General features: G+C 42.5%; 6 protein-coding genes, 2 long non-coding RNA genes, 1 other non-coding gene and 1 pseudogene across 30 annotated transcripts; 6 read left to right on the forward strand and 4 right to left on the reverse strand.

Annotated features, from left to right (window-relative positions):
- Positions 1-28,565: 28,565 nt before the first annotated feature.
- Positions 28,566-283,834, forward strand: LOC105486807 (Ras and Rab interactor 2). Of its 9 annotated transcripts, none has more exons than XM_011749872.2 (13): positions 28,566-28,872; positions 72,213-72,338; positions 165,967-166,059; positions 213,308-213,408; positions 236,054-236,246; positions 240,172-240,283; positions 244,436-244,508; positions 250,601-250,692; positions 255,043-256,176; positions 270,789-271,094; positions 272,920-273,051; positions 277,422-277,585; positions 281,999-283,834. In XM_011749872.2, exons 3-13 carry the CDS (start codon positions 166,003-166,005, stop codon positions 282,320-282,322), a joined length of 2,688 nt encoding a protein of 895 aa, XP_011748174.1. In that variant the 5' UTR covers positions 28,566-28,872; positions 72,213-72,338; positions 165,967-166,002; the 3' UTR covers positions 282,323-283,834. The 9 variants fall into 9 exon arrangements, with proteins under 9 accessions (XP_011748174.1, XP_011748175.1, XP_011748177.1 ...); XM_011749873.3 differs by lacking the exon at positions 28,566-28,872 and adding an exon at positions 29,026-29,260; XM_011749875.3 differs by lacking the exons at positions 28,566-28,872; positions 72,213-72,338 and adding an exon at positions 163,041-163,186.
- A 16,130-nt stretch (positions 283,835-299,964) lies between these two features.
- On the forward strand, positions 299,965-316,178 carry LOC105486883 (N-alpha-acetyltransferase 20, NatB catalytic subunit). The gene is made up of 6 exons (XM_071079736.1): positions 299,965-300,120; positions 305,127-305,151; positions 307,762-307,852; positions 308,859-308,994; positions 314,909-315,054; positions 315,514-316,178. Exons 1-6 carry the CDS (start codon positions 300,068-300,070, stop codon positions 315,597-315,599), a joined length of 537 nt encoding a protein of 178 aa, XP_070935837.1. The 5' UTR covers positions 299,965-300,067; the 3' UTR covers positions 315,600-316,178.
- LOC112427571 (U6 spliceosomal RNA) lies at positions 315,722-315,828 on the forward strand. The gene has a single exon (XR_003019221.1). It is a non-coding gene; the product is annotated as a U6 spliceosomal RNA (small nuclear RNA).
- A 2,348-nt stretch (positions 316,179-318,526) lies between the features above and the next one.
- On the reverse strand, positions 318,527-335,200 carry LOC105486803 (crooked neck pre-mRNA splicing factor 1). Its single transcript, XM_011749861.3, has 14 exons — positions 335,024-335,200; positions 333,240-333,392; positions 332,129-332,220; positions 331,148-331,306; positions 330,576-330,742; positions 328,130-328,308; positions 326,290-326,460; positions 324,927-325,118; positions 324,170-324,229; positions 323,291-323,371; positions 322,162-322,401; positions 320,902-321,003; positions 319,859-320,107; positions 318,527-318,896 (listed from the first exon to the last, which is right to left on the reverse strand). The coding sequence occupies exons 1-14, from the start codon at positions 335,072-335,074 to the stop codon at positions 318,729-318,731; spliced, it is 2,064 nt and encodes a 687-aa protein (XP_011748163.1). The 5' UTR covers positions 335,075-335,200; the 3' UTR covers positions 318,527-318,728.
- Positions 335,201-335,263: 63 nt separating this feature from the next.
- LOC105486805 (cilia and flagella associated protein 61) lies at positions 335,264-625,800 on the forward strand. Of its 8 annotated transcripts, none has more exons than XM_011749862.2 (28): positions 335,264-335,395; positions 339,280-339,430; positions 352,791-352,892; positions 353,845-353,995; positions 356,954-357,030; positions 357,837-357,904; positions 358,138-358,264; positions 371,718-371,850; positions 379,484-379,643; positions 424,250-424,341; positions 431,893-431,967; positions 436,511-436,689; positions 438,831-438,870; positions 441,754-441,893; positions 460,359-460,485; positions 463,777-463,854; positions 468,984-469,190; positions 472,182-472,331; positions 501,410-501,537; positions 516,926-517,024; positions 522,630-522,798; positions 533,834-534,008; positions 547,781-548,073; positions 559,154-559,481; positions 560,896-560,987; positions 568,656-568,861; positions 609,264-609,354; positions 625,312-625,751. In XM_011749862.2, exons 2-28 carry the CDS (start codon positions 339,288-339,290, stop codon positions 625,510-625,512), a joined length of 3,831 nt encoding a protein of 1,276 aa, XP_011748164.2. In that variant the 5' UTR covers positions 335,264-335,395; positions 339,280-339,287; the 3' UTR covers positions 625,513-625,751. The 8 variants fall into 8 exon arrangements, with proteins under 8 accessions (XP_011748164.2, XP_011748166.2, XP_011748168.2 ...); XM_011749864.2 differs by having other exon boundaries at positions 472,197-472,331; XM_011749863.2 differs by having other exon boundaries at positions 335,275-335,422.
- On the reverse strand, positions 591,137-612,217 carry LOC139358519 (uncharacterized). 2 transcript variants are annotated; one of them, XR_011613594.1, is made up of 4 exons: positions 604,808-612,217; positions 597,451-597,833; positions 597,168-597,283; positions 591,137-596,136 (listed from the first exon to the last, which is right to left on the reverse strand). It is a non-coding gene; the product is annotated as an uncharacterized lncRNA (long non-coding RNA). The 2 variants fall into 2 exon arrangements; XR_011613593.1 differs by lacking the exon at positions 604,808-612,217 and having other exon boundaries at positions 597,451-604,512.
- Positions 625,801-633,075: 7,275 nt separating the features above from the next.
- LOC105486881 (INSM transcriptional repressor 1) lies at positions 633,076-636,134 on the forward strand. The gene has a single exon (XM_071079737.1). It carries the CDS (start codon positions 633,375-633,377, stop codon positions 634,917-634,919), a length of 1,545 nt encoding a protein of 514 aa, XP_070935838.1. The 5' UTR covers positions 633,076-633,374; the 3' UTR covers positions 634,920-636,134.
- Positions 636,135-654,419: 18,285 nt separating this feature from the next.
- On the reverse strand, positions 654,420-972,440 carry LOC105486802 (Ral GTPase activating protein catalytic subunit alpha 2). Of its 6 annotated transcripts, none has more exons than XM_071079738.1 (41): positions 972,170-972,409; positions 940,288-940,398; positions 936,189-936,241; positions 913,308-913,365; positions 903,010-903,053; positions 900,227-900,404; positions 899,313-899,428; positions 896,888-897,026; positions 894,981-895,180; positions 891,256-891,483; positions 885,520-885,687; positions 884,316-884,453; positions 880,452-880,600; positions 875,716-875,827; positions 869,626-869,863; positions 865,826-865,990; positions 863,164-863,304; positions 855,626-855,763; positions 853,732-853,829; positions 849,345-849,435; positions 847,519-847,695; positions 837,032-837,225; positions 835,997-836,095; positions 835,607-835,762; positions 810,003-810,131; positions 801,148-801,276; positions 800,238-800,296; positions 796,118-796,226; positions 790,727-790,837; positions 789,327-789,395; positions 788,909-789,046; positions 785,411-785,594; positions 776,924-777,695; positions 775,693-775,764; positions 769,845-769,968; positions 767,679-767,834; positions 759,455-759,613; positions 737,597-737,724; positions 676,998-677,119; positions 661,259-661,298; positions 657,673-659,006 (listed from the first exon to the last, which is right to left on the reverse strand). In XM_071079738.1, the coding sequence occupies exons 1-40, from the start codon at positions 972,273-972,275 to the stop codon at positions 661,294-661,296; spliced, it is 5,763 nt and encodes a 1,920-aa protein (XP_070935839.1). In that variant the 5' UTR covers positions 972,276-972,409; the 3' UTR covers positions 657,673-659,006; positions 661,259-661,293. The 6 variants fall into 6 exon arrangements, with proteins under 6 accessions (XP_011748160.2, XP_011748157.2, XP_011748158.2 ...); XM_011749857.2 differs by having other exon boundaries at positions 657,679-657,814; positions 972,170-972,408; XM_011749858.3 differs by lacking the exon at positions 863,164-863,304 and having other exon boundaries at positions 654,420-657,814; positions 972,170-972,440.
- Positions 717,681-733,415, forward strand: LOC112427557 (uncharacterized). Its single transcript, XR_011613596.1, has 3 exons — positions 717,681-717,870; positions 731,041-731,162; positions 731,324-733,415. It is a non-coding gene; the product is annotated as an uncharacterized lncRNA (long non-coding RNA).
- Positions 972,441-1,109,829: 137,389 nt separating the features above from the next.
- LOC105486880 (small ribosomal subunit protein uS11m pseudogene) lies at positions 1,109,830-1,110,458 on the reverse strand (annotated as a pseudogene).
- Between the last annotated feature and the right edge of the window lie 42,975 nt (positions 1,110,459-1,153,433).

Genomic DNA, 1,153,433 nt, shown 5'->3' on the forward strand with positions numbered 1-1,153,433 from the left:
GCAAAACTTGGAATGAAATGTGATGAGGAATTTCAGAATCCTTGCAATTGCTTTTTTCAGTGCTTCCGAGCCATGTTTATAAATCATTGCTTAAAAGAGAGATGCTTGTGTGTGAAGGTGCTTCCAGTACAAAACTAATGCTTTTTAATTCTTGCAGAATAAAGTATACTCCACTCAGTTTTACATCTTTATTTTTTATATGCCAAGTTAGACGTTTCATCCCTCTCCCATGATTAATGAAGGATGATTAATTTTTGAAATACTACATACTAAATCTGTACTGTGTTTGGTCATCATTGCTCTAACCACCAAATGACTAGTGCTTTTTTCTTAGAAGAATGGATTTTGTCTGCTGGTTACAGATTTCTGATATACCAGTTCTAGCTTTTCTAAAAATGTATTGTCATAGCAGGTGGAACTGTTTCTTACAGTTGCTTAAATATTCAATCCAACTTCACATGTGAAAAACATGTTTACCTGCATTTATTCATCATATTATCTCAATCAATGTTTCCCAAACTGATGCATACGTCAGAATTATCTGGAGACTTCTGGGCTTCATCCCAGAGTTTCTAACTCAGTAGACTCAAGGATAAGTCCAAGAATTTTCATTTCTCACCAATGCCCACACATTACCACTATTGGGTCTAGAACTGACTTTAAGAACCACTGGTCCAAATCATTTGCCCATAAACCCACATTTTTCTTACACCAGCCCCTACCAGTGTCATAGGTTTACAACTTATGAAAAGCATACACACATGCACACAGATAGTATTTCTTTCATTTTCAGAATTATTTTTTCCTTCTACTTCCACTGAGAGCTACGAATAGCTAAGAGTGGGAAAATAGTATGTTTAATTCTTCATAATCTCCATTTTCTACCATTCTGCAGTCTGTCTGTTCCCATAGCCAAAGAACTTTTAAATTAAAACCAAATCAGATGAAAGTAAATGATTTAAGATAAAGACACAGGAAAGCCAAGATTCTGTGTGGGATATTCACTCTGCAGAGATGGAAGCAGGTGACTACCAATTTCATTTATGGTAAAAAGGATTTCATTATAAACTATGAGAAAAAGTAATGTTGCATATAGGAGAAATTTTCTGCACATGAACTCATATTTGCATATTACAGCTATGTGTAGCTAACCTTCTCATCTAAATGTGTTATTTTGATGCACATCAATCCAGGAAATATGTCATGGTTTAGAAAATAAATAATAGTCCTGCACAAAAGTGAGCCACCAAGTGCTTCAGATCATCACACGAAATGAGAGCAGCACACACCCTGCCCCGTGTCTCTTGCCCAGGACTCAGAAACTTCCATGGACAGGCTGTGACCAAGGGTCAGCTCCCAAGTGGAAAATGATTGAGACTCCCCCTTGAGAGACAGAGACAGGCAGGCTTGTGTCTATGGCCAGACCTTAACTCGGGCGTGGGTTCTTGCATTATCCACAAGAACTCAGAGGACACACTGGGCTCAAAATGACCTGGTAAAAGCCACAGTTTTATAGAGTTCACTAAAAGTTTTGCTCTGAGTCAGGAAGTGGGTATAAATATTGGCAAGTGGAACCCAGGGAGGGCCAGGCAATGAGGAAGGGTAAAGTGTTCCTCTCTAGAAATAGAACATTTCACGCTTGGCCTGAGCCAGCAAAGGGGTAATCAGCCCAAAGGCAAAGAGGTGTGGGACCTCACCCTCAAATCTCTGGATGCTCCGAAAAACCACAGTGTGGCTCTCTTCCTAGTGGTGGTATTGCCGATGAAGAAACATGGGCCAGCAGTAGGAGATCATCCTGTAGTCCCAGCACTTTGGGAAGCCAAAGTGGGAGGACTGCTTGAGCCCAGGAATTTAAGACCAGCCTAGGCAACATAGCAAGATCCCATCTCTACAAAATTTTAAAAATTAGCAAGGTGTGGTGGTATGCACCTGTAGTCTCAGCTACTCTGGAGGCTGAGGCAGGGGGATCACTTGAGCCAAGGAGCTCAAGGCTACAGTAAGCTATGATGGCACCACTGCACTCCAGCCTGAGCAACAGAGCAAGACCTTGTCTCCAAAACAAAACAAAACAAAAAGTCCACTCTTCTGTGGTAGCATTGTTACTGTGAGACCCCTTTGCCACTGTACAATGGAATACAAGGTATTTCTTCCTATTTCTAAACCCCTCTGTGGGCCAGGTGCAGTGGCTCAAGCCTGTAATCCCAGCACTTTGGGAAGCCTAGGCAGCCTGATCACTTGAGCTCAGAAATTTGAAATCAGCCTGGGCAACATGGCAAGAGCCCCGTCTCTTCAAAAAAAAAAATACAAAAATTAGCCAGACATGGTGGCTTGCACCTGCAGTCCCAGCTACTTGGGAGGCTGAGGTGGGAGGATCTCTTGAGCCCAGGAGGCAGAAATTGCAGTGAGCTGAGATCACACTACTGTACTCCAGTCTGGGTGACAAAGGGAGACCTTGTCTCAATAAATAAATAAGTAAATAAATAAATAAATAAAACCCTCTGTGATGGAGGCAGCCTGCTTATACTTCTAGACAGAATCGAATCTGCCACCTAAATGTTAACTGTTGGCACTTCTTAGGAGGAAACCAATAAGTTTGAAAAAACAGAAGAGATCCATGCCAAGAAATTCACTCATCTGTTAAAAATGAGGCAAGTCTGTCATACATAAGGCAGATCAATTATTCGAAGGTGTTGGTACTTACTGTGCCTTGGATGGGCATTAACAGAGTTACTTGTGTTGCTCTCAAAGGGAATCTAATACAATTCCAAGTTTTCAACTTTATGATTTGTTTCATTAGGAATTATGTCCCTGATATGTTTTGGCTGTGTCCCCACCCAAATCTCATCTTGAACAATGGTCAATTCCAAGTGTTGTGGGAGGGACCTGGTGGGAGATAATTGAATCATGGGAGTGGTTCCCCCATACTGTTTTCATGGAATTAAGTCTCACGAGATCTGGTGGTTTTATAAGGGGAAACCCCTTTCACTTGACTCTGATTCCTTCTTTGCCTGCTGCCATGTAAGACGTGGCTTTCACCTTCTGCCATGATTGTGAGGCCTCCCCAGCCACGTGGAACTGTGAGTCCATTATACCTCTTTTCCTTTATAAATTACCCAGTCTTGGGTATGTCTTTATCAGCAGTGTAAAAATAGACTAATATAGTCCTTTTAATATTTTAACGTGGGTTGACTGGCTACACAGAAAGTTTCACAATTCTTTTATTTATTTATTTTTGAGATGGAGTGTTGCTTTTGTTGCCCAGGCTGGAGTGCAATGGTGCAATCTCAGCTCACTGCAACCTCTGCCTCCTGGATTCAAGCAATTCTTCTGCCTTAGCCTCCTGAGTAGCTGGGACTACAGGCATGTGCCACCACACCTGGCTAATTTTGTACTTCTAGTAGCGACAGGGTTTCTCCATGTTGGTCAGGCTGGTCTTGAACTCCCGATCTCAGGTGATCCGCCTGCCACGGCCTCCCAAAGTGCTGGGATTACAGGCATGAGCCGCTGCGCCTGGCCGAAAGTTTCACAATTTATATGTATGAATTCTGGGACCAGGCAGCCTTTGAAGGTAAGTGGCAAGCTCTTCTCTGGCCCTTATCGGGGAACCACGCTGGCTTTGCTGTATCTTCTGAGAGCTCCCTCTGTGACTCAGTGGTGTGGGAAGCTAGGAGGTCCTAAATCCTGCTTGCTTGCTCATTTCTCGCTCGCTTTACCTCCGTCACCATCCTGAGAGTTCCCACATGGCCCCTTTTCACAGGTCTCAGGCAGTCTGATGTGACTTCTCTCACTTTTGCTGGCCTGGCAGTGGCCAGATGTAGGATCCTCAAGGGTTCTCATCATCAGCTGAGCTGCGAAGCTTACTCCCACCATCAAGAGACCCCAAAATGGGGAGAGCTGGGGTCATGGCTTACCCAGGTTCTGTGATGCATGAAATGAAAACAGGGAATATTTCTAACCCAACTTTTGAACGCTAGATAAATATGCAGTGGCCATGATATGATCCTGCTTCTCGTGAAAGCCATAATCAGGGGGCCAGCAGGCTCTGGGTTCAAGGGCAGGAACCCTGGCCCGTCCTGGAAGAATGCATCAGGGCACATGGTCACCGAGGTCCCTGCCAGCTTGAACAGTGTATTAACTTAGAAGAGAGAAGATGATTTCCCTCCAGAAATCAAAAATAATAATTATATATGGTATGTAAATACAGCAAGACTGGCGTGAGTTTTGATATAAAATACTTCACAAGTTCTTCTGGTCATTTGCTCTGTGACTGAAATTCCATCTTTATTGTAGTTGGGGTTTTGTAATGTCTATAATTTTGGACATCATCTATAAGAAAAAAACCTGTTTGTAAAGTCCCATCCCTTTGTACTTCTCGGGAAGCATTGTTGGGGTTCAGGAGACCAGACATGCATTTATTTTAAAGGAGATGTAGAGTGTGTGCTTGTTGCCTGGCAATGGCTACATGTATCCTTTCCAACATCATACACGGTTTGAGTTCTGGGCCTCTGAGAAAAAAAAAAAAAATCTTCAAGAACTGGTCATCTTGGGGACAGGAAGCTTCCCAAGAGGCAGGGATGGCTGGAGCTGAGCTGGCACAGAGCATCAGAATGTTCCAGCAGAGCTGGTGGTGTGGACAGGAAGCCAGGCATCCTTAATGAGTGCCGCAAGCCATGTTGACACGCGTGCAAGGTCAAGAACCTCTCAGTTCACTCCCTTTGTGCATGTAAGTCACTTTAGGGACAGACAAAAAGTATTTCAAATATGTATAATGCATAAAGCAGAGAAAATGCTGCTGTCCCTGTTGGTTACAGGTCACCTGTTTTCCTACAGTGCTCTGTGTGTCTTAGGCTCACCAGAAGCTAAGTCACTTTTTTCTTTGCTTACACTTAAAATTTACTATTTCATGTAGTACAATGACAAAAGGAGGGACAATAGCAAGGCAAAATATGCTTAATGTTATAAATATTTGTTAATAACAGTTGCAGGGCTTGAGATTTGGAAAATAGCTATCTATCCACCATGCTTTCTATTTAGACAATGTCAGCCATGGGGGAGAAAAAAAAGACTGTTTTCTTGAACGCTTACTAAATTGGGAGGAATTTTCCCCCAATGAAAATCAGAGTCACGAATGGTAAAATCTGCACGATACATTATTAAAGTATCGTGCTAGCAGCTTCTCAGGAGACGTCAGTGCATTTTTTCATTGTAAACTATGAACCATGCCTGAATGGCCTGGCCTGACAAGGGATAAACAGCAGTGATGCCTGCAGTTGGAAAACCTATCCACACATATCAGGCATGGAAGTCACCCTTGACCAGGGGTCCTTTGACGTGTCTTAGGTTTTGTCTTTACTTTATTTCTATTTTTTATTTTTTTTATTTTTATGGGCACATAGTAGAAATATAAATTTATAAGGTACCTAAGATATTTGATACAGGCCTACAAAGTGTGATAATCTCATGAGGGTAAATGAGATAATCTATCACCTCATGCATTTACACTTTGTGTTACAAATAATTCAGTTATACTCTTAGTTATTTAAAATGTACAATTAAATTATTATTGACTATAGTCCTCCTGTTATGCTAGCAAATACTAGGTCTTTTTCATTCTTTCTATTTTTTTGTACCCAATAATCATCTCCACTTCCCTTCCCAACCTCCACACTACCCTTCCCAGCCTCTGGTAACAAACAATCCTTCTACTCTCCATCTCCATGAGTTCAATTGTTTTTATTTTTAGCTCCCACAATTAAGTGAGAACATGTAAAGTTAGTCTTTGTGTGCCTGGTATATTTCACTTAACATAATGACCTCCAGCTTCATCCATGTTGTTGCAAATGACAAGATCTCTTTTTTTTTTTTTTTTTTGGTGGCTGAACATTACTCCATGATGTATATATACCACATTTTCTTTTCTTTTCTTTTCTTTTCTTTTTTTTTTTTTTTTTTGAGATGGAGTCCCACTCTGTCGCCCAGGCTGGATTGCAGTGGTGTGATCTCGGCCCACTGCAACCTCCGCCTTCCAGGTTCAAGCAATTCTCTGCCTCAGCCTCCCAAATAGCTGGGATTACAGACACCCACCACCACTCCTGGCTAATTTTTGTATTTTTAGTAGAGGCGGGGTTTCTTTTTTTTTTTTTTTTTTTTTTTGAGACGGAGTCTTGCTCTGTAGCCCGGGCTGGAGTGCAGTGGCCGGATCTCAGCTCACTGCAAGCTCCGCCTCCCGGGTTTACGCCATTCTCCTGCCTCAGCCTCCGGAGTAGCTGGGACTACAGGCGCCCGCCACCTCGCCCGGCTAGTTTTTTTTGTATTTTTTTTTTAGTAGAGACGGGGTTTCACGGTGTTAGCCAGGATGGTCTCGATCTCCTGACCTCGTGATCCGCCCGTCTCGGCCTCCCAAAGTGCTGGGATTACAGGCTTGAGCCACCCCGCTTGAGCGCCCGGCCTAGAGGCGGGGTTTCACCATCTTGGCAAGGCTGGTCTTGAATTCCTGACCTCGTGATCCACCGCCTTGGCCTCCCAAAGTGCTGGGATTACAGGCGTGAGGCACGGTGCCCAGTCTATGTACCACATTTTCCTTTTCCAGTCATCTGTTGTTGGACACTTCGGTTGCTTCCAAATCCTGGCTATTGTGAACAGAGCTGCAACAAACATGGGAGTGCAGATACCTCAATATCCTGATTTTCTTTTTTTTTTTTTTTGGTATTGACCTAGCAGTGGGATAGCTGGTAGCTTTATTTGTTGTTTTTTGAGGAATCTCCAAACTGTTCTCCATAGCATTGTATTAATACTAATTTCCATTCCCATCAACAGTGTATGAAGGCTCTCTTTTCTCCACATCCTCACCAGCATTTGTTATAGCCTGTCTTTTGGATAAAAACCATTTTAAATGGAGTTGAGATGATGTCTCATTGTAGTTTTGATTTGCGTTTCCTGATGGTCAGTGATGTTGAGCAGTTTTTCCATATGCCTGTTTATAGGCCTGATTTTTAAATTGGTAAGTGTGGGTTATACACAGGCACAATGTCAAATAGGCCTGGTCCTCAGTATATTTTTCAACCCAGCAAAAGGAATCTCTGTGGCCAACTGCCAAGAAAAGACCATAAGTGATACTAACAAAATAGAAGGCACTTTGGAAGCATGTCAGGTGTATGTGGACCTATGACAGCTCAGGTACTCACAGTGATGTGGTCCATCATCTGGACCATGTCATTATTGCAGTACGAATGCCAGTTCAGCTGAAAAGCCTACACTGTCTTCGCTGTGATTGGTGCTGCTTCTAAACAGGTCTTTCTATCCTCCCTGTCCATTTTTCTGAACGCAGTTACGTGAGCATAAGGCAGAAACCAGGAAACTTTGCTTTTAAATCTTTATAAAATGTATTCTTTTCCTTTCTCTTTTTTTATTTTTATTTTTTATTTTTGTTTCAGATGGAGTCTCTCACTCTGCTGCCCAGGCTGGAGTACAGTGGCGCGATCTCGGCTCACCACAACCTCCGCCTCCCAGGTTCAAGCGATTTTCCTGCCTCAGCCTCCTGAATAGCTGGAATTGCAGGCACGCACCACCACGCCCAACTAATTTTTGTATTTTTAGTAGAGATGGGGTTTCACTACATTGGCCAAGCTGGTCTCTAACTCCTGACCTCATGATCCACCTTGGCCACCCAAAGTGCTGAGATTACAGGCGTGAGCCACCAGGCCCAGCCAAAACGTATTTTCTTAATGTATGCATCTGGCACAGAGAGTTCAAAATCTCAGGAGAAACCCTTAATGTGTCCCTTATATCCACAGATACTCATCACATGGAGAGTCAAATCCAACCAAAGATGAAATTCCTCACCTGTAACTATTTGTGTGATTTTCATGGGCCTGCCTGGCCCAGGCACTATTCTTTTCCCAGTGACTGGAGCATTAATGGGAATATTGATGGGTGTAAGAAATGTGTTAACATAAAAATGTTTTATTTTCCCTTCTTGACTTTCATAAATGAGGTAGGTTTCAATACGGGGATGCTTGAAAGCAAAGAAAGATCAAAATGAATCTCAGTGTTCCTTCAACGCCTGCCAAACATCTCTTCTCGTGTGAGAACGTCACAGTGAAGCTAAGTTTCTTAGTCTCTATTAGAAATGTAAAATTGTTATTATTTTGAAAAGCTTCAGTCCAGTTTCTCAGAGACTTCACCTGAAAATGGAGGCACTGAAAAAGCCATGAGGTGCTAAAAACAAGCGGAGTATTTTGAGAAGCCCAGAAAATGTTTCCTAGCCCTCCTCACACCGTGTGTCAGTTCTGGGCATGGCACTAAATTCAGGGGGAAAGCACTGATTCCTCACTTTGGGTCCACATCAGAACCACCTAGGATGTGTTTAAGAATACCCAGGCCCAGCCACCAACCCCCAACCCATCTTTGGTGTCTGACACACCACAGGACCTCAGCTTTTGTTTGGGACTCCCCAGTATTTCTGATATGTATCCACGGTTCAGAACCACTGGCTTAAGGAAGCATAATCACACCATTTGGGATCTTTCATTGTGTAGATTCCAAAAGGAACGCCCTGTGTCCTGCAGGTCTTTGCTCTGCAGTGTGAGTGGGTCTTAACCCAGCAGCTTTGATGAGAGAGAGAGACAGAGAGAGAGAAATGATTTTTGGAGTTCCTGGAGAACAGCGCTGTCCGGCAGGACTTCCCATGATGATGGAAATATTCTTTACCTCTGCTGCTCGGTACAGTAGCCACCAGAGGCCTGTTGCCGTTGAGCATTTGCAATGTGGCTCATGCAACTGAGGAACAAAATGTTTAACCTTGTTTATCTTTCATTTAAATCTGCATTTAAAGAACCATATGCAATTAGGGGCTCCAATATTCACAGAGCAGACAGTGTACTGAGGGGCCAACTTGGCCAACAAAGGCCCTAGACTTTCTTCCATGGTGTAGAGAGAACATTGCTTCTGCCTTTGGCAAAGGTCGTGAGGCCATCTGCCCTGAAACAGACGGGATGCTTCAGAGCAACAGTTCTCAGAGGATAGTCCCAGAGCCAGCAGAGTGAGCAACAACATCACCGGGGAACTTGTTAGAAATGCGGACTCTGAGGCCCCATCCAGACGGCCTGAATTAGAGCCTGCATTTTAACAAGATCCCCAGGTGATTTCTGAGAATAGTCAAGTCTGAGATGAGCTGCCAATAGCTGTCTGCTCTGCTCTTCAGAAGACAAGAAGCCGGTTGCACAGAAGCCTTGTCCAGGAGGTCACTCTATATTAAGTCACGGGTATCCGTGTGTATTACAAGACTTGCCAAATGTGGACAGACAAGAGTTACGGAGAGCAACACATTTGAAATTGAGGATAGACTGGTACAGTTTAAAGGGCAAAAGGGCTATCTTTTAGTTCCAGTAAGCCTTTGTTTTGATGGGGCAGAGGGGAAACTAGAGAGCTCAGTTGAAAGATAAAGATCTAACTCAAGGTGTTTCCTACTTGATTTTCAAATTCACTCCAGTTGTTTCTTTAGAAGGGGACTCACATCAGATATCTTGCTAGCATAGAAAGTTCCTGAGCTGTACTGACAAATAAAACAGGCCCGTAGCTCTGTGACACTGTGTTTCACTAGCAAGCTAGATTTCTCTTTTGGGGCTAAGGGAGGGGGGACAAAAAACAAAAAAGCCTCAACCCAGAAATTCAACACATTTAGAAAAGGGGGCAGAAAATAGGACAAAGAAAAAAGTGGTTTATGTAACAGCAATTTTTTGTAATAAGTGTGGGGACAGGTCCCATCGGGACGACATTAGGCTGTTAATTTTGAAATGATCATTGGAACCCAGCTGGATAGCAGCAAGGTTTGACGCCAGGAGCAAACACAGCCAGGAAGTGGAGGAGCAGATGACTCAGCCCACAGGGCACCAGAGGCGGGATAATTTCTTTGCCCAGGGGAGTAGCAATAGTCATCTGTGGTGTAGGCATTACCAAGTTCAATTGTGTGAGCGAGAACGGAAATCTGTTCTTCTGCAGCTTGTGAAAGAAATTAATCACAGCTCTCTGCATGACAAATTTTGGATATTTAGCTCAGACAGTCCCTGAATTTTCCTTCAAGTTAAATTTTCCTTTCCTTGGGACCTCCCGTTACCTTTACTACACCCCAACCCTCTCTTGCCCATTTTGCACCCCTAATCCAAATATAAAACAAAACAACTGGGAATTGGTTCTAAATGCCTCTTTCACATCTGCTCAGGCCATCATTACAGAATTTCATTTGCAAAAAAAAATTCAAGATGAAAACAAATAAGGCATTTTATTCTGGCATTTCATTTTATTCTACATACAGATAATGACAGGGCAGTGAGGAGTTTTGGTCTGTGGCCTCTTCCCAGGACTAAAAAGGGCCTGACACAAGAAAACGCACCCTTGGTGCTTTTATTAATAACCTTTTTCTTTTTTTTTTTTTTTTTTGAGATGGAGTCTCGCTCTGTCGCCAGGCTGAAGTGCAGTGGCTCGATCTCGGCTCACTGCAACCTCTGCCTCCCGGATTCAAGTGATTCTTCTGCCTCAGCCTCCTGAGTAGCTGGGATTACAGGTGCCTGCCACCATGCCCGGCTAATTTTTGTATTTTTAGTAGACAGGGTTTCACCATGTTGGCCAGGATGGTCTCAAACTCCTGACCTCAGGTGATCTGCCCGCCTCATCCTCCCAAAGTGCTGGGATTATAGGCGTGAGACACCACGCTTGGCCTTAATAACCTTTTATGAAATTTATTTATTAAGTTGATGGGGCAGAGGAGAAACTAACTCTCTAGGTTGCTCACCTTTGTAATCCCAGTGCTTTGGGAGGCCAAAGCCAGAGGATTATTTGAGATCAGGCGTTGGAGACCAGCCTGGGCAACATAGCAAGACCCCACTCTACAGAAAATTTAAAAACTAGCCAGCCATGGTGGCATGCACCTGTAGTGTAGTTCTGGCTACTTGGGAGACTCAGGCAGAAGGATCACTTAAGCTCAGGAGTTCGAGGTTGCAGTGAGCTATGGTTGTACCACTGCATTCCAGCCTGGGTGACAGTGTGAGACCCTATCTCTAAGAAAAGAAATGAACAAGAAATAAAAAATAGAATAACCTCTTGTAGTCCACCACCAAAACAAGGATGCGGATTAAAAGTCCAAAACTGTGTGAAAGCACACAACTCAAAAATCTTTCCAAGACTACTCTCATGGAAAAATAAAATAAGTAAAGGTTTGAGATTTCTTAGTTTATTAACACAATAATCAGTAAGGTGGTAAATGTAGCTCAAAAAGCGTGTTGAGGACGTCAGGATGTATAGGTATACACAAAGACTGTGAAGAGTGCTAGATTTCAGACTAATTAATGATCTCCAGCACAACCACACCCATAACCCCTCACAATCTTCGCTACCTGATAGAAATGATTTGCCTTTCCCAGACAAGATACACATGTTGAAGTGTAACTTCATAAAGTGTGAGTCCTCGATCGACAGTAAAGAGTGAGTCAGAGGTGCACTCTCCTAGTTCTCACAACAACTCTTGGGTGTGTCTGTTGAGCAATGTTTCAGTATGCCACTGAAAGGAGAAACTAACCTTAACCCTAACCTTAACCCTCTCTTGTCCTTATTTCCCAGTGCTGGGTAATTATGTGAAACTACTACTGGTTTCAATTGAAATCATTCCTCATACATGCATGTTCATAAGTGCTTCAGCTAAGCGGGCCTGAAATGCCTCTAGTGTCCTGGAAATTTCATTACAAGCCTTTGTCCTTCCTGAAATGTCCCCTTTTGAAATCCTATACTTCAAAGTATCAGCCTTATACTGTATACTTATGTACAGGATAAGATATTAATTCAAAGAAACAATGCAAGCAGCTAAATTCCTTTCATCTAAACATGCCTTTCTTCTTTCTCCTTGGTGCTACATTTCACTCAAAGCTGCAGGAAAGCATAGCAGGAAAAATGAGCTGAGTATGTTCTGGAAATAGGTCAGGCTGAAGCAGGCATGTTTTCCTGTGCTGAATTAAAAGTTTTCTGTTTCATTTATCAATAGAATTAAAAGTTCTCTGATGTTTCTCTAAGCGTCATACATATACAAAACAATGTGAAATTGAAAAAAAAAAAAATCCACATGCTGTATTGTCCATCTCTGTTCTTTGGAACTCTACAGTTTAAAAAAAAAAAAGAAATTAAAGAATTTTGAAAGTAAAAGTTATCTTCAAATATTATCTTTCTTCTTTTTTTTTTTTTTTTTTTTGAGACGGAGTCTCGCTCTGTCGCCCAGGCTGGAGTGCAGTGGCCAGATCTCAGCTCACTGCAAGCTCCGCCTCCCGGGTTCACGCCATTCTCCTGCCTCAGCCTCCCGAGTAGCTGGGACTACAGGTGCCCACCACCTCGCCCGGCTAGTTTTTTGTATTTTTTTAGTAGAGACGGGGTTTCACCGTGTTAGCCAGGATGGTCTCGATCTCCCGACCTCGTGATCCGCCCGTCTCGGCCTCCCAAAGTGCTGGGATTACAGGCTTGAGCCACCGCGCCCGGCCTATCTTTCTTCTTAATGAGATTTTTTATCTTTAAAGCAGATGCAGCAAGGACAAACTTTAGTTATTATTTTTAAAGCGATATAAACTGATTTGTTTCATGCTTATATGAAACTGATTTCTCTATATTTGTTTTGCCATTTATTATAGAGGAGTATTTGCCTTTATACTCTTTTTCTTCTTGTATGCACTAATTAGTAGTTTAAGAGAGGTGAAAGCACTTATTTTTCCATTTTTCAGTAATCTGAGTATTTACAAACCAGTGTTTGTGTATTTGAAAAAGTGGCTATTTGTGAGCCTAAGAAAATTTCACAACACTGTTGTTGAAAGAATAAGATGTATCACATTTTAGTGTTTAATTATCTTTTAATTTACTTTGATAATTATTCTGGGTTGAATTGTCCCCCCTCCAAAAAAAAATATATGTTACAGTCCTATCCCTCAGAACCTGTGAATGTGACCTTCTTTGGAAATACGGACTTTGCAAATATGATCAAGTTAAGATGAGGTCTTAGGGGATTGGGGTAAGTGCTAATCCGATGACTGATGATGCCCCTTCGAGAAGAGGGAAATGTGGGCCGGGTGCGGTGGCTCACGCCTATAATCCCAGCACTTTGGGAGGCTGGAGCAGGTGGATCAGCTGAGGTCAGAAGTTCAAGACCAGCCTGGCCAACATGGTGAAACCCCATCTCTACTAAAAATACAAAAATTAACTGGACCTGGTGGCTGGGCCTGGTGGCGTGTGCCTGTAATCCTAGCTACTCGAGAGGCTGAGGCAGGGGAGCGCTTGAACCTGGGAGGCAGAGGTTGCAGTGAGCTAAGATCGTGTCATTATACTCCAGCCTGGGCAACAAGAGCGAAACTCCATCTCAAAATAAATAAATAAATAAAAAGAAGTAAATGATAAAAAGAAGAGGGAAATGTGGCCACAGACACAGAGAGAGAACGCCAGGTGACCTCGGAGGCCGAGAGTGGAGTAATGCTGCCACAAGCCGAGGAATGCCAAGGACTGCCAGCCATCGCCAGAAGCTAGGAGACGATGGAACAGGTTCTCCCCGTGAGCCCCAAAAAGAAAACAACCCGGACCGATTATGGACTTCTGGCCTCCAGAGCTGTAAGCGAAAAATGGCTCTGTTGTTTTAAACCATCAAGTTTGTGGTAATTCGTGACAGCAGCCCTGGGAAACAAGCACAGTGGTGATTCAGATCCTACCCTGAAACCATCCCAAGTTGATGGATGCACCAAGTCTTTGTAATTTGAGCTTGACTACTTACAGGAAAGAGTTGTGACTATCGATAAAGGTGAGAATATTTTACAATCCTGTTTAAGACCTCTGTATCTATTTCCAGGGTAGGGCCATGGTATAAACAGGACAAACAGAACTCTCTGCTTTTGCTACCACTGAAGTAGCATTTCTGTGGGAGATCCATACTAGATAGCACCTGGAGATGCCAGGACCACAAAACCACTGCCTGGCGTCACACACACATACGCCCTCCAACCCCTAGGATGGGATCAGATCCCTCTGTGATTCTGCCAAAGGCTGAGGCTGGCCATGGGTTTGTGGGATGGGGCTGAGACGAGGCGGCAGGATCACCGTCTACAGGGGATGGTATGCATAAGAGAGATGAAAGCTTCTGCAGCTTCTGCTGCCATGCACTCTTACGTAAGAGAGCTAAGGGCACTGGCCAGAAGGCAGACAGGGGAGTGGGCTCTCTCTAGGAAACATCAGCTCCAAGGGGTACTGAGCTCCTTTGGAAGGAACCGGAGCCAGGGTGAGATGGGGACAGACACCCAGATAGATGGGATGATCACGGTTCCAGCCTTTGGACATCTGGAAGGCAAGTAAGGACGCAAAGCATGTGGGAACTGGGGCAGACAGTGGCCTATTTCCCACTCTGCTGTGTAGGCATCAAATGTTCCCCCAAGGGGGCTTCTAGCTTGAGAGAGCCATTGTTCTCAGCATTCATTTGCCCAATGAGCCGTGGTTTTGGAGACCAGGGTATGATTCTCCAAAACACAAGCGTGTTGGACCCACCCACATAGGAGACCCATGGAGAAGACTACGTGTCAGTCAATTCCATTTCTCCCATAGCGGCCCCAGTCCACATCCTGGGAGGCATCCTACTGGTGGTTATCATTATTTATTCACTCTGCAGAGATGCCCTTTTTTCCTCCGGCCTTTCCTCATTGGTTCATGTAGGTTTCTTCAGCCACCCAGAGGGAGTGGCAATCCTATGGCGCTGTCTTAGGCCTGTGTGCCTCAATACCCCTCATCCTTAGTTCTTCTGACCCCACACCATGCTAAATGAAAGAGAGCTCCACAGTCTTCCCACATCACTGGGCACCAGCCTGGAAAGGAGACGCAGAAGCCCTGCTAGTCTCAGTTCCTCATTCTCTGTAGGGAATCTATAATTCCTCCTGATCACAATCAGGACTTACCAGGGTAAAGGGCACCCGAGGCTTTTCTCCAGAGGGCTTAAACTTACACAATGTCTGGCCAAAACCATCCCATGTTAATTTTTTATTATTTCACACTTGAATAAGTAACATAATGTTTAAGTTTAGGATGCAACTCAAGTGCCAACTACAAATCGCACTGAAATGGAAGAACTCAAATGCATGCCTGGACCAGCATCAGGTGCCTTCCAGAAGTACTGGACATGTAGAGTTTAGGCAGTAAGCTGCCCATATAATTTCCATTCTGCATAAACATAAGCATAGGACTAGTGGAAATTGCCCAGAAGATATTGGAATATTCTTTTCTTTTTTTTTTTTTTTTTTTTGAGATGGAGTCTGGCTCTGTCGCCCAGGCTGGAGTGCAGTGGCCGGATCTCAGCTCACTGCAAGCTCTGCCTCCCGGGTTTACGCCATTCTCCTGCCTCAGCCTCCGGAGTAGCTGGGACTACAGGCGCCCGCCACCTCGCCCGGCTAGTTTTTTTGTATTTTTTAGTAGAGACGGGGTTTCACCGTGTTAGCCAGGATGGTCTCGATCTCCTGACCTCGTGATCCGCCCGTCTCGGCCTCCCAAAGTGCTGGGATTACAGGCTTGAGCCACCGTACCCGGCCTGGAATATTCTTTTCTATTCAGTTAAAAAGTGATGTCATAGTTTGCTTCAGGGCAGAGCACATGGAAGTCCCCTTGATGTCACTTCTTCAGGTCACCACTGACAGAGCCAGAGTTTCCCTAAGAGGTCATTCAAGGATCTCTGAGTCCTTCAGTCTTCTGGAGTCATCCTTTCCTTTAATATCCAAATAAAATGTCTGAAGAAGTAGAGTTCAAAATGGTAGACTAATCACCTGCATTTGCTTCCCTACCCTCCCCAAATCCCTTAGAATGAAAGTAAAGAGCTGCAAGAGGAATTAAATCCATAACAATAATGGGATCTGTATGCGGCTCCTCAAGAACTGTGAGACTACGGTAAATTAAATGAAAACACAAGCAGACATGAGGATACTGATGGATAAAACAAAGCAATGAATGAAAGATCAAGTCCAGACAGAATCTTGTGAATTTTACAACTTGGGGAGATTAAAAAAAAAAAAAAAAAAAAAAAAAGTCTCCAGAGGAAAAGAAAATGAGATCAGCTGTAAGGAGAAAGAGATTCAGACTAACATTGATTAGATTTCTTTCATCAACACCAGTCAGTAAAGCACAGTGGAGAAATGCCTTCAAATTAAGAGGGAAAAATATTTTGAACTAAAATGTCATTGTTAGCCAAAATAACTATTGAACATGAATAATATATATTCTCAGATATACAGAGCCTCTGAAAGCCTTTTCTGCAATAAAATGAGAGAGAAAACAAAACAAAAGAGGAAGACTTGAGATTCTAGAAAACAACAGATTTACCCCCAGAAGTACAAAGGGAAAAAAATGCCTTGGGTTATAGCTCCCAGCAGGTCTAGACAACAGCCAATTTAGATTGGAGCAGAAATGCAGGAGTCTCTGGAAACATGGCTTTAAACAGAAAGTAAATCCCTTAGTTAGTGTGATTAAATAGCTGGATATTTCTGAAGATGTGTAATGATAAATGTCCTCTGTTGACAATATAAATGGAAGGAAGGAAGGAAGGAAGGAAGGAAGGAAGGAAGGAAGGAAGGAAGGAAGGAAGGAGGGAGGGAGGGAGGGAGGGAGGGACTTCAGCGGAGGTCCTATTTAAGAAAATGATAGTTAAAACATGAAGCAAGCTGAAATATAGCATGGTTGTGATTTTGAGGAATTGAAGGATGGCAAGAAAAGAGAATTTATTTGACCTTGATGCTAGAAACATTTCCCTTTAAATGTTACAGAAATAGTGATGTATAATTCACAGAGCAAAAAAAAAAAAAAAAAGAATTTTAGCCCACTACAAGGCTTTATAGTGAACACCAGTTATAATGATGTTAATATGATGGCTTATTGAACACCATCTGTAAACAAAGTCTAGAAAACAGAATCAACCTGTAAAGAAGGTCTAGAAAACAGAATCAACCTGTAAAGAAGGTCTAGAAAACAGAATCAACCTGTAAAGAAGGTCTGGAAAACAGAATCAACCTGTAAAGAAGGTCTGGAAAACAGAATCAACCTGTAAAGAAGGTCTGGAAAACAGAATCAACCTGTAAAGAAGGTCTGGAAAACAGAATCAACCTGTAAAGAAGGTCTAGAAAACAGAATCAACCTGTAAAGAAGGTCTAGAAAACAGAATTGGGATTATAGGGCAGATTGTGCCTGTTATAGTAAATCTGAAGCTGATAGAGAGGATAGGAAGAAAGAGTTCTATCAATTAAAGTAGTCAGAAAACATTTGTTCTCCATAAATTTTCTCCTCTTCTGTATCCTTTAAGTTATATTGTTTGTTCAACAGCCATGCACAATCCCACCTTCACACATTTGACCTGGAACTTCAGCCTCTTCCCTCAGCCTAGCTAAGCCTACCCTCAGGCTCCAGCTGAGGGCCAGCTTCTCCATGCTCTCTCCTTTGACAACCCAGTCTACAGTGATCTCATTGCTGAAACCAAAAGGATGCTTTGGGACTGCTTCAGAAACTCAAACTGACACACCAGATGGAGAATCTGAATAATGTGCTCTTAATACTGCTTATGAAAATCAAAACACATGCAAAATTTAGTATCAAAGGGAAATTTCAACTGCTTGTTTAGAAAACTTTCCTGAAAACAGGGAATCTGATCTACGCTTGAATTAATATTCTCGATGATTTCAACTTTCAGAGCAAAAGCAACCCGGAGCCTTATTTTCTGACCACCATTTTATTAATGACATTTAAACCTGAACACCTGCCTCTTTCCTGATTGAGGAGAGCAGAAAAATGAGATTCAGTCCCTGTGAGCGTTTTGCTACCTGGATGTCAAGCCAGGGTGTGCTAGCGTCACCTAGAGAGCTTTTAAATGTCCTGACACCCAGGCCACATGCCAGACCAATTACATCACAGGGGAGGCCCAGGCACCAGTGTCTTTTAGAGCTTCTGGGGTGATTCCAGTGATCAAGAATTGCTTAAGGGCTATAACTTTTAAACAGTGACACTTCCAGAACCTTAGATACATATTAGAACCACCTGGAAGCTACAAAATTTCTTATGCCTGGGTCCCATTTTAGAGGCTCTAATTAGGGTGTGACCTGGGCATCAAGATTTTAAGACTCCCCAGGTGACTATAATATACAGCCAGCGTTGAGCCCACTGCCCCACAATAGAACAGAGCACTAAAGGGGACGGGCTCTGTACCAGGAGTTGAAGGACCCCACACTTAAGGAGATAGTAGAAGAGACATGGAAAGCCATGGAGGCAAACTATGACATTTTTGGGAGCGTAAGTTTTTCACTTAGAGTATTAGAGAGCTAGAGAACCAGGGAGTGAATTAGAGATTAATTCTTGCTAACTGGGTAGACTGGTGCAGGTAGGGCACTGAGAGAAGAGTTTGAAAGGAATCTTCTAATTTCTGCTCCTGGCCTCTTTCACACAGAAATCAGCCACAGCCACCGAGCTGCAGGTGTTAGAGCGAGGTTCTCAGGGCAGCACACAACCCTCTGTGCTGGAGGACCATTGAAATGAGGGCCGGCACAGCACTAGTGGAACTGGCTTCTTTCCAGTGCTCCTTCTTCTACAAGTTTAAAGGTGAAATCCCAAGCACGGATGTCATCTGGTGGAAAACCGATGAATGGCAGTGACCAACAGTTGTTCTCCAGGACCTGGGCTCTCCTTGTGGGTTCACTCTCTCTCCTCTCATGTTAGGCACTATCCTAAGTAGTAGGGAAAATGCCTGATGATCTCCAGCCCCAGAGTTATACTCCAAAGAATCCTCCCTCTTCAGTGTGGGCAGGACTTGTGACTTGCTTCTAACCAACAGAATGTGTTAACAGTGATGGGATGTCACTCCCGTGATTATGTAATGGCATGTCATAAAATGCCATCTTCCCAGAATGCATAAGAGTGAGAGATGCTCTTCTGCTGACCCTGAAGAAGTGCCCATGTAGATAGCTACCTGGTACGGGACTGCAGGTCTCCTAGGGAGCTGCAAGTCTGAACATATAAAGGGACAACGGCCAGACCATCTGTAAAAACAGAACTCTAACCAGCAACCTGCAGCAGCTAGCCTAGGAAATCAACCAATTATCTGTAGGAGCCAGCCCAGGAAGCCAGTCTGCTACTTACAAGTCAATCTTATGTAGGAAGTCAGACCACCAAATCTAACAACTGGTCCAAGGAGCCAAATGATAACCCCTATAACAATCAGTCTCACACTGCCAGGACTTGATTAGTCACAGACAGCTTCCCTCATTTTATTGCTAATTTCCAACTAAGGACAAACCAGAGAGAACTAAATATGCACTTCTAACCAACCACATGGGACAACCTTCTTCCCTTAGCCCACCTACAGATTCCTCATCACAACAGCCTCTATCAAGGCCCACCTGAAGCCTTCCCTTTCTTCCTGGATAAGGTTTTCCCACTCCTCTGCCTGGGAGTCAGAATTAGCAGCATCTTGGACAGTAGTGACTTCGACAAAAGCCATTTTAGTCTAGTACTAGGGACAGACTGGAGCAGGCTGAAGAGCAAATGGTAGATGAGGAAGCCAAGACAAATAACATGGACAAGAGTAACAGAGTCTAAGAATTATAGGTGATCTAGAGCAGCAGTGAACAAACTTTTTGTAAACAGCCAAATAGTATATTTTAGCCTTTGTGAGCCAGATGATTTTATTTTATTTTACTGAAATGGAATCTCGCTCTGTCGCCCAGGCTGGAGTGCAGTGGCACAATTTTGGCTCACTGCAACCTCCACCTCCCAGATTCAAGCGGTTCTCCTGCCTCAGCCTCCTGAGTAGCTGGGACTACAGGTGCACTCCACCACGCCTAGCTAATGTTTTGTATTTTTAGTAGAGATAGGTTTCGCCATGTTGGTCAGGCTGGTCTTGAACTCCTGGACTCAAGTGATCTGCCTGCCTCGGCCTCCCAAAGTGCTGCAATTACAGGCATGAGCCAGCGCGCCCAGCCCCAGATGGTCTTTTAAATGTAGGTTTAATTATTATTCATGTATGGTGAAGCCAACAAGTCATTGAATGAGATGATTGCCATTGAAAAGATAGTTTGTTACAGTTCCCAAGAGGAGGAGCACATCGTGCAATTGAGGGAGGTCACACTGTGAAGTATCAGGGTTGGTCAGGAGGCCGAGGACGTGACGGGAAAACGTGGGCAGGAGCCTCTGTGTGTGTGTGTGGTTTCGTAGGAATGGGCAAGTCAAGGTAAAGAGGCTTAGGACAAGCTGGTTTGAATAATTTCGGTGAATGGGCAAGTCAAGGTAAATAGGCTTAGGACAAGCTGGTTTGAATAATTTCGGTGGGCTCTGGGGCACAGTGACTGTCCCTAGTTTTCTGGTGCCTGGCCCTGGGGTGATTAGAGGCGGGTGGATAGTCCAACTCTGAGAGCCCAACAAAAGCGGTGGTGGGTATCGGTTTCAGATGGGTTGATTTGCATTAGAAAGCAGCATTCCTGGACAGAGTTGTTTGCTATCTCTAGGAATTAGCTAACTCTGAGAGAGGCAGTCCCTTCCAGTGTCTGCAAAACCCTGTATGTCAAAGCCTCAGAATAAAAAAAAGAAAAACATGCTTAATACAGATGTTCTCTGTTGCAGCTACTTAACTCTGCTGTTGAAGTGTGAAAGCAGCCATAGACAATATATAAATGAACGGGTATGACTGGGCCCCAGTAAAATTGTATTGATGAAAACAGGTGGCAGGCCAGGTTTCATGCAGGCTGCAGTTGCTCACCCATGTCTAGATGAAGGAATCATTACAATTAGAACCGATGCAGTAATCAAGGGTTTCCCTAAAGAAAATGTTTTAGAGCTGAAAAAGAAATCCTTGAAATAATATCAAAAATTTAACTCTGTTTTATACAAAATCAATGAAGAAGTATTCATACTCCAACACATACTGGGAAATAGCTTAAAGTAGGAAAATAAAACAAATTCTTAAAGTATGTAAAATTAGTGTCTATAATAATGAGGAAAGACAGTCAGGTTGAACCCAAACTTGTCACTGAGATTAAACATTAGAAAGTAATAAAGCAGTGTCTAATGAGTTTTGAAGGGAAATGGTATCAGTTATCTATTGCTGTGTAACAAACTACCCCAAAACTTAGTGGCTTAAAACAACAATTACTTATTTTTCATCATTATATAGGTTGGCTGAGCTCAGCTGGTGCTTCTTCTGCATCCTGTGTTATCTGTTGGGGTCACTGACATGGCTACATTCAGCTGGAAACTCAGCTGAGGGTTTCCATCTGAGGGTTGGATCATCCAAAATGGCTAGATCCTCAACTAGGGTAACCAGATGGCAGAAAGCTGTCTGGCATTCTCTCCACCTACATGGTATCTTATCATTCAACAGTCTTTCCCAAGTTTCTCTACATCATTTTGGATCCTATGATGACAAAAATTGGGGTAGCCAAAGCTTTAAAGTCCCAAGGCAAAAAAGTATCACAGCATCATTTTTGCCATATTCTTTTGGTCAAAGCAATTCAGAAAATGAGACTAGATTCAAATAGAGGGGAAATAAACCAACCTCTTAATGAGAAAAGTGATAGATGTGCATATACCAGGATGGGAAAAACTGTCAGGACCATTTTTGCAGAAAATCTACCACAGAAAACAAGAATTCCATACACATTTGTGTGTAAAGAGATAAGAAAAACTTTTTCAGAAACACATATGCTTAGAAAACTTATGATCTTTATGTTCTTCTTGAAAAAGTATTTTGTTATATTCTTTCTATTCTGATGAAAAGGTGTATCGTTAAGAATGGCAAAGACAAGATATGAAAGACGGGGAAGTAGATATTGAAACAAGTTTAAATAAATAATTAAATCTAAGTAATTGTTATAAATAGAATTGAAATCTATAGATACAAAATAATTCTTGAAAGACAAGTCGTATAGTCTAAAAATAATGATTCATTAATCCAAATATTTGTTTTAAAGCTCAGAGTGTATAAACAAATACCAGAGAAAGAAGAGAGAGGCTGGGCATAGGCTGTGAGTAGGGAACTGGGAAGCATGATAAATTCCATCTTGACATGGGCAAAGCCATGTATTTTTTATCCTGGTAGTTAAGGTAGGCAGTTTTCAAATAAATTAAAGATAACTGGAACTCTATTTTCCACCCCCTTAAACTGCTCCACGATCCACCCAGGCACTCAGCAGAAAGCCTAAATCCATGTATGATCTCTCTTTTCCTCCCCTGAACATGCCCTGAAACCTTATCCTCTGAACATTTGCAGGAAACGTTTAATGTATGTCTTAGTCTGTTTTGTGTTGCTATAACAGAATACCTGAGATTGGGTAATTTATAATGAAGAGAAATTTATTTTTTGCAGCTCTGGAGACTGAGAAGCCCAAGGTCAAAGGGCTGGGATCTGGCAAGGGCCTTCTTGCTGCATCATCACATGGCGGAAGGTGGAAGGGCAAAAGAGAACAAGATGAGGCAAACTCACCCTTTTATAAAGACCTCGATCCCACCTTGAGCCCTCACAACCTAATTCTCTCTTAAAGGTTCCACCTTTAATACTGTTGCAGTAGCAATCAAATGTCAACATGAGTTTTGGAGGGGACAAACATTCAAACCATTACAAGGTGTAAACACATACCCACATGCATGTATACAAGCACGCACACATTTTTTAATGCCACTATTTCATTATAACTTCTTATTGTAAACATTCTCAAACGAGACAATGTATTTTCAGTTAATGTAAACAAATATTTGGTACTTTAAGTCACCCTACAAGTTTAATAAGTTTATTGATAGCTAAATTCAACTGAAGTATAATCCAAATTGTATTCAAATGTACTACAGGAGAGATATGTAAAATAGCTTGCCCAGTGGGTCCTACCTTCAAAACTTACCTTGAATTCACCCATTCTATTCCATCTCTAACCCTCTACCTAATCAATCTACCATCCCTTGCCTGGGTACTGCAAGTCTACCTCTTTTGTCTCCTTCTACCATTCATTGCTCATCTCCTCCCTGCTATCCTTTCTCCCCACAGCCTTCTTTGTGGCCATTTTTAAACATACAAAGCTGACTGAGCCATTCCTTGCTGGAACCCTCCCCGAGGACTCTCCCTAAGCCTCTAGCTCCAGCCCCAGTGGGCTTCTTCGTATTCCCTGACACCACCTTAAGGCCTTGTCTCTGGCTGTTCCTTCTGCCTAGACTGGAAAATTTCTCAGGTACTCTCTGTCTGCATCCTTGTTGTCATTTATCTCAGCTTAAGCATAACCTTCTCAGGGAAGTCTTCTCTTGATAGCCCAAATTAAGTCAGCCCCCAGCCACTCTTCCTCACACTATTCTCTTTGTTTTATTCGTGGTATGCATCATGCCCTGCATATCTTCATATTTAATTGTTCATGTGTTTATTGTATGCCACCCGTTAGATGATAAGTACATTGAAGGAAAGATTTGATCTGTTTCATCACATATCCACAGTACCAAGGACAGTGCCTGCCACCCCACAGATAATCAAAAGTTCTATATTGAAAAAAGAAATGAGGCCAGGCTCAGTGGCTCACACCTGTAATCCCAGCACTTTGGGAGGCTGAGGCGAGTGGCTCACGAGGTCAAGAGATTGAGACCAGCCTGGCCAACATGGTGAAACCCCGACTCTACTAAAAATACAAAAATTAGCTGGGCATGGTGGTGAGCACCTGTACTCCCAGCTAATCGGGAGGCTGAGGCTGGAGAAATGTTGAACCCAGGAGGTGGAGGTGGAGGTTGCAGTGAGCCAAGATCACACCACTCCACTCCACACCAGCCTGGTAACAGAGCGAGACTCCATCTCAAATTAAAAAAAAAAAAAAAGAAGCACTATGGTTAAAACAATAAATACTTTCCAAATGACTGGAGAATATATAAAGAAATAAGAGCACAGTCAGTTTAACCAAAAACATTGAACTTAGGAATTGGCAGGGTTTCATAAAACCCAAAAGCATAAAACAATATGGCAGAAATTAAACCAAATTCATTAGTTGGGTTTAAAAACAAAATCCAATCATGGTATATGTTGCTTTAAATGGATTCCTCCAAAATAAAATGCTGCAGAGAGACTTAAAACAAAGGATGGACAAAAATGTACTATGTGGATGCAAAGACAAAGAAAGCAGGGATCATGATATGAATTTCAGTCAAGGAAAAGATTAAGGGAAACACATTGAATGGGGTAAAGGAGTTTTATTACACCAATAACTGTGTAGCCCGTGGTGACGTGATAGTACATATACATATTTCTGTACTGTGTAACACAGCATGAAAATGCTGGAATAAGAGCAGTTGAAAGTCAAAGAAAAATGTCAGAATTCTGATTGAAATGGAAGATGTTAATACACCCATCCTAAATCCATTTTCTTCACAAAGATGGGTAGGGGAGAAGGCAGAGTATAGTCTAGAAGACTGGAAGATGAAATAATAAAGTAAATGATGTAAAGACTTAGAATAAATATGCAAGATGAATGAACATTTAATTATTGCTCATGTTCACTGATAAACAATTTTTTTAACAACTACTGTACGCTCAGCCTAGAACTAGATTATGGGGCTTGGTTAATATGCCTTCTGTTCAGATAACTATGGAAATCTTTTTTCAAAATTGATCATACACTAGATCACAAAGAAAGCCCCAATTAATTTCAAAAAAAAAAAAAAAGCAGAAATTGAACAAGCTACATTTCTTCACCACAATGCAATAAACCTGGAAACTAATAACAAAAATTTAAAGAGCAGCAACAAAGAAATCTCAACACTTGGAAATTTTTTAAGTGATTTAAATACTAAAGTCAAAGAGGTTATCAAAATCTTAAGTAATTATAGATAAGATTGCCTTCACACTTGTGCTTTCAATTCTCTCGCCAGAGCGACTCCATCTTGAATACGGGATGGGTAAAATAAGGCTGAGAACTATTGGGTGACATGCCCAGGAGGTTAAGGCATTCTTTTTTTTTTTTTGAGACGGAGTCTAGCTCTGTCTCCCAGGCTGGAGTGCCGTGGCGTGATCTCGGCTCACTGCAAGCTCCGCCTCCCGGGTTCCCGCCATTCTCCTGCCTCAGCCTCCCGAGTAGCTGGGACTACAGGCGCCCGCCACTACGCCCGGCTAACTTTTTTTTTTATTATTTTTTTTATTTTTAGTAGAAACGGGGTTTCACCATGTTAGCCAGGATGGTCCCGATCTCCTGACCTCATGATCCACCCGCCTCGGCCTCCCAAAGTGCTGGGATTACAGGCGTCAGCCACCGCGCCTGGCCGGTTAAGGCATTCTTAGTCACAGGATGAGACAGGAGGTCAGCAGAAGATACAGGTCACAAAGACCTTGCTGATAAAATAGCATGTGTTAAGGAAGCAGGCCAGATCCCACCAAAACTAAGATGGGGATGAAAGTGACCTCTGGTTGTCCTCATGGCTCATTATATGCTAATTATAATACATTAATATGCTAAAAGACACTCTCACTAGCCCCATTAAAGTTTACAGATGCCATGGCAACATCTGGAAACTATCCTATATGAACTAAAAAGGGGAGGAACCCTCACTTCCAGGAATTGCCTGCCTACTGCTTTCCAGGAAAACTCATGAATAATCCACCCCTTGTTTAGCATATAACCAGGAAGTAACAATAAGTATAAGCAGCTGAGTAGCCCAGGCAGCTACTAATACACTTTGCTTTCATTTTACTCTATGGATTTGCCTCCAATTCTTTCTTGGTGAGAGCCAAGGGCCCTCTCTTGGGACCTGGATCGGGATCCCTTTCCGGTAATGCTTTTTCTTCGGATTAACTAAGGATTCTTACAATATTTAAATATTTAAATAATTCATAAACATGCAACTTGAAAAGTTAAGGGCCCATGCCAGGCACAGTGGCTCACGCCTGTAATCCCAACACTGTGGGAGGTCAAAGGCGGTGGATTACTCGAGTCCAGGATTTTGAGACCAGCCTGGGCAGTATGATAAAACCCTGTCTCTATGAAAAATACAAAAATTAGCCAGCCATGTTGGTGCTTACCTGTAGTCCCAGCTACTTGGGAGGCTGAGGTAAGAGGATCGCTTAAGCCTGGGTGGTGGACGTTGCAATGAGTCAAAATTGTACCACTGCACTCCAGCCTGGGTGACTGAGAAAGACTGTCTCCAAAAGAAAAAAGAAAAAAAAAATGTTAAGGCCCCAGTATTCCCACACTCCAGGGATAATCACTGACTCTTTTAGATTCTGAAACAAAGATGTAAGTTAAAAAGTAGAAAGAATGTATCCTTTTCAATGTCCCTTCCTTTTTAGAACCTCCTCTCTTTTGAGAACCAAATCTTTGGAGAGGGAGATGCAGAGTTATATAAACACTGCTTAGGTAATTTCTAATACATGGAAATAGTTAAGTATCTACTGATATTCTCTACCATCTTCTGGGATGGCTATGCTATGGGGCTTGAGCAGGGTGACGTTACCCAGTATCAGCAACCACCAATAAACAAGAATTGCCATCATGATTATGATGATTATTTTATAGCTCAGACCCCAGAGTAAAAAATTGCACTTTTCAAATCATTTACACATGACACTCACCTCTACCTGCCCTGCTCAACAGAGGAGAGAAACAAATTGCTGAGTTGCCAGCTCTGGGCAATGCTTCCAGAACCAACACAGCTTGGTTTACTTTAAAGGGCAAATAACTTCATTAGAAATGACATTTTCTTGGCTAGCCGGTCCCCAAGCTTGCAAAAGTGCCCCACGAGCACTTGTGCTCTCTGCAGCTGACTGAAGCAGCCACTCAAGTCTCTTGGGACCCTGGGATGGGAGGTCAAGTCTGTCAAAAATGAGGTAAGTCCATGTATCCTCACGGTTTTCTTTGATGAGTGGCTGTTTTACAGTGCAGCCTCCCCAGCACTCTCTCTTCCTCTTCCTGGTTTAGCTTTTCTCTATGGCTTGAATACTACACATTCACCTTGTTTGTCTGGTTTATTGTCTCTCCCTCCGCATTAGATTGTGAGTTCGCAGAGAACACGGGGATTTTTCTGTTTAGTTCACTGCTGTAGCTCCAGTGCCTATGACAGTGCTTGGCACATAGTAGGTACTCAATAAATCGTTTTGAATAAATAACCCCCAAATTCATTTCTACAGTAAAAGATGTTTTTCTGGGGAAGGGCAGAGCAAAATGGCCCCCAAGTTCTGGAAGAGACTGAGCCTCTGGGACCATCCATGGTGCAATGTGGGCAGAGGAAGGATGTTTTCAAGAGAGTGGGTAGAAGGGGAGAAAGGAAAACTGGACAGGAAGAAAGGAGCAGAGGTCAGGTGTCTTCAGCATTTACCTGGCACCCTTTGTCTATAAAACTGGGTTACTCTGCGGCTGAAAAAGGAAGAGAAGAGAGAGGGACATGGGGCCAGGTCTACCTTTCTGTCCACCTTTCCCTTTTGCCCATGTATCCAACCTCTTAGGAATTGCTGTCAGCTCGACCTTCAAAATAAATAAGAATCCAACTAGCTCTCTCCACCACCCCTGCTCTGAGCCTGCTACCAGCCACCATCTCTAGCGTGAACTATTTCAATCGCCTCCTGGCTTATTTCCACCTCTACCTGCACAGTGGGCTCTCCAAACAGCATCAGACTGAGTTCTCAGCAATAACAGATCAGGTCATCCTCTGCTCAAACCCTTAAGGCTCAAATCCCACCTTCCCCGAGGACCACCCTGACCACACCGGTGACCTATTTAATTCTGTGACCTGCTCCTGACACAAGCACTCTGGGCCCCCATATTCTTTTTCTTGTTTTGCCTGACACCGACTTCTTCCAACACCCCAAATAATTGACTTAGGGGTGGCCATGGTTTACCCTCTGTCTCCCACCTCTTCCCCACAGGACTTCAGCTCCCCCAGGTGAGGGAGACTTTCGCTTTGTTCACCGACACATCCCAAGCATTAGAACTTCCTGGCACCAGCAGGTGTTCAATTATTTATTTAATGGGTGTCTTGGAGCAGAAACAGAAGTGCGGGGGGCTGTTTTCCCGGGATCTGAGCTGATGCTAAATGATAAATAAGTCTTGGGATTTTAGAAGGCAGGAATCACGAAAAGCAACACCAATGACATCCAAGTCTCCTCTGCTACTGTCTGAAGTGGAACAAGAACAGAAATAAGGTTTGTTTTCTTTCCGCTTCGCTCTTCTGTTTCTGCCCGTAACAACTGTCTCTCTGACACCGTAGGTTCCCTCTGTGACACTGACTACTTTGTAACTCTAACACTGTCAGCAATTAATTCCCAAAGGTGAGGTCCTCGTGGGAGGTGGGAAAACCCAGCGAATCACCAGGGACGTGCCTGATTCCGAAAGGGCTGGATGCTGGCGGGGAACCGGCCCCGCGGGTCTCGCGTCCCCGCCTGCCTGCGAGGCCTTCTGTGGGGTTACAGAGGGCTCCCAGCACCGATCCAAACCGCGTTCCAGGCGGGGTGGGCGGGCCCCCGGCCAGCGAGGCCGAAGCAAAACAACCCGCCCAGGCGTCCAGAGCGTGTCCAACCCTGGAGAACCTGCCCCGGGATCAAGAGGCGCAGCCAGCTCAGGCCTCTGGAGTGGGGCCTTTCCAGCCCCAGCGACAGATCCCGGGATCTGTAGTTGGGCGGAGGGGCTCGTTATGGGAAAGGGGTGCGTGCGCGTTTGTGCTAAAACAAGAAAGGCAAGAAATCTCCGACAACAAAACTCTGGTCCTCGCCTGGCCGGGGAGCGCAGAAGACGGGGGCGGCGGCGTCCAGGCGGGTCAGGGGCCGGTCCAGCCAACTTTGCTCCGGCTTAGATAAACTTTCTGATGGCAGTTTTTCCTGGTTGCAGCCTGGGTTCCTTGTAACCGGTAAGCGTAGCGGGTGGTTGTCAGGAGGGGCGGGGGCTTGCGGTACGAGGGAGTGGAGGGATGGGCCGGACCTGGGGTCGCGCAGGCGCCTTGGTCGCTGCCTCCGATCCGATCACCCCCGCCCCATCCCCTCTGCGAGCTCTGGAAGGTGGCTGGGGGAGGGGGATGGCTCCCTACTGCCGAGGGACGGCCCGAGGCAAACACAAAGCCCTTCCCTCCCCTCCTCCTTTTACCTCTCCTCTCCCCTCCCCTCCCCTCCTTTCTCCCCCTTCCTCCTCTTCCTCCTCCTCCTCTTGCTCCTCCCGGGCGGTGAAACCCAGCCCCGCGCTCATCTTTGGGGCCACCGGTCGCCCCCGCCTCCGGGACCTGCGGGGAGGGCCCGCGCGAGGTAAGGGGCGGTGGCAGCCGAGACCCCACCCCCTGTGCCCGCACCCAGAACCCGGAGAGGCTCCGGGCACGGGCGGGGCTCTCTGGGGTTCCAGACTCGGGTGCTGCTGCGCGCACCCTCTCCCCACTCGGGAGGGGACTTGGGGAAGATAGCCAGAGCGCGTCCTCGGGGATCGTGGGGGTGGAAGCAGGGAGGGGGATCAGAGAGTGGGGACAAGGGGGCAGGGTGACATTCCGGAGCGCGAGGTGGCCGCTGGTCCCGGCAGGGTCACCGGGTGTCCTCAGCTGACCTGTGCGGGGCTGGGGTGAGGGGCAGCTGGAGGGCACTATGGCTTGAGGTGCGGGTGTGCGTGCGTGTGCAAGGGACGGAGTTTGGTAGGGACCTTTGTGGAGTTCTACCTGCAGGGCTGCCTGTGGGGTATCAAGTGCTCCCTGCGCCTGAGCGCGCGGGCTAGACCCGGTGTCGCACAGCTTTGATCTCCAGCGCGGACCCCACTGGTGCGTCCAGCCAGTGTGCGGGGCAGATGCTCCGACCGGAGATTTCCTCCCCCGGGTGGAAAAGCAGGAGGGTTGTTGTGTTGTGTCCGGGCAGGGGGCACTTGGGCTGTTGCGGTGATTGATGGCTGCACAGCGGGCGGAGGAGGAGCCCCGGATTCCTGCCGGGAAGGGATGGGGCCACTTTCCCACTTTGAGGCCTCCCCGCCCCCTTCTGGGCTTGGCCTCCACCCTTGGCCTGGGCTCCCACGGGCTCCGCGTCCACCCACCGGCGGTGGCGCGCCCCTCGACGGAGCGGGGACAGCAGGATTTGCAGAAGTTCAGCTTTAAAGCCTGTGATATGTTGCCAAGAAATACAGGGCAAGATCGGTCCCCTGGGCCCTGAGAGGCGCCTCTCTTCTCAGAGCTCTCAAATCCCTGGAGTTTTCCTAATTCCGCAGCGTAGCCGCACTTCCTTGCGCGGTTTTGGGCACATTGGGGTTTCTTAGGAACACGGTGTCATCAGTAAGGAAACATCAGAGTACTCTTCGACCAAAAGGACTGTAAATACCGAAGCAAAAAGAAACACTTGCTAGGAGTGCAAAGGGTTTACTGGGAAAAAAGAAACACACAGGGCAGCACTCCATCATTAAGATAAATAGTATTTTAATACGATCTTTTTAACACAACCAAATTGAATGTAAAAAATCCATGATAAGCAAAAATCAACATTTTAAATAAAGGTGGGTGTTGTTAGAACCCTGCTTCATAGGCCGGGTGCAGTGGCTCACGCCTGTAATCCCAGCACTTAGGGAGGCTGAGGTGGGCAGATCACTTGAGGTCAGTAGTTCAAGACCAGCCTGGCCAACATGGTGAAACTCCATCTCTACTAAAAATACAAAAATTAGCTGGGTATGGTGACACGTGCCTGTGGTCCCAGCTACTCGGGAGGCTGAGGTAGGAGAATCATTTGAACCCAGGAGGCAGAGGTTGCAGCGAGCCGACATTGTGCGACTCCACTCAGCCTGGGTGACAGAGTGAAACTCTCTCTCTAAAACAAAACAAAACAAAACAAAACAAAAAACACTGCTTTATTGTTCAATGGGAACATCATATCCAGTCTCCCTCCCCAGCCTCCCCATTTGTCTGTTCCCTTGGCTGGTGGTTTGAGAGTTGACAGTGGCATGCAACAGATTGAGCAACTCTGGCTTCAGATGTAGTCATGTTCACTGACTGCAGAGCTTTTATGAACTTTTTACCTAATTCAAATCCGGGAGGATGTTGTCATACGTGGATATAGAGGTGCTAATTTTCCTTTTTGCCTCAGGTTCTAATATTGCCTCTGGAATACCCACAGTGTGCACTCCCATGCTTTGGCACCTCTGGAGGGAGCATCACAAGCTAGGGATTGGTAGGGTCCTGGGACAGCGAAGCACCCTTGCTTTTGAAACTTGGGAAGAAGGCTGTTGACAGGAGCTTTTGGGTTTGGAGACTTTCAATAGTTGGAGGCTGGAGACATGGGGAAAACCAATCTGCTATCAAGACGTCTCTTGTCTGGAAACATTCTCCTTCAGACAGTTCATCAGAGCAGAGGAGGAAACGGAAATAGCCCACACTTGACCTCTAGTGTAGGGCAGGTGGGAAGGAGCTTGACTCCCAGGATGGCTATAGCATGTGCTTCTTTTTTTTTTTTTTTTTTTTTTTTTTTGAGAGGGAGTCTTGCTCTGTCGCCCAGGCTGGAGTGCAGTGGCCGGATCTCAGCTCACTGCAAGCTCCGCCTCCCGGGTTCACGCCATTCTCCTGCCTCAGCCTCCCGAGTAGCTGAGACTACAGGCGCCCGCCACCTCGCCCGGCTAGTTTTTTTGTTTTTTTGTTTTTTTTTTTTTAGTAGAGACAGGGTTTCACCGTGTTAGCCAGGATGGTCTCAATCTCCTGACCTCGTGATCCGCCCGGCTCGGCCTCCCAAAGTGCTGGGGGCATGTGCTTATTTAAAGTTAACTTCACAGCAGCACTCTTATCCCCACCCAAGGTGCCCTGCCACATACCTTATCCAAAGTCAAGGGCCACTACCCACTTCAGGACTTCCACTTTCCAGAAAGAACCTCCTCGCTTAGCTAAATCCTCTTCCTCTGCTTGGAGGACACAGATGAATCAGGTATCACAGATGAAACACAGGGTATGCTACCCTGGGAGGTCCATGCTCATGTGACCCATTAATGGGAGGCCCATTCTTCACATACTCTCCGTGTTACAGTGTTTTGACCTTGTGCCCAACTCCCCTTGTACATCCAACCTTCCTAATGATCCTTCAAGAATCCTGATAGTTTCAGCAAGAAAGATTTCCCTGACCCCATCCTGCTTTCCCTGGTAAGACACCCCCTCACCACCACCAGAATTCCGTGTGTGTGTGTGTGTGTGTATCACTTAAAGCAATGCAGTGGACCTCACTTGCCCACTGTCTGTAAGCCTCCTGGGGTTGAAAACCAGGCCATAGCCCTTAAGACCTACCAGTAGAGGAGGGGGTGTTGAATGAATGAATGAATGAGCAAAAGTATCCCTTTGTCAAGGCATTTGGAGGAGTTGCACAGCAAGAAGTGCACCCTCGGGACTGTAATGCCTCTGAAGAAAGCAGATAACATTTTTGTAGCACATTATAAAATGGCTTTACAGATAGTATCTCAGCCATTCCCACAACAGTAGTATTCATTGCATTTTGTAGGTGAGGAAATGGGGGCCTAAAAGTAGTCTGTCATTCTGCCGCAGCACAGCGGACCTGCCCAGAGGCACGCTCCATGCGGTGTGTGTACAGAGCAGGATTCACCGAGTTGTGTTTTAGGATGCAGTCTTGCTAAACAATCACTAATGAGTTACAGTGATAAAATATGTTAGGGAAATGCTAATGTTAATCTGATTTTTATGGCAGGACTTTAAGGAGTCTTTATTATTATACCATATATTGGGACTCTCTAGAATGACACCACAGTATGGGATGCTTGCCAACTTTCTTTTTTTTTTTTTTTTTTTTTTTTTTTTTTTTTTTTTTTTTTGAGACGGAGTCTCGCTCTGTCGCCCAGCCCAGGCTGGAGTGCAGTGGAGCGATCTCGGCTCACTGCAAGCTCCGCCTCCCGGGTTCACGCCATTCTCCTGCCTCAGCCTCCCGAGTAGCTGGGACTACAGGCGCCCACAACCGCGCCCAGCTAATTTTTTGTAATTTTTAGTAGAGACGGGGTTTCACCGTGGTCTCGATCTCCTGACCTTGTGATCCGCCCGCCTCGGCCTCCCAAAGTGCTGGGATTACAGGCGTGAGCCACCGCGCCCGGCCGCTTGCCAACTTTCTTTGGCCACAGAACACTCTTTCTCATGAAGCATCTTCTGGATCCATTGTTCCAAGAAATTCACCTTGGGAATTGTTCAGTTCTCCCAGAATCTTCTAATGTCCGGGTCAGCTTCCAAGGAATGTTGACTCCAAGTAATATGTGGTATTTTGGATAGCAAAAATGTGTATTCTGGACACTAGAAAAGCATAATAATCCACCTTTGTAAATTTAGAGTGGATTGTTGATCTATGTATCCAATTAACTCAAATAGCTTCCCTGCATCCGATTAATATGAGTAGGTTCTTTGGGTTTGATCAGATATGATCTGAGGGAACCCCAGCCTCTGGAGAGCACTGCCTTTTTGCTGCCCAGAAGCCTTCAGATCTCAACCAGCCTTCCCAACTCTGAGAATGTCCTCACACACAGCTCTGTAGATGGGGTGGTAACTTCAGGGTTCTTGTCCTGAGATCACTATTTCCTCTTGGCTAGTTACATCCATTGAGTGAGAAAGTACTCCTGCTCAGTGAATTTTCAGTTCTCTCACTTCCTCTCTCCCTGGGTGCTGGCCAAGTGAATTCTCTAGGGTGTCTAAGTGCGTGTGGACATTTACTTATGAAAAGATAGCAACCGTCATTCTCTGGGTGTCTCAGACCTGGAACAGAGCCTGCTAATAGCAATCCCTCCTCATAAGAGCTGCAGCCCCCTTTCGCAAACACCCACTGTTTGAAATGAGGTATTTTTAAATTAGAGTTTGCCTTCAATCTACTGTTAGAGCACCTTCCACGGACCAGTAACCTCAGCTATTGAGGCGTTATTGCAATTAAGGAGATGAAGTGGGGAAGTTGGAGTTAGAATTTCAGGGAGTCAAAGGAGTATTGTGGGCTAATGGAGGAGGCTTTGGAAAGTGATCAAAGAGGCATGGCTGTGCAAATTTAACATTCATCTGCAGACATTTCTAGGTCTCCAATGCTGAGCAAATGTATCTCAAGATTTGTTTCGTAGATTTTTCCAAAGCACAAAAAGTAAAAAGTCTCATTTAGAGATATGTATTAAACAGGGTGGTGTCACAGAAGTCAAGGGAAGGAGTGTTTTGAGAAAAATGGACCTATCAGATGGGGCGCGATGGGGAGTGACAAGGGGAGTTGAAGAAGAGACTAGAAGGCTGATGAGTCATTAGGCAAGCCATGGAGTTCAAGTGTGTGTGTGTGAGCATGCACATATCATCGTGCTGTGCAAACAAGGGAGAAGGTAGGGAGGAAATACTGAGTGTGATTTATTTATTTATTTATTTTGAGACAGAGTTTCGCTCTTATTGCCCAGGCTGGAGTGCAGGGGTGTGATCTCGGCTCACTGCAACCTCCGCCTCCCCGGTTCAAGTGATTCTCCTGCCTTAGCCTCCTTAGTAGCTGGGATTACAGGTGCCCGCCACCACACCTGGCTAATTTTTTGTATTTTTAGTAGAGACGGGGTTTCATCATGTTGGCCAGGCTGGTCTCAAACTCCTGACCTCAGGTGATCCGCCTGCCTCAGCCTCCCAAAATGCAGCGATTACAGGCGTGAGCCACTGTGCACAGGCCTAAGTGTGATCTTTAACCTGTTGAGTTTTAAAGTCCTGGCCAGGTGCAGTGGCTTATGCCTGTAATCCTAGCATTATGGGAGACTGAGGCAGGCAGGTCACTTGAGGTTAGGAGTTCAGGGCCAGCCTGACCAATATGGTGAAACCCCGTCTCTACTAAAAATACCAAAAAAATTAGCTGGACCTGGTGGCAGTCCCCTGTAGTCCTCGCTACTTCAGAGGCTAAGGCAGGAGAATCCCCTGAACCCAGGAGGCGGAGGTTGCAGTGAGCCAAGATCACTCCATTGCACTCCAGCCTGGGCAACAGAGACTCTGTCTCAAAATATAAAAAATAAAAATAAAAATAAAAAAATACATATGTATATCAGCACAGAGAAGTGTGGAATGTCAGCTGAAAGTGTGAATAGAACCACACAAGTTAACACAGCCACTAGCAAAACCACTCAAGAGCATAATCACATAATGAATGAGTGAATGAATGAATGATTAAATGACACTGTTTTTTTGTAGCAGAAATGGTTTTTAAACTCACTAATGGTTAGGTGAAAGTTTAAACACACCCATTTTGTAAAAGAGTCTAAGAAAATAAAATTGGATTTTTTTAAGGCTATGGGCATTCCAGCCTGTGTGAGATATCTTATTCTGGTCAAAAATCTTTGGTTGTAAGAACCTCCATTACTAACTTTGAATTACCCCAAAACTTGATGGTCCGTGATGGAGAGCCCCTGATTCAGTTTGATGTAGGAAAGGCTATAAAGGTATGCTGGTTTGTTTTAAAAATCATCCTAAGAGTGATTTAAAAGACATTGCTGGGTTTTATAGTACCCAAATGAGAAACGGATCTGGGAGGTGTCCTAATTCCTACTATGAGTGTATATCTCATTTTTATTTGATGATGCCATCTGGCCAAGTGATAGTACATGGAGTATTAATACATAATCCCCCACTTGCTTCAAATTCTCAAAATCTGAGTCATTTTAAAAAGCAAATTTGGAAACATTTGTATTTTTAATGAGTGAAGTCTTTTTTTTTTTTAAGTAATTTAATCCAATAAATTGGATAAAGAGACTTTTGGTTTTTTATGCATCTGATTTTATTTGGTAGATCAGGAATTCAAAATTTAAAAAATAGCTAGTTTAAATAGTTAGCTGGATGAACTTTAGTTGTTAAGAAATTGTTACAGATTTTTCCCAAATACTGAACTCCCCCATTGCATTTTAACTATGGCTTGATTATAAGAATACTTTTAAAACATGAATGGAGGCAGATGTCTGTCCTGTGTGGTAACTGAAGGCAGCTGCACTAGTCAGATTGCATGGAAACCTTTGAGTCTCGGAAAGTGAGCCAGGATCCCACACCAGGAGTTGAGTGCTGAGACCAGCCACCTTGTCTGTGCAGGACCTAGCAGTCCCGGTATGTCTGACTTCAGCACACCCGTGTCCGGATAAGGGACGTGGAACCTAAACGCTCATCGTCTTGCTGTCCAGACTTTGTTTAAGTGCTGAATGTTTATCGCTTCAGTGATATACATTTTGTTATACAAAATCTTTAACCTTTTGCATCATCAAATGTTTGTGCTTTTTCTTAAAATTTCCTTAATGGCCCCTCTGCATAGAAAACCTTTCCACTTCCTCAATCCATTACCTAGCCTTTTATATTTTCTTCTAATGTTTCTGCTTTCAGTTTTTTAGATTACTACTTAAATTCATTTGGGATCATTTGGTAAGTGGTTTATAAAGTAGGAACAAAAGTTTATTCTTTTCTCCCCATAGTTTTCCCCCAGGTCTGGCATCATTTGGTGAATAAACCTGCCTTTCCCCAGCTCCATAATACAAACAAAGTATACTAGGAAGGGCAAGTCCCACTTCACTCTCTGCCCTTTTTTTTCTGTGTTTCTTTTTTTTTTTTTTTTTTTTTTTGACAGAGTCTTGCTCTGTTGCCCAGGCAGAAGTGCAGTGGCATGATCTCAGCTCACTGCAACCTCTGCCTACCAGGTTGTATTTTTAGTAGAGACGGGGTTTCACCATGTTGGCCAGGCTGGTCTCAAACTCCTGACCTAAAGTGATCCGCCTGCCTCAGCCTCCCAAAGTGCTGGGATTACAGGCGCGAGCCACCGTGCCCGGCCACTTTCTATGCTTTTATCTTCTCCCCCACCCCCAAATTTTTTTGGCAAATTCACTCATTAATTCTTCCAGTGAAATTGTATTCCGGCGTATTTGTTTGGAATTATATTAAGCCTAATTTGCGAAGACCAGAAAGAAAGTTTAGGATCCTCTTTTTCCGGGAAACCATGACACTGAATTAGAGCCAGTGGGCATTGATTGTATGTGTTCAGGCCACATGAGCACACTGATCCCTGGGGTGGCTGGTGAGGAAGGCACAAACCCAGATTGGACAAGACCAGCTTCTGGTTTCAGCTCTGCTGGGAGGTGTGGGATCTTGGCTGGCCCAAAGATTCATTTGCACTCATGTGTGCAGACGCTCCTTTAAGATTCCAGGCCTAAGGGACCTCGCAGCCTAGCAGGGGATACTTAGACTGGGAAGGGCAGGACAGTGTGGTCAGTGCTTGACTCGAGAGACAGACATATTTGTGTTGAGTTTGAATTGGAAAACCCCTAATTCAAGTGCTTTGTTGCTGTCCTTTGCAATGGTTTTTCTCCTTGACAATTCAGGGATCCCACAAAGTCGGAGGCTCTTGTCTTTTTAGAAAAGGTATTTATCAGCCGGGCGCGGTGGCTCAAGCCTGTAATCCCAGCACTTTGGGAGGCCGAGACAGGCGGATCACGAGGTCAGGAGATAGAGACCATCCTGGCTAACACGGTGAAACCCCGTCTCTACTAAAAAATACAAAAAACTAGCCAGGCGAGGTGGCGGGCGCCTGTAGTCTCAGCTACTCGGGAGGCTGAGGCAGGAGAATGGCGTGAACCCGGGAGGTGGAGCTTGCAGTGAGCTGAGATCTGGCCACTGCACTCCAGCCTGGGCGACAGAGCGAGACTCTGTCTCAAAAAAGAAAAGGTATTTATCCCTCTTCCTTTTATGAAGTAAGCACAGGGACCTTGGGGGTGGGATGGGGTGGGTTTAGGAGATTCCTCTGGCTCTCTGCTAGACTAATGTTGCTGAAGGAAGGAGACTTCATCCTCATGGATGGCAAGACCCTTTGGAAGGTTTCATGGCTTTTGAGCAAAGGAGCCTACAGAGGGAGGGAGGGAAGGAGGGACAGCCAGTGGGACGGACTAGGCACAGATGGGGAGAATGGTCCTCCTAGGTTGACGAAGGTGCTTTATTAGGGTGGCTTCTTCAAAGCTTCTTATCCCCTCAGTCGGGTGAGGTCTGATGTATGAAGTGACAGTCAGACAGCTCCCTGTCCCTCCCCCATGGTGGGAGCCCGCTCCTGGCCATCTGTCACGGGGAACCCACCCATCCTCTCTGTATTCCGGGATTCCTGCCTTAACAGATGGTGTGTGTTCCCTATGACAAACACTTTCTCTGGGCACATCTCATACCCCCGTTTTCCCTAATATTTGTAGCTAATGTCTTTCCCTAAACCATTTACAGGATGACCTTAGACTACATATATGATCTAAATAATACAAATAACCTACTACACTTTAGTGTTGGTTCAGGCAATCTCCCTGTTTTAAACTGTGCTTCCATGGGACCTTGGGATCAGAGGTAGAGTAATTTCAAAGAATGGGGCTAGGAAAGGGCAGATTCAAGGTTGGTTCCCAGGCCGCTTTCTATTCAAGGACAATGTGGTTGCATACAGAAGGGGTACTTCATCCTTTCCTGGGCATCAGAAAAGGATTCACAATGGAAGGGATGTCTAAGCTATGGTGGATGGAATCATCAGTGTTAACTAGTAACACGTGGGTTCCAGGCAGGAGTGGTAAGTGCAAAGAGTGAGAAATAAGCTGGGTGTGGTGGCTCACACCTGTAATCCCAGCACTTTGGGAGGCTGAGGCAGGCGAATCACTTGAGGTCACGAGTTCGAAACCACCCTGGCCAATATGGTGAAACCCCATCTCTACTAAAAATGCAAAAATTAGCTGGGCGTCGTGGCACACACCTGTAATCCCTGCTACTTGGGAGGTTGAGGCAGGAGAATTGCTTGAACCCAGGAGGTGGAGGTTGCAATGAACTGAGATCATGCCACTGCACTCCAGCCTGGGCAAAAGCATGAGACTCCATCTCAGGAAAAAAAAAAGAAAAGAAAAGAAAAGAAAAGAGTGAGAAACAAGAGAGGCTTGGAACACCTAGGGAAGGAACGTGTAGTTTGTAGGGGCCAAGGGAAAAGTTCTCCTTCACCTGCTGAAGGTTTGCTGTAAAATCAACTCAGAAAAGGCAGGTTAACTGGGGAAAAGGCATACAGATTTACTTAAAGTGTATACAGAGGAGCCTTCAGAATGAAGACCCAAAAATACAGGGGAAGTTGTGTTTATGTTTAGGTTCAACAAATATGGACAGCCATGTAGAAATGTGATTGGACAAAGAGAGTCTGATTGAGTGTGAACAGACTGCTTGGGGAGACCCAGCAAGGTCTGTCTGTCTAGATTCCTCCTGGTCTCTCTGAGCAGATTCCTTTCTTCCAGGTATGGAGCCAGACCCTCTCTGGAATACGCTCATGACCTACAGTTAGTCACAGCAGGTCAGACAGTTTCTTTATGGCCAGTTTTTACACAGAATGGTGGAGGGAAAGTTACAGCAGTACGTTTAGGTTTTGTGGCTGGCTCTGGGGAAAAGAGGTTATGGGTCCTATGACCCACTTTGAAGGAGAATTCTAGTTTCTCTGGCTAGCCTCAGGGAGGATGTGGCTGACAGACCAGAGGGCAGAAGGTCAGAGAATGACTTTTGCTTCTGACGCCCTCATTTTGGGGTATTGTTTTCTGAGCTCCCACGAGTTCATTATGGCACCACTTAGAATGCGAAGCTCCTGGCCAGATGCAGTGGCTCACACCTGTAATCCCAACACTCTGCGGGGCCAAGGGGGGTGGATCACTTGAGATCAGGAGTTCAAGACTGGCCTGGCCAACATGGTAAAACCCCATCTGTACTAAAAATACAAAAATTAGTTGGGCGTGGTGGTGGGCACCTGTAATCCCAGCTACTCAGGAGGCTAAGTTAGGAAAATCACTTGAACCTGGGAGGCGGAGGTTGCAGTGAGCCGAGATCGTACCATTGCACTCCAGCATGGGCAACAGAGCAAAACTCTGTCTCAAAAGAAAAAAAAAAAAATCAATGCAAGCCTCCTGCGAAACATGGAGAGAGACGGAGGATGTGACCCAGACCCTCTGAGGGCTTCAGTCCGGGGAGGCAGGCAAGAACTGTAACTGTGGGACAAGTGGAGGACAACTTAGGAGAGCGTCACGTCCCAATGATCCAGACTGTGTGTCATGATGGAGAAAGTCCGTGAGGGAAACAGTATAGTCCACAAACAAATGCTTAGGTTCTGTCTGGTCTTGTTCCCTACGTTTTGATCTAAATAGAATCTCAGGCTCCTTGTCTATAACAGGAGATGAGGGAAGGTCTCAGACCAGGTTCCCTAGAAGCAGACCCTGAGGTGAGGATTCATGGAAAATGGATGAAGAAATATTCACAGGAAAAGAGGAGAGAGGGGAAAGGGGGCCAGAAAGCAAGGAAGCTGAGCAGCGGTGCAAACGGGAACGCTCTGTAGACACTGTGGACCCCACAAGAGTAGCCAGATTGGAGGCCAGCTTACTGGAGACGCTATACCCCTGCATCAGTTAGACTAAGGGTTGCCCTAAGTGCTTCCAGCTCTCTCTGCAGGCAGGCAAAGCAAGTCCCATAGAGAGCTGTCCTCTGACAGAGACCCAGGTGCTGGCTGTGGAGCGCAAATGTGAATGAAAATGGTTTAGGACTCTGAAGGCACAGGGACAGGGCGTTGGCAGCATTTGCCAGACTGGGATACCTGTTCTTATTCTCACACAGGCAGACAGGGTGGATTGTTATGAATAATTCATTGTCATTTCTTGTGACCTCCTGATCGTATGAGGAGCAGGAGTGTTTTACTAACATTACACAGCATGATGCCAAGTGTGGCTTACTGGCCCCTCAGAGGTTATGCTGACCCACCAGAAACCACCTGTCCTATACGTGCTTATTTCTCACACTTCTGGTGCTGACTTTTATGCCTTTAGACCTTATTGGAAATATTCAATATAATTACAAGATACATATATATATATATATATATATCCTTTTTGGAAATAGTTTGCTTTCTGTTCCTTTTTTCTTTTTTTTTCTTTTTTTTTTTTGAGACTGAGTCTTGCTCTGTCACCCAGGCTGGAGTGCAATGGCGCACTCTCGGCTCACCGCAACCTCTGCCTCTTGGGTTCAAGTGATTCTCCTGCCTCAGCCTCCTGAGTAGCTGGGATTACAGGTGCCCGCCAACACACCCAGCTAATTTTTGTATTTTTAGTAGAGACAGGGTTTCACCATGTTGGCCAGGCTGGTCTCGAACTCCTGACCTCAGGTGATCCACCCCTCTTGGCCTCCCAAAGTGCTGGGATTATAGGCATGAGCCACTGCACCCAGCCAGCTTTCTGTTTCTATTATTATTGGCTCTGAGTTCCTTAAAGGGTAAGTAATGAGTAGGATAGAGGACACTGAGAGCTTTGGGTCTAGGAGACCAGAGAATGTGAAGATATGAAGAAGAATCTCCTAACCAGGTCAGGGCACAGAAGCGCATACCGTCACCACCCAGGCTAGTAGTTTGTCAAATCCTTACTCAAATACACATGAGTATCTGAATGCATAGGCACCTTCCCACCTCCATCCTTTCTGTGCTGTCGTCATCATCATTGCCCCTCCATCTCTGGTAGGTTGCACAGGCCCTGCCAGTGAAGTGTAACAGGGTTGGATATGTAAATTACTTCAAGCTAGCAAATCACAAGAGATTTCAGAGATGAAGCACTTTGTTGTTACCAGGCGGCTGCAATTTAACATGAAGCACCTACCAGTGACAAACCACTAGTAAGAATTCCGTGTGTCTGCTATTCTGAGCATGTAACAGCTGGAGTAATGGCTGAGAAAGCAGAATAACATGACAGGGCCATATGGAATCAGATACTTTAAATACTGTGTTTCAAGACCTCAGGAGGTAGATCATGATAAGGTCTAATTTGAACTGCTGATATAAGGTAGAAATCAACCTCTTTTAAAAGTTTTTTACTAAGGTATATTTCATTTAGCTTAAGAATCAATAAACCATAGGCCGGGCGCAGTGGCTCATGCTTGTAATCCCAGCACTTTGGGAGGCGGAGGCGGGTGGATCATGAGATCAGGAGATCAAGACCATCCTGGCCAACACGGTGAAACCCCCACTCTACTAAAAAGTACAAAAATTCAGCCGGGCATGGTGGCAGGTGCCTGTAGTCCCAGCTGCTTGGGAGGCTGAAGCAGGAGAATGGCGTGAACCCAGGAGAAGGAGCTTGCAGTGAGCCGAGATCATGCCACTGCACTCCAGCCTGGGCAACAGAGTGAGACTCTCCGTCAAAAAAAAAAAAAAAAAAATCAATAAACGATAACAATAATTATTGTAAGAGAAAAAGTTATCAACCCTAAGAGCAAAAGAAAATGAACAGCAGAAAAGAAAAAGTGAATATTTTAGCTACACTTTCCTATAAGCCCATTTAAACCTCTTGGTTGTAGTTGGTCTTTAACATTCTGAGGAATTATTTCTATTTCTCATGGAAGATGGTGTAATGAAGGTATAAAAGGCTCCAGAGAAAGCTATGCTCAAGTTTTTTAGAGAGACAAAAAGAGCCTGGCATAAGAACCAAGACTTCATATTTCACAAGGATTATGATGCTTTTATAAAATAAATATCATTCCTGAAGCAAAGATAAAAAGTAATAAATTTAGCAAAATAGCTGTTGAAGGTTGACTGAGCTGAAGGAAGGATTATTTAATTTAACAGAACTGCCTTTGAGGAAAACAATGCTGGGTGAGTGCTGGAGAAATTGACCCAGCTATGATACCATTTGACTTCAAAATTGTTTACATGACATGTGAAAAGCCCAGTGCAGAGGCAAGGAGAAAGCCCTCTGACCCTTAAAGCATTTCCCGATCAGCCATTTAACAGAACCTCTCTGCAAATGAGTGTTTCTAAGGGGACACAATTCCCCTGCCCTCTGTCTGGAGGAGGAAATGTGAAATTTTGTTTTCCCTGCGGAGCTGTTTCCGCTCAGTCACCACCAAGTCCTGCAACCCATAGCTCTGCCCCTGGCCTCTGTCCCTCTTCTATCTCCTGCTGCCTCCTTCCCAGCAAGAATTCCATGTTTTCACGTATAACCTGTACGTGAAAAACAAAACAAAAACGTGTTTTTCCTCTGCTCTCGCAATAATCATCAACATGGAAGACTTCTGTGACCAAATGTGTGGGGGTTTTCCCCACACACCAAGCAGTCGACACCAGCTGTGCATCCTCCAGCTCAATTCCCACAGGGCGAGGGCTGAGTCTCGCGAGACTGCCCCCCCCCCCGCCCCGCCCTGCCCCGCCCTGCCCCGACCTTCCCACAAGTCCCGGCCTCCAGATCTGCTGACCGACCGGCATCAAGCCGGGGTTCCCCCAGCCCCTTCTTCAAGTTCAATTAATTTGCTAGAGTAGCTCACAGAGCTCAAGGAAATATAAATATTTACTGGATTATTGTAAAGGACATTGCAAAAGATACAGATGAAGAGAAGCATAGGGGGAGGCCAGCTTCCAAGAAGCTTTCTGAACACAGGCCTTTGGCGTGTTTGTGGTAGCTTCATTACCAAGGTCTGCTTGGTCAAACCATTGGCCATTGGTGATCAACCTAACCTTCAGTCCCTCTCCCGTCCCTGCAAGTGAGACAGTGGCTCAAAGTCCCAGTCCTCTAATCCGGCCTTGGTCTTTCCCGTAACCAGGGACTGCCATCTGTCAATCCACTCATTAGCATGCAGAAACATCTTTGGAGAGTCTAAGGATTTTTGGAGTTGTATGGCAGGCAACAGGGTTAAAGACCAGGTATATGTTTCATAATATAACACATAACACCTCCTTTGCGTATTCCTCAATTCTCTTGCCTGGTCTCTCTCAGGGCACTCCCTGGGCTCAACCCCAACCCCTGCTGAAGCACACTTGCCCTGGGCTGTGCCTGCACCAGGCAGACGGACACGGCCAGGAAGACCACAGCCTCCTTAAGGGATTCACAGCTGTCGGTCTCGAGGGGTCCAGCTCCCTTTTCTTGGTCCATCCACACACTTCTTCAGCTCCATCTTCGACACACTTGTTTTTTAAAATTACATTTTTATATGTGTAGGAGTGAAGGAGAGTTCGGGGAACTAACACTTACTACTTTGGTATTTCCTTTTTTCTTCTCTCTGATCCTATCCTCTTTCATTTCATTAAAATGCTCTGACAGCAGCTTTTCTAAATTGCTTTCACAACCCACTAATGGGCTCTGAAAAAAACATGCCCTGGATGATTATTCCACTCTGTCCCTCCCTTCTCAAGCCTCCTGCCTCCTCCTGCTCTCCTCGTTTTTTTGAGACAGGATCTTGCTCTGTTGCACAGAAACTAGAACTAATCCGCAGAACTTCCAGAACTCCCAAAACCCTCCCAAACACTACCAAGCCACCTGCATGCCGACCATAGGCTCCAGCTCCCTCCTGCTTCCGTGGATAGAACAGATGCGCACTCTCAGGTAATGCAGTCCACCCAGGCTTCCGTGGATAGAAGAGATGCGCGCTCTCAGGTACGCAGTCCACCCAGGCTTCCGTAGATAGAACAGATGCGCGCTCTCAGGTAATGCAGTCCACCCAGGCTTCCGTGGATAGAAGAGATGCGCGCTCTCAGGTACGCAGTCCACCCAGGCTTCCGTAGATAGAACAGATGCGCGCTCTCGGGTAATGCAGTCCACCCAGCCTTCCGTGGATAGAACAGATGCGCGCTCTCGGGTACGCAGTCCACCCAGGCTTCTCTCAGATACTCAAGGGCATTACAGCAGCAATTGTCCCGCTCTTTGCTGGGTCACCAGTTTCTCACCCTGTCTCCTGGGTCATTTCCATCCAGGTGCATTCATACTGTAGTATGGCTCATCTTTAGAGAACCTTCTCTTGACTCCACATTTACTTCCAGCTCCCACCTCTTTTCTCAGCTTTCATTCTACATAAAACTCTTTATGAGCGCGTCGGTGCTCACTGTCCCCAGGTCCCTTCCTTCGCTTCTTCTGTTGTACCACTCTAGCCAGGATACTGCCCCGGAACTGATTTTGCCAAGGTCACCGATGACTCCCTCGTTTTTAAATCCAGTGGTCAGTCTTTGATCCCCATATGATGTGATTTTCTAGCAGCATCTGACATTAAACCAAGGGTGGGGCCCTTCTAAATGCAGGGCCCTGTGTGACTGAACAGTTTGGGTGTCACGAAGCCAGCCCTGGAACCATGCTGATCTTGGGTTTCATGTCACAAGAGACACGAGCTTCCACTGCCAAGCACTCCAAGATCCCAAGGAATAATTCCAGCAGCTACAAGGGTCCCGGCACTGCCTGAGCCAGACCTCTGTTCAGGACTTCACGTGGGCTGGCCTCATCTCAGAACCCTGACCAGCCTGTGAGATGATCACTTCGTGCGTCACCGCCGTGGTACGCATGAAGTCGTTTTATGCTTTTTTTTTTTCCCCAAATTATAGAAACTGAGGCACGGAGAGATGGAGTGATTTGTCTGTAGTCACAAAGCTTGAAAGTGGGGAGCCACAATTCACTCCTGGTCTGTCAAACACCAGGACCTATACTTGTAGCAATGATTGTAATAACCTCAGAATGTATCTGTGTAGAAATACAGGCATGCATTAATATTCTAGGGTTGCTGTAACAAACCACCACAAACAAGGTGGCTTGAAACAACAGAAATTTATTGTCTCACAGTTCTGGAGGCCAGAAGTCTGAAATCAAGGTGTCGGCAAGGTTGTGCTCCCTCTGAAGGTGATAGGGAAGGAGCTGTTCCAGGCCTCTCTCCCGGCTTCTGGAAGCCTCAAGCATACCTTAGCTTGTAGATGCATCCCGCCAGTCCTCCATGCTCACACAACATTCTCCCAGAGTGTCCTCACATGGTCCTCCAGGTTTCCCCTTTCCTGTTTGATTGGGTCTCATCTGATGACCTCATCTAACTTAGTTAAATCTGCATAGACCCTATTTCCAAATAAGGTAATATCCAATGCTACTGGGGTGAGAACGCCAACATATCTCTTTGCGGGGACACAATTCAACCTGTAACTAGGTGTAAAATTAGAAACTGATCAAATATCCAGGAAGTGTGACCAGTGCATGCAATCAGAAAACAGAGTCAGGCATTCTCAGCAGTAAATATTTATTACAGGTCAAAGGGCCAGGTATAAGTTGCCTCCTTGCCTTGTTTTGCTGTTGTTGGGGAGGCCTTAGCACCTTCTGAGGTGGGTGAAAGCAGAGAATGGGAGCTGAAGGCTTAAAGAGAGGGCCAAGTGAGGTGGGTGTTCCAGAACTTTGGTTTGGTGGCGTGCTGTCTATGATTTCTGGCTGGTTTCTGTGATCTCTTGATGGTACTGCTGGGTGCCAAGTACATCTCTTTGGAGGTGTTGATGCTTAATGAACTGCAACTTCTCCTTCCTGCTGGCCGAGGTGCATGAGAGGCCAAATGACTATATTTGGGAGATGTGCAGTACAATTTCAAAATGCCTGATAATACAGTGATTCTGATTACAATCACTATTAAAATCACATCATGGATTGTGATAATAAAAATAAAGTAATACGATGCACTAGATGATAAATATTATAAAATATTATATATGTATCATAAAAATAAAAGAAATAAGTTTAGCTTCATATAAAATTCACCATCGTGCCCTTGATTTGCCCCTGACCAGCACCCAGTTCCATGACCTTGGAGCTTCTGTCCCATGGAACAACCGTGTTTATGGGCTGTCAACCAGCTAGCATAGGCAGGGGGTGGAGGCCTTTATAGGCTCCTCTTTTTTATCTCACAGGGAATTTTTAAAGACAGAGCTTAGGTTTCTGAACTCAATTTACATGATGCATCTAAAATGACATAAATATGAATATATCTCCCCTCTTACCCCCAAGCAGCCAAGTACCAGTTCACTGAATCAGGAGAGAGCACTGGGATTGCTGAAGAGAACAGGATGATGAGGTTGCGTAAAGAACTTGACACAACCCAACTCTCATTGATTTCTCCAAAGGAAGTCAGATAGGAATGTGGACTGGGTACGTTGTATTTTTCTTAAAGTAGCATATTATAAAAGCAATATTTTTGCAACTAGAGAAGAAGCGGAAAAAAGATTAAGAGCCAGAGATTGCAGAGAGGATTTCCAAGAGAATCTTTAGTCAGAAAAAGCCATGAGTCTCCCTTGTCTTCTGCCACTGTGGCATGTAAAGGAATTGAAAAGGCCTTGAGAAAATCATTCATATTGTAGAAAAAGGACACAAGGGAGTGGGATCCATGCATTTGCTCATCAGATCACTATTGAGTACCAATTATGTTGTCAGGCATTGAACAGGCAGGGTACCCGCTTTTGTACTTCCCTGAATCTCTGTGGCCATTGTCCCATTCCAAGCCATTGTTCTTTCTTGTGAATAGGATGATGTCATAGGATTTGGTGTTACAAAGTTCACGCTGACTGCTGATCACAGACAGCATTTCAGTGGAGCAAGAGTGGCCTCAGTGAGACCAGATGGCGGAAGACTGTGATCATTCCGAGACTGGTCCTGGGCTCCAGGAAAGAATTGGAGGCAAAATTTGGAGAATGACCCAGCAAAGCTGTGATGAATTAGATGTGAGGAGAGCAGAAGAGTCAAGGATGGCCCATTACTGACCACCCACATTCATGGAGGCATTATTTAAGGAGATGATCAATCTGGGAGGAAAAGAAGCCAAAGCAATACAGAGTTCCACTTTGTATGTGTTAAGTTTGATGAGCCTGTGAAAATCCAAGGAGGTATTAAAGATCTGGGAGTCTGGAGCTTGAAGGAGAGCTTTGGGCTACAAATGCATTGTCAGTAGTTTTCAGTATATAGAGAGCCTAAAGAGGATAAAATTGTCTAAGAAAAGGATATGGAAATGTTATCCTAGGATTAACTCGTGTAACAGGATGGCAATAAGTACAAAATCTTATGTTGCTAACTATGGCCTCCGAAGTCTGTGAAAATGTGGCAAGTGCAAGGATTGACTACTGGTTCATTTTGCTAAATTGCATGTCTTCCCTGCAGATGGAGCCCCCATTGAAATCGGTATTTTGGATGTTAGCATCTGGCTCCCTCTACTGCAGTAGGTTTCTGACTGGTGGAGGTATGCCTGCCCTTCCAATTTGGGGCTGAGGACACCACCTGATTTCAACAAGAGACTAGGTAGACTGCTGAGAGGTGAGCTCAGTAATGAACCTAAGATTTATTAAGTACATGTGTGTCACTCATATACTTGCCACAGTCCATGTGCTATTTATTGTATACTTACACTGGTCTTGAAGATGAGTATTCTTACCCATTTTACACTGGAAAAACAGAGGCTTAGAGAACACAAGCATTTGCTCAAGTTCATGTTAATCAGTGGTAGAACAGGTCTTGGACCAGCTCTGTCCATTGACAGAGCCCAGACTCCTAAGTGCCAAGCTGTACTGCTTCTCCTGAAGCCAACAGCCTAAGAAGCATGTCCACCTCGGGGCCTTCCATTGCTTAGCTGAGTGTAGGACTCAACTGCAGTCCGGAGCCTCACCCTCCACAGGCGGTCAGAGCCTCCAGCTTCGCTCCGACTGAAACTGCAGAAAAATACCCAGGCAATCTGGTTTTACAGTTTCCTTCTGAAATAGAAATACTACTCCTAACAAATATTTTTGTGACGTGTATAGCTTATTAAAGACTTACCCAGGGGTTCTCTGGCCTCAATCTTTTATGTGCCCTAAAGTCAACCGTTAACTTCTTCTCATTTCCTTGGTATGTAAACCAAAAATAAAATTCTAAGTCCCCCAACCAACTGATGGACCCCTCCCCTTGGCCAAAGGCATTCCAAAGTTAACCAGAAAAACTAGCTCAGGCCATGATGGGAAGTGGGAGTCGGACATGCCTCATTATACCCTCCTCCCTGTTGGAATTCAGGCACAGCTGACCAACATTAACATCAACACAGAAACCTTAAGACTGAAAGAACAGATTCTTTAAGTCTGATGAGAAACATTTACAATCTCTTCTCTCTGAAGCTTGCTACCTGGAGGTTTTATTTGCATGACAAAACTTTACTCTCCACAACCCCTTATTGATTCCAGGTCTTTAGATAATAACTCTTGCAACCAATTGCCAATCAGAAAATCTTTGAATGTGGCCAGGCACTGTGGCTCTCGCCTGTAATCCTAGCACTTTGGGAGGCTAAGGCAGATGGATCACCTGAGGTCAGGAGTTCGAGACTAGCCTGGCCAACATGGTGAAACCCCATCTCTACTAAAAATGCAAAAATTAGCTGGGCATGGGGGCGGGTGCCTATAGTCCCAACTACTCGGGAGCCTGAGGTGGGAGAATTGCTTGAACCCAGGAGGCAGAGGCTGCAGTGAGCTGAGATCACGCCACTGCACTCCAGCCTAGGCGTCAGAGCGAGGCCCCTTCTCAAAAAAAAAAAAAAAAAGAAAGAAAGAAAAAAATCTTCCAATCTGCCCACAACCTGAAAGCCCCCTCCCTTCCAATTTTCCTGCCTTTCCAGACAAAACCAATGTACATCTTACATGTATTGATTATGTCTTACATGTATTGATGTCTTATGTCCCTCTAGAATGTATAAAACCAAGCCGTAGCCTGACCACCTTGGGCACATGTTCTCAGGATCTCCTTGGGCTCTGTCTCAGGCCACTGATCACTCATATTTGGCTCAGAATAAATCTCTTCAGATGTTTTACAGAGTTGGACTCTTTTCATTGACAGATAAACTAGGAAAAGGAGTGAGGGAGGAAGGAGGAGGTGTTCGGGGTGGGTCCATCCCGGAGGCAATTGTTTTATCCTGGCTTCTCCTTCCATCATTCATGGTAGAGTGTCGGTCTTTTTAAATGTGGGAGGTTTAGAAGAACTGTGTGCTCAGGGCCAAAGAACACAGGGAAGGGCACAGGTGGAACCCCTAGAAATCTCAGGGGACGAGGCTCCAAGTGCCTGAATCTCTTTCCCTCTTCACCCCACCAGGCCCCTTCTGCTTCAAGCTCATCTGCCCCACTGGGGCCTTTGGAGCAGGGTCCCACCTGTTGAGAAGCCTAGGGTGGGGTAGCCCCAGTGTATCTTGCAAAGAAAGATGCTGTTTCAGAACTTCAGCTCTGCATTCTTCCACATTTCCCCTCCATGCCAGGAGATTAAAATTCCGCACTCCAGTTACTATAAAACTGACCCATGGGATTTAATAGGCTTTTATAAATTGTTGATTAGACCTGACCTCTGTGTCGCCTCATGGTTCCAGGAAATGACCATTTAAAACTAATTCCTCAAGTAAACGGGGGCTGTCTTTCTGCAGAGCAGAGACATTCACCATGATTTTTCTTATATTGGTTTGTGTTCATTTCTGGCTGAGAAGAGATCTTCCTTACGATAAACAGGGGATTTTCTATTCAAATGGAATTTTTAATTTCTCTGGTTTAGTTTTCGTTCCAGACGAATTGTGAAATGCTGTGAATAAACACGCAGAACACTGGTGTGGAGCAAAGGCTGGTTCTGTGGCCTTCCTGGTTTTTTAATTTTGCCATTTTTAAAAGTCAAATGTCACTTTTTTAGGAGCCACCAAAATGTAATTGAATTTGGGGAGGCTTTGGATGTGTGATTACAATCAACACATGCTACAATCCACAGTCTTACCGGTGTGTTCCAAATCCAAAGAAATTCCTAAAAAGGCAAACAATGCTACAGAAGCTGTATTTTCAAAGGAGGAGAAAAGCATGCCTTTGTTTGGGGTCCACCTGAATATATTTTTCATTTGCTTGGGAAGGAAAAACAAAGTCCCCTGATACAGAAGAGGTAACTTTAGAAATGCAGAGGGCGTTGCCCCGGGCATTTATAAATTGCCTGCATGCATAAGGCTCCCTGCCAGGTGCCACAGAAGCAGTAGTGTTAAGGGTTCAGACAAGATGGCGAATTCCAGTTGCATGAGCATTTACATAGACTCAGAATTTGAGATAACAAAAGACCCTAAAAATCACTGAATCATATCACCCACTTTTACAGAAGGAGATGCTAAATCCTGGAAATGTCAAATTACGTGCCCAAGTCCTTGTACTTAGAGCATTTATTATTTTGGGACTGTTAGTTGTGTGTGAGGCACTGTGGTGGGAACTTTATCCACTTTAGGGTACTCACAGTTTTGTGGGGTGAGTGCCTTGATCCCCACTTTACAGATGGGCAAACAAAGGCTCTGAGAAGAGAACTGGTCCCAAGTCACAAACCTAATAAGTAGTGCCAGAGCCAGGGTTTGGAACTAGAAGTGCTGACTGCAAAGCCCAACATAGACTTTCCATGACACATCCCAAACACGGGCTAATTCTAAGCTTGGAGCAGACGCCGGGTAGGGAAAACCCTGAGCTTCTTTGGGGCCAGGAACTGGGCCATACCAACTAATGGGACGGTGAGCTGGGGACATTTGGAGGAAGGACATCTATTCTGAAGTTAGGGAACTTCTGGGACCTCGGAGGGCCCTGTGGGGTACAAAGAAGGAAACCAAGGCCCAGAGACACCACCTGAGTTGCCTTGTTAGTGCCTGGGACTGTACTCCCAGCCCTCCAACTGCTACAACTCCTGGGGTTCCCCCTCTCCATTTCCTCACAGCCGAAAACCAGCATCGGAGCATCTGGGTCCTGATACAGAGTAGAGTTTGGACTAAGAACACCACTAAGTCAAAAGGCAGAAATGTCCATAAGGAAATTACAAGTAACTTAAAAGAGAAAATAAGGCCATCTGGGTGATCCAGCGAGAGCAATAATGGTAGTGACGGGAGGATTCATCCTCTTGGATCATCACAAATCTGTAAAAAGGAGACTGAGCCATATTCTTGCAATTCCAGGTCCAGCTCAGAAAGGTGTCTCAGTGAGAGAATTGAAGGGTGTTTGACTTCTGGCTCAATTCTAACCTAAATCCTGCCAGTTTTACATAGCAAATGCTGTATCCTGTGTGTCAAGGTGATAACAGGCATTCAAAGCACAGATTTTTAAAAATCCTCCTAATTATTGATAATATCGTTAATGTTTATTGAGTGCTACCATGCACAGGTGCTGAGCTAAGTGCTCTTCTCTGGGCCAGGCCCTGGGCTGGATATTCCAGAGAGATCATCTCAACTCATTCTTACAGCACAGTCCTCAGGGCACGGGTCACTAGAACTGCACCTCAGTGGGGTATAACTAATTTGCTTAGGATACCAAGGTAAGAGAATGTGGAAGCTGGAATTTGAATAAGAAAGTGTGTCCAAATTCCAGGATCCATGTTGACTCCCAGGATGAAAAACTGATTCATTCTGGCCATGCTTGTCAAATTGCAGCCAAGTAGTGAGCCTCAGATAAATGTCCCCAGACCCAAGCCCTGCAAAAACAAGTATTAGTATTTTTCTTACTTGAACACTTTGAGATTTTCTAAAATAAGACTTTCAGTGGTTAGACAATCTAGTCGTGCCGTGGCTTTCAAAAGTATACCATGTATTGCTTACAAAGCTCGAGTTAGTGTGATGGATGTGGTTTTTATTGGTACCAGCATGTTTTGTGCCTCCAGGGAAAGAATACATGAAATCTTTGGTTTGTCGAAGCATAGCAAAACCAGCCTATTTCTGGAGGTTGGGGTGTTTGCCCTAAAGAAGCGATGTTATGGCTTCTGTAATAGTTGAATCATTTTCTTTCCGCGAGCACCTCATTAACAGATAATAGCTTTTATTTCTGATTATAAAGACAATATCTACTCATTGTCTATGATTTGAACCATTCAGAAAAATACAGAAACAAAAATACAAAACACCAATGCCTCATTGACTCAGCTCTTGGGCCAGAGTGTAATGTGATTCAGAGCATGAATTCTTAATGTGGAAGATATTCCTTGAGAAATTTCACTTATCATGAAGGTAGCTATATAATTTTAAGGCTGCATAGGCCTAGAATTCAGTTAAAAGGAAAGCATTAAAATAGCAAGGAAATAATCATGACCTAGGGTTGTTTGTGAAGACAGCTTCCGATAGTGGTCACAAATTGATATGTTTTGAAGAAGCAGTGCCTCTTTAAAAATACAATCACAAGGGACCAGGGTGTCCCATTCTCTGCTTAGATATCACATGTCCTGCTACCCACTGAGATCTGGGTGTAATGAGCTTCTCTTAAAGTAGACCAAGCCAAGTGGGAATCAAGGGTCTCGCCACGAGTCCACCCAGCGGCCAACACTGTGTTAGTGGAAATGCCCAGTGCTCAAGAATGTGACTGGTGCTGACACGAAAGGCTAGATGGAGAAGTGGGACAGTGTGATGAATAAAAACACATGTTCTGGAGCTAGATGACCTCTGTTGCAACCCTCGTGAATCCACTTACAAGCTGTGGATCTCTGGGCAAACTAATTAACCTCTCTGAGCCTCAGTTTCTTCATATGTAAAATGAAAATAAGAATAGCATCTGCTTCAAAGGAGAAGATTAAAGGAGCTATGCCACATAAAAATACTTGAATTTAATTGGCATGGGGAATGCACTCAGCATTTGTGCTGTGGCTTTATATGCAACAAGGTCAATAATAGAAGGTCTTGAAGAATAGGAAGGAAGGTCAATTTTTTTTTTTTTTTGAGATGGAGTCTCGCTCTGTTGCCCAGGCTGGAGTGCAGTGGCACGATCTCCGCTCACTGCAAGCTCCGTTGCCTCCTGGGTTCACATCATTTTCCTGCCTCAGCCTCCCTAGAAGCTGGGACTACAGGTGCCCGCCACCACACCCAGCTAATTTTTTTGTATTTTCAATAGAGACGGGGGTTTCACCGTGTTCGCCAGGATGGTCTCCATCTCTTGACCTTGTGATCCACCTGCCTCGGCCTCCCAAAGTGCTGGGATTACAGGCGTGAGCCACCGCGCCCGGACAGAAAGTTCATTTTATTTCAGTTCTTCTAGTAATAGAGAGATGAAAGGGTGGTTGCAGCCTGGCCAGATGGTTGCACTTGTTAGGAGAGGCTAACAAAACCCAGACTTTCAGGGGCTTGTAAAGAAGAGCCACTCAACCCACATCCACTACATGATCTTGGTTGGGTGGCTCTTCAGGTGATAATGCAGGGATCCAGGCTGTTTTTATCTTGTATCATGTCATCTGGAACATATAGTTTACAAGGCTATTGCAGAAAGGGAGAGAAGGCTGGAGACACATGGCATCACTTTAAATGCCATGTCTGAGGGTGGCATATATCACTTCCACCCATATTTTACTGGCCCAAACCCAGTCACATAGACCCTCCCCAATGCAAGAACATCTGGGACATAGAAGTCACATGGATGGATGCTCAGTGGGCAGTGGCTACATGTTGTAAGGAGTGTGTAGAAATAGCTTATTATTGCCAAGAAAGAGAACATTGATAATGACTGCAATAGGTGACTTTCTGGAGGTTAGGAAAACTCCTTGTGTCCTGGCTTTGGGGATCTGTTTAGAAAAGCAGCAGTGTTGCATCATCCAGGGAATCTGACATCTGCATACCCTTTACCAAGTGACACAATCTCTCTGCTCACTGCAACCCCCATCTTCTGGGTTCAAGTGATTCTCCTGCCTCAGCCTCTAGAGTAGCTGGGGTTACAAGCACCCACCACCACAGCTGGCTAATTTTTGTATTTTTTGTAGAGACGGGGTTTCACCATGTTGGCCAGGCTGGTCTCGAACTCCTGACCTCAAGTGATCCACCTGCCTTGGCCTCCCAAAGTGGTGAGATTAAAGGCCTGAGCCACAGCGCAAGGCCTATTTACCAAGCTTTTTATGAGTGAGGCAAAGAGCTATGAAGGAAGATCATATCTTGTTTTTTATTTTTTTCAAGAAAAGTATTTCCAGGTATTCATCTGCGGCCAATCTTCATTAACTCTGTGCTTGCAATTACTGTGCCCCCTACAGCTGGGGATACAAAACCTAAAACATATGTACTGAAGGTTATTGATGACCATGCATCATCAAAGAACAGTTCCATTTCCCATGATAGGTTACTAAGGTAGTGTAATTTGGCTTTACATTTTAAGTTAAGCCCTAATTTAAAAATCTGTTTTATTGTTTGAGGTGTTAATGCCAAGATGGTTAACCCTTCCTCATCTGGGCTTGCACATGACCGGGATCCACAGGAACATATCAGACAAAGTTGAATGGAGAATTATTCATGAAATATCCAGTGGATTGATCACACTAGATTGGTCTGTCTTTCCCACTAAAACTCTTGAAGGAAAGGTCCAGATCAAGTCTATATGTTCCTTGCCATATGCCTAGCACCTAAGCCAATGTCAGGCATGAGATATGTATTTTAAAATGTTAGCCAGCCATGGTGGCTCACGCCTGTAATCCCAGCACTTTGGGAGGCCAAGGTGTGTGGATCACATGAGGCCAGGAGTTTGAGACCAGCCTGGCCAACATGGTGAAACCCCGCTTCTACTAAAAATACAAAAATTATCCAGGCCTGGTGATTCATGCCTGTAGTCCCAGCTACCTGGGTGGCTGAGGAACAAGAATCCATTGAACCTGGGAGGCAGAGCTTGCAGTGAGTTGAGATGGACTCCAGCCTGGGCGCCAGAGCGACACTGTCTTAAAAACACAGTTAACTATTAAAATGTTATTATTGAATAACAAAGTTTAAAAATAACTGCTGATTTAATTAACCGACGTCCCCAAGAATTGGAAAAAGCCTGATTCTGCCTGTAAATGTGCATCTTCTCCTGTGTTCTAAATGCCTCCCTTGCTCCTACTTGGCATGAACCAAACTCATCAGTTTCATGTGCCAGTCTAGCCTCTTCCTCTTCTAAAGCATTACTCAGGTTGATCTGTCTCTTGTCTTAATTATTAAGACATTTATTAAGACAGTTATTTCCTCCCTGGTACACAGATGTATTGACTTCACGGCCATTCAACAGGTGTTTGACCGTTTGACCGCATCTCCTGCCTACCTGTGTGCTGGCTGCCCAACTCAGGCCTGCAACGGTGGGGAGCCCAGAATGCCTAGCAGCTTTGGACAGTGAGTGTATGAAGAAAAGCTCAAACCATTTCCATCTCTCCTTTTAGTGTGTGACCCCACCCAGGAATTCAAAGAAGCGGCTGCCTGTGGTCAATGGTGGGTTCTCTTGAGTGCCCCACGGTGGTGGTGGGTGGGAGTCTATAAATCCCAACTCTCGCTCATCTTCGTGGTCGTGTGTTGCTGTATCAGATCATAACACAACAAATATGTGTTACATTAGAGTGGTAACTGGAAAAACATTCCGTGTTTAACAGGTTTTCTCAAACTAAATTCCTGCTCATTTATTAACCCCACAAACATAGGCATAGAAGTTACTGTGTACACAGGCCTTTGTCATGGACTGTAGATGGCCCTCCCCATCACTGCCCCTTTGAGTCTCGGCCATGGCCACACCAGGATTCTCTGCACACTCCCGTCAAGGCCTTCTCATGGGCTTCCCTGGACCCCCAGGTTTGTGGACGTCACATCCAAAGCCCCCTCTCATTCCTGCCCTGTTTGGATGGGGACAAGGCTGAGGCTGCCTTCCAGTCTCTGACCTGGGTGATTCCCGTCCAGGCAAAGGCTCTGGGTGGCTGGAGGTGAGGCCCTGAGCTGGGGAGCTGTGTTGATCTGAATTCCTCCCGAAGCCGGCTCTGAACAAGGATTTGATTCGAATGCAAGTAGTTGATTGGGAGAGTGGTCCCAGGAAACCCCTAGGGAAGTGGGGAGGTGGGCAGGGGAGTGAGGCAACAATATGAAGAGTGTTATCAATCATTTACCCCGTGGACAGCTAGAGCTTACCCTTGCCGGGGAGCTAACTGTCCCACTAGGGGTGGAGGTGTGGGAGGTGCAGGGCAGGTGCTCACATTCACTCTCATCAGTTGTAGGTTGAGGGCTACTGGGGTCTGGGAACTGATTCCTAGCATTTCAGGCCTCTCCCTGGGAAAAGCTCATTCCAAGAGCCAGAGGAACCCTCAGGCAAGGAGACGGGGATGCTGGCAGTGTGGAGTCCAGCAGGCTGTCGTGGAAGAGGGGACGCGAGCAGCACCTGCAGTGTCTACTCTGGGGTGGAGGCCAGGTTAGCACAGTGAGACACTGGTGGACACAGTGTGTCCGAGCAGGGCTGGCACATGGCACTGGATGGTGCTGCTTGAAATTGGCAAATTGCCTGCTACCCCAAGGCAACTTGAAAATCAGATGTGGCTTTGCCAGTAACTCCTGCAACCTGTAGTTTTATTCAGGACAGCAGATGCTATCAGCCCTTTGCTGATGTAGTTGAGGTAGGAAGTTTGCTTGTTTTGGTGATGGCTGATGATATGTAAGAATTTTAGTTTCAAGTATACTATAGTGGTCAGAAAGGAATTTAAACAATTGTGTGTGTGTGTGTGTGTGTGTGTGTGTATGCATGTTAGTTATTACAAAGGGTTCCTTGTTTAAAAAGCTATATATACTGTTGTACTAAGAAATGCTTGTATTGTGAAGAGCAAATAGATCTGGGTAAGTGGATGTTTTAGCACAGTAAATGGCATTATTATTTAAACGCATAGGGAACTCTGAGTTTCAGTAGAATAATGGTGGTTGCCTACATCCAAATCTCTTACCTTAACTTAAAAAAATTTACCCAAATCAACAAGTAGAGCAAATAAAACCATTGTTTACACAAGCCCTCAGGATTACTAAGAGACAAAATTCTACAGACTTCAAATGTCCTGTAAGTAGTGAGAGAAGCACCCAGGTCCAGTCAGGCAGGCTCCGGAGCCCGCCCCTGTCTAGAGCGTTGGGCGGGGACCACAGAGGACAAGTGGAGATGGGGAGTGTGCAGAGCCTGGGGTGATGCAGCCCAGATCACGTCACCCGTGGAAAGACAGGTCCTATCCTGAGTGGGAGTACCGGACAGTGTGAGACTGGAGGCTACAGCCGTGGGAAAGGCGAGGTTACTGGGAGAGATGAGGGAAACTAGGAAGGGAACTGCCCCTTGGAAACTTGGTGATATCCAGAAAGAAAACAAAAAGAATAAAATAAAGGGTCCTTTACAGATCAAAGAAAACCAGAAAATTAGACATGCTCCCCCTCTTCTAGAGTAAGCACAATGAAGAAATTACACTTCACTCTATCAACGGTAGAGGGCGCGTCTGAATCAAGAAACCTAGTTAGCCACCCACACACTGTCCCCTGCCTACATCAACACTCACCCACGATCCAATAAAGAAAATAGATGACAAAAAGAGCAGAAAGTGGCAGACAACGTGCAAGCAGAGCTGCAATCAGAAGAAACGAGTTTATGAATCTAAGCATTTCAGCTAGTGAATGTTCTCACCCCTCTACACACACACCCCCCCCACACACACCAGAGCAAAAGAAAACTGTAATGGCATTCCAACACTAATTAAATGTCCTAACATAAGAATTTTCATATGTTAAAAAACCCAACCTTTAATAAAAAAAATCAGAACTAAAATGGGCAAAACCCAGGACGATGTGAAATGAGAGTTGACTGAACTCCGGAGAGGACATGGAGAAATTCAGTTTGCAGATACTTGTGCTGCCAGACGGGACATCCTTTCAGCAGAAAGTGAATGGACCAGAACTTAGCACCTTTTCTCTGTTGCCTTTTCCCATCCACCGGCCTATGTTTTCTAAACCCCAGCCCATGGCAAGCATTTCTTATCCATAAGTGTACTGGCTATTTCAGTGGGGAACATTGTGAAAAGCCAATGTTGGCTATCATTTTTACTTGCCAAGTTCTCTATTATATGAGACTGTAGGAAATACCCAAATACTTTCCCAGGGAAAAATCAAGTTGAGTGGATTAAACTTTCCAAGGAGAGCTTCATTCTCCTTGGTAATATGTCGAACTTTCAGAGATAAACTTTTCAGAGATGTTTCCAAATTATAATGAATGGCTATAATAAATCATGCTGTATTTTCTACTTTAAAAAGTAATTTTCATACATTATATTCATAATTAAAGTTGTAGATAAGTCAAAGTAACACATATGATAGTTTCTTCCCTGCCTCTGTGTGACCACAAGTAGCTTAGAAATGCTTTGCCTTGGTTTATACATGTGAAAAATGAGAATGGGAATGGCTTTCCCCTCTGTGACATTTCCAGTGCATTACTAACTTCAGTCTGTGGGACAGATTGTATTTTTCTAAACATAACCACAATGTCATCACCCATCCCACACCTTCTCCTAGGCACCTCTTTATCAAGAGGTAAAGTTGAATGCCTGTCCCTTGAGTCTGGGTGGGTTTGTGTCTCACTTGTACCCAATAGAATGCAGCAAAAATAATACTGCATTACTTCTGAGGATAATTTGAAAAGAAAAAGATAATGAAATTTTCACCTTGCTGTCTGGTGCATTCTTGCTGGAGTGCTGAGCTGCCATGCAAGCAGGTTCTGAGGCCACCATACTATGAGGAAACCCAAACTAGCCCAGGCAAACAGATCACATGACAAAGCCCTGAAGCTACATGAAAAAAGAGAGAGATGCCCTAGCAGTCTCCAGCTGTTCCAGCAGTACCTTCCTGCTCCCCACCCCCACACACTCTGCCTTTTGTTCCAGCTCCAGTTACCATCTGGCTGCAACCACATTTGAGACTCTGAGCCAGAACTACCCAGCCAAGCCCTTCCTGAATTCCAGACACTCAGAAACCATGGCAATAATAAAATGGTTATTGTTTTAAGCCACTGAGTCTTGCGGTGACTTGTTATATAGCAATAGATAATGAGGATGCCTGAAGCATAAAGATGCATGAAGCCATCATTTCTAGGGAAAGCATTGTGACTGTGCCTAATACCTTTTGCGGTAATGTTGTTTTGGATAATTTTTATAGAGGAAGTTGATAGGACAGGACATGTCTCTTTTGGGAAGAATTATATTCCTCTCTAGATTTAGCTTACAAGCTAACCCTTCCAGTGGAAAAGAATTGAGTTATTTTCCAGTGATTTTCTGTTTTTTGTATTTGCAAAGCTTTATGTATCTATTGCTTTTGGTGAAAGTAAATGATAGAATAGGGTACTGGAGAGAGCTGTTTATTTTGTTTCTGGGTGGGATAAAGCTAAAAGGACATAGGGGCTAAGAATGTGGCTGCTGGTCTCAAGGATTTCTAATAAAGCCCAACATTGGGTAGCTCTCAAGCTAATTCTATGGTGAGCAAACATATTTAACATTCTAGGCCATAATAAAGAGAAAGACTGGCCGGGCACGTTGGCTCATGCCTGTAATCCCAGCACTTTGGGAGGCCAAGGCGGGTCACAAGATCAGGAGTTGGAGACCAGCCTGGCCAACATGGTGAAACCCCATTTCTACTAAAAAATACAAAAATTAGCTGGGCATGGTGGTATGTGCCTGTAATCCTAGCTACTCAGGAGGCTGAGGCAGGAGAATTGCTTGAACCCAGGAGGCAGAGGTTGCAGTAAGCCAGTGCACTCCAGCCTGGGCGACAGAGCAAGACTCCGTCATAAAAAAAAAAAAAGAGAGAGAGAAATTACCTCAAATGGGGGGCTAGAGGGAGAAGATTTTATTCCTGATGGCGAAAGTGTAGTGATTAATGTCATGCAGTCAGACGGTTTGAATCCTAGCTCCCTCCCTTACTGGCTGTGTGACCACGGGCAAGTAAATTTATTTCTCATGCCTTTGTTGCCTCTTCTATTGTTATGAGGGTTATAGCAAGGATTGAATGAAATAATAGACATGAATGGCTTAATACAATGTTAAGCATATACTGAGTGCTCAATAAGTAGTAGCTAGTGTTATCATTATGTTATGCTCTCTGGATTTTGTATTTTAAGCTCCAGATCCAGAGACATAGATCTAATAAGGGGAGGATAGACAGTTCAGAGATTAAATTGCTTGGCTCAAGCATGTATTACTGGCGACCGTGTTACTACCCTATGCATTACACAAGACAATCTCAGATCTACTCCATCTGTCTAAGGTGATAGTCTTTTCCAAATAGAGGAAGACTTCCTCTATCAGTAGTGTGAAGAACTACACCCCTTCCTAACTTGAATTTCCGAATAAGTTATTGTGTTTTTATTGTAGAATTTAACATTTAGATTAAAAATACCTCGTGTGATCTCAGCAAACTACCATTGAAAGGTAACCACTTGAATCTGACAAAGGGTATGTGCAAGCCATATTGAATGGTGAAATCCTTACTGCTTTCATTCTGATGTATGGAATAACACAAGTGTGCCCTATCACTTTTATTCACTCTCACCTTATAGCACCTATCACTCTGTCACCTGTGTTCAACAATGTACTGGTAGACTTACCAGGACACTAAGGCAAGAAAAAGAAAGAAATCTTATTAAAATTAGAAAATAAGAACTGGCTGGGTGCATTGCCTCATGCCCGTAATCTCAGCACTTTGAGGGGCAGAAGCAGGCTGATCACTTAAAGTCAGGAGTTCAAGACTAGCCTGGCCAACATGGCGAAACCCTGTCTCTGCTAAAAACAAAACAAAACAAAAATACAAAAACTAGCTGGGCATGGTGGCAGGCACCTGTAATCCCAGCTACTTGGGAGGTTGAGGCAGAAGAATCACCTGAACCCAGTAGACAGAGGTTGCAGCAGGCTGGGATGGCACCACTGCACTCCAGCCTGGGCAACAAAGCAAGACTTTGTCTCAAAAAAAAATTAAAATTGCCATTACTCAGGAGTTAATATACTAGTAACATGTAGAAAATTAAATAGAAGATGGGATTTACAGTACCATACAAAAATAAACTTAACAATAGATGTGCAAGAACACCACACTAAAACTACAAAACATTGAGAGAAATTAAAGAAGATCTAAATAGATAGAAGAACATACCATGTTCATGGACTGAAATATTTTAAAGATGTCAGTTCTCCCCAAAATGATCTACAGATTCATCAGAATTTCAAATAAGTCCTAGCAGAATTATTTTCTGTTTAAATTGGTAAGTTAATTCCAAAATGTAGGTGAAATTGAAAAATAATTATAAAATTCAAAGCCTTATTTAAGAACAACAACAAATCTGTAGCTCTTACATTACCAATTATCAAGACATGCTATAAAGCTACATAATGAAGACTGTGGCATCAGAACAAGGATAGACAAATAGGTAAATGGAACAGAAGTGAGAGTTCAGAGACAGATCTACAAGATAATGCAGTATCTTGGCTTACAACAAAGGCTACACTCCAATTAAGCAGGTGTGGAGGTGGGAGAAGAGTCTTTTCCACAGATGGTGCTAGTCAGTTGATATTCCTGAGGAAAAAAATAAAACTGGATTCCTATGCCATACACAAAAATGATTTTATGATGGATCATAGGCTTAAATGTTAAAACTAAAACAACCTTCTAGAAAAGATATAAGAGAAATATCTTCATGAATTTGGAATATGCAAAGATTTTTTAAATTAGTACTTTTCACTTAAGACGTCTGCACTTTACTGTACGTTAATTATACTTCAATAGAATTTCCTCTCCCTTGTCTTTTGTTATGTGACACTCTTAATTTTCTTCCTAGTCTTTTATGATTTCTCTATCTCGGCTAGTTTATTTTATTTTGTACAAGATTCTTTCTGCAGTTTAGTTATTTTCTCTTGCTACAGTTGGTATCTTGGGCATCTTACCTATTTGTAGTTTTAACTGCTTGCTCCCTGTAGGTGGCTTCTAATCTTGTATCTGTTGTTCCAATCTGCCTCCTCCCATGGCGTCATAGGGCTCTCAGGGACATCCAACTGTTGCCTGGTTCCCTGGAGTGTGCTTCAATCCCCTCTCTGCATCCCCAGGGGTTGTTATTTAGTCTGTGCTTTAATATTTTGATGAGGAGAAAATCAACCAATCCCAAAGTGCTAGCTAGAGATTCCTTATCTCTAGTTACAGTTTGTCTTCCTCTAATTTCTGCCCTTTGGTTCTCCTCTTATATGTCACTGATCAAGTCTGATTCCACTCACATGACAGAGCCTTCCCTGCTTTTTCTTTTCTCCAAGTCAATCATCCAAGACTCCTTCAAACATTTTTTCCTAAACATGGTCACATATTTCATTTCTATCTACTTCTTGACAGGCCCCAATTTTATTACATTTCTATCAAAATGTGGCACCCAGAATCAAACAGAAGGCTTGAAGGTGATCTGGCCTCTATACACCATCATTTCCCTCATTGTAGATGTGTTGTTTTCTGAATATAGACTTATTCATTTGTCTCTAGTAATTCTTCAACTGCCTTTTGGATTTCTCAATCTGGATCTCCCTGGAAACCTCAGACTCAATTTATCCAAAAATGAAATAATCATACACCCACTGACACCAGCAATAGCCCCAGTCTTACAAGGCCAGCAAGTCAGGTTGCCTGCTTCCCACTCAGATAACTTGATCTCTAGCCTTATTATTTAGGGGGCAGCTATTACTCCACTCAGCCTTCGTTCTCTATTTGTGTATGTGGGTTTAGGGAAGGGGAGGTTCTATCCCAATACAAAATATCCATTTATTCCTGTTAATTTTTCAACTAATGTTGGACTTTTCAAGTTGGACTTAATTTATCTAAATATAGGATAAGCTGGGCTCTGTGGCTTGTGCTTGTAGTCCCATCTACTCTGGAGGCTGAAGTAGGAGGATGACTTGAGTCCAAGAGGAGTTCAGTGCCAGCCTGGGCAACGTAGGGTGACCCCAGCAGTAAAAAAATTAATAAAAATAGAATAATTATCCACTTGCCCAAACCGGTTCCCCCTCCCAACTTCCTTTTCCTTTGGGTGGCCTTATCTGGCCCTTCTTCATGTCTGTCACCTTTGTTGTTAGTTCAAGCCCATCATATTCCTTAGTTCAGGTCTCTCTTACCTGCCCTAAGTGGTCCTTCCACCTCCAGCACTCCACTCCTACTCTGAGATGGTCACCAGCTTCCATTGGTTTACATTGTAAAATGGAAACCCTTCCCTTTGTCCAGACTGTGACCTGGCCTGCCTTTCCATGTGAATCCTCAATGCTCCAAGGGCTAACCAGTGTTCTAATGGTTGTACCTTGGCACAGCTGCTTTAAACCAAGTGGTCCTGTCTAAATGAAAATGCCTTTCCCTACACTTCCCAGCCAAAACTACACTCATCTTCAGCATCTCTTTCAGATGGCCCACATAGAAAAACAGGACTTCATGTGCGTTCCTGTAGTGTATAGCTTAGACCTTGAACAAAATCAGCAAGTGGTTTTGAAATTGAATAAACAAATGAATTACTTGTCCCATTTCTTTAATTGGAAAAAGAAAATTAGAAATGATTGGAAAATTATCACAGATATATATGTATTTCTGAAACTATTGGTCATTTCTAAAGATAAGGTTTCCAAAAAAGTGAATGAATTTATTTGAGAAAATAACTAAAATACAATTCTGTGGATGTTATTTAATTTACTCTTACATATTTAAGAAGACACCAAAGAACATGATTTGGGAGTTATAGTGCTAAGGCTTAGATAGTTTAAGGTCAACAAAATTCTTAGCTTGATCTTTGAAAGAATACCTGATCTGCCAAAGAGGAGATGTGCCCCCTGCCTCAGATATTATTACGTAGAAGTGAGAAAAACTTCATAAACTTGCAATAACATGACTTCTCCAGGGAAAGCAGAGACCATCAGTTGAGGAAAGTTAACTAAGAAGTTCATTTTAAAGTAATCTAGATTTTCTTCATTACACAAAAGTCTTTGGAAAGGGAATGAAAAATATAACACATATAAATCCTCATTTTTCATAGGACCCTTACTTTCTTTTTCCAAAGATAAATTATTCTTTGAAATAAGTATTCCTAGAACTGTTAACAGGAGGCATTTTGAGGAAATGCTCATATTCTCATGCAAAATCAGCATTGAGGTTGTCTTAGTGCAACTAGCAAGGCTTTATTTGCCTGTATTGTGTCCACTTCAGGCAACAGGTAAGGAATAAAGTCATCTAAACTTACCTAAAATGTTCATGTTTTAGAATTACCCATAATTATTATCTTCATTCCTTTAATAATGTTGAAAAGGAAATATGTAATTTTTTTCCTTCCCTCCCCCATCCAGCTTTTTCTCAGGTGGTTTTCCATGGTTGGGGGCAGAGGAAGGACAAGTGGGACTCCTTCCAGGGACATGGCCAGAGCAGTTGACAAGGTCAAGATGACAGTATGAGCTGAAAGAAAGAAATTCTTATTTGTGGACAGAGGAACTGCCTGTGAAGGTCTTCAGTGTCAAATTCTACCACAGGGGAAATTACACTTCCAGCCGGCGTGGTTTGGCTTGGCTTTTTAGGATCTGCCTGTCTGTAATGGTCACCCTCATCAATGCACTTAATTCCCATTTTTAACAGCAAAAATATATGGTTTTAAAAGATGGTAAAGGAAGATAATCAAGTATATAACATGCTTTACCTTAATCAAATATTGACTGAGACCTCATAGTGTCATTTCTCATGAACATTTAAACAAGAGCAGAATCCACCGGGGTCATCAGAGGGTATCATGTGCCTGAAACAAAATGTCAAAGCAGTGGTAATAGGATGCAATGAGTGATGGGTATTGTGAGAAAGACACTTGAACTAAGGTCTGGAAACTGAGGGAAGCGAAGCTCACAGGAGCAAGGGGTGCCTGCCATTGAGGACTTAGAGCACACATGGGGAGGTGAGGCAAGAGCCACCACAGGGGCTAAAGATGATTTGATGATTGACAAGCCAAAGAAGACTCAGCTTTGCCACTGATCAGCACATAGCATTAAGCAGGTCACCTCACCTCTTCCAGCTACAAAATGAGCACATTCTATTTCACCTTCATAGGCTGCCAGGGTGATTTGAGGGAGGAGGGGGCTCAGCATAGTGCCTGGCATGGAATCTCTTCTGAAGACCTGCTAGCAATTGCCTATTATGTTTTGAGATGGATCTTAAAGGTTGGGCAGGATGGTAACAGGAGATGGCTGCAGAGGGCAAGATATTTTAGGCTAAGCAGCCACTGTGTGTGTGTGTGTGTGTGTGTGTGTGTGTGTGTATGATGTTCAGAATATAGCATTGTGTTTGTGTGTCTGTGTGTTCAGAATACAGCAAATACACCAGCCCAGCCAAGAGATACTGATGACCAGTAAGACTTTGGGAATTATTCGATCAGGCAGCACTGTCCAATAGAACTGCTTATGTAATTTTCAATTTTTTTGTAGTCACATTTTAGCAAGTTAAAAGCAATAGGTAAAATTAATTTTGATAAGATACTGTATTTAATTCAATATTTCAACATATGATCAATATGAAAATTTATTATTGAGGCATTTTACTTTTTTTTTTTTGTATTAAGTTTTCAAAACCTGGAGCATATATTCTACTTACAAAGCATCCCGATTCAGACTTGCCACATTTCAGGTGCTCGATTGCCACGCAGGGCCCTTGGCTGCTGTGTTGGATGGCTCAGCCATAGAGGGGCTTTCCTGTGATAATAACATCGTTTTCCTTGAATGTTAGTCTTTCTCTCTCTTGTACCCCAGAGAGGGAGATGGCAATGCCTTTCTCTAATACAATTAATTTAACGAAAAAAAAAAAAGGAAAGGAAAAAGGGAGGGAGAAAATAAGTACTCCAGGGCACTATCTTCACAGCTGGCCTAATCCTGAGGTTTTCACAAATGAAAGCTCAAAGGGTTTAGGGAGATGCTGGAACATTCTTTGACCCTGTTAGATTATACTAGCAGAGATGCTCTAGAAATCTTGCACAAAAAAACTTATTTTACTTTGAATAACTCCAAATTTTCCAGGTTATTAGGATTACAGAACAATGTTTTAACACTTTCTAAGGTTGGGAATTCATTGTTTTATAGGAAAAGCTGTGGGGAAAGACTGGACAAGCCTAGATTTGGGTTCCCCATGGTAGCTACTGACGCATTGCTAGGGTTGCTAGATAGGGAAGTACAGGGAATTGAAATGAGAAAGCTCATAGCTGGGTGAGTAAATTCTTAGCCTGAGCCAACACCAGAGATGGGGTTCCGTCGTGAAGATAACACGGGCAGGATTAAGTACCTAACGAAAATCAGTCAGATTAATTGGTTACTGAATCTTTTCATCTGTGAAGCTTGGATACACTAAGGCAGGATGAACTGAACCAATTTTACCTCCTTTAAGAGAAGATCAGGGAAAATAATATACCCAAGATCACAATTAAGGATCCAAAGAATAATGCATCTATAGTCAACACGTACAGAATAGAAAAGAAAGGCTTTAGTGAGAGATGAACTCCACCAATAGCAGCATTTCAAAATGACACCCAGCAAGTGGCCTGCATGTGCAAATCTTCAAAAAGATTCAGTGGGCTGGGTACAGTGGCTCACGTCTGTAATCCCAGCACTTTGGGAGGCCAAGGTGGGTGGATCACTGGAGGTCAAGAGTTAGAGCCCAGCCTGGCCAACATAGCAAAACCCCATCTCTACTAAAAATACAAAAATTAGTCAGGTGTGGTGACAGGTGCCTGTAGTCCCAGGTACTTGGGAGGCTGAGGCAGGAGAATCACTTGGACCCTGGAGGTGGAGGTTGCGGTGAGCCAAAATCACACCACTGCACTCCAGCCTAAGGAACAGAGTGAGATCCTGTCTCAAAAAAAAAAAAAAGAAAAGATTCAGTGATACTAGCTAATGATGAATAACGTACATATGAACCTTCTAGATGATGCTATCAAAATATGTGGAAAAATAAGCAACTACTTCAGTTTCTAGAGTTGTGACTACTGGATTAAGAAAAATTAAACCTAGTTGGTATTTCATTTTCTTCAACCTGTTATTACCTTGTAGGTTTTAATTTATAAATTTCTTTATAAGGACTTCAAGGTTTCCAATGAGAACGGCGACTCAGAATTTCTCACAAAGAGAAATGCCTCGCACCTACTGGATGTTTGATCAACATTGGTTAATTCATGAATAATTCTGATCAAGACAATCCCCTTCATAAATTTGGCTTTCCTCCATAGAAAAATTAAATTAAAATTTAAGACAATTTAGAATTCTCAAAGGTAGAAACACTTTAGTTGTCTTTAGAGAAATTCTGGTTTGTTGAGAAACCAATGTAAGTTTTAAACGAATTTGCATTTCTCTTAGGAGCGCAACCCTGTTAAAGTTTAATAACCCATTTAAAGCACAGGCACTTTGCTGAGGAAATGCTCTTGTGTACACATGTGGTGACACTGGCCCAGGAAGGTCAGGACAGCATCCCAAGTTGTTCCAGCTGCTTAACCCGGACTCGCAGGGAGGTCTCAGTCAGTCTGTTTCTGTTTTTAATAGGTGATTATATTTCTTCTTATGGAAAAGCACCGTTTGTAAGTGGCTATAGTGTTTTAATTTTTGTAGTGATATCTTAGTTTCTGTAAGATGTTATAACATACATCATACATATTCAGTGCAAGTTCAGTTTTGTGTCTATTTTTTAGATTGGGTTTGGCTGTTTATTGTAGTTTTCAAAGTGAAAACCCCTTTGGAAGTTGACCAATAGCATTTTGCCTGGTAAGTTTTTTTTTTCCCCTCAGGTCCTCAGAAAACTTAGTTTTAAATACTTGTGGATGCTACTGAATCAATATTAATGAAAGTTGGATATTGTAATCAGCTTTTATTACCCTCTATTTTGCCCATGAGATAAGGGTGTCAGACATCTAAAGCAATACAGTCTGGTGTTAGAAGGGGTTCTAGTATGGAAAACAGCCTAACTATTGAGATCCTGCACGTGACAGCAAATCCCCTTCTCTATAAGACCAAATGAGCATTTTTTCAGCCTCCTTAGAGTGCCATTGTGTCAACTCCAAATTGGAAATATAGCCTAGAATGCTAAAACTCAGTCAACAAGTGTTAAAATGCACATGCCCACCCCATGTATCATGGGCAAAGGAGAAAAAGACCAGCACCCCCAAACAACACACACTGAAGCAACATCACTAAGCTCCAAGAGCTCTATGTTTAAGGATCCACAATGTCATCATTTAAGGATTTTTCAAATAGACAAAATGCCACAAGAAAATATGAAACAAAGGACTGGGCGCAGTGGCTCAGCCAGTAATCTTGCAGTGAGCCGAGATTGTACCATTGCACTCCAGCCTGGGCGACAGAATGAAACTGTCTCTAAAAAAAAGAAAGAAGAGAAAGGAAGAGAAGAGGAGAGGAGAGAAGGAAAGAAAAGAAAGAAAATAAAAGAAAAAAAAAAGAAAAGAAAGGTAGGTTAGGGCAAAGTGTAACACACACAGGCACGTACACATCCAGGAGGAATGGTATATAGGAGTTTGACCTTTTCTGTTTTGTAAAATGAAGGATTTGGTCCATAGTAAAGATTTTCAAAATGAGCCTCTATATGGACTTATTCTCAGGGATCCACATATCCTCCTTTGGAATGTCTGAAATCCAGTGTGTTTTTATGTCAAGGATAACATTTACTAATTAATCAAATTACATTCTGGACTAACTAGAGCAGTGTTTTTCAAGCTGTAGGTCATGACCCCCTAGTGAATTGTGGTTCATTAAGGGGTGAAGTTGGGTACATCCAGGGTTGTTTTAAATAAAAGTGAAAAAAAAATGGATAATATTAGAGTGTATGGCTGGTAGCAACAGTTAAGTATTGTTCTACAAAATGTTTGTTTCTGTTTTGTATGTCTATGCCTGGGTATGGATCATGATGTGAAATATATTTATTACCATGGATGGAAGTCAAAGGTGTTTGAAAGCTATGAGTCAACAGATTCCTGTTCTCAACCTTCAGTGCACATTGGAATCACACAAGGAGCTTCAAAAATAGGGTTCCCACCCCCAGAGACTCTCCTGTAATTGATTTGGGATGTACTCTGGGCTTGGAGCTTGCTTAAAGCTTCACGGATGTGCAGCCAGGGTGGAGAATCCCCAAAGAATTGAGCCTTGGGACCAAGTTCTGCCAAGTAATTTCAGTGCCTGCCTCTGAGTTTGAGTTTATTTAATTTGCCTTGGGGCCAAATTGTCCCATAAACTGAGATTGTTGCAAGGTATGAAGATGGCCAGAGGAGGCTTTACACATAGTCAATGTTCATTTGTTTGTTTGTTTTCCCCTAGTGAAGGCCAAATGCAGTGTAATGGGGATGAATGAATGAAAGCTGCCCAGTAATTCAGATAGAGAAATGTAGTGGGAGAATTCAAAGACAGAGTGGAAGAGATTGGAATAATTTGAATTGTGTGAGCAATTTCAGCTACCATTCCACTCCGCGAGTGAGTGTCCCAGCATCAGCATGACGCAGAGCACTGGAGTCTGCTCTTCCCCCAGGTGGTCTCAGTTTATAGATACCTATCACAAGTATGAGCCTCTGCACACAGCAAATTAGCTGTCAGGGTAATTTTTGACTTGTTCTCTCATGTAAGCCCTTCCTCTCTTAGAATATGTAGCCCCACCGTATTTATGTTGCAAGAGTGACTTAGTTTCAGGAAAACATTATCCCTTGCATTAATTGAGTTACTTTTAATTATATCAATTTGCATTCTTGTTCTCATATAATTTACAATTGTGCTTGGTTTTATAACTATGTAAAAACAAGAACATAAGCCATTTACACCTAGTTACTTTATTTGTACATACTTATTTGATACCATAATATAAACCATGCAACAGAAGAACCCCTAGCATTTTTGTCCCTTGAAAGGATAACTTTACTCACTGGCTCCCTTTACTCTGTGTGATTTGTGAAGCTCGCCCTGAATACCAAGTGGGGCAGTAAATTGAATCCAAGGCCTATCTATTAGTAAATATTAGAAGACATTGTGAAGTGATGTCAACATAACTTAATGTTTATTGGGATGATTTTGAGTAGTCCTATCTGTGTGGGAAGCAGGGGTTCAGAGGAAAATCTGGATTGAGAAGGAAAGTGGGATTTAAATGATTCCTGAAAAATGGTGATGATGATGATCACTAACATTGACGGTGGTGGCAGCTCACATTGTTTGAGAATTTACTGAATAACCTGCAATGGACCAATGCTTTCTATGGATTACTTAATCTTTAGAGCAATGCTTTGAAGTATAATAAATGCTATTACAATTACCCTATTTTTTATGTAAGAACCCAGGTTAAGTAATTTGCCTGAGCAACTCATCTGGGACTGAAGCCCAAGTATGTTGCATCCCAGCCCAAGAGCTGAATCTTCTCGAGGAAGAGGAGAGGGACAGGGAGGATATTCCAAGCCAGAAAGCTAACATGGACCCAGGCGTGAAGGAAGGGATGTGTGTGCATCTGTGTGCGAGAGTTCCAGGGGAGGAGATGGCGGGGAAGTCAGAGGCCAGTTATAGAGCCTGATGGAGGAGCCAAGACTATGAAATATTGGGAAAGCAATGGGAAAAAAAGAATGAGATAACCTTCTTATACCGATGTTGGGAGTTTGATAGGACATCCTGAGGATGGAATAAGCAGGAGAATGGAGCACATGAGAAACATATATTTAGAAAAGAAACACGTACACGTGTGTGCATGTGCACACGTGTGTGTTTGTGTGTGCGTGTGTGTGTGTGTAATTGGATATTGGAATGCACAGAAGCAGTCTGGAAAGATATAATTTAAATTATAAAAATGCCCACTTCTGCCAAGGATATAGGAGTTAATGGTGATGGTCAAAGGGAACTTGAGATTTGATCTAATATTTGCATTTTCAAGCAAGGTGACTGCATTCATGCATGTACTTAGGTAATTTTGAAAAGGCCTAGGATACTGATTCAAACAGTTAAAAATGAAATGTAGGATAATATGTGATTTTTTTTTTTAGATGGAGTCTCACTCTGTCACTCAGGCTGAAGTGCAGTAGCATAATCTCTGCTACTGCAACTTCGGCCTCCTGGGTTCAAGCGATCCTCCCACCTCAGCCTCCCGAGTAGGTGGGACCACAGGTGTGTGTCACTATGCCTGGCTAATTTTTTGTAGTTTTGGTAGAGACGGGATTTCACCATGTTGCCCAGGCTGGTCTCGAACTCCTTAGCCCAAGTGATCCACCCGTGTCCACTTTCCAAAGTGCTGGGATTATAGATGCCAGTCACTGCACCTGGCAATATAGGAATTTCTTATTCTGATTAGTCCCATCTCCAGAATTCTAGACTGGAAGATTTCAGGATCCTTTTTGTAGGAAGTGATGTGATGCAAAGGATAAGGGAAAGAAATGAAATGTCACTTAACTGGTGGGGAAGACAGGATGCTTGTTGATTAGTTCCATTCATGAAAGACCATGGAGAGTTTTTTAAATCTGAGCATTGGCACAGGGGTTTACAGGGCATTCTGGTAAAGAAATCTCGCTCCTCGGTTTCCTCGTCCAAAGGTGGAGGACCAGGAATGGGAAGGAAAGGCCATCACTGTGTTCTCATTTAGCAATGTCTCCTCCCAGAGCCAGGCTAGGAAGCAAGTCCTCTGGGTGGTTGTTCATTGTTTTTTTAATATACATACAAAACTCTGAATGGTCAATTTTTGTGTTGTAGATGGAGACGAGAGATCTGGACTTCTGAACTTCTACCAGAAAAGATAAAATGTGCAAGCCCTTCAGAACACTGGGGAGGTCAGGCTGAACTGCAGTGGGAGAGGAGAAGAGATGCTGGCGTGAAGGGGTACGTAGCAGCGAGACCATAAACCCAGTGTGCACCACCCCAGCGTTTCCTTCATTTCCAAGCTCATCAGTGTGATTGGGAATATCATGTGCTATAGTTGTGGTATGTGGCTGTGGAAGGGACTTTGCTCTGACAGAGCAATAGGGAGGATGTTTTCCAGCTGTCTGAGGGATTCTGTCCATGATACACTGGCAGCAGGGCCACATCAAGATCAGGACAAGTTAGGAGCCCATGAGCATAAAGGGAAACCATTCACATTTTCAGAGCACTCATCATGGGCCAGGCACAGCTTTAAGCACTTTAATGGGTTAGTTCATTCAATTATCACAACACCGCCATGAGGTGGGCACTGCTGTTGCCCCATCTGAGGGATGACACCACCTCTGAGTACAAAGAACCTGGCAATAACTGAAAGAGGATGTGGCAGTAATGATTCTACTTCTCTTCAGTTCCCACCACTTTGCTTCCTCTTCTCTACTTTTCATAGATTTTTTTTTCATAGAATTATAAATCTTCACACTGAAAGGAAATTGCATCAACGGGATATCAGTATAGGCCACTATGGCAGATCATATTTTTCAACATAGGTCACAGTGATGGCTCCTCCAAAACCTTGCTACTCCTCCATCAAGCGGAGAGGTCTATTTTCCCTCTCCTTGAATCTGAGCAGGACACAGTGACTGCCTTGACATAAAGAATGTGGCAAAGTGATGCCAAGTGACAGCAAAGTCTTCATTAGCAAAGGGATGGGATTTCCACCTGGCTCTCTAAACCTCTTAGGATACATGTCCTTGAGACCCAGCCACCATGTTTCTGGGAAGCCAAGCCCTGCAGAGAGGCTACATGTCGGTGCTCCAGTTGACAGCCCCACGACATGGGACTTAGAAGGCTGGCTCCAGCCTGCAGCCTTTGAGCTGCCCCCACTGATGCTGAATGGAGCAGAAATAAGCTGTCCCTGCTGAACCATCCCTGCTGAGCCCTGCCCCTATAACAGATTCATGAGCAAAATTAACACTGTTGTTTTCAGCTGTCTCATTTAAACCCACAGCAACACTGTTTAAGTGTAAGATATCATTACACTTGTTTACAAGTAAGAAAACAGAATTTGAGTGAGATAAACTGACTTACCCAAGGCCACACAACTATTGAATGTGTTGCTGGAGTTTAAACCCGGGGCTACCTGATTTCAAGCTTGTGAGGTTCACCACTGCTCTAACTACACATTCTTTCTGGGCTGGGATCTGGGCCTTAGCTGCCCTGTAGACACAACTGCTCTCAGAGAAAGCAAACCCTTGCAGAGTAAGAGGAACAAGAGAGAAAAATGTTAGAGAACTATCTCTGCACAATATGTTGCTGCTCTATTTCTTAATTTGGACCCTGGATGGATGCCTCCTGTTCTGACTTAAATGTAGAGTTCTCTCAGGAAGCTGTCTACCTTCCCTCCGTGAATTTAAATCCTGTGGTATTTGCTCATATTACACAATATTCTTTTCCCTATCATGTAAAATAATCATTATGTGATTCATGTTTTTTAAATTTTATTTTATTATTATATATTTTTGAGATGAAGTCTCACTCTTTCGCCCAGGCTGGAGTGCAGTGACGCGATCTCGGCTCACTGCAGGCTCTGCCTCCTGGGTTCATGCCATTCTCCTGCCTCAGCCTCCCAAGTAGCTGGGACTAAAGGCTCCCGCCACCGTGCCCGGCTAATTTTTTGTATTTTTAGTAGAGACAGGGTTTCACCATGGTAGCCAGGATGGTCTTGATCTCCTGAACTTGCAATCTACCTGCCTCGGGCTCCCAAAGTGCTGGGATTACAGGCATGAGCCACCACGCCTGGCATCATTATGTGATTCTGTGATCAATGTCTCTATCCCTTGTTTTATTTTGGGAAGGCCTGGGATTAGTCTGTCTTTCCTATTCCTCACCTCTTTTCTTCTAGCAAAGACCCTTACCTGAGCAGACAGCTAATAAATGCATGTTAAATAAACACCAGAGAGCATTAGATGTGAATTTTCTTGATAATAATGATGACAGAGTAAGGAAGTGCATAGTTCTAGGTATAAATACTGAAGTCTTATCATGATGCTGTAGGTTTGTCTTTTGAGGCCAAAGATTTATTTCTCACTTCCTCTGTCCTTCCTGTTAGATAAAACATCCCTGTGCTTGACTTTCATAAATAAATTACTTCAGTAAAATGCAGTTGTAAACTAAACAATAACAGGAACTGCCACAGGACTCTGAGATACAATATTTCACTAGGTTATTATCCAAGCAAAAAATATTTTCAAGAGGGGAAAAGCCAATATACAGCATTGGAGAACTGATGACCACAGCATCTATTGTCATATTTAATAATCACAACAGCCCTATACAGCCCTATACAGATTGTTATTATTGTCATTTTACAGATGGGGAAACTGAGTCTTACGAGGTTGTCACTTGCCCTACATCACCCAGTTAGGCAGCGTCAAAGGTGGAATTTGGAGCAGGCCGTGTGACTTCACAGGGCCCTGTCCCGAGCACCCTGTGCTTAGGTGACCTACATGCTTGGCAGAAATAGCTGCCTCTACCAAGTATGGCCAGGCCAGGTATGGTGGCTCATGTCTGTAATCTCAGCCCTTTGGGAGGCTGGGGCAGGAGGATTGCTTGAGGACAGGAGTTCAAGATCAGCTTGGGCACTATCTCTACAAAATTTCTTTAACAACAACAACAAAAAAAGGTATAGCCAGAGCTCCTGGGGCTTGGCCTCCCTCCCTTGCCCTTGCCACAGTGTGACTGAAGGTCTGGAGTGAGGCTGTGTTATAGAAAAGCAGGCTAGAGGCATGACATCACTGAAGGAGAATTCCTTGGCAAGCAGTCAGTCCATCAGCCACCTTTGGGTAGTCCCCACTTTTACCTGGGTCACTAGGGATGGTTAGTTTTTAATACCAACTGAGTGACCCACCCCCTTCTCCACCTTGCCTGAGTCCTGAAGTCCCCCTCAAAAGCTAGGTTTTTGTGCCCTATTTCATGGTACCCCAAGGAGTGCTCTGGCACCATCTAGAGTGAGCCCTGGTCCTCTGCACATCTGAATGAAGTCTTCCAGACCCTGCTGAGCCCTGTTGCAAACAATGTATCCTCTCTTGGACACAGTCCTTTGAAAATGCCTCCTATACCTTAGACCTATACTCCAAGGAGCACAACCTAACCAGCCTCTCCCACTAGACCCCTTTTTTATCTTCTCTTGTTCCCAGGCTTCTCCTGCCCTAGTACGATAGAATTTCATTAACTAAATACGATTAACAGAGAATGCTTTATTGTTCCTGTTGTTCTACCTGCTCACTGATTAGCCAGCACTGCCATCAGCAGGCTGAGAATTTTAAAGTGGCTTAATGAAGATGAAATGTACTCCTTTTCTCTTCATTCTCTTTTACCTCTTTATTTTCCTCAATTATGTTCTTTCAACCCTAGCAGATGCAGCTTAGAAGCCTGATAGTAATAAGGATAAGCAAGTCTTGCTGGAAAATAACTAGCATTTATTGAAAGCTTGTTGTGTGCAAAAAGAACAAAGCTGGAGGCATCACACTACCTGAGTTCAAACTATACTACAAGTTTACAGTAACCAAAACAGCATGACACTGGTACAAAAACAGACACATAGACCAAAGGAACAGAATAGAGATCTCAGAAATAAGACCACACATCTGCAAACATCTGATTTTTGACAAACCTGACAAAAGCAAGCAATGGGGAAAGGATTCCCTATTTAATAAATGGTACTGGGAAAACTGGCTGGCCATATGCAGAAAATTGAAACTGGACCCGTTCCTTATACCTTATACAAAAATCAACTCAAAATGGATTAAAGACTTAAATGTGAAACCCAAAACTAAAAATCAGATCTTTGTTCTTTTTGCTTAAGATTGTCTTACCTATACAGACTCTTTTGGTTCCATGTGAATTTTAAAGTAGTTTTTTTGAATTATGTGAAGAAATGTCAATGGTAGTTTAATGGGAATGGCATTGAATCTATAAATTACTTTGGGCAGTTTGGCCATTTTCATGATATTGATTCTTCCTGTCCTTGAGCATGGGATGTTTTTCCATTTGTTTGTGTCACCTCTGATTTCTTTGAGCAGTGGTTTGTAGTTCTCCTTGAAGAGGTCCTTCACTTCTCTTGTTAGCTGTATTCCTAGGTATTTTATTCTCTTTATAGCAATTGTGAATGGGAGTTCATTCATGGTTTGGTTCACTGCTTGTCTATTGTTGGTGTATAGGAATGCTTGTGATTTTCACACATTAATTTTGTATCCTGAGACTTTGCTGAAGTTGCTTATCAGCTTAAGAAGCTTTTGGGCTGAGACAATGTGGTTTTCTAGATATAGGATCATGTCATCTTCAGACAAAGGCAGTTTGACTTCCTCTCTTCCTATTTGATTCCCTTTATATCTTTCTCTGGCTTGATTACCCTGACCAGAACTTCCAATACTATGTTGAATAGGAGTGGTGAGAGAAGGCATCTTTATCTTGTGCCAGTTTTCAAGGGGAATGCTTCCAGCTTTTTTCTATTCAGTATGATATTAACTGTAGGTTTGTCATAAATGGCTCTTGTTATTTTGAAGTATGTTCCATCAGTGCCTAGTTTATTGAGAGTTTTTAACATAAAGGGATGTGGAGTTTTATTGGAGGCCTTTTCCACATCCATTGAGATAATCATGTGGTTTTTATCTTTAGTTCTGTTTATATGATGAATTACATTTACTGATTTGCATATGTCGAACCAGCCTTGCATCCCGGGGTTGAAGCTGACTTAATCATGGTGAATAAGCTTTTTGATATGCTGCTGGATTTGGTTTGCCAGTATTTTATTGAGCATTTTTGTATCAATGTTCATCAGGAATATTGGCCTGAAGTTTTATTTTTTTGTTGTATCTCTGCCAGGTTTTGGTATCAGGATGATGCTGGCCTTATAAAATGAGTTAGGGAGAAGTCCCTCCTTTTCAATTGTTTGGTATAGTTTCAGAAGAAATGGTACAAGCTCCTCTTTGTACCTCTGGTAGAATTCAACTGTAAATCCATCTGGGTTTTTTTGCTTTGTTTTGTTTTGTTGTTGTTTTGCTTTATTTTTGATTAGTAGGCTATTTATGACTGCCTCATAATTTCAGAACTTGTTATTGGTCTATTCAGGGATTCAGCTTCTTCCTGGTTCAGTCTTGGGAGGGCCTTTGTGTTCAGGAATTTATTCATTTCTGCTAGATTTTCTAGTTTATTTAGGTAGGCACTATTCTTACCCTCATTTTACAGATGAGAAAATTGAAACACTGAGAAGTAAAGTTACCTGTGTGTCATGGCGTCTGGCACATTCAAGTGTTCAGTGAGTGTTAGCTACTATTTGTTACAATGAGACTTAGCTTTGGTCAAAAATTGGGATGTGAGTATTTATATGGGCAGGGATGCTCTGAAGCACAATGATGGAGTGGGGAGTGGGATACGAAGGGCAAAGAGGCCATATAGTCTGTGACATGAGCAGGTTACCACTGTGGGCACTGGGCCTCAATCCCACCATTACTGTGACAGACTGTGTAGGATTCATCTTGGAATAGTCCAACTATGGGACTTAGAAGTTAGGATATTCTTGGAAGAAGTTATAGGGACCTTTTTTTTTTTTTTTTTGAGATGAGGTCTCACCCTGTCGCCCATGCTGGAATGCAGTGGTGCGATCTCGGCTCACTGCAACCTCCACCTCCTGGGTTCAAGAATTCTCCTACTTCAGCCTCCTGGGTAGCTGGGATTACAGGCACGTGCCACCACACCCAGCTAATTTTTGTATTTTTAGTGGAGACAGGGTTTCGCCATGTTGGCCAGGCTGGTCTCAAACTCCTGACCTCAGGTGATCTGCCTGCTTCAGCCTCCCAAAGTGCTGGGATTACAGGCATGAGCCACTGCCCCCTTCCCAAATTATAGGGACTTTTTTTTTAATTATTATACTTTAAGTTCTGGGGTACACGTGCAGAACGTGCGGATTTGTTACATAGGTATACACGACCCATGGTGGTTTGCCACACCCATCAACCCGTCATCCACATTAGGTATTTCTCCTAATGTTATCCCTCCCCCAGCCCCCCAACCTCCAACAGGCCACAGTGTGTGATACTCCCCTACCCTGTGTCCATGTGTTCTTATAGTTCAACTCCCACTTATGACTGAGAACATGCGGTGTTTGGTTTTTCCGTCGTTGTGATAGTTTGCTGAGAATGATGGTTTCCATCTTCATCCATGTCCCTGCAAAGGACATGAACTCATCCTTTTTTATGGCTGCGTAGTGTTCTATGGTGTATATGTGCCACATTTTCTTTATCCAGTCCATCATTGATGGGCATTTGGGTTGGTTCCAAGTCTTTGCTATTGTGAACAGTGCTGCAATAGACATGAATGTGCATGTGTCTTTATAGTAGAATGATGTATAATCCTTTGGGTATATACCCAGTAATGGGATTGCTGGGTCAAATGGTATTTCTAATTCTAGTTCCTTGAGGAATTGCTGTACTGTTTTCCACAATGGATGAACTAATTTACACTCCCACCAACTGTGTAAAAGCATTCCTATTTCTCCACATCCTCTCCAGCATCTCTTGTTTCCTGACATTTTAATGATTGCCATTCTAACTGGTGTGAGATGGACTTTTTAAAAAACAACTGTGAACATCATGATTATATCCTGTACGTTGCCACCCATTTTTCCAGGGAAGGAAAGAGGAGAAACCTACTATGCACTATTCCCCCGGCTTCCTGTACTTCCCCTTTGCTCTGGCATCAGCTCTTACATGTGCAACAAACCATCTCCAAACTCAGTAGGAAAACTGAGCTGGGTGCAGTGACTCACACTTGTAGTCCCAGCTCTTTGGGAGGCTGAGGTGGGAGGATTGTCTGAGCACAGAAGTTTGAGATCAGCCTGGGCAACATGGTGAAACTGCATTTCTACAAAAGATACAAAAATTAGGCAGGCATGGTGGTGTGCACCTGTAGTCCTGGCTAATAGGGAAGCTAAGGTGGGAGGATCGCTTGAGTCCAGGAGCTCGAGGCTGCAGCGATCCATGATTGTACCACTGCACTCCAGCCTGGGCAACAGAGTGAGATCCTGTCTCAAAAAAAAAAAAAGACAAGAAATTTATAATAAGCGTCTGTTTAGCTCATGCAAACAGAGGTTAGCTGGGATCTGGCTGATCTAGGCTGGGCTCAGCTAGGTGACGCTGCTTCCTGCACAGGTTCAGCTAGGCTTGGCTTCCCACTGATGTCTGGGTTCAGGCCAGCAACACTTAGCACACTCTAAGTCCAGGTTGGTGGGCGGTGACTACCTGAGGAAAGCTCTCCTTGTGACAACGGCAAAGGTGCATGAGTATAAGTAGAAGCCCAAGAAACCTTGTAAAGCTTGTGCTTGGAAATGGCACATCGACATTTCTGTATTATTCTATTAGCCAAAGCAAGTCACATGGCCAAACCTAAGTCAAGAGGCAGAGAAATGCAATCTGCCTTTGCTGGAGGAGTTTCCACTGTTGACCTTGGCTTAAGACCAATAAGGCCATCTACCATGCTTCCTCTATCTTCTGCCAAATTGGGCAAACATGATGTGAAATTCAAGTCTTTACCATTGCTAGCTTTAGTTACCACTTTCGGCAAAATCCCAAAACCTTAATGATATTCTAAGGTGTTATTCATGGGAGATGAGAAGATACTAAAAGCTGCACACCGTAAGGCTCCAGGAATCTCTTTATCTCAGACCCGAGCTGGGAATTGTTACTTTATCTTGTATGATGGCTTTGTTCACCTTAGAATCATGAAGTGTTTGGAGATGGTGAGCTTATTCCTCCACAGTGACAACCTGTTAACACCTCAGCAGCTGCCTCAGATGATTAGACTTGGATTCAGCACACACCAGTTGCCCAAGCTTGTCAGAATGAAATAAAAGTAGCAAGTAGAATGAATAAATTGTCAGTCATATTGATGTGTGTGTTTTCCTAAATTTTAGGAGAAGGTTTTGGATTCTGCAAAAATGTCTTTTCTGTGCTTCTCTCAATACCTTGGCTGTCTCATCTGGCATGGATGCAATTTAGCTGGAAGGAGAAGAGGCAAAGGCTTTTATGTTGGTTGGAATTTGCAGCCGTAAATTTACAGGACTTTTTCCAACTTAGCATGGAAAAGAGTTGCTGTTTTATGCTTTTTGTGAGTTATAAGTCATAAAACATATGCTAGGGGTGGCATCACTGTTGTGTTCTTGGCCGTCTAAAGAAGGTCTGTGGAAGAAACCTAAGCCTTAAATGACTAAATGTCTTTCCAAACACTCATAAGTTATTTATACTGTGTCCTTGCCTTGGCTAAGCAAGCAATCAAATGAACCCAGACCTTGATGCTAGTGTCTTACGGTGCATTCTAATTAAACTATGAATGAAATCATATGCCTTATGCATACCGTTAAGATGCCTGCAGGCTTAGTGGCTTGCTTCTGTCTGTATAAATTCACGGGCCACACCTGGCAGTCACAGGCCTCCCCTCTCCTCCCTGAGCCCGGTCCCCAGCAGGGCCAGAGAAGCCGCCATGGCCCAGTGAGAGTCAGGGGAAGGCGAGTCGGGTGAAGGAAATCTGAGAAGAGGATCGTGTGTAGGCACGGGCTGTGACATGGCCCTGCTTTGACCATCTAGCTATGCTGTAGGGCCAGGTGGGGCCTGGAGTAGCCTGAGCTCGGGTCTGCCATGACCTCTTTCCACTCCCCCAAGGCCCTGTATAAGTAATGTCACTTTCTATTTGCACAGCAAAATCAGGGACAGTTTTCCAGAGCACGAGATGCCTCCCCTCCCCCAGCCCAACGGATGGTCTACGCTGGTTGGTGGGCCCTTGTTTGTGTCAGAGACAAAACACTCCGCAGGGTTCCGGTTAACTGTGGTCCACAGGCCACTGGCAAGTGGAGACAGAGCAGCAGAGCCTTCTGGAGCCACGGAGGGCCTGCTGCTCGCTATGCAGTGCCTACTCAGCTGCTGCTGGCCCCCTGTGGGTGGCAGGGCTAGTGATGTACAGAATCCTGGGACTAGTGCCAGCGACCCTAGGGATACCCTGGGTGATCTGGGCATGCACTGCTGTGGTGGCCTTTATGGTCAGGAGACAACATGCAGTGAAAAGAAGGGCAGAGCCAGCCCAAAGGGATGTCATCCAGGGTGTGGTCCAAGGAAAGGCCAGAGCCACGATGTAGCCAGCACCCTAGGCCAGTGGGGGGCCTCATATCACCCATTCCACAGGCCAGTCCTGGATTGCTCCAAACCCTCTGCCTAGGGTTCTGAATGAAATAAGCAGGTCTTCCCATCAGGAACTAGGTAAGCTTCTGAAAAAAACACCAAACAGAAAGCCTCCTGAACTTCCGTAAGTGACTGATGCAAAGCATGTCCATATACTTCACAGCTGGGGCAGAAGATCAGGGGAACACTGTGGATGATCTGAATGACAGCAGTGACCATCAGCAACCTGCAGAGCTGCCCAATCAGGAAATTGTCAGACGGAAGCAACGCTTGCAGGCAAAGAAGGAAAGGCTGAAGCAGGCCAAGGCAGGAATGAAACAGTCATGAACGTTGGAGTGAAGCGACTGACCTTCCTGGTCCACACCCCGCCCAGCGTCCTGCATCTGCTAGAGGGTGGTAGAGACCATGCGGAGGATGGGAACTTGGCAGAGGAGAACAGGGAAGCAGGATATGGCGGTCCCCTAGCGTCCCAACCACAAGTCTCTCTGAAGAGTGTGGATGACGATGGTGACTTAGGTGCATCCTCCGAATGTCCTTATGGGGAGACTGGAGAAGCAGACATGCAATCGTGGGAAGAAATCAAAGGTATAAAGAACTCACAGCACAAGTCCAAAGTCTGATCAGCGAGCAGGCGACTCTGCAGGGTGCAAGGGCACCGCTGGAGAGGGAGCTCCTGAAGCTGCAACCGACGCTTCCCGTTCTGCCTGATCTCCACCGAGAACACATGATGGGGCCTCATGGGAGTCCACAGAGGAGACGCCTACTGCCTGGACCTTGACCAGAGACTTCACAAGGTGTACATATACATGAACCACGTGTCACACCCACAACCACTACAAGAAGATGGCCCAAGACCTGGCCCAGGAATTGAAGAAAGACACTTCCAGTTTTCAGAGGGAGATCCTCTTCCACGAGAGAACAGCCCAGGAAAGCTAGATGGCCACTGCAACAACTGAGACAGCACTCCAGGTGCTGCAGAAAGAAAATGACTACAACAGGCAGAAGCCAGCTGACTGCAAGGCCAAGTTGCAGCCTTTCCTGAGTGGCCCTTTGGCTCCTAGGGCTCCACCATCCACAGCCCACAGGAGCCCAAAAGTGCCAAGAGGGGCCAGGTATGGTGGCTCACTCCTGTAATCCCAGCACTTTGGGAGGCCAAGGCAGGTGGATTTCTTGAGGTCAAGAGTTCGAGACCAGCCTGGCCAACATGGCAAAACTCCATCTCTATTAATAATACAAAATATATATATATAGCCAGGTGTGGTAGTGCACGCCTATAGTCCCAGCTACTCGGGAGGCTGAGGCATGAGAATCACTTGAACCTGGGAGGCAGAGGTTGCAGTGAGCTGAGATTGTGCCACTGCACTCCACCCTGGGTGACAGAGCGAGACTCCATCTCAGAGAAATGAAAAAAGATGTACCAAGGGGACTATGGGCTGCCAGGGCCCCCAGGAGGGAGGTGGGTCACAATGTGAGGGCTTGGGTCCGGAGCACCTGCCGATTTGATTCTGTTTTCCCTTTAGCCAGGTTCTGAATGCCCAGAGCCTCGGCAGAACATCAGCCAGTGCTGCTCCCTTTAAAGCACTTTTGATCGCTCTCTCATTAGTTTAGCTACTGTTTATCGATGCTGAAATTGCTCTTGTTGAAGTTTGCTAGTGTTAAGATTGTAAGGTACTGTTTTTCAAATAAAGATTGTTTAATATAAAAAAACAAATGCACAAGGATCAAGTGGAGAGTACCAGATGTATAAGCCAATTAGTAACTGTCACTTCTTGGTGGTGGTTGATTTTGGACAAGGATTTAGATACAGTAATTTATTTGGTGAGTGATTCCAGGAAGGATGGAGGACGGGTAGGGAAATGGGACAGAGAAGGGAAAGAACGAGTGTTAAAGATCAGATGCTGCCATTGGCAATGGGGGTTCAGTGGTGCTGGGAGCTCTGTAAGTTGCTGGAGACGTCTCCTCTGAGTGGTTTTACCCACAGAGTGAGGGAGCTGGGGTGTTTGTCCATAGCTTCCTTCCCTCATTGGTGAGGACTGCTCCAAAAGGCAGTAACTTCCTGGCACTTCTGGCCACCCATGAGTGATTCAGGTATGCTCCTGTCACCAGAGAGACTTCAGGAAGAGACTCACGGGTACCTGCAGTGGGAAACCCTTGGCATGGATGGGAACAGTGGGTGTGGAGGGGACAAGGGAGGCACCATTAGCATCCACCACAGGGTGCTCAAGAGATTTTGAGGCAAGGAAGGAATGAATTTGTAGCTTTTAAAACTGAACGCAGAAACTGTATGCCTACAAGGTCTTTGGACGGAATGGGGAAACGAGAACTTTTTGTTCATGGCTGTTTACATTACTTAAATGTGGGCATGGTCATACAACGAACCATTATATAACCACTAAAAAATGAGGGCCATCTCCTGTGGTAATATGAAACTCTCTTTGAGTTATGGTTTTGAGTAGAAAAAAGCACGTACAAACAATACTTAGAATATGCTCCCAGTTTTAAAAAAGCTTTATTTGGGTATAATTTACATACCATATTTACCTATTTTAAGTGTACCAGTATAGTGTTTTAGTAAATGTATACAGCTTTCCAGAAATTTTGCATAGGTGGAACTATACCATTTGCAGTCTTTTGCACCTGGATACTCCCACTCAACATAATGTTATCAAAGTCATCCACGTTGTAGCAGGTATCAATAGCTTGTTCTTTTTTTTTAACACTGAATAGTATTTCACTGCATGGATTTATCACATTTTGTTTATCCGTTCTACATTTGGACTGTTTTTAGTTTTATTGTTATAAGTCATGCTACTGTGAACACCCACATACAAGCCTTTATGCAGACACACATTTCCACTTCTCCTGAGTAAATACCTATGAGTGGAATTTCTGGGTGATGTGTTAAGTTTATGTTTATTTCTTTAAGAAACTACCCAACTAGGCCGGGCGCGGTGGCTCAAGTCTGTAATCCCAGCACTTTGGGAGGCCGAGACGGGTGGATCACGAGGTCAGGAGATCGAGACCATCCTGGCGAACACGGTGAAACCCCGTCTCTACTAAAAAATACAAAAAACTAGCCGGGCGAGGTGGCGGGCACCTGTAATCCCAGTTACTTGGGAGGCTGAGGCAGGAGAATGGCGTAAACCCCGGAGGCGGAGCTTGCAGTGAGCTGAGATCCGGCCACTGTACTCCAGCCCGGGCGACAGAGCGAGACTCCGTCTCAAAAAAAAAAAAAAAAAGAAACTACCCAACTGTTTTCCAAAGAGACTGTACCATTTTATGTTCCCATCAACTATGTATGATGCTTCCAGTTCTCCAAGTCCTCATTGACAGTTGGTAATATCACTCTTTTCTATTTCAGCCATTCTGATAGATGTGTTGTGGCATCTTATTGTGGTTTTAGCCTTTCCCTACAGACTCATGATGTTAAGCGTATTTTCATGTGCTAATTTGCCATTTGCATAGCTTCTTTGATGAAATGTCTGTTCAAATCTTTTGCTTATTTTGTGTTGGGTTGTTTTTCTCCTTCTTGAGTAGTAAGGGTTTGGATCATTGCAATTATTTTCTGTAAGTTCAAAATTATTTCTGAATAAAAAGTTAAAGAGGCAATTCTAGCTCCCATCACACTGCAGCCCCCACGCCCACCCCCATCAGAATGGTATACTTGGAAATTGTTTCACAGTGTGGACATCCTCACTGAAAGAATCAAAAGGAAGAGCAAGATCAGACTTTAAATCTTTTGTTAAAAATAGTCGTTGTCTGGTAACAATACTCCCTGGATTACTTTTTGTCTGTGAATGGGAAGTTGGTGGTTAAAATGTCCAGGTGTTGGGTAAAGAAAGACATGAGAGTACTCATGATGATCTTCCTTTATTCAGTTACTGCAGAAGTTACTCAGCTTCCTCGGCGCTGTCCCTTTGGGGCTGATCAAGAATCACTTGCTTTGTATCCACCTAACAGTGCAAGGTCAGATTCTGAGAATGGAGGAATTGAAGGGAGCTATTCATTCACCACTCCTGCAGGAAGAACACAGGCACCAGTAAGCTCAGCAATAGACTTCCCCTCTCTAATCCACTCCACAGTGGCCTCCCGCACAGTCAGCCCAATTTGTGGGGGTCACCACTCTTCCCCTTGCCCCCAGATCACTACTTCTCTCTAGTTCTCATATAATGAATCATCCGCATGCCTGCAGCTAATTGACTGAGTTCAAACAAATTCACGGGCTAATCGGCCAATAGCAGATGAAATCAAGAAATATGAGGTGGAAAAGAAGGAAGTTCCCATCCATTTGCCATATTGTGACTTTGGGTCAGTTGGCTTGTACTTCAAGGCGTCTTTCAATTCTTCAAATATTTAGTGAGCATCAACTATTCATTCTTTCTTTCTTTTATGGACACCTAATATGTACCAGATACTACGTGAGGCTAGTGGGGCTTGGTAGTGAACAAAAGTGGCAGAGTACTTTCCCCTAAGAGGCTTCCATTCGAGTGGGAGAAATAGATTAGAACAATTGGACAAATAAATACGTAATACATGTCAGGTTATAATAGGAATTACAAAATGAAGTAAAACACAATAAAAAAGCAGAGACAGAAGGGTACATAAAAATTCTGGAAGGATGTACTCCAAAGGATTAACAAATAGACCTGTAGCTTTTAAAATTTATATCTTCTAAATGTTCTGTAACAAACACGTATTTTTAAAAAATAAAAAGTTACATTAAATATATAAAAAGCACTGGGTTTGAATGTCTCACATGATTAATTGTGTCACCTGTTTTATCATAATTTTGTTACCAAAAACACTGAAAAAATTCAACTGGAAAATAATACGTAGTCTTTATTATCTGGGGTGTGGTTTCAACGTATTTTAGGAATTTTGATATCTGGAAATATAAATAAATTATAGAAAACTAGACATGTTTATAAAATGCCTTCCAGATGGGTCATTTGAAATGATGAATAATCTCTTCCAGTCTTGGTAAATAGCAAAATGTGGTAAATAGGTCAGAATAGAAAAATAGTGGCATCACATGCACGAAACAGAGAAGAAAGCATTTGAGCCCAAAATGCTGTTTCTAATGTTGCTTTGTTTTGTTATGTTCTTACTGGCAAATGAAGGGCAAATGTGTGTTTACGAGGTCACACAATAAAATATAAAGTGAAGATTTTAGGCTTTTGGGTAGCTTGGCCCAACGAGACTATCAGGCTTGGAAAAATCAGACAAAAATAAATCATGTTAAGTAAGGTCCAACCCAGGCCGCTTGCCTGGGGCTCAGCTCCCTGGGGTGTTTGGACCCATGTTTGGTAGGTGGACAGGAGGTCACGGTGCACACTTGCCCCTTCCTTCCTCTCCTCCCACCCCCCTCCCCAGTGCTTCCACAAGTCTGACTCTGCCTTGTCACTGATTGGCATTGCCTTCCAAAACAAGATGACATGTTTATTTTCTAACATCACTGATTACAACAACAATCACTCACAACAACTGGTGTGGTCATACAACATCCCACCCCAGATGTCCACCTAAAGTGTCCGCCTCTCACATGATTAAAGTCATTCAATCTCTGGTCTAAAGTAATTTTACGTTTTGTATTTTGGAGACAGGGTTTTGCCCTTTCACCCAGGCTGGAGTGCCGTGGCACAGTCACACCGCACTGCAGCCTGGAACTCCTGGGCTCAAGCATCCTCCCACCTTAGGCTCACAAGCAGCTGGGACTACAGGTGCATCCCGCCATACCCAGCTAATTTTTTTTTTTTTTTTTTTGGTAGAGACATGGTCTTGATATGTTGCTCAATCTGGTCTTGAACTCCTGGCCTCAAGTGATCCTCCCACCTCAGCCTCCCAAAAAGTCTCAGGATTACAGGTGTGAGCCATCATGCCCAGCCCTCGTCTACACTGATTTTAAAATCCACTTGGCCATTTCTGGTGCTAGAATAAACCACATCCTATCCAAATATTAACTTCATTTTATGTTTTATAAACTTGGTCATGTAATAGTCATCCATTTAAGCACCAACAAAGAAACTCCAATTTGTATCTGTATGGATTATTAACTGGCTCTGAGCTCTATGACTTTCTGCAGTATTTCCAGCAGGTTTCAAAGTGATCAGTCCTAATAACCTTGAGGTTTGTGTTTTTTTATTTATTTTTTAATTGCTTAGTGAGTCTAACAACAATGAATCCAACTTGCACTTTCTTATTTTGTGTTCCTAGATAATTCATTATTGAGAAAGCAATTTATGCTAGTTAAGAGAAGGCCTATAATGAGGCACGAATTCTGTTTACAAAGATAAAGTAATTGAAGCAAAAGCTAAAATTTAAAAGTTTGATAGTAGTCAATAAAAATTAAAGAAGGTATACATAGGAATATTTGAAATTAGGCCAAAAACAATACATTGGCTCCCTTTTTCTTATAACAAAAACCAAGTTCACTGAAAGTAATTTATTTCCTTTTATGGAACTACATTTTGCATTATACAAGTTCAATCTTGCTATGAATAGATTTATTAGGCTTTGTTTTGAAAAGTTGCTTTTCTTTTTCTTCTTTGGACTTTTCAAAAGCAGAAGCTACACTGACATGCTCAGCGTGGTATTTGCTGATGCGTGCGTGTGTGTGGTTTTAATTTTTAGGTTTGTTTCCCCTCAACCTTTTCTTTGAGTTAATGTGAATCACAGCTGTATTTTTCATTCCTGAGCACTGTGATTCATTGCCATTGACTTCCTCTGGAGCCCACTACACCACAGAGTCCTGTGGGAACCTGATTAGTCACTGCCGAGCAAGGTACCTTGCATGCCGTGGTCAGCATCAGCTCAAACAACTGTCTTTGGGCAGTGATGAAAGTTGCTGTAGCATCTTCCTTTGGGGAAGTAAGAAAGCTTCCCTTTAGGGGTTCATATGGTTTGTAGCAATCCTTGGATTCATCTTGATAACATACGGGCAAATTTGATGTTAGAAAACATAAATGTCTTATTTGGTTAAGAAGCTTTTGGGTCACACTTCTGCCTTCAAGAAACAGACATTGATCACAGCCCCTTGCCAGTGGCATATAAATAATATTTGTGGATAGCTTGAACCATGCTATATTGATGCAGCTTTGAAAAATTTGGAACAGATTCATTTATCTCAAATATACTTTTATCTAACTTCCTTGAGTCTAATTTTAGAAAATTTCAAGCCAAGGGATTTTTCTTTATAAGCTAGACTTACAAAGAATTCCTAAAGTCACGCCTTAACCATAATCAATTATTCTCCCTAAGTTTCCACTTGCAGTTAGCGTTGCTGATTAATAGTTTGTGATCACCTGTTCCAAGGGTGTAGATGTGACGCTACCTCCATTTGATATCACCTAACCTGAAGGGGCTTTGGTGGCTACGTCTGCGATAATGAGAACTCTAATTTTCCTGTTCAGAGTGTAGGCTCTACAAGTTTAAGGAATTGGAGCAGTTTAAGAGCAGGGACAAATGGTTAACCAGTTAAATAGGCCAAACAGGCCGGGCGCGGTGGCTCAAGCCTGTAATCCCAGCACTTTGGGAGGCCGAGACGGGCGGATCACGAGGTCAGGAGATTGAGACCATCCTGGCCTACACGGTGAAACCCCGTCTCTACTAAAAAATACAAAAAACTAGCCGGGCGAGGTAGCGGGTGCCTGTAGTCACAGCTACTCGGGAGGCTGAGGCAGGAGAATGGCGTAAACCCGGGAGTCGGAGCTTGGAGTGAGCTGAGATCTGGTCACTGCACTCCAACCTGGGCGACAGAGCGAGACTCCGTCTCAAAAAAAAAAAAAAAAATAGGCCAAACAAGGTGTCAGAAGATCAAATTCTGGTCTGATCCTTGGGTAGCCTTGGGAAACAATTTTTGCCTTGCTAGGCCTCAGGCTTTTTATGTGTCTGTTAGCAAGGAGAGCTTGAGGTGGAAATGCAAACAGAAAACAGTGCACCTGGGTAGAAGTTGCACATGGTTGCCTTGCAATCAGAACTGGGTCACACAAACAAAAAGCCCGATCGAATATTTCCCGAACATATAGGAAGTATAATTTCTTAACCTCTGCATAAAAGAGGATTGCCAGCCATATTCTGTTGAGACAAGAGGACATTGATACAATTCCTGATGCATCTGAATAACTGAAAGAAGATTTAGAAAATTTGTAAATTTCAGGATGAATAAGAGAAAAGTAAATAAAAACTAAAAATAAGACAATATTAAGTTGTTCAAGAGAGGAACATTTGTCATAATATACTGTGTATTTCAGTGATTAATACAATATTGGTATAATTACAATATAACTATTGGCGTGATTGTAATATCATTTAGAGAAAATGGAGACATAGTCATATAGAGAAGGTGGAGACAAGAAGTGTGCACATTTGCTAGAGCTGCGATGGGAGTAGAGGTGGTAAAGGAGAGTTCAATCCTTGCCTTCCATAATAGGGAAACAACAGTCTAAAACGGAAAATTCCAGAAGTTGCAATACATGTGTTATTACTTGGAAGTAAATACCAGCTGGGTTGGTCCATTCAGGCTGCTCTAACAAAATACCTTAAACTGAGTAATTTATAAGCAATAGAAATGTATTGCTCACAGTTCCGGAGCCCGGAAATCCTAAGTTCAAGGTGCTAGCTGACTCAGTCCCTGGGGAAGGCTCACCCTTTGCTTCAAAGATGAAGCCTTCTAGCTGTGTCCTCACTTGGCAGACGGGGCTAACAAGCTCACTCAGGCCTCTTTTATAAGGGCAGTAATCCCATTCATGAGAGCTTCACTCAGGACCTAATCACCTCCTAAAGGCCCTACCTCTTCATACTATTGCATTGGGGATTCGGTTTCAATGTATAAATTTGGGGGCGGGGGCCACAAACATTTAGATTATAGCCCCAACACAATTAGCTAAAAAGATTGAAAGTGGTTGACTCTAAGGAGAGGGAAGTGGGGAGAAATGCTTTTTATGTGAATAATCTTTATGGATCTATTTGATTTTTTGTATAGTTTTGATGAAACTAAAAACTGAAAAAGTCACAAGAGTTTTTTTAAATAAAATCAATGAATCAAAAAGAAAGACACTGATGCCCACTGAGGTTCAATAACTTGTCTAGGGTTCACCACTGACAATGGGGCAAAGCCAAGATTCAACAGCTCTCAGTTCAGCTCTAGAGCCTGAGCACTCCATCACTATTGAATATCGCCTTTCCAAAAAACATTAAATATGTTTGTTCATTCATCATTCATCATTCAGAATCAAAAAATGTGAATTACATAACAGTGAAGTATAGTCATGCATCCCTTAATGATGGGGATACATTCTGAGAAGTGAATCATTTGGCAGTTTTGCCATTGTGCAAATATCATAGAGTGCACTTACACAAAAATGGTAGAGCCACTACACAGGTAGGCTATATGGTATAGTCTATTGCTTCTAAGCTATGAACCTCTGCAGCATGTTACTGTACCGAATACCATTAGGCGATTGTAACATAAGAATAAGTACTAAGCGTATCTAACATAGAAAATGTACAGTAAAAATATGGTATAAAAGATTTTTTTAAAATAGTACACCTGTATAGTGCAGCTCCATTATAATCTTACGGGACCACCATTGTATGTAAGTCCATCAGTAACTGAAATGTCATTGGGCAATGCACAACTGTATTATATTGTACTTTTCAGATGAACAAAAAAGTAAACAATTGTTAATGCTCATGGTTGGCAAGAGTGTGAATTCATGGGCATCCTCGCATCACAAGTTCTTAAAACTGCATATGCCTCGCCCTAGTAAGTCATTTTATAGAACTTAATTTAAGAAAATAGCTGGGCATGCCCAGCACTTTGGGAAGCCAAGGTGGGTGGATCACGAGGTCAGGAGTTCGAGACCAGCCTGACCAACTGGTGAAACCCTGTCTCTACTAAAAATACAAAAATTAGCCTGGCATAGTGGTGTATGCCTGTAATCCCAGCTACTCAGGAGGCTGAGGCAGGAGAATCTCTTGAACCCGGAAGGCAGAGGTTGCAGTAAACCGAGATGGCTCCACAGCACTCCAGCCTGGGCGACAGAGTGAGACTCCATCTCAAAAAAAAAGAAAAAGAAAAGAAAAAGAAAGTAACTGGGCATGGATTAAAAGATATTTGAAAAAAAGGTTGCAACATTGTTTAAAATATCAAAAACAGCAAAAATTAAAAGTAACTGAAACGTTCATCAGTTGATTAAGTGTATTATTGTATGCATTTCACAGGTGTGAAAGGGATGAGCTGGATATATTTGTGTTAACATGAAAAGATGTCCATGTTATATTATCACATGTAAAATACACATCTCAGGACAGTATGTGCAGTATGATTCCTTCATATAAAAATGTGTGTGTGCATGTGCACATGGGCATACATACAGGGTCTGGAAGGACAGGTCTTTAATGGTTGATGAAATTTATTTCTAGGTGGGAAAGGATTAGAAAGCTGCCATAACAAAATAGCATAGGCTGCACGGTTTAAACAACAGAAATGTATGTCTTGTAGTTCTGAAGGCTGAGAATTCCAAGGTCCAGGTGCCAGCATGGTCAGGCTCTGATGAGGGTCCGTTTCCTGGCTTGCAGATAGTCATCTTCTCACACAGCAGAGAGAAAAAGAACCAGCAAGCTCTCTGGTGTCTCTTCTTTGAGGGCACTAATCCCATCACAAGTACCCCACCCTCATGACCTCATCTAAACCTAAATACCTCCCAAAAGTTCCATCTCCAAATAACTTCACAGTGGAGATTAGGGCTTTAACACAGGTGTTCACAAACATTCAGTTCATAACAGGAGGGGACTTTCCCTTTTATTCATACACTTTTGTGTTGTTTTAATATTTACAGAATATTTAATGATTGAAATTGTATATGTACCAGACAACGTCTCGCTGAGGCTGGAGTGCAATGGCACAGTCACAACTCACTGTAACCTCAACCTCCCAAGCTCATGCCATCCTCCCACCTCACCCTCCTGAGTAGCTGGGACCACAGGTACATGCAACCATGCCTAGCTACTTCTTTCATTTTTGTAGAAATGTGTTTCACTATGTTGCCTGGACTGGTCTGAAACCCCTGAGCTCAAACAATCCTCCTGCCTCAGTCTCCCAAAGTGCTGAGATTACAGGCATGAACCACCACACCCAGCTGAAAATATACTTTTATTTAAAAAGCAAAAGCATATAGCTGTGAGTGATAAGTGATCAGAAACGACATCTAATCCAAACTTTCAATTTTTATAGGTAATCAAAGAGATTTAATAACTTTCTCAAAGTCACATAAATGCAAATGCAAATAAAAACTCAAGATTTCTGGTCTGATGAGTATCAAATTACTGTAATCAAATAAGTATTAAAATAAAACAATGACATTATATGGTTCTCATTAAATTTAAAAGGCTCAAACAGACAACTCAAAATGTGTCTCTAATATTCTAGGCAATTTGTTGCCATTTTTACGTCAACATTAGTTTTTACTGCTAATCCCGTTGCTGTTAACCTTGTTTTGTGACAGTCATAAAGACTAGTAAGATCAAGTGGCCAATGTTATGATTGCTATTTGAAAGGTGAAACCAGAAAACAAAGCCTGATTCTAAATAAGGTCATTTTAAAGGGCAAATGAACAGATGCCAGTTTTAAGGGACTCCATCGTAGCCTTTCTCAGTGAGATTTTAACATTGTAATTTATCACCAAAAAGTAACGTCATGCACTACAGACTCTTAAATTGTCACTTTTCCCCTTAAACCCCCTCAAAACACAGACAAAAAATGATAATTTACTTTAGGAAATTCGAGAAGTGTGGGCAAGGGGTCTGGGTATGTTACTTCTATCACAGATTGGAGAGATGCTGGCCAATTGTCAACAGTCTGTTTCTGGGTCCTGTGGTCTAGAGTCCCCCAAAAGCAAGCCAGGGGTCTCCCTGAGCCAGCCCAGCCTCAGGTGTATTTCCAGCAGGTTCTAGGCCAGGCTGGTCATCCTGGGCCAGTGTGGACCATGTACTTCCTGTGGTTGCTGGCGTTCTCCCACTTTCCCATCTGAGTCCCCTGGAGAGCTGGTGAAAACTCCCTCAGGGTTTCTGATGCAATAGATCTGGGCTGGGGGCTGATAATTGGCATTTATAATTCCTTCTCAAGTGCACCATAGGCTGGTAGCCAGCTCTAGGATGGGCTGTGGAGCAAGCAGACCTAATTTATAGCATTTGCTGACTTCCATGTGGTATAAATACTCCCACCAAGCTACCAAGGGTTTCACAACCAGCCTGCAAAATTGCTGCATATTTGGTAATGGGCTCTTGTGGGCCGGTGTGAGCTGATGTGAATTGGCTGCCGAACATTGCTGCAGGTGAGGCTGATGCTGCTGGTCTAGGTGGGTTGTCTGGCTTTCCACCGAGAGTTTCATCCACTGGTGGTCCTGCCTGCTCTAATTCTGTTTCTCCACCCCTGACTGTATGTCTCGGCTCCATACTCATCTATCCAACTATCCTTTGGTCATTTCCACTTGGGAGGCCTACAGGCTCCTCAAATTTAGCTGGTCCAAACTATTTTATTTTTCTCCCACCATATCTCCTATCTTTCTAGATGTCTTACTTTGGTGAATTGTACCACCACCCACTCACGTTTCCTAAGGGAAACTCAAATCCTGTATCCCGTAAATATATTGCCCATATGTGCCCCACCCTTTTCCATTCATCTCACATGTGTACGATCATTCCCCTACCTGCTTGGCCATCCACAATGTCACTCTCCTACTCAGAAGTATTCAGTGGGGCCTCGTCATTCCCCATAGGATCAAACCTCAGTTTGTCTCTGGCCTAAGGATGATCTGATCGCCCCTGTCCAGCCCCACTTCCCCTTCTGCAGGATACTTGAGGCTCCAGCAAGAGTGGGCGGTATTGGATGTGTAGCTTCTCCAAAGCAGTTGCTCCTTTCTCACTTCCGGACACCATTCCTCACGGTGCTCTCTCTCTCTCTCTCTCTCTCTCTCTCTCTCTCTCTCTCTCTCTGCCTGGAATCCCTTCCTCTGCCTACTCGTCCTTTCAGGCTCAACTCAGAGGCTGTTTTTTCTGCAGTACTCTTCGAGCCTCCCTCAGAACTTACACTTTCCATTTTCTGTTCCTATTGCACCGGTCACAGATCTGTTTTAGCTGTGATCTTGTTGGTAGTGTCTGGGTGCAAAGGGCTGCATTGTTATATGTCTGTTATCTCACATTGACTGCCTGGGACGTTACAGATGTTCAGTCATGTTTGTTAAGTAGAAGAATGGCTGAGTGAACTGTGGGCCAAGTTTTACCCATCTTCACTGCTTAGACTGCAAAAGGTAGAACTGAAAAGGTGAAACCATGGTTAAACGTGGTTCATTCTCCTCCCACTTTTTGGAAGATATTTTTGTCTCCAGAATCTTCAGACCCATGAAGTCCATTCTGATCTGTGTTCCAGCCTTTAAAATGGACTCAAATGTATTTGTTTCTAGGTGGCTCATAGGTCTGAGCTTCCTGAGAGATCTGCAGACTAGAAATGGTGCAAGACTGGCCTGGGACAGGTTGACCCGCTCTTCAAGACCGAGACAGTGGGGTGAGAACTGCCTACATCTGAACAATGAGAGTGGCAGTACTCTTTCTTTTGGTTGGGCCTCCTGTGTTTTCTCGGAGCTTATAAATGAAGTTAGTATAGATGAATCCAAAGAATGGCAAGAATTTTCAGAGGCTGAATCGATAGAATAGATGGAAGAGCCCGTTATCTGTATGAAGAGACTCAGGAAGTAAGGAACTCCAAAAGCCACGAATAGATTCTAAGCAGGTATCCTGATTTCATCTTAAATGCTCCCTTGCCCATCTTTTCCTGGTCCCCTCCAAATGTCTTCATTCCATCTGGTATTAGAATTACTTAGAGCACTGATAAGACCTCTGCTAATGATACCTATTCTTCTAGGCAGGATAGGTTCTTACTGATTTACACTGAAAGCAAAATACACACACACACACACACACACACAATTACAAATTCAGATGTTAAAGCACCAAATACATCTATGGATGAACATAGTGAAGTTTTAATTATTTATGGTCACTCTTTGTTGCTTATGCTAATATATGCATTATTATGATTAGTATTTTAACAGTAATTTAGCTTGCAAAGTGCTTTGGATGCATTATTTAGTTTGCTATAATTTCTAAACAATGTACTCTGCAAAAAGAGTTGACTATTTGCATGAATACATTTTATTTGGCCTAGCAACATGGTAAACCGGGATTTTAAAAAATATATTTCTAATAATTTCTAATGATAGATAATAATCATTAGAATAGCTAGCATTTATTAATCATTTGTTATATTACACACTTTGTGCTAAGAAGTGCTTATTCATGGACTATTTGTTGTTGTTGTTGTTGTTGTTGTTGTTTTTTGAGACGGAGTCTCGCTCTGTGGCCCAGGCTGCAGTGCAGTGGCCGGATCTCAGCTCACTGCAAGCTCCGCCTCCTGGGTTTACGCCATTCTCCTGCCTTAGCCTCCCAAGTAGCTGGGACTACAGGCGCCCGCCACCTCGCCCGGCTAGTTTTTTTTTTTTTTTTGTATTTTTTAGTAAAGACGGGGTTTCACCGTGTTAGCCAGGATGGTCTCGATCTCCTGACCTCGTGATCCGCCCGTCTCGGCCTCCCAAAGTGCTGGGATTACAGGCTTGAGCCACTGCGCCCGGCCTCATGGACTATTTTTATTCAATGCCCATTTTACAGATGAGGAAACTAAAGCACGGAGTAACTAAGTAACTGCTCAAAGTAACTGCTTAGTTTCTGGGATGGCCCAGCCCTGGTTTAATAGTCATAGAGCCATAGCAAGGAGACATTGCTGCTTGTTGAAGTTTCTCACCTTAATGTCAAAGCTGACTGGCGGTGAATGTGGTGAGGAAGCAGAAGGTAGTGAAAGTGTTCACGCCCTGGAATCTGAAGACCGAATGAAGTTCTCATCTAACTCTTTTGTGGCTGTTTGGCATTCTCTGAGCAAAAGTGAATAAATGGTGGTAACATCTACTCTGCCTGCTTCTATGCCCACCCAGGGGCTAGTATGCGCATGTGCTGAGTTAATTGTATGAAAGTTATTTGCATGCTGGACCTCACCTAGGCTCCCTCTCAATGGCCTTTCCCTTTCCTTCCTGTAAGAATAAGCCTACGGCAGAGACGGAAGCTTCCCGCACAGTTTGCTACCACCGCTTATCAGCGAGACGCACCTGTGCCCTTGAGTGAACATGAGATAATTTTAAATGGAACATCTTTTTTGAGCTTAGGGGTTTATTTTAAGATTATTTAAAATACATGTACCTAGTACATCAAATTGTGATTTCATCATCATTATTATTATTTAGGGTGTTAGGTATATTTGTTTTTAAATAACAGTACACTATTCTGTGTATATGGCCCTTCTTTTGCCCAGATCCCTCCCAGTCCTGTGGGCAGTTTGCATTAGTAATTTCGTTTTCTGTCTGCTAAAGGGGGCTTCCAGAATACAATGAATCTAAGGCCCCCTGTGACCTGGATCCTCCGTGTGTGACATGAACTGTGTAACCATTGCAGGAACTTCTTAGAATCCCAGAAAGAGAGGTTTTCGTGAGTTCTGGCTGGCAGGAACACAACAGGAGCCAAGGAGAAGGAAAATGGTCTAGAAGACTTTTTGAAAAATGAACTGAAGGCATTAGTTACAGAAACTCGGTTAGGTCCTGCCGATGATCATTTCCAGTTGGAGAGGATCATTCGAAGGCCACCCTCTTATATCACTGTGTGGATGCTGATCCACCCAGATGTCCTCCTCCGGCCATGGTGGGAGTTGAATGTGACGGCTCTCAGTGGCCCTCTTCTCTAAGGCCTGCTCGAGGCCAGGAGAACCTCCTCACCCAGGAGGACACACTCAGACACACTGACTGGCACCAAAGCATAACAGGCAGCATGCCCCGCCTTGCTGCCAGTGGGATAACTGTGGGGTGTGAGTCATGCTCTCGAGCTCCCTGGGGATGAGACCAGGCTAGATTTTCCCTGCAACCACTGGCTCACTCTGCTCTTTCTCCTGTCCTACCTGCCTTCCTCACTTCCATACAAGACCCTCCTAATATGCCTTATGCATCTGAATCTCCACCTCAGACTCTGCCTCTAGGAAATCTGATCTAGGACTAAACCTTTCTTGGCAGCCCCGCTACCTGGTTGATGTCCTAGGGTCACCCAGCGGTCAGAGGCCCTCTGCCTCCAGAGCAGTCCTTGCCACGTGTGGGCAGCTCTGGTCATTAGACAGGTCTTCCTTAGCTTGATCCAGGCAGATGGAGCCTCCCTTTCAGAAGACAGTTCTCCTGCCCCGCTCCTCTCCCGCTTCCCAGTCCTCTCTCACCCTAAACTTTTCTAGGTGCTTCAGCTAGGCCTCTTGTGGCCAGGTTCCTGTTCTCTCACTTCCTGGGTTCTTTCCTTGCCTCAATCCAGTGTTGCAAAATCCCACCATGGGTGCTCACTCAAGCTCTTCATTCTCACTGAAGGTTGAGGACACACAGAATGGGACTTCCACAAATATGGATACCGCCTTAGATAAGCCCAAGTGCTCATCAGGGATTTGGACAACTCTATCACTGAGCTTCAAACCAAAGACCCTCTCACCTGTGTTTCTAGTAGGCTACACCTTGCCTCAGTGCACCCTCAGGTGATGTTGTCTGTAACCCCACTCACAGGATTTTGCATTTATTTCTGCTACATCTCATTTGTGAGCCTGTTGTCTCAGCCAGTTGAGTTGTATTTTGTATCCTAATTATTTCATCTGGTCCCATCTTTCCAAAGCATGTTACAACAATCATTGTAGGTACAGCCCTGAAGATTTTTAGCTGGAACTCAGATTAGCATTCTGTAATAATTTTATTTCATTGCTTAATTCTTATGAATTTAGTTTATAGTATCAAAGTATGATTTATGGTCGCTCTTTGTTGCACATGCTAATATATGCTTTATTATGGTTAATATTTTTAACAATAATTTAACTTGCAAAGTGCTTTGCATGCATTTATTTAGTTTGCTATAATTTCTAAACAGTGTACTCTGTAAAAGGAGGTGAGTGACTGTTTGCATGAATACATTTTATCTTGACCTTAGTAAGCCAGGATTTTTAAAAAATTTCTTATAATTTCTAAACTAATAATAAATAATAATTATGAGAATAGCTAGCATTTATTATTCATTTATTATATTATGAACATTGTGCTAAGAAGTGCTTTTTCATGAACTGTTTCATTCAATACCCATTTTACAGATGAGGAAACTAAGGCACGGATAACTAAGTAACTGCTCAAAGTCACGCCCTTAGTGATTCCCTGGGATGGCCCTTCCCTGTTTTCATAGTCATGGAGCCATAGCAAGGATGTAATTGGCACATCATATCCATTAACTTCTTCTGCTATAGATTTAAGTTGAAAAGAGAGTCAATTTAAGGAAAATTCACAATCCTGTGTGATACTTGGCAGCAGGCATTGTGAAGGCAGTACATGAATGACTGGTGTTTAGGAAACACTGATTTATAAGGTTTGTCATTCTCTCTACTTTTAGTCATCTATCAGCTTAACCTCTGTTTAATCCTTATCCTGGTTTAACTTCTTAGCAAACATCCTGTGCAGGACAGGCACGGAGGGAATCTTGGGGCCTACTCCCGCTTGGTAGCAATCCATCAACTGTGGCTCCTGTGTGCAGGCATTTAACTATTTTTCTCGTCATCCTCTTATATGCAATTTTTTTTCTTGCTAAAAAGGTGTCATTATTTGTCAGCTCCCTTTTTGAAATTCAGATCCACACAACAGTTTTTTCTAATGTTATTTTTGTTTCTGTTGTTGGTTTTTCTGCTCATTTGTTTTTGGGGTTTTTTTTTGAGACAGTTTTGCTCTTATTGCCCAGGCTGGAGTACAGTGGTGCAATCTCAGCTCATTGCAACCTCCACCTCCCAGGTTCGAGCGATTCTCCTGCCTCAGCCTCCCAAGTAGCTGGGAGTACAGGCGTGCGCTACCATACTTAGCTAATTTTTCTATTTTTAGTAGAGGTGGGGTCTCGCCATGTTGGCCAGCTGGTCTCCAACTCCTGACCTCAGGTGATCTGCTAGCCTTGGCCTCCCAAAGTGCCGGGACTGCAGGCGTGAGCCACCACACCCTGCCTTTTTCTAATTTTCTAGTCTAATAGCCCTGCCAAGTACATAAGGAGTATGGCTAAACTGACATAGCTTGTCTTGGGAAACCCAAACTGGATCCTGGAGATGACCATGTTTTGGCTAAGATACACCATCTTGCAAAGAATCCCAAGAGTAATCATCTCTAAAATGGCCCTTGAACCCACAGCTTTATAGCTGGAGGAGTCTGCTGCCTTCTCTGTTTTTGAAGCCAAGGACCAACATTATCTACCGACTTTATCCAGCCCTCTTCAGTTCTCCTGAATGCTTGAAGGTGATCACAAATAATCTCACATGCATTTAATTTTTAACCATAGCGTGGCACAGGAGTCCTGCAGATTGGAAAAGAAAATGCCTATAGAAGATCCAGGTGCGCTCTTACGACCACCTAATTGACCTCAGGATCCAGTCTTGCTTTTTAATGCTGGTCTCCTCTTCCTGTCTTACAGCCTTTAGGTGTTCAGCTGATGTAAATTAATTGCTCCCATAGTCAAGGACTTTAGTAGATTTGCTTTTTTTTTTTTTTTTTTTTTTTTTTTTTTGCTGCTAGTCAACCACATTGTGTTCCAAAAGTACTTTTTAAAAGGTATTTTATGGTTTTATTTAGCTTTGTTTTATTTGTAAAATACCCCTCTCCTGGGATGTAGGCTTCTAGGCATTATTCATATAGATCCAGCACACTGTTTGGGGTACACTTAGGCCTCCAAAGCCCATACCCATATTCCTGTGCTGCCCAGCTGTTCATTGCAAAGGTGCAGACACGCCTGCTTGTGATACCTTTCCCTCATAGCTACTGACTTATTTGTGACATCAGAACCCCATTTTCAAGAACTTCCCATTCTATTTGATGGGAAAGAGGGCACTGTTTGTAGACTCCAACTTACCTTTAAACTTTGTGAAATCTCTGTTTATAAACCACAAAATTTATCAGCCCCACTAAGTTTCCCATTCCTAGTTTTTGTGAATGTAAGGATTACTAAGAATTTTCTCTTACAATGCCTCTCACTTCCACTTCCCCAATCAGTTCCTCCCGGTGAATCAGAAATAAGTTGAGAATAGCAGCTCCACCCACAGCTTTCTGATCCTTCTGAGGGCTGAATCTGCCCACAAGTTAGGTCAAGTGTGTGTCCTACGCAGTTTTTATCACAGAGACACTATGAGAATGTGTGTGGACAGCTGACCCTGCCACCTGTCTTTCTGCCTGATTTCTGCCGCAGGAATGAATCACTCACTTCCTGCGTTGATGGTGGCTGTGGCTTCCTGTCAGCACAGTAGCACTTTTATTCTTTTCTCCATTCGTCTCCATTATCTTCTAACATGAAAACCATTATGTAGATGCATAGATTTATTTGTCCTTGACTTAACAGAGACAGCTTAGCACTCTCCAAAAGAAAAGAAAAAGTATGTTTCTTATGAGTGGAACATGATAAAATATGCCGTCTCTTGGTCGCATTCTAACAGAGGGTTCCATTCCTTGTGATCTTGCTGACTCCTAGGAAGTTCTGCAGAGCTGATCATTTCCTCCACCATCCTAGGTCCATTTTTGCTGGTTCTGCTCTGTATGATGATTGGGATGGTCCAACCGGCTACATCGTCTCAGGCTCCCTTTGCTAACTGGCTTCCTGATTGGCTTGGTTTGGCTCATGTGAAGCCCTGGTTGATAGGGTGGGTGGAAGGAAAGGAAAAGCCAGGGCATTTCACCACCCTTAATATACTAATGATTCAAATTTGTGCCTCAGCAAACATGCAGATTAGCTGGGATCCTCAGCAGAGAATAGCTACCTCTGGAAATAGTAGGCCCATGAATGTTAAGAGGATACTGAAATTGCCACCTATGTAATGGGACGTTTTGGGTGAGAGGTTCATGGAGGTTCTGATTGATCAGGTTCTTGAAGAGTACATGAGCGTTTTTCCTGGCAGATCTACTCATGACAGACATCCCAGGAAGACAGAAGAGAAGATGAGCAGTTATGGAAACCCAAAGTTGTATGGTGTGCTTGCAAATGGGATTAATTTATTAATCTGTAGGACTTTGTTTGGGGGCATGATAGGAGATTAAGACAAAAAAAGAAAAAAATGTGGATTGAATCCAGTATATGAAGGACCCTCTGTAATAGCCATGCTTTCTCCCAGGGGTGAGTTCACAGGAGCTCCAGAGAGGTCTAGAGTGAGGAGGGTGGGAAGAACAATTTCGTATATCATCTACATTGTATACTGGGCTTCTATAGACTATTGTGTTTGATGAAAGTGTGCCAGCTTAAAAAGTTCAAAATCCACTATTGTGGCAATAGGAAATGTATTGGTCAGGGTTTTTAGATGCATATGAGAGAATCCCCCCTAGCTGGTTTAGGTGGGGAGGGGCACTGATGAACAAAGTTCCCAGAATCATGGGATGGATCAAGCAGTGGGGTTTAGGCTGAGCTTCCCAAGGGACTCCCAGAATGGCACACCAGAATCAGCCCACCAAGGGGTTGGCCACTGCAGAAGGGGTCAGGAAGCTGCTGAACCAGGAGACCCCCTAGGGGCTGCTGCTCAGAGCCGCTCCAGCTCTGCCATGGTCCCTGACCACAAAACAACGCCCCTGACTCTGTGTCATTCCCTGCATCACTCAGTTCCCAACAAAGCCGTGCAGGAGCCCATCTGCTTGGTAGAGTCTAAATCATATGGCCACATCCCAGCAGCAAGGAGGCCAGAAAATGAGGTTTCCGTTGTCTTATTTTTGCATCCTATGTTGGAAAGACAGAAATTATCCTGAAAGACACTATCAAAATGGGATTGTGATCAAAAGATTTAGGGGATACTCAAACGACAGGTGTCCACCTCAGGAAGACATATTTTCTAAAGGAAGGGAGAATAGGATGAAATTTGCATTTTAAAATATCATTTTTATGAAACCATTAGTTTTTTAGCCAAGGCCAGTCCTGATGACTGTGTGAGGTCATGAGACTGCTGGTTTCTCTAACTAGCTTCACATTTTCTTTTACCAAGTTATCTAAATTCAAGCTAGCTTTTCATTAACTTTTATGCCAGGCCTCAAATCATCTTTTACTTATATGGCATTACCTTGGAATCCTTTCTTGGCCTCTCCTTCATGCTTCATTATTGTGCAGTTTGGTGAAGACCCCCTGCTCCCTCAGGTGTAGCATCTTCCTGCCACATGAGGGATACCTTAATAATATGACCGTCAGCCGTAAGCCTCAGCCCTTTCCAATGTCACATCCCACAGTGCATCACGTACCAGCAAATGTTTATCACAGCTTACTCAAGGCCAGTCATTCAGTCTCCAGGACTCTCAGTAAGGTTGGGCAGGAATTTCCTGTTGCTGTGGAATAAAGCATGAACAACTGCCACATGATGTGTCGCTAAAATGAATGCAGTATCATTAGTGTAGTAGACACTGTGATGCGCCACCAGATCCCCCTTAAGGAGGGACTTGTTGCCCGGCTGCTGGCAGTGCTGACCATGGGGAGTCAATAGCTGCCAGGCAGCCCCTGCAGGGGTACCTTGGCTGAAGGGGGCTGCCTAGGCAAGGGTTATGCCATTCCCGGGGACACCCACATCCAGTGACTGATGCTGGTGGGGGTACAATGGCATAGCCATCTCAGCCCACCTCGGGACACCCCTATGAGGTTGGCTCATCCTGAATCCTGAACCTTATCTCCATGTCCCTGTGTCCACTCCTGCTTCCTTACCATTCCACAGGCAGTGATCCCATGGGCGCTCCTTAATAAGCCTCCTGTACCCTAAACTCTGTCTCCAAGTCTGCTTCCGGGAGACCCCAACCCGTGACCATCAGCCTCTTGGAGAAGTACACAGATGCCCCAGCATGCCACACGCCAGGTAGATGGTCCCCCCTCCCAGGACACCCAGTTCACTTTAGAAATGTGCAGCTGCCAACTGCTCTCAGCAAGGAGATGTCTGGTGCTTGGTGCTTGGGAGTAGTTTCGTTCATTTAAAAACTTCACATAAATTTTTACATTAACATTTTTTAACCTGAAAAAAATTGAATTCTAGTTAGTGATATGTACATTAGAAGTATTTAAGGGGAAGTACAGACATCCAAGCTTTTCTTTCAAATGCACCAAAAATAAGATGGATTGGGGTGTGCGTAGAGGGAGGTAGAGATGGAAAAATATGGATAAAACAAGTATCGTAAAAATGTCAATGGTAGAATCTTGGTGGTGTGTATATGAGTGTTCACTGAAAAATTCTTTCAATTTTGCTGTGTGAAACGTTTTATTTTAAAGTATTGGGAAAATAAATAGGTATAACTGAAAAGGAAGAGTAGACTGAGATTGTTTTATGAACTTATTTCAACAATAAAGTTAAGCCCATCAAGTACTTGAGATTATATCAGTGTAATTTCCCTGATATGTTTGAACCCATTATTTATTCAGCAAACATTTATTGAGCATATACAATGAGCTTGAATATACAGTAAGTGTTCCAGGGAGGATAAAGAAATATAAGAGCTATATTCGGTAAGTTTGTTATAGTGGATTCAATAAATACATATAGAAAGTTAAGTAGTAATAGTTCATATCACCCTAGACGTAGACTTTTAAAATACATGGATTCTCCTTCCTGTAGGAGACAGCTACAAAGCAAAACTCAAACAAAAACAAATGCATGTATTGGTTCTACCATAGAGATAATGTTTCTAGCAATGAATAATAATAATAATAATAGCAGACCTTACGTAGTGTTCACCATGTACCCGGCAATGTTCCGAGGGCTTCACCTGTTTTGATGCATGTCATCCTTACACTTTGTGATAGTGAGAATGTATCTGCAGATTTGCAACTAAAGGGGATGTGACTAGCTGAGGGCACCACCTGCTGGGCTCTCTAACCCATCACTGAATTTCTAAGCCAGTGGCTGAACGCAGTAGGGATACTAAGGCAAGCACACTCCCGAGAGACACGGGCGGCCTCTGACAGCCATCGCTGGCTCCGTGACTCCCAGATGGCCTTGCCAGCCTTTCTCAGCCAGCATGGTGATCTAGGATGCTGTCCCCAACCTTCCTTCCTCCCCACTCTCCTTTACAGAGACAAGACCTGTGTGGCAACGTGATGGCTCTCCCCACCTCCCTAGACTGCCTCCCTCTTGCTCCCCACTGTCCCTCCCAGGGCTAATTTTTGGAAATAGTAAAAAAGACTCACCCTCAAGCACGCCTTCCAAAGGCAAACCAACCACTCCGGAGCCCATGCCCCAGCCACCTCTTTCATGAGCTCCCACACTCCAGGCCATGACCCACCAACCCTGATCACCCCGGGGCCAGGTAGCAGATAACCAGGGACAGCCCCTTCCTTAGTCCCTCAGTGCTGCTATAACAAAATGCCTCAGACTGGATAACTTAGAAACAATAGGCATTTATTTTCACAGTTCTGGAGTCTGGGAAGTGCAAGAAGAAGGCACCAGCAGGTTCGATGTCTGCTATAACAAAACGCCTCAGACTGGGTAACTTAGAAACAATAGGCATTTATTCTCACAGTTCTGGAGTCTGGGAAGTCCAAGAAGAAGGCACCAGCAGGTTCGGTGTCTGGTGAGGGCTGCTCTCTGCTTGAAGGTGTTGCTGCATCTTCTGGAGGGGACGAATGCTCTGTCCTCATGCAGCAGAAGGGACAGAAGGGGCCAACTCACCCCCTCAAGCCCTTTGGTAAGACCCTAATCTATTCATGAGGGCAGGTCCCTCATGGCCTCCTCCCCTCCTAAGTGCCCCACTTCTTAACACTGTTGCACTGAGGATTAAGTTTTAACATGAATTTTGAAGGAGGCACAAACATTCAAACCACAGCAGCCCCTATACTCCAGAGCCTAACGAAATTACTCAAACCACCTAGTCCTAAGCCGGATTACCCTGCCCTACATGTTGCTCCCCACGGAAACCACAGCGAAAGCTCCCGCCCACAGTTTCCCCCTCACCTTCTGCCTCTAACAGACCCTGGTGTTTCCCTGTGTGGCCCCCGACAGTGTGGCAAGCCCTCCTCTTGGAATCTGTGAGTAACAAACTGTCTTTTCAATGGTAGTCATCTCCTGATATACTGGCCTTGCCAAAACAAAATCATAATAAAACCTAGATATAGATATAGATAGGTTTACTATAGACCTATATATAGTAAAACCTATATAGAGAGTAAACCTATATATATAGTAAACATATATATGTGTGTGTGTGTATATGTGTGTATTTTTTTACTTTAAGTTCCCGGAGGCACGTGCAGAACGTGCAGGTTTGTTACAAAGGTATACGTGTGCCTTGGTGGTTTGCTGAACCTATTGACTCATCCTTTATGTTTCCTCCACTCACCCCCGACTCCCCAGCAGGCCCCAGTGTGTGTTTTTCCCCTTCCTGTGTCCACGTAAAACCTATATTTTTAAAAAGCCAGTTAAGTACAAATGTCCCATGGTGTTCGGCTTTTCTGAGTTACTGTTTACAACGTGTTGAGCTCTTAAAATAGCAAGAATGCCAAGAATAGTTTGCTCTCAAGTACTTGGTTTTACGGTCTTACACGCACAAGGAAGAGAACAGAAGGTATCTATATATGAGTAGTGAGTGTAGCAGTGCTCTTGGGGCCCCACCAGATCCTCAAGCCTGGGCTGGTGCCCCATTGCGTTGGGAGTGGTGGTTGTTAACTGGCCTCCCTCCCCAGGAGATTCTCCCCCATGAGATGCAAGGCAGCACAGGGGTGCAAAAGCGCAGCCCCCTTGCCTCAGTGCAGGACCAAATCTCTGGTGCAGTTCAAACCCCAGAGCTCCCTGCAGGCTCAGGCTGAGGTTGGCCTCCTGCTGAGGTCCCATTGCTTGCCCCCATCCCCTTCTCCTAAGAGCTTTCCTCCACCACATCGCCTGCACGAGGATCCCCTGTGAGTGAGACCCGCAGCGACCTAGTAACCTACAAGTAAGCATCACAGGAAGTGTGGAGGGACCTTGTGCTGGGTGCAGGGTTTTCCCGTGTGTAATGGTTATGGATCATTTAGTGACTCCTGCTAATCTCCTTAGTACAGGCTGTCAGAGCCTAATTAATGGATCAGCCCATAGGCAGCTCCCTAAATATCCTACCTATAAAGAGCATGAAAGAACCCACTGGCATAAGCAGCGCATTACCTACGGGCAAATTCACATCCCCTCATTCAGCTTTTTGCTTCAAGGAGAAGATGCAACTGGGACCCATTTTTGCCAAAGTGGAGGCTGCCTATGGGTGAAAATAGCAGGGAGAAGGGATAGCCCATGTTTATGGGGCACTTGCTTGGTGCCAGGTACCTCGCTAAGCACAGGAAGGACAAATGGCCGAACCCAAATCACACAGCTAGTAAGCAGCAGCATTCAGCCCCACCCCACGGCTGCAACCTCCCACCCAGCCTGATGCTCTGGTTCTGGACAGGCTGCTCCTCCTGCCCTCCCGCCCCCTTGAAAGTGGAGGAGCAAATCAAGAATATTGGTGTGAAGGGAGGCACCTCATGGCTGGCCCTGTTGACTGTATTTAGTCTTCAGATTTCATAAATATGCAAATTAGGAAAATAGAATGATCTTCTGTCTTTTTAGTTTTTTCTTTTGTTTTGTATTATTCGTATCTTTTGTGGTAACATGTAGACCTGACACCCCAGTCTTCTGTCTTTTAAGTTGTATAATAAATAATGTTCATCATTTTCTTTAAAACTTGACTCTAGGCCAGGCAGAGTGGCTCACACCTGCAATCCCACCACTTTGAGAGACTGAGGCAGGAGGATACAGGAGGTCAAGGCTGCAGTGAGCCAAGAGTGAACCACTGCGTTCCAGCCTGGGCAATAGAGGAAGACCCTGTGAAGAAAAGAAAGAAAGAAAGAGAAAGAGAGAAAGAAATGAAAGAAGGAAGGAAGGAAGGAAGGAAGGAAGGAAGGAAGGAAGGAAGGAAGGAAGGAAGGAAAGAAGGAAGGAAGGAGGGAGAGAGGGAGGGAGGGAGGGAGGGAGGGAGGGAGGGAGGGAGGGAGGGAGGGAGGGAAGGAAGGAAGGAAAGAAAGAAAGAAAGAAAGAAAGAAAGAAAGAAAGAAAGAAAGAAAGAAAGAAAGAAAGAAAGAAAGAAAGAAAAGGAAAGAAAGAGAAAGAAAGAAAGGAAAGAAAGAAAGAAAGAAAGAAAGAAAGAAAGAAAGAAAGAAAGAAAGAAAGAAAGAAAGAAAGAAAGAAAGAAAGAAAGAAAGAAAAGAAAGAAAGAGAAAGAAAGAAAAGAAAGGGAAAGAGAGGGAGGGAGGAAGGAAGAAAGGGAGGGAGAAGAGAGGGAGGGGGAAGAAGGAAGGAAGGAAGGAAGGAAGGAAGGAAGGAAGAAAAGAAAGAAGGAAGGAAGGAAGGGAGGGAAGGATTTTCTAGACTAACTCCTACTTTGCATCTATCATTTTCTTCATTACATTAATTGTGTAAATTACTAGTGACATTCCTTTGTTTTGTTTATATACATATATATGTGTGTGTGTGTGGTGAATGTTTGTATCTATAGGCATGTGTGTGGAATGTATATAAATCTTCTTTATGGTTTGAAGTGCTCATGTGTAAATGATTTTACTTTCAACTTCATTAAAATTTTTCGAGGGCAGAATATTTTAAAGTCTTCAATAGCCGGGCGTGGTGGCTCAAGCCTGTAATCCCAGCACTTTGGGAGGCCGAGACGGGCGGATCACGAGGTCAGGAGATCGAGACCATCCTGGCTAACACAGTGAAACCCCGTCTCTACTAAAAAATACAAAAAACTAGCCGGGCGAGGTGGCGGGCGCCTGTAGTTCCAGCTACTTGGGAGGCTGAGGCAGGAGAATGGCGTAAACCCGGGAGGCGGAGCTTGCAGTGAGCTGAGATCCGGCCACTGCACTCCAGCCTGGGCAACAGAGCGAGACTCCGTCTCCAAAAAAAAATAAAAAATAAAAAAAATAAAGTCTTCAATAACAATTATTATATTACTTTAAACAAGATCAGATAAGAAGGACATAAATAAATGTGTACTGAGTTATAAAAGAAAGAAACCGAATTTCACATCATTTACCTGAGTTGATTAAAAGATCAGCATTCAGACAGCTATACTCTAAGGTAAATAAATCAGTACCTGAAAGCAAATAGTAAGGAAATATTTAGTTAACAGAAAGAAGTCAGTTTATCACAAAAGCCGTCTTCTCTGAAATTCGGGCCTACATTGCTTTGCTTAAGTCACAGCAAATATGAATGGGAAGTTGAGTGGATGCTCAGAATTACTTAAATTTTTTCAAGGTTTTTTCAAGCACTCCATTTAGTGAACCAGGATGAGCAGAAAAATCTCTCCTCTCCATGAACTTGTTTAATTGCAGAAAAGCTACAGAAGGAAAGGTTCCTGGCCAGAAGGAGAGACTGCATCTTGCTCCTCTAAGGATGACAGTCGATGAGGGAATCCAGGGTCCTTGCCTGTCACACGTTCCTCTGAGCTCTGGGCACTGTGCTAGGACCGGGACTGGCTGCCTTTGTTCCTCTGGGGCATGGCCAGGCCATCTGGTATCCCGGGCTACCAGATAAGTCCCCCTATTCTACATCCCCTGAGGGAGAGCTGAGCTCTGCATCAAGCACTTACGGACAGACCATTGGTCTGAGCTCAGCCACTTTTGTTTCCATGACTGGCATCATCTGGTGACATCGGATGATGTACAATGCATGTCGATTGCAGACCTCGAGGCAAAGTGGGTTAGAGAATTAATGCACTGAGTGCTCCAGCAATTATAACACTGAACATAAGATACCCCCATTTCTTCCAGGTAAATGCTTGTTTCAATTAACTAAAATTTGAGTGAATTCGTAAGTGACTATTTCCTCATTATGCCATCACACCAAAACTAAATTAAAGGATTCGGCCTCAATTTCCACATTAGTAACTTAAATATTAGAGCATGAAAAGATTTGTAATTCTCATTACAGATCACCAACTCGTTCTTCAGAAAAATTGAACTAATTAGATCTAACTTAATCCCTCACAGCTATGTGCCTACTTTAATTGGAATTACATTAAATATTGATAGTAAATTAAACAATATTTTCATGGATAGTATTTCTAATCTACCAATTAGGAGACCATGATCTCTTTCTCTCTCTCTGTCTCTCTCTCTCTTTCTCTCTCCATCTATCTAAATCTTTTTTCGTTTCTCCTGTTAGGGTTATATAATTTTGATGGCCCTTATGTTTATTGAATTATGTAATTCTCATCTATTTAATTTTTGTAGCTGTTATGATGGAGGAAGATAATGAGTTTCTCTTCCATTACTAACATTAAATAATTCTGTTGATTTTTACATTTATAGGTAACATCCTAGAATTTTGCTGAACTTAACTATTTTCTTAAATAAATTTTTGTTGATTTTTGCCAAATTCAAGGCATATAATCACATTATTATAAAAAGTAACAAAAATGCATCAGAGTCTTAGTGACAAATACTAATTTTAGAGGAACTGGAAGATACTGAAAAAGCCTCATCCTGGCCACTGCACCGTTGTACTACCTACCGTTTATTATATATCATGTGCAGACGCCTTCCCTAAAGCTTTATCTGTACAATTTCCATACAACACTGCTATGAGATGGGTACTCTAATGATCCCCATTTTGCAGATATGTATGGAGACTAAGCCTCAGAGAGATTAACTAACACTGAACATCATACACACACACACACACACACACACACACACACACACAGAGTGAATTACACAGCTTGGGTTTTAACCCAGCTCAGTCTGAGCCCAGAATCTGTTCATGTAATAGCAGCAAAAAGGAAATAATGTACTTGAGAATTAACTCAATACACATGAACTGTTCAAAGAAAATTGAAATACCTCCAGGGAAAATAAAGACTGAGAAATCCACAAGGAAGCATTATCTCTTTCTTAATCTTCACTTATTTCACAAGTGAAAAATAGTCTCTTGCTGTCAGTTTAATCTGCATTTTTATTACTAGGAAGTTTCAACATTTTCAGATTAATCACATATCTTTTCTATGCTGTGTTTTTTCTATTCAGAAGTTCTAATTTCACCATTGGGATACTAGAGTTTTTATTGCTGTATTTAAATTCATTATAAGTTAAGTATATTATATTTTATCAAATTCTTAGCAAATGGTAAGCCAAGCTTTTGCTTTGCTTTTTAATTGTTTATGATATATGCTGATATACAGATAATGCTATTTTTAATATAATTAAATGTGTCAACCTTTTTCTCTTTGTTTCTTCTTTTTCTCTTTCCTTTCTTTTTTCTTTCCTTTCTTCCTTTCCTTATGTCTTTCTTTCTCCTTCCCTCCTTCCTTTCTTTCTTCCCCTCCCCTTCCCTCCCCTCCCCTCCTCTCCCCTCTCCTGTCCTTTCCTTTCCTTTCTTGTGGGAGTGAATGCTGAGAGTGATCTTCCCAATCCAGAGATAAGACAGATATATGCCTATATTTTCTTCTGGTTTCACTGTTTATTGACTTAACTCTAATATATCTGAAATGTATTTTGAGTGGAGGGGACAAGAAAAAGAAAGTAATTTATTCAGCTGGCTAAAACAGTCACTTCACAAAAATCGGAGGGTTTTTGTTTTTTTTTTTTTAAACAAAAAAACTTCAGATTTTAGTTTAAAAGCAAAAACATATCTTCTCTCATTGGAAGCCTATTTCCATCTTCTTTTAACATGAAGTAACTTTTGTTAGTTACATTCTGACTTCTTTTTAAACAGGTTCTGCAATAAGTAAGCCTAAGATCAGTCATACTACATTGCATAGGATATTGTGAGCTAAGCTTGCATTTGTTTGGTGTCTTGAGGAAGAGAGATATGGCCTGTTTAATTAATTAATTTACCCAATCAAGTTTAATAGTAGCATTAATTTTAATAAGACTACTACTTTTTGTACTTTCTAAAACTTAACGTATGATCTACATACTATAAAATTTACCCCTTTAAAGCATACAATTCAATGATTTTCAGTATATACACAAAGTTTTGTAACCATCACAGCTATCCAGAACATTTCCATCATTTCCCCCAAAAACCTCATCACCATTTACAGTCATTTCCTCATTCCTCCTCTCTCAGCTACTGGAAACCACTCATCATCCACTCCCTGTCTCTATGCATTTACCTCTTCTGGACATTTTGTATACGTGGAATCATACCATATGTGGCCTTTCGTGTCTGTCTCTTTTGACTTAGCATTCAAGGTTCATCCATGTTGTAACCGGTATCAGTAATTCAGTCCTTTTTATAACCACATATATATTTCATTGTATGGACACACCCTATTCTATTTGTCCATTCATTAATTTATGGACATTTGGATTGTGTCCACTTTTTGGCTATTGTGAATAATGCTGTGTGACACTGGGAGGATCGTGTGTGGCTTTAGCCACTCCCTTTCTCACTGGGATTCATCCTGGGGGCTGGAGCTTGCTGCTTCCAGTCAGGTCTCTTTCCCCCATGGCTGTGGGAAATCATACTCCCAACTGTGGTGAAATCTAAACCAATGGTCTGGATGAATCTTTTGCAGACAGGTTTGGCACTGTTTGGATAGCTTGGCAGGTCTCGGCACACCTGCGCTCCAGCGTCTGTTCTTCTAGTGTGGGAAGTAACTCTGGGTGCAGGGTTGGTGCTGAGGGTACCGCTGCCTCCCCACACACTGGGTTCCCCGAGACTTCACACAAGCCTCCTCTCCAGCCCCCAAAGCTCCACCCAGTGGCCTGACAACACCAGCTTGTCAGCCTGGATAGCCTGGAAGGCCTCTCGGATCGTTTTAAATCCGTCCACGGACCAACCTGATGATTGGGAACGGTATTCCAGCCGGACCGTTGTGTGCGATTGTTTCCGAAGTGGGAGGAGCACAAATCCGAGTCTGTGCAGCCCCAGTGCTCAGCGCCTCATGGATGCTCCCTGGAATCTATTCCAATCCCCTGGTCAACTTTAACCTTTGCCTGACAACCATGTGGTTTCCAAGGGAGGAACAAAATAACCGGTGAGAAAAGCTATTGTGCACAAAGCCCCTTTTGTTGGTACCTAATTACATAAATACTTAAGAAGGAAAATGAATGAAGGCCAGGATGGGACCTCCCTCCTCATGGCAGTGAGAATAACTTGCCCTTGGGCATGTCCTGGAACCTGCCTACAGCTTTCATGAGCTAGATCTGCTGTATCATCCCAACCACAGTGTGGAGACTGAGCAGGACCTGCTGCCCACATTTTACAGATGAAGGCATAGAAACTCAGTGAGGTTCCATAACCCAGCCAAAGTCACAAAACCAACGAAGTGATGGAGTTCACCATGTCTCTGGGCCCCTGGCCTAATGCTTTTCTCTACCAGGGGCTATTTACCTGCTCAGAGTCTGTTGTGTCTTAAGAGAATTGCTTGGCTAGAGAAGACCCTTTCCTTCCTTCTCTACCACCTTCCCCTGGGGATCTAGTTCCACCCTTACCTCTGGTTTCTCTCCTGGTCCTTTCTTCTTGCACCTCTGCAACCCTGTCCCCCTTCCCTCTCCACTGTTCTTTGTGCAATGTGGCTAGAAAGGCCCTCCCCTTTCCCACTCACCCTCTGAATGAATCCTATCTAAAACACTTGGCTTCAAATCCAATGGGACATTTGAAATGTACAGTACTGACATGTTTAAAGTAAGAGTAAGCAGTTCCCCATCTTTAAATCAAAAGTGCTTCTGTAAATGCAAAATTGAAACGCACATTTCCTGCAGCAGTAAAGCCCTAGAACTGCAAGGAATTTGAAAGAGTAGCTATTTATAAAAAAATATATTAATACATGTCTTTGAGGACAATTGCCTAAAATTAATATACCAAATGATAACAGTGGTTACTTCGAGGTGGCAAGATTATAGAGGCTTTGATATTCTTCTTCGAGCTTTATTGTGTTCCCTCCAACGAGTAGCTATTATTTCTATAATCAAGGAAAAAACTAAAAACTAGTATTTCAATGCCAACTCCAACCTCAAATTTCACAGAGAAACAGAAACTTAGAGAGAACATTCCTGGTCACACGAAGGTTTGCCAATGGAAGCGGGTGAGTCTGGGTCTCAGGGTTTCCTTCCCCACGCCTTTTCCCTGGTGCCAGGTCTTGGTAAGACAGTGGCCACGCTCAGCACTGAGTACTTGGGCAGCAGTTTGGGGTTGGTTGGTTGTCTATCCTTACAAGGTGCCTGATTTTCACCAGTGTGACAGTGAGCAGGCAACTTGGGGAAACACAAGTCGAAAGGAGTTGTTCTTAGGTTCTTTTTTAAAACGCAAACACACATCGTCATTTCCTTTCCATAGAGAGCCCTTCCCCACAGTTTACAGGAATGCCTTATCATTGTTGACATAGCCTATTCATGGGCTTCTGTCAAGGGTAAGTCCCTATGGCCCTTAGCCAACCAGAAACCACTTCTGTTAATTGAGGAAATGTCTTTACATGCCCTTATGTTCAGTCACGCCTTGAAGTGCTGGGAGAACATCTTCATCCAGGATGGGCCGTGAGAGACAAAGCCTTGAATCCACACAGTTCCATTTCCTGGGGTCTCGTAGAGCATTTTTCATTCATGTTCCACAAGCTCCTCTCATGGATACCTCATTGTGCTTAGAGTTGTCCAGAGCAATTGATGAACAAATGTCTTTTCTTTCTAGGAACTCACAGATTTAAAATCTTGAAAACTGGTTAAGATAGTTTGCTGTTGAGAGATGATGAGACATAACCTACATATAAGAGTGTTTCCATCATCTCCAATGTGAACTTTTGTCCCACTTTTCTCTTTCTTCTTTGGCCTCTCTTATTCTCCAAAAGTTATCTGTTCTTTAGGGAATGTTTGATCCTATGGGTCATTTTCAATCCCTTGTTACCTACCAGGAAAGAACTTTATTTTCTTTTAGAGGTAGGGTCTTACTATGTTGTCCAGAGTGAGAGTGAGAGTGGCTATTCACAGATGTGAACATAGCACCCTGCAGCCTCAAACTCCTGGCCTCAAGTGTTCCTTCCACCCCAGCCTCCCAAGGACAGTAAAATCCTTTTGAAAAAGTCCTTTAGCCGAGTGAGGTGGCTACAGTCGTGAGCGACCACACTCGCTGAAGGACTTCTTCAAAAGGACTTTACTGTGATTTTTTTGGCACTGCTGGCTTGAACACGAATTGGCTTTTGTTCTTTCAGTTCTATTGAAGTGAATTAAATCTATAACCTCGCATGTAGTTGGCAGTAATAAGTGCAGCCCCATAGATTTTGCCAGCTTATGGAATTAAAAAGGCCACCGCTGAAATGATGATCTGAACCATAAAGGCAGAGTTTCCTCTCTCTCTACTATAAAGTGTTCATGTTTATTTGGGGGATGATCTAGGCATCCACATTGTAAAGGGGCTTATCATGTGATAAAAGTGACCTTTTGCAAACATCGAAACCTGTGAGAGCATCCCACAGCTGAAAATCAGGGACGGCAACTAGGACCAATGAGAAAAAGCATTCAAGGATGCACAGGGGCTAGGCTGGCTTGCAGGCAGGACTGCCCTTGTACCTACTCTGTGCAGGTCCTGCTGGGAGCTTTGTCAATATGAAGGCTAAGTCATGTGAGGAAGCTGCAGAAGAAAAGTTTGAAGCTGGCAAAGTTAGTTCCTGAGATTTAAAGAAAGAAGCCATCTGCAAGTGCCGGTGGAGAATCTGCAGCAAGCTGTCCAGAAGATCTAGCTAAGGTAATTGATAATTGCAACCCACTACACTAAACAACGGATTTTCAATGTACGTGAAACAGCCTTTCGTTGGAAGAAGATGTCATCTACAGCTCTCGTAGCTAGAGAGAAGTCAATGCTTGGCTTCAAAACATCAAAGAACAGGCTGACTCTCTTGTTAGGGGCTAATGCAGTTGGTGACCTTAAGTTGAAGCCAAGGTTCATTTATCATTCCCCAAATCCGAGGGCCCTTAATAATTAGGCTGAATCTACTCTGCCTGTGCTCTACAAATAGAACTGCAAAGCCTAGATGACAGCACATCTGTTTTATTGTTTCCTTGTTTTGTTTTGTTTGTTTGAGACCGAGTCTTGCTCTGTTGCCCAGGCTGGAGTGTAGTGGTGCGATCTTGGCTCACTGCAACCTCTGCCTCCTGAGTTAAAGCAATTCTCCTGCCTCAGCGTCCCCTAGTAGCTAGGATTACAGGCACTCACCACCATCCCTGGCTAATATTTTTTTTGTATTTTTAGTAGAGATGGGGTTTCTCCATGTTGGCCAGGCTGGTCTCAAACTCTTGACCTCAGGTGATCCACCTGCCTCAGCCTCCCAAAGTGGTGGGATTACAGGCGTGAGCCACTGCGCCCAGCTGCACATCTGTTTATGGGATGGATTACTGAGTATTTTAAGCCCACTGTTGAGACCTACTGCTTAGAAAAAAATATATTTCTTTAAAAATATTACTGCTTATTGACAATGCATCTGGCCACTCAAGAGCTCTAAATGAAATGTAAGAGGAGATTCATGTTTTCAGGCCTGCTAACACAGCATCCATTCTGCAGCCCATGGATCAAGAAGTAATTTCAACTTTCAAGTCTTATTATTTAAGAACTACATTCTGTAAGGCTATAGCTGCCATAGATAGTGATTTCTCTCATAGATCTGAGCAAAATATATTGAAAAGTCTTCTGAAAAGAATTCAGCATTCTAGATGTCACAAAGAACATTCATGATTCACAGGAGGAGGCCAAAATACACTGGTATTTTAATTGGAGTTTGGAAAAAGTTGATGCCAACTCTCATGAATGATTTTGAGGGGCTCAAGGCTTCTGTGGAGGAATCTGCTGCAGATGTGGTAGAAATAGCAAGAGATCTAGAATTAGAAGTGAAGCCTGAAGATGTCGTTGAATGACCACAATCTCATGATAAAACTCAAATGAAATGAGGAGTTGCTTCTTCCAAATGAGCAAAGAAAATGGTTTATTGAGATGGAATCGCTCCTGGTGAAGATACTGTGAACAGTGTTAAAATGACAACAAAATATTTAGAATATTTTATAAACTTAGCTGATAAAGTAGTGGCCAGAAGGGTTTGAGAAGATTACTCCAATTTTGAAACAAGTTCTACTTTGAGTAAAATGCTATCAAACAACATCACATGCTACAGAGAAATCTTTGATGAAAAAAAAGTCAATCAATGTGACAAACATCATCGTTGTCTTATTTTAAGAAATTGCCGCAGCCACCCCAACTTTCAACAACCACCACCCTGATCAGCCAGCAGCCATCAACATCAAGGCAAAACCCTCCACCAGCAAAAAATGACAACTTGCTGAAGGCTCAGATGATCGTTAGCATTTTTTGGTGATAAAGTATTTTTACGTAGAAATATGTGCATTTTTTATACAAAATGTTATTAGGTACTTAATAGACTATAGTAGAGTCTAAACATAACTTCTACAGGTACTGGAAAAGCAAAAACTTTGCGTGACTCCCTTTATTGCAATATTCACTTTATTGTGATATCTGCTTTATTATGGTGGTCTGGAACCAAACCCACAGTATCTCCAAGATGTGCCTGGACTACCACAATCCACCAGCATGCATGAATATCAAATGGCAAGCAATACTGAAAAATATAGTCACTTTTTTTTTTTGAGACGGAGTCTCACTGTGTCCCCCAGGCTGGAGTGCAGTGGCGCGATCTTGGCTCACTGCAAGCTTCGCCTCCCGGGTTCACGCCATTCTCCTGCCTCAGCCTCCTGAGTAGCTGGGACTACAGGCACCCACTACTGCGCCCGGCTAATTTTTTGTGTTTTTAGTAGAGACGGGGTTTCACCGTGGTCTCAATCTCCTGACCTTGTGATCCGCCCACCTCGGCCTCCCAAAGTGCTGGGATTACAGGCGTGAGCCACCGCGCCCGGCCACATAGTCACTTTTTTTTTAACTTTCTTTTGAAAAGGACTAATCATATTAGAAGTAAAAAATTATTCTGAAAAAAAAAGTACCTTTTAGTCCTCAAAATATTTTCAAAGAAAAACGATTGACTTTATAAAAAAAATACATTTTATCCTTCTATAAAACATGCAATTCTTTGACTCAGTAACTATTCATAACTTTAAAAACAACATGATTCAGGCAAATTAACAAACTTTAGAGTACAAATACCTTCGATGGGGAAGAATAAATCTTTAATTTCCTGATGGCAAATCATACTGAAATCCTCCAGTATGTCAAACTCCAATGCCAAAATAAGTTAAGGGAGAGTAGCTCTACAAATGATGTTGGTGGAGTTTTTCCAGTTTAGCTGGCAAGATTGGAAACAGTTGGTAATTTCAAGCCTGTGCTGGTGGGAGTTACCTCATTAAGCACTTCGTTGCCTCAGATATGTGAAGGATAAAAAACATCACTTGCCTTTGAATCTGGAACCAACTATTCTACTGAGATATAAGCTAAAGTCTCAAAGCCTAAGGTTAAACTGAAACCACTCAAATATAAGCATGATAAATAATAGTGTTTAATTTTGCTACAATTTTTCCTATTGCCAATAGCATACAACCATATTGCTTTCAACATTAGCCTGTTGTAACTCAGGAAAGTCTTATTGTCCCAAAGGTATGACTACTGCAGGGGACACAAATTCAAAAACTAGGTAGTCAAGCAAATGGGTGCATGACTGGTGTGTGACAGGTGGGAATGGTGGAGAACATGGCAACTAGAGAGCACTGTCTTCTTCTCCTTTTTTTTTTTTTTTAATTACACTTTAAGTTCTGGGATACATGTACAGGACATGCAGGTTTGTTACATAGGTATACACGTGCCTTGTTGGTTTGTTGCATCCATCAACCTGCCATCTACATTAGGTATTTCTGCTAATGCTATCTCCCTGCAGTCCCCCACCCCACAACAGGCCCTGGTGTGTGATGTTCCCCTTCCTGTGTCCATGTGTTTTCATTGTTCAACTCCCACTTATGAGTGAGAACATCTGATGTTTGGTTTTCTGTTCCTGTGTTAGTTTGCTGAGAATGATGGTTTCCAGCTTCATCCATGTCCCTGCAAAGGACATGAACTCATCCTTTTTTATAGCTGCATAGTATTCCATGGTGTATATGTGCCATGTTTTCTTTATCCAGTCTATCATTGATGGGCATTTGGGTTGGTTCCAAGAATTTGCTATTGTGAATAGTGCTGCAATAAACATATATGTGCATGTGTCTTTATAGTAGAATGATTTATAATCCTTTGGGTATATACCCAGTAATGGGATTGCTGGGTCAAATAGTATTTCTAGTGAGGAATTGCCACACTGTCTTCCACAATGGTTGAACTAATTTACACTCCCACCAACAGTGTAAAAGCGTTCCTATTTCTCCACATCCTCTCCAGCATCTGTTGTTTCCTGACTTTTTAATGATCACCATTCTAACTGGAGCAGGATGGTATCTCATTGTGGTTTTGATTTGCATCTCTCTAATGAACAGTGATGATGAGCTTTTTTCATACTTTTCTTGGCCACATAAGTGTCTTCTTCTGAGAAGTGTCTGTTCATATCCTTCACCTACTTTTTGATTTTTTTTTTTTTTTTTTTGGCAAATTTGTTTAAGTTCCTTGTAGATTCTGGATATTAGCCCTTTGTGGACAATTTGATGGATAGATTGCAAAAATTTTCTCCCATTCTGTAGGTTGCCTGTTCACTCTGATAATAGTTTCTTTTTCTGTGCAGAAGCTGTTTAGTTTAGTTAGATCCCATTTGTCTATTTTGTTTTTTTGTTTTTTTGTTTGTTTTTTTTTTTGAGACGGAGTCTCGCTCTGTCGCCCAGGCTGGAGTGCAGTGGCGCGATCTCGGCTCACTGCAAGCTCCGCCTCCCGGGTTCACGCCATTCTCCTGCCTCAGCCTCCCGAGTAGCTGGGACTACAGGCGCCCACAACCGCGCCCGGCTAATTTTTTGTATTTTTAGTAGAGACGGGGTTTCACCGTGGTCTCGATCTCCTGACCTTGTGATCCGCCCGCCTCGGCCTCCCAAAGTGCTGGGATTACAGGCGTGAGCCACCGCGCCCGGCACCATTTGTCTATTTTGGCTTCCGTTGCCATTGCTTTTGGTGTTTTAGTCATGAAGTCTTTGCCCATGCCTATGTCCTGAATGGTATTGCCTAGGTTTTCTTCTAATATTTTCATGATTTTAGGTCTTATGTTTAAGTCTTTAATTCATCTTGAGTTAATTTCTGTATAAGATGTAAGAAAGGGGTCCAGTTTCCGTTTTCTGCATATGGCTAGCCAGTTTTCCCAATATCACTTATTAAACAGGAAATCCTTTCCCCATTGCTTGTTTTTGTCAGGTTTGTCAAGGATCAGATGGTTCTAGATGTGTGGTGTTATTTCTGAGGCTTCTGTTCTGTTCCATTGGTCTATCTACCTGTTTTGGTACCATCACTATGCTATTTGGTTACTGTAGCCTTGTAGTATAGTTTGAAGTCAAGTAGTGTGATGCCTCCAGCTTTGTTCTTTTTGCTTAGGATTGTCTTGGCTATATGGGCTCTTTTTTGGTTCCATATGAAATTTAAAATAGTTCTTTCTAATTCTGTGAAGAAAGTTAATGGTAGCTTGATGGGGATAACATTAAATCGATAAATTACTTTGGGCAGTGTGGCCATTTTCACAATATTGATTCTTTCTATCCATGAGCATGGAATGTTTTTCCATTTGTTTGTGTCCTCTCTTATTTCCTTGAGCAGCGGTTTGTGGTTCACCTTGAAGAAGTCCTTCACATCCCTTGTAAGTTGGATTCCTAGGTATTTTATTCTCTTTGTATCAATTGTGAATGGGAGTTCAGTCATGATTTGGCTGTCTATTATTGGTGTATAGGAATGCTTGTGATTTTTGCACATTGACTTTGTATCCTGAGACTTTGCTGAAGTTGCTAATCAGCTTAAGGTGATTTTGGGCTGAGATGATGGGGTTTTCTAAATATACAATCATGTCATCTGCAAACACAGACAATTTGATTTCCTCTCTTCCTATTTGAATACACTTTCTTTCTCTTGCCTGATTGCCCTGGCCAGAACTTCCAATACTATGTTTAATGGGAGTGGTGAGAGAGGACATCCTTGTCTCGTGCCAGTTTTCAAAGGGAATGCTTCCAGCTTTTGCCCATTCAGTATGATATTGGCTGTGGTTTTGTTATAAATAGAGAGAGCACCTTCTTCTGTGGGCGGGGGCACCAGTTACTCCATCCAGCCTACCATAATTACCTGAGAATACAGGACCTGTGTTTGCAGACTTTCTGATTTTTCAAAAGATGAGAGAAATCCAGATTTGTAAGAAGTATCTCTTAATTTTTGAACATGGGCGACGATTCCATTTTTCTTTTATCTCTTTTTGTAATATTGGGCAGACCAAAATTAAATTAGTGTTTTGCCCTGCAGTCAACATTGTTTTGTCACTGAATAAAATAATGGCACAGCTGAGTTGCTGAAGATACTCTTGAGGGATGCTCGTTGATTCCTTTTTTGCTTTTTATCCTTCATCTGAAGCATTTAGCATTTGATTGCAGTTTTCATGTTATTTTTCCCTTAGTGAAAGTCCAAAGGGTTTTGATGCTCATCAGCTCACTCTACCCTTGCTCATAAAACTGTGAGTTTAGGCCGTTGTTCCATACTCTTCATCCCTGGGGTATGTTACAACTAAGAGTTGTAGGATTTCTCAGGGTGGTTTTGAAAATGCACATTTTAAAGAATCAGGAAAGCTTATGCACAAACGTGCATGCAGTTAAAAGAGAGGTGCCTAGACTGGCAGTGGGATCAACAAGAGGGTAGAGGTGCTGCCACTCCAGCTTCCAGAGACCCAGAGGGGGTTCTAGAAGTGTGGCACTCAGCACAGTAGTCCCAGAATACATGGCACTGTCCAGCACTTGACATGTGGCTCGTGTGAACTGAGATGTGCAGTCAGTGTAAAATACATACCAGATTTAGAAACATTATGAAAAAGATATAAAATATCTCATTTTTGAAATTGGTTACATGTTTAAGCAACATTTTAGATATATTGGGAAATTAAACAGTATTAAAATTAATTTTACCTGTCTAATCATACTTTTTAATCTGGTTACTAGAAAATTTAGCATTATGACTGTGAGTGGAATTATATTCTACTGATCAGTTCTGCTCTAGAACAGGGAGCGGCCCGTAAACTTTTTTCTGTAGAGGTCCAGAAAGTAACTGTTTTAAACTCCACAGACCCTATGGTCCTTGTTGCAAACATTCACTCCACCATTCCGGTACAAAAGCAACCATGAACGAGATGTAAAAGAATGAGCACAGCTGTGTTCCAATAAAACTTTATTTGTGAAAATAGGCAGGGGCCATATTTGCTGACTCCTGTTTGATGAGAAAATAAAAACAAGGGGGAGGGAGGGGACATTGAGGTGTAGATGGCATTCTGTTTCTTGATCTTAATGCTAGTTAAGTGGTATACTTTTTGAAAATCCATGAAGCTACAGTTATATGATATGCATACTTTCCATGTATACATTATACTTCAATAAAAAGTTGACTTAAAAAGAGCAGGGTCTCAGCCACGCACAGTGGCTCACGCCTGTAATCCCAGCACTTTGGGAGGCTGAGGCGGGTGGATCACGAGGTCAGGAGATCGAGACCATCCTGGCCAACATGGTGAAACCCCATCTCTACTAAAAGTACAAAAAAAAATTAGCTGGGCGTGGTGGTGTATGCCTGTAATCCCAGCTACTGGGGAGGCTGAGGTAGGAGAATCACTTGAACCAGGGAATCGGAAGTTGTAGTGAGCTGAGATTGCACCACTGCACTTCAGCCTGGTGACAGAGCAAGACTCCATCTCAAAAAAAAAAAAAAAAAAAAAGAAAGAAAGAAACAAAAGGAAAGAAAGAAAGAAAGAAAAAAGAGTGGGATCTCTTCTGGAAGATCTGACTAAAAGAACAAAAGCCAGAAATGTACATCTGCTCTCACCAGTCAATGACAATCCTCTTCCCAGTTTAAGAATGAAACCATTTTTTTTTCACAGTACAGAGCAGTTGTTTATTTAAATACTTGAAAAGGTTGATGATGGAAAAAATAGGTTTATCATGCATTTATATGCATTAAATTTATTTTATCATTTAAAAAATTACTGCCTCTAGGTTATCCTAGCCTGACATAGAACACTTGTGACACTTGCAGTTACTGTAATATACTATAATAGACACAGCTGTGATAGAATGATTTCCACTTGGGAGGAAATTCAACAGTAGTAAGGGTGACTCTTTATTTAAACTAAAAACATTTTTCTAATTCTCTACCATCAGTCGGCCATTTAGTTGTCCAAACTCATCCGGCTTTCCTCAAGTCTCTGTAGCTCCTGTCTTACTCTATATCCATTCTGTACAATGGTCACTACCTTTGGGAGAATTGCACTGAGACAAAATTCAAGCTATTGGCTATTTGGAGAGTAGTAAGGGGATAGAATTCACTGGATATCAAAAGCCTAAACTGTATTAAAGTTGTATAGACTTAAACCACCAGATTTTGCAAATTAAAAAAAAAAAAAATTCTGGCTCCCTATGAGCTCATCCTGTCTGCAGAATGAATAAACAGGTTTTACTATTTTGCCATCTGAATATAGACAGACAGAAAAGTATGACTTTTCCTTCTGGACCTCAGTGCTGACCAGCTATCAAGGCACTTGCTCAGGCCTGCTCAGACAGAAATGAGTAAGTGTGGAAACCGGGGCCGAGGTTAGAGAACAGGACGGCCATGGGCACAGCCTCCCAAGGTCAGGGCATGAAAATGCCAGACTCAGCAGGGTCCTGGTAGCTGAGAGAGCATCCTTCCACTCCGACTCTGCTCCTGCTCGGCAGAGAAGTTGCAGAGAGAGAGCTTCCAGAAGTGGAAACATTTTTAAATAAGTCTTTTAACTTTTTGCCTGTGGATACAGCTGCATTGACACAAAGCCACGTTTGAGGCATGGTGTCTCGGAAGCCTGGCACCACGGACTGTTTTTCTACTGGGACCCATAATTGCTGCCTTTTAAGAGGGGTCCTGTGTTCAGTTTTATCAATGTGGTGCTTGAACCGGACTTTCAGCTGACCTCCAAAAGGAAATAGTTTTAAAAGGAAGAATTTTAAGTCTGCCAAGAGCCAGATAATGGCATCGCACAGAGAAAAGCCAGGGTTTTGTGGTTTGTATATTAAAATACAAATCTCTTAATGCCTCAAAACAGCAGCCTCCAGAAAATGGGAAGTTTAATAGATGAGGCTAGAAAAAGCAGTTTTCAAGATCGAGATTTTCCCTCTTTGTTCCTTGTGATTTACCAGAAAGGAACAAGTTCCTTTCTCCTGAACCTCCTCCTACGTCTATTTTTGGTTATATACAACTGACTGTTCTCATTAAAGTAAATCTCAAAGCGCTCTGAAAATGTCCATGCTGGGCTGCCGGCCTCGCGCCTGAGGAGCTTTTGGCCTGGACACTCTGCAAAAATGTGTCCTGAGGACAAAGGCCATTAACATTTGGTTAATCCAACATCATAAATTACTTTTCCCATGAATTACCATTAACAGACCTCCCTCCATACTTTTTCTGAGTGCTGTCTTGCCGTTTTTAACCTCCCTTGCATTTCCACCCTTTTGCCCAACACAGAATCACATGAGAGCCCCTGGAGGACACGGGGGAGGGGTGGGTTCAGCTGTTGTCCTAACACAGTCTGTGGCTTCTCCGTGAAGGCTGTTGTTTTCCCTGAGAGTAATCATCTGTCAGGAGAAATGCTGTGTATACCATCATCAGAGTAGACTCTGGCTGGACTCTAGACAACGCACAGAAGCACCAGCCATGGTCCTCACAAACCACTTGACCACTATTGGCTTCTTACCTTCTGTTTGCAGCAGTCACTGCAATAGGTTGGGCCAGGGGATAGCAGAGGAGGTTTGGGGACCCCTGAATTCAACTGGAATGCCACCTACACTTGTATCATCCAACACATGCCCCTGGTGCAGTATATTTGGTTTTAAAATTTGTTTTAAAGAGATGCACGTTGTAGTTAGAAATGGCAGACCAAGCCGGGTGCGGTGGCTCATGCCTGTAATCCCAGCACTTTGGAAGGCCAAGGCCCATGGATCATTTGGGGTCAGGAGTTCAAGACCAGCCTGACCAACATGGTGAAACCCTGTTTCCCAAAAATACAAAGAAAAACCAAAAAATTAGCCGGGAATGTTACATACCTGTAATCTCAGCTACTCAGGAGGCTGAGGCAGGAGAATCGCTTGAACCTGGGATGCAGAGATTGCAGTAAGCCAAGATCGCACCACTGCACTCTAGCTTGGGCAACAAGAGCAAGACTCTGTCCAAAAAAAAGAGAGAGGAAAGAAAAGAAAAAAAGAAAGAAAGAAATAGCAAATTTGCCTAACCCGTAGTCTGACACTGATCTCCAGGCATGCTGGGTGCTGGGAACTGGGGTGATGGAGAGGGGCCAGTGGCAAAGAGAAAACCTTGGGGCAGGCGAGATGATGCTGCGGGAACAGGCCCCAGTGGTGTGGGTGTGACGCTAGGCATAGAGGACCCAATCAATAAGAAAGGAAGGAATTTGCAGTGTCAGGGGTTCCAGACACAGGTGAATCTTGAAGCCAAGTACAGATGAAGGAAATTGGGAAAAGTTTGCAGCCACTAGGTAGGCCAACCCAGGTGCCAGGGACAAAGAATCTTGGTCTTGGGGCTGGGCATGATGGCTCAAGCCTATAATCCCAGCACTTAAGGAGGCTGAGGCAGGAAGATTGCTTGAGGCCAGAAGTTCTTGAGACCAGCCTGCACAACACAGCGATACCCCATCTCTACAAAAATAAAAAATTAGCTGGACTTGGTGGTGCATGCCTGTGGTCCCAGCTACTCAGAGGCTAAAGTGGGAAGATTGCTTAAGCGCAGGGGGTCGAGACCGCAGTGAGTTACGATTGTGCTACTATACTCCAACCTGGGCAATAGAGCAAGACCCTGTCTCAAAAAACAAAACAAAACAAAACAAAACTTTGGGCTCCCAAGAGCTCTAAGGTGGAGTGACCACACATAGTGGTCGGCACTGTGGCAGCTGCCATGAGACTGGCTGAAAAGAGGTATTAGTTAGCTATACTGCCAGTAGAACTACCTAACAAGGCACCCCCAAACTCAGAGGTATATAACAACAAGCACTTCTTTCTCACACTTACATATGCAGGCTGGCTGAAGTTCAGCTCATCTAGGCTGAGCGGGCTGGGCTCATCTGGGCTCAACTAGGCTTGGCTGCAAGTCGTAGATTGGTTCAGGGCTACTGCATATGTCTTTCATCTTCCCTGGCATCTCTGACACGTGTTCTCAGGGCCATGGCAGAAGCACCAGAGCACAAGCCCGACCACATAAACACTTTTTAGAGCCAGTGCTCATGTCATTTATTCTATTGGGCAAAGCAGGTCATGCAATGAAGCCCCACATCAAAGGGCAGGGAAATATGTTCTGCCTCTACTTGGGGAACTGCAAAGCCACATGGCAAAGGGTGTGGATAAATAGAAGGGTAAAGAATTGAAGGTGGGTAACATGACCAAGGTGATTCTACCAGCGTCTCCAGGTGGTGATGAAGGCTCCGGATAGACTCCCACTAATTAAGCTCGTACAACTGATATATAAACCAGAAAGTCACCTTATTGATTTGCAGCTAGAAATCTAAGTATATTGCAGGCTAGAAAGCTCCTGTCATCCACTCAGCGTATTCTTTTCAGTAGGAAATTAACGTAGAACATCAAATCATAATTCCAGCTTTGCTTATGAACATGGAGAGGAAGCAAGAAGCATTGGTCAGGCGATCATAACGGCTTGAATTATCCAGATCTGTTTGCCTGAGGCCTGCATTTCTACTACAGGAAAACACCTGCCAAAGGGGTAGTGGGCAGGCTGCTCCCATGTTTAGGTAGAGACCGTGCCAAATTACTTTTTCTATACTCTTTTCTAGCCTCCTCTCTGATCATTCTTAACCTACATTAGTCCTTTACATACAAGGTAATAATGAAATTATTCTTTTGTGACTACAAGCCATATTGGGAATTAACGTCTGTAAGATGCTATAGCCACCTAGTCGCTTAGGACTGTTGCTTAGGATAAGGTGCTTTACATATTCATCAGTATATCTTAAATAGCAATGGACATCATTTGCATAATTTGATAGCAACTTACAACCCCTTCTGACCACATAGTCTTCAAGTGGCTGTCGTTTCCTGAGTGTGTACAAGCTTGCAACTGGACACGCTGAAGTTTCCATCAACCATTTAAGGAGCATTTAAGGAAGGAATATGAGTCTTTCACTGACCTCTTCTGTAAAATCAAGAAAACATCAGCAAGAGACTCGCAAAACTGATGCCAGAGGCTTGCGGGGAGAAAATCCCAGAGACAAAAATGAAACATCTTGGCCAGGCATGGTGGCTCACGCCTGCAATCCCAGCTACTCAGGAGGCTGAGGCAGGAGAATTGCTTCAACCTGGGAGGTGGAGGTTTCAGTGAGCAGAGATTGCACCACTGCTCTCCAGACTGGATGACACAGCAAGACTCCTTCTCGGAAAAAAAAAAAAAAAAAAAAAGGAACATCTTTTAGGAGATGCTACATCATCAATGTCCTTGAAAGATCATACCCTGTATATGAAGGAATTTTAGGGATATCTTAATTAATTAATTTTGCTTTTGTTTTCCTTGTAATACACATGATGACATTCCGTGTCTAAATATGATTTTAGGATTTTAAGAGTTATTTCAATAAGATGAAAGTAAATTCTAAGAGATAAGAAAATAAATTCAGCCTGGTCAACATAGTGACATCCCATCTCTACAAAATAAATTTAAAAAATAATTTTAATGAGCAGTAGTTGGGCATGGTGACATTTGCCTGTAGTCCCAGCTACTCCAGAGGCTGAGGTGGGAGGATCGCTTGAGCCCAGGAGTTCAAGGCTGCAGTGAGTCATGATCATGTCACTGTACTCCAACCTGGGTGACAGAGTAAGACTTTGTCTCAGGAAAAAAAAAGAAAGAAAGAGAGGGAGAAAGAGAGGAAGGAAGGAAGGAAAGGAAGGAAGGGACAGAGGGAGGGAGGAGGGAAGATGGAAGGACGGAAGGAAAGAAGGAAGGAAGGAAGGGAGAGAGATATTGCCATGGTTTAATTGGCAATGTCTGTTTCATTAGACAATATATAAAATAATGGTGTCCTTTACTATTGATGGAGACTCAGATGCTATTACATTTAGTATTTCTCCACTGGAGCGTTCCAGTGACTGATTATTAGAAATGGAACTAGAACCATGAGTGAGGTGACTTTGGACGTGAACTGATTCCAAATCTGGCAACGTGGCCAGTAGTAAAGAAACAGGAAGAGAGGCCACTTTTTATGTGGCTTTTTAAAGCCCTTATATATACACGTACTGGAATATCTTAGCCAGTATCCCCCCTCATTTTCTAAAACCTTATTTGTATTGAGATATAATTTGTATACAGCAAAGTGCAAAGTCTTAAGTATACAAATGAGCTTTATGCATAGACCCCTGTAGCCACCATCCAGATCAAGGTCTAGAACATTTTCATTATCCCGGATGGTTTCCTGTCCCTTTCCTAGTCAATGCCTCCCTAAACAAGAATACCCATTATTCTGTTTTCTATTAATAGCAATGTATATTAGTTTTGCCTGTTACTGATCTCATATATATGGAATCAAAATATATACACCTTTGCAACTGGCCTCTTTTGCTCAACATAATGTTTTGAGGAAATTCATCCATGTTGCTTCATATATCAGTAATTTGTTCCTCTTTGTTCCTGGGTACTTATCCATAGTATGAACAATACAATGGATTCATTGTATTACTTTCATGTTGATGGATATTTAAATTGTTTCTAGTCTGGACTATAATGAATAAAGCTGCAATGAACATTTCTGTACATGTATCATTTTGTAGACATATACACTCATTTATTTTGGATGTATAACTAAGAGTGAAATTACTGGATTATAGAGTAAGCATAGATATTAGTAAATTATTGCAGCTTTCCAAGGTAGTTGGACCAATTTTTATTCCCACCAGCACCATATGAGAGTTCTAGTTGCTAACACTTGGTATGATCAGTCTTTTAAATTTTTCTTATTCCAGAGGGCGCATGGGGGTATCTCAATGTGGCTTTAATTTGGATTTTCCTCCCTGGATAGGGTGGTGCACACCTGTAATCCCAGCTACTTGGGAGACTGAGGTGGGAAGATCGCTTGAGCCCAAGAATTTGAAGCCAGCCTGGGCAACAAAGTGAGACCCTGTCTCTAATAATAATAATAATAATAATAATAATAATAATAATAGTAATTTGGATTTTCCTGATGAGTAATAATGTTGAACAGTTTTGAATGTTTTCGGTTTGATTATTCTCTGTAATGAAGGCTCCATTTAAGTCTTTTGTTCTTTTGAAAATGTGTTTTGTCTTCCTTATATATTCTGGTCATAAGTTATTTGTCATATATGTGCATTTCAAATATCTTCTCCTGCTCTGTGTCTTATTCCTTCACTTTTTAATGATGTGTTTTGTTGAACAAAAGCATTAACTTTAATGAGGTCCAGTTCATCCCTTTTTATGGTCTGTCTTTTTTAAAAAATGTATTAAGATGGCTTGTGTTTTTTATGTCTTGTTTAAGAAATTTTTGCCTACTCCTTGTTTTTCTGTCTTATAACCCCTGTTTCTTTTGTCAGTTTAACTGCCTGCCCTTTTCTTGAGTGGGGAGAATAGGAATCAGGTCAGGCTACATCTGAGTGAGGCAGAAAGGGTGACAGAGTTAAATTAGGGAGGCAAGACCAACAAATTTGTGGAATAGATTGAAGCAGGAAGAGGCCCAGCACTGTCTGATTTTTGGTCTAAGGGACCTGAAAGCCTTTGAGTCTGGGTAACCTGATAACTGACTTCAGTGCTGTCCAGCCCAAATATCTGCATTGCGTCTCTTAGAGTGTTTGGAGAAGCTTGTCAGATTTTGTGAAATCAACCTCTTCCATGCTCACAGCCCTGATCTATTGCTTAGAAACATGACAAAGTCAATGACGTTCGCGTTTTAGGGACATCATGCTAATGTCTAGAGACCATCATTTTCCTTCTAAGTGCTCAAAAACCAAACTATCATCTTGATAATCCCTTCTCGACCATATCCAGGAAATGAAACCTCCATTTGGAATAATATTTACTTCTTCCTAATCCTCTAACTCCTCCCCCATTCTCCATAAGTTTTCCTTACTTACTGAAGATGTCAATAATTCCATGATCTCATCTGTCTTCCTACAATCAAGGGTAAATGCTTGGGTCTGCTTTTCATAAAGAGACCCTGGCGGGGCCTGGACTGAGCTGCCCGTGTAGTGGGGACCAGAACTAAGCAGGAGTTGGCAAGAGGCTCAGGACATGCAGGGAGAAGGCGGGACTGCTGCAAACGCGGTGGAGGACAGAACACATTCCTTAAAGTGGCTTCAGATTAGGTAGCAGCAACTGAGTTGAGACCCCTGGGCTCAGAAGATGGGCTCTGGAGACCATGGAGCTTTCTTGGGAATTCAAACAGCTCTACAGCGAGAAAAGACTTCCATGCCAGGCCCTTCCAAGGGTCATACTTAAGAATGTTGGGACTACATTAATGAATCAGAGTCTCCTTAGAGGCACTAATTGGCAGGAACAAGATGAGGAGGAGCCATCCAACTTCCAGGGATGAGCTGGATGAGGGCAGGCAGGATGTGGCTGCAGAGACGCCCCTGGGCGTTCACCCTCAGGCAGAGGGAAAGGGAGCCTGGCATAATAGGAAGAGAGGACTGCTGGGATTCACACATTCCTGGTTCTAAACCTGACTCTACCACTTATTAATTGTGTAACATTAAGCAAGAATGGTGCCTCCATCCTAAGACTGACTAGAGGGTCAAATAGGATACTGTGCATAAAATGCCAGCTTCCCCATTTTCCTCCCGTTTCTTTGGCTCTTCCTTCCAACAGATAGCTTTCAATTCTTATCTTTCTTGCCCACTTTGAAGTAGTGGCACCATTAAATAGTCACAAGGTCTTGAAATACAACTTGCCCTTGACTTCCATGAAGATCCCATCTATTCCATGACAATAGCTACCATGTACATGCTGACAGCTCCCACGTGAGTATCTCTAGCACATAACTCCTTCCCATGAGCCAGATCCATTGACATACCTGCTTCCTGAACTTTCCACATAGATGTCCTACTGACAGCTCAAACTCAACAATTCCAAATTCAGCTCATTATCTTTTCCATGAATATTTCCCTTCCTCACCTGCCTTCTCTATACGGAGAACCCAGTCATCAAGCCCAAAACTTAGGAGTCATGGATTGAAGTGCAAGTGGTTTATTTGGGAGATGACCCCCAGAAGCATCACTGGGGGATCTTGGAAGTGAAACAAGGAAGGAAAGGAAGCCAGTATAGAGTGTTTTGTCAAGCCTGGCACTCCTGTGGACAACTGGAACTGAATCCCACTGAAAAACTTGGAGATGCTGTAGAGAGCACAGTTTTCAGTCACTCATCCCAAGGTGCAAAGGATCTGGGTATTTATTTGCCAACTCCTGCCAGGCATTGGCTTTTCTCTGTCATTGGCTGCCCCTTACACTTCTGGCCTTCCATAGGTGTGATAGCATTAGGTCCCATCACCAGGGAAAACCCTCAAGTGAAGTGGCACAGATGCTAATGGTTGGAAGCCAGAAATGGACTCCTGACTGGTGCCCAAGGAGACATCCTGTGTCTGGTCTGCCCCTTTACATGGGTAATTCTTTTTTTTTTTTTTTTCCTGAGATGGAGTCTTACTCTGTTGCCCAGGCTGGAGTGCAGTGGCATGACGATCTTGGCTCACTCCTAGCTCCACCTCCTCAAGCAATTCCCCTGCCTCAGCCTCCCGAGTAGCTGGGATTACAGGCACATGTGACCACACCCAGCTAATTTTTTTGGTATTTTTAGTAGAGACAGGGCTTCACCATGTTGGCCAGACTGGTCTTGAACTTCTGACCTCAGGCAATCCGCCCGCCTCGGCCTCCCAAAGTGCTGGGATTACAGGCATGAGCCACTGCACCTGGCCAGGTAATTCTAAGATAATTTTCAGATTGCCTAGTTGTCTTCTCCTCTTGGGACCCTTGTCTCACTCTCACACACTCACCCGCCACGGAGTCTGGATGGCGTGCCCCTCTCTCTCTGTTTTAGCACTGATACGCTTGTCTTTTAATGGTTTCTTATTTAATTATGGCCCTCACTGGACTATATGTATATTTAGAACAGAAACCAAACTCTAATTCACCTTTACATCCCCATAGTTGAGTTAATGAATGACTAAATGAATGAAGAAAAAAGCCATAAAAGAGGTGGCATAGCATGTAACCAACCGCAAGTTTTTGCAGATAATCCTGGAAGGTAGCAAATTAAAGCCAAGGCAAAGAACACCCTTCTTTCACTATTACAAATGCTATGATAACATTCCGTCACATCTAAACCCACAGCCAGTCTTTACTTGTTAAGTTTAGGTTGACAGTTCCCCTTATGACCTTATGAGGTAGAAAATGGTCAGCAGAGCAAATCAAGTATGTGTCGGCGGGGCACGGTGGCCCACGCCTGCAATCCCAGCACTTCAGGAGGCTGAGGCAGGTGGATCACGAGGTCAGGAGATCGAGACCATCCCGGCTAACATGGTGAAACCCCGTCTCTACTAAAAATACAAAAAATTAGCCAGGCGTGGTGGCAAGCGCCTGTACTCCCAGCTACTCGGGAGGCTGAGGCAGGAGAATTGTGTGAACCTGGGAGGCGGAGCTTGCAGTGAGCCGAGATCGTGCTACTGCACTCCAGCCTGGGCAAAAGAGCGAGACTCTGTCTCAAAAAAAAAAAAAAAAAAAAAAAAAAAGTCAAATGTCCTGCTTTGATCGGTCTCTGGGCAGATGTCACACTATTCTTTCTATCCTTCTTGATCCTGTCCACCTCCTAAACTCTTATTCTTCCTTTAAAGCCCCTCTCAAATGTCTCTCCTCCTTATAGGTTTCCCTGACCCTCCCACCTCTAGAGAAAATTGATTTCTGCCCAACTGCACTCTACTCTCATTGTCAGCCTTTGTTATATGTTCCACCGCAGCCCTTCCCCTTGACAAAGATTCTTGGCTTGACAAAACTTTAGTCAGGCTCCTGGACTTCTTCCTAGGTGCTTCTGCACACCCCCTTATAAAATCTAGTTTTAGCAAAGAACCCTACTAAGTCAGTTGAGCAAGAACGCCCTGCCCTCGATACCTGATCACCCTCCATATCTGATCACCTTCCATATCCAATGATCACCCTCCATATCCAATGATCACCCTCCATATCTGATCAACCTCCGTATCCGATGATCACTCTCCATATCTGATCAACCTCCGTATCTGATCAACCTCCATATCCGATGATCACCCTCCATATCTGATCACCCTCTGTATCCAATGATCACCCTCCATATCTGATCAACCTCCATATCCGATGTTCACCCTCCATATCTGATCAACCTCCATATCCAATGATCACCCTCCATATCTGATCAACCTCGGTATCCGATGATCACCCTCCATATCTGATCAACCTCCATATCCGATGATCAACCTCCATATCTGATCACCCTCTGTATCCGATGATCACCCTCCGTATCCGATGATCACCCTCCATATCTGATCAACCTGATGCTCAACCTCCATATCTGATGATCACCCTCCATATCTGATGCTCACCCTCCATAACCGATGCTCACCCTCCATATCTGATCAGATTTCTTCACTGCCACTATCCCCCAGGTGGTGTCTGGCCACCCTGGCCTGTCTTCAGCAAGAATCCTGTTAGGTTGGTTTAGCCCGAGTCTCCTGACCCTGATGTTTTCTCTTAGTAATATGCATATGATACATAAATAGTTATACAATGGATATCCATGGTATTAAAATTTAATGGAGGTCCCATCCACTGTCCCTCCACTCTGCTTCTTGGCTGTAAATTCCCACTTGTCCATGCTGTATTCAGAGTTGAACTCAGTCTTTCTCCTCAACCACCCATTACCGCAGACTGAATAAAGTCTGTCTTACCAGGCATTAACAAGTATCTTTGAATAACTTTTTCTTTAATGCTCTATGTAGACTATGAGTTCTTCAAAGTTAGGACCAGGGCTGGTCTTAGTCACTTTGGTGTTCCCAGTGCTTGGGAGCACAGTCCCTAGAACTGAATCCTTGCCAAATGCACGTTTACAGAGTTGAATCCCCTCTCATTGCTAGATCTTGTCTTTGAGCTGTTTTGTAATATGACTTAATGTAGCAACATCTGCCCTCCAGCATGGAGCCAGCAGACCCGTGCCATGTTTCTCCCTCTTGGCATCATCTACTTTTCTCTCTTCTTTCACCCTCTGCTCTATGCCTACCCTTGTCCTCTCAACTTATGTGTTTACCTAAGGTGAGCGCTTTCTCATATATGTCTTACTGCTTCATCAAATCGATTTGAATAGGAAAAATCAAGAGGAACATGTGTGTGCAATGAGAAAGGCAGTATACATGTGCAGCCTGGCACTTACGCATGTGGCCTCTGGAGTCAGCACTTGTCACTTCCACTTACTCCCTGTTGACCTTGGGAACATTATTTAACACCTTTTGTCTCATTTCTGTAACATTCACAGTGATTAAGGGCTCACCTCTCCTAAAAGTTGTGCATTACATGAGACCATGTATGTGCCTCAGCCTTCTACCCTGGGCCTTATCATTGCGGCTCACACCAGCTTGACTGCTGGCTGCTTGCATTTGCAGCTCTCTGTCTAGAGAGTACTGGGGAGTTAATGTCCCCACAAGCACCCTTCAACCCATGACTGATGGAAGTCAACTGTATCAATACCCTGGCTCCTTCACCCCGTTCAGATGGGATCACTCTGAAGCTTGTGTTTGACACTGTTTGCCAGCGTTACTCTGTGAGATTAAGCTCCATTTGTCCACAGGAGTCAATGGCCTGAAAATCATCGTCCTCTTTCCTGCCTCACTTTCCCATTCACCTACCAGTATTTCTTAGGACCACTTTCCCAGAAATTACCAGCCCTGGAATCCTTGCCTTGGGGTTTGCTTCTGGGAGAAGGCAAACTTTGACAGTATGTAAAGTGCTTAGCTCATTCCTTGCATCTAGGAAGTCCCAGAATGGTTGTTGTTTCTGCTGTTATAAAACTGCTGTTCATCAGTAGAAAGCAAAGATGACCATAGATGGGAGAGATCATTCCCATCCTGTGTTCATCTTCACAACGCTCTGAGAAATCCCATGTGGGTGTTGCCAGGCTATGAGAGCACAGTGAATAATGGTCAGTTTACAACGTGCATTCTCAACAGGGGCTAGATTGCCCCCAAGAAGGCAAAAATTGGTTTTGGGGGGTGGGTGGTAAAAAAAACCAAAAAACAAAAAACAAAACTTTTTCTTTTAATGTATGAGACACAGACATCCATATGATACATAAACAGTTATATGATGGATATCCATGGTATTACAATTTAATGGGGGGATCAATTAGAAATAAAGGTCTGAAAAGGCTGGGAAACAACAGTTTGCAAGAGGCAGAAGTTACTATTGACAGTACCCTGGTTTTTGACCATCCTGGGTGGCACTGTTTAGTTTGCAGGGTTCACATCCTCTTTTCTGGAGTGAGGAGTTAACAGCTGAACTTTCTTTTTTTTTTTTTTTTTTTTTTTTTTTTTTTTTGAGACGGAGTCTCACTCTGTCGCCCAGGCTGGAGTGCAGTGGCCGGATCTCAGCTCACTGCAAGCTCCGCCTCCCGGGTTCACGCCATTCTCCTGCCTCAGCCTCCCGAGTAGCTGGGACTACAGGCGCCCGCCACCTCGCCCGGCTAGTTTTTTGTATTTTTTTTAGTAGAGACGGGGTTTCACCATGTTAGCCAGGATGGTCTCGATCTCCCAACCTCGTGATCCGCCCATCTCGGCCTCCCAAAGTGCTGGGATTACAGGCTTGAGCCACCGCGCCCGGCCAACAGCTGAACTTTCATAAAGTTATTTGGTTAAGTTTGCCGTACAGGGCACAAGCTCTTTGGCAAAACATTCATCTGTTTGTGGTTAGGATCTTCCTGGTTCTTATTAACACCAGACATGGTTACATTTCGAAAATCATGAGGCTTGGCTATATAAACAAAATTACCAGGTCGTGAAACACAACATCCTTTGAATCCTTCCTTCCTGACTTCACCAGAATCCCTCCTCCAGAGCAGACAGCATGAAATTTGACAAGAAAAAAGGACCAAATTCTTTAATTCCAATACACTTTTCCTTTGTCAAAATATGGTCATTTAAAAGTTTAAAAATAGAACCCTCCTATAGACATATAAGGAGTGTGGGGTTAAAGACTTATTAGGAAGGCATCAGCAGGTGGGTAAAGCTAGTTCAGAGCAGGATGGGTACAAGAGATTGGTGTATATGTAATCAGTCCAAAGAAAGCCTGCTGAAATAGGCTACATATACTCGCTGCCTGTGATACAAAACTGGTTACCATCCTCACAGGGCCATCAAACCATCATCTTTGTTCTCTACAGGACAAATGTTATTTGTAAATTATATTTGGAGGATTCTATTTGGGTATTTTGGACCATTATTTTAAAGATCACCTAAATTCACATTAACACTTTCTATAGCATTCAAGCTAGGCTATGAAATCTTAACAAGTTTTATTTCTTCATTTTCTTTTTTGAGTATCCTAAAGACTACCTGAAAAACCTGAATTAGCTTATCCCTTTTACATCAAAGGTGCTGGGGAGAAAGGTACAGACAATGGTTTGTCGTAAATGTTTACGGCTCCCCCATATTTAGCACTTGCCAGTTTCCGTGGTGTAAATAAATACTCCAACCATGGTCATCTTCAAATTACCAACAGGATGTCCTTAGGCAGAGTTAAGAAGAGATGCTCACCATCACCATTGTGAGATGACGTATTTTGATTCCAGCATGTCATCAGGTGTGTGCTATGACATATTTTCTATACATTATAGTCACAACATTCAGGTTACTTTCTGAGGAGGTACACTCAGGCCACTGGGTAAATGACTCTGAAGAGCCAGAAAGATCAATTCAGCTAAATAAAACTGCCAAATAAAATCGTTTTCCCTGGAACCCTAATATATGCCCTGAGGGATTCTTCAGGGATTACACAGTTTTTAATTCAAATTTCATTTTAAAAGTTATACTTTCTATTTTTTTCTTTCTTTTTTTTTTTTTTTTTTTTTTTTTTTTGGTGACATGGTCTTGCTCTGTTACCCAGGCTCAAATGCAGTGCTGCAGTCATAGCTCACTGCAGCCTCAAACTCCTGGGTTCAAATGATCTTCCCTCCTCAGCCTCTCAAGAAGCTAAAACTATAGGCACACACCACCAGGCCCAGCTAATTTTTATTTTTGTAGAGATGGGGATCTCACTTTGTTCCCCAGCCTGGTCTCAAACTCCTGACCTTAAGCAATCCTGTTTTGGCCTCCTAAAGTGTTGGGATTACAAGCATGAGCCACCATGCCTGGACAAAAGTTATACTTTTCAAAAATATAATAAAAATATACATATATATACATATGCAGCAAATGCATAAAGGTACATTTGCATACATATAGTAGAAGCGTTCCCCAACCTTTTTGGCACCAGGGACCTGTTTAATGGAAGACAGGTTTTTCCATGGACCGGGGTTGTGTAGGGGATGGTTTGGGGATGATTCAAGCACATTACATTTATTGTGTAGTTTATTTCTATTATTATTACTTTGTAATATATAATGAAATAATTATACAAGTCACCATAATGTAGAATCAGTGGGAGCCCTGAGCTTGGTTTCCTGCAACTAGATGGTCCCATCTAGGGGTGATGGAAGACAGATCATCAGGCATTAGATTCTCATAAGGAGCAAGCAGTGTGGATCCCTCACATGTGCAGTTCACAATAGGGTTCATGCTCCTATGAGAATCTAATGCCACTGCTGATCTGACAGGAGGCAGAGCTCAGGTGATAATACGAGCAATGGGGAGTGGCTGTAAATACAGATGAAGCTTCACTGGCTCACTCACTGCTCACCTCCTGCTGTGCAGTCTCGGGGGGTGGGGGGTGGGGGACCCCTGATATATAGGACTGATAAACTCCAAGTTCAGAATTCTTGTAACCTCTGAGAGAAAAAGGATAAATGATAGAGAGGAATCCACAGGGCTGGGGAGTGCAGAGAGACATGATACATCTTTAAACCTTTTTGTATATCTTTAACATTGCATACAAAATTCACAAAACACATAGCCAGATATGCTTATTATATTTCAAATTTTACGTGTTTAAAAAACACTAACATGTGAAATTGTGTTTCTAGATTAATTTTGGTTATTTATTTATTTATTTTGAGACAGAATCTCCCTGTGTCACCCAGGCTGGAGTGCAGTAGCATGATCTCAGCTCACTGCAAGTTCCACCTCCCAGGTTCAAATGATTCTTATGCCTCAGCCTCCTGAGTAGCTGGGATTACAGGCACCACCACACCAGGATAATTGTTGTATTTGTAGTAGAGATGGGGGTTTCACTATGTTGGCCAGGCTGATCTTGAACTCCTTACCTCAAGTGATCCACCCGCCTTGGCCCCCCAAAGTGCTGGGATTATAGGTGTGAGCCACCATACCTGGCCAGATTAATTTATTTTTGAACACACATGTTAGTGTAATGCAAAAACGTTAAACCATCACTAAGTATCTTGTTTTATTTTTGTTTTGTTTAATGGAATGCATTTTTAATTTTTTTTTTTTTTTTTTTTTTTTTGAGGCGGAGTCTCACTCTGTCTCCCAGGCTGGAGTGCAGTGGCCGGATCTCGGCTCACTGCAAGCTCCGCCTCCCGGATTTACGCCATTCTTCTGCCTCAGCCTCCTGAGTAGCTGGGACTACAGGCGCCCGCCACCTCGCCCAGCTAGTTTTTTGTATTTTTTAGTAGAGACGGGGTTTCACTGTGTTAGCCAGGATGGTCTCGATCTCCTGACCTCGTGATCCGCCCATCTCGGCCTCCCAAAGTGCTGGGATTACAGGCTTGAGCCACCGCGCCCGGCCTAAATTTTTAAATAATTTCAAATTTACACAAAGTTTGCAAGTATAGTACAGAGACTCATAAGATGTCAGTTATCCAGATTAACACATTTTAACATTTTACCACATTTGTTTTATTTCTGTTTTATATCTCTCACTCCACACACAACACATGTGCACACACACACTTTTTTCTAAACCATTTGACAGTAAGTTTGATGTGTTATGCCCCTTTACCACTTAATACTTTAGTGTTTACTTCTTAAGAACAAGGACATATTTTTACATCATCACAATACAGTTACCAAATTCAGGAAATTTAACATTGATGCAAAACTTTAATCTATTGCCCATATTTCAGTTTATCCAATTATCCCAATAATGTCATTTACAGCATTTTTTTCCGTTCAGCATCCAACTGAGGATCATTTATTGAATTGAGTTTTCATTTATCTTTAGAGATTCCTTTACTCTGAAATGTATCCTTAGTTTTTTTTTTTTTTTTTTTTTTTTTGCCTTTTAAGACCTTGACGTTTTTAGAGCACGCAGGCCAGTCATTTTTGTAGAGTGACCCCCAGTTTGGGTTTGTCTGATGCTCCTCACAGTCGATTCATGTGTTGCACCCCTGGCAGGAATGCCCGAGAGTGATGCAGTGGCCTCCTCAGTGCCGGATATCAGGAGGCACATGCGGCAGGTTTGTTTTATTCTTGGTGACACTAACTCCAGTGGTTTAGTTAAGATGGTGTCCACCAAGTTTCTCTGCTGTGGGAGAATTTTAGGAGTTGTGGTTTGTCTAAAAATGAGAGATGAATCAAACTGGGAGGGTATGTAGACTTTGCCGGATGATGGTCCCAAAGCTGCTCTGAAAATGCTATGCAGCTGGGTGAGCCGGCCTGCTCTCTGAACTGCAAGGCGTTTTTGTGGGACAAGAAAGGGTGGCATCAGCAGCCTGCACTGCGGCTGGGGCTGCAAAAGCCATCCATGTCGTCACGTCTGGCGTGGGGCGTGCTGGTGCACAAAGAGCCAAACTAAGCTCCACAGCAGGAGCTGACATCAGGCCAGGCCTCAAGGAGGCCTGAGCGTGGCCAGTTCCCCGCCTTGGTGACGTGATATTTATGCACCATGGCTTTTCTGAGGTTTCTCTAACTTTCCCATGTAAAATGAAGATGGCCTTTCTTCTGAGCCAGGGCTGCCCAAGTGGCGGGCCACAAACCTTGCATCGCCTGACCCGGACTGGGGCAGCAGCGTCTCTGAGAAAAACAGGAAATTGGGACATACGCGCTTTCCACAGCCTGGCTACGTTATGAGTTTCTTAGTGATTCCATGTGGCTTGAGTAACAGGGTAATTTTCCTTCATGCAGTAATATACCCAAACGAATGAAGATGTATTTTATTGGACAACATTTTATTTTAGTAAATTATTTAGTGTCCAGCACTGTGTTAAGTAGTCTTACAGATTCGCTCCTGAATTCATACCACAGACTTTCACTGTGCCAGGAAACACGTGAAATGAGTAGAGCATGTCTTAGGGTCTGGTCCAGGTTTTATGATATGCTGGGTGGACCGTGAACATCAGACAACAGGCCGTGCTCCATCCCGTAGAGGCACACAGCCTATGTGTGATAAGCAGACATCTATAATCATGATGTTGTGGAAGCTGTCAGAGGGACCTTGGGGACCCAGAAAGGGGGAGGCCTAATGATGGGAATAGGGAATGAAGGGAGGCTGGCACAGAGGAAATAATCTCTGACCTGAGTCTTGAGGGATAAAAAGGTGTTCACTGGCTGGGCACAGTGGCTCATGCCTATAATCCCAGCACTTTGGGAGGCTGAGGGGAGTGGATCACCTGAGGTCAGAAGTTCAAGACCAACCTGGCCAACATCATGAAACCCTGTCTCTACTAAAAATGCAAAAAGGTAGCTGAGTGTGGTGGTCTGTGCCTCTAATTCCAGCTACTCGGGAGGCAGAGACAGGGGAATTGCTTGAACTGGGAAGTGGAGGTTGCAGTGAGCTGAGAGCGCACCACTGCACTCCAGTCTAGGTGATAGGGTGAGATTCCGTCTCAAACAAAACAAAACAAAACAACAAAAAAAAAATGTTCACCAGGTGGTGAGGGGGAGGCATTTTAAACAGAGACTGGGTGATGTAAACAGAGATACATGGTGTGGATGAGTCTGCACTGAAGAGAGGAATTAGAAATGCATATAAAGGTTTGAATGAAATTGATGAAGACCATATACGCTGTGGCAGAGTCTGGACTGAGTGTCAGGGCCACCTTGATTAGATTTTGTGTTTTAGGCAGGGTTTCCCAAACTTGAGAGGAAGGGTTTCTGGGGAACAAGACCCTCACTACTCCTTCAGAGGTTACTGACTTTTATCACATGGTGAGGTGGGGAGGTGAAGCCACATCACCACTGACCCCACTGAAGATGGGTTAGCACTGACCCAGGGAAGGGCCAAACCCAGAGATAGAAAAAGCTGGGGAATTGGGGCCTGGTTAAATTGTGGAGCTGCTGGATTGGCCCATGCCACTCCGTGAAGCCTCCACCCTTACCCTGGACTTTAGGCCATCCTTTAATCACTTTTACTGCTTAGAGATTTTTAAGCTTTTATTTTGTTCTTGGGATTTTTTTGAGAGACAGAGTCTCACTCTGTGGCCCAAGCTGGAGGGCAGTGGTGCAATTACAGCTACTGCAGCCTCAAACTCCTGGACTCAAGTGATGCTCCCACCTCAGCCTCCCAAGTAGCTGGGAATACAGGTGTGCCCCACCATGCCTGGCTAATTTTATTTATTTATTGTAGAGAAGGGGGTTCGCTGTGTCGCCCAGGTGACAGTGCTGGACTCAAGCAATCCTCCCACCCGGGCTTCTCAAAGTGTTGGGATTACAGGCGTGAGCCACCACGCTGGGCCAAGTTATTCTGAAATAATATCAAACTTCCAGAATTGTGGCAAGAATAGTTCTGAGGACTCCTCTGTACTATTTGCACAGGTTCACTGACCTGTGCCATTTTGCCCCATTTCCTATATCAGCCTCTGAAACAGATTAGAGTAGATTGTAGCCATCAGGCCCCTTCACCACTTACTGTGCCAGTACATACTTCTGAAGAACAGGGAGGTTCGCCTACATTCCCACAGTTCAATGACCCAAGAATGAAGCCTAATCATCATATGATACTTTGATCTAAACCTCAGATGCCAATTTTTATCAATTCTCCCAATAATGTCCTGTGTAGCATGTTTCTTTCTCTAGTCCAGGAACTAGTCCAGATCATGTCTTTTGTGGGGAGGCGTCATGCCTCTTTAATCTCTTTTAAGAATGATTCCTCAGGCTGGGTGCGATGGCTCAAGCCTGTAATCCCAACACTTTGGGAAGCTGAGGCAGGTGGATCATATAAGGCCAGGAGTTCAAAACCAGCCTGGCCAACATGATGGAACCCGATCTCTACTAAAAATACAAAACTTAGCCAGGCATGGTGGTGCACGTCTGTAATCCTAGCTACCCAGGAGGTTGAGGCACAAGAATCACTTGAACCCAGGAGGCAGAGGTTGCAGTGAGTCAAGATGACACCACTGCACTCCAGCCTGGGCTATAGCATTAGACTCTTTCAAAAAAAAGGAAAGAGGCCGGGCGCGGTGGCTCACGCCTGTAATCCCAGCACTTTGGGAGGCCGAGGCGGGCGGATCACAAGGTCAGGAGATCGAGACCATGGTGAAACCCCGTCTCTACTAAAAATACAAAAAAATTAGCCGGGCGCGGTTGTGGGCGCCTGTAGTCCCAGCTACTCGGGAGGCTGAGGCAGGAGAATGGCGTGAACCCGGGAGGCGGAGCTTGCAATGAGCCGAGATCGCGCCACTGCACTCCAGCCTGGGCTGGGCGACAGAGCGAGACTCCGTCTCAAAAAAAAAAAAAAGGAAAGAAAGAAAGAAAAAATGCTTCCTCAGCCTTTCTTTGTTTTTCAAGACATTGATATTGATATAGAATCTAGGCCAGTTCTGTGATGGGATGTCCCTTAGTTGGGGTGGGTATGTTTCTTTGTGATGAGATTCCACGTACACACCCCCTGTTGGAACATCCTCTAAGTGATGCTGTGTTCTTCTTGGGCATCACATCTGGAGGAACACAGCATCTGGTTGCCTTCATTGGGGATCCCGATTTGGATCACCTGGACAAAGTGTTGCCTAATTTCTCCACTGTATGGTTACTATCGGTCCCCTTGCAACTAACAAACACTGTTTAAGGAGATGTTATTATTTACCTTTAAGCCAATTTGAATTGGATTTTCTGTTACTTCCAACATAAAAACTCCTAGCTGATTTTATATATATATAAAAGGTTATATATATATATGAAGCGTTTATATATATATACATATATATACACACACATATATATATACACACACACACACACACACACACACACACACACAAATAACGAGGCCGGACGCAGTGGCTCATGCCTGTAATCCCAGCACTTTGGGAGGCCGAGGCAGGTGGATCACCTGAAGTTAGGAGTTTGAGCTCATTTATATTGCAGGATTGATTGCTGATTACCATGGAGAAGCAGGCAAGGGATTATGAAGAGAAAAATAGGAGGGATATCTGAAAAGCTTTCATTGTGGTCTGATGGGAGCAGATCTGGACCAAGGCACATGGGGATCCTAAGAGGACTAATCATTTGGTGACACTTCTTTTTCTTTGAATTTATTTTGCAAGAGCTGAACAACAACAAAAACGATACTCTTATCAGGCAGGTGGCTCATACCTGTAATCTTACTTTGGGAGGCCAAGACGGGGCTTCACTTTGAAGCCAGGAGTTTGAGACCACCCTGAGCAACACAGTGACCCCTGTCTCTAATTTAATTTTTGTATTAAAAAGAGATACTCTATTAATAAAATTACATTTTTTCAAAGTAGTTATATCATTATTTGCACTGAATGTAACACAACATTTTAGCTTATTTGTAATTTGCAATGGCCTTTCATTTTAGTTTTTTCATCAGTCTTAAGTGGATAATGTTAGTTATAGTCCCAAAATATAGTGGTTATTTACAGAGACACTCAAATTTTATTCAAAACATGTGTATGTATTTCTTCTAAATTTTATATTAGGATCCATGAAATCAGACCCTGAGAAAGATTCAAGTACAAATAACAAGGCCGGGCACGGTGGCTCATGCCTGTAATCCCAGCACTTTGGGAGGCCAAGGCAGGTGGATCCCCTGAGGTTAGGAGTTGGAGACCAGCCTGGCCAACATAATGAAACCCCATGTCTACTAAAAATACAAAAAATATTAGCCAGACGTAATGGCACATGCCTGTAATCCCAGCTACTCAGGAGGCTGAGGCAGGAGAATAGCTTGAACCTGGCAGGCAGATGTTGCAGTGAGCCAAGATCTCGCCATTGCACTCCAACCTGTGTGACAGAGCGACACTCCCATCTCAAAAATAAATAGATAAATAAATAAAAACAATCAGGGTTCTCTAAAGGGACAGAACTAATGGAATAGATTATATATGTATAAAGGGGAGTTTATTAATTATTAACTCACACAATCACAAAGTCCCACAATAGGCCGTCTACAAGCTGAGGGGCAAGGAGAGCCAGCTCAGGTTCCAAAACTGAGGAACTTGGAGTCCGATGTTCGAGGGCAGGAAGCATCCAGCATGGGAGAAAGATGTAGGCTGGGAGGCTAGGCCAGTCTCTCTTTTCACATTTTTCTGCCTGCTTTATGTTCCAGCCAAACTGGCAGCTGATTAGATTGTGCCCACCCAGAGTAAGAGTGGGTCTGTCTTTCCCAGTCCACTGACTCAAATGTTAATCTCCTTTGGCAACACCTTCACAGACACACCCAGGATCAATACTTTGTATCTTTCAATCCAATCAAGTTGATGTTCAGTATTAACCATCACACTCCCATAGGAAAATGGGAACAGGAGAGAAGTGTGTGATCAAGCAAGTGTGTGTGTGTTTGTGTTCATAACCATCTGCGATTGTCTTGCTTTGGGTCTCCTCAGAAGCAGACCCTGAGATAAGAATTAAAATGCAAGCCGTGTTTTGGAAGGAAAAAAAGGATACTAGTAGGAGATTGTGGAATCGAATAAATGGCAGCCAATATATGGTTTGTTTTCAAGCTGGCCCTCACTGGGACAGCCGAAGCTTCATGTCATGAGGTATCTTTGGGAGACAGTATAGATCGTACACCTCAGAGTTATCCCACTAAAATGAGGGAGTGGGGTTGAGGTGAGAAAAATCACCGTTTCTAGTAAATAGCAGTGCATCACGCACTATGTAGTTTCAGAATTTCCTCTTCCTCAGACTGCCACCTTAGGTCACATGTTCTAGCTGTTCTAGGTTGGTTTGTTCTAGGTTTGGCTGGGAGTTAGGGCATGCAATGCCATGTGTCAAAATACTCAACAAAGACAGATCGGTGCTAGTGAGGAATGCTTCCTATCTCCATTCTGTGGGGTCTCTACCCTGAAGGAGGCAGAACCAATGTACACATCACGACTTCTCTAAGGAATCATAGGCAGGAACTCTGCCCAACAGGGACTATATTTCCAGTTAAAAATGCTGAAATGGGTCCCCAGTTTATTTCAATGATGTTTATGAGGAGGACACTAAGATTTAGGAATTGTGGACTCTTAAGTTATTTCACTGGTTCAATAATGGTGTTAGATCATTATGGGGCCAGTGCTCAGGGAAAAGTCCATGAACAAGGTAGGTGACATGATTTGGCTTCATGTCCCCACTCAAATCGCATCTTGAATTGTAATCCCCAGGTGTTGAGGGAGGGACCTAGTGGGAGGTGATTGGATCATGGGGGCAGTTTCCCCCACGCCTAGTGATAGTGAGTGAGTGCTCACAAGATCTGATGGTTTTATAAGTGTTCAGAAGTTCCTCCTTTTTCACTCATCTCTCTCCTGCCACCTTGTGAAGAAGGTGCTTGCTTCCCCTTCCACCATGATTGTAAGTTGCCTGAGACCTCCTCAGCCATGCGGAACTGTAAGTTGATTAAACCTCTTTCCTTTATAAATGACCCAGTCTCAGGAAGTTCTGTATAGTAGTGTAAGAATGGACTAATACGGTGGGCTTGAGCTGATCTTTGAAGAATGGGCAGAATTTGGATATATGAAGCTGAAAAGGTGTGAGGACACTGATCCAAATGCAAAGGTGGGAGTGGGGATAAAGTATGGATAAGATGCATGTGCAATTGTACCTCGCTCACCTCCTCCTATCATACACTCCTGTGCACGTCTTACTGCAACTTTCTGCCTGGCCGTCTGAGGGTGCCATCAAGTTAATACCCCCAAGAGCGATTCTCCAACAGTGACCCACACAACCCAGCTTCCTTGACCTCAACTGGGACACCCCTGGAGCACACTCACCCCACATCATCTGCACTCCCCTGCAGCATCATGCTCTGGTGGCCCCCAGCTACACATGTTCAGTCTTAAAGGATAAGTATTCTAAAGGTAAAATCATGACATTAATATAAATTTTTTTAAAAACTACATCAGAGTGAAATACTGGACATTGGGAACTACAAAATGTGGGACGCTGGGTAGGGAGTGAGGGTTGAAAAATTACCCATTGATTACAATGCTCACTATTCAGGTGATGGGTATACCAGAGGCCCAAACTTCACCACGACACAAAATATGCATGTAAGGTGCCTGCACTTGTACCCCCTAAATATATGTAATAAGTTAATTAATTAAATTTTTAAAAAACTGTTTAAAAAATTTTTAAACTCATTAGCGAATGAGGGAAATGGTAAAATGTCACAACTGATTTAAAAGTGGACTCAAATAGCACTTACACACAAATATATAACAAGCTTTCTCTTTTTTAATGTTTTATTATTTTTATTATTTTTTTTTATTTTATTTTTGAGACAGAGTTTTGCTCTATCACCCAGGCTGGAGTGCAGTGGTACAATCTCGGCTCACTGCAGCCTTGATCTCTTGGGCTCAGGTAATCCTCATGCCTCAGCCTCCCAAGTAGCTGGGACTACAGGCATGTGCCATCACTCTTGGCTCATTTTTTTAAGTTTTTTGTAGAGATGGGGTCTCACTATGTTGCCAAGGCTGCTCTTGAACTCCTGGGTCAAGGGATCCTCCTGCTTCAGGCTGCCAATATGCTGGAATTACAGGTGTGCACCACCATGTCCAGCTGTATAACACACTTTTTCTGGAAAGGACCAGATAATATTTTAGGGTTTGCAGGCCACATAGTCTCTGTTGCAACTACTCAGTTCTGCCATTTTAGTCTGAAACAGCTATAGATTATATGTTAATAAAGGAGTGGTCGCTGGTGTTTCAATGAAACTTTATTCTCAAAAGCACATGGTAAGTGCATTTGGCCTACTAGACCTTCTTTGCAGACCCCTGATATAGGCAATTAAGAACACTAAAATTACTTTACAAGTGGATGCAAAACTGGTCAATATCCACAGGGCACTAATCAAGTGCATCTCCACAGAACCAAACTTGCATCTCTGTGGGCAACACTCATTTGCATTATTATCAGTTTTCTGCAATTTACAGAATTGAAAATATAGTTGATCCTTATTATTTGTGAATTCTGTATTTGCAAATTTGCTTTCTTGCTGACATTTATTTGTGACTCCCAATCAATAATCATGGTGCTTTTGTGGTCATTGTGTACGTACACAGAGGAGCAAAAAATTTAAATCACCTGGCACATTCCCAGCTGAGGATCCTACATTCTTTTCAGCTCTCATACTGTAAGCAAGTGTCCTTTTTGACGTCTATTTAGTGCTGCCTTTTTCACATTTTGGGGTGTGTGTGTGTGTATGTGTGTGTGTTGTTATTTTGCTGCTTTAAGAGGCCCCTAAAGTAAATGCCAAAGAGCTATTTAAGGGCAAGAAGGCTGTGATGGAGAAAATGTGAATGTTAGATAAGCTCTGTTTGGGCATGAGTTATAGTGTTGTTGACTATGACTTCAGTGTCAATGAATCAACAATACATATTAAATAAGGTGGTTTTAACTAGAAACACACATAAAGCAAGGTTATGCACTGATCTGTTAATGAAAATGCTGTGACCAGGGGCTAGCAGGAACCTAAGCTGGTATTTCCCCTAGGAACAATGGTTCAGTGTTCGCTAATTCACAGTTGGTGATGACTTTATAGAACTTAATACCATGAAGCACAATTGATTGTGGCTCAAAGAAAGACGGTGACAGGTGGAGCTAACCCAGAAGGGTGCTCAAGACAGCACACCCTGTCATTATCTCATAAGGCTTCCTGGTGTCAGTAATGCACCTTTCCTTGGCTGCCTTCCCTTCCCTGACTCCCTTACAGTACCTATCTCTTTCCCTACAGTGTTTCCTAGGACCACCTCCCAAGGAAACAACTTGCACAGCAATGCTTCTCTCAGAGTTGGCTTCCAGGGGAATGGAGACTAGGACACGTTACACTGAGCAGAGGAGCATAATGAGAGTTGAGGCATAGTTGAGTAGAGATATAATTAACAACTGAGATTGAATAGTTGGGTTGGTTGCAGAGCAGAAGGGGCCCTAAAGAGGGAATATAGATAAATTTTTATGTTTTAAATTATTTTATTTTCTTATTTTTTTATTTTTTGAGACAAGGTCTCACTCCATTACCCAGACTGGAGTGCAGTGGCATGATCTTGGCTCACTGAAGCCCCCGCCTCCTGGGTTCAAGCGATTCTCATGCCTCAGCCTCCTGAGGAGCTAGGATTACAGGCGAGCACCACCACACTCAGCTAATTTTTGTATTTTTAGTAGAGCTGGGGTTTTGCTATGTTGTCCAGTCTGGTCTCCAACTCCTGACCTCAAGTGATCCGCCCACCTCGGTCCCCCAAAGAGCTGGGATTACAGGCGTGAGCCACCGCACCCAGTCGATAATTTTTTTTTTAAACAGAGTCTTGCTCTGTTGCTCAATTTGGAGTACAGTGGCGCGATCTTGGCTCACTGCAAACTCCGCTTCCCAGGTTGAAGCAGTTCTCCTGCCTCAGCCTCCTGAGTAGCTGGGATTACAGGCACACACCACCATGCCCGGCTAATTTTTGGTTTTGTTTTTTTTTTGTTTTTTTTTCAGTACAGACAGGGTTTCACCATGTTGGCCAGGCTGGTCTCAAACTCCTGACCTTGTGATACGCCCACCTCGGCCTCCCAAAGTTCTGGGATTACAGGCATGAGCCACTGTGCCCAGCCTAAATTTTTAAATTCTAAAAAAAATGAGTTAACTGGATGTGGTACTGCACACCTATAGTCCCAAGGGAGTCTGAGGCGGGAGGATCGCTTGAGTCCAAGAGTTTGAGGCTATAGTGAGCTATGATTGTGCCACTGCAGTCCAGCCTAAGCAACAGATTAAAATTTTTTAAATTTTGAATAAATAAAAAATGGGTTGCAAACAGGGAAGCAGAATGCTGGTGCAGGCCTGCAGGATGGAATGAAACAGACACAGACAGTGGTGATGCAGACATTTAAATCACCCAACACATTCCCAGCGGAATGTGTCCTTTGGTGCAGGCCTGTAGGATGGAACGGAGCAGAGGCAGACAGTGGTGATGCACAGACATTTAAAGAGCTGCTGAAGCCATTAGGGTCGCCGCAGTCCAAGGTCTGAGTGAGTGCAGAGGATGGGAAGGAAGATGAGCGACGTTTCAACCAGAAGACTCAGCAGAACCGCAGAATGACTGATGTGAGGAGGAAAGTGAGAGCACAGCCGGGGTCCCTCCCTCTGAGGCTTTGAGCCTGGGGTTGTCATTAACAGAAGATGGAGCGACGACTTCAGGGGAACGGAATGTGAAGTGGAAAGTCTGCACTGGAAGCTAAATTTCAGAGAAAGAAACCAAAAATGACTGTTTCTCGTACTTTTTTCTAGACTGATATTTCAGAGTATAGGAAAGAAGGAAGAGGACTCCACAAACCCTTAGCTTTTTTGTTTTCTTTTTGTTTGATCCAGGCAAAATAAGTAGTTGCAATCCAGAAATAATGCACAGCTTTGCCACTGAAAGATCTGACATCTATACTCTGGTTGATCTTCAGGTCGTATAAATCTTTTGCCTTTGACTGAAAGATTTCATTTCTGTCTACTCTATGTGTATACCCCAATGAGATAATAAAGGGATAGACTACAATTTAAAAAAGGGAAGAGGAGAGAAAAGGAAAGACTCCTAACTAAGAGAAGAGGGCTTCACTGGAAAATAGGGTCTATGGAGAAAGCTGTGGTTAAAATGGAAGCTTCCAGATGTAGGGAGGGCTCATGTTGTAGAGAGAGGTGCCACACAGACTACGACGGCATGACAGGCAAAATGGGGATATGTGAGTGAAAGCCCTTTATAAATCAAAATACCACATACTGGCCGGGTGCAGTGGCTCACGCCTGTAATCCCAGCACTTTGGGAGGCTGAGGCAGGCAGATCACTTGAGGCCAGGAGTTAGAGACCAGCCTGGCCAACATGATGAAACCCTGTCTCCACTAAAAATTTAAAAATTAATTGGGTGTGGTGGTGGGTGCCTGTAATTCCAGCTACTCAGGAGGCTGAGGCAGGAGAATTGCTTGAACCCAGCAGGGCAGAGGTTGCAGTGAGCTGAGATCGCACCACTGCACTCCAGCCTGGACAATAGAGACGCCGTCTAAAAAACAAACAAAACAAACAAACAAACAAACAGAAAAACACATACCAAGTGTACTGGGGCATTCCTTCTTTTATAGCCAGACCCACCCATTTGGATTAGGCCAGTGAGGACTATAAAGAGTCCAATTTGGCCCGGTTTGCTTTCCTGATTTCACCAAAAGCACTTACAGCCTTCTGGAGAAGAGTAAGAAGATAAGGTCTTCAGGAAGATAAAAGCATTAACTTCTAACCATCCCCCCTTGCTGGAGATGCTATTACAGCCACCCAAAGAGAGGGACACCTTGTTTTACCAAGAAACTCAGCTTCTGGGTGATTCTCAGGCATGTTACTGTTTTCCTATTATCTGCAGTAACTCGAGGTCAATGGATGCTGATTGCAGAGGGTTCATAACATTACCCCAGCCCCAGAGAAAGTGTGCATATCTCAGACACAAGGCAGAGGTAGTTTTCAGTGCTTACTGGATACGTTTTGACTCCCAAGACAAGAATGTTTGGAGGGGAAAGGCATCTGGTTTAGAATTGAGAACGAGATTTCAGGAGTCTAAGACAGTGGGTTCATAGTGCAGGGTTAGAGTGTTGTAGACTCGCCCCGTGAAAGAATCATAAGGCAGAGGAAGGAGCACAAGAGCCAGGATGCTTCTCAAGAGAGAGCCTGACCTCTTCGCTGGAATTCAGAGCTAGAGAGAAATTAGATTGCAATAGGGCTGTTGAACCTTAGCCCACCTGCTTTCTGCAAGTACCACAGGGATGTAACTAGGCCCACACAGGACCGAACCTTATGCTTCTGCAAACCAGGAATGGATGGAGGATGGGAGAGGACCAAAAGCAGTGGTGGGGCTGGGCACAATCGTTCATGCCTGTCATCTCAGCACTTTGGGAGGCTGAAGTGTGAGAATCACTTGAGCCCAGGACTTCAAGACTAGACTGGACAACTGTAGAGACCCCTGTCTCTACAAAAAAGTCAAAAAATTATCCAAGTGTGGTGATGTACACCTGTAGTCCCTGCTACTGGAGAGGCTGAGGTGGGAGGATCACTTGAGCCTGGGAGGTTGAGGCTGCCATGAGCCATGATTATCCCAGTGCATTCTAGTCTGGGCGACAGAGTAAGACTGTCTCAAAAAAGAAAAATAGTAGCGGAAGCTGTGTCCATTCAGTTGTGAGCCCTAAGATGGTCCTACTTGCCACCCAGTAGTCCCCTAACACTTGAGATGTGTACTTTTTCCTATCCTAGCCTCACCCCTCCTCGTGGAAGGAGAAATTTTTGGAGCAAACCAGTTGTGCCAGTCTTGGGCCCACATCCCCTCACTGCCTCACCCATGCTCGCAATGCCCAAAGCTCTGGAATCTCTGCACGCATGGCCCAAGCCTGCTTCCACTGCCTGGCAGGCTGTCTCCCAAGCCCCTGGGCCCACGGGCTCACTCTACTCCTGGAGTAGCATCTGTAGGCTGAAAAGTGTGGGAGGGAATGAAGGATGCACAGTGCTTGGACATCAAGGATGGGGTATCCCCAGAGCTAGTGGAGGGAGAAGAGAGGTAACAAACCTTGAGGCAGGTTCAGGGTCACCCCATGTCCCCATGTTCAGGGACAAAACACTGACAAGTCTGAGAATTTTAAATGTAAACCAGGTTTCCCAAGTCCTCATAAAGGCACGTGTGTCATGGTAGGAGAATAGAACATATTTTAGTTAACAGTTTGTTCTCTTGATGTGTAATTTCTTAATATTGAGACATAAAGTATATGTGAACTTCCATCTGTCCTCTTGCCTCAGTCCCTGAAAATGTCAGTGTCCACCCTGCATCCTCATGGGTGGCATGAAAACCCAGACACGGGCAATGACGCTGTCTCTACTGTCCGCTCAGGCCATCCATCCACGGGCCCGCATGACCCTCCATGCTTTACTCTGTTCTCCATAATCTGACTCTTTGGCTATCATTATGACCCAAAGCAGTCTCTCTCGGACATGAGTTTGTACCCACCCTCAAATAGTCTCAATGGATAAGCACTAATCTTGCTTCCTCCCCTGTACCTTGGGCTCCACGCTAACCACACCTGCCCTGTCTGACACCACTGCCATGGGAAGGAGTCAGACGTCTGAACAAGAGGATGGGGTGAGGTAGACCATTGAGAGGAAAACCCTAAGCTTCAGAGAACCTGCAGAACCTAGCAGAAATTTTTTGGTAGTTGCAAATACTGCAAAACTGAATAATAGGAAACTGGATTTGTGAAATATCCTATGTCCTTGTCACTCCTAACAAAAAAAAAAAACCTGAATGCCATTTGTCAGCCAAGACAGACTTTTAAAGATGCCTGAACTTCTGAGGCACAATTGCCGCCACCAAAACCACCTTTTGGTGATCGCGACAGATATGTCTGAAAGCATTACGTGGATTTTCATGACTCTTTCACAGACACACAAAATACTAAGTTATTTTGGAGAACTGTTTCTTTCTTTATGCTTTTCCCTTGCTAATTTCTGGAGTCTGGTTGTGTGATGGTATTAAATATTAATACATATTATTAGCACATTTACTATGTATAGAAGGTGTCATGGTATGTTGTTATTTTGATATTAGCCACTGTGCTTCCGCTGACTGTCCACAGGGAATCTGTGGGCTTACAAGGAAGACATTCTTCAGAGGAGGCCATCTGTTCTCCAACCCACTTCCTAAGAGAAAGCATGGGAATTTTAAGGCTCTAATCCTACAGCACGTGGATGCAAGGACATGCACAAACATGCAGTGTGGTCAGTTTGCTTCAGTGGTAGATATATTTCACTGGGAGTTTTGCACTTGTTCCCGTGGACTTTTTTCATTGTGTGATCTTCAATGCTGATGTGTTGTCTTGGACAAACACCCAGAGACTTCTCTAGAATTGCAATTCGTGTAAAAATGAAAGGGTTGAGAAACATGATTGGCTAGGGACTTGTAGGGAGCAAAGTAGGTTTGTATGCTATAGAGAGAGGAAAGATCTTCAGATCATAGAACTCTGTAAGAAAAATCCAACAACAGAGAGAACACATAGACTCCCTAGACTCTTTTATTTCTTTGGTATTTCAAAGTGATATGAAAAAAATACATATTTTTTTCCAGGCCAGGTGCAGTGGCTCATGCCATTCCAGCACTTTGGAAGGCCGAGGCGGTCAGATCACTTGAGGCCAGGAGTTTGAGACCAGCCTGGCCAACATGGCAAAACTCTGTCTCTAATAAAATTACAAAAATCAGCTGGTCATGGTGGTGCACACCTGTGATCTCAGCTGGTGACTGAGGCAGCAAGAGAATTGCTTGAACCGGGAAGGTGGAGATTGCAGTGAGCCGAGATCGCGCCACTGCACTCCAGCCTGGGCAACAGAGTGAGACTCTGTCCCAAAAAAAAAAAAAAAGTTTTTTCCAGCATGTTTTGTGAGTTTACAGCATGGTATGTGTGTTGTTGGCATTTTATCTGATCTAGTGATTCTTAAAGATAAGCGTGGTTCTTCCTATCATCTTATGCTTTAGAGGAAGTCATTCTTGGTTGTTTTTTTTTTTTTTTTTTTTTGAGACAGTGTCTCACTCTGTTACCTAAGCAGGAGTGCAGTTGCATGACTAATGCAGCCTTGACCTTCCAGGCTCAAGCGATTCTTCCACCTCATCCTCCTGAGTGGCTGGGACCACAGATATATGCCACCATGCCCGGCTAATTTTTTGTAGAGATGAGGTTTTGCTGTGTTGCTGGGCTCAAGCGATCCTCCTGCCTTGGTCTCCCAAAATGCTGAGATTATAGATGTTAGCTGCCGCACCTAGCTGAAAAAGTCATTCTTTAAAAACCCTTTTCAGCCTGGATGACTTCTTTGTAAAATCCTATGCGCTTACTCATTCAGCAAACATTTACTGAGCACATACGTACCAGGCAGCACGTAAGGTATTAAAGACGCTACTGTGAACAAGCAGATGAGATCTCTAATGTCTGGTTCCATAAAGGAAGATCTTTTCTTCTTCTCCTCTTCAACCTCCATAGAAATGGAACCCACTAAGTCTAAAATAACAGACCGAACATATGGCTTCCTTTAACTATTCCCGATGGCAGCATTTCACTTGGTTAAGATAAGAGCCAGAAATATTTTATGTCCTACTAGTGACAAATAATGTGGTTTCATGGATAAAGCACTGGTTTCAGTCTGGAGATCTAGTTTCTTACTTTTGCTATCTTTTATTACTTAAGTGTATGAAGAATCAAATAAAAGCCACCTCTTCGGAGACCTTGTGGTTTAGAATTGGTGAATTAAATATAGTGGTGACCTGGAATTGGTTCTCCCTGCTCACTAGAGCTGTTTGTTAGATTTTCATGCATTTTCCAAGTCTGTTGATGTCACACTGGTAGCTTGAAACCAGCCATGATGGGAGTATTTACACCACAAAATAGCCAAATGCTAAAACTCACGGCTTTTATTTCCCAGAAAGCCAGTTGTTAAACATTTTCCTGCCCATCACTAAATAAAGAGAAGGGTCAACACCCTAATGGTGAAGGGGAAAGTTTGGAAAGACATCAGCATATTCATGGTCAAAATGAAGGAAAAGAAGCAAATGAGTACGTAAGATTCCAGGCAAGATGTATCCTAGAGGCTAATTTATTATATAGGGATGATGTTCCTCTCTTTTTCCTTCATAGCACTGGTTGTCATAACATTTCGACCCAGAACATTGTATTTTATTGATTTATTTTTAAATAGAGACAGAGCCCCTCACAGGGTCACCCAGGCTGGAGTGCAGTGGGTGCAGTCTGAGCTCACTGCAGCCTCAATCTCCTGGGCTCAAGAGATCCTCCCTCTTCAGCCTCCCAAGTAGCAGCTGGAGTTACAGGTATGCACCACCACACCGGCCAGTAGACCCAGGACATTTTTATGTAACCATGCGGACTTTGTTTAGTTCTTTACTCCACTGATGACATAGGCTGTTAGTAAACAAAACAAAAACATTGATAGAATAAACAGTATTATGTTTAGAATTTCAGTACTCCATTGCTGGGCCAAAGAATATTCCTAGAGTTTCTGTGGAATTGCTTCTACTTTCCTTACTGACTGTCTAAGAATTACAAAATCACTAGTATTGTAGCCATTTCATAATGAAATGGGTGAAGATGCACTCAACAGAATTTATGATAGATTCAAACATGAATTGATGAATTATATCTTGTTTGTAATTTTGGAAAGTGAAAAAAACTTGGTCTGAGAAAAATGATACTGATAGAAGAAAACCTGATGACAGCTGTCCCTAACTGTGGACAGTCACACTTGTTATGTACTAAAAAGTGACAGAAGCATGAATCTTACAAAATTCGGACATTCCAAATGTAACCCAGAAAATTTGGAACTTCATAGAAATAATGAAAACAGCCAACACCTCACAGGGCAGGAACCTTCAACGGTAAAGTTTCATGAAGACAAAAATACTTTGGATCTATCACTTCTCTTTTACAAAGTTTACAAGGGAAGTATTCATTCCTGAAACTATTTTCTATCAAATTAAAATTAACTGAATAGCTTTATGAAAAAACAGACTCTCAACCTTCATACCACACACAAAAATTAATTTGAGATGGATCATAGATCTATGCATAAAAGCTAAAACTGATCGGGTACGGTGGCTCACACCTGTAATCCCAGCACTTTGGGAGGCCAAGGCAGGCAGATCACCTGAGGTCAGGAGTTCAAGACCAGCCTGACCAACATGGCAAAACCCCATCTCTACTAAAAATACAAAATTAGCCAGGTGTGGTGGTGGGCGCCTGTAATCCCAGCTACTCGGGAGGCTGAGGTAGGAGAATTGTTTGAACTCGGGAGGTGGAGGTTACGGTGAGCTGAGACCGTGCCACTGCACTCCAGCCTGGGCAACAAGAGTGAAACTCCATCTCAAAAAAATTTAAAAAAGCTAAAACTATAAAGTTTTTAAAACAAAACATAGAATCCTTAACAGCTTTAAGTTCTTATATTAGAAAAGAAGAAAGATACAAAATTAAAATAGAACTCAGAAAAGTTTTAAGCAATTTAACTGTACTGTTTAAGAGAAAGGGCCAATGAGTTAAGATGGTTTGCTTGGGAAAATACGTTCTCCATGAAAATTATCAATATTGGTATAATTCCAATTTAAATATCAGTGTTTGTTAAACATGAAGTTAAAATATCCTTTGAGGTCACAAAGACCAGATATAAATAACAACGTAAAAACATTTTTACAACAGTCCGTAACTGCCCCACAATCAGAAAAACAGAATTAATTGCATTTCATTCAAGTCAGAAACTTAAAAAGAGAGAGAGGGGGAAACATAGCAAAGCCTCCACTCACCTTTGCAGGGTGACAGGAGAGATCAAAGTATGGCTCTTGTCCATCTTCGTCATCCCTAAGTTGAAGCATCTTCCCTCAGATGGTCCACAGGTCTCCCTCTACTGTATTCATCTAAGAAACCCCGTCAGAGGTGACAGCTGCAAGTACTGTTTTGGTTTGGTGGGCTTCTTCTTTATCAGTGTGGGCTATAGTTGATTCCAAGATCTTTGAAGTAAACATCTGATTGGATGATAGTAAACATCTCAAAGTTCTGCCTGCCTCTGAGAATTCATGGTGTCCTTCATCCTTCGGATGCTGTCCTGGTCAAAATGCGTTTGATGGAAGGGAATATAAGTCTATCCAAAAGGCTCAAGACTCTTCATTGCACATTTAACCTTCACCACTGCCACACACATCCTGTGGTCCAATGGTCTCTCATATCTATTCACTCAAGGTATCTGTTCCCCATAAATTGAGCTGTCATATGAGTTTGTAGGAGCCAAGGAGAAATTTCCCCTTCACTCTCTGAAGGCTGGATGAAAGATTGACCGACAAAAGGCAGGTTAAGAGGAGAAATGGCACAAACATTTATTAACATGCCCAAGGGAGAACTACAGAGTGGTCACCCCCACCCCGCTATGGGGCTCAGAAGCTTGTATGCCATCTCGAGGTTACAGAAAGAATGGATTTTGGATGGTGGCAAAATAGGTGATGAGAGGGGCAGAAGAGGAGGCCTGGCTAGCAAAGGTGGTCTCATCAGGCAGAGGAAACCTCCCGGGTAGCAGCTCTCAGAAAGAAGAGATGGGAAATGGTTCTTTCCCACCTTTGATGGTGCCAGCCTCTCAGTTCATCTTTCCTACATCTGGACAGGGGAGGACCTCAGAGGAAACCTGGCTGCATCCCCAGAAAAGACAGCTTTTTAGCTATTCTTAGATTTCCAGCCCTTCTGAATAGCCATCTTGAAAGATGTCAAAGAAGTATATTTTGGGGTGAAATATTTTAGTTTCCTTCAGTTTCAAATCCAGCTTTCAGGCATAAGCACTTACTCTGTGACTCTTAACTCTAGTCTGGGCCATTGTCCATCCCCAGTCCAATCAGTTGAGGGTAGGGCCGGGCAGAATCACACCTGCTACAGATCGGGCACAGGGGTGAGTCCCTTTCACTCACACAGGGCATCTGAGTGAGGAGAGCAGGTCCACAGGCCCTGGTCAACTGGAAGGACCTGCATTCTGCCTAACAGAATCCTCAGAGTGAGCCATCTGGGGCCATGCTGGAAGGATAACTCAGGGTGGCCAGAGAAGCCTGACATCTACATTTGATGTGCAGTGTTCTGATTTTGTAAAGTGGCCAACTGCACCCAGTCCTTCGCATATTCCTGGATATAGCATCCCCATGCACGCTGCCCTGATTGCCAGGTGCCACCTTTATATGAGGGCTCTCTTTGGCTGCTAGAGCCCATTCTACCCATGCAGGGACTTGCTGGAAGTTCTGGTGAACTAAGACCCTCTGGAAGCAGCTCTCAGTCAATGACTCAGGAGAGTTGGTGGACAAATACCCCAGCTTTCCACTTGCCTCACTTGAGACAGTTCGGATGCATGGCTGTCACTGACTCCCAGGGCTCCCCTGAGGGACTAGAGTCCACTGCTCACAGTGGTTCCTTGCTTGGTTAGGCACCTTGTATTGGTTGCCTTCCCTTCCCTTTGTCACAATCCCATACCCTACAAGTGTTACCTGAAGTCACCACTGAGAAACTACCTGAGCATGAATCTCTGTCTTGGGATCTGGAGACAGTTAATTCAGAAACATTTTAAATGCAGGCAGGGCACAACGGTTCACACCCGTTATCCCAGCACTGGGAGGCCAAGGCTGGCAGATCACTTGAGGCCAGGAGTTCAAGAGCAGTCCAGCCAACACGGTGAAACCCTGTCTCTTCTATAAATACAAAAATTAGCTGGGCATGGTGGTGCACACCTGTAGTCCCAGCTACCTGGGAGGCTGAGGCACAAGAATCACTTGAACCCCGGAGGTAGAAGTTGCAGTGAGCCAAGATGGCGCCACTGCACTCCAGTCTGGGCAACAGAGCAAGACTCTGTCTCAAAATAAATAAATAAATAAATAAATAAATAAATAAATGCATTACTTAATATATTGTGTCTGCAGTGTGGACCCAATCCAAAAGCTGCCAGATTACAACCTCTAATGAAAAATAATCACCTACATAGACTCTTTTACCATCATAGACAGAGAACCTTGGAAAAGAAAGCTCTAAACTCAAGTGCTAACAGGTTGATGAGTAGACCCTGAGGAAGTCCCAGAGTGTGTGGCTTCTTTGTCCATGGGATTCTGTGGATTAAGAGCTGAGTTGGCTTATGACACTTCTGCATTGTATCGTATGAAGTTACTGCACGTGTTTGTTGTGTGACCACTGATCACGTGGAGCTTTTCGAGTGAGGAGGTTTGGAAATATTGTTGACCCTTGAACAACATAGGTTTTCAAACTGCACTAGTCCATGTATACACAAATTTTTTCAATAAACACTTTTGGGGGAGATTTGCACCAATCTGAAAAAAACACACAAGTTGTGTAGCCTAGAAATACTGAACAAATTAAGAAAATGCTAAATATCTTATGAATGCATAACATATGTGTTAATTGGCTGTTTGTGTTATCAGCAAGGCTTCTCTGATCAATCGTAGGCTCTTTGTAGTTAAGTTTTGGGGAGTTAAAAGTTGTACTCAGATTTTTGACAGCTCGGGGGCTCAGAACCCTTACCCCATCCATTGTTCAAGGGTCAACTGTATATAGACTTTTCAATGACCTTGTGGGAGCCAAGGGATAGTTACCCCTCTTTCCATGCTCAGTCATATTCCAAGTGAGTAGAGTCCATCAGCCCTGAGGCCTGGGCCACGGGTGCAGGAGAAGTCATCAGTCAAGAGAGGAATAAGGGATGCCTGCAGGGGTGGGGAAAAAGGATGCCGCAGGAGGCTAATTCTTAAATGGCCCAAGGGGAAAAACGAGGGCATTGGCTAGGAGATGAGAGAAGTTTCCTACTCTATAAAGGGAGGACTTTTTTTTTCCCCTGGTCTCACTCTGTTACCCAGGCTGGAGTGCAGTGGAGCGATAATGGCTCCCAGCACCTTTGACTTCCTGGGCTCAGGCAGTCCTCCTGCTTCAGCTTCCCAAGTAGCTGGGACCCTAGGCACACACCACCATGCCTGGCTCATGCTTTTATTATTATTTGTAGAGACAGGGTCTCCCTATGTTGCCTGGGCTGATCTTGAACTCCTGACCTCAAGTGATCCTCCCATCTCAGCCTCCCAAAGTGCTGGGATTACCGGCATGAGCCACCATGTCCAGCCAGAAAAGGAGGACTTTCTAACCAGCAGAGGAGCTGCCTGTTGCCCTCGGGTGGCCACATGGCCAGTAGCTACATGGGCACCAGCAGGGCTTCTGTGGTGTGGACGTGGTGAGAGTTTCTATGAGTTTGTGAACCAGTTTTCCAAGGAAAGAAGGGATGGACTTCCAATGGAATTAGCCCCATTTACAGGCCAGTCCTGTAAGTGGCAGAAATCAGTTTTACCCACCCCACTCCACAGCACCTTGTTAAAAAAAAAAAAAAAAAAAAAAAAAAAAAAAAAAAAAAGGTTACTCTCAGCAAAATTGAGGCACTGGATATTGTTCCTAATTCCATTTTTTAAATACTTTTTAATTTTTTTATGTTAAAGATAGGGTCTCACTATATTGTCCAGGCTGGTCTCAAACTCCTGGCCTCAAGCAATCCTTCTGCCTTGGCCTCCTAAAGTGCTTAGGATTATCGGGATACAGGCATGAGCCACAGCACTCGGCCAACAATAGTTTTTAAATAGGATTAGAACCAGGCGTAGTGGTTTACTCCTGTAATCCCAGCACTTTGGGAAGCCAAGGTGGAAGGATTGCTTGAGGCCAGGAGTTTGAGACCAGCCTGGGCAACATAGGGAGGGAGACCTGGTCTCTACAGAATAAAAATAAAAAGATGAGTTGAATGTGGTGGCACACACTGGTAGTCTCAGCTTTTGGGAGACTGAGGCGGGAGAATCACTTTAGCCCAGGAGGTCGAGGTGCAGTGACCGTGACTGCAGCAATGCACTCCAGCCTGGGCAACAGAGTGAGACCCTGTCTCAAAAACAATAATTAAAATTAAAATTAAAACACTGTTGCTGAGTAAGGGGGCTGGGAATACAGTTCTTTGCATATGACTTCTTTCTTTCTCATAAATTAGCTTCTCTTTTCAATGAAAAGTTTTCGTGACCTTCAAACTTAACATTTTTTTTAAAAATGACTGTTGGGCAAGGGAAAACCTGTGTCAAGCAGTGATCCAAGACACTTGAAAAAATTCTTTTAATTCACATAGTTCAAATTGTCAAGTCCGATCCTGGAATAACATTTTTCTGTCCAACGTGTAAAATATTGGGTAATACAAAGATAATTATGGAAATATTCAGAGAACTTCCCTGGACCCAGACACACAGCCACCTCCACTTCCTCCTACCTCTCTTAGAAAAAAACAAAAAGCATTAAAAGGAGAGATGACCTGTCTCCCTGGGAGCTCATTAAGGGGCCAGGCAAAAAAGTGAGATACATTTCTTAGATTCGGACTTGACCTGACAGGTCCCCTAGGGTGAGTCACTTTTTCCTATTTTGGTCAATTTGACTGTAAAATAATTACAGTAACGAGGTCTTGTTTACTGAGACTGAAGTCAGTGCTGCCTCGCCTCATTCAACAGCTAGAAAGAGAAACTGAAGGCTGTGATTAGAAAGCTTCTATAGCCAACCTCAGGCAGTGCGGATTCGAGAATCCAGGACTTGAGTACCCTAAGTGTCTTTTAAGTCAGACCTGTGAGTAGTGGAATACAATATAATTGCTTTTGCTGCTTCTCTTGTGGGTTTGCACTTGTAACCTAAAGTAAATAAAATAGGATAAAACAGAAAGCTGGGGTGGGGGCAAGGGGAGAAGAGATTGGGCTGATGTTGGTCAAAAGATACAAACTTTCAGTTCAGAAGGAGGAATAAGTCCAAGAGCTGTATTGTGCAACACGGTGACTGTAGTCAAAACCAATGTATTGCATATTTGAAAATTGCGGCCGGGCGCAGTGGCTCATGCCTATAATCCCAACACTTTGGGAGGCCGAGGCAGGCAGATCACTTGAGGTCAGGAGTTCAAGACCAGCCTGGCCAACGTGGTAAAACCCCATATCTACCAAAAAATACAAAAATTAGCCAGGCATGATGGTGCACGCCTGTAATCCTGGCTACTTGGGAGGCTGAGGCAGGAGAATCCCTTGAACCCTGGAGGTGGAAGCTGCAGTGAGCTGAGATCATGCCACTGCACGGCAGCCTGGGCAACAAAGTAAGACCCTGTCCCCCACCCCTCCCAAAAAAAAAGTAAAAAGAAAAGAAAAGAAAATTTTCAAAGAGAGGAGATTTTAAGTGCGCAAGTGCACTCAGGACAAGTAAAAAGCATATGAGGTAATACATATGTTAATTAGCTTCACTTAGCCATTCTGCAATATGTATACCTATGTATTTCAAGATGTCATGTTGTATACCATAAATATATACAATTTTTACTGGTCAATTAATAAAATAAAATCCTTGACTCAAAATAGGAACGTTACTTTGGACTAAAGAAATTAAGAGAAGAAAAGAGGAGCAGAGGAGATGGGATGGGAAGGGTGGAGAAGGGAGAGTAGAGGTGGGCGGGGAAGGGGCGAGCGGGGAGGGAAGAGGAGGGAACAGTCCTGTCCTTAATGCTTCTCGAGCTCTCTATCTTGCCAAGATCTGGCCTGTAGCCCAGCACAGCAAAAACTGGAAAAGTGCCCGTGACTCAACCCAGTTCCATTGATCAGTGAACTGGAAATCGGGGACTCTGTGTTTCAACCCCAGTCGGCCAGCCCACAGCCAGGGTCCAGGTGGCGGCCTCAGCTCCTGGCCTCAGTGGCTGTCGGTAGAATGGGTTGGAGAACCAGCCTCCAGCAGTCTCACATAGCAAGCAGGCAGCGCAGCCTGGAACCCAGCCAAGGGACGCAGGAATCCTTTCTGTTTTTTAAGGACAGACTTTGCTTTACCACAGCGGTCGCTCTTGGGGCCACACGGAAAGCCACCACTAAGTTTACTATAAAGTGACAGAGGCTGGTGTCTCTGGGAGAATGAGGAATAGTCACTTCCTGCCTTTGTCCATTAGTGCCGACCAAAGCGACCAGCTCCGTTTACATTCTTTCAGTGGTGTTGTTGAAAAGGCTTGGCAGCTCCCAAATGTTTGCAGTGTCCTTAGTCCTATGAGGGCTGCCTCCTTCTTCTCTTTTTTTTTTTTTTTTTTGCTAGCTTTTAGCTAGTATCTGGAAAGATCTACCAGACGTGTTGGACTCATTTTCTCAAGAATCCACTTTACCCTTCAGGGAAGCCAGGAAAAGAACACGCTTCCAACCGGTACAAGTCTAGAGGAATTTCACAGCCTCTCAAACTACGGTACCCTTTTTGTTTCTTAGTCCAGCCTGTTACTGGGGTGGTTTTAGGAAGAAGCTGCTGGGGTGACATCTGTGGGGAGGCATGGGGAACCGCAGGTGAAAAGAAGTTATTGTTTTAAATTGTATTAGATTGCTGGCAATATTGAGTCAAGGTGTCTAAGGTTATGGTTTGGGGAAGAAAACTATAGCTAACTATAGCTACTACGGAAAGATTTTAAACCAGAACTTCTTTGGGGCCCTTAAGAACTTTTCTTTTCTTTTTTTTTTTTTTTTTTTTGAGACAGAGTGTTACTCTGTCGCCTAGGCTGAAGTGCAGTGGTGTGATCATGGCTCACTGTAGCCTCAACCTCCTGGGCTCAAGTGATCCTCCCTCCTGAGTAGCTGGGGCTACAGGAGCATGCCACCACGCCCATCTAATTTTTTTTTTTTAATTTTTTGTAGAGACAAGGTCTCGCTATGTTGCCCAGACTAGTCTCAAACTCCTGGGTTCAAGTGATTCTCCCACCTTGGCTTCCCAAAATGCTGGTCATGAGCCACTGCACAGACCAAGAACTTTATTTTTCTGATCAAGAACTTTATTTTTAAAAATAATATGAGCTATGTACTGTCTGCTTGAACTATTGGATGGCCCCCAGCATTTAATCCTGTGGGAGGTACGTGCTGCTGCACCTGGCAGTGTGTTCCTGTCACCTGCTCTCATTTCCCTCTTGGAGCAGCTTATGAAGGAGAGATGCCACCTGCATCTTTTGAAATGTGATGGATCTGCCTGCCCTGAGCAGAATCCAAACTGGATGGTGAACTGAGGACTGCTGGAGGTGAAAGTGTGCACATGCAGGTTTCAGGCAGCTAATTAAAATAAACTAGTACACTTCTGGAACCTAAACTGCTCCAATGCTATAGGCAAAATTCCCTGCCTGCCGTGGCTCATCAGAAAGAGTTTGTATATGGAAAACTTCAGAACAGAACAAAGAAACTTAAGTCTGGATGAGGAATGAAGTCTTGGCTGTCTTTTCGCAATTCCTGAACTGCCAGGTGACATCAAATCCCCTGCCGAAAAAAAGTCTGACATAAAAAGAATTCCAGACATTAGGCCTGGCTTAAAGCAGGGTATGCTTTTTTATGTGTGTGCTTCTGGGTCTAAACAGGTCATGGTTTGCTCCCCAAGGTGACAGGGTGGCTCTATTCCGCCCCTAGTTCTGAGCACGGCACTGTGATTTCTTTCTGGAGTCGCTCCAACCTGTGGCCTTTGCTAATGAGTGATGAACCCCGAACCTGAACTTCTAGAGTCAGCAAATCACACACTGCCTTCTCAGGAGGTTTCTGGAACGTTGGCCTTCATCCCAGCAGGATCACAAGTGGAAAGAAACACAGGGAAGACACCGTCGAATCTTTAAAGTGGCCACAGCATGGAGCAATGACACAAAGAGACGATGGTTCTGGAAGGAGGGGTGGGATGCTCTGTGTCATTCTTGTTTTCTAGATGGGATTCCGTGCAGAGGTCATCACCACTCACTGTGAGTGCAAGCAGGGGGCAAATCATGGGGCCGAAAAAAAACCTCCCTGCAAAGATCCTTGCTCACTCACTCATATGCATTTCTCAGCTATAAATTCATGCTTTTCCACTTGTTGAAACATCCCTAACCGTCGCCCTCAATGTCCTGTTTGTGTCGCTGGCTCTCTGCCACTCAGCTAATAATGAAACAGCCTCAGTGAACCTGCAGCAGCAGCTGCCTTAGCTTCGGTGCCTACCCAGCCCTGCAGCTGAACCACTTTGAATATTCCTTGATGGTGCAAGAGACAGTCTCACTATTTCCTTCACTGGCCCTCCTCTGTGTCCGTCACGGTTGGCATGAGCTACATCCTGTGCATGTCATGGCGAGAAGGGATGAATGAGGAAGGACAGGGTGGTTTTATACTAGATCCTGGGACAGTCACTGGGTAAGGAAGGGTCTGGGGGTGCTCCCTTTAATGCACAAAGGCCTGAGCCAGGTCAGCTGGCAGAGGTGCATATATGTTTAACTTAGAACTGAATGTTGAAGGCTTTGTGGCCCAAAGGGGAGAATTATTGGGATCTGATGCCCTAGCAGGGGAAATTCCAAGCCCCAAAAGCCGCAGTTGGAATTCAGAACTGTGTTGTTACCCTGCCTCTAAGTTTTCCTCTACGTTCAACTCCCCTTTTTTGGATGATTGTGAAGCTGTTTACATGTTGTCCTCTTCCGTGAACTGATCCCTGTAAACAGTGACAGGATTTTATCCAAATATTTCTGATTTCTAAGGGAAAACTAGAGCGATTACTTCCCAGTGCCCTTCTGTTGACCTTGCCTGGGGGAGAGGCCTGCAGAACTAAGGATGACCTCACCCCCTTCCAGCAGGATTTCCTGGGATGTACAGAACCTCCTTCTTCAGCTGTCCCTCTGTGATCAGCCACAGTCAATCTATAAGCTTTCAGAGCAGATGATGGGCACATCTAATATTGGTTCCATTCACATTTCAGCGCGAGGTCAAACACAAAGTAATCATTATGCTTCCTGGAGTCCCAAGGACCTTCTACGTCAGCGGCAGCGGTGGGAGGTGGGCTGGCGAGGTGGGGCCGTCTAGGAACTGTGCTGGTGGGGACAGGAAATTGGGCTGAAGGGAGATGTAAGGGCTTGGTGAGAAATAAATGGCACTGTGTTGTTGACGGAAAAAGATCTTGGCAGGACTGTTGTTGTGAGTGTTCTGTGGCTTAGAAAGGAATTTCCTACAGGCTGGACTAACCATTAAAAATGTCTCTACCTTCAGGAGTCTCCGGCGTGCAGTGGAGCCCCGCTGGGGGAAATGTCAGCTTGGACCATGGGCGCCCGCGGTCTGGACAAGCGAGGAAGTTTCTTTAAGGTAAAAGAAGCCTTGATTGGGATCTCAAATCGTCGGCTTGCTGCCTTAGCCTGGGAGCTGCGGTGCTCCGTGGAGCTGCTGAGGGAAGTCTGCTCTCTCAGCCAGCGCCGGCTAAGGGAGCTTGCCTGAGCCTGGCCGCTGATTGTTACCAGGGCTTATAACAGGTTGCGGGGTCTGTGATTTAGTGCTTTCATACAGGCACGGGACTTGGGCACGGACAGGGGCCGCGCTGCGCAAGACGGATGAGGCTGTCTTTATCTGAGAGCTGCTCAGTTTGTCCTTTTCCAGCTGCAGGGTTTTATGGTGGACGCTGGACTTTGCTTTCCAGTGAATCAGTGCTGTCGTCCATGTGTTCTCTCCTTGGCTTGTTTGTATGAATCACTGAAGGGCTCCAAAACAAAAACAAAAACAAAAACAAAAACAGCTTCCTGGGCCTCACCTTAGAATGATGAAATATTATTTTCTGGAATATTTTATCAAGCATCCCCAAAGGCTTCTTATGATAACGAGAAAGCACGATTACAACTGTCTAACTCTTCTGTGTTCATATTGATGTTAATGGGACTAAATTACCTTGCGAGCTTAATGAGATAAGATTTTAAATGGGTGTTTTATGTACTCTGTGTGTGTGTATTTAATGAAGACTTGGTGGTCGCTTCTAATTTACACTTGGGAATCAATTCCCCTCTTGTGGCTTTTTGCTTTGTTTCCTTTCATTCGCCCTCGAATTAAGGCATCCTCAGTATAGAAAATTTTGAAAATACAGAATTATGTTTAAAAAGGTAGAAAAATGGAAGTAAAATATGCACTTGAAATCTGTCATAGGCAGGTGTTCCAACACCAGGTCTTGTCCCCAGAGGAGGAAGATGGAGGAGATTTTATTACTGAGGACAAGTGACTATGTTTAACAATTAACCAACCTTTATGGGATGAAAGTATCTATTAACATTTATTTGTATGTTTCCTGTTTCCAAGAGACCAAAACTGATATATGGTGTCAACTGTTGACTCTACAAAAAAAGTCCATCAGAAGAACCTACTGATAAAGCAAAGTTCATGAGATTTACTGAAATAAGGAAGAACATCACCAGGACACAGTCTTATTCATGCCTAAGCCAGGGGAGATTAAGAGGCAGATTTATAGGATTCCGGGATCTAGGTCCAAGTCCTTCAAGCTGCATTTTTCAAGGTGGAGAACTAATTTGATTTCGGTGACGTCTATGCCACAATAGCTTGGGATTGGTGGATACAGCAAGACTAGGATATTGAAGTGGCTCTTGACAAGTAAACCCTTGTTTGATAAGTGAGCTGTTTTCCCAGGTGAACAAAATTGTTTGCCAGGACAAATTATTGTGTAGACATTTCCTGCAGCAAACAGTGAAGTTATTTATTGGTTTACAGCCTTAATTTTCTGGGCAAGAAGATCCTGGAAGAAAGAGTTAAGTTATGTTGACACAGATGGTCTCAATTATCAATCCTAATCGTTAAGCTTTGCAGACAATCTCAATTCTCAAATGATTTACTCAGTTTTGATCAAACCTGTATAACCTCCACCCACAGGAGGCAGATGAGAGCAAGGAGCTCCTCAAGTCCCCTGTAGATCAAGAGTTAAGCCCACCAGATTGCCCGATTGTCATCCTCCAGGTTGCATCTGATGCTGAGATATTTATTTTCCCCTGTTAAGAGGGATGATCCAAAACCTCTCCTTAACCCAAAGCACTGTCTAGATCAGCCTAAATATTGACTAGTCCATAATTACCACCTTATGATGGTCAGGAAGCACAGTGGAGCTGTATCTTACATAGCAGTTAAATTTTAAAGTCAAGGCAAAAGAAGAAAATGGAGGCCTGCCACGGTGGTTCACGCCTATAATCCCAGCACTTTGGGAGGCCGAGGTGGGCGGATCACTTGAGGTCAGGAGCTTGAGACTAGCCTGGCCAACATGGCAAAACCCTGTCTCTACCAAAAATACAAAACTTAGCTGGGTGTGGTGGCCTGCACCTGTAATCCCAGCTACTTAGGAGGCTGAGGCAGGAGAATCGTTTGAACCTGGGAGGCGGAGGTTGCAGTGAGCCAAGATCACACCACTGCACTCCAGCCTGGGCAACAGAGCAAGACTCCATCTATAAACAAACAAACAAAAAGGGCCGGGTGCGGTGGCTCACGCCTGTAATCCCAGCACTTTGGGAGGCCAAGGCGGGAGGATCACGAGGTCAGGAGATTGAGACCATCCTGGCTAACACGGTGAAACCTCGTCTCTACTAAAAATACAAAAAATTAGCCAGGCGTGGTGGCGGGCGCCTGTAGTCCCAGCTACTCGGGAGGCTGAGGCAGGAGAATGGCGTGAACCCGGAAGGCAGAGCTTGCAGTGAGGCGAGATTGCACCCCTGCACTCCAGCCTGTGTGACAAAGTGAGACTCCATCTCAAAAAAAAAGAAGAAGAAGAAGAAGAAGAAGAAGAAGAAGAAGAAGAAGAAGAAGAAGAAGAAGAAGAAGAAGAAGAAGAAGAAGAGGAGGAGGAAGAAAATGGAGTACAAAGTTGCCTTTGAACATTTCTTAGGAAGGTGCCCTGTGGAGCCCAATATACCACCTATCATCAAGTCCACTGTGGCCAGTTTTTCCTGCAGTTCTAAGAAAATCACATTTGTTTTTATTTGAATTTCCAGTGGGACAGCAGTTAAGTCATTGACTTGTATTTCTGGGCTACGCTGTAGGAAAGAACCAATCAGGTGAGAGGTCAGAGGCCTGCCTGACCCCGCCAAGGGTGAGACCTGTCACGTAACCTCTCCTGGGTCAAATACCCGTGCAAATATTGGCAAAGGCGCCTGCACTATTTAACTTGTCTGTAATTTTGTGTTTTTGGCAGAGTTTAAATTTTTTAATTTATTTAAGTCAGAAGCTCCATGTAAATGATATAGTTACTTTATACTTCTTTCTTTCCTATTTCTTTCTTGGAACTCCTGGGCTCAAGCAGTCCTTCCACCCTGGCCTCCCAAAGTGCTGGGATTATAGGTGTGAGCCACCACACCCACCTCCTTCCTCTTCCTTCTAGACATGGTTATTCTTTGCTGTGACTATTCCATAATTAGTCACCAGCATTCACATGTAATTATCTGTGAGAAGTAAACTGCCCTTTGGATATTCAGTGCTGACTCTTTGCACGTTCATTTGTAACAAGCTGGAGGGGAGTTCAGTGCTGAGATGGGTTGTCACCCAGTGGGCACCTTCTGGGACCCACTGGCCCTGCTCTGACTCACCATGCTTTATTTCAGTTCTCACCTGTTAAGCACCCATGAGCAGCCAAGCTTTGTACGTGGCCAGGGAGAGAAAAAGCAAAAGCTGCCCCTAACCTCAAGGAGCTTTCAGTCTGGTAGCAAATAAAGATATTAATCAAATAATCACAGCAGCAGACACATAATTATAAATCGTTTTTAAAAAAAGCTTCATGGGAGATGTAAAAGGAGTGCTGAGAGTATATAACTAATCTGGGGTTGCAGAGAAATCTTTCCTGAGGAAGCGGCCTTTGACTTGAGAGCTGAGGTTGACATTATACCATTTAGGAAGGTGGTTGGAGCTAAGGTTTGGAGTGACTCTTGATGCTACTACAACGCACTTCTCAGCAGACACCAGTGATGCCCTACAACTGAAGAGGATGCTTTCATAAAGCGTGAGGTTTCCTGGTCACATTCTTGGCTCACAGCTGAATTCCACATGAGTATTTTACCTCTCTTGGCTATTAGTGCTCATGTGACTTTGTGTAAAGCACAGATAATTGGAAGGCAACCATTGGACCTCTTTTTCATCATTGTCCTCCCCATCCAGTTTGTGTTTCTAAACCAGAGTTGCTAACCACTAGTAGCGAGCCTTGATTTGTGGTTTCCCATCTGTCCTGGCTCATGGACATGACTCAGATAGGTGAAGTGTGTGGATAACACACAGATTATGTGAGCATTCTGGGATCACTGAGATGCCCCATAGTTACCGTGGAATCGCATCACGGAAGTTCCAGCCACATCCATCCTATGCAGATCAACCCATTTTCCAGTCACTCACAGCACCATTGTTAATTTTCCACAACCCTCTGGGAAAAATAGTATCTTCCTGCTCCACAAAACACATGGCATGGCTGGGTGCTGTGGCTCACGCCTGTAAATTGTAGCATTTTGGGAGGCCGAGGCGGGCAGATCACTTGAGGTCAGGAGTTTGAGACCAGCCTGGACAACATGGTGAAACCCTGTCTCTACTAAAAATATAAAAATTAGCCAGGCGTGGTGATGGGCGCCTGTAATCCCAGCTACTCAGGAGGCTGAGGCAGGAGAATGGTTTGAACCCAGGAGATGGAGGTTGCACTGAGCCAAGATGGTGCCACCGCACTCCAGCCTGGCCAACAGAGCAAGACTGTGTCTCAAAAAACAACAAAAACAACAACAAAACACATGGTAGGGGAGAAGGGGTAACACCCTGGACATGGTAGCCAAAGTGACCTGCTTTTAAGTAATAAATGTAAACACCTACTGCTATCAGATTTCAAAGGTGTATTGAATGAAAGAGTTTAAGAAAGATGTCATCTAGGCTGGGAAAGCTATTGGTAGTCTTGAATTAGGGGCACAGATGCTCAAAGTTATCTTTGATCCCCCCTTTCCCTGAATCCCATAGCTTCCCCCAAGCCACCCCCACTCCCCTTACCATCCAGGCTCCCAATGCTGGCAAATCCTCCTCTTTCATTTTTTTTTTTAAAATAACTTCTCTATTTAAAAAAATAGAGATGGGTTCTCTGTGTTGCCCAGGCTGGTCTCAAACTCCTAGCTTCAAGCAATCATCCTGCCTTGGCCTCCCAAAGCCCTGGGATTACAGGCATGAGCCACCACCCCTGGCCCAAATCCTCTTCATTTCTCCAAAGTCCTTGCCTTTCTTTCCTGTCCTATACCCACCTTTCCTGTCCTATATCCACCTTTCCTGTCCTATATCCTGTCCTTGCCCTTCTTTCCTGTCCTATATCCACTTGGCTATTAGTGCTCATGTGACTTTGTGTAAAGCATAAATAATTGGAAGGCAATCATTGGACCTCTTTTTCGTCATTATCCTCCCCATCCAGTTTGGGTTCTCATTCGTTCATTTGGTTCTCATTGTTCCATTGTGGGCATGATAAATGATGCCTGTAATCCACCCACACCAACACTGTACATGTTTCTACTGATCCATGTCACCTGCTTGAAGATCCTGGCTCCTTGCTGGCTCAGGACCAAGTCTGAACCCTTCACCTTGACATTCAAAGATTTTCAGGCTGTGCTTCCACTTTCCCCGAACTCTTCCTCCACCGGTCCTGCCTCTGTAGCATCGTGAGTCTCTCCTGGGGTCCAAACCCACCAATCCCGGCCTCCAGCCTTGCTACCACCCCCCCTCCCTTACCACTTCCCACCATCAGCCTCCCAACCACCGTTCCAGGCTTTAGACCCACTTTATCCACTGACAACAGAGCTCACACGGGCTGAGCTGGTATCTTCCTTCAGTTTGGTCTGAAGATCAAACTGTGGGAGAAATGTTATGTATGAAGGTCTAGCTGTGGTCTCAATGCAGTGCCAGGAAATAAACTTCAAATTCATATATCTGCCATAAGGGATTTGTTCTTTCCTTTTGTCCTCATGGCCCTGATCCTGAGAGGGATCCTCTTACAGCAAAGAATGGTGCCAGAAGAGAACCAGTGTGAACTGCCGGTCAACAGTTCTAGTTTCTTACCAGCATACCTTGGGGCTTCCTGAGCAAGCCTGCCCTCACCAGCCTCGAGTGTATAGAGTACCCCCTTTCTAAGTGGCCGCCTTCTAACCTCCCTTGGCCTCTGGGACGGGGTGAGAGTTGTTCTTACTAGACCAAGAAGAAAATGTATTTTAGCTTACAGGGATCCTACTGTCCTGGGCCTCAAAACCATTCATACAGCAGAAGTGTCTCTGAACCTAGGTTCACAAACCAACTGGGGTCATTCAAGGGCCCAATGTGAGAGGCCCTCTTTGGTCATGTCTCACAGGTTGGATAAGAAGGTGCATCATGATTGTGTTTCAGAAACAGAAAACCTGTCACTGTATTTCAGAGAATAACAGAAGAGCTCTCTGACACCACAAAGACTAGAACTGCGACTAGCTTTGAAGAAAACACATTGCTGAAATCTGGCTATACCAAATAGATGGACCAGCAGGTAATGATTCACTGGACCTCAGATGAGTTCCCTTAACTATTGGTCTCTTCTTGGCATTTGAAAAAGTATTCAATTTTCAAAAATTCTGCCTGCCAAGCAAAATTTTTCAATCATCCAGAACTGATACAACTGCACATCTCAGGCCTCCGGGATTCCCAGCAATGGAGTTTTCAGATTTTTTATTTCCAGATAAGTGGAAATTCATTCATCTGCATGCACAATAACAATGTACTATGGACAGAGATTGCAGAGGCATGAAAAATAATGGATAGAATCAAAAACCACATTTTAGTAATTTCTTTCTTTCTTTCTTTTGCTTTCTTTTTTCTTTTTTGAGATAAAGTCTTGCTCTGTTGCCCAGGCTGGAGTGCAATCACATGATCTCGACTCACTGCAGCCTCTGGTTCCCAGGTTCAAGCGATTCTCCTGCCTCAGCCTCCTGAGTGACTGGGATCACAGGCATGCGCCACCACAACCAGCTAATTTTTTGTAATTTTAATAGGGACGGGGTTTCTTCATGTTGGCCAGACTGGCCTCTAACTCCTGCTAGTCAGTAATTTCATTGAGCAAATCCTTACATGGGTCTCTGGATGCTCAAAAGCCATAGAGATGAATGTTGCCCCTTGGCCTTCCAGCAGATCCCCTGGACTGTGAGTAGACAGAGTGTCACCTGCCCACTGTCCAGTGAGTCCACATCCCCACAGTGTATCAGCCCACAGGTCTCTCAGCACCTTGCAGTGGAAACAGCAGGGCGAGGAGAGATTTAGTCACAGCGATTGGCACAGTGACAATTTACTCGTAATAGTATTGCAAAGCGTGCCTCACACCTGTATGTGGATATGTCTTTTGTTTTCCATAAATAAATTCTTCAAAGACACTGACACCTACAGCACCGCTGTCCCATAGAAAACAATGTAAGCCGCAGATGTAATTTTAAGCATTCTAGTTGTCACATTTTAAACTTTAAAAGGAAAACAAGTAGAATTAATTTTAATAATATATTTTATTTGACCTAGTATATCTAAAATATCATGTCAACAAATGATAGATATAAAAAAGTATTAATCAGCTATTTTACATTCTTTTTTTTACCACTTTTATATTGACAAAATTGGTATATATTTATTTTGTACATGTTATTTGAAAACATGTATTATTGCATGTCTTTGAAACCGTGTGTATTTTACACTCAGCATGTCTCAATTCAGACCAACTACATTTTGTTGTTGTTGTTGTTGTTGTTGCTTTTATTATTTTTGAGACAGAGTCTCTCTCTGTCGCCCAGACTGGAGTGCAGTGGCACAATCTCTGCTCACTACAACCTCTGCCTCCTGGGTTCAAGTGATTCTCCTGCCTCAGCCTCCTGAGTAGCTGGGATTACAGATGAACTGCCACCACGCCCGGCTAACTTGTTTTGTATTTTCAGTAGAGACGGGATTCCACCATGTTGGCAGGCTGCTCTTTAATTCCTGACCTCGAGTGGTCTTCCTGCCTCAGCCTCCCAAAGTGCTGGGATTCCAGGTGTGAGTCGTCGCACCCAGCCAGACCAGCTACATTTTTAAGTGCTCAGTATCCACATGTGGCCAGCAGCCACCAGACTGGACAGCAAAAGTTTAGCTGGTCTAAATCCCTTCCTTTTACAGATGGGGAAACTGAGGTCCAGTTTAGGATACAGCAGAGATGGGAGTCAGACCTGGTCTGACTTGCCCTGTGGCTTCCTGGCCCCACATGACCTCCTGCACTGGTTCTTCTGTGACTGTCTTCCCCCTTTACCAGCTCCCTCTCCCAGAAAACTCCTTCTGAAGAGGTCATAGGAATGGTGGTTTCTCTCTGCAGGAGCTGTTGGCTTTTTTTTTTTTTTTTTTTTTTTTTTGAGTTGGAATCTCACTCTGTTGCCCAGGCTGGAGGGCTGTGGTATGAACATAGCTCACTGCAGCCTGGAACTCCTGGGCTGAAGCTGTCTTCCCCCATCAGCCTCCCAAGTAGCCCGGACTACAGGTGCGTACCACCATGCCTGGCAACTTTTATTTTAGTTTTTATAAACACAGGGTCTCACATTTTTGCCCAGTCTGGTCTTGAACTCTTGGGCTCGAGTGACCCTCATTCTTCAGCCTCTCAAAGTGCTGGGATTACAGGCATGAGCTTCGGTGCCCAGCCTGTTGGCTATTTTTGGATGCACACACATGCCTCTCACCAATTATTCCAAACATTTCCAGGACTCAAGTGAGTGCCCCAAGGCATGACTTTCTAGGAATGCTATGAGCTTATTGAACAGAAATTCCTCTTCATGTTTTCAAAAAGCAATGGGTTTCTTGGTTTCATAAATGGTTTTCCAGTATATTGTGGCCATTCATTTCTGATGCTAACAGCATATGTTGTTCCAACACATGCTCATCTTCACCAGGGGACTTCGTTGTTTAAAAATCAGGAGTGAAGTAGATTGCCCGAGTTCCCCTCAATGACATATTTCTCTAGGCTTCCTTGTAGCTCCAAGTTTCATAATTAGAAGGATACCAAGAAGGAAAATGTAGTTTTGAAGGACTATGTGTCAATGTAAAATTTTCAAAAAGTTAAAATATGACTCTTGTACAATATAGAATGAACACCTGCCAAAGCTTTATCTCACCCATTTATGAGGAAGCCAGTAAATAGTAAAGCTGGTTCAAAAAATGCTTTGACAAGTGATGTATTTGTAGTCAACTTAGAAAGGCAGTCTGTGATAAGTTTGCTGAGTTAAAATCAAAACTGTTAACATCCTACAAGGCAGTAAAACTAACCTTTAGTGTTCTCCCTTCAGAACAGAAATCTGCAGGCTGGTATATAACCTCACTGTGTCTGACCTTTTCATTAATAGCACATAAATCAAACACAGATACATTCCTCTAGACAATTAACTAATCCGTAGATAAACTTGTTAAATCATGTGCCAGCATGGCAATGAAAGGACAAACTCAAATAAACAAAAAGGCCCTTTCATCTAGAAGTTTTTAAATCCTCTAATAAACAACTCTGGGGTGAAAGCAGAAATACAAACTGGAATTATGGGAAAAAAGATACAAAATGATAATCAGAACACTACCTATCAGAATCAATGGTATACATTTAAAGCAGCAATCAGAGGAAAATTCATAGCACTAAACACTTTTTATCAGAAAAAACATGCCCCATCTTTTTAAATCTATTTCAAGTCTTAGTGTTTCTTAAAAATTACTGCTGAAATGGTTTATTCCCAGCTACTTCTATTATGCCTCTTCTTTCCTTGTTCCCAAATATCCCCAACCAAGGATTTTTGCCTTAAAAAATCAAATGTCTTCAATGAGGTTGAAGAACTATGAGAAAGCTGGTTCAATGTTTATTGACTTAAATACTGGTAGAGGATTCCTGGGCTCTTTTTCATGGTGTAAAATCCTTACATTGATGTTCTGGGTGTTGCTTTAATCCCTGAACTCAGATGTGTACATATATATGTCCACTGATCTGAGGTGAATTGAATGGAGAATAATTTCCCAGCATAACAATCTTTCAAATGTCTTTATGGTGATATGTAGAAAACCATTTCCACAACATAATCTGAACCTATACTATCTATTGCTGTGTAACTAATTACCTCAAATCTTAGTGACTTCAAACAGCAAACATTCATACCTCACAGTTTCTGTGGGTCAGAGATTTGAATGCAGTTTAGCTGAGAGCCTCAAGCTCAAGGTCACTATGAGACTTGGGAGGAGTTGGTGGCCAGGGTCATGGTCTCATCTGAAGGCTTGACCGGTGAGGAATCCACTTACAAACTAACTTGGCAGGTCTCGGTCCATTGTCACATGGTTCTCCCCACAGGGGTGACCTCAGGACATGGCAGATGACTTCCTCACAGGGCAAATTAAACAGGAGAGAGCAAGAGAGACGGAAGTCACAGTCTTTTTATAACCTACTCTTGAAGTGGTACCCCATCACTTCTGCTATATTCTATTCATTAGAAGCCAGTCAATAAGTCTAGCCTCAGGAGCAATTACTCAAATGTGTGAATATCAGGCTGTGGCTTACACTGGGAATATCTTAGAGAGCACAACATAGAAAAACAGCTCCATCACAAACTCAACAACCTGCAGGGCCAAATAGAAATAAAACGAGTGAGTGGGCCTGGTGTCAGACAGGTGGGATTGGTGGGGACTGTAACAAAACTGGAGCATACAAGTCTCTTCTAGAAGGAGAAACTGTTTACTCAGTTCCAACCAATTCTTGTCATGCAAGAATGAATGTGGGTTTTTCGGTTTTTCCAAGTGAGGCCAGAAATCTAGATTTTCATGTAAAATAATCCCAATTTAAAAACTATTCTGACTCGGCATCATGGCTCATGCCTGTAATCCCAGCACTTTGGGAGACTGAGGCTGGCAGATCACTTGAGGTCAGGAGTTCAAGAGCAGCCTGGCCAACATGGTGAAATCCTGACTCTACAAAAAATACAAAAATTAGTCAGGCATGATGGCGCACGCTTGTAGTCCCAGTTACTCAGGAGGCAAGGCAGGAGAATCACTTGAACCCAGGAGACAGAGGTTGCAGTGAGCCGAGATTGTGCCACTGCACTCCAGCCTGGGCAACAGAGAGAGACTCTGTCTCAAAAATAAAAACCATTCTAAAGTCAGGTGCAGTGGCTCATACCTGTAATCCCAGCACTTTGGGAAGTCAAGGTGGGAGGATCACTTAAGCCCAGGAATTAGAGACCACCCTGGTCAACATGGGAAGACCCTATCTCTACTAAATTTAAAAAAAAAAGAAAAAGAAAAAGAAAAAACAAAAACAACAACAACAAAAGTGAGGCCGGGTGTGGTGGCTCACGCCTGTAAGCCCAGCACTTTGGAAGGCCGAGGCAGGCGGATCACCTGAGGTGGGGAGTTCCAGACCAGCCTGACCAACATGGATAAACCTCATCTCTACTAAAAGTGTAAAATTAGCCGGGCATGGTGGCATATGCTTGTAATCCCAGCTACTTGGGAGGCTGAGGCAGGAGAATCACTTGAACCCAGGAGGTGGAGGTTGCAGTGAGTGGCGATCACACCATTGTACTCTGGCTTGGGCAACAAAAGCTCTGTCTCAAAAAAAAAAAAAAGAAATGCACTTCTTGGGTTCCACCCCAGACCTAAAGAATCAGAAACTGCAGGATGGGGCCCAGCTCTCTCCTGGTGATTCTGATGCTCACCCAGGTGGGAGAACCACTGCTCCAGACCCTATATTTCAATGAGTAAATGGGACTATACAAAAAACACAGAAACGTCTTCATTCTCAACCTGGCTTCATGTCCTTCTCTGGAAAAGGGAATGATACCACCTTACCAGCTGGACTGTAACTATCTGTTGGTTCAGATACAGTATTTTGATGATTTCAATCAATAACTCTGCAAGCCTTGGTGTTATTACCGGCGTCTTTTTCTGTCTGCTTTCCCCCACTCCCGTCCCCATATTTTATTTGCTTTCACAAAAGCATCTGCACACAGATACGCAGGTGGAGATCCTCAGAGGCAGGGTGACTCAGCCAAACAGAACCCTGCAACATGCGCTGGCAAAAGTGCCCCACCCAGTGTCAGACACCCGACTTTGTCATTCACCCATGGGTGCTAGCACAATCAGTGTGCTAAGATTCAAGGGTGACTCTTCCCCCCGCCAACTAAATCCTGGGGAAAATGAACACTCAAACTCCATTGTTGGTATACACTGCCATTAGCCAAAGGAACAAATGATCAAATGGAAAAAACAGACACTTTGTTGTTTGACATTTAGGTAAAAATCAACTATTTTGGTGCCAGTCCCTAGGCACAGCCCAGCCTTCTTCTTTATTCAATTACTTTGTAATATTTATGTTTAATCTAATAAACAGGTCAGACGTGGTGGCCCAAGCCTGTAATCCCAGCTCTTTGGGAGGCCAAGGCGGGCGGATCACTTGAGGTCAGGAGACCAGCCTGGCCAACGTGGTGAAACCCGGTCTCTACTAAAGATGCAAAAATTAGCTGGGTGTGGTGCAGGCACCTATAATCCCAGCTGCTCAGGAGGCTGCGGCAGGAGAATCACTTGAACCTGAGAGGTGGAGGTTGTGATGAGCCAAGACTGCACCACTGCACTCCAGCCTGGGCGACAGAACGAGACTCCATTTCACAAAAAAAAAAAAAAAAGAAAGAAAGAAAGAAAGAAAGAAAGAAATCGAACTAATGCTGTTCCAGGCATTGTTCTAAACACTTTAAAATCATTAACTTATTTAATCCTCACAATATTATTATCCCCCTTTTGCAGTTAAGAAAACTGAGGCATGAAGAACTTGCCCAGGGTCACACAGTTTGTGAAGTATGTGGTGGCTCCATGGAGACTGTGTGTAAACTTGGGAGGAATTTCATAGAGACAGGACCCAGCACTCATTGGACTCCTCTGACTCTACTTGGGGCCTTGAGATGCCGACTCTGTGCCTCAGCTGGCTCAGAAATTAGACACAGGCAGTCTCTCCTCCCACCACCTTCCATGGAGTGGTCCCTGGGCTGGATGCCAGTGAGCTGAGCCTCTCTGAATTTTCCCACTGCACCTGCCCCTCACCTCTGTCCTTTGCTGGCCACCCACCACTAACCCTTTCCGATGGCCGTCTCTGAGTTTCCTATAGCAAAAAGTGGGGATGATTCTTCTCAAAGGCCACCAGGAAGACATCCTTCCTCAAAGTTAGGTTTACGAGCTTGTGCAGACAGAATGCCCACTAGCAGAGGCATAGGAGGTTCTCAGTCGGAGGGAGCTGGGGGAGCTCATTAAAGGTTTCTGTTTGCGCTGGATAATTATAAGGAAGGTGGGGTTGCAGATCTAGCAAATAAAATATACAGGACACCAGCGAAACTTGAATTCCAGATATGGCATGAGTATATCCTATGCATTATTTAGCACATACTTATACTCAAAAACTTTATTCATTGTTTATCTAAAATTTAAATTTAATTTAGCATCCTGTATTTTCTTGGGGAACTCTAAAGGAGGGCTAGGATGTTATCAGGAATGAGGGTAATTTGTTGCTAAAGGTAGCCAGATAATGGTCTTTATCTGGAAGGGGAGGAAATAAAGGGAGCTTGAGGTTTCGTTGGTGAAGGACCAGCCAGCACGCATGTGTGTCGAAAGAGGGGGCCGTTTCATCGTTTTTGTGGTTTCAGCATCCTGGTTTCCATTCTGTCATTTCAGACCTGCTCCCTAGTGGCCTTGAATAATTGGTGTTTATATTCTGTGTGTGTTGTTTATGTTCTGTTGGGAGCATGCCAGGGGCATTTCTCCCTTTCTCGTTCCACTTCCAGATTCTAGGCTTGTTTCGGGGTTTCAAAAAGACGCAGGTCACTTGGGGTTCTGTTCTGGTACAGCTGGTTCCATCTTGACCAGTGGTTCTCTGGAAATATTTTTGGCTGCCACCACTGGGGTGGGGGTGCTACTGGTCTCAGTAGGCAGAGGACAGAGATGCTGCCAAACTTCCTCCAATGACCAGGACAGCCCCCACAACAAAGAATTATCTAGCCCCAAATTCTAACAAGGCTGAGGTTGAGAAATCCTGGTCTGTACTGTAAATTAGGAAATAACATTTTTATTTTGAGGTTTCTCTAACTATCTCTGAATCAGGCTTTCCAGAAGTAAAGGAAAGGAAAGGAAAGGAAACATGAAGACTGTGATCATGTATTTAGCACCCAGTGTCCTGCATGCTCCTTGAGGACAGAGAGAGTGTCTTACTGAATTTGTATTACCTGGGCTGAGCTCAATACCTGGCCGGTAATTGCAGGTGTTCAATAAATATGCTGGATGGGCCGGGCGCTGTGGCTCACGCCTGTAATCCCAGCACTTTAGGAGGCCAAGGCAGGTAGATCACTTGAGGTCAGGAGTTTGAGACCAGCCTGGTCAACATGATGAAACCTCGTCTCTACTAAAAATACAAAAATTAGCCAGGTGTGGTGGCGCATGCCTGTAATCCCAGCTACTCAGGAGGCTGAGACAGGAGAATTGCTTAAACCCAGCAGGTGGAGGTTGCGGTGAGCCAAGGTTATGTCCTTGTACTCCAGCCTGGGTGACAGAATGAGACTCCATCTCTCTCTCCCTCCCTCTCTCTCTCTCTCTCTCTCTCTCTCTCTCTCTCTCTCTCTATATATATATATATATATATATATACACACACATATATATATATATTTGCTGGATGAATAAAAAATGTGTAGTACACATCTGTATGCACTACCTATATATGGTTCATTTATTCAGCCAGTATTGATTCCATACCTACAATGGTGAGGCCAGCCCTGGGCACTGGGTATGTGGTGCTGGGGGAAGCAAATCAGAACTGGAGAAACTTGAACTTGAAGGATGGGGATGAGGGGCAGGGCTACCTGCATGGGGGGTGGGGAAAGTCTTCCTGAAAAGGTGACTTTAAGCTGAACTGTGCGGGAGAGAAAGAGACGAGAGGCAGAGCATTCCTGGATAAGGAAGCCACATGTTTAAAGGCCTGGAGTGACATCTGAGGCTCTGAGGGAGAAAAAGGGTGGCAAGTATAATGAATGGCAGGCCAGAGGGGCCGGAGGCCAGTCATGCCAGCCGCGTAAACACTGGGATTCCATTCTTAGTGCTATCAGAAGCAGTGACAGGTATGAGGAGAGGAGTGCCACCTATGTGCCACCCTCATAAAGCTCACCTGGCATTAACACTGTGTCTACAATCCATCAACCAAGAAAGCCAAAGTGCAACTCAAATCTTCCCTGAGTCCCTCAAAGGATGCCACAGCCAGCTTCCCCATCAGCACAACTTGAAATCTTGACATTGAGTTGCTATTCTTTCTCTACACATGCTTCTTCATGTGCCAGGCAGCTCTCTCAAACTGAGGTAGCCCTGCCTCTCCTCTCCATCCTTCATGTTTGAGTTTCTCCGATTCTGATTTGCTTCCTCCATCTCTCCCAAGCTCTTCCAGCCTGTCGGTCCTCTCTGGTTTACTCTGTCCTGTTCCCACTTTCTGGTCTTTATTGTACAGATAACCTTGAGCTGGCTGGAGTCTTCAGTATCATGGTTTTCTTCTCTGCCCCGATTCAGAATCTGCTCAGCAAAAGCCAGAACAAACTCAAAACTCACACCTTCCCCACTTGGAAGGTAAGACAGAGAGGAGGATTGCAGACTCCGGTCTTGTGCATTTTTCAGGATTGTCTCATACTCTTTGAAATAACTCACCTACCTGACATATGTGGAGTGGACAAGAGAGGGGTAGGAGAGGGAATGAGACAAGCTCTGAGGACAAAGCAAACGATGACATTCAGGCCACATCCAGCTGGCATCTGTGCTTGAAAGTCAAGTTCTGGCTGGGCGAGGTGGCTCACACCTGTAATCCTAACACTTTGGGAGGCCGAGATGGGAGGATGGCTTGAGGCCAGGAGTTCAAGATCAGCCTGGTCAACATACTGAGACCCCATCTCTATTTATAAAAATAAAATAAACTAAGAAAGTCAAGTTCTATTGGAGCTGGGCATGGTAGCATGTGCCTGTAGTCCCAGGTGCTCCTGGAGGCTGAGGCAGGAGGATCACTTGAGCCCAGGCGTTCAAGGCTGCAGCTATGATAATGCCACTGCACTCCCACCTGGACAACAGAGCAAAACTCCATCTCTAACAAAAAAGAAACAAGCAAACAAAAAGTTCTATTGGAACCCAGCCATTCACTCACGTATCGTCTGTAACTGCCTCTGTACCATTAACTGCAGAGCTTGGTCGCCAAAGGGACTGTATTGCCCCTAGAAAATAATTCCTAAAATATTCATTCTCTGGCCCTCTGTAGAGAAAATTTGCTGACCTCTGACTTAGGAACTAACTGCATCTTGTCACTGAATTCTCAAAGGTAGTCTTGAGTGTAGGTTTCACAAACAAACAAACACATGCCAGGGCCATGAATCTATAAAAAGACCCCCAAAGAGTAAGTGGCAGAGCCAAGATTCAGAGCCTGATCTCCGAGGGCAGGTTCCATTCTCTTTCTTGAACTGCACTACTTGCCTCATACATATAGGTTGTCAGAAACAGCTGGAATAGTGGCTAGGCATGGTGAATTACACCTATAATCCCAGCACTTTGAGAGGCCGAAGTGGGAGGATCGCATGAGTTTGGGAGTTGGAGACCAGCCTGGGCAATACAGCAAGATCTTGTCTATACTAAAAATAAAAAATCAGCCGGGCGCGGTGGCTCAAGCCTGTAATCCCAGCACTTTGGGAGGCCGAGGCGGGCGGATCACAAGGTCAGGAGATCGAGACCACAGTGAAACCCCGTCTCTACTAAAAATACAAAAAATTAGCCAGGCGCGGTGGCGGGCGCCTGTAGTCCTAGCTACTCAGGAGGCTGAGGCAGGAGAATGGCGTGAACCCAGGAGGCGGAGCTTGCAGTGAGCCGAGATCGCGCCACTGCACTCCAGCCTGGGCAACAGCGTGAGACTCCGTCTCAAAAATAAATAAATAAATAAATAAATAAATAAATAAATAAATAAATAAATAAATAAAAAATAAATAAAAATAAATAAAAATAAAAATAAAAAATCAGCCAGGCATGGTGGCATGCACCTGTAGCCCTAGCTACTCTGGAGGCTGAGATGGGAGGATTCCTTGAGCCCAGGAGGTTGAGGCTGTAGTGAGCTATAATCATGCCACTGCACTCCAGAGCCTGGGTGACAGAGTGAGACTCTGTCTCGAAAAGAAAAAAATAGCAGGGATGAATTCATCAGAGGTCTTAACCTCAGATGCTTACAGGGGCCAGGAAGGTAATGTAGGCGAGTGAAGCCAACCCAGGCCAAAAGTTCATAAATGGCACCTGACATTTGGCCTCAGTATTAGAGAACGAGAACCATAGGGAGTGGTGGGGGGTCTGCAACCATCTGAAGAGTGGATATCCCGTCTAACAAGGCAGCATCACCTTCATGGTCCAGGGTTTCTAATTTTCAAAAGCTGGAAACCTGAATTTTTTTGTGTAAATCTCCTGATTTTTGTATGAAATATTATTATATTTAAATGTTGCAACAGGTTTAACTCTAAAAGCCAAGACAAGCCCATGTGAGGCAAACAGGACAAAGCATGGGTGAGTGTCCTATAGGCCACTGGAGTATGACCTCTGATATGTGACATACATATTGGAGTGACTGCCACAGCCTTCCTCAATGTCTTAGACTGTTTTCTGCTGCTAAAACAGAATCCCTGAGCCTGGGTAATTTCTAAAGAACAGAGATGTATATGATACCACTCTGGAGGCTGGGAAGTCCCAAGGTTGAGGGGACTGCATTTTGTGGGGGCCTCCTTGCTATGTCATTCCGTGGTGGAAGGGCAGCAGAGAGTACATGTGCACACAAGGGTAGGAGGGAGAGAGAGAGAAAGGGCAGGAGAGAGAAGGAAAAGGGGCTGAACTCATCCTTTTATCAGGAACCCACTCCCATGATAACCATCGCACTCCCAAAATAATGGTGTTAATCCATTCAAGAGGGCAGACCCCTTTGACCTAATTACCTCCTAAAAGTCCCACCTCTCAACACTGTTGCATTGAGGATTACGTTTCTAACACTTGAACTTTGAGGACACAGCCCAGTCATAGCCCTGGAGAGGGTTGGGTCTTGTGGAGGGGAGAGGCAGCTCTAGGGGAGGCAGCTGGGGTTTGCCCTGGGCTGTGCACCGGAGAGAGCCCTGGCTCCCAGCCAAGCCCTCAGCTGGACACTGGGTGCATTCTCATCCTCCACTTATCACCAAAGCGAGGAAGGAAGGAAGTTCCACCCATTACCAGAAGCTGTCCACTTACTACTTGAAGGAAGGAAATTCCAAGGAGCCAAAGAAGATACAGAGATGCAGGAACGCTGAGCTCAGGGAGGAAGAGGGTGGAGGTGGGTTTGGGAGAGCCCCAGGGTCTGAGATAAAACTGGTGAATTTGTCCTGGGTATAGCCACAGGGCCTTGCCCAGAGTCCACACACTCACCTTTTCAAACATAGTAAAAGCCAATATTCCCTTTAATGCATCAAAGATATGTGTACCTCTCCTGGGTAAATACTGGTGGAAAGGCCATGGGTTCGTAAGGGCTGCCAATCTCTGTTGCACCATTACGAGCTGCATGACATTAGGTGAACTCTCAGAGCCTCAGTTTCCTTATCTGTAAGGTGGGATTAATAAATCCCTGTCCTATGGTGCTAAGACGATGGAGGAGTAAGTGAGACAATGGACAATGCCAGCCGTCAAGAAGGCCCCTCATTAAGGGGCAGCTGCTCTTGGCTGAAGCTGGTTAATGAAGTGTATTTCTTCACCTTCCTCATGCCTGTAACATTGACCTCTGAGCCTTCACCACGGTCGGGACAGCGTAGGTCCATGCCCCATCTGTCTGCAGGGCGATCGCTTCAAAACCAGACAAGACTCATCCAAGAAGCATTATGTTGTGTTATGGACATAGGAACTTTAGAGTTTGGACATCGGCCGGGCGTGGTGGCTCACACCTGTAATCCCAGCACTTTGGGAGGCCGAGGCAGGCGGATCACGAGGCCTGGAGATCAAGACCATCCTGGCTGATACGTGAAACCCTGTCTCTACCAAAATACAACAAATTAGTCAGGCGTGGTGGTGGGCTCCTATAGTCCCAGCTACTCGGGAGGCTGAGGCAGAAGAATGGTGTGAACCCAGGATGAGGAGCTTGCAGTGAGCCGAGATTGTGCCACTGCGCTCCAGCCTGGGCAACAGAACGAGACTCTGTCTCGAAAAAAAAAAAAGAAGAAAGAAAGAGGTTGGACATCAAGGGGGTGGGGAGATAATTCTCTGGTAAGTAAAATAATGTTGTGGAAAGAATCTCTCATTCCCACCATGCAGGTTAATGAAGACTGAGAAAAATTCAAGTAACCCAAAAACATTATCATTTATTTATTAAGGTTTCGAGTTCAAAGCTTTTCAGAATCAAATTGAAGAGGCAGAAATTACTCACGGGCAGCAAAAGTTGGCGGCCCTCCTTCCATTCTGTTCAGAGATTTCTGGTCACTTGTGGAAGATCCACTATTTGGAAAGAGCTGGGCTTAGGGGTGGGCCATGGAAAAAATACACATGGGGAACACCATGCCTGTTCTTCAGTTTGTTTGTTTGTTTGTTTTTTGTTTGTTTTTGAGATGGAGTTTTGCTCTTGTTGCCCAGGCTGGAGTGCAATGGCCTGATCTCAGCTCACTGCAACCTCCGCCTCCCAGGTTCAAGGGATTCTCCTGCCTCAGCCTCCCAAGTAGCTAAGATTACAGGTGCCCACCACCATGCCCAGCTAACTTTGTATTTTTAGTAGAGACTGGGTTTTGCCATGTTGGCCAGGCTGGTCTCAAACTCCTGACATCAGGTGATCCACCCACCTCGGCCTCCCAAAGTGCTGCGATTATAGGCGTGAGCCACCACACCTGGTCTGCTCTTCAGTTTTTGTTAGTAACCCACTGAGGCCCATAAAACAAACACACCTGTCATCAGAGCAGCTGGCTTTATAATCTCCTCTTCCATCCTATCATTCACCTCACACATCCTTCCCTGCCCTACCCCAAGGCAAGATTAAATGCCTTCAGAAGTTCCCAAATACTGAGGAGTTGATCCACCACCACTTACACATAACTAAAAATAATTTCAATTTTTCCCGAGTGACACAGAAGTTACCTATATGCTGAAGTTGAAATCATGCCTTTCTGGAACTTTCTTTTTTTTTTGAGACGGAGTCTCGCTCTGCCGCCCAGGCTGGAGTGCAGTGGCCGGATCTCAGCTCACTGCAAGCTCCGCCTCCTGGGTTCACGCCATTCTCCTGCCTCAGCCTCCCGAGTAGCTGGGATTACTGGCGCCCGCCACCTCGCCCGGCTAGTTTTTTTTTGTATTTTTTTAGTAGAGACGGGGTTTCACCGTGTCAGCCAGGATGGTCTCGATCTCCTGACCTCGTGATCCGCCCGTCTCGGCCTCCCAAAGTGCTGGGATTACAGGCTTGAGCCACCGCGCCCGGCACCTTTCTGGAACTTTCAACAGCCAAGTACTGGGCGAGTTCATCTGAGATGAGCATTTGTTTGTTTTTGTTTTTGTTTTTTTTTTTTTTTTTGAGACGGAGTCTCGCTCTGCCGCCCAGGCTGGAGTGCAGTGGCCGGATCTCAGCTCACTGCAGCCTCCGCCTCCCGGGTTCACGCCATTCTCCTGCCTCAGCCTCCCGAGTAGCTGGGACTACAGGCGCCCGCCACCTCGCCCGGCTAGTTTTTTGTATTTTTTTTTTTTAGTAGAGACGGGGTTTCACCGTGTTAGCCAGGATGGTCTCGATCTTCTGACCTTGTGATCCGCCCACCTCAGCCTCCCAAAGTGCTGGGATTACAGGCTTGAGCCACCGCGCCCGGCTGAGATGAGCATTTGTGTGCTTGTGTGCACGTCTTTGTGTTGGGGCTTGGCACACACTCTGCACCCTACTCCTGGCTGGCATGGGATGATTTGGGTTGTGTCCACAATACACTGGGCGTCCTCATGCTGGTCCCCTTTCACCATCCCACCAAGTTATCTCATCTTTTACAGATGAGGAAATTGAGACCCTGGTAGGTTACAGTCTCGCCCCACAGGTCGCACAGGTAGTAGGAGCCAGCAGAGCTAGTTTCAGGCCAGGGCTGTGTGGTTCCAGGGCTCATCAGTAAACTAAACTGGTCGGTCTCCTTGGTGGCCACGAGACGTTGGCTTCCCCAGAGGCACTAAGCAGACAGCCTGGGTGCAGTGCGGCTGCTGTGAACGGGGACCATGGCATGGCCGTGCCTGGGAGCCCAGCCAGTCTTGAGCAGAAAAAGGTGGGGCGCTTGTGGTAGCTGGGCACGCTTCCTCCAGCTTGCGTCCCAAGTGTCCATCGATGCAGATTTTGAGGACAAGGCACAGAGCTGGCCGAACTTTTCAAAGTCAAGATTTCCCAACTGTAAGAATGTGCAAAGTGAGCTTTGAAGATGTGCTGGGAGAAATTAAGGAAGTGGTTCCTTGCAACACTGTTTTTAATCTTGTGTACATTAATTTTTTATTTAGTTTAATTTTTTTCATACTTTCTTCTTTTTGAGACAAGTTCTCACTGTCACCCAGGCTGGAGTGCAGAGGCGTGATCTCGGCTCACTGCAACCTCTACCTCCCGGGTTCAGGTGATTCCCCCTGAATCCTGAGTAGCTGGGACCACAGGCCTGCGCCACCATGCCCAGCTAATTTTTGTATTTTTAGTAGAGTCAGGGTTTCACCATGTTGGCCAAGCTGGTCTTGAACTCCTGACCTCAAGTGATCCACCCACCTTGGCCTCCCAAAGTACTAGGATTATAGGCATGAGCCACCATGCTTGGCCTTCATACTCTCTTTTTTCTTTCTCTCTCTCTCTCTCTTTTTTTTTTTAAATCATTCTTATGTATATTGTTTGAAATAATTTTTTTCCCCTGGGAGAGGAGGTGAGCTTTTTTTTTTTTTTTTTTTTTTTGAGATAGAGTCTCACTCTGTCGCCCAGAATGGAGAGCAGTGGCGCAATCTCGGCTCTCTGCAGCCTCTGTCTCCTGGGTTCAAGTAATTCTCCTGCTATAGCTTCCCACGGAGCTGGGATTACAGGCGCCCACCACCACGCCCAGCTAATTTTATATTTTTAGTAGAGACAGGGTTTCTCCATGTTGGCCAGGCTGGTCACAAACTCCTGACCTCAAGTGATTTGCCTGCCTCAGCCTCCCAAAGTGCTGGGATTATAGGTGTGAGCCACGCTGCACTCGGCCAGGAATTGAGTTTATTGATATAATTCCAACCTTTCAGAATAGTTGCAAGAGTTCAAGGAGTGCTTATATATCCATTACCTTGGTTCCGCATGCACCAGTGGTTAACCTTTCGCTGCCCTTACTCTATCATTCTCTTTCTACACACACAGACACACACATGCAGAATTATATAAATATCTCAATTTTTTTTTTTTTGAGACAGTTTCACTCTTGTTGCCCAGGCTAGAGTGCAGTGGCACAATCTCAACTCACTGCAACCTCTGCCTCCCAGGTTCAAGCGATTCTCCTGCCTCAGCCTCCTGAGTAGCTTCCTGAGTAGCTGGGATTACAGGCACGTACCACCTTGCCCAGCTAATTTTTGTTATTTTTTTAGTAGAGACGGAGTTTCACCACGTTGACCAGACTGGTCTCGAACTTGTGACCTCAGATGATCTGCTTGCCTTGGCCTCCCAAAGTGCTAGGATTACAGGCGTTGAGCCACCACGCCTGGCCCAAATATGTCAACATTTTACATAAGTAGATAATTTTGTCTCTCTACGTATCGCTACATATGTACTCTGTTTTCTGAAACATCTGAATGTATGTTGGATACACACCTGCGACCCCACCACCTTATCTCTAAATCCTCCTTGTGTATTTCCGAGGAACAAGGACATGCTCTTGCACAAAGAGTATGTAAATGACTAAAGCCAAAAAACTATTATACACACACTGATAACGCTAATAGAACACTCCTCTCTAACCCACAGTTCATTTTCAGAGCTTGTTCGTTGCTCTGGTCATGTCCTTAGACTATTTCTTTTCCTATTTCTTTGCCTCACTGCGTTTAGTTGTGATTCTTTGGCCTCCAGATGGTCCTGTCTCACTCATTTCATTCCGTGTTTAACTTTTTGCTGCCGTATCACATACATGCAGAAAGTGCTCACATCAATATCCAGCTTAGTGAATTTCCACAAAGTCAACATACCTGGTACTGGCTTAGAAAGGCATTTGTATGTGACATTTTTTACAAAATGAACCTCTTTGTTATCAGAATAGGTGAATCTCGTGGGTGAGCCCAGCGTACAGATGTGCAGCCAGCCATGGCCATGGGTCCACAAGACAGGGGCTGTCTGTGGCTTTGATGGAAGGATCCACAGAGCTCCCTTTTAGTTCAGGTTTTACTTCCTGGCCCTGTGGACTCCTGTGGCCTCTCATGCCCATTTCAGAGTAGGCGTTTGATGTGTTTTGATAATTGAATTAAGCCGAACATGAAAAGCACATTCTAAAACTCAGCCTTAATTCCAGGACTCCTCAAGTACGTGTCAACTGGACCCAGATAAGTTTCTCATCTGAGTCAAAATGCTGTGACCCAGAACAGGGAAAGGACTTTCACACAGACACATATCATATGAGCATTCCTTAAAGACACAAAGGAAGGAAGCCTGGGCTTCCACCCTGCTCTCACCACCCCAGAACCTGGTTGGTCTCCTGCTGCAGGTCCATGCTCTTTGCCAGGCCAGACCCCTCTCCAGTGGCATCTCAGCCAGGTCACCTGGCTCCAGAAGGCCTGTTCCCATTAGGAAGAGCCCCCGCATCCATTGCTGGGATAGTCATTTCTTTTTTTTTTTTTTTTTTTGAGATGGAGTCTCACTCCCATCACCCAGGCTGGAGTGCAGTGGCACCATCTCGGCTCACTGCAACCTCCGCCTCTGGGATTCAAGCGATTCTACTGTCTCAGCCTCCCAAGTAGCTAGGATTACAGGCGCCTGCCACCGTGCTTGGCTAATTTTTGTATTTTTAGTAGAGACAGGGTTTCGCCATGTTGGCCAGGCCAGTCTCAAACTCCTGACCTCAAGTGATCCACCCGCCTCAGCCTCCCAAAGTGCTGGGATTACAGGCGTGAGCCACCACGCCAGGATAGTCATTTCCAACCACCTTTTTGGGTGAACAGCAGGTTTTTCTTCTCCATCCTGAGTGTTTGATGTCACTAGGAAATGGAAGACCCCGGGGCGTGGGAAGGTCACAGCTGAGGAAGCTGCATGTTGTCCACAGCATCAAGATGTGCCATGAGTGTGCTGTGCACAGGCTGAGCCTCTGTCCCTGTGTATGGATCCGGAGAAAGTGCTGCGGGGGGTCCTCTTCACATTTAGGGCCCTCCTGGGCTTTGCCTCCCATTACTGTCATTTTCTTGGAGGAGCCCAGAATTTAGAAGCTGGAGATGGGTTCGCATAGATCATTTCTTCAAGAGAAGGTCTCCATGACATATATTCATAAACAAGAAGAAACTCTTCTACCTTGCTTTCTATGAAATTATTTTCTTTTTTTTTTTTTTTTTTTTTTTGAGACGGAGTCTTGCTCTGTCGCCCGGGCTGGAGTGCAGTGGCCGGATCTCGGCTCACTGCAAGCTCCGCCTCCCGGGTTCACGCCATTCTCCTGCCTCAGCCTCCCGTGTAGCTGGGACTACAGGCGCCCGCCACCACGCCCAGCTAGTTTTTTGTATTTTTTAGTAGAGACGGGGTTTCACCGTGTTAGCCAGGATGGTCTCGATCTCCTGACCTCGTGATCCGCCCATCTCGGCCTCCCAAAGTGCTGGGATTACAGGCTTGAGCCACCGCGCCCGGCCTATGAAATTATTTTCTAGGGATTCTGTTTTGTTGTCATTGTTTACACTGCAGCTCTCAGATCTTAATGTTGTTCTTTTAATTTTGATAAAGCGTACATAACATAAAATTTACCATTTTAAGCATTTTTAAGCATGTTTCTTAAGCTTACCATTTTAAGCATTTTAGTGATGGTGTCTCACTGTGTTGCCTAGGCTGTTCTCAAACTCCTGGGCTCAAGCCATCTTCCTGCCTTGACCTCTGAAAGCGCTGAGATTACGGACATGAGCCACCATGCCCAGTCACATTTTAAGCATTTTTAAATGTACAATTCTGTGGCATTAAGTATATTCACATTGTTGTGCAACCATCACCATCATCCATTTCCAGAACTCCTTTCATCTTGCAGAAACGAAACTGTCTATTAAATAATTCCCCATTCCTCCTTTTCCTCAACCCCTGGTAACTACCTTTCTACTTTCTGTTTCTATGAGTTTGACTCCTCTAGGTACCTCCTACAAGTGGAATCATACAGTGTTTGTCCTTCTGTAACTGGCTTATTTCACTTAGCATAATGTCCTCAAAGTTTATCCCTGTTGTAGCATATGTTATAATTTTCTTCCTTTTTAAGGCTGAATAATATTCCATTGTATGGGTAGACCACATTTTGCTTATTCATTCATCCGTCAGTGGACACTGGGTGCTTCTACCTTTTGGCTACTGTAAATAATGCTGCTGTGAACGTGGGTTAGATCCTGTTTTTAAGGAAGATTATTTTGTTCTCTTGCCCTGAATAAGAATATTAAAACCTATGTGATTAAGGGGGTTCATCTGCCTCTAGGCATATGCACACATGTGTTGTGATCATAGGGTTGAAGTTGAATCTGAGTTTTGTGAAATGCAACTACCAGTGTTTGCGGTCCCAGAGAGCCAAGTGGCTTTAATAACAGTACTATCAGTTCGATGATCAGACGGGCTTACTGAGATGTCAAGTGAGTTAGATCAAGCAAGCTAGTTGTCAGCGTGACTACTGTCTTTAACCACTCACCTGATGCTTGTTTTTTATTGTCTGTCTGATTTTTTCAGTCACATTGCAAGCCTTTCGGGGGACAGAAATAATATCTTATGCTTCTTTTGGTGTCTAGTTAGGCCACTACTCTAGGTAGTGGTAGCAGGTCGTCAATAACTGTGAGTTGACAATGACTCACACACCAAATTTGCCTGTCTGCACATGCCCTGCATTGTTCTGTGGTGTTCCCGTACCACTTTCCCAGTATGTACTTTCCCAGCATCAGAAGGACATTGCATCAAAAAATTTGCATTAAACAGTTGCTGCTCTCTTGTTTGAAGCTGGGCAGCTGAATTAAATTAGTGAATTGATGTATTAATCAATTGCAAGAGCCAGATTTCACCAATACATACTCAGCACCCACTGTGTAGTCAGTTGGACGAGACACTGGCTATACCGACCTGGGAAAGAATTGGTCTTGTGGTTGGGACTCTCACACTCCAGTGGAACCTTGTTCACAGTGTGGTCTGCCAGTCAGCCATGGAGTTTGCTGAAAGTGCACACTCTCTGGCCCTGTGGTATGCCTCTGAATCAGAACCTGCACCTTCACCAGGCCCCCGCGTCATATGTGTGCACATTCCAGTTTAAGAAACACCAGTCTTATGAATACCATCCTGTTACATGTATCCTAAATGATAACAAAGGGTGTTTTGTGTGTGTCAGGGAGAGATGAGACTAAGGTGGCACTGGGAAACTGTGCCCAGTTCTGGTTACCACAACCTAAATGAGAGCAGAGCAGCACAAGGGACCCCTCTGTGGTCATTCCCTAAGATCCTCGGGATGACAGCAGTGCAGCTGGGAGAAAAGGCCCTACGGGTGTTGAAGGGATCTGGCTGCCTAAGATGGACCGAATCCCAGCAGGGATTTCCTGCTCTGAATTCATAGTAAAAAGAAAAACATTGTCTGGGTTCTCCAGTAGCTGACTCAGAGACAGAATATGAATTCAAGGAGTCTATTCTGTGATCAGTGATCACAGAAAGTTCAGGTGGGAGAGTAGGGGAGTGAGACAGGAAGGGGAGGAAGCCAATACATGGTGCAATCCCACTGGGGACCTCTGGGAGACTGTGTGGGGGGGCCTCCGAGTTGTTCCACGTAAGAGCGAGGCAGCTGGGGTATTTGTGCACCCACTGCCATCCCTCCTTGGCTGAGGGCTGCCCTGGGGTATTAACTCCCCAGCACCGTGGTCTGATCTGCTCTGCACTCACTCCAAGCCACAAAGCATCCTCAGCCCATGGGCTGAGACTTGCAGGTGCCTGCAGTAGAGCCATCACAGCAGAAGAAAACAGTGATTTCCAAGGGTCGTGGGCAGAACACTCACAGTCTCTGCTCCATGTGTCCTATCTGGAATAAGAAGTCAAGGGTGTCTCAGCAGATGTCCACATCAGTGTCCAGGTTCCAAATGAGGAACAAACCTTTGCATTTCAGTAAATTTCAAATCTTAGTGACTCATCCCCTTAGAGTAACTAATCATCTTCACGAGACTGAAAATGACTGAACTTCACATTTGCTTATAATCCAAATCCCCTTTTCATACCCGCTCTGCTCTCTTCCTTCCCTAAACCAACTCTGTGTGCTCAGAGGACACTGACATGCTCAATTTACAGAAAATTTTTTGTCATGTTCTATTTCAAAATTTCCCCTCTGATATTACATGCTACAGATTCATCTCCCCTCTCCAGTTCCTTTCACTATGAACCCTTACTCCATTCTTTTCTATCTTGTTTTTTAATTAAAACTGAAACTCTGACTAGCCGGGCGTGGTGGCGGGCGCCTGTAGTCTCAGCTACTTGGGAGGCTGAGGCAGGAGAATGGCGTGAACCCGGGAGGCGGAGCTTGCAGTGAGCCGAGATCACGCCACTGCACTCCAGCCTGGGAGACACAGCGAGACTCCGTCTCAAAAAAAAAAAAAAAAACAAAAAAAAAAAAACAAAAAAAAAAACCTGAAACTCTGACCGAGCGCTGTGGCTCATGCCTGTAGTCTCAACACTTTGGGAGGCCGAGGCGGGTGGATCATGAGGTCAAGAGACCGAGACCATCCTGGCCAACACAGTGAAGCCCTGAATCTACTAAAAATACAAAAATTAGCTGGGTGTGGTGGCAGGTGCCTGTAGTCCCAGCTACTCGGGAGGCTGAGGCAGGAGAATCGCTTGAACCTGGGAGGCAGAGGTTGCAGTGAGTTGAGATAGCACCACTGCACTCCAGCCTGGTAACACAGCGAGACTCCATTTGAAAAAAGAAAGAAAGAAAGAGAGAAAGAGAGAAAGAGAGAAAGAGAGAAAAAGAGAGGAAGAGAGGAAGAGAGGAAGAGAGGAAGAGAGGAAGAGAGGAAGAGAGGAAGAGAGGAAGAGAGGAAGAGAGGAAGAGAGAAAGAGAGAAAGAGAGAAAGAAAGAAAGAAAGAAAGAAAGAAAGAAAGAAAGAAAGAAAGAAAGAAAGAAAGAAAGAAAGAAAGAAAGAAAGAAAGAAAGAAAGAAAAGAAAGAAAGAAACCGAAAATTCCAAATACAGCAGTTACTGTTCCCGGGAACATTGCTTTAAGTTTGTATTTCTTTAAGAGTTTGGGGGCCAGGTGTAGTGGCTCACGCCCTTAATCCTGGTACTTTGGGAGACCAAAGCAAGAGGATTGCCTGAGGCCAGGAGTTTGAGACCATCCTGGACAACATAGCAAGACTCCGTCTGTACAAGAAATAAAAATATTAGCTGGGCATGGTGGCGCACACCTGTGGTTCCAGCTACTCAGGAGGCTGAGTTAAGAGGATCACTTTAGCCTGGGAGCTCGAGGCTGCACTCCAGCCTGGGCGACAGAGTGAGATCCTATCCAAAAAATAAAAAGAGTTTTGCAGACCACTGCTCCCCAGAAATGATCATCAACAGAAAGCCCTAAAGCCAGTAGGTCTGGGGAACCCCGCACACTTTATTCACTCCCTGGAGACCAACCCTGGACATCAGCATCTGAAAAGTTCTGAGGAGTCCTCAGTGCTCTCATTTTATCGAATGTTTAATGCACTTCCACTGAATATTTTCAGTGTTGTTCGAGCAGTAGTCTTTTTATTGAAATCGTGCCTGTTCACATCCTACACTGCTTGTGTTGGGTGGAAACCAGTTGGGGAGATGCTGCTTGATATACAGATCCTGGCTCTCTCTGTGCATTTGAAATTCGTCGGCATTTGGAGACAGTGGCATAGAAGCAGTGGGCACAAGAAAAGTACAACTCAGAGTTTACGACGAGAAAAAGTGAAAACCACCTGACACATAGCTAATGTTTTGGAATGAAAAGTGACTTCCATTCCAATTGAAGTCAGCCTCTGCTGTGTAATTGAGCAGATATTAAAAAAATAAAAAAATTTAAAAGGCAGGTGGAGTGGGTAAGATACAACTCCAAATGGCAAAGCCCTGGCTTCAGGAAGGGAGAGGGCCCGGGAATGAGGAACATAATTCAATAGCTGTGCCATAGTCATCCACATAATGCCTTATTTCCTTTGTTTACCAAGAACTGCACCAACCAAGTGATCTGTTGCCAGCACTTCCATCTGGCAAATGGAAGCACCTGTCCAGAGTACTAAATTGCTGAGCCCAGGAGCTCCAGAGGAAACTTATCTGATTGCTGTGCTGCTAACTCCAGGCTCTCTGTTAATGCCATCCATCAAATTATTCTTTTTCTTCTATTTTTCCTAAAATGATAATAGTTATTTTTACCATGAAATTTTAAAAGTATAAAGAAGAAAGAGACCTATATTGTACCACCTCTAATCACCCCACTCGGAAATGAAGCCAGTGAGCATCTTGACGCTAATGCATTCAGATTTTTGTTCTGTCTGTGATTCGACTGTATTATGTAAATCCATACACAAGTGCAGCCACAACTATTACTTGAGTGAGCTCGGAGAACACATACTGTTTCACAACTTGTTTATTTCCATTTAATATCACTATATTGATATATTGACATACAATATATTGATATATATATTGTACATCTCAAGAAATATGTACCAGAATCACCATTTCAAAGGCTGAATAGCACTCCATCATATTGGGGTACACACTTTATTTACCCAGTCCACAGCTGTTTGACATTTAACCCTTTTTCCATTGTTCACTATTACAAGTGATACTGCCCAAAGCATTCCTTTACATGTATCTGATTATTTCTTTGGGTCAATTCCTAGAAGTAAAAATGCTGAATCCAATTGTTTTCATACTTAAATGTTGATATACACATTCAGATCGTCTTCTAGAAAGAGGAAGTCATCTTTTTTCTCTAGTGCTTGTAGAAAGCCCAATGAAGACAAGTGGTAAGGAGCCAGAAATGGTGAAAGGGAAGTGAATGTCACTGTGACACCCACACCAGGGCATTCCGGAAAGGCAAAGCGGGACAGCTGGGGGGACACCAAGTTAGAGCCAGAAGAGGCACTGGAAACCTGTTGGTCTATTTTAAGCTTAAGGAAACTGAAGGCCGGAAAGGTTAAGCAACATCCCACCCAAGGCCAAGGTCCCGTAGCTTAGATGGATAGCTGTAAAATTCAGGGATAATTTTCAAAAAATGAAAAGACGTGACTCTCATACAAATACATTGTGTGTGTGTGTGTGTGTGTGTGTGTGTGTGTGTGTGTGTGTGTCAAAGGTTGATTTAACTCATTAATGAGATCAACAGGGCTTTAAAGCTGGCTCCAAATGGGGCAAAGATTGGGAAAGAGTCAGTGGGCAGAAGAATAACACCTTAAAGCAACTTTGTCATCTACTATGAGCCGCTTTTGCATTTCTACCTTAGAAGGTTAGAGGTCAGCTTACTATTGTCAGCATTCAACCACTTTTTGACTTTCAAACAACTCAACTTCAAAAAGTAGAACCCAATACAAACCTGGCTAAAGACATAAAGGGCAATACAATCAAAACCTTTGGGGTTCTCTTTTCTACTGGACAAACATCATTTGCAATTTATAGACCTTCCAGAAATTAGCATCTGACTTTACAGAGTCTGGGCCTTAATTTAAAAAAAAAAAAAAGAATCAGACAAAATACAAAATGACATCTGGGATGACACTTAGGTAGATGTGTTACACAGAGCCCAACTATGCCTTTGTGAGGGAACATTTTGTGCTTTATTTCAAGTTGGCATAGTTGTATCTGCTGTAAGGACAACCTTTTGTGGCTGAACTGTGTATGGGAGAACAAGGTTGATCTTCATGGCAAACCTACTCAAGCTACTCTCCAATGGAGTGTCTCTGAAGGCCGGGAGGCTGGAATGCCCCGCAGTCAGTTGTTGCTCTCATTTCCCAGGGAGTGAGCTCCAGGCTTTGTGTTTCCCCAGGAAGCTGAGGTGGAGCACCTGTTTACCATGTGGGAATCTGCTCTTGTCAGCCTTCCAGCTGGGGGATGGCAGATGCCGTGCGAGAGTCCTGGTTTTATACCCAGAGAAGGTTCCAGGGAGAGCTCAGGATGCTGGAGGACCTATTTTGTTTCTATTTTGTAAATTCCAGGATGCTGGTCCCCACACAGCATGTTTGTCAGTAATAATACAACCGAACAAGTCACTAATATTCGACCTATGCGGCTGCAGGCCCCTTCAACCTGAGCTCCATGAAGACATAAGTCAGCACATTTCAGTTAGAAGATTTTCAAAATGTTATCCCTGAAATCATTTGTATCCTATTGTCAATGATGTATAAAAGTGGCAGGGCTCTTTTTCTTGATGGTATATAAAATAAGAGTGTGTGTTATAATTAATAGTATCTTAAATTTGTGGCCAGGTGCAGTGGCTCACACCATAATCCCAGTATCTTGGGAGGTCAAGGCAGGCAGCTCACTTGAGCTCAGGAGTTCGAGACCAGCCTGGCCAACATGGTGAAACGCCGTCTCTACTAAAAATACAAAAATTAGCCAGGTGTGCTAGCACACACCTCTAATCCCAGCTACTTGGGAGGTTGAGGCAGGAGGATTGCTTGAACCCAGAAGAGGGAGGCTGTGGTGAGCCGAGATCATGCCACTGCACTCTAGCCTGGGCAACAGAGCTCAGAAAATAAAAAATAAATAAAAATGTGAAAGTGCACATTATGTATTTTTCTTTCCTATTGTAGACCCAAAGCCTGATGCTTAATAAGTACTCTGTAAACACTTCTTTAAAATATTAAGCAGAAGATGCAAGATCTAACTGAAAACACCAATGCTAAAACTAACTGGGGCTGCAGAAGGCCTTAGTGACCACTCTGAGAAAGAACTTCGTACCTTTTGGTGCTTCAGTCATTTCTCTTATTACTGAACCTAAAAATGCAAAGCCACAGGCAGGAGTATGGTGCCATCTGTGACTGCCAAGGTCATTGATTAATTCAGAGGTCATGGAGTAATCTAAGACAACACTGGCCTCAGACAACTGATGCAATAGACCAAGGCCTCAGCAGGAGGACCGTTTCAAGATACAGCCACACAAGCTGCTTCCGTATTTCACACATTGAACTACAGATACTACATGCACCTTTTTTTTTTTTTTTTTTTTTTTTTTGAGACGGAGTCTCGCTCTGTCGCCCAGGCTGGAGTGCAGTGGCCGGATCTCAGCTCGCTGCAAGCTCCGCCTCCCGAGTTTACGCCATTCTCCTGCCTCAGCCTCCTGAGTAGCTGGGACTACAGGCGCCCGCCACCGCGCCCGGCTAGTTTTTTGTATTTTTTAGTAGAGACGGGGTTTCATCGTGTTAGCCAGGATGGTCTCGATCTCCTGACCTCGTGATCCGCCCGTCTCGGCCTCCCAAAGTGCTGGGATTACAGGCTTGAGCCACCGCGCCCGGCCTACATGCACCTTTTACAACTTATTTTTCTTTTTCTGTGAGCATGCACCAAATTGAAGATTATATCGGAGTGTTTGCTCTTTAGTGTAATTTCAAACATAGTTCTTTTGTTTTTGTTTTTGTTTTCTTTGAGATGGAGTCTCACTGTGTTGCCCAGGCTGGAGCACAGTGGCATGATCATGGGTCACCGGCAACCTCCGCCTCCCGAGTTCAAGCGATTCTCCTGTCTCAGCCCCTGAGTAGCTGGGACTACAGGTATGCACCATGTCCGGCTAATTTTTGTATTTTTAGTACAGACAGGGTTTCACCATGTTAGCCAGGCTGGTCTCGAACTCTTGACCTCAAGTGACCCACCTGCCTCTGCCTCCCAAACTGCTGGGATTACAGGCGTGAGCCACCATGCCCAGCCGAAACAGTTTTTTGTTTTTTTTTTTTTAAATAAAAACAACTCTGGGCTAAGCCTCTGGGAGTGCCACTGATCAGGGGTGCAGCCTAAACAGGGATGTCCTCTCGGCCCTTCACAGCCTCTCCCACGTATGGTGAGGAGCACCTGGCAAGGTGGAGCCCACTTTGATCTCTTTTATATGTTGAGAGGAACAGTTTACAATTTCGTTATTAATTGTTTGAAAGCAAACGTTTTACACTCAATGAGAACTTCCCCCAGGATCAGAAGAGAACCACTGCCTCCTGGATGTGCAAACACATTGGTGTTTTTTGATGGTGGATAATTGAAAACTCGAGCAGTCTCTTTTTAGTGGATGCCACACGTCAGCAAGTTCCCCATCCCGTCCAGCTGAGGTTATAATGGATTGGATCCAAGCTCCACCTCCTCCCTGTCCTGATTTACCCCCTGCCTGGCACGAAAATGAACAGAGAAGTCACCAAGAGGAAGGCGGAGAGGGAAGAGCACTTGATTCACTCAACAACTAATGCGTGCCAGGGACTGCTCTGAGCTGAGGAGACCACAGTGAACCAAAGGACAGCATTTCCTACTCCGTGGAATTTGCATCCAGGTGGGGGCGTTTGGGAGCACCTCTGGCTCCAGGAAGAACCCACCGAGCGGGGCCAAGCAGGAAGGTTGGGGGGTGTCCTAGGTCATGTTCCCCAGAAACAGGCCCAGAGCTGAAGAACTGTGTGAAAGTGCCTCTCAGGAAATGCTCCCAAGAGAAACGCACAGTGAAGTGGGGGTTGGAGCCCTGAGGGAAAGAGATCAGAGAGCAGAGGTCCAATATCAGATGAAGTCCCCTAAGGGTAAATTTGGATCTGTCGGGGTTTTGTTTGCTTGTTTGTTTTGTGACAGGGTCTCTCTCTGTCACCCAGGCTGGAGTGCAGTGGCACGATCTCAGCTCACCGCAACCTCCGCCTCCTGGGTTCAAGCGATTCTCCGGCCTCAGCCTCCAGAGCACCTGCAATTACAGGCGCATGCCACCATGCCCGGCTAATCTTTGTATTTTTAGTAGAGATGGGGTTTCACCATATTGGCCAGGCTAGTCTTGAACGCCTGACCTCAAGTGATCTACCAGCCTCAGCCTCCCAAAGTGCTAGGATTACAGGTGTGAGCCACTGCTCCCGGCCTGGGTCCATCTTAAAGGGAGCTTGAGGACAATGTAGGTCTCACCTCAATTATCCCAATCAGGAGTGTGGAGCTAGGATATTTACACCCCAACACCCAGCATTCACTGGTCACGGACTGATCCTGGGGACCCTTCAAGGTCTCTGCACCAAACAAAGCCAGCTGTGACAGCCTGAACCACCAGCTGTGTGGGATACGGTTCTCTTGTCCCAACCACTCTCTCTCTGGAGGTGTGAGAGGCCCCCTCTGGCAGAGGTGTTGGTCTCCATTGAGGCCACTGTGCAACCTGATGTTTCTAGGGATTTTCAGATCGGAGAAAAGTCCAAGAGGCCCAAAGCTATAAAACCGTCGTCATCAATGCCTTGAGGTCCCCCGAGGAGGTAGCACCACTCAGTAGGAGCACCAGGTGCTCCATTTTCTGGGGCTCTCCTAATTTCAAATATTCTGTCCACTGTAAGTCCATCCATGCTTCTCAGACCCCATGTCCCTGTGGAATGCAAGTGTCCATGGGGACCATAAGGTGGGGAGTCTCCCTCCTGCTCCCAGGATGTGCCCGAAGACCAGTGTTCCCAGCAGATAAAATTAGCCAACGCATTCTGCCACCCAGACCCCACCCCACACTGCAGCACTCATTTAAACCATACCTCTCACTCTTCTGTCTTTGGAAGAGGGTGTAAGTCACTCAGCCCTCCCCCCACCAGCACACTACAGATGCTCGCCTGCTAGGGGGCTCTGCCAGCATCACTTCCGAGAACTCTCTGCAACCTTGGACGCAACCTTCATCCTGTCCCCTTTTTAAGCTTGAGGAAATTTAAGGGGTCAGATTATTTATTCAAGGACACACTGCTTAGAGCAGCAGAGATGATAACATGCCAAGTAGGCGTTTAAGTCAAAATTCTGCTTTTAAATATTAAATTGGCTGAGAGGCCGGATGCCGTGACTCACACCTGTAATCCCAGCACTTTGGAAGGCTGAGGCAGGTGGATCACAAAGTCAGGAGTTAGAGACCAGCCTGACCAGTATGGTGAAACCCCGTCTCTACTAAAAATACCAAAATTAGCCAGGCATGGTGGCGGGCGCCTGCAGTCCCAACTACTTGGGAGACTGAGGCAGGAGAATCCCTTGAACCTGGGAGGTGGAGGTTGCAGTGAGCTGAGACTGTGCCACTGCACTCCAGCCTGGGTGACAGCAAGACTCTGTCTCAAAAATAAAATAAAATAAAATAAATTTGGCTGAGAGGTGTAGTTCACACCTGTAATCCCAGCACTTTGGGAGGCCAAGGTGGGAGGATTACTTGAGCCCAGGAGTTTGAGACCAGCTTGGGCAACACAGCAAGACTCCATCTCTATTTTTATTTTTATTTATTTTTTATTTTTATTTTATGTTTTGATGGAGTCTAGCTCTGTCACCAGGCCGGAGTGCAGTGACGTGATCTCGGCTCACTGCAAGCTCCACCTCCCGGGTTTACACCATTCTTCTGCCTCAGCCTCCCAAGTAGCTGGGGCTACAGGCACCCACCACCACGCCCAGGTAATTTTTTGTATTTTTAGTAGAGATGGGGTTTCACCATATTAGCCAGGATGGTCTCGACCTCCTGACCTCATGATCCACCTGCCTCAGCCTCCCAAAGTGCTGGGATTACAGGCGTGAGCCACTGCGCCTGGCCTCTATTTTAAAAAATAGATAATATTAAATTATCCATTGTGTTTATTTCCTTTAGATACTACCATGTACTAATGTGAACTAAAATCATAAAGTTATTCACACCAAAATACTCATTTCACTTAACTCAGAGGATAGGGGTGGGTGGCTTATTACATTTTTTTCTGCATACTGTTATTTGAGGAGAAAAATGGAATTAAAAGATAGTGAATGCTGCTTTTTGGTAAATAGAACATCCTGATTTTGACTAAGGTGGTGTCTTGAACCAGCAGGGCTAGGATGGACAATTGAATAAATGCTGTCGAGCTCATTTCCATTTGCAATGAAAAATAAAGGGCAGAGTTCTATTTCATACCTCCACCTCTTCATACCCCCACCTTTATACCCCCACCTTCATATCCCCACCTTCCATACCCCAACCTTTATACCCCCACCTTCATACCGCCATGTTCAAATTCGCACCTTCATACCCCCACCTTCCATACCCCACCTCTTCATACACCCACCTTCATACCCCCACATTCATACCCCACATTCATTTCCCACCCCTTCATACCCCACCTCTTCATTCCCCACCTTTATACCCCCACCTTCATACCCCACCTTCATACCCCCACCTTCATACTCCTACCTTCATACCCCCACCTTCATACTCTCACCTTCATACCCCGACCTTCCATACCCCACCTCTTCATACATCCACCTTCATACTCCCACCTTCATACCCCACCCCTTCATACTCCCACTTTCATACCCCACCTCTTGATACCCCCCACTTCATACCCCCACCTTCATATCCCCACCTTCCATACCCCACCTTCCATACCCCACCTTCCTACCCCCACATTCATACCCCACCTCTTCATACCCCCACCTTCATGCCCCCACCTTCATACCCCCACCTTCATATTCCACCTTCCATACCCCCACCCTCATACCCCCACCTTCATATCCACCTCTTCATACCCCCACCTTTCATACCCCCACCTTCATACCCCCACCTTCCATACCCCCACCATCCATACCCCCACCTTCCTTACCCCACCTTCTTACCCCCACCTCTTCATACCCCACCTCTTCATACCCCCACCTTCATACCCCACCTTCCATACTCCCACCTTCATACCCCTATCTTCATACCCCACCTCCATACCCCACCTTCCATATCCCCACCTTCATACCTCCACCTTCATACCCCCACCTTTCATACCCCACTTCCATACCCCCACCTTCCTACCCCCACTTTCACCCCCACCTTTCATAGTCCACCTTCATACCCCACCTCCATACCCCCTCCTTCATACCCCCACCTTTCATAGCCCACCTCCATATCCCCACCTTCCATATCCCTACCTTCCTACCCTTGCCTTCCATACCCCACCTTCCATACCCCTACTTTCATACCCCTACCTCTTTGTGCCCCTCCTCTCACCACACCTCAGCCTTTGGGTAAATTTGCAAAAAAAAAAAAAAAACACAAAACACAAAAAACTACCCTCTGGGCACATTCCTTAGCCTGCAGAAGGTGCCTGAGGCAGGCAGAGCCAACCCAGGGTGCAGTGCTTAACAGGCTGGAGGAACTCAGCTCTGGCCATGTTGTAGTTATTTCTTGCTGCCTAGTCCTGACTTTACACCATGCACAAAACTAAATTCCAGATGAATGAAAGGCCTACAAATAAATAAATACATCATCTATAAACAGGCAAAGCTGTATACACTGTATAAGTCTTAGCAGAAAATAAAGGAGACTTTATTACTTCAAGATGAGGCACTTCTTTCTAGGCAAGAGTTAATAAGCAACAGCCATATTGGAAACTTGGATAAATTTGCTTCTATCATCATTAAAAGCATAAGAAAATTTTAAAGGCAGAAAAACAATGAAAGAGAACATATGTGAAACATATCAGACAATGGATTCATATACACAACCAACTTACGCAACTTAATTTTTGAAAATCAAGAAACCACAAAATAGGCTACAGATGAATGGAAAGGCAATTCCTTGCCAGAGGAAATAGAAATAAACGATACAAATTTAATCAGGGCTAAGCAAATGAAAACAAAACAAAATCATTTCTGTTCATCAGATTGGTCTGTTTAAATGTTTGATAATATCAATCATTGACAAGCAGTGTGGACACTTTCACAGATGGCAGGGGCAGTGCAGAAGGGCACAGCCACCCGGGGAGCACTGTGGCACCAGCTCAGAACCTGCTACATGCATAGACCCCGGCATTTTCTCTGAGGTTTCACACAGTACACAAGGGAACATGCACACAGGTGACCATCACAGCCCTGCCTGTGATGGATAGCAAAACGCTGGAAACGACTAAGCGTCTATCGAAATAGAATGGATATGTGGATTGTGGTATATCCCTATGGTGGAAAACCATTCCCACTTACAACAGTTGAACCAGGGCTTCATGTGTCAATGTGGATAGACCTCATTACAATTTGTTGTGTGAAATTAGTAAGCCAGTACAATTCCATTGGGTGGAGAAAACACAGATGATACCATTCAAGGATGATACACACAAAACTGATTACAGTGGTTACATCTGAGTAAGTGAAGGAGATTATGGGTGATGGTCAAGGGAGATTACTTTCAACTACAATCATTTATTTTCTTTAATTAAAATATGTTCATTTGTGATGTTTGTAACTACAATTTCAAAAATGTAAATGCAAACACCCTTGGGAGGAGTAACACACAAAGTTGAAAGAAAAGAAGCAATGTTCTGCAAAGATGCGCTTGCGTCATTGTCCAGGTGCCCCTCTGCGCTTGCGTCATTGTCCAGTTGCCCCCCCCCCTCCCCCTGCGCTTGCGTCGTTGTCCAGGTGCCCCTCTGCGCTTGCGTCGTTGTCCAGGTGCCCCTCTGCGCTTGCGTCGTTGTCCAGGTGCCCCTCTGCGCTTGCGTCGTTGTCCAGGTGCCCCTCTGCGCTTGCGTCATTGTCCAGGTGCCCATCTGTAAGTGAAGGGCAAAAGCCTCCATTACCTTTTTGTTTCCCAGGTGACAGTTCCTGGGGGCAAAGGTCATTTGAAAGTTTGGAGGAAGCTCATTATTTTCCAGACTGGTTTAGAAAAACCGTTACATGAGAGGTACCCACCACACCAGGAGGTTCCTCAGCCAAGCAGAAGCAGACGGTAGAGAGAACTGTTTGGGTAATGTGTTTTTTTAGAATCTGGAGGTAGGTCTGATACCGCAGAGCTGATTCCGGGATTATAAATGCTTACCACACCTCAAGGCCAAGTTGATGCCCTTGGGGAATGGAAATTCCATAGCCGGGAGCCAAGGACTTGACTTTTCCCACACCCTAGGTTTCAAGTCTTCAACATATCAGAAACACATCCCTTTTCAAACCACTGATAACATTCCTGAATGAGACTTGGAATTTGAAGAGCTCTGTATCAGGACTTGTGCCATAAGCACTTTCTTATTTGACTTTTACTTGACCTTCAAGATAATTTTTCTCCTTTTATGTAACCCTAAAAGAAAGAAAACAAGACTTGGGGTCCCTCCCTTTACCCTCCTCCCTGCAGCTTCCTATGCATGCAAAGAAGCATACAACAACTTTTCCCTCTATTCGGCGCCTAGTAGGCAAATCTCTAGGTTAGAGGCTTCTAAGCAGACAGGCAGAAGGAGATTGGACTCCACAGACACTGTTTCTTTGTAGTCCCAGGTCTCTGCTGCTGGTGATTAAATGATCTCTTTCCAGGATGGGAGGTATATGAATCCGTTTTAAGTGTCTTTTAGTATCAGCTCTCTGGTTAATAACAAATGCCATTAATATAAAGAGATAATTTGTTATTTATTTATTTGTTTGTTTGTTTGTTTTATTATTGTTATTTTTTTGAGATGGAGTCTCGTGCTGTCGCCCAGGCTGGAGTGCAGTGGCAACATCATGGCTCACTGCTGCCTTGAACTCCTGGGCTCAGGTGAGCCACCTACCTCAGCCTCCTGAGTAGCTGGGACTACAAGGCACATGCCACCATGCCCGGCTAATTTTTTTTTTTTTTTTGGAGATGGAGTCTCGCTCTGTTGCCCAGGCTAGAGTGCGGTGGTGTGATCACGCTTCACTGCAACCTCCATCTCCTGGATTCAAGCAAGTCTCTTGCCTCAGCCTCCTGAATAGCTGGAACTACAGGTGCACGCTGCCATGCCCAGCTAATTTTTTGTATTTTAGTGGAGACGAGGTTTCACCGTGTTGCCCAGGCTGGTCTCAAACTCCTGAGCTCAGGCAATCCACCCACCTCAGCCTCCCAAAGTGCTAAGATTATAGGCGTGAGCCACCACTCCCAGCCAATTTTTTAATTTTTTGTAGAGTCAAGGTCTCTCTATGTTGCTTAGGCTGGTCTCAAACTCCTGGGCTCAAGTGATCCTCCTGCCTCGGACTTCCACAGAACTGGGATTATAGGCATAGGCTACTGCACCTGGACAAGAGATCGTTTAAATAGGAAGAGTATTAGAGAGTATTTAGGTGCCTATTGAAGTGTTTTATTTTGTTTTTGAGATAGAGTCTCACTCTGTAGCCCAGGCTGGAATGCAGTGGTGTGACCTCGGCTCTCTGCGACCTCCACCGCCTGGGTTCAAGCGATTCTTCTGCCTCAGCCTTCAGAGTAGCTGGAAATGCAGGCGAACACCACCACGCCTGGCTAATTTTTGTATTTTTAGTAGGGATAGGGTTTCACCATGTTGACCAGGCTGGTTTCGAACTCCTGACCTCAGGTGATCTGCCCACCTCAGCCTCCCAAAGTGTTAGGATTACAGGCGTGAGCCACCGTGCCCAGCCTATTGCAGTATTTTAATCTCATTGTCCATTTTATTCCTCCGGTGACCTTCCCTTGATATCATCAGCCCTAGCTTTGGGGGTTTAAGGATGAGGGCACCCAAATAGGTCGCCCAAGGTGACCCAGCCAACCGGGGCCCGAGATAGGATTTAAAGACAGGTTTTTCTGAGCCAAAAGCTGGTATGCCTACCCGTACTCCCAGCTGCCAGGTCACCAGTCAGAGCTGCAAGCCAGACTGCCTCGAAATTGCACAAGGTTGCTGCCTGAAGAATGGCCCTTTGGATGAGGTCCCCGCCTACTGAGAAATTACGCAGAATGATTACAAAATGGTACAAATTACTGTAGACTCCTGCACCAGACTGGAACTCAGCAGGCCCAGCCTTGCCCAGCCCCAGCCCTGGGTGTGACCTCAAAGGGCTGGGAAAGAACTTGGGCCTTCTCCGGTTGTTCTCTCGCCCTTGGCCAGGATGCCAGCTCTTATGCAGGAGAACTCAGGTGAACACCTCGGGCTTCTCAAGGTGTATTATGCATGAATGCAGGACAAGGAAGTGGACCCAACCCCTGGCCTGCCTTCCTCTCCCTCTTGTGGTCACCAGCACCCCCTTTTCTTCCCTGGAAGTCCCCAGCCAGGCCAGCAACCCACTCTCTCCCAGCTTCTAAAGGCAGCACATCACCCCTCTGTCCTGCTGTACATGCCTGCAGGGAAAAGCAAACACAGGCAATGCCCTGGCGAGCTCTCAGTGGAGGTCTGCTGTGCTCTATAAGGATAGGTGGCTATCCCTTGGGTTGGGGTCTTTGTTGCTGCTTGTGGGATTTTCTGGGAATGATGCAGCTGTGTAGGGTGTTTGATGTAAGAACCATCGTCTCATCAACTTTGTGCCTTGCCAGCCTTGTCCTGTCTGACCCTCTGGCTGCACTGAATTACAGCCACGTGGCTCTGCCACCACTTTCCCAGGTGTCCACAGCCGAGCAGGGCTGTAGCGAGCGGCACTCACTCACCAGCTTTGCAGATATGTAGACAGCCCCTCCCCCTGCTTGCAGGAACTCTGCACAGGTACGGAGATGTGTTGGAGGCTGGGGTTGTGTAAGTGGGTCTGGAGAAACTTCAGTTAGTAGCACCAGTTTTTTGTGTTTTTGTTTTTGGGTTTTTTGTTTGTTTGTTTTGTTTTGTTTTGAGACAGTCTGGCTCTGTCACCCAGGCTGGAGGGCAGTGGCTCAATCTTGGCTCACTGCAACCTCTGCCTCCCGGGTTCAAGCGATTCCCCTGCCTCAGCCTCCCAAGTAGCTGGGATTATAGGTACATGCCACCATGCCCAGCGAATTTTTGTATTTTTAGTAGATGGGGTTTTATCATGTTGGCGAGGCTGGTCTCAAACTCCTGACCTCAAGTGAACCACCCGCCTCAGCCTCCCGAAGTGCTGGGATTATAGGCGTGAGTCACCACACCGGGCCTGTAGCACGAACTGCTATTGGCTTTGACATGGGAAAGCTGACATTAAAACTGGCCTCCTTTGTTGGGTGACAAGTTATTTCTGCCCTCAAAGAAGGAAATTTTGAAGAAGCAAGTGTAAGGGATGAGATCGAAAGTCTGTGAGAATTAGAAACAAACAAATAAATCAACACAAACTTGTCCAAAAACAACTTTAAAAAACACGCAAAATCCCTTCAGTGGGACAAAATCCAATCCCCAGACGGGAAGAAGTGTTTTGTGATGCTAACTGCTGCTGGCGGAGGGCCCAGGGGGTATATACACATGATTCTGAGAGGGAGGACTGGCCCTGGAACACTAAACTCCGGTCCATTCGTGAGATTAAATCCCTCTGTGCTCTGGGACAAGTGAGTCAGGACTGAATGGAAGGGGAGGGAAAAGCTGGTGCGGGGGGAGGTGGGGCTGGGGGGATTCGGGGGACCAAAAAAAAAAAAAATCCCCACATCCAGCAGGGAAGGGTCCACAGCGATCCAGTCAAGTGCAACCTCTGTGCTTGTCCACCCTCGTGCCTTGGGGTCATGGCGCCTTCCTCTGCACTAGAGATAGGTGGCATGGCATGATTGGTGACTTGGCATGGGAGTGCTCCTGAGTGACAGCCACAGATTGTAGCTTCTTGTGTGTGGCCAGATGTAGAGAAGGAATCAAGGAGGAAACTTGGAGGTCTGGAGATCCAGCCAACAGCATCGGCAAGAGTGGTACCCAGACAAAAACAGCCTGGCTGGAGGGAATCAGCTGCTGCCCATTCTGATGAGAATCAAGGCCATTTGGGGTTTTTATGTCCAAATCAGTATGGTGGTTGTGAAGGTAACCAAAGTGTGGAGAGGGAAATGTAGCCAGTGATGGGGCTTCCTTCTGGGGTGGGAGTCCTCTCTTTGAGGTTTGCCAGAGGCTGTGGCCGGCCCTCCCTCACAAGGCCCTCTGCTTCTGGTGGGTGTGTGGCTCTCCTGTTTGGTGCCACAGCCACAGTCCAGAATGAAGCAGGGCCTAGTCCCAGGGTGGTGGGACTTCAGCAGAGCCGCCCAGACTCCCCTGAACCCCTTCCTTGCTTCTACCTTTTTAGTCCCTTCACTCCTTCCATTTTCATACACACCACCCTTTCTTTGTCTTGGTTTCCTAAAATTTTGGTTACAAAGCGCGTTAAGCATACAGAAAACCACACATGACACTAAAATACCCATCACTCAGCGCTGTCAAATGTCATCGTTTCGCCATTTCATTTTAAGAGATAAAATCTTGCCAAGCACAGTGGCGCCTGTTTGCTGTCCCAGAGCTTTGGGAGACCAAGGTGGGAGGATTGCTTGAGTCCAGGAGTTCAAGATCAGCCTGCGCAACACAGCAAGAAAATGTCTCTACAAAATAAATACATAAATAAAATCTCACACGTGACCGAGCCACTTGGCCTGTGAACACTTTCATCCATTTCTCCTGTCTAGAGGTAACCACTATCCTGGATTAGGGTTATAACCCCATACATATTGGGATAGCTTTTGGGCCTATGTATGTATCTATAAACATACAGTACAGTTTTGCATGTTTTTAAAATTTTAATAATATAACATGTAACAGTATTTTATTTTTAAAATTTTTTTTATAGAAACAGAGTCTCACTATGTTATCCAGGCTGGTCTCCAACTCCTGGTCTCAAGCAATTCTCCTATCTTGGCCTCCCAAAATGCTGGGATTACAGGCATGAGCTACCACATCTGGCCTAATAATATATTTTTAAACTTAACATAGACAAAATAGTATCCTATCAACATGTTATCGATATAAATATTATTGAGATACAAATACATATTTTGGGGTGTACAGGTGATATTTTGATATATGTATGTAATATGTAATGATCAAATCAGGGTAACTGGGGTATCCATCCATGTATCTTTTTCTTTGTGTTGGGAACGTTTGCATGGTTTTAAACTTCATATACTGAATGTAATGTTTCTTGATTTGCCTTTTTTTTGCTTTCAAAAAAAGCCTTTTGAGCTTTTATGTTTATGCATGTGTTCATACATACAGTTCCGGTTCATTAATTTTTAATTGCCATGTAGCATTTTATACTTCAATTAATTTATCTATTCTATTCATGGACCCTTAGGTGCTCTCACAAATAATGGTGCAACAAATATTCTTGCAAAGGTATTTTTGTGCCCACGTGCAAGTTTAGTCTCTAAAGTACACATATAGGTTTGTGTATCTTTAACCCTACAAGATGTTGCCAAGTTGCTTTCCAAAGTAACTCTGAGGTCAATACTCCTCCAGCAGTGTAAGAGGTGCCATGGTTTGAATATGCTCTCTAAGACTCATGTTGAAATTTAATTGCCATTGTAATGGTATTAAAAGGTGAGATCTTTAAGACATCATTAGGTCATGAGGGCTCTGCCCTCGCAAATGAATTAATGCCATTATCTTGGTAGTAGGTTCGTTTTCAAAGACGTGGTTTCCTGTCAAAAAGAATGAGCTTGGCCGATTTCCTCTCCCTGTCTCCACTCACTTCTGCCTTCCGCCATGGGATGACCCTTACCAGATGCCAGAGTCATGCTCTCGGACTTTCCAGCTTCCAGAACCGTGAGCCAAATAAACTTCTGTTCTCAATAAATTAGCCAGTCTGTAGTATTCTGTTATAGCAACAGGAAACAGAGAAAGACAAAGGGGATCCTGTTTTCCCACATCCTAGAATATTTGGCATTGTCAGACTTTTAAAAGAAATTTTGCCGCAGAGATGTGTATAAAATAGAATCTCCTAATCATTTTCTCTCTCAAGGCCCCAGTGCTTCTGGAAGCTCCCCTTCTGGTCCTTACTGCAGTCACAGGCACCGAGGGGATGGATCAAGCATGAAGGGCTTGGCTGGCTTCCCTTCTTCTGACCCTCTAAGTCCTGGGAGTATCCATAGCTATCTGCTGGGCCCCCTTCTCCACTGACCTCTCTCCTTAGATAATCTGTCCCTGCCACAGTGCTTTAGAATGCCAACCACACGTGCCAGTGACTTCCAAATGTAGAAAAATCTCCTTGCAGAGTGTCAGAAGCTACTTTACAGATTTATTTGATGGCTGATAAGCAACTGAAATAAAATTTAACCTGCCCAAAGTTCAACGTGGTTTCCTTCTCAGGTCTAATTCCTCCCCATTGCTCCCATCTCAGTCAAGGGGAATGCCGTTTATTAATTGCTCAAACCAAACACTTGGGAACCATCCTTGATTCTTCTCTTTCCACCACCCCCACATTCAATCCATCAAATTATATCAATTTCTATGTCAAATAGTTCCTAAATTCCCCCCTTCTTTCTAGTTCCACTGCTACCACCTTGGTCCAAGCTACATCATCTCTTGCCTAGACCACTGTAGTTGCTCCTAGCTGGTCTTCCTGTTTCTCATCTCACCCTTTCCAACCACCTCAGTGCCAAGGTGATCGGTTTAGACCATAAAACACTTGTAAAATGCCATTCCCCTACTTAAGACCTTCCAGTGGTTCTTACCACAGAAGACTCAAAGTGATGAATGCTATGATCTAGAAGTTGGCAAGATCTGATCCCTGCCTGCTTCTCCTCCTGCACACCTTCCTCAGCTCCAGAACTTTCTCTCCATGTGGAGGGCTCTTCCTTTGATCTTTTTATGGCATTCTTGTCATTCAAGGCTCTATCACTTAAAAAAGACTTGGCCTGACCCACCCGCCCTGGTCCATGTGGCCCCTTGGTTGCTCCCACAGCATTACCTTCATCTGTCTTCATTCTGGAACTGCTCAGTGCTTGGTTCTGATGTCTTTCTGCCCCACCAGAATCTCGTCTCCAGAACTGAGATCTTCTCAGCTCCACTGCCCATTTGTAGTGCCTGGCATGAAGCAAAAGCCCATAAAAGTCGAAATAATGAGTGAATAGATGAGGTCACATTTTAGAACAAGCTTTAAGCACAAATGAAGTTTCCCTCCCAGAGTCTGGGTGAGATAAAAGCTACTTGAGACAAGACAACATTTCTCTTTAGTGAGAGCAGTGGTTCTCAAACTTCTTAGCCTCGGGACCCCTTGATGCTCTTAAAAATTATTATTATTGTTGTTATTTTTTTGAGATGGAGCCTCACTCTGTCACCCAGGCTGGAGTGTGGTGGCATGATCTCGGCTCACTGCAGCTTCCACCTCCTAGGTTCAAGTGATTCTCCTGCCTCAGCCTCTGGAGTAGCTGGGACTTACAGGCGCCTACCACCACGCCCGGCTAATTTTTTTTGTATTTATGTACAGATGGGGTTTTGCCATGTTGGCCAGGCTGGTCTTGACCTCCTGACCTCAAGTGATCCGCCTGCCTCGGCCTCCCAAAGTGCTGGGATTCCAGGCATGAGCCACTATGCCCGGCCAATGCTCTTAAAAATTATTGAGGACCCCAAAGAACTTACGTGTGTGTGAATCATATCTATAAATAGTTGCTATATTAGAAATTTAAATGAAGAAATTTTAAAATGCTTATTTTAAAACAATAATGGACCTATTACATGTTAATTTAAATAACATTTGTATGAAAAATTACTATGTTTTTGTAGATGTAAATAACATTTGTATGAAAAATTACTATGTTTTCAAAAAATAGTGAGCAGAGTGGCACCCTTGAGAACAGCTACTCTACACTTACAGTGCCTAGTACGCGCCGGGAAAGACTCTGTTGAATGAGTGAATAGGAGAGTGAAAGAATTTAGACCAGTCTGAAGGATCAGATGCAAGTGCACGGATAGGTGGGGATCTGAGATGGGGCCACCTTTTCCCCTAGATGGCCCTGGGGCCCACTTCCCCTCCTCCCTACTCACCCACCCCAGCCTCACTGAGTCCTTTCTCCTCCCTTTCCCCAACAATCTTCTCTCCACAGCAGTGCAAAAATAGAACAAGAAATCATTTTGATGTCTTCAGAAATCAGTGTGTATGCTGGATATGTCTTTTCAAGAAGCTCACTTCTATAACCAAAATAATGATTGTATGAATTTCAGTCCTTCAAAGGGGGTTCCTTTGGATTGTTTCCCTTGCCAAATGGATATTGAGGCCCAATTTTGCCAGGATGTATTTATTCTGTCTATATTCATGTTGAGAAAGCTAACTGGGTGTTATATTGTCTTCCTTATTACAATACTGAAACCTAACAAACTGGATATCATATTCTTTTCCTTATTACAATACCGAAACCTAAGTTCTTCCCCTTTCTAAGGAGAAGCTGCCTCCTCCCCCTTTATTTTTTCCTCTGGCCAGAGGAAATTCACAGAGCCAAGATTAAAAAAAAAAAAAAAAGAAATAGAAAAAGATGGTCATCTCTGTTCCTACTGAAGAGCCTGAGCTCCCCGGGCGCTGTGGGCATGCCACGCCTCTCCACTTCCTGACGTCATACTATTTTTGTCTTTGAATAGCTCATTGACACAATTGCCTCGGAGATCGGAGAACTGAAACAGGAGATGGTGCGGACAGATGTCAGCCTGGAAAATGGCCTGGAACCCGCTGAAACCCACAGGTGACCAGAGACACGGTTAGGTGATGGGTGCGAGAAAGAGATCGAGTGAACCCTGGCACTGCCAAGGGCTGACTTGCAGTCACTCCTCAGAAGTCCGGGAACTGGGAGTGTGGTGGCAGCTCTAGATGAAATCCTCTGTAGGAGGTGGGAGTGGCCTAGGAACTAGTTGTCTGCTTGTTTCTTTTAATCACTTTGAAGGCACTTGAACTTTACACTCTCTCGATTCCTCCTGGCACCAGAACCCGGAAACCTAAAATTGTCTGTGCCATATCCACCTACTCCCAATGATGGAAACAGTAACGCAGCGAGATCCAGCGTGTGCAAAGTAGAATTCAGTGTAGCCGTGTGAGTCTCCAGAAGGCTTACAGGGGAGCAGCTAAAGAGGATGGACTCATTTTGCATTCTCAGGTCAGAAAAAACCCCAGCAGTCTCCAAAACCATTAACCTGAAAAGCCATTTAGCGATTGGAAACTGGATGTGGTTGTAAATTAGATACAAAGGGAAGACGGCGTGCTGTGCTGTTGAAGCCAATACCTGTGCAAGTACTGCACGCTGTCTGAATAGGAGGCAAGGGATTAGTCTGTACCCGGAGAAAAGGGGTGCAAAAGTCGGGCGGTGGTGGGGAGTTGAAGGTGACCTCTTCCAACTTTGATGCTAACAAGATAACAATATAATGGCTATAAAAAGACACAGACACTTCGTGCCTTAGAGGCCAGATTCATTAACAGCTTCCCGTTTCTCCCAGAAAGTGGGGCTGAGCCTGCCTGGAGCAGTGTGAGGCTGATTTATGGAGTGGGTTTTGCTTGCGAGTCATGCAACAGGCAGGCCAGCCAGATGGTTCTGGTTGTCCAGGCAAGTTTCAAACCAGCCCGACTAGTTCCCCGCCATACGCTGAGGGGAGAGAGCACCATCCCTTCCAGCACTTCGCAGCTGGCAGGTGGTACTTTGACACCCGATGTCTCTGGGGGAACAGCACTCTCCCTTAATTCTCTGTGCCTTCCCTTTCCTTTCCTTCCCTACAAAATGATGGGGGTGAACCAGATGGTCCCCTTGCTCCTTTCAGCACACCCAGCATTCTATGATTGTTCTTGGCCTCAATGTGAAAGTCGTATTTTTTCCCCGTAAACTAGACAAATGCATAATGATTTTCAGGTAGTGACTCTGCCTCACCTCCAGTGTAGTTTCAAACATCGTGGAACTTTAGCCAGGGAATTTCTCTTTATCCTGTGCCTTGTTGAGCTAAATTTTAATTGGGAGTCTAGGCTGATAACAACAGAAAAGAGAGCTTTGGTAGCACTGATTTCTCTCATAGCCAGGAAAGGTGGCTCTGTGAGATCAACCCCAAGCTCCACAGATGACAGACACCCGGACACAGAGCGGCAGAAACCCTTCCCCTGCATATCAGCACGGGGGATTTTGGGGGTGTAAGAAGGCCGTTCTGAACATGTGAGGGGCCATCGAGATCTTGTTTTCTGACTCCGGTGGGTATTAGAGTGAGAGCCGGGTGGTTGCTTAATCTTTCACATTTCCTTCCATCTTTTCCTTTTCAGATGTAAGAATAACTGTAAGCAGTCCACAATAGCCTTTTTTCCCAGATGAATGTCACTTTGAATGCTATGTTGCTTAATTCATGAATTGATAAATTTGCAGAGGCATTTTACTTGGCTTTTTTTTTTTTAACGGAAATGAAAGAGGAAAAAGCAAGATGAGTTGTCTTTATTTAACAACATAGGTCATGTTGGCCATGTGGCAACACTGTTCATGTTAAACTACTGTTCTAAGTTGCTTATAGCGACTAACTTATGGCATCTTCCTAACACTCCTAGGAGGGAAAGCTCTTTGGGTCTGCATTTGACTGATGTGGAAACTGTGTGCTGTGGGGGAAAAGCTACATAGTTTTGACTTCTGTGCTAGAGTCTCTTGCTGATTTTTAAGAAGTAGTGGTTTTGCTTTTAATTTCTTCATTTTATCCAATGGAGCTGTCAGGAGGGCCAGTTCGGTTATTTCCAAGATCAAGGAAAAGTATAGCTGTGGCCACAATTCAGCCTGGCACAGAGCAGCAGCCAAAGGGGAGAGGAGGGAAGAGGAAAGCAGACCAGTAGGTAGCAGAGTTGCTTTCAGCAAAACCCCTGCAGAAGGAAGTAGTGAGCACCCCCAGCCCCTGGCTCTGCACATCTGATGGCTGCAGGAAATGCACGGCAGTCAGCTTCCTCTGCGCTTCGTACTCTGTGAGTGTGAGCTGGGACAGGGAGTCGCCTATCCCACCACAGCCACCACGAAATGTCTATGGTTCCTTAGTTGATGGAATACCAGATTAAGCACCAAGCTAGTCCCCTAGGTTAGGAATCACTATTCCTCTAGCTGTGTTAGTGTTTGGTTGCTCTTTCGTGGTTAACATCGGGATGACCTTGATCTTTAACTTTTTCTTGCGCCGTGGACTCCTTCTCTGAATAATCTTTTAAATGCATAAAATAAGGTCTACAGGATGTCATGGGAAAAACAATTATAGTGAAGTCCAGTGATCAGAAGATTTCAGTGTGTGTTTCAGCGTGTGCTTTCATGGCATAGGCGCTTCTTTTTTACACGTGACAGATAGGCATAAATGACACAATCTCTGTAACAGCTGTGACGACGGTGAAACCTCTGTGGTTTCTGTTGGTGATAAAGTCACAGGTCTTGATAATACTACTGTGGTTTGTTGCCTACAATCAAAATGGAAGGAAGTTCATTCAGAATGAGGCTAGGGAAAGTGAAGATGTCAGTTTTGGCCCGGTGGCCAGTGCCCACCTCCCAGCCTGTCTCCTATCAGCGTCGTCTGCCATGGTCCATCTGCCCTCCTTTTTGGGACGCTTGCTTGGCTTGACTTCTGGGACCCCACACCTCCCTGGGATCCTCTTAGCTGTCCTGCTGCTGCCCCCAGTGCCCTGACTGGTTCTTCTTTTTCTCCCTAAACTCCAGCCCTGGAGAACCTGGAGATCACACTTTGAGCCTCTCCTTTTCTATTTTTTGTTTGTTTGTTTTGAGATGGAGTCTCACTCTGTCACCCAGGCTGGAGTTCAGTGGCACAATCCTGGCTCAAAGCAGCCTTGACCTCCTGGGCTTAAGCGATCTTCCTGTCTCAGCCTCCCACGTCGTTGGGACCACAGGTGCCCGCCACCACACCCAGCTAATTTTTTTAAATTTATTTTTGATAGAGATTGGGGTCTCTCTGTGTTGCCCAGGTGGGTCTCAGACCCCTAAGCTTAAGGGATCCTCCCACCTCATCCTCCCAAAGTGCTGAGATTACAGGTGTGAGCCACTGCGCCCGGCCGAGCCACTCCTTTTCACTCTTCACACCTCTCCTCTCTCCCACTAACTTTGTACAAGGTACTTTAAAAAATATCTGTGCCTCAGTATTCTTACCATTAAAATGGGAATAATAACAGAGTTACCTCACAGGGTTGTTGGGACGATTAAGTGAGTTAATAGCTGTCAGGGACTCAGCATGGTTCCTGACACGTGTAATAGACACACTATATGTAGTTTTAAAAAGAGGTCTGTGGAGTAATTTCCTAGCTTATCCCACCCGGTCTTGTGGCTCTGATACCATGTATACATTGGTTATTCCCAACTTATACTCCCTTGGCTGATCCTGTCTTTGAGTCCAGAGGTTGGTAACCAACTGCCCACTCAGGCAGGGTTCCTTCACAGGTGCGTTCCTTCCTGGGTCTTCCCCGTCCCAATCACCATGCCTCCAACGTCTTGGGCCTTGCAGTCATCCATGATGCCTCTATTCCTCTCATAACCGCCCTCCTCCCATCCATCCCCAAATCCAGGCAGCTCTACATTTTATTTTTCTTTGAGACAAATCTTGCTCTGTTGCCCAGAGCTGGAATGCAGTGGTGACATGATCTCAGCCTCCTGCAACCTCTGCCTCCCAGGTTCAAGCAATTCTTGTGCCTCAGCCTTCCAACATAGCTGGGATTACAGGTGTGTGCCAAAAATGCCTGGCTAATTTTTGTAATTTTAGTAGAGCTGGGGTTCCACCATGTTGGCCAGTCTGATTTCAAACTCCTGGCCTCAAGTGATCCACCCACCTCAGCCTCCCAAAGTGCTGGGATTATAGGTGTGAGCTGCCGTGCCTAGCCTCTACCTTTAAATAGATACAGGATGGAACCACTTCTCACCAGCACCACTGCAGTGGCCCCTGCCTGGTGCCTCTGCTTCCACCAGTTCCACTTTCTCCAGGCTATTAGCCAAGCAGCATAGTGAACCTTTTAGTTCACCTAAGTCCAAGACACAGCTCTCCTTTGTTCAAAGCCTTTTGATAATTTTGCATCTAAAACCAAAATTACTACCATAGCCTTCAAGACCCTACAAGATGTGACACCCAAGCACCCCCTCCTCCGCCATCTCTTCTCCGCATCACTCAGCTCCAGTCCCACTGACCTCCTTGCCAATGTGGCTCCTGCCTCCTGGCCTTCGTACTTGCTGTTCCTTCTGCCTGGCACATCCTTCCCCAGGAAGCCTTCACCCTTGAGCCCTCCTTTTCTTCTACCCCCTTACCTGGCTTTATGTTTCTTCATAGAACTTGTACAGACAGGACGTATACTCACTTGCTTCCTGTCCATTTTTTTCTTTTTTTTCTTGGAAACAGACTCTCACTCTATCACCCAGGCTGGAGTGCAATAGTGGCATGATATTGGCTCACTGCAGCCTCTGCCTCACGGGTTCAAGTAATTCTTGTGCCTCCAGCCTCCTGAGTAGCTGGGACTACAGGCACACGCCACCACACCCGGCTAATTTTTTGTATTTTAGTGGAGACATTTCACCATGTTGCCCTGGCTGCTCTTTAACTCCTGAGCTCAGGCAATCTGCCCGCCTCGACCTCCCAAAGAGTTAGGATCACAAGCGTGTGCCACCACACCTGGTCCATCTGTGCATTTTCTGCCTCCCATCTCTAGAAGGTAAGCTCTGTGAGAGCAGGGGCTGGGTCTGTCCTTCACCTTGGGATTGCAGTGCCAGGGACAGTATCTGGCATAGAGAATGCACTCACTAAGTATTTGTTGAATGGATAAAGGAAGGGTGCCAAGCCTCTTAGCGATTTTGAAGTATTTATGCATCAGAGACCTCTTGCAGAGGGCCACCAACCGGTGCATAAAAAAATAAAAAGTTGAAAATGTGTGACAGGCCCAAGGCTTCCTCCCTAGCAAAGAAATAGGGCAGAGGTCCTTCCCCCAGTCTCCAGTCGTGCCTCCTCCACCAGTTCTACCATGAGCTATTTTAATCTTTGGCCAATAGAGTAGGAGCTGATTAAATCTCCCTCCATGCCTCTGCTAATCTACCAAATAGAAGCCCGTAAGCCAGGGGCGAGACTGAGGGCTTCTTGCTCCTGGTCCTCTGCTCTCTCCCAATGCAGTTTCCTGCTTCCTCTCTTCGCACTGCATCCCTCCAAAGACAGGCGAGTACGGGAACATAAAGGCGTTTCACTCCCCTCTCCCTCCCGCATGATTTCACAGTCCATTTTCATTTGGGGGAAGCAGGCCTCTTTTGGGTAGGCCCACCAGGCCTGAGGTAGGTTCCACTCTCATCATCACTTGAACCCATCCCCTCTAGGCTGACACAAGTCTCTAAAGATCACTTTGTCCTCAGGCAGAACAGAGGGATCCGCAGAACAACCTCCCAAGCTATTGTCTGGGCCCAGGCTGCCTGTTCAGGATCCCTGGGATCCTGGCTAGAGCAGGTCAGTGAGGGCTGTGGCTTGTCCCTTCCTCCACTCTCCTGTAGCCATCACTCCTGCTGCCACCTCGCTGGTGTCCTCTAGCTCAAGTGGATTGCTGTGGGATGCCTGCGGTCCCATGTCTATACTCCTCCTGCCCCACCACAGAACCAGACATGACACATGGAATTCAAAAATTCCTTGGCCAGCTCTTCTCAATGCTACAATGTAGCAGCTGGTCATCACCTTTGGCCTCTTCTGGGAAGCTCTGAGCTTCTCAGTGGCTATGTGACAACATTGACATTATAACCACAGGAAACCCAGATGGCTCCTCCTTTGGACAATCGTTCACTTCTTCACTTGCCCAGAGGTGAGAACTGAAGATGAGAAGGGAAGAATGGCGGCCTCAGCCTGGGGAAAAGGTGCCCAGAGCTCCACTTCCTTAAGTCTCAAGGGGGACAGTTGTGACCACATTAGCGACTCTGTGGCTTTTTGAACCAGGCCTACCTTCACTTAGTGCTGCTTTTTAAATAATTTTCCACTGAAGTAAAACATGACTCAGCAAAATTCACAAATAAGCATCCAGCTAGATGAATGTCCACAGAGTAAACACATCACATGTCGATGGCTTTACTGACAAACCTGTTACTGCTGCAGGGCAGGCCGTGTAGCAGCAACAGGTATATGGTGAGACATTTTCTGGTTATGTCACCGAGGATTCACTACTATGATTACTTTTATCAATTTACCCCCAATCCCCTAGAATATGTCCATATTTCAGCTCAATCAGGAGTGTCCCGAACAGGATTTCAATGAATTCTATGAGGGTTGACCAGCTCTTTGCTACACTCTTACCAATGTAGCAACCACTAGACTCAAATTAAAGAAAATATTTTAGCTGGGTGTGGTGGCTCACACCTGTAATCCCAGCACTTTGGGAAGCTGAGGTGGGTGGATCACGAGGTCAGGAGTTCAAGACCAGCTTGGCCAACATGGTGAAACCCCGTCTCTACTAACAATACAAAAATTAGCCGGGCGTGGTGGCTTGTGCCTGTAATCCCAGCTACTCAGAATGAGGCAGGAGAATTGCTTGAACCTGGAAGACGGAGGTTGCAGTGAGCCGAGATCAAGCCACTGCACTTCAGCCTGGGTGACAAAGTGAGATTCTATCTCAAAAAAAAAAAAAAATGGCCGGGCGCGGTGGCTCAAGCCTATAATCCCAGCACTTTTGGAGGCCGAGACTGGCGGATCACAAGGTCAGGAGATCGAGACCATCCTGGCTAACACGGTGAAACCCCATCTCTACTAAAAAATACAAAAAACTAGCCGGGTGAGGTGGCAGGCACCTGTAGTTCCAGCTACTCGGGAGGCTGAGGCAGGAGAATGGCGTAAATCCGGGAGGCGGAGCTTGCAGTGAGCTGAGATCTGGCTACTGCACTCCAGCCTGGACGACAGAGCCAGACTCCGTCTCAAAAAAAAAAAAAAAAAAAGAAAATATTTATTCAGTGGATCCTATTTATCAAAATACCAAGACAGTGGAGCCTGAAGATTTACACAACCTAAGGAGGGAAAAAATTATAAACAAGTGAATCTCATGTAATGAAATGGGACATAATAGAATATGTCAGATGAATACAGGAGGACAGCAGATGTCCCGAGAACTTCAGGTGGGAAGCAGGTACCTCTAAGTCAGAGGTACATCAATTTCATTAATGAATGAGTAAGAAGTATAAGATCAAAAATACCCTAAAGAGCTGTTCAGTCTATCTTGACTGGTGATATCTGTTATCTTTAGGAAGGTTTTTAAAAGGGACGTTTAAGATTTCTTTTTTGATGGCCAAAAGTAAAACACGTACGTGGTGGAAAAAGCACAACGCAGAAAATCAAAATAAACAGCACCCTGACCCCGACCCCACCCCCACTCCAAGATAGAACCATTTTTGATTGTTTGTTTGTTGGGTTGGCTGATTTAATTCTTTGCTTTGATGTGTATCCTTCTGATGTTTTTGCATCACAATCCATTTAAATGGTAGATCATGTACGATTTTTCACTGAGTTACAAGGGTGTTTTTGATCATCCTAGAAATGCAGTTTCCTAGAAATTGATTCTGTTTTTGTTGATGGGTAGCACCTTCCAATGTAGTGGCTGGCTTATCTTTTTATAGTAAACCTTGGCCACACAATGTCACCAGCAGCATATTGGAGCTGTTCTGTGCTCTGTAGGCTTTGCATTGCTGCTATATTGGCAGTTGGTTCTGCCATAAAATATCTGCTTAGTTAGAATTCATCTGCTAGGAAATAACACCAGTGTAACCCAAAGCAATTAAATACTAGAAACTGCCAGTCCATGGAACGCTTGCCTTTCCGTGAAGCAGGGTGCATGCCCCGGGCTCAAAGGGCATCGGGACCAAGACTGGAGCCCGCCTGGCTCCTTCTTTTGCCTGTTTTCAGCTCCAAGGGCAACCAGGACAACAGGTTCTTTGTTCCTCTTTCTTATTTTTACAGGAATGAATAAAAGCTTCTGCCAGCATTCACTCCATATCTGGCCTTTTCATCTCCAGCTGGAGAGTCAACGAGAGGAAGTTTTGGGCAAAATAGCCACCACTTTTTCTTACCTCCTGAAAATGGCAGTGTCTCCCCGGAGGCAGACATGCACTTTTGTTCCCATTTCTGTGTCCTCTTCTGCTGGGCTTCTGTTGATAGAATTTAAAAACTACCAAAGGCCCTAAAAGTTTTTCAGAATAGTCCTCCCGTGACACGCTCTTACAAATCTTTTTTGAGGAAGTTGGGCCTCCACCCTCAAAAAGCAGCAGCCCTTCTCCATGGAGAAATAAAATCCGTAACCCCAAATATGCTAGTGATTCTTTTTCCTTTTAGAGTTTAATGGGACCAAAAAAAGGCCTTGAGGAATTAAGTATGAACTTGCTTGCTCTAGGGAAACTGCATAAGTTGGAAAACTGGACCCAGGACCAGTTTTATCAATTTCTAGCATTTTGATCTCAAATAAGGAGATAAACTGGATGGCCACTGATAGCCCTTAAAACTTGGCTAAATATGCAGTGGTCCTTCTAAGACAATCCATTTCCCCAGGACTTTCTGCCACTAGTCTTCCCACGTGGGGTGGCGGGTAACAAGTTTCTTCTGCTCACCTGGCCATTTCCATGCTGTCAACTGTGTTAGCCAGGCCAGGGTCTTGCTGTGTCCAGAATGGATTGGGGTTTCCCTGCTTCTCCAGACTAATAGAATATTACAGAGACATGTTTAATTCCATTTCAAAATTCTTTTCTTTTTTTTTTTCTATTGAGACGGAGTCTCGCTCTGTCGCCCAGGCTGGAGTGCAGTGGTGCGATCTCCACTCACTCCAAGCTCCATCTCCCAGATTCATGCCATTCTCCTGCCTCAGCTTCCTGTGTAACTGGGACTACAGGCACCCACCACCACGCCTGGCTAATTTTTTGTACTTTTAGTAGAGACAGGGTTTCACCGTGTTAGCCAGGATGGTCTCGATCTCCTGACCTTGTGATCCGCCCATCTCGGCCTCCCAAAGTGCTGGGATTACAGGCGTGAGCCACTGTGCCCGGCCTTTTTTTTTTTTTTTTTTTTTTTTTTTTACCTATAACTAGGCTCAAGTTCTGAACTTCAAAATTCCAAAGAAATGTTTTTATGTCTGAAGGTGTTAAGAAATCATTAGACATCAACTTCTAGGTATTTTTGAATTTGAAGTTTCTCTGGGTATTTTTTGTTTGCTCTGTGTGTGTGTATGTGTTTAACACAAATTGGAATTGGTCCTGTGTCAGAGATTTTTAGTCGATAGATATCTTCGATATGAGCCATTATTTTCTGTGTCTCTACATAAGGGGCCTCTGGTTCTAATATTTTTCCAGAAGTTGTTGATTCCAGACCCACTACCTCTCTTCTCCCAGCCCCACTAAGTCCTGGCTTCATCTCCCACCTATCCAGGCATCTTGGCCGCGGCGTGGCATTTGGGATGTATATTTGTTTTCCCTTTGATACATGGTCAAGGATCTACTGTCCCAAGAGCAGGACCATGGTGGGCACAAGACTCTGACTTCTGTCTCGTCCTTGAGTCATAAGATGACCCCTGCATTGGCCTCTTGTAACTAGAAGCCTGGGTCCTCTGGCAGTGCCACATCCCAGGGTGTACCTTTCTTGCCTTTGCAGCTGGTTAAGGCAACAGCCTGGAAAAAGGTTTTAGTCTGGCATGCAGCTGAAGGGAGGCTCCTGGAGAAGCGTGATATACATGGACATTTTAACACAAAAATATCAAAAGAAGTGGCTTTCTTTTTTCTTTTTCCATCTGCAAGTTGAGGATGGTGACACCAGAGTCCAAGTTGAGCCTGGACACTAAAGGTAGATGGAGAACTCTCCTGCTTCCAGGACCTGCTGGAAGCCAGCCTCTAGAAGCTTTGGGGTTTTACTTTCTCCCAGGTCACATGAAATGCTGCCAAAACAAGCTCCAGAGTTGTGTTTATACAACAGTATTTGTCAGTCCTAGAATGGAAACACATTGCCTCGCTTTCTTTTTGTGACTATCCAAAAATTAGGAGACAATAAAAAGTCATCCTGGAAACTCCCGTGGAACTGAACCTTTACTCATAGTTTCAAAGACATTCCAGGCACTTAGAATCAGAAGTTCTTTTCAGGTTCTGTTTATTTGTTTTGCTAACAGATTCCTTTTTTCAACAAGAATCCATTTTTAGACACAGGGAAACTGAGACTAAGTGGTGCGTGGTAATGGGTGCAGGCCTCACAGTAACGAAGGGGCAGTGCTGAGGCTCTGATTCAAGTCTGACTTGGGGTCGTCTTTCCATAACCGCTGAAGATTAGGAGACTGAGGGAGACTAGAATCAGGACTGATTTCGTGGAAACTATGACATGCCTTACCAAAAATATCATCGTGATTTCAGTGCACTCACATGGGCAGGAGGTGGATGGCTTTGATTCCAGATAAATTGATGACTGAATGAGAAAGCCCCTGAAGCTGTGTGCGTGGGGTTCCCACTGGGATTTCTTCAGAGCTTGTGCACTGCACCTGCCTTCATCCAAGGGCATTTCCTGCCAGGACTGTCTACCCTCTACTTTCTCCTGCACTCAGCAGGCCACTTTTTGTTGGAATTCTAAATCTCATTCTCCGTGCTGGAATAAAGCATTCTGTATTTGGAGATCTTGGATGGAGCACTGGTGTCCAACATCTGGTATTGGTGGGCGTAGAATTATTGTAATTCTAAACTAAAGCTCATCATTGACTTTTCTTTTTATCTTTCTTATCTTTTTTTTTTTTCACTATGTAGACTGCAAGAACATCATTGACTTTTACAACCAAAGCCACTCAAAGCCCACTCCTTGCTAGTTGACTTGAGCTTAGAAGGGGTGTCCATGGGATAAATTCACGAGCAATAAGGAAGGATTTGTTTTTCTGGAAGGATTGGAGCTGCCTCCTTTTCTTGCCCCAGAGATGGCCAAAGGTCAGGGGGCTCTTGGTAGCTGTGGTGATTTTTGCCGCCCATTTCCTGATAAGCACAGAAACAAGAACCCTTTGTCTCCTGAGGCTGGAGCTGAGCAGCGGATTGTATTTGTTAGGAGGCCTCAGAAAGAAACTGCCCAGTACCCGTAAGAACCTTTCTTCCTGCCCACTAAGCTCCTCCTCTTCCGTAAACCTTGCTCTCTGCCGATCACCTACTCCTCAGGCCCCTGGTCACGCCTAAAGCAGACCTTTTATTGATGCCTGCCCAGGGTGAGGCCTGAATATGGCCTGGGGATGAGGCCAGGCTAGTAAGGGAGAGAAGTCTGACCAGAGTGGAATGGGGTAGGTTCCCTGGAGGTGTGGGGACAGTAAGGAAGGAATGTGATGGGTCACAGATTACTTGCAGCTGATAGAGATAAGGGATGAGGATTTGAACTCAGTTTGACCAGTAGGTAAGTAGGTAGGAGCCAGATATGGCAGGAGACATTCCTAGTAGCTTGAACTCAGTAAGGAGGAAGCTGAGCAACAGCATGTAGATGCATCTACAGGATGATCTCCCCAGGCCAGTGCGGGGGCTCACACCTGGAATCCCAGCACTTTGAGAGACCAAGGCGGGAGGATCGATTGAGGCCAGGAGTTCAAGACCGGCCTGGCCAACATGGCGAAACCCCGTCTCTACTAAAAATGCAAATATTAGTCCAGCATGGTGGCGCATGCCTGTAGTCCCAGCTACTCAGGAGGTTGAGGCAAAAGAACTGCCTGAACCCGGGAGACAGAGGTTGCGGTAAGCCGAGATTGTGTCACCACTGCACTCCAGCCCTGGGCAACAGAGCGAGATTCTATCTCAAAGAAAAAAAAAAGGAAAAAGCAAATTCAGCCTGGTGCAGTGGGTCACACCTGTAATCCCAGCACTTTGGGAGGACGAGGTGTGTGGATCACCTGACATCAGGAGTTCGAGACCAGCCTGGCCAACGTGGCAAAACCCTGTCTCTACTAAAAATACAAAAATTAGCTGAAGTCCCAACTACTCAGGAGGCTGAGGCGGGAGAATTGCTCGAACCCAGGAGGCGGAGGTTGCAGTGAGCCGAGATCACACTACTGCACTCCAGCCTGGGTGACAGACTGTCAAAAAAAAAAAAAAAAAAAACAAATTCAGTATCTTTACCATAATTGGGAAACACACTGAATACATATAACCATTAAAATAAGTAAGGGTCATTAAAATTAAAACCATGCCTCCATGGATTACCTTGCTATATCCATCACTTTTTCGGAAATATTGTCAGTTTCTAACCACATTGAGATATTACAAACTATCAAAATTGGGCTAGGCGTGGTGGCTTGTGCCTGTAGCCCCAGCTACTCAGGAAGCTGAGGCTGAGACAGGAGGACCACTTAAGGCCAGGAGTTTGAGACCAGCCTGGGAAACTCAGCAAGACCCCCATCTCTAAAAAAGTAATTTTTAAAATTAAAAATTTAGATATCAAAATTAATCTATAATTTTCCACCATTAGAGCTTTATTTTGTTTTTGGGTTTTCCACTTAATAGCAACACTACAGTTCTTTATGTTTGGGAGACAAACGATGTAATGAATCTTAAACCATAATTTAGTCAGAGGCAAAAGCAATATGGAACCTGAGCTCTGCTTTTGTTGTTGTTTTTGTTTTATTGATAAGAACTTGTCACCCTGTTAATGATAATTAGCTCATTGTCTTCATTCTGTAACCACTTAATAAACACTTACCATGTAAACAATGAAAAACTTTGTTTTCGTAAAAGTCTAGAAGATTCCCAGAAACCTTCAGGGAATGAGCCCTCAGGCTTCAAGAAAAGCCAGGAATTTTTCGTAATGACTGTTTTCAGGGAGTGCCTGGCCAGAAAGGTGAGACTTGCAAGGAGAGACATGGGAGGAGCCTGCCGCTCACTCCTTCAAATCCCAGGTCTGGGGCAGTCCTTGTAGATTCCACCATGATTGGCCTGGGAAAGCCGGCAAAGCAAGCAGGTGTCGCCCTTCCAAGGGGAGAGTTCTCCATACCTTGTGGAGCCTGACAAGGGAAAGAAGGTCGTGTCTACGGCCAGGGCTTGGGGAACTGAGATAAAAGCCGAAAGCCCAGCTGCTTTTGAGAAACTGTGATAATCCTTCCTCCAACTAACTGCTGACCCAGTCATCCCAGTGTCACCAGATGACTCATGTAAGTAGAAGCAAAACAGGTTACCTTGATAAAACACAAGGGTAGACCACAAATGGTTCCAGCTCCGAGGTAGATGTGATAGTGACTGTGCTGAGACACAGCCGCTGGCACAGACACACGGAAGGGAGCTGGAGAACTATGGAACTTCCCCTAGGAAAGCATCATTTGACTTAGGAGCCTCAACTGCCTTATTTATTTCCATAGGGGACTTGCCATTCATTCTATGAGGGGTTTTCACATATTGTTAATTAACTAAACCAATCCTTTTTTAGCTGAATTATAATCTAACAGTCCGCTGTAGACTGGAAAAAATATATATCTCTCTCTATATATTTTTGTAGACGCAGTATCCCTCTGTCGCCCAGGCTGGAGTGCAGTGGCGCGGTCTCGGCTTACTGCAACCTGCACCTCCCGGGTTCAAGCCATTCTCCTGCCTCAGCCTCCCAAGTAGCTGGGACTACAGGAGCACGCCACCACACCCGGCTAATTTTTGTACTTTTAGTAAAGACGGAGTTTCGCCATGTTGGCCAGGCTGGTGGAAAATTCATAGTACATTTTAAATATTTGTTTGAAATCACTTTTGTTCTTAAAAAAAATCTGGCACATCTTATGATAGATGATATTAAATTGTCCATTTAGAAACTCCAGTTTCTCGGGAGCACTCTCCAAGGCAACTTGGAAGTATGTCCCAGACAAAAGTGATTGTCTTGAATGATTTTAATTTTAATTTTAAGTATATATTTATTTATTGAGACAAGGTCTCACTCTGTTGCCCAGGCTGGAGTGTAGTGGCATGATCACAGCTCACTGCAACCTCGACCTCCTAGGCTCAAGCGATTCACCTCCCTCTGCCTCCCAGAATGCTGGGATTAGGGTACAGGGCACTGCACCAGGACGTCATTTTATTTAAAAAAAAAAAATCTAGGCTGGATGCTGTGGCTCACACCTGTAATCCCAGCACTTTGGGAGGCTAAGACTGGTGGATCGCCTGAGATCAGGAGTTCGAGACCAGCCTGGCCAACATGGTGAAACCTCGTCTCTGTTAAAAAAAATACAAAAATTAGCCAGGCATGGTGGTGTGTGCCTGTAATTCCAGCTACTTAGGAGGCTGAGGCTGGAGAATCACTTGAACCTGGGAGGCAGAGGTTGCAGTGAACCAAGATTGCACCATTGCACTCCAGCCTGGGTGACAGAGCCAGACTCCGTCTCAAAATAAATAAATAAATATCTAATTGCTCAGCTTAGTGAAGGTGTGGTTTTACACACACAGAGGAGGTTTAGGGGGCTTTTTGTTTAACTCGTTTATCCTCATGTCCTACCACTGAGGGCAGAGCCATGCAGAGCAGAGCACACCTGCTGACACCTAAAAAGGTGTCTAATGGATGTGCACCATCCTTGATTGACAGAGTAAGAATTTGGCATTTTGCCTTGAACTTTCTTTTTGCTATTTAACAGCCAAACTAGTATTCTTATATCTAGAAAGTTGTTGACTTTATTTACTCTGTCAGTACTTTTTGCCACAGAAATGACCTTGCATCAAATTTCTATGTATTTTTGCCTTATTAATTGTCTCTCATTTGCAAAGTCAAAGGGTACACTTCAGATGTATGGTTGGGGACGGAGCTTGGGGGAGCGGGTGATGTAGGGGGAGGTGCAAGGGAGGCTTCATAGCACGCTTTGTCTAGACCCTCGTTGCTGGGACTGGTCATTAGGGGCTGTGCTGGTAGACTGTACTATTCTTCTGGAATTAGGACAAGAAAAGGCATGCATCGTTTGGAAGCTGTGCTCTGCTCAAGTGAATCTGATTCTGGCAATGTTAGTAAAACTAACCCTTGTCTGCCTGGTTGTCCTATTCGGAACGAGCTTTCTGCAATCACTTATTCTTCCACCTGCTCAGGTGATTAACGCTGGGCCATGGGAAGGAAGGAAATCCAGCCCAGTGGAAAGGCCTCTCTCATCCCATACTCCAAAGAGCTTTAACCTGGTTTTCACGATAGCAGGACAGGTGCTGGAGAGCCCTGCCCTTCCAAAGTGGATGGAAGATCCACCCATCTGCTTCACAGCCATAAAGCCCAGGTTTGGTTGGAATTGGGATGGGTGGAGTTTTTGTTCTCTGGGTGAGTGTTTGTTCTTTTAGGTGAGTGTTTGTTCTCTGCCCCTAGAGGCACCTTATACTTTGAGGGGCATTCTGTGGTTTGCCCATTGTATTCACAGGTGGGTCTCACTGTATCTGTACCTAAGTTTTATCTCCTCATGATAGCAGCCCTAGACACCTAGACATAGTGGGAATGGCTGCACAAATAAATGAGTTTTATAGTCAGAAAAACTCAGTGAGATGGTAGATATTACTACTTCTCCTCCCACCTATTATTTTGAGAAATTTCAAACATCATGGAAAAGTTGCAAAGATAGCACTGGTCACTTAATTCACTATGTGTTGAAATTTTGCTACATTTTCTTTATCTCCTTATATTTTTTTCATTTTAGGCGAAGCTCACCATTTGACACTTTCTTTCTTTTTGACACTTTCAAACATGTTTACACTTTGCCCTTAAATCTTTCAGTATGTGTGTCTTAAGAATGAGAGCATTTTTCCCTTGTAAGCATAATAAAATTATCACGCTTAGGAAATTATCCATTTTATTTTATTTTATTTTATTTTATGTTATGTTATGTTATGTTATGTTATGTTATGTTATGTTATATTATGTTATGTTATTATTGAGATAAGGTCTTGCTCTGTCACCCAGGCTGGAGTGCAATGGTATGGTCTTGGCTCACTGCAACCTCCACCTCTCAGGTTCAAACAGTTCTCCTGCCTTAGCCTCCTGAGTAGCTGTAGCTAGGACTATAGGCACACACCATTGTGCCCGGTTACCTTTATTTTTTTATTTTTTTATTTTTTTTTTGAGGCAGGGTCTAACTCTGTCACCCAGGCTGAAGTGCAGTGGCGCCATCTTGGCTCACTGCAACCTCCACCTCCCAAGCCCAAGCGATCCCCCCGCCTCAGCCTCTGGAGTAGTTGGGACCAGAGGCACGCTCCACCATGCCTGGCTAATTCTTTTCTGTATATTTTGTAGAGCCCAGGTTTTGCCGTGTTGCCCAGGCTGACCTCAAACTCCTGAGGTCAAGCAAGCCGTACACCTTGGCCTCCCAAAGTGCTGGGATTACAGGTGAAATTGTCCTTTATAGATCTTTTTATACTGATGCCATATGAGTTCAAGGCTATGCACTCCATGTAGTTACCACATCTCTTTATTCACCTTGAACCTGTGTTAATCCTACAGCCTGTTAAAATTCATGACATTGACATTTTTGAAGTTTTGGCCATTGGTTTTGCAGTCACTGAAATTTGGATTTTTCTGATTGTTTTCTCCTGTATACATTCAGGTGAGTCATATTTGGGGGCAGGAAAGACACCTGGGTGACATGGTACCTTCTCAGAGCCTCAGGTCGGGGGCACATGATGTCAGGGCGGCTCATTTTTGGAGGAGTTAGCACAGATCACTTGGTTAAGGTGGCATCTACCAGGTACCTCCATTGCCAGGGTACCTTTCCATTTTCACAAGTCGTTAAGTGATCTGTGAGGTGATATTTTAAGACTATGACTATCCTATTTCCTAAGTCTTTTGCCTTCTGATTTTAGCATCCACTCACAATTTTTGCTTGCATTGATTACTAGCTGGTGGTGAAGGTATTGTTATTTACTATTTTCAGATCAAAAGGATGAGGCTCAGAAAGGGACCTGAGCAAGGTCTCACATGCCCGGCCAAGCTAGGAGAGGAACCTCATGCTTCCTGCCCTGTGCTTGGCTCTGTGGCCATTCCACTATGGCCATGTTTTTATTGGAATCACCTGAATTGTATCACAGTGTTTTACCTTTTATGAACCTCTGTTCACTGCCTTCCCTCCTGTTTGCATGCAGACACCTTTCTTAGCAATCATTAGTTTCTATTAATCTCATTAAGTTCTATCGTAAGTTGAGTTCCCTGGAAGGAGAACCTGATTCGGGGCTTCTTGTGCAAGTGATTCAGGAACAGTCTGCCAAGGAGTGAGGGATCCAGGATGGGACAGGGAGGAGGCAAGGCAAAGATGTGGGCTCTGCCTGGTCCCACAGGGAGCTCAGCAGCGTGAATAGCCCCCAGAGTTGTCACACCTTGAGGCTGGAAGGCCACTCTTCTCCATCTCACATATGTAGAAAGTACATATCAGTATGTCATTGGCAGCGAGTCTGCTCTCAGGGAGAGGATGTAGCTTCCTGGGCATTTCTAGGAGAAGAGGAGCAGCTGTGAGCTTTCCACAGCCAACACTCGCAGCAGCTGGGGCATGGGTGCCTGCCCTAGAGGAGGGGCTCTAGGTGGGGCACCAGTAGCATCCCCTACATGTTCGATGTTCTCACATTAGTTCTTTCCTGAAGGTTGTTCCTGATTAAAGCCAATTTGTCCTGTAATAACATGCTATAAATCTCAAGTGGCTGGCTGAATCAAGGAGTTAGCTTAGTCATTTGCAAAGGCAAGAGATAATTTATGGTTGCTCCTTTACGAGGTCCCATGAATTTTATTCACCATCTTCCTGTCTGGTCCCTGCTTTTCAGGCTGAGGTCACTTGTCAGAACAAAGGCTTTTCAGCTCCTTGAAACCACAGAGGAGTCACAGGATGTGCCCTTCTAGGGAAGGAAGATATGTCAACATGTTTACTTTCAGCACACATGAGCATCACAATTGTCATGTTAGACACTGTCCAATTTGGACTTGGCAAAATATGGCCAACCTGAGGTGGCAGTGATAAAATATTCATTTAGTCACCAAGAATTCTTTTTTTTTTTTTTTTTTGAGACGGAGTCTCACTCTGTCGCCCAGGCTGGAATGCAGTGGCCGGATCTCGGCTCACTGCAAGCTCCGCCTCCCGGGTTCACGCCATTCTCCTGCCTCAGCCTCCCGAGTAGCTGGGACTATAGGCGCCCGCCACCTCGCCCGGCTAGTTTTTTGTATTTTTTAGTAGAGATGGGGTTTCACCGTGTTAGCCAGGATGGTCTTGATCTCCTGACCTCGTGATCCACCCGTCTCGGCCTCCCAAAGTGCTGGGATTACAGGCTTGAGCCACCACGCCCGGCCACGTCACCAAGAATTCTTTTAGTGGCATGGTACCCATCCCTGACCCCCAGCCCCTAACAAAACCAAATCAAACCCCTAATTGGATCTGAGTTAATGTGCATGTTTTACACTTGGACCTCAGGCAAATGCTCCTTACAGTGTTGTCCTCAGATTGGTCACTGAGAGCTTGTTAGAAATGCAATGTCTCTGGCTCACGCCACGCCTGCAGAAGCTGTGAGTCTGAAATCAGGAATCTGTGGCTTAACAAACCCCAGGTGACTTTCACACAGGCGCTCAAGTTTGACAAACACTGATCCAAAGTAGTGGTTATAAACTTGATTGCACATTGAAATCCCCTGGGAATTTTTTTTTTTTTTTTTTTTTTTGAGATGGAGTCTTGCTTTGTTGCCCAGGCTGGAGTACAGTGGAATGATCTCAGCTCACTGCAAACTTTGCCTCCCAAGTTCAAGCTATTCTCCTGCCTCAGCCTCCCGAGTAGCTGGGACTACAGGTGTGCGCCACCATGCCCAGCTAATTTTGGTATTTTTAGTAGAGACAGGGTTTCACCATGTTGACCAGACTGGTCTTGAACTCCTGACTTCTGGTGATCCAACCGCCTCAGCCTCCCAAAGTGTGCTGGAATTACAGGCGTGAGCCACTGCACCTGGCTTTTTTTCTTCTTTCTTTCTTTTTGAGACAGGCTCTTGCTCTGTCGCCCAGGCTGGAGTGCAGTGGCGCAATCTCCACTCACTGCAATCTCCACCTCCCCAAGTTCAAGCGATTCTCTCGCCCTAGCCTCCTGAGTAGCTGGGACTACAGGCGCCCACCACCACTCCTAGCTACTTTTTGTATTTTAGTAGAGACGGGGATTCACTGTGTTGGCCAGGCTGGTCTTGAACTCCTGGTCTCAGGTCATCTGCCTGCCTCAGCCTCCCAAAGTGCTGGGATTACAGGTTTAGCCACAACACCTGGCTTTCTTTTTTTCCCCACCGAGACAGACTCTCACTCTGTCGCCCAGGCTGGAGTGCAGTGGCACGATCTCGGCGCACTGCAAGCTCCACCTTCTGGGTTCACGCCATTCTCCTGCGTCAGCCTCCCAAGTAGCTGGGACTACAGGCGCCCACCACCACACCCGGCTAATTTTTGTATTTTTAGTAGAGACGGGGTTTCACTGTGTTAACCAGGATGGGCTCGATCTCCTGACCTCGTGATTCACCTGCCTCAGCCTCCCAAAGTGCTGGGATTACAGGCGTGCGCTACTGCGCCCGGCCCTCCACATCTGGCTTTTTTAGGTGATTTTTATCAGCAGCCAGGGTTGAGAATCACTTGTCTAAAGCTGGCTCTTTTGCCTTCTATGAAAGGAATTTTAACACCAGCTTCACTTTGAAGAGTATGTTTTTTTTAACTGCAAATATTCACTTCCTAATACCTGCAGGTGCTGGAATGGCATTTGCAGAAGGAGAAACTATTCTTTTTGGCGCAGAGTCTCCTACCTGGAAACTTGTAGCAGAAGTTGAGCAAAGTGTTCATATGTTTGAGAAGAAATAAAAAGATAAATCTTGAATGAATGAGTGAGATTCCTCAGGCCTGCAGAAAGTCACGAAGGTGATAGAGAGAAGTTAGGATGGGATATCTGGCCAGGCCACATGCCAACACTGGGTATTATTATTGAGTCTGCACACCCAAAAATGATCGGCATAGGTTGGCTTCTTCTAAATTCAGTCCCACCTCTTAGGAGTAGAGTTGTCCATGTGGAACTATCACACTTCCTTTCTTTAATTTCCTTTTTATAACTCTCATCATACATTCGGTTTCATTATCCATCCTTCTCAGTGCTAAAGACATTATCTAGATCACACTGTTGAGTTCCTTTGGGTTTAGAGGATTGAAGACCATATGTACCCCAAGCTAAACCTGCTTGTTTGGACATGAATGGTTAGGTCTGGTGTCCCTTGGCTGCCCCCGGATAGGGCTTGATGACCTGCTCCTTGAGAGCCAGGGAAAGTGTCAGTTCTGAGTTTGGTAAAGGGGGAGAGAACCCAGAGCGAAGCTGCCTTGGATGGGAATGTCAGCCCCTCCCTCTAACGAGGGGCTTGACCTTGAGCAAGGTCCTGACCTGGGCTCAGTCTCCTAGTTCTCTGTAAAACTGGGATCATGGTGCCTGTGGTTCAGGGCTGTCGAGAGGAGTAAATGAGAGAAGGTAGGTAAAGGGCTTGGCACACAACAGCCACTACATGGATACAAACTGCCCAGTGTCCTTGACCTCTGTGCCCCTCACCCCTGTGTCGCTGACCTGACCTGACCTCTGTCCCCTCACCCCTGTGTCCCTGACCTGACTTGGAACCCACATGTTGGATAAATTATCAGAGTATGTGTAATTTCTAGCTCCGCTGTTTCAAGGCTGTTATCACTCAGGACAGCTCAGTAACTTCTTAGGCTTCAGTCTTCTCATTGGTGAAATGGGAATTAAACACTCACTGACAGAACCAGTATTGGCACCAAAAGGACGTCAGTATGGTTTGGTCATTAAGATATAATTCACATACCATAAAATTCACACTTTTAACGTGTATGATTCATGGGTTTTTAGTACATTCACACATTGTGCAATTATTACCACTGTCTAATACCAGAACATTTCCATCACCCCAGAAGAAAGAAACCGGTACCTGTTTGCAGTCACTCCCCATTCTCTTTTCTCTCCCTCATTCTCTGGCACCCACTAATCTACTTTGTGCCTCTGTAGATTTGCCCGTTCTGGATATTTCATGTAAATAGTCATTCAGTATGTGGCCTTATACATCTGGCTTCTGTCACTGAACATAATGCTTTCCAAGTTTATCCATGTTGCAGCATGCATCCGTGCTCTATTCCTTTTTATGGCTGAATAATATTCCATTGTAAGAATAGATTACTCTTTTTTTTTTTCTTTTTTTGAGACAGGGTCTCACTCCTGTTGTCCAGGCTGGAGTGCACTGGTGGGATCATGGTTCACTTCAGCCTTAACTTCCCAGGCTCAAGCGATCCTCCCACCTCACCCTCCTGAGTAGCTGGGACTACGGGTGCACCTGACCACACCTGGCTGATTTTTGTATTTTTAGTAGAAATGGGATTTCGCCGTGTTCCACAGGCTGGCTTCGAACTCCTGGGCTCAAGTGATCTGTCCGCCTCAACCTCCCAAAGTGCTGGGATTACAGGCGTGAGCCGCCACGCTCAGCCACATTTTGTTCATCCACTCATCAACTGACAGACATTTGGGTTGTTTCCACGTCTTAGTTATTATAAAGAACGTCGACATGATTTTACAAATAGCACAGCATCACTCCTCTGTGAAGTTTTATTATAAATAATGTCAGTAATAAAAATGCTTAGATTTGTGAGAAGAAATAAAATCCAATCATTCAGGTACAAAATAAATCTGTGTGAGTGCATTTGCCTTTAGACTGGGGCATGGCTGTGCTTATGAGAATGCTACTGAGCATTAGGATCTCATGGTTGCCATCTATGCTATTTCACATTTAGGGTTCAGTTCTCAAAGTTAGAAATGTTTTATGTCAGCCAGGCGGGGTGGCTCACGCCTGTAATCCCAGCACTTTGGGAGGCTGAGGTGGACGGATCATCTGAGGTCAGGAGTTCAAGACCAGCCTGGCCAACATGGCGAAACCCCATCTCTATTAAAAATACAAAAATTAGCCAGGCATGGTGGCGGGTGCCTGTCATCCCCGCTACTCGGGAGGCTGAGGCAGGAGAATCACTTGAACACAGGAGACGGAGGTTGCAGTGAGCCCAGATCACGCCACTGCACTCCAGCCTGGGCAACAGAATGAGACTCCATCTCAAAAAAAAAGAAAAATAAAAGATATGTTTTATGTCAGAAGACAAAGCCTGAATAAACGGCATTTCGGATGCTTAGAACTTTTGAAAATGGGGTTAGAAATAGAAGGTCAGGTCTGTCCAGTGCAAAGTGTTCTTTTTAATATTAGAGATATAGGGTAAAATAAAACAATGTGTCTGCCCTCAGAAAGCTTTCAGTCTGGAAGAGAAGATGATTAAGGGGGCAATCACAAGATGGGGTATGTGCGGTGGCAAGCCTGGCCTATGAACTTGTAGGGACGGTCTCCTCATTAGGGAAATGGTACTGTAGCCCGCTGACCCTGCCACTTCTCTTTCTCCTAGCATGGTAAGACACAAGGATGGTGGCTATTCCGAGGAAGAGGACGTGAAGACCTGTGCCCGGGACTCAGGCTATGACAGCCTCTCCAACAGGCTCAGCATCTTGGACCGGCTTCTCCACACCCACCCCATATGGCTGCAGCTGGGTCTGAGTGAGGAGGAGGCAGCAGAGGTCCTGCAGGCCCAGCCTCCGGGGGTAAGACTCAGAACCTCGGGAAGCAGGTTGAGGCAGGCAGGACTGCTGCCGGCTTAAAGAAAAACACCTGGAGTTAGTTCCAGAAAGTTCTTCCCAACTTGTAAGGAGCATGTTTCCTGATGTGTAACTGGTTTTCATGCAGAAATATTCTGGAAACCCAGGAACAGAGCCCTTCACAGCGTGTCTTTCTGTCTTTATCTGCTCAGTTACCATGGGAGATACAAGGATTCAGCAGAGTAACTGGGCATCTAGGTAGCAGGTAGGGGCCACTGGCCAGAAGCCTGGGTCTGACCTCTTGAGCCCAGACACTGAGGATGAGCCTGGGTCTGGGATCCTTGGTGGCCTCTGCTGCCTTCCTCTCCTTCTGAGTCTGGGAGCTCTGCCAGGGTCCAGCCATCCAACTTGGGACCCAGCCTTCAAAAGTTCTGTGTCCACAGACTTGCCTGCTCTGTAGTCCTCTTTTCCCTGGGCTTTCCACACAGACCAAAGTCTAATATGGTTTCCTCAGCTACTGTCTATCCAAGACCACTGTCCGTCCTATCCAGACCACTCCACGACTTGCGAAAGGTCCTCAAGAAAGCCACTGGGGCTGGACACAGTGTCTCATGCCTGTAACCCCAGCACTTTGGGAGGCCAAAGCGGACAGATCACTTGAGGCCTGGATTTCAAGACTGGCCTGGGCAACACAGTGGCACCCTATCTCTACTAAAATTACAAAAATTAGCCCGGTGTGGTGGCACATGCCTGTAATCCCAGCTACTCAGGAGGCTGAGGCAGGAGAATCACTTAAACACAGGAAGTGGAGGTTGCCGTGAGCAGAGATTGTGCCACTCCACTCCAGTCTGGGCGACAGAGTGAGAATCGGTCTCAAAAAAAAAAAAAAGTGATTGGTATCTCTTGTGCTGTCCAATATAGTAGCTTCTTGCCCCATGTGGCTCTTTAAATTTACAAGAATTAAAGCAAACAAAATTAGAAATTCAGCCCCTCAGTTACCATAGCCACATTTTAAGTGCTTTCTGGCCTTGGCCGGCTACCGTATTAGATGGTGCAGAATATGGAACATTTTCACTGTAGTACAAAGTTATAGAGGATAGCACTTGTGTACAGTGTCTACTTCCAAAGGGTAAATACAGTAAGTCACAGATAAAATAAGACTTCACGCACAACACAAGATAGAGACTAAGAACTAGATGGAGAAGCAAGGGGAAAATCCCATTAGTAGCCAGCTGAGGAATGTCATAAGAATTGGGCACCAAATATATTTTTGAATTTCCTAGCAGTGAGAGTCTGTCTGTTCTCACTTTTTAAAAAACATATGAATCTTTCGTTATTGCTCATCGGGCAGAAACAGGCAGAACTAAGACATCTGCTAGAACATGCTCAGGGGAACAAGGCATGGTGCTTTCTCATCTTTGCAAAGAATCCCTTGGCCATAACACAGAGCTGCTGCCTCTAGTTTTGCTCTGTAGGATCAGGATTTCCTCACCTCCTGTGAAGCCTCACTTTCAGCCTGTTGAATTGTCTGCTCTTGCGTTTCTGCAAACAATGCCAAAGACAGAAGTTGCTGCAGAGCTAGGCAACACCCTGCCCAGCTCCCCCTCCCAGGGTAGGGCACGTCCACTCTTGCTGAGACCTGCGTGGGAAACAAGCCAGGCATGTTCTCTCCATCCGCCTGCCTGATCCCTGCACAGGGCCTGCCTGATGAGATTGGGCAGGTTGAGGGCAGGGCCAGGACAGGAGTAACGTGGACCAGGACAGTCAAGAATAATGAAGGGAGAGGCCAGGCATGGTGGCTCAGGCCTGTAATCCCAGCACTTTGGGAGGCCAAGGCAAGCAGATCACTTGAGGTCAGGAGTTCGAGACCAGCCTGGCCAACATGGCGAAACCCTGTCTCTACTAAAAATGCAAAAATTAGCCAGGCATGGTGGCATGCTCCTGTAACCCCAGCTACTCCGGAGGCTGAGGCAAGAGAATCGCTTGAACCAGGAGGTGGGGGTTGCAGTGAGCTGAGATTACACCACTGCACTTCAGCCTGGATGACAGAGCCAGACTCCATCTCAAAATAAAATAAATAAAATAAAATAAAATAAAATAAAATAAAATAAAATAAAATAAAATAAAAAAAGAAGAGACAGAAAAGCAGGTGGCTGAAAGTGTGTGAAGGAGGAGGATTTCAGAGACTGGCCATGGAGGCATGAGTGAAGTGGGCTTTTGGGGTGTCCACACTTAATTATTCTACAATCTAAGATAGGCATCCACAAACTGTTTCTATAAAGGGCAAAGTGAAATATTTTTGGCTTTGCAGGCCATACAGTCTCTGTCACAACTACTCAACTATGCTATTGTCATGCAAAAGCAGCCATAGACAATATGTAAATGATCAGGCTTGGCTGTGTTTCAATACAACTTTACTCAGAAACAGATGGCAGGATGGATTTCATCTGCAAGCCAGACTTTGCCAACCCCTGATATAATGTAAGCCTGCAGTCCTCAAAAAATAAGGCCTAGAGGTTGCACTCCCCAACCCCAAGGCTCAGGGGGATCTCCACCTGTAAAAGGGAGTGATACTTCCTCTCCTAACAACCAACAGCTGCCTCTCCGCAGTGCTTCGGCTTCTTACCCATCAGGATGCTACTTAGGAAGCATCTGCTTCAGTTTTAGGGTGTCCCAGAGGCACTGACTCCCAGAACCCGCTACTGGATGAATCCTATGGATTCATCCCCATGGTGCCAGGAGAAAAGAGAACTCAAGGTCTTCCAGCCTCACTCTTCACCAGATACTCAAGTCCCATACCCATCTTCCCACCCCCTAAATAAAGTATCTTACAAGCTATTTACTGGAGATAAAGAGAGGAGCAAAGATTAGGTGGGGAAAAAATGAAAGGCTGTAGAAAGGTAGGGGAGAGAAGAGGTAGAGAGTAAGGTGTTTAAATGCAGAGGAAAGAGAAGTAGCTAAAGAAGCGTGACAGAATAAGATCCTTGGAGAAGGGTCATGTTCCACAGAAGGGAGCCAGGACTCAGCTGGGCTGCCACACGCCACACTCCAGGGAGAGTCACTTCATTCGTAGACTAGGTGAATGGTACCTCCTGGAGTTGTGCAGTGTACGGCCTGCACAACAGTACACAGCATAATTACCTCTGCAGTGATGAGGGCCAGAATGGTGTCCTGAGATCAGCACTAGGAATTGGGCTGTTTTAAAGCACGTGTCTAAAGACAATATTAGGATCTTGAGGGAACTGGTAGAATGTGAAGTGACTCAGGAATAAATGGACAGCCTCCATGTCCACTGGGGTGAACTTGAGCATGCATCCACCCATCGCCCAAATGGAACGGCCATTTTTCAGCTCCAGTAGATTGTTGTTTGGTCATACTGTGTCATCTCATTTTCCAGGAGGAGCTAGAAATTCAGATTTCAATTTGAAAATGACAAACAAAGCAACTTCTGCTTTTTCACTGTTGGCAACAAACTTAAAGTTCTTTTGTAAATATCCTCGGAAGCCAAGTTAACCAATGAACTCCCAATTCACCACCTATGGTTTAGCCATGTTACCTGTGTTTAGAATTTAGGTTTCACCAACCAAGATATATAAGACAGGGACTGGAGAATATAACTCATATAAGACATCATATAAGACGGGGCTGGAGAATGTAACTCCAGCAGTAAAACAGTCACCGAACTGAAAATGCTTATGCAGACTAGGGGAATTCTTAGCCCCACGGAGAAGCTTCTGTCAGAGGAAAACAGGATTCTTTTGAAGCCAGTAATGAACAAAGGTGTCTGCAGCCTGGGCAGGAGAGTGTCCTCCATGGAGCCATGCAGTGTGGATATGAAGGGGCTGTATTCATTGGCTGTGAGGGAAGCCAGATTCTTGGGTTCCAGCGTTCTAAATATTTCCTAAAGCTTTATTTCTTTTCCCTCCACTAGATCTTCCTGGTCCATAAATCTACCAAAATGCAGAAGAAAGTCCTCTCCCTCCGCCTGCCCTGTGAATTTGGGGCCCCACTCAAGGAATTTGCCATAAAGGAAAGCACATACAGTAAGTGGTCATTGGATGCTCAGGTCCTGACTGACATGAGGGCCGCGGGGCTCTGCAGGGAGTGGAAGTGGAAGGAGCTCTGGTTTTGAGATGGGCAGATATGGGTCTGAGTCTTGGCATTGAATGACTAGGCAGGTAACCTACTCCAGGAGCCTCAGTTTTCTCATCTGTATAATGGGGTGATGGTAACCTCTGAGTTGTTAATGAGTCAAACAACCTGAATATTAAGTGTGCAGCCTACTGCATGGCATATGGTAGGGAACTAATAGAGGTTGACTTTCTCTCCGACTACCCAGTTAAGTGGAACACGAATTCGGTTCCCAGGTTTGCCAATGACTAAGTTGCAAGGAGACTGTAGTGAGAGAGCCCTTTTACAGGATCTAATCCTAAAGCATGTGTCTGCACTTCTTCGTGAATAAATAATCCCTGAGCAGACCTGTTCCCTCCAGGCAATCAGTGTTCAGTCTTCTATGAAATGCAGCTCATCAGAGGCAGAATCCAACCTTTTGACGAATATTTTGAAGGGAGAGTGGTGTTCAGTAGTGTTGGTTTCCTTTCTGCTGTTCCATGATTGGTCATTGGAAATGTGAAGTGTCGGGAGGCCAAGTTGTAAATAAAAAAGGGAACAGGCAGTTCTGATGTACTGCCAGCCTCCAAGAAAGGATCGGAAGATGGATCTGCACATCAAAGGGGGAGGAGTGGGAGGAGCAGGCCTGGAGGAGAGAGCTCAGAAGCAAGACGGACAGAGCCTGGGATTCCAATCTCTTGCTTCCCGATTTCCCAGCACCTCACCTCCTGCATTTGGAGAAGCTGAAGCTGTAGATGGAGGTCAAGTTCAGGGCTGAGATGAGATTCTACTCAGCCGGGAGGGCACAATCTTGCTGAGCCAAATGACCTTTAACTCAGTCAGTGGAGGGTAAAGCCTGCCAGGCTGACTGTGATCCACCTCCAGCTCAACTGTGAACCTGAATCTCACAAGGCCACAAGGTCATGGATGCCAGGGAAAATCTTCCTCCTGAAAGGCGCACGAGCAGGTGGAACCCAGCCAATAATGTAAATGCATTAGGATGCAACCACAAGGTACATTGCAAACCCACTCTTTGAAAGGTAATGAATTCATATTGAGTTAATAATGTGTTAGGTGAATTGATAATGAATTTATATTAAGTGAATTAATTGAGGAATTCTGAATTGACTTTTGAAAGTCTGTGAGGGGCTGGGCACCGTGGCTCACACCTGTAATCCTAGCACTTTGGGAGGCCAAGGCCAGAGCGTTGTTTGAGCTCAGGAGTTTGAGACCAGCCTGGGCAACGTGGCAAAACTCCATCTCTACAAAAAAAAGAAAAAATAAAATTAGCCAGGCATGGTGGCACACGCCTGTAGTCCCAGCTACTCAGGAGGCTGAGGTGGGATCACTTAAGTGCAGTGAGCCATGATCGTGCCACTGCACTCCAACCTAGGCGACAGAGCCAGACTGTGTCTTAAAAATGAAAAAACAGCCCAACAGAAAATATATATGTAAAAGTCCACGAGGCAAGACGCCACAGATCTAACTGGTTTTGAAATTCCTCCCTAATGTCCAAAGTGGAGCACGGGATGTGTTGGTCGAGAGCCACTTCCTTTCCTCTTCCAGAAGTGTGGGCAATGTGTGTAGAAGCTTCCTGGTTATTCATTGAGGTCCTTGTGGCCAAAGGTTTTTCCCCCATAATTTCACGAGGCCTCTATCACTTCCCTAATTCTCTCCAGGTGACTTCAAGTGGTTAATAGAGCTTGTTTAAATAAAGCATTAGCCTGGTCATAACTAGTTACCATAGGCCTGGGTCCCACTGCAATGGCCCCTTCCCAGCCAGGGCCTGTTTATTTTCTCTGTGAATTGAGGTGAAGGAAGGACTTGCTATAAAAACATTCAGGGAGGCTGAGGTAGGCAGATCACTTGAGGCCAGGGGTTCGAGACCAGCCTGGGCAACATGGTGAAACCCCATCTCTACTAAAAACACAAAAATTAACCAGGTGTGGTGGCACAAGCCTGTAATCCTATCTGCTCAGAAGGCTGAGGCAGGAGAATCCCTTGAACCCAGGAGACGGAGGTTACAGTGAGCCGAGATCGTGCCATTGCACTCCAGCCTAGGCAACAGAGCAATACTCTATCTCAAATAAATAAATATTCAGATATTTTGTCATAACTTACGGACAGTGCAGCTTAATAATGAACAATATCTCATATTTGGATACAGTGCTTTCACATAAATTATTTCATTTTTTAAAATTTCAGCTCCCCACACCACCCTTCTGGGAGATAAGGAAAGTACTGTTAGAGTCCATTTTCCAGATGAGAAAACCAAGGCTTGGAGAAGCTAATCTGCTCCAAATCAGTTCTCTCCTACTTAACTCTACAAATGGTGGCACACATGTGTGTTTGTTGTTTCTGTGTGTCTGTGATGGTATATGTGTAGAGGTATGGATAGTTTTTGGGAGTGCTACAGAAATAAACAAAATAATACAAAAAAGTAAATAAGCGGCTGGGCGCAGTGGCTCACGCCTGTAATCCCAGCACTTTGGGAGGCTGAGGTGGGCGGATTGCTGGAGGTCAGCAGTTCAAGACCAGCCTGACATGGAGAAACCCCATCTCTACTAAAAATACAAAATTAGCCAGGCCTGTTGGTACATGCCTGTAATCCCAGCTACTTGGGAGGCTTAGACAGGAGAATCGCTTGAACCCGGGAGGTGGAGGTTGCAGTGAGCCGAGATCGCGCCACTGCACTCCAGCCTGGGCAACAACAGCGAAACTCTGTCTCAAAAAGAAACAAAGCAAATAAGCAAAATAAATGAGGGTATGGAGTGAGAAGAAACGCATCGGATTGAGGAAATCTTCATAAAACTGAGGATATTTCACTGTTAGGAGGAATAACAGTGTGAGTTGCTCAGCTGAGGTTGCGTGACGGCTGGCTGGCAAATTCATGAGTATTTGAAGTCAGACCACTTGCTGCTCCAGTATTTGGAAGATGAGCAAAATACCACACCATCTTGCCACTATGTGTCTTCTTTTTTTTTTTTTTTTTTTTTTTTTTGAGACAGATTCTTGCTCTGTCACCCAGGCTAGAGTGTGGTGGCTCGATGTTGGCTCACTGCAGCCTCCTCCCAGGTTCAAGTGATTCTCCTGTCTCAGTCTCCCGAATAGCTGGAATTACAGGCGTGTGCCACCACATCCAGCTAATTTTTGTATTTTTAGTAGAGATGAGTTTTTGCCATGTTGGCCAGGCTGGTCTCGAACTCCTGACCTCAGGTGATCCACCCACCTTGGCCTCACAAAGTGCTGGGATTACAGGCACAAGCCACTGCAGCCAGCCCAGAATATGTCTTCTGTGTTAGAAAATGTGTACACTGGCGCAGGGGTGGAGGGGGGGAACAACACTCCAAGTAAATGGGTTTTAGAATTTTTGTTTTAAAAAAAAAGTGAGAGAGAGAGAGAGAAAAAAAAAAGAGAGAGATGTAGTCTCACTGTAATGCCCAGGCTGGTCTCAAACTCCTGGGCTCAAGAGATCCTCCCTCCCCGGCCTCCCAAAGTGCTGGGATTATAGGCATGAGCCACTATGCCCGGCCAGTTTTGGAATCTTTCATGTTGAATTTAACCAAAAGCTGATTTTGGGGAACCTCGTTGTATCCTCCCAGCTCTACATTCCTTCTCCCGTGTGCTTTTATCACAGGTGCCCTGTTATGACAAAAAGTAGTGACCAAGGAAGTGTGTGTCCTAGGAGGGTCAAGGGACCAAGGGGAGTAGGTGTCTTGGTGTTCCCCAAGCCCTGTCCTGTGCTGATACAATCCAGACAGACTGGCCCCTTGTCCCCTGCCCTTTGTGTTCTGAAGCTAAAAAAAAAAAAAAAAGACAGTTGTGCAACTTGAGTCTGTCCTGGTCTGTTTACCAAGCACTGGAGCATGTGCTCGGAATGAGTCAAGCGATGAACTTCCAGATCATCGACTGTTTACCGGTGGCCACTGGCTGACATGCCTCCTCTGCACAGCTGGTTCTGATAAGCCACACGGTAGTTTGTTTGAGAATACTCAGATGGTCCCACACACGTGGTGTTAGGGGGCTCTTCCTGTCCCAGAACGTGCTCAGGGAGAATCAGCTGCTTTCTGAAATCTCTTTTCCAGCCTTTTCCCTGGAAGGCTCAGGAATCAGTTTTGCAGATTTATTCCGGCTCATTGCTTTCTACTGCATCAGCAGGTAAGGCCTTTTCCTCTCATATGGTTTCAACGCCCTGTTTGGTGTGTGGGATATAATTAGCCTGAGATTTCTTAAAGGATCTAGGAGGCTGGCCACCTATTTGATGTTGGTAGAGTAAGACTGGTTACTTAAGTAAAATGTTCACCAAGTGAACAGGTTCACCAAGTTCACACCATGCCAGGCTTCAGGTCAAAACAACTACCCCAACCCCTCCAAACATAAATTCTCCTTCATATGATTATTTCTTCAAGCTGCTCCCAAGGCTCCTTTCAGCCAGACCCATCAAGCAGGAAACATGCACACATGCACACACGTGCACACATGCACACACACACATACACACAGAAAGGGACTGAGCATGCAAACCTGTGACATTGAAAGGTTCATGATAATGCCTCTGAAAACTCTGCAAGGGATGGAGTTCATTCTACAAATGTGGGTTCCTTAAACCGGCCCGTCAGTCTTGTCCTTCAGGCCAACTGGGTACTCACGTCCTTTTCATAACCAAAGCAGCTATTTTGTTCTACACAACATTAACTCCAAAATCAGATTCTTTTTTCCTTTTTCTTTTTTTTTTTTTTTTCCTTTAAGACGAAGTCTCACTCTGTCACCCAGGAGGCTGGAGTACAGTGGCACAATCTCAGCTCACTACAACCTCTGCCTCCCAGGATCAAGCAATTCTCCCGACTCAGCCTCCTGAGTAGCTGAGATTACAGGCGCCTGCCACTATGCCTGACTAATTTTTTGTATTTTTAGTAGAGACGGGGTTTCACCATGTTGGCCAGGCTGGTCTTGAACTCCTAAACTCAGGTGATTCACCCGCTTTGGCCTCCCAAAGTGCTGGGATTATAGGTGTGAGCCACCGCACCCGGCCCAAAATCAGAATATTAACCAGAGTAAACAGAGTGTGAAAGGCTTTCTTTTTTTTTTTCCTTTTTTTTTTTTCTTTTTAGCAATAACAGTTTTTTCACATCAAGTGTTTTTTCAGTAATTAAGATCAAAATTCTTGTTATTAGCAGGGATTGGCATTGCCTCCTCTTATGGGGCTGGACTCAATTTGACCTTTTCTGTCTGTCCATGGCCGCTGATATGGCAGAGACAGGAAAATGTGTTACTAGGATGTTTTCAGACATGACTTCTCACAGCAATCACACATATAGGCTGGGGAGTTTATTTGAGTTTGGCTCAGTTTATTTTAATTTAAGGATTAGGTTGTTTCTCAAAGTCTAAGTGCCTGTTGACTAGACTCTGCCAGAGGGCAGGAGGCACTACGCTCTTTTTTTTTTTTTTTTTGAGCTGGAGTTTTGCTTTTGTTGCCCAGGCTGGGGTGCAATGGTGTGATCTTGGTTCACTGCAACCTCCACCTCCTGGGTTCAAGCGATTCTCCTGCTTCAGTCTCCTGAGTAGCTGGGATTACAGGCATGCACCACCATGCCCAGCTAATTTTTGTATTTTTAGTAGAGACAGGGATTCACCATGTTGGCCAGGCTGGTCTCGATCTCCTGACAGGCAGTCTGCCCGCCTCGGCCTCCCAAAGTGCTTACAGGCATGAGCCACCGTGCCCAGCCGGGAGCCACTAAGCTCTTTACCCCTGAAGTCTCCAGGTCAGCTGAAGCCACATAATAAATGGCCTCAGGAAGGGGAGGCACTTCCAGAGGAGGAATTCAGTGCTGCTTACCAGCAGGAGGAAAGTGAGGGCTTCACTGAGAATGGGACCAGTACCTGGGAGCACCTCACAAGAGGATGCAACCTGCCTGCCATGATTTGGGCAGGATCACTTGAGCCTGTGTAAGGAAATGGGCTGCCCAAAGAGAGGAGGCTGGTGCAGAAGCACAGCCCCCGACACACACACACACTCTCTCTCTCTCTCTCTCATCCCCAGGGAAGCACACCTGGTCTGGCCTAAAGTCAACCAGTTTGGAGGAGTAAGTATCAATGCTAACATGTTGGCCAGAGGTGAAGTCAGCTGATATTTACTTTTCACAGTTTGCTTTTTGGTAATTGTGGAGTTGTTGGGAAAAATCATTACACCTACAAAGCAATATTTGGCAATAGCATAGAAAAGATACCATCAGTGTTCATGGTAGACTGGAGGGCCAGCTGTCCAGGACTGTTTAAAGATCCAAGGAGATAAAGTATATGGAAACCTTATAAACTATAAAGCTTGATACCAATATATAAGGTACTTAGAGGAAAACTCCCAACGTTGATGTTTTGCAGCTAGGAAGGCCAAGATGAAGTTCTCGGTTTGTTCCAAAATGCAAAGATATTGGATGTTTTTGTTTCTCTTTCTATGCTACTCATCTATGTTCTTGGCAATTGGTAGTTGATTTACCCAGTCTTACAAGAATATTTGTGACATTTTTTTAGTTGGTTGTTATTATATAAATATATTCAAGTAAAGAAAATGATTGGATTATTGGTTCTGGTGTTTCACATAGCACGAATATGCAAATATGCATTGCACAGGAGAATTCGTGAATCAATCAACATAGGATTTGCCATGGTGGGAAGGCTCACTGAAAAGTGTTGTTGAGAATACAGATAGTGGCCGGGCGCGGTGGCTCAAGCCTGTAATCCCAGCACTTTGGGAGGCCGAGGCGGGCGGATCACAAGGTCAGGAGATCGAGACCACAGTGAAACTCCGTCTCTACTAAAAATACAAAAAATTAGCCAGGCGCGGTGGCGGGCGCCTGTAGTCCCAGCTACTCAGGAGGCTGAGGCAGGAGAATGGCGGGAACCCGGGAGGCGGAGCTTGCAGTGAGCCGAGATCGCGCCACTGCACTCCAGCCTGGGCAACAGCGTGAGACTCCGTCTCAAAAAAAAAAAAAAAAAAAAAAAAAAAAAGAATACAGATAGTGACTGCACATCTTCGCCCCCAATGCCTGGCAGCACTCTGTTGATTTGGTGTTATCAGTGTAGTAACGAGAGTACTAGAGTCATTTGGAGTCTTGTTAAAATGCAGAATCCAGTTCAGTGGGTCTGGGGTGGTACCTGAGATTTTGCATTTCCAGCAAACTCCCAGGGGATGAGGCTGATGCTGCTTGTCCTCAGACCAGAATAGAGGAATAGAGGAAATCATAATTTTAGGGGTCTTCTATATCTGTGCTAAGCACCATACATACATATTTCTAATCCTCATGGCAACCCTGTAAATTAGGATGATGAAAACACTGAGGCAGAAAAAGTGAAGCACGTGCCCACAATCATTCAATCAGTGACAGTTGTGGGAGTTGAACTCAGGCCTGCCTTAATGCCAAAGCCCATATTTTCCCACCATACTATTCAGCTGCACAGACCTTAGGGCCCAACACATCTGGGTTTCGACCCTCACTTCGCCTCCATTAGCTCTGCGAGGGTGTGCTAGGGACCTCACCTGTCTGCGTCATCATCTGCTCCTGATCCACAGAATGAGGAAATCACGGCTTCCTCCCAGGGCTGTTGCAGGCCCCACACGAGTTACAGTGCCTGCTGTAATTTAATAGTAGTTGCCCGATGATCTTTGTCCCCTCCCCTTTAGAAATCTATGTATAGAGCAAAGTTAAACAAAATAAATCTAGACTGTACATGTTTTAAGTCTTGGGTGAAGCATTTATATCGAAGATGATGGCTTTTGTTTGTCTGTTATGCAAGCTTTAGAATTGAGGCCCCTTTCTTTAATAGGATATAAGGGAAAGGCATCCCTATGTGAGTGTGTGTGTCCACACACGCACGTGCTTGTGTGTGTCCATGTGTTTGTGAAGATGCTGGGATGCACCCTGGTTGGCACAGTGGGAGAGGATGCATATACAACATCTAATTTTCTAGTAGATCAAAGCCTGAAAGCATCCATTAACCAAGGACAGGTGTGGCGTCCTGTCATATATCATTAAGAAAAATCCAAACCAGTCACATGATATTTAAGCTCCAGGTACTGCATTGAGCAAGGTAAAAGCTTAATATAAACATAGGTTGGTTTTGTTGTATGCAGTTTTTCCCCCAAATTGTCTGAGGAAAGTAGATTTTAATTAAGTTGGTCCGGCCATACAAACATATATTTACAGGCTAGTTTGGTGTTACAAGGTTCTGGTTCCCATTAATCTTCATTTGAGATTATCATCAGGGTTGCCGCCCTGCCAGGTCAGCCAGCAGCTATTACAGACACAGCCATCCCCTGCAGTGCTGCCTGCTTCATCTCAAGCAGACACAAGTGGCCAAGCAAAGGGGGTGCTCACAACATTTGAGGACAAATGAAAGGTCTCGTGGAAGGAAGAGGTGATCTGGGCCTGACCCCCAAGAAAGAGCAGCCTCCTGGCTTTACCTTAGCAGAATAGCACCGTGTCAAAACATTCTTGTTTTTTTTTTTTTTTTCTTTTCATTGACTTACTAATTTGTCATTCATTGTTAACAGCTTCCATGGCTCCAAAATTCTCCAGTCATCCAGATTTAATCTGGTTTATCCAAGAATGTTGCCTAATTTTACTGTAAACAATAGGTTGTTTGGTATCATTATTCTTGCCAGTGGAAATTCTCAGCATGTCTCATGATGACAAAATCCAGGCAGGACTCCAAGTTTTGTTCCTTAGTAGCACCTTCCAGCCACAGTGGCCTCCTTGATGTTCTTCATCCATGCCAGACCCTCCCCACCCCAGGGCCTTTGCACCTGCTGCTCATGCTGCCTGGAAGTTCCTTCCCCTCATGATTTAACCCCTGGCCACCATTAGATCTTCAGTCAAATGCTGCCTGCTCATGAAGCCTTGTCTGGTCACCTTCACACTCAAACACTCTTTGTTCTCCTTTCCTGCTTCACTTTTATCCATGTCATGCATCTCCTTCTCGTAGATTCTGTAAATTGTGTATTTGTTTATTATCTATTGGTATCCCCTGACGTGGAGCTCCATGCAGGTAGGAATTTCCGTCTGTTTTGTTTCCAGCCCCTGATGCAATGTCTGGCACATCGCAGATGATCATAAACATCTGTGGAATAAATGAATGAATAATTATTTCTTTGTAAGACTACTGTCACCACTGGAAAAAAAAAAAAACAAACCCTCCCTTTTGATTAAGTCACCATAGTTATTGAATATTCATTCATTCATTCATTCATTCATTCAAAAGTACTTTCTGCCGTCTGTGTCAGGACAGCGTCGTGCTTTGCCCTGTGGGGAATTCATCAGTGCTTAGAGCATGGTCCTAACCTTTGTGTATGAACATGAGCAAATGTTTAAGTCTGCCTTTGCCCTTTCCAAGCAAGCAAGTCATGGCCCATGGCTGTGGCAGGCCCCTGATGCTGGCTGGGTTCTCTCCTGTTGGATCTGTTGCTCTCTCTGCCATGTGTGTTTATTCATCTGCACATGGCACCACGCTGCTTGGGTGCTGGGGTTATTGGCATGAGGGACCTTAGACTTGCTTTCCCATTCAAAGTCCGGTCTAGGGTCCGGCAGCATCAGCCTCCTCTAAGAGCTTGGCAGAAATGCCAAATCTCCAGTTCCTCCCAGACCTCTGGAATCAGAGGATGCAGTATAAGAAGACCCTGGGTATTTATCTGTACATTGGAGAAGCTCTGCCTCCAAACACAGGAGAAAGTTTTGTCTCCAGCACACCAAGGCCAATGTGTGGGCTCTAATGGGAAGGTTTCATAAGTAAAGGCAACAGATACTCATTGAGAGCCTGCAGTGTGCAAGGCAATGGGCTAATTCATCTCAGTTTAGGATTCCACATTCCTGCCCAGGCAGTTTCGGGCCAACATTCACATGGGCATGCAGCGAATTGGTACATAGTGTTTTATATGCGTGCCAGATCTGCCAACAGAGTCAGCAATTCTGATGTAAACTCTACATACCTTTTAGCTACTCAGCAGGGCAATTGGGTCCCTACTTTGATACTGAAACTATGCTGGCTTTTCTCTCAGCCTGTCCTGAGTGTGATAATAAGACAGGAATTGTAAGTGTTAAGTTTTACCACCAGGAAAGATAACGTCTGGTTGATATGGTATGGTGTCCACTTAGGACATTTTAAACAGTTTCAGCTAAAACATCTCTATGATGAAAATAAACACCAGATAGAAACCAGACATGTAATTACAAACATTCTCTCTTTTTCTGAACAATCAGGGATGTTCTGCCGTTTACCTTGAAGTTGCCTTATGCCATTTCAACAGCCAAGTCGGAGGCTCAGCTTGAAGAACTGGCCCAGATGGGACTAAGTAAGTGTGTGCCCCCTGCCTAGGTCTATCTAAAAATGAATCCACAGAGGAGAGTCAATGGTGGGCTCAGTGAGGCTACATTGCTCCGTCAGTCTCTCCAACTTCTCCATCAATGAGTTTGGGCTACCCAAAATGTTGACGTCCTCATGTAAACATCTGTAACGTGTTGATGTCTTCCTTTTCTGAGGAATCTTGCTGGGGAGAGGCAGCACTTGACAGAAAAGGAAATCCAGTGTAGTGCATCTCGCATGCATGATTTTTTTTTTTTTTTGAGGGGCACATGGGCATTGATGGCACTTATGTGCTTTGAGGAATTTGACAGCACAGACATCTAGAGTAACATCTGTCCCACTTCCTCTCTCGTCATTCAGTTCTCGTCCTGCTGCTCCGGGCCATGTCCTAACCTGTCGTGGATCCCTCCTCTGGCAGCTGGGTACTTGCTTCCCCGTCCTGCCCCTTTACCGATGTCCCCTAAGTCCCCACAATTCTACCGGACAATAGTTGACAATGGATCAAGACATACAACTCACTCACTTTAACTTCTTTTCTCCATTGCCCTGGGGGAATCTATGTGGGTTTAGCTTTTGCAAAAAATGTTCCTCCTAGATCAAAAGAGGAAATTCTCTTAAGATTTTAGGACTTCACTCACTATGATACTTGACCTAGCAAATAAAAGATGTATGTATTCCTCCTCCAGCGTATTTTTCTCTTAAAGAACTTGTTTTGAAGCGAGTATCATTTCCAGGGAAGCTTCAGAGAGGAGCCTAGGCATGGCTTTGAATTCCCTTCTGCTGAAACTGCTTTTTTTTTTTTTTTTTGAGAGGGAGTCTTGCTCTGTCACCCAGGCTGGAGTACAGTGTCGAGATCTCAGCTTACGGCAGACTCTGCTTCCCAGGTCCAAGTGATCCTCTCACCTTAGCCTCCCGAGTAGCTGGGGTTATAGGCGCTCGCCACCACGCCCAGCTAATTTTTGTATTTTTGGTAGAGACGGCGTTTCACCATGTTGGCCAGGAAGGTCTCGAAATCCTGACTTTTGGTGATCCACCCAAAGTGCTGGGATTACAGGCATGCACCACCGTGCTCAGCCATGAAACTTAGACTGTATCTGTAGAAGGATTGCCTTCTGTGTTTCAGGCCTGTCAGATGGCAAGACTGGGTAATGGGATTTGGAAAGAGAACCCTGGTAAAACTCTCAGGCCATAGAAATGTCCCTATTTTAAAGTCAGCACCTTCTTTTGCAGCTAAGTTCTTCATACCTTTGGAGAGGGATTAATATACTTGCTGAAGTTAAGTCAATATTGTCAACTAGATTCCAGGCCTCTTGAAGATGTGCACCGAGTCTCAGTTCTCTCTCCTGACCTCTGTCCACATAGCTCCAGTTTGATGGTCCTGTGTGCATAGTGCTGAAGGACCGGAGTATCAAGGACAACGCTTGTGTTATGCCAAAGAGAGGGGAAAAGAGTTTGTTTCAGTGGCTACTAACCAGAAGCGACTAAGGGCTAATTCACATATATTCGACTTGTGATTCTCAGTGTGCATATTATCCATTTTGTGTAGAGATAGCATATTTTAAAATTCTGTGCCTCAGTAAAAATACTGTTCATCAAACTAATATTTCTCGAGGGTCTGCTTTGTGTCAGACACTGTGCCCCAGACCAAGGACTCAAAGATTAATAAGATCCCCTCTTACTTCCTGGGACCCTACCCACTGCCAATGAGATTTGTAGTATATATGGAGATACATACACACATGAACTAAGTGTACAAAGCCTTACAAAAGTTTTACAGCTGTGACAGTATAAGTCTAAGGAGGACTCAAAGGAGATGGAAGTAGTTTCTCCAAGACCTGCTGTCCTGGCTAATAGAAACATAAGGTTAATCTGTGTGTAATCTGAAATTTTCCAGTAGCCACACAGGTTAAGTTGATTTTAATAATTTATTTTGTTGTATTTAATATATCCAAAACATAATTTCTACATGTAGCCAATATAAAAAAATTTTAAGGTATGAAATGTTTTACATTCTTTTTGTCATACCAGGTATTCAAAACCCAATGTGTATTTTATTTTATTTTATTTATTTATTTTTTTGAGACGGAGTCTCGCTCTGCCGCCCAGGCTGGAGTGCAGTGGTGCAATCTCGGCTCACTGCAAGCTCCGCCTCCCGGGTTCACGCCATTCTCCTGCCTCAGCCTCCCAAGTAGCTGGGACTACAGGCGCCCACCACCACGCCTGGCTAATTTTTTTTTTTTTTTTTTTTTTTTTTTTTTTTTTTTTGAGGCGGAGTCTCGCTCTGTCGCCCAGGCTGGAGTGCAGTGGCGCGATCTCGGCTCACTGCAAGCTCCGCCTCCCGGGTTCCCGCCATTCTCCTGCCTCAGCCTCCCGAGTAGCTGGGACTACAGGCGCCGCCACCACGCCCGGCTAATTTTTTTGTATTTTTAGTGGAGACGGGGTTTCATTGTGTTAGCCAGGATGGTCTTGATCTCCTGACCTCGTGATCCGCCCGCCTCGGCCTCCCAAAGTGCTGGGATTACAGGCTTGAGCCACCGCGCCCGGCCCTGGCTAATTTTTTTGTATTTTTAGTAGAGACGGGGTTTCACCGTGTTAGCCAGGATGGTCTCGATCTCCTGACCTTGTGATCCGCCTGCCTCGGCCTCCCAAAGTGCTGGGATTACAGGCGTAAGCCACCGCGCCCGGCACAATGTGTATTTTATACTTACAGCACACCTCAACTCAGGCCCTGAATGTTTGTCAGAAATACATGGCTTGTATTTAGATTTCATTAAATTCACAGTTTAAAAAGTAGATTCTCATAACCAAGTTCCAAAGATACTTAAACGTTTTCCAGTGACTGAACTGAGTATCAGTTCTAAAATTTAAATTGAATGACACTGAATGAGATTTGATACTGACTTCCTCAGTTGCACTAGCCGACTGCAAGTACTCAATAGTCACTTGTGGCTGTTGGCTTTCTTGGACAGTGCAGGAGTAGGGAGAGAGAAGGAGGGATGCAGGACAGATTACATAAGGCATGTGACACACAGACAAGGCTGTTACCTCACAGACAAGGCAGGGCCAGGGCTCCCAAAGGGCTTCACCTCAGTCTTCCCGTGCCCAGCCATTCTGGGCCCATGGGAAAGAAATACACTGCAAAGCATAGCTAGAGATAGAGAATACCTATTCCAGACCAGGCCCAGTGGCTCACGCCTGTAATCCCAGCACTTTGGGAGGCCGAGGCAGGTGGATCACCTGAGGTCAGGAGTTCGAGACCAGCCCAGTCAACATGATGAAACCCCGTCTCTCCTAAAAATACAAAAGTTAGCCAGGCATGGTCATATGCGCCTGCAGTCCTAGCTACTTGGGAGGCTGAGGAAGGAGAATCACTTGAACCTGGGAGGTGGTGGTTGCAGTGAGCCAAGATCGTGCCACTGCACGGGCAACAGAGCCAGACTCCGTCTGCCTGGGCGACAGAACCAGACTCCGTCTCAAGGGGAAAAAAAAAGAATAACCTATCCCAAATGGAAATTATAACAGGCACCACTGATCACAGCACTACCTCCCTCAACTTACATGGAACACTGAGACTCATCTGCAAGAGGAGACACAAGTAGTACGGATCAATAAGCAATCTGCACTACTTTGCAGGGCATTGCATATTTATGAGCATGGTGAGGAGGTTATATAGGATTTGGGAAGGAAGGGCTCCAAACCACAAAGGTAAATGGTTGGGCCTGCACTGCACATTAAGCTTGCTGTGGTTTTTCTGCTGATGGAACCCATGAATGTAGTTTTCCTCCTTTGGTGGTTTTAATGCTGAATGTGTAAAACCCTAGGCAGATTGTGTAACATCCCCCAGGCCCAGCTGCTGGTCCTGCCCATCAAAGGGGAACTTCAAGGCCTGATTCCTTGACTGGCAGCTGCACCGTGGAGGGCATCCCAGGAGAAGTTGTTGGGAAAGGGTGGTGTTGCTTTGTAAGTCGGTTCAGTTTTTGTAAAGCAAGTCAGGAAGCCCCAGTGACCTTTTTTGAGCTTATATTGGAACAATTCCAGTTCCTTTTTTTTCTTCCAACTTACCTGTGAAAAGGCAGGGCTGGAATCCTATGTTGGCCAAGCCATTTCTCCAGGGCTTTGAAGTGGCAGGCCCCTGGAGCTTTCCTGTGAGCCCACAGCTGGGCCTGGCAGGCTTTCTGCCCTTTCCAGTACAGGAATGCAGTAAACCCGAGTACAACGCACCCCCCCACCCCACCCCGCAAGACTCGAGTTGTCATGCAGTGTGCTTTTTTTAATTTGTGAAGGAATGGTCTGAGAGTACCGTATTTACATTCTTGTGTTCACTGATAATGACTTTCAGATTTCTGGAGCTCCCCAGCTGACAGCAAACCCCCGAACCCTCCACCTCCCCATCGGCCTCTGTCCTCGGACGGTGTCTGTCCTGCCTCCCTGCGTCAGCTCTGCCTTATAAATGGAGTGCATTCTATCAAAACCAGGACGCCTTCAGAGCTGGAGTGCAGCCAGACCAACGGGGCCCTGTGCTTTATTAATCCCCTTTTCTTGAAAGTGCACAGCCAGGACCTCAGTGGAGGCCTGAAACGGCCGAGCACAAGGACTCCCAACGCGAATGGCACGGAGCGGACTCGGTCCCCCCCACCCAGGCCCCCGCCACCCGCTATTAATAGTCTCCACACAAGCCCTCGGCTGGCCAGGACTGAAACCCAGACGAGCATGCCAGAAACAGTCAACCATAACAAACATGGGAACGTAGCTCTGCCTGGAACGAAACCAACTCCCATCCCTCCACCCCGGCTGAAGAAGCAGGCTTCTTTTCTGGAAGCAGAGGGCGGCGCAAAGACCTTGAGCGGCGGCCGGCCGGGCGCGGGCCCGGAGCTGGAGCTGGGCACAGCTGGCAGCCCAGGTGGGGTCCCGCCTGAGGCCGCCCCGGGGGATTGCACAAGGGCCCCGCCGCCCAGCTCTGAATCACGGCCCCCGTGCCATGGAGGCCGGCAGCGGCTGAGCGACATGAGCATTTCTACTTCCTCCTCCGACTCGCTGGAGTTCGACCGGAGCATGCCTCTGTTTGGCTACGAGGCGGACACCAACAGCAGCCTGGAGGACTACGAGGGGGAGAGTGACCAGGAGACCATGGCGCCCCCCATCAAGTCCAAAAAGAAAAGGAGCAGCTCCTTCGTGCTGCCCAAGCTCGTCAAGTCCCAGCTGCAGAAGGTGAGCGGGGTGTTCAGCTCCTTCATGACCCCGGAGAAGCGGATGGTCCGCAGGATCGCCGAGCTGTCCCGGGACAAATGCACCTACTTCGGGTGCCTAGTGCAGGACTACGTGAGCTTCCTGCAGGAGAACAAGGAGTGCCACGTGTCCAGCACCGACATGCTGCAGACTATCCGGCAGTTCATGACCCAGGTCAAGAACTATTTGTCTCAGAGCTCGGAGCTGGACCCCCCCATCGAGTCGCTGATCCCTGAAGACCAAATAGGTAAGTATCCGCTTTTTTAAAAGATAAAATCTATTGTAACTCTGTCCGGGCAGTGCCACCTGTGTGTGTTATTTTTGATGAAGTTTACTCCATCAGAACAACACCTAACTCCACCTTCTCTCCCGGTTTGAATGGAAAAATCAGTTTCTCAAAGTAGGTGCTAACTGCCAGGCTCAAAAATGTTTTTGGAGTGGCAGATTGGGACTGCAGAGTGATTCTATTCAGGGATGGAGTTTGGCCCTCTGTGGGTCCAGCTGCCGCCTGCTGTGGTAACGTGTGTGTGTGTTACACGGGCTGGGCGTTTCTGGAAGTGTGCTTCTCTGCAGGCTATGCATACATACAAAGGTATTTTTGTTATCTTCTGAGAGGCAGTGGGTATTTTGTTCTGCCTTGGTTGCAAAGGAAACTTTTTATTGAGCTGTATGTAGCGTATGTTCAGAGAGCACAAAACTCAGGTATGCATTGGAATGAGTTTCCACCGCGAACTTACCTGTGGGACAACTACCAACCCCTGGATAAGCAGAACCTGACCAGCATCTAGCGAGCCTGGGACCCCTGTTCTCCCTCAAGGGAACCATCCTGCTGGCTCCTCATCCCATAGACTTTCTGTAAGCAGCACAGCTTGAGAGTAAGCAAAAGCTGAAAAAGACAGGTTTGTTTTGTGTACCTTTAAAATAAGGAACATAGTTTGGAGGTCACATGAAAGGTGTTTTCTCCAACGTCAAGGGGAAATACTTTCTTTATAATCTCATTTAAAGGATGAGTTGCTAATAGTTACTTCGGCCAAGGCAGATTTGAATTTGGCAAGCAGTCTTTTTTTCCAGGGTGAGAATGTTGAAGCGTTTTTTGTTTGTTTGTTGTTTTTAGTTTTAGAAGGTTGACTCTTGAAGGTTAATTTCAGAGATTTTATTCACTAGGCAGCAGGCGCATTTGGAGCTACCAAACATTTCCAGACGGTTCAGAAGCTAAACCCCAATTTTTTCTTTCTGATTGGTTCCATTTGTTGAAAGTAGTAAACAGTGTGTGATAGAGGACTCTTTCTCTCTCTCTCTCTCTCTCTCTCTCTCTCCCCCCCCCCTCCCCCCCTCTCTTTTTTCTCCTTTAAGTGATTTTCAGCAGCTCTTTGATTTTCTCACAAAGGAATCAAAGCCTTGTTTGTTTTCTTGTGGTTTGACTGAGGCCAGGCCTGGTTGATCAGGGCGTGGTTAAAGCTGGGGTGTTGCTGGAGTGAGTGGCTAAAGGAATGTGCCCTTGTGAGGTGCCTTCTAATTGAAAAAGACGTCAAGGAGACGGCAGAATATCCATGCAGGCTGCCTCTTTCCCCATCCCACCAGAGACCCGCTCTCAAGGGAGACCACGTCAGACTCAGTATTAACAGAAACCCAACCTGCAGGGGAAGCTTCCTCTTAGGGGCTGGGGTCGGAGGGGGTGCAGCCAGGCAGGCGCTGATGTCAGGGCTGAGCTATGTGGCCATCGGCGCCAACCAGCCCACAGTGCCTGGCCTTCCCTCCCTGCTGATGCTGCAAGCACCAACCCAAGTTAGTCCCGGGAAGCTCTTCAGCCAGCTCCTTTTGTAGTTAAATTTGGATATGGTACTTGCTCTTAGAACTCAAGGACTCACTCATTTTCTCCAAAAACATGCTGAAAATTATATACTTCACTACTCTAGAAGGATGCAGCTTTTAATTTAAAATGATTTATGGAGCTTCGAGTACGAGCCCGGTAGCCTGTCTAATCTATTCCAGTGGATCCTCACCTCACCCCTGTGAACAGGCATCGGCACCCCTTAAGGATTGGAGGAAGGCAAGGAGGGCCGTGCCAGGCCATGCCATTTGTCTGACAGCCACACTGTCTAGTAAACTAGCAGGTGCAGTGTTTGAACTTCCGTCGGATCAGAAGCCCACGTTTGCCGAACTCACTGTTCTGCTGCTGCTGCTTGTGCTTCTACTTTCTCATCAGTAGTTCAGGGGAATTGTAACCGCAAGGCCAATCCTGTGTTGAGGCAGCTCAGAATAAAGCTCTCTGTTGAGGTACGGGTATGGCCTCCACAAGCATTGCCGTGCTTTTTCTGTGGGTTTGTTTGGTTTGGTTTTTTTAAACGTTTGCACTAAAAGCAGTCAGTTCCTCCTGTTTCTTCACCAGTTCAAGCTTTCACTATACTTTCAAAGCATCATTCTGTTTTGAAAGTATAGTGAAAATGTTGGACTTTTGAAATAAAGAAGGTGAGTGGGAGCAGAGGTCAACCTGAGAAACGCATCACAAGTCCAGGTGGAAGAAAAGATGTGACCCTAATTATTAGAAAACCAGTCCCCATAGAGGTGCACTTTACTAGATGAGGCCTCTGACCAGAACATGGACTTAGATAGCCCACTTGTCTAGGTGGGCTTAAAAACTTGTCTATGTCTGCTTTAAAAAAAAAAAAAAAACAACCTATTTCTATCCTCATTTCCTATAGCTTCTGAAGAAGATAGCTCTGAACTAGAAGACAGAATTCTAATTTAAAGCCTAGATTTATGCAACATCCTGAAGTCAAGAAGGTAGGAGGAGATATTACACTGGTTTAATCCATGTATGTTAGAGCAGTCATTTTTAGGTGAAAATGAACCTATGAATGCATGCACATGTATCCCTTTAGTATGGGGAGATAATACTCATCTGTATTCTTCAGAGGGTGGTTATTCCGTTGCATAGAGAAAAGCTAATGAGAAAAACAAATAGTTCTCACTCACTTACCTTTTGCCCATGTGCTGGTGTCACTATCCCTTCTAGCACTCTCTGGACAAGTGCAAATGATAAACAGTGAATCAATCTCAAAACTGAAAAATTGCCCCTGTAAATGATTATGTCCTCTCTTGGAGAATTTGCATTCTATGTAGACTACCCTTTGGAGCATTTCCAACCAAAAGCCTAGCTATGCAGAGTTTCCTGAATACATGTTCATTGCCTGGCACCAGCTTGGCTCTCCTGGTTGGAGGATGAAGCCAACGCGGGTGAGACGCGGGCTTGTTCCCATGTGCGCCAGCTCTCTATTCATTCCAGGCCACATACTGGGCTTCCCACCCAGAGAGCCATCACCTACTCTCACCCCTCCAGAGTGGTACGTGGAAGAACAAACAAATGCTTTAATAAGAAGAGTGCCGTTTGGGGGCCCTACTTAAAGCCTTGGGATCAACCACTTCATGGACAGTGTACTGTGCTCATTGCTGATGAGTCATGCTATAGGATCTAGATGGGGTGAAATCACTTCCTGCTCCAACATACGCTCCTCACTGGTGGGTGTTCACATCCCACCACTCTTGCTTTAGTCTTTTTCAACCCATGGGGGAAATCCATCCAAAGTTTCGGGTAGAGAAATCTTCATTTTGCAGAACTTGTTGCAATGGTGTGGTTAGTGTTCTCATTTTGGTAAAATGAAGTTTATTTCTGACTTGATGTCAGTCTTGGGAAATCTCTCTGTTTTCAAAGCTTGTGTCAAGAAAAACGAAATTCATCCAACTCCAAAAATGTTAGTAATCTTAAAGTTTCTATTTCATTCAGATACTCTCCACAGACTATCAGCAGTGACACAAAAGAGCCAACTGTTCATATTCCTAAAAGTCAGTAGTGGAAAACAAGACGGTACTGTGTTTATTTAAGTGCTACAAACCAAAATGTATGGTTTCTCCAAAGAGCAATTTAACGATTTGAAGAAAAAGTATCCTTAAAATCAGTTTCCACATATTTCAAAGATCACTTCGATTTATGTATCTGAGTGTTTTTTGTTTGTTAATAGAGAAATGATACGGAAAAGACACCAGAGAGTATAGCACACATAGAAAACAGGATTGAAATGATTCCCGGGGAGTTAAACAATCACAACTACTCTGGTTCAGATCTGGTTTTTTTTTTCAAGTGAGTATTTAAGCTGGCTCTAGCTTCAATATCTAGTGTGCCTCGTTTTGTTTTTAACTTCTCAGGTCACAGTTTGGTTCAAGCCCCTGAGTTATCTGGATTATTTTTTAAGATAAAGAGCTATTCTGGGGCCGGGCGCAGTGGCTCATGCCTGTAATCCCAGCACTTAGGGAGGCCGAGGTAGGTGGATCACCTGAGGTCAGGAGTTTGAGACCAGCCTGGCCAACATGGTGAAACCCAGTCTCTACTAAAAATACAAAAAAAATTAGCTGGGCATGGTGGTGGATGCCTGTAATCCCAGCTACTCGGGAGGCTGAGGCAGGAGAATCACTTGAACCCGGGAGGTGGAGGATGCAATAAGCTGAGATCACGCCATTGCACTCCAGCCTGGGCAACAAGAGTGAAACTCCGTCTCAAACAAACAAGCAAACAAACAAAAAAGCTCTTCTGAGAGGTGTAGCCAAGGAGACATGTTAGTGCCAAACAGAGATTAAAACCTTGAATCTTCTGACTTCTGATCTAGTACACGTGACCCTATCGCCTGAGGGAACAAATGTCCTTGTAGAGTTAACAAGAGGCAGAGAAAAAGAAGAAAGATTGTGGTATGCAAAAGGATACCTATATTATTTCCAAAAATTAATTTAAATAGCAAACCACGATAGAAAGCACCTGTTTTTCTCCCGTGGGACATCCTTTGTTGAATAATTTTTACTTTAGGGCACAAAATGGGGTCAATTATGTTACATCAACCAAAACAAGGTTGATACCCCTGGAGTTGTGACTGTCTGCCCCGGAGCCCCTGACTCCATGACAGCCTGCACAAGGGGACTGTTAGCTCAGTAATTGAGAAAGACTTTGCTCACAAGGTGGGTGGGGGATGGCATCACAAAATAAGTCACACGAAGATGTCTGCTCCAGAGTATCTTCTGACCATACTCGTAGAGTCTTTCTACCTCCCAGGCAGGAAACCTCACCGGGTAAAAGAGGAATTCGTGTAGGAATTGAGGAATGTCACCCAAAGGACACCTAAAATGCTGCATGAAGTTTGTGGCAGCATCAGGCTCTTTAGGGCACACCTATGTTTTCCCACCCCTCCACTCCAGCCAAAAGGAGGGTTCCCACTGGACGCCTCTGTGAGGCCAGCACTGCATAGATGCAGCCCTCCCTGGTGCTCAGGTCCTACCCACAGCCTTGTCTCACTAGCTCAGTCTCGCAACAGGGCACAAGTGGTGTAGACACAGCCCCCACTCTCTTCTCGCAGACACAGTATCCACTCTGGAGCTTCTCAGTTATTGTCCAGGCCTAGGGGAAGTCATAGCCGCCGCCTCTGTGGAGTCAAAGCGTGCGAATTAAATGCATCCCTGTTTTTAAAAGAGCCAAGTGAGAGCACTGGTAATCGCTCCTCGTGGGCGGCCCTTTATGGTTTACAAAGCACTTTGATGTGTAGAATCCCCTTTAATCCTCCGAATGCCTTGGGAGGCTCCATTTATTGCCCTCACTTCTATAGATGAAGAAACCAAAAGCGTAGCAAGGTCAAGCCAAGATGCAAGCATGACTGACGTGGACCCTTGGCAGGCCTTGTCTATACTTCTGGTGGCGGGGAATTATCGCTGCCTTCCAGTTGGTTTTATGTGGCGGGAAGGTGACCTCAGAGGTGAAGGCACATCACACCAGAGGGTCCTGCTGTCTGCATGACTCATCACTGACATTGTTCTCCCGATCCCCTGGCCAAGGCAGGGTATGCCAGGTTTCTGCCCTGTAAAGTTAAAGATTCCCCTCTTTCCACGCTCTGTTCTTTGGAAGCAAGTCACTTAGCACTGCCCACACTCAAGAGATGGAGTGGAATTAAGCTCTACCTCCCAGAGGTGGGAGGATCTACATAAATTATTTGGAATTCTTCCATAAGGGAGACTGGTCTCTTCTTCCCTGCTTTCATTTTTCCTATCCTTTTACTAAAAGACACTGAAATCAGTCCGATGGAGTCCCTCCATCAAATATCACACAGAAGTAGCCCATACTTTTGTAGACCGGCTTTTCCTGAAGCCCACCAAAATGAGCGGAAACTGAAGTGGATCAAAGCCCCAGTGCTTGTTATCCTTATTGCGGCCCCTTTCCTTGCTGGGCTAATGGGATCTTCCTTAAAATCATACAGTGTCCTTTATTATGTATTATTTATGAGTCGAAGTGTGCATGGCCAACAATACTTAAAACCAATCCAGGTTACAGGACATCCCTGCGGAGTGACGGGGTGCCCCACACCTGCCTGCCCCACACCTGGGCGGAGATTTCATCACTAGAGTTACACACCTGTATTCTGCAGGGTAAAGACATCATTCCATGTCTTCTCCCAAAGGAAGAATCTTCTGTTAAACCTCACACTTTCGGAGTGTGTGCTGCATGAGGGCCTCGTGCTGGGGGCTTCAGCGGACACTAGGGACTGCAGAAACCCAGGCGTGGTTTTCAGAGGGCTTCCCCTCAAAGAGAGAAGACGAATTGACTCTATGTCAGGGCAGAGACAACAAAGAAAGCAGCGTGCTTACGAGGCATCAATCAGATGCATACAAGTGCTCCTGGGGGAGACGCCTCCCAGTCCTCCCAGCAACCACCCTGGGAAACTGAATGGCCCCATTTTACAGATGAGGAAGCTGAGGCTGGGAAAGGTCATCTTCTTTGACGGTTAGAAACCAGAAAGCTACCCATTCAAACTCTGCATCTGACCTGAGTGCGTCTGCAACCCCAGGTGGCCTGCCGTTTTTTTGTGTAGTTTGTAACAGAAGATTAGCAAAATGCTGTCATGGCGGCCCCGGTGTCATATTTTCAATATCCTGCCTTCCACCCTCCTCAGCCACCAGCTCTGCTCACGTAAGATAGAGAAGTTTCTTGACTGAAAGTCAGGGGCACTGTGGTGGCTCAGAGGAAGGGTCCAGGCAGGTCTGAAGCCCTGACTCTGCTGTGGCTGACTTGTGGGTGCTTGGTCATATTTCTTAATATCTCTGTGCCTCAGTTGCTTCACATGTAACATGGTGTTGTAGACGCCATTGTGCTCTGCCCACTGACACTTGCTTACCAGTCTGACGTCCAGCTTCCCGCACCTGTGACATTTTGCATGAGGCTTTCACGAGAGCTGTGGCCCAGAGTGGGCTAGAAAGCCTGGGAAATTGATGCCCATCCACCTCCAGGAGAAGCCTCAACCAGGGTCTGAAGGGAGCATGTGTATCCGTAACCCAGCTGCCTCTCTCTCCTCCAGGGGGAGCAACTCTAAGGCATGTTCAACGCCGCCTCTTGGAGTTCCCCAGCAGGGCTGAGATCCACCTGCCAGTGGTGATAACTGGCTTAATAAAGCAAACTATATTGGCTGCCTTTTCTCCCCAGTCAGTGCTTCCTGGGATCACTTCCCAAATTTAACCACTCACACTCAAATCCATGTCTCAGGATTGGCTTCTGAGAGAACCCAAACTAAGACAAATAGGGATTATGCACCCATTTTAGTCAAAGAATTGTTTGAATACCTGTAAAGTACTTAATAGACATACTGAGCTTTCACTCAGTGTTAGTTCTGATCCTTAATCCAATAATACAGCCAAAGGAGAATATGCTAGCACATAAAAAAAGAAAGCATCAAGCCGTTTTGCCCTTTTTGTACCAAGGGAGGTCTATGTGCCGTCTCCTGACTTGTCAGACTAGAAGTAACCTGGGTTGCATTTCTTCTCCAACACCTGGGAAAGTCACCTGACTTCCAAGCCTCATGGCCATCTGTAAAATGAATGACAGAATGACAGTAATTCCAGCATCGTAGGGCTGAAGTGAGGGTTAATGAGGTAATACATATAATATTAGACTAGGAAGTGCTGAAATAAATGCCCAATAAATGTTAGCAATTATAAACGTTTACATGTCCACAATTTGACTTCCCTACAAGAAAAGGCCCATATCTTGTTATCAAACATTAGCTTCTATTCTACTACTTTACCTTTTTAAAAAAAATCAGAACGCTAGAACTAGAATAAGTTAAGAGGTCATATGATCTAAACTCATGGATTTTTAAATTTTAAATATGTTTATGTATTTAGGAGGTACACGTGCAGAATTCTAACATGCATATGTAGTGCAGTGATGAAGTCTGGGCTTCTGGTATACCCATCACCTGAATAATGAACATTGTAACCCAATAGGTAATTTTTCAACCCTCACCTCCCTCCCACCCTAACCTCATGTTATATCTTTGTCAAGTAACTTTAGGTTGTAACCTGTACAATTTTTAAATTATGATTGTACTTTAAGTTCTAGGGTACATGTGCACAACATGCAGGTTTTTTACATATGTATACATGTGCCATGTTGGTTTGCTGCACCCATTAACTCGTCATTTGCATTAGGTATTTCTCCTAATGCTATCCCTTCCCCATCCCCCCACCCAACGGCAGGCCCTGGTGAAGCTGGAAACCATCGTTCTGAGCACACTATCACAAGGACAGAAAACCAAACCCCCATGTTCTCACTCATAGGTGGGAATTGAACAGTGAGAACACTTGGACACAGAGTGGGGGACATCACACACCTGTACATTTTTAATGCAATCATGTGTTGTTTAACGATAGGGATACATCTGAGAAGTGCACTGTTAGAGAATATTGTTGTTGTGGGAACATCATAGAGTACTTACACAAAGCTAGGTGGCATAGCCTACTACACACCTAGACTGTATGGTGCAGTCTACTGCTCCTAGGCTAGAAACCTGGACAGCTTGTGACTATACTGAATAGTGTAGACAACTGTGACACAATGCTAAGTATCTCTATGTCGAAATATGTCTAAACACAGGAAAGGAACGGTAAAAATACGGTATCAGAATCTTATGGGGCCAGGCGCGGTGGCTCATGCCTGTAATCCCAGCACTTCGGGAGGCTGAGGCAGGTGGATCACCTGAGGTCAGGAGTTCAAGACCAGCCTGGCCACCATGGTGAAACCCCATCTCTACTAAAAATACAAAAGTCAGCCGGGTGTGGTGGTGCATGCCTGTAATCCCAGCTACTCAGGAGGCTGAGGCAGGAGAATCACTTAAACCTGGGAGACAGAGGTTGCAGTGAGCCAAAATTGTGCCACTGCACTCCAGCCTGGGTGACAGAGCAAGACTCTGTCTCAAAACATAAATAAATAAATAAATAAATAAATAAATAAATACGAATCTTACGGGACCACCCTGGCATATATGGTTCATCTTTGACCAAAACACATCATTATGAAGCATGTGATTATATTACGTGGTTTAGACTCTGGGTGTGGTTAGATTCCCTGGAGAATAGTGATTTTTACTTTGTATTGTTTTAACAATCAGCAACTCAGTTAGGTTCAGACTGCTGGCTCTGTCTTGCCTTCCGTGGACAAGGATTCTGATGGCCGTCCAGACAGTGGCAGTGAGAGGGGAAGGGACTTGGCCTCTTCATGGCTCCCAGGGCTCTTTCTAACACAAGCAATTTCTCCAGTCTTCAGCTTTGCCTCTCAGAGTCTCACTGCCTTCTGGCCAGCATCGGAAATGCAGAAAGTGCACAAACAAAGCCACTGCATTGCTGGTGTTGTGATGTTTCTTTGTCTGTCTCCAGCCTCTGGAATCCATGCTATAGGTGATCAGCATGAAGGACAGGGTCAAGGTTTCTGTCTCTCATCCTTAATGGAGGAGTGAATCAATTCTTGGAGAAGTAATATGAATGAATCACTTCTTGTCTAGGGGCCAACACATTGAATACTTCCTATAAATTATTACAGTAAGTGACATTTAGTCAAGGAAAAGCCAGCAATTGCTATGGTCTCTACCACTTTCCTCTTAGGAATTATTTTGGGGCCAGTTGATATAATCTTGATAAATATTTTCAGAGAACTTGTTTCCAGTTTTGGTCATTTAGAAACATTTTGTTTCTAAAATTCAATATGTTGTGGTTTGAACGATTTTTTACTGTTTGGTTGTTATTAGAAAAATAGAAAAGAGGCCAGGCGCGGTGGCTCAAGCCTGTAATCCCAGCACTTTGGGAGGCCGAGACGGGTGGATCACGAGGTCAGGAGATCGAGACCATCCTGGCTAACACAGTGAAACCCCGTCTCTACTAAAAAATACAAAAAAAAAACTAGCCGGGCGAGGTGGCGGGCACCTGTAGTCCCAGCTACTCGGGAGGCTGAGGCAGGAGAATGGCCTGAACCCGGGAGGCGGAGCTTGCAGTGAGCTGAGATCCAGCCACTGCACTCCAGCCAGGGGGACAGAGTGAGACTCCGTCTCAAAAAAAAAAAAAAAAAGAAAAAGAAAAATAGAAAAGAAATGAGTGAGGTTAGGCATGGTGTCTCATGCCTGTAATCCCAGTGCTTTGGGAGGCTGATGTGGGAGGATCCCTTGAGACCAGGAGTTCAAGACCAACCTGGGCAACATAGTGAGACCCCCACCATCTCAACAACAGCAACAACAAAAAGACAGTAATGAGCTTCAAAAGCATATACTCACCTTATTCGTCTGTAACGGTTTCAGGTGTTTGTTTTGCATGCGTGCTTGTGGATGAATACAGTTGACATTACTCCAAGAACTCAGGAAACATTTTGTGGGTTCAAGTCCTGGCTCCCGCTCTTGATAGCTCCTTGACAAAGATGTCCGTGGGTTTCGGTTTCCTCATCTGTGAAATGAAAACATAGTATTCCTCCCCCTCCCTGGATGGGGTTTGTTTGAGGATTTGAAGATCCAGTGCAAGTAAAGTGGCTAGAATAGTGTCATTGTTCTGAGAGTTTAAAAGATTTTTTTTTGTTTTCCAGGAATTAACAGTTAATGCAAACAGAGATCACAGAAAACAATGGAGAGTAGTAATTTATGAGAAATGTGACCAAATTGCTTTTTCCTCGTTTGTCTGAGGTGGTTCATGATATGAAAGATCGTCTGTTCTTGGGTTCCTCAAATCCTTTTTCCTTCTTGCTTTATGAGCAGAACCTTGCTTTCCCTACTGGAGAGAGCCAGTTGGGTCTTGGGTCCCTCTTTTCATTTAGGCTCTTGTCCCCTACTCTTTATGTTTATTAAGGATTTAGGGAGGGTGGGGAGGAGGAATGGGGTAAACCTCTGAAAAAACATGCAGGGACCAGTTTCCTTATTTTTAAATTATGATCTTAAAGAAAAATGTACTAAAATCTACCACTAGCAATTACTTTTTCATTTTATTTTCAGACAATGGGCTACCCCCTTGGCAGTTGGTCCTAGGTTTCAACCCTCCTAAGAGATTTCCACAGCCCCTTTTATACCTAAGGGTGGAATTCCTCTCGAAGGCCAGCACCCCTGCCTGGCAGCAAGGATGAGTTGCACAAGGGAGCCTGTCCAACTTGCTAGTAACGACCTTTCTGCTGTCATCGTTCCCCAGGTGCAGCTGGGAGCCTTTTGGGGGTGATGTGTACTAACACTCTGGCCCAGAGGTGACCGGGCTCGCTCTGATGATAAAAGTTGCCCTTGGGGTTCAAGGTGAAAATCTCATCCAGGTCTTCAGTTGTTTTCTGTTTCTCTGATTCATATACATTTATTGAGGTTTAACTTACATCCATAAAGTGTGTAAATCTTAAGTGCTTGGCTCAACAGAATTTTACACACATGCACACCCATGTAGACACAACCCAGATCCAGATACAGAACATCTCCAATCCCTGGTGTCCTGTCCCAGCCCAGATCCTCCCCAAGGGGGGGACTGCCGTGGTGACTTCTGTCCCACAGGTTAGTTTTGCCTGCTTTTGAAAATTCATAGAAATGAAATGCTGTAGGAGATACTCTTGTGTCTGGGTTCTTTCACACAGCATCGTGTCCGTGAGATTCATCCATGTTGTTCTGGAGCAGTAATGTGAGCTTTTTCATTGAATAAATACATTCAATTGTCTGAATTTCATTGTAGTGTTCCATTGAATGAATATATCCAGTGTATTCATTTCTGTCCAAATGGGCCTTTGGGTTATTTCCAACTTGGGGCTATTATAAATTATATTACTATGGACATTCATGTACATTTCTAATTAATGATTGACATGGCCTTTGTCCTCCCGTGGTGACCCTATTTTAACCAAGTAGTGGTCACTTACAACCATGAATATAGCTTTCAGAATGTTTGGATGAGAGGAATAAACTGGCAAGTATTTATAAAGTGACTTGAACTTTACAATTAAAAGATTATTTACTTTGAAAAGTTGTATAAATGGTTATTTAAAATGGTTGTGTGGCTTCTATCAAGCCATTAATCATCTCTGAGCCTCAGTTTCTCTATCTGTTAAATGGACATAATATTAGTACTGTGCAAAAATAATAAAATTGTTGCAAGGATTGGATGATAGTGAAGTAAAGCACTTAGATGGAGCCTGGCCCATCTGAGCACTAAATATTAATTGCTGTTATTAATTTTTTATCATAAAGATGATATAAGGTAAAGTCAAAGATGCTATAAAGTTGCACGAGCTTATTGACACAAAGCAACCAATGTAAACCAAGTAATTTATTTTAATGCCAGATGTGAATAAGTTGTTCTGCTTTTGTTCCTACTTTATAACCTCCTTGGCATCAACCTTGATTTCTATAGTTACATAAACCTTTGTATTTAAACAAGGAGATCTCCTGGATAAGATGGAGGAGGAGAAAAACAAAAACAACAACTTGGGCAGGGGAATCTGATGATTGTGGGGTCAGCGTTAACTTTTGGCCTCAGTTTTAACCTTGAGGGATTGTTTTCATTGTTTATACCTCTGGGTTAGATTTCTATTTGTCCCTGGCCATTCTAATAATGGGTAATCATTTGAACTCAATATGATCTGATCCAGTGTCAGGAATTCCAAAGGCCAGAGAGACAACTCAACTATTTCTTTTTCTTTCTCTTTTTTCTTCTGAGACAGAGTCTCGTTCTGTCACTCAGGCTGGAGTGCAGTGGTAGGATCTAGGCTCACTGTAACCTTTGCCTCCAGCGTTCAAGAGATTCTCATGCCTCAGCCTCTGGAGTAGTTGCAGGCGTGCACCACCACACCAAGCTAATTTTTTGTATTTTTGGTAGAGATGGGGTTTCGCTATGTTGGCCAGGCTGGTCTTGAACCCCTGGCCTCAAGTGATCTGCCCACCCCAGCCTCCCGAAGTGCTGGGATTACAGGCATGATTCGCCATGCCCAGCCTAACTTAACTATTTCTAATCTCATATGTAAGTGGATCCATTGGCTTCCCAAATGGAATCAAATTAAGGAGTCATGATTTTATGTGTAGATGCTGCAGTAGAACCCAGGGGGCTTAGATGAGAATGTGCAAACATGTGAGATCAAAAAGCTGCTATTGACAAAGCAGGAGAGTTATTGTTATATAAATAGTCTTCAGCCCATATCTCTGGATTTATGGTACTGGTCATTTTGGTATTAGCCAAGAAAGCTACTCCACTGGGCAACCATTCAAAGAAGGAGGGAAGAATAACGCCTCCCACACCCAAAGGTGTTTCCTAACTCAGAACAGGAACACATTTCACACATTTTTAACTTTTAATTTTGAAATCATCTCAGACTTCCAGGAAAGTTGCAAAAATAGCATAAAGAGACATCTACCCTTCACTCAGATTCCCAAATGTTAGCACTTTGCCACATCTGCCTCATTCTTCTTTCTCTCTGTTCACACACACACATACAGGCACACATATACGCACGTACACATACGTGCACACAAATACATGCACACACTCTTTCTCTCATTTTTTCTGAACCATTTAAGTTGCAGACATTGTATCCCTTTATCCCTAAATACTTCAATGCATATTTCCTAAAAACAAGGCTATTCCTGTTTAATAACTACAGTGTAATTATCAGACCTAGAAAATTAACACTGATGCCTTGTTAGCACTATAACCTAGTCTGCAGGCTGTATTCAATGCCCTACTAATGTCCTTTACAGCAAATGAAGAATTTTTTAGTCCAGAATCTGATCCAAGATCACATATTATATTTAGGTGGATCTGCTTCCTCAGAAAATATCTTTTTTTTTTTTTTTAGATGGAGTATCACTCTGTCGCCCAGGTTGGAGTGCAGTGGCACAATCTTGGCTCCTCCTCCTCTTGGGTTCAAACAATTCTCCTGCCTCAACCTCCCCAGTAGCTGGGACTACAGGCGTGCACCACCACGCCCAGCTAATTTTTTTGTATTTTTAGTAGAGATGGGGTTTCACCATGTCGATCAGGCTGGTCTCCAACTCCTGACCTCAAATGATCTGCCTGCCTCAGCCTCCCAAATTGCTGGGATTACGGATGTGAGCCACCACGCCAGGCCCTCCTCAGAAAGTATTCTAAGAGATGTTGACCCCTCATTATTAGAAAATCCTTCCTTTAAGATAACATCTTTGCTCTCCTGTTAACTGGATGACCAGTTGAAGGACTAGGTCAAAAGAATGTCTTCTAGCATATTTGCCTGTACTTATAGGGATAGGGCATGAAAGTAATTAAAACAAGTATATTTCATTGTATTGGTTATATGCAAGTTATACATCATTGGGGAAGATTAGGTCTTCCCGGCTTTTCAGAAAAAAAATGTTAACCTGTGAGTCATGGTGCTGCTTGGTGTTGTCTGTTGGTTGGATGTTAAGGTGTACAACTTGTGTGCCTGCAGTGAATGCATAGAGTTGCAGACGTCCATTATAAGAAAGCAGATGTTGCATTTCTTCTTTCTTCAGACAATGGTCATAGTAGCTACACTTTCTTTGGCAGATGTGGTGCTGGAAAAAGCCATGCACAAGTGCATCTTGAAGCCTCTCAAGGGGCACGTGGAGGCCATGCTGAAGGACTTTCACATGGCCGACGGCTCATGGAAGCAACTCAAGGAGAACCTGCAGCTTGTGCGGCAGAGGAATCCGCAGGAGCTGGGGGTCTTCGCCCCGACCCCTGATTTTGTGGATGTGGAGAAAATCAAAGTCAAGTTTATGACCATGCAGAAGATGTATTCACCAGAAAAGAAGGTCATGCTGCTGCTGCGGGTCTGCAAGCTCATTTACACGGTCATGGAGAACAACTCAGGTGAGGCCGCTGGAAGCCCAGGCTCCATGCCGCTTCCCTCCCGGGCCAGAGACAGGCCTGTCTCCTGTCAGGCTTTCTGATTCCCAATTTCTCCTCCCTTTGGTCTCTTGATTTCACCAAGTGCCTTACAAAACTACAAGTGATTCTCTGATATCTGGCGAATTAGCCACATGCAACGGATTAAAATGTAACCAGATGAGGGCAACAAGATTTTTGTACCTGGCTGATTTAAGTAAAGATTTAGTTCAGAGTATGGTTACAAATTCAGTCTCTGGAGTCTGAGTTCAAATCTTCCCTCCAAGAAGAAGAAAATTAACTGAGGGACTTTGGTCCCCTTAATCAACCTTGCACGCTGTAGTTTTCTGCGTCTTTAGCTGGATGTCACCCTTTCTTTCATAAGGTGGGGATCAGCTGAGACAGCTCACACATAGCCCCAAGTGCAATGGAAATATCAGCGAGTATCATTACAACATTTTGGCCAATGAGGGTTTGTGTCAATGACCGATAGTATGTGAAAGGAACTCGGAGCATTCAGTCATAATGAGGCCTCATTAGAGCCATTTCATTGGCTAGCCCTTCTTTGCTACAAGCCGAATCAATATAATTGAAATTCACCAAAGAGTTACAAACTTGGAAAGCCAGCCCTCGGATTTAGCCTTGCTGCTTCCTGTAGATGCAGGGGTAACCATAAATCATGGATAGTGATGGAGCCTTGCATTGTCCCAGGTCTTCAGTAAGCTTATTGTAATTCCGAGGACGATTACGAACTTTTCTTCTGAGTGAAATTGCTTAATGAAGAAGCAGCAGAGAGAAAACACAGGCTCTATTAACCACTGCTTGAGTAGACAGGAATGTGTGTGCACTTTGGGAATTGTTGAGTGAAGATGTTAAAATATGAGCTCCTGGGCCTGGTAATGATAGCATGTGAACATCACCTCCTAAGTTTGCGAGCATATTTCACATGTAGGAAACATATTTTCTATAGTTCACAGTCATTTATAAAAATTCACCAAATAATAATCTGCACGGGATTTTGCTTTTCTGAAGCACAGTTTCTCAACACACACACTAAAGACTTGATGTAGACAGACTAATTCTTCTAATCTTCTAATCAGGGGCTGTCCTGCTTCCTGTAGGAAGTTTAGCAGCATCCCAGATGTCATCTGCATCCCCACCCTCCAGTTATGTCAATGAAAAATGTCTTCAGACAGTGCCAGATATCCCCTGGAGGACAAAACCATCTCCAGTTGAGAACCACTGATGTAAAGAAAACTAGAAGTAAAGACTAACACTTTTTGCCCTATATTTCTATTGATTAATGTGTATATTCAACATATACCGAATTAACTGTGTGCTCACATTAAATACAGAGCAAAGTTGGCTTATTCCTGGTTTGAGTTTGGCCTTGTCATTATGTTTGTGAATAATGTGCACAGCAAGAAACAGGAAATAAGACACAAAGAATTAGCATAAGTAAATATTTTGTGTTTTACAATATTATTTATTGTTTGCTGAAAATTAAAATATTTTAACGAGCATTCTGTTCTATCATATAATTTTATACAAATTATAAAAGTGGGGAAAAAATCTGTAATGTGTTCATTGGTTCATAGACATTCATTCTGAAACTGTAAGGGCTGGTCTCTAACATTAGCAGCTGAGAGGGTCACAGGCTACATAGGATTCCAGAAACACCCACCTCTGTTTATAAATAGCACAGTCCCCCAGAATGACTCCTTGCTGTCTAATAAAAGCAGCAAGTAGGATGTGAAAGAAAGAAAAGTTGGTAAAAACATTCCATCTCGTTCTTTCTTCCTACTCTCAGGGAGGATGTATGGCGCTGATGACTTCTTGCCAGTCCTGACCTATGTCATAGCCCAGTGTGACATGCTTGAATTGGACACTGAAATCGAGTACATGATGGAGCTCCTAGACCCATCGCTGTTACATGGAGAAGGTAACTGCTTTTGAGAAAAGTTGAAGGAACTGGGTGCTATTTTTTTCATTTTTTTTAAATTGAGATGAAATTCATGTAATATAACATTAATCATTTTACAGTGAATAATTCAGTGGCATTTGGTATATTCACAATGTCATGCATTCTCCACCTTTATTTAGCATCAAACTATTTTCCTCACCCTAAAATAAAATTCTGCACCCATTAAGCAGTTACTTGGGTGCTTTTTTTGACATCTTAAGTGTTAACTGAATTTTTTTTTAATTTAAAAGAGTGTACTAAGCTTTTTCTGATTGCAAAGGTAATACATACTCATGGTAGAAATTTTGGAAAAGCCAGGAAAAACACAAAGAAAAAATATAACCCCATCTTAACTATGCTTCACTAAGATTGCTTAATGGCAATAAAAAAACTACGTTCAGTAGAATAAATGCCATTTTTTTTTTTGAAGAAATGGTTTCTTTGACTCCAAGAGAAAATTATAAACTTTTGTTGAGGATATTTCCATTGCCAGAAAAATAACCTGCTCTTATATTAGTGAAATGGGTAAAAGCTTGGCTTTGTTTTTATTTTTTAAAATTTCACTTTTAAGGTAAAAACAGTATTAAATTTTTTCCAGTTTTTTTTTTTTTAAAGTATCTTTTCATTTTTATAATAAAAACACAGGGATGTGGAATCCGTGCAGTTTGCTCTCAATTTACCTTGGCAGTCGGGTTCCTTCTTCTTATGTCTGCCTAACCCCAACATGTCTTAGCAGAAATTCCTTCTCCTTACACATAGCTTAGGTATTTTACCATGGAAATGATTAGGATGTTTGGCACACTAGTGCACAGCCTTGAAAAGCAGACATAACTGGGACTCTGTGTGAGCTTATCTTTTTAAAGGAGAACAAATCAGGGCCTGTGCACTGTGAATCCTCTTAATCCATTTTAATATATCCAGATAAAAACCCAGACAAGCCCTAGGGGGGGATTGTTATGGGGTTTTGTTGTTGTTGTTGTTGTTGTTGTTGTTGTTGTTGTTGTTGTTGTTTTCCGATGAGTTTCAGTCTGGGCTTGAGTGGAAAGGTCCATCTCTGACAGGATTCCCTAAGGAATGAGTCATCCCAGCATTTTCCCTGGAGGGAATGAAGTGCATTTTTACCACCCCAGAATGTGCCCCTTAGTCTCTTCAGTCCTACTTTTTCTGTCGGAGAGACCGCCCTCCCTGGAGCCCAATTATGCCCTTCCCACGTGGTCAGGGGTAGTGCTGACTCAGAATGTGGGATGAATCGCTCTCCTCCTGTTCCCCATCCCAGGCAGGTATGAATGGGCCTCTTTCATTCTTTCACCCTTTAGCCTCTTCTGTCCCCTCATTAATATTCCTAACCATGGAACCAGACACTCCCTGATGAGCCTCTGAGGCCCTCCCTGGAGCTTTTCTTGCCTGCTCTGCCCTGGGATTAGACAGGACAAGGCCAAACATGTGGTTTTGCCCAGGGATCAAGAGAAGCATGTTAGTCTACATGGCATGCTTTCCTTCCTTCCACTGTAATGTTTGTTATTAATACAGTTTGGGGTTGGGTTGTTCTTTTTCAAGCTTCAATCATGTTTAATTCTAGTAATAAGTATGTAGAGCTCTTAGGGCTTTGGGGAAAAAGACATGCCGGTTTCACTTAGAAAGTCGATTCTGTTACTGACAATGTGCACTCAGGACAAACATTTGCTTGTATCTTGTGGCCCAAGGATAGAGACAGCTACTTCCTGCCCCTTTCCCATATTGGCCCAGGGCAAGGCCCTGTGTTGATGACTAATGGACAGGTGGCTGTCATCTCCTCCACGAATCCCACAAGAAAGACAAGGGCACAACTAGTAAGGACACAAAGCGGCTGGTGAGCTCGCACTTAAATAGAGCCTGCTTCCACTTAACCGTGTCTGGGGCTTCTTGGCTGCCTTCCTTGGGAGAGCAGGCAGCCTAGTCGGGTTGGCTGTGATCACAGACCAGGCCTACGTAGCATCGAACTGAAGCCATGCAGCCTGGGAGGAAGAGGCTACTGAGCAGTGGCAAAAATACAGATTGGACTTTTCCGTGCCTGCCCAAAGTCCTCTTTGGTTTGCGGGGTAGCAGCCACGTCTGTTTTCTGCTGTTTAAGCAGGTATTCTCATTTACCAAAAAGGCGTCATAGAATCCCTTAGAATTGCACAGCTCTTGTGGTAGGGTTATAGTTTTGCTGAAATTTAAAACCTTCTCTAATTGCATCCACATGTTTCAAAGTGTGGTCAATTCTGTGCTTCCAGCATTTGAGTTTTCTCCTTAGTGTCCTGAACAGATGAGAGCTAGGGAGTCTAAAATTTGAAGTCCAAAGGAGCCCCCCACCACCCCCACAAAGATTGTAACAGTTCTCCAAGTCCTTGCTCAAATCCTGACCCTCCATACAGCCTTTCCCGAATACTTACATTCATACTGATTTCTCCTGAAATTCTTCATGTAGCATCTGTATTCTGGATTACTGAGTTTCACACACAGTCACCTGCTGATTTGTTTGTGGGGCAAATATTTGGTAAAGATCAACAATTCAAAACTCTTAACTAGGGTGATTATACTGTAGGTGGCAAGGTCTGAAAAACCTTTCAGATCACTCTATACACAGAAAGCTTGACATGTGATCAAGGGAAAGCGCATGGCTCAGGGTGACCCAGATTATACTGGAGGAAAAAATAACCTCAAGTCTTTATCTGCAACTTGAAAACAAGAAGGGTGTTTTTCTTTCTCGAGTTCATGTCCAGCAAAAGTTTGCAGGGCGTGCGGCTCCTGATCCACATGGAGGGGACAGTTGCCATCTTGCATATTGCCACTTATTGACCAGAGAGAGGCTTCCGCAGAGTCTCACATGAACAGTTAAATACTTTGGCCCTAAAGGTGACACTTCTGCACAAAACTCATTTCACCAAACTAACTTCTGGTCCCTGCAGGCATAAATTACCAGTGTCTTTTTAAAAAAACAAAACAAAACAAAACAAAAAACACACATTCATAAACTTCTGGAGAGTGAGGACTCAGATTCTATTTCTTACAAACCTACTTTCTCCTCTGTAGCTGTGGCTCGCAGTAGAGATTCAGTGAGTATTTTGACAAAGAATGTCTCTACATCTAAAATGTGCTGTGCCCAGTTAGGGAATTTTTAATAAACATTTGGGGCGACCCCTAGTGGCTCTTCAGCGCAGAGACCGTAAGTTCCTCCCCAGACACCTAGTCATATGTTACAACAAAAACTATGAAGGAATACATACGCATCTTACAGGGTCGTCAGCCCTTTTACACTCCTCAGGAACACAAGAGATCATTCCTAAATGCACCATCACAGGAGCATCACTTTCCTGTAAATTATTTTATCCTAAGTGCCAGATGTCACGTTAGTCCCAAAGGAAGGGGTAAGAAAGGGAATCAGGAGAAATTATTTTTGAAGTACCCACATTTTTGCGAACAGTTCTTTCAAAGTGAATAGTATACTTAATTTAGAAAATATTCATTTCTTTTTTTTTTTTTTTTTTTTTTTACTTTTTTTAAAAACCAGATTCTTGTTTATCAGAGATAGAAAATATCAACTACTAAAAGAAAAAGCCAAAAGCAAGTGTTACCACGAGTCTGGACTGATGGGGGGATTCTGGTTTTGGATTGTCTCACAAGCCTGACTTTCCCCCAACCACCCCGTCAGGCCTTAATACCCCAACTATTTCTAGCAAACGTTTTTCACAATTGCACTTTAATAATTTTGGCCAGGCATGGTGGCTCATGTAATCTCAGCACTTTGAGAGGTCAGGATGGGTGGATCAGTTGAGGCCAGGGTTCGACACCTGCCTGGCCAAAATAGTGAAACCCCATCTCTACTAAAAATACAGAAATTAGCCAAGCATGGTGGCGCCTGCCTTTAATCCCAGCCATTCAGGAGGCTGAGGTGGGAGGGTTGCTTGAACCTGGGAGGCGGAGGTTGCAGTGAGCTGAGCTTGTGCCACTGCACTCCGGCCTAGGTGACGAAGCGAGATTCCATCTCAAAAACAACAACAAAAACACTTTAGAGGCTTGGTCAGTCTCACGCACTAGAATGGAAATCCCATCCGTGGAAACAGGAACCTTGTCAGCCTGGCTTGTCTGTGTTCCCCCGGCCCCTCCCAGGCCTGGGTCACTCCATAAATCTCTGCGGGATGGCTGTGTGAAGGGATGGATGGAGGAGTGAGTGCCATGCTCTTGGATGTGGGCCTCTGTGATCCTACAGGAAATGCATGTTGAAGAAATACTAAAAATGCAAAACATGCCCTCTAACGCTGGCATCCCATTATCACCTGTGAGCGGAGGTTGGCACTGGGAGGACCCACTCTTTCTGCTCTTTTCAGGAGGCTATTACTTGACAAGTGCATACGGAGCACTTTCTCTGATAAAGAATTTCCAAGAAGAACAAGCAGCGCGACTGCTCAGCTCAGAAACCAGAGACACCCTGAGGCAGTGGCACAAACGGAGAACCACCAACCGGACCATCCCCTCTGTGGACGACTTCCAGGTGTGCAGCTGGCCCCCGCTTTGCTTCCTTCATCCTCCAGGAATGCAGAGCTGGCTCACCCAGCACATCCCAGCTCAGAGGTCCCCACTGTGTTGAATTATTTGGCAGGAAAGGGAGATCTCAAACCACCCTCTGGCCTTGTTACATTGCTCTGTTTTCTTTACATTTATATATGCATGGGATATTTGGCCCAAGGTTTGCTGTCCTTAAGAAAACCAAGTTGAATTAAGGCAGGATTTCTGCCCAAACAAGCAGACGATAAGTCAAAAAGGAGGAGGAAGCATTTGGCACAGGCGTTGGAGATTTTATTTCATCAGGAAACAGCCGCTGTGTTACGCGATGCAATTGGCCTAGTTTCTCTTTGGGAAAGGGGAGAGGAACAGTGATGTCTCCTTCCCTTTTCACTCGCCCGCTCTCCAAAACAGAAGACCCCAGAATCTCAGCAGCAGCAGCAGCAGCTATGGCAGCCGTCCACAGCGCAGAGTGACCAGGCAAGCATCTGAGCGAGTCCTGCTCAGGTTCCCTGGCCAGGGTTTTTCCTGACCATGAGCTGCTGCTTGGGAACGTGGGATTCCCAATGAGCTTGTTTCTTAGAATGGAGAGGTGGGTGAGGGCTATAGAAATCTTTACCCAAGGCCAGGCATCGGGGCTCACGCCGGTAATCCCAGCACTTTGGGAGGCCGAGGCGGGCAGATCACCTGAGGTCAGGAGTTCGAGACCAGCCAGGCCAACATGGTAAAACCCTGTGTCTACTAAAAATATAAAAATTAGCTGGGTGTAGTGGCAGGCACCTGTAATCCCAGCTACTTGGGAGGCTGAGGCAGCAGAATTGCTTGAACCCAGGAGGCGGAGGTTGCAGTGAGCCGAGATCGCACCATTGCACTCCAGCCTAGGCGACAGAGTGAGACTTAATCTCAAAAAAGAAAAAAAGAGGCCAGGCGTGGTGGCTAACACCTGTAATCCCAGCACTTTGGGATGCGGAGACTGGCGGATCACAAGGTCGGGAGATTGAGACCACCCTGGCTAACACAGTGAAACCCCGTCTCTACTAAAAATACAAAAAATTAGACAAGTGTGGTGGCGGGCACCTGTAGTCCCAACTACTCAGGAAGCTGAGGCAGGAGAATGGCGTGAACCTGGGAGGCGGAGCTTGCAGTGAGTGGAGATCGTGCCACTGCACTCCAGCCTGGGCGACAGAGCGAGACTCCGTCTCAAAAAAAAAAAAGAAAAAAAGAAAAAAGAAAAAAAGAAATCCTTAGCTAACACAATTCCTGATTTGCTCATCGTTTATGAAATAACAAGTGAGTTGGCAAGTGTCTTCAAATAATATTTTGAAGGTTTTAAATTAAATGATAACATCTGCCTATGGTTTGTTTCTATGTTCCTCATGATGAGTTTCCAAGCAGGGATCTGGAAAGCAGGACAGATTTGCCTACATGTCCAGATTCACCTGCTTTTTTTTTTTTTTTTTTTTTTTAGGTGGAGTCTCGCTCACCCAGGCTGGAGTGCAGTGGTGGCACGATCTCTGCTCACTGCAACCTCTACCTCCCAGGTTCAAACGATTCTCCTGCCTCAGCCTCCAGAGTAACTGGGACTACAGGCGCTCACCACCACAGCCGGCTAATTTATTTTGTATTTGCAGTAGAGACGGGATTTCACCGTGGTGGCCAGGCTGGACTCAAACTCCTGGCCTCAAACTGATCCACCCGCCTCCGCTTCCCAAAGTGCTGGGATTACAGGCGTGAGCCACTGCGCCTGGCCTTTTTTTTTTTTTTTTTTCTTTTTTAAGAGCTCTGAAAATAGAGGGTCAGATGAGGTGGCTCACACCTGTAATCCCATCGCCTCACAGGCTGAGGCAGGAAGATCGCTTGAGGCCAGGAGTTGGAGACCAGCCTTGGCAACAAAGTGAGACCCCTTCTCTACAAAACAACGACAACAAAAATTTTCAAGTTAGCCGGGTATAGTGGTACACACCTGCAGTCCCAGCTACTCAGGAGGCTAAGGTGGGAGGATCTGTCGAGCCCAGGAGTTTGAGGCGACAGTGAGCCATGATCACACCACTGCACTCCAGCCTGGGCAGCAGAATAAGACCCTTTCTCAAAAACAAATAAAAACAAGGCAAGCCCATCTTTGAAAGCCAAGATCAGCTCGTTCTTCTCCAAGATTTCAGTATTCTCAGAAATTCCTTCTCAAGCACATAAACGTAAAGAATGAGAATACACGTGCTGCACTCTCCCCACCCTGTTGCACTAAGAAGGTCCCTGTACCACTCTGTGTTTGCAGACCCCTGGGGTGCCATTATACAGCCATCCAGGGAGGGGCTGCCTGAGGCAGAACAGAGGAAGTGAGAAAAGTTCATTGTTCCTTTGCCCACCTGCCAACACACACTTCCTTCTCCACCTCTTCACCTGGAGACCCCCAGACACCGTGGAGCTGCCTTCTTCTGCAGCCGCCCCCTCCTGCCTTCATTGACCCTGCTCACTTTGGAGGTGCATGCCTTCTCAGAGTGTAACCAAAGAAGGAAATGCTCAGCACTCGGCTCGGGGGTCAAAGCAAAACCTCAGACCCAAAGCTCCATCGGAAACCCCTGAATCAGAGGTCACAGGCACAGAGGTCTTCTCACATGGGAAGAGGCAGTACGTCTTAGTGGTCAAGATGGTGGGGCTGCCTCTGCCATGTCCTAGCTGTGTGGCTTTGGGCAAGTTACTTAGCCTCTCTGTGCCTCAGTTTCTGCACTAGTCAAACAGGGATCATGTAGACCCTGTCTCTTAAAAAAAAAAAAAAAGGTTCAAAGAGTATCAGTGTCAACCTGGGCACCTCCCACTAGCTCACCTCTCCTGCGAAGTCACTGGGCTAGCAAAAGTCCCCACTGGAAGCAGATATGAAACATATCTGACGTGTGCAGAGCTCACTGTCCTTCCCGAGAGCTTCCCCTTCCATTATCCCAGGAAACCCTCGTGGTGACCATGCAGGCACCTGGGCAGAGAGCCCTCCTTCCCTTCACTGCCGAGCCGGGTTGCCAGATTTAGAAGAATAAAATGTATTTGTTTTCTAGATGAAACTCAAATTTCACTGGGTGTTCTAGATTTCATCTGATAACGCCACTCTTTTTTTTTTTTTTTTTTGTGAGACGGAGTCTCGCTCTGTTGCCCAGGCTGGAGTGCAGTGGCCGGATCTCGGCTCACTGCAAGCTCCGCTTCCCGGGTTCATGCCATTCTCCTGCCTCAGCCTCCCGAGTAGCTGGGACTACATGCGCCTGCCACCTCGCCCGGCTAGTTTTTTGTATTTTTTAGTAGAGACGGGGTTTCACCGTGTTAGCCAGGATGGTCTCTATCTCCTGACCTCGTGATCCTCCCGTCTCGGCCTCCCAAAGTGCTGGGATTACAGGCTTGAGCCACCGCGCCCGGCTGATAACGCCACTCTTAAGGAAACAGAAGCAAAGCTATCTGGGGTCACAAAATCTAGGAGAGCCTGATGTGAGTTTAAGATTCTTTATGCCTGGTCTGGGCTTTGTATCTTGTAAGACCACAGGTTTACATATTTCATGATAGTATGTACCTGGCATGATGGCAGCGCCTGAGCCTGCAAATGTCTTTGTTTAATTCCCTGCAGCACCACCTTGCGTGTAATCACCTCCATCTGCAAAAGTTGGCAAAATCAACGTTCTTTTCCACATTGTGCCCAGAGCTACTAGGAGCCTTGTATTAGACTGAGCTACCTGAAATCACCATTTGGGGGAGATAAAAGATAGTCAAATGTCAGCATGTTTTTTGTATGTGTGTGATTCAACCTAAATTATTGCCCTTGATTAGGATTTATTTAAAAAGTGTGTCAAAAGTGAGCACAAGCCAGGTACAGTGGCATGCGCCTGTAGACTTAGCTACTCAGGAGGCTGAGGCAGGAGGATCACTTGAGCCCAGCAGTATGAGTCCCGCCTGGGGAACATAGTGAGATCTCATCTCTTAAAAGGAACAGAAAAAAACAAAATGTGAGCACTGTGCATGCTGTTGTGTGTAGATATTTTAAATCTCTTCCTGCTGACTTCCTTCATACTCTTGTGCTATTTGGTTTATTTTTCAAGCTGGGAAGAAACCCAGCATTGGATGTGGTTCACACTCTTAAGCAGGGGTTTCTTAAGCAGACTTTATGAGGGAAATGGACAGATCAGAACCAGGGCTGCCTGGACTTCCTGCTTCTTATAGTTGCAATGAATCATGTAGTTCTCCTCGCCACTGTCCAAAGTCAGATCAGCCTCTTTCCTTGTCATTCGAAGCCTCATGGCCTGACATCGGGCATTATGACAAGACAGGGCCTGGAAGTGGCTCACAGTCACCGTGCCCCACTCGGTCCCCCATCATGCTCACTATCTAGTTTTCTCTTCTGACTGTCTCAACATTCCTCTTCCACTTGCAGAATTACCTCCGAGTTGCATTTCAGGAGGTCAACAGTGGTTGCACAGGAAAGACGCTCCTTGTGAGACCTTATATCACCACCGAGGATGTGTGTCAGATCTGCGCTGAGAAGTTCAAGGTGGGGGACCCTGAGGAGTACAGCCTCTTTCTCTTCGTTGACGAGACATGGCAGCAGCTGGCAGAGGACACTTACCCTCAAAAAATCAAGGCAGAGCTGCACAGTCGACCACAGCCCCACATCTTCCACTTTGTCTACAAACGCATCAAGAACGATCCTTACGGCGTCATTTTCCAGAACGGAGAAGATGACCTCACCACCTCCTAGAAGAGAGGCAGGACTTCCCAGTGGTGCATCCAAAGGGGAGCTGGAAGCCTTGCCTTCTGGCTTCTATGTGCTTGAGCTTGAAAAGCAGTCACCTCCTCGGGGACCCCTCCGTTTAGTGACTAAGCCATCCACAGGCCAACTCAGCCAAGGGCAGCTTTAGCCACGCAAGGTAGCTGAGGTTCGTGAAACAGTAGGATTCCCTTTTGGCAATGGAGAATTGCATTTGATGGTTGAAGTGTCCTGAGATTGTTTGCTACCTACCCCCAGTCAGGTTCTAGGTTGGCTTACATGTATGTATATGTGCAGAAGAAACACTTCAGATACAAGTTCTTTTGAATTCAACAGCAGATGTTTGCGATGCAGTGTGTCAGGTGATTCTCACTCCTGTGGATGGCCTCATCCCTTCCTGCCTTCCTTTTTCCTTTTTTTTTTTTTTTTTTTTTACAAAGAGCCTTCATGTTTTTATATATTTCATAGAAATTTTTATAGCAGTTGCAGGTAAACTGTCAGGATTGGTTTTTAAAATATTTTTGTAACTTTAAAATATTCTATAATTATGCATGTGATTTTAACATTTAATATTCAAAAATAAATCTCTTGCTGGATTTGAGAGTATTGCATTTTTAAAGTCTCTCTTCTGTAACTGGATGTTTTGGCAACTTTGTGGGGAGAGACTGCTGGATTTCTTAAAGCAACGTATTCCTGACACTGGCCACAGAATGCCTTTGGAAATCGGATGTACTGTTCTCTTGTTCACGTTTAGTGGTGTTTTGCTGTTTTGTTTTTTAAACAAATGATGCTGAGAATAAGGAGAGAAATGAATGTAGCGAGAGGTAGAGAGAGAAATACGGACTCTAACAAAGGACTGAGGAGTGCAGTCTGCTGGTTCAGGCTCTTCGAAAGATGTAGAAAAAGAGATAGAAGGAACCACCTACGCTTAAAATACTGTAAATATGCAATGAGGTTTGGCAAAATCTATTCCATGTGTGATTTGCTTTTAGAAACGATTTTGAAAGCCCCTTGAGAAAAATAAAAATCAAGAAGAACACCTTTTCTCCCTTTTCCATCGAAATTAAAACTAACAGCATCAAATTATTGGGACCAGAAACCAAGCAATGTATAATGTGGCTTTTGTTGAGTTAAATAAGGTGCTGTATAATGGAGAAGAATTCGAAAATGCACAAAAAAAAAAAATCTACATTATCAGAACCTGCAGTGAAGTTAAACTTAACGTTAAATAAAACCAGCTTGCAGGTGCACAAACTATGAGGGTCTTGTATCCATGTAACACAGGTAGTTACAAAAACATGTTATTGTACTGTGTAAAGATGCGTAGTCATCTAATTTGGTTGGCTTTGTACCTTGTACCTTTTTCAGCCTTGGCTTTTGTTGAACTAGAACCCTCAGCACATACTGTGTTGTACTTTTGTAAATGATTTTTTAAATGGAATTTTGCACATAATACATTGTAATACTGTATGATAATCATGTGTGAAAATAATTTTTGAAATATCCTTTGGTTTTTTTTTTTTTTCTTTAGAGTAAGAATATATTCATGCACCACACAGTGTCATGGACAGATGAAATACGAGCCAGGGTTTGTGGTTAGACGTTGTATTGAGGGGCTAAGCAGAAAAGCTCACATTTCTCAGAAGCTCCTCCTGATATGGGGCAAAAGTTAAGGAGCAGAAGGAAAAGGTCATCCTCCCCCTGAAAGTGTTTCCATTGTTATCTAGTACAGTACTTGGCTCGGTCGGACTTAGAGAAAATCACAGGTAATTTGAACATGGAGTTAGCTGGGGCCCTGCAGACAGCCCCACCCTGTCCTCACGCAGCCTCTGCAATGCCCTGGCTGAAAGTTCAGTGCTGTTTCAAAATTGACAGCCAGAGGCTTGGTCTCCTCGCTGCTATACTCCCCATGCTTGGAACGGTGCCTGGCATATATTAATAGTAAGTGCTCAATAAATCCTTCCTGGCTGAAGGAAGGAAAACATGAGTTTAAAAGGGTTTCTAACTCATCAGTGGGAGAGATCCGTAAAGATCAGAATGAGGACTGAATGGGCTGCCTGCTTTTGCTATTTACAACGAACTAAACGTTGACAGCTCAATCCGTATGGTTGTCCTCCCCACTCTTCAAACTAAGATCATCATGCTTTGTTTATTTAAAGCAGGTCACAGCCTCTGCATGCGAGGCAGCCTTGCAGCCTTCTGCGGGATGAGAGCGAGCTCAGAAGAAGAAAAGGTAGCGTGGGCAGAAAGCGACATCACAAGACAGTCCCTGGTTTTGTCATTGGGCAATGCTTCCCCGTTAAAATTACAACACAACATGTGCCTCCACTTTTTCCCCCACGCAGGCATTTCTCACTTCTCAAATTGCCAGGAAACAGACTTGGGTGAAGGTTGGAGGGAATAAGAGGAGAGTAAAAATATAACGCTGGGTGGAGGAAGAGGAGAATGCATTTCCAAATTTAAAAATACATTATAGCTGAGGTGGGAGGATCGCTTGAGCCCAGGAATTGGAGGCTGCATTGAGCTACGATCACACCACTGCATTGCAGCCTGGACGACAGAGCAACCCTGTCTTTCCCCCCAAAAAAAGTAAAAATAAAAACATGTTATAAAAGTTGAATGCTGGCCAAAGGAAGGGATTTTTTTTTTTTTTTATGTTGCACGCACTGCCAAATCCTTTCACTCTAGCACCACCCCCACTCCCCAGGGACATAGAATAGAAATAGAAACTGTTGAAGTAGTTCATATTATGTGGAAGTTACAACTTTAGATCTATAAGAAAATACAAAGTACAGGAAACCCAGCTATGAGTGCTTCCATTCACAAATGCGGTTCCATCCTCATTGGGCAGCTGTTACCTTCATCTTTAAGAGACTTGAAATGAGGGAGCACTTCTTTAACGCCTGGTCATGCCTGGTCATGCCTGGTCACACCTAGTCACACCTGGTCACTTGCCAGCAGTCTGAGAGAAATAGAAACAGCACAATTAGGACTCACAAGGGCACAGTGTGTGTGGAATACAGGTGTTTTAATCATCTGGCAGTATCTGATAGTAAAATTCTAAGTGTCCTCATTTTTTCGGCCCATTTTCATGATGATGAATTTGAGACCAAAAGTACTTTTTGTCATTTAGTTAACTCTAATTCAGTTGGAAATATGGAAAAGAAATCACCTAACATTGCGAAATCCTAAATAGGTGATAAGGAAAGGAAGTAAAGAAGGCAGAGAGGGGCTGGGCATGGTGGCTCACACCTGTAATCCCAGCACTTTGGGAGGCCAAGGCGGGTGAATCACTTGAGGTCAGGAGTTCAAGACTAGCCTGGCCAACATGGTGAAACCCTGTCTCTACTAAAAATACAAAAATTAGCCAGGCATGGTGGCAGGCACCTGTAATCCCAGCTACTCAGGAAGCTGAGGCAGGAGAATCCCTTGAACCCAGGAGGCGGAGGTTGCAGACAGCTGAGATCACGCCACTGCACTCTAGCCCGCACAATAGAGCAAGACTCAGTCTCAAAAAAAAAAAAAAAGAAAAAGAAAAGAAAAGAAAAAAGAATGCAGAGAGGGAGGAAGGAGGAAAACATCTGGCATTTTTCTCAAGAAACAGGTTCTGATTAGAAAAAGATCGATTTTACTCCAACATCAAAAATGGTGGCAGCTGGCACAAACCTTTCCCACATGGATACTAGCTTTGCAAGAAACGTAGGTATGGGAAGTTAAAAAATAATTATTCCGAAAGGTGTGGGCATATAACCTTTTTTTTTTTTTTTTTTTTTTTTTTTTGAGACAAGGTGTGACTGTCACTCAAGCTGAAATGAAATGCAGTGGTGCTATCTTGGCTCACTGCAGCCTCAACTTCCTGGGCTCAAGCGCAATCCTCCTACCTCAGCCTCCTGACTAGCTATGACTACAGGCGTGCACCACCATGCCCAGCTAATTTTTGTTTATTTTTTGCAGAGATGAGGTCTCACTATGTTGCCCAGGCTAGTCTCAAACTCCTGAACTCAAGGGATCTACCCCCTCAGCTTCCCAAATAGTTGAGAAAGTGTAACCAAGGCCTCCCCTCAGAAACCTCCCTGGAGAAGCTTCAATTGGAGTGAGGCGGTTGGGGGTGGGGGTGGGGGAGGAGTTTCTTATCTCGAGTCTAATACAAAGTCTCCCATTTAAAAGTAGAATTTGCCAAAATTCTGAAGCTCTATATAAGACACTTAGAATATCATTACATTAATGAATCTGAGTATTTCCTTTGAGTGCACACATTAGAACTACTATAGCCAACCCTCATTTCTCACTGCTGGGGAATGGGGCTGGTCAGATCCTGCGGCCTGTGAAGAGGGGCTTGGAACCTGAGGACCACAGGTGACCAGGGAGGAGCTCCTAGACAGCCTTCACCTTTGTAACCCGTCTTCGGTTTCCTGGGAGAAATATCACTACACATAATTAGCTCCATTGCTTCCCTTTCTTCCCATTTCCCCACCATGATTCTGTGGGCTGGGTTTTCCCTCATACCATAGATTTGAGGGTGCTCTTAACTCTATTCCAAGGCTCCTTGCCAAAAAGCAGGCTCTGATCCTTTCCACAGTTTGTTTCTGTAGTTCCAACGAAAGACTCAAAAAGTGTGAACCTGGCCCCACTGCAAACATCACCCGCCCACACTGTCGGTCACCAAGACTCAGTGTCGGCTGTTCCATTTGAATAGGTGGCTCTCAGCTTTGGCTGTCAGCTTGAAGTCACCTGGAGCCTTTTAAAACTCCTAATGCCCCAGCTGCCCGGACCATCAGAATCTCTGCAGAGGCAACCCAGCCAGCCATATTTATTTTAAACTTCCAAGGTGCTTCTGCTGTGAAAACTACTAGTTTAGATCAAAATGTGGATTTTAATATAAAAACACACCTGGGAGAAGTAACACCTTGCCTAACCAAGGCCACTGACACCTAACCAAGCATGCATTCTCAACCTGATTTGGCTGGCAGAGGACCATGGAACATGTACTTCTAGCCTGGTGCTATCCCTTAGAAATATAAAGCAAGCCACATAGGTAATTTTACACTTACTAGTGGGCACAATTTTAAAAAGCAAAAAGAAATAGGTAGAATCAATTTTAGTAATTTTATTTAGCTCATGATATCTCAAATATATTTCAACAATTAATCAAAAATATTAAAGAGGTATTTTACATTCTTTTATTTTTTATATTGTCTTCAAAGTCGTGTGTGCATTTTGCACCTACAGCACATCTCATTTCACACTGGCCATGTCTCAAATAATCAATAGCCACATGTGGCTGGTGGCTACCATATTGGAGAGTGCGGTTCTAGCATATCAACTAGGGTTGATTTAAAAGTTAAAAAAAAAAGACTGTCTGTGCATATAAAATAAAAACACATTCACAGGTTACATCTACAAAGGAACAGACACATGCATCCTATCAAACATATGTATGTGTTACTAGCCAAGGATGAAAATAGCATCTTTCCTCTTCAGTCGCTGCTGTAAGGCAAACATAAATTAATCCATGCAAAGTGCTTAGAACATCCAGGCACCACATCATAAGCACGGTTAAATGTTACTTATTACGATCATTAGATAATTGACTGCTTTGGCATTTCACCCCTACTGCTTATTTCTGCCTACCCATTCATGCTATTATCTGCTGGCAAGTTTCTCGTGAAACAGAAGAAAGGCAGTAATGGGTATCAAAGGTTTAAGAAAAATGTACTGGGGCAGGTTGCTCAATGTAGGAAGATCAAACATAAAGTGAAAACTAGTTATTAAGTTTATTTATTTTATTTATTTATTTATTGAGACAGAGTCTTGCTCTGTCACCCAGGCTGGAATGCAGTGGCGTGATCTCGGCTCACTGCAAGCTCCGCCTCCAGGGTTCACGCCATTCTCCTGCCTCAGCCTCCTCAGCAGCTGGGACTACAGGCGCCCACCACCACGCTGGGCTAATTTTTTTATATTTTTAGTAGAGATGGTGTTTCACCGTGTTAGCCAGGATGGTCTCGATCTCCTGACATCGTGATCCACCCGCCTTGGCCTCCCAAAGTGCTGGGATTGTAGGTGTGAACCACCGCGCCCGGCCCAACTTCATTGCTGTTACTGCTGATGGTGGTGATGGCAGTGATGGTGGTGTGTGCGTGTGAGCTCGGAGTAGCTCATTTTCCCCAGTATTCCCTGCTGGTCAAAAGCATCATCAGGGCCCATAGCCAGGGGTGACTTTCACCAAGAAAGGCAAAGGGAGCAAGGCAGGTTGCAGAGACGTGTTGCTAGCTTCCCAGTCATTGCCAGAGCGAAATCCTGAGAGGAACCATCTCTGCCTACACAAGAGTCTAAAACAGTATTTCCCAAAAAGGAATTATTATTTAAGTAAAAGCATAATTATAGTCAGTGATTGTTTAAACAACTTTCCTCCACTTTTTTCCCCTTTTACTTTATCATATTCACTAATTTACATAGAATTTATATGTACATTTATATTATTTAAAAGCACTATTCTTTAAAACTTGGTGCTCTACCAAGAAGAATACAGAGGCTGACGTGATTAATTCTCTTTATTTCTGATGTGCGTGCTTCTGACTTCTCGCCACTTCTACAAATTAAGAGAGAATGCATTTATTTACCAGATTGCAGTTTCCGTCCATTTTATCTTTCTCACTCCCATTTTTCTCTGCAGCCTATTGATGTACAATCATATGCAGAATAGACTTATGCATCTATTATCTATTGAAAGAAAAACTGCAGAGAACAATAAAATGCTAGAGACTCATTAACCAATCAGAAAAATATATGTAAGTGAAGCAGCTAGGACATCACAAAGCTTCTATTTTTTACTAGCACATGAAAATATGAGACCTGACAAATTGCAAACTCTCATTGAACAGATAGTTTAGGATTTTGCTGTGAAAACCATAATCCACGGATGAAGCATCACATCTTTGGGGAGTTTGTGAGAATCTCAGACCCCTGGCAGACCTGCTGGATCAGAATCTGTATTTTAACAACATTCACGTGCACATTAGAGTTGGCTTGAGAAGCATTAGTTCAAGGTATATTTGGGGCAGTGGCATTTGTGCAGCCGATACAAATACACAAATGTAGGAGGTGTGCTGCTCTTAGAACCCTGCAGGAAAGGAGAAGAAAATAGCTCGTGATTGTTTTGCTAAGAATAAGGCATAACTTCGTTTAAAATCACCACATTATGGACAAAAGGTTTCACATACAAATGTCAGGAACCAAGTTTTCACCTCCTTATGTATATTCAATTATATTCTTGCTTCGACAGGGAAAAGGGGCTTGAAGGGCATGGGGAAAAGATTCTGAAAATCAGGTGGGATTGCTGAAGTCAAACTTTAATGATTTTGCTGGAAAGTGACTTCTCTCACCTCTAACACCTGTGTGAGGGCACACAGGAGCAGCGGAGGGGGAATCTCTGGGCCAGCTGCTTGCACACGCACGTGTGTGCATGCACGGATGTAGTCACGCACAGTTAATTAGTCACATTGTCTGCATGTGACATGGGAAATTTATAAGCTTTTTTATTTTCTTAAAGAACAGCTGAGCTGGCCACAGTAGCTCACTGCTGTAATCCCAGCACTTTGGGAGGCTGAGGTGGGCGGATCACCTGAGGTCAAGAGTTTGAGACCAGCCTGGCCAACATGGAGAAACCCCGTCTTCTACTCGAAATACAAAATTAGCCAGTCGTGGTGGCACATGCCTGTAATCCCAGCTACTCGGGAGAATCTCTTGAACCCGGGAGGCGAAGATTGTGGTGAGCTGAGATTGCGCCATTGCACTCTAGACTGGGCAACAAGAGCGAAACTCCATCTCAAAAAAGAAAAAAAGAAGAAGAACAGCCAACTTCCTTTTAAAGGCATTTCATTCCCTGAGAATCTACTAATCTACTAATCATAAGACCCTTTTACTCGTCAAGTTCGAGAAACAAAGTTGTGTTTAATAAAACCTCTTTGGTGAGCAAGGAGTGAATGATTTAAAACTTCGTTGGAAAAAGCTCCTGTGGAATCCCCAGCAGACGATTTCAAAGGTAAAGTGTGGTGAATTTCGCAGAACTCTTCCATTTCTCCAGGTAACCTTTCTGAACAATCCTGAGCCCTCGTTTGTTTTTCCAGATGACACCGGTTTACTCACATGATTTTGCCTTATGTTTTTTAAGGGAAGGAGGATTTTTAAAAAATACACACAATACATAGTTTTCAAAACCAAATATTGGAAGACTTGCAGTGGAAGGTAGCAGCCCCTGAGCCTCCTCCCAATCCCATTTCTGTTACCTCCTCCCCCAAACCATGTCTCCAGCTGTGTCTTCATTATTTATTTAAATACTTCTAAAAAGATGCTGATATTGCTGCTTATTGGTTTTTGTTTTCTTTTCTTTCTTTTCTTTTTTCTTTCTTTCTTTCTTTTTTTTTTTTTTTTTTTTTTTTTTTTTTTTTTGAGACAGAGTCTCACTCTGTCCACCAGGCTGGAGTGCAGTGGCATGATCTCAGCTCACTGCAAACTCCACCTCCCAGGTTCAAGCGATTCTCCTGCCTCAGCCTCCTGAGTAGCTGGAATTACAAGCATGTGCCACCACACCCAGCTACTTTCTTTTTTTTTTTTTTTTTGAGACAGAGTCTCGCTCTGTCGCCCAGGCTGGACTGCAGTGGCAGGATCTCAGCTCACTGCAAGCTCCACCTCCCAGGTTCACACCATTCTCCTGCCTCAGCCTCCCGAGTAGCTGGGACTACAGGCGCCCGCCACCACGCCCGGCTAGTTTTTTGTATTTTTTAGTTGAGACAGGATTTCACCATGTTGGTCAGGCTGGTCTTGAACTCCTGACCTGAAGTAATCTGCCCACCTCTGCCTCCCAAAGTGCTGGGATTACAGGTGTGAGCTACCTGTAATCTTTTTCAATATAAGACATTAATTATTGATTCCATATCATGGAAAGTGAGGATTGAACCCTCTTGTATGGTGGTCCTCTCCTTAGGGTGACCATGTAGCGACCTGGCCATATGTCAATACCTGTGGGGCTTTTCTTCTGGGTCAGGTGGTTTCTCCACAAGAAAATTCTCCAGTACCCTACTGGGGGATGCCAGGTGGGGTTAAACTTTGGTGCCAGTGTTCTGGGAGCTAAGCAGACAAGGAGCCTGTGGGGTTTTAGCTTTCTGTCTGCCAGCTTTCACCTCCTCCCATTTCCGATGCAGTATCTCAACCTCACTCTTCGCTGCCTGTGCTCTGACGGCTCAGGGACATGGCTTCTGGGTCTCTCCAGGAGTGAGGCGCTCATCTTCTCCTGTCACTCACACCTGCAGTGGCTAATTCCTGAGCCCGCCCAAACTCTGCACGGGGAATCGATTGCCTTGCTTCCTGCTGGCTTTTCCGCCTGCAGTTGGTTAACATCTAACTTTCTCCTGTCTGCTGAGTTTTCAAGCATACAAAATTTTGTTGCCAGTTCCCACTGGCTACTGTCTCCTCTTCCATTCTTTTTGTTCCTATGGATGTATGCCCTTTAAAAAATTCCTTTTTAAATTTTCTTTAATTCTCATTTTAGTGAGGTATTGGTAGGGAAAAGATAGATAAATACAGCCTGCGTTATTTAATTGAAACCTGTAGTTTTAATAAGAAATAAATAAATAAATAATAAAATAATAAATACAGAAAGAAACCTGTAGTTTTAAATTTGAATAGTGAATGAATTTATACATCCTAGTTAGCAAAACTGAAAATAGATTATTACATCGATAGTTCAGAGTCAATGCATGTATCTTGTCCAGTTATTATTTTATTTTATTTTATTTTATTTTATTTTATTTTATTTTATTTATTTTATTTTGTTTTTTGAGACGGAGTCTCGCTCTGTCGCCCAGGCTGGAGTGCAGTGGCGCGATCTCGGCTCACTGCAAGCTCCGCCTCCTGGGTTTACGCCATTCTCCTGCCTCAGCCTCCTGAGTAGCTGGGACTACAGGCGCCCGCCACCGCGCCCGGCTAATTTTTTGTATTTTTAGTAGAGACGGGGTTTCACCGTGGTCTCGATCTCCTGACCTTGTGATCCGCCCGCCTCGGCCTCCCAAAGTGCTGGGATTACAGGCGTGAGCCACCGCGCCCGGCCGCAGTTATTATTTTATTTAAAAAATTTCTTTTCTTTTTTTTTCTTTTTTTTTTTTTTGAGACAGAGTCTCGCTCTGTCGCTCAGGCTGGAGTGCAGTGGCCGGATCTCAGCTCACTGCAAGCTCCGCCTCCTGGGTTCACGCCATTCTCCTGCCTCAGCCTCCCGAGTAGCTGGGACTACAGGCGCCCGCCACCTCGCCCGGCTAGTTTTTTGTATTTTTAGTAGAGACGGGGTTTCGCCATGTTAGCCAGGATGGTCTCGATCTCCTGGCCTCGTGATCCTCCCGTCTCGGCCTCCCAAAGTGCTGGGATTACAGGCTTGAGCCACCGCGCCCGGCAAAAAATTTCTTATATGAAGGCATCCAACCATCCAAGATGTTTAATTGTAAAGTATGCTGCTTAGGATATATCAAAATATATATTTACTGCGCACTTTGTGCTTTCCATATAATCTGAAAGAAAAGAAACAGAGCAACAACAGATGAGCCATCAAGCTGTTTGCTTGTTTTCAATGTGGAATTTTGCAATGATGGATGTGAATCTGGGTCAGTACTATTTACAGAGAGCACATGGTGTTTTGTTTCAATGAGCAGGAAAATGTTTGCCATTAAATGTGGTAAAAGCTTGTAGTTTTTTCCAACGAAGCAGTAAAAGAAATTACTCTGTGTAGAATGATAAATAAAGGATTCTATGAGTCATCTTTAATGTAGGGGAAAATGTGCAGCCGGGGCCGGGCGCGGTGGCTCAAGCCTGTAATCCCAGCACTTTGGGAGGCCGAGACGGGCGGATCACGAGGTCAGGAGTTCGAGACCATCCTGGCTAACACGGTGAAACCCCGTCTCTACTAAAAAATACAAAAAACTAGCCAGGCAAGGTGGCGGGCGCCTGTAGTCCCGGCTACTCGGGAGGCTGAGGCAGGAGAATGGCGTAAAAACCCGGGAGGCAGAGCTTGCAGTGAGCTGAGATCTGGCCACTGCACTCCAGCCTGGGCGACACAGCGAGACTCTGTCTCAAAAAAAAAAAAAAAAAAAAAAAAAGAAAATGTGCAGCCGGGATAGAAACAGTATTTTACTGCCGGCTAAAAATCAAATCAAATGCACGGAAACAGAAGTCAATAGCAGCATGTCCTAGAAGCCCAAGTAACTGTGGGGTTTAACGTAGTTCATGCTTTTCAAATATACTTCTTAAAATGACGGTGACAAAAATGTAAAGACTATGCTGATCCTTCCTTCCTTCCTTCCTTCTTTCCTTCCTTCCTTCTTTCCTTCCTTCCTTCCTTCCTTCCTTCCTTCCTTCCTTCCTTCCCTTCCTTTCTTTCTTTCCTTCCTTCTTCTCCCCTCCCCTCCCCTCCCCCCCATCATTATTTATCTCCATACTTCTAAAAAGGTGCTGATACTGCTGCTTATTGTTTTCCTTTTCCTTTTTCTTTTCTTTCTTTCTTTTTTTTTTTTGAGACGGAATCTCACTCTGTCGCCCAGGCTGGAGTGCAGTGGCGCAATCTCAGCTTCCCTTCTCTCCTTCTCCCCTGCCCTCCCTTCTCTTCCCTTCCCTTCCTTTCTTTTCTTTTTTTTTTTTTTAAACCATACTGGAGTGCAGTGGTGCAATCATGGCTCACTGTAGCCTCAAACTCCTGGGTTCAAGGGATCCCCTGGCCTTACCCTCCTAAGTAGCTGGGACTACAGGTACACACCACCATGCCAGGCTTTTCTTCTTCTCCTCCTCCTCCTTCTTCTTCTTCCTTCTTCTTCTTCTTCTTCTTCCTCTTCCTCCTCTTCTTCCTCCTCTTCTTCCTCCTCTTCTTCCTCCTCTTCTTCTTCTTCTTCCTTCTTTCTTCTTTCTTCATTGTAAGGATGGGGTCTCACTTTGTTGCCCAGGCTGGTCTTCAACTCCTCAAGCAGTCCTCCCACCTCAGCCTCCCAAAGTGCTGGGTGATTCCTCTTTTTAAAGTCAGGTTTATTAAGGCATAAGTTTGATAAAGTAAAATTCACTCATTTTAATACACTTTTGATATATTTTGACAGACTCATTTGGTCACGTAGCCATCACCATGATCAGTCCCAGCCTGGGCAAACACTGGTCTGTTTTATTCTGTTCCTATAATTCTGCCCTTTCAGAATGTCATATAAATGGCTGGGCACATTCACTCATGCCTGTAATCCCAGCACTTTGGAAGACTGAGGTGGATGGATCACCTGTGGCCAGGAGTTGGAGACCACCCTAGGCAATATGTCAAAACCCCATCTCTACTAAAAATACAAAAATTAGCTAGGCATGGTGGTGCACGCCTATAGCCCCAGCTACTTGGGAGGCTGAGGCAGGAGAATCGCTTGAACCGGGGAGGTGGAGGTTGCAGTGAGCCGAGATCATGCCACTTCACTCCAGCCTGGGTGACAAAGTGAGACCCTGTCTCAAAAAAAAAAAAAAAAAAAAAAGTCCATGTAAATGGAATCATAGGGTACATAAACTTTTTTGATTCTTGCTTATATATTCATATAGATGTTTTGATGAAAACAGAAGTTTTCATTTCTCCGGGGTAAATGCCCAGGAACGCAATTGCTGGGTTAAGTGGTAGTTGCATGTTTGCATGTTCAATTTGTAAAGAAACTACCAAACTGTTCTCCAGAGGGGCTGCACCATTTTGCATTCCCATCAGCTATGTATGAGTGATTCCGTTTTGAAGTTTTTAGTACATTTCAGTGTTAAACTGCTGAAATTGTCAAATTCACTAGGTTTAAAACACATGCACTGTTAAAAATGTTTTATTTCTAAAAGTATTACAATCATATTTCTAGAAGTGTTATAATTAGACTTCAGCATAAATTGCCACTGATACAAGGGGGAAAAAAACTCATGCTGGCCTTATTCTTCTCCCCCAGAAACTTTAAACACCAGAAAACAATGGAGTAATGATGTTTACAAAATCTTGGAGGAGAGAACATGGGATCCAGGAATATCCAGCCAATATTCCACTTGAGCATCCTAAGAGACAAGGGCGCTCTGTGAATAGAGCACCAGCACCATGAGCCTGAGGAAAAACAAAGCACAGCAAAGTCAAACAAACAAAAGCTCAACAGAGAAACTCAGCCAACCCATACATGCATCAGAATGAAGAATGGAAAGGGAAGAGCTGTAACAAGAAATGGGAATGACAATTACATCCACTCAATCATAGACTTAAAACCAAACAACTAGATGATATATAGTTGTAAAAGTGATGTGGCTGTATAGAGAATGGTGGCACATGCCTGTAGTCCCAGCTACTCAGGAGCTGAGGCATGAAATTGCTTGAACTTGGGAGGTGGAGGTTGCAGTGAGCCGAGATCATGCCACTTCGCTATAGCTTGGGTGACAGAGAGAGACCCTCTCTCACATACACACACGCAAAAGGCCAGGCATGGTGGCTCACGCCTGTAATCCCAGCACTTTGGGAGGCTGAGGCTGGTGGATCACAAGGTCAGGAGTTCAAGACCAGCTTGACCAAGATGGTGAAACTCCGTCTCCACTAAAAATACAAAAAAAGTAGCCTGTGGTGGCAGGCACCTGTGATCCCAGCTACTAGGGAGGCTAAGGCAGAGAATCACTTGAACCCAGGAGGTGGAGGTTGCAGTGAGCTGGGATCACACCACTGCACTCCAGCCTGGGCAACAGGACAAGACTCCGTCTCAAAAAAACAAAGGCCTCATGTGGTGGTGCACACCTGTAGTTCCAGCTACTCGGGAGGCAGAGGCAGGAGAATCGCTTGAACCCAGGAGGCAGAGGTTCCACTGAGCTGAGATCCTGCCAGCACTCCAGCCTGGGAGACAGAGCAAGACCTTGTCTCAAAAAAGCAAAAAACTAAAAAACAAAACAACAAAAAAGAGTCAATAGTGCCCTAAATTGAAAGTTCTATTTAAAAATCTGATTTTGACCATTAATTATCCTCATTAGGAGATTGCAAGTATATTTAATACATATATAATACTATACATATCTTAAACTTTACAGGAAACTTTTAGGAGCTTTTATTTTGTGCTGCTCAGCAATCTCTTTATTTTCACATTTATTTATTTATTACTTTTATTATTTTTTAATTTTTTGAGACAGAGTCATGCTCTGTCACCCAGGCTGGAGTACAGTGGTACGGTCTCAGCTCACTGCAACCTCCGCCTCCCAGGTTCAAGCAATTCTCCTGCCTCAGCCTCCCAAGTAGCTGGGATTATAGGCGCCTGCCACCACGGCCAGCTAATTTTTTTTGTATTTTTAGTAGTTAAATACAAAACCATGTTGGCCAGGCTGCTCTCAAACTCCTGACCTCATGATCTGCCCGCCTCAGCCTCCCAAAACACTGGGATTACAGGTGTGAGCCACCGCACCCGGCCTATTTATTCATTTATTTATTGGCATGAAGTCTCCCTCTGTTGCCCAGGCTGGAGTGCAGTGGTATAATCTCAGTAAACTGCAACATCTGCCTCCTAGGTTCAAGCGATTCTTCTGCCTCAGTCTTCCGAGTAGCTGAGATTACAGGTGTCCACCACCATGCCCAGCTAGTTTTTATATTTTTAGGAGAGACGGGTTTCACCATGTTGGCCAGGCTGGTCTCGAACTCCTGACCTCAGGTGAACCACCTGCCTCGGCCTCCCAAAGTGCTGAGATTACAAGAGTAACTCACTGAGCCTGGCACTCTTTCATTTTCATATGATTTGTTTTTTCTTCTGTTAAATTCAAGAAAAAAGTCAAGCATAGTAATACCTTATACTTCATTTATTAACATATGTAATTAGAATCCCTTTTAAGTAAAGTCTCTTTCTCACCCCTTAATCTACATAGAGAGATGACTGAAATTCTCTGTGAGTTAACATGGTTTATTCCCAGGTGGCAAAATTTTGAATGATTTGTTGTTTTCTTCTTTGTACATTTCCACAAGTCTTTGATTTCTTAATAATGTGCATATATCATTTTTATTAAAAGGTCTTTAAAAATGTAAATAGCCATGAAAGGTATTTTTAAAACCCATAAAACAAGTGTGTCAACACGTAGACTTTTCTGGTGGGAGCAAGACAATAAGAGGAAAGGGAGGTGGCTTCCAAAGCCTCACCCATCTCCTCTAAGCTGCTCCTCGGGGACTGTGGGCAGCCACTGCCCCTCCAGAGCTATTTATGCTAAGGTCTATGGTTGAGGGCTGTGCCTCTCCTAACTCTACATCTCCAGATTCTGATCCTTCAAAATGCAAAATACTTAATTTCATTATTTTCCTTACCAAACACTTATATGGCACTTAAAATGTGGCAAGCACTGTTTTAAGTGCTTTACAAATATTAACTCATGTAATCTTCATAATAATTCAGTGAGGTAGGTGCTATGATTATGCACCTTTTACAGAAACTAAGGCACAGGGAGGTGAAATACCTTTGTTGATAACGTGAATACCCTCTTTGTAAACTACCAAGGATGACATTATCTTCTGGGTAACCTGCATGCCACTTTTTCACTCAGCTGTTTAATCGATATTTGCTGGGCACTTACTGGCCACCCTTTGAGATGCTAATTCATAGGCGGCAATCAGCAATGGAAACTGATAACAGTTTAAAAATAAGTAGACAAACAGGAGAGAAGGGAGAACCAGGTGGTGAATATCCAGGATATTCTCTGTACTTCCCTGCACGTTCCTCTGACCCCATGTGTTGGAATGGCCATATAGCTATAGGACATTTCTGATCTGTGCCTCAAAATCAGAATAATAAGTCGTATTAGTGCTGCAAACTGCTGGCCCACAGCATCCAGTCTCTGCAGGGTTTCAGTACTACCTTTGTGTTAAATCCACAGTGTTTTTTTCTAAAAATCAAAATCATGTTTATTCCACCATTACCTAGATACAAACATAAAGTAGCTATAAACTTCTAATGTTTATAATACCAATGAATCAGAGCCAAAGATATGACAAAAACCTTCACTACTTCATAAGGAACAAGATTCAAATCAACATTAGTTCGTCACACACACAAAAATTATGAAACACTTTGAAATGGCCAGAAAAAGATTACTGGGTGTCCTGTCTAGTACACGTTTCCAGGTTTTCTCTGCTTTTTATTGTCTTTGACAATACAAAATTTTACAAATTCGTAAGCTGAGGAAAATTGATAGTAATGAAAATTTTTGTCCATAAAATACAAATGCACGGTGTCATACAGTGTCCAGCAGAGACAGTGGATTACAGCTCTGTGGATATTGACCAGTTTAATGCTTATATGTAAATACATTTCAGCATTCCTGCTTGCTTTATGTATTTTATCTCTCTTTTATCTTATCTTGTTGAGACAGGGTCTTGCTGTGTCACCCAGGCTGGAGTGCAGTGGTGCAATCATGGCTCAGTGCAACCTCTACCTCCTGGGCTCAAATGATCCTCCTACCTCAGCCTCCCAAGTAACCGGGATTACAGGCGTGAGCCACTGTGTCTGGCCTGAAGAAAGGAATTTTTAACTTTTAATTTTAACTACTTTAAATTTAAAAACTGATGTTTGATTCAGCGATTTGAAAACAGTATATTTGGAACCACTTGGATATGAGATTCTGCTTTTTAACCATACATTGATGAAATCTAAATAGAGAACAAGCATTTCCGATGACAGGTACTCTCTCAGATTGAAATGCACTGCAATTGTATACACACCGGATTTCAAAGTCTTTGCAAAAAAGAATGTAACATATCACATTAATTTTTTAATTGACTGATTACATGTTGAGTATTGATTGGTTACATGTTGAAATGATATTTCGGGTATAATAAAGTGGCGTCAGGGAAAAATATTTTTCCTAAATAGGAAAAATAAATGGGTAAAATGTACTATCAAAATCAATTTTACATTTCTTTTTGTTTTTATTTATTTATTATTTATTCTTGAGACGGAGTCTAGCTCTGTCGCCCAGGCTGGAGTGCAGTGGCGAGATCTCGGCTCACTGCAACCTCCGCCTCCTGGGTTCAAGCGATTCTCCTGCCTCAGCCTCCAAGTAGCTGGGATTACAGGCGCGTGCCACCACGCCCAGCTAATTTTTCTTTTCTTTTCTTTTCTTTCTTTTCTTTTTAGTAGACAGCGGGTCTCGCCATTTTGGCCAGGTTGGTCTCGAACTACTGAACTCAAGTGATCTGCCCGCCTCGGCCTCCCAGTGTTGGGAATACAGGCGTGAGCCACCGCCCCCGGCCTTCTTTTTGGTTTTAAACGTGGTATTGACATTTTAAGATGATATCTGCGACTCGCATCACTGGGACAAGCGACTCTGGGTCATGAATTCTCCCATTCCTCATTTACTCTGCAGCACCGGGTGGCTGTGAACCCTGCTCTTCTGCTTGGGTTTCCGCATCACCAGCAGCTTCTTTCCTTCCCAGGTGTCGCCGCCTGCTTTCTGCAGCCGCTTCCCAGGAGGGGTTCCGAAGTTCTGGGCAGCCAGAGCCCGGGAGGCCTTACAGGAGCGGCCTGGCAATTCTCGCCGCCGGCCGCCAGAGGAAGCTGCTTCGCTGCTGTCGTTGCCGAGCAACTCGTAGCCCGGAAGCAATACCCCGTCCGGCTAGGTTCTGCGGCGGCCGCACTCCGGGAGACTTCCGGCGGCGGGGCGGGCGCTGGGTCTTGGCTAACTGGCTTCGGAAGCGGCGGCGGCGCGATGACCACGCTACGGGCCTTCACCTGCGACGACCTGTTCCGCTTCAACAACATGTGAGTGACACGCGCCTAGGGCCAGCCGCTCGTGGGCCGGCCCTGCCACCTCCGGCCCCACCACCTCCAGCCCCGCCAGCTCCGGCCCCAGCCGCACCCTCCCGGCCGGACCCCAAGCCCGGGCGGGGACCCGCGAGAACTACCCCCGCCGGCCGACGTGGGCGCCTCCCTGGGGCCACAGGGTCCAGGGACAGGTGGGCCTGGAGTCGACGCACGCCGGCCTTGGCGACCTTGGCCAAGGTGCTCAAACTTTGTCTCTGGACCCTGCTAGCTCGCGGGTTCTGGGGCAGCGCTGGGGCCGCCGCTCGTGGTCGCTGTCAGGAGGCACTGGGGTGATGGGGCGAGCTGGGGCGCGGCCTCGAGCCCACCACCTGGGCTCCTCGCCCTGCCCCACTGCTTGCTGGCTCGTGGCCGGGCCGCGCCTCTTCTGGGTAGTGGGCACCGCCGAAGGCCCGGCCGCAGAGGGGGCTTGCGAGGATCGGAAGCTGGTCAGCAGCTGTTGGGATGTGTACATGGTGAAGCCCACCTGGTGGCCGTGGTTAAATTGTATCTAAATGAAATAACACCGATCACTGTGTTCCCGGCAGCGGATGCTGTCTCAGTCATGGTTACTGTTTGCAAGTTTAGTTACTGTAGCTGCGCACCCGGGTGTAGACACCTTTCCTCTGTGAGGAGTCAGGGCATATCTTAGGGGAGGCTCGCTGTGCCCAGAGCCCTGGATGCAGTCTCTTTGGATTCGAGTTAAGGCCAGACCTCTGATTTGCGGGTACCTTTTTTTTTTTTTTTTAATAAAATGTTTTATTATGAAGATTCCCACACATTTAGAAAAGTTGGAGGAATTTCACCCTCTGCTTTTATAGACAGTTTTCCTGGATTCTGCAGTTAACATTTTGCTACACTGATATCTCTCCTGCCTATCTATGAGTCCTAGATCCACTTTAAAAAACAACAGGGCGGTATGTGAAAACTAAGGACCAAGTGGTTCTGATTCAGTGTCGGGAAGATAGAAAGCACTATGGGATGAGATGGCTGGGAACATTTCAAAGAGAGGGTGAGCCTTGAAGGATGGGTGACACATTGGTAAGTGAGGAAGAAGGAAGTTCCAGAGAAGGAGCGGGGCATGAAAGTGGGGACACTTGAAGTGCGGTTAGACAACTGGGGTCAGTGCGAATCTAGTGGCTTTCTGTCCCTGAGCAGTCGTGGAGAAATGGGTGAAACAGGAGGGGTTTCGACCTGATCCTGTGAAAAGAATTTTCTGTTGGGCCAGTCTGGTCTAAGCTTCATAGCTGCGGTGACTTGTGTTGAACTCATTGTTCCCTGCACTGTTCTGAGTGCCCACATAATAATCCAGTTAATCCTCACAATTCTTTGAGGTGCTGTCATCCCCATTTTGTGTATGAGTAAACCAAGGCATGGCAAGCACAAGTGAATTGGCCCAGGTGGGGATGAGTAAAGCAAGGAATTTCATCCAAGGAGATTGGTTCTGGAGCAGTGGTTCTAAAAGATGTGGTCCCCGATCACAGGGACCATGTTAGAAACGCACATTCCGTTTGCGATCGACTGCTCTGGAGTGGGTCTTAACCTACCTGGAGCCTCTGGAGAGGCTCACCCCTCTTTGAAATGTTCCCAACCATCTCATCCCATAGTCCTTTCTATCCTCCTGACACTTGAATCGGAACCACTTGGTTCTTAGTTTTCACATACTGCCCTATTGTTTTTCAAAATGAATCTAGGATTGATAGATGGGCAGAGAGAGATGATGAAGCCAGTGTAGCAAAATGTTCACTGTGGATTCTAGGTGATGGATTCAAATTCTTAACCACTGAGCTCTGTGGGCTGTCATGTGATGAGAGCAGGTAAACTGGGCAGGTAAGCCACTCAGGAGGCTTTGGCAGTGGCCCAGAGATGATGACTTGGCAGAGGCTTCAGTTTGGAAGGTGCAGCATGGGAGGTGACAGGATGCCTTGAAGCTTCAAGAAAAGTTAAGCCTTATGGGGAATCAGTTTTACCTGAAGATCTAGGAAAGGACAACTGTTTTACATGGAAATGAATAGAAAGGAAATAACACAGGAACACTTACAAGAAAATATTAGATTTCAGAGAATCACGTGGCCTCTTCAGAATGTGCCAGTAGGGGAGCTCCATTTATTCCCCATTTTCTTTTATTTTTTGAGACAGGGTCTCGCTCTGTCACCCAGATGGGAGTGCAGTGGCACAATCATAGGTCGCTTTAGTCTCAAGCTTCCAGGCCCAGGCAATCCTCCTGCCTCAGCCTCCCGAGTAGTTGGGACTACAGGCATGTGCTGCCACACCCCACTAATTTAAAAAAATTTTTTGTAGAGACAGGGTCTTGTTTTATTGCCCAGGCTGGTCTGGAACTCCCAGGCTCAAGTGATTCTCCCACCTTATCCTCCCAAAGTGCTGGAATTACAGGTGTGAGCCACCACACCTGGTTCCCCGTTTTTTCTATTTACTTGCCTCTTTGATTAGGGCATTTTGGTAGAAAACTCTGAGAATGACTCATATTAGATGTTGCAGTCGGAATCGAAAGAATCCGTGGATGTACAACACTGCAATTAATTTAACACATATTTTATTCTTGGAAAAATATTTGAGTGCCTACTGTGTGCCAGTTCTAGAGACACAGCAATGAGCAAGACATAACCAAAAAGATGCCTTTATAGAATGTACATTTTCCCCTCTAAACACCTTAATGGATCATAAAGTAGCGCTGACTTCATAGAACACCTGAAACAATTTTAGGGACCCCCTCAAATCCTGACCCACATCTTGGGAATCACTGCTCTGACACAGTGCGGGGAGTCATGTGGAGCTTAGTGTTCAGTTACACAGGAAAATAGAAGCAGGGAAGGAAAGCTAGAAGCGAGTGGGGATTCAGCTTTAGTGTGGGGGTTCAGGGAGAGTGCCCTTGAAGAAAGACCTGGGGAAGTTAGGAATGAGTTACATGAATACTGGGGGGCAGGGGAGCTTCCAAATAGAGGGAACAGTAAGTGAAGACACCCGTTTCAAATAGGAGGCAGGCCATGTGGCTGGAACAGAGTGAGCGTGGGAGGGTAAGGGGATGATAGCAGAGAGTCAGAAGGGCAGGACTTGGAGAGGCCATCATAAGACCTGAGCTTCTCTGCCAAGGACACCAAGAAACCCAGGTGGAGGGGCCAGGAAGGCATCTGGGCATGGACGTCTCAAGATTAGGTCTGGGCTAAAGATGGAAATGTGGGGGTCAACACAAGTGTAGAAAAAAGAGGCTGTAAGATGGCGCCGTAGGGCATCAAGTGTTCAAGTAAAGGAGACCACGTGGCTCAGTGAGGTGAGAGGAAAACCCCATGGTCTCAGAAGCTGAGTGAAGACAGCGTTTCAGGCTGTCTCAGCAGTGGGAAGCTGTTCAAGAGCAGCTGATGGCTCAGTGCACATCATATTTATATGTTTCTTCCAGGAAAGAGAAATTGAAGATGCAGATGCAGGAGGGAAAGAATTGCAGGAGGAGGGTCCCGAGTACTGAGGGGGTCTCTCGCCAGCACTCCGTGCCTGGTGACAGGAAAGCAAGTAGCATATGGGTGCAGATGCCTGTGTGTGTGGGTTCGGTGGGGGGACTTTGGTGAAGCCTTCTTCTTCCTGTTCTTTTCCTCGTGATGGAATAGGAAGCCCCTCAGATGGCGGGGCTGGAGGTGGGGGTGCGGGTGGGCAGACAAGAGGACATGAAGCAGTTGTTGAGAAGTGTGGGAGTGACTCCCTGCTCTGTATTACAGCAGTGATTCTCAAGGTGTGGGCCAGGGTTTGGGGGTCCCCAAGATTGTTTCAGATATTCTGTGAGGTCAGAGCTATCTTCATGATGTATTAAGAAGGTTTTTTGCCTTTTCCACTGTCATTCCCTCACAAGTACACAGTGGAGCTTCCCAAGGTGTGATCTTTCAGCAGCAAGCATAACAAATGCTTGAGAATCCGGTTGTCTTTTAAGCAAGACGTTGCAGAATTGTTAAAACAATGCCATTGTTGTCACTGGATTTTGTTTCTTGTTTTCGGAAGTATAGTGATTTTTTGGTAAAGTTATTTGTGTTAACGTGTAATTGATTTATTATTTTTGAGTGAATATTAAAAAGTTTTAAATATCAGTAGATTACCCATATAAACAAAAGTTCTTTGGGGTCCTCAGTAACTTTTTAGTGTTAAGGAGTTCTGAAACCAAAAAGTTTAGGAACTGCTGGACTACAGAATATGATATGACTAGCATCGCTGTGGGTCTCAAAGGAGAATTTGACTAGAAATTGGAGGAGAACAATTGAAAAGTAGCTGGTTTTGAGCCTGACAAAATAACGGCTCCACTGATTGAATAGGGAAGTGAGGGGATGAAGGAGGTGGGTTTTCAGAATGCAGATTCGGGAATGGTGTGCTGGGATGTGCTGGTTGAAGCGCCCACAGCAGCAGAGCCAGGTTGAGAGGCATCCACCAAGAACACGTGATTGAACACATAGGAATGGGGATGGTGGGGACAGGGAGGTGGGAGTGTAGAATAGGAGTGGGGAGCAAAAACCGAGTGGTGGGAGTGACCACATTTACAGGGTGGAATAAAGGAGCAATTGTCAGGGAAGACCCAGACACAGGCAGGGAGGATCCATGGGGTTAGATGCTGTAGTGGGCGAGTTTGACCTTCCGTCTCTGCGAGCTACATCCCTAGTTGATCCCCAGTTCCATTAGCAATTTATTGCCACTTAGAAAATGCGACATGTAGATTTATTAACTTAAATTTTAAAGAAGCAAGTAGCAGTTAAATGAAAAAATGTATAAACACCCTAATAGTTGCTGTGACAGCTTATTATGGCTATTAGGTAGATTAAATCATCTTCCTCAGCCCTAAAGTTGGCCTTAAAATTGTTGATGAAACATGGTTTGTTTTCCTTGTGGCGTTATTATTGTTAGCTTTAGCAGGCTTATTTCAACTGGTTATTGTAAACGCTGCTTACTATTGACATTTCTCTTGTTTCTTTCAGTAACTTGGATCCGCTTACAGAAACTGTATCCTTTTTTACAAAAAAAAAAAAAAAAAAGGTTGAATGAAGATTTACTGAGAATAAAGAAAATAGAGAAATGAAAGGAAACACAGAGGAGTACTGAAAAATTTAAAAACTTGTAGGTCAGGAAACATCATAAGCAACACTGAAAGCAATTTTTAAAAATGACACTGAGAACGAGAGTTGTCTTAGATCTGCTGACAAACGGTTAATATAGTAGAAATTTGTAACATCATAGCTGGGCTACAGAGCGAGACTCCATCTCAAAAAAAAAAAAAAAAGAGTACCTTTGGGAAATGCCGCACAGCCCTGCTCTGTCTCCTTGACCAGCACCTGTTTCATGTTCCACCTGTCTACTGAATCCTATCTAGAGTCCAGAAATGTGCCCCGCTTTATAAATTGGGACTTGTTACTAAAGTGAATAAAGGATTTGAGGTAACAATGAGCAGTGTCTATTATTGTCCTAAAGGAAAAATGGGGCAAAGATGTGAAGATAGGGTACTCTGGTTATGCTGTTGTAACAGATAACCCCACATCTCTAGTGGCTTGCAACACAAAGTTCGGATTCTGGGTTATGTTCCATGTCTACTATAGATGGGTAGGAGGGTTCTGCTAACCGGTAATTTATCAAAAGAGGGCATATAGGAGCTTAAAGAAGGTATTAGGAGTTCAGTCTCATTGGTCAAAAGACATGTAAACTAAAACCAAAATGAGATGCCATATTTTAGGTATCAGCTAAGATTTAAAAAAATGATACACCTCAGTGCTGATGATGGTGAGGTGAGAGGAACATTCTCATAAATTGCTAGTGACAATGTAAGTTGCTATTATCTTTCCGGAAGGCACTTTGGAAATAGTAATTCCATTTTCTGAAAGCCAAAAATAAGAAGAAATAGAGGCAGTTTGTCAGTGGTTGACAAAAGGCCCATAGGCCAAATCTGGCACGCTGCCTGTTTTGTAAATAAAATGTTATTGGGACACCATGCTCATTAATTTATATTTTTTTTCTGTGGCTTTTGCAGTTTGAGTAGTTCCAGCAGGGACTGTATGGCTCACAAAGCCTAGGATGTTTACTATTTGGCCTTTTACAGAAAAAGTTTGCTAACCCCTGAGTTATACCATTACAAAAATTATTTATTGCAGGAGAGTTACTAAGCATTTGGAGTAAGATTCACACACAACAATCAGGAGATGGTGAAGTAAATTAAGCTGTACTGAAGAAGGATTTCAGACATTTTTTTGGGAAACTGGAAATGACCCAGGTGTCCATTGTCAGGATACAGGCTATTTAAGGTGTCTCTTCACATAAGGAAATACTATACAGCAGTAAAAATTACTTACAGGTACAGGCAGGCAGCAGTACTACATATCAGAAACAAAACTGAATGGGAAAAGCAAAAAATCTCCACAGTGTTCATCTGGACTTTTAAAATTATGACTAATGATATCACCACTTAAAAAAAAGATTTTTGAAGAATTTTGAATGACAAAAATTTGGAAGAATTTTAGGATGCAAATTGGTTTATATGGTGTGCTTCCAGTGACATTTAAAATGTACAATGAAAGTCCCATAATCCAGGTGAGCCTATATTTGAAAGTAACCTGTTGGGTCCTAGAGGTCGATGGGAGGGAGGGGTGTCTGGGACTCCTCCGTTAGCCACAGGAGAGATGGTTGTGGTGTATGTCAGAGGCTGGCTGGCAGGAAGACTGGCTGGCCTGCCATGTTAAGGGTTGTATTTGAAGGGTATTCAAAATAATGATGGTCCTTCACAGGAGATTTTGAAGAATTTCACACTGAACAGGTTTTCCAGGAACTTAAAAATATATTTCTGTATGATTGATGGTGTCCTCTGATAAATTGCATCAGAAAGTTTATACTAACAAGAAATATATTTTCATCCATTAAAGTACAGAGTAAAAAGAAGAGAAATGTAGGAATGATTACATGTCAGTAAGGACATCCCAAGGTTGAAGAGTTAAGTCATGAGCAAATTATTCAGGCATTTACTGTTAACATAGTTGATTCCTTAAGTCAGCTTTTATCTGCATTACTAGAAATGCAGGATTTGAATCAGTGGAGAGGAAAAACTGGGTAATTAAGTTGGCTCTGGAAGGACTTAGGTTGTAAAGTTATTTTACAGTCTCATAGCTGAAGTCAAAGTAGGAACTAGCCATTAATTTTTCAGTGCAATTATGCAACCATCAATGTATTGAGCATCTACTGTGTACCAGGCACCAGGGATAGAGGGAACATGACATTCATAGACTAAGAGGAGGCAGACCGCTAACAGATAATATCAGGTGATAAATGGAGAGATTTAGATATGGTATGGTCAGTAGGGAAGTAGACTGTAGAACTTTGGGGTCCTGATTCTCTGCTTTCTATTAGACAGTGCTATCACCATTCCACACTTGAGGCTGTATGTTCAGGCAATTTTGTTAAAAATCAATGATAACCTAAATGTTTCATGTAATGGTATGTATGATTATAGGACTCATATAGAGCTGGGGATAAAGTAACAGTATACTTTGTAAAGGAAACTTTTTTACAATATCTCTTAATGAAGAACTTTTTACTGTCCATTACTTTTCACACTCCTTAACAGGACTCTAGTATGGGATTCCTTTCTACTTACAGTACCTCGCCCACTGGCCAGAGTATTTCATAGTTGCAGAGGCACCTGGTGGAGAATTAATGGGTTATAGTAAGTATAATACCACTAATATTTTGTAGAGTAGGTAAATATTTTAATACAGATTTCAACCAATTGCTTTAGACTGCAGAATTGGAATATAATCGTGATGCTTGTAATTTTATTTCCTCTTCAACAATTCAACTTATTGATCTCTTCTCTGTTTTGGGCATTGTGCTAGGCCCAGGCGATAACGGCAGTGAACCAGACAGACATGGTCTTAGTCTTCTTAAATCTTTCATTCTAATAGAAAAAAAAAAATCTTTCATTCTAAAAAAAAAAAAAAAAAAAAATCTTTCATTCTAAGGCCAGGTGCAGTGGCTCACGCCTGTAATCCCAGCACTTTGGAAGGCTGAGGTAGGCGGATCCTTTGAGGTCAGGAGTTCGAGATCGGCCTGACCAAATGGTGAAAGCTCGCCTCTACTAGTGTCACACGCCTGTAATCTCAGCTACTCAGGAGGCTGAGGCAGGAGAATCACTTGAACCCCGGAGGCAGAGCTTGCAGTGAGCTGAGATCATTCCACTGCACTCCAGCCTGGGTGACACAGCGAGACTCCATCTCTAAAAAAAAAATCTTTCTTTCTATACTTTTGTTAAAATTCTACATGGTTTATTTAGTATATAATGCAGGCATCATAGCATCCTCATTGAGTTAGCATTACTAACAAAACCTTTAGTTCTGAACTATATATGTATATCCACATGTACCCACATATATCCACACCCATATGAAATGTAGCTATTTGAAAAAATACATACTCTGGTTCTTTTTTCAAAATTAGTTGTGTTTTTAAGTATATCATTCTTTTTTGTTCTAATTCTGATTTTAGAACTACATATAGTATTACATTTACAAGTGAATTTCAAATAAAAGCACTGTTAGCTGGATGACCTCAGGTGGCACTTAAAAACTTCGTTATCAGTTTCCTTTGTAATAAAAATGTACCGAACAGTAATTGTATATTTATGTGTAAATCAGTGTCTAGTTACTGAATGTGATTTTTGTTGTTGTTGGCAGTTATGGGTAAAGCAGAAGGCTCAGTAGCCAGGGAAGAATGGCACGGGCACGTCACAGCTCTGTCTGTTGCCCCAGAATTTCGACGCCTTGGTTTGGCTGCTAAACTTATGGAGTTACTAGAGGAGATTTCAGAAAGGTGAGATTCAGTTTTTCAAATACACTTAGGGATTTGTGGACCCCTAACCATTTTTTTCCCCTTCAGGCTGAATAACTGTCATGCTTTACAGTTTACAGGAATTTCATGTTCCTCCATCTCCAATAGTCCTTACAACAATTCTGTCACATAGTCAAAGTGATAACTGTTTCTATTTTGCCAATGAGGAAATTAAGGCAAAGTATTGCAGTGACCCGCTGTAGGCCTATAAGCCGAGGAATTGGTGGAATCAGTTCCAAAGGCTAGCTCTCGACGTTTCTCTTAGTGTTCCTGCCACTGTGGCACACACTCCTAATATCTGTTAACATTGCCTTGGCATCTGAATAAATTTTTAACAGTGCTTCTTGGCCAAAAGAAAATAGTTCAGTTTTAAGCAGTTATATTCTAACTGTTTAATAAGTATTTATAGCCTAACAACTAATAGCCATTTAGAAAAAAAAAATGAAAGAAGAAATATTTTTATTTCATTCTTAAATAACTATGGCTAGCTACTAATGAGATGTGTATACCTGTTGGACGTTAGATGACTTGACACAACCACCTGCATTCCTGTTTCCCATTGGTTTTCTTTCTTTTTTTTTTTTTTTGAGACGGAGTCTTGCTCTGTCACCCAGGCTGGAGTGCAATGGCACAATCTTGGCTCACTGCAAGCTCCGCCTCCTGGGTTCATGCTATTCTCCTGCCTCAGCCTCCCGAGTAGCTGGGACTATAGGCGCTTGCCACTATGCCAGCTAATTTTTTGTATTCTTTAGTAGAGACGGGGTTTCACTGTGTTAGCCAGCATGGTCTCGATCTCCTGACCTCGTAATCTGCCTGTCTCAGCCTCCTAAAGTGCTGGGATTACAGGCGTGAGCCACTGTGCCTGGCCCTAATATTTTTTTTAATCACAGCAACTGCCAGAAACTCAGCTTCATAGAAATATTATGTCATTAAGAGGAATGTAGTATGATCTAATGTCGAACTTGTGAACTACTTCAGACTAGTTTCCCAATATCTGACGTGTAAGGTTTTGCTGTTTTTCCTGAACATTCGAAATATCCTTTGGTGGCTGTATGAGTTTGGGACACTTTAGGGCACCTAAGTGCACAGTTCGCGAACTGCCAGCATGGCATCTTTTTTTTTTTTTTTTTTTAAGAGACATGTTGTATATATCAAACCTCTTCATTGTCGTGTAATACAATAAATAGAAGAGAAAGCCCCTCCTCGTATCTTCATTCTAGAAGAGATAGGTTTGTATAAGCTTGACCTGTTGTCAAGCTGCCATTTCTTTCTCCACTGTAATTTCCTAAAAGTGTGGTAGGAAAGAGAATAGTTGCTGAGGGTTCTTGAGCTTAATTTCCACTTAATTATTAGATTTAATAAAGGCAAGTTTTAAAGAAGTAACTGTGGCCTGACAAAGGCTTCAAGCCAAATTAGAGGCAAAAGGAGCTCAAACTCCTTCAGAGAAGAGAAGAAGTTGTGTTAGCTGAAAAAGAAGAGTGCTAATCTTTAAGATTTTTTTCAAGTTCTCCCTAGACCAAACAAAGAAGGGAAGAAAATTTTTAGCATGATTATAGTTTATACACATTTATTAATGGCATTATGTTGAAAAAAAAGTATTTGGCATTATTGTATAGTGAACAGGGAGTTAGAAAGTGGGTTGTTCAATGAGAACACATGGACACAGGGAGGGGAACATCACACACTGAGGCCTGTCGGGGGTGGGGGTCTAAGGGAGGGATAGAATTATAAATACCTAATGATGTAGATGACGAGTTGATGGGTGCAGCAAACCACCATGGCATGTGTACACCTATGTAACAAACCTGCACATTCTGCACGTGTATCCCAGAACTTAAAGTATAATAAAAGAAAGTGGGTTGTAACTAGCTATGACCTTCCACATATAATTTAAGGTATTTATATGATAGATTCTCTCTCTGAGTAGAAAACCACTATGCTCTCTTCCCTTCCAGTTTCTAAGCCTTCGTTATTTGAGACTAGTTGCTAAGATTTAAGTAATCTTTATTTGTAGGGGTTTGTATACATATATACATACATAATATATATACACATGCTTGTATACATTATATGCTTATATACATGTATACATAGCGTATACAATGTATACATTAAAAATAGAAACCAAACAAGTAGAGGAGAAGAAAAATTGAATGATAGAAATCAACCCCAAAGAAGAGAAAAAGGAAACTAAACCGGCAAAACAAAATGCATGAAATAAAATGGTAGCTAAGAATCCAAATACTGTCAGTAATTACAACAGTAAATGTTAATGGCCTTAGGACTTTATTTATTATTATTTTTTGAGACGGGGTCTCGCTCTGTTGCTCAGGCTGGAGTGCAGTGGCATGATGTCGGCTCACTGCAACCTCCGCCTCCCAGGCTCAAACAATTTTCCTGCCTCACCCTCCGAGTAGCTGGGATTACAGGCACCCACCACCACGTCCTGCCGGCTATGATGACTCTATTTAAAAGACAAAGGCCATCTGTATTGTTTACAGGAAATATGTGTAAAATATATTAAAATATTTTTAATACAGAAAGATTGAAAGTAAATTTTTTTTTATTATTATACTTTAAGTTCTAGGGTACATGTGCATAACGCACAGGTTTGAAAGTAAATTTTTAAATTACCTTGCAAATTCTAACCAGAAGAAAGTTAGAATACTTATTAATAGTAGTTAAATTATAGTTGAATAATTATTACCAGTGTAAAAAAGGGTCATTGCATATTGATAAAATATTTAATCAAGGAAGTAACAAGACTGGGAGTGGTGGCTCATGACTGTAATCCCAGCACTTTGGGAGGCCAAGACAGGTGATCACTTGAAGTCAGGAGTTCCAGACCAGTCTGGCCAACATGGTGAAATCCTGTCTCGACTAAAAATACAAAAATTAGCCAGGCGTGGTGGCACGTGACTGTAATCCCAGCTACTTGGGAGGCTGAGGCCAGAAAATTGCTTGAACCTGGGAGGCAAAGGTTACCGTGAGCCAAGATCATGCCATCACACTCTAGCCTGTGCAACAAGCAAGACTCCATCTCAAAAAAAAAAAAAAAAAAATAGCGGTTTAAAATGATATATACCCAGTGACAATATTTCAAAGTAAAAATGCACAAATTGACAAAACTACAAGGAGAAATAGACAAATTATTATTATAATGTGAGATTGAGACACGCTTTTTTTCTGATAGAACAATGAGATAGAAATTTGTCAAGCCTATAGAACAAGAATCAGCAATTTTCTTCTGGGTCAGATAGTAAATATTCAGGCATTACAGGCCACCTAAAGTCTTGGTTACATAGTTTTTTGTTTGTTTGTTATTTAACAACCATTGCAAAAACCATTCTTAGCTTGAAGGCAGTAGCAAAATAGGTTGTGAGCCAACCCCTGCCCTAAAGAATTTCAATCAGTAGCCCAAAATCTTTTCACGAAGAAAGCTGTGGCTTCTCTGGCCAATTTTACCAAACGTTTAAGAAATAACAACTGAAAGGTCACTTTTACAGAAACTATTTTGCACAAGCTAAAAAAGGGAACATTCCTCAACTTATTTTTTAAGGCGAGGATAACTCTGATAACAATACTTGACAAAATATGGAAAAGGAAAATTTGAGGAAGATCTCACTCAGATGCAAAATCCCGGAAAAATACTTAGCAAAATGGATTTGGCACTACATAAATAGGATGACACATCAGAAACAAGGTGGTTTCAACTTTACACTAAAGGAGAACACTGGTTATTTTAGAAAGTGCAGCAAACTTGATAAAATCCAATATTCTTTCCTGATAAAAACTGTTAGCAAACTAGGAAATAGAAAGGGGGAACTTCCTTAACCTGAAAAATATCTACAAGAAATCTGTAGTAAATATATTTAGTAGTGATACATTGAATGCTTTCCTTTTGAAATCAGGGACAAGTTAGTCCCTCTTCAGTAATTTACTAGAAATTATAGACAGTGCAGGAAAGCAGGAAACAATAAACAATAGGAGGATTGAGAGGAAACAAAACTTATTTTGCACAGATACGATTATACAAATATAAAATCCATAAGAATCTATATTTAGAATTAATAAAAGGTAGGCAAAGTTGTTGGATATAAAGTCAGTATAAAAAGCAATTGTATTTACATATGAGAGGAAACAAAACTTATTTTGCACAGATATTATACAAATATAAAATCCACAAGAATCTAGAAATAAATGTTTAGAATTAAAGGTAGGCAAGGTTGTTGGATATAAAGTCAGTATAAAAAATCAATGTTTATATATTTACAAACAGTAAAATTTAGAAAAGATGCCATAGCATGAAAAAATATTAAATACTTAAGAATCTAGCAAGTGCTATGCAAGACCTCTGACATTTTAAAGACTTTTTTGAGACATATTAAAGTAGCCCTGATAAGTGGAGTGATAAACTATCACTGGATTAGAGGATACAGTAAAACAGGTAATTGACCACAGTTCCAATGTAACTGCAGTCAAAATCCCAAGTATTTTTTATAGTACTTGTTAAGCTGACTCTGAAACATATAGAGGAATAGAAAGAACAAAAAAGAGACAAGATATTCTTGAATAGCAGCAAAATGGGTGATGTGCCCCCTCCAGGTATCAGACTGTAAAGAGTGAGACTGTATCTTAGTGCTGTAGTTATCTAGACCAGTGCTACAGAATTTGAGAAACAGACCCGAGAATATATGGACTTTAACATACCGCAAAGGAGGCACTGCACATCAGTAGTATGAAGATAGACTTTTCAGTAAAGGTGGTTGGACAATTGGATGTCCCTATGGGAAAAAAAAATTTCCCAGATTACCACTATTCCATACACAAATCAACTCCAGATTTATTAAAAACCTAGATGTGAAAGTAAAGCTAAGAAGTCTTTTGAATTGAATATGGCAGAGTGTCTCTGTGGCCTTAGTGTAGGGCTTTTTAAAAAGGCCATCATATATTCAGCTTCACTGAAGTGAAGTAACTTTTTTTATCAAAAGATACCATAAAGATAATGACAAGACAAACCACAAACTGGAAAAAGATATTTGCAAAGACATTACACAGTACTGAATATTCACAATACATAGAGAACTGTAGCGGGGGAAAAACTGTGTGAAAGATTTAAGTACTGTACAGAAGGAGAAATCTAAATGGCCAACCAACAGAAATATATTCAACATCGTTAGTAATTGCAAATACAAACTAAAATCTGAGATATAGTTACACTGTAAGATTGGCAAAAATAAAAACATCTGATGCACCAAGCCTTGCTGCTGTGGAATGGAGGCTTACTCATTTCTGTGCGAGAGTGAGTTGGTACAAGCCAGTTGGGAAAACAGTTTGGCATTAACTAATGAAGATGTGCCCTGTGACACAACAGTGAGACTCCTAGCTATAGACCTTACATGAGACACTCAACAGAAGTATTCATAGGAGCATCATTTGTAACAGTAAAAGCCAGAAATGTGTATCAACAGGACCGTGAATGACTTGTGGTGCACAAGCCCAGCCACTCTTGAAGCTTTTACAATGTTAGTTGACTGAGAGAAGCAAAAGACAAAAGAATATATGATTCCATGTATGTAAACTTCATCAACAGGAGAAACTGTAATAAGTGGTGAATTTATAGAACAAATGCCTTGAGTTTATCTTTTAAGAAAACGTGTTGCAGCTTTTGAAATGCTAGTATGCATATAGTCATCTTATACTGCAAAGTAATTGTCATAAATCCTAAGTAATACAAATTTCTATTACCATGTAATCGGCTACAAAGTCCTATTACTACCATTCTGAGTATTTGTCAGAGCAAGGTAAAAACACATGTTTTAAAAAAATATGTATCTATTACTTTCTAGGGTGTTTCACATTCTAACATTTTCCTTTTTTTTTTTTTTTTTTAAAGAAAGGGTGGATTTTTTGTCGATCTCTTTGTAAGAGTATCTAACCAAGTTGCAGTTAACATGTACAAGCAGTTGGGCTACAGTGTATATAGGACGGTCATAGAGTACTATTCGGCCAGCAACGGGGAGCCTGATGAGGACGCTTATGGTAAGCTCCCTTCCATGGCAGTATCCTCAAGAAGAAGTCGAAACAGTTACATTCATTCTACAGATTGTAGTCTTTGATTATTTTAATAAATGTAGAAGAATCATATTTGACTTTAATATTAAATCTCCCTCAACCTACCTTTATGAACCTATTAGTAATAATTAACTTACCTATTAACTAGCCAATGGTTAATTTTTGTACATTACTGTTTTACTATGTTACATACATATTATTTTAATAACAAGAAAGAACGTGTATTGTGAGCTGAATCCTGGGTGAGGTTTGGTTAGCATCTGGTATACTTGGCAGTTGGGCGACTTATTTATAAATACATTTTGCTTAGAATCTGGTGGAAGTAGGGGTAGGGGATAAAACCTCTTATGGGAACTTTATCTATACACTTTACATTTGATAGAATATGTTGTTTGAGTGTTTATATTAAACTTTGCTTCTTTACAGATATGAGGAAAGCACTTTCCAGGGACACTGAGAAGAAATCCATCATACCATTACCTCATCCTGTGAGGCCTGAAGACATTGAATAACCCTGGGCAGTGGTTCTTAGGCAGATACTCTAGATACTTTATGGACAATATTATTTTCATTGGATGATTCTGGAGCTCTATTAGGAGAAAAGTAATCATTTTAAGTCTTAAAGACTTCAAGAGTGCTCGCTTCGGCAGCACATATACTAAAATTGGAACGATACAGAGAAGATTAGCATGGCCCCTGCGCAAGGATGACACGCAAATTCGTGAAGCGTTCCATATTTAAAAAAAAAAAAAAAAAAAAAAAGACTTCAAGAAAATACAGGTTATCAATTTATTTAAAATCTCATTGTTTCCAGTTAGCAATGTCATACCTATTAAAGCTGTTCACTAACAAAATTCAATCAAAAAGGCAGCTAGGTCAGAAGGAAACATCCCACTCTCATGGTTCATAATACTCACTGTATGTATGCTAGTGAAAAGATTTGCTTCAGTCTCCTCCTAAATTCTGTGCCTGAGAACCACTGCTGCATATATTTGTTTTTAAATTTTGTATTGAACTGTTAATTGAAGCTTTAAAAGCATATATGAAATGTATAAATCTAAGATGTATAATAAAATACATTGTTGACCCTATGAATGTTTTCTGAAGTTTGTTAGTCATTTGTAAAACTAAATCAGATTGTAATCCCAGTACTTTGGGAGGCCAAGGTGGGCTGATTGCTTGAGGTCAGGAGTTCGAGACCAGCCTGGCCAAAATTTATACTAAAAATACCATCTATACTAAAAAATACAAAAATTAGCTGGGCATCCCAGCTATGCAGAAGCTGAAGCACAAGAATTGTTTGAACCCTGGAGATGGAGGTTGCAGTGAGCTGAGATTGTCCCACTGCATTCTAGCTCAGGCAACAGAGTGAAACCCTGCCTCAAAAAAAAAAAAAGAAAAAACAAATCAGGATTGTGAAAGGTCATCATCCAGGATATGTTTTTTTCCATTAAATTGTGACTTCCATACATAATATTTTTAAAATGCACATCTGAAGCAATCACTGCCCAGCACACTTAAGAAGCTCCCTTCTTATCGTGTAGTAAATTCTTCCCAGTCACCTGCGTTCATACTGTTACACTGTTAGTCCTAGATCTTTTCTCCTCTTCACAATGCTTTACTTAAATGCTGCCTTTCTAAAACACCAAAAAAACAAAAACTGTTGAGGTTATTTTTTTTTTTTAGAGAGGAAAAAGAACATAATTCGTAAAGAAAGGTCATATAACTATAGCATAGGCCAACCATGTATTTTATGTGTAGTGTCATCCTCTGTAATATGTGAAAATATCCAGTTAGTGAAAGACTTAAGAAAAACCCACAAGAAATTATTAAACTTTTACTATTGAAAGGATTTATTTTGGTGGAGTTGAGGGTGGGAGAGAAGTGAATATGTTCTCCTGTTAGAGAATAGCTTTTTCCCTTCCAGCTTTCACACTGGCACATGCTTATTACAATTCTACCTTGGGAACATGACAATTTTTTTCTTATGCATACATGCAACATAAACAGGTAATTCTAGGAAGACTGTGATTAAGTCACTTGCATTCTGACCTGTTTTCATCTCACTCCCTGACTGGATGAGCCAAAGGCCTCATTAAGATGATGTTCTGCTCACTCACTAGGTAGACCTCTACTTGAGATGTGATCTGACACCGCAGCAGCTGATGCTGGTCCAGTGACTAAAGCAGTCAGGATGAAAACAGATTTGCCTTTTATCTCAACAGTCCTATTTTCTTCCATCCTTAAACACTGTATGTTATTTTCAAGATAAAATTTAGTAACATTACGAAGTAGCTTTATTCCTTGGGTGAATGAGACATGTGCACATTTAATCATCAATTTGCTTACTAAAGGTCCTTTTAGGGGAAAACAACCTTAAAAATATAGTTCTAGTCCTTGGGCAGTGAACAAAGAAAAAATATGCTTGAGAAACACAGTCCAGGTTAAAGGAAAACTCTCAGATCGGTTAATGTAGTCAAATTTTTGCTTGAGAATGTGAGCAACGTATCAGCAAATACATTCATTCTTGTGCTACTCTTCATTGTTTAGCATAGAGCTACCTTAGGTGTTTCTACACGTGCTCTAAACCAAGAGTGAGTTGAACATGTCAGCAGTGAGGAGTAGACAGTTTCTACTATAGCACACTGGGAGATGTTTACTGGTACTCTAGGTAGAAATTACTCCATTGTCCACTAAGTTTGGGAAATAATATAGCAACATTGCTACCGGAGATACATAATGTACAGAAGCCTAACTGTAAAGAGATTTGATTAGCGAGACTGAAGTCTTAGTCCAGATTTTCCCAAATTTGTGTGAACATGGGACATCATTTTTCATAGCACACATGTAAACAAGCCATTATTCTTTAAACAAGCTATTACAAACTCACTCTGGAGAACTGATGAGTGCCTAACTGAAATTAGACTAAATTCCTCTTGGTAAACAATGTTTTCTGAACCTTGTTCAGAAATAGAATCACTGCAAATTTTTTTCCAAATAATGTTCTAAAAAGCACTTAATGTAACTGGCCACTAGTAATAAGGTAAGGTAAATTAATCCACTCACATTTAATTCTACAAGGAATGAAACTATTTTTAAAAGTGGCTTAGAACAAACACTTTACTGAGCACTTACTATGCACCCACCAGGTATATTCCTTTTATAATGTAATCTTCAAAATGAGTTGTCAAAGTATTGGCCCATTTTGTGAATGAGCAAAATGAAAATTAAGTTATATAATCACGAGTGGCAGAGCTGGGAAATGAACTCAAGTCTGTGACTCTGAAGACATGAAAAAGTTACACATTTCAGATGAATGCATAAACTATCTTTATGGTTATGACATGAAAAGTTACTGTAGAATGTTACCTTAATTACATTTTCTAATGCATGATGTGGACAGACGCTAGAAAAGTTTGGACTCAGTTGGAAAAAGAAATCCAGCAGTTAAAAAAGTCCTTTACTTGCAATCCCCACCCCTAGCTAACCCAAGAGCATTTAAAAAATAACTTAAAAAGTAGCTATCAAAGATACCAATCAGTTTCTTACTGGTGAAATATGTAAGAACTTCCAGGAGTCACAAGAGTTCCAAACAATTAATTTATAAAAATAACAAAACATTTGTCAATATGAAAAAAAGATCAGGATTCACTCTCATCGACGTCCTCATCTGGATGGTGCTCAGCATCCTCCTTTTCCTGCTGCTGTTTCTTCCACAGTTTGGCCATGGCCAGGAGTTTGAGGTTAGGCTGGTTGGCAGCATCTTCTGGAAAGATGTAATCAAAGTATTCTTCCCAGCCTGCATCAGACTACAGAAATAAAACAATGAAAAGATAAGCAAACGTGGGTGATACACTCACATATCAGAATGAAGGTTTTTTACTGGAAATCCGAAGGATTACCTCCATTTTACAAAACAACATCAAAGTCTACTACAGAAAGAACAAGGGCTGGGTCTGAAAGACTGGGAGTGAGTAAGCAGCAACTGTAGCTCAGTGAGAACTAAAATGGTAGAAAAAAATTCTAAAAATCTAAGCATAGCTCTTCTACAGCCAACCAAGATGTTCAGTGTCTCCAACTACATTGTGCAGTCTTAGGTTTAAGAAAATGTTTAACGATTTTTACATAATATTCATCCAGTAGCAAAAGTCATACATCTGTGCATTATTATTCCAACTCCCTACCCTCCCATCCTCACCTCTTATCAGTCACTGATTTCACCTTCCAAATACTGTTCTAACAGGCCCTGTGGCCCTGTTCTAGTTCCAGCTTCCATGTCTTGCTCAGCTTATAAAAACTGCTTCCTGATGGGTCTTCTTTCTCCAGTCTAAGCCCCTTGAGTCTACCAGTATGAGATGCCAGCAATCTGGTCACGTCATTTTATGCAAAACAGCCTTCACTGACTCCCACCAAACTCCTTCTTATCGCCTACAAGCCTTCTCTGGATAGGCTGCTATCTGAAAGTTCGCTTCAGTCTTCCTCCACGCTGACTTCCTATTTAATGCTCTAAAAATAATCACACTTCATGAAGTTCCCAGACTCAACCGTCATCAAAACACCTTTGCCAACCCCTTCTCATTCTCCACCTCTGACTGGACCATATGCTCTACCCCGTGTTTCCATAACAGCCAGATTGCAACCATCTCCTACTCCAGGTGGTCTGCTTCCATTCTAAGATTGTACATATGCCACTTAAAAGTCTACATTTCAAAGTCAGATGTGTTTCTACTCATGTGACGTGAGATGAACAGTCCCAGGGCAGAGATCTTACCCCATCGTCCGTCTGGACCTTTCTTCTCTTCTTGACTTTCTCTGGCATGAGTTTGTCTACTCTCTCCTTATCTGAAGCTGTTCCAAATTCCTCTTCAAAACTTCGCCAAGATTCCAGCAGCATAAGTCTCTCTTCCTTTTCTTCACAGTTTCGCATGGTTTTGTTAGCTTCTTCATAAATTTGTCTGCATTTAGCCAAACTTCCTTCTTTTCCTGAAGACAACTCAAACTGAGCAAAGCTGATCCATACCTTTAAAAAAAGTTATTATTGAACCAAATTAACCATGTCACTCAGAAGACACTAATGTAGTAATAATAAAGCGAATTCCCAGTTAATGACATCAGAAAGATGTGTTCATTACTAGTGTTTCACAGATTAAAACAATGAATATATGCTTCAATACAAACACTGAAAATATGTCATTCTACATTCTACAGTTAAATGTCTGACATAGTTTTAAACTCTTGAAAAGAGTTTAACTTGGCTGGGCGCAGTGGCTCACGCCTGTAATTCCAGCACTTTGGGAGGCTGAGGCGGGCAGATCACAAGGTCAAGAGATTGAGACCATCCTGGCCAACAGGTGACCCCATCTCTACTAAAAATAGAAAAATTAGCTTGGGCGTGATGGCGCACACCTCTACTCCCAGCTACTCAGGAGGCTGAGGCAGGAGAATTGCTTGAACCCGGGAGGAGGAGGTTGCAGTAAGCCAAGATTGCGCCACTGCCTTCCAGCCTAGCGACAGAGTGAGACTGTCTCAAAAAAAAAAAAAAAAAAAAAAAAAAAAAAAAGTTTACCTTTTTTTCAATCTTGTGATACCCAAGCTATTCACATGCAACATAAACAATGACCTGGTATAAACTTAACATTCGAAAGTCCTCTGAGACTCATGTTTCTCTTAAGAAGCAAGGAAGTCATTTAAAACAAAACAAAACAAAACAAAAAACAAAAAAACCCCACACACTTAAAATACAGAAATAGAGTATTTTCTTCAGGACTGCTGATTCAAGCAAAATGAAAGATCATCTACAAAGCAAAAGGATACCTTGACATGCTGCGTCCTTTGAAGCAACCGTCGGTAAAGGTTTCGTGTTCTTTCCGTTTCTTCCTGCTCAATTTCAAAATCAATATATGATTTCCAAAGCACCTAAGAAAGACAAGTAAATTGGTCAGTCTTGACATTTGCAAAGCAGCATGCCCCCAGCCAAAGCACAGCTTAAGTATCACTCTAACCTACATCTAGGAACATAAGAGTTTTACAGAACAACTAAAGAACACATGTGGATAAGACAAATAACATTGGTATCTATAAGCTGGCCAAAACTTGGCTAGAATTTCAGATTACAGAAAAAGGGCCTTGGATTCAGTCTTAGAGATTCTCTTTGGAAGTTTTTCAAATGGTTGACTTATCAAGAGCTGAGAGACTTGCCAAGCATCTCCCAGGTACTCTTTCATATTCCAGCTACATGCAGTTGAGCTTCCAGAGAGAAAATAGGCCCAGGTTAGCCAGTATGTATGTTCTTACCTCTACTGTACACTCCTTGTTATTATGAGAGTTCAATGCAACAAGCATTCACTGAACAGGTGAGCACTGGCTCGGTGCAGCCTGGCAGGGCATAAGGATGAATAAACCGTGGCCTGGACACCTGAGACCTGGCAGTCTGGTGGAGGAGCTGAGGACAACTGACAAACTCAGTGATACCCAAAGCTCTGCCTTAACGCAGTCAGGGGGCCAAACCATTAAATGCGGGGTCATGTCAGTGCATGAGATTAACAAAACAACTGGGTGAGTTCTACGGCTCCTGTGAGATTCAAATCGGTCCTAGCTGTGGTTTGGTGCTACCTTGTGGGTCAAGCTTAACTACTGAAGGCAGGCGACGACTTTCAGGACAGTGACAACAGTAGTGGCAAGGACATCCTGGTTTAGAGAATACAGGGATATGTGTTCCCACCTCCATCCCCCTTGTTCTCCAGGTGGGCCAGCCTGCTGGCTGCTGCTTTGCCTGGCATCTTCCCCAGCCCCTTTAGGCTTCCCTGTTGGAGAGGGGCATCACCCACCCCCACGATATCCCAATTCATCCTGGGCATCATCCTGGATGTCTACTGTGTTCTGGTATCTAACAGGAGGGGTACTTCCCCTGTCCCCGACAGTCACCTTTCCACATACAAGCCTAATCTGAGCAGAAGAGACTAAGTTAGCTAGATTAGATCATCTTTATACTCTAAAATACACCCACATTTAGATGGTCATCTAAAGTAAGACTAAACAAGTATCTTAAAATGGTATTTGACTTGAGATGCTCACCTCTGGCATGTCTAAACGTGGCTGACTGATGGCTAATTCATAGATTGCCCGTGCTCTGTCAATATCACCAAGGATTGTCTCTAATTCAGCAAATTTAATCCACGAGGTACAATTTTCAGGTCCGAATTCCAGGAACTTTTCATAAAGCTTCCGGCATCTGTCAAATTCTCGAAGCTGTAGCTCCAACTCTATGTAAACTTTAAATAATTTGTTTTTTGGACATTTGCCTATGGAAGTTCCCTGGAAAATAAAATAACCAGACCACTATGATACTGTAGTGGATTCAATTTGTGCAGTTATTGCACTGCCCTAGAGGCTGTCCTCTGCTGAGGAAGAATCTTGCAAAGTCAACGTGGCCTACCGTTCTTTCCCTCTGTGGTATCACAATGTTTACTGATTCTTGACAAAAGGCTGAAGGAAACTCCTCTAATTCATTCAGCAAGAGGCAGTGTTCCAGAATTGTTTGGGCAACTAAATAAAATAAGATTTGAAAGTTTCTCAGGATCTCCTAGGGAATATGGATGTCAGATGCATAACACCTCCTATAAATAAAAAGGACAAGGCATGGTGGCTCATGCCTGTAATCCCAGTATTCTGAGAGGCCAACGTGGGAGGATTATTTCAGCCCAGGAGGCAGAGTTTGCAGTGAGCCAAGATTCCAAGATTGTGCCACTGCATTCCAGCTTGCGGAACAGAGCGAGACCCTGTCTCAAAAAAAAAAACAACAAAAAAACAAAAAAAAAAAACCAAAAAAAAAAACCAATAAACAGGAAAAGAAAAAAAAAAGGAAAAAAAAAAAGTAGAACAATTAAAAGTGCGTTTAATACACCAAAAAGCTTGCACAGGATCAGATTACCAATTCTAGTCTGTGGAAAGATCTAGTAACCGGTAGCTAGAGAAGTTTCCAATATTGAAACAAAATGTAATTTACCCCAGGTAATAAGAATAATTTACGCATTATTAGTCAGTGTTTTTACAGAGGATGCATATTTTCTAACATGTCCCAGGCTATAAAGCTATAATACTTCTGTCACTTTCTAAAGTAGGAATTGTATAACTTCCAAGCACCAAGACTTTAATTTCTTTCTCATAGAACTTAATCAGACATCTTGATCCTTTCTTTACTTACCAATGCTCTTCTGGCTAATGACAGATTCTTCTGTCGTATTTCAAACTGTGCATACAGTATCCACATTTTGGCAAATGTGAACTAGAAAACAAAAGCACAAAAATATCTAGCTTAAAAGCCTCATCCAAATTAAATTGAATTAAAGTAAATTTAAATTAACCAAGGCCATTGGTAATTCTATTTCTCTAAAACTTCAGAGTAAGAGGAATGTACTCTGCTTATTTACAAGCAAAAAAGACCACATTCATTTCACAAAAGCTAGAAACCCACATCCCATGATCCAGATACTGCACTGTACTGCCTGGCATGGTAGCCTCTCCTCAGAATCATGATCCAAATACTGTACTGTACTGCATGGCACGATAGCCTCTACTCAGAACAGACTTTGTTTTGTAGGCATGCTTGTATGTGGGCAGAATGTCCTACCTCTATTCTGAAAAGTAACTCTGTCAACACTTCTACAGAAGGAAACACGTTTTGTTTCTCGTGCTGGGAAACAAGGCAGAGGTAACATCTCAACCATCTACACAAGGGGCACATTGATCTGGGCATGGACACACTCACTGTTACCAACAAATCTGCCTCTGTGTCCCCGACACATGTTGTGTGCTCTCTGCATGGAAATCTTTCTCCCTCCACTCAGACTATTCAAATTACCTAGCCTTCTCTGAATTTCCTTTGTTTGTCAATGCAGGCAGTCCTCCGACCTAGACTGTGAGCTGTGTTCAGAGGCAAGGTGCATATCTCAGTTTTACTTATGTTGTCCATGGTGGGTCAGGGAAATATTTTATCAATCAATATTATTTCACTGAATTACTTCACAAGTAACAGAAGAGGATTCTGACCTGTTTGAAATGGAACACTTTAGAGCAAACATACCTTTTTGTGAGGAATTAGTTCCAAAGAGGCTTGATACACCTGTCTTGTCCTCTCAGGATCCTGTATTAGGATAAGAAATTTTCACAAAATACTGAAGTCTGCTGCTAACACTCATTTTACTAGTTACTAATTTTACTGATACTAGTAAAAAGGTACATCCCCAAAACTGAGTATGTTTCACAAGTTGTTACTTGCCAACCCTGATTTATGATCTAAAGTATGAACGGCCATGAAACTTCAGTTTAAGAATCACCAACAAGACACCAAACTCTAAGCCCTTCTTTGTAGAAAGCCTTTTTGCCTGATGGCGGAAAGAAACAAAGACATTTCGTAGTCTCAGATCAAACCCAGAAGGTTAATACAAATGATTTCTGAAAATGCCACTTGATTTTTCCTAAAAGCAAAAATGCATAATCTAGCCATAATTACCCCTATTAATGAGCAAATCCAGGAAACTATATTTAATTAAACTAAGGGCTGGTTCACCGTTCTCTTTCAAGTTCCAAGTGATATCTTGTTGTGCCTCAAGTAAAAATCAAACCAAAATAAGAAAAGCCCCTCACGTGTGGCCATAACAAGCACAGAGAGTTTAAAATGTTGCAGAGTGAACATGTAACTGTATGGCTTGAATGGAAGCCTATAAAAATTTAAAACTAAATTTCCTTGTTTCAAGAATTATAAATATCCACAATAGGTGAGCTGTGAATACAGAGGAGAGGAAACCATTAACAGCTGACACATAATTCTGTTTTTTCACCTTTGCCTCCAATTCTTCATAGAGTGCATAGTTGATCCAAAGATAAATGTAGCGCTTCCAGTGCCTCTTCTCCTGAATGGGTGGGACATTGGCAATGGCCCTTTCATAGACTTCTCTCACGGCTTCAGCTTCTGCATCACTTTCTACCAAGCGCAAGTAATCAAACCATGCATCGTAATTGTGTGGATTCGCCTAGAAAGACAACCAGTTTAATAAATAAAAAACAAAACCAAGAGCTGCACTTGCCAGGTTAAGCAAGCTGAAAAAAGGCATCAGGCCGACTTTCTATATTTTAGCACCTTTTCTTCTAAATTTTACATGTTCTCTCATTTTAAAAACACCATCCCTGAGACTGCATAAATAGAAAAGACACAGGAAAACAGAGGTTAGATTACTGGCCAGGTGTCCCACAGCAAGCACCCCTTCATCTATAGTCATCACTCTCATGATAGTCAATAATTAGATGCCTATTCTTACCAATGCATTTGCTTAAATATGTGACTATGTATCATTATGTCTGTAACAACAATAGAATTATATCATGCTCACAACTGTTAAACTTGCCTTTCCAATTAAGAGTAATTCATCTTTCACATATCTTGCTAACCTACCACCACATTTAATAACAGATTTAGTCCTTTGCTTGGAGGTATCTTAATTAACTTGACTAAGTAAGAGTATTTTTTATTTATTTTTGTTTTTATTTTTGAGATGGAGTCTGGCTCTGTCGCCCAGGCTGGAATGCAGTGGCGCAATCTTGGCTCACTGCAAGCTCCGCCTCCCGGGTTCATGCCGTTCTCCTGCCTCAGCCGCCCATGTAGCTGGGACTACAGGCACCCACCACCACGCCCGGCTAATTTTTAAGCAAGAGTATTTTTAAATACATAGCAGAATACTGAAGGAAAATGCTATTCTCTTTGAATTGAAATCAAAATAGTACATTACAGAAAAAGAGATGCCAGTGGAACCCTGTCTAGCATACATCTTTTGTTCAGGCAGTTAAGCTCAAAGGTGATGTGCAAAACAGGTTTTTGGACCAATCTCTGACTCTTCCACCTTCTTCCAACAATGAGCTCGAATGGAGTCCACATTTCTTTTGCTCCAGTTCTACACACAGTCAGCAATCAACAAAATAACTTACAACATGTAAGTGGCAGACCAAATCCAAGTGTTGTTTGCTTGCCTTTTCTATCAGCCTTGTTTATTCCTACTTGTCTGAAATAGCTGCCAGTTGATCACAGGCACATCATCAAGAGATTAATCACTGGTAGTGCTAACTTGCTATGATTCATCTTAGTGTTGCTAGTATTGATGAGCACATCTTGGGTTATCTGCAGAGTTGACCATCCACACCAGCGCTCACCTTTACTTCTTCTTCGTACTGGAATCTCCGTTTGCTCACGATGATATCTTCAATACCCCGCCTATCACCAAACTTCTTCTCAAAGATGGTATAATTTTTAAAGAGTTCTTGGGCATCTTGTTTTGAAATTCTGTCCAGGGCATACTTGTAAATCACTCGTACCCTTTCAAACTAAATGCAGACAGGATGATTACCTTCTATAACACAATATTCTCATGACAGTCACAAGTAGGAGAGTAAATGTACCAAAATATTACTTATAAGTTAGAATTTGAGGCCTCATAATGTCCTGAGTAAGATGCTTTTCTCCATTTTGCTGAAGGTATCTCTGTCAGGATGGACCAGTACCCTGCTTTGAGCTCCACATTTAATACTGTCTACCTAACTAACACTGCCAATTGGATGTCTACTGCACATCTCAAACAGGTCCAAAACTGAGCTTGTTTCTTCCCCACTCAACCTGGGGCTCTCCCCATCTTCCCAATCTTAGTAGGCAAGGCCTAACCTACAGTCACATACTTGCTCACGCCAAAGCCTTCAGGTGATCCTCAATTCCTCTTTTTCCCTCATTCTCCATATTCACTCTTGCAACATGCCCTGCCATTTCAATCTCTTCCACACAGCCCTTCGCTCGTCCCCAGCCCCCAGCCATCAAGCTCCACTGTTTACCTGGACCACTTCAAAAGTCTCCTCACTAGTCTCCCCTGGTTCCACTTTTGCCATCCACCCCCATATATTCTCCATGAATTAGCCAGAGGCTCCCTTTAAAATATAAATCATATCCAATCACTGTCCGCTTAAAACCTTTTAATGCTTCCTGCTGGCCCGAACAGAATCTGAACTCCCTAGCATGGTCTGTGCAAGACCTTGTATAGGCTGAGTATCTCTTGTCTGAAATATTTGGTACTGGACATGTTTTGGATTTGGGATGTTTTCCCAGTTTTGGAATATTTGCATTATACTTACTGGTTCAGCATCCCTAATCCAAAAACCCAAAGTCTGAAACGTTCCAATGAACATTTCCTTTGAGTGTCATGTCAGCACTCAACAAGTTTCACATTTTGAGTTTCAGATTTTCAGACTGGGAATGCTCAAACCTGTATTTGGATGAATCTCAATTCTGTATTATTTGAACTGCCTTTTTTTTTTTTTTTTTTTTTTTTAAAGAAATGGGGTCTTGCTCTGTCACCCAGGCTAGAGTGCAATGGCACGACCATAGCTCACTGTAGTCTCAAACCCCTAGGCTCAGGTGACACTCCTGCCTCAGTTTCCCAAGTAGCTGGGACTGTAGGCATGCGCCACTATGCCCACTCAATTTTTTTTTTTTTTGAGACAGGGTCTCACTATGTTGCCCAGGCTGGTCTCAAAATCCTGGCCTCCAGCGATCCTCCTGCCTCAGCCTCTCAATATTTGAGCTATTTTCATAGGAACAAGGGAAAAAAAGAAATATCTTATTTGTAGGGCAATGTCTATTTCCATTCTAAATTTTGTTTTCTGTTCTGGGGCTTTATGCTTTTTGTTTCCCACATTTATTATCTGTTAAGTCCTTTACTTAGGATGCTAAAAGACTAGCTCTCAGTTTACGGGCATTCAGACTAAAAGACTTAATTTTCAAACAAAGCACAATAAAATTAAGGCAGGTATAATACAATCTATAATCAGCTCCCATCTGTAGCTTAGTCACATATATACGCTGTTCTCTGTGAGAAGTTGTGTTTTTTGCATTTTGAAAACATCTCCAGGGATATGTCAGTAAGAAAAAATGGAAATGAACTCACCATGCACAAAATGTAATCTTTGCTAAGTTGTTTCACAGTACAATGAAGTTAAGTATACTTACCTCTTTCTGATTTTCTTCAAACTTGGCAAAGGCGACATACAGGTGCTCATCCATATGTTCATCTCCAAAGAATTCCACAGCTCTCTCATATACCTTCCGTGCGTGGGCAAAATAAGCATGTTTTTCTTCAAAGCGGGCATACTTGATCCAGTTCTTAACATCAGGGTGCACGAGGACAAGTGCAAGGGGATTAAGGAAATACCAGGCAAAACAGCATGGCTTAAAAAAATGGTAAGTAAACACCAAAACCATACCAAAGCCTGAAACCCCAACAATTCAAACTACAATTTTAGGGGAATAAAACACACAAAAGCGTAGAACTAAACAGTGGCTTCCATGAGAGCAGGGCCACGCTTATTCATCTCTATTTTCCTCCAGTGCTTAGTTAAGATTTTAGTGGTGGGTACAAACTTGAGTTTGGAAGCAAAGAAAAATCTCAACCCGGGTTACCAACCATGTGATCTCGGATAAGTCACCAAACTTGTCAAAGTCTCAGCTATTTCATTTGTAAACAGGGAAATATAATGCCAGCCTCACTGGATTACTGCCAGCTTTAAATGAGAAAATGTATGTAAAGCCCTTAGCACTGTTTCTGGCCAAAAGAACATAGCACTGTAAGTAGTCAATAATGGTCTGTTCAATAAATGGCACCGATTATATTAAAATATTAATACTTGAACTAATAATTAAGAAAAAAATGTTATAAAAAGCAAACTGTTAACTAGAGTCAAAGCAGAAAGTTTTGAATTGCCATTTCAATCTATCTTCCTTGAATAAATCATTAATTTCCAAAGTAATAATACATTCAAATATGGCAAAGAAGTTAAGAGCATCAGTTCTGAAGCTGCTCTACTAGGTTCACATTCTACTCCCATCAGCACCTGTGAGAACCTAGTCAAGCTACTTAATTTCTCATGCCTCAGCTCCCTCATCTGTAGGATGGAGAAGTTCCTACACTGCAAGGTTGTTATGAGGATTAAACCACAATATTTGTAAAGTACTTAGAATAATGCCTGGCACATAGCAAGTACTATAAAAGCTTTTGTCAAACTAATAATATTAAAATTACTAGACATAATTAAGATCTTAACACTGTCACCTAAAGAGAGAAGAGTAAAAAAATAAAAAGATCTCAATACTGCATTGTAAAGTTGATTCTCATTATTTGTGGTAGTTATGTTCTATGTAGTCACTGCAAACACTTAATTATTGAGTATTGAACCACTGTGCCTAGGGGAAACATGTATATATACAATCTCACATTCATGATCATCTTAAATCCTAAAAAGAACTCATCCTAGCAGATTCTATCTTCATTATTTTGTAAGAAAAGTGATTCAGAAATGTTAAGCGATTGGACTGAGGCTGCCCCACTGACAGATTCAAACTCCCCAACTGGCCCCAGGGCCGGAGCTCCTTGCACTACATGGCACTGGCCCTTCCTGTCTCCAAGCTCTGGGCATGGTTATACGAGGTTAAGACCAGAAGGCAGAGCCTCGCCTTGCTGGACTTCATGCTGTGTGCATGTCCACAAATGACTGTGAAAGTGCCACAATTACTGATTTTTGGGGTCACAAATAAATTTTAGCAAATATGTGATTTTGCAAATATGGAATCTGTGAATAATGAGGAATGACTGTACTTCAGTTTCAAAAGTGCTTTCATGTGTATCATTTAATCTTCACAACAGCCCAACAAAGGTGTTTTTATTCTTGTTTTTAAGAAGAGGACACGAAGACTCAAAGGAGTTAAATGACTCACTGGAGCCACACAGCCAATAAACAGTAAACCTTTGATGAACTCCAGTAACGGTAGTAATGACCAACACAAACCTTAGAAAAACAGGACTGGCAAGGGCAGCCAGAACCTTAGTACAGTTAGTCCTCCAGCCATGGGTTCCATATCTGTAGATTCAACCAACCCGAGATAAAGTATTCATGAGAAAAAAGTGCTTCTATACTGAACATGTAGTTTTTTTGGTTATTATACCTTAAAATACACAGAATAACAATTATTTACATAACATTCACATTACATTAGGTATAAGTAATCTAGAGATTATTTCAATTATATGGGGGGCTATGCATACGTTACATGCAAATACTACATCATTTTATATCAGGGACTTAAGCATCACCGATTTTGGCATCTCCTTGATGTCCTGGAAACAATCCCCCAGGAATATCATTTTCCACGAGGAAACATTAGTTTTCAGCACTACAATAAAATAAACCCAAACTCTCACTAGAAAAGACTAATTACCCAGATCACAAATTTTCATTCTGACCAATCTCTTTCCCTACAAAACATAGGGAAGCTGATAAACTGGCATTCTTGACTTCTAGTCTGATGTCAATGACTGTGTGTCCTGACCATGAGACACCTCTACAGGAGCAGCAGCACCCAGGACAATCATGGCACCACTCAGTTCTCGTCCAAAGGATATATCGCTCATAAATGGTGCGGGCCCGATCCACCTCTTTGTATCTCAGTTCAAAGTTGATGTAGGAGTGCCAGGCTTGCTCCTCAGGCTGCCACTCCATCCAGCGCTCAAACACCTGCCGGGCACCGGCAATGTTTCCCAACATTTCCTCCATGTATGTGTACTTGTACCTTTAACAAAATCACCCGAAAATATCTGCTGTGGTTTAGCTCTCCCATTGTTGAATGAGAGGAAGATTTAAGATTTTATCTTTCTTAAAGGTTAAATCGAACATGTTTTGTTATTGAAATATAAATCTGAAAAAGGGTGAACCATTGGAAAAAAAGATTTTTTATTAAAAGTTGCCTAGTTCAACAAGAAGCTTATGAACAAAAGATTGCAACCAAAATTTTAGTTTTGATTACATAGCTGTAGAACATCACAATTATGACTTAACAGACTATGGGACATTAAAAAGCATTTATGTTTAAAGAAAAAGTAGGATGTAAAATTAAACTATCATCATGTAAATAAAATAAATACAGAAAATGTGGAACTTTTCTAGGCTACAAAAGGCTGTTTTATCAGAAACTTACCAGAACTGATTGACTCGAGGCAGCGTTGTTATGGCCCGGTCCCAGATATTTCGAGCATGGTTGACTTGGCGATTCTTCATCTCCATTTCTGCATATTTCAGCCAGAGTGTAATATTTCGATAGTCTACATCTAAAGCACGCTCGTATATGGATCGAGCCCTTAAGAAGCAAGATTTGCAGGGCATCAAAAGTAGTGCACACAACACATGCAGCGGTTATTTCACACTATCTGGAATGCCCTGATGTTTTATTAGGTGTCTACCACGAGCCAGGTTCTGGGCATAAGATGATGAAAAGATATAATGCTCTCAAGTACCTTACAAAGTCTTATAGAAAGACATGCATGCAATTATAATGCAATGTGATTTATGTTATAGTCAAGATCTGCACAGGAAGCAGAGAGGAAGAAATGAAAATGTCTGGTGGAAAAGGCTAAGTAGTAGGTAACTCTAGAAACAAGAACTTGAGGCAAGTTCCAATTTACCAGGAAACTAAGGTTGGTGTGGAGGGGGTGCTCATTCCAGGCGAGGAGAACAGCCAAGCCTCACAATAAGGAGACATGATATATTCAGGGAGTGGCACGTACACAGGCGCAGCGGGGGAAGGAGGTATGAGGGGAGAATGCAGAAAGCGAGACAACAGAAGGGCCAGATTGCAATTTTTATTTTTTTGGCCATTGGTTTTCAGCTAAACATTAAAAAAAAAAAATCTCAATATATAGAAAGCAGATGAAATTGTGCTACTTTAGCTACAGCTGACAAGATCAATCTGTAAAGTCTCTCCCGCCCCTCCCTCCGGGACTATTCTACCCCAGTGCTCCTGAGGCCCTCAAGGGAACCCTAGGGTTTCATGGAACCATAGTTGACAATTTCTACCCGAGGCACAATCTTTTATCTGTGCTTTAACTTTTTCTTCTTTTCTTTTTGGTATCTGTTAACCTATGAATCATTATACACAAAACTACACTTTCAGCAATTTTACCTCTGAATCTCCTTTAGGCTTTCTTCCCATTGTGCGTATTTTATCCAGTTACTAATTACAGTCCTGTTTTTTCTTATGTTATCTTCAAAAGTCTGGAAGAAGGCAAAAAGGGTCAAGTCAAAGGGCAAATGACTAAAAATGACAGCACCCTTGGTCTATTTTAAGTCTTGTACTAAACTGGTTATTCATTTTGTTCATATTTAAGAGAAATTACATCCTGGAATCCTTGAGGAATAAGAAATCCACTACAGAAGGTTACAATCAACTAACTGATACTTTAAAATAGTCTATGCTTGTCCCTAATAAAAAATATTTTGACTATTACCCGTAAGTCCTCTGGTAATGTTCAGAATTTCATATATAACAGAATTCATGCTTTAAAACAGTCCCACATTCTAGAGTGAAGAGGTCAAATCAGATCCCAAAGTCTTCTCATAGTCCTTTTGCAGATCTCAATTCCTTTTCCTTTCTTCTCTTTTTTCTTTGAGACAAAGTCTCGCTCTGCCGCCCAGGTCGGAGTGCAGTGGCATGATCTCGGCTCACTGCAGACTCTGCGTCCTGAGTTCCTACGATTCTCATGTCAGCCTCCTGAATAGCTAGGATTACAGGCACTTGCCACCACGCCCGGCTAATTTTTGTATTTTTAGTAAAGATGAGGTTTCACCATTTTGGTCAGGCTGGTCTCAAACTCCTGACCTCAGGTGATCAGCCCACCTTGGCCTCCCAAAGTGCTGGGATTACAGGCATGAGCCACAGTGCCCGGCCAGATCTCATTTCTTAACACAGAAGGTGGTATAGACAGAAGTACACAGTCCAGCCTTACTAAGCATACCCCCTTCCAGTTGTCCGTTGTTTCACCTGCTAAACATCCACCCATTTTTGATTCGGTACCAAAAATCATGCAGATTCAATTGTTTTATACTTTAACCAGACAACTCAAGGCATATTTTATATAGTTCAGAAAAATGCTGTTATCTGGTAACCAGAAGGCATTATTCATGTGTCTAGGAACACTAACCTCATCTTGCCCTACAGAATCCAACCAGCTTTTCAAACTCTGACTGATACACTCTTAACAATTAGTGGACTGAAAGATACCACACTGACTGACCTTCCTTTTCCTTAGTTTATAATCATTTAATTCTTCTTCATCTGTGATCTTCTGTTGAGGTGGAGGTGGAAGAAGCTCAAGTTCTCTTTCTTTAGCCTCTCTTAAGAGTTGTTCAGCAGTTATCTGTACCTCAGCCGGGGCTTTGTTTTTCACCTTTTAAGAACAAGACATTTCTATTTTTAGTAGATGCTCTTCACACAAGGTTTAAGAAACAAACATACATTTTTTTAGGATATGAACTTCATTAGTATTATCACAAGATGCTCTCTTTGTATGACATGTTCCCATCCTCCATGAGACTAAAAAGAAAAAAAAAATACTATGTTTTCTCTCTTATTCATGGTATCTACTATAAAGCCACAGGTAAAAGTCGCAAGAGAAAACGGTGGCAAAAATAATACCAAGTTTTCCCTTTTAGATGAGTATAATAATAAACTTTGAGGCCGTGTAGGTAAAATTCTGACCAGAGGGTTTATCAAGATGTGTAGCACATCTTATTAATAGCATTACCACCTGCATTAGCAGAATTCTTCAACTTATTTAATGCCCCTGGTGGAAAAGTGGGTATGGTTTTTCACGGAACCTCAAGTCAAAGGCACTATTCAATAAGTTCCCATCATTAGACTGTAAGTTTCTTGAGGTCTTAGAAGTTTACAGTCTAACGTAGCTTAGAGCTGTGCTGTCCAACACAGTAGCTATGAGTCACATGTGGTGAGCACAAATTGAGGTGGACTGTAAATGTAAAATACACACTGGTTTTGAAGATGAAGTATGAAAAAAAGAACAAACTATCTCACAGTTTTTATACCGATTACATGTTGAAATTATAATATTTTGGATACATTAGTTCAAATAAAATATATATTATCAAAATTCATGTCACTTTTTTTGCTTTGCTTTTACTTTTTAATGTAGATAGGAGAAAATTTAAAATTTCATGTGCCGTGCACTGTATTTCCAATGCCCAATAAAAGTGTACGTAGCTGAATTATAAAAATTGTTATTTAATGCCACGTGTGGAGTAATGATAATGGTGATAGCTCATATTTAATAAACACTAAGTGCCAGACACACTGTTACTTGCTCTACATGCATTACTTTTGCGAGTCAGACAAATAGTTATGTAAAGTCCAGTTCAAGAGAGTCATCTGGGCTCAAGAAAGACTGGAGGGAGGATATCTGTAAAGGCTTCAGACAAATTCTGACACATATTAAGCACTTCGTAAGTATCAGCTATCGAGGGAAATACCAGATAGTAAATCTACTGTTTAATTAACTTATGATACTATACTACTACTGCCGTCTATTCTCACCCTCCGCTGTCAGCTGGGCTAACTCCTATTCAGTCTTCAAGTCTCAGCTTAAAGGTCATTTCCTCAGCAAAATTTACTCTCAGGAACCCTTCATACGACCCCCTTATTCACGCCCATGACATATTCTACTTTGCCTCTCAGTAACATCTGGCAAGATCGTCCTCATACACACACTCGTGTTTTGAGTACTGCTTCTGGCCAGCGTCCCAGCGTAGCTTCCCAGCGCCCAGTGCAGTGCCTGGGTCAGTAAATCTTCACTGAACCACTCCACTCCTCCTCCCAGCAAAACCACCCCATCGTGCTTCGCGATGACAAGAGCCCGCGCCCCACCACCAGCTGACCCTTCCTCTCCATCTCTCAGGGTGGGCCCTCTCCCCGGCGGGAACACTGTCTCCCGCCCGGGGCACCCCCAGGACTGAGGGATGCCCCTCTCCTGGGCCACCTCCCACAAGGCCCCTCGCGATCGCCTACCTTGGCCACTTTGGGAATCCGCTGTTTCCCGGCCGCGGTGGAGGCCGCCATGTCTGCAGCAGCGGACCTCGGGGCACCTGTCCCCCGCACGAAAGCTAGAAATCCGCGGTCTGAGAGCTCACCGAAACCACAAAGCTTTCAGACAACAAACAGGATCCCAGAATCGGAAGCGGAACTCTCCAGGCTGACCTTTGACCTCTCGCATGCGCCGTGACGGACGTGGCACCGTTTCCATGGGGACCAGGCTGCGCGTCCTCCTTACAGCAGCGCGCGAAGTGCGGCGTCCTGGAGCTGCGCGTGAAGTGGGTAGCGCCGGCCTGACTAGCAGCGACGCGAGGACTGCGGTTCAGGGCGTCAAGGGCGTATCCCCAGGTCAGCCTCCAGAACTGGGATGACCAGGCAAGGAAGAGAGGCTCTGTCTAGCCGTGGCGCCCTGCAAGGGAGTAGGGTCGAAGCTCCAATCTGGATGCTCGAGGGGCGGGGGAACGAAGGGAGGGCGAGGAAACTACCATTCCCAGTATGCGAAGGGGCGAGCTGCCGCCCTTTTAGGCTGTCTGGCTCTGCATTGCATTCTAGGTCTTGTAGTCTCTGGGTCCACGCCCCCTCGTTTCTGGTTTCTGGACAGTTGTGCCCAAATAATTAACTCTAAGGCTTGGAATTAAAAATAACAGAAGGTACTTAGAAGCCAGATATTAGGACAAAATGAAAGTAAAAAATAGAGTAACTAGAAAACAACTCAGTCTTGTGATAAGAAATATGTTTAAATTCTGTGTGTGCCTTAATTACTCAAATTTTCTTAGCCTCAGTGTCCTCAATGATAAAACAAGGGTAATAACATCTGTTTCACTAGGATTAAAGACAAATGCTCAGTAAATGTAGCTATTATAATACTTAACCTGCCCTCAAAAACGGAAAAATTAAGCAAAAGTTAAAAGAATTTTTTTAATAGACAAATTTTTAGAGAAGTTTTAGGTTCACAACAAAATTAAGTGGAAGGCACAGAGATTTCCCCCCTCAACAGCTTCCTGCCATCAATTATTATACCTCTTCCCCACTTTAACAGCCTCCAACTCTCAAAAATATCCTCCACCAGAGCGGTACATTTGTTACAATCATGAACCCACATTGACACATCATTATCACTCAAAGTTCGTAGTTCATGTTGGGGTTCACTCTTGGTGCTGTACATTCTATGAGTTTGGACAAATGTACAATGACACGACTTGGCAGCACATTTGTTAGAATAATTTTCATAGTTGCAAGGCTCTTTTGGTTTTTGGGGAAAATATATATTGTGTATGTAGTAATATCACGTCTACCAATGCAGCTATTGCTTTCAAAAAAAGATTTATGCAGATTTCTAGAACTGCAGTTATAACCAACATCAGTATTTTTGCCATAACTCTTTATTAACCATATTATTTAGATATTTGATCTCACTTTTCAAAATTTAAATAGAGAAGATTTTATATCACTTTCATAAAGCCACCTAACAAAATAAAATATATTAAAAAGATGTTTCTTTGAAATGATTTTCCTTAAATGTGTAACTGTAAACAATTGATTTGCCAAATGAATCATTGATTTAATCATCTGTTGCCTTTGCTCAAACGTACAAACATGTTAGAATACTTTGCTTCTGATCACCATCCTTTTATCTCTCATTTTTGTTGTCTGGCAATTCAGTTCATCTCTTTTTTTTTTTAAGGAAAAATGTATTATCCTTCTTACTTTTTGCCATCAATGCTTTTGTAGATACACATTCGTGTTTACTTCATTTCCCAGCATTTAATCTTTCATCCCACTTCTTTCTGATTTTAACTTTATTCTTCTCAGAATATACCATCTCCTAGTTCTTTCTACAAGATTCTTTGAATTTCTTTCAGTCTTTGCATGAAATTGTCTTTATTTTATCTTCATTTTCAAGGGATTGTTTAGCTCGGTTTATCAGTCTAGGTTAATGGTTATTTTTCGCTTTATATTTTTAAAACACTATTCTAGCAGTTAGAAAATTATGGCTCATAGACTAAATTCAGCCCATTGACTATTTTGTATGGACTGTGAGTGAGCTAGGGGTACACACACACACACACACACACACACACACATTTTACATTAAACTTTATGTGTAGTTTACGTTTTAAACATTTGAAAAAAATTACGGGAATACATTCGTGCTCATTTGTGCTGATGTTGTCTCTGGTTGTTACTGTGCTACAATGGCAGAGTTGAATAGTTGTGTAGATAACATGTGGCTCATAAAGCTTAATGTATTTATTCTCTGGCCTTTTACAGAAGTTTGCTAACCCCTGTGCTACTGGCGTCTAATGTTGCTGATGAGAAATATTCTGTCAGTCTAATTATTTTTTCATAGACAGTCTGTCTTTTGTCAGTTTCCTTTAAAGTTTTCTGTTTTTAGGGTTTTGTAGTTTTACTACTATATATTTGGAGTTTCTTTGTATTTTCTTCTCTGAACTGAAGGTTCATGCTTTTCATCAATACTAAAAATAATTAGCAATTATTTTCAAATGTTTCATTTATTCTTTTTGGAATTCCCATGAGACAGATGTTTTTCATTCTGTCTTACGTGTATCTTGACTGAATTCTGTATTTTCTATTTCTGTGTGCTTCTTTCTAGATAATTTATTCATAAGTATCTTCCAGTTTATTTTCTTTATTCTTCTCTGTTTTTAATCCATCCTCTTAGTTTAAATTTCAATAACCACATATTTCATTTTTTAAGGTTCTGTTCTTTTTAAAATAATGACCTGTTCTCTTCTCATGACTTTTCTCTTTCTATATTTCTTTATTATAAACATACTTAGTTCATAGTCTGTTTCAGAGTCTATCATCTAAAGTTCTTGGTGACTTCCACAATACACAGATTGTGTGGACTAGAATGCCATACCCACTTTAGTTTAGAATTTGGACTTCTCAGCAGTATTTTTATTTTGTTTTCTACGTAGAGCTTCGCGTAGAGAAAGCTTGTCACTTTCTTGGGCTGGTGAGTTTAATTTTTCTAGCCCCCTTGCTTACCGAGGGGCCCTTCCAAAGTTCCAGGTAGATGCATGGTTTAATTTTTTAATTCTCTGTTTGGAGTGAGGTCCATTCTACCCCCAAAACCTGTGTCAGATCTGATCACTTCCTGAGGTACTGCTCACATCATTGCCACCTGGTTGGAGAATTTCCCTTGCTCGCTTTCTTTCTTCTTTTCTTGTTACCAAATTCAGTTATGTAATTAATTATACTTTCTTATTTTGTTCAGAATTTTTATATACTTGTAGCATTAGTTTATATGTTTCACAAACAAGATGTCTCATTCCAATTTTGCTTTCAATTTGAAAACAAAACAAGGAATGACAATATTTATGGCTAGCTTTGATAGGAGTCTAGACATTATTAATTTCTCCTTCATTGTTTTCCCTGTTTTGAGCTCACTGGCTAGTATATAATAAAATGGTTTTCCCTCCGAAGGAAAAAAGGGAGGGAAAGAGAGAAGAAAGAGAGACTTACAGAAATTGAGACAATGAGAGAGAAATTGAAATCATTTCGTGACCTACTGTTTTTGTCAACAGCATTTCCCAAAGTGTCCGTCTGGAACAGTAGATTCTCCACTGTTGCTGTCATTAGAGATTCTGTTCCAAAAGAGTGTGGGAAAGGCTGGGTTATACAAAGAAAACAAGTTGCTTTATTATGGAACCTCTCAAAGATGTTAATGGGCCTGGTGGCCCTTCAGGAAGCCTATTGCGAGCATTTCCTACTCTTAACTACGGAATGTTTTTGGTCTCAAAATATCTCTCAAGACTGCTGACCTTCAGGGCTCCAGTTTGGAGAACTCTATTAAGAACATAGGCAGCAGCTGTCAATATTTCCCCAGTAACTCTTGACCACATGCCATCGTGGCCGATTAAATATAAGAGGACCCTGAATCCGTAAATAATTCCTTTCAATGTTTTTCCAATTCTATTGTTAGAATTTTTTTAGCAGCTTTGTTGGAAACAAAGAATATAGTTGCAGAAACTTCTAAACAGGCCAGTTCTCAGAAACTTCATTCTCCTATGGAGGAACGTCAGCTGGTTTGCAGTGACAGTGTCACAGACTACACCCAGGGGAAAACGTGTCACACCAGCATTCTCACACCATGTTCATTCTGACCATATGGAAATTGAGTTAATGTCCAATTTTGTGCATGTTATAACCAAACTGGCTTGTCATAGCAGATTAATAGTGGACTTTTTTCTCTCTTTTGGGGACAGGATAAAAAATGTCAGTACTCACGTCTCCAAGAGGAAAGGTAGAAGTCGTTCATTGCCGAAGAACAGAATCACAGGATATTTATTGTATCAAAAGCCTTATTAGAAAATTTACCTGCAAGCTGTTTGGGAAGCTAAATATCATCTATCTTCTGTAAGTACATAACTAAGTTCAAGAATGTTCACAATTTTGGTTGGGCGCAATGGCCCATACCTGTAATCCCAGCATTTTGAGAGGCCAAGGCAGGCGAATCACCTGAGGCCAGGAGTTCAAGACCAGCCTGGCCAACATGGCGAAACCTCTTCTTTATTAAAAATACAATAATTGGGTGTGGTGGCGCATGCCTGTAACCCCAGCTGCTCGGGAGGCTGAGGCATGAGAGTCACTTGAACACAGGAGGCAGAGGCTGCAGTGAGCCAAGACACGCCACTGCACTCCAGCCTGGATGACAGAGTGGGCCCCTGTCTCAATTTAAAAAAAAAAAAAAAAGATGGTTCATCAATTTTATGACATGCCAGAAAAGGATCCTACCTTTTTGTCTTTATGGGGCTTATTGTGAGAAAATGGGTAGCTCACTGCACAGTGAAAAAACACGTAGCAAGAAATCTCTGGGAACAACAAATCCCCATTTCCTATAACAACATGCAAATCAAAAAGGTTTCTCATGGGCTTTGGATTCAAACAAATTTGGTTCAAATCTCAGCTGCCTCACTCACTAGAGGAGTCACTTAGAACAAGTTAATCATATTAACTGCCAGATTTTGAGAAATTAGTTTATGTCAGGCTCTGTGCTTTGCCAACATTATGTTATTTAATTGTTCTGACACTTCTCTGAGGTGGCCAGTATCATGTCCATCTCACAGATGAGAATGGGAGGCTGGCCCAGGGTCAAGCAGTACATTGGAAACCTGGATTTGTTCACAGCCACTGCTGTCAAAATGTTCTTCTGAACTTTAAAATATGTATAGATTTGTTCCTTAAAAGATCTTTTTTCTCTCTGTTTTGTTTGTTTATAGACCTTCTGTGGGTGCCAGAATATAAATATCCTTGAATCTGTTCCTCATTATTTAATTAATTAATTTATTTTTTGAGACAGAGTCTTGCTCTGTTGCCCAGATCTGGGGTGCAGTGGTGCAATCTTGGCTCACTGCAATCTCCGCCTCCTGGGTTCAAGAGATTCTCCTGCCTCAGCCTCCAGAGTAGCAGGGACTACAGGTGCATGCCACCATGCCAAGCTTTTTTTTTTTTTTTTTTTTTTTTTAGTAGAGACTAGGTTTCATCATGTTGGCCAGGCTGGTTTTGAACTCCTGGCCTCAAGTGATCTGCCTGCCTTGGCCTCCCAAGGTCTTTGGATTACAGGCGTGAGCTACCGCGCCCAACCCTGTTCCTCATTATTTTTATTGAAAATATTAAATATCCTAATATTTTGGATTTCATAAAGCTTCATATCAAATACAGTTGAAATGTTTAAGCTAAGGCCAGCCTAAGACGTTAAAGTTTGTAGTTTCTAATTACCCCCCTGATGAATGTAATTATAAATTGGCACAATTTTACTAGAGGGCAGTAGGACAGTAGTTATAAAATGCTTAACAAATAGATATACCAATGAAATGATTTTATTTTTTGGCGTTATGGTAGACTAAGTACCTTAAAGATGTCCATTGGATGGAAACAACTAAAATGTTGATACACACAAAAGCTAAGGACTGTGTAGGGAACATTATCAAATTGAAATCAGAAACTTCATTAGGTAAACAGGAACCAATGCTAGCTTTGTCCTTGAGGATTTTTGCCACATTCTATTAATAGCAACTTCATATTTCTGTTTTGATAGCTTTGCAAAGAACGGAAGGTAACTACTCCCTCCGCCTAAGGAGGCAGAGCATGTGACCCCTTTGTATAAAATTGGGATGTTCATTGTAGGGATGAAGAAGATATAACCCACTAAATACAAATGGACAGTGAGGGCTCACTCAGCCTCAGCATGGAATAGAGGGGGATAAAGTCTCTTCTGAGAACTCATAAGCACACACTGATTTGAGATCCATGTTAATTATTTGTGTGGTCCAAAAAAAAACTTGAAGGAAAGAATTTAATTAAAAATGGTCACAGGCTAGTAGTGTGTCCAGGACACTGATTGACATAAACGCAAATCAAGTGTGAAGGGATGCAGCTTCAGCTCAGACTCCAAATAATAACCCCAGATAAAGTTGCAAAGAATATGAACTCACAGTCAAAAATCATAAATACACAAGGAAACATGTACCATTAGAACCAACAAGAGAAATTATATAAGAGAGTCAACTCCCGAAGACTTCAGATATGAAATTAAACAATGAATATAAAATAACTATGTTTACTGTGTCTAAAATAAAAAGGTAATTTTAAAAAGATGATTGAAGAAGGCCGGACATGGTGGCTCATGCCTGTAATCCCAGCACTTTGGGAGGCTGAGGCAGGCAGATCATGAGGTCAAGAGATCGAGACCATCCTGGCCAACAAGTGAAACCCCATCTCTACTAAAAATACAAAAATTAGCTGAGTGTGGTGGCACATGCCTGTAGTCCCACTACTCAGGAGGCTGAGACAGGAGAATCACTTGAACACGGGAGGCAGAGGTTGCAGTGAGCCGAGATCGCACCACTGCACTCCAGCATGGGTGACAGAGCGAGACTCTGTCTCAAAAAAAAAAAAAATAAAAATAAAAAAGATTAAAGACTAAAAAAATCTGGGTTGCTGAGGTGGGCGGATCACCCGAGGTCAGGAGTTTGAGACCAACTTGGCCTATATGGCGAAACCCCATCTCTACCAAAAATACAAAAAATTAGCCAGGAGTGGTGGTGCACACCTGTAGTCCCAGCTACTCAGGAGGCTGAGGCAGGAGAATCTCTTGAACTTGGGAGGCCGAGGTTTCAGTGAGCCGAGATTATACCACTGTACTCCAGCCTGGGCAACACAGTGAGACTCTGTCTTAAAAAAAAAAAAAGTAAAAAATTATAAAAATGAATAATCATGTTTAAACAAAAGTGAAAAAGACCATCTAGAAATTAAAATGTAATTGAAATTAAAAGCTCTGTAGATGAATTAAACATCATTCATAGACACAGTTGAAGACAGAAGTAACGAGCTGGAGGATCAATACCAGTAAATTACCTAGAGTTCAACACAAAGAGAGAGAAAAAATATGAATGAAGCATGAGTCCTAGTCTAGTTAGACTTTTAGGAGATAATAGGAAGCCAGAGGGTGAATATTTGAAGAGAGAATGGCTGAGAGTTTTTCAGAATTGTTGGAAAGCACCACTTCTTACATCTGGAAAACTCAGTGAATCCCAAAGGGGATAAATACACAGAGAAATCCACAATTGAACACATCATAATGAAACAGCAAAACATTACAACTAAAAAGATCTGAAAAATAACAGAGGAAAAAAAAAAGCCAAGTTACCTGCAAAGAACTAAAGATTAGCCTAATAGATTTCTTAGGAGCCACAATAGTAGTCAGAAGATAGTAGAATATCTTCAGTAATGGAGAGAAAAATAACATCAATTTAGAATTGTGACACCGTTTCACCCAGTGAAACAATTCCTAGCGGGACCTGGGAGAAAATAAATGCATTTTCTGGCAAACAAAAACCTAACTCATTTACCAATAGACTCTGAATGGAGGAAATTCCTCAGAATATGCTCTTGGAAGAACAGAGGATACCTCAGCTAGAAAGCTCAAAACACAAGAAGGAATGTCAACAAAAACATGGCAAATATGTAGGTAAATCTAAGAAAAAGTATAACTGGCATAAAACAATAATATTGATAACGACTGATTTGTGAGGTATAAACCATATGTTAAAACTAAGATTCAGGACAAAAACAGCATATAAATTGGGAGGAATATGATTAGAATGAAAGAATTCTTCAGGTTTTATTCAAGATGGAGGGCGTGGTAAGTGGTATGCAAACAGGCTCCCCCGGCTCCCATGAGCCACACATCCTGTCACTTAGGCAGTTGTGTAGTCTGTTCTCACAGAGAATCATGGCTCGCCCTATGCAACCAATGGAAAACAGCAGAAGTGAGACCCTATTTGACTTCAAGTCTAAGGCATAAGAAGTCTTGCAACTTCCAGTGGGTCTCCGGAAGTGCTCCTTCTCAGAACCCGATGCCTCACTGATGAAAGCTCCAGTCACATGGCTCCCTGTGGGTGCTTCATTTGACAGCCTCTGCTGAGCTCCCCGCCGGCAACTGCCACCAGCTGCCAACCATGCAAGTAAGCGGTCTTAGACACTGAGTCTTCAGATGGCTTTAGCCACTGCTGCCATTTGATAGCCTGAGATACGACGCAAAAACTGCTTAGTTCAACTCAGGCAGCCCACAGAACTGTGAGAGATAATCATTGCTACTTAAAGCCACTAAGGTTTGGGGTAGTTTATTACACATCAGTTGATAACTGGAACAGGCAGTAAAGACTGTTAGGAATATATGTTAACATGGTTAAGATCATCAAAAGAATAGGTGTAGAGATGATAACTTCTGATCTATAGAGGGAAAAAGGGAATGAGAAATTTAAAACGAACCCTGAATCTAAAAGAGGACAAGACAGGAGCAGGAAAACAGAAACAAAAAGCATAGGATGTATTAAAATCACAAAATAAGAAAATAAGTTTTACTATATCAGTAATCATAATAAATGCATCTGGATAAAATTCTTCCATTAAAAGATTAAGATGGGCAGATTGGCTGAACACAAAACAAAACTGATATTCTATTTATGAGACATACCTAATGTATAAAGTCACAGAAATATTTGAAGTCAAAGTATCAGGAAAAAAAGATATGCCCACCCCAAATCTCATCCAAAAAAAGGGCTAGTATTGCTACATCAACAGCAGACAGCATATAGTTCAGGACGAAAAGCTCTCTACAGATAAAAAGGGTCACTATATAATGATAAAACTGTTCTTGAGAGACCTAAGACAGCTTTAAACTTCCATGCTTCTAATGACACAGTTCTAAAATAAATAAAGTGAGAGTCAGTAGAACCGGTAGAGCACTGGAGACTCTCCCGCCTCCCTGTGTTCCCTGTGCCTTTTTGTGTCGTTCTCCCTGCTGTAGTCTCCACGTTCTCCATCTTTGTTGAGCCTGTGACTCCCCCGATAGAATGTGATGGAAGTAGGGCTGTCCTGGTCCCAGGTCCAAGTGTTAAGATGGCCTGGCAGCAGGGCTGACCCAGGGGAGGCACGCGGGGCATCCTCGGTACTCACTCCCAGCTAGGGCCCCTGCATGAACCTGAGAGTGAACAGTTCCTTCCATTTTTGAACCCTGGGTCCCTCTGGCCTCACCCTAGTTCGAGCCCTTGCTGGGAGCTTTCAGTTTTGTGCTCTTTGAACCTTGCAGTACCATGTAAAAAGTCTGTCTACTCTACTGGACATACCACCCAGAGAGGCCATATCATAAGAGAGAAGCGTGCATCTGCGTGGAGGAGAATTGAGGAGCCCAGCCTCCAGCAAGAAGGAAGGCCCCATGTCACCCTTCCCGGCGCACCCCAGCCCCTTTGGGCCACCCTCACTGAGGCACAAGACACATGAGGGAAAAAAAACCATCTTGGAGGTTCTTGCCCCAACAGATACCCCTACTGTACCCTGTCTGAATTTCTCACCCATAGAATTGTGAGCAAATAAAACAGGGTAGCCACTAAATTTGGGATAACCTGTTATGCAGAAATAGATGAACAAAATAGCAGGTCTTAGAGGGAACTTAATAACCTTAAATACTTAGAAGAGAAGAAAGACCTGAAATAAAGTTCAGAGTTTACCTCCAAGTTAGAACAAGAACAGTCGAATCAGCTCAAGGAAAACAGGAAATAAAGGACAAGAGAGCACATTAATGAAACGGAAAACAAGCATCTGGTAGAGGATAAACAAAGCCAAAAGTTCGTTCTTTAAAAAGCCTAAAGAAAGAAAAAACTTCTGACAAGATTAATCAGGAAAAAAAGGAAAACTTTCAAAGTAATGTGAAAAGGACATAATAACTACAGATGTTGCTGAGGTTAAGCAGGTAATAAAAGGGTATTATAGATCCACAATCCTTTAACTAAATCCGTTGTGACTAGTTATGTTTCAGAATGCAGAATTTTAAAAATTAGTTTCATCCATTGATGAAATATTATTGAATTCCACCCATGAGGGCTGGAGAGATTTCCCATGATTACATACGTTAGGATATCTGTGGTAAAAATGTAAGAATATTTTATATATGGGATCAAGACTGTAGAGTAACCTCATGTCACTTCAAGTCCAATTTTGCTGCTTCCAGTTTTTAGGGCTTTATGAATCTAAAGGGATTGGGGACCTGTGTAAAAAAAAACTGCATGCCAATAAATTTGAAAATATGGGGTCCCAGAAAAGTTTCTTAAAATCAACTTAAGAAATGATAGAGGCCGGGCGCGGTGGCTCACGCCTGTAATCCCAGCACTTTGGGAGGCCGAGATGGGCGGATCACGAGGTCAGGAGATCGAGACCATCCTGGCTAACATGGTGAAACCCTGTCTCTACTAAAAATAAAAAATAAAAAATTAGCCGGGCATGGTGACGGGCGCCTGTAGTCCCAGCTACTCAGGAGGCTGAGGCAGGAGAATAGTGTGAACCCGGGGGGCGGAGCTTGCAGTGAGCGGAGATCGTGTGACTGCACTCCAGCCTAGGTGACAAAGCAAGACTCCGTCTCAAAAAAAAAAAAAAAAAAAAGAAATGATAGAAACCCATTAAACTGAATTGTTAATTTTAAATCCTCCCACCAATAAAATGGTAGGCACAACTGCCTTTACAAGCAGTCCTACCAAACATTCAGGGATTGGGTATGTCCCAAATAAATACAAGTTCTTGGAATCAGAAAGAGAATACTTTTTAGCTTACTTTCTGAGGCTAGCATAATGTTAATATCAAAATAATACAAAGACAGTATAAGAAAGGAAAGTTAATGGCCAATCTCACATAGAAAGAGAAATGAAATTAACATTCATGCCTTGCTCATGAACATGGATGTAAAAATTCTAAAAAAAAATAGGAAAGGAATCTAATAATGAACTAAAAAGATATGATTATGATTAATTGATCATGGTATTCAAGATTGGTTTAATATTAGAAAATGGATTAGTCTAATTCATCAAATTAACAAAGGAGAAAATGTAATCTCAATAAAGACAAAATCATTTGATAAAATACAATATTCTTAGTAATAATTCTTAACAAAATGAAAATATAAGATTATTCTCATATGTGTAAAAACCTTTAACAAACACTGTATGTAATGATAAAGTATTAAAACAATCCCTGTATAATAAATGAGGATGCCTGTTGTCATGAGATCCTAGCTATTGCAGTAAGGGAGAGCAAAAGCAATAAAATGTACTAGGATTTGAAAGGAAGAAACAAATTGTCATTTTTTGCAGGTGATATATTCTCTACTTAGAAAATTGGAAGGAATATGAATTAGAATGAATACAGAAGTTTAAAATTTCTGGCTATAAAGTCATTGAACAAAAACCCATTGCATTTTTATATACTAACAATAAACAGAAAACATTTTTCTATTTACGCCCATGCCAAAGAATATAAAGTACCTAGTATAAAACTGACAAAATAACTCCAAGCTCATTATGGGGTAAATTGTCAACTATTCAAAGACATTAAGGAAAGCCTAAATTCAGTAGCCGCCCCTCTCCCTTATCTGAGAGAAATATATTCCAAGACCCCCAGTGGATGCCTGAAACTGAGGATAGTACCACATCCAATTGTTACTAGTCAGAACACATTTTTGTTCATGCCTTCCACCCACAAATGTAATGGCTTTTCCATCTTAACTAAGCATTCGCTATGCACTGTGACCATAACTTTTGTAGTTTGAGGTGCGACAGGACAACTAGCACAAATTTTTTTTCCATTTTCAAAATTTCACAGATTAAAGATTTCTTCTTACCCTAGATCTTAGCAACCTCAGCATACAATTTATTTTTTCCTCATTAAGTTGAGAATTTTCACCTTTTCATGTAAAGGAAGCCTTTTACAGCTTCTCTTCAGCATATCTGAATTACCAGCATCACTACTCTTGCACTTTGAACCAAAGTACTGTGATGCAGTGACAGTCGATCTGGTAACAGAGTGCAGTTATCAGATCTAATACTAGGTGACTCACGGGCAGCAGCATCTACAGTGTGGGTCTGCTGGACAATTCCTGGGCAGGACAGGGTGGAATGGCATGTAATTTCATCTTGCTACTCAGAATGGCATGCAATTATAAATTTATAGATTGTTTATTTCTGGAATTTTCCATTCAGTATTTTCTAACTGCCGTTGACTGCAATTAACTATGAAACTGTGGGCCATGAAACCACGGAGAAGTGGGGGGACTATGGTATTTCGAGAGGTAGACTACATTTTGGACAGGAAGATTCAAATCACAAAGTCAGTTTCCCTCCACCCCCATCAAAATCCTGACAAGATTATTTGTCAAGCTTAATGAGTCTAAATCTGTATGGGAAAGCAAAGGTTCAGGATAATCTGAAGGAAGAAAAATAAGGTGGAGAGGCTTGCCAACTAAAGATTCATTGTAGGTATAGTAATCAGAGCAGTGTGGTAATTTGCAGGGAATTGACAAAAGACAGATGGACCAGGATAGAGATCCCAGAAACAGACCCATACCTATATAAAAATTTGATGATGGCTTTGTGGGGAAGGGATGTGCCACTCAATAAATGGTGCTGGGAGAGTTTGTTGTTCACATGGAAAAGAAGATAATAACCAACCTCATGTAGTAGAAAACTTTTAAAAATTAATTCTGGGTGAATTTATGATACAAATGGGAAAAAGTCTGACATCGATGACAGAACCTTCTGGATTCCAAATTCATTTATCCAGCTTCCTGGTGAATGCCAACCCTTGGATACCTAGTAGGCACTTGAATCTAGTGTGGTCTTCACCTGCCTTCAATCCAGTCTTCCCACACTTTTCCTATCTCAGTAACTCCAGCCTTCCCCTTGCTTAGACCCCAAACATTTAAAAAAAAAAAATTAAAATGGGATCTTTATAACTGAAAGGGTTGCAACCTATCTTAGAAGCCAGTGTATTTTCAGAAGTAAAAGCAAATTTAAATTTTCACTGATGTCCTGAAGCTTCCAAAACAGCTGCTACTAAGCCCACACAGTGTTTCATTTTTTTATATTAGGCAACTCCTGTCCCTTGGCCAAGTCAACTACAAGGCTTAATGACTTATTTTATAGACATTTAAAAAAAAAAAAAAAAGGTAGTTCTTTTGTGGTCTGTGTGTTTGGTTTTGTTTTATTGACTGCCTGTTCAGTTATAGAAGTACAGGAACGAATAAAACTGATCTCACCTAAAGCTGGGTGCGGTGACTCACACCTCTAATCCCAGCACTTTGGGAGGCCAAGGCAGGGGGATCACGAGGTCAGGAGATCGAGACCATCCTGGCTAACATGGTGAAACCCCGTCTCTACTAAAAATACAAAAAATTAGCCGGGCATGGTGGCGGGCGCCTGTAGTCCCAGCTGCTGGGGAGTCTGAGGCAGGAGAATGATGTGAACCCAGGAGGTGGAGCTTGCAGTGAGCCAAGATCGCGCCACTGCACTCCAGCCTGGGTGACATAGCAAGACTCCGTCTCAAAAAAAAAAAAACCAAATCAAGCAGAAAAGGCGAGTGCTGTTTCACCAAGATTTCCATCAACTATAAAGAAATAAGTTTTGTACAAGGAACTTAAACAAATTTACCAGAAAAAAACAACCCCATCAAAAACTGGGCAAAGATTGTGAACAGACACTTCTCAAAAGAAGACATTTTTGCAGCCAACCGACATGAAAAAATGCTCATCATCACTGGTCATTAGAGAAATGCAAATCAAAACCACAATGAGATACCATCACACGTCAGTTAGAATGGCAATCATTAAAAAGTCAGGAAACAACAGATACTAGAGAGGATGTGGAGAAATAGGAATGCTTTTACACTGTTGGTGGGAGTGTAAATTAGTTCAATCATTGTGGAAGACTGTGTGGCAATTCCTCAAGGATCTAGAACTAGAAATACCATTTGACCCAGCCATCCCATTACTGGGTATATACCCAAAGGATTATAAGTCATTCTACTATAAAGACACATGCACACGTATATTTATTACAGCACCATTCACAATAGCAAAGACTTGGAACCAACCCAAATATCCTTTAATAATAGACTGGATAAAGAAAATGTGGCACATATACACCATGGAATACTATGCAGCCATAAAAAAAGATGAGTTCATGTCCTTTGCAGGGACATGGATGAAGCTGGAAATCACCATTCTCAGCAAACTATCACAAGAACAAAACACCAAACACCACATGTTCTCACTCATAAGTGGGAGTTAAACAATGAGAACACAGGGAGGGGAACATCACACACTGGGGCCTGTCAGAGTAGGGGTTAGGGGAGGGATGACATTAGGAGAAATACCTAATGTAGGTGACGGGTTGATGGGTGCAACAAACCAACATGGCACGTGTATATCTATGTAACAAACCTGTATGTTCTGCACTTGTATCCCAGAACTTAAAGTATAATAAATAAAAAATAAAATAAAATAAAAATAAAGTTCCAGAGCAGGAAAACTAATATGCTTTGACAGTAACCAGTCCACATTATTTTAATGGGTTGTTTACTGGGTGATAAATTAGGAAACTTTTTGTGATGATGTAAACATTGATTTATGTGTGGAGGGGGTGGATGTGATTCAAAGGTGTATTTATTTTCTAAAATTAGTTAAATTATACCCACAAAATCATTTCACTACATGTAAATTATACCACGTTAAAATATTATAAAAAATTGTATAACATCTGACTGTAAAAAAAGAAAATAAGTTTTGGTTATGCTGGGAAAATTTCCTAAGCAGTTGAATAAATGAGGCATTGCTCCAATGAAAAGAGCTCTGATTTCCATTTTGTGTGAAATACCTGTGTGTGTGTGTGTGTGTATTAATAGGGCTCCTTCAGTTTGGATTTGGCTTATTACAAAGAAGAGTTTAAAATCCAACATTTGAAAGTATGCCTTCTCAGCCAGGCATGGTGGCTCATGCCTGTAATCCCAGCACTTTGGGAGGCTGAGGTGGGTGGATCATGAAGTCAAGAGATTGAGACCACAGAGTGAGACTCTGTCTCAAAAACAATAATTAAAAAAAAAAAAAAGAGAGAGATTGAGACCATCCTGGCCAACATGGTGAAACCTTGTCTCTACTAAAAATACAAAAATTAGCTGGACGTGGTGGCAGGCACCTGTAGTCACAGCTACTTGGGAGGCTGAGGCGGGAGAATCGCTTGAATCCCGGAGGGGGAGGTTATGGTGAGCCGAGATCGTGCCACTGCACTCCAGCCTGGGTGACAGAGCAAGACTCTGTCAAAAATATATATGTGGTATGTATATGTATATGTGTGTGTGTGTATATATATATCCTCTTCTTTCCCTTTGTTCCCATGGTGATTTTTATCTGTACTATGGAGGACCTAGTGGCTAAGGGGTAATAAGAAGTAAAAATTATATACATAAAAAGATAATGCTACAAAAGTTACTTTTTACAGTCAGCTATTTGTAAACTGTAGTGCATTTTCCCATTGAAACAAAGCAATTCATGACTGGCTTCCCAGGCCAACCCACAAAAGCATATTGAATCTTTAATGTCTATGTGGTATATAGTATTGTGCTAATTGTACTATAGGACCCAACTGCCATCCTGAGGTTCCCATGGATAAATGCATTTCGTTAGAATTGGATTCCAGGAGCACGTTGTTCTTTGCTTCCCTGAGGGGATGGTGGCTGCGCTGTCCCAAATTCTTACCCACTTCTTCCTCCCCACCATCGCCACTATCATCAGAGCTGATGTGTACGGCGTCTGGTGCATTTTCTCATCTGGTTTAGAGGGAGCACTCTCAGCTTGAGACCACAGGTCATGACTCTGGCAGTCTGGGGCAGAGGAGCCCAAAAGACCAAGAGCTGGAGGGAGACGATAGAGGTAGATGGAAGTGAAGGGTTCAGTGAGAAGTTTTGGGGCTGCATCCCCGTGCTAAAGAGCCCTATGTGGATACTGTATTCTAGGAACCTGAGACAGTCTACTGCCTCCTTTCCTTGATAGCCAGTGCTTGTATGGGGCCCCTGGACCAGGAGCAGCCCTGTTTCATTCCCCTGTGGCTGAGGAGTGTGATCATATGTGGCTGCTGTGTCTTCCTCTGAGAAGGGACAGTGGCTGCAGGCACTGAGATTGATATCCCCAGCACAATGTTTCCCAAAGAGGTCCGTACATCTGGTGGTACCCAGGGGGATTTCACTTGCTACATGCAGGAAAAAATTTTGTTTTAAATGTTACATCTTTATTTTTATAGTTACCTCCTTCTTCTTATTCTTTCTTCTTTCTTCTTTCTTCTTTCTTCTTTCTTCTTTCTTCTTCTTCTTCTTCGACGGAGTCTTGCTCTATGGCCAGGCTGCAGTGCAGTGGCGTGATCTTGGCTGGCTGCAACCTCCACCTCCTGGGTTCAAGCCATTCTCCTGCCTCAGCCTCCCGAGTAGCTGGGACTACAGGCGTGTGCCATCACTCCCAGCTAATGTTTGTATTTTTAGTAGAGGTGGGGTTTCACCGTGTTGGCCAGAGTGGTCTCGATCTCTTGACCTTGTGATCTGTCTGCCTCGGCCTTCAGAAGTGCTGGGATTACAGGCTTGAGCCACCGTGCCCGGCCTTTACCTTCTATTTATAGCAAGAGATACTGGTTTTCCATTTATGGTAGCGATATATATTTCCTATTAAAACTTTAAGCCCAAAGTAAATTGATTTAAAGAAAAAAGTACAGGAAGTACATGTGTGTGAGAGACTGCTGTTTGGTGAACTGCTCTAGTAAAAGGGTACACTGTCAAGTTAGATAAAGCAGACTACAAATAGTATAGGTTGTGGGATTCCATTTTTTTTTATTATGTATTATTATTATTTTTGAGATGGAGTCTCACTCTGTCGTCCAGGCTGGAGTGCAGTGGTGCGATCTCGGCTCACTGCAGCCTCTGCCTGCTGGGTTCAAGCGATTCTCTGCCTCAGCCTCCTGAGTAGCTGGGATTACAGGCGTGTACCATGATACCTGGCTAATTTTTGTATTTTTAGTCGAGATGAGTTTTCACCATGTTGGCCAGGCTGTCTTGAACTCCTGGCCTCAAGTAATCTGCCCACCTTGGCCTCCCAAAATGCTGGGATTACAGGTGTGAGCCACCGTGCCTGGCCAGATTCCAGTTTTAAAAACACACGATGTACATTTCAACATATAGTTACCCTCATGCAAAGATAAGTCTGGAGAGACAGAAACCAAAGTATTGACAGTAGTTGGTTATCTATGGAAGGTGGGATTAAAACTGATTTTCCAAATTATTTTTTTCTTTTCTTGCTTAGATTTTCTCATTCTTTCTGCACTGACAATGTATTCCTTCTGTGATAAAAACATAGCTGGAAAGCCCATGTCACTTTCTGTCTTCCTGTCGTCTCCTCTTCGCCTCTTCCTCCAGTTACATGCTTGCTTCTTCCTGTTCTCCTCAAGAAGGAACGTGGGTAACTGCTGCCTTCTTTGTATTTTGAGTGACTGTTTAACTATTTTTTCCTCCAACTTAAGATGCCAGTATATTTTATTTCACTAAGAAAGTAAAAAAATACATTTAAATTTATGCACAAATGGTTCTTGGGGTGGTAAACTATAGGCTGCCTTTAAGTGCCTTTAAGTCTTGCTGCCTTGATGGGCCACAAGACAGGGTAGCAGTTGGGAGGGATTGTCAAGATAGTCCCTCTGAGACAACCACCAGAATAAGACTGGAAGGCCTGCTTCTCCTCTCTTCGCTTTATTAACTCACTGGGTTACCTTAGCTTAAGCAAGACCCCTGAGAGTCCCCATTTCTGCAGCTGGGTCAGACGATAATCCAGATTCCCAGATTCCATATGAATGAATCAGTAAGCCCAGGGACATGGACTCACAGTTTGGAGGAACTGCTTGAGAATGGTAACTGAGATGGAGCTAAACTGTTAGCTTTACCACTGTGTATAGGTGACCCATGCATCCGAGTTTGCCCAGGACTTTCATTTTTTTAAGCCATGAAAGTCTTATATCTTGGGCACTCCCAGTCCTGGGCAAAGAGGGACACTTGGCCACCCTAACCGCAGATGTTTAGGTCAAACACAGTGGTATTGGCAACATGGAGAGGATAGGGAAAACTGTGTAGTCAAATATCTTCCTAGCCAATCTCCAAGGGAAAGATAGTAGATACTCAATATCATAAATGTAATACCTTTCTCATGAAATGCCATTTTGAATACAAGTTTAGTCGACAGCACCACTTGTCCTGAACGATGTACCCCAAAGTGGCTGCAATATCATTCCCACCTTTTCCAGAGATTATCAGCCCTCGTGCAATGGCTGCTGAGCTCCAGTAGCCAGAGGGGAAAAAATAATATGTCCTCACCTCACTTTTTGTAATCTTATTCATGTTTGCAATTTTAATCATTTCTACAGAGAAAAGGCAAACCTTGCTGTTACCCTCTGCAATGACAAGGAGGAGATCATGGCCCAGGCCACCTTCCTGGACTACCCCAACTGGAATGTTGCCAAGCAGGACAACTGGGTGTCAGTGTTCCGGGAGCTCGACAGTGACATCCCATGCACAGTAAGAAATCACATACAATGCTTATTAGAACACCCTGAATCTTGAGGGGGAGTCCTGTGTTTGTAATTATGTCTTTCCAAGTTTTGCACTGAACAGTGTATGACGTCATGACACTTAAAAGTGAAGGTAGCTGGTGGGGAGGAAAAGGGCTGAGAGTAGTGCCAGAAGGGATAGGAAAGGGCAGGGAGTTGCCAAGTTGGCTAGCCGCTGGCAAGGCCTGGATCATGCTCCACTAATGAGGGCAGGGGAGGAATTAGTGGAAGTGTCAAACGTGTGCTTCCAGGTCTCGCGTTGTTCTCCAGGCGTCAGTGTCCAAGGTCGTTGATATGTTAGGAGAGCACCTGCCATCTACACACTTGCCCTTGTAATCATGACAGCAGAGCCTCAGACTTCTGTCACATTCTATAATTTTCAAAATGCCCTCGTGAACCTTGGCTTATTTAATGTCTTCTAGCTGCCGGCACATGACAACTTGTCGGCCAACGGAAGCTAGGTTAGTGGTTCCCAGGAGTCTGGCCTGGGTACCTGGTGCCAAATCTGAGCTTTCCCTACATGCAACCTGCCAGAGCCAGGCTAGAGACAGGCCCCAGTTTTTGTGGAGTGCCAGAGGCTGCAACTCTGGGCAGCACCCTTGCCTTATGGTGGAATTCTGCAGCATGTCCCCAGAGCCCTCATGTCAGAAGAAAAGGGAATGCCAAATGAGTGTGTGGGTGAATTCACCCCCTGTACACGTGTGTAAATGTGCACACATACACACACCCCTAAGCAAATTATTCAGCATTTATTTCACTAGATGGTGCCTTCCCCTCATCTTTTGTGCTCTCTTCTACCCTGCCACCCTGTATACCCAAGGACTGTTGTCAGAAAAATTATCCCAAACTTGGAAATAGACCAAAAAGATTATTTCAGTCCAATGCTTGCACCTTTGGTTGACTAGCCTGTTTTACAATGCTGTAGGAATGGCGATTAGCCTGTAGATTTTTGTCCATTAGGATGTAAAGAATTCCTGTCTGGAAAGAGGCAACCTCAAAGTTTATGGTTTATTATGGTTATTTGGTATCTAATCCAGCAATCTTATTCTTTCCTTTTCCTAGTAAATCAGCTGAAGTATCCAGCTCTTCAAGTGCAAAGAATCATTTTTATCATCTCACTGGTTGCCTCATTAATTGATGAGTTGAAGTTGAATAAACCTCTGATAGCTGTTTATTTTATATTTGCATTAGGGTTATGATTTTACCTTTCTGAAAATTATAAATTAACACTCTTACTCATAAACACATGTCCCTTTTGTTTCTTTTCAAACTATCTTCTATGACAGCATAGAGCTGGGCTGTCCAATGTGGTTGCCACCAGCTTTATGTAACTAATGAACACTTGAAATGTAGCTAGTCTGAATTGAGGTGTTCCATAAGTATAAAATATGCCAGATTTCAAATACTTAGTAGAAAACAAAGAGTGTATAATATCTCATTAATGATTTTTATAGTGATTACTTGTTAAAATGATACTATTTTGAATATATTAGGTTAAATATTAGATTAAATATTAAACATTAATTCACCTGTTTGTCTTTATTCTTTTTTAATGTGTCTACTAGAAAATTTGAAATGACATTTGTGGCTTGCATTACTTTTCTGCTGGATGTCACCAGTATATAGAGCCTTAAGGTTTAATGTAATACGTATCCCAGGGGTATTTGCAGCTGAAGTAATGATTTTTATCCTAAAGCTAAAGAATAAATCTTGCATTGTCATATTTATGATGGAAGAGAGAATTTGGGAGACAAATCAAGCAAATCATAAGCCATGTGCTCCTGAGGCTAGTCCTATTCAGAATGTAAGGCAGATGTTGAGTGAGATTATTGTGGGATTAAATGAGTGAATACAGAGCAAGTGCTTAAAATCATGTCGTCGTCATCGTTATCTGGACTTTTGGGATTTGTATTGTTTGCCTTTTGGGAGTTTTCTAGCTCATGAATCAAAACATGGTTCTCCTCTTGCGCTTTTAGGCACCATATAGTTCTTTCCGAGTGCTTCTGAGTCACACACCATCCAACAGAAATGGGGGCAAGGCACACAGAAGTGCCATTGGTCCCACAAAGCTGTCTAGAAAGTTATTCAAAAAACAAGAAACCTAGGCAGCACCCGTGCTGTCCTGATATAGGTGCTAGCACTACCCTCACCAGTCAGCCCGTCCACGTCTGCACTATTTCCAGAATTTGAAGATTTGTTCATAAGCACAGAGGTACCGAGTTGAGTGGACCAATGTGTGGATGTTTGAACCACTTACTCATTGTTTAGGCCACTTTAAAAATCTGCAGAAGGAGGAGACAAAGCTCTTTTAAAACTTGGAAGATTTAACTGGAAAGTCATGTTAGAATCTTGCTACTGTGAGTTTTCAGCTCCCAGGTTTTCTGGATCCCAAGAGTAATATTTGATTCTGACTCTGGGAATGTTGAACAAAACAAGCCAATGGATTCTGAACGTGGCATCTGCCTTCCATTTTTCAAATTCATAAGAGAATCTCTCCCGCCTGTCACATGAATAGAGCAGCAGCTGCTGACTCAAGAGCGCTGGGAAAAGGGTGATTGTCTTTCACTTGGCATAGACACCCCTGAGGACAAGACTACTGGGTTAATAATCGATTTCACTCCCCTGCAGGCTCTTCCCTGCCCACAGCTCATTCGTGAGGGCAGGAGGAAGGGCGGGCGCTCTGGACTCATTTACGATCCCTGTTTCCTTGAATAATTCTGAGCGAGGAGGACAGAAGGCGGCAAACTGACTCAGTGAGACAGCTCCAATGCCGCCTGGGTGTTGCATCACTTAAGACATAAAATATCAACCCTGAATGCCAGGCTGTTCTGTGTCTGTGGATGCCCTGAAACCCTCCTCCAGCCCTGCTCTGACCTAGCCCGAATGCTGACTCAGCCTTTAATCTGTGTTCTCTTTTTTTCTGCAGCCCCTGAATACGTTGTTCATGCACCTCTTTGTGGCCGTGGATGAGTATTCTGTTGGCTGTTGCAAAGAGATTCTTCGGTGAGTGGATGGGGCGGTGCAGTGGTGAACATGAAAGAGACTGTGGATAGTTTTGAAATAGTTTTTAAAAGACATGACATTCTTTGGGGTGTTTAATTTGGTTGTAATTTGTGGCTATATTAAAATATTTACTTTGAATAGCAATAATATTTCTGAAAGAAGATAATTCTTTGAATCTATTGTCCATTCTGCACGCTGATATCATTTGAGGCAAACTGGTAGTACAGTAATTTAAAGAAATGGATTTGGGGTGAGAGGAGTAGGAGAAGAGTTAAGTGTCACAAGCTTGGACATTTCTAAAAACTGCTTTTCTTCATCTTATCCTTAGAAATGTTTATTAACATGACAGACTTCAAAGCATCCTGAATAATAGGATGCGTGGAAAATGACCAGCAGGGCTACCGAGTCATGGCGATGTGTCTCTGACAGCCTCTGACAGCCTGCACAGACATTTGGGGGTGGTGACCGCAGCTTTCAAGTCACTTTGTAATGTCACACCAGACCGTCCAGATGCCAGGTCAAAGGTTAATATTAGCAGAAATCTGGTGTGCCATATGAACATGGCACCCTTTATTCTCTCTGCCTCCGTGGGACAGATCGAAAAGGGGCCCTTTAGAACCCAAGGAAAAGTAGAGAAGAAAAAGAAATTGCCTTGAGGCTGTTCTTGCCATTGCAGGTGGGGAGCAAAGGAGCCCATGTGGATTTAGGAGCACCTCACCTTTTTAGCGACAGCATTTGTCTTCATAAAGTGCCAGCTAATGGGATTGCTTTGTTATTAACACCAGCCCACCCTCTTTCCTCACCAGAACCGTGTATAAGGCAGTGCCAGAGCTGCACTTCATATTTCTCATCGTGCCTTCCTACATGAGCCTAGGTAAGGCCCGCCCAACCACCTCTGATCCCCAGTAGCAAACATTGAAAATTCACTCCCAGAATGGTGCTTTGGGGAATGAGAAATAAGAATGGTCTCCAGGCCCTCAATGTATCATGTGCATATTTGATTAGAGCAATTAAAGCACAATTTAGAATGGAAACTACATTTTGTTCTGACATCCCAAATTTATTTCTTGATAAATAAGGACATGTTTCTTTATCTCTGTGATTTAGGCTCAACTCTCATAACTGTTTTTGACCAAGTGGGGAACATTCCATGTCTGACGTATGAGGAAGACTTTGCAGTGCATATATGTCACAGGCACAGCCACTATCCTCAGCTGCACGTTCGCAAAGCCAGGTACGGTTGGAGTCATGCCTTGTGTGACCTAAGCTTGCTTCACTGGGACAGTCATCTTCCCAAGACTCTTTCAACTACCAATGCTAAGTGACCATAGCTCAGATAAAATTTTTTTACAATACGCATAAACATTACTTCATTTGGATATCTTTATAGTTCCCCTTAATGACATTATTTGCAGGACTATCTGATGATACTTATTTCGTTCTATGTGGCTATAACGTTATGCATTGACTCCTGAGGGGTTTCTGAAAACATACAATCCTAGGTCCCACACCAGTAAGATAACTTCCAAATAAAACAAGCTTGAAAATGAACCTGCCTGTTCAGTTTTCCTGGTAAATCCCAACTATTTTCTGACATTCAGTGAGTGAGGATGCTGTTGACCCCAGAGAGGGGTTTTCCAAGTTGAAGGTCTCTACCATCAGGTGCCCCAAGTTCAGCAGTTTTAGGGAGATGGCTGTGGCAGTGTTTTCCAAAGATGGCTGCCATACCACCTTCCACCCCGCAGGCCCTTCTTTGATGTGACCTTGGCACTCCTCTCTTCAAGCCTTGGGGGTTCCATCCTCTCTTCCTGGAGCTGGGTGTGTTGTGACTACTTTGACCAGTAGACCATGGCCAAAGGGGTGCTCTGGGACTTGTGAGGCTGGAAAGCTTCCGCCTGGCACTCTCAGGATGCTTGCTCTGGAGGAAGCCAGCCGTATGTAAGAAGTCTGGAGAAGCCACATATTCACAGGGGAGGGGTGGTTGACAGCCCCAGCTGGGCTCCTGCTGACAGTTAGCTTCCCCTGCCCACTGTGTGAGTGAGCCATTGTGGACGCCCAGCCCAGGAGAGCCCCATATATCTACAGCACAGCTGACCTCTGATTGGAGCCACATGAAAGACCCAAGTGAGGATGCCCAGCTGAGCCCTGCCAGAGTTCTGACTCACACAACCATGAGCGATGTAAAGTGGCTATTAGAAATAAGAGTGCATTATGAAATCATCTCACAGGGGTGGTTGCTTGGCTTATCAGTGAAGAATAAATTGTATCTTTTAGGATCAGCCATTGCTGTGTTTGAGGAATGCTGACTTTCTTTAGAAAAGTATTTTAAAAGTTTTAAAAACTTTACAAAAGTAAGAGCCTATCATTTACCAGGCATGTAGCAGTAGTATGGCATCGTTGTTAAGAGTTTGCAATGCTGGCATCAGATAGATGTGGATTCTGATTTTGGCTCTCCTGCTCACCAGGTGGGTTAACTTACAAAAGGAAAGTGAACTCTGCGGGGGTGTAAGTTCCCTCCGTCAGTGGGTGTAAGCCTATTGTCTACAGCACAAGATTGTGATGATTGTGAGCTAATGAATGTCAAGCACATAGCACACTTCCTGCCACATGTGAGGGCCCAGGAAATATTAAATATTACTATGACAAAGGGCCTTAGAGTTAAGTGGTGGGGAGAGACTCACTTCAGTTAACTGTCACGTTGGTAGCTGAGAAGCGGGGTGCACAGAGAGAGATGAAGACAGCTTCATTACAACCGCTCCCCCCGCCCCCAAAAAAACCTCTAATTGTCTGTCCATCAGTAAATGTTGTTTACTCTTACAAACTGTGGTACATCTATACAGTGGATGCTACTCAGCAATTCAATGGAATGAACCATTTACATATAGTAGCGTGAATCAATCTCAGAAGGTTTATGCCGAGTGAAGGCAGACTTAGAAACAAAAAGTGTATACAGTACTGCTGATTACACTTTTATGATGTACAAAATGGGTGAAAAGCATCCATAGAGATAGGAATCAGATAGAGATAGAAACCAAGATCATGGAGATCATGACACAGGCTGGAATTCTAGCAGCGACAGGTCACAGAGATCCAGGTTGTTGACAAAAAGAGTCAAACTCGGTAAAATGTTTGAAGAGATTTATTCTGAGCCAAATACGAGTGACCAGGGCTTTGCAACAGCTGCACGAGGTCCTGAGAACTTATGCCTGAAGTGGTTGGGCTACAGCTTGGTTTTATACATTTTGGGGAGATATAAGACACAAATCAATAAACGTAAGATGTGCATTGGTTCAGTCTGGAAAGACAGGACAACTCAAAGCAGGGAAGGGCCTTCCAGGTCATAGGCAGATTCAAAGATTTTCTGATTGGCAGTTGGTTGAAAGGGTTTATCTAAAGACCTGGAATCAATACGAGGGACTGTCTGGGTTAAGACAGGGGTTATGGAGACCAAGGTTCTTATTGTGCAGATGAGGCCTCCAGGTAGCAGGCTTCAGAGAGAATAGACTGTAAATATTTTTTATCGAACTTAAAAATATGCCTGACTCTTAGTTAATTCTCTCTTGGATCAGGAAAAAAATGCCTGGAAAGGGAAGGGGATTCCCCACAGAATGCAGAATTTTCCCAGAAGAGACAGCTTTACAGGGCCATTTCAAAATATGTCAAAGAAATATATTTTGGGGTAAAATACTTCAGTTTATTTCAGGGCCTGCCCTGCTGTCATGTTGGTATCTTATTCCTACAAAGAGTCTGTTCTGTCATTCTTAAGGTCTCTGTTTTCATGTTAATCCTGGTCAGCTGTGCGTTAATGCCAAAGGGAAAGTATAATGAGGCATGACTGACCACCCATTCCCATCATGGGCTGAACTGGTATTTCAGGTTTATGTTGGAATACCCTTGGCTGAGAGGAGGAGTCCATTCAATTGGTTTGAGGGGCTTAGAATTTTATTTTTGGTTTACATGGTGGGGAAAGGATCAGGTCAGGTGCATAGATACAGAGAGACATGTTAGAGAGTAGCACTTGGTTACAGTTGGATGGGGGAGTTGAGGGATGAGGAGTTAATGGTAATTCAGGTTTAGGGGAAATGGTGATTTTATTAACTGAAAGTAGAAATAATAGATTTAAATGGACAGGAGAAGGTTGGAAATCGAAATAGAGGGAAAAGCCAGGTTTGAGATATACATTTGTGAGTTGTCAGTTTGTCGATAAGTGGGGAGATCATGAAAATGAAGGAGATTGTCTTGCTGAGGGGGAGATTGTACTGTGAAAAAGCATAGGACCAACCAGGGCAGAGCTTTGAAAAATGAAAACAAGCTATGAATAATAAGAAAGAAAACTAGAAGAGAGGGAGAGGAATATAGAAGAAATTCAGACTCATAAAGTGGCGAAAGATGCAGGGCAATGAAATTATTTGAGTAAAAGAGAAGCCATTAGATTTGGCAATTTAAAAAGGCACAGATAGGATGAATAAAACTGATACTTCCAGCCAAACTGACCAAGAAAAAAGACAAATTGCCAGTATCAGGAATGAAAGAGGTGATATCACTACAGATCCTACAGGGATTAAAAGATTAATACAGGGACACTACAAATAACTCAATGTCAATAAGTCCAACAATTTAGATAAAAATGGGCCAATTCCTTGAAAAACACAAATTACCAAAACTCATTTAAGAAAAAATAGATAACTTGGATGCTTCCATATCTATTAAAGAAAAATCAGAAGAACTTTGGGTGAGAGGGAGGGGGCCCGCCTGCCCAGACATTGGCCTCTCCCCAACCCACAGCCTGATTTGCTCTTTTTCTCCTTTTTCTCTGCCTGGCGACAGAAGGAGACTGTCTAAAAAAAAGAAGAAGAAGAAGAAGAAGAAAAAAAAAAAAGAGTTTCCCCATCTGTTAGGTCAAAATAGTATTTTGTTGCTTTAAATTGCGTTTGTCTAAATGTGTGAGAGTTTGAGTGCCTTTTATAGGTTCCATTTTAAATGAATAAAATACTTGAATTTAAAGTAATTTCCAGTTAAGCTAACATCCTACTGGATGATTAAACATGTTCCTACAAAGTAGGCAATTCTAGACAATTTCAAAGGATTAGGCAGGGGATAGATATGAGTTAGTTACAACTGACAGAGGCGAATTTCTGAAAGTGTTTTCTTAAGTTTTAGTCAGGATACTCGACTTGTATCTTGGGAATTATCATTTTCTGGAGGTATGTAGGGCTTAAGTACTTTCAACTTAGTTATTCAGCAAGGCATTATTGTAATAGAAAACTTGTATATAAATCCAACACTGAAAATGACATGTATAGAAACAGCCCATCCAAAAATTCCCTATTCCTTTCACTTTTTAGTAAGGTATTGTCTGTTAATTTACTCCCTAATACCCCGCTTATCACTCAGGATGCAGGGTGCAGGAGAAAAGGTGTGGGATGTGCTCAGCCCAGTGCCTGGCTCCCAGTAAGCATTTGGTAACAGATGGTTGTGGTTTGGTCTCCCTTTCTCCCTCCTTTCCTTCCTCACTTCCTCCTTCTCTTCCTTTCTTCTCTTGAAAACTTGAGTGCTATGGACTATAACCTTCAGTGGACAAGGCTCACAAAACTTGAAATAAACCTGGATACCTTAACCTGAGGTCTTGCACATACGGCCCCTGATGGTGTGCCCACAGAAAATCTGAAAGAAGCAAAGCACAGGAGGAATGATAGCAAAGAGATGACAGTGGATACTTTGCAGTGAGGAAGGGATGTTTGTAAGAAGATAAGTGGACAGTAGTGAATTCATGTGGAAGTGAATTGTATGACAGTATGGCAGTTGGTGCCTTTGCCTGCAGAAGGTAGAGAGGTGTGGCACATTTTAGAAAGCCCTCGATCCACATGTTCAAATTCGAGTTTTGATACTTGCAGGCACAGGATTTCATGTATCTGGAGAATGCAGTTGTATGGACTACCTCCCTCCTTAAGAACACTAGAAAAATGGAGACTTTACAGAAGTCAGACGGGCATGGCTGTGTGGCTCTTAGGCTACTTCCTGTCTCTTATTTCCCTCACATGTTTTTTGACATCCGTTGCAACGGTAGTTACTTGCACTGATAGTTAATGGTGAAGAACACAATTCTTTTTTTTTCTGAGATGGAGTCTCATTCTGTCGCCAAACAACACAATTCTTTTTTTTTTTTTTTTTTTTTTTTTGAGATGGAGTCTCACTCTGTCGCCCAGGCTGGAGTGCAGTGGCGCGATCTCCGCTCACTGCAAGCTCCGCCTCCCGGGTTCATGCCATTCTCCTGCCTCAGCCTCCTCAGTAGCTGGGATTACAGGCGCCCGCCACCACGCCCAGCTGGGTTTTTTTGTATTTTAGTAGAGATGGGGTTTCACCGTGTTGGCCAGGATGGTCTCGATCTCCTGACCTCGTGATCCGCCCGTCTCGGCCTCCCAAAGTGCTGGGATTACAGGCATGAGCCACCGCGCCCGGCCCACAATTCTTAAGACACTGAACCAGTGAAGGGTTTGGGGATGTAATTATCCTTTGGCCATTTGGCTAGTGACACATTCAAAACCAATGAATTAATGCTGTAATCCCCTGTCCTGTTTCTTTGATTTATGCATGTGGAAAATTATGCTGTAATCTGCCTATCTACTTAGACAGTAATTAATGAAGTACTGTTTTGTACTTTTCATACTATCTGAAATAAAGCATAGCTACTTCTGGACACACCTTTAAAATCTACGGTGGGCTTCATTAATCATCCATGGTGGATTTGAGATGTTTAGATTTAGAAACTATTGGCATGCTCTTTTTCTGGGGGAAAACCTGTCTTTTTCAAGTCCTCCTGGGGCTGGGAGGAGACTTGGCCAAGGAAAGGATTATATGCTTTCAAACAATGTTGTGAAATAACTGAAGTTTCCTTAGTGGAGTATTGCTTCTTTGTTGATAACAATGATTGATTAAATTGGCTCAACCTTGTTGCTTTTTAAAATAGATGAAAAATCACTAATCATCAGGGAAATGCAAATTAAACCATAATGAGATACTGGCTTACTCCTACAAGAATGGCCACAATTTAAAAGTCAAAAAACAACAGATTCTGGCATGGATGTGGTGAAAAGGAACACTTTCACACTGCTGGTGGGAATGTAAATTAGTACGATCATTATGGAAAACAGTGTGGAGATTCCTTAAAGAGCTAAAAGTAGAGCTACCACTCGATCCAGCAATCCCACTACTGGGAATCTACTCAAAGGAAAATAAGTCATTATATGAAAAAGATACATGCACACACATGTTTATAGCAGCACAATTTACAATTGCAAGGATATGGAACCAACCTAAGTGCCCATCAACCAATGAGTGAATAAATAAAATATGATATTTATACCCCATGGAATACTACTGAGCCATAAAAATGAACAAAATAGTGTCTTTTATAGCACCTTGGATGAAGCTGAAGACCATTATTCTAAGTGAAGTAACTCAGGAATGGAAAACCAAATACCGTATGTTCTCACTTGTAAGTGGGAGCTAAGCTATGAGGACGCAAAGGCATACAGAGTGACATAGTGGACTGTGGGGACTGGGAAGCGGGAGGTCGGGAGGGGGTGAGGAATAAAATCCAACCTATTGGGTATAGTGTACACTGCTCAGGTGATGGGTGCACTAAAATCTCAGAATTCACTATTAAGGAACTCATCCATGTAACTAAAAGCCACCCATATTCCCAAAACTATTGAAATTAGAAAATAAAATATATGAAAAAAACATTCTTTAAGATTTAAGATTGGTGGTTTGTAATTACAAAGTTTAAACTCTTAAGGCAATCATTTTTGTGAAGCATTTGATAGTCTCATGTCATGCTTTTTAGAAATCCACTTAAACTTGACTTCTGAGCAATTTCATATGAATAAACATTCTGATGTTTGTTGTGAATATCCTAAAGCATTCCAAAAGAAGGGGTAGAGCAATGACAGATTTTCCCCAACAACCTTCATGAGTAAGATTGGTAAGTGACCCAGTAAGTAGACCTTGGTTGACGATCCAGCTGGAGCCATACTATCCCAGGATGGACGTTTAGATCAGATGTGCTTTGAAAAGCACATGACAAATTTGAGCTTAAAACCCTTCATAATTTTTTAAAGCATGACATTTTCCAAGGACTAGAAGCTGAATGACTCCAAACCCCATTTTGAAGTTCTACAGTGGAATACTGTATGGAGTTTAGAAATGATAGATTTGATTTTCTTAAAGAAGACCACTAGAGGTCACAAGAGATCTTGGAAAGAAAAAAGGTGCTTGGTTTTGGATACCTGAAGTCAAAGAACAATCTAGTTGGTGCTGATCTTAGGTTCTCCTACCCCACACTGAGACAGTGTTCATGGTAAAGAGTTGGCGTAACTAGAACACACTGCATTCTCTGGCACTACTACTAAATTAGATTTTCTATGACTTTTTTTCTTTCTTCACTGGTTCCTTAAAATACACACACACACAGGTTTGAAGAAATATATTAATGGCGTTTGAAGTGTCAACAGAATTCCTTTTACCACTGTACCTTTTAAAGTCCAGCTAGTGAAATGCAAATCCTCTCTGAATATGGAGACTATCATCAGACAGGAACGAGGAGGCTGTGCCAGGATTCTGGATGCAGAGGTGCATCCAGAAGAGGTGGCCTGCTGCTGCTGCTGTCACTCCAGTCCTTAAGTGTGAGCTTTCCGTCTGTGCATTCGCAGGGGCTTCTGTGCTTGCAGGGAAGTGATGCACACCTCTCAGACTCGAGGGAAGCGGGCCTGCAGGTTTTCCTCTGGAGCCGTAATCATGTAGTGCAGCAGCCAGACCGTGGAGGCAATGAAGCAATCTCAGGATCTGCGTGTCACCCAGAGACCCATCAGGCTGCAGGGGAGAGCTCTGCGTGGCCTGGACGTCGCGGTGCTCCTAGCAAGCCCAGCTAACCGACTGGTGGAAGTGCTGAGGGAGTTTGTCCTCACTTCTCCCCAGCTCCCAGGAAGCCAGTGAGAGCTACCAGCTCATTACTAGCTGTGGACTTAGAAGACACCCATTTCTCAAGTAGGGTGTCCTGGAGAGGTGGTCGATTTTCTTAAGGTGTGGGTTCAACTCCATTTCACATGGCACAGTTTTCAGAGTCTGATGGAAATCTGGGTGTCTGAGAGATTGATAAGTCTTTATGAGGTGGACCGTTTGTTTCCTCCAGAGAAGTTAAAATAAAATATTGTATAGTTGATGACATTAACAAGCACATTGCTGCCCCCTCCAAGCCACATTCTGAATGGAAGATATAAAGTAACTTTGCTTTTCACTCAGAGAACTGTACTATTTCCATTGCACTCTGTGTTGATCTATAAACTCCGCATCGTCATCACCACTGGAACACTGTGCAGCATGTCAACGCCAGGGCACGTGGCGCTGCCGCGCCAAATTCACGGTGGCTCTTCTTGCATCCTGACTTTGACAGGCAGCGCTCGTTGCCTCAGAACACTCACGTTGAAACATTTGACTACATGAGTTGTTTTCCATAGCTGGGGTGTTTTGTTTCTGTGGGGCTGGACTTTGTCATATGCCATTTGAGACTATGTGAGGCTGATGTCATACTTTATCATTAGCACTCGGGCTGATGCAAGATCATAAATTATCAATTACCCCAAGGAATGCATTTAGCAGAACAAGTTCCTCTTTATCCATTTTGGGGAAGGGCTTAAGAGAGCCTCTTCAGAACTCCAAGATTTGGATGTTTTTCTGTTTTTCCCAGAAGAATTCGTGTTGAGGTATGATTGTGGATAACTTTGTTAATGGGTTGCTCGGTTTCATGAGCAGGCCTAGGGCTCTGGGTCTCCCGGAACCTTTATTCCTGATGTTTATAGCTGTAGAGTAATATTTTTGTGTCCATCGTATAAATAAAAGCCTATGGTGCACAGCTGATTGTGTGTGATTGCTGTCTTCATTCACTTAAAATGATTAGGTTATTGAATTATTTTTCCATTATTTAAAATGTCTGTTAATAAACATTGATGCAACCTTTTATTTTTGGCAAAATGTTTGAAAATGGATTTGTTGACTACTGTCTCCTAGAATTTTTTACAGATTATTTTTAGCCAATATCATCAAGGACTCTTCTTACAGAGAAAAGCTACCACCTCTTATTAGCAACACCCTTTTGGCAGGTTAAGTGGGGAAGTGAGTTGTTCCTGGAAGGCAGCAGAATGTTCTAGGCTTTTTCTGCCAAGGTTCTGAGGGCTCATGTGGAGAACAAACACTTGCTAAGGACTTACTGTGCCCCAGAGAGCAGGCTTTAATGCGTCATTTGGATCTCGCAGCTATTCTTGTCCCTACCTGTTTTTTGTGCATGAGAAAACCAAGGCTTAGCATTGAAGTGACTTTGCCAGTTTCTTAGTCAGTAGAGTCAGAAGGCTAAGCAGAGGGGCTATGATGCCACCAGCATAGGACCATAGGTTCAGACTGCCCAGATGCTGCCCCTTGGGCATAAAAATTCTGCCCTTCACTGCTGTCACTGTAATGGGACCCTTGACAAGGTCTCAGCACAAGGTGTGGGCCCGGTTCACATTGGCTATTGCTGTTGGGCTACATGCTACAGAACTGCTACAGAATTCCTTCTGTTTCCCTAAAGAACGTTTTCCCTGTTTGGGAAGATGCTACACCTTGGCTATAAGAATTAGCACCAGAACTGGACAATATATATCCAGTGATGATCCCATCATTGGGTTCCTGGGAAAGGAGGTTGGGAGAGAAGAGTCACTGGAGGGTGTAGGGTGGAGATGAGCTTTGGGGATGCTGGAATTGGGGATGGGCAAGGTGGTCAGAGCACTGGCTGAGAATAGACGTGGGAAGGAGGGAAGATGGTGAAGTCTCCTTCTAGAGACAATAAGTGAATCAACTCTTATCATTATTGGTGACTAGGGTGGAAAGATGGAGGCAAAGAATTTTGTACCCATCCCAGAAACAGTGGGGAGCTTGCAAAAGTGGAGTTTTTCAAAACCAATTTCAACTTTTATTTTAGATTTAGTGGGTACATGTGTAGGTTTGTTACCTGGGTATGTTGCATGATGCTGAGGTTTGGGGTACAGTTGATCCCATCACCCAGGTACTGAGCATAGTACTCAACAGTTTTTCAACCCATACCCTGCTCCTTCTCTCCCCTCCCTAGAAGTCCCCAGTGTCTATTGTTACCATCTTTATGTCCATGAGTGCCCGTTGTTTAGCTCCTACTTACGAGTGAGAACATGCAGTATTTGTTTTTTTTGCTCCCGCGTTAATTCGCTTAGGGTAATGACATTCAGCTGCAACCATGTTGCTGCGAAGGACATGATTTCATTATTTCTTATGGCTGCATGGAAAAGTTTTAAAGTAAGATGAAGAAAGCAGGGTTTTAAGAAGACTAGTGATGGTGGATGGAATGACAGAGTTTCTCCTTACAGTAGTCAATGGGAAGTGAGTGCAGTGATTCAAGCTTCTGTAGTAAGAAACTCTCATTCCACCCACTGACTGTAGAAGTTCTGCAGTTCTTTTTGGTTTCTCCTACCTAAGTAATAATGATAATAACAATAACATTGCATATGATCTTTTTAAACATTTGCTATTTTTATGACAGATGCACACACAGTAACATAGAGAGGTAAAGTACCCAAAGTCACAGCTGGGCAGAAGCAGGATCCAGACACAGGCAGCCTGGCTCCCCTGCTCAGGCTGTGACCACTATGCTGTATCATTTTATTTCTAATATTTTCAAGAGCACCATAAGACTTAATGCATTTATGGTTGTCCCTCAGTCCCCTGGGCCACAGGTGACCACTGATAATGCTCAGTGATCACATGCAGAAATAGACAGACAAGTGGTCAAGGCCTTTGGTAAATTATTGCAGGGCTGAAATAGCTTGAAAAATGACTGCAGCATCAGTAGTACAGTCATACCCATTCAAAAAACGGTTGACATTTGTTTCTGGCTCCCTGATTTAGCCTCATCACTAGAAATTCCTGCTGATGCCCTTGCATGATGGAATAAGACTGTTTGGTGGTGATGACATCAGGGCCAGGTTGACAGTTTAAGAAAACAAAGGATCTGGTTGCCTGGATAAAGACCCTTTGCTGTCTCTCCTTCCAGAGAGTTTTGACAAGAGGTGTATTAGTCCATTCTCCCACTGCTATAAGGACATACCTGAGACTGGGCTATTTATAAAGGAAAGAGGTTTAATTGACTCACAGTTCCACAGCGCTGGGGAGGCCTCAGGAAACTTACAATCATGGTGGAAGGGGAAGCAAACGTGTCTTTCTTCACAAGGCAGCAGGAAAGAAGAATGAGAGCCGAGTGAAAGGGGAGACCCCTTCTAAAACCATCATATATCGTGAGAACCTTCTCACTATCACGAGAATAGCATGGGGGAAACTGCCCCCATGATTCAATTACCTCCCACCAGGTCCCTCCTATGACATGTGGGGATTATGGGAACTACAATTCAGGACGAGATTTGGGTGGGGACACAGCCAAACCGTATCAAGAGGTTAACGAGAAGATTCAACCTGAGGAGTCATGGTGATGGTCGCTTCCATCCTGAGTTCTCATCTTCTGTGTGCGTCTTTTCCTCCTTGTATCATGGTCTTGTTGGTTGGCTCCCTCCTTACCTCTGAAGTTTTATAGACCAGAGACCTGGTTTTTCAACTGTGTAGTTGTTCCATCAAGATACTTACTGTTTTTAATGAAAAACGAGCATCATTTCAACCATTATACTTGTGTCTGCAGAGGCAAAGGTTTCATCCTGGGAGCAGGATGAAGATTTTCATCCAGAGTGCATGGGGTCATCCAGTTTAAAGAATTTAGGCTTAGGGAGTACACTTGTGGCAGGATCAGGGGATTCGTTCCTACAGGGGCAGGAGGAGTGGTGGCAGGGCTGGCTGGATGATAACCTCTGACCCCTAGCCGAGGACTCCCCCCTCTCAACTCTTTTGCTTCCTGCTGCAAATTTTCAAAAGAAGAGTCAAAATAAAGGAGTATTTCTGAAGTGCATTGTCAGCTTAGCGGAGTGTGAAGGTAGGGCTTAAGTCACTAGACCAGAGCTCATATCACGGCTCTGCTGCCAACTATTTCTGTCATCTCAGGCAAAGCATTTCCTCATCCCCATGGGCCTTGCTCTCCTCCCTCTGCAAAGTGAAAATGGCAGTGCCACCCTCCTGGGATCGCTATGAGAAACACAGTAGCAGAAATCATCTGGATAAAGCCCTGAGCTTTATATATATATACTGATCACTGAGTGGATGGAGCTCCTATTAATGTCAAAGAGAACATACTAGAAGATAAAATGGGATGATGAAGATGGTAGCATGGTAAAGCTCGGGGGGAAGGAAATAGACATTAGTAGCCAAAGCAGATATTCTAGAAGAAAATAACACAAAGCTGAAACATTTTTACAGGAAGAGTATCAGAAAAAAAAAAGTATAAGAACATCCCAGACAGGTAAAAAATAGCACTAAATTTACCCAAGAATGTGCTAAAAAGAAGAAAGGAGTGTTAAATCCTGCGGCAAGATGGAACACAGGAGCCAGCCTCCCCAAGTTGCAATAAATCTGGTTCTTGTCCCCACACGCCGCCGCCCCCCATCCCCAACTAGTTGTCAAGGTCTCTGTAAAGGGTCCTGAGCATGGAAGCGGAGTGGATGTCCCCAGGAGGGCGAGCAGTGCTCCATCACCTCACCAGCCTTCCCCTCCATGGCAAGTGCAGAGACATCTCAGGAATAAAAGATTCCATGGGCCAGTGTTTAAAAAATGCGTAAACAAGGTTAAATATTCTTTACTGTAGTGCTTCTCAGAGTCTTTAATATATAACTATGAAACAGGAAGAGACTTATACGGGTTATTGTTTTAGGCACTGGAATTATTTGGGCTGGGAGGATGCTCGGGACAATACATAGTGGTGTTTCTTAGAACATCCTTGGGAAGTGCTGGCCCTAGTCTCTTGTCCTTTGGCTCATGACAAGTGCTTCCCTGCATCCCACACCCACACATGCCAACTGTGTTCCCTCTGCCTGCAATGTTCCACTTCTAGGTTTCAACATAGCTTCCTCCCTTTCTCTTCATTCAGCTCTCAGCTCAGATGACCCTCCTCACAGAGGTCCTCCCTGACCACTTGACCCTCTCACTCTCTATCCCAAAGCATGTATCATTATTTGAAATGTTTAGAATTGTCTAAATTGGTTACATCTTTATTGTCTGTTTCTCCTATTAGAAGGTAAGTCCAGGCTGGGCGCGGTGGCTCACGCCTGTAATCCCAGCACTTTGGGAGGCTGAGGCGGGCAGATCACGAGGTCAGGAGATAGAGACCATCCTGGCCAACATGGTGAAACCCTATCTCTACTAAAAATACAAAAATTAGCTGGGTGTGGTGGTGTGCGCCTGTAGTCCCAGCTACTCAGGAGGCTGAGGCAGGAGAATCGCTTGAACCCGGGAGGCGGAGGTTACGATGAGCCGAGATGGTGCCACTGCACTCCAGCCTGGCAACAGAATTAGACTCCTCTCAAAAAAAAAAAAAAAAGAAAAGAAAAAAAAAAAAAAGAAGAAGGGAGGTTGATATCATGAGTGTTGCTGTAGCCCCAGCACTTAGAACAGGGTCTGGCACCTAGTTGGTGCCCCGTTGAAGGACAAAAATGAGTGAACGAACACTGAACTTCAGCCTTTCTATTAAACAGGGTGGAAGACCATGACGATCTCATGCCAATATTTATGCGCTATGACACAATTCTGAAGGAAACTTATGGTGAATACTTCCTGGCCGAACTAATAGAGGCCCAAGATGAAGAGAATCATGCTGTTGTGTGTGAGGTTAGTGACTGATCCATGTGGGGACACACTTAGAGGAAGGAGGGATGTGAGTGGTGTTGCTCTTGTGTTGCTGGGCACCCCTGGAGCTGCCATTGTCTCCCTGGCCACCCCGGCCCTCCCACTGCCCTTCCAGGTGGTGCACCAGGCCAGCTTCCTCCCCTGGGTTACTGACTTTAGGCTGTCTTTTGCGAGGTCCTTCCAGATGCCCAGTGTGCTGTAGATTCTTGCCTTGTTCCTAGAGTGAGAGGGAATGGAAAAGACCCCCTAGGGGTGCATAGGGGGACTTCTGAGAATCCCCAAATCTCACACTTCAGAAGTCACAAACCAGCGTTCTGCTGGCAGATGGATTTTGTTTGAGTTGGAGAGGTATTTTTTTTTAACGTTTTGTTTTGACATAGTTTCACACTTAAAGAAAGTTTATAACTACCCAGATTCCCCAAATGTTAACATCCAGCCCCATTTGTTTTATTCTCTTGGTCATCCTTTCTAATTCCCCATCCCCCTCTTTCTCTCTCGCTGGCTTTCTCTCTCTCTCATGTATATTCTGAACCATTTGAGAGTAAGTTGCATACATGATGCCCCTTTACCTCTAAGTATTTCAATGTATATTTCCTAAAAACAAGGACACTCTTTTAGATAACTGCAATACAATGATCAAAGCCAAGTAATTATGATTCCTGTAATTCTTTTATTTTTTTTTATTTTTTGAGATGGAGCCTTGCTCTGTCACCCAGACTGGAGTGCACTGTCATGATCTCGGCTTACTGCAACCTCCGCCTCTCGGGTTCAAGCGATTGTCCTGCTTTAGCCTCCCGAGCAGCTGGGATTACAGGTGTGTGCCACCACGCCCAGCTAACTTTTATATTTTTAGTAGAGATAGGGTTTCACCATGTTGGCCAGGCTGACCTGAGGTGAACTCCTGACCTCAGGTGATCCGCCTGCCTTGGCCTCCCAAAGTGCTGGGATTACAGGAGTGAGCCACCGCACCCAACTAGTTCCTGCAATTCTTTTATCTAATCTACAGACTTTATTCAGATTTTTCTGACAGTCCCAGTAATGTCCTTTATGGCAGAGGTAATTCCAGGCCATTCATTGAATTCAAGTGCTCTGTTTCTTCAGCCTTTTTAAATCTAGAACAATTCTCCAATCAGTCTTTATCTTCCATGAGAATTACAGTTTTGAAGAGTATAGGTCAGACATTTTGTAAAATGTCTCATTTTGAATTTGTGCAATGTTTTCTCATGATTTGATTCAAGTTATATATGATTAAATATTTTTGAATTAGCAGCTAAGGTAAAAATTATGAAAGTCTATATAACAATTGGAATTTCTAGCTTTTCTAAACAAATCAGAAGGTCCAGCCTATTGGGCCCAAAAGACAGCCCACACCCTCTAATTCATGATTCTTCATCTACTCATTACTCATTATTTGTTAAAACTATAAGAGCTGTTTAAAGAATATTACTTTTCTTGAAACTTGGAATGAAAAGTTCTCTTATTTGGATGACATGAGCAGTTTGAGGCTTTGTTCTACATCAGTGGTTCTCAAACTTGGCCCATATGCAAATCACTTGGGAGGCTTTTAACTATCCATACCATGCCAATGACTTGGATCCAGAATATATACAAAGAACTCTCACAACAATAGAAAAATAATCCACATAAAATGTGGGCAAATGATTTGAATAGCCACTTTTCAAAAAAATGAATAAATAAAAGATACTATTGGCCAATAAGCACGTGAAAAGACATTCAACATCATTAGTCATTAAGGAAAGGCAAATCAAAATCACAGTAAGATACCACTTTACCTCCACTAGGAGGGTTATAATCAAAAAGCAGGACAATAGCAGATGTTGGCAAGGATGTGGAGAAACTGGAACCCTCATTCATTGCTGGTAGGAATATAAAATGCCATGGCCATTTTGGAAAAAAGTCTGACATTTTCTCCAAAAGTTAAACATAAGAGTTACCATTTGACCCAGCAATTCCATACACAGAATTGAAAACACGTGTCCACACAAAGACTTGTATGCAAATGTACATAGCAGCATTATTCATAATAGCCAAAAAGTAGAGATAGGCCAAATGTCTGTCTACTGATGACTAGATAAACAAGTTGTGGCATATCCATACGAGGGAATAGTACTAGGAAATAGAAGAATGAAGCACAGATACATGCTACAGCATGTCGGAACCTTGAAAACGATGCTAAGGAAAAGAAGTCGGTCATAAAGACCACGTATTGTATGATAGCATTTAGATGAAAGCCTAGAATAGACACTTCTGTAGAGACAGAAGGTACATTAGTGTCTGGAGGGAAAGGGGAAGGAGAAGTGACTAATATTGGGCATAGGCATTGGTTGGTCGGGGGATGAAAATGTTCTGGGATTAGATAGTGGTGATGGGTGTACAATTTTGTGAATATATTAAAAACCACTGAATTGTGTGTGGTTTTTTTTTTTTTTTGTTGTTGTCGTTTTTTTGAGACAGAGTCTTGCTCTGTTGCCCAGGTTGGAGTGCAGTGGTGTGATCTTGGCTGACTGCAACCTCCACCTCCTGGGTTCAAGCGATTCTCCTGCCTCAGCCTCCCAAGTAGCTGGGATTACAGGTGCCTGCCACCACACTGGCTAATTTTTGTATTTTTAGTAGAGATGGGGTTTTGCCATGTTGACCAGGCTGGTCTCAAACTCTTAGCCTCAAGTCATCTGCCCACCTTGGCCTCCAAAAGTGTTGGAATTACAGGTGTGAGCCAGTGCACTAGGCCTGAATTGTGTATTTCTTAAAGGGCTGTTTTTATGGTAGTTGAATTATATCAATTATATCCATTTTTAAAAATCCTGTTGCAGGGGTACCCTCGGGCCAATCAAATGAATCTTTTGGGGGTGAGACATAATCCATATATTTATTTTTAATTTTAGACACAGGATCTCACTATGTTGCCCAGGCTTGTCTTAAACTGTAGTCCTCCTGCCTCGGCCTCCCAAAGTGCTGGGGTTGCAGGCATGAGCCACCATGCCTGGCCTCAATCTGGATTTTTAAAAATCTCCCCAGATGATTCCAATGTGCAGTCCAGGTGGTGAAACACTCATCTACATGAGGGTAAAACACACCTGGTGAGAATGACATGGTTTTATAAACATGTGGGTATTAGTTTCTGCAGCTGACAATTGGCCCTGGAAATTAGATTCTGAAGTACTACATTGAAAGAATTTTTATTTATTTTTATTTTAGTTTTTAAATGTTTATTTTATTTTCTCATATTTAGGTTTTGGCATGGTTTCTCAACGACCTGCTTTCACGTATTCTCGTTTAGCCATTAGCCCCAGGCTACCAGGCTAGCCACAGAAGGGAGGGCTGGAAGCATTTGGGCCTAGCAGCACCATTTGGAAAGCTTGTCTGTACACAACTAGACAGAAACTCCTGAGAAGTGAAATGATTCATACAGACCCCAGTAAGGATTTTCATGACCAGACTTTACTCATCAGGTTTAATCAGGGTCTTTGTTTTTGGAAGGCTTTTAATTATTTGGTTTCGAGGTACTAGTTTTAGTCTGAATCACTTGAGTCAGTGCTTTGTAGAGAAGCCGCAGTGACCTCTTCCCCCACGTTCTTTCTCTCTCTTGCCATATGTTTCACACTTTCAGTGTGTGTAAACATCGGAGCAAAGCCGTAGGCTGAAAACTGAGGTTCCAACCCTGCAAGGATTCTTTGGTGTCTTGAAAGAGGCAGAGGGCATCCAGCCCCATCTCCTTCCAGAGGCTGTGCTGCCTCAAGCATCAGAGGCTTTGTGTTCCATGGAGGGGAGACTACAGACCTCGATCTTCAAATGGAAGGGCAGAAACAAGACTGTGAGCTGGGATCTGGGAGGGGACCTCTAATGTGAAGTGAGCCATGTCTGATGTCTGAAGCCTTTTGGGGTTCAAGATCAATGCTGTTGCTACCCTTTTTCCTGCCTCCCTAGGGGCCTTTTAGGCAATGGTGTGCTGGAGCCAGCTTGCTCTGGCTCTCAAGGGCTGATTGTAAATCTTCAGGAACTCTGCAAACTGCTTGTTAAATACAGCTATTATTAAAAATTAAATTATAGAAACATACAATGTAATAAATTGTATTAAAACAAAGTTAATAAATACTTGAAATTCATCACCTTCAATTTTTTTTTTGCTATTCTCCATGCTCTTGAGGGCTTTTTAAAAAAATGTCTGTGGTCTCTATACAGTGGGTGTAAGAAATAATGGCTAGCTACTGTGCATTCCCTCCCAACTACATGTTTAGTGAGATCACACTGTTCACTTGACATTGGCCATGATGCGAGTGCTTACGCCTCAGAAATCGGCAGAAGCTACAAATCTGGGCTTTCCCCCCATCGGCCATGATGAGAGTGCTTATACCTCAGAAATCGGCAAATGCTGCAGATCTGGGCTTCCCCCCTCCCCCCCGGAATGCTGATTAGGCATTTACAGGCACATGTTACTTTAAGGCAACCACTGCCAACCAGAGGAAACAGAAAGAAGTCCATCAAGTTTGTCTCTTTCTGAACAGCCATGGCAGTTCCAGGCCATGCACGCACCATGCCTGAGGGCAAGGCTGTGCCCTGTGGGAAACCCTTATGACTGAAAGGGTTTTTAGTTACAAGGACTTTCTTTGGCTTGATAGCTAGTTTGGAGGAGTTTGGGGCCATCACTTCATACAAGTTCCTTGTCATAACTGTACCCTGGCTTACCTTGACATCTGGTGTTTACTCCAAGCTGAGGTTTTAGGGAAGGGTAGTTGGAGGCCAACGGCGGCTCCTAGTGACAGATGGGCAGAGCGTCTGCTTTGGCATCATCCATGGTGTGGGCAGCAGTGGTCCGAGTAGGCACCACTGACCTGGAGGCAGGGAGAGCCTGCCAGGTCAGCCATGCGCTTGGCATCAGGAGGAGAGGATCAGAGCCAGCAGTGGTCACAATGAGGGCAAAACCCTCATGGTGGAATATGGACCTGTTTGGGAAGACAAGGCCACAGTACATATAGTTTTCTAGCAATCTAAACCTTCTGTGTCATGATGTAGATCTTTACAGGACAAGCAAGAAAAACAAAACCTTCAGTTTTGTTCTCCAGTATAAGATAATTGAAGACACTTGTGGTGGAAAGTACTTCTGTCACCAGGAAGATAGATAACAGCCAGCAATCAATGCTTTTCTGTTGTACAAGTTAAAAAAGTCCATTAAATCCATTTATTTTTTTCAGTGCCTACACAAGAATGCATTTGGATACTCCTGCAGATTCATATTTAAGAACAGTCTCAAATTGGTTATTTGAAAGAAACTCAAAGGAAAAAGCAGACACTTCCACAATATGTCCTTGCTCTGTTGTAGTCTGTAATTGTGAACTTTTGTAAATTGTTACAACCCTGGATGAATGATGGGAATATAACAGGTTGTAGAATTGGAGAACGTTAAATCTTTGTTCCTAATGGCAAAACATGTTTTTCTCATTTTCATCAGAATGTGTGATCCATGCCATTTGAAATCAAATTCCAAACACAATGAGCCATTAGTGTAATAGCTCATTACTAACAGCGGTCTTATAAATAATACATTCTTATCATGCACATGCAGCTCGCTGTGAAGCCAGCAAAAGGTATTTCAGGCCATCGAAGTTTTGTTGCGCCAGCGCGGCTGTGGATTAGAAGGACATCTCCATGTGAACCAAGATGGATGCCAATTTTCCCTGCCGAGAGTGAGGCTGGCCGTCTCTTTCTGCACATATGGTAGATGGATTGGTTAATCAGCGTCTGCTGAGTCTTGGGCCTGAAATTACAGAGAAGCCAGACAACTGCGGCTATGCAGCCTTTGTTCACGAGTGCAAACAAGACAAACAATCACTTGTTATTTGGGAAAAAAATTAAAATGTTTATTTTGGACTTTTATTAAAGTGTCAATGGCTTTATAAAACAGCTGTGTAAATCCAGGCTTTTTCAGCAGTATCATTTTAGGGGGACTGTAAAGAAAGGAATATATGTGAAAAAATTAATTTTTAAAAATACCCCTTGTATTTCAGTTTTGAGGAGAAAATAGAGGAAGTCTCACTTTTATTTTGCAAACACATTTGAGAACAAATGATTTTTAACTGGGAGACATGTTCGAGAACAAATAGTAGTTTAATACCTAATTTTTTTTAGTGTCATTTTAAAACTGAGTGTTATTGTAGCCTGATTCTCTGTTTTAGGAGGTTAAAGCATTAACCATTTTCTCTGACTGAGCATTTATGGAAAGATGCTGCATTCTTGGGAATAGAGAATGCCTGTGATTATTGAGTTCTGCTACTTTCTGAATGCAATGGTTATCTAAAAGTCTGAACACTTGAGAGACAGGACCCAGTAAATGTGGGTTTCTAATAACAGCTATTAGAGTCTAATCAGTCAACCAGAATTTACTTAAAATCTACTTAATAATTATTTTATGTGAAATTCAAAGGACTATGTATTTTCTCTCTCTTTTAAAATTTTAAATACTTTCCTTGCAGAAAACAATGAACTACAGAATTACTTAAGGGATGTAATAAGGAGTTTCAGTCACAGCTGTCTCTCAATGTGGAATATGATAGAATTGAAGTCTGTTGTTAATTTCTAATGTTTTGGTACCAATTTGGTACCTGGTACCCAACCAGGGTTCAGATCAGCTAGTTACTCATCTTCTCACCTATGTATTACTCATCAAAGACCGAAAATCATGGGGACAACTGCAAGAGCTTCAGAACCAGCATTTCGGGGTGATGGGAAGTTAGACGTTTGCAGATGAGACCCACCTGGTGAACCAGCCCAGCCTGACTCAAGTTTACTTCCCTCGAACATTTTCCACCAAACTTCCTTCCTTCATATCTCCTCCCCATCAGACTATCCAGTTAATAAATAAGTGAGTTCAAGACAAATTGAAGAGTTTCTACCTGATAAGGAGCTAGGGTCCATGGACTTTCTCTGTACTGGGGGCTGATTACATGGGCACCAGAACAATGACCTGTATTCCTGAGAAATGTGCATGGCAGAGGGGAAGAAAGTAGACAGAAGCACCAGGCTTATGTTGGGGTACAAACACATGACACCAAATGGCAGAGGATATGGAGCAGGCAGGGGCATGGTCTGAGCAGAGGGCAAGTATCCCAATGGTTGAAGGGTCAAGAACTCTGGCAATTTCGCTGTTACTTATGCACCACTAGGTGTGTCCCCAGTGGTCACTTATTGGGACATTTTTGAGCATGTTTTATGTACTTAAGGAAGAGACTCATTCCTCCCTTAAATCTCAGGGTGCCTGCCAGACCACCAGCCGACCACATACTGAGGGCTCTGGAGGTTTCCTGATGAGAATCATTTGACCTCTGATAAAGTAATGAAGTGTTTTGGACTGGGTGTGGTGGCTCATGCCTGTAATCCCAGCACTTTGGGAGGCCGAGGTGGGCAGATCACTTGAGGTCAGGACTTCGAGACCATCCTGGCCAACATGGCTACACAGGAGGCTGGGGCAGGAGAATCGCTTGAACCCAGGAGGCGGAGGTTGTGGTGAGCCGAGATACACCACTGCACTCCAGCCTGGGTGACAGAGCAAGACTCTGTCTCAAAAAAAAAAAAGAATAATAAGGTGTTTTGGATATTTCAGGTGGCAGGCACAGCTGTTGGGTTCATGAGTGTGTGCTCAAGAGTGAACATGCAACTGCTACATGAGTGCTTTGACTTGGGCCCTTTCCACGGACTCTGTTTCCCCCATCCTGATGATGTTCTGGAAGCACCACAAGAGCTAAGTGTCCGAAGAAGTCAAGGTACAGTGGATATCATAGGGACACACTGGAAAATTAAATCTATGCTTTATACACATTGCGCTCTTTGCTAAGTGATGGAACTAGATAGGGTACTTTATATTTCCTTCCCCAGTTCCCCTTAAGGAGTAGTTCCATAGTTGGTTACATCCTTTTGCAAATATCTACAAGCACAGATAATCATAGTGCAGGGGTGGAGTTAGACATACTGGACTTGGGGCTTTAGGGCTCCCATATTGAGGATGCTCACTTCTTGAATGTTCATTGCTAGAGTAGATGTAAGTTATAGTGAAATAATTACTAGTGTTTCAGGTTTTACACACACACACACACACACACACACACACAGAGAGAGAGAACCAAACATAACAAGTGAATTTTTCAAATCAAGAACTCAGGAAGTTTTATATGCTTTGAAGTGTTAATCCCAACTTTCAGTGCTTCTGTGTTTTTGTATTTGACAAATCATTATGTAGTATAGGTCTGTTGCAAGTAGTCATTTTTAACTTGCTTAGGTTACTTCTAGCTATATGAAATGATATCATCAATTTTAAAATATTGTCTGTATCAAGATTTTCACCACATTCAATTAGGTAATCTCAAACTTTGATGTTTTAATTTAGTGAGGTCTTACTGTATCCATGGGTATCTTTGCGGTTACATATTTGAGTTCTTACAGAAGACAGATGCAGGCAGGCAAGTTACCGTGGGTACATCAGTTCACTTCTCTAAAGCTGGATTTCTTTATTTGTAAAATGAGCATAATAGTAATACCTCCCACACGGCGGCGGGGGGGTGGGTTGTGAAGTTTCACTGAGATAAGCCGAGTAGGGTGCTTTGCCCAGTCAACTTAGCACTCAATAAATGTTGATCATCACCGTTAGCAATTTTTTTTTTTTCCTTTGTGTTGGCCTTCCACCAACTTGAATCTTCCTAGGGTAAAATCAGGGTAGTTCAAATTGCTATGCTTTTTCCTGTCTGAAAGATTATAACAAGATTGTTCAGAAATGGGAAAAGGAGCACTTGGCTGGTGGCAAAGGACTTGTCAGTCTAGACAACAGAAGGCAGTGACTTGGCTAAGCTTTTCTCCTGAATGCATAAACCCAGTGCACAGCGTCTAGACCTCATCTGAACACACACACTTATCACAGAGAACTTGCAAAGCCACAGGTAGAGGAGTTTCCCTTTTGTTCTGATGATAACAACACCCTTCCCAAAAGAGATTTGGGGTCTTTATTGTTTAACAGTGAAGCCTTGCTTGCCATGCTTCTCAGAGAAGAGCTCTACCATGGGAGAGTTCTGAAGGAACTTATCAGTGTGAGACAGTCTGAGACCATAAGTTGTCATTGTAATTTTCCAATGCTTAAATTCTTCTTTGAAAGCAGCACTAAATGGCCTTCTTTTTTTTTTTTTTTTTTCTGAGGTGGAGTTTAACTCTTGTCACCCAGGCTGGAGTACAATGGTGTGATCTTGGCTCACTGCAACCTCCGCCTCCTGGGTTCAAATGATTCTCCTGTCTCAGCCTCCAGAGTAGCTGGGATTACAGGCGACTGCCACCACACCCAGCTAATTTTTGTATTTTTAGTAGAGACAGCATTTTGCCATGTTGACTAGGCTGGTCTTGAAGTCCTGACCTCAGGTAATTCACCTGCCTCGGCCTCCCGGAGTGCTGGGATTACAGGTGTGAGCCACCACACCTGGTCCTAAATTGCCTTTTTATGGCTGAATATTCTCATATATAAAATGGAGATAAAAATAGTATCTAACCCAAAGAACTGAGGGGATGATTAAATGTTAGAATCTATGTGTTGTGCTTAGCTCAGCGCCAAACAGAAAGTAAGTCCTGAACATTTAAAAATATTTTTTCCCCTGTGGCTATTGTAATGAAGAACAAGTCGAAAAGATGTAGTCCCTTCCAGAGTGTTCCTGAGTGGCTCTGATGCTACTAATGTTTCCTACATAGAATGAATGGAAAATTACTGAGAAACTTCATGGAGCAATGAAATTCAAAATTTAAACTGAACCCTGGACTTAAAAACACACATAAGCTAGTATAGCTCTAGCAAGAGCCCAGAGATATGGGCACTAAAAGAAGTCCTACTTCTGTCTACCTCCTTTAATATTTTTACCTAAAATCAGTCAATCTAGGACAGGTGGTAAGTAAAAGAAATAGGAAAACTTATCTTCTGTGCCTTGTTTATTTTTGAAAGTCAGCTTTATGTTCATTGACACAAAGATGGTTCTTTATGAAATTTTCACCAGGGAGCTGGCATTGTAGACTTCCAGATAACTTCCAGGGATTGAGTCACAAATCATCAACAGCTCATTATATCTAAGAAAAGAGTCATCAACACATTTTGCTGCCATCTTCCTATCAACAACAACAAAGAATGAGGCTCCAGAGAAAATTCTAAATGTACTGTGATCTGTTACTTTTCTTGCCTGATGAAAGTCTCAAGTTAAAGGAAATATAATTTCTCTAAAATATGAACTAAAATTTTTGTTTCAAATGAGCACACATCACCATGCCTCATATCTTGTATTTTGTTTAGTGCTTTTTCCATTTCAAAGGATTTTTATTTATATTATCTCATTTTATCCTTGTAACTTGGTGCAGGAGAGCTAGGGAAGGTGAGGTTCTCTCTATTTTATACCTGCTCAAGCTCATCCAAGCTTTTAAAGCTCATCAGTGGCTGACCCAGAAGGCAGACCCAGCCTCTCTCTGCTTTTGTGCAAGATGATAGTCTTGGCAAGGTAACTTTTTATCTTGGATGGTTTTGACAGAAAACTCCAATGACGGCTCTGCTACACAAGATACATGATCAGTTTTTTCACTTTATTTTTTTATTATTATTATTACTATTATTATTTTGAGATGAAGTCCCCCTCTGTCACCCAGGTTGGAGTACAGTGGTGCAATCTCAGCTCATTGCAACCTGTGCCTTCTGGGTTCAAGCAATTCTCCTGCCTCAGCCTCCCCAGTAGCTGAGATTACATGTGTATGCCACCACACCCAGCTAAATTTTTTGTATTTTTAGTAGAGATGGGGTTTCACCATATTGACCAGGCTGGTCTTGAACTCCAGACCTCAGATGATCTGCCCACCTCAGCATCCCAAAGTGCTGGGATTACAGGCCTGAGCCACCATGCCTGGCCAGTTTTTTCACTTTAATAAGTTATTTAATGAATGATCACTTCAGTGAATGATCAGTGACCTGCCCATATCCCTCATACTTTTATTTTGTATGTGTGTGCTCCAAACAATTCCTGTCTGCTGGAATCTTCACCTCTGTGTCTGCAGGCTTTTTTAAAACTGTGAAAGGCCAGTCTGACCTGTGCAGGGGTCAGGCTGGAAGTATCAGGAAATTATCACTCAAGGAACAGACTGCTTCCTTGTCTCACATCCCAGCTTCCCTGCTGGTGCTTTCTCCATTGACTCCCAAATAAATGGTTGTAATTGAGTCTTTAACTCAAGGTTTGCTTCTGAGGGAAGTGAGACCAAGACACTACTAGTTAGGCCTTTTCCTACCAGCTGTGAAAGCATTTATTTATACACAACTGACTTGGGTGAGAGTATAAATACCCCAGCTCCCTCACTCCTCAGGTGGGAGGACTCAGAGACTTGAGTATTGGCTGGTTTCTCAGAGTTCCCCCAAGGGATTAAGTTTCAGTTGTCCATAATAGTAATCTGAGTGATAACACATGTGTTGTTTTTTAACTTTTAAGTTCAGGGGTACATGCGAAGGTTCATTACATAGGTAAACTTGTGTCATGTGGGTTTGTTGTACAGATTATGGCATCATCCAGGTATTAAGCCTAGTACCCATTAGTTATTTTTCCGGATCCTCTCCCTCCTCCAACCCTCCACTCTCAAAAGGCCCCAGTGTGTGTTGTTCCCCTTTGTGTGTCCATGGATAACATACACTTTATTAGTTGTCTTTCCTTCCCTGTCTCTTTTCCTCACTCTCCTACTGTGCATCCTGGAACCACCTCCAAAGTAAACTGCTTATTCTCAAGCTTTTCTCTCAATATCTGATCTTTCCCATGCAGCTGTGAAAACTTGTAATTTCACACCAACCCCAACCCTTTCAGGCAGAATAATGTCAAGACTCAACATTCTTAAATGAATCCAGAGGCCCTCCTTTCTCTAGCTCCTAATACACATGGTAATTAGCTTACTGTCCTTCATCATCTCAGCCTTATCAAAAGTTTCCCTGGAGGTCTGGCTGGTGTTAACAGAAAGGAGGGCAGAGCTGGTGCGGCTGACCATGGAGAAAGCTGACTTGGCTGGTGTGGTGCAGAGAAGCCAGCTTGTTTATGTGCTTATTCCATGACTGCTTGCCCTGAGCAGAAAGTGCCTTTCAGGATCTATTTTTGGAGGTTTATTACATATGTCTGTTCTCAGTTACAACGGTTTAATGAAGATCTAAATAAAATGCTAGGTTCTACCTTAAAAAAAAAGTTTCCCTGAATCTAAAATGTTTAACTGTGTACAATCAATTTGTGTTTTACCTGAATAATTTGTATATGTTCTCATAGCTACCCATTTTGCATATATAACCTATTACATACTTGTAAACTTTGGTTTTTATGTACTAAACGTTGGGAGTAAACTGGGACCAATGGGAATAAGTTCTAAGGATGCAAATTTTGTCCAAGCATAAGGAAAAAGTAGTAGAAGTGTATATATTTTTTTTAAATTCAATGGAGGACCTACTGTGGAAGTAGCAAGTTCCCAGAATATTAGAAGAATTGATAAAGAAACAGTCATACACACTTACAAAGGGCTTTCTGCTTGTGTGGAAGATTATACTGAATGAGATGTAAGATCCCCTTAAATGCTTAAAAAAAACTTATTGAATACACTTCGAGATGTTCCATATGCCTGGCAGTTTATGAATATTTTCCTTCAGTGACAATAAAATGGTTCAAAACAATATTTTTTCCAGTTGGCCGCAGCACTGGCCCTGCCTGGCGTTTGCAAATCAAGCTGTGTCTTTTGTTAGCTGCATCACCCAATAAAGATTTTGGAATCAAGCTTGAGCTGGCAATTTTCTTGATGATGCATAAGGCAAAATAGGGCACAGACTGCATTTCCACAGCTGTACTGGCATCACCACATTTAATAGTTAAAATAAAAAAATAAAAAGCAAAAAACAAAACTTTTGTTCCTCATGTAGGCTGGTGAGATCTGGGCAGCGTGAATCTCTGTTTTAAAAGACTCCTGCAAGATAAATCCCATTATATACCCAGGGCCCACCTTACAAAGTCTCTGCAGAACTTGATGTGCTCCTTGGCAGGGAGAGATTTAACTTTACATAATAGAGTTGTGGGATTTAAAAGAATAACTAGTGTAGCCTCTTGTAACCAAGTCATCCAGGAAAACTGTTGCTCATTATACATATAAAAGGCCCTTCAAAATATAATTTTTGTAATGTCTCCACGTAAAACATCGCCATATTGCCTTTAACATTTTTTAAAAAATTACTCCTGCTATCAGGAAATGTCTTTATATGTCTTGTTTCAATTTTATGTCTTGTTTTATTGAACTCACATTTGCTTCTTACCTCAGATTCCCTCATCGCTTAGGTTAGGAAACACCTGCAACCACTCTCCCTGTGTTGGAGCTAAAAAACAATGGCTACGTTAAGTCTTATTGATTGTGTATTAAATCATCCCGGGTCTTTTCGCCTCTCTTCCAAAGGTTCCATTTTATATTCCTGGATTCCCTTCTATTTTACTTTATTCTTCTTTTAACATGGACTCCAAATAGGACTGGAGCACGTATCTACAGAGCGTGTCAGGATTTCTGCCGCCATCTTTGCATTATAGATCTCGGAACTTTGTTTTTAACAGTCAGTTAATTCTGTAGTTAACCAGTGACCCACCAGGACTTAGTCTGCCAGGGCTGCCATAACAAAGTGTCACAGACTGGGTGGCTTAAAAAACAGAAATTGATTTTCTCACATTTGTGAGGCCAGAAGTCAAGATGTTGGAGGGGTCAGTTTCTTCTGAGGCCTCCCTCCTTGGCATGTAGATGGCCGTCTTCTCCCCGTGTCTTCACAGGGTCTTCCCTCTGTACCCACCAGTGTTTTTGTTTTTTCTTTTTATAAGGACACTAGTCACATTGCATTAGGGCTCACCTTAGTGACCTTGCTTTAACTCAGTTACCTCTTTAAAGACTCTGTCTGCAAATACATTCCCATTCTGAGGTAGTAGGGGTTAAGACTTCAGCATACAAGTTTCAGGGGTGGGAGGAGGCACACTACAGCCCGGGAGAGGCTCTATGGTATCGTACTGCCTTCCTTTGGTCCCTAATAGCGGGGCGGTATGTGTTCAGGGTGGGGGATGTTTGGACGTCTACATCCTCTCATAAGCCCATGTTCTTCCCCTGGCTGGATGTAAACTGCACCCACCTAACACTCTGTGCCTGAGGAAAGTCCCTCTTTCCCACCAAATAGGCTTCTCATTGCTCCTGGCGTGGGTTTCAGATCCCCCTAGGAGAGGAGCTCTGCTCTTACAGCCTTCCGTGCCCTGGTCACCTCCACTTCTCAGGAGGCTAGGGTGAGTTCTGGGGCCTATTATAGCTCTCACTCAGTGGCCACACAGCAATTACTCACTTGGTGGCAATTGCCACCAAATTTGCCATTTTCTCATTGTGATCTGGGCTTTGAGCATCTCAGTTCTCCGTCCTCCCCCTTACTTTCCTTCCCCTAGATCCTGTGGTGTGGTTCTTTGATGCCTTTAGTCAAGGCTCTGACAGTAATGCAGACAGTGGCAGCAAAGTCGGCTTTACTTAATGTTCATACAAAGCCCTAATATACTAACTTATACTTGTTAAAATTTGAATTTTTAAAATTTATTTTTATTGTTTTGAGACGGAGTCTTGCTTTGTCGCCCACGCTGGAGTGCAGTGGTGCGATCTCGGCTAACTGCAAGCTCCGCCTCCTGGGTTCAAGCCATTCTCCTGCCTCAGCCTCCCGAGCAGCTGGGACTGCAGCCGCCCGCCACCATGCCCGGCTAATTTTTTTTGTATTTTTTTTTAGTAGAGACGGGATTTCACTGTGTTAGCCAGGATGGTCTCAATCTCCTGACCTCGTGATCCGCCCACCTTGGCCTCCCAAAGTGCTGCGATTACAGGCGTGATGAATTTTATTTTTTTAAGTCACTGAATGTCTTTAGTGTGAGTGTGTGAGTGTGTGTGTGTGTGTGTGTGTATAGATATATAAATATCTATACACTTATATATTTATATGTAAAAACATATAAATATATATTATATGTATTTGATTTTCTAGAATCTATTTTGTTAATTCTAAAACTTTGCAAGAGATGTTGATAAAACAAATAAATCATACCAGACTTATACCCAGGCATCTACAAGGTTGAGAGTTTAGACTCTTTCAGGGCTCTCAGGGCAGAGCCCCTGGACTGGTAGGATACCAGGAAGACTATAATCCAGACCTGAAACCCAGAACTTGTTGTCAAGGACATGACCCCAAAGCCATCTTGGTGAGCCTTTTGGTTATTTCATAAAATCTGTTGTCAATTCTCCGTCTTAATTCCAAGGCTGATTTCTAAGCCTTTTCTAATGTCTTCAAAAACAGCCACAGCAACAAAGGATGGCAATCACTTAAGAATCTGTTATTTTGCAGACAGCAACATGACTGAGATCTGCATTCCTCCTTTCCTCTTCAGCCCTGGGAGCGGACCTGTGATATCACAGCCTTGCTCTCCAACAGTCAGATTCATTTCACAATCGTGGAAGTACAAGCGCATTTTTATATGGGGCCTGGAGGTCTTCGGAAGAAAAGTGGCTTTATTTATATTCGTTATGATCATTATGTGCTGGGATTATTTTCTCAGTAGGGGATGTCTCTTTTGCCCGTATTTATGAAGCAGGGGAGAAGGCATTTAATGAAGTTCAAGAGTGTATTTGACTGTAAAACACATCTCAGTACATTCACATGTAAATAACCCTTTTATTTTTTCTCTCTGGTGACCTTTTCCCTGTTGGGGTAGATCACAGTTTGTTGTTGTTTTCCATTTTCAAATGGAAGGCTGAAAGATAATAATGAAAGATTATGCAAAAAAATCCGTGTTTAAAATAATGTTGATATGCCACTTGTGTTGCAGGATAATTATAGTAATTTGGCTATTACGCTATATGGAGTCAGGAGTTAGTTGCTAGAAAACACGGTGATAGGGGTGATTCAAGGGATTTTCATCCCAACTGGGTGTTTGATCCTGCTGACTTTTCTCTTGAAAATCAATTGCTTGCCGCGAATACTCTGAATTCCCCCTTGATTAAATTGGCCATCAGTGGGTCACACCCACTGCACCGAGGTCACTGTGAGTTCTGTTTACAAAGAGTTTTTGGTGATTCTTAAAATATCATGGACCACATTTAATCTGAGCCAAGTGGCTAAGGAAGCAATTACTAAAAAGCACAGTTTTTGCACCTGGCAACAAACAAAGGAAAATTTATTAATTCTGAAGCCCAACGTGAAGCCAGTTATTTGCCTACTGGGTCAGAGGCCTTCTCTCCACTGCATTTTGCTTGGGATTTTGATATTTTCAGACCTCCAGAGACAGGTAGGCTCACTCAGTAGAAGACCTGGTAGAGGCGCCTTGGAAGCATCTTTGACAACTTTTCCATTTCTCCTCAAGGTAGTTGATAGATTCAGGTTTTCTATTTCCTTTGAATCAATTTTGGAAATAAGATTGTTCTAGAAAAGCTTAATTTAGTATATGAAGTTGAAAAATTAGCATACAGTAGTGGAGATAAATATAGGTATATATGTATAATATATGTGTGTGTGTATATATGTATCCAACTCTGTGGAAACATACTTAATTTTTTTTTTTCAGAGACAGGGTCTCATTCTGTTGCCCAGGATGGGGTATAGTGGTGCAAGTACGGCTCACTGCAGCCTTGAACTCTTCCTGGGCTCAAGTGATTCTCCTACCTGAGCTTCCTGAGTAGCTGGGACTATAGGTATGTGCCACCATACCTTGCTAATTTTTAAATGTTTTGTGAAGACAGGGTTTCACTTTGTTGCCAGGCTGGTCTTGAACTCCTGGCTTTAAGCAGTCCTCCTGCCTTGGCCTCCCAAAGTGCTGGAATTTCAGGGATGAGCAACCACACCCAGCCTGTCTTTTTTATTGAGTACTGATTTAAATCTACGTGAAATATTCTGAAATAAAGAGAAAAGCAAATCACAAAAGTAACTGTAAAAATATTCATAATAAATGTGGGAAAATATTAAACTTTCCTAAAACTGAAATGCACATTAAAACCCAAGATCTTTTTCTCCCCCATTTTGCCTACTAAATTCTAAATATGCATTGTAATTAAAACACTTAGTTCTGGGCAAGAAGCACTGTAATGAGCACTCAGATTTTCTGATGATCTGAAGGTTGACTGATATAATATTCTGGAGTACAATTTACTCATGGTTATCACAGAATCCATTAAATGTTCATGTTCTTTGACTTCAACTATAGAAATTTGAGGAAATAATACTAATACTACGAAAAGATCTATATGCAAGAATTTCACTAAGCTTAATCGTAATACTAAAAATGAACAAACAAAAAGTATCCAAATAAACAAATGTAAAAACCCCAAGTCTCCCACAAGGAGATGGCTAAACTTGTGAATATCCCTTAGACAGATATGCAGAAACCTTTAAAAAGAAGGTTACAAATAGTGAGAGGAAATGGTTCAGATATAATCTTAGGTGAAAAAAAAATCAATGCAAAATGAATTGCAGTATGAGTAAAGTTACCTGATAAAACACATGTTATGAAGAGTACAGGGAGGCAATAAACTAAAATGACAGAAGAGATGGAGTCACAGAAGTGGCAATAAAGCAATGCTTTTATTTCCTCCCTATATTTTTTAAAATGTGGAAACAATATTAAATCTATAGAAAAGTTGCAGATACATTTTTTTTCTTCCTAATCCATGTCAACGTAAGTTGCCAACATGAAGCTGGATCACCTTGGAATACTTTTGTATGTATTTGCTATAAAGAGGGACATTCTTCTTTACAACCTCAAACATCCACTGATATCAGGAAATTAACACGAATATGATACTACAATTTAATCCACAACCCAAAGACCCCAGTTACATTTCTTCATTTGTCCCAAGGATGTCCTTCGGGGCAAAAGAATCCAGTCCAGGATAACAAACTGCAGTTACTTGTCATATTATCTTTCAATATGGAACAGTTCCTCAGTCTTTCTCTGCCTTTCATGACTTAGCCCATAATTTTGTAGAACGTAATTTATTTTTGTTTGTTTGATGTTTATTCATGGCGAGAGTCATGTCATGCATGTGGAACTCTGGGCTCTCAGTCCATCCTATCTGGTGTGATACATTTTCAGTCTGCCCTGTTACTGATGATGATGTGTGTCACTTTGATCACTTGACTAAAGTGACTCTTTTAGGTAAAAATTAAAATTATTTTGACTTGTCCCAGTCTGTGCGGAAGTCTGTCGTAATGTCTTTCTTCCTGACCTCTGTATCAGCTGTACCCTGATTTTCACTTGGAATCAACTGATCCTGTTTTACTCCTTGCTTGGGGTTTCATCTTTGCTCCACCCAGCATCCCACTGCAGGTACTTGTGGCTGTTGAGGTCTCCTTGGGTAAATGATGCTCTTGGTTGCTCCATAAGTCAGTCCTTCTATGCTTGAGCTGGTGTCAGCCTCTGGTAATTGCTGTGCTGTGGTCCATTTCAGGTATATGGCTCCTGACTTAACTTTGTAGCCAAAAGAGACTTCAGGGAGGCAGAGTCCCTTCCCCCTCTAATTAGGATGCTTACAAACCGCATGGACCCAGCTCCCAAGTGCTCGGTCTAAAGCTTTACCTACAATTTATTCTCTCCTGTAGCTGTGATTATATCTCTTTCTTCTTAAAGTCGTCTTTGCTTTTTCTCTGTCTTTTCTTTTAATTAGGTTTTCCTGTTTGGTCTTTTCAAAGAGTTAGCTCTTAATCTATCAAGTCTATGGGTTTCTTTTTGAATTTATTCATATCTGCTTTTATTTTGCAACCTCTTTTCTCCTGATTTCTTTGAATGTGTTTTGTTCTTCCGATTCTAATTGCCTGGTTCATTCTTTTTTTTTTTTTTTTTTTTTTTTGAGGCGGAGTCTCGCTCTTATTGCCCAGGCTGGAGTGCAATGGCGCAATCTTGGCTCACTGCAACCTCCACCTCCCAGGTTCAAGTGATTCTCCTGCCTCAGCCTCCCTAGTAGCTGGGATTACAGGCATACACCACTATGCCTGGCTAATTTTTTGTATTTTTAGTAGAGACAGGGTTTCGCTATGTTGGCTAGGTTGGTCTGGAACTCCTGACCTCAGGTGATCCACCTGCCTCAGCCTCCTTGTTTTAAAATAAAAGCATTTCTTGGGAAGAAAAATTTTTGCTATACCAACTTAGGTCCAAGTGGTAGGGGACCTGCAAATTGACTAACAGATTAACAGGAGAAAAAAAGTATTATGTATAAAATAATATATAATATTATGTATAAACAGCTTTGGTGGTTGTTAAGCTCTTCATTTCCCCATTTGAAACTTCTCAAAAACATTCACAAACAAGGAGCAGAGTTGATTGCTGTGGAGAGAAGACTAGGGCTACAAGTTCCAAGGAAAGAGATCTGCAAAAGGAGACAGCAACATAGATTAGAATGCAGAAACAAAAATAAAAACCAAGCTTAATATCTGGAGTGACTATCAACCCAGTTTCTGAGACCAAACGGCATCCAGTCAAAAAGACTTTTAAACATTAGGTTTGAAGTCTTTTTAGACGGGGGAGTGAGCATGGCATTGGCAAACTGACGGATTTCGCAGTTTGCAGTTTGAAAGTTGTTGGTGATGGCATAGATAGCAAATCACCAAAACCACAGTCATGGCTGTTTCCTGGAACGCAGCATAGAGGATATGAGTGTTACAGTGAGCTTCCTGAGTGGCCCACACAGCAGCAGCTCCAAGCACGAGGCCCGTACTCACACTTACCTATTGTGATGATGACTATTTTGAAGTTCATGTCAAGCCATCTAGCTTCAGCTCACAGGACTTCTTAAGACCTTGGAGGGAAGGGGGCAAAACAAGACAACCTAGAGTCTCAAGGATCCGGGCTGTCAGATTTTACCGTGATGCCAAGTCAGGAGAATGGGAGAATATTTGGAAACATTAATTACTGGCAACATGTGTAAGATAGCAGAATCCAGTTTACAAAAAGGTAGAAATGGCTCAGAGATAATGAACAGAATTAGAATCTGATAACTCACACGAGTAGATTATAGTTTTCCCTTGAAATATAGAATTTATAATCACCCCGATTTTGATCAAAGATAATAAAATTAGTATTATTTTGTTTGTAAAATAAGTCCAGTCTCATTAAATTTGATTATTTATATGAATTTATATGAATACTTCAAAAATGATAACAGACCACATTAAAATTTGCTTGCTGAACTGAGATTCAGAATCTCAGATTGGACTCTTAAAAGCCTGCTGGGACTAGGAAGTCAGGCCACGAACTTGCTACCGGATTTCACCTGTAATGCTTATAGATTTGGGTGGATTCCTTTTCTTAAGGTGCCCCAAATACCCTAAGATTCCTGGGCCTGCCAGGAAGTAGCTTTACTAACTCACCTAAAAGGCTGGGAACCCTGAAGGCTGGCACCAGGCTGCTTTTTCCAAGAGGGCTTTGTAAGCACAGGCTCCATAAAGTCAACCTTATTTCCTTAAAGCCATCATTCTCAAATAGGACAAATACAACATTCCAATCAGATCCCTGGTCATAACCAGCTATGTCTTGTTACAAGGAGGACAGATTCTCATTGAAATTACGTAAACAACTATATTGCCATGTAAATGGGAATACTCAGTAAGAGTTTTGGAATTCTGGAGGGTTCAGGCAGAGAGAAAAATAAAATATTTCATTTCTGTTTACAAAAACATAATATACAAAATTGTTGTAAGTTATAGATAGCTTATAAGAAAAGAGGGAGGGGTTCCTTAAATCTAGGAGAAAATTTTAAACAAAGCCATAACATTTATTCATCAGTTCATTTAGTCCAGTGTAATTAATTCTTGTTCTGCTTGATCTAGGGTAGTAGTTTTAGGAATCCCTCAGCTTCTCCACTAGAGTTTTGGAATTCCCTACTCAGTTCAATGGTATAATCTCAAAGTTATTTATGCAATACCTTCAGAAGCCTGCACCCTAGAGTACTTGGCATATTCCTTTTCCCTGGGTTTCCTTTTGTTGAAAACAAGTTTTCTACCTTATTATAGCTTCTAGAAAAACTTCAGAATAAAACAAAAACTATCCAGGATAAGAAAATACTTAAATGGTATGACTAATGATCTGATGAGAGTTCATTATAAAAATAGCAAAATTGATGAGGAAATTTGGTTGTTTCTGTGGCATAGAACTTTTAAAATAAAAATTGGAATTATGACTATAATAGTATGCTGCTGTTGTCTAATATCAGGCAAAGCAATACCAGCACACATCATAGACAGTGAGGGCATTGACAAATTTCTAGGAACTTCATATACTTCCTGAAATATTTATATTCATAACATTTACATAAAATATATGTAAAAATATAACCTTGGGAAAGTTAAGTATCTCTTCTTATTTGACAATGCTTTTCATGCATTTCAATATACCTAATTTTATTTTATTTTTTCACATTTTCCATCACTCCCTATCCTAATTAATTTTTGTTATCTCTCTTTTTATAAGGTGAAAGAACAAATCCTTTGAGATTTTCCAGGGGCTTTCTGGAAAGTCAGGCATTTATAGCAGCTGAACTTGAACTTCCAGGATAAAAGGGTCATCATTCTTCTCCTAAACTGTAAACTCCTTTGTGGGGGTCAATGGAAGCCGTATTTTCAGGAGGCTCTGCTTAAGTTTAATGTTTCTTTCTGTGGCTGCTGATTGTTGGAATGTTTTCAGTTTAAAATAACCTTCAACCATTGTGGTGGGCTGTTTATCACTTCACATTTAAAACCATGCATCCTCAATGGTACTACCTAGGTTTTCCTCTAGGGTTTTTATGGTATTAGGTCTAACATTTAAGTCTCTAATCCATCTTGAATTAATTTTCGTATAAGGAGTAAGGAAAGGATCCAGTTTCAGCTTTCTACTTATGGCTAGCCAATTTTCCCAGCACCATTTATTAAATAGGGAATCCTTTCCCCATTTCTTGTTTCTCTCAGGTTTGTCAAAAATCAGATGGCTGTAGATGGGTGGTATTATTTCTGAGGACTCTGTTCTGTTCCGTTGGTCTATATCTCTGTTTTGGTACCAGTACCATGCTGTTTTGGTTACTGTAGCCTTGTAGTATAGTTTGAAGTCAGGTAGCGTGATGCCTCCACCTTTGTTCTTTTGACTTAGGATTGTCTTGGAGATGCGGGCTCTTTTTTGGTTCCATATGAACTTTAAAGCAGTTTTTTCCAATTCTGTGAAGAAACTTGTTGGTAGCTTGATGGGGATGGCATTGAATCTATAAATAACCTTGGGCAGTATGGCCATTTTCACGATATTGATTCTTCCTATCCATGAGCATGGTATGTTCTTCCATTTGTTTGTTAAACTAAAGAGCTTCTGCACAGCAAAAGAAACTACCATCAGAGTGAACAGGCAACCTACAGAATGGGAGAAAATTTTTGCAATCTACTCATCTGACAAAGGGCTAATATCCAGAACCTACAAAGAACTCAAACAAATTTACAAGAAAAAAACAAACAACCCCATCAAAAAGTGGGCAAAGGATATGAACAGACATTTCTCAAAAGAAGACATTCATACAGCCAACAGACACATGAAAAAATGCTCATCATCACTGGCCATCAGAGAAATGCAAATCAAAACCACAATGAGATACCATCTCACACCAGTTAGAATGGCGATCATTAAAAAGTCAGGAAACAACAGGTGCTGGAGAGGATGTGGAGAAATAGGAACACTTTTACACTGTTGGTGGGATTGTAAACTAGTTCAACCATTATGGAAAACAGTATGGCGATTCCTCAAGGATCTAGAACTAGATGTACCATATGACCCAGCCATCCCATTACTGGGTATATACCCAAAGGATTATAAATCATGCTGCTATAAAGACACATGCACACGTATGTTTATTGCGGCACTATTCACAATAGCAAAGACTTGGAATCAACCCAAATGTCCATCAGTGACAGACTGGATTAAGAAAATGTGGCACATATACACCATGGAATACTATGCAGCCATAAAAAAGGATGAGTTTGTGTCCTTTGTAGGGACATGGATGCAGCTGGAAACCATCATTCTTAGCAAACTATCACAAGAACAGAAAACCAAACACCGCATGTTCTCACTCATAGGTGGGAACTGAACAATGAGATCACTTGGACTCGGGAAGGGGAACATCACACACCGGGGCCTATCATGGGGAGGGGGGAGGGGGGAGGGATTGCATTGGGAGTTATACCTGATGTAAATGACGAGTCGATGGGTGCTGACGAGTTGATGGGTGCAGCACAGCAACATGGCACAAGTATACATATGTAACAAACCTGCACGTTATACACATATACCCTAGAACTTAAAGTATAATAATAATAAAAAATAAATAAATAAATAAATTTTAAAAATAAAAATAAAAATAAAACCATGCGTCTTCCACTCAGTATTGCCTTGTCTTTATCCCATAAGCTATTACCAAGTGATATTGATATTAACATCCTTATTCTCATTGTAGTTATTTTATGAATGTCTGTGGTTGTGATTTTAATCTTCTGTTTTATCTGAAATTTTTTAGGGAAGTGGTTTGATTTCCATTGGGTGTGATTATTGTGTGTGCTTGTCCTCTTGTCTTTAGTTTCTAAATTTTTGCATTGTGATCAGAAAATATGACCTGTGTAATTTCTACTTTTGTTTTAAATTAAGGTCTTTTATTACAGCCTCATATAGGATCAGTTTCATACATGTCCATGAACTTTCAAAGACAATGTGCATTCTCTGTTTATAAGGCTCAAACTTTTGTATAATGTGGTTAAATATGGCTTACTATGATATTCAAATCTTCCATAACTTCATTATTGTTGACATGGTCTGTCTGATTCTGAGAAAGCAAAATTTCCCAGTTCACTGTGGTCTTATCTTCTCCACTTATCACTGCATTTGTAAAACTTTTGCTTTATGCATTTAGATAGTGTGCTTTTTGGTACATGCAGGTTCATGACAATTAGGTTATAATTGTGGATATCTTTCATCAATACAAAATAAGTATCTTTGCTCCGTCTAATATGTTTAGCTTTGAATTATATTTAATCTGATATAATATTTCCATTCCTAGGCCCACACTGTACCACAAGAAATTTTATAGTGAAGTGTTCTAAGCAATGTCCTCCAAGTCTTGGGCATAGACAATTTTGACATGGGACAATGAAGAATGGATCCTAGACAACTTTACTCAAGTCACCTGCCCCATGTTGTTTTGCCTTTTACATTTAGGTCTAGCACCCACATATAATTGATTTTCATATATGGTGTGATATAGAAATCACATTTTATTTTTAAAAATATGAATATTCAATTGACTAAGTACCGTTTATTGAAAGGGTCATTCTTTCCCCCAATTGCAGTACCTCCTTTGTCACAAATTAAATGTCCATATATGTGTACATCTATTTTGGGATTCTCTGTTCTTTTTGTCAACAATACACTGTCTTAATTACCACAGACTTATGATAAATCTTGATACTGGCAGAGTAAGTCTTTCCACCTTGTTTTTTAAGATTATCCTTTTTGTTCTTAGTTGTCTAATTTTCCACATAAACATGAGAGCTCAAAAAAATAAATAGGCCAAATAGGCTGGGTGCTGTGGCTCACGCCTGTTATTCCAGCACTCTGGGAGGCCAAGGCAGGCAGATTGCTTGAGCCGGGGAGTTCAAGACCACCCTGGGCAATATGGTGAAATCCTGTCTCTACAAAAAGTACAAAAAATTAGCCAGGCATGGTGACATGTGCCTGTGATCCCAGCTACTGAGGTGGGAGGATCACCTAACCCTGGGAGGTGGAGGTTACAGTGAGCCAAGATCGTACCACAGCACTCCAACTTGGGTGACAGAGTGAGACTCTGTCTCTAAAATAAAATTAAATTTTAAAATAATCATTTTGGGGATCTTGAATGGGATTGCTTCAAATTTATAGATCAGTTTACTGGTGGGGAAACTGACATTTTTACAATATATTAAGCCTTCTAATCTCTGAATGTGGTATAGCCTACAATTTATTTATTGAAGGATAAATAAGTGTCTTAGTTTCTTCCTATAATGTTTTATAGATTTTATAGAAAGGCTTTGCATATCTGTTGTTAGATTTATTCCTAGATATTTGGCATTTTTACACTATTGTAAATATCTTTTAAGAATCATTTTTCAAATTGTTCATGGCTGTTATGTTGTAGTGGAATGGGCTTTCGTAAATTGATTGACCTTATGTCTGGCAACCTTTCTACACAGACTTACTAATTCTAAGATTTATCTCTATATTTTTTGTATTTCTCTATATAATGTAAATTTTTTTTCTTTACCTTCCAATCTTTATAATTTAAATTTGTTTATTTACTGGCTAATACCTTAAATAGAATTGGCATTAACAGGCATCCTTTTGTTGATCTCAGAATTAACTGAAAAGTTTTCAGTATTTCATCATTAAGGATGACTTTGTGAATACTCATTATCATGTCAAGGAAGTGTCTGTATTTCTGGTTTGCTAAGAGTTTTATTAGGAATGGTTTGTTTGTTTGAATTGAATTGAATTTTATAAATTTTTTTTCTGTGTTTCCTGAAATGATCATATGATTCTTCTCTATTCTGTTAATGAGATGAATTACATTGATTGACTTTTTGTGTTAACTATTTTGTTAATTTCAATTTAGTCTTGATATACAATTCTTTTTATGCAGTGCTGGATTTTGTTTGCTAGTGTTTTGTTTAGGATTTTTGCACCTATGTTCATGAGTGAGATTGGCCTGTAACTTTCACTTCTTGAACTGTCCTTCCTTGCCAGACTTTGGAAGTGAAGTTATGCTGGTCTCATAAAACAAGTTGAGGAGTATTCTCTCTTCTATTCATTTCAAGTTTATTACTGAGTTTATTTTAAAAGTTAGTTTATTACTTCCAAAGAATAGAAGAGAAATACTTTTAAAGTGCATGTGCTAATATATTCATAAAATTTCTAAAGATCAGATCAGTATAATTGGGATATTCATCACCTTAAATATTTGTCTCTTCTTTATGCTGGAAACATTGAAATTATTCTTTTCTAGCTATTTTGAAATATATAATAGATTATTATAAACTATAGGCACTCTATTCAGCTATCAAATACTAGGTCTTATTTCTTCTATTAAATTATATATTTGTACCCAATACAAATTTTCCTCTCCTCCCCACCCCACTCCACTGTTCTTCTTGGTCTCTGGTAACCACCAATCTATTCTCCGCCTTCATAGATCCATTTTTTTAGCTCCCGTACATGAGTGAGAATATGTGATATTTGTCTTTCCATGCTTGGTTTATTTCACTTAACATAATGGGGGCGTCCAGTTCTATCCATGTTGTTGCAAATGACGGGATTTTACTTTTTAATGGCTGAACATTATTCTATTGTGTATATATACCACATTTTCTTTATCCATTCATCCATTGGTGGGGACTTAGCTTGATTCCATATTTTGGCTATTGCGAATAGTGCTGCAATAAACATGGAAGTGCAGATAGCACTTCAATGTACTAATTTCATTTCTTTTGAATATATACCTAGCAGTGGGATTGCTGGATCGTATGGTAGTTGTAGTTTTTTTAGCTTTTTGAGGAACCTCCATATAGTTTTCTATAGTGATTGTACTAATTTACATTCCTACAAACATATGTGTATGTTTGGATTTCCCTTCTCTACGTTCTCACCAGCATTTGATACCTTTTTGATAAGCATCATTTTAACTGGGATGAGATGTTATCTCATTGTGGTTTTGGGTATTTGCATCTCTGTGATGATTAGTGATGTTGAGCATTTTTTCATGTACCTGTTTTCCATTCATAGGTCTTCTTTTGTGAAATGTCTATTCAGATCTTTTGCCCATTTTTAATGAGATTTTTTTTTTGCTATTGAATTATTTGAGCTCCTTATATTCTAGTTATTAAACCCTTGACAGATGGATAGTTAGCAAATAATTTCTCCCATCCTGTGGATTGTCTTTTCACTTTGTTGATTGTTTCCTTTGCTGTGCAGAAACTTTTTAACTCGATGTAATGCCGTTTGCCTCTTTTTGCTTTGGTTGCCTGTGCTTTTGAGGTCTTACACAAAAAATCCTCGTCCAGACCAATGTCCTGGAGTGTTTCCCCAATGTTTTGTTCTAGTAGTTTCATTATGTCAGGTCTTAGATTTAAGATTTTAATCCATTTTTATTTTATTTTTGTGTATGGTGAGAGGTAGGGATCTAGTTTCATTCTTCTACATGGTTGTAAACTACAGTCACCCTACTGATCTATCAAACACTGGGTCCTACTTCTTCTATTAAACTGTATGTTTGTACCCATCAATCAACTTCTCTTTCTCTCCCCAGCCCCCTTACTCTTCATGACCTCTAGTAACCAGCATTCTGTTCTCTGTCTTCATGAGATCCACTTTTTTAGTTCCCACATGTAAGTGAAAACATTTGGTATTTGTTTGTTTGTTTGTTTTCACATTTTTAATACTCCTGGGCTGAAGTGATATGTAGGTATGTAACACTGTGCCTAGCTGGTGAATGTGTTAATGTGTTGTTGAATTTGGCTTGCTAGTATTTTGCTGAGGACTTTTGCATCCAGTTGTCCCAGCACCATTTATGGACGAGACTTTCCTTTCCCCACTTTATGTTATTGATGCCTTCATCAAAAATAAATCAGCTGTAGGCCAGGTATGGTGGCTCACACCTGTAATTCCAGCACTTTTGGGGGCCGAGGTGGGTAGATCACTTGAGGTCAGGAGTTTAAGACCAGCCTGGCCAACATGGTTCTACTAAAAATGCAAAATTAGCCAGGCATGGTGGCACGTGCCTGTAATACCAGCTACTCAGGAGGCTGAAGCAGGAGAATCACTTGAAACCAGAGGGTGGATATCGCAGTGAGTTGAGATTTTGCCACTGTACTCCAGCCTGGGCAACAGAGTGAGACTCCATCTCAAAAAATAAATAAATAAGTTAAAAATAAATAAATAAATAAATAAATAAATAAATAAATAAATAGGCTGTAAATGCATGAATTTATGGCTGAGTTCTCTGTTCTGTTCCATTGGTCTTATGTGTCTGCTTTTTTATGCCAGTACCATGCTCATTTGGTTACTATCGCTTTGTAGTACGTTTTAAAATCAGGTCACGTGATGCCTCTAGCTTTGTTTTTTTGCTCATGATTGCTTTGGGTATTCAGGGTCTCTGTGATTTTGTATAAATTTTAGCATTGTTTTTTCTGTTTCTGTGAAGAATGTCATTAGTAAACCTTTCATTGAATCTATAAATTGCTTTGGGTATTATTGTCATTTTAATGATATTCTTCTAATCCATGACCATGGGTTATCTTTCCGTTTTTGTATGTGTATGTCCTCTTCAATTTTTTTCATCAGTGTTTTTTAGTTTTCCTTATATAGGTCTTTTACTTCTTTGGTGAAATTGATTCCTAGGTATTTTATATTATTCATAGCTATTGTAAATGGGATTGCTTTCTTGATCTCTTTTTCAGATTGTTTGCTATTGGTGATAAAATACTACTGATTTTTGTATTTTAGTTTTGTATCCTGCAACTTTACTGAATTTATTTATTGTTTATTTATTTATTAGTTCTAACAGATTTTTGATGGAGTCTTTAGGTTTTTCTAAGTATAAGAACACGTCTGTGATGAAAACAAATTTGACATCTTCCTTTTCAATTTGGATGCCCTTTCTTTCTCTTGCTTAATTCTTCTGTCCAGAATTCCTAGTATTATGTTGAATACAAGTAATGAAAGTATGCATCCTTGTCTTGTTCTAGATCTCAGAGGAAGGTCTTGCAACTTTTTTTCATTTAGTATGATGTTAGCTGTGGGTTTGTCATATATGGTCTTCATTATTTTGGGGTATGTTCTGTCTCCCTCCCTCCCTCCCTCCTTTCCTTTCCTTCCTTCCTTCCTTCCTTCCTTCCTTCCTTCCTTCCTTCCTTCCTTCCTTCCTTCCTTCCTTCCTTCCTTCCTTCCTTCCTTATTTCTTTCTTTCTTTGTCTTTCTTTCTTTTTTGATACAGAGTTTTGCTCTTGTTGCCCAGACTAGAGTGCAATGGCATGGTCTCGGTTCACTAAAACCTCCACCTCTCAGATTCAAGCAATTTTCCTGCTTCAGTCTCCCAAGTACCTGCCATTACAGGCACCTGCCACCACGCCTGGCTGATTTTTGTATTTTTAGTAGAGATGGGGTTTCACCATGTTGGCCAGGCTGGTCTTGAACTCAGGTGATCTGCCTGCCTTGGCTTCCCAAAGTGCTAGGATTGCAGGTGTGAACCACTGCACCCAGTGTTTTGAGGTATGTTCCTTCTGTACTCATTTTGTTGAAGATTTTTATCATAAAGGGATGCTGACTTTTATTGCACGTTTTTTCAGCATCTCTTGAAATGATCACATAGTTTTTGTTCTTGGTTTTGTTAATGTGATGTATCACATTTCTTGATTTGTGTACATTGAACCATCCTTGCATCCCTGAAATGAAACCCATTTGATCATGGGAAATGATTTTTTTTTTTTTTTTTTTTGAGACAGAGTTTTGCAGTGTTTGCCAGGTTGGTCTTGAATTCTTGAGTTCAAGTGATCCCCCTGCCTCAGTCTCCCAGTAGCTGGTACTATAGGTATGTAACATTGTGCCCGACTGGTGAATGATATCTTTAATGTGTTATTGAATTTGGTTTGCTAGTGTTTTGTTGAAATGTTTGTGTCTATGTTCTTCAGTGGTATTGGCCTGTAGTTTTTTTTTTTTGTTCTGTCCTTATCTGGTTTTGCTATTATGGTAATGCTGTCCTCATAGAATCAGTTTAGAAGTATTCCCTCCTCTTCAATTTTTTTGAAGAGTTACAGTAAAATTAGTATTCGTTCTTTAAATGTTTGGTAGAATTCGTAGTGTAACCATCAGGTCCTGGGCTTTTCTTTGATTGTAGACTTTTTATTATGGCTTCAATTTTGTTATTCATTATCGGTTTGTTGAAGTTTTCTATTTCTTTGTTGTTCAATCTTGGTAGGTTGTATAGTCCAGGAATTTATCAGTTTTCTCTAGATTTTCCAATTTGTTGGTGTGCAATTGTTCATAATAGTCTCTGATGATTCTTTGTATTTTTGTGGTCTTAGTTGCTATATTTCCTTTTATGTTTCTGATTTTGAGTCTTTTCTCTTTTTTTCTTAGTCTAGCTAAAGATTTGTCTATTTTTGTACCTTTCAAAAACCAATTTTTCATTTTGTCTATCTTCTATATTTTTTGGTCTCAATTTCATTTATTTCTACTCTGATCTTTGTTTTGGCTATGAAGAAATGATTTTTTTTTAACTTTTAAGTTCAAGGGTACATGTGTAGGTTTGTTACATAGGTAAACTCATGTCATGGGGGTTTGTTGGACAGATTATTTCATCACCCAGGTATTAAGCCAGTACCCATGAGTTATTTTTCCTGATCCTTTCCCTCCTTTTACCCTCCACCCTCCAGTAGGCCCCACTGTCTGTTGTTCCCCTGTATGTGTCCATGTGTTCACATCATTTAACTCCCACTTATGAGTGAGAACATGCAGTATTTGGTTTTCTGTTCCTATGTTAGTTTGGTAAGGATAACAGCCTCCAGCTCCATTCGTGTTCTTGCAAAAGCTGCATAGTATTCCATAGTGTATATGTATCTCATTGTCTTTATCCAGTCTACCATTGATGGGCATTGAAGTTGAGTTTATGTCTTTGCTGTTATGAATAGTGCTTCAGTGAATATACTGTGCATGTGTCTTTATGATAGAACAATATCTATTCCTTTGGTTAAATACTCAGTAATGAGATTTTTTACTCCGATCTTTATTTCATTTCTTCCACTAATTTTGTGTTTTGTTTGCTCTTGCTTTCCTAGTTTCTTGAGGTACATCGTTAAGTTGTTTATTTGAAGTCTTCCTAGTTTTCTGATATAGGCTTTTATTGCTATGAACTTTCCTCTTAGTACTGCTTTTGCCATATCTCATAGACTTTTGTATGTTGTATTTCCATTTTTATTTGTTTCAAGAAATTTTTAAATTTCCATCTGAATTTCTTCATTTACTCATTGAAAACGATTGTTTAATTTCTATGTGTTTGTGTATTTTTTGAGGTTTCTCTTTTTATTGATTTCTACTTTTATTCCATTGTGGTCAGAAGAAATACTTGATATGATTTCTACTTTTTTGAATTTGTTGAGGCTTCTTTTGTGGCCTAAGATTCTGGAGAATCAGTTCTGGAGAATGTTTCATGTGCTGATGAAAACAATGTGTATTCTGCAGCAGCTGGTTGAAATGTTCTGTAAATGTCAGTTAGGTCTATTTGGTCTTGTGTGTAGTTTAAATCTACTGTTTCTTTGTTGATTTTCTGTCTAGATAATCTGTCTGCTACTGAGAGTGGAGTGTCGAAGTCCCTTACTACTATTATGTTGCAGTCTATCTCTCCCTTCAGCTCTATTAATATTTCCTTTGTATACTTGAACACTCTAGTGTTGAGTTCATAGATACTTATAATTATTATATCCTGTTGCTGGATTGCCTCCTTTATCAGTATATAGTGATCTTCTTTGTCTTTTTTAGAAGTCTTTGTAGTCGATTTCATCTGATATTAGTATAGCTACTACTGCTCTTTTTTGGTTTTCAGTTGCATGAAATATATTTTTCCATTTCCATTTTCAGTTTATGTGTGTCTTAATAGGTGAAATAGGTTTCTTGTAGGCAGCATATAGTTAGGTCTTGCTTCTTTATCTATTTGCTTGCTCTACGTCTCTTATTTTTACATTTCTTTTTTTTTTTTTTTTTTGAGACGGGATCTCCTTCTGTCACCCAAGCTGGAGTGTGGTGGCACCATGTTGGCTCACTGTAGCTTGACCTTTCAGGCTTAAGCAATCCTCCCCCCTCGGCCTCCTGAGTAGCTGGGACTACAGGCACATGCCTCTGCAACTGGCTAATTGTTGTTGGTTTTTTTGTTTTTTGTTTTTCAGTATATATGGGGTTTTGCCACTTTGCCCAGGCTGGTCTCGAGCTCCTGAGCTCAAGCAATCTGCCCGACTCAGCCTCCCAAAGTGCTGTGATTATAGGTGTGAGCCACCATGCTCAACACTCTATGTCTTTTAATTAGAGAATTGACTTCATTTAAATTCATTGTTATTAATGATAAGTAAGGATTTTGTTTTTAGTTTTTTAAATTTTTAAATATTCTTTTGAGACAGGGTCTTGCTCTGTCACTCAGGCTGGAGTGCAGGGTTCAATCTTGGCTCACTGCGACCTCTATCTGCCAGGTTCAAGTGATTCTCATGCCTCAGCCTCCCGAGTAGCTGGGATTACAGGCACATGCCACTATGCCCAGCTAATTTTTGTATTGTAGTAGAGATGGTGTTTCACCATATTGGCCAGACTGGTCTTGAACTCCTGGTCTCAAGTGATCTATCCACCTCAGCCTCCCAAAATGCTGGGATTACAGATGTGAGCCCCTGCACCTAGCTGATAAGTACAGGCTTTCAGCTGCCATTTTGTTGCTTATTTTCTTGTTGTTTTGTAACTCCTCTTTTCCTTTCTTCCTTTCTTACTATTGTCCTTTGTGGCTAAGTGATTTTCTCTGATAGCATGTTTGAATTCATTGCTTCTTTTTTTTTTAAATTTTTCCATAAATTATTCGGGTACAGGTGGTATTTGGTTACATGAGTAAGTTCTTTAGTGGTGATTTGTGAGATTTTGTTGCACCCAACACCCAAGCAGTATACATTGTACCCTATTTGTAGTCTTTTATCCCTCATTCCCCTCCCACCTTTCCCCCCAAGTCCCCAAAGTCCATTGTGTCATTCTTTTTTTTTTTTTTTTTTTTTCTTTTTTGAGACAGAGTCTCACTCTGTCACCCATGCTGCAGTGCAGTGGCATGATCTTGGCTCACTGCAACCTCCGCCTCCCTGGTTCAAGGGATTCTCCTGCCTCAGCTTCTCGAGCAGCTGGGACTATAGGCATGCACCACCACACCCAGCTAATTTTTGTATTTTTTAGCAGAGGTGGGGTTTCACCATATTAGCCAGGCTGGTCTCGAACTCCTGACTTCGTGATTCACCCACCTCGGCCTCCCAAAGTGCTGGGATTACAGGCATGAGCTACCACACCCAGCCTGTGTCATTCTTATGCCTTCGTGTCCTCATAGCTTAGCTCCCACGTATCAGTGAGAACATATGACATTTGGTTTTCCATTCCTGAGTTACTTCACTTAGAATAATAGTCTCTCATCTCATCCACGTTGCTGGATATGCTGTTAATTCATTCATCTTTATGGCTGAGTAGTATTCCATTGTATTGTGTGTATATATATATCGCAGTTTCTTTTTCCACTCGTTAATTGATGGCAATTTGAGTTGATTCCACGATTTTGCAATTGCGAATTGTGCTGCTATAAATGTGTATGTCCAAGTATCTTTTTTGTATAATGACTATTTTTTCCTCTGGGTAGATCCCCAGTAGTGGGATTGCTGGATCAAACGGTAGTTCTACTTTTAATTCTTTAGGAAACCTCCACACCATTTTCCATAGTGGTTGTACTAGTTTACATTCCCACCAGCATTATAGAAGTGTTACCTGATCACTGCATCCATGCCAACATCTACTGTTTTTTTTTGTTTTTTTTTTTTTTTTAATTTTTGTTATGGCCATTGTTGCAAGAGTAAGGTGGTATTGTGGTTTTGATTTGCATTTCCCTGATCATTAGTGATGTTGAGCATTTTTTCATATGTTTGTTGGCCAATTGTGTATCTTCTTTTGATAATTATCTGTTCATGTCCTTAGCTCACTTTTTGATGGGATTGTTTGTTTTTTTTTCTTACTAATTTGTTTGAGTTTGTTGTAGATTCTGGATATTAGTCCTTTGTCAGATGTACAGATTGTAAATATTTGCTCCCTCTCTGTGGATTGTCTGTTTATTCTGCTAACTGTTCCTTTTGCCGTGCAAAAGCTCTTTAGTTTAATTAAGTCCCAACTATTTATCTTTGTTTTTATTGCATTTGTTTTTGGGTTCTTGGTGATGAAATCCTTACCTAAGACAATGTCTAGAAGGGTTTTTCCAGTGTTATCTTCTAGAATTTTTATAGTTTCAGGTCTTAGATTTAAGAGTTGGTTTTTACAAGGTGAGAGATGAGGATCCAGTTTCATTCTCCTACATGTGGCTAGCCAATTATCCAAGCACCATTTGTTGATAAGGGTGTCCTTTCCCCACTTTATGTTTTTGCTTTGTCAAAGATCAGTTAGCTGTAAGTATTTGGGTTTATTTCTGGGTTCTCTATGCTATTTCACTGGTCTGTGTGCCTATTTTTATACCAGTATCATGCTGTTTTGGTGACTATGGCCTTATAGTATAGTTTGAAATCAGGTGGTGTGATGCCTCCAGACTTGTTCTTTTTGCTTAGTCTTGCTTTGGCTATGTGGACTCTTTTTTGGTTCCATATGAATTTTAGAATTGTATTTTCTAATTCTGTGAAGAATTATGGTGGTATTTTGATGGGGATTGCATTGAATTTGTAGATTGCTTTTGGCAGTATGGTCATTTTCACAATATTGATTCTACCCATCCATGAGCATGGGATGTGTTTCCATTTGTTTGTTTCATCTGTGATTTCTTTCTGCAGCATTTTGTAGTTTTCCTTGTAGAGGCCTTTTGCCTTCTTGGTTAGGTATATTCCTAAGTTATTTATTTATTTATTTATTTATTTGCACGCTATTATAAAAGGGGTTGAGTTCTTAATTTGATTCTCCACTTAATTGCTGTTGGTGTATATGAGAGCTACTGATTTTGTACATTAATCTTGTATCCAGAAAGTTAGCTGAATTCTTTTATCCGTTTTAGGAGCTTTTGGGGGAATCTTCAGGGTTTTCAAGGTAAACAATCATATCATCAGTAAACAGTGACAGTTTGACTTCCTCTTTACTGATCTGGATGCCCTTTATTTCTTTCTTTTGTCTGATTGCTCTGGCTAGGACTTCTAGTACTATGTTGAAGAGGAGTGGTGAGAGTGGGCATACTTGTCTTGTTCCAGTTCTCAGAGGGAGTGCTTTCAACTTTTTCCCATTCAATCTTATGTTGGCTGTGGGTTTGTCATAGATAACTTTTGTTACATTGAGGTATGTTCCTTGTATGCCGATTTTGCTGAGAGTTTTAATCATAAAGGGATGCTGGATTTTTTCAAATGCTTTTTCTGCATCTATTGAGATGATCATACGATTTTTGTTTTTAATTCTGTTTATGTGATGTATCACATTTATTGACTTGCGTATGATAAACCATCCCTGCATCCCTGGTATGAAACCCATTTGATCATGGTGGATTATCTTTTTGATATGTTGTTGAATTTGGTTAGCTAGTTTTTTTGTTAAGGATTTTAGCATCTATGTTCATCAAGGATATTGGTCTGTAGTTTTCTTTTTTGGTTATGTCCTTTCCTAGTTTTGATATTAGGGGGATGCTGGCTTCATAGAATGAATTAGGGAGGGTTCTTTCTTTCTCTATCTTGTGGAATAGTGTCAGAAAGATTGATACCAATTCTTCTTTGAATGTCCGGCAGAATTCTGCTGTGAATCCGTCTGGTCCTGGACTTTTTTTTGTTGATAATTTTAAAATTACCATTTCAATCTCGCTGCTTATTATTGGTCTACTTAGGATATCTAATTCTTCCTGATTTAAGCTAGGAGGGTTTTGTTTTTCCAGGAATTTATCCATCTCTTCTAGGTTTTCTGGTTTATGTGTATAAAGGTGTTCATAGTAGCCTTGAGTGATCTTTTGTATGTCATTGGTGTCAGCTGTAGTATCTCCTGTTTCATTTCTTAATGAGGTTATTTGGATATTTTCTCTTCTTTTCTTGGTTAATCTTGCTAATGGTCTATCAATTTTATGAACCATCTTATTGTTTCATTTATTTTTTGTATTTTTTTTTGTTTCAATTTCATTTAGTTCTGCTCTTGTCTTGGTTATTTCCTTTCTTCTGCTGGGTTTGGGTTTGGTTTGTTCTTCTTTCTCTAGTTCCTTGACGTGTGACCTTAGAATGTCAGTTTGTGCTCTTTCAGTCTTTTTGATGTAGGTGTTTAAGGGTGTGAACTTTCCTCTTAGCACCACCTTTGCTGTATCCCAGAGGTTTTAATAGGTTGTGTCATTATTGTCATTCAGTTCAAAGAATTTTTTTATTTCCATCTTGATTTCATTTTTGATGCAATGTTCATTCAGGAGCAGTTTATTTAATTTCCTTATATTTGCATGGTTTTGAAGGTTACTTTTGGAATTAAAGTTTTATCCCACTGTGGTCTGAGAGAGTGCTTGACGTAATTTTAATTTTCTTAAATTTATTGAAGCTCCTTTTATGGCCTATCAGATGGTCTATGTTGGAGAAAGTTCCATGTGCTGTTGAATAGAGTGTGTTTTCTATAGTTGTTGGATGAAATATTCTGTATATATCTGTTAAGTTCATTTGTTCTAAGATATAAGTTAAATCCATTGCTTCTTTGTTGACTTTCCGTCTTGATGACCTGTCTAGTGCTATCAGTGGAGTATTGAAGTCCCCCACTGCTATTGTGTTGCTGTCTATCTCATTTCTTAGGTCTATTAGTAATTAGTAAATTTGGGATCTCCAGTGGTAAGTGCATATATGTTTAGGATTGTGATATTTTCCTGCTGAACAAGGCCTTTTACCATTATATAATGCCCCTCTTTGTCTCTTTTAACTGCTGTTGCTTTAAAGTTTGTTTTGTCTGATAGAAGAATAGCTACCCCTGCTTGCTTTTGGTGTCCATTTGCATGAAATGCCTTTTTCCACCCCTTTACTTTAGGTTTATGCGAGTCCTTATGTGTCAGGTGAGTCTCCTGAAGGCAGCAGATGTTTGGTAAGTTCTTACCAATTCTCCAGTTCTGTATCTTAAGTGGAACATTTAGGCCATTTACATTTAATGTTAGTATTGAGATGTGAGGTACCATTGCATTCGTCATGCTATTTGTTGCCTGTGTTCCTTGTTTTTGTTTTTGCTTTTTAACATGTATTTTTGTTTTATAGGTCCTGTGTGATTTATGCTTTAAAGAGATTCTGTTTTGATGTGTTTCCAGTATTTGTTTTAAGATTCAGAGCTCCTTTTAGCAGATCTTATAGTGGAGACTTGGTAGTGGCGAATTCTCTCAGCATTTGTTTGAAAAAGACTGTATCTTTCCTTCATATCTGATGCTTAGTTTCTCTGGATACGAAATCCTTGGCTGATAATTGTTTTGTTTAAGGAGGCTGAAGATAGGGCCCTAATCCCTTCTAGCTTATAGGGTTTCTGCTGAGAAATCTGCTGTTAGTCTGATAGGTTTTCCTATATAGGCTATCTGGTACTTTTGTCTCACAGCTCTTAAGATTCTTTCCTTCATCTTAACTTTGGATAACCTGATGACAGTTTGCCTAGGCGATGATCTTTTTGTGATGAATTTCCCAGGTGTTCTTTGTGCTTCTTATATTTGGATGTCCAGGTCTCTAGCAAGGCTGGGGAAGTTTTCCTTGATTTTTTCCCCAAATATGTTTTCCAAATTTTAGATTTCTCTTCTTCCTCAGGAATACTGATTATTCTTGGGTTTGGTCATTTAACATAATCCCAGACTTCTTGGAGGCTTTGTTCATATTTTATTATTCTTTTTTCTTTGTTTTTGTTGGATTGGGTTAATTCAAAGATTTTGTCTTTGAACTCTGAATTTCTTTCTTCTACTGTCCAATCATATTGCTGAGACTTACCAGAGCATTTTACATTTCTATAAGTGTGTCCAACCTTCCCTGAGTGTTTTATTGTTTTTTATTTATGTTATCTATTTCCTTGAATATTTCTCCCTTCACTTCTTGTATCGTTTTTTGGATTTCCTTGCATTGGGCTTCACCTTTCCCTGGTGCCTTCCTGATTAGCTTAATAACTAACCTTCTGAAATCTGTTTCAGGTAAATCAGGGATTTATTCCTGGTTTGGATCCATTGCTGGTGAACTAGTATGATTTTTTGGGGGTTGCTAAAGAGCCTTGTTTTTGTCATATTACCAGAGTTGGTTTTCTGGTTCCTTCTTATTTGGGTAGGCTGTGTCAGAGGAAAAGTCTAGGGCTGAAGGCTGTTCTTCAGATTCTCTTGTCCCACAGGGTGTTCCTTTGATGTAGTACTCTCCCCCTTTTCCTATGGATGTGGCTTCCTGTGAGCTGAACTGCAGTGATTGTTATGTCTCTTCTGGGTCTAGCCACCTAGCAAGTCTGCCCGGCTCTGGGCTGGTACTGGGGGTTGTCTGGATAGAGTCCTACGATGTGAACCATCTGTGGGTCTTTCAGCAGTGGATACCAGCACCTGTTCCGGTGGAGGTGGCAGTTGGGGGTGGGAGGGGGTGTGGTTGAAATGAACTCTGTGAGAGTTTTTAGCTTTGGTGATTCAATGCTCTATTTTTGTTCTGGTTGGCCTCCTGTCAGGAGGTGGCGCTTTCCAGAGAGCATCAGCTGTGATAATATGGAGAGAAACCGGTGGTGGGTGGGGCCCTAGAACTCCCCAAATTATATGCTCTTTTTCTTCAGCTACCAGGGTGGGTAGGGAAGGACCATCAGGTAGGGGGCATGGCTAGGCGTGTCTGAGCTCAGACTGTCCTTGGGCGGGTCTTGCTGTGGCTGCTGTGGGGGATGGGGGTGAGGTTCCCAGGTAAGTGGAGTTGTGTTGCACATAAACCTAGGAGGATTATGGCTGCCTCTGGTGAGTCATGCAGGTTGTCAGGGAAGTTAGGGAAAGCTGGCAGTCACAGGCCTCACCTAGCTCCCATGCAAACCAAAGGGCCGGTCTCATTCCCATTGTGCCCCCAATAGTCTGTTTCCATGTGGTGGGCGAGCTGGGCTTGAGAACTTGCCCTAGGCTGCCCGCCTCCCAGCTGAGAAAGAAAAGGGCTTGGTTCTTCCCCCATCTGTGGAGTCTGCACACTGGATTCATGCCCTCTGCCCGAGTTCTGGCCAGAAGCCTTCTCACTACCAGTTCAAATTGTTACAGACTTCAGCTGGAGATTTCCTTCTTCTTGTGGTGTTTTTCCCTGCTCCTCTGGCTGCCCTCCTGATGGATCCCTGTGGTGCCAGGCAGGAATGGCCTGCCTGGGGACCCAGCGAGTTCCCAGGGCTTTTCCCACTGCTTCCTCTACCCCTGCATTTCACTCAGCTTTCTACATTGACTCAGCTTCCAGCAAGGTTGGAAACTTCTCTTGCAAACAGACCTTCATTTTCTTCCATGGGGGTGTGTGTTTGGGAGAGGAGGATCTCCCTTTCCCACTTTCGCAGTTGGGCCACTCACAGTATTTGGGCTGTCTCCCACGTCCTGCAGGAGAAGTCTGCTTCCTTCAGAGGGTCTGTGGGTCCTCTCAGGATTGCTGGTTTGTTTTTGCTGTTGATCTGGAGCTAAAAATTCACAGCGCGAGCCTCTGCACGCTGCTTTATCCATCCGAGTTGAAGCTGCAATCTAGTCCTGCCTCCCATCCACCCTGATGATCCAAACTATTGCTTACTCTTCTGCTTTTTATTTTTAGTGTATCTATGATAGGTTTTTGCATTATAGTTGTCATGAGGCCTATGAAAAACACCTTATAGAAATAACACATTATTTTTAAAAGATGACAGCTTACCTTCAATCACAAAAAATAAAATCAAAGAAAAATCTAGAAAAAAGGTTTATACTTTAACTCCATCCCCCAAGATTTTGACTTTTGGTTGTCTCAATTTACATATTTTTATATTGTCTATCTCTTAACAAGTTGATATAACTATTATTGTTTTTGACAGATTTTTCTTTTGGATGTCATACTAGAGTTATGAATAGATTACACTCCCTAAGTACAGTATTAGAGTATTTTGGGTTTGTCCATGTACTTAATTTTACCAGTGTGTTTTATATCTTCAGATGTTGTTTTCTTTTTGCACAAATCATTGGTTTCATTTTCTTTCAGACTGAAGAACTCCTTTTCACATTTCTTGTAAGATGGGTCTGTTTGTGGTAAATTCTCTCAAGTTTTGTTTATCTGGGAAAGACTTTTATCTTTCCTTCATATTTAAAGGACAAGTTTGCTGGATACAGTATTCTCCAAAGAACGTTTTTTAATTTCAGCAATTTTGAAAATGTCATCTCACTCCCACCTACCCTGTATGGTTTCTGTTACGAAGTCTGTTGCCAGATGAGTTGGAGCTCTGTACTTGCGTCTTTTCCCTTGCTGCTTTTAGGATCCTCTCTTTGTTCTTGACTTTTGATCAGTTTATTATATGCCTTGGGGGAGTCTTATTTGAGTCAAATCTATTTGATGCTCTCTCATCTTCCTGTACCTGGATATTTATCTATTTCTCAAGTTTGGAAAGTTTTTTTTTTTTTCTTTTTTTTTTAAATAAGCTTTCTACCCCTATTGCTCAACTTCTTGAACACTAGTAATTCTTAGACTTGTTTTTTTTAGGTAATTTTCTGTATCTTATAGACAGTCTTTGTTAGTTATCATTCTTTTTTCTTTTTTGTCCTCTGATTATGTATTTTCAAGTAGCCTGTCTTTGGGCTCACTGATTCTCTCCTCTGCTTGATCCATTCTGCTCTTGAGGGCCTCCAGTGATTTTTTTCAGTTTCTTTGCTACATTTTCAGTAGCAAATGTGTTTGTCAGTTCCAAGATAGCTGCTTGATTTTTTTAATTGTTATTTCAATTATTTTGTTAAATTTATCTGATAAATTTATGAATTGCTTTTTTGTGTTATCTTAAAGATCACTGAGTGGCCGGGTGTGTTGGCTCATGCCTGTAATCCCAGCACTTTGGGAGGCCGAGGCAGGTGGATCACGAGGTCAGGAGTTTGAGACCAACCTGGCCAACATGGTGAAACCTCATCCCTACTAAAGATACAAAAAATTAGCCGGTTGTGGTAGTGCGTGCCTCTAATCCCAGCTACTCAGGAGGCTGAGGCAGGAGAATTGCTTGAACCTGGGAGGCAGAGGTTGCAGTGAGCTGAGATCACGCCAATGTACTCCAGCCTGGGCCACAGGGCGAGACTCTGTCTCAGAAAGAAAAAAAAAAAAAAGATCACTGAGTTTCTTTAAAACTGCTATTTTGAATTTTTGGTCATAGAGCTCACATATTGCCATCTTATTAGGGTCAGTCACTGGCTCCTTGCTTTGTCAATTTGAGAGGACCATAGTTCCATGTTTCCTGATGTTTCTTGTGGTGTGTGTTTATGTCCTGCATTGAAGGACAGTTTAATTGAAGGACAATTGAAGTTATTTGTTCCATTCTCCCTCTGGCTTGTTTTTTATTGGGATATTTGCTTACAGATTCTTTGTAATTTACCTGTTGATTTTGTTTTTTTTCCCCCCCTCTGCTAGGTAGCTGCTTCCTTTTTGGCACTAGATGGCACTTTAAGCCCAGGTTTGCATCAATTCTAGTAAGCAGTCAGAGTGCCACCCATCCTGAATGGAGGAGGTCCCAAAGGGATATCCCAGTAGTGTGGGAAGGCTAGCTAGGGGTTCATGCCCAGGGGACCATGGAATAAATCTACAGTTTGGTGCTGCTGATCTGCCATGCTAATTTGGAGTCTCCTTTGAGTTACAGAGCAGAATTTCCATGGCTGAGGATGATAGTCCCACCTCCCCACTTTGTTTCTGGCTGTCCTTAGGGATGGATATTTCTTTCTTCAAGTACTCCTGATGCCTTCCATGAGTTGAGGCAGGAACATATCTCCTGCCAGGGAACTCAAGATGGCAGGGAAGCTGATTGTCCACCTCAATATCACTGTTTGCTGTGTAGAAAACTGTGAGTTGAGGGAAATTTTCCACATACTTGTAGCTGGGCAGATTGGGGGAAAGTGTGTCATAGATATAGAAGTCTGATTCTCTTACCATCTACTCAGTTTTTCCACTTCTCTGTGGCTCTGGGAACTGTCTCTTTCTCATTTTTGAGTTCTGGGATGTTGCTGGTGATAATCTGGGTCCTGTGTATTTGTTTTTGGTTTTCTGTGGGTGAGGAGGAGGAGTGAAGCCAGCCTGCTTCTACACTGCCATTTTGCAACCTGAAGTTTTTGTGGGAAGGTTTTTAATTGCAGTTTATAATTTAAATTGTTATATAACTATTTGTTATATTTGGTAGTTCATAATTTTTATATGAATATATACATTTTCTTTACATTTTCAAATGCATTAGGATAAAGTTGAAGCCATTTTCATTCTCTTATTCTGCTTTTAATGTTCAAAGTAGTAATGTTGCCTTTTTCAGTTTTCATGATATGAGTATTTGTGTTCATTTTCTCTTCTTAAACAGTCTTACTGTCAATTTTATTAGTCTTTTCAAAAAATCAACTTTTGGCTTGTTTGATCCTTCTCTATAGTTTGTAACCAAGTTTATTTCTGTTCTTTTCTTTATTAGTTCCCTTTTTGTATTCCTGGGCTTATTTGATTTTTGTTTTTTTATATTTTAAATGGACTCTTTAACTCATTGATTTTTCAGCTTTTCTTCTGTACTAATATAAGTATTTAAACTATAAATATCCTTCTATTCTTGGTCTTAGCTGCAACCCACAAGTTTTGTTATGTAACTAATATATGTATTATCAATATGTTTGAAATTTCATTTTATATATTCTTTGACTTATGAGTTATTTAAAATGTTATTTATTAACAAACACATGGGAATGTTCTTGTTTTTTTCATTTTTAATTGTGGTACTCTTTCAACAAATTTTTAAGTGTTCATTGCAAAATTGTTAACTATAGGTAGATGTTGTACAGCAGTTCTCTAGAACTAACTCATCTTGTGTAAATGAAAGTTTATACCTATTTAATAGCAACTCCCCATTTTCCTCTCTCCTCAGTCTCCTGGCAACTACCATTCTACTCTCTGCTTCTATTAATTTCACTATTTTAGATACCTTATAAAAGTGGAATTATGTATTATTTGTTCCGTGCCTGGCTCATTTCACATAAGATAGTGTCCTCAACTTTCATCCATATTGTTATATATTGCAGATTTTTGCAATATATAAATATATAAAAATTGCAGATTTTCCTTCCTTTTAAAAGCTGAATAATAATAGTACATTTTATATATATGCCACATTTTCTTTATCCATCCAGGATATCCTTGTTTTTTGTTTTGTTTTGTTTTTTACTAGGCTTTAATTTAATTGCATTGCAGTCAGAGAACCTACTGTGTGTGTTTTTAATTCTTCCAACTTTGTTAGGAACGTGGTCCATTTTTGTAAAGATTCCTTGAGTCCATGAAAATAGTGTGGATCCCATAATTTTTAGGTTCAGTGTTCTGTATAAATCAATCATGTTTGCTAATAATGTTGTCAAATATTTTATCCTTATTGATATTATCACTTTTTTGAGCAATTCATGAGAGGTGTGTTAAAATCTCCTGCTTTGATTATGGATTTACTGTCTCCTACTCATAGACTGTCTGTCATTTTTTTCATTATATATTTGGAGTCTATGTTATTTAATGCATAATTTTTAAATTATTATATCTTCCTTGAAATTTTTATCAATTATGAAGTTTCCTTCTTTAGTGATGTTTTTATCTTGAAGTCTACTTTTTCTGATTTTAATATGGCCACATCAGCTTTCTTTGATTTTCACTTACATGCCACATTTTTTTCTGTCTCTCTATTTTTACCCTTTCTATTTTCTTATATTTTGGATGTGTTGCCCATAAACAGCATTGAGTTTGGTTGGCTTTGTTTTTAATTTAGTGTCATAATTACTGTCTTTTAATGAAAGTATTTAGTCCATTTACGTTTAATGTTCTTATGGGTTTTTATCTACCATCTTACTTTCTACATGTCCTTTATATTCATGTGTTTCATTTATGGTACCATTTATTGGTGTTTTATTCTTCCTTAATATCACCAGTGATATGTTAATTTAATTGGTATTTTCAAAGCATCAGCTTCAGGATTTTGGTGATTCTATTACTTCGTGCAACTGCATCAATAATCCTTTGCCACAGTAATGCTACTAACAAACAACTACAAAACTACAGTGGCATACCACAATTAGCATGTATTGTTCATGCATTTGGTGTCAGCTAGGCAGCTCTGCTAATCTTGGCTGAGTCTACTCACATGTCTTGGAGTATTTTGGCTGACAGCTGATCTAGTCAGGCGTTGGCTCTGTTCCATGTCCCTCTCATCCTTTAGGAGGCTATCTTGTGCAGGTTCTCATGGAGAGGGTAGAGGCACAAGAGAGCAAATGGGAACATACAAGACCTCGGAAGGCTTAGGCTTTGAACTAACATATGTCACTTGTCCAAGCAGGTTACATGATTAAATCCAGAATCAGAGTGAGAGGGGACTACATGGGGCAAAGGGCCTAAAAACAGGGAATATAAAGAATCAGAGTCATCATTGCAATCCATGTTCACACACAAAAAGAAGAATGCTGAAGACTTTTGTCATGGCCTTCTTAAGGAGAGACAAACTTCAATGTAAGATTGGTCCCCTGATTCGTGATACAATGAGAATAGGGAAATGGTATCTTTTCCTGGAGGAGGCTAAGACCTCATCTCAAGTCTCATCTCAAGACAGTGATTTGGGAATTGTCTATATATTAAGCTCAAGTGTATTGTACTGGATGGCCTGGAGTGTACGCCACATCCCAAGTAGGAGGAGTTTCATTGAAAAATGTGAGAAAAGCCCTTTGTCCTTCTTTCTTGCAACCTGCTAATACCTTTCTTTGTATCATTGTGGACTTTATTATCAACCTCTTGCTGTTCATTCAGTCATTAAACAAATACTGAGTGCATCCCATATGCTAGTCTTTAGGAACATAGTCTAGTATGTAGTGAGTCCAGTACCAGCTGATGACAAGATAAACATGCAAGACAAACAACTTTACAATAACATAATTGTCTTGAAGGATAGAAGATTGTGGTGGGACCAGAGCAGAATTACACCTAAATCATCTTGAGAGCATCCACATAGACTTCATAGCCTCCACATAGACTTTGTAGACCCCAAAGCTTTTGAGTAAAACTTCAAAGCAAATTGGAGCTTTCTAGGTGAATAAGCAGAAAGATTTTCCTAGCAGTGATATCAAAGAGTGTAGAATAAGGAGATATTCAAGACCATGGCTTATTGCGGGAAAGTACAAGTTCAGTGTTGCTGGAGCATCAAGTGAGGGAGTGGCAGGAGACAAAGCAGGACAGGAGAACTGAGGCCAGGCAATCAAGGCCTTGCATGCCTTGCAAGAGAGTTTAGATTCTATTCTATTACATTGGTAATATGTGATGCTGAACCATTGGAAATATTTAATTAGAAAGCATTACATGGTCAGTTTCTAGTTCACAGGAAGACTCTACAAAGGCCACTGTGGTGTCCAGGAAGGAGATGAGGAGGGATTGAACCAGAACAGTAACTGTGGAATAGACCTGGGAGATATTTTAGAGAATTAATGGAACTTGATATTTTATTGGATATAGGGAAAGGAGGTTGTGGAAAAGGGGACTATCAAGGATGATTTCAGAAACTGGGTAGATGGTGGAACCATTTTGTGAGATGAGATTAATAAGAGTGAATGGATTATTTGATGAAGATGCTGAGATGATAACATTTCTGATTTGGACAGGTAGAGAGTTTGACCTTCCTAGTAAGCATTTGGATAAATACCCTGCATTCAGTCAGCCACAGGTGCCACTCTTCAGAAAAAACTCCTTGAAAGAATTGTCTGTGCTCAATGTTAACTTTTTGCTTTTTATTTTTTTGTGTATCCATTGTATGTTTTTAGATTTGAGGGTACCATGAGGCTTGAAAATAATATAACCCATTATTTTAAACTGATGACAACTTAACAGTGATTGCATAAACAAACAGCAACTAACAAGCAAAAATAAAACTAAAAATCTCTACACTTTGTCTCCTGGCTTTCTTGTTGTTTCTATTTATATCCTATTGTACTATATCTTGAAACATTGTAGTTATTATTTATGATCATCTTTTCATCTTTCTACTTAATATATGAGTAGTTTGCATAATATAATTACAGTGTTGTAATAGTCTGTGCTTCTCTGTGTATTTGCTATTACCAATGAGTTTTGTACCTTCAGATGGTTTCTTATTGCTTATTAATGTGCTTTTCTCTCAGATTGAAGAACTTCCTTTAACATTTATTGTAGGACTGGTCTGGTATTGATGAAATATCTTTTGTCTGGGAAAGTCTTTATTACTCTTTCACGTTTGAAGGATATTTTTGCCAGATATACTATTCTAGGGTAAGAGTTTTTTTTTTCTTCAGCACTTTAAATATGTTATGCCACTCTTGCTTGGCCTGCAAGGTATCCACTGAAAAGTCTGCTGCCAGACGTATTGGAGCTGCTTTGTATATTATTTGTTTTTTTTTTTTCTCTTGATGCTTTTAGGGTCCCTTTTTTTACCCTTGACCTTTGGGAGTTTGATTATTGAATGCCTTGAGGTAGTCTTCTTTGGGTTAAATCTACTTGGTGTTTATACTTCTTAGACTGGAATATTGATATCTTTCTCTAGGTTTGGGACGTTCTCTGTTACTATCCCCTTGAATAAACTTGTATCCCTCTCTCTTTCTCCACCTTTTCTTTAAGGGTGATAACTCTTAGATTTGTCCCTTTGAGGCTATTTTTCTAGATCCTGTAAGCGTGCTTCCTTCTTTTTTATTCTTTTTTCTTTTGTGTCCTCTGTATATTTTCAAATAGCCTTTTTTCAAGCTCACTAATTCTTTCTTTTGCTTGATCAATTCTACAATTAAGAGACTCTTGATACATTTTTCATTATGTCAGTTGCATTTTTCACCTCCAGAATTTCTGCATTATTTTTAAAATTATTTCAAATTATTTGTTAAATTTATTTGATAGGATTTGAATTCCTTCTCTGTGTTATCTAGAATTTCTTTGAGTTTTCCTCAAAACAGCTATTTTGAATTCTCCATCTGAGATTGGTCCTTGGTGCCTTATTTAGTTAGTTTGGCGAAGTTATGTTTTCCTGGATAGGTTTAATGCAGGTGGATGTTTGTCAGTGTCTGGGCACGGAAGAGTTAGATATTTATTATAGTCTTTGCAATCTGGACTTGTTTGTACTTGTCCTTCTTGGGAAGGCTTTCCAGGTGTTCAAAGGAACTTGGATGTTGTGAACTAAGTTTTTGGTCACTGCATCTGTATCTGCATTAGGGGTGTACTCAGAGCCCAGTAACATTTTGGTTCTTGTAGACTTGTAGAGGTACCACCTTGGTGGTCTTGGATAAGATCCAGAAGAATGCTCTGGATTAACAGGCAGAGACTCTTACTCTCTTCCTTTACTTTCTCTCAAACAAATGGAGTCTCTCTCTCTGTGTTGAGCCACCTGAAGCTGGGGGAGGGGTGACACAAAGCACCCTTGTGGCCACCACCACTGTGACTGCACAGGGTCAAACCTTAAGCCAGCACAGCACTGGGTCTTGCCCAAGGCCCACTGTAACCGCTACCTGGCCGCTGCCTACATTCTCTCAAGGCCCTAGGGCTCTGCAATAAGCAGGTGATGAAACCACCCAGGCCTGTGGCATTCCCTGAAGGGCAACAAGTTCCCCGGCCCTACGGAGGTCCAGAGATGCTGTCTGGGAGCCAGGGTCAGGAGTAGGAAACCTTAGAAATCTACCTGGTGCTCTATTCTACTGCAGCTGAGCTGACTCTGACAGCACTAGGCAAAGTACTTTCCACTCTTCCCTCCCCTTTTCCCATGCAAAGGAGTCTCTCCCTATGCCCACCACCACCACAGGCCACAGGGGTACGACCAGGGCACTGCTGATGTTCACTTAAGGCCCAGGGGCTCTTCTGTCAGCTTGTGGTGAATGCTTTCAGGCCTGGGACTCACCCTTCAGGGCAGTGGGCTCTTCCACTGGCCCATGGTGGTCCAGAGATGCCATTCAAGAGCCAAAGCCTGGAATTAGGGACCCTAAGAGCCTGTTTGGTGCTCCTCCCCACTGTGGCCAAGCTGGCACCCAAGCTCAAGACAAAGTCCCCTTTACCCTTTCCCCTGCTTTTCTCAAGCAGAAGTGGTCTCTCGTAGCCACTACAGCTGAGAATGTGCTGGTCACCCCTGAAGTCAGCACAGCTCTTAGTCTCACCAAAGGTCCATGGCGAGTACTACGTGGCTACTGCTGCTGATTATTCAGGGCCCAGGGGCTCTTTAGTCAGCACGTGATGAATCCTACTAGGACTGGGTCCTTCATGTCAAGGCAGCAGCTTCCCTTCCAGTCCAGGATGTGTCTAGAAATGTCATCCAGGAGCCAGGGCCTGGAATAGGGACCTTGTGACTCTGCCAGGTTCCCTATCCTACTGTGGCTGAGCTGGTATCCAAGTTACAAGACAAAGTCCTCTTCACTCCCCTCTCCTCTTTTCAAGCGGAAGGAAGGAGTTGGGGTCTCTTTTGGAGCTGCAAGCTGCGGTGCCTGGGATTGGGGTGGGGTAACGCAAACACTCTTTTAGCACATCCAGCTGGTGTTTTACTAGGTTGCATGTCCCCTAAGTCTGGTAGCTCAGTCCTTGTGGCCTAAACAGCCTTTCAAGTTTATTTAGGACCCCAGAGCACTTTTGCCTGTGGTGGCAAGGCTTGCCAGAACTCAGGTTCCAACCACCAGGATGGGTGATTCCCCTCTGGCTAGGGCAGATGCAAATGCTCCCTCTCGGGGTGCCAGCTGAGTTCTGCCTGGTGTTGACAGCACTGCATTCCATTGCAAAGTCCCACAATCACTGCACTTTCTCTCCCCGAGTGTACAGATTTTCCACAGCACATGGCTACTGCCAGGGGAATGGGGAAAAGTTAGTGTTGGCAATTCAAGACTGCCTTTCCTGCCCTCTTCAGTGCCTCTTTCAGTTATATGAAGTGAAAAACCAGATACTGCGATCGCTCCCCTGATTTTTGGTTCTTATGACGGTGCTTTGTTGTGTATGTAATTGTTAAATTTTGTGTTCCTGCGGAGAGGATGATCGGTGGGAGCTTCTATTTGATCATTTTGCTTCACCTCCTCCAACACTATTTGTTATAGAGTTTGTTCTTTCCCCCCTAATTTGAAATGCCACTTTCATCATATATCAACATTTCATAACTGTCTAGGTCTATTTCTGGCTTTCATTCTGTTCTGTTCTTGCCCCAGTAACTCTCTGTTTTAATAACTATGTCTTTATAATGTCTTAATATTCATTTGGGAATATGGCCCTCTTTTTGTTCATCTTTCTTAAATTTTTGCTTACTGTTTCTCCATATTTGCTCTTTTAGAATCAATTTATTTCATCACACAAAAATTAAGATTTTTGATGGATATTTAAAATAAATGTAAAAAGCACAAAATTATGTTATTATTTATTCCTGAAGCCCTCAATATGTATTATTATTTTACACTCTGTATGGATTATTCCTATTAGATAAGGAGCAGGGTAGATCCAGAGTCTTGTGGGACCTAAAGTCTGACCCATTCAGGAGCCCTTTTTAAGGATAGTAATGCAAAATGATGAGTGTAGCATTAGATGCTGTGCCTTGGAGGGACCTGTGCTGGGAAGATGCCCGAACCTCTAGCTTTATTAGCTTCATGGTAAACCTGCTTCAGACAAGCAGTCTCACTTAGAAAGAAAGTCCTGACAAATTGTGCCTTTACTCCCACTAGAGTAAACCAATAGTTCATGACTTCTAAATTACTTAGATGGTATACTCCATAAAATAACAATTAAATCTGCAGCTTCAGTAATATTTTTAGTCATGTGTTACATAATACCACTGCCTCAGCTTTCCCCAGGATAGCACCTCACATTTGAGGATCTCAAGGGGCATTATGAACATTCACTCATTAAACTTCGTAAGACCCCAGAGACACTGGAGAGAGATCCAGCTTCACCTTGCCCAGTTCTGAAATGCAGTCACCTCTAGGGATGAACGTGGCAGCTACTTAATAATCAACTGCAACACCTCACAACAGTTTAGTCACGGCAATTAGTCTTTGTAGTTGGTAACTGTCTCACGAACATCAAATGATTGGCAGTTAAGTCACCAGGATTATTAGTTTACTGAAAATCTAATCCAGTCTTTAAGACTTTTAACTTTTTAATAATCTTTTCCTAATGATAAAAGAAGCATGCACAGCGAATGTCTACTTTTAGTTGCATTTTTTGTAGTTCTTCAAACTTAAAATGGGAAAGAAATATATTTTTAATACATTGAAATAGGTAATTACTGATAATAAGTTTTTTTAATTCACAAGTTTGCTGCTGAGCAAAAGTAATCAATGATAGTAAAAGTTGGAAGAGCGAATACCTTCGAGAGGAGTATTGACTGGACGGGGAGATGAGGCAAACTTCTGGGTGCTAGAAATGTTTTATATGTTCTTTTTTTTCCTTTTTTTTTTTCTTTTTTCTTTTTTGAGTTGGAGTCTTACTCTGTCATCTAGGCTGTAGTGCAGTAGCACAATCTTGACTCACTGCAACCTCCGCCTCCCAGGTTCAAGTGATTCTCCTGCCTTTCCCGAGTAGCTGGGATTACAGGTGTGTACCACCATGCCTGGCTACTTTTTTGTATTTTTAGTAGAGACAGGGTTTCATCATGTTGGTCAGGCTGGGCTTGAACTCCTGACCTCAGGCAATCCAACTGCCTTGGCCTCCTAAAGTGCTGGGATTACAGGTGTGAGCCACTGTGACCAGCCAGTTTTATGTATTTTTATAGGTGGTTGTTATTCAAGAATAGATATATGTAGAAATTCCCTGAGCTGTACACTTTTCATATGTATGTTAATCTCAACAACAAAGTTGATTAGCTAAAAAATATGCTGCTCTTGTCATGATGAGAATGCTAGAAACCCCAGATAGTCTTATTTGGAAAATTCTGCAGGGTGCAGGACATATCACGAGCTAGAGATACGACAGTTTTTGTTTTCCTCAAAGCATCTTTCTTCAGAAGAGGGATTCTAAGTGCTTTACCCTCTCTTCTCAGGACATTTTCTCTTCATGCCAAAAGAGCTGCTTTTTCATGCTAGGATGTGACTCTCTGTCTCATTGTGCCTTCAACATTATGTACCTCTCCAACTATGCCATTTACACTTCCCTGGGCATCTCATTTGTCTCTTAGAATTTCATTCACTTACCTATATCTTTGCCAAAGTAGGCGTAACATATTAGCGACCCAGATATTTGGGGTTGAGAGGCATCTGCAGGGGCCATTGTCGTAGCTGGCACTAGAAGAACACCATGGGAGAGGAGGAAGCAGAGAGGATCCTGGCTGCTCTGGCCCTTCAGTGTCTGATGTGATGCTTGAAAACAAGAAGGCAGAGCAGCATGCCCACACTCGCGGTGGCAGCAGCAGTCTCTGGAGCCTTCAGCGGGCCCAGGGTCCCTCCTGCATCTATGGCAGCACTTCTGGGGAGGGGCAGCTATGAGCAGGGCATCCTAGGGCTGCTCTGAGCTGAGGCCCAAAGGCTGAGAGCAAATGTCATGGCTGAGAACCCCCAGCAGGGCAGACACTAGGTGAGGCACAAAAGAGAGGACATCCTCCAATGATGTTATCTTCTCCCAGGTCGCCCTCTTTAGGCACGGAGAGATTTCAAAAGAGAAAGAAAGGAGGGGAGGAGGAGGGAGAAAGACCTTTTTAGACAAAATGGGAAATTTTTTTTCTTCTGTAATTTTTAGTAAAGGTTAAATACATGAAGCCTAAGCTACCCTGATTATTGACTTTCCAGAACTTACTGAAACACCAATGCTCAGCTCCAGTTCTTCTTGAAAATAATTTCTATTACAAAATAAAAAGTGAGCATTGTGACCGCTGGCAGAACATGAGTTCACAGTCTTTCCAAACAAAGAGAAAGCAGCCCTTGTGCTAAACCTTGGCATTCAGCTAACACTGATGTAACTCACTGTGGCCTTTTCCACCTTCTGCCTTCAGATCATTTCAAAGCCCACCATCGAGGAAGCTGATAACCCATTGTTTGTAAACTTCAAAAGGGGCTGCTATCAAAGGATCCCATTGCCCAGGGCCTGGCAGAGGTTGAGGGCCTCCTGCCGCCCAGGCCTGGGCCAGGTCCATTGCCCATCTTCCCATCTTCACAACTCCCCTGGGCAGCATCATGCAGATAAGGGCACAGAGAGGTGGAGGGAGGGAGGAACTAGCCCAGGATCCCTCCTCAGTGTCAAAATCCGGGTGGGCTGCAGAGACCTGCTCTTCCTACCTCAAGGTACTGCTCTCTAGAATAAAATTCTTCAGATCTATTGTAGCTTAAAAACATGTGACCATGCTGTCTAATTTCCTGTGGTTCTGCAGATATTTATTGTCTATTTTCTGTCATTATTCTATCCCTTCTCTCAAAGATGCTGAGCTCAGGAGTAGCAGCCAGGGTTCCCAAAAAATAGTCGAGGAGTCACAGGAACCTGTCTTTCCAGATACCATGGAAAACATCCAGGTGAGAGAGACCATCCTTCCATGCCTAGGGTAGGGGGATGGGCCTGGGGGCTACTTGTGACATCAGGGGCATCTCTGGGGCTGGGGTCACTACTGAGAAGTTCTAATGCCTGATGCAGAAAAGGCCTCACTAGCAGTAAGCACACCATGAGCTGGGGGCAACAGAGGCCTCTGTGTTTGTAACGGACATATCAAAGCCTCACTGGTATGCTCCAAAACACAGGTCAGAACAGAATGTCCGCCTTTCCCTACCTTGCTCCCTGACTTCAGGAGGCTGAGCCAGATAAAACTGCTCATTTAAACTCACTGGGAAATACAGGCTTTCTGAAGAGACTGACACACTATCTGCATGCTCAAATGGGACAGCATTTTCCTTCCTTCCCTGACTGGGCCCAGCAGACACAGAAACACCTGCCCCATCGCCCAGAAAAGTCTCCTCCCAGCAAAGAGGGGACTCAGGGGAGACCTGAATCTTTTAAAGAAGATTGTATGCATGGATTAGATTGATGGAAATGAAGCTGATGAATGGAATTAGTTTTGTGTGTGTGTGTGTGTGTGTGTGTGTGTGTGTGTGTGTGTGTTTTAAGTGCAGTATTCTTTTTATGCTAAGGTGCAGTAACAGAGACTGGATTTATTCTCCTGCCTAAAATAACCAAAATGTGGCTAAAATATAGGAAACACTGTTCATCACTGTAACAAAGGCCAGCGATGCCTGGGAGATGGGAGACAATCCAAGCGAATCCTGTGGCTGCCCCAGCTGACTGCCTTGACAGAGCTTCTAGGACACAATGCAGGGCAGGAGGAGGCAGAAGACTTCCCAAGTCTTTAAGTCCATGCAGACTAGAGCGACTCAAGTCTGAAGGATGGAGTACTAGAAAGGACAGAGTGTGCAGAGAGAGACATCAGAAGAAGATCAGTCAGGCAGTCAGCTGAGTGTTGATCACCCCAGGCACGTGAGGAAACTCCTTAAGGCCAGGCTGAGAAAAGAACCTCTGAAAAGGATGAGGATTAATAGTGCCCGTGCCTGTACGAAGTTCGGAATAGTGCCTGTTCTCACCAGTCAGACTGGAAAAGCTTATAACTTGCAAGAGAGTGCACAAAAGAGGCTTGTGGAGAATAATTAGTTCTAGAGAGGGCACAGCCCCAGTCCTGCCTAACAAATCTTCAGAGCAAGAACTGAAAAAATCAAAGTAACTTAACTGAGTCCTAGAACAAAGTACAAGACTATCTATAGGAAATCAAAATTCCTCAGCACCCACCAAGATAAAATTCACGATGTGTGGAATCAATAAAGAATTACCAGCACTCAAAAAACTGGTAGTGTATTATGCAAAAGGTGGAGATAAATCAATCAGTTGAAACCTACACACATAGGAAAACATGTTAGAATTAAGGGACAAAAACATTGAAACAGTTATTATAACTGTATGTTCCAAAGGTTAAGGAGAGACATAAAAGATATAAAAATGCTCCAAATCAAACTTCTAGAGATTAAAAACTACAGTAAATAAGATGAAAAATACACTGGAAAGATTAACTCCAGGTTAGGCATTGCAGATGAAAGATTAGTGAACTTGAAACAAATATAAATGGGATTTTTAAAAAAGATACATATCAGTGAGTTTTGGGACAACTACAAAGACCTGATATATGTGTAACAGAAGTCCACATGAAGAGAGAGACGCTAGGACAGAAAAAACATATTCGAAGAAATAATGACTGAAAAAATTACAAATTTGATGAAAACAATATACTCACAGATACAACAAGCTCAGCAAACACAAGAACATAAAGAAAACTGTACCAAAGCCAGTGGAAAACCAGTGATAAAGAGAAAATCTTAAAAGCAGCCAGGAGTAGGTTTGGGGGAAGTCAAGTTAGGAACAGAGGAACAAAGATATGAATAACAGCAGATTTCTTATTGGAAATAATACAAGCAGAAAGATAGTAGGATCACATCTTTAAAGAAATAGAAGAAAATGAACTCCACCCTAGAATTTTATACCCAGTAAATATCTTTCATTCAAAATAAAATGTGAAATAAAGAGTTTGCCCTACACAGAAAAGGTGGAAAGATGCATCACCAGCAGACCCACATTATGAGAAATGTTAAAGAAAGCCCTTTAGGCAGAAGGAAAATTATATCAGATGGAAATTTGGCCCTACACAAAGAGTTGAAGAGCACTGGAAATGGCAACAAAGTGACAAAAAGTATACGATTTTATCTTTTTAAAAGATAGTGACTTCACAAACAAAAATAGTGTGGGGTTTATAACATATGTAAAAATAAAATGTATAACAAGAATAGCACAAAGACCTTGAGAGGAGACCTGAAGGGGAGAAGTATACTATTTTAAGGTTCTTATATTAAAACTAAAGTGCTATAATATCTAACCTAATGACGGTCTGTGATAAGTTAAAGATGTACCACTAATGTTACAAATCAGATTCAAGGAGTTATATCTAATAAGCCTATAGTTGAGATTAAATATCATCATAAAAATACAAAATTAGACCAAAAGAAGACAAAAAGGAAAAAGGGAGCAAAGACTAGATGGGACAGATAACAAGATGACAGACTTAAACTTAAGTATGCAATAATTACATTAAATGTAAACGTTCTAAATGTCCCAATTAAAGAGCATATATATAAAGCAGATATAGGTGGATAAAATGCAAAATTCAGTTGTATGTAGACTATAAAAATGCAATTTAAATATAAAGATACAATAGACTAAATTTAAAGAATGGAAAAGGATACACCATGCCAACACTAACCAAAAGTTAGCTGGAATGGCTTTACTAATTTCAGACAAAGTAGATTCCAGAACAGAGAATACTATAAGAGATTACAAAGGCCAAGAGAATGTAACAATCTTAAATACTTTTCCACCCAATAACAGTGCTTCAAAACATAAGGAGCAAAAAGTTGTAGAACTGCAAAGATAAATTAATAAAAATTATAGTTAGAGATTTCAGTATGCTCCCCTCAGTAACTGATAGAATAAGTAGACAGAAAATCAGTAAGGATAAAGAAGATTTTAATGACAGTATTGACCAGCCTTGCCCCACCTCCTGGCCTGGATAGCTGGAGTGCAGCACAATGGCCCTCAGCATCCCATCAAATGTGACACACTGTGAACAATGTGGAGCTTGTGGGCTGCAGCCGTGGTGACTGAGGGAAGTGCTCTCTGGATGCTGCATATGGAACCACTGTGTTCTCAGTGTGTCAGTTCACAGATAGACACGAATGAATAATAACAGAAAATGGTATGGAACAGTGGGCATCAATGTCAAGATGATGCTGAGTAACACCCTACAACTGGATGAACTCATGAGTGAAGAGTATGAGAAATATGTAAAATCCATTGAAGAGTGAGAATAGGACCTCTCAATAAACTAGAATGAAACAACCTAATTCAGCATAGTTGTCTTAAAGTAATAGATAGAAATGACATGAAATAGCAACTTTTGGCATTACCAGTGGATAAAGAAACTACTCCCAACACTGCTGCTGGAAGAAAATAGGCTTTTTCTAAAGATTTCAGACAAATACAATATGCATCTTTTTCACAATACTCTATGCTTTTTAGACTAGGCTCTAGTTATAATATTTAGAATTCATGAAGTTTTCTGTGGTGAATTAGCTATAAAAATTATGTATTTCAAGGATAACATTATATCTTCAGCTTTATGTAATATTGTAACTTGCTTACATCCATTTGTGGATTTGAATCAAAATACTTAATGATCTTTGCATTGAAAATAATTTGGGAGTGGAAAAAGATTTTGTTAAAACTGGCAAGCCACATATAGAAGAATGAAGCTAGATCCTCATCTCTCACCTTATACAAAGATCAACTCAGGATGGATCAAAGACTTAAATCTAAGAGGTGAAGCCATAAAAATTCTAAAAGATAACATTGGAAAAAACTCTACTAGACATTGGCTTAGGCAAAGACCAAGAACCCAAAAGTAAATGCAACAAAAACAAAGATAAATAAATGGGACCTGATTAAACTAAAAAGCTTCTGTACAGTGGAAGAAACAACCAGCAGAGTAAACAGACAGCCCACAGAGTGGGAGAAAATATTTGCAAACTCTGTATCCAACAAAGAACTAGTATCCAGAATCTACAAGGAACTCAAATGAATCAGCAAGAAAAAAACAAATAATCCCATCAAAAAGTAGGCAAAGGACATGAATAGAGAATCCTCAAAAGAAGATTTACAAACAGCCAACAAACATATGAAAAGATGCTCAACACCACTAATTATCAGGGAAATGCAAATCAAAACCACAATGGAATATCACCTTACTCGTACAAGAATGGCTATCATTTAAAAATTAAAAAACAACAGATGTTGGCTTGGATGTGGTAAAAAGGGAAGAGTTTTTCACTGCTGGTGGGAATGTAAACTAGTACAAGCACTATCGAAAACAGTATGGAGATTCCTTAAAGAATTAAAAGTAGAACTACCATTTAATCTAGCAGTCTCACTACTGGATGTCTACAGAATGGAAAAGAAGTCATTATATGAAAAACACACTTGCACAAGCATGTTTATAACAGCACAATTCACAATTGCAAAAATACGGAACCAGACTAAATGCCCATCAACATAGAGTCTTTTGTCTACACATTGGGTACAGTATACACTGTTTGGATGATGGGTGCACCAAAATCTCAGAAATCACTAAGGAACTTTTCCATGCAACCAAACACCAACTGTTCTCCCAAAAGTATTGAAATAAAAAAATTTAAAATTTAGTAAACTTAGTCAATATACAAAAAGGATAATCATGACTGAGTAGGGTTTATTCTAGGAATGCAAGTTTGGTTTAACATAAGAAAATCGGTGTAATTCACCATTTTAACAAACTAAAAAAAACCCATATGTTTATCTCATAAATGTATAAAAGGCATTTGAAAATCTAACATTAATTCCTCATAAAGACTCTTAGCACTCTTTCAATTTGATAAAGGTTATTTTTGAAAAACTTACAGCAAACGTCACACATAATGGTGAAAGACTAATTCTTTTATCCTTAAAGTCAGGAACAAGTTAAGAATGTCTGCTCTCACCACTTCTAATCAAAATTGTACTGGAGATTTGAACCAGTGCAGAAAGAGGAAAAGAAATGAAAGGCATCCAGATTAAAAAGGAATAATTAAAACTATCTTTTACTCACAGACAACATGACTACCTATGAAAAAAATCTGATGGAATCTACAAAACAGCTACTAGAACTAATATATACAAAATTAATATGGAAAATTTAGTTGTATCTCTGTATAATAGCAATGAACAATCAGATTGAAATACTATCTAAAACAGTACAAATATTAAATCTGACAAAAGATATTCAAGACTTCTGTGGTGAAAACTACAAAACATTTCTGAGAGAAATTAAAGAAGACCTAAATACGTGGAGAGATATTCTATATTCGTGGGATATTGAATCTTTAAATCAGTTCTTCCCAAATTCAGCAAAATCCCAATCACATTTTCAGCAGAAATTTTTATAAAAGTTTAATTAATTGATTCCAAAATTTATGTGAAAATGGAGATAACCTAAAACAGCCAGAGCAACTTTGAAAAATAATGAAGCTATAGGATAACACTAATTGATCTCAAGATTAATTGTTATAAGATTCTTTTTTTTTTCTCTCCGTTGACCAGACTGGAGTGCAGTGGCATGATCTCAGCTCACTGCAACCTCCGCCTCCCAGATTCAAGTGATACTCATGCCTTAGCCTTCCGAGTAGCTGGGATTACAGGTGTGAACCACCACGCCTAGATTTTTTTTGTGTATTTTTAGTAGAGATGGGGTTTTGCTATGTTGGCCAGGTTGGTCTTGAACTTTCAGCCTCAAGTGATCTGCCCACCTTGGTCTCCCAAAGTACTGGGATTACATGTGTGAGCCATTATGCTTGGCCTAATTATTATAAGGTTATTGTAATGAAGATAGTGTAATATTGGTGCTAAGGTCAACAGTAGGTTAATGGAATAGAATAAAAAAAAATCAGAAATAGACTCAATGTATATAGACAACTGATTTTTGACAAAGGCACATGGCAATGTAGTGGAGAAAGAATAGTCTTTTCTTTCTGAAACAATTGAATATCCACATACAAACTTTTAAAAAACTCAATCCATACCTCATACCATATACAAAAATTAGCTGCAAATGAATCATAGACTTGAATGCAGAATTCAAACCAATATAACCTCTAGAGAAAACATAACATACGAGAAAACCTTTGTGACTTTGGGTTAAGTAAGATTTCTTAGAAACCACATCAAAAGCACAATGCATAAAAGAACAAATTGACCAATTAGGTGTCATCAAAATTTAAAACCTTTTCTTTTTGAAAAATACTGTTAAGAGAATGAAAAGGCAAGCCACAGACTGGGAGAAAATATTTGCAAATTACATATCTGACAGAGGACTTGTTTCTACAACATGTTTTTAAAAACTCTCAAAACACGATAATACAAAATAAAAAAACTAATTAAAAATGGGTTAAAGATTTGAAGTTTCCAAAAGAAGACGTCACATGAAATGACACTCAATCTCATTAGTCATTAGAGAAATGCAAATTAAAACCGCAATCAAATACAACTGCACATCTATTAGAATGACCAAAACTAGAAAGATTAAGCATTCCAAGTGTTGGTGAGGATGTAGAGGCAGTATGGTGCATCCACACCATGGGTACTACTCAGGGACAAAGAGGACTAAAACACTGATGCGTGTAACAGCATGGATGAATTTCAAAGTAAATATGCTGAGTGAAAGAAGCCAGATCAGGAGTAAATGCTGTTTGATTTCAGTAATATAAAGTTACAGAAAGTACAAACTACTCTATAATGACAAAAATCTTTTCAATGTTTGCCTGTGGTTGGCAGAGTAGAAAGGGTGGGAGTGAGAGGCACGTAGGAACATGGAAGCTTGGGGGGTGATGTGTCATGTTCATTATCTTGATCGTGGTGATATTTTTATGGGTGTGCACATAAATCAACGCTTTTCAAAAAGTACACTTCAACTGTATGTAGCTTATTGTATGTCAATTCTGTTAGGTTGGCACAAATTACTTTTGGTGCACAAATAGTTGCAGTTTTTGCCATTACTTTAATACAATTACTTTTGGTACAATTACTTTTGCACCATCATAATACCTCAATACAATAGTTTTTTTTTTTTTTTTAGAAAAAACTTAGTGCACCTTTCAAGTTAAACAGAAGAATATGAATAATGGAGTAATAACTAACATCTCTAGAGAACCAGGAGGCGCCTGCACTATGCTAAGCCTCTGTTTCTCTGTCTGTCTGTCTTTATTTTATCCTCCTAACACCCTTATGAAATAGATGCTCTTCTCATCCCCTTTTCACAGAGGAGGAAACTGAGGCTACATAGTGTTCCCAATGCCACAAGGCTGGTAAGCTGTAGAGCCGGGGTCTGAACCCCGGCAGCTTGCTCCAGAGCTTGGACTCTAAACCGCTGCAGGTGTTGATTAATTTTCATGTCTTGCTGTCATCATTTTCAGGGAAATATTGCCAAAGAAGCTGCATCCGAGGAAGCTTTAACAGCAGTCCAAAGTGGAAGTGTTAGTGAACCAGAGGTACGGTTTGAGGAGGGCCTTTGCGTGCCCCCTGGCCACCCCATGGGTTTCACACCCCTCCTGACCTCCCTGCCTGTCGTCACCAGTTCACACCTCCCACCTCCTTTAGGATGTGCTGCAGCAAGCCTCACCTCCTTACGTCTTCCCCTGCTGTGATTAATCTTTTCTTCTGTATTCTCTGCACAGCCTGTACCATAAGCTGCCATTTCTACATAAATTATTTGCAAAAATTTTAGTAAATACAGCTTATCTCTCCTTCCCATTGCCCAAAAAGAAAACATTTTGGAGAGGCAGAACATTTGTAAGGGTTTTCTCTGTATCATATGCACATATATACACTCATGTCTGTATCTAGGTGTGTTATTAATGTATGTCATTCACATGCATCTCGGGATTTGGGAAGTCCTCTCTCCTGTTACAAATTCAGGCCAAGGAGTGTAGCATCTTCCACCAGTGCAGTGGCCATCCCTGGGTACTTCCTCATCCTTTCTTGGTTTCCCTTCATCCCATCCATGCCTTTGCAGGTGGTCCCTTGACCACTTCATTGGAGTGTCCCTTCTTGTTCCCTGCCAGAAGCCTGGCGGTTCCGGAAGAGATTGGCAGGTTCCTGTGAATCCTGCTCAGGATCTCGAACTTTTTCCTAAGGAGCAGAGGAGGGTGTTGTAGGCCTTTGAGTGGGAGATTGGTACAATAAGGCATTTTCATTCCCTGATGATGAGCACAGTCCTGGAATTTCAGTAGTTTCCCGAGAGCCTCTTGGTGATGGATGGACTGACTCAGGAACAGAAGCCTAGAGCATCCTTGAAAAGGGAATGGAACATGGGTTTTAGTCATATTCATAGAGGCACTGGGACAGATTCACTGAACACTAAGCCCAGACACTGAAGTTCTGCCAGAGGGCCAGGTTCTCCAGCCCTGCTCCTCTCCGGATTCTGACCAGTAAAGGAGTCTACCCAGAAGTCAGCTAGGGATTGAAGTACCCCTTTCTCATGGCTAACACTGAACCAGAAAACAAAGCTTGGACCGATAACCCAAATGGGCTTCCCATTTCTCCTTACTGAATTAAATGCCCCCATGTGGTTGTAGGCAGGCCTTACCCGTGGGGCAGGGTCTCCCCACTCCCGGCTAATTACAGGGAGGGGAGGAGAAAACACGCACCCTGGAAGCAGGATGTGCCGCCAGAAAGAGACAGCACAATGCAGGCACAGGGTCCAGTTTTTGAATCTCACATTAGCGTGTGCTGTTGGAGCCCCACCCATATCCTCTAGCACTTATTCTTCCTGAGCACCCTGTGAGGACAAGGAATGCAAGTGCCTGGTCTTCCTTCCATGCCGTGTTTGCAGCAGGGCAGGCTGTTTGGGGAAGCAGCCATCAGCCAGTGACTGAAGGGATTGGAGAATCAATACGCCAGCTCCTTCACCTCTTAGATGGGACCACTCTGCACTGTGTTCTCTAGGCAACCAGAGATCCAGGTGGGATTGATTCACTGTAGTCACCCACATCTTGAAGCACCCCATGCTGGCAGCCTCCCCTTCCTCACCTCGCACGCCACTCCTCTTACAGAATGTCCTGGCTTTGCTCCCCAAATGAACTACTGACTCTCAGACTCTGAGTTCAGGGTGTGTTTCTGGGGCAGCCCGCACTAGGAGACTCACTGACCAGTCGGTCACTCCCTGTGCCCTAGGGAGGAAAGTCGGGGTGTAGAAGAGGACAGCAGTTTTCTCTCTAATACTCCTAAGAGGGTAGCCATTCCCTTATGAACCCAAGCAAGGATGTGGATGGAGGGCCAGGATGCCTGCCCCCACCACTGCATCAAACATGTTGGAACCCCACAAGATACCTGAGTCAACAAGGTGGATTGATCTCCTATTTTTATCTCCTCTCCCTACCGGAGAAAACCACTGAAATGACAGTAAAGGAATAAAAAGGGCACAAATCCACAACGATGAGATGGAGAGGAGATATTGGAAGATAAGCACTTTAAAAATATTGAGAATAAAAAAATCAATGGAGGAGTTTACACTGGCTTAGCACAGCTGAGGAAGGTGAAACTCAAGCATCTTTATGAGAGGAGAGACTGGTGAAAAGTGTGTGAATTCTGCACAAGGCTGAAGACTGGAGGTTTGCAGAAGGCAGGGTGAGGAACTGGGCTGAAAAGCTGGGCAGTCTGGTGTGGAGTGACTGGAACACTGGATCCCTGCAGACTCCAGTTAGGTTGTCAGCCACACCCCAAGTGAGAGGATAAAATGACTATTCTCTAGAGAAATTAAACAGAGGCTGCTGCTAATTCAGATTTAGCCTGTGCTGCATGGGCATTTTAATGGTGAAGGATAGAGAACAGACAAATGGAATTCTCCATTTCAACAGAGGAATCCTCAGTCCCTCCTCCAGCCACACCCTCTCGATGCCAGGAGCCAGGCCTTGTATTAGTTTCTATTGCTGCTGTAACACATTACCCCAAAGTTGGTGGCTTATAACAACACAAATTTATTATTGTGCAGTTCTGGAGGTTAAAATTCCACAATGGGTTTGAGTGTGCTGAGCTTCAGGTGTAGACAGGGGCATGTTCCTTCTGGAGACTCTGGGGGAGAATCTGTTCCCTTGCCTTTGCCAGCTTCTAGAAGCCACTTGCATTCCATGCCCTGTGGCCCCTTCCTCCATCTTCAGAGCTGGCAGCACAGCATCTTCGTCCCTCTGACTCGGACCTGCTGCCTCCCTCTTAGCAGATCCCTGTGATTCCACTGGGCCCCACCTGGATCATCCAGGAGCATCTTCTCATCACAGAACCCTTCATGAGATGACATCTGCATAATCCCTGTGCCCTGAAAGATAACATATTTACAGGTTGCGGGGACTAGGACCTGTAACATCTTTGGGGGCCACTGTTCCATCTACCACAGTCCCCCGTGCAGGATATTGGAGAACTTAAGTCCCCCAAAAACTGACAGGCCCAAAGAAAATACCTTCAGATAATGTCACTGAAGGTGGCCACCCAATAATAATGCCATATCTCTGCCTGATCACCCCATGAAGTGCCCCAGTTAGCCAGTGTGGAGTTTTGTCTCTCAAGCATGTTGCTTTTGGGAAGCTAAAAATGTGCTCTAGTGATATAAGGGCCTAAATGATGCACAGAAAAGACAAAGAAAAGACCTGGAACTTATGAAATAGGAGCTGCAATACAGGCAAGCCGGCAGAGCTGCAAGTCCAGATTAGAGGGAGAAAAAAGGAAGCTCATATATTATCTCAAATGCCTGATCGTTTGGAAGATAGTAGTGACCAACACTTGGCAAATCTGATAAAGCAAGTGAAAAATTTAGGAAACTAAGTGAATAAAAACTAAGCACACAAATGAAAACATTGTCATATTACACTACTTTCCTCAGCAACAACAGAACTTACACATTCATATTAGTGTAAATACTTATGGATTTAACCCTGAATTGTGATGTAATTATCCTGGGGGATAAGATGTGGGGAAGAGGGTAGGATAAGAGGGATTAATCTAGCCCCTACATCAATATCCAGTAGGAAATTCTAAAAACTAATGAATTTAGAAATAGCACCATAAACATACTGTTCAGAAATATAGAGGTAAATACCCAAAGAAATGAAAAGGTCGAAAGTTCTGTTCAATGGGGGTAGAGACTTGGAAGGACAGAGAACTGCTGATTTTCTTAATAAATGTTTGGTGCTGATATTATTTTAAATTTTTCTATATGCATGTATTACTTTGATTTAAAAGAACTCCATGAGGGATCTCAAAAGGAATCATCTTCTGAATTGTGACACCTTTTTAGATGCACCTGAACCAAGACAGAACAGCCTCAGCCCTGACTTTCCAGGTGGCTGTGGTCCATTTGACCTTCCTGGGCTCCACCTCCCCACCACAGTTACTCCCAGGACCACCTGACCAGTCCCAAGATTCAAAAATTCTTGTATCACAATGAACACAGTTTTAGGGAGAGAAGTATTTTGCTTCCTGAGTTATTATAATATGTATATAATACTACCACGCTCTAATGTCTACCCCAGGATGCAGTTAAAATATGGACCCTATGTCAAAGGCCAACTGAAACTATTTATCTCGTGTGAGACCTTCATGTGAGAACTAGTTTTTTTTTTTTCTTTATTATTTTTTTTTAAATTTTAAGTTCTGAGATACATGTGCAGAACGTGCAGGTTTGTTACCTAGGTATACTCGTGCCATGGTGGTTTGCTGCACCTGTCAACCTGTCATCTAATGCCCTGCCTACATTAGGTATTTTTCTTAATGCTCTCCCTCCCCTTCCCCACTCAACCCCCCGACAGGCCCCAGTGTGTGTTGTTCCCCTCCCTGTGTCCATGTGTTCTCATTGAAGAACTAGTTTTTAAAAACATTTTATAAATTTTGAGTATCTCATTAAGAACCTCTCCTTAAAACTAGGCCTGGCCCAGGATGAGTTGTTTCGGGTGAGTGTCATGTAGAGATAATGCAAACACCAGCCCAGTAAATTACAGGGAATTGACAGGATTCTCATTGGCTCCTCCTATCTCCTTGCTCTAGGACATAGAAAAACTCAGTGACGTCTCCACTGGATATGCACAGGATCACCGTGTCAGCAGTAGGAGCTTGGCATCGCTCTTACTGCCTGAAGAGCCCGTCCACTTCCGCCCCATCTACAGGGGAGCCTCAGCTGCTTTTTGTATTCAGCTGTTTTGTATTGATGAGAAATACGAAGCAAGGCAAGTACTGACCTTCTGGCTGGCTGTCACAGTGAGAATCTCTTCTGGCATTGGTGGCCCAACATTTTAACTTTACAAAGCCAGTAATTTCCAAACCTGGCCCTCATCCTAATCTCCTGGGGAATTTTTAAAAACCACAAATTCCTAAGCCCCATCCAGAGATTCTGGTCCATCAAATTTTAACAAGGGCTACAGAAGTGGGCTAGAAAGCTGGCCCACCTATGTAACAATTGGGAATCTGGAAAATTATCACTTACATAACCACATGCTGCTCCCATTCTGTAAAGTTTGCATTTCTTGGAGAATTTGGATTTGGGTTACTGGTTTTCTAGAGTCTTTGGTTGCAAGTAACAGAAAATCCAACCAAACTGGCTTTGGAAAAAAAATTGAATAATTGCCTCACATACCTAAGGATAACTCCAGTGATGAGACTAATTTAAATATGGCTTGATCTAGGATTTATTTAGATAACCAAATCAAGGACCAAGTTTCTCTGTCTACCTCTTCAGCCTGTGTATTAGTCTGTTTTCATGCTGATGATAAAGACATACTCAAGACTAGGTAATTTATAAAGAAAAAGAGGTTTAATGAACTCACAGTTCCATATGGCTGGGGAGGTCTCACGATCATGGGGGAAGACAAAAGCCACATCTTACATGGCAGCAGGCAAAGAGACAATGAGAGCCAAGTGAAAGGGGTTTCCTCTTATAAAACCATGAGATCTCATGAGACTTATTCACTACCACGAGAATGGTATGGGGGAACTGCCCCCAGGATTCAGCTATCTCCCACAGGGTCCCTCCCACAACACTTGGGAATTGTGGGAGCTACAATTCAAGATGAGATTTGGGTGGGGACACAGCCAAACCATATCACCCTACTTCCCTACTATTGGCCCCTTTCTCAGAGGAGTGCCCCATCCTGGGCCTAAGACCACTGACAGTCTCAGGTCTGCATCAAAATCCAGTGAGGAGGACTTGCCAGGGTGGGCCCAGCTTTTTCCAGCCAAAGTCCCATGAGGGCTGACAGGACTGTGTGTTCATTCCTGAGCCAAAGGCTGTGACGAGCCCATGCCACAAGGAGATGGAGGAGATGGACTCCATCCCTTAGCTCGTGCTCTACCCAGAATCTGCAGCTGGTGCCTCAGCTACATGGAATATCTGAGCGAGGGATAAGTTGACACCCAACAGCAATCCAGCAAGCAAGGAGGAAGCATGCATGGTGCTGGGCTTTGTCTAAAGCCCTGGCGCCCACCAGACCTCATAGCTACCCACCCTGCCCCTCCAGAACACCCATATGTTCAGTGCTTACTGTTCTCCTGTGGTCTGAACACTGGACGCTGCCCTCAGTGCCTGGATGCCACATCTGCTTAGCACTGACTCCTCATCTGTTCATAGAACCATCTCGAAGAGGAAATGATTGGCCCATTTTGATGGAATGGAAGGCTCTAGAATGTCTTTTAGATGACCAAGCATAGCTTGGTCATGTTCCCAATCTCCCAGCATCCCCTGGAACCATGTTGTACTTTAACTTTTTTCATCTTGAGTTTTTGGCTTCTATGGAGATCTGGGACATTGAAAAGATAAATTCTTTTTATTCTAATTGTGTTGTAGACATCTAAAAACTTGTAAAGCCTTTCTATATTTGTTGCTTTATATTTATTTTATCAGTACATTTAAATATGATTGTGCTTAGAGTATACTTTTTGAATTTTGAAACAGGAATTTGATGACACAGTGTAGTTTGCCTATGAACTTACATCTGCAGCTAGTCAGAAAATCTTCAACGGATAAAAGGGAAAAAGATCAGAAGCAGCCTATAATATTTCCCACCTCTCCTCTTAACTCTTTCAAAACAGGTGGGAAGGATCGGAGGCACAGAATGACCAATTTTGTTTTGGCTTTTCAAATGCACAGAGATTATTAATTGATGTGAAAGTGCCTTCAGTTCTGCAGAATACTTTATTACTGGCATACGAAGCTTGCGACTTATGCACCCCATTAGTGTTCAGCTAGACACATGTTCTGACTAGTAGTTGGCTAATCACTGCCCGAGGGGAGGGAGCTGTAAATCTCTATAAATGTCCACTGATGTTGCATTTGCTTGCAGGGCAGTGACAGTGCTTACTGTCTTGTTTACAGGTCGCTGGATTTTATGAATTTTGTTTTCAGTCTTTTTTCTGTAAGTACATGCTGAATTTTGAGAACTGATTTTGTAAGCTTAGAGAAGTTATATAAAAGTAAAATGTCATAAATTTATTATGCTATGAATGTTGAGGTTTGTGTTCTGAGAATAAGGTCAAATGGCATGTCATGAACTCATAAAAATAGAAAGTATTGTCATTTTCAAGAATTTGTAAGTCATGCTATTTTAGCAGTTCTCTTTAAATGCAAAATTTCTTTTAGACATAGCCTTACCAGTGTTTTATCAGAATCAAATCATTTATAGTAATATATGAAAATGTCAGAAATTAAAGTGAATGACACAGTTATGTTATTTGATAGATTATATTGGCTGTAAGTGTTCTGAAACTATCATAATGCTTTTCTGAGGATAGCAAAGTAGGGACTTGTTGATTTTCAGGTTGGTATTTCTTTCCCTACTAGTTCCTCAGGCCTGACTTCATGCCTGTCTTGTAGAGGGGGCTCAACCCACATTGGTGAATGGGCCTGTAGGCTAATATCCAAGTGCAAATAAGATTCTCCATGTCAAGGTGTCCTGGGCTTCTGCCTACATTGTTGTCTCATTGTTCCCTAGGGATGGAGATCCAGCCGAACTCTCACACTTCTTTATTGAAGGAAAGAAAATGGGGAAGAAAGTTTTGAGGGACAAAATGTGTTTTTATAAAGACAGGCCTGTTAATTAAGTCAACAACTGTACTTCTTCAGTTGACTGATTTCAATAAAAATATCTATTGCTTTATATTTCCTGGATACTCTTTCTCATGAGGCAAAAACAAGTATACTTTAATTATTTTGTCTTAAAACTATGTGATGTTAAGTTTTATTTCCTCATTTTTATTATGATGAAGCTATGTAATAAGGCAATACGTTCTCCATCATAATTTTAATAAATTGATTATTAAGGCACTTTCAAAACAACGTGGATTACCCTAAACATAGGATTTACAAAGTTGGTTTCCCTCAAAGACTCCTCAAATAAATTTCACTAATTTTAATTATTTCCTATTTTAAAGTCCATGTAAAGGTAAATCTTTAACATTATAAAAGTAATGCTGGCTTTAAAAAGTTACAAGAGCTGTTTACATTTCAATTCTATTTGACTTCGGAACATGGACGACAGGAAAAAAATAACCTTGATTGCTTCATCCTTAATCCTTCAAATCCAAGATGAAGCAACTCATTATAGTTAGTCTCCCCCTCCCAGAGGAAGCCCACCCAGACTTGGCACCCAGTCCTTATTTTCAACTTGAGTATTTCAGCAACTTGACTCTCAGTTTCCCCAAAAGGAGTCCTGCTAATTTGCTAAAAAGAAGGAAGATAAGGTCAAACAATGATTCACTCCTTTGAGCTGCACAAATGTCCCCAGGGTTTTGGATTAGCACAAGTAATGCCTTCACAGGGTTCAAGAGGAGGCGAGATCCCAAAGGGACAAATTAGCTTTGGGAAGAGCAGGCTGCTTCTGCAGGGACCTGGCAGAGGATCAGGCAGCTGCGTGAAGCTCAGATAGCCTAGAGCAGCACTGTCCAGACATGGATTGTGGCCACATCGGTAATTCTGAATGTTCCAAGAGCCACAAGGAAAAAAAAGAAAAAGGAACAGATGAAGTTTATATGATAATATCTTTTATTTAACTTAATATGTCCCAATCCTGTTTTTAAAGAGACAGGGTCTCACTTTGCTGCATGCAGTGTCGCAATCATAGCTCACTACTGCCTCAAACTCCTTGGCTCGAGAGATCGTCCTGCCTCAGCCTCCCAAATAACTGGGACATGCCACCATGCCCAGCTAATTAAAAAAAAAAATTGTAGAGATGGGATCTCGCCCTCTTGCCCAGGCTGGGCTCGAACTCCTGGGCTCAAGTGGTCCTCCCATCTTGACCTCCCAAAGTACTGGGGTTACAGAAGTGAGCCACTGTGCCTGGGCAAATGTAATCATTTCAACATATAATCAATATGAAAACTTATTAGTGAGCTATTTACATTCTTTTTCTCATGCTAAGTCTTTGAAGTCTAATATATATTTCACATCTATAGCACATCTCAATACAAGTACTGAATTTTCATCAGAAATAGTTCATCTGTATTTAGATGTTATAAAATTTACAGTTGGATAAGTAGATTCACACAAACCAAGCACACGTAAAACTTTTCCAGTAATGGAATTAAGTATCAGTTTTTTTTTATTTAAATGAATTTAAATGAAATAAAATTTAAAATTTAGTTCTTTTGCCATACTAGCCACATTTCATTGTCTACTGTACTGACAGGGCAGGCCTAGAACAGGTGAATGACAGCCCTCAGGACATGCAGGACCTCTTGTGTCTACTAACTAAACCCACTGCCTAAGTTTAGTCATGCTCATGGATCTGTTCATCCAACTGGGATCATGTCATGATAAAATACATACACGTTGGTTTATGGATAATCACAGAATTTTAGAGCCAAAAAAGGCCGTAGTATCATCCTCCCATCTCTTAAGAGGAAGGGGCCACTGGTATAAGGTCACTTAGGAAGCAAGAGGCCTTTGCTAGGACACCATGCTACCTCACTGACTTTGTGACACAAGTGAACTTGCAAGTATGAATTGTCTTGGTTTAAAAACTACTTCCCCAGAAGAGTTATGCTGAATGACTGCCATTGTTTATAAGATTAATTTATTCAGGTTTCAGTGAGACACAAAGATACTTTTTCCATGCTCTTGTAGTTGCTTATTTCGTGAATTTTATGTGATTATTTTCCAAATTACAGGAAAGGTAATTTGAGTATCCTCTCCTTAATGAACACATTTTGCTTCTAGTTTTCTTGGTGTTTGTTAGAGAAATTTGTTTTTTGATTAATGGTTTTTTATTCTTTCTCTGTGTCCTGGTTTTTGATGATGTTAGGATAAGAACTTCTGTATAATTTCTCTGCCCCATCTCACCCCTGAGTTCATCCTCATCCAGAACTTCGTGAAAATGGTCCCTTTCAGCACCTGCACCCTCGAGCAGGACCTCTACGTCTTCCACCGGGCCGGCTTGCTCAAGTGAGTAGACACATGTTTGGCCACACAGCAATCCATGAAATTACAGAAGACAAGGGAACAAGGAGCTCCCTGCTATTTTAATAATTTATTTTAAAGATCATCTTTTATTAGAAGAGGGCTTGATTAAGTGATTTTAACTAATACATTTAGAGAAAGAATGGCACTTGAGAAGAGATTTGTCCTGTCAGATATTAAAACATAATAGAGCTCCACAACAATCAAGACAAGGCCACGTTCACTGATTCTGTAGGCAGAACAATGTAACACAAGAAACAGACCCAGTATAGTAGGAACTCAGTGTGCAGATTGAGCTTTGTATGTGAGTGTGTGTATATAATACATTCATGACAAAGTGTGTGTCACAACAGTGGGGAAAGGAAGGATTCTTCTGTAAATGGTGGGACAAAATGAAGATAGAAACTTTTTTGATACTCTATCGTAAAATAGATTCTCAGGTGATTAAAGAGTTAAATGTAAATATTGAAAAATTTTTAAAAGAGTTAAATGTAAATATTAAAAAGTTAGAAAATATATTTACAGTGCTAGGTTCTGTGCCAAGTTCTGGGAACACAATGGTGAACAACATACAGACATGGTCCCTGCCTTTTCAAGGCTTATGGACACACATTGTGTAAAACTGTAACTGTGATGGGAGTAACCAGTGCTGGACATGTGGTACTGAGCATGGAACATTGGGAGAGTTGGCCCAGCCAGATGAAGCTTTCCTGAGAAAGTAATATGGAGTGCTGGATCAGGAAAGCGAGTAAAGACTGACCTTTATCACATCTCAGAATGAGAAAGTTCTTTTTAAAACATGAAAGAAAAAAATTAAGGTTTCGTATACTATACCAAGTTTTTTGAACCACCTGATTTAATTAAAATGTAACTGACCAACAGAAGGATGTTTTAAACAAATATGGCAGACAAAAGGTAGGTATATTTAATATATAAAGAGCTTTAATGAATCAATAAGAAAATCATTTAATTCCTAAATAGAACAATTAATAAAAGGCATGACCAGACTGTACAGGAAAAAAAATCCAAAAATCAGTGTATATTTAATATCTTCTATCTTATTTTTACAAAATATTCTGAGGCTCATCAAACTGCACACTTGAAATGAGGGCCTTTTATTGTATGTAAATTAGACCTCAATAAAGTTGATGCACAATCTTCTGACGAGAGGTTTGGTGGAGGAGCGTCAGAGAGCTCGCTCTGTAAGTGCTGTGTTAACCATTTGAGTGAAACTTTGAGAAACATCCTAGATGTTCACTTCATAATTAGGTACTGGTTAAATGAATTTTAGCAAATTCATTTAGTACATTATGATGAAGATTTGAAGAAATAAAACCAGATTTCTGTATCCTATGTGGAAAGATATCTAGGATGGTGAGAAAAACAGTCAAACAACAATAGTACAAGTACTAATACTAATGATAATTAACATGTATTGAGGATTTGTAGTGTGCCAGGTGCTTTCTTAATAATCACTTTCCATGTATCAACACTCACAGTGACCTAATTAGTTAGGTATCATTATTCTCATTTCACAGGTAAGAAGACTGAGACATAGAGAGGTTGAGTAACTAGTCTACAGTCCACACAGCAGAAAGTGGCAGAACTGAAATTGGAACCTAGGCTTTTAGCTTACGGAGCCAACTCATGACCACCCTACATACTGTTTCTTTCCATGGTGTGGTTGGTGTAATCCCATCTGATTGTTGTAAAGTGTTCATAGGTAGCAGTCAGCACTATTGCTAAACTGTTGTATCAGAGTGACCCCTAAACACACTTGAGCCAGTTCTGTCTCTGTCCTGCAGTAGTCCAGACATGAGCACGTGGTCTAAGGAGACTATCAGCTTTTTTCCCATGAAATTGTCCAGGAACTGAAGTTCCTTCTCTTATTGCTCCTCCACTCCATAGAGCAAGGGTCTTTACCTAACATATCCAGAGAGAAGCATGAGGTCTGTGAATCTGGATGGGAAGGAAAACGACATCTTTATTCCACTAACCTGTAAGTGAAGTTTAGTGTGTCCTTCCATTGTGACTGGAGCTAGCAGGTCTCATAGTGTTAGCAGAAACCACGACTTTGTAGCCAGTGGAAGTGACAGATATTTTCATTCATGTTTTTGTTGTTGCAGATGTCTCAAAAATATCACATATATTTACCCTACTTTGAAATTTCAGTGATTTTATTCTCAACCAGAATTTGTTATTTAATGCATTAACAAAGAGGCACAGGCATTACTGTAACACATTTTTAAAAACATTTTGCTAACTGTGTTTCAAGATAATTTGTAATCCTCTGTGTTTTATTTTATGAATGTAGAAACATTTGTCTGGGAAGGAGTTCACAGCATCACCAGAGGGTTAAAGGGCTCTGTGGCATGCAAGAGTTTCAGACCCATGGCCAGAGTGGACTTTTCCTCCTTGTGCTCAGAGCTAGCTCCAAGCGCCGTAGCCACATTGCAGCCCACAGGGAAGGGTGGAACGAGAAGTGGAGGAGGGGAAGCACTTTCCTCTCAGGGACATGAATCACCTCTGTTCATATTGTGTGCTAAGGAACTTGGTCTCATGGCCCTACTTAGCTGCAAGGGAGCCTGCAAGATACATTGCTGGCAGGTTGGGCATGTGCCCAGTAAGAAACTCAGTTGATTCCTTAATTAAAAAGAAGAGGAAAAAGGATACTATGCGAACATTATATCTAGTTTTTATCTTGTGTATGTATAGAAGTTCTAAAAAGGTACATAGGATTTCATTAACCTTATATGCCTCTGGGAAACAGGACTGGGAATTGTAGGTGAAGATGGTGACTTTTTGCATTACATCTATCTGTTATGTTTGATTTTTTTTGTTTTAATTAATAAACTTTTTTTTTTTAGACAGCATCTCATTCTCTTGCCCAGGCTGGAGTGCAGTGGCACTATCATGGCTCACTGGAGCCTCAACCTCCCAAGCTCAGGTGATCCTCCCATCTCAGCCTCCCAAGTAGCCAGGACCACAGACCTGTGCCACAACACCTGGCTGAGTTTTGTATTTTTTGTGGAGATGGGGTTTCATCATGTTCCCCAGGCTTATCTTGAACTCTCCTGGGCTCAGCAGTTCACCCACCTTGGCCTCCCAGTGTTGCAATTACAGGCGTGAGCCACCACACCTGGCCAGTAAACTTTTTTTGAAAAGAGTAGTTTTAGGTTTACAGCAAAATTGAGCAGAAAGTGCAGAGAGTTCTCACAAGTCCCTTCTCCACCACCATACACAGACTCTTGCATCATGAACATCCGGCACTAGTTTGGCACATTTGTTGTAATCGATGAACCACCACTGACGTATCATTATCAACCAATGTCCATAGTTTACATTAGGGTTCACTGTTGGTGTTGTACATCCTATGGCTTTGGACAAATGTGTAATGACATGTATCCACTGTTATGATAGCACACAGAATAGTTTTCCTCTCCTAAACATCCTCTGTGCTCTGTCTGTTCATCCCTCATTTCCCACAACACTGTCAACCACTGGTCTTTTTACTGTCTCCAGAATTTTACGTTTTACAGAATGTCATAAAGTTGGAATCTTGTTAGTAGCCTTTTCAGATTGGCTTTTTTCACTGATTAATATGTTTTTAAGGTTCCTCCATGTCTTTTCATGACTGGCTAGCTTATTTCTTTGTAGCCCTGGATAATATTCCGTTGTCTGGATGTTCCACAGTGTGTCTACCCATTTATCTACTTGAAAAACCTCATGTTGCTTTCAAGTTTGAGCAGTTATGAATAAAGCTGCTATAAACATTCATGTGTAGGTTTTTATGTGGGTGTAAGTTTTCAACTTTTAGATGACTACCAAAGAGTGCAATTGCTGGATCCTATGACCAGAATATGCTTAGTTTTACAAGAAACTGTCAAACTATCTGACAGAGTGGCTGAGCCATTTTGCATTCCCACCAGCAGTGAATGAGTTCCCGCTGCTGCACACCCTTGCCAGCATTTGGTGTCATCAGTGTTTTGGATTTTGGCCATTCTAATCAGTATGTTAGTGGTACCTCGCTGTTTTAATGACATGTGGTGTTGAGCATGTCTTATATGCTTATTTGCCAACTGTGTGTCTTCTTTGGTGAGGTGTCTGTTTAGGTCTTTTGCCTATTTTTAAATGGGTTATTTCTGTTTGAATTTTTAAAAATCAGTGGGTGTGCAGTACTTCTGTGATGGAAAAATGTAGTTAATTTTTTCTACACTGAGATTTTATATTGTATTATGATTCAAGTAGAATTTTTAAAAATGTACTTTATACTCTGCATTCTTAAATGCATTGGTGACTTTTTTTCTTGGAGTTTTCACTCTGAATAAATCCAGTTGAATAAAGGCACTGGAGATGGAGAGCAATGAGATGATACGGATCTAGGAAGGGGTCATTGGTCTGGCTGTAGTAGCGGCCTTGTTCTTAGTAGCTTTAATTACATAATTTACATTCATATTCTTTTCTTACACACTCTTTTACTATGTCCATGCATTACTTTTCTTAAAAATAAAATCTCAATCTTTTAAATGATGAGACTTTCCACACTTGTCCGGGAATTAGTTTGGTTGCAGTGGAGCCCTGGCTTTTCTTTGTAACCTTTTTCAGTGCCAGCTTCTTTTTCTTGAATGACTTGCATTTAAAATTGGAGCTCCTGATGTATACCTGGGTTCTTTTCTGATTAAAGACTCAGAAGCGGAACTAGTTTTTGTGTCTTTCACAAGTCATGTGTTGTCGCAGTTGCCACCTGAGCCCTCATCAGGAACCCTCCTTCACAGCCTCCTCCAGTTTGTCGCCAGCACACCTGCCAGCCCACACCAGGTTCCCTGCCTGTGTGCTCCTGTAGCTTCTCCAAGTGCCATGGTTGTGCCCATTGCCTTTTTCCATTCAAGAAGCTATGCACGGTCCCATAGGGGAAGGCATCCCTCGAAACCCACACGCTTATCACCGTTAGGGGTGAACATGGCAGTGGGCAGTTGTTTTCTACAGAAAGCATAGATCTCCTCTTTAATTCTTTAAACCATATTCTAAGCATAAAAAGCTTTTTAGTGAAACCACACATTTAATGTTAAAAATGGTAGCTTTGCCTGTCAATATTGCTCAGTTCCTATAGGGAGTACAACATCGCTCTTCCCTTTGCTCTTTTAAAGTCCACACTCCTGCACCCTCTCCAGGCAGCTGATCTGATGGTGGCTGCAGGAGTGGAGGAGAGAAAGGACGGCAGCCAACCTGAAGAGGCTCCTACAGAAATGAGAAGGAAGAGCAACCCCCACCCTTACACCCCAGCAATGTTTGTATTTAAAAAAAAAATGAGTTTACTAACAAATGAATTTGATGGAATTTCATATCACACAAAATGAAGTTTGGAAATGTGAGAGTGGGGGAGACCTTAAAGAAGACTTCCCATCACCTTTCTGGGTTCTTGGCATCAGTTACCCCGAGGTGGCAGTGCCTGCACAGGGCCATCCCCTTCTGTCCCCGCGTCCCCATGGCATTGTCTTTAGGTGCCGAGGTGTTTCCAGCCAGTCCCCTGCACCTGCGTGTCAGCCAGGAGTGCAAGAGGAGCTCAGGTGCAGCAGCCAGGGTCCTTTGTAAGTCAGGGCACTATCCAGTGATGCTCAGTGACATGCACCCTTTGTATCTGTGAGGACTCACACCTGGCTTTTAGAAAGTGAGACTTTATAAGAACTTGTTTGTCCCTTAAAGAAGGCCATCGGGGTGGGCTGGGCATACGGCCATCATGGACCGTGGCATATTCTTCCTTCTTGCTCCTTAGCACCTGGCTTCCCTTCTCAAGGTTACCTCATTTTACTCAAGGACAGTTCTTTCTTCATATGCTCTTCAGTTCCACTGCAGGTGTGGTCCAGGGATCGGCAGCAGCAGCATCTGCTGAGACTTTGCTAAAATGCAGAATCCCAGGCCCTGCCCCAGGTTTTCTGAATCTGTGTTGCTAACAAGTGCACCAGTTGACTTTCATGCACATTAAAAGTTTGAGAAGCACTGTAGGGGCTTCTGTTCGTTTGTTTGTTGTTTTTTGAGATGGAGTCTCACTCTGTCGCCCAGGCTGGAGTGCAATGTGTGATCTTGGCTCATTGCAAGCTCTGCCTCCCGGGTTTCATGCCATTCTCCTGCCTCAGCCTCCTGAGTAGCTGGGACTACAGGCACCGGCCACAATGCCCAGCTAATTTTTATTTTATTTTTTATTTTTAGTAGAGACGGGGTTTCACCGTGTTAGCCAGGATGGTCTCAATCTCCTGACCTCCTGATCAACCCACCTTGGCCTCCCAAAGTGCTGGGATTACAGGCATGAGCCACTGTGCCCGGCCAGGGCTTCTGCTTTTTTAATGAATACATCATCTGGTAGAAAAGAATTGTGATTTATTACAAAAGAAACTATCATCAGAGTGAGCAGACAACCTACAGAATACGAGAAAATTTTTGCAATCTGTTCATCTGACAAAGGTCTAACATCCACAGTCTACAAGAAACTTAAACAAATTTCCAAGAAAATAACAACCCCATTAAAAAGTGGGCAAAGGACCATGAACAGACACTTCTCAAAAGAAGACATTCATGCAGCCAACAAACGTGAAAAAAAGCTCAAAATCAAGCTCAAAATCACTGATCATTAGAGAAATGCAAATCAAAACCACAAAGAGCTAGCATATCATGCCAGTCAGAATGGCGATTATTAAAAAGTCAAGAAACAACAGATGCCGGCAAGACTATGGAGAAATAGGAACACTTTTACACTGTTGGTAGGAATGTAAGTTAGTTCAACCATTGTGGAAGAAAGTGTGCTGATTCCTCAGAAACCTAGAACTAGAGATACCATTTGACCCAGCAATCCCATTTCTGGTATATACCCAAAGGAATATAAATCATTCTATTTTGAAGATACATGCACGCATATGTTCATTGCAGCACCATTCATAATTGCAAAGACACGAAATTAACCCAAATGCCTGTCACTGATAGACTGGATAAAGAAAATGTGGTACCATAGAATACTATGATACCATGGAATACTATGCAGCCATAAAAAAGAAACAAGACTACGTCCTTTGCAGGGACATGGATGCAGGTGGAAGCCATTATTCTCAGCAAACTAACACAGAAACAGAAAACCAAACACCACATGTTCTCACTTATAATGGGAGCTGAATGATGAGTACACATGAACACATGTGGGGGCCGGGAGGAACAACACACATTGGGGCCTATCAGTGGGGGTCCGAGGGGAGGAAGAGCATCAGGATAAGTAGCTAATGCTTGCTGGGCTTAATACCTAGGTGATGGGTTGACAGGTGCAACAAACCACCATGGCACACTATGTAACATATGTTTGTCCTGCACATGTATCCTGGAACTTAAAATAGAATTAAATTAATTTTTTAAAAAAGAATTGTGATTATCTGTCTTCCAAATACAGATTTTCTATAAAACATATAAGCCATACCTACTTTACTTTTTATTCTTTTATTTTATATTTATTTCTTTTTCTAGACAATTTTAGAAGTTTAAAGGCCACACCTACTTTAAACCTTTTATGATCTAGTAATTTTTTGGTACTGTTGAGTTACTAAGTTTCTTCTATATATAAATATAACCTTTTGGTTAGATTTGTAAGAATATGTGGACTCTAACTGTTTTACATATTTTTTTCTATTTATATCATAATGCTTTAATTTCTCTTGCTTGTTTCTAGTTCCTGGCCCTTCTTTTTTCATACACACTTTCCACCTGTGTTTTTCTAAAACCATTTTTTGCATTTCAAAATGTACATTAACAATGAGAATGCTTTCAGTTGGAAAGAAAAACCAACTCAGAATGGCTTCTGCTTTAGGACATGTACTGGCTCACATAAGCAGGATGTCTGGAGATAGGCAGGGCTTTAGGATTTGTATCTCCAGGGCCTTGGTTTATTTCCTTTCTTCCACCCTCCCTCCATCCTGAAATTGACATCTATCACATTGACAAAATGGCCACTGGGTTCTGGGGTGCAGGAGGAGAGTACTGGCTGATGTCTGTTTTCCTTCTCAGAGACCCCAGCAAACCCCCTCATTCATCCAGTAAAATCCACAGCACTGACTGCAAACGTGTGCCAGTCCTATTCCAGGTGCTGGGGAAACAGAAATGATGCAAACAGATAGAAATTCTTGCCCACACTGGGGGCATTCTAGATGGTGGAGAAAGATGTAAAGGAAAGAGATCCAAATGCATAGTATGTAGGCACTGAGGGCGAACATTAAGAGTATAGCAGGTGCGGAGAGGGGATCGGAAGCGCTGAGTGGGAGAGAGGCTGCCATTTTGCCTAGGGTGACAGGAAGGGTGGCCATGAGTAAAGACCTGAAGGAGGTGAGGAGGAGCCACTTGGGCATGGTGAGGGCTCAGGTCCTCTACACCTACTCTTTAAAAATGTATCATGTTCTTCTATTTTTTGCTTCACTTCTCTTGACATTTGGGATGAATTGTTTCTGCTCTTAAGTTTGGTTACTTTAAATTTCATGACCTCATGTTCTGGTCCTCCACCTAATTTTGTTCTTCTTCCCTTGGGAAATTATATTTGTGTCTGTCATCTGCCCTCTGGCTGTGCTGGTGAGCACTGGGACAAATTACTCATTCAGTCGTTAGTGATGGCTACCTCTTCTGTCAACACATTCCACACCCAGGTTCCCTCTCCTTTTGTTTAGTGACTACAGGCCTTTGAGATGAGAACATTTCCTAATGTTTATGTTAACTTGCACTTTAATTGTGAATAAATTAAATGCTTTCTTTATGATACATTTTCTTCATATATTAACCTCTAGGACATTTCCAAACTTAATACGGCGTGAGTGTGTGCTACAGATGATGATTCCTTTTCTATTTCAGCTGCTTGCTCATTCTTGACCTACCCACTGGCTTTTCTGTCCTCTTGTTTATTCATTAGTGGAGAACACATTCAGGTGAATTGGTCACCCACTCCATCTTGCCACCCTTTCACATGATGCTTTTCTGAAATTTGACATTTTAAATGTGGGGAAACGTTTCAGATGTATTTGGCTAACCAATATTTATTGTGCTAGGAATAATTTTTTGTAAATAAATATTTACTGCTGAGTTAGATCATACAGCCATCAACTTGGCTCGGTAAATAAAATGCATTTAGCTAGTTGTCCTTTAAGCAATTACTCCCCTCACCATTTCTGTCTTCTTTGCTTTTCTGTGGGTGACTCACACAGAAAGTTACCATTGTACCTATTTCAGGCCCGTGTTATTGTGGAGAGTGTTTTAACATCATCAGTCCTTGGCCCCTTCTGCTTTTAATCAGCCACCTTGAACGGAACCCAATAGAAACCTCATTTTTAATTTTGTGGGTTTTATTTATTTTTGATTTAAACTGAAATACTAATGACTATCAAATTGTTTCATGATTCTATTACAACGATCACTTCTTTGGAATTTAGAAAGACTCAAATCACTTTTTGTTCTCCCTGTCATTTCATTTTTATTTACTGGTATTAAAAAATTGCCCTATTTTCTGCAATACATAAAGGGCATCCAGATAGGAAGAGAGGAAGTCAAACTATTCCTGTTTGCAGATGACATGATCCCGTATCTTGAAAATCTCATAGTCTCTGCCCCAAAGCTCCCTAAGCTGAGAAACAACTTCAGCAAAGTCTCAGGGTACAAAATCAATGTGCAAAAATCACTGATATTCCTATACACCAACCACAGTCAAGCCTAGAGTCAAATCAAGAGCGCAATCCTATTCACAATTGCCAAAAAAAAAAATAATAATAATATACCTAGGAATACACCTAACCAATGACAGATGAAAGATCTCTACAAGGAGAACTACAAAACACTGCTCAAAGAAATCAGAGATGACACAAACAAATGGAAAAACATTCCATGCTAATGGATAGAAAGAATCAATATCATTAAAATGACCATGCTGCCCAAAGCAATTTATAGATTCAATACTATTCCTATTAAACTATCACTGACATTTTTCACAGAACTAGAAAAAACTATTTTAATATTCATATGGACCCGAAAAAGAGCCGGAATAGCCAAGGCAATCCAAAGCAAAAAGAACAAAGCTGGAGGCATCACCCTACCTGACTTCAAACTATACTGCAGGGCTACAGTAACCAAAACAGCATGGTACTGGTACAAAAGCAGACACATAGACCAATGGAAGAGAATAGAGAACCCAGAAATAAGCCTGTACACCTACAACTATCTAATCTTCAACAAACCTGACAAAAGCAATGGGGAAAGGATTCTCTATTCAATAAATGGTGATGGGATAACTGGGTAGCCATATGAAGAAGACTGAAACTGGACACCTTACGCCATATGCAAAAATTAACTCAAGGATTAAAGACTTAAATGTAAAACACAAAACTATAAAAACCCCGGAAGACAACCTAGGCAGTACCATTCTGGACATAGGAATGGGCAAAGATTTCATGATGAAGACGCCAAAAGCAATTGCAACAAAAGAAAAACTTGACACATAGTATCTAATTAAAATGCTTCTGCACAGCAAAGGAAACCATCCACAGAGTGAACAGACAACCTATAGAATGGAAGGAAATTTTTGCAAACTATGCATCTGACAAAAGTCTAATATCCAGCATCTATAAGGAACTTAAACAAATTTACAAGGAAAAAATAACCCCATTAAAAACTGGGCACCTGTAGTCCCAGCTACTCAGGAGGCTGAGGCAGGAGAATGGCGTGAACCCATGAAGTGGAGCTTGCAGTTAGCCGAGATCATGCCGCTGCACTCTACCCTGGGCAACAGAGTGAGACTGTGTCTCAAAAAAAAAAAAAGATACTGGGCAAAGGACATGAATAGACCCTTTTCAAGAGAATACATACATGCAGCCAACAATCGTACGAAGAAAAGCTCAACCTCACTGATCATTAGAGAAATGCAGATCAAAACCACAAAGAGATACCATCTCACACCAGTCAAAATGACCATTACAAAAAAGTCAAAAAATAACAGATGGCAAGGTTGCAGAGAAACAGGAATATTTATACTCTGTTTGTGGGAGTGTAAATTAGTTCAACCATTGTGGAAGACAGTGTGATGACTCCTCAAAGACCTAAAAACAGAAATAACATTCCACCCAGCAGTCCCACTACTGAGTATATATCCAAAGGAATATAGATCATTCTAAGGACACATACACACACATGTTCATTGCAGCACTATTCCCAATAGCAAAGACATGGAATCAATCTAAATGCCCATCAATGGTAAAGTGGATAAAGAAAATGTGGTACATATACACCATGGAATACTACGAAGCCATAAAAAAGAATGAGATCTTGTCCTTTGCAGGAACATGGATGGAGCTGGAGTCCATTATCCTTAGCATACTAATGCAGAAAGAGAAAACCAAATACCACACATTCTCACTTATAAGTGGGAGCTAAATAATGAGAACACATGGACACCTAGAGGGGAACAACAGACACACTGGGGCAAATCAGAGGGTGGAGGGTGGGAGGAGGGAGAGGATCAGGAAACCTAATTAATGGGTACTAGGCTTAATACCTGGGTGATAAATAATCTCTACAACAAACCCCCATGACACAAGTTTACCTATATAACCAACCTTCACATGTACCCCTGAACTTCAAGTAAAAGTTATATGTATATATATACAACTTTTATGTGTGTGTGTGTATATATATATACACACATTTATGTGTATACATACTTTTATGCGCATATATATATAATATATATACACACACACACGCATAACCTTGTAAGTGTCTAAAACAATTCATCCACTCAATTTGGTATTGAAAAGTTGTGTTAAATCTTTTTCCTTCCACTTTCATATATGATATTCTACTTTATCGTGTGTGTGATCTGATTAAATACTAGAAACTCTGATCCTTGAGGTCAAAGTCAGCCAAAAACAGGGAGAAGCAAACCTCTTGTGAAGCAGGTGACCCAGACTGCAAGACTCTCAGGACTCAAGAAGGGGCCAGTGGGTGGGGCTTCATCACTTCTTCACGGAGAGGTGTCATTTCCTGAGGGCTAACAGGTTAGAGCATTTAAGTACATCAGAGAGAGAAAGCATAAGAGAGAGGTGACCTGGAGAGGTAAAGCCTTGGGAAGCCCTCCAGATACCTTGCTTTTTCTGTGGATAGAAGAAGCCATGTGGATGGGTAATGAAAAACATAGCTAATCTCCCTCACTGATTCAGGGTGGCTTTAGAACCATACTTGCACCCTAGGGAAAAGAACACTAAACTCTTCTGGTTACTGAGTACACATTTGCTTCTGGGAAGGTCAGGCAAGGTATGTGGAACAGATAGAGGGAGGTGGGAGTGTTCTCCTTCCTGGCTATAGGCCATGGGACTGAAAGAAGGGAGCCACCATAATAGCTAAAATGAAAGAATGACTAAAATGAGAGAAGCAACTTCCTATTTGAAACTTGCAGAGAGATGAAAATAGGGCCACGTTTAGGTGCATCCAATGAGCCACCATCTTCTGAGGTCCTGCCAGGCCTAAGTCAGTACATAATCATTGAAGCAGACTTTGTTTTATTGGATATTTATTTAGCAGATTTAAAGTTCATTCCACAGAAGGCCTTGGTATCATTTTATAGACCCTCAATGAATAAAGCTTTATGATTTATCTGAGAATAGGGCAAGCAATAAAGATAGCTGCTTGATAATTTGACAACAGTATTCTGTTGGTATACATGACATTATATATATATATATATTTGAGATCCATGTCATTTTAATTAAGGATTCTAATGAGCGTTTTTTGTTGAGAATAAAATAGTATGCATCCTGACAACTTTGTCTTGAAGTCATTGTATTTTTCAAGGTGCTTTCTCTAGCAAAAACACAGATGAAGGTCTCCATAACAATTGGTCTGCTTCTAACCTCATGTGCCTTATTTAAAACTTTAAAGAATTTCAGAATTATTTCTCAAAATATGGTCTGGAGTCAATAGCAGTTCAGCTCCACGAGAGCAGAAATTGTGGATTGTCTGTTTCCCTGATGTATCCCCAGCACCCAGAACACACAGGGCACACAGCAGATGTTTAATAAATATTTGTGATGGAGTGAATGAATAATTCTTAATGAATCCATGTTAATCCTTGATTTTAAGGAAATATGTCTTAAGAGTTTATTTCTTACATTTATTCATTTTTCACTTTTTCCTGCCAATTGCTGTGTAGAAGCAACTAGAAGCAATTAAAAGCAATTTACTTTGTAAAGGAAATACCCATGTAGCAACAAGTATGTGTCCCGTTTTTGTTTGTTTTTTTGTTTTTTGCTATGAGAATGCTTTATTAGGCAAAACCACATACTATGAAAATGCTTTAAAATGCAACAGGTGGAGATGTGAAGACACAAAGAACAAGTGCATGGTGACACACGGCTATCAGAACACACTAAGAATCCACACCTCTTCCTCCCTTTACCCAGAAAACAAAGGAGCTACACCACCTCCTCCTCAGGTCTCCCACATCTCATTCTAGTTAAAGCAAAAACAAACAGGCTGCTATTCTCAGCACCCACTGTAGGAGGAATAGTGTATATACAGCCACCTTGCCTCAGAGCCTGCCAAAAAAAGGTCACATGTGGAATAAGACCTACATTCGGATTTTTTTTTTTTTTTTTTTTTTTTTTTAGATAGAGTCTCACTCTTTTGCCCAGGCTGGAGTGCAGTGGCATGATTTCGACTCACTGCAACCTCTGCCTCCTGGGTTCTGGGTTCAAGTGATTCTGGTGCCTTGGCCAACCAAGTAGCTGGGATTATAGGTGTGAGCCACCATGCACAGCTATTTTGTATTTTTAGTAGAGATGGAGTTTCACCATGTTGGCTGGGCTGGTCTTGAACTCCTGGTCTCAAGTGATCCTCCTGCCTTGGCCTCCCAAAGTGCTGGGATTACAGATGGGAGCCACCTCACCCAGCCAGCCTACATTCTGCTTTTTGAGCTGAATAAAAACCTTTTGGGAGATAGTTCTCAGAGGCAAATACAGACAGAGAGAGCAGCCCCATCCAGTAGCAATACACTCTGAGCCACATGTGTAATTTTAGATTTTTGAATAGCCACACTAATTTAAAAATCAAAAAGTAGGTGAAATTAATTGTAACATTTCTTATTTAACCCATTATATCCAAAATATTATTGTTTCAGCATATAATCAATATTTAAAAAGCACGAATGAGATACTTTATATTACTTTTTTGTACCAAGTCCACAATTCAGTGAATATTTTATTCTTACAGCACATCTCAGTTCTGAGTACCACATTTCAAGTGTACGGGCTCTTGTACTGGACAGTGTCATTTTAGAGGAGGGCACAAACATACTGCCATTGCCTGTTCCTCCCCCTGAGATTCTAGGAACAAAGGAAAGCTCTGAAATATTCCTCTTTGGTGAATATGAATAGCAGAGATGAATGCAAAATGGTTGTGACCCCTAATCACCAGTAGATTTCCATGGACAGACTGTTGAAACAATGTTTGCAGTTTTGTGCTCCTTTGCAGGAAGAGAGCCCCATGTCCCACTGAACATTTATTGGGCACCACTGTAGGCTACAAAAAGCCCTGGCCTTTTGGAGTGGACCATGATATGGTCTGAGCTTCAAGCCTTACTGGGGGAAGATGTCCACTTACTCTCACTTTCCAGTCTAGTATCCAACAACACTCTTTATAACTCAGTTATAGTATTTATTATATGTAAAAAAAGAGAAAAAAAACCAAAAAGACATGTAAAAAGCATGGAGAAGCTCTCTGGCTATCTCCATGCAAGCTTCATGATTAGTTCACTTAACAGCTATTTATTGAGCATCTACCATGTGCCAGGCATTGCTCTAGCCATGAGGTGGCAGCAGTGAGCAAATAGACCAACACTCCCATCTTTGTCAAGTTTTATTCTAGTGGAAGGAGACAAACAGTGAAAAAAAAAATAAAGAGAAAGTAGGAAGTGCTGTGGAGAAAAATAGAAAAGGGAATGAGGTTGGAAAGTCAGGGTCCAAATTTTAAATAGGGTTTCAGGGTCATTGAGAGGGTGAAGTTTCAGCAAAGACTCAAATGTTGAAGTGATGGAACAGGCTCATAGATTTGCTGGAGGAGAGTTACAGATAGGAACTTCTGATGAGGTAACCTCTGATGAGGTAGGAACTTCCTCAGGTAAGAACTTCTGATGAGGCAGGAACTTCTGATGAGGTAGGAACTTTCTCAGGTAGGGAATTCTGATGAGGTAGGACCTTCTGTTGAGGTAGGACTTCTGATGAGGTAAGAACTTCTAATGAAGTAGGACCTTCTGTTGAGGTAGGAACTTCTGATGAGGTAAGAACTTCTAATGAAGTAGGACCTTCTGATGAGGTAGGAACTTCCTCAAGTAGGAACTTCTGATGAGGGACTATGTCTGGCATGTTTGAGGAACAGCACGGTGGCCTGTGCCACAGAGCAGGGAAACCAAGAAGCCAACTGTTTGGAGATGAGTCAGAGCAAGCAGCAATCCCAGAGGGAGGGCACAGGGAAGGAGGCTGTGGTCGTGAGGAGTCAGGGAGGGGGCTGTCAGCCAGTGTAGAACTTTGGCTTTTACTGGGAGTGCAAGCTTATGCTCGTCAGTGTAGCAAAATTATGGTAATTATTAGATTCCCTGCTGAATCGTGTTTGTTTAATGAAGCTCATATATTATAATCTTATGTATCTTACTTTATTCATTTAAAAACATTCTGAGAGGGGCCGTACACATAAAAGAGGGTAAGAACACCTCTATTGCTGGGAATTTGAGTATAAGAGTTTTGTGATCTGACTTAACATTTGATAAGCATTGCTCTGGCAAATTGGTGGAGGACGGCTTGTCAGGGACAATGGCAGAAATGTGGAGAGACACTAGGATGTTGTTCCAACAACCGAGGAGAGAGGTGGTGGAGACTGGACTAGCATTGGAGGTCTTGAGAAGTCGTTCCATTCTTAGATGCATTTTGAAAGTAGAGTCAGCCCAAAGTGAGGCTGAAAGAGAGGTGTGCAAGAAAACAGATGAAGCCAAAGGTCTGAGCCTGAACCACTGGAAGGATGGAGTTGTCGTTACCTAAGACAGGAAAGACAGCTGGCTGGAGGGCTTTGGAATGGAAACAGTGAGACAACTCTTAGATGGCCGTGTCTTTTTCATTTGGGGGATATAGCGTACTTTAGCTGAAGTTTGTCCAGATCTTCCACAGTATCTTAAATGTGTTGTCTGACACCAGTTTCTGAGAGAGCTCTACCATATTAAACTCTACCAATATGATGGTAAATTTCAAACTCTTCTCATAACCCTGTCCATTTTTACTTCAGTATCCTGGAGCTTTATTGTTAGACACCTATAGATACGGTATTGTTATGTCTTCCTAGTGAACTTTTATGATCAAACAAAGACCTTTTTCTCATGATTTTTGCCTTAAGATCTGGTTTATCTGATATTTATATAGCTATGCCAGCTTATTTTTTTTTTGCTATTAGTTGCCATTCCCTTTTCCTTTCAATTATTTTGGCATTATATATATATTTTTGTAACAGCTTTATTGAGATGTAATTCACATGCCGTACAGTTTACCCACTTCAAATGTACAATTCAGTGGTTTGTAGTAGAGTTACAGCATTGTGCAGTTACCACCTCTATCTGGTTCTAAAACATTTGTATCACCCAAAGGACACCCGGTACCTATCAAGCTGTCACTCCCATTCTCTTCTCCCCTCAGCCCCCAACAATCACTAACCAACTTTCTATCACTGTAAATTTGCCTGTTCTGGACATTTCATATAAATGGAATTACACAACACGTGCCTTTTTGTATATGGTTTCTCTCACTTCGCACAATGTTTTAAAGTTCATGCATGTTGGCGTATGCGTCAGTACTTTATTTTCTTTTATGGCTGAATAGTTTTCTGTTGTATGTATAAACCATACTCTGTTTATCCATTCATCAGTTGGTGGGCATTTGGGTTGTTTTCTCTTGGGCTATTGTGAATAATGCTGCTATGAACGTTCATGTACAGGTTTTGTGTGGATATATGTTTTTAATTCGCTTGAGTGTTTGTCTAGTGCTTTTGTGGTCTTGTTTGTTACATTTCCATCTTTAATCCACTGAACTAGATTTTGGTGTAAGGTGGTCATATAATAAAGTTCTTACCTTTCACTTAAAATTGCCCATAAACATTATTAACATGGAGTTGTTCATCTTTTTATTAGTTAATTATAGATATAGATATTGTTCTTCGCAAATAGGATACTTTGTTCATAATATGGAAGCATGTATTAAAATTTAAGCACAGATGTTCCCTACAGTTGACAGTTAAATAGATTAGGATATTTTATTGTATCAGCACAAGGAGGAATGGAATTGTCCCATTGAGTAATAATACCCTAGTAACTGCAGAGAATTCACTGCAAGGCCAGCTACATAATGTACAGGACCCACTGCAAGATGAAAATGTGAGGCTCTGGCCTCGTGTGGAGCAATCAGTCTCTCCTTCCCATGAGCTCCAACCCATGGCAAACAGGCATCCAACCAAGGGCTTGCACCCTCTGCACCAGGATGCACTGAACCCCTGGGTGGAGGATGGGTAGGAGGTGCACACTGAGTTGCTAGCCGAACATGCCATGGCACTGCCTGCCCAGGGTGGGGACAGCCACCCCCTTGGTCTGACCAGAGACTCCATGTGTCATGTACCTGACTCATGAGCCTCTCTATACCCTTGTCCAGGAACCCCACTGGGTGTTGGCTGAACACGGGCTTCCCCCAACCAATGCAACCAGTGTCACCCTTGGCAGAAGGAGGAGGCAGCTGTCATGAGGCAGGAATGGGGAGGCTCTCTAGGGCCCAGGGTGCCAGGGGCAGGGAACAGGTGGGAGAAAAGCATCATGGAGAGACCGTGGGGTACACACGTGAGCCGAGGCTCCAAGGCCCCTAACATGCTCCATTGTGTCACTTAACTTCACTTAAAAACATGAAGTGAAAGATAAAATTTTTAAGAATTTTTGAACGGTGGCCTCAGAGCAATAAACTGTGAGTGTGAGGCTCTACAAAGCACACAGCATTGTGTGGGTCCCACACCCGTGAAGCCAGCCCTGGTGCAGTGTGACTTCTTCCTAACATAATTTAAAAAAGGATTTTGACTCTGTTTATGAAATAAATCATAGTGCTATTGTAAACTAAATGTTTAAAGTGTCTCTGTGTTGTCTTTGGTTAATGGCATTATCAGTGATATTTACCTTATTCTTCACACGTTTTTGTGTTTCAGGTTTTCTATAATGAAATGAGTTACTTTTACAATTACTCAAACCCCAATGTTATATAAACATACTTTACTGGATATTATTTTATATAAGTGTGATATGTTACAATTCTGTCTCCATTTGTGGGGGAATACATATTTAGTACTTTAACTTAAAAATATATTCCTCTCCTTACCCAGGTCCATTCATATAAGATTTGCCACTTTCTTGGATACTCCTGGTGTGGAAAATCTTGTCAGCACCCTCATGCTGAATAAAAGCATATTGGAGGACTTAGACCGTTACAACAAGGCTCGCAAAGACCCTGTAAGTACGTGATATGACCAGACCTCAGGATATGGGACCATTGTGATGACCCATGTAGATTCAGCCCTGAAACTTCCTTGGATCTGAGTTGGAAAATCATATGGCAGGGGGCAGTGGAGATAGAGTTAGAAGGTGGGAGCAGAAGAGGAAACCATGGAGACTGGGACTTAAGGAAGTGCGACCATTCTCAGTGGGGATCCCCCAGAGGGATCAGACACCCAAAATCCTTCTCATGAAGATAGAAAATTTGGACTTGATCCAAACAATCATATCAAAATGAGATAGATCCTATTTTTGGGGATAGGTAGATACAGTATGACCGTGGTTAGGGAAGGGTAGCTTAGGAATCCATGGGTATCTGGTGCCCACCTCAGCAGCACTGGGTACCAGATTGAGGGTAGTGGGACCCTATTTGAGCCTATTGAATGATGAGTCTGACCAGACCCTTTTGTTGAGCTGGCTGCATCCCCCAGGATTACATGGTCTGGGAAAGATCCTGCATGATAAGTGTTGGGTTCTCTTTCTAGTGTAGTAATGCATGTATGTGCTATGGCAAAAGTCAGGCTTATGGCAGTCTATAAATTAATACTGCTATCTTAAGGGCCATGCCAGTTAATCTAACTACACATGGAAAGATGCAGATAGTTAAAGAATATTGTGCATAGTCACTTTTTTGATACATTTTATTTTGAACAAAATTTATTGAGGTATAACCAATAAACAGTGTGGTGGATTTCACAATTTGCATACACCATGTAACAAGCACATTTTAAGAAACAGACTAACCACAGCCTGCCGGAAGTTCCCCGATGCCTCTACCCAGGCCTTTCCCTAAGTTAATACCACCTCGCTTCTAAGATCAGAGATTGGCTATGCCTATTTTTGAACTCTGCATAAATGGAATCATACCACTTGTTTTCTGATATCAAGTTTCTTTTGCTCAGCAATATGTTTGTAAGAGTCATTCATATTATAGCCTGAAGTATTTTATGGCATGAATATACCACCATTTATGTCTTCATTCTACTGTTGAGGTCATTTGGGGAGTTCCAGTTATTCATTCTTTTGGAAAAAAACCTTTTAGTTAATTTTTAAGTCATCAGAAGGAAGACACCAAACACCTAAACATAATGGTGTATATACAAATGTTCACTATTTACGAAGGCATCAGAGTAAACTAAAATACAACTTCCCTTCAGCACATGGTATTTGCTTTGGTTTGTCTTGGACTCTTTGTTTCTTCATTTTTTGCTCCTTCCCTCCTGGCCCTCTAAGTGGTATGAGGTCAAGCCCTGGTTCTCAAAGTGTGGCCTAAAGAATCTTGGGGGCCTCTGAAACATGGATTTTCTGGGAGTCTGCAAGGTAAAAACTGTTTTATTCATTTTTCACTGTGTTGAGATCTGTACTTACGATGCAAAAGCAATAGCAATGGTGGGTGAAGCCAGTGCCACCTCAGAGTAGGTCACAGAAGTGGCAGCAAATGTCCTAGTGGTCCTGGTGTTCTTCACCCAGTAACTACCGAAAGAGCAAACCACAGTGGAATATCCCTGCAAAGCCATCAGAATGACTGAAACAAAAAACAGTGATGCCACTAGTTGCTAAATGCTGGCGAGGATGTGGGGAAACTGGATCTCTAGTGTTGCTGGTGGGAATGTAGAATGGTGTGGCCACTCTGGAAAATATTTTGGCTGTTTAATTTTTAATTTTTATTTTTATTTATTTGTTTATTTTGAGACAGAGTCTCGCTCTCGTCACCCAGGCTGGAGTGCAATGGCGCGATCTTGGCTCACTGCAACCTCTGCTTCCCGGGTTCAAGTGATTCTCCTGCCTCAGCCTCATGAGTAGCTGGGATTACAGGTGCCCGCCTGTAGTTTTTGTATTTTTAGTAGAGACGGGGTTTCACCACATTGGCCAGGTTGGTCTCGAACTCCTGGTGTCAAGTGATCTGCCTGCCTCAGCCTCCCAAAGTGCTGGGATTACAGGTGTGAGCCACCGTGCCCAACCTTGGCTGTTTATTTAAAAACTAAAACTCCAACTATCTTATGGTGTAACAATTGCACTTGTGGGCATTTGATCCAGAGAAACGAAGACTTTACACTAATGTTCATAGCAGCTATTGTCAGCCCAGATATCCTTCAACAGATGAATGGTTAAACACACTGTGGAACATCATGCCATGGAATACTACTAAGCAATGAAAGAAATGAACTCTTGATACATGTATCGGCTTGGATAAATCTCCAGAGAATTATACTGAGTGAGGAAAAAGCTAACCCCTACAGGTTATATCCTCTAGAGTTCCATTTATATGACACTTTGAAGTGATAATATTTTAGAAATGGAGAACAGGTTATTTGATGCCAGAGGTTAAGGATGTGGGGAGGATGGGGACAGAGGGGACAACTCAAGGGATTTTGTGGTATTAGAATTCTTCAATATTCTGACTACAGTGGTGGATACATAAACCTATAGAAGTGATGAAATCATGTGAAACTTCATACACCACACACACACACACACACACACACACACACACACACATGCACAATTGTAACAGTGTTGGTTTCCTGCTTGTAGTATTATACTATGGTTATGCAAAATGTTATCATTAGGGGATACTGAACAACGTGTATAAGAAATTTCTGTTTTATTTCTTACACTGCATGTAAATCTACAAGTATGTCAATTAAAGAAAAAGGAAAGGAAAAGCTGGTTTCACTATGGAATATCCTTGATGAAGCAGTAAAATTATTAACTTTATTAAGTCTCAACCCTGAGGCCGGGTGTGGTGACTCACGCCTGCAATCCTAGCACTTTGGGAGCCCGAGGTGTGTGGATTCTTTGAGGCCAGGAGTTCAAGACCACCCTGGGCAACGTGGTGTAACCTCGTCTCTACTGAAAATACAAAAGTTAACTGAGCGACTGTAGTCCCAGTTGCTTGGGAGGCTGAGGCACAAGAATTGCTTGAACCCCGGAGGCGGAGTCTGCAGTGAGCCAAGATCATGCCATTGCACTCGAGCCTGGGCAACAAGAGCAAAACTCCATCTCAAAACTGATAATAATAATAACAATAATAATAATAATATCTCATGGGGTTGGTGTGAGGATCCAGTGGACATAGGGAGGGCGTTTAACTTACTACCTGACCCAAAGTAGGTGTTGATAGATGCTTGTTCTGTTGTTGTTGTTGTTGTTGTTATGTGAACGTGGTTAAGACCCACTGTTGCCTGCTTACAGAAATATTCATAGCCATACTTTTAAGGGTCTTAAAATATATGCTTATCTTTTCAGGATGGAACACTGCTGCAGGCATTTGTAGCTGAAGTTGCGGAACAAATAGTTGGTATTGCAGTGATCAGAAATGAAATGGTAAATTGTGAAGTGGATATTAATTTCTTTGATTGTGCCTTGCTATATCATGAATTAGCCCAAATGCCCCTTTTGGAGTTGTACTTTTACTTATTTAATGTGAATGCCTCCTTTTTCTGATGGATACCATCATCATCTGCCTCTGTCCCACTTGGAGAACTTGCAATTCTCCATTTTTTTGCAGTTCACAATATTTAATATATTACAAAGACTACATGAAAACATTCTCACCCTAAAAACTCAGATAACTTTCCACCACCTATACACATATTGATATATTCCATTACTCTCCCCGAAGTATTACTACTGTAGTGATGCATTTATCCTTTCCAGCATTCTTCTTTGCACTTGTTACATATATCATATATGTGTGTGTATGTCAAATGGAAATGTCATTTTATATTTTCCCAGTGCACAGCCAGCTATTTCAAAGCATTTATTACTGAATAGTCCATTCTTTCCCTTTTGATTTTAAAATGCTGCTTTTACGTTTATTAAATTTCTATGTGCCTATGTCGATTTGTAAACTCTCCTTTTCCATGGATTTATCTGTTGATACCTATTGCATTATCATGTGCTTTTATATCTAGTGGAGGAGTGTTCTCTCATTTGGTGTCTTCTAAATTTTCTTATTTTTTTTTCTTGGCTATTTCCTCTCCCAAACCTTTTAATGCTTATTATTAATATAGTTGTACCTGTGTGAATTCTATAGAACAATTTAGGCGGAATTGACATTAAAATATAAAGACTTCCCTACTAGGATCATGGATCATGGATTTCTATGTTGTTGTTGTTGTTGTTGTTGTTTAACTTTTTGGGTTCTTCAGAAACGTTTTGTGGCTTCTTTCATGTGGTTTTCTTTGCATCATGTTTTGTGCCATACGGGTTTTTGTTTGTCCTGTGAGTCCACTCTCCACCTTTCTCCACCCTGTTCTGTCCCAGGGAGCCTGACCGATGGGCACAGCATTATGGGTGCCTTTGCCTTTTGGCTGCCCGTTGGGTTTGGTGGATGGAAAGCCCTGACAGAAGGAGGAGGGGACAGTGATGTCTGATGCCTCAGCAGGCTGATCTCCACTGAGTTCCCTGACATTTCAAGGCAGCCTCTTCATGATGCTCTCCTTTTGGATTCCTATAACCAGCCCTCCTCCTGTGCCACCCTCTTAGGGTGGGAATAGCTTGCAGTTGCTGTGGCACAGTCCCTACTTATCTTCTTACACCTGCCCCATCCTTGTAAATATTTCCTTTGTTAAACCCGCCTCCAATTATCCTTATCTGATCATACTGTTTCCTGCTGAGACCCTGACCTGACACAGTTCTCGACATTGATCATTTATTTCTACGTGTTTTATGATTTCTCTTGGTATTCTGAGTATACACTTTTTCTCATATTTTCTAAATGTTTGTCTTGTGTATGGGAAAACTACTAGTGTTTGTATTTTTATCTTGTATTCAGTCACCTTTATGAAATATCTTTGAGCTTGGAAAGTTTTTCAGCTGATTCTCTTTTCTGCCACAGCATCACCTCTACCCTATTCTACTGGTCAGAGCAGTTAGAGGGCACGCTCAGACACAAGGGGTGGAGGCGGACTTCTCTCAATGGGGGTGTGGCAGAGTCACTTTGCAGAAGAGCATGAGGGATGTGGGATGACAGGTACTGTCCTGGAGGTCATCTTAGGATTCTTTGGATAAGAGAACCTGCTACACCTTCCTTTTCAATATTTATACCTTTAGTCTTTTTCCAGTTTTAGTGTATGGATAGAACAACATTGAGTAATAGTGTTAGTAACAGCTGCCTCTCTGGTGTTTTTGATTTTAATGGAATGATTCTGTACTTTCCTCCAGTTAGCATAATCGCGGCTGTAGGTTTCTGATACATATCCCTTAACAAGTAAGGGAAATTTTCTTCTCTATCTTATTAAAAGTTTTTATTATGGATGAGTGTTGAATTTTATCAAATGTGTTTTTGACATCGAGATGTTCACATGGCTTTATTTCTTTAATATATTGCACACTTTTCTCTTTCTTAGATTTATTCCTCTTTTTGATCCCATATTTCTTGGAGTTAGTTATTCTTTTAGAGACGGTGTTGGGTAGTAAGGTCCCTGCATCCACACAAATATGAGAAATTTTCATTGGTCCTCCTACTTGTATACTCATTTGGCTGTGTGTAGAATTCTCATTCAAATTATTATTATTATTATTATGGAAATAGAGTCTTGCTCTGTCCCTCAGGCTGGAGTGCAGTGATGTGATCTCGGCTCACTGCAGCCTCTGCCTCCCGGGTTCAAGCAATTCTCTTGCCTCAGCCTCCTGAGTAGCTGGAATTACAGGTGTGCACCACCACACACGGCTAATTTTTTGTATTTTTTGTAGAGATGGGGTTTCACCATGTTGGCCAGTCTGGTCTTGAACTCTTGACCTCAGGTGATCTGCCCCCGCTCAAGCTCCCAAAATGCTGGGATTACAGGCATCAGCCATCTGCGCCAGCCTCATTCTAATTATTTCTCATCAGATTGTTGTCTTCCAGTATCTAATGTCATTGATAAAATATAATCTGATACCAACCTGATTCTTGATCTTTTATGAATAAATGTGTGTTTGTTTGCTTTCTTTCTCGAGAATTAAATTTTCTTTTTGTCTCTGGAATTCTGAAATTTTGCCAAGAAGTATCTTATGTCTCTGTTGGCAATCTTTCTTCTATGATTTCATTAATTATTTCTTCTCCTCCATTTTCTCCATTCTCCTTTTCTTAAATTCTTTTTTAGATGGATATTAGATCTTTTGAATTGATTCTTCAATGTCTCTAAACATATATATGTTACATTTTACTCATCATTTTAGATTTCCTCAATTTTGTCTTCCAAATCTCTAATTCTTCAGCTGTGTTTATTCTATTACCCAAGTACTCTATTGGAATCTTTATTTCAGAGTTCATCTATTTAACTTCCAAGTCTCTTGTTCTCTCATTGTTCCTTTTTGGTACCAGCTTGTTTATTACATGCAAGATCCTTTTTGATCTCTCTGAGTACACTCTGTAGAACTTTTTTAAATTCTCTGCTATTTCCTGAATAATTTGTCTTCTCTGTAGTAAGTTGTATGTTTCTCTATGCTGGTCTTTTTTTATTTGTCAGTTTTCCTCAAAAGTCTGTCCTTGTCATGAGTGAAAGAATAAATGATCAGTTTGAGTGGCTGGCATGGGTATCCTTGACAGTTGTGCTTGTATGTTTCTCCATGGCGTCTCCCCTGTCACTGGTAGTGCCACCATCCCTCTGTCTGATTGGGAGGGTGTGGCAGTGTCTGGCTTCCCCTTGTGTGCTTGAATGGAGTACCAGCCGACAGGCAGGGACTCCAGGTGACCCAAGGTAAGAAGGTTTCACCTAGTGGTAGGGTTTCCTTCCAATGTAAAACTGCCTAACGTTTTTGTCCTCCATTATGCTCTCATTACACCAAAAATAATTTTTGTTGTTATTTTAAGGGATTTGGGATGGGAAGAAAATTAGATGCACATGGCCCATCTGCTGTTTTGGGCTAATAACCTCTGTTGGCTTTTTGTTTTTCAATGATTTCTCAGTCCTATACTTATCACTCATTTTATTTTATAATGAGGGATGCCTCCTTGGTAATTAAAGAAAGGTCTTATAGTATAAAGGCCATTACAGGGTCAATGCAGATTGAAAGGTTGCCAGAACTGCCCTAGGGTACCGCCACTGGCCCGGTTACCCTGAGCTCTGTTTCCTCTGTGCTTTGTGACAAAAGCTGGAAAGGCAGGGGACCTCGAGAAGCTTGGCCACAGATGCCACAGTTTTCATGGATTTGCTGGTGCCAGCCTTGCTGATCACAGAACACATCAGGGGCCTTGCATTCTCCAATTTCTGTTCTTGAAAGTAGGCTTTTAAAATAATTTTACTGTGGAAAACAAGGAGAAATATAAGTTGGTGTTTTGCAACCTGCATATGATTTGATTTTTCCTGCATTTTGGGTGCATTTACTGCTGCTGTCATCAGAGAGTCACACCCACCTTGGAGTGTTCCCCTCCCGCCATGCTCCTGACAGTGTGCACTGCTGGGAGGTGACACAGGACAGGCTGGCCCAGGGCACAGTTAGCATGAAGGAGACCTGGGATCCCAGTGCAATGTGGGCACAGTGGGGGAACCAGAACCAGACGTATGGAAACAAGAGCAGTGTGCCTGATATTTCCTTTACATGGGAAGACACTCATCAATTCTTTAAATTACCTTCCACTGTAAAAATATTACACATCAAGGGGGATAGAAGGTTTAAGAAGTGCACAGGGATAAGGCCCAATTATGCAGTTTTATTGTAGGCCAGCCAGCCATACATGTAATCAAAGTGTATGACTTGGGGCCAGGCATGGTGACTCGCACCTGTAATTTTAGCACTTTGGGAGGCCAAGGCGGGCAGATCACTTGAGGTCCGGAGTTTAAGACCTGCCTGGCCAAACATGGTGAAACTCCATCTCTACTAAAACTAAAAAAAAAATTAGCCAGGCATGATGGTGGGCGCCTGAAATCCCAGCTGGTTGGGAGGCTGAGATGGGAGGATCTCTTGAACCCAGGAGGCAAAGGTTGCAGTGAGCGAAGATCACGCCGGGGCATTCCAGCGTGGGTGACAGAGTGAGACTCTGTCTCAAATGAAGAAAAGCAAAACAAAACAAAGTGTGTGACTTGGGGGTGACACATTTCCACACTAACACATCAGAGAACACTAGTGGCTCTGTCTGCCTGACTCCCTAATTTCCCATGGGCTCGGTCTCTTGCGCTGACTGGCTTGTGCTCACTTTGCCTGAGTGGTATGGAGCTGCCGTCCTACCGCTTGGCCAACGGCAGAGACTCGGGGCTCTCTGAGTTGATAGCAGCCATGGGTGTGGAAGGAGCACATTACAAGCTCTGCTGCCATCCCCCAAAGACAATCCATCAGAACAACTAGCTCTCAGGAAATGTAATTTCTAATTTAAAAAATTTACCGTGAAGATGAGGTGGCAAATATGGAAGAGAAAAACACATTTCTTACTGTCATACCTAAAGTAATTTTTAAAAGATATTTATCACAAAATGCATGCCATTTGTTTAAAATGCTTGTAGAAACCATCCCTTCTGTCTCTTCTGTAGGACATTGAGTACATCCGGTCACATTACAACATTGAAGATTTCATCTACTTCAGTCACCACCAGCGCGAAGAACACGGGCACATGCATCACTTTGCCCTCAACCCCATTTTCCGGCACTACACCAAGTTCTTTCTGAAGGAGATCCTGCGTTTAGGCTTTAAATCCTGTCTCTACTACCCTGTTTACCCAAAATCCAGAGAAGGCAAGGTGAGAGAATGGTGCGATTCCCTTTCCCAGCAGGTCAGTGTTCACAGTGTTGTTGGTGTTGTGTGCCACATTTTATTCATTCCTCTCATGATGGGTTTTGATGATAACATGGGTCTGAATTTCCAATGGCCATATTTAGTTTTGCCTTTTTCATAGACTACAGTGACATTCTGTAGGCTTCGAATTTCTGACACAATCACAACTAATATCATTGGTAGTAAAATATGTTGGCTTTTCTATATTGACAAAACAGAGACTGAAAACCATGCAAAAATGCTCTAAGAGACGTGAAAATCTAATAATTTTTTATGATGCACGAGTGCAGCACCAACATGATCCTATTCATTCCTTCAAGCAAAGAACATTTCAGTGATGATTCCATAGAATAAATTAATTCTATTTTAGAAGACTGGCGTACTATCCCAGCATTCCAAACAAGCACTGTACACACCCCCAGTAGGTGATGGAGAGAAAGTGTGGAGATACCTGATGCCGATGTAACCCCGTGTAACACTTGCCATACTTTTGCATGGAGTAATACTGTGGTAATAGACACGAATCTGATATGTATACATGGTGTGTGTGTGCATGCACAGATCACACACCCTCCATCTTACTTGCATACGTCCCATCCCACTTTAGTGTTCCTCACAGCACTCACCACCAACTGAAGTTATCTATTTTACCATGAACACAGCCATGCTTTTATCTGTCTTGTTCAAAGCTATATCCCCATTGCCTGGAAGAGTCACAAACACAAACACACACACAGAGACACCCCACACACTCTCATGCATTCATGCACATATACCACACTCTCACACACTCATGCATTCACACATATACTCACCCCCCCCCACACACACACACTCACACACTCATATAAGGTGTCTGGTTGTTCCATAGGCAAGGGCGTTTTCAAGCTAGATTCCCAAGGGTTTTTTCCTGCAAATTGGTCTCTCAGTCACTGACAACATTGGTCCTCAACTTGACGTAGACTTGGGGTGAAGGGATTCAACCACTACAGCAGGTAGAAGTTGCCCCATAAGATTCCACTCATGAACTCAAACTTTCCCATGTTCTGCCTAGAGTCTTTGACATTGTCTCATTTCTTCTTATCAGCAAAAGGGAGCTAAGAGATCTTAAAATGCCTTATTATTAACATGTCTATTTATTAAACAATCTAAAGTGTGTTAGTACATACACATAACAATAATCTCGCCAGTGTATTTTATTTAACAAAAACCTTTTGGAGAAGTTCGGAAAACCTTTTGGAGAAGTCCAGAGGGAATGGGGAAGAAAGAAGAAAAACAGAAAAGGTTTTGAGTGAGATGTAGACTCTGCCCTAGCTTCTTTTTTTTTTTTTTTTTTTTTTTTTTTTTTTTTTTTTTTTTGCTATCAAAATGCAGCACCTTGGCAATGAAATGGCCCAGCTTTGAGCTCACTGAGATGGGAAGGTAACAGTTCTGCTGGAAAATCCTGGTCCTGCACAGTTTTCTTTTACTTTGCACTTGGCCAAATGCCAATTTTGTGACCTTCAGGATATGATATTACTTTCTTGTTTTTATTCATGAAGTTGCCTGGATGTGCTGGGTTAGAGAAAGTCCATTTGCATCCATAATAAAAATAATACCTTGGACGTTTCACTAAATGTTTATACATTTACCTCAATAGTATGAAATTAGGAATATGTTCCACACTGTTGTATATAGCCTCTAAAAACATGCTTGGAAACAGATTTCTTCTCAGTCTGCACTTCCAGTTGATTTCACATATTCATTTAAAACAAGTGTATGAAGCAGTTCCAAATAATTTGAGTAAGAATTCCCAAATTCTGCTATAAATCCCCAGTTGACTACAGTAAAGTTGAGCTTTTTGGCTCACATTATGGGGATGGTTTTCTCTCTGTCTCTCTGGTCAAGGCATGTATTAAGAGCTCTTTCAGGCATAAAAACAGGGTGCTGGCTAGGGTTCTGTTTTTCAGTTTGCGAAGTCAGGGTGTGAAGTTCAGTGGTGAAGGATATTAGAAAACCATTTTAGAAGCTCTTAGAAATGCCAGGGGTTATTTTTAGAACTGCAAAAAGTCATATGTAAACCACCTATTTATTAAAATGCATCTACAGTTGTTTTTCTTTCTTTGCTTTCCAGCTTAAATTCAATAAATGTATCATTAAAAGTTTTGATTTTACAGTCTGACTCTTCAGATTTAAATGGTTACAATGTCCTTAGTTCATTTCACCAAAACCCTAAGATTTTATAAATGTGACAGAAATAAAGATCACCGTGTTTGGTTTTCTCTGCTAAGTTTTTAAAACTGGATAAAATCAATACATAAAGCATTCCCCTAAGACATGGTTTATCATAGTTCATCTCAGTAAGTATAAATCCAACTCATAATTTAGTATTAGTCTAGATGTAAATAATATGATCTACTTCTCCCACACCCACCCTCACTTCTCAGTTTTATCTTTTTGTGCCAAAACAGTTTTTGTTGTTGTTATTGTTTAACAGAGGTCCAGTTGAAGTCACTGTGAGTGACTTTTACAAACAGGAGAATTTTCACATCCCTGCTAAGTTACCCCTTGGATGACATTTTTATCTATGTGTCTTCTTAAAGCAGCTTGTGCCAAACATACAAAGGTTAACAGGATGCAGATAACACAGCTTAATGGGGTCAGATCAAGCTGATGCATGATCACTATGGAGAAGAATATCCTCCCGGGGAAAATACTTGTACTGAAAAATCCCATAAACCAAACCACTTGTTTATCTGTCATTCCCACAGAGATAGTAATGTAATTACTCTCGTAATTATCTTCATTAGTGTCAGGCATTATCTACAATTCATTCCATTGCTCGAAGAGTATGTTTGTTTATTTGCTGATTTTTTTTTTCTTCTCTGACTTGGCCGAGTTAAGAGTTTTGTATTTGTAAAGCTGTACGCAGACATCTGTGCTGAGCCTCTCTGACATTCTCTCCCCTAAAATATAGATTGCTGTCTTTCAGTTCCAGAACCCCTACGCCCACTCCCTGACATCTGCCCTTCATTACTTGGTTCCCGTGCGACCACGACGACAGATTGTCTATCCTCTGGAAAAGCTTGGCATAAACGCTCCATCAAAGGCGGTCTCCAAGGATCCGGTGGGTAGCAGGGCGGCAGGCAGGGCGGCGCGGTGCCAGCTCCCGTGGGCCTGGCAGATGGGGTGGCAGTGCTGTCTTCACAGGAGCAGGCTGCTTCTTAATTACAGAGAACCTGGTGCTCATACCCTTACAGGCGGAGCCCTGCGAAGGCTCCCCTGCAGGCCTTTCCCTCAAGTCGTTATTTCCTGGCAAGCCTAAAGCAGTAGCCACAGGACCCTGCAGGGTCATCCCATGGGGATGCCTCTCAGGCTGCTGTGTCCCAGGACAAAAGACCTAGAGTCATCCTCCGGCATATTTTCATTTTCTTTCCCTGTCCTCAAAAGCAGATTCCCCCTTTCAGTGATGTTTTGCTTTCAAGGCATTAAGTGGTCATTCGCTGTTAGGACGAAGCTGACAGAGAAAACAGAGCTGGCTGCATTTGAGATGTTTGGGCCCCGGGTCTAAGCTGGTTTCTTTAACTCCCTCCCCTAGGGGCATCAAGATGATTAACAGAAGCATATTAGCTGCCCTGGGGCAGCAGGAGTTTTTGACCTTAAAATGAATGGCCAGGGGCCACTTTTATTGTGAGAACAGGAAAAAGGATTGAAATCAAGCCTAGATATTCTTTTAAATGCAAATGTACCTGTATACATACACACAGTTTTTTTCAATAACCTAATTGGAAAATATAATTTTCTCATGTTGACTGATATGGACTTGTAGTGTTTGTATACTCTTCTACTTAAGTAAAAAAAAAAAAAAAAAAAAAAAAAAAATCCCTCAGTGGGCTAACATTTGTCCTTTGTGAGAGAGAAAAAGGGAAAGTGTGAGTTTAAACTCTGCAAACACTTACCCAAGGCGCTGCCCCTCAGAGCTGGAGATGATGCTGAAATAAACACCTTGCAACAGGCTCGGCACTGCGGGAAGGACATCGCCCCGCCCGGCACCTGTCTTACTGGCGGGTGCACTGAGGGATGGGGAGGGCACCTCCATCAGACCAACTCAGAGGCAGCTTTGTGTCTTACATTCATCTTTGTATTTGTAAAATAACAAAAATTTATATCATTGTAAATTTATATGTGAGTACAGACTGATCATATAAAGCAGGACTTCTCAATCTACATGTCGTTTTTTTTTTTAATTAATGTGCAATTAGTCATAGACTGATAGTTTTGTAAAAAGTGAATTCCTGGGAAAACAAGATTAAAAAAGCAAAGACAGACAAAATTCTTTTATTGTTAGATTTAACAGACATAGCATTACTCTGTTGGTTTGCTATAAAAGTTTCTGAATGCTTCTCTCGGTGTCTCTTACTCATATCTTCATAGACAAATAATAGTTTGCACATGGGCACCTGTTCCAGACCACAGATTGAGTGGCACTGGAACTCCCATGCACTCAGCACCCAGCTGCAATGATTTGCAACTCTTTGCTAATTTTGGATCATCTGTGCCCCCACCACTTCCCCTTTCTCCTATATCATTTTGAAGCAAACTCCAGATTCATATCATTTTATCTGAAGGTCACAGGCATATTCTTAAGTAGCAGGGTTCACAGCACTGGAGATGAGATGTGCCTAGCCCACCTGGAAGACCTTTAGGATGGGCCACCATGTGGTCTGTCTGCATGTGAAGATCCTGGGAACAGACTGCTTTGGAAAGAGAGCCAACACCCAGAAGTTTGGTGCAAAGACAGTGACTTGGGGTCAGAGACAGTGGCTACATGCTGTCTCCAGCACTGAAATACAGTTTCCACAGAGGCAAACTGATCTCTGGAGAAAGCGCTGGGCATAGAAGTACATGGATGTGCTCGGCGTACAACTTTGCAGCTTCCGCATCAGATCAGGGTCAGGATGAGAGATGCTGACCTTCTGCAGTCATTGCTGAGACTTATACTTCAGTGGCAGCCCACAGCTCCTGTGCCTTCAGCCAGTCCTCTGGCAGCATGGGTGGCCTGGCTGGAGCTGGAGGGAGGAGTCCAGAGTTGCTGCATGGATATCAGGAAGCATCGTTTTTATGAATATGATGTGCAGTTCCACACCTGCCCCCTCCCTCCCACCCTATTGTGAGAATTTTCAGTTAAGTGATTTTGAGGTGAGCTGGAGCTCTAGGTGGGGAGAAAGTCAGAGATAACATTTTGTTTCATTTAAAATTATCTCATTACTACTTCCCAGGTTGGTATGATCCGAAACCATTGCTTACATTGAGTAACCTTTTCCATGGTCATCTCAGTAAGCTGTGCCCCTCACCCCTGAGCCCTGGTGTATTTCAGCACAAAGCAGAGATGGATTGTTCAAACCCAGGGTCCAGGAAGGCAGCCACTTAGCAGACGGGTGGGAGAATTCTAACACAGATGCCTGTTACCTGCTGCTCGTGCTATTGTGCTTATTTCTCAGGTGAATTCTGACTGTTTAAGAAGCACTTTTGTTGCTACTCGTTGTATTCAAGCTTCAGAAAATTGTAATGGAGATTTAGATTTAGTAAACAAGATTCAGTAAAAAATTTTAGACATATTAAAAGTTTAATCACAGGATTATCGAGACCATAATCCACATGGAATGGGCCTCGGTATTAAAAAGTTAAAATGCGGCCGGGCGCGGTGGCTCAAGCCTGTAATCCCAGCACTTTGGGAGGCCGAGACGGGTGAATCACGAGGTCAGGAGATCGAGACCATCCTGGCTAACACGGTGAAACCCCGTCTCTACTAAAAAATACAAAAAAAACTAGCCGGGCGAGGTGGCGGGCATCTGTAGTCCCAGCTACTTGGGAAGCTGAGGCAGGAGAATGGCGTGAACCTGGGAGGCGGAGCTTGCAGTGAGCTGAGATCCGGCCACTGCACTCCAGCCTGGGCGGCAGAGCGATACTCCATCTCAAAAAAAAAAAAAAAAGTTAAAATGCTAAATTATATTATTAATTTTTCTCTTTTTAACATTTTAGACAGTTTTAATGTTTTAGAGTGATTATCTGAGACAAGTTGAGCCAAGTAGAGTATTTTTAGGAAGAATCTCTGTATATCCCTCAAGACATTGTTTTCTTAGTAGAGTGATAGCATTGCAGTAGCAAACTGTGCAAGGTTGAGCAACTCTCATTACCAAATGAATGAATTTTCCCTTTAGGTTTGACATCTCCTACCCTCCCTTCCCCTCCCAGTGCGTCGAGCTTTATATGAGACCCTCAGCTCCCTCACCATGTCCATATCACTTCTCTTGCCGGCCACTCGTCTTTCATACCTTTTATCCTATTTTAAGCATCTTAGAGTGACCATCCAGTCCCTAGTTTTCACCTAGGAAGCCAATCTTCAAGGGAACAGATCACTCCAGGCATGAGTAATGGGATAGAAAGCATTTCATCTCGGTAGGTTGTCAATTTGAATCTGGCACAAGGCAGCAGTGATTGAAATTCATCACTGCATGGCAGGGAAATATGCCCTCGCTCCCACCTCATGGCCCTCCTAATTCCTGCCTGGTTTGGACGATCAGTGTCCCTGCCACAACACCTTCCCCGTCGTTTCTATTAATTGACAGCCCACTCCACAGCAGGTAATAAAAAAGAGCCTAGAAAACATAAATGATTTTCATCACACATTTCAGAACAAGGTCTCAAAGATTCGTAATAATATCTCCACAGTCAACCAGTGTGAATGCATGGGTAAGAGAGAGGGCTTTCTCCTGACCAAGACCATAACTGACATCATAGACCTGGAAGATTCTTTTCTTAGCTTGAATGAGCCATCTTGGCCCGTGCTTTTACGTTATGAGAGTTATTCTCATGAAAGTTTTTTATTAGATGACTCATTAGGGCCTACCTGCGTAAGTATTATTATTTTTTACAAAATTATTTTATTTCTTTAATTTTAATTTTTGTTGGTACACAGTAGGTATCGATGTTTATAGCATACACGAGATTTTGATACAGGCATGCAATGAGTAATAATCACATCATATAAAATGGGGTATCCATCCATTCCCTCAAGTATTTATCCTGAATGAGTATTACGATCAGGAAAACACTCAAAATTGGGCTGAATTAATTTAGCAGTTATATTGATTAAAGACGGCCGAACAAGCTGCCCTACACTTATTTTCAGAGTGGGTCTACATACAAGCCTGTTTTCTTTCCTTTCTGCCTTTTACAGGGATTCAGATATGACTGTGTCACCATGCATACCTGCAAGGAGCTTCCAGTCTAGTTTCGGTATTAACTGGGGGTGGAAGAGGGCTTGTACTGGCCTTCCAGGTGACAAGAGCCCAAACTCAGGAGAAATAGCCACACTGGGCTCAGACCTGTTTCTGCAGAATTCCTGGAGAGGGAATGTGTTTGAAAAAAAGGCACCTCTTCCTTTCCAGGAGTGGGAGTTTAAATAAGTGTTATTTGTCATATTACACTCCAGAAAACCTGCTTTGAACTTAAATAGCCCCTGCCATTGCCTCAATATCAGTAGATGCTCCCCATCATCCACTTCAGTCACTTCAGCTCTTCATCTTGGTTTATAGTGTTCATAGAATTATAGCGTGAACTCACCTCTCTCTCATATATTTTCAGAACTAAACCCTTCATCCTTCCTGAGGAATCATACTTTCAGAGTGATCTTGGTTTTCTTTTTTTTTTTTTTTTTCTGGTTGCTTATTAACGATGGTCTGATTAAATCTCGACTAATGAATTCTTTGGAGGCCTCCATTTGGATTCTGTGCATTCATTTCTCCACATTTTCCCTTTGTCCTTCTACAAAGAAAAAATGACGGTTTATGGAAGCCCTCCCCCTCAGAGCTAAGTGATGGCCCTGCTTTTTCCTGGTATGTGATCTCTCAGGAAGATGTCACTCACTGGCATTCAGTTACCCTTTGAATTGCCCCTTTTCATCTGGCTGTTCTTCCCAGTCCAGCTATAATTACCATCTGATGGACTGTTACTGGATACTGTTTCACTTGTGCATCTGCTGCCCTAGGAAATTGCATTATTCTCCCAGCACCTGCTAGATTTTCCCCAGCTTTATTGTTTCCCAGCCCCTTCCTTAAACGTGGTAACTTTCACCGCCAGTGGTTAGACTTCCCTTGGTTATATTTGTGGTCGGTGTATTTTTAGCTCTTGGGCCATCACTTTGGTAGAGGTTTCTAAAAATGCAGACCCGTATTTTTTCAGCATCATATATGCTCTAATTATTATTAATGTGACCATGGGAGAAATATTTTCTTGAAATGAAATTAACCCACTTTAAATCATCGCCATGAGTCCAGTTTGCTTCTTCAAGCCACTTACCAGCCAGTTCCTATGTGTTTACAATATCTATGGGAAGTGTACTTTCTTCTATGTATAGTGAACTCTTTTCTCTGAGATTCTTAGAATCATTTACGTAAGTTCCTTTGTGGGCTTTTTTCTTTCTACAATACAAGTTCTATGGTCATTTCTTTCCAATTCTCTGAACATTATCTAGTTTAATATAATATGTTATATATTATATAAGCATATATTATATAAATAGTATATAAATACACACCAGAAGGACTTATAAACCAGTGTTTATTCTCCTTACTGTCCTAATTTTTCCCTCTTAGAAAAGTTACAAGGTACTAAAAACAACTACTATTGCATTACTGTTACTTCTTGAGCTGTTGCTTAAAGGCTTCCCATGGAGTTTCTCATCTCGTCCTCTCATCAGCGCATGTAAATAGTTACTGCGATTACCATCCTCAGTGTACCTAAAGCAAACAGGCTTGCCAGGAGGGCGAGTAAATAACTTGTCCAGAGGCAATTTAATTGACAGAATTTCAAACCCAGGCAGTTGGTTGCCAAAACTCCTATCTTTAACTTCCACAGACATACTTTCCTACCTAAAAGGCTAAAGTACTAGTATGACTCATTATAGGAAAACCAAACTACAGAAAAGGAGTATGGTTCAATATAGATCTTGTTGAACCTCACAAATCCTTGGCACCAGGTACTTAACCAAAAGGTGACCCACAGACGATTGGATTTCTCCCAGTGCAGTTTGAATTTTCCTCTTGGCTGAATGATCCACTCTTGGGTTTGATCTGGTACCAGCCTGACCCTGTCTGACCTGGGCTAGGAAGGAGCAGACATGGGTCCAGGTTGGTGTGCTGGCAGGTTTTGGACACCTGCTGATCAGGCTGTCTGCAGTTAGCTCGCTGTTGTATGGGTTTGTTGTTACAAACCTTTGTAATTTTTGTTGTTACAAAAAACCTTTGTTGTTGCAAAATTATGGTGGCAGCTGCTGGGAAAGGAAGAAAAAAATTGTGATCCCATATGGAGGCTACATTATACATTTCCCAAAATTCAGCTCCATGTTGGATGTGGTTTCAGAACCCAAGTAAGTGCCCATCAGATGAGTGACTAAAGGTTTATTTTTGGGGGTGGGAGGTGGGTGGAGGGAAGAGATAAGATGTGAATTAGTGGCATGATCAACAAGCTGTGGAAATTGTTGAGTAACTGGGCAGTGGTCAGGGGGCAAGATGAGGCTCTGAGGGTATGATAGAGAAGAAATTGGGAAAAGTAACTTCTTAACATCTTAGTGTTGTCAGGAATCAATGCTACATCTTATCCTCATTTTCTAGGACAGATATTTATAGGACAGTCTCTGTCTTCCCCCAACCATGTCTTTAACAGCTTCACATTGTGATATAAATCATATATATACACCATACAATTAACCCACTTCAACTATACAATTCAAAGGTTTTTAGTATATTCACAGAGTTGAACAATCATTACCACTATCTAATTTTAGAACATTTTCGTCACCCCCAAAAGGAACCTGTGCCCACTGGCAGTCACTTCCTCTCTTTCCCAGCCCTCTCCTCTCAACCCTAGACAACCAGTAATCTACTTACTCTCTCTATGAACTTACCTATTCTGGACATTTCATACAAGTCGCAACATATACTATGCGGTATTTTGTGACTGGCTTCTTAGCATGTTTCATCCACGTTGTAGCGTGTGTGTCTGTACTTTCTTTCTTTTTTATTGTTGAATATCCTATTGTGTGGATAATACTATATTTTATTTTTTCATGCATGAGTCGATGACATTTGAGTTTTTTCCATTATTTGGCTATGATGGAAATGTTGCTATGAAAATGTGCACACAGGTTTTTGGGTGTATGTCTTTTCATTTGGGGGACGGTGTCTATACCTACAAGTGGGGCTGCTGGGTCACATGGTAACTCTATGTTTAATATTTTGAGGAACTGCCAAACTATTTTCCAAAGTGACTGCATTATTTTGCACTCTTTCATTCTTAGATCAGATTCAGCATTCTGGTGAGTAATTGATGAAGTGCTGGTCAAATCAAGTCCATTGAAGGGCAACGTCTCAACTGTTCTTTCAGTTTCAGAAGTAGAGTTTCCACCACTCCAAGAGAGCTTCATACACACATTTGAGACTACACTGCTAATGCTGCTTCAATTCTTTTGAAAGCGGAGATTTTTCTAAAATAAAATCTCTGTTAGCTTTCCTGCTTCACCCTCTCTGACTCAGCAGCCTCTTGTGGTCCTGTGTGGACATCTAAGAGAGCTCAGGCAACAAACAAGATGCCTATCCAAATGTAGGAGGAAAATGGGGGACTTTCTGTTTTTTAAAAGACACCAGCATGTTCTTTGTTTGATCCACCTTTAGTAATATTATTGCTCTTAAAAAGAGCTGCCAATGCTTCCAATAGAAAAGAAAAAAATTCTAAGGATTTCCTGGATGCTGATCGGGTTCTTGCCACAACCCAGTAGGAGGAAAAAAAAATGCATTCTGTTCCCTGCAGAGCCAGGGTAATGAATGCCACAGAGGTCCAGAAGTGCCTCCGGACGCATCAGCTGCCTGCCGCAGAGCTCTGAAAGCCTGCATCCTAGCAAGGCTCCCGGGTGGAGCTGAGCTCCCGGGCAGAAACTGGCCTTCGCAGCTAAGTGGCTTCTTCAGAATCTGCCTTCAGGGAAGAGAGGAATGGCAGCTCCAACGTGAGGCTTTGCTTTGTGTATTTTAAAGTAGCTGGGGATATAAAATGACAAAGGGGACAATTAGAGCTGTGGATACTGACTAGAGAAGTGATATCTTTTCCCCTTGATTAAAAATAAGTATGTTATTAGAAAAGCAATACATGTTTTTGGTAGACATTTTAGGAAAAAATAATAGAGAAAATCAGTAAAACCTTCTTTCCTCCTATCTTTTGATTACCTTTGTTAATATTTTGGGGTTTCAACTTCTGGATTATTTTCTGTGAAAAAGACTATATATATGCTATTAGATATGGGGTTATAGTGTTTGAAACATGCTCCTTCACTTAATATGTTTTGACTATATTTACTTGTTACTAAGTATTGTAAAGTGTGATTTTCGTGGCCACACAGTTCTGCGAAGCAGCAAGCCCTGCCGCTCAGTGAGTACTTTCCTCCTGCCAGGCCCTGCATTACATCCTGTCCCAGCTGATCTTTCATTCTCACAGATGTTTCAGCATCATCATCTCCATTTTGCAGTGGGGAAAACTGAGGTTAGTAAAGGGTTGGTAATGCAAGTGAGCGTTAAGCCAGCAGGACTTGTGTGAATAGTCACGAAGCCACTTGAGTTCTGTATCTCATCGCCCTGTAAATATGTTCTATGTGGCTGAGTTTTCTCCTGCACCCGGATGGAAAGTGAGCAAGTTCTAGGACCTTCTGGTCAGTTCTAGGTCATTAAAGCTGTATGGGTCACTTCCAATCACAATACTTGATCTTAATTCCATAAAATGTTCAATTTCATTTTATGTAATAATCAAAATTCAATTTTCCTCCAAGGGTGAGGCTCCCCTGACCCACTGCTGAAGCCTGCAAGCACGTGGGAAGCCTGTGGTTGGAGAAGGCAGGATGGGGAGGGCCTCTTGTCTCTTCCGAACTCTCATGCCCCTTCCACTAACTTAGCATTTATATAGCTCTTCAGTATTTAGTGCTTTCTCTTTCTTTAGCCTCTTAGTGTCTTCTTATTATTGAGCTGTGTTTCTAATCCTTCTGAAATTGGGGTCAGGGCAGGGAGGAACAGTTGGAGGAGGAGGTAAGTCTGAACTTGGCCACTGCTGTCGTAAGATGGCCCCTACTCTGTGGGCTGGACTCCTCTTCTCTTAGTGTGTGTTCACAGTTTCCTAGGGGATTCCTGTTTCTAGGGAGCTCTCACCAGCATTCCCATGATGTAGGAGATGCCATCCTCTAGCTTTGATACCGAGTCTCATTTGCATCTGGAGGTGCCGTATAGGAAGGACCTGAGAGAAGAGCTCTTGCCTCTGTGGGTCAGCAGGCTCTGCCCATGCAGGCCACCTGCCCATGCAGCTCACCCAGCACATCCATCCACTTTGTCTAGAGGCCTCACATGAAGCTCTTGGAGGGCTCCCAAACCCTTTCTGTGACTTGAAGCAAAAGACAAGGCACCCCTTCCATCTGTCCTCTTTGGGGATGGGGGGCATGGGACTCACAGCACATCAACAGTTCTCCTGGAAGAAATCTTCAAAAAAGCCCCTTTTGCATGTACTCATCTAACCCTTTCATGTCTTCATTTTGAGTTAGGAGTTAAAAGGCATTTAACCGGCACTTGTCACTGACTTTGGCATTTTTATAAGGGGGCTCCTTTGGAATGTAGCATCTATTGTCTTCATGCCGGGGCTACACAGCTGCTAAGTTGCGGTTTGGGGACTAAACAGTGTGATGTCAGAGCCCACGATTCACCATTGCTGTGTGCAGGCCAATTCCCTCATGTTGGTTAAGTTTTTAACCCAATTTTTATCATGATGAACACTGCTACCATGTCTGCCCTTATTATTTTTCAGCACATTTGCTTTGATTTCTTTTGAATAAATTCCTAGAAATGGTATTGCTCAGTCAAAGGTAACGTTACTATCTCTTTAATCAAAAAGCATAAAGTTTTAGAATTTGAAAATGAAAACTTGTGATTCCTGAATTGAAAAAGATGATTTCTCTTGGCAATATGTCGCTGTATCTAAGCAACATAAAGAGTATAGAGACATACAGCAAACCCTCTTTTTTATGTCAGATATAGATTTTTAAGACTAGGTGTGCAAAAGGATACATCTTTTATTTTCCTATTTTTGTCTAATTGAACTGAGTCTCTGCTTTGGGCCTTTATTCCACCTGATGGGAGTAAAAGTAACCTCCATCAATTCTGGGTAAATTTAATCATTTAATATTTACACTGAGTCCATGTAGGAGCTTTTCTTCTTTCATGTTTTTAGCGGGGTAGGAAAAACATCCAAGTTCTCAGGAGCTCATGGACACGGAATGTCATGGCACTGTGGCGGGCGGGGAGGAGGCTGGGAGGGGAGATATCTGCTACTTGGGTAGTGCCTGTCCTCACAGGAATCCTGAGTTCAGAACATCAGCTTTTGTCCTCAGGCAAAGTCACCCCTTGTCCTGGCATCCAAGCCCCCGCAGCCCTCACTGCTTTCTGCAGAAGCATCCCATCCTCACAGCCTTGAGGCCAGTCTGAGTGTGACCTTGTGTTCCCTGGAGCCAGGTGCTCTCTTCCTTTCCTGCTTTCTTCGTTTTGGGCTTTCAGAAGCTCATTGCTGCCTCATTTCCCTCCTTGTCCGGGAAGCTCCCTCAGCCGTCTCCGCTGGACTCTTCCCAGGACAAGGTGGCAGTAGAGTCCCCCTCGTAAAGCAGTCTCCTTCTTGTATTCTCCAAAATCTTTGTGGGCATCCTGCCCGCTTCCTTCCACTTTCCTGGCCTTAGCCAGGGGAAGGAGAGGGCTGCACTGCACTAATTTCTCCTTCTTCCCCTCTGGCTTTCCTCCTCCTGGTCCTCAGACAGTGGGCTTGCTGTCCCCATGTGTTCTTCTGTATCTGTCATTGGAAGCATCAACTTTGACTTTTGATGCATAACAGTCAGGCTTTTGAGACTCAGAAAACCTTCTTGCAACCAGTTATCTGCCTGGAAACAAAACAGCACAGAATTGACGCATTTGTTCTCTGGGGCTGGGTCTGCCCAAAGGCCTGGTGTCCCCTGGCTGTTGCCTGCAGCATCAGGAGGGGTCATGAGTCAGCATGGATTGGCAGAAATGAAACACATCTGCTAGTACAAAAACAGCACCCCACTAGGATGACAGCAGTGACAGACATATGAAACACAGACCACGAATGCCCCTCTGGGGCTGGCCTACTCCCTCTGGCTCGTGGAAGAATTATAGAAACGTGATTCCATTCATTATGAAGTGATTGGAGGTCAGTAGATGTGTATAGAATAAAGTACAGTGTCATAAGCCTAACTTTGAGGTCTTTTTGTTAAAACTTTCACTTGTTATATCCCGTTAATAAATTCTAGTTTTACAGATGGGATATGGGCTAGGCACAGTGGCTCATACCTGTCATCCCAACACTTTGGGAGGCTGAAATAGGAGGATCACTTGAAGCCAGGAGTTTGAGACCAGTCTGGATAACACAGTGAGACCCCCATTTCTACAAAAAATAAACAATTAAAACAATGGGTTTTGCCTTTCTGGAAGATGTGAAAGATCAGGAAAAATAACCGAGAACCTAGAAAGGTTTTACATTCAAATTAAACCGAGATAGATTAAAAGCCTTCCACAGTTTAGTAATTTTCCTAAAGCAATTTGAGTTTGGTTATCATTATTTGCACTCACCAAATCCAGAGGGAAAATGGCATTTGAGTTCATCAGAGGCAGAGGATTAAATGGGCCTTGGAAAGTGCAGTACCTGGTTCGCCAGGGGCGCAGTCCTCCCCAAGGGCTGCCCCACGCGGACTCGGCTGAGTGGGCACGGACCACCTTCCACCTCTGTGTTCCATTAGAGAAGCAGCTTGAAGCCCGCAGTCCTCAGCTCTCAATCTGCTCCCATTCTCCAGGGTTGAACCACTTTAAGTATCAAAACTTTTAGTCTGAATGTTGCCTTGAGACCATTAAACTTAGTCAAGATTACTGATGTCATGAACTCCATAGTAATCAACTTAATAAGCAAGAAGAAAATACAAAAGATGACTTAAAAACAGGGAAAAAACAGAATGAATAAGGTATGAAAATAGCATGGGAGCCATAAAGATTTTTTTTATTGCCACTTGTTTGAGATATCAAACATGACTTAGCTACAGTGCAGGCAGGCATGAGCCATTTGGTCAGTCGAAACCCATGGCAATAAACATAAACTACAGACTATGCCACATTCCTACTTCTTGTGCTGTTCAATTGTGTCCCAGGTTTTGTTTGTTTTATTTTGTTTTTTCATGTAATTCAGTGCATTGAAATTATTACCATGGTAGTCACTGTAATTGTGGTTTTTATGGTAGTCTATGCATTTAACCAAAAAGAGCTGTGCTTCCGGGGAACAGGTCTTAGGCAGCACTTTCCAGTCACCTTAGCAGAGCTCCTCTCTCATGCAAACCACCCCCTCCCACCGCCATTCATGGATCTGTGGGGACAGTGCTTTTCATGAAACTGGAGTTGATGGTTGATTTAAAAATGGAATTGAGTATTATCCGTCACAAATCACAGTTGAGCAACTCCCAAAGATGGGCTGACAATGTCCCACAGAATTACATACCACAAGTATTTTGATTTGTTTACAGACAACATCGATCCCCACACACTGGGTCTTTGGTCACCGTGTATTGGTAGGACCAAGGCTGGCAGGCACCTTTCAGACCATGTGACTTCTAACAGCTCAGCAATTCCCCCATCCCATTCAAGAGCAGAAGGTGGCCACAGCTCACAGAGCCCAAATTCCAAAAGGATCTCCAGGCCCCTGAGGACTCAGATGCTTCTCATGACTCTCTCTCTCTGTCCGTCTCTCCCTCCAGCCATCTCTCTCTCACACACGCAGCAGGCATACATAAATACATACACACAGAGTACACACAATCCCCATCCAAGTTTGGCCCTGGGGAAGTGTTCACACTTCCAGTTCCAAGCATGTCTACATGTCCTCACTTCCTGGTGCAGTGGGAGACAACAGCCTGATTCTGGAGTTCTGTGACCCACCCCTGCCTCACCAAGAGCTAGGTCGCTCCACCAGAAGCCAGGTGAGTTTGTCTCTCCCTGAGCCTGTTTCTCTACCCCCACCAAACCATGTTTCTAGGTATCCTGCTTTTTGTCCATGACCCCGATAAACACCATGGCTTCTGTACTTGCTTTTCAACTGAGAGAGGAACCCCTGCTATCCTCCACCCCCACCTGCCATTGAGAAGTCCCCTTGTTGGTCACTCCCTGCTCCTGCCTAGACGGGCTTTTCTGTTGAAACTGCAAGCACAGGGCCTGTTGTGCATCGCTGGTTAGGGGGCTTGGAGGTGGAGAATTAATTGATGTCATTCATTCAGTCAGTATTGTTGCATGCTGATCATGTGGTGGGCCCAACTCTGTCCTCTGTGGGGACAGCTATAAATAGGCACATCCCTGCCACATAGCACTTGTGTTCTAGTTGGGGCAGCAGGCAGTACCCAGACCAGGAGGCACTGTGCCAGGTGGCAGCAAGTGCCATCAGGAGGAGAGCCTGGGAGGGGAGGGTGGGAACAGGGCAGGTACAACTCCTCTGAGAAGGATCATTTAAGCAGAGCCCTTACTCCATAGAACACAGAGGTGGCATGTGGGCCACGAGGAAGCAGCTAATGCCACTTCTTCCCTCAGACCCTCCAGAAGCCTCTGGGGTCTGTGAGCCCCCTCCTCCGACAGACACACCTCCACACACACTCAGCCCATGCAGCTTTGGTGCTTCTGACTTAGTTTCGTAATTATTTTGAAAGAATTTCATGCAAGAAGTCCACTGGATGCAATTAAAACATGTCAAATATGTTCTCAAGGCAAGCCCTCCCATTTTTAACCTTGTCCAGCTTGTGAAAGTATAATCAGTGCTACATGTGATTATAACTCCCCTTGAAACCAACATTTCTATTTTTCAAAACAGCAAGCCAGTGGACTCAGAACATGATTTTAGAATTTCAGGAATCCAAATTATGGAAAAGGTGAAATATTTTACCTCCATGGCAGTTGGCCTCCCAGGAATTCCCAGGGAGGACATTGTATCTGTTTAAGAAAAAAAAAAAAAAAAATGACAAAGTAACCCATTTTGAGGCTCTACTCAACAGATGTGTAGAGTATAGAAATCTATGTATTATTAAATAATTCTTTTTAATATGCTCAAGAATAAGCAATTTGTAAGCCTGTTTACGTTCTCACCATCTGGGTGCATTCTGTCACCCATCTGTTTCATGTAATTATGTAATTATCAATATAAGGAAAGAATAGGTGATATAATTAACAAGAAAAACTGATCCACACTGAAGAGTAAAAATGACATGCATCTGTTGAATAGCTTTTTGTTTCTCTCCCTTCATTGTTAACTGTTTTATTCACACCCTTCAGGAGAGCTGTTTTCGCCATGGTGTGTAATCTCTCTCTCTCTCTCTCTCTCTCTCTCTCTCTCTCTCTCTCTCTCTCCTCCCTCCCTCCCTCCTTCCCTCCCTCCCTCCCTCCCTCCCTCCCTCCCTGTCTCTCTCATATGAAGGCAGAGTGTTTCATCAGGTATTATGGAAGTGACACAACTTTGAAAGAAATGAGCAAAGCCTTCTTGGAATTATTCATTGATTCTCTACCTCTTTGAGGGCCCTCATAGTCACTTCCAGAAGACGTAAGGTAGCAGCAAGAACTCTAGGAAATATTTGAATTACTTAGTGACAGATGGAAGGACAGGGCAGTGTGGGGCCCTCTCAGATATTGGATAGAGAAGCTGCTTGAGAAAAATTCCCATACTCGGTGTTTTTGTTGTGATGTCCGGGGCTCAGGCAGTCTGTGTTGTTTCATAACAGTACCACCATCCCAGTGGATTGTGTTCGTTTCTGCGTAATCCCACGTAAGTTAGTCCCTGGAGTAGCTCCTTTGTGTAACAGAGCTTTGTGTATGTGGGCACACAGACGGAATTCAGGCAACTTTGTCACCCTGCAGACAGCAATGGTGGGGGAGTGGTCACCCCCTCCTCTGTCTGACCAGGCCAGGCTCCAAAGTTCTCCCTCTGTGACTTGGAACCAGCAATACGTATGTATTCAAGGAGGGGCGTCCCTATGATCTCTTAGTTCCTGTGACACCACCCCCCCCACCCCACCCCAAGCCCTTCTGTTGAGTCCTAAATTCAGTTCTCCAAAGATGAACACTGTCCACAGGGATTCTCCCCAATAATGGAGGAAGCCATCCCGGAAGATGCATGGTCTTGACAAAACCTTGAATTTCAACTCCAAGACACACAAAGAAGACTCACAGTCCCCTGGACCCCTGTAAACAGCAGTCACTATTAGAGATGAAGGCCTAAAATCTCAACACTTCTTTCCACTGATTGAAAATTCGGGAGCAGGGCTCCCCTCCTGGCCTCCTCAGTATTCTGCAGACCATCCTGCCCTCCGTCCCAGCAGGGATCCTGCCTGCAGAGCGCTGCACCTGCTTCCTGTTTAGGGCATGGGCAGGCAAAAGGAGAGTGGACAGAGAAGCCTCCACAGGGAGCAGACCCATAAAACTGCAGAGGCTTTCTAAGCAATAGCTCTCACCACGGAATTAAACCCCACTCACACACTGACAGAGAAATCTCTTATTCAGTCACTTCTTAACTTTCTTTTTTTCTTCAAACAGTGCCACTCACTTACTCTAGGGCTCACTCTGTTTCCTTTTGCTCGGTGATCATTTTGCATGTTGAGATTGTGTTGTTTTGGAGACGCGTGCTCATCTTGGCATCTCGTGACAGAGCCTCTTGATGGCACAGTCTCCCTCCAGGCTTGGCTTCTGGTTCACCTCCCACACGGGGAGCCTCATGTCAAGGCAGTCACTGGCTTCTCTGCCTGCATTGTTCCACGTCCAGCAAGCAAATAAATAACTAGTTCCCACTCAGGTTTCTCTTTGTTTCTTTGAGTCAAAAATTATTCTTTGATAAATCCTCCATAAAGCCTTCCTCTAATCCTCCATAAAACCTTCCTCTAATCTATCTGTATTTTGAATTGTTATTGCTAAGGATTTTGTTCTTAAAACAATGGATACCCATAGAACAAGCATATCGGAGAAATTACTGGCACGCCATGGGGAGAGTATTTGGAAGGAATAAGTAGTAGGGACAAATGCGGCTGGGTTACTCAGGGGATTTTCATGGTTTTGACTTTATGTTTCCTTAAATCCAAAGTTAAAATAGTTTAATTTCAATCATCACTGATTAATCCATTAAGGATTTTAAAGAAAATAATACCATGTACTCCTAAAGAACCTTTTGTTTTCCATTTCTAGTTTTGAAAGGTTTCAACCATGATTTCTTTTTCAAGAAACATTTCAATTGTATTTTTTAGTATTTAACAAAAGAATATAGAGTGATTCTTCCTCAAGAGAAAATTATTATAGAAGACCTCTTTTTATATATATATCATATTCAACTAAAATAAAAATTAAAAAACTTCATATTCTATACTGAGCCACATTAAAAATCGTTAAAGCTTAGACTATATGGTTTTCATTTAACCCTCAAAAGTGGCATTAATTTTTCAAGTGGTAATTGTTGCTTAAGATGCTATTGTGCCTGTGTGATAAATGTTTAATGATTTGGTAGTACATGCATGGCTTAAAATCCATTATTTATTGCACCTTTGCTTGCCTGGCAAAGGTGACGATTTTATAGCCCCAGCAGTCATGCAAACACATTTATACCAAACCGATGACTGATAATAAATTTCCTTACTGTAAATGTCAGTGGGTTTCATGTGTTGCTGCCATTACATCTTGTTTGGAAGCTGAATGCTACACAGTTATGGGAGGCGCCAGATGGTGTCATTAACACGAACACTGGGACTGTTTACCACTGACGTGCGTGTGAGAAATTAAAAGTACGTGACCTATCTTTACACTGACGTGTGATGTCAGTGGTGAACGGGTGTTAATTACAGTGCAATATGCTTGCCTAGTCCCTTCCATCCCACTCAGAGGGGTTTTAGGGAATTTTTTGAAAATAGTTTGTGTTTGAATATACACAGAGTGAGCAAAAGGGAAAATTTCCCGAGGACTCCTGTTTGGTTTTGTATTTGGAGTCTCAGACACCCTGAAAGTCACAGCTGTCATCACATAGGTGTCACCCTTGTGAGCAGCAACCTGCGTCCCTGCCAGGACTTCTGGGCATGGGGAAGCCTTTTGTGCTGATTAATGACAGCAGTATTGTTATTGGTGTTTGCTTGGTTGGGGGTTTTATTTTTATTTTCATAACTACTTCAGATATTTTGAATACTGTTTTGGAAAAGTTTCCATTGAGAGCATGGAATTAACGTTTTTTTAAAGTGCTGTCAAAATCATCAGGATTTGATTCAAAGAATGAGAAGAAAAACAGTGGACATTTTCTATACCAATTTTTTTTTCATGGGATGGGATCTTCATTTCCTAAGAATTAGCAGTAAAGACTTAGATCTTTATTTTCCCTGATCTGATGTGAAGTATCTGAGTGACTGAAATTAGCCTTGTGTGTTTTATTAAAATGTTTCTCTGACTGGTGTTCAGCAGTGGTCACTCCCATTTATTGTATTTCAGCTTCCTTCCTGTTGACGTTTCTGCTTAGCTCTCTTTTCATTTCTATTTAAAAAGAAGGTGGATTTGTTTTACTCCTCCCTCCAAGTCCTTCACTTGAACCAAGAGGCTATTCCATTGAATCTGACCAAATTCCTTTGAACTTTGTAGCCTTAGCACACTCTGTAGGAATTTTCAGAAAGGCTTATTCTTTCAAAACAATCATTGTGCATTGCTTTTACAAAAGCCCAGCGAGCCTTTTGGTGTACAGAATTTTAAAGTCATGTGAAAGAGAATACAAACCATTGTTCGCATTGAGATGAAAGAGATATGCTTAATTTCTTCAGACTAAATCAGAGATACAATTGGATGTCAACAGAAATAGTGAGCCTAATTGAAAGACTAAAATTGTGCATGGAGGCACACATTAGAAATTTAAAATAGAGTCGCACATGTTAGCTTGCTCACAGGACACGTGTGTTGAAAATATCCAGGAGTGAAAATAAATGTGAAATAAATATCTAGGAGTGAAAATGGTGGCAAGGTAGCAAGATTGAAAAGTTGTATCTGTGGAACAGCACTCACTTGGATCAAACTTCTCAGAAAAAATGAGTTTTCTGCCACTGCTGTCGTTGTTCTAGCAAATGAACCAGAGGCCTAAGCCAGCAGAGCAAATAGCCACTTAACTTACGGGGCCTGAACAAACAGCATATTCCCTGGGGGAACAGAAGTTCTCATCTTATTCTGTGTGCAGAGATTTACCAAGTAATATTGCCTGATGGGAGGTGGTGGTGTGGACACAATTGGCCATGAGCTTTCCCTCCCAGCCTTCTGTCCCAACTCCTTCTCCTCCGTTTGTGTCTCCCTCTACGTCTGCTTCTTGTATTGCCTCTGCATGACCATGCAGCCTTCTCCTTTCAAAGGTTTCTCTCAGAACATAATCTGCAAATCCATTCATGTAGACTGACCTAGGGGTCAGTGGGTGTGTCATCCTTCCAAATCCTTGCCCTGACTTTTCTCTCTCATCCAGGAACTTGTTCCCTCTTGTTCACCTGGAAATATCCCAGTGATTCTGCTAAATTTAGCTCCACTGTCACTTTCTCCAAGCTGCCTTACGTGACTTTTCCTGCTATCCTAGACCAGTTAAACTTCAGCTGATTCCATGGCTTCCCAGCTGATATGGTTTGGCTGTGTCCCCACCCAAATCTCAACTTGAATTGTATCTCCCAGAATTCCCAGGTGTTGTGGCAGGGACCCAGGGAAAGGTCATTGAATCATGGGGGCTGGTCTTTCCCGTGCTATTCTCATGATAATGAATAAGTCTCACGAGATCTGATGAGCTTATCAGGGGTTTCTACTTTTGCTTCTTCCTCATTTTGTCTTGCCACCGCCATGTAAGAAGTGCCTTTCACCCTCCGCCATGATTGTGAGACCTTCCCCAGCCACATGGAACTGTAAGTCCAATTAAACCTCTTTCTTTTCTAAGTTGCCCAGTCTTGGTATGTCTTTATCAGCAGCATGAAAACAGACTAATACACCTGCTGAGTCCAGAAAAACTTCCTAGGTGAGCACAGCCTAAACTACTGACCTACAGAACCATGAGCCACATGAATACGTACTCTTTTAACCCACTGCATTTTGGCTTGGTTTGTTATACAACAATAGCTTCCTGATACACTACCCTTGTCACATGTGCTGCATTTTATTTGTTTACTTGTCTGTCCCCCAACCTAATGAGAATTCCTTAAAGACAAGAACCATGCCTCATTCACACTTCAGCATTTAGACCAATTGTTGGCATCTGGTAGATGCTTGGTATGTATCTGTCAAATTGAAATTGTTGAATTAAGCTCTGTTAAAGTTTTGGTGGTAGAATTTCAGACATCCGGATACTGAATAGGTTATCTCAATGCCCTCAGAATTGCTTCACACATTCAGTTTCCTTCCCCACTAACAAGTTAGACTGTCCTTGTTGCTAGTGTTAAAGATAGTGGGTCCAAAATGGAGTCACTTGTGCTAAAGTTCCACTTTACCAATCCGAAACTAAGTTATTTACTTGAAATAGCTGAGAAATCACGAGAGAGGTGATATTCAAATCCCGTTAAGCCAGCAAGATTTTGCTTACGTCTCTCTAAGGAAAGTAATACTGAAATGAACAATCCACTACTTGTTCATTGTTCCTGTGTTCCTTCACTTCTTTATTGCTGATAAAGCTTACCCACTCTGTCTAGCTCATCAGAGCTCCTTTCTGTTTTGTAGGCTGAATGCTGCCCTGTTCATGAATTGCTAATCAAAGTCAGTCAGATCTGTGAAACTCAATTTGTTGAAATTTTGTTCTTTGACTCTAGAATATTGATTTTTATCCCCCAAATTTTTTTCCAGAGTTGCTTTTCTAGTTGGAGAAATGACTCTTTGGCATAGTAACTCTTTGCTATATAGTTTTGTTTCTATAGGAATAAGGGCAGATTCCAGCCTACTTCCAGGATATAAGTACAAAATATTTTAAAGTCTATGGCTAAATAGCAACTGTTCACACATCTCTGATATATCATATGTCCCACCCTTTATGATACAGATTGGAAAGAGAAAAATGACCTGAAATTCTCTTTCCTTTAAGCAAATAGTAATTAGTTGATGCCCCCTACATTCTCTATAAACCTTCCCCTTACTGTTTTTAGGATGGGAAAACAACCAACAATATAACTGTTTTTCATTTCACAAAAATCTTAGAATACATTTACCACAGATTAGTTCATATATTTCTCTGATTTCTTAACTCATTATTAAGACATTCATAATCAAACTCTGTATTATAAACATATACATATATGCTATGATATTGTGATAAAATAAATATACATTTGGTCTCTGTCCCCAGCTCCTGGTCAGAGCTCCTGAAACACTTGTAACTTCCTAAATGATAAAAGCAACAGGAACATCTTTTGTTACAATATTTTGTTTTCATTCCCCACCCCTGACAAAACTCTGGTGCAATAAAGGTGAGAGGAGCATCTTTTGTTATTGATTACAAGCTCCTTTCAACAACACATGAGTCTGTATATTGACAAGATGATTTTTGGAAAGTACCCAAGGAAGGGGGCTGGTTGTCAGGAGAACCAGCCATGTCATTAGAGAGTTGGAACTTTCAGGCCTACCTGCCAACCTCCAGGGAGAGGAGAGGAGCTGGAGGTTGAGTTCAACCACCGGTGGCCAATGATTTCATCAACCATGCCTACACGATGAAGCCTCCATAAAACCCTAACCAAAGTGGTTAGGAGAACTTCTGAGGTGGTAAACACCAGAGGTGCTGGGAGGGGGACACATCTGGAAAGCACATGGAGGCTCTGTGCTTTTTCCCCTGCATGCCCTGTGCAGCTGGCTGTTCCTGAGCCCAACTCTTTTATAATGGCCAGTAATACAGTTAGCAAACTGTTTCTCCAAGTTCTGTGAGCCATCCTAGCAAATTATCGTAACCTAAGCAGGGGTCATGGGAACCTCCAGTTGATAGCCAGCCAGTCAGAAGTACAGGTGGCAACATGGACCTGCGATTGGCATGTGAAGTGGGGGTACAGGGAGCAGCCTTGTGGGACTAAGCCTAGATAGACAGTGTCAGAATGGAATTGAACCACAGAACAGACACACTGCTGGTGTCAGAAAATTGGTCAGTGTGGGAAAAACTCACACATTTGGCATCACAAGTGTTCTGAGAAAATGTAGAAGAAATAAGTTGTTTTTCCTTTTAACGTAGTTTAAGTTTAATACATGGAAGACAATTTTTGTTCTCTAATAACTGTCCATCATTTCAGAAGGGTACTATTTAATAGGAAGAATGCCTTCCATCACTTTTGAATGTGTTTCCCAAACCTTTCAGCTCATGTCCTCGTTTTATTCCAGTACAAGTAGTTCTTTCATGGGGATATAGAGCTTGAGAATGATTAGGTAGCAGGATGTTAAGTAGTTTGTTAAAGAGATACATTTGTAAGGTAGTACTAATTATTACTTATAGAACAATGCAAGTCAGGTTGTTGGTTCTGTAAATCATTTTTCTTCCATGGATTTAATTTATTCCTGCCTTTCCTTGTGTGTTCACCCCCAGAGAAGTCATTTCTCCAGTTTATGGCTGACCCTGTATTGAGACTGATACCTGGAGTGCCAGCTAGCTGACACAGACCAGATAGGATTCGAGCAGGATATTGCAGAAACCCAGAGGACATTTCTGAACACTTTACACTACTCAAGGTGGCAAAGGAGAGACATGGAGCCATATGAGGTTATCTTGGTTCTTGTGCTAATGTGCCTTATATTAAGGATTAATGAATTTCAGTGTCTCTGAAAAGCCAACAGTGGATCTCCCTTGCCGACGTTTGTGTATTGCACAAAGGCAACCATATTTTAATGATCATATGAGCTACTTGTTTGGGGGCTATTATTTAATTGGAAACAAGTGAATTAACCACCTAATTCATGAAATCTAAGTTGCTATCAATTATAAGATGTACCTTTATTTTAGGTAGTATTAAGAAAAAAAACTGCAGCCAATTAAATTGTAACACAATGTCTAAATGAGAGTCCTGAACAGCATATGAATCAGTCATATAAGTCTTAGTGCTTTGAAATTTCTTTCATCTATTCAGAGAGGGGAGGCAATTTACGTGCCCTTCAATTGCACTATTTGCTGGGTGATGTGGAAAATTTTTTTGCATGTGTCTCAGTAACAAAATGTAACACAGCTTCATCTCCTTGTCATCTTTTATTTGCTCCTGAAAAGCACTCAATTGTTGCATTGCAAGAAAACATGGAATTACATCCATTCCTCCAATGACTAGTATTTGCTTCACTAATATCAAATTTGTACCTTGCTGCTCAGTTTCTGGGCCTTTATGGGAACACAACAATAAGTATTCATTTCAGTGCCAAATCATGCTGTAATCTTTTTGAAGACATTGTTAGAAGCACTTAAACTCAACACATATTGTGCATATAATGCACATGACTCTCTTGAAGTGATGATGATGAACAGCCATGGCCAAGTACCCATGCACAAGTAAGGACAACTATGTCACTGCTACTGTCTGGCTGACTGCTACTGTTGAAATGCTGTTGACTGGAAGGCTGATTTCAGGAACACCAGCATTAAAAAAATGTGCACGCTAGAATTGATGAAATCCAGTAAAGTCCCTCAACTTAGCTTCCAAATCATTTTTCTAATATAAATGTTTAAGAATGGCCACAAGTGAATGTCATAGGGTGGCAATAATTTTAACTTTTAGAAATGTGCAAATTAATGATAATGCCCAAATAGGGAATATGGGTATATGAGGGATTGAGACAGATGGAGTTGATAAGAGAAATACAAGAAAAATGCTAGTTAAAGAAATTTACTTATTGAATCATAGAGGCCACCGTGGTCCACTTTTTGACCTCTGCTACCTGATTTTGAGTATGCTCTATCCAGTGTTAAGAAAAAAGCCAGTGTCCTAGAATCACCATTACCCTCAGTGGATATCACAGACAGAACAGTTTACATTTTTTCTAAAGTGCTGGAGCTACTAAATTGTTCTGAGCTTCCCGGTACCCCCAACCGAGAGGAAAGTTAAGTGAATCCTTCATAAAGCAAGTCTCAAAACCACAGCCTGACCTCAACAGACTTACACTCTGCGGGACAGAGATGTTGGTATTCATATCATACTTTTGAAACTTTTAAATTATTTTAGTAGAAAGTCTTTTTGAAATTGCATTTTATGCCTGTTGAAGAGATTCCAACTGATTGGTTCTATTTAAAATGTCTATACCCCCCTACTCTTTATTTATTTGTAATATTGCAATACTTTGCCTCAAAGAGGTCAACTTGAACTTTGAGCCCTAAACTAATATTTGTACCACTGTAAATCTGTCATAATTTGTTTTGCTCAAATTGGGAAAACAGAGAGTTTCTCAAGGAGAAAAGAGAGAGAGAGAAGCATAAGAAAGATTACATTTATAAAGCAAAAGTAGGCTTATTATGGATTTCAGAAATTTTATTCCTAATGGGTTTGAATCTTTCCAGCTTTCATTTCCTTGTATGGACAGAGCTCCCTTTGAAGTCTTTGGAAGCTTTCTGTAAGAAAAGATGTATATACACATGGGTGTGAGCTGAAAATTGAGCTCATTGTTTTGCCCTTTTCAAACGTGTTTTTCAAAGATTTGCCTTTCATATTGCAGATGGGAGAGAGGATCTGCAATTTTACCTTGTGTAACATCTTTGCCTGAAAAGCTCAAAGTATTTGTAGACGTTTTTAAAAGACTGGTTCCCATGTTTGCCTGCTGAGGAAAGCAGAGGTTCATGTAATTTACTTCCATTTTACACCGGAGGAAACTGGTATTTAGGAAAAAGAGGCTCAGAATTTCAACCAGTGGCAAAGTTAAGAAAACAAGCCCAAACCTTACCACCAAGCTAATGACACCCAGGTTAATGATCCCAAAGGTGGAACGTAACCTCCAAAAGAAATGCTATGATAAGAAAAAATTCACCATAGATAACATCGTGATCCATTTTAGTATGAACCTTGTATGTATTATGTAGGATCATTTGTATTTATTTTTGTCGCTTTCTAGTGTATCAGCCTATTTGTTGTTTTAATAACTCCCGATTTTGAATCTAACATTGAAATTGAGTTTCAGTAATGCTTTTATAGTCATTCTAACTCATTCTAAGTGCAGAAGAGAAACCAAACCACTTGCAGAAACACGGAACTCGGGTCTATGTATATCCAATGAAATTATATTTTGACCATTTTTTTTCTATACACACAGAACAGTTAACAAGTGTTAACTAAAACTCAAAACTATTTATTTAAGTTCTCTTGACAAATGTATGTGAATGATGACATAAACTCAACTGGGTGTGCACATCAACATCATTTTTACTAAAAAGATCAAATTTAATCCTGAGTGGTTATTACATCCAGATTATTCATTTGGCCATTTAAGCAAATGGGAATGAAGCAACTAAAATAATTTGGAATACAGAAATTATGTCAACACCCTTTCCAAAGGGTCCACGAAACACGAAGTTGATGTGCCTATTCTACCACTTACCACATGCCCCAAAATGCATGGCAGAAATTGTTCAGCTAAAAGAAGGCAAATGCTCAAAACACAGAGACATAGTTCCTGGCCTCTAGGAGTTAATAGTCTAGTTGCAGGGTGGCAGGCAACCAAATAAATGGATAAAAGCAACCACAAGCTCCTTCAGTAGTGACTCAGCTACTCACATGTACAGTCTTCTGTTTCAGAAGCTCATAGGGAATTATAGATAAAGAGTTAAAAATAAATAATTGCTCATTTCTATTCCCTGTTTTCCCATCTCAGCCTGTCTCCCCTCCCATCTGACCTCCGAATCTTCCACATTCCTCCCCGCCCCCCCAACCCCCAAGCTCAACTTTAGAATTTCCTAACAGGAGTATCAAATATTATCATTACTTCCTTTCCTACCTAAGCAATGGAATCTATGGTTTGTATTTTAAAGTCATTATGAGAGTTGACATCAACTTTAAGGAATTTCTTTTTTAGCTTAAAAGGTTAGCTTATACACCATGATGTATGGTTTGTTTTATCTTGCTGGGTTACTTGTTGATCTCTACACTTAAAATCATCCCTTTGTCGAGAATCGCTTGAACCTGGGATTCTTAAGTGTTTAAGAATGGCCACAAGTGAATGTCATAGGGTGGCAATAATTTTAACTTTTAGAAATGTGCAAATTAATGATAACACCCGAATAGGGAATATGGGTATATGAGGGATTGAGACAGATGGAGTTGATAAGAGAAATATAAGAAAAATGCTAGTTAAAGAAATTTACTTATTGAATCATAGAGGCCACCGTGGCCCACTTTTTGACCTCTGCTACCTGATTTTGAGTATGCTCTATCCAGTGTTAAGAAAAAAGCCAGTGTCCTGGAATCACCATTACCCTCACCGGATACCACAGCGGAGGTTGCAGTGAGCCGAGATGGTGCCATTGCACTCCAGCCTGGGCAACAACAGCGAAACTCCACTTCAAAAAAAAAAATCATCTATTTGTTTAAAATGCTAACCTAATGCCATTAGAAAAATAGAAATGTCTGGAAAGGATATGGAGGTAAGAATTGGATTTCCCATCCATGTTATTCCTGGTATGGTAGGTAGGTAAATAGGTTACAATTCACCCGGTTTAATCTTTGAAATAATTTTCCATTATGAGGATCATTTAATTTCTGTCTATAAAATGTGAGCCAAGAGCTAGGGCTTTTATTTTTACTTTTCTATGAAGGAAATCAGACCCAAAATAGAATCTCCAATGCATGGGACAGTTTTTGGCAGATGGTCAGAGGGAGAAAAGGAAAAGCTGGCTTGACTCATAGGATCTTGCATGTCTATTTTTCTTTCCCATGAAAACTCATAGTTTGAGGGAACATAAAGGAAGGAAATATTCTGCTTTCATCAAAAAGTAACCTGTGCTTCCTGCTTCTGTGCAAAATAAACCCTTCATAAAGCAGCAGAAGCCGTCTTCATTTACAGTTGTCACTGAAGGGGGTTTCCAGGCCGGGAAGAATTTTTTTTTTTCAAGACATTTAAAAACTATCTATACTAATAAAAGAAAAACACGATTTTTTCAGGTCGGAAGACCTCATCATACCTGGCGATGGATATGTTTTTAATTAAAACCTGGGCACAAAATTGGGTTGACTATGAATCATTGTGATGCCTGGCCGCTCTCCTGAGACACCCACCATCATTGGTACTGGTTGCTGGCTCTTGACACTGGAGGCCACTTTGTGTACTTAGCAGTTAGAAAGGTGATGTGTGAGGCCCGGCAGCTGTTGGTGTTACAGCTATTGTGTAGGAAACAAAAGCCATTCTGTTCTGTTCCCCAGACTGCCTTTGTATCACTGATACAGGAGCTGTTTCATAAATGAGGTATAATTCTTCACCGGAGAATTTCATTACTGCCCATGTTTCAATGTTAGCTTACACTTCCAACACAGAGGGGAATGTCTGAACATATCTCCTTTTGAAAAGAATCTTGGCTTCTGACCTCTGTCAAGATGCTTGCATTTTAAATCTGTTAACTAGACCTGCGATTAGATGCCATCATTACAACCCATATGCTTCCCACCTTCCTTGCTCTAGACCACCCAACGTAAGGCTGGCTAAAATGTATTTGCTGTCAGCCTGCCTGTCTTGGAAATTAAGCAGAGTACAGTATACACTGGCACCCAGGTGAACCAGTAGGAACTAGATTTCTCGCACAATTCCTCATGGATCTGTCCTGGGAAATTCTCGTAGAGCAAATCAGAACTGACATTTATTTGAAGAACATGCACTTTTTCACCCAAATGGTATATTCATTATTTTCATTTAGAAAGTATATCAATCTAGGAAGTTTTCAGTAGCATATAAAAAACAAACTGGCCTAAACAATCAAAGAAGTGCAGTGGGCTGTGTCATTCTTCCCAGCCTTCATCCCTCCCTGGGCTGTGTCCTTTACTGTGTGATTTTGAGGTTTCTCCCTCTAAAGGTGAGCGTATTTCCCTAACTCATGGATGTTAGGCTCAGCTACATGACTTGCTTTGGCCAGATTTTAAAAGTATTCCTATTTTCACTTACCTTTCTTGTATTTCTGCCATTGCCATGAGAAGAACAAGCTCTGGCTCCCTTGCATCAGAGAAATGTGAGGCAGGTTTGGAATCTGCAGGTTGGAGCCAGACCCAGCTGAGTCCAACCTAGATCAGCCAACTTCCAGCTGACCCAGAATTGCAAGAGCCAGAATAAGTGACAGTTGTTTTAAGCCAATGCATTTTGAAGTGGTTTGTTTCACAGCACTATTGTGGCAATATCTCACTGATATGTACTGCTTATATAACTGAAGAGTCCAAAGGTAGTATGGGTTTCAGGTAGGGTTTGAAAAGAATGCCTGTTCTGTTTCTCTGTGATTCTCTTGGGACTTCAACACAGGATGGTTTCCCTCTTGGCATGATGACCATAGCCATTTCAGGCTTCACATTTACACCACATGCCATCCAGAAAACAAGATGGCTTCTCTTCTTCAACTATCATGCAGAAGTCCTGGGCTTCACTCTGATTAGGTTAACTTAGGTCACATGTGTGTCCTGACCCAATTACTGAGGAAAGAGAATGGAGTATGTGACTTGGTTTATGTGGATCCGAGTCCCTCTTGAAAATGGGAGTGAGCCCAATAACTTCCAAAATCTCTGTTGTGCCAACTTAAAGGTGGGAGTTGTAGGGTGGAAATGATGTTGAGAGGTACAAGCAATGTTAATTATGGAGTCTGAAATCTCCCACTTTTGTTTTAAATTTCTATCAATATATTGTTTGGCTCAAGCCATTTTCCTTCCTCCATGTTGCTAGGCTATGTAGAGACAGAGAAATGGGATTTATGCTCTAGATCTGAGATGTTACCTTTAAATGGCAAAGCATATGGCCACACCCATGCCCCTACAGTACTGGAAAGTGGGTGGGAACCCAGATAAGACTTTACCATTATTCTGTCAGACTTCCAACTCCTGGTATCCCAGGATTTTAAGAAAATCCAAAGCAGGTTTGACCTATCAGAATGTGGAGATTTCTGACCCAGAGGATGAAGTTAATGCTGATGTAGTTAACAGCATGGGATGAGGTGATAAGAATATCTTTCCATTGACTTCTGGTCACCATTGTTTCCAATGAGAAGTCAGCTGTAATTCTTGTTACTGTCCAGACACCATAGTAAGCACCAAACAAAAAAGTATGTTGAATCAATGGGTTAAAAATAGAACCAAGATCTTTTGGCATAGATCCCAACGTTCTTCCAAGAATGCTCTATCACTTCTTTGTAAAACTTTACTTTGCACAGTTAATGTACCCCTTGCAGCTTCTGCAGGGAAGTAAATCAAATCAATGACTAATTCAGGCCATTTTTGTAAACATGGACATTAACATGATCACCAGTTACTTTCTGTGATTCTAAGAGGCCTCCCTGACTCTGAAGTATCTGAAAGGTTGAACAACCCTAATTATTTAACACATTTTTGCCATTTAATAAATGTTTGCCATTTTACAAATATTATGGAGCATCTACTGTCCAGAAGATACCGCGTTAAGTAACGTGAGGGACACAGAATTGAACATGAGCTAAAACTTATCTTCAAGTACCCAACTATTATAATTTGTTACTCAAGGTTTCAGGGAAACTGTGGACAGAAGAAAACACTTAGGACCTCTCATGGAACTACAGATTCTCAGGGAGTAGCTTGCCCATCTCCTTGTAGTATCATTTACTGGTGGTCTCTAATCATTGAGGGTCTCCGCTCTGTATGAGACATCTGTCAGCATTAAGACAAAATCTTGAAAACCAGGCATTCTGATGTGACCTAGCTGAGATGTCAGGCATATTCACATATTCATACATTAATTTCTTAAAAATACCTTCCCGTGCATTTCACTGTGGCTGTACATGGGCACTACTGGGTTTGTTTTGGTGGTAATGTCCTGGTTAAATAACTCTACATAATTGGTAATTTGGGGGTATGAACACTGCTACATTTTCTTTGATTCCTTCTTTGTCTTTGTATTTTTTTTCCAGATCAGTTATGCTTTAAACCATACAAACAGAAAACTAACATTGGAACCTAAAATAACTGTCAATGCCAAGATCATTGTGGTCGGTGCATCCAATGTTGGAATTTCCTTCCTAGAGACATTGGTATTTTGGTGAGTTGTTTTATTTTATTGATTGATTGGTTTTTAAATAATAAAAATTATCTTTCTACATCTGAAGAGAACACCCTCAGAGAACAGACCTGAGATTGTTTGGTACTCCACACACCCTGCCTATGTGGATGAATCAATCAGTGAAAGAATATTCTACATCAGGGTCAGCAAACTATAGCCCTGAGGCCAGGACTGGCTTGCCAAGTGCTTTTGTAAATAAAGCTTTATTGGAACACAGCCACACTCATTTATGTGTTGTCTGTGGCCATTTTTGTGCTACAGTAGCAGATTAGATGGCAGACTCCTCTGCTGAGTAGTTGCAACGGAGACCATATGGCCTTCAGTGCCTGAAATATGTACTGTCTCACCCTTCCCAGAAACAACCTACTGACCCCTTTTCTAAAGGAATGTTTTCCTTACTGGCCAGATCATAAGAACCACCTGCAGCATTTGTTAAAGATGTAGGTTCTAAGATCCTGCACCCAACTTGCAGAACCTGGACTCCTGGGGAAGGGTCTAGGAATCTGAATGTTAATAGGCACTCCACATAATCAGGCAGGTTTGGGAATGAGTTTTGACTTCATACATTACAGTTTCAGAAATGGCATGTGGGCCAGGACCTTTCTTCAGCCCTTGAATTTTGGATCCCATGGAACAGGTAAAACCCTTCAGGGAATACAGAGGCCTATGCATCTCTTCTGATGCTGTTTTCTCATCCCCCTCAAAGCACTAAACAAGGTTTCCTTTCAGAGCCCATTTTTCTGATGCGTGAGGCTCAGGGATTTGCAGCATCCCCAGTCTCTCTCTCCATCTGCTCATTGAATTGAGCACCTCTTTAATAGAGAACACCCTGGGTTAGGGTCTGAGAACTTGGGATCATGGCCTGGCATCATCAGCACCTAACATGGAGCCATCAGTGTATTGCCTAGCTTCTGTCAAACTCGCTACCTTCATTTATTTTTTTTTAAGTCTCATAGATGTTTTAAAACCCTGACTTTGGGAACCACAGAACCCTGGATTAAGAGTCCAGTTTATCCAAATCTTTTGTTCAGGATCACGTGAAAAACTTTAGCTACCATTCAAAACTACAGGTGCTGAGAGGTAAGCAGGAGATAGGAAAATGCAGCCCACCGTCACTCTTCTGGAAGCCAGCAGAGTTCCTAGCTCAAGACAGGCGGGGCCTTGTGAGGGGCTGGGTAAGAAAATGAACGGAGGAAGTGACCCTGGAAAGGTGTATGTGCCTGGTTAACATGGAGACGAGCTAATCCCAAGTGGTTATTTTGCTTATTTAACATCACATTAACCAGATAAAAAAAGAATTGATTTTTTTCCCTTTCTAGCCAGTTTGTTCAGTTCTCCAGAACATACCCTTAGGTAACTAGAAATAAATTATGTGTCATTATTGAAGTTAGTAACAGAGTTCATGTGCTTTAAATAATGTGGTCAGTCTGCAGCAATATTTCACTGCAAGCATGAAATGATGAGAAGCATCTAGGAATATTCCATTCCCAGGGCATGCCACATTGTAGTCTGAGTGCTTTACTTATTCTGATGGGTCTCTGCCTTGAAAACTTTCGAACAGCAAGTTTTATGCAACCATTTTTGAATGATGAATTATCAAGGTGGAGCTGTGAAATTATAGCAGTTAAGAAGTTATCATAAACAGGTCTTAAATCTTAATTTAGCTATCTACTTAGTCATAATGTTTTGTTTAAATGATTACATTGAGACATATACGAGTAATTTTCTTTTTGTGGAGTCAACTTAGATTTAATAAAGACAAGTATAAATTTTGATGTAAGTATTGGGTTGATTAAATTTCCCAATCAAATAGAGCTTTTTAAAGCATTCTAAAATACTCATAATTCTCTATCATTATTACACAGATTATGTACACTAAAAATAGACTGGTATCAGTTTACGGATCTCTAATCCTTAAGAGAGGAAATAGTTTTCTTATTATTTTTCTCTAATTATCTTAAGTTAGCAATCACCATGGTAACCTACTGCTTATTTTACTTTCCCAGTTTAACTGCCATTTGAATTTAATTTTATACATGATTTGAGCTGAAATGAAGAAATACAGCTTTCACCCAACACTGACCACCAATGAGGATTGAATCTACATTTTGGAAGCAAAATTTAGGAAAATCAGCCTCCTTGTAGTCTTTTTTTGTTTGTTTTTGTTTTTGTTTGGAGAGAGTCTCACTCTGTTGCCCAGGCTGGAGTGTAGTGGAGCAATCTCGGCTCACTACAATCTCTGCCTCCCGCCAGGTTCAAGCGATTCTCTTGCCTCAGCCTCCCAAGTAGCTGGGATTACAGGTGCAAGCCACCATGCCCGGCTAATTTTTGTATTTTCAGTAGAGATTGGGTTTCACCATGTTGGCCAGGCTGGTCTCAAGCTCCTGGCCTCAAGTGACCCACCTGCCTCAGCCTCCCAAAGTGCTAGGATTACAGGCAGGGGCCACTGCACCCGGCTGCCTCCTTGTAGTCTTGAGCTGCATTGTCAGACTCAGCAGGCGCACCATCGTTCCTAGAAAATCCACTTGAGGCTCAGGACAGTAACCTCTTTCTCCAGAAAATCTGGTAATTCTGTCATCTGATGACAAAACAAACACAACTTTCTTCTTGTATTATTTCCTTGTAAGAAATTATAAAATACATTTGGTCTTCTCTTCAAGGGACACCAAAAGCAGTTTGTGTAAATTTCTATGCTTTCTTCCCCAAGTGCTGAGGTGCTACTGGGAGAGCTGAAGTGCTTTACGCAAACTCACTACCTAATATACCCTAGGATGTAAGCTCCATGTGATGAGGGAATACTGCGCTGGTGTTCTGACTTGTTTTTAAAGTATGCTATTTTATCTGCTGGCTGTGTGCAGTTAATCTGCACAGACACATCTCCTTGTCTGTGGTTGTCAGGCCTGAGTCCTGCGTCTTGTCCTTCCTAGGGGGAGCCTCTTGGGCCCTCCAGCACCGGGAGACATGCGTGGCAGGCGTTTTCCTGGGGACACACTCCAGCATCCCAGTCTTTTACTTCCCCTGCTGTCCTCCGTGCCTTCCTGTTGTTGGCCCTAGTGATCCCCAGCAGAGCCTAGGAGCCAACGGCCCTCAGAGGCTTCTACAGTCTCCCTCAGCCCTGCGGGAGGCCTCCAGGGGTGGAGATGGGCAGGGGCGTAGAGTCATTCAGGGTGGGGTGGGCTCAGCTCATTGGTTCCCTTCCCCCTTGTCTTGTCCACTTGGCCTCTGAAGGGAGCCCAGGAGGAAAGGACCCAGGCTTCTTTCCTGTCACCTGCCCGGCCGGCGCAGGAGCGTGCACGTTTGTGGCAAGGATCAGGAGCTGGGCAGGGCAAGGCGAGGGCAATGGGGTGGTTCTCTTGCATTGCAGGGCATAGAGGAAGAAAATGCCGGCTTGTACTATGGGGTAGAGGGCCGTGAATTGGAGGGGAAAAGACAGATCTTAAGACATTCACTGTGAGATTATGTGTGTTCTTCATAATGCCCAAGACATTTAAGTGATACACTTGGATTATTTTTCAATGACTGTTCTTGTGATTGGTGGGTTTGTTCATTTGGCCGCCCTGTTCTTTGGGACTGAAAGTTCCTAGCTCGGACACTGCAGATGTCACGTGTGCGTTCTCCTTCTCAGCACTTCCATTATGAAGACTCTGTAAAACCTCCAAGCACTGGAGAAAGCAGAAAGAACTTGGCTGCAGCCATTAGCCCACCTCTGCTGCCAAGCAGTGCTGTGGCCCTGAGGGAGGTACTGTCCTCATCTGTGCCGAAGGAGAGTCCCAGCAGGGGCTCCCAGGTCCTGCCAGCCCGAAGGCACCACCACGGTAGAAACTCCACAAACCCTATGAGGGTGAGATCTGTAAAGTGAACTCACTATAAAGTGAACTTCCACCGAGTCTAGCATCACTGAACTCCTCAAATGCAGTGCTTTGACTATTTCAGGCTTCCACAAAGATACTCTAGAATCTTTTTTTTAAAGTATATAAATGCTATAGCAAAATAGAAGAAAAAAAAAAAAAGAAGAGGAGGAGGAGCCGGAACCAGGTGTATGCACCTCTCTGCATCCTTTCACTCCTGGTGTGACACGTGGACCAGCAGCATTGACATCACCTGTGAGTTCGTCAGAAATGCAGAACCTCAGGCCCTGCCCCAGACAGTGTCCCAAACAGGCGTTTTTTCCAGAATGATGCAGAACAGCACCTTGACTGTCTCCTGGGCCTGCGTTCATGGAGCTGAGGCAGTTGCTCTCCTCTTCTGTTTCAGCACATGAGTCTCTATGCTTCAGTGTTTTGTAGTATTTACTCCTAATTACGGGGAAGTTCCTTTTTAATCCATTATTTTTAACTCTTTCCTAATTTAATCCTGACGTAAAGAATCTTTTGAAGAGCCTGTAATGGCACTAGAAAAATGCTTACAAGAGTCATGGATGAGAATGACTGAAAGCAGCCCAGCCTGTGTCCCCGCGACCCTCCATGTGACTAGAACACTGATTCGCAGGAAGCACTGGTTGGTGGGCACTGGAAAGCCCGGGTTCCCCTTGTCTTCCATTTCCACCACTGAGAAGAGTTTTCTTGAAAACCAACCAAATCATCCCAGCAAAAGAGGCAACCTCAGACTTTCAGCCTAGACATTGATCCCCTCATCTGGTTGAATGTGTCGAGGTGACTAAGAATAGCTTGGACCAAGCAGGGCATGTTTTTAAAGCTGCAATTGTGGCAATGACCACAACTCCTGTTATCGGGTCGTGCAGTTCCGCACAATATCCGGCACAGCTGTGGGCTCTGGCAGCAGCCAGCCTAGCGCTGGCGGCTTAATTAGGCTTTTTATCTTTACATTTGTCTGAGGACATCTGAAACCTTCAGTGTGGCCTGTCACTAATTAGGTGACTAATTAAATAGTCAGTGCTTCCTTGCTGATCTCAGAGCTCAACCGCAATGGACAGGTTTGTGACTGTGACTGCCTGTCCTCTCGGTCTCTGCACGTGTGCTCCTCGCAATTGCCCTGTTCATTGCCCTGTGCTAAGACGGCATGGGAGTGAGGCCCAGGGCATGTGCAGGGCCGCCCTCCAATGTGCCCAGGCAGCAGGCAGCACGGACATCCACAGCGGGGGCGTACAGGAGACGGACATCCACGGGGCATACAGGACATCAGGTCTGGTGCAGAGGCTGGTCTGGTGGCCAGAGCAAAGGGGATGGTGGAAGGAGCTTTATGTGTCAGGTACAAGAGTCTCATTCTCCCCAGGCAGCAAGACTTGACATTCTGCCATCGGAGAATAATGATCCAGAAGGCACCCTGGTGTCACTAATCACAATGGGGTTTCCTATTTGACTCCAATATTTAAATGTAATTAATGTTAAATAAAAGCACCTCCATTTACTGAAATTATCCACCCCTGCTTGTTTCAAGGTAACTTATCTCCTCATACCCACATTAGAGACTCCCAGAACAAAAGCAAAGCAATCCACTTTGAGCAACCTTAGGCCTTTTCGATGGGGGAAGGTCAGCTTATTGTCCTTTTTTTGTGGGTGCTTTGTGATTCTTTGGCATCAAGGGTAAGTAGGAAATGCATTTTTCATGATCACACACAGCACAAACCATGTACCTGGATCTGAGTCGTACACCCGCCTCCTCAGTCTTCATCATTTGTTATTGGATGATTTTCAAATAATCACGTTGGTACCTGTCTTGGTTTGCATTCTTTCAAACCAAGCTGAAAACAAAGCATTTGGATACAAGTAGCTGATTTGGGAGTGATCCTAGGGAACTGCCTGAGAGCAGGGCCATGTGACAGGGAAGTGAGGACAGCCACAAAGCCAAAAGACACCCTTGTCGGTGGGTCCCCACTGTGGACAACTGAGGTCAGAGAATGGCCTTGGGCAGAGGCAGGCAGACAGGAGACCCTTTTTCAGGTGAGCAGGTGGGCCAGGGTGAGGTGAGTGGGCCTCAACACTGTCTCTGGAGTGCCCTTACGGTCCCTTCGTTTGCTAAGTTTGTTCGGTTCTTCCTTGTTAATATTCTTGAAGTTGCCTTTTACTGAAACTTGGGCATAGACGATGATGGAGAAGAAGCTGTGTGGAGAGGTTTTTGTGGGTTTCTTGCAGTTCTAAAGAGGATGCAGGTGTACTACCAGAAAGTTTTGCTGGAAAAGAGATGGCATTTAAGGACCTTGTCTTGGCAAATACTTTATTTCTACTTTGGGATGGAGTTAAGGTTAGAATCAGTAGTTTTTAAAACATGGTCTGTGGCCCAACACCATCAGCATTGCCTGGGAAGCTGTCGGAGGTGGGGATACTCAGGCCCCACTCTCCAGGGACTGAATCCAAAACCTGGGGGTAGGGCCAGGCTCTGCTTTCCCAGCCCTGCAGGGGAGGTGGCAGGTCAAGGAAGTCAGAAGCGAGGAGTGGAAAGGGCCCAGGAGAATGATTCCAATACCCAGAACTTCAGTCTCCTCACCTGTGCTGCAGGGAAGGCATCCAGAATTCCCTCCTCACACACCGGCCTGAGCATTCAGTCAGGTAGCAAATGTCAAGCATCTGTCCAAAGGCCTAGTGCTGACACTTGTTAGACAGACACCTCCCCAGTAAGTAAATTTGCATGTCTAGACCCCCATGGAAGCCTGCATTGACTTTCAAAGGCGGGAAGTGACTGGGGAGCTGGAGTGTCCTCTATGTGGAGGACGCCCTCTTCCCTGAGGACTGAGCCGGAGGTGTTTCCAACCTGCAGCTGCATCTCACTCCTGGTGAGACATTCCCTGGAGTCTGCAGAACATCCTCCTAAGAGATTCATGTCTCTCAGATATTTAATGGGATCATACACTTCCTTCATAGAAACTTACATTAAACTCCACCCTCCTTTCTTGAGACTCCCAAACGCTCAGGAGCCTCTCAGTTTTCTCCTCCTTGAACAGAGCCTCTCAAAGTGCCATCCCTGGCCTGCCAGCATGGACAAAACTTGGGAACTGTTGGAAATGCAGATTTTCAGGCCCCACCCAGACCTCCTGCATCAGAAACTCTGGGAATCAGGCCCAGCAATGTGTGTCTTCACGAGACCTGCAGGGACTCACTCAGTCAATGCCACTAGGCCAATAGGCCAATGTGGTCTTTGCCCTTCCTGCCCCATCCTCCCATCCCCACTTTTTTCATGGGCAGCCTCACTCCCAAAAAAGCAAAAGGCATCATACACCTTCAGCTACGCACCCTCTCCCACTTCGTCACCTCTGCATCCACCAGTCACTTACTTTCCTCCCTGCGGAGGGAGGATTAGGGCCGTAACACCCATGCATTTGAATTCTTTTATCTTGGCACACATAAAATGACGTACAAGAGGACTGAAGGAATAAGGACATGTCAAACTGCCCCCGACTTATAGCATTTGATGTTGGGTAGAAATTTGGAAGGGAAGCCCAGAAAGAGCCCTGCCTGGAAACACAGGCATGAGGGCCCTCCAGTAGAGGTGACAGGTGGTCCTCGTTGCTGGGGAGTGGGAGGACCGTGAGCCTCTGTGTGAGACCCAGAGCAGGCAAAGCCATCTATGGAGCAGGTGGCTTGTGGAGACCAGGTTTCTCGCTAAGTGTACTTCTCTGAAGATAATGCCTTTCAAACAGATAATCCAACACTACCAGTATAGTAAGACATGGGGGCCTGAAAAAAAAGGTTTGAATTCTCCTTTTTATTTTAAGACCTTGTGGTGGAGGAAAATGTTGTGAATCACCTTGAGATTTTAGGGTTAATATTAAGTAACTGTTTCTATAAGCAACAGATTGCAAAAGTTCCAGGCTCTACAATTCTGCACATCACAGCCACTTGGATAGGGATGGGGAAGGTTGTACAAATATAGTTTCCTGGGACCCTGTTCCTGGCCTGAGGTGGGTTTCAGGAATATGTACAATATTTTTAATAGAATCCCCAGGTAATTCCGACATGCAGGTGGGTTTAGGAGCCATTTATGTAGACATTTGCTCAAAATTGGCAGTCTCATCTATAAGGAAACCTATTTCCCCCGTAATTGCTCATTGTAACTAACTTGTATTTATGGGTTTGTTTTCCAAACCACATTTTCTAATTCCTAGCAAATCATATAACTTCTAAGTCACATCATTACTTTAGGGCTTGCAGGGCCTAATTTTTAAGTTATTATTAGCATTATATAGTTGAACCCACATTCATAGTATTAGCATGCTAAACTGGACCTAGCAGAAAGCATTTCGCGAAGTCTCATGCTTAAACTGTCACCATTAAGAAGGAAGGCCCAAGAAGAAACCTGCCCATGTGGTATTAATAAAGCCTTGCTAATAGCCAGCCTTTGCCCAAAACATAAAGGTCTTCTTCATCCTCCCCCACCAGAAGTGATTCCACTCGAGTTTGAATTCCCATAACGCTCCATGATTCCATCCTTAAGGAACAAATTGATTTGTGTTTTGTATTTTCCCATCTCTCATGTGCAAGGGCTTTCTGGCTTGTCTTTGATAGCTGCCATCTTGGTATTTACATCTGGTATGTGCTCAGTATATATAAACCTATGCTGAAAATGTAAATGTATAATGGTTTTACTTCATAGACATAGACAAAAACATCATTAATCATTTCCCCTAGATTATAAAGGAAAACTCAATTTCATTTTAATCTGTTTTGCCAGAACTCCCAAATTTTATTCTTATCTTTTCAATTGGCATTTTCATTTTTTCAGTAAGGATTTCTGTGTTTCTTTTGTGATACATAAGTGTTTTATCTGAGATCCTGAACGTCTGCCTAGCCCCTTATCCTGGCCACTACGCCTCTCCCCTGCCAGGTCCCTGAGGACTCCAGAGAGCACCCAGGGCCCTCCAGGCAGACACTTCTACCTTAGTGTCGGGTCCAGTGTTGAGTCACACCCAGACTCAGGGTACCTTACGAGACTTATTCCTTGCCCCATTTCTCCACGTCCCATCCTGATTCCTACAGGAGCTCCAGGACCAGGGAGCTCTGACCCACCACCCAAGGTGGAGCCGGGCAAGATGGCACTCAAGAGAAGAGAGAAGTAGGGTCAGGGAGAGAGGTGTTAAGTTCTGTCTTACCCCACGAACTGCCCACTCCCTTCTGGATGTGCTCAGAATCCTCCATCCCATGCCTCCTCTATGGATCTCTCTCTTCGGTCTCCCCCTGGAGGTCAGAGTGTGTCATGACCGACAACTTTGTGGCCATGGATGCAGCTGCCGTTTAATTTTTACTAACAACAAAAATGAATTGAGTACTATTAACACACTCAAACACACACCCCATAACTCCTTAATATCATCTGATACCAGTCCGTGTTCAGTTTTCCCAGTGGTCTTAAAATTGTTCTTTTACAGTTAGTTGGTTTGGATAAGGATGCAAACCAGGTCCAAATATTGCATTTGGTTAATGTGCCCCTGAAATCCTTTTAAATACTTAACAATCTCCTGCATCTTTCCCGTTTTCTTAAATTTATTTTATTGTTAGGTTCTTGCATGTTAGAGAATTTATGATGAAATAATACAATGTGTGGCGTTTACTTCAACCACAACAAACAGTGTTGGTGAGTATTTTAAAAGCAGCACAATGTTAGTAATTGCTAAGCTTCTTTCACCTCGTGTATATTTAAAATCCTCCAAAATAAAAAGTTTTTTAAAAGTAAAAAAATTAAATTAATGGCTCAGGACCTTGACCAAAAGTCTCTTATGATTTACACAGAAAAAAATATTGCTAAAGAAAGTTAAATTATTTCAGGGAAAAACTGGTAGATTCTCTTAATCTGCTGTGTACTTACAATAAATATTTTGTGAGGATTTGTTTTGCCTCTAATATTGGAAGTTCACAGAGCTCCCAACTTTTAAACTGCATCTATAGTATTTTATGGCATGTGTTGTTGTTAAGACTGAATTAAATCTGAGTTATTTTTTAACTAGTAGAATATGTAGATAGGTGACATATCTATCACAAGCTAGGATTTATTTTCATTTGGCAAATATTTTTGTCACGTTTTGAACCATTCAGAAAGCAGAGGTTTTAGTAAATTAAATTGAAACATTTAGATCGATGTGGGGTAATAATTTTTTCTCTACATTATCTATTTGTTCAAATAACAGCATTAATTAAAGCAGTTAATTAAATCACTTGCTTTGGTTGCCTTTGCTATGCCTGCACCCTGCAGACGCACACAGACAAAATCAGCCAGAAAATAACTAGCGATCGCCTAGCGGGCTGACATGTATCTACTGCCCAGAAGGGTAAGCACCATGAAAAGTTTTATGTTTCTTTTATCATGTTCACAATAAATTGGCAATGTGACCCTCTTTATTTGAAGGATAAGGATGTTTAGACCTAATTTTGTAGCTGTCCTCCTGAAGCATGGAATGAAACACAATACCTTTTACTTATTTCCCTGGATACCCTAATCCCTCCCTGCTTTACAAGTATCTTTGAGCTGTTCCTCCCTTTGTATCCACAGCAACGTGAAATCCCCACTGGAATTATTTGCTGTGAAAATGCAGGTGCCCTTGTTTAATGTTTCATTGGCTTGAGCACTTAACTTGGAACTTTTTTTTTTTCCCATGATATGGTGACCTTTGATTTTGGAGCTGAAGGCTCACAGTGATGTTAGATATTGTTTATATACATTAAGCCAACACCATTAGATCTGAGTTTATCTGTGGTTCTGCTGTTCCTGCCATTTCATCAAATGCATGCCCAAACCCAAGCTGTACTCCGTGACCCACTGTTCTATTTGAAGGAACTTTTTGAATATTCATAGGCGATCAAATTCAAAATCAGTCTATTAGAATTATGTATTATAAACGTCATGATTTTAGACCAATACTCTTACATAGTTACAAATTTAAGAAATTAAATATTTAGACATTGCTAAATCGGATTATAGAGAGAACCATCACAGCAAAAATATGAGGTTGGAGAAAGAAATGAAAATGCTGGTGATATTTTCATATGAAGTCATGAAAGGGCAGGGAACCTTCCCTGAATAGCAAGGAGGCTGATGTTACAAAGAAGGTTGGAGAAGTTTGGTTAGGCCCAACCGGAAGGATGTTTATGCCACGCTAGGGAATTTGGACTGAACAGTTTGGTAATCAAAACACTTACCATTTATTGAAAATGCACTATGTAGCAGGCAATATTTTAAGCATTTTACAGACAATGATTCATTTAATCTTCACAGAACCCCTAAGAAGCATTAGGTTCTAGAGCCACAGAGAGGTCAAATAACTTGCAAAGGTAAAAAACCTAGAAGTGCTAGAGCTGGGAGTCACGCTGAGGCAGTCCGATTTCTGAGACCGGGATCTTAACGAGTCTGTTCTGCAGCTACCTTGGTAAAATCCTTACCAAGAACAAAGGTAGGGATTTTAAAGCCAGAAACCGTTGAGATTTTATTTAATTTAAAAAGAGGTTTCCAGTAGCTGTGTGGAAGATGGGCAGAAGAGAGAGACTCATGCCAGAGAGACAAACCCTCTAGACAAAATGGTGAACTAAGGCAGTGTGTTATAGGAGGGGCGGGTTGCAGGGGCGTTCGAGAGATGCGGACAAGGTCAAAGTGATTGGACACGGTGGCCAATGTGGGTAGTGGGAAGGAGCCTGAGACTGGCTTCAAAATTCCTAGCTCGAGAGGTGGTTAGTTGGCCGAAGCTTTGACGGAGATAGAGGAGGAGTGGGATGAGGTGACCAAGAGCTTTGTTTGGGCATATACTAAATTTGAGATCCCCCTGGAGCATGCCAGTTAGGGCCGATAGGCATTTAGAAATTAGATTTAGAGCTTAGAAGAATCACTGTAGTATAGTACATTGTAGTAAATGTGTAAGAGGAAGTCCTGGTGGTGGATAACATCATCCACAGAAATAGGCATGAAGCTTGGGAAACTTGGTTAGGGAGAAATGGACAAAGGAGGAGGAGCTGGTAAAAAAGCAGTCACGAAAGGGAGCCTCAATTTAGACCTAATTTCGTCCCAGACAGGAGGTTCTGTGGTGACAGCTCCTGGGGGAGGCCTCCTGCATGGTCCCAGCCCTCACTGTTTCCTCCACCCCTGCTCCTTTAGGCCCAGGATCAGTGATGGCACCCACTGCTGCTACACAGCAGTAACCCTGCATACACAGCTGCCTTCATTCAGTAACACCTTGTGGAGTCCGCCTTTTTTTTTTTTTTTTTTTTTTTGGCCTGGATCCTGATTAATAAGGATCTTCTCGTATCCCCACCTCATTCTTCCTCCATGAGTCAACGAAAATAGAGACCTCTAGTTGCCTCCCAGTATTCATTCTGCACTTGGTGACAAAACCCTGGGAACTGTGGTTCTTGGAAACATCACTGTGTTTTCTTCGAAAAACTACATTTTCCAGACTCCCTGCTGCTCCCTGGCCATGTCACTGAGTTCTGGCTAGGTAAGCAGAAACGTGAGACTTTCAGGAAGGCTCCTTAATAGGCAGCCCTCTATGCCCAGTTCTCCTTCCTCTGCCTGTAATGTGGCTGTGATGGCTGGAGCTCCAGGAGCCACCTTGAACCCGAGGTGACCCTGAAAATGGAAACCACACATGGAGAAGCAGAGAAGCAGGTCATGGGCCCAGCTGACTCCGTGGATCTGTCCTATCAGCACGAGGCTGGTGATGTCCAGGTGTCTTAAGTATAGTTTTAAGAGAAATTTGCTCTCAGAGGGATTGAGAGAGAGAGAAGAGGAACTTGAAGAGGAGACAGGGTTAACGGGGAAACACGTCTCTTCTGACTCAGGGGAATGGAAGAATGCTCTAAATATGGTAAGAAGGAAACATAAAAATGCCTGGTGACCAGTCTTCATTTTCTTTATGACATAGGGGATGTGCTCACCTGAGGATGAGGAAGGGGGATAGTAGGGATAACGAGGGGTTACAGTAGAGAACTTGAAGGCTGGAGAAAGGCCCAGAATAGCAACAATGAAGAATGCAAAAAGATTTTAACTTGGGCTAAAGAAAAAGAGTGGAAACCTGTTTTTTAATGTATTAAAATTCAAAAAATGCCTCTATCCCCCCCAAAATTTTTGTACTATATCATGATAGATTAGGTTTTTTTTAAACTACTTTGTTTTTTGGGGGAAATTTTAAATTGTACAACGGCATAATTTAGGATAATGCAGTGTGGTAGTTTGGTAATTTATAAATCATTTGATTCATGTTGTTCAGTAATTCAAATGATTCAAAACCAAAGGGATTGTCTTTGTAGTAAAAGATGTAGCTGGATAATTATTAAGCCTTCTATTTACATAGAGATGTAAAAAAGGCCTATATATAACTATTATTGGTATAACATAAACCACATTTCTATCACATAACACCCAAAGCTGGGATAAATTTTAACTGCATGTGAGTATAAACACTGATTATTATTAGCATTTTCCATTAAATGGTAATAAATCAGAGACAAGTAATCAGTGTGCATTTGTAGACTGTCAGCCATAAGTAGCTGGGTTAATTGTGACCTTTATGTTATTTGAAGATATTCAAATTTTTTATTCTTATTATTAGAGGATAAGATGCGCTCAGTTTTCTTCTTATCAAATAAGAATATTCATTCTTAAATGACACTCATCCTTAGAGACTTTAGAGCAAAACCTCTCATAATATTGAGCTATTTTTAAATGTCAGGTTCAGTTGAGTTTATTGCATTTCTGGCCTGAGCCATCACCAAAAGTCTCCTGCTTTTAGTGCTACTTAACAGATTGTCAGTAAATTGATAGCAGTTCCACATTTGGAACATTTCCAATCTTCTCATGGGAAAGGAGGGCAGGTGTTTCTCTCTGACTTGGTGAAGGCTTCTTTTTTGGCATTTGGTTGATTGAAGGGGAGGTGTGAACTAAGAAGAGATTTTAGAAAAAAAAAATCTCATCAGCATGAACCCTATGAAAAGATCAGCTCACCATAAAATTTTACTGACTTTAACTAGGGGGTGGCTTTGCAGCAAGAGCATCTTAAATCCTGATGGACAAACATGGAGTGAGCCTTGAGCATGTGAGTTCTTCAGAGGCCTCTACTCAGGTGCACTTTACCTGTAGAACTGGTTAGAGGGAGTACTGTGGGTGCCTGGAGCAGGGCACTGCCTGAGGCCAGCAGGCCTGGCTTTCATAGCTGGCACTGCTTATGAGCTTTGTAACCTTGAACAAATTACTTACCATTTCCAACCTTGATTTTCTTACATATGAAATGTGGATTAGAAAAAGCAGCCTCTCCCCTACCCCCAGCATAAATTGTGTAGAAGATTAATCTCTATGTGAATGCCTATGAATGTGCCTTGGGCTCTGGAAAGCCGGATGCAAATATAAAGCAATTTTGCTCTTAAAAAGGAATCCTCTAGAATTTCCTCCCAGATGACACTTTTTGGTACCCTGATTTGACTAACTGTGTGTATCTGAGTGTAATAAAGCTAATGTCAGCTGATGGGAATTAGATGACCTTTGGATCCCTCTGAACAATTTGAGGTCTACAGGACAGTACAGGCAGAGGTAAGGTGAGAGGATGCTGCCTCCAGACTTACTAGCTATATGGTTATATTAGTCTGTTCTCAACGCTGCTGATAAAGACATACCTGAGACTGGGCCTTTTACAAAAGAAAGAGGTTTAATGGACTTGCAGTTCCACATGGCTGGGGAGGCCTCACGATCATGGTGGAAGGCAAAGAGGAACAAGTCACGTCTTACGTGGGTGGCAGCAGGCAAAGAGAGAGCTTGTGCAAGGAAACTCCCATTTTTAAAACCATCAGATCTCATGAGACTTATTCACTATCATGACAACAGCATGGGAAAGACCTGCTCCCATGATTCAATTACCTCTCACCAGGTCCCTCCCACAACACGTGGGAATTATGATGAGATTTGAGTGGGGACACAGAGTGAAACTATACCAATGGTCTTTGCAAATTACTTGCTTCAGTTCCACCTAAAAAAAACAGGGATAATAGTATTACTGACCTGACTGGATTGCTGTAAGGACTACATGGCGTAATGCGCCATGCAAAACACTTGACTGGAAGCAGTCATCAGGGTTGAGCTGCAATTGTTATGCTTCCAAGCAGTTTATTATTAATAGAAGTAGTCTAAAATTTAAACTTTATACTAAATTTACCTCTCTCCCAATTTGTTTTATTTAATTTTACTTTGAGAAGCACATTTTAAAAACCTGTCTCATTACTAATGTGTAGCTTTTTGGAAGATTCTACAGTTAGCAGCTCCAGCGCCATCTTCCTTTTTTCCTTGAAATGGTTGGTTCTATTTGAAGGTTCATGCAAAGAATTAGTAGCTCCAAGAACAATTCAACAGTTGGATGACACGAAATATAAAGTTAAATTGAATTATGATAAACGTTTGCTAAATTGCACTTAACTGCTTATTCTTTTTCATTTTTCTTTTTCTTTAGCTCTCACTTGAAGTTTAATAATCTTACCCTGATTTCAACTCATGGACTCCCAGGAAAAAAACTTCTGGACACTGAACAAAGGAAATTTTTAGCCAGCGAGTATGAATTTTATTTGCTTTTTCATTCTGAGGCCTAAATGTTCTACTCTTTGTGCAGTCTACTTAATGCTAAGTAGTAGATTTCAGATTGGAAAAGGAGAAGTGGTGGGGCTTTTCTCCTGGAGTTCAGGCATCACTTAGGAGATACAAGTACCAGTGTGTTCACAAGCAAGTGGCCAAGACTGGCAGGCCAGGGCCACCAGTTTGTATCTGTGGGAAGACATCTGCCCTGTTCCAAACAATTGGGGTGGAGCCTACGGACCCAGCCAGCCCTGCCTTTGGGCTCTAAGTGACACTATGGGGCAGTGGAGGTTGGTGACTACATTTACATCCGACAGGGCACCTCACTGGGATATGGATCCCACAGCTACCCTGGCCATTTGTACTCAGCAGCTGATCAGGCAAAGAACTTCCATGCCAGTCTGGGTGAGCTTTATCGTCTTCATCCCAATAGAATCACTATTTGACAACATCTGTTCTGGAAAATACCATGTCTTTATCACACAGCTTTCATTCATTTTAATTTCCTGTAGCAAAACATGGGTAGAAGAAATATTAGTTTCTCTGCCTCTAGAAACAAGCTCCTAATTTTTCCAATAAGGAGGAAGGAAATTGTTCCCTCCCAGGGGATTCATTTTAGATTCCAAGATGAAGGGACCCTCTTTCCTCTGTGAAAAAGAGTTGTTTTGCCCTCAAACAGTGAGAGAAAAACCACAACTTCCTTGCCAGCAGAACCGGGTTCATTTCCACTTAATAATTTTATCAGACTATAGATTTTTTCTTGAAGGATGTCATTATGGTACAAAAAAGGGCATGGGTTTGAGCCAGGAGGATGTGGATTCAGATCCTGCCTCTGCCACCAAGGACCTGGGCAAGGAATTTCATTTCTCTGAGCTTTGCTTTTTTTTTTTTTTTTTTTTTTTTTTTTTTGAGAGAGAGTCTCGCTCTGTCACCCAGGCTGGAGTGCAGTGGCCGGATCTCAGCTCACTGCAAGCTCCGCCTCCCGGGTTTACGCCATTCTCCCGCCTCAGCCTCCCGAGTAGCTGGGACTACAGGCGCCCGCCACCTCGCCCGGCTAGTTTTTGTATTTTTTTTTTTTGTGAGCTTTGCTTTTTTTGATCATGAGCCGTACATGAGAAGCCAAGCTTGCTGGATTTTTTATTAAAATTAACATAACACCAACTTCTGGCCAAGAACACATTCCCTCCATTTCCCTCTTTCTAAATTACATGATTCCCAGGAAATGCTGGTTTTATTGGCAGCTGTCTTAAGAGGAACTTAATTCCATCAGCGTAGTGAAAGTTTCCCTCAATCCCATGTTGGGTGTGTGTCAGGAGGAAACAGCTACTGAGGGGGCTTTCTGCAGGTGTGACACTGCACGGGCAGACTGAGTGGGTGGAAGCCCCTGGTGTCCCTGCTGCTGTCCCTGCCTCCACATTCTCAGCACAGCAGCCAGAGCAAGGCTGCAGAAAGCTGGCTCAGATCACATCGCCTTCTCACAGCCCAGAACGGCACTATCCAATATGGTGGCCACTAGCCACGTGTATTTAAATTTAAATTATTAAAATTAAATGAGATGAAAAGTCGGTGCCTCAGCTACATTAGCCGCATGTCGCCAGTGGCTACCATATTGGACAGAACAGATAAGAACATTTTCATCATCGCAGAACGTGCTGTGCTGCTCCAGCCTAAACTCTGTCTCCGTCTACTTAATTATCCAGCCTCACCTTTTATCATTTTTGCCCTTTTTCTCCCCATTTGGGCCACACCAGCCTCCTCGATGTTCCTCAGATGCAACAGGCAAGTCCCCACCTTGAGGTCTCTGCTTTTCTCTCTTAAATGTCACCTTTTCTATGGGGTCTATCCTGACCGCCCCATCCATTTGCAGCCAACACCCCAACACACTCCAGTCCCTCATACTCTGCTCTGTTTTTTTCTTGCTACTTAAATCCTCCTAAATATTGTATTATTTGCCTTCCGAAATAATGTTTATATTCAGAATCCATCAACTATAATATAAACTCCACAAGGGCAGAAATTTTTGCCTTTTTATTCATTGATTCATTGATGTATACTCAATACCTGGGACAGTCTTTGGCACACAGCAGATGCCCAGTAAATAATGTGGAACAGAGGAAAGTTACCTCCAGAAATACCTGCAAAACTCCTCTCAAGCAAGTGTTAGGGACTAAATAATACAGCCAGAGCCCTTTGCATGGGTAACTGTATGTCATCATATTTCTTAGAAACCACATATTTCAGTAAGATTGAACCATAAATAGGAGATGCCTTTCAAATGGTCCTCATAACCCCGATAAAGGAAATTATCTCTGATCATGGGGTTTCAAACGGAAAGGTGCAAATGACATTCATAAATTTAGTAATTTAAATCCCTGATTACAAATACTAATTTTGAACTTGTTAACCAGTGTTTTAATTTATTATTGTTAGAATTTTTCAACCATTTCTGTCTTCTTTCCCACCCCCCACATCCAGCCTCTTGTGGAGGTGCTAATGGCATGTCTGTGATGGAGCCAAAAGGAAGGCGGTGGGAGAGGAGGAACAGGAAGCACGAGAAATCCACTAATTGGACAATCAGCACTGATTAATTTGAAGTTAATTGTGATAGTCCTTTTTCTAGGAGTGTCACAATTAATCTTTTATGAGAATTTCTAAGGTTCTTTCCAGCTTGGAAGAGTCATGACTCCATGAGGTGCAGGTCTCCACTGACTCATCTGTGGCCCCCAGAGCTTGCTTCTAATTGCACACCTGGAGCTTTGGACTAGGCTTTTGACCATAAGGTTGGGGGCACTATAACCTAGAGCAAGCAGCTACTCATGTATGCGCTTTCCAGAAATTTCCCCATTCTCCATTTTTGCTTTTTTTCCTCCTCCCTATTATCTGTCTTCAGAACTTTCTATGAAGACAATCTTTCACATTAGTTTTGAGTCACAGTCGAGCTCACTTGAGAAACATGAAGTTTCACCGATGTGCCTTCTTTGGTGCCTTCTCTCTTTTTGAGTGAAGCCTAGTGGAGGTATTTCTCTTACCACCAAGCCATGAGTCAGGCCCTGCTATGTTAGAATATTAAAGCTTATTCATTCTACTTAAAACATAATTTTGGAAAAATATCACTTACAGTCTTCAATATATAGTTTCACTCACCTGGTGACGAAATTAAGGAAGGTCCAGAATGGATAGTAATATCCAGAATGGGTAGCAATCACTTACACAATGATATTTTAAACTAAGAAATGGCCAGGTAATCCCAGCACTTTGGGAGGCCAAGGTGAGAAGATTGCTTGCACCCAAGAGTTGAAGACCAGCCTGGGCAACATAGGGAGAGTCCCATTTCTACAAAAAATTTAAAGTTAGCCAGGCATGGTAGCTTGCACCTATGGTCCCAGCTGCTCAAGAGTCTGAGGTAGGAGGATAGCTTGGGCCCAGGAGGTCAAGGCTACAGTAAGCCACGATTGTACCACTGTGCTTTAGGCTGGGTGACAGAGTGAGATCTTGTCTCAAATAAGTGAATAAAATCATTCAGTGTAGTAACATATTGTAACAGCAATCACCCCACATTCTTCAACACTTCCTTTTGTAAAGGACTTAGTAAAGTTTCCTAAAAATCAGTGGTCCCCAATGCCATTCCCACTGGACAGAGCTTCACATTTTAACTCTCAAATATGCATTCTGACGTGATCAATGCTACTGTCCTACTGTCATTAAAAATATGATTGTCTTCACCTTCCACAAATTTCCCCTGAGAGCCTTTATCTTTGGGCACAGCCTCATAAAACGAATCCCTGTGCACTAACTGTATTTAACTTTTCCTCATCATGGCTGGCTTACAGCAGGGATCTGGAGCAGGTAAGAACAGTCTTTCATGGGTCTCTCACAAATGTGGGAAGCCATGACATTTCCTGTATTCCTATAAAGCTAGCGAAATGGTTTTTACAAGAGAATTTCCTCTCACTATCCATTATTTTCCTGTGATAGGCCAGTCCCTGATTTTCTTTTCTTATTAAGAAGAAATTTTCTTATTAAGAAAAAATCTTCTTATTAAGAAGAAATTTTCAAGAGTTGTTTCACAGAGCTCTTTCACAGGTCCTGTAACAAGGTCTAATATGTCCCCATGACTAGAATTCTCTTTGTGTGGTAAGACCAGGCTTATGTGCAGATCAAAAAGAAGAAATGTTCTGTCATTACCACTTCAGAATCTTGTTTGCCTCCAAAGAGAGTAAAGAGGGTTCTGTCTCATTAATATTATTTAGAATAATACTCTTCACATATGCATCCCGCCTAACAAAGCAGCCTGTCTTACATTCTCACAGTCACTCCTTATAGCGGTCAGTGGTGGAGGCATGTAGGGAGAGCTCATTCTCCTGTGTTAAGAGGTGAGGTAACTGAAGATAGCAGGCGGACACAGAGTCCAGGCTTGTCAGCAACACAGACCATGGCAGGGTTCTTTTTGAAGAGGACTGTGCTACCAAGCACAGAAGTGGCGTGTGCCTCTAGTCCCAGCTACTCAGGAGGCTGAGGCAGGAGGATCACTTGAGTCCAGGAGTTTAAGACCAGCTTGGGCAACATAGCGAGATCCTGTCTCTAAAAATAAATAAATAAATAGATGAATAAATACAAATTTTAATGTTTTTATATTGAGAAAAAAGGAAGAAAAGAATCATACAGCCTAAATTAAAAGAAGCACTTAATGTCCTATTACCTTAGACTCTCAGTATTCAGAGCAGAATCACTAAAAGGTGGTTTACCTGAGGTCAATCCTTTCAGAAAATTCTGGAAACAACCCTCGCAAAACTCTTTAAATCCAAAGCCACAAGAAACTCACTCTTATCATATTACGTGAAAGCACACAAACTCTGCAACAGAGCCCAGAAAATGAAAGCCAGTGCAGCCACAGCACCCTGAAGCCACGGCATGAATGGCCATCCGGGGCCTGCTGGCGGTGGAAGTCTCCGTTCCTGGAAAATCACCTCTGCCCTGAAGAGTGAATCCCAAGGTCTCCAGGGAGTGTACTTGCTGCGAACGTAACTCCCTAATTGCTATATTCTTTAAGTAAAATGGATTTTGTTGTTTTGGCAGGAAGCCATATGCTAATTCTCAGAATGAGTCATTACTGAAAAGTATTAGCGAATAGGAAGGGTTCTCGGTATTCAAGGATTCTGACCCCTGGCTTTGGGAATCCTCAACAATGTCACTTTCTTCCTTCTCATTCCCTTTGAGGCTGTGGCCAAGACACCAATTTAACAACTAAAGTAAATTTACAACCACTATGAAATAGAAGCAGAAGAAAGGTATAATATGAGTGATTTCATACACACACACACACACACACACACACACACACACACACCCCTCCCACCCAGTTGCGGGCTGATCTAAGCCAGGTGGAACAATTTAGCTTTAATGGGACGATGTCAATTTGTGACTAAGTGTTTCATAACGAAAAATCTCCTAGTATCAGTCCTGGTAAACTCACAGCAAGAGCACAGACTCAGCCCACTAGGGGACTTGAACCAGCTCACCAGATGTCTAATTAATGCCCGCTGTCAGCTGCTCAAATGTCACTTATGGAGCTTCTCTCTTTGCAGCCACTGTTTTAATGATAAAGATTATGCGCTGATGTCACTGTGCTCCTGGGTTAATGTCGTGGTGGGCAGAATGACCGGCATAGACCGAGCAGCCAAGCACGTTGTGCTTTCCACAGGCGAGATCGTGCTCTATGACCACCTCATCCTCTGCACCGGGCAGCAGTACCAGGTAAGGCCGGGCACAGGGGGTGCAAGCCATGTGTCTGGAGAGCTCCATGAGAGCCATTCATATGTTTACTGGGGCACACGCTCTCTGGGTAAAGAGCATCCCTCTGCCTGGACAGCTGCTGCTCTAAATTCATAAAAGCACCCTTCAGGGCCGCACACATAACCAGAATTATGTCCGCAAACCCTCCCAGAAACCCATTCCAAGAAAAACATTCTGCTCAAGGATAAAAATCACAGCAAGTTGGAGAAATGTCATTCTTTAAGCTGTTGTCCAAAAGTCTAACACGTACTGCTCGCCCTAGCAGAATCCAGACGCAACCAGGCATGCATTTGTGGTAAATTAATTTATGCCTCAAGAGGCTAACATTTGGCTGTGGCAATGGGCTCTCGCGAAAGTATTGCAAACACGTGTACCTTCTGTCAACCCTTATTTTATTTTGTCTCTCGGTTATGAAAATAGGAAATCTGATTGATTGGTTTCCCAGTGTCCACGCTTTCCTTTCAGTTAAACTCTCCAGCCACATTTGAGTAAAGCATTGCGGGATACACCGAAGCTGTTCAGTGTCTCAGGGCAGCAGATTTTAATATTCCACTTTGTAGTACGCATGAGTGTTTCATGTAGTCTACAGCAGTAAGGTATTTCTCCAGTGACAAGAGGCTTACTCTGTAACTCAAGGATGAGGTCTTCGACCAAGCTTGCGAAACCCATGGTCCATGGGCCCAAGGTGGCTTTCAATGTGGCTCAACACAAATTTGTAAACTTTCTTAAAACCTTATGACTTTTTTTTTGCAGTTTATTTTCTTCAGCTCATCAGCTATCTTTAGTGTTGGTGCATTTTATATGTGGTCCACGATGATTCTTCTTCTTTCAGTGTGGCTCAGGGAAGCCAAAAGATTGGACACCCCATTTAGACCATCTTGTGAACGGTTGTGGATTCGATGCGGGCCTGTGTATGACAGATTTCCTTGACATCGCCAAGTGCAGAGGAGGCAGCGCATGAAGGAGACAGGGTCTCCACCCGGGGATTGTCACAGAATGTGCTCAGCAGCTCTGAGCATCACTTGCTCTGTATTTTCTGCCTTGGCTGCACATTGAGATGACCGGGGTGCTTTGAAAACACATCCATGCCTAGGCTCCGCCCCCAGAGGTTGTTTTAATTATTCTAGGGTGGGGCCCAGTCGTCAGTATTTTTTTAGTGCCCCACATGCTCCTAAGCTAAAGCTGAGAACCACAAGCTTGCACTTTCTTGACTAAGAATTCCTCATCTACACCTTAGAATAGCACCTCTCAAACTGTGCTCTGCACATGAATCCCCTGTGCTTCTTAAAATGCACATTAGGAGCAGGAGGTCATGGAATGGGGAGCCTGAGATGCTACATTTTCTTTTCTTTTCTCTTCCTTCCTTCCTTTTTCCCTTCCTTCCTTCCTTCTTTCCTCTACTTTTAATTCCATTTATTGTTTGATGAGTCTATTCCTGTGCCGTAAGTTTCCATTTCTTCAGTTTCTTCTGGGCTATCCTTTTCTTCTGTGCAGCCTCTTCTGGTTTAGGAACAATCTGTTCCTTTCAATAATCTTCATCTCATTGTGGCAGGCAGAGCTCACACATGGATTAACCTGACCCTGAGCTCTGTGAGTGTGGCCGCACATCTTGGGTACTTTGTTCACCTGGCTATGCTCAATGACCAGAGAATCTACATGTAAATCCTTATGTTCAGCGTGGCTCTCTGCATTTTTAAGCATGTGCAGCAAACATTCAGCACTCTTTTTGGGCCACTGACCTTGTGTCCAGTCCCACTGTTTGGCCTGGACACGCCTACCAACTCCACCCTTGTAACGTCAGAATGGTACACGTTGTCTCTATAAAGTGACATCTTTCAGATACTGAAAGATTTCTGTCTGGTTTAATGTTTTAACAAGTAAGAGGAACACTTAAATATCAAAACAAAGTATCCCTGCAGTAAATATTTATCCTTTAACCATAAAAATATGGTATGCTCTTTATATATGCATACCCTGATGGCCTGGGCAGTTTCACAAGTGTTCAGTGGACACAAAGATTTGAACCTCTCGATTTGCCTGAGGTTCACATTTTCACAGATTGTCAGACCACTTAGGGGAACAGGAAGATGCTACATTTCTAACAAGCTCCCAGGTGAGGCCAATGCTGCTGGTGAATGAACAACCCTTTGAGTAGCTTGGATCAACCTCTGAAGAATCTCTCTCCTCTCCTCTGCACCCCTCCCATCCCTCCCCTCCCCTCCCATACCCTCTCCCCTCCTCTCCCCTTACTTCCTCTCCTCTCCATTCCTCTCCCCTTCACTCCCTTCCCCTTTCCTCCCCTCCCCTCCTCTCCTCTGCTCTCCTCTTGATTCTCAAAGGGTATAAAAGGATATTTTTATGGTTAAAGGATAAATATTTACTGCAGGGATACTTCGTTTTGATATTTAAGTGTTCCTCTTACTTGTTAAAACATTAAACCAGACAGAAATACCATGCACCCCCTTAGCTTGTCTCCCTGTCACCTGCCTGCCAGGTTCCAGCTGCTGCTGTGACTGCGTACTTTGGAAACTGAGTGGAAGACCCAGCCAGCTGCCCAGAGCCTCGGGCATCTGCCCATGTGTGCCCAGCTGCCCCTGCAGCTTTAGTCTGTGGCACATTAAGCTCTTGCCCTTTTTACAACGGAAAAAAAAAATGAAATGAAGAAGTGATAAAGGGAGTTCCAATTTAATTTTTCCAGAAGGACATAAAATCAAAGTACATAGAGTGATACAGAAAGGGCAGCTGAATTCACTGGGGAGCTTTTCTCCCCCTTTCCCCATTCTCTTCAACCCTCTCCTGGTTTTGTCCCAATTTTGTGATTTTCTAAAAAACAAATTAAAATAATGAAAACAGAGCTTAAACACAAAGCAAGAAGACAACCTTTATAAAATGTAATTACAAACCGCAGCTTCTAACCAGACCTTTTAAATGGCACACCTCACTCTAAATTGTTGTATAATGTTTTAATATTCAAATACACATCACTATTTTTTATTACAAAAATCCATGCACAAGGTAAAATACTACATTGCACTGTAGGGCTGAGCATAAGGAGAGCTGGTCTCTCTCCCAGCCCACTCTTCCTCCCAGCTCTTTCCAAAGGCAACCAGCTTGAAGCATTTCTTTTCTCAGTTTTTCAGTGGCTATCCGTATAACTCCAAATACAGTAATATGTTTATAGAATGTTTTTCCTTGCTCTGTCAACTTCAGACATTATCTATAACCTCTCCATTTTCAGAGATGGAGATTTAGCTGGCTCACTTTCTGGACTCTGTAACTCCTTCTCCACCCCTCCAATCCATGTTGATCATTTTTGTTGGCAAACACACTCTTGTTTTGAAAACCCCTCTGAGATCACAGGGCCACTCTCCATGACTCATGGACAGTCATGGAGTAGCAGAGATGCCTGCCCCAGGCCTGGATTTGAGGAACCTCATAAATAGGAAGAACAAAAATGTACCAACTCAAAATCAAATGAGTTTGGTGTTGAGCATGAGAAGACTGTGGCATGGACTGTTTATGAGTCGGGGGTCACTAGCAGCTGGCAGGTAGGGCAGGTACTTCCAAGCAAGCAAGAAGAAGAGCTGGGACTGCAGTATACAGTGAGCTTGATGTGGGTTGGCAATGTGACATTGTCTCTAAAGGGATTAATCATGTCTTAGACTGGGTCAGTAATAGTGTGGCATCCAGAATGATGCAGCCCAGGTGAGAGCCTTCTACACACAGCGGGGAGGAATCCACACCAGTACTGTACCTCCCAGTAAGAGACCTGAGAAAGACACTCCCCCATGTCATTTGACATCACCTACTATAAAGAGATCTCATTTTGAGAATGATTACAGGGGAAAATAAAAGCATGCAGTCAAAGAAAACTGGCTGTTTTAAAAATGGCTGCAAATTCTTTGATGCCTCTTCCATCTAAGAGGTCTATGTCTCCTCTCCTTGAATCTGGGCAGCCTTGTGACTGCCTCGGCCAATAAACTAGAAAGGATATGACATGGTGTGACTTCTGAGGCCAAGTCACAGAGGCCATACACTGCCTCCTGAATTGTGGCAGCAGTCACTCCTGGAGTCCTGAGGTGCCACATGAGAAGTTCTGATGCCCTGGGGTTGCCATGCTGGAGACGCCGTAGGTGAGCTCTCTGCCTCACAGTCTCCGCTGATCCCAGCCTTTCGGCCAGCCTTGCGAACAGGCATGTGAGTGAAACAATCGCAGATCCTCCAGATCACTCCATCCACCAGCTGAAAGTTGCCAAGTGACTCCTGTCCACAGCGCACAGAATAAAAGAATTGCTCATGAAAATGCTATCCAAATTTCTGACCAACAAAATCATGGAAAGTTAAGTAGTTGTTGTTTAAGCTACTAAGTTTTGGTGTGAGTTTGTTGAACAGCAAAGGACAACTAGAATAAAAAGATAACACAATAAGAGAAAGAGAACCATACAATATTTGGAAAAATCAGAGGAAGAACATATTTTTGAAAATGTTAAAAAATTCAGGCCCCCCCCACACACACACATTGCAGGTAACTATCATCCTCTACACAATTTGATCACCTGGCCTCTGAAATGGGAGCTGAAGCCATTGAAAGAGCAGAGGCAAAGCTGAGAAGGCCACAGATGAGAAGGGAGATGGGTGAATAAGAAAGAATTAAAATGAAATCCCCATCAGAGACAGAACTGCTGCTAAACAGTGATGCTGAAGACAGAGCACTCCTGGAGGGCAGAAGCAGAGGACAAAGGGATATGCTTGGTTCAGGAGAAAACAGGGTCTGATAGGCATGGAGGCAGCATAGAAATAATTGGTTTTCCTGAAGAGGAGACTCAAAGAAAAGGAATAGAGACAATAATTAAAGATATTCTAGAAGAAAGCTTCTTTTTACCTGAAAAACATATTGTCCAGCTGACCACATTCTAGGCAAAACCATAGAAAAATGTTCTCAGTTATGTTCTGACAGAATTTCAATTCTTTCTTAGTCACCCATCTCCCTTTTTGTCTAACCCTGTGGCCTTCTTAGCTCAGCCTCTGCTCTTCTGAAGCTTCAGCTGCCATTTCAGAGGCTGGGTGATCAAACTGCATTGGGGATGATAAATAGTTTCTCATAGAATGGCAGAAAAAAATTGAACAAACTTCAAAAGAAAAATAACAGATTACAACCTTTCCCCCTAAAAAAGAACAAAAATAAAACAGATACCAAAAATTTTATCTCCAGCGTTAAATAGCAAAAGAAAATGAAACTAACCTCACAGAATTTTGATGAAAAGTGGTGATTCAGTAATTATACGCCCACCTAAATCTCTCATATTTGAAAATAGCAGATAGCCATTCTTTTATATACAAGGCGTCAGAAAAAATTATCTTCCCTGTTCTTTGCTTAATGTGCACTCAAAATAATTGAGATAGAAAAGAAAATTTAGAACTTCAATGAGGTGTGATGGCTCACATCTATAATCCCAGCACTTTGAGAGGCCGAGACGGGTGGATCACTTGAGGTCAGGAGTTCGAGACCAGCCTGGCCAACATGGTGAAACCCCCTCTCTACTAAAAATACAAAAATTAGCCCAGTGTAGTGGCGGGGTCCTGTAATCCCAGCTACTTGGGACACTGAGGCAAGAGAATCACTTGAACCAGGAGGCGGAGGTTGCAGTGAGCCGAGATTGTGCCATTGCATTCCAGCCTGGGCAACAAAGCAAGACTCTGTCTCCAAAAAAAAAAAAAATTTAGAATTTCATAATCGTATAAAAGGACAGGTGGCAAGCACCACAAACAATTTATAAATGTAATCTAAATAATTGTTGTAAATCTGAGAATAGATGCAAAATAGAAAAATGACTCTTAAGTTAAATTAATCTAATAAAGACCAAGAAGTTGTTGACAATTGGGAGGGAGGTAGCAAGGGAGGAATATGCATTGTCTTAAGTGGAGAAACCCAAAAGTACTATTTCAGTGTGACTCTTATATTTAGAAGAAATAAGATTAAAGAATCCTTTGAAACAGCATGAAGAAATTCACCTTCCCAACACTGCAGAAGATAAAAGGGAGAAAACAAAGGAAAACAGACACAATGGTTAAAAGTGAAGGTGTAAACCAGAATGACATGAGGAGAAAATAGTGGTGAATGTTATGGGTGGATTAGGGTTAGGGCTTCAAACCACCCTGTTACAAGAACCAAGACTCTGTTTTTACACTTAATTCAAAATATAAGAGAAATACCCAATCAAAGGGCAACAAAAGTTTAAAAATAAGATGGTTCAAAGTGCACCAGCAAAAGACTGTCAGGCAAATTTCACACAGCTATTAGAAACAGCAATAATATTAGTGCCCAAGAAAGGGAATTGGAGAAAGAAAAGCATTAAACCTGACCAAGGGTAAAATCCATGATGAGAATATAGAGGTCATGAACCGGTTACCTGCTGAACATGGTTGTATCAGAGGATGTGCCACAAAAACAGAAGTGCACTTGCAATATGACCTTCGTTCCTTGGAGTCCCATTGAAGAAAGGAAGGAACAAGCTGAAGCACAGCGAGGGATAGGCTCCGTCACTCCAGATGTGCAGCCAGAGGGGTGAAGATTCAGGGTGTGCAGGATGGCCAGCCAGTCCTCAAATACTTGAAGAATTTTCATACGGAAACCAAATTCAGTCTTGTACATGATGGCTCTAGGAAACAGATCTAGGTCCTGAAAGTGATGGGAATGCAGTGTTTATTCATCCTGAGGAACAACTTTCACTCAAAGTCTACTCCAAAGAAAACGGTCAGCCCTAGGAGACAGGAGCCTGCTGCTAGGGAGCCTCAAAGCGGTTGAGCACCTGACTGCCGTTGAATGTTTACCATGAGACAGACACGTGGAACTCTCGTTCTGTGATGGAACTCTCACATACCCTGAGGTCACTGCCATTTGCATCCCCGTGTTGTAGTTGAGAGAACCGAGGTGCCATGCCGTGAAGCTTAGGTAGTTTGCCCAAGGTCGGTTACTACAGAGGTGGTAGACTAGGGTCCAAACTCAGGTGGTCTGGCCCTGGATCAAGCACTGTCTCTGTTTCCTTCTCTTTCCCTCTCTTTTCCCTTTCTTGTTGTTTCCCTTTATCTCTCATTGATATGGTGCAAGGCTTATACTTGACGGCTTTTAAAAGTCATTACCACAGAGATTCTAGAGCTTAGTATTTATAGCTACAGTCAAATAAGCAGTTCAAAAAGAAAAAGGTTATTTCTTTCTGTCATTAAAAATATCTGTAGAAAAGCAACCCAGGCCCGGTAAGGTGGCTCCCTGATGTCATCAGGAACCCAGGCCCTTCCATCTTTTTTTTTTTTTTTTTTTGACAAGTTCTGACTCCTGTCACCCAGGCTGGAGTGCAGTGGTGCAATCACAGCCCACTGCAACCTTGACCTCCCAGGCTCAGGTAATTCTCCTACTTCAGCCTCCCAAGTAGCTGGGACTATACAGGTGCATGCCACCAAACCCAGCTAATTTTTATTTTTTTTATTTTTTTTATTTTTAGTAGAGATGAGATCTCCCATGTTTCCCAGGCTGGTCTCAAACTCTTAGGCTCAAGGGATCCGCCTGCCTCAGCCTCCCAAAGTGCTGGGACTACAGGTGTGAGTCACCATGCCTGGCCCTCTTTCTATTTTTAATGTGTGTTTTCCATTCTCAGCATCTCAAGATGGCTGCTGTGGTTCCAGTCATTCCATTTTCAAGAGGCACGAAAGAGGAAGGACTAGAGCATGATGACTTCTCTCATTACCTCATCCAAGGACTCCTACTTGTATCTCCTGACCACCTCTTAGGTCATGAGTTGGGAAATGCAGTTTTTCAGCTGAGCATATTTCCCAAGAGTCTGTTACTAAGAAAGGAAGACAGAATATTGGGTTAGGCAGCCAGCAGTCCTAGCCACCGTGAATTATTGCTGAGTGACAGTGGCACTGTGCAATGGCAAATCAGTGTGGTTGAAAAGTTATCTGCTGCTCTCCATTCAAATTTAGTGGCACTTTAGTCAGTGGCAGAGACCCTCAGTTTGGATAGCCAGTCCTCGTGGCACTTCATTAAAGATAACCAAGCCCTTATATCAAAGACTGTTCTCTCCTTTGCCTCTTTTTCCTTTTCAGGGCTGGTGACCTCTCTTGACCAACAGGAGTGTATGGGTGTAAGAAACTTCTGCTAGCTTCTAAATGTCTGCCTACAAACTCCTCTTAGTGTTGAAATATGCTATTCAATGAAAGAAAACAGTATGTGATGAACCATTCAGAAAGGAAGCTTCTTTTTACTTTTCAGGGCTGGATAGCTCTGTGGCCCCACGGGCACACATGGAAGAAGGAAATTTCTTGTACTGGCTTCTTAATGTCTCCATACAAATTATTTTTCTGCTAAAAGCTTCCGTTCAATGCAAGAACACAGTAAATGATGAACTGGTCACAAAGCAAGCTTCTTTTTCCATAGATTGTTTTCTAATTCACTGAGTTCTTCTAAACTCTGTGCAGACAAATTTGTGTGGCTTTGGAATTTATAATCCTAGCTTCAGTTCTGCCTACTTTGTGAAAATGCCATAATCCCGTTAGGTTTTCTTTAATTGCTCTTATTCTTTATAGTAGAGAAGTACGCAAAACAACTCTACACATTTAAGTGCACACAAGAATTATGTGGATTGTCAGAATGCAACTACATTTCAAGATCGTAGTGAGCTAATTTTCCATTCGGACCTTATTCTTTTTTCTCCTCTTCCTTTTTTGTTTTTGCCTAGACACCCGCTACTTGAAACTTTTAGAAATGAAGGGCTCTCAATTTGTTCTTTAGCGCTGCCACTTTCTGCCAAGGCTTTTTCAATTGTTAAATCATGACTTACTAAACTGATGTAATGTTACCCACATTTTATTTTCTTTTATGCTACCATGCTCCTTGTAGTTCCAGTGAGGTTTCAAAACCTGAAGCACAGTATTCAGTATTGTGCATGTCAAACCTTTCACCAAAGCCTTCAGTGGGCTGCTTTATAATACCTATGAATATAATGCTATCAACATTTTAGTGGGGTATTACTAAACGAGCTATATTACTAATAAGAAAACTTTACCTCCTCAATTTTGGTTACAGTAAATGACCACTATTTATTTAGTTGTTCCCTTTTGCTACATATAATTTCACTGCAGCTTCTTAATGGAGAGAGAATATCCAGCTTTAAACATTGGTTCTGTTTTGCTCTGTTTCATTTTAATTTAATCTAGTTTGAAATTGCATTAAATACATCACGGCAACGTACTAAGGCTTTACAATTTCTATTGAGGAAGTGTATAACCAAAAGTTTCCTGTCAGCTGGAGTTTAGTCAAGCCCCATGAGTTTAAGCACCAGCCAGCATTTGCCTGCTTGTCAAAGGATAAAGAACTTCCTCTACCCCAATATCCATCTTGACCGCAGGTGAACTTATTGCCTGTAATAGCTCTAGGAGTATTCTTGCCTCACAGCCCTGAGGTCTTAGACCCAGAATGCAGCAAGCCAGTAGGTATCGATCTTCCACCAAAGGCCTCAGGGTCCCTCTAGGCTGCCCCTCTGCTTGCCCTCTTTTTCTCCTCATAACCTCCACCTGGCAACCAGTTAAAAATCAGAGGGACCAAGTGGTGGCCCATTTGGGGAAACTCAGGTCACTGTGCTGTTTTATTTGGTTTTTGCAATGACACTTCTTTGTCTGATTTTAATTTGAACCAATATAATAAAAAAAAGATCAGGAGTCTACATGAAAACCCAAGGGCTTGGCATTTCTTGGGAAGTCAGATCTGGCCATACTGGATCCATACTCTACACTGGCAGCAACTAGATGGAGCGGAGTCATGGCTGATCTCTCTGGCCCAAGCACAAACCCTCCAGTTTACCACAGTATCCTTGACACAGAAGACGAGTATCAGCTATCATCCTTTATTGTGTTTTTACTGTTACTTTCCTTACAGTAGAGGAAAGTTTCTGTTCCCACACACATCTGCATCAAAACTGAGAGAAAGATGGAGGGGAATAAAGAGAAGGAGAATATTTCTCTGACAAGACAAGGAATAATTCTACACTTTTCATAAGTAAATAATAATGTTTCCTTCCTTTTCTTTTCTGCCTAGCCCCTCTATACCCTTAAATTTCAACCCTGGATATAATTGTTTCTGTGGCAGATTATTTTTGCCAAAAATGGCCACCACATCCAATTCACTTCCATGTCCTCTTCCAGAGCCTTGCCTCTCCTACATGAAGAGGTGGAGTTGAGGTTCCCTCCCCTGATCCTGGGCAGGCCTTTATGGCTACCTCCATGAATCGAATATGGTGGAAGAGACACTGCTCAACTTCCAAGACTAGGTTGGAAAAGAACCTGGACCTCTCTTTATTGGCTCTCTCTTTCTCAGAACACTTGCCCTAGGAACCCAGCCACCATGTTATGAGGAAGCCCAAGCTACATGGAGAGGCCACATGTAGGTGTTCTGGCCAACAACCCCAGCTCAAATCCAACCCTTAGCCAACATCAACTGCAAGGCAAATCATGACAATTTGTTGTCACATTTGAATACCCAGCATATTTTCCAGGGGAAAGAAAAAGGATTGAGATAGTTTAACTATATTCAGATAATTTCAGGCCCCAGCCCCTGAGTCTTCCTAGCTGAGGCCCCAGACATTGTGGAACAGAGACAAGCCATTCCCCACCTTGCCGTGTCTGAATTACTGTCCTGCATAGGCTGGGAGCCTAATGGTTGATTTTTACCACTGAATTTTGAAACAGTTTGTTACACAGCATTACATAACTAGAGCAACTCCCTCTGATAATTGTTTCTAGGTGCTCATTACACCTGTGTGTGTGTGTGTGTGTGTGTGTGTGTGTGTGTGTGTGTTTCTTACTTGGATTAAAATCTGATTGATTGTATCTGGGGACAGAAAAAGACATACTGAACATTGCTATGTCTACTTTTTTTTTTTTTAACCACTGTCACCACTTTATCTATTATCGCTGAAACAAGCATTTCTCTAACATACTTCAGGTCCCATGCCCCACAGGGGCTGATATTAGTCAACACCTGACAAACAGAGAGGTTCCCAACAGCAGTCAGCGGCGGTACACAGGGAAAGTTCCTTGCAACCATTTCACTCTCAATGAGGAAGAGGATTGCTTTAAGGCACTGACTTGGATAAGGAATAACTCCATCACCACAGAAGGTAAGGATGTCGGTAACTGTGCATCTCTTCAGAATAGCGTTTTATTTTTATAATGAGTCTCATTCTTCATCTAGTTCCAGTATATAATTAGTGCCTAATTAATTCCAACCAAATCATTCATCTGTCATGCTTTGTTTTCCAGATTAATTTACAACTTGTTGTCATTTTTGGATACCCAGCATGTTTGCTGGGGGAAAGAATAAGGCTTGAGATAGTTTAATTATCTATAATTATTTTATTATACAAAATGAATATCCGAAGAGCAAAGCATAGCTAAAATCATTAACTAATTAAAGAATAATTTAATAAGCAAACATGTTTAGCAATTATATGGAAAATATGTCTTCTTTTGTGAAGCTGAAAAGACCTAGGAAGAAAAAGGCTTGTATTGGAAGGGCCTTTTCTTGTTTTCACAACCTATTGTTCTCTTTCTTGGTGTTGCCCGTACAGTCCTTCCCACAAATACACAGACTCGAGTTACGTGCCACTTTTTAAATCGAAATGAAAAAGTGAAACATTTGTGCCAATGCCTCTGCCACTCAAAAGTGTATTCTCAAGCATCTTTCTCTGTATTGCTTGAATTTCATTGAAATCATTCAGCCTGTGAAACAACCAGAAGAGGGCCTGGCTGCTTTTGTGTCTTTAACTGAAACCTAGAAGTCAAGGTTAGGAGATTACTTAAAGCAGCCCCTTTCTTTTGCCTAAAAGTGAGAAGACAGTTAGTGACCTGGTTCAGTTCCACAGCAACCTGTGGTTTAGAGTTCAGCCCAAGGATGTAAAACCACTAAGTGCCCAGAAAGTGGGCATCAATGTGTAAAATTAAACATGCTAATTTATTTAATACATGTATATGAGTATAATCTAATTATATTTGTTAATATAATACATTAAAATTAAATATAATTTATTATAATTTTTGGTGGATCATTTAGGTATTAACTTTTGCCAAGTTATAACATTTACTACATTAAAAAGTTACTAATGTACTACATTCAGCATTTAAAAATGAGTATCAAATGGCATTCAGTACGTTGCTGAATTCAATTTGCTAATACTATTTATAGGCTGTTTGCCTCTAAATTCATAAATGAGATTGACCTGTAGTTCTCTCTTTTATGCATTGCTTGTCAGGTTTTTGGAATCAAGGGTATGCTAGTCTCACAAAGCATTTTTGGAAGCTTTCAATATTCTTTGGGGATCTGAAATACAAAGTAACTTAAGGGTTGGACAGAAATCACCCATTAAACCAGCTGAGTCTGGAACCTTTGGGTAGAGGTGGGATATAGAGATAGATTATACTGGCAACCCAGATTTTTTAAATGTCATAAAGCATTTCATACTTTCATCCAAACTTGGAATTATTTTCAGTTTTGCATCTATGTATGTTTAAACCTGTTTTAGCCTTTTAGTCATTCTGTAATAATTACCCCATGATCTATGTAGACTCAGAGTATTTTCTTATCAGGGAAAATTCTCTAATCCATGGGTTGGTGAATTTTTGCTGTAAAATACCAGATAGTAAATATTTTGGACTTGGTTGAGCATGGTAGCTCACACCCGTAGTCCCAGCATTTTGTGTGGGCCGAGGTGGGAGGATCACTTGAGCCCAGGAGTTTGAGACCAGCCTGGGAAACATGGAAAAACCCCACCTCTACAAAAAATACAAAAATTAGCTGGGCATGATGGTGCACACCTATAGTCTCAGCTACTCAGGAGGCTGAGGTGGGAGGATCAATTGAGCTTGGGAGGTCAAGGCTGCAGTGAGCCATGATTATGCCACTGCACTCCAGCCTGGGTGACAGAGCAAGATCTTATCTTAGGATTTTTTTTTCTTTTAGACTTTGCAGGCCATACGCCCTCTGTTGCAACTCTTCAACTCTGCCCTTTTAGTGAGCAAGCGACTATAGACAATATGTAAATGAATGAGCATGGTTGTGTTCTGATAAAATTTATTTATGAAACCAGACGATGAGCTGTAGTTTGTAGTAACCTGCTTTTAGCCATAACATTTTTGACAAATCATTACCATTTCATGAAGTCCAGACCTCCAAATGTACCATAAGTTCCCCAGTACCATAACTTCCCCAAAAGCACAAAAGCCAGTGGTTCAATACAAAATGCACAGTACGTCTTTAAGACTGCACCCAATCCTGTTAGCCTGCAGTGCCGTGCTTTAACTTTGAACCTCTGTGTGTTTTGGATGTTTGGGCTAGGGAGCATTTGACCAAGAAAGACCCTTCGAAAGTGGCACTGCAAGTTCTTAAGGTGGAATGTTGATGGCAGAGAATTTAGAAACCTCAAAGCAAGAAGCGCTATGGTCTCTTTCAAGTGCCTTTGTATTGTCCTCTTGGTGCTCAGATGGAGGAATAGCATCAGTGCTATTCTGCTGACTTGGCCAGTCGTCAGAGATGATGATGCTACACTGCCCCCTTAAAGGGAAATGCTTTTTTAAGATTTAAGACTGTCTCCCAGCAGCCAGTGTATAAAGCCATTTGGAGTGCCTGCTTTTGTCCACCAAAGAGCCAGAATAAGAAGTATGTGGAAATTAGTTTCCTGTCTTATATGCAGGTGATTTTCTCCAGGTCTGGTGCTTAATCACTCTCCCAGGCACCTCCCAGGTAGATGCTCGTAACACTCACATGCTGGGACCAAGCTCTGGGAGCTTTCAGGGAAAGCTGACCTGTCCAAGTTAATTTAACTTCGTGTAGAGGCCCTTTTCAAGTGAATTCTCAAGTAAACAAAGTTAAGAAAAAATGTTAACATCTTGCCTTAAGAAAACTTTCTCCTCTTTGTATCTTTTCTGCAATCCAGGTCATATTCAGACATACCTTTACTCCCATTCAGATCTTATTCTTGCCATTATTATTCTTGCAGCATCACTGGATCACAGTCCAAATCTCAGAGCAGAGCAGGCCTAGGACAGAAAGCCCATCCCCACCTGAGCCAAGAACCAACAACCACAAGACAGAATTATACCCACAGAGGCTCCCAGGAAATGCAGCAAAGAATAGGATCCAGCGTGAGAGAAGGCCTTGAGGTAGAGCTCCTAAATACACCGTTGGCTTCTCTGGCAGGCTGAAATATGTTTAGCAGGGAGGGCATTCCATGTAGAAATAGGCATTCATGCCAAATCGCTTCAGTCACCTGTGACCTCTATTTCTTAACTGAGACTTTGGGTATATGATACTTGAGTTTCATTGCTGGGCTTTCAAATCCCTTTTCATACTGTGCAAAGCCTAGTGGTCTTTCCAGAACTGCATTTTGAAAAGAATACAGCTGTTGCAACTTTGCTTCTGAGACATCTACAGTACCATACTTGGTTGAAGCTCCAAGCCATTTCTTAGATAATTTCAGCTCTACTTTATCTCAATGTCACTTGTATCCGGCATAGTGCCTGGCACATAGTAAATGAAAATAAATGTTTTAGTGAATGTAAGTGAAGACAGTTCAGGATGTAACTCTTTTCCTTACCCCCGCCCCCTCCACATGGTGAGTTTTATCAAAACTTTTTGCATTCGGCCTAACTTGGAAATAGATGGTCAATTGAGATGAAGACAAGAGAACCCTTGAATGAAATTGAAGCTCTTCTTTAAAACTTCATCCTTGGTAATGATAGTAATAACATGCTGGCTAAACAGGATGAGTTAAGTTCCTCCTCACGAATAACAGACATTTATAAAGGCAGTCTAGCTCAGGTTCTGGAGTCACATGACTTGGGTTCAAATCTTGGCTGTGCTGTTTCCCTTAGGCAAGTTATTTAACTGCTCTGTTTCTCAGATTCCAGATAATATCTAACTCACAAGGGATGCTGAGAGGGTGAAAAGAGATCAATGAGATTACATGCTGTACTCAGGACAGTCTCTCATACATAGAAAGAGTTTTGTAAATAGAGGCTGCCATTAGCATTGCTCTTACATGTGATGGAATTAAAGGTACCCCAGAGTAGAAGTCTCAGCCCCTGCCACCAGGGCACTGATGAAGTTGAGGACATCAGTCTCTATTGAAAGCCAGGGATCCGTGTACACCAGGTGCCAGTCAGCTATAGAGGCGCTGTGGCCTTCAGGAGAGTCCTGGAGGCTGCGAAGTTTGGAGAAGGCCTCCCCAAGAAAGGAGGATGTGAGCTTAGTCTTGAAGAGGGACAGGATAAGCAGACAGAGAGGCTGGGGGAGTTTGGATTGTGTCCAAAAGACAGTGGGCCAACAACGTGGGCTGGGCAGAGTCTGTGAAGGGCAGCAGCAGGAGATGAAGCCGGAGGCGTGGGCAGGGACAGACACTGGCGGGCCGCAAGCACCCAGCCACGTCCAAGTTTTAACTGGTTACCTTTTAGGAATGGGAGCTGACCAGGTGGGTGCCACTGTACACACATAGCACTTTGGGAAAATGGCCTTTCCATCTGTAGTACCCATGCCAGCGGAGAGAAGGTGACCGCGGGAGAATGGCTTACCATGGATGGCAGTAGCCAGCTGAGGCAAGGCAGTTATGCACACAGGAGCTAGCTGGAAGTGGCCACCCTTGCTGCATTTGGTGGTCTTGCTGACACAGGCGCTTCTAGCTTATTTCCAAGTCAGCTATGAGATGGTGGTGTTGCAGGGCTTTGCCTTAGTTCAGCTAAAGACGGGGTCCTTGTCCGTCCCATGGCCACGAAAATGTAGGCTCGCAGAGGGTTTGAAGGGTGAGTAAAACAGGGTTTTACTGGGTGAAAGAAAAAAGAAAGGGGAGTTGGGGGGGCGGGGAAGCAGGATCCTGCGCAAGGCCAGCAGGCTACTTGAATCCCAGGTTCCACACAGGAAGAGGAGGGGTCAGGCTCCTAGCGTGTGAGTTGGGGCAAGGGAGCCAAGGACAGCGAAAAATAGTTTCATCGTGTCCCATTGGCTGTGGTTGGGTGACGTGTCCCTCCGGGAACCACACCCTGAATCCTGGCAAACACCAGGGCTGATGTTAGTGAAGCCCAGGGATGTGAGGGGAGAATGGTGGATGGAGTGTTCTAGAACAGTGGATATTGGGCATCAATAACAAGAGATACTCCCAGGAGGAAGTCGGCTCTCCTTTGAACTTCTACGCATTGCAGACGCACGCAGATACCACCCCAAAGTGTAGCTCCTTCCCGCAGTCACTGTTTTATTTCACATCTTCTGCTTCCAAAGGAGAACACAGTGGTTCCGTGATGGAATTAGTCCATCCGGAGGTCATGGTTTTCTGGGCTCTAGAGTTGGATGGATTTATATAAGTAAATTACCCTAAACTGTTAGAACTGCTCCAGTGCCATGGAGAAGAGCTGACATCACAGGCTCAAATGCTGCTTTCAACTGCAAACAAAACCTGGAGTGTTCTGCTGGGGGGGTTCTGATAGAACGCAGCAACCCGATACACGATAACAATTTTTGGCACTAACTGAAACTAATTGAAATTCATCTGCTATTACCTCTGTACTTTCCATGAAAATGAAAAGTAGGATGAAAGTAAAGTAAAAAAAAAAAAATAAACTGCCTTAATGGCTCAAAATGGATCAATTATTTTCATCTTTAGCTAAATATAGTTTACTGCCTTATTAAAAGCATGTTTATAGGAAAAGTATAACATTAAAATTCCATTGCATGCATCATCGAACAAAGCCTTTGTTATATCTAATATATTCTTCCCTTTTTATTCAGCAGAGCAGAATGGGACAGGTCATGTTTCGGGCATAGAAATCTTATGCTTTGACTTCTAAAAAGTAAAAAGAGCATTGTCTGTTTCTATTTGTGGGCAAGATTTATATATATGTACACACACACATATATATATACATACACATATATACACATACACATATATACACACATATATATACACACATATATTTTTATTTATTTATAAATTTATATATATGTGTATATATATATATGGCAGAGTCTTGCTCTGCCATCCAGGCTGGAGTGCAGTGGTTTAATCTCAGCTGACTGAAACATCTGCCTCTCCGTCTCAAGTGATTCTCCTGCCTCAGCCTCCTGAGAAGCTCGGATTATAGTCATGCACCAGCACACTCGGCTAATTTTTGTGTTTTTGGTAGAGATGGGGTTTCGCCATGTTGGCCAGGCTGGACTCAAACTCCTAACCTCAAGTGATTCTCCCACCTTGGCCTCCCAAAGTCCTGGGATTAGAGGCAATGAGCCACCATGCCTGGCCTGTTTTTTAATAAGTGTTTATTTCACAATTTATTAATATTCTGTGATTGCTACTTAAAAATATTTCATTATCTAGTTATTTGCTGAAGATATTTACCCATGTAAAATGCCAGTTGGAGTATATTTTAATAACGTGTTACACATCCATCTGCAAGTGTACTGCAGTGCTATGAGACCTGGTTTTGAAATAGACTCGTGGGGTTTGAGTCCTGCTGACCCACCTGCTTGCCATGTGACCTTGAGCTCAAGATTTAACCTCTCTGTACCTTGTTTTCTGGATAAAATGATAAATCCTGTCTCACAGGTCTGTTCTGAGGATGAATGAGTCATATGTAACCACTGTATGTCTCTTTTGAAGCAGAAAAAGGAAATATAATTATTCATTAAAATACAAAAGAATAGGTAAATATGCAGACATAATTTAAAATATATAAACTATAAAATGTAGCACATAATTCTTGTTTCTTTGACCTTAAAGATATAATAACTATGAAGAAAACTTCATGTTAATATTGTGTGCATAAATCCTGAATTTATTTCTTATACTCTTGAGATCTAACTTCATGGCCAGACCACCAGACCAGCACATCTTTCCCTCCAAGTCCTGATTCTCTCCTTGGAGAAGCTTCATCTTTATAGCATTGAGCGTGACCATGAAATGGCAGCAGAGCACAATTTCCAAGTGTTTAAAAGTAAAGCACTCAGTTCAAAAGAATAAAATGACTTTTTAGCATCTACTAAAAATAATTTCTTTAAAAGTTGTCCCGTTACTTTTAGGGTACATCTATGACTAAAAAAATTAGCACTTTATTTTACTTCTTGAACTTAATGGGGAAATCAACTTAGTTTTCCTTTCCTGCAAAGTCATACCTTTAATTACTTGTTTTCTAACTCCTGAAACTCTTACGTACTGCCTTCAGGAACCAGGATGATGAAACTGGCATTTTTCCCCCTTGATTAACATAAATTGAAGAACTTCCTGAATCTTGGTGCATTATTCTTTTTTAGACAGAGTCTGTCTCTGTCACCCACCAGTGGCACAATTGTTGTGGCTCACAGCAACCTCCGTGCCCTGGGTTCAAGCGATCGTCCTACCTCAGCCTCCTGAGTAGCTGGGACTACAGGTGTGATCCACTATGCCCAACTAATTTTTGTGTGTTTTTAGTAGAGATGGGGTTTTACCATTTTGGTCAGGCTGGGTTCAAACTCCTGACCTCAAGTGATCTGCCAGCCTCAACCTTTCAAATTGCTGGGATTACAGGTGTGAGCCACCACACCCAGCCCCAGGTTGAAACTTTAAAGTGTGATCGCCTTATGTGCATGGTCACTATCAAAGTTGCTGATTTGTTGATTTACACCTTGAGAGGCCAAGGTGGGAGGATCACTTGAAGTCAGGATTTTGGAACCAGCCTGGCCAACATGGCAAGACCCCATCTCTACAAAATTTTTTTTTAAAAACTAGCCAGGCATAGTGGCATGTGGCTGTAGTCCCAGCTACTCAAGAGGCTGAGACGGGAGGATTGCTCGAGCCCAGGAGTTCGAGACTACAGTGAGCTGTGGTTGTGCACTACACTCCAGCCTGAGTGACAGCAAGACCCCATCTTAAAACAAAACAAAAACAAAAAGCGAAAAGATAATCTGTACATTTCTACCAGCATTTTAATTGGCAAGTGCTAGTGCCCTTCAGTCTGAAGTGGGGAATCGACAGCTCATGCAGGTATTGACTGCATCATCACTTCCCCCTCTCTCTCCTTGGTTGGGCTGTTGACGCTGGCACCCTCCTTCCTCTAGGAAGCACCCTTGCACATTCTGTTTCAAAGGTTGCGACTGGTTAGCAGTGAGAGAATGACTTCGGGCTCCTTCTTGCTTGACAGCTTTAATTTGAGGAGCTTCCACACAGTCGCCTTTTTACGGGCGCTCTGCCTGGACCCTACTGCCCGTCTCAGATCTGCAGTCAGAGTAATGCATGATTTATTCCCTAAAAAGAGCAACAAAGATTGGTCTTCCATGAAAACTGCCATAGTTACATTCCCTTATCCTTTATGGGGAATCCACCCAGAGTGTTCTATTGTTGGTTATTTGCCATTTGAAAGTGGGGCAGCCCATCCTTTACCTCTGTCACCTGTTAAATCGAGAGCAAAAGCTGGTCATTTCTCATCTGTTAGGTAAGCTGATCTGGGAAGGAAACGGTGACTAAATCTTTCAGCATAAAACTGATATCCAGGGAAAGGGAAATCATCAGTTTTTCCACTCTCCTTTTTTTATGTGTGTCTAGAAACTTCAAAACAGTGTGTGTGATATCCCAGTAATGTGAAGGAAGCCCCTGCAGTGTGTTACCTACTTCCTTGTAAATATTTGCAAGGGCTCCATGCGTTGTAAAGTACACAATGGTAGGTATACATGGATGAAATTCATCTTTAATATGGTCATACTATGTATCCAGAAAATTAAAATTTAAATAAATAAATTCATATTTCATTAACTGAAGTTTTCCAGCTTATGAAAAGCATGCTGTAGGCCGGGCGTGGTGGCTCACGCCTGTAGTCTTAGCACTTTGGGAAGCCGAGATGGGCGATCACTTGAGGCCCAGAGTTCACTGCCAGCCTGGCCAACACGGTGAAACCCCATCTCTATTAAAAATACAAAAATTAGCTGGGTGTGGTGGTGGGTGCCTGTAGTTCCAGCTACTTAGGAGGCTGAAGCATGAGAATCACTTGAACCCAGGAGGCAGAAATGGCAGTGAGCCAAGATGGTGCCACTGCACTCCAGCCTGGGCTACAGAGTGAGACTCTGTCTCGAAATTAATTAATTAATTAAAAACTGAAATAAAAGCATGCTATCAAAGAACATATGTCATGGCCCCCATAACTGGGGCTGTCTCACCTGTCTGTACAGCCGCCATGCTGTTCTGTGCCAGTGGAGGCTCAGCTACCCACTGCACACACGGGGACACGTAACTATCAGCCCCAACACCTCCCTCAGGCACAACCAACAGAGTGTCCCCCGGTGCCGGTCATTATTCACTTGCCCTCAGTTCATCCCACCCAGCAGCTACTTTCTCTCACCTACTTTTAAACTCTTTCTTCCTTCTAACTCTTACCCAGGGATTCAGGAAGATCTGTTTCTCTGAGGCGCCTACTGTTCGACTGTGTCTCTGCCCCCCTTTGTTTCTCTCTCCATTTCCTTCCTTCCCCATCTTTCCTTCTTGATTCAGCCCAAAATTGACTTAAACACTGCAACATGAGTTACCCAACTGCTACTTCCATATAAAATATAAGAAAGCCTGGTCATCCAATGTCACATTTACATCTAAAAGAAAACCAGGGGTGGAAATCTGTCAAACTCCTACAAATTCCCAGAAATTGTATCAGCCTCCTGAGTAACTGGGACTAGAGGTATGTGCCATGCCTGAGAGAGAGAGAGAGAGAGAGAGAGAGAGAGAGAGAGAGAGATTTTTTTTTTTTTTTTTTTTTTTTGTAGAGACGAGGCTATGATGTGTTTCCCAGGCTGGCCTCGAACCCCTGGCCCCAATCAATCCTCCTGCCTTGGCCCCCAAAGTGCTTGGATTACAGGCATGGGCCACTACACTCAGCCCTGTCTTTCTTTAAATAGCACATTAAAGATGTAATTTCTTGTTTCCCTGAGCTTAAATGCCACCAATGTGACAGGAGTAGTATTTTATATCTATAATTAACAAATTATAGGCACACACAATTTCGGTTACATTAGGGACTGTGGGATTTCATGAGCCTACACCGGAAACCTAATAACCAGATCTGACATCGTTAAGGGGAACATATTTCTGTCTTACAAATCTCAGGTGTGTAGCCCATTCTGTGACTGGATAGATCTTACAGTGCCAACTTAGTAGTGAATACCAAGCAGAAATAGGTGGTGGGAAAATCTGGCTACAGTGAGGTTGTTTGGTGTTAAATATTTAGAGGGCCCAAAAGCATGATCCAGCTAGCAGGAAGAAAGTCTTAGGATCAGCAATCTAATAAATCTCTGACATATATCCACGTATCTGGTCAGGAAACACAATACTATGGTGGTAATTACAGTCACATCCAGTGTAGGCCAGGCACTGTGCTAGGCTCCAGGGATAACATGATGGGAAGGGCAAACATGGACCTTACAGTCCAAACAAGTCATCTCGCCAAGAAGTCTGGCTATAGCCTGGGTGTGTAGGCCATGGTGAGTGCTGGAAAGGAAAGTTGGAGACCACCCACAGGCCTGCTGGGGTCTCACCTGCCTGGAGGCTGGACAGTCTGTGGGGACCAGATACAGCTACAGGCAGGCTAAGGCCTTGACATGGGTTCTTCAGAAGCACTGGTTCCAACTCATCCGTATTAGTAAAATTACTCTGATAAATATAAGTAATCATATTTTTAAACCAGTTTGATTTGTCCCAAAATGAATAATCAAAGTATTTGTCTACTAAGCTTTTTTTCTGGAGGGGGCCCCAAAATATAAGACTTTGGTTATTCTAAGAGTTATCACCATGCTTATATCTTGCTGTATGACAACATTATATATGGGCATTTGACTGAAGCCCATATTATTGTTAACAGTTCTAAATGCTATTGTTATCGATAATGATAACAATATGAGAGATTGTGTATAAAAGTACCTAACTGTGTGCCTGGCATAGAGGAGTCCAGAGATAAACATGAACTGGATCTAAAAATCCTCTACAAAGTAAATGTGAGCAGCGTTGCAGAAAGAACTCACAACTGCACAAAGATGATGAAAAGAATAATCTCCCACAGAACGGAGATATTTAAAGGCAAGAGACTGGGCCAGACGCAGAGGCTCACGTCTATAATCCCAGCACTTGGGGAAGCCAAGGTGGGGAGATCACTTGAGGTCAGGAGTTCAAGACCAGCTTGGTCAACATGTCGAAACTTCGTCTCTACTAAAAATACAAAAATTAACCTGGCATAGTGTTGTGGGCCTATAATTCCAGCTACTCAGGAGAGGCTGAGGTGGGAGAATGACTTGAACCCGAAAGGTGGAGGTTGCAGTGAGCTGAGATCGCACCACTGCACTCCAGCCTGGGCAACGGACGAGACTCTGTCTCGAAAAATAAAAATGAAAATTAAAAAAAGGCAAGAGGTGGACCTGGTCAAGAATAGTAGGCCATCTTACATATTAATAGCTAGTTTTTATCATGTTTTGTTATATTTGTGGAGGAATGTGATTTGACCTGTAACACGTTCTTATTTATTTAATATAACAGATTATATTGTCACAACATTCTACTATATTTTATGGGAAATGAGAGAACTATAACTAGTCATAGAAAACCTGTTTAAATGAAAAGTTTGAGATGAAATCACACAGGCAGTCATCTTCCATATGACCATGCTGATTGCACTGCCGGTCAGTAAATATTTATCCTTCTCTCCCTCCTGTGTGGGCAGAGTGGATGTCCTCACTTCTGTGCTCATGCGCATGGCCATGACACTTACTTGGGTCAATGGGAAGTTAGTGGATGTGATGTGGGCGGAGGCTTGATATGTGCCTGGGCCCTTGTGCTTGCCTTTCTGTGCACCTGCATTTCACCATAAATAGAAAATGCCTCAGGTAGCTGTCAGTCCAAGCAGGATGAAACACATATGGTGCAAACAAACCCAGCCACAACCTGGAGCCATATCAGCTGACATCCGTCCGCCCATAGGTATGTAGACCACCTACAACATGCTGCTTGTTGTTTGACATTGAGTTTTGACGTGGTTTGTTATGCACCATTGCTGTGATGATAACTGACTCTTAAGATAACCGAAGTCTTACATTTTTGTTAGGGAATTTTGTTTCAAATTAAACATAAAGATAGCCAAAACTGTTTAGAAGTCACATTATCTAGAAATAAACCTCTAATTTTGAAATCAGAGATTTTATAAAATGTATCACCTTTGGAATCGAAAAGTATCATCCTCTCCAGCTGCCTGCAGTCGTGGACCACGCTCGCTGGATCAGAGAGCTCTCCAAACCCCAGCAGCACCACAGGCCCAGTTTTCCATGAGCCTGTAAAGAAAAAGCCCAGCTCACAGTAGAGCTGCTAACAGCTCTCATGAAAGAGACCGGAAAACACAAAATCGTTAGCTGTGTGAGATCTAAACACACTTAAATTTGTTCAACTGAAAATGAATATTGTTTTGGCTTGCCTATTTCAAAAGGACAGAAGACCTCAAACCTTTGACAGTTTTCGGTTCAAGTTTTGCCTTTCTTGGCAGGCTGATTCTTTGTTGTGCCAGACAGCCAAGATTCATGTTTTGTAGCAGGTGGGAGCCTCAATAATTTAAGCAAAATGTTGCCTCTTTCAGCCAAGGAAAATGCAGCTCACCGAGGAATGTTGCATTTGAGCATCTGAACAGAGTGGGAGTCATAGCCACAAAACTGTCCTAGCGTCCTAGCGAAGGCAGGAATGGAGAGACTCCACTCCCTCACTTCAGTGCCTTCTTGGCTTTCCATAGATGAAGAGCAGGGAGTATGGGAGAACTTTCTAGATGCTGTTAGTTTCCGAGAAGCCATCTGAAAGTTACTGTAGTTTATTTTTCCTAAGCAAACAAGACAAACCATCACACCTCCTTTCAGTTTTGGATTGAAAACAATTTGGGCATGATTTCCTCAACCAAATTAAATTAATACACTTGCCATTTATTTTGGCTTGTAAAATTCCTTTTCATACTATTTCATGAACAGGAGAAAAACAGAGAGACATTCAACAAAGTGTACATTTTGTGGTAAAATTGGTATCTTACCTGGAAAATGAGTCTACAGCAATTTATTTCTTTGTGAAAATTTGAAAATGCCAATTCAATATCAAAAATAGCATATACTACATTTCATTAATTTAATAGTGTCATTGATCTTAAAACTGCTAAAATTGTAGAATAGCATGTGTAATTACTTCTGTGGTCTTTTTGAGAAATGTAAATAGTATAGACTATCATCAAAATGCTCTTACACAAGGGAAATGTGTCAAGATTATTTTGTAATTTTATTTTTGCTAACCAAAATACTGTCCTTCAGTCTCTCTAGCTAGGTCTTGACACATTAAATTCTAAAAATCAGGGTTGAATCTTTGTAAAATTATCTGTTGAAAAGCAGAATGTTCTAGCCTTTAATTCTCAAAAAAGGGAAAACTTCCTTGAAATCAATCCAGTTCAACATTTAAATATTAAAATATCAGTAACATCATGAGCATGAATATTTTTTGCCATTGCCTTTTTGTCTGTAAGAAAGAACTAATATACATTGCCAACATTAGTAATTTTGTTTCCCTAATGAGTATAGCAAATTGGGAACAAAAACAAGACAAAAGGTTTTTGCTAGACAGTTTTCTTTCAGCATAATTTCAACTTCAAATTAGAGGAACATAAACGAATGTCCTACTTCTGCATTAAAAGTACTTGACTACTTTGTGGGATGTTTTGTGCCGATTCTTTACTAAATTATCTTGGTCGCCGTTGCTAGGTAACACCCCTTGCTTCCTGCAGCTGAAAAATGAGAGGGTTATACGGAGCAGTTCGGCATTATTAGCATTTGACTAAGGTTTTTTGGTTTTCTGAACTGTATATCTTAGCGTTTTCCCTTCTTTCCTAGGGAATGTCATTGTCTATGGGAATACAATTGATACTTACACCACTGTGGAGACGCTCTTAAACCTTGGCGTGAGCGGCAGCCGCGTGCACCTCGTGCAGCCCCCGCCGGCCTCCACCATCACCTGCATCAACAACTACTCGGTGGAGAGCGCCGTGGCGGACGCGCTGGCTGCCGCCGGAGTCACTATTTACCGGGATGCGATCCTGGCCCAGTGGAATGACGGCCTGCACCCAGACCCCATCTACAGCGCCTCCTTCACCACACCCACCAAGCCTTTTAGACTCCCGTGCTCTGTAAGTGGGTCCCTGCAAACCTCACTCACCAGCCAGGGACAGCCGACATCTCCAAGGGATTTGGGGGTCTGGAAGACTGCCGGCAGTGAATTTGGAATACCAGATGTTGGATTTTGTTTTCTGTGTGTTCGGATTACCTCTTGCTGGGTAACAACTCACCCCAGACTCAGTGGCATGAAGAAACAACAACCGTTTATTATTCTTATCTCTCCTGGTTTATTATTATTATTTTATTATTCTTATCTCTTCTGGCTTTGGCCAGACTCAGCTGGGAAGTTCCCACTTGAGGTCACTCATGCCGCTGAAGTCAGCAGTGGGTGGGCTGGAATAGCCCAAAAGCATAGCCACTCACATGTCTGGCTGTTGATCCTGAATCAACTTTAGTTGAGATTTTCGCCAGAACACTTAGAAGTGGCACCTTCATGGGCCTGGCTTCCTCACAACGTGGTGGTTTGGGTCTGAGGGTAGAGCAGAGAGAGAGGCGGTGTCAGCTGTGTCACCTTGGATGACCTGGCCTCGGAAATCAAGCAGCATTCTTCCCACCACGTTCTATTTGCTAGAGGCAAGTCACTAGGACCAGCCCATATTCAAGGAGTGGGAAATTAGACCCTGCCTGTTCCTGGACAGGAGGTCAAAGATTTGAATGGAGAATGCCTCTCTTTACTGAGAGCTTGCCATGCCCCAGGACATATTGTCACCTCATCGGGACAGCTCTGTAAAGGGAGGTATCCCCAATTTAAAGATGAGAACACCGTGGCTCTAAGTCAGTGACAGTGCTGGTTCCCTGCCCAGCCCAAGGTCTATGCTGCCATTAGCCTCTTAAGATTCCGGCAACAGCAGTAGTGAGTCTTTCCCCATGACACACAACCTCTGGCAGTGTGTATAGAGAGAGCACTTCCCTTTCCACGTGGGTGACACCCCACCTTCCAGCCTGTGTCCTCAGAGCTTCCAGTTTAGGAGGTTCATAGAAGCCTGCAGGGAGGGAAGGAGGGAAGAGGCTGGTCCATCTCACTGAGAAGCAGGGGACCCTTGCTCAAAGGGGAGGCTGAAGTGAGTATGAGGATAATGGTTGTGTAGGTCAAGGGTGTGTGTTAGCAGTTGTGATAAAGAATGCCTGCTAACATCCAGTGGGCAAGCCATTTAGGGGCAGGTGTTCACAGCAGGCCCTTACCTAGGAGTAGGGGCTGATCATCCTAAGTGGGGCTTCTCATTCACAGGCTGCAAAGGATTGAGGATGGTGGCTCTCACCCCCACCCCAACCCAGAACTCAAAGGACAGGAGCTCAAAGCAAACCACTAAAAAAGACTAAAAAGGAAGATTTTTTTTTTTTTAGAATCTCTCATTTTATCCTGAGATCCATGGAAATTTTGTATTCTACTCTGTAGTCCATTCATTTATTCATTCATTCCATAAATATTTATTGAACACCTGCTAGGTCCCAGGCTCTGTCCTAGGTGTTAGGGATGTAACAGTGAAAAAGACAGGACAAGTCCCCTTTATTTTAAAAAGTGATACTGTCTATACATGTATGTCATGACACCTATTTAAGACAGGAAATATCAAAATACTTTTGCCCAAATTTTCCCTCAAAAAAAATGGCAAACCTGGAAGATTGCCATGTTTATCCTGAAGCACCTCTAGAGGTGAGTGTGTGCCTTGCTCAGGAAGCAGAGGCCTGAGAAAACTTCCCCAAACATCCCATTGGGTAGCAGCTCTTCTGACCTTCACTTTCCTATTCAGATTAGAATCAAACTCCTGACAAAAACATCTGGCAAATTAAATTGACCCTTGAACACATGAGAAGTAGGGGCACCAACCCTCCTCACAAAGTTGAAAAATCACATATAACTTTTGACTCTCCAAAAACATAGCTACTAAAAGCCTACTGATGACCAGAAGCCTGACTGATCACATAAATAGTTGATTATATGAAAACATATTTTGTATTTTATATGTATTGTATACTCTATCCTTACAATAAAGTAAGCTAGAGAAAAGAAAATGTTGTTAAGACAATCATAAGGAAGAGAAAATATGTTTATTCTTCATTAGGTGGAAGTGGATCAAAATAAAGGCCTTCGTCCTCATTGTCTTCACACTGAGTAGGCTGAGGAGGAGAAGGAAGAGGAGGGGTGGGTCTTGCTGTCTCAGGGATGGCAGAGGCAGAAAAAAAAATCTATGTGTAAGTGGCACACAGTTCAAATCCATGTTGCCCAAGGATAAGCTGTACTCTGTCTTGATCCAAGGCACCATCCTGCTGCATTTTCATCCTAACACCGTCTGGGTCAAACATCGGCCTGTTTACTGTTGTATTTTTTCTCCTACCTTCCCTGGTCTGCTTGGTCTCACAAAGAATGGCCCCTGCAGATGACATTTCCCAGGCTCCATTATTCTCTGATTTTCGTCTTTATTTGGCCAACAGTTTGTACCTGTGGGAGATTAGACATGGCAAGCGGGGAGTTCGGGGTAGGTATCTCTCATACTGTCTGCCTTGGGCAGCATCTGTCAGGGCATTAAGCATCTTTTGGTGGGGATGAATGTGTCCATCTTCTTCACAGTGGTCTTGGTGTCGTGGCTTGAATTACGTCCCCCAGAAAGATATGTTGATGTCCTGACCCCCAGTACCAGTGAACATGACTTTATTTGGAAATAGAACCTTGGTCGATGTAAGCAAGTAAAGAGAAAGTCATCCTGGATCAAGGTGGGCCCTGAATCCAATGACTGGTGTCCTTAAATAGATTTGATGGCATACAGAGACACACAATGAAGAAAACCTTATGACAGTGGAGGCAGAGGTTGATGTGATGGCAGCTGCAAGTCATGGAATGGCAGGAATTGCTAGCAACCTCCAGGAAGTAGGAAGAGGCAGGGAAGGCTTCTTCCCTAGAGCCTCTGGAGGGAGTATGGTCCTGACAATACTTGGATTCTCTAGAACTGTGAGAGAATAAATTTCTCTTGCCTTGAGCTACTCAGTTTGTGGTACTTTATTACAGCAGCCCTAGGAAACTAAAGCAGGTGATATCACAGTGTATGTACCTACTAAAACTATGTTTTTTATAACGAGAATCACACATTATATGCTGTTTTTCTATTTGGCTTCATTTACTCAGCATAATGATTTTGAGATTTCATATAGTTCCATGCATCAATAGTTCATTCTTTTTTATGGCTGAGTAGTAGTCCATTGTATGGATATATTGCGTTTTGTTTATTCATTTGCCTGCTATGTACATTCTGGTACATGTCTTTGTGTGGATAATATTTTTATTTTTCTTAGCTATAAGCCTAAAGAATATCTAAATTCTTTGGTAGGTGAATGTTGACCTTTTAAGAAGTCACCATTTTGCTCTCCAAAGCAGCTATACCATTTTACATGTCCATCAGCAATGTATGGGAGTTCCAGATGGTCCACATTCTTGTCAGCACTTGGTATTGTCAATCTAATTTTAGCCACTCTTGTGGGTGTGACATGATGTGTCACTGTGTTTTTTTAATTTGTGCTTTCCTGACGGTTAATTATGTTTGGCATCTTTTCATTTTTTTGGTAGCCATTAGTATTTCTCCTTTTTGTGAAGTGTTCAAGCTATTATAAATGTATTTAAAATTTTGAAATTTCCAATTGATCACTGCAAGTTTACAAAATGCAATTTACTTTGTGTATAAACATTGTAACTTGAAACTGCTAAATTCTCTTATTAGCTTTTGTAGTTTTTTAGGTCCATAAACATATCATGCAAATAGGGGCAGTTTTACTACTTTTCTGATATTTAGGTCTTTTATTTCAGTTACTTGCTTTATTCTACTCACTAGGACCTACAGTGCAATGTTTAATAGAATTGGGGGAAATAGACATCCTTGCCTTGTTCCATATCCCAGAGAGAACTTTCAGGCTTTCACTATTAAATGTGAGAGAATTTGGCTGTGGATTTTCCTTTGGTGCTTTTTATCAGACTGAAGAAATAACATTCTTCCATTCCTAGTTTGTTTAGAGGTTTTATCATGAATGACTGTTGAATTTTGTTAAGTGAACTTTCCATATTTCTTAAAAAGAAATATGGAGATTTTCTTCTTAATTCTTTAATACACTGAATTACACTGATTGATTTTTTAAAATGTTCAGTCAACCTTAAATCTCTGGAATAAAACTTAATTGGTCATAATGCATTATCTTTCTGTATATTCTTAAATTTTACTTGCCAATATGTTTTAAGAATTTTTGAAACTATTTTTTAACTATATTCATGAGGGATGTTGATCTATAATTTTCTATTTTAGTAATGTCCTTGTAAGGTTTTGGTGTTCAAGCTGTGTTGGCCTCATGCAAAAAATTTGGGCAATGTTCCCTCCTTATTTATTTTCTGAAAAGGTTTGTGCAAGATTGTTATTTTTTCTTTCTTGGATGTTTGACAGAATTAACCAGTGAAACAATCTGGGCATGGAGTTTATATTGTTGAAAGGCTTTTGATAACAAATTCATTTTTTTAACTAGATATAAGGCTACTCAAATTTTCTGCTTCTTCTATAAATTTTTGTAAATTGTAATTTTTAAGAAATGTGTCCATTTCATTTACATTTGTCAAATGTGTTGACATTAAGTTTTTCACATATTATTTTATTATCTATTTGATGTCTAGGATCTGTAGTAATAACCCCTCATTTGTTTCTGAGATTGGTGAATTGTGTTCAGTGTCTCTGACCCGCTCTCTGTTTGCTGCCAGTCTCTCTCTCTCTTACTCTCTCTTTCTCTCTCTCCCCCAGTGTAGATTGGGGTTTGTCAATATTATTGATCTTTTTCAATTAACCAGCTTTTGAGTATGTTAATTTTCTCTATTATCTGTCAATTTTCTCCTCCATTGATTTCTGCTCTTAATTATTTTCTTCCTTCTTCTTGCTTTGGATTTACTTTACCCTTCTTTTTTCTAGTTCCTTAAGGTAGAGCCTTAAGTTGTTGATTTATATAAGCATTTCAGCTGTAAGTTTTCCATTATGTTTGAGCTGCATCCCATAAACTTATATGTTAACTTTTAATTACCACTTATTTCAAAATATTTTCTAATCTCCCTGTGATTCTTTACTCAACCTTGGATTATTTAGAACTGCACTGTCTAATATTCAAATATTTAAACTTTTCCTAAATATTTTAATTGATTTCTAGTGTAATGCTGTTGTGATCAGAGAACAGTGTTTTGACATTTAGAGACAGGGACGGTGGCTCACACCTGTAATCCCAGCACGTTGGGAGGCCGAAGCGGGCAGATCATTTGAGGTCAGGAGTTCAAGACCAACCTGCCCAACACGGTGAAACCCCGTTTCTACTAAACATATGAAAATTAGCTGGGCATGGTGGTGCATGCCTGAAATCCCAGTTACTCGGGAGGCTGAGGCAGAATTGCTTGAACCTAGGAGGTGTAGGTTGCAGTGAGCCCAGATGGCGCCACTGCACTCCAGCCTGGGTGACAGAGCAAGACCCTGTCTCAAAAAAAAAAAAAAAAAAAAAATTGAGACTTGTTTTACATCCAAGCATATTGAGTAACTTTGTGAACATACAAGGAATATGTATTATGTGCTTGAGTTTAATGTTAGTTCAATATGGTTGATGGTGATGTTCAACATTCATAAGTCTTTACTGATATTTTTATCTCATTCTATTAATTGCTGAGAGAAGGGTATTACAATCTCTTACTATTATTTTGGAAGTTTCTGTTTTTCCTTTTAATACTTTTGATTTTTGCTTTATCTTTTTGGAGGCTCTGTTATTAAGCCCATGAGCATTTATAGTTGTTATATCTGCCTTGTGAATTGTGCCTTTTATCATTATGAAATGTCCCTCTTTATCTCTGATATTTAATAATATTCCTTATCTTAAGGTCCAGATTATCTGATATTAATATGACCATTCCATTCTTCTTATACTTGCTGTTTACATGATATATTTCCCATCCATTTACTTTCTACTTATCTGTGTCTTTGTGTCTGAAGTGTGTCTCTTGTAGGCATCATAAAGATTATATTAATGTTTGTAGTGCTGCATGACAAATTACCCCAAATTTAACAGCTTAAAACAACATCCCTTTACTAGTTTATAGCTCTATCAGTCAGAAATGCAGGCAAGGTGTGGCTGGCTTCTCTGCTTAGGGACTCTCAAGGCTAAAATCAAGGTACCAATCAGGCTGCATTCTCTTTGGAGCTTGAAGTCCTCTTCCAAGCTTATGTGATAGTAATAGAACTTAATTCCTTGCAGCTGAGGACAGGGGTCCCCACTTCCTTGCTGGTCCAGCCAGGGGCTACTTTCAGCTCCTAGAGGCCATTCATATTTCTTACCTCATGGCCCCTTTCATCTTACATCCAGCAACAGACTATCTTACTCATGTCAAATTCCCATCACATTTCAAATCCTTCTTCAGGAAAAGCCTGATCCCTTTTAAGGGTTTACCTGATCAGGTCAGACCCACCGAGCATGATCTCCCTGTCTAAAGTCACATGTGCCATATAACATCACCTTATACTTTCTTTTTTTTTTTTTTTTTTTTTTTGAGATGGAGTCTCGCTCTGTCACCCAGGCTGGAGTGCAGTGGCCGGATCTCAGCTCACTGCAAGCTCCGCCTCCTGGGTTTACGCCATTCTCCGGCCTCAGCCTCCCGAGTAGCTGGGACTACAGGCGCCCGCCACCTTGCCCGGCTAGTTTTTTGTATTTCTTAATAGAGACGGGGTTTCACCATGTTAGCCAGGATGGTCTTGATCTCCTGACCTCGTGATCCGCCCGTCTCGGCCTCCCACAGTGCTGGGATTACAGGCTTGAGCCACCGCGCCCGGCCTACATCACCTTATACTTTCACAGTTCACACTTGTACTTAAGGAAGAGGTGGGAATCTTGGGAACCATCACAGACTTCTACCTACCACCTGCATTTTATCTTCTCTATCTCTGCATTTTATTTAAAGTACTTAGACCGTTAATATTTAATGTAATTACTGATATGGTTAGATTTAGGTCTACCATTTTATTGTTTGTTTACTGTTTGTTCCCTCTTCTTTCTTTAGTGTTCCCCCTTGCCTGCTTTCTTTAGGATTATTAGAGTATTTTTTAGTAGTCTATTTCGATTGACTTTTTAACTATATCTTATTTTTTAGTGATTGCTCTGTGGATTGTAATACTTATCAGCAATCTTTCATGTTCAGTAGAGTTAATATTGTACCATTTCACATAAAATGTAAAAACCTTGCAGCTATGCAGTTCCTTCTCCCCATATTCTGGATGCCCATTTTGTTAATAGCCATCCTGTATGTTACATCTACAAACACTGAAAAATCAGTAAGGCAATATCGTAATCTTTGTTTAAGATCATTTATATATTGAAAAATTAAAAAGAATAGTCTTTTATAGATACCCAGATATCTACTAATTTTCTTGTTCTGTCTTCCTTTTTGAAAATCCAAGTCTCCCATCAGCCAAAACAACCTTCAGAGCATTTACTCTATTGTAGGTGTGCTAAAAAGTAATTCTCTAGTTTTACTCCATCTGAAAATATATGTTGCTTTCATTCTTAACGTTTATTTTCACCAAATATAGAATTCTGGGCTTACAGGTTATTTTTTCCCAGCACTTTGAAGATGCTTTTCCACCATCTTCCGACGTCCATGAATTTCAAATCTACAATCATCTAAAACATTCCCCTATATGTCATTTTCCACTGGCTGCTTTCAAGGTTTGCTCTTTGTCCTTGGTTTTTAGCAATTTGAAGCTGCAGGTATTCTGTGTTTATTATGTCTCTAAGCATTTTTTTTAATTTGTCTTGTTTGGGGTTCACTGAATTTCTCAAATCCATAAATTTATGATTTTCACTAAATTTTAACAAGTTATTGGCCATTCTTTCTTACCCCATTCTTCTCTCTTCTCTTTCTGGGATTCCAATTACATATCTGTTAAGAGTTTTTTGTATTGTTCCCTGGAGCTCTAAGGCTCTGTTTATTTGTTTCAGTCTGTTTTTTCTCTTTCTCACTATTCTTCAAATTGGATAGTTTCTATTGATATAACTTCGAGTTCACTGACTCCTCTATCATCTCTATTTTCTATTAGGGCATAAGATGACTGCAGCTCACTCTTTAAAAAAAAAAAAAAAAAAAAAAAAACCTCTAAATTGAAGCCAGACACAGTGGCTCACGCGTATAATCCTAGCACTTTGGGAGGCCAAGGTGGGTGAATGGCTTGAACTCAGGAATTCAAGACCAGCCTGGGCAACACGGTGAAGGCCGTCTCTGCAAAAAATACCAAAAAAGTAGCCGGGTATGGTGGCAAGCACCTGTAGTTCCAGCTACATGGCGGGGGCTGAAGTGGAAGGATCCCTTGAACCCAGGAGGTCAAGGCTGCAGTGAGCCGAGATCTTGCCACTGCCCTCCAACCTAGGTGACAAAGTGAGATCCTGTCTTAAAGAAAAGACTCTAAATTGAATACCTGTATGTGGAAATGGAGAGAAAAGGTAATTTAAAAAGCATACTTTTTCAAAACCTCTAAAATAAGGGAAATTATCCCCATCCTGGTCATTTCTCCAAGTTTTTACTGTAATACACAAGCTACCCAAACTTTTACATACTAGTAAGAATCCTCTTATATCAGAGTTTATAGTTATGATCAGTGGGAGGACTCATCTCAGAAGGTTATAGCACCAAGGCAGAAGCAGAACTCTCTTGAAATTGATGTTTTGTCCCCACATCAAAGCCTCTCCACATCCTGCCTGATAGTGGCGCCTCCAGGGTTCTTACTTAGCAGGTGGTCCAGCCTCCAGCCAGGTTAGGCTGCAGTGACACTGGCCCTCAAGGCAGACTTCCCCATCTTGTTGGCATTCATCTCTCTAGTTAGATCATGAGCTCTATGCTTATGTTTTTCACCAGGACATTCTGGAGACCTCACGCAGTGCCTGGCACAAGAAATGTTTGTCTGAATGCATGAACGAATGAAGTGTATCAGACTACCAACTCCCACCCTTCTCCCTAGCTAACCAAGGAGTTTTGCTGTCCTTAATCAGAATTATCAGTATAAGTAGTCTTGAAATATGTACTCAGAACATCAGTGTGGCCAGCCATTTCCACTTCCTGGTTGTACCCAATATGATTATTCCATTGGCATTACAGAAGCACATAGGCTGTATTTGCAAGGTCTGTAACTTGGAACACATGTTCCTATTAACAACGTTGGATTTGCTTATTTGGTTTTCAGTCTAGTCTACAAACTCCTATGAAACCCCAAATGTAGCCAAAATTGTGAATGCCTACACCAAAGGCATATAAATAAACATTACTGCAATACTGGTAATCTTTAAAACCCAGAAAAACAGGAACTAGTATATTTAATGTGCTACTTAAATGAAAAGTAGGCTTAATTAGAAAAAGAAAATTGGGTAGGTAGAAGAGCTTCTGTGAGGATGCTGAAGGAGACTTCTGAACATTTTCAAGGGCTCAAGAGGTTGATGGCACTGATTTTATTTGTAATTTAAATTCAAATCTGATATCTTTCTATGTATTTATCTGGGTAGGAAATCTATTTTTTATAGAGATTGGGAAAAAGAATGAGAAAGCAAAAAAGGAGTGTAGGGAGACAGAAAGATTCAGAATCAGAGAGATACTCAGAGAAATATATTTTCCTGTGGCCACTGGATAAGAGTTATAAGACAGAAAAAAAAGGAAAAGACTTGAAAGAAAGAAGCATCCTGGGATGGGATGAGACAACTGAGTGAATAAAGACAGGGCAAGGGCTCAGAGTCTGTCTGCCTGAGGGAGGACCAAGGACATCATAGAGATGATGGATCTGAGTCCCGCTGTCCAATAGAACCTTCTTCAAGATGGAAACAGGCTGTATCTTCGCTGCCCAGTATGGCAGCCACTAGCCACCTACAGCTATTGAGCATTTGAAATAGGCTATTGCAACTGCGGAACTGAAGTTTTCATTGTATTTAACTTAAATTAATTTAGATGTAAATATTTATAGCCCTACATGACTAGTGGCTACCACAGGATCAGAAAGCTCCTGGAACCATTCATGGGTGTGGGCCAGTAATACTGAAGGGGCTGGCTACCTCTTGCCCAGGGACAGCTGATGTCTGTACAGAATGAAACAGTTGAGGGGGGTAAAGCAGGAATGTGATGGAAGTGGGGAGACGACCATCAGTATGGTTGGGACCCATGTCTTATGTTCAGTTTTTAGCATGCTTTTGATAAGGTGGCAGACTATTTTAGGTAAAAATAAAATCAATTGAACTTATTTCAATTGGTCCAACAACTAAAGACAAAAACAACTAATAGCACTGCTTTAGTGACTTTCAACATCAGTGTGGAAGATGATGTCCAGATGAGCATAAGAAAGCATTGAAATTTGAGCACAGAATGGAGAGGGCATACAAATAATTTCTAAGGAGCATGCAAAGGGGTTGGTGGCCCCTCTACTTACGGCACCCTCACACAGTGCTGGCATATGGTAGGTATGCCATCAGTATTTCTTGAATGACCCTCTGTCGTATGAGAGCAGGAAGCAACAAGACAGGAACCCAGACCTAGTAGATACAGAGAGTGATGAAGCACCCATCTTCTCTGGAGCATCATAAAGGGACAAGCTTATTGGGTTTTAAAAGCTAGCAATGGGCAGTCTGAAAACTGAAGACTGGAGGAGGTCAACCCAAGAAGGAACCTGTAGAGACCCGAGTGTCGGACACAGGAAGGGGAAGAGGATGGAGGCTGAGCTAGAGCTGTTCAAAATGTAGGAGCGTGAGGGGAAGACAGGGTCTGTACAAATGTAAACCCTCTTATGTGGAAAACCACTCACACTTGTGAGAGATATTTCATCACCTGGCATCATTCTCTCCACTGGATGTCAAAATTGAGGGAATAAGAGTGACATTTGGGGATCTTAATGTGTTCTTCATACCCAAGATAATCTATCTCTCATACACACACAAACAACATGATAACAAACTTTTAGTATTTGTATTTTTGTGCCCCAAATAATAAAATGCCCTGGAGACTGTTCACACTCTTGGGAAGGTAAAATGAAGAGTGATAACTGAATATTGCTGTAATTGTTCACTTCGTAGATGTTCTTCAGCTTCTGTGAGAAGAATGTGGATTATGAAACGTTTAAAGCCCTCAATGATACATGTCTTGTGTATGACGGTCGACTTGTGATTGATACCAACTTCCACACCAATGACATAGCCATCAGAGCTGCTGGCTCCCTCACCAAATTCTCCAATAGATACTACTCAAATGAGTGGACTCACAGCAACTTCAGTTCCAAAGAAATTGGCTTTCAGCTGGCAGCAGCTATGCTACATCTCTTTGATCCAACCCTTGAGCCTGTGACCGAGCCGCCAGCTGATCTTGACCGGCTCATCCCCATGTACAAGGGAGCCAAGATTCAAGGTATACAAATAGGCTTCCTTCTCCTTGATGAAGCCACAGATTAGGTAGGGGTCAGCAGTCAGGCCAGCCCTCCAGGTTTCTCTTAGGCTTGGGGAAAAGGCTCCTCCATATCTCAGTGGGTTGCCACAGAGACAGAGAAAGGGTCTATCTAATTTCTGAGGCATTTATTACAAACCCGAAATTATTGTTATTATGATTCTTTGCATTTGAGCATTTATTATGGACCACATCCTAAATGGGGTTCCCATTTTACAGATACGAAAACAGACAAGGGAATGATTATTAACTTGTCTGGATGTCTCACAGCTGGAAAGTGATGGTTTTCCCTGACATCTTACCCAAAACTTCCATTCTCACTATAAGTTCAGAGATGAGGAGACTCTTCCAGGCAGCCAGGCCTCAGCCTGCTCTGGGATGGATAAGCTTAACCATTTGCAGCTGTAAAGCAGTGCACTTTTATCCCGTAAACCTTTTTGGCCCCTAGGGAGGAGATGACTTCATAAGTAATGCAGGGTTCCTTCACTGTTAGGGTATGAGAAATACCTTTGAAAATGGTATTTCTGAATGTTGTGGACCTTTTACCAGAAAAATGCACATATTTACAGAATTCCGTGTTCACTTCCTGGAGGTTTATGGATGAACCCACGAAGCTCTACATAGACCCTCAGGGAGTCCATGTACCTGAGTACATGTGCAGTACTCAGGTACATGACATTCCATTGACAGAAACCCAGTCCAGTCAATGGAATGTCAGATTACAGAAATGAAAGCCCCACATTCCATCCTTGACTTCCTCTTCCTAACTAGGCAGCCCCACAAGGTCTTGTTCTGCTTCTCACTCTGGGTGAGACCTGAGAGAAGGTGGTGGCCGTGGGCAGGCAAGAGAAGGGAGGGCTGTCAGAAGCCAGAGCTGGCGCAGGTCCAGACCTGAGGGACAAGCCAACATATTAAGAATTCGATGATGACAGTTTCTAAAACATTGAACAAAGAACTTTGTTGATTGTCCTAATTAAATTCAATTTTTTAATATTTTGGCTACAGTTTGGAGAAGTGATGAGGAACAGGAATGCTATTTGCAACAATTTAAGGCTTCTAAAGGTCTTGATCTGGTTTTGGCAGATACAGATTAGAGGGCGGGGAGCTACGGATAATCACAGGATACACAAGATCGGCTTGGCACGTCCTGAAGCATTGGCGGCTACATTATGAGATATCGTTGTCACATTCACATCAATTTGGTTAAATAAATGTCAACCACCCTGGGGAGTTCCTTGCTGTTGGTGGTACTTTAGTGTGAAAGTTTGAGGAGCATACACCACTGCAAGCATCTTTTTGTCCTGTGATGAAAATGTGAGCTCTGTTACTCACCTCATTAACAATTCATTTGAAATGGAAAATTTGCCATCTCTTCTAGGGGGCATTCTTCCTGGGTCTTACCATTATCTGCATATTGCCAAGCCTGCCATTCCTACTCCCTTGGAGGTACAAATGGCACAGCCTAATTATGTAAGTATTATTTCTGAATTTCATTTTACTTTCAAATACAAAACTTTGTTTATAAGAGGATGAAATTCTTTACTTGGAGTCTTTACTGTAATGTGTCGGTTCACGCGTCAGAAGCCCACTGGGGTAATCGTCCCCCTAGATGGCCCTCAGTGACTCTCGTGACTTGGTCTTCATGCCCTTGTGTGGCCCCTCCCGCGCTGAGAAGGGCTGACCTGTGTAGCCAAGAGGATACTGGGGAAATGACTCTGTGACTTCCAAGGTCAGGTCAGGTCAAGAAAGATACTACAGCTTCCAGCTTGCACACTTCTAGTTGACTTGCCGCCATGCTGTAGGGACCCGTTTAGAGAGGTCCACGTGGCAAAGAATTGAGGGTTCCTGCACCAGCCATGATCAGTTTGCCAGGCAGATGAGCGTGCCACCTTGGAAGTGGATCCTCCAGCCTCATTCACGCCTTCAGGTGACCGCAGCCCCAGCCAACATCTTGACTAAAAACTTATGAAAGACCTTGAGCCAGAATCCCCTAGCCAAGCCACTTTCAGCTTCTGACTCCCAGAGACCGTGAGATAATAAAAATGTACTGTTGTTTTACACCATTACTTTTTTTAATAGACTTTATTTTTTAGAGCCATTTTGGTTTCATAACAAAATTGAGCAGAGGTAGAAAGATTTCCCATATAACCCCAACGCTTCAACAGACATATAGCCTCCCCCACTATCAACATCCCCCACCAGTGACCTATTTCTTACAATTAATAAACCCACACTGACACATTATTATCAGCCAGAGCCCATAGTTGACATTAGGGTTCACTCTTGGTTTTGTACATTCTGTGGGTTTGGACAAATGTATAATGACACATATCCACCATTACAGGATCATACAGAGCAGCTTCACTGCCCTGAGAACCCTCTGTGTGCTGCCTGTTTGTCCCTTCCTCTGTCCTAAGGCCTGGCAACTACTGATCTTTTTACTGTCTCAGTCACTTTGCCTTTTCCAGAATGTCATATAGTTGGAATCATACAGCCTATAGTCTTTTCAGGTTGGTTTCTTTCAGTTAGCACTATCCGTTTAAGCTTCCTCTGTATCTCTTCATGGCTTCATAGCTCGTTTCTTTTTGGCACTGAACGATCCTCTATTGTCTAGATGTATCGGTTTATTTATCCATTCACCTACTGAAGGACGTTAAGCCTCTACGTTTTGAGGCAACCTGTGATGCATCGATAGATAACTGAAATATCCACTTTCATGTCAATGGAGCAGGTAGATTGCTTAGCATCTGGAATGGCCATGGAGACCCCACTGTTTTCCTCCCCTCCAGGAAAAGCAGAAGCTGTGCAGTTGGGAATTCCCCTGTTTAAAGGACACAGGTGGTTGGTCAGTTGAAAAGCTCCTCTAATGAGATTCTCTGACCCGTGGTCCCAGCCCGGTGTGTGTTGTCATCTGGGGGTTTCCTTTTGGATATGTCACATTTGATTTTTAGTCAATGAGGCAGACTGGAAGCTGTCTACTTAACTTCCATTCCCATTTTCTTCTCCTGAATATTTTTGAAGGTAAACAATATGACTCACCTAAATTAAACACATTTGCCACATTTCCTCAAGGACAGGGTCTGCCATGTGGCAGGTTCTAACCAATGAGATGGAAGTAAAAGCTCTTGGAAAATTCCTTAAATGGGGGCCTACTCAAATGGCACAGGCTACGGGCTCTTCACCCTTCAGGAAGTCTCAATCTCAGCTATTCCATTTCCTTCCCATGAACCTTGAACAAGTTCTTCAACGTCTCTGCATTTCTGGGATTGCTGGGGAGCATATATAAAGTAACATTGTCTGGAACAAAACAGGTCGCCAGTAAGTGATGAAGATGGCTGTTTTAATCATTATTCCAGATAAATAATGAAACCCAGTTCTTCCAGGAAAAGGGTAGCTGCTGTATGTTTAAAACTTATTTCCCTTAGCCCTTTCCCAGATTCTTTTAGTTGTCCTGTACACATGGTCTGATGCAAAATTTTCTTATAATACAGGAAACCATAAGATCATAATAGTGTTCCAGTTTCTATTGCTGTATAAAAAACACTTAGTGGCATGAAGCAGCCATTCAATCCTGCTCACAGATCCTGTGAGTCAGGACTTTGGACAGGGCACAGTGGGCACAGCTTGTCTCTGCTTCACACTATCCAGAGCCTTAGATGGGAAGACTAAAGGGTTAGATCAATGGTCCGGATCATCTGAAGGCTCATTTACTAAATCTGAAGGCTTGTTATTCAGCTGGGCTGGGATGACTCAAGGACCGGAAGTGCTCACCACGGCCTCCCAACCTGGGCTGTCCTCAAGTGCCTGGGCTTCCTCACAGTATGGTGGCCTCAGAGTAGCCAGACTGCTCACGTGGTGGCTCTGGGCTCCAAGTGCAAGTGTTGGTACTAGCAAGTTGGAAGCTGCATTGTCTTCTATGACCCACCCTCAAAAGTCACACAGCCTCACTTCTCCCACTCTCTCTGTTGGAGCAGTCACAGCAACCACCAAGATTCAAGAGGTGGGGGATAGAGAGTCCATCTCTCAAGACAGACAGTGTCAAGGTCATATTGCAGGACAGTGTGTGGGATGGGGAGACTGTCATGGCCATGTTTGGAAAGTACAACCTGCCACCAGTGAGGTGGGGCATGAGGTAAATAGGATAAAGCCCAGGGTATTCACAGGCTAAGCACTTTGATCATCACAGATAAATAACTGGAGTCTGATATGCACAAGAGCTAGAACATATTGGACTTGGTTCCAGCCAGAACCAGATTCTTCAAGGACAGTGCATGATTTCCTACATGCGGCATCGTTTATTTATGAGCCACTGGCTCTCTCTAAATAAAATCAGAGGAGGAGCCAAAAGGGGTTTTTAGATAATGAGAGTTTTAATAAGAGTGCAACTTAAATAGATTCTTTGGCTGGTGCTATGACAGTATGTGAACAGGACCCCTGACTTTAATTAACCATTTTGCCAGGTGGGCCTCCTTTTTAATTAGTACAGAAGATCTAAACAGATTTTTTTTTTCCATTTTATTATCCAAGAAAAAAAATTGTAGGATGGCTCCATGGCAATCTTTTGGGGTTGGAATTAATTTGATTAAGTGAAATTGTTGCCAAAATGGTCAGGCAGTCACCTAAATATAGCCAATTGATCAAGAATGGAGCCCATTGAACAATATTTCACCAGAGAAATTGAATTACTATTCATATACTAGATGTAGCACAGACAAATCTTATCAGATTTTTATAGTGCTCACTAATTGGAATATTTAAGTCGGAAGATACTGTAGTAATTCATGAGCTCTTTGAGAGGTAACCTGACAAAAGGAAGAAAGGGGACCCCAAGTCGTCTACATAATAAACTAATTTACAGATTCCAGTCCACATGCTTTGTTGGCGTATATACCACGGAATAAAGAAATTTGTCACAACAAATTCTGCCTTGGATACCATCAAATTTAAAATTGTGTGTTCATCATGAGAGCTGGGAACTTGATTTCTTGAACACCAAGTCTGATTAATCCTGTGTCTTCCATTTGGCATGAATTCCAGAGCCATTTTCCAACCTTTGTCAAAATCATAAAGGAACTCCAAAGGATAATTGTATTCAGGGAAAAAAAGAAGAAAAAAAACCATATCAGAATCAGTGACTCCATCAAAATGTTAAATTTAATATCCAAATTTTTAAACAATGTACTCATATACTTTAAATAGGGGAAGACGCGAGACATACCCTACCAAATTGGAAGGTTGTGAAGTAATCGTCCTGACCCCAGAACCCTGCACCATGTGGGCAGGGCTGGGAGGTGCCCTACGGCAGCACTTAGTGGAGCAGCTTCCTATGAGCAATTGCAGAAAGAGTCCTGGGCTTCACTGGGTTGTCCTGTTCTGTCAGCGACTGTGAATAGGAATGGCCTGCACTACAAGGGTAATTTGTGTCTGAGAAACCCCTGTGTGAGTGAATCGTATTTAACATGAATACAGCATATTTTGATGCACTGTCAGTTCCCAGATGGACCCTCCAGTGAGGCTAACGTAGTGCCACATCTCCTTCCAATGGACACTGTTCCTTCCAAAGTTAAGATCAGCCATCAGTGCAACCTCCTCATCACTTTCTCTAGCGTAGCTGCTTCTGGACTCTAAGCCGTAATTTCTGTAAGGCCCTGTATGCTAGGATTATGCAGACGAAACTTACGGAGGAGGCCAAAAGATGATAATGCAGTCTTTACATTTCAAAATAAGACCAAAAAAATGCAACAAGTCCATAACAAAAAAATCGTTAAAAAATGATGCTGAGGATAGACTCTCAAGGAACAGGATGACATTTAAGGGCACAAGATGCTCAGACTCTCACTGCTGTCAGCCTGCAGCCTGCAGGGCTCCTTGAGGGCTTGTCAAGTCACTGCCAACTAAGTGACTGTGACCCTCATCTTGAGGTGCAGAGCCTTGGCCACGTACGTGGAATCCAAGTCAGCCTTCCTAAACACAAAGAAGTCCTTGTAAGCTGAAGGTGGGGGATTTAGTGAGACTCTTGGCAAAGTCAAGATTTGTTAACCACATGGGTGGATGTCAAGGTGTGCCCCCTTGACACCTGGGCCCCCTTTTTTAAACACTTCAAACAATGAAACCTAAAAGGAGGAGAAGGCTTGGGAAAGCCTAGCAGATAAAACTGTGCCAGAGTCTGTGGTGCCTCCTCTCCCAGATGCCAGCCTTACTGCCATGGTGCAGGAGCCACCCCTCCTCAGAACTCACCTGCAGTTTTCCAGCTTTTCCACCAATCATCCCTTACTGTGATGGGGACATGTACCCCTGGGTTCCAGAAGCCAAACCTAAAGCTGCTGTTTCCAAACTCAAATGGTCTTTCAAGTCTTGTGTTTAATTTAGAAATACACGTGGAGGTTACATTCTTCACTGTCTATATATCTACATATATTTTAATTCTGAGATACTGCCGAATATCCTGGGCCATCAGTTAAAGTTGACACCAGAGGTTATTCTGTGAGGTCAAGTGCCCCCACCCCCACCCCATGCAATGGTGTGAGTCATTGCTCAGACTGTGAAGTCAGGACTTGAGGAAACACCCGGGAATGAGCAAAGCCCATGAGGCATCCAGGCCTAGAGAGATGCCTGTGGCAGGAGCTGAGGGCAAGGGATGGGCAGAGGAGACCAGGCCCCTGCAGCCAGAGGCTCAGTCCTGGCTTTTTCCAAACTCTTCTCCAGAGGAACCTGCCCTTCCACACCAACTCCTGCCTGGAGTCGGCCTCCTTCCTTCCTTCCTTCCTTCCTTCCTTCCTTCCTTCCTTCCTTCCTTCCTTCCTTCTTGCCTTCCTGCCTTCCTGCCTTCCCTTCCTCCCTCCCTCCCTCCTTCCTTTCTTCCCTTCCCTTCCTCCCTACCCTCTTTACATACTTCCTTCCTTCCTCCTTCCCTCCTCCTTTCCTCCATCCTTCCTTCCCTGCCTTCCTCCTTCCCTCCCTCCCTTCTTTCCTTTCTTCTTCCTTCCCTCCCTCCTTCCTTCCTCCCTTCCTTCTTTACTTACCCTTCCTCCTTCCCTCCCTCCTTCCTTCCTCCCTTCCTCCCTTCCTCTCTCCCTTCCTTCCCTTCCTTCCCTCCCTCCTTCCCTCCTTCCTTCCTTTCTTCCTCCCTCCCTCCTTCCTTCCTTCATCCCTTCCCTCCTTCCTTCCTTCATCCCTTCCCTCCTTCCCTTCCTTCCCTCCTTCCTTCCTTCCCTTCCTTCCCTTCCTTCTTTGCTTCCTTCCTTCTTTCCTTCCTTCTTTCCTTTCTTCATCCCTCCCTCCTTCCTGCCTGCCTTCCTTCTTTTCTTTCTTCCTCCCTCCCTCCTTCCTTCCCTCCTTCCTGCCTTCCTTCCTTTCTTTCTCCCTTCCTTTTCTCCTTCCCTCCCTCCCTCCCTCCTTCCTTCCTTCCTCCTTCCTTCCTCCCTCCTTCCTTCCTTCCTTTCTCCCTTCCTTCCTTCCTTCCTCCCTCCCTCCCTCCCTCAATTTGTTCATCAAAAAATCTAGTTCCTTGCCATGCCACAGCCTGAGTATTTAAAAATAACTTTCCCTCATTTTAGAAGTAATGATCACTTTTTAAAAATTAGAAACTGCAGATAGTCAAATAACTATAAGGATAAACAATAAAAATTACCCAGTCTCCCAACCACAGAAAGTGACCATTAACATTTTGTGAAAATGTTGATACAAAACAAATGAAATGGTACTGTGCATTTTTGTAAACTACTTCTAAAGTATAAAATGTACTGTGAACATATCTCCCTGTTATGAAATATATTTTAACACTAATTTTTTGAATGCATTGCCCTCCATTGTGGGCAGGCCATTGTTTTTTGGATAATATCTTAATAAGTTCGGATTTTTTAAATACTTTGTTATGGTGGTAGATTTCCCATCTATCCATCCATTTCAATAAACAAAGGACCACTTCCATCTCCCTTGAAACACCATCCCCCAACCCCATTTGCTTCTCCCACACCCCCAAATGCCCAACCTCTCACACACACACACCTGGGGGTGGCCCAGAACTCACCTGTCGTGCCTCCTGTATATCTCACCTTGTACCTTTACAGTTGGCTGAGTCCCCTCAGGGCTTTGCTGTGTGATACCCAAACACCCACCAGTTGCCTGTATTTATTTAAAAGTTGAACTGTCCTTGTTTAGACAAAATCCCCAGGTGATGTCCAGGACTAAGTAAATGTTTGGGATCCCGGCAGTTCAAATTGCCTTGGATTTCTAAATGCCACATTCAAGTTCAGAAGAGAAGCTTAAATCTATATGCACTCAAAGAACATTTATTGAGCGTTACTATGTACTAAGGTCAGAGTCTAGGGCCAAAGGGAAAGTTCAGTTCCCGTCCCCCCTACCCCGACAAAACTCATGTTTGTCCACAGAATCTTCCCACAGCCTGAGCCAGCGGGGAGGCATCCGCCGCTGAAATAGAAAAAGTCATTGTGGCATGGAATTGGAGCAGCATCTATCCTTGTCACTTGGGCTCATGTGGCAGTTGGAGCTGGTTTCTACAGGGCAGAAAGTCACAAATCCACACCTTTAACAATGTATAAACTAGAAAACCACCTGCAGAATGTGTATGTGCATCTCCCATAGCCTTGAACCTTCTTCCTGGAAACAGACCTTTTCAAACGACTGACCCTGCCCAATCCCCGCCATCAGGCATGGCCTTTTATTTCTTTCTTTTGTTCAAGTAATTTTGAAAATAACTGACATGATTTCTGGTCAGTTTTGACTAGGAGGTTTTTCTCGAAATGATGCTGTGAAAGCAAAGAAATTTAACCATGTTAAAACACCTCAGAGGAGAGAAGAAACCCGGTTCCACTTATTAGCTGGGTGTGCAGTGTTAGTAAAGGATTGGTTGTAACCTAGCAACTAGTTTAGAAACACGGAACAAGGCAATCACAGTTTAAAATATCCTGAGGAACATTTAGTCACTGAGTCCAAGTATGTGGTTTCTGATACACTGTTACCTTCTGCCGTGTTTAGTCAGTATCTATTACTGTTATTTGCAGCGAGGGATAAGATATAACCTGTCTGTTATATTTGAAAAATAAATTGCTATGATAAACTTCCCAAAATCCAGAAATGTTTCTAATGTTGTTTTTCTGGTCCACATCCCTCCTCCAGGGTTTAGAAATAGTAACCGGCAATGCGAAAAATGGGACTTACTTCCGAATTCATATTAACAAGTATAAAATGGTGGAAACCATCACATGCCTTTCTAGGGAGCCCTTCCCCACCTCCAACTACATCCGCTTGTTTGGCCAGCACGAGCAACTCCTCAACAACCTGTGTGCTCGGTATGATGAAAACCTGATCACAGATCTCTATAGGTAAGTTGGACATTGCATTTGACTACAGGAAAATACAAATATATATAATGTCTTGTGAATGAGGGACATGTGTTGTGATGCATCCAAAAGCAAAACAGGAATCCCGGAGAGAAGCTGAGTGGCAGATTTCGTTCTGAAGAAGAACACCTGATGTTAATGTGGACTGGGGAGCAGAGAGTCACGGGAGGTGTCCACACATGGCCCCCATGGCCATACCAGGGCCTGGACCCCAGGTGCAACCAAGCCCACCATGAACAGGCTTGGAGGAGATGATATTCAAGTCCCTTCCCACACAGGACTGCTAAGAGCAGTGGTCAGAATTGTAGGAGGTCGATTTGGGAACAGCATGTGGAAGGGTCTGATCCTAATGGGACTCCATGATCATGGGACAGGGTGTTTGTGACCCGAGCCTTCCTCCTCATGGCATGTGTTCAGGCAGGCTCAGGGTGGCCATTTGTCCAGCGTATTGGTAAGGGAATTCCCACACTGACAGGTCGGTTAGTGAAACCTTTGTCATTTCAAACTCTTAAGACACACTTCGTCCTATCCATTAGGAAGGAATGGAAGTTCTGAGTGGAAAGCTACTTCTGAATGTAGCTTGCTGCTTAGCAAGGTTAGGAGACTCTCCCTATTCACAAAGCACAGCGATGCAGAGACAGCACCAGAGACGATGTGGAATGAAAACCATGCAGTTTCAGTGTTCTCAACACCCATAGAGGCAACTGCCAGGATTGCCATCAATCTCTCTTGCCTCTTAAAAATTTTTTAAATTGTAGAATGCATCATACAAACAAAAAAGTATGTGAAATATGTATGGACACTTAAAAGTACTGGAAATCTATGGGCCCACTGCCTATGTTAAGAAATAAATTCCTTACATTAGCAGTTAGGAAGTCCCTCTCTGATCACAGCCCTCCCCCATCTTCTTGGAGGTAGCCACTGTCCTGAAGTTTGAGTTTGTCACTCTGTTGCCTATAAAGCAAGGATCAGTGAACTTCTTCTATAAGGGGCAGATATAGCCTCAGTTGCAAGTACTCAGCCCAGCCCTGGTAGTGAGAAAGAAGCCATGATGATGTGTAAACAAATGGACACAGCTGCGTCCCAAGAAAGCTTCGTTCACCAAAATGGGCATTGGGCTGGATTTGCCCCTAGTCATACTTTGTCAACCCTTGTTTTAAAGACGTGTACATAGACACATGTGATTTCCTAAATAATATATTAATTTGCCGTACCTACTTCTGACTCAGGTTTATGGCTTACCAAAGAAAGCGAGCATTCTGTTTAGCACGGTGTTTGTGAGAAGCATCCAAGATGATGTCCGTAGCTGTGGTTTGATTGTTCTCCCTGCTGTGTGGTATTCCATCATATAATGGTCACGATTCAGTCATGGCTTTTCCTGTTGACTGTATTTACACTGGTTCCAGTTCAAGGCCTTTACAAGTGGACGTTGTGAACACTGTGGACGTACCTCATGTGCAGAATCTCTCTGATATGTCCTAGCCCTAGAACCGCTGGGTCACAGGACGTGCATATCTTCAACTTTACTAGTTGATGCCCAAATGTTTCCCAAGTATGGTCACGTGCCACATAAAGACGTTCCAGTCAACAGTGGGTCACACGTATAATTGTAGTGCCATAAGATATTAATGAAGCTGAAAAATTTCCATCTCCAAGGGCCACATTCCTGTCACCTAGCACAACGCATGACTCACGTGTTTGTGGGGATGCTGGGTCAACAAACTTACTGTGCTACCCAGTTGGTATAAAAGTATAGCACACAGTTATGTCCAGTGCGGAATACTCACTGATGATAATAAATGACCATGTTACTGGCTTATGTATTTACTATACTATACATTTTGTCGTTATTTTCGAGTGTATGCCTTCTACTTATGAAAAAAAAAGTTAACTCTAAAACAGTCTCAGACAGGTCCTTCGGGGGGTATTCAGAAGGCATTATTATCACAGGAGACGGCAGCTCCATGTGTGTTACTGCCCTGAAGCCCTTCCAGTGGGACAAGAGGCGGAGGTGGAAGACAGTGATATTGATGATCCTGACCCTGCAGGCCTAGGCTAATGTGTGTGTTTGTGTCTTGGTTTTTAACAAAAAGTTTAAACAGTAAAAAATAAAATAAAAAATTTTGTAAATAAGGACATAGAGAAATATTTGCATATAGCTATACAGTGTGCTTATGGGGTTCCTTTTTTTTTCTTCTTTTTTTGGAGATGGAGTCTCACTCTGTTGCCCAGGCTGGAGTGCAGTGGCATAATCTTGGCTCACTGAAGCCTATGCCTCCCAGGTTCAAGCAGTTCTCCTACCTCAACCTCCCAAGTAGCTGGGATTACAGGCATGTGCTACCACACCCAGTTTATTTTTGCATTTTTAGTACAGACGGGGTTTCACCATGTTGGCCAGGCTGGTCTCGAATTCCCAGCCTCAGGTGATCCACCCACCTTGGCCTCCCAAAATGCTGGGATTACAGGTGTGAGCCACCGTGCCTGGCCTTGTGCTTGTGTTTTGTTGTTGTTGTTGTTATTTGTTTGTTTGTTTTTTGAGATGGAGTCTCACTCTGTCGCTCAGGCTGGAGTGCGTAATCTTGGCTTACTGCAAGCTCCGCCTCCCAGGTTCACGCCATTCTCCTGCCTCAGTCTCCCAAGTAGCTGGGACTACAGGTGCCCACCACCATGCCCGGCTAATTTTTTGTATTTTTAGTATAGACAGAGTTTCATTGTGTTAGCCAAGATGGTCTCGATCTCCTGACCTCGTGATCCACCCGCCTCAGCATCCCAAAGTGCTGGGATTACAGGGGTGAGCCACCGTGCCTGGCCATGCTTGTGTTTTAATCTAAATGTTATTATTATAAAAGAGTCAAAAAGTTGAAACGAAATAAAATTATAAGGTAAAAAGGGTAAGCAAAGGTTAACTTATTATTAAAGAATAATAAAGATTGAGAAACATGTTTCTATACATTTAGTGTAGACTAAATGTACTGTTTATAATATCTTCAGTATTGTATGGTAATGTCCTAGGCCTTCGCACTCACTCACCACTAGCTCACTAACTGCCCTAGAGCAACTTCCAGTCCTGTAAGCTCCATTCACGGGAAGTACCCTATACAGGTGTACCCTTTTAAAATCTTTCATGCCATATTTTCACTTTTCTATGTTTAGATACACAAACACTTACTATGGAGTTACAATTGCCTACAGTATTCGGTATAGAAACCTGTACAAGTTTGTAACCTAGGAGCAACGGGGCATATAGGCCAGGTGTGTAGTAGTAGACTAGACCGTCTACGTTTGTGTAAGTGCACTCTAGGATGGTTGCCAGCAATGTGTTTCTCAGGACCTATTCCCGTCGTTGAGTGACACATGACTGTTGTATTTATTTAAATTTCCTCCAGCAGTGAATGAGAGAGCACCTCTTGCTCCACAGATCTGCCAAGGCTTGGTACTGTTAGACTTTTAAATTTGGCCGGTCTAGTAGCATACAGAGGTATCCTCCTAAGGCTTTAATCCGCTTTTCCCCACTTAATGATGCAGTTAGCTGCCTTTTCATTTGTTCATGGGCCATTTGTGGTAGTTTCTGTGAAATTCCAATTCATGATATTTGTCCATGGAGCGGGGGTGTCTTCTCATTATTAATTCACAGAAGTTATTTATCAACAAATGGGATACAAACTTGTGTTGGTTATATATTTTTAACCAACGTTGAGGCTTGTCTTTTTACTTTCTTTATGATGTCAACAATATTCTTACTTTAATAGAATGCTTGTCTTCTTCAAGAGCGTCTTGGGTATTTTTGTCCTTTCATTCTTCTAATAGTTTTATAATCAACTTGTCAGGATCCATGAAAAGCCCCATTGGATTTGATAGGAAATGCATTAAATCTTAGATCAATTAGGCAAGAATCAACATCTTTGATATTGAGTCCAATATTATAACATAGTATAGCTCTCAATTTAGGTATTCTTTAATGTCTTTCAATAAAGGTTTATCATTTTATCCATGAATGGCTTGTGCAACTTTTGTTGGGTATGATCCAAGATGTGTTATATTGTTCTTTCTGTTATAAATGTCATTTTTTATGAATTGATGCTTGTGTATAGAGATGAACTAACTTTAGTATGGTTCTGTATTCTGAAAGTTTTGAATAATTTACCTGTAGATTTTTAGATTTTCCAAGTAGAAAAATTATATCATCTGCAAATAGTGACAGCTTTGTTTCTTCTTTTCCAACTTTTATAATATTTATTTCCTTTCTTGCTTTACTGCACTGGCTAAGATTTGTAATTAAAAGATTGGCGGGGTGAGGTAGCTCACACCTATAATCCCAGCACTTTGGGAGGCCTAGGCATGCAAACCACCTGAGATCAGGAGTTCGAGACCAGCCTGGCCAACATGGGGAAACCCCGTCTCTACTAAAAATATGAAAATTAGCCAGGCGTAGTGGCTCACACTTGTAATCCCAGCTGTCTGAGAGGTTGAGGCATGAGAATCACTTGAACCTGGGAGGCGGAGGTTGCAGTGAGCCGAGATGGCTCCACTGCACTCCAGCCTGGGCAACAGAGTGAATTTGTGTCTCAAAACTAAAAATAAAAATAAAAAGTTAAGTAGGAGTAGTGAGGGATGGTGCCCTTGCCCCATTCTTAATCTGAAAGGGAAAGGGTTCAAAATTAAGTGTGCAATAGTTGCCATATGTATATTTTTATAGATGTCCTTTATCAGATTAAGAAAGTTCCTTTTGATTACTGGTTTTCTAAGCGTTCTTATCATGAATGGATTTTTATTTTTATTTTTCAGAAAGAGTACTTAGTCCCTGAAACCTTTTACGTGTAAGGATGTCTTCCTAATGCTTTCAAATATAACCTACATTTTGATAAGTATCAAAATTTAAAATCAGGAGCTTTCCCTCCTCCTTGTAGGCTTGGCTCCAATACTTATTTTAAATAATGAAAACCACAAGTATTTTTAAAATGAATTCATTTGCTCCTTCACTTATATATAGGATTTTATGGTTGTGGTAAACCTTACCCAAAATATTTGAGTTAGGGGAGAATCAGTTGTTTGTTACAGAAAGATTTTGGTTGGTGGGGAATGATATGCTAAGACTTTCTGGGAAAAAAAAAAGTTTTCGCATTTGACCATATTCAAAGCCCTACCTGTTTTGTTTCTCCCTAAATAGAAGGTGATTCTGAAACAGACTTGGTGAGTTTGAGACTATTACAGGGGGTGCCGCTGTTAACTGACAAGAGTAACAATTTCAAAAGTTAATTTGATTTGTGACGAGTGTTTGGGATGGCAAGACGGGGTGACACCGGCTATCAGGAGGGGCCAGTGGACATCTTTCAGAAAGGAGCAGGGACGGGAAGATGGCCGCCAGTCATTTCTAAGTGAGGTTCTGAGAGCACCGCTGTGCCTTGTCAGTCACTCCAGGCGGGTGTTAGCGGGTACATGCAGCTGCGGCCACATTCTTTTCAAGTGCCATGAAACGCTGCCAGGTCCTAGTGCTAATTTTTGGACCAGCACTCCTGCCCTGTCTGTTGTCAGATCGACTGGCGAGGCTCTTTCCAAGCAGGGTGAATGGTTGAGCTGATTTTGGCCGCGATATGATTACCCATTGTTTTCCTGACCTTGGCAGCATCAGCAACCTCTCTTGTTCAGACCAGGCACATTTCATTTGCGCACTTCCATCCACCACGGCTGGGGCACCTTCCTCAGTGCTCGCTGCTGCCGGGAGGGCTGACGGTTAACCAGCTGCATTGTTGTTCTGCAAGTCAGGCATGACTTCAGTATCAGTTCCTCCCCACACTCAGAGAGATCCGTTGGATCCCTCTTCTCCACTTTCCCCTATCTGTTCTCACTCCATCGAGGACCAAAACAGCGCAGGCACTAGCTGTGCCAATGGGAACGGTGGCAGCCCTGCGGGTCAGATGTTGCTGTGGTAGCCGAGGCCTCCCGGGCAGACCCTGGCTGCCTGCGAGGGGCTCACTTGGAACCATATGGGGACACGAGGTGGCGGCCGAGCCGTCAGCCGCCATGATGCACAGGCAGACAGCTGTCACGGGACCACAGTAAGCGAAGGGTCTGCGGCCCAGGCTGGCTTGGATTCCACCTATATTTTATTCTTTGTTTTTACCTCTGAGTGCCAATACAAACCATTGGCACCGAATAGAGTGAGAGAACTAATCCATTGGTGACTCTGTATGTGTGCGTGCTTTGTGTGTGTGTGTGTGTGTGTGAGAGAGAGAGAGAGAGAATTTGATCAGTTGATTGATTTACTACTTTGGAAAAAGAATAGAGCCAATTTTATATCATTTGTTGCTTTCTGAACCAACCAGCATTTAAAGTCACACAAATATGTTACTAAAAATCTTCCTTTTCCCAATCTTCCCCTTAAAAGCATTTATGCCCCCACAGGCCCCACTCATGCACACTCACACGTGTGCACACACTCATGCACACTCACAGCACTCATAATGTACACTCACACGCCCAGTCACACGCTCACACACACCTGCACCCACCTCTTCAAAACCTCACAGTGCCCCCGCCTGCCAAGTCCCTTGGCAGTGTTTAGAATGGCAGCACCTCTGCCCTGCTGAAAATGCTCCTCCTTCAGGACACTGGGGGCGAAAAGAACTTCAGCGAGGGTGTGGAGAAGTGGGGAAATGGGAGCTGTGGGTGGAGAGGAGAGTGGAGACTGAGGTGGCTTCCTGAGATGCTGCCTGTCAGGGACTTGAACAACCCTGTCCCGTGTCTTCCCGGCTTTCTTGAGTCTACTTCATTTTCTTTTACCCCCACTTATCGATGACCCTGCAAAAGAGAGGTCTCGCCTACAGAATCTCTCCCTTCTTCACCTTAATTAGCAGCCTGTGCATCCTTTATCCTCGTGGTGTAAATAGATCTTGCCCTAGCTTCTTTGTATGAGCCCGACAGATACTCATAAACCTTGATTAAACCTCTTTTCACATCTTAACATGCTCAGCTCTCAAAGACTGCCCTCAGACAGCCCGGTCCTCGCGCCCGCGCCACGGCCGCCTCCACACGTCCCCACACACTCCAGTGGCCTACATTTAGTGGCTGAGTGTTGCTGTGCACAATGTTCTAAATGGGATTTGAGCAGCCCTTTAAAAGGCTGCCATTACCTTTTTGAGCTGTGAGGCTCCAGAAGTTCTTCCCTCAGGAAAGCCACCTTGTGTTATCTGTCTTTGGAGCTGCAAAGCAGGATGCTGCCAGCCCATGTGGCCCCCTAATTTATTGATTTGACTCCAGTTGGAATCATTTAATCATGACTTTGAAATGTTTTTCTGTGCTTCCGTATTCAGCAGCCTTTTGCTATGTTCAGTGGTAAATTGCACACTACATTCCAGGTACCTGTTTTTCCAGACTTATCAAAATCTTCTTGAATGATGACTGCCCACTCCAGTTTCTCAATTTTTTGGTCCATACCTGAAAGGTGGTGTATGGTAATTCTCCCAGTATCCACCTCCTCCCTCTTGCGCTTCCCTGTGGCTGTGTGCCAGGCCACTGACCTGCTCTCTGTAGACTCTGTAAGGGTTCCTGCCCATCTGTTTCACTTCAGATCGTGCCAGTTCTGTGTGACCAGCCTCGCAAAGAATCCTTCCCAAATGATTTGCTAAAAATCAAAATCCATTCTCTTCCTTTTGCTTCCCACTCATTCAATTACAGGCTATTTCTCTGCCCTCATAAAAGGCAATCGAGGTCAGTGTGCTCACATACTCTGGGGATTCCTCATTGATCATGCCTTGGCCTTCTTACTCCAACAGGCAGATCCATACCCAGAGATGTTTCTGCTACTATTCCACAGGCCATGAGACCAAACTCAAATTTTTGAACCTTACTTGTTCCCAAGATGGTCAACCTTAGATCTGGAAGCATAGACCAAGGAGGAGGCCCAAGTCCACTGGACACAACATGTGTCCGTTTTTATTGGCAATCCTGTTCTGATGAAAACTAGGGGTCCTTTTTAGCATATGTCACCTCCTCACATCTTTCCATTATGGCATTTGTGTGGAACTAACCTTTCCTGGGATGAAAGGTGAGACCATGTTTGAACTGCCCTGAAATTATAGCCAGCACATGTCCCTTCTCAGATACTCATGCCAAAGATGATAGTGTGGAAGAAAAGTAGACTCGCCCATTTGCATAGTCCAAAATGAATGTTCAGAGGAATGAACACATGGAGTTCTGCATGAAGTGTGAACTTTTAAACATTCACCGCATTTACCATGAAAATATCACTTGGCATATCATGTTAGGACTTATTAGAAAGGCTCAGATTGAGATTTTTTTATGGTTTTGAGGTATCAGGAATGTATAGATTCTGATTTCAAGTGCCTCAGTCTCACTAGTGTTAGTAAGAATCTTTGCCTGAGGGATAGTGCCCATGAATGAATGAAAGAAACATGAGTATCCCCCTCGAATAGCCAAGATTTTGTTTTATGTTTAAGGCTTTTATTAATGAGAATGTAAGAAATGAGGGAGGAAATTGAGCCCCGCCCTTGTCTTCTTAGCTGCCACCCCGACCACCCTCTTTGTCCTGTGCCCCTGTACACACTTGGTATATATCCTAAGAGAATTTAGTTTGAAACTCCTACAATCGGTGAAAGCAAATCCTCACTTTCCTTAGCATGGAAAGGACACTAGACTAAGACCAACAGTGGGGTCAAATTCCTGACTTCTTGCTTATCAGCTTTGTGAACTTGAACAAGCCATTTAATCTCATTGAGCATCAGTTTCCTCACCCATAAAATGGAGATGTCATCCATGAGAAATCTTCCCACATCATGGGATAAAAGTATATGTTGATGGAAAGTAAAGTACAAGTGCAAAAAGTTTTTTAAAAGTATGTAAAGTACTGTACAAGGGCAGAGCTTTGTAATGACCTTAGCTCGTGTGTTCATGTTCGCTATACGTCAATGTTAGCCTTTATGGAGAGACAGAAACACTTCCAGCCTTCTATGCAGTATTCCCTCCCCCTCCAAAATTAATACAGATTTAAGAAAATGCAGTGCTTCTTTTAATAATCTAAATGAGCAAATGTTTTAAAGTTGCATTCGTATATGTGCTTGCTATACCTTATTTTTAAAAGTGTCTATATGGGATTACATACGACATTGAATATGCTTGTTTTCAGAGTCACGCTCTAAGAAAAAAATTTATTTAGAGAGAGGTCATTATCAATAATTAAATTAGTGAGAAATCTGGTGCTTTACTTAGAATAAATGTGCTAAGATGAGAGTCGATAATGTACCTCCCAGGGCACTTTATAGCAAAGGGATGGATCAGATGATTCCATATAAGCTTCACTTAAAAATGATTTCATTTCAAACCACTGGGCACCCAAAGCAGCCAAAGACGTTCTTAATATCATTTAAAATGTAAAATTATGAGCTGTTTGAGTTGTAAAGTGTGTCTAGAATCTAATGTCATATAGTTTTAAAAGTTGCTTTGGAACATTGTTTCATGCACTGTCAATAATCACTAATACTTTAGACCTGCACTGTCCACTATGATAGTCAACTGCCGCATGTGACAAGTGGCGACCATATCAGACAGCGGAGAAGAGAGCATTTCCATTGTTGTGGAAAGCTGTGTTGGACGGTGCTGCTGTAGGCCAGTTGCATCCACGGAATTTGGAGTGGGTGTGTTGGACGCAGCATCTATGAACAATTGTTCCCTAAAATGCTAATCGCCAGCCCCATTTGGATCCGAGTTTCTGACCTGCCAATGTGGAAGCTAACAGATGTGTGCTCAGTGAAGGCCCAGTGGAGACAGAGGAAGTAATTTCCCTCTGTGCCTGCTTTTGTGGGGTCACTGAGAAAACATTCTCTCCAGATCATGTACCAAAGGTGTACAGGTGGGGAGGGGGCTGGTGTGGGAGAAGGGGTGGAACAGGTAAGCTTTCTGGGGCACCTGGTCACTCTGCAGGCCTTACAAGGGACGCTCGGCCTTGCTGAGTGAGATAAAAATTCCATCTCACCCTATCCTTATACTTGTTTCAGGCTCAGCTGGCCAACCCCAGGCAGCCTGGCACTTCCCTACCAGAGTTATCAAGACTACCTTGATTACTAACATCCTGTCTTGTTGTCAGAGCCCAAGTCTTGATTTGGGGTTTAGGAACGCTGACTGGTATGTTCAGAACTGACTTCTGTCCCTCTGCACATCTTCGAAAAATCGCCGTTCTTTTCAAACTTGTACAGCAGGAGTTAAAGTCCTTTATAGATTTTCTTCCTCCATTTCATTACATACCCATCTGGCAGCATGTGGTTGAAGGTGATTATTTATGAGTTTTAAATAATAGCTGATGAGCCGTGGTTATCTTTAAGGCTACTAAGCTGCTTTAATATAAATACCTCTTCGCCAAACTCCAAGAAACAACGGAGTTGTTTTACTGTTGTTGGAACTGTGAAAATAAATGCATTTCAGAAACCATGTTCTCAGTCTACTGAGCCATGAGAAGGAACTGGCCTGCCTGCCTAAATTTTTTATGGCAAACTAACAATTGCAAAGAGACACTTTGAAGCCACCTGAGCAGTTGGGAGTCACAGATGCAGCATTCTCCTTCTTTCCCTCCTACACCTGAGTCTCTGTAGGTTTCTTTTTGAGGGCTATTTAATTAAGCATATTTGTTTAATTTTTAAAATGTTCCACTACAAAAGCAATGTGTGTTTATTACAGAGAATGCAGAAAAATATTTCAAATGCCAAGTAGAATATAAAATCTATACCTAATCCCACTACCCAGTAACTATTTTAGATGATTGCACTATGAGATGAAAAGAATTGAAGGGGAACTGCTATTTGCCCTAGAAATAAGACCTGCAGCAAGCTTGCAGACAGCACAGCTCTCCTTCCTGGGAACCCAGGTGCCAGGCAAACCCTAACTGCAGCCCCACACACTTGTCTCGTACAGGTGAGGCAAGGGAGAACCAGAGTGGCCGGGCTTGCCACATGCCACAGCCGAGACAGTGGCACCAATAGGACCAGAATCAGTTTCCTGACTTTCTGTCAAATTTCCTTCATACAGGACAAATAGGAGTAGGTTTTCCATCATGCAATGAGCATTCTTTAGAAAAAGCAGTTGTTGTGTTTGACTCATCATTTACCTATATAAGACGATTGGCAATAATAATAATAATAATAATAATAATAATAATAATGTTTGGGACATGAGAATAATTTTGCTTCTCTGATAAAATACCTCAGAAGATGCCCAGGATAATTCATGTGTGGAGGAAGAAAATATTACAACTTCTATTTATAATTTTATCTTTAAAAAAAAACAGAAATTGTGTTTTATTAGTATTCAAAGCACACACATGGGTGCCCTCTTGAGCCAGATGGAAGACAGCTGTGCATCCTACATGGCCTCAACATACCGTAATGGGACAGTGTCACAGCTTGGAGGGGTCAACTTTATTAATTAACTTTGTTTTTGCTTTTGTGTTTGAGACAGAGTCTCACTCTGTCACCCAGCCTGGAGCACAGTGACACAATCTTGGCTTATTGCAACCTCTGCCTGCCGGGTTCAAGTGATTCTCCTGCCTCAGTCTCCTGAGTAGCTGGGATTGCAGGCATGAGCTACCATGCCCTGCTAATTTTTGTATTTTTAGTAGAGACGGGGTTTCACCATGTTGCCCAGGCTGGTCTCAAACTCCTGACCTCAGGTGATCCACCTGCCTCGGCCTCCCAGAGTGCTGGGACTATAGGAATGAGCCACCACACCCAGCCCTTATTAGTTAACTTTGGAACCTACTGCAGCTTTTGTGTATCTGGTTCTGGTTTTAACTAAACTAACCCCCCACAAAATCGACATGAGCATTTAATGGATTGTTCAAAAGAAACTACAGATTGCAAAGCCTGGCAAAGCAGGCACACATTAACCAGGAAAGGGCAGGGCCAGATCATCTCCTCTTCCTCAGCCACACTGTGAGTAAGTACCATGGTTCGTCTCTCTGCTAGAATTCCATTGCAGACAGCAAAATCCTCTCTAGCTAGTTTCAACAGAAAGCAATGTACTGCCAGTAATGGGTGCTTTGTACAATTCCTTGAATGGGCTGGAGGAGCAGGCTTCAGCCTGCCTTCCACGAAAAATTCAGAAAATGGCCCTGCAGGCCTAGCCAGTCTCTGCCACAGTGAGGAATTCGTGGAACTGAAAAACTGCCACAACTGTTGCCAACTCTACGAACAATCCTCTCTGGCATAATCCACACCAGCAAAATGGGTACACTAAACCCTGACTTCTGCCCCCATGGGATTCTGCTACAGCTGACACCAAATACTGCCACAGCCAGGCTTGCCAGCAAAAGCAAGAAATGCAGTGGAACCACCTCCTCAGGTTGTTCTACGGGGTGGAGGCAGAGTCTCCTCCTCAGGGTGTTTAATAGAGTGGAGGCAGAATCTCCACCTCATGGTGTTCATGTCCGTCATCCAAGTCCTGCACTGGGCCGTCTCTCTGGATGAAACTCAGTCCCATGTAGAACCTACACTGGACATGAGTCTGGAAATTGTAGTCTTTCACTTCCCAGCCTGTAATATTTTGGCTAAATCATGCTACACGGTATCTTGAGTGTGGCTGGCTGAAACAGTCTATAATATCTCTCATAGCTAACTAATCAACCTTGATCAGAAGTCAGCCCCCCAAAATACAAAACTATCAAGAAGACTCTTTGGAGTTTGTATTTATATCTACTATCAGTGAGGATGATGGGTCTAATAATATACGGGTCCACAAAACCCTTATCCAAAATCCTAGGAGCAGATGTTGTGGAATTCAATAACTTTTTTCAATTTTGGGGGGGAACCAGACTTACCCTCCCACATGAAACAACTAAATAGCTGCCAAAATGTAAGAAACATTTTTTTAAAAAGATATTAAACATCAGGCAATGAAGGACAGTGATCTTTGAGAGATGGGAAACAAAGAAGGTGAACCCTATGGTTGATCCAGCTAACGGCCTTGAGAGAGTTCCCAGGCAAAGGGAAGTGGAGCCCAAGCAGAGCCCTGAGTTGAGGAGAGGGAGCTGAGAGTCTGGGTAGACCAAGGCAGGTGGAGTTGTCAGGACAGAGTACTAGAAAGGAGAAGGCTGCACAGAGAGAGAAGCTTGGAGATGTGCAGAAGCCTCCCCTGGAAGCATTCAGTTGAGAACTGATCAGTCCATGTGGCGAGAAAACTGCCCAAGACAGGGGAAAGAACCACTCAAAAGGATTAGAAAAAGCATGACGGTGTCTAATGCTCACGCAACGCTGGGAACGTTGCCTGTTCCCACCAGCCAGACTTGAGAACTTTAAGATTAATGAGGCGATGGGTAGGGTACACAAAAGGGACTCATCTCAGTAGCAGGGAATAATTAGTCCTAAACCAAACATTGCTGAAGTCCCACTTAATAAATCTTGAAAGCAAGACATGAATGTATCAAATGCTTTCCAAGTAACTTATCTACGTCTGAAAACAAGTTTAAGAAGGTTTATAGGAATACTGAATATTTCTACACGTAACAAAATGATACACTTTCTGACACCTAATCAAAAAATTACTGGGAAGGCAAAGAAATGAGAAAATACAGCCCATAATGAGGAGAAAAATGAGTCAACAAAACCAACCTGGAACTGACGCAGATGTTAGAATGAGCAGACAAGCATGTTGAAACAGCTATTATAACTGTTAGTATAACTGCATTCCACGTGATTAAAAAGTTAAGATGTGGAAAACATAGAAAAGACCCAAATCAAACTTTTAGAGATGAAAACGACAATGTCTGAGACGAGAACTACACTGGATGGGATTAGTTGCAGATTAGACCTTGCTGGGAAAAGGGTAAGTGAACTTGAAGATGTAACAGTTGAAACTGCCCAAAATAAAACACACAGAGAAAAAAGAATATAAAACCATGAACAGGGTATCAGTGAGGAATGGGACAACTTCAAGTGGCCTAAAGAAATAATGACCAAAATTTTTCCAAATTTGATGAAAACCCACAAATCTGAGAAGCTCAATGAATCTCAAGCATAAAAAAAATGAAGAAAACTACACCAAAGCATATCATAATCAAATTACTTAAAACCCATGATAAAGAGAAAGTCTTAAAAGCAGCAAGAGACAGGGGCACATTCTTTACAGAGGAATAAGATGAAAATGACAACAGATTCTTCATCAGAAACAATGCAAGCCAGAAAACAGTGGAGCAACATTGTTAAAGTACCATTTTTTTTTCAAATTTTAGTATGTATTTATTATATATTATATAACAGCTCCAGACTAATAATACATGGCACAGCCCCCATATTACATATACCATCCTACCCATGCCAACCAACATTTCTTGAGTTATTCTGTATCTCATTAGTCTGTTTAACTTCTCTATTGCCTGTCTTCCAACTGATAGCCTTACTTATAGCCCCAACACTGTGGACTGAATTATGTCCCCTCACCAAATGTATATGTTGAAGCCCTAACCCCTTATGTGACTGTATCTGGACATATGGTCTTTAGGAGGTAATTAAGATTTAATGAGATCATAAAGATGGGACTCTTAGGAGAGGAAGAGACAGATGTCACTCTCTCTCTCTCTCTCTCTCTCTCTCTCTCTCTCTCTCTCTCTCTGACTCTCTCTCTCTATCTCTCTGTGTCATGTGAGGACACAGCAGGAAGGTGGCCATCTGCAAACTAGAAAGAGAGCCCTCACCAGAACTTAACCATGTTATCACATTGATCTTGGTCTTTCAGCCTGCAGAACAGTGAGAAATACATTTCTGTTGTTTAAGCCACCCAATCTATAGCATTTTGTTATATCAGTCTGAGCAGGCTAAGAGATTTACACCCCAAGTTTGTTGCTTCTTTGTATCCCCACAATTCAGTAGGCTGCGATGCAGGCAAACAGAGGGTATTTTACTCTTTCCAACGGCAGATGGTCGTTCTGTCCAAGGCCCATGGTACCCACTGGACACTTCTGTGTAGCAATGATGGGAATGGCATCCATGTCAGAACCTGGATCCAGTCCCTGGTTCTGACATTATACCAGCCTTAAGTTCATTCTCTAGGCATAAAGGGAGTGTCCTAATTCTCACCAAACCTAATAACATGAGTGAAAAGGAGAGAGCACACCGTGGGTGTCTTCGTCTGTTTTGTGTTGCTATAGCAGAACACCTGAGACTGGGTAATTTGTAGAGACAAGAGGTTTATTGAGCTCACAGTTCTGCAAAGCTGGGGAGTTCAACAGCAGCATGACCCTGGCTTCTGGTGAGAGCTTCTCTGCTATTTTACATCATAACCTGGTGGGGAAGGTCAAAGGGGAAATGGAGACCTGCAAAGACAGCGCCAAGGGTCACTCTGGCTTTAAAACAAACTGCTCCTGAGGGAACGAATCCATTCTCGTGAGAACCAATTCAGTTTCTCCAGAGCAAGTGCTCACTCACTACCGTAAGAATGGCACCAGCTATTCATGAGGCATCTGCCCCCACTACCCACACACTTCCCACTGGGCCCCACCTCCCAACACTGCCACATTAGGGATCAAATTTCAACATGAGAGCGAGTGCGATGGCTCGTGCCTGTAATTTCAGCACTTTGGGAGACTGAGGGGGGAGGATCACTTGAGCCCAGGCATTCAAGAGGAGCCTGGGCAACATAGTGAGACCCCATCTCTACAAAAAAAAAAAAAAATTAGCAGAGTGTCTTGGTGCATGCATGTACTCCTAGCTACTCGAGTGGCTGAGGTGAGAGGATCGCTCGAACCCGGGAGGCAGAGGCTGCATTGAGCCAAGATTGCACCACTGTACTCCCCAGTCTGGGTGACAGAGTGAGACCCCATCTCAAAAAACCATAGCAGTGGGGGTCCTTCAGAATTTGCTGAGTGATGCTTTCTTATACAAGCCTTTTTTTTTTTTTTTTTTTTTTTTTTAAGACAGAGTCTCACTCTGTCACCCAGGCTGGAGTGCATACAGTGGCATGATCTTCGCTCACTGCAACCTCCACCTCCCAGGTTCAAGCGATTCTCATGCCTCAGCCTCCTGAGTAGCTGGGATTAGAGGCTCGAGCCAGCATGCCTGGCTAATTTTTGTATTTTTAGTAGAGATGGGGTTTCACCATGTTGGTCAGGCTGGTCTCGAACTCCTGACCTCAAGTGATCTGCCTGCCTCCTCCCAAAGTGCTGGGATTACAGGCATGAGCCACTGTGCCCAGCCTCTTATGCAAGTCTCTTAATTCCTCTAAGCCTTGTTTCCCTTATCTGTAAAAGGGGCCTTATAATTATTCCCTGGGGTGTCTTTGAAAACTAAAGGACAAGCTTTCAGATCAGAGTCACCCCTGGAGGGACTATTCCACAGTTGCTGGGCTGCACAGCTCCTCTCTCTGCCCTGGGATTGCACTGCTGCAGGCCCCAAACGTCTTCAGCCTGGCTCTGTGTGTGCTGCTCAGCGGTGTCCCCAGCACACACCCAGACAGCTGTGCACGGTGACAGATGGCAGAGCCCCAGCGTGGCCTCAGCCATTTTCGCTTCTCTTTTAAAAAGATACTTTTTGTCACCCTCTTCGCGAACTTTAAGTTGTGTTTTGTGACTTATTATTCATTCTCTCTAGTAATTTGGGGAGAAGAGAGCACCAAATGCCACCAACGATGCCCCTGCAGCTGCTAATAGGAGCCACTCTTTGGATCCCACGGTACCTTCTTGGACCCAGCGGCTCTGAGAGCTGCTGGGGCACTGTCTGCCAGGCCAGGATACGTGCTGAAGGCTCTGAGGGCAGAATAGAGCCCAGCACAGTCACGCTGGGATCCCAGAGCTTCACAGCATTAATAATCTATAGTTCAATCATTAGGCGCAAATCCAAGTGAAATAGGAAAATGTACACCACGCTGGAGGCCGTGAGGCTGCTGGGAGAAAGGCTTCTCTGCTCCTTGGCAGACTTAATGATTAGTTCCCAGCTACTAGCAGCCCCAGCTGACAAACGGCGCCTGCAAGCTGTAGGCTTTCTGCATGTGATAATTGACCAGTGCTAGAACTCATTCAGGATATTCACATGGACTGGCTACCAGGGATCTGCTGGGCTTTTCAGGCCCCCAACTCAAACCATCTCTCGTACCAGGAAGGACGTCCCTTCTTGGGTCAATCGTTGCCCTCAGGACAGATCTGCAAGTGGACCTTATGCAGGGTGCCTCCAAGGCTGCTGGAGTCCTGGGGAGGATTTGACACATGAACGAATGTGACCCCACTCTTTTTCCAATTATGTGCTGGATTGAAGTGCCAACTTAGGCCTGTATTGCAACAGCTCAATCTGCAGCACACTAAGTAGGAAGAGATATGAAGCAGAGAAGCATTTTTAATTTCAGAGGTTTTTTTAAAAAATCATTCCTTTCAAGAAGTTATTGGATAAAGCATTTTTAAAGGTTTTATTTATATTTTTCTTGGTCATAAGCGTTAGTCAGGAACTTTTGTCTTCAAGTGATAGAAGCCCAGCTGAAACCAGTGGACACTGGGAGGAGACTTTCATGTCTCTCGCAGCTAAACCGAGGAGTGCAGGGCTGGCGCTGGAGGCAGGATTTGAAACACCGTTGGCCCTTTGTCCCTGCTTCCTTCTCTGGGATTGGCCTCCCCTGATGGTAGAAATCATGGGGAGTCCCAGGCTCATGCATCTTACAGCTTGCTATTTAGAGGACAGAGCACCCTCTCTTGCCTAGTGCCAGCTTGAAAAGTTCCTGCGGAAGGACTCCAAACAGTCTGGCTCCCATGATGTGTCTGCCCATTTAGACCATCAGCAAGGCCATGTCCCAGCCCTGAGGCCAGGGGGCAAGAATGCTTGGGGGTCAGGAGGGATCCTGGGCAGACAAAAAGCTTTCCTTAAACATCAGTTACTTACTGGATGTATCCACAGACTTTCAGCCTCGCTGGATTCCCTGAGTGGTTCTGGATCCTCCTTCCACTTCTGGACTTGGATAAAATTCTACACCACAGGTCATAAGATCTGGCTCCCAAGAGGCCACATGATGCAGTGCAGAAATGCACGGTGTAATTCTCTGTGGATAGGAAGGGGCCAGAGAAGACAAAGCCCTTTTCTCTGCCTCCCATTGGCTGTCCCAAGACCTGGATTCTTTATACAGCCTGTCCTAAGTTATCCCTCATGGCTGAGTGAATTCCCCTAGCATGAAGCAGTGGCCTGCCCATAATACATAGTTCTGCATTGCTCCCCATCTTCCAGGAATAATGAGAAGCTCCTAAAAGCTTCCAGTGAGTAAAGCAGGTCAATTAAAAAGGAACTAGAATCAAACTGGTATCAGATTTTTGAATAGCAGCCTCAGAACTTAAGACATAATGAGGCAATGTCTTCAAAGTTCTGAAAGGAAATAATTCCGAACAATAATTCTATTACTGACATGGTTTGGATTTGTGTTCCCACCCAAATCTCATGTTGAATTGCAATCCCCATTGTTGGAAGAGGGGCCTGGTGGGAGGTGATTGGATCATGGGGGCGGATTTTCCCCTTGCTATTCTTGTAGTAGTTAGTGAGTTCTCATGAGATGTGCTTGTTTAAAAGTGCATAGCACCTCCCTTTCTTCTCTCTTCCTCCTGTTCTGGCCAGGAAGACACACCTGCTTGCCTTCCACTATTACTGAAAGTTTCCTGAGGCCTCCCTAGACATGCTTCCTGTACAGCCTGTGCAACTGTGAGCCAATTCAACCTCTTTTCTTTATAAATTGCCCAGTTTCAGGTCTTTCTTTATAGCAGTGCAAGAATGGACTAATCCAATTACCATCCATCAAGTAAGAACCAATGGGATAGGACTATCAGTGCTCATAAATGAAGGAGAAATGGTACGACTAGAATATCATCATTTTCCAGAAACCCCTAGAGAATCATGGACATGGGTATGGAGCATCAGTGGCTGCTGACACAGAAAAGGAGACAGGCAGACCGTATGCACTCCTTGGTGGGAAAACACACCACCTGTGAAAAACAAGCCAAACTGAACCTGAGTCTGACCAGGACTGTTGATCTACCACCAATATGTAGAAAAGAGAGGATAAATGAACGTGTGAAACATGTAAAGCACAGAGATGCAGTATATTAAATTCAGAGTGGGAAACTATGTAACAAACAGCCTGATTCCCTCAACAAATAAATTGCAAGAAATAAAACTTGCAGTGGTGGGGGGCGGGGCCTATGAATTGGAATAGATTTTAAAAACATATCAACCTATTTGGATCCTGATTCAGATAAGCTGTAAAACAAAAATCTATGCAATTTATGAGGTGATTGGAAATTTGAAACCTGGAGAGTTAATGATAAGGAATTATGATTAATTTTTTTAGCTGTAAAGATGGTATTTCAGATATATATGTATATATTTAAAAACGGAACCATTATCTTTTAGAGATACATACTGAAATGTCTGGAGACTTGCTTCAAAATAACCCAGGAGGGAGAATGGTAGAAGGAACTAGAGATGACCCAAGACTGCCCATGAGCTGATAACTGTTTTAATTGGGTAATGGATGAGGGGAGCTCATTTTAGGTATATTTCAAACTTAAACATAATTTAAAATTCTCATAATAGGGAGTTATTTTTGAGAAGCAACCGAAGTTGTAAACTAAGAAGGAGTAAGGCAGGGGCTGTGGCACTGAGGGGCAGTGCAGAGCAGTCCCAGCTGCCAAGAGGACAGCCAGGTGGGCCAGAGAGGAGAGGAGGGAGGGGTCCTGGGCACAATTAATTACTTGGATTATTTGATATATTTACATGGAAAATAATTTTGAAGGGTGCTTTACAGAGCTGCTGGAACATTTTGAAAAAAAATTGTACTAGATACATTGAAAACTAAGAAAAATAGGGCAGTTATTAATTCCAAGAAAAGGTAAAAGTTATACGAGAAAAGCCTGTGATTAATATTTGCATTGTTAAAATAATGTAATCACAGAATTCAAATTTAACCAAAAAACTGTGATACAAACTATTTGGGAAATTGGGAGAGAGAGAAGTGAGGGTTTGTGTTTAAAAAGGTAAAACTTATTTTATCATAGCAAGGTGTTAATGCCAAAAGTTAATAAATGAGAAGGGTCTGGTGATTCTCTTCAAAATAACCCAGGAGGGAGAAGAGCAGGAGGAGCTAGCAATGACATGACATGGGCTGTGAGTCATTAACTGTTGAAACTGGGTGATAGGCGATAATAGCTTATATAAGTAATCATATTTATATCAACAATCATTGAAAAAGTATCTGATAATCTCTGAATTACTTAACACTCTGGTTGCAAGAAACAGAAATCAACCAACGCTATAGATTTAAGGTAAAAAGGAAAATATATTGTGAAGATTCATGGTTGTATCTAACAGGACAAAGGGCAGAGATAAGACTGGGTTTGGGGAAGGAACCACAGCAGGACAGACAAGGCAGGGAGAGGAGAGACCATGCAGTGGCTGCTTCTTTCTCTTGCAGACTGACTTCCTCTGCTTTCCCCCACAGCTCCCATGTTTACGTTACAAGCCCCAAAACCCATAGAAATTATCCAGATGCACCTTGGTCCCAACTCCAGTTTCCTTGGAGAGTGATTGATAGGTATGGCTTGGTGGGACAGTTTCAAACTATGACTGCAAACCATTTGGCCCTCCTCCCAGAAAGAGTGTCAGGTGTATGTCCCCTGCCCTTGAACCTAGGCAAGCTTATGACTGCTTACTTTTACCAAGAGTTTGGCAGAATGAGACCATGTGACTTCTGGGACTGGCTTGTAGAAGTCCATGCAGTGTCCAACTTTTTTGCTAGAATATTCCCTCTGAATTTCCTGGCCTGACATGTAAGAAGTCTAACCATCCTCAGACCGCCATGCTGTGAGGAAGCCCAAGCCACGTGGACAGGCCATACAGGACACTCTAGCAAAGTGTCCCCGCTGAGCCAAGCCTTCAAGTCATCCCAACCCAGGTGCCAGATATGTGAGCGAAGAAGCTTCCAGATGGTTTCAGCCCCAGTCATCTGAGTGGCTCCCAGTCACTCATTGTTCCATCTGATACCCCTGTCATCATGGAGCAGAGCCAAGTGATCGTGAGCATAATAAAATGGCTGTTGCTCTATGCTATTGAGTTTTGGAGTGGTTGTTGCACATTAATCCATAACTGAAATGCTTGGATCAAATTACGTTCCCTGTTTCCTGGCATGAAGTCCCAACATGACTGCTGGGGGCCTACCCCCATAAAGAGAGAGGGATGGCAGGGGGTTGAGCAGATTCCAACAAACGAGGCTCAGCAAACAACCTCAAGGCCTCCACTCCATTTCCTAGCCTGATTTCACAGCAGCCTGTTGCCTACCTGGGTGCAGGAAAGAAGGTATGGACTGAGAACTCTTGACCTCCTGTATCTAAGCCCTCTTCTCAATTCTTGTTCTCCCACATAGTAAGGCAGTGCAAAAGAGGAAAGAGGGAAGTGGTATATATTTGCCATGGTAAATGGAATCATTAACTCCCTTCCCTTCCCGCCCCATGGTGGTCTTCCAGCAGAAACAGTTGCCGAGAAATGGGAACTACCTTCAGAGTTCTGGCATCTTCCTTCTGTGGCCTCTCGAGAACAGAGGAGATCATTAGAGGGTCCTCGTGTTGCCTAGCAACCTGTGAATGCTGTTTGCTATCATGTTATTAATATGATAGGAAAGTGTTTCATAGAAGACATTCATCTTGCATTAATGAAAATCAGATTTACTAATATGACACAAAATCTGTTCTTCCTTGTGACTTTCTATACTTAAGTAGCTTATTTATTGAATTAGACTGTGAGTGGTTTCCAGGCTTGAGACTGTTAAAATTATCGTAATAATAACTTTGTTTTCAATAATGTCAGATGGCCCCTCATGATGAGATTATGCAGCTCTGACTTTGTGATCACTGTTCTTAGACAAAGTGCTGCTGCCCTGGGGCCTAGCCCCATACCTGTGAACTAACTCGACTTCAACTTCTTCCTGCCGAAGCCTCAGCTAGGCAAGGATTCTGGTTTGAGCCAGTATACTTTTAAAGAGGGCCCCATGGAATAAATGGACCTCATTCAGCATAGGCGTGAAAGGAACTGCAGAAGTTATTCAGCCTTCGTCTTCGATTTTTCTAAAAAAGGACAACAAACAACACTAAATTTTCAGGAGCTCAAAGGAGAGTAAGAAATACACACAGTCCCCTACCTTCAAACACAATTTGTTCCTAAAAACAAGTATGGAATTCAAATGCCCAGAAAGCAAATAATAGACCCATCTCTTAAAAAAGAGAATTCTCTTCCCAAAGAGTTAATATATGATTGCTCAGAATGTTCTTTATTAGTTTTAGCAAGTGAAAGTCTCAGTTCAACAGATAGACAGAAGTTGAAGAGAATCGATGGCTAAGATGTAAACAGACAAGTTGTATTAATAACGAATGGAATGCACAGAGCCAGTATCCAAAAGCCGAGGGCTGCATCTAAAGGCCCCTAGAAAGAAGCCATATAAAAATCTAAACTGCAGAGCTAAATTTCTAGAGATTTTTAAAAATAAAGACTTGTTTTCTATTTATAAAAGTAGTACATGATCATTGCGGAGCCCAATACGGGGGATCTGGGCGGCAGGGTATGAAAGAGAGAATTGCAAAGAAACCAGTTACCCGGAAGCAATCACTCAGAGGTGAACATTGTTAATTTTTTGGTGTATGTCCTTTCAAATTTTTCTCTAAATATAAAATGTATACATAAACAATATTTCACATGCTGATTTGCAGCTTGCTATTTTAGCTTCTCAGCATATTCTGAACATGTTCCCGTTTCTTGAGATTCTATTTTAATGGCATTATTTTTTAACAACTGGATAGAGTTCTACCATACCAGCGTGCCTTACTTAATTAACTGGGTTGCTCTTAACTTTTTGTTTTCATAATTAACCCTGCAATAAACCTTCTTGATGATATATCTTTTTGGCATATCCTTGATTATTTCCATTAAAGTTGTTTTAATATTCTCAATTCTTACACATTCAATGTATTTTTGTTGAACATCAGTGTGCCGCGTACTTGAAACACAGCCATTGAGACGTGCTCTCTTCCTTCACAGAGCTTAAAATTAAGTAGGAAAGATAGGAAATTGTACATGGCTGTTAAAAAAAAGAAATTACCACCACCCAACTGAGCTTTTCTCCCTCCTCTCAGTCCCACTCCTCTGGCCAACACTGACTGCAGTCTTAGTTTGTGAATATGTGTTTCTCAAATGGGATTATACTGTACATGTTTTCTTCTAGTTTTTTCACTTAAGAATATGTATAGATATAAAGTTCTTTCCATGTCAGTACACATCGTTCTCACTCTTTTTAATGGCTTTTTTATCTTTCGTGGAATAGCTAAATCCTAATTTGCTTAATGATTTTTCTACTAAGGTTATTTTCAATTTTGTCCTGGCATTGTATGTAATGTTTCCACTGAACATATATCTCTGTGTGCGTGAATGGGATGTCCGGATCAGTGGGTATATACATTTAAATTTTGATCAAGATATTATTTTAAATTATCTTCAAAAAAAGTTATTCCCACTAGCAGGATAGAAGAGGGCTTGTTTCTCCCCATCCTCATGAACACTGGATGTATTTCATGTTTTATTGTCTATCTGCAGGACGAAGAAAGAGTAAAAAGTGTATCTCTCATTGTACTTTCAATTTGCATTTCTTTCAGTGTCCTTTGAATCTTTTCATAGGTTTATTAGTCATTTGTATTTATTCTTCTGTGAATTATGTGTTATTCTTTGCCCATTTTAATTAGTTTGCCTGTTTCTTTTTTATTTATCAGAATTTATTCTTTTTAAAGACTAGTAATCCTTATTATGTACATTGCAAATATTTTACAGCCTGTTTTTAAAACTAATAGATATTTTTAGGGCAGTTCTAGGTTTACAGAAGAAAATGATCAGAAAATAAAGAGTTCCTTTAAGGCCAGGAGTTTGAGACCAGCCTGGGCAACATAGCAAGACCTCCTCTCTGTAAGAAGAAAGTACAGAGCTCCCATGTACCCTCCTCCACCCCCAGCCACTTACACAGTTTCTACTATTATTTACATCTTTAGTGTGGTACATTTGATAGAACTGATGAAACAATATTGATACATTATTATTAACTAAAGTTCATAGTTTACATTAGGGTTCATTCTTGATGTTGGACATTCTGTTAATCTTGACAAATGTATACTGACATGTACCCACCATTACAATGTGAAACAGAATGGCTTCCCACTGGAAATCCTCTGTGCTATGCCTGCTGGTGCCTTCCTCCTGCCTCCCCTACAAGCTTCTTTTTAATTACTGTCTCCATAGTTTTACCATTTCCCAGAATATCATATGTTGGAATCATACAGTATGTAGTCCTTTTGGACTGGCTTTTTTCACTTAGTAATATGCTTTTAAGGTTCCTCCATGTCTTTTTGGCACTGAATAATATTCCATTGTCTGGATGTACCACAGTTTATTTATCTGTTCACCTACTAAAATATATATTGGTGGTTCCAAGTTTTGGCAATTATGAATAAAACTGCTATAACATGTACAAGTTTTTGTGTGGACATAAGTTTTCAACTCTTTTGGGACTCTACCAAGGAACACAATTTGGGATGATGTGGTAAGAGTGTTTAGTTTTTGTAAGAACCCACCAAACTGTCTGCCAAAGTAGCTATACCATTTTGCATTTTCACCAGCAATGAATGAGAGTTCCTGTTGTTCCACATCCATGTCAGCATTTAGTGTTGTTAATGTTTTAGATTTTAGCCATACCTATCGTTGTTTTTAATTTGAAATTCCCTAGTGACTTACCATATTGACCAATTTGGGATCAATACATTTAAAATGTATATATATTTTTAACGGGTCTCACTATGTTGTCCATGCTGGTCTCAAACTCCTGGGCTCAAGCCATCCTCCTGTGTGGCTGGGATTACAGGATCATTCTGTCATGCCCAGCTCAAATGCTTGCTTGCTATCTCTATGTCTTCTTTGGTGACGTGTCCAGCTCCTTTGCTCATTTTTAAATTGGGATGTTTGTTTTCCTACTGTTGAGTTTTAAGAGCTCTTTGTGTATTTTGTTTACTGTTCTTTTATTGGATATGTGTTCTGCAAAGATTTTCTCCCAATTTGTGGCTTGTCTTTTTATTCACTTTTATCATTTGTTTTTGATATTTTTTTATATAAAGGTTTGAATTTTTACATAATCAAAACTTCTCTAACAAAGAAGAATAACAAAATTATTCTTTTTGAATTCTGTCTCCTACTTAGGAAAATTTCTCCACCTGGAAATTGTAAAATATGCTCCTATTTTCTATCACTTTCATAGCTTTGTTTTACATTGACATCTTTAATTCATCTGGAAAACTATGTGTGTGCTTGTGTGCAGTGGAATACAAGAATTTAATTTTACTTTTCCAAATGTAGAGATAATTTTCCCAACAACTCTTTCTAAGTAATTCATGTTTTTTCCTACGTAATTGAAATACTACCATTATCGTACACTGAGCCAAAATCTTTTCTACAGATAGTTCAGTTTCTGAATTTACTACCCTGTTTCTTTGCTCCATTTTGTCTGTTTCTGTACTCTTCCATGCTGTTGTAGTGATGGAGACATTATAAGTTGACTTGATATCTTTAATGTGTAGACTTCTAGCTATTCTTATACTTTTCTGAATGTATTATCATGTCCAACTTTATACAAATTATTTTTAGAATTTTAACTGAGTCTGAATTGAAGTTACAGGTTAATTTGGGGTACATTTATACAATGGAATATTACCATTCAGGTCTTTTTAAATTTTCTTCCGTGAACTCTGATAGGTTTTTTTTCATAGAGCTTGCACATTTATATTCAGGTTTATTTTAGTATTTTTTATAGTTTTGTTGCTGCTGTAGATGGAATCTTGTTGTTTCATTACATTTTCTGATTTTTAAAAAATATTGGTAGTTGGGAAAGATGTTGGTTTTGTATGTTGCTCTTGTGTTGAAGTCTCTTTTTGTTTAAGCATATTTTATTAGATTATCTTGGAATTTCTTTGACAGATGATTATCAGTTGCAGTAACAGCACCTTTTTTTTCTTCTCCAATACTTCTACTTTCTATTTATTTTTCTTATTTTATTGAATTGCCTATAATTACATGTACAATATTAAATAGTAGTGGAGATAGTGCCCACCCTTGTCCTCTTCTTGCCTTTTATGGGAAAGAGACAATGAACAAGTAATTTTTTAAAGAGAAACTAAATCAGGGACTTTGAAGGCCAGTGCATATTTCATGAATTAGGGTCAGGGAACATTAATGTACCTTCTTATTATCTTCTCTCAGAAAAATTAAACTGAAATGTCTCTAAAAAACATAAATGTAACTCACATTATGTAATGTTTCCAAAATGGCTGGCATGAACTCTCATTTTGATTTTCAGAGACTCTCTTTGGGCTAAGGTCACATGTTTATATCTTTGGACTGCCATTACCTTCAGCCTTGGGTAAGAGAAACATTATTTTAGTTATGTTTATGTTACGACATAATCAAGACCTTCCCCAAGAGGAAGTGGAGCTATCTGCCCAATCCTAGAGAAGGTAATTTCCTGGAAAAAAAGAAATGCACTCCAGCCTGGGCAACAGAGCAAGATCCTGTCTCAAAAGAAAAAAAAAAGTAGAAGAAACAGGAGGCATTTGAAGTCCCTCAAAGTCCCTATCGCAGGATTCCTTACAAATCTTTCTTCCCAGTAGATCATATCTATGAGTAACATGAATTGCCGGGTGGTCACTCATAATGATGTCAGCGCTTATCTGCCCCCAGTGAGCACCCACAGTCTTGGGCGTCAACACCCCTTGCTTTCAGGCACTGCCCTTCTCTCCAGTCAGAATCCATGCTGAAGCCCCAGCTGTGGTCATGCAGGCCGGTTTCAGTGCTGCTTCGCTTTGATAAGTAACTAAGTATAGGATGTTTGAGGAATAAAGAAGCCCAGCGTGTCTGTAGCAGAGGGAGAGAAGGTTCGAAGAGCTGGATCATGTAGATCCTGTAAGTGGAGGTTTGGACTTGGGATCCTTGTTTCGAAGCATGAAGGGCAGCAATATGCCAATTCATGTTTTAAACATTCCCCATAGCTGCTGTATGGGGAATGGAGCTGTAAGGGAACCACAGCCATATCCCAGGTGAGAGATGGTAGTTTGGATGGTCAGATTTCAGATGTATTTTAGAGGCAGTGTGTGCAAGACTTGCTTCTAAGCTCTGGTGGTATTTTCAGCTGCTTACTTGACTCTCAAACTTAACAAGGCCAAACTCCTAGAAGAAGACAGAGAGGAAAAGCTCCTTGACATTGGCCTTGGCCTTGACTTTTGTGATATGAAACCAAAAGCACAGGCAACAAAAGCAGAAATAAGCAAGTGGGTCTGCATCGAACAAAAAGCTTCTGCACAACAAAGGAAACAATTTCAAAAAAAAAAAAAAAGGCAACCTATGAAATGAGAGGAAGTATTTGCAAACCATATTTCTAATGGGGGTTAATATCCAAAATATATAATGAACTCATATAACTCAATAGAAAAAATAAATAAATAACCCAATTAAAAATGGGCCAAAGACCCAAATAGACAATTTTTCAAAGAAGACATATAGATGGCTGGGAAGTACATGAAAAGGTGTCAGACATGACTACTTAACGGGGAAATGCAAATCAAAATCGGAATGAGATGTCACCTCATACCCAATAGGATGGCTGTTCTCTGAAATATAGGCACTAACAAGCGTTGTCAGGGTGTGGAGGTTGGGCACCAGCCCAAATCCTGTCTCAAGATCCTCTCAACTCCTTCTTATCAAGACATCCCTTGGGACCTTGCTCTTCCTACTGCAGTCAGCTGAATAAACCTGACTTTGTTTACATGCCAGGTTCCTGGTGATTTTTGGCTGGTAGGAATCAACCTTTTGATCCCTCTCCTGTGTTCCTTGTCACTTCTTCTGCTGACACTTTACTCAAGTGTCTCCCACTGCTCCCCTGATCCCACCCCCCTCAGGAAATACTGAGATTTCCCTGGGATTGCCATCAACTGTCTTATCTCTTCGTTGAACCAAACCTGTCTCTTGGGGCCCTTGTCCAGCTCCGTCTGTGCTAGGGTCAGTCTGGCCAACTGGACATTCCCACTTTGGACTTCTACAGGCAGGCACTTCTGTCTCTACTTCACTTTTAGAAAGAATGGACTCATTCCTTGCCATTTGCCCCTGTTCACTTCTCTGTCCTGTGCTCCTGCTTTCCTGCGCCTCTGAGCCAGGACCTGGGAATATCCGCAGACCTTTTCCCCTCACTTGCTTCCCCTCACCTCCTAAATGTGTCTCCAGTCATCTGCTGCCATTGCAGCTGCATTTAGCAGGGCCCCTTTGCTTCCGGCCATACCCTGTCCAGTGTAGCCTCAACACGGCTTCCAGCGCACCTGTTCTGAAACATAAATAGGATGTCCACAGCACTCACTTGTGTAAAGCCTTCCCATGGCTTTCCATCACATGGGAGATAAAGTCCAAGCCCCATACACAAGCATTTAGAGTCTGGCCCCGCCCACTGCCCCCCACCTTGCGTCTGACTGGACACTAGAGCAGTCAAACTACCTGTCGTTCCCAGCAGGCCCTGCCTGCTTTGTGCCTCCACGCTTTCCCGGGCCTGAAATACCCCTGGCAAACACCGACTCCTTCTCCAGTGCTTCAATAGATCCTCCCCGTGCCTCCGTGCACAGCGCCTGTGAGTGATGGCAGAGCTCCTGCCTGCTGTAGTGCAGCCATCCCCCAGTATTGTACAGTAGTGTGGTTCTCTTTACGTGTCTGTCGTCTCTTGCTGTCTGAGCACCTCTGGATGCTGGGCGCACTGCACGTTCATCCTTGCATTTGAAATGATGCTCACAGGAGGCATTCAACAAACTCACTTTCTTCACCTTTCTATCTAGACCAGTGATGTCCAGTGGAAATGTAACAGGAGCCACATACAAAATTTTACCCTTTTTAGTGGTCACATGAAAAACATAAAAAGAAACAGAGAAAATTAATGTCATAATCTGTTTAACCCAGTACAGCCAAAACTTTTGTCATTTCAACACTTAGTCAATACAAAAACAGTAATAAGCTATTTTCCATTTTTGTTGCATTCTCTTCAAAATCCAGTGTATATTTTATACAGGAGGAACATCTCAATTCAGGCTAGCCACTTTTGTTGTTTGTTTTGTGACAGGGTCTCACTCTGTCACCCAGACTGGAGTGCATGGTGCGATCTCAGCTCACTGCAACCTCTGCCTCCCAGGCTCCAGTGATCCGCCCACCTCAGTCTCCTGGGTAGCTGGGATTACAGGCGTGTGACACCCCACTCAGCTAATTTTTGTATTTTTTTGTAGAGACAGGGTTTCACCATGTTGCCCAGGCTGGTCTCGAACTCCTGACCTTAATGATCCGCCTGCCTCGGTCACCCAGAGTGCTGGTATTAACAGGTGTGAGCCACCGCACCCGGCCCAGACTAGCCACATTTTACGTGCTCAGAAGCCACTGGCGGCTCATGGCTCCTGGACCAGACCATGGGGGCTTCAGCAGGTGCAGCTGCGGGCCTCTGTTTTCCTACCTGTAGAACAAGAAGGTCACCAAAATCTGTCATCTCTCATCCCTCCCAGCTCCAAAAAAAATGGGACTCTGATACCTTGTGAGGAATTCAAGAGAACGCCCTGTCTCAGAGCGAGGTGTCCTTCACCAGCTGGTGAGCTGGATCCCGGCAGTTTTGTTAACTGTGATCACTTGGTTAGAACGCAGGCTGCAGGGTTTTTCCCTGGAAAGGTACTACTTTGAGACGATTTATACACGTATTCTTACCTTCATAACTAATTAGTGATACTTTGAGACTATATAAATACCTTATGTCTCATAACTTTCTCCACTAATTTTAGACTCCATGGACAATTCTTGGCTGAAATAACTATTACTGCACTGTTTACCAAATGGTGATTTTTCTATTTCCACAATTCTTATATATTTATTACTTAGCATCCTACTGTAAGGAAGAATTGTCCCTTCTCCTCCATTTATTTACTCATTCATTCATTTTTATCGGTGTGGACTTATGAATTCCTGTACTATTCTGTGGGTTGTAATCCATTACCCTCATTACTGTGTTTTGGTGAGATATGAACTAGGAATATGTTAGTTAAATTTTCATGCTTGATTTTTGGAAACCACAACCCTGAAATCCTAAGAGTGACCAAAAAAAAAAAAAAAGAAAAGAAAAAAAGCGAAGTAGCAGTTTGTAGTTTCTTATTCTCTATGTAAAAGCTTTAGGGAAAAAAAGGAACACATTAATTAGAAAAGCCTATTTTCTGAAAGAGAATTATTTTTAACATGTATTCATTAATTATTTTTAAAATTATTTTAAACACATTTCAAACATGGTGTGTCTGTTCTGTCCTGGTCAATGATATTTCTACTAAGCACTTCTTCAGAATTTAAAGAGCCATTACTTTAACCAAAGGAATAATAAGGGAGTGAAATATCTTGCTCTGTGGGATTTTCTAGTTCTTGCAGCCTCAGCCTCACAAAAGGTCATTCCTCCTGGCTCCTTTGTCCCCCTGACTCATGGGGGTTTATATGTGCACATACACACCTTTTTTTTTTCTTTTCCTACAGAAAATAGATAGGAAATGGGCATGACTGTGAGTGAGGCTGAGTGGCCGCCGCCTGGCCTAATGCTGGCCTGGGCTCTCTGCAGCCTAATTAAAGGAAAATGGTTGTGCTCTCTATGAAGAGAGAAGCAGAATGAGAGCAGACAGGCACAGGAAGGGAAGCTGAAGCACTAAGAGCTTCCCCTTTTCTGCAGAATTAAATGCTAACCTTGCCTCATACTATTAGTGCTGAACTTATATAACAAATCAATGTAAATAGCTGGCCAACTTCCAGGGCACTAGATTTATTGTGCAAATTCAATTAGTGCAGCCCCTAAGAAACCAGCAATGTGCAAATAAATACTGTAGATGGAATAAAAGGGAAGAGGTGGAGCACTAAGTCTCAGTCCTGTACCCTGACAGCAGACACTGCTGTAAGGCACTGCCAAACCCAGCTTCCCACCATGGCAAAGTGTGTGAATGACCCACGGCTATGCTTTCAGGGTAAACTTAAATAGAAACAAAATTCTTAAGTGTATAAACATGATGCTATTTCTACAAGAAAACTGTTTTGCTCTGGCAAGTAAGACCAAAAGTCAGACAGGTCAGAAGAAAATTCAGTCTGCTTGGGCTTTAGAATGCCTGGGCCTTAATTCCGGGGCCACTTCTCCCATCTGCCATCTGAATGTGTTCAGTGAACAACTGGTTTAACTGTTTTGATTTACTTGGCTCACCCAATATAGTAAGCAGGCAAAACAGCAAAGAAATAACTCCATTTGGACAGTTTGTATTTAATTTTCATCAATTCAGACACAAAAAAAGTAAGGCCTCAGTTTAACAATTTCCATGCAATTTTTATTGGTTTCCACAGAATTCTTTTTTAAATTAAAAAAGGTCTCACTCTGCTGCCCAGGCTTAAGTTCCGTTGCATGAACATATCTCACTACAGCCTCAAACTCCTGGGCTCAAGTGATCCTCCTGCCTCTGCCTCCCAAATAGCTAGGACTACAGGCATGTACCACCACGCCCAGCTAATTTTTATTTTTTAATTTTTGTAGAGACAAGGGTCTCACTATGTTGCCCAGACTGGTCTCAAGCTCCTGTCCTCAATCCTCCCACTTCAGCTTCCCACAGCACTGGGATTACAGGCATGAGCCACTGTACCTGGCCTATTTCCGCATAATTCTTCAGTGAAAGACAAAACTTCATGAAGGCTAGTTACGATGTCCTCTTACCTTTACTGCTGTATAAAATGGCAGGCAAATTAGTTTATGCAGTACTTTTGAATGGAGGAAAAGCATTCCCTGAGGAGAAAAACTGCAGTTATGCCAAAGAAAGACTTTCTTTGAATTAAGCAGCAAACAAAAAAGTATTTTCGTATTTTAGTTTCTGATTCACACCAGAAAGGATTTGAGGCAGCCTACACAAATATATGCAATAGGATGATTAAGAACAATAACAGTAATAATTATTGATATGGAGCCTCTCCCCTGTGCCAGGCATAATGCCAAATCTTTTACCTGGAGTGTCTCCTTGAATTCTGATAGTAACTCTTGCAATGAAGGGCCATCATTATCCCCATTTTACAGCTAAGAAGACTGAGGCTGAGAGAAACTAAAGCTAACTAGCTCTAGATTGCACAAGCTGACAAGCAGCAGAGCTGGGGTAAAAAGAAAAAGGACAGTAAATGGGAAACTGAGGCCGGGTCAGCAACACGAATCTGAGTTGAGATGGAGAGACCACCAACGCAAGCATCAGTCTTTGTTTAGTCAACTTGCATCCTGAGAATGGATCACCAACTCAGCCCACACGTGTGGCTTCCCACTCCTTAGAGATCAGAGCAAGGAGAGAAGTGTTAGCACTGGCTAGATTCGTAATTCATGAATTAATATATTCCATCTTCTAAGCTGTTCCTGGGCTGAGTATCTGCGATTCAGAAAAACAAATGGACAGCAGATAGATCCTTCAGGTAATTCTTCAACTTTCTGAAAACTAAGACTCTGGGTGCAAGGGTGGCAGGGAATTTCTGGTCCTGTCCGGAGCAAATGTGACCTGATGAAGGCACAGAAGGTCAGATTCCATGTTCTTATAGACACCAAAGGACCTAAAGGAAAACTTGTGCTTGCAAGAGAGCACAGCCTTCTTCCCTCAGCAGGGGAGGTCGTGGGGCCTGTGGGCTAGTCAGGATTTCCCTCTGAGACAGCTCTGGGTGTTCAGCTCACAGACAACACACATCATGCCGGTCCCAGTGGCCTCCAGCAGAGGCAAACCATGCATTTGGAGCAGAGAAAGCCTTGCAAAGCAGTGCCTCCCAGCACCAGTGCTGCCAGGCAAGGGAGCCCAGGGTGTGGGAGGCACCCAGTGTTAAGCAATGTTAGCTTCTTCTTTTTTTTTTTTTAATTAAACAAACAAAGTCTTGCTCTGTCGCCCAGGCTAGAGAGCAGTGGCACAATCTCAGCTCACTGCAACCTCTGCCTCCCGGATTCAAGCAATTCTCCTGCCTCAGCCTCCCAAGTAGCTGGGACTTCAGGCATGCACCACCACGCCCTGCTAATTTTTATATTTTTTGTAGAGACGGGGTTTCGCCATGTTGGCCAGGCTGGTCTTGAACTCCTGACCTCCAGTGATCTGCCTGCCTCGGTCTCCCAAAGTGCTGGCATTACAGGCATAAGCCGCTGCATGTGGCCGCAATGTTAGCTTCTGAATTCCCAGGTAAACCAGGATCTTTGGCAAAACACTGCTCTGTAGCATTAAGAAAGAGGATTTTTACAAGCCAGTCAGAAAATAGCTGATTTCTGCTGAAGATTAGAATTTCGGTCTTAGTGCCAATGAATTGTAAGCCATTTTTCTGTAGAGCAGGAAACATCTGAGGCCAGCTCTGCGTTGTGACAAGGAAACCACAGCCAAATTATATTTCGAGGCTGCTGAATTTTCTGTTGTATAGATCAGAGCATGTGACAATTACAACTGGCCATCAAATAACTAGTTGGTTTTGCTTTCAAAATCATTAATCTTACCTTTCTAGATCTGCCTCAAAGCAATCAAAAAATTGACTGGATACAGATTCTTGCAAACTCAGGCTGAACCCAAGGAACTCTTCAGTCAGATTTCCATTTCGGTCTTCAGGATTTTTTGTTGCAGGGCATCAGGGTTGTGTCTGCTCGTGTCATGGGGTCTCACTTCCAAGCAAACCCAGGAATAACTAGAAATACTTGTTCCTATTCTTATTTTTGAAAATTGTACTGAAATGCCTGCATTTACATTCTTTCATGAGTAGAATAAATGGTCATAACCCTACCTGACAGTGTGAATGCAAATTGTGCCTGTTCTCTGCAGTTAAGCCAGGTCGGGCCAGACGGGAACATGTAGGACTCTGAGGACACCGGGACTTTCCCACTGGCTTGGAGGTAGAAGTCGCCTGTGGAAAATATTCTGTGGATTTTTTTTCCCCAGAGTGTTCAGTTTTGGAGTAGTTGGAGTCTAGAGTGATAAACATGTTCTAGTTCTGTAAACTTCAACCAAAAACATCTCCCAATTTTCATAAATTTAAGAAAAGATTTTTGTTAAAAATAGAGGCTGTAGAGTCTTTGGGGTATCACAGCTGATAAAACATCCATTCTCTCCCCTTCAGGAACAGAATTCTGATTTATAGGGAAGTACATCATATCTAAAATAAATGACTGGTTCTCAGCCTCCTATGCAACCAAGAAAGTCATATGACCAACCATTGACCAATAAGATATAAATGGAAGTGCTTTGTGAAACTTCCAGGAACTGTCCTTAGAAGAAAGGAGATGAGTCCTTTTTTTCCCATACTTCATCCCAGAACCATGTGATGGCTGGAGCTCAGCAGCCATTTTGAATCATGAGGCCAAGGCCCCTGTGAATGTACTGTGCTCTGATGTCCATGGAACCACCCTGGCAGCCCTAAACTCCCCATCTAGACCTTCTTTACATGAAAAAATACACTTCTGCCTTTTGAAAGTCACAGTTACTTTGAAACTTTCTGTAATTTCAATCATATCTAATCCTAGCTAATGTAGGGGATGCTTGGGAAACTGGGGTGATTAAGAGAGTTGCTAGAGAGACTCAGGAAAAAGCATAAGGAAATGGGATTTGGTTGCACAGTTGTTCAGAGCATGGGTCACACAGAACTATGGGTAGGACCTAGTTCAGCCACTTATTAACTCTGTGACCTTGGGCAACTCATTTAAGCTCTCTGAATCTATGTCTTCATCTGTAAAATGGGCCAACATGTCCCACTTTCTAGGATTAGAATTAGGATGAAATGAGATAATGCACAGAAATTGCGTGTAATAGAGTCTGTGGGTTTGCATCCCCAGATGAATCTAAGTGTGTCTCCAGCATGAAGCTGTAATAGAACAGGATGCCTCCCAGCAGGATAGCTCAGGCAGCACAGCCACATCTTACTAATGATGGATTCGTTCTGGCAGGAATTAGAATAAAACATAACAAGCACGTCAAACCTGTGATTTCATAGATATCATTACTTAGGACAAGACAAAAGTAATTATTTCAGGTTTTTTTTAAAGACAAATCAATGTAAAGAAAATTTTGGGCCAGGCCTGGTGGCTCATGCCTGTAATCCTAGCTACTTGGGAGGATTACTTGAGGCTAGGAGTTTGAGACCAACCTGGGCAACATGGCAAAGCCCGTTTCTAAAAGAAACCAAATAGAAAATTAGCCAGGTGTGATGGTGTGCACCTATAGTCCCAGCTGTTTGAGAGGCTGAGGCGGGAGGATCACTTAAGCCCAGGAGTTTGAGGCTGCAGTGAGCTATGATTGTACCACTGTATTCCAACCTGGGTGACAAAGTAAAACGGTGTCTCTAAACAAAAATTTTTAAAGAAAATTTGGAAGTATTCAGTAATGTAGTGACACAGAAAACGATTGATTCCCAAGTGATTGAAGTTTGGCAAACACTAGCCCAAGAGGTAGCCTAGGGATAAAGCTACTGAGAGGACAAAGAGGACAAAGAGCTCAAGAAGGCCACAGTGCCAGGCCTCGCCAAGCCCACTCCAGCCTCCACCTCCCCAGCGTGCACCCCTCTGCAGCCCTGCCATGCCAGGCCATCATAAGCAGCTCTGACATTCCCCACCCCCACCCACCATGTGCGCTCTGATATTCCCCACCCCTACCCACCATGTGTGCATTTCTGGGGGCAGGGGCTTTCTCTCACCGTGGTACCCTCAGTGCCCGTCACATGTTTGACACAGGCGTGAGGGCCATATTCTATTCATGGCAAAGAATTGAACCCTAGGTCTTCTCCTTCCCTGCCATTTTGCAACCGTTAATGTCAGAAGCTCTGAACACACCTGGGACAGAGAAGAGTCTACATGGAAGCACAGGGAAGGAAGGGATGTTCACTGAAGGGTGGAGTGATGCAGCAGAGGAAGAGGACCAGAGGAAAGCAGCCACTGGAAATAAGGAAACAGGGTTTAGGAAGGCCTCACTAGACCTGTTAGGATGGATGGATGGATGGATGGATGGATGGATGGATGGATGGATAGATGGGTGGGCAGATAAATGGATGGATAGATAGATGGGTGGATGGATAAATGGATGGATGGATGGATGGATGGATAGATGGATAGATGGGTAGGTGGATGGATGGATGGATGGATGGATGGATGGATGGATGGATGGATGGATAGAAGAGAAAAGAAAGCTAGGACATATTTCTAGTGTTCTTAGCAGACATCCCACCATGGAAGAGGTCATGGGGCAAAGGGGCTTTAGGAAACATGTTCACAATCCTGCCTCCCTCTCACCCAGACCTCTTGCCAGGCTTGGCACACCCAGATGCCTGCTGTGACCCATGGAGAGGAGCAATTTTGGCCAGGCTGGTGGGAAAGCAAGGACGAACCATGGAGGGCATCCTCGGCAACTGAGCTGATGGCTGCCACACAAAAACAAGGACACAGCATTGCCTAATCTGACTCATCAAAGAAAGGCCTAAAACTCAAATTCCAAATGTTATTCAGGCCAAAGTAGATGCATCTGTATATCATACCTGGCCTTGGGTATCTGTTTGCTACCATGATATTTATCACTGCCTACCTTCTGTGTATCGAATGGAGACATGACACAGGCTGCTTCATAGAGAGGCAAGCCCCACTAGCTACGCTCTATCCTCTCGTATCACAAGACTGAGACTCATGGCTGAGCTTGACGTTCAGGCAGGCATCTTAGAAGGAGAACAGTCTGCCCTCCGCCGTGCTGAAAAGGACATGTACAAGCGAGAGCATCATTCTCTAAGGAAACCCGCAGGTCTCCCTGGTGGCAGCTGCCTGCCCGGAAAAAAGCGACTCCTGACTTTCCAGCAGCCCTCTCTGCAGGCATGAGTGGCAGCTTGGGGAGCCTGTGAACAGCTCTAAAAGCAGAAACTTTTTTTTTTCATGCCAAGAGAAAATTAGAATGCTTTTTATTAAAAAAAAAAATCTTGGAAAAAGTGATGTGTTTCTTCCCTGCCACCCGCCTCCTCTTTGCCACCTGGTGCGTAGTTCAGTGCTCCCTGCCACACCATGCCAGTGCTGGAAAAGGCACACCTGCAGTCACAGCACTCCTTTCCTGCTGGCCAGGAAGGCCTTGGCCTTGGAGTTGAGATCCCGGCCTTTAAAGGACACCTTTACCACTTCTCTTTCCCCGTAGATGTGCTGGACTTTTTCCTACAACTTCTCCCAGTGTGTCGTGTTGATCGGCTTTCCTCGGCCTTCAGCGTGTCCGATGGCCAAGCCGGCCTTCACATCCCCACTCCATTTATGAGTCTGTCGATGGAACTGCCTGGATGAGCGGGCGAGGATGACCTCTGGAGACATTTAGTCAATTGCTTAACGATCGGACTATATCGACCAGAAATGGTTAATTCAGTTCCGCAAGTCAAAATCTCCCAGGGCTTCTTGGAAAAGGGTATTATTTGCAGAAGTGATGGGGAATTTAAGTCCTCCCAAATAAACCAGGCTGGCCATTGGCAGCGTGAACAGAGACAGTAAGGTCTTCTATTTCAGTCTTCAAAAGGTGTAACTTTTTTCTCACAGCTGTGCAAAAATGATTTTTGTGGCATTGACACCCAAATGCACACAGCCCCTTAAAAAGCACGTTGGGGCCATGTGCATACCTGGCCCCCTCTCCCGAAGATTTCTAGATGGCAGGCTGTGTGGGGTACTTCATCGCTCCTAGTAGTCTTCCCCTTTTGAATATAAATTGGGGAAAAAAAGTTAATAGTTTTTGTTTTTAAAATTCACAATATTCATGGAAATACAAATTTCCCGAAAGCTCATCACGAATGCTGATGGCACCATAGTACCTGGCGGAAACCTGGCCCTAAGCTTCGCCAGGATCCAAGACGCTTCTTTCCTTCCTATGGATACAGAAGGAGCCTAAAGTGTAGAAATCGTTCAACCTGGGGGAGGTCTAGAACCTTTATTTTTATTTTTTTGGAGACGGGGTCTCACTCTGTCACCTAGGCTGGAGTGCAGTAGGCTGGAGAGCACAGCTCACTGCAGCCTCAAACTCCTGGGCTCAAGTGATCCTCCAATCTCAGCCTCCCTAGTAGCTGGGACCACAGGCATGTGTCACCACATCTGGCTAATTTTTTAAATTTTTTTATTTTTTGTAGAGATGGGGGTCTCACTATGCTGTCCAGGCTGGTCTTGAACTCCTGGCCTCAAGTGATCCTCCCACCTTGGCCTCCCAAAGTGCTGGGATTGCAGGCATGACACATCATACCTGGTTTCTAAAACTTTTCTTAAAGCAGAATTTCCTCCTAACATTCTTGTATCAAAAGGAAACCACCTTCATTTGACTCAACATTATGATCAACTGTAAAATAGGTTTGGTTAAATTCAGAGCTTTTCCCATTTGAATGATAAAAGCTGCCATGCTACTGCTGTAGGATGATTTTAGGAAGCCCACAGGATCCCAGACACCCTCACCCCTCTTGGCCACCCTCACCTGGGAGCCTGTAGCTGGTGCTAAAGTTGTCCTTGGATATGGGAAAGCAGCCGGGCCTGAGCCCTGCCCTCACCATGCAGGTCTCTGCCAGGAGCTTGGGCCCCAAGGCCTATCCCTGGGCCAGCCACCGTGGGCACCCGGAGCGCACAGCCTCAAGTCGCAAATCCATTCCCTTTAGAGTTGCTGGCAAGTGTGATGTGTGGTGGTGTGTGGTTGGGAGAACACCACTCTATTTCTGAAATAAAACCTGGACACTAGGATTTTTTTTAATGTTTTACAAAAATGTTACATAGCCCCCATTTTCTCTAATACAATTCAAGTTCCTCCAAAATTAATTTGCCAGGGGTTCAGAGGGAGGGAAGGAGAGAGGGTGAGTAGGCAGAGCATAGACGGCTTTTTAGGGCAGTGACGCTATTCTGTATGACAAGGCTGTGGGAACCCGGGTGTTTAGATGGAGGGCCAGAGCTCGTGACAGGCCACAGTGGGCTCCCAAGGGAAGTGGGACTTCACAGAACTCCCTCTCTGAAGCAGACGATGACGGGTCCCCAGCAGGCAGCACAGAGGGCAGAGTAGTAAAGGCGCTGGGTGGGGAGCATGGCCCGAGAGCACCTGGGTTGTTGGAACAGGTGGCACTGGAAGTGAGGAAAGCAGTGGCAGTTCCGCCACCAGACAGAGGCAGCCGTAGACCCCCAAAACCAAGGGGGTGGGAGCTCTGATGGTGCCACAGAAACAAACGAGGGATTTCAGCTGCTGAGGAAAGACGGTGTGTTAACAGCTGGATGAACATATCACCTGAACAGCTACGCGGGCGAGTCATCAGGAACTGATGCCGTCTTCCGGTCCAGCAAGTGGGTGCAGGGCAAGGCCTTATACCGCCGAGTGCCAGGTTGTCCCTAACACAGACTCTCGGCGTTGTGTCTGTCCTCTAGTGCCCCCGTGGCCTCTGGGACACTTTACCTCCATCCCTAAGAACTTTTTGTCTTGGAAAACGGAAGGTGCCCATCCACGTGGGGACACCAGGTTTTTCCTTCCCCTGTGCACACACACAACATCTATAAACAGTAATAAGGACAGCTAGCTCACATCCAGAGGAGAGCAAAGCCCAGCTGAGCGACATGGCTTTGACCCTGAAGCAGTTAAGTTCCCTGTTCCAAGACACTTAAAGTAAGAGTTAAAATACCAATAAGAGTTCTTGGTTATTCCAAAAATGCATCAAATTTTCCAATTAAATAAAGGATAATCTTATTATTCTCCATATAAGAAAGCATTTCAACTTTCAGTGAAAAGTTAGCAAATCTGAACACCAAAAAATACAGCTCTCCTACAAGAGATTCAATTCAGCATCGATGCGACCGTGCGAACAGCATGTTGCAGCAGCAACGCAGCCTGTTTCTCTGGCCATTATTAATCCAGAAACCTTAATGATGAACAACATTTGTGTTATTGTCTACCCAAATTTAATTTATTTATGCAGCAGTTAATCTTGCAATCTGTTTTTCTCAAACGAGGGCAGATAATGGAGACACCGTTCTTTACAAGTCTTCAGGCTTTTAAATGCTGATAAAATCAGGATTCTTCACTGGGTCTTGCCCCAGCTCTGAATTAAACCACTTTAAATGTAATTATGGGACCTGGCCTTACAGCAGGAACATCCATTTAAAAAATTGATTGGTCAGGCTGTTCCACAAGACATTTTATGAGCAAACGATTGCAATGAGGCCAGAACTGTAATTTATAAAGGCAAAAAAAGCAGGTAAATACTTTATTAGTGATAATGAGAGGGGTGCCAGCTCACTGAGTCTCTTCTTTCCTTACCAGCTACTTCACCGAGCCGTGGTGCCTGGCCCTGTTCCACGATCGTTTTATTGATCTCAGGAAAGAGTTACGCCAAATCTTAGCCTCCAAGGAGGTAAGAGTGATTAATGGATATGTGGATTATTCCTTGCAAATTATAAGCAGCTGATAGCTGTTGATCATTTAGACTTTTCCCTACATTCCCATTTTATGGTTTGATTTTTTAAAACAACTGTATCTCATATAAGCAAACTGAGGAGCCTGTAAATGCAGACTGTGATATTTCAGGGAAAGTGATTTTATTTAAATCTTTTTCTAGGGGGCAAATTTCTTTTTCCTTTTTACAAGGAACTGTATTTTTCTGATCAGCTCAGAGTGCTGGCAGAAAACTGAATCTGAGTTGCATCTACTTGCCCTCAAGAACGAAGGTTGCATTCCTTTAGTTTCTGCCTGTGTTTGCCAGCCATTTGCGGAACATGTGTGTGTGTGTTGTTTTAAAGATGTACAGGGAAGCCATCCAGTGTGCCTCAAAAGCACACTCCTTTTATAACCAGAACTTCCTTCTCAAAATACTGCAGAATTAACTGGACATCAGGCTGCATAGCCCAAGGGCTCTGTGCTCAGCATGAAATTTGACTCTGCAGTATAAATAATGAGGTATTTGTGAAACTTTAAGTTAAAATATTTCTTTCAATACGAGAGTCTCTAGCAGAACTGTGGAACGTTAACAGCTGTGCTCAGTGCGTGGTTGAATCTCCAACCTGGCTCTACCCCGCTTCACTCAGCCAAGGGGCTGGGGCCTGGGTTAGCTTCCACCTCCTTTTACCATCTATACGGGCAGCTCCCACGTCTCCATTGTCACTTCTACCTGGGAGCGCCCACACGCCTTATTGCACGGCAGCGCTAGAGAGCACACACCCCGTTCCCAGTGTGCTCCCCACTTAATCCCAGCTCTTGCTGTGATTTAAGGAGGGTAGAGGAGCCACTGTTATCATCTTGACTTTCCCAGTGAAGAAACTGACGTTTAGAGGGGTGGGGATTTTTGGGGTTTTTTTGTTTGTTTGTTTTGTTTTGTTTTTGAGACAGAGTCTCCCTCTGTTGTGCAGGCTGGAGTGCAATGGCACGATCTCAGCTCATTGCAACCTCTGCCTCTCAGGTTCAAGCGATTCTCCTGCGTCAGCCTCCCAAGTAGCTGGGATTACAGGCACCCACCACCATGCCCAGCTAATTTTTATATTTTTGGAGAGACAGGGTTTCACCATATTGGCCAGGCTGGTCTTGAACTCCCGACCTCAGGTGATCCACCCACCTCGGCCTCCCCAAATGCTGGAATTACAGGCATGAGCCACTGCGCCCGACCAGCTTAGAGATTTTAAATCAGCTCCATGGTGACACAGCAAGCTTCACATTCCAGGGTGTCTCACCCCAAAGATGGGAACATGGTTACTGAACCATACGGAGCCGAAGTGGGTATCCTGGGACCTTCTCCTCAGTGCCCCCACTTTCAGTTTCACTCCCAGGGTCCGGCTGGGAAATGTAAATCATTTCCTAATCTGAAGCAGGCTTAGATTGGGAAACCCAGGTTTAAAGTTCAAACCAAACAGCAGTGACTTGGAATCTAGCAGGTAAATGCAACTGAGGAAAGTGGAGGGCTGGGTGGCTGAATGCCCAGGTCAGAGGCTGCTGAAGGCGTGCATGTGCTGATGGAATCCATTAAAGGCGCTGCAGGCCAAACAGGGCCCTGCACTTCATCCAGGGCTGCAGGAGGCCAACCTAAGTGGAAACCTGAACCCGAGTTGTAAACCTGGGGCTCACTGAATGTTCAGCTCCTGAGACACCTTCCGTCCTCGCAGAATGTCATCTGTAGCTTCCAACTGCCCCTACAGTAAACGGCCCTTCGTTTCCAAGTGATCCCATCAAAACTCTGTGCCTCCGTCTTTCTTAACCCCAGAGTTGAGCTCTTCAGTTAACATTGTGCACAAAGCCGGTGGGTTTTAGTCTTAAAGCTTAAAAGGGAAGTCACGGAAACTGTCAAGCCCAAGGCATCCACCACTTTTCATACAACTCACTGAGATACCCTCAAACTTTGACCTGTGTAGAGATATTTGCTGTGGACCCGTTTGCTATGAATGAACTCAGTGTGGACAGCAGGCCCAGGCAGCAGATCAGAAGTGGCCACAGACATTTGCCCAAGACACACACTAAAGGCCCTCCAGCCATTCTTGTGGGTCTTGTAGATTTCCAGAAAATGAAACCTCTGGAAGAAAAATACCTCCATTGGAGGACTGTTTTATTTTCAGCATTTCGTTTGTCAAGTGGGAAAGGCCACAGGAAGTGGTGATGGGTAGAGTGGTGTCTGCCTCGCTCAGCTGGACTACGCAATGTGGCCTCGGCCAGACCCCCCCATTCCTGCAGAAATGGGGCCAGCCGTTCCCACCTCAGAGAGCTGTGGAGGAGTAGCAGAGGGGAAATGTGCGATGGCACAGAAGAGGGGTCCAGGGAGTGCCAGCCACCGTGAGCAGCCGCAGAGGTGACAGTGGAGACGGGCTGCTGGGGAAATGACCGCCACATGAGCAGATATGCGGGAATTTCACCGAAGAGTTTGGTACTAGGAAAATAAAATAAAGTGAATAGCCTGCACTAAAGAATAATAGTAATTCTTCTCAGATATTGAAATGAGGTACAGATGGCCAACAGGTATATGAAAAATGCTTAACATCACTAATCGTCAGAGAAATAAAACTCAAAACTGCAGCGAGATATCATCTCACCCCAGTTACAATGGCTTTTATCCAAAAGACAGGCAATAACAAATGCTGGCGAGGATGTGGAGAAAAGGGAGCCCTCGCACACTGTTGGTGGCAGTGAAAATTAGTACAGCCACTATGGAGAACAGTTTGGAGGTTCCTCAAAAAGCTAAAAATAGAGCTGCCATACGACCCAGCAATCCCACTGCTGGGTGTATATCCAAAAGAAAGTATATCGAAGGGATACCTACACACTCATGTTTATTGCAGCACTACTCACAATAGCCAAGATAGGGGATTAACCTAAGCATCCAACAAATGAATGGATTTAAAAAAATGTGGTCTATATAGACAATGGAATATTACCGAGCCATAAAAATAAGGAAATCCTGTCATTTGCAACAACATGGATGGAACTGGAGGACATTATGCTAAGTAAAATATCCCAGACACAGAAAGACAAATATTGTATGTTCTCACACATGTGTGGAAGCTTAAAAAAAAATTGAACTCTTGGAGATAGTAGAATGATGGGCACCAGAGGCTGTGAAGGGTGGCAAGGAGAGGGTGGATAAAGCGGGGATGGTTAATGAGTACAAAAATACAGTTAGATAGGATGAATAAGATCTAGTATTTGGTAACACAATAGGGTGACTATAGTTAACACTAATTTATTTTATGTTCTAAGATAACTAAAAGAGTGGAATTGGAATGTTTCTAACACAAAGAAATGGTAAATGCTTGAGGTGACGGATACTCCATTTACCCTGATTTGATCATTACACATTGTATGCCTGTATCAAAATATCACATGTACTCCATAAATATATGCAATTATTATGTACTCATAATAATTACAATTAAATTTTTTAAAAATATTCAAATGATGTAACCCATTTTATTTCACTTTCTACCTTGTCTTCTGGGAAGTACAGAAGTTCAATCCCATTAACTATGATATCCTAGAGCTTGGTATATCAATTTTCTTCTCCTTCCACATGTAAAGAAAGAAAAGACTATTACCTATCTATTATCTATGAATGTTGTTAGAAGTCATCTGTTATGAAGATTAGAATCATTATAACATGGGCCGGGTGCAGTGGCTCATGCTTGTAATCCCAGAGTGTAAAGCACTCTGGGAGGATGAGGCAGGTGGGTCACCTGAGGTCAGCAGTTCGAGACTAGCCTGGCCTACATGGTGAAATCCAATCTCTACTAAAAATACAAAAAAATTGTTCAGGGATGGTGGCAGGTGCCTATAATCCCAGCTACTCGGGAGACTGAGGCAGGAGCCTCTCTTGAACTCAGGAGGCGGAGGATGCAGTGTGCTGAGATGTGCCACTTCAGTCCAGCCTGGGAGACAAGAGTGAAACTCCGTGGCTCACGCCTGTAATCCTAGCACTTTGGGAGGCCGAGGCAGGTGGATCGCCTGAGGTCAGGGGTTCGAGACCAGTCTGGCCAACATGGTGAAACCCCGTCTCTACTAAAAATACAAAAATTAGCTGGGCATGGTGGCAGGTGGCTGTAGTCCCAGCAACTCGGGAGGCTGAGGCAGGAGAATTGCTTGAACCTGGGAGGTGGAGTTTGCAGTGAGCCCAGATTGTACCATTGCACTGCAGCCTGGGTGACAAGAGCAAAACTCCGTCTCAAAAAAAAAAAAAGAATATAACATTTATTTTTAAAAAGCAAACTCATTCCAAGATATCGTGAATGCTCTTGTGGAGGTAAAGAGAGGAACACTGGCACTGCATTATTTAGCTGCAGGCAAAGCCACAGCATCACTGACCAAGGTGAAATTTTATTCAGTCAAAATGATCCTTCAAAATCCTTTAGGAAAGATACAACAATTCTAACCATATATTCACCTAACAAAAGAACCCCAAAATACATGAATAAAAGCAGAATTGAAAGAAGAAATAGTTCTAAAATAATAATGCAGACTTCTGTATCTTACTTTCAATAATGACTAGAACAACCAGATAGAAAATCAATAAGGAAATAGATGACTTCAATAGCACTATAAGCCAAGTGGACCCAACAGTCATGGATGAAATTCTCTGTTCAACAGTAGAATGCACATTCTTCTCAAGTGCACACAAAACATTCTCCAGGATAGGCCATATGTTAGGCCACAAAACAAGTGCCAATACATTTTAACAGATTAAAATCATACAAAGTATATTCTCCAACCACAACGGAATGAAGCTGGAAATCAGTAACAGAAGGAAGATTGGAAAAATTCACAAATTTGTGGAAGTTAAATAACACATTCTTAAGCAACCAGTGTATCATAAAAGAAATAAAAAAGGGATATTAGAAATGCTTATAGATGAATGAAAACTAAGATACAACATACCAACATTTATGAGATCCAAAGAAAACAGAATTTAAAGCTATAAGTGCCTACATAAAAAGAACTCAAATCAGGAACCTGATTTTATAACTTGAGGAACTAGGAAAAGAAAACCAAACTAAGCCTAATGCCAGCAGAAGAAAAGAAATAATAAGGATTAGAACAGAGATAAATGAAATAGAGAATAAGAAAATAGAGAAAATCAATAAAACCAAAAGTTAGTTCTTTGAAAAGATCAACCAAATTGATAAACCTTTAGCTAGACTGACTAAGAAAAAAGACTCAGATTACTAAAGTCGAAATAGAAGTGGGGACGTTACTGTCAACCTTACAGAAATAAAAAAGGATTATGAGAAAACGCCATGAATAATTATTTGCCAACCAATTACATAACCTAGATGAAATGGACAAATTATTAGAAATGAACAAACTAAGCTGGGCGCAGTGGCTCACGGCTGTAATCTCAGCACTTTGGGAGGCCAAGGTGGGCCGATCATGAGGTCAGGAGTTCGAGATCAATCTGACCAACATGGTGAAACCCCGTCTCTACTAACAATACAAAAATTAGCCCAGCATGGTGGCACTTGCCTGTAACCCCAGCTACTCAGGAGGCTGAGGCAGGAGAATCACTTGAACCTGGGAGGCGGAGGTTTCAATGAGCCGAAATCATGCCATTGCACTCCAACCTGGGCGACAAAGCAAGACTCTGTCTCAAAAAAAAAAAAAAAGAAATGAACAAACTAAAAACTGACACAAGAAGAAATAGAAAATCTCAACAGAGCTATAACAAGTAAAGACCTTGAATTGATAATCAAAAACCTCACACAAAGAAAAGCCCAAGACCAGATGGCTTCGCTAGTGAATTCTATCAAACATTTAAAGAATTAACAACAATTCTCTTGAACTCTTCCAAAAAACAGAAGAGGTTGGAACTATTCAATGAGATCAGCATTACCCTAATACCAAAGCTAGACAAAGACACTGCAAGAAAAGAAAACTTACAGACCAACACCCCTTTTAAATTTAGAAGCAAAAATAGCCAGCAGATTATTAGCAAACCAAATCCAGCAGCATATTAAAGGACTAAACACCCAGCTAGTGAGATTTACCCCAGGAACGTAAGGGTAGTTCAACATATAAAAATGAATCAATGTAATACACCACTTTAATAGAACAAAGGGGAGGCTCGGCGCAGTGGGTCATGCCTATAATCCCAGCACTTTGGAAGGCCAAGGCGAGCAGATCATTTGAGATCAGGAGTTTGAGACCAGCCTGACCAAGATGATGAAACCCTGTCTCTAGTAAAAATACAAAAAAAATTAGCCAAGCATGGTGGCACACACCTGTAATCTCAGCCACTCACAAGGCTGAGGCAGGAGAATCTCTTGAACCCAGCAGGTAAAGGTTGCAGTGAGCCAAGACTGGGCCACTGCACTCTAGCCTGGGCAATAGAGTGAGACTCCATAAAAAAAAAAAAAAAAAAAATAGAACAAAGGGGAAAAAACCACTATCATCTCAATTGGTGCAGAAAAAGCATTTGACAAAAAACTGTCAATAGAAGGGAATGTCTCCAATCTGATAAAGGATGTATATGAAAAACCCACAGATAACATCACACTCAATAATGAATTGCTGAAACCTGAATTCTTATCCCTGAGATCTGGAATAAGACAAGGATGCCTGCTTTCACCACTTATATTCAGCACGGTTTTGGAAGTTCTAGCCAGAGCAATCAGGCAAGAAAAAGGTATAAAAGACATCCACATTGGAAAGGAAGAAGTAAAACTATCTCCATTCTCAGGTGATGTGATCCTAAAGAATCCAAAAAATAACTATTAGAGCTAAGAAATGAAATCAGCAAAGTTGCAGAATATGAAATCAACACACAATAATCCATTGTCTGCATTAGCAGTTGTATTAATCTGTTTGCATTGCTTTAGAAGAACACCTGAGACTGGGTAATTTATAAAGAAAAGAGATTTGGCTCACGGTTCTGCAGGCTGTACATGAAGTACATGTACTGGCATCTGCTTCTGGTGAGGGCCTCAGGAAATTTCCAATCATGATGGAAGGTGAAGGGGGGAGACAGTGTATCACATGGCAAGAGAGGGAACAAAAGAGAGAGGGAAGTGGTGCCAGGTTCTTTTAAACAACCAGATCTAGCATGAACTCAGAGTGAGAACTCACTCATTACCACGAGGACAGTAGCAAGCCATTCATGAGGGATCCTCCCCAAGACCCAAACACCTCTTCCAGATCCCACTTCCAGCATTGGGGATCCCATTTCAGCATGAGAGTTGAAGGGGACAAAACATCCAAACCATATTAGCAGTTAATAATTTGAAAATGAAATTAAGAAAACAATTATAATAGCATTAAAAAGAATAAAATACTTGGGAATAAATTTAACCAAAATAGGGCAAGGCTTATACACTGAAAACTACAAAACATTTTTGAAAGAAGTGAATGACTACCTAAATAAATGGGACAACATCTGTGTTCATGCATTTGAAGACTTTATACTGTTAGGATGGCAATACCACCCAAAACAATCTACAATTCAGTACAATCCTATCAAAATTCCAAGGGCATTTTTAAAAAGAAATGCAAGTCCTAAGTTCCTATGGAAATGGAAGGGACTCCAAATAGCCAAAACTATCTTGGAGGAAAAAAGGAACAAAGTTGAAGAACTCACATTTTCTTACTACAAAGCCACAGTAACCAAGACAGTGTGGTACTTGCATGAGAATAGATCTACAGATCAATTGAATAAAATTCAGAGTCCAGAAGTAAACCTATTTACATGAAAATATGTTCAGCATCAATAATTATTAGGGAAATGCAAATCAGAACCATAACGAGATAGCACTTTACATCCACTAGGATGGCTATAATACAAAACAAGGGGGGAAATAGTAAGGATGTAGGGAAAATGGGAACTGAATTGCTGGTGGGAATGTAAAATTACACCTGCTATAGAAAACGTTTTGATGGTTCCTCAAAAAGTTACACACAGAATTACCATATGACTCAGCAATTGCACTTCTAAATATATATCCAGCAGAACTGAGGCCGGAAGTGGTGGCTAACACCTGTAATCCCAGCACTGTGGGAGGCTGAGGTGGGCAGATCTGAGGTCAGGAGTTCAAGACCAGCCTGGCCAATGTAATGAAACCACATCTCTACTAAAAATACAAAACTTAGCCGGACGTGGTGGTGCACACCAGTAGTCCTACCTACTCAGGAGGCTGGGGCAGGAGAATTGCTTGAACCCAGGACGTAGATGTTGCAATAAGCTGAGATCACATCACTTTACTCCAACCTGGGTGACAGAACAAGACTCCTTCTCAAAAAAACAAAAGAAACAAACAAAGAATTGAATGAGGTATTCTAATGATCGCTTGTACAAGAATCTTCAAAGCAGCACTGGTTAGAATAGCCAGAAGGAGGAAACAACCCAAATCTCCATCAACATATCAACGGATAAACAAATGTGGTCTAGCCACACAATGGAATAGTATTCAGCCATGAAGAGAAATGAGGTACTGATACAAAGCACATGAACCTCAAAACATTATGCTAGAAGGCCGAGAAAGCATTTGATAAAATTTGCATCCTTTCATGATTAAAAAAAAAAAACCTCTCAACAATCAGGTATAAAAGGAATGTTCCTGAACACAATAAAGGCCGGGGACAAGCCCACAGCTAACATCATTCTCAGTGGTGAAAAGTTGAAAGCTTTTCCTCTAAGATCAGGAACAAGACAAGGATGCCCACTCTTGCCACTTCTATTAATCATAGGACTAGAAGTCCTAGCCAGAGCAATTAGGGAAAAAGAAGAAGTAAAAAGCAGCCAGCTAGGACAGGAAGAGGTGAAATTGTCTCTGTTTGCTGATGACATGATCTTATATACATAAAATCCTTAAACACTCCACAAAAAAAAACTGGTAGAACTGGTAAGTGAGTTCAGTAAAGTTGCAGGATACAAAACCAACATACAAAAGTCAGTAGTGTTGGCTAGACACGGTGGCTCACACCTGTAATCCCAGCACCTTGGGAGGCCAAGGCAGCCAGATCACCTGAGGTCGGGAGTTCAAGACCAGCCTGGCCAACGTGGTGAAACCCCATCTCTACTAAAAATAAAAAAAATTAGCCAGACATGGTGGCAGGTACCTGTAATCCCAACTACTCAGGAGGCTGAGGCAGGACAATCTCTTGAACCCAGGAGGCGGAGGTTGCAGTGAGCCAAAATCATGCCACTGTACTCTAGTCTGAGTGAGATTCCGTCTAGAAAAAAATAATAATAATGTTGATATACACTAACAATAAACTATCTGAAAAAGAAATTAAGAAAGCAATTCCATTTACAAAGCATAAAAAAATACTTAGGAGTTTTAACCAAGGAGTTTAAAGATCTGTATAATGAGAGCTATAAAACATTGATGAAAAATATTGAAGCCAACACAAATAAATGGAAAGATATCATGTGTTCATGGATTAGAAGAATTCATATTGTTAAAATGTCCATACTACCCAAAGCAATCTGCAGATTCAATGTAATTCCTATCAAAATGCCAATGTCATTTTTCACAGAAACAGAAAAGACAATCTTAAAAATCATATGGAACCACAAAAGACCCACAAATAGCCAATACAATCTTGAGAAAAAACAAACAAACAAAAACTGGAGGCATAACACTACCTGATCTCAAAGTATATTTCAAAACTATAGTAATCAAAACAGCATGTGTATTAGTCCATTTTCACGCTGTTGTAAAGAACTGAGACTGAGTAATTTATGAAGGAAAGAGATTTAATTGACTCACAGTCCCATATGGCCAGGGAAGCCTCAGGAAACTTACAATCATGGTGGAAGGGGAAGCAAGCACCTTCTTCACAAGGTGGCAGGAGCATGAGAAGAGCAAAGGAGGAACTTCCAAACACTTATAACCATCAGATCTCATGAGAACTCACTCACTATCAGGAGAACAGCATAGTTCTCAGCATAGTTCGCCCCCATGATCCAAACACCTCTGTCATTTGACAGACACATGGGGATTACAAATCGAAATGAGATTTGGGTGGGGACACAGAGCCAAACCATATCAGCATGGTACTGCCATAAAAACAGATAAATGTACCAGTGGGACAGGATACAAAGTCATAAATAAACCTACACATTTACAGTCAATTGATTTTTGACAGAAGTGGCAAGAACATACAATGGGGAAAGGACAGTCCCTTCAATAAATGGTATTAGAAAAACTGGATATCTACATGCAGAAGAATGAAATTGGACTCTTCTCTCAGCCCATACAGAAAAATCAATTCAAAATGGAGTGAAGACTTAAACATAAGACCGGAAACTGTATAACTTCTAGAAGAGAACATAGGAGAAATAGTTCTTGACATTGGTCTCAGAAAGGATTTTTTTGGACGTGACACCAAAAGCACAGGCAACAAAAGCAAAAACAGACAAGTGGGTCTACATCAAATGTAAAAGCGTCTGCACAGCAAAGAAAACAACAGAGCGAAGAGACAGCTCACAGACTGGGAGAAAATATTTCCAAATCATACATCTGATTTGATGTATGATATCCAATTTTAGCTAATATCCAAAATATATAGGGAACTCACACAACTCACTGACAGGAAAACAAATGGCCTGATATAAACACAAGCAAAGGACCTGAATAGACACTTCTCAAAAGAATACATGTGGTAGGTCCTCAAATAAAATCCTTTCATTGTAACATTGATGAGGAAAAGAAAGTCATTCCTGGGCCACTGTCTGTGGAGTTTGCATGTTCTGCCCATGTTTGTGTGCATTGTGGGTTTTCACCAGGTACACTGGAGTTCAAAGATCAGAAAAAAACAAAACACCACGCTAAGTGAAAAGAGCCAGACACAAAAGGTTAATTAGCATGTCTAAATGGTCCCAGTGTGCGTGAGTGTGGGTGCGGATGTGGGTGGGAATGTACCCTGTGATGGGAAGGGTCCTGTTCATCATGGGTTCCCGCTTTGTGACCTGAGCTGCCAGGATAAGCTGCAGCAACTCACCACCCAGAACTGAAATAATTCGGTAAATAATTACCTTACTTGTTTATGTTAATCTTTCTTAAATGTATTATAGCCCACAATTATTTTAGTGTTTAATATTAGAAGTGTTTTTGATCTTTTTTTTTTAATTTATTTATTATTATACTTTAAGTTGTAGGGTACATGTGCATAACGTGCAGGTTTGTTACATATGTATACTTGTGCCATGTTGGTGTGCTGCACCCATCAACTCGTCATTTACATCAGGTATTTAGAAGTTTGGTGATGTTTTTGTGACCAGAAATATGCTGTCGGAACTTCACTCTTGTTCTTATCAATTAGCCTATGGTAAAATTTGTTTTGATACATGTTATCTCACATAAAGTTACAGTTTCTAGGACGCTATGAGGACTTACTGTGACCAAAAGATATATTTTAAAAAGGATCAACCTCATGTATCATCAGGGAAATGCAAAATAAAACCACAGTGAGCTACCACCTCACCCTTGTTAGTATGGCTGTTATAGATAAAAGGTTGGCAAGGATGTGGAGAAAAGGGAATTCTTGTTCACTGTTGGTGGTAATGGAGATTGGTTCAGCCATTTTGGAAAACAATGTGGAGGTTCCTCAGAAAACTAAAAATAGAATTACATATGATCCAGCAATCTCACTTTTGGGTATGTATCCAAAAGAAATGAAATCAGGGCCGGGCGCGGTGGCTCAAGCCTGTAATCCCAGCACTTTGGGAGGCCGAGACGGGTGGCTCACGAGGTCAGGAGATCGAGACCATCCTGGCTAACATGGTGAAACCCCGTCTCTACTAAAAAATACAAAAAACTAGCCGGGCGAGGTGGTGGGTGCCTGTAGTCCCAGCTACTCAGGAGGCTGAGGCCGGAGAATGGCGTGAACCTGGGAGGCGGAGCTTGCAGTGAACTGAGATCCAGCCACTGCACTCCAGCCTGGGCGACAGAGCGAGACTCCGTCTCAAAAAAAAAAAAAAAAAAAAAAAAAAAACAAAGAAATGAAATCAGTGTATCAAAGAAATATCTGCATTCTTATGCCTGTTGCAGCCTATTCAAAATAGCCAGGACACGAATTGAACCTAAGTGTTCATCAGCAGATGAATGGATAAAGAAATTATGGTATATATGCACAATGGAATACTATTCAGCCTTAAAAAAAGGAAGTTCTGTTCTGTCATTTTCAACAACATGGATGAAACTGGAGGACATTATGCTAAGTACGGCCGGGCACAGTGGCCTGTAACCCCAGCACTTTGGGAGGCCGAGGCAGGTGGATCATTTGAGGTCAGGAGTTCAAGAGCAGCCTTGCCAACATGGTGAAACCTCGTCTCTACTAAAAATACAAAAATTAGCCAGGCGGTAGTGGTGTGCACCTGTAATCCCAGCTACTCGGGAGGCTGAGGCAGGAGAATTGCTTGCACCCAGGAGGCAGAGGTTGTGGTGAGCCGAGATCGTCCCGCTGCACTCCAGTCTGGGCAACAGAGTGAGACCTTGTCTTAAAAAAAAAAAAAAAATCAGGTACAGAAAGACAAATACTGCATGATCTCACTTACATGTGGAATCTAAAGAAGTTGAATTCATAAGGGTAATGAGGGGAGGAAGGGGTGGTCACACTGTGTGAAGGGAGATGGTCACACTACTGAGAGGAGGTAGTCACACTGAGAGGGGAGGGATTCACACTATGAGAGAAAAAGTGATCACATTGTGTGAGGGGAAGTGGTCACACTGAGGGGAGGTGGTCACACTGAGAGAAAAAGTGGTCACGCTGCATGAGGGTAGGTGGTCACACTGAGGGGAGGTGGTCACGCTGAGAGAAAAAGTAATCACATTGTGAAAGGGGAGGTGGTCACACTGAGAGGGGAGGTGGTCACACTGAGAGGGGAGGTGGTCACACTGTGAGAGGGGAGATGGTCACACTGAGGGGAGGTGATCATGCTGTGAAAGAAAAAGTAATCACATTGTGAGGGGAGATGGTCACACTGAGAGGGGAGGTGGTCACACTGAGGGGAGGGAGTCATACTGTGAGAGGGGAGGGAGTCACACTGTGAGAGGGGAGGTGGTCACACTGTGTGAGGGGAGGTGGCCACACTGTGAGAGGGGAGGTGGCCACATTGTGAGAGGGGAGATGGTCACACTAAGGGAAGGTAGTCACACTGTGAGGGGAGGTGGTCACACTGTGAGAGGGGAGGTAGTCACACTGTGAGAGGGGAGGTGGTCACACTGTAAGAGGGGAGGTGGTAACACTGTGAGAGGGGAGGCGGCCACACTGTGAGGGGAGGTGATCACACTGAGGGGAGGTGATCACACTGAGGGGAGGTAGTGACACTGTGAGCAGAGGTGGTCACACTGAGAGGGGAGGTGGTCACACTGAGAAGAGGTAGTCATATTGTGAGTGAGGAGGTGGTCACACTGAGGGGAGGTGGTCACACTGTGAGAGGAGGTGGTCACACTGAGAAGAGGTGGTCACACTGAGGGGAGGTGGTCATACTGTGAGGGGAGGTGGTCACACTGAGGGGAGGTGGTCACAATGAGGGGAGGTGGTCATACTGTGAGTGAGGAGGTGGTCACACTGAGGGGAGGTGGTCATACTGGGAGGGGAGGTGGTCACACTGTGAGGGGTGGTAGTCACACTGAGAGGAGGTGGTCACATTGAGGGGAAGTGGTCACACTGAGGGGAGGTGGTCATACTGTGAGTGAGGAGGCAGTCACACTGAGGAGAGGTGGTTATACTGTGAGGGGAGGTGGTCACACTGTGAGGGGTGGTCGTCACACTGAGGGGAGGTGGTCACACTGAGGGGAGGTGGTCATACTGTGAGGGGAGGTAGTCACACTGAGAGGGGTGGTGGTCACACTGAGAGGAGGTGGTTACATTGAGGGGAAGTGGTCACACTGAGGGGACATGGTCACACTGTGAGGGGTGGTAGTCATACTGAGGGGAGGTGGTCACACTGAGGGGAAGTGGTCACACTGAGGGGAGGTGGTCATACTGTGAGGGGAGGTGGTCACACAGTGAAAGAAGATGATCACAGTATGACAGGTCATCCTTCAAGAGGCAAGTGCCCAAAAATCTGTTTATAATCTAGAGCAATATTTGCCTGAAACAAACTTTAAAAGTAATTTTACACTATTTAACCCAGTGTCAGAACAGCAGCATACAATATGAGCTCGAAATCTTGTATAATTTTAATAAGGCAATTGTTTTTCGTTGGTTTGATAGAGTTCTCCAGAAAAATTAAGGAAGAAAGAGCCAACCTCATATACATTGCAGAATATATCCACGAGGCCTTACTGGTGGCACCCAAAGTTTTCAGCACCTCCAGTGTTTAGTTGTGAGAATCAGTTGCTTTTTCCCTATCACTGCCTTTATCCCTCTGGTTTAAATCTGAATTCCTGCAACCCCCACTGACTGCTCTTTCCAATGCATGCATAATCTCCAACACCTTGTTGTGTCTTGCTTAGCCAAGTGGCAATGACTCTATGCCTCCATATAGCTTGAGTCTACTTTTCTATCTATAAGCTCTTATCACTAGTAAGTTAATAATCCAACAAAACCCTGCAAGTAATTGCCTTTTCTGTTCAAAACAGAAGGAATTATTGGAAGTTGAAATAAATGTACCATTGGAGTCCACAGACTCTTGATCTACAGTGATGTTCAAGAATCACAGTGTTTGGAAAGCACCCAGCTCAACCCTGGGGGATGTGCTTTCTAGAAGTACCCTACTCTGGAGGGCAGATATGCGGCGGTGAAGCAAATATAGCAGATGTTATCTGTGGAGTCCAGGTGGGGGCGTGCAGGTGCCCACTGGACAATTCTTCAACTTGTCTCTGAAAACGTTTATAATGAAATGTTCGGAAAATCTCTACTACACTGTACCTGTGTACATCATATGATTCTCAACTTCAAACCACTTTATTCTTTCTAAGCCCTATCTTTTCAAATGTATCAATAACATTTGACTTGACCGTGAATTTATTCTAAGATTTTAAAATCCCATTTCTTGGGAATTATAACCAAGAAAACCATCTAGGACCTTTCAAGTAAAAAGGTTTAATCACTCCTTTTTTTTTTTTTTTTTTTTAAACGGGCAGGGCACAGTGGCTCACGCCTGTAATCCCAGCACTTTGGGAGGCCAAGGCGGGCAGATCACCTGAGGTGGGGAGTTCCAGAGCAGCCTGACCAACAAGGAGAGACCCTGTCTCTATTAAATATACAAAATTAGCCAGGTGTGGTGGGCCACGCCTGTAGTCCCAGCTACTCGGGAGGCTGAGGCAGGAGAATCGCTTGAACCTGGGAGGCGGAGGTTGCAGTGAGCCCAGATCGCGCCATTGCACTCCAGCCTGGGCAACAACAGCGAAATTCCTTCTCAAAAAACAAACAGAAACGACGACGACAACAAAACAAGTATGATGATTTTTATCTGAAAATGAAGGGCTTGAAATTACTAACCTGGATGACTCTTAAGGACATTATGCTAAGTGATATAAGCCAGTCATACAAAAAAAATACTACACAGTTCCACTCATATGAGGTGCCTGTGTAGTCACGTTCACAGAGACAGAGGCGGTTTCCAGGGCCTGGAGGATGGGAGGGTAGGGAGCTGCTGTTTAATGGAGACAGTATTTCAGTTGACAAAGATGAAAAAGTCCTGGAGATGGACAGTGGTGAGGGTTACACAGCAATGTGAATGTACTTCATGCCACTGAACTGTACACCTAAAAATTATTAAAATAAGACATTTGATGTTATTGTATACTTTGCCACAATTAAAAATAAATTTTCAAAAGCTAGGAAAAAAGTGACCAGCCTTGCACAGCTGACTACTATCGTTTTCGTTTTCACGAAACTGCCCTGTTACAACTGTGCAGGGTCCAATTAATTTCTGTATCTGGCCTCTTACTGTGTTTTACAGGAGGAAGATCTTCCTTCCATAGAGCAGTTAGCCCATCAGATAGAAGATGAGGAAATAAACCCGACTGAGAAGCCCAGGCAATACCTCAAAAGAGTCTTCGAGGAATCCATCTACAAAACCCTGGTGGAGAGAAGCACTCTGGACTACCTACACTATAATCGCTACCACCTACCCATGTATGCGTGGCCAGGCATCATTTAGTTGTAGGCAGGGTCTCCCCTTTATGGTTTTCATTTATTTAGTTCCTGGAAACTTGCTCTGTAGAAATAGAAAAGTTCTCTGCATCCTGGTATGACAGGGAAGCCAGCCCCTGGTGGTTTTGTTCCTTCCTTTCCTTCCCCGACTTATGCCTGTAGTTTTCTATCATCCCAGTAGGTGGCACATGGCCGTGTGCCTCTCTTCTGGGGCAGGCTCGCTTTACAAATCCCAGGCATGTTTCTCTGCAGAATAATCCATTTCGGCAATAAAATGAGATCATACTGTGTAAAACTTGTTTTACCTTGGGTGTGATTCTGTTTGATTTCCTGGAAACTTCTGCTGCCAGTCTTGTTAGTTCTTCACATGTTTACCCAGCAATACTTATGGGTGATAAAAAAGAAAATGTGCCCAGAATGGAAAATCAGTAAACAGAGGATGAGAAATTAAATCTATATAGTCCAACATCAGAAGCAGTGATTGTGTAGGAAAGCGTACATGACCTTTGGAAAGGAGGAGGCTGTATTTCTGTTTCAAACTGCAGATGAGGAGCCTAAAGTCACAGAAAAGTTGGATGCTCAAGGGGTTCACACATAGGTTTTAGATTAGAACATGGTAAGGTGGTAATGGGAAGTTCATCTAAGTTCACTTTCTTTTATCCTTAGCACTGCTGCTTTGCACTGGGGGGAGGGTGAGGGGGTCCCTAGTACATGTCAGCTATAATGTGGATCAGAAACCCTTTTTCTTATAAATAAAGCAAATTAATTGCCCACTAGAAACTGCATGGATTCAGGAACGAGGGGCAACAGCACATAAGATGGTTCTCATTTATTGGGTCTGTCTTAGTAGATAGTGTGACACACTTTTTCACAGCAGGGCTTAACATTGGTTTTTGTGAACAATTCCACTTTTTTGTTCATGTGTTATATTTCAGGTAAATGTTGAGCAAAAATTGGCACAAGATAAGGGATACACAACTATTAGAAGGAAAGTCAGAGCTGGCATTACAGTATTGTATACACATTATCAAACTCTCTGCTGCAAAGTGCCAACTTGTTGGAACTGCAAAGTTATTTGATATTGATATTTCTGCAAAATAAAATTGTTCCAGAATACTGGACTCTTGATTTTCCCAAGGCAGGCAAAAGCAAGCAATAAATGCTCCTAATTCCTTCACATGTGCGTTTTCCACAAATGCATGGGTCACTGTGGGGAGGGCCCAGCATTGGCCATATGGTACACACTATGTCACTTGAATAGGGAACAATTGCTACTGGTCCACGCTTCAGAATTCAGACCCAGCACACGTGAAACCATATTTCAGGGACTGGTGAATGAGTCGGCTCAAGCAACTCTCCTCCCCTGTCCCTTTCCCCTGAAAGGACCTGGGTCAAACTCATAAGTAAAAGGAGTAAGTTTCTGTGACAGGTCCTGGAACCCTTGGATGGAGATTAACAGAACAACCTCAGAGGATCAACAGTTATGACTTCTGTGACCAAGTATTAGCATTAAAAAGCCTCTAGTCACATAAAAGTGACCCCAAATGACAATGTCAACCTTAATACAAAATCATGCATAAATGTGACAAGTTTTCCTTTGCCGCCTTTTGAAAAAGGAGTGTTGGAGCTCCATAAGTATCACAGCAGACTCGAAAATATCTAGAATATATTTTTGTCTACAAAGTGTATTGGGTGACATTATTTTAATCCTTATCTCACACTTAGAAAGTGGGTAATTTACAGGACATTTAGCATATATGCTAAATAATTTCCTGAATCTAAGGATCTTAGCATATCTGTTCAGACTTGAAAACTTTATCACTGAACAAGTTTCCTAAGAATAAAAGAGGAATTCAAGAGTTGTTGATTATAACTTGGCAATTGACTATTCTAAGGGCTTTGGGAAAATAACGGTGAAGATAAAGCCTGGCAAAAGGAAGTGCTTGAAAGAGACCAATATTTGGACTTGGCTTGCACAAGGCATGAATTCTGTAAGTGGAATGAATGCTTGGCATCTCTACATATTTCAGCACTTGCTGCTGAGCTGGGTACATCTTGGCTTCTAAGCTTGATCTTGGAATTCTACAGTTTTAAGCAAAGAATATTAATAAAAAAATACCAAAGTTAATTTTCCAAAGTTTTATTCTCCCAAAACACATGCAACAACCCTGCCTTCTGATGCCTCTAATTGCTCTCCCGACAGACGTCGGTTTTTAATAAAGAGTGTAACCACCGCCTTTCCAAAAAATGGCTTCTTATGGTTTTATTACACTCAAACATCACAGGAGGGCAAGAGAAAAATCAACGACGAAGTGAGAGAGGGAAGGAAATATGGCATGGAGCATAAAATGTAAAGCCAGCCAATCAATATTTACCCTTTCAAGAGGGAGAGAGAGAGAGGAGGAGAGAGAGAGAGAGAGAGAGAGAGAGAGAGAGAGAGAGAGAGAGAGAGGGTGCGCACCCGAGTGAGCCAGTGTTAGCCAAGAAGCAGGGAGCAGGGCTCGAAAGTCGCCGAGTGCGAGGAGCTGTTGATTGTTTTCTGGTTGAAAGAAGAAGTGATGATAAGGCTGGGATAAAGTGAGCGCCGGCAGGGGCGCAGAGCCCGGCAGCTGTATGCTAATGCTCACAGAAACCAAGCCTCCGCGTCCCCCATTAAAGCAGGCGACCAGGAGGCCACACATCACTGAACAAATAGGCTCTCTCTAGACAAATAAAATAACACACATTGGCCTGTGGGGAGTGGGGGGAGAATAAGAGCAGGGAGAAGAGTGGGGGGAGAGTAAAGGAGGGGGGAGAGAGAGAAGCAAAGAGAGTAGGGGAGAGGAATGGGAGACTGGGAGAGAGGTGGGGGGAAGAGAGGGAGAGAGGACAGAAACAAGCAAGGGAAGACACAGGAGAGAGGGACGAGAGGAGAGAGAGGAGCAGAAAGACAGCAAAAAGGGCTGGGGGAACTGGATGGGGAGGGAGGGACAGTGGGAAGAAGGGGCTGGGAGAGAGGAAGGGGGCCAGTCATGGGGAGGGAGACCACAGGTGGGGAGGGACTAGGAGTGAAAGGGATGGGGAGAGAGAGGAGGGAGAGGTGAGACCGTGGAGAGCAAGAAAGGAGGGGAAAGAAAAGAAGAGACAGAAGGGGAGAGAAGGATAGGAGGAGAGAGAGGAGGCGGATGACACAAGGAGGGAACCGGAGGGCTAGGCAGGAGAGCAGGGACGGGAGAAGAGGGAAAGGCGGAAGGGAGAGGAACGGCGGTGGTGGGGGAGGACCACCCCCTAACCCCATAGCAAAAATGCACACCAAGGTAGAAAGTATGCTCTTGTGGCCCCCAGGAGCCTGGATGCCTCTTCGTCCTCCTACGGCAGGCGAGGCGGGGTGCAGGTGTGAGTGGGGTGGGAGGAAGGGGAAAGGATCTGGGTCGCCGCGGCCTTTCTGGTCAGTTTCGCTGGGTTTTGTCAGTGCCGTTTGAGACCGAGGCGCACGAACCAGCTGCCGCCAGCACCTCACAGGTGGAGGTCACCTCTTACACCCCAAGTTCAATGTTATCCCGATGAGTCCAGTGCAGTCCTGACTCTCCCTGACCTAATTCCCTGGTTATGACTTTCTCACCTTCCAGGCTTCGCCTCTGCCAGCTTTCGCCAACACCGCCCTTCCCGCCGCCCGCCCGGGCCTTCCTGCCCGCTCTCCTCCCTCCCTGGCCCGACGGTCCCACCGAGGCAAAAAGAAACAGCCCTGAGGGCACTTCAAGGAGCGTGCAGTGGTCCCGACGGTACTCTCGGGGGGATAAAAGAGGCGGCCAGTCACGCCGTCGGTCCCCGGCCGAATAATGGGCGCGCAGCAGATTGCCAGGGGGCACTTGAAACTCGAGGGGAGGGAAATACTTGAGCGCGGTCCCTCCCCGCGAGGGCGCACGGCGCAGCCTCGCGGATCGTCCCTTGTTCGCTCTCTTTCATGCACTCTCCTTTTGTGTGGAATTATTTAAACGGGAGATCCCTGGCAGCTTTATGCTAATGCGCGGAACAAAGGCAACGGCCCGCGGGCGGGAGGCCCGGAAGGTGCCTGGGGCCGGGCCGGGCGGGGTGGTGGGCAGGCGGGCTGCGCGTGTCTCTCGCGTGCCCCTGGGACTGACACAACAACCCCTCATTCCTGCAAATACAAAGCCTCTCACCAGCTCGGGTCGGGCGCGCCAGGCGCAGGGAGGCGCTGGTCCCTCCGGGCGGCGGGCACTGCAGCGGCAACGTACGGTTCCTGCCCGGTTGTGGCTCCGGGGACTGAGGGCCAGGAGTGGGGGCTTCTGTGAAGCCAGAAGAGAAGTCTGCAGCAGAGTGGGGATGGGGGGCGCTGACAACTCCCCCCTCAACGCCGACGTCTCCAAACGCGCTACCCGCTGTGGGGTGAGAATGCGGGCCCGGCTCCTCCCGTGAGGCCAGGGCGGCCTGTTCTAGACACCCCAAGGAGCCAACTCCTCCGTAGAAGTTCCCCGCTTCTGCTCTTATTTCCAAGCTTCGCGCTTTCTACAAACTCCCGGTTGCCTTGACTTTGATTTCCAGCTGTGGTGAGGGTCACAGTGAACCCCGGCGCGCGCCCCGACGGCACCCCCGCACACCAGGATAGGAGACATTGCAGCGCCTGTGGCCTGGGGCTCCGCAGTGGTCAGAGGAAGAACCCACGGCGGGGTCCGTAAGGGCAAGAAATGCAGAGGCCCGGGATTTTTCCAAAGCGCTGGCCAGGACTCCGAAGGAAGGGGAGGAGTCGCCTAAAGCCCGGGAAGGACACTTAGGTGATCTGCCTTGGATCCTATGCTCACTGACTTTGGCGAAGTCCCCCTGGAGGGGGGCAAATCCACGCTCTTTCCCCCAACTTAACTTCACGCGGCCCCTTCTCCGACTCGCGTGCGCTAAGGCCGGCGTCAGGGGCGCAGTGTGGTGGCGCTTTGCTCTTCTCAAGCGAAGACAAGTATCTCGACCCGATGTTCCCATCCATGAGGGCACACAGGTTCTGAGAAAATCACGCAGAAGGCGGCTGCGATCCACAACCCAGGCTGGGCTACACCTGCTTGGAGGTCGCTGGTGTGTGCTTGCGCGCACGGGCAGCCCAATTCTTTCCCAGCCCCAGGTGGTGAAATTAGTTTTCAATACTAGTACCTTTCAAGTTTCCATTTATTTTGACTGACCCGTCTGAAGCAGATTTCATTTAGGCTGGCAAGACTAGAAGCCACAAATAAAGAAAAAGAAACGGATTCATTGAATCTCAGTATCTCAGTAGCGTTCAATAGATTCCCTTGGCTAAATTCAGAGCCCTGTTTGAATTCACTCAGGCAAGAGTTGTTTTATTTTTTTGTTGGTAGCGGTACCGGTTCCCCATCCCCACGGCTTATTTACAATTATGAGTGTTGTTATTTTTAAAGGATTCACAAGGTGACTAACTCTCTGTTATCTGTTGAATAGAAGGAGTGTTACATATGCAAGACCGAATGTAGCAGGCCGAGCCCCCGCCCTGTACTATTCTCCAATCCAGATGGGATTCGTGATTAGAAAATAAAATTGGCCAAAGCTGTCTCGGAATCCTTTTCCCACTTCTAATTTCATCAGCACTATTAATCAGCGCTCAAAAGAGCAAGGAAATAACATCAGTTACTTTAAGATAGAAATATGTTTATAAATTTTAGATAAACTCATTTTAAGATTTCTAACTTTTGGGGAGACTAGCACTCACCACAGCATTTTTCAAACTAGGGTGAGACTTGTCAAAATATATTTCACTATATGCATTCTTCCCTTTTCAGTGTGTGAGTTAAAATATTACAGCATAAAATTATCAATTATCTTTCCCTTGATTAAGCAACTTGATTAACCCCTTAATTAACAAAGCCTAACAACTGTCCCCATCACAACTCATGACTCATGTGGACTCTATTTTTACATGTTTAATTTCTACGCCAGGGTATTTTCAGAGGGAAAATCCAAAACAATTAAATACCTTCAGTGGAATTAAGCATAAGTAAAACTCAGCAAAATCTGTCTGGTATATAGAGCTTTGCAGAAAAATGTTTCCTTCTCTTTCAATAAAGTGACATTTTCCTCAGAGTGTGTGACATTTTATATGGCTTGGCTATTTGTTCCCCACTGTCGGACGATCAGGGTCACTACGCACTCGTGGGGTTCTCTGCCCTGTCCCCCGGAGATTCTGCCTTTTGTGTTTCCTCGGGGCTGGGCTGGACAGAGGATGGAGGCAGGCGGCCCAGTCTGGGTCCAAACCGAACGGCAGCGGAGGTGCGGGTGGGGGTGGGGGGAATCTTCGCTGTTGTCTTTTCCTGGTGGCACAGGGGAGGCGGCTTGTCCTCTCCGAGGCCTCAGCCTGCCTCAGAGGACAGATTGCCCACCCTCCCCCCGTCCAGCACGCGTCTCTTTTGCGTCCAGATTGGCCGCGACCGGAGCTCAATAGCGGGAGGTTAATTTCCTTCACAAAGGTGAAGGGGGCACGGCTCCGTGGGGGCTGCGCCCAGACAGGCGGCCCCTTTATTCCGCAGCGCCTTGATTGGAGCCCTTGATTTAGCATCTGATGTCAACCGGCAAACAAAATGCCCGCTCGGAATGAAAATGCATGAGGCCGCGCGGGGAGGAGGAAACCAACTTCATTGGGGTGCACGAGGCCGACCGCGCGTTTCGGGCTTCGGCCAACTCCACCCGAATTAACCCAGCCCTGGACCACGCGGAGGCTCCGGGCGGCCTGGGCCGGGCCCCGCCAAAGCTGCCATTCCCGAGCCTCCAAGAACCCAAAAGTTCAGAAATTCACGTTCCTTTGGGAACCCAGCCCAGCCCGCCCCGCGCTCCAATCCCGCGCTTTCTAGAGACTGAGAAGGCCGCGTCAATTCCTTCTCAAACTCAAAAAGAAACCTTCCCAGCCCGTGGGCGCGCGGAGGCAGTGAACACAAACATCGCCCTCGGCCACTGCGACAAGGCTGGGCCCCCTGTCGACACTCGGAACGCCGGGGAACCCTTTTGCTTGGCCTCTTGGGTCCAGCGGCCCATCCGTCCGAGGTCCTGGCGGAGGCTCTTGGCCGTCGGGACCCCGCTGCTCTCTCGGATTTTTGTTTATTTCCCAAACACCACGCGGAGCCACTGCGCCTCCGCGGACGCCCTGATAGCTGACGCCCCGCTCTCCCACGCACCGCCCCGGCGCGCCCCCGCCCCCACCCAATCAGCGCCCACAACTTCCCCCTAGGCTCCGGCTCGCGGATTGAACCCTCCTGACATATTTGGGGCCATTCTTCTCCTTTGTTGCTATTTTGCTCGCGACCCGCGGGTAATCCCCGCGCGGGAGGGGGGCGTGCATTGTCGCGCTGATGGACGGGCCCATTTGGCGGCTCCGCGCCCCCGGTAGGAGAGACACAAAGCCCAGGCACGTGCGCCTCCCCATAGAGAAGCAGCAGACCGTGAAGGGAGGCGGGGCCGGGCGTGTGCCTGGGCCGGGCGGGGCGGCGGCGCCGGGCGGGGCGGCCGAGGGGCGCGCGCGGGGGCCCCGCGCCCTCAGGTACATCTGCCGCACCTACCGGGCGACCCCCGAGTCCCGGCCCCCTTTTGGCCGCCCCATCGCCCTCCCACCCTGCCAGGCCGAGGAGCTGCGGGCGCGCTGATTGGCTCCGGGGGAAGCGGGAGGCGAGAACAATGGCCCCCTCCCCCCGTTAAAAGGGAGCGGCTGCCGGGCCCGGGGACAGGGACGCGCGTGCAGGGCGCAGAGCTGGGCCGAGTCGCCGCCGGCGTCACGCGAGTCCCGCAGCCGCCGCGCCCGGGCAATGGGCCGGGGGCACTGAGGGCCGCCGGGGCCGAGCGCAGAGGGCAGACCGAGCCACTGCCGTGCCCTCGGGCCGCGCCAACATGCCCCGCGGCTTCCTGGTGAAGCGCAGTAAGAAGTCCACGCCCGTGTCCTACCGGGTCCGCGGCGGCGAGGACGGCGACCGCGTGCTGCTGCTCTCGCCTGGCTGCGGGGACGCCCGCGCCGAGCCCCCGGCGCCGAGCCCGGGCCCCGGGCCGCTGCCGCCGCCGCCGCCCGCGGAGCGCGCCCATGCAGCGCTCGCCGCCGCGCTCGCCTGCGCGCCTGGGCCGCCGCCACCCCCGCCGGGCCCGCGGGCCGCGCACTTCGGCAACCCCGAGGCCGCGCACCCTGCGCCGCTCTACAGCCCCACGCGGCCCGTGAGCCGCGAGCACGAGAAGCACAAGTACTTCGAACGCAGCTTCAACCTGGGCTCGCCGGTCTCGGCCGAGTCCTTCCCCACGCCCGCCGCGCTGCTCGGAGGGAGCGGCGGCGGCGGCGCGAGCGGAGCGGGCGGCGGCGGCACCTGCGGCGGAGACGCGCTGCTCTTCGCGCCAGCCGAGCTCAAGATGGGCACCGCGTTCTCGGCTGGCGCCGAGGCGGCCCGCGGCCCGGGCCCCGGTCCCCCACTGCCCCCCGCCGCCGCCCTGCGGCCCCCGGGAAAGCGGCCCCCGCCCCCCGCCGCCGCCGCCGCCGCGGAGCCGCCCGCCAAGGCAGTCAAGGCCCCGGGCGCCAAGAAGCCCAAGGCCATCCGCAGGCTGCACTTCGAGGACGAGGTGACCACGTCGCCCGTGCTGGGGCTCAAGATCAAGGAGGGCCCGGTGGAGGCGCCGCGCGGCCGCGCGGGGGGCGCGGCGCGGCCGCTGGGCGAGTTCATCTGCCAGCTGTGCAAGGAGGAGTACGCCGACCCGTTCGCGCTGGCGCAGCACAAGTGCTCGCGCATCGTGCGTGTGGAGTACCGCTGCCCCGAGTGCGCCAAGGTCTTCAGCTGCCCGGCCAACCTGGCCTCGCACCGCCGCTGGCACAAACCGCGGCCCGCGCCCTCCGCTGCCGCCCGCGCGCCGGAGCCGGAAGCCGCAGCCAGGGCTGAGGCGCGGGAGGCACCCGGCGGCGGCAGCGACCGGGATACCCCGAGCCCCGGCGGCGTATCCGAGTCGGGCTCCGAGGACGGGCTCTACGAGTGCCATCACTGCGCCAAGAAGTTCCGCCGCCAGGCCTACCTACGCAAGCACCTGCTGGCGCACCACCAGGCGCTGCAGGCCAAGGGCGCGCCGCCAGCGCCCCCGGCCGAGGACCTACTGGCCTTGTACCCCGGGCCCGACGAGAAGGCGCCCCAGGAGGCGGCCGGCGACGGCGAGGCAGCCGGCGTGCTGGGCCTGAGTGCGTCTGCCGAGTGCCACCTGTGCCCAGTGTGCGGGGAGTCGTTCCCCAGCAAGGGCGCCCAGGAGCGCCACCTGCGCCTGCTGCACGCCGCCCAGGTGTTCCCCTGCAAGTACTGCCCGGCCACCTTCTACAGCTCGCCCGGCCTTACGCGGCACATCAACAAGTGCCACCCATCCGAAAACAGACAGGTGATCCTCCTGCAGGTGCCCGTGCGCCCGGCCTGCTAGAGCGCGCCCTCCACCCCGGCCCCCCGAACTGTGCCTTCGCTTGGAGACCCACAAAGAGAGTGCGCCCTGCACGCCCCGAACCCCAGTCCGCGCTGTGGGAGCCTCGCCCCCGCCCCCACCGAGTGAAAGTGTCGTCTCCGCTTCTCTCGGTCAGGCGTGACGGTAACCCCATCCTCTCGTTTTGACTCCTTTTGGAACCCCCACTTTTATGTTGTGTCCCCCCACCTCCCCCATGGCGCAACAGGAGTCAGTCTCTGTACAAGGGAGAAAAGCTGTACGCGTTTGTCTAGTGGTTGGAAGCCTCCCCTTGGCGGGGAGAAGCTGTTTTTCTTGCTAGTATTCGCTGTGTTCATGGTCTAGAAATGCGGTCTACTCGCCTCGCCTACCAATCTCTGCTCTCTATGTATGTAGCGTACGGGTTGTTTTGGGTGAATCTTGAGGAATAAATGCCTTTATATTTCACAGGCTGTAAATTGAACTTCCCACACGATTAGCTTTATTATGGCTTGTGAACTGCTGGAGTCTGGCTTTACCTTTTTGTATGTGAACAAATCAAATTGCTTAAAAAAGAGTTTTCTTTAGTATAGCCACAAATGCCTTGAACTGTTGTCTGGGATTGTTTTGGGGGGGGGGAGGGAGGGAGTGTTCCGAAGATGCTGTAGTAACTGCCTCAGTGTTTCACGTAAGACTTTTTGGTTTGATCATCTTTGTTGAGGTAGGACTATCAGTTCCCTCGAAATGTATATGTTGATTTATGAGTAATTGTTATTTATTCTTTATTTATTTATATTAATTATGAAGATTATGATATTATTTGATTGCAGATTTTTTTGGTGCGCTGCCCCCTCCCCACCCTGCCACTCTTGACATTCCACTGTGCGTTTTAGAAGAGAGCCTTTTTCTAAAGGGATCTGCTTAAAGTTTTAACTTTTATACCTATCTGAGTGAATGACAGACAACCTACCATTTATTCTGCTTCGAGGGTCCCCAGGGCCCTTACAACTGACAGCTCTTACTTTTAAATGCAATCTCTTTTCTACATACATTATTTTCTTAATTGTTAGCTATTTATAGAAAGCTTCAATAGAATTGTTTCAACTGTATAACTATTTACTATTCAAATAAAATATTTTCAAAGTCACAGTGTGGTGGCCTGATTTCTGCATCACATGCTTTCAGGATGAATTTAACATAGAGCTTCTGATGGTCTCTTAAAAGCTAACTTTATTTTTTTTTTATCAGGAAAGAGGGAACCACCACCATCACCAGGGTGGTGGGTTTTCAGAGCTGAACCTCAGCTGCGGGACTCTGCCCTTCTGGCAGCCTGAGGGTGTAGCCTTGGTAGCGGCTGGCTGAAACAAGCCTCGTTGGGGTCCTTAATAATGTGCCAGGAGGCGGTTTAGAATGAAGGCCCTGGGCATCTTTTCAGAGAAATCTAGATCAGTGTCCCTAGGAAGCTGTTCTTTTCACTCCACTTTCATTGAGCAAGTCCTTCATTTCCCGAAAATTTGGGGGTCAGGGTGATAGTAATTCCTCAGATAAATAAAGCCGGGAGTTTTTGTTCCTGAGTCAACTACAAGAAAGGAGAAATGACTTTACTGTTAGATTTGCAAAGCACGGGCAGCAACCCGATTCACATTTGGATGCCATGGGAAGTTAAGCAACTGGGGGCAAGGGTTTAGAAATAATTTTCCAATCAGGTGAGCGGTCTGTTTGGGGGGAAAATGGAACACCATCTGTTTGGGGTATTAAATTTAATAACAGGTAATTACAATGTTTTCCGTTATGTGTCACTCAGCAATTTGAAGAACAATTCTGACTCTCAACAGCGAGTATTTTGGTTGTTTTCCTCTGTCTTGGAAACAGTTGATGAAGGAGCTGTGCTAAATCTCACAATTGTGCACGTGTGCGTTCCCTTCCTTTTGTGTGTTTTTGCTGTTTTGTTTTGTTTTTTTTCCTGAGGCCCGCTAAATCTAACATTTGCCTGCCAAAGAGATTTTAGAAAATGCACAGTAAAAGGATTTGCATCTCCAAAGAGGAGCTGGAGTGAGGCTGGGAAGGGCAGTCCATGAGGAACTTGGAAGGACAAACTGAGGAAAGAGATGATTTTCAGATTGGGAGCCTCAAGTTTTCTGTGGGACGGGGTTTAGCCAAAGGCTCAGCCAGCAGGACTGTGGAATATTCCTCCCTTTGTGAGGCTCTGGAAACAGCCTTCGAGTAACAATGAAGGAGAAACCTCTACAGGTAAGTTGCCTCCAGGACAAATTGCATGTAGCTTTTTATCACTGATGACAACATATTTTACCAGTTTGGAAAATAACAAAAAGCTCAGGGCTGGTACAATAGGAAAGCACAGGGACAGAGCAGCATTTATAACATCCTGAAAACTTTGACTGAAACAAAGAAAAACTCAAATGTGTGGGCTGGTAGCTGCTGCTTCTCCCCTCCTGCAACAGTAATACGGGAGCATGGGAGCATTGAAAATATTCTGAGTTACACCAAACATTAAAAGATATCCCAAACTGAGGGTCAGAGTATGCACGTTCTCTGGCAATAAAAAGTTTCCTTAAAAACTGGAAGATTAGCTGCATATGGCAAGTCCAGACTCGTCTGCAGGCATGGTAGCTTGTAACTACGTTGGGCTCATTGTGGTTCTCGTCCGTAATCACAAAACATGAATTCATCTAAGATCCACCCTTATGAGGGTAAATATAATTTGTTGTTCACAAACATGTCCCTTCATCCCCCGTGGAAATTTATTTCAATGGACCAAATATACCTTTTCTAAAATGGAACCCAAAGTATCTATGTGAGATAGTAAATGAAACTATAGTAAATGGAGTTGAAGGCAATGAAACAGTGTAGAAATAGACAAACTTGGTCAATTTTCTATCATAGTAACACAATATAAGTTAACAGAATATGGGAGGGAATCAGGCTCTCTCCCCTTTTTCTTGCCTCCCTGAATAATATGTTCACAAGGTTCCTATTCAAGAACATCACGTTGAAACTCACACACTTTTTAACAAATCTGTGAAGGAGGCTGTGGGCGTTCCGTGTGCTCTGGGGCTGCTGCAAGCTGGGAAGGCCATCCATGGAAACTGCCCCAGAATCCCATACCATCCCACAGCAGGGATTTGGTGGTGAGAGGCCCAGGGGGTCAGGAAAAGTAGCAAGGTTAAGGAGGGAGGAGCTAAAAGAGGGAAGAAATAAAGGAAGAGATTTGATTTTCGCCAGTGCCTTCACCCTTCTCTACTTCCATACAAATGTGGTATAATAAAAAGCAGAAGGCTGTTCGGCATTCCTTTGGTTCCACAATGAGCCTGTGGCTAGAACAGCTGCACGCCACGCTAGTTGAGCCCTTTCTTCAGAGTTACTAATGTCCTCTGGAGGCAGTTCCCTGGTTGCCTGCTTTGCCTTTTCCCTGGAGGCCTGGAAACGCTGGGGTTCTTGCCGCCCTCGGAGCAGGAACGCTGTACTGGCAAGAGTCTGACTTGGGTGACTCACTCGGAGGCCTGTGCTTGGAGGCACGCCTTCCTTCTGTGTAGCACCATGGACTAAGTCATCGCACCTTTCAGCTGATCCTGGGCCTGTCGCTGGGTTTGATCTGGGAGTACCCAGATCTTGCAGAACAGAAATGAAGCCAGGAGGCTGGCTGGACTCCAGCTGCACAAGGGCACCTGTGGGCATGTTGGGGTCCTGCAGAGACCTGGGTGTGCAACATCGGCCAGGGCAACACTAGCCACAGGTGGATGCGCCTGGCATGTCCGTGCCCGGATGCTGCCGAGGGGGGTGTGACATTTCTCATCGGCTTCCCTTTGCTCTGTGAGTGGCTGTCTCCTCCCCTAGTTGGGCTGAACTCCACAGCCATCCACAGAGTCTTCAAAACAAAGCAGAAGCGTCTCCTAACCACCCTGAGTGACCTGATAACACCACAGGAATTCTTCATGTATCAACTGTCTTGCAAAAGAGAAAGGGGCCTTGTATAAGGTTGGGCTTTCTGAGGTTGAGTCACTTGGCTTCCTGAAGGCCTCAGTCTCCTCATCTGTAAACCAGAGATAATACTCCTGGCAGATGCCCTGAGGGTCTCTGGAGCCTTTGTGGGACATTTGGGGAAGACTCCTGAGCCCAGGAGATGAAGGGCAGTGAGGAGCCCAGAGGGACCCACATTTTTCACTTAGACAGGGGCACTCCTCTTTGCCAGGCATTTTCCATGGCATTGAGGATTTGTTCCAAACTCACTAGCCTGTGGCAGGGTTACTTTGAGCGAAACTTGCTTTTTGCAGAATGGATATTTAGGTCTTGTAGAGAAATTTTCTGGCAAATAGACCCAAGGCTAAGTCTATGGAATCATGTATGGGATAAAAATGAGTCCCCCATTTAGCTTCTGACAGAGCTAGAATTAGTTACGGTTCTTTGATGGCCAGACTAAAGGAACCTGTAATGCTCTGGTAGTTAAAGTTACAAGCGATGGAATTTAGAGATCGAAGAGGAAACTGAGTTGTAGAGAGAAACTCACAGGTGGCAAAACACACCAGTATGAGAACTAACTGAATAGCAACATGCAGGGATCTCGATTCCATCTGATCGTCAAGGAGGTACCAAAGCGGGGAAAGCAAAGTGCTGACCTAAAGACACTTAGTTTCTCATCTTCAATGATGGGAACATCTCATGGGTCTTTTGGCAACACAACCCCAAAGTAATAGCCCCTAAATCCCACCCAGGTGAGACAGAGAGCAGCTAAAGTCATCTTCAAGTTCCATCCCGTCATATCTATTGAGAAACATCGTTTCTCTACTGCCCGCCTGCAACATTAACTGGCCAATAGTCATAGGGAAAGTCTGGTGTATTCATGACTCCTGGGTTCTAATATGGCAATTGTCACTAGCAGGCACATCAGCAACACAAAGACAAGTTCAGCAGTGGGAGGTGGCTCTATAACTTAAGGAGACCTGGTCACAAGTCCCACAAGAGCCCCGTGACCCTAGAATAAAGAACTCTTCACAAACATGTAGAGCCGGAAGACCATCCTCTGATGGGCTGCAGCCTAGAGTTCCTTGTGTCCCCTCGCACATTTATCGGCTAAGGTTTCCAAGTGAGGCCAGGTATGTTGACTCCTCACGAAGAAGAGACCAGAGATGGATGGCACCTACTTGCCCAATGATCTCGATGACTTTTTTTTTTTCCTGGGGAGAACTGGGGAACTACGGCCTCCTTGTGACACTGCTAAGGAAACAGATCAATACTTTTCAACATCCCCTCACCTTTTGCAAACAACCAGCTACAGGTTTTGGTGTCATCAGAGCAACTTCCCAGGCAAGAGGATTTTCTGAAGGTGACTGAGTCCTGCTCCTTTGGACACATGCCTCATGAGGACCTGCAGTAGGTAATTGACACAGGCCACATTGGGTTTTGAAAGCCACAGAGCCTCATGAGAAGTGTCATCCCAGCAAGGGATGTGCAATGGACCTTTGGGGTGAAGGGAATTGATTTCTCACAGCTGGATGAGATAATCAACCTGGCTTACAAATTTACCAATCACAACTACTTTTTGGTCATTATTAAGGCTTGATATGCTTCTCAGAATCACAGAGCACCTTTGAGCAGACGATATGAAGTCAGTTAACACGTTTTCACTAACCCAAACACACCCCTTCGTATCCTAAGCCCCGACCGTCATCATTTGTAGCCTGCATACTTGGACTGTGGGCTTGCTGTGTTGCATCTGGAAAGTGGAATGTTCAGGACCTGCAGTGTATATGCTGAGCAGATGGGTTCTGGGGTGATCACCTTCATGTTTGTCTTGTTTGAAGACTTCTACCCTGTGTGGTCTTCCCGGTGGCATTTCCACACAAAGCATCGGCACTAATGTTTTTTCTCTAGTTCCTCGCATAAGCCCACAGCATGGAGACAAACCCATCCTTAGAACATTCAACATTCACCACCTTGAAATGAAACTTACAGAATGTTTACTGCCAGCAGGACACATTCAAAGGCATGATTACTGAGAGCCTGTTTCCAGCATGCCATGTGCACGCCCTGCAGCTCCCCCAATGTCTATGAGAAGCTTTTTGACACAGTTTGCATCTAGTTTCCCAGGGCCACCTCCCCTTCATCAGAACCCAGGCGTTCCCTGCTCCTTCCCTGTGGTTTGAACCAGCAGACCAAGCGTTGTGCAGTGGGGAGACAATCATGCTGGCAACATCAACCTGAATTCATTATTCTTCTCTTTCACTCATCAAAGAAGGGCTTTTTATTTGAATGCAACATCTGCTTCGTCTCTGTTGTGCAGGACCAGGGCCCTGATGCAATACCCCCTTTCTCAAACACCACAGCCAGGTGACAGTCACACCTGACGGTGACAGGATGAAGAGAGGGAGCCAAGAGGCTATTATGTGTCAAATCTGATAGGACACAGAGGAGGCATTAGAGCATGGTAGGGTGGGTTTTAGAGGAGGGCGCTTTCCACAGGAGGAAAAAACATCAGGCTACAGTTTCCTCCCAGCACAAAGAACAGAAAAGGATGGGGAAGTTAGGCAGAAATACATGTGTCCGATGTTGCCATTTAAAAGCTTGTAACATCAGTTGATTGCAGTTCTTTTCTATTGCTATTTATCTACTACAGTATGTAAAATGAGCTTTTACCATTTTATAAGTACAGCTACAAAGAGTTTGTTATTAGGAGATGGGCAGAAACGGATAGAAAGAGTGCATGAAAATGATCAGGTTGAGACTGTCCGGGACAAATGGGGCTGAACCAGTCATATCTGGGAGCTCAAATTGGAACAGAATCATGTTAGATTTCATCAAATATTTTATACTGTAAAGGAACACATTCTGTTTTCCTCACATCTTGGAATAGATCTTTATTGTGTCTTTTGAAACATTATGTGTTTTGTTCTGTTAATCACAGAGAAAACCACGTTTCCCCCTCAGTATCTTCAAAATTTGGTAATTCAGACTAAAAAGGACGAAAAACAATTAAATGCATATTATATCTGCCTTAACTTATTGGTAGCAGTAAATGTGACCTTACATTCTAAGATTATATTGGGATTCCAGAATTACTGCCATCATTGCAGTATTTCACAATCTCAATTATTAATACGGAAAAGGCTAGACCAGGGGTTGGTAAACTAAGGCCTACTGGCTCAATCCAGCCTGCTTTTGTAAATAAAGTTTTATTGGCATGTAGCCATGCTCACTCACATACTCAGCCTCTATGGCTGTTTTCATGCTACAACAGCAGAGTTTAGTAGTTATGAGAGGGGCCACATGGCCCTCAAAGCCTGAAATATTTACTATTCGCCCCTTTATAGAAAAAATTTGCCCACAACAATATCATGCAATAGACAATAAAACGGTGCAGTAATTCCTCCTCTTGATTAGACAGAAATTTGGTCCTTATGAAAACTGCTTTGCTCAGTTGTATGTTGAGTGTCATAAACTCACTCAGCACTCATAAGTCTTGAAAATTGCAAAATTTAGTATCACTATTTTTATAGATGTCACTGCCTAAGGTACCATGTTTTTTGTTTTTTGGATTTTTTTTTTTTTTTTTTTTTTCCTGAGACAGTCTCACTGGGTCGCCCAGGTTGGAGTGCAGTGACGCGATCTCGGCTCACTGCAACCTTCGCCTCCCTGGCTCAAGAGACCCTCCCACCTCAGTCTCCTGAGTAGCTGGGACTACAGGCGTGTGCCACTATATCCAGCTAATTTTTGTGTTTTTTTTTTTTAATTAGAAATGGGGTTTCACTATGTTGGCCAGGCTGGTCTTGAATTCCTGGCCTCAAGTGATCCACCTGCCTCAACCCCCTGAAGTGCTGGGATTACAGGCATGAACCACCACGCCTGGCCAAGGTACCGTGTTTCTTTAACCTGATTTTTGTTTTTGTTTTTGTTTTTTGAGACAGGGTCTCATTCTGTCACCCAGGCTGGAGTGCAGTGCTGCGATCATGGCTCACTGTAGCCTTAACCTCCTGGGCTCAAGTGATCCTCTTGTCTCAGCCTTCTGAGTAGCTGAGATGACAGGTCCACACCACCATGCCTGGGTAATTTTTTTATTTCTTGTAGAGATGCGGGTCTCACTATGTTGCCCAGGCTGGTCTTGAACTCCTGGGCTCAAGCAATCTTCCTACCTTGACCTCTGAAAGTGCTGAGATTACAGGTGTGGGCCACCACACCTGGCCCTGATAATTTAAATAAGGAAGTTTACTAGTTTTTCTGAAAGTAGGAAACTGCCTCCAAGATAGTTTTATTAATATTGTTCCTGTTCATATCAGTTACAGGAGCTCTCAGACAATACACAAGAATCACAGTCTGTTAAGTCAGCCACAGAAATCTACACAGAACAGGAAGGTTGTCTCCTGGTTTGAAGGTTGTTTTCTCACTGCAGTGATGGTTTCATTTATCAGGTGAAATCACAACTCTTAGGGTGAACCATAGGACATGGTTGTTTTTGGGGTTTATTTTTTGTTGAGACAGGGTCTCACTCTGTTGCTCAGGCTGAAGTGCAGTGGCACAATCTCAGTTCACTGCCATCTCCGCTTCCCAGGTTCAAGTGATTCTTGTGCCTCAGCCTCCTGAGTAGCTGGGATTACAGGTGTGTGCCACCACATCTGGCTTTTTTTTTTTTTTTTTTTTTTGTATTTTTAGTAGAGATGGGGTTTTACTATGTTGCCCAGGCTGGTCTCCAACTCCTGGCCTCAAGTGATCTGCCCACCTCAGCCTCCCAAAGTGCTGGGATTACAAGTGTGAGCACCCGGCTCATTGCTGTTTTTATAAGTAAAAGTAAAAACTTTCCTATCAATAATTTTATATTGCTTAACCCAACATTTCAAGGATTTTTATAACCATTAGATTAAAAATTGAGTTAAAGACAGAAGATAACTTTAACTCAGTATTGATTTGTTTCAAAATAGTGTTAATTTTATAGCAACAAGCACCTTCCTGGCAACTGATGACCTCTTTTAATTGTGCAAGCGTTTGAGCATTTGGAAGATATAGATCAATGTCCACCAATGAGAATTCTGCTCTGATTAGAGGTTCACAACCTCTTGAAACTTTTTTTCTAAAGCAGGTTTCTGACCCAGTCCCACAAGCGTCTCCGTTACGGTGATGCTGGTGGACCATGTGTTGTACTTCTGTAGTATGTATCATTTAGAGGCCTGCTACTCAAAGTGTGGCTCAAGGAGCTGTAGGTCCGCATCCCCTGGGAGCAGAAGTGCCAGCCCTGCTTCGGGCCTCCTAAATCAGAATCTGTATTTTAACAGGATCCCCAGGGAATCTCTATGCACGCTGATGTTTTATAGGTACTGGTTTAAAATTTGAGGTCTTGGTCATAGAGTAAGTTCTCCCAGTTGTTACCCCCAGTAAATTTGGCCTCGGAAGGGTTGATGGCTTGGGTGCCAACCCAGGGACACTAACCCCAACTAACGATGGGTTTGTAACAATACTAACAGACTAAATTCATATTAACATTTTAAGGATGTTTGGTAGCAATTCATTAAAAATTGAGTTACAGACAAAAGATAACTTTAACTCAGCAACTTTAACTAACCAACTTTGCCTGGTCCAAGGACTTCATATGAATTACTCAGTGAGTTCTCACAATGCCTCCAAGAGGTTGGAGTGGTCATTACCCTGTGTAACATCTGAAGAAATGGAAGGCCCTGTGAAATGACGTGGCCTGAAAGTGCAGAAATCTAGTTGAGATCAACGAAGTTCATAAAGAGAAACCTCCAAGGCAACAATTGCTCCAGTGTGGGAGAATTCAAATGGACGGTGGCATGCCAGGGCCTTGGTTCCACCTTCTTGTCAACAGGCTGCTACAGCAGGGAGCGTGATACGGTGGCCCAGGAACATGTATGGTTCTCAGCCCAGATCATGAAACAGCTGATTTGTGTTTTGGCAATTTGACTCCAAAATAATGGACTGAGAATCCCATCTGGGAGAGAGTGAGGAGCCAAATGTAACATCGTTTCCAGTTATTTCTTATCTTACGTATTGGAGAAACTTGTTATTTCTACATGACCCAACTTGCAAACACAAATAATGGTACTGGCGAGACAACTGGGTAAATTTAGTACCACATGATGTTAACTACGGCCCACACTGGCATCTGCGTCGTAGCAGATTCTAGACTCGACACCACTTTTTGCTTTTCTTTAACGTGCTGCAGATGCAAACTGTAAGAGAGGCCACGAATTCACTGTGAATGGTGGCGTTACTGTAAGTAGCACCACAGGGAGGATATTGCTGAAAGTTAGCTTGCCCGGGCCACTTTCTTTTTTTTTCTTTTTCTTTTTTCTTTCTCTTTTTTTTTTTTTTTTTTTGAGACACTGTCACCCAGGCTGGAGTGCAGTGGCTTGATCTTGGCTCACTGCCACTTCCGCCTCCCAGGTTCAAGTGATTCTCCTGCCTCAGCCTCCCGAGTAGCTGGGACTACAGGCACGCGCCACCATGCGCCCACCACCACGCGTCCAGGCCACTTTCTATTGAGGTCTCTACCTTCCACTTTGGTTCTAAAAGCACTTGGTTGTAGAAATCACTTTCTCTTCTACACCTGCAAGCAACTGAATAGGTCATTCCAGAACCATGGCAACCAGTATGAGTGGCAGAAGGAAAAGTCTCTGAGCACAGGGCTTCAGGCTCTCCCTTGCCCACTTTTAACATCTTGGCAGCAGAGGGACTCAAATGGGCTGGACCCAAACCCCAACTCTGAGACGCAAAGTCTAGTAACATTTAAGAAAATGATTAAATTAAAAATTTAATTTTATATCTCAGAGTGCCAGTGTTGTAGCTTCTGGCAGTGACAGATTTTGATAATCCTAGCAGGTCACTCTCTCTTCTGCTGTGGTGAGATTTCATGTGCTCTCATGCAAAAGGACCCAGCCCCTCCTCCAGCACGCTGGGGCTGTTAGGGGGGGTTTGGAGCACAAATGCCTGCTTTCATCATTTCAGCTCCACCAGCTTTGGGTGGCCATGGGCAAGTGATTAACCCTCTCGCCCTGTTTTCTCATTGATAAAATTAGGGAAGAGTAGTGCCCACCTGTAGCAGACATTTATTATGTTTTCTGCTTGCCCCATGTCTTTTGAACACCCTTCCTATGCTCAGCTAATTCTCAGTCCGATGAGTTCTGCCTCCTCAAGGTAGAATCCAGAAACTTGCTTTTCCAGCCTCCCTTGCAGCTAGGCTCTGCTGTAAGGGAATGGAAAATGCACTGCTCATTAAGACCAATGTCCAACAGAAAGGAGTCAGGTCACCCTGACTCAGATTAGAGGTGCCTAACCACTCATCAAATGTGTCCATGAGATGTAAATCCAGAAGAGAGACACGGAAGAGATGGGACTGGGTGCAGTCAGTGCTGGGGAGGGGAGAGCAGAGGCATTTGTCTCTCAGAGGTGGCTGTGGTGAAGGCCCAGAGTTGTAAGGTGAGCTGCCACTGGACTTGCCTAGCAGGGCAATTTGAGTGTTGTTTCTGGATCTTTCAGTCCCAAAGCCTGATTGTGTGACCCTCCTGGACATAAAGCAAGGTAGCCAAGAGCCTTTAATAAAGTATTTATCTCCTTCAGCAGGCTAAAGTGGATTTGGCTGTCTGCAACTAAGTGTCTCCCAAGGCTACCGTTGAGATTAAATGAGTTATTGAGGTCAAGTGCTGGTGAGAACTCACTCATTATCCTTGCAAGGACAGGAGTGAATTCTGATTTTATTTTATTATTAATTTATTTTTTTGGAAGTGGAGTTTCACTCTTATTGCCCAGGCTGGAGTGTAATGGCATAGATTTGGCTCACTGCAACCCCCCGCCTCCCGAGTTCTAGTGATTCTCCTGCCTTAGTCTCCCGAGTAGCTGGGATTACATGCACCCACCACCACGCCCAGCTAATTTTTTGTATTTTTAGTAGAGATGGGGTTTCACTATGTTGGCCAGGCTGGTCTCAAACTCCTGACCTTAGGCAATCCACCCACCTTGGCCTCCCAAAGTGCTGGGATTACAGGTGTGAACCACCGCACCCAGCTGAACACTGATTTGAAATTGTATATAATCTCAATGCCACCTAGTGTAGGTTTAAAATCACTTCTGCAAGCTCTTTGACATGCCTCCCATTGTGAAGTGAAGTCTGTACCTACAAAACAAAGAGGGCCTTTGTGACGCTTCCTCAAATAAAAAGCAGAAGTGACACTGTGTGACTTCTGAGACTAAGCTAGAAAAGGCCAAGCTCAAGCTACACACAGAGGACACATTTAGGTGCTCTACTGGGGCTGAGCTAAGATCTCAGTCAACGACCAAGCCCCAGACATTTGGGGGATCAGGGGAGCCCCTAAGATGATGCCAGCCCTCTCTACCCTAACATTTGCATGAGAGAGCCCTGGTGGGAACAGCCCAGCTGGGCCTGCTCACCCCCAGAACTCTGTGAGACTGTAATAAAATGATTGTGGTTGTTTTTAGTCACTGAGTTTTGGGGTGATTTGTTATGTAGCAATAGACAACTGATATTTATTACTGATTCATTAGCAATAGATAACTGATATCAGGAGTACATCTGATATTTTTCAGTGCTCTCTGACTTTTAGACTGCTTGAGGGTGAATTTTTATTTTTGCTACACTCTGTCACCCAGACTGGAGTACAGTGGCACGAACATGGCTCACTATAGCCTTGACCTCTGGGCCTCAAGCAAGCCTCCCACCTCAGCCTCCCCTATAGCTGGAACCACAGGTACGTACCACCATGCCCAGCTAATGTTTCATTTTTTGTAGAGATGGGGGTCTCACTTTGTTGCCCAGGCTGGTCTTGAACTCCTGGGCTCCGGTGATTCTCCCACTTTGGCCTCCTAAAAGTGTTAGGATTACATGCGTGAACCACTACGCCCGGCCTGCATGTGAATTTTTCCATTTGGTCTTCACATCAATCCTGTATAGATTATGATTCATTGATTTGTATATTAAGAAAATGTCTGAATGTTGAATGCCTTGCCCTCAATCAGAAGGCTCTTCATCTAAGACATAGAGAGCAGAACCCAGGTGTCTGGCTTCTTGATGTAGCCCTCCGCAAAATGATGCGGTCTGGGTTCACCAGTAGAATGCACTGTTGTATGTAAATGCCTTCTGTACATTATCTGCAGCTCATCTCAAAAACAACCATTAGGTCAATGTCCCAAGCACTATGACTGTGTAACAACAAATCTCCCCAAAACTGAGTGCTTACAACAACAGAGATTTATTATATCTAATTATTTGCGTGTTGTCAGGAACTCAGTAGCAGCCTGGCTTGGTGGTTCTGGCTTGGGGTCCTTCATGAAGTTACAGTGATTTTCCACTGGGGCTGCAGTCAAGCGAAGGGTTGATTGGGGCTAGAAGGTCTATTTCCAAGATGGCTCCCTCACATGGATGCTGGTCTCCACAGCACTGCCTGAGTGTCCTGACAGCACGGTGGCTCTCTCCAAAGCAAGCCACCCAAGAGACCAAAGTGGAAACTGTAATACCTTTATGACTAATCTTGAAAGATATATCACTTGTGCTGGGTTCTGTTGGTCCCACAGGTCATCTCTGAATCAGCACGTAAAGGACCATGCAAAGGTATGAATTCCAGAAGGTGATGATTGCTGGGGGCCATCCTTGAGGCTGGCTACCACAATCAGTATTATCACCCCAAGTCCCAGGCGAGGAAATGAGCCAGATAGGGAATGGCCGCTCAAGAGTGTGTGCAGGTGGAATCGGAAGCCAACATTGGTTCCCAGGACCACGTTCCTCTCCAATCTATGACCAAAAGGTGAATTTATGGTGTATTTGATGAATTTTATGTTAGTATTTTCAAAAATTTCTCCAAAATTGAGAAATCCTTTGGAATGTTATCATGAAAAGACATACGGTGTGGACACACTGATTGGGAGTCCTCACTTTGGTCAACAAATGCCTCATTTTGTCATTGCTGAAATTATGCCTTTTGCCTGGGTGCCCCTTAAAATTTTTCTTTTCTTTTCTTAAGCTGTTGGGTAATTTACTGAGTTATCTTATATAAACATGGGAAGACATGGGTCCTAGCTTAATTTTTAAATATAACTCCAAAACTGACTTTATAGAATTCAAAAGTGGTCAAATAATCAATCTCTTGGGGCTATAATGACTATCTCAGTTAGCTTGTGCTGCTGCAACAAAATACCACAGACTGAGTGGCTTAAACTTAAAACAATAGGAATGGCGTGAACAACAGGAATTTCTCTCTCACAGTTCTGGAGGCTGGTAAGTCTAAGATCAAGGTGTGGGCTGATTTGGGTCTCCAATGAAGACCTGCTTGCTGGCTTGCAGACAGCAGCCTTCTCCCCGTGTCCTCACATGGCAGAGAGAGAGAAGCTCTGGCCTCTCTCCTTCTAAGAGCACTCATCCCATCATGGAGACCCCATCCCCAGGACCTCATCACAACCCAGTCACCTCCCAAAGATCCCACCTAGTAAACACTGGGGTTAGGGCTTCAACAGATGGGTTTTGGGAAGACACAAACATTCAGTCCGTAACAATGACATATACTCTCTGACTCTGTAATTTCATTTTTTTTTTTGGAAATTTATCATACAGAAATAAAAGCAGCAGTATGTCAGGATATAGGTGTGCTGGTGTTTATTACAGGTGTCTTTGTTATGACAAACACTGGAAGCCACCTTAATGTCCACAGATGGGCTGAGTAAATTAAGGTACATCTGTATTAAGGAATAATATGCAGCTGTGAAAAATGATAAACTAGATAGAGGGGTGCCTATGACATTGTAAAGTTTAACAAGGATGTTGTAGAATGATGTGTATTATATGATGCTATTTCTATGTCTTTGCATTAATCTGGAGAGAATGTTCCTTTTTTTTTTGGATCAGAGTTTCACTGTCTCACCCAGGCTGGAGTGCAGTAGCACAGTCTCAGCTCACCACAACCTCCGCCTCCCGGGTTTGAGCTATTCTCCTGCCTCAGCGTCCCAAGTAGTTGGGACTACAGGCATGCACCATCACGCCCTGCTAATTTTTGTATTTTTAGTAGAGACAGTTTCACCATGTTGGCCAGGCTGGTCTCGAACTCCTGACCTCAGGTGATCCACCCGCCTCAGCCTCCCAAAGTGCGGGATTCAGGCGTCAGCCACAGCTCCCAGCTGAGAATGTTCTTTTGAAGAACCTGCTTATCAGTCTTAGGGAGGGGGGCGTTGGAATAGAGGCAGATCATTGTTTTCAGGAGAAAAAAAATATAGAACACCTGATGTAATATACACATTTGTACTTTGGCTATTTTATTAAGATCTTGATCATTAGTAAAAAAAAAAAAAAAAAAAAAAAAAAAAAAAAAAAAAAAACCACCTTCCGTGATTAAGAGAAGCTCCTGATGTGAGTTTTCCACTAGCATTTTGCTCTCGCCTTTAGGTTGAAACTGTTCCAGGGGTCACTTTTCCTGGTGCCTGAAACGAAGATCCAAGATTTCCCCGAAGAAAGCTATAGAAATAACTGTTTCCAGTGGGCCCATAATCAGCCATCAACATGGAGTGACATTTTTTTAAAAGGAGAAGATGATGCCATTAATGTACCACCCTTGCTGGTTCCCACTGCTCCGAGAGATTTGCCGCAGATGCTCTGCAGGTCGGGCGGGAGGGAGACTGCTATTGAGGCCCTCTGCACTTAGCCCAGCGGCCATTTCTTAGGGAATATTGATCAAAAGTACTCTCCTCTATCATCTGAGGGGCATAATGCAGTCCCTGAGTATTCACGGAAAAGAGCTTTTCTTTGCAGGCTATTTTCTAAAGTCAAAAAGATCCTTTCAGGATCTATAATAGCAAGCCCCTTCCCACTTCATGCCCTCAGTGAGCAGCACACTCCAATTTCCAGGCCCTAAGGACCCCACGCTAAGGAGGAAGCCGACGGCTCTGACCTCTTCGTGGAAAATATTCCATGTCAAACTCAACAAGCATTTTCACGGGGGCGGGGGGAACATAAATGGAAGATTAGCAATGACACCTGGACACATAAAAAGTGCCCTCTTGTCCCAGAGATAATTTATGCATTTATTCTTTCTTTCCCAAAATAATGTTAGAATAGAATTTTGACCACATACATAATGCTCTCTGATATCTGAGGCAGGAATATCTTGATAAATAGCAACAATCTGATCAGCGTGGTCCATGTCTGACATGGTACGGAGGGAGGATACTGGCTGGGACCTACTTTCTCACTCTCCTTCTGTGAAACACAGGATCTTCCAGACAAATACTGCCTGATGTGACAGCTTATTATAAATGTCTCGCTGCCCCCATCTTATCCAAGTTAGGATACTTAGGTATTAAAATAATTTTAACTTAAAATTCTACCAATGACAAAAATGAAGCAATCGCCAATTCCAGCTGTTTTTTCCTTATTATTCAGAAAGTGTCATTTTGGAGAGTTCCTCCTGTTTTTGTCACTGCTGTTTGTGTGTGTTGGGGGCAGATCTGAGAGCACCTTGAGGGCAGAGGGGGTATCACTACTGTTTGAAATGTCCTGCCTGGCTGGGCTGCTGGCTGGTCTTGTCATGTTCTCTGAGGGTGAAAATGGGGTTGAATCTGCAGCAGGCTAAGAACAGACCTCGGTTTCGGAAGCGAGTCTCATTCTACTCCACTCAAGGGTGGTTCTTGTGGCGTGGAAGGACACTGATATGTCATTATCTTTTGTCTCAAACTCCCAAAACAGAAAACATTTTCAGGAGAGAAACGAGACAATTTTGGCCAAATTGTAGCAAATGCTTGGTAAACACGTAGATGTCTGAGTGCAGAGAGCAGACCGTGGCCTTCCGGAGCGTGGCCCACCTGCCTGGGCATCACACCGAGCATGAAAACCCTGCTTTGGCTACCTGCTCTGACCTCAAAGTCTATTTTTCAGAGTTGAAGACGAGCAACTTTTCTTTCCAGAGGTTCCAGTCCATGGCTTCTAGAGCCATGGAGAGAGGTGAGCTCCACCGTTTCCGTGTCCGCGTGCAGGGAGAGTAGGTAAAGTCTCTTGTTAAAACAAGTTCTCCCACACTCGAAGCCCTTGGTCTGTGTTGGGCCTGGTCCCTACGACAGCAGGGTCAGGGTAGCCTAAGCCTTGGCATTACGGGACCTTTTTACAGTGACCAAAACGTTGCTTTCAATAAACAGTCCATGCACTGGTGAAGAACGGTGACTGCTGCTAAATGGGGGTGTCATCAAGAAGTGGGAACTAGGAGACTGATCTCCTGCCTGGAGCCTCACTTTCTGACCTCGTGAATCTCAGTGAGCCAATGTCTTCAGGACTTGGTTTTCATACCCGTAGAAGTAGGTGGTCAGATTGAGGGGGTGAGGGTGACCTTTCCAGCTGTAGATCCGTGCCTTGAGTAAACCAAATATGCAGGGACAGAGTTTACTTTGTGCTCCATTTCCGTGGCCTTCACTTTCTGGTTTGAAAAACGAAATGCAACTAAAACCATTTCCAGGTATAGACAAAAGAGCAAATGATAATAGTGCCCCTTGACATAAACGGTTTAATAAACCAAAGTGGCCTCAATTTAGTTTCTGCACATACACAGCACCATAATGCTAGCTTGAATAGGTACTGAAGTGAACAAATATCAGTGTGGGAGCCTCTCGCTGGAAGACACGCTTCACTGCAGGAGGCAGAAATAACTGGTGTTTTTTCCTGGAACACTTAGAGAATTAGACTATGGTTAGGTGTACCTTAAAAAATATTCTTGCTTTCAATTCTGGCACCTAGCAGAAGCCCCAAAAGACCTATCAGGGCCTTGTAGCAATGGTCCTTTTGGAAGCACTGGAAGTTGTATTGTTCTTTGGAATTCTGCTGAAGGTTTTGCTTAATATGGCCCAAGATTTGATGAGTACTTTCTTAAGGTGACCTGATCACTTATAGGAGGCATGATGGACTGGAATGTCTCCCCACCCTGTCATCATTCTGCCACAAATAAAAAGTGTAGCAGAGAAAACGATTTGGTGAAAACAAAAACAAAGATATAAAAAAGTAAACCATTTAAGACTTTGAGAAAAATATCCTTTGAATTTCAAAAAACCATTTCCATAGCTGACCTATCATCTATGACGCCGAGTCATTAGTGAGCGGCAGAAACGCAGCTCCTAGGAGCAGCTGTAGATCGAAGAGCTGTCCTGCAGGGAGTGCTCTCCGATGTTCCCTCAGTGCAGGTGGGGGATGAGCTGCCCAGACCATTCCCGAGGGGGCTGGCCCAGCCCCTCAACCCAGATCTACCTGCAGGTCCTCTGGGTAGCTTTAAAAAGTGGAGATGCTGAGGTTCTAGCCCAGACCTGGTAGGTCAGAGTCGGCAGCAGTCAGGAACCTGCATTTGACTTATGAAGATTCTTCAACGCTGCGGATGCACAGGGTGGGACCCACTGCATCCAGGCCACAAAGCTCTACAACTCCACATCAAGCTTCATTCGATGAGGTACCAAGTATTAGAAGCAGGACGTACCATTAAGCAAGCTCTTGTTATCAGTGAAAAGCTAGACATTGAATTTAGGGTCTGCTTGACTCCCAAGAAGGCATCCAGACCATTTGGGAGGTCACAGGCATGTTTTGTAAGTATTAGGTACTCAAAAAATATTTGCTAACTGGACAAATGGATGATTTTTGCAGACTTCTAATACAATGACCCGAAAGGTCACTGCTGCCTAGCGCATGAGTAGCCTGCGATGCTGGCAGAGGCCACCCGGCCAGGCTGTCATGAGATGGCTGGAGTCCTTAGACGGGCATCAGCCGGCTTCAGCCACACCAACAGGAGACCATATCACATCCTATCACTTACTCACCTCTAAGGCTGCCTCCTGTTCATCAGGGACAGGGGCTCCTGACCGCTAGAAGGGGGCTGCCCTGGAGAGATGGAGCAAGGGGCACATTTCATTGTGGGCTCAGATGGATGTTATGGTAGCAGGCGATACTGACCCAGCCCTTTACTCATGGAGAGAGAAAGCGATTTAAGTAGATTGGAACCATGATGCTTGGATTCAGAGCCTCCTGTGACTGGATCTCAGCATTCCATGTTAGGAAATGAGGTCAATTTTACATAAACACGTTGGTAAGCTTCCCCGCACAGGTACCAGCTACCATTTTGGATGCATGTTTAGGTTTTAGTTAAAATATGCTTTCAAACAATTCTGTCCAATAAAAATGAAAACCACCTCTTTATTAGATGCCAGGGTAAACTTTATTTTCTTATAAACTATAATGAGAATGACAGAAACATATAGCACTGAAGTGCTGTGTTTCCACTTTATGAAATCATCACAGTAAATCAGAATTAAAGAGTAAAAGAGGTTAACTGGAGAGTCGGGTGGCTGCCATCTGCGGAGATGTGTGCTTTCTCGCCGTGGCTGCCTGTGCCGTGGTGTGTCCTGGCACGCACACATGTCTGCAAGGTGTTCCTACCACCTAGGAAGGAACCTAGATGTGGAGCATTAGGAAAATTAAATAACAAGAGACAGCAAAATAAGAATCAAATGACACGCTATAACTTAATTTACCGTATTTATCAATTTTTTTCCTTATTTACATGTACTAAACATTGTAGACCTGAAAACATAGGGAAACATTCATTTCATGTGTATGTCATACTGACAGACTGAGTGCAACTAAAACGATGGTTGTTTCCTGTTGAATCTCCCTCGGATGCAGATGTTCCCCTTCAGTAGATATAAAGGTAGCACAGTTACATTTACGACATCACAGTTAGGTTTTAAAGGATTCATCAGACCTCCACATGACACCAATACAGCAGGTCCGTGGGGCGCAGGTGGTGCCACCTGAGGAAGGCCAGGAAGACAGGATGTGCAGGGCTCTGTGGATCTGCATGAGCTCGTGTTTGTAAGGCTACGGGTCTGATCAATCAACCCATGTCACCAAGTTTGGGTCACCCCACTTCCCCAACATGTGGCTCTTAGGAACTGCAGACTTTGTTGCTGAGGCAACCCAGGCTAAATGTCTTCACTTCTGTCTGCTGAAGGCTTGATTATTTTTAAAAAGTCATAATTTTTTAAAGTACAAAAGCCTAAGTACAATGAGACTATAAACATCAGCTTTGCTCTGGATGGACTCTGGGAACAGGTGCGCAGAGAAGTGAGGGAGCTGGCCTGGCCCTGGCTGAGGCCAGCGAGTCTTACCCCATTTTGGCCCAATTAGGGCCACTTCTGTTTCCAGATGGCTGACCCACTGGTACCACCGTGATGAGTCGGCGCTGTGCCTCAGGTGGGGCCCTACTGGATGAATGATCCGCCGCAATTTTGCTGAAAGGGATTTATTACAAAAACACAATATTTGCTTTTCTAAGTAAAAAAAAAAAAAAAAAAAAAAAAGAAGAAGCTTGATCATTGCAATTTTCCACCCCAAATAACAAAAACGACTCCAGTCCATGTGACCACGAGAAACGTGGCTGTCAGATTCCCGGCTCCACATTCCAAATCTCCAGACCAAAGCTGCTACGGAGAACGGCGGGCTCAAAAAAAAACTCCACTCACCAAACTGCTGGCTGTCCTCTGGGGTCGTGAGGTCCTCAGGGGTTACAGGAAGGTTGAGTTATTTGCTGCCTACCACTGAATTTCCCACCCCAAGGTCGGGATGGCTGGTTCGTGGAAGCAAAATGAAATCATGGAACAGAAGTCCAGGATAGTTAAATACGATTTCTAAATCCTGACATATCTTTTCTACTACAGCCAGGAATTCCGCAACAGGAGCTTCTAGAGCCTGAAGATGAAATTTCTCCCAGAGGCGACCTGCTGGTAGAGACCTACAGGGGATTCTGGAGCCTAGGAGCATGCGATGGCCTTCCCAACAGGAGTGAGGTAAACGGGAGACAGGAGCAGCTCAACAGCAGGATCAAGCCTGAGTGACGGTGGCCAAGCGACACGGCCCAGAAGTCTGGAATCATTTAAAATAAAGGGGCGTTTGCTGACACCACAGAAAATGCCAGGGCTTGCAGTCACTCTTCACATTGCCCTTCTGGCCCTGTAAGTACCCTGGGCCCTTCCCAAAACAGCCCAGGAGCTGGAAGCTTCCTTCCACTTTGGGGCACCCTCATTCTCTTGTGTTCAGGTGATTCTCAAGGTGCTCCTATCAGTGGCCTGGCCTCAAGTGCTACCTGCAATCCCCTATAAAGCAGAAAAGCAAATTCTCTCCAGGATGAGCAGGCCCACCATTCCAACAGAATGACCAGCTCAGCCCTTTCTCATTTGTCCCAAGAATGAGTCTGGCTCCTGGGTCTTCCCGTTCTCTCTACAAAGGCCAGGTTCCAGCCAAACCAGCTCAATAGCTAATGGAAAAAACTGGCTCCTCAGTGAAAATGGCCGCTCTGATGGGGTGAGAGCCTCAGAAGGCTTCTTCAGGCCTGGGTGGCCAAGCAGCCTGAAGGTAACAAGTGTGTGCAAGGGCTGAGGGCAGAGGGCAGAGGATGGCGGGGAGACCTCATGCACAGGGCCCACCTTTCCCAGGACTGGCCCACCCATTATACGCCGAGTTAGGGGCTGCGTCTCTCGTGCTGCTCTCCCTTCCCACTGCAGGGCGTTGCTCTCTCCCCAGCCACTGTGAGAACAAAGCCTGCGCAGTGGGGATTGACTCTGATGAGTTTCTCGGATTTACTTCCCAAGTGAAGTGCGGGGTGGAGCAAACCTCTAGCTCTGAGGCAGGTCAAGGGTCCAGGGCAGAGCCCAGGGTCCGTGCCAGCAGCTCTTCACTGCTGACTGATTTCTCTGCTGCAGGACGGGCAGGGCCCACCCAGTGCCCCGCAGCAGGAGAGGGCTTACCATTGCTTCTCTTTTCTTTCATTCATTAATTAATTCATTCATTTTTTTAAGAAAGAAAGAAAGAAAAAAAAAAAAAAACCAGGTCTAATGTGCCTTCCTTGGAGCCAAATGGGCAAAAATATAAGGATTAAATCCCTTGCTTAGAATCTGCTACCAAAAGCTTTGTGTGACAAGAAACATTTCCGAGGCCTGTCTGAGGCCTCTCTGGGCAACAGATAGGAGCCAAGTTGCGGCGTGAGGCTTCTGGAGGCACAAGGCCATTCGGGGGGTGCCCGGCTCAGCCTAGCGCCTGAAGCCGGCATGCGCCTTTTGTGTGGATGTGGTCTGTGCTGTTTTGAGCCTTGGGACACTTCCTGTCCTGCAGGAACTTATGCAAGGACAGGACCCTGTATTTCTGGAATCTTCTGAGTGTTCTAAGATAGGGGCATCACCGTCACGACCTGAAGGGCCTCTGCGTGGTGAGCAGAACCTCGTTCAGTTAGAGGGCGTCAGGTACCAGGTGGAACAACACTGGACAACTGAGGTAAAACGTCTCCTGGGCAAAAGACCCTGGGGAAAGCCAATTTCCACGATGATGAAAGTTTTGAGTAAACCATAAATCCTAACTTAAAAGGAGCTAGCAAAATCAATGCAGATAGAATTCCTCAGTCAGACAATGGTTTCGCCAGCCCCTCTGTGAATCACGCTTGGGTTCATAAATGAGAAGAAACAACTTGGGGTGCAGAAGCCAGCTGCCCTCCGCCCCTCCCTGAAAGAGCAGAATCTTTTCCTGCTGTGATCTGCCCAGAGCAGCCACACCAATGCCCATGTGACAGTGGGTTCATCTCTGGTTTTTGGTGACTTTTTCGTTTCTTCTTTGGAAGTCCAAGGTTTGTGAGGTTTCAGGACAAGATGATACAGCCTAGTTTGAGTCCCATCTGAGATGCTGTAGTGGGATTCACCATGGGCTTCAGAAGTCCACTAATGGGAAGACCTGCTGAGGGCACTAGTACAGCAATGAAATTTCCTGGAGATTCTGGGTTTAGTGGCTTGGGGCAAAGGCAGGAGAGGGTGTTCTGTCTCCTCCTCACTCAGGGGCTCTTCGAGGTCAGCACTCAGATTGGAGGCCAGGGCCCCTGCAAAGGAAGCAGAGAACTGCTAAGTCATGGAGGCAATGGAGGCTCTACGGCCACACAATTCAGGGAGGATCTGTGGCACTCGGAAGGGAGGGAGATTCCCAGGAGAAGGGTCTGGTGACCTCCTCCCACGCTATGCCGGCAAAGATGTTTGTTGAATGAACAAATACATGAATGTCTTTCTTCTTATTCTTTGCTCTGGGCTTTTCTGCAGCATAAAAGAAGCTATGGATCTTGTGAAATTAATTCAGACTTACTGTCCAATTCATAAGTAAAGAATGAAGAGAAAAGGCATCTGGTCATAGTGAAAGGGAGGAAGAGCCACTGAAGAAGCAGTGGCTGGAGTCAATGGAAAAGCCCGTGAAACTTCAGAGGACGCTCTGCAGATCCCTGGCGGTGTTCCTGGAATCTCCACTTGTTTACATATCAATATTCTACACAATGAGTTACAACTCAATTATTCCCCAAAGGGCCTAAGACTAGAGGTCAGGACTAAATTGCTTGTCTGAATGAGTCCAGATGAGCATACAGCTGTTCAGCACCGGAGGGAAAAGGAATAAAATTAAAACCTGCGCATCTGCATCCCGTGCTTCCCCAGGGCTGCCGTCGGCGTGCTCAGAGGAATACAAGAATGCCTGCTGCAACACCGAGCCACTGTTGCGGGTGGAGCTGGGTCTCCCCTAGGGCCGTTCTGCCAGTGAGAGGATCGTTTCATCACCCTTCCCCTTGTAGCGTATTTTTAAACCCTGTTGTATTATGCCCCAAGTTTCCTGCATGACCTCTGCTGGGAACAAACCTCAAAAGCAGAGTTTCCACATCTTCCTCCCTGCGTGATTCACTTGCAGGGCTTTGGCCTTTGAAAGTATTATTATTAGTGGCATTTGAAATTAATTTAAGTAGGTTATTGTATTCACAGACAGCATCTTTTTTCATTCTCTGAACTTACCTTATTGTTTCTAGGAAGAGTTTCCAAAAGCAATACTTGCAAACATGCTTGGACCTATGGCAGTAACCTGGCTCAGGGTGTTCTGAAATTCAGTACTTTCAGAGTCCAGGGGCTTCACTGTTGCCTCCCTTCTTCTCGGCTCGGTAAGGTCGGGCAAACAGAGAAGGCCCACTATTCTCATCTTTAAAACAGGCTGCAGCCGGGCGCAGTGCAGGGATCGCTTCAGCCCAGGAGTTCCAGACCAGCCTGGGAAACATAGTGAAACCCCAGCTCTATAAAAACATTGCAAAACGTATCCAGGCGTGGTGGTGCACACCTGTAGTCCCAGCTACTTGGGAGGCTGAGGTGAGAGGATTTTGAGCCTGGGAGGTCAAGGCTGCAGTGATAGCACCACTGTACTCCAGCTTAGGTGACAAAGTGAGACCCAGTCTCAAAAAAAACACCACACTAGAAAAACCCCAGAACACAAAAACAGGCTGCTTCTGACAAAGGCAGCACAGCTAGACCATCATCCACAAGAGAAGCTGGATTGTTACGAGGCATCTCTCCATCCCCTTGTAGCTGGTAGTGGGCACTGGCATTTAATCCAGGGTGTGGGGCAGCGTGGGAGAACAGACTTGATTTAATCCCAGACAATATTCCAACAACCCAGCCCACTATGGTGATCAGATGGATTAGAATAAAGGAGCAAAAAAAAAAAAAAAAAAAAAAAAAGAAAAAGCAAGTAAATGAAAGATACAAAGTGAGATCCAAAGAGAAAGCGCGAACCTTTGCTAATTCTGGATTCGAAGGAAAACATTTTAGTTCCTCTGCCCCACCCACTCACCCAGGGAGGATAAAGAGGGAAAGAGGGTGCACCTCGAGTTCCTGCAGATGGACAGAGGGACGCCAGCTTTGTCCCGCTGAGTGAGCCTGGAGGAGTGCAGGAAGCTCTGCAGAGATGGGGGCCTGTGCACCTGAAAGCAGGGATCCCATGGCCAGGGGCAAAGGGCAAAGCCACTCCTGCAGCTGGGCTGGAGCCAGTGCCACAGTGCCCTACACATGCCTCTGGTCCCCAGCTTTCTGCTGGGACATTCTCATCTGCATTGGGCCCTCGTGCCACAGCACCCTGTGGTGGGGAGGTGGCAGCCGCTGGACGGGTAGGCAGGACACAAGGTAGGGCCGCCTTCCTGATACGACACGTCCACTCGCAGCTGTGGCTCCACTCGCACTGCCTCTTCCCGGTGATGGAAGCCATGGATTTATTCACAGGACACTCGAACCTCACCTCCCGACTTTGGCGGCAGGAGCAGAACATGCATGGACACGGGGGTCTCAGCAAATGCAAAGTTTTGCAGCAAAGTGCGCTGCTCAGAGGGGACCGGACAGCCCTCTTCTGCCCCATCTTGACATGAGCACCTGGGCTCTGAGGCTCGTGTCACCTGCTGGGGCTGACACAAGTGAGCCCAGTTTGGGACAATACCAGGCCTGGGCTTAAGCCACGGGTGAGGGGAAGAGAAAGGGCAGCTGGCTGGAGGGTCGGCTGGCTGTGGCGCCGGCTGCTCCTCTGGCCTGCAGGTCCAACAGCCCTGCCTGGCAGAGGAGGGTGAAGGTTTGGATAAACCAACAAATCTGGACCCTAACATCCCACTTCCATATTTACTGAGACAAAGTGACCGGTTCTGTGCTTTGCATTCCACTGTGGGTGACAGGCTCATGAATGACAGCTCGCTCACTTGCTTTCTCCTGTGAAGGGCACTGCCATGATCCTTGTCATTACCAACTGCTTGCCTTCCACCTGTGAGCCTGGGAGGTGGTGCAGCCCGGGCCACACGGGACAGGGTTTTCAGACAGCCCTGCCAAGGCAGCTACCATCCATCAGAGCGCCGCAGGCAGGGCCTGGACCCCAGACCCAGGACAGAAAGGTGGGCTGGGGAGGTCACATCTGCCACGGCCAGCCTATCCTCTGGGTCCTAGACCGCAGCGCATCCCTGGGTCTCCACCCTCTGCACTCCGCAGCTTTTATCTGCTTTTCCTTCCCCAGCTGTTCCATTCAGCAGCCCCCGCCACAACCTGCCCTCCCCGCGTGGAGGCCTCAGAGGCCTCCTTTAAGGCTGGCGGCCAAAGGCCGGCCCAGCATGTGCTGTGTCTTATCGGCCCATCTCAAGACCCTGCTCCTCCAGGCCTGGGCAACAAAAAAGCGGGTGGCCCCCGTGCCCACCGGCCCCCTACAGCTCCACACACAAAAGGGTAGGTGACAAAGACATTTTCCGGGATAGCAGGTGTTGGTGTCGGATTCTTCCCCGAGTGCACGGGCAGAAGAAAGGCAAGGCTGGGCTTCCCCGGGCAGCGCAGACATGCAGGGGCAGGAGTGCGGGCAGGGCCGCTCGGGAGGGGAAGGCCCAGGAGGGCGAGGAGCACCGATGCAGGGTCCGCTACCAAGGGCAGCCGGTTAGAAAAGTCCCACCCCCTCCCCATAGCAGGGTGGCTGGACAAATCCACTGAAGTGTCTGTCTTACCTTGCTCAAATATTGTAATGAGACCTTTACGTGTTTTAATCTGAAGGGAAAGAACACAAAATCGAGTGAATACACACACAGCAGCCCACAGCTCCAACTTGATCATTAACACAGTGCTAATAATACATTTATCCCTGAGCTGCCCAAGCAGTTTTGCAGCCTTGTCAATCAGTAAAAACTGAAAACTCACTTGAAAATGCTACTTGATAGGACAAAATAGAAGCCGATGTCATCTTTGCAAATGTGAAATGAGAGAGACATTAACACTCCCAGGGTCTATGCATGCAGACCCTGTCAGGAGCCCTACAGATGCTGAACCGCACTGACAGCTATATCCTTTTCCTGCTCTCCAACTTTTCCTGACTGATTTTGTTTAAAATACAAAGATAAAAGTGTTTTCAAGAGAAGCATCTGAAATTCAATGGATGACCTGAAAAAATAATTGAAACCCCCTAGGTGGGCAAGTTTACATGTCTCCAAGTTTCATTTTACAGGTTTCTGAGTTACGCACAGTGTGTTAATACTGGTGTCACCTGCAATGTGACAGTCCTCAGGGAGGGGACACACAGCATCCTGTGCAGAGGAAAGCTTGGGAGGGGACCCTGGAGCGGGAAAATTGGACCATAAGGTCACTCTCACCCACAGAGCAGCAGGGTCTCAGCAGTCACCCAGAACTGAGGGGGATCTTAGCTTTTCTATGCTTTGTGACAGGTTCTTCCACCCCTTTCACACCATCCTATTTTCTACAGCGGGGTTTCCTTGGTGAATGCATCCTCTTTCTGCATCAGGCAGTAGCTTCCCCTGAACTCTCAGCCCCCACAACTCTCCTGAATTCTGTGTCACTAGACAACCGTCAAATCCCGACAAAGGACATTCATCAGCGATGTGGACCATTCTCTGCACAGCCACAGTTGTAAACATGGATTTTCTGCTGACCCCCTCTGCCAAGGTTGGCACGGTGACAGGGGCAAACTTCTAAGATGGTGGCTCCAGCAGCCATCAGGAGGAGACCACTACCATTCTCTTAGCCAAGGCTCCATGAAAGAAATGTGCACTGCTATGGAGCCATCTTTTCCAATCTATGGATGAAGATTGTCCCTTTCTCCCAAGAAAATTATTTGGGGTTAGGAGATTCTGGATCAATAACTGATCGTGGCTCATATATGATCCTCGGTCTGACTCCCACCCACCGTGAACGCCGTTCCTTCTCCACACTCGGTCCGACTCCCACCCACCGTGAACGCCGTTCCTTCTCCACACTCGGTCCGACTCCCACCCACCGTGAACGCCGTTCCTTCTCCACACTCGGTCCGACTCCCACCCACCGTGAACGCCGTTCCTTCTCCACACTTGATTGTGCTCTTTGGGCACAAGAGGTTCTGGGCTGCTGCTGACTGTTGGTCACGGACTAGAATGTTTTCCGTGGATCCTCTGGAAGATTTAATCATTTAGATTTCTGATTCCCCCCAGTGCACTGTGCTGTAGGGCCCCCATTTCCTCTCATGGAAGAGGGCAAACATAGAGCATATCTGCATGGGTCTTCCTTGAGTTGAGGAAGTTCGGCTTTTAGAGCACCATGCCACTGACACCCTCCAGTGTGAGCAAAGGGTCTCTTTATGAAGGGGCTCCTTGATCTCACTCCTCTGCAGCCCCTCAGCCCTGGTTATGCTGTGTGTACAGGCACCCGATTGGTAGAAACCAAGAAAGCAGATGGCGCAGCTAACAATGGAGGACTTGTTTGTAATTGCTGATGAGGACTGGGTTGCCCCTCTCCTGTGTGTCCCCAGACGCAGCCTGGTGTGGTGTGCTGGACCACAAAGAATGTCTCAGTAACTGCCAATCCATGGTTGAGTTAAGGAGATGCAAAGACAGAGACAGTTGGGGGCTGCCTTGATTATTCCATGGGGCTCAAATGTCACTTGCCCTTGACACACGGCAGTGCTCCCAAAGGGTGGGGTTCCAGTCGTGGAGCAGAGGAGTAAGCTGTCAGCTTCTCGATATATCTCTGGGGTACACACAGGGCACTGATCAACCTGGGCAGTGCGGAGGGCACCTGGAGGGCAATGTGCTTGGAGATGGGGGGTGGGAAGCGGCCAGGAGGGACCTGACGCCTGGCGGGGATAGGGGAGAGACACAAAGCCTAACTGTCCTATCCCTTTGTCAAATGGGCAGCAGATATGTGCCAGGCACTGTTTTCGGCTCTGGGTTACAGTGGTGACCAAAGCAGATGAAACCGTTGCCTTTGGGGGATCTGGGAGAAAAGTTACAGCATGCAGTCTAATTTGGGGTGGCAAAATAGCCTACTCTTTATATGTGTACAGCACAGTATGTATAAGTACTGTAAGTAAACAGACACATGGTGTTTCTGTGCTGTTTCAGGGGAGGGGACTAATTAGGAAACCAAAATGTCTCAGAAGGCTCCACGGTGGGGTGATAATGGATAAAAGGTTGTGACAGCCGGGCTCGGTGGCTCAACTGAGGTGAGGAGTTCAAGACCAGCCTGGCCAACATGGTGAAACCCTGTCTCTACTAAAAACACTAAAAAATCAGCTGGGTGTGGGGGCAGGCGCCTGTAATCCCAGCTACTTAGGAGGCTGAGGCAGGAGAATTGCTTGAACTGGGAAGGTGGAGGTTTCAGTAAGCCAAGATGGTGCCATTGCACTACATTCTGGGCAACAGAGCGAAACTCTGTCCCCCCCCCCCCCCAAAAAAAAAAAAGGTTGTGACACTGGGTTATAGGGTTAATGTGTGTTTTACATTCGAAGTCATTTTTACCTATTTGTGGGGCTGGGAATCGAAGCCAGCCCCACTCATATCTAAGAGCAGTTGAGCAAGACTCCTCAGGGACAGCCCTTAACGGTTTAACTCAGACACCAAAAGGCCAAACTGTGGCCAACTGGCAGCTCAGATGCAGAGTTGAGCTGGAGGAATCCAGAAGTCACTTCTGAAGAAAGATGTCTTGCTTCTTCCGCCTTGTGTGACTTCTCTGATACTCTGGATATCAACAGGGATTTAAAGCAGGACAGGAAACAAGAGGCTGGCTGGACATGTGTTGTGTTGTGTGCGGCTCCGCCTAGCAGAGGCGCTCCAGGAATTGGTGGGCCTTTCTATGGCATGCTTTCTCCAGCTGTACTCACTGGGATAGCAAGAGAGCAAGGCTTTGAACCAAGCTTCTTGCCTCTGAGGAAAGGCTGCCATCCAGAACTGCCACCTGGGATGATGCTGGGCAGGGTCAGACAAGAAACGCGGCTGCCTGTCTCTGGATCCTGGTTACTGATCAGTCAGTGTGGAAAATGATTAGCTGGTTCAAGATAATTAGGAAAGAGAATTATTTTGAGAGCTGGCATGCATGAGGGAGAGAAAGAGTGGACTAGGGCTCCAGCTTTAGGCAAGTGCTAAATATCCTACCAGCAGGAAGGCGGACAGAGTGGGAGATCAGAGAGCTGTCTGGGCTATTCAGATCCCTTGGAATGGCTCTGAGGAAGGGAACAGGTGCAGGCAGTGGATGGGGTAAGCCCACACACTCAACACTGGCAACCCAAGGCCAGTGGGAATTAGCCAGCCTAATTAACATCTCCAAATGGCCCAAGGATGGCTTCCAGTATTTCCAATCCAGCAGCAGTGGCTGTGTCCTGGCCCTGGCTCTGACTCTGGGTTTGGCTTCCTCTTTCTGGTTGTTGGTCTTGCCCATCACCCATGGTTCAGAAGCCGAAAGCTGGGACAGCTGAACCGGCAGGAAGGGAGGGAAGAAGGGAAAGTGCGTGAAGCGTGTGCCTGTATATGTGCTGCTCCCGTGCCGGGGCTAAGTGAGCAGGTGGATCATTGGTAAAAGAATTTTCCTGGCATTTTTTTCTTTCTCTTCCCTGACTGTAACGTACTTGTGTGGCTCTATTACTAAATTAAACTAAATTATAAATTTAAAATTAATATCTTGGTGTCAACTTTCTTGTTAGGCCATCATAAAGAAATGTTTCCAGACCCTCTCTCACTCTCACAGAACATAAGCACCAAGATTTCCGCTGCATCTTGGCCACGGGAAGTCTGCGTACTTTACCAGACTGAAGCCACATGAGTGAATGGCCACACAGGACCCGAACGTTCCCAGCAGCAATATTCACAGTGACCAAAAGTGGAAACAGCTCAAATGTCCATCAACAGATGAATGGACCAACAAAATGTGGTCTATCCGTACAGTGGAATATTTGGCAATAAAAATAAATGGAATACTGATATGGGCTACACATGGAGGCACCTTAAGAGTATGCTAAGAGAAAGAAGTCAGCCACCAAAGACCACATATGGGATGATTTTATTTATATGAAATGTCCAGAATGGGCAGGTCCATAGACACAAAAAGTGGATTCGTGGTTGTTTAGAGTTGAGGGGTGGGCGGGGAGAAGGGGGATTGACTATCGGCAGGCTGTTTAAAGGGGGATGAAATATTATAGAATTTGACTGTGGTAATGGTTGCATAACCTAATGAATAGACCAAAGACACTGACTTGTATACTTCATATGGCTGAACTGCATGATATGTGAATTAGATCTCAACAAGCTGGTTTTTAAAATGGCAAAATAGAATAGAAGGTGGTCTGGGTGGCACTACTATTCCCATGATTCCAAAAGTGACACAACAGAAATGGCTCTGAGATTTCAGGAAGAAAATCCCCCAGGGGCACCCAGGCAAGCAGGGGAACGAGGGCAGCTATGAAGCTCTGCAGGTGCCACCAGCACCTCTCCTGCTGTGCCTCGCACCACCCTCAAAGCAAAGAGGGCCACCCCACCGATGGCACACTGCTTTTCAGTGACTTGTTTTCCCTTCCAGGTTGTCTCCCAAGCTTATTCTAACTTGAATTGATCTGTTTTAAAACAACTCAGGAGTGACTGCGGCAGTGAGGTGGGATTACCGTGTGATTTGTCCCAAGATACGCTGGGAGTGTGTGCACCACTCAGGACTATATTTTAAAAATTTCCCTAATAATCAACAGCTCAAGAAAATGTAGCAGTTACATCCATGGTGATTGTGGGAGGACAGTGAGTTCTAGGTATTTTTGTGAGGTGTCTGAGGAGACACTGCAGAAGCAATGGACGTGTCTGGTAGTTTCATTGATAAAAATTGTCTTGTCCTCAGAAAGGAATTTTGGCCCATAATTAAGATACTTGTTATATGTGAATTATTTCTGTGGTGCTCCTTTTGAATTGTAAAGTAGGCAACCCTTTAGTTAAATTTCTCAGTTATCTGTGCCAAAGTGGGTGTGCCTTTGCCACTGTAAAAACTGTACAGGTTACACATTCTAGAAAACAGTCCTTTCTGCCTTCAGGGAGGAACATTTTGCCACTGCCACCGAAGAAGGGCTCCTCCCCGCCACTGGGTTGTTCATTCCTGTGGGTGGGTCCCCCACAGCAGGCACGGAGACGCAAGGGGGCTGTAGGGTGGAGCAATGAGTCCTGTCTGAGAACTAAGAGGCCTAAGTGCTCGAGCCCTGGTTGGGACATGAACAGCCACCTGGTGATGGAAAAACCAGCCTGCCTCCATTCCTCAACTGTCAGAGCAATCTTGCCCCATGGGCGGGGGACTCTGCGGAAAGCGTGCAGTAAATTGCACATCTCTACACATACATAAAGAATGGTTACAGTTCACAGAGTCCTGGAGACCATTTTTGTAAGAGTAAAAAAAGCTAGGGAGCCTTGGCCTCCCATCCTTGCCCTTCTGTGTCACTGAGGTGTTTAAAGTTTCTTGAAGTCACTTTCTGTGTAGCGGGGGTGGCCATCTGCGCGATTCTTCATGCACACCCGTACTCACGAGCACTGGAACTCACAGGGGTCTGCAGGGTCTTGAGGGCAGGGTGGGACATGTGGCTGAGCTCCACGTTCTGCCTGTCTGGGCAATCCAGGATAGTGGCTGTGTTCTGTGGTGCTGGAGTGAGGGGGCACCGCTGAGGGCCCCTCTAGTGTCCCCCAGGGAATGTTCAGGCAGAACACCTCTTGTATGAGCATAACATCCGTTCATGCACCAGACACATATGACATGCCTGTTGCGTGTCTGGAGATGGGAATACATGGCGAGTAAACTGTCATGGAAGTTGTCCCCCCTCCCCACAGTGCATCCTCCCCACTGAAGCCTGACTGCCCTTTGTAGAAGAGTCATATCATAGCACTCTGCTGCTTCACAGGCTTTGTGTGCTGCCCAACTCACCAGAGCAAGAGCCAAGGTCTTGTCCTCTGCCCGCAAGGCCACTCTGACCTCCCTGTTCCTCCTGCCCACCCGGGCTTGCTCAGCTCTAAGTAGGCTGGGCTCCTTGTTCCTTGATTGTGCCGGGAAAGTCCCTGCCTCAGGCCCTTCCACCTGCTCTTTCCTGCCCCTCCCTCCTCATCATTTTTCACATGCCGCCTTTCCAGGGAGGCCTTCTCTGACCCCCTATTTTAAAGTGCACCCCCACCCCAGGTGTGTTGGGTTTTTCTCAGTAGCATTCCCAAGGCTCTTTCCCTGTTGTCTTTTCTCCTCAGCACTCTTCAGCTCCTGAGAACAGACACCATCGTCTACTCGCTAGTCTGGAAGGTGAGCCTCCAGTGGAGGAAGGGCTGCTGTCTGTCTTGCCCATCTCTGCAACTGGCATATTCAATGTTTGGTAAACATTTATGGGCTTTATGAGAAAACCCACTTTTGTGGGCTTTATGAGACGCTCTGAGGAGTGAAGCTGCAGTTCGCATCTACTGAAATTGTAGCAAAGGTGTGTCCCTCTGTGTCCCCAGGTCTTGAGTGGACCTGAGGTTTAATATCTCAATTTGGCCTTGAGCAAGTTGCTAGCTTTGGGTAAGTGGGAGAAAGAGCAGAGTCAGCCTAGCGGGCTGCAGATTTCCACTTCTGGTCTCCTCCTTCCTTCTCCGTGGTGACTGATTTCCTCTGGGGCTCTCATGTGTGATGCTGTTGGGTCAGTGACTGTCACCCCGGTCCAGAGCGCCTGGCCTCACAAAGCTGCATGCCCAGATGTTACCTGGAGGCTGTGGTGCTAACTGGAGTCTCACTGTTTCTCCAGCTGCTTCTCTGCACCCTAGGGATGTAGCTAGGAAGCAGGGCTTCCCTAATGACAGCGCATGGGCTCTGGGATGCACGCTGACTGCAGGGTCTGCCCAAACACATTCAGCAGCAATGGCAAGGCAAGGTGTGCGCACTTCCTGTTTTGCCTGAGATTAGGGGTATGGGGGAGTGGAACCTTTCCAAGCCAGACCCATGATTGCTTTTCCTTATCCTCAGGCAATCTCATAGATCACACAGTCCCACACAGGAGAAGACAGATGCTGGAATGGTGAAGGCCACTGGTTCCCACCACAGGTCACAGCTGAGTGCTGCGGGAAAGGCCAGAGGAGCCTCTGCGTGGGGGCACAGGTAGGTGGAACACGTCCTCTATGCATCTGGATTCTATTGTCTTATATTCTTGAAGTGGTCACAAAACAGGGTTTTCCCTACTCTTTCTCGGCATTGTCCACGGTGATGCTACTAGGTTGCTTGTGTACTGAGAATTTGGCCACATCAACGTTGTAAATACATAAAGTTATTTATTTCAAAATGGATGGGCATGTTTCCATTTTTAAGGGATTTTATTCCTTCAGCTGTTTTGAGGGACTTTAAAGGCTAATGGGCAAAAAGGAACCGGCTTTTCTCTATAGAGAAAACCTGTGCTACTGACAGGTTTAGTTCCTGTTATTATCCTATATCTTCCTGGAAAAGGACAGTATAAAATATTCTTTCTTCTTTCTGTCAGAAGACTTAACTGCAAATAAGAGAGGCTCCATTTGGCCTCTGCTTTGGTTTGGCTGTTGCTGAACAGGAATTTGAGCAAAACCAGAGTCTTCTAGGAGGCCCCTCAGCAGCTGAGGTTGTGCATGCACCACCTGCTGAGCCAGGAGGACTTGAGGGCCACAGTCACGGTTCACAAGGAATGTGAACCTGGGGTGTCGGGAGCTCCAGGTTCTTCTGAAACAAATTCTCAAGGTTATTTCAAACAAGCTTTAATTAAGAGTTATTTCCAAAAATTGTCTCTGAGAAAAATTCCTGGTACCTGCCAGCCATCTCTTGGCAACTGCTAAAGCATCCCCTGAGCTGTAATTAGCAGTCAGGCAGGAGGAAGATGCCACCTGCACTTAAAACCCTGTAAGGATTGGGAACCCAGAACCCAACGCAGCATTTCACAGAAAAAGCTGCACCTTCAGAGTTCCGCCAAAGGAACAGATTCAGTGCAAGGTCGACACTTCAAAATGAATGATCTCAGGCCACTTCTTATTCTGGGAACCTATGAATAGCCCCAGCATCAGCCCCAGGGTTGTCAGGAGTTGTCACTGTCCCCGCAGTGGCTCTGAAACATGTGGTTTCTTTCTCTCTGCTCTTCTCACATTTACTATCCTCTATCTTTTTATTTTTGTCCATGGGCCTTCCAGTTCTCAGACATTAGGCAATGTGGGGAAGTTCCAAACCGGCTGGCAGGATGCTTAGTAGAATAGCTAACACACACGAGGCAAGTTTTCATTCTCCTCAAGTTCACAAGGCAAATGGCATGGTTCATCTCAGGGAAATCTCAACCCAACTGGCCTAAACCACTGGCTGGTTATCTTTTTGAGACAGGTTATAGTTTGGAGGAAACTTATCTGGGCTTATTAATAGCCATTTCTTGTGGCTCATGAGTATCTGCTTTTCTCCAATAAGAGTTCAAGCTTCACAAAGGAAGGAGAGATACAGGCCTGCATGAGGTTCCCAGAGCTTTACTTTGTGTTGCCTGAAGTGCCCTGCACAGTCCTGCTCAGTGGCAGCCTCCAGGGGCAACAGGGACCACGTAAGAGATGGTAACATCTGACAGGTAGCAGTGGCGCTTTTCTAGCCAAGCAAATGAAAAGAATGCTTGTCTCATCTCTTCCAGAGCTGACTCCGAGGAGAGTAAAGGAACAAAGGGATGAAGCAGCACGAAGCCTAAAATGGTGCTAAACAGGGTAATCGATAATTCCCTTTAAGACCCTTGAGACCATCTACGAAAGCACCTTGAATCAAGTTTCAGTTACTCCGTCTATGGATTCGCCGGCTCCTGACTTCCCCTGCTCCTGACTTCCCCTGCCTTTCTCCACACCGGCTTCTTATCAGATTTCTTGTCAGTGGCCCACTTTCACTAAGAGACTGGGAAGGAGAGGACAGATGAAACATAATTATGAGTGTTTGCTCTGCATCTTGCATCAGGCCCACACATCTGCGGTCTAGAGACACACCTATTCTGCTTAAAGCAACAGCCTGATTCCTTTCTGTCCTCCTTTCTATTCACTCCTGTTGCACGTAGGAAAGAAATCCCATGTACCATTCTCTAAAGAATTTACAGTCCAGGCCGGGCGCGGTGGCTCAAGCCTGTAATCCCAGCACTTTGGGAGGCCGAGACGGGCGGATCACAAAGTCAGGAGATCGAGATCATCCTGGCTAACACGGTGAAACCCCGTCTCTACTAAAAAAATACAAAAAACTAGCCGGGCGAGGTGGTGGGCGCCTGTAGTCCCAGCTACTTGGGAGGCTGAGGCAGGAGAATGGCGTAAACCCGGGAGGCGGAGCTTGCAGTGAGCCGAGATCCGGCCACTGCACTCCACCCTGGGTGACAGAGCGAGACTCCATCTCAAAAAAAAAAAAAAAAAAAAAAGAATTTACAGTCCATTATGGAGAGGAGACACACACACAGGATAAAGGCTTATATATGCTAAGGAAAATCAAGATATACATAATCACAAGTTAGATGGCACTAAAATTAAGACCTAAATATTACAGAGAGGATTTAGGGCAGTGGTTCTCAGTCCTGCCTGCATGTTAAAATGTCCTCAGTTTTTTTGTTTTTGTTTTTTTTCTTTTTTAAAATTCCATGCTCAGGCCACACCCCAGACCAATAAATCCGAATCTAGTGGAGGGACTCAAGCATCAGTATCTTTACAGCTTCACAGGGGATTCCAATGTGCAGCCAGAGTTGAGCACCACTGGCTCTTGGTGATGGAATGATAGCTAGTAAAAAAACTTTCTATCGATGTTGTTCCATCTTTGCAAGAAGAATACATCTTAAATTGGAAAAAATCAAAGCAAAAGTGGTCAAAATCAAGCCAGTTATGAGGGAAGGAAGACTTGGGCTGTGTCCAGAAGGGATTATGGGGGTAGAAGAAACATCTGTACAAGGCAGTTGTCTGTAAGACGTGTGGCAACACTTTGGCCAGCTACAGCCAAGTGTGCTGAGGGTGCTGAGTGGGATGGCTGAGTTATTGAATAGATGGTGATATCAGATAACTTGTATTTAAGGAAAACTTCTCGGTCGGGTGCAGTAGCTCACGCCTGTAATCCTAGTACTTTGGGAGGCCAAGGTGGGCAGATCGCTTGAGCCCAGGAGTTTAAGACCAGCCTGGGCAACACGGCGAACCCCTGTCTCTATAAGAAATACAGAAATTAGCTGGATGTGATGGCTTATGCCTGTAGTTCCAGCTACTCAGGAGGCTGAGGCTAGAGGAGCGCTTGAGCCTGGGACGGGGAGGATGCAGTGGGCTGTACTAACACCACTGCAATCCAGACCTGGGCGACAGAGTGAGACCAAAAGGGAAAACTTCTGGATTATCTGAATAGAGTAAAATATGATTCTGGCCTTTAGTATTAATAAAGAGTTGGTAGCTATGGCTCTGATTATGGGATTATCACTATAGTGTGGGCACAGGGCTGGCATTTCCATGGGGAATGGGGAGGTGAAGGTTGAGTTGGCCCTGATTCCAACTTGCCCATGACCTTCGGTGGTCATTTCATGGGTTGGCCTTCAGCTCGCTCAAAATTAATGTGACAGGGTTAGACATGATCTTTCCTGAAGTCCCTTCTAGTTCAGCATTCTGTGATGTTCTTTGCTGGCTTCAGCAAAGTTATGGGGAAGTTGAACACATACGATTCAAAAGAAGTACTATTGATTAAAACCGTATTAAGACCACTTTAACAGAGAGAGAATGAATACAAATGGAACGAGTCTGTCACATGACTATCCTTTCAATGAGTGGGGAAACTCTTTTTTGGGGTTTGGGTTAGGATTTACTGGTGCTGTTTCTAGGAGTTAACCTGATTATTAACTGCTTGGTGAAAGAGCCAAGGAAGATTACCTGTCAGGACTGCATGCAGAATGACAAGACTGCATATGGTGCGGAGGCCTTACCAAGCAAAAGCTGGGTGTAGCCGTATCTCTCTGGGCAAAGGCTGGTAAGTTCTAAGAGGAGTTTGTGTAGTGTCTACATCATAGATATGCTTTGAGGCAAATGTGTAACATAAGTGCCTCCATCTGCAGTTTTAGGAGAAGATTTTACTGGCCACCAAAATGACTCAGTGACACCAGGCAGAGTCTTCTGGTAAAGGTTCTGCAAACTTAACATAATGACCGTGTTGTAGAAGAAAAGCTACAAAAGTCTTTTTCATTAGGTAAGTGGCATAAATAACCCTTTCCACGAGGGTGTCCAAGCAATTGTGTGAAAGATAAAAGTTTGCAGTTTTGTGCAATAGCAGGAATGGCAGCGGCATCCTAAGACCGACTCAGACTAATCTGGTTTAAGCTCCAAATACGACCTACATTAAAAGTGGCAGACTCTGATGAAGCATAGTGAGGAATTTTCTCCCACTTGTTCTAAATCCTGGAGCCTTTACAATCCAGCCTGTCATAAAGGAGGAAGTATTTCTGACCGTATCTTGGAGAAATCAAATGCTGTGTTTATGCAGGGCTAACAAATAAACAAAGATCTGTGCTCCCTCTGCTGGCTCTCTATAGCAATATTGAAGGAGAAAGGAACCATACGTAGTACTGGCATCTTCAGTAAACACAAGTCAGTTTGGGTATTCTGAGAAGAACCACTCATTTAACTTGGTTTTGAACATTCTTTGGGAAAAATCTATCTTTATCGACTTCGGACAAAGGCACTTGGAAATTCTTAAAATTAGATATGAAATGAGACATACCTGTAGCCCTTGGCTACCAGATTGCTAGCTGTGACTGAAATAGTGATCTGGGGATTGATTTATCAGCAGACACAAGTGGATTCCTCCAAGATTTTTAGATCCAGACACAATCTTTAAGGCAGTTCTGAAAAAAAATCTCAGGTCCAATGTAAAGTTCCTTTTTTCTCTTTTATAAGAGCAACTTCCAAAAAGTAAAGATTTACACTATTTATATCTTTTCTGATAATGTCAAACACTAGACTTGATTTTCCAAATCATTAGCATGCAGAAGAATGACCTCATGGTGAACAGATGCACTTGGCTGTGAGCTGCAGTGATTACATCAGTCCCTCCCAGCAGTCGAGGGTGCCCATTCCAGTTAACCCTTTCAAGGCCTCTCTGCTGCTCCCTCTTTCTTGGTGATATTATTGAAAACACAAATTTAGTCCCCCACCTCAATATGTGTGTGTGTGTGTGAGAGAGAAATGTACATGTATATATAAATGTATTTATACATAAAACATATATATGTTAACTGCAACCAATATTTTAACACTAGCTACCTTTTAGATTATTTATATTTATTGCTGGTCAAAAAAGGAAGGTAAACTACAGTGCTGGGTAAAAAAGTAGTTGAAATATCTTTACATGTCAGGTGTTATCAATACAAGTAATGGATGGAATAGATACAAGGTAGACATGATGGTCTTTAAAAATATTTTCTGATTAGGAAAACAGATTTTGTTTTGAGAGCTCTTTGAAAAAAGCTGAGCACTCATATATTAGCAGCTACATCACCATGTGTGGTTGACAGCGCATCCTGAACGGAAGCCTGTTCACCTGGCCAACCCCGTCCCCACAGGGCTTGTTGGGCGGATGGGTAACAGCACCTGGATGGGGGAAGTCAGAGGCAGAGGGCATTTTCCAACAGTGGAACCTTCAGGCACAGGCCACTCCCACTGAGCACATCTCCCACTTTCACTTCAGACTTAAAGGCTGATATTGGGGCTTTCCCGCTAGAAGTGGGGGCTGCATGCTGCTTTCTGGCTTGCTGCTACCAATACAGTGTGGAATGAACGCAGCGTTCAGGTGACGCTCCCTCTTCATTAATAATAAAGCCCCTTTTGGTGAGGATACAAAGAAAACCTAGGAGCCCCTAATTCCTCAGATTGTGCATATGCATGTGAGCCCAAGCCCAAGGCCCTGCTTTGATGACACTGAGGGCCAGAGATGGTCTGATTGGGTCCTAAGTGCACTGTGGGAGCTTAAGCCGCTCAGGGTCAATTTTTCCAGTTGGCTTGTTGCTTGGAAGAACAGACTTCACCTCAATTTCTTAGTTTAAGCTGGCTGGCTCATCTGGGTTTGATCGCACTTGTCCCAAGAACATAACAGTGTAAACAAATGACAAATGTTTTCATCTGTAGAAGTAGTAACAGATAGTGGACAGGGACTCTTCAAAAGCGAAGCCAGTATGTAAGATGCTTCTGAAAACGTGCTTGTCTATGGTGCTGAAATGCTCCGTCCTCATTGTACTGCCCCACATTTCAGTTCAAATCAAGATTATATCTACTTCCTTCCTGCTCAGCGTTATGAGGAGATATGCAAAGAATTAAAACAGAACAGTATGCCTAGACTTAAAAATCACACTTAAGGATAGGTATGATAGACATATAAAAAATTTTCCCACTCAACACTGAATACCTTAAACCATGAACACTATGAAATGTAATACTGATGTTAATAATTTGAAAAGTGGAGGGAATAGCATTTGTCTTGATATTCCATGTTTGGTTTCACATTCCTTTTAGAAAAGTTCCAATGCCCACCCTCACATGCTGTCAGAATCTTTATTCTGGTAAGCAATTTTCAAAAATATGACATTCTTGAAGAAGCCCATTGACAATCCTCTCCAAGTAGAGTTCTTAAAAACTCGAATTGCTCCTAGAATCTCCCTCATTTCAATTGGTTTAAATAATTATGAATGTTTGGAAAAGATCAAATTAGTTTATACAGAGGCTAAAATATACATAGAAACAAGGTCCATCATTATTCATTTTGATAATATCTTAATAATCTTAAGAATGTAACAGTTAAGGAATGAAAACAGCTAGTTATTATTTACATGTTTAATTTTAAGAAATAAAAAGCTTTCTCAAGAGTTAAAAGAAACAAACAAACAAAAAAACAAGAAACAAAAAACAACCTGCACTGAAAAATCAAGTCCTCATGAAGAGGGGAATAATCTCATGAGGGTGGGAAAAAGCTGAATGAGATCTTTTTAAAATTAGCTTTGCTACAGATCCCTCATGTTCTTGCACTGAAAAATTAGAAACAATTTAAAATCTCTAGCCAGACTGAGTATGAAATCTTCATTTCCCTTGAAACGAATTTTTTTTTTTGTCTTAGATAGAATGTTGGCAGAGTGTATAAAAGAATTCAATTCACAGCTGTTCCACTTTTTTAATGTAAGAAACATTAATCAAAGCTTTAAGTTATAAGCTTTTCTCATGTTGCTTAGTATTCCAGTTCAACAAAGATCAATAGAGGCCATCCCAGTGTTCCTTGACGCCTCACCAGGAAGCAGAGGCGTGATTATGCAAATCGTGCTGCTCCTGCACCTCTGCCAGCCTGCTTATCTCCCAAGCCTTCTGCCTGCTGCTCCTGGCTCCCTGCGCAAGTGCGTACCTCTCCCTCTTATCTCCCAACAAAGCTCGGAGAGGCGAGGATTGAGGCCAGCGATGTTAAACAATGATGCATGGCTGATTTTATTTGTAAGTGATTTATTTCACTGGATTTAATTTTTTTTCACTTTGTGTATAAGATATTTGTTAACGAATCAGAATAGGAGAAGTAAGGCAGTGTTCAGAGACAATTGACACAGGTTAGAAATCTATTAAGCACTCTAACAGTTGCATCTAAAGCAGTGGAAGAAGGAAGCTCCTCAGTGAGAATTTCAACATGCATTGGCTAAATATCCCATTTACTCTCTGAAAGGCAATTAATCTGTAATTATATGCAGAAATTTACAAGTAATAATTCTATTATTTGAAAGAAACACACAGTAATCATATAATCTGTTTAAGTGGCGGTACGTGTATTTTTCCCCCCAAGCTGGAAATATAAAAAGAATAAAAACCTAAAAACAAGGAAATCTATGGAAACTTTCACAATTTTCCACTGGCCCTAATAAATGAAAATTATTCTAAGCTAGTTTCTAAACGGGTTCCACACCAGGTGCTGCTCCGGTCGGCGGCTTGTCCACATGACACAGACCACTCCAGAGAGACACACGCACACTGCATTGCTGTAATGATGGACCCCGGGACACTGTCCTTCCATGTCTCCTGCATTAATCCCTGACCCTCGTATCTCGGCAGCATAATCCCCATTTAGCATTAGTAGCAACGGCTTCCACTGTGAGGAACTCTTTTTTGATAAGTAAGCACTGATTCGGGCATCGCTTTTAAACAACATATTCCCAGCTCAGCAAGAAACCCACACTCCTGAATGAACCGGAGCACATTACTGAGAAAAAGTTCATTAACCTTGCTAGATTTGAAGGTTAACAGGATAGCTGAAGAAAGGAACTGAGTGAACAGCTCGAATACAAAACAAATTAAAATGAATGTCATCATTCCTTTTGATATTCATTAGTTGATTCAGAGGGAGAATGCTCTTCTTAAATTTGCAAGCATTTATCTGTGAAAAACAGGTGTACATCTGCTGCTTGAATGCGTCTTAAGCGCGTGAGAGAAGAATAATGTAGACACTCACCCGTTCCGCTGAGGGAGTAGCTGGGAGAGGGAGAAAAGACTTGGGCTGCGAAATCCTCGAATGTCATGACTTCGCGGTGGTTCTGAATTATTGCTTCGAGATACAGAGCTCGCTCTTCATAGCTGCGGTAACCGGTTAAGGAAAAAGTGCGTGTGCAAAGTGGCATGCAGAGCAGTGACAGAATTCACTTTTAATACTGTTGTGCATTTTTTTCTGTGTAAAAAAGTATACTGCAGGTTCTTTACCATCTTGCAGAAAATTAAATATTAGTCATAATTCATACCAAAATTCTGGTTTTCAGACCTAAGTTTCTCTTAGACTTTAATTGCATTTAATACTAGTAATACTAAAAAACATGTAAGGCAACAGTTACAGAATAACATCATAAGATCATTAGGGTTGATTTAAACAAAAACAGGAGACACTGATTGCAACGGCATCTCTTTCCACTGACAATAGGTAGATCTTTTACGTCCTATTTCAGTGGATAAAACATTCTTAGCCTATTGACATGAGTTGATACTTCAAGCAACTTGGTAATACAACAGTGCAGATGCTTCTTAAAAATAAGAAGATGCAAGATACTGGGAAGAGAGAAGGCTAGGAAGATATACTTTGAGGGGGCATCAGAGCCTCTAACCAAGACAAGCTGTGAACATTGGAAAATAAGAACTACTATGTGAGAGAATCTATCAAGAGTGTACAGTGCAATTTTTTTTAAAAAGACTACTGCCTTTTAATTAAAACTGCACTCTGGAACACACAGCATTCAAATGTGTAATCAAAAACCAGTCACCAATAAAACTTACAAGCGTAACACACTGAAGCAACTTTCCAGCTGTCTTAATAGGACCCCTGCGTGTGGCAGGCTTTCACAGGGCAAAAAGCAAATCTTCCCCTTTTGTGTGTGGCTTCTGTTTCCTCAGAAGGTGAATCATGCACTTCCAATAACAGGATAACGTCAGAACAATCCGACAATGGATGGAGGCACTGCACATACGACGTTATGAATTAACACTTGGGGAAGTCCGCATGACGTCTCATTTTCCCCTTCCTCATTATCAATGCAAAAGTTAAAAGACATGTTTCAGTCGTTTTGAAAATCATGCTAATTCTCCAGGAACACAGGGAATGTAGATCACCATCAGTTTATTATTTGCAGCTCCAGAAGAAGAAACGTAACTCTAGCATTTCTCACTACATTTTCAAACTATCTTTTCAAAACGGCCTCTTTAAAAATACAAGTTAGTGACAATTATGCCCTTTCAATCAGCTTTCAAGACAGCATGTGTTTTTAAATGGCCAAATACTTTTCTACTTTCTTATGGCAAAGGGTGCACACCGATCTCTAAACGCAGGCTCTTCCTCTCCCTACTCCCTCAGTTATATTCAGAGGATAATTTTCATACCATGAGGAGACCAGAGGCATTCTAGGGCTGTGCTATCCCATACAGTAGCCACGAGCCACACGTGGCTATCTCATTTTAAATTTGAATTAATTAAAATAAAAAGCTACAATTCAGTTGCTTTGCCCCCCACCACCCCCCGCCCCACCTAGATATATTTTAAGCACTCAATAGCCACATGTGGCTAGGGGTTCTATACTGGATTGCACACATATAGGACATGCCTGTCACTGTGGAAAGCACTACTGCACAGCGTGCTGCCAGAATTTCTCCATAAGCTTGCTCTATGCAACCTCAAGCAAGGAAAATAAGTTTGAAGATTTCCAAAGTGGCCCCTCTAATGATTTATGATCTTTTATATAGATGGGCACAACCGCCCAAGGCCTGGGCAGCATGAGCCTGAACTGGCTTCTCGACTGTGGGCTGAACTCCTGGTGACTCGCCTTAATGAACAGGCTGCCAAACTTCCTCAGCGAGAGGCGCCTGCTCAGGCCCAATTCTAGAGGGACCCACTAATGCCATTCACGTCTCATTATGAACACACTTATTCTGCACAGCACTTGGCTGTCGCCATGGCTCGGCCCTCCGTGCATGGCCCCAGCAAGCCGCTGGTCCGGGGAACAGCAGGACGTTAGGCCTGAGTGGCCGTCTGGCGAACAGGCACTCTGACACTAAGCTGGCACGTGCTGGCCCAGCAGGGGCTGAGCGAGGCGTGACAAATTACTCAAAGAGCTGAGCTAAACTTATGGCTGACAACCACCTGAGCCTTCGGACCGCCGTGGCCCGCTGTCAACGCTCAATTCATGGCTCCCCCTTTCAGTCCGTCGTCTGCTTGTGGGCCTGGGTTAGAGCAGGCATGTCCCTCTAAAGACCTGTCATGCTCTGCCTAGCATTGTCCTGCTGTTTCCTGAAAGGCCCCACTGCATCCACAACATCCACATACAGTGCTTGGGACAATGGTGAACAAAAAGGAAATGCGTGTGCATTTTGCTAACTACTCTATGGAAGCCACGTATCTGGAAAGTGGCTGGCTATGTGAATCAAGCTCATGATCAAACCTACAAAGGGACGTTTTGCATAATACAATATGAACTGACCCCAGACGGCAGCCCACCGTCCCTATCCTGGATGGCACTATCCAATTGTTGTAAGCTTGTCCTTGTCAAGGCTGAGAGATCTGGGCTCCTTAGAGAAAGTCCAGCACTGTATTTAGAGGAGTAATAATGAAGTTGTGAGATTCTCTGATTCAATGAATATTTATGGTCTGACTCCTAAATTAAGGCAGTAGGAGACAGAGAAAACACAAAGGTGCTTCCAGAACTGGATCCTGGAGGAGGAAGTGTTTCCTTCAGAGAAGGTTCCTGACCCTGCCATCCATGCCCCCGACTGTCACACACAGCCCACACTCTCCCGCCTACTAACTGGAGTGTTAACAGTGCTAAACTGGGTGCTGTCATTTAGACAAACATCCATTAGGGACTGGGGTGAGACCAGGAGATCATCAAATACATTTTCGCTCATGGCCCAAGCCAGGGCATGTAAACACCCTGACAAAGAGTAAACAAATATCCCCTTAGCTCTGGCGGCATTTAGAAACAGCCAAGGAGCTTGTGGGTGCCAAAAATCATTTCCTTTAGTAGCCATAAAAAACACAGCACTGGGATCTTAACTGTATTAATTAGTAGAATACTAGCAAGGGGAATTTGGAGCAGTATCATCTGACATTTTCTTACCTAATATCCTTAGGGCTTCAATGCTCGTTGCTTTCTATAATAAAGGGCATTTATAATTTAGACATCAAAATGCCTGTAAGCTTTTCACATGTAAGACATGTTAAAATGTGAAGTGAATGCTGAAATAATGTCCATCCCTGGATGGTCAAAGACCTTTCACGGAAAGAGGCACCGGGTCACAAATCCGATCCCTGTTTCAATACGAGCCATGGCCCTTTTGTTCTCTTAAAAAGTCTACTAACAAATGTGTAACTTTTAATTCTGTTCTGAATTATTATCTCATTAAAAGTCACACAAAACAAAGTACTTTTTTAAAGAGCAAGAGTTTAATGAGTCCAGCCTGGGCAACAGAACAAGATTCTGTCTCTAGAATAAAAAATAAAAAAAATTAATATTATTCCCCTACTTTACTAAAGAGGTTATATGCCATTACTAGTTACATTTTATCAAAAATTTCCAAGAGAACTTCTTGAGACTCTCAAGACACACCCTGCTGAATCTGCAGAGCTGTGAGAGTCTGAGAATCTGAACCTGTCCCCCAACTTTACTCTCATTGTTTGTTTAATTTTTAGAAATGACAGCAGCAGCATGACAGTCAGGAAGGAGCTTGTATTTTGGTGGAAGGAAGGCAGGGTTTGAATCCCAGTTGCTCTCTTCTCTGCCAGGTGTTGATGTCCCCATTTTACACGTGAGACAGCAAAGGCAAGCTGTTCCAACTCCCAGCCTCAGTTGTCTTATGTGTAAAATGGGGATACCAACCCGTCCTCAGGATGGCTGGGAAGATTAAATAGAATCTTATATATGAAGCATCTGCCTGGGTTCCAGCACAAAAAGAAAAGCACGATAAATCTGGATTGACTGCTCCCTGCCTCTACCATGTGGGCCTAGGGTTTTGTTGCAGAAAGAATGTAGTAGGTAAGCTAGAGGAGAGTTCCATGTCAGGCTCCATGGCAAGCAAACCCCCTTCAGGCTACACCCTCATGAGCGGGGAAGTCCTACGATCTCCATTTTACTGATCAGGTAATGAGAGCTCCGAGAGTTCAAGTAATTTTCTTGAATCACAGTGACGCAGTAATGGAATTAAGGCTAGAGCCCAGGTCCTCTAACCTTTACTGCTTTCATCTAATATCTTGAATTCTAGAATAAATAGTGTTAAGTTCAAGATCTTGTGTGAGGTTGGGAACTAAACTCCAAATGAGACAAATCAACTGACTTAAATATACGTGAGCTACAATAATCAACCCACAATGTAAACCTGAGTGCATATGTGTAAGCTGCATCTATACCCAGACCATGCTGTCTTTATAAAATACAACAAAACAACAATTATTCCATTTTAATTTCTTTTTACTTATTCAGGCTATGTGTTTGTTGACTGTTGTTTAGCACTTTCAAGCTTCTTTTATCAAAGACATAAAGAGAAATGTTTGGAAGAGGCTATGTTGCAGACTATATTTTTTCAACCCTTGAAACCCTTCTTGCCTGAACCTTCTCTAAATTTTACAAGAGCAGACATGATGCTCAGACTGGCAAACTAGCCCCGGACACAGGCAGCTTCCTGACATCGGTGTGTGTGTGCTGTAACAATTTGCATACCCATCCCAGTTTTCTTTCTGAACTCATGCAGCCTCTTATCACTGGCACAAGCAAGCCTGGAGCTAGCCATTCTCATGACTCTGCAGACTCTAACCCCCATAGCAGTGATCTGCAGAGAAGGGAATGTCATGTTTCAGAACCATCTAGGACGCTTCAGCCATCCATGCATCCCTCTCAAAAGTTCTGGTGCTCCCGAGTTCTGCTGCCACTGTCCCATCCCTTGAGGACACTAGGGTGTGGAAAAGGTTGAAAACCTCTGGCTAAATAGCTACTACATATGACCGTCTTAAGCCTCCTTATGTTAGTTTTCTGTGGCTGCTGGAAATGACCACAAACTGGGTAGTTTAAAACAACAGAAATTTATTCTCTCACTAGTTTTGGGAGACCACAGGTCCAAAATCAAGATGACAGCAGAGGCTGCAGGAGAGATTTTGTTCATGCTTCTTCCAGTTCCAGGTGGCTGTCTCCGTTCGTGGGGCTGCATTGACTCCACTCTTTGCCTCCATGGCTACATGGCCTTTTCCTATTCTATGTGTCTCCCTTAAAAGGACACTCCTCACTGAATTTACTGTTCTCCTGGATAACCCAGGATGATCTCCTCATTTTAAGATCCTTAACTTACTTATATCAGCACACAGCCTTGTATCAAATAGTTAACATTCACAGGTTCCAGGAGCTGGGACACAGACATATGTTTTTTGGGACCATCGTTTACTTCAATAAACTCCTTGAGGACACCATATGAGTCAGGTTCATCAAATTTATGTCAACAGAAATTTATTCTTTTATGTCACTCATACAACCTAGCTTAAAAGCACCCCACATAATATTTACTGTGTGGATAAATGAACGCCTGAAATTCGTGTCCATTGTTTTAAGCTATGAAACAGCTAGATATATTATAGGCAATAGCAACTTGTAAGGAGAGGTTAGAGAGTTCATTTTGAAGTAAAATTCTACATAGATTTTAAAAACTGCATGATAAAAACTTTTAGAAGAATGTATGGGGCAAACTCTTTATGACGTTGGGGTACGGATAGATCTCTTAAGAAAGCAAAACGTGAACCACAGGGAGAAGACTGGTACATCTGTTCACATTCAAAGTAAGAACTCCTGTTTACCACAAAACTGTAAAGAAGGCAGAACTACCAGGCACAACGTGGGAGGAAGCACCTGCAACTGAGAGCTGGCAAGGGGTAGGTGCCAGAATACAAGAAGAACGCCTAGCAAATCCATAAGAAAAAGTCAAATAACCTACTAGAAAGATGGGCAACCAAGAGATAAACCATGACTGGCAATTAAGTTGCTCAATATCATTAACGATCAGGGATTATGAGAATCACAACAAAATACCATCTTATATATCCCAGAGTGGCCAAACACAGAACATGTAATAATGCCAAATGTCAGACAGCACATGGGGCACAGGAGCCCCAAGAACCTGCTGCTGGGAGGTAACTGGCCTGGCTTCTTGGGAGAGCAATCTGACCTTATCCAGGAAAGAAAAGATGCGCGTGCTTGTGGACTGGCAATTCCGCTCCTCAGTATATGAGCTCTGGTACATATGTGCTTGGTTCAGAATGTTTATAACATGTTACAGACAACAGCAAAAAAGAAAAAGGAAACTATTTTTAACATTCATGGATAAATGCAGTCACACAATGGGATATTATATAGCAGTGAAAATAAATGAACTATAGGCATGTGTATTAATAAGGATAAAATTGAAAACAATGCTCAACCAAAAAAGCCAGTCACTGAAGGACACATGAGTGCAATTCTATTGCTACACATTTTATTATTAATTTATTAATTAATTTATAGACAGGGTCTCACTGTGTCATGTAGTATGGAGTACAGTGGAGCCATCATAGCTCACTGCAACCTTGAAGTCCTGGACTCAAGCAATCCTCCCACCTCAGCCTACCAAGTAGCTGGGCCTACAGACATACATCATCATGCCTGGATAAGTTTTAAAATATTTTGTAGCAATGGGGTCTCGCTATGTTGCCCAGGGTGGTCTTGAATTCCTGGCCTCAAGTGATCCTTCCACCTGAGCCTCCCAAAGTGCTGGGATTATAGGCCTAAGCCACCTTACCCGGCCTATATATATTTTAAAAACAGGTTAAGTGAAACATATTGCTTAGGGCTATACACATATGTAGGAAAATGATGAAGAGCAAGGAAATAATAACCTGGGATTATCTCTGGGGTGTGGAGGGGTGGTACCTGGGAGGGTCTCAAATATATTGGCTGGTGCAGGTGGGTATCAGTACTGGGACACGTTTTGGTGTTCCTTAGAATGTATGTAAATGACACATCTTCTAGTCTGTATAAATACTTCATAATAAAAATGGGCAATTTGGACATAATGAAAAAGCACTAATCAAATGAATCTTTTCTCACCCATCAGAAGGATAGAATGAGCTTCAAGTCGAAGGCTAATATAAAAGGTATGTGTTTGGGTGTTAGAGTTGACGATGATTACAAAGAAGTCCATTTGACTCAGACACAGAGAAAGCAGAAAAGAGACAGTACTATTTTTAGGAATTTCATTCCAGAAGTAGACCAGAATGTCAGAGCTCAAAATTTTCAGAAAGTTGTGGGGAACTCTGACAGAAGGGATTCAAAAAGCTCAAATCAAACAGGGATATGAATGCCACCTGTGGGGGAGGGAGATAATGCTTCGAGAAATAAAAATGCATTTCTACAAAATTACTGTTGTTAGAATTACTTACTATGCATTAAGAATGACAAAACCAGCTGAATCTGAGAATGGTCAAAATACTACATATATTCACGGGCTTAAGCATAGATTTCTATACATTATCCTTGTCTGCTCAGAGAACTGGATCTCAAGTGGCTGTGCTATTTTCTTTTTTTTTTTTTTTGAGACGGAGTCTCGCTCTGTCGCCCAGGCTGGAGTGCAGTGGCGCGATCTCGGCTCACTGCAAGCTCCGCCTCCCGGGTTCACGCCATTCTCCTGCCTCAGCCTCCCGAGTAGCTGGGACTACAGGCGCCCACAACCGCGCCCGGCTAATTTTTTGTATTTTTAGTAGAGACGGGGTTTCACCGTGGTCTCGATCTCCTGACCTTGTGATCCGCCCGCCTCGGCCTCCCAAAGTGCTGGGATTACAGGCGTGAGCCACCGCGCCCGGCGGCTGTGCTATTTTCAAAAAGCAAATCCACCTTCATTCAAGCGCTCATCCATTCAAGAGATATGTATTGAGTGCCCCCCTGTGCTAGGTAATGGGCATGTAATTAGGGAACAAGACAGATGTCACTCCTGCCCCCAGCAAGCCTGAATTCTAGCAGGGAGGCAGACCGAACACTAGTTAAAGGACAAGTCCAGGGAATAAGGCAAACTGTCATTACATCAGTACCAGGAAGGAAAGAGGGAGATAAGCTCAACGAAGTCTCTGATGGGAGGGAAGCAGCTAACCAAGCAGGGATGAAGTGGGGTAAGGAGTATAAGAGCAGTTCAGGCACAAAGAATGCCATAAGTGGGAAGGAATTTGGGATGCTTCAGGAGGAGAAAGGAGACTGAGGCCATGGGGTAGTAAGACGGTGGCAGGAGGTACAGTTGAAAGACAGGCTGGGCCTGGGCACAGGAGGCTCGAATGGCTTGAGGCAAGGAAGCAACATGATGTCACTTACGTTGCTATATTGCCCTTAGAGGAACTGCACCATTAAGGAGGGTCCTGAGTGTCCTCTAGTTTGGAAGAGGTCAAGGCTGACTGGCATCTATACGTTCAATCAATGCGCCTGTTCAAATATCTCAATACCTTACTTATTCTTTGCATTTTTCAGAAGTGGATGACATACGTCTTTTGGGCATGTGGAAGAGGTAAGAATGTTACTTGCAGGCTTGAAATGACCAGAACTTTTGAGAATGGCCTTGAGCGTAACCATGAAGGACTATGGCGTGGCAGAGAGAGGGCCACGTTGGGTGACACACATACCCTGGCGTGGAGGGAAGAGGAAATGGAGCAGAAGCAGGTTCTCCGGTGAGGCAGAGAATGAGGCGCTACACACAGGGAGGCAGGCACGACCCTCCCACAGGACAGATACTGGGCTCACAGAAACTTATAAAAATGAGATAACTTAATGACAGCTTACCCTGTTTCAAAGGTGTAAAACATGGATGCATTTTAAACCTAGTAAAAAAAATGAGCCTACTGTGGCAGAGTCTGAGCTCAGAGAAGGAACGGCTAAGAATATTTTACAAAACTAGGAAATTAATTAGCTGATTTCTTCTGCTGCTCCCCACTACTGGCCGCTTTTGGAATACAGGATGCACAAGAAAATGACACATTTTCGTTTTTGAGCAATGTTTTGAACAGTGACCAAAGAAAGTGAAGAGGCAACATACAGAATAGGAGAAAACATCTGCAAACCATATAAGTGATAAGGATCTTGTATCTCAAATATATAAAGAACTCTCACAGATCAACACTGAAGACAACTGAGTTTTAAAATGAAAAAGGATGTGCACAGACATTTATCTAAAGAAGATATGCAAATGGCCAGTAAACACATGAAAAGATGCTCAACACCACTAGTCATCAGGGAAATGGAAATGAAAACCATAATAAGATACGACCTCACGCCTACTAGGATGACTATAATCAAAAGGACAAGCAACAACAATAACCAGTGAGGACGAGGAGAAGATGTGGAGAAACTGGAATCCTCATACCTTGCTGGTAGGAATATAAAGTGCGGCCACAGGCCGGGCGCAGTGGCTCATGCCTGTAATCCAAGCACTTTGGGAGGCCGAGGCGGGTGGATGACCTGAGGTCAGGAGTTCGAGACCAGCCTGACTAACATGGAGAAACCCCGTCTCTACTAAAAATACAAAATTAGCCGGGTGTGATGGCGCATGCTTGTAATCCCAGCTACTCAGGAGGCTGAGGCAGGAGAATTGCTTGAGCCCGGGAGGCGGAGGTTGCAGCGAGCCAAAATTGCGCCATTGCACTCCAGCCCGGGCAACGAGAGCAAAACTGTCTCAAAAATAGATAAATAAATAAATAAATAAATAAAGTGCAGCCACTGTGGAAAACAGTTTGGCAGTTCCTCAAAAAGTTAACAGATGATCCAGCAATTCTACTCCTAGAAGTTCAGTACCCAAGAGAACTGAAAATATATGTTCACACAAAAGCTTGCCAACAAATGTTCATAGGAGCACTATTATTTACAGCAAAAACCAGAAACAACCCCCTTGCCTGCAAACTGATGAATGGATAAACAAAATGTAATATATCATACAATAAAATATTCTTCAGCCATAAAAACGAATGAAGTATTGATACCTGCTGTGACACGGATGGACTTTGCAAACACTCTGCTAAGTGAAAGGAGTCAGATGCCGAAGTCCATATATGGTGGGACTTCATTTATATAAATGTCCAGAATAAGCAAATTAATACAGACAGAAAGGAAATCAGTGGCTGCTTGGGGCCGGAGGGAGGGGAGTATGTGGCATGACAGTTAATGGGTATTCAGTTTCTTTTTGGGGTGATCAAAATGTTGTGGAATTGGAAGTGGCAATGGTTGAAAAACTCAGTGAATATACAAAAAACCACTGTATTATACATTTTAAAAGGGTGAACGCTATGGTCTGTGAATTATATCTCAATAAAATAAATGCCCCCAGGCAGGGTGCAGTGGCTCACCCCTGTAATCCCCAGCACTTTGGGAGACTAAGGTGGGAAAATCACTTGGGGCCAGGAGTTTGAGACTAGCCTGGGCAATATAGTGAGACCCTATCTCTACAAAAACCCAAAAAATTAGCCGGTAGTGATGGCACATGCCTATGGTTCCAGCTGGCCTGGAGGCTGAGGTGAAAGGATCACTTGAGCCTGGGAAGTTGAGGCTGCAGTGAGTTCTGATTATGCCATTGCACTGAAGTCTGGGCGACAGAATGAGACCCTGTCTCAAAAAAAAATGCCCCCCAAAATGCCTAGTGGTACCCAGTGCACACTATGTATTACGAGGAAGGCCTGCTAATAAAAAGATCTTCACTGACCACATGAGAGAACAAATGGCAGGATGGCCTGGCAGAGCAAAAGCCCTCCAGGCAGACAGTGGCTGAATCATTTAATCATGGAAGACACAGGAAGAGCAGCAGACCATGTGCCAGGACTGTTCTAGCAGCTGGAGGATGAAAAAGACATAGTTTTGTCCTTCACAGCATTCACAGCTTCTATGGAAAGACAAGTGGACAGTGAGTTCTAGGGAGCTGGTGGGTGGAGCGATTCATGGGAATGAGGAGTAGGTCTTGGTCAGACTGCAATGGGCCGGTTACAGAAAGGAAGAAGCAACACCAGCCTGTGGCAACTGGGAATCTCCAAAGGTTTCAAAATAGATGAATGGCAGGACCTGATCTGTGCCTGAGACATAACAGGGCAGGGAGACAATGCAGGGGAGGAAGCGGCACAATGCTGGGCAGACCCAGTTGGACTTGGGGTGTTCACCAACGGTAAGAGATGGAGATGGATTCTGGACAAAACCCTGGGATCAAGGTGTAAGTGACCAGGAGGGTGGGACAGAAAGGGACCTGAGGAGGAAGGCAGGGTTGAGTGGAGGAGACTGAGGAGCCCAAAGGATTTCTGGGGGAGAACTTCAGGGAAGTGCTGACTGGGACTCAGCAGAGAGGCCTGGGCCAGAGCTGAAGAGTTGAGTCGTGGGTTTGGAGATGATCTTGAAGGAGAAAAGGGGAGAATGCAATGCTAGGGAACCACCCCCACCCCACCAGAGGGTGGGCAGAAGTGAAAGAGCAGTCAAGGGATATGGAGGGAGGGGGAGACAGCCATTTCCCAGATCCCAGGGAGAAGCATCTGGAAGGAGAAGCAGCAGGGTTCCTGCAGAGCCTCAGCTCCCATGTACTTCCCTGGTACCTGCCTCAAAGGCTCATGCTCTACAGGTGGGCTCAGGTCGCATTTAATAACTAAACAAATGGATAAAATTCCATAATGAGCAAGACAGGAACAGATGCCAGTTACATCCTAAAGCCATACAACATTTTCACAAGATTTTATTTCTCTTTCGATATAATGCAAATTCTAGGACTAAATTCTAGGACTGTTTGAGGCTGCAAATAAATGAATCACTGAAAGTAAATGTCACAGCCTGGTAACGGGTAAAGAGGATGACTTTACTCAACCATGTAACCAAATAAAATGGATGTTTTGGAAAAGGAAATTAAACACATGGAGGTATAAGATATTAGATTAAGTTTCAAACCCTAATGATACACTCCTGGAGAGAAACAGTTCACTACTACTCAAAAAGAAGAAAATACCATATAACCAAGTTTAAGAATAATTCTGAGGAAATGATAAGAGCAAATGGAAATGAGAAAAAGATTTTCTTCAGGCTATTAAATTACAGACTTTTGGAGATGGTCTGTTCTCATATTCCCATGTCCTTCCGGCATAGGGAGCTGAAGGTCTCCCTCCTAGAATCTGAGGCGCTCCACACATGCAATGGATTTGGACTATACTGTTATTAGAAATGTTCAAATCAGTTCTTCCCAGGGGATTGATTTGTGAAGGAGCACATCCTTAATTATAGCATTTTCCATTTCCATCTTCTCCAGTTCTCCCAGTGCGCCTCACCTTCTGTAAATCATCAAGTGAGAAAATGCCCTGTGACACTGTCGCTCAAAGTCTCACATCAGTAAAAATGTAAGTGACAAGAAAATTAGTCATTCAGCCTATTTCAAGTCTAGAGAAAGTGCTGTCAAATTGAGTGAGAAAAGATTCAACAGGCTACTTCAATGATGAAAACGACTGAAAAAGTGACGAATCAATATGAACAATAGAAGCCCTGAGTTCTGCCATGCTGACGCCAATACCTTGATTTCTGGGAGGAAGGGCGTCAATGTCACTTGAACTGTGTTTCTCTTTCACAGATTTTCACTCATCCTAAAGATATCATGTGTTAGAAGCTAAAAATTGTACTCCCAACCTTAATATAGAAAGGACCATTGCTGACATTTTCGGGGCATGTAAATCCATGAAGTGACAACAAAATGGAAAATAATTAGAAATGCAGAACTGTCTCTAAATGTCTTAAATCCTGTTTGTAGCAAAGTGTAAAAAGAGTAGACAATTAAAGAGCAATACACATGAATTGTAAACTCTGGCTCTGTCATCACTGACTCTAAGAGAAAAAAATTATTCAATAAAATACATTACAGGTATTATTTAGTGCAACACAATTTGAACTGAATTACCCAATGCTTACTCTTCAACCATTCTATTTTGAAGGCAAAAGTCACTTTCATTTGGCCTACAGAATAATTTATATCTAGGTTGATTCTGTAAATTAAATAGGATCATGATGATATATGATATATGATAGATAACAAGTAAATGAAACTGACAAGTTTAAGAAAACATCTGTAGCAGATACTCTGGTTATGCATTCCTTCGAGACATTCTTAATTGTTACCTATAAACAATCTCTTAGGCCCACATGAAATCAGACTAGGCTCAGGCATGATACAACCAAATTTTGTGGTCCAAAGTATTTGCACCAAGTTGTGTACAGATTTTCTTCATTTTTCATTTCTGAAAGCAATTTTGGGGAAATCATTCCTTTTCATGGTATTTACAAAATTTTAGCTATGTTTGTTTTTTCTTCTGTGCATTTTAAAATAATAAATATCACTACCTCTGGAAGCAGAAAACAGTATTTCTATGCTTCTATGAAATAGTTTTAATAGCTTAAAGGCATCTCAGTTTTCCAGGAAGATATTCATCTGTTATCAGATGTCCAGAAGACACTCCAAGAAAAGTTAGGGGTTTACCAAATCGAAGTGACTTACAAAATGAGGAAAGAAGCTGATGCGAAGGTTGCCAAGTGGCCTTTCTGGCCTATTCAGACTGCTTGAGTGGTACGCTGGGTTGCATAGCACACCTGAGTGATAAATATTACTGCTGACCCACACTTGAAACTCAATACACCCCACAGACCTATCAGAGCAAAAAAAAAAAGAAAAAAAAAGCCACAATTATTGAAACCTAACTGGAAATTTGGGGGAATTCTAATAACACAAAGCTCCTCCATGACCAGAAGCAGCAAAAATATGTTGGCCAGTTAATATTAAAAGCAACTGATTTCTGGCTATTAGTAATAGTATGTGATGCAACCGGCTCACTTAGGAAGAAGCTTACATTAAGTGGACACAAGGGTTGAGCCATCACAACAAATGGCCCTGGAGCACGTCTATGTCTGCAGCACTCTGAAGAGCTGCTCTATTTGTAGGCATGGCTGGGCCCCTCAACAGACACTGGTCCTGTGCAAACCAAAATGACCAGATGAGCGTGGAGAATATGGGTCTCACTGACATTACGGAAAGTAGTTTTGAGCAGCCAGAGGGCAAAAAGACCTCTTTTACTCCTTTTACATCTGTTCTAGCATTTCATTCGGTGTTAGGTTAAAAAAAAAAAAAAAAAAGATGATCAGGAAGTAAATATAAGTGACTTACATAGTGTGGTTTGAAATTTTTATGTTTGCTGCCAAGATTGGTCATGAAAATTCCCAGGGGCTGCTGGAATGACTTACTCTGGTTGCATAACAGGCTCAATTGTACTGTTCTAAACCTTCTGCTAATCTGGTTCTAGGCTGTGTAAATAAAAAGATATACACATATAGCTCTGCTGAAAATAATGAGTCTTGATGAAGGTCTAGGTGTTTGAGTGGGGTAGTGAAGCCACCTGTTTGCTAACGAGTCTCCGGCTGAAGGGCACTGGGCTGAGAACCCCATAAGGTGTCATACAGTCCTGTGATGCTTCTGCCTAGGGGTGAGGAAGGGAAACACTGTAACGATATTAGAGGAAGGCTTAAGAAGCAATAGGGCTCAGTGTGAAGTTCAGGCATAGTCACTGACATATTCTCAGAGACTGTCAGCGACACACAGCATACGGGATGCCCTTTTACGAATGCACCCCAAAGGGAAAAGTCCCTGTTCTGACAGCCCTTCAGGTGTGGTGTCTGCAGCATGTGAATCAGTCTATATCCTGAGCATAAGTGAGCCTCCGGCCAGGCATCTCTGTGGCTGCTGCATCAACCAAAGGTTACATTTAAATAATGATACTGATGAAAATCATCAAGTGCTTTTAATGGGTTGAAGTTTTATAGGCTCTATCTCATTTAATCCTCACAACCCTCCTGTGGTTTATACTATCCTAATCTTTTTGCAGAGGAGGAAATTGAAGAGCAGAGAGGAAAAGTGTTCTGTTCCACCTCTCTCAGATGCTACCAGCAGCCTGACTTGAGAGCCTGGCTCTCAGTCACGGCCCTGCCTCTTATGATCAGAATTCTCCCAACAAGAGAAAAGACTAGTGAGGCCACAGCTAGCAGAAGGCCGAGTTCCATCTACTCACTGGCGATTTTATAGAAAGCTGAAGGAGTAAATTGTAGCCCTTCTTCCACTCTCTCCAGCTGGGACTCTATTATCCAACAACCTCAGGAGAAAGAAAACTTACTGTTTTCTCCTGCAAATTAAACCTTAATACTTGCATTTCAAGTATTTTTGGCTCTAACAAGCCAGTGAGAGAAATCCTGGGGGTTAGAGCAGGGGCGGGAGTGACAGTTTCACTAAATCCCATCTGTGTGCCATTCTGTTTGTGGGGTGGAGGCTTCTGCAGCACAGCACATCAGCCCTGTATCTTGCACTTATTTATGCAGATGTCTCTTCCCCTGTCACTCATTAGAACTCTCTCCAACCGGCTAGCCCAGGGGCTGCTGTCTTCCCGCCCCTGGTCCTGGCACCCCATTTCGGGTGGGGGTGGACAGCACTGGGCACTGTGTGTGTCCTTCAAGTCCTCCAGTGCTCCTGGGCACCGTTACCATGCGCCTGCTGCAGTGGCCCCTCAGCTTGCAAGTCGACATGGGGCAGTGTCATACCAGTGACCACACAGGTTGCCAGGAACAGGAAAGCAATTTTCTATTGAGCTATGACTATATCTGGCCCAGGATGGATTGTGCAAGGGAAAAAAAGAATTCTTTTTTTTTTTTTTGTAAGGAGTGTTTTCTTTTGTGGCTGGAGAACATGTATCATCAAGTGCAGAGCATCTTTGGTCCTTCCTGAGTCTGACATTTGAACAACAGATTCAACATTTCTACTGCATTTCAGCAGGTACCTCTGAGTACCCAAATCTTTTCAACTTTTAAGAGTAAGGCAGAAGGAATTCAGGTAAAAAGTCTGCTGCAGTCAGGAGATCAGAATTAGAAATTCTCTCAAAATAACACGTTTTAAAAAGAAAATTTCAGAAAAAAATGATGGGTGTTTATCTTAACTTTTTATGTCTTTATATTCTGGGATAATTCTACTTTACTCTTCAATGAAAACTGTCTGCTTTTATATTTTATATGCAAAATTCCTTGTAACATCTATTCTGACTAAACTCATACAATATACAAACAACAGAAACAGCCCCCTATGCTGTTAAAGACAAAATTCCCAACCCACACAATTCTCTGGGACTTTCCACACTTAAGCCTCATAGAGTCACTTGATATCATCTTCGTGACTAAAAATGTAACTGCCATATTACTTAAAATTATAATCAAATCATTCTCTTCCAAATTAAGACACTTACTCTTAGAAAAAAACCAAATTGAATTCGGTATATCTTTTCTTGATAGATCAAAAGCAGCTCCATTAAATCAGCAGTTTTATATTAATGGCATGAGACATGACCCAGATGAGGAAAATGTCCTTTGGAGCCATTTTGTATTTTATTTGAAGAGCAATGGAGATGATTCTCACAATTCATATGTGAGGCAAAACTGTATCGCTGCTCCCAAGGCCAGGAGGCTGGGTATGATCCCAAATGTGGTGGCCCATCCACATCAGAGAGCCCAGGTTCATCTTCTCTCAATCCCTCATTTCTTCCCATTATTGTGCCTGCCACCCATCTATTCACCCACCCACCCACTCATCCATCCATCCATCCATCCATCCACCCACTCACCCACCTATTCACCCACCTACACACCAACCCTTCCATCTGACATTTACTAAGTGCCTCCTACATGTCCATTATTCTCTCCTCAGATGTAAGGAAAGTACTTCCTTGCATCTCAATCCTCTTCTAAATCTTTGATCCTATAATACTCAAACGTTGTACTGAGTATTACAGTATATTGGAGGATTCTAAAACCCATCATAGTGAGATTACACTATAATTAGCCTGAGTTCTGTTGAGGCAATATCTCACTTAGAACAAAAGAGACAATCTTTATGAAATAAAAACAAGCTACCCAATGTTGGTGCAATGGGTGGCCACTCATGAAGTTCTTTGTAGCTGTGAGACCACTGGGTCCTCCTGCAAAACTCAAACCACATATGATAAAGCAGAAACAGGCAACAAAAGTGATGCTCTGAGACCACCCAGTTAGCAATGAGCAGGGCTGAAACTCAAACCCAGGCCGATCGGTTAACACACGCTGGCCTCTTTCTACTCCCTCACGCTGTCTCAGTTTAATCTTTCAAACTTATTTAAGATGTTTGCAATGTTCAGTGCTAAATTAATCCACATTGTTGTTTGGTGCTAACAGGAAGAATAAGGATAGATAAATTAGATTCTTCTTTCTCTCCCCAGAACCAAAAGTAGCACAAAACTGGCCATTTTTACAGCTAATCTGGAATAAATGGTGACTTTCTAGCTAACTTATTATCTGTACAATTGTCATAAGAAGCTACAATTTAGAGGAATAAACTACATTAATTCGATCCTTCATGCAGCAAGATTTGAAAAATTTAAATGAGCTCATTTACACAAAAATTATCTTTCTGCGATTATTTCTAGTGATATTTTGAAGACAATCAGTACAAAATTCTAAAGTTTTCTTAATTATTTTGAATGGACATTTTCAAAGAGAGAATGAATTTGGTGCCAGATATGGCTTCTGAAGTTGTGACATGCTTCAACACTGGAGAACAACAGAGCGTCTCACTGTAAGGGCCTTTTGCACCACAATCAAAACACTGAGAGGGAACAGGAATGAACTGTCATTCTTTCATTGCTATCTTCTAAGGGTGAAACATTTCTGATAAATCCTTATTTTTAATTATGTGCCACTTGGTGTCATTCAAAAATCCTGAAGAGGGTAGAAGCACCAGTGCAATGACTCTGAACAAAAAAGAAAGTAGAAATTCAGGCCTGATATTCTATGTGTCATTACAGATAGCAGGGTTTAAGTTAAAGCCCTGAGTTCAGATGCAGACTCCTCTGAGTCCTGGCCCCGTGGCCTTAGGCAACTAGTTTGCCCTGCAGAACCCGCATCCCCTCATCTGTGAAAGAAGGGGTTCAGGGTTGATCTGTGGGACCATGCTGCAGTGAGGGGAATGATGCCACAGGTGTGCCTGTTCAGGATCAAAGCAGCAGCTGCTGAACCTAGTGGCACCCAGTCAGTGGAACCTAACAGGGAACAGCTGGCAAAAGACCACCGTGGAGTGTAGAGCCCTGGCATTCCAGAGTAGGACACAAGGGCAGGCCTCAATTACTGACTACCATGGCCAGGCATCTGGCTCAAAGTTTTGGGCCCTGTGGAGGCCTGGGACAGCAAGATCTTTCCCTTTACGGGAAAGGGCCACATCACTTCCTTGTCCCATGGCCTGAATGCTTCCTCCAACAGGTGGGGGAATATTTCATAAGAAGTGTTTTGCTCAATTAAAAACAGAAACACAGGGACCAGTGATAAGGACAGTAGTCATTTTACATGATGGAAAATTGCCTCTACCTACAGCAGGTTCTGACTCTGATCAAGTATACTGGTGATTTACTTTGTAGACTGATGTTTCAATTGTTTTCACTTATCTCCAGTGAATATTAAAAATGTCACTTGAGAAATTTCCTTTGTATTTCTCTACTGCCTTTATCTTTCAGAGTTCCCTGTGTCTGTATGTTGATAGCAGACACGAGATCTCACTGTTTTCATCAAACATCACATATGTACATCACTGGGATCATCTGGTCTCAGTATGTACTCTACGTAGACCCCAAAGGTTAAGGACAGTACATGAGCGAGATCACTTTTTAAATGCCTCTATATATTTTCAATCAGAAGTAATTATTTTGTGAGTTCATGGAGGACATAAAGACGTAACTCATGGTCCCTATCTTCTCCCAGCATACTACTGATGTGAGAGGAACGACTTTTGGACATTCTTTCCAGGGCTTCTTGGTGGTGTGAACAAATGTGCAAGGTATCATGAGAAGGAAACGGCTATACTCTTTTGGTGTGGTTGGGGGGCTTTGTGAAGCGAGTCCCCCTGAAGCGTAGCTCTGAGACCGAGTGGAATCGACATCAGAACGGGAGTGATGGGGGAGGCAGGAGGAAAACACTATGGGGCATTTCCCAAGAAGCCATGTCCAGAAAACTGGGGAACACAGGGCTCCTTAAGACGTAGGACTGGGGAGAGGCCAGAGTCTAGACTGACACCAGTGTTAGGAAAGCGAGGAGGCTCCTGAGGGTAGACAGTAGGCTGAGAATGCATGGTGGTGAGTCTGGCAGCCAGGTATGAGGCTGGAGGGGAGAAGGAACGGAGCCACTGCATAGAAAGCCCTGGACACAGCCTTGGAAAGTGGCTCTAGGCAGAGGGAGAGGATCTCAGGCAGGTAGAGGACATTTCAAAGACCAGACAGGTTTAAGGAAAATGCAAGAGAAAACTAAAATTTAAACATGCACCATGCTTTACATAATTTTAAAATTTGTGATACAATTTACGAACTGGCAATAAATTACTCTAAAATTATCCTTGAGATGGGAGGATGGAAATATGCAAAAAAATTTAAGCATGGTGACTGTAGATAATAATGTATTATAGATTTCAAAATTGCAAAGGGAGTAGATTTTAAGTGTTCTCACCACAAAGAAATGTTAAGTATGCAAAGTAATAGTTATGTTAATTAGCCTGATCTAATCAACCTGCAATGTACACATGTATCACAACATCACACTGTACCCCACAAATATATGCAATTATTATCTGACAATTCCAAATGCCACTTCTACAGAATGTGTGCTCCTCTCCATGCAGCAGTAATTTCTACAATAGGCCTGTGTCCCAGGTTTTTCCTCTATGCAAAGTTGAAGTAGGGGATCTCTTCAGTGAGAAACATCCACTAATATTACTTGCACAGACTTAATGGGAGAGAGAAATGGGTTATACATCCCTTAACTTGTAACTAATAATAAATTCTATTTTGGTCATTAAAGTCATGTATTTTTTTAAAGCAGCAGTTGGCACGAGAAACATTAAGGACTGTGAAATAGGAACCGCTGTTGTTCCAGGGCTGGTGATCGTCTTCACTGTCAGAATTCATGAGAGGAAGCTATGTTTATTTTTCCTTGATGACCCGACCACTATGGAATAAAACACCTAGGTACATTTTCTACAGAGATGGATCCAAGACTGTGACTGTTTCATTGTGCCTGTAGTGGAGGGCTGCCAGGGCTCTGCTTTGCTGATTATAATGAGCTGCCTGGTGTCACAAACCAGGTGATTGCCATGGGTTAAACAGCTAAGGGCAGGGTGGAGAATTACCAAGCAGTGGCTCCCTGAGCTTTGTGACAATGCTAACCTTTTCAAAGGTGAGCACCGTATATATTCATTTCAGCAAGTCGTTTAATGAGCTTTTGGATTTTTTCAGGACAAATTAAAGGCGCCTACCTGGATTTGTAAATCACTTGGTAATGCCACCTAATCCCCCTGAGTGGGAGAAAATTAAAAACAAGAGCTACAGCATTTCCTTAGAAAATCTGAATGTAAAGTTAATGATTCTTTGAGAGAGACTAAATGGCAGACTATTTCAACATTGGGAAACAATGGAAAATACATTCCACCATGCTATACATACATGGGAAAACAAAAAATTACTTATTTATTTAGAATGATTTATTTTGAAAAACAAACAAACAAAAAAACCCCACAAATTCTAATCTCTCCAAATAGCCTCATTTCTGAATATTTTTTAAAGCTAGTCCACTTCCTCTTTTTACCAGGGAGAATCATCATTATCATTAAATACTCCATTTCTGCAATTGTCCATCCTCAAGCTGTCCATGTGAAAGTGACTGCTTGATCTGAAGGCCCAGCGGCACTTGGTGCACGGGCAGAGCCGCTGCTCCAGCTGTCTAGAAGTGCACATCTGGCTTGTTGGTGAGCACCGTGCATCTCCTAAGTGAATTCTCCCCATTCTAAAAAGCCTACATTTTAAGAATGACTATGCAAATTTAGTGACAATCCACTGGGTCATTTCATGTGATGCCAACAAACATCTAGTAACACTTCTATCCATTTGTCTCTCCATTAGGACATAATTATCAATCCTACTATGTGCTAGTCAATAGTGTGCCCAAATTATCTCGAATAATTCTCACAAAATCCTATGAAGAAAGTATTGTTACTCTCACTTTATAGCTGAAGAAATTAAGGCTCCGAGTTCAAGATTAGGTCATAGGCAAACCAACATTAGCAATTTCATATGGTTCCGCCTAATAATTTGGCCAGAGCCCCAAAAGATGGTTGGGTAGGGAGGGGCTTCTCATACAATATCTTAAAAGAGGTGAGAGAAAGAAATTAGGAGGAGCACTCAAACCCTGCAAGGGTCTGGGGGAATTTGGAGAAGCTGCAGCCAGGCACAGGATATTTCCAGAGGCTGCTAGCCTGTGAGAAAACAGGAATAAGCCTTTTGATGTAAGCTATAAATACAAATGCAACCTAAAAATGCAGCACTTTTCTGTGCAAGCTGCACCAACAGTTTGCCTTATCTCATGAGGCTGAAATGTTTCTCAGATGAGGTCCAACAAGTGTAAGTATTCCCAAACAAATCTACTCAGCTCATTTAAAATAAGCTCTTACTTAAAACTCAAAGGACCACAGAGACAAGGTCACCTGATAAATGAGATAGTCTGGATGTTTTTGTGAGATGAAGACAATGTTCATGAAGGACCAGGATTAGCATCTCTGCTTCACCACACAACAGACAAATGCTAAAATACTTCAAAATCCAGTATACATCAGTGAAATTCCAAAATTTATCAGAAGGTAGATCAAATAACAAAACACTGCATGATGTGTATTTTATATAGTAAAGTATACTTAACAGCCATGTAGATGAAAGTTTTGGCCACGTTCTTTGTACTTAGACATGGCAAGCAGTTGTAAGCTATCTGTAGTGGGGAGGAAGAGGGAGAAGGGGTGGTGATGTACTGGGGGTGTCCATGACTTACTCATCTGGACGCCTGAAAAAGCCCCTGAAAAAATCCAAGCTCTAGTAATTTAGCAAGTCCGGCAGTGAGGAATAAAGTGTATAAAAGCAAAATGAAGACAAAAACAAAACAAATTTTAATACACATGGCTAGTCTCTCCCAAACAAGTTGCTCATAGCCACACACCGGCCTCTCATGGGAACTCATGGAAAATGCCAGTAGCTCCTCTGTGGGGGTCCCGGGAAAGTTGCAGAGCTAAAACCCACAGTCAGCAACGAGGCCTTGGATTTTAAAATTAATAAGTTCAAAGCCATATGAGATGGAAAAGGTTGCAAAAAGCATCTTAAAAGCAAGCAGAAATGCTCTCGGTCCTCTGTGAGCTCTGTAGGGGACTGTTTCAGTCACAACCAGAAATGGATGCAGGTGAGCCTCTGATATCCTAACACTAAAAACAGAGGGACGCCACCAGCATGGCCAAATGCTCAGAAGTGAAGACCAGGAGGAGAGGACCACGTTCTGGATGGGATGTGTTCATTTTAAAGCAGTCTGCCATTGCCTTTCATCTGTTTGAGTCGAGAACTATATTAAAATTCCTCGTAGAGGCCGGGAGCAGTGGCTCATGCATGTAATCCCAGCGCTTTGGGAAGCTGATGCAGGAGTGTATTTTGAACCCAGGAGTTTGAGGCCAGTCTGGACAACATGACGAGACCCTGTCTCCACTAACATATCAAAAACTAGATGGGTGTGATGGTGTACGTCTGTAGTCTCGGTTACTTGGGAGGATGAGGCCGGAGGATCGCTTAAGCCTGGGAGGTCAAGGCCGCAGTGAACTGTGATTGCACCACTGCACTCCAGCCTGGGCAATACAGTGAGACTATGCCTCAAAAAAACTTTGTTTTAGAGAAAGGCATTGAAAGTGAACTTATGAAAAACTCCACAAGTTATTCTCCTGTGTTCTACCCTATGCCCAGAAGCTGACGGACACCACAGAGAGATGGCTCCAAAGTGGACTCTGTTCTTCACCTACAATTCTTGAATTCCATGTTTGCCAATGCTGGAGGTGCAAAGTATCTACAAGTCGTGGATACTGCAGATCCTTTTCCTCAAAGGAGGCCCTGCACAGCCACCTGGGTGTTGATGCCAGATCCCCTGGCTCTAAACTCAGCCCTGGATGAAGAAAATGGTCATGGGAGGCAGTGGGAGGGACAGGCAAATGCTGCAACAATATGGAACTAAAGTCCATGACGCAGAGGCAGAAGCAACACTTCAGAGATGGAGGGTGTTCACCACCCTGGGCAGACTGGGAGTAGCTGAGGAAAAGGATACATGACAGCATCTGTAGTTAAGGGCACTATCATTTGGAGGAGAGAAATCTACATAAATGCAGCTAATACAGAGCAAAAAGAAAGGACAGTAAAGAATGAACTCTTGAATATAAGTATACAGAATCATATTATATCTGAAGGAGAAGAGTAGGGAACAGGGGTCACACCCTTACTAGAAAGCTGGCTGCTGCAGAGCTGACAGTGCTGTGCCATAGCAAAGTGGGAGGAGCGTGTGCGTCTCTCCATTTGGGGGCAGGAGAAAGGAGATGTGGCACAGTGTGATTTTTAGCAAAGAAGGAGGAAGGCTAATGCTGGATTCTTGGGAGGCTGCCCGGAGCGCCAGTGTGGTGAAAGGAGGTGGCTCTAGTCTCTTCACGAAGGGAACGAGGGACCCCGACACTGGGATGTGTCTGTGGACACTGCCACAGGCAGGGACTGCACTAGATCTATGGCCTTTCAGGGACTGCTCTGGATTGCGCTCACACGGACAAGAATCAAGATTAGTCTGTGAGTAGGATTAGTATAAATTCTTAGAAATTTATTGCTCTAAGTTCTGTTTAAATGAACAATCCCAGAAATACTGTAGCTCCTGAAGTCTTAAAATGGGGTAAGTTATGTATTGAGTTGAATCATGCAAAATTGCTGATTTTTAACCTGCAAAAGCAGCATTTCATATGGTCTAACCCTAATACCAGAGAGTCACAGATTACTTGGAAAAGCCCACTGGGCCGCAGACGTTTCTCCCCATCTGCCTAAATCACAGCCCTGCCTATGGACATTTCTCCCTCTCAGGCCACTTTGCTCCCCAGAAAATACAGCGGCCTCCAGTATATAGTGCTTCCAGAACCCTTCAAATAAAACCCCACGAAGAAACCAGAGCTACTAAAATCCTTAGTGCATCCATGTTCCAGGTAAATTAGATCAAGTCTTCTACACATGTGCTTTGTGTTGAGTTTTCTAAAAAGATTTCAGTCTGTTTAAATACCATCCCTACCAAACAAAACAATTTAATAGGGTAGACCTTTCTTTGCTCAAACATGTTACTTATCTATTCCTTCTTCCAATGCCATCCCTAATATGAAGAGAAAACTGGTAGTGGTGGATAAAGTGTATTGAAGTGTCATGGCAATACATGAGTAAGACGGCAAAGTGTCCCTGCCATCAGCTGGCCCTGGGCCCTGGCCAAGACACAAAGGCATAGAACACCAGCCCAGGGCAGCCATCTCACTTCCCTTGGGGAGGGAGACAAACACTGGATGGCTCACAAAGGCTTCACTGTGTTGACACTGTTGTCTCTGTTGCCATAAGGTTGCAGGCAGAAGAATAATCTAAATAGAAAAAGGAATAAAACCCTGGCCTCATCGGGGGAGTGGGGTTCTGGGAGAGGCGATGTGTCAAGCCCCAGACCCCTGGAAGGGAGGGAGGCAGGAAATTGCCATTTTGACTGCCCACTACGTCCTGCCAGACACACTCATGCGCCATGCCTGATCTAATCCCTGCCACAGGCGGGTGGCCGGGGCGCCACCTCATCTGAGCCTGTGCATCGGCAATCATGGCACTCGCACCGCGGAGACCAAGCTCCGGGGCTAACTAACTGATGGGAGGCTCTGAGCTCCGAATGCTGCTGGTGGGACCTTGGCAAGTTCCCCATCCTCTCTGGGTCCTGTGGCCTCCTCTGCACAATGGCATCTGAACACAAACCATCTGTTCACATGTGAATATATAATATGTATAATTTCATAAACGTTAGCTCAATAAATGTTGGCATTATTAATTCAAACAGAAGTCCACCTTCTGTAAATGCAGAAATTAAGGAGACAGGCAATGACAAACTACCCTGAACATCCTGAAGACCGCCTGGTCACTGAGGCACACATGACTCTGCATCCTCTGGCCCCAAATCCCCATCAATACAGAACCTGACCACCTGTCACCACCACACACCGCCATCCAGGTCACGCCATTGTCATTTTGTTCCTGGATTATGGCTGTGGCCTTCTACCTCTTCTGGCCTCTGTACCCAGCAGCAGGAGCCTTTTAGGGATAGTGCCCTCCTCTGTTCAGCCTTCTGATGGCTCCCATCTCACAGCAAAAGCAGAAGTCTGTAGTGTGGCTGGCAAGGCCCTGCCCCACTGGGTGCCTGCCCCTGCTGTCACCTCTGTGGAGTGTGGACCCCTTCCCACACTTCACACACACAATGTGTGTGTGCTGTGCCCTCTGCCTGGGATGCTCTTCCAAGACCCCTGTCTGACTGCCTCCCTCACCTCCTTCAGGTCTTTGCTCAAATGCCAGCTTTTCTCAGGAGGCACTGCGATCCAGACCCTTCATTCTCCCTTTCTTGGCTTCAGTTTTCTCCTCAGTACTCACCATGCTCTAACTTCCCTGCATTTTCATGACCTACATTGCTTGCTGTCAGCCTCTTCCCATGGAATGGAAGCTCCATGCGGGCAGGAACTGTGGCATATCTAGCACCCGGAGAACAGGCCCCATACCTACAGAGTCTCAGAAACCACTCTTGCAGGCTAGCTGGCTGAAGGAACAATGCTGCAGTGGTTCCAGTGGATCCTGCCTGACTCTGGTTCTTGTGAATCCCACAAAGAATGGTTCTTAATATGGGTCAATGGACCCCATGGGGCTCTTCTGGGTGATGATCAAAATTCAAGGGGTCCACGAACTTGGATGGTAAAAAAGCGCATCTTCATTCTCACTATCCTACCCTCTGGCTGAAATGAAGCATTTCTTTCCATTATAAATAGGAACAAACCAAAGTGATACCACCTGTGACTGTGTCACCAGTAGAAATCAGGTATTTTCATGTCCCATTATATTGTTGCCAGTGTTTCAAAATATTGATTCTGCTCATTACCACTTCAAAATTATAATGATTATTGGACCTACTACTAGAGCTTGGTATTTAATACATGAATAAAGGTGTTCCTCTATTACTATATATGCATTTGATTTAGAAAGCATTTCACTATAACTGATGTACTCTGGAATCCTATATGCTTTATGTTCTGCATTTATAAACATTCTGAGATGCGCAAGACATCCATGGCACAAAGAAGGTTGAGACTGCCTTTGGGACTGACTCCCTTTATCCCTTTTGGTGTCCCTGCTAAGTTCCAGGGTATATTCAAGGTCCAGCCCTCAGAGGCAGTGATCAGAGTGACTCAGCCATTAGGGACCACAGGCAGCATGGGCCCAGGGCTACCAGGCACTGCACTCAGGACCGCACACATGCCCACTGTCCAATCTGGGTTTCTAGCTCCGGATCCAAAGACAGGGTCAAGGTGGGGTTGCCAGTAAGACTCTCACATTTGACTGAAAATAAAATGGAGTTTCAAGCTATCAGACTAAAAGGTGGACTGCTTATTTATATACATGTATTTCCCATCAAACAACTAAATTCATATATATTTACTTCATCCTTACAGAGTACTTATTTTTGTAAAATAGAGGCTGAGAAATAAATCCTTTAGAAAACAAGGCATGAAATTGTGTTGTTCTTCTGACTTCTTGTTTCTCCTAAGCAAACTTGGGTCACCTTCCATTGGGAAAGACCCAATGTGCAAAAGGGGAAGAAAAGCACACTCATTAGGCCACTATCTCTAGCAGCCCCTGTACTAATTACTTTTCATGTAGCATTTATTTACCAACTCTTTCCCCAGGCATGGAAATTGAGGCTAGGAGACATGACCTGGCTTGGTTCAAGTCACTCTTCCAATTTATTACTAAGTGCCCTGACTGCCATCTGACAATACATTGAGAGATGCCACAGACCTAATATTCATCTTTCTAAGCAATCCTGGTTTTATTTTTTTATTTTTATTTTTTTTTTGAGACAGGGTCTCACTTTTTCACCCAGGCTGGGGTGCAGTGGTGCGATCTCAACTCACTGCAGCCATGACCTCCTGGGCTCAAGTGATCCTCCCACCTCAGCCTCCCAAGTAGCTGGGACTACAGGTGCACACCACCATGCCCAGCTAACTTCTGTATTTCTTGTAGAGATGGGGTTTCATCATGTTGCCCAGGCTGGTTGTGAACTCCTGAGCTTAAGCGATCCACTGGCCTCAGCCTCTCCAAGTGCTGGGATTATAGGCCTGAGCCACCACATCCAGTCCCTGGTCACCTTTTATAGTTAGGTACCACTGGAGAGGCTAAACACGCAACAGGAAACATTTTTCTCATTTCTATTTTCCCGTGATAGATACTAATCCTGGGGGGTGGGCTGGAGAGGGTGATGGGATTATCCCGTGAAAAGCTGCAGGCAACAGTTCAAGTCCCTCTGAATCCACAGCTACACGCAGAGATTCAGAGCAATACAAAACAGGTAATTTAATTTCATAAAATGATCTTTCTACAGTTTGTTTTTTCCTCCTAGCCTATTGAAATGTACACACCACGAGTACAAAGTACAAGGTGCTGTTCAGCTGTAATTTTACTTCTGCACATATTTAATGTGCTACTGGGATGAAATATTTCATGGTTCCTGTGCTTAGCAAATGAAATAAATCAATGTGTTAAGAGAAAGTGATTTTGTTCTTGCCATTTGGGGAAAGTGCTCTTTACTTTTCTATTAACAAAAACTTAATGAACCATTTCACATTCAAAACCCCTTAGAAAGGTCACAATGTCTATTTCTTAATTAAGTTTTTACAAGTCAAATAATGCTAATTTTCTTTTATATCTCCGGATGGGCAGCAGCACTTAAAAAAAATTACTGAGAATAAACACCACCACAGAGTGAGGACTATTTCAGTGAGTTAAATATAGATGTGTATAGGGCTTTATAAAGGAAGATAGAGAAAGCAAAATGACCTGGCCCGGAATTTATGAAGTATAATCAAAGAAACAGGGTATTTGGGTTGCCATGGAATTCGGGCCAAAATAAAGTTTTTTGTATGGTGACGACTTGGAATTATGCTTCAAAACAGGAAGCTTAATAATGCTGACCTGCTCTAAGAAACAGTGGTCACTGAGTATTTAAGTTCTTTTTCTTGAATTTATTTTAAATTTTTATGCTTAAACTTCCCAGCCTGTATTAAATAGGCCTAGGCTTTGTACGATACAGAAACAGGTACTTGAGGCTTACTGCTGGTTCGTTCTTGGGCCAGTCTTATTTTTTTCATCCTAATTGTGCAGACAACATCGGAGCTTTGTCAGCTTTACCTGCTCTGAATAGAAACACTTTTGGCCCCCCTTGTCAAAGACTAGGGAAGAAAGCCCGCGCTCCGGTTGGCAGCAGTCTTGGATTCTCGCCCCTGGCCATACTGTGCAATCACGCTGTTTATTCCACTGTAACAATCAGACAGCGAGAGCAGAGCACCTGGTACTCCCCGGCCCAGGCCTTCCTTGGCAGCTGACGGGCAACCTCGCTGCCAGGTGGTCGCGCTTCAATTACATTAGCTAGCCATTCTAGGGTTAACGAGGACCCACTTTCTTCAGAATGCCCCGGGAAAATCAGTTATTCGTAAAAGACAGTATGCCTTTTGTTGATCATTGAACAATGTTGCTGAAAATCCATTAAATTAAATTCTCTTTATTGGGCTGAATAATGCAATAGCAATAGCCCCAGCTAGAAGTTTGCATGTTTATTTACCAAATTTCTGAATAATTTATACATGGATCCTGGCTCTTTTATCAGTTAGTGGCCAAATGCTTCTTCAGAATGGAGCAGTGTAGCTCTGCCTTCATCTTAACATGCATCAACACTTGCAAATAAAAAAACAAACAAAAGCCGAATTTAATGGAGTGGTCAGAAAGGGAAATCTTATTTTAATTCAGAATTCACATTCCAATTTTCTTTTGCAAGATGACTCTCACATATTTTGGCATGAATTTACGTAAGATGCTTTTTGGGAGCTGTTTCACATGAGCACGCTTTTCATAACAGAAAATGAAAGAGAAGGAAACAAGCGGGAAGTGTGACAGCCGTTAATCTCTAAGTCAGGGAACTGCTGCCAATGTTTAGGTGGAAGGTGACCCGAATGAGGTGAGTCTGGGTGGACCTGTGGCTAGCCTTGTTGAAACAAACGAACAGCTAGAATGTCACCTTGCCATCCCTGGGCCTCTGCAGCAGTGACCACAACGACAGCAGAGGCAGGTCAAGGCAGGATGGCAGCAGAAGTAAGCTCCCTCCCTTCAGTGTCAGTCATCCTCTGCTTCTCTCCCTCAAGACCAGAGAGGGGGTTGCCGGAGGAGCACTCCCTCTCTCCTCCTGGCTAATGCTCTAGGTTGCCCATGCTTGGAGCACTGGTCATCAGCCTCAGATACAGAGCTGCAGAGTTGACATGTGCTGGGAAAGCTTTAAGTGGAAGTAATGTAAGAAAAACAAAGTTACAGTATCATAGAGTCATTTAAATAGTGCTGTCCTAGGGATGTAGTGATGTAGTCTGAGCTGTTCTAGAAATCATTTTAAAACATGATTTTTCTTTTTTTAATTTAGAGGCAGCATCAACAGAAAGTGAAATTATCCTGAAGTACATATTATTTATCAAAAAGAACATAAGACAAGCAAAGAAAGAAATTCTATTGGATTTCATTTTCATTAAAAAATATTTACTGGAAATGAAAAAGATCATCTGAATAAATTTAGAGAAAAAGGCATAAATATTAGTTGGTTTGCACATTCAAAGTAGTGTATGAAAATATTTTTTTTTTTTTTTTTTTTTTTGAGACGGAGTCTCGCTCTGTCCCCCTGGCTGGAGTGCAGTGGCGCGATCTCGGCTCACTGCCAGCTCCGCCTCCCAGGTTCACGCCATTCTCCTGCCTCAGCCTCCCGAGTAGCTGGGACTACAGACGCCCGCCACCGCGCCCGGCTAATTTTTTGTATTTTTAGTAGAGACGGGGTTTCACCGTGTTAGCCAGGATGGTCTCGATCTCCTGACCTTGTGATCCGCCCGCCTCGGCCTCCCAAAGTGCTGGGATTACAGGTGTGAGCCACCGCGCCCCGCCTGTGATAATATTTTTAGCAATTAGTGACAATGCAGTTGGAAGACAGCAGTGGCTAAGAGAGTGAGCACCAAGCCTGGGTGTGAATTCACCTCTCACTTGCTGGCTGAGAGATCTTGGGCAAGTCATTCAGCTTCTCTCTGTGCTTTCGCTTCTTTTTTGCAAAATGGACAACAACCCTACTTTCTAGTGATGGTAAAGTACACATAAAATATTTAGCATGTTGTATACATTGTAAGAGCTCACTAAATTATGACTTATAGGTTGGCCAAGAGCTACTCGGTGGGAATGTTCTACACTTTCAGATGCCATGAGGCATCTGCACTCTGCTCTCTGTCATCTTAGCCTAATTCAAGGTATGACCATACACTCAGCTACTCTGGGCTCCTTAATGTAACCGTCTCATTCGTTTCCTTTGCAGTGAAATAGCACAAACAAAACTCCAAGCAAGCACCAAAGAATAACTGTGTTATACTGCTAATGAAATATCTAGAGCATGGATTGTAATCAGACATTCAAATATAAATGTTTTAGTTTTGCTCCCTGATCATTTTTGATAAACACTTTGGCTTTGCCTTGGCATTTATCTTCCTAAAGCAGACTGGTGTTACAATGTACGGTTCCAGTAACATTATCTCTGAATTATAAGATCTACCTTGAACAAGGCTCCAGCACAAAGGTATTAGAATGTGCTGATGACAAGCGGACACTCTTCTACTGCTGAAAAACAATAGCTGACACTTCTGTATGAACAGACAGAAGGCACATCAAAGGCAGCCTTTTACAGAGAAAAACTGTGTGATGCCCACTTTAATCTCTCTAAAAATCTACGCACGAACTGAACCCAATTTCATTTTTCACATAAACACTAAGGCTTGATACAAGGACATCTTTTTCTTTACAGTTAAAAGATGAAGTGCCAAAAGATATGCTAGCATAGCCTTTGAACTTTTTAAAGCTCTATCAATGGACCGTGATACTTAACCACTGCTACAAGGGCAGAGACTTTACAATAGCTGCATTTAAAGCATTCTGACTAAAACCAGTCATTATTATAGATTAAAGAAAGACATTAGTATCCACGTTTTCCTTAAAGCTGCATAGTGTTTATACTTTTAACCCTTTGATCAATTAACAAAAGTCTAAAAAGGTAAGATTGTAATACCAGAAGGATTTGTAAAACTACTATGGCATGGCGATGTAATTTGAAGGGGACTGCATTCATTTCCTGGATGAGGAAGGGTGCAGAAAAAGCACCTTTTTGGGTGGGGATGGGGGAAGCAGTCCTCCAGTGAATGGATGGCTTCGAACTGAGATAATCCAGATACTGACTCTTTTGACACTGCATTATTTTCTGGGGGCATGGGAGAACTATGAAATGATGTCTCCAGGTGCTCTTGATCTTCACTTTTTTCCCCTTGTATCTCTGGTTCCCTCTTGAGCCTTGGGTGTCCCATACCAGGTGCCCCTAATTGTGAAGCTGGTGCTTTTCGTCTTTTATAGTTGCAGCCACCTCAATCTTCCAGCATCCCTAACATCCTTCTGCCTGCCAGGCTGCTGTGCAAGGCTTACCACATGACATCCTCCTAAGGTGGAGTCCAGCTTTGTGGTCAGAACGCCTGTGCTCCAGGCCACCATAACCATTATAAAGCTCTTGAGGACGTCATGTGTCCCCCTGGGTCTCCATTTCCTCATGGCTGAATGATGAACACAGTGGTGCCCACATGAAGTGCTTAGTACAGTGCACAGCAAAAGCTAAGCCCTGGATAGCCGTTAGCCACTATCTTCCACTCTCAGATCTGGAAGAAACCGTGGGGGAATATCGAGTCCATTTCTCACAGCAGCAGCAATCCTTTCTTCCTAGTCCTTGGGCATCTGTGAATCCCTGCTAAGGGAGCTGCTTAATGCCTTAGGGCAGCAGCTCTCATTCCTGGCTGCGCATTAGAATCACCTGGTGGTTAATCGGCACTGATGCCTGGTCCCCACTCCAAACCAAGTTACTCAGAATCTGTGGGGTGGGTGCTGGGCATCAGTCAATATCGGAACCCCCCATGTGATTGTATGTGCAGCCAGGGTTGGGAACCATGGTTTATGGCAACACAACACACACACTTCCTCTGGAATCTCCCCTCAGGGCCACAGAATGGAACAGCAGGACCTCCAGGGGCCTGTAAGCAAGAAATGTGTCAGATACGTGTTAAAAAGGAATGCAAATTCATGGCTTGCATTTATTTTAATACAAAAATGTTGTATATGATTAACTATCAAGTACTGCTGATGATCTGCAAAGGCATGCCATGTGTCTCCTGGGACTCTCCTACACCCTAGCACATCACCTGGTTTCCCAATCTGAGAAGCTCTAACTTACTTCAAGAGATTTTACAACTTTTTATTGACAAATACACACACACACACACAGAGTACACAGAAGTATACAGCTCAATGAATTTTCACAAATTGAACACACTCATGTTACCAGCAACCCGATAAAAAATCACCAGCACCTTCCTGCTGCTTTCCAGACACTCACCCCCTTACTGGAAGGATAACTCCTCTCCTGATACATTGCAGATTAGCCTAGCAAATACTGTCAGTTTTCCCAAGTGGTTGATTGAGCAAATTTACATTCCCACCAGCAGCATTTAAGAATTCTAGTTGTTCTATAGTCTCACCAATGCTTGGTATTTTTCACATTAATTTTAATACAGTAGCCAGTCCCACTTCTCTGTGATTTCCTTTTCTATAAGTTTGTTACCTGCAGTCAAGCAAGGTCTGAAAATATTAAATGGAAAATTCCAGAAGTAAACAATTCATGTTTTAAACTGCAAACTGTTCTGTCCTTCTGTCCGGCGGGTCCACGCCACATGCACTGCCTATTAGTCATTTATCGGATCAACAGCTGCAGCATCACTTGTGTTCTGTGTTGCGTGTGCCTGTGTTCAAGTAACTCTTATTTTACTCAATAATGTCCCCAAAGTGCAAAAGTAGTGATGCTGGCATACTGTCATACTTGTTACATTTTATTATTAGTTATTATTAATCTCTTCCTTTGTCCAATTTAGAATGAAACTTCATTATAGGATGTATGTGTAAGAAAAACATAGAATATATAGGTTTTGGTACTATCTGAGGTTTCAGGCATCCACTGGGCATCTTGGAATGTATCCCCTGTAGATAAGGGGAAACTACTGTAACTTGAGATGCTTGAATGTAATGTCTGACTATTCCCTAAGTGCCTGAGTTTTGCAAGGAGATTCATGAAGATGGAAGTCTATTACACCCAAAGTGCTAAATTTTGCATGGCAGAAGGGCAGATGATGGAATACATATATATTGGTCAGATGTTGGTTCTGAGTTTGGGGGCTACTGAATGACATTTACTCTGTTCTTGGAACTGGAAGCTGGGGAGGTCCCCTGCAAAATCTAATCTGGTCTTTGGCTCAGCTTGTGGCCCTGACTAGTCCACATCACTCAGAAAGGGGTGCTTCTTCAAACTCTTGTTTTAAAAATAAACCATAACAAAAAAAAAGGCCAATCAACCCACCCACCCAACTAGGCTATTTTCTCCATGGCTGCCTGCCAGGGGGTAAAGGAGTCTACAGCATAGCCTCCCAATAGTACTTTCCTCTCACAACACCAAAACATTTCTGATTAATGGTCAAACAGGTTCTTAGGAATTACATTTCCGTGTAATTTTCATTATAAAAAAATTTAATTGCCCAATGTCTTTACTATTTTTAGAACTAGTATGTAAAGAAGTATAATATTAAAAAGAAAAACTGGCAAAATCCAGCAACTGCTTTGAAAGAAGCTGTCAGATTTGAACTCAAAAGCATTTTCTGAAAAGCTGGACTCAGAGCCAAAACTAATGCATTCTGCTAGCACTAAACAATGCACATTTGCTTTGGAAAAAACATTTTTTTTTTTTTTTAAATGGCAGAATTTACAAACATAGTCCACTTTCTTCTTAGAGCTAAAGTATCATCTCTCTTGCTGGGGCACCTTTTTTTTTTTTTCTTTTTCTTTCAAAATCCGCTTTAACAGGAGCTGTGGTTAATAAAATCTTATATTCTTACTTGAGCACATGTTCTTCATAGAAACCCAAACTGTGACCTCCTTGGATTGCTGAATGAATGTATATGTTTCCAGTTAGTAAGTGTTGACTGTTAAAACTCACATAAAACACAAAAATTTGAGATATCCCCTCTCAACTTCCCCATTTTGAGGGTTTCACATAAAAACAAGTGAAAACATTTAGAGAAATGAAAAAAAATTCTGAATGTATTATAAATTAGTTAAACACACATGCTGGCAGATTACCAATCTTTTGTTTTGAAAACCACCACATCATCTTACAGAGAAAGAGGTAAATTTTCAAACTATTATGCTGCCATTACTCTTAAAGGCAAAAACCACAATTACTTTTGTACCAACCTAAATAGGTTTTGAAATTAACAAGAAGGAGGAGAGGAGAATGATGATGAGGAGGAGAGCAGCAGCCACCAGCAGCAAAATAAATGACAGTACCTTGGCTTTGCAGGACTGCTGTGGAAAGCAAATGCATTACTATGCATAAAGAGATGGCACTGCGCTGCTCAGCACTGCCCTGGGTGATACAAAGCTGACCTGCGTGGCTACAGGTATAATGCAGAGGGCAAATATTCCACTGGGCCTGGTGGTTCTACCAAATGATAAAGTGAGTGACTTACTGGGTTGAACTAGTTCCTGCAGATTCAAAATGTGTCTGAGGCTGTGACAGGGTGAGGACACCGCATGAGTTCTCTGGAGTGACAAGTCACCGAGCCTCTTTGGCTGGCTGTGCCCAAACTCACACTTAGGAAATGTTCTAAGGCCAAATTCCACTCTAGAACCCTCAGGCTGCCACAGTTCTGCTAAGTTTTAGTTTGATAGCCCATTTGTCATGAAGTCAAAACCCAGTTAAACTAATTTCTCAGCTGATTGGCAGGGATAGCATTTTAATTATCTTGCTTGTAGATTTTAACATTTTAATACAATTGCATATAAAGCAAAGATAACTTTTTTCAATTTGTGCTTTTCATTTCATTAAGATAAAAGTGGTTTGAGTCTCTTTTTTAATGGGCTGATAAAGGAAGGGGGCTATCCATTGTCCAGCACCAGAAGGTGGTCAGTTGTCTGACTTGGTGGCAGTATTGTGAATTTGCTAACATGGCAAGCAGTTCAAAAGTTTCCCAGGCAAAGATGTATTTCATTTGTTAATTGATTTTTAAAGGCTTTATCATGAAAACAGGATTGGAGACACTGCATACAATAAACAAAAATAACATTCACTGGGCACGATGCCCAGAGAAACCAGCTACACAAACACAACACTAAAGGAAAAAGATGGTCCCGAAGACAGACCAAAATGGTTCAAGATGCAGGGAGCTCAACAGCAAGGGGCTCCAGAGAAGCTTCACAAACGCAATCCTGAGCTCTGGCAGATGTCCTGTCAAGACAGCTAAACCCTCATCATAGCACATGTGCACAGATTCCTCTGGTTAGTAAACAAAGTTGCTATTCACATATTCTCCATGCTTTGTAATGCAAAAAATTAGGTTGAATTATATCAAATTGTCTTTTTTTTTTTTTTTTTAAACTAGGTCAAACAGTCAAATATCAACAACTTCATGCACTTCAACCCAATATAAAATAAGGAGTGAAGCTCATCTTGCAATATGTCTCCCATTTTTTGGTCATCATGAAGCTCTTTTTCTGGGCACCTGTAGAGGGGATGAGATAGGACAGTCTCTTGCCTACTGGACTGGGCCACATCGACAGTATCTGAGGATCCTTGTCCCACATCATCAGTGTAGCCAGGAACGTGCCAGATCCCTGACTACATGCAGTTCTACAAATGTTAGAGAAGGGAGAGAAAAAAGGGGGCATCATTCTTCCTTCCTTGTGCTCCAATTATTCTTCCAGCTCTTAATCCCTTTTGCTTTTATCCTCACAGAACATGGGGTACCTAATGTAAAACAACTTTAACATTGATTTTCCAGTGTATTAACTTTATAATGGCTAGATGAGAACACAAATATAATCCTCCCTTCCCAGTTAGGGCGGGGGTAAGTAAAAATTGTTTTTGAAGAATGAATATTCAGATGTATTTTTCACCATTATAGGAAAAAGAGTTAATATTGTGATGAAAAGAGCTGAATACAACATGAATGTAGAACTCTGTCATATTTCAAGACAGAAAGAATTTTTTCTAGGACTTGAGAGTACTTGACAGGGTAGAGTGGAGTTTAATCTCAATATTAAATAGTCTTTAAGAAAAGGCACATAATCCATAGGTTGTCTGGTTGTTAAAAATCAGGATTAAGCTCCTGGTCTTAGTTGTTAATAGATGTGTTAAGCAAATGAGTGTGGCTAGTTTTATGCTATCTGCCATATAATATGAAATTTATCAGCTCTTTGAACAGGTGCCAACAAAACACCTCTAAATCCAGACAGAATTTTACAACACACTAATAATTAAACAAATAATGAAATTTAAAAAATATATTACATGAGTGTTACTATTTTCCAAGAAAAACAGTTGTTACTTCATTACTTTTAATAGCATCTATCCTACAAAGTTTCCCAGGCAATTCTATGAAAAGATATTGGAAAACAGAAATAGCATTTTTGACATTCAAACATTTCTATAACTTTAATTTCAGAAGGAAAAACCTCAAGGTAACAAGTATATTTTTATTGTACTGAAATAAAATATAGCTTTTAAAAAATGTTAATCTTTACTCTTACTGAAGAGAATGACTATGAAAGCTGACCAGTGATTTACTTACTCAAAAAGCAATCTGACTTTGGGTTTATGAATATATATTGAAAAAAAAAAAGTAATTCTGCCTTCAAGTTATGACTAACAGGAGTTTGGTGAGTACATAATTAGCACCTCCCACGGCGGGCTTTCTAGAATCTTAACACAGAAAACCTGGAATGCACATCTCATTCAACAACCTGAGGAGACAGAGAGCTTTTCACAGGCAAAAACACATTATGAAGTTCATTAATTAAACAGTGCGGGTGGAGCAGATGGATGCTACCTACGCTTGAATGACGCTAAATTGGGACAGAGGTTTGCAGTCCTTAATGAAGCTCCATAAAATGAATGATTACATAGTGATCACAAGTAAACAAACCTGAAAGAAGAGCTGGATTACAGGGCAACAAGTCCTGCAACATGGTAACAAGACCAACATGCATGGAAGTACCTAGTACACAAAGCACCTTTGACATCATTCAATCCCAGACCATCCCCAGGGTGGAGGAAAGGTGTACGAGTCTACAAAGAGTTAAACAAGAAATGACAGTCAGTGGGGCAATAATATAAAAATGCCTGGCCATGAAGATGAAGGGAGCAGGAACCTTTTTGTCACATAAAATCCATTATTGAGAATGAGACACTCAAGTTTCCTTTTATCTTCACAAAAAAAAACCAGATGCAAAATGTCAGGCACTTGGGCTTTTTAAACTAAAAGGCTCAGCAAAAGCAGCTAGCCAGCTAATGTGGGCATTAAGATTATTTTTCAGTCATACTTTCCCCCTGTCACTAATTAATCCTTCACTTTTTCAGCTATTGTTAAGCCCTTAACTTTTTTTTTTTTTTTTGGAACTAATTAGTTTGTGATACACATGAACTTGCTTGTCTGCTCCAAAGATATCTTTTGAACTCGTGGGGTAGACAGAAATCATGTTGATATTAAAAATTTCCTATAAACATATGCTGTTGTCTAGAACATATTTCATTAGAGTAACCTATTATGTCTTCCAACTTATACAAAATATAATTTCATTAACAGTCATTGACAACTTTAGAACAAGAATGGCCCGAAGACACGTGGTAGCTACACCTTACAGCAAGCATTAGAGGTCAGCAGTAGTCAATGGGGGCGCCCTGCTCTGCTGCCAGAGTCATGACTGTGGATGCTCTGTATGCCTTCAGATGCTCTTATTTTCATCCTCGCTTCCTGGGCTTTGATTTTCTCTTTCTCATTATACATGGCCTTTATGTAAACTCTTTCAAATCTATTTTAGAGAGAGGTAGAATATAAATGGATTCCACATATACAAATAAACATCTTGCTAGCAAAAAGATCGAAAAATCACTGTGATGGAACTGTGTCCTCAACTATTTCTCAAGGCAAAAGCACTGAGTAACATCAATTAGATGCTTATTTTGGGATGGACTCTAAGTGGGATATGCCAGTAAGAATATTTAAACTTAATATTTTCACTGCTTTTTAATTTGGAAGCTATATGTATTTAGGTATAAGAGATGTACACATGGTGTCAAAATGGGAATGCTTTCCATGCTAACTTACGATAATTTTGTTTTCATCTTTATTCCATACAATCAAGGTTTAAAAGGCTAGGATCCACTTGGTAACAATAATGAGAGAACAAGCTAAAATTAATTGGAATTGCTTCACTTTCTCAAAGCTATATCATTTTGATGGTCTCCTATTCTTAGGTCAAAAGTGTGCACAAATGAGAAACAGCAGGCGGCCATAGAGTCAGGTTGGTCTGGGCTCTCATCCCAGCCCTGCCCTGGCTGTGGGCCCCAGGCCAAGACCTGGCTTCCTCGAGCTTCACTCTCCCCATCTGTGGGTTAACACAGTCCCATTCTGCAGGGTTGTCGCCAAGAGTGAGAATAATGGTCCAATAGTCCTTCTGGGTGCCTGTGATCAGCCTGCGCTTTTGCACATCATGCACTAATGTTCCAAACTGCCTTTTGGAGCTGAGTTTGCCCTCTGGTCCATTGGCTGATGAGAAAGCATTTTATCAGTTACATGCAGACACTAACTACTGACCAAGAGTTCAGGCTCAGCAGTGTCTCCACTTCTGTCCTTAGGTAATTATTTGAATACTCCAATGAATTTTGCCCTCATTTCATAAAAATCAGTGGTAATAGGATAAAATGAAAGTACTAGTAGGAGTAACAACATAGGTCTCAAACTCAAGGCAGTGAAAGCAAAACTGGAAATCCTCATATATGCCAAACGTGGAGAATTTAAGTGCCTAATAAATTTTTAGACACACCAAATACACACCAGCTTATTTCCAATGGCAAAGAGCAAAATTAGAGAGTGTGCTTGAAAAATGGCATCAAAACTGGAATATAGAAAGTAAGGCCTATTTAGAAATTTTATATTTTTAAATTTCATTTTCAGAGAATAGAATGCCCTTTATAAGTTAGATGTGCATTTGAATTCGTATCTGTAGATCAGAAAGCAAAAACTTGACTTAAACATGAAACCAAAATGAAACCACCAATTCTGAGTCTCTAGCCTGTTCCCCGAAAGACATCTTTTGGGCTTCCAAAAAGTAATCTATTTTTTAAAAAATCTGTATTACCCTCCTAGGTTGAAGTTCCTTTATAAATTCATACATTTGCCAAATTCTGATTGCAAAAGTGCTCATGTGCCAGACTGACTACAAAACACTTACTGATCCATAATTAGAAACTGCCTAATCATTTTATGATGGGAATTCTTGACTCTGAAATGTTTAAATAAAATGTTCAATAAAAGGTTATTTATAAAAGAACCAATATTTTGATCACTACTTCAAAAGGAGGCCAAATTGTGTAAATGCAAATAACTGCCTTATTTTAGGACTTAAAGTCTCAGATTGAATGTAGCTATCTATTAGCACAACTGATCCAAAGTTTAGGAGGGACATTCTTTTAGAAGATCCCATGTGTTTATTTTCTAGTTTGAAAAATGGCCATTTTAATATAAATTTATAATCTAAATTTCTGTTGCCAGAATTTGGTTGTTTAAATGGGCTTTATTTAGTATACCAGAAGAGACTGTGCAAAATCATATTCCACAAAAGAATCAACATTCTCTTATAGCTTTAAAATACTATAATGTGAGCACGAAATGCTTCACACCTAAATTGATGAGAGTATTAGGCAGTAGTTTCTATGAAGCTTTTAAGAGAAAGTTTACTTCTACTAAACAATTACAAGTGTTCAACTAATATAGTGCCTTCTGACCGATTTTCTAATAACAGCTTTTAAAGTAAATCTATCAAACTGTTTAGACTCTTCCAACGTAAAAAGAAATAGAAAGTTAAAAGCTTAAAAATTCCCCATATAGAGAGGAAATAAATTTAAAATAGAAATTTAAAATAACTTCAATCCAAAGTAAAGCAAGTCGTTTCATACACTTTCAATAAGTATAACAAATTGTATATGGTGACCCAAAAGTCACCATTCTAGAGCTTTGCAACCCAAGAGTTTTTAGCTGGAGGGGTTAAAAGTGTGGGTGTGGAAGTCAGCTTTTGTTTGAAAAATTAGCAATGCTATGAGTCATCGTGCATTAGCTGCAGAAGAGTTTTGCATCTTGTACGAATCCAGACACCATATGCCATGCGAAGGCCTATTACTTTATTCGGTGCCACCGCTGACAGGCAGCCACGTGGGTATCCCCAGCGGAAGGGCTGTCTCCTCCCGGCGGCGAGGACAGGAACCCAGTGAGCTGAACACATCCGACATTGTACGGAGCAGCAGGAACAGCTGGTAAGCTAGCAAGCGGCAACGGCCCAGCGAGGAGCGTGGATGCTAATGAGCCTGGCGACAATGCCGGCCTTCAGAGGGGTGAGTGCAATGTCGGCCGGCGTGTTCCCACAACAGCCTCAAGAGTAGAATCTGCTCGTTCATGCCTTCAGTCTCATTAAAACATGATACTGGCATTTGCGGCTTATCAAAATCAGCTGTAAATCACAAGTTACAAATCCAACCAACAGATTCAACATGCTTTAAAAAGTTGCACTGAAATGCATGTAAAATTCCACAGGCATCTTTGGGTCCTGATGGAGAGGTGTTGACCAGGCACTGGGGTGGTGGGAAGCGGTGAGTTGATGGCACAAGTGGAGCAGCTGCTGCTGGTTCAGGTCCTGGTTACCACTCGCAAAACTGTGTGGCCTCAGGCAAGTTATTTAACTTTTCTGGGCTTCTGTTCCCTCAACTATATTTTTTAAATACAAAAAAGTTTGTGACATAATAGATTGTGTTGTTTTAAGACATTGCACTGTATTTGCACAATATATTAAAATAGGATCATAATTGTGCCTTCCTGATAGGATTAATAACTGAATAAAATATGTGAGGCTCTTAGTGCCTGGGACAGAACAAAGAATGGTGCAACTAAGTAAACAGATGACTCTCCAGGTGACCCAAGAGTACAACTCCAAGCAGCTTCACCTCCTGGTCTTCTTCTCACACAACATAACACAGCAGCACATCTCCTAATGAGTGAGGGATCTATGGCATGGGATGTGGGAAGGTGTCTCGCAGACATAGTGAGATGAGACAGCGATAAGAAGTGGAGGGAGTGATGTGTGCACATCTGGGTGCTGTGTATCCCAGTCTGATTACTGCAGGGGGTGGGTTTGGGTTCCTAGCAGCATCTGAAGCTCCAAGATCACTAAGTTTCTTGATGGTTCCAGGTTTACCAAAGGCTCTTTTCTGTTGAAAGTTGTTTACTTTTTCTGAACGCTCCTTTCTTCCATCAAGTCCCTGTGGCACCTATTCACCCTCCAATTGCCAGGTCACAGGTCCTCCATGGGATGCCTTGGGGCTCCAGGCTGCACTCTGCATCACAGCCATGAGGAAATTGTGCACTGCTCTCTTCCCTAATGTGCTCTGTATTTAACAAAGAGTCCCTCCAGAGTGGGCACTGTGCCTTCCATTGTGCACCCACAGCAACACTACAGTGCCTGGCATACAGGAAATGGCCGATGGGTATTTTGTTGAATGAATGAGTATACTAACGGAAAAAATGCTTTTGGAGTTTCTAGAATTGGTGTCTAGGAATATGAATGAGATGATCAGATTATCAGAATCAGTTGATTATTTTTTGTCAAGATTTTTTTAAGCCCCAAGTAAAAGACACTTTACTGAATGATCATCTCCAGCAACAAATGCACCTTGCACCTCTGTATTGTAGGGCAGGATGTGTGTAAATATGAGAGAGAACTACCTGGTTCTTGGAAAAAAACTTGTTTCTCAGAAGTTTTCCCGTGAGCTAAGCTCAACTTAAGGGGTTCTCCGAAGGTGATATCTGTACTCTGTGACAAATGGAAAGGACGCAGTGGCCTGTGAGGCACAGATCAGTGAAAGTGGCCTTAAAGGTGAGATGATCAGCACAGAGTTTAAAAGGCCACAGAGCTCAAAACAAAGATTACATCCCAGGAGAGACCTTTGTGTAAAATACAGTGTGTCATTCACTAATGAGTTCAAGCATGTCTGAATTTGGAAACCAGTCCTCTCTGACGGGCAGGCAGCTGCTGAGGCTCTCGCACACAGCAGGCATTACACCCTTGGCTCTACTGGCCACTGCTGCCTGCTCCTTGTAGGACTAGCACACAACAGCGGCCGGAAACCCTGGTTCAGACTTGTCTCCCACATATTCGCTTTCTTTAGATCAGCCTTTAACTTTATGTTGTATCCTGAAGTCCACAGACAAAACAAAGATAACTAGATATGGAAATGGAATGAGGATTGGAAGACCAGGTAAAGAACCGAAGGAGATTTTTCTAACTCCCTACTCTGCCTTCCAAGGATGCCACAGGGTTAGTTCCAAAGCTAATCCCTAGGCGGAGGCTCCTTTGGTCTCAGTGGTCCGGGGAAAGACAGATCTTCACTCTCCAGCGTCTCACTTGGTCACAGTCATTCAAAGATGGTAGTGACATCCAGTGTTCATTGTCTTCTAATGATGTTTTGTGGGAAAGCACATGCTAGAGTAAGAATGCTCTTCAGTTACTGGGATTTCAAATATATATATATTTAAAGTTTTAATGTTTTAAAAATACCCAGACTAGAAATAATTACAGCACAAAGCAAAAGAGTAGACAAAACTGCCCAGATGTGTAGTGACGCAGTGATGGTCTGCAGCAGCACTACACAGGGAGGGCTGCTACAAAGTCTGAGAAGGGAATGAATATCTGTCTGTAATTCACACATGCATATACAAACACAAACACAAACACATGTCCATTTCCCTGAATCAAGTTTCAGAGGAATGGTGATCCACGGCAGAGATTATTAAAAGTACACATTACAAATAGAATGTGTCCCTAGGAAGGGTGTTACGAATCTAAGCCCCAGAACTGCTGCCTCCACAGTCCCGTGTAATGCCACCTAAGTGCTCTGCCTCGCATGACTTGCTGCAGGCTGCAGCGGATTAGAGCTATCGATCGCTGCCTGCAGAAGGGTCTCGCTGTGTGAAAGGAAGGTGAGCGCTAGAGACAGACAGCTCAAGTATTGATCTGCTCTGGCAGAAGGCCGTGGTTCCAAATGCGGGGTGGCACTCCTTCACATCGCCCATGAGTTACTGTAACATGCACAGAAATACTAAAGAGCTGGGGGATTGGGCCAAAGGCTGTAAAGTCACCACCACCTCCTCTCCTGTCAGCTGGTCACGAGACCCAAGGATGCCATGTGAAATCTCTGGCTGTTTAAAAAACACACGAAACAGAAGCCTAGGAAAGGCATTCCTACGGTCCTCCAAGGCATGACAGACAAACCACTGCCACAGAGGACTGCCAACGGTCATGTTAAGAAGCTGTCAGAGCAATGTGGATACATCTGTAAGAATGTTCCTCCAGCGTCTGAGAAGTTCACCAGAGCCATCAGGCCGGCTCTTACTATAAAATACACAATCCCTTCCCCACTAAAAGTTGACGCCTCCCCCTACTTAAAGCAAAACATTAAAAAATTGGCCCAAACTGACATTCTCCTTAAAGAAATCTCAATGATACAATTTATAAGATTTTCAAAAGATTTTGAGGGAGACAACTTCCAAGGCACAAAGACATAAACTCATCTAAAAAGTCAAATACAATTATGAGGTACATCAAAACTCATGATTTTTGAAAGCAATATAAAATTAGGATTCATGAGACCACGTTAAAGTGAAAATAAGGAGCCCAAGGAAATCAAGTGTAGCAGGAACAAAATGCACGCTTTAAACACTTGCTTCTGTGGACATGGGAACAGAAAGAACTCTATTGCTTTTATGATTTAACTCTCTGGATTAAGAAGTCATTATTTAAATCAGTTATCTTTTCAGTATCCATATTAAGTCATTTCCTCCCATGCACATTGTAAAGACATCCTGTGGTGTAATTACATAAATGGCACTAGAGTCTACTTTCCCCTAATTAGAAATTCCTTAAAATGTTTGCATAACTGATTTTAATCCAACTAACATCTACTGACTTCTTATGATGTTAGATGCTGGAGACTGAAAGATGAATGACACATAGCTTTGCCTTTAAGGAGTTTGCTGACCAGTGGTGGGGCACACGCCTCGTAGTGAGCCCCCGACCCAGTGTGGTCAGTGCTATACCAGCTGTGGAAGACAGAGAAATGTCCGTTGGCCTGTGGCCCTCCTTGGACAGGCAGGCTGCTGCTTACCTCACAACAGGCTCACTCTCCTCCCTTGAATCTAGGCTGGCCTTGTGACCTGCTGTGGCTAAACAGTTCTGAGACTTCCAAAGTGATACTGTGAAGAAGCTGGCACCTCCACCTGGATCTCTGGAGCCTGTAGCAGCCATGTCAGAAGCCTGACTGCTGTGAGAAGACCCAGGCTAGGCAAGTGGAGGGGCTGCTGAGCCACGGATATCCGGCCAGCCCCAAGCTGTTCCAGCTATGCCAGTGCAGGTGCCAGATGTGAGAGAGCCTGGGTAAGAACCACCCAGCTGAGCCCAGTCAACCCATAGAACCATGGAAGAGCCTCCTTCCACCATTTTGCCTTTAAAAATCTCTGCAAAAATCTTTATAAAGTTTCTTTTCTTTTTCTTTTTTTTTTTTTTTTTTGAGACAGTGTCTGCATATGTTACGTTGCTCAGGCTACAGTGTAGAGGCTATTCATAGGCACAATCATATTGCACTACAGCCTGAACTCCTGGACTCAAGTGATCCTCCCACCTCCTGAATAGCTGGAACTTGCCACATCACGTCCGGCTCTTGCAAAAATCATTATGCTTAATTTTGTAAGTTTGCAGACTCTCATGTGAGAAGACAATGTTAGGACTTCTATTAATATTTATCTTTTTATCTCAAATGATGAACTCAAGCTTTACTGAAATTTAACATGTGGCCTGACGCTTGCACCCTTCTTGCTAGGTCATCTATCAGACTGTTCCAGGTCAGGTTCAATGTATGAGCTGTACTAAGAAAGAGAAGGAGAGGGAGGGAGGGGCTGCCAGTAGAACCCTCATTCACTTTCAGCACAGGGTGAGGTACCATGGTTTACATGAGCCTCCAAACTGAAGTGTTGAACTTTATTAACTTACAAATCATATTATCTTTACAATTTACTGTCCTGAGGCAGGGCATGACCATGGAAATCTTTTGTCGCACACACAAGTTTGCCATTTATCTCACAGGAAAGACTTTATAAAAGCTGAAAGTTGAACATAAAGATGAGTTACTCATTTTTCTTTTTTACGGAAAGACAAATGTTCTAAATTTGGTGACCTTTTCTGTGATGACAAGGAGCTGAATTCGTTCATTCAGCGTGTACTCACTGAAAAAATATTTACTCTGCAGCAGGTGCTGAGGCTACATCCAGGGTTGGTATTCACCTGGAAAACACCCACATGGCTGGCGTCCTGGTCAGTGCCCAACTGGTGCCCTTATGTACCCACTGTTAAATATTTCCACTCTCATGTTTGGAGGCACCAGTGAACAAAACAGACAGAAATCTCTGCCCTCATGCAGGGGGCATGGTGTGAGTAAAATCAGTGAATTACATAGTAACCGAGAGGGTGATTGCTCCCTGAAAAAATGCCTTTGCTCCTTGGAATAGGGCATGGACACTGATGCAATAAATTATAATCGGCGTACGAGTATCGTTTTGTAAAACAAACAAATTAACAAAGTTATGACATTTCCCACCTATCAAGTTGTAGATGACACACACATGAACTAATGAGAGGTACACAAAAATATGTGAATGATTTGCAGCAGCAGCTAGAAATATTCTTTCCCCTTCGAGCTCCCATGACCCTCTGATTCTCTTTCTTTTATCTTGTGTTTCAGTGACTCAACAAATACTCACTAGGCACTGACCACAGGCCCCTCCCAGAGCATGGGCCACATCCTACCCTATGTCACAGTTATAATCCATTCTGGCCATGAAGCCCCCTGAGGCCACTCACCTCTGCCTGCCCACTACAGTGCTTGTCACAGCCATACCGATGTTGGCTGCAAGAAGAACACGGAAGCATGGCCACCCTGATTTACCACGGCACATGTGGCAGGGTCTGGGCCCTGAGATGTTCTCCTAGTGGGAGCTGGGAGAACAAGCGAGGGGCCAGGCCCTCCTCTACACTGCTGCATCCATCAGCTCATCTGTTCATTCATTCTTCAGTCTTATATTTACATATACTTCATTCCATATATCCTTATAATAATCTGTCTGGGAGCGATTATTTTCCTCATTTTACTGTAAGGAAACTGACAGAGGTAAAGTATTCAAAGCCAAAAAACTAAGTTATTATTTAATTTAAACTAACATCAAAACCCAAGGTCTCTCAGAGGTCAGCTATGACATGTTACCTGCTAAGCTGGGCATGACAATAAACAAGACATACTTTAAAATTTATCTGGGACTTGTAGTAAAATTGCTGCCATGAAGCAAAGAGAATATTCCCAAACTCTTCTGTGCAAGAACTCTTCTCACTGAGAACCAAGACTTGACCATAAGGGTCCAGTGTTATGGTGTTACATGGCGTAACTGACGTAGAAAAAAGTTTTACATTGCTTTATGTTTCCTCTAAATTAAAAAACAAACAAAACATGTTTACTATCCTACTGAGTTATTGTCAGGGACATTTGAGCTAAATAATTGGTCTACAGAACAAACTCACTGAGGAAACTGGCTGTTCAGCTCATGCACACACATGGGCATACTAGCTCTGACAGCACACGGCAGCTCTGGAACTCCAAAGCATGGCTGACCTGCTACCTTATTGAATCTTGATGACCTAAAAAGTGATCACTGGACAGATTTATCCAGAGAAAAAGAGCATGGAATCAGAGTCTGGAAATTTATGTCAGAGAAAGCCAATGTAAGTTAAAAGGAAAGCGCATCTCATCCCAATCTGAGCTGAAACCCACACTTAGGCTAAAATTCTATAAAAAATGGAGTGGTTTATGTGAAGTGCTTTCCTTCATCAAACTTTCTGCACAAATTATATGCATTTGACAAAATTATAGAGCACAAGTACAAAACTAATCTGTTTTTTTTTATTCAAATAATTTAGATGCTGTTTTCTGATGTAGTCTTCTGATGTGCGTATGTCATTATAAGCAAAGAATGTTTATCCTGTTAAAGAGGCATACCTTCTATTTTTCTAAATCAATGAGTAAATGGTATTTCTGAGACATTCTAAAGAGGCTCTTCTTTTTATAGGGGTTAAAAATTCTATGAAAATACTCCTTAAATTTAAAACTAACTTACATTTTTACTGATATTCTTATTAACATTGGTTTTTTTGGAGTATAAATTCAATTTAACTAAGTTCAATTCTTTTAATTTCAAAGGTGGGAAGAAAACACGTATCACAGCTAAGCTGAACTCTCAGCAGGCAAATGTAATGCGATGACAGTTGCCATCTTCTGGGAGAAAGCTATGGCTCTTGGATGTTAAAGGCAGAGCATGATAGTAAGCAGCAGCAGCTCTCTCCATCAGCTCTATGCCTTCTTTAAATTCCACTGAGGATGGCAGTTTGGATGGAGACCCCAAAATCTATTCTGTCCATCTGTTTTATTATTCTTAGAACAACTGTCAAAAGTTGCCCAGGGATCAAGTTGCAAACATACTAATTTGCCTTTGAAAAGTAGGCCCTGGGGGAATTCTGGAACTCTGCTTATAAATTCAGAATCCCATCAGCCAGCAAGCCTGCCCTACCCTTTGTGGAGGTATGAGACTTTGCACTTCCAGGCATACATCTGCCTCAAAGCCGGGATGCACTGATATACTCACATCCCACTTCATAGGCAAATGAAGGGAGAACCAAAGGGACTTGGCATCTTAAGGGCTGGCTTGTTCCATGACAAGCAGACCCTGAGTTTTCAGGAGGCAGCCCCTTCATTGATGTTGGTGGATTAAGGACCAAAGCTTTGTGCTGGAGAGTTTAAACAAGTGGACAAGGCAGAGGGACAACATATTCTGTGCTCTTTTATATCCTGGGACCAAAGAGGAAGATTGAAGACTGAAATAAAGCATTAGAAAAAAATAAGCTAAAGAAAGATAAAAATTATAAGCCACTAAACATTGTAGCATTTCATTTTTGTGATTCCGATGAAAAGAGTTACAAAAAGACCATTTAAACATACAGAATATCAGATGTAGGTTTTCTAAGGAATAATGAGAAATCACCCAAGAGTTGGCTATTGAAAATACTGTGGCATTTTGGGGACATGCTATCTTACTGGAAACTAAAGCAGCTGTGCACTTCTCAAGTTGAATGTGTTAAAGGCATGTGCAAAACACAATGTAAACATTAAAGTGCATCTGGACTCCGCAGTGGCTGGCACATGGGACACCTGATCATCACAGAGAAGAAAAGCGAGTGGGCACTAGCACGGAACCCTGCAGCATCCTTCCTTCCCCCACCCTGGCCCCAGTGGTCTCTATCAAAGGCTTTCAAACCACAGGGCCTCAGAAATGCATCTGAAGCACAAAATTCGAAGTACCCCTTTTAGAGTTTGGTAAAATTCCTCCCTGGTAAAACAGAAAGGACACCCTTTCAAGGCTAACATGATGGCATTTGGGTCATACTCACCCCCAGATTACCAAAAAAGTATTCTGCTTTGATTTAAAAATTTACTTGAGTGTGTTGCAAATTACTCCAGCACGGAAACCTGCTGGGAGTTCACTGCATACACCAGGGCAGACTCTGCACAGAAGGGACCACCATTTGGACTTGCCTGCTTTGTCCTTCTTTGGCTTTGCAACGTCTCTTATTCTAATAAGGCATGTATTATCCTTTTCAGAGATTTGAATAACAGAAAGTCTCACTTTCAAAATATTGCTTATAATCCCAGAGTCTACTAAATGTTCTGTGGATGCTGTTTATGGCATTCTGTTCCTTTCAAAATGGGACTGATAATTAGTAAACTGAAATTTGATTAATGTTGGATTAAGAGGTTCTGATGTCTCGCTGCAATGTGTTATTTCAGTCTGTGGGCACTAGAAGAGATTGTCTTTAGGAAACTTGTTCCCTTCCCTTTCCAGAATAGGCGGATGGGCTTAAAATCCTGATTTTTTTTTTTTTTTTAAAGAATTCAGTTTGTAGTCAACAGTTTATAATGTAGGATTCAGTTTTTGTTTTGTTTTTTCCCTCACGGTTTTTTGTTTGTTTTCTCACTTTGAAACTGCGGCCAATGAATTAACTATTTAAGAGAGAACAAAATAAACCTGAAATAAAAGTCTTCTTCCAAAAATGCCAAGGGTGCGCCTTCCTGGTTGAGTCTTAGTGATTTGGCATGGATAAATGGTTCAGACAGCTTTAGATCTCACCAGGCTTTGTACCCGCTTTTGATAATATTAAGAACTCCTCTGAAAACAAAGGACCCATCTGATATAAGTATCAAAGCCTGTGAAATGACTAGATAATATTTAAAAGGAAAATTAATAATTTTAAAAAGAGATTAAGATTTTATTAGGATTCATTAGGATTATAAAAAGTCCTGTAATGGCCAGACTTTTTTCTGTGCTTCATGGCCAGAAGATTCCATGTCTCTTCCTTGCCTGTATTTTAAAATTTATAATCTTGTTTGCCTATTGTCGAAAAGTGTTGAAGAATCAGGAATAATGGCTCCCTTTGAAGCTCTGTCATCCCAAAGTAACCATCTGAATGCTAAAGAAATATTGTCATTTATCGAATGACCTTTTGCTCTTTGAATACTCAGACATTAATAAATGTTAAATGCTTAGCAACCCTAGCAGCACTATGAAAAAGGTAAGTCGGGTCAGCAAATACCCTCTTGCATGCTTTTGATATGACGACCATTTCCACTTTTCTAACAGCTTTCTAATAGCAAAAATGTATTTGGGAACAACAGTGGAATTTGTGTCATCATGACCAAATGATTACGGTGCAAACCCGAGATTCTTCTGGGGCCCAGCAGGCTTCTGGTCCCTATGGAAACGAAACCTCAGATATTGTCCTCCACTCAGCTGGAGGACGAAGCGCCAGGAGGCTTTTGTGCTTGGTGAGATTTCTTCCACAACCTTCCCGCAACAGACCCTAGTGCTTCCTCCAGACTCTTTTCTAATTGAGATGCAAATTAATCCCTCTGGCTGATTACACTTCCCTTAAAGCTACTGACAAATGCAGCTGTAACCAGAGTTTGCGGACTTTCCAACAAGTGACTTCAGCTGTCAGTATTTGCATGCGCAGCCAAGGCCCGCCCGCTCCAAGTCTCAGAGCTGTGGAGAGCTTCCTTTAGGCATTACAAGCCCGTTTTATTTATGTGTATACAATTTGCATACAATTAACAGTTAGAAAAAAAACAAAAACCCACAACTAGGTACCCAGGATTTATAAATGGACTCTGACACTGAAATTCACTTCTTTCTGACCCAGGTCTAGAGAGTCACTCCTTTCTCAGGAGGCCAAGGCTTTGAAGGTACATTACATTTCCCTCCCACTTCCTTCTTGTCTGCAAGGTTTCTGACTCTAACAATGTTTGAATTCAATCTCTCTCTCAAAAACGAACTAAATAAACTTATGGCTCTAAGAAAATGGGATCACTTCCTTTATAGCGATCTCGATAAGATTCTGTCAATTTCAAATCAAATACGAAGTTACCATTCTAATTGCCACGATTCCCATAGAAATGCCCTTCAATAACTTTGGGGTGATGTTAGAATGAGTATTTAGCGCACAATAAAAATATGCACAAAACACCCAGTAAGAAGAAAAAACCACAAAATCCAATTTTTCGGTAAAAATTATTTGCTTCCTCTTGAATCCTATTTATTTTTGAGTTCCTACTATGTGTCAGGTGCTATTTTAAGTGTTCAGGATCCAGCTGTAAACTAAACATTCAAAAATGGAAAAGAGGGAGTTAATGTGTGTGTGTGTGTGTATATATATATACACATATGCATACATATTCTAGTCCTAAGGTTCTATTTCGCCTTGGGCAATTAAGGTTTTCAATTTTGAAAAAGTGTCATTTTATAAAATATGATTTACTTTTGGCTTCTGTTTTCCAAAATATTTCTTACCAAATTACTCTTCAGCTTCATCCCTCCCCCAGCAGGCCTTCACACACACACACACACACACACACACACACACACACACACTCATAATATACTAGGGGACAGCAGCAGAATGGAAACAAGGCCCCCACTGGGAAAGCCAGCACTGCTGGAGAGCCACATCTGAGACAGAGAACAGAGAAGGCCCAGGCTGGCAAGCAGTGAGTCAGAGTGGAGATGGCTATAGGAGGGAGGGGGGTCCTTGGAACAGGAGGGCCTCAAGGGCCGTGTGAAGGGTAGGGCATAGCAGAGTGGCTGAGAGGGGACTCCCAGGTTAGGGGTCATCCCAGTGGGAAGCAGCATGCTCCCCATGATGGCTGGCAGTGAGATGCAGTGACCCACTGAGGAAGGAGCTGAGAGAGGAGGGCAAGAGAGGAAGAAGGAAGAATGAGGCTGTTCTTGATATTCCCCTAGATGGAGCATCAGCCTCGTTTCTTCACAGGCTGTGAGGTTGAGAATAACTTCTGAAGGGATGGTCGTTTTTCTAACAGTGAGATGTCACTCTACAGCAAAAATAGCAGAGTGTACCGCCTTCTCTCGAGATTTCTCCTGCACCTTCACACTTCTCACGGGCCTCATTTCCATGTACCAAGAGTGGAGGGCAGCTCCCAACCCAGGCAGCCAGCCTTTCACACAGAAGAGGGCCTTCTGCAGAGCACTGAATGGAGGGTACTCTACCAGCCTCTATTTTAACACCTACAATGTAAAAAAGGAAATATTTTCTGAGGCCTAACTCCACAGTTGGGTGGTTCCAGTTTTTACAGCAGAGGTTTGAAACTCCAGTATTTGCAAGGGCCAGGCTGATAATATAAAACAACTGCAGGTAATGCTTGCTGGGCTTTCACTAAGGAACAGGCACTGTTTTACTTGCTTGGCCCATTAGCCCTGTCACCAACTCAGAGAGACCAAATGGTGGGTGCCATGGTGGTGGTGCCTGGTACCAGGCCTGAGCACTGGGGAGACACCAGGAGGGTCTGTGGTGACCAGGACAGCACATATTCTGTGGAGAGACTGATTGTTGTCTGTAGAAGGAAGGCCCTGTTGGGTCAGATATTCTGATTCTTCAAGAGAAGTCAACAAAAGTTTAGATTTTTAAAAAATACAAACTCTCCCAATTTTTCAGCATGGCTGACAAACTCAATTTTTAGTTTAGGTTTTTGGTAATGTGAGGAGGACAACTGCAGTTAAAACAAAGCCCATCTGTGGGCTAGATATGGTGTGCTGGCAGCTGGTCTGCCCACTCTGGTTTTTGAATGTTTGACTCGACATTGAGATAAAGCTGTTTCTTGGTTGCCTCTATTCACTGGTCACAGTTCTGCAGACTGATATCCTCTTATAAAACCTCTCAGACTCCTGAAACAATTACTTCTTGGTTTTAATGCTCCCCATTTGGTTACAGTTTCTCTGGATTGGCTCTGGGTTGGTCGAGGTCCCTTTTAAAATGTGGCCCCAGGGCAGAACACCACCTTTGGATGCTCCCTGAGGCTGCAGCACAGGCCGTAGGTCCTGTGATTGGACCTCATGTTTCCTATGCAGAAGTCTCAAGAGAATGCTGGTGTGGCTGGCTGTTGCATCACTCTCGTCTCTCATCTCCAATCTGTGGCCAACCAAAATCCTCAGACATTGTTCACAATGACTGCTATGAAACCACATCACCCTCCCCCTGTACTCAGGCAGCTGATTATCCAAAGTTCAGTACATAATGTTACATTCTGCCCTCTTAAACCTCATCTTGCTGGCTTGGGCCTGGAAGTCTCTCATCTCTTGAGATAATCCTAATGTGTGACTTTGCGTCGTGTCAAATTAGTTAACCCTCTCAGCTTTCTTACAAATGGTGGCTTGATAAACATGTTTTAGACCTTTGTGAAAGTTACTGAAAAAACTTTTGACTGGAAGAGGGGTTAACGGCAAAGCTGTGGCATCGAAACCATACAACACACAAAGCTTCCCACTGACTGGTGCCCATGAATTAATACATTTTAGATTTGGCCACAATGAAATCACCCAACTCTTAGGGGCCCATATTTCTCTCTTATACCTGCCAGATGATAATAATATTTTATTTTAGATTTTACCAAAATCAAGATGTATATGCTTCCTCTAATCTCTGAAAACAGTAACCCTATAAAACACACAGTGAAGTGTGTTCGGGATACCTTATTCTTTGTCAACATATTCTTTTCTGAAGGCTCACAAGCTATTTAGTAACCTAGTCTAACAATTTTACAAAGGATCCATGCAACATTCCAAAATTCATCCTTTAATTCTTTTTGAAAACAAAGAAAATATTTTCCTGTTTCCAATTTTGGGTATATCCTTTATTCTACATGATTTCTAAAAAAATATTTCATATGGTTCCGAGATCATTTGTTCTACAGCCAGATACAGGTGATCCTGAAGTCTGGAGCTTACTTGCAAGAGCCATTGATTGATCGATTGACTGTATTCTTAGCAACTTGAGTTTTAATTCATCCACTCAGGTACTTCTCGGTCCCTTCCCATTTGAAGGAGATGTGACAGAGAAGATGGAAGTCATTGAGATACTGGCTAACAGTGCCCACCTGCTAATTTACAGAGTCAGGAGCTCCTCTTTGAATCTGATGTGAGTATTTTAACTACGAACGCATCAGAGACTGCAACCTTGTGCAGCTATATTGGTTGCTCCTCCATGCCTCCCCTTTTTCTTTCTCAGAGGAATAATTTTAAGTTTTTAATAAAAATCCCCTTATTAAAAAATCTCTAATTCCTCATTCCCTTTTACAGTCTCAACCCACCCAGGGGAATATGTGATTTCTTCCTCTGAACTCTTCTTTTTGTATGCCTGGCAAAACAGAACACATGGTACCATTTTACTTCTTTTCTGAAATGTATGGAGATGAATGGAAGAAATTAAAGATCTGTCCAGGAAAAAGAACCAAAGATCCCACTGAACAAGAAAGAAACAAGGTTGTTACAGCTTTGGAGAGGAGTCATTTTTGAAGATGTGAAAATTCGTAGCAGAAATTAGCAATGAGATTCCAAAGTTATGGGTCTAAGAGAGAGACACTCTGGTACTATCAAACACATATGTTAACTGAAAATGAAAGTACATTCCACTTGTGAAAGAACGAGATAGAAAATTATTTTTTCTTAGGCAGTCCAGTTCTCTCCATCAAATGCTGATAGTTACAGTGAGTAAGGATGGTGAATGCCATTGAGACTATTGTTCTATTGAAGTGGACGTTTATTTTAAAAAGCCACCATCTGTTTGATTCAGGGTGAACTCCTCCTAATGGGCACACTACATATTGTGTGGCAACCTTTTCCCTGAAACAAGTTATCTGATGAGGACAATGAAAACCTTGGCTCAAATGGTTGTGGAAACTTCTATCAGTTGACCACGATTTGATTTTGGAATCTTTAGTTGGCTTGGGAATGGTAAACACAACATGTGGCAAGCTTCCCATTTACAACCCTCTAGGCACAGGAATAGGCTCTTTGATTGCCCATGAGGGATAGAAAAAGCAGATGGCAGGTGAGTTGGCTCTCATCACTCAGAAAAGCAGTGGCCACAAGATGAAGGCTCCACTTGACAGATTTGATTTAGGCCGCAGAGGACATCACAGGAGAGCCCAGAAGGGACAAAGGGGCTGGGATGAACTGTTCCTGAGGGTGCTTTCCAAAGATACCCCTACTGTGCTTACATTTTTTTTTTAATCATGTAAGACAATGGTATTTTTCAGTCTTCTATGTGCCTTTGCTGCAGAGTTCCAACTGTTAACTCAGCCAAGGGGCCCCAAATAAAAACTCCTTTGATATTGATTCTAACTGCATTTACTTCTCATAAAGACCCCCAAAGGGAAAATTTGCTCCAGCAATGCCCCTATCCTCAGCTTAATCAGAAACATTGCGTTTTCTTAAACATAGTGGACAAAATTAATATGTAACTGCCCACATTTCCACTTCTAGTTAAATATTATAAAAACTGAATCCCAACTGACACGATTTTAAGGCAGTTAAAATTAGCTGGGGAGAGGACAGAGAGATAAGAATAACTACTCCAAAGTAATTTCATTGGCTTGTTTCTTCAGTTGTCATCAGGTTCAATTTTGGCTATGCATGTCCTCTCTCTAAAAGATTTATACAAGGTCTCAACTAAACATGTCCTTTGTTATAAAACAGTCATTCTGATCCCTTGAAAGTGAACGACATTTGGATGAAATGAGCAGTTTGGCAATGTTTTCTACTTAACAAGTGTAATCTAAATATCAGAAACAAAATGGGGATACAGGGCTGCCTATATAAAACAGTCTGAGTTGACAAAGAAATGTCCCTTTGTCGGCACTCACCACTGTACCTAGGATCCCAGGGAAAAAGGTAATAGTAATTCCTTTTCAGAAGTTTTTGTCTTGTAAATGAACTTCTCTTGTAGGGCTGTTCATACAAGCTGCTTTATTTAGTAACAGATCCTGGCTCATATGCCAACACGATTTTGCCAACAGATATGCTGCCAGGCTTTAAGAAGGGAATCAACTCTAATAAACACCCAGGAATAGAGATTCCCACCTTGTACTGGGGTGTTTTGGGACAGGCTGCAGGCAGGGCTTCATGGGCGCGAAACCTGAACATCTGCACATGGGAAGTGTGTTCCCTTTATGTTGAGTGTTCATGGGAGCTGACTCCCCGAGGAGTCACACTCTCCTGATTCAGAACTTGCTTAAAACGCAGAAAGAAAGCAGTAGTGCCCCAAGAAACATGAACACGAAGGAACCCTATCATATCTCTTCATAGTTGTGTTACTTCCCTGTATTAGCTGACCACTTATGGCGACAATAAAGGAAAGGAAAAAGCATAGCCTCTTTTCCTGTCAATCCTCTCTTGCTAATCAATAAACTGATAGTACAGACTATTGGTAGAATACGTGCACATAAAGAGTGAAATACTCAGTTGGTTTTGTGTGGTGTTCCCATTCTTCTGGTAAGAACAAAATATATATGCATGTGTAAGCTATGAAATATGAATTGCATAATTTCAGTGATTCCATATATAAGCTAAATACTCATATTTGCATATTAAACTGGCATTGCACAATATAAAGAAAAATGGTATGTCTGCAAACATACCACCCCAAACGCGCTTGATCTTGTCTGACCTCAGAAGCTAAGCAGGGTCGGGCCCGGCTAGTACTGGATGGGAGATGAGTGATAAGATAGTCCTAACAATTTAGGGGCTGAGTGCAGTGGCTCACACCTGTAATTCCAGCACTTTGGGAGGCCGAGGTGGGTCACTTGAGGCCAGGAGTTTGAGACCAGCCTGGCCAACATGGTGAAACCCCATCTCAACCAAAAATACAAAAAATTATCTGGGTGTGGTGGCGTGCACCTGCAATCCCAGCTACTCAGGAGGCTGAGGCAGGAGAATCGCTTGAAGCCAGGAGGTGGAGGTTGCAGTGAGCTGAGATCACGCCACTGCACTCCAGCCTGGGCAACAGAGCAAGACTCCATCTCAAATAAATAAATAAATAAATAAATAAATAAATAAAGATAATGCTAACAATTTAAATTTTTAACATTACTTAGAATAACATTAAATAGCAAATAAAAAATATGATGACAAGTTGAGAGATTATAGACAAATGGGAAAACCTTTATATTTTAGGGGCTTTAAAGGCATTTTTTCCTATGTTTTGAAAAAGAAGCCCTATATTTTCATTGTGCACTGGGACCCTCAGGTTGTATAGCCAGCCCTGGTTCTAGGTGTGCCCAAGGTACTGCTGATCTCCTCAGCCCTTGGGAGATTACATAAGCTGGGGGCGGGGTGGGCCCTATACTCCCTCCCCACTTATTGCACCTGACATCAGGCAGCTGTGGGAGTTTACTCTGGATGCTGTGCTAAGATGAGAATTTCCAAGGTGGGCATGAGCAGAAAGAGTTAGGCAAGCTTGAGTTCCTCGGGGATCAACCAGAACACCATCTCTGCTGGAATCTGGCTCTTGGGTCCATCATAAGCACCTGATGAACTTGAAAATGCATACAATCCTGGAAAAACGCAAGTTTGTCACTCATGAACAATCTGAGTCCTTGTACCCTCTGCCTGGAACGCCATCCCTACTCTCTGAGGACTGCGTCTCTCTCATCCCTCCAATTTCAGCCCAAATGCTCTCTCCTTGGATAGGCCTTTCTGTGCCTTGACCCTTTTTTACCCAAACTCTCTATTTATTAAAAGTTTCTTTACTGAACTTCTCTCAATTCGTGTATATTTTTATCAATGTGCGGGTTTTCTCTGTGAAGCATGTAGGCACAAACCTGGTCTACCTTTCTCCCTGCTGTAGCCTCAGCTCTCAGCACTGGATTTGGCAACGGTGAGTCCACAGTAGTTGTTTGGAAAATGAATAAATGTAACAAGACACCTATAATTAGAATTTGTTAAGTTATTCAGTGGTTTTCAAAATTCAAATCTAAGACTTATCTCAATGAAGCAGCAAATTTCAGACATAAGGTATGACATAATCAATGGACTTTTGCCAAACCATATGTGGACTTGGATTTAACAAAACATAAAGGAAATAATTATTAATAGCTTAGGTAGATTTTTTTTTTTTTTTTGAGACAGAGTCTCTCTCTGTGGCCCCCCAAGCTGCAGTGCAGTGGTGCAATTTTGGTTCACTGCAGCCTCTGCCTCCTGAGTTCAAACAATTCTCCTGCCTCAACCTCCCGAGTAGCTGGGACTACAGGTGTGCACCACCATGCCTGGCTAATGTTTTTGTATTTTTACTAGAGACAGGGTTTTGCTATGTTAGCTAGGCTGGTCTCAAATTTCTGACCTCAAGTGATCTGCCCACCTTGGCCTACCAAATGTTGAGATTACAGGCATGAGCCACCACGCCTGGCCCAGAGTTCTTAAAATTGGTAATTTTTAAAGAGTAAAAATCCAAAAAACCCTTTTCCTTATTGTTTTCTATTTTTTTCTATTATATTCCTTATTTCTGTCCTGAATATTAGCCCTTCTCCAGACAGAAATTAAAAGAATAAAGTAGTTAAATGATTGCAAAGTTTTCCCCACTAGCTCCATCTCTATAAAAAATTATGTATAACAGTTGATTTCTTGTTTTAAACAATTTATTTGAATAACATCAACTAAATTTTCTCCAGGTACAAGACAAAAAAAAGTTTAAAATATTGATATTGATCAACATAATAGTTGTTTAAACCTTTTTCCTAATTTCTGTACTATATTGTTGTTTGAGATGTCAAGTTAGCTATTTTGTGAGTTAGAGTACACTTACTAACACACGATAGCATCAGTAGCCCAAGCTGGTATCCACATTAGTCCTGATGTGTCACTGCTTGAAAAGTTTTCAAAGTGATGCTGAATAGTATCCTTTGAACTTTAAAAAATACTGTTTTCCCTAAACCTGATTATTCCAATTGTATCACATTCTTATTTGAGAAAGCAGTGTTAAACAAAATAACAAAGCAAGTATTTTATAATGAGAAGTTCAATAAGTAGAGAAGGTGACATGACAAAAGTCACAATGGAATTAATATAAAATGGAATTTTCTCATTTGTAAAATAAAAAAAAAATTTTTTTTGGTGCCTTGGTCCAACATACTTGACTGATGAGTGCCCAGCTCGTCCTAGTTGACATGCAAACTGACAAACCAATCACTTCTCATTTCTGCCAAGAGGTTCTTTTTAACAGTATGTGAAATAAAAACTCCATGCTGACGGCCAAATTGACACCAGCCATAAGATTACGACTAGAGTGTTGTGGAAATCACTGCAAAGAATGCCATCTCCAAAACACTCACCACCAGCCTGGACAAAGCACGAAAGGGTACACTGAAGGGAATAATGCTGCCCTGGCCCCCGGGGGAGGGACCAGATGGGACCTAATAGCTCTTTTCTACTACTCATTTCTATGATAATTTTAAGTTGCCACATGGCATATGTATTTTTTTTTTAATCTAAAGGCAGAATATCAGTCAATGAAGTGACCAGGATTTTAATGAGAGGTATTTTTTTATGAACTGTATCTATTCACATGGGATAGTTTTCATCCACCCCCAACTCTCACCCGCTATAGCAACACATCACTTACTATTAGGTTTGGAGAAGTATATATAGAGGTCAAACACAATACGTTTCAAATTATTATCAATACCAATTAGAAACAAAGAGATTCTAAGTTTTATTAGGAGGTCAAAAAATTTTTTTTGCATCAATTTTATGAGGTCACCCATCTTAATCTCTTTTTCTTACAACTTGAGATCATGCTCGAATTTAAGGATTACGGCAGGCCAATTAATGTTTGAGGAAAAAATTTTAGGAGCGAAATTTATTCTGTTTTTGGAAACAAAATCAGGATCTAGAGAAGAAAATATCAATGATTTGGGAGAATTACAAAAGAATGTCTAGCTATTCCTATAGATAAGTCCAAATGCAACTTAATTCAGGACACCTTTCGCACTCCTCTCAACCAGATGCAATTTCTATCTCTTCCGATCTTCCAGAAACTTACTTGCAGTTCTCAGGTGGCCCTCTCCTCTCAACCAGAAGCAATTTCTATCTCCTCAGATCTTCCAGAAACCTACTTGCAGTTCTCATGCGGTACCTGCCACATTCTTTGATTTATTGGGGTCATTTCATTTGCTGTGGTTTCTGGTAGGCACTCTGAATGAGCAGTACGTTTTGCTCAGCATCCCACCTTATACACAATGGGCTGCCACAAATAAGAGGGATACAGGATGAGACTGAACGTGGGGCAAAATACCTAAGGAGACAGGAGCATCTCATAGTGGTCACAGCTTCTCAGACACAAACGTATGTGAGTAAATCTTGAAAGTAAACTCTAAGTTTAATGCAGCACAAAATTGTTATATTTAATATAAATTAACAAATGCTATGAAAAACCACACTATGTTATTTTTAACAGAGACTGAAAAAAATTCTCTTCCCTCTTCAATTCAGTTTTGAATACTTACCTCTTATGAAAAATTGCCAGGAATCTTGATTCTGGGATGGTTAGTAAGTTACATATTTAAAGCAAAAAGATACAAGCTCTGGTAGAGTGGGATGAGGCACTTCACAGCCCTGCTGGCGTTGATGCACGTGGCACATACAAGGCTTGGCAGCAGCTTCCCACTCACTATGGCTCCATCGAACAGAGGCCCAAAAAATGGAACCTGTTGATTTGAAATGGAAAAACAAATTTTAAAAACTGGTAAAAGTCAAATCAAAGATATGAGAGTAGCTGACTGATGTCAGACCTGCAATGAGCATGTAAGCTGTCACCCACAGAGCAGACGCTGATGTTAACAGGACGCAGGTCCAGGGCTTTCAAATTGAGTGAAGCAGGACTGCTCCACAATGCTCCTCTACTAGGCATTCTCCAGCCAAACTTTCAACGACAAAATCTTACCAGGTTATTCGTTTTTTCTCTTCTGTTGTCATTTATAGAAATGGCATTGCTCTTAAGTGCCTACATCATGTGAATTATGCATGATACACAGACATGCTTCACTGCACAACACTAGTCTTGCATCCGTCTGAAACCAGTTATGGAATTGGTAATGTTCCTGCCACGGGTGCTGATGTATATTAACTCTTAAAGGAGATGATGACGATCCCTGTCAACAACTACAAAGTCCCACACAGTCCTCATTCTTCTTGACCTTTCCCCCCTCTGCTTCCAAGATACTGTATTACCTTCATTTCTTTCTACTTTTTTTTGGGACAGGGTCTCCTTCTGTCACCCAACCTGGAGTGCAGGGGCACAATCACAGCCCATTGCAGCCTGGAAGTTCTGGGCTCAAGCATCCTCCCACCTCAGTCTCCTGAGTAGCTGGAATTATAGTCACACCACCACACCCGGCTTCTGTTTTTAATAGAGACTAGCTTTTCTTAGCGGAACCCATTTCTGTTATGTGGAAAACTCACAAGTTTCTGTACTTGCCTTTTTTGGATTTATTTCTTTTCTCTCCTTTTTCTCCCATTAGAATTTCTTTAATTTTATTCACTAATATGGAGATTGTAAGCTCCATGAGATTACAACTCTTACATGAGCTCCACGAGATCATGTAACTCTTATATTCATTCACTTATTACTTGCCTATTCATGTATTCAGAAAACATTTATTATGTGATGGACACTGTTCTACTCACTGGGGAAACAACAGTGAATAGTACAAAAATCCCTGAATTTATTGAGCTTGGAATTTATTGGAGATTTCAGAGAATAAACAGTATAAACATATAAAATATATGATAGGCAGGAAAAGTGCTAAGGTAAAAATAAAGCAGGGAAGAGCAACAGAACTTTATATTTGGGAGGGGTCTCCAGTTGGCTCTAATGGCCAGGGAGGGCTTTAAGGAGAGGATGACATTTCAGTAAAGGCCTAAAGAAAGTGATGAATGAACCACAAGCTATAGGAAGATCTAATGGAAGAACATTCCAGGCAGAGTAACAGCACAGGCTTTGTGGTGGGAGTAGAATGACTATGTTTAAGCAACAGCAAGGAAGTCACCGTGGCTGGGGCCAAGCGAGTAAAAGGAAGAATTAAGAGCTAAAGTCAAGCAGATCACAAGGGGGCTTTGTAGGAAGTTTTAAGGGTTCTGGATTTCTATTCTGAGAAAGATCAAAGCCTCCTGAGGGTTTAGGGAAGCAGGGGATATGATCTAACCTACATTTCAAAGGTATTGTTTTCGCACCTGTGTTGAGAAAACTGCAAAGGGGAATTATGTAGACTAGCTGGTGACCACTGAATAACCTAGGCAAGAGATGGTAATGGCTTGGATCAGAATGGCAGCAGAAGTGGAGAAAGGTGATAGATACATTTTGAAGGTAGAGTTGTCAGGATTTGTTGAGGATGGTTAATGAGATGGGAGAGATAGAGAGGTGTCAAGGATGATGACACAGTTTCTAGCCTGGCCACTGGAAGGCTGTAGCTACCTTTTCCTGAAATGGAGAAGACTGAGAGGGAGGGTCATTAGCTCAACTTCAGACATGCTAAGTATCCAGTGATGATGTATTGAGCAAGTGTAGATATACCATGCTAGAGTCAGGGGAAAGGCCTAGGTTGGAGCTGTTCATTTAGAGATGATGCTTCTAGCCATGAGATCAGATAACATCAACAAAAGATCAAGAAAAGAGACTCAAGGACTCTATGCTCTGGCTTTCCAATGTTTAGAGCTTAGAGAAATGAGAAACAATTAGAAAAGAAGGAGTGGCTAGAGATGGAGGAAGAAAACCCCTTCTGAGTAGCACTGTGCCTGACACACAATTGGAAGGCAAATACCTGCTAAATGAGTTACATTCATTAATATTTTAAATAATTTAAATTAATGAATGTGGGTCTCCATCCTAGGTCTTTTAACTTCTCTCAAAAACTATTTATCTGTAAAGCCCCTTTTCTGTGGTTGGCACTGGTGAAGGGGCTTGGGATACAATAATGAATGAGAGACTGTCTCTGACCATAAAGAGCTGACATCAATGATAAGAAAACTATGGACTAACATTTCTCAGCAATGATGCAAAAATCCTTTATACATTTTTAGTAAATTAAATCCAGCAAGATAAAAAAGGACAATATATCTTGATCAAGCAGAATTTTCCATTGGAACTCAAGGTTCATTTAACATTCATAAATCCATCAATGCAATTTATTTTAGCAATGTGCAAAAATCCACATTGACAAAATACAGAATAAAAACAATATGACTTTAACAGATACAGAACAAGCATTAAATAAAATTTAACTCATTCATAATTAGAAAAACGAAACAGAACAAAATCGCTCAGCAAACCAGGAATAGAAAGGAAATACCTCAACTTAATGAGAGCTCAAAGGGGGAAAAAGGTGTCATAATTAATGATGAAAGATTAAGTGTTTCCTAAAGGGATCTGAAAAGGCAAGGATGTCTATGTTCACCTCTTCTACTCAACATTTTTGAAGATCCTAGTCACTACAATAAAGAAAATTAAGAGAAAGAAAGAAGGGTAGGGGAGATGAAGGGAACATAAAGGTTAGAAAGAAGTAGAATTGTTTTTATTCACAGATAACACAATTATGTATATGAAAAGTCCAAAGAAATTTAATTAGAACTAGTGAGTGAATTTTGATAAGTCTCAGAAAACAATATACTCCTCAAATCAATTATATTTCTGAATGTTAGCAACCAATGATTGGGAAAAGACCTGTAAAAACATTGTTTATAATTGCATCAAAATAGAATAAATTTGATAAAAGAATATGGAAGACATCTATATTGAAAACTACCAAACAGTGATGAGATAAATTAAAGACAAGTTAAATAAATGGAAAGATGTACAATGTTCATGGACTGGAAGTTTCAATATTGTTAACATATCAATTCTGCTAAAATTAAGCTATAGATTCAACAAAACCCAATCAAAATTCTGGCAAGCTTTTAAAAAATATACATGTACCAAATACTTCTAAGTTCACATGGAAATGAAAAGACAGAAATTAGTCAAGATGATAATAATAAGACTTATATTACCTAATTTCAAGGCACACTATAAAAATATAATAATAAAGAAATCATTATAGTGGTACCAGGATAAACAAATATTTCAATAAAACAAAATACAGAGTCCAAGAATAGAGTCATACCTACATGGTAATTGATTTGCACTAAAGGCAGCATATCAGTTTGGTGGAAGAAAAAAGTCTGTTTCAATAAAGACACTGGAACAACTGGAAAGCCATATGGAAAAGTGAACCTCGACCTTCATCTCATATCACACACAAAAATTGAGAGGATTATAGACTGAAATATTAAAGCTAAAACCATAAAGCTTCTAGAAAAAAACATGAGAAAATCACCACGACCTTAGGATAGGCAAGGATTTTTCAGGGTACAAAAGGCATAAATCATAAAAGAAAGAAAATACATTGGACTTTATATAAATTTCTGAAACTCTGCCCATCACAAAAATGAAAAGGCAAGTTACACATATTCACCAAACAGAACACAGCCACAAGGTCCATCTAGAGGAGAACAAATTAAAAGTTTGTGTTATATTCACCCAACAGAATATTCCACAGTAATGAAAATGAATAAACCACAACTACATGTAACATCATGAAAATAATTCAAATACAATGATGAGTGAAAGAAACAGACACTAAAAAGTTCATACTACATAATTCCATTCCCAGAAAGTTCAAAATCAAGTAAAATGAATCAACAGGCCCAAAAGTCAGACTAGCGGCCACTTCTTCATTGTATTAGTGATTGAGATGGGGCACGAGTGAGAATTTTGGGGGCTGGCAATATCCGCTATTTTGATCTGGGGTGGTATTACACAAGTGTGTTCACTTTGAAAACATCCATCATGCTGTACACTTACAATTTGTGTCCTTTTCAATATTAATATATTTCCAAGGAAACGTTTTCCAGAAAACAGCAAGAATACAGAGGATCTGAACGAGACAACTAACAAACTCATCATAACGGAAACATATAAAATACTCTACCCAACAATTGCAGAAAACACATTTCAAGCATGTACAGAATACTTTTTAAAATTGACCATATCCTCTCAGCCAAGGATCCACGAATACAGTCAGCAGGGTCTAATTCCAACCTGGCACCTCCTTGTGTATGGCCTGCAAGCTAAGAATGTTTTTTACTTTGTAAATAGTTGGAAAATAATTAAAAGAGTATTTTGCGATGTGAAAATTATGAGATTTAAATTTCAGTTCATAAATAAAATTTCAATGGAACATGGCCAGAGTTATCCACTTACACATTTTCATTTTTTTTTTTTTTTGGAGACAGAGTGTCACTCTGTTGCCCAGGCTAGAGTGCAGTGGCTCAATCTTGGCTCACAGCAACTTCCACCTCTCGGGTTCAAGTGATTCTGGTGCCTCAGCCTCCCAAGTAGCTGAGACTATAGGCCTGTGCCACCAAGCCCAGCTAATTTTTTTTGTACTTTTAGTAGAGATGCGGTTTCACTATGTTGGCCAGACTGGTCTCGATTTCCTGGCCTCAAGTGATCCATGCACCTCTGCCTCCCAAAGTGCTGGGATAATAGGCATGAGCCTCTGTGCCTGGCCCACTTACACATTTTCTATGGCTACTTTTGCACAATAATGGCAGAGTTATTTAGTTGTGACAGACTCAAGGCCTAAAATATTTACTATCTGGCCCTTTACAAAAAATGTTTGTTGGCTTCTGTTCTAGGTCATAAAGCAAATCTCAATAAATTTCAAGGGGTGGGAATTTTACAATCCATATTCTGTGCCCAAAAAGCTATCGACATTAAACAACAAAAGGATAATTGGCACAAACCTCTACGTTTAGAAATTAAGAAATACACTTCTGAATAACTCATGGGTCAACAAAATACTGAAATGGAAATTTAGCAATATGTCAAGCTAACTGATAAAATAAGACTAGCAGATATTATAACTTATACCTTATAGCAGTATTTACAGGGACCGTGTAGAATCAAATGCTCATATTACAAAGAAATAAAGACTGCAACACAATGAGATAGGCACCCATCTCAAGAAGTACTGAAAAACCAAAAGAATCAAACAAATCCATGTCCTTTGCAGCAACATGGATGCAGCTGCAGGCCATTATCCCAAGCAAATTAACATAGAAACCGAAAACCAAATACCGCATGTTCTCACTTATAAGTGGGAGCTAAACACTGAGTACTCATGTACATAAAGTTAACAACAAAAATTGTATAAAAAGATGGCAACAATAGAAACTGGGAACTAGTAGAAGGGGGAGGGAGGGGAGCAAGGGTCGAAAAATTAACTATTGGGTACTAAGCTCAGTACCTGGGTGATAGGACCACTCATACTCCAAACCTCAGCATCATGCAATATACCCAGGTAACAAACCTGCACATGTACTCCTGGAATCTAAAATAAAAGTTGAAAAAAAAAAAAAAAACTTGGTTCTTTGAAAAACATCTAATACAATTGACATTTCTTTGGCAAGGTGAATCAAGAAAAAAAAAAGCACAAATAAATAATATTAGAAAGAAAAAGGAATCCAACTATAGATACTTAGAAAATATACGTAGCTTTATGCTATAAATTTGAAAATTTAGATGAAATGGCCAAATGCGAAGAAAAATAAAATTTAGCAAACACAGACACAAGACGATATATAAAAGCTATAATTCTATGAGCTTTAAAGTAGATGAAACATAGTAGAAAAAAACATTTTAACAAGGAAAAGCCAGCTCAGATGCCTTCACTGGCAAATTCTATAAAATCTTCAAAGAACAAATAACTATTATTTTGGAGAAACTTCCATAGTATAGGAAAAGAGAAAACAAACTCATTTTATTAGGCTAGTACAATCTTAATACCAAAATGAGGGGCCAATCTCACTCATGAACATGCATACAAAAACCCTAACAAAATATTAGCAAGCCAATTCCATAATGGGCAAAAATAACAATATCATGACCAAGTCGGGTATATCCCAAGAACACAATTTTCAGTAAAATCAGTCTGTATACAACCACATTAATAGACTGAATGACAAAAGTTGGGTAATCATCTCAAAAGACATTTAAACAAGTGGTTCATAAAATTCAAAATCCAGTTAAGGAAAAAAATTCTTAGCAATCCTGAAATAGAAGGGAACTTCCTTAATCTGTTAAAGAATATCTACAGTATTCCAGAGCAACTACTAAATAGTGAAACATTGAGAACCTGATGTGGGAGACTGTGAAGGAGAAATGAAATATCCCCCTACATCACATCTACCAACATTTGCACTGGAGATCCTTGCCAATACAGTAATGCAAGACACAAATATTAGGATTACAAACTAGAAAGGAAGAAGTAAAACTGTCGTTTTTTTAGATGATATAACTGTACTCACAGAATCTCCAAAATAATCTATGGCATATGGTCAGAATTAGTAAGAGGGTTTATCAAAGTCAACGGATACAGAATAAATTCACCAAAAATCCAAATGCATTTCTGTCCACCAGCAACAAATGGTTAGAAAAGGAAATATTATTTACGAAAGCATAAAAATATAAAATGATCTAACAAGGAAAGTATAAAGAAAGTTACAAAACTTTATTCAGAGATGTTAGTATAAATAAATGAAATGATAGATTTGTTGTTGGACTAGAAGACTCAATATTGCTGTGACTTTCCTTCCTAGATTGACCTATTGATTTAATGCATTGCATGTATGTATCTTGACAAGCTGACTTTGAGACATTTATAGAAATGAAATTGACTTAAAAAGCCAAAGAAGAACTGGGTAGGGACTTGCCTTACCTCATAGCAAGATATATCCCAACCTGTGACAGTATGAGTAAGGTACATGGGACCAGTGGAGTTACAGGACGGCCTACCCACACAGCCTCCTGCTTGTTTGATGACTGCTGAAAACTCATTCACCAAGCTAACTAGGATATATTCCCCCATAAGTTGGGGATACTGACCCATAAGATATGTTATGTCCTTTTTTCCTATCCCTATGATGATAGTCTCTGACTTTAGTTTTTAGTACTTAAGGAGTACTTTAGTACTTAAGTACTTCCTAGAAGAAGACAGTATTCTCAGTGGGAAGTGGAAACTGATGGTCAGGTATTTTAGGCTCTGCAGACCACTGGACACTGAGGCAGTAAAGGAGGCTCCAGTACAGACAGGGTGAGTGGTCCTGCCAGGGAAAACAGTGCTGCTGCTGTACAAAGTGGATGGGGAAGGGTTCTCATGGAGCACTCACTCCTGATCCCATGCTCAATGGTAAATTTAATGGAAGACGACACCAAGTATTAGTCCTAAACAGAACCTTATCTCGGTATTTCATCCTGCTGAGCGTGTATATTTCACAACACCTAAAGTTTCTGAGTGACTCCTAAGTGCCCTCTCCTAGCATGATGACCAAAGCCTGGGGATTAACAAGATTTTCCACGACTGCAGACAAACTGAATTTCCTTACCACCTGCAGATTAGGAGCTGCATGTGGAGCCCCTATCATGTGTTCCTTGACTAAACAAGTACAGTGCTCAGGGGAGGCACACACCTAGAAGGTGCAGCCCAAATTAATTTCTCTTTCTCAGGTTTGGGTCCAGATGAAGACACTTCATATCCAGGGACTCTTCCTGGCAAGATACTGTGAAAGCAAAGAAAGCCTTTTGCAGCAAAGTGATGACACTGAAGTCCATGTTGCAACACTAGCCAGCATGCCAGCACAAGGACATGCCCAGTTGTTGGAGCAAGGACAAAAAAGAATCCTTGGGACACAGAAAATGATCTGAAAATACCCATTTGATTTGTGGGGATTAATCTTTCAAGGATGCAATACAGACATCTTGATTGTTCAAAGCAGGGCAATGAACAACCGAACTCTGTTCCGATTCCTCACAGATAACCTCCAGCCTCCAGGATTGGAATACTGCCGAGAGGGAGGCCACATTGAAAACGACAAATGAAGAATGCGCGTGGCTTAACTTACCCAGTTTGGTCAGTTACTCATTCTGCTAAAAAACTGCAGGTATTGTGTTCATAACAATGATATGACTGATTTCTGTGTCCAGATTTTTGGCACTGCCTTTATCATGGAAGAGGTGGGTAACTTAATACGAAGGTCTAGAATTCAAATTTCTCCTAGACTTCACACATATACCTATAATGTGAACACAGGATGTGTACACAGAATATAAAAAGCATTTGCATACAGGTGTGAAAACTGATACCTCTCTACTCTTAAAGAGATTCAGTCTACTGGGATTCAGGATGCTGGACTTGGTACCAGAATCAAGTACTCTTGGATAAATTATTTATACTCATATCAACTACACACATGTATGGAGCACAAGGGCAGTGTTGTCTGCCCTATGGGCCTCACAGAGTGACTAAAAGGTTCAAATGCCCAAAAGTGTGTTGCAATAGTACTGAGAGGCAAGGTAAAAAACAACAACAACAACAACAACAACAAAAATACAATTTTGAGATACATGTAAAAACCTTAAGAGAAATGTAAGGTTTATTTCTGAAAAACAGAATTTTTATTTCCCTACATTCCTATCTCTGTATTATATAAATAAGTTCTCTAAAATACCAGAAGATATAGCTTTTGGGAAAAATGAATACTCAGAAGACTCTAAAACTTTGTCTGAAAATTCTAAAGACTACAGTGAATCTTTCTGGGTCAAAAGGGGCAGAGATTTCACATGTCATCTGTTTAACAGTTATTCATTTGCATCATTTGATCAAAGTTCTGTTAAGGGCTGTGGGGGAATACAGACATGAAAAAATTGAGACTCTGAACTGTAAGTAGTTTGCAGGAGAGGTAAAACTATGTATTCAAGAAGGCAAAAGAGAAAAAAAGCTTTAGGGTGGACACAGATAAAATATTCTGAAGCTACAGAGAATTCTTTTCTAGCTGAGAGAAGCCATAGAAGGCTTCATGTAGGAGGTGGTCATGACCATGGGTGTTGGCAGAGATTCATGGTGAGAAGAGTGGAGCACTCCGGACAAATGTTAAAATAGGAATGAAAACATGAAGTGGGTCTGGCTGTCTTTTCTAGGGCAGGGTTCCCCAAAGGGCATTTCAAGAGATTCTAATTTAGCTGAGTGCTAGCTGGTTTATATGAATGCTGTGCCTACAGTTAATGATTAAAGTATTACAGATAAATAAACAGAAAGACTGTGGATAGAACATGGCAAAGGGCTGCACAGCACTCCTGAGGGATTCCTGAGAGCAAAGTGAAGTCAGAGGTAGGGCCACAAAAGGAAGTGAGGCAGGTGTAGAGGCCTAGACTGGATCTGAGAAGAATGGAAAGCTCTGGAATAGGTGTTTACGGAAATGCATGGAGATAAGAGAAAAGGCTGAAGAACAGGTGTGGGAAGCCAGATGATATGGGACTTGATGAAATGCCCTGCAGAAATTATCAGCTTGCTCTAAAGATTCTGCACGGCTATACTTGCCCACCCCTGCTCATCTACCCACTTCATGTCCTGGTCATCCAAATGAAAGCAATACAGAGCACCAGGTAAGTTTCCCATCTTTTACTTAATGGAAAGGCTGAACAAAAGGCACCCTCACTGTGTGTCAGTAGGAGATAAGATCTGGTGGGTGATGAGAATTGGAAAGGCAGATCTGTTGGGTGTTCCTCACAAATTAGGTGGCCAGAAACCAAAACGGTAAAGTCAGGTAGGAAAGAGTACATGTTTTTATACCTGGAGAGAAATACCAGTGCCCATCACAGAACGATGGAAAGAAAGGGTCTGTGAAGTCAATAGTAATTGCAATCATGATCACAATCTCTAAAACAGATCAATGTAACTGGTAGGGAATATTGCAACAGTGAATTAGAAAATAATTTTAGGTGAAGAAGCCAACAAGAAAAGAAACTGTGAAAGTTTCTACACACATGCGAGAATGGGCAAGTGGAGGGTTGCCACTGGGCTGAGCAGACCAGAGCTGCTTTCCATGTAAGCACCTGGCCAAGGACGGTCATCCTGAGAAGCTTGGCCCCAGCTGCGCCAAAGGTAAAATTTCCTCATCACTAAGGCATCAGGATCGTCCATCAAGGCTCAACCTGTACGAGACCTGTGGAACCTCATACTACAGGGCAGGTCTTCTCTTGGTGATCTGCCAGTAACAAAGCACTGACCTCACGCGTCAGGGAAACCATGTGCAATACCCGAAATCCTGCATACAGACTTAGGAAAACAGAATTTCTTGGGGGTATTTCATTAGAACTACAAACAATATGTTTTTCCCACATTTCTAACCAGATCCTGTAAGTAAATCTCAGACAATCAAGAAGTTCTAATGAATAATGAGAGAATAAAGTGCCAGACTGGAAATAATGAAGGATAAAAATGAGAGGCTAAAAGGGGGAAAAAAGTAGTTTCTGGATATTCAGAGAGCTATGTGGACTTTGAGCTAGTCTTGTGCTCCAGTGATGCTGGTGCACAAACACACGGGTAAGGATGCCGTCAGGGGTGTCCTGCATAAAGGTCAGAACAGACAACCTAAAATGCTCTCTTCACATCTGAGATTTAGGATTCAATTCCCCCTCTGGGAAATTCACAATTCCACAGGGATTATGAATTGAGAGGATGTGTTTGTACTTGTGCATTTATGCCTGAGATGTCAAAGTGGGTAACAGATAAATCTGCTAAGATATTGTACCAAAAGACAGTAATTTTCCCATTGGGAAATACAATAGTAGTCACATTATTTACCAGAAACACCAAGGAGTCCATGCACTGAACATTTTATAAACATTTTATGAAAAGTAAACTGTGTTCAATCCTAAATGTCTTCTTGTGTGTTCTATGGTTCAGGGTGGGAAGTGTGAAGGGGAAGGCCACGCACCATCCTCCAGAACACGTAACTCCATGTAGCACCAGCAAAGCAGCACTCTCTAAGGAGAGGCTGCTCAGGAAATGGTTCACTGGGCTTGGGCTAGATTCTTGAAGGTGGGAAAAGACAGATTTATATTCTATTTTGCAGAGCCTGAGCCAGACACAGAAAGGGATTTCCAAATAGTGAGAAAGTCAATATGGGAACAGTATGGCATCTCCATGAATATATTTTACAGATGGTTCATCACTTATTTGGGCCTATAAGTGACTCTCTTTTGATGCCTTTAGAGTCAATGATTCTTAGTGATTAGAGACGAAAATAATATACATAATAGATATTTTTGGATTACAAGATTAAGACAAAATAACAAAAGAATCATAGACAAGGGGTTTAAAAGTCCAGGAACATTTCATTTTTGATGATGAGCTCAATGACTATGACCCCTAATTACTGGACCAGGTTCTGATCTCAGTGCTCAATGTACAGTATGTAATTCTCACAACAACCCCATGAGGCCAGCACTTTATGCCTACTTCATGGAGCAAGAGATGAAGGCTAGAGGGGCTAACTAATTTGCTAGAGCTTAAGCTTGTGCAACCCATGGCCTATGGGCCACATGTGGCCCTGGATGACTTTGAATGTGGCCCAACACAAATTCATAACTTTCTTAAAACATTACGAGATTTTTGTTGTTCGCAATTTTTTAAGGTCATCAACTATTATTAGTGTTAGTGTATTTTATGTGTGGCCCAAGATAATTCTTTTACCAATGTGGCCCTTGGAAGGCAAAAGATTGGACACCCCTGCTCTAGTTCATCAAGTTCAGGATTTGGGCCAACTCCTCACTGTGGCCTTGCAGGTTCTGCTATGTAATGTCCCCTGTACCCCTGATGATTTTCCCTGCTCTGATGTTAGCTCCATCTGATATTAATATAGTTATTCCAGCTTTCTTTGATTAGTGGTAGCATGGTATATCTTTCTCCATTCCTTTACTTTTAAACTGTATCTTCATATTTAAAGTGGGTCTCTTGTAGACAACATAAATAGTTGGGTCTTGGCTTCTTTGGCACCCACTCTGACAGTCTCTTTTAATTGATATATTTAAGACCACTGACATGTATTTTATTCATTGTCCTTATTCTTTGTTTTTTTTTTTTTTTTTTTTTTGGTCTTCCACTCATTTGCTGCCTTGTCTAGTTTTAAGTGAGAATTGTGTATGAGTCAATTTTTCCCCTGTCTCAGCATATTATATAAAAAATGTTTTATTGGTGGTTGCCCTGAGTTTGAAAATACATTTATAACTAACCCAAATCCACTTTCAAATAACACTATACTGCTTCACAGGTAGTGGAAGTTCCTTATAAGAGAGTATTCCCAATTCCTCCCTCCTATCCTTATAATATTGCTATCATTTATTACTTATCCATATGCTATAAGCATGAAATACTTGCTGCTATTATTATCTGGAACATAATTTTATCTGTTAGATCAATTAAGAATAAGAAAAGGGCTGAGTTAACAGCCTGGTTAACAGACTGACAGTGTGTCCCCAAAAAAGAATAAAAAAACAGATTTCATTTTACCTGTAGTTCTTCCTTCTCTAAAGCTTCTCCCTTCTTTAGGTGGGTCCATCTTTATGACTTACATAATTTTCTTTCTTTCTTTCTTTCTTTTTTTTTTTTTTACGACGAAGGAAAGGCAAGGCAGGTCTACTAATCACATATTCCCTCAACTTTTGTCTGACAAGGTCTTTCTCCTTCACTTTTGAAGAATAATTTCTCTGGATACATAATTCTAGGTTAGTGTTTTGTTTTTTTTTCTTCAACACTTTAAACATATTATGCCACTCTCTTCCTGATTGCTCGCTTTCTGAAGAGAAGCCCTATTTATTACCCTTGCTCCTCTGCAGCCACTGGTGCCAGCATAGGAGCCCTCTGGCTCCTTTCAAGATTTTCTCTTTGTTTTTGGTTTTCTGTGCTTTGTATGTGCCTAGGTGTAGACACTTTGATATTTATTCTGCTTAGTGTTCCTGGTGCTTCCTGGATCTGTCATTAATTTTGAAAAATTCTCAGCCATGACAATTTCCAAAATTTCTTCTCCTTTCTCTTCCTTGTATTCTCATTACATGTCGTTACATCTTCTATGATTGTCACACAGGTCTCGGAAGTTCTGTTCAGATGTTTTTCAACCTTTTCTCCCCTCTGCATTCCAGTTTCCCAGTTTCTACTGACACATCCTCAGGCTCACAATTCCTCTCCTTGGCCATGCCCAGTTTACTCATGAGCCCATCAAGCATTCTTTGTTTCTGTCACAGGGTTGTTGGTTTGTAGCATTTCATTTTAATTACTTCTTGGAGTGCCTATCTCTCTACTTACATTAGCCATCTCTTCTTGTATGCTGTCCACTTTTTCCATTAGTATCCTTAGCATATTAATCATAGTTATTTTAAATTGTCAACCTGATTAGTCTAAAATCTCTGCCATGTTTGAGTCTGGTTTTGATGCCTGCTCTGTCTCTTAGAATTGTTTATTTTGTCTTTTAGTATGCCTTGTATTTTTTGTTGAAAGCTAGATATGATGTATTGGGTAAAATGAACTGAAGTAATCAGGCCTCAAATGTGGGGTTTTATGGTTAATTGGCTAACAGGCCGTGCTTCTTGTTTTCTATAGCTGTACATGTCAGAGGTTAAAATTTCTTTGGATGACCTTGCTTTCACCGCCCATGTTATTTCTAGGCTTTTTTACATAACTTTTCTTGAATAAGATCTAGGATGTGCAGTTCTTTCAGCTGTACTCCCTGTTACTATACAAAAGCCCTCCTGACATAGTAGTTGGGTATGGAAAAGAGGAAGCATTCTATAGTCCTAGCATTACGTCTCAGTCTTGCAGTGAGCCTGTGCCCCTGGACTGTGACCTTCAAAAGTGCTTCTCAGTTTTGTTTTCTTGTCTCCTTCCAATCCCAACTTAGATGAGATAGGAAGACTAAAGGGAGTTCGTGTTAAGTGTTTCCCTTCCCCCAGGCCAGACAGGCTGTGTTAAAATAGTTTCTCTTGGCTGGGAACAGTGGCTCATGTCTGTAATCTCAGTACTTTTGGGAGGCCAAGGTGAGTGGATCACTTGAGTTCAGGAGTTTGAGACCAGCCTGGGCAACATGGTGAAATCCCGTTTCTCCAAAAAAATACAAAACTTGGCTGGGTATGGTGGCATATGCCTTTAGTCCCAGCTACTCCGGAGGCTGAGGTGTGAGGATTGCTTGAGCCCTGGAGGCAGAGGTTGCAGTGAGCTGAGATTGTGCCACTGCACTCTAGCCTGGGTGGCAGCCAGACTCGGTCTCAAAAAAAAAAAAAAAAAAAAGTTTCTCTTGAGGGCAGACTTTGTTAAGAAGAACAACATACTTTGGGTATACAGTCATCCCTAGGTATATGAGGGGGACCGGTTCCAGAACCAATGCCCCACCCCTGTGCATGCCAAAATCCAAGCATACTTAATTCCTGCAATTGGCCCACAAATACCAAAAGTCAGCCCTCCATTTACATGGGTTTCGTTTCCCACAAATACTGTATATTTTCCATCTGAGTTTGGTTGAGAAAAAATCCATGTGTAAGAGGACCCACAGAGTTCAAACCCACATTGCTGAAAGGTCAACTGTATTTCCAAATGGCTGCTTTCTCCCTTTTTCTGCCAAAGAGGGGATTTTCCTCCAGTTTTTACTGTGAGAACCTGGTAAGTATCCTAGAGGTAAAACTCACAAAAGTGTGAGAGATTACAAGCCAGCCCCACTTGACTCTATTTAACTCTCAGATTTGTCCACACTAAGCCTCCTGCAATGGGTGAATTATAATTTAAGTATTCCTACTGTGGTATTGGTTTCCCAGAGGTTTCTGCTACTGGGCTTCTGTTCTGATAAGCTGTGATTCTCTATATCTGCCTGATACAGTCTCTCTTGTCTCAACTGCTCCTGCTCAAGGCTGCTTCTAAACATCTACCCTTTGGTCAACCGGTCACCAGCCAGTCACTACTATGCCTGGAAACAAACATGCCCAAACCACTAAAACTTACCTTCACTGTGAGGATGGCAGTGATGACTACCAAGCTTCCTCCATGCTGACTGGAAACCAGACATCTCCCTATCTGAATTAAAGCAGCCTTCTTCCTGCCCATTCTATCACTCTGCTTTACTTTCTTTGAAACACCCATTCCTATAAAAGAGTCTTGGCTCAACCATTTATTTACTTATTTAGTGGTCATCTCCCTTACTAAAATTTAGATTCCAGGAGAGTGGGACCCCCAACCCTTGACACAGTATCTGGCATGAAGCAGCCTCAACGGATAGATGTTGCTTGCTTGACTAAATGAAGCACTCCTGTTCCCAAGGGACTGACTGCTGGGCATTAACCAAATCTGTTGCCCCTTTCGACATTTCTAGAATAAGGCCTCTCGTGACCATCTGTCTTTTGCTTCATGGAGATGCATGAAAGGCCAGGGGAAGGGTGAAGGGAGTGGCCTTGGGGTCCTGAGTAACCTTCTTCCACTTCCACAGTTCTGTTTGGTGGGTTTGAGAAAAATGTTCCACAATTAAAACACAAAGATCTAAAAACTGCAAAGATTGGGCAAAACTATTTTGATATCATTATCTACAGCACAGAGGAAGCAGTCGGGCCTGTGAGAATTCAAATGGGAGCAAAGAAGGATGAGACTGTTAGTTCTACTAGCGATGACTAATAATGAGCTTTCCCTCTAAGATAGTACTGGTAGAAAACACAGGCATTTCAGTTCCAAAGAGGAAAATCAAGGACCTACTCATAGTCTAAGAGTAGGTACAAATAAGAAATAATAAGAAAGAATAACCCTTTCTTCCATCTATCTTTAGTAACACCACACTTCAAAGAGTTTATTTAAAAAATATTCTGCATAAAAAAATAAGTGTACTTCCTCTTATGGCTTATACTAAAAGCAGTCCAGTAACTGGCGAGGTGGAGTTGTAATGAAAGTAATAATGAAAAAAAAAAAAAAAAAAAAAAGGAAAAAACCCAACAACAACAAACTAATACGTTTCAAGTGTTGCACAGAAACTACTACTGTAAAGATAAATTCTCTGATTCTGGGGCAATGAGTGCTCTTTCCTTTTCACAGAAAAGTTCTATGTGTTCCAGACACCCATCCTCCTTGCTGGGCTGAGTGGCTGACATTGTGTGCACCTGTGTGCAGGAACCTAGGCAGTTGAATGCTGAGGGGTCTGGGGAGCCTGCTGTCTCTTGAGTCAAAAGGCCCTTCCTACTGAGTAGCTCAGAGGCAGAGAATGAGAGCTGCCTTGCTTTCTTACACTACCATTTGCCATTTGGTATGCATTTACACAGGCTGGCTCTCTGGCTGGCCAAAGGAGAGAAGATAAAGCAAATAAGAAGAAGATGTATATGCAAAGACCAACTTAAAAAAGGGGAAATAACGTCAACTTCTGAGGAAAATCAGTTGAGAAGAAATTCTCAAAAGCCAAATTGTTGTGAAAGATAAAACAGCGGCTAAGAGCTAATAATAGTCGGCTATAGATTTTCTTCCATCTGTATCAAGGCTTATTGTATAAATAAACGTTCTTTAGTATTCTTCAGCAACTGTTCGTGGGTGACTCAGTCTTTCAAAAACCGGACAAAAGGAATAATACAAATCCCTTGTATCTAGGGAATTCCTCTAATTAGAAGTGGCAATGAATTAGAGAAGAAATTTGATTTTAATTTAACATCTGCAAATGACAGATGCCTTTTCACATAGTTCTCAATGTCATTCCTTTACTAAAAATAATGCTAATAACAATAATAATAAATTATCCAAACAGAACATAACATAGTAATCCATTTAATAACCTATTTTAGTACATTCTGGTTGTTTGGTATTTTCAATGATCTTTTCTAAATAAATAATTCTTTGTGTATTCAAAGGTTAACAATTTATTTTCCCTGAGAAGTTCCCAGAGCATTTTAAAGGGCATGATTTAATCTTAAACAGGTTAGTTGGCTGTGATTGGGATAAATATTTAAGAAAACCTGCACATATAAAATGAAAAGAAAGAAATTTACATAACCATGTTGCAAAGTCAAACACTCTCCCTATACCATGAGGTCACACTAGTAAGCTTAAAAGACTTCCTTTCAAACTCAGTGCCAATCCTAGGCTCCTCTCAGCCTCCCATGTGCAAATGCTCTTGTAAATTCTGGCACATCAGCCTTTTCCCAGCATTTCTGGGCACCTGCTCCAGGTACAGGTCCTGGGCTAGATGTCACCCTGAAGAGGGATGCATGAACACACACGAACACACGAACGAACACACACACACACACACACCCCCACACCCACACACTCTCACTCACTCACAACAGCTGCTGAACCTTCAAGAGAGCCAGCGACTACTTCCATGAAGCTCTGGGGATAGTCAGGATTACTTAAGGAAAGGTACGGGCAGCTAGGAACAAAAGGATCCAAAAAAAAAAAAAAAAAAAAAGGTATTTAGAATCCCTTTAAGGACTACAGAGAAGCCTTGATTCTCAACCAGCACTTCACAGCTGAGGAAGCTAAGGTTCAAAGAAATGGAAAGATCTGCCCAAGACACCTACCATCTTGCGGTAGGCTTAGAACCATAACTCTGGGGTCCCATCTCCTGTCTTACTACTTTCCCTCCTATGCTTTTCAGAAATCATTGAATCACTATCATTTTTTTCTCCATGCCCATGTGTACCAGGGCTGAGTAAGCAGAATTCAGAGGACTTTAGCATGTTTTCCATTTACAAAAGGGACATTCTGGTTGAGGTGAAGAGGAGGACACTTCACCAAAACTTCCTCTTGTCTCAACTGTTCCTGCTCAAGGCTGCTTCTCAACATCTACCCTCTGGTCAACCGGTCACCAGTCAGTCACTACTATGCCTGGAAACAAACATGCCCAAACCACTAAAACTTACCTTCGCAAATTTCTAAAGGCAAACATTTTGAACACCAGTGTTACTTTCCAGATACTGAAAGGGAGGGAAAGCAGCGTGGGTACTCACTGCAGTGTGGAGGCTCTATGAATCACTTTTCTGAAGAACAACTCGGGCATTTTAACAAACCCCTTGAATCACTCACTTTCTACTCTATATGCAAGTCTTTCCTTGACTGCTGACTTAGTAATAAAAGCTGGAAAAAACATAAGTCTAACAATAACACATTTCTTTTCTACGACCAAAGAACGATTGTCTCAATGTTTATGGAGATGGACTTATTTTGAAAGTAATTCAACAATGGAATGATGCTGCTAAGCACACTGATTTTTTTTTTTTTTTAATGAAAAAAAGAAGTTCAATCCAAAGCTCAAGAAGTGAACAGGCCCTCTCAGATGAGAGGGTTTTATGCGTTCACACAAGCACACCCACACTTCTTCAACATACCATTTCACAAATGCTGTGTATTATTAAGAGGAGGCGGATTCTGCCAGGCACATAATTTGTATATTTAAGGGAGGTGTATGGAATGAAAAAGCGAAATATGTTAAATTTCAAAGGACTTGGAAGCAATGCTGCCTGTAAGCTTGTATTACAAATAGCCCTACATTATTACATACGCTATTAATGAGGCCGAGTGAATGAAAGTACACTTTGAATATGCATGACTCTGTCCAATGAGCAAGACTTTTGTGTACTGATGAGGTTTTTTTTTTTTCTCTCTCCCAAAAAAGGATTAAAATTATTCTTAGAGAAGCATGGCTGCCCAGAGAACAGTAAAATAAATGTACTTAGACCACAGAGTCATACTATACTCAGATGAAATATACAGGTGCTAGAAGAATGCCTTTGACTCTACCTACAATTTTGGAAACTTATGCATATCCTGTCCTTCAAAAGGAATATTCCTTAACTTCAAGCAGCTGCGTCATTACAATTTCTAAGAAAAAATTAATGATTTTGGTGGAGATCCCTAAAAGTAGGCAAGGTTAAATAAACCTTTTGAGTACAAAGCCTTCCCTTCCACAGTAAGGAACACTAGTTAAAAGGCTGGGGAATGGGTAAATTATTGCACCAAATGGCTGAGAATTAATCTCTGCTGACTAGCTGTAATCTAACGAGGCGTCTGTGTCCCAGGGAGCCCGCAGCATGTCCCTGGCGGTATGTGCAGTGTGTCGAGTCTGCGTGGCACCCTTTGTCCTCGCTCACAGGCGGCCTTTCCCCTCATTGTCCATAATATCCTCATGCATCTGGGACGCGTGGAATGCATTCATACTAACAGACTTACCATTGTTTTCTCTCAGAAGCTTTGTTGAGCAAAGACTGCATCACGGTTACTGATAATTATATTGCTTAATTAATCAAGACAAAAAAAATTTGCAAATCATTGCCTGGTTGCCAAGCAGGGAGATAAAAAATGACAACAATACAAGCTGAAGCAATATAACAAAAGTAACAGCTATCTGATCAGAAATTCTTATATAATGAAGCTATTAATGCTAAATCGGTTAATGTTAACATTGCTCCAGGTGTCTCTACTTAGATGCAAACAAAAAGGCTAACATTATGGATATAAAAGGCCAAATGTTGCCATGGATTCTGTAACCTGATAGAGAGGACAGCCTTTTCATTTGATTAGGGAATGCAATTTAAATACCAGGGACTGAAGCCAAACAAACAGACTTTCCCTCCGCAAGCCTCTTGCATTCACCCTGGGGTCAGTGGTTGGTGAACAAAAGGTCAGCCACACTTGCCCTGGAAATGTCTGGATTAATTTTATTACATTGTAATGGTTTGTACTTTAAATGTAAGGATAATACTAAATTTCCAGTTGGCCATTATTCTCTTCTTCCCTTTAGGCTTTTTGAATTAAAATATTAAGAAAGCGATTTGCTCAATTCATCTTGTTAGAATTTATAGCCAAATTCATAAAATGTGCAAACATTTTATAAGAAAGTTTACAAGGTATGTTAATAATTATATTCATGCATTATCAATGTACTACCTTTTTAAAAAATCACTTTTGATTCTATAAAGTGAATTAAAATGCCTTGTATGTTTTTATTTAAAAATAAAGGTGACATTAAATGACATTTTAGAGGCCCATGTTGAAAATGAGCTAATAAAGCCAATTAATCCATACTAAATATTAAAGAAACACGTTTCCTCTTTTTGCAAGCTACAAGACACTAAATTCACTGGTTCCCTTATATTAAAATTTTCAGTTTAATTCTTTAAACTAGTGTTCTTCATGGACAAATACAAATGTTAGCACTAAGAGACATTTTCATACACAAAACCGAAAACTTTACACACATGGACATCAGAATAAAAAATGATGCAAATATTTAATATGAAGTGACTTTTGGCATCTGCGTTCCCTGAATAGAAAAGAGGGTTCCCTTTATGTCAGGCTTTGCAACAGCCAGAATGGGACTTTTATGAATTCAGGAGTTGACCCACACTGCATCTACTCTGAGAATAATAAGCATGTTAAACCTGGAATTCATTAAGTATTCTCTCTCCATAGTAGTCATAACAAACAACACAACAACAACAATAATAAGAAGAAGAATAATAGCTAACACTTAAGTAGCTTTTACTCTGGACCATGCACTGTTTGAACCATTTTCTATTTATTAGTTCATTTAATCCTCACAACTTTAACCCTTTAGATTAGGTCATAAATCCTAATATGAACAATAAATCTGTTGTCTATTATTTCAAAGCTTTAAAAGAGAGTTTTCAGAAGCGTAACTTTCAGCTCCTTCAGGAGAACAACTTGAAATGAAAATGAAGATTATACTTACTATCAAGCTGAAAAACACAAAGTCATTCCTCTTGAAAGATGGCTTAATATGCTAATGTTTAAGAACTTTAAAAACACCCTTCTATTAGTAATTCTAAAACAAAAACAAGTTGCTATATAAAGCATGGCTAAAATACCACTAAAGGTATGACAAGGATCGAAACTGCAGCCAATTTAGTACACAGCACACAGATCATTGGATTGTTCCAGCTCTTCCCATGATCAATACCAATTGACATGGCTGAACTGATTCTGCAGCAAGGTGCTCCAATTGTTGAAACTCATCACATGGGCCGTGCTCTAGAGGCCCAGCCTCTTCGTGGACATGACTGCAATCCTGCAGGACTGACCCCATTAGCACAGTCAGAGGTTTGGCAAGTGCCTGTACACCAGGCAAGCTTGGATTCCATACCCACGGTTTTCCACAAAATGCTAGATGTGATATGGGGTTCCTTCAACTCTTATTATTAATCAACATACCCAAAATTTCAAGTTACAATTTTTCAAAAGTACAAAATTTAGAAAACTTAAAACATTTACAAAATAATAAATTTGACATTATAATTTCCAAAGAGGTATAGTAATACAATAACAAAATGTTGTGCTCATGATGAAAAATTCTTTGAAAATCCCAATTCATATTTAATTCCTATAAAGCATGCATAATTCAGATACATGTAAGACATTCAACAACAGGATGAGAGTCCCTTTTAACATATTTGTATCATTGATTTTCAATGACAGTGAATCACACGGCAAATGCTGCATGAGTCAGTACAACAATGCAATAAAAACGACGTACCTCAGGTTTCTTCGTTATCGCGATGAAGAACATGTGATTCTTCATTGGGTAAATAATGATTGAAACATCTCCAAAGGCGGTTGGGATAATACCCCTGCGGTAGTCTCTGGAGTGTTCAGACCAGACAATATGGACCTCGTCATTCCCCAAGTGACGAAGCTGCAAAAGCAAATTGGCTCTTTATTAATCAGGGTGATAACAGCAGTTTATGAGGGGTCATGGCTTACAAATTGAATTATAAAACTCAAAGGCCAAAAAAAGTTCACTATCAAAAAAGACTACACCACTGATGTTCTTCTGTGAGGATTTTACAAAGCACAAGTACATAAAAACACAGCCTATCTTCTTAGTGCGTTGGTACTAAGATAAGGCATGCAAGCTTCGCAGGCACATTACAGCTGGATGGGGCTGAGGTCTTTGTAAGAATTTATTTTCCAATGCAGAATTTACTCCTGCATCAGAGTCCTATGCTTTGTACTGCTGAATATGTTTCTAAACAATTAACAGCATGCGTCTTTTATTCCACATTGCAGTTGTGCTTTATGAGACTCTCAATTCAATGGTTACTATGAACATAAGAATATGAACATAAGAGAACATAAGCCATTACAACACAATTGTTATCAAATGTATAAGAAACTAGATTTGTGACAAACCTTTAAGAAAAAGATGTATAAAATTACCTTTGCTTAGGAAATGAATAACTGTTGCTTAAGTCTGATAAGAATACCCCTACCTAGCATTTAAAGAGTGCTTACTGTATAGAAGGCATGTTCACACATATTGTCTCATTTAATCTTCCCATTAACTCTCTGAGGTAGATGACATCATCTTCATCTTATCGTACAAAAAAGAAATGGGCGCTCAGGAAGGTGCAGGCACACCTACCCGAGGCTGCATGAGCAGCAGTGACAGAGCGGGCCCGGGACATGCACTGGGGCTTCCAATTCAGGGTCATTTTCACTGTTTCAAAGCTACCTAAGCCTGCACCCAAAGTTACTTTACTGTCATTGCTTAGCAGTGTAGCCCACTTGTTTTATCATCTTATACACAAAGAGTCTGCAAAGAACAAAAGCAAATCACAGACTCCTGGCCTCTTTGAGGAGGCCTTACTAGAAAGATCTCCAAAACAAGACCTCTTGAGAGTTCTTTCAGGCCGAGGCTTTGTCAGGTGTAAGAACACCCTTAATCAATCTCCTGCACGATGACTGTACCATCTCAAGCTGGAGAAAGCTGCACACGAAATCATTTAAGTGACAAAGAATCAAAGTGTGACTAAAATAAACTAGATTATAAAGATTAAAATGTTGGCCAAAATTGAAGTTCTGAAACCACAAAGGCTGGTAAGGTCCTCTGACATCTTCTGGGAATTTGAGATTCTCGTTCTCTCACATGGAACTGCAGAAGGATGCTCTCCAGCACCACGAACAAGTATTTCTTGCTTCCTTATCTAACAGATGAACATTAAAAATGACTAAATTCAGAAGCAGTTTAATAAAATAGAGATGTGTCAAATCTAACATTTTTAGTTTTATCTTAAAGTATTTTTTAAAAAGATGTTCTGGAATACTATGTATTTAAAACGTGTTAGCATAAATACAATTTTCTTTAGACTATTGGACCACAAAAAGAAAATCTCAGGTGACCCCAACATAGCCTCTTTTCTATTTATAAGGCTACAAAAGGAAGCTCATTTGCTCCAATGCCTGTTTACTCTTCACTCTCATAGTTCTGGGAATGACTGTACGGCCAATTATTTAAAAAGTGACCTGTGCCTATACCATTGTACCTATACTGAGGGGTGCACGATTCAACTGTGTTTGAATGTGGGCTCTGAGACAAATGCAACTGCGGGTGCTGAGCACAAGTCATGATGGTCCAGAACAATTTAATGGTATCTATGACTTTCTAATGGCAAAATTACCCAGTACATCATTTTTTTCCTTCCCCCTTCCCATATAAAGGTAAAAGAATAGCAGGCAAAAGGTGTAGCCAACCCCTTACATAGTTTTAAACAAAATACAACACCAGGCCTCCTAGTAGTGCTGAACAGCTCTTTCTATTTCTCCATTCCTATATTTGCTACAGCTTTTCTTTTCTTTTTAATAAAACATGCAAAGACATTACAATACACTCCTAAAATTCGGTCCTTTTGAAGTAAAAACATGGTAGCCAGCATCATCAAGAACCTAATATAGGTATGTTCTCAGGGAAATATGAATAGTATCTAACTGGAACTGTAAGGGGAATTAAGACCTGCAGAAGGCAATTGTGAGAACTGGGGCTATCCCAGAGTTCACACTTACGGCCCTCACCCTGCAAAGACAGCCAGCTTCAGAGTGGCTCTGGGTCCCTTGGTATAATGCTTGCACAAATGTCTGAATGGAAACTGCGGGTGCTGAGCACAAGTCATGATGGTCCAGAACAATTTAATGGCATCTATGACTTTCTAATGGCTAAATTACTAAACACCCCTCAAACGTGCTGCCACCACCCGATGTGGGTGCTCTAGTATCTGTGACAGCTCCTTTTGATCCACAAGTATTAGCTGCAAAACATTAACTGTGAGGTAATACCATGATTATTGAAATTTTGTAGTTACTTTTCCATTTTAAATTGGGTTACTCAATTACATAACCTAAGTATCTCTTAATTTTACTTGCATCTGTATTCTCAGAACTACTGCAAGGGAGGGTAGTTTCACACTAATAGACCCATCCTCCCAGTGTGGCAATTCTGTCACTAAGGAAAAGCTATTTTTGTGTGGTAATGATATGATATATTCATCATCTCAAAGCTGCTTTCAGTGACATGTGACTCAGACTTCTGGATACGTCACAGTTTAATTAGCTAAATCACAAAACTAAAAGCTAAGGCCATGGGAACAACTGGCTGATAAATCTGGAGTAAAGGGCAAAAATATGGCTTCTGTTGCCTATAAGAAAACAGGTAGGTAAAATAAATAAAATTCATCTGGGCAAATTGTCAACCACATCAGAACATACAGAATACTCTGGACACCTCAAAGTGTTGCCCAATTTAAAGAAGAGTCCATCATAGAGACCTAATTTTGTGAATATTAAAGAACTGTGATTAGAGGCCCTCAAATTAGAAACCCACCAGTGAGTTCAGTGAGTGCATACAAGTCAAGTTGATCTGGTTCCTATGTAACTGGAGAAGAATGATGAGTCTCCTGGAATGGAGCCGGTGTTTATGTTAGCTACTCCTTCAACTGCACAAGCTCCAGAATGCCTGGAGACTCATCAGGCTCAGAACAAATGCTCAGATTTTAAGTCTTAAGAAATCAATCCCGGCTCCACAACTTTTCATCCTAACAGAGTTTTAAAGTCCCTTTGCCTAAGCCATTCTGTCTGTTGCTGCTGCCAGGCTGCACGCCACTGGTGACACTGGTCATGGTACACACCTAATAGGCTGACCTCCTTTCTCGACTAATTGCATTACATCGCCAGCTGGCTCCAGAAGGAGTCGTCTGTTTGATTGAAGAATTCCTGCTCCTCAGTGGGCCCGGCTGCTACTTTTACTAAGTAACAGTCAGGCCTGACATCCCCATTGTTCAGCTGACAGTGTGCCCATCCTAAAATCTAAGTTTTATTTGTAAATTAACCAAGAAACTTCCTGCCAGAACAGCGCTGCCTGGAGACTGATAATGTGGGCCTTTCATCCCTTTTCACTCGTACTGTATCACTGCCAATTTGTTTTTTATGTGGCTGGCCAGCCTGAGGCTATAAAAGCCTTGTAAGACATAAGTGCAATTATAGTCCTGGAGTCAAATGAATTGGACAAATCCAATAGCACAGCTCTGTCCCCACTCTGCAAACCCCTACAGCAGTTAGATTAGCTGTGAAAAATCTAATCTAGCTAGAGCTAACAAATTTCTGCAGTGAAGGATCAAGAGTTCAGTATGGGGTTGCAACCAGATTGCAGAATTGAAAAAGTCCCCCCGTGATAGGGGCAGAAGAGAGCATGAATCACTTTAGAATTTTGTAGCTCATTTTTAAGCTGTTAGGGACAATTTAGTGAGAATAAGACAAGGAACTATGGGCTGCTGTTACTGTGACTGATTTTTAGTCTAGCTGTGAGACATCTGATAAAGAGAGTTTATCACTAACGATGCTAAATCTTAGAGCTGCAAAAGGTTCAGCTGAATTTTGATTATTACAGTAGGGAATCTTTCAACCAGGCCAAGTCTTGGAACATTATTTACAGCCTGGCATTTTAACAAGAAAACATGTCTTTTCTCAAAAAAGAAAAAACAGTCCTACTTTACTTAAGAAATAATTTTAAAAAATATTTTATATTTTAAAAATTATATCTTTTAACAAAATAATTCTCAGTCATAAGAAAAGTATAGAATATGGTGACACATTTGCAAAGCAGAAATAATTTACAATGTACTGCAAATAAAAAAGATGTGTCAGCCCAGCTTAGGATCCTGGTAAGCTACACTAGAGTCTGAGATCCTGGTGAACTCTTGGAGGGCAGAGTTCCCATTGCTGAGAGCTCTACAGCCAGAGGCAGCCATCAAAACCCAACACTGAGACAGCTCCTCCAAGACCTGTGGGAACCAGCACGTGGTCAGCGCTTCTGACTGTAGTACTGCCACCCCCAGGAGGTCATTATAGCATGCTGGGGCAGGAGAGGGAAAGGCTGCTGAGTTTTTGAATGCACACTGTGCTTTGTACCTCTGAGACACTTGATCGCTATGAAAGTCGTCTGTAATTGGGCTATGACTCGAGTTCTGATGTTTCACATGCACTGTTGCCCATCATATAGAGGCACACCTCAGAGACATTATACGCTTGGTTCCAGACATATCTGCAATAGGTTTTTTAGATATTGCAAATATTGCAATAAAGCAAATCACACAAATTTTTGTGTGCACTGGGAAAGTAGTATGCCTAAAACTTATGTTTACTATAGTCTATTAAATATGCAATAGCATTATTTCTTAACATACATATATTAATAAAAAAATTCTATTGCTAAAAGATGCTAATGATTATCTGAGCCTTCAGTGAGTTGTAGTCTTTTTTTGATGGTACAGGGTTTTCCCTTGATGTTGTTGGCTGCTGATTGATCAGGGTGGTGGTTGCTAAAGGCTGGGGTGGCTGTGGCAATTTCTTAAAATAAGATAATGAAATTGCTACATTGATTGACTCTCCCTTTCATGAAAGATTTCCTGTAGCATGTGATGGTATCTGACAGCATTTTGCCCACAGCAGAACTTCTTTTGAAATTGGAGTAATACTCTTCAAACCCTGTCACTGCTTTACTAATTAAATTTATGGACTATTCTAAATCCTTTGTTGTCATTTCAACAATGTTCATAGCATCGTCACTGAGAACAGATTCCTTCTCAAGAAACCCACTTTCTTTGCTTATCCATAAGAAGCAACTCGTCATCCAGTCAAATTTTATCATGATATTGCAGTAATTCAGCTACATCTTCAGTCTCCACTTCTAATTCTCTTGCTCTTTCTGCTACATGTGCAGTGACTTCCTTCATTGAAGTCTTGAATCTTTTAAAGTCATCCATGAGGGTGGGACTCTACTTTATCCAAACTCCTGTGAATGTTGATATCTTGATCTGTTCCCATGAATCATGAATGTTTCTAATGGCATCTAGAATGGTGAATCCTTTCCAGAAGGTTTTCAATGTTCTTTGCTAGATCCATCAGAGAAATCACTACCTATGGCAGCCATAGCCTTATGAAAGTTCTTAAATAGTAAGACTTGAAAGTTGAAATTACTCCTTGATCTGTGGGTTGCAGAATATGGATATTTTGTTAGCAGGCATGAAAAACAACATTATGCCTCCTTCAGAGCTCTTGGGTGATGAGGTACATTGTCAATGAGCAGTAATACTCTGAAATAAATCTCTTATTCTGAGTAGTAGGTCTCAACAGTGGGCTTCAAATCTTCAGTAAACCATGCTCTAAACAGATGTTTTGTTGTTCCATTTACAGAGCACAGGTAGAGTAGATTCAGCATAATGTTTAAGGGTCCTAGAATTTGGGGAATGGCAAATGAGCACTGGCTTCAACTTAAAGTCACCAGCTGCATTAGCCCTAATAAGAGACTCAGTCTGTTCCTTTGAAGCTTTGAAACCAAGCATTAACTTTTCCTCTCTAGTTATGAAAGTGCTAGATAGCACCTTCTTCCAATAGAAGGCTGTTTTTACTATGCTGAATATCTGTTGTTTAGTGCAGCCACCTCCATCAGAGATCTTAGTTAGATCTTCTGGATAAGCTGCAGCTTCTCCATGAGCACTTGCTCCTGCACCTTGCACTTTCATTTTATGGAGACAGCTTCTTTCCTCAAACTTCATGAACCAACCTTGACAAGCTTCAAACTTTTCTTCTGCAGCTTCCTCGTCTCTCTCAGCCTTCATAAAATTGAACAGTGTAGGGTCTTGCTCTGGATTAGGTTCTGGCTTAAGGGAATGTTATGGCTGGTTTGATCTGTTCAGGCCACTAAAACTTTCTCCGTATCAGTAACAAGCTATTTCATTTTCTTATTATTCATGTGTTCACTGGAGTAGCACTTTTAATTTCCTTCAAAAACTTTTCCTTTATGTTCAAAACTTGGGTAAATGTTTAAAGAGGTCTAGCTTTTGGCCTGTCTCAGCTTTCAACATGTCTTCTAATCGTTCCTAGCTTTTGATTTCTAGTGAGAGACATCCAATTTTTCCCTTCACTTGAATACTTTGAGGCCACACGGGGTTATTAAACGGCCGGTGGGTGAAGCAGTCAGAACACACCCAACATGTATCAATTAAGTTTGCCATCTTATATGGGCAGTTTGTGGTGTCCCAAAATAATTACGATAGCAACATCAAAGATCACTGATTACAGACCATCATATGAGATGATGATGATGATAATAATAATAATAATAAAGTTAGAAACACTGTGAATATTACAAAATGAGACAGAGACACAAATGAGCACCTGCTGCTGGAAAAATGGTGCCGATAGACTTGTTTAAGGGTTGCCACAAATATCTAATTTGTAAAAAATGTAATACCTGTGAAGCGCAATAAAGTGCTGCACAACGAAACAAGGTATGCCTGTACATAGTCCAGACATCTGTGGTTGCAGTGGTGAAAAAGCAAAACCGTGCAATAAAGAAATAAAGCAGGTACAGTGAGGCCAATCTGCCAATATAAAGCACCTGGCTAATGGGGCAGGGGAAAAAAAGAATCAATTAGACCAACGGGCAATAATGAGGGATGATGGTCAGAGACATCGTCCCAGGCACCGTGCTAAGCAATTTCATAATTTCATAGGAATTACCTCATTTACTTCACTCAATAACCCTGTAACATAGGCTGTGTTTTTTATCTCACTTAATAGATGAAAAACTGAGGCACAGGCTGATGAAATAACTGAATATACACCTGATCCTTGTTGCGCCTGTCACCGGGGTCTGGCTATAACCACCACAGTAGACTCCCCAATGGCCAGCCTTAGTCAGCACGTGAGGTGCTGCCCTCAGTCCCTTGCATTTATGTGGTAGGGAGAGAGAAAGGTGGGAATTCTAGGTTCCCCACCTGCTAGCAGGCCAAGTGAGTGCAAATCACAGTTGCTCTGAGACGTTCTCCTCATCTGGAAGCTTACAGAAGCAGATCCGATTAGAGGCTTCCTTCCTAGAGTCAAATGCCTTTTCTTTTAAGGCGCTCCTCACTTTTAACACAGGGTCGCCCGAGGCAAACATCCTGCAGGTTGGAAGGTAAAGGCCAAGTTCCCTGGGGGAGGTTCCTCAGGGGTGGATAAGGTTTCCTTTGAATTCTAAGGAAAACTGGCCACAGAGCAAGTTGAAGAATAAAAGGTAAGGGGCAACAGTGGGGCTGCTGGGCAGCTGCGCACCTGCACTTAAGTTGACAGATGCTGCCAAATCGCTGTGTAGCAAGCCTCGGAGGGGCCTGCTTTCCCAGAGCCCCACCAGTACAGGGTTATCATACTTTGTAACCTTTGACAATCTGTGAGATCAAAAATGTCATTTTCCATCAGGTAATATTCACCGGAGGGAAGATCCAAAAGTAACATTTAAGACCCTTTCTTTTCCTAAACCTTAATCTCAGAGTCGTAGAGTTCAGAGGAAACCATCTCAGTATGCGTTCTACCTTTGTATTTGTCTGTCCTAGGAGAACCTCACCAACAAACCAGGGCAGCTAAGAATGGTGCCCGAGGAGACGCCTTACCTTTTTGGTGAGGGAATCATCTGAGTCTGACGGCATTCGAGTGGAAACGTGGAAAATCACTTCCACAGTCGAGGTAGCATAGTAAGGGGCTGTCTGCCCGGTGCTGCCATTGCGCTGAAGGCCACCCATGAACCCACAGTGGGTGGAGAGATCCACCTGACAAAGGTCACAGAGAAGAAAGAGTGAGGATCAACAATGAGCTGTTCTTTCACTAAGCAGGACTGTGAATTCACAAAAACATAAATTATTTTCATTTTTATATCTTTCTTTCTGATTACAAACAAATGTAATACAAAGTTAGACCAGATTAAGATGTTAAAGAAATAAAAAACATTAAAAATGAAAGTGCTCTATAATCATATCAACTGAATAAAACCACTATCAAACTTTTGGTATATAATCTCTAACTTTTTTCCCACCTGTATGTATAAATGTATGTGTGTATATATATGTGTGTGTGTGTGTGTGTGTGTGTGTGTGTGTGTGTGTGTGTGTGTGTGTATACATAGGTTCCCTATTGATGGAATTTGGGGGTTTCTGCTTTTTTAAATCAGAAAGCACACTCAAAGGAGTGTTCTTCTAAGACACTGGGTCAAAAGGTACCAATATTAAAAATATTCAGCAAACTTTGCTAAACTGCCTTTCAAAAGGGTTGAACAACCACTTTACACCACTGCTGAAAGTTTATGAGTCATAATTCATTTTAAAGTTACGGCATGAGTGTTCACTTCTGTCTTTATCCAAAATGTTTAACTTGTCATAGACTAGTATTCTTTCAGTAAAATACCTATTCTAAAACATATGAAAAAAGAAATAGAAGAATCTCCTCCGTGCCAAATACAGTAAACATATACTCTTAAAACTCTAACTGATAATGTATGACTTAAAAATATATTAAATAACTATATTCTATGACAAATTAGAAGTAGCCTTACTTGTAAGAACAATGATTTACTGGAAGTGCAGCAACTGTTAGACTCAAACCTACTTGCCTTAGTAAGGATGTTGTTTTGATTCTCACGTACTCTTACCCTGTCCCCATCCCTACCTCAGTCCCCTTGCTAGCACTGAGCTCTCAAAGGCACCCAGAAAGTTTTTCACAGCACAGGTACTCAAGAAACTAATAAAAAATAAGGCAATTGGCCGGATGCGGTGGCTCACGCCTGTAATCCCAGCACTTTAAGAGGCTAAGGCAGGTGAACCACCAGGTTAAGAGATCAAGACCATCGTGGCCAACACGGTGAAACCCCGTCTCTACTAAAAATACAAAAAAATTAACTGGGCGTGGTGGTGCGTGCCTGTAGTCTCAGCTAGTTGGGAGGCTGAGGCAGGAGAAGAGCTTGAACCTGGGAGGTGGAGGTTGCAGTGAGCCGAGATCACGCGACTGCACTCCAGCCCGGGTGACAGAGCAAGACTCTGTCTCAAAAAAAATAAAAAAGAAAAAAGAAAAAAAGAAAAAAAAAAGAAAAAAAAAAGTAAATTATTTTAGATATGTTGATTTCCATTGTAACTACTCCTAATTCTTTCAGATTCTAGGAATTTTTTGTTTAGGTTTATGTTTTGGGGGGAAAGGGGTATGTGTGTGTGTGTGTGTGTGTGTGTGTGTGTGTGTGTGTGTGTATAAATGTATATATGTCTGTATGTCAGAGTACCATTTAATAAAGAAAAAAATAAACTTTTCCAACATCAATCATCCTGAGATCTACCTTAGGGAAATAGGTTGATAGCTAAACCATCATGGCTATTATATTATATTTTCATTGCAACTTTTGACTTCATCCAACTCTTTCTTCATCTTTTCACCCATCAAGTCATTGACTTCTTCTTCAATCTCCATACTGTGGCCAAAGCCATTGCTTCTCTGCCCACATTTGTCTTCTCTTACTACAAACTGTCTATGGCTGGGAGAGCCCATCTGACTATTCAGTTCTGATAAAAAGCAAATGAAAAAATATTAAGAGGAAAGTTAAAGGAAAACAAAAGTTCATATATTAAATACTGACAAGCAACTAATAGATGTCAAATCCAATAAATTCTTCAATTCCAGAACTCTACCTATGCTATATTTGAATGCAAAAGCACATGTAAAAACTTACACAATGTCTACTTTGGACACATCTTTAAATAGTGCTGGTCAATAAACACCTACTGAATGAAATGCATTACCTCCCATCCAAGTCCAGCAACAAAGTCTTCATATGCTTGGCTTCCTCTTTCGTTAGAGAGGATTGAACACTTGTCTTCTTGACCTTCAGCAATGTAAAACACTGCGATTTTGTGTGTCTCACGGCTATAAATTTTTAAATTTAAAGGAGTTAGAATTCTTACATGTAAAATTTTACCTCACTACTATTAATACAACCAGCATGACTTCTACCACTGAGCTTACATTTACTGAGAACCTGCGAGGGGTCAGTCAGTGTTCTGAGATGGTCTGACACATGGTCTCATTTATTCTTCACAAACGTGCTAAAGAGATGAGTATTATTATCACCTCCCTAGCAGAGGTGGTTGAAAGGAGGCACAGAAAGTGAAACAAAAAGCACACCCAGCAAGCAGGGGATGGAAACTGCAGCAAGGCCATCTGTTTCCTGAGATCATACCCTCAGATACAAGATACACTGACCAGCAGGTTGGGGCACAACATTTGGTAAGATCTCTGTTTTTGGTAAAAAATAATCTTTTTAAGTATTCCAAATAGATATAAATTGTGAATAGATCTATGTGACTGTCCGTATTTAACTCACACTTTAGGCTACTGGGTGGTTCTGTGATTGGAACTATAAAATATGCCACGATTTTATGAGAAAAAGAATATCTTTCCAAGCAGAACACACTTAGGTATTTTCTTCATGAAGGGGTTACTAACTCCTGGGCTCTGACTATTCTGAGGGTGCCTGACAAGGTGGACAGCTAGTCAGGGGAACCCCTTTTAGCCAAAACCCTCCATCTGCTTGTTCCAAGATAGATCTGGGATACTCTGGTATTAAATCAAGCAAAAGTGATGTGCACTTTGAAAAAAGAAGCCCTGCCATTTTCTCTTTTGCACATCTAGCATACTGCTTTGTATACAGTAGGTGTTCAGTTAAATCTCTGTTACTGACCAGATATATAGGTGATACATTTGAATGCATTAATAATAAATTTCTACAAATTATACCCTGGAGTAAAGCGACAAAATACCTGGGGCTGTACCAAGCATTTGGTGATAGTTTAGAGATGAAAACACTGTTCTTATTCAAACGGAGTTTTAATTATGAATCATTCATTCCCTAGCCCAATCATCCAAGAGTTTTGGTTTTTTAAAGTTTCGATGTCCACTTCCAGAGCGGTTCCACCTTTCTCCTTTTTTTATACTACATTCTGATAAATCTCATAGGAATAACTATAAAGTTCTTAAATACAGAAATATTTTTTTCTGTCAAATTGTTTAATATTTCAACATTGTAATTTGATTAGATATCATATTGGTGGAACTGAGCTCCATATTTTAACAAATTCTCTAAGATTTCCTTCTGTGTGCATTATTTCTCTACTTAATAATCATAACTAATTAACTCTCAATTAAAAAGTTACACAAATAACTGGAGGAAGAGAGTTCTCTCCTTTTACTAAGATAGCTTATTCACTTCCCCCATAGGTTATATGTAATAAACATATTTGGAAGAAGAATTAGAAAATACAGAAAGAAAAGAGAAGAATAAAAATCACTAGCAATTTCAACAGATAAGCAAAGAACACAGCCGTTACACCATTTTAGGATACACTTTTGCATGCACATATGAGAAGTTACTACATTCTGCTTTACAACAGATTTTTTCACTTACAATATCTGTGAACACTTTTTTTATTGTGGTAAAATATACATATCATAAAATTCACCATTTCAACCATTTTTTAGTGTGAAGACTTTTATATCATGTGCTTCTACAACAGAGGTTTAATGATTGTAACAACATTCCATTATATTAATATGTCATAGCCCAAATCCTCATTTAGGTTGCTTCTATTTTAAAAGACACTTTCACGTAATCTTTAATACATCTTAAAGATAATCTTTAATGTTTTTAATCTTTTCACAATATCTTTTTTTTTAGACAGTCTCACTTCATCACCTAGGCTGGAGTGCAGTGGCGTGATCTCAGCTCACTGCAACCTCCGCCTCCTGTGTTCACGTGATTCTTGTGCCTCAGCCGTCCCAGTCGTTGGGACTACAGGTGCGTGCCATCACACAACCACCACACCTGGCTAATTTTTTATTATTATTTTTAGTAGAGACAGGGTTTCACCATGTTGGCCAGGCTGGTCTTGAACTCCTGATCTCAGGTGATCCACCCACCTTGGCCTCCCAAAGTGCTGGCTTTATAGGCTTGAGCAACATGTCCAGCCCCAATATCTTTAATATGTCCTTAAAATAAATTTAGAAAGCTTGTCCTCATGCAGCAGGAAGCCCTGAAAGTGCCACACCATTCACTGCCCTGAGCAACAGGCAGGGGACACCAATGGCGTAGAATCTGACTAGCCTATTCCAAGTGCTATAAAAATTTGGGCACTTGGATAATAACAGAAACATAACCTAAGACCTAAAAGACTGCCTCTTTCAACAAAGGTGGAGAAGTATAGTTATTCAATTTCTATCTGCAGGTCTCTCTACATATGTAAAAAATCCTCAGCATTTAATTTTTCTTTGTTTTATAGACTTTACATACATAAAAACAACCTCAGGTTTATCTACAATGTTTCAGTTTATTCTCCTTAAAAATCTAAGCTTTTTCCATTGCAGCTGTTCCTAAGTCCTTGAGCCCTCATTAACTCAATGTGGGAGCACAAGAGAGCTAAGCCTGAATGATGGGGCTGACCAATGTGAGTGTGAGGAAAGATGACCTTTAGTTGTAAACATTCATCAAATTTCACGTTCTCCAAAATGTTAGTACACAGAGAGCCTGCTAGGATGCAGAAGCTGTGTCTGGCCTTATTAGAACCATGCTTTTGAAATGGTAATTAGCAACATCAACAGCACTTCACATCCATAAGAAGTACACCAATGTATGAAGGAGCAGGTAATTCAGAAACACACATACATGAAATTAACAATCTCCCCTTCCTCATTAGAATGCACTGTTCTTTCTTATTAGGAACAGACCAGAATAGCTCAGTTTCCTTGTGCTGTCACATGAAAAAGCCAAAGGAAAGCATGATTTTAACATCCACCTCCCCATGTAGTGGCAAGAAGGCATTTATATCTAAAAGGGAAGCCCACTGTGATTTGTATGTACATTCATCAAAGCATTGACAATCTAGACCATAGCTGCAAGATAGCCTCAACTTTTCCAAAGAAAATGTTAAGAAGGAACTATGCATCAAGAGCAGTGAGATAAATTGATAACAGAATTAAACAGAAATGTTCTAAATGAAAGTTGACAGACAAGGTATTTTGTTACCTGCTACCTGACCAAAATACAGGGCAGTCTAGATTTCTCAAAGCTGAGGAGTACCAGACTTATTTCTAGTTTCTTCAAAAAGAATCTTCAAAACACCCTTCACCTTAAAATGATACCCATTTGATGTCGAAGACACTAAATCCAGGAGTTGGGGTTTTAAGTGAAGGTTGATCAAGGCGCAGGGAGGGGACTGCCACTCAGCTATTCAAAGCCGTATTTCGCTGCAACAGTACCCCAGGGAGCTAATTCAATTGTACCTCATGCAACTAAAGTGCATTAACACTCAACAAATTGACCGCAATTACATGAAACCAAGTATTCACTTAATACTAAGAAGCCTGGAATAATTCAGCATATGCTTAAAAAGCTGAGTGTGGAACCCAAATGACTGCTTATTTAATACCGAAGGAAGGAGGGAGAGGATGGTGAATCCCTGAGTTCTTCAGAATAAATCCCTTACAGAATTTCCATAGAAAAGTTGATCTATGTTCCTCTAGAGAAAAGGAATCACAAGAATAATCAGGAAATGGAATACAGTGAAGGGCAAGGTGAGAAATGGCAGCTTCAGGTTTTTCATTTCTAATGACTTTAAAAAATTATTCAAATTCAAATCTTTTACTGTTTCACCTGATAAGTCAGGAAACAAAGACATTTAAAATGGCAATGGTGCTGCAGGCTTCTGGACTGAGAATGGCTCCTTTATCCAGGTAAAATTACAAATGAATATTTTAATTCTGTGTTTTTAAAAAAATGTCTGTATATTTCTTGATACTGAAATATTTATCACTCTCCAGAGAAGAGTAAGGCCACCTAGGAAAAAAGGCCCTCATATCCCCTTCTGCAGAGGGAATCAGGTTTGGAACAGCCATCCTGTCACATTCCCAAGACTTGGAAACATACACGAAACAGTTCATACCTCAACATGTGTGTAAATATGAGATGCAATAAGAGGTCCTGAGTGACCTGGGAGACAGGTGGGAAAGTAGAAGGGTGAAGAAGAGAAAAGAAAAAAAGAAAAAAAAAACTTATGCCCTTCTGATTCCCATAAAATGGTCAATACAAACAAATCCATCTTAATACCACATGCTTCTGAAGGATGGTAACAATACACAGCTGTAAGTTTAATATTATTTTATCTACTCAGTCCTTAGTGACATCACCAAAGGACCTTTCTGAAATATAATCTTCCAAGTGTTTAAAAGAAAATTCCAACTGGACTTTGATAGTTGGGTTTACATCCAATTCAAGAATTCAAAACACCAAAGAAGAAACACAGTTGTCAAGGTGATATGCAAATAATACTGACATGAACCAAGAGTTTGCGTGACAATAAAATTTAAGCATGTGTCACTTTGAGTTTTGATCAAAACTTTAAAATAAACAATAACACCATCACAAAGCCACTGAAACACACACGATGGCGAAAATATTCATTCAGCAGGCTATAACTCATCACTGTAAGTGCAAGCAGGAGAAGCTCACGACTTAGAAGAGAAGTGTGAGAGTGGATGAATGAAGGATTTAATGAATACAATAAAGAGCTCTAGTAATTTTCTGAAATTCTAGGATATGACTTTGGTCAAGATAAAGCAGGACTCTGTTATTTCCTTTCTTCCTTCTTACTTCTCAGCCAGCAACTGCACCACCCTTTAAAAACATATAGCTCAAAACGGATTTAAAAATTTATGAGTTAACGAGTAGTAAGAAAAATGTAATGAATAAAATATAGTGTGAAGAGTTGAAAAATAAACTTGAGGAAAACAACCTGAATTTTTAATTTGAGAGCTCAGAGAATATCAGAATATTCCTAAGCGGAATAAAAGGGGAATGAAGTTGTTTTTTTTTTTTTTTTTTTTTTTTAAAAGAGGTTTTTTTTAAAAACTAAAGATTAAGGAGGCAGCTTATTCTCTTCAAAACTTTGAAACATCTGTTATGTACCAAGTACTATACTTATTCTTGACTTAGATGATTTTGGAAACACACATTCCCCAAATCAAACACTTTTCATGGTTGTGAGCTCATCTATAGAAATGCTTCTGAGATAGTATAGAACAGCGGTGGATCTGAGAGTCTGGCCAGCTTTGGAGAATGAGGCTTATTAACAGAGAGTTATTAATTACAACACACTGGTTTTAACCTTTCCAACACTATGAAGCCACAAGTACAGAATGTTAGCGCCTTGGTACACAGCATGGATTTTGAAGTCAGACTCACTTGGCTTTAGATAATATGGTATGAGCAACCATGGGCTGTTTAACCTAGATAAACTTTTTCTTCATCATAAAGAGGTGGTTGCAGAGATCAAATGAGAATTCTGGCAGCCACAAAGAAAGACAATCAAAAGTACAGATTAGGTGGGAGTGGTGACCTCTTTTTAGTGTACCAAACATGAAAGTTTATTCCTTATAGTAAAAAACACCAAAGGTATGGCATGCGCAAATGTCACCAGATGCTAGGTTACAGAACTATCCTTGGATGTCTCAGTAAGTGTATTCATTCCTACAGTTATATCTGTTATCCAAGAATACCCAGAGACAAACAGGAAAAAAGTGATTTGATATACTTTCACATACCACTGGCGGGAGTCCAAATTTTTTAGCTCTCTCAATAATTTTGAATTTTTCTTCAACAGATGAAAATTCTTCCTATAAAGAAAAAAGGATGGAAGAAAAACCATGTGATTACAGAACCATTTTGCTGCTTTTCAATCAGTAATTTAATAAAAATACCTATCACCCATCCTCTACCACCTCACTCACAAAAGATTTGTGATAGAAACCTACAGAATGAACTCCATTCTCCTTAAGACATGCAAAGGTATAAAAATTCCACCGGCATCCCATTACTACCCAGTGACACAGATGGCTCTTTGGTGAGTGTTGTGACTTATATGCATGTGACTGTGTGACTGTGTCTGTTTCCAGTGTCAGCTCTGCTGTGAATCCCTTTTCCCCACCTCTGTTCTTAAAAACTCCACTCCACTATCAGGGTCCAGCTCAAATCCGCCCCTTTCCACAAAGTCTTCTCCATTGCTCTGTACTTCCCATTGGATTTAATCATTACTCATGAACTCCTGGGTCATTCTATCCTTTATCAGAGTTGTATTAGGTCTATCTCCCACATCAGACCTAAGGTTAGACTGTGGCTTATTCACCTTTGTAGTTCATTTGCTTCCTGCATGAAGGCAGAAACAATAATGGACAAAGCAATAAGTAAAACACACACCCTCAGCCAGGTGCAGCGGCTCACACCTCTAATCCCAACACTTTGGGAGGCCAAGGCGGGTGACTCATGAGGTCAGGAGTTCGAGACCAGCCTGGCCAACATGGTGAAACTCCGTTTCTACTAAAAATACAAAAAATTAGCCGGGCATGGTGGCAGGCGCCTGTAATCCCAGCTACTCAGGAGGCTGAGGCAGAAGAATTGCTTGAACCTGGGAGGCGGAGGTTGCAGTGAGCCAAGACCACGCCACAGCACTCCAGCCCGGGCAACAGAGCAAGACTCTGTCTCAAAAACCAAAAAACAAACAAACAACAACAACCACCACCACCCTCGCCCCCCCCAATGTTTGATATCCTTTAAAATATCCAACATGTTTGGAATTCAGTCTGCACACCAGTACAGCATAATTTCACTTCTAGCTTTAATTTAGTAGCAGAAAATAAGCTGCAAATGTTAAAATAAAGAAAAATCTCCACTCTTCTCTCTTCTCCAATCTTTTCTTCTTCCCCAACCACAAACTGATAAAAAAATACAAGTACATGAAAATAATAAAATAACTGGAGGTCTAGCATGGATTGTTACCTTCTGTCCCAAGAATTCATTCCCAAGTCATCAAGCAATAACCTGCAGAAATAAAAGGGTCCTTGGGGCTCCACTGGGGAGGGCTGCCCTTGGCTGGTGACTTTCATTGCAGAATCGAAGTTATGACTCTGGATATACTCATCCTCCTGAGCATTTTGGCGCAAAATGACCTCGATAATTTCCTTCTCTTGGTCATAGTTCATGCCACATGGGGGTAGGGAAGGTTCATTTAGATTTAGCTGTGATGGTAAAAGGCATTCAGGACTTGTATGGCCAATGTTTTCAAGTAATTTGTCAAGAACATCATCCCCCTCCTCAACTTGAGAAGAGTCTTTCTGAGGTCCAAATGTGTCATGATGCCAGCTTGAAACCAGAAATGAAGGAGTTCTTCCATTGGGTGCTAAGCAGCCTTCCAAAGGTCCATATAAAACCTTACCATCCCAAGAGTACTTCCCTGAGATATCCCTCACAATTACTCTCACATCAGAGAGACAGCCCACTGGTGATCCTCCTGCCAGTCCTTCTGTGGGTGTCTGAAGGTAGGAGATGAGGGTGCTATCGTTAAATACAAACAGCTGCAGGTTTGGGCTTCTGAACACCTCAGAGGACAGCTCAGAGCCTTCCACATGGGCATTGTCGTGGTTCTCACTGACAAGGCTGTGCAGTATGGCAGGGCCCCCACTGAGGGGGTAGTGCCCCAGGTGGTTCACCAGGTGGGCCATCACCATTCGAGCAGTCAAGGGGATCAACTCCAAACTTCTTCTCTTCTTCTCTGTAAACAGCAGTAAAGAAACATAAAGAGTCAGTGGTGAATGAAGATTAAAACTCAACTCCTTTTTTGGGGAGGGGGGGCAGGGGGCAGTTCCAATATGGTATATTACAGGCTTTTAGTGTGCCTCAGCCACTTAGAAATAGCAACATAGTGCAAAAAGATCAACTCTCTGAGCTTTAATTCAAGAAGGAAAATGGGAATTCACTGGAATCATGAAGGATGTTCCAGATCTCAGGGAGGACAATGCAGGCAAACAGCCCCTGTGATGGCATCCAGCTGATGTGAGTGAAGCCCCAGTACCTGAGAAAGAGTCTCCCTCTGTAATTTACCTTTCCACTGGGGAACCAAGCAACCCAGGCCAAGGCAGAGAATGATGTTTCTCCCAAGCCCCAGAGCTATCTTGGGGACAGGCTTGGAGGTGCTGAGAGGAAAAGACACCAGAAAAAGCGGCAGGCATTTCCTAGATCCGGAAGTGAGAGATTGGAGCACTCGCTCTGGAGTGGGGTAGGGACTTCCACAGCCAGAACTGCGGAAAGTGCTTCAGCAGCAGGCACTGGAATTGTGCTCCTCTCAACTGCAGGCTTGGGGTGGGAGGAGAGAGCTGCTACAGCTGAAGTTTCTCCTGGGCAATGAGACTTGCAGCCAGGGCCAGCTTGGCAACATAGAATCAGTCTGCATGTGTCATTGCTGAGTGCACCAGACTGCTCCCCTGAGATCATGGTGCAGCAGGGCCCTCTCCGTTCCACTCCCAGGCAGGACTCCAGGCAGTAAGGGCAAACGCTTTCCTAGACTGGCGGCCTGAGCCGCCCCAACCTTCCTGTGCACACATCATGGTACAGTACGGCTCTCTCCACTCCGTGCCTAGGCAGATCTCCAGGCATTCAGAGCACCTGCTTGCCTGGACCAGCAGCCTGAGCCATGCTTCCCTTCCTGGACATAGATTGTGGTGCAACAGGGCCCTTTGCGCTCCGCACCCAAGCAGATCTCCAGGCATTCAAAGCACCTGCTCACCTGGACTGGTAGTGTAAGCTGCTTCACCCTTTATGTAGAGATCCTGGAGTAGGGGGACCCTCTCTGCTTCATGCTCAGGAAGGTCTCTAGGCACTGAGAGCTCCTGCTTGCCTGGTTCAGCAGCCTGAGTCTCTCCATCCCTCCTCTGCTGAGATCCTGGTGCAGGGGAACTCTCTCCACTCCACACCAAGACAGATCTCCAGGTATTCGGCACATTTCCTTGCCCAGATTGGCGGCCTGAGCTGCCCCACCCTTCCTGTATGGTACAGTGGAGCCCATTCCACTCCATGCCCAGGCAGATCTCCAAGCATTCAGAGCACCCACTCACCTGAATCAGCAGACTGAGCCAGCTTGCCCTTCCTGTGCAGAGACCATGGTGAAGTGGGGTCCTCTCCACCCATGCCCAGGCATATCTCCAGGTAGTTGCAGTGCCTGCTTATTTGGGTTACCAGCCTGAGCCACCCCACCTTTCTTGTGCAGAGATTGTAGTATAGCAGAGCCCTTTGAACTCCAAGCCCAGGCAGACTTACAGATACCTGGAGCACCCAAACCCACTCTCCTGATCAGGAGTTCAGGTGCCCCTCTGCCTGTGCAGAGAACTGGGAGCCAAGGAGATTTCCCAGCTCCATGCCTAGGCACATCACTGGGCACCTGATGGCCACCCACTGGATTCTCCCTCAGCACTGCTACTTGTGCCCAACACCAGGGGAGCTGTAAATGAGCCTGTCCAGTCTGGCTCAATCCATCTTGCCCCCTGCCCACCCAGAGCTAAGCAGGGAGCTCAGACCACTGTGCACTCCATGGATCACCCCATTGCCTGAGGCAATAGAGAGCTTCTCCTGGTAAACAAGGATCAAGTATATATCTGGCCACATCACCCACAGCCAGCTTTTACACATAAACACCATCTACTGGCTTATAGGTCAAATTGCACAGCCCAATATAAAACCTGCCGACAGAAGTCCATAGGGCTATAGAAGCAAATCCAGAAGATGGCAGATTGGAGGCAGTGTTAGCGTGCCTCTCCCACTGGGAAGGACAGAATAGTGTGTAGAGATTTACACTGTGAACTTTTTTCCAAGGAGCAATACAGGAACTCAACAGGAAAACTGCAAGAATCCACAGACCCTTTGAAAGAAGCAGAAGGCTAAAGTCTACTCCAAGAGACAGGTGAAAAACTATAAATCCTCAGAGTGTGAGTGGGAGAGACTACATTCAGAATACACATCCCCACACAGGAATCTGAAAATCCAGGTCATGGGAGAAGGCCTTAACCCTACCCAGAGCTGGAACTGCTTAAGGGAGTGATGAGAAACATAAAAGTAGAAGTAGCAGCAGCAAATGCCTTGCAGGCATTCCCAGTCTCCAGCATGAACTGAGGGAAGCCACACCTGAATATATCTCACAGGGGACCTTGGGGAAGCCGGTCAACTAGCTCAGAAAGGGGTTGCAGGGTGAAAGGTGCTCCTAACTGAATTTCATGATATAATCTCGAGCAGGGATGAACTCCTTTGACCAGAACCGGCAGGGGCGGGGGGTAGGGGGGGACAGGGAAGTGCATTGCAGACACATCTGCATCATGGGCAGATAGGAGGGGCATGGCTAGAAAGCCAGGTGGGAAAGCTTATGGCCTGGGACAGATCTGGGTTCTGTGTGCAGACTGCCTGGATCTAAACCTGGTGCTGCTAGTAAGAACACTGAGGGAGTGAGATCGGCCTTGCCAACTGCATGGGAGCTGGGCAAGGCTTACTGCTGCCTGCTACACTCCACTCCCATTGTGAACTCTTCTGTGCAGCAGAGGCAGTTATACTACCTCTGGAACATTACCCCACTGCCTGAGAACCACCCCTGACCCTCAAAGGAACCATGGCTGGCCCCACTCAAGGAGAGTCAGAACACAGAACTGCTCAACCCTATCCCCACCTGTTGGTATGTATCCCTGCACCCACCCCGGTAGCTTAGGTAGCTTAACACAAAGGACACAAACTTGTAGGAGCTTTACAGCCCTGCCCATTGCCTCAGAAACCAGATTACTTCCCCTAGGCAATTTAGGGCTAGCTCAAATCCCACAGCTAGTACTGCAGCTGGTACTCTCTTGCAAGCACCACGTCATGGCTGGAACTAGCTGATGCAGCCCACTACAGCATCTACAGGTGGAATAACACTGTGCCCAGTAAGGAGAAAATGGCTAAATGACCTTAGCTATCACCAATGCCCATAATACGCTAGCCATCAGAGGTCCTGAGCCTATCCAGGTGAAAGTTAACCACAATTAAAACCAGCATTCAAGAAAGCCAGCACACTAAGCTTATCTATAACCAAGGAATCTCACAGAGTCTACGTCACTCCCCTGCCACCTCTATCACAGCTGGAGTACCCACTGCTGGGAGACTTGAAGAAAGGTCACATCACCGGATGATCATTTGCAGACATTTCCCAGCACCAGCCTGGAGAGTGGCAACCCCACTGGGTGGCTAGACCCAGAAGAGCAATAGCAATCACTGTAGTCTGGCTATCAAGACCTCCTATTTCTAGGGGAAGGGGGAGAGCACCACATCAAGGGAACACCCCAAGGGACAAAAGAATTTGGACAGCAGGGCTTGAGTCCCACATCTTTCTGCAGCAGAGACACAATTGCAGCGCTGGGTGCAACAGGGAAAGTCTGAACCTCTACCCCAACAGGAAGGCAGCCTGCATGCTCGTGAAGGCTCGTGGAGAAAGGGTCCTTGTTCTCCACTTTGTCAACCACCATAGACACAACTGGAACTTATTCCATGGGAACTCAGCATGAATGCACCTATAGATAGCCCTCCTGGAACAATTCATGGTGACTGCATCCTCACAGACGCACTCTCCGAGTTTAGGCTTGCAAAAGAGGCAGAATCATAATTTCTTTCCACATGGAACATCAACATCCCTCATCCCTACAGATGAAAAGAGGTGCCTGTCTGATGTGAACAGCTGAAACATTAGGACAGGAGTGAGGCTGGGAGGTGGGTAACTTTCTCGCTGCTGGCCTGACAGGAGAGCTGAGTTAGTTCCCACTCTTCACCCTGATAAAACTCAGTGCATCTAACTGAGAGATCCCCTAGCCACATTAATCAAGGCTGGGGCCTCAGCCCACCATTGTGTATTGTATCTAACCACGTGCTTTAGCTGCAACTGGTTTCTATCTAGAGATACTTCCCCTACTGGCCTGAAGCCTGGATCATCAAGAGAGTCAATAAAATACTGGGGAAAAATTAAATGAAAAAGTGCATACCATGGGGAAATGATATAAGCTTCAAGAGATCCTTGCCATTCCAATTCCACAGGAGACAATGAAATTGCCCACACCCCGAGTACGTAACTACTACAATCAGCATCTGAGAAACTTAGCATACAAAGACTCCATATAACCAAGAAACTCATATAGAATATTCACCTCTAAAAGCAGCAAAATCAAATTAGGCTATAATAAACTATAAACATTAAAGTCACATATTTAAGAGGAGGGGAAAGAGAAATTAAAAAATAAATACAGTCAAATCAAGAATAAATTCAAGAACAATTTGAAGAAACAGTCTACACAAATGAGAAGGAACCAGAAAATACAGGTAATATGATAAAACAAGGTTCAAAAGATCACACTAGCTTCCCAGCAATGGATCTAAACCAAGATGAAATCTTTGAAATACCAGATAAAGAATTTAGAAGGCTGATTATTAAGCTACTCAACAAGATACCAGAAAAAGGTGAAAAACAACATAAATTTTTTTTTTTCCCCCTCGAGATGGAGTCTTGCTCTGTCGCCAGGCTAGAGTGCAGTGGCACGATCTCGGCTCATTGCAACCTCCGCCTCCCAGGTTCAAGCAATTATCCTGCCTCAGCCTCCCAAGTAGCTGGGACTACAGGTACCTGCCACAATGCCCAGCTAATTTTTTGTATTTTTAGTAGAGATAAGGTTTCACCATGTTAGCCAGGATGGTCTGGATCTCCTGACCTCGTGATCCATCTGCCTCGGCCTCCCAAAGTGCTGGGATTACAGACGTGAGCCACCATGCCTGGCCACCTGACCAGAGATAGTTTTGTTATGGATGATGAAGTACGACATTGAGTGAAAAAAAATACCCTCAAATTTGAGCTCTTTCTTGCTTAACCTAAAATACCTACACTATCACCTTCATTTTTCCTTTTCACTTTCTATATGATGTATCCACTTAGCAAGGATGTGCATACCAATATGTTTTTAAGCATTTTGCCTATTTGCTTAGCTAATATGTCAGTGAATTGTAAAAACTCCTTTGTCAGAGAAGTTTAAGCAATTATTTTTAGTACTTTAGATCTTGGGAATGTTTGCATTAGCTCCTGATGTTTTTTGGAGAACAAATATTCAGGTAAAAGATAATTGTACATTGAAAGAAAAATGGTGCCAGAATTTAAATGTGTATTTTTAGGTTTTTCCTTTTTCAATAACCTATTTATCTTCTGCTATTTTTAAGTGGCAACTCATAATAAATGGTGAACCTATTTTAGGGATAGCCATGTTTTAGGAATATATTCATGTGGGATGAGTATAAATTGATGACTTTAGGAAAAAATAAATTTTATTATAAGACATATGAACTTACAGTAGGGAACAACAAAACGAATAGATTAAGAGTTGTTTCAATTACTTAATAAAAATAATTTATCATTGTGGGGGGAAAAGTAAAGCAGACATTGCAGTTAACAGACAGTAGAGCTCCAGAAATAAACAATTAAATGATTAAATAAATGGAGAACAAATCAAGAGAACAATGTGAAAATGAACCATGTATCAATCACCTCCAACACAACTCAAAACAAGAGTGTTAAGTCTACTCCACGTCAAAAATCTCAGAGTCAATAATGTATTTTAGGAACTTGGTCATTAAATCTTAGATTCAAATTCCACCTCCCTTACTTCTGACTTGTACACACCCCTGCGAATATCCCTTAATCTCAGTTTGCTCATCTACAAAATGGAGCTAAAATCAGGACTGCTAGATTTTAAGCCCTTGCTCATGACTGTCACCCCCGCCCCCTGTCTTTTTCATCCTCATCTCACCTTTCCCTTCCTGTCAGCTTGAACCTTGCTCCAGACTCTGTAGTGCTGCAAGCATACCTCTGGACCTTGGTCCTCCCTCACCTGGCCACTGCCTGCTGTGTCCTTCCTCCTTCCACCAAGGGCCTCACAAAAGGAGTCTGACTCAGGGATGTGATTGTTACTGCACAGGTCACCTGCTCATGTTATCTGGCTTGACCCACCACTCTGGTGAAAGTGCTCTGGCAAAACCTACCACCAAACACCTAGTTGGGAAATAAAACAGCTCCTGTTTCATTCTCACCTTCCCTAAGCTTTCTGAAGCAACTAGCACTACTGACCTTTCTCAACTTCTTACCTTTCTTCCTTGACTTGCTAGAAATGACTCTTTCTTGGTCCTTTTTCTACTTCTCTGACTTTGCTTTCCTGCTGACATTCTTCACTCTGCTGTCCTTAAGGATGTTTTTGCCTACATGATTCTACTTTTGGGCCTAGGTTTTTAACTTGTGAAGTCCATAAAATTTTCATGGATGATCTAACACTTCACACCTACATCTCTTTCAATTTTTTTTTTTTTTTTTTTTTTTTTTAAGATAGGGCCTCACTCTGTCGCTCAAGCTAGAGTGCAGTGGCACTGATCACAGCAGCCTTGACCTCACAGATTCAACAGGTCCTGTGCTCAACAGATCTGCTCTCCTTGGCCTCCCAAAGTGACAGGATTACAGGTGGGAGCCACCAGGCTCAGCCTTCTTCTAATTTTTAGTGTTGAGACAACTGCAGATTCACATGCAGTTGTAAGCAATAATACAGAGAGACCTCAAATACCCTTCATCTCAGAGTAACATCTTGCATATCTACAGGACAACATCACAGTCAGGAAATTGACATTGATAATAATCCATCTATATTATTCAGTGTTCACCAGTTTTACATGCATGCATTTGTGTGTGTGTGTGTGTGTGTGTGTGTGTGTGTGTGTTTGGTTCTATGCAATTTTATCATATGTATAGACAATATACCCACATTCTGACTCCCATTCCAAGGCCCAAAGCTGGGCTCTTATCATTCTGGGGAGAGGGGTGCTTAAGTAAGAAATACAGCAGGCTCTAAGTCCTGACAATCCCTATATACTCTAAAATGGACTCTCTGCTATGAGCAGAGCAAATCTAAAACTGTAGCAAGTACATTTCCATCTCTTTTTATGATGCTCTTCTAACTTGGAACAATCTACGAGCTCCTTTCAACACCTGTCCACCCTGCTAAGTCTGGCTTAAGTCCTTCTTCATGGAAAGCCCTCATGGTGCTACCAGTCCACAATGAGTCCTTCTGGACTTCACTGTGTGTTTTCCATTAGATGTAAAGCTCCTTGAGGATAGAAAATGAGCCTTTTTGTGAGTTCCAAGGATCTAAGACATACCTGTCTTGAATAATACAAAAACCATTTGAACTACTAAAATGGGAAAACAGCAGAGAAAAAAAAATAGAAAAAAAGAAGAAACAAGGAAGGCAGAATTTGCCATCACAGAGGACTCCAGGAACTAGGATTTCAACTTCAACAACTAGTTTAAAAAAAAAAAAAAAGTACAGCAAGCATGGCAAAAGGCTAAATCCTTCCTTTTCCTTCTCACAAGGTTTCATACTTGAAGGAATACTCACTCACCCTCTTCAACAGTCAGCAGGTTACCCAGTTCCGCTGATGAATGATACTGGACTGGCTCAGAGCTCTTCACATTTGCCAGTGGCAGGAAGGGGTCATAATCCGTGGATGACAAGTCAGCCAGGGTCAGTGTGTAGTGACTCTGTTGGGTGTACGTGCTTGAGCCACACACACAGCAGTGCAGAACCTGTGAAAACAGAGGCCATGTGCACCATGGATGCTACCCACCTCGTGTCCCCTGACAATCTGTCAAACTACTGTTGCACTTGACAGCTAGGACTCCTGCTTGGTCCTAGTTGGAAATGGAATGACCATTCTTAAATATATTCTTACTATTAGCAAATTTATTTTGCTCCTTTCATATCAATGCCAAGAAATATGTTCTCAAGGCAAAAGGAAAGTAAAAGTTAAAAAGTACTTATTCACATTCTGTGTGACTGCACATACCTAAGTCCCCCTCCTGTCCACCAAAGGTGGCACAGGTAGAAGGAACTAATCAGGGCATGAAGGGTAGTGGTGGGACAGGCCAACCATGGTGGAGGGTGGAATGAGCACAACAAGCAGAGACCATTAGTGCACGACATGAGTTTAAATTAGTATAACTCATGACACCATGAATTGTAAGGGCTAACTTAATACAATTTTAAAATTATTCTTATTTTGACAAGATTAGTTTCCTGAAAGTTCACTGGTAGTTTACAAACTGCAGTTGACTGAAAATCTATCTACTCATTTGAGCTTTTGTACACATACAAGCCATGCAAACACAAATCATCTTGAATATGCTAAAATGCATAAATGAGGTAATGATTGTACCAGATTTCCCTTTTTAATCATAACTTCAAGACCATAAACTCCAAACACTGATTTCTGTAAGAATCAAGGTAATACTTGAAAAACTAAGAAAACACCATTGGGTTAAATATATTTCTGTAAAGTAAATTCACTTTTAGATGACTAGCTTTGGTTTGCTGACATGGCAAGAGGCCTTGTGGTCAGGTACCCTTTGTAAATGGCTACAAAGTACCAAGAATTACAGTTGTCAGGGCAACCACTTGACTATGTCCTCTTCCTAGCAAAAAATGCAGTATAGGAAAATCCTTACGGCAGCTCTGTTATTCATTTAAAAATTAAGCTGCAATCACTGAGATAATTAATTTCTAGTAGCCAAAATGCAATAAATGTAGGAAGTGTACATTAAAACCACATGCTATGTGTAAACTAGCACAACTACTTTGGAAAATTATTTGGTGCTTACCAGTAAGGCAGAATATATGTATTCTAGCAACTTCACTCCTAGGTACACATCCAATAGAAATGCATATGTGTGTATACAAAAAAACAAAAAACAAACAAACAAAAAACCCAAAACAACAACCCTAAATATTCACATTTTATGGGTCCAAAACTCTAAACTATCCAAGTGTCTATGAACAGTAAAATAGATAAATGTATTGTGGTTTATTCTGTGTAATACTATCTATCACCAAGAGTGAAAAATCTGCAACTATTCACAACAGTTTGAATAAATCACTAAAAAATAATATTGAGCAAAAGATGTCAGACAAAAGAAGACACACTGTATGACTCAATTTGTATCAAGTTCAAAACAGGCAAAACTACTCTACTCTGTTACACAGGATAGAGGCTATCCCTGGACATGTGTATGGGGCCAGTGGCTAGGGGGAGGCACAGAGAAGGCTTCCAGGATGCCAGGAATGTTCTGTTTCCTGATCTGGGCTCTGATTTTACAAGCATGCTCACTTGGTAAAAATTCATCAAGCTTTCACTTACAGACTGGTGCAGTTTTCTGGAAGCATATTATACTTCAATAAAAAGTTTACTCTTAAAATACAAAACAAACAGTTATTTAGTAAATTCATGAATTTTTACTACGAGGTGACTTTTACAGTGATAAAGCAATTTTAAGAGAAATCTTTAAGAAAAGAAAGAACTCAGAAAAGAGATTTACATAAGTGATTGTGGCTAATGCAGTTGGTCCAAACCAAGCTCTGTACAGGTTTATAAGCCACAAAAATAACAGAAGTATCTAATGAATCCTAATATAGTTATTAAAATCTTTAACTACTGAAGAAACCGTTTAAGAATACACAAATACTTTTTAGTAGAATTTCAACCACAATTAGGTATTTTTTTTTAAAGTAAGACTTTTAAAAATAAGGCAATAAAGTAATCAGTCTGTGACTTGGACTCTTCTTTTATTATTAAAGGTTTCTTAGTAAAAGAGTAAACCACAGACTTTTCCCTCCATAACAGTAATTATTCAGTGGACATGCAAATGCTAAATGAATAGCCAAGGTTTGAGAGAGACTGTTAAGACAAATTACAGAAGGATATTATAAGCAATCCAGAGCAAAGGCCACCCCTAGTCATCAGTGTGTATGTGTGTGGGGGGAAGGGGTGGGGGGTTAACTAAGAATATTTTAAATATTATAAAAATGATGAAGCTAATTACTTTGATGTGAAATAATTCCTTTATTTCTTAAGAATTTTTTGAGGCAAAATGATTACTGATACCATTAAACCTTTTTCTTCCTTTGATAAACAGATTTTGTCAAAGTAATGCTGTATACAAATAGTTAGATAAAAGAAATAAGACCTGGTGTTCTATAGATCAGTAGGATGGCTGTAGTTAACATTAATCAATTGTACATTTCAAAATAGCTAGAAGACAATAATTCCAGTGTCCCTAGCATAAAGAAAAGATAAACATTTAAGACAGACATCCCAATTACCCTGATTTGATTACGTGAATGTATCAAATTATCAAATATACCCTGAAAATATGTACATCTAATATATGCAACAAAAATAAATTAATTTTTTAAAAAGAAGTTATTTGCCCTAGGGAAAAAGTTAATGTAGATATCCCTATAATATGAACAGTTCTTTCTTAAGTAGACATAGAACATGTTGCATGAAAATTGAAGAATTCCGACAAAACTGCAGTTGTTTAAAGAATAAAGATGATACTCATGTAAAATGCATGCATCTTTAACTTGGTAACCACTGCTTCTTTATATCTGTTCTGCTTTCAGTCCTTAAGTTATTTACAATTTTTTTTTTTTTTTTTTTTTTTTTGAGATGGAGTCTTGCTCTGTTGCCCAGGCTGGAGTGCAGTGGCGAGATCGCCTCTCACTCCAAGCTCTGCCTCCCAGGGGTAGCTGGGACTATAGGCGCCCGCCATCACACCCAGCTAATTTTTTGTACTTTTAGTAGAGACGGGGTTTCACCTTGTTAGCCAGGATGGTCTCAATCTCCTGACCTCGTGATCTGCCCACCTCGGCCTCCCAAAGTCTGGGATTACAGGCGTGAGCCACCGTGCCTGGCCAAGTTATTTACTTTTTAAGAAAAAGTTTAGCCACCATAAATCCTTTTCAAAAGGGCAATGACAAATAAGTACATGCATAAGACATATTTTGGTGGTTCTCTGGCATATAAACCCACACTCCATTCCCCCAGACCCAGGTGGAGACTCACCCTGTAGATATAATCCAGCAAGGGGGCTCTGGCCGAATGCTGCTCCTCTAGGACTGCCGTGGACACGGGGTGGAGAAGGACACTCACGGGCAATGCCATGCACCAGTCCAAGAGGCAGAGTAGCAAGGACACAATAAACTGGAAGAAGAACATGCCCGGTAACTTATGCTGCAGTCTCTTAAACCTCACTACAAGCAGTAATAAGAGCATTGTCCCTACGCATAGTATTCAGTGGACATGCAGGTGCTAGATAGGCAGGTAAGCAAGTAAATAAATAAATAGCATTTTCACAAAAAAGACTGTTAAGGCCAATAGAGAAGGATATTACAAAGGATATCACTAGTTGTAACATTATTTATCATTTTACCTTACATTAAAATAAAAACTCTAGGAAAAACTTAGTTAATGTGCCACCTACCTTCTTGTCTGTTTCCACTGAGGAGTACTCTGCACTTGGTAAAAGAAAAGCAATTGTGGCCACAAGGATCTGCATAAAAGATAAATCCCCAATCAAACAGACCATATTTGTAAGCCTTTGTAAGCCCATGTTAGGAATCCCACGATGGCCTTGCAACTAAAGCCAGCTTGGTGCCAACTCACCAAAGAAAGGTGATATAAAGCAGAGGGCCAGCTGTGTGGTGATCTTGAAAATTAGGAAAAGACAATGGGGTCACATCCAGTTTCTACTCTACTTTTCTGGTCGAAAAATTAGGGGGAAAGACAGAGAAAAGAGTATTTCTCTCTGCAGTCACATAATTCTGAACATCAGTTTCCACAGTTTTCATAGTGAAGTGAAAAAACACTTCCAAAAATAATTATGAAAATGCTCCCATTTTCTCCACCTGCTGTCCTGGTGTAAACAGCACCCCTTTCATTCTCAAAAGCAGTCCCATTTAGACGATAAATTACATCGTCACCCCAAAACCCTACTTTCCATTTCAGAGCATCTTATGTTCCTATGTCCAAACTCCATTTCACTCTAGGTCACTTAAGGTCAAAAATCACTTGTGCCTTTTAATGTACCTCTGAGAGAACAAAGTGATCTTTCCAGGGAAATCTGTCTAGGGCTGAGAGAAAATAAACCAACATCACTTCTTCTCTCTCCTTGTAATACCTCACGGGGACAAATCAAATTTCCTCGAAGAGTTACCACTGGATGTATAAGAACAGGGCATGTGTTAAAAGTGCAGCTATAAAACTCAGTAGAAGTGCCTTATCCCATGGACACCTATGGGAGTGACGGTGCTTGCTTGTGTACAGGCGAAGCACACTTGGACGCAAGTGGCCTTCAGGATATGACTGTTGAGAAGATTCTTCCTATTCCTTCCACCCCTCTCTCCCACCAGTTACCTACACAGAGGTTATCATGGTAGCAATCTCATTACGGCCAGTAATCCTGCTAGGGCAGAAAGTGGGGTCCAGGGCTTTAGTCTGGGAGAGACTTCTGTTTTACACAACAGCCGCCCCCTCCACCCCTCACGGAGGGCATCATAACCAGCTGCCTACTCCTTGTTGGCACCATCCAAATTGCTCTTGATGAATGAAGCCCAATCTACAAAAGGTTTCTTTGTCGTGGTCGTGCCTGCCTTTCAAACTCCCCAAGTATAAGCCTCTGTCTGGAACACTGCTGGCTTCTTTACATAGTGCCTGAAATCACAGCTGAGAAGAACCAGTCTAACTTAATCTTAAAACGAGTGACTTGTGGCAATTTAATAGTCGGTTCTCTAACAATTATTTGAACATTTATAATTAATTAAATATCAAATACAATAAAAAGAAAATGCTTATGTTTTAGTATTCCAGAAAAAAAAGACTTACTTCTGCCATTTTCCGAGGCAGAGAGGTTTCAAACATCTGAAGTTTCTCCCAGTAGGAAACCAGCAACTGAAGCACATCGCAAGCTACCTGGGCCACGATTTTGTTGGGAAACTATAAAAGGAAACCAAATCCCAAAGCAGACACATAACTTAACAGGTACATCGTTCTTAAGGACAAAATAGTTACTTCCTCTCAGTTCCTTATAGATTACATTTATCTGTTTTGCCTCAAATTGATGAAAAATATGTCTTACTACCAGAGAGTTTAGACATCGTCACATCACCATTTTAAAACTGCCTCTTCTCTAACCTCATTGTGTTAATTTACATAGCGTTCTACAGGAACAAGAAGCTTTCATTTACTCATTTGGAAATTAAAACCATAATTTCAAATTTCTTATTCAGCTCACAGAAATCATATTTTTGACAAATAGAGGAAATTAAAACATATCCCCATACGCTGAACCTTTTACAAGGATTTTACTCATTCTCTCATTGATAAATCTTCACTGACAGCTCTGCAAGGTAGATGTTATTTTCATTTTACATATGGAGAAACAGGGATTGATTAAATGGCTTTCTATCCTATGAAATAAAACTTGACCTACATGTATAACATACTAAGAATGTGTAAAGTTAGAGTATAGGAGAAGATAACGAAGGAATTATGGTATACTCAATTATTTTGAGTATGTTTCCTGAGGCTGGCATGCATCTCAACTCATCACCAAGGTCTGGATGCTTCCATTTATTATGACGTACCATGTCTAAGGGCAGCACCTTAAGGGTCTTACTTTTTCATGCTGGGAGAGCACAGAAGGGACAAGGGCACCCTCTGCTCTTCTCCCTGGCCAGAACATGGGGCTATACCATTATCCATAACTCATTATGTACGGCAGGAAAAATTCGTCACTGACCCTGGTGTAGGGACACCTCACTCTAAGCCACATGAAGCAGACCATCATCAATGTTCAGTGCCTCAGTGACAAATGTATAAAATAAGGAAGAAGAAAGGGAAAGGTTTTTAATTCTACAGAATAAACAGTTACTGACTACCCCTACCTGAGAGGCACTAGCTGAACCCAGGACTGTAGTAGTTGCACTCAGGGGCTCTTCACAGCCTTCCCTGGCCACAGAGACCCCACATCCCAGACGATACAATTTCCACCAGCCTTGTTCCATCTCTCAAACACTCTGGCTTGCTTTGGCCCCATGGCCTTTGCACCTGCTCCTTCTAAACTTTGCTTGGAACACTTAATCCCTAGGTCTGCATGTGGCTTGCATTGTTATATCTTTCAAATTATGGCACAAAATGTCATCTCCTCCCTCAGGCCACCACACTGCCCCGAGAGCTGGGTGGTGGCCCACCCCCTCAGCTCTTCAGCTTCATCCTATTCCCCTATTAGATCTCCTTCATGGCATTACAGGCTATCAGAGCTGACCTTTTTGTCTGTTATTTCCTGCATATATTGTTCACCACTATATCTTTAATGCCTAGCATGCCCCCCTTAAGGATGTGCGTGGTGTGCCTAAGGTGAAGATGAAACTCGGAGGGAGTGGGAGAACATGAGCGGGCACTGTGTGTGCTGCTGCTGCACCACAGTGGTAGAGTCACCAGGTGGAAAGATAAGGCTGGCAAAGCTCTGAACTCAAGAAGCTGGAAACAGATAAGGGAAAATTCTGAGAGCTGACCGACAAGCCAAAAAACTATGGGCAGAGAGTAATGGGACACGGGGCTTGGGGGAAAACAGGCAGAGAGACGGCAACGTGGAAGGAGAGGAGAGCTAAGCTGCTCCTGGAAGAACGCAGGGGGGATGTGGGGTCTCCTTCCAGGCATGGGTGGCAGGGCCCAGGCACCAAGGTAGGAAAGGTCGGTCAGATACAGGGGGCTGCAAGCAGGGTGGTGCTACTGACATGTAATGAAGGAGTGGGGAATGGTGGAGATGAAATAAGCCATTCATTTGCTCTCTCACTTCTCCAGCATACAGTCACAGAATACCGACAGAGAGCCATGATGAGCGCTCCAGCCTGTGGGCTGTACTGGTCAGCCTGTGTGTGGACATATCCCGCTGACAGTGGTATGAACAGTGATCTTTGGGGGCCAGTCTAGGACTGGTGACTCTGATCAGGAGGCTCCATATTGGCAGGGTAAGCTGTGTGAGGGATGGACTTGGGTAGTGGGTGGGACAGACCATGGGCATTCAATGGGCATTAAGGAAGTACAGCTGGCAGGACTCAAAGCCAGAAACAACAATGGGGTAAGGAGAAGGAGGAAAGTCAGTGATGTCTCAGAAGACGGGGTGGGAAAAGGAGCAGGGCTGGACAGCTCACAAGAGTTGGTGAGTATGGCTATGGCTTAGAACCACCTCCCCCAACCACCCCATGCCCACCATAAACAAACCAGCCAAGCAAGGCCTCGCTGAGTGGAATGCTCTGCACATTCAAGGGCACACCTAGGTCACCTTTGCAGGGCATTTCTGAAGGGTTCTTACAAGAGAGGTGGCACTGGCTTTACGTGGAGCCCGTAAAGCAGGAAGCCCTGCCAGGGCTTGCACTCTCCGCTACCCAAAAAGCAGGCGGAGGCTCAGCTGGCGGTGGGGCCGATGACCCCACTGCCTCCTCTTTCTCCATTTCTCTCCCTCCTGGCAGAACCCCAAAGCCTCCTAGAATCCCCTGTTCTCATAGTGGTGGCTGTTCTTGTTCCTTGTAGCAACTCTTTCCCTTCCAGTCCTCAGTTCTTTGATTTATGTGCTATGTCCTTAGGTAAAACAACCCAGTTGCCACAGCAACATGGGAACTAGAGGGAGGCAGGGGAAGAGGGAAGTGGGGAGAGAGGTGTCCTCAGAGACCAGGACTTAAGTCAATGAGTTTCCTGTTATTAATAATGGTTAAAGACCCAACAACTTGGCTGCATCCTGATCCCTCTGCTTTCTTAGCAATTCAAGCTGGAGCCAGTTCTTTGACCTTCCTCAGTCCTCTTCCCTTTTACTGCTATCCAGAGGCGGGAGGATTCAGCAGGACAGTCTCTATGCTGTGCTGGGATAGCGGACAGAGGGAGAGCTCAGTATGTGGTAACCACATTGTTTTTCTGGTATCTTATATTTTCCCCCCAAATTATGAAAAGTTGCAGAAAGATTATCTATCCTTCTACTCTGTTAGCATTTTCTATCTCTTTTCTGTATTATACAGAGATACACATATACAGTCATGTACCTCCTAACAATGTTTTTGGAAACATTTGGTAAGCACTGCAGATATAACACTAGTCCCATAAGCTTATAGTGCCATATTTTTACTGTACCTTTTCTATGTCCAGACATGTTTAGAGACCCAAGTACTCACCATTGTGTTCCAATTCAATATTCAGTTCCTACAGTATTCAGTACAGTAGTGTGCTGTATAGGTTTATAACCTCAGAGCAACAAGCCATCCCACAAAGTCCAGAAACCATCCAGGTTTCTGTAATACTCTTAATGATATTCACACAAAAATGCAATCACCTAGTGACACTTTCTTAGAATGTATCCCCATCACTATGTGATGCATGACTCTGTGTGTCTGTGTGTGTCTATCTCCTTCAATCTAACACACCACTGAGTTATTAATAGTTTTTCCATGGAAGGAATAGAGATGGGGGAACCGCCTTACATTAACTATATACCTCTAGATTTAAGAAAAATTAAAAATTTAAAAACATCTTAGAATTAAAAAAGGGTATTTAAAAATGAATTGGGATCTACATTGATATACAATTTATAGCCAACTTGTTTTCACTTTAATAAATTATATGTAAATATTTCTCCAAGGCTTTGGGAGTCAGGAGGTGTCCTACACACCTCAGTTGTGCAAAACTCCACACATGTGGCCAGAGTGTTCTGGGTTTGGCTTTGGCAAGCTCCTTTGGTCCCTAGTCAGCTCATCCACCTCATTTGTGAAGTGGAGGTGGCACTGACACTTCCCCTCACAGGGCAGCTCTGAGGATTAAATCTGCTGACAAAGGTCAGCGGTCAGCACCCTGCTCTGGCTGGAGGGGCACTCTTCTGTGATACTGTGGTTGGATAATTTGTCCATTCCTCATCACAGGGATCAGCAGCAAGTGTTTTTCCAGCTCCCATAATACAACAACCACCCCCACCTCCACTCCCAGGTGTTGTGGAGGAGAAATGGGGGAGGATGAAGCAATGGGGGTGGTCAGAGGGTGTACTTGGGGAACAGGAGGCATTGAGTTTGGTCAGGCAGGGGCCAGACGCCAAGCCAAGGGTGGGAGACAGCACTGGCTGGTCATCCTATGCGCAGAAGCAGATAATACACAAAGGGTGGAACAGCGACTGTTGCTGGCCTGATGGCGACTGTCCCAGGCGTCAGCTGTAAGTGCCGTTGCTATTATAGTTGCGTGTGGCAGCAGCACAGAAGGGCACGCAGCAGCCTGAATGCTGGTGTTAGGTGGATGGATGGTTCAGGGGTTGAACTTTGGTTCAGTGAGGTGGTCATTCTAGGGCCTTGAATGCTCCTGCACCTCAGTTTCTCCACCAGTAAACTGAGGACACTTACCCCTGAACTAAAAACTTACATAAAACCCTCAGCACAGCGCGTGGCATAGACCAGGCACTCACTGGTTCCCTAAGGGTGATAATGGCAATGCTATTTATTACCACCATTTCCAAGCAGGACCCAGGAAAGGACCCAGCAGGATTTGAGCTTTGGCTTAGAGGCAGCCTAACAGCACATGTGAAAGCTCAAGCTTGTCTTTAATGCCGCACAGATCTGCTTTTATTGCTGGTTCCATCACTTACACCTGTGTGGCCTCAGGCTTGTGACCTAATTTCTCTGGGCCTTGATTTCCTCTGGTATAAAACAGAAATTGCAACATCTATCTTGCAGAGCTGTCTTGAAGATTAACAAAAGTATTTAGAGTTCGCCATTACTCCGACCTAGTGTGAGTGCCCAGGGAATGGCAGTTCTTCTTCTCATTAACAGAACAAAGACAGAAAGACGTCCTTAAAGTGCCCAAGATTCAGTCAGATGGTAAACACTGAGGGGCCTAAATAGAAGCTGTGGAGGTCTCTCCCAGGCCTGCTGAAGAGGCCACAGCACGAGACCCCACTCTCTTGTCACTCGCACCAACAGGTGACAGGTGTCCTCTTTGCAGCAGGAGCTTCCCAGCCACCAGAGGAACCCATCTGGCCACTGGTCCAGGAACCTCGAGACACTGATGGCTGGGCTGCAGCTGCCAGCAGGGGAGCAGCCGTCGGTGCCCCTCGCAGCACATGCAATGGGAATCACAATCCTTCTATCATTTGGGGGATAAAAAAGATGGGGCTAATTCAAACTCAAACTGTTAAATGCCTCAGATATGGCTTAATGTCCAATCAGCACCACAAACTGGTAATACCTTCAGAGTTACTCCTATCACATTGATGGCCTCTTTCACCTGAGGGTGGCTTGTACACTGTGCAAGCTCTTCACATATCCAGACCCCAAGGGAGCAAACAGCAATGCATCTTTTTAAAAAGAAGAAAACAGAGGAAAACTCTCATGAAACTTAATAAACTTTCTCGGTATTTTCAAATAACAAAACACTTTAAATCTATTTATACAAAATAGCAAAAATTGTAGATTTATTAGCAGAATGTCTTCTTGAAAGGAAAGATAAAGAATCCTCAATAGGCCAATTTTCAGGACAAATAGAAGCATTGATAATGGTTTAGTACTTAAATATTTAATTGAATGGTATATTTTCTGTTAATTGTCACAGCCCATGTACCACTTAGTTTTGATTTGTTTTTGTTTTTGTTTTGAGACAGTCTCGCTTTGTCACCTAGGCTGGAGTGCAGTGGTGCGATCTCAGTTCACTGCAACCTCCACCTCCCGGGTTCCAGCAATTCTCCTGCCTCAGCCTCCTGAGTAGCTGGGACCACAGGCGCCCACCACCACAAAATAATTTTTGTATTTTCAGTAGAGACAGGGTTTCACCATGTTGGTCAGGCTGGTCTCAAACCCCTGACCTCGTGATCCACCCACCTTGGCCTCCCAAAGTGCTGGGATTACAAGCGTGAGCCACTGTGCCCAGCTTATCTAGTTTTGTTGAAACTAATAGGTTATTACATTTTACTGTTTCAAGATATTTTTGAGGAAGAATAAAAAACATAAATCTGAGGAAACTGCCAAAAATGGAGTTTGTAATTGTTTTCTTTACAGTAATATGCACAATACCTACCACAAACATAAAACAAATGCTATATTTTATTTTAAAGTATATTTAAATACAACTTTCAAAATAAATTTCACTGTTAATTCCTCTAAACAATGTGCTAGGACCAGATACTCTTTACAGAAAGCTGACCATGCCATATGCATTTCTATTCTGTTTTTAACTCCACAGAAATTTGGCTTTCTGAACTAAAAAGAGAGGAAGAAGAATTGCCAAGACTTTATGATTTAGATGCAGTAGGTGTAGGAAAAAGAAGAAATCAAGGGTTTTCTCTAAATTTCTTAACTGAAAACCTGGGGGAATGGTGGGGCCATGTGGTGAGATAAAATCTGAGGGACAGTCAGCTCGGAGGCGGGGTAGGGGGGTCAGAAGCAGACTCAAGGGTGCAGTTATAGTTGTGTTAAAACATTCAAGTTGAGATGTCAAGTAGGCAGTTTAATATATAAGTCTGAGTATAAAAGGGGCTCAATGAAGAGGCAGATAAATAAATCAGAGGGAAGATGGTATTTAAAGGCTGATCAGAATAAGAGTACCCAGGAAGTCATACAGAGAATAGGCCCAGCCCTAAACCCTGAGTCACTCTAACATTCATCAGAGGTTAGGTAGAGGAGGAAAGGTCAGCAAAGGGGACAGAAAGGAGAAAGTTCAGTGAGGTAGGAGCAAAATCAGGGAATTATGTTCTGAGGAACACGCACTGTTCAGGAAGAGAGTAACGAGAGACTAACTGCAGGCTTGGTAAGTATGCGTGTTCAAATATCTAGTATAACCTCTAAAAGAAGGAAAGGGAGCCTACGATTTAAAAACAATTGAGGTAATAAATAGAATGGAGAAAAATCCAAAAAAAAAAAAAAAAGAAGAAGAAGAAAGAAAAACAGGGGATGGGGAAATGAAGGCAAGATAAAGGAGAAATAAAAGAAGTACCTTATTTTTAATTGGATCTTTCTTTCCTATTAAAAATAAAGTATAACATATGATAAAAGAAGTATATCCAAACAGATCAGTAATTATAACAAATGAAAATGAACCTAAAGCTTCAGTTAAAAAATAAAGATCAGATGGGATAAAATTATAAAATCTGGATATATACAGTTTTTGCAAAGATATCTAAAAGAAGAATATAAAAAGGTTAATTAAAAAGAATAGAAAATATTACTTAAAAGTAACTAAACCAGTGGTCTTTAAGATAAAAAAAATCCTCCTTAGAAATAAAGAGTCACTAAAAAAATATAAAATATTTGATTCACTGTATAGGACAATTCTAAACTTTTATGCAACTAATCACATAGCCTCAAAATATATAAAGCAAAATTTGACAGTATATAAGGAGAAATACATAAACACACCAAAATAGCAGGAGATTATAACATTTTTCTTCCAGAAGGTGATCAAGCTGACGAAAAAAAATCAGACAGGATACAGAATATTTGAAGCCCAGGATTAAAAAAATTTAATAAACACAACTAGAACACTATGCCCAACAAAGAACAGGGCATACATTTTTTTCAAGTTTATATGAGATATTGACAAAAACTGACTACCTAGTAGGTCATTAAGCAAATTTCAACAATTTCAGACTGTTGTAAGACATTTTGATCCATAATGCAATTAACTAAGACATCAGTAACAAAAAGATACCTATAGAATTCAGACAAAGTAGTAACTAGCAATAAACATGTAGTCTTAAATGTTTATATCTGTAAAGGAGAAATTAATATACTAAATATATAACCTTAAAGGTAAGAAAATAATATATAACCTTAAAGGTAAGATTGTAAAGAAAACAAAAGGAAGGATAGAAAAGAGCAGAGAGTGGGAAATAAAAGCAAATATACAATAGAGAAGTTGAACAAAGACCAAAGGCTAGTCTTTGAAAAGACTAATAAAATTGACAAATCTTTAGCAAGACTACTTCAGAGAATCAGAGGATACAAAAAACGTGTCAGAGATTTAAAAAGTGGATGTAACCATAGAAGTGAAAGAGATAAAATAGAGATAACTCATATACCAGTATATTTTAAAATTTAGGTGAAATGGGCTAATTCCTAGAAAAGTTTGGTTCATCAATACTGTCAAAAAAGAAAAAAAAAAAAAAAAGAAGAAGGAAACCTTAATAGTCCTAAAATCACTGAAGAGAATGAGTCAGTGGTTAATCTTCTCATCAAGAAAATATTAGACCTAGGTAGTTTTACCACCAAGGTCTACTAAATACACAAGAATATTAATTCTAATTCTGTAAAAACTCTTTCCAATGAAAGAAAATGAAATAGTACTTAACTCATTTTGTGAGACTTTATAACCTTATAATTAAACCTGATAAGCGAAGGATGGGGAAGGAATATTACAGGCCATCAATATAAAAGCAATTTTCCTGAACAAAATATTAGCCAAACCAGGTCTGGTATCACATAAACCAAGTTGAGGTTATCCAAAAATGCAATGTTAGCTTAATATTTGCAAATTATTATCAGTTTAGCTTCTGGTAACAGCAGACTAGGAAATTTGGACTAACCCATCTACTGAAGATAACCAAAGAAATTATACAAAATACAAGAGAAAAAAACCCTTAAAATCATCAAATAGCTGATAAGGCAGTGAGGAATGATGGGCTGTTGTCTTGGAATGAGGCTACAGAGGGAGCAGAACATGAACCGTTCCTAGGAGGGAGTAAGAGGCTGAGCTGGGCTTCTGGTGACCTTATGGGGTTTGAAATTGAGGATCGGAGACAGGTGTTCCCCTCCATCAGCATTCCCAGCTTTGGTCTTCACCTTGGGAGGAGAGGCAGAAACTTTTTATCACATAAGTGGCTCAGAAAACCTCATGTATCTTGGTCATAGGTTGCTGGCTACCTCAGATGCCTGGCAGAAGCAGCCAAAATGTTTCCAGACACTGCCAAATGTCTCCTGGGGTAAAAGATCGTCACTGGTTGAGAGTCACTACCCTACACATACACCAACTATTTATATTTATATATTTATATTTCTATAAATATTTGGTTTATATTTTCATTTTCTTTCTTCTTGAAAATTAATTAGAGGATACATGATTATATTTGTAATCTTGCTTTTTCTCACACAAAATAGTGTATTATGTATACTCTTCTGCACTTTACAATTTTTACTTAATAATGATACCTTTTTAAATAATCATGCAAAGCATCTTCCTGGCATCATTCTTCCTATACTTTTCAGTCTGTATAAGAGCTATGTGAAAGAATAAGTGTTTTCTTTTGTAACATTAACTACTTACACACAAATGTGTATCTTAAAATTCTAAAATAGTTTACCTCTTATTCAACATTTACCTTGCATATTCATTTGGTTCTTCTGTGGCATTCTTCAGTAAAATATTTATGAGGTAATGCTAAAAACACAAAATTAAGTAAAATAAAAACTTTTTGTCATAGTTGGTTTCCCACATGTTCTGACCATGTTCCAGGCAGCCAGGAACTACTGAAGTTCAACCAGGGAGCTCAGAGAGCTCATCTATGAGTGAGAGCCTGAGGCGAGAAGAACACTGGGCTCGGGGGAGTGGGTGGTGGAGGATGGGAGTCTCCACAGGGCCTCCCTAAGCCATTCAGCCCGTGGGAGTGGAGCGCTTCTGGTATAAAGCAAATGAGACTTCCAGATAGGAAAATCTCGGTTTTCTTTTACTTTAATTGAATTAAATGTTGTACATTGAATTATATACTGTAATTATGTTTTATAGTTTGATTGATTCTGGGATTCTAAAAGCATTTTTGTTTACCTGAAAGTCAGCTGAGGAGAGAACAAATGCTTACTTTTATTTGCCAATAAATAATTTAGAATCTCAAATTATTAGTAATATTTAATCAGGCCAACAATGTGATTGAGTATTTAGCTTACTTCCATTATTTCTTATAAATTAACTTGATGCACTAATGCAGTTAATTAAGTTAATAAAATTATTACCAAAGGCAATTCACTACATGATTATGATCCCTAGGCCCAATAAACAGGTATAACAAAAAACACCTGCTTTAGCTATAGCTATAAGGTCTAACTGCAATATGCTCTGAATTTAACGTATGTATAGCCCACGAATAGCCTTCTAAAAACACCTACTGAAACATTTAAAAGATACAACAAAATTTCAGGAATACGCAGATTAATATATACTAATGGAAGAGATAATCATACAGCCAGAATTATAAAAAGTGCTAAACTTGAGATACAGTCAAATGCATTATGTACCTTGACATCTTCAGTTCCTGTAATGGCCTCATTTACTTCTGGCACTGACTGCAGTAAAGGAATCTCCTGGTAGGTATTTGGAAAGCAGACCAGAGAGCCAAGGACAGTGACAGCCTCTGAACGAGGCGCCTGCACATAAGGAAGAGAAGCACACACATTTCTCTTTTTGTAAGTTAGAAACATTAAATAAGCGACGTTTTATTCTTCATCCTAGATAAAAAAATACCAAACTTGGTCGAGTTATTCTCTTCCAGGTGAATATTTAAGCAAAAGAGGTTTGCCTAAACGGAAAAACAAATTTCTAAGGAATGGAAAATATCACTATACTTGGAGGTAAACAAGTGTTGTGGAAACTGATGTGCAGATTCATTCAGAATTAGAAAGGCCAATGACTCTGTCATGACTGTTTACATTGTTTTACTGCTAATGTTCTCAACAAAGCAGGGTAAAGGATATCAACTTAGTATCATTTTGCTGCTAAGAACAATTAAGGAGAATTCATAGAGAAGTAGAGATGAAGGTAACTATCAGAAAGAGAAGACAAACTATCACATTTCCTGTCTATCACCAAGAACTACTTTATGAAACAACATATGATGAGATACTATATCACTATATCTAGTGAGATACTTTTCTCTTATTTGCCCAGTGTTAGAATTAGGTATATATTTAAAAAGGCACGTCCAGGTGCAGTGGCTCACACCTGTAATCCCAGCACTTTGGGAGGCCGAGGCGGGCGGATCACCTGAGGTCAGGAGTTCAAGACCAGCCTGGCCAACATGGTGAAATCTCATCTCTACTAAAAATACAAAAACTAGCCAGTTAGCCAGGCGTGGTGGTGGGCAGCTGTAATCCCAGCTACTCAGGAGGCTGAGGCAGGAGACTTGCTTGAACCCAGGAGATGGAGGTTGCAGGAGATGGAGGTTGCACCAAATGGTGCCACTGCACTCCAGCGTAGGCAACAGAGTGAGACTCCGTCTCAAAAAAAAGAAAAAAGGCATTTCACTAGATTTCAATTCAGTCAACAACAGCAGCTGTGGTTAGCCAAGAATAGGGGATTACACAGGTCTGTCATCAGTCTACTTACCTATCTGTCCATCTATCTGTCTACTATTATGTAATAATTAAAACAATGAAAGCTCACATTTAAGGAGTTCTCACTCTGTGGTAGGCACTCTTCTAAGTGCTGTACAGGCATTTCCTCATAAAGTCCCCTCACCAAGCCAATGAAGGAGAGGCTATTGTTTTCATTTTCCAGTGAGAAAACTGACACTCAAAGAAGTTAAGTAGCTTTTCAATGCCATATGGCTCCTAAGTGATCACCCTGGATTTGAACTGAGGCCATCTAGCCCCAGGTCCAGACTGAGCCTATAGTTAAGCACTTAGGCTATAAAATTAGAGAGTTTTACTCTCTCAGAGAGATGAGGCACGGTATGTGAGGTAGGGGAGGAGAGGCAAATAACAGCTATACACAATTCAGTGAAGCACCTGCTAGGAGAGCAACATAGCACGGGAGCCCAGTCCTTCATTTTTTACCTAGCTTGGTTCCCGTAAGTACACAGGTAAATAAAAGGCAATATAAAGCGTGGCAGAGCTATTCTATGGGATGAGGCAAGGACTGGTTCTGCTCAGGATGTTTAAGAAACCTAAAACAAACTGCTGCTAAGGGCCACAGAGGGGAGTAGAAATCAGGCAGGCTGGTGGTGGGTGAGGGAGCCAGCTGAGTAGGGAAGAGGCAGGTGCCCATGAGACGGGAGGCTGAAAGGGTCAGAAGCAGTTGTCTCCAAAGTATGTTCCACTAGGGCCACAGCAACTGTGAAAGGGCAAAAACAAAGACTCCCAGGAAAAAGACGTTGCAGAGACATTTGTCTAAGCACAATTAAATAGAAGCGTTTAACGTGTTACTGTACGCTGTGAATTTCCAAGTGAAGAAGTGTATTTCCCAAAATTACTTGACTATGAACCTGGCTTTCTTCCTTCCCTTTCCCCCAGAGTATCTGGGGAGATTACTGTTCTGAAGAAGACTTTTTGAAATGCTTGTCCTGAGGTTAGGAGAGAAAAGTCTGGGATGACAACTCAGATGTGTTCAGAGGAACTGAATGCATGCGTCTTTGTGGAATGCACAGAGAGAGAAGTGATGACAGAGGTCGGAGCCCTGAGGACGTAGAGACAGACAACAGGAAGAATATCATTACCAACCCACAGAAGTCCTCTTTGTGCCCCTCCCATGATAGCCTCCCCTCCCCCAAAGTAACCGCATTCTGCTGTAACACCACAGATTGGTTGTGTCTGGTTTTTCAATTAAATAAATGAAATTAGAGTATATGTTCTTTTGTGTCTGACTTCTTTCATTCATTATGTTATGTAACCGATCCTGTGTTTTCATTGTATATAATAATCCATCTTATGTACACACCATAATTTATCTGTTTCTATTGCTGATGGGCATTTGGATTGGCTCTAGGTTTTGGCCGTTACAAATAATGCTGCTGCGCACAAGCTTCTCCTCATCTCTTGGTGACTTGGGCAAGCCATCTGTGCATCTCCCTCCCCTACTGCCTCAGTGGGGCAGACCTACCTAGCAGGGGTACTTCAAACTGGTAATTACCTTGTGCTAACTGAAAATTCTGACTGAGCAAGTATGCTCCAGCCCAAACACCTTTCACCAGTTCCTCTACAATTTTAACCTCAAGTTTAAACAAGAAAGTACTAACACTCAGAGTGTGGTTCCTTCATGTAACTCTTAGATTCACATTCTCATTCATATTCTCTCTCTTTTAAAAAAACATTTTGGAAGGCTACTTTATTAATTTTGTGTTGATTCTTTTTTTCAACTTTACTAAAGTATAATGAATAAAAATTTATATATTTAAAGTATATACAACATAATATTTTGATATACATATACATATACATATACATAGTGAAATGATTACCACAAACAAGTGAATTAATATATCACCTCATATAGTTAGTTCCTTTATGCGTGAGTTGTGAACATTTAAGATCTACTCTCTTAGAAAATTTCAAGTTTATAATATAGTATTATTAACTATAGTGACCACACTGAGATCTCCAGAACTCATTCATTCAGCATAACTGAAACTTTTGACCACTGAGAAACATCACCCCATCTCCCCCCACCCCAACCACAGCCCCTGGGAACCACCATTCTACTCTCTGCTTCTAGGAGTTGGACTTTTTTAGATTCCACATATAAGTGACACCACACAGTATTTGTCCTTCTGAGTTTGGCTTCTTTCATTTGGAAAAATGGTTCATTCATGCTGTTGCAAACAACAGAATTTCCTTTGTTTTTTGAAGGCTGAATAATATTCCACTGGAGATATGTACATTTCCTTTATCCATTCATCTGTCAATAGACATTTAAGTTGCTTTCATATCTCGGCTATTGTGAATGCTGCTACACTGAACATGAGAGTGCAGATATTTCTTCAACATACTGATTTCAATTCCTTTGGATATATACCCAGAAGTGGGATTGCTGGGTCATATGGTAGTTCTATTTTCAACTTTCTGAGAAACCTCCATACTGTTTTCCATAATGGCTGTACCAATTTACCTTCCCACCAAAAGTGTACAAGGGGATGAAAATGTGTAGAAAAAATGGTATGATTAGCATACCCAGTACCCAACCATTTACTAACCCAAACACTCATGCGCAGTATTTGAAAACAGAATTAAAAAGCAATTCATGGCTGTAACATTTATTCCTACTATCATACCTCAGGCAGATAGTAAAGAAAAATGTATATAATATTATGTAACATTGATATATGTGTTAAAGACCAAGCAAATTCGATGCCTTTAAAAGGCTTAAAAGATAAGGCACTCATGTCTCTTTTATTGTAGTTTCAAAGAACATAACACTTTTTTCTTTATTGCAAGCTGGTTTTGTATTTCATCCTTTCTGAATTTTTTGAAGCACATTCCTGGTTTATATTTCAGTACTTTCTTCCCTCCACATTTTCTAGTTTGTGTTTTTCCAGGTTCTGGTTATTTCTTGGTTATTTATTTTCCTACCTTGGCAACACTTTTTTATGTGAATTTGACCTTTACATTTATCTTTATACCATCTTTGATTTGAGTAGTCTCTATTGTGTTGATTCTTTCTTTCCAGCTTTACTAAAGTATAATTAATAAAAATTTATGGGCCGGGCGTGGTGGCTCACACCTGTAATCCCAGCACTTTGGGAGGCCGAGGTGGGTGGATCAGGAGGTCAGGGGTTCGAGACCAGCCTGACCAACATGGTAAAACCCCATCTCTACTAAAAATATAAAAATTAGCTTGGCCTGGTGGCGGGCACCTGTAATCCCAGCTACACAGGAGGCTGAGGCAGGATAATTGCTTGAACCCAGGAGGCGGAGGTTGCAGTGAGCCGAGATTGTGCCACTGCACTCCAGCCTGGGCAAAAGAGTGAGACTCCACCTTAAAAAAAAAAAATTATGTATTTAAAGTATATACAAAGTAATATTTTGATATACATATTGTTTTAATATACATATTGATCCCTATCAATAGGTTTTTAACTTGTGTCTTTGGGGATGTGTTGGTTGTGATGTCAAATCTCATCCTAGTTTTTTCTGTCAGAGGCCTCAAATAAGGAAGAATCACTGTTTTGGTAAGTGGTGATCACAGAGGGAATGGAGCAATAAATGGACATTATATAATGCAATCTAGGCAATATATAATGAATTCAAATAAAAGGAGAATTTTTTTTTTACCGTGTACAAGAGTTCTCTTTCCTCCACATCCTTGCCAACACTTATCTTTTGTCTTTTTGGTGAAAGCCATCCTAACAGGGAGGTAATTATCTCATTGTGATCTTAATTTGCATTTCCCTGGTGATCTTGAGCATTTTTCATATACAGCAGTTCCCTCTTTTTTAAAGGGGATACATTCTAAGACCCCTCAGTGGATGACTGAAACTGTGGATAGTACCAAACCCTATATATACTATTGTTTTTGCAATACATACATATCTTTGAAAAAATTTTAATTTATAAATTAAGCACAGTAAGAGATTAGCAATAACAGCTAATAACGAAATAGAACAATAATAACAATATGACAGCATCACTACTCCTGCGCTTTGGGGCTATTATGTAAAATAAAGATTACCTGAACACAAGGACTGTGATATCACAGCAGTCCACCTGGTAACAGATATGGCCACTAAGTGACTAATGGGTGCGTAGCAGATACCACGTGGATCCACTGGACAAAGCAATGATCCATGTCCCGGACAAGATGGGCCAGGACAGCTCAAGGTTTCATCATGCTACTCAGAATGGTGTGCAATTTAAAACTCTGAATTATTTCTAGAACCTTCCATTTAATATTTTTGGACACCACCAACTGTGGTAACTGATATCAGAAAGTGAAACTGAGGATAAAATGGGGCTACTGTACTATTAGCCAAATGTATGTCTGTAAGGCTACTTTAAGGGCAATCAGGCAAGAGAAAGAAACAAAGCATATTCAAATAGGAAGAGAGGAAGTCAAATTATCTGTTTGCAGATAACATGATTGTATATTTAGAAAACCCCATCTTCTCAGCCCAAAAACTCCTTAAGCTGATAAGAAACTTCAGCAAAGTCTCAGGATACAAAATCAATGTGCAAAAATCACGAGCATTCCTATACACCAATAATAGACAAGCAGAGAGCCAAATCATGAGTGAACTCCCATTTACAACTGCTACAAAGAGAATAAAACACCTAGGAATACAATTTACAAGGGATGTGAACTGCTCAAGGAAATAAGAGAGGACACAAACAAATGGAAAAACACTACATGCTCAAGGATAGGAAGAATCAATATCACGAAAATGGCCACACTGCCCAAAGTAATTTATAGATTCAATACTATTCCCATCAAGGTACCATTGACTTTCCTCACAGAATTAGAAAAAACTACTTTAAATTTCATATGGAACCAAAAACGAGCCCACATAGCCAAGACAATCCTAACCAAAAAGAACAAAGCTGGAGGCATCACGATACCTGACTTCAAACTCTAGTACAAGGATACAGTAACCAGAACAGCATGGCACTGGTACCAAAACAGACATATAGACCAATGGAACAAAACAGAGGCCTCAGAAATAACACTACACATCTAAAACCATCTGATCTTTGACAAATCTGACAAAAACAAGCAATGGGGAAAGGATTCCCTATTTAATAAATGGTGTTGGGAAAACTGGCTAGCCATATGCAGAAAACTGAAACTGGACTCCTTCCTTACACCTTATACAAAAATTAACTCAAGATGTATTGAAGATTTAAACATAAAACCTAAAACCATAAAAACCCTAGAAAAAAACCTAGGCAATATCATTCAGGACATAGGCATTGGTAAAGACTTCATGACCTAAACACAAAAAGCAACTGCAACAAAAGCCAAAATTGACAAATGGGACCTAATTAAATTAAAGAGCTTCTGCACAGCAAAAGAAACTATCATCAGAGTGAAGAGAAAACCTACAGAATGGGAGAAAAATTTTGCAATCTAACCATCAAAGGGCTAATATCCAGAATCTACAAGGAACTTAAAGCATTTTTTTTTTTAGAGGGAGTCGCGCTCTGTCACCCAGGCTGGAGTGCAGTGGCGCGATCTCGGCTCGCTGCAATCTCTGCCTCCCAGGTTCAAGCGATTCTCCTGCCTCAGCCTCCTGAGTATAGCTGGGACTACAGGCGTGTGCCACTACACCCAGCTAATGTTTTTAAATTTTATTAGAGACGGGGTTTCACTGTGTTAACCGGGATGGTCTCAATCTCTTGACCTCATGATCTGCCCGCCTCAGCTTCCTAAAGTGTTGAGATTACAGGCACGAGCTACCGAGCCTGGCAGGAACTTAAACAAATTTATAAGAAAAAAAAAAACAACCCCGTCAGAAAGTTGGTGAAGATTATGAACAGATATTTCTCAAATGAAGACATTTATGTGGCCAACAAACATGAAAAAAAGCTCATCATCACTGGTCATTAGAGAAATGCAAATCAAAAAAACCACAATGAGATACCACCTCACACCAGTTAGAAGCATTAAAAAGTCAGGAGACAATAGGCCGGGCATGGTGGCTCATGCTTGTTATCCCAGCACTTTGGGAGGCCCAGGCGGGTGGATCACGAGGTCAGGAGATTGAGACCATCCTGGCTAACACGGTGAAACCCTGTCTCTACTAAAAATACCAAAACTTAGCTGGGTGTGGTGGAAGGTGCCTGTTGTCCCAGCTACTGGGTGACAGAGCAAGACTCTGTCTCAGAAGAAAAAAAAAAAGTCAGGAAACAATAGATGCTGGAGAGGATGTGGAGAAATAGGAACACTTTTACACTGTTGGTGGGAGTGTAAATTAGTTCAACCATAGTGGAAGACAGTGTGGCGATTCCAGGCTGAACTCAAACTCCTGATCTCAAGTGATTCTCCCACCTCGGCTTCCTGAGTCTCCTATAGCTGTAACTATACTTATGCCACCATGCCTGGCCTCTTCTTCTCTTTTACCTTTCTTCCCTTTTGCTCCTGTCTCTTTTCACTTCTCTTTGTTTTCTAATTTATCTTTATAAGAAAAAGTTAGTGTGTGAAAGCACCAACATGAAATACCAGCTACAGGAAGTATTTTTAAACAGTTTAATTTAAAACCAAGGGCTTGAAGTTTGAATTTACCCTGAAAAGAAGAAATAAGTAAAGTGAAAAAGTAATCACATATCAAACAAGCTTTAGGTTCTTGGATGGCCACACTGATTTCGATACCAATGCATAGCAAATAGTAAAGCTAATTTTATTTATACCATTTGAAGAGGCAAAAATAACTCTGAATATGTAACAGCTTAAAGAGCACAAATGGAAAAGGTCCTTTCATTTTAAATGTATAACAGTATTCTCTCAAAAAGGCATTAAGATATTGCTTTGGCCATGTGCAGTGGCTCACACCTGTAATCTTAACATTTTAGAGGCTGAGGCAGGAGGATCATTTAAGGCTAGGAGTTTGAGACCAATCCGGGAAACATGGAGGGACTCCAATCTCTACAAAAAATTTAAAAATCAGCCAGGCATGGTGGTGTGTATCTGCAGTCCTAACTACTCAGGAGGCTGAGGTGGGAGGATCACTTGACCTCAGGAGTTTGAGGTTACAGTGATCTAGGCATGATAGCACCACTGCGCTTCAGCCCGGGTGGAGAATGAACGGGACCCTGTCTCTTGAAAAACAACAACAAAAAAAGAAAAGAAAAGAAAAAGATACTGTCTTAGTAGTAAAGGTAAATGTAGAGAGTAAAAATAAATTTTTCTGCAGCCCTTACTGATCATTTAGTCCACTTCCAATTTTTTATTACAAAAATTCTGCCAAAGTATTCTGGCATGTTATTAAGAGAATACATATTCACTTCTAGTTAAGATTTTAGTGTTCTAACATTTTAAGAAAATATTTTCTATGAGACTTATAATAACCAAGACTTAATTTTAAAAAATCATACTGCTAATGTACATTTTAAAACTCTCTATTTTAGACATTTATGTCTGTGCCACCATTTACTGGAAAATGCTAATAATATTCTAAGAGACAAGTCCTGCTTCCGACTGTGTAAATGTGCTGAAATATTAGTGAGGATATGATTTCTCACACTTTGGCCTTTTGATGAAACGCCTTTCCAATACCAGTGTGTCATCTTATCCTACAATTTCACACATCAGCTGCCAGGGTATCTACCCTGAGAGCCCAGTTTCACATTGCACTAATGAGTCAACACCTGTTAAGAGTGGAGAAATCTGAACCTTGTTAGCGATTGTGAAGCCTCTTGGGAGCTGGGATGCTGAGCATTGTCATACTCACCGTCAACATGTCTGTGCTAAGGACCCTGGCAGCGGCTGTGATGAAGTCCCCCACCAGCATTGAGAAGCCAGGAAAACCCAGGGAGAAAAAGCGGGGTGGACAGTGCCTTATGATGGTGTTTAAGATATCCTAAAAGGGAAGATAGGAAAACACAATTGTAATGTTCAAACACAAAATTCCAAAGTAGTGTTTGTAGTGGTACATATGACCACTGTATAATAATCTAAGACAGCACAGATCACAGAAAATTTTCAATGAAAGAGATATTAGAAACTGAGCTACTCCAAGGGTTATTGTACCCATTTTAAAGGTGAGAGATTGGAGACACCAAGTTGTAAGATGAATTATGCAAAATCTAAACCATGACTCTGAGACTAGACATTTCTTCTGTCTTCCATGTAAAGGTAGGCTCCTTGGACAAGCTACAGGAGTAACGAGGTAAATATGCAATTAAAACCCTCAAATATCTATCACTAAAACAAAACAAATGTCCTGTCTTTAGCTTTCAATTTGCCACAGTTAAAGCACACAGTTACATTAAAATATCTTAAAGTAGGCAACGAGATGGACAATTTCACTCTTCAGATAGTTTTATGTGTTAAGAAATGGGAATATGGCCGGGCGCGGTGGCTCAAGCCTGTAATCCCAGCACTTTGGGAGGCCGAGACGGGTGGATCACGAGGTCAGGAGATCGAGACCAACCTGGTGAACATGGTGAAACCCCGTCTCTACTAAAAAAATACAAAAAACTAGCCAGGCGAGGTGGCGGCGCCTGTAGTCCTAGCTACTCAGGAGGCTGAGGCAGGAGAATGGCGTGAACCCGGGAGGCGGAGCTTGCAGTGAGCTGAGATCCGGCCACTGCAACTCCAGCCCGGGAGACAGAGCGAGACTCCGTCTCAAAAAAAAAAAAAAAAAAAAAGAAATGGGAATATGCAGAGTGCGAAGGTAATGTTGTAATGAGTGAAATGCTAAGGTCAGGGAATCAGCATGGTTCTGAATATATGTGTGATCTCGGTGCAAGTACAAAGTGCACTAGTGGCCTTTTGCACAGAGTGCAGTGTGAAGAGTATCATCTGCCCTAGACACCTTGTGTTCCTGTGTCTGTGATGGCCTCTCACTGATGGCTGGATGCCCCTCACCCCCGGCTCTGGTCTGAAGCAGATATCTAATTCTTGCCTGTGGCAGATCAGGGGTCCACCACTGGACAGCATTCATGCCATCCATGGCCAGGCCACATCTCTGAAGCCATCTGTGCAAGTGTGTGTGTGTGTGTGTGTGTGTGTAACAGGAATTTGTAAGAAAACCACAAATCACAAACTTATGCAGCTGTTGGCCATGTACATTAATCAAAACACACACTGAAGTACAGTCGTGTCACTTTATGACGAGGATACATTCTAAGAAATGTGCTGTTAGGCAATTTCATCATCTTGTGAACATCGTAGAGTGACTTACACAAACCTAGATAATAGATGCCTACTACACATCCAGGCTAAAAATGTGCACAACATGTTACTATACCGAATAGTACAGGCAATTGTAACACAATGGAAATTATCTGCATATCAAACCACATCTAGACACAGAAAAGGTTCAGTAAAAATACAGCACTATAATCTTATAGGACCACCATCATATATGTGGTTTGCCACTGACTAAAATGTTACATGACTATATAGTTACGTGACTTATAGTTTCACAACTTATTATAGTCTCAATATAAGAGTAAGAAGCAAAACACACACACACACACACACACACAAAATCCTAGTTTCTTTTCTTAGATTTCAGTGTGGTTATCTTAAAAATCCTTAAAAATAATCCTGATTTAATTCTATCAGTATCACATTAGAGCAAAGCAGTAGTTACATGCTAAATTCTAACATGTTAAGTCTGTCATAATAAAAATAACTTTATTTAACAACTTATCTTCCTAAAAAAATTTGTATATGTTCACAAACCATTTTTCCTAAGACTTTTTTTTCCTTACATGGGTCTTAGTTTCTACAAATCTTGACCTTTACATTCTTAAAATTACTGTATAATGCTTAATTCAGTAGAGTTCACATATAGTAAATAGTTTAGCAAGTACTAATTCAAAGTTTTAGCATTTCAGCAGACTTTTTTCCTACACCAGAAATAAACAGATAGATAGATAAGTAAAAAAGGAAGGAAGGAAGGGAAAAAATCCATGAACCACGCTTCTTCCAGGTTAATGTTTAAGCCTACTTTAATCACGTCCTTTGATACACTTTAAGGTCCGTATCAGTCAAGGCAAACATTCTAAGGGACCGAGCAGATGGATGCTACAGTTTAGAAAGTGTGTGGTAAACTCAGGATCCAAGAGTGGAACAAAAGATCCACCTTTTTCATAATTAAGCCTCTGATTAATGCCCTAGGCTCCTCACCACACACCTGTAATTACTCACAGAGGTACTCATTGTGCTGGGCCTTGTCTCGGAATATCAGGCATCAAGCTATCCGGCAGCAGATGGAAGCACATTTCTGTTGACATATGTTGCAATGAAAGGATTCGTGCAAACCTGGCTAGCAAGGTAGCAGAATGCCATGCATTTGAAGATTAATAATGCAAACAACCATGATGTTAACTTTGTTATGTTTGTGTTAATTCCATCTGTTGAGATGGGAAACTAAACCTTGAAGCTTGCGGGCTTTAAAAATCTTTAGCACATATTTGAATCAAATAAGCCCATTTTCACCACTGGAATTTAGAGTTTTAATTAAAAAATGCTTTTCTAGGCTAAATTTATGGGAATTATGAACTAAATCCTTTAACAAGCTAACACCACAATTTGTAAATGAATCCATTTTGCATCATAAGATTTGTACGTATAAAGGCAATAATCTGTAAAATAGGGCATTCAAAAAATATTACTCAGTTGCTATACTGATGCTAAAGACAGTAGATAGGCATGTAGCTGAGATAAAGTCACATGGCTCCCCCACTCCCTGGACTTCAGCCAATCACTTCAACGGAACCTGCTACTATGAGCAAGAAGGTTGGAAAAAGAGGGCAAAATAACAGATGGCTAGCCTACCCTACCCTGCCACCCACGTAAGACAGCGCCCTGAGGAGACACAGCGCCTGTGTGAAGTCGCCAAAGACAGCACTGGGGGAGAGTAAATGGGGGGGTTAAAGAGGGAACTATATGACCAGTCAGCCAAATTATGGCCATATGCCTGCTTATGTTGCTTCTCCACACTGAAATGGAACAACTCGAAGATTGTATCTTTGTGATAACATTTTAAAATTAGGAATAACCATGTGGTACTCAAAGAAGAGCCACTGCATATTCCCAGCAGCAGGACATCCACAAAATGTCCCACTGATTTCCTAACTCAGTAGAATCCTTCTTTCACCTTCCCCACCATACATTAAGACACAGCTATAACAGGAGTCTTTGAAAAATATAATAAAAATCTGAAACCTCCCTTACAGCCTCCAGGGCTTTATATATACATGGGACAGGATGATGCTCTCAGATATCAGTCATTCATATGCAACCCTCATGCCTTTTGCCATCTCCCTGTCCAAAGTGAACATTACTTGCCTAACAGGGTTTTCAAAGTGACTCATGTTTTAATTTTTTTATTTCCATAGGTTTTTGGGGAACAGGTGCTATTTAGTCAGATGAGTAAGTTCTTTAGTGATGATTTGTGAGATTTTGGTACACCTATCACCCGAGCAGTAAACACTGTACCCAATTTGTAGTCTTTTGTCCCTCACCATCTCCCACCCTTTCCCCCAAGTCCCCAAAGTCCACTGTATTATTCTTATGCCTCTGCATACTCAGAGCTAGCTCCCACTTAGGAGAGAGAACATACAATGTTTGGTTTTCCATTCCCGAGTTATTTTGCTTAGAATAATGGCCCAATTGTTCTGAAAAACTTATGTGTATCCTTTCTCATAAGTAAAAAGTAACTCAAGTAATACAATGATAGTAACCAATGCTGCTAAATTTTTGCTAAAAATATCATCCTCTGATGAAGACTCTGGGTCTGAGACCAGCTCTCCTTGTTAAATATGAGCACAGAATGCAGTGTCAGGGTGGTGTGAGAGAACTACTTCTCTCAACTCCAGCTGGCCTACCTAAGAGTATCACAAGGACCTGCAGAGAAGAGGAAATGGGCCATCCTTTGTACTGTGTGATTCGATGCTATTCAGCGCTGCCTCCACTGAGATGGCTAGTGAGAAACAGCCCTGCACTCTAGCATGGTGAAAAGAACTCTAGAACTTGAGCCATGAGGCCTAGGTTCAAAACCTTGTGTGACTGTGGGCAGATCAAGTCATACCCAGAGCTTCATGCTTCTCTTCCATAAAATGGAATGATACTCCCTTACGGAGTTGTATGTAGTGGGATAGCAGATAAGAACATACGCCTTTGTAAAATGAAAAGAGCCATAAAGAAGTAAATAGAGTAGCAATTAAATAATTATTTTTCAAAAAGAGAAGGACTCTGAAGAGTTTTACTTTGTAAAATTTACTTTACAGGTGTAGTTTATATAATTCAGTGAACTATTACTTTGCTGATCTACAGAAAGAATAGTTTAAGACACTTCAAAGGTGGCACACAAACAAGCCTCTTAGATCACACATTATCCCAGAAATTCAAAAGTTCTAGAAATTAGTGCTTTCAAGCAACACTCTTAACAAAGCATTACGGCAATTAGCCACAATGTTTTACAAGGCAAATACTAAAAGAAAAACAGGAAAATTATCATCTTAGATTTTCTAGGATTCATTTTTCTAGGAGTTCTAGAACTTAATACAAAGAAGTTCAAGTTAGTTTTATAGCAAGAATTAGTTTCTTTTTCACACGTTAAATAGACTAAACCACAAACTAAACAATAGGCTCAATGATATATGGAATCTAAAATAAAATGAGGTTTTTTTTGAGAGTTGAACATATGACACATAGACAAAGATCTTTCACATGCTTTTGTTCAAAGAAATTAAAATTCATTCTGCAAAATGTTGCAATATAGTGAACAGATCACCAAACCAGTATTTTTCTCTTGTTCTGGTTAGAAGTCCAAGTGCATACTATACGTTGAGTGTGAAAAGATCACTAAGATGATAATTGTGAATTTGCAGCTTATCAAAAGATTGTGGTTATGAGAAAGTAACTGGTGAGAACATCTGTCTCTTATCACTGATCTTGCAAAAAATCAGGTAATTCAAATAGAGGCGTGTTGTTTCCTCTCCTCCAAAGCACAGTTCTATAAACACAAACCATATTCAGCCTGGTAAATGAATCGCTTTAATTGAATGCTATGTACACAGTAACTGGAAAAACCATAAGTGATAAGAAAAACATATGGTGATGGCAACAGAAATTGGTTTATTCATTTTGCATAGTGTTGTTTCTTTAGTTCCCTTATAATTGACCTTTAGAGCGATAAATGTGTAAAATAATTTTGTTTATTATGGCTCCAAACCTTCCAACAATTACACAAAATGAAAATTTAAAAGGAAGGATTCATTCTGGAAGCATTTCCATTGTTTACATAATTGCACAGCTATAATTTAGTGCTCATGTTGTTATGGAAAATAAAAAAGGGCGATTACAGGCCATTTCAATTCAAAATATTGCACAGTGGTGTCAAAATGGAGGAAAAATGTTCACTTTAAAGCAGTTTAAAATGGATTAACCCTAAAAACAAAAACATTTCAACTTAGCATTCTATAAAACACAAATGTTCAAGAAGTAGCCCTCCTCCAAACCGTATTAGAAATGTTGCAACTGTACTTTCACACCAATTACATATATATTATTCACTTAATATTTGCTCAGGGCCCAGCAGATGATGGTTGTAACACAATAGCCAGCCATCTGTCTCCCTGCCTTTCCTTCGTGGACTCGCGCCTGCTTCTCAAGAGCAAACAGATCCGGTTATTCCACCTAAAGTCACTCCGTCCCTCCACGAGGCCAGACACAATCATCAAGAAATAAAATCTGCATATGAAAAATCACTCAATTCCTCATTTAACTTTTTACTTAAAGAAAACTAAACACTACACAGTTAGATGAATTCATCACTGTTTTTTAGAGAAGATGCCTGTCTTTTACCCAGGAAATTCTATAGGAAGCTCTTTTATTTGGTAAAGAGGGTAAGGTTGGGATCCGTTTATTCCAGTAATCTGGCTAACAAAAAGGTATGATTCATTCTATACTTGGATAATTAATTATAAAAAATGTGAACGCAGAGGAATACATTCATACTAAATATGATTATAATTTAAACTTTAACAATGAAGACAGCCACGATCCTGTAGTACTTCTGGACATATTTTTAAGTATTAGTTATTGCCCGCCTGACGTTCAGAAATGCTGAGTGACGAGAAATTTTTAGTTACCAGAAGACCAGATTTGAAGATACCTCAAAGCTCCAAAGCCTGATTCTCTCATTTCTGCTAGTGGGTCTCTGCTCCTTCAGCTTAGGGCACAAGGACGTACTTTACATACCACAAGTTGCTACCTGGCTTCTGATGATTAAAAAATAAATCAAATCAACATGACCTTTTAAAAAAAAAACAAAACAACACGGCAGAGCACGGCACCAATACTTCATTTCCAGAAAAGTCGCTGAGAATAAAAAGATAGCAGGACAAAGCTGATTACATCAATTACTTTGATGATTCGGGCCAAATATGTGGTACGTGCTTTACATTATGTATTAAAATGGCTAACTTGGTACATCTGCCTGGGGAAAAAAGCAGAGATTTTAACAAGTGTTGTACACAATGTGACTTCCTAGAGTACAACTATGTTACAAAAGTCAGGAGAAATATTACAGGACAGAGTAATTGGGTTCTGCACCTAGAGAATCAAAACTGCCTAGTGGCTGGGCATGGTAGCTCATACCTATAATTCTAGCACTTTAGGAAGCCAAGGCAGGGGATCATTTGAGCCCAGGAGTTCAAAACCAGCCTGGGCGACATATCAAGACCCTGCCTCTATAAAAAATAAAAAAAATTACCCAGGTGTGGTGTGGTAAACTCCTGTGGTCCCAGCTACTTGGGAAGATGAGCTGGGAGGATCACTTGAGCCTGGGACATCAAGGCTGCAATGAGCTGTAATTGTAAGACTGCATTCCAGCCCAGGCGACAGATAGGGAACCTGTCTTTAAAAAAACCAAAACCAAACAAAACATAATACCTAGAACTTCTCACCAGCAGAACTGCTATGAAGAAGACACTGAATTTCCTTGACAGCAGCATGCCTTAGGGAATGGGAAACACGCAACAAATTCCTCAGGCCACAGGAGCTGTTCTGAGCATTTGCACAGTATCAGGATTTCAGGAGCAACAGAACAAGTGGACAGATGGCAGAAAAAGGCACTGTGATGCTCAAGCCCAAAAGGAGAACCTTGAATATTTTTTATAACTGCTTATCTATAAAGAAAAACTTGGCTGGCCTTTAAACAGATGAAGATGGACTGTTCTGCTTCAAAACATGTGGGATATAGATTTACTTAAGGAACACTGTACATGAATTTTATTTTATAAAGTAGTTGATAAGTCACTAATATGTCTAACCTGCCTCTTTCTCTTAGTAACAGCTTCAAGATATATATTCATATATAATGAAGTTCACCCTATAAAGTGTACAATTCAGTAGTTTTTAGTGTATTCACAGAATTGTGCAACCATCACCACTAATTTGGGAGCATTTCATTACCCCAAAATGAAGCCTATACCCACCAGCAGCTATTTCCCATTTCTCACATACCCAGTAACTGGCAACTACTAGTCTACTTCCTGTCTCCATGAATCTGCCTACCCCGGATATTTCAGAATATGGAATCTTACAATATATATCGCATTTTGTGTATGGTTTCTTTTACTTAACATGTTTTCAAGGTTCATCCATGTTGTGGCACATAATACTTTATTCCTTCTTAGTTAATAATACTTAATTCCTTCAAATTAATATTCCATTGTATCGATATACGAGATTTTGTTCATCTTTTCATCAGTTGATGGACATTTAAGCTGTTTCTACCTTTTGACTGGTTTTGATTTGAATTTCTCTGGTGAATAATGATGCTAAGCACCTTTTCATTTTCTTCTTGGCCATTTTTATATCTTCTCTGGAGAAGTTTAAGTCTATATCTTTCACCCATTTTTTATTTGGGCTGTCTTTTGGTTGCTGAGTTGTAAGACTTCCTTAATTTTTAAAATTTTCATTTATTTGTTTATTTTTGAGACTAGGTCATAAGACTGGCTAATTTTTGTATTTTTGGTAGAGGTGGGGTTTCACCACGTTGTCCAGGCAGGTCTCAAACCCCTGGCCTCAAGCAATCCACCTGTCTCAGCCTCCGAAAGTGTTGGGATAACAGGCATGAGCCATTGTGCCTGGCTGTGTAAGACTTCTTTATATATTCTGGATACTAGGCCCTAATCAGCTATATAATTTCAAATATTTTGTGGGTTGTAGTTTCACTTGCTTGACAGCATCTTTTGAAGCACAAAAGATTTTAATTTTGATGAGTGATAATTTATCCATTTTTTCTTCTGTTGCTTGCATATTTGGTTTCATATCTAAAAGTCTATTGGCAAATCCAAGGTCACGGAGATTTAGTCCTTTCCTTTCTAAGAGTTTTGCCATTTTAGCTCTTATATTTGGGACATAGAACCATTTTGAGTTAATCTGTGTATATGGTGTGAGGCAGGGGTCCAACTTCATCCATTTGCATGTGAGTATCCAGTTGTCTCAGCATCACCTGTTGAATTGACTATTCTTTTCCAACTGAATTGTCTTTGCACCCTTGTCAAAAAATCAGCTGACTATGGGTGTATAAGTTTACTTCTAGACTCTCAATTCTATTCCATTGATCTATATGTCTAACCTTTTACCAGGACCACACTGTTTGGATTACTCTAGCTTTTTAGGATCTTTTGAAATAGGAAGCTAGTAATTCTCTAATTTTGTTCCTTTTTGAGAAGGCTTTGGTTATTCAGGATTCCCTGCAATTCCATATGAAATTTAGGATCAGTTTTTCCATTTCTGCAAAAAACACCATTGAAATTTTGATAGGGATTGTATGGAAGCTACATATCACTTTGGAGAGTATTGTTATCTTAATAATATTAAGTCTTCTGATCCACAGATATTTTTCCATTTATTTAGGTAGTTTTTAATGTCCTATGGCAAGGTTTGCAGTTTTCAGTGTATACATCTTGCAAGTCCTGGGTTAAATTTATTCCTAAGTATTTTATTCTTCTTGGTGCTACTGTAAACATGATTGCTTTCTTAATTTCATTTCCAAATTGTCTATTTCTGCTGTATAAAAATACAGTTGATTTTTATATATTGATCTTGTATCCTGCAATCTTACATAATTTATTAGTTCTAGTAGGTTTCCTTTTTAAGTGTGTGTGTATTTCTTGAGCTTTTCCAAATACAAGATCATACAGTCTTTCAATATACATATCTTTCATTTTCCTTTCTAGTCTGAATGGCTTTTATTTCATTTTCTTACCTAATTCCCCTGTCTAGAATCTCTGGTACACTGTTGAAACGTGGTGAGAAAAGACATCCTTGTCTTGCCCCTGATCTTAGGGAGAACATCAGAGTTTAAAATGGAAATGCCTGTTATTTCTTTGGTGAGAAGAAAGCCAGAGCCTATGATGTGGCAAACAAGCCCCGAGTAACCTTTTTGCAATACATTTTTGCAGCAGCAAATGAGTGCTTTCTGCAAGGATGCTCAGGGTGCTGTGAGATCAGGGCCTCTAAGAAAGAAATGATTCTCCATCACATGAATCAGCTCGCTCCCTCAGCTCCAAGTCCTTTGCTATATGAACAAAACATAAAGCCCCTTTTCTCTGACCAACATAACACCCTGCCTGAAGCCCACAGATCGAGAGGGGCTGCTGTCTTTCACGTGTGCTTCCTATAATGGGCACTTCACAGCTCACTGAGGAGACTGACAGGGAGAGGGCAAACCTATTAGGAAATTCTGGCACATTTATAATTCCATAAGATGAGGAAAACTGTTGTAAGGTCATGGAAAGAAGTGACTTACCAGCTGCACCAACAGTGCCTTGAAGATGCTGTGGCCTGACTATGTAATGACTGTCTTAGTCATGACCCTGATAAGCTTCAAATCTACACTATTACAGTTTGTACAACAGGCTTGCTTAATGAGGTTGATGCAGATGCTCAAGAGCAGTTATTAAATCCTCACAATGAGACTTTAGCAAATGAGGGCTTCAACAAGTTGTTGCCAGTAAGTGATAACAGTGGAAGCGACTCAGTTGCATCAGACTCATGTGTAAGGTGTTCTAAGTGCTAGACGCTGGTACAGCACTCCAAAAGAAGATCAGGCCTCATGGCCAAAGCTCAGGGATAAGTCTACCCAGAAAGGCATTCATACAGCACCAGAAAAAAAAAAAAAAAAAAAAAAAAAGTTACTGGGCACTGGGGATGAGGGAGGGCTGGGGTAGGAGGATACTAAAATCTTTTTCTGAGATGCCCAGCTGCTTGTCTTAGAAGAGGCTAAACTGAGGCAAGTGTCTCTGTTTGTCTCCTCCACCCCCTCCTCTACAGCTTTACAATATTCTCTAGCAGAAGCAAAAACAGGGTCAGTGCCATCACAGATAAAAGGATGGGTGGCCGAGCGTGGTGGCTCATGCCTGTAATCACAGCACTTTGGGAGGTCGAGGTGGGTGGATCACCTGAGGTCAGGAGTTCAAGACCAGCCTGGCCAAGACGGTGAAACCCCATCTCTACTAAAAATAAAAAAATTAGCCAGGTGTGGTGGTGGGCACCTGTAATCCCAGCTACTCAGGTGGCTGAGGCAGTGAATTGCTTGAACCTGGGAGGCGGAGGTTGCAGTGAGCCAAGATTGTGCCACTGCACTCCGGCCTGGGTGACAGAGGGAGACTTCATCTCAAAAAAAAAAAAAAAAAAATGGGTAAGTAGAATGCACTTAACAGTGTATAATCATGTAAGTAAATACTAAGGTAAGAAATGCCAAAATGAGTCAGATGTGCACACACAAATATAGGTACTCCCAAGTCAGAAAACTATACTTTTCTCAGGTTTATTATTCACACCGTCTCAAGAATGCATCTGCTAGAAATACATTCTTCTTAGAATATTAAAAAGAAACACTTGGGTGAAACCACAGACTTAACACAGTCAGGTAGGTGTTCCTTAATGTCATGGCTGCAAGGGCATAGTAAAGATTTAATCAACACTGCCAATGATGCCAAGTAAAATAATCTTCTCATTCTAATGTTGGAATCTAGATTAGGACCCAACTGCACACTATGTTACCCGCAGAATGAAGTAGAAAACATCAGTAGGGAAAACACAACACTACTGAATTTGGGTAACAAAGGTATTTAATTTATTCCTTTGGAACCACAAAAACTTAGAAAAGAGATCCAAGAGATCATCATTCAATCTTTTAATTTAACAGACACAGAGAACGGTATCAATCAAGGCCAGAACTGTAGTTACCAGCAAGGTTCAAACACAAACCCAAGCATGTCTGCTCCTTACAGGAAGGGAAAATGTTAAGTCAGGGTCAATGAAGCACCATCTAATATTCCTGAATAATGGGCCTCATATATAGTGCACAGCACTATTTTTTTTTGTCTTTTTGAGACGAAGTTTCGCTCTCATTGCCCAGGCTGGAGTGCAGTGGCGCAATCTCGGCTCGCTGCAACCTCCGCCTCCCGGGTTCAAGCAATTCTCCGGCCTCAGCCTCACAAGCAGCTGGAATTACAGGCATCCGCCACTACACCCGACTAATTTTCTGTATTTTTCGTAGAGATGGGGCTTCACCATGTTGGCCAGGCTGGTCTTGAACTCCTGACCTCAGGTGATCCACTCGCCTGGGCCTCCCAAAGTGCTGGAATTACAGGGATGAGCCACCGCGCCCAGACTGCACAGCACTATTTTGAGGACTTACTTAGTTTTGAAACATGAATTCTTCTTTCATCTCACTCACTTTACCTAATAATCATTTAAAAATGCAAATAACATCTTTTAAAACTATACTTTCAAGTGAAGTCAACAAATGATTGCTTCAGCTTAAAAATATGCTTCCAAAAATAAACACACAACTCCTACTCTCATAGAAGTATTATCAGATGAAGGAAATGGCTTATAAAATGCTAACTTCAAAATAAAGACAGGTCTTCCACCAAAGCCATCTTCTTAGGAAATTACTGGGCATGGGGGATAAGGGGGTGTGGAATTATGTGAGGAGGCTCGGGGCGCTGAGGGGAAATGCATTAGAAAGATCTTTTGGGGGAAAAAAAAAAAAAGAAATTTACCAAGATTCCAGCAACAAATTAAGATTCCCATTCTTCCCTGAAAATGAACACTAGAGAACATACACCAGTTCTTTGTGGCTTCTATGCTCATTTATCTGTGATCTCAACTCTGCTTAAAAAAAAAAAAAAAAAAAAAAAAAGCTCAGGGCTTCTAATGCCATCACAGACTAGCATGTCCCATGCATTTAAACATGCTTCCTTCTCATAAGGTGAAATCAGGAAGCCTGGCTCTCAGGTTTGGGTGAAAACGAGTCTGCTTCATGGTACTGACTTTTGCCAGGATGTGTCCCAGCCTATGCCCAAAAACAGATTAACAATAGAAAAATGATTTCTGTTTGTTACTTCCCACATCTTCTGGTTTGTTCCCATATCAGTAAGATTAGTGTTAGAATATGATTATTATCCATTCTTTTCATTCTAAGAAAACACAAAATGCATGCTCTCTAGTTTATTTTCTTACAAGTAAAATTACTCCCCCTGCACAAAGCAGCAAAACTGAAGCTCTCAACATTTTTGTGTTCTGCAAAAAAACAGAGGGCAACCCTGTGGTCATTCAATTCTGGGAGTCTCCACTAATGTGGGTGGAGGCCTGGATGAATTAGAATGACAATCTCCCACCCCTCCCATTTAGACAATTTGTATTTAGACAAAGAGCTCTCAGGAATGGCTTAAATTTGAGAGAACAATCCCAAAGGAAGCCAGCTCTATCAACCTGCTTATGGAGAAACCTCAGGCCAGATCCATTAGCAAAACGGCAATACCCACAAACCAGACACTACACCTGTCCCGTCCATCCTATGATGAAAAGCCCACCATATACAAATTTCACCATGGCAGAAAGCAAAGAGGTCAATCGACCTCTAAATAGTGGACAAACGGCTTGCTGCTTCAAATTCTAGGAATACTTATTTTACATTTTGATTTTCAATGTACACATAACAAAATTCATTTTAGGGGCTTAAACACAACTTTTTTTTTAAATGAAGGTGTTTTAAGTGTAGATTTTTTAGCTAATGCGGAAATAGAAAGAGGAGGGCTTTAAAGATAAAATTCCAGTAAAAGATACAATTTGCTTTCTGAACTTGGGCAGATACTTTACCTTCTGAACAACAATTTCATCATCTGTAAAATGGGAATGAAAATGCATCATGCCCTGTTATACTTTTCAAAAGAGCAAAGGAGAAAGCATTTTGTAAATTCCAAAGTTCATAATTATTATTTTTATTAAATAACAGCAACTTTTATTCATGATCTTATTAAAATATTAATTTTCCAGGATCATTTGAAATCCTCAAGTGCTAACTGAGTTGAAGGTACCACGTTAGTTGCTGTGAGGCTCGGAGGCAGCCCCTGCCTTCCAGCAATGACTTGTTAGGGGAGGGGAGAGCTACTCATAGCTAAGAGTGAGGCCACCGAGAGCACAGGGCTCCTGCATGATGGGAACAGCGGGTATGCCATGGGAACCAAGGAAGCGAAGCAAATAGGTGGCACAAGGCATTGGGTCTTGATGAAGGGACCATGCTGCATGTGTTCAACTAGACTCCAGCACACAGGAAAATGGTAGGTATTTTGTTTTAATGTCTTATTATTAAAAGGCTCTCTTTTGCTAACATTTCTTTAGCGCACAAATACCTACTAAAGGATATTTTTTCCATGGGAGAACAAAAGAAAAACTGTTGTTTATTGCTTCTTTAGAAAACAATGTTATCTTTAAAATGCGTTTCAGTAAATAGCATTAATAGCTGAACAATCTGCAATTACCACAATACCACTTATTGTTATGTATTAAAAAAGAAATCAACAGACAAAAAGAGATTATTCCCCACAAGGAGAGCGCTTTTGTCACAGAAACAAAAACTGCAATTTAAAATGCTTTTCTTGACATTATTTCCATCTATCCAAGTCTCCCCTTTATGAATTATACACCACAGTCAGGATTTAAATCTCTTATATTCAAAAATCATTCCTCTCTAAATGGGAGTTAATGTATCCTCCTTCCCCAAGTATAACTTCAGCACTTGAAATGTCCCTGTGTCTCTCAGTGCCTCTGCGCCTGGAGAAAAATGTAACATTTCTTGAAGTCTTTATCGAATTCTAAATGAGAAAAGATGCTCTTACAGGTCAACAGCTATATTCCAAAGAGCAGGAAAATCCCTTCTACAGTGAAATGTACCAGTGCCTACTGAAGACCTAGCTATCTTCACCTTCCCAAAGTCCCAGAGTCATCAGAAACTCATTTCATGGAATAAGCAGCACAAGCCAAACAGGCTATGTATGTGGTCACTGATTCATGGATGCAGTGACTTGAGTGTAAGGCTAGGTAGGGCTCAAGCTCTAAAGTGAATGTTCCCTTTTTCTGAGGCCGTCCTAGAGGGTCAGACAGCCTTGGACTGAATACTTTAGAGCTTGAAAGGCTTACAAATGCAGAATCTATCGCCTGCCGTATTTGAACAGAAAACTGGATTTAGTGTCTCCTGATGATGAGCTAGAATCTACTTCTTAGTCCCGGCTCTGGAGGTAAAACAGTCTCTCTCCACACAGCACTGCTTCAGACATTTGAAGAAAGCAATTATCTGTTTCCATGCACCAACCCTTTTCCACACAAGCTGTTCTCTCAGCCATCCCACTTCCTCTTAGGTACTCAGGCAGTGTTCATGCAAGAAGTGGAACCTGAGCCCCCTTCCTGCCTCCTTTCATATGTACAGTGCCTTGGGCTTTGCAGATGCAGGCCACACAACTCTCTACTTTGGGCTTCCAGGCAAAATCCACCTCAGATAATTTTCATGTTAACTTCAGAATTAATCAGAACGTTCCATGTTTTATTTCTTAAATTGACTTTTTTTAGACAGAGAACTTAGTAAGCTGAACCCTTGTTGAAAACTCATTTAACTCAACCTGAAACACTGACTCTCTTAATCTTCCTGGTTAAATTTCCGTATGCATTTATTTCCTTGGTTAAGCTAAGAAAGTGAGACTTTCCTACTGTCTTTGATTACTGAGTTGTATCATTTAATTTATATTACCTAGCTCTTTTCTTAGGACAATGTCATCTGCAGAAGTACTCCCCTAGGGCAAGGTTTCTCAACCTCAGCACTACTGACATGATTGGTCATAAATTCCTTGTTGTGTTTCTGCGCACTATAGAACATTTAACAACATCCCTGGCTTTCACCCACTAGATGACAGTACACTTCCCTCCCCTACTTATGACAACCAAAAGAGTGTCCGGACATTGCCAAACGTTCCCTGGAGGGGGCAAAATTCCCCTGCCCCCTAAGAATCACTGTTCTAGGATAATGAAAGTTGACTAGCTCACCGCAGTAGAAAGCTAACGCCTGCCTTGAAACTGATAGTTGAAGCCAAAATTTCAACCAAAGTGGCTCAGCTCGGCATATTTGGTTACCCATTCTTCCCCATGATGCTATGTGGATTTGGAATAGCCAGTCTCAGAAGGAGGTCTTTTTTTTTTTTTTTCCTCAATTTTCTATCAATCAATATATTTACTGAGCATCTACCCTCTCTGGGAAAAGACAGAATGCACTCCAGTGACTCTATTAAAAAAAGATTCCGGGCCGGGCGCGGTGGCTCAAGCCTGTAATCCCAGCACTTTGGGAGGCCGAGACGGGCGGATCACGAGGTCAGGAGATCGAGACCATCCCGGCCTACACGGTGAAACCCCGTCTCTACTAAAAAATACAAAAAAACTAGCCGGGCGAGGTGGCAGGCGCCTGTAGTCCCAGCTACTCGGGAGGCTGAGGCAGGAGAATGGCGTAAACCCAGGAGGCGAAGCTTGCAGTGAGCTGAGATCCGGTCACTGCACTCCAGCCTGGGCGACAGAGTGAGACTCCGTCTCAAAAAAAAAAAAAAAAAAAAAGATTCCGGTGACCTGGGCTCTGTGACAGGCCACAGTAGAGTCTCCTTCCAGAGAGAAACCTCAGAGCAAAAGAACATATTCTCAACTAAAAAATGTGTGCCAACTGATACACGATATCACACGGTAACAGTTTAGGAAGAACAAAATCTTTCCTTTTCCCACATACACTGAGAGTTGCTATACTATTTTTATGCTTTATTTCATGTAGCATGTCTTATTAAATACTGGAAGACTTTGGGCTAAATATACATAATTTATATTCATCTCTGATAACATTTACTTGAAAGAAAGTCTTTACACCTTTAAATCCAACAAAGGAAATGAAACAAAACTGTAGTTTCTGGCCTGTCAGGTAGATTTTTTTCTCTCTGGATCAGCCTCCATGCTATCATCTTACACTTTTTAAAGCTGTGAAACAAGTTCGCTGCACATGTGTTAAACCTCATAACCGAAACCTCTGCCATCTGTTACCTCCTACATATTTTTACTTTCCTCACTGAGGTGTAAGTGGGCTCTGTCTATAGATTAATGAAAATAATTATTGATTCTACAGCTGTAAAAGAAAAAAAAAATCTCACATTTATTTTTGGTGCAGTCATCTACCTGAAGTCTTTATGGTGATTGATAGCTGAATAAAGTTATAATAAAATTTTCATTGATAAATTTTGATGAATCTGTGGCTTGTCCATTCCCACAAAACCTTATGGAAAACACTCGGAAGGCACTGGATGCTACCTGATGGTGTAACATTAATTATATGACAGCTTCTATATTTTATCACTCTGAATTTGCACAATAAGCACAAATAGGAATTATTATTAACTTAACAATACATGTCAGGAGAAGGTTGTCATATCTCACCTGTCCTTATAAATATCATCCTTCAATCAAACCTAAGTCAAACTTGGAAGTTTTGTTTATTGCTACAGTAAACTTATATTCAGTAACATTTCATTAACTTGAATAAAGTAAATTCAGGTCAGAAGTTGTATTTTTAGAAAAACAAAAGGATTTGTTTTTAAGTGCCACATTACTTTCAAAAACAATCAGTAACAAATATATGTCTTGGCTAACAAAAACATCAATTACAGAGCCCTTTAGACATCCCATTTTAATAATTATAAGTACATTTACAATTTGCATACCAACTGCTTGAATTCCAACAGCAGTTGGAATTCCATATTAGAAAATATGTTCTCTTAAGTAGAGGGAAAATGTCCCTGGAAATCTTTCCTGCACATTTCTAATTCCTAACAGATGAGAGGCGAGACTTCTTTGGGGACACCCCTTGGTGTATCCTTGGATGCACCCATTTGGCCTATCCTGTGCTACAATGTCCAAGGTAAGGAAGGGTCATCAAGACATGAGTCGAAACTTACAGTCACTTTATCCTGTCATGCCCACCTGTCTTCCTTTTCTCAATTCATCTTCTTGCCTTTCTGAATCAACATTTGCCTTGACAGATAATGGGAATCATGCCAGGATACTACTTTCTCAGGATGTTTACCAATCAGTACTACATCCTACCTCTCCAACGTATTTCACTCACATACACACACACACACACATACACGCAAAAAACACATGTGCATATATATACAAAAAATATACACATATAAGGAATTTACACACAGACACACATACACAAACCCCATCTGTGTCTCAGTCCTTGTTAGCCCTCATTACCTTGCTCCTGGGCTATTATAATAATTTCCTTTCTGTGCTTGTTGTCATCATTCTTTCATGTTTACAATTCACCTCCACTTTTATCACTGTGGTTTAAGCTTCTTAAAATGCTCTTCTGGTCATGTGGAGTATCATGCTCAAAAGCCTTCAACAGCTCGCCACTTTCCATGGGATGAAAACTACTTTGAATCAAGGCTCTCTACAGTGCTGCCTGGATTCATGACCACATATTATTTCTATGCATGTATCTGGCATTAAATCAAAGCCACGCTCCTCATTGTTCCTGAACACAGCCTGAAAAGTTCTGTATCTTTGATGTGAGACTCCATCATGCTTCTTGTCCTACTATCTCAATCCTATCCATCCTTGAAAGTCCTGCTAAATCCCCTCTCCTCTGTGAGCTGCTTTCAAATCAACTTAGCTAAAAGGATATTCAACAGTCCAATTTTCATAACATGTATATCACTACTTATTTGGTTTTTTGCACAAGCTGATGGATATTACAGATACTTTATGCATCTCACACTCTCATAACCTGACTAGGTTTTTACCATGGCAGGAAAAAATATTCAACACAAAAAGATCATTGAACTTTGTGCCACATTTAGGAAGGAGTGATGTGACCCTAATAATAAAATGCCTAAAAATAAATCAGAGGATCTAAGAATGCTTAATGATTAGGAAAGGGTCTCAGAGGCTCTACAGCCCAACTCATTCACTTGACTACTTGTGGATAGGTGAGGGCCCCATGTCCAGTGAGTGACAAAGCTAAGTCTAGCTCTAAGGTATTGTAGTTCCCAGTATCAGGCCTGCCATCCATGAGAGTCATATGTTATTGTTGAAAGTCGATATATTCTGAAGCCATCTTATCTCCTGAATTCTTGGAAGTACATTTTCCAATTCTTAAAATCCTTAGGAATAAGGCTCCACATTAGTCCTATTTTTACTCATTGTATAAGCCTATAGTTTTTGTGTTTTTTTTTTAACTGTTTTTAAATGAAACTTTAACAAAGTTAGCCTTCAAAAGGTCTAAAGTTCCTCTACTGATACACATCAAGGTTATTATTTCATCCTCGGAACATCAGTTAGATCTTTAAATTCACAAATAAGTACTTTATCTGCTAGTGTTGAGTTAAAATCCTATACATTAAAACCTTGGTAAAATCACTTGTTTTACAGAATGAGCACTTGAGAGACATATATTAAAATTATTTCCAGGGATGTGAGATAAACAAGGCCCCCAAATTGCCATCTTAATTCTTTACCTTTTCTGGAAGTGAATACTCACTTATGTTTCACCTTAAATATACTTTTAAATTTATGTTTATCTAATATATATATGGTTCTATAGTTATAAGACTAAATTTTCAGCAAAGAACAATTCTTTGTCTGAGAAAAGGTGATGCAATTATTACATATGACTGCATGATACAGGCTGTCTGAGGTTATTAAAAGAGTCAGGTATGGCCAATTTACAAGTATCACCCCTGTACCTTGCTTTCAAAGCTCACTGCTGAGTCTTAATGCTTACTGAGGGGTCTCATGGGATCTTTTTACAAACGACTGTTTATTATTATATTATTCCATCATATACCTCATGAGAGGGGGTTGTAACATCCGTTAAGAAAATCATGAACTACTTTGACTTCTGTGATACAATACTGCTCTATATAAGATGTTTAAAATTATGGTTTTTTTTTAACACTGATGTGACAAAAGGTTCATAAAAACATAGAGTTAAATGAAAGCAAAATGTTCCTACAAGCTAAATATTATTGCCTACAAAATGTGGCTAAAATTTTAAAAATACAAAAATTAAATTAATGCTCAAGTGCATTCAGCAACTGAAATATGAACCAGTGCTGATCATGTATTGCCAGTGCCCAGCACAGCACTTTTCAGAGCAGTTACTGGCTGAGCCAGGGTCTTACCTGCAGACAAGAGAATCCACTGTTTTGAGATTAAGAAGAAAGAGATTTCTATGAGGGTGTCAGATGGCTTATAGAACATCTAGAAGTGCCAGGGAACCAATCACAAGTCTCCACAGTCAGGAAAAAGTTGGTAAGCAGAAACACCCAGCCACACCACAAGGCTGTTCCAGCAGAGCCCACTGTCTGCTAATCTCACCAGTGATGCTGGTGCCAGAGCAGAACCTCCATGACAGGAGGATCCAGCTTCCCCTGTGCTGCTGCCCACCACTCCCCACATCCACTTTCAAGTGCCATGTTGGCTGGTATCTCTGCTGGACAGAACCTGGGTCAATGCCAACCCAGCTGCAAGGAGTCTGGGACATGCAGTGTTCAGCTTTCTAGCTTTCCTTGTACAGAAGGCTCACTGGGTGTGTGAAAAGTGAGGGGAAAGTGAGCTGATGGCCACGGACACAAAAGAAGCATTTCTGGATCATAAGCATACATGGGTAAAACAAATGTATCAATCGGTATGTCTGTCTACAGCACAGGGAGTGGTTATTTCTCCACATATTGTAAAATTCCACAATGCCTAGTTATGTTTTCAGTCAAATCATTATGTTCAAAGTGAGAAAATGTATGGAGAAAGAAAAAAAAATCAACACTTTAAGATACCAGAAACAAATGATGAAGTTGCTGTTCTTCCCCTCACCATTAATATTATTACAAGAGCTCATGCTTACTGAGAGATCATATCCATGATCCAGACTGAATGCACTACATGTTTTACCTCTTTCAAGTCTTCAAACAACCCTCTAAGGTAGGCACCATTATCATCCTCATTCTATAGATAAGGGAGCCAAGGCAGAGCAAACCCAAATGGTTTCGCTAATAAGTAACAAAGCCAAGACTGGAAATTAGACAAGCTGACTTGAGGCCCACGCTGTTAATGAAGACATTTTATCACACTATCACACTAGATCTTAACTTTATGCTGTTACGATCCAAATATGTTACCTCAGGGCAGAACAGCAAACACTTCTGCATTGGAGAGAGGCCTCATGCTTTTTTGGTGCATTATAAAATACAACATTATAGATGAAAATGACAAAGACTCACATTTCCCAAAATGTCTATATGCAAATTTGCAACAATAATTTTACATTAATGTAGGTTTTACATTTAAAAGAGAATTTAACTTTGATGTATAACAGATAAATTACATTAAGACATTATATCTGTAAGTCATTGTTAAAAAATAGTTCACAAATAAGCAAAGGAAACTTTCCAGTCTCTGATACGTGTTCTTACAAACATGAAAATAAAATTCCTTTCCTCAACTGTCCTTTTCTATTTCACACATATTGATCTTTCCATCTGTTTTAAATAATCATGAAATTAACAGAAACTGTTTTTAATAAATCCAAATCATAAGTCCTTTCATGTCAAACTATTTTGGGGAATTCTGGGGTGAAAAAGCTGCTTAAGTGTTAGGAAAAACAAAGAACGAGAAACAGCTTTAGAAGAGACACTGAAGGACAATGAAGAACTGAGAAGGCAACTGTGGAAAGGCCTTTCCAGGTTGGGGCGGGGTACTTTAACAAGGAGGATTCTGAAGTGGAGTGGGACCAAGGGCAGAGCCTAGGCAAAATAAAACAGAAGGGAGAAACAACATCAAGGACTGTTGCACCAACACGCTAGCTGTGAATCAATAAAAAAAACCATTCCTGGTGGAATAAGCCAAGCCTGTATGTGAATTCTAACAGCCTCTTAGCCTGTGGCACTGGGCAAAAGTTTTTGATACTTTTTTGAAGCTTCATTATTTATAAAATGGGCCTCAGGGGCTGGGCGCTATGGCTCACACCTGTAATCCCAGCATTTTGGGAGGCCAAGATGGGAGGACTGCTTGAGCCCAGTGAGCTATGATTGTGCCACTGCGCTCCAGCCTGGGCAATGGAGTGATATCCCATCTCTAAAAAAATAAAATAAAATAAAATAGGCCATGGTATTTATTGAATTGAATTGCAGAGAAGATTCAATGGTACAACATCATGCAGTCCCCAGCACACAGTCCAGCATTGTGAGTGCTGAAGAAATAAATACCCCTAAGCACCACCACCAGCCCACCAGACACAAAGCAGCTGAGCAGACGGAAGCGCACCGGGAGACTCCTTTACAGGCAGGCTGGGTAGCCTTGAAAGTCACGCCAAATTTTCTTGATAATTTACAGTTATTCCGGAACTGTTTATAATCTTAATTATTTTGTAAACTGGTAAAATCAATTTTTTAAAAATTCATTGTCAAGGAAAAAATAAAGCCATTTCAAACCATGTTTTCGATCGCAGCAATCAACCACGAACCCATGTTACATACGGACCGTGGGAAATACTACTTGATAAATGCATTGTGTTAGTATTACATAAGTTATTAGGATAATTAAAACTGGTTAAAAATACTAAAAACAGTTGTTTTGGAATGCACTACATTTTTTCTGATATATGTATTATTATTTTTTAAGATACAAATGGCCAAGTCTGTTTACATAATAAATTTTCTATCATATTAGATGAAACTGTAACTTTCCAGGATTGCCAGAGAACACAACTTGTGAGACATCTACTTTACAAATTGTTTTTTAAACTAAAAAATGTCTTCAATTACTATGAACATCATTATGTTTGAACATATTTTTAGCATCTTATAACTTATTTAATTCAACACTTTATTGGTCACTACTGACATAATTTTGATACCTTCAGATTTAAGAAAGAACTTCATAAAACAACCATGCCATACACAGCATAATGTTCAAAGGCCCATGAACCACAAAGCTGTGTCGTGCAGACAAGTGTGCCACCCAGAGGCAAAAGGAAGAAACCCACCTTGGATTTTATTTGTGAGACAAAACTGATAATGTTCAATTTTAAACAATTATTTATGATTATTTATTTAAAAACATAGGACATCTTTCATAAGGTTCTCTCTGCATAAATAAATCCTTTTAGTGCTAGGATATATAAAAGTGTGGCCCTTTGAGAATTCTCACAAAATAGAAGCCCTGAGATGGTACCAGTCACAGGTACACAGTTAATTAAAAAATTGAATTTAACTGTATTCTCTACAGCAAATGCTTTCTTTTTATAATGAATATAACATGTGTTTCTAGAATTACATAAGTTCTGGAACAACCACTATGATCTATTTAGACATGTGGATCAAAAGTTAAACTAATTACCAGAGACATTTCTTAACTTAAATGAAAAAAGTTTCTTTCATTAGGTCTTCTGCGTAATTTTCTTTTGGCAAAGGAATAAAGTTTACTTAGAGTAATTCTGTTTTGCAGACAGTCAGGGCTTCTAAAATATATAACAATAATTGTTAAGGTTAAAGAAAACAGTCAACTCTATTAAACACATAAAAATTCAAGCTTCTAATAGCCTAAACAATAGGCTGATTTTAAATAGAGATTTATGATATCCTCATTTTGTCTCAGAAGTCTGAATGTTGGGATTACTGTTAGCATTGGACCATCCTTTAAGATTTATGTATTCTACTATGAACTATAAAAGATACTGAACTTTAACTTAATTAAAAACATAATATGCATTACGATGTAAAAACAATTTTAAGCACAAAATTTGGAAATTATTTTGTCTGTACTACAAAATCATATTTCTTGAAAATGATTTGTAAAATAATTTTTTTTCAGGTTCTCAAATGCTATATAACATACTCTTATTTCATCTCATTTTACTATTTCATTTCCACATCAACACATCTTAAAACAGAAAGATAATTCTAAACTCACCTATTTATGTGACTTTCTAAAAAACTCATTCTAAGGAACATTGTTTACTGCTAACTTACTTGTTTTTATAAAATGATAAGGATCTATAGTTAATGATTTTTTCCAAGTAAATGTTTTTTTCCTGCAAAATATTAGCAAAAGGCTTCTTAAAAGTAGAGCATTGTTAAGTAAACCCTCCTCTTTTGCTTCTTTCACTGAAGGAGTTCACTATTATCTGAGAGTTAATTCTCTTTTCTATACCCCATAATTCTCCACATACCCTGAGTTGCATCATTCTGTAAAAGATGCTTCCACTTGCAAAGATGGCTGTAAAATATTTGAGCAGAGAGTACAAACAATTCCACTCTATGTCGCTATTTCTATATTTATCTAGGAAATAAATGAGATTATGGGTCTAAGCCAGCCTGCTACATGGATGTCCTCTATACACCGCTAAAATCACAACGGTTATGGTTATTATTTCATATAAGAGTTCAATGATTTTTAAAGTTCAAAATTGTAAAATACATACTGCAAACTCTTTAAATTCAAGTACATTTTAAAGCAACAAAAAAAGTTTGCTTATTGGCAGGGCGTGGTGGCTCATGCCTGTAATCCCAGCACTTTGGGAGGCCGAGGTGGGCGGATCAGGCGGGCGGATCACAAGGTCAGGAGATCGAGACCATCCTGGCGAACACGGTGAAACCCCATCTCTACTGAAAATACAAAAAAATTAGCTGGGCGTGGTGGCAGGCACCTGTAGTCCCAGCTTCTAGCGAGGCTGAGACAGGAGAATGGTGTTAACCTGAGAGGCGGCGAGCTTGCAGTGAGCGGAGATCACGCCACTGCACTCCAGCCTGGGCGACAGAGTGAGACTCCGTCTCAAAAAAAAAAAAAAAAAAAAAAAAAGTTTGCTTATCAGGAGAACTTCTTACGTGTACCCTAGCGGTATCAAAAGGTCTGTGTGTCTGCATCATACCTTCAAAGAATACAAAAAATGCAGAAAGGACAGCTACTTGATAGTTAATAAATTATTCAAGTTCATTAATAAGCATTTACAATTTAAAGGGTAAATTCTCAAACACTCCCTATACCTCTAATTGGTTAAGAAAACCTAGTAATAAAATGAAATGCCTTAAAATTTCTTGAATCTTTTCTATTGCTTTCTTTCCATCCCCAATGCTACCAGCTTAGTTCTTATCGTTTTTTAAAATCTGTATTAAACACTTCCTAACAATTCTCCATCTACAGGTCAATCTCTGATTCTATCCTACTATCACACACTATCACTATCACATTTTCAAATCCATCTTCCAAATGCAGTCTAGAATCTCTGTGAAGCATAAATCAACCACATCATTTGCCTGCTTGATATCCCAAATCAAGTCAAGAGTCCATGTGTCCCTATCCATAATCTCCCTCAACTAGAAGAAGTCTTCCCAGGGGAGGAAGGTCAGGGTCTGGCCACATCCTCTCCCCCAAACCCAGGGCCTACAAGGAGGGAGAGGTAGCTAGTGGCTCCTTGGGCCTTTCTGTTTGAACTTGAACCAAACTTATATTGCACTGGGAGAAATTAAAATAACTCCTTATCAAGAAATGTCTGGACTCGTCTTCTACCTTACAGGTAAAGTCTTTCACAAAAACATCCTAACTACTAAAACAACAATTTTCAAACATTTTTAAATGATCAGTACCACTTTCTTCAAACCATATTTAATGCAGAACTCAAACAAAAAGTGGTTATAATAGTATTTTGAGGTTGACAACACAGGCAGAGGTTAGATCATAGAGGCCAAAGAATAAAATTAAAATTTGGTTGGCACAATGCAATTGCAAAGTCAGTGGGGAGAAGAAGCAGGGATGTGAAACCTGATTTACATTTTTGAAAGACTACTGTGCTTGCTGTGTGTAAAAGAGTTGAAGCTACTGAGAAATTCAACACTTCTGATGTATTTTCATAAATCTTACTAATGCCTTTAAAGAATGCTATGCTATTTCCAATTAATGGGCAATCACAATAAAGGAGTCGCAGAATACCTGATCCTCGCTGGTTAATCCCAGGTGCATCACAAGATAAAAATGCACCAGGAAATCTGAGTTTGGCAGAACGTCCTGGCGTCTGGTCATCATGGCACAGATCAGCCTGTAGGCTTGCAGTTTGCCTTCCTTATATTCATTTGGCAGTGTCGCCGCCTGTCAAGGAGATGATGTTTCCAGATTAAATCAAGCCCAGGTGCAGAGCATTTCAATATTTCATTTACTTCTCAGTTTTCCTTAAGAGTTGTTTATGGACATGTGGGATGCAGTGACTTTAGTAAGACCCAGCCTGTCTTCAAAACATGCAGTCTTGGGCAATTACATTTTTCAAACTCAATTTCAGAAAGGAAGAGGAAATTGCAATAAAGGAATAAACACACATCCACTTGCCTTAAATAGCCATGATGCAAACATTCTGAGAGGTGGGATCAAAACTGGAGGAGATGGAGAAGACTGGTTATCCAGGCTTATTGCTAGATTATCCCGTATCTAATTCACAAAGAGGAGAATTTTAGGGTAGGTAACATTACGTTTATCCTAACAGTATTTCAACATTATTTTCCATGACCAAATAGCTGTTTTCACTTAAATTTCTATAAGTTAAGTGAAAACCTGTAATATTTACAAGTTTCTCTTTTGTTGTGAAATTATCCTTTTGAATTGTATGTTTGGCTCACTGTATGTGGTTTTAGATTTAAATACAAAACAAAGGCATTGCTTTTCCTTGAACGTTAATGGCTGGGGAGGTACTGAATTCCAAATGATAAGTAACATTTTAATGAGTTATAGTGAACAAACATGAACCATGTTTTTGAAAAAAAAATTTAATAACATGTGAATGTCAGAACCCAAACAAAAATCAGAATAAAAATTGTATATACTACTCGGGAGGCTGAGGCAGGAGAATTGCTTGAACCTGGGAGGCAGAGGGTTGCAGTGAGTCAAGATGGCGCCACTGCACTCCAGCCTAGGCAACACAGCAAGACTCCATCTCAAAAAAAAAAAAAAAAAATATTGTATGTACTCTAAGATTCTACTTTCGTAAAAAGAAAGAAGACTATATATTAATATTGGCTATTTCTATGAATAGTGATGTTAATTTTCTTCTTTGTATTTTTCTACATTTTTCAAATTTTACACAATAAAACCAGTATCACTTTTATAAAGAGAGTAACTAGAACTACTTAACATCCTGTATTTAATATCCTATAGCGATATTCTACTTTTGCACTAAATGAAGCAACTTTTGCATTTATAAAATATTCATGTTATATATGATTACTCTTCCATAATCAAATGTACTTTGTCTAAATGTACCATTTGTGTTTCAGAATATGTTCAGTAATTAACTGCAACACAGTTTTTACATTAAATGATACGACCATTTTCCTGGATTAGAATAAAAAGTAATATAGCAGGACTTACCTTTGCTAGTTTGTACCAGAGTTCATAGAGATAGCAGAAAACTCTGGCATGGATCTTGGGTGACTGGATGTTATTCACATCTCCAAGGATCCCCAAGACCCTTCGCCACAACACAGCAGCAGAGTCTGGGTGCCAACCAGTGAGGCTCCCCCCGGCGATTATACTACAGTCATCTGCGAGGCACTCACTGCTATCTGTGCAGAAAAACGTATCTGTTAACCTTGTAAACAATCTTGATTTCATCATATCTTTTGTCTTTAAGACAAATTACCTATTCTTAAAAATTAATGTATTCAAAGTAAAATAATTAAGGAAAAAAATGTGAAACAGCTGAGAATTTAAAACAAGAGAAAAGCAGGATCAATGAAGAACAGTCAAATGATTTTCATTCTTCAAACTAAAAGAGCAAAAAGCTAAGACATGACATAACAGTTCCTGGAGACCCTGTGATGGGTTTTATAAACCAGGGGAGAGGAAGAGGGAGAACCTTGAGCAGGATAGGTGAGAAACAGTGCCATGGAAATGGGTGGCCAGGGAAGCCTCAATGCCAGAGTAACATTTGAGGTAGTTGTTGTTCTTAGGTCAGGTTCATGGGGGTAAGATGTGCATACAGGAAATCTCCCTTTCAGGTTTAAGGAGTTTTAAGGAATGTATACATTCATGTAACTGTTGCCATAAACTGCCACCATAATTGAGATATGGAAGAGCTCATCACTCCAAAAAATGCCTCTTCATAATTGGTCCCCTTCCTCTATTCTCAGCCTCTTGCAACCACTGCTTTGTTTTCTGTTCCTATAGTTTTGCCTTTTCCAGAATGTCACATGAATGAAATCCTACAGTTTGTAGCCTTTCTGTCTGGTTTCTTTCACTCAGCAAAATGCATTTGAGATTCATCTATACAGCTGTGGGTATCAGTTGTTTCTTCTTATTGTTATTAATATTCTATTTCATAGATGTGTCATAGTTTATCCATTCACCTGTAGATATTTAGATTGGTTCCTGTTTTTGGCAATTATGAATACAGTTGCCATAAACATTCATGTACAAGCTTCTGTGTTAACATATGTTTACATTTCTCTTCAGTAAATATCTAGGAGTGAGATTCCTGGGTCCAATCATAAGTGTATGCTTAATAAACATTAAACTGAAGAAAGAAACTGTCAAACTGTTGTCCAAAGTGCTGTTACGGTTTGCACTCCTGCGAGCAAAGTATGAGAGTTCCACTTGTTCTACATCCTTGCTAGAACTTGATGCTGTCAGTTTTTACAATTTTAACCATTCTTATAGGCATGGAGCAGTTATCTCATTGAGGTTTTTGTTTGCAGTTCTCCAGTGACTAAAGATTTTAAGCATGCAGTAACATGTGACTCGAACTTGAAGATGATGTGCAAATGGGCTGTGCAGCTATGTGGGGAAGAGCCAGTTAGGGAGAAAAGCTAGAGCAAAGGCTGTGAGATGGGAGTATGCTAACAAGTTCAAGGCATAGAATGTCTTTGTAATATATATTTAATTATGAAATATGAAACTTTGTGCATTGAAACAAATAGTTAAAGAAGAATTTAATGATTTACATGTATATCTAATTTTATGGATTAAGTTACAGAATTTTGTTCTTTGGATACCTGTTGCTTTAGGATGAGTAAAGGCTAGGGGAGACTGATTTGAATAAGTCTCCAGCTTCCTAAAATCATAAGCATTTACATTTTTAGAGTAAATGGAAAAGCAGCCAAAGACACATAGGCACCACTTAAAGAATGATGTATTATAACAAAAAAATTGTATTTCATAGTATGTATATAATAATCAACAGAGGCAAGCATTTTAACTGCACATTGTATTTTCTCACTCTTCATCCTTTTGACTTCCTTGCGGCATTTAACGCTTCTTCCTCAGGCCCTTTTTCCACAATTATGTATCTATTTGCTTCCATGGCCAAGCACATTCCTCTAATCTCCCGCGGCTCAGTTTTTTAATTCTGGTTTCCACATCTCCAACCTGCAGCCTCTGCACAAAGTTCAGTCTCTGTTCTCACATGTCATAGCCTCAGCCCCCATGTGCTCTCTCCCTTTTCTCCACTGGCATGGTACTTGAGTAGGCCACCAAAGACTTCCATGTTGTTTAATGCAGTGCTCAATGTCCAGTCCTCAGTAGCATTTGATTCAGGTAATCATGTCTGCTTTCTGAAACGCTTCAACCATTTGACCCCCAGGTATGACTCTCACCTGGTCGTCTTCTTTTGCTGGTGCTTCTTCATCTCATGGACTGCGGACACTGAAGGGCCCTGGAGTTGTTGTCTTCTCTATCTATACTAATGCCCTTCTTAATCTCATACAGACTTACTGCCATACATATTTCAATGCCCTCCATATACTCACAGCTCTACATGCCCACTTCTGGCCTGGATTTCTTTCCTCAAGTTTAAACTCATTTCTCCACCAACATATTTGACAGCTCTACATGCTCAGGACCGAATAGAAGCAGAGTCCATAAGCAGGCATGGTCTTCTGTCAGTTTCACTGTGTTCCTGAAGAACCTCAGATATATGTATGTTGAGTTTTGTGTTTTTTTTTTCCTGGAATTCGAAAGACTCTCTCCTGCTCAAAGAGTATGTAAACTCTCCTTTAATCCCTCTGTTTTCAAGACAGCATCTCTGCACTCAGACGTGTTGATGACTCCAAGCCACAACCCCCACCCCCCCAAATTTACTTGTACCATCTTCTAGGGTGAAAAAGCAGTGGCCCATGGCAACAGAGCTCTAACTAGTTCTTAAACAGACTTACAGTCTTTCTGTTTTCAGCCCCATCATCACTTCCTACTTCTGTAGCTACCTGGTATGGGAAATTTTCTAACCCTTTCAGAGAACCCGCATTAATTTAAGTCAGGTTGTTTCTTGGCTTTCCCTACTACTGACACAGGATTTAATATTCTCAGGTCTGCCAATTCATTTACCACAGGCCACCTGTTCTGTAACTTCAAGAAGTTGGTTGCTACTGTCTTTCTCCTGCCATCTTTGCCCTTGTGGATTTATGTCTTACTTAATATAAATCCTTTCAATGTGGCTTAGGTAGGGTTTGGAGAATAAGTGGGGTTATTTGTGTTTGTTCACTCTACTGTCTTTAATAATATGCATTATTACAATTTGTACTGTCTTTGTTACGCATTCCTCTTGCTTATTTTTAAAAGCCACTTATTTTATAATTTTTGTTGGCTTTAATGCATTTACTTTATATTTGGTAATTTTTCCCTGAATTAGTTTTTTTAAAATAAAATTTATTTTTTTATTTTTTATTTTTTTATTTTTTGAGACGGAGTCTCACTCTGTCACCCAGGCTGGAGTGCAGTGGCCGGATCTCAGCTCACTGCAAGCTCCGCATCCCGGGTTTACGCCATTCTCCCACCTCAGCCTCCCGAGTAGCTGGGACCACAGGCGCCCACCACTACGCCTGGCTAGTTTTTTGTATTTTTTTAGTAGAGATGGGGTTTCACCGTGTTAGCCAGGATGGTCTCGATCTCCTGACCTCGTGATCCGCCCGTCTCGGCCTCCCAAAGTGCTGGGATTACAGGCTTGAGCCACCGTGCCCGGCCAAATAAAATTTATTTTTTAAGACAATTTTGGATTTATAAAAAATTGTAACAATACTACAGAGTTCCCATATACTCCATATCTATTTCTCCACTATTAACATCTTATATTCAAATGGAATATTTATTACAACAAACCAATACTAAAAGATGATTATAAAGTTTACACTTCATTGAGATTTCCTTAGTTTTTATGTAATTCTTTTTTCTGTTCCAGGATCTCATCCAGGATATCACATAACAAATAGCTGTCATGTCTCCATAGCCTCCTTTCAACTGTGAGTTTTCTTAAAACTTTCTTTGTGTTTGACAACCTTCATGGTTTTAAGGAGTACTGCTTTATAGACTGTTCCTCAGTTGGGATCTATTGGATATCTTTCTCATAGGCTTTTCTTTTGCATTCCTGGAATGAACTTCTCTTAGCCCTGATGTATGATATTTTTCCAATATTCTTCGATCTCATTTGTTAATGCCTTATTTTGAATTTTTTGCTTATATGTTTATAAGTGAGATGGTCTCTAATTATGTTTTTTTCATACTGACCTTGTCCAGTGTGTTACCAAGGTAACACAAGGTAGATAACAGAAGTGAGTTTCTTTCTCTTTCTATTGAATGGGACGAAAAAGATAGTTTCTCTTTTACATGAAGGTTTAGTAAAGCTAGAAATTATCCTTTATTTTTATAGATCTATTTGAATAGCATACTGTATTATTTTTAAAATTTATATTGGTTTTGCAGTTGTTCCCTTTTCACCTCCAACATTTTTTTCTTGATCAATCTTGCCTGTTTGTCTATTTTATTATTGTTTTTAAATAACAATTTTTAGTTGTCTTCTATTGTTTATTTGCTTTCTAGTACATGCATGTATGCTCTCAGCTTTATTGGTTCCTTTTTATTAACATCTATGTTATTCTGTTATTCTCCTAATTTTTGAACATAATACATTGTTAATTTATTAAGATAATTATTCCCAAAGTTCTCTTCTTCACCCCATACAAATAAAGCTAGGCTGATTTCTAGGCAATTATCAGCCCCCACTGAGTGTCATCTTGAGTGTATATGTTGTTGGCATTTTTAAGGCCTAATCAAAGAAACCGAAGCACAATCTCTGAATCTGAGGAATTCAAGTAGAGGAATGACAAGGACAACAACAGGCAAGAAAAAAATGAATCTGAAAAGGAGCCAGGGCAGGTCCAAAAACGGCTGTTCACTATAATAAGCTATGTTTATTAAATTAGCGATGGAAAGATCCCCAGACACGAAAACAAAAGATGTAATAACGATGGCACATGGTGTCATGGAAAGGCCTTCCCAAACACAGAAGCACTGTTCCTTCTTAGAGGAAAACATATCTGTAGTTCCCACAAGGGTATCATATACTCAACTCAGGAGACACATTAAAATGTGCAGATATATTCCAAACTGGAATTCCTACACACTGTGCCTGAAAGGCAGGGTGCAAAAAGCCTAATTATGGGCCTTCTGGGTTCTCTGACTTTTATAAAACCTCGGAAGAGAGACTCATCATCCTAATTCTGTAAAGTAAATACAATATCAGGAATCTGTTAGTCTGAGAAGGTATGCTGAAGGATCAATAAATGCTTATGAATCAACATGAGCCCCCAAGTCAACAAGCAGCATAATATGGCATTTATTTTTCTCATAAAGTATGTCATGGCATTTTCAATCCCTTGAGGAGAAAAAAAAGTAGGGGATTAGATAATTTGCAGCTTTGTTTCATCACTAACCTTCACTCCAAAAATGTAGCTATCCAAAACAGAGATTGGCCCCCAGCATCCCAATCACACTGGAGCTTTGCTTGAGTAACCACTCTAAGTACATGTAGACAGGTACCTCATCATCACCTGCACCTCTTTGCAACCTGCCAATGAATATGCCCTTACTTATGAAAGAATCCCACATAGCAAATCTGCTTAAATACTGCTTTACACTCAGAAAAACTCATGCTTCGATGATAAAATCCTAGGCAACATCCTCCATAAAATTATCAAAGTATGCTGACTTCTTTAGGAGTTTCTGAGATGCCTGTATGAGTTTCCTCAGTATTACTATGAACAAAAATGTTAATGAGTTGAAATGTTTTGCCCAAAATTATTCTGCTGGTAGCATAAGTGAGAGAACAGATGCTGACATTTTACATGTAGAGGGTTCCTCAGTGAAGGAGCACTTAATTAAAAATGGGGATTTGGGAGACTTCAGAAAATTTCATGTTCACCCTAAAAATATCCAATATTTAGTTTATTTTATTTTCATTAGCAACCTAGTATGCTAGCCTACTATCTTTTTGTTTTATTACTACTTAATGCTACAACTTAAAATTTTTTTATTAAAGTGAAAACTCTTACAAGCATAATCGTATCGTCTTTCTCCAAACACATAAATAATTTTTACAAAGAGATCTAAAAGTTTAGAACTCTGCAAATATAGAAAGGATTTCAGCCACGAAATAAGTCTCGGTAATAGGCAAAATAAGCATTTATGGCCGAATGGTGATTTTATATGGCTACGATTTTATATAAGCTTGGCACAGTGTTAAAGAAACGTAGCCTCAGTCTCTGAAAACAAATTTTCCTTTTGATTTGAAATCTAAACACAAAAAACAAACTCAAAGGCCTGAGTGAAACAACTTAATTCTAGCACCAGAAAATTCAGGCCTGGCCTGGATGTCAATGATCAAGTGGAGAAGCAGCAAGGTGGCATCCCATTCCCACCAGTGCAGCCTGGCTCTCCTCTCCTTCTTCCTCTCCTTTGCAAGGATGTCCACTGTTCACTGCAAAGATTTTAGAAGGTGAGCTACCAATGCCCCAGTAGCTATCATTACTATTTTTCTTTCTAATATTTCATGACTTCTAAACACATCAAAGTCTGGTGAAAATGCCAAAAATATAGTGATGACAGAGAATGCTGACAAAGCATTCTTGGAAAAACAATTTTAGTGGCAGGTAACAGGAGATGTAATTCATTTTCACAGCTATAACTAAAAGCAGAAGTGGTAAAAAGATTTCTGTAATGTTTGGATGCAAGACTGTGATAAACACACTAAATAAAAGAGATTTTGAAATTGTCTTATATATTATTTCTAAAAAATTAAAATTTAATTGCTCTTTTCAGCTATATAAAACAACAGCTTGCAGCTTAAAGTGTATTTGTTCACTGATTCAAGTACTTATTGAATGCTTCTCTCCTGTCCTGCACTATTCCTGGAAGCAAGAATCAGCTGTGCAGACAGCAGATAACAGGCCTCCCCTTCCTGGAGTCTGCATTCCAGTAGAGAAAGACCGTGGAATCTCCCAACTAAACCAAGATGCTGGATAACATTTCTCACCAAATCTTACCTTAAAACTTATCACTGAGCTAACAAGAACATGGAAAGGAAAGAGCAACAAAGCTGGTTTTTTCCCTTTGTGGTTCTGCTAAACAACAGAATTCTTAAAAGTTTATCTGGTAATAGAGTTTTCATTTTGCTGAGGTTGAATTACTGACACTTTTCTTATGGTTAGCTTTTTAAAAAAAAAATCATAGACCCTTTTCAAAAAGATGTTTTCTTCCAAGTTTTTCAATTTTCCTTTTCACATTTATATATTTTATCCCTCTGAAACTGACTTTGGACATAGTATGAGGTAGGAATTCTATTTCACTTTTTTCCATATGGCTAAGTACCTGTCCCACAGAAATTTGTTGAACAATACATTGTTTCCTTGTCAGCCCTAAGCCACATATATCATATATCATGATTCCATGTCTGTGTGCACTCAGTTCTGTATTTTATCTTCTGTTCCATCCATCTATTTGTCTATCTCTATGATTACAACTTTAAGTAAATTTCATAGAATTTATCACATTATCTGTGACTATTAGGATAAATGTTGTGTCTTCTGTCCTTTTTGTAAGCACTTAAAAACTATAGTAGCTTATGACCTATTCATCTTTTTATTTCTCATGGCATCTAAATCAGTATTTTAGACTATAAGCTTATTTGTTAAACAAGGGATGAGGTAAATGACAATACTGATTCTTAGCTGTAGACTCATAAATGTCCCCCTCCCCTGACTATTTCAACAGAACTAAATGTATGTATGTATTAACTATATTTTCTTATTTTCTGTTTTCTCAATGCTCTGGCATTAGGGCCTCACTGATCAGGGAAGCACTGCCACTTCCAGGGTTAGCTAATTCCTAGAGATAGAAGTCTATTCACCAGGCAGCAGGTCTTTCATATTCAAACCTACCAATTCAAAATTCAGACCCTCCAACTACCTCCTTTCTCTAGTTCTCACATACTAAGTCAATATCCTCTGCCCTGTCATCCGAGGACTGGGTGGGTACCAGGCAAGTAGAAATAGCCCGTATGCTCCAGAGCCCACTGAAGTCATTCATACTAGCAATCCTAAATCTGCATACCCTGCCTTGCCTTGCTATTTTCATAGAAATGACACTAAAGGCTGTTGCCCCATTTTGTTCCTTCTGCCTCCTGGTACTTCCCTGCATGACCCCTGTTTCCAGGATCTGTGAGTAGAAAATTCTTCCTCCATGACAATCACCTCCATATCTGTATGTCTTACCACATATGATTAAAACAAATCCCAGGTAAACTTTAAGACAATGCACAGTAAATTTAGCTGTTATTTTCAGGAAACATAATTTAAGTGAGAAAGCAAATATAAAAGTAAACTGTTAGTTTGCCAGTGATGAAGGAATTTAAGATTTTGGAGGCAGTTTATTATTCTAAGCATTTGATAACTGGTAGGATTATTCAACAAGAAACAAAGATATACTCAAATTGTTTCTCAAAATGTCCTAAAAATCAGGCTCATATGAGTTTTAGTTTGAACATTTATGAAGAAATTGTTCTCTTAAGAACAGAAAGTTAAATTCAGAATTGTGATAATCCTTAAACCTTCTCACATTACAGTTTGTCCTTTTCACAGATGACAAGGTGAACTATTGAACTGCATGTACTGATTCTCTATATTAGTATTTCAAAGAAGAACTAAGTATTTGGAGGAGTTAATCACAACATGGAGTACATCATATAACATTACCTCACAGAGGTTTATTAAATTGAGCTGTCCAATACATAACCTGAAATGGGATCAAAACTAATCTTTCCAAAGAACAGACAAAAGAAGTAATCACCTAATTTTCTTCCCTTTCAATAAAAATAATTAAAACTAGTCCATGTTTAAGTAAATTCAACCTACTGAAGCTTCAGTTTTGCCTCCTATGGTATCACGATGATGAGTTTCTCTTGGATAATCTGTAAGGATTCTCAAGTAGGTAAAAGGGCTTTACAATAATTTTAATTTTAACAGGAACACAGTGTAAAGGAGTAGACACAGCACTGCATGTTGAGTCAAAACACTTTGAAAGTCAGTTTCATCTCTGGAACTCACACTCCAGCTTGATAACAATTTCCCTGGGTCTCAATTTCCCCATCTCTAAAACAGACATGATAAGCTTGGCCTGCTTCCCATACAGAATCAAAGAGAATGCCTCAAAATTCTTTGGAAATGTTAAATCTCGTATCAATGAATAGTATTATTAGTCATTATTAGTCTATAAAGAATTTTATTGAATACCACCTTTGTATGTTACTTTTATGAAGTTTTAATGATATTCTATCAAGAATTTCCCAAATATCAGAGATGTTGGTTAAATTTTACAACACAGTGAAAACTAGTTTGCTTGGTTTGAAAAAAATCCATTTAAGGTAAAATTTTAGCCTTTATGTTAATCATTTTAAAATATATTTTGGAATTTTAATAACTCTCTTTACTTAACATGTTACTTTGTGGTGGTTGTTTTCATACACGGTATCTATATGTGAACATGAACGTGCAGCTAGAAAAGTCTTGGCTCTGGTCAGCCTTTCCCGCACTGATTCCTCAGAGCACGAGTCTCTCCTAACACTCCACCAAACAAAGCAAAACCAAACCCAGCTCCTCCATGGTCTCCCTGTTCTCATCAGACTGGTCATACAGGTAAGGGAACTTAGCCTTTGAGGTTCACTTACCCAGTGTCACACTGTGTGTGTGTGTGTATGTAGCTAAAACTGCAGACTGCTCCACCCACACTATTTTGTGCACCTGACTTAGATGTTCACTCATTTATTCTTCCAACAACCTTTATAAAGTAGGGGTTATTATCCCAAATTTAAAGACAAAGAAATAGAAGGACAGAGATTAAATAACTAGCTCAAGGTCACCCAGCAATTCCTCAGAAGTGCCTGGAAGCCGACCCAGAAAGTTTGGCTCTGAAGTCAAACAATCTGAGATTTAAAAAGTTGCAAAAAATACAGAGTATGAAGTCATTATTTTTAAAGTTTAGAAACAAAACTAAATGATATATTGCTTGACACGCATGGTAAAACTATAAAGAAATCAAGGAAATTATTATAAAAACAAATTTGGGCTAGGGTCCCAAAATAATGGGAGAAGGGGAGGGACTTGAGAAACACCTCTGGGAGACCTCACTGGCTTGGGTGCCATGCTAGTTTTTAAGCTGGGTAGCAGACTCACTCGTGTTCACTTCATTACTGTCCCTTGTAACTTACATACTGTATATGTTACAACTTACATTTTATGTACCAAATATTTTATTTAAAAATTTTAAAAAATTAACCAATAAGCTATCTAAACTCCTTGACTTATCCTGGATTTACAACATATATGAGTTGGAAAAATCACTCTTCTTTCTAGAGTAGAACAATTCACTTAGGGATAAAGGCTTAACACGAATACCACCACTTCCTCCTACGGTGGTCAGGAGCATGGCACACTTCCTCCTACAACTGTTTCAGAACCCTCTGTATACAGGACTCCAAGGATTCACAACTGATCTCCTAGCTGTTTGCACTACTGCCTCTTTTCCAAAATGCAATTCACCTGTTAAATTCGAAGCATCAGTGGGACTCAGTTGTAACCAATGACGAGCATCCGCATCAGCCACAACATCTGTGGGAGTATTCAGCTCTGGGTCTTCCTCACAGGTCTGCCATGGGCCCATGGACAGCTCCGCCTCATTGATACAGCCCAGAGCTGTGTCACTGTTGGTACTTTCACCTGGTACAACGGAAGAACCAAAGTTTAAGATAAAAAGTAGCTGAAAATCAGAATGTTCACAATTACTCATATGAAAGTAACCAAACAGCAGACACAGCAGGAATCATTCAGGTTCTTTGGCAGAACCTGTAGAACTTGAGTGGAGCTCATAAAGTGCCCATGTGGTCAAGAAAATTAATCTTCCAAATACAGGAGATAAATATCTATTATGAACACGACTATGTATCATTCAAGTGGCACTCTTCAATGTGTCTTCACTCAGTGCCCCCATACCCAAACTACACCAAGTCCTAAAGTGTGCTGGGACTTACAAAATGAGGGTGGGTGGAGGAAGAAGACAATAACTAATCCACCACAAATGCAAGCTTACTCTACTGGGTAGAAGAGTCTAAAGATGCTGTATGCTCCAAGCCTGATGGGTAGACGTAGACCTAGGGTGATTCATTCAGGGTCATTTGGGGATAGAGTGTCCCAATACAACATATTTTTCTAGAACAGAAATTCTCCCCTTTAAACATTAATAAGTTCTAATTTGTCATAATATAATAAGGCTGGGCTATGAAGACGTATAGAACTATTTAGTCTGACACAAAATGAACCTAGACAGTTCTGCTTCTCAAAGTCTCCTGTCTACTTCATAAGAACTTTATGCAGCTACATCTCTGTCTGCTCACCCTTATGGCTGCTCTCTGTATCTGCTCCTAATAGTCCCTTACCCTTGCTGTTTCTAATCTGCTGTCCTCTATTTACCCACAAAGAACTGAAAGTTGTCTCAGTAACCAGGTGACCAATGGTAGGTACCAAACTTCATCTCCCAAAGGGCTCTAAGCCAGCAGGGTGAAGGTGGAACTCCTCTGCACCCATTAAGAACTGTTCTGAACTTGAGACGGTGTTTACTATGCTATTCTGGCACTTGACTTCAGGAAAGCGGAGTACTAAGGCTGTGTTTTACAGTATATGATAATACGTCTCAGGATTCCAACCTCATTTCATTTCAAAGTATTTATCCCATTAACTTCAACGTACTTCTGATGCTTTTTGCTTCTAGCCTCTGGGAACTTTCTGGGGAAGATAATTTTTCTCTCTGGTCTATCTGCTCACTCGTGCCATCAGCCTCTGATGTACCACTCTCCTAGAGAAAGGCCCAGGGGTAGAAAGACGGGCCTCTCAAGGTACAGGTGAGTAGAACTGTTTTATTGTATGTATGGATGAATCTTTTGTCAATCCTGGGATTCCAGGAATAAGAAGGTTCCATTTCACAACCATCTCTCTCAAATTGACAAGCTATTACTCAAGTTAGAAGGTAAAAAGTGGGAAGATGGCTTGAGCCCAGTCGTTTGAAACCAGCCTGGGCAACATGGTGAAACCTCATCTCTATAAAAAAAAAAAAAAAAAAAACAGAAAAATTAGCCGAGTGCATTGGCATGTGCCTGTAGTCCCAGCTACTTAGGAAGCTTGGGTGGGAGGATCACCTGAGCCTGGGGAGGTTAAGGCTCCAGTGAGCCATGATTGTGCCAGAGCACTCCAGCCTGGGCGAAAGAGTGAGACTGTGTCTCTGATAATAATAATAGTAATAATAATAAAACGTAAAAAGAAAATAGAACATATCAACTCTATAGTCAGAGAAACAGACATTTCCTGGAACTTACTCTTCTGTCTTTCCCTACATTTTCCTTGTGTCTGCTGCAAATCATCTTTCAAATCCAATTCAGCAGGGCTGCTGCTTCTTCGAACTAAAATCTTCAGACAAAAAGAAATATTGCACTTACTACAGGAAAGTTTTCATTTTTATAACACTTAAGTTTCTAGCCCAAATTTCTAAAGAAAAAGAAACGAACAATAATAATAGCTAAATAAATTGATGTTTTCCATTTGAAGGATATATTTTCACAAATTACTATATTTAACTTTATGTTACTCAAGATCTGAAACTTTTATTTATATCCTCTACTTTGTCAACTTACATCCAATTAAACTGATCTAAGAAGGAATGCCAAATTATATGCAAGAGATTTCTTTTAAAGTTCTATTTGTTCTTCTGGTCAAGCACACATATATAGTGAACAGAATGCTCTAGGAAGGCATTAAGTTATGCACACAAATGGTAAGTGTGCTGGTAGGCAAGGCACAAACTCCATCCAGAGTTCTAAAGGTTCATTCAGTGTCTTCCTAGTTAAGTATGCCACAAACTCTCCTGAGCATTGCTTAACCTTGTATTAAAACTCACAGGATTAAAAAAAATCAGGAGGCAATCTGCATCCTCTAAAAACTTATAATTTGCTTGGAGAGACAAAACATACACAAATTACACAAAATAATTATAATGTATATAAGCAAAATATGCAAATAAATGGTCTCTGAAAGGTATACAGAATAAACTGTTGCCTTAATTGGCTCAGTTTTATAGGAGAGCTGTTCAAGATGGCAATGGACATGAAGTGGTAGAGGGAAGACAGAAGAGGATTCAAGGCAGGAAGTACTGGGTGGTAATCAGCAAGTTCTATGTACAGGAAGAGATGCTGGTTATACCAGGCCATGCAGAGAAGCCCGGTGAAGAAGGACAAAAATAAGAAGAAATGCAGACCTTCTAAAAAGACACAGCTGCCTGTGGGCCTTGAACCTTAGGTTTAAGGGGGGAACAAGATGTAGAGTTAAAAAAAGGAATGCACCACAAATGTTGACCATGGCAAAACTGGAAAAAAAATTAAAAGAAAAAATAACTATTAAGCTAAAAAAAAGAAGCAGGCCATGAATAAAATATTTAGAAGATTTAGAGGATTAACACTATATGAAAAAATTATTATACAGCCTTAAAGAAGAATGATATACATCTAGTGTGTATATCTAGAAGGTATATCTAGAGGGTATATGTATCTAGTGATATATATCTAGAGGGTATATATATCCTCTAGCCATAGAAACAGATCCTACATAAAACTTTAGTTGCAATTTGGGGCTCAAAGGAAGTAAAAGAAACTTCCAAGAAATCTACCTTCAACCCTTAAAAGTGAGCAGAAACCAGGGCAGTGAAATGTGGCTACTGCAAGGGTAAATCCAATAGTACCACTGCCAGTGGCAAGAGGACCAAGACTCCAGGATTAAAGTAGCACTCCCCATGTGGTGCACGAAACAAATGCAAACATGCTGTTGAAATGTCATCAATTTAGAAATCCACATTTTCTGCAGATTAAGATCAGCCAGCTAGGAACTCATAATAAATCATCATCAAACACTACAGAAAATAAATCACCATGTATAAGAGTCTCAGAAACAACAAATATCAGGCTTAGATCCCCCAAGGATTTCAGAAAATCAGATAAAAAATTCAGAATTGCAACTTGTAAACATTTTAAAGGGATAAAAGTTGGGAATCACAAAAACGAGCAAGCAACAAAAGATTATTAGAAATTACAAGATATGCTTGAAAAGTACAAACATGAACTGTCAGAAACAAAAGGCATAACTGCTCAACTAAAAAACTCAAGGGAAGTATTAAACAACAGAGTAAAGATACAGTTACTGAACTGATGAAAGACAGAGCTGATAAAATTATCCAGAAAACACTGAGCCAATGAGAATGGAAAATATAAAAATCATTTAAGAGACGAGGAAGACAGAATGGGAAAGTCTAATATATTTCCACCCAGAATTCCAGAAGGAAAGCAAAGAGAGAATATAAAAGAAGCAATATTTGCATTTCTTTTTTTTTTTTTTAACCCCAGCGTCCCATGTAACAGGTGGAGATACCACTGAACCAATGAGGAAAAAATGAGACAATATATGCAGAAATGTTACCAAGAATTTTCCAGAAATGACAGAAGACGAGCACTTGCAGATGCATGGCACACACCATATACCAAAAAGAACAAATAGATGAACCCAAAAGATTCCTGCACCTGAATATACTACAGTGAAATGGAAGGAAAAGGACAAACAAATAAACAAAAACAGCAAGGAACAATAACTAGACAGGACCGGATGGACAGAAGACTTCTCAGCAACAATGAAAGACAAAAGATTATAGAAAAATAACTTCCGTTAGAAGGAAAAGGGAGACAGAGGTGGGAAAACTACATTAACTGAGATGTTGTGCTGTCTGAAAGACAAAGTAACCAAGAATCAAGATAAACACCAAAAGGAGGCCTTACATGTCTTGGAAATAGCATATATGAAAGAGAGGTGGCATTTCAGATCAATAAAGAAAAATGAATTCAATAAATAGGACCTGACACAAGTAGTTATCTATGCAGGAAAAAAATGAAATTGGATCCCTACCTCCCTCCATAAACAGGAATCAATTCCAAATGGATAAAAGACTTAAATTTGTAAAGCAAACCTGGAACATTTACAAATATAAGGTAATATTTTTATTCCTGTCTAGTTGAGACTTTTAAAATATTCCATAAGACCCCAACAATAAAAATGATAATAGAGAGTATCAAAATGAAGAACTTCTGTTCATCAAAAGATACCATAAAGTAAAAATATAAACCATATATTGGAAGAAGATATTTGCTACAAACATAAACAATATAGGATCAGTACTCAGATCGTACAAAGAACTAGTAAATACAAACAAAGAGAAAAAGACAAACAATAGAAAAACAACCAAAGACATCAGTACGCATTTCACAGATGAAAGAAAAATGGCCAATAAACACATAGGAAGATTTTTAACCTTATTAGTAGTCTAAGAAACGCAAAATAAGACATCTTATTTTCACCCAGTTGACCAATAAAAATGAAAAAATCTGATAATAGAACGTGTTGGCAAGAATGCAGATCAATGGTGGCTCTACACAATGCTGGCTAAAATATAAGTGATGCAACCATTTTAGAGAACAGGGGTTATCTTATAAAGAAGAACATTCTTTTATTATATAATTCATTAATTCTGTTCCTAGATAGCCATCATAGAGAAAACATTAAGCATGCAGACACTGAAACACATACAAGAATGTACGTGGCTACAGTTTTCGCAAAAACAAAAAGCTGGAAACAATCTAAACATCAACCAACAAGAGAATGAAAAAATAAATTGTGGTCTACTTATAGTGGAATACCACATCACAGAAAACTTGAACTATTGCTACATGGCACAACGTGAATAAATCTTAAAAATACGTAACTGAGTAAACAAAGCAACAATACTTTATTAAAAAATTCAAAAGTAAGGAAAACTAAAGAATATCCTGTTTAGAGATACATACTTATATAGCAAAACTATAGAGCAAGGCAAGGGGATAATGAACACAAAGCCAAGATAAGGCCACTCTCTGAGGGGAGCCAGCAGAGAGAAGGAACAAGAAAGGAGCGTAGAAGCCAAAATGATCTGAAGCTGATGGTGGGTTTCTGGGTATTTATTTCATTGTTGAAAACAGAATATACAGATGTAAACCAGTACATGCCCTTTTTAAAAATAAAGAAAAAAGAAACTTAACATGGGTTATTGTCCAGAGGGAGGGGAGCAAGGAGAGGCTCTCCCTTTTTATTGTGTATCTTTCTGTGATGTTTGACTTTTCAAAGAATATATGCTACATTAAAAAAAAATGAATAGGGGTTATCTACATGAATGAGTTATGGGCTTATGTTTTAATTTTCTTCTTTATACTTTACACATATTTACATAAATGCCATTTTATTTTATTTTTTTAAAGAAACTTAACATCTTTGTGAATACTCACTGATTCTAGTAACTCATGTCAGGTGGAGGCTACCTAAACTGATATCAGGAATGGGGAATCTGAAACACAGGTTTAGCAGGCAAAGGTAACTGCTTAAAAATATATAGTGCCATACACAGACCAGCTGTTGAACTCCATTTTCATGTTAATTTTTTTCCTATTTTTGTAATGTGACTGTAATTTTACATAGAAAGCAAGCAAAATCTTAAAAGATCTCAACATCATTTGAGCCTATAAACTGTCTAAACAGAAAAAATATTTTAATTATCACTGCCATCAATAAATTTACTTACTGAGCACTAATTAATGTTTATTTTTAATGAGAAACTGAAATGGTTTCAAAATATCTTACTGTTATTCCTTCATGTTCTCTCTTCACTTGTCCTTTATTCTCTTGAATAGGCTGAGGCTCTGAAGAACTCAAATTCTGTGTGTTTTCTGCCTTTTGACCTAGAAATGGTGGGGCAGGGGGGTAGCGGAAATAGGTAGAAGGAATGTTTCAGATAATAAAACTGGAAAATGATTTTATATATAGGTAACTATTAAATTTAAACATTCTAAGATATGTAAAAACAGGAGTTAAGGGCCTGGCAAAACAGCAGCCTATGGGTCAAGCCCATACTTTAGACCTGGTCTCTGGCCCACAGAGAGCTATGAAGAGAGTGGATTGATTACTGTTCACTGTGGCCAACAGGTTCACTTAGTGCATTTATGTGTGCACAGGGAAGGGCAACAAAACCCTTCCTGGGGTCTTGGGGAAGGTATCTCAGAGAAAAGGTGCCTGTGTTGGCCAGATGAACCAACAGGAAGAAGAGAGCAGTAAGGTGTCTCAGTATTGCTTGAGAATAAAGATTGACGAGAGCACAAATAACCAGTTTCAGTAATAAAAAACGGAATATCACCACAAAGCCTGAAAACACTAAAGCTGATCATAAGAGGATTTTATGAATAATCTGGGACCAATAAATTTGAAAAAAAAATGAGTAAGTTTCTAGAAAAACATAATTTATCAAAGTCAAAACAAGAAAAGGAAAATCTAAATCGTCCTATAACTATTTTAACTTTTAAAATTTAACTTAACATATAAAAATTGTATTAATGTAATGTGTATAACATGTTGTTTTGAAATGTGTGTATACACTGTGCAATGGCTAAATTAAGCTAATTAATATGTATCACATTCTTTTTTGTGGTGAGAACACTAAAACTACTCAGCAATTTTCAAGAATACAATACACTGTTACAAATTACAGTCACTATATTGTACAACAGATCTCTTGAACTTATTCCTCCTCCATAACTGAAATTTTCTTAAAATTTAAATGATAATTTAAAACATTCCTACAAGAAAAATCCAGGCAACTGGTAGTTTCTACCAAATATGTACGAAAAAAAAATAATAGTCTTATATAAAACCTTTCAAAAACCTTTCAGATAATACATTTTCTGAAGCTTTTTCTGTATTTTCTTATTTCCAGAGGATTTCTAAGAGAGAATAATTCTCTACTCATCTGATGAGACTAGCATGACCTTGACATTAAAAGATATGAGATAACTTGTTGATATGTAGGGTTGATTTCTTAATTAATTCATGACACCAAAACAGAGTAACTATGTCCACTAGACACACTTTAAGCACACACTTTCACTGACAAATCTATCATCCACTGTTTACAGGTCAAACCATCTGTCTCCTTGCTTTCCACACCCTGTTGTTGCTGCAAGTTGTTGGTGAAACCGTGCAGATTAATGCTATTAAAAGTTATTATTTTCAACCTCAGCAGAGTCGGTAAGCTGCTAATAAACTTTTTCACAAGTCTGGTCAGCTTTCCATTCTCATTTTCAACTTTAACGGCTCTTCTCACAGCCCTTTCCCTACGTCCCTGCCCCCATCCTGCCTCTCTGCCTTCTATAATACCTAATTTGATGCCCTACTTGACTTCATGTTGTAACAGTCTCTGTCTTCCTTCTACTCTGGCCACTTGGACTCCTGTCTAGTCCTCAAACATGCCAACCATTAAAAAAGTGGGTATATATCTACATACAGATACATACAAATAATTTAGATAAACATGTTTAAATAGTGCAAATATTTCATTGACATAAATCACATCCTTCCAAATTAAAAAGGTAATTCCCTTGAAACAAATATATTTAGAATACATGTACAAAGCAATACTATATGTAGCTTTTATTCCTCTGCCAGAATCTATAGTTCTGTATTAATTACTAAATATACCACGTACCCTGAGAAGAATCTGAGCACAGCGGCTCAGGGATGTCGGAGGTGCTACTGCTCCGAAGGACCTGCTGCTGCTGTCCCACCGTGAGATAGACAGATCCGGCTGCAGATGCGTTTTCTGACTGTTGACACTCCTCTACTTCTGTTAGCATTAACACAAAACATGCAAGGTTACAGTTCAAGATTTTAAAAACACATTCACCACTTAAAATAACCGATTTAAAAAATAAAGTTTCAAATGCTTTTCACAAATAATTTATAGTCAGATAATCTGCATTTATACCGTCAAGTTTCCTACACTTACTAACCCCTAATATTCTACTCCAAGAATACATTTTCCACTTAAGTTCTATAAGGTCGTTTATTTTTCAATCAAAGTAAAGGAAAAAAGCCACAATAATAAGTTAAGAACTGTAAAAGTCATTTGGAATTTCAGGGCCAGGCATGCCAAGGAAAGAGAGATCTAGGAGATGCACAGAATGAATAACGTACATTTGAGAAGAACAAAAAACCACACACACATACACACATACACACACACACCCTAAAGGAAGATGAAAGGAAACGTGGAAATTTCTACTGCATTATTCCTTTTTAAGAGGTAAGTGCCCAACTGTCCAAAATAAAATGCTATAGTGATATAATGGCTTATTTCATCAAATGCAATGTTGAATTATTCTCTAAAGTACAGAATGATCCACAGGTATTTGTAGAAAAACAATATGTAAGAGACATAAAATAGAAAACCATAGCTGGGTAGGGACCACAGGATAATCTCAGTATTGTTACAAGCTATATTCCCCTAGAGAATGAGTTTCCCCTAGAGAATGAGTTCCCCCCAGCTCATTTCTAAACTGCACAGTACACTTTAATCTCTAAAGACCACCCAAGGCACTGAAATTATCACCCCACCCTCTCTGTCTAGAGTCACAGCTTCAGGGTTGCACCACCTTTTACATAGGTTGTTGTAACAGTCTGCTAACTAATCACTAATCACTGTCCCCCTCTTCTTACCACCTTCATATTTATCCTCTCCATGGTCCCTCTAAAATAAAGATCTGGCTGTGCCACTCCTCTTAAAACCCAACAAAGCCCTCTCTTGTTAGAGAGTTGTCAAACATGCTAGTCAGGGTGAATATGGGCTTTCCTTGATCTCACAGGACATACTGATCCGCTTGCAAAGTACTCTAGCTCACTTTAGTCTCCAGTAGTACTAACCCAGTTGGCACCTGCTACTACTCTCTTCTTCCTGCTGTTCACTCCCCTATGATAAAGGCAAACCTGCTCCCTCATCCCTCCTTGCCGTGCTGCCCTGGGAATATCCCTTACAGGACTTGCTCCCTGGCCCTGCATGTAAGCCCCATAGCTCTGTTTCTCACTAGATTCCACACTCACTGACGTAGTCATAAAACTTTATACCCACATAACTAGAATAAAGTCTTTTCCAAAATTTTTCATCTGCTCATTACTACTACTAAGAAGAGAATGATCAAAACTCATCCTGTATTATCTTAACTGGCTGGGTCACCTGGTTTGTCACCTGAAATGGAAACTCACTGCCAATTGGCCACCCTCTGTATAATCCTTTAATCTAAGTCATAAGGCAAACTGATGGCTTATCTTAAACAAGAAGTATGTAGGAAGATTCTAAATTTAATACAGACAATTTCAACAAAGGGTTTCTGTTTTATTGTTTCTATCCAAATGAAAATGCATTTTATAGTATGCTGATATGGTTACAAGACCTCAAAACTATGAAATTTGTGTGATCCTTCACTTACAAAAATTTATCAATTTACTTTTTTTTTTAAAGACAGTGCCTTGCTCTGTTGCCAGGCTAGAGTGCAGTGGTGTGATCACAGCTCACTGCACACTGGACCTCCCCTGGCTCAACTGATCCTCACACCTCACCCTCCTGAATACCTGGGAGTTCAGGTGCATGCCACTATACCCAAAAAATTTTTGTCTTTTCAGAGACGGGGTTTTGCCATGTTGCCTAGGCTGGTCTCAAGCAGTCTACCCACCTCAGCCTTCCAAAGTGCTGGGATTACAGGCATAGGCCATGGTGCCCAGCCCATAGTCTAACTTGAGATGCTGGTGGGAAACTGTGTTTGGAGTACAAGCAAAGATAGGCCAACGTAGCAAGAAAAGACAGATACGTTAAAGCCTCATGTGTTCCCAGGTTGTCTTTGCCTTCCTCTTCTTTTGAACAGCCAAGTACTGTTCATTTTTCTATAGAGAAACACAAAGCGTATGTGCAAATTTTTAATCTACCTACACATCCCAAAGTATAGACTACGTCCTTCTCACAGATCTATTTCTAGCCTCTTCAGCCTTCAGCAACAGAAGGCAAATAACACCATAGGGGCAGCCCTTCCGGCTGTCTTCTCTAATTGTTTATTCTAATTATGCAGGATGTTGAAACCTTCTGGGAAGAGTTTGTATTTGTTAATGAATCTACTGGTTAATCCAGTATCAGTAGGGGGAGCCCAAGAGCTTCCTAACTTTCTAAAATATAATTGGCAAATGCCATTTTTTATGGATAGTGGGAAGAGTTAGTCTCTGAAGCCTGATGCCAAAAACGGATAGATGTTGGTTTCTGGGCTATGAGCAGGAGCAAATAAGGGCTGAGCCAACACTGGCAGCATCTGCCTAAAGATAAAGAACATCGCCATCTGGTGGGATGAAATATAGCCACAGCACCATTGCTTCCAAATTAGAGTGTCCCCACTGGTTCTCAACGCAGCAGACGGATGAAGAGCCTGCCACCACCAGCTGGTCTGCCTTCCCAACAGGCTGGCCTAGTGCAGCTTTTAAGGCTTTGTTTTTATAAAACTGTCAGGAGGGACTTATCAGATGGAGAAAGTCCAAGCCTTTAGGAATAGCAGTCAGTGGCAGGGCGGGAGCACTCCTGATCGAGTGGGAAGGAAGGGGAGAGCCATGATGCTTCAGTGTGCTGTTGTGTTGTAGGTGCCCTGAGCTACTCCTGTAGTTGACTATCAATTGAGACGCTGTAAAAAGAGAATTTTCAATTCTCCTTATCCCACAATTTAAACCCAATTTCCTGATTTGTAATGGTATATTTATTGGGATTTTCTCATACTTTATATTAAATACATGTTTTGTATAAATGAACACATGAATGACAGAAACATTTTCTTTCTACTATTTTTCCTTTTTAAATAGTTCTTGGGCTCCCTCTGCTGGCATTTTATTTAAGAAAGAGCAATTTATGTTAAAGCTGCTCTCATTCTATGGGGTCAGCTGTTAGCAGTTGCTCTTTCATAACGAATGAAAATCATTTTAACAGTGATATGCAAATACCAAAAGACAGGATTATCTGATACTTAAAATAGAGAAAGAATTTTATCAGTTACATTAAAATTACATAATAAATCCTAGATCTATTTTTGAATGTCACGTAATTTGTTTAAATCACTTCAAAGAGCTAAGTTCTATCTCAGATTCACCAAATAAGGTACTCTCTCTAAAGCCTAGCTAGTCCCAACTGCCCAGATTTTAAAAGCACTTTCTCATCTCTTGACAGTGTAAGTTACACAATACCATTACTCAACTCTTTTTTTTTTTTTTTTTTTTTTTTTTTTTGAGATGGAGTCTCGCGCTGTCGCCCAGGCTGGAGTGCAGCAGCGTGATCTCAGCTCACTGCAAGCTCCGTCTCCTGAGTTCATAGCATTCTCCTGCCTCAGCCTCCCGAGCAGCTGGGACTACAGGCACATGCCCGGCTAATTTTTTGTATTTTTAGTAGAGATGGGGTTTCACCATGTTAGCCAAGATGGTCTCGATCTCCTGACCTCATGATCCGCCTGCCTGGGCCTCCCAAAGTGTTGGGATTACAGGCGTGAGCCACTGCACCCGGCCTAAACTATCACTTTCTAAAGCTCCATTCAAATCACCTGAAAACGATCAAATAAGGCTTACTAAATTTCAGGGTTTTTTCACTGAGAAAGGCAGTGCGATCAAATTAAATTAAGTGTGTAAGCTCTTCAGTAACTTCTATTTTTTTCCAGATCTCTAACTATTTTTCATAGCAATTTCACTCACTTTTTAAGGCTTCATTAATCAGTCTTACATTTAGTAAGTGCAGTGAGGCTCATTCTTCAATAACCAAAATTCTGAGTTCCATTTATCCCTTGTACAAGGTTGCATAAGCAAAATAAATATAATTTCCTAATTTTGAAAACACCATGAATGATACCAATCTGATCCTATAAAAAGCACAGGAAATGCATATCAACTCAGCATCTTGAAGCTTCCCACAAGATCAAACTTCCCATGGGTAAATCAGACCAGGTCCTGACAACAAAGCACTTCCTAGAAGCACACAAACCAGATGCAGAAGGAGCGAGGCAAGGTTTGCCATACCATTCCAGTATGTTTTATTAGAATAAGGGGAGATTGTTGATTACATTACTCTCATTACAGTACTCTCATTACTACTATTACAATATTCCTAAAAGAAAAATAACATCTACCATCTGTATGGCCTATTAAGTGCTACAGATTGATAAACGTTTCAACCTAAAAAGCAGTTAAAACTGTAGAACAGACAGAACATGGTGGCTCACGCCTGTAATCCCAGCACTTTGGGAGGCCGAGGCGGGCAGATCACGAGGTTAGGAGTTCAAGACCAGCCTGGTCAACATGGTGAAACCCTATCTCTACTAAAAATACAAAAAGTTAGCTGTGCATGGCATGCCCATAATCCCAGCTACTTGGGAGGCTGAAGCAGGAGAAATGCTTGAACCAGGACCCAGGAGGTGGAGGTTGCAGTGGGCCAACATCACACCACTGCACTCCAGCCTGAGGTACAGAGCAAGACTCCATCTCAAAAAAAAAAAAATTATAGAACAGCTGGAAAGAACTGTTCTCACCAAGGGGTGGGGGGAAAGGAAATCACAAAAAGTGCCAGTCCTACCTCCCCAACTGTATTTCTTTATGTAGCTGTTCCTGTTAATGGAAACAGTTGGTTGTGACTCCAAAATACAAACATCACTTCTTCCTCCCAGAATACAAACAACCCACCCAAAATTCTGCTGCTGCCGCCAAATACAGTCCCAAAAAGATCAGAAAATGATACAATCATAGCTAAAAGTAAGTAATTGTCTATTGCTTATATTATTAAAACAATTTTGGTGGGTTGACTAGTCATATAGATTAGAAACAAAAACAAAAAAAGTTAACTTAAATGTAAACAAAATTAGCAATCATTGATAGGGTAAAGAACTTGTGGCCAGAAAGTAAAATTAAGTGTTACATTATCTAGCAGTAGGTTGATGGGATATGCCTACACACTAGGATTTAAATTGGAGGGCAAATTCAATACTCTAACATGCCAACCAGCGGAGAATATACAATCTGCCCTTGGGTCAGTCTCTGGATAGGACAGTCACAAAGGACAATGGCATCATTTTAAGTAGTAAAGAACCAATGGCCTCAGGCTAAGAAGCTCACTATCATAGTTGTCAGGTGAAAAAGAGAATGGCAGGTTGTTCTCAAAGTCACTGTACTCTGAAGTTCTTTTACCCTTTGTGCTACAAAATCAAGAACAAAGACGGCAAACGCAGGAAAACTCAGACCAAGTCCAGGCCACTTGATTTCACTCTAAGTTAGGATTTCTCAGCCTCGGCACTGCTGGTATTTTGGACCAGACAATTCTTCATTTGGGAGCTGTCCTGTGCATTGCAAGCTATTCAGCAGCATTCCTGACTTCCACCCACAAGCTGCCACTAGCACTGTCCCACGTGTGACAATTAAAAATGTCTCCTGGCATTGTTGAAATTGTCCCCGATTGAGAACCACTGCTCTAAATCACATTTAACTTCATTCATTTGGAACTGTATACATATATACAGGAACCAAGAGCCTTAGTAAAATAAAATGTAATATCGAATGAGAACAAAAGCTTCCAAAATTAAATCACTAATTGGAAGAGATTTCTTGTGGGAACATGTTCTGGACAAACTAGGGAAAAACTTAAGAGAAACAAAATATAGAAAAAAATGGACTGTGACATGAGAAAACTTATCAACATGAAAAAATTCATTTGGGGTGTATATTAGCCAAACAGGGGGTACAATGATTTTAAATACTTTATTAATCATCTCTAAACAATAGCTTTTTTTTGAAAACCAAATAATCGGGCAGTTAAACTCAACAGTAATTTAATTGACTAGTGACCATTTTCCCATGTACCATTCTTACTGTTTTTCTCATTTAATAGTTACTGGAGAAAAAGAGTTTTCTAAGAAACATTATAGTCCTCACTCTTGGTAAAACTTCTTCCCCTAAATTCTATAAAGTAATATGGTATTTACATAGCCATCAGAGAACTTAAGCTTTCATTTTGCTTTGCTAAAACACGGTATGACATAATTTAGTATTACAGAAAGCCACAATTAGGTTATCTCCAGTGTTAAAAAAAAAAAATACGAATCTTTAGGAGGCTGAGGCGGGTGGGTCACGAGGTCAGGAGTTCAAGACCTGCCTGGCCAACATGGTGAAACCTCATCTCTACTAAAAACACAAAAATTAGCCAGGTGTGGTGGCACACACCTGTAGTCCCAGCTATTCGGGAGGCTGAGGCAGAAGAACTGCTTGAACCCGGGAGGCAGAGGTTGCAGTGAGCCGAGATTGCGCCACTGTACTCTAGACTGGGTGACAGAGAGAGATTCTGTCTCAAAAAAATCAAAAACAACAACAACAAAAAATACTAATCTACAATGCCAGATTTCTGAAAACAAAAAAGATCATGAAAATGATCTTTCTCTTTTAAGGAAGAAGATTCAGTTCATCCTAGAATCACTGAAAAATAAATAGACATAGACCTAATTATTCAATATAGAGAAAGGTAAATTCTTCGGTTGAAGTAACTAGGCCAAAAATGACTTTTGGTGGTATGATGTCGTAATAAAAAAGGTACTGTGTGTAAATCACACATGGTTAAATTCAATTTTAATTGGCTGAAGTACAAGAACAACGTTTCTTTGTTTTGGAAATTACTGCTTTTTGGCACTGGTCCTTTTTCACTCAAATTTCAATAGTCCGTATGAATCCACATAACTGGTCATTACTTCACATATATGATTTATTAACTCCAAGTAGATCCCGCCTACAAACATTTTTCTAGTTTATTCATTTTTTGGAAGGCATAGCAAGCATTCTAATACTGACATGTTCAAAACTTTTATGAAAATCCCCTTACTTTCTATGGGTACTGTATAGAAGACACACTAAGGCAGGCATCACATTTTCCCCTATTAAATAGCTATGGACTTAAAAACCCTTCTATCCTCTTTAATTGTTATTGCCAAGACCAAAGTTACAGATATTTTTCTTGACTATCTAATTGCCACCAAGCATCTAACTACACAAAAGTAATTACTAGTATTCATTGCAATTTAACACTACTGTAATGGTGAGGCACGTGTGTCATGTGGGGATATTAACAAAGGAAGCAAGTCCCAGAGGCAAGCCGGAGAAGCCCGGGAACAGTGATGGACACATGAGACAGTGTTACAGTACCTGACAGCCTGTGAGAGCAAGAAGAGTAAGAGAGACCAGGTAAGAGAGCGCTCACGGTGTGAAGGAGGAGCGGGACGCTTTTAGTGGCAGGCAAAGCCTCAGAAAGGTGGACACAGTTGCTGATAGACTGGCTTCGCTTAGCTTCCAGGAGAGATAAAGTAATAATTATGTCAGAAGAACAATAGGACCTTTCAATTTATTATCATTACTTTTCTGGGCTCTCTTTAAACATTTAAAGGAGGTCATTTTAAACTTTAAAGGAAGTCAGTACAAAGTATAGTATTTAATTGTTGTCTCTAAATACAGCCAACTTTCAGTCAGTCATTCTCATGACATAGGACAATGGGCAATCCACAAATAATTTTATTTTGAAATGCTTTATATGTTTAGCCTTTCCTTCTTTCTGCTGTGTATCAGATTCACATTCAGGTTATTTGCTTGGACAGACATTATAATCAGTTTTCCTTTCCTAAAGGACAAATACAAAAAGACCATGGTGAGAGAGGGAATATCTGGCCTTCATTCAGAAGTTGGTTTGCTGAGAGCTGACTGTATTCAAAAGCAAATCATTTAGTAAATTAAATAACCAAAAAGCTCAAGAACACATAAAAGTCAAGTTGAACATTAAAAGATTTGATATTTGAGGAAAAGGTAAAATCTCCATGAAACCCATCCTTTTATGTCACATTTCATGTTTATTAAATCCATACATCTTTAGTGTCTACTTCACGGTATTCTTATGTTTTCTATATACTGCTAGTCAAATAAACATTGGAGGAATTGAATGAACACAGGAGGAAAACGTGCTTCATATATGTAAAACCACAATCTGTAAAATCAGTTTTATTCTAAAACAAAAACAAAGATTCACTTGCTGCTTTACTATTTTTGTATGATATCAGTTAACATTAATGATATGGAACTACAAATGATAGTGACACATTTGTAAAAACTGAAACAAACTTTTTACCCTACTGCCCTTTCTCCTACCCTTTGCCTATTCGAATTCCCAGTAGGCTGGGTGCAGTGGCTCACGTCCGTTAATCCCAACACTTTGGAAGGCCGAGGCGGGTGAATCACCTGAGGTCAGGAGTTCGAGACCAGCCTGACCGACATGGTGAAACCCCTTCTCTACTAAAAATACAAAAATTAGCTGAGCATGGTGGTGCGCACCTGTAGTACCAGCTACTCAGGAGGCTGAGGCAGGAGACTCGCTTGAACCTGGGAGGCGGAGGTTGCAGTGAGCTGAGATCGCACCACTGCACTTCAGCCTGAGCGACAGCATGAGACTCCGACTCAAAAAAAAAAAAAAAAAAAAAAAGATAAAAGCAAATAGTTTTTAGGAATTGGAATGAGAAAGGAAATCAGTGAATGAGCATCCTCAAAAGTTGCCTGCTTTTAAAAATGAATTGGGTCTCTCCTCAGGGGAGAGAATGACAGAAAGAAGGAAGAAGCAGAAGAGGCCGTGCATGTAAATAAGGTGATAATTTCCAGCAAATGCTACAGCAAAAAAGTATGAGAGAGTTACAGTTAAGGTGGAATATATTTTCATAAAAACTCCAACAGGATTCTAAACTATCTGTATTAAGCCTTTACTAAGCACTATAGAATATGTTGAGCCTTAATGAATCTTTGTTTTATGGCCAGAGGATCTTGCGACTTTCTGAAGTCAACATGCTAAATTATCAATTACAATTGTCTTAAACCTAAGTTACAGGCTCAAAGCCACTGGGGACGAGGTGGCTTTGTTTATTCTTATTAAATGCCATATACAAGCTTCTTTTTAAAGAGTTCACTTTTTGTTTTAAGAGTAAAATGTAGGCTGGGCACAGTGGCTCACGCCTGTAATCCCAGCATTTTGGGAGGCCGAGGCGGGCGGATCACGAGGTCAGGAGTTTGAGACCAGCCTGACCAACATGGTGAAACCCTGTTTCTACTAAAAATACAAAAATTTGCTGGGCATGGTGGGGCGCCTGTAATCTCAGCTACTCAGGAGGCTGAGGCAGGAGAATTGCTGGAACCCAGAAAGCAGAAGTTGCAGTGAGCTGAGATTGCACCACTACACTCCAGCCTGGAGCAAGAATCTGTCTCAAAAAACAAAAAAAGAAAAAAAGAGTAAAATGTAGCAAAGTAGTCCAATTAACTGGGGGTTGTTGGTCAAGTTGCTAATGGAAATAGGCTGCAAAGATAACATACACAGACATGAAAAGGCTCAATTTTCCAAAGGAGCAAAAAATGAAAATGTCTATCCAGTCCTGAAAACTAAAGCGTATAATTCTCCTTTTCTTTGCTGAAACAGGTTGCCACACTCTAAAGATTAACATGGTTTAACACTGACAATAATGCAACTACTGGTGTATTTATTAACAATCTATTTTCTTCAAGGTTCAAACAAAACCTCTATTTTCTCTATTTCGTACAAATATCTCACTCAACATTAACATCTCAAGTTCTTTTTCACAATGGAGGATTTAGAAATAAGTAACTGAAAACGGTGATTTGAAAAGTAACCACAGCAGAAAGCTAAAAAGATGTAGAGACATTTCATTTAATATAAGGTCTAATATTTAAATTTTGAGTAGAATTTTTAACACACCTTATGCCTATAAATTCATTTTAGATAACAACTAGATTTTTGAGAAGCATTTAAATAAATGTTTACCAGTTGCTTTTTGGCGAACAATATTTCTCGCCTTTTCCACTCCCGGTGCTCCAGACGTGGTGGCACTCCTAAATCGCATCGGTTCGGTCACATCTGGGTGGCTCCGCCAGCTGAGAGAAAAGGATCTCCCCACAGTGGTTCCTTTCTGAGGATCTAGAACACAGCCTGATAAAGGACAAGAAAAATAATCTAAAGGCTGAATTCATTATTATTCATTTCGCAGCTTGTGTTGCTCAGCAAATGGTGTACACACAACTATATATAATCAGTAGGTTTTCTTGTCACAAATTAAGTACCACTTCCTTACACTGCAATTTAGGAAGTTGTTCACATGTCACTAATTTAAGAATTCTTGTTGCCAAAATATTTTTAAGAATATAAAACAGTCTTAGGAATATTATCATATCTTCATAGTACTCACTCCAGCATACAAAAGAATGTATTAATAAACCTTTCTCAATACAAGAACAGTATCAAATGAAGTTATACTACTGTTCCCAGGACACTCCAAAAACCACTGCTTATAAGCCAAAACCTCAGAGATCCTGATGTTTGAATAGTACTGCATCCTGTAGACACCAACCCCTCCACAAATCCCCAGGGCAATCCATGCCTATAAACTCTAATGTGGATTCAGTTAAATGGGCAGGATAATGAAAATCTATAAATAATACAAAATCCTATTTTAGCAAAGGTCCAAAACAATAAAACATTGTAGTCTGAGATTCAACTTTTCTTTTTTCTCATATTGTTCTGGTTAATTATTTCAATGAGAGACTATGGACCAAAAGAAATAGAGAAGGAAAGAGAATGGCAGACTTAGAGATTTCTGCACAGGTATGATGTGGCCAGTGGCTGCCACCTGTGGCATGTTTCCACACCCAGTTTCCTCTGCCTGTGTTTTTTGTTTCTAGTAGTCTAGCCCTTAGAAGGCAAGTGTTTCTACAATAAATATTTAAATCCTTTTTAGAATAAACCAACATAAATCAGAAATATTAGTCACGGTCATTAATTTAATAATTTGTTCAGTACATTTTGAAAACAGTGTTTTTGAAGTTGTTTGCCTTCCCAAGACAAGTCTATCTCTTCAGATGAATCTGTGGGTAGGAAGAGAATCTTGCAGAATGGCAGGTGTGCATGTGTGTGTGCGCGCGCGCATGCACAAACGTGCACTCGTGCATGGATTACAATTGAAGGTAGGTCCTTATCTCCTATTTCAGCTCTCCTTCTCTAGCCTGAAAGGTATTCTTAGCCAGGTAAGTTCTCTTTTGGGCTGAGAACCACTGTCTTAGGGAGCCAAGTTCCTAGTTGGAAGTATCTGGGTCCTCTCAGGCCCTGGGTTTACACGGAGGTCCTCAGAGCTGTTAGAGAGGACTAGATGGAGGCCAAGGACCCAGGTTCTTGGCTCCCTGCTCCTACTTCAATCCCAAATCTCCAGTCTATTTCTTTAGAAAGGGGTTATGTATACCTTCAACTGGGGAGAAAAACGGATCTGTTAAAAAATGTTATAAAATCATTGCATTAGACAGTCTAAATCTACATTGGGATTAAACTGTTCCACTGGATTGCCATGTACTTCAAATACTTTATTTTGGCTTCTTACTAACTTGCTTTTATTAATTAGTGCTTTGGCAAGCCATTCTCAGATTTCAATGAAGATATTATAAGAATCCATCACATTTATTACACATGTATATGGTTTACTAGCCACCGTAACTGGTTCACACCTCCCTGTATCCACATCCTCTGTTGTTCTCTCCCATATTGACATTAGGCTTCATCATGTGACTGACTTTGGTAGCAAAACTGAATAAGCAGAGACTTGAAATGCACTTGAAAATTTGAGCTTGCCCTCTTGCTGCTCCTGAAACTCTAAGCCACTTGGTGAACAAGCCTGAGCTAGCCTCTGGCTGCTGAAACACGTGGCCCAGTCACACCTCATTGCCCCCCCTTACAGCCAGCCAACCCCTAAAAGTAGAGCTGCCTAGCTGACTACTTCACAGCCTGGCTGACTGCAAACACAGAAGCAAAGACCAGCAGAAGAACTGACTGGCTGAGTCCAACCCAAATTGCCAACTCATCAAATCAAGATAAATAAGTGGTTGTTATTTTAAGCCATAAGTTTTGGGGTGATTTGTCACATGGCAAAAGCACACTGATACAATCTATAATAAGGCTGGTATTATTAAAGAGGTAGTCTACACAATAAGCAATGTGTACCCTTTATGGGGCTTTGAAGGAAAAATTCCTCCCAAGTCTCAGGAGGACGTAATAAAGCTAAGCATCACCTAAGTGATTGAATTGTTTTTACCCTATGTGCTCTGTGATTCCTAATTTGATGTAACCCTGCAAAGACCAAAATCAAATCCAATGTTTGACTTTTCCATCTCCCCAGCAAGTCCATGAGACTCTATGGCATGTATTTTGGCATTTTAGTCACAACAGCAGTTCCCTGCAACCCCACTCATTTTGATTCTATTTTGTATTTGATCTACTGTACTATATGCCTTTTTAAGAGCTGCCTCAAATCTTCTTTTTTTTTTGAGACGGAGTCTCGCTCTGTCGCCCAGGCTGGAGTACAGTGGCCGGATCTCAGCTCACTGCAAGCTCTGCCTCCCGGGTTTACGCCATTCTCCTGCCTCAGCCTCCCGAGTAGCTGGGACTACAGGCGCCCGCCACCTTGCCCAGCTAGTTTTTTGTAGTTTTTAGTAGAGACAGGGTTGCACCATGTTAGCCAGGATGGTCTCAATCTCCTGACCTCGTGATCTGCCCGTCTCGGCCTCCCAAAGTGCTGGGATTACAGGCTTGAGCCACTGTGCCCGGCCTCAAATCTTTACAGAGTATGGTGTAGTACAAGTGAATTAATCTAAGGACCATGCCACATCCTTAAGAATGGTAATTAAGACAAGCGGATGCCAAATTGTCATTCCTAACAGAAACTACCACTGATGTTTTGTACCTTGAAAACATCACTTTCATTTGAGGTTCTCAGTCCCAAAACAATTTTTACCCAGAAATACAACAAAGCCAAAATAGCTCCCATCTGAAGCATTCAGAATTTCTCCATGTTTCCTAGAGAGGCTGTAGAATGCATCTTAATTGTATGACATCTTGGGTTGTATTTATCCAGCTTTGATTTTCTAACCACTTCTTAACTATGTGGGCTCAGATAAGTCAATCACTGAAAGGCAACCTTGACCAACCCGTGGCCCAACCCATGGGCCACATGCAGCCAAGAATGGCTTTGAGTACAGTCCAACACAAATGTGTAAACTTTCTTAAAACATTATGAGAATTTTTTTTTTTTTTTGCTATTTTTTGTTTGTTTGTTTTAGCTCATAAGCTATCGTTAGTTTTAGTGTATTTTATGTGTGCTCCAAGACAATTCTTCCAATGTGGCCTGGGGAAGCCAAAGGATTGGACATCTCTGCAAAGTCTCATACTTCAGTTTATTTGTCTGTGATATGGGGATTATACAAGTATCTATAGTTCACTAGGTTATTATGAAGGCAAAAAGAGATAATATGTACAATGTAATAGCCATTATTATTACTGTTAGTTATCACTACTATTACTACTACCTTCCTTGCATCTTCCTTTTTGCACAGCCTCCTCAGAAATTCACCATCTCATTAAGGGAACAGAATGATATGAGACACGAATTAATGCCACTATTAAGAAGACACTGTGTAGCTGGTTCAGTTCATTATAAAATCTCATGCATTAATTGCTTAGTCATACAAATACACACTCGTCCCCCGACCTAGACATCTGGTGTTAACCTGGAAAAGTAGAAATACCTTTGCCTCGTTGCTTTTTTTCCTTTTGTTCACTTAATTTATCCAGAGGTAGGTTTGTCATCTCAACTCCATAAACGGTTCTTGCAAGCACTGCTGTCAAGGAGTCCATAATGTTGGCCCACTCGTTTATTAGTTCCTCCCATTCCGTGAGGGAGGACAGCACACCAAGAAAGTCATCCCAGAGCTCTCGAGAAATGTACACACAGAGGTTTGCTCGGATCCAAGCCACCATGAGCGTCTAAAACCAACCAACCAGCAAGAGAATTCATACATCTTCATTTGAAGAAGTATACTTTTTAACAAAATGTTTTAAATGACTATTAATAACACAAATTTTAAAATAAAAAGTACTTTTGGAAGTTGTTTTTCTTTTAATTCTCAAAATCCATTTGACCAACTATAATCAAGATTTAAGCTACTGGGAAGTTAGTTATCATTATGAACAAAGTTACTGATTCAATACTATTCTAGGGTCTGCAGCTGGCCCTGGCTATAATCAGGGAGAAGACAAAGCCCTCTGCACAGTGACCACTCTGCTTCCTGAGACTGCTCTTTTCCTTCCATCCACAGTGGCTACTTCAAACCTCCTAAAGGAAAACCTCCAGCCCACCAACTCCTCCCTGACTTTGAGCAGATACATTGACTGCAGACTTCACAAGAAACAGAACCCATTCAATGAGACTCCCCTCAACCTCTGCCCATGGACTCACACTCTTGCCCACATTCACCCAGCTCCTCCTCCACCCGTGGGCTGAACTCCAAGAGGGGCCCCTGATCTACTATCCTTGTGCCCCCTTATGCTCTGGACCTTCATGCCTCTCAACCACCCCTCTCCTTTAATCTCCAGCCAACCCCACTTCCCCAGCTCTTTCTCTTCAGCATTTAAATATGCTCCAAATTCTTCCTCATCTTAAAAGAAAAAATTCCCTTGAACCCAGATTCCCCCGTCTAGCTACAGTCTTTTTCCTTCCACTTTCACAGCCAAACTTCTTGAAAGAATGTTCCACATCTACTCCATCTCCACTTCCTCATCCCCCAGGCAACAGACTGCTCTGGATCTTCCCTTTCTGAGGTCACTTCCACCTTCTGCCTGGGTTTTGGCTCCATTCCCATGGCTCCAGTTATCCTCTGTGTGCTGCTGACTTCTGAATCTCCATGTCCAGTTTAGACCTCTTTACTGGTTTCCTGATCTATCTACCTAGGTACTAGACAGTGCTACTTACACAACCCTCAGGCACCTATCCTACAGCATAATAGTAAAATGTATTCAATTTCTTCCACTGACATTCTCCCAGTTCCTCTACCTGCTCGCTCCTGCAACTGGCCTTTGCACATACTCTTCCTTCCCTCTCTTTCCTCCTTTTTGTTTCTGTATAACTCCCCATCATTTCTCAGGTCAAAATTTGTACATCACTTCCTCCAAGAAGGTATCCTTGACTATCTCCCCACCACCACCTCCCAGTCAGCAGGAAGTGTCCTCCAGGTCCCTGCATTTCCCCTCCATCAATACACCTATCACACCTTTCCTTCACAGTCTATTCACTTATCAGTGTCTGCCTCAAGTCTTACAATCCACAGCACTACAACTGGTCACATGGACAGCCCTATGAGACAATTATGCCTATATCCTGGATATTTCCTTCCCTTAAAATTGCCCCATTCCTTACCTCTGCCAAAATATTCACCATCCTTTAAAATTCAAATCCAAATATATCTTCCCTGAAAGAAGTGCCTCTACATAGCCAAGTGCATCTCAAATGAGCCACAAAATGCTTTCCTAAGCTTGTGAAAAGGAATCCTTATACCCAAAGTCTGTGTAAGTCCTGTAGTCAGTTGTCAAAGATAAATGCACTTGTTAAGATGCCAGCTTGTATTTGCATGGGCTCAACCCAGATGCAAATAGGCTCCCACTCTTGTCAGGAATTCTTCTTTGTGTAGGTGAGTTCACTTCTTAATTTTTTTCCCCAAATTATATATAGATTTTTTAATGGAATTTATTCTTTAACATAGACACAGGAAAACTTTGATAAACAGAAATCAGTCTGTAAAATCAGGCAGGCCTGTTCTGACCACTTGGAAAATCTTATTTAAAGTGGTCCTTCTGTAACACACGTGTTCTCTGTTTCGATTTGTGTTTACCACTTTTTTTTTTTTTTTTTTTTTTTTGGAGACGGAGTCCCACTCTGTCGCTCAGGCTGGAGTGCAGTGGCGCGATCTTGGCTCACTGCAAACTCCGCCTCCCGGGTTCATGTCATTTTCCTGCCTCAGCCTCCCAAGTAGCTGAGACTACATGTGCCCGCCACAATGCCTGGCTAATTTTATTTTATTTATCTATTTATTTGTATTTTTAGTAGAGACGGGGATTCACCATGTTAGCCAGGATGGTCTCAATCTCCTGACCTCATGATCCGCACGCCTCGGTCTCCCAAAGTGCTGGGATTACAGGTGTGAGCCACCGTGCCCGGCTGCTACTACTTTTTAAAAAAATAAAAATGTTAAAGTAGGACTAAAGTAGTTAATTATATAAAAAACAAGATATTAACCACTTATATTTAAAATCTGATTCTAACATGTATGGATTTTGTAAAACTAAAAATATGAAAGAAAATAAAATAATTTTATTATCTTTATTAAATATTTTTATTATGACTACAATGCCATCTTCTATTAATTTTTATACCCCTGCTTTCAAGATGAATTTGAGGACATTGCCATAAAATAAAATTAAATATTAGATCAATAAGTATAATCTGAGCCGAGTAAGAAAGTAGAGACTGATAATGTTATCAGGACTCAGACTCACATTCGGATATAGTGTCAGTTTCATGGATAACAGCAGATGTCTTGGTGTAATGAGATGCTCTATACTGGGGATCTTAAAATGGCTTCACTTTATTAACTAATTATGAAACAAGTGCAGAATGACTTCTTGCAGTTTATAAAATCAACTTAGCAAATATTACAAACGTATGCAGACCTGTTGAATTATCATCATAATTCACAACTGACAACACTTGCACAGAGCAAAATGGTAAACTTGTAAAATACAGTTGGGTGGTGAGTGGTGGCACCTGTGGACATGAAGGCAGGGTGTCCTTCTGATCAATTACCATTTTCTAAAAGGAACATGGAAACAAACAGCCTGGACTACCCTGGTTTGTGACCTAGGAAAGTTACTTGGCCTTTCTGTAGTCACATTTCTCATTAAAAATAAGAGTTGCATAAGAGCTTCTCCAAGGTTCCTTCAGCACTGAAATTTGATGTTTTATCAGATACATTTTGGTACACGATGTATTTTTAAAACACCTTAGCTAAGAAATCACTCCTTTTCTTAATGAACATTTGCTAACCAACCACTTCCTACTTCACTCTATCAGCACATTAAAGGGGATGGCATAACTTTAATGGCTCATATTACAAAGAGCAGGACCATAGTTTCCTGATATACCATCAGAACGTCAAGCATAAGGTCATATTTAGCATTGATAATAAATTAAAACATCACTTAGGGCAATAAGGTGATCATCATTATTTGGTAAATATTTAAAACTAAGTCAAATTCAATCATCACTTAAAGAAAATTTGGTGGCCCAGATTATCTACTGACAGATAAAAAAAACAAACACAAGAAGAAGAACTAGAAAAAGATAAAAAGGGTAATAAAAACTTTAAAATGTCCTGTCTTTTTTAAGTCTCCTTGTTCTAAATTTTTCAAAAAAAATCAAGTGGCCATTTTAGACAGTCCACATGATCAAATGAATACTAATTAGATAGCACGTCTTAATGACAGTATGGGACCACGATGATGCCCAATAGACATCAGACACCAGATAGCCTGGTAAGTCCGGACCCTTACTATTCTTGCCTCTTGCACCTCCCATAAGAATGTGGGAGGTCAACAGAAGATCACAAATCCCAATGGGACCACTCTGATTCTCATGACAACCCTGCAGGGTAGGAAGAAGTCCTTTCCTGATTGTGACAGATTAGGGAAGACACTCAGAAAGCTAAAGTCATGTGCTCATGGCCACATAGCCAGGGAGTAGCAGAGCTGAGATCAGAACCACAATCTGCCTAACACCAAAAAGCTCATCCTCTCTTCACTATTTTTTATGGTAGGTTTTTTTTTTTTTTTTTGAGACAGGGTCTTGCTCTTTTGACTAGGCTGCAGTACAGGGGTGCAATCATAGCTCGCTTATAGCCTCAACCTCCTAGGTTCAAGCAATCTTCCCACCTCAGCTCACAAGTAACTGAAACTTCAGGTGCATGCCACTATGGCCGGCTAATGTTTTTTTAATTTTTTGTAGAGACAGGGTCTCACTCTATTGCCCAGGCTGGTTTTGAATTCTTGGGCTCAAGCAATCCTCCTGCCTCAGCCTCCCAAAGTGCTGGGATTACAGGTGTAAGACACCATGCCCAGCCATATGGTTAGTTCTTAACTTAAGCATCCTTCTCGATCTACCTAAAAACTGCCAAAATAATAACAACATCAAAATCATTAATAGTCATGAACTCAAAACTAAGCTACAGGGAAGTCAGGTCAACTGAGCTTTGGGGAAGTCAGGCCAACTGAGGAGGGAAGTAATATCTGAGAAGGTTTTCTCCATTACATGGGGGGAGTTTTTTTTTTCCCCCAAAGACCAAAACCAACCAAACAAAAAAAAAACCCCCAAATCCCAGAATAGATACTTGTTTAATTCTGTGACAAGATCTCTAATTCCAACACACAAAACAGATGCAGAGCCAGGCAATTGGTGAGAATAAGGCCCAAGCACCTGCCAGCGTGAGACTGGCTTCAGCTCATGTCCACTTGGCAGCCCAGGTCCAGGACACGGAGCTCGAAAGGGTGCCAACAGTGAGACACTTCGCTGAGAGGGCAAAGTGTACAGTGTCCATATGTCCAGGCAGGCAGCAAAGCAGTGGTCAGTACCACCCTCCAGGCATCAGCAGAGCAAAGCTGGACATATGCAAAAGAATCACCTATGTAATTATCCAAAGTCAAGTCTACCCACTGTACTAATACCTTTATTTATGTAGAATGTCGCATTTTTCCAGAGCCCTTTCACACTCTTCTCTTTCAGTAATGCTTCATAAACTCTAAGGTCCTCATAAATATTAGCAATGTCAGAGTAGGCTGCCATGCTCAGAACCCTCTGGCACATCCTCTTCCCCAGGCAGCTCACCAGGTATCAGCCTGCTCTTGGTCTTCACCTGCTCACCACATGAGATGCAAGAAGCACAGGCATCAAAGACCGGCCCAGCCCCCCACCATATCCGGGACTTCACTTCTACAGTTATCCTCTGTCTCCCCAAGACCATCTTGTCCTCCCTCACTGGACCATCCCATTGGTGAGCAAACATACTTTAGTACCACCCACCTTAAACCTCGCCCACCATGTATGCCACTGACTTCAGCTAGCTCCCCTTTTCCTCTTCCTTTCCACATCAAACTCTGCAAAGCCTTAAGTACGCTTGCAACCTCCACTGCCCAGCTCTCATCTTCTCCTCCATCTACTCCAGGTGGGCCTCATCCCATAGAACATTCTCAACCAACTACATCTGTCAAAGCCCATGGTCAACTGGCTGCTCTACTCCTACCCAATTACTCATCCCCAGGCACCCAGGACACACATTCCTCTGGTTTTCCTCCTCGCTCACTGGTCACCCTTTCTCAGCATCTCTTCCATCACCTGTGGACACTGTCCTCTCTAGGTAAGCCCATTCTGTGGTTTTAAATACAATTTCCCAACACACTGATGGCTCTCAAATTTTTATCCCATTCCCATGCTTCCGTTCATTCTTTACCTCTCCAAATCTACCTAGCCTTCCACCAAGCCAATCAGAGCTTCCTAATTCCTACCACCCTTGAGCAAATCAAAAGAGGAAGGAGGTGGCAGAAAGGGAGAAAAGCCTAAAAGCCCAGCACTAATTGTAAAGAATAGATCATAACCTTCAGGACAAAGCTAAGAAGAAAAATTTCTAGAAATTTAAATTTAACATTATTGTTAAAATTCTCAATGATTAAAACTAGTTTGCTATAAAATCTGATTGACTTCTTGCATTTGCAGTGTTTTAATAAAAAAGACTTACCCTAAATAGTAACCCTGCCAAGCTCTGGGCAAACAAGTCCTTTATTTGTTTATCCTTTGGCTTCTGCATGACAGCTTCTGTTATCCTGAGTAGTATTTGCAACATCTGTTCCCTGGGCCACCCAAAATAAAAGCTCATATTAATAATCATGTCTCCAAAGTACTTTAACTTATAGGTACCAGAAATTCTCTTAAGAATTCAGCAACATTGATAATTACGTATTACTCGAAACTATTAAAGTCCAGATGCCAATTACATAACGAATATCACATTTTACCAAAATAAGCTCCCTTATGTTACAATGGTTTTAAAAATATGCCTCCCATGTCCACACAAACAGGCAGGATAAAACATAACATTCCAGCCTGATTTTCTCCCCTTGCAAAAAGGGAGGCAAGACTGTCTTCTCCAACTGTGCCAACACCTTAAAGGCACTCAGTGAAAACCTACTGGAACGTATGCAGCACTCTTTAATTTTGCTATCCGTTTTACTCGACCTGTAAGGTCTCCCTATCTTTGCAACAGGAAGTTAAGTTGACTTTCTGCCCTTTATTTTGGGGACACACACAGTCAGTATCTTGGTATGGTGGAATGCCACAGTACTCTCACAGGCAGGAGGGGTTTGCATTACAGGACACTTACAGGCACAGTGCTCATGCCTGGAAGATCCTGACTCTGCGCTACAGGGCACAACTGAGACAAATGCCATCACTGCAGCTCAGTTCCAATGTGCCAGCATTTGTTACAGTCTCTCACAGAAGGTTTTACGTAAAAGGACTTTGAAGACTATAAAACAGCATAGAGACAGCCTAACACTGCTAATTACAATAATAAGTTATTCAGAACAGCCAAAAGACATTTTTCTTCCTTACACCTAAGTTATATTGCTCATATCAGAGTATCTGCTCACTTTTTCTTCCCCTAGATTCCATGGGAACACAGAACACATTATGTAACAGAGGTGCATTTGTTCCTCGAGGGAAATCACTGGTTCCTTTCAGGTTTCACATGCTAACCATTCATCTAATCTTTAATACCTTCTCCTTGGCTTTACTGCTCTTTAGTAATAAAACTGAGAATAGGACAAAGTAATCAGATGAGATCTCTAAATCATAGTTCCTGTATACTTTTCTCATATCTCTGCATATCAGAATAGCATTTTCTCCTAACAATATGCTGAACCTCATAAAATTCCTCACAGTAAAATCACCTGTGGGGATTTCCTGCCCTCTTTGTAGCTGGCCCCATTTGATTTTGGTCCCCAGAGTCATCTGTTGGTATACATTCTCACTGCACTCCATGCCACTTGCCCATGTATTCCTATTCTCTGCCTATGGATTCTGGAAGCACAGAAGAGGAAGGACTATCTTCTGGGCACACACGCATGAAGTACAACGGTAACTTTGAAGAGAACTGGGAGAAGAAATGGCACAGTGCTGGGGGACAGCTTGTCGCTCACCACATTCAGGCTACCCAGGTCCCTGTCGCCAGGGAAGAGAAGGGCAGCACCTAGTATCACCACTGCCCATTCATGTTACATGATGCATAAGACAATGAAAAACAATCCCTTGCACACAACTAGTTACAGACCCATCATGAGAATGTGATGAGAACAACAGACATCATAAGTTTCAAGTAAAGCCTTGATCATGGCAACTGCTATCAAAAGCTACAAATGTGATCAAAGCAATGACTGACAAAAACACAGTCAATGTGATTGCTGAACGTATGAAAGCTTGGAAAGGCATGCAGAGTCTTCTAGAAGAAAGCAAGGGTGGAAAAACTATGGTTTGGAAAAATCTTTCCTAACAGTAGAAAGATGCACGACCTGCCAAAGCTGCCAGTTTTGACAACTGCTTGTTCCTTTCTATTTTGTGAAGCACTGACTTCTCCAAGGAGAACAGCTCAAAGAGTGTAATAAACTTCTGTTGGAGTACATGGAATCAGGCATGTGTGTCATCCTTGGGTCCAACACAGGAGTGAGGGTTTTCCTACATTCTTCATTATTTACCTGATCTCCATCTCCTCATACAGGTGACATTTCAACTCATTTACATACCAGTTATTCCCTATTTCAGGACCACTTCTTACAGTTCCCTGGCTACAGCCCCGGTCTCAGCCACCATCATCTATGGCACTGTACTGCATGTTCTCCAGCAGCCACAGGGGCCTTTCAGAAGCATAAATTGTATTATGTCACAATCTTGCAGACACACAGGGAGGTAGCTGGTGTCCTTCCTTTGGTCTGCAGGGCCCCAAGAAACCTGGCCCTGGCCTGCCCCCTGCCTCCTCCCCTCTCACTCCATCCACTCCACCACACTGGCCATCATCTTGTCCTTCCTTAAACAAGCCACTTTTTTTTTTTTTTTTGCCTTTTCTCCCATCAGGGCTTTTGCATCTGCTGCTCTTTCTACCAGGAATGCCCTTCCCTTAGACCTCCCGAAGGCTCCTCCTTCCCTTCACTCAGGGCTCTGCTCAGGAAGGCCTTCTCTGACAGCTGACGGAAATAACTCTCCCTCTATCCATGCCAAGCAACACACACCCAATTCAGGACTCTTTTCCCTTTCCAACCTTCACTGTTCTTCTCAGTACTTCAGACTCTCTGAAATTGCTTCTAGGTTTTTAATGTCTCTCGGTCCTATGAGGATGTAACCTCATGAGGGCAGGGACCTTGTCTACATAGTTCACCACTATATTCTCACAGTAGATGCTCGATAGTTATTTATTAGATGGAAGAAAAGGAGGTAAGGAGAGAGGGGAGAAGAAGGAGTGAGGAAGGAAAGGAGGGATGGGAGGCAAGGGATTATCTGGTACTTAAATACACAAGAAAATCTGTTAGAGAAACTGCTCACATTCCTTTCTATGCTCTATTGACCATTTTCCCGTTAACTATTTTCATCGATTTCTACAATTTCTCTTTTCTATACTTTCACCTAGGAATCTATGAATTAGTAAAAGTCAGAACAGAATTGCTTAATTTTATTTCCTAGAATTTTCATCAAAATAAAAATATTATCAAAAAAGATCCAAAAACTGCTGATACAGTAGTATACAAAACTCAGGAAGTTTTCAAAGGAGAAAAACATTTTAAATGATGTTGATAAAACTATGGTATTCAGGAACAGATATTTCAGTTGAAAGCATATACCAGCATTTCTCATTATTGTCAATATTACTGACGTGGAATTTAACTTTGTTTACATCATATTGTGCATCACTGTAATATTTCCAGTTTTAACAATTTCTTAACTTGGCAAATAGTGCTAAGTTTAGAAGTCTGGGAAAGATGACGTTGGAATCTACATCATAATATCATTTTGATGCCTGTGGTTTCTGTACTTGTGAACTTTCTGCACACCAGGATTCTTGAGTCCACCCTTCCCTCATCTTTGAAGCAAAAGAATTGGACTTGGTGGCCTGCAGTTCCTTTCCGATCAGACCTCGTGTCCACGCTTTCCTACCAACTGCAGACACTTTCCAAAGCCCCTTTCCTGCTGACTCAAGGGCCTCCAGAACGCAGACATGGGCAGAGGACCCCTCTGGTTTCAGGTAGGAAAGGTGCCACTGGTCTGCAGGGCCTCCAAGGACTGAGAACCAAGGCAGAAGATCACCTAGGGAGATGCTGGGGTGGGCAGCTTGATTGCACAAGGGCGGCAGTGGAATGAGAGGGAACATGCAAAGGACAGGCTTGAGGAGCATTTTAAAGGCAGAAGTGAGAGGCTGATGACACGAGGAGAAGAGGAAGAAATGGAAAGTGACTCTGAGGCTTTCTGGTCTGTTTCTGAGCATCACTGAAAATACCTCATCAGATGGAGTAAAGTGAGGACTTTTTTTTTTTTTTTGAGACAAAGTCTCACTCTGTCACCTAGGCTGGAGAGCAATGGCGCAATCTCACTGCAACCTCCGCCTTCCGGGTTCAAGTGATTCTCCTGTCTCAGCCTCTCGAGTAGCTAGGATCACAGGCACCTGCCACCACACCTGGCTAATTTTTTGTATTTTTAGGAGAGATGGGGTTTCGCCATGTTAGGCAGGCTGGTCTCGAACTCCCGACCTCAGGTGATCCACCCACCTCAGCCTCCCAAAGTGCTGGGATTACAGGCGTGAGCTACCGCACCCGGCTGATGACTTTCAAATAAGAGAAAAGCAGGAAAAAAAGAGAAGAGCAGGAAAAAAAAATCTAATGCATTGTTTACCTATAGGGACATTATAAATAAAAACATCAAACAAAAACAATGATGAAAAGGAAAAAAACGTTGTTGTAGTTTTAATAACAGGATCAGATTTTTGACTGCACTTTGTATTTAGTCTCTGATAATTTATCATTTAAAATAATTGTTTTTCCAAAATGAATTTAAAACATCAAGTTAGAAGCAATAAAAATCAGCTGACAGCATTTCAGGGCAATTAACAAACTCTCCTGAGCTTATGATGAATATTATAAGACACCAGTTGCTGCTTTTCCACAAAAGTATGTTTGATGAAAGTTTAAAAGGAAAAATCCACTATTAAGTAAAATACTTATTGTTCAAGGACATTTTTAAAAAATATAATGAAAATAATTGATCTATCAAAGTACTGGATAACTACCTTCTTCATAATTCACAGAAACTGTTACAAAAGACATTTTGTCGTTAACTTTGTAAAAACATTAAACAAATGCAAGCCTTAACATTGTAATGATGTTGAAAAACAGAAACATCTGTTTTACAATACTAATTAATTTGACAGAAACTCACCATGTCTTTTTATTCATTGTAAGCTCCATTATCATGCGCCTAAAAATAATCAAAACAGCTTTACAAGCATCAACTTGTTCTTTCAAGAGCACAGGAACTTCAGCACATGGTTCCAACAAAAAGACGTTTGCAGAGTTCGTCAAAAATACCTTAAAATCAACAATTTTACATTAGAAAATATAACTGAACATAAACATTTGAATAAATTTTGCTTAAAGATGATATTAATTTCACTCTACCAATGAAATCACTTTTCAGTTATTTCCAAAAGATTCTATTTCAATAACGCAAGTGGTACCAACATATAAATTCACAATAAGGCAAAAATTCATTAAGGCAAGTGGTACCAACACATATGCAAAATTTTTTTTAGTTCACCCTTTAGAATCACTTAAATACTGAGACACCTGAAAAGCCTTTCCCTAGGGGAAAATGAAAAAATCACTATTACATATTAATATTGCAACTACAGAAATTTTATGAGTCAGAAAAGCTTTTGAAGACTTCTTTTCGACAACCCCTCAACAAAAAAAGGAAAACAAGGGGAAAAAGTAAGATTGTTGCATACGAATGAGAAACTTTAGTGGGGAAATGGGAGGAGAAGAGGACAGATGGCCAGACAGTGGTCAGACAGAACTATGTGATTCTTATTGAGTCTCCCAGAGCATGAACTCCTTGCTGACAGGAGCAATGGACAGCACCACTCAACAGGCATAAGAACCTCAAGCAGCTGTGATGTGCCCAGAAACAGACGAAGCCATTGACATCACACGTCTTCCAGGAGCCTATTTTTTTAAATATGAAAGATATATTATGCAGTAGCATACAAAATCTAAGTGAATTCTTAAGGTTAAAAGCTGACATTTCAAAAACAATTCAGAAAATCAGCCAACTACTCTACCCTCTGCCTCAGACCTTTAGCATACAAGTTCACTGTTCTCTACCTTCTGGGGTATCTCAGAAAAATGTGAGAAGCGCTGATCCAGGATATCACATACTATTACTGCTTTGAGTCACTACAGCAAAATAATGGTGCGTTTCCATTTATACAGTTGACACCAGTGTCCCATCATCTGCAGATATTCTAAGTTGTCAATCTGGTATGAGGACGGACCTGCTCCATATACTTAGTACATTCCCTCTTACATCTCCTTTGTGTTCAACAACACAAACTCAAAGGATGAAGGAGCTTGTCTAGCTCATTTATAAATAAAATTCTTTAAAGTGTTATATCAAAATAAATGTACAATCTGACCAAATTAAAATTCACATCAAAAGTCAAGTGGGTGAACTAAAATATTCACAGCCTTTAAAGTTATCTTAGTAAGATTAAAAGGTATTATGTCCCAATTTTCTAAGAAAAATCACTAAATAAGCACTATAATATAGTTGATGATGATAACTTCAGTCATGAAGAATTTACTAGTCTTTGAGTAAGAAAAACAAAAACAAAGAGCTTTTTGATTACAGCAGTTTTAGTGGTTCTGTTTTTGAAAGAAGTATGCCACAGATGATATACTGCAACACAGATCCTTTTAATTCAATATATTTGGCTTCTTGAATGAGAATTAAAAACTTTTTGCACATTCCCATGTAAGGAGTCTTTATATACTTTTACTTTTTACAAAACATCAAAGGTACTGCATGAGTATTTCTTATTAATGTGCTGGCATCAGTTAAGGTAAAAATAAACTAAATTAGTATGTCCAGAGTGCACTTGTCAAAAGCAACTATAGAAAACTACTATCTCTTGAACATCTGAGACACAGTTGGAGAAAAAAAGAAAATAACTATCTTATCAAACCTCCATTTGGCCCTTTTTCTTAATAAACAAAGTAAAGGACCAAGGTATTAGATACAAGAACAAAACTAACTATTTAAATCCAAAGTAAATACTTTTTTTAACTGTAGCACTATATATAATAAAATAGAAATTGTTTTTTCTCAGTTCAGGCAAGGACAGTAAGTCCTCATTTAACGTCATTGATAGGTTGTTGGAAATGATGACTTTAAGCAAAATATAAAAGAAAATTATTTTCTCACGAACATTATGATGAAATGATGCATTATGATGAAATGATGTTGAATCAAACCATGTTACTCAAAGACCTGCTGTACTCACTTCGTTTAAAGTCACCATTTCCGAGAACCCATTGATGACATTAGTGAGGACTTACTGTAGATGTAACTCATCCTTTCAGAAAATAAAAAGCACTCTTTTGAACCCAGAAGATCACTGGCACCTGCAACCACCACAGACTGTTGCTGGAGATCCCCTTAGCTAAAAGACGGAGCTACTGAGGGACAAAGGGCAAGGACTCCTGCAAGTGTTTCTCTGATGGGGATGCAGGTCATATTTATGAGCTACACCAAAAGATGCACAAATGAAATTATCTCAACTTTTTTAAGTTAACTTCAAAATTATGTGTGGGTTTTCAATGCAAAGTGAGAAAATTCATCAGTATGGTACATTAAACTGCTAATTCACTTGAAAACAAAAAGGATACCACGAAAACGAATCCTATCAACAGATGACAGAAAACTAGAAACATGCATGTCATTCCCAGACTTTCCCCAGACTCCACACCTGGCCTCTACATGGGAGGCCTAAGTGATACATCTCCAAACGTGGATGAAGTGAAGGGTGGTGGGTGAGGGCGCAGTGAGCGGGGAATGAGAGGCACCCTGTATTTTCACTTACTCTTCAAGCTACATGAGACCTGAGAGGAAATCTCCCAATTCCCATTTTTGAGGTAAAATCCTGAGCTCTAGGGAGGTTAAGTAATGATCCAAAGTTGCTCTTTCAAATGTTCTCAAATGGTGTCAGTTCTACTTCACATATTCATTCAAAACAGTGTGGCAATTCCTCAAGGATCTAGAACTAGATGTACCATATGACCCAGCCATCCCATTACTGGGTATATACCCAAAGGATTATAAATTATGCTGCTATAAAGACACATGCACACGTATGTTTATTGCGGCACTATTCACAACAGCAAAGACTTGGAACCAACCCAAATGTCCATCAATGATAGACTGGATTAAGAAAATGTGACACATATACACCATGGAATACTATGCAGCCATAAAAAAGGATGAGTTCATGTCCTTTGTAGGCACATGGATGCAGCTGGAAACCATCATTCTCAGCAAACTACCGCAAGAACAGAAAACCAAACACTGCATGTTCTCACTCATAGGTGGGAACTGAACAGTGAGAACACTTGGACACAGGAAGGGGAACATCACACACTGGGGCCTGTTGTGGGGTGGGAAGAGAGGGGAGGGATAGCATTAGGAGATATACCTAATGTAAATGACGAGTTAATGGGTGCAGCACACCAACATGGCACATGTATACATATGTAACAAACCTGCACGTTGTGCACATGTACCCTAGAACATAAAGTATAATTAAAAAAAAAATCTAAAAACTACATCAGTCATTTTTCTTTGTAAACACAGCCAATTTTAAGAGGAATATTACTTAAAAGATTTTATGATCACCAAGCTTGTCTTGCAAATTAAGAGCCCAGATAACTATTCATGTGTGTTTGGAAGATAATTTAAAGATTTAAATCTCAGTCATTTCACATTCACTATATAATAATCTCAAAAAGACTGCAATCAGTTCTTATGTCTTCTTTGACTAGAAAAAAATTTTTGTAAATTGTGGGTAGGAATTAGAAAGAGAACTCAGAATAAGAATTTAATAACTAATTAAACTGCTGTTTATTGTTTACTAACAGATGGCTACAAATACCACCATATTTATATGACATTATCCCCAATAAATAAAAAGACAAAATGGCTCCAGCTGTAGGCGGTGGAAGGGTCTTCATGTTCTGGCCAGCCACATACCTGCAACAAAGCCTGGATGCCAGCTTTCACATTTGTATTTTCCTCCTCTGTCACACACCCTCTGCTCATTGCACTTGTGAAGGAGTACGTGCGACCCCAACTGGAAGATCGTTTATGACCAGAACTTTCAGACGAGGCCTTCAGAAGATAATGATCCATTAACAGAGTAGAAGATGCACATGTTTAACTTACATTTAACTATAAATATAATTATATTATATAAACTAAGTTATATTTAGTTGGCATAATTAATTCCTTAAACTCACCAGGATTCACATGAAAATAGGTTCTAGGAGGTAGAGTGCTCCCCACTCAATGGTCAACACCTAAAATAGTGCTCAGCACTTAGTATGCGCTGAAAGAATGAGTTCTGTTTGTCCAATGACTGAGTGAGCATGGAATATAGACCTTTAAAATGAGTGATAATTTGCTTTAAAATAAGTGATAAATGATATGTAGCATATTCATTTAGATCTCATGGTAGTTATTAAAATGATTTCACCAATATTGAAAAATTAAAATTATGGAATTAACACAGATTATTTTAAAGTGATATGCCTCTAGTGAGAAACTTTACACATTTTAAATTAATTTCATAATAGTATGCCAGAAATATAAGTATCACTTAAGTTTCTTTCGTTTCAGGAAGATATTCCACTCTGTCATTTTGGATTTATCCAACCTATAGCTTTATCTAACATGGGCAGCGGTCCCTCCAGGAGGCCAGCACTCAGCGAGGCTTAAAGCAGAGGGACGTTGCTGTTTGGTTACTCCTTTCACAGGGGTAACACCCAGCTGCTCCTGGTACAGGCCACTGCACAAGAAAAGTCTGCCCAAACATTCTCAATTTAGTTTCTCCAAATGATATTTATTTAAACAAGTCAAGGAGAAGGCAGTGATTTTTTTAGTCTCACAAAGAGACATGTAAAATATGATGGTTTATTAAACAACTCTCCTGCGATAGAGACTAACAAAGATGCAACACGCAGATGGCCCTGGCTAGAGTTGTAGGAGATGACTGCCAATCTAGAATGGGAGTACAGAAGCTACTCTCTAAGGCAGACCCTCACAGAACCTGGCAACTCCGAAGTATCAGATGGGATAAAAGGAAGCCTTTGTCCCATTGACAAGACTCTTGACTGAGCAAGTATACTTTACTGAAATATATTTACCCTCAACTCAAAAGACAAGTGAAAAAAATTACCTCCTTGCTATCAGTCTCAGAAAATCCTAATTTTTCAGCATCTTCTTGGGCAACATCTTTTCTATCTGGCTCCTCCATGAACACAGGTTTTTCCTGGAGAATCCACTTTCTGTACACTTGAACTACTTTTCTTGTTACAGCTATCTCACAGGAAGGCAACAAAAATGCCTGAAAGGAAAAGAGAAAACTCCCTTTAACTACAAACAAACTCAGATCAGTATAGGGCAGCATCACGGACATTTCCAATGACCATCACTTATTTCACTTTCCTTTGGAACACATAGCTTATAAATATACTACAAAGGGCCACAAATCTTTGTGCACACCAAACTTACCAGCAGAAACAAAGACATTCTCGTAAGAGAGCCCTAAAAAGTGGCAGTTAAAAATAACTTTTATAGGCTGGGCGTGGTAGCTCACACCTGTAATCCTAACACTTTGGGAGGCCAAGGCAGGTGGATCATGACGTCAGGAGTTCGAGACCAACCTGGCCAACATGGCGAAACCCCATCTCTACTAAAAATACAAAAAGTAGCTGGGGGTGGTGGCATGCACCTGTAATCCCAGCTACTCAGGAGGCTGAGGCAAGAGAATCACTTGAAACCAGGAGGTGGAGGTTGCAGTGAGTCGAGGTCGTACCACTGCACTCCAGCGCTCCAGCGTGGGCAACAGAGTGAGACTCAGTCTCAATAAAAAAAAAAAAAAAAAAAAAAGAAAAGAAAAAAGAAAAAAATAACTTTTATATTCTGAATAATTTGTCTACAAAAATAACCAAATCACCAAATCATACCTACAGAAATCTTTCAATTGGCTACAAAACATAATTATAATGCACAACCTGGACCTTTTCCCAACAAATCAGAAATAGGTTAGAAGGGACATACTAGTACAGCCAGTGGCAACCAGTTGTGCCCACCTCTTCTCATCTCCATGTTCACTGATGTCATGGTGTTGGCCTGAATCAGCCACAGTGGGAGTGGTTCTACCACAGAAGTCAGCATCTGTTACAAATCAGGACTTCTGTTTCTTTTTTTTTTCTCCTTTTCTTTGCTTTTGTCCTTCTTCCTTTCCCTTCCTTCCTTCCTTTTTTGTTATTATTATTTTTTTGAGAAACAATTGTTTCACATTTATCAGGTTACTAAGGAGTTCAGCTATCAATGTTAACAAGAGCCTATGGCAAAGTTGTAGCATTGTGCATATTTATAAGAACTTTTTAACATTAAGGAATTCCCTTACACATCTCCATACAGCAATTTTGATTTAATGTGAGAAGATTCCAATAATGTTAAAGAATTTAAAGGAGAAATGCATTTGCTTTTTGCTTATCAGTTTTAAGAACTCTTTCCATATTTGAGGGGAACAAGAGGGAGAGGTACCCCATACTCAGATGCTTTCATGTCACAGATGAGGATACTGAGGCTTACAGCACCAGAGATAATTCTTCCAGGGTTACAAAGTTAGCCACAAATCCAGGTCTCGGTCTCAAGTTGCTGGGATTGTTTTAATACTGCCCTTAAGGTTCAAGCCACAGGATCCAGTTACAGGCAGAACTCACTTTAACAAAGGTTCATGTAATATATCAATATCGAGATAATCATGGTATCAAAAGCCAAAGTAATGGGATTTAAAAATAAAATAACTCAAATTAAAAACTCAGAGTATATGGGTTGGACAGAATGGACACAGCTAAAGAGAAAACTGGAAGAAAAATCAGAAGAAAATATCTAGAACAAACTATGAAGACATAAAAGAATGGATAAATCAGAAGACAGATAAGAAAGAGAAAATACAATGAATAGGTTATCCAATGAATGACTGGAGATGCAGGAAAAAAAAAGAGGAAAAAAAAAGATGGCAGGAAGAAACAATGTTTGAGGAAAGAGTGGCTGAGAATTTAGCCAAAATGGGTTAAATATATCAATCCCTAGATTTAAGAAGCACAAAGAAAAACAAGGATAAATATGAAGTATATTACAGGTAAAACTGCTGAAAACCAAAGATAATCAGAAAAATCTTAAAAGCAGCCAGAAGAAAAAAGACATATTTCCTCCAAAGGAGCAGCCACATGACTTTCTATGACTTCTCGAAGAAATAATGGAAGCCAAGAAACAATGGAACAAAAGATTCATGTGCAGAGGGCTGCCAGTGTAGAATTTGACACCCAGAAATAAAATACTTCTAAAACGAAAGCAAAATACAGACATCTTCAGATGAGAAATTTGTTACCAGGAGACCTGAGCTAAGAGAAATATTAAAACTTATTCTTTAGATAGAAGGGAAATTTTCCCTGGTCAGAGATTTGGGAAGCAATAAAAAGCAATAAAAAGAGAATGTGGATAAATTTAAATGAATAAAACATATTTATGAAAATATATATGAATAAAAAGAATAAAACTGGATGAAACAAACTTTACAGTGGTTCTGAAAGGGATAACATCTACATATTATATACTCATAATAATAACAATGGCATATAAACTGAGGAGTAAATAGAGCTAACGTGTACTGACGGTAAAAGTTGGAATTAATGCTAGCATTCATGTTAGGAATGCATGTGTTAACTATTAAAGTAAGTACAAATGACTGTAAAACTCATTTAATTTGAGAAGAAAAATAGGATATTAAAAACAATGAGCTGGAAGGTCCAATACAACTAGAAAGTAAGAAGACAGCCGACTAAAACCTAATAGCAGTTGCTATGTTAAATGTAATGAATAATGATCCAATCAAAAGACAAAGATTGTAAGATTTAATTTAAAAATCTATTTAAAAGACTTAGCTGTAATTTATAAGAAGACATCCAAAACTTATGAACAGAGGAGGCTGAGAGTAAACAGTTAGCAAAAGATATACCACACAAACACTAGCCAAAAGAAAACTGGTAGAGCTGTATTAAAAATAGACAAGATAAGACTTTGTGCCCCTCCTCCAGAAAACCATTACTAGAGATGAAGACAGAAACTTCTTAATGACAACATTCAATTCAAAGGAATATAAACTAATTCTAAATTTGTATTGCAACTAATAATTTTGCCAAAAATATATCAAAAACTGATAGGCTTTCAAAAAAAAATCCACAATCAGAGTAGGATACTCTTCCAAAAGTGGCAGAACAGTAAGCAAATAATAATGCAGCCAGAGGAGAGGTGAACACCTATTGGACCTTCTCACCAGATCCTCCAGGTCTCAACCTCTCACAGCTCCCACCTCTCTGTCTCTCTGAGGTGCATTCAGGATAATCCATGAGGCCTAAAATACTTACTATTTGGCCTTTTGCTTTAAAAAGTGTGCTGACCCCTGCTATAGATCATACACTCCAGGACCCTGACTATTTCAACTCAAATAGTTGCCATGGACCTTTCACATGTACAACAGCAGCATGAATATGACAACATTAATGTAGGGAATGGGCTAGGTTTTCAAATCATGGACTATTATTAAAAAAAAAAACTGTTTTGGCAGTATGATGTGTGCAGTACTACCTAGAAAGGGATGACACAGAAAGAGGGGAGTTCCAAAGAGACGGCTGCTAACCACAGTCAAAGAAAATGGAGAGCAAAGGAGCAAGCAAAACTCCTGTGTGACTTATCCAGTGACTGTCATAGGAGGAGAGGGAGATGGGGAACCTAGGAGCATTAAAATTAAGATGCAAACATGAATACAGGTCCCTTTGAAGAAGCAGTCAAGTCAAGAGGATAAGCTGATATTAGGGGGAAAAAATGAGTCAGGCTTTGGTCTTGTTATCATTAAGATACTACAGGAACATCACATGCAATGGCACATGGCCATTTTAAAAGGCAAGTGTAGGAGGCACCCAGGGCCACCTTGTCTACATTGTTCAGTGACAATGTAGACACTGAGAGTCTACAGCTGGCTTACTCAGTCATTCTGCCTGATTTTAGCCGTGTGATTAGTTAGGTCTGAAGGACCTCTCAGTAAACTTGCGCCCTGTCTTCCCTGAGACAGATAACTCACTCTCATGACGGTGAATCATGATCCCGAGAGGGCACATTTTCTGTGCAGCAGAGCGAGGGCCCTTGAAGCCGTGCTCAGGTGTACCTGGTCTCTGCAGCATTGCGTTACGCTTTCCGGCTCCTGGTGTGGTATATCCTCTGCCAGTAACAAATCTTTCATGAGTATAAAAAATCTGTTTAATGAAGTTAATATTTTTATTTACAAGTGAGGTTCAGACAAAAGGCTTGACTGGGAGACATATACCACAGTGGTTGCTGGCACTGGACCAGCAGTAAAGGCCCCAAGGAGGCCAAGTGTAGAATTACAGCAAAGACTTGAGCCCTGAATCTTGGTTAACACCTGTAATTTGGGATAAAACAAGAAGAGTGGCCAAGACATGAAACAGAGAAGACATGGAGAGTGAGAAGAATCAAGGCAGTGCTGGGCCACAGAACCAGAAAAAAAAATTTTATAAGCGGAATGTTAATTGCAGACTAAACAAACATTTTCTTAAGTAAAATTTGTTCTTCATTAAAATGAAAATATGGTAAAATCTCTATACTGCTATGGATTAGGTTGAGACTTGCATTTTTGGTTGATTTTTTGTAATTAAAGTCCCAGAAGTGATAGGGCCAATCATTCACTATCTCAAAAACTTGCCTCGCCAAAAGAAGTTCTCTGTGGTGCATTCCCGTCATTCATATGTACAAGACTCTTCCTCTCCTCCTCACCTACAGCTGCACTCTGCCATTCAAGGGCTTAACCTACTTTTCAGGTCTATGGATAAAACAACTATTCCACCTCATATACACATACCCACGAATAGGCCACATTCCTGTGTTCAAGAGCACCAGTACCTAGAGTCAAGTGGCACTGGCCACATGTCACACTCCAGATCTGTGGGAGCTCTGCTTGCTGTGTGGGAGCTCTGCTTGCTGTGTTGAAGGCTAGTGCTGAGTCTCTTGTCTCTCCACAGTAGAACTACTGACACATTGAGCCAGATAGTTCTTTGTCATGGTTGGGGTGGGGGCCATTCTGGGCATTGCAAGATATTTAACAACATCCCTGGCTGTGACCCGCTAAGACACCAGTAGCACCCCAGGTGTGATGACCAAAACTGTTTCCAGACATTGCCAATGTCCCCTAGGGAGTAGCGTCAACCCCAGTTGCAAACCTCTGATGTCACTCATGGCCACTAACTGTAGCCTGGGCTTCTGACCTCTTCTGTCTCCTTCCTTTGCTCACACCTCTTTTCTCATCTTGGCCTCTGCTCCTTTCTTTCCTTTTATTCCCCTTGCCACCTACCTTCTTCTCTTGTGCCATAAATAATTCTATCATATTGTGAGTGCCACACGCCTCTGCAAGGTTTTTGCAGAAACCTCCAGCTCCTCAGAGAGCTCCTTAAGGCTCTGGGAATAAGACTGGACTCTTCTTTGCTGTGTTCATTTGTTGCTGGGTATTCAGGAATGGCTTTCTTCCCACCTAATTCTGAGTTTACTTTGTCACAAAAACATGAAAGTATCTGTCTCATGATTTTGCTCAAATACAGAATTTTTCCTCCTTGTGTAAATGTTTTTCAACAACAAAATTTAAAAATCACAGCAATCCACACAAATTAAAAGATTAGAGGGATCATTCGTTATTATTCAGTTCTGTAACGTAACCCAACTCATCAACTCTATTTGTTGGAGTGTTACAAGTAAAAGAACATGAAACAAAATCGTTTCCGTTTCAAGAACTTGTAACACACACACACACACACACACACACACACACTCTAACCTGGTGAAATACTTCATTCACGAAGTTGACATAACCTCGTGTTGACAAGAGAATCCGCTGTACCATTTCATACACCATTCGGTGCTCTTCTTCAATGCTACAGAGGCTGGAGTTACTGAGTCTTCGGTCCGACAGGGTGCTGCTGTTAGAATGGCTTTTGTCTGGCTCCATGGGCCCACCACCATCCAGCTCAGGCGCTCTCTCCTGCACAGCACCACCACCAACAGTCTGGAAGAAAGTCAGCACACTTCTCAATGATGCTCACCCCAACTCAAGAACACCTGGCCAAACTTCAGTCTTGCCTTGTTTTAAGTAACTCTAGTTACCATCAACGTGCACAGGGTACAGCAAACCAAAACCAGCAACTGCTTGAAGCATGACAGGCTCCAGAGCCTGTACTTACCAATTTTCTAACTAACCAACAAATCCCTCCCAACTCAGCTATTTTAAAAGGAAAACTACTAAGCTGTTTCAGAAAGGAGGGCTGGGAAATTTTCCCAATCTAAAAGGTTTAATTTGCATTGTAAAACCACAGAATAAATTAATGTGTAAACACATTTGTATTATCATCACATCAGGTCTCTACACCTTAGCATTTGCTCCTATGGTCACAGAGATAGGAAAATTCAGGGGACTTCTTGTACAACGATGATAGGATGCATCATTTGATTTATGTGACTAAGTGGCAGCTTGACAGTGGAGTGTGAAGATCTTCAAAGGGTATTTTATCAGAAGAATGCTGATCTGAGCTTTATCCTCAGAATCTTAGGTCTAACGTAAAGAGATATTCACAAAATTTTAAACATTTGAAAGACTTTAGGCATGCAAAGAAAGGTTACACCCCTTAATTAAGACTTTTTTGAATTGAGTGACAATCGCTTCAGATGTGATGTAAATTTATCAAAGAGCATGACTGCGTTTTCTAGATGTAATTTCATACAGATTTTTGTCTACCTGATAAGTGAATAAAGGTATCTCATCGTGGTTCAGAACTAACTGCATTTCTCTGACTGCCGATAAAATCAGGGGTCCCTGTAGTCTGCCTTCTATGAGCCACCCTCATCTCCTTTGTCCATTTTTCAGTGGGGTTGTCTTCTTACCAGTTTGTGGGTACTCTTTATATAGCAGAGTACCTTTTAACCCTTTAACCCTTTTAACAGTCACGATGTTACTTCATAGTCTATTGATTGGATCTGGCCTTATGTAGTCTTTTGACACAAAAATCTTTCACTTTTTTTTTTAAAATAAAGTCAAACCTCGTTTCTTCCATGGCTACTGGGTCTTTCTCTCTCTTTCTTTTTCTTTCTTTCCTTTTGTTTCCTTCCTTTCCTTCCTCTCTCTCTCTTTCCTTCTGTCCTTGCTTCCTCCCTCCCTCCTTCCTTCTCTTTCTCTCTTTCTTTCTTTCCTCTTTTTTGAAATGGGAGTCTCACTCTGTTGTCCAGACTGGAATGCAGTAACACAATCTCTGCTCACTGCAACCTCCACCTCCCAGGTTCAAGCGATTCCCCTGCCTCAGCTTCCCAAGTAGCTGGGATTACAGGTGCCTGTCACCATGCCTGGCTAATTTTTGTATTTTTTGTAGAGACAGCATTTCACCATGTTGGCCAGGCTGGTCTCAGACTCCTGACTTCAACTGATCTGCCTGCCTTGGCCTCCCAAAGTGCTGGGATTACAGACGCCCAGCCTACTGGGTCTTATTTCTACCTAAGGTAGTCTACCACTTCCCAAATTTAGACACTCTCCTGGATTTTCCCTTCTCTTACATTTTTTTTCTTTTTTCTTTTTTTTTTTTTTTTTTTGAGGTAGAGTCTCGCTCTGTTGCCCAGGCTGGAGTGCAGTGACGCAGTCTCAGCTCACTGTAAGCTCCACCTCCTGGGTTCACGTCATTCTCCTGCCTCAGCCTCCTGAGTAGCTGGGACTACAGGCGCCCGCCACTACGCCCGGCTAATTTTTTGTAGTCTTAGTAGAGATAGGGTTTCACTATCTTAGCCAGGATGGTCTCAATCTCCTGGCCTCATGATCCGCCGGCCTCGGCTTCCCAAAGTGCTGGGATTACAGGCGTGACCCACCGCACCCAGCCTACATTTCTTCAGTATTTTGTTTTTATTGTAGACCTTAAATCAATCTGTCGTTTGCTTCAGTATGTTGTAAGAGACTAGCCAATTATTCCAACACCATTAATTTATGATTCTTTCTTTTAATCTTGACTGACATCCTGTTGGCGGATGTGTGTGTGTGTGAAGGAGAGAGAGAAAGAGATTGCAGGATTGCAGATTTGATTAGATGTTCAACACTAATCTCAGTCTCATTCCTTTGAAGTAACCTGTCTGGAAACCTATACCACTGTCTCTTAATTCCTGAAAATCAAATGTCTGTTTAGGTTTGTGTCTTGATAATTTTTCCTGGGACTCAAAGACCCTTTAAGTTTGAGGCATGACTTTTTTTTTTTTTTTTTTTTTTTCAGTTCAGACAAACTTTAATTATTATTTGTTCAATTATTCTCGTTCTCTTCTTCTTCCACCCACCTAATATTTGTAAGGTAGGGACCTGTACTTAGATCTTGTCTACCAATTTCTGATTTCTATCTCTCTAAATTTTTAGTCACTGTGGTGGGATTTTTTTCAGAAAACTAATTTTCTTCCTCAGCAATAATCATTACCATTTTCATTTTATTTACTAATTTTTCTAACTAAGACATTCAAAGGTTTCTTAAAACTTCCTTTCAGCAAGTCTTTCATTGTTCTTACTGCAATCGCACCTCCCTCAGATTTTGAAAATAGGTTTCTCCTCTCACTCTTCAGTGACTTCTCCCCAGAGGAGCCACATGCTCTAGACTGTTTGTTGTTTCTCCATCAAGGTTCCTAATAACCTTGAAGCACAAGAGCCACTTATCTGCCTCTTCAGGTCTGTGCATTCTTTCAGCTCAGGCCTAGGTCGGACTTCTGGGACTTCCAGGGCATCGGCAAATCTGCAGTCAGTGGACCACACTTCCTATCCCTGTTCTTGGGGACAATAAACAAAAGAGCACATGACACCATGATCCCTTAGTGAAGTGGCTGCTCTGTGACCTCCACAAATGGTAGTGCTCCACCAAGTCCCTAAGCAACTCAGCCTGTTGGGAAAGCCCCCATTTGTGTATGGCTGACCAAGGCCAAGAGAGAAAAAGCACAGCAGGCCACATACAAGGAAAGGTCTCTTCTGAAGGCCTCAGGGAAGAGGTAGCCTCCTCTTCTAGGGTCCCCACCATTGCTCAACAGCCAGCCCCAAATCCTGAGCTGCTGATCTACTTCCCTCTCCTGAGATGCCAGAGGGCGCCTGGCAGCCTCACAGGTCCTCACCATGGGCCACTTACAGTTTCCTAAGAGCCTTCCAGCTATTGGGGCTTGGTGAAGGCAAGACAGGCCTCTGTTCTCACGCTCAGAGGCCACTGGTACTCAAGTGAGGAGAATGAGGAGGAACCAGGAGTGTGCACACAACAGCCATCTTCTCAGAATGGCTCCCGAGACTGCATCATCATGGCAATCCTAACAATGCACAGCAAGTGATTCAAACTCACAACTCCCTCTGAAACCTCGGCATTACAGACAGGGTAGGCCAATAAAATCACTTACCTATAACCAACAACCTGGAAGAACCAATAACTCTGATAATCAATAACTCTGGCTATGTTCCAGTGTGTTTTATTACAGAAGCATTAACAGATAAAAAGATGATGAACAGCATACCTGGATGATTTTAGGCAATACATCAACTCCATTTTTAGTGTTCTGTGTTGCAGTTAGATACTTTTTTTCCAAAAAGAAGGTTACAATCCACTTAATAAAAACAACACGAGCTGCCATATACGGAATTTTTGTACTGTAAATGTTCTCATTGTCTCGAGTTGTAGTAATGTACACTGGCTTTGGTCTCAAATGGGGGATGTCTGGTAGAAAAAAGAACACATGATTGATTAGGCTAATAAATCATAACATTATGTAACCCCTACAAATGTTTTGGTTTCCAATTAAATCCAATTTTTGGTTGTCTAAATAGCAATTAAGAATGAACAACTTCAATGATTAAAAATGGCATTTTTTGGTAGGCTCCTTTCTGATTCCACCTTGTGATCTGACTGAGAATGGGTGGTGATGGTGATTATTTATGTATCTATGATATACAGCTATGGAAAAACTAAGCTAACAACTATTTTTAACAATTTTGATAAATTACATGAGACTATAATAGTGAAAATCTTTTCACATACATTATACCTAATTTAATTTTATAGCTGGAACAAATGTAAACATATATATGAACTTTTAAAACATAATTTTAGGTATTTTAACATCTAACATTGCAGCGATTAAATCCACTAAACTTTAGAGTTTTATAACCTTTTCCCGTTAGATGAATCCAATGAAACAGAATCAATATCATCTACTTTATATTTAAAAGAATTCAGAAAGTCACATTTCATCTTTGAGGCAATCAAATGCTACCTTTTCCAAAGACTTAATAAGAAGTCAATTTCTCATTCTTTAAATTCCATAATCAATATGAAAATTATATGGTATTGGGTTTGAGATACTACTTGCCATAAGTTCAACTCTCTATCTTAATAATTTTTGTATATCTGGAATACCTGTATAAGGCAGAAAAATTATCAACAAATAACTTTTAATCTAGCAATATTAACAATATACCATGTTTTCACAATGAATTTAGAGTACATATGAAATCAGAAACAAATATTGAAAAAATATTCACATATATATAGCTAAGGAAATACATGTCCCAGTGCCCCTAAAAGTCAGTAATTCTACATCTTTCAAAACGCACCAAGTTTTGGCTTCTCTTCCCGTGCGTGTGTGTGTGTGTACGCAAACACAGAACACACACAGTGCAGACAACTGAATCAGGTGACCATGTTCCCCAAAAGAGTAACATCTCATGTCACCATTTCCCCTCCAAAACTGTTTTTAATTATTCATTTGAACTACCGGTTTTAGATAATAGGGAGAGGAAGATTTGACGCCCACCTTCACCACTCTAAGGGATGCTTCTGTCCTCTGAGTCCTCATTTCTTACAGAAGAAAAAAACATTAGGTGCCAAATTAGAAATTCCTTTCTGTTTCCTAGTCCTCTGGGGCTTACTGCCCATAGCTTGTACAATCACCTAAAATTTGGTTCTCCATAAGCACCTGTCAGTAGTAGCAGCTGGATGTAGGACCCAGCATGAAAGAAAAGGCATACAATGGCAGCTATTTGCCCTGGGCTGGCCTCCAGTCACTGAACAAAGCCTGAGGTCACCATATGCCACCACCCACAAGGAAAGACTTTAGGAAATGCAGAGATTTTTACGTTAAAGGATGACAATATAATTATACCAAAAATATCATAAATACATTTCAAATTATTTCTGAGTACAGGAGCCATGGTTCCCTTTTACTGCTGTGAGCTGAGGTGTATCTTAGTAGGTACAAATAATTAAAATCACTTATTAAGAAACTTTAAACATCTAATAATAAAGTTACCATTCAATACAAAAATAAAATGACTATTTTACTTTAAAATAATCAAAGGTCACTTTGAAAGAGACTGCATAGCTTTCCTTTGGATATCCTCTATACACGGCTCCAACAGTACTTACCAAGTACAGGTTTGTAGATGTTTGTTAACTTAGTAAATGATGGAAATAAATGAGGAAGATAATACTTTCGAAACAATGTAAAAAGAAATTTAAAACCAGTATCTTGATTCTCCTTATTCTTCCACTCCAAGCTTGCAGCCTTTGGATAATATGTGGAAAAGAACATATGTATATTTACATTTCAAATTAACATATACTAAACTGAAGTGTTATGTTACTAAAATTCCTATCCTAAATGTAAAAAATGACAAATATACTGACAATCATGTAATGAAATAATAACAAAGCTCAAAAGATGGCAGGAATGAATACTTCAAAACAAAACAGTAACTATGTTAAAAACAGCATTTTTACTGAGAACCAAACAACTCAATGACATCGTATCTTTTACAACGTGCTATAATATATCATGTCCATATTTTTTCTCTCTGTTTTTTGTAATTATCTAACATTTCTTGTGCCTTTAAAACATTTAGTCACGAATTATCAGGTGCTTTTTTCTAAACTCAGAAAAAGGCCATTTATAATAAATAGAAATTAAAGAAACAATCCTTCTCAAGAATTTCATCCAATGTTACCTACATGTAAAATCAATATCAAAAGGCAAAATCCATGGAGTCTTGGAAAATGCATTCTCTGTATTAAAAAAATTCAAAGGCTAAGATAAACCAGGCATGCCAGTCCACTATGGATTAAGTTTAAATCTTTCATAGTGTTGAGATAATATTCTCCCTCTCAAAAACCCATCAGTGTTTGCATAGTGGGAGCACTCCAGAACTGCTCAATATCTGGGACCATCCCTCAGGAGCCAGGAGGACAGCCTGGTTAAACAGGTGCAGTCACCCCCACATGATTTAGGGAAATATGGCCCTTAGAGAAGACCTGTCAGTGGTTCTTAATGTTTGTTAGACCACAGAGCGCTCTAGAGCAGGGCTTCCCAACTTCCTTCCTGACATGCCCACTTAGAAAATGAAATTTGTGTAGCACCTGAGGTAAAGGGATGAGATGCTTTGGCTACCCCAGGGGCAGCAGGGCTCAGCACCCATAATATGCCAAAAGCTGTGCTCTGAGAACTCATCTCAATCGACAGAAGAGAAGGCAGAAGGGAGGCACCGATATGCACCTAAAACTTTGCACACAATTAGAAGGTTCACAGTCTGCATGCAAACCTCTATCCTATATCAATTCCATCCGCCTTATCTGAGGTCACACAACTCATTAGTGACACACCTAGAATGAGAACCCAAGGCCCCCAACACAAGTTCTGGATACTCTGTTGATTTTCCAGGACAAATGGAATGTTCAAACATTTCTGAACAGCTGGCATTTGAGATGCATCTAGAATGGGCCATTAGAGTTCAAATGTGGAGTTTCCAGAATATGAAAGCACGCCCCAGTCAGGTTTTCAGGATTTTGAAGTCCTGTGTTTCTGTTTCTGGCTAAAGGGAAAGGGGCAAGGAAAGGGGACAAAATTGCTGAGTATTCAGAAAAAGCAGTCAAGTACTGAATCTTGAGAGATAGCAGAGAAAAGCACAGTTCCCTAAAGAAAACTAGAAAGGAGTGAAAGGAAGGGAGAAATGCCAGAGAAAATATCAGAAGAGGAGAGAAACTCACGAAGGAGGGGTAGTCAAATCCCCTCAAAGAACAAGGAGAGCAAAACCTGAAGTGTGCCCTCCTTCTGGGCTGACCCTAGAACCCTTGTGGTTTGGGGCTTGCCACTTTAGCAGTGACAGGGCAGAAGGCAGCTAACAGTGGGTGTCAAAAGAATATGAAGTGAGGATGTGAACTCAGTAGAGATTATTACTTCAACAACTCGGCTGTGAAGGGGAAGACAGATACTGGACAATACCCAGGACGAACTCAAGGACAACAGAAGTATTTGCTGAGAAAAAAGAATCAGAACATTTTATTCTAACTATTATTCAGAAATCTAGACCAGGGTCACAAATCTCCTATTAAAATCATAAACCAGTTACTTCAGTTCTGTATGCAATTGGTGCATATGAGAAAAAATAATACATGACATAAAGGAGGCCTGTGCCAATGGCATGAGGAGACTGCTCCATGTGCTTTCCTTCAGATCCCCTGATAACAGGTCTTCTCTGCCTATTCCTGTCCACCTGTTCAGCCTCTGGGCCCGCCTCCTCCTTCAACCTGTCTTGCAAGCATAGAGATTAGGGGTAGGAAAGGAGTAAAGAGAGAAAAATGGTTTAAACACACTCACAAAATAGTACATACAGCTGGTCTTGCTGCAGTGACCTAAAAAATGGTACATACTCTGCACTTGCTGAAACATCACATAAAATCAACTCAAAGAAAAAGAAAAGGGAAAAAATACGGATATGCAGAGAGAAAAGAGGCAATATTTCCTCTTCCTGCTGAGAATAAACCCACCACACTGAAAAAGTCATAATTTTTCTCTGACCTGAATAACCATATACTTCAACAGTATTTGAAGAAAAAAGCAGGTTTGGTCCTCAGCAATCTTCTCCCCCGATATGGCTGGCAGGAGTGGAGTGATTTCTTCTGGATATATCTTTACTGAAAGGACAGAAAATGATGAGAGCTCACTCACCAAAGTTAAATTTTAAACAGAATTTAGGGTTTTAAAAATGGTCTCTATTAAAATACATCTCTCCATCCACTGAAACTGCTCACACTGAGGAGCACACTCCAAGGCAGTGTGCCTAAAGGGCCTGGAAACACAGCCCAGATGCCCACGAAGCACCTTCTCCCGCTGCACCATTCTTTCCCTTTCGAATTCTGCTTTGGTCAGCCCAAGATCAAATGCCAGTCATTGAGCAATAGTGCAATATACAGTAATAAATCAATGGTCCCAACAGGCAAGTTCCTTGAAAACTCACAGGACACAAATGGCCACCGTTAATAGTCCCATGAGACCACTATTGTCTTTCCATAGATGCTGCAGGAAAATACACAGTGGCAAAATAAGATCCTGGTGAGCAGATGAATGTCCACTTATGAACAACAGTGATAAGAATAGACAGTAGCTTTGGATGGTGGAGTTTAATCTTATTAATAGCCAGAAAACCAGTCCAGACTTCCCATGTGTTTTTACTTCCTGCTACTGCCAACATCTGTCCCCTCCTATTCCTGCTTCCATCACTTCAGTAAATTTCTCCTGTCATCATTTCATATAAAATAAGCTCCAAGTCTTTTGATTCTAAGGTGTGTAAGAATCTACAGTGAATATGAAAGGGGAACAATTCCTCTTCAGACTCCATCAGGATTTCTATTCAAGAAAATGAAAAAGAAAGAATTTCTCAATGTTAAGTTCAAGAATAATTTCAACATGGGAGATCTGCTAACATAACTTACCATCAGCTACACTAGGGCTGGGATTGATGAGTGTCTCCAGTGTGCAAGGGCCCCTGGATGACATGACTGCTGGGAAACCAGGCACCAGGCAAGCAAAAATCAGCACCTGCTCTTCTGCACAGTTTGTCTGAAGTGCTTGAAGCCACAGAAGAAACAGCCTGATTCCTTCACATCTTATCTAAAAACAAAATTAAAAACAATGAAAATGAAACACTTACATGTCTTTACAGAAATGCATTACAATGGAGCATCAGTCTGAGAAAGAGAAACTACAAGTTAAAGGTGTGTTAGGTAGTACACCAAGTTCTTTACTTAGTGACAGATAAGCAAAGACGCTGCAATACAGCACGAGTTAAGAGCCAGGGTTCTAGAGCCAAAGTGCCTGGGTTCAAATGCAAGCTCTGCCACTTTCTAGCTGGGACCCACGGAGAACCACTTAACTTCTCCATGCCTCAGTCTCCCCATCTGTGAAATAAGGATAAGAGCATTTACCACAAAAGACTATGATAAAGACTGAGTTAACATATGTAAACCGAATAACACAATGGCTGACTCCCAGTAAGCACTATGTAAGTGCTTCCTGTTAATAGTATCTTATTCTGTAAGGCAACAGTACCCATGGCCTCAATTATCCATAAAAACAATGACAAAGATAATCTCCCTCCAAATTTATATGTGCTATCACTATAATATAACATGTTGATAATGTTCTTGAGAATCAAAAGACTAGGAGCTAAATAAGACCTTGAAGGCCTGGCTTAATGAGACACAGCAGCTCTCCTCATACCTTATGTCCCTATTCTATTTCTCCAACACCTTTGCCATGCTCTGAATTGCCAGCATCATGCTGTAGGAAACATCAACATAGGGAGATGTGTCCTTTTTCTTTCTTTACACTTCCAAATTTATCCCATTCCTAGAATTCAAAAGCACATGTCCCTCCATTTCTGTATTCCTAAATGACTGAAAAGATTATGTCAATTAAAAAAAAAAATAAGCAAAAGAGACTGAAAAAATGTCACATGCAGCTGAAAGATGTAGTGAGCTCCAAATGCCAGCAACTGGGGTGACTGCCTCATCTCCTTTCAATTAATTCAAGGTGGTGCTGACTCTGCCAGAGCAAGAACATTGCAAGTCAGACACAAGGCTTTGCCATAAAACCAAACCAAAAAGTGGAGAAGAGCCAAAATAAATAAATAAAAATATTCTGCTGACTCCCAATAGAAGTCAAAATACACTAGGACAGACACCCCAGCTGGTGACAGTGTTGCCCCATTAACAGAGTAAATTCACAGCGTACTTCCAAACATGCTCCTGGACTCCACCACCGCTCCACTCAAACCTCCATGCCTGCTCACACCTGCCCTCCTCTCGCCAAGCAGGTAAAATGAGTGGTAACATTACTATTCAGCCATCAGACTGAGAAGAGAGAAGAGAGGAGAGAGGAGAGAGGAGAGAAGAGAGAAGGCTCTATGTATATCTTTTTTTTTTTTTTTTTTTTTTTTTGACGGGGGATGGAGTTTCACTCTGTTGCCCAAACTGGAGCGCAGTGGCATGATCTCGGATCACTGCAACCTCCGCCTCCTGGGGGAAAGCAATTCTCCTGCCTCAGCCTCCTGAGTAGCTGAGAATACAGGCATGCACCAACATGCCCGGCTAATTTTTGTATTTTTAGTAGAGACAGGGTTTCACCACGTTGGCCAGGCTGGTCTCAAACTCCTGACCTCAGGCAATCTGCCTGCCTTGGCCTCCCAAAGTGCTGGGGTTACAGGTGTGAGCCACTGCGCCCAGCCAGCTCTATGTGTATCTAATTAAATTATATTTAACTGAACAAGAGGGAAGTTTCTATGAAATTCTATCACAAGTCTCTGATTTTTATATGTTAACTGTATTTAAGAGAACTAAACATAAATAAGGGTAATTATAAACACGAGATTAACAAACTGATAGGTTTTAATCATAACCTTATTTCTCTAAAATAAGAGGGACAAAATATAGAATCTACAGTGAGGCCAGGAATAACTCCTTTTTTTTTCAACATGTGAGAAACAGTTAACATATCAAGTTTTAAGAGGCTGTGATTGTTTAAGCCAGTATAAAACTACCAATATATTAGCTTATTAAAAGCATTCACACAACGTAATTAACTCCAAGTGAATTATCTTTCATAAAATATTCATCCCAGGCTGAATTTTTTCTGCCACTTATGTTTTAGCAAAATCTTATCTCAGCATCAAGAAGTATATGTTATAATAAAAGACATATCCATTTCAAAATAAACCAATTTTAACCTATAAATCTGCCACAAATAAATACTCAAGAGTGAGACCCTGTTGTTCTTTTCTCCCACAATGGCTCTCAAAATTAGTAAAATTAATTAGAGACAACCATAATTTTAACAACCAGGTTACCAAGATGGACAGAATCAAGCATGTGAGCTCTGAAGTTTAGAGGGGGACTGCTCTTCCTTTTTCTGATGATAAACTGAAGCAGTCAGTGCCTTGCCCATGGTCCCTATCCATACCCAGCAGAATCAGAATCAGAACTCAGAACTCTAAACTCTGAAGCCCAACCCATTTTCTTCTAATACCATTTAAAATGTCTCTCGCAATAAGGTATGATGTAAGAACAAAACCCTAAAAATATAATTTATCAATTAAAAATTAAAACTAAATCAAGTGGTTTTTAAAGATCTTTTTTCCAAAATAGCCTAACATTGTTACTTTGTGGCATTAACAAATTTAAGAATAATAAAAAATGCCATTACACGATAAAATAAATACCTTAGTAGAATTTCCAGTGTGTAGAAGCTTCTTTAAAGTTGAGCCTGAAAGTTTAAAATAATGAATTATAAATAGAGTATAAAAATGCATATCAAAGATCTATTTTAAGAAGAAAATATGTACTTATGACAAAAATATAATTTTTAAAAATTAAAGGAAGAAGGCTGACCTTCAGAAGCAAAGCAATGTCACAGAGGGAAAGACATTTTCAAGATAAAAGTACTTTAAGTATGTATCTCTTCAGAATTATTTTACAACAGTCAAAATGATTGATATTAAGGTAAGCCAAATGCCCACAGTGGATTATGTGCATATCTCTTGTTATGCATAAAATGGATGCTTTTTTTCTTTTTAAATCTCTAAAGGTAAAAATACTGTAAAACAACTGCTCACAAAACAGTTTTACAAGAACATTTTACAAATACTCAGAATGGCATGTTTCTCTCCTGGCAATGACAACCACATTTATGGGGTTTGGTCCATCAGTAAATCCTCTAGTAGAGCACTTTGGTCACTGTCAAGGAGGCAGAATCAAGGCTGACTCGGAACTCCAGTCAACTACAAAAACTTTGGTGCTGCAGTCCACTAGAATGAGAAAAGCTTCCCTTAGGAGGATGCAACACTATTACCAAGTCTTCTATAAGTGTGTTCATGACCTCAGTATGGAGAAATACAACCCCATCTAAATATCTTATGTAGCCTCTAAAACGGGATCTTAACCTCAAAAAAGGAGATGACCTTTTAAAATAGAAATATACTGAAAATCTGAGGCAAGATAACTTTCCTCTCAGTCAAATTACAGATCTTTTAAGAAAAAAATTACTTAGATCCTCTGATGAAAAAATTGTGATGCCTCTTTAACAAATTAGATATCAAGTATATTTAGTCCATCAATGAATTTCAAAGAGCTCCTCTAACAAGGGAGCCAGTGTTTTGACAACTGATACAAGCCACAGCTACATTGATAAATACATATATAATAATTAAATGAATACTCTCTGTAGAAATGCATTAGGCACAACAAAATCACTGACAATCTGAAGGAACCTTTTACAACAGTTCCACTGTTCGTAACACCTAACACTAGGGCTCAAAGGAAATTCATCATCATGACTCAGACTAGGTTCTAGCACTTAAATAACTAATAGTTTGTCCATGAGTGAAGGAAGCTAAAGTGTCTCCCCTTCCCCAACTTCTGCCTTCACCAAACCGTATCCAGTAGTTTTTGGTCTAGAGCCAGCATTTACTAGGCTGGCTCCTTCTGTCACAGCTAAGGTTCAAGTGTCCATCTAGCCCACACCTTTCCTCAACCTGGGCCTTGTTCTTTATCCCCATGTTCATCCTTCTTGGACAGTTTGTTCTACCTCAGTTTAACATCTGCTTCATTACAGCTTTTGAGGACCTCATGGTGGCTGGCAGAGCCAACAGATACTAGACCTCCCAGGAGACCTAATGATAAAGTCTGCACAGACAGTTCTCTTTCCAGCCATCTGGCTAATCCATCATCTTACAACATATTCTTGGAAATACTTTCTCCTGGCCATTGTGTGTGACTATTGGTGCTTGTTAGTCCTTCCCCTTCTTATGATGGGTCCAGCTTGTTTTTGGTAGTGGTGGTGGTGGTGCTTTTTCTTTTTTCTTTCTTTCTTTCTTTTTTTTTTTTTTGAGACAGAGTCTCACTCTGTCGCTCAGGCTGGAGTGCAGTGGCATGATCTCTGCTCACTGCAACCTCTACCTCCCAGGTTCTAGCAATTCTCCTGCCTCAGCCTCCCAAGTAGCTGGGATTACAGGTGCATACCACCACGCCTGGCTAATTTTTTGTATTTTAGTAGAGACAGGGTTTCACCATGTTAGCCAGGCTGGTCTCGAACTCCTGAGCTCAGGCATTCCACCTGCCTTGGCCTCCCAAAGTGCTGGGATTAAAGGTGTGAGCCTCCGTGCCCAGCTGTTGGTGTTTTTTAAGTATTTGGACTACCTACAGATGCCTATATCCACTGTTCCCTACACAAAGAGAAGAAAAATACATATAGAAAGGACATTACATGCAGACATCTAGAACATATGACCCATATTGGTCAATGGTCCCAAACTTTTTAAAATTAATCTGGTAATTTGTTACAGCAGCAACAGAAAACTAATACATACGTATTTGATCTAGTCTATTCTGTTGTATTCAAAAACTCTTTTGTACATGTGAAGCAGTACAGCTTAGGAATTATAAGCCAGATTCAGAAGCTAGACTGCTTGGGTTCAAATGTAAGTTCTGCATTTATTAACTGTGTAACCTAAGTTAGTAACTTCATCTCACTATGCCTGAGTTTTCTCATCTGTAAAATGGGGTAACAGTATCTATCAGACAACTGACAGTGAGATTTAAACGAGTTAATATATACGAATGCACAGAACAGTGCCTGGTATGTGGTAAGTACATTTTTCATGCAAGACAGGGTATCAGCTATTCTCTAAGGAACTCTTTTCTAATTAAAAAAATATATGTATCAGCAAGAAAAACTTGTGCAGTGGGGGCACAGAGCTTGAGGACTGGTGATAAGTACCTGAGAACCTTGCTTGGCCTCTGTAGGGTTTTTCTGTTTTGTTTTGTTTTGAGATACAGTCTCACTCTGTAGCCAAAGCTGGAGTGCAGTGGTGCCATCTCAGCTCACTGCAACCTCCACCTCTGGGGCTCAAGCGATTCTCATTCCTCAGCCTCCTGAGTAGCTGAGACTACAGGCATGTGCCACCATGCCAGGCTAATCTTTTGCATTTTAGCAGAGACAGGGTTTCACCATATGGTGATCTGACCACCTCGGCCTCCAAAAGTCCTGGGATTACAGGTGTGAGCCACTGCACCCAGCCCTCTGTAGGTATTTTTTAAGGCCTTAAGTTCACAAAGATACTTCTTCTTTAACATTATCAAGTCATTTCTCATTTTGTTTTAATTTTTAAGTTCCTCTATATATGTCATGCCTGTGTGGATTTTTTTTTTTTTTTTTTTTTTTTTTTTTTGAGATGGAGTCTCGCTCTGTCACCCGGGCTGGAGTGCAGTGGCTGGATCTCAGCTCACTGCAAGCTCCGCCTCCTGGGTTTACACCATTCTCCTGCCTTAGCCTCCCGAGTAGCTGGGACTACAGGCACCCACCACCTCGCCCGGCTAGTTTTTTGTATTTTTGTAGTAGAGACGGGGTTTCACCGTGTTAGTCAGGATGGTCTCGATCTCCTGACCTCGTGATCCGCCCGTCTCGGCCTCCCAAAGTGCTGGGAATACAGGCTTGAGCCACCGCGCCCGGCCGCCTGTGTGGATTTTTAAACTTCTTATCCAAGCTATAATTATACCCACCCCACCTCTTCTATGCCTCATCAACCCTACTGGTTGCCACTTTATTGACCATGGGAATAACTGAAAGAATAAATAAGTAAATAAGATCTAATTACTTGGGCTGATTCTATGAATTTCTAATTTCTATTGGCTTTTACTACATTTTAACCATAAATATCCTTTAAATGTAAGTCTTACTACTTTTGAAGAGGCAGTAAAAATGTCAGGGTTGGGACTAGTGAGAGAAGAGTGTAGACCCTGAACAAAATTTAAGGGATACCAAAAAACTCATTAATCAAGATAAGTACTTTCATGCAATGGTTTTTAAAAACTGCATTTTAAAAATGAAAAGAATCCATAATGAACAATATTAAATTTTTAGGGAACCTGAGGGAAAAGAAAAAGGGTATACTTCTGTATGCGTGTTTCTATGTATTTTTTTTCTTTTACAGAGCATTAAAGTAGCTGAAAAATGTAAAATTGGGTGTATTAAAACTCATAGCATTAGTTTAAATATTTTATTTATAACAAAGAATGTATTATATTACTTTCCTGGCTCTGAAGAAAGCAAATTCATCAATGATATTTTCAAAATCTATTTCTTTGCTTCTCACTTTAAATTGGTAAGAATTGTCACATTTGACAATTTCTCTTTGACCAAGTAACAATCTTTTAACAATCTTTTAATAATATTTTCAAGACCAGGAGATCATACAGATATTTCTAACCTAAAACTTTAACATTATAAATTTTTTTCTTATGTAGTTTTAATTTTTTAAAACCTCCTTCTCAATATCATGCTTCAAACCAAATTACACACAACGCAATACACCACCAGCATCAAACAAGGAGCGAGAAAGAAAGAAACTCCCTCTGGTTGCTAGTATGCCAAGCCTGCTAGAAGAGGCCAGTGGAATAGGAACAGAGAACTTCTTGGCACTACAAGATCCACACTAAGCATGAGGAACCAGCATTCCACTAAACATTTGAAATTAACATAAATTAGCTCAAAATGGATCAAAGACCTAAACTATAGAACTGCTATATGAAAACACAGAAGATCTTTGTGACTTTGAGTTAGGCAAACATTTGTTACACATGACACCAAAAGCATAATCCATAAAAGAAAAAATTGATTAACTGGATTTCTTCAAAATTAAAAGCTTCAACTTTTCCAAAGAGACTATTAAGGGAATGAAAAGACAAGCCAGAAATGGAGAGAAAATATTTCCAAGGCATCTATCGGAGATTTTTTTTAATGGGCAATAGATTTGAACTTCACCAAAGAAGACAAAGAAATAGCAAATAAGCACATAAAAAGATGCTTAAGATTATTAGTCAATGAGATAACACTATCATTAAAATAAAAAGACTGACCATAACAAATGTTGAAGAGAACATGGAGTAAGTGGAACTCTTACGCTGCTAGTAGGAACATAAAATGGTACAACCACTTTGGAAAACAGTCTAGTAGTTAAACATACACTGTTACATGGTTCAGCCATTCCACTCCCAAGAGACAGGAAACCATATGTTCACACAAAGACTTGAGTATAAATATTTATAGTAGCTTTATTTGTAATAGCCCCAGATGCTAGAAACAATCCAAATGACCATCAATAAGTGAATAAATTATGGAATTATGGTATATCCACACAATGGAATACTGTACTACTCAGAAATAAGAAGGAATGAACTATTAATTCATGAAATATGTAAATAAACCCTAAAATAATTATGCCAAGTGAAAAAAGCCAAACAAAGAAGAGTACATGCTTCATGATTCTACTTATGTAAGGCTCTAGAAAACGCAAGCTAGTCTACAAGGGCCAGAAAAGCAGATCAGAGGTTGCCTAGGGATGAGGTGAGAAAAGATGGGAGAGCGGGATTACCAAGGGGGATGAGGAAACTTTTGGGGGTAGTACCTATGTTCATTATCTTGATGGTAGTAATGATTTCGTATGTGTACACCTATGTCAAAACTTATCAAAATGTGCATTTTAAATATAAATAATTTACTGTGTATAAATTGTTAACCACCCCCCATAAATATATAAAAAAGATCAACCGACCTGGAAGTGATTGGGTCAAATATCAGGAGAATGGAGGACGTGGTCAGACAGAGATCAGGGTCTGAAGCCACAGAGGCACATAGGATTAGGGGTGGGGGCTGATGGGTAACTTGGCATGAAGGAAAAGGGCTAGGAGAGAACAAAGCCACGGGGGATGGGGGGGAAGGCAAGTGAGCAGGAGGTCAAAAGACATGGCAGCAACCAGGAGGTAGAAGGTGGCATGTAAAAGGGACAGAGGTTTCCACAGAGGAGATGGTGGCTAACGTCTGGAGAAAAGAAAGACCATGATCTCACCCCGACTCCTGAGGGAGACAGAGGAGCTTCAGACAAAAGTCAGGTTTCAGGTGGTCAGGGAGGTGAAAGAAAGAGGCTGAGGCTTTAGGGCTATTGTTTAAAGCCAGAAGAGGACCCCCAGAGGGCAAAACACAAAGAAGTGCCTGGGAGGGGAAGAAGCACAGAGCAATAATGGTAAAAGCACCCTGAGAGGGCATGGAAAAACACCAAGTGAGTCGGCCCCCATGCTACCAGGGGCATTAGTTCCAGACATCTCCTGGTGAACATGGAGGCACGTGGGGTCCCTGATTTCACCCAGCCCGGCTGTGATGCACTTCAGAGGGAGTCCTGTGTGAAGTGCATAGGGAAACCCCGCTCTCTCAGGAAGAGTGAGCTATGGTATGGTCTGAATGAGGGCACCAGGGAAAGCTGCCAGACTCAGGCTCCCAAGGAAAGGTTAGGACCCAGTGGGCAGTAGGGACCTTGAGAAATGAGACTGGTCAGAGCCTATGTTCACATCCCAGGCAATGTGGGGCCACTGGTTAGTCCCAGGCACAAAACCTGGAATACACTTAAAAAGTAAAAAACAAATTTTCAGCTTAGTTAGGCCTTTGGTTTTTACACTATGTATATAAAAAACCTAGGTGAACAAACTAGATTTAATAATGACTCATAAAAAAACATATGAGGTATTGCACACATGTGAAATTTCCAGTAATTGAGCCCCACCCCTTTAAACCTTTTTAACATTTTTTATATAAAAATTCATTTTTAACATTTTTATATAAAACATCTCTAATACAAAATACATCCTTTTACCTACCTGACAAATAATTATTGAGTTCAGGCATAGCACTACACACTGAATGAGATAGGAAACTTGCTTTCTAGAGGCTCCAGAGCAGTAAGCCTTCTTAAAGTGAACACACATATAACTTAAGTCCTCTGTTGACAACGCACGGCCTGCCCTTGTACCAAATATCCCTGGTTTGCTGCCAGTGCCATTCTTTGCCATTGCCTCACTCTGCATCAGTTCTAATTATTGCCCAGAGATGAGATGTCAAGCAGTCACCTTTATCCACCATGATTTACTGGCCTAAAAAATGACTTCAGAAAAAATTGGATAAACAATTTTTTTCTTTTGTAGTCAGTAATGGAACTTTACAAATAGTTGAGTTGTATTCCCTGGTCATCTTGCTCTCCAAACATCACTTGAAGAAATACCTCCAGATGCTTGGAATAATGAACCCGTGTTCATTTCACATTGTAAAACTTACGAGTTCAAATGTTTCCTCATTCAATGATTTAAAGCAAGGAGCCAGCCATTAAAAAACAAAACAAAGAGAAACCACAGAGTATCCCTTCCCTCTAAAAGCAGTTTTAAGAGAAATAGAATGTCTCTGTTGTCTACAGACAAAAATAAGACGACATGATAAGAAACAGACTTCAAGCACTGTGGTGGTTGATGTTTCAAATTATTTTCTTCCTTCTCGGCTTTTGAGACTCATAGAATATAGCAGTTGCCCTTATTTTAGGTTTCTCTGCTTAGTGACACTGTCATATGCAGTGTGGGACAAGAAGCATACTGCATCAGTTGTGTATAACCATGACTTCAAGGTTTTAACCCAACATTTCAGAATATCTTGTCCCCCACCAGCTGCAATAACATTTAACTAGTAAGACATTAGTATAGGAGTGTTCTTCCTAGTAGGTAAGGAATATTGCTACCTACAATGTCAGGCACTGGCTGGTGAGAAGGCCCCTCCTTGCCCAAGACTCAGAGGTTTTGTAAAAGTCCAGGATGCCAATGCTGAGGACATATTTAAAGCACATTCCTTTCCTTTGATACCTGGTATTTTCCTATAGTTTCTAAGTTTCTACAACAACTCAGTCAAGACCTGGACTGACTAATGGTAACAGTTTTAAAAATCCAAATAAACTGGAAATAATTCAATAGGTACAGTGAGGTATATATGTATATAATTACAAATCCATAATCTCTTATGGACCATTTCAAAATCCAAAAGATTATAGGAAAACTGAAGTTCTTCTGTGTAAGTCATTAGTGGACAGAACCTAATCTGAATTCATATGCTGGCAATGACTCAAATAAGGCTATCTTATGTGTAGATATTCCATTAATGGTACATATTCTTATCTTAAGCTATAGAAATAGTAACTTACATAGTTGGGGTGGTGGGGAGAAGGTGCTGCCCAGACCACTGGAAGTGTTATGTTAAGATTGTCTTGATGTTCTAACTTATTTGCTTCATTGTACATCAATGCACCACATTGCCATTCTAAAATCTGAAAATGCCTGATTCCAAAGCACATCTAGTAAAGATCACTGTAGAGGAGATGTGGACCTGTGTCAACACCCATTTCCACCCAATATGATTATCAGGCAAAAATTATTTGTCTGAAAAGAGCCTGTTTGACTCTAAGTATATAAGCATCAGTAATAAACATGCATAACTTTACATGCAAATGCTCATATTTCAGCATTCTGAAATACTATTCATTCTGACCACTTTATAGCAACAATTTGTTCTGCACACCAGATAAACAACACATACTGCTATTAGATGGCTCAGGAAACTCAGTATTTGGCAGTCTCAACTGAGGAGTCTGAGGTCTCCAGTCATTGTTCTTGCTAAGATGCTGCCAAACTGGGTAAAAAGCTACTTGTACCAGCAATTTTAACTAGTTTATGTGGTATTAGGCAGAATTAAAATAATACTACACACTGCCTACTAGACACATAAAGTTTCACAACACAAATGCAAATTAATTTTCACACATAGTCCCAATAAATTTATTCATGCTGAGAAGAGCCTACTAATCTTCAGACATTTTAAAGTGCTATCTAAAGAAAATGAGCATAGTTTTCATACAAATGATATAAACAAAATTGAAGAAGGATTATATGTAGCACAGACAAAAAATACTGCATGCAGTTATTTCTCATTGTCAGCCATTCCTACGGTACCACGGAGCACCACAAATCCCCATGATGTCTCTTTAGATTACATCTTACATTTAAATTTTTATTTTCACTTTAATTTAAAAACACAAGCTGAAAGTCTCAATTAAGCAGAAATGCGATGGCCAACTCTCTAAAATCTAAAGGAAAACTTTATTTGTGTATTTGAAATAGTTAAAGATAAAGGCACTATCTTAATGATTTATACATTTGGTTCAATTGACATATACACTTTATTTAAATTAAGAACATATAACTTCAAATAATTTAGTTTCTATAAGAGTCAATTCCATTTTCACATAAATAATCCTAAATGAAATTTAGGATTCGGAATTTTGGAATATGCACTAGCCATGCTGCATTCTTTCAGGTTCCACAACTTTGTACATATTGATCTCCCACTCAGAAAACCCTTTCCACGCTGCACCTGTTCATCTTTCAAGGCTCAGATCAAAGTTACCTCTCTTGAAGCCTTCCTCAATTCCTCTGAACAGAATTATTCAACTTTTCTTTTTTGCTATCATCATACTTCTTTCATAGAGGCAATTTTGCTGTAATTATTTTTTCTCATATATTCCCTGACTGGGCAAAAGGCCTATACAATACAAGAATGGTGATATATTCTTAGTTTCTGTTCCAGAACTTTGCACACAAATGTCTCTCCCTCAATAAATATTTGAATGAATGAATGATCAAACAGAGTTAGATTCCATCATAAGGTCACACTCTCCACAAATACAAACATCTGGTAAGTAAGAAAACTTGTAGGAAATGCTAGACTCTTGTATGGCAGGAGATTGAAGGAGACACTGCTTAAAACAGAAGGCAGAATTCACAATTGATTTCACAGAATTCCTCCAGCTGTGCTGTGTATATTCAAGTGAGATGAGACGTTAGATGTTAAAAACTGGACAGAAAAGGCAGCTGTAGTAACTTGCTTTATTTCAAGTTTCCTCTCAATGCCACATCGTAAAGCATTCAAAGAGAATAATTTTCAGTCAATGATACAGGCTTAGAGAACAAGAATTCTCTTGGCTGGGCATGGTGGCTTACACCTGTAATCCCAGCACTTTGGGAAGCGGAGGCGGGTGGATCGCTTAAGGCCAGGAGTTCAAGACCAGCCTGGCCAACATGGTGAAACCCATCTCTACTAAAAATACAAAAAAAAAAAAAAAAAAAAGCCAGACATGGTGGTGCATGCTTGTAATCCCAGCTACTCGGGAGGCTGAGGCAGGAGAATCACTTGAACCCAGGTGGCAGAGGTTGCCATAAGCTGAGATCGCGCCACTGCACTCCAGCCCGGGCAACAGAACAAGACTCCATCTCAAAAAAAAAAAAAAAAAAAAGAAATACACACTACCGTGATTCAGGAGGTCTGGCTGGGGCCTGAGATTCTGCATCTCTAACAAGCTTCTGGGCGAGGCTTATGCTGCTGGCCTATGAACTACACTCTTAAGGAGCACACAGAGGAAGAGACAGACATATTTATCTCCAGAGTCAGGGTTGAACTTGTCTTGGTTTTCATTACCATAATACCATGCCCTTATTAATATTCCTTTCTATAAGCTACCTTGATGATATCAATTATATAAAAATTACTGAAAATTCAACTGGAAGAAATTCATATTACTAAAAAATTTTTAATTGTTCTTACCTATACTCTGGTAATGCCATCGAAAGAAAATTCGTTCAGGTAGAAACTGCAGTATTTTCTATTAAAAAAAGATATAAAGAAAATAAACAACAAATGAAATTACACATTTTCATGACAGGCCCATATTACTCACTATAGATAAGTTCTAGAAGAGGAAAAGGAAACTATTTATAATAACATACATACTGCACTTTATGCTGTATTCCTATGGGATCGTTTCTTTCACTTGCCCCAGGCAAGCTTGCTTACCTGAATGTTTTAAAGAGATTACTGTCCCAAGTTTAATTCCCTCCAAAAGAAAACAAGAAAAAAACCTAAAATGCTATTTTTATCTTAATTAAATAACTATTTCTTAAATATTAAAATAATAATTTCCCAAATGACAGATTCCCCAGGTTTCTTCTTTTTCACCATCGCCTTCCCATTTTCATTATAATCACTATTAGTCTCTGGACAAAGAACAGGATTGGGAAGAAAAGTGAAAACAAAGAGAATGAGACTGTAAACAACTCCGTGAGACAAGAAAATGAAATCAGTGGCAAGAATTTCATGAAATTAATGGCCAAAAAAACTAATAAGTTTTAGAATTATAGTTAAGAATATCCCCAAACTTTTACAAATTTGACTTTTGTAGATTCCATATACATGAGATCACGCACTCTCTTTTTTTCCTTTGAGACAAAGTCTCACTCTGTCGCCCAGGCTGGAGCACACTGGTGTGATTTCAGCTCACTGCAACCTCCGTCTCCATGGTTCAAGTGATTCTCCTGCCTGAGTCTCCAAAGTAGCTGGGATTACAGGTGCCTGCCACTACGCCCAGCTAATGTTTGCATTTTTAGTAGAGACAGGTGTTTCACCATGTTGGCCAGGCTGGTCTCAAACTCCTGACCTCGGGTGATTCACCCACCTCAGCCTCCCAAAGTGCTTGGATTACAGGCATGAGCCACCATGCCCAGCCCTATGCAGTATCTTTCTGTGCCTGGCTTATTTGACTTGGCAACAATGTCCTCCAGGTTCAACCATGTTGTCACAAATCACAGCATTTCCTTTTATAAGGCTGAATAGTATTTCACTGTGTATTCATACCACATTTTCTATATCCATTCATTCACTGATGGACACTTAGGTTGTTTCCATATCTCAACTACTGTGAATAATGCTGCAATAAACATGGAAGTGCAGATATCTCTTCTGCATACTGATTTCAATTCCTTGGGACATAAAGCCAGAAATGGGATTGCTGGGGCATATGGCAATTTTATTTCTAGTTTTTTTGAGGAACTTCCATACTATTCTCCACAATGGCCGCACTAATTTACACTCCCACCAACAGTATACCAGCGTTTTCTTGTCTCTACATCCTCGCCAACACTTGTTACCCGTCATCTTTTTGATAACAGTAATTCTAACAGGTGTGAGATGATATATCACTGTGATCTTAATTTGCATTTTCCTGATGACTAGTGATGTCAAACATTTTTTCATAAACTTGTTGGCGAAATATATGTACGTATTCTTTTGAGAAAGTCTATTCAAGTCACCTTATCTTTCAAGCCCATAATTCTGAAAGGTGTCTCATATCTAATGTTACTACATGATAATTCTGACAAACACTCAAACACACCCACACACATTCCAAATCCCACTGAGTGAAAAATCCCTACACACCAGACAAGACTTCATTCTTGAAAAATAAAATAAATATAAATAAAATATGTAATCCTTCCAAGATTTCATGAATAGTGGGCAAGAGAGATGATAAAGAAAAGAGTATCATTTAGCAAAAAAAAAAAAACAAAAACAAAAAAACCCTGACAGACGTTTGCAGGAAACATTACAGAAGTAAGGGGGAAAGAGCTTCACCTCAGCAGGGGCTTCATGGAATGCTTCCTGGAAATGAGGACACTTGAGCTGAGACTTAGAAGATGAATTAAATTAGCCTAGTGGATAGGGACAGAAGAAAGACCATGGGAGAATGCTAGAAGGCAAAGACAGGTTGGTGCCTTACAGGAACCACAGCAGCAGGAGGGTCAGTTTGGCTGGTAGGCAGGGAGAAGGGGAGGAGATGGGCCTGGAGAGGCAGGCAAGCCTGGGGGCTTAATGTCCTCATGGGAGCAGTGTGGTCCCTAAATGGGTTCCAGCTGGAGGCGAACTGGAGGCAGCTGAGAGGGGAGGCAGACACAATCACTGAAGAGAGGCAATGGTAGCATTTCAGAGGAGAAATAAGAAGGCCTGGACCAAGGTCGACCAGGTAAAGAGAACATATAATACTGATATGCAGGAGACAAAATTGTCAGGATAAGTGGGTAGAGGGGCTGTAGTAAATGGAGGTCTCCATGGCTCCCAGTGGCTTAGTAGATGGCAACACTTTTATCCAAGAGATCAAATCCAGATCCAATCTTAGACCCGAGGCAAATAAGCTGTCAAGTTTGATTCTGGACATCCTGCCATTTTGAGGTGTCAATGGATGACCTTACTGGAGATGTTCTTCCAGGCAAATGTGTAAATGGGTCTGGAGTACAGAGGCAGGATTTGGATGGTAACAGATACGAGCAGCAGCTGAAGCTGTGTGCATATGACAGCTCTCTTTTGAGAGAGTTTAAAATAAGACACGATGAAGCTCTGGAGGTATCCGTGAGCTGAGGGAGCTCTGCTAAGAAGGTAAAATGAAGGTAAAGCAGAAGCCAGAGGCTAATGTGCTCGAATCCAAGGAGAAATCTTTGATATGCCAGCTATTTGTATGCTTATTTATTATAAAGATTAGAAATATTTAAGAGTATTTATATGCACAACTAGTTCTAAAAAGTTAAACATATTAGAAAATGTGGGAAAATTAATGTCACATAACAAAATGATTTCAATATTAAATCAAGTGAGCTCAGTGTTAATCTCTTGCCTTGAGAACATACAACCTTTGTAAGCCAGACACCAAATGCCAGGCATAACAGATCCATTTATAAATTGTACAGAAGTAAACTGGCTGTTTCAGGGGGAAAAAATCAAAATAAGTCTTCCCCTTGCAATATGCTCTAACATTAATTTTAGATGAATAACACAAAAAAGTAGCTAAATATAAAAACTGAGTTGTTATGTCAAGTTACATGATATTAAAAGGGAATCAGAATAAGTAAAACAGCTCTCTACAGAATATCTTAATAAGAACCCACATGAGCACTGTCTTACCAACAGAACCTAAACTCAAATATCCCCATGAGCACATAGGATCAAGAACCCACAGAACTGGGTTACAACCTACAGGAAAAAATCACAAGCAAAGAGGTTAGAACAAGAAATGCAAAGACTCTGGAACTGAGAATAAGAACGAGGGTCCCAGGAGTTAGGCTGCCAGGCCAAATGAGCAACTCTAGGGCCACAAATAGACATAATCTGGAGATGGCCTGGGGATCACCAGACTCAAGAGATGAAGACAAGCCTGCACCTGCATCTAAGTTAGATCCTCTGGTTCTTTAACTCAAACTTTCTCTTAAAAGAAAAATTTACTATAGACCCCAATTTGGTATCTTTGATAAAAAAAAAAATTAATGATAATGGCAAGGTGAGTTTTCCGGAAAACACGCTGCAATGGAGGAGTTAGGAGTACAAATGGTCTACTGAGGACTAACACCTGTGAAAGAGAAAAGATGGCAGCAAGATTGGACAGGGGAGCCTCAGACCATGAGGCAGAGCTGACAAATCTCTGCCAACCTAGTGGAAGCTCTAGAGCAAAGATGAGAGGAGCCCAGTGTGACCAGAAATGGCAAGGCCCTTGTACTACTGCCTCTGGCAGTTACTGGCCTGGGGCCATGATGCAAAGAGTATGACCAAGAATGGAAAGTTGAAGGTGTGAAGAGCTGGAAGCCATCAGCTAACGCCACCCCTGTAGCTGGGCAGCACATTCTTTCTTGAAAGGGAATGTGTACAGCCCATCTCTATGTGTGCCACAATAATCTTCAAATTATTAATTAGAATATTCTCATCTCATTAGAAAGCTGAAGTTCTAAGAGATGGGCCCCCTACTTGAGAGACATGGCCTCTCTACTGGCAGTTTCTCAACAGCTGGCTCCTACCTCATGTTGATGGAAGCCTGGTCCCACTGAGCTCTCCACATCCCTTCTGTGCTTCCTTCCATGCATTCACTCTGCCTGGGCAAATGGCACAGCAGTGACTTGGTGTCCTATTATCTCACGCATTCTCCTTTAAGGGACCTGGCAGCCCAGCTACATCCCAGGATCATATTCTGATCCCATCTTGCCACTTAATTTAAACATTTCATATAGGAAATGCTGAGAAAAGTAAAGATTCAGAATAGATCTTAGATTAGATGAATGTTTGACATACCCACTGTTCTTCAGATCTTTAATTTAGTCAGGAAGCTAATTTGGCAGTGAAAATCATGCTTTTTAGTTTTCCAAAATACATATTGGTCTTCTTGATTTCGTTTTCTTTTGTTAGTACACAACAAAGAAAAACACAGAATGCAGCAAGACGATGTGTATCTACATGCTTGGATACTGTCAGTCTGCCACAAAAGTAATTTCCAACTTATTCTGAGGTCTGGCCTATCATTATCACCACTTCGGGGTAAGTTTTCAGATTCACAAAATGGATGGACTTTAAAAACACTCAAAAAGGTTTGGATATGAAATGCATGCCCAATATCTGAGTTACTAAGAATATTCCCAAATGGATAAAATCTTATACAACACTTCAAGGGCTGAAACATTACGCACACTGATGCTTCTTCTTGTACCCAAATATTGCAAGAGCCATTGTTTAAAGTCTATGAGGTCAATAAAAATAAAGCCCAGCACAACTATCTATGTCCAAATGCTAAGCCTGTCCCTCAGAAAGCCCTAGATGAAGCCTACCTTTACTGGGGCAAATACAATCTGGCATTTCTTCTACTGCAGCCAATATTCTAAGCTATACTGCTGTGAATGCCACATAAGCTATTGACATCTTGTTTGTAGTTTCACTGGAGAGTAAAAAAAAAAAAAAAAAAAAATCAAGAAAGCCACACAGTGTGAATAAATATTACTTTTCTGAAAAACACATGGCTCTATTTAATGCTCAGTGCTCAGCTGCATCTATATGGTAATCCATTATAGTACACTCGAAATCGAAATTAGGTATTACTACTGATCAACACATCAGGGAATCTGTCATTCTTTTAACTGATTATCCATAGTTCTTTTTTCTTCAGAACCTACTGCATGACCAGGAATAATGTGAAATGTAAGTTGGAGTCTACATAAGATGCTATAGTCTGCTTTATAACTGTTGGTTTTCTTTTGATTTGTGTGGGAAATATTTTTTAATTATTATCAGATGACTGCAATATGCCCCAGTGGATTCACAATTGATTTCAATTCCACGTAGAAAGCTAGGACAGTGAAGAATGAAGAAAATACTACACACTAACTCATGCGAAGGTAATCAACTACAACAATGACCAACTCACATGTTACATCTGAAAGCACAGTGTGGGGAGCAACCCTTCTCCAAACTAGCTACAGGACAGAAGAGCTCTGGGTAAAGAAAATGCTGACCAAGGAGAAAACAAAATATTTGGTTTAAAAGAAAAGAGGTCTTAGTTACTTGATATTTTGAATAATATGCAGAAAACTTACGATGAGAACTGGACAGTTCAGTTTAAAGAAAACATTCTGTGAATGCCTGTGTTACAAGTATAGTCTGATTTCAGAAGGACCCAGCTGCATAGATGCTTCCAGGGAGACCTATAGAGAGGGGAACTTGATCATTTGCTGTCTTAGGCCTGGCCACTGTCTCTTACCACAATGTTCAACTCTTTCATGAAGACAGAATATTTGCCTTGAACACTTTCTCATTAACATTATAACAAAATGTTATTTAAGGACCTGCTATATGTTTAAAGTTAAAAGAAAGTTATTCTAGAACTGAAAGTCTATCAGCCACATACCTCCCTTCTTCAATATATCCTACACAATTCATATTCCAGAAAATATACAGATTAATCAAAATAATCCAAAAACAAGGGCGTGGGGTTATAAACACTGTGACAGTGAGCTATATTTACATAATTGGAGGTAATATGACTATAAAAAAGTATATTCCTAAAACAACTAACATAAGACAACATCCTAAAAATAATAAAATAATTTGAATGGCAACAGCAGCAGCAAGAGGATGAACAAGTTCTATACCTTGAAAGATGATGACACTGGGGACCATGCTCAGAATGAAGAAAACAGCACACAGAAAGTTGGAGAGAAGGAAAAAACAGAACAAGACAAGAATCAGAGCAGCAGCAAGAGGAAAGCTGTTGTTCCTGGACCAGCAGAGTATCCCCTACAGTACAACTACACTTTCTGGTATTTCAGGAGAACCCCTAGCCATCCCACCAGCGCACAGAGCTACAAACAGAATATCAAACAAATGGGCTGCGTGTGGTGGCTCATGTCTGTAATCCCAGCACTTTGGGAGGCTGAGGTGGGCAGATCACTTTGAGGCCAGGAGTTTGAGACTAGCCTGGCCAATATGGTGAAACCCAGTCTCTATTAAAACTACAAAAATTACCCAGGGACGGTGGTGGCGCACATGTGTAATTCCAGCTACTCTCACTTGAGCCTGGGAGGTGGAGGCTGCAGTAAGCCGATATTGTGCTACCACACTCCAGCATGGGCAACAGAGCGAGACTCTGTCTTGAAAAAAAAAAAAAAGACTATCAAACAGATTGAAAGCTTTGCCTCTGTGAGTTCTTAGTGATTTAATGGAGCCCTGATAGTTCATTCATGCCTGTATTTATATCATGATGTTTATTTACCTTCCTGGTAACCTATTTAAAATTCTAGTTTCCTTAGTTGACTGACCTGAGTCTCAGAGATCAGATTTGTTCATTCTTAGGTTTCTACCTAGACATCCCTAGTTAACGTGTAGGTATCAACAAATATGAGAATTGCAGAGTTGATCGGAAAAGCATAATATAAAAGTACAGGACTTTTTTTTTTTTAATTTAAGTAGATAATTTATGCAGTCCTTATTAAGTTCAAAGTGTCATGGAGAATACAAAAGCTTATAGTACATGGCGTCTATCCTCATGAAGTTTGACAGTAAAGTGAAAAGTAAAGTTTGAAAGTTTGTATTTAAGAACCTCCCACTAGGGTTTTGGCTGTGCTCCTGATCATGCATAAAATATTTTTTTCCTGTGTTCTGAAGGAAAATGAAATCTCTATTAACTGCTTTTGTGGGTACTGACAGTACAGAGAGCCTAGACTATGTATCATCTCCCTCCCAGGTGACTTGGTTTGTGTACCCCAAGAATCTGTCTACAACTAACACCACTCTTGCTGAACAAAGGTTATTATGTACCTCCTAAGTACAGTTGATCTCTAGGCAGAATCAAACGCAGGGTTTGTCATTTTCTTGAAATTATTGAAGTATTAGCCCTGTTTAAACATGTAAAAAAGAAAAGAATACTCTAATAGGTAACATTACAATAAACTACTAAAGAGGGAAAAATAATATAAAATTAATAATAATCTGGGTACAAACTGCTTAAAATACTTGAGAAGTACAAAAGACATACGGAATTAAAGTAAAATTATGGGGCTATCATCGAATCTTGCTTTATTTATTTATTTTTTTGAGACAGAGCCTCCCTGTCACCCAGGCTGGAGAGCAAGGGCGCAATCTCAGCTCACTGCAACCTCCACCACCCAGGCTCAAGCGATTCTTGTGTCTCAGCCTCCCGAGTAGCTGGGATTACAGGTGTGTGCCACCACACCCGGCTAATTTTTATATTTTTTAGTAGAGACGGGATTTCTCCATGTTCGTTAGGCTGGTCTTGAACTCTTGGCCTGAAGTAATCTGCCCACCTTGGCCTCCCAAAGTGCTGGGGTTATAGGTGTGAACCACTGTGCCTGGGAGAAATACTGCTTTATTCTTTTTTTTTGAGATGCAGTCTCACTCTATCGCCCAGGCTGGAGTGTCGGCTCACTGTAAACTCTGCTTCCCAGGTTCATGCCATTCTCCTGCCTCAGCCTCCTGAGTAGCTGGGACTACAGGCACCCGCCACCACACCTGGCTAATTTTTTGTATTTTTGGTAGAGAAGGGGTTTCACCATGTTAGCCAGGATGGTCTCGATCTCCTGACCTCATGATCCGCCCGCCTCAGCCTCCCAAAGTGCTGGGATTACAGGAGTGAGCCACCGTGCCCGGTCTGCTTTATTCTTGATATTAGAAGAAAAACAATGCAAACGTTATTGTTAAAGATAGTTATTGGAATGAAAACAGAAAGTGTACCTTCCAAATTACAAAGCATATTGCATAAAGCCAAAATCAGTGACCTCTCCCCCAAAAACAAAGTTAGAAGAAAAGCTAAAACCAAGTACAATGGGCATCAGAAAACACAGATGTGTACTGGTTATCACACACAAAAAAGTAGTTAGTATAACCAGGTTAAATTCCCTTATCAAAGACCAAGTCCATCGGACCCAGCTTTCAAACACAGAAAGACTGACAAAATACAGAAAAAGAGGCTCACGTACACACACACACACACACACACACACACACACACACACACACAAAGCAATATTAGTATCAAGTGAAAAAGTATTAACAGGACAAAGGGAATTATTTCAAATAGGTTAAATATGTAATTTATAATATACCTATAATACTTATGAATCTTTATGCAACAAATAACATAGCATGGAAATAAAACAATGGAGGCATACTCCATTAAAACAACTTTCAGAAACTAAAGGGGAAAAACACTTTTTAAATGGGAGATATTAACACACACTATCTTTGAGAAATAAAATAGGCAATACAGTATAATACAGAAGACTTGAATATAGTTATAGCAAGACTGGTTTAACAGCTATATATCAAATACTGAACTTCAAAGAATCCAACATTTATGAAACATTTACGAAGTTATTTTTCTAAGCCATGTAAAGAAATCCCTCAAAGTAAGTTTTACATAGGTCACAAGCAAACTCAATACACTGGAAGTCCACCATCAACAGTTTAAGCTAAAAAATTCTCAATTACTTGTAGATTTTAAACACTCAAGTTAAAAAAAAAAGTAATTCTCAATTATTTGTGAATTTTAACACTCAAGTTAAAAAAAACTGATTATAAACGAAAAATAATCAACATTGTGATTCACATACAACAAAAATTGGTCAAAGCTGAAATAAGAGACAAATCCATAGACCTGAATTTCCTGTAATACAAGAACCAAGTTTTAAACTCAAAAAATTGGAAAAAAAAGTTTTGTTAAGGAAGAAATCAATAAAAATAAAAGCAAAAATGACTTATATAATGAAAGTATCACCAAGTATTGTTAATCACTAAGATACAGACAGCTGAACTGGTAGTACTGCAGGTAATTAAATATCCTCTTAATCAAACATTTATTTAATTCATTAAAAAAATTCATATTAAGTGCCCATTCTGTGCCAGGTACCATGTGAGGGATCAGAGATACATAAAAGACACCATTCCTGCTCTAAAATCTAGAGCTCTAAGAGGGAAAAGGTGAGAAAATCAGGGATGTGAGTACCTGCACAAGGAAATGAAGACAGACAAGGTGCACTTCCAAAGGGAGAATACCCTTGAACTGAATCTTGAAGGACAACAGAGGTGAGTCAGGCAAAGAAGAGCATTCCAGGCAGACCAAACAGCAGCAAAAAATAAAAATCCTTCCTGCTTGTTTGGGGACCTGTAAGAGGTTGCCAGTGAGGGCACAAGACAGGTGATAGAGAAGGAGGCACAGACCAGATGAAGAACGTTCTGAAGGCTGTACTGGAGAGTGTGACTTTTGTCCTAAAGGCAATGAGAATCGAAATTACATCACACAGACAGCATCTGAGGTGAATGAGGGAGAGAGAAGGGGTAGAAGATCACAGATCAAAAGACTACTTAGCAGGATACTCCAATGGTGGGGAAACTGAGGCTCTGAACAAAGTCTTAGGTAGTAGGCAGAAGATAGTATCAAAGAGCACCAGCACAAAATATACAGAGCCACAGAGTGAAGAAAAATACTATCAGTACTGAACAAAATAAACAGACGGACTGATGTTTTTTGCAGTAGTCCTCCCTTATCCTAGGGGGATATGTTTCAAGACTCCCAAGGGATGCCTGAAACCACAGATAGTACCAAACTCTATATACACTATGCATAAATTTCTTTTTCCTTCTTCACAATTTCATAGAAGATTCATTCTCACTGTAGATATCTTAGCAACCTCAGCATATAGTTTTTTTCTTTCTTATTAATTCAAGAACTTTCACCTTTTCACTTAATGGAAGCACTGTACAGCTTCTCCTTGGCATATCTGATTGCCAGCATCACTACTCTTGTGTTTTGGAGCCATTATTATTATTATTATTATTTTGAGACAGAGTCTCACTCAGTCACCCAGGCTGGAGCACAGTGGCGCGATCTCAGCTCACTGCCATCTCTGCCTCCCGAGTTCAAGTGATTCTCGAGCCTCAGCCTCCTGAGTAGCTGGGATTACAGGAGCGCACCACAACACCAAGATAATTTTTGTATTTTTAGTACAAACGAGGTTTCACCACGTTGGCCAGGCTGTCCTCAAACTCCTGGCCTCAAGCAATCCACCTGCCTCAGCCTCCCACAGTGCTGGGATTACAGGCATGAACCACCACGCCCGGCCTGGAGCCATTATTGAGTAAAATAAGAGTTACCTGAACACAAGCACTGTGATACCACAACAGCTTATCTGATAACCAGGACCACTACTAAGTGACTGACGGAGAGCTAGCCTCTACAGCATGGATCCACTGGACAAAAGAATGATTCATATCCCAGGCCGAATGGAGCAGGACGGTGAGAGATTTCACCACACAACTCAGAATGGCATGCAATTTAAAACTTATGAATGGTTTATTTCTTTAATTTTCCATTTAAAGTTTCTGGACCCTGATTGACCACAAGTAACCAGAACCTCAGAAGGTGACACTGCAGATAAGGGGGACTACCATATTAAGTACTAAAATGTGATATGCAAGATGTTTTTACTAGGTACAAAAAATTCAACCTTCAAAAACTGCAAAGGCGGGCACTTAATAGATTTCAAGGTTATTTTTTCACAGAACGAACATTCAGTGACCTTTACAAATCCACAAATTAGTAGCATATAATTCTACTCATAGTATGTGGGGTTTGCCTCAAATAAAGCATTCACTAAAACAGATTCAAAAGGAGTCTTCTTTTCACAAAAGTATCTTACACAGGAGATCTCAGTCACAACCAAATCTGCCATGCTATTCTTCGTTTCATGCAAGTTTCCCTTTTCTGCCTGAAAACTACTGCATTTTTCCGATCTCTTCAGTTTTGGTACTAGCATTAGTTGGCCATCTGTTTTATACCATTTTTTAGGGGAAAAAATCACTCCCAGACAGTTTCTACATATGTGATGAGTACAGAGTAACAAAACCCCAGTGAGATGCCACTACTTGGTTCCCACCACCCCATAAATTTAGAGGATTTAAACTCCTGCCTCAGCACAATTAGAAGGCATCGTATACCTGCAGGTTGGCTTGGGACTGGCCAACCTGTCAAATTCATTCAGCAAGTGCCCAAGGCCTGCAGGCCAAGCCAGTGCACAAAGGCTTCAAGCCAGACCCTTCCAACTTGTACAGTGTCACAAACCACATCAAACACTAGATGTCACTCTGTAACAGCCACCACACTACACATCCAAACAGAAAACAAGTAATAGATTTATGATAGCAGGTTTTGTACAACTCTCTCCTAAAGGTATATATTAATTTTTAAAAAACCAACTTACCCAAACTGCATTAACAGATTAATTTTAATTAAAGAGAAAAGAGCTCTCTACATATCTCCTGCTATCCTAACAATAAATACACATGCTCAAGTTTCACTGTGAATTTCTCGTATCTTTAGCCCTAATGCAGTTTCCACCATCTGCCCTTAAAAGATTCCTGGAAGCATTTTTGCTAGTATTGCCTTCCACAGGATCTCCTCTTGAGAGTGTCAGTTACCAACACGTCAAGTGGTACACTATGTGAAAGAGGCCAGGATGCCAGGAGCTCAGGGCACCTGGACCACAACAGATAACCACAAGAATGTAATTTCAGACTTCCACGAACATCTTATCTCCAGTGTCCCTTCCTCCAAGGTGACCTGAGTAATTTGGTACATCCCGTTGGATCAATCCCAAGTTTCTCACCTATAAGTCTTGACGCAAAAGGAACACTGCGGTCTTTAATACTAAATATGCATATTAAACTATCCATTGAAACTGACTCCTTTCAACTCAAAAACTTGTCTAATTAAAATTACTAACATTCTGTAATAGGATAATCACATTTTAACCAGGAACAGTGCATGCAAAGAATCTCCAAAATGGATCACATGTTTATATTTTGTTCCCACCTTCCAGTTTGTAGAGATCATAGATATTTCACAATCAAAATCAGACACCAGAATAACCACATGCCATAGAGATAAAGGATCTCAGTCGTGTGTTTTATTATTTCTCCAGTATCCAGTACAGGTGATAGCACTGAGGAGCAATTACAGAGCTAATCCACTACCACAGGCAACATGTGAGACCAATGAAAAAGGGTACCTTGGCCACCTGGCCCTCTACTGTGATCCCTGCAGAGCAGTCTCAAGGCAAGATCACACTATGCCATAACAATAATGCTATCATTTGGAGTTGTTCCCAACCAAGGGTTCAACATCAATAAAAGCCACAAGTACGACTAGCATTACAAAGAAGGCCAGATGATCATACACCTCTATTATCATTTAAATACAGCCCTACGTCATAAATGTGACCCAATATCTTCATCATGATAACTAGAGACATTCATTCTCTTTGCCAGCTGGAACTCAGGGAGACTTTGGGGATGGGAGATGGGAGTCTGTGTCAGCTCAACTCTTTTAAAAATGCTCTACACAAAATTTGAATCGATAGTGGCTTTTTCTCAATTGCAATCGGTCACTCAGAATTATGACAGTGACCAAAGAGCTGTATTCAAAATTGGAATCATTCTTTTAAAGGAAAATAAAATCTACTAAAGCATCTAAATATTTGAAATCCTCAATAAGAACTTAAATTCCAAGAATTTTAGAAGAATCTGCTTTTCTTGTTCATTCTATTTGTTCTTGTCCCTCTTCCACTCAAAAACCATAAAGTGGTCCTCACGGGAAACAAAATAAAAAGCAGTAACAGCCTGAGGGGTTTGTAGAGGAAGTCCTTCACCTCGGCACGGGAGGAGGGAGCAGCACGGAAGGATGGCTGCACACTGGACAGCCCAGAATAAGGAATAACAAAGCAGAGAAAAGCAGAAACTGTGGCAACAAGTTAATTGTAAAAATATGATTCTGCCGCCATGCTATGTATTATTCGCTTGTAAGAAAAGCCATTAGCCATTGTATGAAGAAAGAAAAGGAATCATTACTTAATCCTGTAGGACACCTAGCCTGAATGTGTTGACTTGCCTAGAATTCAGTTCAGACATTTTCACTGAACCTCCACAGGAGCTTTTAATTTGTTTTCATTTTCAAAGAGTTATAAAAGATATGCAATTCCCACAAAAGAAGAGGAGGCAGGGGTTGGGGGAGGAAGAGAGGAGGAGAAGGAGAAGGAAAGGAAGAAGAAAGGAAATAAATCTCAGAATTGTTTGTAATCCTATTATATTCATAACTCTAGTTTTTCTTTAGGCAATTCACTTAGTATCTAAAGCAAAATGTTACTATTAAATGTGAAAAGTTACAGATGAATGCATTTGGATGGGAAATAAAATCAACATTCAAATTACTGGATTGCATATACAAAGCAATGCTACCGAGAGTGAAAATCAGCCATTTGTTTCATCTTAATGGCACTGTACTGGATATCGCTATATTACCATTATCAGGAAAATCATTAAAAATTCTTTTCCCCTACTCTAAGGGAAAAAATTAGAGGCTAAATCCACTATCTATATAAGCTCACCTGGAGCAATGAAGAACAAGAGACCCAGTGTTGAATTCCATTAAAGTAAGACATAGATTCCACTACATCCCTGGATTCACCACTGGTCAAATTATGAATCCCAAACATAACTACACCCAGCAAGACGGTGCACATGTGAGTCCAGCTGTCCAATCCAGCATAACACTACACTGCAGGGAAGGAAGGGAATCAGTACATATAGGCGTGTAATAAATCGCAAGCAATCAAATTTCAATACTAAGGAAAAACAAAAGCCAGCATCCACGGTATTCTTTTTCTTTCTCTGTGTATCCTATAAGAAGCCCACATGTCATCTGCACTTGCTGTGTGGTTCACATGCTGCAGTTTGCCTCTTCCATCAATGCTTCTCAAATAAGAATCTCCTACCAAAGGAGGGGTGACAAAAAGAGATGGTGCATCATCCTGGAGTACACTGAAACTGTTTTCTTTATCTTAAAGGGGAAACAGATGGAGAAAGGATGAAGGTGTGGTGGGGAGATGAAGTCCTAAGGAATTTGACTAGCCTTTATTTAACATAATTTTCATTTTAAAACATGCATGATAACAGTAGAATGAAACTGTGCATGGCTTTTCAATTCTGTTTGCAGAGGGTCACTTTGGAGCCATGCTTCCCCAGCCTGTGGAGGTAAATGCTCATTCCCCTCAGCCAAGGGCACTCTGATAATAAGAAGATGCCCAGAGAAACCATTTCAGTAAAATTCTAAACCTAAGTCAAAGTCCTCTGCATCACAAGGATACAGATGTACAAGATACTAAGGATTTAACCGTGTTTAACAACAAAAAGTGGTCTTTCAAACGATGATATAAGGCTCTACTGGAGGACTCTAGAGCCTCCCTGTACAATACAGTAGCCACTAGCCACATGGATCACCTGAGGCCAGGAGTTTGAGACCAGCCTGACCAATATGGTGAAATCTCGTCTCCACTAAAAATACAAAAATTAGCCCGGGCATGGTTGCGGATGCCTGTAGTCCCAGCTACTCGGGAGGCTGAGGCAGGAGAACTGCTTGAACCCATGAGGCAGAGGTTGCAGTGAGCCAAAATAGTGCCATTGCACTCCAGCCTGGGCAACAGAGCGAGACTCTGTCTCAAAAAAAGAAAGAAAGAAAAAAGTCACAAAGTTTTGTAAGTCACGGTTGTTGGCTTTAGAAGAATTTGCTTTTCTTCGTTCATTTTATTTGTTCTTGTCCCTCTTCCACTCAAAAACATGTATAAAACTGCAAACAAAAAACATGGAGTTAGGATTTTTACAGTCTCATTAGGAAGCTAAGGCATAGCCACATTAAGGGATAACTATGGACATCCAGCCACAGTCAAATGATAGCACAAGGTAGTGCTATTATATCAGTCCCCAGGAAAGAATAAGCACTTCCAGCAGGAGTTGCCAGGAGAAATTGGTGGGTCTGAACAGGGTCTGAGAGAATGGGCCAGATGGGGAGAAGAGCTAAGGGCAGTCCCTGAAAAGAGAACTGAATAAATGAAGAGGCAGAAGTGGAACTATGCAAAGAGAGTGTTAGCCCAACAGAGCACTTCCACGGAGTAACCACAAAATACGAAGGAGAGCTACACCGAGAGCCAGGGAGAGGACTGTGGGTGTTAGACCAGCCTGGGCCACACTTTCCAGCAAAAAGAACCCATTCAGGTCCCCAGGAAGGCTAATGACAAGATAGAAGCAGGGTTTAATATAGTGGGGTAATTTAAATAAAATTTAGAATAAGGAATCTGTTTATCTGTGATTTCAAATTCTGTGATATTTGAAGAACATCTGAATGAGTAGCACTCCAATGCCAGAACACGTTTACGTTTTGAAATTAAGCCTCTTCTGTCAATGTATTTTAATTGGAGTGTGGGAGGGTAAGGAAATATCAAATTCTATAAACTTTCTAAAACATATATGTATAACTCCAAACTATTCTATTTCTCTAGTAAAAGGGGATGGCATACAACGTGGCAGAAAGCTTGAAACAGTATCTCTGAATTAACTGTATTGTCTTATTCTCTGTATTCTTGATGTGCTGACATCTAGGGCCTCAATGACCTAGGAAGGATGCCCTTCCAAGAGTTAGCAAATTCCCAAAGATAGTGGCTCAGAGCATGTTTCTGATATGGAAACAACCAATCTCAAATCCATAACCCCAACCACGTCCTTTTATGGACTCTATCCCCCTCCCCTAATCACCCAGGGGCCAGGTACTGGACAACCAGGAGCTACCCACCCCTACAGTCCCGTCAGCTGAAATTATTCAAACTATCCAGTCCTAAGCCTATGTAGTTTGCTTACCTGGCCTTGCCCATTCCTTCCTGCAAAAACCACAATAAAAGCTCCTGCCCTCAGTTCTGTCTGTCTCTCCTTCTTTCCTATTTGCCTACTGATTCTGCCTTGGTGCTTCTCTGTTTGGCTCTGTGTGGCATGTCTGTTTCTACAGGACTGTGAGCATAATTAAGAATTCTTCCTTCATAACAATCATTTCCACGTTTCTGTGCCTTACCACACCTGATTAAAACAAATCCCAGGTACCATTAAAATAACCTCTCAAGCTTGAATCCAGAAGGTTCTCAAGGTCATGTGAATTATTTGATCTTGAGGCCCATTCACCAGGTACCTTGTGTTTCGACACCAACCCTCCTTTCCCTCATGCAGGTAACTAATTCAAGAGCCATCACCAAAATATCACTTCTGAAAAGAACCATTCAGGATTTTCTGTGACTCAGAAGGTCATTACTAGAGTTCTGACATTAATTCATTCTTACCAGTAGACTCTTCAGCTCACCACGAAATGCTGATTTATGCTCCATGAGGACGGGAGGCTCTGTCTGCCTCGCTCATTGTTGTATCTCCAGCACCTACGTGTGTCTGACACAGTGCATACCTAATAAATGTGTCTTATGAATGAATGAATTGTAAAGAACAGTACATGTTGACACAGACAGCCTATGGAATACAGCTTAGAAAGCAGAATAACCAACACTCCTAAGTGGTAGGCAGCATGCTAGTAAGTTAGGAAAATAGGTTCTAGAGTTAGACTAAAGATTAAATCCCCACTCTCCCACTTACTAAGTGTGTACCCTTGGGCAAGTCACCTAACTCTACAAAGCCTCCAACATTTCATTCATAAAAACTGGGAAGACCAAACCTACTTCAGAAGGAAAGGATTAAACAGGCTAGCCCATGTAAAACATGTAGATTCCTGTCAAGATGGTAAATGTAAATTCATGTTTTGGAGTCCCACACCATCATCCTCACATCTCCATTTGAAATAAAAGCAATGATGGATGAAATATGTTTTTTTAAAGTACAGTAAAAGTAGAGTCATAACCATAGTGGGAAAAAATATGATAGGCAGGGCACAGTGGCTCATGCCTGTAATCCCAGCACTTTGTGAGGCCGAGGCACGCGGATCACCTGAGGTCAGGAGTTCAAGACCAGCCTGGCCAACATGGTGAAACTCCATCTCTACTAAAAAATATAAAAATTAGCCAGGCGTGGTGGCAGGCGCCTGTTGTCCCAGCTACTTGGGAGGCTGAGGCAGGGAGAATGGCTTGAACCCGGAAGGCAGAGGTTGCAGTGAGCCAAGATCGAGCCACTGCACTCCAGCCTGGGCAACAGAGCAAGACTCCATCTCAAAAAAAAAAAAGACAAACATCTCCATGAACCAACAGAAACTCTCCTAAGTGGTGCACATATCTGAAGCTACAGGCAAACGCAGCTGAAAGGTCAACGTCCAAAAGGTACAGGTGTTCCCACTAGAGAGGAAGGCAAGTAAAAAGGTCTGCTCACTGCCTGAGACCATGACCTGGACAGGCTGGTGGCCTTCACTGCACATTACTTACTTTATCAGAATACTATAATGTCTCCAATACTCTACATCTAAAAACTACTGTTTCCTTTTCCAAGGTTCCCTTTCAGGGCATCCCTGACTTACAAGGCAGACAGCAGCTCTCTTTACATACTCTTCTTTCATGCCTTCTTATCTCTTACCTCTATGCTTTCTTCCAAGCCATTTCTTATTTATAGAATATCTCTACATGGTATCGCTTTTGTGATTTAACACATCTTATTAACTCCACCTCTTCTCAAGGCAGCCTTTCCCAATTATTTACAAAGTGATAAGTATTCACTTCCAAACGCTTATAAACTATCTCTTTACAAGCTTTACAAGGCACTATCCTACAAAGCAGCAATGAAATTACTTAGTACCCAGAATGAAACATACAAATTACAACCTACCTTGTAAAGCCAGAGACAGAGGGAACATAAGCATAAACAAAACTAGTGCAAGTGTATTACTCATTCATATTTACCATGCAAAATGAAAGTTTTATGAAGCCTTGAATAACATATATTTGCTCTATTATATAGGCAACTAATCCTCTGGAAATGGTAATGAATCAGTATTAACACCCTCCCTAGTCTAGAATTTCAGAACACGAAGAGAAGGTTTTGAAACTTCTGAGAGAGGGATAGATCTAGAATCTCTGAAGGGTTTTCCTGCCGCAAGCCAACTAGCCCTTAGATCCATGACAACAAATCTAATTCTTAAAACATTGCTGGGCTTTGAAGAACACAGAGAAACTAAAAAGGGACTAAAAAATGGTAGGGGAAGAAGGAGGAGTAAAGAGGGAAGAAGAAAGGAAGCAGAAGACAAGTGAGCCAAAACCTGATCTGTGAGCAACATGCAAAAGAAAAAACTGCAGAATGCCAAGGAGCTGATGGCAATACTAGCGCCAGGATCTACAGGTGGCTGTTCCCTCCAGCACCCAGTCCCCAACCATGGTAAGTTTAGGGAACTCAACCTGAATTTCCATTCATAAACCAGAACCCTCAAATGGAGCTAAAGTGCCCTCAATCAAGAGCATTCCCAGACTCCCGGCAAAAGCAAAGACAAATCTTCTGGGAGAAACCAGAATTAACAAACATGAAATCTGTAGTCATTCAGTACCACTCTCAAAATCAAATATCACAAAATATGCAAAAAAGAAGCCACTGTGAATGAGAGGCAGCTGAAATAACAAGCATAATTAGACAAACACTTCAGCTACTAGGATTATCACATACAAAATATGAAATATTATGCAGTAAATGTTTAAGAAAACAAAAGATGTCTAAAAATGAACAACGATCAAGAGACAATCGAAAGCAACCAGCCACGTAAGAATGCCAAACCAAAAAGCTGTTAAAACATGAAAAAAAATCATTGAAATGTACAGCTCAATAGATTGGTAAAGTAGCAGATTTGTTCCAAAAGAAGAGAGTCAGTGAACTGGAAGAAAGAACTGAAGAGACTTCCCAGAATGCAACACAAACAGACTGGGGGAGGAGAAAATAAAAGCAAGCTTAAGAGACAGGGAAGATAGATCAACAAGTTTAAATAAGAATCCTAGAAAGTATGGCCAGAATGAACAGAAACATATCAATATTTGAGAAGACGACAGCTAAGAATGTTAGAGAACTGTAAAACATGAATCCAGAGACATGAGAAACATATATATACCAAGTAAGATAAGAAATCTTCAACTAGATATTTTGTAATTAAACTACAGAACAACAGACACAAAAGATCTTAAAAGAAGCAGCCGGGCACAGTGGCTCATGCCTTGTAATCCCAACACTTTGGGAGGCTGAGGCGGATAGATCACGAGGTCAGGAGATCGAGACCACCCTGGCTAACACGGTGAAAACCCGTCTCTACTAAAAACACAAAAAAATTAGCCGGGCGTGGTGGCGGGTGCCTGTAGTCCCAGCTACTCGAGAGGCTGAGGCAGAAGAATGGTGTGAACACGGGAGGTGGAGCTTGCAGTGAGCCAAGATCGCACCACTGCACTCCAGCCTGGGGGACAGAACGACATTCCATCTCAAAAAAAAAAAAGAGGCCAGAAAGAAAAGCCATTTAAAGGAACAACAATTACATCAAAAAAACAGAGTTTAAAGCTGCTACAATGGCAACTAGAAGATAGTAAAAATGTGGCATAAATACTACTCCTCCTCCTACTACTACTACCACCACCACCACCACCACTACTATGGTATGTAATATAAAAACTTCTTGAAGACAAAAATTACCACCACCACCACCACTACTATGGTATGTAATATAAAAACTTCTTGAAGACAATAAAGACCATGCTAAGGGAGATAAAACTGAAGGGCTTATGACTTTTCAAAGAGAAGCTTCTTTGCCAATACATTTTAAAACTTTGGCAATAAGAACAAATCCTTAGAATTCTCCAAATTCTTAGAAAAATATATAACTTACCAAACCTGAATCGAGAAAAAAAAAAGAAAAATCTGAATAATACTAAAACAAATCTAAAACTATCAAAGAAATTGAATAAGTTGGTAAAATCTTCACATAAGTAAAAAAAGCACCCCAGTTTCAAGTGGTTATACAGGAAAGGTAAACAAACTTTCAATGACAGCTCATTTCAATCTTATAAAACTATGTTATACAACAGAGAAAGAAGAAATGCTTGACAATAGGTTTTATAACCATTATGACAGGACCAGTCAAAAACAATATGAGCATGAGAAAGAAAAACTGAGGCCAACCTCAGCTGTGAACATAGATCCAAGAATGCAAACAAAATATTAGTCCAGACTGGGTGCAGTGCCTCATGCCTATAATCCCACAACTGTAGGAGGCCAAGGCAGGAAGATCACTTGAGCCCAGGAGTTTGAGACCAGCCTGGGCAACATAGGGAGACCCTATCTCTACAACAAATTAATAAGAAAAAAAATTAGCTGGGCACAGTGATGCACACATGTAGTCCCAGCTACTCGGGAGGCTGAGGCCGGAGGATCACTTGAGCTTAGGAAGTCAAGGCTACAGTAAGCTATGTTCACGCCACTGTACTCCAGCCTGGGCAATACCCTGACTCAAAGAATAATAATAATAGTAATTAGTCCATCCAAAAATCTAGAACTATAATTCACAATATTAATACTCAAGAAAAATCATCATCATCTCAATCAAGTTTTTTCAAGAAAAAAAATTTAAAAACCTCAAAACCCATCTAAGATTTTTTAAATACATCTCAAACTAGGAATAGAAACAAACTTATTTAATTTGATAGAGAATCTACCAAAAAGTTACAGAAAATATTACTCTTAATGTTTCACATTAACAAAACTCTCTTTAGATCAAAAACAAGATGACCCTTTATCACTTCCATTTACCAATGTACTGGAAGGCTGAGTCAGGGCGGAAAGCAGACCAACTGGCAAGTCTGTTCATTCCTTACTCACAGACAATCTGTCTACCAAGAAAACAAAAAATCTGTAGACAAAACGTAGGAATTAAACAAGTCACATATATTTACCTAATCCAGCAGTGGGAATGAATAAACGAACTAAATTTAAAAACATGGATAAATCTTAGAATTAATGTTGAGGGTAAAAAGCATGTCAAAGGTGATTATGTACCATAGAAGATCATTTCTATTACACTCAAAACCAAACAAAACCACACAAGAAATTATTTAAGGGTATAAATATATGTGGTAAAGCCATTTTTTAAAAGAAAGAGGATGATAAAATGCAGGGGAATGACTGCCACAGAGGTGAGAAAGGATGGTGGAATAGCACCTAAGTAGTTTTTAGTTCCTAAAATGGGGAAGGAGGAGGGTGTCAAGAGTATGTGCTTTATTACCATGCTTCCTAACTTACATATGTTATAGATTCTTTAACCATTACATAAATAATATAATTAAGTTGATAAAATAGTACAAATGATGGTCAGTAGATACATATTTAACTAACACACTTAATTAAAGCTCCTGTTAAAAACAACTCACTTACACAGGTTTCATTCAAAGGAGGGTAACCAAAGGAAACATAATAACCACTACAGAATATGCAGTGAATCAATGTGTGTACTCTGGAAAGGAATACAGCTCTCAAAGGAGAGAAAGGGGAACCAGGGTTATTGAGCATTAGCCGTGAAGACAAGTCCTGGGCTGGAAGTTTCCCATATTTTGTTTTTTTCCATAAACCCAGAAAGCCCCTCATCATAAGGCCCTCGAGAACTCTTCTACTGTAGGAGATCTTTCCTACAGTGGCTTCCCTCTAGAGCCAGCTCTGCACCTGTTCACATCAGGCCTTTCCTTTATAGCCATAAAAGTTCATCTTCTCACACCAACCTAAGCATACACCTCTCAAACCAGAAATAATTTCTCAAAAACCAACAATTAACTTTCAGAACCTATAATTCAGTTCTGAGTGTGTTCTCCAGGTACCCATAATCTGGCCACTTAACTAATATATTTGGACAAGAAAGACTTTAAGCTTAATAAGTCAAAAATCACACCCAAACACTGTTTCAACATTGAAGATATGATCAATGCACACAGATATACAGATGCATAAAGATCATAACCTCACCAGTAGAAAAATATAAGTTTTTGCATGTTGGATTTATATATATGTATATATATGTGTATTTATATGTATCAATGAATCATCTCCAATGTTAGAGTATAAGAAATTTACATAAGACTTACGTATCAGTTTATATAACATTTTTAGGTATTTTTTATTTTTATTTTTTTGCAGTGCAGTTTCTCAGTGTGACTATATGACCTTTTGGAGAGCAATTCAGCAATATCTGCTACCATTTAAGATGTGTGTACTCTTCCATCTAATAATTTCACATCTAGGTACCCATACAGGAAAAACTTTCACACGTTTGCAAAACAAGAAAATCACAAGAAAATTCTTTGTAGAACTGTTTGTAAAAGTGGGAGGGTGGGAGGAAGGAAGGAAAGAAAAAAAATATGTCCACCAATAGCCATTTTTGTCTTCAAATAAAATTAAAGATCAAAAATACTTTATTTCCAACAAGAATTATAAAAGTTAAATAAATTCATCAAAACTTACTTCAAAAAGGAAGAGGATGGAGTCCAGCTCCTCCCTTTGTGACTTATTATTCCCTGGAATATTAAAAAATAATTAGTTATCATGACATCATTTAAACTTTAGGACATTACAAATTATGCTAACAGGCAGCTTAAAACTAGTAAGCCTCAACATACATTCATTTATTCAAAAAATAGCAAGAGGCAGTATGGAGAACACATTAGGATTGCAAACAGACAACCGAGCCAGACTGCTTGGATCCACATCCAGCAGAGCTGCCCCTTGCTAGCTGTTTGAACACAGCTTCCATGTTTTCCAACTTGTGACCGAACTATGATGGGTAATTTATTCATTTCTCAACTAGTTACTTATTGGCTCAAATTGTGGCAGAATGCACAGCACAAAGAAAAATTTCTAAGTTGGTAACATAAAAAATCATAGAGCAGATAACTATAAAAGTAGTATATCTTTTCGGGCAACTGCACATTGTTCTATTGATAATAACAATAGTAATAAAACCTACAACACCTGCAGCAGAGGTTACCATTTTTTGTCCTCTCTGTGTACCAAGCATCGTGCTAAGTGCTTGACATACGTCATTTAATATAGGAATCAACAAACCTCTTCTGTAAAGGGTCAGACAGCAAATATCTTAGGCTTTGCAGGCCTCTCTTACAAACACTCAAATCTGCTGTTACAGTACAAAATCAGCCACAGACAATACATAAATGGATACAGCTTGTACAATAAAACTTTATTTATAAAACAGGCAGCTACAAGCTGTAGACCCCTGATCTAACTGAATCTCCACAGCTCAATGAAGTAGATATCATTTACTCATTCGTTGAAAAACTACTACAGAATGTCTATATGCCAGGGATTATTCTAGGCCCTGAGCATACAGGAGTGAGCAAAACAGACAACAACTCCTGCCCTCAAAAAGTTAATATTCTGGCAGGAGGGGGCATTCTATAAATGAGCGAGAAAAACAACAGGGAAGGCAGATAGAGAAGCCTAAAAAGATGGTATGCAATTTTGACTGGGGAATTCAGAGAACATCTCTCTGGTAAGGTTACATCTGAGACAAGATCCTTTGAGGTTAGGAAGCAAGCCATATGGAAATGTGGGGGTTTGGAAGCAAGCCATACGGAAATTTAGGGGAGGTGTGTTCCAGGCAGAGGAACTGAACAATGCAAAGTCCCTGTAGCTGAGCATGGCTAGCATAGTCAGAAAACAGCCAGAGGCCCTTAAGGCTGGAGCACACAAGGGGCAGAGTTGGAGCAGCTGAGGTTGGAGAGTAGGTGAGGCAAAGGAAGGCAGATTAGGTGGACCCTGAGACCACTGTAATGGCTGGGAATGAGAACCCATTTGAAAGTTTAGAACAGCCAAGAATCATGATTTGACTCATATTTTTAAAGGACTCCAGCTGCTCTTTTGACAAGAAACTATGGGATGGGAGAGGGCACAAGTGTGGCAGTGGGAGATCATTTCTGCGGCTAATGCTATAATCCAGGTGAGGATATCAGGAGTTTTAGTGTTACCAGTGTAGGCAATGAGAACAGGCCGGTGATTCTGGATGTATTTTGAAGATAGAGCCAATAACTCTGGAGTTTTTGCCTGAATAAATGCAAAGGCTGAAGTTATCACAAGATTATTTATTTAATTATTCCTGGTAGGCATTTTCTTTTCTTTTTTGGGGTACACTGTCTTCCCTGCACTCCAATTGAACACAGATTATACTAAAAGCAAAAAAACTTCAAAAATCTCACTATTTTTATTGGCTCTTCATTATGATTCTTTGCAGTAGATTGCAAGAATGGCCACAATCAAAGACCACCGCAGTGCCTCACCCTGAATTCCTTCCGCTCCATGCTTGACAACTGCCTCTGTTCTATACGAGCAATCAGGGCATCTAACAAGGGGTCCCTCAATTTTTCCTCTCCATCTCAAAATGTCTCCATATCTACACTATCCCCTTATCTGCTCCTCCGTACATAGAAAGGCCACCTGTACACTCCTCTCCATGTCTCTTCTTCTTCCTTGACCTGTCTCAACCCACTTCCCCCAACACCTGCACCATCAGTTATCCCCCACTCCAGCTGACCCACTCCTCAGTCTGCAAACAGGCCGATGCATTCCTCAATAGCCTGTCCATGACCAGGGTGAGACACAATCTGTGTCTTCACATCAAACTTTCTGAAAGGATATTCTCATGGGTCACCTTCACCAGCTCACTGCCCTGTGACTCTATGTTCATCTGTTTGGCTTCCGACCTGCTCCTCACCTAGAACCTTTCTCTCAGCACTCACTGACCAGCACACTGAGGGGTTCTTACTCCCCAGCCCAGCTGCATCTCACGCACCAACGGGCTGACCCTACATGACTTCAATTCTCTCTCCCCTGGGCCTCTGTGACAAAACCCTTTCCTGGCACCCCTCCCACTACTCCATCACTTTCCTTTGCATATACCCAATAAAATAAGTAATTATCTAAAAGTTCTGACCATCACTCTCTTTCTCTGTATACTTTTTCCCTTGGCAATAGCATGGTTTCATCTCTTTTCTCCCAAGATCCAGTCACCTACATTGTACCGTCCAGCCAACACCTACACCAAGGTATCCCCCAGGCACCTCAAACACAGACTGCCCAAAGCCACTCTCACCCTCCTGCCTTCCAAATCTGGCTCCCCTCCAGGGTTCCTACTGCTAACGGTACCTCACAAAGCAGACTCAGTGTCCTGAAAGCATCTTTGACTTCTCCCTTTCCCTTATAACCAAGTCTCATAGATGGTAGATCCACTGAGACACAACACTTTTCTTTTCCCTTAACTACTGCCTCCCTGGATCAGGCATCGCCATCCCTCACATGAATGATAGCATCAGCCTTCCAATTGGTGTTCCTGCTTCTAGTTCACTTGCTACTTTACAAGACACTTGTCATAGTAGCAAACGCTTTCAAGAGCTCTAACCACCTCCAGAACAAAGTCCAAACTCCTTAGCCTGCAATTCAAGGCTCCTTGCAAGCATTATCTAATTTCCTGCAAATCTCTTTCACACACCTTTGCTGCAAGAGGAAAAAAAAAAAAAAAGCTTTTCCCATACATGTCGTAAGAACAGCCCTAGCTCTACTCACGTTCTCCCCTCCACCAGCAGTGCCGCTCTCTTCCACCTGAAATCCTGCTGTCCTTCAAGGTCCATTCCCAAGGCCACCTCTTCCCCAAAGCCTCATCTATACACTCAGCAGGAAGTCATCTCTCTCACTTCCCAAGAACCACAGAATTCTGTCTAAATGTCTTACAGAACAACTAACTTTTTAACTTTTTTCACAGTTATTTATGCATATGGCTTATTTTCTAAATGAATGAGTAACACCTACTTCATAGAGCTATAGGGATTCAGATTCAGCCCACAGACTACACGAAAATGAAGGAAGACGGTGACGGCAGCTACTACTCACTGACCATGGACTATGTGTCAAACTCTGTCCTAAAATGCTAGGATACCTGTGAACCTGTTTAATGCTGACAAGAGGACGCCAAAGAGAAACGGCCAGAAGGGTGGGGCCGGGTTCCCAACCCAGTCTGGCTCCCCAGGCTACACTATCCTGCCGCTTAGGTGACAGGATGTATAAATGTATACAGAACAGAATGTATAATGTGACCTTGTTGGTTTGATTTTCAAAGAATATAGTCACAAACATATATAAACATAATACACTAATAATATATCTGGAAGGAGATGCAGGAAATCTTTCATAGTGCTGCCTCTGCAAGCAGGGCAAAACAGACAGTTGAGTTTTCCTTTCAGGTCCTTTTACAGAACCCAAATTTTTTAAACAGTACGCATGCATAACTTTTCTTTCTAAGTAACTTATTCCTTTGAAAATCATGCTCTGTAAGGGTTTCTTCTGCTGTTTTTGCTAGCCATGTGTTGTTCAATTAACATGTGTGTAAGTGAAAGCTCAAGAGAAACAAAGATGCCACCCTGTCCACCAGGCTCTCACAGCTTTGCTAAAGTCTTGGCAAGACAGAAGGCTTAAAAATGTATAATTTGTAGCTCAAGATATACACAACTTATAAAAATGCCTGCAAGTTTAAAAAAAAATACACAGAAATGCTTACCTTTTAATTTCAAACTATTTTCCAGTGTTATAAAATTTTCATAGAAGATGAAATATATCTGAGAATAGTTGGTCTCAAAAAACTGCTTAAGATCACTTGCATCCACATTATCTGAAAAGAAAAAGTTTCCATTTACGACAATTCACTTTATACAATTACCAGAATTTAGAAACAACCTTCTCTGAAGAGAAGGCAAGTACAACTAGTTTCATTCCGTCATAAGACAACACAGAACAAAACAGTATTCCTGTTTGTTTATTCTCCACCTAAGAGAGTTCTTAATTGAACCTTGGGTACCACCCATCACTCAGCCCTGCTCAGGAGACTGTGGGGCCAATTCAGGGAGGTCGGAGCTGACAGGCGCCAGCAACGACAGACCAGCTAGAAGGTCGGAGGTAAGCAGGGGCAGGTCTGGGGAGGGACAACATGACTTCCTGTTAGGGGATGAGGAAGTAGAGGTTCATGAAGGAGGCAGTTTTTGACACAGGCTGTGAAGAGGGGATAGGGTTGTACCTCTGAAAAACAACTTTGCTGGTGGAGCTCCTAAATGGACCAATTTCTGCTTCCTCCCCACCAACATACCTCTCTGGGCATGAAAACAGAAACCAGCTCAAGTGAACTAGCACAGGCTCCCCAACCACAAGCTTCTAGACGACCTGCCCCACTCATGTATGGACACTGTAGGACCTACCACGTGTTCCTAGAGTTGCCCCTGTTGTACTAGACAGTTTTGCTAAACCACAGACTGCGGACAGATAGGCGGGGGTGTGGGAAACTTAGCACAGTGACAACTCCCACTGGGGCTGAGTAGCAACACAGGCAGTTCTTCCAAGGGCCCCGGTCAGCCAGGGTAAAACCTCACAATGCTGGGGGTCAAAGTAGTCACCCACTGTCAACATACCTTTGTACATTTTCCTCAGCAAACAAGGTTGTTTGTGCCATTTACAGTCCTGACCAAGGAGTTGGCACTTTGGGAGAATACACTAGCACTTTGGGAGAATACACTAGCACCTGAGGAAAAGTAAAAACAGCTTCCTGGAGCCAGGCATTGTAGCTCACACCTATAATCCCAGCTACTTGGGAAGCTGAGGCAGGGGGATCGCCCGAGCCCAGGAGCTTGAGGCTACAGTGAGCTATGGTTGAGCCACTGCACTTCAGCCTGGGCAACAGAGTGAGACCCCTGTCTCTTAAAAACAAAACAAAGCAAAAAACAAACAAACAACAAAAAGCTTCCTTAAAATTCTGCAAGGATTACTCAAGAAAAACATGTGTTGCTCTTCAGTCTGTAACAGTGTTGTACCAATTGCCTTTGCAGTCCTAACACTGAATCTATGGGAATATACATACTATGGTGTTCAAATTACATAATGTTAGCAATAACGCAGATGATTCTGAAGAGTTGTTTTTCTCTGATAATTGTATAAGAGCTTTTCATGCAAAAATGTGCCCTGGCTCTTTGAAATAATGCATGTAAGGTGTTTATAAAGTCTTATGAGCTGCCGATTTCACACTATATTTACTGCACCAAAGTAAAACTGGGCACAGAGCTGTGAAAATTCCTAGCAAGGAACAAATTTACTGTGTGAAAGCAGGTAGCAAGGAAACTAGTATCATCAACCCACACGAATATTAACATTCCTGTGAGCTACACAATCTTGCCAAGGAATCCTTGAGTGCCTTGTGCAGAATCTGCCAGTTCCAAGAAAGAGTTCAGTACACTTCAACTCTAATGCAAACTGCTAGCCCATCTACCACTCACTGAGCCCTCTTTCTGAAGCCGGCTTCACTCAGCTGGCTCCCACTCCCCCTCAGCAGTCAGCTGAAACATCCCCACCTTACCCCCAAGACTAGGTCTGCGCCTCTGCTGTGTAGCCCCCACTCTATGCTTCCCTGTCACAGAACACATCACATTTTACTTAATTATGGTGGAATTCTGATTGAATTCCTGACTTAATTCTGAGGGAATGCTCTGTCTCCTCCGTTAGACATATTCCCTGCCCTCACAGAACCCACAGTCTATCTCATGAATCATTATGTCCCATGCATCTAGCACAATATTTAGTTCAATATTTTCTTGAATGAACTGAGAATTCACGAATTAGCCTACACATACAATGATAATGACTATACCTTGTAAACCTACAAGAAACAGCCTAACCCTCAAAATCCTTGGGGAAATCAAAAGACAAATCTTATCTCTGCTGAGGACTCCTGATTTCCATCTGCAGCCCTGACATCTTCCACTGTAGGCTCTAGTCTCACAGCCTGCTGCCAGCTGATTCTCCACGTGAGGATCTTAAAGCCCTCTCAAATTAAACGTGTCCAAAGGGAAGTCCTCCATCAGATCCTGTTCTTCCCTCAGGCTCTTCCATCTCAGTAAGTTGGAACCTCCATCCACCCCGCTGCTCTGGCCACAGCCTGGGCATCACTCCTCACTACCAATCCCCAGTATGCCATTCTATTAGCCTGCCTTTATCACGTACATGTTCCAGCCCTGGACGGCCTTGCCTGGTCTATGTGGCCACGAACCCTCACACAGGCCGCGACCTCTGCCCATTGCCTGGGTTCCCTGCTTCCACTCTTCTTCCATTCCCCGTAGCAGCCAACACGAATATTTAATAGAGTCAATCAAATCAGATCACTCCTCTACTCAAAACCTTCCATCTGCCTCCAGTAGGACTTAAAATCCGAAATCTTTACCATGGCCGGCAAGGCCCTGCCCGACTTCCCCCACTCAACACCAACTTCACTGCACACCACTCTCCCCTTCACTCCCTATCCTCTAGCCACTGTGGATTCTTTCCGTTTCCCAAACTTCCCAAACACATTCTCCACTTGGGGCCCCTGCAGGATGCTACCCCCACTCCCAGATCTTCATGCAGCTGGTTCAGTGTATGAGACAAAGTAGCAAATGCAGACACTATGTCTGTTCATCCTGCTTACATAACAGCAGAATTCCACAAAATCCCTTGCCAGCAGAATTTTACAAAGCCCCTGACTCAAAGACTCCACACAGCCCTTCAGAAGAATGCCCTGAAGATGATAAGCAGGATACAGCACCGGTTCCCACATCTCCTGCCTGAATCACGGCATTTTCAGAAAAGATAGATTCGTCTCAGCCCTTGCCTCTTCCTGCACATAATATCTGACAGGATTAATGATTATGCCTCTATAATCTATAACCAGATGGACCCTCACACCCAAACCTTGATAAGATTTTGCTCTAATGTAATTTCCGAGCACACTTAATGTAACTTCTGAGCACATTTAATGTAACTTCTGAGCACATGCAGAGTGCGCCACCTGTATATAAACTGTGGGCTAAAGTACTACTTTGGAGCAGTCTAACAGACACTCTCTTGACTCGCCCTGGTTGCAAACCTCAGCAAGACTTCTGAATAAAACTAATTTTAATTGTTTAAAAGCATCAATTTTTTTTCATCAACAGGTCTCATCCTTCAGAATCTGGATCACACATGACTTCCTCAAAGAAATGTGCAAGTGCCCCTATGTGTCACTCCACATTTCCTCCTCTCCCCGGCCCTCTCCCTTGGTAGGCTCTGCAGTGAATGTGCCTCAGATACAGAATGCCATAAGCTGGCAAACAGTTTCTCTAGCATGGAGGATATGGGTGTGCTGATGCAGCAAGCTGGCACAGAAAGCTACTGCGAGATCAACAAGTCCCCATCTTTCCCTCCCTTACTCCCTCATTCCCTCAGACACTCAAATATCAGCAAACCAAACAAAGAGGGTCCTCATCATGTTCAAGGATCCCTCTTATACACTGAGATGTCCTCATGAGGCCAAAGGTCCAGGTAACAACCACCTTTATCCTCAGCCATCCAATATCTTTCTTGTGGGTAAGGCATTGGTGGTGTTGAGCTTAAGTGCTCACTAACAAGACAACTAGATACGTTCCAGGGAACCCAACGCACAGTGAACCTGGAAGCACAGCATCTACAGCACACTCAAGTTTATGTACATGTGTTGAGAACTCCTCATTGGTCTGGGCATCCTCTTCGCGTGATTCCCCCTGACAGCACTTCAGATGAGTTGAAATCATCCCTTTATTAATTTGCTGCCTCACTGTCTGGCTGCTAGAATGTAAGCAGCATGAGGGCAGAAATCTCATCTGCTTTGTCCACTGTTGCATCCCCAGCCTGAAGAACGGAGCTTGGTACATGAAAGGTACTTAACACATTTGTTAAATGAACAACCAAATAACAAATATCAGATATTTTATCTTTAATTCAAAATCTAGAATCATTTCTTGATTTGTCTTTTTTTTTAAAAGACTCATCAGAAGAATATTTATAAAGTAAGCATAGGTCTCAGGGAAGGCAATCACAGGCAATGGAATTTAGCAACCTGCAAAAAGAAACACAAGAAAGGATCAAAAGCCTATTTTTAGCAAGGCTAATATCAAGAAACATAGAGATGTAACAGGAAGGCTTTGCTCAATTTAAAAAAAAAAAAAAAGATGACAACTATGACCACAAACTTCCTTCAGACAGGCATTCCTGACCCACTCATTCAAACATTTACTAGCCCCTATCCATGCCAACAAGTGCTGTGTTAAGCTCTAAAAAATTCAAAGAGAATAAGACCCGAGGCCCTCAGGGGTGCACAGGTAAACAAGCAAGTAACAGAATAGGCACCATGGCTGAAGCCCATGCTGGACACCACAGCAGGGAGTGGATAAGGCCACATGGGGAAGCTAGGAATGCTAATGTCATACATTTATGTCATGCTTTATGCTTTAAAGGAAATGTTCATGAGTTTATTTTATTTGACCCTCACCATGGCCCAATGAAATAGATGGGCAGGTGTGATTAAGAGAAAGAAACCTCGGGGTCAGGATCTCTCATGACCTGCCCAAGGTAACACAGCCTGTTGGCGACGTCAACAGAACCCCTACCCTGGTCCTGCAACTCCATACCTGAGTAGTAGTACAAAGGCCTCAGGGACAAATGGGAATAAATCAGTCAGGAATATAAAAGAAATAAATCATTACCTTGAGGATGAGCAGGAGAGCCAGAGGAGAAAGAGAAGGAAGGAAAGCCCAAGGTAAGAAACAGGAGTGAGTGACACTGAAGAAGCAGCTCATGGAACTCTCCCCACAGCCTCTCAGGGCTGTAGGGAAGAGGGAGGGAGGGCAAGGTTGCGCTCCAGAGTCCAGATGGGAAACCGCCTTTGAAGGGATGGCTTCCAGGGTTTGGCATGGAATGGATGCTAGCACACTGGCTTACTACTATTACAGAACTCAGGGAAGTATCTCCAAATTAACCACAGGGAAGCAAATGGCAGACAGCCTGGCAGAGCTAGAGGTCACTTCTGAATTTTTAAAGAAATCTTCTTTAACTTCTCATTTTCCTGCACCACCAATCAACAGATTGTAAACTGTGTCTATTATTTTCACCTTAAATCTCAAAGATAATCTTCCACATACCACCCAAAACCACCCTCGTCCACCCCTTTGTCCAGCTAAACCTCTTGTTGACAAGTATTTCTCCACATCTAGCTGAAAGGTAACAGCAAAGGTTGAGGGCAAAACCTCTGGGGCACACTGCCTGGATTCAAATGCAGAAGCCACAGGGCCTTGGACAAGTTATTTAAACACTCCATTCTTCAATGTCATCTTTAAAAAGGGGCTAACAGGCCAGGCACGGTGGCTCACACCTGTAATCCCAGGACTTTGGGAGGCCGAGGCTGGTGGATCACTTGAGGTCAGGAGTTCAAGACCAGCCTGGCCAAAGGGGTGAAACTCTGACTCTACTAAAAATACAAAAATTAGCTGGGTACGGTGGCACATGCCTGTAATCCCAGCTACTTGGGAGGCTGAGGCAGGAGAATTGCCTCAACCTGGAAGGAGCCAAGATCGCACCAATGCACTCCAGCCTGGACGACAGAGTGAGACTACATCTCAGGAAAAAAAAAAAAAAATAGGGCTAACAATGGTTCTTACATCACAGGGCTGCTGTGATGATAAAATGAGCATATGTAGAGTGCTTATGAGAGCTTCAGTCAGCATTATAGAAATGTCAGTAATTTTAGAATTACTTTGCTCCTAGCAAAGGTCACTAATCCTAATACAGCAGTAAGTACTACTAAACACACCCACAAAACCAGTGGGATTATCCCTCTATTTCCTTCCACGTATAATCCTCTTCAATAGCAATTCTATTGTTTTTTAGTTGGAAGGGTCATAACACAGTCTCACAAAAACCTGCTTCAGCAGACCCCTAGACAGCACCAAAGGAAGGGAAAAAGTCCTCATCTCACCCAGTGGATGCTGTCAAGAGAGGAAGGAGCTCATGTTCAGTTCTCCCCTGAGGAATGACCCTCTTGCACCTTCTATACTGCCTACACCCCTCTATTCCCAAGCCAGAACTAAGAGCCATCCAAGCCCTGTCTACAGTCCTATGTGTAGGTGAAGATAGGTGCCCTTTACTATTTTACCGAAATTCCCTGGATAATGGCACTGAAGGCCTGATGATCAAGCTAACAGGCTGGTGATAGAAAAAAGGGTAAATGAAGAATGTAAGGCAAACTTGACAACTTAATAAAACAGTCATTCAGAAGCACTCAATGAGAACAAGGAAAATAATGAAGTGCAAAAGAACTAGTCAGACACAAGACAGAAAATGCTGACAAGGATGAATGTCATTAGTAATGCACCATTACTTACTTATAGGCTAATATGATTCTGGCGATTTCACATTTAAACAGCTGCCTAGGTACCTGGGTAGTTTGTAGAAATGCCATAAATCATTCCTTCCTTCCATCCACACATTTGGATGGTACCACCCACAGTGATCCAAGACTGATCTCTTGACTTGCTTTGACTAAAAAGGCCTTAAAAATGTGGCAGTGGTTGCTGGGAGAGCCCCAAGTAGTTGCTGATCCAAGCAAAATGAGAAAATTCATGAAGAGCTGAACTCAACCCACCAGTCTGGAGCCAGCCCCAGGCAACCATGAGTGAGAAGAACCACCCCAGCCAATACAGACCCAACACAGTGAGGGAGAAAAATAGATGCCTGTTGCTGTAAAGCTTACGGAAGCTGCTAGGTTTGGGAAGGTTTGTTATGTAACACTGTTATAGAAATGCTGGTGCAGAATAAGAAACTCAGTACAGAACAGCCTCACTGGTCATGAAGGCCAGCAAACCTATGAAGAGATACCCCCAAGTATAACACATCATCCCCTCCATTGAAGAAGGAAAAGCAGGAAAAATGAATCCAAGTTACCGGGGCTGCCCACTGACACAAACTTTCTGTCAACAGTGATCCATGCTAGCCAGGGTGAAGGCAGGAACTCCTTTTCCTGACACCAGCCAGTATGTTTCAGTACCTCCTGTGCCTGCAGTAACGTGCTAACTGCACATCAGAAGCTTGTCTACATCAGGAGGCAAAAACCTACAAAATAAGACTTTCCAGACTCAGCAGGCAATCAGATCATTAAACAGGAGGTATATCAGGAATGACTGGCTTTAATGGCCAATCAACATTCTTATCATCATCATTATTATTAAAGAGAAATTCACATCTGGAAAATGCCTAAAAATACAGACTTTACAATGTCTCTTGGAGAATCACTTGAACCTGGGAAGCAGAAGTTGCAGTGAGCAGAGACTGCACCACTGCACTCCAGCCTGGGCAACAAGAGCAAAACTCCGTCTCAAAAAAAAAAAAAAAAAAAAAAAGTCTCCTGGACTGATTATTTGCAACTACAAAGTATGCATGTGGATGAAAATACTAATTTACACAGCAGAAAACTTAACGCATCAGACAAAAGACTCCAGCCCCAGTGCTATAATGGCGTGAAACTCGAGATCTGGTCAAAGATGTGGTGTGAGAAGCCCAGGTGGGGAAGGATAGAATAGGAAGCGGGCTGTGAAGGAAGCACAGAGTCCCTTTTGTCCCCTTAGCTAAGCCCCAGTCATCCCCACAAGTCAGTTCACAGGTAAGGACACCTTGCCCGGCTCCTCACACACTGCTCTTAGATGCCCCTCCTACTTCTATACCTCAGTCTCCCCCACCAGACTGTGGGCAGAGAGCGTCAGGGTCTCCCTTCAGCCAAAGCATAGGTACTGAATACATGTGTACTAAATAAATGTATCAAACAGCAGAATTTAGATATATAGAGAGGCTTCATAATTAATCCTTTCAAGCATTCCTGAAGGTCACACCAAATAACAAAAATGATTTTTCAAAAATCAAGGTAAAACTTCTTACAATAATGGACCAAAAAAGATTCCTCCAAATCAGAAGGAGTCAGGACTACTATCCTAGATAGAGATGATAAATTACTAAAACAAAGTAACAAGCAATGAAGGTCCACCCTGCAGCTAGTATTAATTTCTAGTGAATAGTAACATTTTCAAAAGAATGATGGAGCAAATGCATGTTCATTCCTTAAGTTACCAACAGCATTCATATTGTTAAATTACCTAATATTTATCTACCATCTATTATATAAGTCTCTATGTTATGTAAGAAAAATCTGAAATCAGAAACATCCTCCTCAGCACTAAAATTTTTAAACTTGTTGATATACTTTAAGTGAATTTATATTAATTTAGTTACATCTTTTTACTTTTTAACAAGTTATTTTCTACAAAACTGCAAGGAATTATCACCATCATATTTGTTTTACACACACATATATAATGCCTGCTACAAATGTAAAACTTAAGGCAAAACTATGAGTAAATATTACCAAAAGTACACTTTCTAAAAAATAAAATAAGACAGGAGCAGTGGCTCATGCCTGTAATCCCAGCACTTTGGGAGGCCGAGGCGGGTGGATCACGAGGTCAAAAGATCAAGACCATCCTGGCCAACATGGTGAAACCCCATCTCTACTAAAAATACAAAAATTAGCTGGGCGTGGTGGTGTGCACCTGTAATCCCATCTCCTCAGGAGGCTAAGGCAGAAGAACCACTTGAATCCGGGAGGCAAAGGTTGCAGCAAGCCAAGATTGAGCCACTGCACTCCAGCCTGGTGACTCCGTCTCAAAAAAATAAAAATAAAAAAATAAAATATGTCCTCAGGCCCACAATTTCCTCCTGTCTCTCAATTAAAGTGAGCAAAATTGGTAGAGATCACAAAAAAGACCCTTAATACAATTGTTACAAGGAGTTTCAAAAATTAAAGAAAATTAACATAATCACTCTCAGTTAAGGAGTTCACTCCTCCTGCAGATTCAGCCAGCAGCTCAGGGCAGAGGTTCCCTCAGTTCCTGTCCTGTCATCTGAGTTCTGTCCCACAAACCGAAATACCAACAGCAAATCCCTTCTTGAATTTTCTGCTTCAAGACACTCCACCCCCAACCTCACTCACCCTTCCCCATACTTTCCCTGTCCACTACCCCCTCTCCTCTCTGTCATATCTTTTTCAGTCTAAGGCTATTTATAGAATTTCTGCAAAGCTTTATGAACCAAAAGACATAAGTCCATTCTACAAGTACACTTGTCTAATATCATCAAGATTTCATATTTCAGAAAAATTCTCTGAAGTACTATACATTCAATCTGCACCCACTTTAGCATAAACATCATTGGAAATATTTGATATGGAATTACTCCTGAAGTCATCCAGAAGTTAAGTAATAACGTATTCAAGATAACCCTGGCCCCTCCTTTACTACACGGCACCCCACCAGAGATCTTCCCCTTGCTCCTTGCAAGACCCTCCATTTCCTCCTCCTTACCTAGCTACCACGAGCTGCCTAAGAAAGCACACTCAGTAAGGAAACTATAATTAGAAGTGACCATGGACCACCCCCTAGGTACACATCAGGAGATGTCCCACCAGGCCTTGCACTCAGGTTTCCATCCATCTCCTGGGAAATCCAATTCCCACATGATCTTCATCTCTGACTGTCACCCCCACACAGGTCTGGGCATCACCAATCTCACCACCCACTATATCCAATAAAGCTCACCAAATCCTCTCTTGTATGCCACCTGCAAAAGCTGTTTCCTTTCAGCTGTACCTGAAACCTGGAAGTCCCCTCAGCACACTGGTTCCTTGCGGTCTGCCTGGTAAGGCTTTTGTCTTCCTCCTACACTCACATACCTCCAAGCCTAAGATGAGACAGGTGGCCCCCTTGCTTCCCACTGCAGTCTCCAGACCATTCTGGTCCTTCCCCTCACACACACAGTGCTCCTCTGCTGCTCACACCATCTACCTCCAACTACATCTGTACCAACTTTCACTGACTGGAGTTGCACAATCTTTCCCCTTCCCAAGACCCTCTCCTGAAGATCCCAGGGACTGGCTAACTGTCTTTCAGTACACTACTAGCACTGTCTTCACTCTGGTTCCAACATTTACATATATGATGCCTGACTCCCTCATTTCTAATGAGGTTGTCCTCTACCCTACCTCTGCCGCCCACACCCACAGCCAGATCCTAGACCCGGTGGTTACTTACAATCTCCCCACCTGCAAGCCTCAATTTCAAGCAATCTACTCTCTCGTCACCCGCTATTTCTTATCCTTCCCGCCCACTCCTTCTGGAACCCTAATTCCAACAACTCTTCAACCTTACTGGGTCCTTGAATCCAATAACCCCACCATCTTGTCACTATCTCTGATGCCCCTCAAGTCCTCACTTCCTTTCTTTCTCAATTTAGCTTCCACAGCTCCTCTTTTTAATCAATCCTTTCACTGTCCTCCAACCCCTCTGCCTCTTTCTCCCTCTAACATATTCATGTAATAAAACCCCAGTCTCAGTTTCAACCCTGATTCAATTGAAAGTATTTATCAGAGCACAGACCATGTACTGGATACAAAAGATTTTTTTAAATTTTGTATTAAATATTTAATGCATGTGAAAAAAACAAGTTTTGTATATACATAATTTACGATGTATAACAAACACCTTAAATCACCCACTCAACAAAAGCATCCAGTCCAATCAGGCTTTGACACCACTCCCCAACACTGCACTAAGGAGTTCCACACCGCTAATCCAATGGCCAATTTTCACTTCTCTCCAGGGCCAACAGCAGATACACATGTAATCTGTGCCCAAGCACCACTAGCCTGGTCCATCAGAAGGAAGCAGAGTCCAGAAGCCTGACATAAAACTTCCGGATATATGTTGGGGCCTAAAGTGTATATTCTCCTATTGCAAGTGATATAGTTTGGATATTTGTCCCCTCCAAATCTTATGTTGAAATCTGATCCCCAGTATTGGAGGTGGGGCCTGGTGGAAGACATATGGATCATGGGGGTGGATTCCACATGAACATCGTGGTGCTGTCCTTACAGTAATGAGTGAGTTCCCTCTCCATTCGTTCCCATGAAAACTGACTGTTACAAAGAGGCTGGCACCACCTCCTCTCTCTTATCATGTGATGCCCACTCCCCTTTGCCTTCTATCATGAATGGAAGCTTCCTAAGGCCCTCAAAACAGGAAGATGCTGGTGCCATGCTTCTTGTACAGCCTGCAAAACCATGAGTCAAATAAACCTCTTTTCTTTATAAATTACCCAGTATTCCTTTATAGGAACACAAAGGGACTAAGACCATAGGAAATGAAACAAAGTCATCTTTTAGCTCCACTGACAGGTTTGTTTCTTACATACAATTACAGCCATATTGTACATGCTAGTTATACTAGTTTAAAATATAAAAAAAAATCCATAAATATATATTCAAAAATTTATCATAACTGAGCATTTATTTCCACAAGCATTCTCCACAGTATTTTAAACTAAAAACTGAGAGCAGCCTGGAGCAGACACTGTTGCTTTCTCTCCAGCTCCTTCACCTCACCCACCACCCACAACAGACCCTCCCTCTTCCTAACAGAGCCTCCATTTGCTCAGGGATCTTCTCCTCCACAAAGCAGTGCCTCTCTCAGAAGCTGGCCTGTTCCAAGTCCCAGAGGGAGGACCTGATACTGCTGAGCCAGTTATGGTGGCAACACGCCCCTTGCCAGTGACTCAAGCCTGTGACCCAATGCTGATCAATACAAAACAATAGAAGTCTGATGAAGATAGCTGAGACAAGCTTTATTGACTTTAAGGAATAAGTGTTCCCCTTTTTCCTGCCTTTGGCTATCATTCTGTCAGAGTGCAATGGCTGTGGGCATTTTGCCACCCTGAGGACAAACTGGCCACACTAAGGATGGCAAAGCCAAGAGGTGGAAAGCATCTGGACTGTCAACATCACCAAACCCATGAATTAGCTAATTCTGGGGGCTCCCTGCCTTGGGGCCTCTTTTTATAGGAGAAAGAAATTCTTATTACTTGCTTATATTTGAGTTTTTTGTTACCTCCAACCAAAAATATCCTTGTAGGCAGACAGCTGACATAAAATTTGCCAATTCCAACAGGAAACAAACACTAGTGTCAACTGAAAAGATCACAGAAATTATAATACTAATCCTACTTCATTTCTGAAGGCATATTGTTTTCATTTCTTTACTCCTATAAAGTAACCAGATGTACAACATCAAATTCTTAGAAATCAGATAAATAGTAACACTTGGTTAACCAGGAGTGACAGTCCTTGTGTAAAAGTAATTATGTATAAAGATACAGTCCAAATACTTAGTGTTAACCTTTTTAAAAGTACAGCTATTTTTACTCAACATTTTTGACACACATTTCTCAAATGCAGGATTCTAAAACTTTGTTTTTAATACATATCAAGTACCAATATAATAAAACATAATATACAAACTGATATCAAAATTAAATGTGAGTTATATTACATTTTAATATATTTATCTCTCTTTTAGGAATCAAGTTTCATCAGATATTTTAAAGTCAATGCATACTTGGATCTCCTTTTCTTGATCTGTATTGGAGCTAGCCTACATTATAATCAAAATCGCTCTGAGGGGAAAAGTTGGAGACAGAAATAAAATGACTACAGCCTAGGAACTGTAGTCACCTCTACCCCCCCTAACTAAGGAGGCAGGAAAGTGATGAGGAGAGTGTTTACAGCTGTCCAATAATGTATCATGTCAAATAAATATGATCGGCAGTAATAACAGCTCACAAAACAGCTTTGTATACATTGACTCAACCTCCAACAACCACAGGAGGGTGGGTATCATTCTTACCCCCACTAGAAAGGGTAGGTCACTGCCAGTACTCGAACCCAGGCAGTCAGCCTCCCATACTGTTCACCCAATTAAGTGTAATACTAATAGAAAGTTGGCCGGGCACGGTGGGTCACACCTGTAATCCTAGTACTTCGGGAGGCCGAGGCCTGCAGATGACTTGAGCCCAGGAGTTCGAGACCAGCCTAGGTAACATGGTGAAACCCCATCTCTACAAAAAATACAAAGATTAGCGGGACTTGGTGGTGTGTTTCTGTAGTCCCAACTACTTGGGAGGCTAAGATGGGAGGATGGCTGGAGCCTGGGATGTGGAGGTTGCAGTGAGCCATGATTGAGCCACTGCACTCCAGCCTGGGCAACAGAGCTAGACCTTGTCTCAAAAAATGAAAAATAAAATTTCAAAAAAGATATTGTAACTTTAAAAAAAAAGTGAGAGAGGAAGTTAAGGGAAGCATGCCTGGAAATATATTTTGTTTTATTTTGTTGTAAAACAAAAAGAACACAGGAGAGATATGGCACAAGTCACAGAACTAAATAGTTACTAAATACAAAAGTACACCCAGAAGTTGGTTTGTTTAAAAAGTACACCAGAGTCAGTTTGCAAGTGGAATGACCTTCCTCCTAGACAATTCAAAAGGGTGGCATTTCTGTGAAATTAACTCAGTAAAGACTGAAGTGGCTTTCCCCAAGGGACCGTCATAACCTCCAGGAAATCATCATATTATCCCCAACTTGTGAGCAGCCTCCAATATTGTCACCTCTGCTGTGTCCCTAACACAAAAAACCGAAGGCCCTTCTGGTCGCTGGGCAGTCACTCACAGGCACACAATCTGCTAATAGCATGTGAAGGCCTGAAACTCACGACCTGAAGGATGGGTGATAGGGAATTTTGTTATAGGAGTCCAGTGGAACATGCTACAGCCATTTAAGTCTTATGTAATTCTTCACTTACTGATGTGGAAAAATATCCAAGGCTTTAAGTCAAAAACATAGTGTTAGACCATGCAGAATGACTATTCATGTAAAACCGTGTTTGTGTGTGTAACCGAGGCAGCAAGCGAGGCAGGTGCAGGGAAGAGAGAGAGAAAGGAATGCACCCAAGCAAGTGCCAGCCTAGAAAGCACATTCACTGGGATTTCAGTAATGCTCGGCAGAGGACTGCAGAATTTGAGGACCCCTTGATACCTAAATTATTTTTCATATGTTCATATTATCCAAATGTTTACAATGAGTATGTAAAATTGTAGAACCAGAAAAAAACTATAAAGCTGTTTTGGAGGGTACTTCCAGGGTGTTCGAAAAAGGGATTTTTTTCAAAGCCTGAACATTTACCACAAAAAACTCATCAATCACAATACCAGGCCATACTTTTCTCCAAACCTGTCTTACTTTTCTAAAAGAGTATCTTTACCAATTCTAAAATGTTGTAAAAAATAGCAAATGACTTAAATTTCCTCTGTCCAATTTTTTAATTATACTCCTTCTGTAACAGCACATACTTGGTACATAATGCTCTGGAACGACCTAGTTATTTAGAGGAACTTTGCTGCCTTTGTGTTTCTCTAGACATCATTCACTGAAAAGGATAAAAAATAATAGAACTGGGCAGAAAGACATTTCTCTGACCAGCCATTCAGCAGCTAGCACTGAGTAGGCAAGAGCAAATGTTTGACACTTTTGAATGCAAAGAAGTGATGAAATTTCCAGTCACAATGAGACCTATTCCTAAGACCTGGAAGCCTTAGTCCATGTGAGTCAACCTCTCCTCGTTGTGCTTAAACCTGATGCTGACTGACTGTCAACTGACAGAACAGAAGCTTCTTCATAGCACACTATAAAAGTGCTAAAGAGATGGTTTATGCTCAGAAATGATGTCTCTGGAAGAACACAAATGATTCTCCTCCTGTATGTAGCTAACCTAATACTGTCATATTTTGAAACACCATAGCCAACTTTCTGAATAAGACATAAGGTTCAGTTAGCAACACTGGTTCACAGAATTACGTGTTTGCAATTAACAGAGCCAAAGATCAAGATTCCCTCAGGTCTTTCCATTGAGAAAAGACCAACACAAAGCACAACTGGGGTCCTAATTTAGGTGGATATCTGATGTGGAGCCAATCTGCAGTGTTTGCTGCCTTTTGCAACCATTCATATTAAATTGTTGGTGTACTGACCCATCAACATTTTTCTGGTCTCATTCTTTTCCAGTCACTGACAGATCTCCATGTCTTTGTCAGCAGCAGGAGCACTTTTTAATGTGCCTGTTCTCTGCCTGTCAGTAGAGTTGGGGATAACAGCAAGCCCGTCTCCATATTGCTACAAGCTCAGGCCACTGTGTGGGCCCATTACATGGCCCACTATACTCCAGCTTTGCCAACCCACTGGCCACAAAGTGTTTCCATCCTGTCTTCTCATCACTACTCGCTGCTGCAGTAAGGAGGGACACAGGCTGTCTGTCCCCATCATCCTTAACACCTATGCTTGCTACAGCTTCCGCAGCCACTCATTTCTCTTCTCTGGCACTGCTTTTCTTTCTCTTCCCTCTTCCCTTGTCTGCCACCAGTCACTGGTCAGTTTTTGGGCAAAAGATCTGACCTTTTATAAAGTAAGCCAAAGAAAGCTTTGTTACAAAGCTTGTGGTCAGAAAACCAATCTCTGGTAAGCTAACCAAGCAAGTATAGTCTCTATGAGGGAACCACATTGATTCCTTGAGACCTAAAGGTCAGCTCAGATCAATCCTCTGCTCTTAGCCCCACTGGAGTGCCCCATCTTATCTTACTTAGAGTAACATCCCAAGTCCTTACTGGGATGCCAAAGTCCCACGCCATCTTACCCCTATCTCCCCTCTCCCACCCCTGCTCCTTTCCTGGCTCCTTCTATCCTCCACCCCTCCACCCCTATTGACTTCCATGAGATTTCCAGTCTATTTATGACTCAGAGCCTAGTACTTACTGTTCCCTCTGCTTAGAACACTATTCCCCAAAAATAATCACAAAGCTGCTCCTTTGCTTAACCCAGGTCTCAGTCCAAAGCTCTCTTCAGAGAGGCCTTCCCTCACCCCAATATCTAAATAAGCATACACGTACCTTTATCAAGCAGAATTTTTCTATCATCATTACCTGAAATTGTATCATATATTTGTTATTTGATTTTTTTGTTCTTGTTTTTCAGAGATGGAGTCTCACTATGTTGGCCAGGTTGGTCTTGAACTCCTGGCCTCAAGCAATCCACCTGCCTGGGTCTCACAAAGTACTAGGATTACAGGCATGAGCCGCTGCACCCGGCCTGTTATTTGTCCATCTACCCTAATAGAATGAAAGTCCCATGAGCGCTAGGGCTTCATCTGCAAATAGCAGGCACTCAGTCACTATATGTGCCTTTAAAAACAGTGGAAATAGTCCAAGCTACATAGACCTAAAGAGTAGTCAATCCCATTTGTTAAAAGGGCAACCCTTTACTCCCATCAAACTAGAAAAATAATCCTCTCACTTAAGCCTGGGAGATCAAGGCTGCAGTGAGCTGTGATCATACCACTGTACTCCAGCCTGGGTAACAGAGAGAGACCCCTATCTCAAAAAAAATTTTTTTGTGACAGAGAGAAACCCCTATCTCAAAAAAATTTTTTTAAATTAAAAAAACAGAAAAATAATCCTCAAATATGACTCCCATAATCTTAAATAGAATTTACAGAATGTCATCTAAGCTTTGCTCAATGATATATGATTATTAGCACAAAAGTCAATGATCCTCTTATGGTATAAATGGGCATGGGCAGAGCTACAAGCAGTTCTGTTCTGGGAGGGAATGTGCCAGAATGCCTTTCCTCTATTCCTCTACTTTCTCGGAAATACAGGAGCCAGAATGAGATTCCATCTCTAGGAACAGGACAAGTGATCCAGGCTAGCCAATCACGGTACTCCATCTCTAGGAACAGGACACGGGATCCAGGCTGGCCAATCACCGTACCCCATCTCCCTCACCCAGTGATTGGTACAGGAATGGGTACGGGCCCTAGGGGAGTGGCCACACTCCTCTCAAGGGTCACTAGCTGCCAGGACATGTCAGGCTGGCAATGCTAGGGACCATCACACCTGTATCTGGCAGAGTTGGCCTGAGAATGAAGCAGAAGCACAGAAAACAAAAACACAGAACCAAAGGTAGAGACTATTTTCCACCAAGTGGGGAGGTGGGAAAAGACAGAGTGGATATGAGACTGAGTAAGTATCCTGACCACATCCCTGTGGGCAGTCATCTCAAATGCCAAACGTTCCCTTAGACTGTTTAGCTACGTATGTCATTAAATCCCTCTTTGGCTTAAGTTAGTTCAAGATGGGTTTCTGCCACTTGCAACCTAAAGTCCTAAGTATTACCAATACAAATATACTCAATATATACTACCCTTCTAGTGGAGCAGAATAATTAAGAAAAGAAAAAAAAATGCCTAGTCTGGTTAAACATATACATACAGGTAGCTGTCAAGAGCTGGGGAAAGGAGGGAATAAGGAGTGAATGCTTAATGGTTAGTTTTCCAGGGGTGATGAAAATGTTTTGGAAGAAGATAGAGGTAGCAGTTGCAAAATGCTGTTAATGTACTAAGCACCACTGAATTGTTTACTTTTAAAAGAGTGGGTTTTTTTGTGTTTTTGTTTTTGTTTTTGTTTTTGAGACAGAGTCTCACTCTGTCGCCCAGGCCAGAGTGCAGCGGCTCAATCTCGGCTCAGTACATCCTCCACCTCCTGGGTTCAAGGTTTTTGGTTTTTGGTTTTGTTTTTTTTGTTTTTTGTTTTTCTGAGATGGAGTCTCGCTCTGTCGCCCAGACTGGAGTGCAGTGGCACGACCTCAGCTCACTGCAACCTCTGTATCCTGGGTTCAAGTGATTCTCCTGCCTCAGCCTCCCAAGTAGCTGGGATTACAGGCACCCACCACCACACCCAGCTTATTTTTGTATTCTTAGTAGAGTATTTTGTATTTTTAGTTTTACTATGTTGGTGAGGCTGGCCTCGAACTCCTGACTTCAGGTGATCTGCCCACCTCAGCCTCCCAAAGTGCTGGGATTACAGGTGTGAGCCACCATGTCTGGTCTAAAATGATTAATTTTATGTTATGTGAATTTCAACTCAATAAAAAAAATTAACATTCAAACAATGCTGCAAAGCACTTCTTGATGGTAGAATAGGCTTTTGCAAAAGAGGAAATTGGGTTAAATGGGATATACATTTTAAAGACCATTGATCTGTATTAACAAACGACTTTTCAGAAAGATTGTTCCAAGTTACAGTCCTATCAAAAGTGGAGACAGCTCACACCGTATACTATCATCAGAGAAAAAAAGACAACAGCAAATTTGCTAATATAATGGATAAATACATTTTAATCTCTAAGTTTATATATTTAGATTACTAGTGAGGAACAAACACTGAAAACATTCTTATGGGTCTTAGCATTTGTCCATTTGCAATTTACATATACATACATTTTGAACATTTATTTACTACAATTTTTCTTGTTAATTACACGTAGTTTTTTATGTATTATGTATGTAACTATTTCTCCTCTTATAACTTTCAAATATTTTTCCAGTTCATCATTAACTTTTTACTTCAGTTAAAGGTGATGTGTCTGTTTCTATATTTATTTATTTTGGGAGCAGGAAAAGAGAAAAGGAACAATTCTTTCCAAGACAAATATCTGCAATATGACACACACAGACAAAGACACAGACACATGTTGAGGAAGACTAGAGGATATTTTACTTCCACTCCAGGAGTTCAGCATAAGCTATACCACATCAAGCCTAACTGGCCACATGCATCCTCATCTTCTTAGATACTATAGAGTCCATGGAATAGAGAGAGTCCACTGTTTACACCAGGACTATGACCAGACAGAAATAAAACACGGTGATCCCTAACAGAAGTTGTAAAGAAGCAGCGTATGTCTTCAGTTCCCCTCTCTTCCATGCAGTTTTGAAAATACTATCAAAGATTTCATTTAAAAATTTTTCCCAAATAACCCCATTTAAAAAATGGGCAAAGACATGAACAGATATGTCACAAAAGAAGACATACAAGCAGCCAACAAACATATAAAAAAATGCTCATCATCACGAATCATCAAAGAAATGCAAATCAAAACCACAATGAGATACCATCTCATACCAGTCAGAATGGTTATTAAATAGTTTTAAAAAATGGCCGATGCTGCTGAGGCTGTGGAGAAAACGGAACACTTACACACTGTTGGTGGGAATGTAAATTAGCTCAGCCACTGTGGAAAGCAGTTTTGAGTTTCCCAAAGAACTTAAAAGAGAGTTACCATTTGACCCAGCAATTCCATTACTGGGTATATACCCAAAGGAAAAAATAAATCATTCTACCAAAAAAACACATGCACTCATATGTTCATCGCCATGCTATTCACATCAGAAAAACATGGAATCAACCCAAGTGCCCATTAGTGGTGGACTGGATAAAGAAAATGTGGTACATATACACCATGGAATATTACACAGCCATAAAAAAGAATGAAATCATGTCTTCTACAGCAACATGAATGCAGCTGGAGGCCATAAACCTAAGCGAATTAATACAGGAACTGAAAACCAAATATTACATGTTCTCACTTGTAAGTGAGAGCTAAACACTGAGCACAAGGGGACATAAACATGGCAACAAGATACACTGAACACTACCTAGAGTGGGGACAGAGGGAGTGGGGTATGAGTTAAAAAAAACCTATTTGGCACTATGCTCACTATGTGGATGACGGGATCCACACCCCAAACCTCAGCATCATACAACATACCCATGTAACAAACTTGCACATGTACCCCCTGTACCAAAAATAAAAGTTGAAATGTAAAAAAACAATTTCCTCACTAGCTGTAACAGGTCTTTGACTGGGGGGAATGTGACTCAGTTTTGGTTTTTATAAATTTAAAACTTTACAATAATATCTCTCTAATTTTGTTCCCATGAAGGAATATCTGGGGAATTTGCCTAAGCCTGCCCTTGCCAACAGCTCTCCAGCATTGCTGCCCCTCTTTCCCCCAACCCTCATCAAGGTTTACAAACACCAATCTCTCTCCCTTTGGTCCACGGAAATAGTCCTTTCTTACATCTATTCCCCTTAGAATCCAAGAGATTGGTCTGATAATGAATGTGTGTAAACAAAGGAGATTAGAGAATTCATTTGGGAGAAACCACCACTCTTAATTCATGATCTTGAATCATTAATTTAATGTTGGAAACTTCTGACTGATGAAAACAATCTTTGGGGCAGGAAGGCTTTCAGGAATTATTTAAGCCATGATGGACCAGCTCTGCTCCCCAGTAGACTTAGATCCAGCTATTCAGAAATCACATTTTTGGTTGGTGGTTTTTTTTAAAAAAAGTTACTTATTCTAAACTAAGATTGCAAGCTCTGGTATGCCTAGTGCTATGCACAATGTCTGGCACATAGTTTGTGTTGGACATATAACTGCTAAGTGAATAAAGGAACTTGAGCCAGCTCCCTGGGTTCAAATCCTGATTCTGCCACTAACTGGATGTGTAACCTTGAACAAGGTTCTTAACCTGTCTGTATCTCAACTGTAAAACAGGGATAATGATATTCCCTATCTCATTTGGGCAGATTAAATGCATTAATAAATGTAGAAATATTTATGGCACTGTTCAGCACATAAAAAGTACTAAATAAATATTAATTATTATTATTCCAAATAGAGGAGTAAGCTATCAAGAGAAATCAAGATGAAAAAGAAGCTGCTCAGGTTCTCTATGTACTTATAATTTAGTGGGAAAGAACACGTATAAGGCGTGAACACAAATAAACATGGTATGGGCCAGGCACAGTGGCTCACGCCTGTAATCCCAGCCCTCTCGGAGGCCAAGGCAGGCAGATCGCAAGGTCTGGAGCTCAAGAACAGCCTGGCCAACATGGTGAAACCCCATCCCTACTAGTAATACAAAAAAATTAGCTGGGCATGGTGGCACGTGCCTGTAATCCCAGCTACTGGGGAGGGTGCAGCAGAAGACTTGCTTGACCAGGGGAGGTGAAGGTTGCAGTGAGTGGAGACCGTGCCACTGCACTCCGGCCTGGGCGACAGAGCAAGACTTTGTCTCAATAAATAAATAAATAAATAAATAAATAAATAAGCATGGTGCAGCCAGGCGCAGTGGCTCACGCCTGTAATCCCAGCACTTTGGGAGGCTGAGGTGGATGGATCACAGGGTTAGGAGTTCAAGACCAGCTTGGTCAAGATGGTGAAACCCCGTCTCTACTAAAAATACAAAAATTAGCCAGGCACGGTGGCAGATGCCTGTAATCCCAGCTACTCAGGAGGCTGAGGCAGGAGAATCACTTAAACCCAGGAGGCGGAGGTTGCAGTGACCCAAGATCACACCACTGCACTCTAGCCTGGGCTGCAAGACTCCATCTCAAAAAAATTAATAAATAAATACGAAAATAAGCATGGTGCAAAGTCAAAGGCCATTAATACCAAACAAAAGGTACAAAGTGCTGTGGGAATTCTGAGAAGAGATACATTCAGGGCAAGAGGATGAAGAAAGCCCACATGGAAGATATAAAGTGTTGGCACTATCTCCTGGAAAAACTGTAGATGGCAGGATGGACAACGGCTTCCAGGAAATGGATGGTAGATTAGTTTGGGTTCTCTGAGAAGTAGAGGCCAAGACGGGGTTAGACATGCGAGAGATTTATTGGGGAAAATGCCCATGGAGGATAAATGAGAAGGAGCTGGTGAAGGCAGGGAGAGGATTTAGACTATGATGCAGGTCTGACCCCTGGGAAGGGGAGTGGGGAATGAAGGAAGGTTGAGTAGGAAGAGTGTCAGACGTCAACACAGTTCTGAGAAGGTCTTAGGCCAACAGGAAGTCCTCAAGCCAAAGGGGCCCTTCAGAGGCATCTGAAGTGTGCAGGAATAGGTAGCATTAATACTCCTGCAGTGCTCAGTAATGGGCTAAGAGCTTCCCAAGGGAAACTAAGCTTTGGCTCAAAATTGGTAGATTCAGGGAGCAGCAGCTGGGGGCATCAGTCAATCATGCTCCCCACAGCAGGAGAAGCAGCACATTCTTATGGCTGTCATAGTCAGGCACAAGCAATGTCACAAGTACCATGCTTGTACTTTCAGGCATGGCTAAGGTTCAATGAATATGTGTCATCACTTGAAATCAAACACAATATCCATGGGCTCCTGAACTTTATCAAAAGGGATTTTTTTAACTTAACCATAATTATAATACCAAAATTTGATTACTACTTTGTCCAGGGGCAGTGGCTCACGCCTGTAATCCCAGCACTTTGGGAGGCCGAGGTGGACTAATCACTGGAGGCGAGGATTTCAAGACCAGCTTAGCCAACATGGCAAAACCTTGTTGCTACTAAAAACACAAAAATTAGCCAGGCATGGTAGAGCAAGCCTGTGATCCCAGCTACTCAGGTGGCTGAGGCATGAGAATCGCTCCAGGAGGCAGAGGTTGCAGTGAGCCGAGATTGCACCACTGAACTCCAGCCTGCGTGACAAAGGGAGACTCCGTCCCCCAAAAAAAAAAAAAAAAAAGATTACAACTACTTTTAAAATAGCTGTGGTTTCAGTTCTAAAACAATACAAAAGACATAAAATGGTTATGAAACATCACTTTTCTGAAAATTAAGGCTAAAACCCTGAATTGAGGATTCAGAATGAACTCAGAAACAATCTACTAAGAAACTATATGGTAAATCCTTTAAATGACATAATCTCTCTAAAATTCCTATTTTTACTTTATCAAATTCTCAATTGCTAGATTTTGTTAGTGGATTCTGGATCCTCTCACCGGAAAATGCTATTTGTATTGACACATTCAGGAGGCTTTAACTATGTAAAATAACCTGTATTGAAGACCACCTAAAATACATTCACAAATAGATATTTAATAAATTTCTTTTATAATTAATATGAAGTGATTGCTTAAGGTAGTAATTTGATTAAATAAGAATATGAGAAGACATTTTGCAAAAGTGTAAACTGGTACATGAATTTGAGATATCAACAGAGTTACATTTTACATGCGGTTAAGTCATAAGAAAGGCAAAAGTAGAAAAAATTAAAATGATCCTTTAACTCCGGAGTCATACCCAGCAGGGGGATGCTCTCACAGTGAAAGGCACAAAGGAAAGACTATCGGCAACACGGTGGGTGCCCATGTCCCACCTTAGGTCCACTCTGGGGCACATGGTCATTGAGTGGAAGGGCATACCACATCTGTGCTACTTAAACTGGCCTCATTCTATATAGATTTTCCGCCTTCTTAGTGAATATTTAACATAAACGTTAAATGCATTTTTCAGTCACTCCCTAAGGAAAAAAAACAAAGCCTTCCAGATAACAGATGTCCTTTTTTTAAGAGGTTATGTGGCACAGAAGAGGGAGCAAGACATATTTAAGTTCCTATCACCACATGAGTGAGAAAACTGGCTCAGCAAATGACTTCACCTGTTACCTTCACAGAGGGGACAGAAGCCATGATGTGAGAACTCCCTCCCTGTCCCCATCACCCAGCACCCCATTCCTGCTTCCTTCAAGTGGCCTTAGAAGAAGAGGTGTCCCTCTTGTTAAGCCTGATCTCTCACCCCAGGCTCTCAATCTCACTGCAGATGACACCATTCTGCATTATTATCCCCCGTTTCTTCAATTTCGCTCTTTATTAGTTACTTCTATATAAACTCAAATTCCTCCAGTTCTAAAAAAATGTAAAAGTCAAATCTCCATACACACAAACACCTCCATGTTAGGTGTTCTTTCAAATGCAAGACCCAGAAACATGACTCAAGCTAGTTAACATGTTACCAGTTCCTGCAACTGAGCAGCTCAGGATGGACCTGGCAAAGACACGGCCAAACTCAGGACTCAGGGGCTTCCTCTCACTCTCCACCTCTCTATTGTCATTCCCTGTGAGTGTGGAATTCAATTTAAGGCACGTGCTCCCCACATGGTGGGAAAAACAAATGCCAGCAGCCCAGACTATACCTTCAGGGCTTGCAATCCAAAGGAAGGGAGCTCTCTCTCTCCCAGCATCTATGTTTCAAATCTCAGAGGAGAATGGGATTCTCAGACACTAAATGGGAAGAGACAGGATTTGGCTCCTCTTCTGCTTAAAACTCTTCACTGGAGTCCCAACATCTACCTACACCATAAGTTAAAACACTGTGCACTGAACTCCATGGTGCTACACACCATTACCTTTGCACACGTTCCTCTCTCTATAGTACCCTCATCCCCAACTTGTCCCCCTGGTAAAATCCTTTATCCATTATTCAAAACCTACTTCAGACCTAACCTCCCTAAAGAAGCACTGGCTGGTGTCTCCAGGAGGTCTTGCTGCTGTTCCTCCTCTGCACCTGTGCCCACCTCTATGGTTCCACCACACTCCTCAGTGCCACTCAGAACCCTCGTGGTAAATTTCATTGTTTACATGGCTATTTCTCCTACCAAACCATAAATCCTGGGCTTGTGCCTTACTAACATCTAAACACAGACTTACTTATGTCAGACATGCAGGCAAACACATACGCACTCACACACTCTTTAAAACAATGCTTGTGACTTGATTTTTGTTGTTGTTGATACAGGGTCTTGCTCTGTCACCTAAGCTGGAGTGCAGTGGCACAATCAAGGTTCACTGTAGCCTTGACCTCCTGGGCCCAAGTGATCCTCCAGCCTCAGCCTCCCGAGGAGCTGGGGCCACAGCACATGCAAGCATACCCAGCTAATTTCTTCATCGGTTTGTAGAGAAGGGGTCTCACTATATTGCCCAGGCTGGTACTGAACTTCTGGGCTGATCTTCTCACTTAACCCTCGCAAGGTGTTGGTATTACAGGCATGAGCAATAGCACCCAGCTTGATTTTTTTTAAATTCAAGGACAAGATAATTGTTTAACACATTATATTATTCTTAATTTTACAGAACAATAATTTATATGCCTTCTTTTTAAAATTTTTAAAAATTCAAATTGAAACAATTTGCTATTTTGAAAGTCAAGGTTTTTTTGGTTGTGATTTTGCGTTTCTTTTTGAGAGTCTTACTCTGTTGCCCAGGCTGGAGTGCAGTGGTGCGATCTCTGCTCACCGCAACCTCCACCTCCCAGGTTCAAGCAATTCTCCTGCCTCAGTCTCCCAAGCAGCCACGCCTGGCTAATTTTTGTATTTTTAGTAGAGACGGTGTTTCACCATGCTGGCCAGGCTGGTCTTGAACTCCTGACCTCGTGATCTGCCCACCTGAGCCTCCTAAAGTGTTGAGATTATAGGCGTGAGCCACCGCGCCCGGCCAAGTTTTTTTCTAAATAAAAAAATTCTTTGTAGTTCTATCTTGATACTCAGTTTGGTAACCAAAGATCAGTACTCTAAACACCTAGTAAAAGTATTATGCCTGTCCACAAATAAAGTACTTCCAAAATAAAAATCCAAATTATAAAAGTTTACAGCAAAATATTCTAGACCTACCAATTATCTCCCTTCTCAGAGTAAAAGATGGAAGCCAAACTTTTTTAGTATCTTAAACAAAACATCTGAGCTCGGACATTTACCCTATGTTCACTTTTCTCACATCAGAAGTCTAGACAACCTCAAGCCTTAGAGGGAGGGATGGCGTATTTGTGCTACATATATGTGTCCAAAGTTCCATTTACATTCCAGAGGTTATAAATGTAATTGATGAAAAAATAGCAAAGGAAGCATTATGACAAAATCACTTTGTACCAAACAAGGTCAACTGAGATAGACCATACTAAGACTGCCTGAAGAGTCTGAAATTACACCTCCCAGCTTTGTTCTAGTTGTAGAATGTCCACGTGGCATTAATGTCCAGGCAAATATTTATCACCTGCTAGGCCTGCCAAGGTTACAGGGAAGGCAATGAACACTAAAACACTGGAGGAGACTGTTTATCGTCTGCCCATGCTCCAATCAAATATGATAATCCTAAGTCTCCCTAGAAAAATGCAGAAAAATTGACCAGAAAGAGAGAAGCCAACATCACAGCAACATTTTTGGGAGGCATGCAAAAATTGCTGGGGTTTTGTTTCTATGTTATCATTCATTCTACTGGATAAATATATTTTCTGATATGTAAATTTCCTTTTGAATCAGATAACTAGCAGAAGCATAACATGACCTTCATAATCAGATGAGTCTCAGCTTTCCTGCTTGCTAGCAGACAAGTAGCTATTCTCACTGAGCTTCAGTTTCCTCAGCTGGGGAGAGGAACACTTCCTTTGTTACAGCTGCAAAAAGATTCAATGAGGTCATGATGATCATAACCAATAAAACTAAACATATGATAGCATTCTATCATTTCATTAAGGTCCAGATCCCATGTCCCACACCCCCCAGACACGCCACTTGGATCTTGCCTTTTCTTAAACTCAAAATGTAGAACACCAAACTCATCTTTCCCATCCTTGCCCAGGATCCCTTCCCAATTGTTCTCACTCTGTAGATGACACTCCTATTATCCCAAATACCTACCACCAATTATCAAATTATAGAAAGGTATTTATTGGTAGTCAGACTACGGTGAAAATGGCAGCCTCAATCCTTGCTGCTAGCAGGGCCAATGGAGCAACACTTACTAAAGCACTGTGAATCATCATCAAATGTTCAAACCCAGCAATCTTACTTCAATAAAATCTATTCTAATGAAATATAGAAAAAGCTGCTCCTCAGGATGTTTACTGAAGTATTGTTTATATCAGGAAAAGGGAAGGAAGAAAAAAAGGAAAGAAGGAAGGAGAGAAAAGAACACAATTTAACAATCCAGGAAATCGTAGGCTAAATTATGGGACACGGTCTTAACAAACAGTTGTACTTAAAAATGAGAGGAACAAAACATGAAAAATGCTAATGATAAAATAAAAGACATTTAAAACTGTATGTCAATTTGTTCCTACCTAGAGCGACATATGCACAAAACGAACTATATGACAATGCTGTGTTTTGCTCTGTTTGTATATACAGCATTTGTGAGAGACGGTTCTCTACTCTGGTCCAAACCTAGGTCATAATTTGACCTGAGTCTGGCTTATGATCCCCCAGCCAGCCTTAGCTTCTGCTTGTCAGGCTACTGTTCCACTCATTCCCTAGGACCCTACTCTACCCCTGGCCTATGCAGGACACTGTGGACATCCTCTGGGCAAAGGTCCTCAGTGCCCAACACCACACCTCGCTACTGCCCCACTGGACGCAGTGAAAGCCAGGCTGGTTTCCTTACCCTCCTATATCACTGCCACATTACTTCCGCCACCAGCTCTTCCATCTTCCCTTGGTGGGAATTGCCCCTCCCCTCTGCTTTCCCAAATTCTAACCTTGCTCTGTCCAGTGTGCAGCCACTAGTGACATATGACTAATGAGCACCTGAAACACAGCTAGTGTGAACCAATATGTGCTGTAAATATACAATATACAATGAATTCCAAAAACTTCGTAGGAAAAAAAGATGTAAAAAATACTGATAGCATTTTATATTGATTACCTGCAGATATAATACATGTTAGAAACATGGACTTAAATAAAATGCACCATTAAAATTAATTTCATCTGATTCTTTTTACTTTTTAACATGTGGTCACTAAAAAAGATTAAAATTGCACATATGGCTCACATTATATTTCTATTGGACAGAACTAGTCTAACCATTCTTTGGAGCCCAGCATGAGTAAAACGTTGATATGATTTGGCTGTGTCCTCATCCAAATCTCACCTGGAATTGTAATAATCCCCATATGTCGAGGGCTGGGCCGGCTGGAGATAACTCAGTCATGAGGGTGGCTTTCCCCATGCTGTTCTCAGGGTAGTGAATAAATCTCACAAGATCTGATGGTTTTATAAACGGGAGCTCCCCTGCACAAGCTCTCTTGCCTGCCACCAAGGAAGACATGACTTTGCTTCTCATTCACCTTCTGCCATGATTGTGAGGCCTCCTGAGGCATATGCAACTGTGAGTCAGTTAAACCTTTTTCCTTTATAAATTACCCAGTCTCGGGTATGTCTTTATTAGCAGCGTGAGAACAGATGACTACAAACCTCCTTAAAGATGCCCTTATTTTTGTGACATTCTTAATTATCTCTTTTGTTCTCTGAAATCCTATAATGGATTCTACCATATACCCGACCATCTAATTACATAACACACCATAAATTTACTATTATTTTGTATCTGTTCTTCTCACTATATCAATGCCATTTCTATATCCTAATTTGGGACTCATCGTAAACACTCAACTTTTAATTAGACACACTATCTGGCTAGGCATGGTGGCTCATGCCTGTAAGCCCAGCACTTTGGGAGGCTGAAGTGGGAGGATTGTTTGAGTCTATGAGTTCAAGACCAGCCTGAGCAACATGGCAAAACCCCGTCTCTACAAAAAATATAAAAATCTGGCCGGGCGTGGCGGCTCACACCTGTAATCCCAGCACTTTGGGAGGCCGAGTTGGGCAGATCACCTGAAGCCAGGAATTCAAGACCAGCCTGGCCAACACGGTGAACCCCTCTCTCTACTAAAAACATAAAAATTAGCCAGGCCCAGTGGTACACACCTGTAATCCCAGCTACTCAGGAGGCTGAGGCATGAGAATCACTTGAACCCAGGAGGCGGAGGTTGCAGTGAGCCAAGATGGCACCACTGCACTCCAGCCTGGGTGACAGAGTGAGACTCCATTTCAAAAAAAGAAAAAAAAATGAGCCTAGTGTAGTGATGCATGCCTGTAGTCCCAGCTACTCCGGGGGCTGAGGTGGGAGATTACTTGAGCCAGGGAGGCCGAGGCTGTAGTAGTTGAGCCAAGGTCAAACTACTGTACCCCAGCCCGGACAACAGAGCAAGACCCTGTTAAAAAAAAAAAAAAAAAAAAAAAAAAAAAAAAAAAAAAAGACAGGGAATCTTTGCTGGAGCAATATAGTAATACAGAGGGTTTTGTGGTTTTGGTTTTGTCAACAGTGTAGGGAGAACTGGAAGTCACAGGACCTAACTGCTCTTTGTTCTTCCTCTAACATAAGTAAAATCAGCTCCATGTCTTGACACCATGTGTCAAACCGGCCTGTGCCTCAGTTTACCCCTCTGTAAAATAAAGTTAATCATACCAGACCAGTCTATAATACATAGCCAAGCCAAAGTATCTACATCCAAATTGGAGTTATTACCATGACACTAAGAAATACTCTACTTCCACAACTAATTTTATGTTTCTCACCCGGTTGTTTTAAATACAGACTACTTTTTAGGAAAGAGAACAAATTCATCACTAATATCAAAAATAAGAAAGACCGAGAAAAATTAGCTATCAAAATACTTGTCCAATCCTATTAATGGTGGGAGATATGTTGGGAAAGGAAACTGTTAAAGGCCTGCTTCAAGCTGAAGTCATTTATTCATCATACTCACAATCATCCTTGAAAAGGCAAACATTACCATGCCCATTTTACAGAGTAAAGAAACCAAGGTTCAAAGACAGGCTACGTAACTAGCTCGAGTCATGAAGCTGCAGGCAGCAGGGACAGGCTGCAAATACCCAAGTCAGTGGCATAATCTTTGTATACTTAAAAAAAAAATCACTATTATCACTTCAAGATAAAATATATGAAAAGCAAAAGCGTTATATAAATACACACATAAAAATACAATAGTAATTACTATTCATTTCCTTCAAATAGTTTCCTTGATCTTGGCTTAATTCCTAACTTTTAGTTCAAGAGGCCTTTGTTTTCTAAGCAGACTTTTTTTTGAGTAGCAACCAAATAGAATATTGGGATTAGGTAGGAACTAGTGCATTAATGTACTATTTCTGAAGTCTTGAATAAATCACAGGAGCAAGTGAAAGTTTACATTAAATATTATGACTAGAACTCCTCAAACACATTTTACAAAAATCTAGTCCCTACAAAGATCACAGTAATAAACAAAGCAAACTGGGCCACTCCTCCCGTAAGTATATCAACAAAAATCATACACCTAAGGAAATATAAAAGAACTTCTCCATGTTACAAAACTGAGGTCATGATGAGTTTCGTGAAATGATAAAAGAAAGTTCCCTAAAATAAGAAACTACACCTTAGAGTGAAACTACAATTCCACAAACTTGAAAAGAAACAACTTTCTCAGAATAGGAACAATGTACTGTGTGCTAAGAAATAACCTGATCTAGGTTTACTTGATTCTGCCTTTATAAAATGTAGCCAACTTAATCTTGCAGACCTGGACAGAACAAAAGTGTAAATGCTAAAGCACAGAAAAAGGCTCGAAGTATCAAGTGCTTTAAAACACAGCTCAACTCTCCTTTATCAAAAATGTCCCTGCAGTAGGTGTTAATCAGTCACTACTAGGAACTCCACACAATGCAACCTGTGTATTGTGCAACCTGTGAGTGCATGGTATCTACAGGAAGTAGAAAATTCAGTTTATCAAGAACACCACACTTCACTCTCAAAAGTCTTGAAAACGAATCCCTGTAACAGTAACTAATTTACATTTCATTTCAAACTGAACAAGTCAGTGTAACCTCAAGGAATGTGAGACTGTGAATTACTTCACTTGGCCAAATCAGGTGTGGTTTGGTTTGGCTTGGGTTCTTTTCCCCCTCAGAGGTAGAATATAAATAGAAATAATCAGCAACTTCTGATCTCATGAATAAGATCTTTATTTAAAATCCTCACATGTTAAATCATTTTATGCAATATTCTTTCAAGTGACAGACACATTAGCACTAGGCAAGTTTTGTGAATTTTAGGACTAAAAGACACCTAGAAGAAACATAAGGTGTTCTTTCCTTCGCCACCAAATACACAGGCAAGTAAGTGTGTCTAGAGACAGCAAAGGTGTTTTCATCCTAAAGAAAAGACTTAGGAGGCAAAAAATACAGAAAACAAAACATAGCCTAGGCGAACCAGCTACAGATCACATGCAGCAGGTGACAGGAGGCCTTGTGGACACCTCACACCCACAGGGGTAAGCTTCATTACAGGTCAACTCCAAGCCCACCTGAGCTCCTCAGAACCTCCACCCAGCAGGCCATAAACCAGAAGGTGGCAGACACCATCACTGTCACGCTGATAATAAAGGAGAAGCAGCCTCCCTGAACCCAAGAAAACCACCCCTCTCTCCAAGCAGGAAGAGAAGGCCCCTTCACTCCAACGACACAAAGAAACTGAAGCAGCCAAACCCAAAATAAAAATTAAATTTAAAAAGCAGCATGGGAAAACAGATGATAAATCTGCGCTGGGATCACTTGGAATCTCAGTCTATTTGGGGTCTCACACTCAAAAGTAAAAATAAAATTTAAAAGGAGGATGACAGAGATGAGAGCCCAATTAGGTCTGTGCTGGGTTCACTTGGGGTCTCGGTCTACTTAAGAGTCTCAGACTCAAAAATAAAATTTTAAAAATGAAAGGGGGAGGTGACAGTTCAATGTGTGCGCGTGATGACCACTTGGGATCCAGTTCACTTGCTGGGAGGAGAGGGGACAGGTACCTCTGTGCCCGGCCTCCAGGTTCTCCGGGAGCGCAGGCGCCCGGCGAGAATCTGGGCTAAGTTTAACTCGAGGGCGACTGGAGCAGCGCCCGAGGGCCAGGCTGCGGCTTTCCGGAAACAAAGCCCCGGGGGTCCAAGCCCAGATCCAGGGAAAGGGGTCGGACGCCCACCTATCCCCCTCCCCCGCCTCCCAGCCACCGACCCCTGCCCAGAGGGGCGCCCTCCCAGCAGGTGCCCCTACCCCGGTGCCCCGAGCCCCGCGCCCGGCGCGCGCCTCACCCAGCAGCGCCCGCAGGTGCTTCAGGCGGGTCAGCACGTCCTTCTTCGGGTCCAGCACCTTCTGGGTGGACTTCTTCACATCCCCGTGGCTCCTTCGGGAGAACATCCCGCGGCAGGAAGCCCGGGCCCCGCCGGCGGGGCAGTAGGCGCCTGCGCCACGCGAATCAAAGCATAGGGTCGAGGCCGGCGCGTGTCGCGCGGGCCACTCGCCGCCCCCAGCCCGGCTGCTGCCGCCGCTGCTGCCGCCGCCGCTGCCTCAGCTGTGGCTCCAGGAAGGAGGGGCGGGCCGGTCACGGCGAGGGGCGGGGCAGGAAGGCGGTGTCGATGCGGGACCGAAGGCCCCGCCCCGCGGGAGGTGCCTCCCGGCCCCTTGGGCGCTACGCACGCGCACACAGCCCGACTCTCCTCGCGGGACACTAGCCCGTCCGCGCCAAAACTTAGAGGGGACGCGCTCAGAGCGCGGAGGAGGCGCTTCGAATCACAAAGGAGTTCCTCTCACGCACACGTTGTACTACAAATCCCGAGATGCACCGCGAGCAGTCCTCCAATCAGGCTGGCGGCCTTCGGCACGATGGGAGTCAATGGGCTGGCATTGGGCACGTCGCCCCGCCCTGCCGCGGGCCGCAATTGCTCCTGGGAAATGAAGTTCTCCAGCAGGCGACGCGCTGCGACCTCCTTTCCAGGGTCGCAGAAGGGCAGGGTGGTCCCTGCCCGCCCTCTGCCCCGGCAGCCTAGATCGTCCGTAGCGTCACTCTATCTCCTGCGCGCGCACCCCATTTTCCTCTAGTGCAACGTGAACTACACACACACACACACACACACACACACAAATCTCAGTGAGAAAAGTGTCAAGGCTTTTCAAATGCAAACTATTTTTAGGTTTAGCTTCTGGATTCACACCAGGGAACGAGTCGAAGCCCCTCTGACCGTGCCGAAATCGCAGCTCTAATTTCACACTAAGATGAGTGGCTTTGGCTCTAAGGAAGAGCGTGCCCCGGTGAGGAGTTCAGCCGGCCCCTTGGTTCCTGGAACCCAGCCTCACTTGGGGTATGGAGGTCGCTCGCTCAGGGGGCTCCTTGGGATCTTGCCTGTTTGTAGGAAGGGTGTGTTCTCTGTGTTGTGCAAGCCACATGGCGATCCAGTAGCAGAACCAGAAATAGACCCTGAGGGATCTGACTCAGGCCTGTATACTTTTTAAAGCCAGGCGCCTATTCCCTGGGGCAAGACTTTGAGCTGGAAGATGGTCAGGAGATTTCTTACACTGTAGGATTGTATAGTGGCATCCGGATCCTGCAAGTTTTGACATCCTTTCAGCTTTTTCAGCAAGTACTTAAGGTAGAATCACGTAGTTTCCATCCAAATTGGGACAACACAACTGTCTTTTCCTCCTCTAGCTGAACTATAACTTAAGGGAAGAGACAAGGATTTACACACCTTTGTATCCCCATTCCTGAGCACAGTATTTGGCCTGTAGGGTCACTCAATAAAAGTTCATTAAATGAAATATAATAAAAAGCTAAAATAGTCCTACATATTTCAACCAGGCAGGCAAAAAGAAAAAAAAAAAACAAATTCACAGTTTTAGAGCCTCTCTCTATTTTTAGACTTATGTAATATTCCTTTGTATGAACACATTCAGCAATAAAAAAGAACAGGCTACTGATAAACCCAATAGCATGGATCACTCTCAGACCCAGAGATGAAAGCCCCACATTCAAGATGATGGCAGAGTGGCCCTACCAGCCTGAGTCCCCAGATGACAACACACATCAGGACCACAAACCTCCAAAAGTGCTACAAGAGAGCAAAATAATGTCTTAAGTCAAGGCATTTTGAGAATCTTTGTTACAGCAGTTGAGCTTGTATCTGATTATGCATAGCAAATCACAATGTTCATTGCCCAATTCCTTTAGGAGAAGATACCTTTCCTTACACTGACTGAACAAATAGAATATGCTTGTCTTAGGAAATTCTATTTTTTTTTTTATTGCAAAGCAAGCTGCCATCATCATCAAACGTTTATTCAGCACCTCCAATGTGTAAGGCATAACTCTAAACCTTGGAGATAAAAGATGTATAAGGTGCATCTTCCTGACCTCCAATGCTTCCAATCCAGTTGAGGAGGCTGAGTGATTAGATACCTGTGGGAATAAATGACAGTGTACAGTGAACATGTGATACTGTCCAGCTTGGTAATGCCAGAAACAGGCATCTGTGCATATAGATTCATCTCACCCATCATATCTAGCCTTTACCCAGTAATGAAAATGTAGAACTCCAAATCTTCTCTTAAAAAGGAAGAAACATATAGTATTATTATCTTGGTACTTTTTCATCCACATGCACATACCATATGGCTCTTCTTACTTTCTGTTGTTCTTTCTAAATTCATTCCTGCTGGGCTGTGAACCCTTTGAGGGCTTCACTTGCTTTGTACTGAATTCTTTATCCCTGGAGTTATAGAGTGCCAAGTGTTATGCAGACATTAAGTGTTGTTGAATAAATGTCCTACAGTAATCAGCAAATAAGAATAATGAGATCAAAAGTTCAAAACTTGTAATGCAAATTAAAACTGCTCTGAAATACCATTTGAATTAGAACAAACAAACAAACAAAAAACATCCACAGAGACAAGGTGTGATAACACACTCTGGTCTGCTGGTAAAACTATAGAAAACATAGCTGGTAGAAATGCTAGATGCTACAACTCCTGTGGAAGGAAATTTGGCAAAAATAAATATTTGCCTTTTGACCCAGAATTTCAATTTGTTTTTTTTTGTTTGTTTGTTTGTTTTTTTTTTTTGAGATGAAGTCTGGCTCTGTCGCCCAGGCTGGAGTGCAGTGGCGCTATCTCGCCAGGTTCAAGCAATTCTCCTGCCTCGGTCTCCCAAGTAACTGGGATTACAGGCATGCACAAACACAACTGGCTAATTTTTTTGTATTTTTAGTGGAGACAGGGTTTTGTCATATTGGCCAGGCTGGTCTTGAACACCTGACCTCAGGTGATCCGTAGGCTTTGGCCTCCCAAGTTTTTTTTTTTTTTTTTTTCCTTTTCCTTTTGACAGTCTTGCTCTGTCCCCCAGGCTGGAGTGCAGTGGTATGATTTTAGCTCTCTGCAACTTCTGCCTCCCAGGTTCAAGCGATTCTCCTGCCTCAGCCTCCTGAGTAGCTGGGATTGCAGGCACGCGCCACCATGCCTGGCTAATTTTTGTACTTTTAGTAGAGACAGGGTTTCACCATGTTGGCCAGGCTGTTCTTGAACGCTTGACCTCAAGTGATCCATGGGCCTCAGCCTCCCAAAATGCTGGGATTACAAGTGTGAACCACCATACCCAGCCAGAATTTTGACTTCTAAGAATCTACCCTGCAGATATTATAATATATAACACTGGAAGGATTTAAAAAAAAAACCCTAACATTAATGCCTACCTAAGTGGGATGGAGGAAGAGGTGGAAAGGACTCAGTATCCTCTCTGAGTATACCTTTTTATATTTTTTTCACTTTTGAGCCATATAAATGTTTTACATATTCAAAAATTGAAACAGAAAAAGACAAGCCTGAAAATAAAAAATAAACGGAAAAAATAAACCTAACAATATATGTAATTGGTAGCATAACTCTATGGAGAAATAAATAGAAAACCATGCGTGGAAGTGTATTCCTTTCAGTACTATTTATAATAGCCAATGTAGTGGGCGGAACAGTGCCCACCCTTCCCCCAAAAAAGATATGTCTATGTCCTAATCCCTGAAAACTGTGACTGAGACTTTAATTGGTAAAAGGATCTTTGCAGATATAATAAGATCCTCGGTTATCTGGGTAGACCCTAAACCCAATGACAAATGTCCTTATAAGAAACAAAAGAAGTGAAAACATAGAAACAAAGGAGAAGGCCACATGAAGACCAAGGTAGAGATTGAGGTTATGGATCCACAAACAAAAAGACCCCTATAGCCAAGAGAAACTGAAAAAGGCAAGAAAGGATTCCCCCCGGAGTCTTCCAGAGGAAGCCCAACACCTTGATTTCAGACTTCAGGATTCCAGAACTGTGAGAAAATAAATTTCTGTTGTTTTTAAGTCACCCAATTTTTGGTAATCTGTTGCAGCCACCCTAGAAAACAAGAACTACCAGATGCCAGAGAGAACCCTGTGATTGTCTAACAAGGTGCTTATATACACATCCTTCTATAAGTGGCTAATTTAATCCAGTTCATCCACACAGTGTAGCACTATGGAGTACTATGCAGCTGTTTAAAAATAATGAGAACATTTCCTGTGTACTGATTTGACACAATTTTCCGGATACATTGTTAAATATAAAAGGAGCAGAATATTAAAACTATTTTTTTTCAAAAAGAAACACTGGAAGGATAAATAAAAAGCTAACATTAATTCCTACCTAAGTGGGATGGAGGATGAGGTGGAAAGGAATGAAAAAGGGTCCTCTCTGAGTATACCTTTTTATATATTTTTTTCACTTTTGAACCATATAAATGTTTTACATATTCAAAAATTAAAATAGAAAAAGACAAACCTGAAAATCAAAAATAAATGAAAAAATAAACTCAACTATATATGTAATTGGTAGCGTAACTATATAGAGAAAATAATTATTTCAAGAGATTTTTGAAAACAGTATTCTGATTGTGCCTCCTTAGAGGGATATATTCTAAGGGCAAAAAGATCTGCAAAGAATTAATAATTACTATTAAGAACCAAGATTTTCAGAGTAAGAGAAAGGAGATGCAAAAATATCACATCAAAGAAAATGTGAAAACTCTGTAATACTAGATTTTACTTCAAATATCTATTTGAACTCACAATTTAAAAATACACACGTGTTGGCCGGGCGTGGTGGCTCACACCTGTAATCCCAGCACTTTGGGAGGCCAAGGCAGGTGGATCACGATGTCAGGAGATTGAGACTATGCTGGGCAACATGGTGAAACCCTGTCTCTACTACAAATACAAAAATTAGTTGGGTGTGGTGGTGCATGCCTGTAATCCCAGCTACCGGGGAGGCTGAGGCAGGAGAATCATTTGAACCAGGAAGTCAGAGGTTGCAGTGAACCAAGATGGCACCACTGCACTCTAGTCTGGCAAGGAAGCGAGACTCCGTCTAAAAAAAAAAAAAAACAAACACATGTGTCAAGGTCATACATGAATGAAATGAATGAATAAAAAGAAGGCATATGTTCTTTTCTATACAGATATTGGCTGGATGCAGTGGCCCATGCCTGTAACCCCAGCACTTTGGCAGGTCGAGGCAGATGGATCACTTGAGGTCACGAGTTCGAGATCAACCTGGCCAACATGGTGAAACCCCGTCTCTACTGAAAATACAAAAATTAGCCAGGCATGGTGGCACGCACCTGTAATCCCAGCTACTTGGGAGGCTGAGGCTGGATTGCTTGAACTGGGAGGCAGAGGTTGCAGTGAGCCAAGAACATGCCACTGCACTCCAGCCTGGTCCACAGAGTGATACTTCATCTCAAAAAAAAAAAAAAGAAAGAAAGAATAAAAAAGCAGATATGCAGTTGTCCAACAATATTTATAAAAAGACTTTCTTTTTTTTTTTTTTGAGATGGCGTCTTGCTCCGTTGCCCAGGCTAGAGTGCAGTGGCGCGATCTCAGCTCACTGCAAGCTCCACCTCCTGGGTTCACACCATTCTCCTGCCTCAGCCTCCCGAGTAGCTGGAACTACAGGCGCCCATCACCACGCCCAGCTAATTTTTGTAGTTTTAGTAGAGATGGAGTTTCACCGTGTTAGCCAGGATGGTCTCGATCTCCTGACTTCGTGATCCGCCCACCTCGGCCTCCCGAAGTGCTGGGATTATAGGCGTGAGTCACTGCGCCTGGCCTATAAAAAGACTTTCTTTCCCATATTGAATTAACTTGGAGCGTTGATCAGTTATCAATCAACCGTGTACGTATCTATTTCTGGATTCCCAGGGGTTCTGTTTCACTGATACGGTTGTTTAACCCTAGACCATTACCCCTCTGTCTTAAGCTTTATTGAAAGTCTTGATTTCAGGTAATGTATATTATCTTTGTTCAAGATTATTTTGGTTATCTAGGTCCTCTGCAGTTTCATATAAAGTTTAGAATCAGTTTGCCTATTTCCTTAAAAAAAAAATCTGCTGCGTGTTCTAGTTCTTCTAATCTCTATAAGTGCCTAGAAGCAATCGTCTCCAGTGGTAATGAGGTATTGGTTTCCAAATACCATTCTCCATCCTAAGTAATCACGGTTCTTTTTTTTTTTTTTTTAATGAATTAATTTTTTTAAAAAATAGAGAGAGGGTTTTGTCATGTTGCCCAGACTGGTCTCGAACTCCTTGACTCAAGCAATCTGCACACCTCGGCCTCCCAAAATGCTAGGATTACAGGCGTGAGCCACCACACACAGCCATAATCAGAGTTCTTTAGAAAAATGGCTGATTCCAGGTCTGGGGCAAGGAAAATATAGGGAATACATAAAACTGTACTCAAAGGTCAATGGGAAAGATTCAAAACAAAGGAGTCTATAGTCAAATGTGGGATAATTTGATCATCAAAAAGAATAATGACTGTGATTTATCATAAATAAAAATTCAGTCCTGGCATGATGGCTCACACCAGTAAACCCAACTCTTTGGGAGGCTGAGGCAAGAAGATCACTTGAGCCCAGGAGTTTGAGACTGAACTGGACAACATAGGAAGACCCTGTCTCTCCATAAAATAAAATTTTTAAATGTAATACATACATAAATAAAAATTTGGGAATTTATAATTATATTCAAAAGACTTTTTTTTTTTTTTTTTTTTTTGAGACGTAGTCTTGTTCTGTGGCCCAGGCTGGAGTGCAGTGGCATGATCTCGGCTCACTGCAAGCTCCACCTCCCGGGTTCACGCCATTCTCCTGCCTCAGCCTCCTGGGTAGCTGGGACTACAGGTGGCTGCCACCAGGCCCAGCTAATTTTTTTTTTTGTTTTGTATTTTTAGTAGAGACAGGGTTTCACCGTGTTAGCCAGGATGGTCTCAATCTCCTGACCTCATGATCCACCCACCTCGGCCTCCCAAAGTGCTGGGATTACAAGTGTGAGCCACCTCGCCTGGCCTCAAAAGACTTTTTAAATTTACTAGGTAAATATTTCAAGCAGAGGACATTTCTTATACCTTTGTTGTTTTCAACAGACTTTCATCTGGCTAAAATCTCTTCTCAGTAACAAGTGGGAAACTTGACCTGAACTGGGTGTGTACTTTAAGATCCTAATCAGCCAGGCGCAGTGACTCACACCAACACTTTGAGAGACTGAGGTAGGAGGATCATTTGAGCTCAGGAGTTCAAGACCAGACTGGGTAATATAATGAGACCCCTATCTCTACAAAAATATTTAAAAATTTAAAAAATTAGGCCGGGCGCGGTGGCTCAAGCCTGTAATCCCAGCACTTTGGGAGGCCGAGACGGGTGGATCACGAGGTCAGGAGATCAAGACCATCCTGGCTAACACGGTGAAACCCCGTCTCTACTAAAAAATACAAAAAACTAGCCGGGCGAGGTGGCGGGCGCCTATAGTCCCAGCTACACAGGAGGCTGAGGCAGGAGAATGGCGTAAACCCGGGAGGCGGAGCTTGCAGTGAGCTGAGATCCGGCCACTGCACTCCAGCCCGGGCGACAGAGCGAGACTCCGTCTCAAAAAAAAAAAAAAAAAATTAAAAAAATTAGCTACTCAGGAGACTGAGGCAGGTGGCTTGCTTGAGCCTGAGGTGCAGTGAGCCATGATCCCACCACTGCACACCAGCCTGTGGCACAGAGCAAGACCCTGTCTCAAAATAAAAAAACAAGTAACAAAGAAAAAGAAAAAAGTTCCCAACCACAGGACAGTGCAAAGATTTGTCATCCTCTGTCTTCGTCACATACCAAAGAAGCATCATGCTTTCCTGATAACACCAAGTTGGATTTGATTGTTCAGGAAAACAGTAAACATGACAAAGTAAGCAAAATGGGATGAGAGCTCAAGAAGGCCTCAATTCATTCATCAAATCTCAATTTATTCATCACTAAACTCATCAATACCTGATGTTGTCTGGAGTAAAATTTCAGATTTTTTGTTTTTGCGTATAAATTCAAACCAACGAAGAGTTATTGCTATGGCTAAATTGTGATGACCATAGTTTTGCAATTTCCCATTTTTTTCTATTGTACTGAAAATTGGTCTTTCAAGGCCCTATGTGACAACTGCAACCTGGATAATCTTTGAGATTAAATATTTGTCAAACAACTCTACAATTCTTTGTTGCCAGGCTTGTGCCCATCACAGCGCCAGAGTCAACACTCAATCAATAATTGTTGAATGAATAAATTCATTCACTTACTTGCTCATTAATATCTCAGTATTGTAATTAGGGAATGTGTTCAGTACAACGTTTTCAAATTAATTAAATTTTTATGCACCTAAATTTTAAAATTCTACTCTTCTTTTCCTAGAACTTTTTCTGAAAGATGCCTTGGGCTTCCTGTCTGCTTAAGCAAATTACTCATCATTTGTGAAACCATAATTTATCCTTCCCCTCCCCACTCCAACCCCCTCTATCTTTTTCTAAATTGTTGCTACTACTTGCAACAAGGGAGAAATGCCTGGTAGGCCCTCCCCATCTAATGTCAACCATCTCTTTCCCAAACACTCAATCACTGCTATTGCAGACAATTTGTTTGCCTTTTTAACTTCAATAATTGCAATCACTCTAGATGCATAGAACTTTAAGTGCTGTAGTTTCCAGATAACCTAAAAGTTACTGGATGAGGCACAGTGGCTCATGTCTGTAATTCCAGCACTTTGGGAGCCTGAGACAGGAGATCACTTGAAAACAGGAATTCAAGACCAGCCTGGACAACTTAGCAAGGCTCCATCTGTACAAAAAAATGAAAAATTAGTTGGGCAAGGTAGCATGCACCTGTAGCCCTAGTTACTTGAGAGGCTGAGGTGGGAGGATCACTTGAGTCCAGGACTTTGACGGTGCATTGACGTATGATCGTGCCACTGCACTCCAGCCTGGGTGACAGAGCAAAAATCTTGTCTCTAAAAAAATAAAAAATATATATATAAATAAAAGGTCTTGTGGCATGTGTGTTTGTGAGTTTCTCAGGTAAAACATGGCTAAAAGCATACAGAGTAAGTGGAGAAGAAAGATGCAGGCTGAAAAGAGAAAAGAGAATGTCCCAGAGGAGCTTAGCAGGCTTAAAAATATTCTCCAAGTAGACAATGATGTCTTAATGAAAGACATTCAAGATAGCAACTGTGGTGGTGCCCAAACATTGACATGGGCTGGGTGCAGTGGTTCAGGCCCGTAATCCCAGCAGTTTAGGAGGCCAAGGTGGGAGGATTACTTGAGACCGGGAGTTGGAGACCAGCCTGGGCAACATGGCAAGACCCTGTCTCTACAAAAAGTTAAGAGAATTAACGGGGTGTGGTGGTGCGCTCCTGTAGTCCCAGTTACCAGAGGTCTGAAGAAGGAGGATCACCTGAGCCCAGGAGTTCAAGGCTGCAGTGAACAATGATGGCGCCACTGCACTCCAGCCTGAGTGATCCTGTCTCAAAAAAGAAAGAAAGAAAGAGAGAGGAGAAAAGAAAAGAAAGAAAGAAAATGCAATGTCAGATAAAAGATGAAAAAGATGACATGAAAATGGAAACTGAGATTAAGAGAAACAAAAAGACTTCTAGACCAGAATGGATAGTACCCAATATGGATTAACCAAAGGCAAAGCAAGATAAAAGAAAGGGGAAAAGCAAACCAAATGCAGCGAAGGCAGAGAAGGGTTTGGTCTGGTAGACCCTTAAAAATTTGGGGCTGGGGCCGGGCGCCATAGCTCTTGCCTATAATCACAACATTTTGGGAGGCCTAGACAGGCAGACTGCTTTGAGCTCAGGAGTTAGACACCAGCCTGGGCAACATGGTGAAATCCCATCTCTACAAAAAGTTACAAAAGAAATTAGCCAGTCTTGGTGATGCGCACCTGTAGTCCCAGCTAGTTGGGAGGCTGAGGCAGAAGAATCGATTGAACCCAGGAGGTTGCAGTGAGTTGAGATCGTGCCACCACACTCCAGCCTGGGTGACAGAGCAAGATCCTATTCTAAAACAAATAAACAAAAATTTGGAAAATGCCACGAGACAGATGATTGAGTAGAATGTATACAAATGCATACTTTGATTTCAGCTCCTACCAAATGAAAACTATTTCTTTTCATATTTTAACTTGGCCTTTTTTATTGAATTCAAACCCAACGTAACTCCTCAGGTTTGTTTTGGGAACTTGAACAAAATATTTTCTTTGGTGCATGAAAACCACACTGATATTTTAATTGGATGCTACTCAATATTCAGGTATCAAGCATCAAAATTCTGTCAAGTATTAATTGTTGTAATTGTCCTTATAACTAAGTAATTATAGTCAGGAAAAATAAAACAATGATGTACTGACAAATTTTCTTAACTCAGATTTAAAGAAAGCTGTTATGTAAGCATATCAGTAATTTTAAAAAAGCATAAAAGTTATAAAAATATAACATTTTGGGAGGCCAAGGCAGACGGATAACTTGAGGTCAGGAGTTCAAGACCAACCTGCCCAATATGATGAAACCCTGTCTCTACTAAAAATACAAAAAGTAGCCGGGCATGGTGGTGCATGCCTATAATCCCAGCTACTCAGGAGACTGAGGCAGGAGAATCACTTGAACCCAGGAGGTGGAGGTTGCAGTGAGCCAAGATCGCACCATTGCACTCCAGCCTGGGCAACAACAGGGAAACTCCATCTCAAAAAAAAAAAAAAAAAAAAAGAATGAGACCCTACTGTCTCTGTTTTCCAGATGGTACTATATCTGTATACACTTAAAATATATTTTATCTCCAAAAATATCTCCTATTAGTTTACTTTATAACAGGAAACTACTAGTTTTTTTTCTTTCCAAATATCTGTCAAGCAAGAAAATTTAATACTTTAAACTTGACTATAAATCATTTTATATGAGAATATCACTTAAGGCAGACTTTTAAAAGTTTTTGGAAATGTACTAGCCATTTTGACATGTCTGATGGATGCCTGGTAACAGAGTAATGCCTGAGGGAAAAGAAAACCAATCATTTTTCTAAATTTATTCAAGCAGATGTATTCACAGCTGTACATTTCAACCACAATGTCATCTGCTTTGGATATATTTTCATTTTTTAGTCATCAGAGCAGTATCAATATATCAGCATTGAATCATGGATATACATGAACATTAGAAAAATATAACCCCAAGGGTACACACCATGAGAACATTTATAAGTAAAAAAAAAAAAAAAAAAAAACATATCTTTGAATGATAATGTTGGGAAAATCAGGAATCGTGGAAACTATCTAAGCAGTAAATAAGACTGAATAGAAGACGATTCACAAAGTCTAGAGAGAGATGAAGTTACACAAGGTGAGGAGCCTGCGAAAGTTTGTTCATTACCTCACACCGTCCCTGGAAGACAAGGTGCCACCATTAGGTTTAATATTAGATAAGATGTTCTCCTTGATTTAGAACTGGGTGTTAGATTTTCTAAAAACAAAAACAGATAATGGAATGTCAACAAAAACTATTCATTCAAAACAGAGACATTCATCGCACAGTTTGTTTTATTTGGTAATTCCTATAACTTTCTAGAAAAAAATCTCAAAGTAATTCTTGGGAAACATAGTAATTGTTGGGAAACATAATACAATAATACAAATTTTTTACTAATCCAAATATGAATCCACATATATGTCTTAAACTGAGACTCTTTTTACCTGGTGTTTCAGACAGAATCCTTAGTTGTAAGCAACATAAATTGACTTTTTAAGTGAAAGACAATTCATTGGAAGAATATCAGGCTCACAAAATCAATGGGAGATCTGAGAACCAATAATTAGAAAAGTAGAAACTCAGCAAGCTCCAGGTGGCCCAGACAGGTCACAGAATATGCTGTGTAGTATCAGCATACAATAGCTTTCATAACAACAAAGGACCCCTAACCATCCCTCACATCCTCAAATTCAAAGTTTCAACAGAGAATGACCAGTTGGCTAAACCTTGGTCAGATGCCCAGTTTATACGTTCACCCTGTTGGCTGCCATGGGACAGAAAATCTGAGGTGCTAGACCCCTTTGTAGTAGGAGGTGGGCATCACCTCCAAGCAGAACTATACAGGATAGGAAATCCCCCACCCCCAAAAATGGGGAGTTTTGTTGGAGGAAGGGCTTTCGGATGCTGAATAGCTAAAATAACAACAATTGCAAATCAATACATCTTCCACAAAGGAATAAAGAGAATAGAATCCTCATTATTTACCATTCACTTGGCATAAATTAATATCTGTCCTGGAATACGGGAATTGTCCACTTAATCAGGCTGATTTGTAATTAAGATCTTGTACTTTAGTAAGATGATTGAAATACATAGTTTACTCCTTTCAGTAAATCCTTGAGCAAGAATTATATTTGATAGTTTTTTCCTGAATTTTAACTGCGAAATCCCTGATGTTACTTATATTTAGGGTGTATAGGGTGTATATGAATGATGCAAATATTAGACTCATCATAGTAAATAATTGGAAAGACTTGGATCATATGTTTAAGAATTTAAGAATTCGTATGTCACAGAGCATCACTAAGACATTCCCTTGACGTCTTCAAAACACTGGCCTTCAGGAACCTTTCTCTTTATATTATTCTTTGTCTGTTCTTATTTTTCTTCTTTTCTCTGAATTGAGCTTTCCCTTTGTAAACCACCCGAATATTTATCACTTTTTATTGTCCTTCTTGGCAATCTTTTTGATCCAGTCAATAGTCTTGAGTCCCTACCCTGTGCTAGTTTCATGCATGGCAATGAAGTTATAAAGATCATAAGAATATGACCCCAAGCCCCAGAGACACCACAGTCTAATAGAGGAGACAGTCACAGCCCTTACCTCAGAGAACTCACAGGCCGGTGTAGGAGACAGACACCTAACTAGATAATAGTAATTAAAAATAGCAGCATGTACTGGGCAGTATAGGAGAGACCAGAGAGAACTGGGCAGTGGGAATAAGGGGGGAGCTCAGAGAAAGCTTCCTGGAGGTGACACCTGAATTGGGGAAAGGAGCTGAATGCACCCAAGGTCAAAGCAAGGAGGTGAGATGCAATGGGCTGTGTGAGGCTCACCAGAAGCAGATTGGTTTGTGTGGTTATCACCCAGGTTTGTGTTTGTGGCTGTATTTCGCATACTATGGGTTACGGAAATGTGTATGTGTTCTTGAAGCCCTGTGAAAACAGAAAGAACAGCAGGGCCAAACGATCATAAAAGGCGATAATGCCAAAATGGGAAGAGACAAGTGAACTTCCCTGGAATGTGTGGAAGGCAGGATAGGATGACAGCAGACCCAAAGGCTCCAATTCCCAGTCTTTCCCCATTACTACCTTTGCAGTCTTCAATGGGTGACTGAATTCTCCAAGACTCTCAAAGACTCAGTTTTCCTCATCTATAAAATGGAGATAAACCTGCATTGGGTTATGTATTCTATCTAAGAAGTAAATGAGCATAAAAAGAATTGAACACAATATGTGGCACAAAAATGTTCAATACATAGGTTTTTTTCTCCACTCTCCAGAAACTTAGACCATTTCTGTTTGCTAAGATTACTCATTTGTGTGCTCACTTGATTTTTAAATGTGTTGAATGGGAAGGATTTACACAGCTGTGGTTTCCCGTGGTTCTGCATAGCTCACACTGGACACCACCAGAACAAGTCAAAACAACGACCCAGAACCCTTGATTCTCCACTTTTGTTATGTGCACTCTTTGGCAAGGAGGGGCACTTTCACTGATGCCCCATTATATGAAGTGAAATATCCCCTCTTTCTGGACCATAAATGAGAAGAAAGCTGGCCAAGGCCGGGCCTGGTGGCTCTCACCTGTAATCCCAACACTTTGGGAGGCTGAGGCAGGAGGATCACTTGAGCCCAGGAATTCAAAGCTTCAGGGAGCTATCATCATGCCACTTTACTCCAGCCTGGACAACAAAGTGAGACCCTGTCTCTTAAAAAAAGAAAAAAGGAAAGCCCCTCATTTGCTTTGCCTGTGTAATTCTACCCTACCCCATACCAACACTGGTCATGATATAGCTTAGGTTAAATGATTTTACATAATTGTCAAGAGTATTAGGAAGAACATTCTGGAATCATAAAAGGTTTCGAGAGTGGAATGCAACTGACAGATATAGTCCTTCATTGTAAAGAGAAAAGGTAACCAAAGCTGGTTAGTGACTGGCTGTTCCCAGAACCAGGGAGGAAACCACTTGCCTGGCTCTGCAATGATGCTTCTGGCCTCATTAGGATGGCTGGAAAATGCCGTCACATCTGAATACCATTTTTTAAAGCAGTTCCATGCACTTATTTCACCTACACTCAGAAAAGCTGTATGGTTGGCACAAGGTCATCCAGCTCACACAAGGCAGGTAAAAAAACAAACCAGAACAGGCACTTGGAAAAGCAGGAAGGAAGTAAACATATGCCTCAGTTTGTCCTCTGGAAGCTGGAAGTCAAGATAGACCAGTTCAGAGAGAGTAGGAAAGGCTCTTGAAGGCGACTAGATAAAGAATAGAATATTTTTAGCCATAGAAAGAAAGAACTCCAGGCATTCATGGCCACAGGGATGGAACTGGGGAACCTGATGTTAAGTGAAATAAGTCGGGCACAGAAAGTTAAACATCGTATGTTCTCACTCATATGTGGAAGCTAAAAAAAAAGATCTCATAGAAGTAAAAAGTAGAACAGAGGATATTGGAGGCTGGAAGGACAGAGGGAAGAGGGGGATAGGGAGAGATTTGCTGAAGCATACAAAATTACAGCTAGATAGCAGGGATAAATTCTCGTGTTCTATAGTGCTGTAGGATGACTACAGTTAACAATAATATATTAGATAGTTCCAAATAGCTAGAAGGAGGATATTGAATGTCCCCAACACAAAGAAATAATAAATGTTTAAAATGATGGATATGCTAATTACTCTGATCTGATAACCATAAATATGTGTATTGAAACATCTGTATGTACCCCATAAACATGCACAATTATTTTGTGTCAATTAAAAAAAAAAAAAGCCAAAGTCCTTACAATGACCAATAAGACTTGACATGATCTGATGTCCCATTACCCTTTTTTCATGCTTCAATCAGTTGAACTTTAACAAAGGGTTTTTTTGTTTGTTTTTAGAGATGGAGTCTCGCTCTGTCACCCAGGATGGAGTTTAGTGGTATGGTCATAGCTCACCGCAACTTTGAATTTCTGAGTTCAAGGGATCCTCCCACCTCAATCTCCCTCCTAGCTGGGACTACAGGTACGCCACTTTTTGTAGAGATGGGGTCCCACTATGTTAACGAGGTTGGCCCAGTATATTTTTAAGTGCTTTTTGTTCGATTAGATGAATCAGAAGTCTATTTCTCAAGTTAATTTCTGGCCTGCCTGTTTCAAGCATGCCTGGTGCTTTTCCTATGGATATTCTGTTTATTACTCTATACATACCCTCACTATCCTCCCTGGAGACAAACTTTGGGTTTTCTTTCCTTGCTGCCAGCACCTGAACTATTGGGGCTTCTTCTACTGTCTGCCTCTACCTTTGGAAGACCATTCTTCCTCCCCCTTGCCAGTTGCCTTCCTGCTTATTGGTGTGAAAGCAATCCTTGTCAGGCCAGTCAACTTATGTAAACTAAAATCATTTGATCATGTAGACACAAGGCTAGTCTGATATTAAAAGGAATGAGCCAAGGAGGCACAGGCTTAAAGAATTTTAGAATTGGAAGGATGTTAGAGATGAGTTACTGGATACAGGAGATGAGTCTAAGGAGATTAGTGTTTCGGTGAGTTTTTTTTTTTCATTTCAGATGCCTGAGGCCACAAACTGATACCCTCTGTGTTTCACCTACTTATTGCTATATAACAAACTATCTCCAATCTTAGTGGCTGAAAAAAAAGTTTTGTTTATTTGCTCACAATCCTGCAATTTGCAAGGCTTGGCTGGGACAGTTCATCTCAGCTTTACATGACTGATGTTTGACTGAGGCTGAAGAATCAGTTTGAAAGATGGCCTCACTAACATGGCTGGCAAGCTGGTGTTGACTGTTGGCTTGAAGCTCAGCTGGGGCTGTTAGCCAGTGGCCTCACTTCCTTTCTGGTTGGCCTCTCCACATGGCTAGATTAGACTTCTCAGAGGGAGGCAGTCTCTGGATACTCAAACTTCTTATATGGTGACTGGCTTCTTCTAAAATACAAAAATAAAAGCTGCCAGGTCTTTTTAAGGCTTCAAATTGGAAATAGCACCCTGTCACTTCCTCCATGATCTATTGGTTAAAGAAGGTCACAGAATCATCCCAGATTCAAGAAGCGGGGAACAATCCAAGGACATGAATATTGGTAAGTATGGTTCCTTGAGAACCATCATTATAAAAAATTAGTTCACTATCCTTCCCGCTTTCGGCAAATATTGAGCTTCCACTGAAATTTTCAGGCCAGCAAATGATATGGTTAGTTGAACATTGTCCTAGGAGGCGCCTGAGCTTCTGACCTAGCCTGGTTATTAATTAGCTTTAGAGACTTGAAGTCATCTAAACCGTAAGTCTTCTGGCCTGGATGAATTTTCATGTAGCTTCTAGCTCTAAATGCAGTGTCCTAGGTATCAGTTGGTCTTCAATTCCTAGATGAAGCTTTAAAAAAAAGTGGGGGCATATGATTTTACTATATTGGATTAAACCTCTGATTTTTCAGTGCAGTCAATCTGTATAAAAGCTCAACTGTGTCTCTACTAAAAATACAAAAAACACTAGCCAGTTGTGGTGGCACACACCTGTAATCCCAGCTACTCAGGAGGCTGAGGCATGAGAATTGCTTGAACCTGGGGAATGTAATTGTTTGGTGGGCGTTGATTTCTTTGTATGTCCAAAATGCAGTGTTCATAATTTAAAAATGCCTGAATACACTCTGGCTTTGAATCGCCCCAGATACAACCCTTTTCTGGCTCTGCTTTATTGTTTTCACTTGTTAAAAGTTTCTGTCAGGCACGCTGGAGTGACTGATGCCTCCAAGAAGCACATACTAAAGAAACAGAATTTGTTTTCTGCAAAGTTATCAAAACCATCAATTTTTAAAAAGTGTTGTTTAATCTGTGGGCAACAGAAAGTGTTTCTCTAACTTTAGGTTTTTTTTCTTTCTCCCCAACTTAAAAAAAAAAAAATCCATTTTCAGAATAGTGACTTACATAAACAGTCCCCACCTCGGAGAATTCCAGGATATGCTTTATCCACTGGGCACTAAAACCGAGAAAAGTGATCTGGGTCATTTCAGGCTTCCATCCTTTGTTATTTCAAGTCAATAAAAATAGTTGGGAGGAAGGTGACTCAGGATCTGGCTTGCTCTGTCTTCTTGATTAAAATAATGGCAGATTAATTTAGCTTATTTGATTCCTTTTTATCTCTTTATTATTCTTGCTGGAAATTAGATAAAATGACTATTATTCCCTTCTCACCTCCAATCAGTTGACTTAGAGCAAAAAAAATTATTTTCACCAGATTGATATGATTGCACGCAAGATTTCTGAATCAGATAGCCCTAGTTTTCCCTCACTTCCTCACCAAAAATTCCACCCATGAAGGTATATTTCAAAAATAGAAAGTGAACACAATGACCATGTGAGTTTCCATTAAGAGGAATGAGGGCTATGATTCAGCGGTTGTGCAGGCTCTGATTACCTAATCAAGGCCATAACAACTGCTGCTGTTTAGAGGTGATACCCTGAATAATAAAAGATTTTCTCTTTTTGATGTTCCCTCTACTTTAAAAATCTCACAGTGTTTTAAAATATATATGAGAACCTCAAGTACTTCTATCAATAGTAATCAACAGTCTGTCTTAACTACTCAATAGAAATAATATGTAAAAAATACTAAGAGCTAAAATTCATAAAGCCCATCATGTGTGAGTTACTGTTACTACTTTCATGGATTTATATACAGAAAGGCTTTGTTCCCCCATGCAGAGATAAAGGCCATCAGAAGATCAAATAAGTTAGAAGAAGGAGGCAAAATACATCCATATTCTTCCAGAAAAGAGAAAAGACAAAAATTTTCAGTTGTTTTTGGGTGGCTTGGAATTAGAAACGATCCTGGTTCTTCTACTTCAGAGCAAAACAATAAGAAAAGATAGGTGAGGAGCTGCCAGCGTGGATGCTTTCAGAACCTAAATTCAAATGATACTTTTTCTCTAGCAAAAGCACTAGGTTCTGACATGACTGAGTGTGATTCTTAGCAGAGGATCAAACCCTCTGCTATGAAACCCCAGTGACAGGTGAAATCCCAGGGCAAAACCCCAGTGTGAGGCTACAAAAAGAAAATTGGTTCCCCTCCGAGACGGCCAGGGTCTGGCTTTGAGCAAGGCAAGCTAGGCACCTACGGCGCAAGATTTGAAGGGAAGTAGGAGACTCACTCTTATGTCTGTGCAAGGGTCGACCTGCAGAATTTTCCCAAGTCCGACTCTGAGTGCAGGCAAAGGGAAGTTTCCCTGAAGTATTAAACCTGGAGATCCCAGGGGTAGACTGAACAGGGGTGGAGACGAAGCTGAGCCTGGGTCGGGAGAGTGCTTGGTGGTGCGGGCATCAGTACAAGGGCACTTCTGGCATCACCCGTTCATCTCAAATGGGCCTGCATAGGGAAAGTTATTACAAAATCCATTCTCGGCCAGGTGTGGTGGCTGATACCTGTAATTCCAGTACTTTGGGAGGCCAAGGCAGGAGGATTGCTCGAGCCCAGGAGTTTGAGACCAGCCTGGGCAACATAATGAGACCTCATCTCTACAAAAAGTAAAAAAAGTAGCCAGATGTGGTGATGCACGCCTGTAGTCCCAGCTCCTCAGGAGGCTGAGGTCATAGGATTGCTTGAACCCGGGAGGTCAAGGCTGCAGTGAGCTGTGTTGCACCACTGCACTCCAGCCTGGACAACAGAGCAAGACCCTGTCTCAAAACAAACAAACAAAAAAAGCCTATTCTCAATAATCCAAGGGTAAAACAATGAGATAAAGCAAAACCTTTATAAAGCAATACCTTTCATTGCAAGGAGGAAGTAAAATTGCTAGTGTGTATGTGGAGTAAAACAGAGTAACTCTATCAGTTAAGATTTTATAGGTCTGGCATGGTGGCTCATGCCTGTAATCCCAGTGCTTTGCGAGGCTGAGGCAGGCAGATCACCTGTGGTCAGGAGTTCAAGACCAGTCTGGCCAACATGGCAAAACCCCATCTCTACTAAAAAAATACAAAAAATTATCTGGGCATGGTGGTACGCACCTGTAATCCCAGCTGCTCGGGAGGCTGAGGCAGGAGAATCACTTGAACCCAAGAGGCAGAGGTTGCAGTGAGCCGAGATCATGCCACTGTACTCCAGCCTGGGTGACAGAGCGAGACTACATCTCAGAGAAAAAAAAAGGACTTAAAAAAAAATGTAACCCAGAGGAAGGCCAACTTAAGCTGCTGTAAGAAAGAAAAGGGAGTGTATTAATTCATGCAACTGAGATGTCCAGGAATGAACTTGGCTTTAGGGTTCAATGCTGAGCTCCTACTGGGCCTTTCTGTAGCTGACTCACCCCTGGGCTTTTCATATGGCAGGATGGCCAGGCAGTTTAGGGGCTCAAACAGGAAAACTGGGTTGACCTTCACCGGACCCCTGCCAGTCACTGTGGCAGGTGATGGAGAAAGATCAAGACACATGTGAGTGAGTAGGGGATAAGAAGTCCCTAAAGGAAAATCGGGGACTGTCGCAAAATACAGTGAATGACTGTAATGGGGAGCAAAAAGCCACGAAAGGCCTCTGCAATAGGAGAACAAATGACCGGTCAAATCCGGCTCTTCACAAACTACTTAAATGCCACCATTGGCTACACTGAATGCCAAGAAAACACATTTTCTGATACCGGCTACCTCCAAGTTGGTGGGCTAGGGAGATTTTTGTGTGAGAAATGTTTTTAATTGTATCTTGTTGCTGAAGCATCTAAAACCTGCCAGAGAGGAGTGACAGACATTCAGTTATCCTGCCTGCTGCTTCCTCTTTTACACAAATATATCATCACTTCATTTCAGGAAGGGCAAACACTTCTGTGTTAGAAAATTGCCTGATAAAAGGGCTTCCTCCATTCACTAACCTCTCGGCAGAATTGTGACCGCAGACCTATGGAAAGGATACAGAGGAAGTGGCGTTTGAATGCCACCCTGCTTAGGGGTTTTCATGCACTCACAGAAAATCCCCAGACCAAAGCCCTAAGTCATCTCTACTTACCCAGAGACACAAACAGGCCTTTCCACTCTCCTTAATGCTAGTGCTTTGGAAGCACTGAAGCTTCCTGAAACAGTTTTTGATCATTCACTTTCCAAAATCTGAATCAACACTTCTAAGGAAGCAAAGGGCATTTGCAAGTTCTTTTTGGCTTTGGACAAAATGCAACTTCAGCTACTAGTTTCAAAAAGAAAAGTTCTAGTGCGTTTTGCCCGAAATATGTAACTAAATGGTTGTTAAACCTACAGTAATTTATTAGAAAAATAGAAGTAAACCATTTATAGCAGAATAAATTCTGCAGATGGTAAGGAATTAAATGTAAAAACAAATCATTTTTTAAAACTAGAAATACATGTGGGCAACTTTGTTTGAAAGCACAGTAAGTTAAAGTCTGATGACAAACCAGAAAAATATTTGCAATAGATGTGATAGACCACATGTGTCTATTTCTAGTGTATATTGACCTTAAACATCTTGATAAGAAAATCACCAAATTTCCAATGGAAAAATGGGCAAAGGTTTTAGTGATCTATTTTACTACCTGGTGACCACAATTAATAAAAATATATAGTTTAAAATTGCTAAAATAATAGATTTTTAATGATCTCTCCATGCACAAAAAAATGCTAAGTTGTTGAGATAATGGATATATTAATTAGCTTGAGTGAATCTTTCCAACAAGGTACACACAGATCAAAACATCACACGTACCCCAAAATAGACACAATTATTTGTCAATTAAAAATAAATAATTTTAAAATAGGCAAAGGATATAAACAAAAAAATTGATGGAAGAAATACAGAATAAATCTCACCAGCAATGAATTACAAATTAAACAAAGTTGGGATACTATTTTTTCCCATTAAATTAGCAAAGGGCTTTAAAATTAATAGTTGAATGAGATGCTGATACAATACTAATCCAAATATAAATTGGAACAGCCTTTCTAATAAGAAATTCAAATAAATCTGTATCCTTTGTCCCTATAATTTTCTGTATAGGAACTATCCTAAGGAAGTATTTTTAAATTTTTTGAAAGTTGAAAAAATTGAAATACATGCATAGATATCATCACAACATTATTTATATGCAGATATCACAGTACCACTTAATGATATCACAAATTATAACTAAAGTGTGCAATAATAAAATAAGATTATAGAATATTCATTGTTTGGAATATCATGCATGCAGCCACTGAAATTATTTATAACTCTATGAAGACAAGGGAAATGTTAATATTATAATGTTAGATTTAAGAAGAAAGAAGAGAAAATTGTATGTACAATATGATACAGATTTTATAACTTTATCAGCACATGAATGCATCTATAATTCTACGTAATGAGAGGAAAGAAAACACAACCCCAAAATGTGTACCTGGATTTTATGCAGGCAATGATTTTTATTTATTTTCAAGGCTGTGGATTCATTACATGAGCATGTATTACTTTTGATAACTCGGAAAAAAATCATTTAAAATAAAACATATGAGAACTTAAATAGAATTCTCTTTTAAAAAACAAAGTAAGTATAAGGGTAAAGCTTGATAACTTACTACCGTCCTAGATCTTTGAGTTTCTTTGTTAAAATATCTTCCTTTTCAAGCCTGTACAGGTCCATAAAAAAATTGAAACTTTCAACCAGCTTAATAGAGAAGTTAGGTGGACACTAAGATTCATATTAACACCTGCTGACAGGAAGTGTCATGACTAACTTCCAACAGGGTAGTTAGTGTCTCCACCTCCTTGATAAGTGCCCCTGTAGTTTACGCTGATCAAGCATAACCAGATCATGCTAAACTACAGGAGCACTGTATGGTTATGCCGTATTAACTCTTTTTCTAGGGGAGTTAAGGAGTTCACCGGCACTAAGGCTGTCCAGGGTGGCTCTTTAGTTCCCCCTCAAGTGGGTTTACTAGCATGAGCACTTATCAAGGATCTAAGCTGTGTATCCCTATGACAGCTTAGCTAGGCTGGACCAGGGTCATAGAGAGAATCAAATTATTATTTCTAAAATTTAGGGAGTGGGGAGGTAGGCAAGATCAAATGCCATGGCCCGTCCCCAAAGGGCTATGAAGTGTGAGAGAAAACGTGGGATTAGAAGTGGTCCATTCCATCGGAGACAGAGAGAGCCTAAGATGTTTGTTTATGTGCAATTGGATGACCCCCCTTTTCCCAGTATGCCTTACAGATTCAGGTGCAAGTAATTGATTTGCAAGATGATTGTAGGAAGTACAGTGAGGAATGAGAAAGTGACCAGGGAAGCCCTATGTAAGATGTGTCAATGAGCAGGTTGTCCCGTGGGCAACAGGAGCTCTATCCCACTGGAGACCCTCAAGGAACTGCGTGGAACACAACTCATTGTTGCCCTCCTGAGGGGCAGGGAAGCTGGGATATTTATCCACCAATTCTTTCCCTCAGTGGCTGAAGTTTGTGCCTTGTGCATTAAATCCAACTTCCTAGCATTTATAAACTGCCCCATGCTGGGTAATCATCTTCCATGCCAGAAAATGCCTTTGGGCACAAAGATGCAGGAAGCTATTTCAGGAAGCTGTGGGTATTACTGTAGGGGACTGTCTGCAGTGGATGCTGGGGGAGACGTGTAGCATCTGTTACTTCAAGCTACTTGAGAGTGCTTCCCCTGCGACCTGCCCCCCTGGTTTTCTCCCTTGGGCACATCATGTATTATGTAATCTTGGAGAGTGATTCTGTAGCTTTATTAATCCACCCATTGACTAACCCATTCAACTATTTTGATTGAGAAGGATGAGAGAGGTAGGAGAAGGAAAAAATAATGCAGGGTCCTATCTGAAAATGTTAGATAATCAGAAAGGCAGAGAGACTTCAAGATGTTACCATGTGAATAGTTTGAAAATCGGCTTTCATATAGCAAAGTGAAATGAAGAGACTGATCATGTACAGAACGGACAAGCAGAAATGTATCAGAAATGCAACAGAAATATATCAGAAATACAACAGAAATGTATCAGAAATGCAATAGAATTTAAGTTATGCAAATCCACTTATATCAAATCATGTCTTAAATGTATAGGGAGATGGTATTTAGTAAAAGAGTCAGCTTATTTATTTCCATTTTTATTGTTTTTGAGACAGGGTCTCACTCTGTCACCCGGGCAGGAGTGTAGTGGCGTAATCATGGCTCGCTGTAGCCTCAACCTCCCAGGCTCAAGTGATCCTCCTATCTCAGCCTCCCAAGTAGCTAGGACCACAGGCGTGTGCCACTATGCCTGGTTAATTTTTTATTTTTATTTTTTGTAGAGATGAGGTCTTGCTGTGTTGCCCAGGCTGGTCTTGAATTCCTGGGCTAAAGCATTACCCCCCACTTCAGCCTCCCAAAGTGCTGGGATTCCAGGTGTGGGCCACTGCACCCGGCTTTCCCATGGATGTTTCTGGTCTAGAACAATTATTACTGCGTGTCTTGCCAAATGATAGTTTTCCAATTGCATCATTCCTTCTACATTTATTAATTGGGATTCTGTTGCTTTCCCTCTCCCCTGTTTATTTATTTATTCAATTATTTATTTGTATCAGTATGGGCTTATAGAAATTTATTGTATTTTATGGGTTTTGATCCATTGTCATCATTATTTATGTTGTCACTCAAAATGTTTCACACCAAAGAGCCAGGTTTTGTCTTTTTTTTTTTTTTTTAAGAGGCAAGATCTCTCTATGTTGCCCAGGCTGGCGTGTAATGGCTATTCACAGATGCAATCCCACTCCTGATCAGCACGTGAGTTCTTACCTGTTCCATATATTCACCCCTCCTTAGGCAACCTGATGCTCCCACACCCCCAGGAGGTCACCGTATCGATGCCACACTTAGTGCGAACACCCGATCGGCATATTGCACTATAGCCCAGAATTCCTGGGCTCAAGCAATCCTCCCGTCTCAGCCTCTTGAGTAGCTGGGACTATAGGCATGCACCAGTGCACTTGGCAGAGTTAGGTTTTAAAAGTGTATTTGCCACAAAGCCTTCTTATTAGGTCCTAGAAGCTGCACGCTTTCCTGGCCCTGTTCCTACAAAGGCTCCACCCTGAAGCTAGTAATCCAAGTAAGACACTGGCAAATGAAAAACCTTACAACTACTGGATCTTCTGTCTGTCTGTCTATGTATTTATGTGTTGTGTGTGTGATGTTTATATATAAAAGAGCTCTGACTAATTGGCTTAAAAAAAATAAGCGCTTAAAAATCATATTTTGTCAGAAAAACAGAAACTTTAATGCCTTTTATTTGCATGACTTTAGTAATCTGGAAATAAAGACAATTTTAAAGATTATTGGTAAAATTAAAATGTCTTCAAAGTGTAGACATTTGATCTAAATTAAAGTCAAATATCAGATTTTCCTGATCTCTCACCTTATACAAAAATCAACTCAAGATGGAGCAAAGACTTAAATCTAAGACCTAAAACCATAAAAATTCTAGAAGATAACATCAGAGAAACCCTTCTAGACATTGGCTTAGGCAAAGACTTCATGACCAAGAACCCAGAAGCAAATGCAACAAAAACAAAGATAAATAGATGGGACTTAATTAAACTAAAAAGCTTCTGCACAGCAAAAGAAATAATCAGCAGAGTTAACAGACAACCCTCAGAGTGGGAGGAAATCTTCACAGTCTATACATCCAACAAAGGACTAATACCTAGAATCTACAAAGAACTCAAACAAATCAGCCAGAAAAAAACAAACAATCCCATCCAAATGTGGGCTAAGGATATGAATAGACAATCCTCAAAAGAAGATACAAATGGCCAACAAGCATATGGAAAAAAGCTCAACATCACTAATGATAAGGAAAATGCAAATCCAAACCACAATGTGATACCACATTACTCCTGCAAGAATGCCCGTAATCAAAAAATTAAAAAAAAATAGATGTTGGTGTAGATGTGGTGAAAAAGGCACACTTTTACACTGTTGGTGGGAATGTAATAAACTAGTACGACCACTATGAAAAACATTGTGGAGATTCCTTAAGGAACTACAATTAGAACTACCAATTGATCCAGCAATTCCACTCCTGGGTATCTACCAAGAGGAAAAGAAGTCATTATATGAAAAAGATACTTGCACACTCATGTTTATAGCAGCACAATTTACAATTGCAAAAACATGGAACCAGCCCAAATGCCCATCAATCAACAAGTGGATAAAGAAAATACTACTCGGCCATAAAAACAAAGGAAATAATGGCATTTACAGCAACCTGGATGGAATTGGAGACTATTATTCTAAGTGAAGTAACTCAGGAATGGAGAAACCAAACATTGTATGTTCTCACTTATAAGTGGGAGCTAAGCTATGAGGACGCAAAGGCGTAAGAGTGATACAATGGACTTTGGAGATGCAGGGTACAGGGTGGGAGGGGGGTGAGGGATAAAAGACTACGCATTGGGTACAGTGTACACTGCTCGGGTGACGGGTGCACCAAAATCTTAGAAATCACCTCTAAAGAACTTAATCATGTAACAGAACACCACCTGTTCCCCAAAAACCTATTGATTTTTTTTTAAAGTATATTTGCCACAAAAAAGCTGTGTGACATATTTCCAGGTTTCCTGTGGTTTACACAAAGAAGCAAGTCTCTTGAAACATTGACATAAAGAGGATTGTCCTGGCAGTGTAAGTTATCAGACAGAACAACTATATGCTTTTAAATCCAAGAGCAAGATTTGGCAGGAATAAGTTAAAAGTTATGTATGAACTCTTTTTTGTTTGCCTAATTCCCTCTGTGTTTCTCCTGCCTTTAACAGTGAAGTTTCAGCCCAGTCAGAACATTGGCTTAGCAGAAGTCATAAACAGTTCCCAAGCTAATACTCAATGTACAGGGCTTTGGGGTACTGAACCTAGTGTGGCCTGGATTGGGGAGGGAATTTTATGTGCAGTGTCCTCCCGGGAAGACAACAGTTAACTGTAGCCATGTTACACTGTGTCGGATGAAACCCAAATCCAGTCTGTGGTTTGACAGTTTCAGAGTAACCTAAAATGTGTGGCAATATGCTGAAATTACTTTTTTTTTTTTTTTTTTTTTGAGACAGAGTCTCACTCTGTTGCCCAGGCTGGAGTGCAGTCGCCTGATCTCGGCTCACTGCAAGCTCCGCCTCCTGGGTTCACGTCATTCTCCTGCCTCAGCCTCCCGAGTAGCTGGGACAACAGGTGCCTGCCACCACGCCCGGCTAATATTTTGTATTTTTAGTGGAGACGGGGTTTCACTGTGTTACCCAGGATGGTCTTGATCTCCTGACCTCCTGATCCGCCCGCCTTGGCCTCCCAAAGTGTTGGAATTACAGGCGTGAGCCCCCGCGCCAAGACTGAAATTACTTTCTTAGGACAGAAAGCTGGCCTGAGAAAGAGACTCTGGTCTCCAAACTGCTTGTCACAGGAAAATAATAAATTTGGACAACATGCAAAGTCCAAATCACCTGGGTCTGATGTAGAGGACGGGGCAGGACCCGGAACATCACATTGAGAGTGCCTTAGACAACGGACTCCAAAGTCACAAAGCCTGGATCTGAATCTCCAGCTTTGCCACTTATGAACTTGGGCAGATACTGAAACCCTCTGAGTTCATCCGCCCCATCTTTTACATGGGCATTTTACATGGTGAGGAAAAAAGAGAAGCTATATTATGCTGGTATTTCTCCACTTGCTTTCCCTGAATCCACTTTCTGCCTTTCTCTGTCCTGTTCTGTGCCCAGGAGACTGACCTCTCCAGTCAGAATCCCCCAGACTCCCCTGCCTGCCAGCTGGGTGTGGCCAATAGGAGCTGCTCCATTGAGATTGGAAGGTGGCACAAGAGCGAGGTCAGGGACATGGATGCCTTTCTCCCCTCCAGCCCTATACGTGCACACCGCCTTCTAGCCCAGGCTCTGCATGTAGCTGCGTTCCTTTACAGCCGTGTTCTTGGCAAATGACTCCTCTTCTCTGACTCCAGCTCTCACTAGACTATCTCTTCCCTTGCTCCTTCAGGCTGTTGCTATTTCCTGGGAGCTTCACCATCCCATATCAGTCCTTTACCCCTACCCTCGTGTCTGTGAATGTCCTTCACTGGCCTCTTCGAGTGCCACTTGTTACCTGCTGTGGAGGCTGACATACACAGCACAGAGCTGCTGGAAGAATTAAATCAATGTTCCTCTGAAGCACTTGGTATGTGACCCAGAACTTCAGAGGTGCTTTGGAAATGTGAGTTGTGGGTGCTGTTATCAAAGCATCTCCCATTGTCCTTGGAAGCCTCACTGGTGGGTGACAAATGCAGGGTGGATATAGAAGGAAGTGAGGGAGGGTGATGATCTTGGAGCATCCTCATATAAATGGGACCAAAGCACAGGATCTCAAAAGCCTGTGGGAGTAGAGGCAACGCTGTAGGAGCTCGAGCCCGGCACTCCGGACACGGTGTCAAAACAATTAGTGCAAATACAGTTTGGCACGGACCGGGGAGACTTAAAGGTGACAGGGCACAATGCAGAACTTGGTTTATGAAGGAAAGCCCAACCAAGATGTTAAAAATTAAAAATTCATCTTCTAATGCATACCTTAGGGCCATTTTGTCTTTATTCTTACCCTGGGACAGTGGAAAATCCAGCAGAAATCACCAAGTAGAGGCTTCTGCTCTCTAAAATACAAAGGGATTTTAGTAATCCCTTGCTAGATCAACTTAGTTTTCCAGAACCACCTTTTGGGAGATGATCTTATGACTGTGGTAATAATGGGCACATAGAAATAAGATGTGTGAAATGGTCACCCCTTAGAAAGCCTTAGTGGATACTGGGCAACAGAAAACAAATCCACATCACTCACCTGCTACCATATTTTTTCAGCACTTGGTATGGAATGTGCATATATTTGCAGTAATATTGCCATGTAAGATATGATAGGATTGAAACCAAATCACTGGTACAACTTGTAGGGTCTGAAGTATCATTCAAATTCACTAGTTTTAAAAGGAGGCTGGGCACAGTGGCTCATGTCTGTAATCCCAGCACTTTGGGAGGCTGAGGTGGGTGGATCACTTGACACCAGGAGTTTGAGACCAGCCTGGGCAACATGGCGAAACCCCTTCTCTACTGAAAATACAAAATTAGCTGGGCGTGGTGGTGGACACCAGTAATCCCAGCTACTCCAGAGACTGAGGCAGGAGAATCGCCTGAATCCGGGAGGTGGAGGTTGCAGTGAGCTGAGATTGCACCATGGCACTCCAGCTTGGGTGACAGGGCGAGACTACGTCTCAAAAAAAAAAAAAAAAAGGAGACAATTCAGCATTCATTAACTTTGTCTTGGATGTTGCAGGGGAAAATGCACTCAAAGGACCCTCTCTGAAGACTTGGTTGACTTGGTTGGGAGTGGGGGCGTGATGACCGATAGTGTCTTTTCTGCCTTGTCCTTGTTTCTCGGCTGTATTTCCGGAACTGGAGCAAGAGTCAGTGTTGAGAGGTAAGGAGAGAAGTTCTGTAAAGACAGATTCAGCATCTCAGAGATTTCAAAGGAAGGTCACCTGCTTGTTTGCCAAGGTAGGAGGGAAAGTAGGACTGTACAAAGTTTCTACTGAGAAAAAATGTTTAAATAAAGGTGAAAAATTGCCACTTACTCACTCTGCTTACCTTGTGTCAAGCAGGAAACCAGGTTCATGGCAGATGACAAACACCCAGTTTTCTGAGTCAGTATTCTGTAGTATTCTTTTATTTTTAAATTAAAATCATGAATAGTCATGAATGAAGGGACTTGATTTTAGGCCTTTGTGGGGGAAAAAGTCAACCATATGTCTGAGTTTTAAAAATTGTAACATCAAAGGTTTTGAAGAAAGTTTCAGAGAGAGAAAGAGAGAAAATATAGATAGAAAACAGTTTCCTGAGTAGATGTGCATTTTAATTTTGGCTTCCTGGCTCAATCTCTTAGCAGTTACAGGATTAGGATTTGGGGCAAATTCTCTTCGCCCAAGTTTCCTGAAATGCACGGTGGGGACAATGATAAAGGCTTGCTCTGGGTGCAGGAAGAATGCCTAATGTGGCTTGGCATATAGAAAGGGCTCAATGCATAATCCCTACTATCAGTGTTCTTGTTGCTGCTATGGTTACAGTCTCCTCCCCCCATGTTAACTGCAGACCCTCTGGCCCTTACATTTTGAGCTTATCCTTATGAAAAGTCACCACGCTGCCAGTAAAGGAAATGGCTTGAAACCCTGTTCTCCGATATTGTTCAGGACATAGTAGCCTGTACTCACTGCCTGTTTACTCAAGCGAAAGGGCTCAGACTGCTTCCTCTAATGGTTGCAGAGAAGGGCTGAAGCTTTGTCAGCTGAGCCTTTGAGATCCGGCTGGCTGTGAATGAATAATTAAACTCCTGCCAATGCAAAGGTACTGTGTAAATTCCTTAAAGCGGCCTCCTGTTTTCTCTATCAGGCTCCTGGCTCACCCTCCTCATCCGATGTGTTGTTATGTAGCCAGAAGCCTGAGTTTCAAGGCTCAAACGCCACTCTTTCCCTTGTCGGCTGTTTCTCAATAGTAGTTGTGTGTTAGCTTTGCCAGGGAGGCCCTGGCCACCACAGACCCGGCTGAGAGGGGCTGGATGAGGGCCCACTCGAGCTAAGTGCAGCCAGTTCCTGTCTTAGCAGATTGCAGGAAGAGCCACTCCAGCAGAACACAAAACAGAGGAGACAGCAAGGGCCTTTTCTGCATATTGATACCCTCATGGAAGGAGGGAAGGAGAGCCACAGTCCTGTGGAAAACTTGGCCTATTTGTATAACATCCTGCTACTGGAGGGCCAGAATTCATGGGTGGAGAGGTACTTTAAAACAAACAAAAGAGCCACTCCTGAAAGTGTGCTAGGATTGAACAGAGGCCAAGTCAAATCCCAGCGTGTTCAGAAGACATTAACTGTGTTTCCTGTCTCTACCCATCAGCGGTGCCATAGACTATTTCTCCAGGATTTTTGAATCCTAGGATGACTGATTCTCAGCGTAGATTCCCAAAGCTCAGCCTCATAGGCTGTTCAGGTGGAATCACACACAACATAGCTCAACTGTGCAGAGAAAAGAAGGCCCCTTTTATTGTTTGACCTTGATCCTGAGCCTCCTCCCACCTGTGAGCAAGAGGAAACAATTAACTTCTAAATCTGCCATCCAATCATTTAATGATCCTATGAGGCAATGCTTGGTCTTTAAGATTTTTGCATCTTCTGTATCTTTCCCAGAATGTTTTGCAAGATGACTTTTGGCTGGATGGGAGGAAATCAATGGCTTCATTGGCAGAGAAGAAGATATGGGGTCTGCCATGGCTTGGACATTTGACCCCTCCAAATCTCATGTTGAAATTTGATCCCCAGCGTTGGATGTGGGGCCTAATGGGAGAAGTCTGGGTCATGGGAGTGGATCTCTCATGAGCAGCTTGGTGTCATCTTTGAGGTAATGAGTAAAGTTTTGCTCTTTTAGTTCCCATAAGAGCTGGTTGTTAACAAGAACCTGGCACCACCCCTCTCTCTTGCTCCCTCTCTCCCCATGTGATCTCCACACACACTGGCTTCTCTTCCCCTTCCTCCACGATTGGAAGCCTTCTGAAGCCCTTACCAGACGCTGATGCCAGCACCATGCTTCTTTTCCAGCCTGTAGAATTGTGAGCCAAATAAACCTCTTTTTCTTTATAAATTACCCAGGCTCAGATATTCCTTTATAACAACACAAATGACCTAAAACAGGATCCTTGGGGATGGTGTCCTTCAGCTCCCTCCTGGGGTGATGGCCCCTATGCCTCTGATTCCTAGCTACCTTGCTGGCCTCTTGGCCAACAGTCTGTGGCTAGAGAACTCATGGTCTGTCTCATGCCCACAGGGATCCGTAGCTGACCTCCTGTGACTGACCAGCCTTCCATTAGCTCTGCCTGACTGCAGACCCTCCAGCCCTGACAAGTCCTCCAGCAGCCCATTGGCCTGAGCACCCACTCCTGCCTCTGCTAAGGTATCACCCCTTCCCACTTAGCAGGCCCTGAGGCAGTTCTTGACTCAGAGCTGGAGAGGCAGAGGACCCATGAGGAGCCTGAGAAAACTATACCTCAGGGCTTCCCCTCCCTAGCCACAGTGATGCAGCTGAGACCCTGGCACAAGTATGTGAGTACAAGTAGTTTATTTGGGAGGTGATGCTGGAAAATGTGGTAGGGAATAAGGAAGTGAACAGGGAAAGGAGACGCCATTAGAGCTTATATTATCAAGCAAATTGCTACTGTGAGCACCTGGAACTTAATTCCATCCCCACTCCTCCTGGGAGGACTCTGGGAAACCATACAGAACATGCCTCAGATTTGTGGGCATGTTAATAACTCATAAAGTTAACTATGAATGTTAAATGGAATTTGCATGCAAAGCAATTAGCACAGAACCTAGCACATAAGGGCTCAGGAATCATGTGCTGTTCCTTGCTCCCCCACAGAGCTTCCTGCCCCCCAAACTCCTTCTTGCCAGTTTTTTTGATTGCTCCTTTGGTTCTTAATTTTTCTTAGATTTTCTCTTAGGCTTTGACCACTTCTTTCTGTCCTTCACCCATTTTTATTTTTACTCTCTGAACTGAAGGCAGGTATCCCCCAAGATCCAGTCTTAAGCTTTTGACTTTTTCCCTGCTAAGTGAATTCTTCCACACACAGAGTTAATAGGAAAAAAAAAAAAAAATACTCAAGACTCTTTGAATGCAAATCCATAGAATTACCCTTGGGATATATGTTCCATCCCACCCCCAGGCAGGGGACAGACACTGTCCATGTTAAAATAAAACTTTGTCATATGAAACATTTTAGAAAGTGTAGTAGAAACAGATGGGTGAACATTTATAAGTTTGGTAACATGAAAGGTTGTAGGCACTGGGGTTGGTGAGTAGTCTCATACCTTTTCGGTGGTATGTGCCTGTAGTCCCAGTTACTCGGGAGGCTGAGGTCAGAGGACTGCTTAAGACCAGGAGTTTGAGGATGCAGTGAGCCGTGATCGTGCCACTGTCAGCCTGAGCAACATAGCAAGAACTGTCGAGAGAGAGAGGAGAGAAAACATAGAAAAATGCTGATACCAGCTAAGGAGAAAAGCAGGGAACTTTCTACTTGATTAAAAGCTTGAGGTTGATGGAGGTTTTTTAGATGCTAGCTGCTAATTGAGAGAAGCGGAACTGAGAGAGGTGACCCCAAATTCCACTACACAGGAAAAAAGAGAAACTGGGAGCAGTATCTATGTCCAAGTCAGAAAAAGAGGAAAGAGGAGGAGAGGAGGGCCTCATTCCTCCTGAGACAACCTTGTGGGAATGGGAAAGGAGCAGGAGCATGACCCAGTCTGAACGGCCACTTCAGGGCTCAGGGTCTAGCAGGTTTCCATAAGAGGTGTGCATAGGGATTGTTGAGGATTTCAGCTATCTCTCCACCTAGGTCAGATGTCTGGGATCCACAGCTTCAAATTCATTTGAAGCTGAGTGATGTGAATCATATTGGGGAGATACCTGGGTAATGTAACCATGCTTCCTCAGACCTAGCAACCAGCACTGTTCATGCTGAGTGGTGGAGATCAGGTGTGCATTAGGAAGCTCACTAGAGAACTCAGAAGAATAAGGGCAACAGGTGGATCTCAGGGCTTCCTGTACCATTCCTATATGACGTTCCTTCCTATCCTGCCATTTTACTCTTCAGGTGGCAAAGAGCGAACACAAGGTGGTCTGGGGACAGAGACAGGCACCACATCTGCACTGGCACAGGACTTCAACTCTTAACGAGGGACTTACACTTTGATGTTGCCTTGCCGAACTTGTCATCCCACCTCTAGGCCCTTTCTGATGTTCCTACCAGAGTGCTCTGTGTCACCTTAGGCTCAGTCTATGTGATATTCAGCTTCTTTCCCAAGCCAGCCTTTCCTCACCATATCAATCTCTCTGTTGTTGGCCCCACCATTTGTCAAAATTCAGACGAGTCACTTCTACTCTAGCCTTTCTCTTTTTCTTCTCAGTTGAAACTTTCATTAAAGCCTGTCTCTTCTGCCTTTGAATTTTTCTCTGAGTCATTCTTTCTTCATGTCAGCATCCACCAGCTTAGATGAGGAAGCCCGTACTGTATAACAGACCTTTCCTCCCCTCCAGTCTTAACCTGTCCATTGCTTTCTGCCCTCTACTGTCTTCAGCCCCTCCCTTCCCCAGAGCCTACAGCAACTTCCCACTGGCCATCTTTAGTTGAATTTCCCATCTTGGAGAAATCACTGCCCTGTAGATTTTTTCCCTTCAAATGGTCTCATATTCATCTTTTCCACTGTAGTCCCCTTTAATCCTAGCACTCATCACCTGTGCACCCAGTTACCATTGGCCTCCTTCGTTTCAATTTCTCCACTTTACCTTACATTCCACTCCTGCACAAATCTTGCTTAAACATCATTTCACCAAGCCACACCTCAGCTCAAGAGTGCACAGTGGTTTACAGTTTCATATCACATCAAGTCTAAACTGCTTGATTGTTATCACCTGGCCCTGAACCCTAATTTTCCCAGCCATCCTCACCTTTTCCCTCGTCCAAGCTGAGTTTCCCTCAACCCTCTCTGTTCTGCAAGCATCCTGTTCTGAGTCCTAGTTGTATGGCATTGCTCAGCCCTCTGCTCAATCAAAGACATTTAACTTCTTAAGATCTATGGGATCTTTTATGACTATCTGTCCACTCCCATCCATGCTCTATCAAGGTTAAAACTAGGGTGTTGGGAGAAACAGGTCAGATTCCATGTGGGCAGGCTGGGGCTAGGAGTCCATGAAGCTCCACAGAGGAAATTGAACATCAGGGTCCAAAACACAGGCCTGAGAGAGAGTCCACTATACCAAGGATGTCCTGTGGGGCTCAGAGTGCAGGAGATAAGAGTCAAGCCTGGGAAGCAAGACCATGGCAAAAGGCTTTCAGTTCTAGGAGAGATGCAGGCGTCTTGGGTTTGAAAGATGTTCAGAAGTTAGAAGTTCAGTTTATACAAAGGAAGGCCAGATAGAAAGAAGACAAAGGCAGGAGACTGTAACAGAACCAGGAGAATGACTTGGCAGGCTGACCAGTGACCTGGGCGGGCTGACCGATGCAAAGGTCTTGCCTTTGCCATGCATGTTTTGTGTGTTTACTCGAGCTCTATGGGTAGATAGTCTCCAAACACAGCCATCCTAAGTTCCTGCTTTCACCTTTATGTCTGTTACTCTGCCATAGAAAGGTGGCATTTTTTATCCTCTCCTAGCATCTGGGCTAGCGATGTGACTGTTTTGTCCAATGGAATATGATAGAAAATGACAATCTGGAACTTCTGAGCCCAAACCTTAAAAGGCCTGGAAGCTTCTGCTTCTGAAACTGACCCACTTGCTCCATAGAACTGATGTTTATGGTTTCTCTTGAATAAACAGAAATTAGCCCTCCCAGTCTTAAAACCTGAGAAAGTTACATTTGTCTTATCTGAGTTCCTTTTCCAGAAAACCAACCACCAGGACTACCAGATAGTATCAAGAAACTGAAACTCACCAGATCACTGCCTCTGGACCATGAGATGTCAGATCCCTCACCTGTCATGATTGCCTAACTTACCACCTGCTTCCTGTCGACCAGCTCCTCTTCCCTACCCTCCTTAGTTCTTGTTTTCCCACACATCGTTACATTTCTTTCTTGCTCTGTAAACCTCTTATTGTAGTCAGTTGGGGAGATGGATGTGGGACTGATCTCCCATCTCCTTGGCTGCAACACCTGATTAAAGCCTTCTTTCCTGGCAGTACTCATTGTCTCAGTGATTGCCTTTCTGTGTGGTGAGCAGCAGGACATAGGCCAAATCCATGGTATTTCAGCAACATTTCCTTCTTGGAACACAATCCCATATCGTAAGGAGTCCAACCCACATGGAGAGGCCAGGTGGAAGAGAGTGGAGACACTCAGTCTATGGTCCCAGCTTAACTCCCAGCTAACAGCCAACATCAACCACCAGCCATGTAAGTTCTCCACTGTGGACATTCAGCTCAGCCAAGGCCCCACCTAGTCGACTAGAGTCCCAGCTGACATCACATGCAAAGAGCCACTCAGGTGAACCAAGTCAGCCTATAGAGTTAGAAAGAAAATAAAATGATTGTTGTTTCTAAGCTGCTAAGTTTTGGGGTGGTTTGTTTTTGTACAATATATGATTGAAACAGACCTTCAATAAATGTCTTGGCTTCTAGTGAAGACTTTCTTTTGTCATCATTTATGACCTAATATGTTAGGAATCCAGAAGGCAAGATAACTGATATGCTGTCATGGGGCACTCATTTCTCAAAGATTTGGGTTGATACTGATAATTCTCTTTTCTGCTAGGTGCAACACAGATGAGCTCACCTGTCTGTTGGTTTTGGTTATATTCCATTTAGCACTTTATTTTAAATTACCAAAATTCCCTATTTTATGGGCAAATCTCATAATAGCCCACATTTATATGTTTTTCTCTCCTATCACTTAATGCAAAGTAGAAGTGCAACACACATTGCTGAATCGAACATTCATTTCCAAATATTCCCACATGCATGTGGGACTGTCTTAAATATAGCTCATGTGACCAAATGATAACATCCATTGTCATTCAGCCTTATGTGTAATATGTCAAGTATTTAAAACTTCCTTGGAAAATAAACAAAAACCCACAAACACACACTCAAAGTGTTAAAAATGTGCTAAGATAAATTTGAAAGAAAACAAGATCTTTTTAAGATTTTCTTTTTCTTTTTTATTTACTTAAAAAAATTAATTTTGGCCAGGTGCGGTGGCTCACACCTGTGATCCCAGCACTTTGGGAGGCTGAAGGGGGCGGATCACTTGAGGCCAGGAGTTTGAGACCAGCCTGGCCAACAAGGTAAAACCCTGTCTCTACCAAGAATACAAAAAAACAGCCGGGCATGGTGGCACCCTCCTCTAGTCCCAGCTACTTGGGAGGCTGAGGCATGAGAATCACTTGAACCTGGGAGGCAAAGGTTGCAGTTAGCTGAGATCGCACCACTGCACTCCAGCCCAGGTGACAGAGTGAGACTCTGTCTCAAAAAAAAATTTTTTTTTTAAATTTTGTAGAGATGGGCACTATGTTGCTCAGGCTGGTCTCAAACTCATGGCCTCAAGTGATCCTCCCGCCACCATCTCCCAAAGCACTGGGATTATAGGCATGAGCTACCTCACCTGTCCAGGCTAGGTTATTTTTATTTAGAAGATTCAGAGGAGTGAAAATGAATAACAGCAAGTAACTATGAGTCAAAATCTGGTCCAGGAAGGAAAGGAACTTTGATTTATTTCTAACGACAACGTATATATTAATAAAACCTTCAAACATCAAACATGTTTTTCAGTGTTGTATTTGTTTCCTGTGCTCATGTGCCCAAGAAGGGGTTCAACTTTGAAATGGAGCCACATGCAACACAAATGAGGTCATCGAAATACCACAGATTTTCCTGAGGGCATTTAAATGCCTTCAAATGTTGTCTTTCTGAAATCAAAATATAGTCAGAAGTTTATTATGTTGCCACGTGTTAGAATTGTTGGCTTATGGAGACTTAATATGGAAGCTGGGCAGGATAAGGATTGATACATAAGGAGTGATGATCAACTGAATCTAAATGCACCGCAACCATGCATGAGATAAGAGAGCAGCAGGTTCTGTTACAATAAAAATCAGCATGCTCTTGAACTTAACGAATCAGAATTAGGGATGACTGAACCTGTTTGGTCAAAGAATATGCCATTCTTTAAGCCCAAACCTAATGCTTTGCTGAAGAGATCTCCTTGCCTTGAGGATCACGGTGTTGCTCCTGATGGCTGTAAACTACTGGAAAGTCCAAATCAGTATCTCTGGGTTCCTCAGCATTAAAGGAAATCTCAGATTAAAGAAAAATGGGGTTTATGTAGTATTAGAGCTATTTAAAATAGGCCCTGTGGTGTGGTCTGGAAAAAGTGACTAGAGTACAAAGAGACTTATATTTCTAAGACTCTGCAGCCAGGGAATTTCATTGTTAGAATTAGGATCACATACAGCATAAGAGGGAATGAATAAGGGTGGGAGGTGGCTCGTGGAGGTGAGGAGTGTGCTTTGGGTCAAGATGGCCTGGTTTCCACAAACCAGGGTTGTGATCATGGGTAGGTAAACTACCTACTCTACTGAGTCTGTTTTTACATTTATAAAGCTAGAAAATGATAACAATATCTGACCTGCTTACCTCACATGATGTTGTAAGGCTCCACTGAGATAGTCTATGATAAAACATGTCAGAAACAAAGTATGAAGCACTACAAAAATATAAGATTTCAGCTACAATATCAACCTGGAGAAACATAAGCAGGAAGAGAGATGTTGGACCAATGTGCAAATCAAATAATTGAATGAATAAATGAATATACGATTGATGTCATGGTGCATATATATTAAAGTGAGTCATGGAAATTTACAAACAATTTCAAGGTAAACTTGATATGTAAGTTATGTCTTCAGAATACATGGATAAGCTTTATTGGGCAATTGAGATTTTGAAGACTGGAAAGAGAAAGGAGGATGAATGGATGAAAAGGAGAGAGGGAAGTCACATCAAATTAGCTAGAGTCCAGGAGACATTGCAGGCAGTATATACAAAGATTAGGAAGAGATGGTTGGAAGAATCAAGGGATAGGCTGAGGAACAGAAGGCAACAGGACACTGAGTCAATTGTAAGCAACCAGGTGCTGTTCCTACTTATTTAAGTCTTACAAACCACCCCATGAGGTAGGTATTATAATCCCCACTTTACAGAATGCGGGGGAGGAAACAGGCTCAGAGAGCCTTATCTGGCTTAAGGATATACATTAGTAGATGGAACTTATATAAAAACTCAGATCTTTCTGAAGTCCAAGCTTCTGTTCTTTCTTGTACGTCAGAGGTCAGGATTTACAAAGTAACGAGAGATCCCAGAAAGCTCAACCAGGGTGGAATGGTGGGGTGGGGTGGGAATAATATGGAAATGAGTAGAGAATACTGGGTAGAGAAAATTTCTCCTTCTTCACAACCTTATTTTGGTTTCAAAAGACCCAATTTCATCAAATTATTTTAGTATGCTTATTTCCTAAATAATCAAGCTTGCACATGTTTTTTTTTCCTTCTCTCTTTAGCAAGAAGAAAAAAAGAAGATAATTATATTCAGGCTAACCTGCCTTTTTAAACACACAAATAACAACCTCTTAGCTCTCCCCTCCTTCCCCACCCAAACCGCCTCCTCTGGAAATAAACACATTACCAATGCTGGAGTTGCTGCATGACCAGAATTACGGGACAATCAACAGTAGGAAATGATATTGCAAATACAATTGAGGGCACAATACACAAACAGCCTTATAAAATTTCTCTTACAAAACTTCCTCTTACAGACATCTTCCCATAATTGCTGTGTGATGCCATTGGCCAAAGTATCAGGGCAGAAATAGAGAGCCTCCTGGTACTCATTATAATTAATTGGCTGTAATAGAAACTTTAAACAATTGGGTTCATGATGTAATTGTGACATGTACTTCCTTTGATGAAATCTTCCATGGGCTGCAGGAAATGGGTCAGTAAGGAAGTATACATGCACCAGGTGCACAAGATCCATGGAAACTTTAGTTTTCATTTTCCTACCCATAGGCCAACTCTTTTGCTATGTTCCTTTTCTAGGGAGAACTCAAAGAATTAAAAATTGGATTATAAGAAAAATAACCAAGAGTCTTCTGAAAAGCGCATGCGATAATGTCACTCAGGAGGTAAAACCAAGATCTCACAACATGAGGGATCTCCCGCGGATATTTCTCCAGATCTGGTTTTCAGAGCTCTTGGTGACTATCAATATCAATTGTTCTTTTTTCTCTTTCTTTCTGATCAAATGTTGAGCTGCGAAGAGATGTTCTTACTGTTACAGGAGCTGGGCAGCCTAGCTTTGAATCCCTGGTGACTTTACTTGAAAGCTACTTTACCCTCTCTGAGCTGGAGTTCTTCATCCTCAGATTGGAGCTATTTAAAGTACATGAGCTCGACCAATCCTTCACCTCTGCTGGGAGCTACAATCCATACATCCCACTGCATCTTTGCTGTCCCTCAACCTCCGACATCTTCCGTTTTCTCTTAGCCCAGCTTAAATTCCACAGCCACTCCTTTGCCTAAGCTCTCATCTCCCTTACCCCTTTCTCTTATCAGTTTTCTCTTGATAATTCCCTGACCCTGGTGAAGTCCAAAGCACCGCCTACTTTGTGCTTGCACCTGGGCCACTGAATGTGGCTGGACAACAGCATTGCCACACTAACTGCTCTCCCTTTAAGTTCATGATTATGGACTTCAAGTGGGACCCTAATGCTGGTTGGTAAAGTCCTAGACCACTTACTTTCCACTGAAATAACAGAAGCAAGCAAATTAGAACTTAAACTTCCTTCCACCACAATGTTTACCACTCACCTGCTTCTGTGCTCATAGACTCTGCATTTACTTCTGTAACCATGAACAAACTTGCTGAGCTCCAGCTAAGGCCATTCCCTTTACCTGTGTTATAAAGTTATGGACCCTGTATCCTCTTATCTCTCACAGAATTGGCCCCAGCAATTCACTCCTCTCTCTTTTGCATCATCCATTTCCCACCCTTTACTGCATCATTACCATCGATATACATACTGTCTATCTTCAACCTCAACCAAAGCCTCTCTCCGGGCCCCACTCTCCTCTCCAGCTACTGCTTCATTTCTCAAATCTGTGTTTTTAGCAAAACTCCTAGAAAGAGTAGTCATTACTGGCTGTTTCCAATTCAATTCCCATTCTTTCTTAAACCCATGTTCTTTCAGTTCTGCCTTACCATTTCCAGTGCCTTCTACATTGTTGATTCAGCAGTCGGTTGGTTCTCAGTCATCATCTCCATTTACCTACAACAGCCTTTGACAGAATTGAAAAAGTGCTTCTGTGAGAAATGTCATCTTTATTTGGTGTACCAGTTACTAGGACTGCATAATAAATTACCCCAAAACTTAATGGTTTAAAATAACCAACTCATTCATTTTGCTCATGAATCTGCCATAGGGACAGGGCTTCATGGGCACTACTCATTTCTGCCCCACTCCATGCCAGCTGGGATGGCTTGAAGGTCGGGGTCTGGAATGAGCTGAAGTTCTTTCACTCATATGCCTGGTGCCTGGGCTAGGAAGACTCAAACACCTAGAGGCTGGGACACTTAGGATCCTTGTGCCTGTCTGTCTCTGTCTCTCTCCGTGGTCTCCCCAGCATGGCAGCAACCATAGCATTGTGGCCAGACTTCTCACATGTAGGCTTGGGCCTCCCAGGGCATGTGTTCCAACAGAAAGAGGCCAGACAAAAGCTATTTTGCGGTGCTTTTGTCATCTAGCTTTGGAAATCATCCAGTTTCACTTTTACCATAGTCACAGGCCTGTCAGATTCCCAGGGAGGAAACATCGTCCCCTACCTCTTGAAGGAGCAGTGTTAACCTCACCCGGCAAGGGACATAGTGGTGAGGGCATCTTTAGAAAATCGACTCATCACGCCTGTAATCCCAGCACTTTAGGAGGCTGAGAGGGGTGGATAGTCTGAGGTCAGGAGTTTGAGACCAGCCTGGCCAAGATAGTGAAACCCCGTGTCTACTAAAAATACACAAAAATTAGCCGGGCGTGGTGGCAGGCACCTGTAATCCCAGCTACTAGGGAGGCTGAGGCACGAGAATCACTGGAACCTGGGAGGCGGAGGTTGCAGTGAGGCAAGATCGCGCCATTGCACTCCAGCCTGGGCAACAAGAGCAAAAGTCTGAGAAAGAAAAAAGAAAGAAAGAAAAGAAAGAAAGAAAAGAAAGAAAGAAAGAAAGAAAGAAAGAAAGAAAGAAAGAAAGAAAGAAAGAAAGAAAGAAAGAAAGAAAGAAAGAAAGAAAGAAAGAAGGGAGGGAGGGAGGGAGGGAGGGAGGGAGGGAGGGAGGGAGGGAGGGAGGGAGGGAGGGAGGGAGGGAGGGAGGAAGGAAGGAAGGAAGGGAAGGAAATCGACCTATCACCTATGGCCTCTGGGGTACTACAGTCTCCTGACTCAGTAGGAGTTTCTTCTCATCTGACTTTAGGAATTCCTCTCAATCTTTTCTATCCCTTAAATTTGGAGTCCCCATGGCTGTGTCTTTGTACTTCTCTTTTTCACTTCTTTCTTTTTCTTGGTAATCTCAAAGAGTCTCGTGACTTTCAGCATCACCTACATTCTAATGATTCTCACATTCGTATGTTTAGAGCAGACCTCTCCCATGAATGTCTCCTAAGTATCTCTTCTTGGATGTCTAATGGGGATCTCCAACATAATTTAGCAGAGATAGAACTCCAGATCTTCCCATCCAGTGTGCCCCATTCATACCTTCCCCCTGCAGTGATGGAAACTCTACCCTGCCAGTTGGTCAGGTATAAACCTCATCTTTGCTTTCCTCTTTCTGTCACACCCTCTACTCATGGATCAGCAAACTCTGTTGGCTTTGTCTTCAAAACACATCCAAGATCTAATCACTTTTTATGTCTTAACTTCTACCTTCTTGATCCAAGCCACCTACATTATCTCCAGCAATTACTCACTTTCTTTGACTCAAAGCTAGAATTGTCTTTTTGTTGCTGCTGTGCATTCTGCCATAGTTTCACAGTCAAGTTGAGATCAACTTGGAAAACACAGCTGCAAAGTGTACACATTTAAGAAGTGTCCCAACCACCTTGATGGGTGTCTTCTTTCCAGCCCTAAGCTGCATCTGATGGCTTGTAGCAGGGTGAACAACAGTATCCCTCACCTGGTGTCTTGAGGCTGATATGGCATTAGGTCAAATCAGGGTAGGGTGCAAAGGTCATATTCTGGGTGAGCAGAATGGGACATTCTATTGCAGGGCTTTTGTTTTGTTTTGTTTTGTTTTTGAGATGAAGTCTCACTCTGTCGCACAAGCTGGAGCGCTGTGGTATGATCTCAGCTCAGTGCAACCTCTGCCTCCACAGTTCAAGTGATGCTCCTGCCTCAGCTTCCCAAGTAACTGGGACTACAGGCGTGCACCACCGTGCCTGGCTAATTATTTTGTATTTTTAGTAGAGATGGGGTTTCACCATGTTGGCCATTCTGGTCTCAAACTCCTGACCTCATGATCCGCCTGCCTTGGCCTCCCAAAGTGCTGGGATTATAGGCATGAGCCACCATGCCTGGCCTATTGCAGGGATTTTTAAAAACAAAATTCTAAGCATGAACCCATCCGAGAATTTAGTAGAAGCCACAGACACCTTTCCCAAAAAAGGCAAGTATAACATAGAAAAATAACTTGAGGAAGTCCATGGTGGAACACTGCCATCCATTCCCGAATTCTTATGTTCTATGTCTTTGGGTAAAGAACTGGTTCCTTAAAGACCAAAGAGCAGACGCTATTAATAGCTGATTGTCTCCATGCTTTGACATCACTTTTATCCCATCCTCATGGCCACGGGTGAGGGGTCAAGGATAAGAACTGCCTCCTGAATTATCAAGAACGCTACCTACAAAAAAATAGTTTGTAACAGTGATTAATAACGCAACTGCTTAGTTCTCTTTTAATCCTTGAGTTGTGAGAAAAAACTACTATGTTTGGAGGAATGGCCCTGTTTTTGTGTCCTACTTTTAGGCAAGCAACATCTGCTGTAATCTCACCTAGGCCGAAGTGCAGTGATGCAAGCTTGGCTTACTGCAGCCTCGACCTCCTGGGCTCAAGTGATCCTCCTGCCCTAGCCCCCTTAGTTACTTGATTGGTCAATTATTTTTAAATGTATTTACAAAAATAGAAGCTGAATGATTTACACTAACATCTAATTATTCCTCTTTATTATTCCAAGGAGATTGTAGAAGTAACTACAAAAGTAAGAATTCTCTTTGTTTAAGACATTGCAAACAAGATTGTAAAACGGGGCCTACTAGGCTTCATCAAACTTGAATTGGTAATGGATCACCTATATTAAGGAATATTGTAAATTCAGGAACACTCCTTATGAGAGAATGTTTGACTGTGGTTTTCCAAAAGGGCTAAAATAGTTTTCACTATTACATTTGCAATTGTGCACATGGAGTGAAAAGTGGGCAAGAAATCTGGTTTATTTCTTTGTTGCATGTATTTTAAATGTGTGAGCAGTAAGAAATTGCCTTATATTTCAGCTAGCTATGCTGCTTTGTAGTAACAATAACTGGAATAATTAATACACTGGATTTGTACCAACTTGATCGGAAGGATTTATGTTTATGTCCCCCACCCACCAGAGCTAAATTAGGTAGGCAACTTGTGGTTCCAATTTTTTTGCACTAAAGGCGATTTTGAAGTTATGCAGAATCTGCCATGTAATTGTTGACAGCCTGAAGGTGCTGAATGTGTAAAAGGGAGTGTAAGGAGTTAGAGCAGTAGTGAATTCTTGCAAGAGTCAAAAGAGGGTGGAGAAAATAGGTTAATAGTGAGCAGACCAGCTCCCGGTCCCCTTCAAATATTGATAATGATATAGCATTCATGAAACCCAGGATGGAGATTACAGATTAGGATTCAGGGTCAAATCTTAATTCAGGTTCCCCAGAAGCAAATTCTAACATTATTATTATTATTATTATTATTTTTTTTTTTTGGAGACAAGATCTCTCTCTATCACCTAGGCCAAAGTGCAGTGATGCAAGCTTGGCTTATTGCAGCCTTGACCTCCTGGACTCAAGTGATCCTCCCACCCTAGCCCCCTGAGTAGCTAGAACTACAGGTGTGCATCACCATGCCCAGCTAATTTTTGTATTTTTGTTTGTATTTCTGTTGTTGTTGTTTTGTTTTTTTGTAGAGACAGGGTGTCACTATGCTGCCCAAGCTGGTCTCAAACTCTTGACCTCAAGTGATTCTCCTGCCTTGGCCTCACAAAGTGCTGGGGTTACAGGCATGAGGCACCATGCCCAGTTCCTAAGATTAATATTTATGTGAAAGTGATTGATAAGGGAGTGCCCCCCAGGGACACACTAAAGAAATAGGAAAGCAGAAAGGGACAGGGAGGAAGCTAAGCAAGGATGCAGGGTCTAGCAAAGTCCTGCAAAGTGTGACTTCAGCCTGATCCTGCAAAGGATTCTGGGATGTAAGTTACACTTCAGAATTGTGCCCTGAGACAGGGAGCTGAGCTCCCAGCACCCAATAATCACTGGAGGAGTAACTTCCCAGCACTCCAAGTTATTTGCACATTTGCACAAAATGTTCACATTTGCACAAAATTGTTCCAGTAGTGGAAGAACATACCTCCAAAGAGCTGTAGCTCAGGCTGTTGGAAGGAAAGCACACCCAAGTTTGTTTGTGGGGAGTAAGGGGAGTAGCACATAAACACAGTGAAAAGGCATTCAAGAAAATCTAGACAGAGTGGGCCGGGCACGGTGGCTCACACCTGTAATCCCAGCACTTTGGGAGGCTGAGGTGGGTGGATCACGAGGTCAGGAGTTTGAGACCAGCCTGGCCAACAGGGTGAAACCATGTCTCTACTAAAAATACAAAAATTAGTCAGGCGTGGTGGCGTGTGCCTGTAATCCCAGCTACTCAGGAGGCTGAGGCAGGAGAATTGCTTGAACCCGGGAGGCAGAGGTTGCAGTGAGTCGAGATTGCACTATTGCACTCCAGCCTGGGCTACAGAGCATGACTGTCTCGGAAAAAAAAAAAAAGAAAATCTAGACAGAGCACTGACAGTACCTGCTATAGATCACCCAAGCTCTGTGAGCCTAAGCTGTGGTTTAGGACGGTGGGGATTTGTCCAGTCCAGGTGGTGGAATCCCACCAAACATGACCACAAACAAGACTTTTTGATTTTTGTTTGTTCATTTGTTTTGGTTTGTTTTTTGTTTGTTTTTTTGAGACAGAGTCTCACTCTGTTGCTCAGGCTGCACTGCAGTGGCCCAGTCTCAGCTCACTAGAGCCTCTTCCTCCCAGGTTCAAGCAATTCTTGTGCCTCAGCCACCTGAGTAGCTGGGATTACAGGCATGAACCACCACCGCTTGGCTAATTTTTGTATTTTTAGTAGAGACGGGGTTTTGCCATGTTGCCTGGGCTGCTCTTGAACTCCTGGCCTCAAGTGATCCGCCTGCCTCAGCCTTTCAAAATACTGGAATTACAGGCCTAAGCCACTGCACCCGGCCAAGTTTTTGTAGTCTTTACGGACAGAATAAACTACCTAGCTCTGGACTTTGTGACATGATTTTATCAGTCACTTCCTTGTTTTCTTGTGTATCTGAGCTTTAGTCAGTGCCAGGACTCTAGGGCAGATGTTAAAAAAAAATAAACTGGAAACAGTCATTGTGCAGGCAATTGAAAATAAACAAAACTTTCCAGTGCTCTTTGTGCAGAGGATTTATTAACAAGTGTTTTTGGTTCACTGGTAAATCAGGGGCTGTGACACTTCTTTTCTTTCAAATGGATTGCTGCAAAAGAAATTACAATAATTATAGCTTCAAGAATAATTTAATAATTTGTCAACATTTTTTTCCATCCAACAACCACAACACAACAACAAATAGATGTATATTTAGAAATGCAGCTGAAGTTTTCAGAAAACCATGAAGAAAACTATGAAAACGTATTGAAAGAAAAATGTTAATCAACCTGTTCCTCACAAGATAATATCTGAGCAAATATGTACAAGAAAATATTACAGGATGATTATTTATAATTAGATATGGGCATATGAACAATAAAGGTAATTAAACATATAGTGCCATGGAACATTCTCTATGACCCAAATCTTTGATATCAAATAACTTCAACAGTGAGATTACTATCCACATAACTGAGAAATAAATCAGGTTCAGCAAAGATCATGCCTCTTCATTATTGTTCATTCTGAGAGATTCATTTAAAACAAATTGATTTGGTCGAGCATGGTGATTCACGCCTGTAATCCCAGCACTTTGGGAGGCCGAGGTGGGCAGATCTCTTGAGGCCAGGAGTTTGAGACCAGACCAGGTAACATGCCGAAACCCCATCCCTACTAAAAATACAAAAATTAGCCAGGTGTGGTGGTGCACACCTGTAATCCCAGCTACTTGGGTAGCTGAGGCATGAGAATCGCTTCAACCTGGGAAACAGAGGTTGACATGAGCCGAGATTGCACCACTGCACTCCAGCCTTGGCAACAGAGTGAGACTCTGCCTCAAAAACAATAAATAAATAAATAAATAAATAAATAAATAATAAAACAAATTGATTCATTAGCCACCCAAATCATTTATCCTCTAAGTATAGATCAAACTATTTATGGATTATCTTTTTTGTGTTTTCAGAGACCCCTAAAATATTAAAGAATAATTCCAAATTATAGACAAATTATTTACAAAATAGTAGTCTTAAGCTACCACTTGTACCAGGTGTTTTTTTGCTGAATTCTTTTTTTTTTTTTAAGTTATAACTTATATACAGCAAAGGGTAAAAATTGCAAATACACAGCTTGATAAATTTTAGACATGTCTACAGCCATGAAACCGACAAGACATAGAGTGTTTCAAGTTCCTGAAAGGCTGTCTTATGCCCTCTCCAGGACCCCCCAGAAGTAGCCACGTCAGCATAGATGTTTTGTTTGTTTTCGAATTTCATACATGTGGAATCCTACAGTTTATATAGCCTTTTGTGTGTCACTTATTTTGCCCAACATTATGTCTGAAATTCATCCTTGTTGCTGCGTTTCTTACTTCTTTAACTACATAATTTTCTCTAAAGAACTTAAAAAACCTTGATAGTTAAGGCTTATCTTTTGTATTGGACATATTTGGAGGATTGAAACTAAGCTAAAATTCTTTGCCTTGATTAACTTGCTCTAAAAAATCCCACCATCTCAAATTGTCAAAGGAAACGTAATGTTCTGTAACACCATAATAATTTTGAACAATTCTACTTGCAATTTCAGTAGCGTTCTATATTTATTGATTATTAAATCAGGTTGCATTTCCACTTCCAAACTAGAAGACAGATGAAAAGCTATACGGCTAAATAAAATTTTCATCGCATAAATTCATTGACTTGCCTGAGGCTGTAAGTGCAATTTAACTTCAGCCTCATTTAAAAACCTCCATGGGCTGATGTCTGAGCAGCTATTTCTCTCACACTAAAAACTAAAATGCATTTGGTAAAGGGATGAGACATTCACCTTAGATGGTTGCAAAGGTATTCATCCGTTGTGAGATAGAGAAAGATTTAAGGTCCTCCTGAGGTTCTTTATAAGTGAAAGTGACCTCAAGATCTGGGACAAAGAGCTACATGCACAGATAAGAGAAACAGGGCTGTGAGCAAGGTTACCCCAGGGCAGTCAGCAATCTGCAGAAGGGTTGGCTGGTGTGATTGGCCCTCTGGGTTTCCTTTTGGCCCGCTATCTATTAGGCAACACTTCCTGGCATTGAATTTCTCTGGGTGGCATGATGCTTAACAAAAACACTCCAACAAGCTGCAAAACTCAAGACTGTCACTGAAGCTTAGAGAACAACTTCTGCTAATATAGTGTCAAAATAAATAATCAATCAAAGAATACTCTCTGATCAGACAGAATGGATAATAAGTGGTAGAATCCCAGCTCAAGTTTTCTTAAATAAAACATACGTACCCACATGAGGGCTTCCTTAGGGAAGCATCTGGAAGTGAAATTGCTGGATTATAGGGTGTGTGTGCATTAGGCTTTAACAGCTACAGTCATATTTTGCTGATACTCCGGCTCCCTTGCTTCCGTATTTGGTTAGCACATAGGACCACTGCTTTGTCCTGTCTTCTGTGTTTTCAGTGCCACCTTGTGCTTTATGCAAGTTGATCTTGCCCAAGGAGCCTGCCCTGTATTTGGTCTGCCTTCTGCTGCAAAAGGATGAAACTTCTTAAATCCAGAGTAGCTGCATCATTTATTTCAGATGGAGATGCATCTTCAATGAAGTAGGAAATATTTACAGGTAGCAATCTAATATTTACCCAGGAAGTTTTACATTGAGATCTTATCCTACCTAGAAACCTTATGCCATGGTTTGTAAACCCAAATGCCTATGGGGGGCTGTACAGCGCAATAGAAAGTGGTGGAGACCTCTGGGGACCTGCCGAGCCCATCCTCATGAAGATGGCAGCAGCTACTCAGTGAGTCACTATATAATTCTCAGAAACAACGCATGACCAAAACACTACCTAAGAACCAACAGAAACCTACAAGACTGTTCAGGCAAAGCCTCCCCTTTATAGATAAGGATAATGAGCCTCAAAAAGGTTATTTTTCATGTTCTAAGACAGAGCTAGTGACTGACAGAGCCCCGGACTTCTGGAGCTGCATCCTTCCCACCATACTGCAGTACTTTCTTGTGCTGGTGAATCTCTATTTCCCTCCATCCATCCCCCCGTGGGTCAATTCTGCTCCCCCCTCTCTTGCTCTGTGCCCTGGGTTGCCTTATTGGGACTCCCTTATTCCCTGGACTCGGGATGGATTTGGCCAATGGCAGGCACTAGCAGGAGAGTGAGGACCAGGGAAGAAAGAGGCTGGGGTACTTCTTCCTCATTTCCTCTGTGCCCTGGGCAATGTTTTCCAGCAGTGGCTGTATCCATCCATCACTTCAACTTATAGGAAGGTCACTCTATCAGGAGCTGTTATCACTGGGCTCCTGAGACACTACTCCTACCCTCTGCCTCTTTAGGTCTGGGGTGACAACAGCCCACTTCTGTTGGCCACTGGGTGCTTCTCCATCTCCTGTTAACCCTAGCTGACCCACTGTCAAAGTCCCTCCCTTAAACTCGCTGGAAATATCTAAGTTCAATTGCTTCCCACCGGGAAACTGATGTATACCTGTTTGTACGCTGGAAGAAAAGTGAACTGAGAGTGAAAAGTTAGTTTTATACTTTTATTTTTATAATGAAAAATGTTTCTTCTACTTCATTTTATATCACACAAAAAAATTCCTTGTAAGTATTAAAACTCTATATCCCAAGGTACATCCAAATGGCCAATGAACATATGAAGTGTGCTCAATTTAATTAGTCATGAGGCACATGCAAATTATAGCTGTTATCAGAATGGCTAAAATGAAACAGACAGATAATACCAATTGCTGGAGAGGAGGTAGAACAACTGAAACTCTCAAGCGCTGCTGGCAAAAGTGTAAATTGACACAACATCACTTTGGAAAACAGCTTGACAGTATCAAACATGACTCTATAGTCCAGAAATTCCATTCCAGGTATACCTATTAGAAGTGCCCACATACGTATACCAAAAGACATGGGCCAGAAAGTTCATAGTAGAACTAGTTGCAACAGCCAAAACAGAAAACAGCCAAATTCCCAGCAATAGTAGAATGAATTGTGGTTTGTTCACATCATAGAAATGCAAGTCTCTACAGCAATATAAATGAATGATTTACAACTATGTGCAATCATGTAAATAAATATCACAAATATAATGTTGAGTGAAGGAAGCCATACTCAAAAACTATAAATATAGAAAAATTACTCTATACTGTTAGAAGTCATATATAGTTCCCTTGGCTGAAGGGAAGTGTCCAGGTGGGAGTTTCAGGGGTTTTGTGGGTCTGAGTGCTGGTTACAAGGGTGTACTCAGTTTTTTGAGAAATTCATTAAAGTATATAGTTTTTGTTTTGTTTTGTTTTTTGAGGCAGGGCCTCACTCTGTCACCCAGGCTGGAATGCAGTGGTGGGATCACAGCTCGCTGCAGCCTCAAATTCCTGGGCTCCTTGGGAGACCTGGGCTCTGCCTCAGCCACCCAAGTAGCTGGGACTACAGACGTACACCACCATGCCTGGCCAATTTTGTATTTTTATTATTTGTGGAGATAGGGTCCCTCCATGTTGACCAGGTTGCTCTCAAACTCCTGGCCTCAAGTGATCCTGTCCCAAAACTACATAGTCTCGATATGTGTACTCTTCTGTATGTTTATTATACACTAATAAAACCTTCTTTCCACATTCAAATTTATACTCCAGCAACCACCTGAATCAATATAACACATTAGTTCTAATTGGCAAATTACTCAAAAACAGAGACACCAAATTGTTTCTCTCACCAACATCTAGATATTTTCAAATCTTGTAGCAAGTGTTGCAAGCAAATGGCTAGACTAGGACCAGTGCGTTATTGGGAACCAATCCATTTACAGCATGTTTGCCCCGCTTATAAATTCTAGACGTCTATTCCCAAAATAAATGAAATCATTCTCACATTGGATATGCCTGTACAATTTCCACTGTGTTTATCATACACATAGTGATAAAGATGTGGGCCTAGATGTCTATTTTTAGAAGAAGTGTTAAGAGATTTTTGTCTTATGTGTAAAATATCTACCGTCTTATATTTAGAAATATCTAAAATATTTCTGCCACACGCTTGGGTCATTGCTGGGGCAGAAGAAAGTCTGGCAGAGGTTGTGTTAGGTCTTAGCATGAGGGTGGGCAGTCAGACAGAAGGTACTATAGTGCAATGGTTAGGGCCCCCCAGTGGCAGGGAAGTCAAGGGGTGGGGGTAGCCACTGAGACAGCTAATCTTGTCAGAGAAAACTCTTAGAAACATTTAACCTGGATCACAGTCATCTATATGCCAGCCATGTCCAACCTCAGAACCAGGAAAGGAAGAAAAGAAAAGACAGCTTGGCACAGTGCTGGGCAGAAACGGCACAGCCTCTGTAGTAAGGCCAAGAGGCTATTGTGACCACACACATATGCCAACTTATGTTGGGGTCTACTTTTTGTAAGTAAGGTTGGGAGCAGAGTCATACAACAGCAACATCAAAGAGTGTAGTGGAAGCTGTGGGACTGGGACGCAACAGTTCGTTAGGAGAACACTTCCAAGAACTACTTTAATTAGAGCATTAATTAGTGATGGAGCCTCATTAGAGTTCCCCAAAATCTTAGTGTAGCTTTCCCACATTTCCAATTGCAAGAGAACAAAGGCAAAGTAAGAAAGACAAGGCAGGACAGGGAGGACAAGAGGAAATGCATTGGTGAGCGTAACCAGCTGCATTTTTACCTACTGAAAATTAAGAAAAAAGTTTTCCTGTAAAAGACTCTCAATAAGTATTATGGGAAATATAGTAGTATGAGCACAGGTGACTAATGACCGTTTTAATTGGTAGTCAGGAAAAAAGGAGGAAAGAGGAATAACCACAATGATCTACAATTGTTATACAAGATGTACATGTAGAAAATCAAAATTTCATATATCCAATCTTTCTTTTGAGGCACGGTGGCAACTTGTCTAATAGATAAAAAATAAATTGGATTTTTTTTTTTTTTTTTTTTTTTTTTTTGAGACGGAGTCTCGCTCTGTCGCCCAGGCTGGAGTGCAGTGGCCGGATCTCAGCTCACTGCAAGCTCCGCCTCCCAGGTTCACGCCATTCTCTGGCCTCAGCCTCCCGAGTAGCTGGGACTACAGGCGCCCGCCACCTCGCCCGGCTAGTTTTTTGTATTTCTTAATAGAGACGGGGTTTCACCGTGTTAGCCAGGATGGTCTCGATCTCCTGACCTCGTGATCCGCCCGTCTCGGCCTCCCATAGTGCTGGGATTACAGGCTTGAGCCACCGCGCCCGGCCTAATAAATTGGATTTATAAAATGCTCACCAGCTATCATTGCAGCCTTTTGGACAGCAAGTTTAAAAAAATTATATTAGAAGGAAAAATTAAGATCCTGAGTGATTACATAAATTGCTTCACCAAAGAATATATATTGAATTGTTTGGAAGTAAACAGCAGCTTTTTCATAGGCATAAACATGTGGACTTAAGTATCTTAAACCTTTTACTCTGAATATTAATTCAGACCTCTTTACAAATCGTATTTTGTACCACCTTTTCTAGCTGAAACACGAAACTTTAATTTTCTCCCCTAACATTTGTCTAACAGGGATTGTTCATCTATCAAATTTGCAGGAAAGTGTCAGGTTGGTAGAAGGGTATTAAAATCACATGGCAAGAAAGTGACCTTTGAAATTCCTGTTTGACTAAATTTCTGGAGAAAGGAAAAGGAAGGAGGAAAGACAATATCATATATCTTTGTTAGTTTAATTCGCTGATGACTAGTGATTACTGCCAGGAAATTGTTGTTGTTTGCAGGAAAATTGAAAGGGATAGACTGTCTCAAACACTGGCCTCCCACATGGGGCTGGGGAGCTTTGAAATAGGACTCAAGTCCCAGCTTCCAGAAACTGGAGGAGAAGGCGGGACCCACTCAGAACCTTCCAGTCTCTGCCAGTCAGGTTCGCTGACCGTCGATTCTCGGAAACTAGCCTTCCCTTTGTAGCAAAGTAGACATCAGAAAGCTAGAAGTTCAAAACAATTTAGAAAAAAAAATGTATACTCAATGATGACAGCTGAATATTATCACTGTTACGCTTTGACCCTTTTCATGCTCTTCCTGCTGTTCTTTTTCTTGGCTATTTTTTTTAAAGTGTATATTTGTAACCATGGGAGGTATTCAATTTTTCTAAATTTTGTTTTATTTTTTACAAAAGCATTTCTTGTGTTGCTGTCTCATCATCACAGCCATATTTTAACTGGCTGCAGAAAATTCCATCAAGTGGATTACCAGAATTTATTGAACAAGTGCTCCATTTAGGGGCATTTAGGACATTTTTTTTCTATCTGCCCAGGCCTCCATCAGAAAACATCACTGTAGTTGTTGGCCAGGAAGAGCCAAGCTCAGGGAAATAAAGTCCAAAAAAAGTTCCCATTGGGACCAACCAGATCTGCCCCCTTTCCTGCCAGCCAAGGACTGGTGAGCACTGGGTGGGTGGCTGGAAAAGGAGTCACAGTGTCCCTAACTTAATCTCCAACCCTGAAGGGCTTTGGTGACAACGAAACAACATAACAGCCCAGCCCAGAGCAGTCAATCAAATGCCAATTTCCCCTCTCAGGTTAACTAATGAGAATTTTTTATATGCAAATCAGCCTACCTTTTAACGTTAGCATCTCACTTTCTTGGGGAATGCCCCTAGACTAGAATCACTAAATGCAGAAAGGCATTCCTGTGTAAAAGCATCCTTGACTCTGCAAATTGCTCCCCTGGCCAGATGTCAGAAGTTCCTTCCATTATTACTACTCTTAAAATGAACACACTCAGATATTCATACCAAGGATGGAGATTAAGTAATTCCTGCCTTTCCTCTGCCTCCCCTTTCCCTAGACCCCCACAGCCTAGCCTCAACTCAGCTCCCCAATTGATTATGTGAACCCAAACGTATCTGAGACAGTTCTTAACCAACTTAGAAAGTTTATTTTGCCAAGGTGAAGAACGCACCTGTGACACAGCCTTAGGAGATCCGGAGGACATGTGCCCCAGGTGGTCAGGGTACAACTTGCTTCCATATGCTTTAGGGAGACATGAGACATCAGTCAGTACATGTAAGATTTACATTGGTTCTATCTGTAACCAATGTAAGAGTAGGACATCTTGAAGTGAGTGGAGGAGGCTTCCAGCTCACAGGTAGATTTAAAAATTTTCTGATTGGCAATTGGTTGAAAGAATTATTATCGATAGAAAGGAATGTCTGGGTTATGATGATGGGTTGTGGAGACCAAGGTTTTATCACACTGATTAAGCCTCCAGGTAGCAGGCTTCAGAGAGAATAGATTATAAATGTTTCTTATCAGATTTAAGATCTGTGTTGATGTTAATGCTGGTTGGTGTTTCTCTTTTTTCTCTTTTTTTTTTTTTTTTTTTTTGAGACGGAGTTCCTCTCTGTTGCCCAGGCTGGAGTGCAGTGGCGTGATCTCGGCTCACTGCAACTTCTAACTCCTGGGTTCAAGCAATTCTCCTGCCTCAGCCTCCCGAGTAGCTGGGATTACAGGCATGTGCCACCACGCCCGGCTAATTTTTGTATTTTTAGTAGAGACGGGGTTTTGCCATGTTGACCAGGCTGGTCTTGAACTCCTGGCCTCAAGTGATCTGCCCACCTCGGCCTCCCAAAGTGCTAGGATTACAGGCATGAGCCACTGTGCCTGACATGGTTGGCTTTTTCTGAATTTAAAAAGGGAGGAGAGTATAATGAGACATGCCCATGTCCCACTTCCATCATGGCCTCAACTAGTTTTTTGGGTTAACTCTGGAATTCCCTTGGCCAAGAGGAGGGGTCCATTCAGATGATGGTGGGGTGGGGGGCTTAGAATTTTATTTTTTGTTTACATTCACGTTGAAACTGCCCTGAATTCAGATTGCACCCTACCTTCTTCAAAGCCCCACCCAGCCTCTTGCTCTAACAAACAGGCACACTCCCACCTCAGGCTTACACACTGTTTGTTCCCTCTGCCTGGAAGGCTCTTCCACAGGTGTTAATAGTGTCCTCTCCAACCTCCTTCCACATCCTGCTCAAGTGGTCCCTGCCCTGTCCACATTGTTGAAAGTGCAGCCCCCAAACTTATTCTGCCCTGTTCTTGGCCCTGCTTTGTCTTTCTGCATGGTACTTACCATCATGTGACATCCTCTGTATTTTGCTTATTTGCTTCTGGTCTGTCATACACAACCAGATAACCAGCTTGCTAAGGCAGGGGTCATTGTGGATGTGACTTGCTGCTGTATTCCCAGCATTGAGAATAGAATCCACCTATTATAGATACTCAACAAGGATTCATTAAATGAATGTTTTAAAACCAGTGATTTAGTAATTGCTTTGAGACTGCCATTGGGTCATATCCTTTTGGAGACATATTAAATTTGCCCTTGAAATCCATGTCATTGAACGATCTTCCCTTCCCTTCCCTTCCCTTCCCTTCCCTTCTCTTTTCCCCTTCCCTTTTCTTTTCCCCTTCCCTTTCTTTCCCTTCCCTTTCTTTATTTTGTCCTGCTCTGTCACCCAGGCTGGAGTGCAGTGGCATGATCTTGGCTCACTGCTACCTCCACCTCCTGGGCTCAAGTGATCCTCCCATCTCAACCTCCCAAGTAGCTAGGACTACAGGCATACACCACCATGCCCAGCTAATTTTCGTAATTTTTGTTTTGCCATGTTGCCCGGACTGGTCTTTAACTTCTGGGCTTAAGCAATTTGCCCACCTCAGTCTCCCAAAGTGCTGGGGTTACAGGTGTGAGCCACCATGCCTGGCCTGAACCACCTTCTAAGTAAGACCAACATATAAGATGCTTTTTACTTCAGTAATGGAACTTTGTTGACAATGTGACCCAAAATACAATCACTGTAACTCACAGCCTGTTCTATGGGTTAGAATTTTTAAAACTCCCATTCTTTACTCTTTTTTTGCTTAGGACCACTGTATCTGCCTGCAAAAGTCATATCAAACAGTGAAAACCTTTTTCTGAAAAGCCCTCAGATGAATACATATAGCAACTTTTTCTTTCTCTAGGAGAAATGACTCAGGCCAGTTTACCAGAGGATAGAAAGCAACTCCCTGACTCTGTCCCCAGAGAAGTCTGTCTGGGCTCTGCTCTCCCAACAAAAGTATAACGCCCTAGTGAGAAAATTTACCAGGTCACTTTGGTATGAGATGTTGTAACAAAGCTTTGGAATCAAATTCAAGTCAAACAGAGATGGTATCATGGTTTTCCTTTGAAATGACATAATAGAGATTTACAAGAGGAGAAGGTTGAAAATGAAATTGTGCAGATACCCATGGCCTGCCCTGGGTGCCCTGCCTACCTGCCACTTCTCCTCCCTACTTCATGCCCACTGTCCTCATTGTTGATGGCCACTCACTGCATTCCCAATTAGCACTTCCCTGCTACAGGCCAGAGGCACAGGGGAGTTCAGATGTCTCTGAAGTGGCCCTGAAACAATGGTTACTCTAAGTTGATGTGTGAATATGCAATTCCCTTGCCCTCCTGTGGGATAACTCTGGCTGTTGACTCACTCCGGAGTTGAGCCCATCCAGGCATTGAGTGGACCACACCCTCCATTCTGTCTTCCATTCATTGTGTCCTTAGCTTCACTCCTCACATCAACTCTGCACCCAATCCGTATCCTAGGATTGCTTTCTGAGAGACTCCAGACTGAGACAATGTCCATTTCAAAAGGGCACCTACATGTGCCAAACCCCTGATCAAATGACACTTTTTTTTTTTTGAGACGGAGTCTCCCTCTGTCACACAGGCTGGAGTGCAGTGGAGTGATCTTGGCTCACTTCAAGCTCCGCCTCCCAGGTTCACACCATTCTCCTGCCTCAGCCTCCCGAGTGGCTGGGACTACAGGCACCCACCACCACACCCAGCTAATTTTTTTGGTATTTTTAGTAGAGACAGGGTTTCACCATGTTAGCCAGGATGGTCTCCATCTCCTGACCTTGTGATCCACCTGCTTTGGCCTCCCAAAGTGCTGGGATTACAGGCATGAGCCACCGCACCCAGTCCAGGTATTACTCTTTCTTGTTGCTTGTATCTTTCTTTCTGATATTCTCTCCTATTTCCTTCTTGTTTCCTGCTTTCCTCTCCCGCACATTCTTATCTTTTGTCCCTTCTCTGTCTCTTTCTGTTACCTAAATACCAGGGGTCTCTGTCTAGGTCCCACTGCTAGAGGCACAGAAAGCCAATCACTGAGACAACAAGTATTAGCAGGGAAGAAGGCTTTTTGGATGCTGCAGTCAAGGAGGACGAGAGATAACTCTCAAATCTGTCTCGCCTATGGACTAAAATTGAGGTTTATATAGCCAGGGAAGAGATGTAGCTGCCTGCAGGAAGAAGTTAGGAAGGAGCAAGGAAGCAATGCTGCTGAGTGAGGGGCCTGGGATCTCATCCTCTGGATGCAGTGATCTGGTGAGTTTCAGTCCCTTGCCTGAGGGTTTCCTGAGTTCCTGAGATGAGACAAATGTAAATTTCAAATTTTAAGACCAGGAGGGTCGATTTCTTCTTTTATTAAAAAACTTATAAATATCGTCTCTATGGGGAGATTGAGCTGGTTTCATTTTCTTTCATGCTTTGAAATGCCAGCATACCCAGGTGATTGCGAACCCTTTACCACCACTAAAACCAAGCGGTTATTCTCATAGAACTGCACCCCAGGCCACTGGGAGGGCTTAGTGGGATTGGGACATTATTAATGGATTCAGACAAGGTAAGATGAGATCTCTTTGCCTGCAGAAGCCTCAGCTTGCTGACATCTATGCCAGGGCAGCCTCCGGAAACTTGGCACAGCCAGGGAGAAAGTCGATAAACCAAGGGCAAGACTGCTGGGATGTAGCACCTTACTATCCTGTCAGGTGAACTTGACAATGAGCCCAGGAGATCCTTGCCCGGGGGGCTTCAATTTGCATGGTCACTGAAGCCTCTAAGAAGTTAGGATTGCCAAACTACAATGTTCTGTGGACGTTTGACAGTATAAGGAGGGGTTATGAGCCAACTGCTACATTAAACTCTGCATTGAACAAGAATTAGGTAATTTTAGCCTAGGGCAAAACATTACCGATCCCATCATGTGTCACTGCACTGCGCTATACTGGCTACGCTTTTAAAGCTGCTCTTCAGTGATTTGTATTTTCTAAGACTCAAAATTCGGAAAGGTGGAAACATATGGAAAGAGATTATTGGAAGTCACCATCACAAGTCAAAAGTGAGAATGTGATCTTTCATATGCTGATTTCATAAAATGTATGTTTCTGATAAGAAGAGATACTACACTTGATCTTAGCCAAAAGAAACAATAGGTGTGTGTTTCTGGTCACTAGAGCACACATTTCTGGTATTTCCCCTCCCCGACACCCCACATCCCGTCAGCACCCAGCATTTCCCAGCATCCCAATCCAAAATCTTCCTGGGGTCTCTGGGACCCCTCTGTCCTTGGGAGCAGCCCTCCACCCATGGCTGGTGGGAATGGATTAATAATTATTCTGGCAACCTTCCCCTCTCTCCCCACTCTGAGATGTGCTCTACACAGTCTCCCAGCATTCCGCGGTAGGACTGTACCCCAGTTGATTTTGGCAGTTACCTGCTCAGTCACAGGGCCTTTAGTGGCTGTTTTCCTCCTGTCTCTCATCCCCATCCCCTGCTAGTGTTTCCTAATGTCACCTCGAACATAAACCTTTGGACTCTTATCCTTGACTTAGGGGATCTTCTAGCAGAATACAGAGTGAAACTCACAAAATCCAGAAATCTACTTAACATTAAATTTATCTAAAAATGAAAAGGCTAATGATGGTATGAATTTCTTGTAAAGAATTTTTATTTGTTTGTTTTTGAGATGGAGTCTCACTCTGTCACCCAGGCTGGAGGGCAGTGGTGCCATCTCGGCTCACTACAACCTCCACCTCCTGGGTTCAAGCGATTCTCCTGCCTCAGCCTCCCGTATAGCTGCAACTACAGGCATCCGCCACCACGCCCAGATAATTTTTTTATATTTTTAGTAGAGATGGGGTTTCACTGTGTTAACCAGGATGGGCTCGATCCACCCGTCTTGGCCTCCCAAGGTGAGGAGATTACAGGTGTGAGCCACTGTGCCCAGCTATAAAGAATGTTTTAACTGATACTTCTGCTTGAGCTCAGATACGTATATCCGTTGGGGGTAGTACCAGGCAAAAATGTGAGACAGCAGGAAAACTTTGTTGTACAGGGTCCCGGGCCTCCCTCACTAGGCCATACATCCAGTGTCCTCATCACACTATCTGGCAACTGTCAGATTGTCCTGAATGCCCCTCCAGGAATCCTCCTCGCTTCTCAGATCCCTGTCTCCATTTCACAATCATACTCTCGGTCTTCCTCAACACACCCTCTGACTCTGTGAACATCTACATACTGCACCTGTGAATCTTGTGAAAAAACCCAACTCGTGCATCTCCTCAGACATTCATCCCCACCTGCCGCCTTGGAGACACGGTAAGTCCGGCCACAGCTGCCTTTCCCTCACCTCCTGACACTGCCGGGTGTTTATGTCCTCCCTGGGTGTGTCAGTCCTCACCAGAGCCTCCATTGCACCCTCCAGGACAGGAACTATAGCAGAACTAGCACCCAGGTGCAGGCTGCCTTAGCTCTGCCTGTCAGTACTGGATAGAAGTTCCAAAACATATGCAACAGATTAAATAGAGATGCAGATCCACTGAAGTTCCTCCCATCAAGAGCTACAGTCAATTTCCTCTCTCCTTGATTCTGAGCAGGCCTTGTGATTTGCTTTGACCATAGAATGTGGCAGAAGTAACACTGAGATACATGATTTACTGAAACCTGCAGGGGAGAATCCTCCCTTGCCTTTTTCTAGTTTCTTGCGTGTTTCTGGCAATCCGGTTTTCCGTGGTGTATGCATGCATCCCTTTGATCTGTCTTCACGCAGTGCTCTCCCTGTGTCTCCTCACATCATCTTCCCTCCATGCCCGTCTATGAGTCCAAATGTCTCCTTTTTATAAGGACATCAGTTATATTGGATTACAGCCCACCCTCATCTTAATGATCTCATCTTAACCTCTGTGAGGACCCTATTTCCAAGTAAATGCACATTCTGAGGTACTGGGGATTAGGATTTTAACACATCATAGTTTAAAAACATCTGGAAATAGGAACCTATCTTATATATCTTTAATAAAAATTATATTAGCATAATTGTTTTTAATTTTCTTTTTTAAATAACTCCCAGCCTGGGCAGCATGTTGAAACTCTTGTCTCTACAAAAAATACAAAAAATTAGCTGGGCATAATTGTGTGTGCCTGTGGTCCCAGCTACCTGAGAGGATGAGGATCACCTGAGCCTGGGGAGGTCAAGGCTGCAGTGAACCATGATCGCACCACTACACTCCAGCTTGCATCTCAAAAGAAAACAAAACAAACTCCAATTACGCTAAAAAAACACAATTGAATTATCTTTCAACAAATTTCACCTCAATTGGAATGGTCAATAAACACACATGCTAGAACCACACAATCTGTATTACTGATTTTTTTTTTTTTTTTTTTTTTTGAGACAGTTTCACTCTTGCTGTCCAGGCTGGAGTGCAATGGCACAGCCTTGGCTCACTGTAACCTCTGCCTCTCAGGTTCAAGCCATTCTCCTGCCTCAGCCTCCTGAGTAGCTGGGATTACAGGTGCCTGCCACCACACCTGGCTATTTTTTTTTTTTTTTTTTTTTTTTGTATTTTTGGTAGAGATGGAGTTTCACCATGTTGACCAGGCTAGTCTCAACCTCTTGACCCCAGGTGAGTGATCCACCTGCCTCGGACTCCCAAAGTGCTGGGATTACAGGTGTGATCCACCATGCCTGGCCTGATTACTGTCATTTTGTAGTAAATTTTGAAACCAGGAAGTGTGTGTCCTCCAGCTTTTTTCTTTTTTCATTGTTTTGGCTATTTTGGAACCTTTCCATTTTCATATGAAATTTAGGATCAGCTTACTCATTTCTATAAAAAAGTCAGCTGGAATTTTGATAGGGAAAGCATAAAATTTGTAAATCAGTTTGAAGAGTATTACCATCTTAACGATATGGAAGTTTTCAATCCAAACAATTTTTTAAACAATGTTTTATAGTTTTTAGCGTATAAGTTCTACACCTTTTTATCCTTATTGAAATATTTTATCCTTATTGGTACTATTGTAAAGGGAATTGTTTTCTTAATTACACTTTTGGACTGTTCATTATTAGCATGTAGAAATACAGTTGGTTTTTCTATAATGAGCTTCTATCCTACACTTTTGCTGAACTTGCTTATTAGTTCTAATAGTTTTTGGGTTTATTTGTGGGTTCCTTAGGAGTTTCAATTGTCAAAATCCTGTCATCTACACATAGAAATAGTTTTAGTCTTCCTTTTCAATATGAATGCCTTTTATTTCTTTTTCTTGACTAATTACTATGGCTAAAATCTCCACTATACTGTTGAATAGAGGTGACAAGTGCAGGTATCCTTGATTTTTTCTGAAGTTAGGAGGAAAGCTTTTAGTGTTTTACCATTAAGTATGATGTTAGCTGTTGATTTTTTTATAGACACTTTTTGTCAAGTTGAGGAAATTCCCAGGATGTTTTGTTTTGTTTTGTTTTGTTTTGTTTTGTTTTGTTTCCAAGATGGAGTCTCACTCTTGTCTCCCAGGCTGGAGTGCAGTGGCAAAATCTTGGCTCATTGCAACCTCCACCTCCCAGGTTCAAGCAATTCTCCTGCCTCAGCCTCCTGAGTAGCGGGGATTACAGGTGCCCACCATCACACCCAGCTAATGTTTGTATTTTTAATAGAGACAGGGTTTCACGGTGTTGGCCAGGCTGGTCACGAAGTTCTGAATTCAGGTAATCCACACACCTCGGCCTCCCAAAGTGCTGGGAGCCACTGTGCCCAGCCCCCAGGCTTTTTAATTTGTTTGCAAAATATACTTTATAGGTAACTGACATATCATTTGGTGTCTGGAAGCTAGCTTCCTATATATGGAAAGTCAGACATGCAGTGAAGGGCCCGAGGACTGTAATCCTTGAATTCTTTCAGGAACTCCCGAACTACAATAAACTACTCTTAACTTAGAGGAAAGGAAGTATTCTTTAGGGTTGTCTGGCAGATCCTGGGGAAAAGCGTCTGGAGGCTATGACCCCTGAGGGTTCTTACCACAGCAGGATAGATAGACAAGTCCATATTCCTGCAGTAAGCTCTGAAGAGAATGTCAATGGTTGCTTTTGTCCAGTGGAACTCAAGGTTATGAATGGGCTTCATTTATGAGTTTATCATGAAAGCATTTGGTTCTAAGTGTCGAAAAATATCTCTTTAGCAGCCAAAAAAGAATAGGAATTTTGTCTAATATTTGGATGCATTCTAATGAAGACTTTGGAATTAAATAAGAAGCATGATCTTCATATCTTAAGACCTCAGGATATCCCAACTAAGCACATGCATGTGCTGAGAGTTTGTTCACTCGTCTTGCCATCACAGAGAAGGCCAGCTGTAACATGCCACCCTTGAGTAACCATATAAAAGAATTCAAGATGTCAAGAGGACACTATTCATGGACTGTATTTATGAAATCCGTGTTAATTGGTATTGGTAGTGGGCGAGATAATTCTAGGTGTCAAACTTCAAAAGTAAACTGAACAAAACCAGGGGCTCAATGCTGGGTTGTTCAGCTGAGCAACTGTTCAAAAACTTCTTTGGGATGGTGGGCCTCTTCCTAGTCACCATTTACTGACACTTGGCCATTGGTAGGTCACAAGCAGTTTTGCCTTTGAATTGACGGAGTTTTTGTTACTATTTCAATTCTTTTCAGGGTGCCTCAATACAGCTTCCAAGAACAGAACAAAACCTTGAGTTTAAATACAATGTATATGACTTAACTTATTTGTGTAAGGAAACATGGAGCAAACAATGCACACTGACAATTAATTAATAGCTTCCATTGCAACGCATTGCTCTGCGCACAGTCTGAGATGGTAAACTCAGTAATTTACTGTACATTGCTAAAAATACCAAGGACATTGATTTGTCTCCACATCTGAGAGTCAAATATGGTTAGTTCCAGAGACATAGACTCTACCTGCCCAAATGGCTGCACCAATTTCCATTCCTACTACCACATCACAATATTTATCATGTCGAGCCATGTTCAATATTGTTCAGTGGAGTCTTAGGCTTAATTACATTTGGAGGTCTTCTGATATGAAGTACACAATTGATTGTTTGAGGCTGGAAAACTTTTTTGTGTATTTAATACTGTAAGAAATAAAATTTGCCAGGTGTGGTGGCTCATGCCTGCAATCCCAGTGCTTTGAGAGGCCAAGACAGGAGGATCACTTGAGGCCCGGAGTTCAAGACTAGCCTGGGCAACATAGCAAGACCTCCTGAGTAGCTGGGACTACAGGCACATACCACCATGCCCGGCCAGAAAAAAAAAAAAAAAATTAGCCAGGCATGGTGGTGTGTGCCTGTAGTCCCAGCTACTCAGCAGGATAAGGTGGGATTGCTGGAATCCAGACGGTTGAGGCTGCAGTGAGCTGTGATCACACCACTACATTCCAGCCTGGGCAACAGAGCAAGACCCTATCTCTTAAAAAAATAATAAAAATTAAAAGTAAATTAAAAAGAAACAAAATTTCCCTAATAGAAAATATTTATGATGACGATTCCTTCCCAGCTTATCAATTTTTTCTCAAATAAATTTTTGACCCAGAATGGCTATAATAAAAAAAGGTATAAAAACCAATGTCGGCCGGGCGCGGTGGCTCAAGCCTGTAATCCCAGCACTTTGGGAGGCTGAGACGGGCGGATCATGAGGTCAGGAGATTGAGACCATCCTGACTAACACGGTGAAACCCCGTCTCTACTAAAAATACAAAAATTAGCCGGGCGCGGTGGCGGGCGCCTGTAGTCCCAGCTACTCGGGAGGCTGAGGCAGGAGAATGGCGGGAACCCGGGGAGGCGGAGCTTGCAGTGAGTGGAGATCGCGCCACTGCACTCCAGTCTGGGCGACAGAGCGAGACTCCGTCTCAAAAAAAAACAAAAAAAAACACCAATGTTAGCAAGGAGGAGAAACAGCAGAAATGCTTATACACAAATGGTATAAGTAAATGTTACTACAGTCATTTTAGAAAATTATTTGTTAGAAAACTAAACATCTGAGCCAAGCATTTTTGGCAGAATTCTGAACACGTATTCATCTATGGAAATGTACTAAAATGTTCATAGCAGCACAGTTCATATTAACCCCTGCCTGGGGCTCAGCACACAATACCCCGAAGTACGGCCCCTTGGCGTGCTGAGTACTCTGAAATGAAGGAGACTGGAGGGGCCTCAGAAGCAAAGGCTCTGACCTCCTCTTGCCCTTGTTCTCCTGTTCCCTTTTCTCCCGCAAGCCATGTCATAGAAACCAGGATTCCTCTTTTCCTGAAGTGGGTCATAGAAACTAGAATTCCTTTCCCCCAAAGCAAGCCATAAAAGCTAGAAAGTCACTCTCTGATCTGCCTCCTCTGAAGGCAGGCCGTAAGACCCTCTTCCGAGAGGGATCCTGCTTGCATCCAGGAGGAAGAAATGCTGTATACACAGAGGCCAATAATATGAACAAACATTTTTAAAATCTCAAATAACTAAAAAATTAAAAGATAAAAAATAAATGATAAATCTAAGAAAAAAATTTAAAGGCCAGTTGCGTTGTAATCCCAGCACTTTGGGAGGCCAAGGTGAGAAAATTGCTTGAGACCAAGAGTTGGAGACAAGCCTGGCCCACATGGCAAAACCCAAAATTAGCCGGGTGTGGTGATGCACTCCTGTAATTCCAGCTTCTTGGAGGCTGAGGCACAAGAATCACTTGAACCCAGGAGGTGGAGGTTGCAGTGAGCCTAGATCGTGCCACTGTACTCTGGCCTGGGTGACAGAGCAAGACTATCTCAAAAAAAAAAGAAAGAAAGAAAGAAAGAAAGAAAGAAAGAAAGAAAGAAAGAAAGAAAGAAAGAAAGAAAGAAAGAAAGAAAGAAAGAAAGAAAGAAAAGGAAAGGAAAGGAAAGGATAAAAATAGAAAGAATCTGAACAAGCAAAGGTCTTTGCTGGGTTCTCCCGCTCCACCCCATTTATTACCACTGGACTTTTTGTCCAGTCATGCTTCTCCACAACTATCCACTTCTTTAATCAGACTTAGCATACAAAACAGGGCAAAATGAAACAGTTTTCCCTGGGTTTTGGGTCTTCACTTCTGACGGCTCCCACATCACATAAAACTTGGTTAAACATACGTGTTATACTTTTTCTCTTGCTGGCCTGTCTTTCGGTAGAAGAGTGTCAACCACAACCCTTGTGATGAGTGAGGAAAAGGCATTATGTTGTCACCCCTGCACCCCAAACTGGGAAGGATCCAAATACTCAGCAAGAGTAGAATGCATAAATAAATTATGGTGCTGTCATAGAGTAGAATACTGTGTTATACAGCAATAAAGCTGTTCCTCTACAATTGGCACACATTTCTGTATTATGCTGTACTTCAATAAAAGGTTTATTAAAAAGGAATATCTGATCAATATCTTTGTTTCTGTTTTCAAAACATTTAAAAAAGTTGGCTGTGTCTTTAAACTCTATTTTTTTGAATTAATAGCAATGTAATGAGTCCATCTATTCTTGCTCAACTCAGCATGTACCAAAACCAGCAAGAGTGAAGCCAGGGCTTGGCGTGGTCTGGGCACATCCCTTCTAGATGCTAGCAGGATTCCTTCCAGGTTATGTTGCAAGCAACATTGCCTCATGAAATACTTGTACTGACGGGGATATCAAAGCTTGCACTCCAAAATGGAAACTGAGCTACAATGGCAATCAAATTTTGAGAAAACGTAGTTTTTGAACACAGTGGGGATGAACAAGAGGGGCTCAGACCAGAGGGTATTTTCTTACACTCCCTGAAAGGGAGGTGTCAGATCACCACTACAGCAATAATCGCCATAATTAGCTGAGACTTCCTCTTTAGTGGTTGCTCAACACCTTCATTTGACTCTGCTGCTCACTCTAGCTGCCAGGGAGTTGGTGCCGGCATTTCGCAACACAACCGGTCCTTGCCTACCAACCCCACTGTCTGCCAAGCCAAGAAGGTGGAGAAACTGCAGGTTCATGTTACAGGATGAGCCAGGCGAGGTTTCTGAGCCCTCTCTAGCCCTTGGCCCAAGCCTCCAGACTTCTCTGTCATACCCCAAGAGTACCAAATATCCAGAAACTAGCTTCCTAGAGTGGCTTTTACAAAAGTCAACTTTAATGAGGTTTCATTTAATGCAATAAACAGTATCCATGTTGTACTGGGTATGATTTCGTGAGTTTTGGAAAGATAAACATAAATCCACGGCCACAATCAAAATCATGGACACAATCGAATCACAAAGCATGTCTTTCCTCCCTAAAGTTTTCTCAAACCCCACTGCAAACCCCCACCTCATCATCACTGTAGCCTAGTTCGCGTTTTCTAGAATAAACTGGCTTTTGAATAAATGAGGGTGGTGATGTGCCAACCTAAGCATGTTTCACAAATGCACACACATGTGTATACATGTACTCCTTTCTTGGGAGAGAGTCCCTTCCTGCAGCTCATGCCAAGGCAGACAGCCCCAGGCAGCTTCAGAGCATATCCTGTGACCTCCTGGACACAGGGTTGCAACAGGATGGGGCACCTGACCCAGCACCTTGCAAGGAGTGTTGACCAGAGTGCTCTGCCGGGGCAGAAGCTCTGAGTCAGCACAAGTGGGGATACAGAGATATTCAGGAGCTAGGATGGTGGGTGGCAGCGGTAACTGCGGAGTAACAGGGGCAAAGTGGCTAAGCCTCGAAACAGAGCTCTCGCCGTGCTGGAGGCCGGAGCTGGAGATCAAGGTGTTGTCGGCGGGGTTGGCTTCTTGTTGGGCAGGGTGGCTTCCTCTCAGGCCTCTCTCCTTGGCTTGCAGATGGCCACCTGCTCCCTGTGTCTGCACAGGCATTTCCTCCTGCAAGTGCCTGTGTCCTCATCTCCTCTTCTCCTAAGGACGCCAGTCACATTGGAGTAGGACCTGCCCATGTGACCGCGTTTTACCTTCATTACCTGTCTAAAGGCCTTAATTCCTAAGAAGGTCACATTCTGAGTTTCTGGGGGCTAGGACATCAAAATACGAATTTGTGGGGCACACAGTTCAGTCCAGCATCCACAAAGGTGGCAGATGGGTGGACTCCTCCTGTTGTGAGCTGGGGGTTGAATGTCTCCTCAATGGAACTGAGCCCCTGGGATCAGGAACAGCTCTTGGTCCCAGACAGGAGTCCTGAATTTCAGTCCCTGTGAGGCCTTCCTCAGCACAACCGTCTGTGAGTTCCTAATTTTCTCGTTGCCCTCGTTCCTCATCTTTTCTTGGCATAAACCCCTGTTACCTGAGGATGACCCAACTGAGTAGCTGCTCCCGGGAGATAAAATTATAAAGCCCATTGGATTGTACCATTTAAGGCCTAAATGCAAATAGAAAGCAGGGAGAAGGGGTGAGAAGTGAATTCTTGGCCTAGTGGGAGAGGAAAGAAGTGGCTAACCCCTTTCTTTTTACTAGTCATAAAAACCTTTTTTGTTGTTGTTCTGGCAATAAAGGTAACAATAAAATAAGACAATTATTACCAAGAGGTATTCCCTATGCCCATTTAAATCAGTGCTCATAAACTTGTCTTGGGCATACAGGCCAGAAGTGCCTCATGTGTTTTTTGATAAAACGTCCTCCCGAGGGCAGGCAGAAATAGCAGAACGCAGGCTCCGTTCTGTGGGGTCATGGGTTTCAGAGCAGCTGATAGGGGAATTTGCTAAGCTCCGCACTTTTCTAAATATAACCTTCTGCCAAGTTTTCTCAGCAAAGTAGGCTTCTGGCCCAAAGGAATGAGATAAAGGCAAGTTCTTAAAGAAAAAGGATTCAAAAACCATAGCATCCAACGGTGAAATAGGAAAGTGTTTCTTTCTACCGTGTGGAGGAGGTAGAAGTTCACATGGCAGGAAGTACTTTTTATTTATGCCTCATAAGTCAAACAGAACACAAAAAAGATTTGGGGAAGTGTTATTGCCAAAGAGTGGCATTTTTATGAGGAAAGAAAGTTCAAGGGTTAACTTTTTTCCCATTAGTTTATGCAGAGGCTGCAAACGCGTGGTCTAAGAATCAGAGTCACCCACAGACAGGTTTTGTTAGTTTGTCCCGCAATGTATTTAAAAACATGTATAGATTTGAATAAGTTACCAAACTTTAAAACTTAGTTTTTTTTGCAAGTATCTACATTTCTGATTTTCCTTCAGCAACAGGAAGACCTGGCAATGCTGGGTTCCATGAAGCACTAACCCCGGTGAGCTGAGCAGTGGCCACACCCTCCCAGCATATCTGGTCCCCACCCCACCCTACCCCTTCCTGTGTCTGGGCTGAGTGTAAGCTGCCAATTTTCAACCCCCTTGCTATGTTATTTCACTTACAGGGAAGAGGGAAATAAAGTTTACACCCACATGCCCCACCAAGAGGGAAAAGGATGGATACAGAAACCCATGTGTTTCAAGAAAAATAGGCGAATGCATGTTTCTTTTAGAAGCAAAGGCCATGCCAGCTTAATCTGACATATATTGCTCTGTCCAGTTTGCACCCAGGCATTACCTGGCTGCATTCTGAAGACAGCTGTATTTGTATTCCCAGAGTCTTAAGTCTAGTACTTTACTAACTATGTCAAGCCATTGTTGAAGACATACACAGCTAAGCCATCTGGACAAGAGTAAGAAGATTATAGGCTTAAAAGCTACCTATGGTGCCTCCCCATACCCTTCAGCCTCCACACGATATGATCCTCCACTTACAGACTGGGCTCCATGTGAGACCATCCTCAGTTTTTAGCCTCTGATTTCTCATCCCCTGCAAAGCTGAGCTCACGTGTTTGTCAGGAAAAAGCATTTGTCAGAAACCTCATGTAGGCAACGAGGTCATCCTGCAGGACAGGGGTGGTTTGTCATTTCCTGCATCTGTGGGATCTGCAGATTGGACAGAACTGATGTTCTGGAATATTCATATCAAAGTCCCTGAAGGGAATTGAAGCGTTAAGATTGTCAACATGAGTTACCATGCAGCATCATGGTAACTAATGAACTTCGTTCATTCTGGAGTTGGGCTGCAACTTCCTGCTTATTCTTATTACATCCACTTCCAGGTAAGAATATGATGACCACCTTGGCAGCCAAAGACTAGGTTGTATCAGTATCCAAGACTTTCTTGATAAAAGTTAGAAAACCATTAGCATTTTTTGAACATGAAATGGTCCAGGCATTTAAGCGTGAGCTAATAATTTGCAAAGGAATGCTTTTATCCCTGGGGAGCTGTTTGGGGCGTTATGGGTGGGCTTTTTTTTTTTTTTAACTTCATGTTTTTTCATTTTTGCAAGAGCCAGTGGCTCTCCATCACTAAGAGAGAATACAGAACAGTCATCAGGATTCCTGACAGGATCATGAATGGCAGGAGTTGGTGCATCAGGGCAGGGATCACCCAAGGGGACCTGGAGAGAAGGGGCATGAACCAGCTTCATAGTTCTTATGGGGCCAGAAGGGATTCAAGGGCACAGATTGCTTTTGTACAGATGGAATCATTGGCTATTAGCCCATTAAGAGATAAAATACAATAATAGCAAAGCACCAAACCAGTGCACGATGTTGGTTACGTATGGACTGAACTGTAAGAGTGTGTGTGTGTGTGTGTGCGCGCGCGGCGCGCATGTGATGGGGTGAGGGGGGTTCCTGGAAATCATCAGAATCAGGTGTGCTAATCCTGTCAGTCTTTCTAAGGAAGAGCTTATTTATTTAACTTTCTATTGTGGAAAATTTGAAACATACACGAAAGCTGACAGAAAAGTGTACAGGACCCCATGTCCCCATGTGCTCATCATCAGCCCCAATACCATCAACCCATGGCCAGTTCTGCCCCATCCACACCCACTCCCGTATTATTTTGATGCAAATTTTAAACATTATATCATGTCACTCACAAATGTTTAGGTATATTGCTCTAAATAGCACTATTTTATTTTATTTTATTTTATTTTATTTTTTGAGACATAGTCTTGCTCTGTTGCCCAGACTGGGGTGCCATGGCATGACCTCAGCTCACTGCAGCCTCCAACTCCTGGGTTCAAGCAATTCTTGTGTGTCAGCCTCCTGAGTAGCTGGGATTACAGGTGCCCGCCACTATACCCAAATAATTTTTGCATTTTTAGTAGAGATGGGGTTTCTCCATATTGGCCAGGCTGGTCTAGAACTCCTGGCCTCAAGTGATCCACCCGCCTCAGCCTCCCAAAGTGCTGGGATTATGATCGTCAGCCACAGTGCCTGGCCAGCACTGTTTTAAATATAGCCACACTATCATATTATTAGACTGAAAACATTAACAGTAATTTCTTAATATTGCCATTTATGTTTCCAATTGTTTTATAAACAACATAATTTTTTTCAGTGTGTTTGAATCACAGTAAGATCCACACTGTGATGAGGTTGCTGTGATATGTATCGCTTAAGTCTCTTTTAATCTGTAGTTTTCTCCCCATTTTTTATTTTCTTCTGCTACATCTGTTGAAGAAACTGGAGTTCATTTTTCAATTGCATTTTGAAGTAGGAGAACAGATAGAAGAATGAATAAAACGTTTTACCTCTGAATCTCCCTGCCCACGGCAGTGCTTTGCTTTTCTCTGTTGTCTCCCTTGCTGTACTGCATTGAAACTGCATGCTATGCTATTCCTCTAACCAGTCAGGAGCCCTTGGGGCCAGTGACTATCTCTTCCTCATTTCTGGATCCCCTGAACTAGCACAGTGTCCAATAAATGTTTTCCTTGTTAAACACAGTTAAACATTTTGCACTAATGGAAGTCCATAACCCAGCGTGGAATCTGAGTGGGCTTGGAAGGAGGGTTTGTTCATGTAGGGCCTGTGAGGAAGTGGTTTTCCCACAGCAAGGTGCAGTGTGGGGGAACCAGAGTGTGTCAGAGTCCCTATCACAGATGGAGGATGTGTGTGAGGAGTTAGCAAATGTTCCCAAGGTAACTCTGATACCTACCCCGTGAGAGGTGGCATGAGTAGCTTCCATTCTCCACCCCTCCCTGTATTCAGGCCATCTGTGGTGTGACTTTTCAGTTATTTCACTAAAGAGGCAACTCTCTTTCCTCAGCCTTTGATTTCGCTTTGGCTGAGTGATGTCAGAGATGTGATGTGCACAGAGGCATGCGGCAACACTTATCCATTGGCTCTCTCTCCTGCTCCTCTACCTTCACCGTAAGAGGAGGCTGGAGCTGGCCTGATGTAGGAGGAGGCCTGGGAAGCCGAGTCCAGCTGCCCCAGACATCCCAGCCAAGTCCATGCTCCTCCCGATCAGCCAACAGCCAACAGTGTCCCATGAGTTTGTGGGCCCCACTGACATCAGAGCTGCCCAGCCTACCAGAGCCTGAATCACTGACCCACAGACAAGTGAGCTAAATAAATGCTTCTTGTTTTCAGGCACTAAGTTTTATGGTAGTTTGTTACACAGCATTATCATGATAGTAGATAACTGATACAAACCCCTCCTTCTTCTCTCTCTCTTCCACACACAGACATACACACACACAAACACACACTCTTCAAATTGAGAGTCACCGATTTCAGTCTACAGAAGAAAGGCTAAAAATGATAGAGATAAGCTATGAGGATAGTAGGCAATTAAACAATGGCGGTATGGCTTAGAGTTCTTGTGAAAAGATTGTTCTATAGTCACCTCTTGATATGAACGGGAGATTCTAAAGCTATAATAACTAAATTCTGAAGTTAGAAAGGGACAAGACTGAATGTGTATGAATTATTCCTTAGTGATTTTTGTGTAAAAATAGTCATTCTCTAGACATAAAGAATGTATTAGATAATCAGATATTAGACCTACTTTTGCATTTCTTCCTCAAAATTCTGCATCTAGAAGTAACTAGGATGGGGGTGAGAGAGAAGATTTTTGCCTTCTTATGAAAGAAAATCTTTTTTTTCTGAATAATGATTGTGGCAAATAGCTTATCTCTGATTTTAACGACAATAGCGACTGATGGTTCTTGGTGTTTTCCTAGGCCAGGCCCTGTGCCAGCCCCTTCGGTGCATTACTTCATGTGCTACTCAGAACAAACTTCTGCAAGAGGAACTAGTGTTATCTCATTTTATAAAAGAGGAAATGTTCTCAAAAAGGTTAAAAATATGTCCTAAGTTTGCCTAGGAAGAAAATGGCGGACTTAAACCTGATGTGTGTGACTTCAAAGCCAGTGCTCTTTGTATTATATTCCATTAATTATATTATATTATTAGTTGTAAAATTATTGAGAGAAGGAACCACATCTTTACTCCCTTTGGGTCTGCTCCAAGTTTATTTCCCATGTACCCAGACAGAATACCCTGCTTATGCTTGATAGTCATTGAATTGAAAGTGGAAAGGCCTAATTTGTCCTCCACCCCACCCTTGGAAACCTGATATTTCTCCATGTAGCAAACATCTTTTGGACTCCTCCTCCACCAGGCTCTGGTTTTTCCACAGCTGTGGGAGACGGTTCTACACCAAGGGCACCCCACTTCTGCCACCACAGCAGCTCTTCACTTTTCTGCCATAGGACTATCTCCCAAGCCAGGGAAGCCCACACTGCCTGCGGCAAGGGCAGGAAAGGCAGGGAGGAAGGAGAGTTAATGCTCCAGGGCCATCTTCCACCAAGGGAGTGGGAGCTGGTGGGTAAGCATCCCAGTCTCCCATCTTTCAGAGAGGCAACTCTGAGGCATGTTCCACACAGTTCCCCCAAGGGCCCCAGGTGAGACTGAGGCTAGTTGTCCACAGTGATGACACATCTTTTATTGACTTTTTGCCTTCCATCTTTCTAACCCTCACTCTAGCTTCCTGGGATCCCCTTCCAAACGAACGTCCTGCATCCAAGTCCTTGTTGCAGGCTCTGCTTTCAGGATGAACCAAACCAAAGCCTTCCTCCCCACCATTCCTGGTGTCTGATTGTTCAAGACAAAAACAAGGTATTATCCTTGACTCTTCCGTCTCATACCCCATCATCTCCATTGGCAACTCAACTTTTCCCTTTCTCTATGCCCGCCCCCATCCTGTCCCCATCCCTCATCCAGGCTTCTCCAGTGACCCCACTACTAGTCAGCTTCCGGAGTGATTTTTTTAAATGTTTATGCCACTGTGCTCTTCTGCTGAAAACTTGGTGGTGGTAATAATAACAGAAGCATTTATGAAGCATTTTCTATGTGCTATGATCTGTTCTGAGGATGTAGAATGTGTCAAACCCACTTAAACCACACACACTCACACACAGGTGCACACACACACACACACACCCTGGGAGGTAGAGACTACAACTGTCATGGTAACTTACACCATCTGAGTCCTCAGATACTTGATGGCAACTTTTTTCTGTAGCCAGACTGCTAGTGAAAATGATTTTGCTATTCAAGGTCCCCACTTGATAGAATCTGACAGGGAGACTCATTGGGCATAGAAAAATTGCTTCAAATTTTTAAATCAAAACCAAATTAGTGCAATCCAGGGAAAAAAATAAGACTGAGACAAGATAATCTACCTGTATTATTAAATGTATGAAATAACTTCACTGAAGGAGGTAGGGGAATAGGTGTTCATCTAAAGAACTTTGGAAATAAATGGAATGTGTAGGACTGAAGGCAAAAGGACTGCACATAAGCACTGTACTGGGAGGAAATTGTTTCTCTCAGAGGATGGGCTAACAAACCAGATATGATACATGTGCCTGGAACTAAGCAGTTAAGAATAGTGATGATGGAAGTCAGGGTTTTTACTCTTGGAGCAGGAATTTACACTGAGCAAGGACAGAAGACTCGAATGACTCATGTGGTAGTGGATTCGAGTTGGAGCTATCAGTAACAACTCATGTTTAACTCAATATAAATACAGACGATTCCATATGAGCATATTTATGAATACGCACATATACACATACAGTCAGGCATCACTTAACAACCGGGACATGTCCTGATGAATCATTGTTAGGCAACTGTGTAGTGTGAACATCATAGGGTGTGCTTACACAGACGTAGATGGTGTGGCCTGCTACACACCTAGGTTACATGGTATAGTCTGTTGCTCCTAGGCTACCCACCTGTACAGCACCCGAATGCTGTAGGCAATTGTAACACAATGGGATACATCTAAATACACCTATATTTAGATGTATTTAAATGCATCGAAATATAAATAAGTTACAGTAAAAATATGGTATTTTAATCTTATGGTACCACTGTTGTATATGTGGTCTGTTGTTGACTAAACCATTGTGTAACATGTGACTATATATTTCTTTGTTCTGTCAGCTGAGAGGTCCTAAAATCAATGACATCTCAGTAACCACAAGCAACAAGCTCAGATCTTGGCTTTAACATTCTCCAAAAAAATAAAATAAACCATGGTTCCTTGGAAAAATGTCTCGTTCTAGAACTGGGGTAGGAGATATATGAGATGAGCCTGAAACAACTTACAGTACCAGAAAATAAGGCGGTGATAAAAAAAATTAACACACATTGATGGGGGCATGTCAAAGGAGCACAGAAGCCAACTTAAAGAGCTTCCAATGGCCAGATCTGGAACAATTTGGGCAACAAAATAAATACAATCGTATCAAATAAAGTCAAAGTTTCAAAGGTAAAGTTGAAAATAAACATCTACAAATCCATACTAACACAAATAAATGATGCATAAATTAATTAATGGGGAGAAGAGACAAATCTCCATGCAGAATTTCAAGTAAATTATGTAGAGTCCAGCCAAAAGGAGGTAGAGCACAACTTCTCGCTCCTTAAGTGTGGATCACACATGGTGGCTTCCTTCCAAAGAGCACAGCATGAGACAGGGAAATAAAAGGGTAACGTATAGTGGAGAATCCTGAGAACTATGACCTTAGCCAGGTGATCAAGGTCAACACCAACAGCCATAATCACACTGATCATATATACCCTTGATATGAAGTGATGAAGCACTTTATCTCTTGCGGTCTTCCTCCCCAAAATCTGTGATCCCAATTCATCATGAAAAAAGCATCAGAGACATCCTAACAGAGGGACTTCCTACAATACACCTGGCCTGTACTTCTGTACTTCTCAGGACTGTCAAAGTCATTAAAAACGAAGAAGGTCAGAAAAACTTGCAGTCCAAAGGAGTGTAAAGAGATATGGTAGTCAAACATAATGCAGGATCCTGGTAACATCCTAATACAGAGAAAAATACATTAGGTAGAAAACTAAGAAAACCTGAATAAACTATGGGCTTCACTTAACACTAATGGGTCAGTATTGGTTCATTAATTGTAGTCTCTGTACCACACTAATGTAAGATGCTAGTAATAGGAGAATCTGTGTGTGGGAGGCTATATGGGAACTCTATATCATCTTCTCAATTTTTCTGCAAATTAGAAACTGTTCTTAAAACAACTAAAGGCAGACTGGATGTGGTGGCTCACGCCTGTAATCCCAGCACTTTGGGAGGCCAAGGCGGGTGGATTACCTGAGGTCAGGACCAGCCTGGCCAACATGGTGAAACCCTATCCCTACTAAAAATACAAAAATTAGCTGGGTATGGTGACACATGCCTGTAATCCCAGCTACTCGGGAGACTGAGGCAGGAGAATCACTTGAACCTGGGAGGCAGAGGTTGCAATGAGCCGAGATGGCACCACTGCACTACAGTCTGGGTGACAGAGCGAGACTCCATCTCAAAAAACAAACAAACAAACAAAAAACAGCAAATAAGCAAATAAAATAATAAGCAAAAGAAAAGGCAAAGTAAGTGAGTTATACAACACATGCTTACATACCACCACATAGAAGTTTGATGACTTCTGGCTCACCTACCCTAAACCGACCATGTGGATAACTCAGATTTGAAGGGAAGCAGTATTGGGATCAGAGTGACCTGGTTCCACCACTGACAGTGGTAAAATTAACTGCAGGAATTCCAAATGAGCTTCAGTTTGTGGTGGGGACACAACTTTGACCCATCTACCACCCCTACCAGAACCTGAGAAATAAGAATCCTGAGGTTTCTTTTGGAAAACTTCTCTGTAGAGACCCACAGAGAAAAATACTGAAAGAAAGGAAAATAAGCCTGTCGGCAAACTTCTGCAATACAATGGGGTAAAGCACTTTGAGAAGAACTTCTGATTTACCTGAACTGCGCCCTTCAGCGCTTGGTGAAGCTGTAGACATACTCTCTTTTTTATGCCCCAAAGGCCTTATTGAGGCAATTTGTTATTGTAACTGTGGGAAACACATCACAGTTGTTCAGTGAAGCAAATGGCTTCACATCTCCTTTGCGTTGCTCTCGGTAATCTATTACTCTACTCTGCTAACTGTCATTGGGTCTCCGTGGGCCCCTCAAACATCTGGGACAAGGAGCTGGAGCCTCATTGGCTCTAGAGAGGGAAGAAGAATGAGTAGCTCGCTTCCCACGCTCTCAGCAAGTGCAAAGCTTCATACTCGGCTTCTTTTTTTTTTTTTTTTTTTTTTTTTTTGAAACAAAAAGTCAAGTTGACTTTTAAATTAATCGTTTAACAAACTTTTAAAAGTAATTGATCTAGGCTGGGCGCGGTGGCTCACGCCTGTAATCTCAGCACTTTGGGAGGCCGAGGCGGGTGGATCTCGAGGTCAGGAGATCGAGACCATCCTGGCTAACACAGTGAAACCCCGTCTCTACTAAAAATACAAAAAACTAGCCGGGCGTGGTGGCGGGCGCCTGTAGTCCCAGCTACTCAGGAGGCTGAGGCAGGAGAATGGCGGCGTGAACCCGGGAGGCAGAGCTTGCAGGGAGCCGAGATCGCGCCACTGCACTCCAGCCTGGGCGATACAGTGAGATTCCATCTCAAAAAAAAAAAAAAAAGTAATTGATCTTAGGTTGGGTGTGATGGCTCATACCTATAATCCCAGCACTTTGGGAGGTCAAGGTGGGCAGATGGTTTGAAGACATGAGTTTAAGACCAGCCTGGGCAAGACAGCGATATGTCGTCTCTAAATTTTAATAAAAAAGAACAACCACCAGGCGTGGGGGTGGGGGGTGTGCTCCTTTAGGCTCAGCAACCTGTGAGGCTGAGGCAGTGAGGAGATCACATGAATTCAGGAGGTCAACACTGTAGTGAGCTGTGATCACGCCATTGCACTCCAGCCTGGGCAAGAGTGAGACCCTGTCTTAATAATAATAATAATAACAATAATAATAATAATAGATTCCATTTCCAGTTTTCCCTCTCTGCATTGCTAATATGTGAGTTTCTACCTGCATGGGGTGCTGCCAGTACTCCACACACGTGCCCTCAGGCCCTTGGCCATGTTCAGGCACAGCTGTGACTGGGGTGTCTTCACTGCCAACAGCCAGCACCTGTGTCTCTTTGAGCACTGTCCGGAAGCTACCGGAACTCACTTTGCCTGCAGGCACAGGAACAAGTAGTGCCTGGGAATTCACTACTCTTCGGGGGCAGCCCTGACCTGTGCCTCACAGGGCAGGTGGGTTATAGACTGCGGCTGGCCAGCCCTGACGGGTCAAGGGTGTGGTCTTCACCGGGGCTAAGCTGAGGTTTCTCTCCGTGGGACTTTGCCTACTCTCTCACCTGGCTCGGGCTCCCTCCCTTCTCTCAGGTTTTTCCTGGGATTAATTTCTCATAAATCACTTTCACATAAATCCCTGCCTCAGGGTCTCCTTTTGAGGAGCCCACCCTGAGACATGACGCAGTATCCCCTTCAGGGAGGTTCTGCCCAGGAGTGTGGCTGGCTGATGACATGCCGTTCTGGGGGGCCCCTGCCAAAGACTGAACAAGGTGGGGAGGTAGAATCTGGTCAATTCCTGGCACTTTGCCATGTTTGTACCACAGTTTGGGTGGTACCCTTTATCCCAATATTGCATCCACCCTTTTTCGTTCAAAGGTGCTACTACCAATTAATCCTCAGCACTCCTAACTCCATCTCGGTGTCTGCTTCTTGGAGGAACCAGCCTAGGACGGTCTTGTGAATGTCACGTTCCTTCTTGCAAGCACACTGACCTGTCCTGGGCTGCAGAGACAATACCTGTATTATACTTTTGTTTCCCATTTTGTATTTGCTTGTTTTACCTTTCTTTTTTAAATTGCACATTTTACTTTATCTACTTCAGAGAGAGGTTCCAGAAAATTCTTTCTGGAATGTTCTTGTTTCCCATTTTTTTCCCCACATTTTGCTGGGCTAACATTTTTTCTCAGAACCTCTCATTTCTCGAAGGAGGAGTAAAGGAGTCCCAGCCTCACTGGTGACTGTCAAGGTGCAGCAGGGCAACAAGCACACCTGTTTTGTGTTGGGACTCGCCTGCCTGCCTCCCTGCTTTCCTTCCTTCCTTCCTTCCTTCCTTCCTTCCTTCCTTCCCTCCTTCCTTCCTCCCTTTCTTTCTCTCTCTCTTTCCTTCCTCCCTCCCTTCCTTCCTTCCTTCCTTCCTTCCTTCCTTCCTTCCTTCCTTTCTTTCTCTCTCTCTTTCCTTCCTCCCTTCCTTCCTTCCTTCCTTCCTTCCTTCCTTCCTTCCTTCCTTCCTTCTCTCCCTCCCTCCCTCCCTCCCTCCCTCCCTCCCTCCCTCCCTCCCTCCCTCCCTCCCTTCCTTCCTTCCTTCCTTCCTTCCTTCCTTCCTTCCTTCTCTCTCTCTCTCTCTTTCGAGTTTCACTCTTTTGCCCAGGCTGTAGTGAAGTGGTGTGATCTCAGCTCACTGTAACCTCTGCCCCCAGGTTCAAGTGATTCTCCTGCCTCAGCCTCCTGAGTAGCTAGGACTGCTGGTGCGCACCACCATGCCTGGCTAATTTTTGTATTTTAATAGAGACAGGGTTTCACCATGTTGGCCAGGCTGGTCTCGAGCTCCTGACCTCAGAGGATTCACCCACCTCGGCCTCCCAAAGTGCTAAGACTACAGGCGTGAGCCACTGCCCTCGGCCAGGACTAGCTTTTCTTTTGCTTCCAGATTCAGGGGCGGGGAACAAACAGTCCACATTTCTGAATCCCTGTTCATTTGTTGGCAGAGAGAAAAGCGGGACCGGATAAAAATGAGAGATGAGAGAGATGATGATGTTTTTACCCAAATAAGCTGTGCTTACCTGGGCTTGTGAAGCTCCATGTTTTATCCCATAGAGCAGTTTCTCACCCTCAGCCCCAGAGGGTTCAACAGCATCCCTGACCTCTACCCAGTAGTGACCAGCAGCTCTCCCCCTCCCCTAGTTATGATCTGAAAGTTTCTAGACACAGTCAAATATCCCCTGGTTGGCAAAATTGTCCTCTCATTGAGAAGTGCTACATGGAGCTAAAGCATCCCAAGAAAGAGGAGGCAGAGGAACAGTGCTGAAGGCTTCCCTTTCCTTCACCCATTCCGTCCTGGTAACTTTGTTGTAAACTCTTTCTGCCTTTAGGCAAGGCAGCACTTTTTCCATCTTCTTTTTGCCAAGGGAACAGAAGTCTCTCTTCTCCCCTGAAAGCCTCTGCCCCTAGCAGCTCTACTCAGCATGCTGACGGACCCTTAGGTCACTTGGTTCTCCAGGAAAAGCTGAGAGGGAAGGCGACCTCATTCTCCACAGACTTACAGCACGGTCATGTGGGGATGTTGCTGAGTGACTCCAAGAGGCTGTGAGAAGGAAGCCACAACTTCCGTGCTGTAGGATCGGGGTGCCCAATTTATTAGGGAACATCTTAATGACAGCTTAATTGATCCAGGGGGCAACAGGTCAGTCCAGTGAGTAGGAAACAGGCCTGGGTTCTGGTTCTGCTACTGGCCAACTGTGTGACTCTGGGCAAGTTACTTTGTCTCTCTGAACCTCTATTTCTTCATTCACGAAATGATGAGGTTGTTATGAGGATTGAATAAGATACGCAACGCATATAAACTGTCCTGGCACTCAGTGCCTGGCACTCAGGAATCTGTCCACAAATGGCTGATATATATGGTGATGGGTGTTGACTTACATTCTTATCAGGTATGCCTCACCTGAATAAATTATATCTGTGTCAGTAAAATACTTCCGTTAAATTATTTAAGTGTTTGAACTTCAAAGTGTTTGAACTTCAATGTCTCTCCACAAAAGTTGATGGATGGCTGTACTTACTGTGCACTGTGTTTGATTGTTTTTGTAAAATACACAGATTATTCTGGTTGCAGTGTGGGTTAGAAATGCAAGGCAGGGTGGTGAGGAAGGGACCATTAGCCATGTGGCTGGCGAGACACTCAAAGGGAGTAGGATTTGGGGGAATCACTATGCTAGAGAAAGGTTTGCATCTTTTCCTCAAGTGTGATTCAACTTTTCTTCTAGAAGAATGGGACTTCTGGCCAGATGTGGTGGCTCATATTTATAATCCTAGTGATTTGGGAAGCAGAGGCAGATCACTTGAGGCCAGGAGTTCAAGGTTACAGTGAGCTACAATCATGCCACTGCACTCCAGCCTGGGCAACGTAGCAAGACGTCATCTCTAAAAAAAAAACTTTAAAGAAATTAGCTGGCAGCCAGGCATGGTGGCTCACGCCTGAAATCCCAGCACTTTGGGAGGTCAAGGCAGGTGGATCGCTTGAGGCCAGGAGTTTGAGACCAGCCTGACCAACGTGGTGACACTCTGTCTCTACTAAAAAGACAAAATTAGCCGGGTGTGGTGGCACACGCCTGTAATCCCAGCTACTTGGGGGGCTGAGACAGCAGAATCGCTTCAACCTAGGAGGTGGAGGTTGCAGTGAGCCAAGATCACGCCATTGCACTCCAGCCTGGTCAACAAGAGCGAAACTCCGTCTCAAAAAAAAAAAAGAAAGAAAAGAAAAGAAAAGAAATTAGCTGGCCACGGTGGTGCGCACCTGTAGTCTTAGCTACTTGGAGGGCTGAGACAGAAGGGTGCCTTAAGCCCAGGAGTTCAGGGTTACAGTGAGCTATGATCACATCTGTGCACTCCAGCCTGAGTGACAGAGCAAGACTCTGGCTCTTAAAAAAAAAAAAAAAAATAGAATGGGACTTCTTAGATCTGCCACAATCAGCTGACATTGTATTTTGTTCCTCAAACACTAAGAACAGAATTACGACTCAGTCATCCTCCCCTTTTACAAGCCAGATGGCCAGACTCAGGGCTATTTCTCTCTCTTTTCTACCAGCAACTATACACCGGGAGGACTCAGAACAGGCTGCAGAACAGGCTTTCAGGAAATGGCACACGGTCTCGTAGAGACGTCTTCAACTTCCTAACCACTGTGCTTTCCCAGAATGAACCCAGGATGTTTTCCCTCTTACTTTCTTTTTTAAACATTTTTATTTTTTATTTTGAGATGGAGTCTTGCTCTGTCCAGACTGGAGTACAGTGGTGCAGTCTTGGCTCACTGCAACCTCTGCCTTCGGGGTTCAAGCAATTCTCCTGCCTCAGCCTCCTGAGTAGCTGGGACTACAGGTATATGCCACCACGCCTGGCTAATTTCTGTAATTTTAGTACAGACCTGGTTTCGCCATGTTGGCCAGGCTGGTCTCAAATTCTTGACCTCAGATGATCCACCCGCCTCGGCCTCCCAAAGTGCTGGGATTACAGGCGTGAGCCACTGGGCCTGGCCCTCCCTCTTATTTCTCATGCTCAACCTGGTGCCTGGGGTCAGTGCCTGGGGCAAAGCGATGTTTGTAAAGGAGCATGTTCTCCTGAGAAGAGCAGGCCTTGCCCATGGCCTATGGCTCCTGGGAGCCTGACTATGGTGCACAGAGTCCCTGTCACCCCCAGTTTCTTGGCAGGTATTTAGTCATCAGAATTGTGTTGTGGTTAAGAAGATGGGTTCTGGGCCGGGCACGGTGGCTCACGCCTCTAATCCCAGCACTTTGGGAGGCCACGGCAGGTGGATCACGAGGTCAGGAGATCGAGACCATCCTGGCTAACACGGTGAAACCCCGTCTCTACTAAAAATACAAAAAATTAGCCGGGCGTGGTGGCGGGCGCCTGTAGTCCCAGCTACTCAGGGGGCTAGGCAGGAGAATGCCATGAACCTGGGAGGCGGAGCTTGCAGTGAGCAGAGATTGCGCCACTGCACTCCAGCCTGCCTGAGTGACAGAGTGAGACTCCATCTCAAAAAAAAAAAAAAAAAAAAAAAAAAAAAAAAAAGAAGATGGGTTCTGGAGACAATGGGCTTGGGTGCAAACCGTGGCTTCACCCTTTATCTCAGGCAAAGTGTTCCCCTCTGGGTCTCAGTTGTCCTTATCTGTTGAATGGGATGATAAATAAGAGTAGTTTCTAAGACTCCAAGCCTCCAAGGTTGTTATAAAGTATAAATACGTTGCTGGAAAGTGCATAGCGAGCTCACAAAGCAATGCCTGGAATAGATGAAGCATTCAGTAAGTGTGGTACATGATTGCTAGTAAATCCATATGTGTTCTCAAAGGAGGGGGCGCATGGCTGTGTGTGGGCAGCAGGTTGAGGGAACTCGTTGTGGGATAAACGTTAGAATGGCCATGAAATGTGTTTCAAGTAGCAGCCGTCCAGAGCAGGATTTCTCGCCCTCAGCACTTTTGGCCTTTTGGGCCAGGCGGTTCCTTGTTGCGGGGCTGTTCTGTGCATTGCAGCACATTCAGCAGCGTCGCCAGCCAATCTCTACCTGATGCTAGGACCACCTCTTTATCCTCTGCTTTGAAACCTCAAATGTCCCCAAACATTGCCAAATGTCCCCTGGGAGGCAAAATCTCCCCCAGTTGAGAATCACTGATCTAGAGGACATGAAGCCAATGTAGCAGATCAAATGAGAAAATTCCAGGGGAGTGACATGAACTTGATTTTTCCTGGAGAGTAATTAACTAGGCAGAGACAATGCCGTATGAATGAAAATGTTTCCCTTCTATTTTTCTGGTAGGTCAAGTTGAAGTATATGTGTGTGTCATAGAAAAACAAGTCTAAAAAGAGAAGGAACAAAAATACCTCTACAACGGAGAGCTATCTTAAATAGCAATGTTTTTATGGCATGTGATTGATGGTTATTAAGATTGGTAATCGTAGCTGTCACCTCTAGGGTTGTGTGAGTTTGTGATCCTGGGGTGGCTTTTATTGAGGTCGTGGAGGGCTGATGCCTCTTGTAGCTTTCTCTATATCCCCTACCTCCTGCCCCAAGAATATGCCAAACACAGGCCTCATGTCTCAACCTGGACTATGTTCTTCCCACCCAGGCCACTGGGGAATCAACTTTTTTTTTTGAGACGGAGCCTCTCTCTGTTGCCCAGGCTGGAATACAGTGGTGCAATCTCGGCTCACTGCAACTTCTGCCTTCCAAGTTCAAGTGATTCTCCTGCCTCAGCCTCCCAAGTAGCTGGAATTACAGGGGCATGCCACCATGGCCAGCTAATTTTTGTATTTTTAGTAGAGATAGGTTTTCACCATGTTGGCCAGGCCAGTCTCGAACTCCTGACCTCAGGTGATCCAACCACCTTGGCCTCCCAAAGTGCTGGGATTACAGGCAGGAGCCACCGCATCCGGCGGGGAATCAACTCTTTTAGGGAATTCTGGAATGCTGAAAACTGCCCAAAAGGCCTGGGAAACGATAGCCCCTTCCCCATTTTCAAGGTGGTCTGTTCAAGGTGGCTGATTAACTTTCTTGTCCTGGAACATTCGACAGTGATTTTTTCGAGCAGAACTTCTCAGACTGTGATCACCTGGGGACCTTATTAAACTACAGAATCTGATTTGGAAAAACAGAGATTGGGACCTAAGACTCTGCATTTTTCACAAGCTCCCAAGTGATACGAATGCTGCTGGCCCATGGGCCACTCTGCACATCACGGTTCTGGTGCACAATTCTGCAAGCGTCTTCATTTTCAGTGCCAAACACTGAGGATCTTCCACAATAGTTTACAAGCAGTGAAGGGGCATTTTCAACCATTGGAAAAATAAACAGCCAAGGTGTGTGTGTGTGTGTGTGTGTGTTTTTAAATCCACACCAGACTGGCATCTCCTCTTACTCTCCTGCAGGGTATGTCAAGGCAGGATGTACCGTGGTCAACACTGCAAGTGTTTCATTCCACCAGAGGCTTTACTTTTTTATGCCCTCCTATATTTCGGTTAAGTGTGCAGCAGAGTACAAACTCCTTTCAAGAGAAATAGCAGAGGCAGAAAGTGGGTAGGGAGGGAGCCTGCGGGGAATGGGAGAGGGGAGAGCCTCCGCCAGCACCGGGTTGAGCCCCCGAGTCGGTCCTGGCACGTGGGCGTGCGCCGGCACTGGGGGCGGCCACCCTGTGTGTGGTGTGTGGGGCCGTTTGGAAATCCCCCATGAATGACTAGGAGGGGCTAGGGAGACGAGTGGCCCAAGACATTGCTGTAAACTACACTGGTTTCCCAAAGGATTTTGCAAGTGCTCACAAAAGTAGTAAGGATAACCTGAGCCCTGTGGGTCCTTTATGAACGAGGAGATTACGGTCGGGCTTTGCCACAGCCTAAGTGTGCAGTACAACAAGGCCATTGTACGGCTTGGGCATTCATATTGAAAATAAAATATTAGCTGGGTGGTCCGGAATAATGAAGGCATTTATGACTCTGGCTAAGCATATGTATGTCGGACTGATCCACAGATTACCCTTACAGAGTCTGGGCTCATGGCGGGCTCCAGAGGGCTGAGGCCACCGGTATAGATCTGGGATGAAAGGACCAATGATCAAAGCGACTCAGGGGGACTAAAGAGCTGTTTATCTGTGACCTAGGGATACAATGGAATGAGGAATACGATTTTACTGAAAACCAGGACTGGTTTCCAAGAGCGTCCTTAAAAACTCCGAACTTCAGAGAAAATGGTCTCAATCCAGCACTCAGAGGGGAAAGCACAACACCAGAAAACAAGAGGCAGCTGTGAAGGGCTTGGGAAGCCGTGTGACCCGGTGACCCGAGCTCAGGTCCACAGTCGGGATATAGGAGGACAAATCACTGGCTGGGCCGTGACTCGCTGAGTGACCCTGGGCCAGTCACGTAACCTTTTGTCTTCCTCCTCTGCTGGGGACAGAGGTTGACCTTGGGCTCTGACGTTACCGGGCCCCCAGCAGAACGCAGCACAAAGATCAGAGTTGCTCCTTTCCATTTTGCCTATGAAAGACGATGTGGAGGCCTGGCAGAACACCTCTCTACAAATGCGGGTGGGGACCTGGAGTTTTCCCAAACAGGAGCACCAAGTGTGCCAGGTGCCACACCTTCTTTCCTGCCTGAGGAGAAACGCTTTTTCAGGACACAATTCAATGATTTCTGATATGAGTGTACACCCTTGAAAAATTATGCTAATAAACATAGACAACATTCAAAAGTTCCCTTATGCCTCTTATAATCCTCCACCCCCGAGCGTCCCATGCCGAGATCTGCTTTCTGTCCCATTGGATTAGTTTTCATTTCCTAGAGTTTTATACACAGGGAAACAACATGTGTCAGCACAGCATGGCTGCCTTCACCCACCGTCGTGATTTTAAGATTCATTGCTGTTGCGGACATCAGCAGCTGCTGCTTTTTCACCATTGAGTAGTATGATCTGTTGAAGAACATGTAGATTATTTCTAGTTTGCAGCTTTTCCAAATAAAGTTTCCATGAGCACTCATGGTCACATCTTTGTATGGAAATGACACTTTCATTTCTCTTAGGTAAATACCTAGGCGTGAAAGGGCTAGATCATATGAGAAGTATGTCTAACTTTTTAAGAAATTGCCAAATTATTTTCCAGAGTGTGTGTACGATTTTACATTTCTACCAGCAGACTGGGGGAGTTCTAATTGCTTCACATCTTTGCCAACACTTGTGGATTTGTAGAGCTATCTCAGCCCTCCAGGCTTCCCTGCAAAGGAATTGCCCATCCCTGTGGCTGGGGTTGTAGAGTTGGCCAGGCTCCTACTGACCTATTTAAGTTCAGCACAGTTGATAATGCTTGCAATGTCTAGGGACCCAGTGGGTAGTCACAGAATACAAATGAACTTAAACAGTGCCAGAAGCAAGCCTGACCAGTTTTTTTCTTGGGGTATAATCATCTAAAGCCACTTGTGAGGGACAGAGGGGGCTGGATTTTTGCATTTATGGTACATTGACTGCACCTATTACGCCTTTTTTTTTTCTTTTTTCTTTTTTTTTTTTTTTGAGACAGGTCCTCACTCCGTCACCCAGGCTGGAGTGTAGCAGTACAACAGCAACCTCTGCCTCCTGGGCTCAAGCCATCCGCCCACCTCAGCCTCCCGGGTAGCTGGGACTACAGGCGCATGCTACCATGCCTGGCTAATTTTTGCATTTTTTGTAGAGATGGGGGTCTTGCCATCTCAAACTCCTGGGCTCAAGCAAACCACCTACCTCGGCCTCCAAGAGTGTTGGGATTATAGGCGTGAGCCACAGTGCCTGGCCCTGTTCCAGCTTTGCTGTGGGTAAGCAGGATGGGATGTCCATCATAAGCCACTTCTCTTTCATCTTGAGCACACATTATCAAATAGAGGTCTGCTTTTAATGAAGCAGCAGATATTTTTAGTGATTTATCATGAAATATTTTGTTACATGGAGTGATGGATTACCACATAACTTAGATTAGTCCCTTGCAGCCTCATGATTTGAAAGCCCACAATTTGAGCAGTTGGATGCAAAGTACTTTAAAATGTCCCAATTTCTCAGATGAGATTGTGTCAAAGCTTCCATGAGGTGAACTTCCGAGCTTGTTCTGCTCCAAAAATGAAGCACGGGTTTTGACAAGTCCTTGCTCGGATCCTTAGATTCTTTCTCAGACCTTGACTGAATGTCCCTGGATCTGCACATTTTTCTGGCTTGCAGATTTTCACCATCTCACAAGGCTGCCTGGGATTACTGTTTTTCATGCTTGTTCCATTTCCTGCCTATAACAGGATGCTTTCCATCTATAGTATAGTTTTATAGCAATCTGAGAAGTTTCTCATTGTTCCAGGCTGAGTAACTTTAGCAATATCAGCCTCCCTATGTAGGTTAATTGATTGACATTTATTGAATCAGGAAGCATTATTGAGTGCTTCAAAGGGTGCAGCAACCACAAGGCCCCACATTTGCTCACACTGTTCCAATGTCAAACATTCTGTCCCATTGGTTCTGCACAGCTTCATGTTATCCTAGAAAATGCAAAATTTTGTCTTACTTCAATATGACTTTTTTCAGTTGGTGGATGGGGGGTCCCAGACATACTTCATCAGGCCAGGTTTCCTAATTTGAATCTAGGAAAGTATAATATGAGAAATACTTCATTTGATTTTGTTTTATAATCACTTAAGAATATTTATTTAGGCTAGGCACAGTGGCTCATACCTTTGGGAGGCCGAGGCAGGAGGACTGCTTGAGTCCAGGAGTTCAAGACCAGCCTGGGCAGTTAGGGAGACCCTAACTCTAAAAAAAAAAAAAAAAAAAAAAAAAATAGCTGGGCATAGTGGTGACCAACTGTAATCCCATCTACTCAGGAGGCTGAGGTGGGAGGATTGCTTGAGCCTGAGAGCTGTGTTTGCGCCACTGCACTCCAGCCTGAGTGAGCAGAGCGAGATGCTGTCTCGTGTGCATGTGTGTGTGTATGTGTATGTTTCCAAAGCCAAATCTCTGATTCTTTCACTTTCTTCTTCCTTGTGTCCTACAGATAACATTCAGATTTTTTTCTTATTTACCTTTCCATTTTAAAAAATATAAGCAAAATGTATATATGCTAACAAATCACATACACTTCTCTCTGTCTTGTTTGTGTCATTTAATGAAGTATACTGGAGAGTACTCCATAATGGTAAATGTCAAATTTTTGTATTAGTCAGGGTTCTTTCTCCAAAGAAACAAACTCAATAGGATGTGTGTTTGGCAAGGAATATCGTTGTATATATTTGTGTCAATGTGTACATATGTATATATAGAAAGATATTTATTACAAGGAATTGGCTCACACAGTCATGGAGGCTGATAAGTTCCAAGGTCTGCAGAGTGAGTCAGCAAGCTGGAGACCCAGGAGAAATCATGGTGTAGTTTCAGTCCAAGGCTGGCAGGCTCAAGACTCAGGAAGAGCCGTTGTTTCAGTTTGAAGACAGGAAAAAACTAACATCCCAGCTCAAAGGACACCAGACAGAATTATCTTCTGCTGGAGAGGGCCAGCCTTTTTGTTCTGTTTAGACCTTCGACTGATTGGCTGAGGCTCACCCACATTAGCACTAGCAATCTGCTTTACTCCACCTACTGAGTTACATGCTAATCTCATCCAAAACACCCAGAATAATGACTGACCAAATATGTAGGCCACCCCAGGGTCCCATCAAGTTGACATATAAAGTTAACCATCACAATATTCTTCACTCCTTTTAGCAGATCCGTTGTATGAATGTGCCACAGTTGATTAAACCAGTCTCTTGTTGATGGGCAACTGATTATTTCCAATCTTTTGTTATTATGAAGTTCTGTGATGAATTGCCTTATGCATACATACGCTGTTTGTTGCACTGTACTGGTAGGACAGCCTTCTGGAGGTGAGATTGCTGGATCAGAGCATGCACGTATATATAATTGCCCCTTGCTAGGAGCTGTATCATTTTGCATTCCACCAACAGCATCCGAAAGCACCAGTTGCCACCACCCTTGGCCAAGGATATTGGATCAGGGCCAAGCTGGCCAATGAGAGGGCTTGGTGGGAGTTTTGTGAAAGTATCAGGACACAGAAGCTGTCTCTCCCTGGGGATTGCTCAGCTAACTGCTGTAAGCTTTGTGTCTTTTGGGGCTACCACATGGAGAAAGCCAGCCAAGAATAACACCAAGAAAGGAGGAGCAAAGACGGAACAAAGAGACACAGAGAGAACCACAAGACAGAGCCCTGATGGATGGGTGGAGCCCCTGAGTTCATCTGGACCTGAATCAAAGGCTAATTCTGCACTTTTCAATTACAAAAGCAAAAATTCGGGTTTTTTTTTTTTTTTTTTTTTGAGACAGAGTCTTGCTCCGTCACTCAGGCTGGAGTGCAGTGGTAATCACTGCTCACTGCAGCCTCCACCTCCCAGACTCAAGCAAACCTCCAGCCTCAGCCCCCCTCCAAGTAGGTGGCACTACAGGTGCATGCCACCACACCTGGCTAATTTTTGTATTTTTTCTAGAGATGGGGTTTCACCATGTTGCCCAGGCTGGTCTCGAACCCTGGACTCAAGTGACCCACCGGCTTTGGCCTCCCAAAGTGCTGGGATTACATGCATGAACCACTGCACCCTGCCAAAAAATTCAGCTTTTAAAACTCTGGTTTGAATTTGTTTTTCACGTAACCCCAAATCCTTTCCAATCCAACATCCTACGTAAAACGTGATTTCTACCTTCAAGGACTTACAGAACTGAAACAAGACAGAACGAATGCATGAAAATCTATGAGAAAATAGAGAGGAGTACTGCATTGGTGGTGCTGTATTTTATGGTATAGATGGTGAGCCCCGTGAGTCCTTCACAATTCAGAGAAGAGGTCATGAAAGAGGAGGGGCATGAAGTGGGCCTTGGAGTCATACTATTTGAATGGACAGGACATCAAACAGCACACAATTCCTTGTCTACAGTTTGAAATCTTCTGAGAACCAACAGTTTTTGGAGAGTTGGGGTAAACTCCTTATGTTAAACATGCAGAAGCAGAAATTGTATTTCATTTTATTTTTACATTTTTTTAATTTTTGTAGACTGGGTCTCCTTATGTTGCCCAGGTTGGTCTTGAACTCTTGGGCTCAAGTGATCCTCCTGCCTCAGCCTCCCAAAGTGCTGAGATCACAGGCGTGAGCTACCATGCCTGTCCTAGAAATTTTAAACTGATTGATTAAACTGGGAGTGTGGTCCCAGATTCTTCTGGGGGTGATACGTCAAATATGGGATATGAACTGTTCAACTTCTGATACTTATCTGGCCTAAGTAGTTTGCATAGGAGACCACGTATCTGTGCTTCATATCTCAGGGAAACGAGGGATGTGTTTGCTGAGTCCTGGCTATCAGGAAGTGTCAGAGAACCCCCACAGGCACTATTTGAAAGGTGCTTGTCCTACAGGCAGCTGGAGAAAGATGGTTACATCCAGGCTGGGTCACTCTCTGCTGGATGCACTCTGCCCCGGGCTGCCTCCTCCAGGGGGCATGGGGAAAGGGACCATCTTCTAATTTGCACAAAAGTGCCATGTAATATCCCAGATTCCTCTTTGCCTGGGCTCTCCTTCAAAGCAGAGCCTGAGACAGGGGTTTGAGCCAAGTGGTTTACTTGGGAGGTAACCCAGAAAGCCCTGTGAAGAGTGGGGAAGTGAGGCAGGGAAGTCAATAAAGGGTATGCCCATGAGTGAGTTACCATAGAGGGCCACTGGGCTCACTCCTACCAGGGACCTCTGGGAGACGGTGGAGCACACCTGAGGATTGCCCCAGAGAGTGGGGAGGAAGCCACGGCATGTAGTCACCAACTGGTTGAATGTTGTCTCGGGGGCCTTAAGTGCTCAACACTTCCTGGCCTGCCTGCAGTCCTCCTATAGAGAAGAAGGGAGAGACTGGCAGATTCTTGAAGTAGCAAGTCCCCAGTGTGCATAGAAATTACCCACCAACTGGAGGTGAGCACCAGGTGGGCCAAGAGAATGTGGCCCACAGTGTCTTCTCGCAGAGCCCCTGCTAAGCACTCCCACCGAGGCTTTGCCTGTCTTGGTTGACCACACTGTTCAGTGCTTCCCTTCCTTTTCCACCTATGAGCTCCTTGAGCTCAGGGACTGTTTCCATTCATAGCTGTATTCCCATGCCTGGCATGGTGGCTGGGTCAGATTGTTACCCACCACGGATTCTTGGGCTCTCAATGCAAATAGGAATTGTCATGAGGCCAAAAGAGTTTTCCCAGACAAGGCTTTATGAGACTGTGCCCAGGCATAAGGGAGGCAGCGCAGGGAAAAGATTCCCTAGCTGGCTCCCTGGAGGGCATTGGAAAGGCATTTTTACAGGGGCAAGAGCAGGAAAGGAGTGACGTTAGGCATGTATAGGCGGGAACGCTTAGCACCTGTGCAGATGATAACACGCTTCTTCCTGTGTCACGTCTCATTAGGATGTTCAGTCTCTACCCGGGTGTGATTTTTGGTGCTATAATGAAGCTAAGGTTAAGAATCACTTTTTCTTCTGGCCTTGTGGGCATGCAGGCATTAGGGTTAACTCCTTTGAGTAAGATTTAAGGTGGGAGCTGCTTATTTTAGCTTCCTCAAGTTTCCTCAATCAATAGGTATGGCACCTTGAGCAAGATTTATGGGGCAAGGTCTGGATGGCCTCGCTGGGATCCCCTCCAGCCCTGGGGCCTCCTGGTCACCAGCTCGTGGTAGAGATCCTCAGTGAGAGACAAGTGAGTGGGGCCCAAATTCTGTCTCTACCCTGTCTCAGGATCAGCGCCCAGGTAGCATGTGCTAAGTCTGGGGTTCTTCCTGCGTACTTTACTCCTATTGTTCTCCAAAGTGTGCACTGCAGGTAAGACAACCAGATCTCCCGTCACCACTTACTGTGGTGAGGGTTGGCAAGGAATTCCACTGGGTGCCTGCCTCTGGAGGCTGAAGTCGGAGGCTGTGTGGCTTGGCTGACTATGGCTCTGCCTGGTACCTACCCCTGGCCAGAGGCAGACCTTTCCTTTAGGTGTTTTGGCAGAGTCAGACAGTGTTGCTCCTCACACTCCACACAACAGCTCTCGCCTTCATAAAGCTCTCAAAGGCTGGTTGGCTCTCTCTGGGTTTCCAAAGAGGAGCAGACTTCCTGCTGTCCAGATGTCTGACGGGGGGCTGGTCCTTGTGCTGGTTCACTCTCCAGCTTTGTTGTGATGTAGGGAGAAGCCTCTCTGTCTGTTTGGGATAAACTTAATCCTCTAAACAGCAACTGATCCAAAATTTCCATATAGGTGGGGCCTAGGGGGCAGCCATCTGGCTGGAAGGAAGATTAGGAAACTTGTGTTAGAACTACCTCTCTCTAATGTATGGTGAGCACCCCAGTTTCCCTTTGGGGTGGCATTATGGAGGGATCCGTTGATATTACAAGGAAACTAAAGGATGCTGCCTGTGACACCTGAATTCCTTAAGAACAAGACATCCTGCAGGGAAAATTTGCAGAAATGTGACGGGGGATGGGCAGAGCAAAGCCAGAGGAGACCTTGACAGTCGGCCACCAAATATTCACCCAACCTCTGCTAGATTTGTTCTTGACAACGCACTTTTTTGTAGGCAAGTCAGGTTATCGCTCTGTTAGAAAGAATAACAATCACTGTCAAACTCCAATGAAGATGTATTGTTTTTATTGTTGTGATTTCTGGTAAGTCCCCTGGACCAGGCCCTGCAGTCCAGACCCTTGCCTCCCCAGCTGCTTGTGCTGTGGAACTGCCTCCATCTGTCTCCCTGTGAAACCGTGTTTAGCACATCATTAACCCATCTGCGGAGATTTCAGAATTTATAATCCTCAATAGTTCACAGAATGAAAACAGATGCTTTGCCAGAAATTCACTATCAAAGAGAAACATTTAATACTGCTAATTAGCGAATTAAAGAGGCCAAAGTGCCCAACTCAAACCAAAATTCTTCCCCACAAGTAAATGCGGTATGATTTGAAGTAATGAACTGAAATCATCTCTATTTTGTAACTTCCTACCTTTCTGTGTGGACCAAGAAAAACTCCTGCTTACAATTTTGTACAAAGGAAATGAGATCTGTCAAGAATATTTTTAAAACATACCACTGAGGAGATGACCCAAATGGTTGGGGCATCTACTGGTGGAACAATTGCTGGCATTATTGGATGGTGCATGCAGTAGCCACTAGACTCCATCAAAGAGTTGGGCTGCATAAGCTGGTGTGGGTTCAGATGCCAGAAAGAGTTGCTATGACAGCAAAAAATTTGATATCCTTTGGAGAGTAAATTCTTGACTGAAGGACAAAATTAAGGGGATACAGCTTTGTGTAGCACATTAAGAGAGAGAGAAACTTCCCATGTGATTCCTAAAAAACAGGTGCTTATGGAATTGCTAATACTCTACAGTCACATGGAATTATAAGGTCATGTGATGCTTTCCTTCCTCTGCAAGTCATGCAGACTTTGGGATGGGAAATTATGTTTTAAAATGAAACTCTTCTACAAAAAGAGACACTTCCTGCCCTGACAGCATCAGTTTTTAGCATCTGCATTTCAGAAGTAGAATCTCATTTTTTTCATAAGAGAACGAGGCTTTTTTTTGTTTTGTTTTGTCCTGTTTTGAGACAGGGTCTTGTTTTGTCACCTAGGCTGGAGTGCAGTGGTATGATCATGGCTCTGTAGCCTCCACTTCCTGGGCTCAAGTAATTTTCCTGCCATAGCCTCCGAAGTAGCTGAGACGACAGGTGCACACCGTCATACCCAGGTAATTTTTGTATTTTTTGTAGAGATGGGGCTTTGCTATATTGCCCAGGTTGGTCTCGAACTCGTGGACTCAAGAGATCCTCCTGCCTCAGGATTATAGGTGTGAGCCACCATGCCCACCTGAAAACTAGTTTTAAACCACTAAAGATAATATATATTTATGGGCTTTAAAGCAAGTATGTCCTACTAAGGTAAGAGAACAAGTCAGTGGTAAACAAGAATGTATCTCATGGATGTATGTATTCTTTAGCATTCTCTAAGCAGCTGACATAGAAGTGCCTGTTTTTCTGTAGCTCAGTCCCTGAAAGTCTTCAGAGGGTTTTGTGGCCTGGAAACTGGCCATCTCAAGCCATTCCTTGCAATAGCAGCAGTCTTTCAACTTTTAGGAAGATGACAACAAGATAGATCACACCATTTATGTGTCCCTTTTTAAAAGAAAATGCTTGTAGTTCAAACATAAACCTTATGATTTTTAATATTCATAGTGTGGATAACCAAGGCAGGAAGTCGATGCCATTTACAGAACAATTCTAATTTCAAATATTCCATCCCCTTGTCTCTGAAATATCTCAGAAATCTCAGTGTTCCCAATCCAGGTATCCATTAAAAGAAGTTCACAAGCATTACAATGGCTATAATCAAAAGTCACATCAGATCAACAATGATTCTATCATGATTATTATACGCTATGTGCACACTAGCTCATATTCTTTATTTATTATTGCTGAGTTTATTTTGTGTATTTGGGCTTTGTTTTTTGAGTTATAAAGCTCATGAACATCTCACTGATATAAATGCCTATTTGAGGCCAGGCGCAGTGGCTCATGCTTATAATCCCAGCATTTTGGGAGGGTGAGGCGGGCGAATCATTTGAGGTCAGGAGTTCGAGACCAGCCTGGCCAACATGGTGAAACCCCATCTCTACTAAAAATACAAGCAATTACTACAGGTGGTGCACACCTGCAGTCTCAGCTACTTGGGAGGCTGAGGCAGGAGAATTGCTTGAACTTGGCAGGTGGAGGTTGCAGGGAGCTGAGATCGTGTCACTGCACTCCAGCCTGGGAGACAGAGCAAGACTCCATCTTGAAAAATAAAAAAATAAATGCCCATTCGATTGTGACTATAAATTCAATAAAACTTGGTGCTGACATCCTAAGGATGACAAAATTTCCAAGCCCAATTCAAATTTAAGATGATTTGAAATATTATTCAATTACAAAATGTTATATTAGTGTTAAAATGAATGCAAAGGACAGAAGAGAAAATGCTTTAGAGTAGCTTTCTAGAAGGAATAGCATTTGATAAAGTTGCTAATTGCACGAAAGCTGACATCAATTTTCATACTGAATCTAAAAAGATTCAGTTAGCTTTCAGGCCTGCAACTTCTAGTGCTGCAGAGAAGGTATTTCTTTTTAAAATTTTTAATTTTATTTATTTTAGAGAAGGGGTCTTGCTCTGTTGCCCGGGCTAGACTACAGTGGCACAAGCATAACTCACTGCAGCCTTGAACTCCCGGGCTCAAGTGATCCTCCTGCCTCAGCCTCCTGAGTAGCTGGGACAACAAGTGCATGCCATCACACCTGGCTAGTTTTTAAATTTTTATTTTTACTAGAGATGGGCATCTCATTATGTTGCCCAGGCTGTTCTTGAACTCCTGGTTTCAAGTGATTTTCTTGCCTCCTTAGTTGCTGGGATTATGGGCATGAGCCACCGCACCTGTCTTGGGAAAGGTATTTCTTGAAGCTGGGCCATCCAAATGCCTCAGGTTTCCAGATGGTTGTGAGTACGTTGGACTATTCTTCCACTTTCTGTGCATATCCATGCACATCGTCCTCTGCTTGATCTATTTGCTTTCACACACTTCTGTCAATTTCATCTTCTTGACTCCATCACCCTTCTCCTCAAAATTGTCCAACGACTTCCCATGGCCTAAGAAAATAGTCTACACTCTTCAGGCTAGAGAAATTGACATCACCTATCCAACAACCTTTCTTCATTTCTGCCTTAGAACACTAAGTTTGTTCTAGGAAGCAATGTTCAGTTAAAAGATGACATTTTCCAGCCTCCCTTGCAGCCAGGGGTGACCTATGAGATGTAGACTGTTAAAGCAAACTAAATATGGCCTGAGAAGGACTCCGTACTTGTACATTTGAGACCTTGTGGATGAACTCCAACCTAACTTACTTAGGTAGACGAGGTTGGCACCCTAACTTAGGAGTATGCACCTGTAACAATCAATGAGTCTTGGCCAATCCCAGCGGCAGTACTTCAACCAGTCACACACTGCTGAGTGTTCAAACTGTGTTCAAATAAGGCAAACGCCGTGTTGTAACCAATCCAAGTATTTCTGTACCTCACTTCCAATTTCTGTACCTCACTTTACTTTTTTGGTCTATAAATTTGTTCTGACCACAAGGCATCCTTGGACTCTCTCTGAATCTGCTGTGATTCTGGGGGCTGCCCAATTCATGAATCATTCATTGCTCAATTAAACTCCTTTAAATTTAATTCGGCTGAAGTTTTTCTTTTAACAAGACAAAGTCACTGAGACTCCCATAATAAGCTGTTTTAGCAGAGCTGACTCAGCTGGAGGGATATGACCTAGTACCCTTTCACTCTTCCCTTCTCGAACTGGACCTAGAACACAGACAAGATGTAACTGCCCCATGGGTTCATTCTGCCCACGACACAGACAAACTCACTGAGACCACGGCATTGCAATAAAGAAAGACAAAAGGCCAGCCATGCCACGTGGGAGATGGAGTTATTACTCAACCCAATCTCCCTGAAAGTCTAGCAGGCAAGAGAATAGGGGTGTGGAAAGTGGTCCTCTTCTGAGTGACGTCACAGGATGTTTGGCAGGTTCAGGTGGAGCCATCATCATCAGAAATGCAAAAAACTAAAAAGATATCTCAAAAGGCCAGTCTTAGGTTCTACAATAATGATGTTATCTGCAGGAATAATTGGGGAAGTTGCAAATCTTGTCACCTCCAGAAAAATGGCTGATAATCATTTATGTCTACACATTAGCAGAATCCAGGCTCCTCTTTCTCCTAATCTGATTCTTTCATTAGCTTCCCAAAGGCAGTTTAGTTTTGGAAAGGGGTATTATCATTAAACTGTAAACTAAATGTCTCCCAAAGTTGGTTTGGCCCAGGCCCAGGGATTAAGGACAGTTTGGAGGTTAAAGGCAAGCTGAGGGTTGGTTAGGTCAGATCTTTCACTGTCATAATTTTTTCACTGTTATGCTTTTTCAAAGGCATCTTCAAAGATGACTGGAGCTCCTGTGCTAATCTGTGACCCTGAGGATGGAGAAGCAGCAAGACTCTGGGTCCCTGAAGCCCTGGAGAGCTGACTTCCTGGCTTCTTTTCTGAAACAGAATAACCCCCTAATATATTTAGATTGCAGTATTTGGATCTCTGTGAAAAGCGCTAACCCACTTGCTAATGAATATGATTGGCATTGAAGGATCTCCAGACTTGACTCCAATCTTCCCTTCTGGCATTTGCATCATGTATTATTTCTCAGTCCTAGCTTGAGCTACTCTCAAATCGGGACTCCTCCCAAATTCCCATCCAGGTTTACCACCATGCAAATTCCGATGATCCATCTTCTACTTCCTCCCAAAGAAAGCGTACCATCCAGAACTATTGGTTCTTTCACCCAGCATTTTTGCATAGGTTTAAGGATGTAAGTTCTGATGTCAGAATCTTTGGTTCTACTTCTGACTGCCTGTGAGATCTAGAGTCAGTGTTGACTATAACTGCCCAAAAGGTTCTCCTTGCCCGCTGCCTAGAGAGCCAACTTATCAAGATAGGGGAACTGCAATAGAGAACAAGTAATTCACACAGAGCCAGCTGTTTGGGAGACCAGAATTTTATTATTACTCAAATCAGTCTCCCTGAGCATTCAGGGATAAGAGTTTTTAAGGATAAGTTGGTGGGTGGTGGAGCCAGTGAGTCAGGAGTGCTGATTGGTTGGGTCAGAGATGAAATCATAGGGAGTCGAAGCTGTCCTCCTGTGCTGAGTCAGTTCCTGGGTGTAGACCACAAGATCAGATGGGCCAGTTTATTGATCTGGCTGCTGATCCATCAAGTGCAGCGTCTGCAAAATAAGTGAGGGTACAGAAGGCCTTGGTAAGGTTTTCCTTTTAATGAAAAGCTGCCCCAAATTATTTTCCTTTCTAACAAAGAGCAGCCTGTAAAATCAACAAAAAGAGCAGACATAGATGCCAGCAGTTGTGCCAATCATGTTCAAGATGGTGGCTCCCTCTTCCTTCTCTTTGTCAGCCACTTGTACAGTAAGGAGCAGACAAGACGGTGCCAGCCAAGGGGAAAGTTTATTTGCATAATAAGATTAGTGTGGGGTGGCCAGCCTTCTTCGCATACTGTGTAAATGTCATAGCTGATGGAATCAGTCTGTGAGCCCTATGTAAATTAGATGCATGACTATAAAATCCAGCACATCCACCGCCAGCCTGCCTTTTCCTCTAGGAAGTCCCCTCTTTCTCGCTAGAGAGAGAGCTATGTTCCTTTCTGTTTCTTTCTCTTTCTTTTGCCTGTTAAACCTTTGCTCCTAAACTCCTCGTGTGTGTCCGTGTCCTACATTTTCTTGGCGCCAGATGACGAACCACTGGTATTTATCCCAGACAACGTAGCTGCTTCAAGGTTATCTCCAGGAGCAATTTGGAGAGTGTGAGAATCTTGTAGCCTTGAGCTGCATGACTCCTAACCCATAATTTCTGATATTTTGGCTAATTTTTTAGTCTTACAAAGGCAGTCTAGTCTCCAGGCAAGAAAGAGGTTTGTTTGGGGAAAGGGCTGTTATCATCTTTGTTTTAAACTATGAACTATAAACAAAGTTTCTCCCAAAGTTATTTTGGCCTATGCCCAGGAATAAACAAGGGCAGCTTGGAGGTTAGAAGCAAGATATGGTTGGTTAGGTCAGGTCTCTTTTACTCTCTCAGTTATAATTTTGTAATAGTGGTTTAATGAGGACAATGAACATCATAAACTCATTGCAAGGATACAGATTGTGTTTGGAGTAATATGTAGATGATGCTTGGAACTAAGAAACCCAGACAAGGCACTTATAACCCCATTTCCACAAAACACTGGCACTCCATCTGAAAAAGTTTTAGGAAGACACACCCATTTCTCTGTTTTGAGTTTCCTTCACACAAAGCAATGGTTTATTGAGATTTGGGAATAATGAGAGGAAAAAGGAAAGGTTTTAATATTTTTAATGACTTAAATTTTTTAAAACATTTATCTCAAGAGAATACATGGTTATGAATGCACTGAAAACCATCCATGAACTGGTAAGAGAACCTAAACTCATGTGTTTTCATAGATGCTAGCATATAATTTTTCTGTTAAAATGAATAGTGCATTCACTGTGACCAATGCTAGGATCATAGCTCCTACCTTTTTGTGTGTTGCCAGCATCTAGCTACTTTATTGCATTTTCAAATTTCCAAACTCATTTTCTCAATTTTCCTTAACACAAGAGCAGATAAACAAGGAGGCAATAATATATTTTCATTCAGCAGCTTCTGCAAAACTCTTGAATGATCTTCAAAGTCTATGCACCAGGAGTCAGTGGAAGGGGACAGGCAGGAGGCAGGGTCTGGAAGCAGCTCCCGTGGGATGCCACGTAAGCCACTCCATCACTCTGAGTCACAGTGATAGAGGACTTGGACGAGATGGATTTTTCAGGTTCCTTCCAGATACACAAATTTTAAAGACAAGATAATTTGAAGATATTACCTAAGTCCCAAGGAAGAGAAAGAGCTTTCATAAACAATGTAAGTATCCCTGGAGTAACTCCTCCAGAGATCATGAGGACTTAGCTCTACCCGCTGACCTTTATCTGTCTGATCTTTCACTCCACTAAGAGAATCCTTTATCTATAGAAAAGAAGCCACTTTCTTTAGAATCATTGGGTGAATCATTGGGTGAATCATTGCTCCAGGGAATTGTTACTTCTGCCAGACCAGCAGGGGGCCCATTACTCAGGATAACCATAGCAACCAGATAATGCATACCTGCATACTCTACTCTGGCTGTCAACTCCTGTGCTTTGCCTAATATAAAAGCCCTACGGGCTCTTGTCAGAAAGTCAGCCAGGGAATTCTCCCTCTGTCTCTCTCAATCTCTCTCTCTCTCTCTCTCTCTCTCTCTCATTGCCTCCCTTATGTCCAGGCATAAGCTCCAATGAGGCCTTGTCTGGAAAAACTCTTCTGGCCTCACCTCAATTTCTAACATAACGAGAGCCCAAGAACCTGTGCTCAGTAACACCTCTAACACAAAGATAAGGTTAGATCTCAAAAACAGGATGAAAACATGAGGCAATTAACTTTTAGTAATATCTTCATAATGTTTTCTTTAAAATTTTACCAATTTTCCATTTTATTATTATCCTTTGTAATATGTACCAATCAATTAACATAACCTCACTTTACTCAAAATAAATATATTTTATAGACAGAAATTCAGTGTTTTTTTTTCTTTTTAATTTGTCACGTCCTAATACAGGTATAAAACAAAAAATATCTGAGACAAGTTTTAATCAATTTAAATGTTTATTTTGCCACGATGGCGGATGTGTCCCTGACACAGCCCCAGGGAGTCCTGAGAACACACGCCCAAGATGGTTGGGTTACTGGGTTACTGCTTGATTTTATACATTGTAGGGGTACAGAAATTACAAGCAGACATCAATTACCTTATACATCAATGTGTAAGGTGTAGATTGGTTCAGTTCAGAAAGGTGGGAAAACTTGAGGGGTGGGGAGCTTTCAGGTTATAGGTGGATTCAAAGGTTTTCTGATTGGTAATTGGTTGAAAGAGTTGAGTTATTATGTAAAGACCTGGAATCAATAGAAAGGAATGTCTGGGTTAAGATAAGAGATTGTGGAGACCGAGGCTTTTATTATGAAGATGAAGTCTTTAAGTAGTAGGCTTCCGAGAGAAGATGTGGTGAATATTTCTTATCAGATTTCTGGGCGCCAGACTCCTAGTTAGTCTCTCCTGGATCAGGAAAAGACCTGGAAAGGGAAGGGGGATTCTCTACAGGATGTAGATATCCCCCAAAAGAGACAGCTTTGCCAGATGTCAAAGAAATGTATTTCAGGGTAAAATACTTTGATTTCTTTCAGGGCCTGTGATCTGTCATTTTGTGATGTATTGCATTACTATGAAGAGTCTGTTTGGTCAGTCTTAAGATGTCTGTTTTAATGTTAAAGCTGGTCAGTTCTGCCTGAATTCCAGAAGGAGGAGGGTATAATGAGGCATGTCTGACCCCCATTCCCACCATGGCCTGAACTTGTTTTTCAGGTTTACCCGCAATGCCCTTGGCCAATGGTGGGGAAGTCCATTCAATTGGTTGAGGGGCTTAATTTTATTTTTGGTTTACACAGGGCTGTGTATACAATAAATGCTCAATAAATCCCTGGGAACAAATGAGTTGTTAAATCTCACTCCTGAATTAATACCTTTCATACAACAGACTTTAAAGTACTAACAATGCAAATGAATCTCATGTCACTTTCCTAAGCACTCTCAGTCTGTTTAACAGGTAGATAATATGAACATCATGTTGGGGCTCAGGATATATCACACCAAAATATGACTGTAGAGGGTTTCCTTAGGTCAGAAATCAAGTCAGTGTTCAAGATTTTAAGTGTACTGAGATGATTTCATTTACTTAAGTTTTTCACAATGCAATTTGCTGAGAGACAGGTGGTAATCCGGGAGTTCAAGGTTGTCACTAAGTTTTTCACTTACTTTTAACTCCCTTATAAATAATTACAGAATTAAGTAGTCACATTCATGGAAATTAATTCCTGTGCTTTACTTAATCACACATAAGCCTTTGCTGACTTTAAAAAACAAAACAAAACCAAACAAAACAAGTGACCTGTGGCTCCTAACATCCTGTTAAACAAATATTATGGGAGTCCATCACTTTAGACTGAGCTTCCTGTACTAGGCCCCAGCAGAATAGACAAAATCAAAACAAAGTCACTCACACAAAATGCCACAGAATCAAACTAGAACTTTAAGGAAGCAGATAGATCCCCAAACAGACCAGACCAGCTTTTTACTGAAAACAGGAGATTCTAGTCTACCTGAGTGAGTGTAATAAAAATGGTCCCTTTGCTTTAACCTTTACAGAAAAAAGTAATCCGAAAAAACCTGAAGTAACCTGACAATAACCAGTCAGTGTTTTTTTCCTATTGTTCTGTCTCCCTATTCCAACTTACAAAACCCACTGTTCTGCCATTGCTCCGTGGGAACTCTCATTCTATTTTGTAGGATGGAGGCCACCCCAATTCATGAATTGCAAATAAAAGCCAATTAAATCTGTAAAGAAATTTGTCATCATTTCTGCTTTTTGAAAATCCAATGGAAATAAAAGTTTAATAGTGCCAAAAGAAGTAAACCCATAAAGATAAAGAGACCTGAGGGTTGTGGATGAGTAGAAGAGAGATCCTAACAAATTTCTGGGAAAAAGATAGTATGAGAAACGTGTTGGCCGACAAAACAGAGTGGATGGAGCAGCTCGGATGATGCTAAGATACTGTGTGAATTCCAAGACTGGCTCCAGTTTTGGAGTTGGCAGGCATTGGAGGGAGTGAGGAATGGGCTGAAAATGGTGGGAATGACAGAATGTTTGCACAACTCATCCCAGGGATCTTATTTGCATGTGGAGAATTCCCATCAGAAGCTGAGAAGCCTCTAAAGAAGTTGAATGTACAGGGAAGGGTATGTTCTCTTGAGTGGAGGTTGGTATCTCTCAAAGAAAACCTTCCTGACTCTGGTGTCTTCAGAGTGTTCGGGTTCAGGACACACCACCCCAAAATATGACTATGGGAGACCAAAACATGCCACACAGCATATTTTCAGCTGGTTATTTTGGGAAACTGCAGACACAGGAGCCAGTTTGAAAAGTTGCCCTTTTGTAAAGAAAATCCACATCTATAAGGGAAATATATATTAGTAAAAGTACCTGTGTCAGTAAGAGAACTGCTCTGAGTCAATGTTTATTACCCGAGAGACTTTTCATCTGCATAACAAGCTTTATTCACCATACATTTCCTTCCCTTGCCTTCCCATAATTTGCTTTTACCACACCCCAGAAGACCTAAGCCACCATTTCCTTCTGTAGCTCAGGATGCCAGATAAGCTGCAATCACCTGGCCCTTCCTCGACCCTCATATTTTTGTTGGACTCTGGTGTATGTATGTAATTAATATGGTTTTTCTCCTGTTAATCTGTCTTATGTCAATTTAATTAATACCCTGGCCAAAGCACCCAGAAGGGTGAAGGGAAGCCATTTTTCCCTCCCCTACAAGAGGGTGTAGCAAGAGTGCCACACCTACTCAATTGTATCACGAGGGTCCTGACACTCAAGTTAGGATAGTGTAAGGAGGGTGTATTTGCAAGGTAATCTACCAGACTCCTCTGATGCACCAATTCCGATCCATTGGGCCTCACCTGTCTTGCGGGCCAGCCACTGCTGCAGTGATCAACTGCTTTTTTTTGCTGGTGCAATCCAGCAATGTGTGTAGCCAGGCCTCATGAGCTTGCAAGAGCTAAACACAACCATTATTAAAAAATAAGTGATATAAACTTATAATTAAGCAAATTACATTAAAAAGGAAGATAACAAACACTCAAAACTGATCACTCTCTATTTTATGACATTTGACTATTATTTTTGCTCTTGAGCTATTTAATGTATTTATTTATGTTTTCCTTTGGTTTTGTTTTGACACAGAGTCTCGCTCTGTCACCCAGGCTGGACTTCAGTGGCACAATCTCAGCTCACTAGAATCTCCGCCTCCTGGGTTCAAGCAATCCTTCTGCCTCAGCCTCCCAAGTAGCTGTGATTACAGGTGTGTGCCACCATGCTCATCTAATTTTTGTATTTTTAGTAAAGACAGGGTTTCACCATGTTGGCCAGGCTGGTCTCGAACTCCTGACCTCAGTCTCAGTCTCTCAAAGTGCTGGGATTACAGGCGTGAGCCACCATGCCCGGCCATGCTCTTGAGCTATTTACATCTATTGAATCATCTTTTCAAGTTATCTTCAGAGTCGGTATGTTGGTAGCTTGACATCAGCTATGGTGAATATTTATACCATAGAAATGTGAAATTAAGTAATTCAACTTAAAGCTGTTGGAGCTTTGAATTATTCTGAGCCTTGAGAAGAACGTGGCCATGTGACTTGAGTCACGGGTATACAGCTGCAACTTTTGCCTTTTTTTCTGTAAATAATTAAGACCAAATGGCACCAGAGATAGGCCCCTTTAGATCATTGCCCCTACTCATGTGTTAATAAAGTAATCTTTCTCTGAACGTAGCAACTGTAACCAATCAAAATGCAGTAAAGGTAAGGCATGGTGGTTCGCACCTGCAATGCCAGAACTTTGGGAGGCTGAGTTGGGTGGATCACTTGAGCCCAGGGGTTTGAGACCAGCCTGGGAACACAGTGAAACCCCGTCTCTACAAAAAGAAAAAAAAAAAAAATAGCTGGATGTGCTGCCGCAGGCTTGTAATCCAGCTACTTGGGAGGGTGAGGTGGGAGGATGGCATGAACCTGGAAGGCAGAGGTTGCAATGAGCCAAGATTTCACCACTGCACTCCATCCTGGGCAACTGAGTAAGACCCTGTTTAAAAAAGAAAAAAAAAATCGCTGTAACATATGCAGTGGTCTCATCTGTAAAATGTTGTGATCTTGCTAAAATGTATCTGTTTCTATAAGTAAAACTGTAACTTCTTCACTTTGGAATGCTGACCCCATTTGTTGGCTGGCAGTGTCCTCGGGTGTCTATCCTCAAGCATTGCAATCAAATAAACTCTATACTTAATCATATTTTCTGAACTTCATTATTTAAGGTAGATAGGAATAGGAGAACCAGTTGTCAAATGTTTACCAGCACGACACTGGTGCAATCCGTCAGCACCTCCCTACTACCTGGAAGCACAACTTTTCTGTCCTGTCCTGAGGATCCATGCTGAGTTACGGGACACCATGCAGTCATGCCCAGGGCTCACCACATGGGGGAGTTAATACCTTGTGGAGCTAATTTTTGACAAATAAGAAATGAGAGCAGGTGGATTAATTCTCGCCTCTTCCCCGCCCCTGCCGCCACAGATTGTCCTACTTACAGCGCAGCTCAGAGCACAGTCCTGTTGCATTGAGCTATCGCCTGCACTAAGCAGCAGCCCGCCCCTCACACCTCCTAGAACAGCTCTCCCTCCTCTTCCCATTCTCTTATTCCTCTGCTCTGAGATCGAACTCCGTTTAACAATAGCACATTCGGGCTTTGCGTTCTAGAGAAGTCAGGGTAAGACAGGACCTAATGTGGAAAGTGAGTGTGGTTGGGAAGAGCAAAGGATTGTGTGGGAACCTGAAGCCAGTAACACGGGGGCTGTCACAAACCCTGGCTTGAAGAGACAAAGTCAGAGAGCATTTAGCAAAAACCAGATGGGGAGAAAGTCATCTCAAAAAGATCTGACACCTTCCCTTGTGGGGCACAGCAGGAAGGAAGCTGGGAAGGTAGGAAAGGAAATATCCAGTCCACAATCTGTTCCCTCCCTTACCCCTCTCACCAGGGTGCCTCATTCACGGGACATAATTTGGCACCAGGGGACAGAGATGGGCTGGGGTGGGGCAGGAATGGGAGAAGGGTGGCTGGAAGGACAAATGGAAATTGTTCATCACATTGTCCTCGAGCAAAATCTACTAATTAGCATTCCCAGTTGCCAGTCACGCCTTTCACTCAGGAGAGAGGCTGGTCAGGAGATTACGCAATAGCACCCAGGGAGACATCAGCAGTGCGAAGAATGAGAGGGGCCAAAACAAACTAAGAAAAAATGAATTCTGGAAGAAACATAGGTAATTTAGAGAACAGAAAAGAACTCGAAAACAAACCTATTACATCAATTCAACAAGGACGGCATCTGGTGTATAAAAGGAACGCTCAAATAAGAAAGAGTTCTTGGAAATTAAAAAAAATGATTAGAGAAATATGAAATTCAATAGAGGGACTAGAAGCTAAAGCAGCAAAAGTCTTCCAGTTCCTCGGGCAAAACCACAGAAACCGCAGACCATAGAGATGAGCCATAGAAATTTAATTCAAGATACTAGCCCAGAAAGAGAAACCAAAAAACACTGAAGGAATAATTCTGGGGGGGGAAAAAAAGTATTTATAGAAGAAAATGCCCCAGGGCTGAGTATCTAAATCTTGCAGAGGGCTAGACTTTGTCTCCCTTTATCGACCAATGCTTGGACGCTGCGTTCAGGGACTGGGTGTAACCTGGGCGAAGCATCTCTCTTCAGCCCAGGGCAATTCCCGGAGAGACTTAGGGGTTCACCATCAGCAGCAAGTACTTTGAGTAACAGGGAAAGAGTCTTGGGCCCTGAAAGGGGTGCCTTACAGCATCCACCACATCTACCCCTTGAGCACCACTAGAATCCAGTTGCTTTGAATAGACGTTTATCCTCTGTGGGAACAGGTCATCTAGGATGGTGGTCAGGCATTTTTCTTGGAGAAACAGAGAACAGAAAGGATACTGATATACATTGTAATCCCCATGACTGCATTCAGTCCTGAGGCTGTAGCTGTTTCTCATTATCTCTCTTCTATTTTACTCCGTCTTTATACCCTCACCTTTTGCCTCTAGTGCCTCTGCTGGCCTAGCTGGCTTATCTGGGAGAGTAATCCAGACCTTCCTCCCTGAGGAGCCCGAGCTCTGGCCACAGTCTTTCTCAGGCATGGCTGCAGCATTTGTTCATTTCCATCAAAATTGGGCAGGGTGTTGGTAACCAAGAGATGCTCTGACCGATCACGTGGGGGCCTGTCCTATTGTTCTGCAACAACAGCCCTTCCTCCTCCCGGAGAATGAGGATAATTTGCCTGCCAGCAAAGTGACTCTTTTTCTTGTCTGCTGGTCTCTTGGCAAGAGGAACCCAAAGTGACAAGGCAGCAGCAATAGCTTAAATGTAGTGAGACTCGTACGGTTTCTCCTGGAAGAAGTATTCGCTCTCCAGGAACTGAGACTTTATAGACTAGTGCTGTCTAATAGAACTTTCTATGATGATGGAAATGTTCTATATCTGATTTGCCCAACATGGTAGCTAATAATCATATGTGGCCACTAAGCCCCTTGAAATCTGGCTAGTGTGACACAGAGAGTGAATTTTAAGATCAGGTGTGGTGGCTCATGCCTGTAATCTCAGCACTTTGGGTGGCCAAGGCGGGAGGATTGCTTGAGCCCAGGAATTTGAGACCAGCCTGGGCAACATAGTGAAATTCTGTCTCTACAAAAAATAAAAAGAAAATAAGCCAGACATGGCTGAGGTGGGAGGACTGTCTGAGCCTAGGAGGTTGAGGCTGCAGTGAGCTGTGATCACACTACTGCACTCCAGCCTGAGTGACAGAGTGAGAGCCTGTCTCAATAAATAAATAAATCAACAAATAGATGAAGTGAATTTTGAACTTTGTTTTAATTAATTTAAATATAACTAGCTACATTGGGATAGTAGCTACTGTGTTGGCCAGTGCAGCTCTGCATCATCAGAACCTAAAGCTGCAGAGTACAGCGCCCAGAATCCCCACCTGGGTCACTGGAGGTGATGCTGAGTAGGGCCACGCCTACATCCATGCCTTGGCTCTACCAATAGGGGACATGGTACCATGCCATAGTCTTTGATTCAGGGCATATACCACATCCCAGAAAATGCCACCCTATACCAGAAGGGCATCATCTCCAAGCTGTAGCCTCAGAGATGCCTTCAGAAGGCTCTGGCATCACTTTCTCAGGCATCAGCTTCTGAGTGCTGCAGAGAGGTCTACTAGACCCATGACCTGGTATCCCTCCTCTGCTGCGAAGTGGGCTGCCTGATCTAAGGTGGTGGCAAGTAAGCAGAGCTCCATGTTGGTGGATCAAATATTGTAAGATGGATTGTGGTGCTGGCCAACACGCTACAGGCAGGGAAGCAGAACGTGTGTTGCCTCCAGGCAAGATGAATTGCTCCCGCTTCCAGAGTGAAGGGATCCAGTGTCATCAGCTCGCCACCAACTCTTTCATCAGTCACTTTGAAAGATTAGAGGTTCGGTTTTGGTTTCTGTGGCTCGCAAATTGGACCTTCGGCTGTGGCAGTGGCTCAGCCTTGGCGAGTTGGAGCCCTTCTATCTGGCACACACAGAGCCTCTACCCCTGCCACCAATGGCCTTTCCCTTTGTGAGCCCGCTGTGCCGGCACTGGGACAACCGATGGCAGAGGCTCGAACAGACAGGAGCTGACCGAGTCGTTCTCTCTCCTTGCCTGTGTCATGCCTTTTCTGGGTTGTTTCTCTCTGGCAGATATTAACATCTGTGCCAGGATCTTCACTGGGTGCCAAATCCTATAGACACAGTCACATGTCTCTTCCCCAGGTCTCTGTATTCTCAACCTTCCTCCTTCCACGCCCTGACCAACCCATCAAGTCACACAAGACTGCCCAGGAGCCAATGTGGAGTCTGATTTCAGGATACTTCTCTTTCCACACTGCCTGAAGCCCTGTCCACTGGGAGAGCTTCCCCCTTACCTCCATCTCTCACCACCACCCTGAATGAGGCAGCAGTACATCTGCAGCCAGTTTTTATTTTGCACCCACGTTTCAAGCTCACTTACCCCTGCACCAAGCTTAACCTTTCCCCTCCTCTGTCAGGTGACCACAAGGCACTCTCCCATGTGCCTCTGAGTGCACTCTAAGGGAAGGGCGCTGGTGTGGGGGTGATGGCGACATGGGACTGTGGGCCGCAGCTCCATCATCAAATCATTCCTTTCCTCATGTTGCTGCCCCTCATTTATGCTGTGACTTGACCCTGGTTCTTGCTCTGGAATTCAGGAGGGAGGTGGGGACATAGCCTAGGGCAGGGATGTGTGTGTTGTCTGGCAAGATAGAGGTTCCACTGATCCCACAGGGAGCTCTGGAGCTAGGATGTCCCTTTGGCATCATCCTGAATTGAGGTAGACTGGCCCCTTTACCTCCATATTGTCCAGACATCGGCTGCAAGCTGCCTCCAGAGAGAGTCGCCACAACCTCGTATCGGCCAGCATAGTCAATGCCCAGAGAAGTTCTCAGCTGTGAGCTGCGAGCAATGGCTCTCCCAGCAGCCGGGGGTGCGAGTGCCTCGCTCCAGAAGGGGGATCTAATGCTAGAGAGCATCCAGCGCTCTGTTCAGCCGCTAAGAATACAGAGAAGATCCTACAGGCCCTCCAGACGGAAAAAAGAGGAGTTAGAAAAAAAATAAAGTTAGAAAACAGCATTTTATTTTTAAAAAATTCCTTCCTTTTGTAAATGTTTGTTAAAATCATCCCTTCATCAGTTAAGGGATCAATTCAAAGACTACTGGTTGGGGTAGTACTAATTCTACTATATCAAAACAACTCGCTTTACTAAAGTAAGCCTCGTAGGAGTAGGATTTGGGGTTGTCCTGTACAACTAACTGCTCCCTGGAGTCCTCTACTTCCCCTCAAAGGAGAAAAAATAAGAACGAGAAAAAGAGCAGCTGCGGTACAGAGGAAGGATCGCTCTGAAGTGAGCAGAGGAACGCGGGGCCCATGCAAGACTGTGGGGCTCCTTGTGGATCGCCCCAAGTGCTCTCAATACCAAGCAGCTTCCAAGTCTTATCACAAGACAGTGACCATCATGTATTGACAGCTTACATTTGTTGAGTAGGAAAATGTCCCAGGGCCTTCTTCCTGCTCTGCCACACGTGGAGGCGCAGGGCTGGGGCTGTGTTCTGTGGGAGAAATCCGCGGGATCGCGCTGGTGGGGAGATGCCTGGTGGGGCGAGGCCTTTGGTTTACTGGATGTGACTTTGGTCAACGCTCTGCAGCTTTGGCCTGCTCTTCTCTAGCGCCCTCTGCTGGAGGACCTCAGGAACTCTCTATTGAAGATACGTAATGAATATTTTTCAGTTTTTGGGCTTTTCTAGTGGGGGATTCCAGGTGCTCTCTCCAAAGCCCAGAACCTCCCCAAGAGGAGCAGCTGTCAGGAGACATTCTAGAAGGCAGAGAGGAGAATTCTGCCTCAGTCTGGTCTGAGAAGGGGCTAGGAGCCTCTCTGGTGGGTAAGAACCCAACTCCAGCATTGTCCCCCACGACACTGTGGGCGGTGAGGGAGGCCGGGGTGCAGGCCTGCCTCCAGCGTGATTAGCTGTCTCAGGGGACAAATTCATCAACAAGCGCACCATGAGGGGATTCCGCCTCTCTTCCCTTCTTGCTTTGGGGGTGGAAACAAGATTTATTCTTGCAATTGAAGGGGCTAAGTATGTTATACCAAACCTATGATTTATTTTGTTATATTTTATTATTTTTTGAGACAGGGCCTCACTCTGTTGCCCAAGCTGGAGTGCAGTGCTCACTGCATGCTCAACTGTGGCCTCGACCTCCCAGGCTCTGCTGATTCTTCCACCTCAGCCTCCCGAGTAGCCGGGACTACAGGCACCCGCCACTATGCCCCACTAATTTTTGTATTTTTATTTTATTTTTTGAGACAGAGTCTCACTCTGTCACCCAGGCTGGAGTGCAGCACTGCAATCTCGGATCACTGCAACCTCTGCCTCCTGGGTTCCAGTGATTCTCCTGCCTCAACCTCATGAGTAGCTGGGATTACAGGCACGCACCACCACAGCCAGATAATTTTTGTATTTTTAGTAGAGCTGGGGTTTCACCATGTTGGCCAGGCTGGTCTCGAACTCCTGATCTCAGGTGATCTGGCCGCCTCAGCCTCCCAAAATGCTGGGATTACAGGCATGAGCCAAGGCACCTGGCCATATTTTTGTATTTTTAGTAGAGACGAGGTTTTGCCACGTTGGCCAGGTCTTGAACTCCTGGCCTCAAGTGATCCTTCCATCTTGGCCTCCCAAAGTGCCGAGATTACAGAAATGAACCACCTCACCCGGCCTAGAATTTATTTTTATATCGGTCTTCCTAAGTGACAAGTGCTGTTCTATAGAACGCTCACTTGAAATTATGCACACGGAACTTTTTGCTCAGAACAAAAGATCCCCATGTTCAAATATGACTCCTGTGGAATGTGCTTGCATGCCTACTCTGGAGACTGTAAGCTTCAGGTGGAAGCTTGGAACTTAGGATTTCATTATTCTGTAGATGCAGGGATTGATGGATGACAAACAAATGGCACATTCCTTTTTTTCTTTTTGCTCGTATTTTTATAAAAACATTTTAAGTCTCCTGTACATACAGAAATATGGACAAATAATAATTGTATAGCTTGATGAAGCTTCTCAAATTAAACTCACCTCTGTAAACAGCACCTGGGTCCAGGAAGAGAACATCCCCAGGCAGCCTCTCGTGCCTTTCGCCATGAAGATGACCACTCTCCTGATTCTAACAGCAAGGATTCCTGTGACCAGCTTTTGTCCTTTGCACAGATAGAACTACACGGTGTGTTCTCATCAGTATCTGGCTTTTTTGCTCCCTATCAGGAGTGTAAGATTTACCCACATTTTTGTGTGCATAGATTATAATTATGGCAGTATAATCGCTTATCATAACGAATTAGTTTGTGTTCTCCCAGAAGAGACCCTGAGCATGGATCCTAGTGTAAGAAGTTTATTGGGCGATGAAGAAAACCCTGGCAAATGAGGTGAATTAGGAAGAGAGACAAGGAAAGGCAGGTGGCCAATAATAGCTGTGTTATACAGCAAATTACCACTGTGGGCACCTGAAGCTCAATCCCGCAGGTACCTCTGGGAGATGGCGTGGAGATGCCTTGGAGGGATGCAGGGGTCGCGTATTCACATCCAAGCTCCATGCAGTCACTGGCTGCTGGGCAAGGACCGGCTGTGTGAATGCCCTGTCACTCCCAACCGGCTGCAGGGACAGGTACATGGGCTCTGGTGTTCGAGAAAGCTCTTCGAGGAAGAACAGCAGTGAAGGCAGTGGGAACTCAGGGAAGAGGGAGAGGGAGAGGAATCTGGGCAGTCAGAATCTGCTACAGAGTCCGTGGATCAGGGTTTTAGATGACGCTTCTGTACTCAGCAAAGAACATTCTGGACCAGGTACTTGCCCTTCCTTAGAGAATATTTGCTGTGTTCACTCATCCCACGTCCTTTCATTCTCTTCCCACTTTTCCTTTTGCAAAGCTACACTTTGCTCGGATGCAGACAGCCTTAGTGGGTCTATCAAATGCCGCCAAGTCTGGGTCTTGACCTAAGCTAAGCCAGCCAAAACCTGTCCTTTGGGGCAGGAAAGGGCTGGGACTGCCTTCTTCTAGGATAGTGCCCCCATCAGTTCTCGCTGTCTGGTTTCCTGGGATTGCCCGGCTTCTTCTTGTCACTTGCTAGTGAAAGTTTTCCTCAAGGTTCTGTGAACTGCCCCATATTCTTCTAATAAATTCCTCTTTTTGGTAGTCTAAGTCCAGGCCCTCCAAGCCACAGATGCCAAGGTGGAATTAGATTTCTAAGAGATTTATTGGAGAAATTGTGGAGGGCACCAGAGGAGGCTGGCAGACCCTTCAGCCAACATGCAGGTCTGACCCCTGTGGAGGAGGGAGGGAGGGAGGGAGGGAGGGAAGGAAGGAAGGAAGGAAGGAAGGAAGGAAGGAAGGAAGGAAGGAAGGAAGGAAGGAAGGAAGGAAGGAAGGAAAGGAGGGAGGGAGGTGAGGGAAGGGGAGGGGAGGGGAGGGAAGGGGAGGAGAGGGGAGGGAGGAAGGAGGGCACCAGAGGAGACTGGTAGACCCTTCAGCCAACATGCAGATCTGACCCCTGTGGAGGATGGAAGGAAGGAAGGAAGGAAGGAAGGGAGGGAGGGAAAGAGGGAAGGAGGGAGGGAGGGAGGGAGGGAGGAGGACACCAGAGGAGGCTGGCAGATACTTCAGCCAACAGGCAGGTCTGACCCCTGTGGAGGAGCGAGGAAGGGAGGAGGGAGGGAGGGGAGGGGAGGTGAGGGGAGGGGAGGGAAGGGAGATTTGATAGGTAAAGTTTTTGCAATGCAATTCTCAAAGAGTTTTGGCAAGTCTGATGGGGGTGGGGGTGGTCCTTAAGCCAAAATTAGTTGGGTCTCAAAGAATAAATCTGCCTTAATATCCCAGGTGCTTTTAGTCATTGGCTGGAAACAGTCCATAGAAGTGTAGTCTTTGGGCATAAAGTCAGGGGCAGCACCTGGAGCCTTTGGTCAATTATGCTCGCTGCAGCAGGAAACCTGAGAGGCACATTTTACAGCTGTCGCGTTGCCTCAGTTAACAAGACAGCAGCCAAGCCTGCACCAGCTGATACAGTTCCTTTACCTCTATAGCTGTTTCTCTTTAATATATATAATAAATTTAAATGCAAATTGCCTTTCTCCTTGATTTATTTGGATAATTAATAGTATATGGCATCTACTTATCACACACTGCTTGTCACATTGAACTAATTACACTGTTAGAGTTTAATTTTGTTATCTGAAACTCTGGCCATATGTTTTGTTTTTAAAATGCAAATACCCCTTAGTAGTGTTAAGTCTTTTAGTTGTTTACACTTTAGTAAAACCAATGTTATCCAGCTGGCTCAATCCCACTTTCCAGCTGTGGGACCTTAGGCAAGTCTGTGAACCTCTCTGAGCCTCAGTTTTCTCATCTCTAAATGAGACCCTGCTCATGGGGTGACATAGTTTGGCTCTGTGTCCCCACCCAAAAATCATCTCAAATTGTAATCCCCACATGTCAGGGGAGAGACCTGGTCGGAGGTGATTGGATCATGGGGTCAGTTTCCCCTGTGCTGTTCTTGTGACAGTAAGTGCATTGTCACGAGATCTGATGGTTTAAAAGTTTAAAAATGTCCCCCTTCCCATCCTCTCTCTCTCCTACTGCCACATAAGACATGCCTTGCTTCCCTTCCCCTTCTGCCATTATTGTAAGTTTCCCAAGGCCTCTCCAGTCATGCAGAACTGTGAGTCAATTAAACATGTTTTCTTTATAAATTACCCAGCCTTGGGTAGTTCTTTATAGCATTTTGGAAATGGACAAATAGAGAAAATTAGTATCAGGATAGTGGGGTACTACTATAAAGATAACCTGAAAATATGGAAGCAACTTTGGAACTGGGTAATGGGCATAGGTTAGGACAATTTGGAGGGGTCAGAAGAAGACAGGAAGATGTCAGGAAGGAAATTCCTGGAGACTTGTTGAATGGTTTTGACCAAAATGCTGATGGTGATATGGACAATAAAGTCTGGGCTGAAATGGTCTCAGATGGAGATGAGAACTTACTGGGAACTGCAGCAAAGGTCACTGTTGCTATGCTTTAGCAAAGAGATTGGCAGCATTTTGCCCCTGCCCTAGAGATCTTTGGAACTTTGAACTTGAGAGAGATGAGTGAGGGTCTCTGGCAGAAGAAATTTCAGAAGCTTTTCATACAGTCGTATGCATTCACAAAGAGATGATCTGAAATTGTAACTTATGTTCAAATGGGAAGCAGAGCATAAAAGTTTGGGAAATTTGTAGCCTGACCATGTGGTAGTAAAGAAAAACCCATTTTCTAGGGAGAAATTCAAACGGCTGCAGAAATTTGCATAAGTCATCAGGAACCAAATGTTAATCACCAAGACAATGGGAAAAATATCTCCAGGACATTTCAGAGAGCTTCAAGGCAGCCAATCCCATCACAGGCCCAGAGGCCTAGGAGGGAAAAATGGTTTCATGGGCTGGGCTTAGGGCCCCTGCTGCTCTATGTAGCCTTGGGACATGGCATCCTGTGTCCCAGCTGCTCCAGCTCCAGCCATGGCTAAAAGGGGCCAAGGTACAGCTCAGGCCATTGCTTCAGAGGGTGCAAGTCCAAAGCATTGGCAGTTTGCACATCATGTTGGGCCTACAGGTGTGCAGAAGACAAGAGTTGAGGATTGGAAACTGCCACCTAGATTTCAAAGGATGTAGGGAAATGCTTGGATATCCAGGCAGAAGTCTGCTGCAGGGGCAGAGCCCTCATAGAAAACCTCTGCTAGGGCAGTGTAGAGGGGAAATGTGGGGTTGGAGCCCCAACACAGAGTCCCCACTGGGGCACTGCCTAGTGGAGCTGTGAGAAGAGGTCCACCATCTTCCAGAAATCAGAATGGTAGATCAACTGACAGATTGGATCATGCACCTGGAAAAGCCATAGGCACTCAATGCCAGCTCATGAAAGTAGCCACGGGGGCTGAACCTGCAGAGCCACAGGCGTGGAGCTGCCCAAGGCTGTGGGAGCCCACCCCTCATGTCATCATGACCTGGATCTGAAATATGAATTCAAAGGAGATTATTTTGGAGTGTTAAGATTTAATGACTGGCCTGCTGGGTTTCTGACTTGCATGGGGCTTGTAGCCCCTTGGTTTTGGCCAAGTTCTCTTCTTTGGAATGGGAGCATTTACCGAATGCTTGGACCTTCGTTGTATCTTGGAAGTAACTGTTTTGTTTTTGGTTTTACAGGCACACGGGCAGAAGGGACTTGTCTTGTCTCAAATGAGACTTTGGACTTGGACTTTTGAGTTAATGCTGGAATGAGTTAAGACTTTGGGGGACTGTTGAGAAGGCATAATTGGTTTTACAATGTGAAAAGGACATGACATTTAGGAGGGGCTAGGGACCGAATGATATTATTTGGCTCTGTGTCCCCACCCAAATCTCATCTCGAATTGTAATCCCCATGTGTCGGGGAAGGACTGGTGGGAGGTGATTGGATCATGGGAGTGGATTTTCCCCATGCTGTTCTTGTGATAGTGAATGCATTCTCATGAAATCAGATGGTTTAAAGAGTATGGCAGTTCCCCCTTCATGTTCTCTCTCCCTCCCGCCACCATGTAAGATGTGCCTTGCTTCCCCATCTCCTTTCACCATGATTGTAAGTTTCCTGAGGCCTCCCCAGCCATGTGTAACTGTGAGTCAATTAAACCTCTTTTCTTTATAAATTACCCAGTCTTAGGCAATTCTTTATAGCAGTGTGAAAACAGACTAACACACAGGGTCATGGAGGGCATTAAGTAAGATAATACATGAAAAGTTCTCGGCATGTAGTCAATGCTGAGTACCCTGTCTTTCTTTCTTTCTTTCTTTCTTTCTTTCTTTCTTTCTTTCTTTCTTTCTTTCTTTCTTTCTTTCTTTCTTTCTTTCTTTCTTTCTTTCTTTCTTTTCTTTCATTCTTTCTTTCTTCCTTTCTTTTTCTCTTTCTCTCTTTCACCCTTTCTCTCTCTCCTTCTTCTCTCTTTCTTTCTTATCCTTCCTCCCTTCCCTTCCCTTCCTTCCTTTCTTTTTCAGAGTCTCACTCTGTTACCTAGGCTGGAGTACAATGGAACGATCTTGGCTCACTGCAGCCTTGATCTCCCAGGCTTATGGGATCCTCCACCTCAGCCTCCCAAGTAGCTGGGACTACAGGCACATACCACCACATCTGGCTAATTTTTTGTATTTTTTGCAGAGATGGGGTTTTGCCATTTTGTTCAGTCTGGTTTTGAACTCCTGGGCTCAAGCAATACACCCACCTTGGCCTCTCAAAGTGCTGGGATTACAAGCATAAGGCACCACACCCAGCCCCCAGCTCTTTGTTTTCTCTTCTCTTTTCTTTCCTTCCCATCTCTGCATCCTATAGCATGCTCCTTACCAGAATTGCTTTCCTCCTGGTTTATTAAAGCATGGGAATTTGTTGAGATTCAAAGACAAAGGAAAATGGGAAAGCATATTTTAGTAGATGAGACACTGTTCTATTGACAAAGAATTTACTGAGGCAAGGGCCTACTACAAAAAGTATTTTACAGATTATCTCATTATGAACAAATGTTGACTACTGTTATTAGATAAGCCAGTTCTCAGGCTGGGTAGGGTTCTGCAGAGAAGAACTTGAAACTAGTCCACTGGAGAGCAGTGGTGGAGTGGAGAGTGGACAGAGCCTTAGAAAATGTCCTGTACGTGGGTGCTCAGTCAATATGTGGTGACCAAGAAGAGGCAGGAGAAGGGTAAAGAAAACAGAGTCAGAGGACCCTGAAAGTGAACTGCTGAGTCACAGCACTGTCTGCTTCCTGGATGGCATTTATCCCACCTGGAGACACAGGCTCCATGTTAAGTGGTGAACTGCTGAGTCACAGTGCTGTCTGCTTCCTGGATGGCGTTTATCCCACCTGGAGACACAGGCTCCATATTAAGTGGACCACCACCCACTGCACCTTCCTGGCCTCTCAGCACCTGCTCCACTGAGCCTTGAGTGCCCACTTTCCACTTTGCACTTGTCATTCTTTGAAGTTAATGGACTTTGGTTAAAGAGCCTGCCTGTCTCCCCTGTCTGAGAAATCCAAATGTCCCCCAAAACATTTTCAAAAGCTGGAACATTTACTTTTCAAAAGTTGTCACAAGGGAGTCCTTTTAAGAACCTCTGGGCGGCAGGGTGGGGTGGCTCACACCTGTAATTCCAGCACTTTGGGAGGCCACGGTGGGTGGATCATTTGAGGTCAGGAGTTTGAGACCAGCCTGGTTAAGGTGGTGAAACCCCATCTCTACAAAAATACAAAAAAATTAGCCAGGTGTGGTGGCATGCACCTGTAGTCCCAGCTACTTGGGAGGCTGAGGCAGGAGCGGAGGTTGCAGTGAGCCGAGATGGCGCCACTGCACTCAGCCTGGGTAACAGAGTGAAACTCTGTTAAAAAAAAGAAAAAAGAAAAAAGAAAAAAAGAAAACACACACACACACACAAACACACACACACACACACACACACACACACACACACAAACCCTGGGCTATTAAAAGGGTTGGATTTGCAAGAATTTTGCTTACAGAGAAAAATTGCAGGAAGCTAGCTTGTATACAGGAAGGTCTACCTAACTGATCTGTGGAAAAAGTAGAAGAGGTATTTCATTGCTGATTTGTTTTTCTATGGGAGTGGGGGTGGCTTTACCTGGAGTCACCTGTCCTCTTCTGTCTAGTCCCTCTTGTGACTAGTGACTAGCATTTACCAGAAAGCTCACCTGGACTGGGAGCCAAAGAGCCACGAGGAGCGGGAGGCAGATTGTAGGAAACACAGCAGGGTCAGCGGTCCGCATCCCATGGGTGTGCCTGCCTCAGCACTGGAGGAATTTCGTTAAAGTCTCAGAGGACCTCCCTGTGCACATCCAGCAGGTTGTAAATGCCAGAGAATTAGGGAGCTCCCTGCTCCTCAGATGGGCTCATTCTGGGGATCATGTCCCATGCTGCTTCCCAGAACATCCCCCCAGGACTGTGCCTAGTGGTCCACAGTGAGGTGGCTTCATAACCATACCTTTTGTTGGCCAAGTTCTCACGTCGGTCTCACTTCTTCACCCACCTCACTCTGTATCCCCCCCCATATTCTCTGCATGCCCAGATAAACCATTTGCACCCAAATCCTTGTAGCTAGGGAACACAAACTAAGACACAGGCTGACACAGTCGTAGGGACCTGTGTGAAGATTCAGTTCTGGGTCTGACACCCTGGGACGTGACAGGTGCAGAAAGGCAGTCTGGTGCGGTGGGGAGCACCAGGCACTGCAGGGGAGCCATGCCAAGATCCCAGCTTTCCTGCTCTTCAGTGGTGTGGCCCTGACTATGTCCTTTACAATCCCCTGCTAGGATTTGAGCTCATTGACCATAGACAAATAATGATGACAAAGGCCATGCTGGGGCCGGCTGGACACTGTTACTGCTGTCCATCACCATATCTTACTGAGATGGGAAGAAGAGAGGAGGCCTAGGATAGGCAGGGTCTGGTCAGGCATGAAAAACCGCTGAAGAGTTTCAGCAGGGGGAGGGGCGATTGGATCTGAATATTGAAAAAATATCATGGACAATGGAGTAGATGGGTAGACAGGCCAGCAGGAAGAGGGGAGATGCGCTGGGAGACACCACGCCGCCCCTCAAGGAGGCCTCATGGGGCTTAGACCAGGAAGTCGTGGGGTAGCGAGGGAGAACAATGGGTAGGTCCAAGACACCCCAAAGCAGCCAAATCAATGAAAGCTGGTGATGACTTGAACCTGGGGGTGGGCAGAGGGAGATTTCTATAAAAGATGACATCAAGTTTCTGTGCTACAACATACAAAGACCATTAGAAGAAATCAGGCTTGGAGAAGATGATCGTGAATTCCATTTTGTCATTTTGAATTTGAGATGCCTTTAAAACATTCTCAGCGGAGAATCAAATGCACTGCTGGTTCCACAGACGTACAGAGCAAAGGAAGGACCAGAGTAGAGACACACATTTTGCATTTGTTACTGTGAGGATGGTGACTTGAGCTGACGATGGGGAGGAGACTCCCCAAGTAGGTCTCTGGACCACCAGCAGCGCAGCATTACTGCGCTGTTGTTGTTTGAGGTGCAGAATCTCTGGCCCCATCCTGTCTGAGACCTACTGAGTCAGAAACTCTGGGGATGAGGCCCGCAGACCATGTTAACACACCCTCCAGGGCGTTTGCATGCACAGGAAAGCTTGAAAATCACTAACCGCAGGCAGTGAGTCTCAAACTTTGCTTCACACTAGAATTACCTGGGGAGCTTCTAAAATCCCAATGACAAAATCAGCTGGGTATGGTGGCACACGCCTGTAGTCCCAGCAACTTGGCTGGCTGAAGTGGGGAGGATCTCTTGAGCTCGAGGCTGCAGTGAGCCATGATCACACCACTGTACTCCAGCCTGGGTGACAGAGCAAGACCTTGTCTCTACATAAATTAACATAAAAATAAAAATAAAGCCAGGCACGGTGGCTCATGCCTGTAATCTCAGCACTTTGGGAGGCTGAGATGGGTGGACCACCTGAGATCAGGAGTTCAAGAGCAGCCTGGCCAACCTGATGAAACCCCGTCTTTACAAAAATACAAAAATTAGCTGGGCATGATAGTGGATGCCTATAATCCCAGCTACTCAGGAGGCTGAGGTGGGGGAATCACTTGAACCCAGGAGGTGGAGGTTGCAGTGAGCTGAGATTGCACCATTGCGCTCCAGCTGGGCGACAGAGCAAGACTCGGTCTCAAAAATAAATAAATAAATAAAACAAAATAAAATAAAAATTAAAAATTCCCAATGCCCATCCAGTACCATTATGTCAAAATCTCTGGGGAGGGCAACCAACTCATCCCCACTTGTCCAGGCCTGCCTGGGACTTTCCTAGTTTTAGCACTGAAAGTCCCTTGTCTCAGGACACCCCTCAGACCTGGACACTCTGGATACAGCCGTCAGAAGCTTTTAAAACTCCCCAGGGGGTTCCACTTGTGCAGTACCATTTGAGGAACAGTTCCTGGAGGCTTAATTCATGCTGCCTGAATGTAGGAGTTGCCTCGGGAGCTTTAAAAAGATACTGAATTTCCCCAGATCCCTTCTTCAGAGATTCTGACTTGCCTGGCCTGGGGTGGGGCCCAGGTATAAGTAGATGATAAAAATCCTCAGGTGATTCTCATTACAGACAGGGTTAGACCCTCGGACATAGGGAGCGAGTATCAAGTGGAAAGAAAAGTGCCCACCAGATTATGGCCATGAAGAGAAGGAGGAGACTTCTAAAGGATGGACAGGTGGCCAGAGAAGCAAGACGAAAGCAGAGGCCTGGGCCCTCAGCAGCCGAGGGGAGATACTGCTGGAAAGTCACGATCAAGGCTTGCAAAATGTGCATTGGATTGAGCTGTACCAACGCAGGACGCGGAAGACAGATAGGAGGGCTCAAGTGTGAAGGGAAGGCGAGCAAACTAAGAGCCAGAGGCTGCTCTTTCCGACAGCCACATGGCGAAGAGGGAAGAGGGATGAGGCTGTCCCTGGAGGAGTCATCTTATGTCCACTTGTTTTGTTTTCTTGCTTCTTTTCCTTTTCTCTTTGCTTCTTTCTTTTTCGATGGCCACGCATTTCTTATATTTTCAGGGGAAGAAAAAGTGTTAAAAATGACCCTCTTGATAAACTCCAAACATTTAAAAGGTGGTGAATCTACCAAGGCAACTTCATTATTTCTGTTTAAGAGCAGAGAGCAGAGGAATAATTCCAACTGATTGGCACACACGACTGGTCGTAAGTCACACGTTACCCAGAGCCAGATCCAGGAGTGAAATCTAGCATTCTGGAGCCACATGGCTCTCCTGCACACCTCACCTGCTCCCCTAAGGAGCTCTGAGGTTTGGACTGTAGGAGGTGGCCACTGCTGATGTCATGCTTATTTCGGAAACCAACAGTGGCCTATCTTAGTGCCAGAGGGGAAGGCTCCGGGTTCATTTGGCTGGGTTGCATAGGCATTATTCCATTAACAATCACATCACTGGGGCCCAGAGAGTTAGGTGCAGCCGATGAAGAATGAGTTGTCTCTCTTAAGATCTGATTGCTGATCATTTGAGAGCGTGCCATGCTTACTCCGTTAAACCTCTTTTTATCCCCCACATGCTCTTTGTTTGCTAGAGAATATGGGAAGCTATCAGTTCATTGATAATATTTCCTTATTTTTTCTTTTTCTTTCTTTTCTCTTTTTCTTTTTTCTTTTCTTTTTCTTTTTTTTTTTTTAAGACAGAGTCTCGCTCTGTCGCCAAGCTGGAGTGCAGTGGCATGATCTCGGCTTACTGCAACCTCCACCTCCCAGGTTCAAGTGATTCTCCTGCCTCAGCCTCCCGAGTAGCTGGGACTACAGGCATGCGCCACCATGCCCAGCTAATTTTTGTATTTTTAGTAGAGACAGGGTTTCACCATGTTTGCCAGGATGGTCTCGATCTCTTGACCTTGTGATCTGCCCGCCTCGGCCTTCCAAAGTGCTGGGATTATAGGCGTGAGCCACCGCGCCTGACCTCCTTTTCTTAGAAGAGCAAATACAGGGTTCTCCAAGCTGCCCTGTTTGTCTCAGAATAGATTATTAAGCTGGTTAGGGGTTTTACCTAAATGCATGCAACTGTACAACAGTTTCCCACAGGGACTTTAAGCGTGGTTTTCTCCTTTTCCTTCTCTCTCCTCTTCTGTCTCCCCATCTTTCCTTATTTTCCTTTCCTTTATTTATAAAGAGGTCATGACAAAAGAGGACAATTGAGGCTAAAAGGGGAGGATGAGAATGATTAACCTTTGAAGGGCTTTGCAAACTATGTATATAGCAGCTCAGTGAGCCACCCAGTTCTGCAACCTTCTGGAATGGCTTTTCAAACACATGCTGACAGTTCCCTGACTACCTGTATTCACCGATGTCCCTGAAGCAGTCCATGCTAATGAGAAATCGTTGTTTCTCATGAACCTGTTGTCTGTCATTTAGGGACATTTCCATGTTAAATATTTATTTGCATATATAAAAACCCCATAAGAGCCCATTAATTACCATGGCGCTCCTGAAGGATGATGCAGGGATGCTTCATCAACCGGGCTGTTAACCCTGTCCACAAACAAACACGTACCCATCAGATTTACCTGTTTAACTTAAACTATAATTACTGGGCAATCAGATGGCTGACAAGTGTAGGTACTAATTATCCAAATGAGACTCCGGCTGCTCAGAGGTACCTAGTTATTTTTAGCTCCTTGACTGTTACTTCGTTTCATATTCACAATCAACGCAAGTAACTTGTGTCGGACGAACCGGTTTATCAAGTGCTTTTCTTACTGTTATTGTAAATGTTGAGAAGTGCTACTTTCACAAGTGAAGCAACACTTCAATATACGTGGATTTTAGAATGAAGTCTAAATGATCTACTGGATTTCCTGGAAGAAAATATAGCGAATGCTTCACTTAGAGATGGCGAGGCCAGCAGATGGCGGTGTGGACCAGAAAATAAAAATCTCCCCTTCCTAGCGATCGGTCTTTTGGGGTAAGACAGGGCCAGGTTTACTGACTACCCTTGAAGAGTTTTTGAATTGAAAGGCCTTTCAGTTGTCCATATAGAAGACTTCTGATAAGGGACTCAAGAGAGTCACGTTGTATGCTGGGCTCTTAGGTTTAGAAAGAGCCCCCCAGTGGAGCGGCGTGGTGGTCCAGGGGGTGAGACTGCAGTCACCCCGATGGCCTCTTTGAATTCCTAAACTTTGGACTTAGATGGCTCATGAGGACTCAACCAGCTCATTCTAGTTTCTGGTTCTCTCACTTCCTTCCTGACAACTTCGCTTTTTTTTTTTTTTTTTGCTTTAATCTAGAGACTTATGGGAACTTTATTGTAACCCAGTGGGGGGAAAAATCTTCAATTTAAAGGCCGTTTACATTAATTTTTTAATGTTCATCTTGAAATCTTGGTTCCCAGATGGTTTAAATTAAAATGAGGGTCATATGATTTTTTAAAATATATTCATCTTTGGCTCCCTGTCCTTGACAAAATAGCTACTTAGATGTAAGTAAAAGGCCAGGCTTGGTGGCTCATGCCTGTAATCCCAGCACTTTCGGAGGTTGACACGGGCGGATCACCTGAGGTTACGAGTTCGAGACCAGCCTGGCCAACATCACGCGACCCCATCTCTACAAAAATACAAAAATTAGCTGGGCGTGGTGGTGCATGCCTGTAATCCCAGCTACTCAGGAGGCTGAGGCAGGAGAATCACTTGAACCTAGGAGGCAGAAGTTACAGTGAGCTAAGGTGGTGCCACTGCACTCCAGCCTGTGCGACGGAGCAAGACTCTATCTTACAAAAAAAAAAAATAATAAGAATAAGATGTAAGTAAAAGACTACTGAGTCCTTTCAGGAAATGTCGTAAGAATCCCATTTTAACAGCCATTCTGGTAGAAAGGCATAAACATATAATGGAAATAAAAGTGAAATGATAAGTTGGACATATCATATCATCCGGACTATCAGTGTTCATTATTGTCCCTTAGTTTCAATTCACTTTATTTAACTGGGAATAATATATATGAAAATACAAAGTACAAAGACTCTCCTCTATTCTTCCTCTCTTAGGTCCATTTTCTGTTTCTTTCTACCATAAACCTACTGAAAACAAGTAGTATTTAACCCAGAGTACTATAAATGTTACAATTTTTAGATATTGTTGTCAAACTTGTTTAACCCATCATCTTGAGTAAATGATAGAGCTTGCTTTTATACAGAATGTCTCCACCCCTAGATTAGTCAGATTCTCCAGAAAAAAACAAAACAAACAAACAAAAAAACCAGAATAGGATGTATGTATACGGAGAGATTTATTTTAAGGAATTGGCTTAACATCTTCAGGGTAGGCTACCAAACTGGAAACCCGGGGAAGAGTCAAAGACTGTCTGCTGGCTGACTCCTTCCTGGTTGGAGAATCAGTCTTTTTTTCTTAAGGCCTTCAACTGATTGGATAAGGCCCACACACATTTTGGAAGGTAATCTTTGTTATTCAAAGGCCACTCATTTAAATGTTAATCTAGTTCAAAAACACTTTCACAGAAATGTCTAGAATAGTGTTTGACCAAATGCCTAGGTACCATGGCCCAGCCAAATTGACACATAAAATTAACAATCATAATTCCTAGCTTTTCTCTTGAAAAGATTTCTTGAATGCACAGATAGAGCCTGGGATGGGCAGGCCCTTTCCATATTCTCTCACTTGCAGGCAAGAAACATTAAGAGCACAGGACCCTGGGCTGGGAGGTGGGGACCTGAGCACTGGTCCTGTCTGCTGCTGACACTAGTGTGGCGTTAGGGGACAAGGCCTGCAGGCAGTGGTTTCCTCCTGCCTTGATGTGAGATCTGGAGAGAGCTGGACATCCTCCTACACAGGGCCATGGCCCACTGAATGTCATGACGATAGGACAAGGATCACACAGGAAGGTTATTAGTTGGGCCAGAAGGTTCCAACGAAGTCAGCTCCAGGAGGACAGGGGGATGTGGGAGAGCGTGCTTTGGGGATTGAGGTAGAGCTCCTCATTGTGAGTTGGGAGCTGCTATAGTTTGGATGCTTGTTCCCCTCAAACATCATGTTGACATTTGATCCAATGTTGGAGGTGGAGCTTAGTGGGAGGCATTTGGGTCATGGCAGCAGATCCCTCATGAATTAATGTCCTATCTGGAGCCAAGTGAGTGAGTTCTCACTCTATCAGTTCCCATGAGAGCTGGTTGTTAGAAAAAGCCTGGCACCTCCTCCTCTGTCTCTTGCTTCCTCTCTGCCATGTGGTCTCTGCGCACTGACTCCCGTTCACCTTTTAACATGAGTAGAAGCAGCTTGGGGCCCTCACCAGAAGCAGATGTTGGCTCCATGCTTCTTGCACAGCCTGCAGAATCATGAGCCAAATAAACCTCTTTACTTTATAAATTACTCAGCCTGCCTCAGGTTTTCCTTTAAAGCAATACAAATGAACTAAGGAGCAAAGGCCAGAGTCTGAACCAGAATTTGGGTTGGGTTCTGTCCTATCTATCTAGTTTTTTTTTTTGTTTGTTTGTTTGTTTGTTTGTTTTGAGATAGGGTCTCACTCTATCAACCAGACTATAGTGCAGTGGCACGATCTCGGCTCAGTGCAACATCTTCCCCCCAGGTTCAAGCAATTCTGCCACGTCAGTCTTCCAAGTAGCTGGGACCACAGGCACCACGCCTAGCTAATTTTTTTATTTTTTGGTACAGTTTCACCATGTTGTCCAGGCTGGCCTCGAACTCCTGACCTCAAGTGATTCACCTGTCTCAGCCTCCCAAAGTGCCGGGATTACAGGCATGAGCCACCACACCTGGCCTATCCTATCTTTTAAAGGACAAAGATTGCTATGGGTTGAGGCTCTGGTAAATTGCTTGCAAAAATGATTGCAATTATTCCTTTCCCTGTATCCCTGCCTGTTTCAGTGTAACTTTGCTGCTCTTCCCATTGAAAGGTGGAATCTATTTCCCCACCCTTGAATCTCCCTGATCTTGTGACTTGCTGTGGTCAAGAGAATATGGAGGAAGCAATGGTATGCTGAGTCTAGATCTCAAGAGGTCATGCATGCCTCTTCTATCCCTCTTAAAACCCTATACAACCATCAAGTGAATAAGCTTGGGGTAGCCTGCTGGAGGACAAGGGACATGTGGCCCAGGTACCACTGTTGCTCTGGTCACCAGCCCCATCCAGCTGATGGGCAACTGAGTGCCAATGATTGAGCAAGTCTAGCCGAGACCCTGGGAACTACCCAGTTGGGCCAAATTGCCAGCCTGGAGAATAGTAGGTTAAATAAATGGTTATTGTTTTAAACCACAAACTAAAGTGTGATTTGTTGAGCAGCAAAAGCAGAAAAAGGCTGAACTACAGTTCTAGTGGGAGATTTCTTCCTCTAGATCCTTGCTCCTGGGAATAGCTCCAGTGAATGGATAGGCGGGCTGCCCCATACCGCTAGCTACAGCTGAACTTTAATTGGCACAATTACATTCATATGCAAATGAGACACTGAAAATATTTTTCTTGCCCTTAATAGCATCTTTAATTATCTGGGAGCTCTCAGGATCAAAGAATGTCCAACATAAGGCCACAAGTCTGTTTTTGTGGTCTAGTGATTCTTACATCATTGCATCCTCTTGGGAAATGCACCCTTGCTTGGAAATTTCAACTCCTCGTTAACATCCCTTGTTAGAAGCCCTGTCTCAAGCTTCTTAAATGAATCTACTTCTCAACCCACCCCAAGCCCAAAGCATTCAGTTCTGCTTTAGGTCCCAGACCACACCCTATGGGAGGTGGGTATAATAACCTGTCTCAATAACCCAACTTCTGTCTTAAGTCACCCCTGTCAGACCTTGGCCCTAAAGCCCCTTCAGTACTAGTTAGACTAACAAGAGTCCCTATGTCAGGGGTCCTCAATCCCTGGTACCAGGGGTACTGGTCAGTGGCCTGTTAGGAACCAGGCTGCATAGCAGGTGGTGAGTGGCAGGTGAGCAAGGTCAGCTTCATCTGTACTTACAGTCACTCCACCGGCTCACATTACCACCTGCACTCCATCTCCCATCAGATCAGCAGTGGCATTAGAGTCTCATAAGTGCGCAACCCTTATTGTGAACTGTGCATGCCAGGGACGTAGCTTGTGCTCCTTATGAGAATCTAATGCCTGATGACCTGTCACTGTCTCCCATCACCCCCAGATGGGACCATCTAGTTGCAGGAAACCAAGCTCAGGGCTCCCACTGATTCTACATTATGGTGAATTGTATAATTATTTCGTTACATATTACAATGTCACAATAGAAATAAAGTGCACAATAAATGTAATGCCCTCGAATCATCCAGAAACCATTCCCCTCCCACCTGGTTGGTGAGAAAAATTATCTTCTGTGAAACTGGTCCCTGGTGCCAAAAAGGTTGGGGACCACTGCTCTAAGTGGTACATTCACGGCACCTGCGTTTTCCCCAGCACAGGTCTCCTGCCTCACTGTCAACTCAGCCATGAGACTAGACCTACATTCCAGTTTCATATTCAAGTCCTACTGGGCCTGGAGTCCAGTGCTGCCCACTTCCTATCTGCCTGGATTCCTGACAATGAACTCCATCCTCCAGGTGGCATCCTACTCTCCCTTCCCTCCTTCTTCAGGAATTAATGTTCTGGACATTATATCACTTCACCACACTGAGGTCTGTGATGCACAAAGTGGAGAACAGCTCATTCCAATCACTCGATAAGTCTCTCAAAGCTCAGGGCACTTTATTTCCTCCCGGTAAATAAAAAGTGGATGGTGGTTTGGGCCAACAGGATAACACGCCACTTTCTGGTATTTCCATTGGAACAGTTTTGTAATACACGGAAAACTGTTCACGTGAGATTATCTGGGTTTTATGATCATCCTATGAGATATATAGGATATAGGACAGTTATCAATATTCTCCTTTTACAGGTGGGGAAACTGAGGGTTGAGATCACATGACTTGTAAACGATGGATCTGGGAACTGAACTCAGTTCTCCTGATTCCAAACCCTGTCTTTCTTGGAATGAGAGAAGAATGTGGACTCCTGGCAGAGAGTCCATCGTCCCAAACACTCATTTTTTCCCCTTCAAACCCAGCTGCTGAGATGGCATGGTGAGAGAGGGGACACATTAGAGCTCTGTTACCTCAGAATCAAACAAGTCTTAAAAGAACGTACCACTGTTGATGAAAATGTATCACAGCAAATGAAAAACCATAGCTGATGCTGCTGAAGGTGTAAGCAGAGATAAAAGAGAGCCCTTCTGCCGCAAGAGCTTATGCTGCAGCTGGGGAGGGAAAGGTCAGCTCATTGGAAAGCGCTATGTAACTAGCTTAGGAGTATGTGGGTCTTCACCGCAACTGCAGGTTGGTATCGTATATTAGGGGAGGAGAGGGAAGGGTGAACTTGTAGGAGATGTTTCCTGGTGGAGCTGAGGCTTCAGAAGACTTTGGGGACATGTGTATGACAACTTCCATTTCACATAAAATTTTACACACTAAAGAAATGATTTGGAAAAACAACCAAATCTCGTTTCTATTTTATGATGGACAGCAACATTTCCCTTTCCTCTGCCATTTTCTGGACTTTGCTTTCAAATGCTTTGATTGAGCGTTTTTGCTGTATCTATCTAAATTCATGTTCAGACATAGTACTTTTTCAGCTTCCCCCCACCCCCATTCCAACCACCAAAAGAAACCATCATCTGTAAATATTTGGGTCATTTTATGAAGTTAGGAGCAAGGTCTGGAGCATGAGGAACCCTCAGACGCCCAGATTTTGGATGGGAAACTACAGTGCCCCGGAGAGATTGGACTGACTGGGTGGGGCCAGCCCACATCCTATTCCTCCTGGTCTCTGAGTGACACCCTTGCACGCAGGCCCAGGGTGCTGTTCTCTACCTGGCCATGGCACTCTGGCCACTGACTTCATCCTTGGCCGTCACTTTATTATCACAGTTACAGACCTCAAAAGATTCAACAGCACATAATTAAAATCATCCTCTATCCGTATAAATGTTGCAATTTAGCAAGATGTTAGCCTTCTGCTTTCAGACATTTCTCCAACATGTAGTTGAACCAGGAATAATTCACCTTCACCTGTGTAGTTGAATAATTCAACTACCGAAATGTTCTTGTGCTCTCTGGTCTTGAGATGGAGCGTGGGACGCCTCTGTGGCAAACTTGGCCAAGCTTGGACTCGCCTGTTTGAAAATGCCTGGACTTCCTCCTTTCCCTTGAACTGGGCTGCTCCCCTGGAGATGTCAGAAGGGGGAGCCACAGGATGGGTCCCCAGCTCAGTCCCGCGGCTGCAGCCAGCTCAGAGCTTCCTCCCCTCTCTCCCCACCCTCTCCACGTCCTGTTCTTTTACCTGCAAATGACTCTTAGTGCAGCAGGTCTGCCTACATTAGGCAGTTATTACGTGGCAGACATGGTTACAGTCATGGACACTTTCCCTGATAACCCCTCAGAGCCCCCTGGCCACCCTTTGTTGCCCATAGCCCTCCAGCTAGGACAGCTGGATGCTCTCCAGACTCAGATCTCTGATGCTGCACACGTGAAGCTGGGAGAGGGCCCAGGGAGAGGGAGCAGAGAGGCATGGTTGCTGTGTGTTTATAGAGGGATTGTAAGACTTTCTCTCACCCTCAAAAGAGCTCCCCTTGGAGAACATGTCTGTGTGCCATTGTCTCATCTGATTTTCAGGTCATGTTTACATTTGTTCATCTGTTTTCACACAACTAAAGTTGCTCAGTTGTTGTGCTGGAAAGAAGGACTTCCCTGTCCAAAATATACCTGCAAGACCATCATGCAACCAGAGCAGGCTGTGCCGCAGATCCTGGCATGCAGAGGTGTTGTGTAAACACAGAAGGGATCTGGGCAAATGCATGTCTTCATTTATAACAAATAAAAAGAAAGCAGTGTGCCAGAGAGTGAGGTGCTGACGCTTCACAGGAGGGCTCTGAGAGCTTTCCTCGCTGCCCGAAGTTCCTTCTCAAGCCAAGTAGCCACCTCGTCCTTGTGTTTGTAGTTCCCCTCTCAATCCAACCCCCATCATTGGCCTGGGGAGGGTATCCTCACAGGTGACAGTCCTGTGCCCTCCAAAGGCAGCTTCCTTAGACCAGGTTGAGCGAGGCACTGCATTTTCCAACAGTCTAACAAAGAGAAGGACTTCTTCACTGGCAGCCTCGTGGGGATCCAAGACTCAGAGTCATGGAGTCCACAGCAACTGCCCTGTGTGTCCCAGGCCCAGTCTCTAGGGAGAGGGCTGGGAACATTATCAGATTATCAAGTTAAAGCAGTGACAAACATAAAATGAGGAACCACTACGGAAGAGGAGGGGTAGGGGAAGATGGGGAGGTAGGAAAGGAGATGGGGAGAGGCAGGGAAAGGAGGAAGGGAAGCAGAAAGGGAGAGGAAGAAGAAGAAGAGGAGAAAGAAGAAAGAGAATAAGAAGAAGGAATTATTTCTATACATGTAGGAAAACCACTGTCAGGGTTCGGCATATTTTGTAAGTTGGTTAAAAAGATAACCTCAAACATCTTCTACCCACTCTAGTAGCTTGTACCAGCATGTGGGCTCCCCATAAACAAGGAGGGTGATTTCTGGGGAGCTTCCTGAATGGGAGGTTGGGGTGGGAGCTTCTGTTTAATGACTTCATGCCTTTGGAACATTCTCCGATCTTTGTGGAGGTTCATGGTCATCCTACCCCAGCGAGCTGCAGAGAGCGCAGAAAGGGCATTTAGTTCATGCTTCCACAGAAGAAAACGGAGGAGACACAGATGTATGGTTTAGTTAGGGTGACTGATGGTGGATAAGTTTTGCAGCAGGCGGCCACTCCGGGCCCTGGGCAGGTTGGTGGGCTCTGGTCAAGGAATCGGGCAGTGGATTCTGTGCAGATTCCCAGGCGAGGTGCCGGTGCCCTGCTGGTGCCCTGCAGTGTGGCCTGTTTACCCAGAAGCTCTGCCAGGCAGGGACCTGGTATTTAGCTGGTATCCCTTTTTTGTTTAAATGTCCCAAATAATTTTCAAATCATTAGTCTCTAACCATCCAGAAATACTGTAGCATTTCACACCAGAATGTACATTTATAATTTTTTTTTTGACAGGGTCTTACTCTGTCACCCAGGCTGGGGTGCAACGGCACGACCTTGGCTCACTGTGATCTCCACCTCCCAGGTTCGACTGATTCTCCCACCTCAGCCTCCCAAGTAGCTGGGACTACAGGCACGTGCTACCATGCCCAGCTTTTTTTTTTTTTAAATTTTTTGGTAGAGACGAAGTTTCACCATGTTGGCCAGGCTGGTCTCACACTCCTGACCTCAACTGATCTGCCTGCCTTGGCCTCCCAAAGTGCTGGGATTACACACATGAGCCACCGTGTCCAGCCTATAATTGTTTAAAATGTAAATTACTTTGACCGTTTGAGCCCCTGCTCCCTTGGGGGTGACATTCTTTGATATGTGGCAGCTGACAGATACCCTCAACCACCTCCCCAGAGCTAGAGGAAGGAATGGCGTGGGGTGGAAAAGCCCCCCTCCTCCTTCAGGGCTAGGCCCTCTCCCTGCCCTCCCCCGCAGGTTTGTGTTCTCTCCTCCACACTGCTGCTGTCTGTATATCACCTGGCCAGAGTCACCTGGCTGGCGGCTTCCTTCTTTCCAGATAGGCCACTGTCTTTTGATACAGGTGTCTCAATCACCTGTGTGCCTTGCTAGGGACCCCAGCTTGCCATTTTCACGGTAAAAGTTGACGTGTAGATCCAAGGGATTATGTAGAACCTTTACACAATCAGCTTCAGAAAATATCTCAGATTTATAGAAATGGATCAGTAAGCCAAACATCTTCTTGTAGAAGCTATTGATAGCTTTGTTTTTTCTATTTTTTACATATATAGTCATCCATTGGCATATGTTGGGGATTGGCCAGGATACCCACGTATACCCAAATCTGCACACCCTTGAGTCCCACAGTCAGCCCTTCTGTGTAATATGAAAAATCTGTGTTATATGAAAAATTGACCCTCCATATATAAGTAGGTTTCATATCCCTTGAATACTGTATCTTCAATCCTTGTTTGGTTGAAAAAAAAATCTGCATATAAGTGTAACTTTGTAGTTCAAAGTTGTGTTATTCAAGGGTCAATGTATATGTATATACTTTTCTTCAACTAAAAGTTTCTCTTTAGTGACTAGTTTCTATTTTGTGATGTGATATCATTTTAGAATTGCTTGCTACTTCTTTGAACATTATTGAATTGATTTAAAATATTTTCTTAATTTGCTTAACTAAGAAGTTGGAATTTAAAAAATTTTATTAGGAGTGCCTTGTGTGCCTTTTGTAACATGCAGTTTGTCATGAAGCCAATTAGCTGTGTTATAGTCGAATGCTGGCAAAAGCAATGCCAAGCTGTAAAAGGAGATCAGAAGCACATTTTGTGACCCATTTCTTTGTAGGTGGCATTACTTGGTTGAAATTATACATCAGTGTTATTACACATAGCCAAGCAGGTTGTTAGAATGGATTATCTTATTGTTTTTTATCTAAGAATTTTATCTCTTGACATAGATGGATGCAGGGATGGGAGCCGGAGTAGCCTGGGAGATGGAACCTGGCAGTCCAGGTGTTGAAGGGTCGAGATAGACCCAGGATGGCCAATGACAGGAAACCCATCTGGCTGTTTAAATACGGTGCTAGGCCACCAGCAGTCACCCAGGCAACCGATGGGGCTGGGGAAGTCCAGCAAGGGGTGCCAGCGGGTCCTGATGACAGGACTGACTTGCCCTCGGAGGCAGGCCATGGAAGCAGGCACTATTCAGAGACCCAGGCAGGTGGCCGGCCTTGGGGACGTATGTCAGCTACAGGGATGGGACGCCAGGCCTTGGGAAGAGCAAGAGCAAGACGACGTTCCAGGACCAGGGCAACTGGAGCCTGTGGATGTTGTCAAGAAGGAGGTGGGCACTGGGGAAAGAGGTGCAGGAGTGAGTAGGTGGGCCAGGATGCCAGGTGCAGCAGGACTCCAAGAGCAAGCAGAACCCGGGGCAGCTGAAGGGTCAAGAACTGTGGTGCTGTGAAGTGGTTCTCAGGACTTCTTAGGTTCCTCTCGCAGGAAGGCCTACCAAGGGGTCCTAGGTGTGAAAACAGCGGACCGTGGAAGTGGGAACGGGACAGGATATTTTCAAGGTGGGAGTCCCTGGTTAGAAGTTATTGGATTGGAAACTATGGAGGGTTTTTCTTGGAAGGCATTGTTATTCCACAGTCTGTGTGTGTGCCCGGGGTGTGTGTGCAAGTGAGAGTGTGTGTAAGGGCATGTGAGTGTACACAGGCCAATGTGCAGGGTTGTGAGTGTGTAGAGTTGTAACTGTGTCCGTGTGTGTACATAGTTGTGAGTGTGTGCTGGTGTGTGAGTGTGTGCAGGCATGTGAGTGTACATACACATGTGAAACACTGGCTGGGACGTCCCTCTTAAGTGGCCTGAAGATGGAGCGCTGCTACCCTGGTCATAACCTTGTGTGCGAGGTCTAAGGGCAGGCTGTGTTTATCGAGGCAGGATTGGAGTCCCACTTTCATTTTCTGAGAAGGTGCCCGCCTGTGTTTAATTTCCACCTATCAGATGGGCAAACTGATAAGTGAGCTTTGACACAATAACTCCCCTCGTCCTGAACAGAGATCGCCAAAAAAGGAAGCCAGAAGAAGGTTCAGGTTGCTTTTACCCTACTGGGGCCTCTGCCTGGGCTTTTGTAACACTAGGAGAGTGAGGGTCTCCATTCTTCAGAAAATGTGGCCTGGACTGGGGAGAGAAATAGGGTCATTGCTGTCAGAGAGACAGGGCTGAAGCAAAGTCAGAACTTTGAGTGACCTCACACTCAAGATTGTCCCTTCTGTGGCCTTGCAAGCAGTGAAGGCCGCGGAGAAGACCACAAGCACTCGCTCTCCTTCTGTTCGGATTTCTCCTGCTGGGGCCCATGCAGCAGGGGGGCAACAGCCTTCAACAGTCCGGGTGACTTTGGAACAAACAGCTGGGCCGAACGTGGAAGTCAGCGGGTCTTTCCCAATGAATGGAGCCCTCAGTGTCTCTGTTGCAGAACTGTTCTCCTTTTGTCTCGCGCTCTTTGGCTCTCTGTTATATAAACATCTGGAGGGCTGAGTATCATTTTAGCCATAGTAAATAGCTTAAAGGAAGAATACATTTTATATTCCCCCACAAAGAGGCAAAATGGTGTGTGGGCTGCACTAACATAAGAACTGGAAAAATCTCTGTGTTGAGTGGATCTGAAGAAGAGTCGCTCTTGGTCTATGAATTGCTTTTCTCTTCCTCTTCCAAACATCTGTGAAGCAATGAAATAATATGTGTGAAGTCTCAAGATTCCTTTCCGGATCAATCAGAGCGTTTTTATTTTTTTTTTTTTTACATCAGTGGCCACAAAGAAACATGTTAAAGCATTAAATGGGAATGAAATTGCTTCCATATAATTTTTCAGACCCTATTTTTTTCCCAATGCATTAAGCAGCCTGCCAACTACCAAGTGACTCATTTCCATATTTGGAATATTTTCCATGGTGGTTATATGTTTGTGTACTTGTGGGGGTTAGGGTATCTGGGAAAAAGGTAAAAAGGAGAACAAAAGAACAATCAACACTTTTAGCTGATCAGCATTCTGTCCTTAAGGCAAAATAAGGGTTGCAATTCTTTTGAACACCTTTGGCTATCTACAGCCTCACGACTCAAAACGTGGTGCAAGGACTGGCATCACCCACACGGCATCACCCATGACCTTATTAGAAAGGCAGAGACTGGGGCACTCCCCGCCACCACACCCAACTCTGAACCTCATTTTAACAAGACCCCCCAAGAGATTCCTGCACATTGAAGTTTGGGAAGCCCTCGTCTAAAGGCCCTTTCTGGATGGGTGGGCTCATTGCCACCGACTGACTTTGCTTAACACTCACAGGCTGGCTTGAGTCTTTACACCTTGACATTCTTCCTATGGGAAGAATATTCTGGACCATCTCTTTACTTATAACCATTTAGTATTTAATTCAATCATTTTGCACAGTTCCTTGTGTAAAAGTATGAGGAAAAATGGATGCTTTGTTAACATATCCTCACTTTGACTGCTATCAATCCGCAAGTATCATTATGTCTCAATGAATAAGACAGCTCTGCTGTCCAAGCTGGGGTGCAACTCACTGCATCCTTGAACTTCTGGGCTCAAGTGATCCTCCTGCTTCAGCCTCCTGAGTAGCTGGGACCACAGGAGCATGCCACCATGCTGGATAATTTTTTTTTTAATTTTTAGTGGATGTAATGATAATTTTAATTATTAAATAATATAAATAATATACATAGTTTAATATTTAGGGTCTCACGATGTTGCTGAGGCTGGTCTCAAACTTCTGAGCTCAAGTGATCCTATTGCCTCAGCCTCCTAAAGTGCTAGGATTACATGCATGAGGCATCATGCCCAGCTCACAAGTTGTTGGAGACAGAGCAATAACCAAGAAAAAGTTCTGTTTTTAGGGAATGTAAATGCCAGAAGATGGAGACAGTTGAACACGCAAGCAAGAAAGATTTAACTAGGCCTCAGATAATGCCATGAAGAAAACAAAAGAAAGATTTGTGATATCTGTTGGATTCAAGAAATCAGAAACAAGACAAACTATATGTGGAAGAGTTGCAGTTGGTGACTACGGAGATTTTTCACAGCTGTCCACAGAACTACCTGGTAGATGGATTAAGAGCAACCAGGCCCAGAGGCAAGGAATGGACTAAGAGATATCTGAATTTTCATCTTGTCTTAAGAGTTTTAAAGTTAATAGAAATCCTAGCTGAGATTTGTGTTGCAAGAAGACCAAGGGAGAAAGAGACAGACAAGGAGGGAATAAAAACTCATTTCCTTGGGTTGGATCTAAATGTCCACCAACCTTCAGATGGACAAGGGATGGGTGGTGGCGGGGAGGGGAAGCCAAGATGATTTACTCACAAGAGTGGTTTCTGCATCAATGCTAGTTCTTCAAAGTGGCTTCTTCACATTCCAGGCCCAGGTGGCTCCTTCCGGGTATACATCCAGGTGGCTCCTTCGACATATGAAATGGTAGAAGAATTGTGGAGAAAGGGTGGCTGTGAAGTCAAGTGCCATATTTAAAATATGATTTTATTGAATTCCAGCTAACTGTCCTCCAGTTGGTGCAAGAATTCCTAGAAATCAGTGTTCACAGCAGTAGAAGGAGAGATTTTTTTCTAGGCCACTTATAAGAAATCAATGGAAATAATAAACATATGTCCTAACATATTTCCTGTGTTAGGAAATAAGATTTTCTGCTCTGAGAATATCTGTTCTGAATGATCATTTCTGGCTCATTTTATTTTTAAACCAAAGGCTTGAATGAAAGTGAAACAAAAGCAAGTATTTATTTGAAATAAAAGCAGGAAAATGTCTACAAGAACATTTTGAATAAGAACTTTCTAAAATAAGAACAATAATCCTTACATGAAGGTGATCAATATTCCCTCCCCAAACTCTGAACTTCCTGTTGGCTGTGAGCATGGCCATCTTCAATTCTTCTTCTTTATGAGCTTGGAAAACTACTTTTTCTTATCCTTGGCCTTTGTCACTTAGCTTCTTGGATGGAGAAAAATAAGGAAAATGTGTCTTTTCAATTTCTGAGTAAGATAGTTTTGTTTTATTTATTATTATTATTATTTTTATTTTATTTATTTATTGTAGAGACAAGGTCTCACTCTATCACCCAGGCCGGTGTGCAGTGGTGTGCTCATGACTGACTGCACCTCAAACTCCTGAGCTCAAGCGATCCCCCTGCCTCAAACTTGAGTCTGGCTAATTTTAATTTTTTTTTTTTTTTTTTTTTTTTGTAGAGACAGGGTCTTGCTATGTTGCCCAGACTAGTCTTGAACTCCTGGTCTCAAGCAATTGTCTTGCCTTGACCTCCCAAAATGTTGGGATTACAGGCATGAGCCACCATGCCCAGCCAAGGCCCAGGTCATTTTAGTTCAGTGTGGAAGGGCACTGTGTTAGTCCATCCTCACATTGTTATAAAGAACAACCTGGGACTGGGTAATTTATAAAGAAAAGAGGTTTAATTGGCTCATGGTTCTGCAGGCTGTACAGGAATATGACTGGGAGGCCTCAGGAAACTTAAAATCATGGCAGAAGGTGAAGAGGAAGGAGGCAAGTCCTACACGGCCAGAGAAGGAAGAAGAAGGTGAAGGGAGAGGTGCTACACACTTTTAAACAATCAGATCTTGTGAGAACTCACTCACTATCATAAGAACAGCAAAGGGGAAATCTGTCCCCATGATCCAATCACCTCCCACTACCTCCTCCAACATTGGGGATTACAATTTGACGTGAGATTTGAGTAGGGACACAAATCCAAACCATATCATTCTGCCCTTGTCTCCTCCCAAATCTCATGTCCTTCTCATACTACAAAACCAGTCATGCCTTCCCAATAGTCCCTCAAGTCTTAACTCATTTTAGCATTAACTCCAAAGTCCATAGTCCAAAGCCTCATATGAGACAAGACAATTGTCTTCTGCCTATTAGTCAGTAAAATAAAAAACAAGTTAGTTACTTCCAAGATACAATGAAGGTACAGGCATTGGGTAAATATGCCCATTCCAAAGGGAGAAATCAGCCAAAACAAAGGGGCTACAGGACTCACGGAAGTCTGAAACCCATCAGGGCAGACATTAAATCTTAAAGCTCCAAAATAATCTCCTTTGACTCCATGTCTCACATCCAGGCCACAGTGATGCAAGGGGTGGGTTCCATACCCTTGGACATCTCTGCCTCTATGGCTCTGCAGGGTATAGCCCCCTTGGATGGCTTCCCAGGCTGGCACTGAGGGTCTGTGGCTTTTCCAGGCACAAGGTGCAAGCTGTCAGTAGATCTACCATTCTAGAGTCTGGAGGACGATGAACCTCTTTTCACAGCTCCACTAGGCAGTTCCCCAGTGGGAACTCTGTGTGGGGCTCCAACCCCATATTTACCCTCTGCACTGCCTTAATAGACTCCATGAGGGCTCTGCCCCTACAGCAGAATTCTGCCTGGACATCAGGCATTTTCATACATCCTCTGAAATCTAGGTGGAGGCTCCCAAACCTCAACTCTTGCTCTCTGCATACCCACAGGCTAAACATCACATGAAAGCCACACAGGCTTATGGCTTGCACCCTCTGGAGCAGTGGCCTGAGACACATCTGGGGTCCTTTTAGCCACAGCTAGAACTGGAACAGCTGCAGTGCAGAGAGCAGTGTCCTGAGGTTGCACAGGGCAGTGGGGCCCTGGGCCCTGCCCACAAAACTATTCTTCCCTCCTAGGTTTCTGGACCTGTGATGGGAGGGGCTGCCATGAAGGTGTCTGAAATACCTTCAAGGCATTTTCTCTGTTGTCTTGGCTGTTAACTTTTGGCTCCTCTTTACTTATGTGAATTTCTTCAGCCAGTTTGAATTCTTTCCCAGAAAATGGGTTTTTCTTTTCTATCACTTGGCCAGCCTACAATTTTTTCAGACTTTTACACTCTGCTTTCCATTTATTTATTTACAATAGATGGTACAGACATTATTTTGTTTTCTCAGAGCAGAGGTTGGGCCTAGGCCACAGCTGCCCCCATAGCTCCCCTCTTGTCTAAGGATGCAAAGTTCACTTCTGGGGCATATTCACCTCCAGCTGGAAGTGCAAGCAAAGGACACTATGTAAGAAGGCAAAACTCTCCCTTACTGTCTGAAGGATTTCCAACAAGCCATATTCTGGAAGGAGCTCTGACAGTGAGCTTTCCACAAGGTCCAACTGGAGCTGAGACTTGAGGTTAGGTTCAAGTATAAGCTTCCCTTCCATCACAGCCTTGGAGCCTTCCTGGGGCAGAAGCCATTGTGTGGGATGGGGGTGTTGTGGTGATTGAGATCACTTCCAGGCCACCCATGATCAGTCCCTGGATGGCAGACAGGTGTCCTGGCCCCTGGCCTTTCACCACAACTCAGATGTGGGTAACACCCTTTCCTGTAGCTTTTGTCGCTGCTGCTATGCCTGCTGTCTGTGCATCAATGCCTGCCTCCTTCTCGGCATTCAGAAATTCCTCTGTGCCACAGAAAGTATGGGCAAAGGGCTGATTAGTGGCCGAGATTACCTGGATCTCTGTGTTGTTGTAGGATGCTTTAATGTGTGCAATTTGGACCTCCTCAAATTTTCCTGCCCACCTCAGAGAGCTTTTTTCTTTTGGATTGGGAGGGTAAATGCTAAAGCCGGTGTGGTTGGGAACCACCATCTTCTCTTCAACATTCTGCTTGGCCTCAATGTCTTGGAGCTTCTGGGTGCCTGTGTGGATGGTCTGCACCAGCATCCTGGCCATGATCCTGTCAGCAGTAAAAGCTCCGTGAGGGCCACAGCCTAAGAGTCCCGGGAGCCTGGGTGGCTTATGTGACACAGGCAGTCCTGGAGGTGGTGGTGAGCTCAAGGGGAAAATCATTGTTACGCGGTGGTCAAGGGTAAAGTCCAGGACCACAGAAGTGAAAACTCACATTTCTTACAACATGCATGACTCAAATTGACGCCCCTCTGTTTTCCTTTTAAATATAAGTTCCACACTTTTACACTATTGGTGGGACTGTAAACTAGTTCAACCATTGTGGAAGACAGTGTGGTGATTCCTCAAGGATCTAGAACTAGAAATACCATTTGACCCAGCCATCCCATTACTGGGTATATATCCTAAGAATTATAAATCATGCCGCTATAAAGACACATGCACATGTATGTTTATTACAGCACTATTCACAATAGCAAAGACTTGGAACCAATCCAAATGTCCATCAATGATAGACTGGATTAAGAAAATGTGGCACATATACACCATGGAATATTATGCAGCCATAAAAATCGGATGAGTTCATGTCCTTTGTAGGGACATGGATGAGGCTGGAAACCATCATTCTGAGCAAACTATCGCAAGGACAGCAAACCAAACACCACATGTTCTCACTTATAGGTGGGAATTAAACAGTGAGAACACTTGGACACAGGAAGGGAAACATCACACACTGGGGCCTGTTGTGGGGTGGGGGGTAGGGGGCAGGGATAGCATTAGGAGATATACCTAATGTAAATGATGAGTTATTTACATTAGGTATACATGACCAACATGGCACATGTATACATATGTAACAAACCTGCATGTAGTGCACATGTACTCTAGAACTTAAAGTATAAGAATAAATAACTGACTGACATTTTCTCAGCCTTCTAAGAGGTGGAATACACATGTGGCTTCAAGTCCCCCACCTCACTACCAGCCACTTCCAACCCAACAATGGTTTCTACATAGAAACTCTGGGCCACCCACCCCGCTTACAGTGTGCTGAAGTGTATCTGTTTAACTGTCCACTGACACATAATGGAAATGTTACCAAATGGTGATTCTGAAATTTTCTCATGCCTCCAACACGTAGTTTATTTTCCATTCTCTGACAACCAGCCAATCCCCTAGGCATTACCACCCCACCGTAGGGAGCCAACTGAAGCCCAAGCTGTGTTCATCTCTGGATTGAGGCATCCCTGGACACAAGTGATGAGTGATGGGGCTGACCTTAGGGTAAGTCAACACTCCCTTGGGACTGAGACCTCAGACTATCACAATAGGAAAAGAGAGAGAATCTCCTTGGATTGGTGCAGAGCAAACATGGCTGTGGTTTTTGGCCAGTGCTGCCCAGAAGTAGCAGTGCCCTGTGCACTGGCAGGATATGGTGCTCTTCCCCCTCTCTGCCACGGGCAGACCCAGTCCATGCTACACTGTCTCTCCTGTGCCCTCACAGCAGCCTCCCAGTCCTTCTTCCCATTCCCATTTGTCCTTCTTACAATCCGCTCTTCCACCCTGAGTCAGAGTATTCTCCCAAATCCTAAACTGATCCAGCTTGCCCTTTGGATTAAAACTTTTCAGGGTTGGACGTGGTGGCTCATGCCTGTAATCCCAGCACTTTGGGAGGTCAAGGTGGGAGGATCACTTGAGCTCAGGAGTTCAAGACCAGCCTGGCCAACATGGTGAAACTCAATCTCTACTAAAAATACACAAATTAGCCAGGTGTGGTGGCGGATGCCTGTAATCCCAGCTACTCAGGAGGCTGAGGCAGGAGAATTGCTTGAATCTGGGAGGCGGAGGTTGCAGTGAGCTGAGATTGTGCCACTGCACTCCAGCCTGGGCAACAGAGCAAGACTTCATCTCAAAAAACAAACAGTTGCAGTGACAGTGTGGTGTTGACCTTCTGGGGGAGGGAGGACTGGCAGAGGGAAGGGCTTGGCAATGGAAGTAATGGGATTAGTGTGGAGTACAGGTATAAGAAAGATAGGTGTGGCCAGAATGCTGAGAGTCTTGAGTGACTGCTAAGAGATTGAGTTGACTACGAGGAGCTACTGAAAGTTTTGACTGGGGGCCTGACTGAATCATAGAGGAATTGTGCTAAGTTAATCTGGTGGTTTTGTGCAGATAGGTTGCAAGGAAGAAGGACTGAATTTAGAAAGTGGAAGTGAAAGTGAGTGAGATCTGGAAGAATTTTCCACAGGACTGATGGATGGAGGTGGCAAGAGACAAGTCAAATGTAATTTCCAGCCTTCTTACCAGGAGATGGTCATGTCAGTTACTGAAATCAGACAGTTGTGGTGGCACATGTTTGGAAGGTGAAGGTAGTGAGAGTGTTTTGACATGTTGAACTTGATGTTCTAAAAGAATATTTTCAATGTTATAAACCATTTAATATATGTATAAATATAAATATTTATATGAAAATGTATACATACCTATATTTACACATATAAAACATTAGAAATTATTACTGTTACTTTACAGAAGTACTTAGTAGAAAGAATAGCAATATGACACTTAATAGCATGAAAACTCTCCTTCAAATTGTTCATTTTTTGTTTCTCTTTCTGTTTTTCTCTTAACTAATGTGGTTAAATTGATGCAATACATTAGAGCCTCATGGTCATCTGAAGTTTTCACTTGGTGCAGTTAGAATTTCCTTTGGTGCCCAGCCACACTCAACGATTCATGTTAGTTTGGAATATTATTGAAATTGGAAGCAAGGGGTGGTGCCTCTGGGCCATGCAGGAGGTGCCACTGAGGCTGTCATTTTTGCCAAAGAAAAGAAGGCAAAGCTCCAGCAGGCCTTAGTCCCAGTGATTCACTTAGAGAAGCTCTAGGAGGAGCGAGATAGTATTTTCTAGTCTCTGCACTGGTGACATTTGGAGCAAGCCAGTTGGAGAAAACCAGGTACCCTTCTTGCTATTGTCTCTGATTATGTCACAGGGAAATCTTACAGGGATCGATTTGAATGTGCTTTTAATGGATTGGGCTTGAAACTCACTCCTCCTTTGCACTCCTTTGCACATGCAGTGGGAATGGAAAACTCTCTTAGGAACGTGAACAAGTTTAAGGTGAAGTAATGACGTACACTTGACTTTTACAAAGTGACTAATGGCTTAAATGACTTATTGCTGCTGCCATAATATATTTGACGTGAACCCATAGATCCCATCAAAGTTGATGTGACCTTTAAATAACAAAGGATCTCTTAGAAAATACATTTAAAAGGCCCTGTCATCTCCCGAAAACATAGGATCCATAAAGAGGGTCAATACATTTAAACCATGTTTTGAAGTTGTAAGCATTTTTTATGTTCTTAGCATTGGATTAAAAGGAATACAATCAGATGGGACAGTATCTCAATGACTCAAAGTAGGTCTTCGTCGTAAGATCCTACGGTTCTTGGTTAAAGCCCTTAAAACTTGGTTAAAACCCTTAAAACTCATTGAATCTTTTTTGTTCATTCTTTCAACTCCATTCTATGTTCTATTATCTATTCTCTTCTATGTTCTACTTCTCTATGTTCTATTACCAGAAACATACCTGTTGCTTGTTAATTTTATATGCCTACTCCTAAAACCTTAGCAAGTGATAATAAGAAAAGAAAACATTTCTTTGAGCTCTATCACTGGGCAGGGAACTTTCTGGAACTCTGGCCCTCCCAACATTTCTCAACACCTGAGGGGGAGGCATCTCAGCTCTGCTCACCAACAAGTTCTCCCAGTTAAAGCATGGTGCCTGTCATCTTCTGGCCCCACTTAGAGATGTCTGCGGTTGATTATTTTGCTGCTGATGCAGCAGTGTGAGTAGGGAGGCTGGCTACTGTCACCAAGAAGCTCTTTCCCGTTAGCCCTAAAGGGACTGGTGCTCCTCTTTCTTGGCACTGCCTCTCACTGCTGCTGAAACTTTCCACGCTGTCACCCAAGTTATTCACATATTGATTCAGCAAATAGTCGGAACCATGGATAATCCATTGTATACCAGGCTCTGCACTAGGCACCATGGATACAGCGACTGGCTCCTGCTCTGTCCTTACAGAGCTTAAAAGTCAATGTAGATGAATACGCGCAATGCACACAGAGGAGACTCTTGAGACCTGAGGTTGATTGGAAGGATAGATGAGAGGCCCCACTGGCCTGGTAAGCTAAGCTGAGAATTTTAGTTTTTTTTTCAACAAGCAACAGAAAATCTTTGAAAAGTTTTGTTGTTGTTGTTGTTTGTTTGTTTGTTTTTATTTGTTTTTTGGGATGAAGTCTCGCTGTGCTGCCCAGGCTGGAGTGCAGTGGCACAATCTCAGCTCACTGCAACTTCCGCCTCCCAGATTCAAGCAATTCTCCTGCCTCAGCCTCCTGAGTAGCTGGGATTACAGGCACCTGCCACCACACCTGGCTAATTTGTGTATTTTTAGTAGAGATTGAGTTTCACCATGTTGGCCAAGCTGGTCTTGAACTCCTGAGCTCAAGTGATCCTCCCACCTTGGCCTCCCAAAGTGCTGGGATTACAGGCATGAGCCACCACGTCCAACCCTGAAAAGTTTTAATCCAAAGGGCAAGCTGGATCAGTTTAGGATTTGGGAGAATACTCTGACTCAGGGTGGAAGAGCGGATTGTAAGAAGGACAAATGGGAATGGGAAGAAGGACTGGGAGGCTGCTGTGAGGGCACAGGAGAGACAGTGTAGCATGGACTGGGTCTGCCCGTGGCAGAGAGGGGGAAGAGCACCACATCCTGCCGGTGCACTGGGCACTGCTACTTCTGGGCAGCCTGCACTGGCCAAAAACCACAGCCATGTTTGCTCTGCACCAATCCAAGGAGATTCTCTCTCTTTTCCTACTGTGACAGTCTGAGGTCTCAGTCCCAAGGGAGTGTTGACTTACCCTAAGGTCAGCCCCATCACTCGTCACTTGTGTCCAGGGATGTCTCAATCCAGAGATGAACACAGCTTGGGCTTCAGCTGCCTCCCTACGGTGGGGTGGTAATGCCTAGGGGATTGGCTGGTTGTCAGAGAATGGGAAATAAACTATGTTTTGGAGGCACGGGAAAATTTCAGAATCACCATTTGGTAACATTTCCATTATGTATCAGTGGACAGTTAAACAGATACACTTCAGCACACTGTAAGCGGGGTGGGTGGCCCAGAGTTTCTATGTAGAAACCATTGTTGGGTTGGAAGTGGCTGGTAGTGAGGTGGGGGACTTGAAGCCACATGTATAATTCCACCTCTTAGAAGGCTGAGAAAATGTCAGTCGCTTGTATTTTTAAAAATGGAGGACCTGATGGAAATGGGACAACGGGACAAAATTGCACACACACACAAACACACACACACACACACACACACACACACACACACACACACACACACACACACACACACACACCTTCCTCATGCCCAAGAGTCCTGCCTGGAGCCTCCATTTCCTACAATAAAGGTTAAGACAGGGCTGTTGACAGGTGCTTTAAAAGCATAGGGAACTAACTTCCTGGGACAGTCATGAGAAAGGCAAGACGTTTTTAAAAATATGGACTCTTGCCCTTGCCCATTTGGGCGAGACTCTAAGCTCCTGAAAGCTTAGACAGTAGAAGACAAGTTAGTCATTGTCATCCTTTTCTGCTGATTTCTACCAAAGTACCCATTTCCTCTGGGATCTAGCCCCTCAACTGCTGTTACCAAAAACTAAGCCAGCAGGGGGTGCACAAGCACAGCATCATTGCGGAACTAGAAGCGATGCTTGCAATTCTGCCATTGGCCATGATTCTTTCCTGCCTCTGCAAGATACAAATTAGGGAGGGAATGACTGTGGCGTTAGGCTGTACATGGACTTAAAGAGGCATGCAGAATCCTAAAAAGCAATATGAATTCTTTTCCCTGTTGGAATGGAAGGCAATTTATACAGCATCTCTTAATTGCATTACAGAGCATCTCTTAATTGAAATCAACTAAAGCTTCCTTAACCATTATTTTTTAAATTCAGTAGGGCAATTAAAAAAAAAAGAAAGTTATTATAGCTGTCAGCCATAACAACTCAAATAGCACACATTTGGGAGAAATGATAAAGAAAAACATTGGAAATACTGGATTCCTTTCTGAAAGCTCAAAAAGACAATGAAAGGGATGAAGACAGAAATGACACTTAAGCAATAAACACATTCGAGTAAACATCAGTTTCTGAACACACTCCATTTCCATTGGCATCTGAGCATAGATCTTAATTCAAGAGGTTTAACCTGCTTCAGAGAAAATGAATAAAAGAGAATATAGCGCAATGCTTGAAGATCTTCACATTTATAGACTGGTGAACTCTCTCGCCCACACACTGTAATTTGGGTGGTGTTCCTTCAAAACTATTAAGGCATCTTCATTGGAGCTGGGGTAATTCTAAGCAACACTAATGGCGTGCTCGATGTTACTGTAAGTGAGATAAATGATAGCAAACTTGTATGAGCAGGTGCATCTAATAACAGAGGTGTAGAAGCATAATACAGCAAGAAAGAAATGTTCAAATGCAGAAAACAAGAGCTCACAGAATCACTATGAGTGTGTTAGTGTGCATTATGGAGTGAACGATGTGTGTGTCTGACCACTTTGTCCACATCTCTATCTCTGGTGCACCCAACTTCTTTGAAAAATCAGTCAAAACCAGTTGAGAGGAAGCCCTCATGTGTCTTCGGTCTGCACTTCCAGAAAACCTCAAGACATTTTTATTGGAGGAATAAAGAAAAAGCCCTTGAATTACAGAGCACTCAATGGGTCTAGGAGAATGAGTCTCTAATACCCACTCACATTCAAGGGAAATGACACATTTATCCATTTTGGGCTCAACTCTTTTAGACTGAAGAAAATCTAAAACAAATAGATGTGGCTTACAGCATTGCCCATCTAATTAGTTTTCTTCCCGCACCAAACGTGGCTGATGTTACGTGTTTTCTCCATATCCCGTGAGAGAAAGCTCTGGAGAACTTAGCTCACTACCTCTAGAGAGAGTTCTTGAAGAGGAGGGAAGAGATGGAGCTGGCAAAGTTTGGGGAAATATTCTTAGTCTGTGGCATAGAAATATATTGAGAATGAGTGAAAAGAAGCATCAAAAAAAAAAAAAAAAGACACCATCTTTTGGCCTCTAGTCCTAAGAATTTTAAGATTGTACCTTTTTTATTTTTGAGATGAAGTCTCACTCTATAGCCCAGGTTGGAGTCCAGTGGCATGATCTCTGCTCACTGCAACCTCTGCCTCCCAGATTGAAGTGATTCTCCTGCCTCAGCCTCCTGAGTAGCTGGGATTACAGGTGTGCGCTACCATGCCAGGCTAATTTTTGTGTTTTTAGTAGACATGGGGTTTCGCCATGTTGGCCAGACTGGTCTCAAACTCCTGGCCTTAAGTGATCCATCTGCCTTGGCCTCCCAAAGTGCTGAGATTACAGGTGTGAGCCACCATGCCTGGCCAGATTGTGCCTTTAAATGACTCAACAGAAATGAGTTTCAGTAAGACATCATTCTGTGTGGGGAGCCGCTTGCCTTGTTCTCTCAGAGCTCCAGAATCCTGACTATAATAATTGGGCAAGGTTCATTCAACCCTGGTGGCCACACACAGCCCCTTTGTGCAAGATCTGTGAAGTTGGAATCTTTAGAAGATAACAAGAGACCTTGTAAATGATTGCACCCACACCCAGATAGAGAGACCTGCATACATTTTTCCATGCAGAAAATAAACTGGAAATCTAACTCACAAAAATATTTTTGAAACCACGTTATTAAGGTATGATTGACTTGTATAAAGCTGTATGTAATTAATGTGTACAATTTGATGAGTTTGGGGAGAAGTAGACAGCAGTGTAATCATCGCTACCATCAAGGCCATAGACATCCATCCCTTCCCAACGTTTCTTCCCATCTCCTTTATTATTATTAATATTAGTGTGTGTAGTAAGAACACTTTTAAAAGATTTGACATAGACTATTAGTTCCTCTTCAGAAAGGAGTTGATGGGATTTCAGAGGTGGCGTGATTGGAGTTGCTCTTCTCTTGATGTCCCCGAGGACCTGCACTGTTCTTGGTGCTAATGACAGTGCTCCTGTCTCTTGTGGACAATTGACTTTCTTCGTCATTTGAAATGCTAGGCAAGGCAGTCCCACATGGTGCTTGCTTTCTCGTGCCTTCTAATCTGGACACTGAGCATTCATCTGTGTTCACTGGCTGGCTCCGTAGCATTTCCCGCCACACCTCCATGGAGGGATGGGCATTTCAAATTCCATAAAGGAGAAAAGAGCTTCTTCTTGATCAGAGTTTAAGCTTAAAATGGTTTTCTTCCTCCTGAAACCACAAGGTTTCCTAACAACATGAAAATTCCCCTCTGCTCAGCCCCCTACTGGACCAGCTCTGGGCTGGAGTGAGGAAGGCATTCCTGTTGGTAATTTCATGTCCACTGTTGTACAGGCCAGGACTTCCCTGAAGCTGGCCTTAGTACTAGCGTCTGGTTACCCTAGCACTGGAGAGCTTTGGGGGATCTGCCTCTGCCCATTCCAACCTATCAGGTCTAGGAGGGGCCTGGCATTTTCATGTAAGGAGCTCCCAGGGAATCCAAACACCAGGAGGCTCGGGAAGCCACAGGTGAGTGCTATGCCTGTGTCTCCTAGAAAGATAAGTCAGTGGCCTGCAGAGATCCAGGAAATCTTTCTGCCTGGAGAGTAGAGACCCACCGGTGAGGATTCCCATGGAATGTTTAGCTAGCTTGGTTCTAGTTAGATAACAGAAGACATGGAAATAAAATGTGGCATTGCAACAAAAGCCTTTAATTGTGGGCCCCAGGAGTCTCTGTGAAATTGTGTTTTTATTGGTGGGGGGTACATATTTAAAGTATAAAGGTGTAGCAAGATAAAGAATAGAAATGCCCCAGTCTGTGGAAGCAGAGAGAGGGTGGGAAGAAGCCATTTTGTCACTCGCGCAGCAGGTAAATGCTACCCCAAGTCTTCCCCTGGCAAACTCCTGACTCCACCTGTGACTGTGTTGTCCAAGACACGAGCCTCTACTCTGCTGTGGCTCTTGAAAGTTAATTAAACTTAAAGAAAATGACAAATTCCATTTCTCAGTCCCACTAGCCACATTTAAGGGCCCACAGCCACATGTTACTAGTGGCTACTGCATTGAACGGCACAGACAAAGGCCATCTCCATCCGTGTAGGAAGTGCCCCTACAGGGCGCTGGTCTAGAGCTTCCCCCGGTGGGAGATGTGGGGCCAGGTCACCATCACTGGGGTGAATTTTTTCTCTGGTGTTGCTGGAGCTGATTAGAGTGTCAGGATAGAATCGCTCACTGGCTTAAGCTGAATTCCATAGACCTCCGTAAAGAAACAAAAAACCTGTTGCGAGGAGAAAGCGTAGTTGGAATAGCTCAGTGCTGGCTTGAGTTGTTCTGAGATTTTTCAGTTGTTAACTTCATAACTCTCTGAAACTCCAGTCAATACTTCTTATATGGTCAGAGAAATGTGCAGATTCCTTGAATCTTTCTTTTGTTCTTTTCCTCTGGAACAGTACTTGGAGGTCTCAGGTATTGGGTATCTGCTTCAATGTCTGGAAAGGTTCTTGAAAGCTGCCTGCTGTTCAGCAGAGGAGGCTGGAATGTTTACCTTCTTCCTACCGTCTTCTGATGACGGGGGGAAGCAGATGGCTTGAGACTGGCCTCCAGAATTAGGGCATTTTTATGGGGACAGAGTTGGAAGCTTGGGGTGGGGAAAAAAGGAATAAGGAAATCCAAATGAGGTTGCTCTAGGGTTGCTATTACATCCTCTATCAATAAAAGGCCTGGGTACTGAGGTGAGTTTTGCGTTATTTCCTGAAGGTGGGGATGTTGGACTTGGATGGACTCTGTGGCTCATGCACAGGAGAGACCCAGCCTTTGATAAGCTCAATTTCTGAGGAATGATAGCAGGATCCTGTGTTGCTGGCTGGATTGTGAGAAAGCAATGGGTAGCACTTAAAAAATCATTCAAATTCTTAGAAAGAAAAAACTGGACTCCAAAGTGAGCATTGCTCTGAGGAGAGGAGATGTGGAAAAACTACTTGGCAAAATATATTTTATAAAGGCTTTGCACCTCCTGACATGGTGCATTAGAAAGCCACGCGTGATTTATGGACAGAACTTCCTTTAGCATCAGTTGACCTAGCTCTCCCAACTTGCCTCATGGACTCTGGTTTAGCTTACCAATTAATCAACACCTGTTCAGTGGTAGTTACAGCATGCCTGTATCTACAAGACAGAACCAATGTTCCTTAGCTCAGCATGTTTCTCAATCTGTAGTTTCTAATATCCTGAATTCCATTTTCTTTTCTGAGTCAGAGTCTCACTCTGTCACCCAGGCTGGAGTGCAGTGGCGTGATCATAGCTCACTGCAGTCTCCAACTCCTGGGATCAAGGGATCCTACCACTTCAGCATCCCAAGGAGTTGGGACTATAGGCACATGCCACCACACTTGGCTAATTTTTTTTTTTTTTTTTTTTTTTTTTTTTTGAGAGGGAGTCTCGCTCTGTCACCCAGGCTGGAGTGCAGTGGAGGGATCTCAGCTCACTGCCAGCTCCGCCCCCCGGGTTCACGCCATTCTTCTGCCTCAGCCTCCTGAGTAGCTGGGACTACAGGCGCCCGCCACCACCCTCGGCTAATTTTTTTGTATTTTTTTAGTAGAGACGGAGTTTCACTGTGTTCGCCAAGATGGTCTCGATCTCCTGACCTCGTGATCCGCCCGCCATGGCCTCCCAAAGTGCTGGGATTACAGGCGTGAGCCATGGCGCCCGGCCCACACTCGGCTAATTTTTTAAGTTTTTGTACAGACAGGGTCTCACTATGATGCCCAGGCAGGTCTTGAACTCCTGGGATCGAGCAATTCTTGAGTGCTGGGATTATAGGCATGAGCCACCATGCCTGCCCTGATTCCAATTTCTACTAGAACTAAAGAAAGCTGGTCTCTGCTCCTTCTCCTTTTCCCACCGTGTCCTCTGGCTCCTAATTCAAGAACATGGTGTCTAGCATATGAGTATTTGTTAAATGAGGGAGTGAATTAGAAAATTACACTTAAAGTAGAATGTCCTAGGTTAAAGGCAATAGAATTTAGTTGGAGTGTGTGGCAGTCAAAAAGTTAGGATTATCAGTGTTCTTCCTAATAATGCCTTACATTTGGATAGCACTGTCTTCTCAAAGCTCTTTCACACCTATAATTTCATATGACTTACTGTTAAACCTTAGATAACATTATTAGCCTTTATGTGCCTTCATTTTTCACCCATGGCAAAGAAAAGATACCCAGTGGAAATACTGTTATCTTTTCATCAAGATGTTGTAAGAGTTATAATTGAGTAATTCCCTAGAATATCACTAGAATATCATCTGAATATAAAAGGGAATGCCATCACTTTTTTGAAGTTTTTAAAGCCTATTTGTTATGGCCTAAGTGGGAAAAGCTGCCCAATAAATTAGTACAGTTTAAATGGGAATGTCAAGTTACCTCTGACTGGAGCTTGGTAGAATATGTGAGAAATCTGGTCTTGGGCATCTTGCTGAGATGATCCTGGAAGAAGGGTCATGTAACGGACTTGCTTGTTTCACAGCCAACCATTTTCCATTCCTCCAGGCCTCCCTCCAAGTGTTTTCCCAGGTGGGCGACCTCCCAGGCTGCGTGCATGACAGTCTGACCCCTCAGGTTGTTTATAAGGTTCTTCAGGGCAGAGGTTCCTTGAGGACCAGTGGTCAAGGACTTGGGTTCCAGCCCCAGCTCTACCGCTCACCAGCTGTGTGCCTCTCTGAATCAAAGCATCTTTGTGTCTAAAATGGAAGCCACTGCACTTCCCTCCCAGACAAGGCATAAGAGATCCATGCCTGTGTAATATGACCCGTGCCTGGCATGTAATACATTCTCAATAAATGGTGACTGTGATTATCTTCTTGTGGAATTTTCTTTCTCACTCATTCTCAGTGCCTAGAGAAATGTTAGGAACTTGTAAGGTAATAAGTAATGCTTACCAATTTGAGAGGCTGAATCCTTACATGGTGTTAATGATCTTGATCATTTTCTCATTGATCTTTGATCCATTTCTACATGTGGGCCAGGACATGCAGTATTTACCATTAAAAGTAAGGCGGTAGAAGTTCAGTACATAATGAAAATGTGTAGTTTTCTTTACTAGGTTTGGAATATTCTTGGTAAAATAAATACTAATATTTGCTCTATTAAAAACAATAGCTAATATCACAAAGCCAAAATAAAGCCAACCAGAGGTCTGGTGCAATGTTTCATGCCTGTAATCCCAACACTTCAGGAAGCTGATGCGGGAGGATCATTTGAGCCCAGGAGTTCCAGACCAGCCTGGGCAACATAGTAAGACCTCCATCTCTACAAATAAACAAATGAACAAAAAATACAAAAATTAGCCAGACATGGTGGCATGTGCCTGAAGTCCTAGCTACTTGGGAGGCTGAGGTGTGAGGATCACTTGAGCCCAGGAGGTTGGCGTTGCAGTGAACCAAGATTGAGCCCCTGTACTCCAGCCTGGGCAACAGAGCAAGACCCCGTCTCAAAAACAAAAAGGCAACCAGGATGGAATGTTGATTTAAAACTCAATTTCATTGACCTGTCTTAATCAAATAAGCCTACTTTAATCGACAGGAAAAACCAATAGTAATGTCCTGAATGCTTCATCTCAGCACATACAGACAATTTTTAAAATGTAGCTCTCACTCTCAAGAGCTAGAAGGGAAACCTTTCTTTTGCAACATTGTAGGGTTAATGCCTTGCCTCTTGGGAGGACACTAGGATCCAAAAATAGGTTTTCCCTGACATCACCATTTTGATGAGAAAATGTATATAGGAGATGACATTTTGTGGGGAGGGAGGATAGGTAGCTCCGGAAGCCCTAGGCTGTTCTGGAAGGTGCACCCCACATTGTGGAAGGCAAATCTCTCATCATGATGCTTCTTATTTTGCAACTTTTCAAGAAGTTCTCCTTTTCATTTCAGTGCTCCCACCCCTGGCAATAGTAACCGTTTCGAAGAGTAAAACTTGCTTACCATCCTTTCGGTTTTGTTAAGGATGGGGATGAGTGTCCCTTTGTTTATCCACTGGTGGGAGTACGTGCCCGTGGGCTTCCACACCCTGCGCTCTGGCTCTCTTGGATGGCTACCATTCACTCACATTGCCACTGACAAGGCCAAGCAGAGGAACGGATGCAGGCTTCTCACTGAGCCCTCGTCTTCTGGGTCTGTGTTTGGTTGGTTCTGCAGCCAAAGCTTCCCACACCCCACATGAGGTTTACTAGACGAACATCTTCAGAGACAGTGGAAGCTGATGGACCACTATTCTTTGGGGGAGTTTGTGGTTTCATTTAAAGAGGAACTGTGGATCGATGGCTCTTTACACTGCATTTTGGTTTGCTGACGATGCAAGCATAAACGTTTATGGAATAATCTTTGTCCCACAGACACACCTGAACCAATACAATCCCTTCTCCTCCTTTCTGTTCAACTGCATCTCTATCAACAGGTTTCCACATCTGTAAAATGGGGATAATAATAGTACCTGCCTACGAGGATTTTTGTGAAAGACAAATGTAATTCACGTGACTGGCATATAGTACATGCACAAGAAATGGTAGTTGCTGTATTGAAAGATGTTTGATACTGAAATGCAGTTGGAGGAAAGAAGCATCCAGTCTGAGGGAGGTTGGTTGCCTTTTGCTGCTTACTTTATAGGCGATCTTCTTACATTTAAATTCCCACCATCTGACCCACATTTTCTGAATAGACCCAGGAGATAGCAAGAGCAATCCACAAGGTAATAAAACCCTTTTCCTCTCTGATCAGCATCAGCCAATCTAATCATTGGCTAACCTATGTACCAAAAACTGAATTTAAAAAAATAAGGGAGCTTAAAATAATGGATTTCATTTAACTTGATTGCTTCCGTAGATTTGAGGCAATGTTTAGGAGAATCAATTTTGCCAGACTAAAATAAAAAAGGAGGAACACACAGCAATTTATATAGCGTTCTTTGTTATTTGAATCAATAGCACTGTTCCCATGAAGATCTGAATAATCACCTTTTTGTTTGGTGTTGGAACCCCTGATTTATCTCTTTGTGATTCTGTTATTGGACCATCAGTGGGATAGTTTTGTTTCTTAATAATTTCTTGCTCTGACTCCTCCTCTCCCCTCTATTTGGAATTCTTTCTCTGTGCCAGAAACTTAGCATCTATTCCTTGTTGGGAGTCAGCATGTGCTATAAAAATATGTTTTTCAAATTAACATGATCATGAGAAATCTCAAGAGGAGAGCATAGCATTTTTCTGATGAGGACATCGACATCTGTACCATTCCTAGAAGAACCCACATAACAAAAAAGGAGGCGGCAGGAATGGCTACAGCATTTGCTGTCTTGGCGCCTTGTCTAAGGCACAGTTCCAGGGGTCTGTGTGCACCTCACTGCTTCACTTAGTCCTCCCACTGCTGTCTGGGATATGTGCTACTCTCTGCATTTTACTTCTGTGGAAACTGAGGCTCAGGGAGATTCAGTACTTACTCAGGGTCATATTTATTAAAAATCTGACTGGAATTTGAACCCACTTCTGTTTGATCAGAAGACACTTTCCACCATGTTAGGTTGCCTCTCAATAGAGTCTGATTTCTGTTTGTCTCTTTAATAATATTAATTAAACCATTTTTTTCCAAGTAAAAGCATCTTTGGGAAAACTATTCCTCTCTTTCTTTTTCAGAAACTAAAGAGCCAGGAGGACTGTCCTGTTAGAGCTTCTTACCAAGAATTGGGAAGTTTTGAAATTTCCAGGCTCCACAGTTATTTCAGAAGGGATTATAGATGTGAGCAATGTGCTTTAAACTCCACTGTCACATCCTGGGGATTTCCAGTTGGTCAGGTTGGTGTGATGTGGAGAAGTGTTCTCAAGATTTGGGAGCTGGATGCCATTGCCCCAGTGGGAGGAAGAGGGAGGAGGGTGGAGTTCCAAAATGGCCTCCATGGGACTTCATGGGAGGATGTAGGCTTGTGTGTGTTATACTTTGATGGGAGGTGGCTTCTTTAAAGAAAATGCAGACCATTAATACAGTAAATTGTTGGCTTACAAGAACTATATTGGTTCTTAATGTGGGGTGTGTGGACCCCCGCCGAGCGGTCCATTGTTAGAGTTCAGAAGTTCTGTGAACTTAAATGAGAAAAAAATTGTCCTTATTTTCTCAAACCTCTGACTGAAATTTAGCATTTCCTTTAGTTATGAATGTACAGTACCTATGATTTTTGTCACCGATAGAAATCAGATATTTTCACATCACATTGCAGTTGCTGCAGAAATATCAAACTATTACTTACGCTCATCAGCACCTCAAAATGATGGGGGTTATTAAAGTCACTGCTAGATCCTGTTATTTATTGCACTAACAAAGAAGCACACATATTACTATAATATGCATTTGTTTTAGTAATATTTTGATAACTGTATTTCAAGGTATTGGTTCCCTTTGTAATACTATGTGTTTTACCTTATGCATTTAAAACATCATTCTGAGACTGTTTGCAAAAAAAGAAGTCGAGACTCCTGCTTTAGAACAAGTAACAAAAACACAGGTTTAGAATTATAACTCCCTTGATGCAATTTGTTTGGTGATCTATGGACTTCATTAGGGTAGCTCACCATTTCTTCAAGGTCTGCCCAGATGCGTATTCTGACTAGAATCTGTAACAGATTTCAAAGTGTATTTATTAAAATTTTTATTAAACATTTTTGTATGGAGATGATTACATAAATCCCATGTTGGAATTTGCATATATCTCACACACAAAAAAAAACTTATATCAAAGTCAGTTTTCTCCATCTCCAAGTGTTCTGGGGTTGAGGGCAGGGTGAAGGATGGATTTGAAAGGCCAGAGTGATACTGAAACAGAGGCTCCCTGCACTTGTCTTGAAGTGCTTGTTATAAGAGTAGACAGCCTTCTTTAGTGCCCTTTAAACTATAATAGAAAATGCCCTCCTGGCCCCAAATACTGTCCCCACCAGCCTGATGCAGTGCCTGAGATCTCCACTATTAATCAGATTTTGAATTAAGGTATTGTGCTATTAAAGTCCCTGCTCAAAAATATGATGCAAAAAGATTCATTTCTCATATTCTCACACATTAGAAAATGCGTTGTTAATCCTCTCTCTCATCCTGTGTAAACACCTTCCCCACTTTACCCGCTGAATAATACAGATTCCTGTGGAAGAGGTCAACTGATTATACTGTGAAAAAGCAGGAAAAAGAAAACGTTACAGCTTCTCGGTTCTTGTTAGCATGAAAACATCATGATAGGCATTTTTTCCTTTTGCTGAAACCTTGATTATGTGAGTCAGTCCGGGTATTGACTTAGAAACCCGTGATGGTGGTTGTGGTGGTTACTTTCATGGATCCATCTAGCTGTGGATTTTTAATTTCTTTCACTGTGTGAGTGTCAGTGTCACTCTGACAATGAAAGGTGGATGTTGGTCTGCTTTATAGCATTTCCCATCCCAGCAAAAACCCTTGAACTAAAGTATTATTTCCAGGAAGCCTGTACTGTAATAAAAATATCTTTCCCAAGAGGGGCAAATACATTGGCAATTACTGACCCCTTACTGACAGGGTGACCGTATATGCCAGCGTGTCTGGTAGAGTCCCAGGCCACGCCGGTGTTCCATGGGACTATGTATGGCGTCATTTTCACTCCTGAAATTGTCTTAGTTGGAAGATAGATTGTAGAGTCTCCCTGCTTTGGGGGAGCAGCTGTCATGTAGGCAAGGCTTATCAGGAAAGGATAGGAATGGAACAGAAGAAATGGAAAGTGATGGAAATTTAGTTGATATGTGGAGGAAAGGGCCAGCCAAGTGTTGACTACAACCAAGAATATCCCTAATTAGAAGAAAGGGGTGAAAACCCCAGGTACCCTTGGTGGGGAGCAGTATAAGTGAGAGTGAACGTACAAAAAAAAAGAAGGGGCCAAGGACTAATTTCATTTTATCCCGGTTCCCTGACTACTGGCACCATCTTGATGGCTGAAATGTGTAAATTTGGATTTTGAGACCCCCCCTCCATACCAGAGCTTGATGTGGAAATCCTCAGCTGTGGCTGGTATTTGAAGTGACTTTTTAACCATGGGTGATAGTGGAATCTTCAACTGAAAGGTTTTGTTTTTGTTTTCTCAGTGCCCCCTTTCTTCTGTGCCTTCAACTTCCAATCCTGAAATCTACATTTGTGTAGTGAAGCCTAGGGTTGCCTCGGTGGTACTTAATCATTACAAAGAAGCCCCCACACCATGCATCACCAAGGAGAATGGAAAACTGAAGCCATCGGTGGCTCGGTAATCCACACTTATTGTTACTTTGTATTTTGAACATCACCTTTTCCACTTACAAACAGTTATATTATTAAAAAGATATTTTCCGAAGATAGTAACCTTGGCAGTAGTTGTCAAGGCTAATAGTTTGACATTTCAGATCACCCACAACTAATCAACTGAACATGGCAACACATTTGAAAAACCCATTATAGGCGGAAGGCCCTGAAGTAATATGTCAACGTTCGCTCTAACAGCTGTTATGTAAACGGGCTGATTTTTCTCTGCTGAATGGTCACATGGTTGGAGGGAGAGTGCCTTTGAAGGACACGTGCGTGTAGCTGGGAAAGGAGATTGTGTTATTGAATGCCATATATTTATGGGGGGAAAGTCCCTATCACCGATGATAAAAACACTCAGTCATCTCTCACAAATGCTTTTAGGGATGTTTTTCTCATCTAAACATAACACTCCCTGAAGGGCGTGGAGAGCTGTTCCACCATTATTGCCTTCCTATTGGGGAAATGATCTTTAGGGCTGAGCATCCCGGAGCTGTTGTCCAAGATTTCCCTGAAAGATAAGAGAAAAATAAGCTGACAGCTCCGGCTTTCAAACACTCCCAAGACCAGGTGGGCAAATAAAGAAGGAAACTAATTTTGTTTCTGCAATTCCTATAGATTTTCAAGTTGTTGAAAGTATTTGAAGAACCTAGTTCACAGGATGGTTCTTTTTAATCTCTTAGCCTAGGCTAGATTTATTACTGAGTGAGATTTGTGGTTTTTGAGAAACAAAACAAGTGAAAGAATCCTCACAACTGAGTTTACTCCAAAATGACACAGAAAGGTTGAAAATAAAAAATTGAGAAAAGATATTCTGGGTCAAAACTAAGCCAGAGAATATACCTGGCAGCTGTGTTCATAGCAGGCAAAACAGAATTTGGAGTAAAAAATGTTAAGACCAGAAAATATAGACAAGACAGGCATTTTAAAAGGAAATATCTCTAAATATGGTAAAACAATCATAAACCTAAAAAATTTCACTTTGAAAGCAAAGTCTGACCAAGAAGTCATGGATAAATAAATCTACCAGCATAATGGAAGTCAGTAACCCAAATCTCAAAAGCAGAGAGATTAAAGCAAACTAAACATTGTTCAGGATAACAAAAATTAATAACCAAATAAGCTTGAGCAAAGAGATAGCTATAGACATTGCCATCCAATAGAGAATACATTTTCTTTTTTAAGCAAACATGGAATAGTTTAAAAAATTCTCAATAAATCTCAAAAAATTAATAAAGACATGTCCTCAAACCTACACATGTATCCCCATAAACCTGAAATAAAACTCAGTAAACAAACAAAAATCAAATCAAACTTAAAGTCACTGTACAAATAATAATTATAATAATAATTCTAGTCTCTGACTAAAATGAGCCTCAATTAGAAATCAATAATAAAAACACAACACTCCCTCCAGCTTTTTAGAAACTAAAAGCACTCATCTGAAAATTCATGGGTTAAAGAAGAAATGACAGCGAAAATTTCAAAAAATACTTAGATGTTAATAACAAAAGCGCCACAGATCAAAATACGTACAGCAGAACTAAGGTTATACTTAGAAGAAAATGTTTACTTTTCAATGTAGTTATTGGAAAATAAGGAAGATGTCAATATTCACCTTAAATCATAAGGGAAAGAACAGGATACAGTTAAAGCAAGAAGGTAAGGAAGAATCACAATAGAGACAGGAATTAATAAAACACAGAATGAGTCATTTTGTGTTTCTCTTCGGAAATTTTGGTTACCGACTGATGGTTTGTGATAGTTTATTTAAATAATGTATTCAAACCACTATTGGTGAACCTTTTCAAAACAGGCAGCATTTTGGACTGGGCACAGTGGCTCACGCCTGAAATTCTAGCACTTTGGGAGGCTGAGGCTCGAGCAACACTTGAGCCCAGGAGTTCAAGACCAGCCTGGGCAACATAGCGAGATTCCATCTCTACAAAAAAATACAAAAATTAGCCAGGTGTGGTGGAGTGCACCTGTCGTCCCAGCTCTTGGGCTAGGAATCTTTTTTTTTTTTTTTTCCAGTAATGGCACGATGTCTGATATTTATTGTGAATTGTAACACAGAGAACACAAATAATGTACCCCTGGGGGAATTATCACAAGGCAAGCAAATTTGGAACCATGACCCAGGTCAAGAGACCCAGGTCAAGAGAACAGAACCTGTTGATGTTCCAGTGCCTTCCTCACGACTAATCCCAATCACCACCCAGTCTTACTTTGGTTTATAGTTTTATTCCATAAGTATTTCTCTAAAAACTTGTGTAAGTGCACCTATTCTTTGAACTACGTAGGTAAAATAATAGAGTAGGTTTTTTTGTTTGTTTGTTTGTTTTTTGTTTGTTTGTTTGTTTTTGTAGCTAGCTTCTTTTGCTCAGATTTTGTGAAATTAATACAGGTTGTTGTATGCAGCTATAAGTTTATTCATTTATCTTCATTGATACACAGTATTCTGTTCTCTCTATATAGCTCTCTCTCACACACACATCCATCCTATTGTTTTTCAATGTAATTCACAATTTATAATTGTGTAAGCATATAAGGTATAACGTGATGTTACAGTTTATGAATACAACGTAAAGTATTAAATCAAGCTAGTTCACACATCCATCACCACAAATATTAATACTTAACATTGTTTTGTGGTGAGAACATTTGAAATTTGCTCTCTTAAAATTTTGAAACACAATACTCTATTATTAACTATATTCACCACACTGTATGGTAAAGCTTCAAAAAAGAAGAAAGAACATATACCTCCCATCTAACTGGAATTTTGTACCTTTTCGGCCACATTTGGTGACTTGGAATGCGGTGGCTCTCTCAAGAGTTGGAGTTAGAAAGTTCTTTGTACATTATTTAACATTCTTCCATGTCAGCAAGGCACTTAGCCCAATCAAGGCAATTTTTCACAATTTTCTGGTCATTAAAAATATACTTTAAAACCATCGACTTCACTCGAGGGCTTTCTTGGTACTGCTGAGTCAAAGTTGGACATCTCGCCACACTCCATTCATTTCACCGCTGGTTTGATTATTCTGGCCAGCACCTACACTAAATCTGAGAGCCTGAATTTTGTGCCCAATTAAACATGGAATTAAAAGCTCAGAAAGGCACATCCATTATCAAAATTGGGCCTTTTCACACCATACACTCACTCGGAAAACATTTCCTAGTGAACTAATAAACCTTAGCCGTTGTCATTCCAGCAGTGTTGCTGGGTCTCTGTTTGCAGCAAAAGGTTTACAAGTCTGAACGGAATCCAAATGAGCTCAGTTCCTGTTAATTGAAAAACAGGTAAGTCGGGACTAATTTTCTGAATTAATAGTGTTTGTCACAGCTTTGAAAATCTGCTTAAGTCAGGTCAAAAGTGGCTATTGGGTTGGAAGAAGGGAATGAGCCAAAACACAAAGGTGGAGTAGAAGCCCGTCCCAATGCCGCTGTTCTTTCTTTGTTGCGGTTTTCCCATTTAAATACGTTGTATTTACGTCACATAGAGAATAAAGAGAAAAAATGCATTGAACTTTCACACTTGACCACAATAAAAATGTGTTCCTTTACAAAAAAGGCTGATAAAGTATTAAAGTTCAAAGACAGGCTGCAGCCAGAAAGCGATTAATACACAATTGGTCATTATTGGTGCAAACACTATGAAGCGGATCTGACTACATTACAGGCAACTTGGGGTGGAAAGAGACCATTTTATCTATCTTGAAAGAGTAAGAGCCACATATATATTTGGGTGTAGAGACACTGAAAAAATTGATGCAGAAAGTTCTGATTCACTTGGGGTAATCCACTGATGTTTCTATCCCCTCCTTTCCAATTCATTTGCACAGAAATCTGTATTAAATATCCATAACTCACATCTGGGATTGTGATAGAGGGTGGCTGGTGAGCAGTAAGAAGTTGCAAAGTATGGAAAAGTCCTGGTGCCTCTCCTCTAGGAATAGAAAACTGGAAGAACCCCAGGTAATGGAACCATTATGTCCCTTGGTTGGTTAAAACCCATCTCTTCCTAAACCTAAGCAAAAAAATAAAATAAAATAAAATAAAATAAAAATCTAAGCTCATTGTCATGTTGCAAAATAGAAGCTCCAGGTCTCATCTGGTTAAATACATGTGTAACGAGGGTGTCTGGGAATTTGAGGCCATTCCACATTATCTTCTATTAGCCATTCCAGAAGTTTCTTGAAGATAGCTTCTATTAGGATCCAGCATAGAACAATACCAGAAAGCCAACCTGTTTCGTGTCTAGCATGGACATGTGTACCTGCTACTCTAAAATGTAGCTCTGAGAATCACTTTGAACAATGCAACTGTTGTTTAATCTATTGGTCTCATGACTCCCTTGAACAAGACACTGAGTTTGAAAAGCCTGGGAATCAGAAATTCCTGGGGCCAGTGTGACTCTGCCACTAAATGGAGGTCTCTCTTCTCTGGACCTTAATTTTCTCACCTGTAAATTAAGGAGGTTATCTTCCCAAAGTTCCCTTATTCTCTAGCAAGTTGCATATTGTTGCTCTCTGAAATTCAGTCTGTTATATGTTGGAAATTTTGAGGGTAAATTTTTAAGGAAACACTACATGGTAACAAAGAAAAACCCTGGACTCTGATGTCAGCCAGATGCAAGTGTGAATTCCTGTTCTACATTGTGACCCCAGTCAAATTATTCTCCCACTCAGAGCTTCAGTTCTTTCATCTTCATGGGAGAAATAAGAATATCTACCTTGGCTGGGCACAGTGGCTCAAGCCTGTAATCCCAACACTCTGGAAGGCTGAGGTGGGAGGATTGCTTGAGCCCAGGAGTTCAAGACCACCTTGGGGAAAATGATGAAACCTCATTTCTACAAAAAAATACAAAAATTATCCGGGCATAGTGGCACACACCTGTAGTCTCAGCTACTCAGGAGGCTAAGATGGGAGGATCACTTGAGTCCAGGAATTTGAGGCTGCAGTGAGCCTTGATGATGCTATTGAACTCCAGCTTGGGAGACAGAGCAAGACCCTGTCTCAAAACAAAAAACAACAACAACAAAGAATATCTACCTTGCAGGTCATTCAAGAACAAAAATTGGGCAATGTAGGTAGACACCAGTGCCTGGCATTTAGTAAGCACTCAGGAAATCATACTTATTATTTTTGTTGTTACTTTTCCTTGCTGAGATGTTCAATGCTGCCTTTTGTCATCAGCAGTACAATTCTTGCCTCACATTCATGAGGCAGATGCTAAGTTCACTATGCCAGTTTTCTCTTCTACCTGGGTGAAGCTATCCTGCATCTCCCAGCATCCCCTGTGGTTCTGCATGCACACGTGACTGCATTCCACCAATGGGCTGTGGATGGAAAACCTCCCACTTGTAACACTCTTTCCTTCTTTTCTAACTTAATCAGACAATGTTAGAAGCCACATGTAGCAGTTAGCAGAGCCAAAAGCTAGAAGGATCTTGGGTCCTAGAATTACTGCTTGACAGAGAGATACCTGATGGTCAGAACACTCTTTTTAGACTTTGTGCTTGAGAGGGAAAAGACTACTATGGTCTTTGAGTCATTTTTACACCTCTTAATTTATTTATTTCAGCAACATTTCAGCAGCTAGCTTTGTCTTTTTTTTTTTTTTTTTTTTTGAGATAGGATCTCACTCTGTCACCCAGGCTGGAATGCAGTGGTGCAATCTCAGCTCACTACAGGTGTGCACCACCACACCCAGCTAATTTTTGTATTTTTTGTAGACATGGGGATTCCCTATATTGCCCAGGCTGGTCTCTAGCTCCTGCCTGTGATCCACCTGCCTCCAGACTACAGGTGTGGGTCACCACACCCGGACTGTCTAACTAATTTGCCTACAGAGACAAGCCATGATTTAAATATGTAATATTAAAAAATAAATATGAGCTGGGTGTGGTGGCTCATGCCTGTAATCACAGCACTTTGGGAGGCAAAGCGGATCACTTGAGGCCAGGAGTTTAAGACCAGTCTGGGCACATAGCAAAACCTCATCTTTAAAATAAATAAATAAATAAAAATATTAAGCAGGCACGGTGGTACACACTTGTAGTCCTAGCTACTTGGGAGGCTGAGGTGGGAAGATAACTTAAGCCCAAAAGTTAGAGGTTACAATAAGCTGTGATTGTGCCACTGCACTCAAGTCTGGGCAACAGAGCAATCCCTGTCTCTAATTAGTTAATTAATTAAAAGTAAATAAATATGAAAGGAACTGTTCTTCCTTTTTATTTACCTAGAATTGAAGGGCCCTTTGCTCTTCAAATTCAGTGTGACTAACATTTATTGATTGCTTCTCTGATATGCGAGACCAGGGAGAGAATCTCCATGCAGAATAAAGGCTAGGGCCTGTCACATATGGGAGGTCAGGATAGATAGCAGGAGAGCCAGTTGGCCCAAACCCCCATTTGACAAGGCTTTGGAGTTAACTTCTTGATGTCACCTTCAAATGAGGCTATACGCAGAACCACAGAATAACCCAACAAGATTAAATGTATTCACCATATAATATCTAAAAATTTTTGAAATCTTATATTGGCACCTTACATAATGTATGTTATGTAATATAAAACCTTATGTTATTTAAGGTTTTAAATTATTAAATTATTTAAATTATTATATATTATTTAAATATATATAAACTGAATAGATATCTTTTTTATATATAACCTTATATAATATACCTTATATTTCTTTTTTTTCCCCCATTTTTCAGCATACCAGAAATACCCTGAAATGAAACAGTTTGATTCTCTTGTAGTCCCTGCGTCCAAGTATCCAGTCATGATCACACATAATTACATTAAGTGCCACAATGAACAGATAGAGTGGCTACGGGAGGAGCACAGATTGATGAAGAGAGTGGTTTATGCCTTTGGGAGGTGAGTGGAGCAGGCTTCCCAGAAGAGGTGGGTCAGAAGCAGCTGATAAAGATGACCGGGAATGTCCAAGCGGAAAAGTGGAGATGGAAGGTGAGCTGGGGAGTGATATTCCTGACAATGAAGGACAGTCTGGCATGGAACAATGTCTGGGAGCCTCTGAAGGGTTTTGATTAGGAGAATAACCTAACTACATCTGCAGTCAAGAGCCATCATTTGCACAACAGTGTGAAGGATAAACTGGGAAGGAAAGTATCATTGGCACAGAGGAATTAGGGAGTGACTATACTAATCTAGAACGAAGTGTGATGTGCTGATCTAAGAACGTGGCTGTGGGGGAGTCCACGATGGGGCAGGATCAAGATTTCCAGGAGGTTCGGGTCATGGTGCCCAGTAGGTTCTGAGGTTGAGGAAGAAGACATCTTGGATCACTCAGAAATTTCAGCTTTAGTGACTGGCTGGCAGGTAATTTTGGTGATGTTTAGGTCAGTCCAACCTGCCCACATGCTGACCAAGAAAGGTAAAACTCAGGACTTCTTAGGTCATCTCCCGCTTGCTGTCATTCTGCTACAGTGTTTACCCAAACCTAGACACTAGGTTCCTTGTTGAGACCTGTTTTGGCCCCATATTCTATCGGACTCACAGAAGCTCCTTGGTTCATAGGAAATGGCTACTTAGACTAAATCATGGGCCAGTTGTACTGTATTTGGGTCTGTGTGTGTGTGTGTGTGTGTGTGTGTGTGTGTGTGTGTGTTCCTAGCAGGCTTAATTGCAATAACATTTATGTCACATAATATAGTGCACTGAGGTTGTAATTTTCCTATCATCTAAATTGCAGGCTGAGAATTGTGTTAAGGAAGGACCGTAGAGAATGAATTACTGCTTTCAAAATGACTACTTTTAACAGACAATGTGACTGGCAAATGAATGCTAGAGATGGAAGGGTATTTTGTATTTAATGTCAGCTGTACCCCAGGACTTTTTAAGTGTAGCAACTCACACCATTTACATGTTAAATTTATAACTAACACCTGGTCTACCTAGAAAATCATTTTTCCTACTTCATGTTATATTACCTTTGGAAAACACTTAGCAGCTATTTTTGAAAACATGGTGCTGACAGCTCAACCTGTCGATTTCTTTTAGACTCTGCTGACGGGTAGGCCTGGGTTTGGTTGCAATGACTCAGTGCTGGTGTGCAAATTGGAAGGGGCACCACTGGTTCCTTACAAGGAGAGCAATGAGCAAGTAAACATTCAGCATCATATACCCAGCAGATACTTATTGTTTATCAAACATGGTGACGATTCAAAACTCGTCTCACTGGGGAGCAAGCATGATTGTTGCAAAGGTAGGTACTGGGCTCAAATCCCACTCCACCATAAACTCCAGCATCCACCACATGACCTCTGCAAGTAAGGCAGCCTGTCTGAGCTTCAGGTCCCTCATCTGCAAAGTGGGTGTAAGAATAAAGCAAATCTCAGAGGGACGTGTGACAGTAAAGGAGGCAGTATCTAGGAAGTGTCTGGCCAGGGTGAGTCCTCAGGGAGGGACAGCCTGTCATTATTGTGATTGTCCTGGGTGACAGTTAACCTGGAAGACACCACTGGATAGGATTCTGTCCTGTGGGAGAAATTCAGATAACAATTCAAGGTGAATCCAAAGTCATAACATCTCAGGAAGCCTCCAATGTCAAAGCTTTCAGAGACTTCCATGCTGACGTGGATCGGAGTGATGAGGCATCAAAAAGGCCAGAGAGACCTAGGGCTGTGGAGATGAAGGCCTCCTTCTGCAGATCTCTCCAAGGGCCCTGGGTCGTTGTCCACTGTCTTCGGATCTGCTTGCACATCCCTCCAGCCCAGAGCCTGTGGGCCCACGCTCCTTTTCCTGACTCTTGGTTGTATCATTCGAACTACTGATTTGCTGGGGCTCCAAAATTAAAAATGCTGGCTGTCACTGACCCAACGCAACACAGTCTTCAGAAGACTGTTACTCCTAAGCCACTGACCCCAGATATCTGTTCCCATGAACAACTGGGCACATGAACTCAACTTTTAGCCAAAAGGTTCCAGCACAAGCTCAGGCCTGAGGTGGAAAGGCTGCTCTGTGGTGTGGGCAGAGTCCCTGAGAGGCAAGACACCCTCATGGGCATGCTCGCTGCTGGGGTTTGTCTGAGAGGAGAGACGGATAGATGAAGGATGGAAAGGTTTGACATCTGCCCCTTCCTACTTTCCTTCTCTTTAGCCTTCCTGGCTCCCAAGAGCCCTTTTGAAAATGGGGCTTTTAATCCATGGCACAGGAACAATGAAATAGTTTTGGAAAAAAATAAAATTAGAGCCATACCTCACACCATACATAGAATAAATATAGCCAAGAGAATTAGAGGTCTGAATGTAAGAAAGGAAGCTGTACAAGCATTTGGAAAAGACACAGTGAACTCCTCTATAACCTGCTGTAGAGGAAGGGCACTGTTCTACAGTGGGCGGGTCTAGGCAAATCTGCTCCAAAGTCCAAAGAAGCTGAAAGGCCCAAGGAAGAGGCTGACAAATCCAGTTTCTTAGAAAGAAACACTTAATAGGGACCTGGGAACAGAAGTTGTGTCCGTGTCTTGGGTGGCAGTGAGATAAGATGGTGGATCCCATGCCATCACTCCCAGACTCAGGGCTTCTATGCCATAGGAGAGGGGTGGTTCAGAAGGGATGTGTAGGATAAATGAAGCACAATAATATCAAGGTTGTTTGGGATTTACAGTAAGGACCTGCTCCTATACAAGGAGCAATAGATAAAAGGGAAATATTAGAGGCTTCTCAGAACAGGGGTTAATGGAAGCCAACCTGGCAGATAAGCCTCAAAGATGCAGTTGCTTTGGCTCCACAAGTGCACTAACTGTGGCTAACATGTCTACGATGGAGAGACTGCTTAACAATTGAAGGGAAAAAGAGCAAACATCAAATAGAAAAACATACAAAAACACGAACAGACAATTTGCAACAAAAGGCTATAAAAATGGCCTTTAAACACATGAAAAGATGTTGAAATTTGTTCATATTAGAGAATGGCAAATTAAAATTATGCTGAGACGCCATTTCTCACCCATCTGATTGGAAAATATTGAAAAGCTCCACAACACACTCTATTGATAAGCCTGTGTGGGAAATAGACACTGTCACTGCTACAACTCTTGAGGAGGGGCACTTGGAAATAGCTAACAAAACTACATATGCACTTGCCTTTGATCCAGATATACCAACTCTAGGAATTTACTCTAAAGACACACCTTTAATGATGCAAAAATACATAAACCCAAGGCAATTCATTGCAACCTGGTTTATAATTGCAAAATATTGATAACTACCTAGAGACCCAATCACAGGAGAGTATTTGAATAAACTGTGGTATATCTACACAACAGAATATTGGGCAGCTGTGAAAAATATTGAGAGAGATTACTGTAAACTGCTATGAAGTGATTTCCAATGTTCAGTGAAGAAAGCAAAGTGCAAAAGAGTATCTAAAGGATGCTTCCTTTTGTGTAAGAAAGATTGAAAAATTAGCAGCTTATTTGCTAATGTTTTGCATAAGGAAATACAGGGAGGATAAACCAGAAACTAACGTGATTAGCTACCTCTAGGGAATGGGTTGGAACAGGATGGAAGAGATAGTGGGGTGGAAATGGGGTGGAAAGGATTAGGCTGGAGAGGAAAAGAGGGTGGAGCAGGAATGGAGTAAACTTAAAGAACCATGTTAATTTTTACAAACTCAGAAAAAAATTAAATGAACAATGTAGAAAAAATATTAAAATGAAATGTAAACAGAAACAAATAAATGCAATTGTCTTTTAAAGGAATAGCATAACCATCATGAACGGGAGGGAATGGTTGATCCAAACCTATTATGGCCTGGAGTGCTTTATTTCCCTACAAGCCTACTTTAGCATGGGAGATGGTACTTTTGTGCAGAAAGCGCCCTGAAGGAGAGGAGAAAAAACTTAGTAGAATGCATTTTTGAAATGATCCTTCAAAGCTCTTGTAGCACGTGTTTTCATGGGTTCTTAGTGTAAGAGCAGTTTGAAGTGGATTTACTTTTATGAATAATAATAAACATGAGGGTAAAGGTCACAGCAGACATTTTGTTGCTAAAGGCAGGTAATATTGAGATTATGTAGACACAAAGGTATACAATCTACATATTTTTAATGTGAAGAGTCCATTAGGGTGAGTCCAGCACGCTAATTGCTTGATGCTACCAAAAAGTATAATCTTGAAAGAGAAGCAAGAAGTATCCAACAGGCCCCAAATAAGAATTTTAAATGGCTTTTCCTCATCTTCCAAGTGGAGTTCTACCCACACAGATTTATTGAGTGCTTACTATGTGCCAAGCACTTTTGTCCCAGGACAATAAGGGACAAGACCCTCATGGAGACAGACTAGGAACAAGAAGGCAATTATCAAATAAGACAAATTTGAGAAGTAAGCAATGACTCAAAGACAACAGAGTGGAGGTGGGGGCCACTTGTGCCGAGATAGTGAAAAAAAAAAAAAAGTGCTCATCAACAAGGAGACATTTGAGCTGAGATCCAAGTGGGAGAGAAGACAGCGTGCAGAGATCCGGGGAAGAGAGGACCAGGCAGAGGGCACAGCAGATGCAAAGGCCGTGGGGTAGAACCAGCCTTGGCATGTTTAAGAAACAGAAAGCAAGCCAGCATGGCTACAGCAGAACAAACAGAAGAGCCTGGCATGAGATTAAGCAGGATCACATTATAAAATAATAAACCCACCCAGATAACGCTATATTCTTAAAAGACTGACCCAAATTATATTCCAGTTCCCTGAACCTGAAAATTGTGTTTCTACTTCATGAAAATTCCTATGCCAGAGATAAAACTTGAAAAGGATTTAATGAAAAGCCTTTACTCTTTCCCTTATCTGTTCTGGTTTAGCTATTTCCTCGGAGGTTGTCAGGCAAGGAGAGGAAGCTAGCTTAATGTTTCAAAAATGCCATTGCTCTGTGAAGAGTGATGCTGCTTTTGCTAAGTCATGGGGGGAAAAGCTACTCTTGGTTGATGAAGCTCTCGATATTTATTTATTAAATAATTGTTTAAGGCAAATGGGAATTTCTGCTGGAAGAAGCTTCCTACAACCCCATCTAGCAAAGTGGAGAGGCACAGGTGAAGAGAGCAATTTCATGGTTCATGCTGCTATTGATGCTTCGTCATGTCCTTTGAGAGCAAGACTCTTTTGCTCAAGTTTGGGGAAGGAAGGGTTTAAGTTTTAGGTACTGTCAAATTTGGCCATCCAAGTGAAAATGGGGGGCTTTCTGGGAAGATAAGAGAACAGAACTGGGGGACTCTTCCTTGGTGTCAAGGGAGACAGTTCCATTAATCACCATCCAGTGCTTAAGGGGAACGGACCCAACTCTTTACCGCTCTCACAAAGTCTGGTCCAGAACAATCAGAACCCAGGGTCATTTTCTGCATGAGTTCACCTTCTTCTTATGGTTGGAGCCGTGTTGATAATGAGATGCTCAGAGGGAACAGTAAATGAACGCTTCCTATGCATGGCTGTATATTTACAGGAGAGCTGAGGAGCATGCAGGAGACCAAGCACTCCAGCATTTCTGCTTCATTGAGCTCGGAGCCATCTCTCCTTCACAGAGCAGAAGGCATCCCTCCAGCAGGTGCCGCTTTAGCTAGCCCTCGCTCCCAGCCCCTGGGGTGCCCTAAGTCATGCTGAGTCCTGTGCCTGGAGAGCAGGAGCCCTGGGAGGAGCACTCCAGTCACCTCCTTCTGGAGCCAGGGATGCCAGCCGTGCCAGTGATGGGCTGTCTGTGGTACCCAGGAGACAGAGCCTTGTTGACACTGCCGGTGTTTGTAAATCTCAAACGCGTCTGGCCTCAGGAAAAGTTGTTAATTTTAGGTGGGTTTTGGAGGCCTTTTCATGAGCAGTGAGCCTCAACATACCCAGCATGAGGAGAAAACGGAAAAAACTGAAATGATTTGCCGCCTATTGCTACGAGGGCCCTGCTGTTTTCTGGAAGAGGTTCGGAGTTCTGATCCTTGTAAATTAGTTTCCAGCTCTACTTCAGGTGAATTTAAACATTACGGATCATTTCACCCAGAGAGATGAATAATCAGGACCCCGAACACTGTTTTGCTTAGCCAAAGAAAGGAGTGGCCGGGCATGGCGACTCATACTTGTAATCCCAGCATTTTGGGAGGCCAAGATGGGGATTGCTTGAGGTCAGGAGTTTGAAACCAGCCTGGCCAACATGGCCAAAACCCATCTCTACTAAAAAATACAAAAAGTAGCCACGCATGGTGGCACATGTAGTCCCAGCTACTTGGGAGGCTGAAGTGTGAGACTTGCTTGAACCCGGGAGGTGGAGGTTGCAGTGAGCCAAGATTGCGCACTGCCCTCCAGCCTGGGAGACAGTGAGACTCTGCCAAAAAAAAAAAAAAAAAAAAGCAAGAAGAAAGAAAGAAAAGGAAAGAAAAGGAGCCCACTCACCTTCAAACAACACCCATGGGACCCTGTAAACATGGGGCTGCCTCTTTCAAATTGGCAGAAAAAAGAAAAGAAATAATGAAAATAGAAATCTGACTTTCCTTAAACATTTAAAATTAAGGGTGTTTTCAATAATTTACTATAAACAAAGCCTAATCCCAGTATCTTGTGGCCGGCCTGGGCTCATGTACTATGTTTGCAGTGGGGTCATTTATGAGAAAGTCTACCAGCTCCATCTCTATTTTTGTACTGTGTTCTTATATCTATGGGCCATCCCCTTCTACCCTACCCTCACCCTTTCTTCTCTCGATTATACAGTTTTCTTAGATTACTGTTTAAGTTCAACAGGGTTTAAATGCAGCATTAAGCATTCTGACTGTTGACAGTAGTGGCAATTACAGTCTGGGAGACCTTATAATTTCTTTAGGAAATCCAAGTCCGAGAGGCGTCATGAGCACACGTTCTACATTGGTGTGCCTTCAGCGGAAGTGCTTCCTTATAAAGGAAAGAGGAAACCAAAGCAAACATACCAAAAAGATCCATTCCTTTAGATCAGAATAGAAACAGGCAGATGCCATAGGAGCCCCTGTGTTCAAAAAGAACAGAACATAGAATTTTGATGTTCTTATTATAGTTGGATTTTGGTATCTTGTCATAATAAATAAACTGTTATAAACATAATGCAAATGGATAAATGTATTTCTTGTATATGACTTCAAATATTTCTTTGCTTTGGGATATTTTATTTTTTCACTATTTCTTTTAAGAGGAAGGAGAGTGGGAAAATAGAGCTAAAAAAAATAGTTGATCATCAACTCTTTCCTTCTCTAAGAAGTCTTAACTTCCAACACATCACACTGGGATTGTCAGCACCAACTGGGCAGGCAGAATTGTCCCATGTAAAGCCCACTATTGTTGAATAGCAAATAACCCAACTTTACATACATATATACATACATGAACACACACACGCACACATACATTCACACACATACACACATAATACAGTCACACATACACACGTGCACACACATTCACATACTCAAACATGCTCCTGCATATACATGCTACACACTCACACACACACACACTTTACCTTTTGCTTTTGCTTCTGAGGGTGAGCCCAAGTGGCCTTCCTCACATGTCCAGTGAATGAAGAACTCTCACTCTCTGTTTAGGCACAATGAGATCTGAATAAAACATCAGACTATGCCAAGGAGACTCATGGTCACCTTCTTTGAGGTGTTAGTGCTGTCTGAAACAGCAACAACAAAGTCCTCATCTTTGATGTTACAATCTGGGATGATGCTGGGCCTGGACTTGTAACCAAGGGTCATCCAGCTTGTCTCTGGGCCCCATGGAGAGCTGTGGGAAGACTAGGCAGTGTCATCTTAAAAGCAGGCTCCTAGGTGGTCCTGGGAAGGAGGTGCAGTGTGTCAAGTTAACTAAAGAGCTGGGCTCCAAGTCCTGACCGCTCTGTGCTGGACAGAGGGCAGGCGCCCACCAGGGACGTCGCCAAGGGGCTCGAGGCTCGGGGACAGCGAGGCCAGAGCAGGGTGTAGAGACCTTTTGATCCTGGGCTTAGCTTCCAGTGCTGGAAGGCAGTGCAGTGGGGGTGAGACGATATTGATGTCCCGCACGGGCCCACTCGATTCCCCAGAGGGTCACGAGGCCAGGCCTGTATTTAGTTAGCGGTAATGATCTCGTTAGGGGTGTGAATGGGCCACCACCCAAGACATTCAGCCCTGCCAGCGGGCCTCCCCACAAGCCCTGCCTACCCTGTGTGGCCTTACACGGGATGTGAACTGTGATTAACAGACTTCCAGTGCTTAATAATTTGCAAAACAGCATTAAACAAGGGAAGTTGAGGACAATCAGAATGGGACACTGGCCAGGCAGGAGGTGGTTGTCAACAGAGCTGGGACAATCCCGTGAGCAGGGCCTTCACAAAGCTGGCAGGGTACAATGTCACAGCTGGCTGCTGGCGGGGTGCTGGGCTGACAGCGCCTTCCAGTCCATCCAGGTGGTGAGGCTGAGCCGGCCTTTTAACTTTGTGAGTTTCTTTAAAAGGGAAGAGAGAGAGGAGTGGGGGAAAAACCCTCCTGTTTCTTCAGTAGGAAAGAAAGTAAGAGGAGGCCCATTGAGCAAGAGAAAGAAAGAGATTAAGTAGCAAAGAAAGTGACAAGCTGATAATAGAGAACACTTTCAATGGTGGTAATCCTTGACATACAAGGACAAATATGAATACTTTTGTTCTTGAATTTAGATTAACTTTGTGTCAGGAGAGAAACCAGAATGCAAGTTGGTTTGCTTGTGCCTCTTGTGAGGCTCGGCGAAGGCGAGTTGACAGTGGATTGAGAAGGCCCCCGGAAAGCGGCCGCGCAGGGGATATTCACGGGAACAACTGTAGCTGGGCAGTCCGTGTATTAAAAGACCACAGTGGTTGAAGGCAGAACAGGCGAATTATTAAAGATGTAAGATGTGGCGGCGTTTGACCTGTCTTTCTTTGTCTCACTGTGTTACATACCGTGAGGGTCACCTCAGCCCTGTGGACGCTGTTTAACATTCAAAAATCATAAAAGTTTCGTATTTTTAATATCCATCACATGCAGAAAATCTGATTTTTATCAGTGTGTATTCAAACTTCCATGTATTAGGGGCCACTATCCACGGTTCTCAGAGCAACAGGAAGTTGGTTTTATGGGAACGTCGTAACGAGGAGGTCGTAACGAGGAGGCTTGTTTGACTCCCAAGAAACATAATAACTTATTAAGACCCAAGGAAAAGACGAGATAAACCAAGAATGGTCTGGGTGGGCTTTATTTGTAGCTTCTTGTGAGTTCCGTTTTTTGAGCCTGCTAGAAGAGTCTAGCCGTCTGCTTAGGGGACATTGATTTCTCTCCTGCTTACTAATAATGAGAGTAAGTGTCCTCCACACCCCTGTCCCAGCAGTTCCCGTTGTTAAACTTATTTCACTTTGAAATAGTCCATTGTGCTGCTTCCAACCCAAACAGCGGGCTGTTTCCTCTGGCAAATATCTTTATCACTTTCAAAACAGAGCTCCAGCTGCCACACTGGAGGTGCCCATGGAATTTGTCGTGATGTGTCCTTGGTATCCTTGAGTGTGGCTGCAGTGACACTCGGGAGAGGAGGCACACACCACGGGGGGAAATATCCAACACTTTGAGGTGTTTTGGGGCGGAGGTGTCTGCTGGAACGACCACTTGAAATCCCAAATTGCTGCTTATGATTAAAGTGATGAGTTAACGCTTCTTTAAAAGAATGGCGAGAAGCAGCTGGGACTGAGACGACCAGGGTAGTGTGGGTGATGGAGGTGTTGAGAGAGGTGGTGGGGACTTTGCAGGGGAGCTCCTTGGATGTCATCAGGCAGTGACATTGTGACATTTTGTGTATGTTGTACTTTTGGGGCCACATTTCATCCAGTCAGGATGACTGACAGCCTTATTCTGTGATTTACTTAGCCGCTGGGATTTGTCTTGACAGCGATGCTTAATGTGTCCCTTTCCAGGATTGGCAGGCTCCCGAGAAAAGAACCCAGGGTCCTCCTGACTCCACTCAGTGCTGGCCGGCAGCGTGTCCTGGCCTCAGTGCCTCTGCTGTGAACTGGCACAGGCTGCCCCTGCCCTCGCTGCTCCTCCAGGGCCTGTGTCATCACCCAACATGGGCCTTGCCTTGGGTCCCTTAGAATCTCCTGATTAAAACAGAAAAACAGAATGTGCTACCCACCAATTTTTTCTAGGAGTGTTTTCACGAAGGGACTGTTTTTTTTGCAAAGGCTTGAAGCAGGCCCATTCTGGCAATTCTGAAAAAATGAAGGAGTTTAATCTGCTTCCATCAAAATAACTGTCTCATTGATTTCTTCCTGGACAAATCAGAACTGGATTTGCATAAGGCTTTGATATTTGCATGGGGTCTCTAAAGAACTGCTGAAAATAGCAGTTTTTTTAAAAAAAAGCATTGGAAATTCTGTGGGACATAGGAGTGATGGACATGTCATTGTACATCTGTCAAAACAAGTAGAATGTACATCATAGAGTGAGCTTGAATGTAAATGTGGTCTTTGTTTAATAATAATCTATCAATAGCAACAAATGTACCACACTGATGATAATAATCATCATGATAGGGGAAACTGTAGTAGGGGAGGGAACCTTCTGTACTTTCTGAACAATCTTTCTGTAAACCTGTTATGGTTCTCTTAGGATTCTGTAAACCTTTTCTGTAAAACTTCTTTTAAAAAATAGTCTATTAATTTAAGGCTGGATGCAGTGGCTCATGCCTGTAATCCTAGTACTTTGGGAGGCCAAGGCAGATAAATCACCTGAGGTCAGGAGTTCAAGACCAGCCTGGCTAACATGGTGAAACCCTGTCTCTACTAAAAATACAACAATTAGCCAGGTGTGGTGGCGGGCGCCTGTAATCCCAGCTACTTGGGAGACTGAGGCATGAGAATCACTTGAACTCGGGAGGCGGAGGTTGCAGTGAGCCAAGAACCTGCCATTGCACTCCAGCCTGGGAGACAGAGAGAGACTCCATCTCAAAAAAATAAATAAAATAAGATAAACAAATAAAAATAAAAAATAGTCTGTTAATTTAAAAACAAACAAAAGGCATTGAGTTGACTCACAGCTAAGGTGGGGGATGTCCGTCTTCATTCATAGACACAGGGATTTGGCAGGCGCTATTGATGCTCCACCCTGGCCGCCCCGACACCCGGCTACTCACACACCGGCTTGATGGTTTCCATCTGCAAATGCCTGCTCCTCTTTGCCGGAACATTTTTTTGATCCACAAAGGGACAGACCTGAAGTGCTCCTTTTCCCTGAGAGCAGCCTTCAAATAGTAGCTGAGAGGCATTGCTGGAGAAAACTCAGCTCCCACTGGGGCACTGTCTCCCAGGGGCCCCAGAGGGATGGGCCCCGTTGCCCACAGCAGGTACCTGCTCCTTGATACACCTTTACCCACCCTTCCTCTCCTCGCTTCACTTCCCCATGCTCCTCCTGATGCCTCCTTAATTCACTGCCTAGTTCCCGTCTTCCATGCACATCAGTGTCTGGGACAGAAGCAGACCTTACTCTTGGCATAATCCACTGCCAGATGTGAAAATTGAATGAAATGTGCAAAGCTGTGATAGGAATATGTGTTTTCTGGTTTCAGCCTAGTTGGATGGAATGCCACTGAGGGGATTTATAATTCAAAAAATAAATTCTAAAAGAAATGATTTGGAAGTGCAAGGTGGCTCATGCCTGTAATTCTGCCACTTCGGGAGGTCAAGGGTGGATCACTTGAGGCCAGGAGTTTGAGACCAGCCTGACCAACATGACAAAATCCCATCTCTACTAAAAATACAAAAATTAGTTGGGCGTGGTGGGGCACACCTGTAATCCCAGCTACTCGGGAGGCTGAGGCACGAGAATCACTTGAACCCGGGAGGCGGAAGTTGCAGTGAGCTGAGATAGAGCCACTACACTCCAGCCTGGGAAACAAAGTGTGACTCTGTCTCAAAAAAATAGATAAATTGAATGTAAAGACTAGGTGACTAGGAAGACTATCTCTTTCAAATGAGGCACCTGCTCATCTAGGGCTATTTCTTGGCTGGCTCTGGGGAGCTGATGGATGTGGGTACATAAGAAGTTGCTGCTCTGATTTGCTACTTTGTTTGAATTTAAGGCTCCAGCCATGGAGACTTGGAAGGACTTTCCCAGAGGGGAGCACTGAGCAGTCATAAGGCTTCCTTCCTTGCTTGCCTGGGGCTGCTGTTCACCAGACTCAAGACAGCACAAGGGCCAGCACCCATCCTGCAGCGACATCTCTGGGCAAGATCCATGCATGCTACGTTTGTGGGCTCCTTGGTGGACAGCTCTCCTTCTCTAGCGAAGCACGAAAGAGCTATTCTTATTCTAGTCAATGCCTTCGTTTGAATAGGTAATAGGTGAATGTGACGTAATTATCCAATCAGGAATAATACAAAAAAAAAAAAAAAAAGACATTCTCCTCTTCCGTTCCCAGTCTTCCAATTCTGCTCTCCAGAGAGAAGTCTGGTTTTAGTTTCTCCTGTGCTCATGCATATATAGCCTATGTGTAAACAGCAAGTGTTGGTCCTATTTGTTAAAAAGAAACAGCAGTGTGGTAGATAGCCCCCAGGGACCCTGCCCTCTAGGTACCTGCCCTGTAGAAACGCCCTTTTGAGGGTAGGCAGGACCAGGGCAGATAATGAATGAGATGTCGCTCCTGTGATTGGGTTCTGTTACATAAGACTGTGCCGTGGCTATGGCTTTGAAGAAGTGAGCTGCCACATTGTCAGTGGGCCACACTGTTGGGACCTGAGAGGCATCCGTAGGAGCTGAGAGTGACTCCTGGCCTACAGTCAATAAGGAACCAAATTTTGCCAATGACCTGAATAAGCTTAGAAAGGGACCCTGAACCTCAGATGAGACTACAGCCCCAGTCGACACCTTGGTCCCAGTCTGGTGACATCCTGGGCAAAGGCTCCAGGTGACCCATACCCAGCCTCCTGACCTCAGGAAACTGGAAAACAATCCATTTCTGTTGTTCGAAGCTGCAACCTTTGTGGGAATATTTTACACAGCAATGAAACACTAACACAAGTATAATGGTATTTGGAAAACACTTGTTTTCCTATTTGTTTTGTTTTGTAACTTTTTTTTTCTACTTAAAAATCCATCTTGGAGATGATTCCAATCAGTAAATCCTTCTTTAACCCTGCGCGTGAACAGCTATTTGTTTATCGTTTGATCCACCGAATTCTTTTCCAAAGAAACTTATGTTTTACAAATGAAAGTTCAGTAGCAGCAGTGCTTGGTCATACACTTGGGCTGTCTTGTCATAATAAGTAATGAACTAACAACCAGGTGATACAAAAGTAATGTGGCCAAAATAATTTTCTGATTTTTCTATTTTTATCTGTTATGTTATTGGTTTGAATATCAAATTAGTGAAGACCTTTAAAGATGAAGATAATTTCCAATGGCACATACTTAATTTGTCCTGTTATGGTTATGAAAGGCAAATGCACTTTCTTTTCTTATGAAAGCCATAGTAGAGACATTCAGGACTTGTAACAGATTGACAAGTTTGTCACTGACTCAGTTTCCCTTTCCTCTGGCAAGTAGATAACCTGTCCTAGTCTTCCTTGAGGTTCAGAGGCTGTGACTTCCAGTCAATGAAACATGGCGGGAGTGACGCATTTCCCTTACCAGGCTGTCCCACAGAAACCTCCCACTGGATCCTCCCCACTCTCCCCACCTCCCACCTGCCGGCTGCAAACAGGATTCAAGAAAGAACTTAAAGTTCCAAGGGATGGTGGAACCTCAGGCTGCGAAGAGACTGGCCTTAGAATCACCTCACGAAAGGCTGCCTCAGAACACTTACATGGAATCATCATGTGAGCGAGAAATACAACTTCCATCGTGTTAAGCTGCTGAAATTTGAGGATTGTTTGTTTCAGCAGAGAGCTTATTCTGACTGATACAGAACTGAGGATTTGCTTTCAGAAGGATTCTTTACTTTGCAAGAGGAATCATGCCAGGATCTCTTTAAGTTGCAGGCTCACCTTACATAGGTGACATGAAGCCACTTATTACAAACTGATCTCAGGGGCACATCAGTTGTGCAAGCTGCTGGCACATTCAGGGCCATGCTCAAAGTGGGTGTTCAGCAAAAGGTATGCTCCACAGTAAAAAAAGAAAAAGAAAAAGTACACAATGACATTTATAGTAAGTTCTGATTAATATCATGATCTCCTAAAATTAATGCTTTAGTTGCAAATAAATGCTAAGTTTGCATTTGTTTGGTTATTATTATTATTGTGAGACAGGGTCTTGCTCTGTGGCCCAGGCTGGAGTGCAGTGGTGTGATCGGGGCTCACTGCAGCCTTGGCCTCCCAGGCTCAAGAGACGCTCCCACCACAGTCTCCTAAGTAACTGAGACCACAGGCATACACCCCCATACCAGGCTAATTTTTGTATTTTTTTTTGTACTGACGAGGTTTTGCCATGTTGCCCAGCTGGTCTCGAACTCCTGGGCTCAAGAGATCCTCTTCACTTGGCCTCCCAAAGTATTGGGATTACAGGTGTGAGCCACTGTGCCCAGCTTTGTATTTGTTTTCTTATGATACATGTTGAATCTACTTTATTTGCTTAGTTGATTTATAGCTTTCCTGTTTTTCACCTTATTATTTGAATGTCCCCACAAGCAGTCGTTGCAACTCAACGCAAAGCAATAGAAGAATTTCTTTCTAGCTCTACCTGGTATTTTTTTCCACTGAAATAAACAGGCTTCAGGAAAGTCAGTTTTTGAGTAGCTTACATTGAGTTCTAAGGAGTTATCCCTTGGCCAATGAAGTACTTGTTTTAGTGGGCAGATAGTTTCCATTCAGCAAGATTCTTGAGAGTTAAATGCACCCCTTGCTGGACTATGAGCTCTGGGAGGTCAGGAACCATGACCTTCCCTGCTCTCTCCGTTGCTTGTGGCTCAGAGCCTCATGTAATTGATGGCCAGCAATTTCCCATTGAATATAAGAATTGTTCAGTAAAAGGTTCCTTTGCCTTTTGTGGCCACATAGATGCTGGGTGAGCCCACATGCAGAAATGTATCTTTAAGCCAAGTACACTGGAGATATTAATAACAAAGATTCAGTTGAGCATCCTGTTTGATAGAGTTGCCATTCTGGTTCATTGATTCATTTTTAGGTCTCAGGTCACAGAATGAGGATTGGATGGACAGAACTTTGCTTTAGAGCCTGAAAGAATCAATAAGCTCTCCACAGGAATAAGAAGAAAACATGAAGCTGTGGGGAAAGTGGGACGCTTCCACGTAGGAACAGGAAATAAAATAAAAGACATTGCCTGAGGCCAGCTTTTCTGAAATGTTGTCATTGACAGCCCTGGAGATCCACTTGAGTAGACAATCCTATGAAAGGGAAGTAGGAATTCCAAGAACAAGTCCAGGGAATCTGGAGCACTGCCGCTGCCTCCTCTTAAGAAAAGAAGCGGCCCGTGCGGTGGTTCGCACTTGTAGTCCCAGCACTTTGGGACGCCGAGGCGAGGTGGACGGATCACCTGAGGTCAGGAGTTCGAAACCATCCTGGCCAACATGGTGAAACCCCGTCTCTACTAAAAATACAAAAATTAGCCAGGTGTGGTGGCTGGAGCCTCTAGTCCCAGCTACTCGGGAGGCTGAGGCAGGAGAATTGCTTGAACCCAGGAGGCGGAGCTTGCAGTGAGCAGAGATAGCACCACTGCACTCCACCTTGGGCGACAGAGCAAGACTCAAAAGGGAGCGGGAGGCGGAGAGGGAGAGGGAGAGCACCACGTGGTCCTCGCTGCCGTCTCAGTTCCATTTGGGGTTTACACCTGCGGTTGCTGAGAGCTCAGAGTGGGTGGTGTGCAGGGCCACTTGGGACACCCAAGTGGGATAGGCCTATGGATTATTTACGGGAAAGAAAAGAAACCTTTTATCCCAGGAATGTGAGCCTCCTCTAAATGATCATGCCCAGGGAGGCACAAGAATGAGGCAGCAATTACATTCCACTCTCCTTCTTGGGCTGAAGTCATCAACTCTTAAAGTTTCTTGCTCTGTGGACCCGACTAACCGCCGCCCAAGCGGCTTTGCTATAACCCACCAACGCTGCTCTCCGCTGGACACCAGCTTACTCATACCCCCTAGTTCAATGTCCAGCCAATCACTAATCGATGTTATTTCTGTCAACCAATGGGAATTATCGACAAACACCTTTGTGTCTGCCCATTCCTCGTTTCCCTTTTATCCTTTAAAAACCCGCTTGTAACAAAGGCTAAATGGAGCTCATATCCAAGGTGACTTGGGTCTGAGTCTTCCGGGCAGCTGTCCTCACCTTGGCTCCAGTAAACTTTGTGAAATTATATCTGTGCCTCAGCTTCTTCCTTTAGGTCGACATTTCCGTTTTGATGAAGTTAACATTTTACAGACTTCAAGAGGAAAACAGAAGAGGGGAAGATGAGGTAGTATAAAATCACAGTAAAGACTGGGATGAAGGAAAGAGCACAGAACTTGAAAATTGAAGTTGGGGTATTTTTATTCTCATGAAAGGACCTCTACACATTTCCACAGTCAGAAACTCTCTCCGGGGACCCAATTGCACTCCCCTACCTTGCTTTGTAAATTTGGTCATGGGCTTGGCTCTAAATCCACATTAATTTATCTTGAAAAAAGATAAATGGTCTTGCTGTATTTCAAGATATTATGGGATGGCAGGGACTTCTATTGGGAATAGGTGTGACCAATAGAGACACAGTACCTGAAAAAGCCCAACAGTAAGAAGTATTACCATTGAAGGCTGGACGCGGTGCCTCACGCCTGTAATCCCAGCACTTTGGGAGGACCAGGAGGGCGGATCAGGAGGTCAGGAGTTCAAGACCAGCCTGGCCAATATGGTGAAATCCCATCTCTACTAAAAATACAAAAATTAACCAGGAGTGGTGGCGCACGCCTGTAATCCCAGCTGCTCGGGAGGCTGAGGCAGGAAAATTGTTTGAACTTGGGAGGCAGAAGTTGTAGTGAGCTGAGATCATGCTATTGCACTCCAGCTCTGGCGACAGAGCAAGACTCTGTCTAGGGGGGAAAAGAAAGGAAAAGAAAAGAAAGAAATGTTACCATTGAAGCTGAGGAGTGGAAAGGGCATGGAGGGAGAGAGCTGAATTTTGCAAACAAATAGAAAAGTCCAGCAAGCCTGTGTGATTTATTTCTATTGTAACTTTTGGCCAACTGCCACTGGCTGAGTTTCCAGGGATTTCTTTCTGTTTTCCCTATATATGGTGAGATAATGACTTTTGATGTTTTCAAGATAGAAAAGCAGGGTAAAAAAGTTACTGCAAAAAAAAAAAAAAAATCCAAAGCAAAATACATAAAAGCCCATGTAGAACATAAGGTCCTCATCTGAGATGGATTATTGATGCCCCTGCAAGTGCCTGCTCCATTCTAGAAGAGGGTAGGTGTTCATTAGGTGTTTGTTGAAACTTTAGTTCAATGTATCTGTTTATCATTTATTAGGAATCAATGGAATCAATGCTTCTAAACATTCTATAGCAGAAAAGAACATTTTCTTTTTGATAGGAAAATTATTTTAATGAACTATTAAGATATCTTTCCCTCTTGAACCCCATGAGTTTAAAAATGTTCATCTTCAGATAACACAGCTCCTAATTTCAATAGGCTTCACATCCTGAATGTAACTACAATAACAAATAAACTCATCACTAGATCTCAATTTACTTACAAAAGATCCCAGCTGTCACCCAAGGCCAAAATGGGTGGAGACAGTTTGGTTCACAGAAGTGGATCGCTGGCTATTGAAAAATCATTTTCAGACATTATTAACAAGAAGAATCGGCCCAGTGAATAATACAATTATGCATGATCTGTGATTCAGATATTCAAGTGCAAGTATTCAGAAAGTGCTGCTGCAGCTAATCCAGGGGGTAGTTTTGAAAATAATGACATTTAACCTATCGTAGCAATTGTTCTTGTAAAAGGCATGAACTGTTCCAATGAATAATAAAATCCAGTGTAAAAATTATGTCTTGGTGCTAGAAATCATGAAGCTGAACAGTCAGTCTTACCGTATTAAGTCCCCTATGCAGGGGAAAAATCAATACATTTAAAAGTGTTAAAGAAATTTCTGTAAAGAGGAAAAATACCAGCAAACACCCATTTCTTCTGTGAATTTCTAGACATGTACTTGCCAAGTTCAGTAAGAAAAATTTTAACTATTCAAAGCATAACATGAAGGACAGCAGTTAATCTGATTAGAGTAATGACATTTCTAATGTATTTATTTGGAGTAGCGATTGCTGAATTGCGCTGTTATTAGCAAGCTTGCTCTGTTTACTGGAATGCTGATACATATTTTAAAAATCTGTCTTTGCATAATGCAGGCTGAGCATGTGGACAATAGAAGGGGGTCTTTAGCTTTCCTATCCTCCTTTATGTTTTATCTGATCTGCCTGTCTTGATTTGGAATGGGCCCCAGGGCTTTGTTATTGTTGATGCCTCTGCTCTCTCCCACCCCTCCCCGGTTTGGCCTCCTTGGGTTCTGATATCTGATATACTCATGACACCTCCGAGGAATGCAGCTGAGAATTCATTGTCCCTAGGCTTTTTAAGCATCCCTGTGAACTCTCCTTTCTTTTTCTAGTTAGGAACCGTTTCTCAAGCTTGATTAGTTGATTCACCAACCTTAAAATTATTGTATTTGTAATTTGTGAGTAGTATCAATTGCCCAAA

The sequence above is a fragment of the Macaca nemestrina genome, chromosome 15 (assembly GCF_043159975.1).
Source record: "Macaca nemestrina isolate mMacNem1 chromosome 15, mMacNem.hap1, whole genome shotgun sequence".
NCBI lineage: Eukaryota > Metazoa > Chordata > Mammalia > Primates > Cercopithecidae > Macaca > Macaca nemestrina.

Bases quoted from the DNA above. Each gene is read 5' to 3' on its own strand.
- LOC105486805 (XM_011749862.2), top strand. From the start codon at position 339,288: ATGTCAGTACTCACGTCTCCAAGAGGAAAGGTAGAAGTCGTTCATTGC. The intron at 371,851-379,483 runs GTTAGTGACTGA...TGGATATTTCAG, and splicing joins ATCATGCTGTTGTGTGTGAG to GTGGCAGGCACAGCTGTTGG. The intron at 441,894-460,358 runs GTGAGTAGACAC...CTCCTTACCCAG, and splicing joins CACCGGGCCGGCTTGCTCAA to GTCCATTCATATAAGATTTG.
- LOC105486883 (XM_071079736.1), top strand. From the start codon at position 300,068: ATGACCACGCTACGGGCCTTCACCTGCGACGACCTGTTCCGCTTCAAC. The intron at 300,121-305,126 runs GTGAGTGACACG...TGTTTCTTTCAG, and splicing joins CTGTTCCGCTTCAACAACAT to TAACTTGGATCCGCTTACAG. The intron at 308,995-314,908 runs GTGAGATTCAGT...TTTTTTTTAAAG, and splicing joins CTAGAGGAGATTTCAGAAAG to AAAGGGTGGATTTTTTGTCG.
- LOC105486802 (XM_011749855.2), bottom strand. From the start codon at position 972,275: ATGTTCTCCCGAAGGAGCCACGGGGATGTGAAGAAGTCCACCCAGAAG. The intron at 895,181-896,887 runs GTAAGTACTGTT...TTTTTCTACCAG, and splicing joins CATCTACAAACCTGTACTTG to ACATCCCCCATTTGAGACCA. The intron at 790,838-796,117 runs GTATTACCAGTT...TTCCTTTTATAG, and splicing joins TGATAGGAGTAACTCTGAAG to TTTCCCAACAAAATCGTGGC.
- LOC105486881 (XM_071079737.1), top strand. From the start codon at position 633,375: ATGCCCCGCGGCTTCCTGGTGAAGCGCAGTAAGAAGTCCACGCCCGTG.
- LOC105486803 (XM_011749861.3), bottom strand. From the start codon at position 335,074: ATGGCGGCCTCCACCGCGGCCGGGAAACAGCGGATTCCCAAAGTGGCC. The intron at 331,307-332,128 runs GTAAAATTGCTG...TTGCTTCTTAAG, and splicing joins AGCCTAAAGGAGATTCAGAG to GGCTCGATCCATATACGAGC. The intron at 322,402-323,290 runs GTAAGTAAAGAA...TTTATTTTCCAG, and splicing joins CATTAGCCAGAAGAGCATTG to GGAACTTCCATAGGCAAATG.
- LOC105486807 (XM_011749871.3), top strand. From the start codon at position 165,640: ATGATGGGCACATCTAATATTGGTTCCATTCACATTTCAGCGCGAGGT. The intron at 165,757-165,966 runs GTGGGCTGGCGA...CTCTACCTTCAG, and splicing joins GTCAGCGGCAGCGGTGGGAG to GAGTCTCCGGCGTGCAGTGG. The intron at 250,693-255,042 runs GTAAGTGTGTGC...AATGACTTTCAG, and splicing joins ACTGGCCCAGATGGGACTAA to ATTTCTGGAGCTCCCCAGCT.